Source organism: Lepisosteus oculatus, chromosome 26, assembly GCF_040954835.1.
Source record: "Lepisosteus oculatus isolate fLepOcu1 chromosome 26, fLepOcu1.hap2, whole genome shotgun sequence".
Classification (NCBI taxonomy): Eukaryota; Metazoa; Chordata; class Actinopteri; order Semionotiformes; family Lepisosteidae; genus Lepisosteus; species Lepisosteus oculatus.
This window is the reverse complement of record NC_090721.1, coordinates 933,743-2,083,023: the sequence shown is the minus strand read 5'-3', so window position 1 is coordinate 2,083,023 and position 1,149,281 is coordinate 933,743. Positions and strand designations below refer to the sequence as shown.

The window sequence follows — 1,149,281 nt, the reverse complement described above, 5'->3', positions numbered from 1 at the left end:
ACAACATACAGTAAATGGTTACCGCTAAAAACAGTTATTTAGGGGTCAGTGAGTTCCGGAGTCCTGCTTCCTAAAGACATAGAAAATCACAGAATTCTATTCATAAAAACTAAAACACTTCAACAGACAAAAGAGAGAGAACCTGCGCCCTAACAAACAGAATGGATTCTAACCCACATATCCCTCTCTAAATAAATGACAGCAAATTTCCCTATTCTAAAGCAAAGGCATCACTAAGATAGGAGATATGTTTTAGCCTGAGGATTCCACAGTAAAGAAAATCAGAATTTCCAAATAAATAAGAAGCCAAGCTCTCTTACGGTGTATAAGATTGAGGGTCCGGTACTCTTTCAGTGTACAGATTACCTTGACAGAATTGGGCTTTAATTTTTAAAGCCTTGGAGCAAAGTGTGCTCTCTTAGCAAAGCTTCTGAGGAAGGGCAGTAAAATGATTATGATGATGTCTATTTTTCTTGCTTCTTTTGTCTGCATATTTGTATTTTTGCTGTGATCCTTTCCTGTGGAGGCTGACTTAACGACCTCATGTGGAACTGCCCGGTTGCTGATGAATATTTGTTTTTAATTTGGCTGTCTTTAACATTTAACAATGCAGTTAGTTAACCTACTAGGACTGCTTTGAATCATCTGTAATTTTCACCCTGTTAACAGCTGAGTAAAAACACAAATATCCATTGTAGTAAAAGATATACAGTATGATCTTGAGCCTAATGATGCACTGGCAAAAAGTAATTTGACTCACACTTGATGGAAATAGAGCACCATGAGTTCTAGCTATTTTATGGCATAATGTGGATTCAAAATGTTATAGGGTACCATGTTCATTCCGGGTCAATGCTCTGGTTCTGTGTGGCTTGTGACAGGTACATTTTGTATCTCACAATGATGAGCAAGTATGAACTGATTGATGTACATGATTTTATTGCACAGTCCATTAACCTCAGTTAGGTTAAAAGACAATACAAACAATTATGCTGCATACTTTAAAAAAATAACCAGGAGACAGCCATGCAAAGAATAAAAATGGCGAACAAAAAGTCTAGCTAAAAATATCAAATTACTCAGAAAATGTTTATGCAGAAATCCAGTTCTAGTAATCAATTGTAACTGGAATAAAACCAGTACAGGGCAAGTGATGTCTGTCTTGATTGATTCTGTGAAAATATTCCATTTAAAAAACAATCTCTGTTAAGAATTAGAGATTGTTCTGGGAAGTGTAGAGCAGTTGCATTAAACAGGTGCTGAATCGAAGGTAAAGGTCTTCCGACAGTTAAAATGGGCATATATTATGTGTACAGACTGGCTGAACTGCATGGCTGAGGAAAGTTTAAAAGCATCAATCTCTGCAACCTATCACTGCTTGATAATCTAATTTATTTTATTTCTATCCCACTGACAGCGAGCAGTAGCAGGTAATAAATGAACTATAATGGGATATTACATTACTCGCATAAGAGACGCTACTTACTGTGGTATGATTCGCAAAATTGTTTACTGCACGTTTTTTTATGGAAAGCAACAGGCCTGGCCTGTCACTTAGATCAGGAACAACAACAAAACTTGGAATAAGGGTTCTGAGCTAAAATGGACGCACAGCACAATATTCACTGTTGACAAGGCCAATGAAACTAACATTGCTGTCTTATTTTTGGCCTTATAAAGTGATTGTTTGATTTTAGCTTCTTTTTGTTTAAGCATTTTTAATAAGCAAAGTCGTTTTCTTTAGCTTTGCATTGAATAAATAACCAAAGTTTTTCTTTTTGGTTTGAGGGAATGAGAAGTAGACGTTATTGACAAAGGTCAAAATGTAAAAAGCACCACTGACACACAATCACCAGCAGCATTACAACAGTACAGTACATTTATATTACTTGTATTCTTGTGCAATGTTTCTGCATTAAGGTTTGACTTGATGCCCTATATTTCTGATCAGCAATTAGGAAGATTATATAGCTTACCCCTGCTGTACAAATCACACTACCAAAAACAAAATCAGTTATAATATCATAGCCTCAAGAAGCCAGCTGTTTTGGTTTATAATATTAACATTCCTTAAAACAGGAACATTAGCGTTTTTTGGTACCCATAAACCATCATTTTGGCTTTGACAGATGGCAATAATGCAGAGATGAAAAACAATGTGCCCTCATTTAACAAAGAGAGGGAAAAGAGCTATCGTAGCACAATATCCACGTAGTGAGGAATAATGTCTTTTTACAAGTCATAAAGCATCATCGTATCCTTGATTGTAACAGTGGAGGAGTCTTATGTGTAAATCAGTGAGCCTATCAATTCATATTATAACACAGTGGGGTTTCTTAGGAACTAATTCATGTATTTTCATTTCAGAATCGTGGCAATGAAACCTGTACTAGAATTCACAGTGGCAGATGCAGATTAGCAATTTGCTCTAAAATATAAAAAACATTTTCTGACATATGCATTTCATTTATCATTTCAATAAAAATGTGATTTAAAACAGCTTTTCCTCAAAAAGAAAGAGAGATGTGATTATTATAAGAACAGATTTTTATATACTGTATATACTGTAGCACTATTGTCTCACACTTTCAGGTGCCCGGTTGGATTCTGTACTTCCCAAACTCATGTTAGTTTTCCCTTGGTAAATTGGTTTCCTATCACCTTCTAGAGGCGTGTAATACAGATATTGTTGGCTACTTTAAACCGCATCCTCGAGATTAATGATTCCTGGTCCCAGAGGGTCCCTGTTTATATAGTAAAAGGAGGCTTGGATGCCTCTCTACACTACTCTTTGAATTGCGTATTGGTTGCTTATGAACAGGGGTACAGTAAATCCTACCCAGTGTTGTTTTTTTATAAGGGCCAGAGTGTTTACCCAAGCAGAACAAGACTGTGTTAGACTATGTCCATTCCTGGGTCGTGTTTTGTCTTGTTTCACTCTCCAGTTCAGGCACTGTGGTTTGAATGAGTAGTTCTAGCTGCAGTGCCTCCCCCCTCAGAGGCTGTACTCCCATGTGTTGTCTTGTCTTGTCTGCAGTGATTGCTGCAAAGTGCTTTGTGATGCATAAAAGCAAGTAAAGCCACATTGTCTTCCCCTACAAGGGTTGCCATTGTTATTGAAGTAGATTGCTGCCCTCATATTGTGCTGTTTGCATCTTTAGATCAAAGAATCCAGGGCTATTTGGTATTCTCATGGAGCAGTACAAAACCCATTGAGGAAGAAACAAAGTTTCCACATTGCTGTCAGTGTGTGTGTGTCTGGAGCACTGGCTACCTGGAAGATATAAAACTGAAGACCTTTTGTGATCATTTTTACTTTGGTTTTATTTCCTTCAATAATTTAAATGTAAATGCTGGTTTATCTATAATGTCAGATTCATTTCATATTCATTTTTATCCTGCTATACAGTAAACTTTTAAACTCTGTACTGTACCATATTATTATTATTAAGCCCAGTACATACTGTTTCCTTATGTTTTTGTTTTTGTATAGCCAGGAACAAGGACACATGCTACCTAAACTTACTGTAACAGTAACCCTCTGCAAATTAATTGGTCATGTGACAATGCAAACGGGTGACTTCTATTTCTGTTTGAAGTGAAAAGCAAAGAGTACCACTGCCAAAATCTTAAAAATAATTCTCTATTCCATGTTGAAGCAAATGTGATGTTTTCTGACTGTCTTTGAAGAAATCTTCAGAAAAAATATATGAGTGCAGATTCCCTTGTGTGTGCTGAGCCTTACAGTAAACATCCAAACTCAGATGCGGATGACTCTTTGTAAGCTTTTTTGTCTTGAATACCTACAGTAGAATGAGAATGAATATCAAACAGCATCAAGAAAATAGGCAATGCAAAAAAATCTTAGGTAAAAGAAAGACAAGCAATGAATTTATTCTCCTTTTAAAGACAGCTTTGTGGGAATTTTAAAATGCAATTATAATGCTACAACTTTGTTTTTTATTATTATTATTTTGTTTCTGTTGTTGGTGTATTTTCCTTTGTGGGTGTAACCAGGTACAATAAAAAAAAAAATGTTACAATTGAGTATAAAAAATAAATGTCAGCTTGATTTTTGAAAACTTTGGTTGATAAAACATTCTGAGTGTGTTACAATGAACACCACTTTACAACAGGGTGAAGATTTAAATACAGTACCAAGTTTCCACTTTCTGCAAGGATCACAGTCATGGGGTTTGTAATTATTTGCCTAGCTTCTAATAAATATTAATGATTCTGAGCACTTAATTGGCACAGTTGGTGCTTCCCCTATTTATGAAGAGAACCCTTGGAACAATAGCTCTCTTAGCTACATTCTATTGTTTTACTGGCAACAGTGAATTCCAAATGAGCGTGACCTTGGGACAACATAGTGAGTTGGGGAACAAGTGCATTAGTCTTCTCTTGAAAATAACACTGATCTGCCCATTCTGTAATCAATGATTCCAGTTGCTTTTCACAGAAATCACAGGTCTTAGTGAATGTTGAATCTGTCACAAGTCCTGAGAGAAGTTCCCTTGTCTGTTGGGTTAACAATAGTTGATCAAGGCTGCTTTTCCGAGGCTGCAGCCAGCATGTTCGCTTTTATCTCTTGATATTAGTGGTTCATGTTTCAGCCAATGTTCTGTTTTGTGGTCACTTCAGAACTTTGGATTAGGGCTTACATGCTTTAAAATAGCTATCCGCACAACCTTAAATCAGAACAGAACTCCAAGCAAATTGTCTTATGTCCTTCCATTCATTTTCAGATTTCTTCTTTTTTTTTTTATCTTTTCCCCCAAAGTCCACAGCATATGACATGTCTTCCTGCTAACCCTCTTCTGTCAGGGCTGAAAAGAGCTGAAGGAGCATATTGGTCCATAGTTGGACTGAGCACTTTAATCTTACAGAAAATATTTCTCAGCTTCAGGTAGGAATGGGAAAATCTATACGTGCGGTACCATATGTACATAGCGGCATCTGGTTATATGTACTGTACCTGGCTGCATCACTGTAAGTTTCTTAATTCTGTCCTAGATAGCAATATATCAGATAGATGTCAAATATCTGATCCAGTGCCATGGATAAGTAAAGTTCTGAGCAGAAATGTCTCTGTAGAGCTACGAGGAAAATGAAATGGAAGGCAGTTATGAACATACTGATACTTAAACAAATACTGTTTGTTAAATAAAGTTAATTAATTCCACCCAGAGAATGGTAATTACAGATGTGGGAAATTTTCCTTCAGACTTTTCTGATAACGGTTTCAAAAAAGTGGTCAATTCTCATGTGAACTTTGGAAACATTTTATATCCATTGCCAAGAATAATACATTATATGAGGCTTGTTGAAAGCTAACAACGAAAGTAATGTTGTTTGAGTTTGAAAAAGGGTGGCATGGTGACACAGTGGTTAAGTATTGCAGGCTTACAGCACTGCAGCTCAGGGCTCAAGTGGGTTTCCTCTGGGTGCCCTGGCTTCTTCCCTCATTCCTACAGAATTACAGAAGAACACAAACAGACCCTTATTCTATAGCTGTAGCATAAAATACAATGCAGTTTGAATTTACATAATTATTTAACTGTACTGTATGCACTTAAATGCAGCCCTGCCTAGGATATTACTGTCACCACCAGGCACATTCAGATTTTATCTAATTGGAGAAAATAAGATTTGTAGGCATACTTGGCTCACTCTATCTGCATTAATTGGACCTCACTTCACAGAAAGAACTTTTAAGATTTATTCTTAACTGTGATTTCTCTATGAAACAGAGTTGTCCTGGATTAATTGGCTTCAGACTTTTTTAACTGGCATTTTGACATCTGTTTGGTAAAGGTTGAAGCCACACAAATGAGACCCGAAAATCCTTTGAACCACATAAATTATGCGCTTCAGGGGAGAGCAAATGCCAATAAAAAGAAACAGAAGTCCAACTGATTCAAGTGCGAAGAATACACACACATAATTATTAAACCGTCTGCAATTTGGGCATGGAGAGGTCCAGCTCCCCGATCACTTTCCAGGCTTATCTCGGACTTATAGTCTTCAAAGGAATTTATTGTCCTTGAGTCTGAATATTTCCTCAAGCTGGGCTTTCTCACCAAGATGCCACAAAACATGGTCAAGGCTCATTCGCACAAATAATGGAGGAAATCAGCACAGAGAGCCAATACGTACAGTACGTCTCAAGAATTTCACTTTTTTAAAAAACAACGACAAAATGCTAGTGTAGGACTGTTACTGCTGTTGTTGAAAGCAGCTAATGTTTTGGACAGTTTTGAAAAAGAAGAGGAAAGAGACAGACTTGTGAAATTCCCACGGCAAACACACCACTCAGTTCCTTGAGACCTGTGTTTTGTACACATGGGTAGTCACTTTAACATCACACAGAAACTTACCAAAAGCAGCTGTTTCCCATATAAAACAGCATTTCGATAAGAAAATTAAGCAATCGTTTGATCTTGCAGCGGTAGGTTATTTTTACTGTTTTAAGGAATTGGTGTCAACATTATCGACGTACTGTATGATGACTTTCTTTAAACCTTTGGTTTTGATTGTTCCCCCTGTGGTTTTAAAACTGCTTTGCAATAATCCATTGTGTTAACAAATATAATAATAATAATAATAATAATAATAATAATAATAATAATAATAATAATAATAATAATAAACTTTATTCTATATTGCGCCTTTAAAGGTGGCTTCTCAAAGCGCTTGAAATATATTGTTTAACACTAGACAGGTGATTATTTACCAGTGCAACAGAAAAAGTAGATTATCCTGGCTTTCAATAAGCTTTGTCTGAATGGATAATACAACAATCACATTTTATCTACCTCTAGACCTCGGTCATTTGGAATCTGGAGAAATTTGATAATGGCGAACACAAAAAAATGTGAAATGAAATGAATGTCTTTAAGGCTTGAATAGAACACACCATGAAGGGATCTGATGCGAGTATTTGAAATGCTGAAAAGTATTGATCATTTAAATTAATTTGAAGGAGAAACAGTGAAACAAGGACCTGAGAACACATGTCCAAGTAAGAGGGCCTCAATCTGACATTCAGCCACATTTCTGAAGTAGATTTTCCATGATCCTATAAGAAAGGACAGGCTCAGATCCTTGGATCAGTTAACTACTGTACCAGCCTTTAGAAGCCTTTCTTGCCTTCTTCTGAGGTGTGTACTGTAATTAAATGGAAAAGAAAAGCGAACATGGCTTTTTGGTACTGAGATTTCTTGCAGTTTTCGCTTTCTTGGAACTTCTATGATGCTCCTGTGAGTGGAAAAGCTCGATCAGAAGATTTCAGAAGTGTTCATGCAGGTACAAGTCAATGCAAATACAAAGCATATTTGACTCCTTTACTCAGTGTTTACAGTGCTACCTCTATTTATTTTCATGCAGTGAATATGAATTTGTCTGTAATGTATGTAAATCTTACTCAGAATTTCAGAATGCTACCCCAGGTGCTGTTTATGTCTGACTGGAGGCTCCACATTGTAATAGCCCCCTTCAGATTGTTGTATGGAAAATAATTCCTATTTGAATTTTTCATTTCCACATGCTGCCTCACAGAAAAGCTTATGAATATAGGAAAAAAGGCCGTAAATTTACCAGTCATATAAATTGCATATTATTTGTAGATGCTCACATTAAGTGTCATTCACTTCCATCTGAAAGTAAAATCTTGGGGATTGCTGATGCTAAAGAGGTGTACAGTACGTGATGGATATCATCCAAGACATCTCAGATATCCTGCCCCTTATTTTCAATGCGCATCTCCATATGTCATCCAAAATACCATCTAACCTGCAGTGATTGTCTGTTGGCACCTATAAGACTTTGTAGATAAGTTCGCTGGTGGGAAACAGATGAAATGTAAAATGTAAAGTAAAATCAATGTATCAGTTGAAGAAAAAGACTGTGTTCTTTAAAGTGCTCATTTAAATCAGGTCGACAGACTGCTTGTCTACAGAACAGAATCAGGTCCTATATTTGAAGCAAAATATTGATTAAATTATAGCCACCAATGATTTTGAAATACAAGTAACACATAAAGATGTTTTTCACAAATAAAATAATTTTAACTTGTAGAAAAGCCTAAGCCCAGCTATTTACTGATAAGAGGTCAATTCATGACTCATGTTGATCCCCTAGGAGTTATAGTATTTGTGCTACCACTGGGCATAATTAGTAACTTCTGTTGTCTTAATTGGTTCCCTGAAGTGTAGAACCCTTTCATTTCAATGGAATCCCCCTCGCATATTCACTTCTTCTGAAACATTGAGATACTGTAATTTGCAAAGTGGTTTGCCCTGTCAAACTAATCGGTAGCTTTCTTTTGAAATGCATTAAGGGGTTTATTTCATTTGTAAACAGCCAAGAATGGGACAAAAGACTTTGTGGGGTGGGAGAAGCGATTTGAGTTTATTTTTCTAGGAGCTTACAACTGAAAAATTGTGACTCCAAAGAGATCTGCAGAAAGAGACCTGCCTTTTCACCCACCTGCAACACAGTTGTACTGTTTGGACTCCTTAATAAAGCCACAGTGACTGTGTAAACTATGTCTTCCCCTTCTTAAATTTCTGTTAATGTTCCAATTTGAGGTCACTAAAATTGACCTCAAATAGAGACAATCAACCCTCAGATACCAATCGGCAAGTAATTTAATGGTTAATCAAGGTTAAGAAAATTTGTGGTTGTGGTATTTTGGGTGAAACATGGATTTGGATTTCACTGGATAACAGATAATCTCTAAATCTAATAGCAGTAATAAGTCAATCCTCCTTCTGTAGTGCCAAAAGCTTTCTGTTTTTCATTCTATCTGATCATTTAGATGCTAGTTTGTATTAATTGCTTAATTTGTTAAAATAATTAACTTTATTAAGCTATAATTAAGCCATTGTTTCAAAATTGTTTGCCTTTGACAACTGAAAACCACCTAAAAACCTGCAGGACAGTGACACTGTAGGAGAGGTACTGGTTATTACTGGTTTAGAGTGATTCCACACTGTTCCCCTGGACTGGAGGACAGAGGTGTTGGAAGCAGAATTTTAAGGTTCAAGCTCCACCATTGTTAAATAAGATCACGCTTTTATGGGTTGCTCATCTTAGATTTCCACATGGTTGTACAGATGGTGATGTATGAGTAGAGAACAATGAACAAACAGATCCCATCTGTCATGCACAAATTACCTTGATTGGCTCATTTAAGTATATAATGAAAGCAACCACGTCTCTTTCTAACAGTGAAGACCCTCATCATTTAGTCTGTGGAAGATATCCCCAAATTTCCCTGGAAATATACCTTGCATTTTTCATTTTCTCTCTAAAAGATCTGTCCTATGCTCTTATCAAAGATAGAATATGCTTAAGTATTGCAGAGACTGCTCTGAGACTGGTAACAGTCTCAGAGGTGGAGATATTATATGATCAGTACAGATCTGGAGCTGGTAGCCTTTTTAGAAATAAGATAAAGAAAACAAAAGAAGTCCTCCAAACTTGGAGGGGGGGGGGGTGGATATATAAAAAGAAAAAAGATACAATTTGGTCTGCCTTTTACACGTCTTTCTTCATATGCTCAGTAAATGGGTAAATAGTGCCACACTAAACCTGTCTGAATGTAGCTTATGGATGAATAACTGAGTAACTCACTCATTTCCCTCTATTGCTTTTATTTCTTTGGTTTAGCATAGAAAGGCGAAATTCACTATTTTGCATATCCTGCTACAGTACTGTACTGTATATACCTAAAAGTTGTGAGGTGTGGACAACACTGATTATAACTCTTGTCTGGGAAAACAAAGTAGTCCTGATCATCACAAGGACCTGCAGAAAAAAAGAATAAAAATGTTTAAACGGATTTCTTGAATATGCATCCTTCTAATGTGCTTCTGAGATTGTTGGGTTTTGCAGACTGCTCTGTTTCTGTGTGAGCTGCAAAGGAATGCCTAGAGCTTAATTCAGAGCTGATAAGAAAGGAAGAAAAACGCTTCTCCTGTTGAACCTTGTTCAGGTGAAGTCTTCTTCACCCAGTGAAAGCTCAACAGCCCAAAAGGTGTTTTTCCCTTCTTACTACTTTTTGGTGTGGAGTTAGCCTCTCCTTTTTTCAGAATGATTGAATAGTTACTACTATTCATAGGTATCACACTTGTCTGCTTTGTTAATACAGGAATCTGCAATATTCTGCAATTTACTGACTTCCTTTCCTTCCTAAAAACATTCTGATGTGATACAGTCAGCCTTGTCAGATCAAATTCCTGTTCTGAAACTGCATGGGAAAATGGCACAGGGGTATATGCAACCAGCTTTTCTCATTCCTTTTACTTGAGTGGTTTTCTCTGAAGGAATGGCAATCGTGTGTTGATTTCTATTGCAAGATTGAAAGGCTGCTTCAGTTCTTCTGCCCTTGCTGAGAGCATCCCTCCCTTGCTTTGTTGTAAACATTTAGAGAGGAATAGAGCCCTGTTTAAATACTCTTCACACAGCACATTACTTACTGCGTTCTGCAATCTCAGAGACGTACAAAAATTCTACAACTGGTAATCTATTAAATACAGTGGGTGTGATTTATAATATCCAAGTGTTCCTCATATATCTGCATTTAAGAAAGCTTTGTCAATTATATAGAAACTGAACAGAATGAAATATATTATGCAGAGACATAATGGGCAAATAGAGTTATGTGTTAGATATAGTTCTTTTTGATCAAACTGGAGCTTTGAATCTGAACTCCTTAGAAGACTTATGTTTCATGTGAGGCAAAGGCTCTGAAAAAATGTAGTAGAGTAGATCTGTTTTGAAATGGCCAGCATTTCTGAGATTTCTTTGTGCCTATTTAAATGTCCATTGTGATCATGTGAATGACATAAATTCACATAAGTTAGTTCTGATTAACAATAAAAGTATATGCGTTTAACTATGCTATCTTAAACATGTAGAAAACAGCATAACTACAACTACTGACTTATGCACTATGTGCTCTATTGCAAATTGAATGTGACACACTGGCGTGGCAGTAAGCAGAGCCACAGAGAGTCGGCAGGTTTCCCTGTACCCACAAGGCTTTGCTTATAATGCTCCATTTCTTTCCCACCTTTTAAAGATATGTGGGTTAAGTGATGTCTTTAAATTGCCCCCATCTGTTTGTATAGCCTGTTATGGACTGATGTCCCATTCAGGGTGAAGTCCAGTCATGCACCATGTCCTGTACTTCTAAGATAAGCAACTTTCTGAAAACGTCTGGAAGGTTGTTTATTATGCTTTTTTAATTATTGTGTAAATATTGCATTGTGGTTTCTTCCTGTAAATATAATAGAAAAATGTGCTATTTATTTTTTTTACATTGTTAAGTCAACTGGAAAAAAACTGCTTATGGTTCTCCTTCTACAGTGTAAATGGGAATTAGCTTCCACAATTCTGAACAAATTACTTCTGTAAAAGGTCAAATAATTTGTCGCTTGCAAAATTGATAATATTTTTTTTTCCACAGCACACTGTGATAATTGACTAGTGGTCAGGGATTTCTATTTATTATTCATCATGTGAAAAGAAAAGGAGACAGAAGCAAGTGTCTTCTTGACATTCTAAAGCTCTTTTACATTGCAGAAGAGGCTGATGTGTGTCATCACATGACTCAACGGCATTCTAGACTGGGAATATCCCGGTGGCTACATTATAATTATAATTAATTACAATTAATAACCAAGATGTCCATTTTGTACTTCAAGTTGTTCTTTTTTTGTGAGCCATGATCCCATCATATGTCTGCTAGGTGTCAGTGGACTTCTGGTTATTTAAAAAATATTTTAAATATTTATTTAAAATGTATATTTGAAAATTACTGCTTTCAGCTCACACCGTTTTTCACACCATAGATCCTATAGTTACCTACAGTATAGAGAGCTGTATAGTGTGAGGCAGAATTACGTTCCTCTAAACCTAGAGCTCTAGATCAGTTGTTTGAAACCCAGTCACAGTCAGCAAAAAAGGCACAGCCATGTCAGCAGTATGAGCTACAGTATAGTACTGAAATCTGAGTTTAGATCTGGACAAACAGAAAGTATGCTGAATTGTAGAGTGTGGTACAAAGTGGTAGGAAAATGCTTACAATAAAAGAATTCAAAGGTCCATACAGTATGTTATAGAGGAATCTATTACTTTTTTCATGAAACAGCACGTATCCTCTGCACTTAATTCAACTCCACTGGCTGTTGCTTTGAGAGAGAGGTTGTTTAAAAAGAAAAGATTGAATTTTGCAAAACAAAAAGAAATGGTCAATTTCCACAATTTGGAAAGCCATGAAGGAGAGATTTGTAAAATGGGGATCAGATGAAAGACATCTTAGCCTATGAGACTGGACTACTCAAAGACAGAAAGGGCCAGGTCACTCATAGCCAGCCACAGCAGAATTTCACAGTGGATGGAGTATTTGCCCTTTTTTTTCTCTGTGGGCAAACTACCCACTCCATACTCAGAGTATTAGATTTTGCCAACAGTCTTCCTACAGAAAGTATCAAACCCTTTATTTGGGTCGGGGATGAAAGAGCCAGCTTAAACTTTATAAGGTACAGATGACAGTACAGTACATCCTTTAAAAAACACTATTTAAAAAAACTGATACGCATATACAGGAGGTATGCATACAGTAAATGCTGTATATAGAGGTTAAAGATGAAAGTATCAGGAGACACTCTAACAATCCAACATACATTTTAAGACAGATGTTTAGAAAGGACACCAGCCTCTCCTGTGCTTTAAGGACTTAATTTAAAAAATGGGCAAAGGGTGGCAAGCTCAAAACAAGTAGACACTTTATCAAAATTATGTTTGTGTTCAGTCATAGTGGAATCAATCATTATCCTGAAGATATGCGGATGGGAAACTGTAATTGATGACTGAAAAGTCAGCTACTGGTATTTCAGATTCTTACCCTGCATTGTCCTCTATTTCCTTCATGTAGTGAATAGATGAAGCAGCTTGAGAAAGACAAATGCTGTTATTTACTGATTTGTGCACTTCAGGTATGGCATTAATAATTCACTGCATTTGCTCCAGTTTCATTATGCCCTCCATTATTTTTACCTCCCAGTCTGTCTATTAATCTGTCCACTGTGTTCAGATTTCTGTTTTTCACATGCCACTACTGGTACAGTTAATAATGCCACAATCTATCGTACGTGGTGGCCCCCCAGCCATGAAATCTTTCTCCTAAGCACCATGGCTATACCTGGTTGAACTCTCTAGTACTGGTTTAAATGTTTTTTAGCTCCTTCTTTGCTCCATCATGCTGTGTGGTGTCTTTTAAAAACAACATCTGAGTAATTTAAGTGGACATTGATGCCGAATTCAGTGTTTGCAAAGGATGTTCACCACAGGGAAAAACATGAGAATGTTTAATCACTTCCTATCAAACAGCTCCTAAATTATAGGGTTCTGCTTTACAATTGTTTAATCAGTGTTCCTTCTCTCTGCAAATCTGATATTTAAAAAGTGCAGGTTCCCACAGCTGGAAAAAGGCCTTTTTTTTGTCTGGTTTGAAAAAAGTAACAAATATTTACACAGGAACAGAATCTTACATGTGCGTGTACAAAAAATACCTTGAATTTCCTGTAAGTCGGGATTCTCCACCTCTGATCCCGGAGAGCCCCAATCTAGTTTCTCTGAGAGGCAATCATGAAATTAGTTTTTTTAATTAGTAATACATGGAATTTATTGAGGGGGAACTGTGGTGCCTCTGTGCTTAGCATTTCTGCCTTGCAGTGCTGGGGCTTAGGGTTCAATTCTAGACCTGGGGTGCTATCTGTGTGGAGTTTATATGTTCTCCTAGGGTTTGTGTGGATTTCTTCTTTGTGCTCCTCCCACAGTCAGAAAACATACTGGCAGGTTATGTGTTGTCTTGTGAGAAAAGGGGCCCTGGTGTGAGTAAGGGCTCACCTGGGTTTGTGTCTGTGTGTTCCCTGCGATGGACTGGCGTCCTGTCCTGGGGGTATCCTACCTGACACCCTTTGCTTGCCAGGATAGACCTCAGCTCCCCTGAGAGCCTTAATTGGAAGAAGCAGCTACAAAATGAATAAATGGATGGCTGAAAGTTATTGAACATTTCAATTGTTTTTGTACCAGATTATTAATTAAAATGTATTAATTTAATTCATTTAAAAGAACTATCTGTTTAGCTGTCCCTGATCTTAAGACATTGCTGATCTATTAGTTACCTATAAACCTGCTGGATATTGACAGGGGGCTGGACACCACTGCCTTACACATTCCCATCAGGTCCCGCACAACACAATATTTCGATAATTCCACATTTTGTTTCCTAACCAGCTGTTTTACTTTTTAACATTGACATTAAACATTTAACAAATGCATATTAACAATTCCTGGGGGACAACTGAGCAAATGAAGTCTTTAGCAGAAAACAAAATGTCCCTAACTGCCCCCCCCAGTCAATCTCCCTGCCCCAACCCTCTTTCTTTCCACTCTGTTTCAACGTCTCTTATGAAGTGATCTGGGGTTTAGCAGGAACACTGCACAAGCTCGTGGCTGAAATGCAAATTCTTCGATGGCTGAGGAAGCGAACCGTACGTCCGGATAAGTGAAAAAACCCCCAGGGCTCCAATTTAATTACTAGTCTGTGCCTTTGTTGCATTTGGCAGCTACCATGGGCAGACTAAGGAGAGGGGACTCCACAGCCTGGAACGTCAGAAACCAGCTCCATACAAAAGGGACTTCTCAGCCTTGAATAAGATTAATTCTGTCTATGAAACAACAAAGAAATCAATTAAGCCCACGATACCGTCACTTGTGCTCGGTATAGCACAAAGCAATTGTTTCAGATAATTTAATGCTAAGAAGATTATCATTGTTGAATCTCCTTTTTTCTAACCACACAAACAGGCAAACACAACACACTCTGTCTCCATTCCCTAGGTCGACAACAGTAGCCTCAATTCAACAGAAGCAAGGCATAAACAAAGGAAGGGCCTGGAGTTTTTTTTACAAGCTATGCCTTTCTTTTGAAAGGACAAAGATTTTGTGAGTCAAGATCAAACTTCTTGTTGTGATGAATGTCATCCTAGATTAGTGAAGAGGACAATCTTCCATGGATTGTCTGCCATTGGAGAATTATCTGACTCTTCATATTTTCTCATAAATCAGGTGAATCAAAAGCCCAAATGCAATGCCTTTCCATTTTCCCTCTAAGATTTATTTTTTCTAACTTGAAGTTCAACTCTGTTTTCAAAAGAGAGCATTAGTCTCCCATAACCTACTTTATTTTCAGCATTAATATCATTGTCATCGCAATGGTGGACAGGATTACTTTTAATCTATAATCTATTACAAACTACAGCCAGACTTTGTTTACTATGTAATCTATAATGCAATCTGTTACATTTCTCCAAATAAGAAAATGAAGACTTGGAGTTTGAAGAAAGCAGATTGTTTGCTCAAAGTGTTCCACAAACTTAGACCCCTTAATGTAATGCCATCTAATGGCCTAGAGGATTCATGCATACTGAATGACTGCAAATATCTTTGAATTCAGTGATGAGGGGTTATTTCAAGTTCTAGAGTAACAGGGCCATCTGTAACAGTTTTTAAGGTGATATTATTAATTTTGTAAACTGAATTGAAAATAATTTTAATCAGCTTTGTGAAGTGGAATTGCTCCAGCTGCCTTCTGAAATAGCCATTTTAGTTTTGCTGTTTCCCAATAATAAAACTAGCAAAAGCAATATCCCATTAATGGTCTTCTTGTTAAGAATTCTATGAAACTCTTCTTTAGGTGTGTAGAAGCCTAATACTATCTATTAGCAGAAAGATAAAATGCAACAAGCCAAAAAGTAGAAATCTCAATTAAAAGTGGAGTATCATTAGGCTCAATGTAAGACACAGACATATTTTTTATTTTTGACTAGTTTGAGCATGACTATGTGTCACAGAAACAGTACAGTTTGAGAAAGGACAGAATTTAAAACAGCCCTTAAATTTAAAGATGTTCATATGAAAATCCAGGATTACACCTTTGCTAAGATGAAAATTGGTGCTTAATGTCGGTGTGAAATAAAAGTGTAATAATGATCAGCTATTCATTGTGAAAACTAACCTGAAATGAATAATTGGTTAGTAGAGTCAGTTACTGATCAGTATTACAGGTTTACTGCGCACAGGTATTAAGCACTGATTAATGCTGAATCTACACATTAGAATCTACTTCTCTTTCAAATTGCTCCAATGAACAGGGTTATATTTATATTCTAAATAAAGGTGATGTTCAATCCTGTAGTGAAGTCAGCCTTGAAAAAAGTAGTCACGTATCAATAATGTGCATGTTTATCAGAGGGGGTAAAAAATTAGAAATTTATCTCTTCTAAAACTGTTAATTTATGTCTAAGAGCACTGTTTCCTCTTAGGCTGGTGTTCCAGAAATAAAATATTATAGGTTAATCAAAAACAGTCATTTAGAAGGTAAAAGCTGTTAAAATCTCATTCCAATCAGAAGCATAAATTGCTTAGAGTGAGTCTTCTTGATGTGAGCTGCATTACTCTTTTAAAAACAAAAGAAAAGCTTACGAACCAGAGGAGGCCATCCAGCCCACCTAGCGCGTTCAGTAATTAATCCCAAATTCGGGATTTTCTTTTTTCTGTGGATCCTACTTTGAAGAATGTGAGTCATAATATTGTCACAACCAGTTTTTTCTCATTAATGCAATTTCACACTGTTTTCTGTAGCACATTCTGTTCAATGAACCAACACCAATGCACAAGCCTCTCGTATTAGAAATCAGAAGATACTAAATAACATGCATTTCAGAAAACATATGAAAATATGCAGAACAATGCTTTGTTTTGAATACAGTGAAATAAAAACTGTTTGCCCTCCTGCATATTACGCCTAAATTTAAACAAAGATACGACAACATTTGAAAGCAACAATAATGCAATATATCACATACAGACCTTAATACAACTAAATTGCAAAACCTGATTTCATGCATCTGCGATGGACTGTCCCATCCAGGGTGTACCCTGCCTTGTGCCATGTGCTTGCTGGTATAGGCTCCGGCTCCCCCACAACTCCAAATTGAAAGAAGCATTTAGAAAATGGATCAATGGATGTCATGTATGTTTGTGACATTTAGTAGCAATTGTTATACAAAGACATGAACACGATTTGTCCAATAAAAAATTCTCCCTAAGGGTTCTCTCAAATAGAGCCATCTCACCGGATTCAAAGTGCTGAACTTTTGGGCAGTTTCTCCATTCTGTGTATCCCTATGCTGCATTTCATAATGCATCTCTTTAAGCCTTTTCCTCTTCTGAAATGCTGTTGTTCACTTGGCTCTATGCATCAGGTGATTATGACACTTGTGACATGCAATAGTTAAAAGACAGCTGTCTCCTCCATGTTTAAGATCTGAAAACAGTCAAAGTTATTTGAAAGTGAAGTCCAATGGATCTACAGTATGTGATGTTAGGTGAAGAGAGAGATAAGATGATCCAGGGAAGCTGCAGCCATGCAATGAGGGGTTGCGTAGTGCTGAGCATGCAGGAAGACGTGGTGCTGTGCCAGAGGATCAGGCAGAAACACAGTCCAGCAGTGCAGTCTAGCAAAGCAGGGTTTACATGGCATCAAATCAAGGTCATGAAATAGAGAAAGCTCTAGAGCACAAACTCTATAGCAGAGAGGATCTTAAATATCCTGAGTCCACCAGAGGTGGGTGTGGTTGCACATTCCCTGCAGGTGATTCAGGCTTCCTGTCACAACATGTTTCCACCACAGCTGGCACTGAGTGACAGCTGTGGTTGGCTGCCAAGGCAAAATCCAGCTCACTCCTCACTCCGCAGTGTTTCAGTGTGAGTGAGTCGGACATTAGATGTTTATTTTTTCATTTTGTCATCCCAAACCCTAAAGGCCTGCCTACCCCCCTGAGACAGGAGTCCTGCTAGGCTGCTTTATCCACGATGTCCCTCTTGGATCCATGGCAGTGATGCAGCAGCCAACTCAGATTGTACCCAGCCTGGGCACCATCTGGACATATGGGGAGGGGAATAGGATAGTTTGGTCAGAACAGATGTATTTACCTGGTGGGCCAACATATAGAAACACAATGGCATGTACTGTACAGCAGCACCAGCAGCCATGGTTGCAGCAGGCTATAATGTAATCCTTCATACAATAATTAATGGTCTAGATTAATTCCATTCCGACAAAAAGTGGCTCCTTTTCCGTTGGCTTTTACGTTAATAACTTTCTCATTAAAAGACTCGCTTTTATAACATATTGTACAAAATAAACTGCGTTTTTTTAGGGGTCATGGAAAACTATTCTAAAAACTAAACAGTATTTAAACGTGTAAAACACAATATTGGTTAGATTTTGCACGTTTTTTACAATTTACTCCAACTATGTAATATACTACAATATAAATAATGTTAATAAAAGGTTGATGATAAACGTTATCAATCTTAATAGTTCAAGTCTAATAAATACCGTACATCTTAAACCTTTAATGCATACTTTAAAAGGGTTCGCCAGGCTAACGGTAACCGTAAATTCAAGTCAAATTAATCTGAAATAGAATGATCTTGCAATAAGAGAAATCTAGAACTACTTTTTGTTTAGTTTATAAACCCGGATACTCTACATTCCGTTGCCCTCGCTCTCCCACGATCAAGTTAAAAGGTGTTCAGTCTTGTCGGACACTAGTTTGGTGCATACCGGTAAAGAAAGGAACTTCTTTACTCTTTCGTTGTTGCGCAAATTTGCTGTAATCTAGTGCTTAGACTTCCTTCTCCATAGGCAAGAACTAAAGAAGTGGTTATGCCCCCAAGCGACATTTTCTATATTGCATGACCGTGTTTTCTCATATTTTTATTTATTTAGGTTCACATTATGTCAGTCCAAACAATACAGAGACGTACAGTAACATAAAGCACATAACTACATATATTTACTACATAGTTTAAAAACAAATGGGTGTATATACAGTACCTGAAAAACACAAGGTTTACACAAGGTTTAAATTGATAAAACAACGAACGTTTCAATAAAGTAACGAAATAGCCTTACTTTATTCTAAAATTTAAACAATTCAATATATTATAGGACAAGAAGGAAACGTGGTTTCATAACAATATGGACCAGTGCCTGTCTTCTGCTGTTTAGAACGAAATGTAATATTTACCACAGCGTCGTAAATATTTTCAAAAACAACATGCTCGCTGTGCTTCAAGTATTTGAAACCTGCTTTAAATGTAACCACCGCACAGTCAACAAAAAAACGTTTGGTGTACTGTGGTTACATTACTTTCTAAATAGTTTAATAAAAACGACATTAGCCCGCAACACAATTCTTTTTTTTTATAACCTTAACCTTCCTTTTTCAGTCGCGTTTTACGTTATGGTTCAACCACCCGAAAAGCTCTTAAACGTATACAGTATACCGCACACGTAGAAATACGCAGTAATAAAGAAATCCTGAATGATTACATTCCTCCTAACACATAGTGCAAACTAACCACCCGTAAGTCAATAGATACCATAAAACATTAATCCGAAAAAAAGGACACATTGCACGGCCAGGTGTGCATCCCCGACGTGCTCCGCGACAAAGGTCTTCGTGAACTTCACACATAGTTGTAATTGTGGTCAATTATAGTGCCCTGAAGACAGATTTTTTTTGTCTGCAAATGTAAATCGAAAGATTTTTTTACTTGTTAAAGCAAATATTGTTTCTGAATCCTATTAAAACTCCTTCTAAGGCAAGGGGGTTTCGATGTGGGTATAGGCATGAATTACATGATAAAATGACAGCTTTTAAACAGCTAAGTGTACATTTCAATATGTAAGTTTACGATCATGTTTCAATCTTATTTTAGCTGTACAGTTGTATCTGCAAACGTTATCCATTTTCTAGTTTAATTCTGCGGAAAAAAAAAACTAAAATAGCATATTACACACAATTAGGGTGCAAGATAAATGAAATTATGCAACAAAACCGCTTTTTGTTCCACTAATTATCTCCTCTTTCAAGCTGCTTTTTTTCTCCTACAAAATTAAATTCAGCGGCTGATAATTATCTCTGGGCTCGCTCACGGCGGATGGGTACGCGCATCGTACGTGAATGCTGCTGGGAGCGAGCGGGCCACGGGGACGCGCGTCACGTGACCGCGATTTGGTTTCTGCTTCTTAACTATAGTCTGAGTGACTACAGAGAGAGAAAGAGATTTCAACAGCTGTTGGACCTACTCTGAAACTAAACCCGAGCGAGCGATTGTTCGAAATCGGATCTGCCTGGCCTGTTGTGGAACTTTGCCTGGTCGCCCTGGCAAGACCAGCCCGCGGATTCATTGCTTTGATTCAACTGGGATTCTAATTGGGCTCGACAATGAACTCTGATGGAGTGAGCCGGTTTGGATGGCAGAGCTGGGAATGAAGCAGCAGCTCAGTTTCCGTTTCTTTGTTTCCCTTTCTAGGGTGCAATGAAGATGCGTGGCGAGTTAAACTAGTTGGGCATCCCTGTTCCCTCCCTCTCTGCTCGTTCGGAAGCAGCGTGCTGCTAAATGCCAGAGTAGGCAACCAGAGCGGTTCTGCGGGGCCAAACAGTGACGGTGCGGTGGCGTGGAGTTGGGACTTTGCTGTACTAGTCGCATTTTAAGAGGAAAGAGACGGATGCAATCCCCGAAAGGTGAAAAGTGTTTTCATACACATTAAAGAGACTGAAGCGGCGTGTTTGGACAGAGAGAGAGAGAGAGCTGTGCTCCCGTCGTGGATTTTACGCGTCGCTGGCTGGATGTCTGTTTGGCGACTCGTGCTGTGGAACTTCAATAAAGGCTCAAGTCCACGGGAGGCACGCAGGCACGCGCTGTGGAGCCACCATCTCCCCGCAACTTGGAGATCAAAGTTGGCTCCGGCTTGCATCGTCGGTTTATGACCTAATTGTTGCTGCAGAGGGTCGCAGCACTGCCCCGTGAAAGTTGTAGACTGCCGGCCAGCGCGTTACCGTTGTTGTAGGACAGGGTACGGGACGCGTAGTTTCCCCTCACTGGCTTCTGCAAGTCGTCTCTCCCTTTCGCCGGGGCTGTAAACGAGCTGCCAAGAAGAACGACATGCTCTAGACGCTGAAACAGAGGACTGCACGATATTCAGTATTTGCAATTTTGAAGCCTGTTGTCCGAGGATTACAGTTGTACCTGGCTGGAATTAAATCACGGCTAACCTCGCCTGGCTCTTGTTGCTCGCTGCGATCCGGGGCTTGAGGGGGATGCTGAAATAACAAGGAGTAATCGTCAATCGTGGGCCCCTAGCAGGATATCTTAGAGGAACTTTTCCACGAGTGTAGTTTCCCAGTTGCGGCAATTTCGACCCCGCAAATTTGCGTGCCTTGGTTTGGTGGCAGTGAACCCTCGCCAGCCCTGACTGATATGGACATTAAATGGAGTTAGCTGCCATTACATTCCCTGGTGAAGTTCAAGAACGCCTCGTGTAAATACTCATTCATCTTGTCCAACTTCAGGCTCCAGAAGTGCGCATTCCACCGTTCAAGAGTATTTTTAAACAGAAAAGAGACCGGTTTAAAAGCATCACTGTGGATTTATTGGAATGTCTACGATGACAATTAGACGGATTGGCCGCGGAACTCTTGAGCTGTTTTTCGTGGCGCTGATTACAAGTGGTGAGTGCTTTCTTTGGTATTATCAACATGCTAAACAAAGAAAACATGTAACAGATGTGTAAGACAAACGCCAAATGAACGAGTGATGGCTTCGGGAGGAGAAAATGGGTTGGGGAGGCACGTTTTGCATGGTCATTTGTGGAATGCGATATTTTTGTAAGACTCTGGCTGCATAGCTCGCTTTCGTAAATCCTCATTGATCATTCCCTGCATGTTTTTCAATACAGGGGGGAGATAAAAGCGAAGAACCTCTCAATGCATTGCACATAATCTCTTGGCGTTTTTATGCGCATTACTTCAAGGTTGTAACACGCTTTTCTGTGCTTGGTCTTTTCTAGTATTTTTTTACATGGAATCGGTGTGTATTGTGCTATAATTCTCTGGGGTCACTGCAGTTTGGTGGTGGTTTATATTTTACTGCCACTACTTGAGAGAGCCAGTCGGTAGTTTTCATCTACCGCACGTAGGAGAACTTGCAGACAGTTTGTGATGGTTGGGAGATGCCCGGCCCTATTTGTCAACGTACGGGATAGGTGGTGGTTTGGGCGCGGATGATAGTTGGGCATCTTCAGCAGTGGGTAACGATACCCCCCCACACGAACTCCAGGATTTGACGGTACACGCAGGCTGCTCTCTCTCTCTCCACAAGGTGGGAGCACGGCTGTGCTCAGTTGCCTCTGCCGGTCCACGCTCGAGGATTGGAAGCAAGGGCCGTGAGAATGAACTCTGGCGTCTGACACGACCCCGAGCCGTGAAATTCCACACCCTCACCGTGTTGTGATAATATGAATATCGATATTAATAAAATATCGTGTAGAGTTGAACTGAATTTAAATACCCCGTGCTGGAATGGAATCACTGTCTCCTTCCAGGTCTGTCTGATTGTTTCAGGATTCTGGATAAACCGAAATGAAGACAAATACATTTATTAACATACAAAAAATATATTAAAATAGCCAGATGATAGAATCTACTAATTTTGGAAATAAGACTGCGTATAACCTACTTGACATTTAATGGATTTAGCAAATAAAAGCCCACCCAACGTAATTTTATGTCTGTGTTTTAGAGGCTTCATTTTTAGTAACGTGCGAGTGGATTCTCTGCTTTAATGCTAAATTTCAGAATTAACGGAATCACATTTAAAAATCGCTTGATTCCGGGGCTCGCTGTTTTTTTAAAAAAGTACCAGGAATGATTTACTAAAGTTGGCATACAATCTAGTAATTAGTTGAGCAAATTTGGGGCATCTTCCTCAAATGTAGGGATTTCAGATCTTTTCGGTTTCTTCTTCTTGTCGCGTCTTTTAGTAGTTACTGGCATGTGAGAGTTGTAATTCGGGTGTTTATATCTTGAATAGTAACTTTTTGTTACTCGTGAAACGGAAACAAGTCAACAGCACAAGATGCTGCTCCGCTTCCATGTAGCAAGTTCTCAGGATGCAGAAAGTCCGATTTGATGCGCTGTGTTTCACCAACGTTTATTTGATTTGAATTGTAAATTCACTGTATGTTAAACTGTAATCTTTGTTGCAGTTTTCCCCCCACTATAGAGTATAGGCGGTCATTGCTATCCGTGTACTGTAAAGGCCACAGTCGGTCATCCAGTCTTCCATCCACAGGTACGGCGCAGCAGTCATTGCAACTTTTATTAATTTGGTGCTTCCAGCCAAATTGTCTTTTGCTCAAGGCTGAACTTTGAAATATATTCGTGGACTTTATTGTGGTACGTCATCTCTAGGGCGAGTTGAGAATAGATCTCACGAATGTTTGGCTGCGCACAGCAACCGTATAGCAAGTTTTATGTCCTGTACAAATCTTTCGGCGGCAGAAGGTTTATGAAATCTCCAATAATTGTATCTGATCGAGCTCGGTTTTATGCACATCATGTTTGTACAAGCAGGAACTCGTTTTTTTAAATGGAATATTGACAGAAGGAGATGTCATATTAAGGACTGTTCAGAGGTACTGTATACCATTTTAAGAGAAGAATAATAACGCTTCTCAGTTGAGGGATTTGTTGGCACAGCGCTCTCTGGAATCCAATTCTGGAGAAGTTACGAGGTAGTTCGCAGATGCTGTGGCCGTGTACTGTAGAAGACAAAATGACAAACCTTTTGCAAACAAGTGGTTATTAAAGTCTTATCGTGTAAAATAACGGTGTAATTTGTGTTGTTTTAAATTTCAGCACATCTGTTAGTTTAATTCCCGTATACAATCGGTTTTCTTTATTCTGTTGCTTTTTGAAAGCTTGGACCAGTCTTCTTTCTAATGCAGTGTGTTCAGGTACTTCCCCAGCTCCTGTACTGAGCACTGTGCATTCTCCCTTTCGTAAGAGCTACTGAGGCAATCTATCATACAATACTGAATATTGTTAGCTCCAATGCTCTTAAGGTTTTTATGTCTCCTGACTCTTGCCTTCAGGTAAACAATTGATATTAAAAAATGCATCTGGAGCAAGCTGGTAGACTGAATTGATGAATAAAATTATTTAAATGGTAAATTCACAGCTGGTAAGGAGATGAAATAATTGAGCTGTTTGTATGATAACCAGTGTGTAAGATCGGCCTTATTCAATGATTGATTTATGCTTTAACCTCTCAGCCTTTAATATTAAATCCTCAGCCAGTCTCCTTATTCAGACAGACACTCTCTCAAGCTGCACTTTGGAAGTTCTGTCCAGTCACAGCTCTGCGTTATTTGCAAGTAACTCCACGTATTTCAGTTGCTCTGAGAGAAATAGGTCTGCAAGAGGCAGTGCTGGTTTAAAAAAATGGGCTGTGTAATAAACTGACAACTTTAATAATTTTATTTAAGATTTTACTCTTTTTTGGGTCATGCTTAGTGCATACAGTAGATTATATATAGTATGGTGAGTGAGGACTGTACAGGAAGTATATGAGTTTTGTGTATTCTGCCAAATGTACTGTAATGTAGTCCAGAGCCCAGCTGGGAATTTTCCCTAATAATTTGTTAGCCTTTTTTTATTATTAATCTCCAGTGCATTGTGCTGCTAACAGTGAGGTTTTGCGGATTTTGAAATGTCCAGATTTCTTGGGTATTGAATGGCACAATCACAGTGTGCAAAGAAAAACATTCTGCATAGAAATTTATATTGGAGGACCAAACACGATGTCGTGCTGTGTACCCATGCAGAGAATGCTACAAGTAAAACAGAAAATTAAATTAAAATGAAAAATTCAGTGGGAAGGATCAAGTCAAAGTTAATTCAACACGGTAAAATAGACAAAAACGCAGAAAAAAATACAGCCAACATATTGCTCCTTGATGCATGTAGAAAGGTAAAAGAAGGGTTACTTTGTTCTATTTCATGCATGCATGGTTTCGTGGTTCGTGCGTGAGGGCAGGGAGAGGCAGACTCAGCTTTGCACAACGCAGGAAGTGGGCGAATTGTGGGCGAATCTCTCCCAGAAAGTTCTGCATTCTGGTTGAACAGTGGCTCTGGGGCTCAGGATCTGCGCCTGTGGCCGGAAGGTTACCAGTTCAAATCCCACGGCCGGCAGAGGAATCCTACTCCGTTGGGCCCTTGAGCAAGGCCCTTAACCCCAACTGCTCCAGGGGCGCCGTATAAATGGCTGGCCCTGCGCTCTGACCCCCAGCTTCTCTCCCTGCCTGTGTGTCTCATGGAGAGCAAGCTGGGGTATGCGGAAAGACAAATTCCTAATACAAGAAAATGTATGTGGCCAATAAAGGGATCTTATTATCAGCTGAGGACCAACCTCCTGGCCACAGGATGAGGAGGGTGGGACCCCCTGCAAAGAGGAGTGACCAAAGGGCAGCTGCAGAGGGGGAGATGGGGAGAATGAGGGATGCAAGCGCTGAATGTGAGAGAGGGACGGTGCTTACATATATATGACATGTATTTTTTGCCATGAGGAAATGATGTCAGCAATGATTGCGAATTGAACTATTGAACTTGTGTGCGTCTGGTCTGGTTATAAACTCCAGTTTTTCCTTTGTATCAATGTACACTGATGTGGTTTCCCACTCATACCTCTAAAACCTCTAAAAACTGACTGTACCCTTTCTATATAAGAGATGATGGGATTGGTGGTTTCAGCATGAGCCTTTCTGCTTCAGAAATGAATCATTGGATCATTAGTGGGTGATGACTGGGGCAGCTTTAGTGATCCAGTGTTGGATGGTGGCAGAAAGACTTTGGTGGACATGTGACATTTTTAAAAGTATTGTTGTGATATTTTTACACCCTCCACTTAGATCAATAGTTGTACCCCCTATACACCCCCTAAATGGAGACCAGTCAGAATAATTTCAACCAATGTCATAATTATCGACAGCATGAGAATATCATTTTTTTAAGTCTATAGACTAGCCATTACTGAGGGTCTTCAGAGACCAAGTCTAGACCATAGAAGGCCTGGAAAAATCAATTCAATCAAATCTACAATGATCATTTGGTTTAATCAATACTGCTCTTATTCCCCAGAGGTTCATTGAGGGTTTGCTGCCCTAGCACAATTGTGTCCTGTACTTAATTATAATCCTGATATTGCTATATTGTTCTGATGTCAGTTTGCACTGCTGACTTGAAAAGGGATCACCCAGTCTATGATGAGAAACACAAAAGGATTGCCAATCAACCTGAAAGTAACTGAAGAACACATTCCCTTCTCTGGAGAAAATAGCTGTAGCTCCTTTGGCCTGAATGTGGCCTATTCAGGTGAATGGTAGTATTTGGAGATGCTAAGATTCCTGATGGACTGTGAGCCACAGTGCATGGTTTCATCAGGGCTTGGTGTAGTTAAATATCCTTTTCAGAACACATTTGGCTTAAATCTCTTTAAATTACAAATCTCTTTTTTGCCAGTGTCCTGTAAATGAAGAATGAACCAAGGTTTTGTTATGATAAGTTTCTGAAATCCTGAGAAGAATACTACTGGTACAAGAGGAGCATATGCCCTCTGTGGTGTGTATCACTCGAAGATGGAAAGTGTATTGAGCTTTTGAATAGCTCACATAAGCATTTGATTTTGTGACGTTTTAATGCTGTTATGCCTTCAATCATTAAAAAGAAAGGAAAAGCTTCCCAAAATTAGACAAAAAACTTTTCCTCTTAGACCCTAATGAATGGAGAAACTAATAGTCTTGGCGAGTTCAGGGTTTAATAAGCAGCAGCTGCTGTGCTTTTGTGCAGCAATTCAACTGAAAATAAAAGCATTTTAATCGAGTCAAAACATCGCTAGGTTCCTGCTTTCTAACAGTTTCAAGCACAATGGCCCATGCAGAAAACTTGCAGACAAATAAAATCCTTTTTTTTTTTTGCAGTATTTCTTTTTTTTTTTTTCCTCTCCAGACATATTTTGTGAGTCCACAACGGAGCCACTGAGCTCCCTAAAAAAGGAGAGATGTTCAAGTTTACCCATTTGAATCAAACATATTATCCGGTGGGCATGCTGGCACAGTGGTTAGCATGGCTGTCCTGCAGTTTGATTCCTGGGGTGCTGTCTGCGTAGAGTTTCTCCCCATGTTCACGTGAGTTTCCTCTGGGTGCTGTTTTCCTCCCGCGGTGTTCTTGTCAGTGTGCCCTGTGATTGACTGGCATCCCGTCTCCTGTGACCCTGGTTTGGATAAAGCAGTTACAGAAGCAGATGGATGGATGGATTTGATCAGTTTTACAGTTGCTTTCGGTGTGTCATGTAACCTCCACTGGGAGAACAGTAGGTTATGTATGGAGAGAAATGTCAGGATAAAAGACTGAATTAAAGTGTGTGGTATTAATGTTTATTGGTTTAGGCTCGTGAGTCGCAGGAGTGCAAAAGCAGGTGTTAAGTAATTTTTAAACATGATTTAAAAATATATATATTTTGTTATCTATCCATCTCTTGTAGATTTTTCTAGAGGGTGAGCCACTACCAGATTGCTGCTGCCACTGGTCCCAGCCCAGTTACATTCCTTGTGTTTTTAAAGCAGCATTAGAACCTTAATCTTGGCCCTATTCCTGTTCTGCTTACTAAGCTGTTTGTTGATGCAAAAAGTCTGTCATCTCACAATGCCTCCACTAGCTGGTTTTAAATCTTGGAAGGTTTGTGTTGTTTGCAGCTCATTTATCATCCTAGTGTTGTCCTTTTACTTAGCGAATTGATTTATTTTCCCAAGCTGGAGTTGTAATCAAACTAGGAAGCTGGCTTATGGTGTGTGTGTGTGTGCACAAGTGTGGTGGGGACATTTTTATAGCTGATTTTTCTTTCCTTCCAAGTATCCACCCTTGTGGAAGTTTTATTGATAGTGTTCAACCAAAAGCCTGTGAAACGTACCCTTGGAGGTGTGCAGGGTCACGACAAGCTCTAAATTAGTTGAAGAAAAATCAGTTTCTCTGTTGGAAGTGACAGCTGTGGTACATCAAGCTCTTGCTTTCATTGTTGCTCTTTAAAAATAATGCTGTATGGCTTCTACAGCTTCTGAAACGCCACACAACTGTTATTGTATTTTTCTTTTAATTTACGATCTTGAGAAAAAAAAACAACAACTGCAACAAATGATTTTGCTTTTAAACCCAATGAAATGTTTTGCATTACAGAAGTTCTCCCCTTTTTTAGTCCATTTGCAATTGTGATCCAGATTTCAATTAAATGTACTTCAAGTGAGCAATACATAGCATAAACTATTAAAATACTAGGCACAATCTACATACATGCTATTGTTTATTTGTAGTGTTTTGCATTTTTTGTTTTTATTGTAACATACCTCCCTTTGCTTGTTATTGTTGAAGTATGCAATGTTTTTCATCATTATTACCCATAATTAAAATTTAATCATTTTGTTTTTTGTGCATTTCTGTGCTTTTGAAAAAAAATATTCCAACAGCTGGTTAAAATCTGCAACTACATGCACTCACACCTCACTGTAATAATTCTTGGTTTACACTTCTGCTGCAATTAAACACATTTTCTCTCTGCAAAGCCATTTTTTTTCTTCTCTTCATAGCATCCTTACCGTTGTGATTTTTATTGCTGAACTCCCTTTTTTTTAATATCACGCTGATAAAATGTGTTGCAAATGCATCAGGTGTCATGCAAAGGACAATAAAAATACATTTTACAGCCAGGAAAAAAAAAGTTGTTAGTGATCAGAAGAAATTTGATCGTGAAATAAGATGCACTGGACCAATGTTGATCAGTTTACAGTTTTTACGCTAATCTCGTTGATTATTGTACTATGCTAGATTGAGTGATTATCTTTAACACTCAGTAGTGTTCTAATCTTGAAATTCAGTACATTTAAGATATCTGATAAATATTTTGGGATTTTTTTAGATGAAGAATTAATTATAATTGCCTTTATAAACCAGAGGCTGGGTGAATATACTGTATACTGTATATCAATAGATGAATGCAATTTAGAGGCTCTGAAATTATAGACCGACATCACTAATAAACACGTGCTTCTAGATTGATAAAACTAACAGACTAATGCAAACACTGAAAATGCTGAACATTTGATCAATAGATCTCAAGCTAGCAATAAATTCAGTTCTACATCTATTTCTATTGCTCTTTGGTAACAGTCACCTGTTATGCACTGCAAACATCAGCTTTCCATTGACATCTACAAAGAAATATAGATTTATCCACTTATTTCAGCATTGTTTCTTTGATAATATAAGTCTTAATATATACATATATTATATTATTATAAGTCTTTTTGAGATCATAAAAAAACTCCACTAGGTACAGTATAGTTTCAGTGAGTCCAATGGAATTACAGGCACAGACGTTGCTGTTCATTGCGGAGGTGTGTTTACGGGTCTTGTGGTTTCAGTTGTTTTTTCCCCACTATTTTCACGCAAAGACACATCCCTGTCAATCTAGACGTGTGACATCATCAGATTGGAGACCTGTGATTGGATAGTGGAAGAGAACAACAAGAAGTGCTTTGTTTGTGCATCTGTTAAGGTAACATCTCCCAGTTACTACCTGGCTAGAGTTTGAGCTGTGCAGGTTAGGTGAAGACATGAATTAAATTGGTGGGGCAGAATCAGTTCACAGGCCGTATGCTTGTCATCTCCAGCGTAGAATGTGTTTTCACACTTAATTTTTGTCATTTCTTTAAAACATGCTGCATCATTTCTTAGAATTCACTGACTATTCTATTGTATTTTGAATTATCTGTCAAGAATGGCTGTATCACAGACTAGGAGTGCAGGCTACCACTCCCTATTGTCTGTGTCATACTCTACTGAACACAAGAACCTAGAGTCCCTGTATTTTAAGAACCTTGTCAATTGCTGGCATTTTATGAATCTAAACCCAAATCTGGTGTTAAGATGATACCATTGTGAAAAGGCAGCCATTTCTGCTAGCCTTTGTTGCAATAATGCCTTGAGCTTCAGGGTCTTATGATGCCCTGTTTTCAGACACCAGTTCACAAAACCATTTCTCAAACTGCATTTTGTACATATGCTCCCCACTAATGCCAGCACTCTGTCTTCAAGTGCATTGGAGTAAATATTGACAAATGAAAGCTCTGTTGTATCGCAAGCGATGCTGTTAATGGCGCTCGAGTGGGTTTTCCACATTACTGACGACCCCCTCCTCCCAACCTTTTATATGAGTGTAAATGGCGTTGGGTAGTGACTTGGAAGATAAATAGCTTGGCTTCAGGCACGCATCTTGGCCATCCATCCATCTGTCCATCAATCTCAAATGATGCATCACAACCCATCAGCTTTTGTTATCCACCTGTTCCTCAGGTTGGCCGTTCCTGCCTCCAGCTGTTGCCTTGTTGTGTCTTTCCCCTTTAGTGAAGGTTCAGTGCAGTTGGCTCTTGTGGAATAGCCTTCACCGATATTTACCTGTAGAACTGTGATTGAAAATAGATTCTCAACTGTGTCCCTCAGCAGAGCTGGTTAAATACAGTTAAAAATGTGCGCAGTACTGTTGCGTGCTGTTAAAAAGATAGCAGCGGTGTGGATAGTGGTTAGTTGCGTTAGGGTTTAGGGTTTTTTTTAAATGTATAATTATGTGAACATAAACCTTTCTGTGTTGAACTTGTAATCAAGCAACAAAGGCCTCAGACTCAAAAGCTGTAAGCGTTTTTTTATTTTTTTCATCCTCCAGTTTCTGCTTAGCCATATTTTAGCCCTCTGGTAATCTGAGGCAGCTAACGAGATGCAGTGAACATCTTGGGATGTTTGCTTTTTATCTTTTTCATTTAAATTGGTATTTCTGAGCAAAAGGAGTGGATTAAAGAAATATCAAAACAACTCCAGTCTTATTTAGTCAGGATATTTGGTGTCTTGTAAGAGAAATAAGTAATTAAGAGATTATTGCGGTCTGCTGGGGTGGCTGAGAAACTAAATTAGTGTGAATTAAACACACCCTCAAGTGTAAAATCAGTGGAGTGCTAGAAGAAAGGCAGGGAGATTTGCAGTGCATTTCTCAATCATAAAATAAATGTTTAGTGCTTACATAGGACTCCCAGCCTCTGATTACAGCTCCAGGAACAGCCAATAGCAGATTGTTGTTAAATGGCAAATCTTGATTTTGAGAAGCAATCTAATTTCGAGATATCAAATTAGCATGGGTGAACCATTTGCATCTCAGTAGAGGATCTGTTGAAGATCAGCTCTGTGGAAGCCGGAGGGTTGAAGGCTGTGTGTAAATGGCTGAGGCGTAGCTTTAAAACCACTTGTGCTATCCTCGTTATCAATAAGCCAAAGTGGAAGGCAGCACTGCACACCATCCTCTTGAGATAAAAAAGCTGCTAGATGTCCTCCTCAGTCTCTGGCTTATGATTGATGTCTTTAATTATTTTCTGTGCGGCAGGTCTCACTATGGAGAGCTCGTGGTGCTGTGTAATTCTTCCCATTTACAATGAGGAGAGAGCCTGGCTTCACACTGCAGCTACTGTATGTTAATCCTCTGTCAACACTTTGGAAAAAGTGTGAAGCAACATTTTTGTTCCCTTGATTATTTTCCTTTGAACAGGACCTTCTGACATTAGAGGTTACGATGGATCTCATTCTGAGAGGTCTTTTCATGGCATGCATGTACACCTCATTCCAACCTTCTCGTTATCTGCAGAGATTGCTTGCTTTGTGGCTAATTTGGTGCTTGAAGGGGTCAGAATCCTCACACCTTTGGTAGGCAGCTCTGTACTAGATAATCAAGTGTTTTTGATGTTTTTTTCAATTTTAGGTTGTGAACTGAATGATCTCTGTGCAGGAATGGTGGATTGGGTGATTTACTGGGAGAGGGAGTGAATGAGATATTGAACTTTTGGGGGATACAGAGGTTAATTGGTTCAAGGTTATGGCAAAGATGGATTTATACAATAAATCAATTAATATTTAAGTTGAAGAATCTTTACAAATTCTATCATTTTGATATTGTAGATGTAGTTTAATTTCATTGTTGAGCATTGCCTAATCTAAACTAATGTGGGTGTTTAGATTAGACAGTTTAATGTTTTTTTTTCTTCTAGTTAATGTTATATCAAGTGAAGTTGCATCAGTGAGATTTGTAGATTCTGGATATCTTAAATTTGAAACCCCACACTTGAATTTTGTGGTCGCTTTCTCTATTGTCATTCTGATCAATTTCTCTGGTCATGGGATACTAAAGCTGTATCACAAAGAAGGCAGACTTATTTTGTAGAATTGTATCCAGTGAAGTGTAACCAAAGTGATTCAAGTATACACAATAGAGAATTTCAAGCTTTAAAAATGGAAAACCAGAATTGATGTGGAAATGTATTGAACAATCTGTTTTCCAGTTTCTGAAAGTATTTCTTCACTTAAATTTCACACCATGTGCCATTATATAAGTGCTAGGCTCAACACCTTTTTTTGTAATACCTTATTTTTTTGAGAATTGTGGAAGCTTTTTTTACCGTCTTAAACACTTCTCACATTTAAGAGTGAGTCAGTCTTCTGTTTTCTCCTATTTGAAAGATTTGTTACCTTTTTTTTCTTGTCCTAAAAAAAGTACAATACTTGTACAAAAAACTTGTACTTTTTTTTCGGTAGTAAGTCTAATAAAATAATAGAAGATGCTAGATTTAAGGTAGTGTCCTGTTGGTATTACAATTTAAAATCTAAAAAAGCCCTCTGAATTCAATATTTCATTTTTTGCCTTGCTTGATTGCTTTAGGTAACTGAACTTAATTGAGACTTGTGTAGCTCCAGAAAAAAAAAAAACATAATTGGATTCGATAAATCCAGATTTTGTGTAGATCATTCTGATGTTCTTAAGCAAGAGTAGAATAGAACAGTACATGACTTTTTGTGTAGAATTCACAAGGTATAATGGTAAATGTGTCGTGTCATTACCGAAACCCACTTGAAGCAATTACTGGCAACCTGACCGCTTCTGTAGGTGAAGTCCTACAGTAGGTCCTGACTTGCGGGCTGATTTTGTGAAGACGCTCTAGGAGAACAGCACGTTTTCATGCTCGTCGTGCAGCAGCGCCATTCTTGTGTGATCTGCATATGACTGTTATGCTGTGGATCCCTTACTTGTCAGATTTGAGACTCCAATAAATATCTGGGGATGAGCTGGGAAGATGTGTGTCATCTAGGGCTCAGAGTCCAGTGAAGGAGTATGTGCTTGTCCTGGATCTGTGACAGGAAGGGGACAAAGTCTCAAAAGACAGCAACCTCCTGTTGTCATGTCTGTTAAAAAAAAAAAAACACATCAGGGCACCTAATACAAAAGTAAATGGATTTTTTATGACTCTAGATTTTTTTTTTATGACGCTTTCTCTTTTATATTTTACTTTCCCATTCCCTCAAGCCAGAATGTTTACTAGCTGCAGGCCGTAAGTAGGATATCTGACAACCAGGGCCTCTCTTAAATCCTACATTGCAAATAAATCTAGAAGCACTCTTCTAAATAAAGTTTTCATGCAATCTGAAAATGTCCTCTCTCTTAATGATTTCTTATAGGAAGCTGTAGTGACACTTCTAAGAAATCTTTTTTTACTCCTACAGAGTTACCAGATTTCCACAAAACTCTTCCTTTTAACTAAGTGCAAGCTTTTCCTGGCACGGAAGAGAACAAGTTTAAAGAAAGCGGTAAACAAAATACTTGCAAATGTCAGTTGCAGGCATGATTAATAAACAAAAAAAAACTTAAAGCAACCTGCTGGTTTTAACCTTTTTGTAGAAAATAGAATAATAGTGGCTTTCTTTGAGAAATGCATTTCAGTTCTACTTTTCTGGATGTGTTCAAGACTAACAAGAACCGACCAGCTCTAGGGGGGTTGTCAAAGCCATTAATTATTCAATGAAGCCTCCAGGTTATTTAATTATTGAAACTTAAGACAGACTTCCCAGCTTTAGGAACTGTCCTGGAACATTTTAGACATGCTGGTTCCTTCATTTGTCCTGTTTCTACCACCTTCCTTCGCATCACCTGTCAATAAGAACCTGTTTATGTCCTTTGATAACAAGGGAGAGGAATCACTTCAGTCTATTAAGTTTCCCCATTGTATGGGAGAAAAGAATAGAGACAGTGTTTAAAATATCCTCTTATTTTTTTCACAGTCAGGGTACTCTTTTGCAGGTTAGTGATGTTACCTAGAGGATAACTGTCTGTAATTAAGCTATTAATAGGTAGGGAATGTGAGTCAACCACACCTAAAACTGAGATCAAAGTTTCTTTACCAGTGTGGGCAGGTTTTCATTTTCTCTGTGGCGACCACACCTTATTGCAGTGTCTTATTCCAAAGCTCAGGTTTTGTTTATTCTCCATTTTTTTTAGGAGATTTTGAAAATTCCCTGAGAACTAGTACCTGCCACAGATTTTAGTGTTGAATGTTTGCACAAGTCATTTGAAACGGATGAGTTTAGAACGAAAGGGACTGGCATGATTGTTGAGGCCATGATTAGGTTCTTCCTCAGGAATACTTGGAATACTCTGGAATGCTGCCACATTACAGCAGCTTAAACTATCAGCTGAATTAGATGGCTGAAGTCTCATTCATGCATTTGCATTTCATTGAATCCAAATCAAAATGGATTTCACCTTCTGGAGATATTGGTTTTGTTTAGGCATTGGCTTTCAAACAAAGTGTTTTATTTTATCAGAAGCTGTTGGCCTTTTAAAGTGTACTTTCAAAATGTGTTGGAAGACTTGATGTGAATGCTGGCTAAAAGGATTGGAAATTGATTTTTTTGTTGGTTTGTATGTCTGTGTCTGTGTGGATTGGGGGCAATTTACAGTGAAAGTTCCTGCTCTGACAATGTCATATTCAGAATTGGGGAATAGTAAAAACAGTGGTTCCCTGCATTAACAAGTTGGACCGCATGCTGCGCTGCTTTAGTTGCTTATCTTGAGGAGATGGAACTGCAGATTCCTTCACAAATCAAAATCATCACAACCATCAAGACTGCGAAATGAAAAAGTGGAAACATAATACCAGTAAGTAGCAATTGGATAAAACATTGCAAAGGAGGCGGTTTCCAGCTATCTAGTTTCCTTTTGAGCTCAGTGTTGGGCATTAAATTACCCTTTCCATCAATGCCAGATGCCAGCTTGAAGGCTTTCCTGAAAAGTTCAGCATTCCCTGAAGAGGCTTAAGAGTTATAAGTTAATATCTTTACTCCTCTTCAATCTTGTAGCTATGAGAAAGGTGGCATCTCTATTTTAATATATTGTGTTGACGGGATGTTTGACAATGTGTTTTGAAGATTAAATCGAAGCTCTTTCTAACTGTAGAACAGCTCAAATCTAGGGGTCCCAGATAAAATATATAAATGTAGAAATTGCCTTGAGAAACCTCTCGCCTCTTTATGTATATAACACTGTATCCTCAAACTGTGTTAGTGAAGCGGGAAAGCATGTATGTGTCCATCCATCCATCCATCCATCCATTCTCTGATGTGGGGTACATCCTGGATGGGATGCCAGTCCTTCGCAGGGCAGAAAGACACAAACCATTGACTGGCCAATTTTCACAGAAGCCAGTTAATCTTCTCGTATGTTTTAGGATTGTGGGAGGAAACCAGAGCACCTGGAGGAAATCCACATAACATAGGGAGGACATACAAACCCCACGCAGACAGACTGCAGGTTTCGAGCTGAACCCAGGACCCCAGAGCTGAGAGGCAGCAATGCCAGCCACTGTACACAGTGCCGCCCACATATGATGTCCTAACTTACCCTCTTAAAGCAACTGCTGTAGCAGTTTCACATTAACAGACCTGGTGTAGCTGCTTCAATGACCACAAGTCATTCAGGTGAGGAAGCTGCACGTCATTGCCGGATGAATGATTAACACTATAAGAATAGCACTTCAGGGATGTAAAGCACTACATAAAATGCAAACAATCACAAAACCAAGACAATTTATTTATGTTCCTAGAAAAACACTAGAGCATCTCCTGGTTTTGATTTTATTTTTAGCCCCAAGAAAATGATCCATTTGTATGATTTTTTTTAAATTGGCAACAGTTGTTCATCACCTTGCTGGTTGTTCTGAAACTCCACATGCTGCTCATTGTGAGATTCTGTAAATAAACCCTTGAGGTCAAACCTCTCCAGAGAGTGCTTTTTTAAAAATTGAAGCTTGCCTTCTGCTCTGCACTGTCATCTAGCGCCCTCCGGGACAGACTGGCATCTCAAATATTCCAGCGCAGTGAGATATATTGTCATTTCACCATGCAAGAATACAACAGCTAAAATCAGGATTTGGGAAATAAAACACTTTCAATTTATAATGTTAGGTGAGTATTGATTTTATGAACTAGCATGAAGCAGCTTTGATAGGACAGTATAATTAAGATGGTACTGTAGATCACAAGTAGATTTCTCATCTGCGTGTGTGGAAGTGAAACTATTGTATTGTTCTGACATGTACCAGGAAGGAAAGGCTTGGCCTGGATCATGCATACTGCAGAATGAGAGATAGATCTTGCAATTGGTATAATAAGTACTCGAGCCCCAGGGAAATCAAAATGTTAGGGACACAGACTGTAATATAACATCTCTACCTGTATAAGTCAAGACAGGAATGAACTGCCTACTCATGTTAGCATACATAGAAATCAGCACCAGCAGGCCCTTGTTTTGGAGTCCCATTAGAAAGTGTTTTTTTTTTTTGCTGATGGCAGTAATTACATATTTGGTTTTGATGGTGGTTTGGTGGATTTAGGTCTGAATAACAGGCAGAGAAATGAGCCTTGCTCCGTCTACAGTATGGAGAATTAAAACCTTCCAGAGGGCATTGCGTGGGAGAAAGATTTTATAACCAAACTGCATCTCGCTTAAGTTCCTATGAGTTAGAATCAAAATATCACTGCTAGAGAAAGAGATTGATTCAGTCTGTTTTTCACTGGTTGATTTATTTACTGTAGCTGTGGTAATGCGTGTTCATAGATGTGTTGTCTATACCCATTTTTCTATGGGGTTACACTGTTCAGCATGCCTGAGGTTCCTCTAATTATATTTTACTGCATGTGTGCTGTTCTTATAATGATGAAAACACTGGCAATAGTTGAGGGCAATAAATTAGAGTTGTAACTCCCATTATTGCTATTATTATGACAATGGCATAAGTAATTGGTAGCAGACATGAACCATGTATTTGCTTGATGGTAAAACAGTTTTAAGGATTTTAAACAGTATGTGCTGCCTTTTTCAAGTTGTTCAGATTCTTAATTGACTCTTGGTCTCTTTATCCATGGTTCTTTTATTGATTTGTTTTGTTTGTTTAATCAAGATCATTTGGTGAACTAAAAACTGAATTTAAAATGATCAAAGATTGAGCATCTGGGTGCTGCCTGTTTTCCAATACACAAGGCCTTGCACATACTGTAGTCCCCAGAGCAGCACACAAAACTTATCTTCTGAGGCTAAATATCTTGTTTTGCTGGTTAGATTACTTAGCAGAGAGAGTCTGCCAGCACAACAGAAAAAGAAGGGGTTTGTTTCTATCACTTTTGGCAGCATGTACCCCACCCAAGTTGTATCTGACCAAAAGTGGCTTTGAAATTCAAGGGGGAAAGATTTTCAGGTGAATTTGCTGTTGCTCATGCAGTAGTGTTTTACAGGCAAAGTTCTAATTAACAAGCAAAACAATAAACAAGCAAAAACTTGTTTATATTACAGCTACAATTTGAGGGACTTTTCCCTAGCACAGCACAAACAGGTTTTCTCACACATAAGAAAAAAATGAGAACAATCCAGTGACAGTTAATTCTGCTAAATGTGTTGTAGGTGGGGACAGATTATGATTTATGATTTGCTGTTCTCCATGAAACAAGTGGGGAAGGGTTGTACTTTATAAAAAAAATCAAATATGTTAAAGATGACAATTGTGTGCAGAATTCTTTCTGTGTGGAAAATTATAAATAACAGATTTTAAAATAAATAACAATTTAAAATAATAACCACCAAGTGAAGCGATTAATGTGTAATTCTTGGTAGAGATGCATTTTGTGAACATTGATATGTGAATACACCAATGAAATGCAACATGTATGACCTCACTGTGCATAATATTCCTGGCAGTAATGATTTATAGATCTGGTCAGCCTTTGGATAGACTGCTGTGGGATCTTCCACACTCATCCTGTGCAGCTGCTGTATAACCAGCTGAAAGAAGCATCTCCTGTTGATGGCTTTAGTAAAGGGGTCCCAGAAATGTTCTGTTGTGCTCGTGTCAGGAGAAAAAGCTAAAACTACAGAGAGACCATTTTTTTTGTTGTGGTTCTTTTGTAATCTTGTCATTGTATTGTATTATAATAATTGCTTACACTTATAGCGCTTTTCTGGACACTCCACTCAAAGCGCTTTACAGGTAATGGGGACTCCCCTCCACCACCACCAATGTGCAGCCCCACCTGGATGATGCGACGGCAGCCATAGTGCGCCAGAACGCTCACCACACACCAGGGATCAGTGGGGAGGAGAGCAGAGTAATGTAGCCAGTTCATAGAGGGGGATTTTTAGGAGGCCATGATTGGTAAGGGCCAATGGGAAATTTTGGCCAGGACCCCTGGGATTTTTATAAATGACCACAGGGAGTCAGGACCTCGGTTTTACGTCTCATCCGAAGGACGGCGCCTGTTTTACAGTATAGTGTCCCCGTCACTATACTGGGGCATTAGGACCCACATGGACCGCAGGGTGAGCACCCCCCTGCTGGCCCCACTAACACCTCTTCCAGCAGCAACCTTAATTTTTCCCAGGAGGTCTCCCATCCAGGTACTGACCAGGCTCACACCTGCTTAGCTTCAGTGGGTTGCCAGTTGTGAGTTGCAGGGTGATATGGCTGCTGGCCTTTTATATTGTTCTGTTGGAAAATTAACACATCAGAATTGGGTTGCAGGAATAGACAAGTTGCTGACTCAAGAACTTCATCAATGTCATGTTGAGAATGTAAAGTGGCCCTCGATATGCAGCAAGAGTCATTTGGACTGGATTGTTGATGCACAACATCCCGTTCTCTCTTCTCTTCACAGAAAGGCTGCCTTCAATCAGGCCAAATGTAACCATCCATCCGTTTTCTACCTACTTTATCCAATACAGGGTCGCGGGAAAGCTGGAACCTATCCCAGCAAGCAATGGGTGCAAGATGGGACAGGACACCAGTCCCCCGTAGGGCACACACGGACACATACATACTCAACAAGCATACGAACTCCATGCAGACAGCACTCTGGAAATTGAACCCAAGTCCCCAGCGCTGTGAGTTAGCAATGCTAACCATCAGGCCATTGACACCAAATGCAACCCAGCAATCTTAATTACACAGTTTGAGTATGGTTGTTTTTTTTTGCTGCTCTTGCATTAATTTCAATTGGCCCCTTTTGAATGGCTGTTTGAACAGGTTCTTAACTCTTCTTGGCATTTTTAGACACCAAAAGCTGAGAAACTGTTGAGTTTTTCTCAAGAAATCTCAAGAAATACTACTACTCAATCAATCAGCAAATGTACAGTATATACACACTTTAAAATGTAAATAACATTATGTATCTGTCCAATTGGTTATTGACATAAAACACACTGTTATATTTTTTTGCACATCAGTATATCTCCTCTTCTTTATAGGATCGTATAATAGATAATAACCATTAATATCTAACAGCTTCATTCATCCATTTTTAGTAACCACATGATTTTTAGGGGTTGCTATGAGCTGTGATGCTGGGACCATAGTGCATCATTGGGCACACACATTTTATGGTTCAATTTAGAGATGCCAATTAACCTGCATATGATGTCTTTAGACCCTCGGAGGAAAGTACTCGGGGGAAAAAAAACAAAAAAAATGGACACTTTCAAAATATGCATCATAAAATACAAATTATACACTGAAAAATGAGATTTAAACCCAGGTTCATAGAGTTGTGAAAGGAGAGCAGGATTACTGTCTCCTGAATGTATTTAAGGGAGGAACGTTCAGAGGGATTTGTTTTTCACTGACTGCGTTTTAATTGTTTGCATTACTGTGATTTTTGTAAGTCTGGAACATAAGTGTGGTTTGTCTGTATCATCTAACACCTCATTTCGTAGATAACTAGTACTCATAGTCATTGTGAAGATTGTGAGCCTACTCTGTAAGAAAAAGACAGACCGGTTGTTTGATGTTGCTATTAAATCAGTTAGAAATGAGTGGTGGTAATAATGAGAGACTGAAAACAATCTCTTTCTTAATCTTCACAGTTTAGAGAGCAATTATCTCTGGAACCAAAATGCCTTAGTCTGCATGTTTCCACTTATTGAACACCTGTGATTATGTCGTTTTTCTAATAGGTTCATGTTCTCTATCCGTTTTTGCATATCCTGACCACTTCAGTGCTGATGTGTAGTAGGAACTGGCTTCTTATTTTGTTTCTGCTTGCGTTAATATGGTGCTTGGAAGCAAGCATACATCTCTCGCATGAATAATGGAGCTGCACGTTTTCAAGAAAAAAAGAGATTTTCTGTAATGATGTTTTGCTATTATTTTAATCTGTGTCAATTAAGGAAAGAAAGCATTTGCCATTGCCTTTTATTAACAATTTTAGTCCTTATCGAAGGGTGACTTCAAGCACGATGTCTGCTCCAGCCTGGAGCCCGATTAGAAACTGCATGCAAAATTCCAGCAGCAGGAAAATATAGATATTTGAACATGTGAGGAGTGGAAATAGCATTGAGCATTTTAATTGCCTTCCGGACCCTTATTGTGCGAAACTTTAATCAAATTCACTGGTTGCCATTCCCCCATTGAAATGCTAATTCCAGCTTTCTTGTGGCAAAGGCCTGTGTTCATCAGCCTCTCTTTATCGCTGTTAGAATTGCTCCCCCTAGCCTGTAAGTGGGTGAGCTTCTCTTTGGGGTGCTTTTAATGACACAAAAGGGCTTCAGAGCTATAAATCAAGATCATTCTTTTTTTTATTTTCAGGCTGTGGTTGGTCTTTTGTTTTGTTTTAAGTAGTAAAAACGGGGTGCTGTTTCCACCCGAAATGCCATTTTCAAGACATGCATCTGCATTGTGTTTTGCTTTAATACGAGTTGAGGAGCTGTTTCTGAGAGCCCCTCTTTTTCTTTTTAATGCCTCGCTATTGCAAAGGGATGAAGGGAGGAGGGGCACTGATAAATGCCGTTCACCTATCAAGCAGCTCCAGGATAGTCTTTTTGTAGGAAGGAGCTGAAAGCCCCATCAGACCTGCCCTTCTGCCCTCGCCTGCCAACATGCTGCCTTTCCGCACGAGCAAATGTTAAGCTCAAGTCCCAGAGCGGCGCCTGTGATCTGAACTTGTGTTTGGGAGGAAATGTGAGCTTTTCCCCATGTGCCTTGCAGCCCGCCGTGAGTGTGTGGCCTAGATTTACTGTGCTATAGAATTTTTTTTGTTGTGCGAAGGCCACGTTGTGTAATCCCGCCAGCTATGTAAAGCAAGGTGTTGTCTGATGGCACAGCAGCTCCAAGCTAGTCCGTAACTTGGCACTGTCCTTGTTATCCTTAGTGACCTTGCTTCACGAGACACAATGGGCCAAAGGTCTTTTGTGTTTGCATGAAGACGTAGCCCCTAGCATGAATTAGGCATCACGTAAACACTGCAATAGGGGATAAAAGTAATGCAAAATCATCCCCTTTCATTTTCTTCTGGTCCCTTAGCGATGTAATAGCATTTTCTCATCTCGTTTGAGCTGTGGACAGAGAGAATTTGCTACTCTCCAGATGTAGTTGGGGAAGGCTGTCTCTGTTTTCTGCTTAAAGTTTATTGTAGTCAATATAAGATTTTTTTTTGCCGTCATGAATAACAGGCACACTTTTGATGTAACAGGCGATGTCGATATGTTCAAAGAGCACAATTAATACTGTTACTTTGTCTGTGCTTAAATTCTGGCATTGTGGCATGACTGACCCATTGAATTCCATTCACCATTAGACTGTAGGGGAAAGGGTTTGGCTTTTTTAAAAAAAAACTTAAAATTTTCCTCTGGGTTCTCCTTTTTCCTCCAGTTTCTAGTCAAACTGGCCCTGTGTGAGTGTGTGTGTTTCTGTCTGTGCCTCGTACTGGAAAAAAATTGGATGTTTTTCATAAAAGAATTTTAGCTTGCATTTCTTCCTCTCCAGAATTAGTCCTTGTACAGCTATGTGACATAGCATGTCATCAATAAAAGATCATACTGTAGTTATTCTTCAAAAATAACCAGTCACAAGTCACTCTGCCAGTTCATAATACAGGTGAGGTTAAATGTCTCCTGGATATGAACTAAAAAGAAGTCTTTCCGTATTCTGGTGCCATTGTGCTGCCTACCCTATTATTTCCAGGATCAATGAAGGAGCTAAAGATGTGTCTTGAATCCCAGACTGGAACAATGCTTGCTTGTAAACATTGGGGTGTTAAGCCACACCACCAGGAAAAGCTTCCTAGAATGGAAAAGGCTCCTGTTCACTGCTATAACCTAATATTCTGTTGTAGAAATCACAGAGAAAGCTGAATAATCAGTGTGGTGTTTGATTTTGTGAGTGATGCATTGCAAATTGTTTCTTAACCTACACTCAGACACTGCAGACCCGGGAGATGAAGGGAGGCGGAAGTGTGGGTAACTAGTCTCTAAAGCGTTCGATTTAATGGTTTGTTGGACGTCTGAGTAAATCACAGCCCTTGCTGTCACTTCTGAGTCTCTCTGCCAGTGTCTTCCAGATGTCTCCTGCAGCACTTTTGCTCTTAATGTGGGCTCTGAGACTCAGTAACGCAGAGCAGCACTTCTGCCAAAAACGCTGAGTCATTGTCAGAATAAACCTTGCTTGATTTAGGGTTACCTGTTGGGCTTGTGCCATATCCTTGAAGCAGCTTAAATATTGTCGGACATATTTACCAATAGCACTTAAGTTTGTTCCTTCAGGACGGTTACAGATGAGAGGAGGCCATACAACTAGCTAGAATTTTAGTTGCCAGTTGATCTTTCTGTCCATCCAGCCCTGTCGTGAAAGAAATGATGGTATTGGCTTTGATATCATGGCACGGTGGCTCGTTCCAGACTCTCAAAACGTGTAAAGAAGCACCTCTTCTCATTTTTAAACGTATTTCCTCTGGATGTCGCACTGGTGAAGGAGAGAATGTCAACTAATTGACATTTTAAACATCCAGAAGGTGGGGACGAGAGGGATGATTACTGTAAGTCTTGAAGCTGGGATTCCCCCAAACAAGTCATGTTGGCCTATGGAATTACTTCTGATACGGCAACTAAAGAAAACTATTTTTATTGCAGAAAATACTGATTTCTGAAAAATTGAATTTAATGATAACCATGGATCAATTAACTATTTGCAATTAAACCTTATCCTTATAAATTTGTCTATTAGCATAAGAGTGTGCTAATTATCTACTTTTAAGAATGTTACGAGTTATATAGCCATAGAAGAGAGGTTGTGAACCCACAAGCTCCTGAGCTTTCCTTGGTTTCAATGGGAATGAACATGCTTTGGAAAAGTCAGACTTCACGGACTGAGAAGTTATTCTCTTTCTTGAATGGCCAGAAAATGAGCCATGCACTATCCTCACTGCAGACTGCCCTGTGACTCCCCCCTCATCTTAGCTCCAGCTGTCTGGATATTCGCCAAAACTGAAATGCAGGAGCATACATCACCTGTTTCAGTTACCTTGCACTGGCTCCCTGCAGATTTCAAAAGAAGGATGCATAACACTGCTGCTCACCTTTTAAGGCCTTGAATAGTTTGGCTCCTAACTACATTGGTGAGCGGTTAACTCCCTGCAGACCTCCAAGGTATTTGAGTTCTTCAGACTCTGACTTTTCACCTTGCAGTTTGCATATCCAAACAATGGGAGATCCTGCCTGTTGCTCCAAGACTGTGGGACCAATCCATGTCAGAACAGTCCTTTTTTTTAAATTTCACTTATCCGATCTATCCTTGGACTGTGTGCAATTTACTTTTTCATGTCTATGCACCCGTAACTTTTGTTTGATTGTGTTATATGGTTCCTTACGGTGAAAGACACTATCTAAAATAATGTTCAATTCTTTTTACCTCTGCAAATAGTGGTTGTGCAGTCATTCCTATGCTTGTGTTCCAGTGTGGCACAAAAGCTGTTAAAGGGGTAGATGATATTGAACACTGTGTTCCGTTGTCTGCTATGTTTTTCACACTAAGAAAAGTGGTTGTTGTGCTTACCAACACCTTTTATGTAGACTAAATTCTCATCAGGTGTAAATGCTGAGCAAACTATTAAAAAAAAATAGCACTCTCAGAAGAAAGCAAATTTTAATTAGAATTCTTAAATTTCACTCTTGTGTTAACCATGGTTGCTCATGTGATTAATCTTCTTATGTAATATTTTGAGCCAGTGAATGCCTAAGTCCATTGAATTCTAGGGATAATTAAGAAAAGGGTTTATGGGTCAAACACTTGCCTCAAATAAAATGGCAAATTTGCAGTCCATAATGGTAGAAGTTCTGAAATTTCCTTTTTGAACTAAAATAGTGCCAGTAGGCAGTGGTTAGCATGGCTGCCTGGCAGTGATGTAGCCCAGGGTTCAGTTCCTGGGGTGCTCTCTGTGGGGAGCTTGTTGGTTCTTGCTGCATCTGTATGGGTCCTGGTGTGTCTGTGTGTCTGTGTGTCTGTGTGTCTGTGTGTCTGTGTGTCTGTGTGTCTGTGTGTCTGTGTGTCTGTGTGTCTGTGTGTCTGTGTGTCTGTGTGTCTGTGTGTCTGTGTGTCTGCCATCCCATTCAGGGTGTACCCGGCCTTGTGCCTGTTGCTTGCCAGCATAGGTTCCAGCTCCCCAGTGACCCTGTATTGGATAAAGAGGCTAGACGATGGATGGATCATGTTCATGAAACAAGAAGACAGGACGCTGACTATTTGTCTCAAACCGTATTGATGGCTTTGTAATTTTTTTTTTTTAAATTAAAGAAGGGACATTTTCCCAAATTATGTTTTGAGCTCCCTGTTGTATTTTCTACAGATGAATAACAAGCCACATATAATTGGCAAATTGATAGTATTGGCGTTCACATTAATCAGAGAGTAAGATCATTCCTTTTTATAACTAACAAGCAGTATAGGACCTGTCAAAGGACTGATTGTTGTAACACTTTCCACACACACACTGACAAATATAGCTTGCTTCAGTTGCTTGCTGGGATACGCACCTGCAGCCCTGAAACCCTGTATTGGATAAAGCAGTTAGAAAATAGATGGGTGGACAGTATGGATCCTTCTGGATACATACAGGGTGATGTGCACTTACCAGATGTGACTGAGCAGAATACAGAGGTTGTGTCTTAGCGTTGTTATTGAAGTAAGCTGACCCTAGACTGAACTGGGGTTGAGTATTGAGCTTCTATGCTATCTGGAAGATCTGGCACACAGTTAGGTGCTGTCTGTGAGTGTGAGCTCTGCTCATTCCTGAGAGGTGACAAAACTAATATTTTGTCAGTATTTTGTGGTAGAGACAGCTGAGGCCATCACTGGTCCAGAACTCCTTTCCATTCAGACCATCTTCATCATACACTGCCTCAGAACGGCAAATAATATATTCAAAGACTAAAACCAAAAAAGTACAGTTTCGTTTGTGTTAAAAGTCCTTTGTGCTCTTCCAGTTTTATGTACAAACATGCTCAGTTGCACTAAAAGTGCAGCTACTTTCAGGTTTCACAGGCCTTTCTGTTTTGTCTTGTTTTTACATTTCCAGCTGACACTATCTTTGCAAGCTTACCAGCTTAGCAACAATGCCAGAGGAGAGATGCAGTAGATTGTAAAGGATTGGAAAGGTGACATTTGTCTGCAGCAGGTCTGTTTTAATTTAAAACAGCCTTAGTTTAAAGATCTGTGATCCTAGACTACCTCAAATAACCAGCTGCCTACCCTGATACACACTGCACCATACATATAACCTACAGTACTTGCTATGTCATTAATGTCACAAACTGATTTAAATGAATGAAGGTATGGCACATGTCATTCAGCCTCAGCATACTCAAAATCCAAACAGACTCAGAAACTCAAAACTCATTACATAGCTTGTAAATACTGTAACTTTGAATGTGAACTTCCTTTAAGGTAGATTTAGCTAAACATACATGATGAGTCTGCTGGCAGTTTCAGGGCTGTTTTAGATGTCTGTGTTTTCTCTTTCTCTTTGTTGGCTGTGCGAAAGGACAGCAGCAGATATTTAACCTGACAATCCTGTCACGGTTTGATGTTTTTCATTTTCCTCAAACGGATGCACGCTGACATTGTTTGTCGCCTCCCTTTCGCTTCTGGCAGTCATCACATGCAAACACTTCTTCTCGGTTGCAAATTTCACGAGGGACGTGCCTTGGTGTTTCTGCAATGGGCTCCTGAAAAAAGACATTTTTCAAAAGGAAGTAACTGTAAATAACTGATGTGGTGCTGAATGTTTTCCATTTGCGTGCTGTGAGAAGAGAATCATGTGCAGAAAAATTAAGAAACAAAGAAAAACGAGAAGACAAGGACATGCAGAGAAAGAGAGGGCCTTGTTTTCTGCGTGTTATCTTCTGCAACTCTTTGTAATAAAGGGGGATTAAAATATAGCTTTTTTTCTCCTTTCTTTACTCGATCTGAAAATGGTCTTTGCAAGACAGATTAAAAACTGAAATTAGGATTTACAGCCCAGATGAATGGCATGGATTTTTAGACCCACAACTGTTGTGCTTGTTCATGGTTTAGCATTGGTAAAATGCAGATGCCCTCTTGAGCTTTGTAGTACAGGTTATATAAGATGACTAGTGGGTCATTCTTTTTTTAATGTAAATTTGTGAATTGTACCCTACAACCATGAGACCTTTAAATTTTGCCACATAGCCTCCTACTTTGCCTTTACCCATGGAACAGTTTTTTTGCTAATCCCCATATTTTGCAAAATCTAAAGTATTTGTTAACCACCCAGTTCTCAGAGGTGGTGTCCTACATTTTCAGGCACCTAGGATGCCTTTAAAAACTAGAAACTTGAAAAAAATTATATACTGAGGCATTAACAATGCAACAAATGCTATTAGTTCCTATACTCATTTGTTGTGTTTTTAATGCCTCTCAGTGTATTTGTCTTAGGAATACCATATGCTCTACTGTGGTTAATGTTTAATTGTACTTATCTAGGATCGCTTCAAAAGAAGTCTGATTAATTAATTTAATAAGTCAAATGGAAGCTTCCAGCTATGGAGGGAAATAAGTGTTTGATGTTTGACAGTTTCACACTTCCATTCATTTATTATTGTTATTACAGCTGCTGCTGAAACGATGACACAATATTATGCAATTATAGGGTTCCCTACAGAAATAAACTGCCAGCAGAGGAGTTGTGGCTTTCCATAACAGCTTTTAGCTGGGGTTTCGCTGTATTTAATCCTTTTTTTTAATCCTGGTTGTCCTGGGTGCTCCTCTGTCATCACACCATGAATGTGGGAACCCATGTGAGTCTCTTTTTGAAGCCTGATTCCTGGGTAGTGCTGTTCTGCAGCAGACCTGGCTCACTCTGCTCAGTCTAATCTTGTCCTAACAGCTGTTGGCAGATGTGCCATCCACTGAAAAACATATTTCAGAAAGACTGTTTGTGTCCCCCTGCCTTTGTCCTGCAGTAACAGGGTTTATGAAATGGCCGGTGCTCTCTACATAACAGACTGGACAATAACCGGAACTACAGAAAATTGTACTACCTACCTTTTGGAAGTAATGTCTTGTTTGGAACATGTTTGTTTTATAATGCGGGGTAGAAGGAGCTTAAATTTCAATCAGGAGATGGGAATGCTACTCTACAGTATGCACCTTGTTGCTACAGCAATTTTGTTTTACAATGTCAAGGTACACCTGGGTGAACGTCTGCCTACTTTCTGGTATAATGTTGCTGGAGGGTGGGTAGAAGGAAAAGAGACTGAAGCTCTCTTTACCTCTCAGGTTCAGTTTCTTTCTGCTTTAAAGCCAGCTTTTGAGAGCTGATAAAGCAGTCCCTTTTCCCGCTCTTTTCTCTGAAGATTATGCTTTATAATGGAAGCGGCGATATTTTATTGACATATTGCTGTTGTCATCGTTTCTGAATGATTCTCCCACAACAGTAGAAATGTGAGATGGTTTTGTTCTTTTGTAGCCGTGCAGGATCACCCTCTTCCACCCTCACAAAGACTAGTATATGTGTCAGTGCCTGAGAGCCGCTCAATATTGTGCTTGCAGATTTCGAGCAATATTCAAAAACTTTATACTCCAAGTATTGTATTTCAGCTGTAAGTGTAGAAATATGCTGCAGGCTTTCTGTAACAAACAGGTACAAACCTATCACTCCTGCAGGGCCCATTAAAATTGAGCTTCTTAGTTACAGTAAATAAACAATAGACAATGCCGGTGTTCACCCTGATATACCCTTATTCAAAACATATATTCAGCACTAGATGTGATTTCAGTTCATGGGAATGTTTTCTCTATACCAGGAATTAGAAATTACACCTTTGCAATACTAGAAGAAATGATGTATAAAATTGTGACTTTTTTTCTTGATGGGGGTTATTGGCTACAAGGCCAGTATTGTGGTGTTCTTGGGAGTGGGAGAGGTGGGGACAGTTGTGCAATGTTCTTGGCTGGTTGCAGGATGGCTAGCTAATTTTAATTTAACACCGTCTTGGGCATTTTGGTTTAGCCATTTACTGAAATGGGGCTTCTCAGTCATTACAATAAAGAACTAAAAATGTTCTTTCTTACAGCTTTTTAAAGCATTGTTTTCTCAGCCCCACTAGCCACCCAGTTGAACCCAGGTTTAGAAAGTAATAAGTAACATTTTGACCGATATGTAAGTTCTGGGATCAGAAAGCTTTTTTACTTTAATACATCCCTTTGACTTGTATTAAGTGACTCTATCTTCCACAGCTATTTTTAGATACGTTTTATTACTTTAGTTAATTAACTGAGAATGAATTCTCCTTAACAGTCATGACCTGGAGACCCATTTCTACATCCGTGCATTTACTGGAGTGATTTGAGTACTTTGAACCCACAACCATTTGGTCCAGAGTCCAAAGCTCTGATCAGTACTTTGGTGTTGCCTTTCTCAATTCCAAGTCCACACACCAATCCCACCTTGATCTGTGAATTCTCCTCCAATCGCTGTGTTGGAGTTGGCAAATTGTTTGCCAATAATTATTGTGGTGCTTGCTTCTTTTTTTCTGTAGCAGAAATTTGCTATATTTTTGGAATATACTCAAGAATTTGGTAGCTAAGTGATGTGATGTTCATCTTCATAAGTGATATTTACATTGAACAATACAGTTAGGCTCGGGGGAATGACAAAAGTATTAATAAAAATCAAGGAAAAAATAAACAGCTGAAGTGATTCAGTGATGCAGCATATTTGTCTTGGGACTCTGGGCTATAATGCACTCACATAAAATGAAGATACTCCTCCCTGGAGCCTAATGGGATGCAAACATAAACGCCCCGCTTTGATAGTGTCAGGATTGCTTTGTGTGTGGAACAATACAAAAAATGTCTAAGAACATTACAAAAAAATGGAAAGCTTTCTGATAGAGGCTTCTAGTTTTCTTCAGACCCCTGTGTCAAAGAGCCAATAGCTGAACGGTTCTTCTGTGAGCAATTTTCTCATTTTCATTTGTATTCTTTATGTTGAGGTTGAGGTTTGTACCAAGGCTTGCCTTTGTTATTTCTTCTCCAAGCTTTAATGTCTTAATAATAATAGCTTACACAATAATTTCTGGATACTCCACTCAAAGCGCTTTACAGGTAATGGGGACTCCCCTCCACCACCACCAATGTGCAGCATCCACCTGGGATATCATTGGCATCTCTTCACCATCGCCCAGCGCTTCTCTGGAGCGTTTGGCTGCCAGCAGAGAACATACACTCCTGTTGCGAGTTTCTGACAGCCTCTTTGATTCTGTAGTACCTCAGCTTGCGAGCTCGGCTGGTTGTTTTCTACTGTACATCATGCTGTTCTGCATCTGTGACTCCACCTAAAAACGTCAGAGGCAGGGAAACCGGCAGAGTTGAGGGCTGAAATAGAGACATTGCGTGTCCCTTTTCATTTGCAAATTACAGTCTGCTTTACTTTCATCTTCATAACTGGAGATGGCCAGCCTCTAGGTTCAAAGCCAAAGTATCAGAATTCAGGCTTCCATCACTGTCGAAGTTTCATTCATCTCAATAATGGCACACACTTCTACAATGTTAATGAGAATAGAACAACAAAAGGTTATGTCTTAAATATTTTAACTCCACTTTGGTCGGTACTTTATTGAGTGTATGTCACTGGTTTTTGCTTAAATACAGAAACAAGCAGCTTGTCTGTCCTAGGTGAATGTGAGTATCTTGCTGTATTTTCATCCATGAAATCACAGACATAGCAACTCCTTACCAGATGTCACTCTGCTCAGTCCTGAGAGGTGACAAAACAAGTATCATTATTTTGTGGTAGAGGCAGCTGAGGCCATCACTGGTCCAGAACTCCATTCCATCCAGACTGTCTTCACCACACACTGCCTCAGAACGGCAAATAATGTAATCAAAGACCAAAACCTTCATGGTAATGCACTTTTCTCTCTTCTTCCTTCAGGCAGAAGATATAGGAGTATAAAATCCCAGACCTCTAGGTTCAAAGAAAGCTTCTACCCCACGGCCATAAGGCTCCAAAATTCCACCTCTTAATCCTCCCCCATTTACAGTCCTCTGTTTTGCACTGAACTCAAAATACTGCCACTGCTGAATTTTGCACTCAGCTGCTGTATAAAAGCTGGTTAAAATTATAGCTGCTACCCGGTTCCTGTCTCCAAGAATTGTGATGTCATTTTCTACGTCAATGTTATGTCATCTTTTATGCCACGTCTTATGTCATTTGCAATGTGAGGAAAACACACAAGTAAGCGTTTCATTGAACTTGGGTACATATGACAATAAATTTGAACTTGTGGAAGGGTGCAGAAAGTGTTCATATTTTCGCCAAGTTTGTTTGGGACTGCTGCCAATTTAATTTCGTAGTACCATTAACTTATTAACAGTACGGTGCGTGCAAGAAAATAAAATATTTCAAAATACCACATCAAACTCCACTAGTTTCAATATATTTCATTTTTGTTCTTTCAGTATGCATTGCCTGTCCTCTCTTTCAATATGCATTGCCTGGTTTTGTGCCATTCACTGCTGTGTGGGTGTTCAAATTAGAGGTAGGCTTGTATAAATGAGGTTATGTAGAAGACTTCTCTACACAATCTTGCAGGAGAGGATAAAAAACAGTAAGGGCTCTCTCACATTTTTCACTGTAACTGACAAAGAAGCTCAGATATATGTGATTCAGAGCAAAGCAGCAACAAGAGTGAACAAGAATTCAAAAATGTTTCCTCAGATCTTCCACACCAAATTTGCTTTTAAGTTTTTCTTTTTGTTTATTCAGTGAATAAGGTGCTTAATTATGTAGCCTCCCAACCCCCTTAATAAATCTTTAAGACTTTTTAAATGTTTTTGTATTCTCTCATTGATTTCAATTTAATTTTGCCACGTCCTTCCTTTTAATCTCTCCAAGTCTTGCTGCTGCATGTCTGGTGGTTTCGGCTGCCTGTCTTAAGCTGACATGGAATCTCCCGCCTGTGATGTTTTATAGAAGCAAAGCAGCTTCATTGTGTGATTTTTACTATCTTGTCATGCAATGTGAAACAATATTAACTTTTCTATTGCCATTTTTCCCTCCCTCCTCCCGTTCATGGAGCCTGACTGACATGGAGCTCAGTGGATTAATGTGCTTTTGCTGTTGCATCTGGGGCTCTGGAAGCTGCCCAGACGTAGAAATAAAATTGAGTGTACTTTGTACAGGGAAATAAGGCATGATGGTGCAGTGGCTAGCATTGCCGCCTTGCAGCACTGTGTTCTCTCCGTTTCCCTCCAGGAGTTCTGGTTTCCTCCCACAGTCCAGAAACACACTGCGAAGTTAATTGCCTTAGCAGAAAATTGGCCCTGGTGTGTGTGTCTGTGTTTGTGTATCCTGCCTTGTGCCCTTTGCTTTCTGGGATAGACTCAAACTCCTCTATGACCCTGTATTAGCTAACGCGGTTAGAAAAAGGGTAGATGAATGCACAGGCAAATACTGGGATTGGACCTGGGGGTCATAAGACCTGCTTAGTTTTATGCTGTGTAACAGTTTGCAGAGCAGTGGCAAAGATGTTCTTACTGGATAAACCCTTGCTAGCACAGTACGTGCACAGGTTTTTCAGCTATTAGGCTTGAGTGGTCATGAGCTAATAATAATTGGTCAAGTGGTGTAGTGGTGCTCAGAACACTTTCCACATCGGTTTTCAGCCACATGCTGGGAGTTCTGACCTACAACCTCTAGAAAGCTTAATTTCCAATCCACCACATGGAAAATAAAGGTCACAACCAAGACGAAGTAAATATGTGGTTACAATTCACTGATTAAACAGTGGAATAAACACAAATGGGAGAGCTCTGGTTTGGAAAGCACTGCATTAAACATTGTGTCTGTCATAATAATTCTAAAAGTCTCTAGATATGTCTTGGTGACTTTATTGTAACAGTTTGCTTCTCCTTGTCTGCTCCCTGAGAGAAGTCTTTGTAGGGATTTGAATTGCTGTACGGCACTGGAATTTTTCAAATTCTTCTCAAGCAAATGATTTTTTTTTCGCAGCTCAGCTTTTAGAGCCATAGACAGGAGATGGCAAAGCATTACTAAAGAGTGCGAAAGTGTGAAGAGTTGTTACAAAATCATATTTCAATTAACAAAATATGGCATTGAGAAGAGAAGCAGGCAAAGTCGTGTCAACAGCAGTGTGAAAAAATGAAACATTCCACTCAGCCAGATGGCACAATTCCTTGTTTGTTAAAATGCAAGATTATTTTGACTGTGTGGATCATGTTCATGTGCAACACGATGGCGCAGTGATGGGCATTGCTGCCTCTTTACACCGGGGCCTTGGGTTCAGTTCCTGGGGTGCTGTCTGCGTGGAGTTTGGGTGTTCTCCCTACGTTAGTGTAGGTATCCTCTGTGGGCTCAGGTCTCCTTCTGCGTCTGTCCTGCGGTGGACTTTTATCCACCCTGGGTGAATCCTGCCTTGCGCCCTTTGCATTCCGGAGAAGGCTCTGGATCATGGATCATGTTCGTGAACTGTGAAGAAAGGATACTGCGTGTATTATAAAACCATCAGTATAGGTTTATAATTTTATCTTCTCAAAATTAACGAAGGGTTTCCAAACATTTCCAATGCATGTTCTGATCTCCCCATTGCATTTTCTAGAGATGAATAACGAACCAAATATAAGAGAGAGAGAGATCACTTTATTGGCCATATACAATTTCTTGCATTAGGAATTTGTCTTTCACATCCCCAACTTGCTCTCCGTGAGACACAGACAGGGAGAGAAGCTTGGGGTCAGAGCGCAGGGTCAGCCATTTATACGATGCCCCTAGAGCAGCTGGGGTTAAGAGCCTCGGGATTTCTCTGCCGGCCGCGGGATACGAACCAGCAACCTTCCAGCCACAGGCGCAGATCCTTAGCCATAGAGCCACTGCACCAACCCCCACGGAGCCACCGCGGTTAGCAACATTAACAAATATAATTATTTTAGCTGAAATCTTGGCTGCTTAATTAGTATCCACTGAGTTTTAGCTGGTTAATTATTCTATGATGAGTCAGGGTTCAAAACTAATGATTTATATAGTTTAGAACAGCTGGCTTGCTTCGAGAGTAGTGAACTCCTTTATAAGGAGTGTTCTTGGCTGAGAGGCTGTCCTGGAAAGTCCATCAGAAACACCTGAGAGAATCTCCCAAAGCAACACAGCTCTAGAGAATGCAGTAGAGGTGGTTAAGATTCTTAAAAATTCAAACTTTGAGGTCTTAGTAACTATGAAGCTTTAAGTGTAATTTAGTTCCTAATGGCTCATTTCTGTGTTTTATTTGTATTTACTAGTATTATTAGCAGTGACTCAGATTGTGATTCTGTGTTTAAATACAATGAGCTTTATATTTTATACAATGGGGGGTAAACGCTTTGTAGAACGATGAAAGAGCTTACAGCAGAACAAAGCTTGAGAGAAATCCAGGGCAAATGTTTTAGTGCTTGCAAAATACTTTCATATTAAAATTCTAATTTTCCCAAAATGGATTATTGTTTTCTCTCTGGTTATGGCTAAGAATTGTTTGGACAACTCCACAGTGATTAAGCTGAGATGACCTTTTGTAGATCTCTAGACTGGAATACATCTTTGTGGGTTTTTTATTCAGGGGAGAATGTTTATTTTAAATGGAAATGGGTACCATGACTGTAAAAGAGAGTATGCTTCTGTACTGTGTTGCTATCATTTTGCCATTTCTAAATACAGCATATATAAATATTGATCACGTCAAAAACCTCTTCCCTGAATTCCTTATTTCTTCGGTACAAAGGAAGAACTGTCTCTTTTATTGAATGTTACCATTAGAACAAATTTTTACAACAGGTGTTGCCTCCAATGGAGACATCAAAATGTGAGTGTCTAATTTTTGGTCTCACTCTTGGAATGAGTTTCTTGGCTCTTGTTTTGGTGTTTAATGCTTCTCACATGATATTAAAAGGGTGCATTCATAGTGTATTTGCCTTTGTGAGCTTCTTATTTCCTCCCTACTGGAATTTTTTTTTTGACAAACTGTGTCAAAACACTTGACTGCCTTTTCTCATTTTAAAATAGGGCTGCTGCTGCTGCGTTCTCAAAATGCTTGAGATTTCTATGTTGCTTTATTCCTCAGCTGATAAATCCTGACTCACAAAAAGCAGGGTTTTGCACCATTACACAGGTACAGGAGGTGTACCGTAAGTAGGGTTTGCGGTACTGGTTGAGAAGTGGAAGTACACACATTTCACAGAAGTAGTGTAAGCCTCAAGCACAGAATTGGCCTGCTGCAGGCCTTCTAATTGGGTCTGCTTTGTTTTCTTAGCTTGAAGCTAATTCCTTTTTAAATAGTTTGTACAACTAGGACAGTGGTAGAGGAAAGTTAGCTATGGCAACTGTCAGTTTATGACATCCGTTATTCCTTTTCTCCAAAAAGTCATACAGAGGTCCGGATCTTCTACCCTGGAGTCTCATGCATGTTGCATTCAATTCCGTTAAACCTGATTGTGTCACCTTATTTACATTTTATTAATATTGCACATTTTAAAGCTGATTTATTATGTTATACCCGAAAAAACATCTCATTTAATGAAAGCAGTAGATATGAGTAATACTGTATGTCTTTTATGAATCTACTTCAGGGTCACAGTATTTCAGATTATTGTTGTGCCTTAGTAAGGATGGTGTTATGTGGTGTGAAGGCTGGCAGTTCCTTTGTTCTTTTTTGGATTGAGATCTTCACTAATTTGCTAAAGGGTCCCGAGAACACAGAATTCATGTGCAAAGCAACCTGGGAAAGTAGTGATTGGGAAAGCAGTGAAACTACTGTAGGATACGTTTCATCTTTGTGGCTCTAAAAGGTCTCCCGTCACAACTCCTGAAATACGTCCTGTTTGGAGGTTCATACAGTATCTTGTGTTGATGTTTCCTAGGCAGTATCACACACACTCCCTGCTGTATTAATATAGATCCCAGTGCCTTTTTGGACAGCAAATTAAAGAAAGTATGAAGGCTTCCAGATTGCTCAGACAAATGCATCTTAATTTTTAATATACACACACTTGCAAAATACTCCACTAACTAGCTTTTTACTGCTGGTTCATCAAACGGTGGCAACCGTATGGGGACGTTTTGAAGAATTCTGTAAATTTGGAATATTCTGCCTTTTAACGTGAGGTCTAACACTGGCAGTGTTTCACAGTTCCTTTTTAATTTAGTGCATTGGCCACAGGTGCTGACGAAGTCGATTTTTTCATTTCTTTGGATTCTCCAGGATTTTGCAGCCTGCTGTGTTGCTGTTTTATTGGAGTGCAATGCCCTTTTTTAATGCAGAAGTCATCTCACAAGTCATACTTCTCTCTGCTTCTTCCAATCATGGTGGGGGCAAAATAGTATGCAAATAGTTTTTAGTATTTTGTTATTCTGGCAGGAGATTTATTTGAGGCCAAGAAAGCATTAATCACTTACTATGATTTGCTAAAAGACTTGTTTCTTTCTTTTCCATTGTGATTCTTAACCAGGAGAATTTGTAGCGATTGGAACCAGGCTTATCCTTATTGAACTAAATCTCCTCTTCCTGTGTTTGAAAGCAACATTTATGTAGCATTTAAAATTGAACTGTTTATCATGCACCTTATCGGAAAAGCATACTCCTAACTAAAGAAAACTGGATGGGTGAAATCTGTAAATTTGCTATATTGAAAAATAACTTTGACATTCCAACATACAGCTGGGTCTGGGTACCAAGCAGGCAGTGGAACAGAAACGAACATGATGATTTCAGGTGACGTAAGAGTGTGCTACCTGGAAAGCTAATTTTTAAGCAACAAATGTGAAACAGCTTTATGACAATTGCATAAAGTTTTTAGGGGTATTTTTAGTTATTTAGTTCATTAACCAACAGAAAATGGTCTTAGCCAGCACTCAGTTATGATTGAGCTCTGTTATCTTGCCAAGTGAATATGAATGTTTGTACTTTAACCCTCATTGACTGTACAAAGATGAAGACAGATGTCACACAGAAACAGGGCTCTTCATCTGCTTTATAGTGTAAATACTGGAATTGAGTCTACATTCCCTGCAGTCTTTGCACACGTTCCCTCTCATCACCCCAGCTCTGCCAATGCAATACACCTCTGGCTAATGGTAGGGCTCCAGCCATCTCCTTTATATGGCCAGGCTGGATTCCCTAAAGCAAAGCGAATCAATGTTTGGTCCTGCCCTTAAATCTACATATGTTTAATTCAAATGAAAATACCTTTTGAGTTTACTTGCAGCCCTGGATTTTGGATTTTTAAAATGCAGCTTTGAGAAAATTTCGTTTTCCAGATGTGTGGTATGGTTGACGGTACGGTTCAAAGAAAAACAGCAGAATGAATTATTGTTAAAAGTTTCAAGGGGCTCAATCCGCATCTTTATAAGTGGCTTTGCGTTCGCCCTTTGTTCATTTCTGGTTTTGTCTTCTCTGCAAACGTTTTCAATTTTTTATCCAGCTGAGCCGAAGACCTTAAAAGTGCATCTATTGATCCATTATCTGAATGGATATCCCGGAGACGGTCGTGAAAAGCCTAGAGCCTATCCTGTGAATATGAGGAGAAAGGTCAGACTGTGTGCTCCTGATTGAATGGGGTGTCCGTGCATTCCTGGGCCACGGAGAATAGGACAGTCACGCCTAGCCAGTGTGTCTGTTGTAACTGGAGGACCTGGTGCTCCACTCCGACTGTCACTGGAAACCAGAAATGAACCCAGGGCTCTAGAGCAGTGAGGCTGCAGACTCTCTGTGCAACCCACAGGAGCTTAAAAGCAGCTTTTTAAAAGCAGATGTGGTACAGACAGAAGCATCCACTTACAGTATTTTTATGCAGATATCAATTAAAAGTTAAGTTAGATTATAGGAGGCTAGTGAGTTTCTGATAATGCATTGAAGTACTTGTTTTTGTTCCTAATTATAGTGGGCTTTTAGTTCAGCCTTCTGTGTGATGTGCTTAAAGAGGTATTTACTTAGATATCTGTGGGAGGAAGAATAAAGAGGTTTCATTTGAAGAGCCTCTTCTCTGTGGAATTACACAGTCAAACTATTAATTATTTGTGAGTGTTGTTGCTTTAGAGTGAAAGATTAACATGCATGTGGTTTGTGCACTTGGCATTTGCCTTTTTTACTTTGGTTTAAAACAAGAATTATTGCTTAGACTAGCCAAGCTCAGTGGTGGTTGGTACAATATGAGTGTGGGCTTTTAGAAAAGCTTGTGCTTTTACCTGCCGGTGCCTGTAATGCCGACACAATCCCTACATTACATGGACAGCTCTCAATCAGTAGAGGCTCTCCAGCTTAGTTTTACTGGAGAACTATTTAAACAGCGAACTATTTCATAAGAGGCTTGCATGGTGAGGCTGAAGTTACTACAGTAAATGCGCTTCAAGCGTCATTGCAACGATGGCTATAGGCAGTGTGTCGGGAACACTTCGGTGAAGAGGGAAGGGCCAGGGACCCCTTTCTTGTTTGTGATGATTAGGTTTTATGTCACTGGGAAAAGCCAAAATTTGTATTGGCACTGTGTCTTAACTAAAAAAAACGTACATACTGTACAATAGATCATGCATATCCTGGAATTTTTACATTACTGCCAGCATTTTGAATTTCTTGAAAAGCGCTCATGCCCAGAATTGTATTCTTCTGCTTCTTTTGTCTTTTGCTTTTAACACTCACACGCTTGGCATGGAAAATGGCAATACCAGGAAATGTGCCCATTATAGCACTTCAGTCCAAAAACCAACAGGCGTGTTTGCTCAGTTGCCTAATTCCCAGCTCTCAAGGTGCATGTCTGAGAACCTTTCTTTCCTATTCTAAATATAGAATGATCCAGTGGCGTGAACAAGCTCAGTGCAACATGGGCTCCAGCTTTGGGTTTTTGCGATTATTTTCTTTTTTTACCCTATCCTCAGCTGCCTCGATCAGGAGCCGAAGCAGTCCTGATTGATGGGCGAGCAGTTTATACTGAATCGATTAAGCTCCAGTGGTGCTCTGTCTCATTTGGAAGTCTTGAATTGCGGTACAGTACCGCGGGGATATTCAATTTCCTACTAAGTTTTTACAAACTGGAAATGAGATACCTCCCTCTGAGTGAAATATTCCTTCGAAGATGGGTTCATTTTTTAAAGATGTTGCAACCCTATCTGGGAATCGATCGCAAGTCAGAAAAAGTGTATAAAATATTCATCCTTCAGCATAGAATAAGCTGTTAGCCTGCCACAGGAAGCCCGTATTTCGCCTTGATCAAAACAAAAGGCTTGTTGCGGGTTTTCAACTAGTAGCTTTTCACCTATGGGGTGTGCATCCTCCCTGCAGGGGGACAGCGAAAATAAGCTCTGAGAGAGGCGTTTCAGTTCCAGAATTCGTTGGCACAAAATTAAAAACTGTGGAGAAACTGTGGAAGAGACACAGCATGTGAAACATGAACCTATGTAGAAGGATGAAGACAATGGAATTGTTGTTGTCCATTACTGGATTGCATAGTGGGAGCTGGTTTTGTAAGTGCAAGCCCTCTTAGCTGTAAGCTGGTGTTTTATAGTGCCTTTTCACAGTGAGCACCATTACAAAAGCTTTCACAGCTTTTAGCAAGGACAAGTAATTTCTTCCATATGTATAGTAGTGTTATATCCCAAAGGGTCCTAATGTGTTTTACATATTGGTGTCAGACCTGCTTCATCCAGCACTGAAGAGCAGCTCCACCTGGCTAACATGGCAGCGTTGCTGTGTAGCAGCAGAGTCCCTCTGCAAAGCAGGTCGTGCAGAAGAGTGAAATTGCTGCACCATTTGAATTGAAGTGGACCTTGAGGTGGGTCTGATTGGTACATGCCCAGAGAGAAGTTTAACCGGGTCACTAGGGTTTTCACCCTAGTGGTTTAATACACTAGGGGTCTGTAGCAGAAGCAGACGGAGCTGCTTGTGAGGTTGCAGTATACTGTAGGCACATTGGATGAATCTCCTTGCAAAGACAGAGTTTTTCCATGGGCGACTGATCTTTTTAGAAAGACTTCTCTGTGTATATTTTTACAGTTCTATATCAATGAACATGAGAACACATTCTTCATTTTTGATGGATCTTTGTGATGTTCGTGTGTCCCACAAGTCATATTGGTCTGGGCTTGTTCCTTTGTTCTGTGTTGGTTGTATTAAAGACAGGACATCTATTGGGCCACTCAATTCATTATTCATTTCTGGTTTAGCTTGCTGTCAAAGGACAGCGTTGTGTGGCAGTTTGGGCAGGTAAAAATGTGCAGCACAGTATATTCGTTTTTCCATCTCACTGATGTTTCTGTCCTCTGTGCATACTGAAATGACTTCAGGCACTGCATAGAAAATAATGTGCCAAATAAAATAAAAAAGCAGGTCACAAACTGTAAAGGATTTTTCTTCTGTTGTTGAGCCACTGAGGTGAGATAGAATAGGATGTTTTCATGAACCTGTGTATTATAAATATGGAAGCTTTGAAGTATCTCATGGCATGGCAGCAGGTACCTGGGACTTTGATATAAATAGTCTTACTGTTTGTATGTTTTTCCTAAGAAATGCTTGCATGTTTAAAGGTTCTGGGAAAGCACATCAGTTACCAGACTTGGATTCCGATCTATATGCATTATTGGTTAGTTTTAAGTTTTAAGTCCTATTCCTACAGGACTCTGTAATGGATGTAATTTGTAGTGCAGTGAACCTCGGTTACCACTTAAATAATGCAATTCTGCTACGTTTGGTGAGGTTTCTGGAGGTCTTTGGAGAAAAATAACATTTCCTCGTACAGAGTAATGTCATATTTGTTTGAAACTGTTGTCTTTTCTGTTTGTAGATGTTTTGCAGGAAAAGAGAAGCTGGGTGATACAGCAGTAGGTACATTTAAATAAAGAGGAGGATCATCATGTCAAAGATGGGCCACTTGGGGAGAGTGAGAAAGACCTTTGTCTTGGTACATAAGAGCATATGTGCTGTGAATGCTGTGTGCTCAAGCAGCCCAAAAGTTTCAACCATGTTGTTAAATCAGGGGTTACTGCTTTCTTTTTTTTCCTCTGTAGGTCTTTGGGTGATTGCCATAAGATTGCGAGAGCATAATCCTAAATAAACATTTTGTCCTGGGCTCCCTAGTCAAGTCATCAGTGTGTTATGACCCAGTTACATTAATTTGTAATTTAACAGTAAAGTAAACATAATTCTAACTGTCGTTCGATCTCCGAAGTGTGTGTACAGGAGAGCCACTGCCAATAGGTTCAAAGGAGATGTTTTTATTTCAGAAATGGATAAATTTGCAAACTGGAAAACCAGCTCAACAAAAAATGCAACCAGTCCTTGCACCTACAGTAAGTTGACTTCTGATTTTGAAAACATGAACAATCTGTCGCTGCAAAGTTTCTCGCAAAATAGTGAAGTGAAGTTAAATTTTCTGCCATGAAAAACTAAATCATTTTTGTTTCACTGGACATGGTAAACTTCATTAGCAGAAACTCAACACAAAAAACACGTTCTCCTTCAAAAAATGACGTCTGTTCCCTTTCTGACTCTAGTTGATTGCGTTTTTCTCTACAGCAATGAAAGAACAGGCTTACCCTCTTTCAACATTTACATTTTACAAGTACAGAACATTAATAAAACACGGGCAATTTAAGCTGAAAGGTAAAATCGTGATCACTGTGGCTTAAGACTTCCTGAATATATTAATGAAATGCAAATGTTGTATTTAATAATTATATGCCTTTTGTATTAATGCAGCAGAGCAGGGCAAAATCGTAAAGACGTATATCTTGCAGTTAGACTGAAATAGGTGATATAAGAATGTTTATTTAAGGATTAAAACTGTTCTACTATAGAATAGCCAATTATTTAAAAGGTTTAACTGAAGATGTAACTTTATCTTAACACTCCAGTGAGGCAGCTGAAGGGATTGAGAGTCATCTTTTAAGAGAATAATTAACTTTTAAAGGTGAGTGTTATAGTTTGCTGATGCATGACCGTAATGAATGTTGCTAATGACAGGTGGCCATTTGGCCCCTCTAATTTGTTTAGGTTCCAGTAACTGATTGGAGGGTCTTTTCCAGACGCAAACTGTACTGGAGATACAGTAGGTGTCATAAACACTGTTCCAAACATAAGAACATTGATAGGCAGGTACAGGTAGAATGGACACCTTGCACACTCATATGGTGGAGAATTAATGCTCTTTTCTTTACTGTGTAAGGGAATAATACTCAAAACACTCAAAATAAAAGCCTAATCTCCCATCTCAGCTTCTAATGATTTTACAGTCCCCTTCTAGACAGGTAGGCAGCAAAGCTACTCGCTAGGTCAGTGAGTCTCATTTTTTCTCTCTCTTACTCAAGTGCAGCTTGCATATCAAAGGATCTGCCATCTTTCTTCTGAATGGAAATCCTCAGCTTCCTTGTTTTTACCAACTAGTTGTCTTATGCCAGGTGACTGACGATGGCAGATCATTCCCTAGAGCTTGCTGGTCAATATAGTTAAAACAGAAATCGTGACTGAACTTACCACCCTCTCATAATTGGCTTCAACAACATGGCTGGGCACCTAGAATAGGAAATGGAGTAATTTCAGAATGCATTTAAAATATGATTCACCTGATATGAAAAGCCCACAGAGAAAAAAATTCACCTGAATATTTGGATCATTAGCAGAGAAGAGCAGAAGAAGTTCCTTAAGGGATTCAAATCTATCATTCTTGGAGAGCAAATCAGCGGAGTCTCTTGGAGTGCAGTTGTGTGCTTCTGTTGGGGGAATCCTATTGGAGAGTCCTAATGGTGATGATACTGACCTGAACTCATACCTAGAGGATTGTCGCAGTTTTACTTTACATCACTCATTCAAGTGCCACGGGAGTCCTGTGTACTTTACTCTGAGAATGTCCCACGTTGTTGCCATGCTCCTCTTGTTCATGTTCTTTATTGTACTGTAGGTTCCTTTTGGCAGAAAGAGAAACAATTGTCACCCTGCACTTCATTTCTTTCAGTTTGTTTCACCTTTTCCGCTTTAAACGAAAGTGGAAGTATGAAAAAATATACCATCATGCCATCATGCAACAGGGCTCATATACTGAGCAGAGTTATAGAAGTAATGTCACCCCTCTGCTCTGAAATCTGGACTGTTAATGATCTGCGTTTTGAAGGGGTTTCCCAGTCTGTGCTTGCTCGGAGCTTGTTAGGGACCAGACTTAAGTCCTGGCAGGGGCAGGAAGAGCTGGCCTTGTCATACACACCCTATCTTTTGAATGAATGACGCAAAGTTGAATTCAGTCGATCCCGAAAATTCCTGACAGGATCCTTGCTTCAGATTACAAACGGCTGTAAGATTTTGACTGTGTTCTTGAGTCTTGGGGTGGGCCAAAGCTTCTCCCCAAGCTGGGATTTGGAAGCTCTGCACTCTGAGCTAGTTGCTGATGTTGAAAGCTGGCCCCTCCAGGCTAGCCAGGTATGGATGGAATCTCCATTTCTATTTCCTTACATCTCAAATTGCCCCTAGAACTGTAAGTATCTTGCCCTTCAGCATTGATGAAACATTCATTTCCAATTAATCTGCTGATTTGAAAAATAAGCCCTAAATATGACCTGTACACCTCTAAAATAATTTCATTTTCCAAGTAGACAGTTATTTTCCACAGTATTTAATTTCTTCTTCAGTAGTCCTATTTTGTATACATTGGAGATTATAGTTTTATTAAATAACAGTAAGCTTACAAGCCATTTTGCAGTTTTTGTGTGTGCATCAAAACTAAGATGTTACTTAGGTCATTTGTCCTGTGATCTTAAGGGACTGTCACAGTTACTGAAAAACAGGGATTTTGCAGGACAATAATAGGACATCTGGTCCTTTTGGATGTCTGATGTGCAGAACCTCATGGAAAAGTTAACTGCAGCAGTCTGACAAATTTGTGCTATTCAAAGGAATCCAAATTCAGGCATGAGTAAATTGCAAGTTGAGCAGGATTGTCTGGTAGGAATCCTTAGAACTTCTTTTCCCCTCCTTGCAGAATACCCCACGCACCACAGACCTGCATTCTCCTGTTTGTTTTTCATTGCCTCAGAAGAAAAACTAATGAAAATTGGATCATGTCATCTAGCACTTTGACATGTGCCTTTGTCAGCGTGCTGATGAGAACAGACGTCGCGGGCGTCAGCAGATTTGATTTACTCTCTGTCTGGCCGCCAAGAGTTTTTGATTGATCAATGATACTATACCGTTGAAATATAAATAAGTCTCCCCCCCTCCCCCACCCGTTTTCTTTTTCCTTCCAGCGAATTCTTTTCTCTCCTGAGAGAAAAGGTTTTTTTTTTGCTAGGATTAGGGTAGACTCCATTTGTAACAAAATGCCTTGTTTTGCGTGTCTGTGAAAGCTTGGATGTCATTAAGACATATGCTAAGCGGTACTTAGCTGACAGCTATGTTTTTGTTCGGTGCTTGAAAGGCCACTATGTTCTTATTTTATTCCCAACCAGTTTGGAATGGCCACTTTCTTTGTAGTTTTGGTCTGCAGCTATGCCTTGTATACTGGATAAGGAGAATGAAGATTGGCTGACAAGCTGCCCCAGCCTCAGCATGGAACTCTGGAAATAGAGCCAGGTTCACCCTGGTTTAACTCACTATGGGGTCTGTGACAGAAGCAGATGCATTAAGGCATTCATCTTTTTGCTTCACCGTGCCTTACAGGAGAGTTGGTACCAAATGGAAGAGAGGTACATCTCTCAGTGATACAATCTTGCAGTTGTTCAAGTCGGTAGCTGCGTCAGCTGGAAAGAGAAGAAACGTTCCTTTTCCTTTTTGTTTGCTCCTCTGCAACCTTGCAGTTGCCTGAGACATAGAAGTCACCATGCAATCTGAGTTAGCACCTTAATTGAATAAGCCCCAGTATTCCTCCTGACCTTGTCTTTTGAAATGCAGTAGTTGAATCTTTCATAAAGAAAGTGTACCCCAAAATGACCATTCTTTAACTGAAAGGATCTTTAACCAAGTATGTACAGTATATTTAATGGTCTCTATATTTAATATTTATATTTAAAGGTGCCCTTTCTTAATATCATTGTTAGATCCTTATATATACAGTATTCAGCAACTATAGTCTTTACTGCTCAGGCATTTCATAAGTACTGTATAAGAATTATAACCAACTGATTTTCCACTCCTAAAACAACCTTGCAGTTCTTTAGGCAAAAAAGCACCATTTTACCTGGAAATTCTGGTGTTAAGCTATTCAGCAGGATATTGATTTTAATGTGTCATTGTTCAAATGTCTAGACTGATCCCCAGTTAATCTTTGGAACTCTCTAAATTCTCAATTGTCACAAAGCAGTAGCCTTCTGACTTCAGCATTGTTAACGCAAGCATGACTTTGACCACTCTTTCCAGCTCTGACCCTTTGCCTGCGACATATTTTAGAAGCAACTTGAACTTTGAGTTTGCAAAAGGCTATTTTATAAGAAGTGCTTCAAGCATTTCAGAATGTCACTGCAAACACCATGTGAAGGGAACAGATAATACATGTGCAAAAAATTGGACATAGTAACTGTGAAATGGAAATCAATGTTTTGGGGTGTCTGCAGTATGAATGTAGAAGCTTCATATGTATATGGCTGGCTTATGAAGTCTTAGCAATACAAAGTTTAAGCTTCATTCTACTTCAGGGTTGTTGATCGCTAAAAAAATTTAGTTTCCAGGGCAGTGCATTTTAAATCGAGAACAGTGACACTTCTTTAAATTAAGGGGTTGTGGTGGTCAGGAAGATGCTACTTAGCCATATTAACAAAGCTGGTACTTTGGCTTCTATCACAAAATGTCTGGAAGAGATCCTTGGATCAACGAGCTTCTAGGAACCAAATAAGCGCGATGAGCTGCAAAGCCTGTTCTCTTGCGTGATCATTATCAGCGACAGTGTTGAAATTCTAAATATAGGTTGTTTGATTAAAGAAGACTGTTCCTTTTTCAATTGGTACTGTGCTGCTGCAGGCATTGAGGAGCATTGCTCAGTGTGGAATAATGAGTAAATTCTTCCAAGAAGGCACTGCCAGTGAGAGGGCTAATTAACAATCCTAATAGATAATATTGTACTGCAGTATTTTCTAGAGAAAAGCCATCTAACTAACTAGTGAGTAAAACTTTGTGGGGTGGGGGGCTCCATTCAAAGTCCAACATCATGCAAGGGTTAATCAGGTGTACGGGGATACAACCTATTCCTGGCAAGAGTCACCAACAGTGTGTTGGTGCCTTCAGAGCCAGCCCAGTGAAAGGAAAGAAAAGAGGGGTGAAGATGGATGTGTAACTTTAAGAGCAGCGATGAGATTGTGCCAGCTTGATTTCTGTATGACTAATGGTGTGATGCTGTTAAAGAGATGAGATTTCACCTTTATGTACAGATCTCATTTTTACCCTTTTATGGTGTCATTTAGCTATCTTTTATATTAGTCACATCTTAACACATATTAGTGCCATAGGTGCCAACTTTTCAAAATAATTGGGGGTTCTCGTCTTAATGCATTCACACCAATAAAGCATTTCACTGCCTCCTCACATCTTAACACAACAGATAAAGCATTTCTTCTTATTAATAAAGTCTTAGTTAACCATAGGAGTCTGCTAAGGAAAACATGTTGCTCTCCTCCTTGTGAAGTTTATTTATAGTATCCAGTGAAACAAAACCTCTGTCGTTATGAAGTACGAAAATGCATTTAGTTTTTTTTCTAGCATAACTTGTCAAACACACATTTCGCATGTCATCTTGCACAATATTGTGATAGAAACTTTGTGGTGAAGAATTAGTCATGCTTTCCAAATGCTGCCATCTGTCAAATCCATACTCTATAGAAGCAGGTTCTGCCTTTGTAGAGAACTTTATTAAGCCCATGCCTTTGCCTCTTCATTTTTGCAAAAGAGCCATTCTTTTTTTATCATTGAAGATCAGCCATACTAAAGATAATGTCCACTTTTGCTGCGATTTCTGACCTTTCTTTGGTTTTGCTCTGGTGCTGGTGCTGACTATATGGCCATCGTTGGAAGATCCCTTTCCCTTTCAGAAGACAAATTAAGATACTATTTGTGATGGCACATGAATATCCCAAATCTTTCATTTTTCTAAACAAGTAAATATTTTCTTTTCATGTTCACATTTTTTTGGGGAAAAAATAATTATTGCTATCTTTGGAAAATATGAGAATGAGTTTGAAACTTGCATATGACTTCCAGGGCGATAATCAAGTTAATGTGTTGGGTTTAAGTGGAAAGATGTGACTCATACTTCAGTCCTGGTTCCCTGATCTTGCATGTCTTGGTATTTTCTTGGGTTTTTGGAGGAATTGTAATTTGAAGTCTGGGCCTCATCTTTTGAGCAGCCTCCTTTTGAGATCTAGTATTAATCTCAATGGTTTCTGCATAGAATATCCTGGCACTATTCCCTGACTGGGTCTACTGGGTGAAAACAGGGGCATGTTTATAATGAGATCTCAAGAAATTCTTTGGTCTGCCTCTTGGGTTATGAAGTGTAGTTTTTATTGATTTTATTCTAAAAGTAGAACTTGAATATATACAATTAGGCCACAATACTAGTGCAGTAAAGAAATATAAATCTTTTTCAACAGTAGTATCCGTTGCTTTGTACTGAACGTAAACATTTTATAAGTTTTTTTTGCTAATTTTGTTGCCCCCCTAGACAAAGGATAGTTCAAGACAAAAACTCATTTTTTTTTTTGCAGAGGTGTTTCCATAATATTCCATATTTCCATAAATCCTTTTTTGTTTTTGTTCATAGCTAAGCAGAGAATGGTCTCAAGTGAAATAACGACAGGCAATTTTTTGGCTTCATGATTTGAAATGTTCAATGTATAGTATATGCAATTTGGGATTTTTAAATCTGAGCTATATTAAATGTTAGCTTTTGTAAAAAATAGTTTGGCAAATGGGCTTTGAGATGTCATCCACCAACAAAATAAGAGGAGGTAAAAATGATGAAATGTCTGAAAGCAAGTATATTATTTTAAATGTTGAGAGACATTTAACCCAAACATTTATGTAGGTCATCATTTAAAATGGGATATATATGTTGTCTATAGTATATTAATTTTCCTTTTAGATATTCATTAGTGTTTTGTTTATTTTTAATTAAAAAAATAGATTTCTTATGCATTTTTATAGCTGCAATATACACAAACCCATTTTCATTTTCCTCTTCTTAGGTTTTTATAACCTTATGGAAAATGTTTAATATTAGAGGTATTCATATATTTAGCACCATGTCTTTTTTTAATATACTGTATTAAGACCAGATATTGTAAATATTTGTAAATGTTATAGATCTTACTGAACATGTTCAGGAAAAAAAAAAAACTGCTGTTCAAGATTTGCAAATCTTCCAAAGATCTTTCAAAATCTTTGGTCACTAATAGTACAAAATGCAGCATTTTAAAAGCATGCTACTGTAGCACCTCGTATTTATTTAAAATGTTAGATTTCTCTAATCAGATAAATCAGATAATCAAAATATCATGTTTATTTAAGGTTTATTAATGGACTCTATACTTAGAATAAAAGAGAATAAAATATAATTACCCTTGGAATAATACCAACCAGACCAGATGCAGTGTAGAAATCGGGGATCATATGTTGATAAATGTGTTTGTGAAAAGGTTCAAGGGTTGGGACCTTCTCCAATACAGTACTGATGCCAAATAATGGGCAGACGACTTTCTGAACAGACTGCTGAAAAACATCATAGAGCATCACAGGCGTCATTCATGCTCCACTCATACAGTCTGTTTTCAGTTTACATGCTTTTAATTTGCATGTTTTTGATTTAACACGCCTCAGAAAAATATATCACTTCTTAATTTAAGACTCGACCGATTCTTACTTTAACATGATTGGGGGCACTCCCAATCATTGCCCACTCGGTGGGCAATACTTATCTCTGTGTTGTTCAAGACATTTGTCATGTCACGTTGTTTCATGTTTACTTCTTAAGCTTCCTAAAAATGCAATGTAACACTACTTAAAATTAGTGGCATTTAAGGACCAAGATAGTAGCACAATCTAGATTCAGCCATCTGAAGGCAATAGTCATTTTCACAAAATGCATTTTCCACTTTATTCAACACCCATCACAACTGGCTTCTGTTTACATTTCATGTGAAATTGAAAACATTAGCAAGCATTTAGTTTTAACATTTTTCGTACAACTGCGGAAGCATTTTGCATGAATGCATCTGTTTAGTTTCATATAGGAGTTCAATACATTGGACGGGAGTGGACACAAAATGCATCCCCTCCTATTTATTTATGCAGCATTTTTCAGGAACTGCTACAGCAAATTGAGAACTGCCTGTTCTTGCTAGTTGTTCAGAGAACAGTTAGCAAGCTTGGCAAATACGAGGTTGCGCTCAAAGCAAAAATTGAGAGAATTGTAAATGAAACCAGTCATATATGAAGCAGCAGGGAAAATGCAGACAAAAACATTCATTTGAAGTGAAAGTGAAATGGTACAACACTGGTCCTATATCAGCACTAGTCTTATTACTGCAGAGTAGGTACAAGGAGGAATAATGAATTTATGTCATCACTGTGGCCAAGTAAGGCCCTTCTTACAGTATATCTATCTTCCCGTACTCTTAAGAAATGCCGTACTTAGGAATGGAAGGCCAATCAGTGGTTGAGTGGGGTACTTACTGTTTATAGGAGGCCACCTGTATCTCTTTCAGACAGGTTTTGTGGGCTAGAATAATGGAATTACTTTATTTGGCTTGTCTGAGTGGATCCAAGGAGGATAGATGTGATTCACAGTCTCACTTACACTCAGAGCAGATTGACAACGGTATGTGCTTAGAGAACAATGTGTTGCTAAAGAAGTTAAACGACAGTATAAGAACCTCAAGTACAGTGGGGTTCCCCAGACAACTGCAAAAACCATGAAAACATATTCATACATCTGGAGGTTCATAATTGAAAGAGAAGGTCATGTGACTAAATGCGCTAAATAAGACCAATGTTGTATTTTTTTAGCTGTAGTATAAAAAACTACAATTATAGTGCACAGCCTTCTCAATCGTAACCTAATTTTGTAGTCCGATTCTGTTTTGCCACCATTCCTTCTCTTTTAGGCCGCACTCTTAGAAGCTGTTGTGTATGGCATGTGATTCACTGGTACATGATACTTGCTGTCCTCCATCAGAGAGGTGACTGATCTTAAGAACATTATTCTCAATTGAAACACTTTATTGATCAACAGCCCCATCAAATACATATTTAGACACTGAGTAATATGTATTCTGTTTATTACAGTAACATCAGGCTAGCTAATGCTGAGATAGGCCTAGACTCAGCGAAGTGTGTACTGTATACACTCGGCTGCCTCCACACCAGAAGTAATTAAAGGTTTCTGCTGGCTTACTGGAGTCCCTCCAGGACCTCATTTGTTCGGGTTGCTAACACCCCCTGCACCCTCCCCCCAGCAAACTCTCACAGTCATTTGCTTTGATTGTTTTCCCTTTCAGGAAAGGCAAAGACAAACACCACTTACTCTGAGTGATTGCACTCTTCAGACCAGGCAACAGATTTGACTTCGCCTGAGGGGATGTATACTGTAGCACTGTTTCTGGTAAAAGGAATTATTAAGGTGGCAGTGGGGAACAGTGCTTAGCACTCTGGACAGCAGACCGGAAGTTCTTGGGCTCAGTTCTCAGGCAGAATGCTGCTGCTGTACCCTTGAGGTGTACTTTACTTAGATTGTCTTAGCAAAAGCTGAGCTGCATACATGGATCTTCAGGTTGTTGGTCGTTGTGAGAATTTGTTTTCAGTTTATTTACCTGGTTAAATAAAGAATTCAATTAAAGAACAAACTCTTCAAGAATGAGCTCTTCTTCATCCATCCAGACCATTTGCTAGCTGTTCAAATGGAGCATTTATTTTCATAGGTGGGGAAAGTCTTCTTGAGCATTTTCTCCACAAGGGTTATTGAAATGTTTTTTATATATAGCCAAGTTAGTTGTATTCTAGAAAGGACTTTCACACGTGTAGTCCTTTTCTTGACATGGTGTATTCTACACTGGTGAAGGCCATAAGAAAAGGTTTGTCACGTCAGAGGAACTATCCTCACATTCACATTAGACCATCATCATTTAGTGATTCATTATTGAGTCCAATTAGACTCATCTGAGTCATTTCAACAGGCGTTTCAGATGGCCCTGGCCTTCTGTTACATATTCACTTGGACGCAGGATAAAATGTATAAGAAAATGTATTAATAGTTATTTTTGTTGTAAATCTCCAACCACTTCCATTTTAAAATATATACTATACAGCTTTTATGTAGTACCTTCCCAAAACATTTTTGAAGTTCATCCTCGCAGGTTTGTCTGTGAAATCCAAAATGTTTGGTTGCCAAGTTCAGCGTCTGAAATACCTTATGGCAGCTTGCTGTGCGTGTCCTACATGGCCTGGCTTATAAAAACTGCTGGGTTTGACCCAAAACTGCCTACTTTAGCTGTTAAATAAACAAATGCACTCCTGTTGTAAAGCTGTAGTGCTGTCTCTGGAAACTCTATTGGGATTGTCTGTTTTGTCTCAAGGTTAAGTTAAGGGCGGTGGGATGCTATTGGCTACAGGGCTTAATCAAAAGGAGCATTCATTTAAAAAAACAGTTCTGCTTATTTGTCTCAGAAATAGTGCAGATCAGCCTCTTGTGTCATGTTTGCTATTGGGGGTTTCATGTTTTCATATTCACAGATTACAAATGACACAGTATGGCAGACAGACCATTTGGACAGTGTCCAGAAAAACTGTGGAAGATCATTAGAATTTATTCCGGGAAGCAAAGCAACTTCGGTTTCTTTCCAGCTCCACTGAATCAATGCTCTGGTAGACAACCCGTTTGCAGTGCTCCCGTGTGCATACTAGAGTACATGAATGCAGCCGTGTCTCTCCCATGTAGCCCCTGTGTTTTCTCAAGGGGGGTTTCTAATGCCACGCGGTGAATGATGTCATGGTGCTGTATTCCAAGCAGTAAAAGCTTCGGTTCCATTTACTACACAGAAAAGACCTGAAAAATTCAAAGATGGTGTCATCTTCCTTCTCCACAGATTATCTGTCAGATTCCATCCAATATTTTGTTTTTTGGTCGAGGAAGGACACAGAAAATATTAGGGCTTAACATCTCTACTACATCTGGAGAGAAATACATTTTCTGTTTGTTATTTCTATTAAAGTTCCATGTATGACAGTGCAACATTGTTTGTATTGACAGTCTATACAGTGGTTAATATATTATAAAGCCTGTGAAACTTCTAATAACTTCTAAGCATTTTCAACATGTTGTACGACTTTGAAAGCAGTTTGGTAAATGACATGACATGTAAGACTATGCACCACATTTTCCATGGAGCAATGTTCTTAAATGCAATATCCGTTAAATTCATCCAGATATTCCAGACGTGCTTGTGTGTTCTGCTCTTGTTGGTGAATCTGGCCTCACTTTAAACATGTTAGTTGAGCTCAGGACTGTCCACTCTGTTGCCCAAAGGACAGCAGCCCTTCACCACCAAAAGGCTGATATAGCCTCTACTAAAGGCACTTATGAAACAATCATCCCATTGGTGTAGATTATCACCTCCATTAGTCATGTTATTACTGCATGACTGTGTGTCACAGCTATTCATAGTTTGTCACGCCTCTGATTTATTAAATAGTTTAATAGATAATATGGCAGCACAAATGATCAAGAACATGTCTATAATGTGTCATCAGAACAGTCTTGATTTGTTTGATGAACTGAAAAATACAGGTTAGAAAACTATTGCAGTAACATATTTAGGCTGCAGTAACCAATATAAAACCTGTGTAAAGCAAATAAAAATAAGAAAAGTCCATTTGTAAGTAGCATTTAAATGTTAGAGTTCAGTGTAGCAAATAAATGTCAAGTGTGTTGTATGTTTTGCAGTTACTTTTATTCATTGTCATTCAGTTTATCCAAGTGTCTTTTATGGATTGATGTTGCTGTATGAAATATTGCTTAAATGAAGAAACACTTTTCAGCACCTACAGAATTAACAGCTGACAAATTTATAATAAATAATTCCTCAGCTTCATTCCTAAATTCATCCAAATGCATTTCACTGTCATTGTCTGCTTTGCATAGTGTTTTGTATTTGCAATTAGTGCACTTCAGAACTAAATTTATCTTCAAAGTCTGGAACAGAATCTAACAGGATGGTGTCAACACCATAACACCCATAGATCTTAGTTGCTACGAGAAATTAGTTGATTGGTTTAATGAAATGTGTTTTTTAATTGTATGAAGACATTCTAATTGAATTCTAATCCTAGACATGTTTAGTTACTTACAACTACATACTTGCAAATAAGGCTAACATTGTGCATCTCTCCAGGCATCATCCACAGGTAGGACAATGTCAAATTGTATGCTGTAACTAAAACAGCATTGGAAGTGGATCATTTAAAAAATATACTGTATATGACTGTGAAGGGAATCTTCCATAGAATGATGACAAACGTGGTCAACTCCCTTTGTAAGTGGTTAGATTTATTGTATTGTTTGCATTCAATGCTAAAGTCTGACATTAAAAAATTGGGAAAACTGTGCACCACGATGCTATGTTTTTAAATAAAGTAAATCATTGGGAAAATGGTGTACTCATATAGCATAACAGGTTTTGCACTCTGACACACCAATAAAGGCAATGCAGTGAGAGGGCTTTGTTCTTCAGTCTTATTCAGAGCCAACTTGAAGAGAACAGCAAAATAGGTAGATAGCTTGTTTTCTCATCCAGAAGTGAAGTTATTTACTGTGTATGATGTGGCAAATCTGAAACTGCCGTATAGGGGATTAAAGGACAGGAAAAACAAATTAGCCATGTGGAACATTGCTAACCTTGACTGGGTGGAACGATAGAGAAAGGTGAAATGAAGATATCCAGTCATGCAGAAAGCCAGAGAACCTTTGCTTAGATACCAGCTGGGAATTTATTTTAAGTGTTTTTTTCTTTTGGTTCAGCAAATGCCTTAATGTGAAATCAGGATGCCATATAGGAAAATAGTCGGGAATATCAAATATCAGGCCCTTTACATTCACTATTCAGTAGTTCTCAAAATTCTCGTTGGGATTTTCTAAGTGGCATATTCAATAGAGCTGTCACCTGAAACTAATATTATGGGGCCCTAAGATTACTTACTGAAACATGTTAATAAACAGTTCCTTCTGTAGATACCACTACTTTTTTGTCCATTTTAATGGTTAATTATGTACAGTATTTACTAGCTAATTCAGTACAAAAGAGGTGTTTTCCCTCTTACTGTTTATCTAAAGAACATTTTGCTGACCAGTCCCTGTGGAGTTGGTCAAATGAAAGAGTGATTGCATGGTGCTAACATTTGAGCCTTAGATAAGATATTTCTAAAGTGTTCCATGGATTTCATTGACATCGCCTCCCAGGGGTTCCTCAGATCCTGGTCAAGATCTCTTTGAAATGTTGCTGCTCCTGAAATGATGTTATCTTTACACCTCACTTATGCTTACTTAGACCAAACCCATCTACTGGTTGTTAATAATAGTGCCCTTAAAAGTATCTTATCCAATCCATTTATAATTGTTTAAAATAAGTCATACTTAATATTTATTTTCAGGGCAGTTTTTCTGACATTTCTTTGCATATTGCCACCACCTTTTCCTCTGCAGTGGGAAATTGTATCTGATTAAACCTAGTATTTTGAAACATTCATCAAAATGATTGAGTCAATCCCATCACAGAAATGCTGAAATCTAGCAAGTGCTAACAGCCAACACACCCATCTGGTGACCATGGCTTAGAAAATATTTTCATTGTTTTATTTGGTCTCTACTGTATATAGAACTAGAAAACATATGTTAACAAACAGTTTCAGCTTTTTCTAATCTAGTAGAGTAGTCTTTGCTAACAGCTAGAAGGAACACACATTATCCCTCATAATTGTTATTGAGGCTTTGTTCTAGGAGAAAGTATATGGCAGTAGTATAGCAATGCTTAGCTTTGTAAAAAGAAAACAAAAATGGAAATCGCAGAGCTCTAACTGGGCTTATGCTATATAGATCTGGAGCTTAGGAAAGGATTACAGACTCTTTACAAATTGCTTGATTTGTGGTTTTTAACACTGATGGGAGTTTGGACCTGACTTTTAAGCTCAGCTATTTGAGTAAACCCAAGATTTCTTAGTTGAAGTTTTGGCATGTAGTCTTCCTATCAAAATCTATTTGAAAGATGTTGAAATGAAATGTTGGTCTACTTTATTGTGAATATTTCTGGTCAGAATTCCATAGTGTTGGTGTTCCACTGATAAATCTCTCCCTCAGGGGGGAAGGGGATCTTACAGTGCTCACAACGGTGAAGGAGGAGGAAGTGAAATTACATGAAACATGACCTCAGTGTTCACCAGTGATTTACACAGCAATGTCTAGTGGAAGAGCAAGTGTTAAAGAGCAGTGGAGGAAAAATGGAAAACCAGATTAAGATAATACCAAATAGGGCATTAAGCCAGAAGTGATTCTCTCCAAAGCTTAATTTTGCTCCTGATTCACATGCCATGATGCAAAGTCCTTGTATACTAGTCAAATCCAAAAGTTTATTAATAGTTCTTACAAGACCATGCAGCTACAAGCCATTGAATTACTTTGGCCTTGTGACCTCACTCTTTCATTATTTTTTGCATTCTGACATTTGATTGTAGGAGACATGTACTTCCTGGGTCCTGATTGTGAGGAAAGATCATCTGTTGGATTGAGTACATCATGAAATTAAAGTTGTAGGATCTTGGTCACTGCATAACTGGACAGATGCGTACTGAACGTTTGCAGGTGATGATTGCAGATTTGGTTCTGGTGTGCTTTGCAGTACGTATGACTAAAGGGGGATCTACATTTTCTGGTGACAGAGGAAACAGTAAATGGCTTCTGTAAGTGTTGCCATACCTGCTGCACTTTAAAGATTCACTATAAATTATAATTAAAAAGCAAAGAAAGAGAATGTGTTTTACATCTGAATGAAGCATAGGTGGTATACGTTGTCCTTCATACTGTAATTGTTTATGAAGCTGAAGTATAGAAGGAATTAATGTTCCAATAGATTGTTTAATAATAAACAAATTTAAAGGTAGATAAGAAAATATTTAGGAGCATCATCAAGCTTGTTCGGTGTTTGTGCAGACATATAAATACCCTGTGATTTCTAAGTGCACTTGATAAGAGTTCTTATTAATAATTACATTTTTTCTCTATCCATCCATTTATTTTCAATCTATTTTCCAGTGTCTATCCTCCATGCATTGCAAGTTCAATAGCCAGCCTTGAATAGCCAGCAATCTGGAGAAGCTAGCAAATAGATTTTAGTTTATACGGAGTATTGTACACAAACTCAAAAAAGAATACAAAACTTTGGTTAAAAAAAGCCTATTCAAGCATTGTACCATAAAACTAGCAAAGAATTTAAGCATTGTTCACACTTTCTGCAGGGAAATGTAGTAAGACAGTATCCTTACAGCTTTCATCTTTTTTTAACCTGCTAAAACTCTGCAGTACAGGACTTGTGTTATGACATGCTTTTAACAAATGTGCTAAGATTTGTGCCAAATGATGAATGGCTCTGCAGGTGGTCATGCTGGAGGAGCATCTTCAGATGCCTTGTTCTCTGAGTGCTACTGCAGTCATTGCTGGGAGAGATGAGTCTTCTCAATTAATGATTCCATATTGGGAGGGTGTATAATAAAGAACTGGCTGGAAATTATACATTTCAAAAACGTGTATAGTCCCAAGATGAGGGGTACAGTGTTCCTATGTATTTAAGGTGTGACTCCAGTTACCTTTTCCACTGTAAAAAACACTTTTCTTAATCTTGGCAGGAGAGCTTTAAGTGAATTGACAAGTAAGCAGAGAAGCACATATACTTCTCCTTGATGGAATGACTGATTTTTATTGACTAGTGCTGGACATCTCTTGATGTTCTGTCATTGTGAAAACAAAAAATAAGTGTTAAAACCAAAACTTCCTATGGTGTTCTGTTTTTTTTTTTTCCCCATAACAGTCTTATTTTCCCACTCTTGATCCTGAAGACGGTGGTCACATCTGCAAAAGAGAGTTTGTTTAATCTCTCAAGTGCCGTGCTCCAGTTTACTTAGGCATAGGGCAGCCGGGCATTTTTCATTTTAATTAACACTGACAACATCTGTTGAACTGTAGGTCGAGAGAATTGGGGATGCAGAGCTCTCCTTCAGCTTTTGGAAAGGCTCCAAATTCTTCAGTTGGTTGTCATTTGGTTGCAGTAAACAGGGAAATAACCAAGTGTGCATGACTTCTGGTGAACTATGGGACTGCGATTCTTGCCTTTTCACAGGTGGCTACCTGTAAATTATAGATCTTAGTGTCCATGCCACCCAGGGGTGCACCAAGTGGTCCAAACCTGAAGCTGCAGCCCTGAGTTCAAAGGTAGTTTTAGCTTTAATGATGGAAATGGTTAACGATCTGAGCAGCAGCAGGAGGCTTATTTCACGGTTCTAATTTAATCAATATGTGACCATAAAACAACTTCCATGCCATTGATATTTGACAAGTGTGAAATTTTATTACTGTTTTTTTTTTGTTTCACTCATGCTGGGGGCACATTAACACCTTTTAGTGCTGAACAGCAGTTTCACTTGGAAGACATTGTAAAAAATTAGCTGGTATTCCACTGAACTGAACTGTATCCCAGCCCAAATGTCTTCTGACATTATAGTACATTTTCTGAAATCAATACAAGATGCCCAGATTAAGCATCCTGGATCCTTCTTATTTTTTCCAAAAGCCACACGAATACAGGGAGAAACACACACATTCCATCGAGATAGCAGTCCAGATCTGGAATTGAATCTCAGGCCCCAGCACTGCATGGCAGCAGTGCTACCCACTGACCACTGAGCATGGAGACCCACTGACCACAGACCAAAGCACTAGGGTTGCGGGTCTCCATGCTATCCAAACCTTATCCCAGCTTTGCTTATTTTGCTTATTTTGCCAGAAAAAGCTTTCCGATGGGTATAAGTAGCGGGACACATGGAAAGAAGTCCTCACTCCAGTTACTATCAGTATTTCTGCAGAGAGAATCTTTACAGTGTAATAATGCATTGAATTTCAAAGGCAGATGTTAAAGCCTTTGTAAAAGATATCCTTCACTGTGAACATCCACTTGGGAAAAGTAAATATTTTTTGTTTCTCACTAAGCATCTCATTCCCTGAGGCTTTATGTGTCCCACTATTAGCCTGACACCGGGCTGCCCGTTTCCAGCTTGATGGATTTAACCAGACTCTTCCAGGTTTCCTTTAAGACCCACTTTCCTGAATGTCAGTGGTCTGTAGACATTTTCCTGTATAACATTAAACTCATTGCCAGAAATTAGCAGCAAAGGCATAGAAAAAGCTGTTAATGTAAGAACTTGTTCAATATGAAAACGCTTTCTTGTTTTGGCCATCTATGCAAAACCTGGCTTATCTGTCTTTTGAAAGTGCTAAGATTCTATTGACGTTCAATGGAAGAGTTTTCATTTCTCCGCAAAAGCAAGAGTGTGATTGCTTGTGTTGCTCTTCCTGTAGAACATGTTCTGTAGCTGAATTGCATAGTTTGTTTTCTCCTAAATTAACTAGGAGTGTCATTTTCAGACTAATGCTTATATCATACTTTTATTTCTATACTGTAAGCTGAAATTTGTACACAGTCTGAATGCTTGTGCAGAAATTGCAAAGTCAAATTGAAATTTGCAGTACAAAGGAAAGTTATTGCTGGCTTAATGTTTTCCTATTAAACCCATACCTATGTGTAAAGCTAGAGCATTAATATTTCTAGAACCTGATTTTAGAATTGTTTACAGACTGAAGAATTTGTATAACTATCAAACAACCAAATGTATAAACCATCCTTGTCTCTACAGGACATAAACAACTACATTAGTAATTCTAAATTCAAATCACATATGTCTGACTTCTCTATTGACATAATTTGCCATGTAGATATTTGTTCCTCTCTTTTCCTGTAGATCTCTCTCTCTCTCTTTTAATTCTTAAGGTTTTCAAGGTCTTAGTTAATTAAAAGATTATCATGGATGGAAAGAGGCTCTAGTACATTTAAGTTTTTTTCTTTCTGCTTTGCCCTGGAACAAAAAAAAAAGAAGAAACAGATTAAAAGAGGGAGAGGAAAGACATTGTGACTGTTTCTCTTTTCCCACACAGGTTTTGATTTATAGAATGAATTATTAATTTTACAAGTACATTTACTTTTCCAAATGATCAGAGCTTTTTTGAAAACCATTGCAAGCTGTAGGCGGGTGCACTATGGAAAGCCATTGCAAGATAATAAAAGTAATTGTATGCTGAAATAATAATAATGAAGAATATCATGCCTTGCCAAGTGCTTGTGCAAAACCACCAAACAATTACCAAGTCATTTGTAGCACCTTCTGTCTTAACACAAAGGTCTACATTCGATTGGCAGTTCCTAACCAGCTGTTGGCTTTAAATTGTCAAAGAGATTCTCTTTAACCCCAAAGTCATATTTTGGGGAAAAAAAAGAAAGAAAACAAATTCAAGTTTTAACCAGGAGAGTCAATTGAGAAATTCTCCATTACAATGACTGTAATGTTAGAGCAGGGCTTTTACTAGAACAGTCTCTGTATGAAACACTTTGCCCAAGGGCACAGCCGCATCCAACCTGGGGTTTAAACCCACAACCCTCTGGTCCAGAGTCCAGAGCTCTAGCCTCTACTCTAGACTGCTGCGGCCATCTTGGTGTTGTAAGAACAAAGAAGGGTTCAAGAAATGGTTCTTTGAAGGCATTTGGGTAACCTAATTTGAACAAAACGAATTTCTGGAGTGAATAATAAGTCATGGCGAATATATACTAAATCTGTCTGTATAAAGAAAAAAAAGGTCGTACTCCTAGATCACTACATATGGTAGTGCAAAGTAGCTATGTGATCCGCTCATTAAAAAGCAAGTGTTTTTAGTAACCAGTTTGTTAAAAAAACTATCATAATGACATCAGAGTAAGGCAGCCTTTTGTGCTGAGCACTAGCTAGTGGTTTGTTCTGATAAGTCTCAATGCTGCTTTTTAGAGTCTAAGGCTTTATCCATGAAATCCTTCCAATCACAGATTGGAAGTACTTCTTTAAACACTTGGGATTTGTTTACAGTAGTAGAGACGCCTTAGCTTTGCGTCCCAGTAACTGGAGGAAAGGTTGTAGGAATTGTTGAAGACTTAGCATTCTTCTTGACTAATACGGTGTCTTGACTACACGCTTTTGGGTCTGTCAGTTTAATGGTGTCCTTAACCACCAGGAATTTCGGGTTCTCAGGGGATTTGTTTGACACCTTATGTTTCCTAGACACAGCGTCAAATCCCACTGAGGTTTGGAAGTGAACTATGCCAAGGAATGAATTCCGTACAGTCGTGTCATTATTACTGTGTCGCATGAACTAAGTTGAGAAGTTTGGAAAGGTCAAAACCAATTTTGCAACAATCTTTCTCTTTCAATCAAAAACCAGAAGAGTGAAGAGATAGGTTAGTATGATGTTAACTGTAAGTGCTTTTAAATAAAGAGCAGAAATAGTGTATCATTAAATTTACTTACTTCGCTTGGGCAGGAAAGTTAGAACATTGTTCAGCATGATGATGAAGTTCAAATGCATTTTTCTTAACTAGTTTTGAGATTTAGTGTGTATTTTGGAAATTCACTTTCCCCGATGATATACATTTGAAATGTTTTTTAAGACTATGAAGAAAGGCAAATATTTCATGAAGATTTTAGTTGAATTCACTTATGAACTCACTGCATCACTTAAATGATATTCAATTGACTGCTCCAGCTCAGTGAAAGTTTTGTGCGCTAACTACTTCATTACTGCTGCATTAGAATTGCAAGATCTAGAAACAGCGGTACATTTTTGCAATGGTGCAGTTTTTTTAATATGTTTCAGACCAGGGCTTGGTTAGAGAGCCCCCCACATCATCGTTTAGCCTCAGAAAAGTCCAAGTACTTAATTAATGGAAATAGAGGATATAATTACCTGCGGTTTTTATATCACTATCTTGAATGTATGCTTTGTACCATGGGATTGTCTAATGGGAAAGTCCAGTAACCTCAAAGTGTGGTCAGTTATTACTAGGTTATTAACAGTTATTAACATGGGTATATTTTGGAAAAGCATGTTAGCATATTATGGAAATTACAATTAATTCCACAAGTGGCTATAAAGCACTTTGTCAGCTCATATTTGCCTAAACCTGATGAAGATCATCATCTGTTCCTGGTGTTGTTAGTCCAATACCTTACAAGATGCTGTACGTAGAACTAAATCATCCTTAACTGCCATATTGGAGTACACACTAACGCAGCAGCAGATACTAAGAAGCTAGAGCTTACTTGGTAGGCCACCAGTCGCAGGGAAAATGTTCAGTTGGAAAATAAGACTGCATTGCTTAACCAGTTTTCTTCACGGGAGGGTTTCTAAGAAGCTTAAAGTGGAGCTGCAGATTTCTCTGCTTGGGGTATCTCAAGTGTGACTAAGGAAGCTTGTGGGAAAACTTATCAAGTGCTATGCAAGGAATGTCTTTTTTGTCATCACTCCAGGCAGGCAGTCACAGCTGCTCAAGCAGTCCCAGAATGAATTATTGTGCAGTTTCACGTTGTCAGTGAAGCGCTACGAGAAGGACTTGAGCTCTTAATGGCAGACGCCGATTGTAAGCAAACCTTACATGGGGAAAAAAACATTTTTATAACTTGGAAAGGCATAGTTGGAAAACCTTAATGCCACAGCTTTATGTCTCTATAATGGCACTGTGTGTTGGCAGGTGTCCACATATTGTACAGTGCATGCCAGCACAAAGAAGACTGTGCCCACTTCTCTGCAGCAACTACAGAAAATATGGTAAACATGGCAAATGGTCATTGAACGGCAGCCTTTTCTGCTGATTTAGGAATTTTATTGTACATCACAAAAGTCTCCACAGATCTGAAAAAAATAAACACAGGGGTATATCATTTATTATCATATTTCTGACGAAATATGCAACCATAGAAAATGTCTTCCAGCTTATCTGTGAAACAGCAGGGACAAGATGAGAGTGAAGTAAGATTCTGTGGTTAGTGATCAGGTCACTAGTAAATTCTGCATGAGGGATTGAAGAAGCAAAACATTCAGTGGCCGTGATGTTCGATGAAAAGATGCTCACCTTGTTTCAGTGAATTATCATGATTAAAAATAAATCCTGAAAATCATGAGTCTTATGCAAAATATCAAATTGTGACACAGACTCATAAATACTTTACTGGTCCAAACACCAGATTCCGAAAGGAACTGATAAAAAAAGACTTGAATGTTCTGAAGCTTTTTCGTTAGTGGCTTTATATTTTGTGAATTAATTTGCCAACATGTCTTTTAATTGTATGTTACTTGTAGTATCCTCATTCAAAAAGCTTGCTTTGACAGGTTCTTCATTAAGAATGTCACTAAATAATAGTAACAAGTCCTGAAGGTTTTTTTTTTTTCAGGAAGCACCTATTTATGACTTATATATTGTATATCTTGAGAATACATTTTGTTTTTTGCACTTATGACACAGGTCAAAAGTGAAAAAATATTCCTGGCTTTCCTTCCTTCCAGTGTTTCTGGTCTTGCTTTGTCTTTGGTTTTCCTAACCCAGGAGTTGTAGAATGTGATTTCAGTGAAATACAAACAGTGCCACTAAAAATGGTTCTATATAAAACAGTCCAAAACTGTATGATCCAGCTGAGCTTTCTCTGTATCTTTCAAAGAGGAGCTCCTACCAGTCCAGCACCGAAACTTGGTGTGTTTTGGCTCCAAGCAATATTGCAGCAGGAGCTACTTTAAAAGTCAAAGAATAGATTAAATATTAATGGAAGGTCAGTTTGAAATATTCTGAGTGACACGCAGCTGTTGCATTATCTTTGCACCTGATATATCAGCACATAATCTGAACCTCTTTAATTAGGATCTTGCCATTTATATTTAATTTCTGCTTTTAAAACAGCAATTGTCTCTAAATTAAATCACAGGTGTGCTTACAAAGAGAGCAGCTGAAATGCGTTGGTGTGTGGGAAGCTGAGAGTGTAGCCCAGGTACTGTTTCTCAAGAAGGAAGTTCAGCCTGATGACATTCCTGATATATACTGTACAGTAGTATTGAGTGTTGGATACTGTCAGGTAGATAAAACTGTTTTGATTCCCATTTAGAATACTATACCACAGGACAGACTTCATGCAGGACAGACTTCAAAGTAAAACAGCATTCAACTTACGAATGGGTCTTTATACAGTATGTGTATTTGTACAGTATTTGGAAAAAAATTGCTTGCTTTGGAAATTGTGTGGCATATAGAGTCAAGTAGGTAGCTGCATACACACGTGTGTTCCTTTTCTGGGATGAACTGAAGATGTACTGTCCAGATTTATTCACATGTTGCACACTAGGCTTTGAATATGCTTTGTTATGAGGTGTGATACCAGTTTGCTTCTCCTTCCCATTTCCGTTCAATGGGAGTCAGCTTCAGCACTTTATTTCAGCCCAAAAAGTTTTTTCGTTTATTTGGAAAGCAACAGTTTAAGAAGAAAAAAGGCACTCAAGCATCACGTATATCAAACAGGCAGAAATTAAATTTTGTGGAAATTTGTGGATGATGTTCCTTATTGCCTTTGACAGTTCTGTGTAGAGGTCAGTCTGGGGTAAATGTCTACTCATTTTACCCAGGCGTCCAGACAAAATGTGCTCATCAATGTTTTGGACATGTGAGGATGTGAGAGGTAAGGCTAATCACACCGGCAGTGATGGGGCCCAGTGCCAATGTGAACATTAGTTTCCCCTCAGGGCTTTGTGTGCTAGCTTCTGTCCTGACCTGAAGCTTGCTCTGTCAGTCAACTGAAGCCAAACCACAGTGCCGCAACTCAACTAAGTTTTGCACTGCCTGATAAGCTCAGAACAGTGCATTAATTATTTTTGAACCTGGATTAAACCTGGAAATATGTTGAAAAAAAATACACATTTATCAGGAGTTTATAATGTTTTTTTTTGTTAAAAAGACATAATGCATTTGTCTTTTTGTATCTAAGAAATTCCAGCATATTTCTTCATTTACTATTATCATTATTGTAGCAGTGGTGTTGAAAATCAAGAATCAAGTATGCAGACTGTATCCAAGTACTGTATTAAGTAAGAATAGCATCCTGAAATGCTATTAAATAACAAGGCCATTCTGAGCCTTGTGGTCACAGTTTGAATTTGGCATTGCTATTCTTTGAGTCAGAGCAGTATTTGTCTGAAAACAGACCTCCCATTATAAGTCTTGATTTTGGTTATTGGTTATAATGCATCATATTTCCCCTCTGGTTTCTGATATTCTTACTGTAACTTTAGAATTCATTTTTTGTTAGAAGTTAGAAATACTTGGATTTTGAAGATTATTCATTCTGAAAGGCAGGTTTTCTTGCCCTATTGATATGGAAATTCATTTTCAAAGAAAAGGAATTAAAGGCTTATATGTGGAACTGGCAGATCAATTTTGTTATTGCCTTGTATTACCTTTGGAAAAAAAGGACTGAAAACTATATTATCTGTAGTTTATCCAGAGAGTTTGCCTGTCTGCTTTTCAGAAAACATTTTTCATCTGTTAAATCAATTGTGAAAATTACTGATGAAACAATAACACACAAAATGAGTTATTAGGCTCCATCACCTTGCACAATGATCAAGGCTCTGTTTATGTAATTATAGAATATTCAGGTTTTTGCCTGATGCAAAGTGCATGAGAAGAGGTGATCCCAACCTTTTTGAGGAAGGCTTTGTGATTAGCAGTGTTAATTGTGTAGAAAAACTGGCAATTAAAGATTGTGAACATTTAGTGTATAAATTTTTCAATTTTTATACATTCTTAAATGGATTAAAATGTCTAATTCATGAGACCCTACAGCATAAAAGTGACATCCAAAGGCAAAGTCATCAACAGGAGCTACAATCAATGAGGGCAAAAGGCCACAGAAATTCTAGCAATCCTATCAGTGTTGTTTCACTGCTGGTTGCAACAGACTTTCCAATCAACGTTTTCTTGTAGAACATAATTGAAACCTGTTCTTTTCTGAACCTTTTCAGGAGCCAGCAAACCAAGGGGCATCTGGGGCAATTTCATGACAGCCAAATGGACCATTGCCTACTGAAGCATATTTCCTCTGCATTCGGTGAAAACCTGAATTCTGTTGCAAAAGGATTTTAAAAGGCACAGATACGATCTCCCCTATATGGAGCATATAGTAATGGCAGTTACAGAGTGACCACAGAAATATTGATATCCTCAAAGTTATTAGAAAAGCCCCACTGAAAATTCAGGTTATCCATCAGAAAATGTTGGAGTGATTAATATCACCATGAGCTTTTAGACTGTAATTGATGCACTATAGACTTCAAATTGCCTTTTAATGTATGTGGTATTAGCAACACAATTTGCAATGCTCAAATTTCATATTCTTCTAATGGTAGGGTTTATACTCCTATGAAGTTATATACCTTATTTTCAAATAGTGCTGTTGCTAGAAAACATGGTTGCCAGTCATTCTTTAATTTGTAGTTCAGGTGGGTAGCTGCTTCAGCATGCGTAGGCTGCAAAGGAACAAGTAATAGGTTTATTCCATGGTGAAAAAAAGAAAAAAGAAAACACGTTTCGGCTGTGGAACCTTCTTCAGGTGTCACCTTAAGAAGGCACGCCTGAAGAAGGCTCCACGGCCGAAATGTTGTTTTCTTTTTTCTTTTTTTCAGCATGGAATAAACCTATTACATATTCTTTAATTAGAGCTGTGGTTGGTTAGTACAAGTCTGTCTTCAGAAATTTCTGCAATCTCCAATGGTAACTGAGAAACCTACAGGATTTAAATTACAGACATTTAGAGCACTGCTTCCTAACCCAGATAGTGGAGGAAAACTGCTTCACCTGGGTTTCATTTGAGCCAAGCTCTAAGTCTTCATAGCTAATTGATGACTTAATTAATGTTGTTGTTAAGCCTTTGATTTAACTTGTTTCTTTGATCATTTTCAGAGTTATCAAAAATACCCAACTTCAAAGATGGTTTCCACCACTGTTTCCTCCTGAACTCCATGTAGCCTCCTCAACATGCTTGTTGTTATTTCTGACTGAACATCTGTTCTTTGTTGATCATTTGATAGTGAACAGACACAGGTGGGAATGACGCTATAAGAAATGCCCACCATGTGCTTTTTTTTCCTTCTGCAGATGTCAGTAACATTTCAGGTAGCACACCTGAAGGAGAACAAGTCAAGTTTTCTCCGTGTTCTCAGCTTTGGAGCCTTCTTAGGGTGTGGTGTTGATACAGCTACCTACTTGAACTACACCTGAAAGAGGACCGTTCTAAAACTCAGAAACTGGGACAGGATTAATGCCAATTACAACCTCCATTTGACCTGTTTACAGATATAACCTGTTTACAAATAGAAAATTGAAATCCGTAAGCCTGCTGTTAAAAATTTAGCTGAAGACAGAAATTGTCTCCAGGACTGAGGCTTAGAGACAATGCTTTAGAGTCTTTGAGGCATAATTTTTAGTATTTTTACGTTTTTCTGAAAAGACACAAATACTATACAGGATTCTCTAAAAGTTAGTTTTTTGCAATCATTTTTTTTTTCCTGCACAGACACTGTCGCTTTTAACCTCAGCCTGGGACTGAAGGATTTTGGATCTGTCTGTTGAAAGTGAAATGATCTATTATGACATCTACCTTATTTCCTCTGCTAGCTTAAATGGGCAAGTGGTTGCTGGCCTTTACATTATATAAAATAGGACAAAATGTTTAAATTAATGATTAATACTGGAGGTCGGTTAAATTGCAGACAAGTCGGTGTTTGGCTGTTATCTTGTTGGGAGTATCTTATATCATTGTTTGTTTTTCATCTAGTTTTGATGTATCTGTCTCATTCAGATAGGAAGGCATTGTTTTCTCCTTGGCTTGGGCCTGTGGAAGTAGAGAATAGAAAGAGGGCTTTCACAGGGATGAAAGGAAGCCCCTGGCTCATTTTTATGGGAAGCATGTTTTGGACCGAAGGATTATTGAATTACAGCAAGGCATGCCTCGCAATCCCCTGGGTTGCTGGATGATTTAAGGCTTCAGTTGGGGGGGACAAGACTAATCTACTAAGTGGAAGGTCATGTTTATTTCATTTAATTTTTGCTCCATACAATTGTCTTCTCAGGCTTAGCAGTAGGAGTAGTTAGGCCAGTGTCTGTTTCAGCAGCAGTGCTTTTCTGTGCAATTGAATCACAAATATCCAGACTTGATTGATTTTGCTGTTCTGTAGGCTGGTGTAGAGATAGATAGCATCACGGATGTGTGTGTGTGTAGTGAGCACACAAATAACTTTGTGATTTATGCATTAAAATCAGCTTTCAAGGGGTGTTATAGAGGAGAGGAAGTGATACCCTCACTCTACCATGATGTCCGACTGTAGTTATGGAAAAATGTTAGGAACCATGAGAGCTCTGGGGCAAATGTATGTGGTGTTTACAGTTGATCAAGGGGACATTCTTTCTCATTTACTTTCACAAACATCTTTCCATTCTGGAGCAGGTATGAGGTGAAAGTGTTTATGAGTTTTCTTTACCTGTAAACCACCTCAGGTCTGGTAGAAACTCAATGACTCCACTCAGTCCATTTTTCAGATTCTTGGAAATCCTGAATGTACCGAGTCATCCTCTTCCTAGTGAGTCTAGCTAGTTGATGTAGGCAACTATGACTGTACTTGCTGCACACTTTCCTCCAGTGTAATATCAGGGAGAAAATGTCTAATATATTGTACAGTATAGATTGATCACCAGTTCATAGTATAAGTAATTAATATGGAGAAGGGAGAAACACACAGAATGATTAATATAAACTGACAAGCTGACATGTATTATGAAGTAGATAAAAAATCCTAAGGGATCAATGGCTATGCCTATAGATACAGGTTGTTTAAATATTAATTGCAGTTCTGTAGATAAATGTATGCAATGTGTAGCAAACACGCAGCAGGTGGAAAAGAGCATTGACACATATGACAAGGGGCACAGAAAAACCATCAACACTGGAAAATGCAAATGACCTCATGGAAATTTTGCTTAGGCACTAACTTTGGACTCAGTGGTGCATAGCATGCAGAGAAATAGACAGAATGCAGAATGTGTCATTGAGAATTGAAATTCTTATGAGGTATATGCAGAATGTTTTTGGTTTTTATTACATTGGCAAAGTCCTTTTAATCCTGTACAGATTTTATGTACTATAGTTTATGTACAATCCTTCCTTTTCAATAATGCAATCTCTGAAGTATGCATATGATTCTCATGGAATATAAACAGTAGCTCTTTCTTTAGGTTCATTTAGTGAGCAAGGGTTATACATAGGAGATATATTGATCAATCAAGATTAATATGGGTGCAAGATGTTTAAAGGATGACAGTTCGTTTTTAACAAGTGGGTTTGCTGTTCATTCATTAACTCCAAAAAGTATCCTAAAAGAAAGTTAATTTTTCCGTATCTTGGCTGGACAGAATGCTTATTAATAGAATAGTTGTGTTTAAGCTTGAGTGTATGAACAAATTAGTAATGTTAAGAGTTCTACTCAGTTTCTCTGAGAAAATATTTCAGTTATTGAATTGTCTAGTCTTTTGGAAGCCAGTTACCAGCCATAAAATGCTTCACGACTCCTCCTCCAATTTAATTTTAACAGGAGAAGAACTGACTCTCTCAAATGATTAGCTATTAAGATCTGTTTAGTCAGAAATATGGGAATCAATTCTTAATTTGAAAATTGATCTGAGACTACATACAGTAGATGTCTCTGTGCTGAAGTTGCTGGACATAATGCACTTTAACTTTGGTGTTTTTGTTAATCAAGGCAGTGCAAAAAAAAAGGTTAAACCAGCATACAGATCAGTTACAAGTATGATTAAGGGCCCATTTGTAACAAAAACCAACAGACCAGCTTTAAACTGCTTTAGATTTTATGTTAATATGTTCTGAGTAAATAAGGATTATTTTTTAAAATAAACCACTTAAAAAGCACGCTGTCTATGTGGAGTTGTCCTTGTGTCTGTGCAGGTTTTTTCCTTGCAGAGAAAAGCTGGCTGGGTTACATGGTGTCTCTAAATTGTCCCACTCTATGTGCTGCATGTCTATGAACTCTCCAGTGGTCTAGCATCCTCTACAGGGTGTTTTCCTGCTTTGTGGCCTATGCTTTCAAGGTAGGCTTCACATTCCCACAATCCTTACCAGGAATAAGCAGCTTTTTGAAAATAGATTACTGTAACCTTTCCTACAGTACAAATCTCTACAAAAAGGAAATTTTCATTGTGCTGCTCTTTTATCACCAGTATACTCCTAACAGCAATTCTAGGTCTACTGCTTTCTTACAATAATGTCATTGCTCAGTGAGTGTATCTCTAGGCTATAGCATCTTACAGATAAGCTTGTCTGTGGGCTTTAAGTTTTTTTTCCTAAATATGAGTGTTTCTCTCACTATCTGAGAGAGTGGGTGCTCCACATTTACTTGCAAGGATAATACTCACTAGACAGATGATTGCACAAGACGGCTTCATACTCATCATTAGCAGAAGGAGTTTAGAAGCTAATTAAACGTTTAAAAGCAAGATGCTTACACTTCTGTAGACTTCCCTTAACTATGAAAGTGGACATTAATTCAACATATCAGATGTTTTTTTTATCTTCCAAATTAAATCTATGAAAATGTTCTCTAAACAAGAAGTTATATTCTTTTGAAGGTCAAAACCTGTGGCATGATTCAGACTGTAGTATGTCTGAAAAATGCTTTAATGATTTTCGTAGGTTTTCATAGATGGACTGCAGGTACTTAATCAAGCAGTGTTTATACAGTATCTTGATTCTGTCTTATGCTCTTGCTTAATGGAGTCCAGAGTTGATTATGACAGTTTCTACAGCCATCTATGAGCTAGCAGTTTTCAGTGCTCTGCAAGTTTGTAAACTTAGCCATGTCAGTTAAGGAATAGGAATTTTTAAGCCTTCTGAGATTACAATGATCCTATTTAGACCTGTGAGTTTTTACAATTCTGTTCAGAATTGGAAATATAATTGGAAAACCAGGTAAACTCCAGGAGCCTGTCTCATATTGTGCTTTCTTTTTCTTGGGCACTGCAAGCTGTTGTTTCTCACTTCCAAGAGAAGCAGCTCACTATGCGTTTTAGACTTTGGGCAGCAGCCAAGATGAGCTTCTTGCAGTGTCGGTGTCTTCTGGAAATAGAAGACAGGAGCAGCTCTTAGTAATAACCCCCGACAGACTACTTCTGCAGATAATGTTCTGTCTCGCCACACGCTACCTGCGGAACTGGGGCTTTGAATTAATTCGGCATTTACGGACTTGGTTGCATTTTCTGAATCTGTTCCAGACTACAGTGCACTTAGCCTTTTTTCTTGTTAGACAACCGAGGCCTATTGCGATTTTAAAGTATTTTTTTCTTCCCAGTTTTGAAACTATTTATGCTCACAGATTTGGCATCCTGGCAGCTTTATAGTAGGTAGGTATGCTGAGACAGATCGACCAATATCTGTTGTGTAAATTGATCCTTTGTAAAGTAATGTAAGGTGGAAGTATGCATATTTGAAGAGCTTTTCAAAATCTTTTTTTTTATTGCTGCACTGATTTTAAACAGAAACTAGTTCAGCTCTGCACCTTTGTCTCTCATCTGAAACGTTATGTTAATTTTTATGCCTGCGAGCAGTACTAAAGTGTTTTGAGATGTATGGCCCCTCACACAAATTGTTTGTGCTTTAAAAGCATTTGGCCGATTTAGCTCCACTATTTCTAGGTATAATTCAAGTGCCATCAAGATAAATTGACCAGGAGGTTCTCTGGTTAAACCAGTATATTTGCCTGACTGTAATTATTTTGTTGTGGATATGCTAAACTCGCACTGCCCCTATTAAGACATTAATTTCAAATATGGTAAGCATCATTTTACTGAGAACACCGTTAACATCTTACACACTGTACTGTCATTCCTCCAGGCTGCCATACTGTTTTCTCAACTCCAGCTATCTCTGGTCTTGGGAACTGCTGTGCTGGAATTCTTACTTCGAAAATTTTATGAACCACCAAACCTGCTTCTCATTGGCACCTCACAAATTGCTGGTATCTCCCTGCTCCCACTAGGTCATTGGCTGTTTCTTCTCTTACACAGACTGCTCCACTTCAAGGTCTGTTTGCTTAATTAACTCCAAACTTGGTAGGTAACACTCTGGTGATATTACCACTGACCTGTGACAAAATGGAGTTTCTGCAATGGCTCCATTCCACAATGGTTATCCGAGCTCCATTTTTTTTCTGCACAATTTAAAATGTATTGGTAATGGCTTTGCCCATTGACTTGAAGTTTGGCAGTTTTCACTCGGACCTGCTTCACAACTGCACCTCCAGGAATGTTGCAATATTTTATATGTTTATAAGTTCATTCCATGCCTGCTTGGCAGAACTTGTCCCTTAACTTATTCTGCCTCATTTCAAAATCTGTAAGTCTATTAACCTCCAAACTAGGTAGGCATCATTCAAGTGACAATGTAACTAATACTGAAAAACAGGGGTTCCTGCTTAGCTTATTTATCGCCTCCTACCTTCACACTGCTGCTATTTTAGGAAACTCTATGCCAACTGAATTGTAACTTGGCAGATTTGATCACATTCAGATCTTTTTCAGATTTGCACCTCAAATATTACAGTGACACTTTTTCCCAGATACACCGGCTGCCTAAGCATTTTGTTTTCGTTTATGGATGTCCTTTCCCACACAAAGTGTGCAAAAACCACTGGCAAATTGACTCCAGACTTAGTAGCTTGTTTGTCAGTGTGATAGTACAATTTAATAAGGGGGGTTTAATTATATCATTTTCTTTTAATCTATTCGTTTCCCCATCCAGACAAATACTAATCTATCTATTTAATATGAACTTGTAAATACGGCTTACACCCAAAGAAGGCTCCACAGCCGAAACGTTTTTTCTTCTTCTCTTTTTAGCATGGAATAAACCTATTACTTGTTCCCTTCTAAATACTGTATTTTTATTTGTATTTATTGTGCTTAAGCCTCTTGTTAACTCCCTAGAATGGTTTATGAGTAATGCCTGTCAGTTTCCAATATGCATTAAGAAAGACTAAAGAAGCTCTTGCATTGTGTATTCAAGTATCATCTACTTACAGGAATAATAATACACAGCTCTTTTGTAAACTGTGCATTTCCAGTAATTCAGAATATGCCTCACGGAGGGAGAAGGCAGACGGAGACATCCAGCAGTTAATGGTCATGTTCTCATTGTGCTAAGGTGTTTCTCTTATTTTATTGTCACTGTAAACAGTCTCGTAGAACAGGGATTTTTATTGTTATGTTGCAGTGAAGGGATTGCTGCAGCAGCTGTTGTCTGTCTGTCGTCTCTAGCAGTTGTATCGTTTTTTTTTCAAATGTGCTGTTCGGCAGGGATGCAAATAAACTACCCCTACTGCCAGATTCCGTGATTTCTTTTATTTTTGCCGTCGGTGAATTATGGGGTAGTACATTGTAGAACTGTAAAAATGTAAACTCCAAATAGTCTTAGTCAACAGAATAAGGAAATTTATAAGTCACTTCCACTCTCCTAAGTTTTCCAGAGTTAAGAAGGGCTGTGCGATTCTTTGCAGATTTGTGTTAAAATAGTGTGTGACTTCATACAACAGTCGTTGTAGAACAGAAGACCGCATGCAATATAAAAAAACTCCATCAAGTTTATGCAACAGTTGTTACAGATCAGAAACATCTTATAGGGCAACATTACCAGCAATTTGACAGGCCAGGACTATCTCACTCATCATGGTACTGCTGTGAAAAAAGCAGCTTTTTTCAAGTGGTACTATAGTTAATTCACAGTTCACTCACACTGTTAAAGTAAAAGAGAATTTCATCTCCCTGTTGCCAGCATCTATCAAGGGCTGCTAATAGTTAGTTTTTCTTTTAGCTTTGTAGTTTAAAAGAGTGCTTTTACAGACTTGAACTACTGTGTAGTCACAGGCTATTGTATCTAAGTGTAAATTATGTAGTGCAAAGATTTTAGCTACCAGGGTATATAAAACCACTACCAAAATTCTCAAAACCTGTTTTTTTTTACTTTAAAAAAAGTAGAAAATAATATTATGTTTTATAATATGCCCTGTTTAATGTAGGTTATTTTGCAACATGCCCTGTTTAATGTATCTTATTGTAACATAACAAAAGAAATGTTTTCATCCAAAACAAGATACACAGTCAGTACTGCAGACTGCTACTGTTCAAGTCTTCAAATTGCTGTTATTTGTTTGTTTAAGGACTTTGCTTTCATTTGCATTTGAGGGATGGAGACACTTTCACATAGTTGCCTAATGTCTTTCAGCCTTTCCCTTTTAATTGTCTTATTTAATGCACATTTACAGACATTTGTACCAACGTTGGCCATTTATTTTGAGCAAAGATGGTAAAAAAATAAAGGTATTCCATGTGTCTTTTTGCATTTTTGGTCCATCTCTTAATAACAAAGAATTTTGCAGTAATCCAGGTATAACTGAAACACAAAAGAAAGGACACAAAAGCAAATGTTTGACTAATCAAGTTTTTTGTTCTTTCAGAAAACCCTCATTTTACAGTACTGTGAAGACTTGTGTTGCGTGGGTGGAAATGGCTGTTCTTTTGAACAGGAATTATTGCTTTATACTTTCTGTTCCAGGTTCTGATGTGGAGCCATAATCTGCTGAGTAGTGCTGTGGCAGCTCGTGTTATACAGTGCTGTGTTCTGTGGGTGGAAACAGGCTGCACATCTGGCTAGCTCTTCTCTTAACTGCTGCCAAACCGCTGATGGTAACAACCAAGATTCAGTCCTGATGGCGGTGAGATAAAATGACTAGGTGTTCTACTAGTTCTACTAGAGCTAGTGTTCTTAATGGTATAGATGGATTTTAAAATGTTATCTCGCCAAACTTTAATGCAGTGCCTTGCCCTGATAAAAGCTTTTTTTTATTATCAATGACAAAAAATCATTCCTATGAGGAATGACTTCCACTGTTTAATTTTCCTTTGCATGGAAAATATAAATGTTTTGCAAAAGGAAACTCAAGGCAGAGTTCAATTCAGAGTCTGCTACTGAAATCCTCAGTTCATTTTTTCAGTCCCTTCATACTAAGGTCCTTAATTTGGTTGCCAAACCTCCATTTTCTCTGATATACTCCAGGCATTGTCTTATTCTTCTCAAGCATTTCTTTCTGTACTTCAGATGGTATGAATGTACCAATAAACGTTCCAGTATTGTAGCCAATGACGTCAGTGAGAAGAGGGTTGGTATTTGTGCACTGACTTAATCGAACAGATGCTGAAGAGCATAGGATATTTGCCCAATGCCATTTTTGTAAAATTTTAAAATGGAAGAATATTTTCTGTTAAAGGCTGGAGCATAGATAATGCTATTATTTTTAATACTCCTTCCATCATTTAGGGTACTGTAGGCCCACAAGGAAAGGAACTGTTACTTCTGCAGGAAGTTGGGGTTTACAGTTTGCTGCTTTCTTAAAGACGACTTTGGGCATGCATACATTTGTTTTACCTTAAAGCATTAGAAGAACCATTTGTCTCTCCAAACTAAACCTAGCACTATCATATTCTGTAAGCATTGAATCGGACTGATCTGTTATTTTTGCAATTGAGTTTCTATTGTAGAAATAAAGAGCTTGCTGGATCAGGGAATAAACCTTTGTAGGAGTGCCTGTCATGTCTTTCCCATTTGGGTTCTTATGAGTGTTTGCTCACAGTAGCAGCCTAACTGATGTCCATCAGTGGGCCTAGCATGATTTCTGGGTTCAAACTGAATTTCCTTATTGATTTTTTTCTCGGACAACAAAATGGGTGAAAACCGTCAACGTATTAGGAGAGGGTATTTGTAAATTGCAGTTTCATATCCTGTGGTCTCCGTTTTGTCTCGGTTTTTGTCATCACTATTTCAAAGTTAATTGAGAGGCTAAACTGTTCCTGACGGGGCACAAGGTTTGGTCTTATATCAAATTGTGGGATCTTTTCCACTCACATTCATGTCATTCTTTCTTGCTCTCCGAAGTACTTATTTTCTTTCCAAAGTTTCATAACATAAGATCAGCGATGTGCAGGTTAGTGCTATATTCTAGCACTATATTGTAGGTCTTTGTTCTTGAGCTCGTTTCCAGATTTCTGTGTGGCGTCTTGCGTTTTCCCCCTGTGTTCATGTTTCCTTTTGCTGAATGTCCTTAACCTTGCCTAAAGAGAAACTGTTGTTAACCTAACCTGCAGCTTAGGTTATCTTGAATTCAAGCCCTCAGCCAGGCCTACAGTATACTGTCTGTAATTCCTAAAATAATGCAAGATGTTTAAGGGCACCTCCTTCCATGTGGTAATGGCCTCTGGAGGGCTTTAGATACGAAGAGTTCCTGAATTGTCCCTATGTTTACGCCCTACAATGGACTAAACTCGCGATGCTCCCAGGTCTGGCTCCTGGTTGCCATGACATTAACCAGGAAGAATTGTCCTTCTGAGAATCGATGGATAGTTTCATTGCATGAATGTCAGCCCAGCTGGAGAATTTTTATTATCTCTAAATGTGACTAAATTACTGAGCTCTGTTAATATATATATATAAGCACAGTGACATAGACATACAAGCAAAAATGAGCTAGTTAGATGAAACAAGAGACCAACCCTAAAGGGATTAATTCGTCATCACAGAAGTATTACTAAAACATAATTAATAAGAAATAATTATTAAGCAGTCAGACAGGCAAGTCTCAGTGCACTTGCTTGCACTGGCACTTACTTTGTATGATTCTAAACATGGACTTTGGTGTTTTAGATGGAGAAATTGTCCTTCTGGAGTGTAAATTCACATTTTCTGTCCCGTGTTTCTTCTCCTGTTTTAATATTCAGTGATGGCGCTCTTGCAGCTCCACTGTGGCCGAGTAATCAAGTCTTTGCACTTTTTAAGTGAAAAATCCCACTCTCCAAGATCTCTGCTCGTTTTGGCTACTGTGCTATTGACAGTAGGGCAGGAGACAGTATTTCATTTAAGGCATCTACAGCACCTGTGTAGCAAGGGTGATTGTGCCAGAGTGGGAAAACTCAAGCCCAGCTCATTTTTCTTCCCTGGCCCTCTGGAAAGCCAAGATCAATGGGTTATTCCCTATTTGACCTTACTCCTGACCAGTAGTTCATCATTCTCACAAAAGTAATGAGTCTTAGGTGAATGGAGACAGACATCCGGGAGATGATTTCAAGGTGATATTATATTTGCTTGAAGGGAGAATTATATTGTGGACAAGGTCTATAATTGTGCAAGATTTTTTTATAGTCCTCATTTTTATTATTTTATTAGAGCGCTACAGCACCAACCAAAGTGTGTTTCCATGTGATCAACATTTTATAAACTCGAACTCTCTGTTCTGAATATACAGTCTGAATTTTCTCAAGTTTCAACTACAGATATCCAGAGCTACAAATTCTTCTCTTCTAAATTTAATGCACCTTAAATAATGGAAGGCCATGTTGAATATTTAAAAGCAGTAGAATATCTGATACTGCAATCACCAGTGGTAATAAAACAAAGGTGATCTGAGACTGATCAACGATTTAAAAACTGGCTGTGCTAATTTAAAGAAAGTGGATGTAGACACCTGAAGTAATTCCTTTTATCTATTAATGAATTGCAAAAGGAGCAGAATGTCTCTTGCATTTATGAACAACACTTTTGTTTGTGGTGCAATTAAATGAGTAACCACATTCCTCCCTCTCCCTCAGTTCTCATTGTCTTTTTTGTGAATCTTCTTCTCTCCACCCATGTAGACCTTGGTGATTCTGCATGTCTCCCTGAGTAATTCTCAATACAGCAGTGCAGGATTTGAACAGGCGTTTGGCTCTTGCCTTTATGGGATAGGAGGTGTGGAGTAAAGGATACAAAAGCCACTTAGCCCCGCTTTTCCAAAAAGAGCACCTTCTGTGATGTTTGTTGGGAGCTGGCTAGAGCAAGCACTGGTAATGAGAGATGGCACACTTGGGTTGTTGCGACTATGAGCAGCAGAGTGCCAGGCAGGCAGCCTTGTCTTTTACAGGCTTTGATTTGTTGCACATATACACTAATGTTAGCAAAAATCTTGATACGTTTTCTGAAAACCTCTGTTGAATTAGGTAGATGGTAGTGGCACTATAATTATACTGTCTTCTGACAAACCTAAATGTCTGCTTAATGACCCAAAATAGAAAGGAATATATAATAGATTCGTATTTTAAACAAGATTGAAAAGCACAATATTCATATTTTTACACACATATTCAGTCAGTGGAATCTTAAGGAAATTGGCTGAATACAATTAGCAATGATATTGTAAGATACATGCTTTTTAGTTCTTTTGTTGTTAATACATATCTACTGTTCTTATAATGTACATTTTTTGATAGATTGTTAAATTACTAGGGCACAATGACACGGTGGTAAACCTCACTACCTCACAGTGCTGGAGGCCCGAGGTTCAAATCTGGATTTTGGGTGCTGTCTGTGCAGAGTTTGTATATTTTCCCTGTGTTTGCATTGGTTTCTGGGTGCTCTGTTTTCCTCCCATAGTCTAAGGACATACCAGTAGGTTAATTGGCTTCTGGGAAAATTGGCTCTCACGTGAGAGTGTGCATGTCTTACCTCTGTGTGTGCCCTGCGATGCACTGGTATCCAGTACAGGCTTCAGCTCCCCTGTTACCATACATTGGATAAAGTTGTTAAAATGGATAGATGTTACCAAAGTGTGCAGCAGCTGGACAATCTTTTGTATTCAAGATCTAGCACTTTGTTCTGCACTGGGCTGTATAGTGGCCCAGTAACTTTTAGGCCAGAACACTGCTATCTGCAGATTTCATTGTGTTTTTTCTGAATTATTCACAGCAGATGGGTCACTCATTCATTAATGCAGTTGTCGAACAACATACTATACAGGGAATAAACACCCATTGCACAGAACACAGATCCATAATGCAGGCTCTTGAACAAGATGTGCTGACAGAGCAAAAAAAGCACACACACAACAAAACTTTGATGGTTTTTAGTATTGTTTCCACATCAGTGTCAAAAACAGATTTACTCCAAGTAACCAGCTTGACATATCCTGTAGGTCAGGAATTCCTATCTCTCGACCTTGGGGTCTGGAAGCCAGCAGGTTTTTGAAGCTTTAAGCTGAGCAGAGCAGGGATATATTGATCTAGTTAAGCCTTAATTGGATCAGTTTAACTCTTCTCTCAGTTGAAGAGCTGTTTATAAATTTAATAAGACTTGTGGGCTTGGATCAGAAATGTTTCACTTTGCTTTTAACTACGGACAAACTTGTCTTATTAGGCTTCCAGTCATGAAATGGTTCTATGCATATACTGTATAAAGATGGCTGCCTGGCCTTCTGTTGACTGTTCATTTGTTTTGTTCAAATTCTGTAGGAATTTCCCTGGCAAAGTAGAATGTTTTTTCAAGAAATGTGTGTAACAGAAACCTAAACCTTCTGAGTAACAGAATGATAGCATAGAATCAGAACAAAGCACAGCAGGATGTTCTAGAGCTGTAGAATCCACATTTTCAAGGTGGTAATCAGAGCCACATTTTCATAAACTCTTTCAAACTCTTCTTTTTTAGATCTAGGAATTTGATTAATTTCAAACTTCACAGTTGCTGTCAAGATCTAAATCTGCTTCTGTGTCTCTCAGCCAAGACATAATGCTTAATTAATTTACACGACAACATCTATTGATTTAAGGGCAGTCCCACACAAATATATTATTTGCTGTTATCATCTTTTCCATACTGACCGACATCGGTTTATTGTTGTATTTCATGACACGGAAACTTATTTGTAAGCTGTCTAATTTAAGTTTTACTTCATTTTTCAAATGTATTTTACTAGCTATATTGAAGAAGCATAGCTGTTGCCAACAAGCTGAAATCCAGAACCAAACAGGACTGAGGTGTTGAAAATGCTGTTGACAGAAGAGCACTTGCTTGTTTTATGTGGAGAAACCAGTGTTAGTTCTCTGGGGAAATCTGCCTCTTCACTCACTGCAGAAGTAGAAGTTACTTTATGTGTTGCAGGAGGCATGTGATAGATCACGAAAACAGCAGCCTAATAACATCTTGATGGGACCTTTCAGCCCCGTTCCCTGGATGAGCTGTTAGAAAAAGATGGGGTGACACTTTGAAAACTCACTGTTAATCTAACAGAAGCACAAACCACCGTGCCTGAAATCAGAGATCAGCTCATTGCTCAGGATACAAAATGAAAACTGAAGGAAATATGTTCATAAGTCAATGGTTTACTATTGCTGCTTCATATGCTATCATTATTGTGATATCTTTATTGGGGCTGCTCAGTTCACTAGTAGCAAAACGTTCAGTAGATAGGAAATGTAGAAGGTAAATGGGTGACATCTTATCTCTGTGGCTAATTTGTTCATCTCTGTAGTCTGCTTTTTCATGTAAATGTTGGAAAAGGCTTCAGGGTTTCATGACCCTTGAGCATTTGGTCTTTTATAGTTTCTCAGTCCCGGATGATTTCCTGTTACTCCATACATTTCAAAATGGCAGCATGCTGTAATGTGGTTCTATAACTTGAACTTGAACTTGAATTTATTGCCATATGTAACTGGTACTGGTACAATGGAATTCTTACTTGCAGAAAGTCTCTCGATTGTAAAACAAGTGTAAAAAACAAAACAAAGTGCTAACAGTGCATCAAGACAATATACAAACAAACAATAGACAATGTGCAAGTAAACATAAACAGTTTGAATGTAAACAATACAGACGTGTAAACAATGACTGGAGATGTGCAATAGATAAGAAATCATAAAGAGGTAGATGGTGATGGTGTAGGTGTGGTCCGAGGGGGATGGCTAAAGATTGCTGCTAGCAATTCTTTGTCTCTATAGTTATTTATAAATTATTGCCAGCAGTCAGGCTGTTCTATCTGATTTATTGTTCTTTCTCATCTTTTGTATATCCGGCTAAGTTATTCATTTTTTAAAGAAGGAACAGCAGTCAGCTTGTGTGTTTTTGCTCTTGGGTGGCCATCAGTGTATCAACTGAACGGGAAAAGTTGGACTTCAGTAATCAAGTGCATTTAAAACATATTAACAGTAATGCATCTGTTACTTAGGCATGTTTTTACTGCTAGGATCCATGGCCGAATGTAAACCTTAGTCTGAAGTCATCAGCACCAAGGAGAGCTCCTTCTGGTTGAACTTGGCTTGTGTACTTTATATGTAAAATGCTGGCATATTGTGAAATAAGTTCTTCCAGGATAGGTTTAGGCATGTTGAGACATATGCCAGGCTTTTAGATATAGGGTGCAAGGCTGGGCATTTTTGTGATTGATTGGTTAAAACACTGTTATTTGTTTTAACCTGCTGTAGTTTGGCACAAAAAGTAGTTTTCTGCATAAAGTTATCTTGGATGTAATAGTGGATTAGATAGTACAAATCAATTTGCTGTAATGTGCTTCTTAAAGTGTAGGGCTTACACAGTAAAAACATTTCTATATTATTACAACAGGGATAAGGTTTATGCTCTTAAGCTTAAAGTAAAATGCTCTTAAGCCATGGGAAGAATTAAACTTTAAATACAGAACAGTAGTCATTATGGATTCGTTGCAAAGAGCTATATTTGGATTTGGGTTAAGAGCAATTGTAAATTTGCTTTGTAGATCTGGATGGAATTATTCAGATGTCCAGAAAATCTCAATTCAGCATCAAGTGAAGTGGCTACATTGTGAGACCTCTTCTGTGTTCCCTTGAATTTCTTGTCTTTGATCCTTCCTGATGATCCATTCACAGCAATCACTGCACTCAGGCAAGGCTGGTGATGTTGCTTTAAAGCTGAGTTGGTTTTGTACTTTTGGAGACAGGAACATTTGCATGTTAATAAATAATACATTCATGGAGAATGGAGCTTTAAGCTGTAGAAAAAATAAAACTACACAATAAACTTGGGATGTGGTGTTACCAGTGCAAAGAGACATTAATAAAGATACAGTATTTAAAGGTATTGTGGCTGTGTCAAGCTACAGTATAAACACAGTGTTTTGTAACACAGTGGTGACTGACTTTGAAACCTGCAAAAGTCCTTTTTTCCTGAGGCTCGCTGTGTGTAGTTATCCAGGTTTCTGAGAACTTCAGAAATGGTCAGATTTCTTAGTGTCATACTGTATGGTTTGCCTTGCCTGAGTGATGGTCAGAGCAGAACAGTGGGAAGCACATTCACCCGGTCTTGTGCAGGAACGGTCATGAACAATCAAGTGCTGGAATCCAAGAGACTCAGCTTCTCTGCGGGCTTCAGCCCCAGACCTGGTGTCAAAACAATGCAGTGTGAACCGAGCAGAGTGAGGTTTTAATTTGTGTCTTTCTCCTTCAAGGTGTGTTTCCTAAATTATAATTAGCCTGATAAAACTGTCTGGAAGCCTGATAGCCAAGTGCGACAGCAAAGGCTGCATATGTTAAAAGGATTTTCATAAACCGCACAAAGCAGCCCTGATGTACTGGTACACGATTCTCTCTGTCTGACCTCTGAGAGCTTTCTTTTCTCTGCATAGCTTTTGGAGTCACATTTGGCCACCAATCACAAAACAGACCATTTTCTAGCAAACACAGACATTGCTCCCGAATAACCCATGTAAGAGCAGTTTGAATGAAAGAAAGAGAGAGAGAGCAGGATATGTTAGTCTATTAAATGCAGGTGAATAATCCCTCTCCCGTCACCTGCTTTCAGTGTATCCCCTTCTAGCTCCTGTTGTTGTTTAATTAAAATCTGACACATGATACAAAAGCCACAGTACACTGACAGCTACCAAAACACCTTAATGTCAAAGTCCTTCACCCAAACCCCCAGCCACAGACAGTCTCTATTGATCGACAGCTGTTTTCCCCCTTTTATAATTCCCTAGTCCTCTTTTTTTCTTTATCCGTCTTTTTTTGATTTGCCTGCTTCTTACATTTAATGACTGAAATGCAGCATTTCTCCAGCACTGCTTATTTACCTTTTACGGAAAAACATATCCATGTTAATGGACCGACTGGTAATGAGCCTTTTATCACAGTCTCAGATTTAAATAATTCGTATTTCATTACAAATTTAACAAAGGATGGGTGCTTCAGTTTCCTCCCACAGTCCATAGACATACTGGTAGGTTAATTGGCTTCTGTTAAAATTGTCCTCTGCTGGGAAGTGCTCCCTTCTGAAGCTGGTTTCAGATTAATTTAAATGAAACCGCTTCTTCAGTCACAAGATCTTTATTATTTCTCATCCTAAGGTTGTAGTCTTGTCTTGGGTTTCTTAGTTTCTCTAGCGTCCCTCATTTGTGGAACTACTGTATACACGCAACCATTTCCAGGTTCTCTGATGGTAAAGGAAAAATATAAGGCAGCCAGCTATCCGTTTGAGTTGTGCAAATACAGCAGTTGAGAAACTGGTGGCTCGAAGACGACATGCTGTATTAGGTCATGCCTTGACTTCAGAATCTGAAAAGAAAAACCACAGAAGTAGAACATGGTGCCTTGGGTTTTGCATAGAATGACCAGAGGACATGGCTGGCAGTTTGACTAGAGTTTGAGCTCCTGTGCTCTGGGTCCCACTCTAGGAATCACACTCAGCCCGCAACCTGCTCTTTGAAAAATTTTAGCACTTTAGTGTTGGGCGTTAGCGTTGGATCTGGCTCCTCTCGGTCTGCTTAGTCTTTGTTGTCTGTGCACATGTGTTTGTCAATGTGGGAACTGCCTTGTTGTTTCCTAAGTAGGAACTTCTTGAACACTGCCTAAGATGAACTGGCATATATGTGGATGTCTTATGGATGCTTATTTTTTTGTTTCCCTGTTTGTGTCTTAGGGCATCCACGTTCCCAGCTGTTAATACACATCCTCGTGGGCCAAAGACACTGGGCTATCTCTTTCACCCAGAGAAATCCGCTCTTTCTCACAGGAAATCCAAACTGGATTCTGCTTCCAAGCATTAATAATGGCTTTGTTTGCAGTTTTTCTGCATTGCATTATGAAGCTTAAAGCAGAGGAAAGGGGGATTAACTTCCTTTTTTTATAGCTGCGGCGTATTCCTTCTTATGTTAAAAATGCATCAGAGAAAACAGGTGTTAGGAACTTGTTAAGCCTCATACTTAGCTCCCTATTGCCAGCCCCCTTGTGGAGAGCACAGTGATGGGGTGGGAAAGGCTCGTCTCATTCTGCTATAGCAAAATCCCAGTTTTTGCCAGGTGTCTCAGCAGGTGTTTTCCAAGATCAGTTTGTTGTGTGTGTAGTCTGAGGTTTCTGCTTAAAAACAGTGTACATGCTGTGGCCTTTACCTGTACACTTATAAGATAATTTAAGAAACAAAAGTCTTCAATATATGGGGATTGCTTCCTTTCCCTTAATTTTCTCAAATTATTTTTGCTTACCTTGTTTAAAGTTTATTTTTTGCTATTTTTTTTGTTAACAGAACTGTTTTCTTCTTTTGATTTAGAATTCAAATTTCAAATGAATAAAGCTTTTGAGCAACGGCAATCCATTCTATTGTTGCCGTTGCGCTTGATGGCTCTATAATGAAAGCTGCCTCACCGAGGAATTGACGGCTCTGAAGCCCATTTAATTCTTTGGCTTATGTTTGGGGTTTTGTCATTTCTGAGATGCACTTAAAAGTTAATTGAGTGCTAGTCTGCAGTAAAGCACCCTAATAGCCGTGTGCCTGCAGCAACACTGAAGATCGGACCTAATGAATTGAACCAGGTTACCATTATCTGTTGCTTTGTGTGGATGACGGTGATTTTGAGGCTTTTCTCAGTTTAGAACATTCAAATACATTTGCGGTGTTTTCTCATCAGTTGGCAAGAAGTTTAAAGTTCAGACTGTAAAACATAAATTTCAAAGGGTTTCAAAAGTCCTTCTTTGCCAGTGTACTTTTTGAGTCATGTTTTCAAAAACAAATGCAGTGATTAGTGTTCTCTTGCATCATGCCTTTTATTACAACCAAAGATCTCGAAGGGCTTCAGAGTCTGTCTTCAGCTGGGGAGGACAAAACACTTCTAACCTGGTTTTAACACCAGTTAAATGAGATCTTTGCATGATGCTTTGTCAGAACATTTGACTGTTGGTCTTCAGTGATGGTAGACACCTTTCAAATGAATCCCTGTTTTTTTCCTTGTCTCTTAAAGTGCTCTCATCCTCTGCGTTTGGTAGTTCTCAGGAGAGGCAGACTTGTTGGCGAAGCAAAATGTAGTCGGTTTCAGCAGCCGGCTTCTGCGCTGAAAGTAACGGAGAGTTTTATCCTAAATTAAACCCTTGAGAATAGGTCCAGCATTTGACTGGGTAAAGACCTCGCTAATGATCATGGTTTCCCCTTTGAAAAGGGCAACTTATAGTGCTTACTAGATTACAGGTCTTTCTGCCCTACACAGGCAGCCCCCACCCTTGAAATTAGTAGTTTGTGGTGGGATGTCATTTTAATTATTTAAGTGTAGGCACACAGTATAGAATGTATATTTGTATTTTTGTTTCTCCAGGGTGCTTGAACTAGGTCATCGGAAGTTCCCTGTGCCATGAGGACATTTTTTCCTGTTTGTTTCCCTGTCATGTTCATGGAAAGCTCAGCAGAGCGGTAATGTTGTAGGAACGCCAGTACAACTCAGCTCACAACGACTGTCACTTCTTATTGCTAAGTTGTCTTGAGTCTGGGGAGGAATTTGCAATGAAAAAAGAATACTATCTTGCTTACATTCATTTTGTTTCATTGTTTTTTTTTTCCATTTGCCAGCTCTAAAAATTGGTTTGACCTGAGTTTGGTTTCTTTAGATATTTAAAATCTCTTTTGCAATCAGCTCCAGTATTTTAACTGCTCATTTAATCTTCTGTAACACCCATTTCACCATCAGGGTGTAATAAAATTCACAATTTGGGTCTAAAAGAGTCTTGAAAGATTCACTTGAAAATCTACAACTGGCAGGTTCTGAGCCCCCACACCAAGCAGATGAATTCAAAGCTTGTAAGCTTCCTTAGGGACTTTGTTGCAGAGCAATTTGCAGAGTTTTGTAATATTTTGCCATGCTCTCCATATGTCTTGTCTCAGTTTAATTTCTGTTAGCTATAGATATTAAATTTTAATGTGCTGTGAAGTGTCAAAGTATCCCTTTGCTGCGCAAGCCCAGTGGTAATGTGATGCACTTTGCAGATGGTGTAGTTAGTCGTATGCTGTGTTTTTCACATTTAGTATTTATTTGTGCCTTATTTTACCTTAGGAGATGCTTGAGGTGCCACATTTGTAGCTTTGAACTTTAAGTTCTTGAAACTAGAGAGCACATGCTTGTCTGGTGATGGAGTATCTAATGCACAGCTCCTACAGTGTTTATTTTTAACCACAAAAAATAGGATAATCTTTGGTCCATTTAAAAAATGCAAAAAATAAGTTCAGGGATTTACAAATGTGTTAATAAATTTTATTTTTTGTAGATGTGTGAATGCTAGGTTGCTACATTTTATCATTTATTTGTTGGAAACAAGCAATAATCACCTTTATGCATTTGCTACTGTAGCTATTTATTACCTGTAGATCATTGACGATTTCTAAGAAAAGCTTTGGGTTCACCTCTGAAAAAAACTAATAATAGAGCAAATTTAATTTCTGGTATAAAGTCTAAAGGAATAAATGAATTTTACTATAGATGCTATTGTCTGTTCTAGCAAAAGTTAACATCTTGAAGGACTAAAGCAGATTTGTTGTAGGGACAAAAGATGTATCCTGTGTAACACAGATGTCCTACTCCTGTTTCCGTCTCTTTAGAAAACAATCTTTCCTGAACGTGTACTGTAATGATTAGAGTGGGGTAGTATCATGCTCAATATCCCTGAAAAGAGCAAAAGAAAATTGCAGTTTATCATATGAAATAAATGAGAGTACAGAAATACTTTTGGGGGATGAATGAAGTAAGTTCTACATATATTTTGATAGAGGAATTATTAGCTTACAGGATCTTATCAGCCCCACATGCTGCAAAGAAAAGACTTCAAGGTGGTTGGTGTTGCTGTATCAGTTGTCATCCCCAACTGGAGCTCATCCACTCAGACAGGCGTAATGGAACCATGCTTGCTGGGACTGATCCACAGCTGCCTCCTCCCTGTGGTCATCCTAATCTCCTGGCAGGCTCCACCATCTGGCCCAGACAGATTAGATCTGTTTCTAGATGTTTCTAGTCTCCTTAGTTGCTTTAAATGGCTAATGCCAGTTGACCAATCTCCCAGTGAAACAAGGTCTTCATGACACATAATCAGACATTTAAATCAAGCCAGAGAGTTTTGATTCCAAGAGAGGACTGGGACTCGTGAAAGGAGTTAGTTGATTAATACCAAACCTAATTTCGCTTCCAAGCAGGTATGATATTTGCTATGATCTAATGTATAATCCAGTTCACAGTCTACTATGGATTACACTAGTTCATATGAACATATGAACAACAGAACCCAGGCTTGTTCCTAGTTTTTCTTGTGGTAGTTCAGCTGGGGCTGTATTGCTAGCTGTCAACCAGATATACTGTAGCTCTCTTTGGCGGAAGTCTTTTTAAAGATCCCAAACTAGGAAATTAGAAACAAGAGGAATGTCAAAAACCTGGACTTCACAGGGGAATAAAACCATCAGAAATGTTGATATTAATGTTTTGGGGTTTTGGATACATTTTCTGAGGGTGGGGGTACTCAAGTCACAGCCAGGAAGAAATGGTGCCAGCATTATACACTTGAGAATTAATTCAGTCCACAGGGTGGATAATATTGACATGGGTGAGAAGAATTCAACGGCCTTTTGTATTTTGCTTATATTAAAGATTTGTGTGGAGTTTACATTTTTCCATTGTTTGCTTCAATGTATTTCCAAGAGGGACTTCTTAATTTATAAATAAAAATAATTCAGCAGATTCTCAGCCTTTACCCACCAGCTGCAGTTAAGGTGGCCTTGGTGCAGTTAATTGACTGTGTGATGTGGTTGTTTTAAGTGCCTGCTAAAATCTCTTTTCTTTTTTCTTTTCTTTGCCTTGCCTTCTGTGGACGACCTTGACCCCTTCCCATCCACTGACACAGGTAAGCCTTATTCCACTTCCAGACACATGAAGTGCACACTGTTAAACCTGCTTTTTAATGTTGCCTAATGCTAAAATACAACTACTCTACCAGTAGTCTCGGTAATTGAGATATGATATTGGGCTTTCTTCAAAGAAAAAAAAGCTTTCTTCATTATTAACCCTATTTGTCCAAATTTGAGTGACTCTCATAAACATTGATGGCTTCATCGCTTCTATTCCAAAACATTCCAAAACATAAGACAAAACTCAGTCACTCATTTACCTTGACTCTAAAACTTTGAACAGCAAGAATTTCCTTCAGCTCTAAAACCTTGAACCATGTCTTTATTGTGATGAAAGCTAATCCAGAAGCTTCTGTTTTGATTTCTGTAAATCAGGGTTTTAGCTTGTTGCCTTTAATAGTCTATCAGAGAGTGTGAAGCACGATTAGTCAGACTCCATATTTGGTTCATTGGATCTATAGTGAGGTCAGTGTAACAGGCTCATTCCATTTCATGGTTACATTATACAGTTTTCCAATCAGCAACCTGGATTAATATGGGTGTTCCTACAGTCTGATGTCAGACTGGCAGACTTGCTTCAAACTTCCATTAGCTTCGTTCCTCCTTGCCAGGAAAAAAAACATTGTTGTTTGAGTCGCATAACTTAAATTTGTACACTCATTCCACTTAGGTGCTATTATTCTAAGTTGGTAATTAGATTTCCCTGTTTAGCTTTGAGTGTAAAGCTGATTTAATTTCAGGTTAACCTCCACGAAGGGGCAGCTTTATGTTTATCAGGGGGAAATGGAGCGATTTAATCAGAAATTTCCCTATTGCCTTATTATTCAGTCAGCAACAATAACAACAACAAAACATTGCCTGCAATTATTTCCATGGGTCAGGTTGCTTATCCTTTTGTGAGTGGAGAAAATGAACTGAAGTGGACTTATACATATTCCTAGTAAAAGAAAGCAAAGTACTGTTCATCCCTGATCTCTGGATAACTTCCACGCAGTCTGGTACTGTGTAGAAGAGAAGCAAGTGAAATCGCCTCACGATTAATCCACCATAGATGATAGTATTGTTATGAGGATGAAGTAATTGGATACTGTTAATTGGATGATGATGGCATCCACTGAGTAGGGGAGGCTTAAAGTCTTTATTTCAGAAGCCGTCATTGGGGGAACTTGGGAAAATAAGACACAGGTGAAGCATGGGAAGGGATGGCAGCACTCTGGAGCTCAGGTTGCTTGAGCTTGAGTACCAAGCTTATGGATTCCAGGGCTGAGTGCATAGTAGGTGATCCAGTGTCCTGAGGAAGATAGACCAGTATTCTCCATTTTGTAGGAAACACCTGAACTTTCCTTTCAAATGTAATTTTCTCCCCCATCCCAGAGGGATGTACAATTGTGAATGGCTCACTAATTGAAAAATGACATGTTTCGAAAAGGCAAAAATTGTCCGATGTGAGCTCCGCTGGGGCTGAGCTCTTATCTTGACAGTGGCTTAGATGAACCTGACATTATTTTGTCCTCTAAACTCAAAGATAATTATGTGCTGCAAGCAGTCAAAAAGAAACTCTATGGAGCAGAATGTAACGATGGATAAGACAAGTGCTGGCTGGGATTTTAGGTACTTATTATAGGTCTACAAAAGGAAAAATGTGTTCCAGCATGACATTGCAGTTTGTTCTTTATGATAGTTTTTTATTGTTTTGTATTGTTTAGAAAACTGTTTTAGATCATATAGTAGTTTACATCTTTGTAATTTCAGTATTATTGTAGTATTTCTAATACTGTTAATGTTTTTAGTGATAATTGTAAATAAGTGTGAATTACTTTTGCTATGACAAAGAATCAATAATCTGTCTATTTTCCACACTGTACAGTATTATAATGTACTGATACACTATACAATATTGTTCGATTTAGGGGGTACAATCACATTACATCTTAAGTTGCAATATGGGCATTAGTACAGTGCAGACAGTATTAGAATATGACACACAGTGCATGTGATGGTTTCTGAGGACAGAAATGTGTTATTAAAATTGCCACTGAGCCTAAAATGTTGTTTCAACACAATTTGGATAAGATCACTCACTACAGTGACTCACATTTCTCACTCAGTGGTTTTAATATGAGCGTGGGTAATTGTGCTCTAGGGTGAGTAAGAGACTGTGGAAATCTGTAAGTGGAAAGGCATTACTGGTGAAAATATCAAACTACCTCAGCCATTTCAATTGTTGTGACTGTACAGTAGGTATTCTTAAAAGTTGAACTTAATATGCATCATACGGGATTACATGACTGCCACAAGTATAACAATTCGAATTTAAAGTTGGGCATACATATTAAGTCAAATACAATATGGCACAACATACTGTACTGTATGTTTCCCATATACATTTTTATCCATTAAGCTGAGAAGATCTGGAAAAGTGTCAAATATTCAGATTAATTTTTTCATTCTCTGTGAGGCCTGAAGGCAATTTAGAATGTTAAAGAAATCCAATGATTGTTGTTGCTTTATAAGAGGGTTTTGGATAAGAAATAAACATTCTTATCCATGCAACACAGCACAATAAAAGAATGGCACGTGGCCTTTATACAGTATGCTACCCATTTCACTTGTCTTGGGAAGCCAAGTCCAGAGTTCAGCAATGCATCTCCTGTTAGTCTCTGTATGTTTTCTGATGTGATGGTTGATTGCTATTACAGGTTATTTCTGTCTGCCAATCAGTGCTGTCTGAGTTGCCTGACTGCCTTACTAGTGCTCAAGCACATGGCCAAATCAATGACTAAAGTAAGCCTGGATGAAATGCAAGACAGCCACAAACACACGGGGTCTGATAGGTGTTCTGTTGGCATCAAAGCCATGCAAACCTGTGTGAACACTGCTTTATGGACTGTGGTGAGGCATTAACCCCACCTCCCACCCACAGTCTTTGCACAGTGATCTACTAACCTAGTTTTAGGGACACACCTAATCAATTGTCACCGATCTGCCTTATTATTACAATTATTGCAGAGATTATTGCAGCCGACACTGTGGCTAAGACCAGGCTTAAAAGACTTGTGGGAATAGCTATTTGAAATACTATTACACATTAGTGTAATTATAATATAATAATCCCTATATATGATATACCATAGATAGGATCTGCTGACAATGCACATTCTATAGAATTGTCCAGGGGCATCTGCACAGCGAATCCATAGTGCAACAAGACAGTGGTTTTTGGTTGTAACACTCTTGGTGGTTACATTGTGTCAAGACAAAGCTACTGTACTTTACAGTTACAGTATGTGGCTCCCTGGTCTACAATATATCCATAGCTGAAATTATTAACCTGGCAACCAAAACCAAACTCGTTACAAACAAATAAGGTCCCATAAACTTCATTGTATTAATCTAATTTTTCCCTGTCATTGTTTGACCTGAAGTTCGCTTATTTTTTCTTTTGCATTATACAACCAATTAGAGCACAGGCTATAACGTTCCATAAGATTCTGAATGGAATTGGGTATAGGGTACTTGGGGGCACACTGTGATGAGTGATCTATCGCTTGTTCCTTGTGGCTAGAGTTCAAATTCAGGTCGTGCCACAACATTAATGGAGTATATTGTAGTTACATACCCACACACAAAAATAGCATGGTATTTGTATTAGCGCTGGGGTGCCTTAAAGTGAATTGCTGGGCTTAATGTGTCTGTCCATACTTAAGCAAGACTGTGTTGCTCTTGGAAAACAGCAACCTGCAATATTAAACCTGCAATTAAATGTCGCTTAGACACTTCATTGTGATTAAGTTTAATGTGTGGTACTATGCTTCAAAAGAATAGAAAATAGGAATTAAATTCTAGATTTATTTTCCCAGCAGTTATAGTAGAGGCCTTGCTGTTTAATCAGCCCAGGAAAACAGTACTTCTAGCTGGAGGTTATGGAAAAACATTCTGCTGTTTTATATGTACTATAGTGTGTATCAATGAGTGTGAATTACAAATGTACGGAAAGGAAAGAAAGTAATGAGACCAGGCACCAGAAGATTGTCTGGTTTTGTGAATGTGTGAAAAGGCGGATTGTGTGGAGATTACAGTGTGAAGTGGGAAGAGAAAAGGAATGCTGTTTTCGTGAGATAAATTCCGATCTGAAGCATTCTTTCCGGAAAAGACATCGTCTGCCTTCAAAAAGGTGAGAGGGCACACAGACTCACAGAGAAGTTTCCTTTTTGAAGTGTGTTTAATGGGTGCAGGGTATAAAGACATGATCTGCAGGCTCATATACTGGAGAAGAGGTTTGTTAGTGTGTGTGTGGGCAGGAGTGGTGTTTGTCAAACAGGAGATGCATTGCTGAACTCTGGACTGGGCTTTCCAGAACAAGTGAAATGGGTAGCATATAAAGGCCACCTGTCTCAGCAGATGTGTCTTAGTAAATGCTGCATTCTTTTATTATGCTGTGTAGCAGAGCAATGGGATTTGTGTAACTTAAAGTTTTCACATTATATATTGAATAAATCATTAGTTGTAAACTTTGGAAGTTGCCTGGTTATAGATGTCAGCCAAGTGACACAAATAACAGGCCTTGTATAGTAGTAGTAATAATTTAGTAGTAATAATATAGTAATAATCTGAGATGGTAGAATAGATTTCTGACTCATCATGTGGTTAAACTGCTACTGTATGGTACATGAAAAGCTATAGTGAAACGCTTCAGTTTTAATGCAGATGGATTGTTACTTTGAAGCATTATGACATTCTTGGTTACCGTGACAAAGTGCTTCATGAATGTAAGATGTTATTGTTGCAGGACTATGGAACAAATTAGTATTGTTCTGTGTCAGGGTGAATTAACTTGTCCTTTGTTTGCAGTTGTGCATTGGGAAAGCTGTTCTGGGGGATGACTGAAGAAGCTCTGTCACTCTGCTCTGTTCAAGTTCTTCTTTTGGCAATCAAATAAAAATAAGGAAAAACAAATACAAACTATAGAAATTTTCCACAAAATAATGCTCTTTGAGAGGTTTTTTTTAATGACCAGGAGTTACACTTTAGGACATACAATATACAGTAGTACAGGTTAAGCACCAGAGTGAAGTAGTTTGGGAATCTCGTTAGTCTTTTTGCATCAAACAAAGAAGATGTGAATTTGGCATGCTGTGATAGAGATGGCTTCTGGTTACAGATCACTCATTGGGAGGTAAATAATGAGCTGTGTTAAATAGGCTGGAGCGAAGATTTTCTCTCTTTTTTTTTAAAGGAAAGAAAAATCAATTAGCAAGACATGAGAGCTGTTAAACATGGCTTAGTTAGCACAAATGGGGCAAAGATCATGAAGAAGTGCTTGCTTTTTTTTTTACTTTTTAGTTATACTGCAGTGGAACTGCAGCAAAGCTGTCGTGACACCAGCGCTGGGAAAATGCATTCCGACTGTCCTCATTAACAAGCACCTTTCCCTGCCTCTGTTCCCAGATCCCCAGAGAAGCCAATTAGTTGCAGATCTTGCTCATTTGCTTGCCAGGGTTCTTTGTGTCACAGTAGTGCAATGTTAATTGCCAAGGCAAAGGAGGGCATCCCATGTGTCCTGGAACACAGCGCCAGGATGGCCATGGCTCGGCTCAACTGGGATCACCTCTATCCTCGGCTTCCCCCGTTGCTCCTCTGAAAGATAAAGCCAGAGCCAGGTCTTGCTGCATTAAACTGAGCTCAGCATGTTTTTTACAGTTCGTGTTGAGAGCAACAGAATGGTCGCTATCTCTCCACCTAGTGCTACAAGGCTTACTGCCTAAAAGCTTACTGCCTAAACCCAAAGCTTCTTAAGTTGGTCTGGGCTATGCAAAAGAACATCCAGCACATATTTAAGGCCAAAGGAGTAAAAGATCTGGTTTCAGTGTATCATAGGAAAGAAGTGGAGTGTGGTTCTTATGCATGTTGTACCTTTATTTACAGGACTGAATACAGCAGTTGGATGTTCCTCAGAATGTTTGCACAGTTAAGAGGTGATGGGTAAGGAGATGCACAATTCCACATTGTTTGGAAACCTACACTGTTCTGTACAGCATTTGCTGGCTGTGTAGTGTTGGGTTCGTCAGGTGAAAGCCAGGAATCATTATTAGTTTGCATGTTTAACACTGGTTTCCTGAAAGAAGAGATGACTGCTGGGGGAAAATACCTCTGGTGGTCTTCACTGGTTGTCTTCAAACCAAATGCAAACCAGTCTGCTTCTCGTCTCCATTCTGTAGAGCTCTCTTCCACAGTGCTTCATGTGGTTTATGCGTAGTTGCAATAGGAATCCACCACTATCCAAAATAGTGGAATTGTGCAATTCTTATCAAGTGTACAGTACCTCTGCCTAAAAGCTTACTGCCTAATAGTATAAAATACAACCTTTGTGTACAGATATTTCATATACACAAGGGTCAGCTAAAGAGGCAGGGATATGTTTGTGTTTGCCCTGTTTTAAGCTTTGCCCCTGATGTATCATTTTCATACATACTGTATGGACTCTGTGCAATGAGTATGAATAGGATTTAACCACTGTTAGGCATATATTGTACATAAACCATTAAGTCATGTATCTCTGACAAAGCTGGATAGCAGTACTACAGTTATGATCCATAATATCATTAGGTTGCGGGCTTTGTTATGGATTAGATACAGATTCCTGGGTGTTTTGCAGCACAGATGCTGAATGAAAAGATTAGATAGGATCCAAATCACAGGACACGTGTTGATACTATTACTGTACTCTTTTTACTGTTTGTACTCTTATTACTTTCCTGTTGTTTATTGATGTGATTTTTGAGACTTCATGGAACAGAGCACTGTGAAATGAAAATAAGGGTCCTTAACTTAGAGTACACTGCAAGGAAATGGAGGGCTTCAAAAACCTTCCTGATATTGTAATTCATGTCCCTCCTTTCCTCACCCAGTGTAAACTTTGTAGGACTCTTCAGTTCTCACATGCAGACAGAAATCTATAACTTAGTGTTGAGCAGGCCTGTTGTAGCTGCTGGGAGCCAGGGCAGCTCCTTCTACACAAGCAGATGTGGCTGCAGGGAACTACACTCTTCCCCCACAAAATCCTTGATAATCTTTTGGCTCACTGTAGTAGAGTGAAGCAAGGCTGCAGACCTCAAAAGTCTTGACCTGAAGTGACCTTTTCTTGGGTAATACATGCTTTGGGCTCTCGAAGACTAGAGAGCTGAGGGCTTTGTAGGAGCTGCTTTGTATATCAGGAAGAAACAGACAAAAGTGCATTTTCATTTTCAAATCCCAGGTGGAGCGCTGAGGTTGCAATGTGGAGCTAGTAATTTCTCATGGGGTGCTTCAGTAAAACACCCTGCTGCAAACAGTAAATGTCAGTCTCGTTGGCTAAAATTGTGGGGCCAAGTAAAAAATAAATACGAACAAGTCTCAACATATGTAAGAGAACTGTGTGTGTCAGTTCTCCCTTACAGTCTGTCCGCAGCCTGAAATGTGGAGGCTGTTTTGCCCTGGTGAAAAGAGAGTACAGTACACCAATACCACAGTATCATTATTGCATCTTCCTCCTTTTTTCAATTTTCTGTTTTCAATTCTCTAGAACCAGCCCCCCACGGTACATCAGCTCTTTCTCACTTTTTCGCTCTTCCTCCTCTCCCGACTTTTGAGTTTAAGTTTTCAGCTGTATTCAAGCTAATTTTTGTTGGGTTGAAGCAAACACACTGGTGCTTTCCTGAGTGCTGAATGCTGTCTTTCAAGATGGATGCCTGAACAGAATGAGTGAGGCTGTTCCTCACTCCCAACCCCCCCACTACCACCACCACCACCCTGGACCCTGCTTTCTTCTCTATCTCTTTCATTCCGAGCAGGTTCTGATCTGCCGTCTGTGTCAGCTGTCAAACCAGAACTCAATAACAGTCCTCCCTGTCTCCCTGAGCATATCCTTCTGACAGGCAGCAGAGACAGAGTTCGGCATTTTAATGTGTGGAAAACCGCAGCTTCACCAGTCCACCAGGGGCTCTGAGACGCATTCCCTGAAGGAAATAAGGAGAGACCACTGGAAAAAAAAATATTGTCCATTTTTGGGGTCTGTTTTTCTATCTGCACCAAAACAAAAGTAATTTTAAAATGGAAAAACATATGCTCGTTTCAAGCACTTAAAAAATGTGTGAAGAATGTCATTTAAAAACTTCTTTCTCTGGGTGGATTTTCAGTACAGTCACAATGTCTTTATTTTTGACGACCAAAGTATGTGTAGTGTTTTATGTATAATTCATTCTGATCCTACAATACATTCTTCATTCCTTCACAATTGGCTTCTGCAACACAGCCTGGCTCCAGATTGAGATTATGGAAGCAGACCCCTGTTAGAAACAACCATGCTTTATTTATCCGTACCTGCTTTCCATTAAAGAGAAGCTTTAAGCCAGGATGGACACAGTGTGAGTCTAAAGGGATTATTCAAGGATTATTCCAAGCCCTGTTGAGACGTTACCCCAAACGCCAAGTTCATGTTTGGCCTCGTGCTGGAAAAGAACATTGAGGTTTCACAAAGAGAGTTGAGACAAGCCTCCAGACTAATCCTGAAACAATATGATATTGAATAACATCTTTCTTTACACAGATGCAACAATGTAGCAGAAGAGACTGACAGAGAAGGGAGAAGGTGACGCTCTTGTCTGCAAGCCCTTCTTTCCATTGTCCTTGAAAAGCATGAAATTGCTTCCTTTCTGAATATTAAAATATTTATATTTGTCTAAAGGTTTTTTTAGCACTGTCTGAACTAATTTTGCATAAAGCAATGTAACAGTATTTGATGCAGCCTTTTCTTTTTTAGCAAAGGGGTTGATAGCGTTTACCCGTAACTGATGGTTTTTTTCTGTATACCAAAACATTTATGTGATTTATTTTTTCCCTCCGACCGCTAATGTGCTGCAATTTATGATGGTGGCTGAAGTACATCTCTGGGACCTGGGTTTGGTTCCAGATTGGTGTGCCTTCCGTGTTTGTTCAATATTTCTGTGTTGGCATGATCTCCCTTATTTTTGCATACATGTTAGGTTAACCTCTGTCTCCGAGTTGTTCTTGTGTGCCTATGTGTGTATGCCCTATGATGGACTGGCATCTCATCAAGAAGTTAAGTCCCACTTTGTGCCTTGTGCTCCCAGAATAGTCTCTGTGCTGCTATGCACTGCAATAGGAATAAGCTGGTTTCTGATAATGTATGGAAGGATGCTTTAATCCTATAAACTCTGAGCTCATGGAAGCTTACAGAAGGAGCCATGCTCATTGTTGAGCTAATGTCTTTCAATGCATCATGCAAGCAGTATATACTACTTGCCAAAGATGAAATTACCACAGCACTGTAGCTCAGCATCATTGAAGGCATAATCTCATGAGGGCAAGTTTATTTAAAAAAAGAGCATGATGATGTGATATAAAAAAACATTTGTAAACATTAAAAGATTTTTTCAAAACGTAAAAGTTATTTATGGTAATCTGTTGGATGAAGTGTGTTAATACAATCGCCAATATTGACAGTCTACCTTATCCGAAAGATAATACACATAGAAGAAGTGAAGAACTGTATTCCACTGCAGGACCACTGCATTCTTATTTCATCCTCTTTCATTGTTGCCAATGAGTTGGTTTGAAAACATTCATGCTATATGTGGAAGAATGCTTGGAGCAGTAGACTGTTAGTGTAGAACTGCTTATTCTCTGGTTCTGCGGAAGAATTGTGAGTGTAGGTGCTTTAAATTATTATTTTTTTACTTTTAAATAGAGCTTCTAATCCTTAAGGTGTCCAGAGAGCTTTACATATGGGTGACACACAGTGGGCATTACGTGCCAGCAGCCTGGCTACACAGTCCAGTTGAGAAGTGAGAGATTACATCACTGTTTGGAGTGATGAACTTTAGGAAGTCCAGACTGTGCAAGCCCAGGGTATAATATAGCCAGAAAGTGACAATTGAACAATCAAATAATAGTACCTATTATAAGGTGCTCGAAGTTGGGTCCAGATGATAGAAGAAAACCTACTAAGACTTCTTGTAGCAGAAACTTCATTTTCCTTAGAGGTTACCTGCCCTATTAATGACCAGGCCCAGGGCTGCTTGGGTCCTGAGATCTGAAAAGATCAGAATGTAAGGTGATAACATCCATCCAAAGGCAAAGAAGATCCTGACAAAATTATCCCTAGCCAAACAGCATTCAACCAGTTATGCATCACCTTTTTGGGAGTCCTGGTTATAGTGATAGAATTTCTAGCCTGTTCTGCCAAGCAGCGAGTACAAGGCAGGATACACCCTGGGTGGGAGGCCAGTCCATCACAGGGCACACACAGACACAAGCAGGCACACAATCACACCAGGGCTAATTTCCCTAGTTTGGTGTGGAAGACTGTTTGTTTGGACTGTGTGAAACTTGTGCAGAAGGAACATACTGTATAAATTCCAGGTCCGGAATTGAACCCAGGGCCCAAGCACCGCGAGGCAGTAATGCAAACCAGTGTGACAGTGGTAACAATGCTGCCAAGTTATTTAATATAATACAAGTAGCTCTTACAAGATTACACTCAGACTTTAAAATGTAGTCAAATTAATGTAATATTCTCAGTTTAGATTTACCATTATATCTTATATGAGTTTTACTAAAGTCTAGCTATTTAGATTTTGAGTTACTACTCAATACTTCACTTAACATGTGATGTTAAACATTGAAATGAAATTGTGTTCTTCCCGTATAATCTTTTTTATTCATCAGTTCAGTAGTTCAGGCCTGATCTAAGTAATGTATTTTACATGTCTAACGTTGCATCGGGTAATGTAAGTGCAGTGATTTGACTGTGCATCATAGAAAGCTGATAACGTTAAAAAGAAAAATTAAATTGAAAGCTGCTCTAGTTTGACTGTAAATTTGGAAGCTGTCAGAAATGTCATGTCTGTGTGAGTCAGTGAGTCAGAAGAAAAGGGCAGGGCAGCACTTGGTTTCTGAATAGAAGATGAATAGATGAATGCACCTCATATACTTTGACTCAGATTGGGGGAAACAATACGAGGTATATTGCATATTCCCATTGGAAAGCCTGATGTCTCCTGAAATCAAAGATTACTCTTTTTTTTTCTCCATACCTATAGTAAGTCTGTTGGGGTTTAGACTCTGTAAATTCTTAAACTGGACATCAGTTGCAATTTCAAAGCTATAGTTGTATTCCTGTTCAAAGTTTTTTGACTCAAAGTAAAAATAGATACAGTAGGAAGATAAGCATTGTTTTAATGTTTATAGCTCCAGACAGTCCTAGTAATGCAGAAAATCTAAAATCTCCCTTTTATGCTTCATATTGGTATGGTCTCCCCTTGCTGAATTCATAAGCTGTTTGAAGGAAACTGGAAGTGCTTCTACTGAACATCTCAAGTGCTTTTGACCTCCAAATGTCCCAAAATACTTCACGCTCCTTCTGCGGTGTCAAAGGAACCGGTATCAGCATATTAAAAAGAAAACATTATCAGTTAGAGAGATGGAGGAATACAGAGCGTAATAAACTAGGGGGGAGAGGGATATAGTATTCTGTGCTGTAATTAGAAAGGCTAATATTCTTTGTTTTCGCATTTAAACATACAGTGTAAAAGAATGTGAAATATAATCCTAAATCTCTTCAATTGACATTACTGGACCTGTTTTTTCATCACAAATTACCACATTCAGAATCATTCGACCCTTGTATAATTTTTTCAGTATTTATGTACCTTTTTTAACAACGCTATCCCCCTTCCATACACACAAACCCTTAATAAAAGGTGTAGTCTGTCATTGCTTTATACCAATCTTTGCCAAGTGAGCTAAAAACAGGATATGCCAGATCTGTAATTGTAGTGTCTTGGATTCCTTTTGAAATGAACCTATCATTTTCTCTGTTGGCAAGTAACACTACTCCCCTTTTCCAAACCCTTTGGAAGGACTAATAACTGATGAAGCATTTGATCTGGTATATTATGAATTTCAACAACTGCCCATCACTTCAGAGAAAAGCTGTTCACACAATCTGTGCCCACTTTTAGACATGGGAAAGGCAATTTCTATTTACTGTATTTTCAATAATTACTATATACAGTATATATCACTTTTGCTACAGTACTGACTATTCAGTCAAGCATATCCAAATAACATGAACTGATTTGTTTTCTACAACTTTGTAATATGTTCATAATATTTATTTTATATATATATTTCACACTAGTCTCAGGGCCATGGCTACAGTGAGACAACAATGTAGCTGTTTACCAAACCCATCCTCATCCTAACCCCTTGAATGTGTTTCTCCAGAGGTGTCAGCTTCATTTAAAGCTGAGGAAGAATCGCTACTAGGCCCATACCCAACGCTCTGAAATGTTGATTAACAGTCAGCTCAGAAAATGCCAGTCAAGATTAATAAAGTGAAGAATGAAAGCTTCAAACCCTGCACAGTCCAAATCTACTTACATTACATGTGTGTGCATGTGTTTTGAAAGGTGTAATCTTGTTTCGCGGTCAGTAGCAATTTTCATGCCTTGCTGAAGTCTTTGAGATCATGTGTTTGAATGAGGGGTCAAATGTTGAGTAAAAGAGCCTTTTATCTCTTATTTACAGTGAGAGCAGGGAATATTCTGGTGAATTTAGCTCATGTGGCAGGATGTTCGTGAAAACTCCAAATCACAACCATGGCTCTAAACATAGAAAAACCCTCTCAAGTCTCTTTTTTATGAACCAACCCTCCCTCCTATGATCTCCCCTGTGTGGTTCTGTGTTTGGAAGTTTTCTCCTCTTTATCTGCTTTTTGTCTGTGGCATGGGCATAGAGAAATCAGCTGCTTGTTCTGCCCTGAGGTGACAAATGTAAAACACACAGCTCAAGGGAATCTGCGGGAACAATGTGACACTGGAATGGTTTTATACTGTAGCCGGGTGCAACTATACAAAAGCTTCCCTGTGGCATCATCTTCTACCTATGACAACATCTCTGCTATTGATCACCTGTCACTGGAGATAGAGGAACAGTGATGAAAGCCTTTAGTAGTTCAGATGTTAGCAGTTGTAAATGGCCACTTAACAAGTGGTTTGAAACCTCTCATCTCATTTTAATGAAGCATTAACAACTGCCACAGGTGTGATCAGCCTTCAGTGCGTTTATCTTTACTTCAGCTGATCATACCCTGTCTGTGCCTTTGCACATCATTAATAAACCCAGCTACTGTATATTGAAAGGCATCCTCTAACGGAAAAGCCAACTTAGGAGTATGGTGATTTGAGATGTTTAAAAACATGGGACGTCTCAATGAGTACCTTGACATTTTCAATTAAGTTCACCTTAGCTAAATAAGTCACCCTTTCCATTTAGAACATGTACAGTATAAAAAGGCAGCTAATAGTAAATGAGTTTGAAGAGGAGTGATATGAAGAAATGCCTGCAGACTTTCAGCTTATAAATGTGTGCTATATAAGAATGGTCAATTGAGCTACTGTATAAGCGAAGATGCATTATAGAATCAGCTTGGGTAAGACCTTTCCTGAAGAGAATAGGTATGCTGTGTTCAATTAGGCCTAGAAACAAATCATTCACAAGGTAAGAGAACCTGCACCTGAAATATTCTTTCTTTTTCAGTCAGAGAGCCTTTCAGATTGCAGCTGAAAAATTATTTTTCGGTTCTGTTCAAAAGATAAATACAATAACAAGCATAGAAATTATCTGATGCAAACAAAGGCTTTTCTGAGTGTTGTCTTTTAAAAGAATCTCAGGTGAGTTTAAAAATATTTTTTGCTGCAATATTTTGAATGACAATAGGCGATCTATGTTACGTGGAGAAGCTGTTGTATCTAGAACGTGAACAAATAAACAGGCTCGAGGTACAGTATATGACAGCATCCAGCTTGTATAAACCCGACAAAATGAAACGAAATGAAGCAGGCCCAGCATAGAAATCAGTGAGAGAGAAAAAACAAACAGTGGCAGCCAGCACAATACAGTATCGATTCTTATTTTTGTGCTGGAAGATAATGAAAGCAAAATGAACACTTTGACCAATAAAGTACTATCATCTTTTGTTATGCCATTAAACCTGAATGAATGTTTCCCCCCCATTGTTTGATGTTGTTGTTTTTTTACATTGAACAGTAAAGCCAAAGATGTAGCATGTACTTTTATATTTCCAGAGCAGCACTTTCTATCTGACTCATCACTTAGAAAGCTACTTGTTACATTTACAAGTGTGAAATTGATCTAAGAAAACTTAGAGAGCTTCTTTATTGAAAGTTACAAATAAATCTGGTTACAAGAGATGGATAAAGACATTGTTCCACGTATTGAAAAGGTACCTCCTGTAATTCATGTTCAGTTATCTTGAACCTACGTACTAAATTAGTACCTTGTTTTAGTCCTTAATTCTTGTTTCCCCGTTGAATGTGATGTATCTGCCCAGGGTCAAAATGTTAGATATTTTTTCCAGTTATTAAAAACAAATTTTGATTCTGCTCTTTTTAGAGTCTGTCTAATAAAGTATTATTCCAAAACCAAGATTATCAGAATTAGGCTTGGGGTCTCCTGTAGAGAGGCCTTTAATAAAGTTTATATAAGAAGTGTGTGAATTTAACCCCATAATCAGCTGTGCTTCAATCACTGACAGTTCATTTATTAGTTCTATTGTAGATCTGCAGTACAGTGTGATCCTCTGATAGTTTTACTCTATAGCCTGGCAAGTCTTCAGATATGTTGGCCAATCACATCATCGTCTACTTCTGAAAGTACAGTCTCTTTACTATCGATCACCTGCCACCAGTGACAGTGTTGTAAATCTGTAGCAGTTCCTACATCAGCAGCTACATGTTGCCACAGATTAGGCTTCAAAACATACTATCTGATTTAATGAAGGAGTAATGAACTCTTGCCTTTACTTGAACCTACTACTGCTGCTTTTGAAGTCAGTTTAGCACTGTGGCATAGTAGTTTGGACACGTCTCGTCTCTTGACTGTAAGTTTGTGGGTTTGAAATCCCAGGTTGGTACTATTGCCACTGTGCCCTTGTGCAAGGTACTGCACCCAAACTACCCAAACAGAAACCCAGCTGTGCAAGTGGGTCCTACAATATGGATATATGTGGGGAAAAAAGTACATCCTGCAATCTGTAGGAAGCAGAGCAGAGAACAGTCAGCTTTGGGACTTGCAGCCCCTCAATTATGGTAACAAAATGATTGAATGTCCTACCAGCCGCAGTCCAAATCGCAGACTCTTCAGCCATTTTCCAAAAGAAACTGAGAACGTTTCAGAATAAACTGTACATGTCTGCAGAGACCTGTAACTAAAGAAACTATCACTTACTGTTCGTTTCTACTGTATGTTCTTGTTGTCAATCAACACTGAAACTCCTTGACACTGTGCAATATCCTAGTATTTAGTTAACGCAGAGTTTACTGCTTTTTTTGTGGTTTTATTGTTACAGTATATGCAGTCTCAGCGTCTTGTCTGGATGCGATGGTAACTTGCTGTGGATGATGTAATGTATGTAAATTAAAGGTCTCAGCTAAAGAAAAGAACAATATTTCTTTAATTAAAACTATCCTTTAAAATTTACTTTGGGTAGTGGGGCATTAGTATGAAATGAAATTATGATGAAATGAAGTGCAGAAGCATGATTGTTTTTTTTTAGTGTGTGAGAGATGAATTGCGGTTTGTGGTGGTTGGGGGAAAAAGTACAGAACACCCCTGATCAAGCAAATAAACTCCTTAAGTGCAGGGTGTCACTGCGCAGTAACCACATCCTCTATAAACAAGTACGCTGGTTTTGTGTAGACTTCCTGTCTAGGAAGGATCTGTTGCAGGCGGATTGTGATAATGACAGGGCTGCCGTTTGTTAGAAAGCCCCCTCAGGCTGCCTGCGGTGAAGCAGCAGGATACAGATCCAGAGCGATGCACACATCGACAAGTCTGACTGGGAAAACCGGCTCTCAATTCCTGGCACTCACATTATTTTTTTAATTCTTTAATTTCTAGTTTGAAAATTCCCCGTTCTCTTTTAACTCTACTGTATTTAGAATTTGCTGTGGCTCTTTAACCTACAGTATGGGATGTTGTACCAGTAATAATTACTCACCTCACCATATCTAAGCTGCTGAGTGTGCTATGCACTGTCAGGCAAACCCTCCACAGTTAAAACTTATTTTGCTCAAAACATAGGCTGCCGTTTGATGAAAATCAGTTCTGTCTGTTTAAGCAGTGATGCCCTCTTTTCATCTTCTCAGCTTTCACCATCATCTTTTTTAAAAGTTTTTACCTCTTACTGGGTTTTGCACTGGCAAGATAAAGATCTCATAGCCTGACAACTGACTACACACCTCAGATCAGGCCAGCATAACAGTCTGCAGTCTCCCAGCTTTCAGGTCTGAGGTTTTAAAGGGTTTTAGTCTGTGAACCGTTGGAACATCTTTTCCTATTGTTTCATTTAAAATACTTTAAATACTTTTTTCTTTTACTCTATTTAAATCATTTTAACAGTAAAATGCATAAAAAATCAGCACACTGATCAAACGCAGCATCTTAAAACGTAATACAGAAAAGTCTGATTCTCCTTCGGTGATTGTAAAAGTGATATAATGATGATAAACCTTTAAAATTAACCTTTTTAAAAGTAGCTTCTCAAAAGTGCTTTACAGTAAGAACAAAGTTAAGAGAGAGATGAAGAAACAAAATTAGCACAATTATAGAAAGGGTGAAGATGCAAGGAGCAGACAGAAGTGATAAAAATCTGAAGAAATAATTAATAAATGGTTGTTCAGATCACAGTAAATGAAGATGTACTGTATAACATGGGACAGTTTATAGCAATGCTTCGGATAAATGTTTGAATATTGATGTAGAATATCCAGGACCTGCAAGGAAGAAGGGACCAGGTGGTTAGCATTACCATATGAAGGTTTTAGTCCTTCCCATTGAGCACTTTCCTTTCATTCAGCCCTGGACTCTTCACCAATGTCAACTGACAAGGGTGCCTCTGGGAGTTACATATCCTGGCAAGCTCTCTATGCTTGTTAATTTGACATGAGACTGTAATATGTTGATTTCTGTTTACCTAAAATAAAATAAAGAATGCTATAACCCAAACCTATTGAAAAGTAGCATTCATAACATTTAATGATCATTAATACAGAAAATAGTCAAATGTAAATATATAAATAAAATGGTACATGTGATGGGTACAAAATATTGAAACAAATTAAGAAAGCCTTAACAATTCTATGTTAATCATGGAAGTTTTGAAATTGTCTAGTGTGTTATTTTTCTTCCTGGATTTTCTAGCACTGCCCTCTGTAAAGTGGGACTACAGTCAAAGATGAAGACATATCTGTGAGGTGTGTTGAACCTTGTTTGTGTACTGCTGTAGTTCTTGCAGTAGGTCTGTTTTCTAAATTGCCCCCATTGTCATTGTGGGTTATTGTACTGCAGTGGAACTATCTTCTGAGCAAAAATATCATTCTGTCAATAGAGCTGAAGCTTGGGATTAGAGAGGATCTTCTTTGCATAAAAATAAGATGTCACATTTTTGCCTGGGCTGGATAGTCTAACTTCATTCAGTACTTAAAGCTTTCTGTGTGTTTCATTAGTTTATAGCATTATTATTCTTTTATATGGCTTTGAAAAGGCCTAATCTCTATCTGGAGAAGAATAAATTCTGTGGCTTCATGTTAACCCTGCTAGTCTGGAGACACAGTACCTCTCTAGATTTTTCTGTAGTACTGTCAGTTTAAGAGCCAAGCAAATAAAATGAGATTCATCTAAGCATCATTAAATCTGATGCTTGAAATAAAAAAAGGGAAATTGGTATGTTTGTTAAAAAATACTATTGATTTTTCCAAGAGATATCATTCTTTAAAATGTAGTTTCTTAGACATTTTCCTAATAAAATGTGCCTGTATGTCTGAGTTAGAATTTTGGACTATGAGAACTGAATGCTTTCTGTGTCAGCAAATTAAAATAACCTTTTTTCATAACAGTGCCTTTTATAGTGCATCATCTTTAGGCACTATACAATAAAAGAAGCAAAAATGTGCATTCATGGGGCATCTCAAACCAGATTAAAAGGTGGAGTAAAGAAAAAGACTGGATTTGAAGTTTCTGACTTGCATACAAGAACTGATATGGTCATGGTGATCATTCTACAATCTTACAACAACAGAGCAACTAGAAAGATCTCTCAGTGCTTGAAAATCTGTGGCATTTGGCCCCTCACACTAAGTGAGGACATGTTTGTGCTTCAGATCTCATTATAGGCTCTGTTAGTGTGACAGGTGTGCAGTGTTGTCTTTGAGTGCTTCTATGCTTAATTGGGACCATTGTCTGGGTGGCCTTGCTCTCTCAGCTTCTGCTTTCCTCCATAATTCAGTAATTCATCTTTCGACAACATGGTTTAATTCCGTACTTTATTTTGGTTTCCAAATATACCAGCTACAGTAGGAACAGACTATGCATTTGCTCATTGGTTTCTTTAAGGCAGCTGCACAAAACTCCAGCTCTCAGCCACGTTACTGATATACAAGAGAAATTACATTAAAATTAGGGGTGTGGCTTGAGGAGTGGATGGCTTGACTGAGACTTATAGCTTCAAAACCACACTGTGCTGAAATTGAACAATCCAAAAGAGGTAACTGAGTTTAGCAATCATACTTTTGTTTGCTGGCCACTGTAGTCACAAAATGCCTTTGACCAAAAAGATGTTTGTTTAAAAAAAGGAATACATTAACCTTCTGAGGTTATTCATGTTCACAAACAACAAGCTATCCTGGTTTCCCTTGCATTAAAAAAGCAATTTATGCAGCCAGCAGCTACATCACCCTGCAGCTCACAACTGGCAGCCCACTGAAGCTCAGCAGGTGTGAGCCTGGCCAGTAGCTGGCTGGGAGACCTCCTGGAAAAACCAAGGTTGCTGCTGGAAGAGGTGTTGGTGGGACCATTAGGGAGTGCCCTCCCTGTAGTTTGTGTGGGACCTACTGCCTCAGTATAGTGATGGGGACACTATTCTGTAATGTAAAATGTCCCATCATTTGGATGAAATGTAAAATCAAGGTCCTGACTAATTGTATTCCACTTCTCAGTTTTTCCATTACACAGGTGCACTTGGGTTTTTCGGAGTGCCTTCCCCGGAACATATTATGTTTTAAGGTGCTGAACATACTGTAGTGTGAGAAAGACAAATTCCTGGGGAGAGGTTTTGTACCTTTTGTTTCTTTTCCCTCCAAAAGTTTCTCCTTGATCCTGTGACTTATTTCCACATAAAAAATGGGGAATGAAAGAATGTGTTGGGATTCATGCTACAAATTTAAGGTGTGGGAGCTTATGGTGATCCAAACATGAAGTGTTGATCAAATACCTGATGAAGAATACTGTATATGGTCCTCTTCAGGTCTCAGGTCCTCTTCACCTGAGAGTGGGCAGGTGAGAACTCGCCCTGCAGGTTGACTGACACTGATGGCCAGAGGCTCCCACCCTCATTGGCTTGCAGTGAGACTTCCCTACCCCCAACCTGGAGCTCAAGACAGTGGGTTGCAAGTGTGCCTTCTCTCCGCTAGTGTGCAGGGGAGAGTGATTTGACACAAAAAGATGACTGGAAGCATCTGTGGCTTTGCTATTAGAGATGTCACCCCTTTTTCCCCTACCTTATCAAAAGCCCAGCTATAAAACTGGTCATAGGCTGTTAAAAAGTCACTTAGGTGGTTCCCTAATGCACATCTCCCATCTGCCCACAATTAAAATTTTAAAACTAATTCACCCCCTCCTGAATTATTCACGCCAGTCAAAACCACTAATGGAGTGGAACAGGTTGATGGAGCAAGCACAGTGTTTTTTGGTCATCTCTTACCATCTCAAAGCGCCAAAGCTTGACTGAAATGACAGTGCCTTGTTGTGTATCAATTTACTATTCAGCTTGTACTGAAGTTTTTTGTTCATTTTTTGGAGCAATCTTGTTGACTAGACCTGACTATCCTAATGTCATTAAGGAATAAATAAGATGTCACTTATTTATGGCCAAGGAATTTGTAATGATGTATATAATCATATTTTCTTAGCAAAAACCGCTAAAAATGCTGGATATAATGTGTTTGGCAGAATCCCCCCCTATTATTTTGGCATTAGGCTTAAAACTAGCTTTGATTCTCTACCAGTGCTTTATCATAATTCCTGTAGCTTCAGAACTTTCATGTGATGCACTGTGCTAATATTCATGGCACTAGTCCAGCACATGTTTGACGTAACAGTCAGGAAGCACAGACACTGCTTTCAGCTTCTTCAGCCTGATTTGCAAGAATGGATAAATTGAAAATAACAGCTGTTAGTAAGTTGCAAAAGGTACTACCTCTATATGTGACATATTGTTCTTTTAAGTGGACCCAAGGCACTGGGAGATTTGGCCCACTGCAGTAGATTATATTTAAACCAGTCAGACTCATTGTAGATGTAGTGCGTCTTCTGTCTGGCACAACTGCACGGTTTGAAGAAGCACAAGGATGCACTTGCCTCCAGCACTTCTTCAAAAGACACTGACATGTCTGAGGCAGGAGCTGCTGCTCATTCTGCGCTACTGTTCCATGGGGAGCAGTAGTCTCTCTTTTTTTAGCACTCCCACGGCAGGATTGATTTTTTTTTTTACCCTAATGCTTTTATCCAAAGCAGCTCACATTTGTACCCCTTTATATAGCTGTGCAGTTTATCAAAGTACCTTGCTGAAGAGTGCAGCACCAGTGCCCTATCTGGGGTTATGAACCAACAAACCTTTACAGCCCTAAACACTTACTCCACACTGCTCTTTGTTGGCATGACCATCAGCTCTTGTACAGCATCTGTTATTGCTGGCTAATTCTGCTTTTCCACACAGTCAAACCAGTGTGCACTGTGCTCGGGAGTTGCCTTGATGGACTGTTGGTTCTGATGTGTTGAGCAGTGCAGCTTGTAGTGTGTATTTGTGGACTGTCGGGTACGTTAGTCAAACTGCCTGACGTCAAATGACCCAACACTTTTTGTTCACTGTTTTAGATTTGGCTAGTTCAGCCAGTTTCTTATTGGGAGCTTGAAACCATGCAGAAGAGGAAAAGGAGCCATAATTATTTCTCACAGGATCTCCAATAAGATCCTCAATTAGGCCTAAAATGGATATGCTTTCTAGTGCACTTTCATAATCCATAATCCACTCTGATGTATCAGGTGCACCATTTACTATGTATGTTGCTAAAATGTACAGTGTGGATGGTGTCTTAAGGATACAGGCTACAAAGAGCAAGGATAGTAATAATTTTGTTAAAGTTTTTTCATTTTATTGTTGCCTAGCATATGACAATTGCATCCTGTTTTTTTTCCATATGTGAAGTGGGCTAAAAGCCTGTAGTGTCCTTGTAAAGGCAGATACTTAAGCTTCTGATACTTCATTTTAATTGCTGCTATGCTCGTGATAAGAATGGACTATGTGTGTCATACTTGTTAAGACACACCGTGTTGTGCTTTTGGGGAAAAAAGTAGCTGCGTGTTTTCCTTGATTGTTTTCGGATCAAAGGTCGGTGGCAATCACTTTCTTTCTAAACATGAGCAATACAATTTATCCCTCCTAGTTCTTGCCAGATCTGCAGAACTGTAGAAAGTGATATGAAATGGCTAATCTCCATAAGTACGTGTTAGGTCTGTGACTGAGAATTCACATTGAGCAGGTTTAACAAGGGCAGTGATGTTAGCAATCTGCTCCAGGATAGTGGTGTCAACAAAGGTCAAATCAAGTTCAAGATCTCTGCAGTAAACATGGAGACATTTATCGCCATTGACTGACTACCTTCTCACGTTTAGGCGCTTGTGTTCAGTTTGATGGTTGTCACTTTTTCACAGTATTTAGCTGTGCAATCCGATATGGAGAAAAGATGTATACTATATGTGTGTGTTATTCAGAGTTGTAGTGTATCTTTAAAAGTAAGCACTGCATGACATTTCTCTCCTCAACTGTTAAATCGCTCACAGGTTGATGATTTATTCCTTGCAAATCAGAAATACATACAATGACATGGTTCAAATGGGGGAGAAGAAAAGGAAAAAAATACTGTATTAAAAAAAAACTTCCACTCTAGTTACAGCATGAATCATAAAACGTAAGTTTCAGAATGCAAAATTGCCCCCAAGGACTTGCAGTGACCCTCTGCCCTCCCCTCCCTCCCCCATGCCACCCCTGAAGGTTACACATCCAAGGGTGAATCATTCATCCATGAACATCTGTGTGTGCATCGCTGCTTGAAGTTCTCCTGCAACCTACATTCCAGGCCTGCCTCAGTGAATGGCGTGCACGGCGCAGGTTGGTTTCGCTCATCTGGCAGACTGGGTCCTTTTGCTTGAGTGATGATCTCTTAATGCCGTGGTGTCTGTCTCTTTCCATGAATTTGTTTTGCCACTTCTCTAATGATGAGAAAAAATGGGAATAGCCAAGAGCCCAACACAAGGCTGACATCACCTGATTCTCGCAGATGGACTCCTGTCCAGGTACTCAGTAATCATGCCCAGTTCTGCTAAGGTTGTGAGTTCAGATGAGACAGGGGAAGTTCAGAATGGTATAGCTGAATTTATTATTAATTGTCTGGTTGATGCTTACATTTGTAGACATTTATACAGCTGTATATTTTACTGCAGCAAAATGAGTGGCGTACCTTGTTCAAGAGTACTTGACCATAGTCCAACCAGGGCTGTGACAGTGTTCCAGTTACTGTACGTGCCCAGAGCCCTGACCACTACAATTTGTATGCTTTGTACATTCAGGGAATTACAGGCCGCATTCAGCTGGGTCTTTTTCTTTTTCTTTGTTTATTCTTAATGGTGATATTTCATTAAATTATCTGGAGGCTAAAAGAATGAGAGTGGGGCAGGATATGCTGTCTTTCGCTTGGTATCTAAGGACCTAAATATCATCCCAGGGAGGTATTTTTGACTGTTAAAATCTGTTCCACTGCATTGTTTTATATGCTAGTTAAATCCTTTCTTGTCTTGTTTTAATTTTACATTACTGTATAACTTAGCATTACATGGTGCGAAGATATTCCTGTATTACTAGAACATCAGGTCCTTCAGTCCATCCATCCTGTATGGTGTCATGGTCGATATTGGCTTCAACAACATGACTGTGAATTTACTTTCCTAGTCCCTCTTGTTTCAACACTTTGCATAAACAAGTACCACCTTCTTTTGGTTTTAAATGCAGTGCCTGTGGTTTTCTTCTCTATACATGTAGTTTCTCTCAACTAGGTTGACTTTTTCTGTCTTCAACGCTTTAGTCTTCTGTTTACACTAGTTTTTCAAATTTAAAAGGTTGTGTAGGACATTCCTTTAAGCCCTAGAATGTATGTGATTGCTCTTCTCTGAAGTAATTCAAGGGCAGCAAAATCGTTTTTGTAACATGGTGACCAAGATTGCACACAATATAATAGAACTTTGTCTTTCTGCTGAATGAGGCATGTTGTTGACTTCTTCCTTAGTGAACGCCTGAGTGAAATACTCATTTAGCACATCAGGTATTTCTTTCATTTTCTAGAACTTTCCCCATTATTGTACTGGATATACAGTATTTTACTTCAACCTTGAAAGAACCTTTATTTATTTAATTCACAATATTCTCTTGGCTTTTCTAATATCATTTTCATTTTTTCTCTAACTGGCTGCTGGTGTTTTATTAATTATTTTATAACGTGTGTAACTTTTGCATTGTCTGCTGAGTCTGTACCTGTCTTATCCCAGTTTACTTCTCTTATGCTTTGTCTTGTTCCTTCAAGTCCGCTTTCCTCTAATTATAAACTTTTGATTTCATATTCATATTCAAAGCATTAAATATTACAACCACATTTTCCAAATGGTCTGTTTGCCTCTCTCTGGCTTGATTAATTGGAATAAGATCAATACAAGCATTGCCTCTTGCAGAGACTTGGACAAATTGAATAAGAAAGCCTTCATTAACCATGTCATAAATTTTTTATTTCATTATGCAGCGTTGAATTAACTACAAATAATATCTGCATTTGATAGTTTATTGCATATTCCTACCCTATACCTCTAGAATGTTTAATAATAAGTCTATATGTTCTTTGACCCTTTATTCCTCTCGTCTAAGTTCCTGTGCATGAATACTCTTTTTGATTAATTGTGTCGTGCTAAATAGTCTCCCCTATTTTTCTGGATCACTGTGTATCCTATAATGTTGCATTCATCTCTATAGCCTTTTGTCAGCCTTGTTTCTGTGATTCCAGTAACAGCATAATTGCCTGTGTAAGTGGTTCCCACCCTCCTAATTTATTAGAAGCACCTGTATTTAGGTATCAGCACTTAATTATTTGGCTCTTTTTCCCTCTGAGCATCTTTTTGACTTTACTCTCCGTGTATCTTTGTTTTGGATTTGACTATTTCCTGCTATGTAATGGCAGGGAAGTTAAAAAATAGCTTTGTATGCAAGTTTAATGCACATATCTCCAATATGCGAATGTATATAGGCACGGAATTATTTTTTCATCAGCTAGTGGACATCGCTCAAAGGTCTTTAGAGTTAAAATCGGTAATGATTTCTCTTTAAGAATATGAAGAAGGTCATATTGGCAGCTGAAGTCCAAGGTCATCATTCTGACATCATTTGCACCGTTTAACAATGCCGTCTCTAAATTAAGATGTTAATAAATGGGACTCTATTAACCTGGGATAAAACACAGGAGAAAGGGGTCAATTAAACTGGGTACTGCTCTCGCAGTGGGAACCTATTGGGCCTCTCTGTCAAGACCTCATCAGCCAACTGTCAAGTGCAATAAGGACAAGTTGATCTATGTCAAATAAATTAGGCGATTCTTAAAGCTTTTGACAGGGCGCTGATGAGAAAAAAGTCAGAAACCCCTGTACCTATAAAATATAGCAAGGTCTGACTTGCAACCCTCTGCTCGCAAGACAACCCGACTAGAGTGCATAGTGATATATTTTCTCTTTAATATGCCTTCACTGGGAAGGGTGGATATGCTTGTCCCATGCACTGTAATGTTGGGAGGTGGTATATTACCTTGGAGAAATAAAGGGCTGTGAAATGTAAAGAATTTGTTTGGAGGTTTGAGGTGTCTGCTCTGTTGATTGCACTGTTCTGAACAGCAGAGCTTGCTACGCACATCTTCTCTCAAAGCTAGGACGACAGCTGGCTGTACAGCAGAGCTATACAGCATGGTTCCCCTGTGGAGGATTGAGGTCCCCTTGGTGTCCTTAGGGTTTGTCCTTGGAAGTGCCTGTCTGATTTTCAGAAGTAAACTTACGGTACGCAAATAGTAAAATAGTTTCTTGTGGAAAATAATTCAACTTTGTAACTAGAAAACAAAATTCAGGCTTCTTCTGAAGGGGCCCTCACGGTTTCCAAAATAAAAGTCAGTGAAATCTACATGAGAAATGATTTATCAGGAACTACATGTATACTTATCAAATCCTCTAAGAGGATTTAACATAGTTAAGAATCAGTCAAACTCAGAAACCTGTAAGTTCAACAGCTATTTGAGTAAAAAGACTATACAGTGACTATCAAAAGTATTAATTCCCTTGGACTTTTCACATGTTATTGTTGGTATATGGAATCATAGTATTTAATGTATTTAATTTTATATTTTTTGCTTTTGATCAATACAAAGCATTCTATCATGTCAAACTGAAAATAATTTTACAAATCTGCCTTGAATATTTATGCAATCATATGTTTCATATTTATAATTAATTAAGTACTATCTGTACAATGTTTACTCATTGAGTTTTTTGTGTTGAGTAGTGGCAAGAAATGCCAATCAAATACAATATGATTCCTTATTGTAATACAATAAAATGTGAAAATAATAAGTCTCTGTCTGCATGGTAACAATGTGCATATACAGTACAGTTATTCATTATTGTGTGTGCACTTAATATTGTCTTTCTTACAGTATGACATTTCTTACAGTATACTGTAATGCTAAACATATCACCTTGTCTTAATTTAGACTTGTGAATTGCATGCTTGTACTGTTTTCCTTGAAGGTCCATTCAAAGGGCCATCAGTTCCAGCCATGCTTTGCCTCTGAGATCTGACGAACAGGAAGTAAGGAAGTGATCTAGCTGTCCAGGGCTGGTTACTTTTAAAACGTGTGTATATGACAGTGACTATGGCTGTGCATGGTCTTGAGCTTTTAGGCCAACATGAGTCTGAGAACAGTTGCTAAGAGTTGTAAAACAAGCACAGAAAGCAGCTTTACAGCAAACATGAATTGCATTGAGCTGCTGTAAAGCTTCATTTCTCAGATTTCATACTGGGTGCAGTCGACCATGAAGAACGTACAATTGAATTTCCCAACAATGTGCACTCTGCCTCCCTCTAGTATTTGCTACAACAGAGCCAGATGTAATTATTTAAGTTACAAGTACCCCAATGTGTCTAATAAATCCCTGAATAACATTAGAAAATATCTTTATTAATCGCTTGTGAAATGCAGCCTGGGGCAAATTGCTTTCAGATAAAGCAGAGGAATCGGAGAATAATGAAATGAATGGTTCAGCAACACTTCTTTTTTGTATTACGCTGAATAAATGCAAACTACCATTTTCTTTTTGTTGTTACTACTTCCCTTCCCAATTTGTAGGAGGATTTCTCCACTCAACATTCAATTCAGAAAATGGTGTTCAGAGCAGAGCTGGGGGGTTTTCGGAACAAGTTACTTGAAATGATGAAGAAGATTCATAGCAGTCTTCCTTGCTATATTGATTAGATCTACAATATTAAAGTAGCCAGATGAACATAGGCATAGGGAGTTAACATGTGAGGGAGTCATAGCCTATCCTGGCAAACAGTGGGTGCAAGGCAGGGTAAAATCTGGATGGGGATGTAAGTCCATCACAGGGCAGACAGACAATCACACAATCACACCAGGGCCAATTTTCCCAGATACCAGATGCCAGTTCACCTTCAGCGTGTCTTTGGACTGTAGGAGGAAACCAGAGCACCTGGGGGAAACCTACACAGGTTGAACATGCAAACTCCACTCAGATACTATAGATCCCTAAGTCCGGAACGGAGCCCAGGGCCCCAGTGCTGCGAGGCAGTAATGCTAACCACTGCGCCACTGTGCTGTCTTATTTCCGAATCTTTTAAATGAAAAATGTATGGGGAAGATTTTGCTGTGCGGTTTACAGTCGTCTCTTTTCATCTAATAATTTGTACCAGCATTTAAATGTGAAGTTAAACATGTTGCCTGAAGCCACACTTAATAAAGGTCCAGCTGTAGTTGTGAGAAATCATTGTGGAGTATGTAGTAGCTGTAAAGTTGTAAAAGAGGGCTTGTTTGTCTAATTTAAAAAAGCAATTACATGTGTTGTACATTTGGGCTATGAACCTTTAACCTTTAGCTTGTTCTGTACTCACAACCTCCGTGAGGTAAACGTACCTTCAGTTGGTGAGTAGCATAAAGGAGACTTAGCATTTAGCGTGTGTGAAAAAATAAATCAAAGCCATTTGAAAGATTTGTCAAGGCTGCCACTGATGTCTTTTCAAATACTGGGAACAATTCAGATCAGTGGGGCTCTAATAACTCCCCTCGCATGGAACGCGTTTTGCTAGGCCTGAGGGCATGTCGGCCTTTGTTAGGACCCCACTAGCACAATACAAAATATTGCATGCTCCATTTATGATCATGGAGTGAGTGGGCATTCTTCTCAATGTACTCCGGGATTGTGTTTTATCCTTTTTTTATTTCCTTGCTACTTTAATAAGGCCTCCAGTCTCTGCCTTTATATTAACAGCTAAGGCTAAGTATCTGCACACACGCATGCTTGTGCACGCTTGTTGAGGATTGATGGCCGGTAGCTGTGCAGTAATGTTTGAAATTGACAGCATTGTGAGAAGGAATGATGTATTACCTTTCAAAACTCCTGGCCTGCTTGCTGCTGCTTGCAAACCTTCACACTTGCCTTCGCAGGCTCGTTAAAATAATGATTAAAGAAGAGAGGGGAAACTCCAGACTTTTATTTGAATGCTCTTATTGTGACTTTGGCTCGACCTCCCTTTTTTTTTTCCTAAAAAAAGATAAATGAGATTCCAGCAAAGCCTGTCTTTTGGCCTTTGTCCTTGGGGAATAAGCCAGAGGTGTGATAGCCCTCAGATCACACCTCCTCTGTGTTAAGCTCTTTCAGCAATAAGCAAGTTTGCTGGTGTCAGTGTGTTCCATGAAAACCTTTGCTGTTGTGCATTGCTCATGTACAGTCAATACTGTCAACCATTTCTCCACACCTGAGAGACCACCAGATCAATCTGTGATCACGATGTACTGTGTGTTTTCACATCTTTGCAGACTTCATGTACTTGAACATTAGCTTTGTAAAATAAAGACCACACACACAATAAAAAAAAAATCCCAAAACATTTTTTAGGACTATGAGCAGTTGATCGGACCGGGAGGTCTATAAGTTTATACAGTTTAAGGACTTCCATTGGATTAGTTTTTATATCAGTGTTAATTAGTTAATGTGATCTAGGTCTGAGATGACTCGTAATCTAATTGTGTTTTTCTCTTTTTTTTTATTTGCCATTCTTTGTTGTGCCTGGGCTGGAAATATCTTAAAATCTCTGCAGTCGCCGTCACAGGTAAGTCATTTTCACATCCTGTTAGTCTCTTGTGAAGTAATTTTTTTTTGCAACAGTCTATCAGCTAAAGTATGAATTGGAAATCCTGTTTAATTTTTAAAGCTTCCCAGCTTGCATTCTTCTTAAAAATAATGCCAGGACTGGAAGAAAGAATGCTATTGTTCATATAGAATCTCACATCACAGCTCTAGCACAAAGCATTTCATCACACTATCCACGTCAAACCAGCAAACCTAGTTTGCTACAGTATTAATAAAAACCTGGACTGCTGTATGTACTGTACATTATTTTCTACCTGGATACCTGTATCTCTGTATACTCGATGTGCATAGCCCTATAGGGGAGTGGAGTGGGAATCTTAGCTTCCCTTTAATTGATAGGGAAGAGCAGCGGAATCCTAGAGGCCAGATTTTATTACAGCAATTGGATTTGGCCATGACACCTTGATTAACACCCCGCTTCAGAAGAATGTGTGCTAGGGGATTTTTTTTTTTCGTCCATGGTTCATGCAGACAGAATCTCAGTCTATTAAATGTGTCTTCCGGAAGACCAATCTTACTTGCAATTAAGTAGTTCAGGACCAGTTTGAATGAATACTGTTTGCAGGGCATTCAAATGCTTCCAATACCAGGTCATGTATTATTATTATTATTATTATTATTATTATTATTATTATTATTATTATTATTATTATTATATGCACCATCATTGATAGCAAGAAATGATATAGAGCTATACAATTTCCATTTTTGGATTATTTTTTATTATATCTCCCCACATTTTAGAATCTCCATTTGTTATGACTCTTATCTCTGTCTGCAACTTCTGTCCCTGTTCAGGACAGATTGACAGATGTGCTCCTCTGACATACATCATACATAATGGTCATGCTCCATTTGACATACAGTACCACAAACTCCACAGTGCCACACGTGTACAAGCACTGATGGGAGGAGCAGTATAGTTCTTAGTGATGCCACTGCAATCTTGCAGGTACCTGACAATTTGCAGAGGCCACATTTGTGCCAAGAGGATCCTGGCCAAATCATCCTAAACCTCACAGTGTTCAACCAGTTGTGAATCACCATTTCAGGAAACCTGATCATAGTGATAGGATTTATATCCATCCATTTCTTACCATTTCATCCAGTTCAGGGTCACAGGGCAGCTGGAGTCTATCTCTGCAAGCAACGGGCGCAAGGCAGGGTACGTTGTGAATGGGATGCCAGTCCATCACATAGAGACAAACAAAGACACATGTGCCTGGGGCAGTTTTCCCAGAAACAAGTTGACCCACCAGTATGTGTTTTGGATTGTGGGAGGAAACCAGAGCGCCCAAAGGAAGCCCATGTGACTGCGGGGAGAAGAAACTCTGTGCAGACAGCACCCCGGGTCCAGAACTCAAGTCAGGCCCCAGTGCTGCAAGGCAACGATATATTAAATTGTATGAAAAAAAAAGATTCAAGCAGTTTTCATTATATTAGAAGACTCTCTTATGGCTAAGTACTATCATAGTATCCCCTGTTGAGTGTAGCACCTACTTCTGGGCCAGAACAAGATTGCTGTAACCAATTGTGGCTGTTGTGGTTATCATCAGCTGTGAAAGCAATGTACCGTATGTCACCCAGTCCTTTGTCTTCCTTCAAGTATAGTTTTTGTCCTGACGTTCAAAAGATAGGGGGTAAAGATGGATCAGTGGAAGATAAACCTTGTAATTACAATGAGAGAACATCTACTGTACCAGGACTATAGGGAAAAGGACAGTAAGAATTCAGACACAAAATTGGAAGACTGGGGGACAGGGGGGTTATACAGTATCTCAGCTGGATCCCCTCCTTAATTCATATATTGTAAATAAGACCGAACCATTATTTATATACTTTGTGATCCTCAGTGTTATCTACTTTTCTGTTGTCTAAATACCTAAACAAATCTGCTTGTAAAGCACACGCTGGTAAGTTGAATCATAGTTATGTTACTGCTGTGACATAATGATACAGCATGAAGCATAACATGAAACGGGCAACCCTAACATATGCCCCCCAAATAATTTATCTTAATCTAATATCCTAAAATGAATCGACACAAAACACTGAAAACGCGACATCATGAGCAGCTGCTAACATAATTAACCAACTGAATTACAGTACTTTAGAAGTTTTTAATAACCTCTAATCAGTTTTATACTGGTATTGCTTTTTAAGAATGGCGAAACTTATTTAATATATATTTTGATCTTTCTGGATTTGGAATGGCAGTATCCAGATGGGTTTTTTTCTGTTTGAGGTTGAAAGGCTGAAAGATCTCATCATTTTTGCTTGGTTCACTGAAATTACCGTTATATTTCATTCAGCTAATGAGTTCTTTTAGAAAATGCATTCAGTGCGTAAGAGCCAACAAAACATGATCTTGAGTTCTAAACCAAAGCTTCATATGGGTTACAAAATATAGAGCACACTTTATTTATTTTTTGTTCACAGTGAGATAGAGCAATCATAACAGGGTGGATGGTATGGAAGAGATAATGCGTTAAGAGACAACATGGGACTGAAGTGTTTGTCAGACAAGCTTACTGAGGCAGATGTGCTATGTTTCCTTATACAATGTTTCCCAACTTCAGTCCTGTGGGGCTGGTGTCAAGTAGATTTTCCGTCTCTCTTAAAATTGGTAACAGCTGAAGGCTATGCAGAAGGTTGAATTGGACCAGTTAAACCTTAATTGGATCAATCTGACACTCCATCCAAAAGGACCAGCAGATTAGAATTTAGGAAGATAGAAAACCTATTGGATTCTGGAGTTTGGGAGACTATCTCTGGGTACTTGTGGCACAGCTTTGTTGTCCTTTCTTTCACATAGCTGTTTATTTATACTGCACTTAGATTTTATTCTTCATCTTGTGGATGCTGCCATTTGCCATCAGTGGCAGCTTTTCATTTCTAAAGCAAAACCCACTGGGTCAAGGCTGCAGTGGCTGAGAGTAGAGCAATCATGTGCTAGTTGTTCAGCTCTTGCTTTTTCTCCACACGTATTATCTTCCCCCAAAAAAGAAAAAAACTGTGAGGCTCATTAGGAACTCGGACTTGTGGCCTCAATTAACGGTTGTACCATATGCACAGTAATTACCAGCTGTTTGCAGCCTCCCTCCCTGCAGGTACCCAGGAAAAATGCACTGTTCATCTCTGTAGAATGCCTGTGAAATTCTAAGCGCTGTATCAGCACTGAATGTGGAATGTGCATCGTACGTGTGGTTTATTTTTGTCACATTGTAGACGACTAATGTAGGAGGAAGTGGGTAGGTAATTACCAGGTAAGCTGTTCTACCTTTCTTACTCTCCTTATCCTTTTTTTCCAAAAGGAAATATCAATCCTAAGAACAGACGACGGGCATATCCTGAACTCTCTGTAATTTAGCTTTGTTAGAACCTGAGGAAGTGCCCAGGGGGATGGACACTCAGCATTCTTGACATCTCATCAAAGACAGAAAATGGGATTCAAATTAGGAGCATGAAATTCCAAGATGAAGGTGCTGTGCTTATGGATTAAACTACGGGGCCTCCATTTGCCCAGATCATGAAGCATCTTTGGAATAGTCAGCAGTCTATTCTGTAGTTTGTTCAGTAGTAAGGACTACTTTGAGTCCATAGGACTTTTTTTTAATGTGAAACAGCAATGTTGTACTGCTGAAGAAAGTGGTAATTTTCTGTTTATGTTGTGCGGATCACACATCAGTCCTTTTAGAGCCAATCACTAACAAATTGTAAGGGAAATGTCAGACCTAGGGGAGCCCATGAAGACTTTCGTTGAAGGCTTTGTCTTTTCTTTCTTTCTGAAAGATCACGATGAAGAAATGAAAGACACGAGTTTGGCTAATTTAAACATCCCCATCGGTATGTCTTGTTAGCCTTCGCTTTGCTGAAAGAATAATTGATAGGCCACGCATGGGAAAGTCCTTGCAGTAAAATATTGATAGGGTCGCCTGGCAGAGCGGAAAATGAGCCCTGCAAGGTAAATATTGGGCATATTAATGGGTCTAAATATACATTCCCTGTGCATTATGTAGAATTGATTCGGGTTATCTCTTCTTCGGTAGGCAGGCACCACGAATGTGACCGTGTTTGCACTCAAACAAGAACAAAGAATAAAAGGGTATTAAGGTTTTTTTGGATTTTTGTGAACTATAAAGTGTTCAAGGACAGAAGAGTCATAGCCAGACTTAAATTATTCATCTCAAATTATCTGTGCAAAGTTAACTGACCCCTTTTTTAAGACTTTCATGTTCTTGTGTTATGTACAGTATAGATCTCAAATTGACTTAACTGAACTCATGTGATGAATTTGACATGCTGAGGATTTATGAGAATGAGATTTTTACAGTTTTTGGTTCAGTGTCCAGTGAGATTTGTCCCATTTTTCCTCTGGAAAGTCTAAGTCGCCCAACCCTTGGCAGTATTAACAATGGCATGTCTTTTTACGTTATGTCCCATTATGCTGTTAACATTTATTCATTATTTTCTTCCTTTTGCTGCTTTGTCTTCTGATCCATAGTGCTGCAAACCTCTTGGCCAGGTTGTAATAACGTGAATGTTTTACATAGGCTGAGAGAGGGTAATTATTACTGCATATTGTACTTTTAATTATAACACTAAATATTAAATATAACACTGAATGTCTGTGAGTAACTGAAATCTCTTTATATCTGTGTCTTCTTGTATGTTGACAGTGTTGATTTTTCTCATTGTTAATATTGTTTTTAATCAATTCTGATTTACATAATGGGCAGCACAGTGGTACAGCGTGCCACCTCACAGTTCTGGGGCACGTGGTTGAATTCCGGACCTGGGGTGCCATCTGCATGAAGTTTGTATGCAACCCCTATTTGCATGGGTGCTCTGGTTTCTTCCCACAGTCCAAAGACATGCTGGTGGGTTAATTGGCTTCTGGGAAAGCTGGCCCTGCTGTGAGTGGTGCGTGTCTGTGAGTGTTCTTTGATTGACTGGTGTCTCGTCCAAGGCTCCAGCTCCCCTGCAACCTTGAATTGGAAAAGGCGGTTAAAAAATGAATGAATGGATGGCTAATTTAATTAATAGTGTATGTATAATTACCATCAATCTCAGTTGCGGTCCTTTTATAGCGTAATGGTGTGTTGACCTCAGTAAATACACTCTCAAAGAATAATCAGATCGAGAAATGTCCAGACCCATTTAGGCCAATCTGCACAAAAAAATTCTCTTTGTAGTTTTTCTTTGATATTTACATCACCATACTCTAATATCATTAGGCAATTATATATCCCTTGGTGCATCCACCATGTTACAAGATCTCATGGGAAAGCACATTAAAAATGTACTATATGTGATCTTTAAAAAATTGAATTAACTTCATTACAGGGTCGAATATCCAAGCCTCGCTATCCAAGACAGATTTTTGTCCAGGTTTGGAAGAAATCAGCCTGAGCTTGGTGTCTCTTAAGAATCTGCCATTTCAGCTAAAGTTTCATAATACAGGCTGCATGGTGACAAGACTGTTTACTGCTGCCTCTTGTCCTGAAGGTATTTGACAAATTTACAGTTTCACTTAAGAGTAAATTATCCTAAACATTTTTTAAAGGCTGGCAAAGTGCCTTGTTTTTTTGTCAAGAGTTAAGTTTCAGTATGTAACTAGGCCCACAGAAAGGGAGGGTGTTTCTCTGATGCTCTCACCCCCTTTTAACATAAGAAAAGCCTTCAAGCATACAGGCAGGAATATGTGCTTGTGAACTTGTAATTTTATTTACAAAGTGCAAGAAAAAAAACTGAACTGTCACAGTAAATGCATCTGACTGCTGCTCAGCTGCTGCCCTATAAAATGTGACATCTTCACAGTGCATGGAACTACCCAGCTGACGTTCGGAACATAAATACAGTCTGTGCAAGCGAAGGGGAGGGAGCAGGTTGAAAAAGTGTTTACAAGAACATCGGGCTGGCAGAAAAATGTCAGTGCTCTCTGCTTTTCATTGTATTGTGCTCTTTTTTCCCCAAGAAGTGGGAGGGGGGCTTGAGGAAACGAGAAGAGACAGGCAGAAATCACTGAAAAGAACAACATCTGAACACATCTGAAGCCTGCTCTTTCAAGGAAACAAGCTAGCAATTATTACCTGCATGATTTAAAGGATCTCTGGAGTTATCTTTATTGGTATTATTATTTTTTCATTAGTTATTTCATTGCTGTGCAAATCAGCGTGATTATCTCTCAAGGCAATCTCATACAGTATTGTGAAGATCATTTGACTGCCTGGGAAAAGGTTGGTGATGTGTGATGTTTCAGCAGTATGCAATGGTTAGACTCCTGTTTTGAAGCAAGATCAATCCCTCTTGCCTATACTCCAGACTTCCTGTTTTCTAAAAAGTATGCTCAATAACTCAGAGCTCTTAACTTTAGAGACATACCAAATAAATCCATGCTTCTGGGTCCCTTTACAGTCCTAGTGGTTCCAAATCTTTTCTGTGCTATTACTGTCAGCTCTTCAGGGAGCAGATAGATACCGGTGGCTGTGAAGTTAATACTGCATCTACTGTTTAATTCAAAGACAAAATCTGGAACAGACAATACACAAAACTGATGAAGATTTCAGTCTATTGCTTCAGTTCATATCTCTGAATACTATGGATTGCCTTACCATTGTTTGTATTGCTTCTTTCTTGAACACTCCTAGAACACTCCAGGAGTAATTTACACTCCTGTAAATTACGACATGATACTGTTGTACCAGCTTTCTACTTCAGTGTCGACACTTCTGCATTCAAGAACCACCAGGTTCTTCTGTGCTTGTATTCTTTAACATTTGCACTTTCAAGATAAGGCATCTCTGTTTCATAGGGCAGGACTGATATGGGCTGATGTGATCGAAACAGTCATAGATTCAAGGTCAGGACACACAAGGTGTGGACTATGGTCAAAGCCAAGGCCAGAAACCTATTCTTTTGAGCTTTCAGAGACTGAATTGAGACTATTCTCTAAGCTGAAGGCAGGCAAACCTAGTCCTGAAGGACCTTGGCTCTTAATATCGTAATTGAAACAATTGTTTTCTAAATTGAATAAACAGCATTATTCCTAGGTTTTGAACTGGTTGTAATTAAAAGAGACATACAGAGCCAACAGGACAGAGTTGAGTCAAAGAAAAATGAAATGCACAACACTATTTTTAACACACAGTCAAACAAGCCATATTAATAATTTCCTGTATGTTTTATAATATGTACAGGAACCATTTTCCCAAAATTTATAGTTCATTTTTATGAACTGCCTCACTGCTCTTGGGTCCTAGGCTCAGTTCTGAACTACAGCACCTTATGTGTGGAGCTAGTTTGTTCTCACTTTTGCATGCTTTTTTGCAACTCAGCTCAAGTAAATGTATGTAAAATTAAGACCTTGCTAAAATTGAAATAATTGCAATAAAATACCACGTGATTATTACTTTTCCCCATGGAAATGTTTAGTTTCAAGCTGTTTGAAATTCTGGGGTTTCTTTTTTATAATTTTTTGAAGCAGGTTGCACAGATAAATTTAATCTTTGAAAGGAGTGTATAGTTCTTCTGTTTCTTTCGGTTGGCAGCTAGGAAATCGATTACTGCTCCTCCAACTCACTGGGTCCTAATAGTTTTTATTTTCTTTTGCAAAGACGGCTTATTTTTCGGTAATGTGCCTCTCCTAATTTAAAACAAGGGATAAGGGCTTGCTTTGTTTTCAGGGATCATTCCCTCTGTTCTTGTGCTCCAGCAAGCTGTAAGAGAAGGCCTTGCTCACTGCTGCTACTTAATGCTGTGCATTTATCATTCTCTGACACTGAAACTGATAGGAAACTGTAATAAAGCTCACAGCCCATTATGGTATAGCTCTGGAGCTCAGACAACTAAGACTGTGTGTGAATCAATCTGTTCTCTTTATATATAATATTTATTCCAGCCAACATTTCCTCCTTGAAAGCCACAACCTGCATGACAAAAGTTTTTTTTTTTTTAATAGTATAAGCATGGGGCATGTCTGTAAATGCAAAGCACTAAACCCTGCATACATATGAATGTGGAACACGTGCTACCACCCTCAGGCCCTCTTTTAAATCAAATAATATTAGTTGATTTTGCTTTATAAAGTTAATGTTGTATTTGTGTAAGAGTCATTCATGTTTTTCTTTCAATAGTGCTTGAATGAAAAACTCTGCTGCACTGATTTGTAAAATATAAAATATGTATTACAGTATAGATAGCATCCATTACATGCCAGGGGATCACAATAGTTTGTATATAAACTGTATATAGGACAGCATGGTGATGCAGTGATTAGCATTGCTGCCTTGCAGTGCTGGGGCCCTGGGTTCAATTCTGGACCTGGGGTGTTATCTGCGTGGAGTTTATAGTTTGTACTGTAATAATAATTAATAATAATAATTGCTTACACTTATATAGCGCTTTTCTGGACACTCCACTCAAAGCGCTTTACAGGTAATGGGGACTCCCCTCCACCACCACCAATGTGCAGCCCCACCTGGATGATGCGACGGTAGCCATAGTGCGCCAGAACGCTCACCACACATCAGCTATCAGTGGGGAGGAGAGTAGAGTAATGTAGCTAGTTCATAGAGGGGGATTATTAGGAGGCCATGATTGGTAAGGGCCAATGGGAAATTTGGCCAGGACACCGGGGTTACACCCCTACAGTACTCTTTTCGAGAAGCACCCTTGGATTTTTAATGACCACAGAGAGTCAGGACCTCAGTTTTACGTCTCATCCGAAGGACGGCACCTGTTTACAGTATAGTGTCCCCGTCACTATACTGGGGCATTAGGACCCACATGGACCGCAGGGTGAGCGCCCCCTGCTGGCCCCACTAACACCTTTTCCAGCAGCAACCTTAGTTTTTCCCAGGAGGTCTCCCATCCAGGTACTGGCCAGGCTCACACCTGCTGGGCTTCATTGGGTTGCCAGTTGTGAGTTGCAGGGTGATATGGCTGCTAAAGACTGTCCAAAGTCCAAAGACTGTGAATGTGTTTCTCTGTCTTCCCTGCGATTGACTGGCTTCCCATCCAGGGTGTATCCTGCCTTGCGCCTGTTGCTTGCCAGGTTAAGCTCCAGCTTCCCTGTGACCCTGAATTGGATGAAGTGGTTAAAAAATGAATGAATACAGTATGTACAGCATAATCATGTCAAGGTCCATAGCTGCACTGAACTACATTGTATCTGCGTACCATCTGAATATTGGTTACAACAACTCCTGATATTTTGGGTTGAAAACTTTCTCATAGGACAGGATCCTATGAAACTTTTAATCTTCTTGATCTGTTATATTGTCGGTGTGGTCAGGCAAACAAAGTTTTTAAAGCTCTATGAACTGGTTCTTGCACGCAAAGACGTGCCCCTCGCTAATTCCAGGTGTTCGTGCTGATTGTGTCAAATGTCTGTCTTGCTCGAGTCATGGGTTCCACACCCGCTCCTGAACCTATCAGATTGAGAGAGTGGAGAGCTGGGTGCATGCCAGGGAGGTGCAAGGTGTTAGTCCCCAAAACAAATGAAAGCTTTTTCAAAGCATGAAAAATATGAAGCATCAACAGTCAAGTTTTTGACTTTGAAAACGTAATCCCACAGAGTACTGCTGTATGACTGTTCCACTTCCTGCTAATGAAAGCACTGTAGGATCTGCTGAATAGTGTATCTTCTGAGACTGCATTTGTTCACGAAGAACTCTCAAGTATTAGTAGAAGGTTTTGCTAGACATTTAACCATTGTTTGTATAACATTCATTTTATACAATCTCCACTTGTTTTAACTCTACTCTCTGTCTGCAACTGCTGTCCCTGTTCAGGACAGAAATACAGATGTGCTGCTCTCAAATACCCACTTGCATGGCCTTGATCCATTTGACATGCCACAAACTAGCACTGATTGAGGAGCGGTATAGTTCTTAGTGATGCTACTGCAATCTTGCAGGTACCTGACAATTTGCAGAGGTCACATTTGAGCCAAGAGGATCCTGGCCAAATCATCCTAATATTAATGTGTTTAATATTTATGTATTTTTATAGCAGTAATAAAGTGAATATCTGCACCCTCACCTGGGCAACCTTTGGAGACAAAGAAACTTGTATGTTCTTGTATCTGGCTATACTGATATTGGTATAGCTGCTGTTGTGGGCTCAACAGTTTAAATTCTAGAGGACCAAAAGAAAGACAGTTTCATTCTGTCTGTGCCTGTTCTGTGCATGTTCTGTTAAATTTACCAGATCTCTCCGAGTACACGATTTCTAATTCTGAAGCAGACAACGAGTTATTTTTAATTTTCTAGGTTCTTCAAGATACTCCTGGTGCCAAGTGATTTCATCCCATTTTGTTGCTCCTACAGATGGCAGTTTATTTTTCAATGCACGATGATTCTGATTTTTAAAATTAAAAAGAAAAACACCTGATAGAGATCATCTGTAGATGGTGCATTCTTGGAGTTTAGTTTTCAGAAGCATGATGCTTTTTACCACTGTTATGTGCTGTCTTTTCTGAAGACTAAAAAGCTAGGAAAACTTAATCATGTTCCTTATTACTTTCATAGAAACACAAATTTAGTTTTAATAAGCTTGGATAAAGTAGCAAACTGTATGGCATTTTGAGGATCATGATTTTTTTTTTCGCTGTACCTACAGTGCCTTGCGAAAGTATTCGGCCCCCTTGAACTTTTCAACCTTTTGCCACATTTCAGGCTTCAAACATAAAGATATAAATTTTTTATTTTATGTGAAGAATCACCAACAAGTGGGACACAATTGTGAAGTGGAACGAAATCTATTGGATTTTTGAAACTTTTTTAACTAATAAAAAAATGAAAAGTGGGGCGTGCAAAATTATTCGGCCCCCTTGCGTTAATACTTTGTAGAGCCACCTTTTGCTGCGATTACAGCTGCAAGTCGCTTGGGGTATGTCTCTATCAGTTTTGCACATCGAGAGACTGAAATTCTTGCCCATTCTTCCTTGCAAAACAGCTCGAGCTCAGTGAGGTTGGATGGAGAGCGTTTGTGAACAGCAGTTTTCAGCTCTTTCCACAGATTCTCGATTGGATTCAGGTCTGGACTTTGACTTGGCCATTCAAACACCTGGATACATTTATTTGTGAACCATTCCTTTGTAGATTTTGCTGTATGTTTGGGATCATTGTCTTGTTGGAAGATAAATCTCCGTCCCAGTTTCAGGTCTTTTGCAGACTCCAACAGGTTTTCATCCAGAATGGTCCTGTATTTGGCTGCATCCATCTTCCCCTCAATTTTAACCATCTTCCCTGTCCCTGCTGAAGAAAAGCAGGCCCAAACCATGATGCTGCCACCACCATGTTTGACAGTGGGGATGGTGTGTTGAGGGTGATGAGCTGTGTTGCTTTTACGCCAAACATATCGTTTTGCATTGTGGCCAAAAAGTTCGATTTTGGTTTCATCTGACCAGAGCACCTTCTTCCACATGTTTGGGGTGTCTCCCAGGTGGCTTGTGGCAAACTTTAGACGAGACTTTTTATGGATATCTTTGAGAAATGGCTTTCTTCTTGCCACTCTTCCATAAAGGCCAGATTTGTGCAGTGTAAGACTGATTGTTGTCCTATGGACAGACTCTCCCACCTCAGCTGTAGTTCTCTGCAGTTCATCCAGAGTGATCATGGGCCTCTTGGCTGCATCTCTGATCAGTCTTCTCCTTGTCTGAGCTGAAAGTTTAGAGGGACGGCCAGGTCTTGGTAGATTTGCAGTGGTCTGATACTCCTTCCATTTCAAGATGATCGCTTGCACAGTGCTCCTTGGGATGTTTGAAGCTGGGGAAATCTTTTTGTATCCAAATCCGGCTTTAAACTTCTCCACAACAGTATTACGGACCTGCCTGGTGTGTTCCTTGGTCTTCATGATGCTCTCTGCGCTTTCAACAGAACCTTGAGACTATCACAGAGCAGGTGCATTTATACAGAGACTTGATTACACACAGGTGGATTCTATTTATCACCATCAGTCATTTAGGACAACATTGGATCATTCAGAGATCCTCGCTGAACTTCTGGAGTGAGTTTGCTGCACTGAAAGTAAAGGGGCCGAATAATTTTGCACGCCCCACTTTTCATTTTTTTATTAGTTAAAAAAGTTTCAAAAATCCAATAGATTTCGTTCCACTTCACAATTGTGTCCCACTTGTTGGTGATTCTTCACATAAAATAAAAAATTTATATCTTTATGTTTGAAGCCTGAAATGTGGCAAAAGGTTGAAAAGTTCAAGGGGGCCGAATACTTTCGCAAGGCACTGTAGTCTTGTTACAGCCTTTCAGATGTTAGTGACTGTAACGAGCTTTATTTAACACCTCTGGCTGTGCACAGCAAAAAACGCCTTGAATCACCCCTCTTTGAAGTCTCCTAGACTCTCTAGGACGAGAAGTTCCCCATGTAAATACAGGCCCTTGGAATGGAATAATACATCTTCATGAGAGCTCTGCCCTTTCTTTTTGGTCCTGTGTGTAATCACTTTCCTCCAGGTAGTTGTGGTTTTATTATTAACATGACAGGTTTATTATGATTATTTGTCGTTTTCACATTCTGGTGTTACTCCCTATGCGCCTGCAGAAGCCAAATGATGATGTTGGGCTTTGCAGTAAGAAGATGCCATTACCAGCAAAGTGTGTATAGGAAATTGCTTTTCTTTCATTTTTTTGTGTGATCACAATGAAAGAGGAAAGCTCTTTTGCATTGAAAGGAGGTTTGCGGTTGCAAAGCACGTGCAATTTCACAGGCTGTGAAAGAACAGGCTGCAATGAGCGATTACATTATCATTAAATGTCATGGAGTTTCTCCATGCTGCATTTTCAACTTACTGTTGATTAGCACTCCAATCAAGATGCAAAGTTCATAATGCTCAGTTTCTGAAATGCACCTTATAAGCAAAGCAGGTAATAAATGCTCAGTTTCAGTTACAGCACTATTAGAAATGCACTTTGTCTCACATTGTAAGTAATGCCAGGCAGTGGGCTGTTTGCATGCTGCCCATATAGAAAACTCTTTACATGTGAACCATATTATCCTTAGTTTTGGGAGAGACGGCTTACCTGTGTAAATTAGTGACCCAAAATGTCTGTATGAACTCTAGACTGTGGAAATTCAGTCAAGTAGAACCACAGGGAGAGGGCTCCTTAATCCAGTTAATAATGTGGACTGAAACCAGGCAGATCCTTTCCTGCATCAATCCAACAAAGTGATAGAATTGATTGGCACTACAGCCATCGCATGTGGAAACACAATCCAGTCAGCACAGTCAATAGGCCTCTCTATTTGTGTCTGTTGCTATGGTTTTGCATAGGGAAAAGGTGTAGCAAAATTCATTGTGATATTGAACCAACGGTTTGCAGTGCTGCTCAGTGCAGGTCTGTTGTGGGATGTGTTTTTCATTTTTTTGTGTGTGTTTAAACTGGTCCCCTTGTTGGCGATGCACTAGGTTTGAAAATGTTTTGTCTGCTGAAATTGGCGTCATTATCCCCCCTGGCCACAGTCTTGCCAGCCTAGAAGGTGGTGCGATTGTGAATATTTCCACATGGACGCTGTTGATGTGCCAGCTATTTGTGATGGTTCTGTGTGGCGAGCTGCAAAAATAATCTTTGAAATATTCTTTTCAAAAGACCACTTCAAAATGGGAGGGACATGTGATGGCCCAGTGGGGACAATTTGGTTAAACTGAGGAAGTGCTTTTCATCATTTAAATAAAAAGGAACATCGCTGAATTTCCCTTTAATATTTTAGCTTACAGAAGAGGGAAAACATGAAAACTGTGGGACCTGCATCAATCACATACGGTTGTGTGGTAAGGTAGCTCAGGGGTATAATTATTTTATGTATGCTTTTAGATATAAGTACAGTTTATACTGTATGGATGTGCAGCAAAATTAAGTTGATGTACTTCTGAAGAAAATCCTTTTTTTGGCATTGCATTTATGAAAAGAACATGAAGAGTCTGCATTTTGTGCCCCATAGTTTCCAGAGAAGCCTGTCCTCTTTGTCACCATCTAGGCTGGTGATGCCAGCTGAAGCAGCACTTTCTGGGAGCATGAGAAATGACTTCTTTACAGGGCAGTGCATCGAGAGGCTCTGTAGGGCGAAGCAGCTGCTGGCTCTGGGTTGTTAACGTCAAGATCTCATTCTCAATTTACCAAGCAGATGACATTAATATTGCGTTTCACACTGGCTCTGGCAGCATCCTGTGCGGTGCTGTTCCTGACCAAAGAAGTGGACTCCCTATCTCTCTCTCCGACTGCCTGCTGTGAGGCACGGCTGCATGTGTTCCTCATAAATCTGCTTATCCTGTCAGAAACGTGAAATGAAATGGAAGGAAAAATCACACAAACCAGGGGAGAGTTTGGGGTCATTCAGTTTTATTTCTTCCACCTAATTGACTCTGCAGCTTCGTTTTGCCACAGCTCCAAGGGTATGTTTCGGGAGGGTGTGTAGTGGGATGGGCTGATGTTGAAGCAAATGTTTTCAAAAGCTTTAAGTAGGTAGAGTGTCATATGATAATGTCCACTTGGTTTGGTTTGCAAACTTTGAGCATAATAATAATTCCTTACACTTACATAGTGCTTTCATGGATACTCCACCCAAAAGCTTTTTACAGGTAATGGGGACTCTCCTCCACCACCACCACTGTGCAGCCCCACCTGGATGATGTGACGGCAGCCATAGTGCGCCAGAGCGCTCCCCACACATCAGCTCTCAGTGGGGAGGAGAGCAGAGTGAAGAAGCCAGTTCATCCATGGGAATTATTAGGAGGCAATGATTGGTAAAAGTTGGCTGGGAGATTGGGTTTAAGACCTGTACTCTTTTTGGGAAATGCCCTGGGATTTTTAATGACCACTGGAGAGTCAGAAATTCATAACATCAATTCTGCCTTTTTTACAGGATAATGTCCCTATCACTATAATGGCCCATTAGGACCCATTAGGACCCATTAGGACCCATTAGGACCCACACAGACTAGGGGGTGAGCACCCCCTACTGGTTCCACTAACAGCTCTTCCATCAACAACTTTAGCTTTTGCAGGAGGTTTCCCATCCAGGTACTGACCAGGCTCACACCTGCTGAACTCCAGTGGGTTTGCAGTTGTGAGTTGCAGGGTGATAGAGCAGAGGCTCCTCTGTGCTTTTATACAGATACTGTACATAATGCAGCTCTTGGTATTTTTTTTAACTTGGTGAAATATAGGCTAGAATACTGATTGAATTACTTTTATGTATGCACATTGGACCTAAGGTTGAAAGGAGGTCATAAGGTCAGCTTCTTATTATAAAATTGGAATTGCCCATTACTTTCCGTATTGTTTCCTCAGTGCACTGTGGCACCCATGTGTACCCAGTCTGTAGCTGCACTGATAGTTTCAAAAGCCAGTTCATAGCAAGGGCTCCTGTACCCGCATGGGGAGAAAGGAGGGCTGGGCTTTTCATCTGTTTTCTCTCCTACCGACCGGTAAACGGTATCGAAGCATTCAGTCAAACTCCAACAGATTACGGAACAGCTTCTACAGCACCTCCAGGCAGTAAGACTGCTAAACAGCCAAGCTGCAGTTCCTTCAGCAAATCACCATAATGGCTACATAGACATACAGTTTTCATTGTATTCGGCATACTGCACTACTTGGACATAATGTATTGCATACACCCTGGACACATCGCAGCTCTATTTATATTGAGTTTTATCTGAGTTTCTTATTCAATTTCTATTGCACTATTATTATGTAACCTTATGTAACCTACCCCCCCCCCCCCCCCCCCAGTGAGCTCGTAGAAAAGACATCTTATTGTCAGCAATTACTGCTGCACGCTGTATTGTTGTGCATTTGATAAATAGACTTTGACTGATTGATTGATTGTCATGCCCTGAACCAACACCGTGAACAAGAGAACTGGCACCGACTTGAGGACCAGTGCTCGCTCGGTGATGATACTGCATTGTTTCATCAAGGGCACAGAGAAATGTGACTGATTAACCCTGATGTTACCCATGCAAGACTTCTGTTTTGCTGCCTCCCAACTGCCATGCCATTCACAACATCCTTTATGGGCTCATTAGACAGTGGGTGGGTATTGTGCAGACACATGAGCTTCAAGGTACACATTATACAAAACAGGATGTTTCAAGCTGAAATGACCTGTTGATTTATGGCTTGATTTACAACACAAATCCTTTGGTCTGTGAGCCCCATAGCAATAGGACATTACCCAGCGGTCCCAACGCCACTCATAATGCCCCAATCACGGTCACAGCCCAGTTTTCTTCTGTGAGAAGAGAACTGTTTCCTTTTATCCTGAAAGGTTATGCTTAACCTTTGACCTACATTCGTTTTTACAATACAGGAAGGAAAAAAATATCTCAGTGAAACTGGTGACTCCATTTGTACAAAAGGTGTGAGGGCAGATCATACCGTATATAATTCACATAGGCATGACAAATGAACCTTGAGTTGTTGAAGACAACGTCATCTTCATCCATTGCACTGTTCACGTTGGGCACAATATTCGAGATACCTTGGTGTATAAATTGATATTTAGCTTTTGAATATAGTGCTCATTTCTGGTCATCTTGGTTTTGATGCATCTGTCAACATTGTGTGAAAAAATATACAGTATAGTGTGTATCATATATAATAAGCTGATTAGCAGACATACAGTAGACACTATGACTTTCTCTGCTAGTGCACCTTTTGTAGCTCTTGTTGTTTTCAGCTTACGAGTGACATTTGACTGCTCTGTTACACTGTCTTTAGCAGTATGGACTTAGGAGGATCTAATGGAAAATGGAAGTTAAAGCTCATGTATTTAAAGAAAAAGCATGCTTTGAACTGGTCTCTCACTTCACACTGTCAGTAAATATTTAATGTCAGATCATGCTCATTACTGCTGAAAGTCAGTCAACAATCTCAGAAGCTGTAATTACCTCTGTTGCTGTTAAACACAATTTACAAAAACCCCTGTTCTCAATGAACTGAAATGTTTTTAGTCTGAGATCACAGTAACAAAATAGTGCTTCAGCTGTTGTCTAATTAAGAAAACATTACCTTTTGACTTTCTAAAAGTCTACAACAGTTTTACCATGAAAGAATTGGAGATTAATTCTGCCGAAAGCATGCTTAAACTTATACATACACAGCAAAGTAGTTATAGAAGGAGAAGATGGCTATAATTGGGAGAATGGCCAATCTTTGTTGAGGGAACTTTTTTTTCATGTGCACCCGAGAGATTTTCAAATTTTGTGGAGTTCAAACAGATCCTAATTAGAGAAGCACAGGCAAGTCCCATGGGTGTAAGTCACTGCCTTCTGGAATTAATTCATTTTTACCAATCAGCATTTTTTAGAGACTGTCATTAGTTTATTACCCCAGTCCTGCTGTGCTCTAATAACTTCTCGTTGTATCGTGTGTCAAAATGGGAAAATGCGATTGTGAGACACACTTACTATGAGACTAAATGAAACCTTCTAAATCAATGCCTTTTCACTTCCTAACATGGGCTGAGTCTAATTCTTTATCGCAAAGACACAAAGATGTGCACAAAGACTTTCCCCTGTTTCATCAGATAGTAGAGCTGTGTTCTTGTCACAGTGTGAGCTTGTGGTGGATTAAAACTCCAAACTCCTTAATTTAGGAATAAACATGTTAGAGGTGCACAACCAGCAAAATTAGACAAATCTGCAGTTAGTGTTTCTCGAGAGCTGCAGAACATTTTCTCTAGTTCTGTGCTTGGCCTTATGAAACAAAGAAAAACAACTAAATCCCAGATGTGACGTTTTCAAGGTCATAGTAACCTGAGCAATTAACATCAGTGCTATCTTCTCCAGGAATGATCCAGTTTCCTGCAACCCTTTATTAGAAATTCTCTTGGATTTTATTTCCATGCCCCTGAGCTTACAGTATTTCCTAATGTTTTGGCCAAATGTTTTTCCAGGTCTGCAGTTACTTGAGTCAGCTAATCTGAAATTGGACTCGCTTGAGGGACCGAGCAACGGAGCCTACCCAATCTTTAGCCAGGGTTGTTGAATTAAACATAAAAACTAATCAGCACGAAAGGACTTCATGGTTAAAACTACAGAATGCTGTTTGTCACAGAAGCAGCACCCTGTATTTGTACCCTTTCACCATATTAATATAATCTTTGGTTTTAAATCCATCCATCTAATCTTGCTGCAATAAGGGGAGGGACAAGTGCAAGGTGTTTTATATGGACAACTTTTAAGTTGAAAAGTTTTCCCAGTGGTTTTAGTGATGTCCATATCATCTCTATTGTTCTGTATACAGTGATGATGGGAAAAAAAATAGATTTACAGTGAAGATTATTTTGCAGATATCAGAATTCTTTTGAGCCCACAGTTCTGAAGACATCATACTATAAAATACTGCATATGCTGCAAAGGAACAAGCAAAATGTGTCACACAAAGAGGGCTCCACAGCCAAAATGTGTGTCTTTTCAGCATGGAATAAACATTTACTTGTTCCTTTGCAGCCTACGCATGCTGACACAGTTACCCACTTGAACTAAAAAATGTGTGTAAAGCTCTCAATCATTTTTTAAACTGTATAAGGAAAGACCTGAAGGGGCATTTTTGGATGTGTACTCTTCATTTTATCTTAATACTGTCAAGGTTTTAATCAGTCAAACAAAGAGGTTGTTTCTTGGAATGAAGCTTTAAGAAATTCTCTTCACCACACACTACATAAGTGGATCCTCAAGATAGTTAAGATGTTTCAAATGAGACTGGAAATTTAAGGAACCTAAATTGTTCAAAACTAAAGTGGAATTTAGCCAGGACTTAGATATTATTGCCAAGATTCTTTAATGAGCAGATAGTCAAGACCACAGTTTAATGTCTGTTCCAAATGACAGTATCCCCTGAAGCATAGTGCCCATGGCCACCATACTACATGATCCAGGTGGAAGACCACCGCCTACTGGTCCACCTACACAGACTAGCTGTCCAATGAAGAAGAACGATGCTGCTGTAGGTAGGGATATTTAATACTGATGAAATTCAAGTGCAAATGACAGAGCACTAGCAATGTTTGGGGAGCTTGAAAGGTTTAGAGGTTGACAACTATTGTGCATCGTGCATCTGTGCATTTATGCTGAAACCAAGCCCCAGCTGTGCATAGCAACACAACACCTGGAAGGGCTTAGAATTAATAATGTGATATGGGTTTGCTGATTTTGCAATTTTTCCATTATCCAACCACTAGCATAGCTTCATTACAGAAATAAAAATCAGAAGTACTAATAGGGATACCAGAAGTCTAAAACCAGCAAAAGGTTCTTCCAGCAAAAGGTTTCATTTGTTGGTCTTTGAGCAGGCGTGTTTGCAGTCTCTGCATTTTGTCAAGCCAAGCTTTGACAAGATTGTGTAAGACAGAAGAAGGTGAAGTACAGTGCACTGCAGTCAGTCTGAAAATGGGCTCCCACCTGCCCCCCCCAAAAAAAAACAAGAAAAAAGGCACAATCTATAAACAAAGTGTTGACCTTGGGAGCCTGTGTCACTCTGCAAGCTACAAGCCCTGACCTTGAACTCAACAGGAACAGTGTTTTGGCCCTGTGGAGCCAGCTGTCATGCCTCAGGGAGTCCATTTTCTTGCTGTTACATCCTTTTCACCCTTCTACTCCTTTTCCTCTTTCAAGAAAGTAGGTCAAATCAGCCCTCTTCCTCAAGCACAACCAAACCTCAACCACACAACTCCTTCCAACCCTCTGGCTTAGCCTTAGAGAATACGTTTGCTGCTTTTTGTAAGAATATTCCAAACACCGCATAAGATCTTGAAAATGGCTGTACCTCTTTATTTATAGAAGTTGTTACATATTCAGTGTTCAGTGGAAGCAGCTATTGGGGATGATTTTTAAAAAGTCTAGACATTTTTAATGAAAACATATAATGTTACCTGGCATTCCATGAGGTCTCTTAAATGTTAAGCTTTAATAGTGAGTCAATAGTAGAGTCAAATTTCTGTGCTAGGATATGTATTCCTAGTGAAACGGTCTGGGTGTCTGTGGCTCAGAATGCGTTCTTTGGTGCAACAGCCCGAGGTAGCCAGTGTTTGAGAGGATGACTGATTTGTGTACCACAAAGCATCCTCTAAATTTTCTTTTTATTCAGGCCAAATTCACAGTCACAACTACGTAAAACAGAGTGAGAACTGAGATTTCATTTTTCTGTTCGTATAAATGCTAATGCTATGATTTCAATGTTGTTTTTTATTATAAATTTGAGATATAGTGTATGCTTTGTTTGTCACTGATTATTCTTATTTAAACAACATTTTTCAAGAGTGTGATGCATTTCTCCAGATTTACATCTTTAAGACTCAATCCGCATGTAGCGTAAAAGCACATTTGAAAGGTATCAAGAAGTGGTACTGCTTTTGAGACTGCAAGGGATGCAGCCTTGAAAGGAACAGGCATGTTTGAAACAATAGAAAGTTGGGCTTGAGCTGTAGAACTGCCTGTAAGGTAGTATACTGTAGTGTAAAGAGTTTAGCAAGCAAGGCTGATACCAAGATAGGACTTTTTGAAATATCATGTACTCATAGGGTTATGTTTTTCCTGTTTATGTAGCCTGTGCTTTCTCTACAGCACTAAGAGAACTCCAGAGTGACATCGACTGCACACTTAATAGATTGTTGTCCATAGTTCTTCTTGACACTTGTGCGTGTAGGCGTGTATTGCCATCAGAAGTGGGAATACGATTTGTTAAAATGTCTCCACAACATTAGTCATTCCTGACAAACCGGTGGGGATGTTCCCACATTGTAAATGTAATTTTGTTTAGGGGAAAAAAAAAACATTTGAAGTGTAAAAGTGCAGGGGTGTGTTTGCACTTTATAGGAACTTTAATTTATGTGGAATCATTATTAAAAATAGAATGAGAATCAATTTAAAGACCCTTAGAATTAAGAAGATAAATGTGTGGGAAGGGGTGGGGAGAGGGCATGCATTATTATAAATATAAGGACAATTTTGAGAAAATGTTCCCACAAAGATAGTATCTCCTGACAAGCAAAACTACACATGCTGATGCAGCTACCCACCTGAACCACTTTGAAAGCAAATGGCATCTTCCTTGAAATTTGTTTTCACCCAATGTGGAGTTTCGTTTCAGTAAAATTTGGAATAGTAAATTAAATTAAATCAATAGTTAATGGGAAGACCCACAAAAGATAAGAACACAACCAAATGAATATTTGTGACAAGGAATTTATTTAGCTGTAGTCTTTGTTGAAGTCAGGCATATGGTCCTAAATTGGTTTATATTTTTGGGGCCCTTTGAAGGCCATCTGTTGAATTGTCTTCATGTTTTCATCTAACTTCAGGACTGCTTTCATTCATGTGTCCTTACGTATTGTTATAGGTCCTGAGATTTTTAGTAGGAGCCTTTAAGGTTTAAAAGAATGAACAGGCTGTAACACATTGTTGAACAAGTCTGATAGCACACACTGAGCTTCGGAGCATCTGTCAGTGTTTTTTACAGTAGTAAACCTAATGCAGTGTAACCAGGAAATTCTTATAAACTTCTCACCAGCAGATAGTTTTCTTTTTTAAATAAAGACAATAAAATTAAAAGACAGAAAGTGAAAAGGGGTGTGGAGCTGCCTGCTTTTCTCTGTATGGCCCACCAGCTACACATGGACTTATTATTTGAACTGACCCATCAGATAATCAGATAATCAGTGTACAAGGCAGGTGCTATATGGACCTCCACCATTTGGTGACTTGTCCTCTCTGCTAATCCATCTTTTGTGTTTGATTAGCATCATTCTGATAACATGGCTCAGGGGACATCAGGAATTGAGGCACAGACAGGACAATGCTGGGGTGCTAACCAGGCTGTCTAATTCCATTAGCGTCAGAAGCAAAGCCCCAATGGGACAGAAACAGAGGGCTGACATCTGTGGTTTGGATGTTAATGTGAAATGTTTAAAAAGGGTGATAAAGGGAAGAGAGTTTTTGTGCAACGTAAGATAACATGATTAGCTGTCTAATCTGATTTGGAAGTATCATGGTGTAATCATATTACTCTACACTTTCCGAGGTGATATTTACATCAGCCCTTGCATGTTCCCCTCTCACACCCCAAAATAGGGCTTAGCTAGGTTTTTTACATCGGCCTCCATTATTAATCTTGAAAAGAAAGCTTACTGAAACCTAATGCATCCTGGAGTGTTTGTGGTCATACTGTATATTTTGTAATTAAAAGCACCTGAATGTAGAAAATTAAACAACATCCACAGATGTGGGAGAAAGAGGAAAAATAATATTAAAGATGACAATTTTATTTTTCATTTTTGACGTTCTTTTAGTTAGTTTTATAGTTTTATTTACAGAACTTTTTTCCTTTTGTTTTTTTTATTTTATTCCAACAGTAGCTTGCAGTGCTATGAATTTATACTGACCTTTAAATTTAGATTACATTGAGATCAGTTAGATTTCAGTCAATATATTCACATGGTATAGACAATACAATAAAAAGACAATAAAGATGATTTCTACATGTATTTGTTAAGAGTGAGAATGCTGGAGATGAATAGGGGCTGGAAGAGCACAGGGACTAAAACAGAAATTAATAGTGCCTAATAACTCTCTTATGATCTGCTTTTTAACATGAACGTTAACAACAACATTTCTTGTTTTTTAAGTTTCTAATTTTTCATCTCAATGTAACATAACGTATAAGGGAAATGATATTATGAAACACCTGTCAAATGCCTATTTTGAGGAAAGTTTGTATAACCCACTGCACAAATTGCCTAATTTGCTAAATTGCTAAAGTAATATCAAAATTCATTTCACAGAAAATTGATCAAATTTAGAAAGGAGGGAGGCATTCCAGAGATACAGAATAATTTAGTCTAGAAGGGATTTATAGGCAGAAAATATATTATTTTTAAATTTGTCTGGCTTTCAAGTAATTGAAAATTACCCGTATATAGTGCCCTCTACATATCCATATCCCTGATGAAATAAGAAGCAAACGTCTTTGAAAGATGTACCAGTTGGATAATGTCAGACTGAAAAAAACTGCCATACTATAATCTTAATAGCATTGCATGGTGCAAAGTCAAATTTCCCATAAACAAAGTCCAGAAAATACAAGTGTCACGTTTATCCACGCCCTTATTGGTGTTTTGTATTTCGTACTGTATTTCAGAGGGGGATTTGTGAGCATTCCTCCATGCAGAGTTGCTGTAGGTCCTCCTCTTTTGATTGAATGCCTTCTTGAGTTGTAACCCCAAATGTTCAGTGGGGCTTAGGCTTGAAGACTGAGGTGGTCAATTTAGAAAATTTGCTTTTTGTGCAGTTAACCATTTCTTTGTCGATTCAGATGCGAATCTGACCATACGTCTTGGTTCTATTTGATAATAGGATGTAATCTGTCAAATTCAAGTAACCTCTTTTTGTGGTTCCCTTTCAGAAGAGGTTTGTATCTTTGCACCGTGAGCACCACTTTGATGCAGATAACTTCAGGGGGTTGTTTTCAACATTTGATGCTTGTGTCCTAAAAATGGTAATTTGTGTTGGAGATCTCCAGCTGTTCCCTTTGGATTTATAGTTGCCTCTTGAATTACTTATCTCAGAGACCGTGGTAGCAAGATACACAAGCATCCATTTCCTGGCATTACGTCATTAATCTTGTATTTTTTTATAATGGACACAACTGTGAAAAATGGCAGTTTCAGATATTTTGTGGATTCTTCTATAGCTGTCTCCCAACAGGCCTGCAGGCTTCATAAAGCTCTCCGATTTATCCCACATTATGCTGCTACTAAATGTCTTGAAGACACGTTCAGAGGCCTGGATGCAGTTCTATTCCTAATAGCACATATTCATTGCAGATTTGTTTTTGTTATATTTTAGAAGTATATATACTTATACTTAGAAGTGTGGATGAATGCAACAAGTCTCTTTTTCTGCAATTCTATTAGCTGTGACAAATGCGACTTTCCTCTGTGCAGCAAAACTATTTAGTATTACCATATAACAATTTTAGAGTTGTCTTTAATTCTAAAAAAACATTATCTTAACCATAATGCATTCTGGTTTTTTGTTGTTGTTTTTTTTTGTTGCCTTTTCTGTATTCTGAGTCTGGAGGGTCCTATAATTTTCAAAATCTAGAGAATTTTAAGACAACTCCCCCAATTTTAAATGTAATTTGTTTGATAATCCTGCTTTGATTGTACAGTGTTTCATATGAAGGGCAGGTTTGAAGGTCCCATAGGAAATTGTGGGGAACCTATGGGCATGTCTTCCACCTTCCAACAGCACATCCCCTTCCTTGTTCAGATGTACCAGTTTTTCATTGCACAATTTGTATAGAGTACTTCATACGGTGAAGGGAATGGCAGTGAAAGGGTTGCATTTTTCTTCTTTATCATATTCATTTTTGAGAGTGACAGGCTAACCTGCCAACACTCGCACCCAGTGTGGATCGTTTTGTCTCTCCATCCATCCCACTATCACTATCGCTATCACTGCCCCTGCATAAAGAGGAATGTCACTCATTTCTCTTACTGAGGGGACTGGGGAGATTTAAATTGTCCTGTTGTGTAGGCTATTGTTTTCTCGGCAAAACATGCTCAAGCCAAATTTACTGTACATTTCAGATGGCTCACAAATGTAACATTAAGAAGATTGACTTCTGTTCCTTACTACTGATGCTTTCCTGCCGTTAAAACATTCCCCGCCACTGCTAAATCTTTCCAAAAGCTGCCTTAAAACTTATATTTTAAGTTTTACTATAAAGTAATATTCCTTTATAGTAGACAGCACAAAGTTTGCAATAGTTTCAGTCACACCCACGTTCCTGCAGTGGTCCTTGAGGTTTCTCTTAGAAAACCAGTGTAGACAGATGGCTAAAATGCCCTCAGAGTCTCACTAACTCTCTTCATGTTGCCATATCGCTTATCGTCAGCAACGGACAGATTAGCACACCAAGTGAATGGCAGGCCACTAAGCAAAAAGTCAGACATATCTCCTTTTTTTTGTTCTTATTGTTTTAACAACCAACACCACAATTTTCTCCGTGTTTCAAGATCAAACCAATGTGTTGGCAGGAGAACATGAAGTGTTTCCTAAAAGCATCCTTCATGCCTGTTAGATTCCAGGGCCAATTTGAGCATGTGCATTTTTCATCCTTGAATATCCCATAAGCCTAAAATTGCTTTCAAAAGAAGGCAACTGCACATCCCAAGAATTCGTCAGTGGAGTAACAGCTGACACCCTTTCAGCTTGTGGCGTGAGTGTGTGTTGGATACAGTATGAACCTCATGCTTTCTGATAAAGAAGGCTGCAGGCTTTTGTAAATAACCTGGACCAGTCATAGAGAAAGGAAAGGAAGGACAGATGCCTCTTCATTGGAGATTAAAGTACCCACCCCATTGACAGATTCCTTTTATGTCATTGTAATGCACAGTAGTTTTCATTTCTAGTGCTGTCTGTCCAGTGCCTTTTACACCTTCTCTAAGAGACTGGAATATGAGCAGAAAAGATCAAAGGCTGTCAGAATTTTAAGGTTTTTAGAACTATTCCCTCAAAACATTAATATGTCCAACACATCACTCTCCTGTCATTTATGAACCCTCTACATACAAGATGTGAGGAACATTTTAGAAGCACAACAGCCTCTTGGAACTTTCGCCCCATCTTTCTCCCTATTTTTCTCATTAAAGGACTGTCCTTGGAAGTTTTGGTTATATTAGCCATGTATCAGTGAAGCACTCCAGTTTTATTACTGTATTGACAGTGAGGACCAAACTGCCGAGGCAGTGAACATGCCCTGCACTCGAATGAGCATATTTTGTCCTTGGTAGTTCAGATATTTTGTTCAGTAGCTGAGTTCAAGGGAGAGAAAAGAAAATTACAATGGCGAGTACCGTAGATCAAGTCTGTATTCTCTCTCCCATGGTACACGATAGGTGCCTGTCGGTAGCCAGGATTTCCTCTTCTGTATTATTCAGTGCTTCATCTATTGACCATACTTGTTGCCCACAACAATCATGTTTTAGTGCTAAGAGAAGCAAAAATATTTTGTCATTATGTGATTTGTTTTGATTTTCTCTCCTTAGCCATATGGATACAGATAATGTACACGGAACTCAAAACAAAATACAATATAGAGCTGACACAAACACAGAATCTGATAGCATGGGTTAGCACATCGTGCAAGACCTGATGCAGACCAGCAGAAAGGTGATATTGTATTGTTTTTTCTAGAAGCCTTGGAATGCATTAAATCTTAGAGATGTGATGCACTCATTTTATTTTCTAAAGATGCAAATAGCAGTGATCGCTTAGATTGCAATAGATATCAAATTCACATTTTTCTGGCATTTGGGTACGATTCCCTTCTTGAAGGCTACCAAATATTTTTTACATGTATGAGTGTACCCACTCCTACTGAATACCCACCTACAAAGACTTTAAAGTGCCCTAGATGCCACCTTTTAAGATACTTTATACCCAGATGGCATGAAGAGATGTAGGAAACCACCTCCTGAGGTAGTACTGAACTTGAAGGATGCAAAAGGGATTTTAAGTTAAACTTCTGTATGTCCAACAGAACATTAGGCCCACAAAGCTTCTAGATGATAACCAATTGGTCCATGTTGGTTACATTCTATTCTCAGCAGAGGTCTGAAGTTCAGCCTGATTCAGGCCATATGGTCAGATGACAGTATTGATATAGAGCATTGAAGTTTCAAACGGTTGCATCGCTACAGTGTCAGGAGACACTACGTAGTAGGCGGTTGGTTATCTTTATCCAGTACCCCCTAAACTGAGATCCTGACTACTTCTCAATATCAAAGCTCCCCTGATGCTGTTCATAAGAGTAGGAGTGTGAACCCCATTGTTCTGTCCTTTGGACAGATGAATATCTCAGAAACTGGTGCCAAGGAGAGGGAACAGACCAAACAGAGATACTGCTTAAGCCACAGCATGTCATTTGTTCTTAACCTTAAAATAACGTTCTTCAAGGTTTTTCCACTAAAATACATGGTACAGTAGGTTCATGACCCTTAGAACAGATGGAAGATAATGCTACTTGTACTGTAGATAAATGCTACTGCTCCGCTGTATTCTCGGCTGTATTTGTGTGTAATTTGCAGAAACCATAGTACAGTTGCTTAAATCGTGAAAGTCAGCGAGGTGCACCGACTGCTTCTCCTCCCTGGTGGAGCTGCGGCAGTGTGTCGGCCCAACTGACCTGACACGCAGACACATTGACAGGCTTGGGAAGAGGCCGTCAGAGCGAGTGACTGACGACAGGCTGGAAGTCTGTCAGCTGCCATCCATGGCTAATACAGACAGAAAGCCAGTGAGATGTAGCATAAGAGGTAACAATGAGGAGATGTGTGTCAGTGCTTCTAGGCCCCGAAGAAACTTGGAAAAATGCAATCCCAATCCAAGTGTCAATGGACACTTAACAGGTTTTGAGTCTGTCTCCCCTCCTGCATCTAAGAAAGTACGATTTTGCGTATTACGGTTCAGTTCTCTTTGATTTTTCCATTGTTTCTGCATGTATTGAAGTAGGGGCACCTCCTACAGAGTCATGTTGACCCACGCTGCTTGTTAGATCGCTGTATAAATTTAAACTTTTGTGCTATTACAGCGATTTAGAAAAAGAACATTAATGGTAGAAAATAGAGTACAAAGCCTGCTAGAAGTTTTTCTCACCAGAAGCACCTGTTTCTTTTGTTTATTTGATTGTGTATTTGAAATCAACCTTTTTGAGCATTACTGGCCTACAGTCAGTAAGGAAATGACTGACTGCAGTCCATATGCAGGACACTCTGCTGACATGTTGGCTGAATCAGTCTGATGACAAACATGTCATTGTCTGCTTTCACCAGAGACCTTTGCAACTTTTCAACCTGTTAGAAAATAACAGCTGTTTAATCCCTCTCCTTCTTCTTGGTGCTTTTCATCTTTGGCTTGCCCGTTAGATTCCTGGCACAGCTCTTTTTGTGCTCCAATTGCAGCTGGATTTCAGACTTGGTTCAGGTCACAAGTCAAATTGAGAGAGTGTTCACTTACTCTAGAATAAATATGAATCCGTACAGTGCATGTGGCTGCTTTCGTTTAGCAGAAGTGAATCACAGAATGAATCATATTTTGGGTCACTATTAAGGTGAGCTTGAAGTGCTAAAGGCATTTCCTAGCTCGCTCTAGCTCAAACAGTTTTTCTTTATCTATTGCAATAGTTTAACCGCATCTCAAAGTGGATCCTGAATTTGGCTTCCATATGGCAGGTTTATTAACTGTAGTTACATTCTTTTCATAGTCGCAATTACAGTATTTTTAATTACAGCCTATTGCAACAAATTTCTCCGAACCTTTTTTAATAAACAGCCCTTGCAAATCATTTCATTAATCTGAAACACAGCTCTTTTGCGCCACATCTTAAAACAACATAATGTTTGTGCGACATGCTCTATGTAGATATTTCTTCTGAAACAAATGACTTTGGTGTATATAATTGTCCCAGAGGCAAACACTGCTTAATAGAGGCTGTAAGAAAAATTAAGGGCAAAGCAATCTAAGGGAAGCAAAAGGACATAATTTTACAATTGGAAGTGTTTCTATCCCGTACCTGCAATTTATCCTTAAGTTTATCCATGAGCAGGAACAATATGGGACTTGGGACAGACAAGTCATTCCCACCTAATGCTGTGGTATTGCTTGAAGCTGCTCTGTCATGTTATATTGAGTTTGAACAGTTTTGAATTTGGATGGACCATCCAGTTCAACATGTATAACTTTTTTTTTGCTAGGAAGGCTGAGAACACATTTAGTGTTAACTATATGGGTTTGAACTAGTTTCCCCTTTAAATGGCGGCTACAACATCACAGATATCCAGTCTGTTTCAGCTGTTTGAAAAGAAAGTTTTAAAAAAGTGAGTCAGGGGCAGAGAGATTATGTAACAGATGTTTCTATAAAGGATCAATATCACACCCAGATGACTCTTTTAGAATCTGATTTTAAACACTCATGTAGCTCTTCTGCCTTTGTCACCTCCCCCAAAATAAAATTACATTCCCATTAATGTGATCATCTTTTATGACACCTTGGTAAAATAGATTTGACTGTGTAAGTTGTTAAAACACCTTCAGACGTGTGGCCTATATTGGTAAAAGCGATTATTAAATACATTTAGTAGTTTATCAACTGTTGTTTTGGAACAACTCCATTTTCAAAAGTACAGAAGTAGGTGGCTGAGAAGAAACAGGTTTGCCTTCCATATGTTTTACTTTTTGCCAAATGTATTTGGATTGTCGAAAGTTGGAATAAATTGATTTGGAAACGGACGTCAGATTGCCTTACAGCCTACTTCAACTTATTCCTTATTCACCTAAAACAAAGTCTTATTGAACAATTTAATGCATTTTTTTTCTTGAGATTCTGTGATAGCTGGTACTTAAGCTATCATAAATACTGTAATCCGCAGAAAGAATGAAGATGGACAGAAAACTCCTCCAGACTATCCACTACCCCTTTAGGCCTTTGATCTTTTGACAGCTGTGAGCTCCACGGCAACTTACAGGAGAGTTAGCACTGATTGGAGGAGCAGTGCCTTCCTTACTGATGTCACTACAGGCCAGCATGCTCTTCAGGAACCAAGAGAACCCCAACCCACAAATCCCAGCTCTGCCTGCTGCCTAGGGAATCACAATAGGCTGTTATGTGACCTGGGCTCTGATTTACTAAATCTGTGCCACTCTTAGAGCTCAACCTGCATCAGAAGTGAGCAAACCTGGTTGAGCCACTGTGGAAACCCCACTGTGATCATTTATGAAGCAGTTAGCAGCAAGTGGTAGGACAAAATAATCCTGACACATGCATTGCTCTGTTCACCAGGACATCCCCTGATCTGTTGTTGTGTAAGTCCTCAGCTCAGAGGGCAAGGAGTTTATACCCTGCCTATCTCCATTCCATCATCTCCTATGCATTCAAAGATAAATATGTGAAATGAATGTTAACTAATCATACCTACGTAGCTGGCTGTGTTTCCTAATGGATGGAGAACGTGAGAGGAGAATGATAGGGGTATATTCAATGCAGTGGTATGGACTTTGTAATCTGTATAACTCCTGCGCTTACTGTAGATCGCAGAGCATAAGCTTTTGAGAAAAGGTAAAAAAAAATAAAAGGAGAGGGTGAAAAAGATGTAGATTGGCAGGAAAAGCCTTTCTTTCCTCGGCGGGCACAGCAGCTTAATTAACCTAGATCTTTTATGCTGGAGCGTGATTGCAGAAAAAGCATAGGGGGGATTTGGACAGCTGTCAGTTGCTTTAATGAAGAAGGGCTGCTATGTGTTAGATCAGCACAGCGGCAGTGTTAACAAGCTTTTTAATTAGTGCGACTTAGAAATTAGTCCCACCGAGATGGGGGAAGAGGTGGGGGCAAAATTCCTTTTTTCTCCATTTTTGCATTTTTCCCCATTTAAGTTGTGGCCGGTAGCAATGAAGTTTTAAGCTCCTTTTATACTGAGACAGGAGATGAGCTTTAGACACTTTAAATTTCAACATCTTTTGCTGCCCCTTGTGAATTAAAGCATATTCTTATCCAAACAGCTACCACTGCTGTTTATACAATTAAAGTCCTGCTCTGTAAGAGCAAAGAATTTCACATATTTTAGTCAGCAAAATGGCTGGAAGTGGGGGAGTTGAAAATTAATGCCATCGCTCAGTTTGCACCTAGTATTGCTTTGTTTAAGAGAAGAGTCCTCCTATATTTTTCTTCTTTATCAAACTTGGAAAAATCAAATTTTAATATGCAGGTGTTACTATAAGAATAAATCTATTTGAATATTGGTGTCTTTATCCATTTCACATTAAATGCTAAATGTATAATAATTTAGGCACTTTTCAACTTCCTTATTTTTTTAAATACGGTGTTTGAAATTGATTTTCCTTGTTTGATCATGCTCCTATGTTTTTGTAAAATAAAAATATTATTAAAATATAATTTCAAAATGTCACGAAAACATATTTTGAAATGCAACAAGGTAAAATTCAGAGATCTGCCATTTGTTTCAAAATAACCATTGTGCTTAAGACCTATTTTTTATTCTACTTTTAGTTACTAGACATCTGCTGCATGTTTAAAGCTCTTTTCTAACAATAGCAATAATCACAATGTCTAAAGTCCCACTGTTTTCTAAGGTCCTGCTGTTGGCAGAGCCTAATCTTTCACTGTCCCTTACCTTTGGTATGATTCAGTAGTGGAAGATTAATGCCTACAGAAATCGCTCAAGACAGCCATTTTCTCAGTTTACTTCCTCCATTAGATGAAACCTTATTCAACAGACACTTCGCTCTCATTTTCTTCCATCTGTTAAACACCTCCCTCTTGCTCAGCTCGCAGCACCAGGGGTATTAGCATACGTAATTTCACTTTTTCCAATTATTTGTTTTAGAATAGACACCCTCTCTTTGAAGAAGCATTGTTGCCCCCTTTAATATATTGGAGTCACTGACTATTTTATTACACACCCTCGTAATATGGAGCTTTTGAGACTGTGCTTTCTATGGGCCACCAATATAGAGACTTACTGCAAGTGTAGGAGATACCCTGCCAGGGTCTGGTGTGTGTAAGTAGTCTAGCTGTGAAGCTTTGAGCAAGCTGCAACTTGTTGAAAAGAGAGTTAGGGAGCCCATAAAGAGTTGGAGAAATCAAGTCTTGATGTGATTAATGCATGAATCAACCACTCGGCATCAGATATTGATATAATTTGCCTAATGCAGGCAATATTTTTAATTTCTAATTATATTGAATTTAAACCAGTAGAGAAGCTAAGAAGGAAGTGTGGTATTTAACGTGCATATCGAATCAGTGCCATACAAGGTCTCCTCTTCTGCATGACGTGTTGCAGGGGTGTTCACTTTACAGTTTGTCCTGTGGTATTTTATAATCTTGGAATTGGAAGAATGCAAGAAATTAGCAGGCTGCAGGGGCATTGCCTATATAAAAACTGCCATCACATTCTGTACAACACGTATTGTTGATTGCTGTTGCGTATTTTAAAGGTCCATCCAGTTTTGAACAGGGCCTGCCCAGCACTGGCAGGAGGACAGTGGGGATTCACTGTCACGTTGCCAAATTCCCAACACAGCCGACAGAGTGACCACTAGGGAGTGTGACTCAGATGGTGTTAGACTGTACTGTAGAGGTGTTAAGTGGGGTTGCCTTGTATGCTATTTAAGTGTTATTTCTCATAATAAAAAGCCACCTGCTACAGTGGGAAATGGAATGGAACAAAACCTGACTTTTTTTTTTACTGTGTGAAATTATTGCCTGATAAAAAATGTGATAGACGCATCACATAACCTCCAGGCTTAAGGCAAGCACTCACTGTGTTAATGGGCCTTATCAAAGCCAAGCAGAAAGAGATGCCACCTGCTACACAGTACAAATTAACTGCTGTTAGTTGGCTTTATCTTTCATTGAACGACGTGGAAAACAAAACTCATAATGTCAGGACGGTGTCAAAGTTTGGATACGTCTGTCCTGACTGTGATTGAATGAGACTTGCCTCCCTAACATCTAAAACTGACATGGACATAGATGTAGTAATAGAATGGGAACTACTATAGATCAGTTGTGGATAGGAACACTGATGTGAGACCTGACAATTTATTGTCACTACCAAATATGTGGTATATACACAGAAATTTAACACCTTTGCTACAGTGCTAAACAAATATGCACTATAGCTGCAGGCACTGATTTAACTGGTATATAGATTCTCATGCATGTAGATTGTATGTGGAAGTATCAATAACTCATAGGTTATGAAAGACAGAAAATGGAAGGAAATACATACCTCCTGACATAAAAGTAATATACAGTTACGACTACTGCTTTTAAGCTAGAATATTTTAGCGATAGTGTAAAATGATTTTATAGTGCTATATTTGACATGTAGAAAGAATGAACTTCTCTGATAACGCCAGTTCTAGACACATGACATACACACTTAGTTCAAACAGGAGTTAAACAGGCACATCTAGATGGGTATATTTTTTCTTTATGGTGGACCAGGAAAGATTCCCATGCTTCAGTGTCAGATTTGAAGAAATTGACATCAAGCGAATGACTTTCTGTACTGATGGATTTCAATCCAGAGCGTGTAAGCAGAAATTTCACAATTTGTATTCATCAGACAGCTGAACGCGCAAGGGAAATGTCGGGGAGCAGACCAACATGCATCCTGCCAGCAAAAAAAGTGGCAGAACCGATATTGCTGCTGAACGAGGTGAAAACACATTGCTCAGCTTTGTTTCACAGCGAGATGGAAACAAGGCATCAGTCATCCACATGGATCATCTCGGTTGAACATAGGAGCATTTCTAGAGTAGTGAGTCCACACAGAGAATGAGAAGAATGCTGTGATCCTCATGGTGCGTCGGTCTGCTTGATAAAATTTGACCACTGCAATCTGGGTCTGTGCTGCTTGCTTGCTTGCTTGCTCGTAGCCGGAGGAACAATTCCTGGATTATTTTTCCTCTGATCAGTCTTGCAATTTTTTTAATCTTTTCTTCCCTTCCATCCATTCAGAAGGCACTCAAAGCTTCAAAGCACCCAGGGTGTTTGCCCTGGGTTGGGGAAAGACGCTGCTTTACCCAATGCATTGCTGCTAAACACAGCAAACTGCTCCTTCTTGTCCACACTAATCCCAGAGACGGATTTGGCAAATCCCATTGACATGGCCTGCAGTCTAGAGCCAGAAGGTCCTGTGAATTTGTGACTCTTCTGGGATTCACACTGGACATTCTTTAAAAGGTTTGCATTAGTCAAAGTTAGAATGCTGAGGGAGGTAAAGCCACCAGAACAAAGATGCTGTTAGTGAAAAATCAATGCAGTGTTGGAGGACAAAGCTTTTGTTTTAATTCTACTTTTTTTTTGTGTATGCCTGGTGACAGTTGACATATGCAGCAAGTACATCTGTAGTACCTCCTTTTCCAGGAAAATGCTTCAAGGAAATCCTGTAACTATAGATTTATAAAAGCGGTGCAGCCTCTTAGACAAGATATCAAGATTAATAATGATACAATTGAATTATAAGTGTTTCTCAGAAAACTCCAAGCTCCGTACAGTAGCACACATACTGTACAGGCCAGAAGAAAAATGAAAGTGGAGAAACTAAGTGGGAAACTAAGAGTGAAAGGTCATTTCAAGTGAGTTTTGAATCTGGTGGAAGCCACAGTGTCTCTAGTAGATTTGGAAATTACTGTAAGTGGGACAGAAACCCTGTCATCCTTTGTGTGGAGCCTGGCCTCAGATAAAATACGAAGGCCTGATAGGGCAGATCCCAGATTAAGCTGGAAAATGCTCTGAAAAACACCCTCATAGTAACTTATTTAGACCATTCAGTTCTTTGGACTGGAGCAGGGAATCCATAAATTACTCTCTAAATTTCACAAGTAGTCAGTTGGCATATGAACAGTAGAATTCTGACCTTCAATGTCAACGTATACAATGCCCTTTCAACCACGTTTGTATTTAGACCTGACATGGGATTGATTTGGAAGGAATTAATTTAGACCACAAACAAGAAATGTAGCAAATGCATCCCTGAGATGAGGTTTAAAATATAACAGGGTTTTTGGAGGGATTGTTACTCTGCTCAATGTAGTCACAGGTCAGTGCTTGGCCTGAAAGATGAGCCATGGGCTGATAGCATGCAGGGTATTCTGAGGTGGGTGTGTAGGGAATGGTTACATAAAAGCATCATGTTTGAAGATGAAAGGATTTTATTTTTCTTAAATATAGTTGCAAATTAGTTGGATCAAAGAAGTTTATACCTCCCAGCCTAATATAGTTTCATCCATTTATGTTGATTCCGAAAAACTATGCCAAATAAAAGACTGGGCAGATGGAACATTATTTATGTATAAACCTTGTCCAACATTTCCATCAAGGAGCCTAAACAATCGGCGTTTCAGCTAGTGTCAATGGTCTTTACATTAGCCCTTCTCCTTGTAGAGTGTACTGTATGTATCTAAATAGTTCTGATCTGTGTTGAATTTTAAGCATGATGTTGGCGGCAAGCTTCACAGGGGTACGGTAGGGTCAAAAAGAAGCAAAAAGAAGGGAGAAGGCTTAACATGCAAGCACCATCAGGGAATACAGGACCGCATGGTAGCTTTCACAGCTGCTGCATACCCGTCTTTACATCCAAGACATCATCTCCAATTATCAAGCAATTAGTCATGTGTTTTATATTCTCTAGTAGCATCCTTATTTACTCCTTAATTAGTCAATTAAGTCTTAAAAATACAAATGCGTAGGTTCTTAGCTTATGGTGGATTGTTCATGTCAACACAGTTAATTAACTACAAATGAAATCTTAATTATTGCTTTTAAAATAGGATCAATCTTACATTGCAACATTTGTGAACATGAATATCTGCATCCAGTCTGTTTTGACATGCGGATGCACTGAAAAGAGTTCCCACCTTCTGCTGACTGTAGCCAAAGCAAACTGAGGTGATTCCTGGGTGTCAGATTTTTAACAGTCCTGCAGGGTTCAGCTTTGCTTGCACTGTGCTCCCTTCAAAGAGAGGTTAGACAACTCCATCATCACCTTACAGATCTCCAGCGTGCTCTCTGACCAGAAGGACAAGGCCACTGCACAGCAGCCAGGATGCACAGAGGCTGAGAAAGAAGAAATTGCTTTGGGCCAAGAAAGGCAGATGCTGCATTTAAGAACTCCTCTTTCCTTAACAACATTTACTCCTAGTCATCTCTCTGCTTTCTCTGTGTATTTGTCTGTGCATCAAGTGACAGCTATAGTGCCATTTTGGATTTGTAGACTAAAAAGAAAGAAAAGAATAGCACTCCCTGCCCAAAGGCAAATGTGAATTGAATTTCACCCTTTGATGTTGCCATTTACTGTATATGTGATCTTGAGATTATATAAGTGGTACATGTGGCCTCTTTATTTAAATGTCCCCTCCAAAATTATTGTCACCCTTGATAAAGATGGATGACAAAGGGATTGTACATGCATGTTATCTCATTCTATATTTTCTCTAAACTATCATTAAAATTAGAATAGAAGAATACCGTGTGTCTAAGGTGAGAGGAGGTATGATACAGTATGGGAGATCTGCGACAATACCCCCTCGCCTTACAAATCGGCGCACAGAGAAGAAACAATACAGAAAGTAGATGCATTAGAGTAAAGTCTTCGCCCAAGGCCTAAGTCTTCCATTACTACAGGATTTCATTTGAGAACCCACCAGGACACATTGTATCTACCCATGTGTCCAATAACCTAAGAATCTAACCGCTTATTCCAATCCAGGGCCACAGGGGAGCCAGAGCCTATCCCAGCAAGCAACGGGCAGAAGGCAGGGTGCCCCCTGGACTGACCGGCTGTCCATCACAGGGCACACAGAGACACAGACACACTCTCACCAGGGCCAGTTCACCTACCACTATGTCTTTGGACTGTGGAGCACCCAGGAAAACCCCATGCGAACATGGGAAACACATTCAAACGCCAAACAGCGAGCACCCCCAGTCCTGAACTGATCCCAGAGCCCCCGTGCCGCGGGGCACTAATGTTAACCCCTGTGCCATCCTAAATGCAAGATGTGATCTGGAAAAATGAAGAATACAGATCAGACATCAGCTATAAAAGACGGTCAAGGGCTAATGGAGACAAAATTGATGGTCTTCTCTTCCATTGGGCTTGTCAATGGAATGGATCAAAAGGAAACACACCAAAAGTTTTTTTTTTCTAACCATGGCTCGTTACAGTATAAACTCAGACCTCTCCAGTTCATTGGTTTTGGACATTCTGCTCCCTTAAAAAAAGATTACGGGACATTTGTTTTTTTCAAATCAGGAGCTAGTTTGTAATGCCCCTCCGCCCTGACAGCCTGTTGTATAAGAACACTTATCTGTGAAAAAGTGTCTAACAGAAGGCTGGCAGGCACTCTCCATATTCCCTGTGGTCGGTGGTAAACAGTGTTTTAGTTTAGTGGGCGAGTAGCTCAGCTCTGTGTTTCTCACTGTTGTTTTCATGATCCCTCATAGAAAGCCTGTCTGTGTACAACAACGTCGAAGCATTTTTTCTTTTTTTTCCTGAATCAATAAAACATACACTGAGCTCGTAAGACTAGAGCCTTGTCAATATTTTATGTAACTATATCTTTTTGCTTTTGTTCTCTGCTTCCCAAAAATCCTCAGAAGGTAGTTTAAGAAAATCTTAACACTGTGAATGGCGAATCATTGGCCTTTTTCCACTCCATTTGAGGCATGAATGCAGAGTAACCTTTGACTGGAAATGAGTAGAGTGAGGCAGACTAGCATTGTATTCTTGCTTGCTGCTGCCTGTTCACCTCTGTTATTGTACCTGGTGTCGGTTCATCTTCAAGTGCTATCTTACACAGCAGTTAGGACCTGTTGGACATTTCCCTCTGATTATGCTCCTTTGCGGTACTGTATATATAATAGTGACACTGTAATTTTGAGAAATACAAATGATGAATTTTGCAGTGCTTTAAAATGAATACTGCGCAGCGACTGTATTTAAAAACAAATACTGAGTAGTTAATGTGAAACTGAGACTGATTTGCAGTCAGTATGCAGGGGGGTATACAGTATTCATGAAGTATGATGATCTCGGCAGTTGAACGTGGTGTTAGTTTGTCTTCAAGTGCTGTCTTACACAGCAGTTACATACCAATTAGAACTGTTTTTAATAAACAAATGAGCAGAGAAAACTTTTGTATGTATGGCGATTGCATGATTTTTGAGCAAAACATGTCAGGCTTGCAGCTAGCACATACTGCACTGTTTACTGTGCAAGCCCAGATATTTCCATTGTAATATGAATTGAATTCTATGTGGATTTTAAGTGTGCAGGGCTAATGGTCATTGACGTTTGCTCCCTATTTTTCCGTCGATTGCCACTCGATAGTGAGTGGCTTGCATGCAAATATGGATTGCACAGTCCTGCTGACTCCTGAAGATGTGACACTGAGAACCTCACAGAACTGGCAAAGACCAGATGAAGCATAGGGTTGTGGAGGGCTAGCCGGCATGCCTGAGCTCTGACTATCTATTTACACATAAAGTACTGGAAATCATTTTGGAAAGAGGAGGTTAATGCACGTAGAATAATATTTTCCTTGCAAACCTAATGCAGTGCTGGCATAGGACCATGTGATTGTTTGCCTCACAATCTTGTAGTACCAATCCATCTAAAGACCTTGATCTTATTCCAAAAAAAGAGTTGCCGCATCCCAGTCTATCTCAGAAGGTACATTTGGACTACTTTCTAGACTGGATGCTTATGTATTGCAGGGGGACAAAGGGATAATTTAGAGAGACACTTACCTTGCCTGCCTTTAAAGGTATTCTTATCTCACGCCTTGCAATAAATGTGCAAAGTCTGAGAGCTTTAGTTTAAATTGTTTTTGAGTCATTAGAGAATTTCAGTGTACCATCCCAATCATTAACCTGAGATGAAGGAGATAATAGGGCTGTATGTCTATTGGAGAATTATAATGGTGTATTTTGTGTTATGCAGTATTTTCCTCCACAGTATTTTCATCTGTGGGTATTAAATTCATCCAGGCCCAAGTGAAAATAAGGCAGGAGGACCCCCTGAGCAGACATTCTCAAATATGACGATAAGGATTGCATTTTGGTGACATCTTTCAAAGTCTCACAGTGCCTGTTCACACCCTATGATGCTATAACCATCACCACTCACCATGTTCGTTCACAGCCAAGCAGATGACGTTCGAGAGACAGGGAACAGCCATGCATAAGTGTTTTCTGGCCTCAGAGATCCTGTAAAAAAAGAACAGCTTTTGCCTCTCTAAACAGATCATGGCGAAGAGGTGCTGCCACAAGCTGCCTGTCAGGCTCTTTGGTGAGCAGGACATGTCTGACATCTTCAGTTAGCTATTTAATGGCAGAAACAAGGGTGTCGTGCTTGAATAGTGACAGGTGGCTGATTCCATTTACATAATGACAGGATTACAATAGCCCTGTGGTCAGGGGGTCAGACTCCCTTTAGAATATGTGTCCATCAGTGTTAGAAAGGGTTGGGAAGGCGGGGAGAGGAGCTGAGGGTGGCAGTTATAACGCAGGTTTTATTCCAATTAAAAGCACAACTGACAATCTAGACATGGCTCTTGAGTTTAAAACTTTTTATTATGATAAGACTTGCACATCATGCTGGTTACTTATTTGGAATTTGTGAAGGTTTCTTATGGTTTTTCCCAAATGAATGGCTCCTGTATAAGAGAATATTATTTTCCTCAACTGAACAGCACAATTGTAGTTTGATCCTCCGGAGCATAGTTTAAAAGGCTGTTGCTCAGCTGTTGGAAACTTCAGAGAACTCAACCATTTGCTAGAGCTCTAACTGCCTGACCATGCTTCATTTCCCATCCACATGCAAGGGCACAGTGCCTTGCAGCTCTTGAACTGTAACAAATGACCCTTACTTTCTCTCTGCTCTACTTAATAAACCACATTTCTCCATGGTTTCATGGCTGAAATTACTAGGTTGCGCTGCTTCCACATTCCGTGGAAAACAGTCCCTATTCTCTGAATGATATTCTTTCAGCACCTAATTAAAGCCCCTTGGCCATCACTGCTTTATAGTCAAACCTACAGTACCACCTAAACCCCACTTCCAGTATTGCCTGCCCCATAAATCTAAACACCTTGACCTTGCTTCTGGTAAGCTGCCCACCCTACATTCTGCTCTCAACTTGAGCCACAGAGGTGTATTAACTCCCCACCAGTAATGTGATAACACTGCCAAACAAGTGTTCGGGTGCACCCAGAAGCACACAGTGACGTTCACCTTCATGGCTGTGCTTGTCCTGAGAGCCCAGTTGTGCTGTTTTTCTAGCCCTTGTTGCTTTACAGACTGCTGCACAGCAGGGTCTGACAGCTGTGTCGCAAAAGCTCCTTAGGTTCCCCTAGGAATCCCTCTTGACTGTTTCAATATGAGATTGATTCTCACTCAATGGGCCAATTCTATTGGCAGACAACAGAGCTAACGAGCTCCGGTAATGGGGAAAACGTCTTCCCATTGTGCTCTGCTTTAAAAAATCTAATCAACCGGCTTCCTTTTTTTTTCTTTCTGTTCATGCATGTATGTCAGAGCTAATTTAATCATCAATAATCACACATATGTCCCCTCACACAACTCTGCCTCTCTGTGACACACTGTCCTAGTCTTTCATGTGCACCTCACACACCAATTCACCCGGACAGTTAATGACCACGGAATCACTCTTGTGAGACGGGTAGTCATTTCATCGGCTTATGGTTTCAATCTATGTGCTGGCAAAAAAAACATCTTTTTTTCTCTCTACAAAAGTGAGGAAAGCACCCACTTAGGTGATAAATATCTGAGATTTGCTAGCAATTTTGGTTCATTTAAAAAGTATTTCAGAAAAGGACTATCTCTGAGCGGTACGATGCAGCTGAAAGTAGCCCCAAGGTAAAATAACCAGCAAGATCTTACTCAATAACGAGCCCAAGGACAAAGGAAGATAATTCGGCGTTAATCAAATTACTACCATTATTATTATTTTTAATAAGTTGAGTGCAATAAAGAAAGTGTGTATGTGTGATTTGTAATTTAGTGAAACAGGCATTTTCTGAATATTGCAGAAAGGAATATTCTCTTTTCACGTAGCATGGCTTTGATTTAGTGCTGGCAGAAAAGGTATTTTAATGTGAAATTTCCATTTCCTTTTAATACTTATAGTTGATATTGTTCGATGGTGTTTGTATTTGGAGCGCTTCTTTGTTTTACACATTATATACAAATCAGTGCAGATTTTATGCTTTGCTCAGATGATGAGACATACTTAGTAAAGACCACTGTACGGATTTCATTTTCTTGCTGCCTCCTGGCATTTGAGGTTGATCAGATCCAAGTCCCTCATAACCCCTTCATTTTCTCTCATATTGTATTAATTCAAAAAGGAAATGGGTAACATTTTGTGAATTTTAAAGAAGAACACAATGAAATAATATTTATTTGTGGAACCCACAAATGTCTGTTGTTTTGAGTTTGGAGGTCTCAGGTTTGGGTTTCTTGTGTAGCATCCTAACAACTGATGCCTCTCTTCCTTTTTATCGGCTTGGTGTTTTCTACAGTAGAGTACATCTCCTGGCCAGTGGGATACAGAAAGTCCAGGAGGTGAGGAAAAACTTCACATTGACAGCTGGTGCTGAGTCTTATCTCCCTTGTAATTCTTGTAACATTCACAAAGCCAATTCCCTTCACCCCCAGCAGAGGAGCTTGCTCTTTATTTGCTAAAGGAGTGAAATGAAACCTGCATCTCACTAGATATTCTCTCATGTCCCCAGGATCTCCTTTTCAAATAGTGGTGCCAGGATTATTCTGACTCAATTGCCTGCCCATCTGCCCGCTGCAACACCTACATATTTATGACTCTGGCCATCAAAACAAAAAGGAGATCATTGCGTCCGCCATGACAGTTTAACGCAGACTGGGGGAAAATGTTCACCCAGAACAGTCTGGGAAGGGTTTGGGGTGGTTTCTACCCACTGTAATCAGTCATGTTGGGATAAATTGTATAAATGTTAGAATCACCATTGTGCCCTTTGGGCTGGCAGAGGTGGAAAGTTATGTGGGGGTGCCCCTTTTCTTGAGCGCTACTTGTTCATTGGCACAACCTCCCCTGGCACTGTAGCTGGTTGTCGTGGTGATTTTCTGCTTTCATGGTGTTTTTTTCTTGCACCTGTTGTCATAGAGACGGGAAACAAATAGCCATGCTGCAGAACCCAGGGTGCAAACAAAGATGGCCTTTCTTGTTTCCTGGTCATTAGTGGGTACATCTATGCGTGCTGAATGTACTTCTGCACGTAGTTATATTTGTGTAGACACATTAGTCTGAAGAGCATTGTTCTTTTAACTCTTATTTGGTAAAACTGAAAAAATGATGATGGCGCTATATAAGACGTTTTAAAGAATTGTCTTATTTTAATTGTAATTTAATTTTTGCATCTTACTTTTATTGCCATAACAGTTATTAGTCATCATTTGCAGTTAGTCAAGGAAAAAAGGGTCTTCTGTGCTTTTGTGTAGGATAATAGAAAATTTGTTTTTCTGTTGTAAAATAGAAATGTTTTATGTTCTATCCAAGGGAAATCAAAACAGCAGTTGAAGGCAAAACAGACGTTTGAAATTCCGATTCATTACACCGACAATTGCATCTTGACTTAATCTCAAGGGAAGCTTAAAAACAGTGTCAGATCTTTGTGAGGAAAAAATGGTGTCAACAATCAGTCTAATGTTGTTTGATAGTTTATGTGAACAGCGCAGTCCCGCGTTTATTTTGCGTGGCTTGTGTAAACTGCCACACGTTGCTTCTAAGCAGTCAACATATTGAAATAAGGAGGTGACAACTGTGGGGGAAATAACTGTCGTTCTAATGTGGCACATTGTCTGTAAGATGCAGCTATTAAGAATCTACACCCTTTCTCTCCTCTTAAATATGAACCCACCTATCCAAACAAGTGGGATAAATGGGTTGGAGAGCAAAAAGTCATGGAATTGAAGAGAATGGAGAGGAGCTTGTGCAAGTGGACCTATGCTTTTGACCAGTGATCATTAATCACACTAAGCAGGCTCCATTTCAGCCAATGGGCTCATTAAAGCTCCCTCTGGACTGTACCCATCTGTATTGCTTTCTTTTGCCAGCCTCATTAAGCACTCCCAAAGTGAAATCAATCTGTGCGTTACAGCACTTGTGTATGTGTGTATGTGTGCGCGCGCGAGAGAGACAGAGAGGAGAATGAGAATTTGTCAGTCGACTGCAGACAAGGTTCTTTTCGGTGGCAGTCTATTACTGCTGGAGGAACGGGAGTCTTTTTCTTAAGCCTGTTTGGAATTCAAATGTCAATTGTGAAGTGAAAAAGGGTCTTTCACTCGAGTGTGGGTTCGAGGGAGATGTTAGGATTCAGTTACTAGGCAACAAGTGGCAAGACCACACTAGGCACTTCACAAAGTTTGTTGCAAAATAATCATTTTCTCAAAGGAAGGGTAGGGCGCGTCTAGAATTTAAACAAATTCTTATTCTCTTTTACTCTTAATCAGGATGCGTACATTAACTCACTTTTGTGCTTGTATAGGTACAGTCATATGTGCTGTTAAATACGACAGCTGAGATGTTTATTTTTTCCACTACTCGTGGAAATACTACTTGTATTTAATATTTATATATTACCTTTTGTTGATTACTAGAGCTATTTTTGTTGTGAGAATGTATGTTTGCATGTGGGTTAATTACATGCTGTAGCATTTCCAATGGGTTAGCATCAGCCCAGGTTTGAACTGTAAAGTAAAGAAACATTGACCCTTTCAGTTGCTTAACACTGGCTGAAGAAAAAGAAAAAAATACCAGACATTTTGGCAGCCTTGTTTGCTTGAGGCTTAAGATTGAATGACAGGGTTTACGCTCCTGAAATTGAACCGAGACTACAGAGCTCTCCTGGAATCTGATGGATTCAGGCTTTAGCTGATACCATTAGCTCAAGAGTTCTGCAAGCACTGAAACCAACACCAAATATTTCAAATTGTATCTGCTTACACAATTCTCTATTACGGTGTTATCTTTAAGATGGCAGGGAAAGCATTCACTTCTTATTTAAAATGAAAAGATCACTTGACTTTAAGATCACCGTTGTTTTTATAATGTAATAAATACCTGATAATAAAAGGGAAATTATTCTTTTTGTGTTTTTATTATTTCTTGTCACAACTGTGCCTTTATCTGTTCACACACGGCTTTGTTAAATACAGATACAAATTCCACACAAGAGTGAGAAAGAGCTTAAATAGTCATCCCAATGTTACGCTTTATAATTAATATTTTGAAAGCACCAGGGGAATTGAAACAGTTCTGGTTATTTAAAAATTAATCTTCTTTCATCTTCACTTTATATTGGCTTTGTCCCACTCTCTTGCTCATTGCTTCAGCGTTCGGCCGAAAAAGAGTCTCATGACAGTATGTGCCAAGACTGAGAGAAGGATACTCCAAAACAGTATGCTACTGTATAGGTCAGGGACCAGCCTATTCGTCTAAGTGGCCGATAGGAGCTTGTAGGCATTTCATTGACTGCTGAACAAAAACGACAACGATAGCTCCCAGCCAAGACAGACATGAAAGGTTAAGTGTCATCTCCGTGATCATTAGAGCTCTGATTAAGACAGTCTTAGCACGGGTGCTCGTCGATCGCTGTTGAAATAAACAAATTAGGCTCTTTCACTGAGAGTTCAACCCTGGGTCATACCCATACTTAGACTACCTGATGGAACATGATTAAAAATATGATTGGCTGTCAGTCCGAGATAACAATGGAGAACTTCTCAGGTACCGTGTGTGCCACCGGGTGCTGTTTTCTTTGGAATGTGTCTCTCTGTGGTAGGAAAGCTCAGTGCAGCAGCCACAGCCAATAGATGAGGATACATACTGTTTTAAAATGCTTTTTGGAGGCAAAGAATAGAAGCACAGTCCAGCTCAGCTCTAAATCCACTAATTACTGTATTAGCTTATTATTAGTGGGTGAGGAAAGAGACCTTAGAGGGACTTAGAAACCTGTGGACACACCAGCCTTCCAGAACCTGGATTGGACAATCTTCCTCTTGATTTGAGATGAGAAATGTAGTCATTGAGGACTGCTTTTCAGTTAGCAACTGATTAAGACCCAGAAACAGCCAATTTGACATCTTATTGAGATATTTGGTTCAGTTAAGCAAATCAGATCAGATATGGTATTATGAACCCCAGAGGACTCAGACCTCTCGAGACTGGGAGCTGCACCATCGCCCCTCGTTAAGCAGGCAGTTAAAGAGTAGCTGATTATCTATCATTAGCGGGTAGGCTAAGTTTTTGACTACTGGTTTTTGACAGGATGACTTCTGAAATGTCTCACACAGTACTTACAGGAATATTCAAATAGTATGAGAAGACAATTGTTGGATGTTGTTACGTTCATTTCAAATTTCCTACTGGGAACTCTACTTGTAAGGACTTGTATTCAAAATCATTGTTGCACAAACTAATTCTCCTCAGCTGTATTGAGTATTCTTAGAGGCATTCTTCACTGCTTGTCTGGTTTTGTTATTTGATGTGTGTTATGTTTTTAGGAAGACAATGTTTAGTGTTTAGGAAAGAACTATGAACAAATCAATGAATCAAAAGGGGTTTAAATTAATTCAGTTCCAAGCTTAGTTTCAATTTAGATTTTAAAGCACTTGTTGGTTTGAAACATTCGTTTTTGAGAATGAAAAATCATCTTCGCTAAAGTCCCATTTCCCCTCTGATGCTTTCAGACCAGGTCTCAGAGCCATTCAGTAACTTTAAGAAATAGCTGCATCTACTGCAGTCAAAAAGCATTAAAAGCTTTTCAGGATCTTTGACTACTTTTATTGTCCTTTTTGTTCTGTGAAGAGGCTGGTACTGAGTGCAACATCATTAATCCAAACTTCTGCCTAGTTCTTCACTGAATGCTGTTTTAGTTTTATTTTTGACAATATCAGGTCATAAATTTTAAAAACTGCACTGATGTTTGATTGTGAAATGCTGAAATGAATGAGAGCAGAAATCTGCCTATATCTAAATATTTTTGTCTGAGCCACAAGGGTCTGGCGATCTGTCATGTTGATGGGTTGCCTGCACTCTCTTTGGTCTGAGAGTCTTCATTAAAAGCAATCAAAGACTTCTTCATCTTGACACCCAGGTAGTGAGAAATGAAAACAGCCCCAAGGTGGAGAGTAAACAGCAAGCAATGAACAGGTGAGAGAGCAGCCAGAAGCTGGAGAGGAACTGCTCCTTGGCTATTCATCACAGCTGGCAGTTTTTGATTTAAAACAAAGGCTGCAAATTTAGCTAAATCCACCAAATTGTGTCCTTGAAAAGAAAAAAGTAGGTTTTCATAAATCATGTTAAGTTAGTTTCATGCAAAATGGTAGATGTTAGCTGCTGGACTTGTTTTTTTTTTTTTTTAAGCTATAGTTGTGAAAGGATTCCCAGGCTTGATTGTCTGTTTGGTTTTAACCTTTCTCTTACTCTACATAGGGAGAAAGCATGTGGTCCCATTAGCTAAGATGAAATGCAAGCAGCTTTTTCCTCACTAATTCTAGTTGATTTGTGTTTGGCTTTCATTATGCAAGGTTTGAACCAGCCTTATCCATTAGGAGCCTGGTTATGACAACCCCTTAACTGATCATTGTGATGCGCTTGAAAATGTTCCCAGAGTTCCACCTCTTTAACCTCCTTTGATTACTTTGCTGCCACCTCCTCTGTTACAGTATCCTATACAATTCAGTACAAAGAGTTTGGATAGTCTGATGGAGTATCAGATCCTTCTCTCTGACCCTTGTCTTCTCCATCGCCATCTCCTCCCCATCATCCTTCACAGCTGCTTTGACTTCCCTCACACAGCGGCAGGTGGAGCATCCACCAAGACCATGATTGGTTTGGCATACTTGAACATAAGGGATTGTGGCTGCATGTAGAGATCGTTTAAAATAATAATAAAGCAATGGTGTATTCCTAGCTTGTATTGTACTAAAGTGTGTGGTAGTTTTTCAGAATGTAAATGAAGACTTTTGAAGAGACAACAGCCAAAAGCATGAGGAGGATGGTTTACGTTGATATCCTTCATCAAGTGTATTTACGTCCCTTAAACACGGATTACATGTGGAAAAGTAATGAGAAACATATAAAGGGACTTTTTATGTCCTTGGCTGTAAAGGACTGTTGAAAGATATCTAGGAACAGTCTCACTCCCTCTAATCCTGCTAACATTTCTCTTTGGCAAGAGAAATAGGCAGCGAAATACAGAGAATAATCACATCCACCAGTAGGTGTGATTTCTATATACAGTAGAAAAAAAAGTCATATTTGTGACTCACAACAGTCGTATTGACAGGAAAATCTCTATAGAAATGAATATAATGAAAATCAAGATTATCCTTTTAAAGCATACAATCTAACATCTACAGCATAACATTAAATGACGGTTCAATTTTTCTTCCTGTGACTCAGAACACATAGCTGTGCAGTCCATAACAAATCCATTTGACATGCTTAAAAACACTGTTTGTGGCACATGAGAACAATCAATATTGTGAAGAACTTGCCTGCAGTTTGCTCTGTGATTTCCTGCTAATCTTTTTCATTTATCTTGAATTCAGTCATAACGCTGGTTTCAGTAGATTCGTGCCTTGTTGTTGAGAGACAGGATGCAGAGCTTGATCTGAGAAACTGGGAGGTATTTACTTGAATGCTTAATGGGACAATTAGAGTACGTTGCCTTTTTAGAATTCCTACGAAAAACAGTGTACAGAGTAAGGGAGAGACCCATATGAAGTTTTTCTGTTTTTAAGAGATGATTGGCATCAGACATTTTGCCTTTTTGACTTGGTTACAAAGGGAGCTCCTTTTTAAATACTCAGAAGAGACTGGGAGATAGGAAGCCTCATGCACTTTAACACACACAAGCACTCGTGTGGATTGTGCCAAGTCTGAATGGCAAAAAGAGTTTTAGAGGCATATTAAGGAGTATTCATTAGCAGCGTTAAGAGGGTGCACTCCTGTGCATTAGCACTGCTGCGGCCTTGATGAAGACGGATTATGACGGCGTTTCCAACAATGCTGAGTATATTTTTGTCTTTTGAAGATGTTGTAGAGTATGAAGCTTCCTCCTTTGGAGGCCAGACATTGTGCAGGAGATGTGCCTCTTGAGTGGTTCCCATGCAATCTTCATGTTTCCCTGAAGGTCAGCTGAAGATTGATTAGAAAACCTCTGGGGGTTGAGAAAGGAACAATTAGTGTTTGGCTGTGCAGTAGGAATCGAGGGAAAGCCAGCTTTCATATCCCAGAGGCTCTACAGGAAGCTGGCTGGGGTACAGTGTCAGGTTATTTTGCCATCTGCCCTGTTCCCCATTCAACAATAAGTAAAGAGCATTTCCACTAAAGATATTCAGTAAATCATCGGGATAATGCCAGAAGGAAACCCGGAGGCAGTGTCGGAAATGTGATGGTGATCTATATGGGCAACTGGAAGTGCACATTACATGCTCCGAGACTGAAAAGATATTTGAGCCTCTAATGTGTCCTCTAATGGAGTGGCTTGCAGGAGCAATAAAAGTATTAAGTCATCCACAGCTGAGATTATGACGTTGTTTGAGCAGCTCCGTTTTGCACCTTTATTTTACCAAGTGTTCCCGCATCATCCTCAAACACCCCTTTACCCCCCAAACACCCTAAAATGATGTCAGAAAATCTGACTGATGAATTTAGATCTTTAACTCTCAAAAACCTATTCTTGCTTATAATTGTTGAGTAATAACCCAAGGTTTGCAATACTGTAATAGTTTGTACTGTACATCAATATAGATCAATTATGTGCTTAAAGGGAACAAATAACAACCATTGTGGTTTAATTTAGCACTTTTATTTATTTTAGAAGCACCAGATGGCTGAGGTCTGTCTTGAATCATGAAAAAAATAACTTTGAACCCCGCATGTGAAAGTGTATACAGTATATACAGTATACTGTACATATCTGAAGAAAACAAAGTTCAGTTTGGCTAACATCCTTTAGAGAAATGTAATTATGTTCATAGTCTTTAATTTTCTATACATAATATTGATGTAAAGAACAAGAGCAACAATGCGTTATTTATGTCTGGTTATAAAAAAAGTATTTTTTCTTCTCCTCATGAAATCTTAACACCAATTTCAGCTTCAGGTGCACAATAACATAAGCCTAATGGCATGTGAAATGTGCTGCAGATTGAAGGTGTGGAAATAAAGGTCCCTTTTACGCCTTATTCACGCAGATGATCTCAAGACTTTTGAGGTCTTTTTTGCTTTTGTGCACCCACACATTGGGTCTTTTCTTGTCAGCGTGGAATAGACCTATACCTGTTTTTTTTTTGTTTCTTTCATCATTCTTCTCGGGTAAGAAAGCTAAACCCCCTAAATGTGTTCAGAAACACGCACTAAAACCACCATGGTTGTCATGAGTTCCAAACAATGAAGGCCAAAAGTATCATCTAAATTCCTTGTACGCCTACAATGTTCTGGTCTGCCTGTGAGTTTTTCCTTTTTCCTGGTGCAGTCTCCTTTTATCTGACCGCACCTACAATTGGAAATTCGAGAAGCCCCCCACCCCCCCCAATCCACTCCACCCCTTCTTTCAGTGTTTCAGCCCCTACCCCTGTCTCCATCTCTCAAGGGGCTGTGAAGAGAAAGACAAGGGGAAGCTCATTCATCAAAGACCTTTACCTCATCTCTCCTGAGACCTGGAGTCCAGGAGCCCCTGAGCTCCGAGACCACAGAGTCTGCCTCAACACTTTTGAGTGGGAGGAAGATAAATAGCACAGGAGATAAACGCTTTTTTCCGCGGTGTTAATATCCTTTGAGGCCTCTCAGTGTGGCTGAAAAAGGCCAGTGATTGCAGTCTGCCACTGAGTACCGTAGGTGTGGTGAGACATGGGTGTTATTGGAGAAGAAAACACGATGGTGGGAGGGGAGTGGTGGTGAGTCTAGCATAGACAGAATCATAATTATTTATAAGGATTTAACTGAGCTTGGTTTTCCAACTGGCCACCCATATATAGCCTGTAATTTAGGATCTGAGGCACATGGGATCGGTAAAAGTTTTTGGCTCATGTTGTTTTTTGCAGTCTGCTTGACATGAAGGGTTGCACAAAAATCTTACAGTAGCTGCAGCTGTATGCCCAAGACACATGACCAGTGACATTCATTCCTTGTTTATGAAATAAGTTGGCAATGTGATATACCAGACAGCTTCTATTAGTAAAGGTCAGTATAAGCCAGTAATATGGGGGAGTTTGATACTTCCAGCTATAGCTGGACAAATGGCCACAATACTTCATTTTTTTTATACTTCATCTGGATTATGTCGTATGTTCAGGTAGCTTTATTGTGTTTTTAGAATTACAGTTTGTATTAAACAAGGCTCAAATGAGCTCTGTTACGTGTGGAAGCAAGGAAACAGTGGTAATGGAGCAGATACTGTAGCTCTTTGGAATCAAGATCAGATATTATGGTGATCAAGAGTAAAAAAACCTACTGTTTTCCTTGGATTTTATTTACTACATTCTCTGAAAACCGACTACAAATACTTCACTGTGCTTATACTGTGCATGTTTTTCTGTACGGTACGTCATGGGGTGTTAATTATTTCTCCCTTAATGTCTATAATCCAAACAAATCTGTTGTCAAAGATTTTGAAGGACTCTTAGCATAATGTAAAATTATAATAAAGAATTTGGACCTAGAGGTTCCTCCAATATCTGGTCTTTACAGTCTATTACAGTGGTGGACATTATTCCAGCCAGATGCTTTATTATATTACAGAGCCCTCTATAGAGCAGTTAAAATATTAAAGAACTGATTACATTAAAGGTGTCCTGGGAACTCGGGGGATAGAGATCATTCCTGTATTATATTTTTCAAATGGAGCAAATGGGCACAGCATAGATGGTAGGCTGGTTGTATAATTAGCAGTTTAGTCTTCAAGGTTAAATTGTAAGGGCATTACTACCAAACTAATTTTATTCTGCATCTTCACAGTCCTTTTTTGTGCTGTTAAGTTGATGAAATTTCTGGATGAATTTAAGTCACCCCGGTTGTCTAACCAGAGTGTTCTGCTTCTCTCATCCTTTTGCAGTGGCAAGCAAAGTGCTACCCACCAATTCTGATGCTCTTCTCGGTGCCTCCGCCACCTCTGCCACCACCAGCCCTCCTAACGTGTACCTTCCAGCCAGCTTCAAGCTCTCCAACACCCAGCTCGCCTTCTTTCTGCGGGAGACACGCCAAGCTCCACAGGGTAACCAGAGCGGCCACCCCCTGCAGCGGTCCGAAAGCTTTGTGGTTTTTCAGACCAAGGAGCTTCCAGCTGTCAATGTCACATTTGGGCCTTTTGCTCAGGACCAGATCCTTTCCAGAGATCTCTTGCAGCCCTCCAGCCCGCTGGAAGTCCCTGGCTGGTTAACAGTCAACTGGAAGGTCCGGGCCTTTATTGTCCAGCCTAGGGTCTTCTCCAGCAACCCCGTTGTCCAGGTGCTATTTTACATCGCCGGCCGAGACTGGGATGACTTCAAAGTGGTGGACAAGTTGCCCTGCGTGCGGCTTCATGCCTTCCGGGACGTACGGGAGATCAAGACCTCATGTCGGCTCCGGGGGGACTTGGCGCGTTGCCTGGCTCAGCTGGAGCTCCCGGGCACATGGTTCAACATTAACGTGGCCCCCCTGGCTCGCAGGAAGGTCATGGAAGGACTTGAATTGAGTGGTGAGACCCTCCAGGCTGAGCTGTACTACACGGTTCATGACCCTGATGGGAACGGGGAGTGTGGAGACAACTCCCCCCGTCGGGGGACAGGGGGTCTCCGAGGAGAGATGCCCACCCAGCACCCTCTTCTACGCATTGGGAGCATCAGTCTCTACCAGCCAAGCCAGGAGCAGATGATGATGGACAAGCAGCTGGACAAGAACATGTTCCTACGACTGCCGGAGAAACCGCTGAAGCCAGGAGAAATCCTCAGCATCAGCCTGTTCCTGGTGCCCAACTCTACTGTTGACCAGTTTATTCTCAAGTAAGTCTCGACACAAGCCTCTGTTTGAAATTCTGACAAATCTGCTAGGCTATGCTAGAATTAAGGGGCTGTGAAATGCTGTCCCATTCTCTTCGGGACAATGCTGGGATGCAAACATCTAGACGTTCACATACGGCAGCAGGACTGTATCCCTGAGCTGGAGTCCAGCATGCGGTGGAAGATAACCAAGGTTTAGTTCAGGAGGTCACATAGATGATTATGAAATGTTCCTATTACACCTTCCACTTTTAAGTTGGGAGAATAATCATATTTGCACAGAAACATGAGATACAAAAAAACAGAACTGTTCCATAAACATGGTAATAATCAGCTAAGAGACTTTTCACTTTCAGTTTTCAGCAAAGCATTTCTTAGGCTGAATAGGTTGTTTTGCTTAAGATGCGACTGTCCTTACAGGCACGTTTACTGAGAGTTTTCCACACGACGTTGGGTCAAACAATATCAAATCATCCCAGTTTCCATCACAATGGAACCATCTTGTATTTTTACTAAATTGAAAAGGCTAAAATGAATGTCACAGTTGAATAACAAAAACTTGCCAGTTAAGAGTGGCACTCATCTTACTTGAAGAGTATAACTTCAGGCTTTCAAGAAAAATGCTTTCTCCAGAGTATATTACTTGAAACTGCTTAACTTAAAATCCTTATGATCTGTCCTTTTAAATTTTGAATTAGTGCTGAAGTGGCTTTGAGACTACTGCGGCCACAGGGCTCTACCTGATGTTCCAATGTTGTCTTCTTTTTAGGCCTACTACAAAAGTTCAGAGTTCCAGTTTAAAACACCACTGCTGAATATGCATATCAATCTAGAGGAAAGTGGCGAGCTGTGAATTATCTCTAATATCATTCTGCATTCACCCATGACGAAGGGAAACGCTTCATAAACACGGTGTCTTTTTAATTGTAAAGGAAACTTCATCTGCGCTCAGACTTCAGTTTAGCAGTTAAGCGTGAATTAATTAGACTTCAATAACTCATTAAGAAGTACGGGAACAGGCTCCGTTACGCTTTTAACTGTGAATTGCTAATTAATTAGTGTCATTGCTGAGTGCAAGCTAATGAACCATGTATGCATATTTAACAGAGCTTTGGTGCCTGCACAGAAATAGACACCAGAGTTGGTATTTATTTGAACACAAACTGAAAATTTGTTAGCCCCATTATTGATAATGGCTTGGCTAATTCCACTGAATATGATGCTCTACAACATACCATGTTTATGTCAGAGCTTTTAATCAACATGGCCTTCAAGTTTTTGTAGCATTTAATCTTCTTGGCCTCTTGCAGAGTTGTGGTAGAGACAAATATTTGATTGTCAGAGTCATCCCAAGAATAAGAGCAAGGTTACAAATGAAAAGAAGCTATTCAGCTCCCTGTTGAGCATTTGGCTGCTTTGGAAGTTATTGATCCTAGGACCTCATCAAGATGCTTTCAGAATAATCCTGATGAACTGGTTTAAGAGTGCTTACATTATTAATGTTGCAGTGGGTTTACAGAGAAACATTTACTATAGTACTCCACTCCACAGAAAATCTGGAATAGTTTGTGCCACATTGTGATAGATAAGACTTTATTGATCCTGAGGGGAAATTGAGGTGTTACAGTAGCCCAGCCCAAGACAAGCAAAAACAGACATCAGATTAGATGAAAAATTAAAATAAGTACAGCAATACAAAGTAAAATCAATAGAGTTAGGTGTATGCAAAATATACAAAGAGTCACTGTAAGACAATAAAGTATGTGCAAAATGCGCAAAGGTACATACAGATTGAAAGTAGCACAGTATAAACAGTACAGTAGTGCAGTGTCCAAAAAAGTACATTAGTACAACATGCTGTCCATAGATGAGCAAATGAAGGGCAAACAGTCCTAGCCTAGGGCAGTGTTATACACCCTGACAGGCACCGGGAGGAAGGACCTGCGGAAACGTTCCCTTGAACACTGTAGCAGGAGCAGTCTGTTACTAAAAGTGCTTTGGTGTCGAATAACAGTCCCATGTAGTGGATGAGAGGCGTTGTTCCTGATGGCTGTTAGCTTGGTCAGCATTCTCCTCTCAGCCACCACCTCTCGGGGGTCAAGGCTCAGCCCCAACACAGAGCCAGCCTTCTTGATGAGTTTCTTGAGTCCGTTTACATCTCTTGCCATGATGCTGCTGCCCCAGCACACAACAGCGTAGAAGATGGCCACTGCCACCACTGATTCATAAAATATGTGTAGCAGTGTTCTACACACACCAAAGGACTTGAGCCTCCTAAAAAAATATTCAGCACCGACCTTTCTTGTACAGGGCGTCAGTGTTTACAGTCCACCCCAGCTTATCATCCAGGTGTACTCCTAAGTACTTGTAGGACTGCACCACCTCTATGTCCTCACCCTGGATGGAAACAGGGTTCAGCGCAGACTTATTGTTCTGAAAGTCCATGACCATTTCTTTAGTCTTTCTGGTGTATGGCTGGAGATGGTTAAGATGACACCACTCAACAGAGCTGGTAATCAAGCTCCTATATTCCTCCTCCCTCCCTTCACTAATACAGCTCACAATTGCAGACTCATCCAAAAACATCTGCAGATGATATGCCTCAGAGTTGTACTTGAAGTCATAGGTGTAAACAGTGAACAGGAATGGAGCAAGGATAGTCCCCTGTGGAGCCCCAGTACTGCTTTAGTCTGGGAATGTTGCATAAGGAGTTGACATTTCCTGGCGCATTGCTGGAGCTGTGCCTCTACCAAGTTGAATTCTGTACGTGCTCCGTCGTCTTTCTGAGCCCCCATGTTTCATTTTATCTCAAGAATCAGAGGAATTACTTTCCAATATGCAAGGACAAGCAATTGTCATTATAAACAATTGTCTGCAAGTAACTGTATTATAGCCGTCTACCCTGGATAGACTGCACTGTTGGTGGCCTAAGTTTAAGCACTAGAGAAAGGTCAGCACTGCCCATTCCCTCTGTGGCTCTCTGGCCTGCCTTGTTTACCCAATAGCTCAGTAAGTTAAGCTCTGGCATTTGCAGCAATAGAAACACACTTGGTATTCAGAGAGGAAGACACATGTCTTCCCTGAACTGAGCATGTCAATAGAGGGTTGAATTAGAGTGCTCGGAGCCCACTGTTGAAATGCTCTCTCAAAAGGAGTATTAAAAAATGGAATAATGGAAGACTTTAAATATGAATTAAACCTGACAGAAGTACGGTTTCCCCCCTTCCTCCTTCTTTTCATCAGAAACCCTGACCTTTATTCCTCTTTTATTAAGGCTATTGCATTTCAAAGAGAACTGAACCAAAGGATGTGTGACTAATGGAGATCCACCACAAGCTCTTATGTCCCTCTATGTTGAGATAGTCAATGCAAACCCTGGAAATCTGTCATAGGGCTTCTAGCCTTTTGGCTTGCTTCACTGTCTGGCGGTAGTATTGCCGGTTTTGGAAGTGCAAAGTGCATGCATCATTTTATTGAGTACTAGACATGATATAAAAATGTTTACCTCCAAGCATAAGGAATTATTACCTCCTAAAAAACAAACCTGTGGAGCCCTGTGCAACTGGCGTATTAATTCCACAGACCATTTCTAAGAAGTGAACGGTCTTAGAAAGCACTGTGATTTTGTATCTCAACTTTTTATTTAGGAGTGTGGTATGTGGCTTAAAAGCAAAACCCAAAAAGAAAAAACAATTGCTGACACATTGTTTATCTACTTGATATACCCAGGTTTTATTATTCATTTTACAGGAGTTCATTTGGATTTTTTTTTATTGCCTGGCCTTGTAATTTCCTATATTGGATCGTGTCCCAGGCATGCTAGATGTGGCTGTGACTTTTATAATGCAGTGTCAGTTAGGAGCTGCTTGGAAAGAATATACTTAATGTCTTGCCCAATGTGCAGCTCAGAGAGTTGGACTCTGGAAGTGTTACTTTATCGGTCATTTTTTAAAAGTCATGGAAGAATGGCTGACTCTAAAGCAGACCGCAGGGATGCTGCTTTCTCAACCAGTCATGCAGCAAGTGTTGCAGAGGGAATTGCCGCCCAAGAATTTTATCATCACTGATGCAACATCATTATGGTTCCGGGCCATATGGTTATTTTGGGAAAATGGGTTCTACATTTCAAAATAAAGTGAGGACCTGTAAATAGTAAATATGCTGTATCAAGGTCCCTGTGGGTCAGTCTCTCCTCATCATTGACGTGAGCTCCATGGCAACATTCCAGTGTCACCCAAAGTTTCACTGGGTCCTGATTTGGAGCTGATCAAAAGCAAGAATTCATTATTACATATTCTCATTGGCAACTCATGTTCTCGGTAATAACGTGGACTTGAAGCATGTGTTTATAACTGAACAATCTAGAATGCATTATCTTGCATGATAGAATTCAATTCAGAAGTAGTTTTTTGCACTCATCGTATTTTTGCCAACTAAACAATTTACTTTAACGGTTATTTGAAACTCTGTTAGCTTAAGATCAAGTTATGCATGATAATCCCAATGCTCAATTTGCTATGCAGTTGAGGTTTGATGATGCAATACACTTTGTAATCTTTTGAAAATACTCATCCTCTGTTATAGTCATGGTCACATCCTTTTTCTCTCTTCAGTGATAAGATTATGTAAATATAGTTAAAGATTATTTTCAGTTGACGAAATCTGTATAGATCCTGAATTGAAGAGTTTAGCAGTTCTTTATACCTTGCAGTATTATGAGGTGTAATGTTGGGCAAGAAGGGCTGTTTAAGGGACAGACTTCATTTGCTTGACAAGCAGTGTCCTATAATCAAATGCATTCTTCTATCCATTTTCTGTGGTTGGTAACCTGGAATAAGCCTGCTGTTGTATTCCCCACTTTGAGAAGCTTTGCCGACTGTCAAGTGAATTTATCTGCCTTTTGAATAACAATTACAAGGGGAGAGCAACTGGACTGTTCACAAACTACATGCTGTTTAATTAACTTTGAACTGCTGAAGCTTTTTTAAGACGTGGTGAGTAATGGGGAAAAAGAACAGCAGCATATACTTCATTGTATTGTTGTTCTCTATGAACGCTGGCAACCTTCAGCCATAATTGCTTGGTACTAAATTGTCTCTTACAGTGTTGACTGTGAAGCGGGGAAATTATGTTTAATTTAATTTTGTTTCACATTGCTTTGCCTTGAAGAGGTCATCTTTACTCAGTAATTTGGATTTGCACAGAGGTACATGACAAGAAAACCTTGAATGTTTGATTATATTCCCTTTTAGAGTGCTAAAACAATGGTTTAGAATTTCAGATAATAGTTAAAGCCGCCATACTATGTGATTAGGCTGTTCTAGTGTACTAGCCAACAGCACCTGGAAAAGAATTTAGAAAAGCTACACAAGATTCTGGATGCATAACACAAGAACAGAGATGAAAGGTGAATTTTAAGCCCCATCAAATAAATTCTGAACCAGTGTTCACCAGCCCATCGCAGAGCACACACACACACACACACACACACACACACACACACACACACACACACACACACACACACACACACACACCTGGAGCCCATTTTCCAAGAAGCATGAATTTTTAACTTCAATTCAAGTCACAGTATTTAACACATCGTTCTGTGTTTCAGAAGATCGTAGTACAGAATAACACTAGAAATGTTATTCTTGAAGAAAAAAAATAATAGCTGAAATCAGACACCTGAAAATCATGGCATGATTTGACAGTTGTTGAATTTAATTCAGAAAAGGTGTATTTTCATTTGTTTTAGGCATCACTCTTTACTTTTTGGGCTATAGAAGTCCTCTCTGATTTGAAAGTTAGTTGGATTCAAGGAATAAACAATAACTGGAACAGGGAAGTTTCACCTATCCTGAAACGGAGACAAAGTTCTGAAAAGCAGCCTCGGAGCTCCATCAGTGACAGTGGACTGTGATCACATTCTGTACACTGGAGACAGCGGTTGGGGTTGAGATGAGAGCACCAGGCTGGCTGACCCAGTTCTCCATGGCGATCTTGCCTTTGGGCTCCAATGCACTTTTGCCGTCTAGGAAGGCAACACCAAGCTGTGTGTGTTTCCATTCAGCTGTACAGTAGCCATGTATCCTGTGCCCTTGTTTGCCTAGATATTATGTGAATGTCAGTCAACACAATGTCATTTAAGCATGTGCTACTGAGGTGACTCAGGGGCGCAGTGCTGTATCAGTCTGCTTGTCGGGCAAATTTGATTAGCCTATGGTAGCGGCTAATGTGCTTTTCCTCCTTAGACGTATGGAGCAGGATTGTTTTACTCTGCCCATCCCCGTCTTCTCCGTTTTAGTCCAGTGATTTTTTTTTTCCTTACAGTAGCTCCACGTGTCCTATTTGCCAATCCCCTTGGTGTGCTTCCAGTGGGACTCTCTCTCATTTCTCTGGGGGTTATTTTTTCCCACATGGATTAAGTGTTTCCCCTTCAAAACTCTTATTCGTTTATTGTCCTACGACCAAGGCTTTGCACACATCTCTATGCAGTAGTGAGTGATCCTTATTGATTAAAAGCACTGCCACTGGAAAGCAAAAATATGATGATTTGACCAAAGTGGTCTTTATGAAAGCTTATAGACTACAGTAGATACATCAGTGTGAAATATGTAGCATATCCCCTGAGAGTACACCATAATAAGTGAACCATAAACAGGTACATTCATAATATGATTTTTTCCTTTTAGATACAATTAGAGAAAACTTAAACATCCTTACTGAGGTGGAAAGTGAAAGCATTAGTAGCAAAACAAAACAAACTAAACACATTTAAACAAACAACTAATAATAAGTTAAGATTGACCTGTGATGATGTAAGTAAATAAGAATATTTTGGATAGGTGTTGATAAATGCACTTCTAGCCTTTCTTTTGACATAGCGTCGCCTCTGCAGTGAAAAGAACAGCAGTCTTTATTGGTAAAATTAAAGTAAGATCTTTCCTCAGTTAATTAGTGTGCTCCAGTGACTGAAAAGATTTTATGATTTGGGACTCAGTGTCTTGCGATTTAGTGTCTGATTGCTTTTTAATGAAAGAGAAAAGGGAAAAGGGAAACTGATGCTAGTAGATCAAGTGACAAGGCAATTATCTTCTTAAGACTTTAGGATTATTGTTGTTTAGTGTTCTTTTGTTCTTCAAATGAGATTATCCATTTATAATGTGACAGCGGAGTACACCTCCCACTGCACTCCCTACTCTGTGGCACGTGGGAATGCGCAGCTACAGCACCTGAGGCTCATCAGGTTTGCTATTGAAGATCCCCACGAGCTCGCAGAGGTCGTTCAAGCTCAGAACCAGAACAACTGTGAAAAATCCTGTATCGTATATGACGAGTAAGAGTCGCCTCACAAGACGACTACACTCTGTTACATTATACAAAGATATGCTTTGATTTTGGCAAGCAGCTTTGCTGTATTCAAAGGCACTTTGAGAACTTGAAAGAACCACAAAAAATAAGAAATACATTTTTATAGTGTACCTGTTTGGGAGTTTCTTACATATATTGAGACAGACTCGCAGGAAGACCTCATTTCATAGCTCCACCTGTACTACTCTATATCAACCTCACCTGTGCTGCCTTTCCTGCCTCCTGTAGAGTTTTAAGCTGATCAACTGTACAGAAGAGATTAGGAAAACAGCCCAATCAGGCGTTGTATAAGCCATGCCGTCACCCCCACATCTGCTGTCCTGAGCGAGAGCGAGTGAAAGGGTATCATTGTCAAGCCCGTTAGGATCACATGCTTCTCTGTTAGTGTACACACTGGTGTGAAGTTGTTTAGCCAAGAGGCAAAGCTGGGCTTAGCAGTGCAAGCAAACACATGAATGCCAGGGCAACCTGTGCCAAGCAGAAAACGGAGAGTGGCTGGTCTTAGAAGTAATTATGCTGCTTGCAAAAAAATAAATACAATCCGTTTGTACTAGCTAGATGGTGACTGTAAGCATTTTGCAATAACATTCTCAATAAATAAGTAGCAGTTTCCCCTCTTTGAAAATGGAGTGTGGGGGGAGGTCGTTTTCTGAAGCAGTCACATTTTCTCCAGCTTTCACGTGCCTACACATTAATCCTGGTGATGCCATTGTTCTTCCACTGATGCCAGGTTCTTCCATAAGGAGGCACATGTCATTGCAGTTAGACAGCTTGTTATGAATGTGATCGCTTGCTATTAAGAATGCTCACAATCAGCTGATGCCCGGCCTGTTCCTGGGCTCTATTTCGGCTGGAGGTACCTGGTGGTGTAGAGTTTGCATGGGCTTTCAGCAGGTGCTCCACGTTCCTCCAACCTCCCAGAAACATACTGAAAATGCCAATTGCAAAGTGAGGTAAGCTGGACACACTTATTACTATCCAGATTGTCTCTCCTGCCTACAGTAGGTCTGTACAATACAACAGCCAACAGATTCAATATGACACTTTGACTTTTGCAGTATTCATATGATTATTATTCTCATCATTTTAATTGCCTTTGAAGGCATTTATTTGTTTGTCCTCTTGGTGTGTTTTATACGCTTGAGTTTGGCTGGAGAAAACATTTTTGTGGACAGTGTTATTCCTCCTGGAAGCAAGCTAATTAAGAACACCCTTTTATTTTTTTTAACCTCACCTCCATCAAGGTGGAAATGCTCTAGTTCAAAAAGCTCAAAATAGAACAAAAAGCAGGTTATACTGTACTCGTTTTTGTTTGGGTGATGTTTTTTTTCTGAGAAACAAACTTCTTCTGCTCTGGAGCGGGTTTGTTGTTTTTTTTATTTTTGTTTTCTAAATACTAATAAAGTGATCATGTTTAGAAATAAGGATCTGAATCTCTCACTTGGATCCCAGAGGTCACACATCTAGCTCCACCTTAGTAAAAGGTTAAGCATCCCTCCACTGCTGTAGTACTCTCAGGACTCAGGCTGTTCCCTGGGTATGTATGGAAATCGGCCTTGAACACGCAGAATGCAGTATGCCATGCTTCCACATATGGCTGTGTGCTTCGCTTTGATTTTTCTCACAGCTGTGTTACGCTTCCAGTCCATGTGTGTGATTTGGAAAATGTTCCTAAGAGGGCCTCTAAGTAATTTTGCGGGTAAGATATACCAATAAATGTCATGTGACTTTTGACTTCACGCCAGGCTGGCTGCACAAGGGAGCCTGCCACATTAAATCCACAGCATGCCACGCACGTGTTCCTCCGAGCCGTTACAGCTGCAGCTGGGCAGCGCAGTCATGGGCAGTATCACACACGTCGCTGTCAGCGCTGCTTTCTTCCACCTTATCACCTTCATGCAGCTCCTTAAAGGTCAGAAGCCCTCCGCTTTGCTCCCATGAGAAGCAGTGGCTAATGAAAGTCATCCTCAACTTCCAGATGCAGACTGAGGCAGTCTCTCACTTAGGAATTGGCAATTAAAAAGCCTGCAGTAATTCCAGACTTGGAGATTCAGATTGACATACTGTAGTCCAGCACAGCTCACTTCTCTCCACCACGTGCCAGAGGGTTACCCTCCTGAAGCCCGCAGATAAGACTCTTTGCATGAGTGCCAGTAGAAGCAAACATAAGCTGAATCACTTAGAACAGCTAGGCAGCTTCCATAAGCTGAAGAGACGCACATCTCCAGAAGCGCACACATCCCTCTCCTAGACCCTCTTAGAATTCTGAGAGGATACGGCGGAGCTGTGCAGCAACTCTGTCATGTGGGAGTTTGGTGTAAGTTCATCCGATCAGAGAGCAGTTCGATCTGTCCCTTGGGCAGCCATCACACTTACTTCAATCCAAAGCCATTTGAGAAGAACAGTCCTTAGCATTTGCTTTCACAACATGGTTCAGTTTATTTCCGTTTCCTTTCTTTTGTAGACAACCTCTGGCCTGCTCTGCCATTAGTACCGGTTTATACATTTTATAAGGGGTATATCCCTTTTGAAGTCTGAATTTCCTTTAAGATGATTAATTGTGAATGTCGCACACCAAACCCAGCCTTTGTATACACCAGTAAGTCTCATAGATATGTACAAATGCAGTCATGCACCTGTAACAGGGCTCATATTCAGCTCCCCACCAACCCTCAATTGGAAGACGTGGTTAGCGAATGGATGGATGTACAGCAGGCGTGGGAAAACTTTTTTTTCCCCAAGGGCCACATAACATTTTGAAACTGTATAGCTCCTTCCTTCAGGCTGCAGTTACAGCTATCCTATACCCTATAGAAGTTTAGAATCCTACATAGGCTTATTAGTTCAAGGTTAACGATAACCTGAGAGAAAAAATTTAAACATAAAAAAATAACAAAAAAGACAAAAAGAACCGGAAAGTAAAAAATGTGGCTACATCTGTGCAGTAGAAAAATATTTTATTTCACTGAGTACAATGCACAAGATTTCGTAAATACATTTCATTTTTTGAATGGTATTGTTCTTTGTGTTTTGTTTGCAATGGAATGTGTACTGGTGTCTTTTTTCATGGATAACTGGGCACTAACACAATTATTTAAAAAAAAACATGCATGACTATACACATAGTAAACTGACTTCATTTCATTTTTTTGACTGTGCAAAAGATCAGACCAGGAGAGATTGATGCAAGTAGGAAAGCTAGATAATGTGAAATCTTTGGGTTAATGAAGTAGTCGCTTGACCCTGTCTGTACTGTATATCTTGTAAGTTAGCTTGCTCCTGACATTTAGCAATCTTTAATTCACATTGAGCTGAATCTTCACAAACTGATCACAACAACGTTAATCAGAAGTTAAATTGTATAGTACATGGCCAGCCTATGTGAAGTGTTGTTGTAATTAAACTATCACATTTACCCATAAAATAAAATTGTCTCATGGTGTTCTACACCATTCACTTCATTAATTCAACCTAGGAGACTGCTGATTTTAGATCCTAATCTGTCCAATTCTTTCAGAGCTGTTACCATAAAAAAAATCTGTGGGAGAATTGTACTTCTATTGGAAGAATTAAAAATCACAGACTAATACTGTAAGTGGGGGACAATGCAGAATGTTTAAGTGTTTTGCAGAGCAGTGTACTTGAATCAAATCTTCTCCCAGTCTCCTTTGTTATTGACTCTAGGAATTGAGTTCCTTTAACCTGTCTGTGTATTGCACTTCCCTGACACCACTAACCATTCTTATTGCTCTTTCTTGAACATTTGAAAAGCTGTCCTTTCGTTTCAAAGCTTGAACTCAACTTTCTTTGAAATTCCACCCTTCATGCGAGGTCCCAGTCATTCTGCTTGATATTGGTAGTGCTTCCCTGCATTGTATCGAGAGGAATTTCCATGCATACCCAAATCTCTTTTATGTACAGTACACAGCCTAACCGCTCAGACTCAGTCATGCAATATGCATAATGCATGTTCCTGCTTCCTACATGGATTACTTTGTACTCATCAGTATTTAATATAATTTTCAAAGTGTCTGCCAATACAATCATTTTGTCTTTTTGTAATGTCCTTTCTACTACTACTTGTGTTTTTGTCACCCCCAACTATTTTTGTATAAGCTGCACATCTAACTGTTTTGCTGACTATACCAGCGTCTTAATCTTTAATATAAGAGCAATGGGCCAAAAACTGATTTTTGCAGTACACCACTAGTTTTCTACATGCATACAGTATATTACCTAAGCTTTATGATGTTATGTTCTTATTTTGATACTTAACACTATTATTAGGAACTGTATCTTTCTGGAAATCTACATCTCTGGCATGTCAAATGCTGTAATGGAATCACCTTTCCTTTATCTTCAAATTACTCCAACACGTTAAATATGACCTTCCTTTACTAAATACCCATTAACTGTTTAATGCTCTTTTATCCATTTTTTTTTCATTTTTATCTCACTATTGTCCTTGATGTACCAGGAGCTAAAGTAAGACTACTGTAAGTGGTTCAGTTTTGTCCTCTTTTTCATGAATGTGTGTAAGGGTTGTGATTCTTTCAATCTGTGTGTCTACTTCCCATCCTTAGTGACAGCTGAAATGTCCCAGAAAGTTCTGTGAGTAACATTCATCAGTTCCTTAAGTACCAAAGGGAAATATCATCAGCTTCTAGTGATATATTATTAGCTTTAAGCCATCTTAGGCCCTTTCATATCGCTGTGCCAGTTAAGCTGAAATTACTCATTAGTAGTGGTCTCCTTGTTTAACATGGGGCATGTATTGACATTTTCTTTTGCAAAAACCTCTATGAAATATTAATTTAGTACATTTACTATTTCTTTTTCTTCTTTCAATATTAATCCCATATTAGGTAGACAGGTGCTTCATCTTATAGTATTACAGTATTATTTCATTATTATTTCAGTTGTGCCTGTAACTCAGTGCACCCTTTGCCATTCTTTAAGTCTGAGGAGAGCTCCATTGCTTCTGATTTCTCCTTTAAATTATTAAGGCCATGTTTCCCTCTACATTGGATTTAATTGAATGTGAATCCTTTTTCAGTCCTTAGTATTATGTTACTGAAATATAGCCATCTTTCTACTGTTAGCTGTACCCTTCTGTTCCCAGCTCACTGTTTGCAGGCTTTATCTAATTTCTTTGTAGTTTTTATGCATTTATTGCACAATGTTCAGAGATATAGTGTATACTGTACATCAAAGGTTACCATATTATGATCAGACTTCACATGTACTTTAAGCTTTCAGGTGTAAGCATTTAAGAATTGATGCATTTTTGCCCCTTTTTTGTTTCTTAGTGTAGCTTTCCCGATTTCACCACAATTGGCCTGTTGTGACTTACACCTCCTCCTCAGTTTTCTAGCTTAAATATTCTTCCTGAACGTGTCAGTTCTTTGTGATTCAACTGCTGCTTTTACAGGTCCCACTTGTTTTAGAAATACCCCTTAAGGCCCATAAACCTTCAGTCCCTCTCCTCTACAGCAATCTTCAGCCAGGTGGTAAAATCTCCACAAACTAATTGAAATAAATTGCATTTTTTCTCCATAACAAGTAATTCATCTTTTCAAGGTTTTTTATTTTTATTTTGACATTTTTATTATGTTTTATGATGTCAATTTTCAGTTACTAAGACTTAGAAAACAATCTACCGTAGTTTTTTTTTTAGATTTACAGTACAAACATTGCAGTGTTATGAACAACCTCTGTCTCCAAGGTGGTCTCCAGGGGGGGCTTATCTGTATAGTTATCTAAAACTTTTTTTGACTCCCTTTGTGTCAAACAATGCTGTTCATTGAATTTTAAATGATATACCAGTCATGATTCCAGATCAATTTGAACGTGTACGGGGGAGTACCAATAATTGTGAATTTGGAAATCAAGAATCAATGTTTATGTAACGAACTTCAGAAAGATATTTTCAATCTTATTTTTTTTACATTATTTATTAAAGTAAATTAACCGGTTAATAAATCTGTTTCAGATAGATGTCCATTAAAATGGATATATATGTAAGGCTGGTGGAACATCTTTCAGAGTTACAGTATGATGTAACATGAAAACTCTTATTTAGTTATTCACTACACACTGTGTAGATACAGAATTAATATTCCCTCAAGTCTTTTGCCAAGAAAAACTGTAAAATAAATGAAAGGACTCATTTCCCTACAAATTGGTACACGTTATTAAATAATTCGCTCACACACTGCATCATTTGTTTCCAAGGCAACTGATCTATTTCGATGAACAAAAATTAGTTTTTAGGCACATTTCGCCTTTTCAATGGAAATTAATGGCTTTGTATTCATTTGGAATAATGGAGGCGGACTGATTGAGAAACTCAGTGTCTGTTGTCTCAACTTTCTACATTATCCTTGTTGTTGCTTCTTGCTAAAAAAAAACAGGCCTTAAATGAGACATTTCCCCATGTTTGTCAAAGGTTAAACTCTTTGATTTCCTCAATATGTCCATCCATATGTTTTCAAAAAGCCAGGCATTGCTGGTAAGGGCTGTGCAATCCAGGAGTCTTTCCCAAAACAGGGCCAAGGCAGCAGTACAACGTAGAAGAAACACAGAGCAATTAAAATGCAGAAATTCTGATTCATCTAACCAGCATATCTTTGGGAAGTAGGAGGAAACTATCATCCAGAGAAAACCTCAAAACATGTCCCCCAAAAACATGCACGTTCCACACAGAGGTTGGAAATGGTCAGACTCGAACCCAGGACCCAAGTGTTATGAGGCAGAAGCTGTAACTGCCACACCAGTGTGCTGCATTCCGCGATAACTACCATGCATTATTTTGGATTACGACATCTGTGAATTATGTAAAGAAAACCATTACATCACTTAGGATTCCATTATTAAATGCCCTCGTCCATGTTACCCTTTGATCTCTTCATGTTTTCCAGCTTTCTTATAGCATTTTTACTGCCATGATCCAGTCATGCTTTTTTTCCCCCACAGTTGAGCAATGTACCTTTTAATGCTTCTCCACAGCAGACAATCTTCACAACGGATCCATTCTCACCTGCTATCAAAAAGCTGTGGCCACTCGTCTGTGTGCTGAGACAGTCGGGCCTGTGTTTTCACTTTCCCAAAGGTTGTTCCCCACAGCCTTCCAGAGACATTCAAATGTCTGAAGGGAAGGGATTTAGAAAACCCTTACACGGCCTCTCGAGATAAGACTGAATAAAACTTTGGGCTGAAGCGTGTGAAAAGAAAATACTGTCACGTTAACCTTGTCGCACTTATAATCTGGTCTGAGCTGCAGACAGACCTCAGATGCCTGTTGCGGGTTTTAAATGTTCTTTCAGGTCAGGGACTTTATTTCACTGCATTCCATGCTTGTGTACTGCTATCTGTGTGGTGGTGTACCAGAACTATAGTACTTTACAGAAAAGGTAATCAAAGATTCTGTGCAGTTTCAAACTGCTGTTTGAAAAATGTGTCCCACATATATTATGAAAAATTATGGAGAACATCTGACCTGGTCATAGACTACAAGGACAGCCAACTTAACTGTTGTACCAATATGCATCCAGTATATACACGCATATACATTGGGAAACCTGGAAATGTATGATATGCTAATCTGTGAAGGTGTCCATCAGAGAAGGGTCTGCCCTGCTTGTGGAGAGCCTACAGTTGTTCTTACAGATCACCCTAAATCACCTGTTAATTGACGATTAGGAACACTTGCTCTAGCAGCTGATCAATTAAGCAAGAAGTATTTCAATGAAAGGAACACTGTTCCTTGTTCCTGATTTTTGTTCCAAAGGAGCTCTAAATTACTTAATTGAGCCTTTCCTATGTACAGTGATTGATCATTATTACATTGTCCCAGGCCTTTAGAAATTAAAGGTTTAAAGGCGATCAAACTTGCCAGATTGGGGCTCTCTAGAACCAGGGTTGGAGATTCCTGTGTTACAACCTCTCCTGTTCACAGATGATGGGTGCATTTCATAGCTTCCAATCATCATTGATTACAATCACAGTCACCCACACTGCCCAGTGGTTAATGTCATTCAGAACTGGAAGCCCTGCCTCTGGAGTGGTGATGAATTACAGTTGAAATAAATGAGTTGTCCAGGGTCAATTTATTTGTTACTGAATGATCGGTTGTGTTTTTCTTTTCTTTTTCCTGCATGTGAAACTTCAGTTCTTTTACTTGTTCTCCGACAGTAGTGCAAAGGAATATTTAGGGCTCTTGACCTGATCGTGAATTTAATCCCAAGTGAGAACACTCTACTGCTGTACACCCTTGAGCAAGGTACTTTATCCAAATGATTTGCTTCAACAACAGTGATTTAGTGAGTACCTATTTTATATTAAAGAATCAATAACTGTAATTTCTAAATAGGCAATTGTAATCCTTGCATAAAATAAATGTAGTAAATTGGTAACAGTTTTTACATTCTAGATTTTTTCAGAGAGGGTGAGTAGGAAAGAAGTGTTGTGAGCTTTGCTGATGACTGGTGACTGAATATGAATCAAATGAGTTTCTATGTGAATGCATTTGTGTCAGGAAAGCCAAACTCATTTGGAAAGGAGCATGCAAGCTGTAGATGGTTTTGTGCATCCATCGCAGTGTAGTGCAATTAAATCCAGCTAGCCTCAAAGGAAATGTTTGTATCTTAAGGGAAATTACAAATGCCTGCCCCTTCCAACCTTTCCTAATGTTGTGAAAGCAGGAATCCATCTAGGAGGTGCAGACTTGACTGGCTCTGTCTAAGTTTAATTAGACAACCACACCAAGCTTTCAGTAACTTTGCTAATGTGGAATACCAGGATGGCCTATGCAAATATTCCTCCTGGAAAAAGTAGATAAATGATGAAGAACAAATGAATAACAAGGTGATATGATAAATGAGTGAGAAGAACCATTCATTCTCAGTAGCGGACAAAGATAAGGAAGAGGAGGCAATTCAGAATGATACAAATAGCAGCCTGCTGGCATTGTGCATTAGGCTGGAGAACAGTTCACAGTTTCTCCCAAGTCCTTATACAGTCAGGGTCATTTTATGTAAAGCACGCTTCATTTATATTTTCATAATCCATTAAAGGATACCAGCTCTGAAAAATGGAAAATGACTTATTCTACTTTAAATACCACAGTGGTGTCACACATTGTTCTGTCTAGGTGAGCATGTTGAGCAACACTGGTGAAACAGAACAATCTCTATAGGAAGCTGTGAAGTTTGAGCAAGAGAGAAAATGGCCTTTGCGTTTTTCAAATAATAATAATAATAATTGCTTACACTTACGGTATATAGCGCTTTTCTGGACACTCCACTCAAAGCGCTTTACAGGTAATGGGGACTCCCCTCCACCACCACCAATGTGCAGCATCCACCTGGATGATGCGACAGCAGCCACAGTGCGCCAGAACGCTCACCACACATCAGCTATCAGTGGGGAGGAGAGCAGAGTAATGTAGTCAATTCATAGAGGGGGATTATTAGGAGGCCATGATTGGTAAGGGCCAATGGGAAATTTGGCCAGGACGCCGGGGTTACACCCCTATTCTTTTCGAGAAACACCCTGGGATTTTTAATGACCACAGAGAGTCAGGACCTCGGTTTTACGTCTCACCCGAAGGATGTCGCCTGTTTACAGTACAGTGTCCCCGTCACTATACTGGGGCATTAGGGCCAACATGGACCGCAGGGTGAGCGCCCCCTGCTGGCCCCACTTACACCTTTTCCAGCAGCAACCTTAGTTTTTCCCAGGAGTTCTCCCATCCAGATACTGACCAGCCTCACACCTGCTTAGCTTCAGTGGGTTGCCAGTTGTGAGTTGCAGGGTGATATGGCTGCTGAAATGCAAAAATGCTTTGAGCTGTCATTGAAACAATACTGTGGAAACTTCACAACAAAAAGGAAATGGCTGAGGTATTAAATTAGGATTTCACTCAGGAATTTGTCAAGGAAGGAATGAACAGTATGCCTCAGGCTGAGGAAAGACAAAGCTCTTTATTAAATAGTATTACTGTACCACAGTAGAGGCAAAAGTATTACAGGTATGAGAAGCACAAAAGATAAACACATCTTCAGGGACTGGTGGTATACTACCAGTTTTACTGAAACAGACAAGGACTGTTCCAACAGTCACTCAGGACAGAGGTAATAGATTTAGTGTCTATTCAAAACCAGGCCAAGATATTAAAGACTAAGTCTTACTCCTATTACATGTGAAGTTTTTTCCCCAATTTCCTTTGACCTTTTGCAGTTCAGGGTCACAGGGATCTTGAAGCTCAGGCAACAGGCACAAGGCAGGGCTCACACTGGATGGGATGCCAGCTCTCCCAGTAGGCAGTTAACCTACCAGTATGTGTTTGGACTGTGGGAGAAACCTAGATCAGCCAGAGGACACATTTCCTCAGCTAAATGTTAGAAAGTGCTCTGATTTAATCTTCAGGAAAGGGTGAGAAATGCTGCAACTCTTTACAGCAATAGGATTCTTGGGGATAGTCAACATAGATAAGACCTGTGTGAAAAAGAACCAGATCTTGCTTAGCTCGCTTGTTGGGTACTGTCACTGAAAACTCACAAAGATGCAACACACTCTTTGGCCATTCATGTACATTTTGAGAGGCCAGACTCCAGTAACTGCTGCTGTGTCGAAATACCTGGGGCTGTGGTCCCATATTACCAAGCTGAATGCATCTGTCTGTGTGGAACATGGCTTTGGAAAGGAAGTTTAAAAATAAACACATAAAATCAGAAGGAAAAGCTTGATGAGGACAGCAAATCCTCCAATGAAAGGTAATGGAAACTAAAAATACACACACCGTTATTAGGGAAAAGTGTCCATCCCAGAGACCAGTGGTTCCCAATCCTGGTCCTGGTCCACACAGCTGCTGGTGTTCACTCCAGCCCACCTTAGCTAGGTCATTGAAACCTCAATTGATCCAAGACGTTGCTTCGATTGAATATTTGCATTTTGTTTCTAGTCACAAGTTTAGGATTTTATTTCATTTACAAGCTACAACAGTTAAAGCTGTGTTTAAGAGCTGGGAGCAAACAGTCCAAACTAATGTTAGTATGATGAAGTCAGGGAAGGCTCTGATTGTGTAACTGAGGGCTCGGCTGTATCACAATCCAACAGGTGTGTGGGTCAGCAGGACCAGGATTGGGAACCACTGTCATAGATGGTAGTCTTAATTTGGCATTTTTCCTTTTGTTATACTCTTAAAACTAGACAAAATCAATTATGACACCAGATCCCAATGTCTTCCCTCACTAGTGTCATTTTGATCAAACACTTTGAGGACATTGTTCGGATAAAGAAAGAAAAAAGATTCAAGTGGCCTGTGAACACAGATGAGGACATGTACTGGGGCAGTAATTTTCTGGTTTATCACAACATCTCAGGAATTAATGCCTTACCCGTTATAGCCTCTGCTATCAAATTATAGATTGCTTTTTATTAGATGTCAAATATTTCTGAATAAATCACTAGTGGAACTGCATGATTAGGGTCTATTGCTACAAATTACTGCAACAAGATCAGTACCTCCACAACCTGAATACAATAATTTTAAACAATCCTGGATTGTACAACATTTTAACATGCTCTAATCCCTGGACCTTTCTTCTTTTTCTTTTCAGTTTTTAGCCAGTAAGATCTACACCTTTCTAATAGAAATCGACAGTTTAAAAGAAGAAGAGCCTGCCATAGATTTATCTAATGTATGAGAGCAAACGTCCAGATGTTTGATATATGTGGGCTGGGCAGATCATCATTTATCCAAGCAGTGTGACAGCTCTCCTATACTATTGTTCTGCATTCATCTGCTCATTCACATCCTGTACTACTGCCTCTCTAATGTGCCAGTTTAGAATGTGGGCATCCAGACTTCAATATTGGGCTACTTTGGTTACAGTTATCATTATTTTGCCTCATGATGAAATAAAAACATCTATAAAATTTTACAGGACAGTGGCTGTTGAGGTTAAAGAAATCTTGGCCAAGATTTCTCCTGCTGCTTTACCTAATAATATTTCTCACACTGCAGAATTTGTCCTGTAGGTTTACTGTGCTGCTTCCATTTGACTGCAGGGTCTTCAGTGGAGAAAGGGCATGAATGCGTTGCAGGGGGTTGATATGGTGCTGGCCAGTATAGACACAGATCACAATCAGTAGCTGAAAGGGAATGGACTGGGGTGTTAGAAGCTTTGTGTGTGTATGATTGTTTGTCTTCATTTCCTTTTTGATTTCAAAGAATTGAAGGTTGATCAGGTAGAATAGCTGCTGGCAGTGCCTAGTAAAAATGTAATTGAACAGCTGTGCATGTGATGTGATTTATTTTGAAGAAGAGGCATTTAAGACAGGAAGGAAAGCGAGGGGAAAGATTGGGGTGCTGGGGGCAGGCAAGAACAAGCAGAAGAAACTTGCTGGTTACACATGAAAATAAAAAGAATAACAATGATTATTCCCCAGGGAGCCCTGGTCCTATCACAATAACACAGACTAATTGCACAGTGTTAGGGTTTAGGATCAGACACGTCATAAATCCCTGTGGTGTAGTGTTATCAATATTGACTGTCTAATCAAAGGGAAAAGATGGAAGCACAGTGAGTACGATTAGCTTGAGCACTGAGTTTTTTTCCATAGACTTTTCCTCTGCTGTTTGCCACATGTTTTCCCCTTTCTCTATTTTTCTGAAAGTGAGACTCCTCTGTAAGTCTTGTAAGGGGCTGAAACCTGATGCCTCACTGACAACCCCAGAACCTTTTGTTGTGACTTTTATCTTTTCTTTGAAATACATACTGTATGAAGCCCCCGCAGTTCTGTTTCTAACACACAGGCCCTGTAGAATACCGGCATGCTTGAATGCTGATGCTTGTAGATTCTGTAATATCCTCTGTGACACTGTTAGTCTGAAGTACATAATGGGAAAATTCTCACCACTGCCCCTGAAAACTGCAAAGGATATCCTAAATTCTTGGTTTCATTTTCATTTTCCACCAAGGATCACACTAATATGAAATGCCACAGTATGTATGACATTTATGACATTGTTATGTGTATAAATGACCCATCAGAGTCTTAGATTTGGACAACCCATGGACACTTCCCCTGTCTGTATTAAAATTAAAAGCTTGTTAATTAATTTCAATATCACATAGAAGCCTAGGAGTGCTTTTAAGATCGTAATGCTTGTTGGGCTAATGTTAGGATAGGATCTTTCCTGCTTTCCTGCTTGGGCAGAATGGGTAAGCATCACAATCTTACTAAAACCATATAGAGTAGGTGCGTTGTAACTGTGTGCACTGCACATCTAGATCTCCTCACTGAGGTTAAAAGATAAAACACGGCTACCCAAATGAAAGGCATAAAAGGAGATCCTGTTGCGGCCGCAGTGAAGCTGGCACGTAACGTTACGAACCGAGACCACGCTGCAGTTTTCTTGTTCTCTGCCCTGGCTGGCAGCCCTCTTTTCCACTCGCATCATCCCATAAATTGGTGAGCGCCTTTCGGATTGCTTCGACAGGATCCACAAAAGGTTTTGGCTCACCCAAGGGCCTCTGCTCGTGGCTCAGTGATGTGAAAACTACTTATAATAATTGCAGTGTGGAGGACGCTTTCTTAGCGGCTCCTTTGCGTGCTTCGGGATCAAGCTTCTGCTTCAGTGCAGTCGGGGCTGGAGCAGGGATAATGGCCTGTATCGCCTGCCTCCTCACGACAAGGTACGGGCAGTTTTCCTGGGCTGCGTTTTCATCCCGCCATTCCTGAATGGCTGTTGAATTCATTTCAACAAGATAACTTCAAGGCATGGGCTGTTAGGGGGGAAAATACTATAATTGGGCTGCCCAGTCTCACGTGCTGTCTGCATTCGAAGTCCCCAGCAGCTTGACAGTCATTTCTTTCGTCTTTTCGCCTCTTCACTACAGCTGAGCCCGAGAGTGAGGAAAGACCGAGTCCTCTTATTATATTTCCAGTGCTGTTACCCCGCTTTGCAGCTTTATGATTGATCCTAGGGAGCGTGTGAAGCTCTATAGCCCTGGAAACCTAAGCAACCTCAGAGAATGAGGTTCCATCTTGCACCTTTCAACAATGCAATCAGGGCTAGAACTTCCCATGTGACCCTACTGTGTTTGAGAGTGCCTTCCCCTTTGTTTCATCCCATTTCTTGATTTTAAAAAGCATGGCAGAACGGTCAGAAAAAAAACAGCACCTTCTTGTGTGATTGTATTATCAGGTTTAAAAAATAAACATTCAAGCACTTCACAAAGAGGGTGACTTGAAAATGTCCACTTACCGAGGCAGAGCCCTTCTCCAGTCAACGCTCTCAGACTCTGACTGCGACTTGATTTTCCATTGTGTTTGAAATGGTTTGGTTCTGTGAGACCAGAAGAAATTATAGTCCCTACCTCACACGCCAATTTTCAATGAGTGCGACTCTCCAGGAGAACTGGCAGGCTTCAGAGAAGGGCCTCTGGGGTAAGGATCTTATTGTTTCCTGCCTGGGTTGATATTTTTAGCAATGCGGCAGTTTACAATTCCACCTTAATCCACAAAAACAAGTCACACCACAGTGGCCTTTCTAAATCTATTCGGGATTGGTATGGAAGATTGTTGGAAGTGGCTCCAAAAAGTGCTTGTGTGTGAGTCACTCTAATGAAAAAGGAGAAAAAACGTGAAAGCTTAGATAATGAGCAAGTGCTCTAGGACAAGGGTCATTTACCTTTTGTCTGTATATAACAATATACTACGTATTGTTATATTTATATCCTGCCTGGTATATTAATACTTATTCCAGTTTCCATGTGTGTCCAGGATATTCAACATTTCAAGCAAAAAAAGCTAATTTCTAAAGCTTTAACTATTTGTTCCTTTCCTGGCTTTGTACACAGCAAGAAATATGAAAGGGAGGTGGCATTTTAATCTGTGTAATACAGTATATAGCCCGCAGTATAAAGTGCTTGACTGCTTTGATTTATATCAAAACATCATTAGGTTAAAAAAAGAAGACCTTCTGTGAAGTTTTCTGGGCAAAAAGGAGCCCAGCTTTAATTGAAATTAAATTGGATCCTCTGTGCTTGTCATCTTAAATATTTTGTGAAAGGTAATGTAACTAAAATCATAAATCCCTTTTTCTTCCCCTGCGTGCGTAATCAACAGTGTGCTTGAGACACATTGTAGGACGTGCAATTTACAATTTCTGATAACTGCATAATTTAAAAAAAAAACGATCCACTCTGCAGCCTAACACCTTTTGCTGTTAATACTCTTAGATGGTGTTAAGTAAAATGGATTGTTAAAACACTCCATTAAGCATTGCGATGAAATATGGGTCAGACTGGTGGGAAAAATCTGCGTTCAGAAAAAGTTGTGAGAAAGCAGACGTTACTGCAGTTTGTTTATTCTTAACTATGTTTGATTTGTGGAAAGACAGGTTGCTCAGTGCTGTTCAAAACTGCTCGCAATGCTGGGTGTATTCCTCATTTTCACTGCGTCCATGGACTCTCATACTGTTTGAATATCTGTTTTCATAGCTTTATAATGTCCCAATTCAACAGAGATGTCTGACTGTTTAGAATCATTGACAAGCTAGACACCATCCTTTTAATTTTGGTCTCAAATGTCTGGTATAATGCCACCATCAGCCCTGTATATTTTCAGTGTATTTTCTCCACCGATCATCCACATATACTGTACATATACCTGTACAAAACCAATGTGCCTGATCCTTATTTGCCGACAAACTATCTAGCAATAGTACTCTAAATAGACTAAGGCAATGGATAAAAGTTCCTCTTAAACTGGAGCTATATTTATCCGCCTTCATCTATAACAAGCATCATTATTAACTGTCAAAAAGCAGTTCAGGAGTGAATGTTAGTCGAATGAATGGTGGGTTTTTTGTGGATGTGCTACTTTCAAGTATGGTTTTATGTTAAATGGGTGATAAAAAAACAGATATTTAAATTCAAATGTTGATTTCTTGAGCACTGGATAATTATTGTTAGGAGTGTGTGACCTATACCTCTGCCATAAACTGTAAAAATATCCAAAAAAGTTCTTTAAAATGCAGTAGTTTTTTCTCTCCGTATGGTACAGAATGTGACACACTGTGCTCAGTCAAGCAAGTGATTGAAATGCAGCATTTGCTGAAGAGAAAGAGAAACTAGTAAAAAGTGCTGCTCTGGACAAAATACAGGGCAGATTGCATTTTACTCAAGTTAAACTACTCTTCAAGTTTACATTAAGGCAGTCTATAAGTGGCCAAAAAGGCAGGAGCAAATATGAGTTACTCTTTAAATAATACATTAGGACAGATAGGAATTTGCTGGGAATGCAGAACTATACCAGATAAGTTGCCCATACTGTATGAGTCTGGAGTGATGGAACCAGTGTTTTTTTTATATAGCTGGAAAGGGTTTTACTTTCCAAATTGTGAAGAGAGGGACACTCATGGCACATAAAAAAAAACATGCAGAAGGTAATAATGCAGAGGCCCTCGAGAAATATCACCTTCCTTAATGTTCATTTTCTTTACACCAGAAATGGTGTCTTAAACCCCTGTGAGAAAAGGAAAAGTGGCACACCTGGGGCAGTGTATCATTAACAATGAGCTTTTTATAGGAGAGTCTCAAGAAATATGTACTGTACACAGCCAGAAGGCAAAAACAGTGCTCTTTTATTTGTATCTACTGCTAATAAACTTCAAACAAGACCCCAGCTCTCTCTGAGCTCAAACTCCAGTTCTTCTGTGCCCTTCCTATACATAACCAGGCAGCTACAGTAAGCTGCTTACTGGCATCACATAAGGAATACTTGTAAATTTTGCAGAACCAAAAAAAAGCTGGTCAGTCAATCTTTTATTTTGCTCATATCTCACTCTGGTACAGCGCATAACAGAGGCTAGTTAGCAGATGATGACAGCCAACCTGGAAATCTCCTCTTCCTAGTTCCTAGTATTTCTCATTCCATTGACTAAGGATGGTTGCTTATTCCCTGTTGCACTCCGGGGAATGGGACATTTCTTATAGGTCATTCTTGCCTATGTGTTTCAATGGATCCAAGCATTTTTTATGTTTTGTTTGAAAAATGTTTTTAATGTGTATGTGTACAGTATGTAGGCACATGATTGCTTTTTTTTTTAAGAAAGACTTAAAGGAGCTGAGATCTTTTAAAGATCTGAAGTGCTCTTGAAGGCCTTGTTTCTATTGGCCAACGATCTAAGGCATAGCATTTAACGTCTCAACCATATTGTAACCATTGTCATTCAGTTTATGAATCGTAGCCCTTGAGTTTTCTGCTACCTTTCTGTGATTAAAAGTAAATGTTTTTGCTGTGATGTATTTTTGTGCTCTTTATTGTGATGGGTCCACTATTTCTAAGCCCTACCTCCGCCACAACATTTTCCATTCAAGGCAACATAATTGAAAGTGTTCAAGGTATAAAAGCTGGGCAAAGATCAGAGGCCTTTAAAGGCCGTTACCCTAATCTGTGCCAGACAAACATGCAGGAAGCTGGGCTTTTGTGTTTATGAAAGGATGTGGACCACTGAACCACCACACGTAATAACATGGAAGCATTTTCCACGCGGTGGTATTATGATGGCTGTCGGGAAGATGGATGTAGCTTTCTTCCCACTGATGTTTAGTATGGAAAAATTCTCTATGATGTGTCATTTGTCAGTGTCTCTTTTGATATAAGAGCATGGGATGCGAGATAAGACCTTATCTGGGCTTTGTCTATAGGGAAGCTGCTGGCTGGCTTTGTTCGTCATGGGTTAGGCTTTAAAGTTGACCTGCAGTGATTCCAGCAGGTGGGAGAAGTCAGGAAAACAACTAAGAGCCAGAAAGGGAATATTTACAATCATCAGGGTAGAAAAAACACCTATTAAAAAGGACGTGTGAGTCAAATAAATGCAGTGCGCATTTTGTTGAGACGTTCAAAGTGCTGTGCTTTGGGCATTTGGGTTGTCTTGTTTCTTTTTGTGCTGGCAAAAGAAGAAATGTGTGGCTCTGAAAGGTTGGTTACTCTTTGATGTCCTATTTTGCCTGTTTTGAAGTGCATCCTTGGAAATATTTGTGCAGTAACTCAAGTACAGTACCATTAGACAGTTCTGTCGCATTATCTCAGTAGCTGTTGAATTGTTGAATTGAAAGCCAGAGAGACAATACCTACTGTACAACCTTCAACTGTGTTCCATGTGCAGCTACCTAGCGGAAGACAGTACTCTTCCGACATCATTACAGATGGTATGATGGAAAACCTTGGTCAACCAGCTGCAACAGCAGTATTCTAGTCGGATGGTAGTGTAGTGAGATTTGTGTCATCCTGCTTTTGGTCCTGGCAGAAATGAGATTTCCCCAGTCAGTGGACCAGTTTGAAAGTGTTGCATATTGGCCGATGGGGTGCACTCAACTGAAGAGTGCCTATAAAACTACCTATAAACAGCTACTTAGTGTCCCACCAATTTTTATATCAAATCATTTTCATGTGCAAGATAGAAGTGTATATGCTATTTGGCATATACTGTATGACAAAGGCACATTTTTGTGACATCTATAAAGATTACAGTTTGCTTGGTCTCCTATTTAAGTTTTCCATTCAGATAACATTGAAAGATTTTCCTTTGAGGCAGTGTCACTGTTCCTTATAACCTGATGTCACAGTAGCTCCTGGGAAACAATAAAAAGGAAGTGTGTCCTGAAGTTAAAGTTACTATATATAGATCACCCAATGACTGATAGCAGAGTATATGTCCAAGTGAAATTGTCACATCTCCTGTCTCTCAACCACAGAATCAGGAGACAATAACAGCAGTCAGTCTGGAGGCAAGCCTGTCTGTATCTCCTTTTTATTTATCATGCCTCCTTACAATTGAAAAACAAACCCACATTATTAGAACTTGTGTATATAGGACATGCAGATATTTTGCACAAGGGAAGAGGGGTTATTTAATCTTATGTACAATCTTATGCCTCAATAGCTCTACATTAACCTAGAAAATACACATTCTTCTGGAAGTTAATGGTTTTACTAGCAAGTTACTTAAGGTTTCATTTTTGTGTCTCAGTTCAGATGTGATTGGCCTTATTTTTGTGACTGTTTTTTTCATTTGATATACTTTTTAGGTATTTCCCTATAAAAATCCTGAGGGAAAACAGAACAAATATACATTTTAGAAGACATTTGCTGAGGTGGATAGAATGCTGCAGGAAAGGATTTATCAAAAAAAATTCTACTGGAAGACTCTGGCACTCATCCTGACTCTGTGTGTGAAAGTCCCATTCATGTAGCTATGACTAAGTGCTTCTTTTGTGGCATTGGTCATGGTTAATTGTATTGCAGGTTAACCACCATTGCACAGCTCACTGTCTCTTCCTAGAGGATTAACATAGACAAACTAATGACTCTTTTATGTAGGATTGTTCTGCTACTACCAGCACAGGCTGTTTCAAAATAGGTTGCTGGATCCAATTTTAAATGGCAGCCAGAGATTTTCTGGTCTCCAAAGGTGCACTGATCCTGTTTACAAAAGTGCGTTCTACCAGGAGACTGATATTTCAATCTCACTTCTCTTATTTTTCCCCGCCTGCTTCACAATCCAAGACTAATGTGTGCTTTGTGGGTGTCAGAGTTTTTCCCCTGCCCTTACAACATGGTGAGGACCTGGGATGATTTTGTCACGATTTATATGCTGGTTACGGAGCTCATGAAAGCTCCTTTTGAATGTTTCTGGAAGGAGCATTTCTGTCTTTAAGGAAAGAAAGGGCACACAATCTACGCATCTGTAATATGGACCTTATTTCCTTACTTAGTTTCCATATTTAATTTTAAAATAAGTGGACAATTAGTCCATGATGTGCCCAGAGGGGACCTGTATGTACTGTATAGGTATTTCTCAGAGGGAGTCTACTTATAGTAATATCAGTATGTAGAGTATATTACAGTTCATGTACTGTATTACTCCTTTCCTATCTTATTTGCTATCTTTGCTGTTCAGCTCAATCTTCATCCTTTCAGCCTGAAGCAGGAGGCAATCTCAATGCTGCACTCCTGGAGTCTGCAGCTGACTCCACTATTTGCATGCCATCATGTGTTTGTGACTGCCGTTTTCTCATTTTTAATTGACTTGCTGAAAACCAGTCAGAGTAACTTGCAAGTCAGGCATTTAGCCGTATTTATTTCTCCTCCATTCTTTATGGGGAAAAAGGGGACCTTAAGGTGAATGAGCTCAATAATGTGTCAGGAGACAGGGGGACTTGTCTTTGAGTCATCTACCAGTAAGAGCTGACCAGCGCCATCGGCTCACTGCCCATCTGCTTCTTTTCCAGGGTGAAGGCTAAGAAAGGGGTGAACCTGCTGCAGACCAAGGCCAAGAATGAGCAATGGTCCTTCAAATCGGAGGTTCTCACAGGTGCCAAGCACTCCATAGCCACCATTGAGGTTGTCAAAAGGAAGGGCGTTGCAGTGGGGTAAGTTATGTATTACATACAATATTGCTGGGCTGCTCACCATCTCTTGGTCATTTAAAAAAAAAAACAGTTGTGTTCCTGGGCAAACAGACTATGTTACTCACCCTTTTAACTCAGGAAAGGGAAAGATTGTGCCACCCCACCCAGGGTTCCCATTTTACGAGCACAAAACCTTACTAGTACACCTCAGACACAGTTGTTTTAACAAACGGACCAGCACCATACGCAATCTTTGCTGGCGATGTTAAACATCAAGGGTGAGCACTATTCATAGTTGTGTATCAGGGCAAAGAAGGTGTACGGTGTATACATTTCAGAAAGGAAGAGCAGCCTTCTTTTGAAAACCTTCTGCATATTGCCATGGAGACTAGTTGGCATGGCTGCTTGTTCTAAGGGATCTCTGGCGGCAGCAGAACCGTGCCTACGGTGGAGAATGAGAAATGACACTACAGGGAGGAAAGTCCTGTGTGAAGAAAGAACCCTCTGGTTTCATTGTGAGCAGCTGGAGCCCTTAGTCCATCCCAATTAAGGGATCCTTGTACAAAGAGACAGGTTTGAAACCTCAGAAAATACCTGCAGCCGCACAGAGCCATGTTACCTGCCTTAATGAAACACAGGAGCCAGTTCATTCCCCTTTTTCCGGTCTGCCCCATGTTCCAAAAGCAAATTGCAAAATTAACTTCTCATATGGTGACACTGCTTTTGAGCTGGGAGCCAGAGACTGCGAGGACCAGGGCCTGTTGACTTCTGAAGACTGAAATCCTCATTAATACTCAACAACTGGGGGGGAATCTTTTTCGTTTTTTAGGTTTTCTCAGTTTTCCTTTCACAGTGTGGGTTCGGCTGTCAGACTACACTAAAGCCTCCCCACTGTTAAATAAAGACTTGGAAAGATAAAAGAGACACAAGCCCTTCTGGAGATTGAGCAAGAACAGTGATGTTACCTGAATAAAACATGTCCATCTCGATCTCAGTCTCTTACTTTCTCTCTATGTATATTAGAACATAGCTGTGTCAAATCATCTGTACCAAACTTCATTTTATTTTTATCCTTGTATGTGAGCTGTAATCTAAAACTATTCACCTTTGTTTCTGAGGGTGTTTTCAGTTGAATGGCTAAGACTTATCAACTGTTATTCTACACTGCCATTGAATGGCAGAATTATTTGTTTTTAAGTTTTATCCAAGTATATTTTTATCTAGATAAGCCTGAGCATGGAAACTGTCACTTCAATTTGTGTTTCAGCAGTCCATATGCTGTTTTGGTATCCTACGCGTAAATCCTAAAACGCGTTGGCGTCTCAAGAAACTATTATTTTGGGTTCTGTAAGCACTTCTCCTTTCATCATATGAAGCTGTCTGGGTTTTCTTTAATAACGTACCACTTATGAAAGCTCTAGTTCTTAATATAAAATAGTTCTTATACTCAGCGCATGCTTTGTGACTGGATTGATTCCTCTTGTTTGACAGTGAAACAGCTGCTTTGAGCCAGGTATGAGAGGCATAAAAGCATAAAAGCTTTTTCTGAAAATTGTTGCCAACTTATTTTAATTACACTGGAAAATATTTATAATTTTTTGTGAAATGTTAGATCTTTAAAATTAAATGGTATTTGAATCAGCAAGATAATGCAAACTAGTTTATTTTTCCCCCAAAAAGATGCTGATTGTGAGAAACAGAATTCTCCTAAGATTCACAAAAACCTGGTTAAATAAGTGCATTGAAATTAAGGGCTTTCACACAGGTCTGGCTTATGCCTTCATTAAGTAGATAACACCCCAGCAATGTTAGGGTCACTTATAAAAATGGCAGACATGCCGGTCATCTGTATCTACGGCCAGCATGACTGCAAGAGAAGACTTTTAAAGAAGGACGATTCTTGGGGTGCATTCGGCAGGAGATTTAGTGCCAAAGAGCATGTATGGGATATTGGAGATTGACTAGTAGTTTTACTTTGGGGTTCCATTTATTTGTCCACAAGTTATACATGCAGTAAAGACCAAAACACGGATTCTATTGTGTTGAAAAAGAAACCCAAAGGACCCAATAGGACATAAAATGTCACATACTGTAGTACGTGTTTAAAACATGGCTCACTGGGGACACTGGTGTGTCTCCGTTGTGACCCTATTGATCTCAACATATGTATAAAGAATATCAGTGACAGACAGAGGTTACTCAATGGAAGCTGGAAATCAAATTAAGATTGCATCAGAGCTGGGGAAAAAAGTATACGTTTCGGCTATTAGGGCTAAAAGGAAAGAGGAAATTGCTACATTGATTCTCTTTCCTCTACTCATAGAACACAGCATGGCTGCCTGCCTCTAGACAGTCAATAAGCCTGCAGTGTATGAACTCCCTGCTAATCTAACTTTTGAAGCATTTGGTTAATGCAGTGTTACTCTTAGAGAACTTTCTCTGGATTCTGACCACATTCATACCATTTCTTTTTGAAAGCAAACATTTTAGCACATGATTCTTTTTTTTAGTATTGAAAAGCCTCTAGCATGTAAACAACATTTTATGAAATTAACTCAAGCTGTTTTCTTTCTCTCCTTTGCTAAGAGTCTTGTATTGTCTGGTTTTGATATACCATTAGAAAGCAATTCTCCCTCATTGAGTTTTCTGTTTCTATCTTGCCTAGAGCTTAAAACCCTTTCCCTTTGTGTATTACATCCTCTGTAATACCTGCATCATTGTCAGAAATTGACAGAAATCAAGCCAAATTGATTGAAATCAAGCCAAACTACAACCATCAAGGAAATAAGGCCCTCGTTTTAAGTACTATAGCGAGACAAAAACTTATTGTGATTACATTTTTTGTAACAGGAAAGAAGAAGAAAGTTTAACACATTCTCAACCAGTTAAAAAGGTTTATTTTAGATGGCAAAGCAATTTTACGTTTTAGGCATACAGAATAGCTGTATGAAGATGCTGATGTAAGCAGAGTGTTTGTTTCAAATATTAATTAGCTAGTTAAATAGACAGTTTGATCTGATTGATTTGTTGACTGATATAAACCACCAGTCAAATTTTCATTACTTCATTACAAAAACAGACCAGCTGAGGAAATCAAGGAGTCCTCTTTTCACTGAAGAACATTTATAATTAATTAGAAGGTTGAATGGAACAGACATGTACAGTAACTTCGCAGAGGTGGAAGCACTAATTGGCAGTGGACTGTCACCTGTTTCTACAATGCAGATCTTGAGAACTAAGCCAAACCGGAAAAGATATCAGCTAGAAGAAAGTTTTCTGGCCTCTTCTAGTTTAATCAGCAAAAGGAAGTGGCAATTCATGCTTCTTCCCTTTGCTGAGTAAACCTTTTTCGGTGGCTCAGTGTTGTAAGCTCTTCAATATAAATTCCACTGCAGGAATGAAACAACATAAACAAAAAATGTACCCTAACACAGAAAAATGGGGTTGACTTTCTTCGGATCCCCTGCAATTACACATTTTGTTTTTTACATTTTGCAGCTCTTCTCCTTCCATATGCTTTCTTTGACATGGTTTAAAAATGCATTAGACCTGAGACTGCCTTTGAGGCAATTAATTCTGTCAAATTCCAACATGAAGCAAGGCATAACAATAGTCGTGGGAATCCTTACTTATACCTGCTTAATATAATATTTCTTGCTACCAAGGTCAATTCTTTGAGCACACAATTGTAAAAAAAAATACAACATTGGCCCCTCATTCTTCAAATTCCATTTGTCAATGTTTGTTTTGATGTGTTATTGAAATACAAGTATTTTATAAGAGGTAGTACTTACACTGTACAATAAAACGGTATTCATAAAGCTTCGCTAGTGAATTCCATTTTTGTGAGAGCTACTGTATGCTGTGAACTTCCATTATATACAGGTCCCAACTAATGTTTTTCCATTAAGATCCACCAATTGTACATAGGAGTAGAGAGCTTTCTGATTCAGGTTCAAGCTTTCTTTCCAGAATCACGCTAAGTCATCCTGTGCTAAGCTAATATTTGTGCACAAATTCCAAAAGAAGGTGTGTGATAGTTTGGTTATTTGTAATGAGAGCTGACAAGAAAGTTCCTGGGTTATCCCTCTTCTTGTACAAACATATTTCTGCAAATGTGACAGGAGAGCTCCAGACCCACGGCCTATCTAGGCAGACACAAAATCCAATTTTGTGGGCTGAAGGCAGATTGACAGTATAGGAGGTAGCTAGGGATATTTTGTCATGTAAATACGACAGAGCCCTTGCAGGTTAATTTAAACAGCAGACCGTTTCCGTTCCTCTTTTAACGTGGCTCTCAGTGCTTCCCGGTAAAGTGCACGACTCCCTCTTTAGCTGATGTGTCCCCTCTCCCTTTTTAAATGCTAATTTCCAGCTGCTCCTTTACCCTTTGCTTTAACTCCATACCCCAGTGTCTGTCACTCCTACCTTCCTGTGCCTGCCTGACGTTACTTTGAATACCTGCTTATTCTTAAATTTGGTTTAGCAGTATTGTCACCAGAATTCTTTCCTTGTTTCAGTCTCTCCAAAGACTAACAAGAAACCCTGCTAAAAGAGTCTGTGCTCCATCAGCACGACTGAACCTTTTATGACAGGTTGCCCTCTTTCCTCTGGTATCAGTACTTTATTTTTTGTCTTGCGGTTAACTGGCACAATGGCTAGAATTGCTGCCTTGCGATGCTGGGGCCCCCAGTTCCAGCCCTCTGTTGCAACTTTCATGAACTTTGTATGTTCTCCCCGTGTTCGGGAGCATCGTGCATGTGGGTGCATCGGGTTCCTCCACTAGTCAAAAAAACATACAGTACAGATAGGTTCATTGGCTTCTGGGAAAGTTGGCCCTGGTGTGACTGTGTGTATGTTTGTGTCTGTGTGTGCCAGGACAGGTTCCAGCTCTCCTATGACCTGCTAGCTGTTAGAAAATGGATGGTTGAATATATGGTATTTATAGATAAATCTAAAATACATTTTGTAGAGTTACAATAGTTGTATCACTGAATGCATCTACTTTGAGAAGTCTGTGAACAGTGAGACTATTGGCAACATCTTTTAACAGTGTTTTTTCCAGTTTTTCAGCTCCATGCTTTAACTGTTTTTTATGCTTGCGTCTTTAATTGCAACTGCTTATTCCCCAGTATGCTGTGAATGCAGCACATTTTGAAGGCACTCCAATTAAGTGAACATTTATTAACTGATTGGACACAGCGGTCCAGCAAACCTCCCAGGTGCATTGTGCGTGGAATTGATTTTCGCCAGTCAACCACTAATTATAACAATATTAACTGTTTTAAAACACTTTCACATAGAAGACCGCCCAGAAATATATTGGACTTGATTAGAAACGATTTCTCAGTTAATAACTTTAGTGATTTTTCACTTGGAATAATTTTCTTCTTCTAGAAAAAAATCATTAGGACCCTGTAAGAAGCCCTTGTCGCCGAGTTCACCACAATGTTTTATAAGCGCACTTGAGATATATTATCCCTACTCACTGTTATCTACATACTGTGTCACTTAATGCAGGACTTGAGCTCACCTCATGCATTTAATTAATTAGATTAATTAGACGTTAGGTGCCTTTTCTTTTCCTGATGGTAATAAGAAACATGAGAGGGACATTTATGACTCTGTATCTTTGGCTGAGATTGCATAGTTTAGATGCTAGCAGGTTTTGAAACTTTTTTTTAATACATGTCAATTCAAATTTATTAATTTAATGTCTTACATGATCTATTCCAAGGAGCACAGCAAGACATTGAATATTTATTGAAATGTTAGATTTCCAAAGGACATTTAGTATTTTATTGGTTCGCTAGCACTTAGAGCTCTACCACACTGGACTGAAAAACCCCAATAACCAAACATTTTTGCATTGAGGAATGTGGCCTCCTGGAATTAGGTAACATGCTGTTTAATGTTTAATGTCCTGTCCTTACTGTGCAGAGGAAGTGCTTTCATAAGATGTGGGGTGTCGTGGTTAACTGCCCTCTTGTTGTGAGTGTTAAGATTACTTGTGCCATGTCATACCCCCTAGGATATTACCCCAGCAGTGCGGGTTGCTGTTTGTACAGCTGAGTGGACTTGAGAAAATGGGGTAGAGCACCTCACTCATGGCACATTTCTGCACATACAGTAGGTGACATTAATGTCAGTGGTTGGGTATTACCAGGTGGAAAAGTCAGGGCTTCCGGGATGTATTTGGTGCTGTTTGTTGGGTGGGAGGAGTGAAAAGCATTTAAGCAAATGGCAGTATCATGTGCAGAGGAGTCGTTTCATTGAGGGGAGGAAGTATGGTTCTGCAGGTTTTTTTTACATTCCAATGCTTTCTGGTTGCATCTGTCTGTTGTTGCACTTGCTTTTTACATCATGTCTCCCTGGATTATGTCCTGTGCTAACTAGCTATGCTTGTAGACAGGCTCAATTTAGGAATTATGTGGGGGAGAACCAGAATGGAGCATATAGTTCTTCACCAGCTGTCTTCAAGTTGTGGTGCACGAGAAATTGGATTCCCTGCAGGTTTCTTGGCATTCAAAGGAGTTTTTCAGCAACTGTTTTTCCTCTGATATATTATAAGTAAAAGTCAAATTGGAAAAACTCCCACTGCTTATCCCACTGAATATAAAGTACAGCAGCAATTAAAAAATGAACAAGAAGAATATGCATGCCCAATCAGATGGAAGGACTGTTGCAGTTGTACAAGTGATGTACTCGATTCCAGATATGGTTTATTTATTTAGAGGATTGTTGAGTTTGTCCAGATAATCAGTCTCTGTATTTGAGTGAACAATAAAAATACATTGCTGCTCTGGAACTGGTCCAGTAAAGAGCAGTAACTGACTTCCTGAGGCCTATATTCACAGGTTAAAAGAACTGATTTAAAAAAAAAACGGGAAATCTGAAGTATTCATAATCCTCAAAGGCATTGACAAAGAAAGCACAATCTAATTCTCCAAGATGAACGGTGTAGTATAATGTAGTGGTGGTGGGGATCCCCATTACCTGTAAAGCGCTTTGAGTGGAGTGTCCAGAAAAGCGCTATATAAGTGTAAGCAGTTATTATTATTATTATTATTATTATTATTATTATTATTATTATTATTATTAACAGTGAGGCATTAACCAGGGGGACTAGTGGAAACTAAGTGAAAGTTTAAACCTCATTGTAATTAATGTAAAATGCTTTTGTATATATTTATACAAAACAAGCTACCCAACCACAGTTGTAAAGCTGATACCCTGACTTATTTCAGGAGATGTCTAGAACAGATCAATCCGTCCAGCAGTTAAACTTGCTAGAGGAGCCGAACGGATTCTTCTTATGTTGTTATGTAAACAAAAAAGGCAGTAGATAGTGCAAACCGCCATGAGATCCCTTGGCACCCTGCAGTGTAAGCCAAAACAGAATAACTGTGGCACCCTGGGGGGGATAATTTTTTCAAAAATTTAAAATCAAAGGCTTGGCAGATCATAGCTTTAGCTGAGTGCTGGACTTTCATGAGCTGAAACATTCACTGGCAGTCTTTAATTCACCCTTGATTGCGGCAGACAGGCTCCCATTCACATCGGCTTTGTACTTTTAAATCAAAGTTCCCTTGAATAGAACAGGTCGGATCTCAAGAATGAATACCCAGTGAATTGATTATAAACCGGGGCCATGTTTATACACGGTGGAAAGAGGCAACTGTTATCTAGAAATCTGCCGACAAAACAAAATGGAAAATGGAAGGGGTGAGAAGGAAAAGTTATTCCGTAGTAATCACATGAAAAAAAGTTCTGTTCTAGAATGGGGGGGGATTCATTTATTCCTGTCAGAATTCAATCCATGATCTCAAACAGTGAGCCGTGAGGAAAGGCTTCAAGATAAATCCGATAACACAGGTTTTATCCTCGAGCTTTATTTACCTTGGATCACACTTCAGGCCTGACTGCTGGCAAAAGGTCTGTGTTCTTTACAAGACATATTAATCACACTGGAATGCTTGTGGGATTAATGATTGAGGTTAAGGTTGGATTTATTATTTTTATTACCTCAAGAATGAAGTATTTGTTTTTGTCGGGGGTAATATCGACACAAGTTGTTATACCGTTCATTGCTACATCCAAAAATTGAACTATATATTTTGTTTTTTTATTTTCATATTTTAGCTTGTTCTAATCAGTGATTTGATGTTAACAGATATAATCACACTCACAGTTTTCAATTAAGGAAAATGTCCACTGCACTTCCTGATTGTTTTTTGTTCTTCAGTTGGAGCACATTTAGAGTTCTTAGTCATTACGATGCCATCTGGTGATGCTATCCTGTCTTTTTGCAGGGACATAACCTCCAACATTGAGATCATGCAGCTGGACTTTGAGATGGAGAACTTCACCAGCCAATCGGTCACCCGGCGCATCAACTGGAACATCGACTACCAGGGCTCGAACCCACCCCCGGATTCAGAGAAGGTGGTCACAGAGCTGACGGTTGTCCAACGGGACATACAGGCCATCATCCCTCTGTCCATGGTAGGAAGCTTTGTGTCTCGCTTAACATGCATAGACAAAGGCTGAAACAGGAACCGCATGGTGGCACAATGGGTTGGGTTCCTGGGGTACTGTCTGTGTGGAGTTTGAACGTTCTTACCATGTTTTTTGGGTTTCTCCTGGTCCTCCAGTTCCCTCCCAGGGGTAGCTTAATTGGCTTCTAGGAAAATTGTTCCTCGTGTGAGTGTGTGCGTGTCTGTGGGTGCCCCGCAATGGACTGGTGTCCCGTCCGGGGTGTGTCTCACCTTGCGCCTGTCACTTGCGGGGATAGACTTTGCAGCCCTCTTCTGGAAATGAAAATGGATGGTGGTGGAAACAGAAAGAGTTTCAAAGCCAGTTCTCCCCTACACATGTTAGCATTTTCAGAAATGGATGTGTAATGTATATTTGTGTATAAAGTACTGTGTACTGCTTCATAATTAGAAGTATGTTTCTTAGCAGACACTCTTATCCAAGGTTATATACAGAGGTCTGTGAAAACATGTAATTAGAGAAATCATACAATCGCTTTTTACTGCATCTTAGAACTACAGTAATACCTCAGTTAATGAATTAGATTTGTTCATCACTTATGTACAGTATACACAACTACTCCCAGGTAACTCTGCTACCAGAAGAAGAAACAACTAAAGAGGCACTGAAACATATTCCAAGTCTTTTGAGGAGATGAATGCAGAAGGAAAATGTCATAAAATACTTAAACGTTAAATGTGTCAGTAAACTTGCTATATGAATTTTAAAATATGAAGGAACTTTAGATGAGATGTTTTTAAAATGATCCGGTATGCTCAGTACATTATCTCTTCTCTCTCCCACATTAGACTGTTGTGTGGATGATAAGGTAAAAAAAAAACATTAAACCCTAAAACATACAACACAATTTGATACAGGTTTGGACATGAAGAATCCACAAGCCCAGGGGCAGTATTTCCATATCTGGATACATCAGTCAAACTGCTCTCCTCTAGTGCTTTTAAACCCTTCTAAGTTCAGTGTCTCACCACCTCAGTAACTGGCTAATATTTATTTAATCACTCCTGTATGCCTCCCTCCAGTGAACAGGAATTAGGAGGCAGTAAACACAGCTTGAGGTAATTACAGACATTAGTCATGGAGTGAGCTCTGTGAGTACACATAGGGGGAGCACAGACGGTCCAGCAGGCTTTCCTTGATGCTCAAATGGCACTGAAGGGTCAGAGAAAAGTGAGTGGGAGCTTTAGATGGAAACGTTGAATCCTGTGGAACCTCGCGTGCGAACCTTTGGCGACTTCAGGCGATTATGATATAAGCCCCTTGCAATGGCGTGCATGCAGAACCCGGCACTTAAACATACTGGAACTGATTGCACAAGCATCTCCGTTCCATCCTTGAATGTCGGAGGTGTATTGAGATAAAAGACTGAATCATGCATGGCAAAGTTGAGAGTAGTATAACTGGAGGAATACAAATCCATTGTTAGCTTGCTAGCCCAAGTGCAGGAAGAGCAATAGAGCCCTACCGCAGCACTGAGAAACTTTCATGAACACATTCGCTGCCAGCTCTAAAATCCCATAGGCGTGACTCGGGGGCAATTGGGTTGCATGTGGATTTACAGTGAGCAGAAGCTTCCGAGGGACAAAGCTGAAACAGTCCAGGCCACCGCTTCAGACTGTCAGGCTCACCCAGTCCTCTGGCAGCAACAGTCTGATGGCAATTAACAGCTGGCATCCCTGGGGTCACAGGTCATCTCACGAGGCAGCTTATTAATGAATGCATGTCTGGGGAAGGCTGACTTAGCTGCTGCACTCCCAAAGCACTAACAAGTCATAAATAAAACATTGCTGTGCCCAGCATGCCCCACTAAAGGTTTATGGCATGCATTCAGTACACAGCCTCCCTGCATCTGGCAGGGCACTTAGTCCTGCAAAATTGATGTTATTGGAAAGGGGTTTCCAGGGGATGGAGAGCCAGTCATGCCAGTCCAGTCCTAAGACAAGCTAGACTGAGCTTATCTAGATCTACAGAAAGAAAATAGCTTTGAAATATTTTTTTCTTGTGACAGGTGTAAATATTTTTATCAAAGTGATGTGAAGTATGGAGCAGCATCGTGGTGCAGACATTAGACTTGGGGTGCCCTCTGCTTGGGTTGTGCATGTTCTACCTGGGTTTCCTCCAGGTGCTCTGATTTCCTCCTACAGTCCAAAGACACACTGGAAGGTTAATTCGCTTCTGAGAAAATTGGCCCTGGTGTGAGTTTGTGTATCTGTGTGCCCTGAGATGGACTAGTGTCCTGTCCAGTACCCTGCCTTGTGCCCCTTGCTAGCCAGGATAGGCTCCTCCTCGATGCTGAATTGAAAGAAGTGATTAGAAGATTGGTGGATGGATTTCCAGTGAGCTGAAGCTTAAAAGGCTGAAATTCTTTGATGCAAAACACATATTTAAGATCTAATCAATAGGTGTTGCCTTGATAAAAGATCACTGTGGTGAAACCTGCTGATATAACAATCTTGTTTTGTGACACGGAGTACAGGAGTGCAGATACACCTGCAGACCAGTCAGAACAAGGCAACTTAGTGTAAATGGTTCTGACAATCCACTCTACAGGAGCAGAATCACCTTGCAGATTTCTCCAGTAAAAGCTAAGTGGGGTGTGCACTTTGCAGGATTTGCTAAAGATGTGTTCAAAAGATTTTTTTTTTCAGGCAGCGGAAAGGTCAATTGACAGCCCCAAGAGCCTCGTTGTACCACAGGCGCACTGGGGGCACGTTCAGGCACGTGGCCTTTGATCGAGCCAACCTTGTTCCTTACGAGCAGGTTGACTGCAGCCTGCGAGGCTCACAGCTGCCGGCCCACAAGTCTGGGACGGCAGGTGGCAGTGGGAATAGAGAGTAATGCGAGCGTGAGTAATTCACCTTCCCAGGGGAGTCCCCAGCCATCGCTTTAAAAGTGAATAGATGGAGCTGAAAGGAAGAGAGAGAAAATCGCCACCACACATTTAGTTTGAGTGCCTCTTAAAGTGCACTGACAAGACGGGACTAGGAAAACCTGACGTTCTTTTTCACTGACGTAACTGCCATCAAAATGAAGCAACTTATTCTAAAACATCGCTTGTGTTTTATCCCCTGTGCTCCTCTCACTGGGGTTGTTGTTCAACGCGTGTTTGCAGGTGTCACAAGCAAAGCTCTGCTCTGCCTCTGCCAGGACTCAGTCGCTGTTGCTAGCAGGCTCTCGGCACAGCGCCGCCCCATAGACAGCGGCGATCTCCGTTCCACTAAACGCCCAGGTCTACCACTGCAGAGTCCTACACTGTCTACATTTAAGCGTGTTGACATCACTCCTCCAGTCGTGACCTGCTCAAGTGCCCTCAGCCCTGTTCGCAAGGTGGTTCTAATTTACTTTGTGGTATCTCAGGTGAAGCACTTTACTCCTCACTGGACAAAACACGACTAGCCCACAGGTTGATGACATCAGACCAGATCACACTGACTCTCTCTACAGCACATTTCACTGCTCCTGATCAGCACGGCCTGATCAATGATCTAAGAACTGTGATTAAAGCAGACCTGTGGCATTTTTACATGCTGGCTTTCTTTCATACTTCTGAGTAAATTCCCTTGACTTTCTCTTGAGATATGAGAAAAAGTGAATGAGGAAAATTAAAATGCCATGAACCAGCCCCCAGCAGTGGAATAAGGAGTAATTACTAATCATGTATTTCTAGTCTCCAGCATCTTTATATCTTGTTTATAGATGGTTTAATAGCAAGTGGTTATGCTCTTGCTTTAACATAAGTAGTCTTTGGCAATATAACATTTTCAGTCTGGTGAGAGAAAAAAAACACATAATTCCTTCATCGGCAGGGAAGTTCAATATATTTCTTTTCCAGCAGGCTGAAAAGGATACAGTGTTTATTTAATTTTTCTGTGCTCCAGGGCTACCACTGTTACCACTGATGTGCTAAATTGATATAATGCCACCTTACAAATGCGGAACTAGTGTCTGTCTTAATTGGGTGCATCAGTCACAGCTCTGTCATAATTAAGAGTGTAAATCTCCCACCTTCCTTGGAGGCCTGTTTTTCTCTCCACTGTAACCTGTATCTGTTAGCGGGAGACCACAAAATGGAAAGATGCTTCGGATTTTTTTAATCACCCTTGTAATTATTCTTAATTTATCCTCTTAATCGCCAAACTCAAGGCTCTTACTGTACTCAGACGCTTCCTTGTGCACCATTATGTTCTTCTCTGCATCCTTTTTCTGTTTGTGTTACTGATGTTTTTATACTTCCTTAAAACACTGGAAATTCTATCAGTTCCCCCACTGTTCACTGCCTTTCTGTCACTTGTAGGTAAAATGAATTTTGTTAACTGCCAACAGACCTGATGTTTTTTTTGGTTTATTTCAGAATTTCTTTCTTGTATGGTTGAATTACCAGACCTTGTAACCCATTAAGTGGTTCGTGCTTTATTTTAATACCACTTAATACCACCAGACCACTAACATTACAGAATGCAAAATGATGAAAACTGGCACTTACTGATACAGTATAAATAGACAGTTCCATTAACACAGAGCAATGTACCAAGTGTTTGTACAGTAAATGGTCATTTACCATGACTTAGGCCTAAGATCTTAATGATGATGTTGTAGTTCCCAAATGCCATTTAATGTTTTCAACAAGACTGTTTTTATGGAAGCTGACTGAATAGCATAGTCTGTCTCATTGACCTACAAATAAGTATGAAATGCTGTGTTTAATATTCCATTTAATGTAGACTAATAGATTTTTTTGCCATCAGGGTTGGATAGATACTTGTCGGATTTGATCAGGGTGTCTTTCTCTTGAATGATGGTTCTCTTTCTCTTGTGCCCCTGCCTGTTCCTCAGGACACCGAGATCATCAACACAGCCGTGCTGACCGGGCGGACAGTGGCCATTCCAGTGAAGGTCTTCTCTATAGAAATGAACGGGGTGGTCACAGATATATCCACACTCATCCAGTGCAAGTCCACAAACGAGGACATTGTCAAGGTACCTGGCCATATTGCCTTAAATGACAGATTCGCCCACATCTGCTGTAGCTTGTTATATATTCTGATATTGTAAACCCACCTATTTCACTGAAGACATCGCCCCAGCATTTTGAAGGATACCTGTACAGTATCTTTTCAAATTGTTCTGAAATTATTGTCAACCTTCTAAAACTTTCATAGTTAACTTCCTTCATGTTTATTCATCCTGTTTTTTATTCAGAATCAGGTTGCTTAAGCCTACCTAAAATCTTAATAGAGACAGCTAGGGAGTAGAAATTGTATTTACACAGGTTTGTTTATGAAGAATTGGCTAACTCAGACCCCTTGAGATATTTAGTCATTTTTTGGAGCCTGAAAATAGTTGTTTACCCAGGCATTCTGTTAAGATTAAAATTGCATATTACTTTATTTCAATCTACACAGAAGATGCTATAGGTCTGTATTAGATTGTATATGGGACAGTGGACAGCTACTCTGAACTCTGTGTTTCCATGGTCTTAACCACATTTCAGAGATAGAGGCCTAAAATAATTTGTTTTTAAGAATGAATAAATCCTTTAGGATCCGATGAATGCTATCCCTTTAGTACTTAAACTAAAGCTAGTACAGTATATGAAAGATACTGTAGAATCCTATAGGATATATTTTAAATATTTATTCTTGTTCTCCCTGAAGGAGCAGTGCATCACAATACAATATTTACTTCCAGCGGCAGAGACAGCTAACCCAGTTTGTAAGCCTATAAGGCATTAAATTTTTCATATTGCACTTGAAAACCCAATAAATACAAGGAAATGGATTCTCTAGGATGTTGCCTGTTGTCAAAGCATACTTTATGACATCACACAGACATCTGACAAGCCTGGTGCATTACTGTGATAGGGGATGAGGCTCACCTGAGGTGACGTGTTTGAGGTAATTGTTTCTCAGCTATTCGATAATGGGTTTGAACTGCAGTAACAACAACCAGAAAAATAAAAGATCAAAACCCCTCACAGCACGAGTACAGGCTAACTCTTTATTCAGCTTGCAAGGATGGACGCCCATAGTGACCTCAAGACTTTTATTCCCACTTTGGAAACTGTACATGCTTGGAGAGCCAGGCAGCCTAACAACTTTGCACTAGTTGTTCATTGGGACAAAAAAGGATTTAGATTTGTCACATAAACTGGGGACTGTGTCAGTCTAGGATGGCACCCTGATTTGTGAATTTCATCCTGTAATGAAATGCTGCACCAGTTCAATTGAAATTTGGCAGATATCATCTTCAAACAAAGCTTTTTCATTCTTGCAGCTGAAAAACACAGAAGGTCATCATGTTCACATCATTGTAATAACTCAGATGGGTCCTGTACAAAAAGCTTTGGTGTTAGCTGATTAGCCGGTATTATTCTAATGACAGTACAATGACAGCTTTTTACATGTGGCCTAATTGTCACCTGAGTGTCCTTTTAATTTTCTATTAATACGCAGTCAGTTACTGTTTCTAATTAAATGTTTTTACTGCCAGATATTTTTACTGTAGCATCATGTGACACGTGACAGGATGTACTGTACATTTAACCCCTTCACATTTCTTTTCTATCCTACGTACAAAAGATTACAGGAATATATTTTTTTAAAAGAGCAAAAGCATATTTCAATGATGGCAGTTACTTATTGTACAAAATGGACCGTTTTTTTCTTTGGCATTGTACACAGTCCTATTTAAAAAGGCCTCTTGCTTTCCATTGATATTGGCATTATGAACGTTTGCCCTATCTCATCAGATTTTAATACACCAAGCAAGGGTGTGCCTGGTCAGTACTGAGATGGGAGACCAGGCATATTAAATTGGAAATATTCTGTGCGTTGGTCTGCTTGGTCATTAAAAATCTCACTGTTGTTAAGAGCAGGGGTGTTAATCCTGGTGTCCTGGCCTAATTTCATCTGGATTAACTCACACTTTCTCCCATTATTCAATTAAATTCTAATTTCTCTTCCTGATCTGCTGTGTAGTGTTGCTGACACATCATCTGGTTTGGTACAGCGCTAATGGATCCCCTCCTTTATGTGAAACACTTTATGATGAAAAGTTATAATACAGTACATCCAGTATAATTAACTAAATCTTACTGTTTGATTGAGCAGCTTTGCACGAGTTCAGAATTCAGCCCTGAAATGGCCTGCTTACTGTAGTTAACCTATCAGGGAAATTGATGGGTCAGTGCTTGGAAACAAAACTAACAAGAAAACTCCTTCCTCTCCTGCAACATACAGTACAGAAAGCAGTGTCAGAGGAGCGATTTCAATTATCGCATAAGTTGTATTCTGCTCCCTAAAGTCTACATTATAAAAGTGACTTCTGCTTATCATATTTTCCTTGACGCAAAGCGACCTACTTTGATAACACTATGATTTACCATTACAAACTCTTTAAAAGTGTCCTTTTGGAGACCGTAGGAAGGGGAAGTGTTTCCCCGAGTTGAAGGATTAAAAGGATGTATCCAAAAGCCTAGAATTCACAGCAGTACAAAAGAGTGAAAATATTTGCTTCCACTCCAGCTGCGAATTAGTTCAGCACATAGGCTGTATTTAAACTAGCTCCTGCTGTAAGTGCAGAAGCATTAGTGAGGAACTATTGATTGAGTTTGTTCAGTGGCACCAGTTATTGAACCCTGAGAGCTGATGCTGAATGAGTCCATTGAGCACCGATGTACATGAGCACTGACGGCTCAATAAAATTCTCTTGAGAATAAAAAAGTGACATTTGGCTTATGATTTTAAAACATCAACCCAATATATAAACCATGATTGAGAGTTTCATAAGGGTTTTTTTTTCACTTGTTGCTTTCTATCTTTTTTGGGATTTATGTAGTATCCTAATTGAGACTGAAAGGTATGCTCTGTATTCTTTTTAGTTGATGTATCAATATCTTCCGTTATGTGCATGTACTGTAAGTACATCCATGCATACAGATCCATACATACATAGGAACATTCCCGCTGTAAGACAGTCATTTGTCCAGTTTAGCTTAGTGAATACTTTATGTAAACACTGGAGAGAGGGTGTATGTTTATGTTTAAGGATTCATTCACCACGTTGTCAGTTGTGCAGTTTAGGGATCCTAACTCTTGTAGTATTCACTAGGGGGAAATGGATTATACACAATAGATATAGGAAACCCTTAACATAGGACTCTGATCTCAGTAATGATATCGGAGTGAAGCTTATTAATCATCAGTCCCCTGTGCTTTTACTCAGGCTTTGGGAAACTGATGAACAAATACAGTATAAAATCAGACCTATATTTCTTTTTACATTTGTTTACTTCACAAAATGGTACTAAAACGAGACAGATAAAAATCTTGATTTACTTTAACTTGACCATCTTCAGGGTTTTCTTAATGGGATGTAAAATTGCTTGTGGAATTGGCAAAACACCCCGTTACCATATTTTGTGTCAGTGCTTTGTCTTAGTTATCTAAGGTTCTAAGAAAAAGGAAATATAAAAGCCTTTAAACATGAAAGGTCCACGATCAATCCTGGAGCACATTTGGAGGTAGTCTTCTGTAGCAAAACAGTGCAGTGCAGCGGTTATTGGACTGCACATCTGGGATTGTGGTCAGACAGGGACAGAGAGGGGAGAATATTTACTGGCCGTCCCTGCGGGAGTTTGCCAATGTGAAAATGGGAAGATGGCTATCCCACCTGAGTCTGTGATTCCTCTTCTGAAGAGCAGCCTGAGTCAATTCAACTTTCTGAGCACAGTGGTTTGAGAAGAGGCTACTGCCACGTTGAGATCTTCAAGATCAATTACTTTCATTTCCATTCCAAAATGGAATTTTCAGGATAATTCCTGATGTCACTGGTAAGGAGAAGCTGAAATTCTGAAGACGACCATCCACCCAGCTAATGCACCTCATCACCACAATTAAAAAGGAGTCGGCATCAGTAGGCCTCAGCAGATGTCTTTAAGTTAAGTGTTTTAGTAAGTCAGAGATGTAATTCGGACCAAAACTATATACCACTGTGGAAAGTCAGTGGGAAGACATAGCCCTGAAGGCAGAAAACTGATGAGAAGCAGACTTAGTCTTAAGTAATCAAAATAAAAACGTACAATATTCAGATATAGCCTTAGGTTGAATAGACCACACCTTCTCACTTAAACAGAGTATATTTAGGGGGGCCTAATTCCTGTAAGGAGGCCATCCTATTTCTATACTATATATGTCCCACCCAGGCAATCTACTGACACAGTGAAGATGCCAGTACGCATTAGAGGCTTGCCTACAGAGCTCCCACAGAAGGCATGCTAAGCTGCATCCATTACCTCCTCCTAGGCATTGAGTTCAGTCTTTAACAGCTTTTGACTCACAATTAGCCATCTGAATTTATTACCAGCTGTGAGAGCCAGGATAGGCTTAATATGGATACTACAGTCAAAAGCCCACAAGGCCTGTCAGAAAGAAGGAGGAAAGCTGGCCTAGCAGTAGTGCATGTTAAATGTCTACACAGTGAGTCTGTTAATTTGGGGTTTGGCAATGAAACAACTAGATTATCTTTTGCTGCTGGTGAGGTAACCCTGTGGGTTCTTTGCAGTAGGCCAGCAAGATTTGGCCAAAATATCCTATCCATTCATTGTCTGACTATCCAATGCAGGGTCATAGACGTCACTGGAATCACAAGGCAGATTACACCTCGGATGGAATGCCAGTCCATTGCAGGGCAGACAGACACAAAAACAGACATGCCGAAACCTACATGTACTGAACAAGGGGAGAACGTACAAAATCTAAGTGGATAGCACCCCAGGAATTAAATCCCAGCAATGGTGACCCAGGGAGAGGCAGCAATGCAAATCACTGCACCACAGTGCTGCCCTCTATCTCCTATTATTATGGTCATATACTGTAACATATCTACTGGGGACAAGACTGAATCAGCTTTGTGAACTACAGCACATGTATTCTGGGTTCCTCAGCAATTCCAGCCCTTAAGGAGAATCCTGCAGATCGAACCCCTCAGCCTACAGGAGAGGCAGCTTGTTTAGTAATATCAGCAGTTTTCAGATAAATCATCGATATTATCCCTCACCAAACCTGCTACCTATTACTCTAAATAATTTAGTGAAAAGAACAGAGTATGAGAATTTGTTTCCAGACTGACTTGTATATATGTGTCCTTGCTAAATTAAACAGGCTGGACTTACAACTTACCTCAAAGCTCCAGGTTATATATTTTAAATAAAAAATAAGAATATTACTATTCTGCAAAAATCTAATATGCATTCTAATCTTCAATGACTCATGTGAAGAGAATAATGGAGTAACAGGGTCCGGTCAGCTGTCGCCAGTAGTTGGCTTCATGCACAGGTGTTGTCAGATGTCCAAGATTCCTGTTTCAGGCTCTGAGAGCTGTTTGCCTGCAGCAGAAAAAGCAGAAGGACCATCTCGTAAATTCGGCTTCAGAGATGCAATCAGCTCACACCACCCCTCCCTGTTTTCTGTCCCCGACAGGTGTCCATGAACTGCGACTATGTGTTTGTGAATGGGAAGGAGACTCGAGGGTCCATGAACGCCAGAGTGGTCTTCAGCTATGAGCACCTGAGTGCTCCCCTGGAGCTCACCGTGTGGGTGCCCAAACTGCCCCTCCGGGTGGAGCTCTCTGACACCAGGCTGAGTCTCATCAAGGGCTGGAGAGTACCCATCCTTCCTGACCGCAGGTGAGCAGTTAGTTTTTTTGAGGTGAATAAGATGGTGAAAGGTTATGTCACAAAGTAAGTGCAGTTTATTGGTGGGTAGGTGGCTGGGTACAGAGTCATTTATTTATTCATTTCTCTTCATAGTAACCCTGTTTGTGAACACTGGTACAGTATGCCCTTTCGCTCAGGGTTGGTTAGCTTTTACATCATGAAATATTTATCCCTCTTTTTCTCATGGGATTTGTTTTTGTGCCACTAGGTCTGGTTGGGCTTAGCAGATGATGCACTTAAAGCCTACCGCTTCTTACAGTATGGTTTACTGTATAGTATTGTCTATTCATATTACTTTACCGCACTGTAATTTATAAAACTGTTATACAATATTGTGCTTTTCTGAAATACATTAAGTGGGATATACTTAGGCGTTTTCAGTGTAGAAATCATCCACCTCCTTCTTACTGCCATGAATAAATAATACATACTGTATTTCTAATTTAACGATACCTAATTCTAATTTTTACCGTGTTCCAACATATTCCTTTTCATGTAAACACAAAGTAAAGGTAATGGAAACTTCTTTTTTTACTCCAGTAACATGATTTCTTCCCAAGGGCTCTGAAATCACAATTTAATATTACCTCTGCACTGAGCCTGTGAAGTATTAGATTAATCTAATTTAGTCGAAGGAAAATTCTATATGAATCTTTATAGCAATCAGAAGTGTTAAGTGAGTTCCTCGTGAGATTATCACAGTCTTTTGCAAATTTTCAAATATATACATGTTTTTATTTCTAATGCCTTCAAATAGTTCAGCAGAAAGGTGTCTTTTTTAGCAATTTAAACATAAAGCCCTTGTAACTGCATAATTATTAGTAAGCTTTGGCACTACCTAGCAATACAGTTGTATAAAACGCATTCAGGTATAAACTTCATTGAATATTAACACTTGCATGTTACTGGTCCATGGTCTAACATCCATCCATTTTCTACACCACTTCATCAGGTACAGGGTGATGGGGGAGCCGGAGCCTGGGCACAATTCAGGATACACCCTTCAGTTCAGTTCAGTCCACAAGCACTTGTCGATCAAAAATAATTGCTGCACTTATTGACAAACTGGATACAAAAAGCCCACAATATGAAGACGTACAGACGAGGACAATCATGTAAACACTCACACCAGGGCCAGTTTTCCCAGCCTACTAGAGTACGTCTTGGAACTGGGAGATGAAACCATGGCACCTGGCGGAAACCCATACAAATACAGGGAGAACATACAAAGTCCCCTCAGATAGCATCCCAGGAATTTGACCCAGGTTCCATCACTGTGAGGCAGTGATCAGTACAGCAGATTTCTATAACAGTTTTGGGGTAGTATTACATTCATTTTGCTTTTCCGGTCCTTAAGTGAATTTTCTCTCCATGCTTTCACACAGCCTGACAGCACCAGAGAGTTGACGAATTCTTGGACAGCTGTGCATAAGCTAAAGTAGTGTGAAATCCATCCACTAGGGTCCAGAAAACCTCACACTCTTTTATGTTTTTGAGTAGATGGAGAAACACATTACCATTTGTACCCTCTGGTCTCCATTTCACTTATTCTAAAGATGTCCATTAGGTTGACTTTGTCAGCGTCTGAGGATTAGATCCCCTCATTTCTTTCAGTTCCAGATTCAAAAGCAGCTATATTAATTCTGTCACCACACTATTATATGTAAGTTCTTACTAGTACTAGATCTTAATATTCATCTGTAACATCGCCAAATTTAACCTACAGTATATATGTATATATTATTATACTGCATTTGCTTTTTGTCTTGGTTTTAAATAAAAAATATGATTTATGCTATTTCTCCTGCATGTTCTGCACTTAAAATATAAATGTTAGCGGGCAGAGGTTTGCCTAGTTCCTAATTCTGTCTAAATTGTTTTTATATATATAATTTTAAGATTATACAGTGTTTCTAATCCATCTATTTTGGTATCATCTGCAAACTTGAGTAATTTACTAACTGTAGCTGATCATTGATATAAATCAGGAAGGGGAGTGATCTGCATACAAATGCCTGTGTTACTCTGCTTATTACATCCACCGATTGTGAGCTCACAATCTTACCTGTAGTCCTTTTTCTAGTCATTAATCAGTTTTTAATTCAGATGCACTCATTTTGTTGACTGCACACCACCTGCAGTTTGAAAAATGAATCTTTTGTGCGGAACAGGATAAAGAAATTCTAAATATATTTTATCATGTGTTCCGTTTGTCATTTACTGTTGTTGTTCGAAGAACCCTATTGTGTTAGTTACAGTACCTAAGACCTCCTTTTCTAAATTATATTACCATACAGGATGCCCTCTAGTTTAGATGAGATCTGAGATATATAGTTAAAAAACTAAACTACTTAATGTGGGTGGATATTCATCATTATAATCACTTTTGTTCTAAGAGAGATTAAAATATAACAGATGAGTATTGAAAAAGTATTTGCTGCATTTTCAGTGCATTTCAGTGTATATATATTAGAAATATATTTCGTTTTTACTAACATAAAAAGGCTGAGCAAATACATAATTTCAAAATAATCTGTTTTTTGAATATTATCTTTAGGTGGATTAAAGGGTTACATTTCCAAAATAACTCTTTAATTTATTTCTTTATTATGATGATTTGAAATGCGAAGGTTATCTTTTCCGATCAATACCCATTGAATTCACTGTTCTTTACACAAAATCAATACGCACAATTATATTTTTAAAAAGTTCTCCTATTTTACCCTTAATTAAAAGCACAAGAACATTATAAAGATTAGGAAAAAGAGGAGGCTGTTCAGACCATTTGTCTTGGTAATCCTGGCAGAAGTATATTGATCCAACATGCTTGGAAAGATATTCCTTCGAAAATCCTCTTGAATTAGCAACATGGATGTGGAGTGGATATTCGTTCCACAAACATGCTCCTAGTCAAAATACACCTTCTGTCACCTTATTGGAAACATGTACTGAATAGAAATTAGTTAGCAGAATTTCCAGATGTGATCCTGAAATCTGTCTAGCTGATGGGTGTCTGCCTAAGGTCTATTAGGGACAGAGTGGATTCCAGTATGATGTACTATATAGTGTTGTTATGGTTTTAACTCTCAATTAATTTAATAGTTCTAATTATTGTCTGAAACTGAAATATTTAACATTTTAATACCGGGGTTCCAATCCTGAAATCCAATCCTCACAAAGTCTTATGTTTAACAAAGGTCAATTTTTTTTTTTACGTTAGTCTCTGATGCCAATATTTTGACCTACCAGTTTTCTTGCATATACTTTCAAGTGTTACTCTATTGTACATGCACATCTGATAGACATGTAAGCTGTGTTACTCTTAAGCTTTTATAAACTTAAGAGTCACATCCTTTGAACTGAAGCCAGTTCTCTGAATTAATGGGCGTGATACGCTTTGTCAAGTCACTGACTGACGGCCTTGGTGCTGCATTCACTGCTACCAAGGGAGAAAGCAGCAGATCTATTAATTATCCTTTGCAAGGTAAGGCTGGGATTGTGAAGAAAATTTCCAAGTTGACAATGTGCTCGTTTACATTTGGCAACTCATACATCACACGTCTTAACAAATCATCTCAGTTTGGAATGCTTAAAATGTATTCATCAAATCCTCAGCATGCTTAAGCTTTATATCGGCTTCCAGACAGGATGACGAACAAAAACAAACAAAAAACACACTACAGTAATATTAACTGTGCATAGATTTATTTTAGATAAATTTAGTAGGATGTTGTCATTGTACATTTAACTTAAGTCTCCTCTTCCCTTTCAAAATTACTTTCCACTTGTCCTCAGTTTCTTTTGTGATGCATGTCATGTTTTCTGTTTCTCGCCCAGTTCTTTATGTCCTCAGTTCTGCAGTACACATACTGTAGTTACCCAACTAGCTCTGCTCAAACAAGCAAATTCAAGCTAAAACTAACAATGCATCTGCAAATGTTAAGGATGGAATAATGAAAATAATGGAATAGGGTTGGTAGAAATTTCAATTAGATCGAGTTTTTTATGTTATCCATTTACCTTCTTTTTAAAACTACTAAACATTTGACAGTTTTTTATCAACCTGCTCTAATTAAACTTCCTTAACCAATCCTGGTGATTAGCACCTCTCTTACTCCTGGTGTGTAGCACTCATTTTCTCTGTAATCTGACTGAGGTGGTGAAACAGGGTGACTTATTCTCATTGACCGATTTATGTGCACTAAGTTTTCATTCATCATGTTACAGGGAATTTAACTCTTGTGACACTTCTGATAATGTAAGAATGTTATTGTTAATAATAATGGTGATGTTTCCAGTATCTTAGATATTTGCAGGATGTCCTTACCACAAGACATGTGGTTGGATTTGTTTCTACTGGGTCCTCAGATACTGGACTTTTCCATCCATTGTACAGTTATACTTTTAGTACCAAAGTTGAAATGGTCAATTAATCAAGCAGTTGAAAAGCCTGTAATGCTGAAATCTACCCTGTGGAAAATTATGAAACTTTAACCCGGCATGTCTCCCATGTTCTAAATCTCAGGACTGCCAGGGACAGTGAAGATGAGGATGAGGAAGAGCGCAAGTACAACCGTGGCTGTGCTCTCCAGTACCAGCATGCCCTGGTGCGAGTGCTCACTCAGTTCCACACCACCTCCACAGAGGGCACTGACCAAGTCATCACCATGTTGGGACCGGACTGGCAGGTGGATGTCACAGACCTGGTCCAGGACTCTCTGAAGGTGGCCGACCCACGAGTCGCTGACTTGGTGGACAGGAGCGTGCTGGTAGGCCTGGAGCCTGGAACTACCACCCTGAAGGTCAGTGGCATCAGCCTGACATTCCTCAATACTCTTTCACATATACATGTGATAGGAGCCAATGTTTTCTGCACTTCTTATGCAGAAGATTTGAAAACACTTGGGGTTAACTGGCCATCTGCTGCGTTCACCATGAAAATAGCACTTGGAAAAACAGGCCCCTTGTGTACAAGAAGTGATTGGATGTATTTATTGGTTAAATGCATCTGCACAATTGCAAAAGGAAAATCTTTGTCTATCCATTCTGTGTAAGGTGAAACTATTGCATCGCTTGCCAGACCACTTTTATTGATTACTTATGAGTAAATGCATTACAGCATCTATGAAATATTATCCCTTTAAACACTCCTGGCAAGAAAAACTCTGGACATAGATCTCTATTACCCTTATCTGGGCACTGTCCAAACTCTTGATGTGACGTTAGTATTTATTATTAATGCGTATATTTAACCAATTGATACAGTATATTTAAGATGTATATTTAATGTAGATGCTTAGAAGTAAAGTGACATTTACAGAAGAGATCTCCAAGGAGTGAGCGTGCTTGTGTGTTCATGTGTTTTACCATGTTTTCAGTAACTGTATTAAGAAAATTGCACAGTGGAGACAAAGCATAAGAAAAACTTAGGCCAATCTGGAATTCATTTGTTTGTCCTGTTTCAAAGACTTGTCTTGATTTGTAGTCAGATAGTGCACACTGACCAACAGCGTGAAGGATGTAAATTATCAGTGGAAGTAAATTGAATCTTCACGGCAGTGTGCAAGCGTATACATGCGGAAAAAAAAAGTTTTGTGCTAATTAAAGTGAGGACCAACTAAGATCGTTAATAATTAAAAGCCAGAGTGAGCCCTTATCTCCCTTTCACTGTCCTTTATCCGCACTGCATGCTGGAAAAGAAAATAATTATTAGCTTTGCCGACAAAAGAAATGAGAGCTAGCTGACAAAAGGGAATTTGAGAAGTCAAGATCTCCAAACGGTCAAAACATCATCAGGGTTTCATATTTTTCTTTTCAATTAATCTTTGCCTCAATTTTTACCACCCTAATTTGGCCTTCTGTTGCTCTCTTATTGGTTTTCCTGCATATACTGTAGAAAAACCAAAAAGCAAAAAGCAGTTAGCTGGTTACCTTTTTTAATTGCACTTAATGCTGGAGTAATTATAGTGTTATTATTTGAACAAACAATGGCTTCTTGTACTTTTTTTAAATAAAATATTTGTCCCAACTTCCAGTCGGCCACTGCTGTTATCGGAAACGTGCTTTGTTTGTAGCATAAAAGTAGAGGCTTAGGTATACAGTAGATTAACAAAGAAAAAAGGATTGTTTGTACACAGGGACAGCAATATTCCATAAATGTAAGAAAGGTAAAGTGCTAAAATGATATAAATTCTAATGCAGTCCAGGCATTTTTATTGAAACAGTAATGAAATATAAGAATCATCGTAAGGAATATGATTATATATAATTTTAAATTAGATAACTGGTGACACTGTGGCACAGTTGTTAGTATTGCTGCTTTGCAGTACTGGGGCCCCTGGTTCAATTCCTGGAGTTCTGTCTGCGTGGATTTTGTATTATTTCCCTGTATTCAGCTGGGTTTCCTCCAGGTGCCCCAGTTTCCTCCCATAGTCCAAAGACATACTGGCAGGTTAATTGGCTTTTGTAAAAAACGCACTCCAGTGTGATTGTGTGTGTCCGTGTGCCCTGCGGAGGACTGGTGTCCCATCCAGGGTATCCTGCCTTGTGCCTGTTGGTGGCCAGGTTAGGGTCATGACCCTGTAATGGATAAAGTGCTTTAGAAAATGGACGGATAATTACTGTATTAACAATGAATTCATAATAATGCATAAATACTCAAATTGTTTAATGTTACAAAGGATGCAGTTGCATGTACTATAAAGGGAATTAAAATAGCACAATGACTTGGATTTTTTCCCAGCTGGATTGTAGGATGCAAGTTTGTATCCTGTTTAGATAAGAAAACTACATCGATTTATTCAGATATCATGACCCCAATGCATAACATGAATCCAGGGATTTCATGAAATCCCTAAATGTTTGGGGAAATTCATGAAATCCTCAATGGATTATGTAGGGATTTCATGGATGTGTGTCAAAAACCTACAGACTGTCTGTTTATATCTTTACTTTCATTGAATGATCATTGTATACTTAGAAATTGCTTTTATTTGAAAAAGCAGAGCCATAAACTTGCACAAACCTTTCCCATTGAGGTTTTAAATCCCTTTTCATAAATGGAAACAAATTGTACTCCGTCTTTGTCTTTTTCCCTGCAAATACTCTAGTGGCACTAGTGGACCGTGTTGTTTTCACAGGGATGGTATATTGTGTAGGCCTGATGCCCCATTGAGCAAGAGTCAGTCTGAATCAATATATTTGAGACATACCAAAAGACATTTGTTTAAAGGCTGAGGAGGCCGTACTGATGACGTTTATGCCTGGACCAGTGAGTCTTTATGCTGGTATTTTGGAACTCAATTATTAGATGACTTAAACAGTTAAAACTGTAAGATATGTGTGCATTAATATCAGTATTGTCCCTATGTAATCTTTGAAGGGCTCTTTTATAGAAAGAACAGATATCTTGAGTAATGCCTCACTACACGTCACACTACAAACTAAAGGCTAACTGTTCTTTTTCTTAATACTGACTGTAGAATATGCTACTGCTGCATCTCCTGTGGAATGACTCCTTTCCTGAATAGTGTCACTTAGAATTTCTTCTTTCAGTCTAGCTGTATGCTTGGTGTGCCTGGGGAGAACAGAAAAGAAAACATTGTACTGGACATGTTCCTGTGCTTTAAAAACGCAGCTGATCTTCTCACTGCCCACCAGGCAGGAAGGTGTACAAGCACATCAAGATTTTGCTAGATGCTGCAGTTTTATTTTATTTAGGGGCAGTGCAGAGTAGAACATGGATTGCAGTTCAACCAAAATGAAATAGGCTACCTACTTTACTGTGCATTCATAAATCTCCCAAAATTTACAGAAACAAATAAGGTGTGTCTAAGGCTATAATCCTTGTCCTTTTGATCTCACAGATGGAGGAGAGATAAAAAGCAGTAGTGATATTTTTTTAAAACTCTCTTAAAAAGACACTTCCTGCCTTTATATCATTTTGAAGATAATTCATGACCATAGCACAGGGAAACTGAAAGGCTCCCTACCTGTGGTGCTGTGCTTTTCATGTCTGAAACCGCAATATTAAGCTACTTCAAAGATCTCAGCCTATAATTGGGAGGATTTCTAACTTGAGTTTTTGCCTGCGTTTGTGGTCCCTTTGTAGTGGAGTGAGAAATAATGATAACAGGTTGAACATTTTTGGATCTGAGCATTTTAAAAGGTTGTTTTTTTAAAAGAAATTGTGATTTAAAAATCACTGTTTTAATTATGGCATTTGTAGACCTCATAATCTCATTATAGCGTGAGCAGGGGTCAACATTTAGGCCAGCTTGCCACTTTAAAACTGATGGTGAGGCCTTTACTTCCTCTGTCACTGACTATAAAAGCCTCACAGATGTGAAAAGAGTCAGTAGGAAGAACTGCAACTGTACCCATAATGCACTATTATTTACGTGTGCTCCCATATGTGTTTTCTGTTCACCAAATGACAGCTCTTGCACAATGACAGTATCAATTAGAATCAATTATTCAACAAGCTGGTTGTTAATTACATGCAGACAAGTAATAATAGCTTTGATTATTATTTATCTCATGTAATGCAATTTCCATATTACTTATTGTCTTTCCAATCTTTTTTATCAGCTGAATTTCTAAAGGTGGCTCTTTAGCCAGATAAGAGATAAGAAATGCAAAACATAATACGTCATTATAGCACACCTATGTGGAGTTTCTTTTTTATTTTGAAATGTCTCTGTAGTAACTCATCTGTTAATTACACAGTTTATCGGAACCAAATGATAACCAGTGAACATGCTGTAATCAAAATGAACATTCCAAAAAATGAGGTATAGAAAAACAAGTGGGTTCCTTTCCTTTTAGTAGAATACACCCTTTGCTCCCTTGAATTACTTGAGGAAGTTTTAAAACTGTTGGAAATTATGGAATTAGCTGTTATTTTGAGTGCTATCTCAAAATGTCCACCCATGTAGTCTCGCACCCAGGACTGGTTGTTGTGAAGAGAGGTTTAAAGCAAGTAGGTCAGAAGAGGTACTCAAGAATAAACCAGTCAGATCTCTCCTGTCTGAGGATGCTGAGAGTCTCCTGCAAAATTAAATTCCCTTTCAATCTGTAACCCATTAAGCTGACAGTTCCTTTTTGGATTCATCTGTTGGACTAAATTCTCTTTCCCTGTTGGGAACTTTACCTTCTCCAGGCACTGAGTGAAATTCTCAGATTGCTGATAAACAAAGATTCAGTTGGCCCAGTCCAGCATCAGTGGCCAGCATGTGCAGTTCACTCAACACACTGCATTAGCCATCAAGCCATTACTACTAATAACCACATTATGTGATGCTTTTATCCAAAATGACTTTAATTTGCGCCCATTTATACAGCTGAATATTTTTGGGGTGCAGATTCAGGTGACATACCATACTTTCCTCAAGGATTTCAACCTGCAACTTTCCAGTTCCAAATCCAGAGCCCACAGCTCCACACTGCTGCCCATCATGTAACTTTATGATGTCGATCAGCTACCACCCTTAAGTATTTAATTGGTCCTACCGTGCACTGTCACTGCAGATAATGAAGCCTCCCTTGGAGTCTGCCCTTGCACTTGATCGGAATGAGAGTGTCGAAGTCTGCAAACCTCTGTTCTGGGTTGCCATTTCATTTCCTCTTCTCTTCCCGCGTTTTCAGGTGGAATCCCCGCTGGCTGTGGAAGCCGTTCTCGGGGAGGCCTCCTTCTCAGTGACGGAAGACAAGGAGTCCATCACAGGCCTGCAAATCCATGCCATTGCAGGCCTCTCCCTCACCCTGCAGCCCAGCCCCGGGAACAGCCACACCATGGTTGCCAAGGTGACCGGAGTACAGACTCTGACTGCTCCCAAACAGGTACTCACCACAAACTGTCACGTCTGGCCAGCGTGATTAGCCTTCCTCCCCATCTTGTCTTCTTATCAATGGGGGGGAGAGAATGCAGATTCAGAGAACAATGTTAACATTTTAGACGGGGTTTTATGTTTCCAGTTTTTCTTAGACTAATTAATTAAGGTCTTCTTGGGGAAAAAAAACAAAAGCAAAACAAAAATGTGCAAAAAATAATAATAGTTTAAAGCCAATACTGGCAATCACCATGGTAATGGCAATAGCTGACATAATGCACTTCTCTACCACCAGGTTACTTTTAAAAAGCTCCTGGAAAGATTAAATGTCAATTATGACACTTGTTCAGCCTCATAAATGGGACCTACCACAGGTGTAAGAGCTGGAGTCCATGATATAATTACATGATTTTCAGGAGGATAATGAACCCAGTAACACTTCTCATTTTATTTTGTATAAGGTACGCTTGCAATTAGTTGGAGGGGTAAAGTAAGGAAACATTGTGGTAAGCAGTCCTGGGTTTGATTCTGGGCTTGGACCCCACTCTGGGTGGAGTTTTCTTGCGTGGGTTTTTCTTCGGGTACTCTGGCTTGCGCTCACCTACGAAAAATGTGCAGAGCAGGCTACTATTTTAACTCATCCACGTCAAGGGTTAGACCCATGACAAGGCCACCTGGACACCCTGTCACCATGCACAGGGGTGTGCGAAATTCAATAAATGACAAACCGCGGACGTCTGATCAGTTTTCACACTGCCGTACAGTATTTACCAGTTTTGGGGCGGATTTCCCTGCTTTGCAGAATGAAGTGTGTGAAGGCATCGCAAAAGACAAGCCCGCAGTTTCCTCAGCCTATGCATTAAAATCCAATTTTGCTCGCCTTCAGCCACTCGGCCACCTTTAAATTTAATTACCGTAATGTATTGTTCTAAGTGCTCTCCGAGGCTGGGCTATAAAAGTAACCGTTTCCCACAGCGGGCTCTATCCTCTGAGGAGTACTCAAACAATTTAAAACAATTATTTCCTATTACTTTGCAAAAGGCTGCTCCAGAGCAGTTTGTTTTCCTCATTCCTTTTTTTCTCGCATGATGCTGGCAGTAATGGTCTATTTTTTCCCCTCAGTTTATTCAATCACTTATTTGATTCCTTTGGTATACAAATGAAAGCCGACAAGAATGATGTGTTAAATTTCAAGATCAGCCTCCTCTCAGTTGCAACCTTTCTAATGTTATTATGGTATCATGGTTTGTTAGCCAGTCTAACCTACTGTTTCTGTTTCACATATTTATCATTTAACCTCCATGCAACTTCATTGGAAAAGCAGCCCTCATAAAGTTACTGTAAGTTATATATTTATGTATGGTGCACGTGTGCATATAATTTGTTTGAAAAAAAGTAAGAGTCAATTCCTAGGTGTTTGTAGCTAGCCAGACCTCTGAAGACCAATCTCAAGATCTCAGCTGAGGACCAATCACTGAGCATGGAGCTGCAGCAATAGGATAATGGAATATAACAGGTCACGGCTGGAAAACCCATTTTAACAAAATAAATGTTACTTTTTATAAAATCCTCACGTGCCATCCTCTGCATACCATAATATGTTCTTTCTTGATGACAGTTATTAATTTTTGCAAAAACAAAAATTCCCTTTCTCTTTTAAAGGAAATGTGTCATACAGGGTGGTCTGATAAATGGGAGCCTTCTGTGTTTATTGTTCAAATTCTTTAGAATTTTGACGTTAACCATTTTTGGGATCTGGGTACAATATCTGTCAAAATCTCTTGAGTTACCCTACAAGAACAAGTGAAAGACCTCTCAGGTTACAGACACAGGACACAGTTATTGTACTCTGGATCACACTGATTAAACTATACTTTGTGTGTCTCTTGTATTTCCAGGAAGCAAGCCTGTCCATCTGGGTTTACTACAGTGATGGCACAGCAGTTCCACTGAGCCTATTTGACCCCAGAGACTACAATCTGAATGGCACCTCTCTGGATGACAAAGTAGTGACAGTATCCCAGGATCCACAGCTGCGCTGGCCTGTTGTGGTGGCCGAGGGAGAGGGCTCTGGCGAGATCATCCGGGTGGAGATGACCATCTGTGAAGCCTGCCAAAAAACCAAGCGCAAAAGTGTGATCTCATCCGCTTCGGTCTACGTCAAGGTCCGCTTGGGGGCTGAGGAGGACTCAGACGAAGATGGAGAAGATTACATAGGCACTCGGGTGGGTCAGGGGCCAGGTCGCATGGAGCCTGAGGAAACTCTTACTACCAGAAGACCAAGTGATGATTCAAATGTGGGCGGGAGCAGCTACGAGGTCACTAATGTGCAGCCAGCCAGTGTCCCTATCGATTACACCAACTTCCCCACCAGCAACCAGGAAGGGCCGACTGAGGGAGATGAGGATGAGGGGGGCTTTGTGCATGCCCCCCGCAGCCTGACAGACTTGGAAATTGGCATGTATGCCCTCCTGGGGGTCTTCTGCCTGGCCATCTTGGTCTTCCTCATCAACTGCATTGTATTTGTCCTAAAGTACCGCCACAAGCGCATCCCTCCCGAGGGCCAGGCCAACATGGACCACTCCCACCACTGGGTGTTCCTGGGGAACGGGCAGCCCCTGCGGGCCCAGAACGATCTGTCACCACAACAAGTTGAGAGCCCCAGTAACCCGCTCGAAGGGGTACAAACGTGCTGCCACGGGGACCACCATAGTAGTGGAAGCTCCCAGACCAGCGTGCAAAGCCAGGTCCATGGCAGGGGGGATGGAAGTTCAGGGGGTTCCACCAAGGAGCACAGTGAGGAGCCCCTCAATTCCCCCACCTCCAAGCGCAAGAGGGTCAAGTTCACCACCTTCACCACCCTGCCCACTGAGGACATGCCCTACAACTCCATTCCCATTGCAGATGAGGAGGACATCCAATGGGTATGCCAGGACATGGGCTTTCAAGATCCAGAAGAACTGCATGACTACATGCGCAGGATAAAGGAAATACCCTAGGGATCATTGGCTGTGCCGCATTCTTAGAACTTCTCTCTTTCTTTCTTCTCACTTTAGTGGAGATATCTTTTCACAGATGAACAGCAAAAACAGGTCGTGATTCTCTTTTTTAATTTCCTTTGCACAGTGCTCCCTCCTGTACACCAACACTCTTTTCGATGGCCGCGAAAACACAAAGCCAAAGAGAAAATGAAATAAACCCTAGTGAAACGGGCTTGTGGCGGCTTTCCTTCGTGACGGAGGGGAGAGATGTAAAAAAACACAACGGTGAGCACTGTTCTTGAGATGAATGGATCATAACAGGCTGTACCACATCTGTGCCAATCTGGGTGCAGTTGCTTCAGCTTGAATAAAGGCAGGACTGTTGTCATGGGGTAGGGGGGTTGCTCCTGTGTTTGATAGCTTATCATAAGTACAAGTACCTTCTGTAATAAAGAGGCCTTTGATGTGCAGGTCAGAAATCCAGAGAATGTTGGGAAGGATGGTTTATACTTAACTGGAGCTAGGTGAATTTCATTCTTTGTCAGAACTTTCAAAAGAATGTTTTGGGATCTATCCATACCAACGGATGCAAACTGAATTACTGATTGTTCAATATCCCTTTTCAGATTTCCACTCATCTTTACATTTTTACCCTATTTCTCAACCTTGCCTCTTTTTTCACTCTTAGCCAAGGTAATCTAAAACCTCAGAGCAGGCCTGATTAACATTCATCGTGGCACGACTCTCTTGGCAGAAGCTATAATATAAAATTGCCTTACAGAATTAACCCTGCTGGTTAATCCTGACACAATTCTGTCTTTCCATATGGGTTCGAGACACCAAAGGAGGCCATACCTACCAATGGAATGCCACTGTTGGCCATTTTCTATTGAGCTGGTGGAAGGAATCCATTGGTTTCTTGTAAAGAAAAGAAGTGAGACACCATCTGTGAATGGGACGCATCTTTTCTAAAATTCTGTGCATGGAAGGAGAGCTCTGAGGCATAATTCAGCAAGTTTCCAAGTTTGTAAATGTTTGTATTGTAATAATTATCTAATCATGCATAGACAATACATAAAGGAAGTATGTTATCATGCATTGCAAGCATGCAGCTTCAGACCTGCCTTCCAGCCACCTTATATGTGTATACTAAAAGACCCTCTTCCTCCACTCTGAAGAGAGATAGTGTAGTGCTATGTGGAGAAACCTGCCAAGGTTTCACATACCCATTGCTGTGACTGGAAGTTTTCCTCTGCAGAGTTTCGCTACTAATAAACTTTTTGCTTGGAAGCCATTTTCATCCTGCCATTAATGAACTCATGGCATTTCAGACCAAGAGTACTTCAGATACACAAAGATCCCTTGCAGTCCAAAATCAGCTGCAGACTCCCAAGTTATCCTTTAAATATGCAGTGTAAATGTCCCATGTTCAGAATGGACTTAACCATAACAATGCTAATTAGTGGATAAAAACATACACACAACAGTAATAATTTTTCAAAGTGCAATGAGGGCCATGGCAGTCTCCGTTTAAGAATAATAGAAAACAATTTCCATTCTGGGACAAGAAAAACATTGGATATGCCGTTACATTGCCAGGGCGTCTACCCAGTGAAAGTCAATGTTGCATTAGCTGGGGCCTCCAGCCGAGTTGATTTCTTGGACTGAAGCTGGTCTTGTATCTATGGGAATCAACCGAAGGCACAGAGGCTCTGCTCAGCTCCAGTGTCCGTCTGTGGTGCACGTTGGTGCCAAGAGAGTGGCAATACCAAGAAATTGTTGACAGGGGTCTGGATGGCAGGCTTGTGGCTGAACGTTGGCGTGTTCAATACTTAGACATTGTTAGTTACGTTCGGGGGTTATGCACACATGAGGAAAAACAACAAAGACGTGTTGTGGCCGTTGCAGATTGAATGGAAAGTTGGGGGTGTTAAATATTAGGGTGGGAGGGGGATTGCTTCTTCGTTGGCCCCAGGTTTTTATTTTTTAAAAGTAGACTAGGTTCTTCACAATAAAAGAAAAAAAACAGCTTTAGCGAAAACAAATCTTGGAAGAAAATCTAGGAATTGAGCAGTATGGAAATACTGTCTGTGGCTGGTGGCTTTTTTCCCCACATGTCATTGGACCCACCTAACTTAAAATGTACCTAAAATACAATGAAATGATGGTTTACAATAATAAAATGTGATTCTGTACTTTGTTTTTAGGACAGGGGTTTTGGATAGGAGTTAATAGGGGTCTGCTCAAGAGATTCCAGGGCCTAGAAAGTGTCAGTTAAGTTCCTAGAAGCAGCCAGCTTACCAAACATTAACAACCTGTGGTCAGTATATGCCAGAACTGCAAACCATTAGACAGAGCAATTACCATACGTATCCTAAGCCAGTTGGATATTTTATTAATGGTTATTTTTGTACATATATAATGCAACATTTCCAATTAAGACAAAAATAGTCTAGGAGAAAGGCTCTTTTCATTTAATGGTAAAAGATGTCTTTCATTAGTCTTTTATTTATTTTTTTTTACTTCTTTTAAGTTATTCCTGTCATTGTGTTATTTTATCAGTACTTTTTAAATATGTATAAGACTTGAGCTTTTCTGGCAGAGATTGCCCACAATGCACATTTCCGGAATGATGTGAGCTGCTGTAGGAAACTTTACTCGACACGTTTATCTTGCTGAGTCTCTGGTGAGACCAGCAGGGATTTTACATCGTCAACAACTTAGATATGTCATGTACAGAACACTGTCAATCTCCCTGTATTCTCCCGACAACTCCTTGTATTTTTCCCTGCTGTATGTAAGTACTAAAGAAAATACAAAGCATCACCTGTCTTCTGGTTTTCCTTTTCGCTTCTTCCAATCTCAGATCAGGTAGCTTCAAGGCTCTACCCACATGAGCCTAATGGCGTGTACTGAAACCCATTTCTGTCATGGGGCATATCTGATGCGTGCTCCTACCAGAAAGTGGAAATAAAGAAATTTGGGACGAAGGCTTTCAGTATCTGATATACATAACGGTGGAGATACAAGATCCCAATACTGATATCTGAAACTGCATCTGTTGTGGGTTGGGTAGATGGATGGGGTATAATCAGGATTCATTTGGTTTAAAAGTTCCTTTTACAATCCAATTAAGAGTGACAAGTTCAAACAAGGCTATCCTGTCGCATGGTTAGGCAGAGTTTTATCGAGTATCTTTAGATCATTGCATTACACTAAAGTGCTTACATCTGCCCTGCTTTTCTTACTTAGTTTTAGGTGTAAGACAGCAAGGCAGTGTGGAGTGATGGCTAGGGGTCTGGACTCATGCCTGGATGGTTATGGGTTCAACTCCCAGCTGAGGCACTGCAAGACAGGTAGGTATTGGTGCAAGATAGCTCACCATGGCCGCTTCAGTAAAACTACCTGCAGCGTGCTAGTGTGGGTGCAAATGCAAGCTTTAGGTAAAAGCTTTGGCTAGATGATAAAATTGCTCACAAGGTTGTTTAGAAGAGTGTGCCAGTGGGTGCCTTCTACAACAAAACAAGTTATTGCAAAATAAAATAGCACACTACCAATGCAAATGTTCTACACCGTACCAGGGAAAAGCTGTTTTAAGGAGATTTAGGGTTCATTTCAGTTTCAATGAGATTAAAATTAAAAATAAAATGAAATTAATCTAATCTATGTTTATCCTGTTCATTTACTTCAGAGTCGTGGTACATGGTGAGGTACATAACTGGAAAATGATTGCTGTTTTACGGTATCTTAAAACAGCTGGTTCCTTCTGAAAACTTTTTTTTTTTGCCGTATATTGTTTTCCTGTGTATCCCCTAATTTGGGATGATGAATATCTTCTTTTGCTTTTTCAAGTAAACAGACCTCTCAAAGTACTGTATATCTTGGGGCAGGAAAGCCAATTACTGCTTTGTGACCACCAGATCAATTTCACTTGTGTAATATCGGTGTCCTAAACTCCGATAAACTCCCAAAATATTCTGCCATGATAATAAGAGTTCCTGTCTTACATCTTTGTGCAGTTTTAGCAAAGCTTTTAATTTTAACTGGAATAGGTTTTGTAGATAGGTAAGTGAATAACAAACCAGAAACTGAACTAGACAGTCACATACACATTTAATCTTTATGAGTAGTTTATTCTTTCCAGGCTCTTTGAGATGCAAGTGATAGAATGTGCTCTACATGTAAATTACGGCTTTTGTTTACTGTATGGTCTCTCCAAGGGTGCACTGTCACAGACAGCAGAGCTGCTGTGCATCTCGGTACAGTGCTGTTACATTTCAGCTTTTGTCACAAACTGTTCTGACACTTGGCAGTGGCAGCATGCTTGGGATTTGTAACTACACCAAACTGAGCATTCAAGGTACAGGAAGGAATCCTGTCCCATCTTTGCCTTTCTAACTTTTCCCTGACAGTGGTGTCTCTCCGCAAGATCAAACTGCAAGTTTTGTTGTCTCCTCCACATTACAGATCTCTGTGAAAGATGTGATATTGTGGCAGAATATAGAAGCAATGGGAAACAGAAAATAGTGGGGAAAAAAACTACTTGGATAGATTATATAAAGTTGTTAATTTTTCAATCCAAGTAATGCTCTGGCATAATTTGAAACACTGCTGTTTTTATCAATTAAAAATATGTGACCTGAGCAAATGCTGAAATGGATTTATATGTGAGACTGCACTATTCTATGCGCAGCAATGCCAAATTATTATATCATGCATTGTGTAGACAAGATCGAGAGTCACAATGTGTCAGATAGGAGCACAACCCTGGCACAGAATCTAACCAAGACATAGATACAAGGTGCAGGGCTTGAGGATTAGAATGCAAAATAGGTTTTCTAGGTAGCTTTAAACCATCAACAGGAATTGAATCCAGGGCCTCAATGTTGTGAGACAGCTAACCACTGAATTCAATAGGTATTGGTTGAGGACAGTCTGCACAGACTCAATGGGATTTATGGTAAGTAATTAGGCAGGTGGTCACAAGCGACCTGTGGTGAATGCTGACAAGGCATTCAAGCAAGGTATGCAATAACCCACTAATTGATAAGATTTGTCTGTGCTTGCTTAATTTTCAGTCTATGTGGAGTTTTCAGTTCTGCTCTATTGCCTGGTGAATTATCATATTTTTAATAATTAGCAAGCTGATTTGCTGCATGTCTTTCTCAAATTGTATGTGCTAACTTTGTGTTAACTGTGCATATATGATATAAATATAATGCAGATTACTTTCATACAGTTGAGCCATGATGCCATCAGATGAGCACTATCGTAATCAGCTATCGTAAAATAAGTAGAGACAAGTATGTGCATTTCTAAATCCATTGCATCCAAATGTGGTATTGGATTTATGCTTACTTTAGTGTAAGCAATTAGCTTGATCTCCAACAGCAAAACAGCAATGTTCATCAGCATTTAACCCACTTAAAATTCACTGAGCAAATTTATATTTCAGATGCAATATTCAGATTGCATCTGACAACACCAGTGATTCAGTGATTAGTCTGTTACTAAAATCAGTCCATGCACAGAAGAAAGGGGAAAATGAAATGTACATATCTGTAAAAAGCGACACTAGCTAATAAAATGAGAGATATCTGAGAGGTAAGTAATGCTTTTGTGACTTTAGGTGGCAGTGAGGCTTACACAAATACTGTTTTTATACTAGGTGTGCATTCCTGTTGTTTTCCTTACACCTCCCATTTCTCTTCCTCCTGAGTTACAATGTGTGATAATGAGATTCTCAGATGTTGTTTCAGCTCAGATTGCTGTTTTCTCCACCCATGTTGAAAGTAGCAGGGCCAGAAGAATGGTGATCATTAAGAAAATTGTTGAGCTCTTAGAGGGAGGGTTTCCAGCAGTCAAACATATGTAGCCATGCCTTACCCTGTGGCTACTGCTTAGCTAATGAGCTAACTGATGAAGTGGCATCTTTCTAAAAATCTGGAGAGTTGAGGGGAGGAATATTAGCAGTGTGCAGCTACGGGCCTGCAAAGATTATACCACTCACTCCTCATTGGAATTCCATGCGGTTTTCAATCCATTCAGGAAACAACATGGTGTTCGAAGTCACCCCTCATTCCTTAGCTTTCCTTACAGCTTTTAAACACCCACAATTTACATGACCTGGAATCTCCTTTTTGTTGGAGAAACTGCACTTGATACATTCTAATTACTATGTAACCTGTGCTGAATGAACAAAGAAACAATCTACACCCCCCTAACTGCACATTCACATTAAAGTGATGCTGCATAATTAGAAGTGACAGTGAAAAGGAACCAAATGAACTAGTCACAGGCGTACAATAAGTGGGAACATATAGACTAAGGCATTCCAGCACAGCAGTAATTACTCTCTAATCTCTCGCAATTTAAGAAAGATTCTGGTCTTGCTTATTTCTACCACTTGTTTCTTACCGATTCCACAGCAGCTTCAAACACCAGGTCTGTCCATGCCAGGAGCTGCATTGAAAATAACGTGCAAAGTACTAACAGGCAACTCCCATATGTATCACTACATTGCAAACCTTAAGTGGATCAAGATTAGATGTTTTCTTCGATAACAGCGGGCATGCCTATAAGCATTCTGACCAGTATCGGTAACACCGTCACAGAAAATGAAATACCACATTGATAATAATGTGATAATAGCATTACAGTTGATAATGAAAGCGATTTAATGTGGATTTTATACCTCAATTCTATTACATATTTCAGTTTTTTTCATTATTTATTTTTTTCCACTTATTTCTGATTAATATGCGTGCTGCCCTTGAGCATTTCAGAATAATACAAGAATTCCCGACAGCTGTTTTTAGGCTCCAGAATGCAGAAGGCTTTCTACTTCTTCTGAAGCTCTTAACAGGTCCTTCACCTGGGAGATGTGACGAATATGTCCATAAGTGAACCACTAGCTTAGGATATTGATGATTCAAGGAGACAAAAGAAAAGAATCTCTATCAGATAAATTTGTCTCATGCATGATGTTGTGGATTTCCTATAAATGATGGTGGCACTTATTTATTTTTGTTCTGTTCAGGGATTTCTTTATGCACAAAGCCATTATATCAGATGACAATACTGTAAATGTTACAATACCAGACAAAAATGCATTTAATTACACAAATAAGTAAAAGAGGGATTATTTGATTATTCCTTCCATCATAATAAGTCATAAAAGTATGAATACCTCTTAATTAAACAGCATGGGATAGGAGTGATGGATTGGATCGGTGTGCCTTTCTTGAAACAAAACAGCAGTAGAAACAGAAATGAAGATCCTTTTAACAGCATGTATAATATGTTAACATGTATCTTGCACAGGTGTGGAGGGGTCACTGGAGTTCACAAGTTTAAATGTATTTTTATTTTAATCTGGAGGAGGGAAACATGGTGTTGTCCTTTTGTTCTGAGTTTGATTAATTCTGTGTTCTTGTGCATTCTAACATCCCACTCCCATCCATTATCAGGAAGCTGCTAAATCCTGGAGCCTCTTGCTGAATTTCTTGAGCAGTTTACACACGAACAAGCACACGCACACACATGCACACAACCTGTAGACACTCCGTCTCACCGCCGTTTGTTGCTGAAAGTGGGGAGGACAGCAGAGCACGTGGAGAAAACTCACAGACGCATACTAAATTCCCATCTGTCCATTTTCTAACCACATCCTCCACTGCAGGGTCACAGGGGAGCCAGAGCCTTACCTGGCTCGCATGAATGGATGGTGTACCATCACAGGAAATTCAGGCGAATATGGGAGAACATGCAGACTCCACGCAGACAGCACCCCAGGTCCGGAGCTGAACCCGGGGCCGCAGTGCTGCGAGGCAGCAATGCTGACCACTGCGCTGTGTAGCTTCCCATGCATACTGAATTTATTACATAGAAATATACTTTCAGTTGGGATTTGTATTCACCATGCTTATTTTCTTCTAAACTGATAGACAGGACACTTATACATTCTCCATCTTCCCTCTGATAAGCCCCCCTTTTATATGTTAATAAACCCATATATGTGAGATACTTCATTCACATATGAGAAGTCTTTTTCAAAAGTAATTTCTGCCGGACTATTTAGAATGTCAGATTGCACCATGACCAGAAAGGATATTGAGTGAAGTTTACAGTTATTCAGTTTTGAAAACATTTAAAATGGTTATGTGTGGACAACAAAATTCAAATCACCCACACTGACAAATTCTGATCAATTTGATTCCTTTCGCATAAATATATAAAAAAATGGTGAGTTTTTGAACTGACTGAAGAGAGGCTAGAAATAACTCACTTTAAAGGTCAATTGGAAAAAAGACCTTTCCTTGGCACTGCAGAGCATGACTTGAGAGGTTGGGACTTTGAAGTCTTGCTGGAAGCTGGGAGTAAACAAAGACTTTGTGTGAATACTTTAGAGAATTTAGAGAATAACATTTCCAGTCATGGCGTTACACTGCCTCAGGGAAAGGGGGGACCTCTGTGGGATCCCCCAGTGCGCTTTGGCTAATGTGCACTTGAAACAATGCAGGATACAGATCTGTGAGTTTGAGAGAGGACTGTATATTCGAGGCAGGCATGGTGACACAGTGGCTAACCTCAGAGCTGGATCCTAAGGTGCTGTCTGTATGAAGTGGGTAAGTGTTTGTGTGGGTTTCCTCCCACAGATCAAAAACATACTGGTAGGAATGTAATGCTGTTGTCCTGTTCTTATTTGGGGTGATAAGTTTCCATGCACTGCATGTTACAATTGTCCATAAATGTTAAACAGTCATTGTCTTCAAGAAGTTTTCTTTTGTTTTTAAAAGCTTATTGTAGAAGTCACCATTTAGTGTTTTTTTTAAATTGTGTTTTATACCTGCTGAAATCATAAAGTCATTTAACTCTGAGGTTTTAAGATGGCAAACCTTTTTTTGTATCAATAGCACTTTATCTTTATCTCTGTTAACCACGGTTTGAAATATGCTTTCTGAATATCTGAAACATTCAGTCTTTATTCCTAGTGGTTATCTCTTCAAATCATAGAAACCAAGTATCGTTTTAAAAGAAATGATGACTGGAATGATGACTGGCTCTGGGAAATGTGGCCCTGGTGTGAGTGTGTGAGTATCATTGTTGGTGTGCCCTGTTTTGCCCCGTTCCTTGGCAGTATAGGCCCCGGCTCTCCCATAACCCTGAATTGGAAGAAGCGGTATGAAAATAGACGTGTGGTTGTTACATATTCAGAATTTTGAAAAGGATTGTCTTCTGCAGAACGCTTTCACTAGCAGGAGGTGAAAAGGGCACTACTGCTCCTCATTCTCCCAGGAATAGCTGATCCAGGAAACTGGTCAAGGTGCACAGCAATAGAAGAGTGTTTGCACTACTGGTAAACCATACCTCAGACAGCACAGAGTCTCCTTTCCTAGTTTCCAGAAAGGCTGGCAGGAAGCTTATTCACAGTATGAATCCCCTCACCTCCCACAGTCAGGCGTAATGCCAATTTGAGATGCGAGGGATCACGTTACACATTTATAATTCCATTAATTTATGCAAGGTTTTTATCCTAAATAATCTCAAAGCACTGTATACGTCTAGGAGGAAAACTAAAAAAATACTTCACCAACTGAATTAAGGGGGAACGTCAGGGAGGCCAAATTTATAACGATCAATGACCTTAGTTTAACATTTTAACATCTCAAAGAAAAGTGCCACCTGCAACACAGTGTCCCTGGAACCACACTGGGTTCTGGAATGATGATTAATCTTCAAAATGCAATAGGAAATACAATACCTGTCAATATTTCTCAAGGTGACAGATGAAATAAAAAAAAAATGCTGCTGAGAGGATAATTATGGTACTTTTTAGTATGATAATGGGCAGAAAATGAATTGAGTAACCAAGCAAAAAATAAAAATTGAACATTTCAAGTGGTTAATGTTACCCTTTTTTAATTAATTAAATATAATAATAATTCTAAAGTGTCTGGGGATAATCATACTCCACTACAAAGGATTATATATTGCACAAGGAGCAAGATAATAATAATCCTCATTTGTTTGGTATCTAATTGGCGTGCTCTTCATTGAGGGTGTAAAATCTTACACACAATTATTTATTTCTATTAAACTGTTTTTTTTATGAAAATAAAGCCAGTGTTCTGATATCCTGATATATTCTTTCTTGACTAGTAATGTTGTTGGGGGCTGGGGTAGACTGGTTTGGGAGAACGCAAAAAAATGTTGGACTCTGGGAAACAGGCAACGTCAAGGCTGTCTTTGTTTGTGTCCAGAGCGACTGCCAATCTGCATCCTTCAACAGAGCATATCTGTTTGTTCACCTCCTCCGAAAGTCGCTGATGAAAAGACTGGTCTTGCAGGCTTGAGCACTGGAGCACTCCCCATCTCTCCTCAAATCGCAGTGCGGATTTCTTTCCTTCAACCATATATTCTGTCTGCATTTAGCTCTACATCTAACCCAGATTCTGAAAGTTCATGCTTTTTTATAGCTTTGTATTGTGTGGCAAGAATTCCTAACTAATTTTGGTTTATTGAACTATATGAAATAAAATCTGTTAAAATATAAAAACTTAATTGGTGACACAGAATGTTTGTTTGTTTTTCCCCAGAAGCAAAAATGTTTTGTTCTTTCAAAGAGGTATTGCTGATGATTTATGGGATAAAAACTTTAAAAAGCACTATCATCCATGAAAACCAACGTGATATGAGAAAAACAAACTGTAATAAAATCATCCATGAGAGGACAAGGTTTTTGTTTTTAATTGTGGTGGATATTTTTGTGTACCACAGAAGTATTTCAGAGTTACTGTGCAGAATGTGCATTTTGAAATCAAGCTTTCCTATCTGCTGGTGTTCAAAAGCTAGGAAGTGGGTTCTGACTGGTATGAGTTTAAGACAACACAGGGGTATCGAAAATCACAACCCAATTCAAGATCATTCAAACTGGCCAATGGAGCGCAAACATTTCAAGCGTAAACATCCATAACTGGCAGAGAGCACTCGAGAGCCATCCTCTCCCACCTCCCTTGCATGCATGTTTCTGGCTATCTTGTTGGACAAAGGCATCTCTGATTTTTGCGAAACCCGGGGAGCAGCCCACCGAGAGGGGGTCCGCCCTGTCCCTGAACACTATCGCTCTGATGCAGACATGAGTGCGTGTCAGGGAGGCTGGGGGATGGAGGAGCTGGGGAGTGATGACCTCTCTGAAAGTCTGACATTCGTTTTCAGTCCATTTCATCAGAGACTCCTTTCGCACAGTTACAGCAAGGTACTGTGGAGCTGTTTTTGCTGATTAATGTAGCATCCCTTTTGACGTTGGCATATTAAGGAAGGGGGCTTGATTAGAGCATTAATAAAGGACTACGGATGCACTCAAGCCACTTGTAATGTCCACTCCCCTTTAGCATGTGCCATTAGCCAAGTACTTATACAGAGGACAAAGCCTCTCCCACACGATCTTAACTTGTAGATGATTTTCCTCTGACTGCTGGCAAAATCAGGAAAATAAAACAGCTCATGAACCTTGTGTCACAGCCCCACCTAGCTGTGTCACGAGAGCTTCGGATATTTATACAACAAATTGACTGCTCCTATGCAGTCTAAGCCCTACACAGACTGCAATGCTTCCAGCTTGTTCTACTTTTTATCTTTGAAGCATCAGTAGTAACCTGGCCAGTTCTCCTGCTCCCCGCTCCATACCTCCCTCACTGCTGCTCGCTCTCACAATTACAGAGAACAGTAGCGCAGTGCTCAACACTGCTGCCTTGCACCTGTTCTTGGGTTTGTTCTCCTGTGCTTTATATTCTCACCATTTTGTCGCTATTACATACTAGAAGAGGGCTAAATTGCCTTAATGTTGCGTCTCCCCTTTCTCCTGTTTAAATTAACCTTTTCCTTTTCCTTTGTACCCATTAGTTACTATGCGCTCACTCTCTGTGTGGGGATCCTAACTTTCTCACCTGATGGCCCTCTGTCAGCTGGGTTAAAGCCATAGTTTCCACTCCAGAAACATTCCTGAATTTATTTTCTTCTTGTGTGGTGTTGATGAATGATGATGGAGCAGGGGTCCTTCAAATATCTTTCATTGGGTTTTAGTTTATTTTGAGGTTTTTCTTGTGTAATATTCACTATCCTGTTAAGATGAAGTTTTTCAGACTGTAAATAAAAATATTTCAGAACCATTAATTATTTAACACTTCAAATAGGAAAGTTCAGTTAATTGAGTTCAATGCCTTCTCTACATCATAAAAAACACACCATAAGCACGCAGATATTTTTTGAAGCATGAATCATGAAGTTTAACAAGTGTCTGGTGTATCAGAGGAGTGTCTTCTTTTGATTACACAAGACTGCTCAGGGTGTATTAGGCACTTAGTCATGGATTTTATTGAAGTGAAGAATTTGGAAATTATTTTAAGTTTACATTTAATAAGGAGAGAAACAGAAAATAGAGCAGTGACAAGTATGTCACATTTGTGTTATAAAAGATGAGACCAGTGTTGAAGTCTTGCGAAAAGTGATAGTAGTGCTTACAACTTTAACTATTGAAAAAAAATGAAGTGATATTAGTGACTTCACATGTTCATATGAGTCCACAGTAAATCCATTTTTGCTAGAAGGTTCTCTATTCAATGCATTTAGTGCTACTAGTGTACCTTTTTCCAAAAATTCAACCTGCTGGTTTGTTAAACCTGGAAAGTCTTATCTAAATACGATTCGTTGTGTTGCAAGGTATATATTGTGTTCTTGTTCTCTTAAAAATGTGCTGAAGTAATCTTCACTCCACGTGTCTGAAGTCAAATTGTTTGGTTACAATCTCAACTCCCACCTACATTTTGAGAACACATTCTGTCCTGTTTTTCTTCACATACTCAGAGGACAGTGGACTCTTTTCACAGGTGTCCGGATTTCAAAGCCCATTTTGTTTTATAGGTCTGTTTTTGCCACTTTGGTGAGAATGACGACTGTACTCAAATGTTTTCAGTGTCTACAGCTACACTAGGAAAATAATCCATTGCCTTTTGGTGGTGAAACTGAAGGATGCCTAATAGCATTTCCTTGAAGCTCTTGAGATAAATAGGTTTTCAGATCCCTTCTTTAAAATCCAGTCTTCTTTAGTCTTCTATCATTTAATATGTCCATATAACTAGTTATGATTTTGCTACAAATCAAAGAAAATGTACAATAAGCTTAATGGAATCAATATTTTGGTTTCTCATTAATAATGCAAGGTAAGGAATGGATGTCTTAACAAAAAAAAATTGTAGTAATGAACGAACAGTTTTACAGCTATTGTTCAGTTCTTAAAACATTATTCCTTGTGATCAATAAATGACATTTCAAAACTTGGTGAGCCAAACTCAACAAATGAGCTTGTGATGTCTGTGATCCTCCATACGTGTGAATGTTCTTGTGAAGACTATCACATTTCAGATATAGGCCTGAATGTTCACCAAAGTTATTTCTGTCACTTTCCAAAAATTAGCTGCGTCAAAAACTATAACTCTTTCTCGCTGTTCACTTGAGTCATCAGGTGCACAATTCTAATCCTATCTATTTATAAAACCACCATCGCAAATCTTAAAATCTTTGTTCCATTTGTTTGTTCCACTACAGTTGAAAAGAACATTTGGGTATTTGTCTGGAAATAATGAAGATAATATAATCCTTAAAGGACCTTTCTTATACAAACCCAAAGATTTTAAAATCCAGTTAACAATCAGCTTTATGCAGATAACTAAAAACCTCAAGGACTGAGTTTCAGCAGACTATTATTTACCAATTAATATATATTTTTTATCGTGCATTTAATTACATGCACTAAAACTGTATTTCTCTATATGTTAGAGTATGTGTGGTCTTGTGATACTCCTACAGTGACTATTACTATGCATGCAACAGAAATAACCAGAGAACTTTTACAACACAGGAATGTATGACAGGAACGCTGCAGAATTACCTGTGGAAAACTCCCAGACCAAGATATTATACTGTAGGAACTGTGCAATGCCTTCTGGAAATTAATACAGCTACTGACTATACACCCTAATATACAAAGTTGATATGAAGTACTGTAAATAGTTATTTACTTATTTATTTACTGCTTATTTACTGGAATAATCTCTTCATAGATTTTATACCTGCAGGGCACGTGTACCAGCACATTACAAAGAGGATTAGGTTGTTAACACATTGACTGTATGATAGGGTTGTGATATTACACAATAACCTTGGGAATGTTTCAACAGAAATAGCACCTCAGGACCGATGCATCAGGAATGGTCATGTGGAAATGTTGGAGCGGTTTAGCCAAGATAAATTCACAAACTTCCACAGGAGTATTCATAAAATGTACTAAAATACTATTTGTGTAGTGTTTTGCTTTCATGTGGACCTTAGAGGACGTTGATTGATTTTGAATTTTAAATTCAATTACTTTACAAATATTTTTAAAAAACTACATCCTACATTTAACTGCAGGTAATGGGGATCCCTCCTCCACCACCTGGATGATGCAATGGCGGCTATAGTGCAGGAGCACGCTCACCACCGCCATCAGTGGGGAAGAGAACCGTCTAACTAAGCCAATTCACTCAGATTAGACGTCTGTCCCAGCAACTGACGTGCTCAAGTTGCTCTACTGCTTTCTGGTGAATGTAGTTCAAACCAGAGCTTCCCTCTCATGTGAATTTGCCACCTGCTCACATCGCCTGTTCTCGGCTGGACAGGCTGTCTGCAAGGGGGAGAGGGGTGCCGAGTTTAACAGCACGAGTTCCCTTCTCTCCGCTGTAGCACAAGCAGACAAGTCTCACCCTTCATCGAGCTGACATCCTCAGCGATTCCTGTGGCGCCAAAACTCAAACCACAGTCAGTTTAGTCTTGGGATTCACTGCAGGGTAACACGATGTGACTTTCAGAAGTGTGAGTTTTCATATTCCTTGATACACTTATAATCCACATTAAAGCTAAATTCAGTTAAGCATCACTTAAGCATCTCATTCACAACTCTCCACTTTTTCTAATTCTAATTCTTCTCCCCAGACACAGCCATTCAGCACTGTGGCATGCACTTTTGAGGAACTGGTCTGGTATTGTTCCCTTCATTATAGTCTACCATCAGACACTTGGAATTCTCTCCTTTTTCCCCTCCCTGCATACACAATGCTCTAGAGAAGACTAACTTGTAATGTCACTTCCTGATTTAAAACCATATGGATATGCCGACTCATGGATGATATTGGCTGGAGTGGAAACAGAACTGGATGTTCAGAACATACTGTATACTAGACGTCATTCTATGATGGAACTACACTAGCTGTCAGTCACTTTCCTACTCCAGTATATCTCCCCTTTCTCATTACATCAAGATTAGAATAACAATGCAAACCACTGCAACAAATTTGCTGAAAAATGATGGCTGTCAATGCAAGCTATTACTCTGGTGAAGTTATTTTCCTGACACATGTGTGCTAGTAATACTGACATTTTGTGTGGTAATGACTGGACTGAATTAGGCGGCTGTGTAGAAACCCCTTAGACTGGAATGAGTTTTCTCAACATACTTTAGTACAGCACTGTGAAAATCTGGAGCGGTTGTATTTTGAAGGGCATTTAATGAGTGTGTTCTGTTGTTCTGGGATCTTACTGGAAAAGTGTATTGTGCAGTGCAGACCACAATGCTGAATACCTCCCATTTAATTCCATGTTTTGTTTACCCACAATAAAACACGACTTCCTTAGTATGTCATACTATCTGTAGTGCCACGCCAGATCGAACCAATTTAGCTACCACAAACTGAAACAGAATGACCTCCACAATAGACAATTTCTACCCTAGCTGTTTTCTAGGATTATGTTTAGTTTGCTACTTTGTGTTTTTTATCCCTTTGCTCTAAAATATCATCATCTTTGCATTAGACTAAATAATGTATTATCTGAAATCCCTTTTCCTTTCATCTTATTTGTTTTGCTTGACCTCTTTAATCTGAAAGATTTGCCTCCTGGATTTGTATTTTATTAGAAATTAGAAACTTTGGCAATTGAATGGCCCAGTTTCCAAGAAGGCACATGATTTTTCTGAGGATTTTAACAATCTGTGGTGAGGTGTGAGCTTCCCTTGTGACATCTGACATCAGATACCCAAAGTCATAATCATTTAGTCCGTACTAAAACTACAACTGATATGTATTTCTTGCACATTAGAAGACATTTAACAGTTTTTAAATATAGAAAATGTGATTTTTTTAATGAATAACTGAAAAAATGAAGTTATAAGTACTGTAATTAAATGTTACAGCATCATTTATTTGTAAAAAATAAGCTAGGTAACCCTTACAGGGTGCAAACGTTTCTTGTTGAATGCTGTTATTTTAAGTTGGATGTTCTCATGTACAGTACATTGAAGACTTGTGTAAGAAATATCTGCAGTCTCACATCCGTAGCTGCGAGAATGTATAGTAAGCACGATTTTAGTGCAATTTGTCTCTTTTAATGGTGGTTTCATACAAGCAAAGGTCAAGATGCCTCACAATTAAACATGGGGGAGAAACAGGGGAGTTTGTGAGTTTATTGTGATTAACGCTGACGGCCCAAATAATCTACTGTGTTTATGGCTGCAATTAAACTGTTTTCTTTTATATTTGTTATGCTCTGCTGTGCAGTTTGTTTTCTTGTAAATAAGCTTCTAATACCTGGTTCTTCTCCTGTCTCTTTCATCTTTCTTGCCCCGCACAAAGTACAGGTTCACTCACTCTTGAAACAACCAGCAGGACTGAAGGAGCTTCTTCCCCTGTGATTCCCTCTTTGTGAATGTGGGAACTGTAACAATGGCCAGTGCGAAACATTGTTTAGTTTAATTAGAGACCAGGGCCTTGGAGTCAATGACCTGGCACAATCATTCATATTGATAAGCTCTAAATAATGAACGTTGATTTATTAAAGAAACCCCCACAGATGGGCACTAGCTTACAGGAGAGAGATGTTTGGAAGTTTGACTCTATTAGTATAAAATTGATGCGATAAGGAATTGCCCCTAAACAGCCCCATTCTAAGGAAATCTTTATTAGAATGATCCAATAGCTGAACAGTTCACACCTGCAAGAAAAATGTCCTGTTATTCTTTCCCACAGAGCTTGCCTACCTATTTCTTCAAAATCCCTGCTTCATGTTTGTTTTTGTTGAACTGGAGCTGAAATGTCCCACACTGACTTTACATCACTTCCTAATGGCACCATGTGTGGAGCAGTGTGACTGAGGGCATGAGGCCATGTGAACAGTTGGCACAGCCTCTTTCACCCATGATGTGGGTGAGGACAGTCTACAGTGGCTTCTGACCTTGATAAATCACAGACTTGTGACAGATTCTCAGGCTGTGCAAACTGAGCTCCTTTAAGATAACTCTACTGTTATACCCTGCTATACCAAGGAGAAAAGAAAAGGATTTATACACAACTTACTGTGTTCAATGTTCCACTAATCCTACTTGCAACCTGTGCTATTTTATTAGTCTTTCTAATGTGGTTAGAGAATCCTATGTAATATTTATAACTGTCATGAAATCATGACCACAGTGATACATTTATAATGGTCTCACCCAGTATACTAGATAAAAAGGCAGTTTTGCTCAGTACTTTTTTGGTTTGCCTTTTGGTATTCTGTTTTTCTACATATGTAACAGTGTAAGAGGTTTACCATTTTAAGGAAATTTACACCAAATGTGTGAAGCATTCCAGAGGGCCTTATTGTCTGTTGCATTCTTCATATTTTTTCTAATTCTAGGTGGCCATATGTGGCCTTCATCTAGCCTTCACTTTGCTATACAAGCATACTTTCACATACAATGATTGTCCCAGAGTTCTATCTAAAGCACAATTCATACAGCAGAAGTTCGGTGTTGTCTGGTGATGATACATCCTGTATAGCATCATCGATTTTAAGGACAAAATGTCCCCAGAAAGACAGTAGCTCCTGCCACACAGACGCTGCTGGAAACCGAACATTACACTATTATTTTAATTAATAAAAAACAGAACTAGAGTCAGGGGGGAGTCCCCACTTACAACAGCAACACAAATGTCTTTTTAAGAAATAACTGTTACTAAGCAACTACTGCATGTGAAACAGGATAGGCAACTGAGGAGTGATGAACATTTCAAACTGGCAAAGAAAAATTTGTTTTGCAAGACACAAAAAAGCTCAAATAACGCTGAACTGCATACCTACCCTGTTGTTTGCCTCTGACGTTGTGACTTTTCTACTGGGCAAAGGAAATTAAGGAAACCGTGCAAAACCGGATGTGGAGACTTATTTGGAGATTAAAGAAAAAGAAAAAGTCTGGGCAAAAAGGGAAAGGGCACAAGTCGCAGCTCAGAGGCTGTGTTTGCGCATTGCCAGAGGGCCCATTCTAACCCTTGCCTTCCGCCTTGTTGACTCAGTGCCATCACACACAGGGAAGTAAGCCGCACAGCCTTTTGTTCCCTGACAGCTAATTAGAAGACACAGAAAATGGCCAAGCGTCCTGCACTGACGCATTGAAAAGCATTTTAACTCTTCCCCCTTTGCTCCTACAAACAAGCACCTCCGGCCATGCAAGCGCATCAATGGTAATGGGAAAATGCGAATACATTGTTTTCTTAATTTTAAAAGCAGTGTATTTGAAGACATGCAGTCGCAAAGGGACAAACGGCTCTAATTGGTGGGGGGAACAATGTGGCGACTAGCTAGCGCAGGGAGGTTAGAGACATTAGAGTTCTTGTGTAGACGAGCTGTTTTAGATTTCCTCAGGCAGTTATTTCAAATCCAAATTGCGGTGTGTCATTGAGTTTAACTCGGATAAAGCTTTCTCTTTCTTTCTTCCATCCTCCTTCACATTGAGAGCATCCATACAATCGTGCTGTTTTTTGTTTTGTAGTAGGGCGCTAAAAATCTCCTATCCCAGAAACAGAAGACATCCTTGCCTGAAGCCTGAGTTTTAAACCATTTACTCTCTTACTAATAGGGATCAAATGTAGCCATGTTTTTTAGAATTCAGGAAGGCTGTATAGAAATTCAAAAACATAACTAATTGCACTATAATCAGTTGGAAAAAAAGCTGATTGCAAGGCAAAAATTGGGTCAAATAAGGCCAAACCTGACCTGTGCAAATTAATGGATTTCATTTTTAGCTCGGTCTCCATCTATTGATATTTTATCTGTAAATTCATAAGAACAGCCCTTTCTGACAGTTTGTCAACTGAAGCACAGTGTCACTGCCAATGAACATTTTAACTGTAAACATATCAGGTTTGCACACTATAAAGGTTAACTTGCAAAAGCAAATCCTGGCAATTTACGTTCCCCCACTGTGAACTGTCTGCCCCCTAATTACATTAACACCATAATACTGCAGATAATGGAATGTGAATCACGCTGTATATGAGGTCGGGGTGCCAGCACTTAAATTTCCCTGCAGCTTCGACTAATACCAGATTCCATTGTGTGATAAGTCTCACCCCTGACATGTCATTTATAACAGCGCTTGCCTGCAGAGGTAAAGGGAAGGCTATTGCCTGGGGGGGTTGGCTCAGGAAATTAATGGAAGGGATCAGATTTGCAATCAGGACTTTGTTATCTCAAAACAGGGCCAGATTCGACTGTGCCTTTATCCTGTCCTGCTATCTTGGAGGAAAATAGGAATTCAAAGTTATCAGCAGGGTATAGACCATATGCCATGTCAAATATGACAGTAAATAGCAAAAAAAATATTATTTAGGTAAACAAATGTACAGTGCAAATTTAAAGATAATTAGGTATCACATGTGGCGAAGGTGATATAAAGCAAAGCACAAAGTATAACATGTTGCATGAAATTACAGGTTTTTCAATTCTCTCTGAAAAAGATTAGAAACAAATTACACATGACACTAGAGCTCAATGTCACAATCTAAAAAAACTGCAGCAGGAAAATGCACTTCCTTCTGTACAGTTTCTGTGCTCAATTCTGGCAAGTCGGTTGCTGTGAGAATTATTTGGAATATAGTTAACGCCAGTTTTAACTAATGATCTCCAAGCCCCATTTCTTAATGAGCATTATTTCCATCTGAATGCCCAATAATCAATAACAATCAGTGAACGTCAGTAGAAAACAATATAGATTCCTAATGTCATTCAGCAATTTGAAAAGGAATCCATACAGAGCTTTATAATCAGGCCTCTCCCTGTCTCAGACTTCTCAAGTGTTTTAAACCAATCTTTTAGTTAATTACCATCTTTGAGCTGTAGTTAAGTGTGCATTCTCAATGGGTATAAAAGCCAAGGAAATCAACAAGGCTATTATTACTACGGTTCCTCTTGGCAGGATGCTAATGGACTTAGTTAGTCAGTTCAGAAAAAAATAACAGACCCTGAAGTAGTCAGCAAAATCAGTTGGAAGCAGCAGAAGATGTTCTGTTTTGATGGAGTAACAGTAAATTAAAACCCAGTCTTGTAAGGAGAAAAGGCAACACTTAAAGTGTAATTGTCTGCTTTGAATACTTTTTTTTATGGAAGCAAGACAACTAGAGATATTCAAAATAAATGTTACAACAAAAACTTTATTTTTCCTTTTAATTTTTTTTTCTACTATAGAAATTGACAGTTTCCAGACAGACATCTACAGTAAGTACTTGCAGGAAACAAAGTTTGGAGAGCTTTTGTTTTCATGTCTAGCAAAAGAAAGCTGTGTCCATCAAACACAAAATTGTAGTTCACACAAAAAGTTCTTTGATGTAAAAGGTTCTGTTACATACTAAGGTTGGTATGTTAGACAAGAAAGAGTCTAGTAAGATTTCTTAATGAAAAGAGGACTTACTGTTTGATCTAAAAGAAAACTCCAATGAAGTACAAATCAGTCTCCTTACACAAAGACAATCTCTGGGTCTATAATCAGTCATATCTTAGCAAGCAAGTTGTACTGTAAATCAAACACATAAAGTATTTAGGAAAGATCGCAGCAATCTCCAGGAGAATCTAGCACTGCCAACCAATAACTGAAAGGTCTTCTAACACAATCTCGCTTCCTTTCAGTATCGTCACTGAAAGGACATTTATTTCACTAATAGTGAAATCTTAACACACTTTATTCACCATCATTTCACTGTTGATTCCACCAGAGAGATAGTTTTGATCTTTGTTTTTTCAGGTCCTGAACGGAGGCAGTTCAGCGACGAATGAAAGACACCAACACACACAGGACGGAGAGCCTTGCTGCAAGAATTGAAAAAGATGCAAGAATGTGCTCGAGTGAACTAGAGTTTGTAACCAAGTGTTTCTTCTTATACATTTGTGATAACAGAATAAAAGACCTCGAAGTAAGACCTTCACCATTCAAACCAATGAGAATTGAAACTTCATTTCAATTGACGCCGCGCTAAATCAGAGTAGAGTAGCGCCCACGTGTGGCGCTGTAGCCGTGCGCAGACGCAAGGCAGGCTGGGAACGGCGGCTGAGGGGCGGGACTACCGGGGCGGGGCTACACGCCCGTATATAGGGGGACAGCTGGACACGCCCTCTTCCCTCTTGTGCATGTGTAGATGTGGTGCAGTACCGCCCCTGTCCCTATGTGTGTAACCCGACCGTCTTCAATAAATGTCCTGCCAACCCGCGCCAGAGCCTCCAGCCTGTTTCTTTCCGTCGGCGAACCCCGGGAGCATTACAGTATTAAAGCACTTAAGACCCGCGTCTCCCTTCATCATGTTGCATCAACAAAAGCTTTACAGAAACCCTTGTATCAATCGAAAACTGTCCCAAAGCCGTTTTCCGAACCGAAAAACACCAAGGTAATTAATCGAAGAATGACTGCGCGCCGCATTACCACTTGCGACCACGGACTAAGTCAATATTTTCTTTTGAGACCTGCGTCGTATTTAATCGTTTTCCACCAACAAAACCACAAAACCTTTACAGAAACCCTGCTGCCAATCGAAAAGGGACAACCGGAGGTTTACCAAACTGCTATCAGAACCGATAAACACCAAAGCACTCATGCACAAGGACACTATCTGATATTAATGCACTTCAGCAAACTTCCAAAGTGTATCAATAAGCCAGCAAAAAATCACCGCAACAGCAAAAAAAATAAATCCCATGTTTTTACCTTATTCGGAAGTATGATATATATGCACAAAAGGCTATACTAACCCAGACCTGGAAGAAACTGAAAGTTCTTGGCTTTAGAATAGATATTTGAAACTGGACTGCCTGAAATAAGGTAATCTGGTTGGTAAAAAGCGCCGTCATTCATTGTATTATCAGCCATTCAGAGCCCTTAGTGGGCTGCAATCCACCTTCCTTCAAGCTGTCAGTCATTGACTCATAAGGTGTAATCAATCAGTTTCTTATCAGTGGTCCTTTTTTCACACCAGAAGGCAACTCTTGAGGGTTTTTGTAATGCCTAACAGCAGGAAAAGCCTCTCTAGCAATGTCTAAAGGTTTTATGGCAATTGCAATGGCTTTTGGTTTTATTGCTTTCAATAATTTTTATCATTTGTTTTGGGTTGCGAGAAATTTTATTCCAGGTCCAGTCTTCACAAAACATTATGTAGAATTTTTCAAATTGATCAATTTGTCCCAAATTTTTATCCAGGCTAGTTGACACCGAGGACAAGGCCTACACGCATTTTCAGCTACCTGCTGTTTTTGAGGTTTTGTTTTTCATGTTTGTCTGCCGAGTGGACATAAAAGAGAATAAAATAAATTTGACTGTTCACACTCAAAACCAACGGTGTAAGCTTCAATTTAAGACCTGAACCAGGCTCCTGCTATGTTCTGCTGCAGAAATAAAATGTTTAAGGGGAGGAAATCCCAGGTGGACATTGGCTAAAAGGGTCTGAGACAGCAAGACCCCTGTGGACAGGTGTGCTAATTTACTGAGAGAACAGACGGAAACCTAGGTCACCCGGAGCACTAACCTAACTCTTGTCACATTCCTTTTTGGACACAAAAATCAGACAGCACAACAAAAAAGTAAAACTTTTGCCTCTTCCCAGGTCATAGTCCATCTGGACATCCACAGTTTCAGATCTGGCTTGCTCTCATTTGACTCCTCTTCCCATTGGTTTTTAAATAAGAACCTCCATCTTGCCTCCTCCTACCATTCATATATACTATTACAGGATTGCAAGAAGCAGTGCAGTTCAGCAGAGGTGTTAAAGAGTTTTACTTTTTTATAAAGAAGGTAGTTTCCAAAGAACACACAACATACTTAGATATACTGTACCTGCAGCCAGATTTTTTACTTCAGACCACTTCTCTCAATTGCAATACATTTTGTGATTAGGGGTGAGATCTTTGCATATGCATAAATAATTAGATTTCCATACGTTGTTCAGTGGTTATTTTGTGAAGTCAACTTCAGTTCCATAGTGTAATGTCATTGTCCACTGAAAATCTTCTTCCTCTTTAAAGCCCACATTCGGAGTTCATCGTTTGTTTCTACTGGCAGGAATTTCCAGAAGGCCAGAAGGTCTACTGTGGAATAACTATATAGGATTTATTTACATTCTATAGAAACTCAACTTATAATAAATTATTTTTTATTAAATAATTATTTAATAGAATTTAAAAGGGAAGCAAAGGCCAATATATTACATTATAATTAATACAACTTAAAAAAGAAGCACCTTTTACCTATTCATTCTAACATCTGTGAGGAAATACAGACATGCCGAAGAAAAAAATGTCAGTCTGAAACTTTTTTTTGGGGGGGGTATTTGAATATTGTTCTTGTAAATTTTTTTATATCCCTTCTAATCACAGAAGCAGATCATGTCGTGGAAAATTCCATGAGAGGGCTAATGAACAAGCTGGAAGTATTTTGTGGATACCTGCCAGAAAAAGCTATTGGAATATATTGTGGTGCTACAAAGACTTGTGCTGTGGGATGGGCATTTACAATAAAAAACCATAACATTTTCAAGACAATTTGGGGATTGTGACTTTGCGTCTAGTAATTTTGTTTCAATGCATGTAATTAAACAGGGCTGTTAAGTATGTGGTAATTAATATGTAATTTTTGTTCTGCTTCTGTCATCAACACTAATCACTTCCTGTGAAAGCATTTGGCTGTCATATTCATCACCAGACACTTGTTTGCACACAACTGGCATCAGACAAATTATACACACTCTGCAACAACATTTGCAAAGGTTTTAATTGCTTTTAATTAATTTGCCTCTTTATAATTACATTCTTAAACCCCTGATTGTAATCTGCTGGAGTTTTTTAGCTTATGTACACCTGGCAACTGGGTGTCTGTCTGCATCGTGTTTGTTGTTCAAACAGCAAAATGTGCACTGAACAAACTGACAAAATTGAAGCTCAAGAATACCGAGTCAGCTTTTTAATTGATACAAGCCATCTGGGAATGTGAAGAAAGTAAAGTGGCCTTTTAAAATGCTGCCATTCCTTATCCCAGTTCCTTGCAGTTTGCTAGCACTATGTCTGGCCATGCTGTCAACAGGTAAGTTACATTTTCAGCATACCTGTCTTTATTTGTAATTACATTACATGAAATGATAGTGTTTGCTCATTTGGGGTGTGTTGCATGTTCCATTTTTGTCTATGATTCTGGTTTAATTGCTTAGATTAGTTCTAATAATAAGAACTTAATTCACTTCAGTTACATGTGTCTAGAACTGTTTAGGAAACTTTTAACTCTTTTAAAACCTGGCAATGAATGTTTTTCCCCTTCAACATCCATGAATGTCCACAGAATCAAATCCCACTCAGTATTCTATCACAAGCTCTGCACCTGCCCCCGAACAGAGGAGGAAACATACACATGTGCTCTGTTGTGTACATAATCTTGCCATCTGCCTCCTTTCATCCTGTAGAACTAGAGCAGAACCACACGGCTCTGAGGGTACAGCAAAACACAGACTCCCCGGCACCGGACCAGAAACATGCTGCTGTTGTGCAATGTGTAGAAAACCCATCATAGACAATAAAGTATTATTATTATTATTATTATTATTATTATTAATGGTGTTGATTTTGACCCTGGTACTTAAATTATCAATATAAATATTATCCTGTCCACCAGTAATGGCAGAAGAGGGAATGCGGAGGCTCACAAATGCATCTCTGACAACTTTTTAGCTGTGGACAGGCAGATGGATGCTGCATAGACAGCCACGACCTCCAGGGGACGTTAGAGGGACACATTGCAGAACAGAGACATTATTTTAGAAAGAAAGTCCAGAAACCAGAAACCTGCATTGCATTGAAAATAGTCAGCAGATGGGGTATGGATTGAAAAACACTATCTGCATATAACAATACATCAACTTCTCAATGCAATATAGAATGCTGGGAAGATTGATAAGCAGCCTGAGCTAAAGGTTTCAAGGACAAGGCAGAGAACAGCTGTGAAAGTGGGCATCCTGATGAACGCCCCTAGAAATGTCAAACATGATTACGTCTTAACACCATTGCTGAAGGATTAGTTGATGCAATTTTTACTCTATCAGTGAAACCTGATCCAGAATCCACACCAAGAGCCAACTATAGATATTCCCACTCAAGCACATAGAAAATGTATGTCTTGTGCATAATATAGAGAAGACAGTGAATGTTATTAGAGACCAGAGACCCATCTGATCATGGTGAACAAATTTGTTCACCTCTAGCTAGTAAGGTAGCACTTTAGAATTCAGCTTATCATCTGCACAAATCAATGTGATGTACCAATATTGAAGCTTGCAAAATATGTGTGATCTTTATCTTATTTTAATAAAAGAGATATAAGGATGGTACAATCTGTATTGACTATATGTGTCATGGGAAGCAAAAAAGGACAAAAAGTCATCATCCTGTAGACTGTAAATCAAATTTACATCAGGAGCTAACAGATGAAAATCCACATGAGGTTGGCGAAAGTCTATTGGAGGAGCTCCCAGGAAGACATTAAATTTTAAAGAGCGAAATGAGTTTTTCTGTGTAATGCCCTCAGCAGAGGCTGAACTCACACACAGACAGGGGGGATTGACTCATGAACTAACAATTTCTTCACGTCCTGGAAAGGATATTTGTTCCAGAACCATTTTCACAGAGGATCCCACACCTGGACTTCTGTTTGGATTAAATTCCTGAAGAGAGGGAGAGTGCAGGGAGTGAGATAGGCGATTCGGACTACCTAGGGAATGTAATAAAGACAGAACAAGCTGAGGGAAGATAAAAATTGAGACATGGTTAATAATTTATAAAATAATAAACAAATAAATATTTCAAACCAGAGGCTTCTACTGTAGCTCAGAAATGAAAAGAAGATACCAAAATCTCACAGAAAGCAAGTCAAAATTCATGAAACCTTGAGAAACCAATGTTTAATTCAATTTTCCACTCTGTTTTATCATGTTCATGCTCTTATTTTGAAATATATCTTTCTTATTTGATCCCTGCTTATGCAAGTCAAACCAACAACAAGGATTCATTTCTTATGAGCAGCTAAGATGAATATTATAAGAACACAACATTAGACCTCAAAGTTCTGAACATTAATTGAAAATTATAAATTGCCATAGTGATAACAGTGCCCAAAATGGTCTGCCATGCAGTAGGTCATTACTGCAAATGGGATGCTGTAGTCCAAGTACTTTTTGGGGTCAGAGCCCAGTAATTGGCTGTGCTTTTAAAGGACTTCAGTAAAGCCAAGAAACGGGATGTGGACAAATTATCTCCCCTATCTGTCCACCATCCAGCATTGGCTGGCATGCAGATAACTCAGCGGGAACTTATTAAGGAGCTGACACGTATAATAGCTGCAGTGAACCTAAAAAATTTCAACATCTTTGGGAACATCCTGCTTATTTGGAGTGCATCGTGACCCCAAGGCAAAAGCTGATTCAAAAGGACTCTCCTCTAATGACTACATTACGCATTCTGATATAAGACAGGGCTGTCAGGGTAGAGCTGGCATACTAAAATAACCCAGCTTAAAATTCTCCGCTCTCTGGCATTGCTAAGGCCGAATGCGTGATCACATTGCTGAATCTCAAAGTTGCTTTATGTTGGAGTAGATTGTCTGCAGAAGGCAGCATGGTGGTGCAGTTGTTAGCACTACTGCCTTGAAGTGCTAGGGCTCTGGGTTTAGTTCCTAGGGTGGTATCTGCCTGACATTTGTACTGTATGTTCTCCCCATGTTTGTGTAGGTTTCCTCCAGGAGCTCTGGTTTCCTCCTACAGTCCAAAGATATGTTATTAGGATAAATGGTTTCTGGGAATATTGACCCTGGTATGAGTGTGAGTTTGTCTTTGTCTGTCTGCCTGTGACAGACTGGAGTTCTGCTCAAGGTGTGACCTTCCTTGTATCACCTGTGTTTTGATTTGACATTATCCATGGAAATGTCACTGGGAAAGCAGTGAAAAGATATAGCATGGTAATCAACTTGTATATAAGCAACTGCTATATGAGTTTTTGTTAATATGGATAGGACGCCAGTCCATAATAGGGCACACAAAGACACAAACACGCCAGGTTTTCTCAGAAGCCAATTAGCTGGCCAGTTAGCATGTTTTTGATTAGAAACTCCATGGAGATAGCACCCCAGGTGTGGAATTGAACCCCCAGCGCCCAGCTCTGAGAGACAGCAATGCTAGCCACTGCACCACAGAGCCCTTCCATGAGATCTTTTGCTTATTTGCAGAGATCCTACACATTTACACACATTCTTAGAGCTATGAAGCTTTTACAGGTGGATTATTAGTCATTTTGCATTCATTATAAGAGCCCTGGCATATGCTCAGCTTGATGATATAACTGCTACAAGGGAGGACTTGCTCTGCATCCCATAGTCATTGCACTGTAAATTGCATCTATTATAATGATGCTAATCAAACCTCTAGTGAGGCTAAAGAGACTGTGAACAATGGCAGAAAAATGAAACCTAACAGTGTTTACTTAAAGAGCGTGGCAACGGAAAGCAATGTTCTCTACAATGACTTACTAATGTGCTGGTTGTTTGTAGTGCAATATTTTACTTATCCCCACGATACACTCCATTAAATGAAATAAACTATGAAAAAGGGAAATGTAATGAATACTCTGATGAACCACATCTGGACAATTTGGTTTTCCCCAGATTTATGGACTGTGTAGTTGCCCAATGACCCTGAGCTACAGCTTCCTTCCCCACTGTACCCTATAACACCCAATCTCTTTGCACCTCAAGCTACGGGGGGCTGTGCTCCCCCATTCTCCCTTCCTGCAGTCTCCCTCTGCCCTTAGCCCTCCTCGGTGAACAGCACACCTCTATAACTAGAAGGGCAATAAACCCTCTGCCTCTGTGAAGCTGCAAACCCGCATCCTGCCTGTTCTCTGTGAGCGTCTCCACTGAACCAGGCCTGGGTGGGTGCACATATTAAAACTGCAATTATACAAGAGATAAGTCTGCCACTGTAAATTATATTAAGATTTTTATTATGAATCCTTCAGTGACAGAACAATTTATTCACCCATTCATTTTCTTAACACTTCATCCACTTTCGGGTCATGAGCGAGTCGGTTACTATCCCAGCAAGCAACAGGTGCAAGGCAGGTTACATCCTGGATGGGACACCATACATATTTTCCATTTTTCTTTCATATTACTGTCATTTGTTTAGTTGCTTTGTGTTTTTTGTGGTTTGAATGCATGGAGTAGGTTGTGTATATAACAAATATTAATTGCTACTTCAGCATGTCATGACAGTAAGCTTTGAAGCAACAAAATATGAAAACTGTGCAAGGGTCTGAATATTTTTGCAAGGCACTGTAGTTCTTCTGTACAGTACAATTTCTACAATGGAAATGTTGTGACTGTTAGAACATTAATGCTAGTTAGTCTTTCGGACAGGGTTTAAAATACCTTGGCTTCAGTCACCAAATGCATATAACTCTTGTCATTCTTTTAAACAAGTACAGGAAATGTACTGGATTTATCCATATTTATTTTAAAAAAGAAGTTCAAATTAACTGCTTGTTGTATATTTTTTCATTCAACAAACTACATTTCCTAAGGTCAAAACAGACTAAATTTCATTGACTCCCGCCCCTGTAAGACTAATTATATACCCTTTTATACTCATTGTCTAAACAGATGTCTGAACACTAGGTCAAAGCCTTTAGAAAAATGGCTTTTAGAGTACAAACACGTCCTTACGCTTAGATATAAAATGATGCTGACAGGGGCTAATGCATTTCATTTTCAAAAACAGAGAATGTAGCTGTTTTTCTTTCCTTTTTATTTTTCAAAAAGAAAAAAATGAATTTACTTATCTTGCAGATGAAGTTGGGTTCAACCTTTCAGGATTTCGTAAGTGCTGAATTTCAGAGTGCAGATTTTTTTTAATCTATTTGCAATTTGAACAGGTCTAAAGAGGCATAACACATCTTATTTTGTTATGTGTTGATTATTGTGAAGGTCAACACAATACTTTAATGAGGGACAATGAATAATCTTGCCCTATTCCCATTGCAATATTGAGCTTGTTCTCTAAAAATACTATAAGAGCAACCTGATTGGGTCAACCAGAATGCAATGACTATATTCATGTGTGAGATAGAGAGAAAATGAGAAATTCGTGTCCCAGGCTTAGTCCTCTCACTTTCAAAATTCTCAGGAAGTGCCCAGAAGCCTCTTCTATGAGATGGTTTGCTACTATTAGCATTTTAAAGTGCAGGCTAAGCCACACTTTGAGAGACACCTATATTTTTCTTTAGGTTTTACAGTCAGTTCACACATCAATTAATGTTCTTGAAGACTGTGCCCCCTGCACCTCTACACTTTGCAGAATTAAATCTAAACTTTGCAGTTTATCCTTTTATCCATTTTCTAATCCGCTTTATCCAGTAAGGGGTCGCAATGGGTGCAAGGCGGTATACACTAACTACAGGGAGGTACATTTAACATGGAGCGTTTTTTACAGAACAGAAGGTGGGAGTCTGGAGAAGTAGGTGTTGAGACTGTATATTACAGTACTCTGGCTTCTTTCAAGAAACAACTGGATGAAGAACTTCCTGTATTTTAGCTTCTAGCAACTAAACAACCTAGATGGGCAGAATGATCTTCTCTCATTCGAATGCTTTCTCATTTAGCTTTGACCTTGACGTAGCTATCTTTAAGTGTAAATAATTCATTTAGATGATAAATGTACATTACTGAATGATTTCTTTACTTTCAATACCAATCCTCTGCAGTACCTTTCCTTTGTCTAGTTGTCACATGACTTCATAAAGCATGCTGAGATGGCACTTGTTATGAGTAGGGTGATCTGTAAAGTCATTAAAGAAATTGATGGGTTCGGTCAGTTGTAGATGAATCAGTTACTGCACAGTGCTTTCTGGAAATGCTAAAACTTACATTTCGACCTTGAGCCATCAGCTGGGATCTTCAGACTAGGAGATTCAAAACCCAGCTAATGGCATCATGAATATTTCTGTAAATATGGTTTCCTCTAGAGGCAAATAGAAGTCACTTGGGATGTCATCTGCGAGAAAATATCTGTGGCCGTGGCTTTGCAGTTATTGGTTTTGAGATGTGCTGAGTATCCCTTTGCAATCTAGTGGAAACTACAAGAGTGGGCATTGGTTTCCTTCAACAAAGGAGTGAAAACTGCACTTTAATTATTTAATTATATATTCCCTTTCTTAAAGTTTATCATCAGGCACTGCTGAGGTATTGTCCTAGTCTTCTCTCTCATACTACTGTAAAGTTTTTGATCTAGTCTCAAAGGTTGCTGTTGTAGGGATGCATGAAGTCATAGTAGTTCAGTGCAGTTTGAAACAAGTTTATTATGAAGGTCTCTAGAGAGCTGAGCAGAAAGAAACCAGCACGTCTTTATTCCTTATCTCTAATGAGGAAGAGTGCATTTTATAAACGAGACACGGCGCTGAACACAGCCCTCTTCTGTTACCATAAATATTGCATTAGAAAACAAGACACACAAGACACCCTTTGTTAAGAACCTATGTATTTAAACATCAACACATAAAAAGAAAGGGATCATACAATAATGATAATATAAATTTAAATCCTAAGACGGAGTGTGAATTCAAATGTGCAGTTCCATAGTCAGCTAAATACAGGTCCCATGTTTTTTAAAGATAAAGGAATTAAGTACAGTATAACTCAATTCTACTTTCTGTATACAGTGGTATTGTCCACCACGTGAACTTTTAGAATATAAATCCAGATGTGACCCAGTGAGGAATTTAATAGAGTGTTGTTGCTTTAGGCAAATGCTTTATTTAAGTCTTGTCAGGATGAATCACACTGTGATTATTTACTGTGAACTGTGATCCTGGCATACAATCAAATCATGCTTGACACCAAAAGTAAAAGAATCAGTCTTTGTGAGATAGTTTCCCTGGCTCAGATGAATTTCAGATGCTGTATCTATAAGAGCAAACTTCACTGCCATATTTCGTGTTTTATATGATAATTTTGAAAATTAAAAGTGCTACAGTATGTGGGAGGTGTGAAAAACAGTACATTTTTCTGACACTTATTAAAGGTAGGTCAGAAAGAATAACTTTATAATACAGAATGCAATTGGATTGTTTTTGAATGTGGTAATTTGCAGTGTTTTTATTTCTCCTGAAGGGATTGCTTGTCGTTTCAAGATTATTAAGTCTCTGAACGTGACATTTTTGAGTTATGGTTTTGACTATTTTCAAAAAACAAGCACAAAAAAAAAAACATTTTAAATATCTAAATGTATCCTTTTTCTTATTTTCATTTTAATTCATTTTCAGTTAAAGTCTCCATAATATATTTGAAAATGAAAATAGGGAGTTTATAACTGAAGTTTTAGGAGGTTAGATCCCAATCTTGCACACTTCTGCTCACTGATGTATGTAAATCTCGCACCCGGAACATCCTTACGTGCATCTCTTTCTCATTCCCACACCACCTCTGCATCTACACCCTCACAGCAGCTCCCTAGTTCATTCCTTGCAATGGAGGGGGGTTTGGGCAGCATTATCCTCATAACTAGGCTGCCATTCCCTAAGCTAGCAGAGTCTCACTAAATACTTTTATTGTGTTCATTAAGATACAACTAAACTACTGAAATTAACATTAGCTAAATATTTGTGTCAATGGGGTTAGATAAATATTTAGTCTTTTCTTGAAAGCTTAAGTTTTTTCAAGGCGTGCTTATACACAGTGTGTAGTCAGATTTTCTGTGTAGAATGTTTAACCATTATATTGAAGGAAGACTTCAATGAGATTCTCTGTGGGACATTGGGATCATTCCTTTTTTTTAGAGAACAGCCCAAGAAATACATTTCAGAAAGCATCAGCTTTTATTTTTATAACATGCATATCTTTGTTGCATTGTGTCAAAAAAGCTTTCTTATTTGTTTTCAAAATGACTGCAGAAGCAGGATTTGCAAATGCCTGGAACTATTTATAATATATGACACAAAGTTAGTGCCAACAAAACAGCTGAAATACTCAAGGGCAGAAGCTTGGTCACTGACAGTAGAGTCTGATCTAAAAAAAACACAGATACAATCATGTCTGTCAGATAAATATCATTCACCACCTGTGTTGGGAAAATGTTACAGATGGGCTTTATTTTAAACTTTTTATGTCAGTTTTACAATATGAAAAAAAAATAAAAAAGATTAACATGAATGTCAGATTTTCATTTCTTTTGCATACAAACATGATAAAAGTAGAAGTTAATTGTCAAGGGAGAGCAATTATCTAGGCCAGGCTAAGGTTACCCTATTTCAATTAATTTGAATGTAATGCAGCATTTACTTATCCAGTATGAAATGTCTTTAAAGTGCAGGGGAGTTATTGGCTAGCAATTGGTCTTCTCTGCAACCTGAACCACAATTATTTTTACTTCAAAAAAATCTGGAGGCGTATTCAGATTGTTTTTGTACCCTTTTTTATTTTCCCTATAACCTAATGTTACAATGAAATCAGGTTTCTAAATATTAGGGGGCACCGGCCCTGATGAAGGCACGTTCTCCCTGTATAAATTGATTGGTATCCATACAAACATTGGTGGTGCCTGATTGTGCATTTTGTCATCTGCAGAGTTTGTTAGAACATAAGAACAAAAGAAAGTTGCAAACAAGAGGCGATCATTAGACCTTGGCTTCTCCTTCACTGTGGTTCGGAGTCAGAGTTTATCTCAAATGTCTTGTTTCATCTCTGTGTCTGGAGTGATGTCCTTGGTTGACCATAACTATCCCCCTTAGAATTTTATATACCTGGACAAATTCATCTGTGAATCTCTCCAGCCTCCTCTAATAACAGGAATCAAACTTGTTGGCCTTCTTTGAACTCTTCATAAAGCTACTGTATAAAATCTAAAATAGTATTGACAATGTGTATGACAGAAATAGTTTAATAATAATAATAATAATAATAATAATAATGAAATAATAAATACATATTAAATGGAAGCCAGTCTGGACTACAGAAAATCTTCACTTGTTTTAATTAAATAAAATTCCACTCTGTAACTTATAGTCATTTTTCTTACATGCAATTTCCTCCTCTGATTGTTTTTTACTTTACAGAGTAAAAATAAACGTATTTACATCTTGCAGTACAGCCAAAATTAAGTGTACAGTCTTCATTTTTCACATGTGGCTTCACTCTAAACTCTGTGCAGTCATGCAATGGCGCGTTAAAGATTTGTCTGTACAAATGAATTGCTTGCAGTTCTTGTCTCTCCATACTTCTTTGCTGCTGCAAACAAAGTTAACACCTTCTGCTGGGTTCATCCCTGAGGATCGAACTTCAGACAGAGTAAAACATTTGGCTTTCTATTAGGAGTACGTCTTGCAGCATGAGAATCTCCTTTATTGTCCATATACAGTGAATACGTTCCTTTGGCTTTACTGAGAGAGCAAATGCAGAATACATAAAACATCTAATGGAAACCACACTGCTTATAAATGGGATAGTGTTTACTCTCAGATCATTGCCTATATCTTATGAATGCAACCTGGTCTTAATAAAGAGTCTGGGTAGTTAGAATTTAGCAAGGGCAGCAGTGATACAGAGCCCATAAAATTATATAGGAGTACTTGGTGTGTACAGTCTTGCTTTTAAAATATCTGTCTTCTGACTAGTGTGGAAAAAAAGTACCATTGCCCTTGTAATTTTCTGTGCTCTACGGGTTTGTTCTGAACAAATTATAAAACTGCAAGTGTATCAACATTTTTGAATAGTGAAACAACAATACAGGACAGAACAGAAGGGGCAAGCATATAGGTATTAGTGCTCCTTATACAGTATATAGTAGTGCTTGAGACAGTTGCATTGATCATTTGTAAGTCATTTAGTATTGCTCCAAAATGTGAAAACTTGAAAAAGCAACACGGGCAGGGATGCAAGAATTCACACTTGAATAAAAGTTTATTACGAAGGCCTTCAGAGGGCAAAATCCACTGTCAAGTGTTTTTCGAGATCAGCTGTAGTTAAACAACAATTTGTGTCACCATATAAAGAAGAGAATGCTGGTAAATAATATTCGCAGAATGATGAACTACACAAAATGGATATGTTGACACACTGCCCAAAATGAACACTAGGATGCATGCTTCACTGACTGTCCGTCTGTCAGAATGGGAGGTCTGGCCCCCAGAGTTACAGAACGCAACACATACGCTACACATAGAACAGTAGCAGAAAATGGATTTAAGTGGTTAAAAATTCAATAATAATATTTAAAAACCTTGCTGCTTAAACACTATTGATTACTTTTAGCCCATTTTCATTTTCTCCTGACTGGTTCCCGGCAGGTATTTGCCTTTAAGGTGTCAATTCACCATAGTGACTATCTGCAGTGAAGTCCTTCTGAACTTCGTAACTTAGCAACATGGTCTGATTCATTTCACATGGTAAGAAAATGTTTAATATAATTTTACTTCTTGTGCTCTAGATAAGCTCCCACAAATATTTATTTTAATTATTTTGCATGATTATTTTATTTTATTTTAGCAGGACCTAAATCTAAAATAAGTCTCTGTCTAATATTATGTGTTTATATTACAGTAGATTCAAATGATGATAGAAATAGCTCTAGAGAACTAAATAATAAGTAATTATATTTAGTTTCTGTGAGGTAAATTATCACGAATTCAGAGGTCAGGTGCAGTTTTAAATAAAAATAAAAAATGAGTTATTTTTGAGGGAACAAACATGAAGGAAATGTGAAATGGATGTTATTTTTAGATGTATTTATATGTTAATGTGCACTAACATTTGACCAGAGGTCACACAGCTAATGCTCAGAATATTTATTGGTCAGTGCATATGATTTCAGATCCAGGGTGATGATAATATAGCACTTTTAGGTATGTAATGAAACTAGGGTGTACCGCTCTAGTCCTGGAGAACAAGCAGGAAAGTAGGGGACTGACATATACAAATTCGTTGACAAAGATGTTCAAGTCTGAAAGTTCAGTAGGAAAAATCATGCCGATGATATTTGATCATCTTTTGGCTTCAATGGTTAAGAAGCTGTAACTATCTCTTACTGAACGTAAAGACTTATTTTCTGCAGTTAATATGAAAGCTTTGTACTGAGGTGGAACACATCTGTACTGGACATAATGTTAAAAAGCAGACACAATGTCAAGACTGTGAATAAGTCCTTTGTGTCCCTCTTTACCTATATTACTCCATGCATTTGCAGCTTCAGAAAACAAGCACATTTGACGAACCATTGAGAGAGTCATCAAAGTTTTCTTGATTGCAAAGTTATTCTTTTGGAACATAAACTATTTGATATGTTTCCTTTCATTGCAGGAGGTTGGTAATTAAACTTGTCCAGCAGCTGTCATAAATCTCTCCCAAAGTGCTTGTTTTTTTTTTAAATCTGATGGTAATGTGCTCAGTAAAGTATAAATCATTATTTTCCAATTACAGCTTCATTTTCTCTCCAGCTCTGGCTTGCAAGAGAGCCCTGCAAAAGGTTTTTTTGGGGGGTTCTGTATTTCTAATTAGACTAACAATGAAATTTTCTTCTTCAAATTCAACTATTCTGTCTGTAATATCGAGGTTTATACTGTATATAAAGAATTAACATTTAAAAAAAATAGATCATTAGGTACGGTGTGCTTAATTGGACCTTTTCCACAAAGATCTAAATGTAGGATTTTATTTTATTTCACATATTTTGCTTTTTCGTAATTGTACTTTTTCCCTTTCTGAAGTCAGTCTCCAGGGAATGCAGTCTGACTTCTTGATTAGCAGTACTGTAGGCAAGTTTGTGTCCACATGACACTTGCACACCCTTGGAATTGTTTCAGCACCAAAAAGAGTATGCTGTTATATGAGTCTGTATCATTCTGTTATTTACACAGAAAATGAAGTATGTTAGAATATTTAAGGACTATAGGACAGGTTCGTGGAAAGACTGATCCAGAGAGCACAAGAGTAGAAGTGCTTTTAAAACTAAAAAAGGAGGCACTTCTTTACACAAGGGTTGTGGGAGTGTGGAACAAGATACCCAGACATGTTGTTGAAATGGCACAGGAGAGTACTGTAGGTCTCTTGCCCATCCTGCTCATTTTCATGTAATCATTTCAACCCTGAATGAATCCTGAGACTGGGCAAAATTGACCTCAATGAGAATTGTGTTATAGACACTCTGCTCTCTTTCTGTGAAGAAGAGTTTCTTCTTCTCCGTCCTAAAAAATCTCCTTTTAGCTTCCAATGGTGATCTCACGTCTCAATTGTATTGGTTCTCTGTTTTTTTGAAGAGGTTTAACCCTTTTAACAAAGAAGGTAAAATAGCATCATGTAAAATTGTTGAAAAAGGCTTAAAAAATCTGCATTCATTAAATCATTCATTTACACTTATTAAATCTGTGATATAAATGAGTGTACATAGTCTAAAGATCTTAATTCTCCTCAATGGGCTTTTTAGCTTTCCTTGGTGCCTCTCGTTTGCAATCATCACTGAGAAGCATTTTCCAGAAGTCACTCTTCCATGAACAGGCAGTTAGTGCAGTAAATTATATTCTAAGAGGATAATATACCAGAGAACAAGAGGGTCAAGGAATTTAGCAGGACTGAAAAAGGGAAACATAGACAAGGGAAACCACTTCTTTCAGAGCTAAAATGGCTATGAAAGTCAGACAGCTTCTGTGGGCGATAGGCTAAGTCTCTGATTCACAGTGGTAAATGTTTAAAAGATAGCAGATGTCAGGAAGACAAAACAGGAAAAAAAGAAAAACAAAAAAAGCAAAAGCTTAGCAAATTGAAATTTAGTTTGGGGGATAAAATGCACAACATTTACAAATTTAACTCTTCATTTTTTTCCCATTACAGACACTGACTGGGAAAAAGTCCCACTGGCTCTCTGCAATGAGTGATTCTGTGAGGCTCTAGCCAGCAGATGGAAGTAGGTGGGGCTCTTGCAGTGTCCACATGTTGTCCACCTGTCTCTACTCTGATCCCACCGTGCATGACCTGCGTGACTGCTCTGACAACAGTTCTGTACTGTTTCATCGGGGAGCTATTAGTAGTCTCTGAGTGCCAGAAAGACAGCATGTTGAAATGTAGAAAGATGATCTTTGGTCCTTGAAGTCGTTCAAGAGAGAGAGATGAGAAGATGGGAAAGGAAGGAGCCTTCCTATTATTGATTTATGAATCATGTTAATAAAATATAAAAACTATCAGGATCTTACATCATGCAAGACAGCTGTAGTATCCACTACATGGTCTGTCAATCCATCACTGTTCTCTTCACCACATGGAGAGGCTTTTAGAAATGAATAATACTTTCTCGGCATCACTCCGTCATGATATAATAGCTGGGAACTCTACCAAATGTCATTTTATGCATTAAATTAAAATTGGTATTCCTCTTGGTGCACATGAGTTTGTGGCATAGTTAGATCATTCTTTGAAAAAAAAATGTTTTCTCCAACTTTGCTGATAGTGTTAATCCTTAAACATTAAAGATGGTGCATCTTTTATACCCAGTATTTTCAGCCTTTTGAACAAAAAGCTCATCGTAAACAGGAATCTAGAGCATGTATCACTAGAGGGAAAAGGAGAATTTTGAATAAGATTGCAAACCTGAACTTTGGCAAGTTACTTTTCAACTTGGAAATGGTTTGAAACTTGTTCATTTCAATGTTTTTTTTATTGCCAACCAACAATGTGAACCACTGCAACACCATGCCATCTCATAGTGTTATCAGCTAACCCAAAATGTATTATCACACACTTGAAGAAGGTTCCACATCTGAAATGTTGTATTTCTAAAACTTTATTTTTATTTCTCTTGGTGGAATTAATCTCCTTTGCACCTTGAACACGCAGTTCTGTAGTTTAATTGCTTGAGTATTAGTTGCTGAATCATGCTATTGATTCCCATTTAATTCTATACAGTAAGTTCTTGGCAAAGGTAGGATATTCTCAGTAATTTCAATAAATTCTCACTTTAACACAATCTTGGGATTGTAAAAAACATGACGTTGACTTGGTACTGACAGTACTGCACTGATCAGCCACAGTCATGCTGCTGTGCTTGATGTTCCTTGTGGAATCAATCTTGTTAAATATTGAATTACATCACAGTGTTTAGTTTCTGTTATGAGGTGTACTTCTAGTAAATAGACAGGCATTTACTCAAACTAGGTAAATATAACAATCACTAAATCTAGCAGAACAACTCTCATGTTAATTCAGGAAGAAGTAATTGGTTTTGTAAATGAATGTGAAGAATCTTATAAAGCTTCCTCTTAGCCAATTTCCTATAAAATTTGATATCTAATCACCACTACACCACACTACCACCGCTTCCTGCTCTGCTGTCTGCAAATTAGCTACAGGCAGTTTGCCGATGTTTAGTCACAGATACTGTAGCTCTGCTTCAAGGAGCTTAACATGGAGAAGCAATACAAAGGAAAAAAGAATCGCTGGGTAGCCATCAGTTAATTCACAGTAGTGCTGTGTCAAAATGGACTAGGGTAACAGAACTGCCTAAACCAACACCCTCCTCTCTCCCTACCCACTACAGATCACAGAAATACTTGCCTCAGGGATCTGTCATCGCATTCATGACAATGAGCTCACTTTTGAACCATGCTACACCTAAATAATCCACACAGACACCAGTCCATCGCAGATCACACACAGATACAGACACACACACTCACACCACAGCCAACTTCCTCAGAAGCTAAGTAACCTACCAGTATGCCTTTGGACTGGGGAAGAAAACCCAAGGTTTTCGTAAGGAGACGATCTCAGCAAGCAACAGGCTCAAGGTGGGATACGCCCTGGACGGGACACCTGTCCATCACAGGGCATTCACACACATGCACACACTTACACCAGGGCCAGTTAACTTAATAGTGAGTCTGTGGACTGTAGTAGAAAACTAAAGCATCTGGAGGAAACCCATGTGTAACGAACAGTTCTTTCCGGACCCTATGCGGACGACACAGTCCGACGGAGTGGGGGAACACTGGGGAAACGTCATGCAGGAATACGGGGCTGAAGACAGGGGGGCGTGTCCAAGGTGCGCTGGTGCACGGGGGAGGCGTGGCCGAGGAGAACAATCCGAGAGAGTAGTCCTTAGGGAATATCCAAAACGCAAGGGTAAGTCCAAAACCAGGAGATCCATCAGAACAAGAAATTAAAACCACGAAGGCCGGGTCGGAACCGGCGGAGAGGGAACAGGAACGGGAACGGGAACAGAGATTAAAACCTTAACGGGACCAGGCGCTTCCAGGTCCCGGACTCGCACGATATGGAAATCAGATGCAGAGCCCGGATGAGCGTCAGCGCCTGGCTTTTAAGGTGGGCTGGGAATGGGAAACAGGTGCAGAGAATAAAGTCTAAGTGAAAGGGCTGGAGCACCCTTAAGGAGGGGGAACTATAATCGTGACACCATGTGAACAAGTCCACATGGATAGCACCTCAGGTCCAGAATTAAACCCAGGGCCCCAGTGCTGACAGGCAGCTATGCTGACCACTGTGCCACTATGCCCTTCAGATTCCATGTGTCTGTTCATTTTTTTTATACCTGATCATGGTAGATAATAAATCATAAATACATAAATAATACAATAAATACAAATGAGCACTGCAATAAGGATGCACTTTCAAAAATGATTCTCCTTGGCAGCCAGGAGCAAAGTGAAGGGTTTTTGAAATGCCGTAAGGTGAGGAATTCTCAACCCATGACAGTGGTATTTGAAACAAGCAAATCTGCAGTTTTACAACTACTGTACTGTGCTTATCCATAATGCTCAAAATTGATTCCCCTTTGTAACTAGTACAGAGAAAGCCACTGTTTCAGTATTTCAGAGGTCATTCATAAGTATGAGCATTATTTTCCAAAAAGAAAGTACTTCTCTTCCCTGAAACTGTTTTGCCATTAGACATTTCCTGATGATTCTCTCTCAATTTGTCTGACGCAGTAAGCTAGCAATCTGCCTCAGAAAATGTCAACAGGGTTTTTTTGGAAATGTTTTCACACAAGTCATTATACAATATTTACTGGTTGACGGAACTACTTTTTTACTTATTTTCATACAGTATGTGTGTCAAGCCCTGGAGATGACCTTATTTGGGAAAATTCTGGTGCAGGAATTTTCCTCCTGCACTGTGATTTGGAGCATGTCATTTGCTACACCAAGGGTGTAAACATATTCAAAAATGTCCTGCTTGTTTTCACAACAGTTGTCTTTTTTAAACTTCTGCATTGTAGTTAGAATAATTCCTCTTGGGCTCATTCTAAGCACACATAGAACTGGTTCAATTAAAGTCTTGAATGAAAAGCCATTTTGTGTACATTTCGTAAAGCGGCTGTAACAGAGTGCAGTCTGCAACAGCTAAAAGCAGCATTTATGTTAGATAACAGGCCAGTTCTGCCTGGCTGCCACACATTGCCCAGTCTGCACATGGACAGAATTAATACCAATTGGAATGACACTGGATTGAAGCAATCATTGTAAGCTTGAGGTCCATTTATTTTTAAGTAGCAGCCTTTGGATTTAAGGAGCTTAATCTAATGTAAAAGTTTTTTTTTGGCAGGTATTCCAGTTTTTCATTTTTAATTATCTAAAGAGCTGAGGTGCTAGCCGTTTCCTCACTGCACTTTGTAGTGTGTGTTTTTTAAAAAAAAATAGTCCCAGAGGTTTCTCAAAAGGATAATATATAGAGAAGGTCTGGATATTGGTAGGGCTTATTCGTGGGATCCATTGAATAGGTTCCATTAAATTCTTGCATGAAAAGCCCTGTTTTTGTACATCCAGCACAGCGGGCATAGCAAATGGCTGTCTGCCAGAGCTAAAGGTGGCATTTTGACTATAACAGCTAGTGTTAAAATTCTTTCAGATGGCTGAGAAATTCATAGAGCCAGAGCTCATCCAGGTTCTAAAGCATTAATCAGACTGAGGCGCGGTACTGCACTTGGACAGGACACTAGTTCATCATAACCATTGTGACTATAATAGAATCTTTAAATATGCTGATTTAAAGATTTGAACAGACACATTTTGTAGACACAAAACTAGCCAAAATTAAATGAACGTCCACTTAGTTTCCACTAATGTCCTTTTATTCTTCTTTCACTGTTGATATTGAAGAGCTCTGACTTTTCAGAGTTCTGAGTACTTGAACCAAGAGTGGGTGAAAGAGTTATTTTGGGGTACCCAACATGAGCCCAGGTTCTTTTTGGAGGTCAAGTAAATTCAAAGTTGTGGGGGAACTGGAGCAGGCACACGGACAGATGCCAGCCCATCTCAGAGCACACACTCACACAGGGTCCAATCTTCACAGAAGCCAATTAACCTACAGTATCAGCAAGGCTATGAACCGTGGGAGGAAACCAGAGCGCCCAGAGAAAACCCATGCAACCCCATGTTTGTGTGGGAGACCACACAAACTCCACACAGATAGTACAGTACAGACAGAACCAGAATTGAACCCAGGGCCCCAGCGCTACGAGGCAGCAATGCTAACGACTGTGCCACCAAGTCACCCTTATTTTTCACAATAAGTTATTTTTCTTAGCGTCACATCATAGATTACTTTCTGCTGAAACTCATGTCACTTGTAGTCCAGGCTGGTGTTAATCAAAAGATGAAAAGAGTGAACACTGCTGGATTGAGCTTCTTTGCTGCTTGTTTAATTATTGATACCATGACTGCAGTTTGTAACTAAAGGGTGAGGAATCCACAGACATTACTCTTCACTGTTTTGCAGGAGGTGTAGTTACACCGTAGAATCGCTAATTAGACTGTGGTCATCCACCTTTAAGCTACAGTGCTGTGGGCTGCAGTGCTTGTTTAGAGCTAACCAAGAGGGAACTTGTGAAAGCAGGGATGGCACCAGCAGAATTTTCTTTTTTTCTAAAAAAAAGTTATCTTTGATGCTTAGTGTCGCTCTCAGGAAATTTCCCCAGGCTGACTCTGAGTTGCATAACTTCAATCATGAACTCTAAATAGCTTTAAAGTCAACATATTAATTTTTTATGAGCCACGCTTTCCAAAGTTAAATGTCCACCCCCACCCCACTCCCATCACCCCACTGAACGCTCTGTTCAGGTTTCAGGTCAGGGCTTTGAAGTCACGTTTAAGTGAGGAAGCTGGAAGGCAGATGAGGGCAATTTCTACCTGTTTTCCCTCGGTACCTGTTCCTGCAAGTGCTTGAGGCATGATAAGGAGAATTAAATGTAGCCGTGTTTTTTTTCCTCCCAAAGGATAACAAGTGCTTCTTTTTGCTCAGCAGACATTGCCAGTCAACAGTGAAACACAAACCACAGGATGAAAGAAGGAACATTGGGAAAGTGCTTTTATAACTAAATACTGTTAAACACAAAGCATTGTGGGAGCTTGGAACAAGCAGTGCGGCCATGTTGTGGAAGCCCATGTTCTGGATTCTTCAAGAGACAGCTGGATGAGATCATCAAGTCCATTAGCTACTAGCAGCTACACACACGACATGAACAGAATGGCCCGCTCCAATTTGTAACTTTTCGGAAGTTCTGCCCATGCTCTCAGAACAAGTGCTTACACAGGAAAACCAGGAAAGGTGCAATTGAATAAAAACACCTCTTGAATGAATTGCAAGCAGGCGATTTTACTCAAATGAAATTGGTGCGCCACACTATAGTTTGGGCCACAATGGACGAGAAACCACTGAGACCAGGCTAGTAACTGGTGTAATCATACCATGTCTCAATGCTGCTTACATTATGTATAGGCAGTTACCTACAAACATGAAATACCACAGATTACAGATAAAAATATTTCCCTGTCCTCCCTCTTTTCTTTTTCCAGGATAATCATTTAACCTCATATATATAATTAATATAACATCACTTGCTTAGAGAGAGATATACAGAAGAGCTTCCACCAAAGACAATCATGTTGTGCAAAAATAGCAAAGTTACTATAAAATTAAGTTCAGAATAGCAGGAGTAACAATCACTGGAAACCAGAAATAGAACGCCCCATTTTAGTTTGGCCACAACATCAGCACCAGACAAGAGGCCTCCCCCTGTACATCACAGGGTGGTCTAACCCCATTTCTCTGTCAATACTCTGTCAAAAAATTGGTCTTGGTGTATGCTGCCTTGTGCCTGTTGCTTGCTGGAAGGTCACTCAAAAGCCAGTATTGGATGAAAAGGTTAGAAAATGAATGAATGGATGGATGGATTATTGCATGCAGAATGCAAGATCACATCACTTGGGAAATCTCAATGCATTACAACTTACGTTATGAAGGTACCTTGTTTATGTATTTCTTATGGATTATTTTTACTATTTAGCTCTGCCGGCATATTATATGCCCAAAGGGGGAAACTAGCGGAAATGAGAAGCTGAACAAAATGGGTCTAAGAAAATGAACAAAAATACAAAATTCTAGTAGCTTACCTAGCAACAGGAATTTTCTGGCTGTAGGTTATTTCATCCAAAAATTGGCATTTTCCCTGCCTGCTAATGCTAATTAAAGATGTCGTCTCTACTAAAAGTTTCAGGTCTGCCAGCACCAACAAATTAAGCCCTCCAGCAGTGCAAGTTTGGGATTGATTAGTGGCTGAGAATGGAACAGCTGTTCACTGTGGAATGCACCTGTCACCCTGTCATTACTGATTCACATGCCGTATTCACGCCGTGTGAAGTGGGGGTGCTGGGCAGGGAGAGAGGGGGTCAGAAAGGTGAGTTAACTTGTGATGCTTTTAAACGCCAGCCATGGAATAGATTATTGCATTAATTAGGCTGTCTGTTAACGACTGACCCATAGTGTTCTGCCATCTGGGTTGCATGCAGTTGACAGGTTTGCACAGTACAGAAGTAGCCATTGGGGCCAAAAGATCACTCGCCCAAACATGCTTTTTTCATCGTGCTCACAGAGTACTCTTGCATGAGCAAATGACCTGTGCTGATTTAGACTAATGGGCTCATCTCGAGGAACAGCCTCTTCCAAGTAAGTGGAAGACAAGTGGATGCTCTATAGGGAATCATTGCAGCTCCAAAGCAAAATTAGGTTGGTAATTAAGTTTTGCTGGTTGCTAACTATGTCAGCTGTCATCTTCCATTTGATTTAATTTAATATTTTTGTTTTCAGCTGAGAAATGTTTATCATTGTGTTGTTCAGAACATGAAAGAGAACAACATGAGAAACAGCATGTACAAATAATGAATTGTCAAACAAACAAGAGATCTGTTTTATACCAATATTTAATTATGACTTTAGGCTAATTAAGGCAGCACGGTGGTATAGCTGTTAGCAGTGATGCCTTACAGGGCTGGAGCCCTGGGTTCGATTCCGGAGCTGGTGTGCTATCTGAGTGGCGTTTATATGTTCTCCCTGTGTTTGTGTGGGTTTCATCCAGGTGCTCCAGTTTCCTCCCACATTCCAAAAATATACTGCTAGGTTAACTCCCTCTGGGAAAATTGGCCCTGGTGTGAGTGTGTGCCCTGCGATGGACTGGCGTCCTGTGTAGGGTGTTTCCTGCGATGGACTGGCGTCCTGTGTAGTATGTTTCGTGCGATAGACTGGCGATGGACTTCTCTTCCTAATGTGACTGAGGTGTCTCAGCCTATTGCAAGTTTTCCTTTGTCGTTCCATTGTGCTCTGGGCATACTGCTTGCCTCCCTCTCCATGATGAGTGAGGGCGTTAGTGCCTGCAGAAACCTCCCAGGCTTTTCCTGCTGCCTTTATGCAAGTTCAACTCTGTGTGGAGTGTGGAACCAGCTGTTTGTCTCTATCTCTCTTTTTGCAAACGTTGCAAATTAGTTTCCAGTCTTTCAATAAGGTCTGGCCCACTGGTAAATTCTTTACACTCTATTTCACTTGTTCACCTTCTTTTAGCCTGGAGTTTTAAGGAGGCCAGCTTTTCTACGCCCACAGTGTAATTTTTCCAGGACACCAGGGTTAACACCCCAACTCTTCTGATCAGGGCCATGGGATCTTTATTGACTGCACTGCCTTGGTTTAGTGTTTCATCTGAGAACAGTGCCCCCTGCAGCACAGTCACTCTGAGGCATTTGTTTAAAGTGGGTCCAGAAGGCAGAGCAAGATCTACTGCTGCAACTACGCCACTAACACCTACTGTACAGCACTTACCTTCCGGGCCTGTTTAAGTCCAGCCTTGATAGGCTATCCTGATAAAATCAAGGTGGTAATACTGCTGCCGCAGTGGAGTTCACTGAAAGATTTCAAATCTTCCTTCTAATATTTAAGACTGATAAGCATATCTTTACATCTCTTTAGCACCTGTACTATGGAACTGCCCTTCAAAGATAAGAGACAGTGAGACTGTGAGCACCTTCCACTGTAAGCTGAACACCTGCTTTTGTATGGTGGTTTTTATTAACTGACCTGTTAATGTTTGTTGTTATCCTGTTTTTTATTGTTGCACAGTATGTGTCACTTTTGTTATACTGAGCTCAATTGCATTGTGTTTTATCTGGTATTTTCAGGTGTTGCACATGAAAGGTCCTATATAATATGAACACTATCATTATATAAACTACAAATCCAGCTCATTTAAAGACACAAGTGGAGGGGTTTATTGTTAATAAGTGTGCGTCTACAGAATAAGGTTATAATTATCTAATAGCATTGCCATAGTCTCACACTCTGTGCTTACATTTTTTTCACTCCCAGCATGACATGATTTACCTGATTAAGCATTTTAATGATTTTGAGACAATTCTCAGATGTAATTGGTTTTTCATGCAGGTCTGTAGTTTATTCTGTATTTTCCACACAATCCTGGACTGTTTGTCAGCATGAGCTCACAGTATATTAGGTGTTTTTTTTTCTCTTTATAGTTGGTGCTTCACTTTCAGGCACAAGCTAAGCCTGAAAGATTAACTCCCCCGGACAGCAAGGTATTTTATCTTCTGCCACATTGCTTCTGTGCTGGTAATTACCTCCATCTGTAAACACTGTTCCCAAGAGTATGTCCATCGCCCTGTTGTTGAACTCTTTCCTAAACAAATGGCTTCCAGAATACCAGGCAATATTGTGTAGCAGCACACTGGCTAACCACTTCATTAGAACTGCTTGACTAAGTGATTGGTCACTCTTCTCTTCTTCAACTGGTCTTGAAGATGATTTCTCCTCTCGGCAGGTTAAAGCCTGTGGAAGCAGGAGTGGTTACAGGAAGTGATGGAAGTGAGAGAACTGAGGATTTAAAAGGAATCTTGAAATAGGGAAGGTATATGGTAGACCTCCCTATTTGTTTTAAGCACAACTGTCAAGTACACTACTCACATGGAGCGATTTGAGACGCCATGTCCCTGCCCTCTCCTTTCTTCTTGCCTCTAGCTACAGTACATGACAAACCGTTGACTAATGGAGAACAGTTGAGGCTGATCATTCACTTGAGCATCCGAACCACAGCAGCAACTGGCCAGTGATGCAAAGCATGCTAGAGTTAAACAGATTGTTTCTCTGGATCAGGCCTTGTTCCTCTAGCTTGCACATGGAGATGTTTTCTGGCCAGAAACCATCAAGTGTTTCAATGTAGAATGGTAATTGAAATTCCTTGATAGATTTACTTAATAATATTTCCTTGCCTTTATATAGCTCCCTTCATCCCAAATGATATCAAACTATTTACACTTATTTTACAACACAAAAACTTAATTTAGCCAGGCTTTAACATCCCTACAGTATGTACACTATCAGTGATCAATTGAAACCTCAGGCTGAGAATTTTTACACTCTTAAAACACTGTCCCCCTTGATTACAAGAAGATTAGCTTTTGTATTGTGGTGGCCAGCTCCTAATTCCTAACCCTATTCCTGCTCAACCAGGCCTGTTAATGTGAACGAATTCAGACAACTTTATGGAATAATTGTACCAATAAACACAGATATAAAAGATTCAGAAATACATCTGTCCTTTAGCTATGCAAAATATACCATTTATATACCATTTATTATATTTACATGTGAGCAGGGAAAAATAATGAAAAATAAAGTAAACCTAAAAAATATGTTTGTTCTTTGTACTGTATATTCCAAAGCATGATGTAGATAAGGGCATTGTTATTTGGTTTAAATAGGGCCACATCAGTTTTAATTGGACCTTGAGGCAATAGGATAGACTTACTTTATTTGCTGAGGTCTCTCTCAAATGAATTATTTGAATTTCAATGTCATCCTAGCCACCAAGCCATACAAGAAAGCATAAAATGAATGATACAAAATTTGACAGCATGCCGCCATTTATAATGATATCCCAGAGTTCTTAATAGCATGTCTTGGGAAACATAATAACACTCCACAGTTATAGCGGTAATGTGGACTCCAAAGTGTTTAGAAATTGAACACATGAAGTATGAGTGATAATTGTAGCAGAGTGTCCTGGGTGTCTGTCATGAAATGTGCTGTCAGTGTAACTCTGGGGACCTAGACTGAATCATTCTCCATTCTGCAGGAAGTATATGGAAATCTCAAGCCAGTCAGTACTGAAAAAGACAGACTTGGCTACAGTTGCAATATATCTTAGCAAATTCAATCATTCCTCATCTTTCAGCAGTGCATAAAATACATAAAAGGGTTGCTTCTCGGTTTTCTCCTGCTTTAAAATGACCTTGTAAAAGTTCTTGTAAAATTGCTCTTCAGTCTCTCACCTTTTAAGAACATGGTCCCACTGAATATTGTATTCTATAATAATACAATTTTATTTATGAGAGCTCTTTTAAAGAATTTCAAGGTGCAGTACAATAGCACACATACGATGCACAACAGAAGCGGAACGAAAGTGGGAGGCTGTCAAGCAAATTGATTCACTGAAACATTTAAAGCTGTGGTGAAAAGACAGCTTTGACATTGCCAACAGATGCCAAGTCTATAATGTGTCTGGTCAGTGCGTTTAGAAGTACATGAAAGCTGAATATACAGTAAGAAGGCACTATCACTATCTGTGGGAAGCCTGGGCTTCAGCACAAGAAGGTATGAATCACAAGATTAAGAGTTGGATTATATTCCAATATATATTATATATATTAAACATATAGTGCTGTTATATAGAATTATTTATTGAATTCTGGACTTTCTTATTGGGCACTGTGGAAGAGATCCTGGTAAGTAAGGGATTACACTCTTTTCATCTTGACAAAAAAAGGCATGTATCAATATTTCTCCAGCAAATCCTTCATCAGGGGTACTTTGAATAATGTTATGCCCATGGAAGACAGGCACCCCTGTGGTGTTCCAATCTAGTACTTTAATCATAAAAAAGGGTAAAAAGTAACAACACTTTTTCTGCTTCCATCAGACATGTCGCTTCAGCACTGTCAACACCACTAAAGTCACAAACTTTGCAAGACTGATGCTGGGTGCCTATGACCAGTACTCCAGTCTTCTTACAGTGTGTCCAGATCTTTACAGTACCTGTTTTGGTCAACGAACTAATTTGGGTGTTATCAGAGTCGTGGGGCCTGTTTTTTATTTGTAGTATGCTTGGGCCCTCTGCAAAAATACCTCTGGCGTACAGTAAGGTACAGGTTTCAATTTTCCTTCCCTTGCTGGAAGGACAAGAAAGAGTTTACTACTTCTAAATGGTTTAGGAGTTGGCCTTTTATTTTGATAGCTACTCCCCCTTGTCAGCACTATGAAAGGGAAACTTTTGCATACATTTGCAGCCAACAATGAAATTGCAATTGACTAATCACTTTCCTCACCAAGAATGCATACAGTATATAATGTTTTTGTGTGTCTTATATTTTCTTGAAAGGTTCGATTAAGCAAATATTTTTATTTATGGATAAAGGTTTTACACCAGTGTATTTAACTAAATGGCAAGACCACCCCCCTCCAGGCCAGAAGAGGGCAGTATGAAAGCACTGTGGTTCCTGCTTCCCAGACTATATCTTTGGGCCAGACCTTGTGTGTGGTTTTGGCCTAAAGTCCAGGTGAGTGAAATGTTTGCTGCAGTCTTAGAAACCAGAATAAAAAGAAATATCTTAAGTTTTTTGTTTTATGATTTTGTGTTAAAACAGTTTATTTATTTCCTTTAACCTCCCCCGTTGAGGACTGCATCCTGTAAGTGCATGGATCTCCTGGTAACAGGTAAAAGCATTTTTTTAATCACTTGCTTCGGTTTATGTTTTGGCCTGTGGAGAAGACCATGTGAGGGTCCCCATTAGTATAATCGTACAATTGACCACGGTCCTGAGTGATGTCATCAGAAGACAAGATTTATACAGTACAAAGTAAAGTTCCTGCACAGAACCCTGTGGAACATTCTGAGAAAGTGGGTGGCATTACAATTAAAACACCCAGTAGTTACAGATTGACCCCTGGTAATCAGTTAGGAGCTAAACCAACAAAGGGATCCCTAGATCATTTTCCAGGGTATCCAGAGGGATGCAGTTATTCAGTATGAAAAGCTACACTTAGAACTTGAAGAAAACCGCTATTAAGGGACCCAGAATCAGACACTAACTAATCGTTAACTTAACAAGGGCTGTTTTCAGTGTGTTGTCTCTGTCTTGGAGCTCCTGGTTTTTAAAACACAGGTCTAATAATGGAAGATCAAGCCTTTATAAGCCTACAAGTACCATCCAATAACATACAGAGACAGACCAGTAAACTTTGGGTAGGGGCTGTAAAAGAGAGGTTCTTGCCTCAGTTGCATTCTCCAGACATCAGTGAGGAATTACCTGTTTACCTTTGTCATATGACTAGTCAGATAAAGACAAATGGCCAGGTGACAATTTGAAAACCACGGTGCAGAGGCTTTCAGTTCTATGCATCTGCCATTGGGAAACACTGAGACAAACTGCATTAGTGGATGAAAGAACAGATCAAGAAACCGCTGAACAAGCTGTACAAGGAACTGAGCAAATCTGTGTGCACTGGGCTGTGAACTTTAGGATTACAAACTGGACTGTTACAGCATTGGATTGGTTATAGCCTTAAGCAGCTTAGTTGTCTAGCACTAAGTAGAAGAAAGAGTTCAGTCTGCACACTTAAAACTTAAGTTTTTGACTTTCTGATCTGTATTCTCCAAAATCACTGTAAAATAAGCATTTTCCATGCTAGTTTTCTGGTTGTGTGATGCAACATCTAGGGTCCAGAACAAAAGGAGTAGGTCTCATTTTAGGTTCAGTTACACTGGCAGCTTTCATGGCATTGAAATGAGAGAAACTCACACCTGTAAAAGAAGGATAGATCATGTTTACCTGTCTGCAGGAGGTGAGGTCTGCAACTTGTTATGGATATATATATTACTAATATGGCTTTTCCTGTGATAAAATTGTATGAATTTAATATTCATTTGCAGAGCTAGGGTAAATAGACTTATCGGCTTTCTTCAATCATTTTAACGATGGGTGAACAAAGACTGAAACACCTGCACCTAAAATGGTGCTACAAATAGCGCCTGCTGCTGTAGGTACATTTTGCAAATCTCTCACCCTGTTTCCCTCTTCCTTTTCTGTGTGTGTATATATACTGTATATACAAAAAATACAATCCTAGAATCAATAAATGTCTTATTTGTTTCAGCCCCTTATGCTAAAGAGAATAAGGGAGAGAATTCTTTAGAAATGTGTATCATAGTACAGAGCATGAACAATATTGTATACTTGTGTAAAAAGCTTTTGTTTAATAATTGTTGATGCGCAAATATGCACTTTCATTTGGATAACGTTTGCAGTGACTGGAGCTCTGATCCAAAGAACAATGATTTCTTTGAATCACTTATTATTTGCTTAATATTGTATGCACAATGAGATAAATATTTGGATGCTGGTTTACAAATGCTTGCTAGATCCCTTATACATATGAATAAGATGATTTAAAAAGTCAGCTGGAATATGGAAATTATTTTAAGATTTCTAAGTATGCAGTGTGTATATGGTGCTATGACTATCTCAGATAAACATATAGACCAGAGCCAGGGTAATTTTCTTTGTTAACACATTTAGCATCCAAGCTATGACATGTGAATCATTACCCTCTCATTAAGCACAACTTTAGTTTGTTCAAAAACTAGGTCACTGTATAACTTAAATTTTTTAGCCTGTGATGTGGAGTATCAGAAGTGAACTGTCAAACCCCACTGAGGGAAACTCTATGATCTTTATCTTGAATACGTTCAGCAGGGAGAAAGAGGAAAAAATAAAAAGGCAAGAATAATTTCCACAAAAATCCAGCTCAGCACCCCATTGGGCTACTGGCTCAATGTGTTGTCTGTTTCAGTAAGCTGCAAATCATGCTGAAGGCTGGCGTTTTACATTCCAAAGACCCAGATCAATTGTTACTTAATTAAAATGCTCAATTAAGGTGGATTTAGAAAAGGATAAAGGGAAAGATCTTTCAAGTAGGAGGCCTTGGAGAATAAAAAAGGCTAAGCTTAGAGGCCTGCAAGTCTGGATTTTAAATGCACACTGCATCAGCTACTAAATGATGGATCTTCTTTAGCTAATGTTTAGAGATGGAGAGTCTGGCTTGTAGGTAGGAGTTGTACAGGCTTTTAAATTCCAAACCCATAATCTGAAGCACCTCAGGAAGGAAATAAGGAGATTATATCAGATGAGATGGAACTAAAAGACTTTGGTTTGCTAATTCCCTCTTTCATTTGACTCTCCTCTTTGGTATTTCACAAGAACTGGAATGTCATTCTGCATGACCTTTGCCATGTCTTCAGTGAAATTATATATTGTTAGCCTACAGCAAAGTTCAATATGCATCAGTGTTTTTCATACCTGATTTCTCTTCTCCTTCAGCATAAGCGTAACATGCATCTTAAGCTTCCTAAATGCATTTTTTCAATTGGTTACGTACTGGTTTTCAAAGAACATGCAAAATGTTTGACTTTCAGCAGAGTGTCATTAAAACAAGCCTTTAGCAGTCTCCTGCTGTGACCATGGTTTAACTAATCATCAGTGTCCTTGGGCATACACCTTTCCACTGAAAATCCATGACAACCAGAGAGTCAGAATAGCAGTCAGCCAATGCCTCTGTTCTTCCTGCCATTTTTCATGCAAAGAGAAGGATATGTTTCCACTTGTTCCTTCCTTAACATCCTTGAAAGGATCTCACTGAAGAACAGGATTAATATTCCCTTCCTTCGAAGAAGTAAACTGAAATGGCACTGCTTCCTAACCAGAAGACAAATTGCCTGATTCCTTGGACAGGACAGGAGAGGTGATAATTGAAGAGCAGCCAAGTTTCTTTCGGGACAATTAATCAATGGAGGCTGATGGGAGGAGAAGGCTGCATTGATTTTTGTAGTCTCACTTGGGAAACGCCACTAGCCAGAGAGGAAAGCAACAGCCATTCAGATCGTTGGCTCAAAGACATCACACAATAATAGAATCCTTCTATCATTCCTGCTGCAATGGAGAGAAAACTAAATAGAAACAAAATAATTTTGTTTAATGAACTGGACATTCACCTCTGAATCTCATGTCCAAGCTCAAACTATACTGTATATTGATGTACTTTCTGCCTTGATCTCACACCCATTACAGGACAAACACACACTCACACCAAGGTCAATTTGCCAGAAAGTGGCATCCCACTAAATCTTCTAGTTTTTGTTCCAGCGGTGTTCTTGTCTAGTGAGCCTTTAAAACGGGCATTGTGAAAACTGTTTCAGGAGAGCCCATATCCTGCAAGCTTTATTGGAGGCCATTAAATCATTACTTTCTAAAGATCTAAGACAATTTAACACTGATAAGTGCTGATTTTTTAAATAAAGCAATTAAGAGATCACTTAAGACCAAATTCTGAAGACCATTCAACTCTTAAGGCCCATAGTTTCCTTAACCAAACTATATTGCTGGGATTGTAGTTGCAAGATGGGGAAACAGATGGATGTCAATGTCCAATGTAGCACCATCCCTGGAATTTTCCATTCTGAGGTTCCTGTAGTCATTTTTAGGACTATTTTGCATCCAGAAATATTTGATTATTCCATTCCTGACCATAATCATAAATCCAATAAATGCCATTTTGAACACTTAAACAATAAATGAAAGGAAAATTTGTATAGACGTTCCTGTGAATAATAAGGTATAACTTGAACTTGAACTTGAACTTGAACTTTATTGCCATATGTAACCGGTACTGGTACAATGGAATTCTTACTTACAGAAAGTCTCTCGATTATAAAACAAGTGTAAAAAACAAAACAAAGTGCAAACAGTGCATCAAGACAATGTACAAACAAACAATAGACAATGTGCAAGTAAACATGCAGACAGTTTGAATGTAAACAATACAGACGTGTAAACAATGACTGGAGACGTACAATTAATAAATTACAATGAGGTAGATGGTGATGGTGTAGGTGTGGTCCGAGGGGGATGGCTAAATGTGTTCGCCAGTCTCACTGCTTGTGGAGAGAAGCTATTGAAGAATCTAGTGGTAAGTGTCCGTATGCTCTTATATCTCTTGCCTGAGGGCAGTGCGGTGAAGAGCTCATGCCCTGGGTGGTGACTGTCCTCTGTGATGGCCAGAATTCTGCCACGGCAGAGTATGTATAATGCACATACTCTAGGCTGATGGCTAGAGATTGATTGGCAGTGGGTTAATTGTCTTCAAGCGTAAAAATATGTGAATTGTGAAAATAGCATGATGAAATACAGATACTTAAGCAATGAAGAAAGCAGCAGCATATGTTGAGAAAGCTGGACTGACATAATCTCTGAGTCATCTTATTTTCTGATTCCAATAGTGATGCGTAAACATAACAGTCAAAGTTTTACATCAATAGCTCATTGGGTATGATACATAATGTGACATTTTAAATAGAGATTAAAAGAGGTTTGTTTATTGCCTGAGTAGTATTCTTCCTTGGGATAACAAATAACTAAGTTCATGACAGATGCAGAGTTCATTAAGTGTCAGATGTTTGCAAGTTGAGTTAAAATTGCCACAATTCCTCCCGCCCCTCCTCTCTCCCAGATTTTGTTCTCATCTTCCTCATACCTGAAGAAGGCTCCACGACCAAAACGTTGTGTTTCCTTTCTTCTCTTTTCAGCGTGGAATAAATCTATTACTTGTTCCTTTACAACATCATATGCTCATTTTTTGTCTTTCACTGCAGTTTCCTGTTCAAAACGTCCTGCTTCTTGTCTAAATTGGTTAGGGAAGGCCTACTGTACCTTTTCTTAAACCATGTTAATTTTCCTCTAAAATATAAACATGAAGCTGTAGTTCAGCTCTAATGATCACTTCTATAACCTTACTTGCACTATACTTACGGCTTATCAGTGTATAATTACTAGATTCACTTTTGTCATCCTTTTGGATGGATGGGTGTTAAATCTGCAGTTATACTGTCAATGGGTATTAACACTGTCTTGCCTGACTAATGGAAGAGTTTTTCTATCAGAAAATAAATAAAAATAATCTTGATTCTTGAGCCGATCATTGCATTTGTTTTGAGAGGGCTTTAATAAAGACAAAATTGCAATCACGTAGTGTTCTATAAATAGCTTAGTTTGAAGTGCACGGCTCTACAGCAAATAAATAATACGCAGATGCAGTCAAGCCAAATAATGTTTCAGCCTTTGCAGGGGTTGACTGCAGATTGTTCTATAATTCAGAGCAGCTCAAGCAAACCCCCTGGGGAGATTAACAAAAAAAGTAATTAAATATTCTTCATGGAAGGAGATTGTAAGGTCAAATGATAATTTCTCGTTTTGTCTTTTGTTAACTTTTAAATTTTGTTTTATTTCTTGTTGTTGTTTTAATATCTCCTTTAAATAGTGTTGAATCCTTTACTGAATTTATAGAACAATGTAAAAAAGTAGATACTTAATTAGCTTTTTCTGGAGAAAAGTATCTTTTTGATCTTAGTACCTCAACAAGCCTACTTCAGAGTCTGTTTATGAGAACATTTTTTCTTGTAAGGAATGTTCATTTTCAAGAGCCTCTACTTTTTCCATCCCAAATCTGCCACATTTCAGAAATGCAAACAGGCATTTGAGCCACTGTAACAGGAAACAGAACAAGACTGATCACTTTGAAATGCATTTTTTTCTTTAAGGAAACGGTAAATGAACAAATATTAGTGGAGTGCCCTCCTTGGGCTATGAAAGATTTGACATACCTAAATTCAGCTTCACCTACAAGAAAGTCCTCCCATCAATAAAATTCTTGAGCTAGGGAAAGTCTGGAGTTTGATACTGTCTGTAAAGAGTGCGTAGTGCAGTGCGTTCATGACTGCAGACATGAATAGTGTGGCGTAAGAGTAGCGCAGACCACCTGCACCCAGCTGGCCTCTTTATGCTCAGCTTTGTTCTCACTCATGTGTGGTATCCTTGGTGTATTGTCTCTTTCTCCAAAGTTTCATTTAGTATTTCCTGTTTATTTTATTCTTATTTCTGGTGATTTATGCTATATGTACAGTTTAACTATTTCTTATGACAGGGTTTTTAAACTCTTTGTATTAATCAACTGGTTTATTATAATGAATGGTAATTAATATAACGGGCAGCATGGTGGCAAACTGGTTTGCAGTGCAGCCTCCCAGCCGAGGAATTGGGTTCAGTTCCAGACCCGGGGTCCGGTCAGCGTGGAGTTTGTATGTTCTCCCTGTGTCTTTGTGGGTTTGCTCTTGGTGCTCGTTTCCTCCAGCCATCCAAAGACTTACTGGTGGGTTAATTGGCTTCTGGGTGAGTTGGCCCTGGTGTGAGTGTGTGCGTGTCTGTGTTTCTGTCTGTCTGCGCTGCAAGGGGCTGGTGTCCTGTCCACGGTAATCCTGATTGTAGCCATTGCTTGCTGGGGCAGTCTCTGGCTCCCCCATCGGCCTGTATTGGATACACCGGTTACAAAATGGATAGATGGTAGTTCATGTACAGTACATGTATGTGTTCACAGAACTTCTAAGAAAGATTGCTTCTGACTTGTGTATGTTAAACTCGAGTTGCATACAAATTGGAAAGCTGAACCTTTGCAGAATCAGGGAGTGGGTGTATCTTTATGTGTTACAGTGTGTACAATCTACAGTAGCTCCAATAAGTATTTACAGTATAGCTCTGTTGTTTGGGGTTTATTAGAGTAGGTGTATGCCATTAAAATAAGACTAGGTTTAGCTTTATGTGTGCCATCTTAAATGAATATTTCAAACGTATCTTCTGTACTGAAAAGGTTTAAATCTTTAATTAATACTGCTACTTTTATGGATTATTCTTTTATTTAGTATAAATGCAAGAGTCAGGATATTCATCATTATGCCTAAAATGTCACGTTTTAGTATGGATCATATAAGGACATCCAACCTTGAAGGAACAGCTGTTCCTTAAAATAACTTCTTCAAATTTAGATGATAAATGACTTGCTCAAGTTTTTGGTCCTTTTCTAGATAATCCCCAGAGTTACCAACCCATTAGATGGTCCTGAAAATCTCCATATCTTGACAATAAATCAATCATAGTCTCTCAACACCTTTCACTTGTTGCTCTGAAGATCTGGTTTTTATGTAGTGGTTTGTGGAATTTGCTACCTACAATAAGCTGGTGTTGCAATACAAGAAAATGTCCCAAGAAACTTGCCTGACATCTCATGCTGTGATAAAATAGATAGAATTCAGAATGAGTATCTCCATGTTATTGTTTGCATCATATCTCTGCAGAGAAAAAAATAAAACTAGAACTATGGTATTTCGAGAGTAATAACTAAACATTAAACAGAGTGTAATTAAAAGATAAACTCTGGAGGACTCTGAAGACTGCCTCTGCTATTCATACACTCAGGTCTTTAATAGATCATTATCATTGTTTTCATAAAAGACCACATTCCTTGTGAAAAACGTATTAATACTAAAATATTTAATCCCCACAGCAACACAATCTATCAATGACAGTTTTACACAACAGATTACCGGCGGGTGATGATAAAGAGTGATATAAAATGATGAATAAATTAACATTTTGAAAAAACAGAGATCTGGGAGATGGATTTTAGAGTGAGTGTACAATTCCTGGAAGCTGCCAGCTACAGTATATCTGTTTATCTAAGGAAATAACTGAAGGGCATCAGGGGGCTTTTGTTTACAGAGCAGGTGAATGGATATTCAAGTTGCCAGTCTATTCAAATGTTCAATTTGAAAGTATTTATTCCATCATGTGGCAGGCAGGGTGGCAAAATGGTTAGCATTGCGGTCTCCAAGCACTGGAGCCCTGGGAACAATTGCTGGGGTGCCAGGAGTCTCACCCCATGTTTGCATGGGTTTCGTCCAGATCCTCTGGTTTCCTCCTACAGTACAAACTCTGGTGTGTGTTTATTTGTGCCCGGAGATGGTTTGGCGTCCCATCTAGGGTGTACCCCGCCTGGCACCTCTTGCTTTCCGAAAGCTCATCTTCGACCACGAGTTGGATGAAGTGGTTAGAAAATGGATCGATGAAATCACTCCATTTACATTCCGTCATGCTCACCCCACTGGAGCTCTGTGAAGCAGGCTAGCTTCTCTTCTTACCTGACAGTCAGTACTGGTTGCTGTTCAAACAAGAAGCCTGTACCACCTGCCTGTGCACAATTTACTGCCTTCACTGATGGAACAGAGAACTTGGCAGTGCTCTGGGCTCTGTTGTAAAAAGTGTTTGCTCTGGGCCTCCTCCTGCCCCTTAGTTCTCTTTTTCCCTGCCTTCTGTTTTGCCTTGGATTCTCTACCTTTGCTTTGTCTCCTGGATTTTCCCTTGTACCTCTGAACTGTGATTGACTTGGCTACGTAGCAGGCTGGCTTGTCTCGACCCTGCTTTTGGATAACCTTTATTGCTTTCTAGTGTGATGCTCCTGGCTTGCAGACCTCCTGGCGATGACTACGAAGCTGGACTGTGTCTTGTTTGTTATTGCTTGTGCTGGCTCGTTTGCCTATTCTGCTCAGCACTGGGGTTCTTCTCATGACCCCTGGACTGCTGCTTTACTCCAGCTTATTCAGTGGCCATTATGGTACGACAGAGCACTGCCAAAGCATACTTACAGTAAGTGGCCCATTCCACCTGAGATGAGAGTGGAAGTAAGTCGAGTACAGGTGGAAAAGGCTTCCTGTCTAATCATGTAACCACCGCAACCAGCGCTGACAGACAGGCAAGAAGAGGTGTGAGCAGCAGCCATGGCGGCCATTGCTCTGCAGCACTCCAGCAGGGGTGAGCATGACATGTTCATTAGATCTTTAGAGAGTTACAATTTTGTGTAACAGGTCTGTAAAGTAAGATCTGATTAGTACAGTTACTCCAAAGGGTCCCGAAACTTTTCTCAGCCTAGAAACAAGCCTTCTGGCTTTATGGGTTTCCCTGCTGTTTGTTTGGACTTTGTGGATCAGGGTAATTACTTTACTTTACACTAAGGCTTTTAAAACTGTACACCTTTTGATTAATCACCCCATCAATCTGGATGAGCACAGCATATTTGTGGGATTGCTGAAATATAATAACAATTGCTATAATCTCTCCAAGTTTAAGTTTATTTTGTTATGTTAGGATGTCAGAGAAAATTAAGTTTAAATAATGTTTTCTGGTGCATGATTGGTACAAAAGCAAATTCTCTAGGGCTTGCCTGGCAGACTGTACTCTGCTCAGCTTGTGTTATTACAGAGCCAATACACAGTCACTGCACTCTGTTCAAAGACTTGTGCATGTTTGAAGTGCACAGCACGAGGGGGCAAAATTTTCTTCTCTCCCGGTGACTTACTTTGTTTATCAGTGTTAGCCTGTTTACTCCCTAACAGCAGAATCTTTTGTTTGATGTTGTCTGTTTCAGTTGCTGTGCACTGACGCGCTGCCACAATTCTGCCATTTCAAGTGTGCTCACAGTGCACAGCTGGCTTTTTTGTAGGCTCTTTAAAGACTTCATCTGTTTTTTTTTCACTCCCTTTTTACAACCTTCAACTGACTTTCACATCACGATGTGGCTCACACCATTGACTAATGGCTCATCTCATCTGAGCCTTTGTGTATGTTTTGCTCGAAGACATGGGAAGAAGAAAAACAAAAGGTAGTGACCACCTTTGCCAGTTGTTTGTTTGTTTGTTTGTTTGTTTGTTTGTTTGTTTGTTTGTTTGTTTGTTTGTTTGTTTGTTTGTTTGTTTGTTTGTTTTTACTGGATAAAGTTGCATTCTAATTTTAGTCTAAATTTAGACATTTTTTTACAGATGGTGTTTTTAAACAGATGTCCAAGAGAAGGTGAAATGATAATTTCTCACTTCTGGATCTCCTATAAAACACTCACTGGCTCCTCACAACACATCTTTTTTACCCCTCCCTCCTCCTTATCTGCACCTTTGGAGCAGCTCCCTGGTTCATTCCTCTAAATGAGGAGGGTTGTGACAGTCTTCACTTCAAAACAGGGGTCAAGAGAGGATGCTGATTGGGGTGGATGAAGGATGCAGGGTGAAGGGTGACTCTTAAACTGTGTTTGAAAAGAAAATTGAAAAGTTGTGGGCTGGTGCAGTACCCAAAAGTGAGACAGACGGCAAAGACCCTGAAGAGGACGTTTGCATCAATGGGCATAACCTTAAAAGCATTAGGATTATTGGTTTTTGCAGGCCAAGTGTTTTTATCTATCATTTTGAGCAGGTGCATAGCATGCTCTAAAAGCATATACTGTAGCATGAAGTAGAGAGAATCTGGAAGTAGGGATTAAGCTATTCGTGCAAGGAGAGAAAGAATTATGTGGGGCTAAGAGTTCAAAGATAAGATCCTCTTTCTCTGAATATTTTCAGATGGCTATACCAAAGGCTAATTCAGAACTGGGAAAAGGGAGGAAGGAGAATGAGAGAATGAACTGGTCAGGAAACCCTGTTTTAGCTTCTTTAAGGAGTCGAGAGTCCAGGGTAGAGAGATTGCAGTTTGCTGATTGCAGATTATTGCAGGTAACTGAAGAGGAGTAAAGTTTGATCAGATCCAGAGAAAATCTTAAAGAGCAGCTGTTTAAAAGAAAACAAATGGAAGGGGTGTAAGGGTGTGAGGACAGCTTGAAATCCAATATAAGAATATTTCTGGGTGTGTAGAGGAAATTCAGTACTCATTTTGGGGTAGAGCTAAAGAGGTATAAATGAAAGATGCTCATTGGGGCATATGGAGCAAGCATGAGCACTTCTGAAAAAGATGCAGATTGTGAAGGTACCTGCAGCTGGGACTTCTGCATCCTATGGAACTGAAATGAATGCAGATCTGTCTTGTTCCTGCAAAAATAGAGCAACCCCTGGAATTCTGCCGAAGATGCAAAAACCAGATTTGGGGAAGGGATGAGGAGCTCTGTAGGAGAGGCTGGAGGCTAGTGGAGTCGGAGATTCAGAGAGCGAACGCTGCAGAGATGAATGTAAATGGAAGCCAAAAGTAATGCAAGTTGCCAAATAAGCATGTTTATGAAGCACCCTCCAGTACTGTAGATACAGGGGTTCCACTGGTACAACCGCGTGGCTGCATGAGCAGTTACAGTAGGTCTAGGATGGTATGCATACAATCATCCGATTTGTGTCTTCGGTCAGGGAATGCAGACATAAGATATCCCTACTGTATATTTGGGAAAAAGAATTCAATATAGTAAGGCACAGATGAGAGTGCTAATCTTGTGAGGCTGGAAGCCATTGAGAAGCCATTCCTGATTGCAACACTCAAGTGAGGAGATAGAAGTCTGTCTCTTGCTCATCAAGACAGTCAGTTGATTGGACTGGGGAAATCCTAATACCTTGGTCAGTATGTGTTTTTATGTATATGCAAAAGGTACCTCTTTGTTGCTTGTTTTGTTGCATACAGTACTATTTGGAGTTGAAAGGTTTTCAGTTCGTTTGATCCCGATCCTATAATCTCTAAAATAATATATAGAATTTTCAAGGTTCAAAAATGCATACACTCCTTAAGATTGTACTTAAGGGTATTCTTTAATAGAAACACCTTTGATTTCACTGTAATGTCATATTTTTATCTAATCTTGCAGTAAAAGATCAGTTCAATCTAATACGTATGCTGAATCAGATATATTCATTTGAAAGATGAAGCCAATTAGAGGAAAATATTACTGGAACAAATGATAGGTTCCCTCCAGCCCTGATTGTATCCTAATCTTTCTTCAGTCGTCTTCCCAGATTCCCAGATGTTTTTTTCTGTCTTTACTGGTGAAGCACAACATGCTGTGGTTTCCTTTTTCAATCTTCCTTTTTATTTTTTTCTGTGGGTTTGGTTTTTCACACTCTGTTGCATCAGTGATTTACTGAAAATCCTCTCTTCTGGTTGTTTCATGTTGAAACAACAAATTACAAGGTCAAAAAATGAAGAGCACACAAAGAAAGTAAGCAATTGAACACAAGGTGTACTCGTCTTGAGCTCCTCGAAGACAGGTCATCTTCGCAAGTGGGAGACCATAGCTTTAAAGTGTATTCCAAAAGTTTTAATTTAGTCTTTAGTCAGCCTTTTAGTCTTTAGTCTTAGTCTTGCAGGTCTTGTGTTAAAAAAATGTGATTGAAATTTGGGCACCGTTTTGAGACAGAAGAGGAAGGAAGGCTTTTTTCTAAGAATACTGAGATTCAAATTTATTTGTGGAGGCTGTGTGGGGTGTCTAGAGAAAACAGTGCAGAGTCTGGTACACCCTGGGTTATTAGATTTGCCTTATACATATTTTATGAGTCTGACACTAAAGAGTGGAATGTTTTGCATTAAAACATAGAAGCTGAGCACATCAATTTTTAATGTTGAGTTGAACAAACCAGGCTTGTTTGTATTGTCTTTTGTCATTAACAACTTGCTGTAAGATGGTTGAGAACAGAGATGAATCTTTAAGTGCTTGTCAGGCCTTGTGTTAATCATGGTGCAAGGATGGGTCTGCTCTTAGTGGTGGCATTCCCAATTCCCCACCCCATGCCCAGGGATTCATTATAGCCCCCACCACCACCATCCTGGTAGATGAGAAAATAGTTAAAATTGCTTCATCCATCTGCTTTCTAACTGCACCTTCCAATGCAGACTAGCGGGGAAGTCCGAGCCTATCCTGGCAAGCAACAGGCACAATGCAGGGTACACACCCAGAGCACACAGCAGCAAGGCAGACAGGCATCCACACCCTGGCCAGTTCTGCCAGAAGCTAATTATCCTACCAGTATGTTATTGGACTGTGGGAGGAAACAGGAGAAACCAGAGAAAACCCGCATCAACTCAGGAGCAACATACAAACTTTGCACAGACAGCACCCCAGGAATTAAACCCTGCAAGGTAGTGGTGCTAGCCACCACACCACAAATAGTGTAAACTTACCCTCTCTCTTTGAGTTTGGAAGACCCTGCCCCCTTAAAAAGAAAGTGTGCTCACCTGGTCAGCCCTCTTAGCAAATCAACTGTATGGCGCTGTAGCTCTTACAGAACTGCAGCCTCACAGACTACTCAGCATGTGCGGCTCTGTTAATCACATAACACTCATCATTTCTCAAGATTTTGCACTATTTATATCAGCTGTTATTTAATTCTTTATTGTAAAATGGGGCGCTTTTAACAGACTCCAGACATTTCTGCCATTCTTTTTAAAAGCTAAGCTCTTTTTTATTTTGTCTGAAACACAAGATGTGTAAAACAAGTTGCTGTAAGGAAGACAGAGCAGCAGGTGTAACTGTTTGAAGAGGTATAATATGCCATTATCCCAAGGTTACAGAGACCTGAAGAAACTCATTCTCACTCATTTCACTCACTGGCATTTACTGTATGTTAGACACTGTTTTTACTGCATTGCACTGACCTTGCATTTTATAATGGTGCTAATATGTTTAATACATATTACAGGGTCATTTTATTCAACCTTTCCTATTCAAAAGGTTATTAGTATTATAGTATTAGTATTAGTATTTATTTGATGTTCTTCACATCAAATAAATAATGAAAGTATGCACTGGTGGGACGTGAATGGCCTCCTTTATGTGCAGAGAGTCCTGTCTGTGAAGCAGCTCTGTTCAGGACACGATGCATGTGTGAGAAGAGCTCAGTAGAATCAAGTGTGGCTCTTTTCTTGATGTTTATATTAAAGGTTTAAGGCAGACTCCATGGGTATTTCTGGGATGTTGAAATGCATCTGCAGTTCTTTGTCAAAGTTTAGGTTAATCAGGACCTGTCATGAATTACCCATTTTCTAAAAATGAGAAAGATTACCTTATAGATTTTTACCTAATCTCTGGAGTCGCAACCAGAGTTCCCTTCTGAATACAGATCAATTTTCCTATTTTATTACCGTGGATGTTTCTGTCTGGAGCTTGCTGGCTGCTGCTCAGAGGGACTCAATGAGTGCTCAGTTACCCAAGTATCAATTTGTCTCTTGCTGCAGTGAGTCAGGGCTTGGTGCATGATGACCCTTTTGAGGAAAGTTTTCAGGTTTTGAACGCACAATAGTTTAAAAAAATGTTTAAGCTTCCAAGAATATATCATTCTAAAGAGCAGACTGTGGAGTTCCTTGTCAGCAGTCCTGCTCAGTTCCCAGTTTTTTTTAATTAGTTTAATTTTTTTTCATTTTTAAAATAAAGTTTTGAAAAAATAGTGTCAAAATCGATTTTGGTTCTGGTTCTGTTCCAGATCTGTTAAAAGAGAGCTGGTATTTCCATACAGCTCACTCCCTTTGTTTCTTGTATCATAGCTTTCCAGACAATTTCCATGTGATACATTACAGTAACAGACTGCAGTAGCTGAGAGGGAAGATGGAGTGTGACTCTTGCTTTCTGCGTTTGGTTAATAATTTCTGAATTTTTAAATATAAAAGAAAGCATAAGACTTTTTTCAGGATTAATAACTGCTCTAAAATAATAAATTGGTAACTGGAAAATGTTACCAATCCATACTGACAGAACGTAGAACCTAAACCAAAAACAAGACCACACATTTTGAAAAAACATGATTAGAATGGTAAGTGCATCTTTCCTATTCTGGAGACTTTCAGTTAACTGGAATCAGGAGAAAAAAAAATAGCTTAAACTTTAACCCCATAATGTGCTCATGATATCCATTGTATATTGTACCCATTGTACCCATTGTACAAAATTCACACAATATTCCCAATGTTCCCAATGTAGTTTCACACCTGGTGCCACAAAGGCATCTCTCAGATGGGAGAAAGCCTTTTGTTATTAGAGGATATTTAAGTTCATTTGCCCCAGTTATTTTGCTACTTATTTTCACTAATTTTTCCAACCTATTACAGTAAATAGTTTTTCCGAGATCTACTTTGGCACGTAGAAATATGGTGGTGAAATTGCCCATGTTGAGCAAGCAAACCCAATAGGACATAACTCTTACAGGAAATAATCTAAAGTCATTTGGATTTGCAGTTCTTTTCTGTTTTGAAGGCCAAATATGATTATTTTCTAAGCAGCTGCTACACAACCCCAGAGGCTCGATCAGTCCCCTCAAAAAAACAGAACCTGTGTACGAATTACCAAAGTAGACCTTTAATCATCGAAAAAACCTGCACGACAATTAGCAAAAACAATCCTCTCAAGTCCATGGTGACAGATTTCCCGTTTGCTGAACGCTGAGGCCTGGAGCGTCAGAGATTGCATCCATGAAAAATTCATACAAATGAGTTGAGCGAGCGTTCTTTGTAAAAGCAAGGTGATTAAACTAATGCCAAGGGTGCCTTTATGATAGAAATGGTACATACACTTTTTTTGTTAACTGACAGCTCTAGACTGAGTTCAATTTTCTTTCTTTTTCCTGTTATTTGATGTCAAGAGTGTAAATCTCACTACGGCTTTGAAAATAGCCTGGGATGAGAATAAATGGGAGAAACAATTTGAAGGCTTGCTTGTGTAATTAGGGAAAAATATTCTAGTTCACTGTGTCTTTAAAAAATTAAACTAATCATCAATATGCTGACCTGACTCATCCCGTCATCTTGGGGACTTGACTCGGGCTCGAACCCGTGATTCCAGAGCTCGGCCTGGGCTCAGCTGAGCACGTTTATTGCATGAATCCTGAGACAACCCCTGACACTAACAGAAATGCCATTAATGTTGTGAGCAGGAACGAAGAGAGGAGCAGAGCCAGCAGAGGTTAATACCCTTCTGAACACAACTTTCTTTCTGCTTTTCAGCATGGAACTGGCAAGAATCGTTGCCAGGCAAGGAGGACATTGAGCTCATGTACAGCATTGTGTTCATTCGCAGCTAGCTTGCTGATCCAAGGACTTTTCTCTTGGTGTAAACACCTACTCCCTTATGTGTACTTCTAAATTTGCTAGCCCTTTATTTCTCTCCTTGTCCTCTGGGCCAGGCTTTAGTGTTGAGATTAAAGTACATCACTCTGTGCTGACTTTGCAAACCACTTTCAGAGTTTTTGAGCACTTCAGTCAAATCTCCGCACTCTCTGTATTGGTTCTGTACCAAAGGTTATCTCAGAGGGAGAAGCACTATTCACATTTTTCATAATCAGGCAAAAGTAATTTTAAAAAAGGGGAGTCTGGATCTCAGGCTTTGGAAATTCAAGGAATTCCAAAATGCAAAAAATACATTTGCTTAAAAAATTAATAAAATGAATGCTAAATCAGTTAATTAGGCACTGCACACGAATTAACACAGCCTCCAGTCCAGTTTTGCTTTTCTGGACATAAAATGGCACATTTAATTTGCTCATATTAAAATGTGTTGAATGCAGATGATTTATCTCTCTCAAACTCAGCCAACTAATGATAATGGGTTCCTAATCTTGCTAGAGATAAATATTCATAGGTGCCAAAAAAAGACAATGAATAACATTAGAAGGTAAAAGACTTGAAATGCATTTTTTTTTGTTCCAGCTGGAAAAGTACAGAGAAAAAAGTTAAAACTAAGTAAAGGGCAAAAGGGACAGAAGGATAAAGCATTAACAGAGATCGCTGAGAAGAAGCTGGGTCCTGTTTATCTTAGATGGTAATTAGGATAGCACAATGGTGCAAAGGTTAGCTTTGCTGCCTTTCAGAGTAGGGGTCTGGACCTGGGTGCAGTCTGTATGGAGTTTGCATGTTCTCCCCTTATTCACATGGGTTTCCGTTCGGGTCTCTGGTTTTCTCCCACCGTCCAAAGACATACTGGAAAGTTAAATATGCGTCTGGGAAAACTGGCCCTGTGTCTGTCCTCCCTGCGTCTCGTCCAGGGTGTACCCTGCTCTGAGCCCCTTGCTAGCTGAGATAGGCTCTGGCTCTCCCACAATGCTGAAATAGATTAAGCTGTTAGAAAATTGATGGATGCTTATTAATTATTCAAGGGAATTTAAGCAGTTCTGCATACAATTACAATTTGCAATAATACTGGCCAGATACGCACTATTGCATACAAAGTAGATCTATAGTATCTCATTGTTTGATCCGCTAATTGGTGGCGTTTTCTACTTCTGTGGTCTTAATTGCAGTAACTGAATATCAACAGTGCAAAATCAACACCTTCATTGTTGTACAGTTAATCACAAAGTAACGTTACTGAGCTCATCTGGAACTTGTACAAAGCAAAAAATCTCGTCCCGTTGTTCAGCACTTGGCCCTCCAAGCGAAGACTGGCCAGTCCATAGTCTGGAACAAAAGTTACAAAACATAACTAGTCATAGTCACCGCTACAATGTCAAGAAATCAATAATTTGCATTTAAAGGGAAAATTTTCCTTTCTGAACAAGGAATCGGAACTCCTAACTAGTCCAGTCAATGTGAAACCCCTCATCAAACCCTTAGAAACCAGCCTACAGCAGAAGGACTCGGAAGAATACGAGTGCTGTTTCATATCATCTTGATTATTAGGTTCTTAAGCGGATACCAGCAAAATAGTGTGGTGAACATTTGCTTTAAACTGGGCATAAGGTGTGTGGGTGTGCGTGTCAGGATGTGAAGGTGCGTGCATGCCTGTACATGTGTATGTTTGGATGTGTGCGTACACACAGTATCTGCATGTATGTGAGTACAAGTGCATACTCATACCCACTGTTTAAGTGTGTGTAAATATAGGGGTGGTGGGGGGCCCCCTTTCTTACAAATCACATTACCCTATCACTTTCACCTCTTGAGGTGGTAAACCAGTATGTGATTACACGTTCTGAAATACATTTTGAAACAGTTAAAATGCCTGCATACCACTTAGAGTACACAAGGCACTGAAAACCCTGAAAATCTTTCATCCCCACTGCAATATCTCCCTCACGCAATGTAAAGTAACTCTCTCAATTCCTGTAACACTATTTTACCATCTTCTCTGCTGGTAATGTGTGTCTTGATTGCTGCATTGTTGTACTGGGCTGTTTTGTAAAACACATTTCCCCCAGAGGATAATAAAGCCCTAATTGAAACGAATGAAATAGAAGGCAAAGTTAAACTTTCATGTGCAGCTCAATGCAGATTCGAATTCCTAACCCCACTTCAAGAGGCACAGCAGACCGAAGGGTTTATGGCTTTCTGAATCCCCGGTCAGTAGGAAGGCAGGAGAAGAAGGAGACATTCTCCAACGCCGAGGGGACAGTTGCAAATGAACTGAGAACAATGGGGAGTCAGCAGTTTCTTCCCCGCACAGCATCCAAACTGACACAAAGCTGGCAAGGAACAGCAATTAAGGAGCCCAGGCGTGCCGCGGATCTCATCACCTTGCCACGGTGTTGCCCACTCCTGCCAGGCTGCCACCTGCCCTGGGAGGAGATGGATGACTGGGTCTCGGGCTCCAGGCGTGAGGGGCTCCTGCCCTCCCCTCGCGGCCAGCTGGCTGGGTCACAGAGAGACCAGGGAGTCCGCTGTGAGCCCAGCTGTGGGAAGGCAGCTCGAGCATCGGAGAGGAGCGACTCACCGGCTGCCCCAAAGGGCTTTTCCCATTTGTTTTATACTGTGTTTGTGGTTCTCACCACAGCGTTTTCTTCTGGATCTTCAGATGTTGCCAGGAGCCCCGTGTGGATGCACTTTACTTAACCGGGCAAAACGTCAGAATCTAAATTAAAGGCATGTTATTTTTTTTTTGTATTTCTTAATGAAATACATTTTCTTTAAAAAAAAGTGATTAAACTTAAGTCTGACTTGAAAGATAGATGTAATTTATCAAAACCCCACAAAATAAGAGATTTTAAATTGGTAGGTATGGAGTAATAAATTGAGATCGGGTCCATAAAATTCCAAGAAGTACCAGACAATTTTTTTTTATCCTGCCAAGGATTTATAAGCTTTTTGCTCCCGGAATTAAATGGTGCAATGCAGGCGAAGAAACATCTGACTGGAAGTGCTGTACTGTATGTGTGGAAGCTGCTTGGCAAGGACTTGCTGGTTTGATACAGTTTTAATTGCTAAAACTGAAATATTTATTTCAAATAAAAGTTGAACTGGAGACAGTCCAACCCCAAGGATTAGAAATGTAATTAAATCATGCATGGTTACTAATTTGTAAAGAAGTTTGCTTAAAGAGGTCTTCTTATTATTCCATGCTTGGTCTAATGCCTTATTCTCACTGGGGTATTATGTCTTGCTCTTTCCCATGGGCTACAGTCTTGATTTTAAAAACAGGGATGGTGTGCAAAAATTAGTTTAAGCTCTGTCAGAGGGCTAGCAGGAAATAAACTGAAGCACACTTTTTTTTTTATTTTGAATCCTGGTATTAATCTGGCTGTGCTTGAGCAGACATTTCCAGTGCAATGGTGTGTGACTGTTCCAGAGTCTAGCCATGCCATCCTGTTTCAATATTCTATAGAGTTGAAACCTGTGTACAAGCTTAGCCTCCCTCCTTTGGATCTGATTTCACAAAAACAAAAGAATCTTGACTTCAAAGCAAACTCTCCCTTGCAAAACAGCAAACCATTAGTTATTCTTGACAGATTCAACTTGTCTCGAAAGCAGAAAATTTTATTTTCCTGTTTTTTTTTTCCAATCACAACCCCTCGCTTTTCGTCCAGACGAGCTTCTTCGAAAATCTAGGTTGTTTTGTGTTTCTGTTCTTCACTTAATGAAATATTCTGTGAGAGCCCAGCTTGGAGGGATTTTAATATAAGAATGTGTGTGTCTGGGGGAGACAGATAAATAAAATATATATAAAAATAACAGATGACTGTTATGACGGGATGATTTATCTTCTGAATTTATGAAGCCGAACGTAAAAAGGGAATAAAAATTTAACGGACAGGAACAGATTTGGAAGAGTTTGGAGAGAACTGGCAGAACCTGCTGAGACTAGCAGATCAGCTTTCAAGCATTGAGTAAACAATAGACTTCAAGCACAGCAATCAATGGAGTAAGGAGTCTGAAGGAGTCAATTGTACTGTATGTGCAGCACAGGCTAAACTGGGAGCTCACATAAAACATCAGGATTAACTCCTGTTTAACAGAGCCCTGTCCTGAGCTCCCTAATGTTTGGTAAGGTAACCCTAGATCTGTCATAGCATGTGGGCTCATTCAACAAACACTGAAGGTTTGAGCCTCAATGGGCTTATTCAGACTGGACAGGAAGACAGAAATCAGATGGCATACAGTAAATGGAAACACTGTGGAAGTGCATTAAAAACCAAGAACACAGAAACACGTCCTGGGCTCCCAGTAAACGTCCACATCTCCCAAAGATGTGATCAGCAACGCTACACTCCAGTGCGGAGCGAAGAATGGAGCTGCAAGCGTCTCCTCACAATCATTGGAATGTGCTCCATGCAGGAAAGTTAAAAAAAGAAAAATTCTTCTTGTTTCACATTCCCCTCCAGAATTATTCTCACGTTCGATGCTTTATTTTCCTATGTGTGGACTGAGCTTCGAACAACAAGCAAGCAGAAGAAAAGCAGAGAGAACAAAGAAAAATAAATGTCACTGTTCTCTGGCTTCTCACAAACCTGTTTAATTGAAATGCTCTTAAAGCTTTTTTTACTCTCTGTGACGTTCATAAATAAACTGTGGTTATTCAGCATGCTTCTGCATCTGCTGATGTAGTCGCTCAGCACACAGCAAGACAGAAGGACCCTTGAGCCACCATCGCTGCAAATCCCAGGACCATCTGTTCTACCTGCTCCCTGTGTTTTTTCTTCTTTCAGCATTCCTGCTCAGTCTCTATCCGTTCTTCTTCCTTCTGCTTCCCCTTGTTATCTTTATTACCCTGTCTAAACCCACTGCCCTGAATCTCAGGCCTCACGGTGCCCCTTTTCTCCTCCGCTCTCTCATGTCTCTATCCCTGACATCCGATTCTGCCCCGGAATCATTCTTCTTGTCCTCTGCTGCTCCTGGTGCCTCTCCTCGACGACGGTTCTGCTTTCGTTTGACCTGATTTCATGCATGGAGCTCCAAGTCAGTGCAGCACCTTCTCATTTACAGCTTTGCAGCTTGAGCCCAGAACCAGTGCCCATACTTGATAAAATGTCCAGCTACCTGGAGGCGGGCATCCATTGTGTCAGGACCCCGAGAGGTTTATCTCCTCCCAATGGGACTTCCTGTTTTCCTCCCCACAGTGCCCACATGGTCATAGTCCTACACTGTCAACTTCTCAATAATTCGTAATGTGTTCAGTCCAGGTTAGCCATCAGCCAAGTGGGTTTGACTAAACACTCCATAATCTTTTAAGTACACTTAATTCCTGGATGTTGTTTGTCTCAGATAAGTGTTTTTTTTATATTGGAACAGGTGTACTAAACTTTATACCACATTAAAATTTAGCCTTTTTTGTAATGGCCATTAAAACCTTACAATTTTCAATTGCATCATAAGTACAGCAATGCATCTGGTGCAAACCATGCTCAGACCTGCCAACAGCAAGCAGGTTTGTATTAATAAAACAAATGAATGTTTAACATTTTACAGTATATCACTCCACACAATGTGTTTTTTTTTTGCTTGGCCTTGTCCTCATCTTACCTGCATGAACTTAATCTAAGTCTGGAAAAATTTAATTAAATCCATTTCAATCAGCACATTTTCTGAAACATACAAGGAATGTTTGAATGTGTTTGCAGATTTCTTGAAGTATTCTGACCTTGGTAATTCTGTGAAGATGACACTGGATGTCAGACACCCTCATGAAAAATTTTGCTTTTACGTTTTTGCTATTTCAGTGTCTATAACATTAAGGTTGATGGATTGTATATTCCTGTTTCTGTTGTTGTTTAAAGAAATTGAGCGAAAAAACTCTTCTTTACGATGAGCTCATTCAGTCTAGAATTATGGCCACACACAGTGGCAGAGACATCAAATGTAGACAAGAAAGGATAAGACAATACTATCTGAAAATAGATTTAAATCTCATATACAGGTCAGAGGTAACTTTAAAGCAGCCTTAATTGAAATCATAGCTTAGATTGTTTCTCGCTTCTGAACCTTTTTTTGTGTAAGGTTTTTTTCTCATTTTCGATTCAATGTCATGTAACATAACTCTGAGACACAAAAACAACTCCTGTAAACACTTCTCAAAGCTAATTTGAAGGAATTTTTTAATCCAATTTACTTGCATTTCTTTGTGTTTTTGAACACAGTGTAGTCTCTGGAGGCTATGAGTGGGCTACACTGATTAGTTCAGGTGGGTAGCTGCGTCAGCATGTGTAGGTTGCAAAGGAACAAGAAATAAGTTTATTCTGTGCTGAAAAGAGAAGAAAGAAAGCACAACGTTTGGGCTGTGGAGCCTTCTTCGGGTGTAAGCAAAGATAATATAGCTTGGGAAAACAAAAGCCAGGAGAGAGGAGGAGGTGGGAGCAGGGGAGAGGCAGGGGAATCTGATGTGTTTTCTTGTGTATCTAAAATACAGATGCAGCTGTATTATAATTATTAGTTCAACTCCTCATAGAAACACTCTCTGATGGCAGCCTTTCCCATCCTGTCACTTCCGATCCAACCTTGTAAAGACAATTTTGCAGGCTGTTTTGTGAGGCAGTGGTGACTAAACAAGACAGATAATAGATAAAATATCTAACTCATGTTGCCCCCCTCTAAACTTCAAATCCAAAGAATTTTCTTTTTTATTCTAAGTCTCTCATCAGATCTGAGATAATTTAAATTACAACTGAAGCCACTCACTCTGCACCAAAACTTCATACAGACATGGCAATTATATTGCATTCAACGTGGGAATAAAATCTGTAAAAAAATAAATTCAAAGCAAATTTTGAATACCACTGATGATAACGGACTTTTTAAATATTTTTTTATTTAAAAACAATGGAAGGTATAGCAATCCGCTTAGCATAATAAAAAGCACTCTGCTCTCTTTGAGTCAAAATAATAAAACAATGTAGTTGGCATGCAAGAAAAATAACTTCAAGATAATTACTCATTTTGCCATAAAATACATAAACTTACAGAGGAGTGCTGGGGCCCTGGGTTCAATTCCGGATCTGGGGTGCTATCTGTGTGGAGTTTGTATGGTCTTTCTATGTTCACGTCTGTTTCCTCCAGGTACTCTGGCTAACTCCCACAGTTCCAAAGACATACTGGCAGGTTAATTGGCTAATGGGAAAAATGGCCCTGGTGTGAGTGTGTGTCTGTGTCCACCCTGTGATGGACTGGTGTTCCGTCCATGGTGTTTCCTGCCTCTTCCCGTTGCTTGCTGGGATAGGCTCTGGCTCAGTGCTGTATTGGATAAAATGGTTAGAGAATGGATGGATGGTTAAGATTAGAAAGAACGTAACCTAGACAAAGAAGAAGGAAATAGAGATACAGAGTGTTTGTTTGATCGGTGTCAATTGCTTTAAGAAGGAAAAGTCTTGCAGGAAGACAAGGAAAATCAGACAAGTAATCAAGATTAGAATGGACGTGTGTTGGATTCTACCTATTTTTAAATAAAAATATTGTTTTCAGTTTTACACAGATACCTGGCAAATATAAGTTCTGTGCAGTTTTCCATAGAGGCCTCTAAATTCTCATTTTGACATATTCTATCAGTTGAAAGCTAAAGGCGAGATGATTTTCAGTTTAAAAAGCAGTCACCATTGCTGCACGGTTCTATGGAAACTGTGGCCAATTTTCTTCTTTCACTGTTAAGAAGTCAATTTACAGAAGCAATTCTAACATAATAACTCCATTTGAAATTAACTGCTTTTCTGTGTGGGCAGTTATAATCAGTAATCGACCTAAAAGCTGTTCAGCAGTCTTCCATCGGCAAGTCTGGGGCGTGAATTTTTCTGTATTTTTAGCAGCACGTATCAAATGTGCACAAATCCCTAAGTGAAATTTTCACTTCAATTGAAATCTAAATTTTACTTTCAAACGAGGTGATTTTTTTCAACTGGAGATCTGTGAAGGCACTTAATCGAGACTGGCAGGAAGGCTGCATGACACTGCCTGACGCAATAGGCTCTTGTGAAATGAAAGAGGTGGAATGAGGATGGCTGAGATTTTTTATATGATTCTGACGCAGTTCTTAGATGCAAAGTGAAGGTTCATCCACGGCTTTAAAATAAACAAGCATATCATAATAATGGTGGTGTATTTAGAGTGCTAGTGATAGATGTTTCGTCCAGGGTTCGATAGTGGCCTGGGCCACCTCCATTGTGGCGTTTTCATCTCATCCCCTCAGCCTCATGGATGTTCTCTGGGTGCTTCTAGTCTTCTCCCACAGTCTGAGCCGGTGTCTGTTCATCCAGGAAGAAACTGCATTCCTCGAGCGCCATTACATTACATTGACCAGGGTGAGTTCAGGACTGGTATGGACTTGACCTTCAGCTGTGCTTAGTGCCTGCAAATTGCCCCTTCAGCAGTGAGGCTGAACTTCATATTTCACCTTCAATCAATGCAGCTGTCCTGAGCTTCTCTTTACCCAATGCTGGCAAGGGACACGTTCACTTGACCTCGTCCAAAACATGACATCTGAGTGCTTATCAATCTCCCGAGTGTTCCGGATTGCAAAAACGGAATGGTTTTTCAATAATAAAGACTGAACTAACAAAACTAGGAGAATCAGACAGACCTATTTTCCCCAGTCACTCTTTCTTATGTTCTCTGCTCTCTCACTTAAAATACCTGGGCCAGATGCCCAAAAGCCGAACTTAGTGTCCCTGTTTCATCCTGTCCATCCCACCATTCATCCACTGTTTGGGTAATCATCATTCATGATGGCAGAAACTGAACCAACAGGGGTGACTTCTGAATGAGACTGAAAGTATTTAATTAGACAATCACACCTACAAATAAAACCTTCAAAACTAATAATTTGGTAGTGTAAGCAAGCCAAATTACACTTTAACACACATCAAACCATTATACATAACATTTAAGGAGAGAAAATTAGAATAAAACTAAATTAAAACACAGAGTCATGACAGCAGCTCTGTGAATCAAATGGTACATAGATGAGAATTCCAAGAGAATAGTAGGATCAATTGCAGCAAAACCCTTCTGAAGGAGAAAGGCTGTATATCAGATGGAGCTACTGCAATATACATGAGAGAGAAAAGGTGACAGAAGGTGGTAGGATCCAGAGTCTTTTAACAATTAACAAGAAGAGGGGTGGGCGGAAGATGTTAATGGTGATCTCAGTCAGATTGATTCCACTGTCATGCCTTTTAATTGGTTTTTAATTGATCTTTTTCCTCTCCCTCTTCTTCTTCTATGGGTCGTTGTGGTTCTCTTATCTCACAGCCTTCGGCTACTGGTTTCTGGAAATGTTGAGTCTCACTCCTGGTCCTAGAGCGCTATCAGCCTGTAGGTTTTATGGGTAGTGTAATGTCCTCTGGTGCTCAACACTTGGAAATAGTCTAACATATAGATCAATAAAATTACTGATCAACTTAAATAAGTCATTAAGAGCTCAGGTGGATTAAAACCAGAAGTTCCTTTGTCTCCACAGGATGAGAAATGAGCAACACATCTTAGAAATACTAAAATTATTGTAGCTCAAGGGTATCATAGTAATGAACAACTTTTAGGCTTCTCAGAATAGGGCAATTCTCAGAAAAGTTCAGATCCCCGAACTCTATTCTATCTTATTTATTCAATAGACAAACCCTGTAGGTTTCTTTGAAAAAGTCAGCTAATACATTAACAACAATGATAAGAAACATTATTCTGTTGGCTGAAAATGTGCAATTCATGTTTGTTGATTCCTATTTCTTTTGTCAATAGATATTTCATGAGTACTAGAATATTTTCTACAATTAATGTTTTCTATGCCCTTTTCCCTTCCTGTTTTTGCCAGGAAATACAGTAAAGATACCATGTTCATTTGGAACAGAATAATAATGTTGCTGCAGGATTGTGGTGTGACTGTCAGACTTGAGCCTCTGTGTGGATTCTCTCAGCTGCCCTCTCAAGCTTAATTACTATTCCCAAGGAAAGAGACACCTCTTCCCCTGCTAAGTGAGGAATGCAGCTCTCCCACAGATAGGCTTTTTGCAGGATTGCAGCAATTAAATGTGTGTAATTGCTCATTAAATGGCCAACGCAGTCACCAGCACCAGTGAATTATGTATCCCCTGATAAGAATTGCGGCCATTCTAAGGAACGGACAAAATATTTCTCTGAGAGCACAGTTGCATGATTGGTTTTTGGGGTTTTGTTTAGCCTTCGGTTTGGTTCAAGTTATTTAATACTAATGAAATAGTTGCAAAACCTCTCCTGACAATAACCAACCTAATCCTTGAAACAGAAAAGAATGAGGCTCTTCCAAAATATATAATTACATAGTTACATTATAAATGTTGATATACAATGATGTAAAATTGTGTACTATAAAGCAGAATAAAACAAGCTTCATCATATTCTTACTTCCTGGCATTTTATCCCTATTGATCTTGTTCTGAACTGATCAGTCACTGATCAGTGTATTTTCTTTATTCTAGATGTAGTTTCTGCTTCCCCTCCCATTCTTTCTTTTTATTTGATAGTCAAGGTCTTGTCTAGATGTCTATACATTGTGTTCTCAATGATAATGTCATCCATCTAGTCATTTTCTAACTCCTTCCATCAATTCACGGTTGTGGGGGAGCCTGAGCCTTTCCCAGCAAGCAACAGGCACAAGGCAGGATACACCCTGGAAGGGACACCAGTCAATCACAGGGCAGACAAAGACACACACACACTCACACCACGGTCAGTTTTCACAGAAACAGATTAACCAACCGGCATGTTTTTGGACTCTGGGAGGAAGCTGAAGCACCCAGAGGAAACCCATGTGAAAATAAGGAGCACATGCAAACTCCATGCAGACAGCATCCTGGTTCTGGAATTGAAGGGACCCCAGTGCTGTGCAGCAGCAAGGCTATCCTCTGCGCCACTATGCAGCCCTGGATGATGTCAGTACACATGAAACACAATAAACAGATGGCTTTTTATTAGCTTTGAGTAATATTTATTGAATTTGTAACATATCACTGAAACGAGGAGGGTAAGGAACAAATCAAATATCTTGATATCTACATGTTTCTTTGCAAAACTGAGACGGGCAGAGCATAAATTTACTTCTGGGGACCTGGGAGAGAATTTTTATGGCCTGCTGCTACGTGAGGAATTTTATGCTTTACAAATTAACTACATAAACTTTTATTAAATATTTGTGACTCGTTTGCTGCTAATTATAACTGATTTGCAGTCATGTTGATATCTTCTCATTTCCAGATTATTTATTGCACTTCAAAGACTTTGTATTTTGTAAACATACAACAGAAGTCTTCTTAACATATATTTAAATAACACATATAATGAGCTGTTCCTGAACTGTTTGTATGACCTTCGACGTGTTAGCTTGAGCAGTTCCAAGGAGTTATTTTTTTGCTGTAAATAACCAAAGAGGCTTTGTATTATGTTAACAGACACACTTAAATCCACTCAATCAGTTTATCAGTATTACAGCTCATAGTCTTTATCATTATAGTTGTGGAATTTTATATTTTGTTGTATTATTATGTCATCATCCATCATAATTATCTTTATCATTGTTGTTGTCACTAGTCTGAAATGTAACCCGTAGAGTCCAAATATATGCATGTTGTCAATAACTGAAAGTAAAAAAATAAAGTTAAAATAACACACTATTCAATCACCGGCTTCAATTTTACCCACTGTCAGATTTCCTGCACACCCTAATCACAGAGGAAAGATTAAACTGAGCACAGAAACTATAAGTATAATGCAAAACACCACTGACTGAAAGTTCTGCAAAATACAACAAAGGTCACTAGTAAATAATGAGGTGGCTTGAGCTTCAGGATTTTCCCAAATCACTGCAGAGTTGGATGACAGAGTGTGGGCACACAGATACTTCAGGGGGCTCCTCTAGGACATGGTGGCCAATTTGAATTCCTGAAATCTGGTCTGAGTTGTTCTGAGTGGTCTGAGGAACCTTGGGGTTGCAGTTCTCAGAGCTGCTACCAGCCACACCAAAGCAAAACATCGTTTACAAAAATCATCAAAGACGAACAGGTAAATAAATTTTCGGAGTTACTGAACGCAAGTCACGTCCACAGCTGCCCTCGATGCACAATCAAACGATTTCAGCTCAGAGAAACCAATTTAATGCATGGATGCCTCCCAACTCATGGGTTTTTAGGGGAGAGCAGAAAATCGCTTTTCTCGAGGGGAGACCGGAGCCTAAATAATTTAAGTTAAGAGAGCACGCTCAAGCCCAACTTGTGTGTCCGTGCTGCTTGTTAATTGGTGCACATGATCGAGGTAGTGCAGCCCAGCCTGCCCCTTCACCTGGCTCCTTGTAGATGACAGGGGCACCTGGGAACAGTGCAGACTAGCAGGGAGATCGGAGTATCCTGCAGCTGTGGGTCACTGGCTTTTTAATCCATCGCCACACAAACGCACAAAGCAGAGAACCAGAAGAAAGGAGCTGCGTGAGTAGAAGCCATCAGGCCCACAAAAGTCCTCTTTTTCTCATTAATTTATTGATCCTTCAGCTCACTGCCTTGAAAAATTAGCACATAATGAATTTTATCTATCACAATTTCAATACAAGAAAACAAGAGTAGTTGTATTATTGGTGCAGTAACATGTCTGCACTCTTTTACATTTTGAGTAACATTTTCAGAGCATACAGTACACTAGGTTTCTTAAGTGAAGAAAGAAGCAGTTGGAGGAATGCAATCATGCAAAGGGTTTTTACTAACAATTTGAAACAGATCTGGATGTGGCTAAATGTTTTGTCCTCACCCCTCACATAGTGGGAAGATTCCTTATTGTTTGTTTGTTTAGGCCATAAAAGCAATAATAAATGGAGGGCTTTCATAAATTGATAGCCAGAGGCAGCTGCCCCTTCAGCTATCAGTTCCGAAGAACCCAATTACAGAACATGCCAGATAACTTGAAGTGGTGTGTTTTGAAGAGCCATTAGCTGACATGCAGAGAAAACAGAATGCAGAGGATAAAAGGGAAAAAAAGACCTTGGATCGATAAGCTACCACCAGCAGGATGAATATGATGGGTCAAATTGCATTCTGTCATTCATGACTCGTTTGTTATTACTGTTGTTATTTTCTGTCTTCTTCTCGTGCAAGTAGAGAAATGTGGCAGGAAGTTAAAAAAAAAAACACCCCTGAAGGAAAATAAAGGAGAAAACACAGACTGGAGTCAGTTCAGAGCACCTGCAACAGAAATGGAAGGAGTTATAACAGCTTCATCTCCTATCTCTGTCACTTTTTTCTCTAACATATCCATCCAAACACGCTGCTCCTTCCTCAGAAAATAAAAATGTGGTGTCCTTAACTTTTTAGGGAAGTAAAAAAAAAATCCAAATCCATTTCAGTGTTTATGAGCTCCTGTTGATGTCAACACAAGATGCTAGATATTTCAAACTCATACTCTTCCATCCATCCATTTTCTAAACCTCTTTATCCAAAACTGGAGGGAGTCAGAGCCTGAACTTGCTGAACGCACACTCGCACCAGGGCCAGTTTTCTAGTGGCGTAGGGATGCAGTGGTTAGCATTGCTTCCTCAAGGCACAGGGCTGGGGCCCCAGGTTCAGTTCCTTGGGTGCTAACTGTGTGGAGCTTGTTCGTTTGTGGGTTTCTCTCCAGGCGCTCTGGTTTCTTCCCACACTCCAAAGACATGCTATTTGGTTCATTGGCTTCTGGGAAATGTGGTGCCAGTATGAGTGGTGTCTGTGTCCGCCCTACAATGAACTGGCATCTCGTGCAGTGTGCGTCCTGCCTTGTGCCCATTTTGTGCTGGAATTGGCATTGAATCCCCCTGCACTCCTGTGTTGGTGAGAAAAGGGGTGGGTGATCCTACAGCAAGAACTCTGCAACTTGAGCCTGGTTTTCTTCCCTTGTGTTCCCTTGAAGACGCAGCCCCAACGGCCTGTGCTGTCCATTTCCTCCTGCCCTTTACCCATGCTAGCTCCTGCCCATGCTTCGTTAAGTATGAACGTGAGAGAACATTAATTGAAAGAAGAAGGCTTTTTGATTTCATCTCACACCCACGTTATTGCAGAGTTTCCATTGCAGCTCATCTGTGAAAAACTTCTTCAGAAGGTCAGTATCACTCAAATAAATCTACCTTTCATTAACGTTTCAGCGTTTTCACCTCTTTGTGAGTCTGATAGGTTCAATTGGCCTTAGATGAGCAAAACTGGTACAGTATAATATTATGATTATTGTTTAAACTGCAACTGGTTTATTTCCCCATTCTCTGATCTGGTCCTGAGCAGGCGTAATGTTAGCTAGGCTGTGTCTTTTTGTTCTGTTTTCTTCCAAATTGCAAACCCCAGCAGCCCACTTTTGGATCATGGGTATCTGGTGCCCTCGAGTGGCTGGTAAAAGAAGAACAGGAAATACAGAAGACGATCTGAGGTGAAAAGACACAAGCTTGCAAGGTGGCAATTCAGTTCCCATTCTTATCCACCCATTCATTTTGTAACACCTTTACCCAATACAGGTCACAGGGGAGCCGGAGTCTATCCAAGCAAGCAGTGAGTGCATGGCACAATACAACAATACAGCCCAGACAGGGTGCCAGTCCATCACAGGGCACAAACAGACACTCACACCAGGGCCAGTTTTCCCCAAGAGCCAATTAACCTGCCAGTATGTCTTTGGACTGTGGGAGGAAACTGGACTTGTCTTTGGCTTTTGCTTTCCCTCTCTCCACCTGTACATCCACACCTTCCACTATCTTCTCTTTTGGTCCTGATCAATCCCTTTTTTCTCTCCATCTTTTTCACCTTGATGTTTCCCTCTGTCTCTCATACTTTCTGCCCTGTTCCTGTCTCTACTGTGCTCCATCTTTCCTCAGCCACATTTTTCTGTTTGTCCTCTAACGGTCTTTCTTGTTATCTGACACAGTCTCTGCAAATTCGAGTCTATCTCCTGCTCTTTAGTCTTTCTCTCCCCTTGCTGTCGATGCTTTCTCACTGCGCTCATTTCACTTGCTGTTTCAGGCCATCTGTACTCCACCCTGCCTCTCTCCGACTCTCTTTCAGCTGCTCTCACAGTCTGACAGTTCCCAATGTATTCTGCTGTGCTCTGGCAGAGATGTGTCATTTCCTGTTAATTGAAGCTGATCGGATCTAAAACAGCAATGGAACGCTCCATTCTCCATCACTGCCTGCCAACCTAGACACCCTGGAGAGCACTCTTCTGGTAAAAGTTTGCTCTAATCAGCTAATTGAGTGACTCCCTTTAACAACAACAAAGTATTATTTTTCAGGCTAGGTCGAACAGAATAAAATGAATGTAGTTGCAGACATACAGTAAGAACTGTGTATATGAAAAAGGCTGCTCTCAAATGTATGAAGCATAATTAAGTGTATGCTTTGTCTAAGTAAAATAAAGCTACTGCTGTCAGTGGTATTGACTGACCGGTAGAAGGCATTCTTCTTTCTGGACCAGAGTTTCCAAACTAATATCCTGCTGTGGTGACAAGAGTCCCTTTACTGTAGATTTTCTGTCCTCTGGATGAGACACTAATCCAAGATCCTGACTACTTGGTCATTAAAGTTCTCATGGCTCTTTTCATAATAGTAGGGATGTTACCACAGTGCTCTGGCTAAATTATACACATTGCTTGTGCAATCTGACCTCCCTAAAGTTCTTTATTAAATTGTTTTCTGTGCTGTCTTGATTTGCTTCTTTGTTTTAGATTTTCACAAACTGTCCTGGACTGTATTGTCCCGTAGTCAGAGCAGTGATGTGTCTCTGCTAAAACATAGATAAGTGATTTGCTGAAGCACTCAGGCTTTGATGTCTGTTGCAAGGAATTACTGCAGTGCTTCTCTGTGCACTTCCTCTCGTTTTGCACTGAGAAGTGATTACCTACAGTAAGCATGTGTTTGCTACAATGGTAAAAAATAAGAGGCAAATAACAGTACACACAGATATAATATTGATATTCATTGAAAATAACCTGCCTTGGGTGAGAGATGAAATAACAGACAATGTCATGCACTCTGTTAATGTTCTTTTTCCGAAATGTTTAAGACTCTCAGTGGGGAGGAGAGAGGAGTGATGAAGCCAGCTCAGAGATAGGGATTATTAGGAGGCCATGACTGGTAAAGGCAGGGGGGAGATTTGGCCAGGACACTCTTTTCGAGAACCACCCTGGGATTTTTAATGACCACGGACAATCGGGATGGGGCTTTTTTTTACAGTAGAGTGTCCCCAACACAATACTGGGGGATTAGGACCTACAGACTGCAGGGTGAGTGCCCCCTATCCAGGTACTGACCAGCCTCACACCTGCTTTGCTTCAGTGGGCTGCCATTTGTGAGTCACAGAGTGATATAGCTGCTGGCTATATCTTTGTATACTTTAATGAAGTGGTAGGTTTTTATACTGGTTAAGGGAATCTCTTAATCTGTCTCTGGAGACATCTGCAGTGCCATTTGTTAGGGTGCTCAGGAGATCAGACGACACCCACTAATCTGCAGTCCCAACCAGGATGGAATACAGCCATGACAAGGCAGTACAAAGCTTGACAAGGCAGCCGGGTATTCAGAACCAGGGTGAGTGAGAGCATATATTGCTTCCAGTGTTGCTGGAAAAGAAGCAAATAAACTGTAATGACCTGTACTACCTGTGCAAAACTAATTAGAGCTGACATTTCTGAGCGCTCTCGGCAGATGTTGTGCTGTAATTTTAAAGTGTACTTTCTGCCCAATGCCAAATACAAGATGCGCCTTCCTCTGTTAATAACCTCTTAAAAAAACACATTAACAAGATCGAAAGAACGGGCCCAGATGAAACAAACTTGTTAGCCTTTCACTCTGCTGAACCAGGGAGTGTCAGCTTGCTTAGGCGTTGCAGCCTTCACCAATGTGTGCCTGCATACAAACCAGGGTAATATATTAAGATTCCCCATGACTTGTTAATAATGAGGCCTGCTGATATGGTACATGTCATCTGTGCATACTCACAGGACAACAGAGCTTGTTAACGCGGTATAGCCTTTCATCTAATGAGTATTTTCTTCAACCTCTCATGCTGACACTGTGGTCTTGCTGATGTCATCATGCCAGACTACCACATCCACTGGGGATCTCAGAGGAATCTTATCTGCTGCCTACAGCCTGCTTTTATTAAGTTGCCTATTCTATGCGTCATTCTTAATGATCTGTCTCTGCTCGAGCTTAGTTGCCATTAGAGGTATTCGAGATAGTCACCTCTGCTGTGTTTTTCGGACCTTGGGTTTCGATGGTACTTCCAGCTAATATATGGAGACTTTTACCTTCTTTCACCTAATAATCACAAAATTATATTTGAGTCATGATGCTTTGATTCTAGATGCATCTTTCAGGCTGAAATGTACTGCATGTGTGTAAGTAGTTCAAGTGGGGAGCTGTGTCAGCATGCATAGGCTGCGAAGGAACAAGTAGAGGTTTAATCCATGCTGAAAAGAGAAGAAAAGAAGCACAACGTTTTGGCTGTGGAGCCTTCCTGGGGTGTGAGAGAGGGGAGAATGGGCAGTTGGAACTGGGAGTGGAAGGGAGGTGGGAGCAGGACAGACGCAGAGTGGACACTCAGGTGGTGTGAAGTCAAAACCTGCAGAGGAATAGAGACGATTAGAAGGAAACGAGTCTGTCGTTGAGAGAATAGGGAAGGTGTGATCCTAGTTCCAGGATGATTTTGGTTTTGGATGTCTTATGCGGGTATGCAGGTACTGTATGCATGTACAGTATGTGTATATACTGTGCCTATAGAAAATCTACACAACCTTTCCAAAGTAACACATTTAGTGGCCTCAAGGCCTGCTTATTTTCTTGTTTCTACTCCATTAGCAAGAGCAGGGAGGATGCATACAATTTGAAGTTTTAATGCAGCTCTTCTAAAATCGGAGGGATGGTGAAAACTTAGTAACAAAATAAAGCTTTTCAAATATTTTATGTAAGACTGATTTTAGCAATTATTTTATTCATGACATGCTTGCCAAGTGCATAACAGTTCACAAGCTGTTTTCTTTGTTTCCTAGCTTTTCCAGCAAAACAGAAGTGCTTGGACAATGAGCACTCAGCTATGGAGTGTACAGCAATTACATTTTAATTAATGTACACATGCTTAGAAATAGATGCAAAAGTACAGGCAGGTAGTTATTCACAACAGTCAGAGCATCTGGTCTCTGAATATATCAGAGAGCAATTCTTATTTGCTTTCTATCTTCTGTTTCTGATGTCTCTAAAAGAAAAGTATGCTTTGATCGTTTGTGTGGGCTCAGGTGGTGAGGTCAGGTGGATGGAGAGATGCAGTTTGTACTCCCAGGGCCCTATAAAGAGCGAACATGTCAGTGTTTACAGAGCCAAGTGTTTACTGGCTGGTTAATGGAGTGCCCACACCAGCCCTTCAGTGACCTCTGCATTTTCCCTCAGCATAAGCCTCATTGATGTCAGCATTTCTTGCATGGCAGTAGATGAAAATTCACAGTCTCATAGGGTTTACATAATATCAGGCAGACCACTTTTCTCTATGTCATTTCCTTCTGCCTAGCTAGTTACCCCCAGTAAAGCTCCCTAATTGAATCACACACCTTCTCCACCTTCGTTAGGGTTTGACCAAACTACTGAAATGAGTTTTAAGCAGAAGTTCAGGAGTAGGTCAAACTCTGATCTCACCCACTTCCATCTACCTTCGAACTATATAAATATAATGTTTCTTTCCTCACACCACATCTTCCCTCTTTCAGTAGCTACCTGGCTTATTCCTCCTTAACAGATGGGAGGTCAGACAGCCCTTTCCTCACAGACCGGTTGCTGGTCTCCTCAGTCACCCCAAAAAAGCTCACTGTGCAGATCATGCTTCTTCTCCACCTTGATTAGGACTTGACTGATCTACTGAAATACAATTGTTGTGAATCATTTGGTGATCTGAGTATTTACTGGCATACTGAATATTATTTCATATGTGTTCCTGCCAGTATGTCTTTGGACTAGAACACCTGGAAGAAACCAATGTGAGCACAGGGAGAACATACTGTACAAACTCCACACCTATAGCACCCCAGGTTTGGAAATGAACACTGGGCTCCAGTACTGTGAGGCAGCAATGCTAACCACTGCATTACTGTGCTGCCCACAAGATGAAGCTTATCCTGATTAATTACTCCTATACAGGACATAATATAGAGTGTGGGAATTGAGCAGTATGCCTCGAGGAACTCCATGGGCTCACATCCGTAGATAAATGAATAAGGAAGAACTTGGAATGTCTGAAGCGCACACAGCTGTTTGCTTACTGAGATAACCACAGTGGTGTGTATTCCCTGCGGTGACCATTGTGCGGAAACAAGTGATTGCTGGTTAAATGAGAAACATTATGAAAACTGTGTAAAAACAAATCGGTTTGAGTTTGATATGTTGCTCTGCGAAATGCCGGAGCATAAATACATAAGGGAAAAGAGAACTGAAGCACAGGTGTACTGCCTCATACTAGCAATAAACTGGTACATCACGATTGCAGTTATAGGGTCAGACAGAGGGCTTCTGGAGAACCCAGTAATTGCTTTGTGTGACCTGTAGCAGGTGCATTTTCCAGCAGCTTATCACAACTATGTTAATTTAAATTATTGTTCTGATTTTTGCTACTAATAACCTAAAGCTATTGATGGGTTCAGGGAAGGATGAAAAGTTGCATTATGACCACCAGGACACGGCCTTCATCCCTCCTAGCTCCATGAAGGTTTTAAACGGTCCTTCGATTAAGAGAAACTGGGGCTTCTGAAATCCTCCCTGGTGGTGGTTCCAGTCGTTTCCGACAGTTCCTGTCGTTTTTGTGAATGGTCCCAGTCTCTTCATGCTGGCTTTGTTTTCATGTCCCGTGTTGCTTTTGTAAGAAGGCCGTGCTGTGCAGAACAGGCCTGAGCGATCGCCAAGGCCAGATGGCATCTTTGCATGAGCAAAAGTTTGAGGAAACCCAGCAGAACCAATGGCTGCCGAAATGTGATACCAACAGAAAAACCCTTCGGAATTCCGTGCAAATAAAAGAAATATTCCAGCTGCATATTCCAGCTAAGGGCATTTTGTTTTGAAATATCGTACTGTAGCTTGTTGTTAAATTGTACATCTTCTGAGTCTGAGGTTTGAAAGGAAACATCGAAATGTCAAAGTACTACTAGGGAAAGACAAGGAAGCACAGCAGTAAGTTACCAGTGACAGAGGATTTGTGAGAAATCTATACAGTATATACTGTACAGTATGTGTTTTATGCCTGTATATTATAATTAACAATGCTTAATGATGTGTAACACTGTTGTTGTTTCATTAAAGTACCGATTCATTTTATGCAACTCATTTCACATTTGATAATTTCCTTTCTGTACTTAAATTTAGTTTCAGTGCATGACTTGCAGAAAACAAAGTCATGCTTTGAAAAATCTTGACAGTTCTGTTTAGTTCTGCACAGATGTCGCCTCCTTTCCAGCTGTGATGAATTCATGCTGGTTACTGTATGTCCATTTGGAAATGTCACATCCTGCTTAATTTGACCCTGAAGGAGTGTTTGCTGAATGTGTACCACCAAAACCTGAAAGCCGATGGGCCAAAATGGATTTTGAAGCTTGTGTTACATTCCTGGGGTGGCATTATGACTTGTTGAACAGTTAAGGGACATTTCTCCTCTAAAGTAAACATAACTTAAAAGGGCATAGCAGAGGACTGTACATATTAACAAATAACAAAAAGTATTTATCAATCCTTAGGCCACAGACTATATAATATAGACATATAAAATTGATTAGTATCCTAAATGTTAAAGACATAAATTTACAAGACAGGTAACCTAACACATACAGAGTGGCACCCCACACAGAACCCCAATAAATCATGAGGTACATGGCAGGACAGCACCCCAATCATGGCGCCCGTACCCCGTGGGGCACGCCGAAGAACAATGCCCTAGGCAGGGTGCCATGGGGGATAGTGAACGTTGCAGTGAAAAAAAATTGTTGAAAACAAGAATAACCTTCCAAAAAGGAATGGGAAAAAGGTTCTCCATCACCTGATGGAGGGGAAAGTTTATAAGTATATAACAGCAATATTAATACTGTGATTTAATGCATTTTGTCTTGTTAGGTGACCATTTTCCTAGGTTTTACATTTGGCTGGCTTTGAAAACCTTTGCAGGCTGCACTTTCAAGACCTGCCTGCCTCAGCCCGGCCCCAGAGCAGCAGTAAATTCTGCAAGACAGCGAAGAAAGTGAGGAGATTGCTTGTTGCCACAGCGGCTCATCACAGAGTTAATCAGCAGGACGGAGTCTCGGGGGGGCTCTGTGGATGCCAGGTGTGCTAAATTGGAAATCAAACGATTTAAATACAACCTTGTGGCGCCAGAGCTTCATTCCAATTTTCAGACGCTGGTTTTTGGAAAGCCTCCACCAGATTCTTCACTGAGTCACTGCTGTTGATCAATGGCGGGAGAGAAAAAAAGAGACAGAGGCAGCACAAAAAATTTCAGATTAAATGCCTTGACATTTTGGTGGGCGGCAATTGAGGGCAATAACAATGATGCAATATTTATTTCTGTCAGCTGAAAACAGAGATATGTGCATCCGCCTTACGGCCAAATGAATTAGGAAAGCCAACATGTTCATTATTCAGAGACTTACCAGGTGAGTGTAATGTTCCAATGAGTATTATTTATTAATACACTCCAGGAGAGTGGCTCTCTAGGAAATTTAATTTTTCTTATCTTAAAAATTAGAAAAAAAATATATTTGCAGATAAAGAGAATTGTTGTTTGGGGCAACAGGATTGGCTCACTAAACAACATTGTTCACTGTAGCTTTCAAACATTTTGAATTAAAATGGACTTAAAGGGACTAAAGACCACTTTTCATAAGTCTGTTTTTTCTCTAGTAGTGAACTTGTGTGACAAAACCAGTCACTACAGCACTGTGAATTAATATATTAATATATTTTGCCTAAGTGTGTGTCTATTGAATAATCAAATGAAGTCTGTAAACCTGCACAACTCAAAGATTTGTATTTGAACAGCAACCCCCAAAACTATTTTTAAAGCAAGGGGATGTTCTGTAGGGCTGCTGCAGATCATAACTGACATATTTTCTTTTTATCATAAGTGTTTGCTTCTCCTCCTGCTTTCTGTTGCTCTATTTGTTGAAATGAAGGGCTCACACCAAGGTCTTTGAGTAGAATTCTTAATGGTACTGGAGAGACAGATTCTATTTTTACTCTAGGCCTTATCAGCAGAGCTGGTCATTAAATTAATTAGTCATTTACATAGCAACCCTGTCACTTGCTCAATTATTACATCTGTCTTCATCTGACTTGAGATGACATTTGGAGAATGGATCATTAAAATGAATTACTTACTGTACATAGCCACCCATTGTGTGTGGGGAGAACAGGGTTAGGATTAGAGCCATCAAAGATAGTTAGGACAATTGTCCAGGGCTGCAAGCTACAAAGAGCACAGAATATGAGAAAAAGAATACTGTACATGTACAAATGTAATAGAACTGGCGCACTACTGCAGCTGTTCATAACCTTTAAAAGTCATACTGAAAATTCTCTCTCTTCTTTCATCTACAGGGCCACACAGCATATCCTGTAGTATAAGGTGAAGCTCATTACTAAACCATCTATCCATGTTCGAACCACAGTACAATACAGGGCCATGAGGGAGACAGAACCAGACCTGACAAGCAACAGGCACAAGATGAGATACACCCTGGGTGGTCTGCCAGTCCATTGCAGGGGACACACACACACAGACACAAACACTCACACTCACACCAAGGCCAATTTCATAGAAGCCAATTAACTTCCAAATACACCATTGGACAGCAGGAGGAAACCCACACAAACACACGACTACTGCTTTTTCTTACGTCTCCTGGGAGCAGAAGCACCTAGAACATACAGTGTTTACTAACAGAGAAAGAAGCTGAAACAACTCTCCCAGCACTGCAAGTTTTCTGTACCTTTGAACAATTAGTTCAGCTTGTATTTTATGAGTGCAAAGAAGCACTGAAAGTGATCAGTGATGTAGATGAAGTGGTATTTTAACCTCTTTAATTAATGCTGCAAAATAAAACAAAGAACTTTACGAGCAAAGAAAAGAATATTGCTCTTGTGCCTGGGAAAGTGATCTGTGTCCTGGGCACTTTGACAGATTTCCAAATCAAATCTGGCTTCAATTTGCCGTGTGAGGGCTTTTGGAGTCACGTTTCTTCAAGTAATGGGGCTCAAACAACTGCAAGACTTCATTTTCTTGTGTTTAACTGTTAATCGTGGAGCAGCAACCATTGAATGCCAGGTTACTTAATTAAGTTTCCCCACCTCGTGGGACCACTACCTCATTGGCAGGCTCTCTAATTGAGTTTGGAAATGTATCACAGTCTTTTCACTTCCTTCAAAGAGAGGAGAGTGAAAGTGAGACATGGTCAAAATCAATTCGCCTTTTGTGTCTTCGGTAAACTTATTTCTGGAATTTTTCCTTGAAGGAGTTACTTGTAAACGTGAGAAAAATATGAATCTAGTCAAGTCAAGTTCAGGTACTTCAGGTAGGTGACTGAAAAAAAAGTGTTCCTCTGAGATGCATCCTGTTACAGTGGTTGTGATATCTGTTAGCCACTCACATCTTGAAAGTTCACATCTCAGAAAAACGTTTGCAGTTCTCTGCAAATGGATTAATTGCTCTTTCACCAGGACTGTGCCAGAGAATAAACAAAGCATGTGCCAAAACTCATGTGCCACAACTGCGTACTCCTTGTGTTAATGTATTTTATTTTAATTATTTTATTGCCCACTTTCTATTATCTATACCCCCTATCTGTAACAATAGCAAAATTATGACGTTTTTTTTTTCAGTTTCTGCACATAAATATATCATTTAAAAGGTTCCTTCCCACATCATAAGAAAGCCACTTATTCCTGGTAATGCCCAGAGTCTTTTCTGCAAGTATAGGGCACTTGCCCGGAGACACTCATTCATACACAGATAAATCAAAGACATAAATGAATCTCTAGGAGGTGGGAGGAAACCAGGGAGCTCAGAAAAAAACCTTTTTGAAAACGTCTCCCTCTAAACCAAAATTTAATTGCTTGTCTATGTGAAGCGAGACAGGCTATCAGTGACCTGATTGATCTTCTACTTTAATCTGACCTGACATAAAGATACAGTAGATAGGATGAAGAAAGGAGTTATCCCGATGGCAAGCTATTGCGTATCTCCAAAAAATAATAAATTCAATTAGACTAGCATTTGAATTGTTAAATCCCCATATATCAACTGATGCACATGCTATCATCTGTGAATTGAGCCCTTTGTCATTACATTTCCTGAGCGACTGTTGAAGAATTGTGGCAGGTGGCAGCAAAACTCCTTGCTGAACACCAGAGGGCGTGCAGTGCACTAGAAAAGGCCTTGTTGTTCCAAACTCAAATAAGACCTAATAACTTGCTTATGTTCAGTCCCCCCACAAGTAATTTCCAGAAAACAGACTGCAGCTTTAGGTGTTAATTGTTACCTGTAACCCTGGATTTTTTTCTCTCTGTGTAGCATATGAATACATACCATGGCCTGGTGTGTTACGTATAGTAACATTCTCTGCTTCTTGAGATGAGGAATGACAGGTAACGAACCTGGCTTAGCTTTTCTACAAGGACTTCGGTGATAAATCCTCACTTTCTGATATTTCCCTCATTGCAATGTAACAGAAGCAGATATACTGTTGCCAAATGAAAGCACTGACATTTAATACTGTTAGGAAACAATAAAAGTTTTTATATCTGATCTGTAACTTAAGAGTCCATGGTGCAGAAAAAAAGCCCCATAACAGAAGTCTTCCTGGGGCAAAATAAATCGAGGGCTTCTGTATAAAGGAGTGGGGAAGATAATGCCCTCAGTCAGGATTTCAGATGGATGGATATCGGAGGTATCGTCTGACTGGCTTCTTGAAGCTTGGTTTCTTTTTCTACGTTTAGGGCACATGCTTTCTTCAATGTGGGCTTAGCCAGTTCTTCAGTCTCTTGGGTCCAATCACATTGGAAAAGGCAATAGACAGTCACTGTTTGGTTGTGTGATGGTGGGGTGCATGTAGAAAAGAAATACAATGCCAGTTTCTTTTTTGGATCATGAAGAAGCGTGCTTTTGTGGAGTCTTATGACAAAACAGATCTCCAGTGAAAGAGCGATGCTTCCATCTAGAGGACAAGGCGAATATTGAAACCTCACCGCCGACCAAACCTGAAAAAAGGCTTTCATAAAAAAACAAGTCTCAGACCTTTACACAGATATCTGGGAGGATCTGGAGTAAACTGCTTAAACACATTGCGGCTAGCTTCTTTCAAAAAAAGCCTGAATGATCCTTTGATCAATGACCTACCCGTAATCACATGAGCTAGCCTAGATAAATAGCCCCATTTCGATTATAAACCTTCTTATGTTATATTCGCTGTATGCTGTAACTATGGCAGTCATAATTACAGCAGCTTTGCGACAGTGTAGTAATAATTAAAGAAACAAAACTTATAGTTCACTGTTTAATAGCTTTACAGTTATTTTTAAAGATATACCCCGGCACGGCTTACACCTGAATTTCTGTCGGCATAAAACTTTTAACTGTCGCACATGCGCACTGTGGGATATGACAGGAAACAAAAGGGGAACGTGGCTGGTGTTTAAAGGGGAAACCTCACATTGAAAATAACACACTACAGTGGAGAAAATGATAAGTACAAAAATAGCACAAACACATCTGTAACAAACGAATAACACCGGTAAGCATGGTCTTAAGCATTTTTATTGTAAAGTGCATTTTACATAAGGTTCCTGATTTTTTCCGTGGCGTTGGGAAATTAAAATGTCTGTTTTAGCTGTGGTCGAGCACGGCACAGTGGATTCTAAAAGCGAAAGACATTTTACTGGGAACTTGTGCGTTACAGCAAACAGCAAACTCGAAGTGGTGGGAAATTAAGGCCATCTATAATCTATCTGCTCTTTAGTTAAGCCATTTTTGTGTTTTCACACAATACTAAAATCGGTCAAGTTGAAGAAAGTGTGCTTTGCACTACGAATTTTATTTTTTAATTTAAAAGCCGAATAGAGTGGACAAAAATGTTGATGACATAACTATTTCAGCTTGAAACCACGTAAAGTGTTTATGATTATCAGCCATGAAGGGTGATAATCTTAGAATATCTTCATTTGCCTGGTACAGTATAATATCATAATTTAAGACTATCCTGCATGGTGCAACATTGTAGTCATACAGAGATTAAGGAAACAGGCTGCCTTCTGTTAGAATGTTGCTTAATGAGAAAAAAAAACATCTGTTCTCGCGGAACCGATTTCTTTTGGCACAAGATATTTTGTAGAATAGCAGCTGCATTTAAGGGGACTTTGCCGAGTTTTTTTTTAATCAACTGCACCCAATTCACAACTTCGGTCAAAAAGCCCAGGCTCACGCTGAAACTAAACTCATGAAGGAAAAGCGTTGTTTTCTGGGCACTTTTCTTGATAAAGACAGAAAAAAAACTAGTAATCGAATCCGCTATGGCGCGACCTGGAAAAAGCTCCAGGAGAAGTTCTCCATTGCTCACTTTTCTGTGAAAGGCGTTTATCGACTCATCTTCGTCTGTCTGCTGATTCTCCATGCTTTCTTCCCCCTCAGGTGTTAAAGTGATGAGCTAGGTATGCTTCATGCTTAAACTCTGCACCCACCAAACAAGCAGAGCACTTTTCAGCACACTGCTGCTCAAACTCTTCCAGAATCAGGCTTCTGCCAGCGAATCCGTTCAGTCCTTCAACTTCCACCGGAGTGCCACGTGTGCGGCCTATAGCTCCCGGTCCCAGGCCTTCCTCGGCAAGCCTTGGCACGCCTGTGCCCGGACCCCAGCGTCTCGAGCTTTCCACCTGTCCTGGTCCCCGTGTGGCGGCGGCGGCGAGCGCGAGGCCATGCCCGAGCAACGGTACTGCGTGGAGTACGCCAAGCGCGGCACAGCCGGCTGCAAGAAGTGCAAGGAGAAGATCGTCAAGGGGCTGGTGCGCATCGGCAAGATCGTGCCCAACCCCTTCAGCGAGTCCGCGGGCGACATGAAGGAGTGGTACCACGTCAAGTGCATGTTCGAGAAGCTGGAGCGCGCCCGGATCACCACCCGGAGGATCGAGGACATAACGGACCTGGAGGGCTGGGAGGAGGTGCAGGATGAGGATAAGGAGCTCATCAACAAGCACATTGCAGGTGGAGGGGGGGGGGGGGGTGCTTCTGTTTCAGTTAGTCAATGTGGGAATGGGAGTTCTGAATCCATGACACTGGCTCCCCAGTCCTGCTGGTCCTGATTCTGGACCGCGGGTTGCCCAAGTCTCTTCAGAGCCGTGATTCCCAATGCTGGCCCTGGAGAAACACTGTCTCGTCTGTTTTCCTTCTTGTAGTTGAGTTATTAAGCACCGGCTAATTGATTTCAGTTTTCTAATGGTTCGTGTTAGAAACATTTCCTCTCAGCTCTTAGAAGGACCAATGGGATTTACAATTGGTATTGGCCTGGAATGTAACCAATTGGACATCTGCAAAATCTTAATTTATGTGTGTCTGATACAGTGCCACTCCCACCTGTGGGTGTGTCTGATACAGTGCCACTCCTACCTAAGTCTGTTCATTGCCGGGTGATGAATTTGTAAGAGCTGTTTACTCTAAGATAAAGGAAAGGTTATGTGTGTAAGTTCTATATGATGATACAGTACCCTTGACACTCAGGACTGACCTAAACAAGTAAAAACAAGCAAGAATAAGTCAGCATTTAACATTTGAGAGCTCAGCTGGACTGACATATAGGATCATATAGTGTTCCTCCAGGACCAAGACTGGGAACCACAGCCTTAGAGCAGCAGCTGAAGAGCCAGGAGAAGATGCTAAACTGGTCTAATAAAGACAAGAATCTTCTGATTTAGGTTATTATGAGCTCAGCTGTAGTGAAAACCTATAGACACACCGACCCTTCAGGACCAAGATTGGGAACCAGTGTGCTTTTATATGACTGAAAAAGAAAAAAAGTTGGGAACCATTAATTCTTGAGATGGATAATGCTTAAGAAGACAGCAGGCAAAACACTTATTCATGAATCATTCTCACAGATTTTACCATGAGAATGTTTATTAAAATTAATCTGGAAACATATCTTTCTGTTATGTATTGTCCACTTATTCTTTAGGAATTTTGAAATTGGGATTTATTGTAACTCTTATGTTGCTATGCGTAATTAAAAATGTATTTCTTAAAGGGGCAGGGTACAAACTAACAGGACACTGTTTTTTGTGTGTGGTTGCTTGGCTAGATCTGGCTGCGAAGACTAACCACAGCCCTAAGAAGAAGGTTCAGACTGGCCTGGCTGACCTGTCCCCTGTGACGCCACGCAAGTTCTCTGGATTCACTGGTAAGAAGGTGCTGCCATTGTCACAGTTTGCTCTTTCCTGTCCTGTACTGTAGCCAACTGAAAGCCACGAGCAGCAGGAAGAAATAGTCAAAGTTTCTCCAATCTGCCTAAGTCAACCTTTTTTAGAGCACAGTTTTAATCAGTTGATGTGTAAACTGAAGTAAAGAGAACAGGCAAAATGATCCACTAAAAGATCACGTGACATCGCGGGAGTATTTCCAGTTAATAAAAATGGGGATGAGTGCGATGGACTGGCGTCCTGTCCAGGGTGTATCCTGCCTTGCGTCTATTGCCTTCTGGGATTGGCTCCAGCTACCCCATGGCCTTGGATGGTATTGGATAGGATGGTTAGAAACTGGATAACTGGTCATTTCTTCTGCGCCCATGGGTAACCCTGTCGATTGTGACTGACAGCCGCCAAGCCTGGCACCTCCAGCTCTCCCGGGGGCTCCAGCAGCCTGTCGGCCCAGCTGTCTGACCCCAGCCACAAGGACTGCCTGTTGCGGGAGTTCCGCAAGCTGTGCGCCATGGTGGCGGAGAAGGCCAGTTACAACGTCAAGACGCAGATAATCCAGGACTTCCTGAAGAAGGGCTCCAGTGGGGGTGAGTGCCCGCCCGTGAACAAAGGGTCAGTTAATACAGGCTAATGTTGCATTCGGCAGCTCACGTCAGCAAAGTCTCAGGCTGATCGTAGGTAAAAATTGTCGTGCCTTTGTCTTCCGCATGAAGGAGAACTCATTTAAAATAATTCAGGTGGGTAGCTGCGTTGGCATGTGTACGCTGTGAAGGAACAAGTTATAGGTTTATTCCATGCTGAAAAGAGAAGAAAACACATCGTTTCGGCCGTGGAGCCTTCTTCAGGTGGGTTCTTCAGGTATGACACCTGAAGAGGGCTCCACAGCCGAAACGTTGTTCATTTAAAATAATTCAGCTTGTGACCATTTGAAAATCATCGCCAGCCGTAAACGTTTTTACAGTTTTCTGTTGCTTGCAGGCTATATGCAAAACACGTAACACTCTGAAGCTCAAAGTGATAAAATCACACACAGTTTGATTTTAACCATTGTGCATTGACGCTTAGAAATCGAGGGTTTTACTTTATCTTATTAAAACAGCAATTCGCTGTTTCAGAACACCATTGATGCTTTGAGTCGAAAAGAAAGGCCTGTGGTTTTATTGAGTTGCTCAGTGTTTATGCAGTTTTTAAGTGTAGAATACAGAATTTTCATCCTTAATTTATGCAGAACAGTGAACAGACCCCTTCCGTTTTTGAATCCAGGTGACGGCAGGCCTGGGCACAGTTGTTCATACTCCGAGACCCCACCCCTGGAAAAGGCGGCTGCCCCAGTATTAACCCCCTTGTATCTGTGTTCCCGCCCCCCGGCTCGTTGCAGACGGTTTCCGCGGAGACCTGTACCTGACCGTGAAGCTGCTGCTCCCGGGGGTGATCAAGAGCGTGTACAACCTGAACGACAAGCAGATCGTCAAGCTGTTCAGCCGCATCTTCAACAGCAGCCAGGACGACATGGTGCGGGACCTCGAGCAGGTCAGGCCCTCCTCCTCCTCCTCGTGTCTCCGCCACTCCGCCTGCACGCTGATCTCGGCAGCAGGCCCTGGATTGGGAGGCACTGGCGAAAATATTTTATCAGGAAAAACGGGAAGATTTGTGCTCTGTGTCGAGCAGTTGTTTTCGAAACAAGATACGGGGCTTGCTGATCTTCCACAGAACTAGATCCTGGGTAAACGGAATAGAAGGGGGGAGGATTTATTCTGCTGTGGAAAAGATTTTCAGTGAGTTTTGCAAATGCTTCACCAAATTCAGCACAGACCTTTTGTATTGCGGTACAGTTTCTGATATGTATTAGCGTTATATACTATTTTTCGCTTCTAACATGAGATACAAACTGAGAAAAAAGTCATTTGTGCTGTACAGTATTTCTGCTCCAGCCTTTCTTAGTATGCGCTTGAAATGCAGTCTTAATTTGTTACATTTTGGTGTATTAATTTCTATGTCAGATGAAGCATTCATGTTATTTCAGTGTTAACACATTTTAAATAAAATATGTAGAGGAAAACTGAAGGATGATTAGTTTCTAAGAGCATTATGCTTTGAAGTATGTAGCCTGATGTAGCCAGCATTTTCAAACTTAATCTGTATTTTCCCAACATGCATTATAATACTTCTCAAACCTGTTAGTGGTAACTTATTTTGCTAGTTATTATACCTGTATACACTTGATGTATGAGTAAATAATGATGAAATTGCAGCTTGCTTGTCCTTTGCTTCAATTTAAACCCCCTGAGGTGTGGAAGGACATAATAAAAATAAAAATAATAAAAGCAGATTTCAAATCCAAACACCTGCGTGAGAGGTTGAACAGTGCTTCAAGGTCAAGTGATGTTTGTGGCTTGTCTGTAAGCCCTTCTTGCTCCCCTTTTATCCCAAACCAAACTGTAACATCCCTGACATCTCTGTTGCAATTTAAAAAAAATGTAATATTGTTTTTTTCTCTTCTTGGTGAACAGGGTGATGTCTCGGAGACAGTGCGGATATTTTTTGAGGCAAGCAAATCTTTCCCCCCAGCGGCCAAGAGTTTGCTGACAATCCAGGAGGTGGATGGCTTCCTGACCCGCATGTCATGGCTGACCAGAGAGGACGAGCAGCAGAAAGCGCTGGAGGAGATATCAAAAAAGTAAGATGCTGTCAAGAAGTTAGCTGGTCTCTGGCTTACTTCTTTTTGACAGAGTCACAGTTGTCTGCAGCATTGTTATCATGTATTCCAATCTCATAAAACCTCAGGATCTCTTATACGGTTGTATGTGGCAGCACTGGGACGGGAGAACTTTTAAAGGTTGCTGCTGTATGGTATTGGAGGCAAGGCGCTGTGCTTCAGAAGAGATGATAAACTCAGGCAGTGATTAGGTCATCAAGTGTATGCAGCAGTGTGGAGCAGTGATCAAGGTTGTGGGTTCACATCCCAGGTGAGACTGGTGTTGTGCTTCACCTGAATCGTTCCAGTAAAGTATTCTGCTATATACGAGGGTGCAATTATAATTCTCTTTGGATAAAAGTGCCAGCCAAAAAAATATAATAAATTATGTGAGGATCAGGTCAGTACTGGGATGGGTGGTTGAAAGAGAAGGAATTAGGAATTGGAAGGAATATTCAAAAACATGCTCTGACGTGGTGTTTTGCTGCCGTAAAATGACTGAATTCATTTTTATAGTGTCTCCTATCCAGATTGTGATAAAACCCAAGTGTGGTTTATAGGAGGGAGCTATGTGATAACGTTCTTGTTTTTGTTCTAGGTCTACAGCTAACGACCTGAAGTGTATCATTAGGCTCATCAAACACGACTTGAAAATGAATGCCGGTGCCAAACATGTGTAAGTGTTTTTGAAAAAAACACGTGAAGTGTCAAAACAAAATTGAAACTTGCATTTAACTTTAAAGTTCTTCACAAATAACTTTGTTGTTCCACAGTTTGCTCTGTTTGTTTATTTTTTTTCTTCCTAAGAAACAATAGAAGAGAATTAGTGGGAAAGAACTCACGTATTTCTTTATTTTCCATTAGGAGTGATTAAAGGAATCTTCAGTCGTTAGAATTAAGTCATTGTAGTATGTCAGTTTAGTGCATTAGACCGCTTGAAATATCCTTTATGGCTTCTAAAGATTTTAGTAAGAATATGCAAACATTCTCCAAGTTACTTACAAGGTCTTAATATAATATGATATTTGCAGCATAGCAGAGCTATTAACTTAGCAAATACAATAAAAGAAATTTAATGAAGCTGAACACATTTTAAAGATCTTTATATTTACACAAAGCTGCTGTAAATGCTGTTCAGTAAGTGCCATACAAAACCAGCTGTGAAGGAAGATTACAACCACAATTAGTTTTTCTCGTTTGCACATACCATTTTAATAAAAAGTACAAATGTCAGATAGAATGAGCTTTGTGACTTTAAAACCTGTAGCGGCAGTCAACTGGCAGAACCCAGTGTAAACTGAAAAGGCTAAATGACTAAGTAAATGCCCAACAGTTTTTAATTATTTTTTGGGGGGGTTTCTTAACATTTTTCAAAAACATGCAGGAGAGGTCAAGTCTTTCAGACTGAATACAAGGCATTCAGAGAAAGTTGTTTTCCTCCTTAAGTAAGTCTGCGTGTTTTTTTTTATATTTTGAAAGCTTTCAACCCAAGTATGGACATGAATATTGCAATATTACAATGTAGTTAGAGCCTTTGAAGGGTGTTTAGAACATCCATCCACCCATCCAGGCTTTTTTCAGAAGCCAGTTAACCTGCTTTTGGACTGTGAGAGGAAACCCACTCAAACGCAGAGAGAACATGCAAACTCCATGCAGAAAGCAACCTCTGGCCCAGATCTGAACAGCATTGCAAGGCAACAATGCTAACCACTGTGCCACCCTGCTTCCCCCTTCTGAGAATATGAACCGCACCTAACTGTAACCGCAAAGACATAATTCTTTGTGTTTTTATGCGTCTTGCGTATAAAGAGCGTGTTTCTTGTCCCTGTACAGCCTGGATGCTGTGGATCCCAATGCCTACGATGCCTTCAAGGCCTCGCGGAACCTCGCCGATGTCATCGAGAGGGTGCTCCGCAACCAGCAGGACTCGGCCAATGGCTCCGGCCCCAGGAAGACCCTGAGCGTAGAAGCCTCCCTCATGACCCCCGTGCAGCCCATGCTGGTGAGTACCCCACACCAGACAGCCTGCAGCGATAGAAGCGCTTTGACAATGTGCTGCATGTATTCCAAAACCAGGTTCCCCGAGCTGCCTACAGTATGAGCTCGGTGTTCGCAAGGATCCGGTATCTTGAAGTCTCCACTAACGGTGAATTTGCTAGCACGGGACTTAATACGCTGTGACTGTGAAACAAGCATTTACAAGATTAAAAATGCAGCTGGTGTAGATCGGCTTTAAGACTGACTGAACTGGGGCTCTCCGGGTTCAAGGCGGTAAGGAGCCAGTTCAGCGTTGCATCGAAGGGGAGGGGGATAGCTTGTTTTGAAGATGGTGTGCTGTGACCCTCGCAGGCAGAGGCATGCAAGTCCGTGGAGTACGCCATGAAGAAGTGCCCCAATGGGATGTACTCCGAGATCAAGTACGACGGGGAGAGGGTGCAGGTCCACAAGAACGGAGACCACTTCAGCTACTTCAGTCGCAGCCTCAAGCCTGTGCTGCCACACAAGGTGAGGGGCCGCACAGAGAGACCGGCCTTCCTGAGGAATCACAGCTGAGATCAGTGCTGAATGGCACCTCAGACCAACTTCTACCGTTCTTTAAGATTTCAGATTTCCATATTGTATCCACCTAAACCATGTTTACTATTCCATGAGTTTATTTAACTCAATCTAGTTCTTGTTTGGAAATATTTACTGTCCGAGGTTTTATTTTTGACCAGTCTTATTTATTCCAAATACTGGATCTAACTGTAAAGACACAATTCTTTGTTTTTTATCTGTCTTGTATATAAAGAGCTAGTTTTAAAGTTAATTTTCTTGCACGTTGCATTTTTAAAAAACGTCTAAATTATGTTTAGACATGGGCTAACCACTAACCACTCCATCTCTGATGCCTCTTTGTTTAGGTGGCCCATTTCAAAGAGTATATTCCCCAGGCTTTTCCTGGAGGCCACAGCATGATTCTGGATGCGGAGGTATTGCTGATTGATACCAAAACCAGCAAACCCTTGCCCTTCGGGACCCTGGGGGTACACAAGGTGGGGATCCCTATCTTACACCATGTACTAGTATGGTTTCAGCTTGCACCTGAGTGAAGCATTGCTGTCAGGTCTACTGAAGACAGACGTCACTCCTCCATTTAACTAAAAATCACCATCTGAAATCCCGTCACATCCAGGTCAAATGGTTTAATACCTTGTGTTTTTTTTATCTTGACTGAAGATTAAGTAAGTGGGAAGTAAAAGTGAAAACCTGATCATTTTCAGCAGCTCTCCTAATTGACCACAGCAACCTAGGAGAGACAATTAAGAGAGTCCAGATGTAGAACTGAAAATAGTCCAGTTGTCTTAGTGAAGAAATCACAGGCACCTCTATGAAATGAGAGAATAATGGATTGGGAAATAGGAAGAAGTAGTTTCCTAGATCAGCACGTTTTCTGAAATATACGAAGTTGATTCCTTTTAAACTTGTTAGATTTCAATATTCTACAATTCTGGTACAGTATGACCTGGAGAAAATGACCGGTTCTCTTTGATTTTAGCAGCACCTGCTGCTGAAATGCTGAAACAAGGAGGCTCAGCTCACCCGATCTCTTTCTGACCTCATTTGGTGTCTGCTCTGTGGGCTGTTTCTGTGGCGCTTTTACGGAAAGTGTTCAGCATAGACTCTAAATCTTCACACTCGTGTCACTTGTATGAATTACATGGTTTTTCTTCTAAGGGCTCCAATGTTTTCATTTCAGAAAGCGGCCTTCCAAGATGCCAAGGTCTGCTTGTTTGTGTTTGACTGTATTTACTTCAATGGAGTGAGTCTCATGGAGAGGTATGTTTATTTTTATCATCTCAAAAATGTTTTCCAGAAAGTAGAATCCAATCTACAAGTGAACTAGAAATTCAGAACATATATTTTTTAAATTAAGAATACAAATTAGAACAAAAGTTGCTCAAATTCCTCTTTAGTTAGAAACATTCAGATGTGTAAAGCAAGGCTGAGCTCTTCTGTACTGAGATGCCACTCTTCCTTCTGCACTGGACTTTCACACCAGTGCCCCAGTGTGGTAACCAGAACCTGCTGCAGAAGCACACTAAACCAAAGTCCTGACTACATGGTCATGAAATAGTTCATGGCCCACTGCAAGAGTAGTGGTGCTAACCCTGGTGTCCTGGCTAAATTCTCTTCTGGGTTTCTCCTGTCTGTCCTTTTCAAAGTTCCCCTTTAATTCAGTGAAGAATATTCTGTCTTCCACATGATCTTCTCTATTTTGCTGGTGCCGCAAAATAAAAAAAAGGGCCGCACTTAAAGAAGTGCTTTGCCATCCATTCAGATGAAAAGAGCATTATTATTATTAGTTTCTGTGATTTATCTTATGTGGTTTTTAGTTTATTGTGAGAAATTTAAAAATAAAATTAAAAAATGCTTTTTACTTCCAGCAGTATTCGTAAATCAGTGTACCTTAATTTCGGTTGTAAATGCATTTTTCTCCTGAATGATGGATGAATTTGAATTTGCGATCTTTGAATAATGTTTTTAGTTTTTTTTTCTCATGGTATTATAGATGTACAGTAGGAAGCAGGCTGCACTTTATTTTAATTTCATGCCTTTTCTGGCTGGATGTGTTTTCCAGGCCACTGTGTGAGCGAAAGAAATTCCTCCAAGATAATATGGTTGAGGTCCCCAACAGGATCCTCCTCTCCGAAATGAAGCACGTCACTGTAAGTGAATACGTCTTTAAAAAATTCAGAGGTATCCCCAGAGGTGGGGGATATTGAAGCAAATAGCTTCTTTGGAAAAGCCCACAACCAGAGTGTAGGAGTTGGACAACCTGCTGTTGTAAAGGGACCTGCTGTGTGCTTGCAGCAACGTTTTTAATTTCCTGGCTGGTACGAGCTTGAGCTTGCAGTGCAAAAAAATTAACAGCTCATTAAGAAGGCTGCTCAGCCTTGTGATGACATTAATGTTCCTCTGTCAGTGCGGGAGTGCAGTAAAGTGTGAGAGAAAAAGAGAAATTGGTGATCCTGAAACATTGGATAAGGGATCACACTAAGTAATTCCTTGTTGGTACACAGGGTACATTACATATTGTAGATGCACACTTTTTGGAGCACTAAATGAGAACAACCTCTGCAGTTAATACTGAAAATGCCTGCATACACTGGACAAAACTATATGTCTACCTTTAATGATACACTAACAAATCCTGTTTTTTTGGCTTGCTGTGGAGTTTAAGCTTAGTCATAGGTGTGTGCACACCCTTAGAAAATGCTCTGAACATTTACAGACATTGTCATAAACATCATTCTTGGACAAAGCAGAATGTGTCATATGTTGCTCCCTTTGGTAAAATGCAGTAAAAAATGTTGTTCTTTGCCTTTCTTTTTGTGTTTACTTGTGGTATTCTTTGTTTGCAGAAAGCAGCTGACCTGGCAGATATGATCACCCGCGTGATCAGAGAGGGGTTGGAGGGCCTGGTGCTGAAAGATTTGAAGGTCAGTCTTTTTTAAAAGGTGCTGAACTGCTGTAGAGTAAAAGTCTCTCCAAGCATCTTACATATGAATAATATACAGTGTTGCAAAGACAGAATGACTTCAGTAGCAAGACATTGCTGTCTCCAGAATCAAATTTTCCTTTTCTTTTGAAAACACATAAGACCTCATATTACATCTTGTCCTAGAGGAGGTTCGATTATAAATGGCTAAAAGCTGATGTGTGAAAGATAATGCTGAGCACCATGTGTGGTAGCCTGTGGTTACCTGTGATGGTTGTGTTCATTATGAAACAGAAGATTTTCTGCTTTCAGTTACACAGTGTAACTGTTTACATCCACATTTAAAACAACTTTAAAAATACACCCCAAAATGTATTATGTAGAAACAATTCCTTTTAATACTTAAACTTGTGCAATAATGTTTAATGCTGTGCAAAAGTGTAAGTATTTAATGTGGACATTTCAGGAAACATTATGCAGGTGCCTGCGTTGAAAGTGTTTGTTTCTCTGTGTCATTCAGAGCCACTATGAGCCAGGAAAGCGCCACTGGCTGAAGGTGAAGAAGGATTATCTGAACGAAGGGGCCATGGCCGACACTGCAGACCTGGTGGTTTTGGGGGCGTACTACGGGAAAGGGTCAAATGGTCAGGATGCATGAAATCACTATCTCCCTGAGGGGTTACATGGTGGTGTGGTGGTTTGCACTGTTTCGCCATTTTCCCTGGGTGCTCCAGTTCTCTCCCACACTGCAGCACATGCAGGCTGGATCTCCTAAGTGCTCCCGTGTGTTTGTCCATGAAGAGCTGTGGTTCTGTCCATGTTGGATTCCTCCATTATACTCTGGGCTTCCAGGATAGGCTCCAATTTGTCCCAGCCCTTATGACAGATGTACGGCAGGAAAAATCCCCTTGAAATAACCTTTTTTGCCATGAACTTATTATTTCTTAATCAAACAATAAAGTGCTTGTATTATTGTGATGTACTATTCAGTTCCAATAGAATATATTGATGTATTTCATGAAGTTGAATGACTAAGTTTAAGAATGACGTATCCCTGATGTTATTTACTAGTTTGAATTGCTTGTTCTAGCCTTCATCCTGAAACGGGGTCTTGGTCAGGATGCGTGTGAACTGTTACTGCACCTGGGCTTGTCTTTGCATTTGCAGGTGGGATGATGTCTAGTTTCCTCATGGGCTGCTATGACCCGGAGTCGAAGCAGTGGTGCACCGTGACTAAGTGTTCTGGCGGGTACGACGATGCCACACTGGCGAGGCTGCAGAATGAGCTGGATGTGGTCAAAATCAGCAAGGTACACGCACAAAGGTGCACAACACCTGAGCAGAACGGAGGCCTGGGGCCTGAGGCTTATTCTCATAGCATCTCATTCTGTCTGGTGCAGTTCCTGCCAAAACAGAATCAGGCAGCATGCATACAGAGAAGAGTCCGTGGGGGAAATCCAGATCCCTTTAATGCACCTGTCTTTATTTTCCAAAACACAATTGATTGCAGTTTCTGAAGTGGGCGTTGCAAGTTTCTGCTTTAAACCTTTGTTCAGGAGGAATTTGGTCTTCTCGATTGTTACTTGTTTGCAACTCCACTCCCTCAGGCGTGCTGTGGCCTTTCTTTGGAGTGAATCAGAGATTGTTATTTCAGCTGTTTTTGGAGTTGGCAAAACAATGAGTTTGTCTGAAAAATGTGTTTATTAGATGTGACTTTCCCTAAAAGAGCAGCATCCAATTACTGTGAGACATAACAAAGGCTGCACAACCAAGTAGGCTTTTTAAACTCAGTTCAAATCAGTTATATAATATGATTAGGTTCACAAAAGTCAGATGCGTAACATTGAAATAACATTGTTTATCTTCTTCTTCTTAGTCCCAGACTGTCCTGGGGTCAGCTGCTTTGGTTGCTCTTCTCCATTTGTCTCTGTCGAGCACATCTTCCTCACTCACTTCACATACCTCCATATCTTTTCTCACACAATCTATCCATCTCTTTCTAGGCCTGCCTCTTCCTCTGTTACCTTCCACCTCAAATTCCATTACCCTCTTTGTTACTTCCTCGTTGTTATTTTCATTTTTTCTCATTTTCTCATTTTCATTTTTTAAGTAAAGATGGTATCAGTAAAGATAATGGTATCAGTCATGGTATCAGTCATCCTCTTTACATGACTTATCATAAGTAAAGATAAACAATGTTATTTCATTCCAATGATATACATGACTGATACATGACTGATACCATGACAACCATAACATACAGGCAGCACATGAACAGAAAAAGACAATGCGCTTATTTTATACATTTTATTTAATGTGAAGAATTTCTTTTTTGCTTACAGGATCCAAGCAAAATCCCCAGCTGGCTGAAAATCAACAAGATCTACCACCCTGATTTTATTGCCCGAGATCCAGAAGTGAGTTTCTAGTGTCGTGTGAAAACTATTAAAAAAATAATAGAACATATTATTATAATAATAAAAATAATACAAACAGAAATCCAGGCCGAACGATCGGTTTTCCAGCTTAACCTGACAAATTTGGTTTTGTGAAAGTCCTAGGTTTGTGTAACGCAGTTTTTGGCAAGTTTATAATGACAAAAGTGTTGTCTGCTCTTGCATAGTTGTGGACAGTGATCATGTGAAATCTTTTTTCCAGAAGAGCAGTGTGTACTTGGTGAAATAAAGATTAATGCTTAAATATGATGACTGTGATCACTGTGGTGAAAACCGAGTGCTGGTGAGGCCCAGGCCTGGCAGCAAGGCTGATCCAGTCCGTGTGCGTGCGCGTGTCACTGACCTCGCTCTGTGTCCTGGCAGAAAGCGCCGGTGTGGGAGATCACCGGCGCGGAGTTCTCCAAGGCCGAGGCCCACACCGCGGATGGCATCTCCATCCGTTTCCCCCGCTGCACCCGTATCCGTGACGACAAGGACTGGCAGACGGCCACCAACCTGCCCCAGCTGAGGGTACGCTGCCCGTTTCACTCTGCTTCCCCCAGCTCGCGTCCTGGCTGCTGCATGTGCTCAGCGCCGCACGCCAATCAAGAGACTAAAGACCTGGAGCGCCTCAGTGCGTGAATCACCTTAATAGTTTTCCCACGCAGGTGGGAATGTTGTAACATTTCCTTTTTCGCTTTCCCTGTGCGGAAGGAGCTGTTTCGGATATCGAAGGAGCGGTGCGATTTTGAGTTGACTGCCGGGCTCTCCAAGTTCAGCAGCGATAAGGGCTCCTCGGGGGGAGACAGCGGGAGTAACTCCCCGTCCTCGACTCCGCGCAGGCCGTCCACCCCCAGCAAGCCCAGCACAGCCAGTGAGTGACGAGCTGTCGGCCTTCACCACAGTCGCCAGGCCGCCACGGCCATCAGCAGGGTCCAGGCTGATCTTATAACAAGTCTCTGGAACTTCTGTCTAATGATGTATAGTTATTACACCAAGCAATTCAAATTTAGTGTTCAGATCTTGTAACGTTGACCTGCAGGACGGTGGCTGTGGATGTGTCGTACTTGTGTTGCATTGTTTAAGAGAAAGTGCTGCTCAGCATTAGTTTGAATTATCTCTTCCTCACTGCAGCTTGGAACAAACTGAGCTCTGTTTGGCTTTAATTCATTGCAACATCAAGCTAGTCTGATTCCCTGGGTGTTTTAAAAGCACAATGGGAATTAAGGAAGCCAGCTGGGGGATTTCATACCTCCTTCATCCTCGGTCTGGTGGCAGGTGTTCTGCAAGCCCTGATTTTCCTTTGAAATGTTCATTTTGTGCAGAAGATTTACAATATGTATAAACGCCTGTGAAAAACGCCTATATAATTGTTGTGTATGTCCAGAAACAACAAAAAATGGTTGTTTAGCATATCCCCTGGTACTATCTACAGGCAGTAGCAGTGCATCCAAAGCCTCCTGCCTGCCCAAGACTGAGACGCCTTCTCCAGGAAAGGCTGTGAAGAGGAGACTGCCAGCAGATGAGCATGGTGGGAAAAAAGTAAGTCCCGCCCCCAGTCCTTTTCCACACACCATTACTTTTCATGTGCTGCTTGCAAGCATGACTCCTTGGGGACCTGCTTAGAAGAAGCAGGAGTCAGAACCATTCAGCAGAGGGCTATATTCCCTCACGGAGAAAGTATTGACAGCTGTTAGTGAAACTATTGGAACGTCCGTATCCCCAGTTAGAACAAAACTGATCTTTTCTAGAAGAACTCTAAATATTTCCTTAGAGGTTTCTCTGTGAAGAAGTATCTTTGAAATCTGTGATCCTTGCCAAAAACTCAGCATAGGTTTTTTCCTCTGCTTTAGAAGTCACTCCTTTCTGTTTAAAGCTTGTTCCATCATTTTGTCGTTTTGCCACATCAAAATGTTTCCTAGCAGAAAAAGGCCGAAGCTGTGCACAGTAACGGGGAGAGCAAACTGAAAACGGTTTCTTCTCAACCAGCAGAGCCCAAGCAAGACAAGGTTAGTATTTCTCTGACCTTTGTTTTGGGAAGCTTATATCATTCCTTATACTGTTACGGTTGCAGTGTGCTAAATTCACAGCCTCAATAGATAGCCTCAAAGCTCCACTTTGCCATGTTAAACACATAACGGCTTGTCTAGTCTTCTGATGCTTCCACATCTAGTTCATTCCGTCTCTATTAATAAGGCATGTGCATCCTGCGGTGAAAGGGGAAGCATCAGAAATTCCAAACCTGTGAAGGACAAAAGCTGTTTGTTTCTGGGGGTGTGTCATCATTCCACAAAGCATGGCTTTCACATGATGTTGGCAGGTCGAAATGAAATTTGAACAGTGACGTTTCTGCTCCGTTAGACGCTGCTGGACATATTCACTGGTGTGAAGCTGTACCTTCCTGAGACCGTCCAGGATTACGGCAAGCTCCGGCGCTACTTCATCGCTTACGACGGAGACCTCGTCCCGAAGTATGATGTCGCCACAGCAACGCACGCCATCGGAGATCTGGAAGAAGAGAGCCAGGCCAAGCGCGTGTCCGCGGAGTGGATCTGGAAGTGCATACGAAAACGGAGGGTTGTCCCTCCGTGCTGAAGTTCCAGGAGCTCAGAGCAGTGGCACACTCACAGCACAGCTGCAGACTTACAGGGGACCGGGGGTACCATGTGTGAACACTATTCCGCAGAGACGTTTGCATGATGAAGGCACAGTAAATCCATTCGTATAGGCATGAGAAATTGTAAAAATAGCATAGTTTAGGTTTGGACAGTTACATTTGCCAGACAAATAGATGAAATGTCTTGCATTCACAAGTAAAGATCATATGACCGCTTACAAATTTCCAGCAGTGTTTATATGAAAATGGTGAATACCGGATGATTTATGATTCTTAGGTGGGGAACATGCTGTGTGGTATGTTGTGATTTGCATACTTTTGACTTTTTTAACATTTTAACTACATTTACTCACTGTTTTGCATATCAAAATGCTTATGTCACAGCACTGTATTTAGTACAGTGCCCATTAACTTTGCATACGTGCATATTAACTTGTCTGTTACTGTTTTCAGTTGAAGCAGAGGTGGTAATAGGTAGCTGTACATATAGCTCACCATATTCCATGAAGTTTCTTGTGTGCCAAAATGAAAAATAAGATAATGACTCTTAAATCATACCAGAATCAGTTGTCTAGACACATTTTATTGAACAACTGTAACATTTTTAAATAATATTCTTTGCTCCTAGGATAAATCATTGAAACCAGCAAAGTTAGGCTATGAAATTTGGTAGGTCTTTCAAATCTCCTGTATATTTGTTTAACATTTCCTTGTTCTTTCTTTACAGAACCCTATAAGCTCTCATTTATACTTTGGTTACCACTACTACTTCACAGAATAAGCTTGGTAAAACTCCAGAATCACAAGACTAAGTTTTTTTAAATTGAAAAGTTACTGATTTACATAAAGAAAAGAGTTGTTGCTGTATAAACTTATCAGAAAAAATGTGTATGAACATAGAATGTCGGGGTTGAAGAACATAGTACAGATTAGCAACTATGCTTTATGTTTAGATTATTTGGAAAAATGTATTTTTGTTTCTTGTCAGGGTGGCGATTTGAAGTTTGGTCAGTGTCTCAAAGTAAAAAAAAAATTGGAAAAAAATCAGAATCCTGTTTTTTTAACCTGAGTAAAATGTTTTGCTGTGATATAAATCATTTCTTGCATTTCCTCAACTGGTTCACACTTGCTTGTGATTCCGAAGAAATCTTCAGGTTCTTGCTTGTAATGCTTGTAAGTGAAGGAAAAGCGAGCAATGGGACAAACCTATATACTTCATAAATGGCTGTAATTGAGCATCTGCCGCTGGGAGAAAAGTTTGCACACTTGGGTATCTAGGGTTAAGGGTTATGCCTGTGGGTTAAGTGCATGCCTTTGCACAGATGAGAAGCTCACTATCTTGCTGGAGCTGGAACTCTTCTCCAGAAGATAGTAGAAGGTTAAAAGCCATCCCTGCCCTAATGTTGCAAGGGAGTTAGCTGGGTTAAGTTTGTTTTAAGCAACACCCACAGAGCAGTCTGGTGGGCACTGAAAGTGAAGACCGGGAGCGGTGAATCCTGGCTCTGGAAGACCCCCGGTTTTGTTTCAACTGAGCTTAATCTCAAACTCGTTTATTACAATTTTCTGTTTGAGACCCTTTTTAAAAAAAAATGCTTTCAGGTCCTAGGAAGCTCTATTAGCCCTGTGCTAATTAGTGAGTTTCCATACTGCCCTCATGGGGCTGTGCTAGCTGAAATAGCTAACTGTACTTAATAATAAGTGAAAATAGAAGAAAACAAAATGACTCTTTCTCACCTGTCTGTGCATTATAACATGGTCTCCTACTAAGAGTGGTTTAGCTAGAAATAGGAAATAAAATTAATTAGCGAGTTGAGGAGAAACTGCATAAAGTTCTGTGTGCTAGTGTTCCTGGAAATAATGCATTTTAACAAGGGTCTTTTTCACAACCAAGGTCTGAGTGCAGAAAAAAGTCTCAACCAGCAAACAGATGGGTTATACGCCTCAATTAGTGCTGGTGATTAAGGGTCCATTTGGAACAAAAGAACTAGCTAGCAGGTATTCAGAACAAGGACTGAGAGCCACTGGCCTAAGATGCTCATTGAAAAAATCTAAGCTTATGTTGCACTTTTGTGGGTAAATCGTTCTTTTTAAATTTATTGTGGGGCTGCATGCCAGGAGCGGGGTTTCTGGCCGCTGCCTGAGACAAACACCACTTCGCTACTCATACTGCAGGTCTGCAACGTGCTCTCTGATGAAGGACATCAAGTGGGGAACGCTGGAGTAATAGCCCATAAAATTGCCTTCGCCGCATTTATCATTCCTGCCAAAACTGACAATGCCAACCTGGTAAAGAGAGAACAACCATGAAACAGGAGGAGGACACCGCTGTGTCCCGAGGAACAAAACCTCAGGACTGTCACCCTCGGTTAAATACATTCACCGCCCGCAGCGTTTAAAATCTGGAGTGATTGTTCTGGTTTCTTTGCCACTGTCATACAATCCGTTAAAGCACAGAGAAGAAACATGTTTCTCTAGGTTAAAAGATGATGTAGCTCTACACATACTTCTTTATCATAGTCTTATTACTCAACTGGAACTGTAAACAGAAAGCTTAACAGTCCTGTAGTGGAAAAATTGAGGCAGATGTAAAAGTGCACGCACTACAAAGTTTTCAGTCTTCCGTTCAGTCTCCTTACTAAATTCTGGAAATGTTCAAGCCTTTCACTGTATTTTTTTCTTCTGTTATTCAAGCAAAACATCATTAATGAGAACGGTAACAACACGCCGTGTTATACTGTAGAAATTGCAGAGATGAAACTGCAGTATCAGATAATGCTGAATTGCTTAGTTCTCTCCCTCTAATGCGACTGCATGTCTCCTGTTGCCTTTCAAAAATTTACCATCAAATTACCATCAAATTGCCCAATTTCTATTTAACAGTACTGGCAAACTTTGCATAGCTGGTTAATGATGGGGTTAAGGGAATAAATAGCCAAAGTCTGATAGACCATGTCGATATTTAAAACCGGACAATGCTGTGGAATAAATGAAAAGAGAATTTCAGTGAGATCGGTTAGTAGGATTATTAGAGCGTGAGAATGAGTGATGGAGGTGATTTTCACGGAAGAGAAAAATTAAACCTGTCAGGCATGCAGACAGCGAGGCTGAGGACTCGAACGTCTATATATAAGAAGGGTGGAGAAAGAGCTTCGGAGACCAAGTTAAATCAAATAATATAATGGAGGGAGGGGAAGCCATCGATATGGCTAGCTTAATGGGAAAAAAATACTAGCATCTCCGTTAGAAATGCAGCCTAATTTAAGTATTAGGTTCAGAAGGCCTGGGCCTTGTTTTGGTTAACAAAGAAATATAGCACTGGTTTCTCAGCAGGTAGCTGGGCGCTGTAGCCCTGGTACCTCGGCAGGTGGCAGAGTATTATCCTAAAGGGGCGATGCTATACTGCATTTAACCTGAGAAGAGGTTAGGGAAGCCAGGACCAAGACCAGCCAGGTAATGGACAAGGAGACGGCTTCGTTCTTTAAAGGGCTGCAAATTTAACATCTGGTCACTGAGCCTGGTGAAACTGCAAGCAAAGGAATTAGAGATTGAACAATGAGTTAACACTCAGGTGGAGTGAATTGGGTTGCTAAAGAATCTTCCCTGCTTGGTCAACTGTTGCCACACGATCCTAGTTTTATTGGCAGCTGAAATCTCTCCTTGGAGGGGAACTATACCGACACAACTCTCAGGGGAGAGTCACACGGTCATGTAGACAGGATACCATCTCCCAGAGCACCACACAGTACGTGCACAGGTTAGGGTGAAGCTGGGTGTCCAGTCCTGGAGAACGCAGACTCCAGGGAAGGCACAGTGACTTTAGGTATAGTTTCACCAGAGCTGCACAAACTACCCTGCCTTGCGCCCGTTGTTTGCTGGGATAGGCTCCGGCTTTGGTGTGACGCTGAATCAGTTAGTAAATGGATGGCCTGATAACGACGAGGACAGGATAAAAGTGATCAAGTCTATTTTACTTCAAATAAGCAATTAACCCACCTGTATCCACTGTTCCTTTCTGTTCATAACGAGTGGTCCCCCTGAGTCCCCTAACATGAACAGAAGAGCATCGTCAGTCATTTCAAAACCAGAAAGTCAACAAGGTATGGAAACTCGTTATTGAATTTAAAAACTTTTTAAAAAGGGCCTTGATTTCCAGTACCATTATTATTTATGGATTGGCATAAATTATTTTGAACTTCCCATATAGCATGAGGCAAAAATATAGCACAAATCTATTAATATGATAAAAACAAAGTAGTTCTTTAAACTTGATTAACAGTTGAATCATCATGGGGTTTTTTCATTAAGTGAACTATAAGAAATGAATGGGGTAATTTTTTTCAGCTCTCTTTGGAAGACAGCAGGAATATGGCAACATTAGTAAATAACAGAATCAGTCTGTTTGATGGGGATAATCATATCATCAGAATACATACACACAGTATTATGGATAACGGCTGATTGCAAAACAAATTGCACAGGAAGCATTTTCTAGATTTCTGCACCGCGTGTGGGTGCCCATCTGTCAGTAAGGTTTGGTGGCACACTCACCACGGCAAGAATCACTTTCTTCTCCCCTGGCACAGAACATGCGGTCAGTGAACACAATATTCGGCAACGAGATGCCCAGGCATTCCCTGCGGCGCTGAGGTAAAGAAGACAAGCTCATCGGGTGTCCTTTCACACTGCCTCCCAGTACATTTCCCATGCAGTGTGAGAGCCATTTTGTTATGAGGCACAACTGTGTGGAATACAGTCCCTTGGGACAGGCGAGGTAGAGAAGATTTATGTGGTGAATGGGATCTCAGCAGAACAGCCCAGTAGCTCTAGTGGCAGAGCTTCAGTCGGGCATGTACACTATGTGAGCTCATCTTCTAGTGATTGTAATGACGATGTCATTCTCCATTACACCCTGCTCACAGGATCACTGAGCACCACTCAGATTTCAGCTCCAAAATGCCCTTTAGTAAGAGAAGCTAACAAATTTGCCCACATGAGACATGTAAATGAGAATCAGATATATCATGTTTTAGGAGCCTAAAAAAGCAGAGGTCATTAAATGTCTTTCACAGAAGAATAAGTGTAGTTTAATTTAACCATCGCACCATTTCTAATCGCTTATTCCAATTTGGGGTCAAGGGAAGCCAGAGCCTATCCCAGCAAGGAACGGGCCCGGGTTCAAGATTGAACCACAGTCAATCTTGTAGCACTGCAAGGCAGAAATGCTAACCACTGTGGCGCCGTGTTGCCTGCTTATTGTAACCAAATGTTTTAATGTAAAATGTTTCAAAGCAAATCATTTGCAGTCTATACTTATTCACAGACACTGTATTAAAGCACAAGCAATTAGTTACTGGGCTTATAATTAGTAAAGGGGAGTGTTATGCATGTTAGTACAGAAGGTTCATGTTCTGCACTCTGTTTGGTAACTATGGTTACAATTGCTCTTTATAATTTTAGTTTACAGTTGCATATAATGCAATAATTGTTCGCTTTCAATCAACATTGAACAAAAATGTCATCCAGACATTTTATAAAGGCACATTACAATGACAATCGTATGCAATTTACAGCGGTTTGATTAGACAGCATCTTACACTGTCTTGCCAAAACTTTCCACCCCTGCATCAAAATGTTGCATCAAAATGAATGTGAGCTTCTCCCCCAGCCATAGAGAACAAGCATGCTAGGACATGGAGCAGGTAAACATTTATGCATCAGGGTAATGGAGATACCAAGTAGTCTTTTATGAAACCTAAGCATCATCTATCAGATATTTCCAATTTAACCGTAGCAATTTACCGCAATGCTGACGCGAGTATGTTGCAGTGAAACGCTTCCGATTCTTTTATTTTTATCATAGTATCCCCATCCTGCCACGTAGCCTGACAGAAGTCTCCCACTGTCATCGCCCCCTGCGTAGGTCAGCCTGGTCTCTGAAATGAACAAGAACAGCAGCTGCGTGACTGAGATTTCAGGAAAGACACAGCCCTTGTCCTGGGCTGCGGGTGTACAGCACAGTACCTTGGTAGCTGCAAGTCTGTGCCCAGTTCTCCATCGGCGAGGGGATCAGGTCTTGTACATCTTTGGTGCAAGGCAGGCACACCCGCCTGAGCCAAGACATTGGGAGGAGATCAGAAACTCAGTCTAATACTGCCATGCATTGTTTTGTGTTTAATTTAATGAAATATGAAGACAACACTGAGACCCTGGCTCAGCTCAAACAATGGAAGGCCGTGCTTTTGTTTTTCATTTAGTCAGCCTTTTCCTTTAAATGCACGTTATTTGCTGATGTTTGGGAGGGATACCAACGGCGTCTATCTCACCCAGCTGTACCTAATTGCCATCATAATAAAATAAGCTACAGTGTAAACACCAAACTCAAGCGCCTCCCAGCATTGCTCCTGCTCCCCATCACCTCACAGCTGCCCGTGGTCACTCTTTCTGTGGCCTGGAGGCTGCCTCTTAACCAAGAAGGACAGGCCATACCTGCCTCACCAAGTACTCCAAACACTCGCAACGCATTCAGCTCTTTGACGTTTTTGTCCACAGTGAAATATGTTTTGTATCTACTAAGGTCACAGCTTGCCTTTAACATGAGAAAACACAAAGTACACAAGCTAATGATGTCTCTCCCAGAAGGAATTTTAACTGACAAATTACTTCTTTATTTTTTGTTAGAAATGCAAAGGTTTTAATTTGTTTTTTTCAAATAACATGACTTAGTTTATAAAGACCCGTTCTGTTACCTCACTGTTTCTCGGTACTGGATGTCTTTCCTCAGCTTCAGCAAGGCAATGTCATAGTCGAAATACTTATTGTACTCTGGATGAACTATCACCTTCTCCACCATAACTTTCTCTCCTTCAATTCTTGTGTTGGATCCTAATGGGAAAACATTGAAAGTTTCTATAAAACACTGGAATGTTCCTGAGGGAATATCAAAAGGAAGTAAAAATATAAAAAGGGCTAGACGTGTTGATGTTGTTGGAAAGAATAAATTCACAGTGAATAATGTCTTAAGTCCAGACATGGAGTTAAAGTAAGCATGCAAACACAAATGCCTTGGTCAAAAAATACACAGTCCTACAGCAAATAAATCATTAAAATTGCACTGGGGTTTGAACATTAATACACAACTCCAATCCTCATGAGTGGTAGTCTGACATAACCCACAGTACTTAGAAGCAGGTTTTCTAGATTTGTTTCAATCAGAAGCATGTGAAATGTGACATTGTTCCAGTTAAGCTCAGAATGAGCTCCATTGCATCATTAACAGCTGAATGAAAATATCAACACACGGCAGCATTCTAGCAGTGGAGCTGTGTGCTACTGCTTTGAAGTTCTAAGCATTTTTATTAACATTTACGCTAGTTATCACTTTATTTTAAATTAAATAAGTTTAAGAACACATAGCAAAAATCATGGCAGAGACACACTGTACCAGTTTACTAGCAGTCGACTAGCTGAGATCAATCTATATTCTAAGCAAGTGAAAGTACATCCTTTAGAAATTGCTGTTGTCTCACTTAACGGCATGCATCGTACTTAAGATAAAAACATGTTTGCAAGGTTGGATTTGAGACTCAGGAACTGTGCTTGTCAAACTGTCCTTATTCCTCTGATTGTTAGGGAAAGAGAGTGGTGCTCACCTATTACTACATGGACTTCAGTGTCTTCTGTGGTATCACTGAAGCAGTGGGCTGCAGTTAAAATCCACCTTCGAGAAATGATGGAGCCGCCACAAGTCTCTTTATCTGTGTTTCTGGTCTGAGGTAGAAAGCAAAGGCAAAAGACATTGAAAGGGGCTGCAATCCAGAGTAACCCATGCAAGAGCATGAATGGACATTGCTGCTGTAGTTATGCCATATGTGTTGTATTTCAATCAAACCCTTGAGGATTGCTTGCACCTGTTAGGAGTGGTTGATCAATCACATCTGCCCTCCCTCTCTTACTGTTGGCATACTGTATGCATTACTTCTGTTCCTTAGGGGGAGCTTAGGTTTATGTCCCTGTGGCCACTTTGTAAAGCAAGCCTAAGTGGCAGACACACTCACCTTGCTGTTTCTGACGATGTTCACCTGCCAGGGCCAGTCTCCTTTGTTAGACTCCTTCCCTCTGAAGACGCGAAGTACCACACGCTGCGTCGGTCTGCTTTTCATCCGCACGCCGCATAGCGAGAACGCTTTGTCGTCTGCCCCAAAGAATAATATCTGTAATGGCCTTCCTCTGCAGCGCGCACCCTATACAGCTAACTGCATACCTCACAGCAGTGGTTCCCAGCAGTCCTGGTCCTGGTGACCTGCACACCTGCTGGGGTTTTTCTAGCTGAGCCCCCAGTTACATAAACAAACCTTCATTGACTTAATATCAATAATAAGATTAGTTTGAACTGTTCGTTCCCCACTCTTAAACATGTTGGAGCTTTAACTGTTGTATTTTATAAGTGAAATAAAATTGCAAACTTGTGACCAGAAACTAAATGCAAATATTACATTGAAGCAAAATCCTGGATCTAACAAAGGTGGGGTGGAGTGCAAACTAGCAGGTGTGTGGGTCACCAGGACCAGGATTGGGAACCACTGCTTCACTTTCAGGGTGATAAAAAGTTACAAAATTAAATTTCAAGAGACAAAACCCCCTTCCACTGCCGGATCTCCCTCCTCTGGCCTAAACGATCCCTTCTGTCATGGTCACTGGGTGTTGGTACCCTTACATCTCAGCCCCTGTCCTGATAGCAGCCCAGCGGAACGCTCCCCTCTCGATCAAGCAGGTTCAAGTCAAAGAATAATGGAATCATTCTCGCCCGTTCTCCCTCTACCCATTCTCTTAACACCAGTGTCTGCCTGTGTATGAGCGCAGACAGGTAAGGAAGATGTTCTTGAATTAAGAGGGCAACTTAATTAGCAGGTCGAGATAATGAAGCTGAAGAGATCTCCTCATGCCTCGAGTTAGGATACGACTGGAGCAGTGCAAATGTGTCAGTTCAATTAGGCGAAGCAAATCTAATTCATCCATCCATTTTCTAACCGCCTCTTCCAACGCAGTTGTGAGGGAGCTGGAGCCTGTCCCAGCAAGTAACGGGCACAAGGCAGGCTACTCCCTGGATGGGACGTCAGTCCTTCACAGGGCAGACAGACATAAACACACACACTCTCACATCTGAGCCAATTTTCCCAGAAGCCAAAACTAGTATATCTCTGGATGGCAGGAGGAAACCTAAGCAAACAAAGGGAGAACATACAAACTCCTAACAGATAGCACCCTAGGCCCAGAAGTGACCCCAGAGCCCCAGCACTGCAAGGCACTAATCTAATTAAGTGCCTTAATTAGGAGCTCACTTACCTTCCCAGTCAGGCACATCGTCAACCTCTTTCAGCGAGTCATAGCTTGGTAAGACGAATGTGTACTGGCGCCCACTTTCAGGCACATGTTTCTTGGGCACGATGCGTTCCAGTTGTTCTCTCTGCACAGCACCTAGGCCTACTGCAAAAACATCTGGAGACAAAGAGGAGCAAATCTATCTAAGAGCAAGTAACGCAAAATATGACCTAAATAAAAAAAACACTGTTAAGTCTGTTAAGACAGTAGAATCTCAGTGCAACTTCACTGCTTTAAAGCATCAATTGAACTCTCAATGTCTTTACTAGTACCTCAGATATAATAAAGTGATATTTTAAAAATAAGTATTCACCCACTTGTATGTACTCACAACATGCAGCTACAACAAAATAGGTCCCAGGAAAGATCCTGGATGAATTATCATAACAAAAAAAAAACAGTCTAGCTATGAAAATATATGATTGATTAGCAAACTAATCCATTACAAAGTATCTCATATAACTCAAGAGCTATCAACCAGTATTTACAGTAGTTAATATTCCAGAAGAATCGGATCACTCCACAGTGTTAGGAAAACAGAAAGAACAAATCGTAACTGGTCTGAATGAAACATGTCCACATTGCTGAGCCCTTTTCAGAAAAACCCATCACTATAGTGTGCCTGGGTAGCTTTCATAATATGTTGTTAAATTTATAAACACATCAACATAACAGGAAAGAAAAAAAAACTAAAACAAAACCAGAAATAAACAAAATGGAAAAGCAAAGCCTTTACTTTTTAAAAAAATAAACAAAACATATTCTTCAAATAAGTAGTTCAGGTGGGTAGCTGCGTCAGCATGCGTAGGCTGCAAAGGAACAAGTAATAGGTTTATTCCATGCTGAAAAGAGAAGAAAAAAAAAAGAAAAAAAATCTTCAAATAACCTACCAAAGTAAATGTCTGCATCATGGATGTGTTCTACTATCTCCTTTATTGAATTGGGTAGGGAGAAACCTCCAAATTTTCTCCCTGACAATACCAAGCATACAATAATACAAATAATTAGATGACTGTTTTTTTACCATTTTGAAAGATCTAGATCTAACATTTAAATAAAAAATAAAATAAATCCAAAATGTTTACTTATGAAAAGGTGCTCTAGATACAACAGGTCTGTCTGCATGAAAGTGTAACACTATAAATACAAATATAAGTTATGTTTTGTAGACTCCCTGTGTTTTTAAAATGCTCAAACTTTGCACTTTCATCATAATAAGATCAATTTCACCATAATGAACTTACGTTTTGCACGTTAAGAACAAGAATCACAAATTGCTTTACCATTCCTCTTCATGCCTTAATTACTAGGATTTCACTAGATTCTATTACCAGAATCAACTTTGACCTTGCCTTTCACAATGCTCTGTGTCAAAATGACATGCTCACCCATTACAAAGAGTGTCCACTTTGCTGCTTCCTTTTCAGCAAAAATCATCTTCTTTGCCTCTGCAAGACCTTCCTCCAGGTTCGCTTCTGTGTGCTGGGAAAAGTCTGCAGCACAAACCACAGACAACTGCAAGTCACTCCATGAGGCACTTGAGCCCCCCCAAGCTACCCCTCTGGCATGGCGATGGGATAGCACTGTCGTGTGGGCTCCGCCGGGCTCCGCTGGGCTCAGACTAATCGACTTAAACTCTCCTGAGGTCACTCCACGCTTGCATTGTGTGAAACCACAAATAGCTCTGATAAGTGCACAGTTCAGAAAGAGGGGTATGCTGTCCATCCCTTCATTTTCTAACTACCTTACCCGATTCAGGGTCGGGGGCTGCCGGGGCCAATACCGGCAGGCAATAAGCACAAGATGGGACACCAATCCATCCCGGGGCAGACACACACACTCACAAGAAGGCAACTGACCTACAAGTATGTTTTTGTACCATGGGAGGAAACCCATGGAAACACAGGGAGAACATGCAGACTCCACACAGACAGCACGCCATGTCTGGAATTGAACCCAGGGCCCCGGCACTGTGTGGCAGCAATGCTGAACACTGAGCCACCCTGATACCCCCCAGGTGTGCTCACCTCAGCCCCTGTATGCTCTTATCATAAGTTTGAACCGTTAGAAGAAAAAAATTAAATGGTGATGCCAAATTTAGGAAAAAGAAAAGTCAGACATTCCGCTGCTTCTAAAGCCAGGAGCTTTCGATGAGTCACTGCTTACCATCTGAGCTTGTAGAAAAATAGCTATCACCTTTACAATCTACAGTCTGGGCCAGAAGTCTGGGCTCGTCTTTATTGGGGTCCGCAGTGATGTTTATGGTCTTCACATGAGAGTAGTCAAAGAAAAGCACTTTGACTGACACTTTCGGGACCTTCCAAATCTAGGAGAGAGGAAGAACCCTTTATAACAAAAAAGGCTAAATTTGTCACACTGGCTAAATTTAAAAAAGAAAACAAACTAAAGGAAAACATCCAATAATCGCACGGCAGAGCCTCTCTAACCCGCTTGACGAAGCTGTCAATGAACTCCAGCCCCTTCTGGAAGTTGTAACAGCCAACACTCCCAGAGGAGTCCATCAGAAAGAAGATGTGCTGTCTTCTCTGGCTCTGAGGATTCAGGTCTGCTTCAGAGGCAGGGAGCACTGAGGTCGGGGAGACAAACTGAAATTAAGAAGCTGCAGAACAAAGGTCATATTTAATTGGATAGGTAAGTTTGGATATTGCTACCATACCAATGATAATGTGTTGGTCATTTTCACTCCTTCATTATAAGAACACAGGAAAAAAGGAGTGCCCTTTGAAAGGTTTGATGGGTTAATAAACCCAGAAATGTGCTGAGTAATTATTTGCAAAAGGTGTCACCCATGTATTTAATGAGTTCCACTCCAGAGGCCCTAAATCTGATCCTGTTGTACACAAGAACATGAGAATTTAAGAAAGGCTCCAAATGAAACACCCATTTCAGCTTCAATAACAGAGCTGGGCAGTTTGTTCTAGACCCCACAACTCTTTGTGTAAACAGAGTGCTTCCTGATGTAAGTCCACAGTGCATTCCCTCTTATTTCCTGCTGTTGCCTGTGGTACATAATCCACTGTTGGTAATGAAATAGCTCAGCGATTTGACCTATAGTAAGCATTAATGACACAGATATAAAAAAACTATTCTTACCAAATGCAGTGTATTTTCAGTTTTTTTATTTGTTCACAGTAGTACATGCACAGGATAATACAGTGTCTGACCTACTGCTTTCCTTCCTGTAGAAAGTATACAAGAGTATTGTACTTACTTGCCATTTCGATTTGAGATTTCACAATCATCATTTCACTGGCAAAGTCCTCTACATCATCAAAGGTGTATCTAGCTGTGGGCAAGTAAATGTATTAAAACCCAAAGCAGATAATAGAATCGACAGTTTCTGAGGTCAGATTCACAGTTCATGTTCAGGCCCATGTCTGTAGGCCATAATGATCACGTCTGATGTATTTACTGATTCCTAGTTGACAAATTATTGATTCACTAAACCCTTTCTAATATCAACCTCAATGTTAAACCAAAATAATAAATAGATTACAATTAATCTGAGGTTATAAAGTTTCAGCATATACCACTGTTAAGGAACAAGTAATAGGTTAATTCCATGCTGAAAAAAAGAAGAAAGAGAACACAACGTTTCGGCCGTGGAGCCTGAACCAACATACACCACTGTTGTCTATTATATGAATCTTTTTTAAATCTTGAAGACCTGAATCTTCCCATCAGACAACATTTGAAAGCTACTTCTTTTTTTATAGTGGAGAAAACTATCTTTCCTTCTTAAGAGTTTCTAATAAAGCTCTGTGTCCTTTTTCAACAAGTACAAAGCAGTACAGTGCAGTATTCTCTATAACCTGCAAACTAATGTACAGTATACAGCTCCTGGACTTTCTGTGTATAAATAAAAATTAAATCAATAAATGTCCTTTTTAATTTGATTTGCAACAGCTCCTATATTATAACATGAACCCCCTTTTATTCACAAAACCCCCACACTCCATATTAATCCTCAGCCTACCCTGAACTGCATTTGCATTAAACTTTCCAAGCACCTTTTGAGATGAACAAACACTCCCTTATAACACAGTCTGAAGATAAACAGACTCTTCACATTTATCAAACCGATGCAGACACAGGTACTGGCACCCTGTATGTTCAGCTACTTAATTTACCAAATAATCATAACTACCACTAACTAGGATGAATGAATGATCAATAAACTTAGAAGGAGTTTCACTGACAATCACTGTCTATACATATTAAAGGGTTTGTCCTTTATAAGAGGGTGTTCCACAGAAAAACAACAACTTTTTAATCTGCCCCTGAGCTCATAGCAGAGAAAGTCTAGGTGGAAATGCATACTTTCACACGTGGGCTCCTCTCCCGACCACACGCCCGTCTGCAGACACAGGCGCTCCGACGAGCCGCGCAGCACCAGGTTACTCTGGCAACTGTATTTCACCGTGAACCCATTGCCGAAGAAGTCGCCGTATCTTGCGCCCCCAAATGGGATGCCAGGGTTTGGGCAATAGTTTTCTGCAATAGAAATGTGTACCACTTACCAAGCGTGCCCTGACTAATTCACTCTCAGTCTGTCCTGTTCCTTCCCAACATTGTAAACGCAGGGGAGTTTACTGCAAGCAGGCTCATTGTGATTGGACATATCAGGCTCGGCAGAGGCCCTTGTGCATGGACAATTAACAGCATCAATCACACTAAACCCCTCATTACTGGAACATCCATCCCTCTGTCGTCTAGCCACTTTATCCATTCCTGGGTCTCGGGGGAGCTGGAGCCTATCCTGGCGAGCCACGGGCACAAGGCAGGATACACCCTGGATTGGACACCAGACATCACAGACACTCACACCAGGGCCAGTTTACCCAGACCCAGCATGTCTTTGGATTGTCACACAAAGAGGGAACAAGAAAACTCCACACCGACATCACCCCAGGTCCAGCGGCAAGCCTAACTGCTGCTCCACTGTCTCCCACTTAAATTACTGGAATACACACTGTAACTCAGAATTCCTATCGTATTCTTGCGCTTGTAGGAGAACCACTCATTGTAAAAACTACTTTACAATGAAACCATTTTACCTATCTGGAAACATAATAATATATAATACTATCGGCATGACTAATTATATCATAGCCTTCAGTGTCCGGAATGGTACCGCTCCCGAGTGTGATAAATGGGCGATGAGCGATGCGCATTTTAGGAAAACATGCCGTTAGTGTTGATTTAAAAGTTTTGTAGGCAAAGCGTGACCGCTGTGACAGCGGGTTTAAAAATCATCCCCGAAAAAACAGAGAGAGAATGAGAGGGCAAGAAGAAGCAGCGGGCGAGAGAGTACAGAGCAGGCCGCGGCGGTCGCTGGCGCCGAGCGAGGCAGAGCAGGAAGGGGAGGGGAGGAAGAGGACGGCCCGCACCTGCGCTGTCGCACACTGGCAGCCTGCCGCTCCACTGGCCGTTGGCCAGGCAGGTGCGCCGGGCGGACCCCAGCAGCAGGAAGCCCGAGTAGCAGGAGAAGCTGACGGTGTCGTTCCAGCCGTACTTCTGGAGTATGGGAATCATGGATCCGAAGGCGGGGGCCGAGGGGGGCACACATGTGACTGCTGCAGAGACACGGCGCAAGATCAGAGCCACAGGATTAGCTGATCTACCAAAGGGCCATCAAGATATTACATTTACTGCACCAAGCAGCACACTTCTAATCTTCATTTGGCCCCCTAATCTAGACAGCTCCATTGTTTATCCTCTGCAATCTTAGCATTTTCTTTGAAGCACAGTATCTCTGCTGGTTATCTAACGTCATTTAGCATTACTGATAACCATGAAATACCAAAGGATGATCGGCCTTTACAGTTCATCTGACATTTTAGAGTCCCTTTTACTTGAAGGACAGTTACCCGTTTGTTGACTTATTACAGTTTGGCTTAGGCGGTGTCCTAGAAACCTTAGAAGCACAGCAGGAACAGAAGAAATAATTTAGTGGGACCTCATTCATAGTTAATGTCTTGCACTCATGAATAACAGTCATGCATTTCGGTCTTGGTTTATGAAATCTGCGTGGTTATTGTACACAATTCTAAAAGTCTTATTTTAAAAAGTCAGTTTTCATTGGAATCTAGTTACCGTCACACCTAGTAGAAATGTAGTGGTTTTCGAGATCTGCGTCTACTTACGTCTGCAGGTAACCTTTTTGGCACTCTCTCCATAGGAGTTCCTCAGCAAGCTCCATCGCCCCCGAAAGCAAACCCTCCAGGCCACCGGATAGGCGTAGCTGCCCAGCGGACACTGATAGTGCATCACGCTCCCAGCAACACGCTGCTCCGGCCACCGGATGGTGCCCCCCTCAACCTCCTCCTTGTCGCTACAGACTGCGTCTGCCAGACGGTTGCGGACCCTCTGGTCAGCCTTCCCTTCTGCCGCTGCTGGACCACCTGAGTCAGCTGGAGAAACGGCACCCCTGGGAGTTTGCAAGGGTGAGCCTAACGAGACAAGAGCAGTCAGAATGAGCTTTGAGAAGCGGAACACCGACAGGACAGCTCCATGGGTCCCACTGGCTCGAGTTCTGCATTACACCATCATCTGGGTCACGAGACTTGACGTGACAGGGAAGATGGCGCAGGGTAGATAGGGAGAGGTTGAATTTGTGTCTGGCTTAGCAATCTCTAAAGATTGTGGGTATTGTCCAGTGGCATTCTGGACTTTGTTCTGATAGATTTAGTCCTAAATTGATATGGTGTATGCAGACAGTACGGTGGCACAGTGGTTAGCGGTACTATCAAATACAGGGCAGCCCATCCTTGCAAGCAAGAGTCCATCATAGGGCACACACAGACAAACACACTCACACCTGGGCCAATTTTCCTAGAAGCAAATTAACCTACCAGCCTGGGCTGTGGGAGGAAACCAGAATACCAAGAGGGAAACCCATGCAAACGGGAGGAGAACATGCAACCTCCACACAGATAGCAACCCAGGTCTGAAATTGCACCCTAGGCCCCAGAACTGTGAGGCAACAATGCTAACCACTGCACCACCCTGATAGCCAGAGCCTATCCTTGCAAGCAGCAGTCCATCATAGGACACACAAAGACACTCACACCTGGGCCAATCTACCAATTCAATCATTAATAATGATTACTGGATGAACTCATGATCTTACACAGTACTTGCTATACTTTAAAGCTAACATTGTTCAACACATAATCCCTTTTCCTGTATTTTGGATTTTACTAATCTTTATCCAGCAGCGCTGGTCGACACACAGTCCTCGTTGTGTTGTACTGTGCTGGCTGCTCAAGTAGCAGTAGTTGTATTTTGACATCTGACGTTTTTACAGCAAGCCGCTGTTATCACGGATATCTGATATCTGAAACAAGAGGCACTGCCCCTTACTAACCGTTGAGGCTCCTGTCTGTTGCTGTGATAAAACTAGTTAAAAAGTGACAAAGATAACAATCCTGAGGCAAAATACTGTATTACACAAAACATGCTTGACATACTGTAAACAGAATCATATTCCCCAAAGAATGCTTACCTTCCAGGAGTCTCAGGTGCACCAGGATCACAACTAAAAAAACAGCAAAATCCATCTGCTAACCTACAGAAGTTGCCTGTTATCCACCGATCACTTTCTGATCTGTTCAACACAGAGTGGAGGTTTCGCCAACACAAAGGTGTTCCAAAACGTGCTCTTGTCTCTCACGGGCCTAGACAAAAGTCAGAAAAACAAGAAGAATGAAATCCCAGCTTGTTCAAGGAAAAGAAAAATGAAATAGAACAAAAGGAAATTTAACAATACAGTACATAAAACACTGATCAATTGTGAAACAAGCTGGGTAAAGTCCAAAACAGTGGCGGTTTTCCCGGCACAGCCAGTCTGAGTTCATTGTAAACAACATGAGGTCAAAGACTCCCGACACAGAAGCAAGACTCTGCAGGCACATGTCCAATGACAGGGAACACTCTTCATCTCACTCTTTACAAGGTAAACAAACTGGCAGTTTAAGGGATTACAATATTTTTCAGCATTCCAAAGGTTAAAATGATTATTTTATTATTAAATATACAGTAATTAATGTATTTAATTCTTATTAATTAGGTAAAAAAGGCAGACAACATCATTGCAAAAACAAATGACTTGGCACGGGTGCAAGTATGTAGTGTACTGTGCACCGTGCCCAAACATACTCCGTCCTCCACACGATGTGCAGCCAAGCAGTGCTGAAAATGTACAGCAATACAAATACATTTTTATTCTGTGTCTCCTTGCTTTTACAAACCTTTTACAAAAACAAGTCTTTTGATACAAGCCTTCTTCAGGTGTGTTGTGTTTTCTTTCTTCTCTTTTCAGCATGAAATAGACCTATTGTTTCTTTGCAAACGGTATATGCTTTATATACTGTACAGTTATCTGATAGTTTAACCAGTGAAAAGCTTATTGTGAAAAGCCAAGTTCTCAGCATGTCTTATGCCTCCAGGACCTCCAGGCAGAGAACAGCTTGATCTTATGCTTGTTCTTTGTTCTTCCAATTGCATCGTAGGTTTCTTCTCACTTTCATTCTGATTTAGGGGAAGTCTCGTATTATCCAATATCAGCAAAGCCCTCCTTCCTCTCAGTGAATCACATTTGAACCATGCATGTACAGGGAGCCAGGGTAGGGTAGCTTGCTTACCCAAGTAAGGAAAAGATCAAGACCTACTTCAAGATAAGATCAAGGTTCTAAGCATGATTATTAGAATTAAAAAACATTTTTTCAAAAAAAATTACTTTAAATTCTTTGTCCCACAAACTACGTGTCAGGATTCATTCACAAGATTTTAGCTTTCATTTCTTCTGGTTATACATTAACGCTGCCCTCCATAAGTATTGGGACAGTGAAGTAAAAAAAGTTAAGATAAAAAAGAGACATACTTTAAAGTTATAGAATACCACTTTTTGTGTTCAATTCCACCATTTTAGGTGAGCTTACGTATTGGGGAAAAATTAACTTAAACGTAAATTAAAGTAGTATAAAACTCAATAACTGCATCAATCCCAAGACCCACTGACATCACCAAGCTCCTGGTTTGTTCTGGTGAAATGCTTTGCCAAGCCTTTTCTAGAGCTATTTTTAGTTCCTGGAGAGTTTCTGACTTCAGTCTCCTTTTTAACAAATGAAACACATTTTCAATTAGATTTAAATCAGAAGGTTGACTTCCCCCCCTTGATGAACTCCTTGGTTGTGCTGGCAGTCAGTTTTGCTGCTTGATGAAACCCCAGCCAATAAGTCTGGAGGCATTTTCTTGTAACACAGGCAGACAAGATGTTTCTGTGCACTTCTGAAGTCATTCTACTGACTCCAAACACAGACACCAAAGGGAAGAGCAAAAACTAAATCCAACACTACCCACTAATACTGTAGCTCTTTCACGTTAGTACTGTAGCAGGAAAACACCTGACCAACAAGAAACACCTGGCAGGGAATTGTCCCAATAGTTATCCTCACCTGAAATGTGGGGATTGAACACAAAAATGTTATTATTCTACACAGCACAAAATCTAAGTACAAAATTACTCCGAAACAGAAGTGATATTCTGTACTTTTGCTTCATATTCATCTTTTCATCTGAAACCACACACAAATATATAGGACTATGTAACACAGGGCTTTTAGCGTTCCTATTCGTACAGTACAGGACTTGTATTCGCATCACATCTACAACTCACATTATAATTCTCTTCCTAACTTATGTGAATGCTCTAGATTCTGGCACCAGTAGCAAATTAGTCAAGGAATGCCATTTTAAAATTGTACAATGCACTTGTAAGACCCCATTTAGAATATTATTAAAACTTTTAGTCACCGCATTATAAAAATATATTGCTTCTCTGAAATCAGTCCAAATAATCATATTCTTCCCACATTTAAAGAAATGTTAAGACAGACTACAAAAACCTGCAACATCTATAAAGAAAAGGTTGTGGAAGTCTTAAATAAGCGACCTAGCTATGTTTAGAAGTCGATATCCTGACTTACTTCACAAAAAAGCTGGATGAGATCAATTAGCTACTGGCAATCAAAAGAGGTAGATCAGCCAAAAGACTTTAATCCTTTTTATTTCCTTACAGTCAGCACAGTTAAATAAATGATTCACATCCAGCGTTCCTGAACAATTAACAGACAAAAGGAGAGACAAATGATCTCCTTCAGGAGTTGGACTGTCACAGAAAAGGAATTTCCAAAAGGAACATCTTGGTGAAAATCCTGTTTCTGTTCACAATCAAGGGTGGAGGAAAGTCACAGCATTATCAGTTGTTTTTTTTTTGTGTGAGGTTCTGTGCCACTCCTGAAGCTTAGACTCGAAGCCTGAAGCCCAGACCTCAGTCAGAACATTCTTCACAAGCTTGCACAGTGCTTGCAATACATCTCCCAGTGTACCCTCCTCAGGAGTCATGCTTAAAAACATCCTCCTGCTCCCTTCGCTGCAGATGATCAGGATGGGAATCTGCAGGCTGTCCCCCAGATCCCAAGTCAAACTGCTGTTTCTGATGGCAAGGCTGCAACACACAACGACAACAACACTGTTACATCCCAGCAAATGCAGCTGACTGACAGCCTTTACTAACACTTCTCCCTGTGTCTGCATGGGTTTCCTCTGAGTGCTCTGGTTTCCTCCCAGAGTCCAAGGACTGGCTTCTGGGAAAACTGGCCCTGCTACAGTATGTAGCCTATGTGTGCCCTGCCTTGGACTGGTGTCCCGTCCAGGGTGTATCCTGCCTTGCACCTACTGCTGGGTGGTATAGGCTCCAGCATCTCAGTGACCCAGTACTGGATGAAGAGGTTGGAAAGTGGATGGATATGCGCAATATATTTTTTACATTAAATAAAGTGGTTTTCAAAATCAACTGAAACAGTGAAAGTTTCAACCAGGCTAAGTGATTAGCCTGAATTTGTACTGCAGTCTGCTTTACTGTTTACAATTCAAGGTCATTCTGAAAATAAACCCCACTGGTCTTGTCCTGTGGCTGATGAAAGCTGGCACCACTCCAGAGGCACAGGTCACCCAAAACAGGTCATTTTGCTCGTTAACTCTGTGATTAACATTGCTAAAGTTCAGTTTCAGAAAAGGATAAAGCAGTGGGGCTCGTGGTCTTTGCATCGATCATTTCATACTGGAGTGTTTGGCTCCCAGGTGTGTACTGTAGAAGAAGACTGCAGAAGTAAATAAGATCACAATAAAGGTTACAGACAGTGAGAGACCATTCGGCACATCTAGCCCATTCTGCAGTTAATTAATCAAAGGGAGCTCATCCAGCTGTTTCTTGAAAAAGATCAGGGTATCGGCCTCAACAACATGGCTGGGCTAAAATGAAAACCTCACTTAAGCAACTTGAAGATTCATGTATACAGAAGAACATTTACAAGGAGAAGCTGAATGAAGTACAAGTCAAGGAAACGTCAGCATTCTGCCTGGGATTTAAACCCATTGCCCTCTGTCTGGAGTCCAGAGCCCTAACCGCTGTGCTACACTTACACTGTCTGTACTGCACGTTTGTGAACCCACCTTTAAAGCACAGATAAAGCACGTGGCACAAAATGAAACACCTGACAAATAATAAGTTACCCCTGTAACTGAGGTTTGTCATGCTCCCCAAAATCGAGTAATTAAGCGATTTTCTTCTTCAGCAGTTCCTCCAATCTCAATGCGCTGCTTGAAATTACAGGTCAGTCAGGTGCACAATATGGTAGTCATCTATCATGCCAGTGAATTATTTTTCTCACTTGCACAACTCTTCAGCCTTCCATAACCCTCTACTGTGTCCTTCGAAATTGCAACCTAGGACCCTGTATTTCATAAAAGGCAACAAGCTACACAATGACCACATGAAAAATATCATCCAGCAGGGCTGAGCCCAGGGGCTGAGAGGCCTCTAAGGACAACCAGAGATGCTGGTGGACCAGTAGGTGGTGCTCTTCTCCTGGGACCAGAATGTCCAAATCAGTGTCCTAATATGGTGACCAGGCACACTGTTCTGTAGGAGGTGCTGTCCATTGCATGAGAGTTAAACACAGGTCCATGACAGATCGCATGGCACTAATCAAAAGAGTAGTGGTGTTAACCCCTGTTTCCTGGCTAAATTCTCCTCCAGGAGAAAAGTTGCCTTTAATTCAACTAATGAAGCACCCAAGTGGGTCCCGTCCTATATGAAAAGAGCTTTGGGATCCTTCAGGATGTAAAGTGCTGTATCAAAGCAATAAATTGTAATAATTAATATTTCACTGCTTCCACCTGGTAGCTGGTTGCCCATTAAGGTATCCATGATAGAACAGAATTCACACAGAGAGGATCGAGAGGCAGATCTGATGTCGGCATTCAAAGGCAGCGCGAAAGCCGTACCTGTCGTGAGGACTTGAGCAGGGTCGCCCAGCGCAGTCCGCTGTGCCGCGCCTGGGGCCCGTCCACACGCTGCAGGAGCACCCGGGTGCGGGGCACATGGCTCCACGACTGCCCCAGCCCAGCTTTCAGCACCCCGTTTCCATCTCTCGTCACGTGATTGGTCACCTGGCAAAAGAACAGCATGAATCTGTACAGCACAGATCCTACTGCGCACAGCTTTCGGATGCAGCACACAGAAGGATCTCAGAGTACACGCTGTTGCAGCATGGGATGAAATTGTGTTTTCTACTCCTGGCAAGAAATCCTACAAAGTTGCCCAATCGAGGTGCAAACCTTAAAGATTGCTAAATTATCAGTGCATGCATATCCCATCCAGAGCACCATTTTGATTTATTGCCTACATCCTTTATTGCTTTATGCCTGGAATAGTCTAGATTGCCACACCCCTTAACAAGAAAACATGGCTTTCTGCTTAACAACCATAAGGGTAATGATAATAGCTAAGGCTTTTTCCACCTGTTCTTCCACATGAAGCCCACAGTTACAGCAATGTTCGTGGATGCATTTTAGCCCTACTCACCAGAACGGCAACATTGAGATCTTTGGCTATCAACCTGAGTGCCCCTGCCACCTGGATCATGAGAGACATACCTGCAGCAGCACAGAAGCACACTGAAATAAGTCAAGGCTGAATCAGCATTCACAGTGTCAGTGGTTTCCCAGAGAGACTTCATCTGCATTCATCTGAAGACTATTCTTCATCAACTACAATCCTTATAAGATCACTACCTAGCTTCTTTATTAAAGCACTTTAGCGCAACTGATGGGTTAAGCACAGCAGATTACTGTCTGTTCTCTATTAGTCAATTTTTTTTAGTTGCAGTATGAACATAACTCCAGCACACAGCACATGGACCAGATGGGGTACGAAAGCTAAGCTGTTTTTTGAAAATGAGGGTAAGTCTGGCTGCTCCCAGGCAGAACAGAACAGATATTAGGAAACTTCCTCTCAGATTGCTGATTAATTCAAAGAATTAACAAGCTCCCTACCCTCCGTCTGCCTGCCTCCCAGCATGTGAGAGAGGACTGCAGTCACCGAGTCCACTAGAACCGCTCTGATTGGGCCATTCCTCACAGAAGCCTTAGAGGAGACAAGAAACAAAGTACTATTGGCAGGTGTTACTTGCTTCCTCAAGGCAGCTGGGAAAGAAACAGCGTGGTTTCCTACAAGTACTATTTCTTCATCTTTTTCATGCTGGACCCTCTGTGAAATCCAAAGCATTATGTTATACAGTATAACAGCACTGAACTACTGACATGCATAGCATGGTGCAGCTGGCTATTGTAACCGGATACACAGCCTATAAAATTGGAATTTTATTCACTTCCTGCAAAACTGTAGGCATACTGTGTGAGTAATCTATGGGTAATTTGCCCAGATGGTAAATTGTGTTTTATTCGGATGTAAACATCGTTAAAAACATTTGTAAAAACTATTCAAAAAGACATGGTTTTCATTTCTCTGTTGAAATCATTTATCTGTTGCTTTAACGTGCCAACACTGGGAAACAATGAAGTATCTCTAACTGTTTAAAAGGATAGATTGGGAAGGTACACAGCACGTCTTTGAATGTCTCAGATAAACCCACTGATGTAAAAACTAGTGTCAGTGTGCTTTCAGCTGATTGTACAAAGTCTGAATATTTCAAAAAGTTGGAAGCACAAAAAATATTGGCATCTCTTGTTTTGGTCAAGGAGAATGTTCTTTAATACAACTAGCAATTTTAATACAGTCTGTCACAAAATGTGCAAAAGGGCTCCGTTAACACACAGTGGCATCTGTGGACGTCCTACCCTCCATGGAAAAGAAAACCTCACCTGCTCCAATCCACCACTTCTCAGACTGTGGAGAGTTTCCAGCAAGGAGAAGACATCAAACACCCGGCACACCAGGATCCTGTTCAGAGCTTCCACCTGGAACACGCACACATGCTCGAGTCAGCCTTCATCGTTATTATTCACTCAGCAGACACCTTTCTAAAGTAAATTATTACATAAAGTAAATACAAAATAATTCAAAGAAACAAATGTAAAAATGGCAAAAAGAGTGAGGCAGGCGCATGTTAGAAATGTCATTACGGTGCAGCACATGTCCATTGATCCATAATAACGTGCAGATAAGGAATCAATAATTACAGTTAAGAAGGACGGCTGCTGAGGAGAGTATGGGTAGCAGGTAAAAGTACACGATAATCTGAGAGAGATCACAGTTTCTTCCTTTCTGTCAGCTCAGAACACAAACAAGTACAGTATGCTTTGTGTTTAAAACGCATTAAATCAAACTAAAAATAGAAGCATCCCAAATAATAAGAGGGCTGTGATTTAAGGTAGAATAGATTTAAGCATTAAGAAAGGCAATATCTGATGTTGGAAACAGATTGATTTGCAGTTGAAGGACCGTAATTTAAAAATGTAACAGAGAGACCATGACTGAAGAGCCACAATGTAGAATACTGAATTGAAGAGACCTAGCATGGAGATGGATATGCACATATTCTATTTAGATGGATTACTCATAAAATAAATGGTTTACTCATATCAGAAACCCAGACAGGACTGTTCTACCTGCTCCTCCATATTGCTGGTCTTGGACTGCACCATCTGGAGCAGGCGAGAGGCAGACAGGCCCCCATTCGTGTCAATATATAGGACAGTCCGCTTCAGAACACAGGATATGTTCACTGCCACACCCAGGCAAACCTGATGGAGAAGGCAATGCAGTGAAAAACTAACAAAGGATTATGTGCACATGCCATGAAAAAGACAATTCACTTCCTATGCTTAATAGTGTAACTATTTACAGCTGACATATTTTACCCTGGGAATATACTCTTCCCAAATAAGCGGTAGGGCCATCAGATAGCAGGAACTGCTGGTTTGCTCTTAGCTATACTAAAAGGTCCTCCTCATCCATGCCCCAAACAAATGAGAAGTGAGGAAAGCGGGCCGTGTGCCTGTCAGAAGCTGTAGCCAGCTCACCTGTGTCTTCCCACTGCCCGGGCCCCCAGCCAGCTCTGTCACCTCCCCTGTGTACAGCCCAGCGTCCAGCAGCACGTCCAGACTGAAACAAGAGGACAGCGCAGCCACAGAAACTTGGTGAAAGATGGGCCGGAGCTGGGACTGTCCAGCGACTGTCTCATAGGGACATAAGAAAGGTAACAAACAACTGGAGACTGTTCAGACTGTGTGATTGTTAGCAGCTATTGTAATTGATTCAAGGATCTCTTCTTAAAAGAAGCCATCGGCTCCAATAGTCCAGTGCATAGCTCAGCTATTACTCAGCAATGTTATTTTTGCGAACTCATAAGCTTATATTCATTTCTTGCTAACTGAATATATATGAGGCAATACCTTATGAAAATTGGGAGTAACAGGCTGTGCTAGATGCCAGGTGACCCCCCCTGGCATTGTCGTCTGGCTGGTATGTAACCTGGGTGAATCCCCTCGCTGTTGAAATTCTCCACTGGGTAAAAGCCGCGGAGAAAGGGCCCAGAAAGAGAAAGGGCCCCTCACCTCTCATTTCCTGTGGACAGGATCGCCATGGAGCTCAGCAGCTCCTCGTAGAGATCAGCTCCCGAGACAGGAAAGCCAGTGTGCTGAGTAAGGAGGACACGGCGTATAGCTACCAGCGCCTAAAACACAAGGGGAAGAGCCATGTAAAATGAGGTTATAAAGCCACATTGATTTTACCACGGACACGTAACACACTTAAAAAAGCAGTGATTAACCATATGTGCAGAATGGCAGTGCAGTAGTTAACATTTGCTCCAGATGTTTTTGCAGTAGGCCTAGGTGCTGTGCAGAGAGAACAACTGGAATGCATCATGCCCAAGAAACATGTGCCTGAAAGTGGGCGCCACTACACATTCGTCCTAGCAAGCTACGACTCGCTGAAAGAGGTTGACGATGTGCCTGACTAGGAAGGCAAATTAGCTCCTAATTAAGGCACTTAATTAGATAAGCAGACGGCCCAGTTGCACAGTGGTTAGCATTGTTCGTGTTCAATTCCTGGGGTGCTATTTGCCTGAGTCTTGTATGTTCTCCCCATGTTTGCGTAGTTTGCGTAGTTTTTGCTGGGTGCTTCGCTTTCCTCCCACAGTTCAAAGACAAGCTGCCAGGTTCACTGGCCCCTGGGAAAACTGGCCCTGGTGTGAGCGTGTGCACAGCTCTGCACAATTAAGCAGCACTGGCGGGAAATAAACCTGTTGGTTATAGGTTTTGAGGAGAAACATGTTTTTTCCTACCTTGTAGGATATGGAGCACTTCTGAGCAAGTTCCTCAAGTTCTGATGAGACCAGGTCTTCCACTGAATGTAAATTGTGTCAACTTAGATTCGGTTGCTAATACATATTCAAAATAAATATACTCTGTTGACTGATCCCCAAGACTATTTTAAAAAGCTTTTATCGGTCTGGACATATACAATGCATGTTTTGGTTGTTTGTGGGAGTCACAAAGATCTACCTGCTCCACTAGTATAGCTAGCACAGATACCTTAATATCAAAATGTGCTTTTTACAAGTGTAGGATCTACTTTTTCATTGCAGTATAAAATGTTTTTAAGGTTTATTAAACACGAAACAATACAAAGGAGAAAAGGCGGCCAAAAAGATCAAACAAAAAAATACAATGATACAGATAATAACAAATCTGAACACAATAAGTTAATATTTTTACATACATCAGTTGTGTTTTTTTCCTGGTTATATTCCAGGTTTTTAATGGAATTTAAACTCAATGTTGCATTTTCACCTTATAATCATTAAAGGAAGGAATATAATTATATAATTATACATATATATATATATTTGTGTATGTGATATTTACCCATTATGAATAACAGATTAATTATAAATAAAAGTTCCTTTCCATGATACTGTACATCTTGCAAAGGACAGTATAACATAACATCAGTTAAAATGTTCCTGGCAATACTGTCTCAGTGCCCAGCCATGTGATCAATATCCTGACCTGTCCTGATCTCTTGGGTCCGCAGTGCCTGTATCACTTCTTCAGTCAAGCCGGGACACAGGCCCTCTCTGAGGAAGACCATGGCTCCTGGCAGCTGTGCATGAGTTAGAACCATTAAAAAGATTAATTTGTACAAATCATTAAATAGATGACACATTGCATCCACTGCAAGTTCAGAGCTGTTCCATAATATGGTTTATAAAGTGAAGCGTAAAAAAACACAGTACCATTAGGTTATCAAACTGTGGATATTTTTGTTAATGAAAAATCATGGTAATATTAGTACTCTTTTCAGCGAGGTTCTTGAAAAGAGAATCGACATCAGGCTAGATGCAGAACCAGATTCACAGCGCTGGTAGTTTCAAACTTCCCATGTGCCACAGGCGGAGAGGGGAATGCTTTCTGAAATGCAGGCTCGTACTACTGTACCGTGAATATAAACTCGTAACTTTAAATTGTCTAAAGCTGTTTGCAGAGTGGGTCAAGGGATGTTGTTTTGCGAAGCACAAAAGATTGAACGTGGTCTGTCTGCTATCCTTACCAACTGGGCAACGTCCGGCTTCGCGCTTCACCCTCTAGCAGAGAAAAGAGAGTTTCCCTCCCAGAAGAATTCAGGTTTTAATGGCAGTTTAGTGTGCTAATGCCTTTAGCGCTTTAATTCCCTGTGTCGATGTCAGTACCAGTTAAGTCGACATGCCCTCCTAAGCGTTTCTCCTGTTTGAAAGTGAGAGTTTGACGTCATCCCGGAAAGAAAAACTCCGTAAACAAGAGGGGCGTGTGTAATCGACTAAAGCGGCGCGGGTTTGGCGTAGCGGTGCGGGGGACGACGACAAGGGACGATTCCTACGTAGAGTCCGCAGGGGCGTTTCGCGAATAGGGCCGGAGATGGCGTACGCCTGCGCAGTGGCGACGAAGCCGTCAGCTCGGTAAATAGAGGCAAGGCTCGGCAGGCAGTAGGTGCGAGAAGAGTAAAAACAACATCCTTGAGTATTAAAGGAAAGTGAACTGGGAACCGAGGCTGGCAGGGACGGGCAGATAATGGGACAGGAGGCAAGCGGCCCTTCCAGTGCTATAAGCTCCGACTGTCCCGTGAGGCCGAAATTTACTCTCCGGATCTAATATCGACTCGCAAGCCGCGGCTCACAAGGAAAGAAAAATGGTGAGTAATTGTCTTCATGGCAAATCAGCAATCCGCCTCCGACAGGTATTTGAGGTTGCGAGCTGTTCGCTTTGAAACGCGCTGCTCGAATAAGCCCACCAATTGGGAGGGGGGGGGGGGGGGACTTTTTTTTCCCTCCCCTCCCCACGGTTGTTGAAACGCATTAAAGGAGTAAATAAGGCCGGGCTGCTGCGTGTTCGCCAGCAAGCTGGCTGGAAGTGCAGGATGTTGTAGATAATAAATATGACGTATTTCACTGATGCACAAATAAAAACAACTGACTGTGGCGCTTTACAAATACCCGTCATAATGCCCGTCGTCGTAAATTGATCGAGAAACTTCATGGATAAACTGATATCGTGTTGTTGTTGTTGTTGTTGTTTTTTGGTGGCGTCGCACTCCCTCGAAAACAACCCCTAAGCGTGACATTCACATACGTGCTCATTCCTCACAGAGGAAGAAAACCATACGTGTCTTCACTGGGGTCTCCGTCTGTGTATTGACGTGTTAATGGTGATGTGCGCAGTGGTTTGACTGTGCTCACTTTTGTCTTGAGCTTTAACGTTGTTGACAGCATTGGTTGCGTCAGGGTCGCACCTTGCCGGTGTACATGAGCAGAGGTTTTTTAGATCACCTAGGATTTAAATGCAGGCAGGTACGCCACAGTTAGTGAGCAGCCTGGCCATTTTGTAGTTGTGCCTTTGTAAACGGTAGTTATCGTCAGCTGTCGGGAGACCTTTTGACCAGGTGGCGCTCAGAGGAAGTTACTGCGAGATCTGCGTGGTTTGTTTTTAGTAAACGTGGGGGGGAAATGTATTATTTAGCTTTGAATTGTCATTAGGAAGAAAATATCGCAAGACAGACTAAAAGGCAAGTCCACGGGTGTTATGACAGTTGACTTTTAATTACAGGCTCTTGACAGGAGCCAACACATCGGTGTCAGTCTTTTTTATTTACTGTGAACGAAAGACACGCGTGGAAGTTTGCACTCAGTGCCTAGTGTGTGGAAATAATGACTGTGAACGAAGGATTTTGTATTTTTTTTTTAATACAAAGCTATTTCTGTTAAAATCTTTGGCCCTCCGGTGTTGCAGTGCAAGACGGAATGACCTGTAATCTAGGAAGTACGACTGCCTGCTATTGTGTTTTACAGGTGTTATTGGGCATTTGTTTTATTGTGATGGCAGTCTTTCTTCTGTAATGCCTATACCCATTTTTTCTATTTTTCAAGGGTTCTTTTATTTCTCTATATAAAGATGTGTGGACCCGTGTCTTCATGTTCTTGCTAGTTTTAGTTGTTCTCTATTTCCTTCGTCTAGCGTACCTTTCTGCTGTAGCTTTGCCACTGTACTGACCAGACAGCTCTGCAGGGCGGTTCAGTTGCTGTTGCAGGTGAAAGCTTTCTTTTTCAAAGAATGCATTCTGTGGCTGCTTAATTGTTTTGTTTTTTTTAGCATTGTTTCCTCAGCATTTGCTTACAAATGCTTAGGAACGTCTATTAGTCTAAAGCCATCCTCCATTTGCAGAGATATGTATTCTGTTAAGAGTTAAAATAGTCTCTTCAGTACCAGATTAAGAGTCAACTTCCACTGGACAGAAAATCTGACATTTAAAGCTTCTGTGGTTTCTTCAATGTCCACCACACACTTGTATGTTCAGTCATGTAGGTGCATTTCCTTTCCTTTGAAAAGTGTTTTTTTCTTCAGCAGAGCAGGCCCCTTAAGTAAATGTTTGTGCAGTGGAGCTCTGTAGGTCTTCAGTGAATTTTGTCACCATCCAGTATATCTTAACAGTAAATAGTTCATTTTAGTTGGTCCAGTCAGTTTACAATAGACAATAGTCAAAGAAGCTCTCATGTAATAACATGTAAATTAAGTGCAAATTCTGAATTTTGTGGAATCTGTCCTTGTAGGCAGTAAAGGAACAGGTTTCATTGCATGGCGAAAGGTAAAGAAATGAAGCACAAGGTTTCGACTGAGGAGCCTTCATCAGGTGTAACAGAGAGAGAGGGGAACTAGCAGATAAATAAGGCAGAGAAGAAAAGACAGAGTAGTTAAGTAGGGGCGGTTGTGAAGCAGGTGAGAACGAGTGTCCAAACTCAGTGAGAACAGGAGGAGAGGTGTGAAAAACCGAACTCTGCAAATGAATTGAGAAGGAGATGAGTCTGTTGTTAAGAAAAGGGGAAGAAGTGGTCCATGTTTCTGGATCATTTGGGTTTCAGATGTCGTTGTGCAATACGAGTTCCGAAACCCCTCTGTGAGGATGCAGATAGAGCGCGGCCATTAGTGATAAAATTGGGAGCTATCGGGTTGGAAAGATCTTTGATCCTCACAAGCAGCAGTTTATTTTGCTGCTTTGCTTTGGTGAGCACTGGTGTGAACTGACTGTCTTTGTGTTTGCAGGTGTATTTGACAGGAGCAATGCTCAGCATCAATCCCCTGGAGAATCTGAAGACCTACATCAGTAGCCGGCCTCCACTGGTCATTTTTATGGTCAGTGTAAGTGCTGTGGCCATTGCCTTCCTCACTATCGGCTACTTCTTCAAAATTAAGGAGATCAAATCCCCAGAGATGACTGAGGTGGGAGGATTCCCCGTTGCTTCTTCAGTAAAACATTCATTGGCATATTTAGCAATAAATGATTCACTGTCAGTTTTATTTTAATTGGTTGCATACTCTTGTCTAAGTTCACTTGTTACTGAGCTCCTCTTGCTAAAGGTAGATGCTAGACATCTTTTCAGATGAAATAAAAGGATGTAAAAGTGGTTTGCAGGGATTCTCACTGGTTCTTTTGGCATGGGCCTGTGCCTGGGAGGACAGAACAGGGCCCAGAGCTGGGAGATTGCCAGATCAGACCCAGGCAGCGCCACTTGTACTAGCACATTCTGGCTCAAGTAATGGATTTTTTTTTTTTCTCCTTTGGAATTCACAGAATTCTTGACGACAATCTTAAAGAGCTTTCAAGCTGAAAGTGTCAAAAAAAGGTTACAAAACCACGTTACCTCACTGATGTGATGCACACTCAAGAAACCGGCTGCAGAGTGATTTCTGTAACTAATCAGCCCCCAGATTGGCCCTTCTAGTTTTTGTTTTTCAGAACGTTAACATTTGAACCTTGGAAGTTATCAGTTATCATCCAACATTTGACAGATCCACTATACACGAATTATTCTGAGCTTTAAAAGATACATAACCTTTGAAAAAAAATGCAAAGCACTACCAGCTTTTTGTCGTTGGTGCACTTCCAGTTTGATATAGGCAAATTTGCTATGCTTATTAACGTTTGTCATTAACATAGCGGGAAGCTCGTGGAGCAGGGGTTAACATTGTTTCCTTACAGCGTTGGGGCCCTTAGTTCAATTCCTGGGGTGTTATTTCTGTGGAGTTTGTGTGAAAATAGGCCCTGGTATGAGTATGCGTGTTTGTGTCTGGGTGTGCCCTGTGATAGACTGGCGTCCCATCCAGGGTGTATCCTGCCTTGTCCCTGTTGCTTGCCAGGATAGGCTCCAGCTCCACCGCAAACATGAATTGGATGAAGTGGTTAGGACATGGATGCATGGATTAACACATGGTGTACTCTGAAATCCACAGGCTAGTAGTATGACCACAGTCAGAAGCAATACAAGCTTGTATGTCTGTCTTGCATGTTTTGCACTATGTTGCATATACTGTCTTGTGGGATTCTGCTTCATTCCTCTTACAGCCTTAAGAACATGCCTGTTGATTGCTCTTTGTACCCTTGATGCCACATATTGTCCCAGCTTGTCCACAGATGTTCAGTCGGACTGAAGTCTGGCAAGAAGATATCCACAGCATAACTGTCACATTCTCATCTTCCAATTCTGCTGTCGCTACAAGAGAAGCATGAGAGCGTGCCTTTGTGCTGCTGGCATGTTGTCCCATCAGGGTGAGCCCACAGGATGGGCTTCAAGTGAGGTTCCCAGTCTTGATCAGTGTAACGATGTCCTGTTAGGTCATCTTCAATCAGCTGTGGCTACCTGGCGTTCCCGATGCGGCGGAATGTGAAAAAGTGACTCAGAGCGTGGAAATGTCAATCTTGGCAGAGTGTTGCGACATCTCGTATAGTTTAACTGCTAGACCTTATTTGGCTGTAACATGTTGCAATGATAGAAATTGCTGGCTTGGAGTATGCCAGTGGTGCTCCTACTTATTCCAACCCCCAGCATTCCAATGGCATAAAGATATTGTTCTCTTGATAAGCCAGGCATGTGGATTGCTTTCTGTATTGATCCAGAATGCTTGAAGTTCAACAGGTTAATTCATTTCATTACATGGCCCCAATCAGCTTTCACTAATGAGGTTGTTAATTGCTTATTCAAAGTCACTCAAGTTAGTCGTGAGTGATCAGTTAATCCAAATGACACTTGATCCATTGATTCAGTATCCAAAATCTGTCTGCTCTATTTTTCGGAAAGCATGCATGCAGAAATTGAGTATTTATTTTGATGCTCCGTATACTTTTTGCTGAGCCGGATTGTTCATTTCCACGAATGTTTAAAACCTTTTATGTGTGTATAGAAAGTGAGACGTTTTAGGAGGAAAAGCATTGATTTAAATTTAAGTTTCAAATGAAAGTAAAAATCAAAACATCATGCCCTTTAAAACTGTGACTTTCATAAAACTGTGAGAGCGTTGTTGAACTGTGATCTGCGTGGATTGAAAAGCAGGCATGCACTAGCATTTATGCCTTTTAAATTTGCAAGGACTGGAACACCTTCCTGCTGCGCTTCAACGAGCTGGATTTCTGTATCTCGGAGAACGAGACCCTGAAGCATGGGCTGAATGAGTCGACTACGCCGGAGAGCACCGTGACCAGCGGCCAGGCCCGGCTCAACACTCAGGCCCCCCCCCTGCTGGAGGACTCGGGTCCCATCAACATCTCTGTCCCCATCACCCTCACGCTTGACCCCCTGCGCCCGTTCGGGGGTTACTCCCGCAACATCACCCATCTCTACGCCACAGTGCTGGGCCAGCAGGTCGGCCTTTCAGGTGAGCCCCAGAGTGTGCACCCGTGTTAAAATACAACAGTGTACTAGGAGGATCGCGGCTAGAACTGTGTGCAGTTTTGGTTTGCACCTTACAAAAAAAAATACACTCCTGTTCTAGAATCAGGCTGAGGAAAATTGAGCAAATACATTCCTGGGCTCAAAGAAACGCCCCACCTTGACAAGCTGAAAGAACTCTTTTGGTCTTGATTACAAGATTACGAGATCTGATCCGAGTATTCAGATTCCTCAAAGGCATTAACAAAGTCAGCCCTGCAGACGTCTCCAGAATCAACAGTGAATGCAGACCAGAGGACCCAGTTGGACACTATGAAGAAGTGCTTTTAAAACTGAGACCAAGAGGCCCTTTTTTGCACAAAGGGCTTCAGGGGTCTGGAGCTAGCAGTGCTGTTAAAAGCCCATCTTCAGCTTTTTTTTTTGAGAAACTGCTGGAGGAGTTAGGTAACAAACACACTGGATGAACTGAATTGCCTCTTCTTTGTAACCTTTCTTATATTTAAGCTTTTGGTGAGTACTAAAATAATTTGGGCAATTTCAGAAGCTGCTGCTTTTTTCTTGGCAGACATCTGGACTAATTGGTATTTGCAGCCTCTCGTAGTCATTTCGTGTTGTGAGTATTATTCAGTCAGACCCACAAGAAAGAAAGCATGAAGGGACAGCCATAACCCTGCACTAAAGATGGATATATTGGAGGTGTCTGCTTGGAGTGCTTTCTATCAGTGTGCTAGCCCTTGTGCCATGTGGGTCAAAAGACTGTGTGGTCAGCTGTTAAAGTGATGATCGTGGAAAGAGCTTTTAAGTCTCTGAATGGTGTTTCTGAAAGGTTCTTGGAGTGTGTGAGTTGGTGTAGTTCCCTGACAAGTTTCTCTCTTGTCTTGTCTGCTTAGGCAGGGAAGCCCATGAAGAGATGAACATCACCTTCACCCTTCCTGCGTCCTGGAATTCGGATGACTGCGTTCTGCATGGGCACTGTGAGCAGATGGTGTTCATCAGCTGCATGACCATCACAGCAGCCAGCAACGTCTTCCCAGTCACAGTGTGAGTCCTCACGGTGCTCTGCGGAGGCCGCCTGCACTCCCACGCAGACACAGCAGGCTAAGATTGTAACATATTTGGTTGGAGGCTGCATGCTTTTGCTCAAAGATCTTTTTTTTTTTTCCAAAGAAAGAAAGCTTTCCTTAAAACCCTTTTAATTACTGGCTTGTAGCCAGCTGGTACAATGTTTTATAAACCTTTCTTAGGGCACCGAACAATGCTTAGCATTCATGTGCTTTTATGCTGTTATTTATCAACCGTTTGCTAACCATGTTTGCACAGTAAATTGGCGTGGTGTGAGTGGGCGTGTCTGTCTGTGTGTGCCCTGCGATGGACTGGCGGCCCATCCAGGGTCTGCCCTGCCTTGCGCCCATTGCTTGCTGGGATAGGTCCTGGCTCTCCTGTGATCCTGCATTGGATAAAGCTGTTAGAAAATGGAAGGATGTTTAAACTCCTAATTTCCTAATCCATCAAATGCATATCTGTGTAATGGTCATCTACAAATCGGTTATCACGCTGTTTCTTTTCCTGTTTTTAAGTAATTGTTATCCTTGCTTTGCAGGCAGCCACCACACTGTGTTCCTGAGACCTACACCAATGCCACATCCTGGTACAAGATCTTCACCACAGCCAGAGACTCCAACACCAAATACTCGCAGGACTACAACCCCTTCTGGTGTTACAAAGGAGCTGTGGGCAAGGTGTATCATGCTTTAAACCCCAAGCTCACTGTCATTGTCCCAGACGTGAGTATATCAGTTTGCATTAAAGAAACACTATTTTATTCAGTGCTACACACCAGGGGGTAGACTATTAAGAGACACCAGAGCAGTATGAGCTGTTTTTGTACTGTGATTTCTAATGTTTCCCGAGGATCAAGTCCTCTCCTCGTGTTTTAACTAGTAGTTGAAGTGTTCTTGAACCACACTGAAAATATCAAAACATCCTGTAATCAGCTTTCCCTGTGCAGCAGAAAGGGCAGTGATTCAATTAGGAAAGGGGCAGCACCTGACAGTCTTACTGTTTTTTTTTTTACTGGTGCAGTCCAGTAAATAAATGAAATCTGCCCCCCTTTCAAGAAAGCTGCAGCAGTAATAACAGTGAAAACCTTCACTTTCAGTCAACTACGTTTTGGACTAGCAGAATATATTTTCCATCAGTGTCAACGTGATTAAAACCCATGCGTCTTTCTTTAAAAATTCAATTCCTTTTCAGTGTGAGGGGCCACACGTTTTATTACAGTGGTAAGCTTCTTTTATTTAATAAGATTTTGGCTGTGGCAGAAGCGCGTTATTGAATGGGAGTTTAAACAAATGGAATACTGTGTGATGAAAGTGAAGAGCTGACAACACAGTAGCTTTCTACGTGTTGTCTGATCATCAGAGTGTCAGTCAGTATTAGCTGAACATCTGGGTGAGAATGGTTAGATGACCTTGCAGTCAGTTGAATCTAGTTTATGGTTGTAGATTGATGTACATATGTAAAGCAGATAAAACTGTAGAGCATATTTTAAGTAATTAATAAGCAGCACATTGGCACAGTGGTTGGCATTGCTGCCTAACAGCACCGGGGCCCTGGGTTCAATTCCGGACCTGGGGTGCTGTCTGTTCGGAGTTTGCGTCTTCTGCCCAGTGTTCCTTTGGATTTTCTCTGGGTGCCCTGGTTTCCTTCCACAATACAAAGACGTAGTGGTAGGTTAATTGGCTCTGGTGTGAGAGTGCGTGTCTGTTTGTCCGGCAGGGGACTCTTGTCCTGTCCGGGGTCTGTGCTGCCTTGCTCCCTGAATTGCACATTAAGTGGATAGAAAATGGATGGATATTTTAATTATTGTATATCAATATATTTGTTGTTGAAGGCATGCTAAAGTGCTTTTTATTACTCACACCCACCATAAAATATCAAATCTATATACTCGACTATAATTCCTAATATATCAAACTAATTTGCCACAAGATGTTGCAATATTCAAGCAGTCATGTCATTACATGTTGTTACTTTTTTGTAAATAAACTTTAAGTACAGGTATGTGTAGTTTATTGAACGTACTGTAAATCTGTGTTAAAAAAACATTTTTTATGTAAAGTTTTACATAATTGCATATTGATCATTATTGTAGCAAGTTAAAAGATAGTCGGTTTCTATTGGATTAGGCCCTGTTTGTATTTGCTTTTCAATCCAAAGTTTGTTTGATGCCTGCTTGAAGATGACTAGTATTGCTTTTAAGTGTATATTGTTTTGAGACTAATATACCTGAAACAAAGGCTCAGGTTTGACCATTGTCAAAATGTAAGCTTATTTATTGTCCATGACTTCCACAGTCAGTTACAAAGTTGACAGTCTTTGTGTTTTGGAAATTTTAGAGGTGCTGAATAATGTTTTAATGATTCATTTTTGTGGCAGTGAACTTCTTAAATTTGTTGCTAGAGAGGAATCACTCACTGCTTCATTCTCTGCTGCTTGTGTCATGAACTTAAGCTGTTGTCGGCTGTTCCCATAGAGCTTCAGTTCTTTATGTTTGTCTCTTCTCAGGATGATCGCTCGCTGATAAACCTGCATCTCATGCACACCAGTTACTTCCTGTTCGTGATGGTGATCACGATGTTCTGCTATGCAGTCATCAAAGGCCGGCCAGGAAAATTACGTCCGAATAGTGCAGACTTCTGCCCTGAAAAGGTAATTGCGATTAAATGTCTTCCTTGAATATTCTGCCTCTTTTGGTTTGTGCTTCTTTACGCATCAAGGACAATAAACAGTGTGGGAAGGGTTGTGACTGTGAGCTTACATGTTAATGTGAAGTATGGACTTCTGCTTTTCACTGTAACAACAGTGCATCAAGTTCCCAAGCATACGTGTGCTTTAACTTAGACAGTCTTTAACTAAGATTGTTAGCTCTGTACAGCAATATCCTGGTGCCATGAGATAAAAAAATAAAACATTTAAAACTTATACGTAGGACTTTTTTTCTCCAAATTAGGATCTTTCATCTCCTAATTTTTAACAAATTTAAAAAAACAAAAAATAGCATTATGCGGTGGTGTTCACCATACCACAGATTTGTCCAAGCGTCATTGGACTAGCTGCCTATCAAGTTTTGAGTTGACTTTGAAATCCTCATGCTCACTTATAAGGAGGCTCTACATGGCTTGGCACTTCAGCACCTGTCTGACTTAACTTCCTACTCACCATCTCTGGTTTCCTGTTTGTCCCCCAAGCCCGTCTACATGCTGTTGGTGACAGGGCATTCTCTTATTATACCCCAAACCATATCAGAGAGTCGCCTTCGCTGAGCACTTTCAAACCCAGACGTTTTCAGAAAGGCTTTGAATAAATTGATGTCTGTGTCTGCCCCTTTGCATCTTCTACGGCATTGGAAAGCTTCGGTTTTATTTGTTCAAATTCTCCTCCTTTTTTCCTTACTGTAAAACGCTGTGAGAGTCGCTCTATGAAATAAAGATTCTTCTTCTTCTTATTATTATTATTTATTATAAATCTTATACAGCTCACACGTTTTAAATGGCTGCATCAGTCGTGCTGCTGAATGGCTTCCTCTTGTTTGTAACCCTTCTTATGTAACATCTCGGAGAAATCAACTTTATCTCTAAGGTTATATTCCGATCTATAGAGTCTTTTGCACAGGCGATGTTTACAATGCACTATGAGGGTATTGCTGAAGCCTTGAAAAAGCACATTCCTCAAATGCTTTCACTCCTGTTACATAATCTTGTTATGCCTGTTTGAGAATTTCTTTTATTTAGATCTGATTTCACACTGGGCTTTGAGCCACCCTCATGCAAAGACTTTCTGAAGTTTCAAATACAAAGAAGAAGATTACCCAGGAGCTAAAATGCCTGAGGAACTGGGTATTTCCAGTGTCAGTCCAGTCCTTTTAAAAATGGACTGAGTGTAGAGGCTGAGCTCTCTATTCTGATTGGTGAAAATGTTGCACATCTTTTGACGTGACTTTCAACAAACAAGGCTGTTCTTATTATGTAGCTTCATTTGGGTGTTCTTTAATATTTAAATATTTTAATATCGCTATATGTGAATTTATCTTGGCTTCAGTAATATCACCTTTTGCTCACTCACGTGCAGTGCTTTTCCAACGTGTGGCAAGCAAAGCTCAACCTGTGAGAAAAGGCCTTGCCTTGCTTGAAAGAGCCCAGCGTGTGGAAGCAGTGAACAGGCCTTTGTACCCACGCCTTCTTTCCCCTAATCAGTTTCCAGATGTCTTGCTATGAATGAATGATGTACAGATAACACAGTCTTTTAAAAGAGGATTAAATCTTACCCCCATGATACCAGTGATAGATATATAATATCTTATGTATTTTCAGACATGCATTATTTAGAAGATTTTGTTTGACTAATGATTACCACCTAGATGTTGTTGAAGCCCATACTGTTCAACATAATGTACTACAAAAGTGTGTTTCTTACATTTGATTTGGGGGGGGGACCTGTTTCTGATTTTAAAAGAACACTTTATATACACCCTTATCACTAAAAGTGCTGCATTTGTTTAAGAAGCTTCTACATTATTAAGGTTCATTTCCAAGTGATTCTGTTTGTCACTCATGTGAGCTTCTATAATGCTTTTAACTGTGTTAATGTTAACTGTGATATGATTGCTTTGAACTCACTAGGTCTTCTGTCTTGCTTATGAGAGTAAACTAAGTAGAAGTCAAATAAGTAGGACAAAGTGACTTCTCTTCAACGAGATGAATAACGTTGTTCCTTTTTGTTCATTCATTTTAGGTGGCTCTGTCTGAAGGATAAGAAGTATTGGAAATCTGAAATGAGAATGAACCTTAAAAAGAAAAATAATTAAAAAAAACTGATAACTGATTTTACTAGTTGCCTACTGAACCCAGACAAGGGTGAAAAGCTCTGTGAATGCATTTTTCTGCAACGTTGGGTTACTCCAACCAAAGACATTTTAAGTGCCTGTATCTACTGTGTAAATATTTGTAGGGTTCTTTAATTCAATGCAGAAGTTGTCAGCTGGTGCGCCGGTGCCATCTTTGATGAAGCCTGACTTGACGTTGGACAGCTGTGGATATTCCAGAGGTGGTGAATGGGAATTGCACTTCTACATACTTCTCTTCTTTTTTAATTGTTGTTGTCTAAAGAAACTGAGCCCTGGGAAACTGAAGAATGCATCCTGAAAAAAAATCTGGGACAGTTCTGCCCTTGCCTGATACTGAAGTTGTGCAATGTGAATATCAGGATTTGGGTTTCTCCACGACAACATTATCCAAGTTTATCCCACAGCAGCCTTTGGGTTAGAATTAATATTTACATTTTCTTTTTTTAAAGTCCTCAAACAGGAGTTTTCTGCTGTTTAATCATGTGAAGATCCTTGCTCCCTGATCCTATGAAGCTGCTCTGTGGATCAAACCGGAGCTGCAATGTTTGCTAACAGACTAGGCCTCACCCAGACAGTCTGAGTTAAGCATCCCCACCATGCAGCTAAATGCTACAAGCCTTCTGACAGACTTATAAATCAATTCAGCATGGATATCCAAACACTTCTGAACGTCTCTGAAAAAGACTGCCTGCTGAATTCTTCCCATTCGTGAGATGGGCTCAAGTCCTCCTTATAGCAAAGAAGACACAAACCTAATTTTGATCTATGTTGGTTTGATAAAAAAGTCCATATCTTTGAGAGCTTGACCTAGAAGACCATTTATTTTAATTTGAATCCCCCATACACATACAAACTGTGCTGTAAATTGTTCTTAACCTCCTGGTGCTTCCATAAAATAGTTGTGTACTGTGCAAAGATGCTTGTATGGTGCCACTTCCATAGGCAGGTTGAAAGTATAACATTGGTAACTTTTTTCGTAATAAGGTTTTGCATTAACTGTCTAGCCTGCAAGGGACTGTTGGCTTATCGCTTGGTTCCATTAAGGAAATCATTTTTTACAAATCCAAATATGACTTCAACACTGATCTAAATTTTAAACGGGTTGCTGCGTTTGATTCCAAGAAGGTGACATATTACAGCAAAAACAAGTTTGATTGAATGTACTATTCTGAGGTAGTAGCTGCAGATGATTGACACAAGCTCTTAAAGAGAAAATGTGAGAATCCAGTGTATGTGTGTCGGTTCCAGTTTAAAATATTCTAAATTTAATATTTTGAGTGAAACATTATACTTGTCCTCAATGTAGACCTTTGTGTTTTTTCATATTTGAGCTTTCTTAAACTCTTAAACTCTTAAGAATGCTGCCTGTCATTCTTTTGATGTCTCTTGCTTCTCCATAGTTTCCAGAATTAGTTAACTAAACGCCCTTTTTTTCCAAAACTTTCTTATCCTCATCAGACTATTTACTTACCTTTTATTTCTGTTAACAATATAATAATATGGAAGTAATTCTGTCATTTTGTCCAGCTGTGATACGACATTACTTTTAGAACTTACGTTAGGAACTTGAGACCTTGTTAGCTAATACAACAATCTTCTCTTGAGAAACTGGCACAGCTGCCCTGCTCTGCTCACTCCTGTGAGATGGTGTTACCCACCTGCTAGATATTTTTATATTTGCCCCCTCGCTTCTGTCATCTGTATTTTAATGAATGCTTTTGAGTGAAACTGTTAGTACATTGGAAACTGACATTTTTGTGTATGTCCCTAGGACAGGTGTCGAAGGGAGTAGTATAACACTACCTAACCAGCGTGCCTCAGTCTTCCTCCACCTGGAGACTGTATTTTTGACTCTTTGCCTTTTGTCTTGAAAGTAAGATGTTTTTTTTTATTACACAGTCAAATGTGTCAGAACAGTTAAATTGAGTTTCCTCATTAGAGGACTGTCTTGGTTTAAAATATGTGTATCATTTTTGTCTGTATTGTCTTCTATTTGATTTACATTTATTGCAGTCCTCACAGTCAGCAATTTTTAGCTGTAAAGGTGGTTTTATCAGAAACAGTATAGGCACTTCAGATGAATTATTTTTTTTCTGCACAATCCCTTAATGGACTGTGGTAGTTTTTACTCTTAAGACATGACTGAGTGTAATTTTTAAAGCAAACATCTCTTGTGTTGTGCTATATACCATATAATTGAAGATGGTGATTTCTTTTCAAAATTAAGTTTTGGGGCAGATTCTTCTTTCCATGTTAGGTTTGGCTTTTAGCTTGCTAGACCTTTACCTCCTGCAATTTAGAGCCTTACATCGGTTAAGAAATCCAGACTAATCTAATAGGTTGTGACAAGACATCCCAGACACATTAATTTACATTTCTAGAATCTGCAGTTCTCGGAGAGTTCTGCTTCTGTTGCTGGCAGAATTTCATTTGCTTGCGATTGCTGTACGTTTGAGTGAGGATCCAGGGCTGGTGCTTGAAGTTTTTGCACCAGATTTGGGTATGATTTTAAAGAGGGGTGTCAAACTGGAGGGCCTCAGCGTCTGATAACTTTGTTGTACTTAGTTGCTTAATTAATGTTAAGTTTTTAGGATGTGTATATATATTTATTTTAACAGTTGATTACAATGCATTTGATTTAATTTTCAGTATCAGTATCCTTAGAACCTGAAACAGCACTATTATACCTATTAAGTTTATTACATAATTGGCCTCAAACCCAGACTCTCAACCCCCATCCCCATGTTTTAAAACGTAAATAAAACTTTGTGCTGGAACGGCTGTTTAAGACCAACAAACAAGTTGGCTGTGATAGTTTGTCAAACAGGTCATGTAAGGAAATTACCATAAAACAAGGTGTTGGAAGTTTTAACTTCTCTTTCAAGAGACCGTTGATGAGATGTGGGCAGAAGTTGTATCATTTATTCATGAAGTTGTGAATTGAGTGTTGCAGTTCCTTCATTTTATTAAAACAAAAATGATGTATTCCTTTAAAGTTGCACCAAGCTTTTAAGTCTAATTGTTCAAAGAGTGCCATCAGGAACCTGGCATTTGTCATTGCTTTGTTTGGGAACCAGCTGGGGTGCTGGTTTGTGCACCCTACAGCTGAGAAGCTCCAATGCCTTGCACGCTAAACAGCAATGTTCTGGCCTTGTAAATAGCCCTTTAGTTTGAAAAGTGTTTGCAAGTCAGAGAAGCTGACCGAATATCTTCCTCAATAAAACATTAATTATCCAATGTGAGAGAAATGCCTCCTTTTGTTTACCTGCTTCAAGTGTATTTATAAAAAACATTTCTCTACTACATGAAATTGGATAAACCCGTGGTTCCAGAGTGCAATATGAAAGCTGAACTTTTTGTGGGTACTTTAGTAATTACAGTAGCTCCACAAATGGGCAAAATGTTTGAAGATGCAAAATTCTACATTGCGTAAAGCTGGGCTGCTTTTTGGATGGTGTACAAGATCACAATAACTGCAAAAATTAAAAAATAATAGCAGCTTTTTAAATTTGTATGTTTTTTTCCACTTAATCTCATGCTTTATATACAAAGGTGGACAAGGTTTCTTCGATAGAAACTGCAATTTAATATTTGTTTGCTTGGATTTGATGACATGGGTGCCTGATTCTCTTAAAGATTTTTATTACATCAGTTTTAGTTCAGAAGTTTCAACTTCAGCAAATGAACTTTTAATGGAATGTTTCTTACATAGATCTTCATTTTATATCCTTTCTCTTTTCCTCCTCGGAATACACATTGCAATCAATCCAGCTCCAGGCTGCAGGAGACAGGTCTGTAATTGATAGTAATAGGCAATAGCTAACACTTTCATTCTTTGTCACAGCTTCTAATTATACAATGTCAAGAATACCTTATAGAGACGCTGTTTGCCTTCATTATTCAGATGAGTGAATATGTTCTCATTATCCAGTAACATAAACTTATGCAGAATGACCATAAGATGGAGAAAACCTATTACAAAACATACCTAGTCACTGGTGTTCAATAAGTGGATAGGACATTTTGAAACCACAGTACATGCTGTCTTAACTGGGACAATTTAAGAAAAATGCTAGTCTCTTTCTATTATTACCACTCATTCCTGATTTAAAAGCACCTTTAAAATTTAAACTTTAATGCAAATTCAGTGCATTCAAATGCAATACATTTTTCCTCTAAATCTTTTGGTCACTTTTTTTTCTTCTGTTCTCAGTTTTCCCCCATCGTTCCCACTCCCCAAAATCCACATTTCTTTTCATTGTCGCCCAAGTATAGTACTGTGTGCTCTGTCCAGCTCTCCAGTACTGCCTGTTTTCCATATGTGAACAATCAAAACAATACTTAATCAGCCTGACATGATGATCACTCAGTTATCCCAGGATAAGATAAGAGCGGGGTTTTGTACAGGAGAGCATTGAGTGTTTCATTTAAAGGTGGTGTTGATAAAAAAACAAAACCTAATGAGTAGTGGAGACATTAAAATAGACGACCCGTATGGATGTGTTGACCTTCTCCTGTTTGCATCAGCTCTGTCTGCTCAAGCAGTAAACAGCTTGAAAGCGAGAGTTTGACATCTAGAGAGGTGCTGTAAACATTAGGAGCTAAACACGACTCATTTCTAAGTCTGCAAACCTAGTTTACCACTAGCAGCCCACAATGTGATTCTTGATTCCACAGGGCTGTCATTTCAGTTTTTCCACCCTACAAGATTTGTTGAATGTGAAGTATGATTTCTGACAGCAAGATCGTTCGGTGTTACATAAGTCAAAATGATTCTAAATAACGTAAATCTTGGCATGCAGCTCACATTCAGATCACATTGATCTTTTATTTTTCTATTTTAGTTTGATTTGAATATTTGGTGTAAATGCTGTTTCACCATTGAAGGGTGTGATGGGTCGGGTGTGTTTTGCTGTGTTTATTTAGGGGAGGCCTGACCTGTGTTCTTTAAATTAATCCAGACAGGCAGAGGAAGAAGGAGTGCGAGAGAGAGAGCTCTGTCATAGTTGCTGTTTCACTTGTCTTGTTGCATGATTGTAAATGTTAATAACAGCTGATCTGTTCCAATAATGACAATCTCTCGCCGATTGGGTTTCTGTGCAGTTTGTAAAATGTGCATATGCTTTGCTGAATAAAAAAATATAGATATTCAGTGGTTCTCCCTTTTATTACCCCTTTTTTTCTGTTTTCATTGTGTGCAATCATATCATTCAGTAAAGAACTCGCATTTCTGACTTGTGAATCCTTAACAGACCTACAGAATTTGTACTTTGTGCTTGGATGGGGAAAACACTTGTTAATTCTGTGGACACTTTACACTCAAAATATAGTTATAATCTGTTTCTGTGCGTTTTTATACTGTTTTGACATATCAGTCAAGAATTATACACTGTTGGTGAAATGTGAAAGCAGCAAAAAATGAAGACAGGGACACTTAATTCAATTGAACGATGATGAATTACACTCATTAATGTAATGCATTTCTTTGTTGTCCTTTAACCCATACCTATCTCTCCTTTCAGATTCTTATTTAGTGCATTGATGGAGAAATTAAAACTAAATGGCAACTCTATTCCTTTATTGTTCCATGAAGAATTCAGCTGGAAGGCATTAATATGTACTGAGACAGACTTCAAGTACAAATTAAATATATTTCTGTCAACAAGTGTTTCCTCCTTTAATTTAAGTATAAAATCCCTGGACATCATGGTTTTTCCAAGAGAAAGTGAAACATATTGATCTGCCATTTAGTTTGAGGCAACATTAGTGGTTTGAGTTTCTCACTAAACAGTATTCTTGTGATCTGAAAAATGAGAGGATAATTTTCCAAGTAAGCACATCCTCTGTGTATTGATGAAGTGCCTTATTCTGATGCCATGGAGATCATGTGAACCCCCATGCATTCACTCTGCTCTGCACAGGATTAGAGTTGACCTACTGAGACAAAAGAGACATAGGAAAGCCTTGTGGAAGCAGAAATTGCCAGACCATCTGAACAAGCCAATAGGAGAAGAGCCAACGTCTACCCACAGGTATCAAAATGCATCCTGAGCCACCCAGAGCCTATTATTTAGAATTTAATCATTTCCAATCACAGGTAAAAAGGGTGTGGTAAAAGACCAATAAGACAGAGGCTAAATCTAATAATAAAATGTTCTTTCAGTATTACAAATGTAAAGAAACAGGCAAGGATGAAGTTAAATCTGGGATAACAACAGAAACATGCTAGACACTGAAAAAGAAATGGCTGATATATTGTAGGACTATAACGCTCAGATGTTTACCAAGAAAGAACTCAACAGCATGTCTCAGGCAGCGGTGAATAACTTTGGCATAGAAGTGACAGACAGTTTCCGAATGTTAGAAGCACTTAAGAATTAAAAAAATAAACATGGCTGTTTACCAATTATACTTGGGGAAACGAGATGATATTCATAGGCTATCAAGACTATCACCACCATTGAAAAGATTGAAAACTGATCCAACAAATGACCAACAGTAAGTGTGACAATAACATAATATTATGGAAAGAATAAAACTAGAAGAATAAGATCCCTTGAAGACAGTCACACTTGCCTTACTTGTTAGAGTTTTTTTAACAAACTCCAAGAGTAATGGACATACTGTAGCATTTGTTCTTGCCCTCATTTAAAATGTATGTTTTTGAATGTACTGAAAATGATTGCTGGGCAGCAGAATCTCAGACAGAGAGAAGCAGTGGTTTAAAATCATCAGAGTTCGGAATAATGAAAAGAGCAGGGGGCTGTGAGCTCACAGGGAAAGTTTATGTTTTAGTCAGCTGAGCATGGCTAATTCTCTTTCCAGTCAATAAGGATTTCCAAGGCTGTCTGAACCGGTTTACCTGAGAAACAGGAGACCTGACATTCTCCCCCTCGTTTCCCGATTTTGTCAGCTGCAATGAATTATACAGCAGGCAGATCCACTCACAGGCCTGACAGCGCTGGCAATCAGAAGCACAGATTAGAAGCACCTGCATGAAGGTGTTTGCAACAACAAATACAAAGAGATTAGTAAGGTGCTATTGAAGGGCTTTATCTATTTAATTACTTCCTTGCAATACATACATTTTTTTCTCTTCATCATAAATCATTAATCTCACAGCTCGATGTGTTTTTATCTGTCCTTTGGTTCAAACACATAAGAGCAGCTGTACGCAGGTCCTTGTGAGGATTTCAGAGAAAATTGTTTGAAAAAGCAAATGTTTAAGGTCTTTATTACTATTACTCCCCTTCCTACAGCCTCAAATATTTTGTGTAATTTTGTATTTTGTATTTAAAACAACTTGAGAGATATCCCCAAATTGTATTTTTAGTTACATTGTAAGCTCATGAACGTCCTGCAGACACTTTGAATCCTCTGTTTTGTGAGCTTCCTGTAGGTCCCAAAACCTGTTGATCCTGTCTTGTTTGTTTTTTTTAAATTGTTTTCAAGTAAAGGCGACAGTTCTCATTACAGAAAGAAAGTTAAGAACAAAAAGGTACCGTAACTGGTACAAGATCAATACTCTATAAATCCATACTATAACCCCACATTTTTTGAGAGCACAGGCTGGTAAATCAGGAATGGAAATACCTATAAATGTTGAATTTCTTTCTCCAGCAGTGATGTGCTTCCAGTTTTTGCAGATGTATAAGATATAACATTCAGGAGCACTTTTTTTCTGGGTTTGAACATTCCTTGATAATGTCTTTTGTTGGCTGTGAACCAGGATATCCCATCCATGTGCAAGATTTTATTCCCGAGAGTTCCACCTAAAAGCTTAAAGATGATTCCCTTTGAACTTTGATTTCTTTTTCATTAAGGTGTTATCTATTCTTCTATGAAAACCCCCTCAGACCTCCTGCAACACCAGTGTACAAAAATATCAGGAGTGCCCAATGGCTTGCTCACAAGCCTCAAAGGCTTTAGCCCATACACATTTTTAAAAAGCACTTCACTCTAGAATTTAGTTTTGTTGTTGATATACAGTATGTGTTTTCATAGCATCCATGAAAAAAAAAATCTATCGACTAATAGAACGTGGTAAATAAGGAAAGAAAAGCATGGGTATGTCTGTATTGTTACATTGTACTGTAGCGGTGATATCAAACACAATCCCCTCATTCAAACTGTTTTTTCTTTGTGTGTCAAGTGGCACAGATGTAAAGCAGACTGGAAAACGACCTTCGCAGGATTCTAGTCCCTTTTGAAGAGCAGCGCTCCAGCGAACCGCAGGTTGCTAAGGAATGGGTGAAAAAAAGAAGCCGAAGGCCACCGCGTAATTATTGCGCACCAGGGCCGCCTGGCCTCTCCAGCTGCCTTGAATGAACTGACGCACTTCAAATTTCTTGTCGGTGACAAAGTAATATAACAAGACAAAAAGGGACGAAGGGCCGGGTCAAATAAACTCAAGTTGGGTTTTTATTTTTCCCCAATTCGTCTTCCATCAGCTACAAGAGACGAGAGAGTTAAAGGTTGAAAACATAATGTGAAAAGGGCTCTCTCTTCTTTTTTGTAGGCAAGGGAGACCTGGTCACTTGTGTTTCGCAATATGACAGGCAACCATAGCGAATTATCGATGTCAGGTCGAGGAGGACTGTTTCTACTGTCATTATAAATTGGACATTTTTAGATAAACGAAACAATTCCCTTCGGGAGGCTGCGGGTGCCTTTGTTTGACGTTTGATGTGATCCATTACTGTTTTTCAGCACCACACCCCTCACTAATATGTGACCCTGTGTAATCTAATATGTGACCCTGAGTGTTGACCTTTCGTTACCTCTCGACTCGCCCTGGACAGGTGATGCCAATAAGCGATGATGTTGTTGATGCTTCACGTACGACGAAATCGAGTCTTAAATAGTTTGGCTACTTGGGCTTTACTGAGAGCTCCATTCAAAAAGGATCCATATGCATTATTGTCAGAAATCGCTTGTTCCTGGTAAGAGTCGTAGCGCTCGAATTATATGTTTATACTTCCTAAAAATTAGACTTCATGTTCTAATATTGTACCGGTTAAGTTCCTTAATTATTCCCCATGTATACAGTACAGATGCATTTGCTTTATAGAAGTCTAACGTTTGCATGTACGCTGCAAATTTGAAGTTTTTTCAGCAGAATCGCGGAACCGTGAGTCTAGAGTTCCATTCAAACCAAAGACCTTATCGTCATGTAAACAGATTTTTAATTTCAGAGGAGAATGAAACTTTAAAAAATGCTGAACCGTACAGAGTATCGTTAATTTCGGGGAAACATGATTCATGAATTATTTAATAGGGGTATTACATATTCAAAGTAGCGTGCCGCTCTAATTTACAAATATACGAAACGCACTACCGATCAAACCGAGATTAAATATGATCTTTTTTTTTTTACTGAAGTACAGTTCCCAAATCTTAATGCCCAGTAGCCATGAAAACTCTGGTTGTTATGCTGTGGGAATAGCTATTGATTCCAGAGGTCCAGACCTCAAAGCAGCTGAGCATGACAGATGTTCTTGCGACGGATCCTCTGATGCACAGTGACAGCAATAGGCTGCTCTTTTAACTCTCAGCTCAGTGTTTAGAGACCTGCCGTTTGCGCCTTTTACTTGTGTGTGGGCGCTGTTATTTTATTGCTGTTTTATTAGTATTTAAAGGGGTAGGTGGGTAGGATCGTATACAGTATATCTAAATTTAAAAACGTGCTGCATTCAGAACTGAAGCCACCGAGCCTCGGAGCTATAGCTTTTGTGTGGTGTTGCTAAGAGACTTCTGAAAGCAGAACACGTTAACCTTTTTGTGTCGAGGTAGTTAAGAGCCTGGCATTTAATATGCCAGTAAGATAAACACAGGTAACTTGGCTGGGGTACTGTAAGCATCATGGTGCGTAAAGTTACCTGTATTACTTTTTTATTACTTTTAATACAGCTTTTTCATTTATTTTTTCTCACCCAATCTAAAATACTTTGAAGGTAACTAATTGGGTTTATGCTTATAAGTTTTAAGAAAATCAATAGGTTTGTATATGTATCATTGTTTCAGAATTTCTCCTTGCAGAAGGAAAACTGATGCTTTTCTAATATTACCTTGCATTCCTCATAGGGAAGCCCATCAATTAGGGGAACTAATTTCAATCACCCTTAGAACCGTCTGTTTTTTACTTTCCAAGCAATGTATTAAACCTGCATAAAAAATACTAAAATTAGCATTACTGTTGTTGCAAGAAGTTTGCATACATACAGTAGGTGAGCGTTCTCGTTTGTGTCTGTAGCAACGAGGGTTCTGGGAAAAAGAATCACCGGACCCGTGGAACACTGTCATGTGGACTGACTTGTTCTTCACGAAATGTTCGGTTAGTTTGTATCCTTGGTGATACTGGCTCCTATGCTTTACATGTTGGTCCGGCAATGTAGGCTTGCCAATTGGTGTAGTAGTTTCTTTTTAATAATTTGGGAAATGCCCCAGGATCTGGAACTTTAAAAAACGCATCCCTTCAGCTCAAGGGTGGTTTCCCTTTCTGGAAAGAAACCCAAAAGAGGTGCTGGTGAGTTGGGTCCTGTTTTAACTCAGCTCTGAACCAGTATTGGGTCAGTAATGGCTTAATTGGATCAATTTATCAACTTTGGAGCGCTCGCCCTGCAGTCTGTGTGGGTCCTAATGTCCCAGTATGGTTACAGGTACGCTATACTGTAAAAAGGTGCCATCCTTCAAACCGAGGTCCTAACTTTCTGTGGTCATTAAAAATCCCAGGTCGTTTCTCGAAAAGAGTAGGGGTGTTACCCCGGCATTCTGGCCAAATTTAGCCCTGGCCTTTACCAATCATAGCCTCCTAATAATCCCCATCTCTGAATTGGCTTCATCACTCTGTTCTCCTCCCCACTGAGTGCTGGTGTGTGGGGAGAGTACTGGCGCATCATCCAGGTGGGGCTGCACACTGGTGGTGGAGGAGGAGAGTCCAGAGTTTCCGGAGTGTCCAGAAAAGCACTATATAAGTGTAAGGAATCATAATTATTAAAATGTTGATTGATACTTCCTAGCAATAATGAACTTGTCCATTTAAACCACTAAACAAATATCTCCCACTACATTGCGTCATTCAGTCTTGCAGCTGATGCTGGGAAAACTAGAACAAAGACTATTTCGCTGCTTCTGGAGTTTGTTTGTTTTTTTTTCAGAAAAGAGGGTCTGTCACTGGCTGTTGCCTGGTATTGTGAAGCTGAATCTGGTCACTCTTCAGAGCCTCATCCCCGCAGAGCACTGCCAAGACAGCAGCAGTGTTCAGCTTGGAGAAGCCTTGTGTTGTGGAGGGACTGTCAGTGGACCGGGCTGTTTGTCTCTCAGAGAGCACGTGGGGAGCACAGCTTCTGAAAAGTCAACAATGAATGACCTCAGCCTTATGCTTATCCACAAAGCCAAGATAATAAGAGGGGGAGGGGAAAAGCATTAAACTACAGTGCGGCTGTTTGCTCTGGGAAATGAGAGCTCACTTTGTTCTGGCAAAGACGACTGAGAGGATCTTTCACTGCTTCTTTGCCACAGTGACACACGGGGCTGCAAACTACGCTGTGAGGGTTATTTTTCAAACTGAGGTGCACAATACGGAAGTCCTTGTAGAATGTTTTTCTTTTTTTTTCTGGGAGGGACTTATGCAGGTGCCCTTAATGATTACAGCTGCTAAAGAAGAGTGCTTGCAGATGTGAATACGAAGGTAGGCACCACTGACTTATTTAATATTATCTCGTCTGTGACGTTCCAAATAACGGGCAGTATTTGAACACCACTGAGAGACTGTGAAACTGCAAAATGCTGGTTTAATTTAACCATAGACTTGGCTCTATACAGTTGCCAGTAATATTTATTTAAAAAGAACAGTGTTGTGAAAAAAATGTAGCTTTTTGTTGTCTCAGATTCAAATAGTTTTGGAGAGGCAGTACATTTATTCACTGAGTTTTTCCTTTCCGATTACTTCCATCTTTCCGCATGGTGGAAAGAGTATGTTTTTCCTTTAGTTTTTAGTTTAGTTTTTTTTCCTTTAATCATTGGGTTTAGCTGTCTTTCAATATGTGCTGAAAATATGCAATGTGGAGCTGCAGAAGGTGTTCTTTATATATCCATCCAACATGCATTTCCTGGTAATAACGTTATAATGCACAATATTTCTTTGTGTCGAGGTTAACTCACTTTGTGCACTTTAGAACTGAATGTAGCTGAAACTTTTTTTTCCCAGTTCCATCCCTAAGCTGGGGCTTTGCTGACCCTAGCATCTGCTGGTTTTCTTCCCATTGAGGTCCTGATTGTTTAATTGACCCCTTAAGTGAACGAAATTCAATTAAGCAAACAGGGGTCTAGCTGGAAAGAAACCCAAAAGACAATGATGAGGTTCAGAATCTAGAGCCTTGTTTTAGATTATAGAACACAGAAAAATACTCTTGCTGTGTAATCTGTCTTAACACTTGCTCGACAACTTTCTGATCCTCTAAAATACTTTTTAAGGTGACAGAAGATCGCAAAAAGAATGTGTATTTGCATAAATCTTTTGCAACCTCACATCCCATACTAATGGTCACCTAATGACATGATTGATTGAAATGACCCATCTTGAGGTCATTTCATGAATGCATCCAGGTCCTGCAGGACTGCTAAACACTGGAGAGCAGTTTGCTCAGGTAGGAAGGTAAAACCATACAAATTGGAACATTACCAGCTTCATGTATCGTCTAAACCCAGGTCAGCAGGTCACTCTAGTGACTCACTGTCATGCCTTCTCCTGTTCAGAGCAGCAGGAGTAGGCATGCTGTGCTGACAAAGTGGATGATTCTTTCTCCCTGCAACAGCATACTTTGAAGATGCACACTACTAAAAATGTACAGTGATGCATGGACAAGCTGAGCATCCGTAGACACAAGACTCTTCTCCATAAAACAAGAAAAGCTAAGTGCCTAGAGTAATGCAAAAATCTACATACAATATTCTACGTTCTCATAAGTCATAAATTGATTAGTTTTCTAAGCAAAAGCCAAAGGTCATGTCAAGAAGAGAAGCCTACAATGAAAAGGTTATCTGCTGTACATCATGAAAAGGGATGGCTTTATCTCCAGGACTGGTAACAGCCATGGGATTTAAGGAAATATAAAGTGAGCAAAATAGAATAAAAAAGAACAGACTATAGAAGGTGGCGGGTGTCTGGAACAAACTACATAGCTGTGTGGTTGATGCTTTCATGAAACCATTGAATGAGTTGCTCAGATTAAATGTAATCAATCAAGCCAGGAAGCATGAATGTTCTCATTTCGAAGCATTCAATCAGTGTTTTATAAGCTTAATGTCTGAAGCTTCATCTGTGACTCAACTGGCATTAAGGGAGGCCACAGGAGTCATAGAAATAATCAGGAAGCAATAATAAAGTGCAAAACCAGTGTCCATTTGCTTAAGTGCTCTCAGTGCAAAACAAATATTTACAAAAGAAGAAAGCAACTCTGATTATGGAAAAACGGGCAAACTGTACTGTACCTTTCTGAGGAATTCCTCCCTAACAGGGTTTAAGTATAGATGGTTTATTATTAATAATAATAATAATATTTATTTATTTAGATCAGTCAAATACATATTCTTTCATTTGAATGTGTTCTGGCATGATGGAGGATTGTGAACTCGGTCAGTGACGATGATGAACGAGTGTGTGAATTGTGAACATGAAAGTCCTGGTACGAGGTCATCAGAGGAAGGCGTACAACAGAGGAGAGTATTGCCAAGACAGCCAGGTGATGTCCACAGGAGAGATCAAACTGCTGGGCTGCTCAGCCCTGTCACCTGTCCTTCAGTATTATGGTTGGGTGGGATATGTGCCAGTAAAATGCACTCGTGGTACAAGAGATAAGTATTCAAAAAAGGGAAAACATTTTCTAGGACAGATGCAAACTTCTACAGAGCCAGTGAAAGGTATAATACATCAGCCTGTTATAGAGGTAAAGGCAGAACACACTTACATTAAAATGATTAACCGTAAGGAGAGGGTTTTTGGACGTAAAAGGAAGAAACTTAGAAAAACTCAGAGAGCATAGAAACGGCATCAATCCAAGAATTTTGTTTATTGTGGCAAAAACATCACTGACTGTTATTCAAGTCATTATTAAAAATGGTAACTAAGTTTATTTTTGGTTTGTGCTTTGCATTAAATTCAATTTCAGCTAGGTAATTATTCGAATCTGAGTTCAGCATCTCAAGTGCTCCTGATGCATAACACTGCTGCCTTCTGTACCCATGAATGTGACTCATAAGAAATGTATCAGATAACATGAACAGAGCACTGCATGGAGTATTCGTAGCAGTGTGAGGACTCCATAATGTCCCAACATTCTCACTTTTCCTTTAAAAAATCCAGACAGCTTCCCCTTGAGGAACAGGATGTTTCAGAAAGAATTGTTTCTAGTCACGTGAGCAGCCTGCCTGCTAGCCAGCAGACAGAATCCACTAGCTTAGCCAGAGTTCTGTAGCTCACTTTATCAGGACTTATCTGACATTATCGCTTCTTACTTGTTGTTTTCAGGTTCAGCCCAAAGCAACAGCAGTGTTTATATTCCCTCCACACTTGGAGTTTCTGAAGGTAAGCACTGCCTTTATTTCTTCTGTTTGCCTCACACACACTGGCTTTTGTGTGGTTTCTTCCTCCTTGATGACTCTTGAACTGGAGCCAAAGTCTGTTTCACGGTTTAAAGAAGAGGAATGACTGGTCAGCACACCTTTTTTTTTGTCATGGTAACTACCATAACAGGTACAGGGTTTTTTTTTTTTTGGAATGGCAATGAAAATGAAAAGGTGGGACAGTGGAAGAATCTAATCCTGGGAAACAGAGCTGTAATGTCTGGCAGCTCGCAGGTCTCAGGTCATGTCTTTTCCAGTCTGTTAATGACATGCCACCTGACAGAAGGGCTTAAAATAAGAAAGTGAATCATGCCACAGTGAGCCTCTGCATCTTAATGTGTAAAGACCTTTTTGAACCATTTTAAATTAAATCTGTTGACAAAGCAAGTAAAGCCCCACTCCAAGAGGCATGATTCAAGAACAGAATGAAATGTATTCCTAGAAAAGGAAAAGTTGACTGTGATGACTTTTTTTGACATTGGGATACAAGAGTGTATGTGGAAAACAATTGTTAATGGAAGTGATTTTTATTTTTTTTAGTTTTTCCTTAGCTTGTTTAAACTGTGATTAAAATCTTCTACTGTACATAAAGATGACACAAACTTGGCAATAATTAGCATTATAGTCCGTTTGTCCTTGACACCAGTTTTTCACACCACTCCTGAGTTTGATTGTGGGATGTGTCATGAGAAATTGTAAATGACTAAAATTAGACGTTATCTTTTGATTTATTGTGGAATGTTGATGCTGTCATCTGTGACAATGCAAAAGCCATGTTGTTTTTTTGTTTATTTTATTACACTGTGCAGTCCAGATTAGCTACAGTACATCCTTCCTTAGTAGATTGTCAGCAGCCGACTTTGTCCCTTTATTTTGGATGAAATTTGTTTTAATAAAATATCACTGCTGCTTTTACAGTATTACCAGTACATATGGCTCTCATGGCCTGTTTCCATGAAAATATGATTACAGTTCTATGATTCATTAAAGCATGCATCTCAAAAAGGACAAAACGATGCATTTCTGGTATAACTATGAGATGCTTAAAACATTTAGAAGGTCCTAAAAATGCATCCACAATCTGAAATCTTTCTGTCCAGACATGTAATAAACTTGGTGTGATTTAGTTTTGCAGTGCGGTTACCTTGTCAAGTTCACATTTGTGCATATGATGTGATTTTCATGAAACACTTTCTTATGGCTGCAAGCGCATGGCTGGTGCCCTGGAAGCCATCGGCTCGACTGTGACGGGGGAGGACACTCGTGTCTTGTCTGTAATGCAGAGCATCTGGCTTCACATTGGTTCTGGAGCACTTGGGTGTGACGTCTGTCCCTGTGCAAGTCATAGCCATTAAAACACTTGGTGTCGGGGATCTCTGACAGCAGACACCTCATGTTGATGAACACCAGCTTTTACAAGACCCATCCTTCCCCTCGCTCCTATCAGAGAACTGCTGATGCTGTTAACACCAGTGACATGATCTTGTAAGAGCAATAAACCCCATTTTTTATGTGCTTTGTAATTTATAACCTCAGTTATACAAATGCACGCCTTACTCTGTAAGCTTTCTCTTTAGCATTGTACTGTGTTTGCTATTGCTAGATTCAAATATTATAGTACTTTAGTTGCTTCCTTAGAGATTGTCAGGCAACAGAGCATTTATATTAGCTTAAGCCTCTGAATATCGACAAAATATAATCTGTAAAAGAGGGGATTATTAATTACTTCTTTCAGAATGGCTGACAGACCGACATCTGCATTCTCTACTAATTACATCTACGTGTAGGAATTGCTTAAATAAACCTCACCAATTGCAAGAGTAAGTCTGGCTCTTGAATTCTGTGCAGTTAATGCTGTCACTTGTCGAAGGGGTGTTAGTTAATAAAGACAGCAGTGTGCAAAACTAGAGTTCAACAGGTCTAATTAAAACACCAAGTTAGTGCTATAAAGATATACAGGTATGTGGTATATATAAAAGTCAGTTGCATGGGTACAAATTGACACATTTGGGTGAGAAGAAACTGGTCCTATGCTATGCTCCTGCTTCTAACCATTAAATCCCACAGGGACTGTCTGGTTCTGAATAAAGGTCTGTACTTCATTCAGTTTTTTTTTTGCTTTAGTACAAAGTGATACTGTATTTAAAGCTGCTCTTTCCATTTCCTTTCAGTTTGAGGGGTTTTCTTTGATGCTGTTAACACCCAATTTCTCAATTTGACACTTATGAGAACACTTTTCTCATTTTGTCTTATCTTTCATGGGACTGCCTCATTGCATTTGACTGAATGATGGTTTTATATCCTGACTATACTGCAACAGATTCTGCTCCTCTGCTTCTGGTGTTCCCTGGGCTTGGTCAGATATTTTAATGGTGTTTCTGGACTGATAGCTTTGCCTATCATGTTTCATTCCCTTCACGTCATAAAATGAACATGCCTCGTTGTTTATTTCTGTGATTTGTACGTTAAGATGAGTGGTGAAACAGTGTGTAACCCATTGACCGTTTCATTTTTCTGTGGGTACATAATTAAAACACAATCCGCCTCTTCAGTGTTTGGAGTGGTGAAGCCTTAATGCTGTGTTATATTGTACCTGCATGTAAATGAGCCTTTATGTTTGGCTTTGTGTATTTGCTGTCCCTTCTCTATCGGTGCCGCCACGCTGTTGCCATGCCATCTTCCTGATTTTGCCCTTAATCCTGCTGATTAAATGTTTTTTTTTTTTAAGCAAGCAGGAAAAATTAACAATATACTTTTAATGTGCAGATAAAAAAATGTGAAGAGCACAAAGCCACTGTTGTAAATAGAAGAAGATGGGTAGGAGGAGGTGTGAGAGTGGGAACTAGTTTAGGGAAAGTGTGTGTTGAGGGCACATATGGGCGTTTAGTGTCACGGCCTTAGAGATCCCTAAACGTTCAGATCAGCATGTCTTGAACTTCACACACCAGTTCACCCTATTTATCAAGATTCAGGAAGATGTGACTCTTAAAGAGGAAATAGGCCTGCGTTAATTAGGAGTCACAGACCTCTCTCATATTACACTTTGTAATTTACAAGTAAATGCAAGGTTTTACACTGCTCAAAGCAGTTCCTGGAGGACCTAGTATATCCTGGTTCTTAATCCAACCTGAGCTCTCAGGTAGTAAGTCCAATTCATTAATTTAATTAATGGCATAATTTTAATACTTGTTACTTGGCTCTTAGATGTATAAGGAACTGTACCTTTAATGAAGTGAGTATTTTATGTACTTAGCTGTAAAAGGTTTTTAAAATCTTTTAAAAATATTTATCCCTGGAAAAAAGAAAATAATCGGGTTAATTGTTTTATTGAGAAGAGTCTTATTAAGTTTTATTAAGAAGAGTCTTATGGCTTTATTCAATTCAGGAAGTGACCTTTACACCTCTGCTTTAAACCCATTCTGTAAATCACTGTGTGTTTTTGGAACCAGGCTGATTTGGTATAATACTTTACTCCCTACAACCCTGCTGAGCTGTAAAGATGTTAAATAACCTCTGGTCTTTTGGCTCACTGGATGTGCTCACTAGCCTTTGCATCATATGGCTTTGAGGGTCTAGGAGATAATGGTTAAAAATCCCCCCAAAAAAACCCTATTGATACTTAACTTGTATTGAGATCAGAATTCTGTCTTGGGGAAAAGTCTTGAGCATTACTACCTAGTAGCTTTGGCGGTGTATTTCTAGGTCTGAGCTCCTGAAATGTGGTGTCTATTATCTTTTGGCAGTGTTTCTGAATGTTGTATTCGTGCACATACGCTGTACAGCCTTCAGATCAGTGCTCTGCAGGAGGAACAGCTATCCTCTGCATGTCAGGGGACAGGGAGCGAGGGATTCAGCATGGATTCCTGGAATGATTCACTGAGGAGTGCGGCTGTGGCAGCTGTTTTTTCGAAGCTAAGTGTATATTTACAGGCCAGGCACATTACTGCATCTAAACAAGAACGTCTGCTGCAGGGTGTAGGTGGCTTTTAGCTTCATTCTCCTTTTGATCACTGCTATTTGAGATAATGGGATTTTATTGATTCGAAGCAGAAATCCTGCTCCATAAAACTCAGTTTTCAGAGAACATGAGGATGTTCTGTTCTTTACCTACTCTCAATTAGCTTTTCCATCAGAAGATCTACACAGAGGACATCTTGTTGCTGTAGAGATTTTGTAATAGCTGCTTAAGCATGACTAATAAGACACCTTGTAGCTCTACCTACATGACATTTGGACACAGTTACATTTTCCAAATTATATTCTTCAACCTGTTAATTTATTAACGCATTACAGTTCTTCCCTATATAACTGTTATAACTTTGTACTTTATTTTGTAATGTTGTGAAATGCTCCAGCTTCTCTCTGGGTTCTGTTCTAGTGAAAAAGCTAGTGTTTCCAGTTAAGTTCAGGATATTACCATACAAAAAACTGTTATTTTCTCTGGTAGATGTCATTTTATGCTTCTATCTGATTTTCAGTAAAATGAGTCTCTGAGTAGTGTCAGCAGTTTTGAACAGTAGCATGCAGAAGGATAGAAAGAGAGTCTGTCACATCATAACTGTGACAAAAAATTAATAATTTGCAAAATTTTGCTCTTTTAATGTACTGAAAATTTGAATCCTGATACAATCTATTCACAGATATAATACAGCATTTCACCGGTCAGACATGGGGTCAGATGTATTAAAATGCAAATTATGCAATGTTTTTTTTAGAAAAGAATTTGCAAATGTGATGCATTCGCTACCAAAACTAAATATAAATGCTAATCGGTACCTATACAAAATGCATTTCAAATGCTCTTCCATGCCACAGACCTAAACTGGGCTACATAAACACAAGTATAGTTTGTTTTATTAATTTAGCAGATGCTTTTATGCAAGGTAAACACTGTCAATGTAATCATAGCTGATGGTAACTGCCAGGTACTGTATCTACCAAGAAAGGACTCAAGTTATAGAATGATACCGCATTGCTCTGCTGTATTGCTATACAAGTGAGCCTTCTAACATTGTTCAGAGCTGGTGATTTGCAATGAAGAGCAAAGGTAATTGAACATTTGCAATCGCATACTTTTGCTGAACTGTCTACCCTCATACGTTACATAGCAGGCTGAGACGTTTGTGCACAGGTGACTTTGAACTGAGTTTACATCAACCAAGAGAGGCTGGAAATTCTGATCTCATTTTAGCGCTTTCAGGTTTTAACTATTGAATGGGATCTCAACTGTGGGTTTTCTCTTGCCCTCCAAAGACTGGTGATGTGATCCCACTGTCATAGCCAGTTTTGTGATAACGTGAAAGCGATCAGCCGCAGCTGGTCTCTGCACAGAACATGAGGCCTTCATTTTTTCCCTCATGTTACTGTATTTCAGATATGCAGCACTTTAATCTTCTTCTGATGGTTTTAGAAATGTTTTAAGATGGACATCTTTACGAGGTGTTGAAACCAGGTGCATTGCCTTCATTTGGTATACCGTTCAGGCCTGAAATATAGTAGACCTTTATGAGGTAGTTTTGATTAGGATTAATTAATAAGATGTTTATATGCTGATTCCAGGCCATACAAAGCACGATGACCCTCCAGATAGCTGTATTGTTGTGTAGGAAGCATGTTCCTCAAAGGGTTGAGGTCACACTGTCCTGATTTTTGTTTGCCAAGGCCATGCAACTATTCAGAACCGATTCTGCTCTTTCACTCGAATGCTAAACATTACTGGTAAAATAGAATAAAAATAAACTACTACATGTTTAATCAGAGTTCTAACAGAGGTAGTAGTTCTTAAATAGTCCACATCCTACCCTTATTCCTGCTGTCCTCACCCATGCTCCTTTCTCTGTACTTATAATACAATATATAGCTAAAACATAGTTCCTCTAAAAACTGCTGCTCTTTTCAATAAAGATTCAAGCTTCTTCCTTTTTAGGAACTGATGCACAGTCTGCTATGATGTCAAGTCCACATTACATCTGAAACATTGCCAGTTCTAACAAGCATGTCCTTACTCCCTAGCCTCCATACGCAATAGCCCTTTCTGTTTCAGGGGGCATTGTATCAGATCAACAAGACTGTAACATCAGATCTGTCAGTTCAGTTCATTTGTGAAGTGAGCTTTATACAATAAAGCACAGGTATCTTAAAGGCTGGTTTAAACCATGCTTACATTGAGTCCCCCTCGAGTATAATTTAATTTTGCCTTGCCTGAGCTTTCAAGTATAACAAGGGTTCATCTTTGTCCAAAAGCTCAAAAAGCTTAACACTGGCAGGCTTCTTTATTTTTACCGACAAAAGTTGCTGCTGATTCTACCTGTAGTAAAGGTGGCAGCTGCTCACATTAGTCAGTTCCACAAGCTGTGTGTTGCCTCAGGCTTCAGGATGCATGCAGGCTGTCACCAGGAAACACGGGTATTTTTATTCTAGCTTTCACCAGAGAAGCATGCAGGTTTATTTTTTAATTAGCTCTTTTGTTTAGTCTGCTGAGCGCCTGTTCAAGCCTAAGGGAGGGGGAATGAGGGGAGCCGAGACTGAGCTTGATGGACAGAAAGCCATTCACATGCAGGGGAGAAACGAATGGTCTGATGCAAAGGAGAAAGCCTAGACAAAAATAGGGTATTTATTTATTTTTTGGTGGGGAAAATATATACAGTAAGCTAGTCGCTGGAATAGATTTCAATAATACTTCTTTAGAAACTAAAATAAGACATGTTCGTTCCTGTACAAATTTCTGGTAAAGGTTTTGGAACTTTGTTTTGCGGTTAACTTATTTAAATGTCACAGGATTTCAAATCCGTTAAAAAGAAATGTTCATATTCCTATTATATGTAGATAAAAAGGGAGATGTGTCCCAGTTTAGACACGAGTATTCTGGTCCAAATGTCAAAATTCCCTTTCAAGATAAAAGTTTAATTTAAAATGACAAAGCGTCACATGAACCCTGATTGTATATGTTTGGGGTTTCATTAATAAACACTGGATATCCCTCCTGAACTGAAAAGCTGTAAATGAAACTTCAAAGAAAGATTTTCTGATGGATTCCTATTGCTCTCATATCCTTAAGTTCTCATAGGCCATATAAATGCTAAATCAGAAGCAATACTTTTCAATTCTTTTCATTTTTTTTTACTCATCACTGATGGATCACATAGCTGTTATTATGTAGTAGGTAGTTTTGTGATTGCAGGCAATTCTATGGAGTTTCTGCTAGATACTGTAATACCTAATGTACAAAGCATATGCAGCTGCATTAATACTGTGGAGTTTATGAGGAGGTTTCAGTTCCAGGGTGTGGTTGAGAAACAGTGATGAAATATTTTGGTTGGCATGGGCAGTAAAAGAAACTGTGAGAAATAGTTTTTACAATTTTCTACATCCTAGGCCTCCCATCTTCATTTCTCTCTTTATAGGCCTCCCTGAAGCCCTGTTCTCATCCGAGATGACAGAAGCTATATTTAGCAATGGAACGGACCAGTGGGTCTGTCCCAATGACAGACAGCTTGCTCTCAGAGCCAAGTAAGTATCAGCGACTGAGGTTAACTGTCTTCTGTGAGGTTGGCATGCATGTTTTACCAGGACAGACACAACTGGTTCATGTTATCTTAATGAGCAGGCACCCTTCAGTTTCGCCTCGTTTAGCCTTCCAACACCTGCAGATTTTGTTTCAGACGGCCTAAGATGACAACATGGAGTACAACCCCATTTCAGATTACATGGTTATTACGAACTGTGAAAAGGCAGTTTTTCCATGAATGAGTCAACTTTGTCACGCTCCTTTACATGGAAGCTTTAATTTAAAAAAGATTAATCCATTCACCTAATTAAACCAATTAAAATCTCTTCAAGATCCAATTAACTTCTTTAAGTGAAAGTCAACTTTAAGCAATTCAACCCATCTGCACCAGACCAAATGCTGTTCCATTGCAGAAAAACATGCAAATATTGCTTTGGGTCTGCTTAGAACATTTGGACAATGTAATATAACTGGAAAAAATCACATTTATGGAACTTATTGCAGAATATATAAATATTTCAGTACATTATCATTGTATTAGTATTAAACACATAGGCTTTGAGTTTTTACAAAGCTGTATTCTGTTTAAATTCATTTATAATTTATATTTCTAGTTGATTTAAATCTTTTTTTGTCTGAATAATGGTTAGTTGATTGCATTTATTTCTGCATTCATGAATGCCCAATGTGGCTCAAGCAATGATTAAGTAAAAATGCACAGAATAAAGTAAAAGAGTAAATACCCTCTGTGGGCATTTTAAATGGGGTATTTTTTGTGTTATTTTCAGGTAGCAGAAAAATAGAAAAAAAAACAGTTGTGGATGTTCCTGCTGGTTTTGTTGATCTTGGTTTGTAAGTGAAGATGTCGGCAACTGTACCCACACAGTCTGTGATTGCGTTTCCAGGCTGCAGACGGGTTGGTCAGTTCACACGTTCCGCACAGACAAGCAGCGCAAGAGCCAGGCCCTGAGCGAAGGCGAGATGGAAGTCATCCTCGGCGTCATCCGCCGGGCTGAGCTGCTGGAGCAGGCGGAGCAGCGCAGGATCGGGTACGAGAGCCAAGGGTTACTGGGCGTCGACAGCGATGGCTGCCGTCATTCCTAGAATATGGAAAGTGGTTGCATCATGCTTTTGATCTGTAACGTGGCAATTTTCACAAAAGGTGTTGCAGATATAGTAAAATAAGATAACCGCAGTTATTAAATGTAGTTATTATTACATTCCCTGGTTTTACAGTATCTATCAACAGGTTAGATGATTGTCTGTTTGTCCTGTGCATTGGACATATTTATAGCATATGTAGAATATTTGTTAGTTTCCCATATCAAAAAAATTAATAAAACAACTGAGCAATGCCATGTAACAGTCTCATCACTTTTGTATACCTCAAGAGGATGCTCAGAGATGAAAGACTGGTAATTCTTGCTCAGAACTGAGAAATGTAGTACACAGCCATGCACCAATGGCAAAAGCAAAAGCAAGTGCCAAGATAGTCTGGTTGTTTTCCATTATTAGGTGTTTATTGTAAAGATTTTCAGATGCAACAATTTGTGCAATAACAGTAGAACATTTTTCAGAGCTGCAGATAACCTCTCTTCCCCAGGGAATTCATACTGTAACTCGCAGGCTCTCCTGTGTAAAAGCGTGTTTGCTGTGTCGCAGGAGGCTTGTGGAGCGCCTGGAGAACATGAGGAAGAGTGCGATGGGGAACGGCCTGTCCCAGTGCCTGCTGTGTGGGGAGCTGCTGGGGCTGCTGGGCACCTCCTCTGTCTTCTGCCAGGACTGCCGCAAGGTAGGTCCACACAGCAGGCTAGCGAGCTGGGCCAAGAGCCTCAGGGCCTCTTAGAGCACTTACGGCCCCTTCAGCCAGTGGTTCAGGCCGGTGGGGGAAGAATGACCACTCTCCCACCAGGGTGTGAGATAAACCTGCACTGAGGTGCCCTTTCTCGTTCAAACTCGCTAACAAGGCTGTTTGTAGTTGGCTGATTTGACTTCTTCTGGTTCTTTCCCTTAACTATTAGAGAACTGTGCTGCTGGTTAAAGTTAAAGATACTGTCATCTGTCTAGCAGAGCCCAGAGTGTCTTTCTCACACCCCTCCTGAAGGGAGCCCCAGTAGCTGTTGGCTGTCACGGCAGTAACTATCGATAGCTCTGTCCTCTCGGGCGATCCTGAGCTGACAGCCCGTCACATCCATCTTTATTCAATTTTTTATTACCCACCCAGTCTGGAATCTCCATTCATTTTAAGACTCGGCTCACTTCCAGTAGCACCAGCGCCCACCTGGGAGTGAATGAGACCTGGAGAGATACTCCTTTAACTTGAACAGGTACAGACACAGCATTTCTAATTTGACACATTGTAAGCTCCACGACACCTCGCAAAAGACATGGAGTAGCACTGGTTGGAGTAGCTGTGTGTCTCTAACTGATTTGTAGGCACCTGTCAAGTCACTGGAGTCACTGTGTGTTGATAAATCACTATTCCCACCCCTGCCCCTGGTAGCAATCAGTCAATTATGTGCCACCTCGTAGAGTATCCAGGCTAGGAATATGACCTGATTTCCATTTAGCAATATCTGCATAATAGACATTATCCAACACCTATACTGGTTAGGTATTACTCTTATTCTCGCCAAGTAGATATTTGCCATCACAGTGTGTGGGTTAGATTTAGCTGCAGGTGGGTGGGATGCAGCACTGTAAAATTCATAGTTTACAAATTTGGTATGAAGACTTTTTTACCAATTAAGAAGGTGCTGTTGTAATCCGCAATGAAACAGTCTTTTTTAGCCAATGAAGCGTTATAAAAAAACTCTCAACAAGAATTTATCCCACAGCCTTTAAAAAGTTTTTAATATACTGAGAGACCTTCCAAAACAAAATGAGTATCAAAACCAATATCGTCTGTTGCATTTTTAATGCCTTTCAATACAGTATAATGGCCATTTAATTCTAAACTAAATGTGCTTTGATTTGTTTAGAAGTTTATCTTCATGTGAAACTGTATATTAAAACCTAAAATTAGCTTAACTAATTTAGGTTTACTGGCTGCTGTGGCATTCATTTTGAACTGAAATGTAAGTTGTTTTACTAAAACAATATTTCACATTCTATCTGATAAAATCAATAACCACTAATAATGTACATGCAATACGGAATTAAAACTTCAAAAATAATACTGAAAAATATATAGATTGAATCGCGATTGATAAAATTCAAGTCTTTGTATCTTCTTTTTCAACCAGAGTGTAGCATTAATTAGCACTTTTACAGTAGCATGCTAAACTGACAATGAAATATTTAGGTGTCTTGGTGATTTAGAATTTGGATAAACAATCTGGACCTTCCTGTAGTCATTAGTCATTGTGTTTTGAACAAAGTCTGGAGACACGGGAAGACAGATTGCTTATAGCTTAGTCCATCGGATTTGTCACTTTTAGACCTGCCTCAGGATGGCTGTATAGGAACAGGATATAGGAACAGATTGCAATGAAAACTTAAAATCATTTGAAAGATTGGTTTAACTGATTTTTTTTAGGCTGAAAAACATCTGTGCAGAGCTTTAACATTTTTCTTATGCCTTGCAATTTCCATTAGTTTTCTTTGTGCTGCTAAGTGCATGTTGTAACCTTGTCCGAAGTTCATGACCATACCTCTTCTTTAATTTGTAGCAAAACAAACTGTTTTGAACTCAGATTATATTTAAAAGTGCAGCCTTTAAGAACTATAACTTTTTCAAATTCTATATATTTCCAGAGCTGCTTCTAAAGATCCTTTCAGTGTGTGTCAATGACATACTTCTAAAATTCTTCAGATAGGTTGGAGAATCGACATTTGCAGAGAAACAGGGTTGCAGTGCACAGGCTTTGCCAGGAGGTTGCAGCAAAGCCCTGTGACAACCGGATTAACGTTAGTCACAGAGGCTACGTGTGCAATAAAAGCAGAGTTGCTGCAGAACAAAGAAAGATTGACAGCCAGGGAATCTGCATTTTAAATATCAGACTCTTCTTTTTAAAGATATATTATTCTAAACGAGTCTGAAATGTTAGTATAATACATGTACTGTAATAGTCAATCGTGTGAAACAAGGAATTTACTGTAACCTGCAGAGAAGCACTTGAATCTTTCATTATCTAAACTCTAACTCTACCAGTGTTTATACTCTTGAGGGTTACAGGACCAGCTACCTTGCCATGTTGTGGCTACTTACACATTTCTGGGTGGTTTTGACATAAGTTTATTTCTGAAAGGCTTTCAAGAGAGCAAGTAGAGAGAGACATTGTGTTCTACAGCTGAGGAATGAGAACACGATCACTTCGACGTGTATTTTATAAACCAGGCACTGCCTCATCAGCCTCTTATGTTTTCATAAATTGTACATTTTTAAGAACAAGAACACAAAAGTTTTAATCATAGAATGCAAAAGGGCAGACACAGTGTTGAAATATTTTTAAATGCCAACACGGAATGTACAGTATGTTGAGAACATCACACGTTCATACATTGTCACTGCCAGAGTCACACAACAGGTGTGCTACCTGTTGTAACAGTTTAACTGAATTCTACAGAATATTCTCCTCTTGTTTGTACCTGTCCTTGAGTTGTGTGTCCTCTCTACCTTCATTCCCACAGCTCGCTGGCTAACAGCTCATTGCCAGTCTGAAACAAAAGTTATTAAGCTTCGCTTAAAAAAGGATGTTCAAAATCTATTTGACAAATCTGCTTCAAAAACACACCATTGTTTTACCCATGAGTGCAACTGTGGATTTTCAAAAATATTTGTTGAAAAATCTGTGCTGTCATCCTTACTTTAAAACCCCAAAGCTGTTTTTTTGTAAGTATCAAACATGCAGAATTTGCATTGTAGTGTCCAGTTATATTAAGTTATGTGGTAAAAAATGAGGTTATTAGCATTCTTGACAGTATTAATAATTAAGCACAGGAGCTATCCTAACTAGCGGAGTGGTTCCATTTATTCTCTGGCTGTCCTTATAGCTACCTCCAGAGGGCAGTGCACTCTCTTTGACAAAAGGACAGAGGGAAGTGAAATTCTACTGTTCATCTAAAGAAAAATGCACTTCTTTAATGCAATTAAAGATTTATGAAAGCTAAGAATCAATCTTAGGGTTTCCAACACATATCCATTAAAGACATCAAGTAGAGGAATTTTAACTGAAGAAATAACATTAAATGTTTATTGTGCAGGTGGAACAGGGACAGTGGCTGGACAGTTGATGGTATAGTGTTGTCCTGACTGACTTGTTAGATCAGCTGACAGGTGGTGAGGGAGAGGCTGTGACACAGCACAGACCAGTGACACTGCCCATGTGCTGAGTAAGGGATGGACAGTTTGAGAAAAAATGTTCTATACGAATATTACTGAGGATGTAAGCTTACATCCAGTTCCCACTGAGTTTACTGTAGTTCAGAGTGCTCTAAGTAAACACATTTCAGGGGGTACTCTGAAATATTTTCTTACTTTTTGTTAGGGGAAGTAACTAATGCTTATTGCACAAGCAGCTGCTGTATTTGTTTCATTGATCAGTTTTACTTTAAATGTAGAGTTTTTGCTCATGGTTTGGGCCTGGGCCATGTCACTAGCTGACCATGACTGGGATTGCTGGTTTACAGTATTTGGCTGACTGTCAAAGCGACTTACTTTTGCACCTATTTAAACAGGTACTGAAGCAAATTAGGGTTAAGTGCCTTGCTCAAGAGTCCAACAGCATTGACCTACAGTAACTGGGATTTAAATCAACAGCCGTTCCACACTGCTGTCCCAAATCCCCTGTAGGATTGCCCTAGCAGCTGAGCATGACTGGCGGGACACAGCCACATAAACGTGTGTCAACTCCCTATGGGCCTTGGTGAAGTGGTGAATCCTTGGACCTGCCAGGCACCTGCAAACCTGCAGTGACTGAGAGATGTACTGTACTACTTCTACTGCAAAGCATTGTGGGTTTGTACCTGACTGTCTTCAGTGGAGCATGTCTTTATAATTCTCATAACAGCACTACAGCAGATGTAGCCATGCAGTAAATCCAAATCTTAAATGAAGATTCCACATCTATTTGGGTGGGGGCATATTACAACATTTCTAGTGAGTTCAAATTTAAGGAAGTGCTTCTTCTCCCATTGTCTTACTCTGATAAGGAGGCCCTCGCTGAATATTATGTTAACGTCAGTCCAGGAGAGCTCCCTTTTCATCCTGCATCACTGTTCTAGCTGTTAAAATTATTCCTTGAATTGAATTGCAGCAAAGAGTTATTCCGCAAACCTATGTTCCATAAACTAGAGACAGAGTCGCACAGCAGTTGAAATTGTGGCAATTTACAACAGGATCCTGCTGTGGGGTGCTTAGAAGTAACAGGGAAATGACTGAATTGCTGTAGTGAAGTGTAGTGCTGTATTTCAGGCTAAATATAAAACTCACTCTGCAGTCAAAGAGGTAATTACAACTACTTTCTTCAGACTTTAATGATTTTTTATTTACAGCAGGGCAATTGACTGTCACTTCCTTTGCCTTTTTATAGTGTTATCCTGAACTCAAGTAAATTATGTAAATTGTTGCTTTTAAAGTTTTTTTTCTTTTTTTTTGGCTGCTTTTAAGTATAAATGTTCGTGCATGGGCAGCGTAGGCTTAAGATTATTGAAAGTGCTTTGAGCTTCCTATATTTTACTTTTTTTAAAAATTGCTCTCCATGACTGATGTTGACCTTTTTACATTTGTGAAGTTTTCATCTTTAAATTTGGGTATTGTGAGATGTTCTGAAAAGAAGGTGAACTTTGATAAGCCATCTCCGACACATCTGACAGCTCTGTAAGCTTGCATAAGGTGCAATAGAAATGCCACATCACCTCTGGCTCTTGTGGCAAAACTGGCAAACACTGAGGATGCATATGAGAATGAGTGTGCATGATCTAATGTAAGCGATGTGCATTTGTGTGTGTACAGTATATGTACTATATAACATCAGAGGTTTTGCTTGGCCCAGGAGATGCATAAACAAGTATAAAATGATGAAATGATGTGCCCCAGGGAAGAAGTTGGGAATCTTTGATGAAAGCAAGGAAATGTCGGAGGTATTATGGTAAATTTGAAAGTTTACCAAGGAAGGGAAAGGCAATGTGCCTCAGGTTGAGGAAAGACAATGTAAATAATAACAATATTAAATAACATTGGCAATAAACAAATCTCCAGGGGCCGATGGCATTTTAGCAGTGGAAACATGATGCTATTTATAGGCCAATCAAAAAGCTCTTCCAGTGGTCTCTTGATGGAAGGGTTCATCCACACAAGGGGTGACGAAACAGGACCCTGTAATAATAGTCCATAAACTCTTACTTCTATTACATGGCAGTCTATGAAAACCATAATTAATACTAACTTCGATACCCATCGCTGTGGTAGTAAGATTGATTTATAATGTTTAAAACCTTTAACAATACTGTAACATCAGGCCAGAGCGGCGTGCTTTAATTATGCACATTTCAGTATTTGCCAGATACTTAAATCCTTCTCCTGCAGATGGGTGAACAGCCACCACAATTAACTACAAAGGTCCCAGTGGCAGGGAAGCACATGTCCTGAGGCCGTTTGGCTGCATTTTACTCTTCTTTGTCTCTTTTCAGAAAGTGTGCACAAAGTGTGGGATAGAAACTCTGTGCAGTCAGAAGAGATCGCTGTGGCTGTGCAAGATCTGCAGTGAGCAGAGAGAGGTAGGCTGGCACTGGGTTTTGTACCACATTAATGGCGTGTGGGATACCTGTGTTTTACAGCGGAATGAAGTCTCACATCCTCATATCTCATTTCTTTAGGCTATCACTGCCCTATCTAACATCCAGTTTCTATCTGAGAATGTAGCACGCTAGATTTAGGTTCTTAGCATGATGGCTTTGTTTCTAAACTAACAGTCCTTTAAATTATTATAATCTGCCGACTATTTACAGAAATTGGTCAACTTAGTGTCTGACGTGCAATTTAAAGCCTAATAAAATGTGGGCTCTCCTAATTTGTAGAGTTTAGAAGAAATATTTGACGTCTGTGGAATTTGTTGTGCAAATGTTTCATATGATACAATGTCCTTGGTCACAAGCCAGTCCCATTTCCTGACGCTTCAATGAAGGAAGCTGTTGGTTGGCAGGGGTGTTGGCTGAACTGGCTGCCAAGGTGGGCAGTGGACATACAGTATGTGGTTTCAGGGTTCAATTGCTGTAATAAAACCTGATTTTTTAACAAATGTATATACTTTTTTAAAACCGTTCAGGTAGGTACAGTAGCTGTGTCTTCATGTGTAGGCTGGAAAGGAACAAATAAAGGTTTATTCCATGCTGAAGAGAAAAAGAGTTTCATGTGTGGTAAAGTGTGACACTTAAAGGAGGCTGCACAGCCAAAACCTTTACGTATTTCTTTTTAAAACATACTGTTGCTGCAAGACATCAAAATCAATTTCCTGTCAATTCCGTAATTTTCACTATGGATCTCGTCTTAATGAAATCGGGAGCTTGATTCTGATCCCCAAAGTTTGCATGTGTGCAAATTCCTGTTTGACTAAGGTGGAATGTTAGACCTGATTGCAGAGATGTGGGCTCCGTGTTAATTTAATAAACTCTCAACTAATCTCCCAGATACATTAAAACCATCTGGAATCTGCCAGCAATTCTGGGAATTAATATTCCCTTCACATACAGTAGCTACAAAAAGCTGCTTGTACTGTGTATCATAGACTAAAATGAGATATGTGCATCTCTGTTGTCCGAAGTGGAATTGAATATCTGTAAGGAATTAAGAGTTATTAAATTAAAAAAGAAGGGTAACTTCCATTAGGCTAGCCATGTATATAAAATCAAAAAGTCAGCCTTGTGTAATTGTGTGTCAGTGGTCTCTGGCTTCCAGTTCTTCTGGTTATTCAGAACTCCAGATGTTGCTTACACATAATTTTTTATTGTACATGCACACTTTGCTGTTTTTTGTATTTATTCATACTGAAAACATTTCAGTTGTTTGATGGATGACATGATGAAGTACTGTCCCAGCCCTTTCAACTATTCTGAGATATATTCTTATTCATTTTTTTTTAAATCAATCTGCTAGCAGAGATCTTTTTTAGCATTCTGCAGAATGGATAGTGCATCTGAAATTACTTGGGTTCAAGGCTGTTTGGTTGTTTATGAAAGTCTCAAATGAGAAAACAGGCTCTAGGGTTAAAGTCAGCTTGCTATTATTTCATGTTCTTGCTGTATTGCTGTTTCGATTAAAATACTGTTTTGGGAGACAGAGTAGTTTGCAATATTTGCATATGAACAGAGAGAGCAGGAAGGAGGTCCGATGAAGAAATAATTTAGGTAGGTTCTGTTGGTAAGCATAGGGCACCATGTACTGTAAATGATTTAGAAATATTTTAAAACGGCCTTCGCACAAAAAATATAATGTGGGCTTGTCTTGATCTTTGTGAAATAAGAGTTTTAAAATGGCTTACTGCAGGGAAAGGAATTATAAATGCTCCTTATCAAACATTTATGCTGATGAAAGTATTTCCGTCTAAAACAGTGTCTTGTCATGGCTTGGGGAAAAAAACAACTGGCAGACATTTGTGTCTGCTTTAGTGGAACTTTCTGGTGCTGTGTGAAATTTCTTCTGGACTTAAGGTGCCTTTATGAGCATTTTGGTATAGACTATGAAGACTGGGCATTAGTAAGAGAAATACTGTAGTACTATAAAAAGATAGCAAGGTAAAGTTAAACGTGCTCTTCGTGTTAGAAAATGTCTCTTTTGCCTAAATGTCTATAGACAACTGTCAGGTTATTCAGATCTTTTTTTTTTTTCATGACCTGAATAGCTTTGAAAGTGAATTAAAAATGTTTTACTTAATGTTATATCTTGTCTTGGTCACTCCTGCCGAATGAAAGATTCTCAGCTAGCCTGTTGATGTTAAAGGTTTATGTGTTATTGCCCTGTGTGGCTTTTGACAAGAAAACGGCATTGATTCAGATTCTGTCGTATGAAAGGTGCTGTGCCAGTAGAAATTGCTGTTGTCGGGAAGTGAATAGGCAGCCGGCTGGAAGATCAGAAGCTTGGAGAATCGACAGTCCTTTCATTGGAAATGCTTTGTGCAGCTGAATTGGCTTTTTCTAGCCTAGAGTCCACACTGAAATGTAGGCGTGCGGTATGGCCATAAGGCTTTCTTCAATTTGACCTCGATATGTGTGGGTACAACAAATCCCAGACGGATCTGGATTCATGCTTCAAATTACATTAAGCAAATGCATTTACTGAATAAAAGCTCCAGCCTATCAAATATTCTTATTTTCTTGATTTTTTTTGTCCATTTTTGAATCTGGGACTGCTGTTTTCTACATTATTTTTTCTCTTGAATGTTGTTGCTTATGTTCAGTGGGTAATGCATATCTCAATTACATAATAACATATATCTTGTGGCTATGAACAGCAACTAAGCAGTATTAATGTGTTTCAGGAATAAGGCTAAATAAACCCAAATAATTCTCTAGAGTGGGTCCAGGTTCTGAATGAGGATTTTGCTGTTGCTTACGTAGTGTCGAATTTACATGAAAGTGTTTTTTCTTCATTGATCGTAAACAGTCGAGTCCTGGAACAGCTCAGCATCAGTTCATCTACCACTCTGAGGCCAGTAGAAACAATGTTGTTTTTGAGTTTTGTTTCTTATTACACGTAGAATGTACTACTTTGATAAATTGTAGGGTGCTGAGCAAATATTTCACAACATTGCTTGCTGCCTGATTCCTCAGATGTACTGTATAAAACAGGAATGCAAGCTGCAGTTTCTAAACAATAGTGTATGATCATGCACAAACCCTCAAAATTAGGTCTTCTATTGATCTGTGTGGTGCAGTGTAGGCATGGTGCATGACCACAGATTTCTTGTAAATGAAAGTTTGAGCCAGTGACTTTCAAACAAGCTTATTTTTTTTTGCCTAGTCTAGATTGCTACCATTCCCAAAACAGCACAGAATAATTGCAGTGTGCAACATATGGGTCCTAAGATGGTATGAAATAATTTTTCCCACCCTTGGTTTATTTTTCTTTGAAGGACTTTCCTAGAAATAACATTACGGTAGTCCAAGATTACAGCTGATTGAGACCTGCTGGGATTAAAGCCGTTGTTTAATTCAGCTACTGTGTGATGATCAGAGAAATCTCTGCTGCACATCAGAGAAGTGATTCCATTTCAGTATGAGCCCCTGCAGCCATGAACTGGGAGAAATGTGCCTTGTAATTGGTTATCGTACTTCCAGACTGTTGTACTGTCCTTCTGCTCTGTTTCTGTCTTAGGTTGCAATGGTACTGAAGCTATCAAGTCACTTCTGACTCAGCGGTTTGAAAAGCCCTAACTAGATATTATTACCAAAGAGGAAGATTTTATTAAATATACAAAATAGCTTTAAAAGTGCAACTAATGAGTATTAGAATTAACTTACATTTTAATGTCTCTTAGTTTATCTTTAATAATCATCCTTGTGAAAATCTGTCCTCAGTATCACTGTTTGCAAAATTTAAAACAGTATGAAAATTGCTTATGAATGTATCCAAATCATCGGATTTTAAATATCAGTTCATGACGAGGTTTAGAGTTAAAATTAGGAACAGAAATCTTTTATGATGCGGCTAGCCGATGAGACAGCCGTGTCTTGCTGACAGGCTGGAGAAGCCAAGCGCTATACTGTAGCTCATTGAGGGCTTGGAGAAAGCCCACATGGATAGGCTGATGCACATTGCTGGGCAGACAATCTTTTGGTGATGTGGGTTAGTATTGCTCAGTGCCCTATCTAGGTCAGAAGGCAGCTCAATGACAGAGCATTGGATCAGTGGCGGTGCAGGGCTGATGAATGCAGCAACCATTAATTGGTGAAAGGAGGCTGGGACAATTGGCCTGCATGAGCCTGAATACCCATGGAAAACTGGGAGCTGCGAGCACTGGCCTGGCCAGGCATAACATGATTTTGGCACGAGTTTCTTACTTTCACTTTTTCATTTTAAAGGGCACAAGGAAGAGAAAGTTGTAAATTGCATTTAACAATGAAGGCAGCTCTTCAAAGTTTAATTGTTTTTTATGGAGTGTTGGGACTACAATAATTTGCTCTGCTTTATCCCTAAAACCTTTCAGGAGCTACACAGTGCTTTTCTTTACACGTGACACAATAGCTCCCCTGGTCCTTTTGAGTACATTAATCCATTACTGTGCTGAAGAATTCTTGTTCTCTTTAAACAACAGCGAAATAAGTCGTCATTCTGTTCCCAGAAGTTTCTACATGACATGACATAAAACTGTACAGTGAGTGACTTGATGCAAGTTTCCCTGGAATTGGCAAAAGAGAACTATACAGTACAATGTTTCTTAAAAGGTTACCTCAGAATTATTAAATATTTTATCTGTAGCTATGAGCAGGTGGCTGCAGGATAGGATATTAGTAGTGTTATACAGGAATGTCTCTGATATACTGTAAAATAGTCTTAACTCTACTCTTGTACGTTTTCAAGACCTGCATTAATTTCAATATTAAGACCACAACTCTATTGTTGCATGAAAAGCTGGTATAATGTAATGCTGGGAAAATATGGTTTGACCTCAGCCATTTGATTTCTCATACACCCTGATGTGCACCCCTGTATTCAAAGGCATTCAATTAAATGGGGGGGAAAACAGTCGTACTCATCTGTTAAGAGTAACAGTAGGTCATTAAGTGCCTCTGTGGACAGGAAAGCCGCTCGAAGCGGAGGTGTAAATGACTGTGATAGCTTCGGCTGCCTCTGCTTCTCCTCGTGTGGCTGTTTCCCATCCCACACCTTCCTTAGAAATGTTACAATTTCCATACATTACCATAATCACCCTCTGCGGGGCCCTGTCTCCGGTAGAGCCTGCACTGCGGAGGGAAAGTCATTTTTTTTAATTCCGTTTTTTTGGCGTTCTGATACTTGTGCCAGATGTGAAGGCGAGCAATGTTGGCGCCAGCAGGCACCGGCGCTCCCAGAGCTGCCATTGTCTTTACCTGCAATGCCCGCTGACACTGTGGGGGGCGCTGGCACATGGTCTCGGGTTACAGCACACATGGGCCTCACCAGTGGGCATCCGTGGATCCTCACGTGAGAAGACTGTTCTGAAATTGTTTGATAATAGGAAGGGTAGGGATTTCATTAAACGGCGATTATATTGGATGGATTAGGCAGTTCTAGAACTAAGAAAGCTATGAGGAAAACTGAGGAATGAACAATACCTGAAAATTACAGATGATATAAATGATTCTATTTAAATATTCCTTTTTTGTTTTATGCATAAAACAGCAGTTAAAACTTAGTTTTGACTGTGAGTTTTGACAGATGTTTGAGGACTGCGGGGATTCTTTTTAACCCCTTGCCATTACCTTTAACGCATATTCTTGGTGCTTCTGTTATTTATAATTGTAGTATTAAATGTGTGTATTACACTCATGTCTGGGGACTGGAAATTGGAAATTATGATTGGAAAGCTGATGTTTTAGCTATTTTATACAATATCCACAGACACCGTAGTTTACAAAATGGTATCTTGTTTAAAAAAAGGGATTCGGTTAAGTTTAACATCCTTTTCCCCACTGCCAAGATGGAAAGAGAAACATCTCGTGTGATTTTATACCTGGCTGTGCTTTTGTCACTAAAATCTGATTACTTGTATCAGTTACTTAGGTCACTGTAGTACTGAACAAAATGAAATTTTTCCTGTTGTAGGATTTAAACCTTTTCGTGAAATGGGGAAAGGCGGAATGCATGAAGTGACACTTCAGAAAAGGATTATGAACAGACGATGAATGGGTTAACTCTCCTGTGCTGCATTCTGGTTTCATCCCAACAGAGCCCTGGGCAGCCTGGAGAGGGTCTTCTTCTTTCCCCAGTAGTTTAACAGATGTAAGGTTCAGCTCAGAAGAAAAATTGGCAAAAAGCTGTGTTGCAGAACAACATGTGTGCAGAAGTCCTGTCCTGGCTGGAAGCTCTGGGCACGCCCCCTGTGTCTTATCTCTGCTCTCTAAGCCTACAGCATCAGCTGTGGGACCCAATTGTCTCCTGTTTCAGGAGGCTTGCAAACACATTCAGCTGGCGTTCGCTATCTAGTGTGATACAGTGTTCCCACTTGATAAAAGAAGAGTCCAGGGCTTATTTGTTTAGCATGACAAACCGCACTGTGTGTGCGTTTATCTCTGGTCCTCAGTGCTGATCTGCTGGGCTGGCAGTTTCGGTCCCTTGCCCATCTATCCCAGGGCATCTGGAGCTCCTAACTACGACCCGAGGTCAGCTTCTTCAAGGAGACCAGCATCTCTACAGGCTGGTCCCTTTTTTGTCAGTTTAAAAAGCAAACAAATTACGATAGGAACATTAGAACGGTTACAGACTAGTGGCGGATATTCAGTCGGTTTGGTGGTTAGCAGGCAATTGATCCAAGGAGCTCGTCCAGATGTTCCTGGAAAGAAATTGGGGTTTTGACTTCAAGACATGGCTGTGTTGCCTGTCCTATTATCCTGCATCCCCAAGAATTTCTAGGTTTTCCTTTTTTCCTTTGTCGCCTGCAACACCGTAACTGAGGCTTCAAGCAGCAAAGGCTCAAGCCGTCATCTACGATCGCGAGGACATACGCAGGTCATGGCACTGGCCGACTGTGACCACTATCCCCCCAGTGGTGACGCTCACGCGCGCTGGGGTGGGATGAGCCCTCCTGGGCTCCCCTGGCCCTTGCAGCCCCCCAGGCATGTGGCGCTGGCAGTGAAGGTCTTGCCTCTCCCCCAGTTGGCGCTGGCCCTACGGCACAGGGCTGTACTGTCTGGGATGTGGTAAAAGACAAGGAGCTTGAAGGTGGGCTGCTGGGAGGAGTTCTTCATTCCCCTCTGGTGTGGGGGGGGGCTGTGATGGGGTTCTGAGAGGTGCAGGCTGTGACTTGAAAAACGCACAATCAGGTACTGGATGTATAACACAAATTCTATGTCATAATACCATCTGATGGAGTGACACCTACTGTATGTCCACCATCTCACTTTTGAGTTGCTTATTTTTTTTTATGGTTAGTACCACGGTGGTGTTGGAACCTTCCCACTGTAAAGGAAGCAACGGGTGTTCATGCAATCCAAACCGTGCACTGTCTCTGCAGTCATACCTATTAAGAGGCAATATTAGGAAAACCCACTTTGCATAACTATGTAGCTGTGCAGGCTTTATCCTAACTGCAGCTCTGTGTAAATATCCTCTAATCATGCTAACAGGCCTGAAAATTGCAGGGGGAGTTTTAGTATTCCAGTTGAGATCTTCCTAATGAAGTTGCAGTTATATAATTCATTGCTACATTATTCCCAATAGCCTTTAGGACTTTAAATTGAGTCTTTTCGACAATCTAATTTGGATTTCTAAATAGTATGGATGCAAAAAAAGGCTTTTTAAAGGAACAGTAACACAGCACTGCAGTGCTTCTTATTTAAAAATAAGAAATGTTGCTCTATGTGTATATATATATATGGATCTTTGCATGTTTCTTAAAAGATAACATGTACAGTAGGAATTCAGCTCTGTATTTCCTATTCATTTAGAATTTTATTTAATTTCTATGATACAGTTAATACAAATATTTGTGTAACATCAGAATGAAGCATCCCACTAACAACAATACAGTTATTTTTAATGGAGTACGGTGAAAGAGGTTATTAGTTGTAGGCAGAGTTGTGCTTCATCAGTAGGACTCTAAACTTATTCTTTAAGGTATTCATTGTAAATGAGGTCACCGTAAATGGACTGGCAGCATTAATACAATAATTAGCCTTTCTGCTCTTCAGAAAGCATTTCTAACTGTGAAGTGTGTGACCTATCTCCAGGGCTCTAATTATGATTCATAAGAAAAATCAAATGCAGATACATATGCATGTCTGTTAGTCTCTCATGTATTATTTTCCATATATAGGTGTATTTCCTTTCATAATGTAAAACAAGAAACCAATCTTTTATTGAGACCATAATGATCCATACAGCAGTTGCCCAGAGAGACCGAGGGCAGTTTGTCAAAACTTGCTGCTGTTTTTTTCTTATTTCATATTTTATAAAATGTGTATATAGTCCCAGGTTCAAATCCTACCTACTGTAGGAGATGCTGCCTCTCACACGTCCATTTCTTCACATGGAAATGCTGTATTTAAAATTTTTCTTCAGTTGGATTCTTCAGGATGCTTGTGGATTACACTGTGTACTCTCTTCTTGCCTGTATTCTCTGACAAGGTGTCACATGAGATTCAAATGGATTTTAATTAACTTCCAAAGCCAGCCATCATTTTTGCTCTTCATTCTACTGCTTTTTAAATTATTATTATTATTATTATTATTATTAATTGCTTACACTTATATAGCGCTTTTCTGGACACTCCACTCAAAGCGCTTTACAGGTAATGGGGACTCCCCTCCACCACCACCGATGTGCAGCATCCACCTGGATGAATTAACCAATTAAAGGTGGTTTCACAAAACATTCCAACTTAAGAGTTAATGCCTTTAATCTTGTTTCTAATTCTAAGTGCCTTTGAAACTAACATATCAATGTACCGTTTTATTGTTGAAATCAGGCAATTATGCCCCTGTCCTCCCCAAGACACTCCAAGACTTGGCTTGTGACACATGGTTCTGTTTGGAAATGTACAGGTATTGAGTTAGGAACCAAGGACATCTCCATAGTGATTTCACGTCCCTTCCCAGAAAAGGGGATCTGTTCATTCATTACCAGATTGAACTACTGTAAGTACTGACCAGCTATGGGATCCAGAATGTGCAGTATTTCACCATGCTGCTGTTGAAGTGATCTCAGATGTGGCGTTGAATTAGTCTTCGTGGCATTTCAGTAGTTCTGTCTCTGTTGCAGCTGACACTTTACCCTCAGCTGGCTTCCTCTGAGCCGGCAGACCTGGTTCTGACCCGTTTCCCTCCCAGAATGACTTCTGTCTTTGATGACCCTGCAGTCTACTTTCTAGCGCTGATGGTGGCCCTAATTCTCCAGTCCCCTGTCGCCTGGATTTCAGACAAAACCCAGCCTCCAACGGTCTTGCCCGCAGCCCCGGAAAACCAATTTCACGAGACGCTGCCTCTCGCATGTAAATTAGCAATGCTATCATTGCGCTAATTAAAACGCCAAAGGAAATGTTACTGTAGAGATTTGCAATTCGGTTGATGCGTCCAGATCTGTCAAGGAGGCAGCTAGGGGTCCTACAATAGTGCAAGGGGTCTGAGGGTTAGTATTGGAGACCAGAATGCTGTGTAATCTGTAGAAGAGCTGGGTTAAATGGTCTTAGTTTACTTTGTTTTATTTAACTTGGCTTTTAAAATGGTGTTCGTTACCTGCATGGAATGGCTTAATGTGTTTTAAAGTACTCCAAAAACGGCTGGCTGAGTTTGCTGGAAAGGGAAAAAAGAAACATTTAGTAATACCATCTGTACTGCTTCCTTTGTCTTAAGTATTAATTGGGAGCATTTGGAAAAAGAACTCGGGAATGTAAGGAAATTTGTTAATGGGAGATACGTGGGCTTTGAAAATACACAGTGGAAACTTCAGATGTAAACATTTTTTACTATACTTGTGGTTCCCTGTCCAAAACAAAGAGAGGGAACCATTTTAATCTTAACTTAATGAAATATTTAAGCTGGGAAAGCTGTGGGCAGGTTGACTGTAGAACGGAGAAAGGGAACTTACTCGAAGAGATCATAGCCAGGTCAGATTCCATCAGCCTGTACTGGATTTGTCTGTGATACTAATAGAGAAGGTGAACTAAAATGATACTTTTTTAAAAAATACAGAGAGTTCTGGCAGCTGAGAAGGAGGTCATTAAGATAAACGCTGCAGGAGGTTCATATGGAAGTGGGATGATAACCTCAGAGTTTAGTATCGGCCACCAACGTTAACTTCCAGCCCTGCTTCTGAGACTTGGTCTATAAGCTGCAGTAGTCATTTGCTTCTTTCTCTGGAATTCCTCCTTTGTGGATGGGTTTTGCCCTCATTAATAGTGACTGACGTTCAGGGATCACTTCCCAAGTTAAAGAACTTCTGTGGAACGTCTTTGCATGGTGATCTGACAGTTCCAAGTGACAATCCTCTAAAGCAGTTTAGGATGAACTGTCTGTGTGTCTCCACAGGCTAAAGTGTCAAAATTGCCTCCATCAAGCTCCATGGCTTTATCTTTATTAGATTGAGTGAGGAAGAGGGTTGTTAAAGACATCCATCTTGGCCTTAACAAGCCGGTTAAAGGAACAACAGAAGTGGTCCTTAAAACAACAAAATGGTGGGAATTGGTACAGAGGAGAGTACCTTTGGGAAATACCGGGACTCATAGATCTATGTACCGTATTACAAGGTGTAAATCTCAATAGAAATGACGGAGTCTACACGACTATCTTTTTTGTGTTATTTCACTTCCTACAGTATGTTTTAATATCTTTCTGTATGGTCTTAAAGGTTCTCTATCATTTCTCTTCTATAACTGTCTGTATACAGTATAACTGTACCAATGTTAGTGACCTGAATGTAGTAAGATTTCTTAAAAACATTAATCCAAAGCAACAGCAGGATATCATGTACAAGTTTTGCTTATTGTGAAAATGCACAGGAAAAAAAAGAAGGAAACGGTGTCTCGGAAAAGCTTTTGCTCGCTCCTGGTCCTGGTCCAGTTGAAAACTCAGTGAGCCATGTTTAAAAAAAAAAAGCTTTTGCTGTATAACTTAAGGGGTTTCTAAAAGCAGTTGTTGCAGGTTTCTGGATAGCTGAGGCCTTTTGCCATTTCATGTTGGGATGAACACTGCCCAGTGTCCCATGCAGATCAGCTCCCTTGCCTGATAGAAAACCTTTCCTTTGGACCCAAGTTCAAATCCTACCGACGGCTAAGGAGCCAGTTCTTAACAAGTAGCATTTCTCTAGGTGGCCAACAGCCTTAGGGATATGACCTTCCATGAGCCCCCGGCTGAGTGTGAGAGTAACGATGAATCAGACCAAGATTCATAGCTGAGGAAAGCAACGTTTCTCTTTAGCATTGAGACATTCTACTCAATTTTCTATTACAAACAAGAATAAACCTTTTTGAGAACTTATCTGCCAGTAAGACCCTTTTTAGGATTCAGAAAGGCTTCCTAAATTAGATCTTTTGTATCTCAGGATGATACAGAATGGCTGAACCATGCACTTATTTTGTGCACACAAGATTATTGTATTGCTTTGTTTGCAGATATTCAGTCAAGTTTGTGAAGAAAAGATGTTTTAACGAGAAGGGGAAAAAAATTCTCGTCGCCAGTTTTAGCTTGATTCATCTGACCGAAAGTTTGCCTTGATGAAAACTTTATTACTTAATTTCTCTATGAAGTTCTCTTTTGTTTTGGATTGTTTACTTTGTCCTGGGTCTAAATGTTCCTAAGAAGCAGTTGCAAAGCAGTCTTTGTGAACAGAGACATTTAAAGCTGTCACCTGAGTCATATTGTAGAATCCTATGTAAGCTGTGATTAAACACTAACCTGAAAACCTTTCTGAGTTTGTCTAAGCAAAGTTTCAAAGCAAACTTTAAAAAAAATTATGAGTTACCTAATTTAACATTTTTCTAATTGTGTGAATTAAGTTGCTCAGAGCACTGAGCCCTCATCGATACAATTAAAACCTAAAGTATATCAAACATAGTAAAGTAATAAAACATGGAAATCCGGTTGAATGTCAGATGAGCTCAGTGACATTTTTATCAGGTCGCATGAGTATTAGTTTTTGTACACATTATATTATAAAGGGCTTTAGGAGCTTCTTCTCACTATACTTTATCAGAGAAGGGTTTTTTAATTGAGGTTTGTAGCTGCGGTTACTTATATTTTGTAAGAGGGTAGTACTGTAGGTAGAGACGGGATGGCAGATCTTGTTGAATCCACGTTCCCCAGATAACTGTGGGGAATGACCAGCCATCCTCTGTCAACTGACCGATTGGAGTGAAGACAACTGGGTGGGTGACCGTTAAAAAGCAGGAATTTCTTAATTAGGGCACATTTCAACTGTACTCTTTTTAGCCGATACTTGTCTCATGGGTGAAAACGTCTGTGTTGTACCATAACTGTTTAGATTCATTAATTGTTCATCACGGGTACCACTACTGCTCCTGAGCTGGTACGGAGTGAAGGGGAATCTTCCGACATGTTCACTGGGTTCGCCACTCACTCTTTGATAGGCTGAGTCTCATGGCCGATTGGTGGAACAAGGCGTCTCACTGACTACAAGCTCATGGGTACCTGGCAAGTCCCAGAGGTTGATGTTGCAAAGCAAGATGAGGTTGTAGGGTGCTCTTTAGGAACTCACAGTCACCATCATCATGAACCAGTGATACCTGATGTGATGGGCAGAGCCACTTATCATTTGCAGTCTTCCGACATGTTCACTGGGCTTTTTTTTTTAAATTCTGGTGTTGTCAAGGAATGTTCGCTTTGGACTTGCTTGATGATAAAATTCTAAAACTAAAACTCTACCAGCACTCTACTGGTACATCACATCATGATCACTAAAAATAACTCCTAGAAAGCCCCAGTCCAGCAGGTTTTGTAAATCATCATTAAATGTCTAAAGATATTGAACATACCGAGATCTGTTAAAGAAGTGATTTGTTCCATTGAGTAATTTAGAGATCATACAGGACCAGTGTTCTCTTAAATGCTTGATTCATAATTTGGATACAGTTTTTTTCCCAATCTTATTACCTATAACACTAACTGGACTGGAGCTCTCCAGGACCAGGGTTGGAGATACCTGATTTAGATTACTATAACTATTTTCTTGTTCTTTATAATATAGTATTTTTTATTATTTTATAGTATCTTTATTTGTGGTTATATTGTATACTGTAGGTGACAGTGATTCATGCAAATGACATGGCTGCAGAACTTGCAATTTGCCTGTTAACATTTTGAATTCCGTGAAGTGCACCACTGAAGTCAGCAGGAAAAATGAAAACCAGACAATTAACTTCCATTTCAGAGAGCAGAATGATCATTTCCTCAGATGCCTGTTTTAAGCAGATTGACAAGCCTCTTCTGCTCTTCATTACGCTGTAGGCCTACTTGTTCAAGCTCCATCTATTAAAAACAACAAGCAAACAAAAGAGGGAAGCGCATTTTTCCATGTTTACATAAGTAGCCGAGCAAAAGGCATCAAATTACATGGTGCAATGGACACAATACAAATTGAAGCTCTTGAATATAAATGAAGCTCGCAGGCAAAATGAGACAAAATCATGTTCTGCTCAGGCATTTTCTCTTTGGAGTTCTAGTGTGCTTCTTGTTTTTTGTGACTCACAGCACAGTGGCTGGATTGTTCTGACTCAGCATACCCACAGGTGTCAAAAGTGGAACTTTCTCATCCCCAGTTCTTTGTGGCGTCCAGGGTTTTGTTAAACTGTGGAAATTAGTCAGTGGCAAAAGCAGCCTCACAACTCTCTTGAAACAAGAAATATTGGGGGTTTTGTTTATACCCTTGAAATACAATGAAGAGACCTACAGTAACTGCACTCCTGTGTAGATCTGAGAAGGCAGAATGTTACCTTCCTCAGAGCAATTTAAAGAATTTTATTTGAGTGCTTTTCGGGCAGCTCCAAGGACTGTGTTACAAGACACACGATACACATAACAGAAGTGATCTGAAAGGGGGAAAAGCACAGCAATTCGTTTTGTAAAACCAAGTTGAAAATGAAATTATACCTCTGAAGATTCCATATTTATTCTAACGAAGAATGAGTCTGAGACAGAAGTTGAGTGACATTTCTGGGGCTTACGACCTCACTGAACCAGATGAGAGCCTGACTCTTCAAAGATAAAGCTTTGAAGGGGCAAGTGGAAGCTTACTTTTTCACTTAAGCTTTTCTTTTTTGTTTTTCAAATACTGTATAAATTTGTATACAAACAAACCAAATGCAAAAGTGCTTGTTCTGCAAAAATAAAGCATCGGGTTGTGTTGGCCATGAACCCTAAAACTGTAAGGCAGCAGGTTTGTGAGGGTCACTGAGAAACTATCTGTGTGCTCTTGTTTGTGTCCTTGAATATAATAAAGGTGCTGTCTTGGTGCTGTTCCAAGTGGCTTTTTTTTCCCCTTAGGCCTTCATTACACTTTAACAATCTCATCTCTCGCAAGCACAGTTTTCCCTGTTCTTTTTTTGCTTCTTCACAATTATTTTTCCCCCTTTTTGTACCAAATTGGTAATTGAGATTTACACCTGAGTTGTCACTGTTACTTCCCGCTGCCCTCCTGACAAATGAGCCCTTCAGAACACATTGCTGGCCAGGCAGATCTCCCTGCATCTGGAAAAGTATTTATGAACCTTTGGGTATTTAGCCTGTTTAGTCAGAAACTGCTAGTAAGCACCAGCTAGCTCTGCGGGTCCTGCTGGCCCTCCATGAGCCTCAGGAATAAGGATTTGAAATCCCTCTTGATCCTGGTGGTGCCCAGCCAATCCACCACTGGTGCTTGGCTGCCTGTGCAGCCTGTACTCCATCACTCCGATTCCAGGCTTCATCGTTCAGCACCAGAACCTCATGCACCACTAGAAATGGAGAATGAGAATGAAAATGAAGGCATGTCATTTCTTTTTTTAGTTTTTAGCCAGTGTTACAAAATTTCCACCATGGGAACAGATCATTCAATCTGAGTGAGAGTCAGATGGATTAAAAAAAAACATTTTTGTTTTTGGTGACCTTGCAGTGCTGTTAATGCTGTTCTGAGTGAGAGTCCATGTGATAGCATGGGGCTGAATACCACCAATATGGGCAGTCAAAAAAGCTTCAAATTCCTGCACTTATGTGCAGTATGATGCAGAAGCATAACGCATTTAATGAAGCTCTCAGCCTTGAATGCTGTGGTCTTCCTGACAACATACTTTCACAGTGCTATTTGAAACCAGTTTGAATGGGTCTAATACAAACCTAAGACCACAAATTACTGAAGGTCAGTATTTAGGATCCTGACCTATTTATTTTCTGTACATTTCCCCCCTCAACCCAAATTGATGTTTCTGACACATAGTATGTTCTGCCTTTGCTGCAAACCTTTCTGTTTCAGACATGGCAGGTATTTTCTGTCTTTCGAAGTGGATTTCCTGTGATTTTCTTTCACGGAACATTGAAAAAACACCCAGCTCCAGCCTTGTTATCTATCTCATCCTTGCTCCTCAGAAGACAGAGTGGGATGTATTTTTTAGCAGTAAACTACACAGGATCTCACCAGAGCTTCCTGGCAGATTTAGATAACATCCAGTTGTTAGGCTTTTATCCACTGTCATCCCCTTCATTATTAATTTCACTTGTATGGTATATTCAAGAGAGCTGCTTTCAAATCATTGCAGGAATGGCAGAGTTAGACTGTGCTTTTTTATCATTGTTCTTTAAAGAACACAGCTTTAAAGGGTGTTAAATGAGAAAATGGTTTTGGTTCTGTTAAATATTATTATTGACTTAATTACTAGTTCAGCTGAGCATTGTCAAATCTCTTTTTAATTGGAGGTATTGAACATCTCTAACCCCCATCTAACATTTACAAGCATACAGTAAATTGCTGCTCTGGAAGGTTAATTCACCAGAATTCAATCAAGCCTGCTTTGTCATCACAGACGTAGGTGCTGCACTGTCTTTAAGCGTTAAAAACCAAACTAGTGTATTTTGGATCATTCCTTATGCTCTTCTATTTATGTAGCCCATTATGCTCAGTTGGTTCCCAGTAGCGGATTGATCTGAGAATCTTGTCCAAACAGTTCTTAAAGGATCCCAGGATCTGTTTGGCAGGAGCAATAGCACAGTGGGACAGTTCTTTTCCCATCCCCCTTTTATTCTTTGGGTGAAGAAGCTCTTCCTGAATTAGCCCTAAGTACACACTCGCTGCAGTTCAGAAGGAAAAGATTTGTGATTTTAATGTAAAGTCCCTAATACTCACATATTCTGTTTCTTATGATTTGAAAAGCAGTGATGACTGTTTGGTTTGCATATTGAGGGTTTTCAATATCCATATTTATTTAGTATTCAGATGTGTTTCTTTTTCATTTGCATTTTATTCACCTGCAAATTGATAAAAAAAAATGTTTGCACAGCTATTGCTAGATATCTCATACTATTGACAAGTATTTGCATAATGAAAGTGCTTTTTTGCAAACGTGGAGACAAGCACGAGCTTTATGATAGACTGCCTGTCGCACTTGAGTACATTGTAATGACTTCTTGAAACTTGTCTTCTTAGTCTCGTTCTTTCCTGTGGCAGCGAAGAAGGAACAGAACTTGAACTGAGTTCCTTGTACAGCTAATTTCCTTTTGTGTTAAACCACCCAGGCGTGAAGTGTGTGCTATCAAGGAAATCGTCTGACAATTAATTTGCTCTCCTACAAAATCGTGGAGCACAGCAGAAGCTGTGTTTGGAAGAGAATTATTTTTTAGTGTGTGGGGCTTCGTGGTGCGCTCTGTGTTCATCTCACTGACACACACATCAGCAACTTTTCATCATTAGTCAATCCAAGCAGACTAATTTGAAATGACTTTCTCTATTTCCACACTTATCTTTTTAAAAATGGACAGAAATACATTCTTTTTTGCATTTCCACTTTGCTTGTTGGCCAAATGCAAATGAAACTCCTTCTCACTCATTTTAATAGAAGCTAATCCTTTCATTAATTCGTTTGAAAGCACAATCATTTGGTATTATTTTTGTGTGCCTTCTGTTGCATGACAGTATGTAAGACACTAATTCACCATGCCTTTTACCAGCTAGAACAGATGGCCAGCTATACTAAAATAGGACATTGCAATACTGAAGAAGACATGCTAGTGGATAAAATGTTATCACAGTAATTTTAAACAATACAATTATTCAAATTTATAATAGTTGCTAGAGGATATAACAGGTATCTCCAGTGCAAGACCTGGAGAACCCCAATCCTGTTAGTCTCATACTGTAGGTCACCTGCTTACAGTATATTTTCAATACCTGTAAGCCATTGATAAATCACTCTTCAGTTAAGGGAACATAAATGCAAAATAGTCCATCATTTTTAGTTCTAAATGATATCTTAATTACTTACCAAATCATCGGTTCGACTGATCACAATGGAATTATCCCAGATGTTTGATTTTGATGATTTACATGATAATGTAGAAAACCTGCTGCATGGGTGCTCCATCTGCTGTACAGGGGTTAAACAGATACTGCCAACTGAAATTAACTTCAGACAAATACCGGAGACTGATTTCTTCAGTTTCCCCAGGCTAACCAAAGCTGAGCCTGGTTACTACTGGGACTACAGTAACACAAAAATTGGGTTGTGCCGATATTTAATAAGTTCGGTGCCCTGCCATAATGAAAAAGAGCCCCCCCCCCACACACAAACAAATAGAGTGGGGTCATCCAGGTTTCCCAAAGCCCTCTATTGCCCAAGGTACAATATGAGGCTGCAGCAAAGCAAAGCTGCAAGGTACTCTTGTGTGCCTGCCTGCTGTTTTATTCTGTGCTTGGTTTCAGAAATCCTTATCCTCTGCCTGGCGCATCATCACAGTTTGATATGGCAGGCCTCTGTGTGATCCCTGCAAGCTTGCTGATGTCCGCGCCAATGCATCTTTTTCTTCATTTCAGGTGTGGAAGCGTTCGGGGGCCTGGTTCTACAAAGCCCTGCCCAAGTTTGTGCGTCCGGTGAAAGAAGCAAGCAGGGCACTGGAAACGAACCCGCCAGTGACCGAACGGGGTGTGCTGCAGCTGAGCAGGAGCGTGCCGGCGGGCCGCACCTACAGCTGGGCGCGTAGCAAAGGTCAGTCACTTGCCTGCCTCTGATGCGATGACCCTCGTCTTCACCTGTACCAACAATTGCTTCAAATGGACATGGTAGTAATTCGGGCGGCTCAGTGGTCAGCATTACTGTCTCGCAGTGCTGGGGCCCTGGGTTCAATTCCTGGAGTTTTGCCTACAGTACATGGAGTTTGTATGTTCTCCCGTGCTCATGTGGGTTTCTTCTAGGTGCTCTGGTTTCCTCCCACAATCCAGAGGCATACTGGTAGGTTAATTGGCTTCAGGGAACATTGGCCCTGGTGTGTGTGTGTGTGTGTGTGTGTGTGTGTGTGTTTGTTTTCAAACACTTGGAAAATGGATGGATATGCCTCACAGCTGACCAGGGGAAGAAACTACTTCACCAGTTTTAATTTGAGGTCAGATTGAGTAATCCTTACAAAGAATTTCACCACATCACCGAGGTTAACAATCTAACTTTTTATTAGTAAGAGTGCAAAGGGATCTTTAATCACAGTGTAGTCAGGACCTAAATTTAACATCAGATTTTTAAATGACAGCACTTACTGCAGCACTCTTTCCCCATGGTAAAGCATTGGTTTGAAATTTTGCTCCAAAGCGAAGTGTGACACCAACTGGTCCATCAGCAGCAAGCTGGTTCTTCTGACCAGGCCCAACCTTGCTAAGAACTGAGAGATTTCATGAGAACGTTTCATATCTATGAGAGTTTTCGGACTGCTTCACCTTATATTTCTGTGTGGTTTGAACACAGCGGTTAGAAAATGATGGATGGGTAGAATGAAATAAAAGAAATTGTTTGTTGCAGTTTTTAAAGAGCTCCACTGTTATTTTTTAGAGAATAGAACAGTAGGTACAGTAGGAAACAGTTCCTTCTTCATGTAATCTTGACAGAATGAACTTTTCAAATCTCTGGTGTATTTTTAAGGTTTAGTCACAAAGGAGGTTTTAATGCTGCGGGTCAGGTACTTTTGTAACATGCTCTAGCACTGAATGAAAATACTGTATAACAAGAGCACCCTGTTCTTAATCCAAACCACTTGAGTTGCCTGGTGTGAACTTTACTTTCTGCTTGAGTCCACTGTTTGATCACAAGTATGTAAATCATTCATTATTATTTAATCCTACAGTATCTTAAAAAATTCACATGAATTCCTTAAGCCCACATGCTGTAAAGATACTGTGTGTGAGTCTTTTTCCTCATCTGCCTTCTCTGTTGAATCCGTTATTATTCTGTTAATAATTATCCTTAAACAGGGTGTTTCTGCTGAACAGGTCAGTTTTGTAGTTTCGTGCCTCACCAGGTAGATCTGAGTTTCTTCCTTGTAAGTTTTTATGCGAAGACTCTTATCTAATTCCTTCAGTCAGTAGTGTTAAAAGTGCACAGTGTCAAAATAGTATAACATGTATAAACTCCCATTGCAGCCCATCCCTGATTCATTTCTTGTACAGGTTGTGTCTGTATAAACACTGCCGTAACATGGTCATCATTCACAGATAATCATATACAGTATATTCATAAATCATATACATTGTAAATTTAGTAGGGGTGTAAGTTCGGTCTCCAGATTTTTCCCCTGGATCAGAATATCAGAATTGCAGAAAGGCCATAGGTAGTTACAGGCAAGTAGTCTTCTGGTTCTCAGTCTTGGTCTTGGGGAGCACTGTGTACACTGGTGTTCATCCCAGAGCTCTTAAAGCATTGGTTTTAATAGATGCCTATGATTGAGCAAACTTCTGCATTTTTATAATAGGTGATCATTTTATGAAATTTCTCACCTATAAGATATCAATTCATTGTGATGAATCAGTCAGTTGATGGTGATCATATATTGATTACCATAAGAGATGGATGAAATCACCTCTTGTGGATGAAACTTTTCTATAAAGATGGTACTTTTTTCTTTTTTCCTGAAGTCCCATTGGTGACATTTGAGATAACGCACCTGAATCTGAAACTGGCTCAGGGCTGATACCAATTACAAATCCCAATCAGCTTTTTAGCTACCGAAAGCAATTTTATACACATGCCATTGAATGAATTACTTCGTGAAATTAATGAGCTTTTGATTAGGTTGCATTACAAGCACGATAATGTGAATAATCGGATGAATCCACCATGCTGTCATTTGTAGGTTGAAAGATACGAGTAAAAAGTATCTTTACTTTTACAGAATCTTTACAGAATACCTTCTTGTAGATTAGATTTCAGTCATGTGGGCATGACACATGAGACCAACATCCCTGAAGTCATTTCATTTGTAAGGGATCAATAAAGCAATCGAGATACAAGTGACTGCTTTTGCGCAACTTCGATGTTTTAGATGTTAATACAATAAAAGCCCATCTTGCAACCTAGATCTTATGACCCTTTTCCTTGGGGAAAGGAAAAAACCCAGAGCTATTTTCCATTTTTTAAGAAGCACCTTGCTCTTTGAACCCTCTCTCCCCTGCCTCCCATTCAGTGCTTTTTAGAAGATGAAAGGTCAATGTCCTTTATCTGAGTATCCCAGGTGAGTATCCAAAATGCTTCTCTCCCCTGCACTGCAAGAGTTCGGGACAGAGCATATTGTGTTCAGTTCTCTGAATCCTGGCGCTTTGTTTAGTCAGTGTTTCCTGATTTCTTTACAGCAGTGCCTTGTGATGATCTTATGCTGTGTAAACCAAGCACGCAAGTGGCTTATTAAAATGTCTGTTTGTGCGTTTCTCTCACTTATGCAATCCCTCCAGTTTATGTTTGTTCCACTAATCCAGAAGTGATGCCTTAGTCCTTAGCTATTCTGTGCCCTGTGTGAGGTTTATGCAATGAAGGCAATCATGTAAACATTTTTGAACCTTTACTGTGATAATCAAAAAAATCTAAGAATGTTATATTTTAAGATGGCAAAATAGATTAGCAGAGCTTTTGGACAAGAGAGCCTTTACTCTCACATGCTAGGGCTAACACAAGCAATTATAATACAAATCATTTCACTTCATTTTGTTTTATTCATTGTGGAAGTAAAAAGTGTTCTCCATTCACAGAGCAAAGCTATGGATTATAGGGCTTTGCATGATGGGTCCATCTTCGTATGATGAAACTGCTTTGAATTTTTCGTGTTTGTAGTTTTTCTTGTTCCTGTTTCAGTAGTAGGTAATCGTACTCTGCAGAATCTGCACGTGCTTCATCAGATTCATGTGGATGCTTTCACTGCAATACAAGATTTGAAACCGGACGCAACATAGAGCATGTTATTACTTAAACTTGTTTACAAGATAAAATCATCACTCGTGTTAGTGTGGTGTGACGCACCAAGTGAATTAAGAATCAAATTGAATTATTGGTCGAAAACCTTTTAATTGTAAAATGTCTAATTGCTTTCTTCTTTATATTGGTATCCATTTTCTTTGCAATACACTGCATCCTGAAACTGAATTGTTGCAATTCCACAAAACCAGGAAAAGTTCTTCAATTCACCTAGAACTACTTTGTTTTGTTACTAGTTACGTTTCTTTGCATCCCTCCAGAGTCTACCTAGGAAAGCAATATCAATGATTCAGTAACATCACCAGAAGCAAAAGAAATCACTTCTGTGATTTCTGGAAGTTGCTCACTTTTGTCAGTGTGATCTCGTTGCTTTTTGTCATCGGTTCTGGTTTGTTACACAAATTCCAATTTATAAGCTAGAGCAAGAGCACGTGGTTTAACAGAAGCAGTATCATGAAAGTTGTTTTAATGTCTGTGAGCTCTAAAAATAGTTTTCCCTTTTGGTCTTAATATCAGAGAAAATATTTGCTTGCATTTCTAAAACATCACAGGAGTCACTGAACTCTGAATAAGCAAGTCATTCATTGTTGAACTATTGAAAAGATATTCTTTTTTATTCATAAGATGTAAATAGCTTTACTATCAATGCAGGCTACATAACCCAAAATAGCAAGCATAATGGAACAAGAAAAACAAGTCAGTCTGAAGTGATTTATTACCATCTTTACAAATATGTAGAGCAGTGCTGATATAACAGTTTTGCTCAGGCAATAACTTTGCTTTGAATTTGCATACGTAAATCTGTTCATGACTTCATTTGTTTTTAATACTGATTTGACATGTGATGCTGAAAGATGAACCATCCTTCATTGTGTATTCAGAACCAACAGTCACATTAATCCATCTCACTCTAAGAACATTGCATTTTCTTTTCTATAAACGAAGCTGTTGAGTGTGTTGTGCTGGATTTTCTGCTGTTTTTTGTGTTTTATTTACTTGGCTTAATGACAGTTACAGGATGTATACTTTGCCACAAGGTCATAGATGTCCTGGTTCGTTAGATGACGTTAGATGCTGTGACACAGCAACTGATGTATGTGGGGCCTGTGTGTCACCCATGAAAGATATGGTTAAGGTTCTGGTACAGTCAGTGGCAACTCAGCGGAGGCTATTTGAGTGCAATAACTGGCACAGCAGAATAGATTACTGCCCACCACAAGTGTGCCTATATTCGCCAGAGGGCAATGAAGGTCCAGACCCAATATCCGCAAACCCAGATTAAGTTGGTGCTGGCTGTTTGACAGGATTTGTGGAATGCTTGGGCAGTGCTGGGCACTTTACTGTAGTTCCATGAAGAGTTTCAGTAGTGGTGTGCAGGGACCGACTGCACATAGCCTGTTGTACAGAAGATAGCACCTCAAGATTATGTGGAAACGTACTTAATAGCTTTTGAAAAAAAAAAACAGTGGAACACCTACAGGTACATTTTGATTGCTGCAACTTTTCATCATTGAGTAACTTCCCCAGCTCCTGGAAGCCTGGTGACAGGATCCCTCTGAAGTACTGTAATTGAGCAGACAGGTCCTGTCAGTTACACATGTCCCAACCAGGTTGGAAGAAGAAGGGGCAAATTTACTGTATGATGCAGATCTCTAACAAACAGCGAGATGAACGTATTCCTGCCGACGTGGGCTGTTGTTCCCTTTCTTGCAGTAGACGGTACAAGATTTGTTAAAGCAGTGGGAGAGAGAGAGAGAGCTTATCACTGCTGATTTTTCAGATTTACATGGGAGACATTGGGACACCCCCCCATCGGTGTTGTTATTCACGAACCACCATACGGAGTACCAGAGACAGACAAGGAGGCATTTGATATCGCTGCGGAAAGTATCAGCCCCTCTTCCTGCTACATTATACTTAATCCCAAAACCAGATGGGACTTGGAGCTTTTGTAAGACTTTTGTAAGACTTCACATGGTCTCTACATTTAATGCTTGTTCAAGCACCTTATGATGATCCTGTACTAACGGGGTCCAATTCTAATGAGTGCCTCTTTTTGAAGACTGATGCTTCAGAAAAAGGAATGGAAGCAGTTTTTTTCACAGAGAAAAAAAGCACAGATCATTCTCTTCCCTACCTCAGCAGGAAAGTGTTGCCAAGAGAATACAGCTATGCAGTGGTATATAAAGAATATCTTGAGAATTTACCTTGTTAACTGACCGCAGCCCTTTATCACACATGAAATCGAAGAGGGGGAAAAATGCCTGCATTATAAGATGGATGGTCTGGTCATTCTTTTCATTTTCCAATAGTGGTGGCACTAAGATAGCACTATGAAAAATAATACTTGAAACTTCTTTTCCTGAGTTCCAAACCTTGGAGCTGCCCTACTGAAAAAGTTCTGATCCTTCACCTACAGAGGGAAGCTATATTGAACACTTAGAGAGAAGGGGGCTCATCTTCATTATCACCATCATCATGTCTTTTTTGGTCACCCAATCCATGTGTCTCAACTGTTCCCTTAGTTCTCTCAGCTGTACCCCTCAGCTGATCTCTGTTTGCAAGTTCTTGGATCTACATGATCACAGCGAATGTGTTTGTCTGGGTAATTTCAGATGGGATGATTAATCATCAGGAATTGGCAGGCTGAGAAAGGAAAGCGATGTGGCCATAACCCTGGTCCCAAGCTTTATAATGGTACTGGCCGTGATTAAAACAACTGCTAGAAGTACGAGCTAGGGCTTGACAATATATAATAAACTGTTGGGCAAAGCATGATGGCAACATGCCCAGATTCTCTTTCATAATAAAAGCAAAATTAAAATCATCCTTTCCTATATGTTTCGCCCAATACAGAGCAGCTGGAAGCAGTTTGCTGAACCTCGCAAAAAGCATTTTTGAACAAAGGGAAGATTTGTGTAAAATAAATTCAGTGTGACAAGACTAAAGCTTAACCATCTGCTATTTATGATAAGTATTTAACTGGAGAGCAAAGAGCACTTCTGCTGTGCTGCATATATAGGCGTCTCCTGCTTGACAGCCATTCTGCTCAAGTGTGCTGCACATCTCCAAAAAGACACCTAACGAGCAGGAAACAGTTGTGGGACTTGAGCTTTCTGTTAATGATCATCTTTGTATTTGATGTGAATTGTCAATTATCGCTCTCTTTTACTGCCTTGTAAATGATTCTCTATTTAAGGTGATTCATAAGCTACTGCAAAATTGGCCGCGTCCTATGTGAAGTGCCATCCGTGTACGTTTTCTTGCTGTTTGTCATCATGCCGGTAATTTGTTTGAATCAGCAGGTTTATGCAACTGATCTGACCACGCTTTCAAAAGCTTTACCAAGAGCTTCTCTAATTCAGCAGCAGCCCCGACTCCCTATTTGTTTCCACTCCCTAGACTTGGATTCCTTGTAAGGAATCCAAATGGACAGAGTGTATCATTAGCAGCCCATTTGTTGGTTCATTATTCTGCCCATGATGTCCGTATTGTTACCGAACACATAAAGTTTGAAGGATGAATAAAGAAAGTGCTTGATATTGAGCAATTTCCACAGCAGTTATGGCTATATTCAATGTTCACATTTTATCCATTTCCTTTCAGATTCAGGGCTTCTCTGTTGATCGGTGCGCTGTCAGAAAGATTGGCACATTCAGAATTCTTTTTTTCTTCCATAACCACAGGAAATGCATTCATTGTTTGGACATCTGTATGTGTCAGAATATGAAGGAGAAATTAGTGTTTGAGAAATGGTGTTGTCACTGCCCAGCCTGTTTCCAGTGTGCCTGCGAAAGGAATGACTCATATAGCAAGCCACTCAGCCAAGGTTGTTCAGCACAGCTGTAACCTCCAGGTTCCATGTGCTTTTCTGGAGCTGACAAATCGATTGCCCAAGGGGCACATGTCATGCTTGGAGCCAGATGACTTTTCCAATCACCCCAATCTCGGCTCTTCTAAGTTTCAGAATACTAAAAGGTCCTGGAGGGTCAAGGCTTGGTCCTCGGATACATTGATGAGATCTCTGTGGCTATTAAAGCAGTCAAGATAAGACAAAGGCTTGGTAAAAGCATACATTTTCTTAATTGCTGTGGTATAAGAGTCCTGTAGCAGTCGTGCTTGCGGACACGGAGGCTGCTGGGCTGCAGGTTTTGTTCATTGTGGTGTGATGTTTCGCGTCCGGCTCCTCTAGAAGTTACCTCTCCTGTTGTGCATTGCCCCCTCCTCCTCCGAGGTCTGTAAAACAGGGATGCCCGTGTTTTTTCAGATGATGTCCATTGCTGTGGATCTCTGTTCAAGCCATCCTTTGTGCAGGTAGTCACAAACAGAGATTCTGTTCCTTTAACCTGTATTTGACATTACAGTACAGTTACAGTATGCTGGTTGCTTTTTGAGCTCTGTGTCATGCAGGTGGTGTCCTTTTAGAAGTGTGGTGACCTACTAAAGCGTACGTAGTATTCTAAGCAATTGGTGTCTTAATAGTTTTAAGATTAAATCATTTGATTTGTATTCTGGTCTTTTCATTATATGGTCTAGCATTTAGGTGGCAAATAACAGTTCTTCCACAAATGTCCACCTGTGGATGTTTGTTATTTGCACTACTAGACTATGCTCCGAAGAAAGTTTTTTGTGAAACAGAATTGAGATGGGAATGTATTTTAGGAGCATAGTCCACATTTTTCCCATGTATGAGGAATGTTTTAAGACTTTATAACCTAATATAACAATTCATGATTTACCATGCTGTTTATTAAAAACCGATTTAATATGTTGCATATTTTTCCCAGATTGCACTTACAGGCCTGCTTGTTTAGGAAGTAATTTTATTGTATCTGAGTACCAAAGCTAATTTCATCCAAGTGTTTGTTCTGCAGGTGAAACAGGTCCAGTACAAAGAGGCCACTCCACTTTTCATTGTCAGTTGTATCTGGTGAAAAGGAGTGTTGATCATAAATGAACTGGCACTGAAAATTGCAAGGTAAATATAGACTGCTTTTCCTGTGCTTCATAGGGTCTGGTTAAACTCTTAACAAGACAAATAGTGGAATTATTCTTGGCAATCAGCCATTTACTGGTTCTCACCTGTCCTGTTTTACTTTGTTTTATTCTCCTGTTTCCTACAAATATGCAGGTAGGACATTAATTTTAAAATATATATGTAATACTGATATAATTGGGAAGGAGTGAGCTTCTGTTGCCTCTGTCTCCTGTGATCTGTCTAATGGTTCAATCAATCAATCAAAGTCTATTTATCAAATGCACAAGAATACAGCGTGCAGCAGTAATTGCTGGCAATGCAATGTCTTTTCTGAGAGTAAAAATAAAAATCACAAAATTAAAAGTTACAGTATAACGTTGCATAATAATAGTGCCATAAAAAATAAATTAAAAAAACTTAAACTCAATATAAATAGAACTGCTTCATGTCCAGGGTGTATGCAATACATTATGGCTAAATAGTGCAATATGCAATGTGCCAAATACAATGAAAACTGTATGTCCATGTAACCTAACCATTTCACAAAGACCCTTGGGGTGGTTGCTGAAAGTGGCAGCAGCTTGGCTGTTTAGCAGTGTTATTGCCTGGAGGTAGAAATGTACTGTAGTCTGTTGGTCTTTGACTGAATGCTTCGATACGGTTTTACCGGACTGTAGGAGAGAAAACAGTTTATGACTGGTGATGACTGGGGTCCTTAAGAATAGACCTTGCCTTCTTAAGACATCTAGCTGAGTAGATATTTTGGATGTTTGGTAGCTCACAGACGGTGATGAGCTGCGCTGACGTCACCACCCTCTGCGGTACTTTGTGATCCCAGGCGGAGCAGCTCCCATACCAGGGAGTGATGCAGCCAGTCAGGAAACAGTCATTAGTGCACCTGTAGAAGCTGGCCTGGATATGTGATGGCATGCCAAACTTCTTTAGCCTGCGGAGAAAGAATAGGCGCTGCTGTGCTGTTTTAACCACGATGTTGGTGTGATGAGACCAGGTTAAGTCCTCTGTGATGTTAACTCCCAGGAACTTAAAACTGCTGACCCTCTCCACTGCAGTCCCATTGATGTACACTAGATAGGTGTGTGACCTCCTCCCTGATGTTTCCTATAATCCACAATCATCTCTTTAGTCTTTCTGATGTTTAGAGAGAGGTTTGTAAAGAGCAAAACACTTTCGTAATTCTTATTGCAGTCTGGCATTGTGCATTATTTTGAATGGGCACAAATTGAACATTTATAGCACAAAACAACATAACGCAAGCAGTTAGTAACCCTTATTACTGTACATGCCAGAGTTATGCATTAATAAATTCAGACACTATTTGACTGTTTGTCAGGAGCAGTAATGAATCCAATCAGTTTAGCCAATGGTAAAGCATATTGTTAATGATGGAAGATAGTTTCAGGAGTAATTATGTCATAAACTGCATTGATCATCCTAATAAGATTAAGATTAAGATCACTTTATTGGCCATATAGAATTTCTTGCATTTGGAATTTGTCTTTTCACATACCCCAACTTGCTCTCCATGAGACACACAGACAGGGAAAGAAGCCTGGGGTCAGAGCGCAGGGTCATCCATTTATATGCGCCCCTGGAGCAGTTGGGGTTAAGGGCCTTGCTCACGGGCCTAACGGAGTAGGATTCCTCTGCCGGCTGCGGGATATAAACCGGCAACCTTCCAGCCACAGGCGCAGATCCTTAGCCACAGGCATATTTGCAGTGACCATGCATCATAAGGCGAAAAAAGTGTTGAGTGCTTCTGCTCACTAATGCCTGCTAATCCACATCACAGTGGGAAAGGGATTTGGCAGCTGTTCTCTGTTGTACACACTTGTACAAATTCATAGAAACAAACACAAAACAAAAGCACATGTTTAACTGCACTGGGGAAATTAGCTTTTAGGAAGTCAAGCAAATAAATAAGTACAGTTTCAGCTTGCTTGGCTGGGAGCTTGTCTCAACACATTTTGTAAGCTTGTCAAGCTTGGAAAAAACATACTGTACAGAGACATTCTGCTAGTAATTAACACTGTTATAACATTAATGTTCTTGAGATGTTCAGTACATTGGCTCTTATGAATGTCTTTTAAAGTTTTTGTAAATATTAAACACGTTTGCTATTGGAATATCCTAAGACATGTACAGTATAGACGTTTAAGGCCTTCTGCTGTGACCTTGGTTCTCCTGTGGGTCCTTCTCCCCATAATCTTTTTATTCCAAAACTGACATAAAATACTGGCCTCTGGGAGCACCCGACTGACACAAGCAATTTAGAGGCTCACTCAGAGTGCAGGTGGAGTGCTATAGCCCTCACAGTGGTAGTTTAAAGCAGGTCATTTCACAAGCTGACTGTGACCAGTACAGAATATAAGTGGCAAACACACAGTGGCTGAGTGCCTCAGAAGTGGCATTGTGAGAGTCAGTCAAGGCTTACAGTGTTGTCAGTGAGGGAGGTGTCATTCATCCAGATGGCACTAACTCTCCTGTAAGAAACTGTGGAGCTTGCAGACGAGCATGACAGACTAAACTTGTGTGTCTAAAGGTCACCAAAGGAAGCAGCCCAGGAGCTACAGTTATAGAAGCCAAACTGCACTCCAAATCAATAGGCATATTAAAATAAAAAGAACTGGGAATGTCATTTGTTAAAATGGAGTGCAGGACCTTGTGGCCTCTATGCTGTCATCACTTTTGCAGTATATCAGCCACGACAGGAGCATTTCCTTGGAGTACAAACAAATCAGCCCATTCTGTGAGTGCAGCCCTCAGCACAGGCCTCAGTGGTCTTTGGAAATGCAGTGTTCTGAAGCCTATCAGTTAGCTTTTAAGCCCTGAGCCTCACAAAGATGATCCATAAAAATATCAGAAACTGCTTACTGTTTGCTGATCTGTCAGTGAGTACTGATTTAAAATGCAGTATAGTGTCTTATAGAAAGTGCTTACTTTTGAGGATTTTGGTCAGAATTCCCCATACACAGGGAAACTATGCAGTAGATTCTGTTTGCATTTACTACAGTATTTCTGTAAGTTCACTGAGCTCTGGGAGCGTGTTTTTGCAGTTTCAGCAGGTTTTGACATCTGATAAAGAGCATTTGACTCTATGGAGAAGTCCCTCAGAACCTTTATTTATTGCCTATTCTTCGGTTTGCTTAGCTTTTGAATTTATACTGGCATAATTGTAAAAGACGCTTCACAGCTTAATGTCTTTTTTCTCAAAATCAGGCATAAGCATCCAAAATTAAGTGTAAAATAAGCAAATCAACAAAATAAAACTGCATAGCCTCATACTTTTTATTCCTAGGTACTCAACAAAAAAATCAAGGTTTTATGCCTATGCACTTTAAAAGTTTGGTCTGAGAGCTTAACAGCTTAGCAGCACTTAAGGCTTGTATTTAAAATCTCAAACTGCAACATTGTTGTGTGTTCTGTGTCTGTTGTCTTCCAGGATGCTTTGTTGGGTATTTCCAGACAAGTGGACAAAGATTGAATGATTTGAGTTCATAACAAAAGTGCAGTAAGAGGACAAACCAAAGATCCTGCTATTCATTGGGTCTAGGGTATAAGAACAGGTCACTAGGCCGATATTTCCCAAAATGTCTCAAAAAGTTGCACCAGTCAGTTCTCCACTGTAAACGAGGGATTGTATTATTATTTCAGATACAATGATTGTTATTTTTAGAGGCATGGCAGCCATTGTGTGCCAACAGACCCACAGCACAGCAGATCACGAGAGAAAGTAAGAAATTGTCTCACCAAGTGAATGCAGGATGAAGTTAAGGGAGGCCACCACCATCCCCAACTCCTCTCTATTAATTGGTTAGGGGTGAGCTTTCTGATTTCATCATCTATAGAGTCCCCTGGACTGTGCAGTTTTGTCCAAATTTGAGTACTCATTTTGTAATCACCATTGTGGAGTTTGAATCTTCTGGACAGAATTTGAGAGAGTGTATTTTCTGTAGTCACAGGCATCTGTATGTGAAACAGCAGCGAGAAAGAAACAATGGGAAAAGTTGTAATGTTGTAATATTGATCAAATAAGAATAAAATCACAATTACATAAATAAATATAATAATAAATACTGTAAATGACCTCAAAAACAGATTGTTGAGTACATGTAAGAAACCATTTTTGTTTTAAAATATTAGCAAAAATCTCAAAGCACACAAAAATACAGAAGATAAAATGTTGATAAAAGTCAGTGTGATATGTCTTTCACAGTCTTGTTCTTAAATGCAATTAGATGTTCCTTAATAAGCAAGATTTGAGCTGCAGAACTGGTACTTGTGATTAAGACAATACACGAGGCAGATGTGCAGTGCCCTGAGTCAGCTGGATCCTCTCACAAAAGGTGATGGGAAATGAATTGGTGGTTTCTGACAGGATCTGCTTTAAACACATATCAATTTTGGGGGAAATTAATATTCCTGGGTTAATAAGGAGCGATTTATGTTAATTCTTGGAAAGAGATTATAAATAATATGGGAAATGCTGTATTCAACGGTTGTCGTGGATTATGTGCAGTAATCCCAGAGGCAGCTCTGAGAGAGACAATAAGGTCAATTGGAGATTATTCCCTGCTGGGGGCGGAGGGGGTGGGTGAGGGTGCCTATTCCCAGGACAATTGGCTATGTTTATCTTCCAGCTACAGCAGACTTCTGGCATGCAGTGGATAATATTCTGCTGCTGTTCAGGTCTTGTGTTGGACTGCCCTTCACTTATATCTTAGCAGGATATTAAGCAGGCCTTGTCTTTTTTTGATGAGGAGTCTCTTAATTGTTTAACCAAACCAAAAAATTTGCTATGAGTTGTGAGCAATGGGGGTCAGCAATATAACTTAATTTTAATTCTATGATTGTCTGAATTTAATTTATCAAATAAATGTGGTTACTGTGTAATAAACAATTCACATCTTAGCTTTTTCTTAACTTTTCTTTATTGCTCTTGGTTTAATTTGACAGAATGATATTTTAATAACTACAATAAACCCACCCATCAAAAACCCTTATTCCTGGTGAGTAGGTGACACGCCTACCCTGGATGATTAGGGTTAAGGTTGTACTGCAGTGCAGACAAGATGCCAGATCATTACAGGGCATGAACACAGACACACACACGAGCACGCAGACACACACACCAGCACGCAGAAGCATCAACATGCAGTGGATGAGAATTATTTAGCACACCTGAATTGAAGCAGAACAGTTTTTATTGACGCTCTACCCTAGAATGTAATTCTCTGTAATGCAATAATACCGATTTATATCCTCCTTGAGGGAGTAAAGAAAGGGTGGCCAATAGCGATAGAGGCTTTAATAGAGCAAGTTGACCCTCTCTGGGAAGTGACTGAAACGGTCGGCACATTTCTTTAATGTTCTAGAACAGCAGAGGATTCCCTTTCGTTGAGAACTAAATAGCTACAGTAGCTCTAGGTTATTGAATTCTGCAATAAGTGACTCAAAACATTCCCCAACTGTTAGATGACTTGTTTTTTTATGTGCTGACAAATCAAATCACTAGTGTTCACACACAAAAACATTCCTCGCGAGAATAATCATTGATTATTTTTTCTTTGAACATGTACTCAATTATGTGGACCTAAAAATTGTATTTTTGTTAGAAACAAATGAATACCCAGTTAACTTTTTCCCATTTGTAATCTCAGTTTGGCATTGGCTAGCATTTTTGGAAGTCCTGTCTCAGCTTTCTGGTCACAGCATTGATGTCCTCCTAATCATTAAATCAAAGTTTGCCACCCAGCCTTGTGGAACATTCTGTCAATGCATGGAAAGTACTGTACTTGTTTATTGCCTAAATGACCTCAGAATGGTCTTTTACACTACTGCGGTGGAAGAGTGCCATAATTTGGAAAAATTACAGGAAATTCACAAAAGTGCATTGTGTAATTAAAATATGTCAGTGTATATTTTGAGCCCTTCATATTGCCATGCAAAACTCATTGTAGCTGTGTGCAACATAAAAAATCACTACAATTACATTCTACACATTGTATAATGGTCTATGACACAAAATAATTAAGTACCCTTTACTCTCACTCAGTGTGCACTTTATTGTTTTTTGTCCAGTGTAGCAATCACTGATATTAAAACTCATTAGCATTGCTTCACTGTGGTTTAAGAGGTTGTCATAGATACTAAGTAGTTTATGTCCAAATTCCGGGAGTCTTGGTAGCAATTTGTGAATAATTAGAAATGCTTGAAAACATTAGGACAAAAAGCCCTGGGACTTCTAAAGCATTCTTGGCACTGAGAAAGGTTATTGTCAGTTCTTTGGGAAGAATATTACCTTATGTGGAACATAACCACTGTCAGTGTTGAGAAACAATTTTTCCAGGCTTTTTCCATGTAAATTAGAACATTAAATCAAAAAGTCTAAAAGATTATTTTGTAAAACCTTGATTGTTTTTTTCAATTCTCATGTTTTATTTCTCATTTCAGTTGTTGGATATGCTTGTTGGATGCCCAACACAGGCATAGCAGGCTTTTAATTCTCCTGTAATTTAGTCTGAATTCGTATACCATAATTTGAAAGAGTCACAGCCAAAGTATTTCATGCTCTTGGGTGGCTATAAAATGATACAAGCCTTCCCTCTGAGAGCAGAATGAGTTTTCATAGCCCTGAGATAGTCAGCTTAAATCCTAGCTAGGCCATTGGCTAAATGGGGTCATATATTCTCAGGGTGCAGCACACAACTGACCTAGTGAATATCAGTTTTTCAGTCTGTATTGTTATTGATATTTTGCATGAATCCTAACAGTCTTTACTATATTCAATCCCTGTTAAATGCAGAAGTTTCTAAAGTGGTTTCCTTACAGGTTTCACTGTCAACATCAAACAGTGCTTGAAACCTAAGAACAGGAAGTGGAGAGACAGCTTGACAGATCATTTGTACGTTCAAGAGCAAGAATTAAATGAATAAATGGTGCATTGCCACTGCAGATTTGAGGATTGGGAGTTTAGAGTTAATAGACAGAAGAAATAGCATGATATAATCTGCTCTGATAGTGAAAAATGGGAAGAAACTTGGAATCTTTCAAGAATGGCAATTATGTAAATTGCCCTTTCGAAAGCACAGTTCCCGTTTTAAAATGATTAATAAAACACAGAGAAGAGGTCCCCAATGATATTTGTCGTTAAACCCATAGCTGGCTGTCTACTAAATTTGTGTGGACAGAAACAGGTCTAGATTAAAAACTGTCCCCGATGAGGTTTAAGCGATTTAGTTCTCATTGGCACATGAAATAAAAATCTCAAGATGGCCTATAATTCATAAAGCTAGCACCACTGCAGTCCTTGTGGGAAAACGACCATTTGAAAATGTTTATTTGCCTCAGTGTCTTTTAATGTTGTTTTGATGGCTGAGTGTTTGAAATGGATAATGACTTCGTACCCACAGTCTGACCTGTTTTATTGCTCCGTAGAGTGCCTGAACAGACATTGATTCACAAATTAAGCATTATTGCTAAACTGTGCCAGAAAAGTAACTTTGGAAATGAAAGCACTTCCTGAGGGATCTGAGAAGCTGTGCTCCTCAGTCAACTCTGGTAAAGGGAGAAGGCCACAGGACTTGGCAGCAATCAACTTGAAGGCAAGGGCAATAAATCAGTATCTTATGGATACTTCTGAATAGCATTATACTGTTTTTGAAATAGTATTTATGGACCTGATAGTTAATACCGTGATTGACCAAATGTAGATGCACTCATGTTCTTTTTTAACATTTTTGTAACTTAACGTTAGAACCAAGTAATGAAATAAAACAAATATACCCAGGATGGCGGGCATCAGGCCTCTCACAGTGCAAGCTCTGATTGTTTGTTTTGCACTTTTGCCTTTTAACCTCATGCTTACAAAAATATGATCGTCTAAATATGGCTGTCCATATTTACAATTGTGTTTACTACATGTCCTTTAAGGTTAATATTTCTGTATGCACGTGATCATGATTGTGTCCTGTTTCTCTTTTCATTTCAATTTCAATTTGTTTTTAATGTTGTATGTTGTTGTATATCTGCTCCATCAGTGTTCTCTTGCCATACTGAAAGCACATCCCACCAACTATTGTTGTGTGCCAATAAAAAATAAAGAATAAAATGTTTTACACACTGTAACACTGAGGAGTGAGTCACCTGCGTTCTTCTAGGTACATGGATGGTCTTGGGGTACAAAACATGGGGGCCCAGCATTTTTTTACACAGCCAAACTCAACACAGTTGAAAAAGGAAAGACCTCTGGAGATCTAACTGAACTTCTTGTAGTTCTAACTACAGTCGTGCAGCAACAGTAAGTTGCTTAACCATTTTGAAAGGTTTTTTAAAAGTATTCAAAGTGTACCCATACTATTCAGAAGAAGTTCATCATCCACCCTTTTCTTCTTGACAGTCAGTTCTAGGTCTATAGCTCCTGCATGCTCTGTTAGCACGTCCCCCTAACCATTGCCTCTGCCATTGCTTGTGCTTGTCTAAAGCAGGCCCAGTGAATAAACTCTGGTGCACCTAATCACATTGAATACAGCCATTCCATGTTGCCAAGCATTGTTTGATCTTGATAGCTTTCCCCTGTGTTCTGACACTTAACTTACTGTATATTGTCCTTTGTTGATGAATAAGGCATGTAGGTTTCTTACTTCAATCTGTTTTAGTTTTTGCACTTCTCTAATAGATTTAAGAAAAGAAAGGAGAGACTGGTTGCATTGTTTTGGAGCTGCCAGGGCTGTTAAACATGATTGAGATGGTGAAATTAAGACTCAAATGAAGCACAAATTTCAACCCATCTGTATTCACAACAGTACTTGATATTGTGTGCTTGTTTGGATCCAGATTTTAGTTTCATTTCAGTCTAATGGTATTAGATTAATACTTCCTGTTGTTTGATTTTGGGGCAGAAGTCATCCTGGCTTTGGAATAAAAAGGATTGAAAGAGTTGTACAGTACAGTACAGTATGTCCACAATTTTCTTAGTACTGATATTTTGCTGCCCATTATTAGAATCCCTTACTCAAAAAAAGCATCGCTCTTCCTTGCATCGTCATGATCAGATCCCAAACCAGCTGTAGTTGCCATCTGGTTAAATAATTAAGGGAAAAAATGACACAAGCCAGGCTTTGCAGTTCATTACAAATCAACAATTTTAATTATTTGTAATCCGATCAATGCAGTGACTGTACGCACTTTTACTCTTTTATAAGCAGGACATTAACCTAATAAAAGTGTACTCATTGAATACGGTATTAACAAAATACAGTAGCTGCTCATCAATTTTTGTTTTTTAAAGAATGAGTGTACAAATTTCTCTGATTTAATTTTTCATTTCTTTTACTTTCCTGGTGAAAATAAATAGTAAAAAAAATGTTTTCTCTCTTCAATATAGGGTGTGGGTCATTGAAACTTGATGGAAACGAGTTTCAGAGGATAATTTTCTCTAGCAGTTTGAGGATACATCCTGACCAGGATGCAGGCAGACAGACAGACACAGACAGACGCGCTCACACTACGGCCAGTTTTCACAGTGGCCAGTTAACTGACCGCTATGTCTTTGGACTGAGGGACTGAGAAAGGAAACCGGAGCACCTGGCAAACAGCTATGCAAACATAGGGAGAACATGGCAACTCCACACAGATAGCACCCCAAGTCCAGAATTGAAGCCAGGACCTCAGTACTGTGAGGCAGCAGTTCTAGCTGTGCTGCCCAGTGCTTATCTAATAAAATGAAAAGTTATTGATCAATAGGGACGTTTGCTGGTGCATGCCTTGCTAATATTGCCTCTATTCAATCATCTCAAGCTGCTCCAATACCAGACCAAGCAAACCAACTCGAGAGGCAGAAACGAATGCCAGTGGCAACTGTCATTTTCTTGTGTGGGTTTTAATGTTACATTTGTAAAGTGGGTTTAAAGTTTAAAAAAGCACACATTTAAACAAAATGCCCACAGGCAGTCCTGAAAGATTGAAATGTCTGTCAAGGCCTGTAATTTATGATGAAAAGGATGTGTGGAAATTGGCCACATGGTAGACAAGAATAAGTTAAAGAACATGAAAATACAACTAAAAAAAAATCTTCTAACTGTGTTACATTACACAGTTAATGTAATGTATAGACAGGGGGGTCTTTTTAATTATCCTCAGTTTCCTCTCCCCTCAGTTCAGCTTCTGCAGTTTTGTATTTAATTAATTGTAAGAAAAAAAATCCCAAACAAACCTGCAAGAAAGATGGTGTAGATCAATGCAGAAGTTGACTAACTGAACTAGGATTTATTTTTAGCTTTGATTTTTTTGCAGAGTGGAGAATTAGCGAGTTTTCAGAGATAATGGAGCTCAATAGTATTGGACCTCCCCTTTCTCAGGATAAGAGGATGTGTTTGGGATCATTATTTTCTGTTCGTGTATCTTGTCTGAATCTGCAACTGTAGGAAATATAGTAAAAGTACCAATTCGTGTAACATGGCATGTATTCTAAGTCTTCCATTTCTACCTAAATCAACATTTTAGAAGTATTAAATTGAGACTGTTAGGATTAGTTCTGGATGATTTTTTAACATCTAAAAATGTTTTATATATGTTGTCATCCAGCTGTTATAAAAACAAGAATTGGATATTGTGCATAAAAGCTTTTAACTGTTCAGTTGTTTTTTTAACACCAATATACTCATATAATAAAAGAAAATACAAAGATATTGTAGAACGTTCAGATAATCTACTTGGACATCATAGCTGCGTAATGTGTTGTTCCAGACATTTTATTTTATATAAAGTAATGCCACAGATTTTCAGATCTAAATACTCCCTTTCGTACTTTAATTTGAGTCCACAGATCCTTATTTCACTGTTGGTTCTAAGCATTTCTCTGGGTTGACTTCACCTGTGTCTTTTAAGACTAGACATATTTGGTGTGGATGACAGAATTGGGGGGATCTGTGTGTGACTAGTACTGTGTTTCATTACAGAGCACTTGTCTTCATCTATAGTGCCATCACTACAGATCTTTCATAGGAAAGCTCAGTTCTATCAAAGCAAAGTTACCTGCGCACTAATAAATTATTAAGAAATTATTAATTATGTAATCTTTCCCCAAAATTGTGTTTATTGAATAATAATAATGCTCTATATTCTATTTTCTTCCACTTGCTAGATATAAATCAATCCTAAAAAAGTGATTTACTGTAGTTTACTTTTAGCTACCCATGTATTCAAAATGGTCAGATTCATTAATGTATGTATCCAGAAATGTTCATTTGTTTTAGAAATGCATCCAATAATGTTAATATCTACTGTATTAACAGTGCCTTTTTTCTGGGCAGCATACTACTAACTAGAAAATAAAACCACACGCCTGATTTAAAGGAGAACATGTTCACAAAATTGAAACATTGAAAAAACACACAGATGATACCCTCATGCTAGCAGGCCAGTTAAAACCCCTTTGTCCTGACAGGATGACTTGGAACAGTGATGTAGAGAAAGTGGGGAATGTGGTGTGTGATTAGGGTAAGGAATAGCACGGCGAATGTGAAATACCTGAGTAACAAGATAAAGAGGTTGAGGCTTCTGTGGTGTCAGCAATTTCTTTTTCAAGTAGTTTGGGTTTTTTTCCCTATTTTCTATTCAGTAGATTCTTGCGATTCCAGAGGCTGGATTGGACATGACAAGCACTTACTGTGCCCTTGACAGGCCGAGAAGATGCGGAATTGGTTTGCATTTCGCTGAGACGCTCCACTTGTTCTTGCGTCGCTTCCAATCGCCTGTAAATCCCACCAGCGATGAGCGGTGCAATCCATCTGCTCTCCCCCGGGATCGAGCTGGGGCTGGGCCTTTTTCAAGTCTAGCCCTGCTCTTACCTTGCTGAGGGCACAGGATCAACTCCGAATGGACTGCAGGGCGGAAGGAACGCACAGACTCATGCAAAGCAGCGGAAATGAGTATCGTTGATTCAGTTCCTTCTCGCTGTTAAAGATTCCGAATGGTAATTCTTAAGATGAAGCAAAGTGAATCCAGCCATCCCTTTTCCAACTGCATTATCCGCTACAGAGCTGAGGGAAGCCAGAGCCTATTCCAACATGCAGCAGGTGCAAGGCGGGATGTATCCTGGACAGGATGTGTTCCGTCCCAGAACACACACAAACACAAACACTCCCGTCAGGGCCAAATTCCCTAGATGCCAGTTAACCTACCAGTGTGTCTTTGTACTGTGGGATGAAACAGGAGCATCCAGAGGAAACCCATGAAAATCTGGGGAGAACATGCAAGCTCCACAGGGTAGATAGATCCCCAGGAACTGAACCCAGGGCTCCAGCACTGTGAGGCAGCAATGCTGGCCACTGCGCCACCTTTGTGCCCGTGCAAGGTCAATAAGAATATGACTTCAATCACCGTGAATTTCAGTGTAACAAAGACATCTGCCACTTTGGAGAGTAATTGTGAATTACTGTAGCTAAAAATTGCAAAGATTAACAGTAAAAGCCTTTACCCAGAGACTTGTGTGCAAGGTGATCATTGACTTACAATAATCCATCAGCGAAAGAACTAGAATTAATATATTGTATTGTTGTATCAGCAGAACCAGTTAATACAATACTGTAGTTCAACATAAAACAATAATGTGAAACAAACCATGCGTCGTACAGAGATATTGCAATTGAATTGGAAGCTCTGTAGGTACAGTTTACAGTAAATGAATTGAAAGTGATACGATATGAGAGCGGATTTAGCAGCAATACAGAGGTTGCAGCACTGCAGGATTTAAAGGTGCAGCCGGAACAGGTGGTTTTGGAGTAGGTGCGTGTTATCCAGATAGTGTTGGGCAACGGGAACTTGGTCAGACCCTGTGGGATAGTTCAGCGTAGCCAATCAGACCTGACCTGCATGTCATGGGGGGAAAACTGAGCATCTGGACAAACCCCATGTGGACCCAAGGGTTTAATTAGTATTAATTAGTTGGTAGCGGAGGAGAAACTCCACACAAAATGTTCGCCAGCGCTGTGAAGCAGCTGCTCTGCCACACCACCATGTCTCCCACAGACATTATGAAGCTTAGTTGTTCAACCAAAGAAATGAATGTAAAACTCTACGGCATGTAAAGCAAAAGACAATTTACAGAAATGTATTTATTTTCTCCTTCTGCTAAATGAAAAGGAACATTCATTATGACAGTAATGAAGTAGGAGTTTTTGTCAGAAAATCTTGCCGCTTTCACTTTCTGCTTGTTTAGGGGAAGGAGCTTGAAGGTTGGTCAAACTTCAGTCTGTTTATAAAATGTTAACTGCTTCCCCAAGGGTTTGCTGGAGAATTCGCAATATTGTATTGTATAAACATCTACCTCATGTACAATAATATGAGTATTTGGGCTCCTGATAAAAATCCACTCTTCAGACCTTTCACCTGTTTTGTATCGTGCAAACCCAAGAGTTTTCCTATCACCTGTTGAACAGTTTTTTTCTTTAAATCTTTCTCCAGAAGTTAAGGGAGAGAAAATGGAGAGAAGGATATGAAAAACTGATGAGCATTATGGATTTCTTTTAAGCTTTGGACCCATGTAACAGTGTGCAAACGTGCGGGCAGCATAGTGATCCTTTAAGATAAAAAGAATTGAAATAGTTTATCTGTCATTTCATGAGGCAGCAGAGAATGTGCAGTCTTAGTCTTGTCAGAGAATATCCTCAAGACTTTCAAGCCTTAGTGTGTGAAACCACACTTTAAAATTGTCAGAGGACACATCCCACATGCATTATTTATGTGGACAAAGAAAGTTAGCAAATTGTAGGTGTTTTGTCTGCCGCTGTTGATCAGCAGTAAACTCGTAAGACGTGATTCACATTTCAGAGAAGTTTAATCAAAGCTCAAAGTCAGCAAAAGCTCCACAGCCCTACACTTGACATGTGACAGTTCTCCACACCATTGATGCAATGTAGCTGAAAAATAATTTTAGCAAAACAAAAGACAACATTGAAAAATTATAAGACTGGAGTTTATAAAAATTAAATTATTAAAAACAATTGCAGATTTTTCTAAATATACGGTGATCACAATTTCTCACATCCCAGCAATCAGTATTTCATTAATCCTGCTTTGATTTTGATAACACAGAGAAGGCATTTCCTGTAGCCTAGTAGTAAGCAAACCCACCCTTCACAGAAGAGATTACATTATTTTTTCTTTTTAAATCATGCAGCTGATAAAACTGCCCAAAAACTCCATTTTGTTTCATCCATATTGGACGAGTTGACCTGGGAGTCGATTTGTTGCTGCTTGGAAGACTCGTGTCTATTCCTGTGATGTTGTCATGGAGCCGCAGACACCAGGTTCATGAGGTCAACCTTGGCCTGTAGCATTGGAGCCAGTGGGACCTGACTCTGCCAGAATTTGTGAAGATAAGCTGAGCAATAAGTTTGGATCAGCCTCCTAATTCTGACTGCACGTGATTGAAACATACAGTATGTCCTCTTCCTGGTCCAGTGGCAACTGTTCAAATAGCCTAGAGCTTCTGGGCAATGGCTGCAAAGCCATCACTAGAGTCATGGAGGTAGAGCTTTTACCATAGATCTGGAGATATTTCTCCAACTTGTTCCATTGTGACATATTTCTGAGTGTTTTACCTCTGTGCTCAGCCTCCTTTGATATCTAGTGGATATCACAGTTGCTTTCAGTTGTTTCTGTAAACATTACAATGTGACTAGAAAACATGAGTACTGTAGATAAACAGCCGTTATTTTCAACATATTATACATGCTATAAACGGATTTGATCATTGTGTATTCAGTACAATATTCCGTTATTTGGATGTTTATTTGCACTGCTGACTGTCTTAGTTTTTTTGTTGTTTTTGTATATGCAACAAATTCAGAATGTACACTTTCATACTTTTTCGGTTGTTTTGCACTTTAAGTTTCATTGTATCGGAAGGCTGAATGCATTTGAAATCGTTCAAACCCTCTGAGGTGCTGGATTTCTTTCTCCAGCTCAAGTCGAATTTTCATTTGATTTGATTTTCATCTGTGATGTGTTGACAGGTTTAAATTATTAAAGGACTGTGAATTAACGTTAAAGCATAATGTATGTTGTTCCTTAGGGAGCTGGCAACACAAGGAAAAAAACTAATGAAACATAATCAATGAGAAGCTAGAGAAACAAGAAACGTATGGTTCTAATACTAATATATAACAAGGAGCAGACAATGGAAAACAATGGAGCAGCCTGGGGAAATGAGTGACATCAAGCTTACTGAAACAAGTGCTTCCACACAGGTGTGGCTCATGTTAATGAGGTCTAAAAATGCTGGGCAGGCCTGGATGCCTACTGTATAATTACGATGAGCATGCCTGCTGGAGACTTCAGTGAGTGTGAAAGACAGCCCTGAGTGCTTGGTTCGGTCAGTGAAGGATTCTGGTGGGCCTGTAATATGGTGGAGTGCTTGGGTACACTCATTCCCTCTGAATTAATCACTTTTTTCAATTATAGTGGTGTTAAGAGAATTTCTGGAATTACACACCCTTATCAATTGGGCATTACAGATTGGATTCCCTAACCTACAGTAAGTGGTTGACTTGATTTTGAAATGTGGTGTTATACTGTACTTACTGTAAAATGGTGATCTGGCCACAGATCACTTCATCCCAGCTGGACAAAGCAGTTGTGCAATGTTAACATTTCCTTAGGTGCATGAGTCATGTAACAAGTGAACTGCGGAAGTGATCCTTTAAGCAAGACGAGCATCCAAATGCATCCCCGTGCTTAAGAGATGGCATTATTTTACACAATAAAAGATCTAAATTACTTTAATCTTAAATAGAGACTGTAAGGAGACCTGAATTAAGTATTCATAAACTCAAAGTCATTGTACTTCTTCAGAATCAGAAACAGCCAGAAATGAAAAATAAGTCCCAGCCATGAGGGTGAAGCTCATATCCTGGCTTCTGTCAAGAACCAGATGAAAGATATCCTCAGATCAATCAGGTGTTAGCAACTGAAGGAGCTACATAGATGAGTCAAGTGGACTGCTATTGCTTGTAACGATTTGATGCTCTGTGTCTCTCTGTCCAGTGGTTTCCAGCGACAGTGACAGCGACTCTGAGCGGAGCTCCTCCAGCCTGGAGGACAAGGCCTCCACCAGCTCCAAGAGCACCCAGAGTGGCAGGCAGCCTGACGACCCAGGTGAGCCGACCTGCAGCAGAGGCTGTTCTGCGACACAGTGGGCCTCAGGCAGTAACACAGTGCCTGTGTACAGTGGGCCCTTTCAAACAAGCTTTCATTTACAGCTAATTCATTTTAATTAAATAATTACAGTGAAAAGGATACCGCAAATCTTCTTGAGGTCAGGATATATACCCTCCGTTCGGCCCTTATTGTCTGTTCCTTTTCATAAGCTAGAGTATTTACCGATTTCCTTCTGTGTTCCTGTTTCCTGCATAAATGTGATATATTTAGTCACATATACTTATCAGTTTATCTGTTGGGCTCTCAGTGCAACTGAAACCATTTGTCATTTTTGGCATCGCACTCTCCAGCCCACACAGAGAACTCTGTATCATGTACATACTGTACTGTATATACAGTAGCAAATGTTTTTAAATTAAACCAGCGAGCTATATGGACTTAATTGTCTCCTCTTGTTTGTAGACTTTATTTTACTGCAATGTACTATTTACTACATAAATATTTGCAGGGTGAGAGCTAACAGGTTGTTTCATTGCAGTGTCCAGTGGAGGTGTGACCGCAACACCCACTAGCTTGACCGGCAAGTTGCTGGGCAGCCTCCTTTCCAGCCACACCCTCTCTGAGAGCCGCTCCAGCCTGGCGAGTGACCGCAGTGGGATCCTGGGAAGCACAGACACTGGCCAAAGAGACACCTGTCCTGAAGACTATGACACGGACTACAGCAGGCCCTCTCTGAGTGAGTGCAGCTTCCTGTCTTCATTCCAGCATGAGCTCTGAAGCCTGTTTAACGAACATGCTCAAGTTTTATTGATGGAAATTAGAGGAGTAAACTCAGAGGAGTAAGCCTCTTTGCCTTAAATCTGATCTTTCTGCCAGACGTATTTTGAGCAATGAATGTGCACGGGCACACCAGATTCAGGTAATCAATTCACCAGTGGGTTTGCAGTTTCAGTTTTCTTCAATGAAACAATAAAGCATTCCTAGGTTGTACCTTTGTTTACTTAAGTCTTCTAACGGTGTGATCATTTTTGCGAATGGTTGATTCTGAAGTTAAAGTTATGATACCACATTTAGGTGGTAATTTATTCTGTTGTGGATTTGGTGTTACAATTCTCAGTCCTTTTTTAATATAATGTGATAATTCACATCAATGGATCCTCATGTCACTACACAGTGTATACTATTCTCTCCCAGCCATCCACAATTATAGGAATAGCTGCAGAGCAAATACCTTTCCTCACATGCATTCATTTCCACATGACATAGCTTGTGTCATGTTACTTCCCTTAACATATCTGTTCCAATTGAACTGCTCTTCATCAGGTTCCTCCAGGAGTAAAAGCACTTTAAACCTGTGAAAGCCAAGTTGTACATGTTTTGGAGAGACACAGACATGTGTACTGATTCAATCTTTCCCACTTGCTCTTTAAGTACCTCATTGATTCTGACCTTCCTTAAGAGTTTGTATGTCCTTTCCAAACGTATTATGCAATGCTATAGCTTCCCAGTTTTCTTTGGCTTCCAAGATGCTCATAGTATTTGTCAGAGAGACCTGAGGACAATCAGTTTTAGGAAGGTCAAAGCTCTGTTCTATAGTGTCGTGACCTTGTATACCAAGCGTCCACGGTCAGTAAATACAGGCTGCTATATTCTCTGTCCTGTGGTCATTTTGTGTACATTAGTTAAGAGGTTCTCACCCTAATTAATGTCCTGTAAAGCCACTCAAAAGCTCATTTGTAATCTGTGAAGTCTTGTTATTCATTAATGGTCACTCCTGAAGCCCTACAGGTCTCCTACTCCCACTCCTGAAGGAGTGAAATCCTTGGCACTCACTCACAGACAATACAGACCACAGCAGAAGCCTTTTAAATCTACAGACCTCTCTCAGTAGTATTGCACCTGTCTGTGGTTCATGTAATCTGTGCTGCAGGTGCTTCAGAACCGAAAGAAAACTATTTTCAGCACAATTTTGTTTGGCCTGGATAGCACAAACCTGGCTGTGCTGGGTACCAGAGCTCTTAATTACAGCCTCCCTGTCAGTGTTGACAAGCCTTCTGATTACAGGCTATCACAGGGAGGTTGTATTTTTAAATATTGCGCTTCCTCAGCTGTGTTTTCCGCAGACCCTCTTTTCACAGCTTTCAGGAGAGAAGGCTCTGTCTGCCACCCAGACGGCCAATTAGTCCTCATTTGCACAGTCAGAGCTGGTGAACCAGGGTGCCTCTGCCCAATTTGTTCAGTTTGTCTTTTGATAGGTGCCTTGACATGCTTGTTTTAAGGAAATATTTCTAACCTGTGACCAGAATCTTTATTACTTTACTGGGAATGTCAGTTTGACTTTTTATTCTTTGTTTCTTTATTGTCTTCTCAGTCACAATAAAATGGGCCCTTGCACCAGCACATCCATCTTCTAAGCAAAGTTTTCCCTTATTTTTTATTAATATTATAATATATAAGTTAATCATCTGTTTTTTATGGTCGAGCCACTTGATTGATGGTATCAGACTGTCCTCTGAGCCCAGAGCAGTTCTTCTGAGAGATGCAGTGTTCTGTTTAATATTATAGTGTGGAGGTACTGTAAGTTAATGTACTTTACTTTTGGTACCTAATGATAAACATCAGTATTGAATTTTATTATCTTTTTACTTTATTTTCCATGGTTTCTGCCTAGAACATTATGCTCAGTGTGCTCTAACTGCTCAAAGAAAACCTGCTTCTCTGTGAAATGGTGAATTGATAACGAAATAAGAAAGGTTAACCCTTACCAGCCTGCGTACGAACCAATACAGATTGGTTTAGGGCAGTGCACACATCCAAAGAATGAAGTTTTGTTCTGTTCTTTCAAAATTAGCCAATGTGATCTGTGAAAATTACCTATGAAAAACTTAATATAAATGTCTTTTGTTACACTATAAGCATTACAGCCTCCTATTTAAACAAATGGTAACTGTGTGCCGTTTTTGAGTATAAAACCAAAGACCGGCCGTCAGTTGACTGTATAATTATACAGAACAAAGAGGGGAAACAGGTTTCTTGTAGTTCTAAATGATTTATTACACTTATAGCTATAGCCTGTTATTAATCAACAGATAATGAGGTTTGCCCTGCTCCTAGGTGATGTCTCACTGGTCAATAATTTATTTTCAATATGCTGTTTTTCCCCTAACCTTTGGAGATTAATCACGGCGCTCATTCATTTAGTTCTAATATTTTTCTTTTCCTTTTTCGACATGCGAACCACTTAAATTGACATGTTGCTTGTACATTTGGGATGTGTCTTGATGGTATTTAATTCCAGTCATGCAGTTTAGTTCATACACTTAGTATAAGCTACTTTAACAATACTAAATAAAACACCTGAGAATGGATCTTGATTTTCATAGAAAACAAATAATTATGCAGCTTCTTAACTAATCATTGATCACTGGTTAACGGCTCTGTCTTGGTTTTCGAGTGCTGCTCTCACAATTTAGGTGATTTAGCTTCTCATAAACTGTCAAAAACCAATTACTGTTTTGAAGAGGACTGGTACATTTAGCTGTCCATCAACATGGCAATGTAACTGAATTTTATACACTGTATATTATAATATGCATTTACATTTTACAGTCCCAACAGAGAAAATGATAGCAGAACAATGGAATACACAAGTGTTTCCATCCCTCAATCCTGCAATAATAAACTGGTAGAGGAACGTTTTTATTTGCTCCAGGTAGAGAACTCTAGTGTTGCTTTTGCACCGGGAAACACATTCTCCATTGAAAACATGTGAGTCATGCAAGGTTATCTGACATGATTAAAACTAAAATAAACAAGGTTGAAGGGCTGCTGAGCGAGCCATGAAACTTGAAATATTAACACCGACTTCTCTGTTTCCTTGTTAGTGTAAATAGCCTGCATCATTTGCTGCATTTTGAGATACACAATACAAATATAAAACCTGGAGTCTTAACATTAATGTTTTATGGTGCAGTGCTCAAATACCTCTTTAATATTGCCAGGATGACTGAATTTTTGTATGGGGGAAAATACTGTGCTAAAGCATTTGAGCTCCTTTACAACATTGTTTTCCACACTGCCTAAGCTTATCCTGATTTCTGTATCATCAAGTGGACTCATTAAAAGTCTTATTAACGCCGGTGTTCTGATTAGTACTAACTATACAGCTGGCATGACTGAAATAATCAGAGTACAGTATCACGTTCAAGGATACAGTGGTGGTGGCTGTAGAAGGTTTTTTCATGTTATACCCACTCAGTGTGGAATTGCCCATTGTTTCCTTAAACCCCAGCTCACAGCAATGACTGTGTCCCGCAGGGAGGATGAGAAGAAGCAGATCTCTGGCCCGCCTGTCCATCCAGCTATTCACATTTTGACACATTGCCAGCCTCACAGGGCCTGGCTGAGGAGATCACACTGATTGGAGGAGCTCTTTTTGGATAAAGCAGCCAAGCCTGTGTTGTGCACCTTCCTTAATTGGTATGCATTCGTTAATTGTTCCCAGAATGTACAGCTGGGTGTAGTTTACACCTTGTGTAACGTCTCTCCCTGGCTGTCATTTGTAAGGATATGCAGGGTAGGAATGGCTCTTCCTGTATTGCTCTCCGTTTGGTATCATACAGGCCAAGGTCATGTATACAGAGAGTTTGGCACTCCAAGACAATCTTCCAAATGAAAATCGCTGCCTACCATTGACGTAACTCAGAGCTCTGCTATAACACATCTTTGTATTTGTTCTGTTTCCAAAGCTTTTTTTTTTCTCTGCTCTTTCTCTCTGCGGCACTGCAGAGTTCCAGCTCAGTTGCAACTGTCATAATTGAGGGAAAGATTGAAAGGCACTTAGTGGCTTTCATTTTTCTATTGATTTCACTGAAAGACAGCAAGTTGCTGCGCTGTGTGGCTGCGATGAATCACCTTGATTTCCTCTAACGGACCCTGCAGAATGCACTCCTTGCCCATTCCAGCCTTTTCCCCCCTCTCCAGCTGTTTGTTTCTTTTAATCAAGGCTACCTTGACATTAGGAGATATGTTATTTGTACGTTTATGTAATCATGCTTATCTACAGTTCTTCTGATCCCTTACTTTGCCCCTATGAGTACAGTTTGGCAGAGGGGGCTGAGCAGAAGCAATGGGATGAGGATTCTGAGGGTACGGCTGTGTGGGAGCACAGTCGCTTGTTCGGACCTTCGACACAGTGCGAGGCCCTTGCTGGTGGTGCTTGACTTCCATCTCCTCACCATCGCAAACCACAGCCAATCAACCCTCCCTGATTGATGGCAGATTCCAGATTCACCTGCCCCTTGGCTAACCTCTGTTGGTGTGCTGGTCCTAACTTGCATATTTTGATCATTTTGTGAGAATATAAAGTTAAAGAACTACAGTAAAAGCCATTTAATACAAGTGAATTCAAATTGGCCATAGAAGCTTTTTATCATAGTGATGTTTTTTTGGAGCAAAAAGTACATTCTGAAACTATAATAGCTGAGTCTTCTAAATAGTACCTTATCTCACCCTAACACTTAACGCTGTATAAAATATTGAAATTGTTACCTCCTACTTACCATATGGCTCTCGTACATTTTTAGGTATTCGGTTTGGTAGGACATATTGTTGTATGACTAATTGTGTGTCCAGTCGTCAAGGAAAATAAAAAGAAAAGAGAAAACATTTTTATTGTTAAAGCAGCATTTGCATGTGTAATATATTATTTAAAGAGTGTTATATTTTAAGTAAAATATCCTGAATGTACATTTAGAGGTTAAAGTGAAATTCCTGAAGGACTAACTGAATTTGACTTTGTGGCTACAATGATATCCTGAGCTCTTGTTTCAAGCTTTCCAGTAGAAGTGTCATTAATTACATGCGGTCCTCAGGTACACATATACCTTTGTGGCCAGGCTGTGGCCAGGCTGTCAGTTTATCATGAACAAATCACAGATATGGGCATTAAAATTGCTATGCTAACTTTCTAATGTGGATCTGTTAATCTGCATCTGTGCATATTGGTGTAAGTAATATTAAGTAAGAAGTTGTAAGATGAAAAAGATAACTTATTGTGAACCAGGACATGTTCTTAAAGTGTGATTATTTCTGGGTATGAGTGCACTTATTGTTGTAGCACTTTACCTTTAAGAACAGACATTACGACAGACATTAACTTATGATATTCCCTTGTGCTTTTTCCCAGTTAATGTGCGGAGAACAAATATTCACCCATAATGACCACTTCTATTTTTACACTTTGTTCATTTTATTAGACTAAAATACAACAAATATGTGAATTAGACGATCTGTAGCAAACCCCTAACAGTATGCCTTCTTGTCCTGGCTGCTGCTGTTTCTGGATCACTCTGCGGGTCCCACCTCAGTAGCACATCATTACAGAACGTGGGAGAACCCACTTGCTGGATGAGAAGCAGTCAAGCAAGCAACACGCAGGGAACAGCACAGAGCTCTGCATATTGGAACTAGAGGAAGCAGGGAGCGCAGACAGTGGGGTCGAGTAGCAGGTTTCTTCCTGACAGTGAGCTGCTGCAGGTGTGGTACTGTGGGTAGCAAGCTCAGTCTGCAGGGAGGGAGAATCCAGTCGAGAACATTCTACGTCTAAAGCCAGGAAAACACTGGAATGTAACAAGCCATAGGGAATCTGAGAAACAAGTTGAAGACATGAGCAGGGGCCAGAGCTGAGGAACACACAGTAAGCAACAAAGTCGAGCGGTTTGCAGTAAGCAGCAAAGTCGAGAGGTTGTTAGCAAGCAAGCAGAGGTCAGTTTCCCAACGAGGTGTAGCTCTGGAACAAGTAGAGGGAAACACGGAGGCAACAGCTGCAGGGCTCAGTGTTGAAACTCAGTCAGGACCAAGTATCAGGAACACCAGGTACGGACATGGTTGTAATCTGACTCCAGGTGCTCCAAGTCTCCGCAGCAACTGGTGCAGGATGATGATTATGTGACGATCATGCAGAGCAGCAGCCGGGGGAACATGACTCCTTCTAGACGTTTTTTGTAAGTCTTGTTTTACCGGATTATGAGATCTTTGATGCATCTACTGTACATCAAGTTCTTGTGCTTTGAAGCTCTTTTTCAAGTATAGTGCCACATCCTAACACTTTCCATCTTTCCTATTTCTCTGGAGCACAAATGCTCCTAGTGCTGAGTTTTTCATCTTCACTATCTGTAAGTTTTCTGTAGTTTCCATACAGCATAGTCAAATGTTAATAGTGCATTAGCTGTTATTTTCTTGAATTTTATTCCTGACACTACTAGCATTTACAGTAGGTGGACATGGTTACTTGCTTGGTCCATTAACATATGAAGATTGGCAGTTTTTATTCTGTACTCCCTTCCATTCTGATTGAAATGTGTTTGAATGTCTCTGTATATCCTTGCCCCAGGCCAGCTGATATTCGTCTTGTTAGGCGTAGTCAAACACATGAAGCCTTCTTCAGCACACCATCACCTCAGCTGTGAATTGTTCACAGATTAATGTTAGCTGTTTTTCACCTTTGCGTTGTGCTGACGGAAGCCCTCAGAACACCACTAATTTGATTCTATTTATCAGCTTGTTTTCAAGGTTGTTAAATTTGTTTTGTTCTTTCCTCCATTATTTGTTGGATGATGTCAGCAACAGATGACTGTTTTTGACTCAAGTTCTCTGATGCTCATCTTCTTTGCACTGTTCTAGATAATTGAGTCTCCAATATCTCCACTTCTCTGTATAATGTGCTTTTGGCAAATATTGATCCTGACTGAAGCTGTTGTCTATGTGAAGTTGCAGCCTTGAGTTCCCAGGTCTTGACTGTCTTTTTCTAGGTTCTGGAGGGCAACAGAGGTGTTTGTGGTGCCAGGATAGATGTCTTTATACAGAATGGGACCAGCTTCTCTCTGTCATTGGCTGTGATGGTGCTCTGTGTATTTAGGGGTGCACACGTCAGTGAACCACCCAGCTCCTCCATCTCACAGTGCTCTCTCAATCCTATAAGCAGTAAATGATTTTGTTTCAAAGAGGATCTGGATTCTCTGCCAGTTTTAACAGATAAAATGTAGCTCTGGAATGTCTTCCAAGATGCTCCACATGTTCAATACATTGCAAACCACAGGCTTGAAAACCATTTTTGTATTTGTCATTTCATAGGGTTAGAGAGAAATAAAGTTTAGTTTGTTCTGACCACTCTTTAGTGGCCTTCTTGTCCCTTGGGTGTGCCCCCCTTCAGATGTGGGGTCCTTGTGGGTATTCCTGGCACTGTAAGAAACCATCTTTGGTATATAGCAAATTGAGAGCGTTCATCTGGCCAATCAACACTTCCCAGGCAGTTAAATTTCAGAATATTATATTTGTTCTCTGAATCCTTAAAGTAGTACACCTACTTTCAAGCTAAATTCTTCCTCCAATTTCCAGCTAACAGTCTGAACTAAATACAACTCAGTAACAGACCTAAACTCCTCAACTTCTAATGCCAGATCGCTAACAAGCAACAGCTATTATATCAACCGCACTCACAGTCATTTCACTCCAGGAAGGAATGCTAAAAGAAACCTACTTGCATCTGAGTCACTCCTTTTCCGATGGAAAAAATCCAATATTGAAGCCCTCCAGCCCCTCCGGTTCACTCCTGAATTATATATATTTCATATAGAAAAATGCTTAAAATAACCCCAGAAGGGGAAGTGAGCTATGTAATCACAATGGAATTCAAATACCACGTAGCATTCCCTGAAAACCTGTGTGTGTTTTTTCCTGGCTTTGTCAACCAGTCTCTCAGTGCCACTGATAAACTACCATTGCACTTTCTCAATGGTCCAGGAACATGGAACATGTAATTACAATTTTTCTGCTATTACCTGTTCCTGTTGGATTTTCAATCCATCATTCCAGTCAACATTTTTATGGTGTTTGCATTTTAGCATCCCGATTTAATTTATTTTAAAGCCTGGTCGGTTGAACATATTCTCCATGAAACTTGGGACTCAAATTAATTGTGATGAATTAAGCAGGTGATTCGTTAAATTAAGTAATTTAGAGATCATCTGGAACAGCACTGTGAAGGCCCTTAATTCATCATGGACTTCAGATCCCTTAATTGAACAATGTACTGGTTTCATTGATCAATAACTTATGAGCATTCCTAATCTTTCCAAACAGGTGATTTAAGATGACCTGCTAAGTATTTTTTGCTGGACAGGGCCGTTATTCTGTAGGACCTGGACTGTTTAACCCAGCCTCTTCCCGTCAGTCTTGTCTTATTTTCTCATGAACTGGACAAAGGAAATCACCTGACATCAGCTCTCAGTTCTCATTCCTGTACCCCAAAGACTACCACTGAACCTGACAGCAGCTGGCGTCTAGGCAGGTACAGGTACAGCAGGTGGTGACCGCCTGAGACAGACCCATTGGCTGTGGGGACAAACTGTAAATCATTCATGTTTCTCTCCAGGTTTATTTTATCCAGTTATTTTTCTATGCACAGTGGAAGATTCAATCCTCTCACTAAATCAAAATGAAGGATCCTGTGAGACTGAAATTCAAGGACGTGCCATTTTATTAGCCATCACCACTAATAAGACAAGAAATCAATCCTTTCTTTTATCCAGTGTGTCAGCGTAACCGAGTTTTCTCATCGGCCTCTGACAAGAACTCTCCTTTACCAAGAATAGTCCAGGTATATTAAGAGAGGGCTCAAAGTGAACTTTCTGTTTTAGTGCTGTAATGGCCATAACAACATCAGCATTATTGTGTTGACTCTTTTTGTGTTTTACCATATCCATATGTCTTTGATTCCACTTAATGGTGCAAACAGAGGATGGTCTGATGAAGGCTTACACACTGTGTTATATTTAACGTATAAACGAATGTTGAGAACATCAGGTCTCATGAGGTCAGGTTGGGGTATTGTCTTGTTTTCATTTAACTGTACTGTACCAGCCAGTAAATGGTAGGATAAACTCAGAGCCGGAACACTCAGTTCTACTGCATCTGTTATTAATCGAGCTTAATTGCACTACAGCCACTCTCAAACCTAACAATATAAATTCCATCACATTTATGAGAAGGCTACAGTGCTCTGAGGCTGCACTTGATATTACATGATCCTTTAAAGTCACACAAAACTTTCATAATGTGAACTGAACTATATTGATTCTGGATGCTCTATTGTTCCACTTGAGCTTCTAGTACAGTATGTGAGACAAACAAGGGCTTAAAGTCACCTGTGTTTCTTCTATTATTTTTTTCATAGTTGTGTGTGTCGCGGGTGACCTCCAGCACTTAGAACTACAGTATACAGCACCACCCATGAAAAACAAAAAGTCAAGGAAAAGTTAGAATTAGTATATTTCTAAATATATACAGTACAGTCTCTCTATCCACAATACGACACAAGAGCTTGTGTTCAGTTATTTGGCAAATGTCAGATAATATCTTTAATGGCATTAAGCCTTTTCATCTTGTTGGAAACATTCCATATTCTAGTGTTTATTTTAATGAATGGAAAGAAAAAGAGCATAAATCACCAAAGACGGGCTAACAAAGCAGCATGCGGCTGTAGGGATGTGTGACAGTCCGACTGCCCCCAGTTTGAATTTCTAATGCTGCATTTTAATCTGGGGAGCATGAATTGTGACAACGACGAGGTACAGATTTATAAAATATTGGATGCTCTGAAATGTCAGCTGCAGAGAGAGGCGTTTCTCACTCCCTTCTTCATGTCTATATTCACATCCCCCATCTATGACAGATGTCCTTTGCAATCACTGTATAGTGTTGTCCGGTCATAATTAATTTTGCAGGAGACTGTGCATTGTGCTAACGAACCTTTTCAATATTAGCCCACCGTTCTGCACACACACACGCAATGCCAAAAAAAGCATTTTTAACCCTTAGAGATCAAGAATGTGAATATGACCAGGACATATTAATATGACAAGTCTGTGAGTGAAAGGTCACATCAGGAAATAAGAAAAGTTACAGGTCAGAGGAGGCCTTTCGGACATCTTATTCATTGCTTTTTTATGCCTTAGTGATTCTCTCCTTGAATGCTCAGCTTTACGATGTTTCTGTGTCTGTGTAATGTTGATTTACAGTAACTTCCCCACTGCTCTGTTTCCTTTACAGTCAAAAGTAAATTAAGCTCAGTTTATTTACAAATTTGACTCAGTATAGATCGTTACAGCAGTGTTATGTATGCTTTTTATGGTTCAGTTGCATATAACAAGCTGTTGCTTAGCAGCAATCAAGATGATACACTTGCTAAATAATAATTCTGAAAAGAATGCAAAATCAAGGAGTCCTAATGATGAGGTTGGGAGATCAATTAATTCTGCTGTAAGTTGCACCTGTTCATGTTTTTGTTTCAGAACATTGCAATGATGCAATCACAATGAGCATGATCTGCTGACCCTGTGCAGTTCATCCCATTTAATAACAGAGAGCTCACTAGTCCTGAGATAGAAATCTCGTCAAATAGAAACAAAGTGCATGTGTTTTATTTAGGGTGTTGCAGCTCAGGGATGACCATCAATAGGATTCACCTGTTTCAGCTCTTGAAGTTAGCCCCTGCACTGCATTCATTCTGAGCCCTGATCGGTGTGAAAACCTGCACACTTTCTGCAACTTCTCTGCTTAGCTGTGTAACCTAAGATACAGAAACAATACAAAGAAGCCACAAGGAAGTTGTAAAAGGCACAACAGTCTGTTCTGGAGCTATGAACCCTTTGGAGTCCCTTTACACACATGTCCCTACTGTAGGTCCTTAGGTACCCATGCAATTTAATTTGATAATTAAAAAGGTTATAGAAATAATTTTTAAAGACCCTCCCCCTTGCCAAAACAGGTTGCTGATCATGTCTATGTACTGTATGTACAAGTTGCTATTCATAAGTGGTGAGCTTCCCACAGGACACACATGGGCAGTGGAAACTGGTCAGTGTGTGTGGCAGTACTGATGTTCACTCTCCAAGGTTTAGTGGATATTGTGGCTTTGCAAAAAAATTGTCAATCTTGTAAAAGGGCACCTGAAAATGAGTTTGCCTGTCCTCAACCACGTAAGAGTTTTAACAGAGCAACAATGCCAAAGGCATTCAGATCCGAAATGACAAAAAACGGGTTCCCGCTAACACTCTAAATAATTCCAACAGGCTGAGCTGTCTTATTTTACATCACAAAGGCTAAAGAAATGCCCCTTTAAGGCATAGTGTTCTGTTATTTTATCAGAGTGGACAATTATACACACTGACAGTGGGTGTCAAGTTCAAGTTACTCTTTAACATGCTTTGGGGGGGGGGGTTTGGATTGCTTTGTGCATGAACATCTTGCAAAAGAAACACTTACAATCTGATTTTTATTCAGTACATGTTTTTATCTCATCAGCACATAAAAGCATTAGAAATAAAAATAAATATGGTCAGGCAAACTCTAAAAGTATAATATTGTTGTGCGAGATGCAGTGTGGGCACTAAGCATTTTAATGAGCACTGAGCTAAGGGTGAAATGTGGCTAATATGTCCACATCGATGTGAAAGTTCTTTAAAATTTCATTAAAATAATTAACCATTTAGCAGCAAAGACCACATGGTGATATTCCATCTGAGATTTATTAATGATCCTCTTTATTATTCACACCAATGTGAATGCAGAACAAACTGCTGATCAGAATGTAAATGAAATTAAAAGCAAGAGTAACTGTGAGCACTCCATCAGACGAAAGAACCATTAGAGAAAAAAGCAGTCATTTTGTAAGTGCCATTAGAGAATTGTGGCCTGTTCTCTGATTATACTTAAGAAGAGCACAGTTCACAGAGCTATGGCAGAGTAGGGTGTGAAGCAGATTGAAAAATCATTTTTTGTGAGCCCGTTGTGTGCCTGTGAAGCAGTTACTTTGATTTTCAAAACAAAACTGTGGTTGTGTTACTCTAGAATGAAAGATTTAAAGCATCACCATGGGATTAAATGCATGAATTGATTAGATGAGCCACACCCACTTCCAGGTATTTGTATCTTGTTTTCTACTCCGTATCAAGGCATGCTTGAAGTAGAACTACAGAAGATTTTCCCTATTCTGCCAGTGCCAGATATTATGCACTGACAAGAGAGCCACCACTTCCCCAACATTCCATTTCCTCTTATTCCAAATCTGGGTGATATTACTGTTCAGGGCTACTACACAAGCCCAAGCCTCACTGTGTACCATTTACTGTATATGTACATGTTGTCTTTGGACAAAATGAGTAAAGAGATTGGTTTCTGACTGAGTAGGATGTTCTTCTGGATTATCTTGATTTTCCAGTACAAAAGTAGTCCATTTTAACGATGCAAGTAATATGCCTTTACCCTAATTTACACAAATCTTTATTTTTAATTCAGTTGATAATGGACTGAATTTGATATGGAGAGCTGAATGTTGCTGACAGAAACATGCATTTCTGTTTGACCAGACAAGTCAAAACTGAGACATACATAATAACCTCACCATATAATATGCATACTGTACTTTCAGGTATAGAATTACTTATTTATATATAGTGTGTGATAAAAGACAGGGTTCGTCCTTACTGATTAAAGTTAGTGCATCCATCAATAAAGATTTATTGTATCCCTAAAATAATATTTGGTATAAAACCTAAAGAACTGAAAAATAATTGGTGTCGTTACAGTTTTGATCAGTGTTGTGGAACAGGACATGATACGGCCCTGCAGATTAAAATGATATAGTTAATTCAAAATAACTTTAAAGCAGCTTTGCAATAAATCCGTGATCCCTCCAGTTGTTTTGAAAGCACATGTACCGTACGTTCGAGCTCTCTTGGAGCCAGACCGAGCAGAGTAATGGGGTTGTGCAGCTTCTCAATGGTTGAATGAGGGCGGTAAATACAGTAGGTTCACGAGCCTGTCATGACATAACGACTTTGTAATGATCTGCTGGAATGAAATGCAAATGAGAAATCAGACATTTAACCATTACCCTCTAGCCTCTTATACAAGTTGCCCTGTGGTGAACTCTGAGCTTTAGCTTGTGGCCTCTGTGGGTCCATAGAGATCTGGTGTCAGTCACCCTGCAACTGCAATGATATTTAAAGCTTCTGCCTTGACAATGTGGATTCAATTAATTTGATTTTCTGTCCTAACTATGGGTCTGCTCACTCATTTTAAAGCTCGGCATTTACTGCAGGGATAATGTTTGCAAGAACAGCTATTAGGCCTTTTGTCTGCTTGTTGTTTTATCAATTAGTACTCAAGTAGGAATAATTCCTTTTCTGTGTTTCATCCATTAAACACAAGCTACAATGGGATAGGAACCTTGAACCGCAACACCTAGAAGACCAAACCAAACGATCTTGTATTTCGAGTCATGACTTTTAAACCTATAAGAAGTCTTAACTGGTAGCTAGTGTATTTAAAATTTGCAAGGGCAGTATTTTGGTTTGAAACAGCTACAAGTACCTAAGGACCCAAGCTAAGAGAACTGACCTATTACATGCTTGTGAATGTGTGAGTGAAGATATTTTAAATATCAAATAGAAGAGTTCACACATTTTTTATCTGTCTGATTCACTATAATGCAGCAAAATTGAACTGAATGAGATCTGAAGAGCAATTTTTATGTGTTGATCTAACCCTGTAGATTTTCATGTTGTGTTTCTTTCAACTGCGGTGCGATGAAGACAAATCCCGTGTCTTCATTTCACGTCAAGACCTCTTCTGAAAATCCAACATGGACAATACACCCTTACACAAGTTTATACTCACAACGTTAAACACACACATGTTCCTACTCACCTGTTTCCCTTCTACTGCAGTTGTCATTTTGTGTGTCTTCTATATACTGTGCTACAGTATGTGATCGCATTGTTTTGTCCTCCTTTGTACATGTCTGTGATCTTGTGTGAGGCTACAGGCTCTGACTCTGCCTGGGTTGAAATGCAGTCTTGTCGTGCTGTGAGGGGAAGAGTTCATATCCCAGCACTCATGCTTCTGGGTGGCACTGTGGCACAGTGGTTAGCATTGCTGAGGCCCTGGGCTCAATTCTTGGGGTGCTATCTGTGTTGAATATGTATGTTCTCCTGTGCTCACTTAGGTCTTCAACCAAGTTTAATCTTTTTTGTTGCAACACAAACATGAACAACCACCAATACAGTTTGTAATTAGTTTAGCCTCAGGAATGAAAGATATTTTTAATAAGCAGAGCTGTTTGCAGGATAAAAAAATAAATCAGGTGATTGCAGTGAAAGCCTTCTAATTCAATGTAAACCCAGAGAGTGTACTTTTTGAGCCAAAGAGAGCACATAAATACCTAATCCCTAGAAGCAGACATTTATTAAAAACTGTGGAAAACAGAGACTCTAATTAGGTTACAGGATTTGGATACCTTTGATAAGTTATGTCAAAATCAGTTTCATTTTCCAGCCTTTATTGTGCCTATAGAATCTACAGTAGTCCAGTCTTTGGTGAGCCAGTTCAAATGGATGAATTAGAACGGATGTTGTGAAGGCACTTTTTAAATCATAAATGAGGGTAAAAAGATTCACCTTTATTTAACTTTTTCTGACCTTCAACCTTTTTTACCTTTAGTTTGTCTTGTAATGCAAAATTGCATAGTTTGCAAAATTCTTGCAAGTCGAAGTTTTTGATGCATTGCACAGCAAGAGCATTGCAACCCACAAGATGACAAGATCTGACTCCTTTATGATTTAGTTCAGAGTAGCATGCTGCATGTGTGGTGCAGGAGTGTGCTGAGAGCTCCTTCTCGAACGAAACACCGCTTTCGAACATCTTAGTATCTCACATTCTCTGGGCATTTATGTGAATCACTCTTTAGCTTGAAAGGCTACACTTTTCTCATGGATCCAGAGCCTGCAGTTTACTGTTTAGAGAAATGTATCAAAGTACAAAGCATAGCCTGCATTTTGCAGCCTTATTAAATAATGCAAATTTCTGAATCATCCTGTAATTCTGTCGTGTCCTCTTCTTTATTGCAGTGTTTAAATTGGGACATTGACCTTTCTAAGCTTTTCATGCAATGCAAATACAGTTCTTTCAAATCTTTGAAATTGCCTTGCAGTAGAAGACACATGGGAGTACGTGAGACCTAATAAAGACTGGTTCCCAGACCTGTGCTGCACACTCGACAGTATATATCTGAGACACAGCCACTCTGAGCCCATATAAGACATCAGCCCAGGGAAGATTCTGTTTGTTTTGAGGGCAGTTTAAAGTACTTATTCAGCAAACAATATGTCCATAGATCTGGGGTCCATTCACATATCTAGCTTATCCCTCAGGGCTCATTCAAATCTGCATGCTGTGTGATTGGGCCAGCTGCTCAGCAAAGCAAAATGTACAAATGGCACAATACCACTACTCAGGGTTACTGATGGAACAGAATCTTTGTGTTTTGTAATGGGACAAAATAAGGCAGCACTTTCAGCTGTCTAACATAGTAAAGTAACTCTTCAGAGTCACTTGATCACCATCAAACCTTACTTTGTTAAAGCTTACTTTGAAAACAAAATCAACGTATGATGAGTAGTTCACATTACAGGAACAAACAGAACCACATGAGGGACCCACCGGGACGCCGTTCTGTCCTGAAATATTCTAATGGTACTTCACATTTTGATTTATGTGTAATGAAGACAAAATTGAAACAGTAAATTTGCTTGTTTTCAATGTGAGAGGACGCAGCCTCGTAAACGTTTGTCTTCAGGGTGGAAATCTGCTGGAAAGATTGTTTACATAAATACTGACTGTTGCAATTTGGACACAAAATAAGAACTGTTTGTAAAACACATCTCAGCAGGATTTCCTTTTCCAATCATCATCTCTTTTGACTCCAGAAATGTGTGTAATTGAATTTGTGCTTATGGATATGCCGGTCCATGGCACAGGCAATGCAAGACCAGTAAAATGAATGAACCAGCATGAAAGATGTCATCTCTGTAATTGATTTCACTAGTTTTTCTATGGCCCTGAGGTGTGACATTCTCTCACGATGATATGAGCATTTAGCACAAACTGTGGAAGCCACTTATGAAAGATAACTGACAGCTGCAAACGTCAGAGACCATTGAAACACATCAGTCTTGAGCAGCGAATGCACTCAGGCAGTGAATGCAGGAATGCAGCTCAAGAGCCAGTTCAATCACCTGGAACTGGGAACTTAAAGGCTCTTGTTTGGGGCTGGGTGGGTGTCACGCCCTGTACTCCTAGAGGGCGCTCTACTTCTGTCCTGTTGCTACTTCCCAGTGATTATTCATGCCTTGTTCCTGGTGCTCTCTGATACACTAATGAGACATGAAGCCCTTCAGAGGACAACAAAAGAGTTTCCAGAGCCAACCCAAAGCACAGCAGCATGGGCTAAACTGAACTGAGCCAATCTGATCTATTTGCATCCTTTCTAATACTGGTTGTGTAGAAGCATATCAGTAGAAACCAAAAGGGGCTTAGAAAATAAATTTCCACATTACAGAATTTACAAGACTTTAAAAGCCAGAAGTCATTGGTTTGTATAGAGTGTTCCCCTAAATTTCTAGCTTCAGGTGGAGGTACAGTAAGTCAGTTGTACAGCATGCTCAGTTCCTGGAAGGGTTGGTTTTACACCTGGGGTTTCCTATCTAGTAAGAACGTGAGCTGATGGACCCAGTGCAGCATCTCAGTGCTCAGATTTGGTTTATTTTTCTTTAGTTTGTTGTTTATTGAACAGGGACAGCACACAGCTCTTGAGCTGCACCAGAGTTTGCTGAAAAGCTCATTTACATCTGTAGTCCTTGTGCAGGATGCAACATACAAGATACAAAGCATAGACATATAAAAAAAAAACATATCAAGACATCCTTTTAGAAAAATACAAGATGAATTGTAACATATGAGAATAGATATTACAAATGGTTAAGTGTACAAAAACAATGGTGTGTTAAATTAACAAATATATCAAAGGTTGCATGAGTTACGTTAGAAGACAATCACTTTAGATTGGTTTGCAGAAGAATTTCTAGAATGAAATTCCATTTCTTTCTGATGTCACCTTGCTGGAAGGCACTCATATTTGGGTTTCCCTTCACTTGTTGTGAACCAGTGGGTATTGTGGCGTGGGTGGTGATGGGCACATGCCAGTTGGCAATGATACTAGTCGTGTGTTGATGCCTTTGTAGTCCCCTTGGGAGCACTGTTGCCTCCTCTCCAGACAGCCTAGTTTGTTGGAAGAAAGATGAAAGTGCCAGACGGTTCTCTGAAGACACTCCTTCAAACATTTTCCCTGCTTCTTGGATTTTTAAAAGGAATTTGCAATTCATTTTCAGTCTGTGTACTTCTGTTCTCCATTCATCCTTCCGTGTTTTGAAAACAGCTTATCCTGGTGAGGGTTTTGGCCTCTCACTTTGGATGGGATGCCTGGCCATTAGAGAGTCACAGACAAAGAACAATTTAGAAAAGCCATTTAAAGGGAAACCTCAAAACACAGACCACAAATTGGGACTACACCCTGATTGGGACCCCAGTTGAACACAGAGGACATGCACACAAATGCACATCGATAATGTAGAGACTCTAATTAACCTAACCAGCATGTCTTTGCGATGTGGGAAGTCATCGGCGCACCTTTTAAAAACCCTCAAGGAGTAATGGTACATGCAAAGTCCACACAGACAAATGCCCCAAGGCCAGAGCTGCACACAGAAACAGCAGTGCCAGCCATCACTCCATCATGCTTGCCCTGCCGCTGTTTCATCAATTTTGAATTTCACAAAACCTTGGCAGCTCATATTTGAGGACTGCCATTGGATAATGGACTTACAGTCAAGTGCAATCTTAGCTGCAGCGGCCCAGATTACTGGGGAGGCAATACTGTGGATTTCACCTTCAGGCATGATATTTTGTCAAACTGTGATCTATAGAAAATAACAATCATGGTTTATTCACATCTCACATCAAGGTGAGATTGTTGGACAAGGTGCTTGCAGCAGCTCCAAGCACCTTTTGCCGGAGCTTTCAAACATGATCACAGAAAAAGTCTTTCAAAGCAGTTTCTAGGAGTTACACGAGGCATGTTAAATTTGACTTTCAACCTTTTGGAAAGATTAAAGCATTACAGAGTTAAGCGTAGTTCTTTCTCTGAGCAAACCACTGAAGTGTGCCTGTTGGATGCACCTACAGTATCTCTGCACTGCCCAGACTGATAAAATCCTCACTGTTTGGGCATCTGTATATACATTTGCTGAGACAACTTTGTCACAGCTTCTCTATCACTTCCTGGTGTTGTCTGTGCTGTGTGTCTGAGGAATCTTTCAGCATTGTGTTCATATATCCATCCATACAATTTTTAACTAGTTCATCCCAGTCAGGGTTGCTGGGGAGCCGGAACCAATCCTGGCAAGCGACAGGGGCAAGTTCTGATTCATACAGCATATTCTTTCCCTCTCAATCCAAGCTGTTACCCCAGTGGGGGGAAAAGACAGGTTTGTCTATCCCTGTTCAAGAAAGTAATGTAAGGCAGGTGGCAGGTGATAAATTGTTTGGTAGGTGCTGATAAAAAAACAGAATCCTTTTCGTAATACAGATTGCAGTTTTATTTTTTTGCTTCATTATTTGCTTCATTAAGATCACAGTCAACTTACAGTATATTATTAGTTTATTATTATGATTCTACAAATATTCACAGAAATTTACAGCTCCAAGGCCAGTCAAAAATCCAAAATTTTCCTATCAAAATTCCCAAGTCAGCTCCCTATACCTAGAGAAAATCTTCCAGCACACTCTAAAGAAAAAAAATCTCCTCCCCAACTTGCTGTCTAACACAAGGAATAGACCAGCAGAATATCTTACAAATAATTGAAAGTCATGACAGATTTTGTCTATTTCAAAATCGAAGAGAAGGTAGTGGAAAGTCTAAGGAACGGACCAGAGGAGTATGATGTCTTGAACAAAGAGTTAGTGTGTAGTCACCAGTGGTTTAAAATGTATTTCAAGATGTCAAAAACAGCTTAGAGATGCTAGTGGAACTGGTCAGAAAAAAACCTGACATTGGGCATCACACATTGCCACTAATGATCAAGACCTCAGCTGCCTGCCAAGTGACACTTCAGAACTTTGTTCTGTGCTGCTCCTGGACATGCAACAAGGAGATGCTCCAGTGTGTTAGGGCTCGTAGGATCCCGTCACATCAGAAAATGACACTAGGTGAGGTGAAGAAATGCTCTGTGCTAAATGTGTCTGATGTAAGTAGGCTATACAGTATTGGTCTGTGCTCTAGGGTGACAACACTGTGGACAGTGGAAGGAATCTGTCTTGTACAAACACAGTAACATGCCAAATACAGACACATACAGTGCCCTCCCAAAGCATAAAGCACAGGGACTAGAGCTGGGAGTTCACAACCTGTGATCCCAGACGCTGTCATAGCTGTTTGTCATTTTTATCTTTGTGATGCACTTGCACATAGGAACCCTTACAAAAAAGATAAGGTCTTTGGGTCTGTCAAGCTCTTTAAGTAATTATTAGCTAATTGATTATTCTGTCAGATCTTGAATGAAACCAGAAGGTATGAGCTTCACCAACGTGTTTAGGTACTGTAGCTTGTTCCATGGTCCCACAGCTCCTATGTGAAGAAGGCCCTCCTGTTTGCAGTTTTCTGTTAAAAACATATACTGTACTTACAAAGAAAACTTCTAAACTTTCCAGTAAAAGAAAATCACACTCTCAGTTGAAATCACACTTTCTGCTTGGTGAAACTGTCATGATCACTTCGCTGAGGCCAAACGAACCAAAAGAATGTCAGTTCGGAAGGTCAGTTTGGCGTGATTGCTCAGTACAAGTGTGCCTGGATCCACACTTGCTGTACTAGTACCTGGTGGAACAACTCATGAAAGAGTCTTACTTGTTATTGAAGGTGATTTGAGAGCATTAAACCAGTAGCCTTCCGGCTCCCAGGTTAGAGCCTGATATCATATTTATTTTTTCCATTTCCTTTCAGAAAAGTCTATTGAATTATCTTAATGTGTTACGTGAATTCTGTAGCTATTCCTAAGGTCTTATACTTGCTTCAGTAATTGTGTACGATGCGCAATCAAAGTCGGTTTTTAATGGAAGTGGAAGGCATTCAAATCTTTCACCACAAAGCTAATGCACCTCCTCATTCACATTTTAAATTAAACCTTGGGAAACAAAGGCATTGAATAGCACTAAAAAACAAATAATTTTATCTGAAAATGGGAAAGTTATGAAGTATAGCTTTCACTAAAATGCCCTCGACTTCTGTAGCTTTATTAATGCACAGATTTTTAGAGATGAACTGTGAATTAAATCGACCATCCCAGTTCAGCAGTCCATACATTTCCCACTATCTAGCCTTAATTAAAAGCTTTTCTTTAAAAAATGATAAGTATTTTTTAATCATATTATGAAATTGTAAGGGCGTTAAATTTGCACAAGCTTTCCACTTTCAATCCAAAACTATAAATTGCTGTACCACTTAATTATAACTCATCTCCTGGGAGAAACTTGATTTTGAATTGGAAATGGAAAATTAAAATTGTTCCACGAGTCAGGGATTAGTTTCTATTTATTTGAACAGTTTCTAGATATTTCTTTGTGCTTAAGGAAACTGTTCAAGTATTTTTTACAGGAAAAAATGGTTCTCGGAAAGCAAAGATTTATACAAGTGATGTTTCAGAAATAGTATTAACAATCAGGTTTGTAAAGGAAATACAGTCCATATAATCTAGTTAATACTATGAATTTGAAACAAAAATACAGCAGTCCTTCAATTTATTACATTCTCATTAATGTATACATTAAGTAAAGGATGTACAGTAATTCTTAATCAAAAATGGTAAAAAAACTGTATGAAGTTTTGTATGCTAAAGCTGCTGGAAATAATATACTTTAGCTATTTTTGAAACCAAAGACAGAGTGTAGAAAAATTCTATACCAGCAAGCAGATAATTTACAAGCACTAATTTGCACTGGTGGGTCCAGTTGGATCAAAACCTAGTAAACACTGGTACTCCAGAATTGAGACGAAGAACCACTGAGGTGAGGAGTTTCAGGTAGAATCACTGTCAGGAGGGAATAGCATCATACATCAGAAAAAAGTAAAAGCTCTCTCTCTTCCTTCACATTGTGTGTAACTGTGACTGGAAAATATATATTTTTTAAAAGATATGTATTCACAGTTGTGTTTTGTTAGAAGGCCGGGGGCTCGAGGAGTTGAGTTTACCTTGCATTTCATTTTTCTTTCCGTTTCAAGTTGCTTTGTTGTTGATAATGTTCTCTGTGGGTTTATTGAGTTTTTTGTCCTACCATTCTCTGGGGAAATAAATACTGCAATCTCTCTTGACGTTGAATGCATCTAGCCTCTAGTGACAAATGCTTGAGTCATTTATTTTAGGCAAGCTTTTACAGAATGCCTTGATAAGCTTAATAAATACTCCCATTTGTGAAACTTTGGCATGCTATTACTTTCTTGGACAAAAGTTTAATTAGTGGCAAACTCAATTTGAAGACCTAGTTTCATTGCACAGGTCTCCCAAAGATGATCATTAATTTTCCATTCCTGTTTTTTTTAACATAAAGATTTAATTACCCTTTACCCTGTTGAAAATCAGATTTCAAAAACAATAGTAAAAACTGCACATTTCTCCTTTGAAACTTAGGCCCTTTTGAATGAGATGTAAAATCTAGGCCCTTACGAATTAGACATGAGTTTGCTTTGCATATGTAAAAAACAGCATTATAATAGCAATAATCAATCACTTCTGGGTTACTTTGTTGGACAGAAACTGGGGAAGAAGCACTTTTAAAATGGTTAAATAATACTGAAATATATGTTTGTATTAACAAAATAGTGGACATACAGTATATTTTTTTATTGTTTTTATGTGAGTACTGTAGATGTTGTTTGGCTTTTGCTGTTGAACTGATGGAACAGTTTAAATTTACTGCGACAATCAGAAATTGTAACAGTAAATTACGAGAGTACTTGATGACTTTAGGAATCAAACATCATAATTTACAGTCTCACACACTGTAAGAAACAACAAACATAATAGAATATATCTATGAATCGCTCTGTTGTGATACAAAAAACTGGTCCTTCACACAGGGATTGCAAGAAGAAAAGTCAATAACTTTAGAGTTAAAATGCATATATTATAATGTGTTATGATGTTCTTCGTTGGTTTTATCAGTCTTATTTAATTACATCATATTTATATTCTCAAATACAAGTGAATAGGCATTTACTATCATGAGCTAAACACACTGAACATCAAACATGCTTTGAATAATAGTTCAACAATTGAGAAGTATAATGTGAATAAAGAAGTTTTATACTTAAAGATTAGTTGGCCAAATGTCCTTGATAAGTACAGACGTCCCATTGAGAAGACGGACCTTAGTTGGTTTGGTTGTGGCTCAACATAGCAGGTGCTCGTTCTGTGCGGGGAGTGTCTTAGTGCCAGAGAGAAAGAAAAAAGAGCTTTGTCTAGCTTTGAGCCTCGGAGGCTAGCTTTGTCCTTCAAGCAGCTCTGATAGAAGTTAGCGTGGCTGAACATCGCTCTTTAAAAACAAAAACAAAAACAAAAACAAAAACAGTCTTCACACAGTTGTCTTCTTGGGTTTGGCCAGAAGGAGAACACAGTTTGGTAAGGAATAGGCTCAGATATTCAGAATGTTGACATAAAAAATCCAGTTGTCTTATTTTGTTGATCAGGTGAAAATATCAGTGGACAGAGTTTGCTAACTCACCCTGGCATTTTGGAGACAAGTTTGCATCCTGACTGATTGCTTGCAGTCACGTGTTTGGAAAATCAGATTGCCAATTTATTTGGAGAGAGAAGAAGAGTCAGTAAGTTAACCAACGAAAATGAGCTGGGTGCTAGTCTTTAATATGGTGATTGGCTAAGATGCTATCAAGTATAGTTCTGACATCCACCCTACAGTCTCCCCATTGGTGGGTCTTTTTGGTGATGAATAGTGACCTTGGACCTGTGGCCTTGGTAAGAAACAGACTGCAGACTTGCTGAAGCCCATCTGCGCTGTACAATATATCACCACATTGTATGACACTGGTTACAGCCTTAAGATGCTTCTAACCAGAGGGGTCTCTTTAGCCACATTGCTCAGCATTTACAAAGAGGCACCCAGTTGCTTGGTCAAGGCAACACAAAGATTATTCGAAATGTTTAATAACACTAGATTCTAAATGAAATGATATGCCCTGCTGGTACAATATTTAGTTAAATTGTTTTGTGTTTAGAAATGCTACAATTCATTTGCAATTTTTGAAATTCAGGTTAGGAAAGCTGTACATCTTGAAAGTGAACTATGAATATTGTTGCAGTCATGTAATAAATACATACTTTCCCCCTATCAAATTATTCAGAGGTGGTCAGGAGATTGGTGCATTATGGCATATTGGGTTAGGAGTTCGGAGGTTTGCCTACAGTCGAGGTTTGAATATATGTCTCAAAACATCCTGTTTTGCTGATTTGCCTAGAAGAATACATTATTAGTAATCTGGATAATATTGGATACTCCAAATTCAATCACTATATCACTATATCATGATTCCTCAGTTTGCTGTTCAATGTCTGAAGGCAGCTGGAGAATCTGTAGTTTGTGGGGTCGGTCATGTATACATTAATCACATTTACTTTCTGCCTGCTCTCCAATTTCAAGCAGCTCAGTGCACTGATAGCTGTTTAATGTACATCACCGCTTTATCTGTGGCTGCAAGTAAATGTAGCCTGAGCTGACAGCTCCAGCTATACAAATTGTGAACAGTTACACTGCATAATTGCATTTTGTTGCTCTACTGCTTAAAAGCTAAATAAGTTGTGGGGAAACAAAACTTCCAGTTAATATATTGTAGCTGCTGAAGGCTTGTTTTTTGGTTGCTGTTTACAGGAGATATTTTTAAGCTGTAGATTCTGCGGATGGTTGACAAACATAGCACCTGGTGGGAAACCTGTTGGGTGATGAGTCAGTGCTGTGCACAGTGGCTGAGTGTCCCAGTGCTTCATGGAGGGATCTTGCACTGAATATAGACTAGAATTAAGCACTTCCACTATGCCAGAGGTGTGATATTGTAAGTTAAAGAAAATGACCAGCTTGTTATTTTCAAAGCAGGAGTAACCCCTTATCCCTTATTGTTCATTAATCCCTTGTTATTGTTTAAAGTGGAACTGGTAAACAATTTTGTAGAAAAGGTAATGCCACCTAGCTTCCAAAGTTAGAGTGTACCTCCCCTTTACACACAAATACCTTTTGATCAACTATTTTGAAATTCTCATTGTATGAGAGGAGATATATATTCTAACTCCGCATTAAGGTTATATGAATAAAAAAAATATTTTTTGTCAGTTGCATTTCACAAGGTCATGAGAAAAGAGTACTGTATTTTAGTATTTGTTCATTGGCATCTGGGTAATCTCAATCCAGAATGCACTTTAATTTAATTTCTGTAGACTAGTCTGAAGGCATGTCTTCACTCTTAGCTGATATATTCATTTAAAGCAACAGGTGCAAGACAGTGCACACCCTAGACAGGGCAATGGTCCATCACAGGGCAGGCAGACACTCCCACACTCACACCAGGGCCAAGTATCCCAGGAGCCAATTAACATACCTCAATGTCCTTGGACTGTGGGAGGACATCCATGCAAACGCTGGTAGAACATACAAACTCTTTGCACACAGCACCCCAGGTCCAGAATTGAGCCAATTCCCCTCAACCGTGAGACAGCAAAATCATAATCATCCAGTTTTTTGCTTGATGAAGTTCTATGCTTGATTAAGCTCTAAGCTTGATAAAGTTCTATAACAGTCAGTCCATCAGATGGCCTCCTCACGTTTGTATCCCTTGCTCTGTGTGTATAGTAAGGGTACAAGAGGGAGATTTGACAGAGGTTTTTTATTTAGCCACCTGAACCGCCAGCAATTGAACCATTTCCAGTTCAAAGAGTACACCAGTGAAGGTGAAAATGACAGCGCTCTCTGAATGGTCCAGATAATAGAGCTCGTGCACACCAGCCCTCATTCTCGGCGGTCTCTAAGCTCCAGTCATGTCTTAAATGGGGCTCCTCACCAAAACCCGTCAAGCCCTCTTCACCCTAATCAGCCTCTTGCACTTTGCACCTCAGTTTCTCTCGCACTCAGTCATTGCATTGTTCAGTTCTAAATGAGTTCTATGTTCTCAAGAGAGGACCAGATTTCTTCCATTGCTTTTACCCAGTAGCCCTTTGAACCAGCACCATAGGTGATCTTCATAGAAATATTTGATGTTACTTTTTTCCCAACATCCCCTTGTTTTTGTTAACATATTGGACCACTCCATCATGTCAAAAGATAACCACAATTGAGAATTTCTCAAATTTCTCCTATAAAATATATCTTCATAAATATATCTTTCATTATGTAAAATTAGGAAATGTTGAGTTGCCTGATTCATTTTTAAGGTGCCTGGGTGCTTGTTCCCTCCACTGTTTAAGTTATATTATTAGCATGTGCTCATTAGTTGAGTATATGGAGGGTTTAATTAAACACTATAACATCTGTATCTGTTTCATGTAATCCTCAGATTCACCTCTAGAGAACCAATATTTGTTACAGATGCCATTAATTTTTCTGTCATATTAAGGAGGTTTAATTTAGGTGAGGCAGAGCACATGCAAATTCTGTGTACCTTAATAAAGGATGTAAGATGAAAATTTATCAGGATATGAAAAAAGAGACCCTGAGATACACACTGGTGCTCAGATCTCCACTTGTTAGAGATCATGGCGAAAGATCAAATGGGCTTTTCAAAGTATGAAAAAAGGCACAGAAATGGAATATGAAAACCTGCATCAGTATTTATTAAAAATCCTGTCTTCAACAAGCCGAGAAAGAGATGGCTGGGGGATTGATTAAACATGCTGGAGACTATTTAGAATAATAATCAGTTGTTTTACAGTAAATACCAAATGTACCAAACACTAAACGTAACCACCAGGTGATGATAAATTGAACTTCACATAATGCAAATACAGAGTGAAGCTCTAAAGCCCCAGCAGAGCTGAAGATGCACATCGACACAGATGCCCTGTATTCAGGGTTGTGAAACTGCACAGACAATACAAGCACATCAGCTACTTAACATTTTTACAAACAGACCCGTTAACAGGCAGAACGTCCTGTATTAATATTTAAGCTTTGTGCAGTACAGTAAATGAATACATATAATTTAATGGATTTTTCAGATCTCTTGCATGTGTTTTTTGCTACATGTTACATCCATATTTAAGTACTAATAGGCCTTTTAACCATCGATGTATGTTTTGTCTTATCCTTAGCATGTTCATAATCATTTCATATACCGTATGCATGTTTTGGGTAGCATGTAAGGGTTTGATTTCAAGGCTGTAATGTTCAGATTTGGAAGTTACTGGTAATTTAAAATGTTATCAGAGAACATTATGTGAAACAGGAGGGTGTATCAAGCAAACAAGGTTCCTTACAGTTGTCAGTTCTGTTAGAGTTTCCCTGCTGTCTTTTCTTTCTTTTTGTGGAAAATGCTGTCTCCATTTTTTAGACATACAGTATCACAACTCAAATATTCAAGCCCCCAAATAGGATGGACTTACAGTGGTCCAAATCCCAAATAATTCAATCAGTTCCTTTAGTCCCAACACACAAGGACATACTGTACCGTTCACACAAAAAGAGAGTCTTCATGGATTCATGTTTCTGCAGCTTTGGCCTAAACGATTGTTCTTCATATGCCTTCCCTAAATCAGCTTTACTGTCTAATTTGTGTTTGAATGGCCCTGTGTGTATTTCTCTTTCTTCTAAGCACATCTGAAGAAATCCCAGTTCTAATGTCTTTTTGGGTGCCGTTAATGTCATTCTCTTATCAATTGACGTGAAACGAAAATAAACATAGACAATCTGCAGTCAAGGGATTGTTTGAGTGTTTTCTGCGGAGAAAACCTAATCCTCTTAGAAGCTCAGGCATCTAACAAATTATTTTCACACACAGGTCTAATGTGTGGCATCTTAAAGATTCAGATCAGCTTCCATTTGTCCTGACTGTAAAAGCAATCTGTGAAAAATTCATATCGGCCAGTCCGAGAGGGTGTCCATTTGACCAGCACCAGTTTCCAGGCTGTGATGGCTGGTGCAAAATCCAACTGAGTAGTCCATGTGTGATCTGCAACACACATTTAAAAGGACTCCCTGTGTTATAATCAAGCCTGATCCTGAAATTGAAAGCATAATTTCTATGAACACAAGCATCATAGCTTACATCAGGGAATAATATATTCTGTTTGTTTAGCTGTATGAAACACCAATATTATTTTTAGTTGAAAAGGGAATGTTGGATTATTTATTTGTTGTTTTTCTTGTTCTCTTTACATGACACTCCAGCAATCATTTGGGCTTGCTCTCTGACGTTCACCCTCTGACACCCTCTGAAGATGCTGATAGATCTTCAAAAGAACAGAATTTTTAGGAATAAAATATTTTTTGACAGAAGAGTCTGGATTCCACCAGGCTAGGTTCTGGCACCTTATTTTCACCTGAGTTGAACTGCCTGCTTACTTTCCTCTGTCTTCCACACTGTACATTTACAGTACAGTCATAGTAATGCTCAAAGACTGCTCAGCATCGAAGTCTCTCTTATACTTGAACATGTTGACAAGTGGTCTTGTTACATTAGTAATGCCAAAGTGATGGAATTCAAAATTCGACATTTCTGATTCAGTGCACCTTTACTTCCATGAATTCCCTGGGTGAAACAGCAGTGTTCGTTCTATACTAAAAGTTAAAAATGCTCATTTCCTTTCAAGCAGTGCAAAGTCATCTACCAGATTCAGATTGCACGAACAGGAGAACTGGAATCTCTTCCCCCAGAAACGAGACTTTGGTTGAAAGCAGTGCCCTTTCTGAATCTAAAGATGGGATAAAACACAGATTAAAGAAACTAATCATTTCTAATCAGTGGCGTAAAGGTATGATTTCTGCCTGCACCCATAAAACTGAAAAGACAATGCTGCAAGGTGACAAGTAACAAAAGCATGATTCCCTAATGCATTAATTATGCAGTTTTTAAAAACTTTATTCTACGGAGTAGTGGTGGGACATACAGTAGAATCTTGTAGTGTTTATTCCAGCTGAATTCATTATTACAGAAAAGAGACAATTATTTTGTGAAGTGAACCAGCTAAGCATTGTTTTAAGGGTTTCTTCAGATGGATTTGTTTTTTAAAAAAGTTGGAACGGCCAATTATTTTCCACCTGTCTGGTTTGCTATCACCCATTGTATAAGGCTTAGCTTTACAGCTGAACCTCCTAGTCCTCATGGGGAGAATGAGATCCCATGGACGTGCTGCTCTGACACACCCACATTTCATTTGACCCCCTGCAAGTGCCTTAAGGAGAAGTCGCTAGCACCTGGAGGAACAGCACATCTCTTACTAACTGCTCAGCAAGCTGGCAGGTGCCAGGTACAGTAGGTTCCAGCAGTTTTCTGTCTCACCACAAGCCAGGAGGAAGTCTGGCTGACTAAATCTCGTCCAGTCCTGGAGCAACCTAGCTGATCAAGCCACACTTAGCAGAGTGGGCTGCTCTGATCTGGCAATCATTTCAAGACAAGGGTATTCTGACCACATCAAGTCTTTGCAAACCTGATGTGAACTTGATTGCAAACTAGGCCGGTGGGATTTGAATCTCTTGATTTTCAACAGCAAATCAGGGATGTGGGACAAACCAGATATCTGCATGTTTGCTGTGATGTTAGTGAGTGGTATACCACTCCTTCAGTCACTGGTTGGTCTTCTATAAGGCACTGTAAAGCTTGCAGTGATGCAAGATGGGCAAAATGAAAGGCAAGGCTTAGGCTTGGACCTGTGATATCTGGACTGCTGGGCCTAGCCTACACTCTGAAAGATTACCTTCACTGGTTGAGCCATTTGGGAACCCAAATGAAAATGTAAAATCCAACCAAGAAGACATTTGTCCTGTTGCAGTAGTGCTCTATCAGAGACTTAGCTGCTGGCCAAGTTGTGTTATTCCAGTGGTACTGAATGACCACTAATACTATGTTTGAGCCTATGTCAGAACTTGGCTCTCATTGATCACCAGTCCTCTTCCTTTACTTTCTGGGATAGAGGAGACGCCGAAATTCCAAATATAAACAGTAAGAAAAGAGAGGTGTTTTGGAAATCTAAAAATTAACAACTTAATCTTAAATAAATGTGTTGCTTTTTAGTTTGCTTTAATTCTGTGCAGTAGCTGAACTATCTTTGTGCTTTTTTAGAAATGTATATCTCGAATGTTCCTGTACTGCATTATATTTCAAGCCTGCATCTTTTGAAAGTCAGCGTGACACACTGTTTGCATTTTGTTTTCCAACTGTTTCAATGCTCACTCTCCTCCAGATCATTCCATTAATCAAACATCTATCAAAGTGCAATTTGAAAAGCCTCAGGCTGTGTGGGATGAATTGCTTTATGTGCCCAGTACAAAAGGCAGCATTAAACAAAGGTATCTAAAGGCATGGTGTGCAAAAACAGTAGCCTGGCCTTGCACTCCTGTACAGAACAATAAAGCAGTTGGATTGTTAATGTCCCACGTTTCTGCATTTATTCTCTCAGAGGCTCAACGTGTTTCCTGGAAACTCGACAGCCCTCTACCACATCTATTGATCAAGGATTTCAAAACAATATACAAGCTTTGAAGGCGGAATGGACATTTTTTTTTGCTGCAAAGTAAAACTTCTAGAACTATTTTGCACTTGTTCTCAAGGATTTCAAGATCTTCAGAACCAGTAACAGATAAAACAGAAGAACTGGAACACAAGAAGCTAGGTCCAGTTACCCCAGCATATCATTTCCAACACTCTGCATGTTGTCTGATGCACTAGGTAGAGTTGATCAACATGTTTTACATTCTACTTGCTGTTTGGGTTCTTAACAGGGGAAGCATGGTGGTTAACAGCAGTAGGACAATGAATTGAGGGTGAATTGAGTCAATGCAGTAAGAGTCTTTTATTTGAATATTTGAATAAATATAATGTGTAATATTGTAATAGATATTATGGCTAAACACAGAGGCATCAAGAACTCTGTGACTCTTGGGTGGCTCCTTTATTTGTATTTTTTTTTGTTATATCACTATGAAAAAGCTATTTGATTTGTTTCATTTACCAATTTCTATTTTGCCTCTTCTCTCTTTTTCTTGTAGAGTTTGATACTATTGGTGAAACATTATGCAGCATGGGATCAACTCTCTATAAAAATGAAAAAGTAAAATCAGCCTTTTCTCTCTTGTACCTGTCCCTTTGAGATACGTGCTATACAATACAGTGTGGTTTTGCAGTTTATCTATTTTTTCAAGACAGTATCAGAGTTAAGTTAAGCAGAGAACTACAGACAGTATGGTGCTGTTTAGGTTGTCTAAGAGTCCTCCTATAATATAAAATGTGGGTTATAAGTATGCTGCTTTTTAGAAATATCCCCTGTTGACATTTTTGAGATGACTTATTAGTTTTGGTACCAAATGTAAAGGAACAGAAATATTGTACTACATTTGAAAATGTTTAAAGTGTCTTAATTTTCCAATGGTTTTGAAAGAAACAGGTCACTAGCAAGAGGTGATTATAAAGCCTGTAGGACCTAGTAGCCAGCCCTATAGATCTGAGGTACTAGGATTACCTGCTGTTATAGCATGCAGCCCATTTCTTTATTGAAAATGAAATGCCTAAGTACAGTATAATAGTATGAACAAAATGCTTGGAGATACATGGCTTCGCAGATGCACTGTAAGCCTGGAATGCATCCAGTACATCAAGAAGATGTTCACACATGTCTTCCAAATCCTGTTGCTGGCAGCAGAAGCACTGAAATGGAAACTTTCATCCTTCTAGGACAACTCTGTAAAGTCCATGGCAGAAAAAAACAGGCACCAAGATTGTCTAAAAGACAAGCTATCTGTAAGACATCACATGCCTGCTCACATCCACCTGAAAGCAGCAGTTTTGCACTGCAGAATGATAAATTCATCTGTTGAAGGGCTTGGTTGGTGTGTCTTGTCGTGCTTTTCAGCTGTGCCTCCCCTGTTTGAAGGTAAACCACTGGATTAGCAGGCCTGCGGGGTTTGGCTTCACCATTTGAAAGATGTTCTGAAGATATTATACGACGAAGGTGTGAAACGGGGGGCCTTCAAGAAACTGATGCTTAGATGAGCCTCTGGAATGAACTCCTGCCAAAGGGTTCTGGCTCTGAGTCACCGTTGATCGTCAGGCAAAGCAGATAAAACCAGAGCCATGTGCAGGGCTCACTGAGGGAAGGTATTTACATAAGCAGGCAGCTGAGATGAAACAGCTACCGAGTAAAATTGCACAGGAGTACGGAATGTGTGAGTCAAGCAATTGTTTTTTTTTACATGCGCCCTCTTACCCTTATTTTAATTTGCATTTCTAATGAGCAAATTGTTAGCCCTGTTATGCATTTTTCACAAATTAAATCACACTGTAAGTTCCACTTAAAATCAGGGATTGTTATTGTGTGGCTATCTGAACTAAAAACATCTAGAAGACTATTTTTCTGTAGCTTTTTCTCAGCTCAGACACTCAGTTCTAAGTGCTGTGACCAGCTTTGATAATTCCACGAGGGCAGTAAAGCTCTACTCCAGGATCACACGTAACTTTCAGGAAACTTGGGCCAATTTGAAAATATTGACAGCACTTTTGATAATGCAGAACTCCTCCGACCTTGCAAAGACAGGCTGGTTAAGGTAATTGGTTTGTCTGAATTGTCCATATCCATGTGCGCATCCAGTATATATGTGACCTTTGATGGACCACATTCTGCCTAGTGTTTCCAGGAGGGGCTCTATGTTGCCAAGACCTTCACTGCAAATAAGCAGCTTTCTTATAATGGATGGATCATGAGCTATTCACTGCTCCCGTACATTGACACTAACACTGACTATGACAGTGCAGCTGTCAGTATCCTTATGGAAGGCCTCTAATAAACATTTGTATTGAACAGGATATCCATCCTTTTCCTAACCGTTTCTTCCATTTCAGGGTCATTGTGACCATTGAGCCAGAACCTATCCCAGAAATCAGTGGGCACAAGGCAGAATACACCCTGGACAGGCCACCACAGGGCATACAGACACAAACAGACACACCAGGGCGCAAAGTCTAGCCGATTCTAACCACTGAGCTACTGAGCCCTTAAAAAGGATATTCCTTATCAAGAACAGAACAGAGCCTCTTCAAACATTTTTCTAAGAAGGTGTTGAATAGTTAACAGCTACTGTGTATGCTTTTATTGGTCCAGAAATTGATTTAAAAAGTAGCCTGTTTTTTTGCAAGAAAAGCAAATGTAACTTTGGAATTCGAGGGCACTGAGGCATAAAGATAAGAATTAAGTTTCAGTGGGTGATCAGCAGCATGATGTTCAGCTGCAGGTTGGGGATTAGAATGCCTTCACTTAGCTTTCAGAAAGGTAGCATTCAGATTCATGGAACTTTTCTAACTTGCTGAGATTCATCATGCATTACAGGCCGGATTTAGCTGTCTTGCTTCTGAGTACCGTGTGAAATTGAACAAGAAACAGTAGCTTTTACAGTTTCAGCCTGCGGACCTGCACGTTCCAAAGTTGCACATGTTATTGTAGTGGTCTGAGTATGAAAAAAATACATAAAAGACAGCTATGAATATGTATTGATTTCATAGAAAACCTCAAAGGAGACAAAAGTCATTACTTTTCAGTAGGTGACCTTTCTCCTGTTGGTGCTCAATATGCTCAGTGTGAAATGTTCCACTTTCGAGTGAATGAGATATTCTCTTTGCAGTTGGGCGGGGTAATTCAACGGTCTCTAGGGCCTTTAGATTCAGTGAAAAACCTCAAAAGACTTACATTCAATGTTTCCCTTAGAAGACATAATACGAAATGAGAAACCTCTCACCTTCCTCAGGCACTCCAACTGAATTACAAGGAAATGTAGCATATAGATTTTTAGCAGCGCCGTTTTATTAGAAATGCATGAAACCTGTTTGTGTGTCTATTGTAAAGGCTAAAAATATATGCAGTATATTAATCCCAGCTAGTACCTCACCTATTTGAGGACAGTATTAACCAAACGGCTATGGAGTATAAATGGTGTAATTGTAAGCAGCTACACTAGACAAACTTGAGTGACACAGCCGTGTGGTCAGATGGCAGACATTCCTGCCAGTAAGTAAAAAGCTCCTAAGGGTTTTCAGGAGATGTTTGCGGGCTTTGTTGTGTCCTGAGTGAAAATACCCGAAACAATCAATAGAAGTTATAAAAGTGTTCTTAAATTAGCAGCTACATTTCTGGTATGGATTAGCAGTCCCGAAAACCATTTGCAGATATTTTGTGTGTGTGACAGTGGTGAAAGAGCCCTAACAAGTTCTTCAGTTCAGCCAAACTGAACAAGGAACTTCTGAGCATTTTAAACGGAGCATAAGTATCTTGGGTATCTATTAGAATTTAGGTGAAGTATTTGGAATTATATGCAAAGAACTCAAAAGAAACCTTTTAATCAGTTTATGCTGGTGTATTTTTAGAAAAATAAATGACAATTTTAAGATATTGAATAGTTATTTTTGCATCACTCATGACTGAATGTTATTGTCCGACAGTACCTGTGCGTTGATCAAGTGCTGAGACCTCACTTGCTGCCCTTCCCTTGGGCTCATCCTGATGTGACAACACATGCCCTCATGCTGCTCCTGTAACAGTGACTGTGTTCCGTTCACATCTTTCACAACTTACACAGTGAACGACTCACTAGCCTCCAGCCCCATTGATCATATGCGGAATGAGCTAGGATGTTGTGTGGCATCAAGGTCTCAGGGATCAGTGAACAGGTATGAAGTATCCATTTGTAAAAATTCACTGAAATCTGAATTATTTTGCAGTGTTTTTATATCAATTTGATTATGCATAGGTCGAGTGTTACAGTACCTGGAGAGTGCCTGCATTAAGGGTTATGCACTGTACTGTACAGCACCTACTGTTTCACTGCTATTTTGGTATAGCAGCAGAATATGTGTGAACTTGGCTTGGCCTAGCACAGTCGTATTGTGTGGTGACCCTTGTGCGCTTGAGTTTTGTGATCAGTCTTTTGAGGCTAATGCCTTAGTAAACATTGATTTAGCTGTCCATACCACTGTACACATCAATCAATAGGTGCAAGTCAGTCCTGGTAAAGATGCCATGGGTCTTCACTTACTGTAAGAAGATCATTAAGAGGCTATTTATTGGGTGAAAAGATGCATGATTTACAGTATGCAAGTGCTGAGATCAGCAAGGCACTCTTTGATGTTCAGACCTAAGTCACTCATAGATTGCAGAAGTGGAATAATCAAGCCAGGCTTTCTTAACAACAAAGAGAACTTGAACAACTAAAATCTGTGGACGCACCCACAGTCCTTGGTGTGTTAGCTGAGCAGATGTAGTGTACAGTAACAGGAGTGGTTGAGTTGTTGGGATGAATACTTAAGTCCTCAGTCTATACTATGGTCTTTTAATAGTTACATTCTAGATCAGTTTAATATCACTATTTTGTGTGCGCTGTGCTGTTATTTAGAATTAAACCCTAGCTCTCCTTTACACAATTAGCAAAAGCTTGCATTGGAAAGCTGTGACACAGGCTGTTGTACACTTTGTCTCTGACTTGAAATCTCCCGATTTCCCATTTTGACATGTTGTTGCTACTGTAAATGGTTACACACAGTGGTCCACGTGTTACAGTTTTGGCCTTGAAATACTACGGTAACAAGACTTCCTTATCATTCCTCACTCAGATGTTTTGTGGAAAGATCTGAAAAAAGGCAAACAATTAAAATAACAAGCAAATCGGGTTTATGTTGACTGTTTCCAGAAGGCTTTATAAATGTTTACGTATCTAAAATGTCATTCGTGCTCACTTTTACATTTCTGAACCCCACGCAAGACATTTGAAATACAGAAAATATTCTGTTTTCCACCCAACCCTAATTCATCACAAAGCAGTTGTCATTAAACCTCTTAATCCCTTCACTCTGCCTTTACTGTATACAGCATTAACAAGGCATGGTTCCAGATTTTCACTGCAAACTTATTTTTGCTGTTTCACATTTTTCTGTTGCATATTTTCAACCCACATAATAGCGCCCAGAAAAAAAAACTGGTTTACCGTCTTCCTACCTTTTCTTAAGTTGACGTCATTCAGGGGTGACTTTGAAAAAGTTCTCTTTACACAAGGGAAAGTGCATTTTGAAGTGGTGCGGAGCACAGAGGAAATTACAGCACAGGACAAGAGTGGTGGATAGTGAGGCATGATGGGATATATCCCCAGTCACCTACTGTTAGTGTTCAGCTGCACACCCTTTGTTTCAGTATACAGAACAGTGGGATAGAACAGCCTTTCAATATATTGCGATGTTACCAGCCATCATTATTGTAAATGACTTTATCAGCACCACCCCTTTACTACAATATGTTAATGCCATTCAAAAATCATTTGCATATCACCTCAAAATAACAAGTTTACTGTGTTGTGAAATGTGTATCCTTTTTGCTGTGCACTGAACTGATGTATTTGTATTCCCTTGTTGTGTATAATCTTTTAGGAAATAGAAGTGAAATTAACATAATTTAACAAATGTGAAAGATTTCCATCATGCCTAAAGCTGATGTGTGGTGAGCGTTCTGGCGCACTATGGCTGCCGTCGCATCATCCAGGTGGGGCTGCACACTGGTGGAGGTGGAGGGGATCCCCATTACCTGTAACGCGCTTTGAGTGGAGTGTCCAGAAAAGCGCTATGTGTAAGCAATTAATTAATTAAACAAGTAAGTAATTGTGTTTCACATTTAAGTAATATCACATTTGAAACCCCTTCTGTTTTTATTGCAATGGGCAGTCCATGTCACAGTGAAAAAAGAAAAAGTAGAGTTCCTTTACTGTTATCAGCGGCAGCATTTTTCAACTATTTAACCCATCCAGTTTATGGTTGGAATTGTACTTGAAAAGCAGATGTGGGTATTTCGGTTTTCCCTTTACTTTGAGTTCCCTTTGATGTCTGGGGTGTGGATGGGGGTGATTAGATTAACTAACTGTGTTTGACGGAGTAGCTGATAAAAGTAATCCTTTAGTTTTGCAGCTCATTTTGCTGTAAAGCTCCTCTCTGGAAGCTGGCTGCCATCGCCATGGCAACAGCAGCGCTGCAGAGAGCTGGAGGGGCTACAGGAGAACTCTGCGATAAGGGTGCCGTTTATTTGGTTCCTCTTTCTGGAGATGTCTGACACATTATTCCTCGCACAGCTTTACTTCATGAAGCTGGAATTGAAATTTTGCATCATCTTTTGCTTTTTTAAGAGCAACACTTGTCCCATTAACTCTGTACCTTCATTGTGATACTGTAAACTGGACTGTTTGGCATCATTCTGAATGCCTTTACAGATACCAAAGCAATTCGCAGCTTAAAACTCAGACATAATATCAGCTAGCTCAATTTATCAGGCTCTTGTTTTATTGATTGGAGCAGCGGAGTCTCGCCTCAGTTTCCTGGTTTCCTGGTTTCCCAGTGCTGAGTGGCTTTATGTGCATGTAGGCTTTGGTACTTTTTATTTAGAAATAGAAATTGGATTGCTCCAGACCTGAATTTTTTCTTTTTATGAACGATTTGGAAAGCCCTGTTCAGACTTCGCACTGTGTGGTGTGCGAGCTGAAGACTCTTTTCACCTGAAATTGGTTTGCAAACAATTCCATAGCAAAGTGTTGGCCTGTGCCTCAGGGATGTTAATATTTTCGTCGTTTGGTTCACAGTCATGGATCAAACACTGCAGATACAGGCTCGTCTTGCTTGGAGCAAGAGTCTCCTCCACAGGATATAATGACATAGAGAGACACCAGACCTTTTTACCAAGGATCGCTTAAGGATAAGAACCAGCAATAACCCATCAGATCACATGTGTGATTTCTTTATTTTCTGGAACAGTTTAATAATTAAGTCATAAATAGGCAGTAAACTTAAACAGCAAAAAAAACACATTTACAGACACCCACAACATTTCATGGTTAGATATTTACAGTTCTGTGAGTACTAGAGCCTTGTCCTCAAGAGACATAGAAAATTCAGAATTCTAGTTAATTTAATTTAAAACAGCAAAGTGGAGGAACTGTGTTTTAAAAATCTTGCCCAGGACAAACTTTCTGTTAAACAAATCCTGTTTCCCCATTCAAAATAATGCATTCCTAAATAAGCAGAGACCTCAGTCTGTGGACAATTCCCCGTTTCCTGTGGGTTGAAACCGATGGTTGAGTTCACAAAGCTGTCCCATCTCTTTGATTCAGTACACATGGCCAAAGCCAAGAGTGGTATTCCTTAATTCAGCCTAAACTACATTTCTGTTAAATTATTATGTCAGTCATATTCGAACATAATATTTAACAGTGACAAGATCATTCCTAGTGAAGTCATTAAGCCAGTCTTCATGGGGAAGAGAGCTGTACTCTTAGGAGAGGGACATGTTGCCTAATTTGTGGGAGTTCTGTGAGAGTTGGCCTTTGTTGGCACGGACGTGCTGAGCTTCAGGCATTGATATACTGTAGCATATCTTGGCATCTGACACATCTGACATCTAACTGGAACTAAAAACTGACACCAGGTTGAGTTTGTGTTTTTTCTCAAAGTTTTTTTCTGACCTACAGGATCTAAAAAAGTGTTGACGACCTCCAAATTTTTGCATATATCCCTTTATTAGATATATGGAGAGGCCCATAGCTTTAAGGAAGAGAAGTGTAAAATTAAGAAACAGGTATAGTAATTAACAAAAGCCCTGGATTGTGGTTTGGAAAGTATTTTTCTCTTTTCCCTGCATCTGTCAAAGACTTCTGGCAAGGTGGTCTTCTGTCACAACTCCAGAATGAGATACATTTTCACTTGTACACCTACTGCCAAATGGGTTTAGAGGAAGATTGCTCATAATGGACAGGCTTACACACTTGACAGAAAGAGTTCAAATTAATATTAGGAAATTCAGAAAAAAGTTGTTGGTAGTTTTCTGCAGTACCTTGGTTATTACACTTGCCTATTGATATACAGTACCCAGTACCTAATCTTTGTGCAGCTTATTGAGCACTAGGCTGGCATGAACACAGTAGACAGCAAACACACTTGAAACAGAGCTCAATCACTTGACTATTATTGAAATTCCCTGAATTCATAAAGCAAATATTGCCTGAAGGATCTCAAAGCACTTTAGACATACTGTAGGAAAGGACCCACTTTAACGAACCCTGTGATGCAGCTCCCACAGGGATGACACAAAGCAACAGCCCTCTGTGCCAACAGTCAGTCTCTACTGCATATTAGGCGAACAAATGAGAAATTGTTTCCCTGATTAACAGGAAACTTTAGGGAACTCAGACTGTGCGATCCTGGAGTGGAATTTAGCCAGGACACCGGAAGTAACACCTTGTAGTGTAAACAATGTCAAGGGATTTTTAATGACAAAGTAAACAGGACCTTGGTTTTCCTGTAGCATAGGGTGTCCAGTCACCATCTGGGGCATTGGACTGGAAATTCCTGTCCTGAGGGAAGAGCACCTGGTTTCCCTCAGGGGTTTCCCACTACAGTGCTGTCTAGATCAAACCTTACTTAATGTCTGAGTCCTGAACAGTTCAGACAACAAGTTGGGAACTCTACTCTACCACAAAGTCCTTGTTTCTGTCTTCCAGTGGACTCCCCTTTTTCTATTTCCTTTCTATTTCCAAAGAGCTTTTGCTCTTTGGGTTAATAAGGATAATAGTTATTTATCCAACTCAGAGTGGTTTAAAGAGACCTTAGAGTGAGCTTTTGTTTACTTCTCACCTGAAGAGTGGAGTGAAGCAGGTTGCAGATGTTGCCCTGGGTGGTCTGACAGTTGCCTTTGAGGTGTGGAGCTCTATTCAGAGCCCTTACTCACTGCTATGCTAGAAATCGCAAGCTGATCGCTCTCCCAAAAAAACAAAAAACTCACCATGGCAAGAACTGGTTTCGTTGCTCAGAGGAAAAAAAGAAGAAATGCTGTGATTCATTTTTCAGGGATGTGTAGTGATGGCACACAGGAAGCACAGATGGGCTTGTGTCAGGCAGCGGAACTGAGCAGGGCTGAAGTGCTGGGTGACTTTGTTTTGCCTGCTGCTGACATATTTGATCCACAGTGTCTCTGTTAGACCAACACCTCTCTGGTTTGGCCTCTCTGTAGGTTACAGAACTCCAGCACAAACACTGTAAAAATGCCCCTGACTACAGTGTTGCACAGGTCATTTAGGAATTAGTCCTTGGTATTTACAGCTTATGAATGCAGTTGCACCTGATTGCACCTGTAACTTGGAGAAAGCTGAAAGTGAAGACACCTTTACCTTGATTATATAGTGAAATGAGTGAGGAAAGCTTTTGCATTTTTGTTTTTGAAAATTGTGTGACATTGTTCTGCTTCAGGCACACTGGAGATTTCCAAGTGAACTCTATGATCTAAAGCCTTAAACTGTTATAGCCTTCAGTAAATTAAATAGATTAATGAAAGACATTACTGTAATGATGCATCCATTACCTTGTTTGTCTCAGAAAGCATGTACAGAAGTTCGACTTTAAATAATTAATGAATGCAGTTTATAAATTAACCTTTATAAGGTCGGGCTGTACAATTGAAGTAGCAAGGCACCAGGAGATAGAGATGATGCTAAATCATCATGTTTACCCTGTTCTGAGGTGGTTCCTGCATTATGCTAATCTAATATTTTCAGTTCTTAAATGTTAAGCATTTGTCACTTCAAGAGAATTTACTAAAGAAAGTCACCTTGTAATTATGAAGTACTGTAGGTTGTACCCTCGGCACATTTGTGAATTTTTGTATTCTGTGTTATATACAACACTTTGGTTTTGGATTAATACAACTTTCAACAAGTTAAATGTCCCCCTAAAAATAGATTCTGAGTTTGCGTCTCCAAAATGAGTCCCACTTTCTGTTTTGCAGAAAATGTTAAAGTATTTTTAAAAATATAGCAATGTATCCCCATCTGGTGTGCCAGAATGGCAAATCATGTAGTTTTTTCATAGTGGGTGTGCAGTACGTGTTGCTTGGACACAGTATTTATATCTGTTGCATTAGAAGAGCTTTTGGCAGGAACTCCTCCACACGATCTGATAGTCATTCTGTAGTGGGAATGAACATGGAGGGGATTCCAGTATACAGAATTGAAGACAAATCAGAAAACGTCAACTAGTATTGAAAGAAGATTTAGGATTTTCTGTCAAAATCATAGCTTTCTTGTCTCTGTCGTGTACATCCATCTGGAAGTCTATCCAGCCCCTTGAAATGTTTTAATTATGGACCTTTTTTTTAGATATTCTTATCTTAAATGTTTTATTTCTTCCGTATCACTGACTAACAACACTTATTTTCTGTTTTGTTTTTCTGTTTGTTTGTCTGAGGTTGTTTTAAAGTATTAGAAACTAAGTTTCTGTTCCAGAAAAGTTGAAAAGTTTCCAATGATGTTAATATTATGTGATGACGATGCATTCTGCTTAAACAAATACGTTTTGATCAGGCGGAGAATGCCGTTTCATGGTGTTTTCTAGCTATCCAGATAATTAAAAATCAGAAGGTGGAATGACCCGTAACAATTACATCACAAGCCAAACAACAGTAATTGCATCTTGATTATTGAAAATTACAGCATTTTTTTCAGCCTTCTTTTATAGTTATGAGTGACTCATGCAGAAACCAGAGCACCTCCGTACTTGCTTTGTGAATTATTTAAATGACCTTGGCTCAGGTATTTAAGCAATCAAGCTGCTGTTAATTGTGCCTCAAGAGTCTTAAGAAAGTAACAAGTCTCTCCCAATTCATGGGTCATTAATTAGGTACCTATATTGGGTTGTCTTGGGAGCTACAGTGTATTTAACCTTGAGAGGAAGAGTGTGGTGATTGACTGGAAAAACAATGATATCTTGCTAATTTACAGACTAATGTTTATTAGCTGTGCTATCAGTTTGTTCTAATTGCACTCCTGTTTGACTCACGCAGAACAAGGCCAGAATACTGCAGAATGTAAATCTGGTCCTTTTTTAGCCTCAGATTAACATAACATTCAATTAGTTTCACCAGACGATTCCAGTTTTAAAAAAAGAATGAAACAAAAATTATGCATTACATTGCAAAGAGCACAAACAAGTGTTCTTAGTGTTCCTGTGTATGCATCTAAGAGCAGATGTCTGTCTTCAGGCTTTTTGTTTCTCTTTCAAAATCTATCAGGCTTTCAGATTGCTATGATGGCCCAGGCGCAATCATTAATACTACGTGTGTAGCTTGATTTTGGCTTTCGGTTTTTGCATCTGGTCCAATATCTGGTAATAGTATTGCATTCTAGCAGAATGCCAGTGTGGTTCTGGAACCTGCAGCTGGCCAGTGGGTGTGATTCGCACCACTGTTCATCATGAACAGATGGTGGTGGGAAAGCCTTTCCTTTTATCACCTCTTTGTGGCTCAGACGAAGCTGGAGTATGAGCCTGTCATTAAATCATCACAGGAAGGGATAAAAGCACCTTCTTCTACATTGCTACCAACACAAAAAATACATTTTGAGGTTCAAATGCTGCTTATGACATTCCCTTTACATTTGGAAATTGTGATTCCCTGTAGCATTTGCAACATCCGGATTTCTGCAAAGAATTTGCAAATTGTTCTTATTTGAGTACATACGGTACATTAAATACTCCAATTGTTGTTGTTTTTTAGTTTTTCTAAAACGAATAGCTTTTTCATGCTGCTAAAACTGTTTGAAACATACAGTATGTTCTGTATTTTTGCATGGAAACTTGCAGTTCAAAGCCTCTTTTGCACTTTGAGGGATTTGTTTTTGAATGGCAGATTTGGAGAAAGACAAGTTGTATGGACTATGTAAGAGTAGTGAATTTTAAATAGATGCATAGGAAAACACAGGAAGCATACACTGTCACTACACATAGAATAAGTTGGCTGATCGTATGCAGTAAATTCTACGTTGGTTACACAAACTAATATGGAGAATCAGAAAATGCAGACAATATCACTAATGCAAAACCTATCAAATTTAGCTTGGTACCATATTCATAGAACACCTGTAACCAGCTCCTAGCTGTGGATTAAGTTGCTTTTGTGCCATCTTTCTGAGTGACCCAGAGCTGTGGTTGCCTGTGGCTTTATTGCACATGACTTAGATTAATCTAAATCACCATTCAGATCCTCCCCCTTGCTGAGAGTTGAGAGCTGATGTCTCTGCCCCTTGTGTAGGAAACAAGATCTCACTACGGTGAGACACAATCTTACTGGCTGCCTCTCCCCTCACACGCTCTTGTATCTCAGCTGCAACTGGAACACAACCGTCAGCTAGCACACCTGATGAGCAAGAAGGTTAAATTCATTGCTAAAGGTGCCATAGTAAGGGCTAGGGTTCAATCTGTTATCTTAGTGAGAGTGTCCTCTGAGTCATAAACAGCTAATTTTCAAATACCCACAACCCCCAACAGTGTCGTTCCAGTGGTTTATAGAACACCTGTCCACATTTTTGCTGTTCCAAGAGTGGCAAGGGATAAAAGATGAGGACATCTGTGCATGTTTTTTAAGTGGTCCAGTAGAATTTCAAAGTCATCTGAGGTGCAGTTTATTGTTCATATTCTAAGCTTGCCTGGTTTGGTTTCCACAGCCTTCCTCTTTAACTTGAATATACTTGTAATCTCTTGTCATTTTGATTTTGATGATTTTTTATTCCAAACATGGTGACCTGCACCAGTTTAGCATCATATAAAAGACTGAACGTCTGACAGTAATTACTTGACACTAAAGAAAGCAGTGATTAACTGGGCGACATGGCCCAGTGATGTGTACAGCAGTACTGTGTACCCCTCACTTTTCTATGAGTGCAAAGTTTGCAATCTAAAGAAACTGAAATGAAGGATTGTAAGAGACCAGCAGAGCAATGGGAAGGGAGCTGTGAATGAGTCACTGTGACTCAGGCTCTCTCTCAGTGTGGATCGCTGCTCTCCTGCATGACTGGCACACTCCACTGCTGCTCCCCGCTCGCCGTGTAGCTGATGAGCCCCCTTCTGATGGGGGAGGGGCCGTGGGCCAGGCTGGTGATGCCTCCTTTGCGCATTTTACATGATCCACTTGCCAGCTGCTCTCATAAACCCCTATTACTCTCTTTGGTTAACAGCAGAACCACTTCTGAAGCATGCAGAACTATGCAAGTCTAGCAAAGTGTGACAGTGGTAGCAGGTCTTTTAATTTCATGGAACTTGAATGAGAGCTCCTCAGTAGCCCCTCCTACCACTACATTTCTGAAAGGTGATTTTTTTGACGTTGTATGACATTGTACAGATGTGAACCTATCCTAACCAGCTGGCATTAGGCTGGCATTTAAAAACAAATATTGAACAGAGAATTGTATGCTCAACCAGAAAAAGCCACTCCTTCCAAGCTCAGGATAAGATCTGTCATCCAAGTTGGAGGTTGGGTCATGTCAGTATCTAGCTCTTACTTAATTTTTTAACTGTGCTGTGCAGAGTTGTCCAGGCACCACTAGGGCAAGGTTGGGATTAGTCAGTCAGGCATCTCCCACCTGCAGGCCTGTAGTGACATCAGTGAAAGATGTGTCAGCTCTCCAATCAGCACTAACTCTCCTGTCAGGTACTGTGGAGCTCAAAGAACTTCAAATGACAAATGGCTCCATAAGTGGGTGTGTTGAAAGAGCATGTCCAGATAACTCTGTCACGATATTAGTTCCCCCTCCTTAAGGGTGCTCCAGCCCTATCACTCAAGACTTTATTCCATGCACCTGCTCCCTATTCCCTGCCCACATTAAAAGCCAGGCGCTGACGCTCTTCCGGGCTCTGCTCTGATTTCCATATCGTGCGAGTCCGGGACCAGGAAGCGCCTGGTCCCGTTAAGGTTTTAACCCCTGTTCCTTGTCCCTGTCCGCCGGTTCCGACCCGGTCTTCGTGGTTTTTAATTCTTTGTTCTGATGGATCTCCTGGTTTTGGACTTACTCATGTGTTTTTGGATACTCTAAGGATTACTCTTTGGGATTGTTCGCCTCGGCCACGCCTCCCCCGTGCACCAGCGCACCTTGGACACGCCCCCCTGTCTTCAGTCCCGTTTTCCTGCATGACGTTTCCCCAGTGTTCCCCCACTTCGTCGGATTGTGTCGTCCGCATAGGGTCCGGAAAGAACTGTTCGTTACAAACTCGTTGTCTCCTGAGCAATACATCTGTCATAACCAGAGTCTTATCAGCAAGTCAAGCCAAGTGAGAAAGAGATTATACTTTATTTTGAAAGACTTTGCCAAGGATACATACTGTACTTTTTAAATTGTTCCAGATTAATTTATATGGTAGATCTGATTGAGTTAAATTGCAATAATTGTATGAATTTTATATAATAGAATTGCCTTTAAGAATTCATACTCTTTATTTTTATTATAATATCAAGTAGCTACAAAATGTACTGCCAGAAATTAGAAATAATGATGACATATGGCACTGTTAACTTCAAGAACAAATCAAGCAATTGGATTAGCTATTTATGGTTTTGAAAAGCGAATTTGGTAGCCCGCTATTATTAAAGGTCTGTCAATTACATAACGCAACAGGGTACCACTTCTTAATATGATTTTTTAATAAAATTGTCGGTGCACCTTTTAGAGTAATGTTTTTGGCATCCTTGGAGCTTATAAAAGGCGTTTTGACATTCAGTTCAAAGGTTTTGATCAAAGGGAGTGGGTTGCTGTTCAGTTCTTACAAACATATTTTTCAAGTGCAGTTTTCATCTCCTTAGAAAGTGAATCAATACAGCTATAGCTTTGTCCAGGATGGGCAAGAGTCCTCTTGTGTGGTTAAAGATTACACCTTTATTATTAATCATCATGATAAGGGAGGAAACAGAAGAAGTTAATGAGGAGATCCTTTCCTGATAGGCATCACAAGAGGTCCAATGCCCAGTGTTTTGAAATGGGCATCGATCAAGCCTTCAACTAGATGAGAACAAGAAGTTTATCGATACTGCATGCTGGCTATAGGAAACTTTGTGTCTGACTGAATCAATTTTCAGATACTCATTTCGTCACAAAGGTTAGAAGGAAGAAAGAGCCATTCTGGCTCATCAGGACTCATTTAATGTCGAAAGAGGTGGTCTGTCCCAATAATGTCTATTGATCTGAAATTGATTAATTGGGAGTAACATCTTGCTCCTCAAGACTCACCCTTGAAGTGAGATGGGGTACAGGACCAGGATTGTTACATTTTATATTCACTACTGTTAATGACATTTTCAGACACTAAAACATGTATGAATCTTCATACATAGTATTGGTCAGTGTTACAGAAGGAAATTGCTGCCGCAAAATAAGTTTCTGAGATCCCCAGCTACAGTAATGAGGTCAATACTAATGTATCTAATGTATGTTTTTATTATTATTCCTTGCTGTTCTTAGATACTAAAACAAAAAAAAACTATGCAGGAGATGAATTTCATGATCGAACAATGTTTGTATAATGAGACTTTTATGACTGGTGTTCTGAGTATTAATTATAGATAAAGTTGTTAGATAAATAATTCAGTATTGGGGCTTTTTGAACCCACAGCAGTATCATTTGTATGTGCTGAACCATTTATTTTCTTCTTACTGCCATGAAGACATTCTGTTTGCTGTTGCCTAGATTCTCACTGTGTATCAGATAACACCTTTCCGAAGGTGCTGAACTTTGCTGACTAATTTACTAACAGCTTGTGTTTGTCTGATTAATTAGCTCATTTTATTCACTCAATCTTTTGTAGCAAACTGTTCAGTTTTGTAAACCTGCTTTCTGCCTGGGAAACAGGTATGACGTCAGAGAATAAAATCAATTTAACTGAAATTTGTTTAAGCATTACAACAGCAAAAGAACCCACAAGGATCAAGTAAAATGTATCCAGGACACAAATGTGAAACTTCATTAGTTTCATTAGACCGTGAAAATGGAATGGCTGAGGTACTAAACAAGTTTTTCACTTAGGTATTCACCTAGGAAGGAGTCAAACACATGCCACAGGCACCAGCAGAACAAAGTTATTTATTAAAAAATATTAGCATAGAAGCGGAACAGTTTTGGGTAGTAGAAGCTCTCAAAATTAATGAATCCCCAGGGCCCAGTGGTGTCTTACCAGTTGTACTCAAGGAAACCAGAGATTATTCAGAAAGCAATGATGCAAATCTTCTAACAGATGTTCAAAACAGAGGTAGTACCCAGGCACTGGAGAATTGCTAATGTGTTTCCCCATCACAAGAAAGGTGAGAAAAATGAAATATTGAATTATGGACCAGAAAGTCTGACTTACTTTTAAATGTTAAGTTTTGAAAACAATTATGAGCACAAAATATGAGGATCATGAGGAACATGGAAACTAAACCTTTTTAATCTTGAACAGAGATGATTATGAGAGGGCTTGATACAAGTATTCAAATCCTGAAAGGCATGGGCAAAATCAGTCCGGCAGACTTCTTCAGAACAAACACAGAAACCCAAAGTAGGAGTGCATCTGAAACAGAGAGCAGGTTGCAGGCCTATTTCGCATCCTATGCTTCTAGGAAAGGATGATAAAATCCTTAACAGAAATAAGAGGCTTTCTCACAATGGATAGAACATCAGTTGATTTCCTATCGGTTTCTTATTCATATACTTATTATTCGAATACATTATTCGTGTTCTGTGTTGAGTTTTCTTTTTTTAGTCGTGATTATATTAGTTGCTATGCAATTCAGGTTCTCCAAAAACTAAAGACACTGAAGTTATGCATATCCATTTGTTAAATTCAGCACAGGCTGTAGAGCAGTAAATCTCAACCCCGGTCCTCAGGGACCTCTGTGTCTCCTGGTTGTTGTTCTAAATGGGCCTTTAATCATTGGTGCTAAATGATACATGTAATTGATCTGCTTGCTCGTATATACTTTTTTTCTGCATTCAGTCCTTGGTTTCAAAAGAGCTCTAGTTCAAATATATTAATTCCAAACAACTTTAGCATACCGAACTTTATACATTCTTTTCTCAACTTGCTAATTAAGAATTTGCTCCTGTATTTCTGACTAAACCAAATGAGAGGAGTTCTGAAACACAAGGGCTGATACCAATTACAACCCCCACAAAGCTTTTTCAGACCTGAAAGAAAAATTCTAAACACACATACAATATTAAATTGAATAAATTTGCCTGCAATTAAGAATGTGGCTTGTGCAAAGACCAGAAGACACTGCTGTCCCCCAGGACCAGAGTTGAGAACCAGTGTTGGAGAGAACAAAATTAATTACAGATAGAGCGAGCAGTGTACAGTTGAGTGGACAGTGGGTACATGAAGCCCCAATTTGTGTATGTCAGTGGTTCCCAGTCCTGGTCCTGGGTGACCCACACAGCTGCTGGTTTTCACTCCAGCCCACCTTAACTAGATGACTAAAGTCTTGCTTGATCTAAGAAGTTCATTGGAATATTTGCATTTTGTTTGAAATTTTATTTCACTTACAAAATTTCTCTCACTTACAAAATGTATTTCTCTCTTACCAAAACTCAAACACACATTGAAATCTACCTCTACCTCGCATGTCAAGAAGCTCACTCCCCATCATTTTCTATCCTTTATTTCATTCTGTTGATGTATGATTTTGCACATCTGACGTTGTTTTGCACATTTCCTGTTACCTGTTGTTGTTTTGCACATTGCCTGTTGTTTCTGTCTTTCTTTTCTTATACAATTGTATTGTTGTTGTTGTTTTTTGTACTGCTTACCATCTGAGAGCTACAGTAGCTTAATAACATCCTGTATATGAATGTAACGACAATAAACTTGAACTTGAACTTGAAAATATCATAGTTAAAACACCGACATGTTTAAGGGCTGGGAACAAATTGTTCACATTAATCTTATTATGATGGGTTTGATTGTGTAACTGAGGGCTTGGCATTAGCATAATCCAACAGGTGTGTGGGTCAGCAAAGTCAGGTTTGGGAATCACTGCTGTATGTGTAGCCCTGACAGAAACTGACAACTAATTAATGTTTCTGGAATCATTATCCGAGCAGAAGGATTTGCCAACACTAAGAAGGCTATGGCTTCCAGGTCGTGCAGCCAGTCCGCAAACAGATTGATCTCCAAGGCCCAGTTGTCTCAAGGGTGCTCCAGGGCCGTGCCACTAAGGATTCCCTGGGAACAGACAAAAGGGTTGGCATGGGTCAGCCAGAGTTCTCTCAGCTCTTGGAAAAACTGCAGGTTCTTGGGCACCTACAGCCAGCGCTAAGCCTCCTGTGAGCTACTGTGGCCTTGCAGCATGTGAACAGATGGGCAGCTCTGAAGGGCGGGCAGGCCAGAGGATCTTGTCTGCCATTCCTCATCCTCCCTGTGCTGGACAGGAGCAGGCATTGCTGTTGTGAGCTGAAAGACAAAGAAACCATTGGTGATTCTGTTTGGTATAAAGTCAGTCAAATAGTTCAAAGATAAAGAACAGAATGCAATGACAGGAGAAAACACATTTTGCATTTACAGTAGTCATTTTTTGTTCATAATGCAAAGCTTTATTGGCTCTGTAAAAGTGTGTGTTGATACTTTATCAGACCCACATGAAACCTCATCTCTTCCTTCAGTTGTCTTCATATCTCTGTGACTACAAAGAGGCACCTCAGGGCCATACGGCTGAGTGTCTGACTCACTGAACGCACACTTGTAGGTAAAATCAGATTTTCCTGAACTACTGATTAGGTTTGACACTTACAAACCCACTGCATCATCTGTGAAGGCACTAATAAGTATAATTACAGCAGGCACAGAAGTGCTTATTGGAGTCGCTCTGTGCTTATGCTTGACTGCTCTCGCTATATCTCACCTTTCTCAAAGTGTATAATCCTCAAGCATTTGCTCAAGACAAAATGAAAAACAGTTAGTGCCTCTATACTGAATAAGACTAGAATTGTTCCTTCTCAGAACAGCAACACCATGTTATTCTGAGGAGAAGCTGTGCAGAGTTCATTCAGTTAAGATTTGAATTTGTCGATCGACTATACTGCTGGAAACTACAAGTAATTGTGGTCAATTCCAAAACTGGTTTTGGAATTGACCTGTGGTTTTGTGGTTTCACTGAGATTTTAGAAAAAGTCATGTTTGATTTCAAAAGCACACATTCCTGCTCAGCAACTAGTCAGTAGTTATCTGAAAACAAAATACATTTGTGAAAATATATGTTCATATTCACAAAGGCTTTATCTGGAAATTGAGCTTGTCAGGGGTTAAACATGTGGTTTACCAGGTATGGAAGAAAAATAAGCTAAAAAACAGCAACAAGATAAAGACTTACTTAATTCCCCAGTAGCAGAGCAGTTTTAATTTGAAGGCTGAATTGCCTTCTAATTCCTTAATCTCAAGGCAGTGTCTGAGCTAGCGTTGCGCTGGGAGACAGGTGAGCTTGTAGGAGGTTTAAATTTATATGTATTTGCCCTAGCTGCTGAAAAGCAGTAGACTGGCGTGGGGATGTGCTTGGCTCAGTTTGCTGCGTATCCTCGGCACATGCCAATGAGTCAGTGCCAGACCAGTGCTGCTGTCCCTTCCTTACTGCGCTCAAGGGGTCTGTCCGCACCGCGGCTCGCAGCAGAGCTGTCTGCCTCCTTCCACACATGAAAGCCATTCTTCCCTTCACAGAATGGGATTTCCCTGCCAGCCTCCTGATAGGAGTGATGTGCTAATGGCATGCAGGCGACTTCAGGGTTTAATGGAGCACACACAGACACAGAGGCTGCTTTATCGGTGTTTGTGTGTGTGTGTATGCATTCACCTTTTTGGTTATGTATTCATTTTGCCAAATTAACTTGCTGGTGTAGTAAAGCGTTGAATTATTTGGCATGTGTCAAGATCGTTAATTAGAAGTATTGTACCATAATTTGTTTTTTTATCTGCCGTGGTTAGTGTGGAGTTGTTTTCCACATGTTCGTGTGGGTTTCCTCTGAATTTTCTGGGAAAACGTGGCCCTGGTGTGAGTGTGTGTGTGCGCTGCGATGGACTGGCGTCCTGTCCAGGGTGAACCCTGCCTGCCTTGTGCCCGTCGCCTCCAGCTCTCCTGCCTTCATGTATTAGATAAAGCAGTGAGAAAATGGATTGAGATGCAGCTGTCTTCATGGTATCTCTATTTGCTCAAATATATACCATGAATGAGAAGCTTGTTGAGACTCTCACAATTCTTTGTGTGAAGAAGTGCCCCAAGCTCTGATAGTGTAGATCTACAGTACATTAGGATGCGTGTGTTGTATTCGTATATGTATATTAGTTAACCATGTACAGAAGAGCTTCCAGCCCTTAATTTATTCATTCTTTCTCTCAATCTCATGAAAGATTTTGTCTTTTGTCTGAGAATGAGGTCTTGTCACGGGAAATAAATACTGTAAAATAAGACATGAACTAAAATCCAATATTAGGTTTAATAACAATACGCTTCTATGGCCTCTGCCTCTTTCTTGCTTTAAGACCTGGTCTTAGTATTGGTTTTCTTTTTTTTGTCTTTAGTTGTTTATATTAACAAGGAAAAGGTTCCCCATATGTTTCATGGTTTTCACAGTCCACAAACCACAAAGTACCTTCTTCTCTTTCACACTTCATTACAGATGTGTGCAAGTGTACAGGACTTTGCAATAGAAAGACATAAAAGAACACATTATTATCTTTCTGAAGATATTCTCCCTCACTGATTTTCACTGATTTTCTAAGCCTTGACTACGGTACATAACATTTTAAAACAGCTCCGTCTATTACACAGTTTACACTTAACTTTATTATTTTAAAAATCCATTGCTCTAAATTAATTAGGCTTTAGAAGGAGCTCTGGTTATTTTGATAAAAAACTTAAGCTTTTCTTAAAATCATTAGAAAAACCGTGCTAACTTCATCATTTATATTGTTTTAGCTTCTTAGTAATTATAAATTAAGCATGATATATAAAATTAATGGTGCAGCACTCTTGCCTTTTTAGAATTACTATTAGATAGAACCTCTTTTGTATACCTGTGTTTAGAATTTAATTAGGAGACATTTTTGGTGTAAATGTAAATAATGATAGAGCAGGTATGAGGTTTCAAACTTTGCAGAATATATTTTATGTGTATTTGTAGCTTGATACCAGTTTTAGATCAAACAAATTGGTACATCAAATCAAAGCAATAATGGGCTATTCTGCACGGACCAGCTCACAGATGAGCAGTAAAATATCTACAGTGTCTGACATTTCATCAATGAGGGACTGAAGTTCTTGAAGTCAGACTGTATCGCTTTTTAATGGTATGTATTCCTTGACCCCAGGAGTGCAATGACTATGTTTTATTGATTTCAGCTTTCATTTATTTCACTGATATGATTACAAGGTATCCAATCAGATTCCCATTGAAAAAGATTTGGGGAATGTTAAGCCAGTTATTTTATCCAAGCACGTACTTTGCTTTTCAGCATAATCTGAGCAGCTTGTTCAAGAGGCTGCACTCTGTGAAAGCAAGTCTTGGTTTTCTAGTTCCATAGTAGTTTGCGTGTGGATGGAGGAATGTCCTGTTGAGTAGTCTTCTGCACATCCAGCCATTCCTGGGCCCATTTCTCACAACCCACGTAAGCACTTGTTTGGATGGGATGTATGAGAATATCACAGTGATGAATGCTGAGCAGGCGATCCACAGGAAATCGAAGGGAGCTACAATAACAAATGTCAGGTTGAAAAAGGGCAGTGGAGTGAGATTGATGTTTGCGGTGTCACCACCTTCTTCCTTATCAACAGGTGCGACACGAATGCAATGTGACAAGGAGAAAGAAATCCCATCTGGGAGAATTCTGCAGATTACGAAACGTCCTGGAATACAGAACAGCCACTCATCAGACATGTCATCTAAATATGACCAGCTCTTTCTTGTGTTCCAGCACACTGCTCCAGTCTCTTTTGCTATCTGGGTTCACAGTCTTACCCTTTGGTCCTGCGTATTTGCAGCAAATAAAGCAGGTTTTCCTCTTGGTTTGCCCAGGTGAGTGTCATGCTTTCAGAGGGGCATTTGTAGCTTATTTCCTTACTTTCAAAACATAGTATTAGACCTTGAATGTGCACTGGGCCTTTACTTTGATAAAACCTTCATGTGCTGTACTTCATCCAAATTAACAAAGGATCCATCCATATCTTTTTTATAATTACTGTACATTATGAATTAGAGGTGTGTGGAATTCAGGTCTCGTTTGAAATGGTATCAACAAAGGGAGGCACAGTGGCGCAGTGGTGAGCATTGCTGTCTCACAGCACTGGGGCCCTGGGTTCGATTCTGTTTGTCTGTTCCGCCCTCAGACTGTGGTCCCACAGTCTAAAGGAATACTGGGAGGGTAATTGCCTTCTGGAAAAAAGTCTGTGTGAGTGTGTGCGTGCGTGTCTGTGTTTGTGTCTGTCTGACCTGCACAGTTTATTTGAATTCTTACTATTTAAAAATATTACTGTTTAATAAATATTAAAAAATAAATATTTGGATTTTTGGTATTTTTTATTATTTTTTATTGTAGTTCCTGTTTTGGACTCTATACAAAAATCATCATTTTTTTTAATCATATGCCCTGAAACATTTTTTAAAACTTTTAAAACTCTGATTATCTGTTGAACCTGAATTTTAGAGACAACATCAGCTGTCCCAATATTGTAGTGTTTTAGGATTGTCTTGTGTTCTGACACTTTCAGTATGTGGTAAGAATGCAGAATATAACATAACAGAACAGAATGCAGTTATGTGAAGAATCACAATCATTGTGTCGATCAATACTAGTACTGTCCTCTTAGTTAGTAATAAATAACATAAATATATATGAAGTGTGCTGGTGGTTAAATCTCTATCCCCATCTCTTCCATAGCAAAGGCTTCTGATTATTGATCCTGCCTGTTGATTAATCCAGAGCCTTTGCCGTGAAGAAACCCTTATTGATTCCATGTGTTTTTCAGACACAGTGACCCACAGTAGCACAAGGTTTTTCCTTAATGGGTTACAGATTTATTCTCCTAGTAAAATACGTCTCAGTTCCTGTGATTAATTGTCTTTATGTTTTACAGTTTTATCCATTGTATATCATTGTGTTTACAGCTTTTTGCAATTTTTAATTATTGGTTTGTCTGAATCCTTTGCTTTAACATTCATGTAGTTAATTCCTCATGTTTAAAGAGGCAGGGAACAGGGTCTGATCATGCCATGTTGAGTCAGTGATTTAAATTGATTACTTCTTTTGGGATTTGGAATAAATCTGTTTCATGATCTGAAAATTAGCATATTTCAGAAAGGACTGTGAGCGAACCAGACAGCACAAGTACAATCAACATGGTAGAGCCTTGAAACAGGAAAACAGGAGACACTTCTTTACCCAAAGTGTGGTGGGAGTATGGAACAGGCTGCCAAGCTGCGTTGTTGAAGCCAGTACACTGGCTTTCTTCAAGAAACAGCTGGATTGCATCCTTGAATCAGTTGACCACTAACAACCAAATGGCCTCCTCTCATGTCTAACCTTCCTCATATTCTCCCGAACATTGTGCACTTTCAACTCATCAACAGAACATGTGCAGCTCCTTACTGGGGTTTTCTAATGTACAGTTCTAATTAGATGTCCTTTGTCATGGATGCTCCTTGGAGCGACACATGTCCCTGTGATTTGGGAAAGCAGAAGAACGCATGTGGAGATGTGCAGGTACTGTGAGCTCTGCTCTCTCTAGTCTCATTGGCATTGATGTTCTCTAGACCAGAGCTCTCCGGCTCCAGTCCGTGTAGTATTATAAGTAAGTCATTGAGCACTTTAGCAAGTAATTTATTCCATTCAGGTAATTGGTCCTAGAGGCCTGAGAGATATTCAGGTTTTGGTCCCACGTGCACTCCAAATTATTTAATTGTAAACACCACTTGCTTAATTGATCATGATAAGCTTGTTCCAAGTCTTTAGAAATTGATTACTCAATGGTTATAAAGCCTGGAGTCCTAGAGGACTGGGATACTGGAGTTAGAGGTCCCTGTTTTTGCACAGGCAGGAGAAGTTCATAAGTTACTAAGCAGTACTATAAGTCTTTTGTCTGCTGAAGCTTCTGCAGTGCTTGACTCCCTTATTAATTCTGCATTGCTTTTTGCTTATAGTAAGTCCACAGCCATCCACTCATTACATGTGAATTCATGTGAAGTTTTGTGTGAACTGATGTTCAAAATAATCTAGTAAAAAATTGCGGAAAAATATATATTGCATAGTGTGTAATCTTTCATGACAATTCGCAGAATGTATGGGCATTTTGTCCACAGAATGAGCAATTCAGCCCTTAATGGTAACTACAAATGACAACTTTACATGTAAACCCGAAAGTAATACATTTCAAGCCATTGAGGTTGTTTCTGCTGGAGGCCAGTATATCAATTTTGTTTTTTATTACTTCATCTCACAGCTTATTCCACCTTCTGCTCTGTGTCTTTCTCAGTCTTTTCATTTTTAGTCTTTGTTTTTATTTTGCTAAGCTGTGTTCATAAATGCGGGATTTATTAGCTACAGTCAGATGTGCTGTCAGTCAGGAATTTGACAGCTTCCTTTCAATGTGGGTTGCTGTACAGTACTCCTTAGCTCTCAAGTGAAACAGTGCAGTAGTTAGCACTGCAAGCACGATCCGGTTAGTTTTGTTTTTAATTTTCTGATGCCTCTTCCCTATTCTGTTGGATGTCCTCACTAAAAACTTTTTCCACATGCTTAAGCAAAAAGATGCTGGTGAGGAGATTAGCACTCGCTCTGTAATGTAAAAGTGATAAAAACATTGGTTTCTTATTCTTGCTGTGGTACCCAGAGTTTTAAACCATTATCGAAAAGAAATATAAAATCTTGTGTGCCATGAGCCATGATCCCACTACAGCTGCACAGGACAAACTAAAGGATTGTGTATTAAAAGCTGTCACAGTCTGAAACAGTTATCTTTATTGTTAATTGACTGTATTTAGCGGGTGACTTTATCCATAGTGGCTTAACATTGCTTACCCATTGTGTCATCTCATCTGCTTGGTGAGGGCCAGGTGATGGGTAAGAGGCTGAGCAGGGCAGACCAGACTTCCTCTCTCCAGCAAGTCTCCAGCTCCTCCTGGGGGACTCCCACGCACCCCCAGGCTAGTGGAGAGGTACAGTATAATCCCCCAGCATGCCCTGGGTCTACCCCGGGATCACCTCCTAGCAAAGGTGTCGATAAAACCGCCCACTGTTTTTTGCACATGTCGATATGCATTCTTACAGCTGGGTTTACTACAGCAGCATATTGCTCAAAGGTACAGCAGGAGTGTTCCTGTCCGAGTGCTCCCATTTGACCCTGCAGCTCTCTAGAGTCAGGAGTCCGGAGTTCAACCGTCTGGCAGATGCAGGTACACCTTTACAAGACAATTACTAAGGCACCAAGGATTAGAAATGTACTGTTCGATATACTTTCCCAGCATTTTTCCCAATCTTTTTGCTGAATGTCTGGGAACTATCAGTGTCCCCTAATCTGACAAAAGGAAAAAAAAAACATTGTAATAATTTCTGCATTTTCCTGGTTCATTAGGTAAAGTTATTTCTACTAGAAATGTAATAAAATCTGTGTTATAAAGCAATCAATTCACTAACACAGACATTTACACCCTTAGACACAGATCAAACCATTTCATTAACATATATATTAAACTCATACAAAGCAGCAAATCAGTCCTTAAATAGTTCTTGAAATACCCAAATTGTACCTTATTCATGTACACTAAATCATCATAAATCAGTGCATTTTCTTTTTTATTTCAAATTGTTAATAAGAAATGTGGTGCATCTAAAAGGCAAATTAGTGGAATGTAATTATTAATCATATATGTTAACTGGTGAGTGGGAATCAAAATGAGTTTGAGAATAATTCATCATAACAGATTAAGTCATTTGTAAAATATATTATCGTTTTTTATTGATTGAGTCTAGTTTTTTTTATCAATATTGTGTATAATTCATCCTGAAACAGACCTCTGTCAAATACAAATGACTTTTCCCTTCATTTTCAGTACATTTTCCAGGCTGGTTAAATTGGACTCTTCAAAATGGGAGAAATTAATTATTGTGAAAAACTTAACGAGGATGTGTGTCCCTTTAAATTTGAGTGTTCAGTATCTGCATAGCTTTGAGAATATGCCTATACTACCATTCAGAATAAACCTCCAAACGAAATCAGATTAGAAAATTAGATTAATAACGGTTTATGGTTTGCACTAAGTTCATTTTTTTCTCTGTTGATTTTTTTTCTACTGTCTACGCTTTTCTTTTATTGGTGATTGCAGCCTGTGGTCTTGGTGTATAAACATCGATAGATAGCATACAGATAGTTCTGGTAACACCATTGATTGATATAACACCCAAAACTTGTTGCAAGTGTTTGTTTGTTCTGTGGGGGCAGAGAACTGGTGTATCTGGTGTCTTTTCCTTTTGGTTATTTAGCTCTTGTTTTGATTGTATTTTTGTCATTTATTCCCCTGCTTGTAACTGTAGTTCTCTTTTCTGAAAAACAGACACATTTTGAACAGACTTCTGAGTGGGTGTTTGCCAGGAAATGAGTAGACAAAACAAATTTGTGTGAAAACGTGCTGAAAAGTCCAGGGAAGACTTGTAGTGAGAAACGCTGAATTTGACCATCTTCATTTCACAGAATCAAAATTGTTTTCGTTTTTTTCTGGATTCATTTAAATTAGCATTACCCAGAACTGCTCTGGGTGTCCTTGTCAGCTCACAGGAGAATCTTTTATGTCCCATGGTTGTACCTCAAAGCAATGACTTTGCCACTTCAAACCAACAGATGCTTTAAATTAAAAGAGAGACAGCAGAGGGGAGACAAGAGAGGGACCCATGCTTTCCAGGCACGCTGTCCAGATAGATGTGTCTGATATCGCAGGTCACCATCTGAGCTGCTTCTCATTATATCGGGGTTTCCATGGCAACCACTCAGGGGCACTGGGGAGAACATGTCCTCTCCTTCACTGTGTGCTCTGGCTGTAGAGGGGATGGACACCGTGTCCAGAACACAGCTGTGTGCCCTGGACTGTACCAGCAGGACTCCAACACAGCAGATTCCTACAGAATCCTAAGTTAAGCACGGACAGTTGTTCCGTCGAAATGGGAAAACATAGTTAGAGATCTCGATAGGAAAAAAAATACATCATAAAGCTGTGCTGCTCTTGACAATAGGAACAAGACACAACAACACAAAGTTACAAATGGGAATAAAGCATTCAGTGTAATGGGAGCCAGTCCAGGCCACCGTGAAGCATAGATCAGGACCCTGTGCAGACGGTATAATCTGGAAGTAAGAGGAGTAGGACAACGGGGGAGGAGACGGCGAGGATCAGGGCCAGTTGACACAGGGGGGTGTGACGACAGTGAACTGGTGCTCAGGGGGCGTGGCCAAGGCAGACAAGTCCAAGGAGTCCAGGGGGGAAATCCGGGGAGAAGTCTAAGGTCCAAGATTGGGTGATCCATTCAAGACTAAACAAGACAAGTTTAAAAACCAGAACAGGATCCGATAAAGAGGATGGGGAATAAAAACAGGATATACAGTAAATACTGTACTGTACTGTATGTTGTTGTGGTGTTGGGCTTCCGTGGACATGGATACTATAAAGGCTGAGACCAGGCTGTGAGGAAGCTGTTCTGCGTATCCCTTGCTCTTGACAATTACTGTTACTCTTTCTCTGTTCTAGTTAGTGTTATTTTGCATGCTTGTACTGTCTGAGACTCAATCACAAAGAAATTAATTGGCATGACTGATGAGTTACAGTGTTCCAGGAGCCATAACAGTTAGCAAAACATTTACAAACATTTAAAATAATAACATAATTTGTGAGAGGCTTACTCTCTGTTCCTCAGGCTGTAGGCTGAGATCACATCCGGTGCTACCAGCAATACTCAGTTTCCTCTCCTCCGGTAGGACTGATAGCTGTTCTGATTCTGAGGTGTGGGAGTTCTGGGATTTGATTGATTATTGCAGGAAAGAATGTGTGTTCAATCCCTAACTATTTCTTGCTGTGGAGCAGAAAACACATCTCTGTCTCCGATTCTGTCCTTTCTTGGTGGCCAGGTCTGCTTGTGTCTCTCAGTTACAATAGGCAGGTTGTGGTCAATGAGTCTTTACTTCTTCCAGTTGTCTCTATCTCCTGGTCAGATATTCGGCCAGTATGTATTAAAGGCCACCCTAAACAGGCTTATGGGGGAGGTTGAGTGGGGAGAGACCTGAAACACATTGTTCTGTGAGCATGAGAGCAAATATTCCACCTCCTCATTCCTCTGTACCTACACAAGCACTTTTAAGTGTTACACTATATGCAGTACATATAGATTTTTTCAAGTTTGTCTTGTTTTAGAAGATATGGCTTCAATAATGCCTCCATAGCCCGGTAACCATGTTAACTCTTTTGGAGTAGCTGAAGTAAGTGTTCAATTTTGAACCTGACAAACAAAGCCATGCAGAGTCAAAGAATCTGTTATAATTCTGGAGGATGAGTGCCAATTGATTTTCTCATAACTGTTTTTGATGGACAGGGTTATTATGCAGGTACTGGAGATATTTTGGCATTTTACCCAGACAGAAATGTTCTGTGTCCAGACAGAGACCATTATCAGAAAGCCACCAACACCTTGTAATGTCATGGCAACTGAGTGTCAACCCTACAAGCACAACTGTGTGATGGGTGAGTCCTGAGCCAAGTGCAGGACACACACACAAGGAAATATAGTACCTGGGGCAGAAAGTGGAAAGTTTAAAATCCTCACTAGGGCACAACAAGGTCAAATGTATTTATTGACTGTAGCACTAGACATGAGAATAAAGATGCAGTTACAGACTAAGGACACTAACACACATTGTTCTGTATGTCCTGACTAATTTTAGCTGATGGACTTTGTTCCGATACATTTGGATGTCCACGGGTGATAGACATAGATAGGGTTTGGTATCACAGCACCCAACCATCTCGTCCAGCAACTCATTGTGTAATAGCCAGATAAAGGGATGTGAGAAGAGTGCAGTTGTTATACACTATTCCTTTAATCCTTTCCCATTGGCTGAAACCATTAATCTCCAACTGCAGTGTTTAAGCTGCTGAGTACAAGTTCAATTCAATCTGTCGGCCTTGGATTTTTTCAAATCTCCCCTATTTGATTAATATAATACCAGGCGAATCTGTTTATAATTGCATTTCTGTGAAACCTTTTGAAAATACGGCCTTGCAGATGTCTAGCAAGAGTGAGCCGTGCCTGTTGTCTAGCTCACACAGATTCAGGCTCTGAGAAGAGCCCTGCACGCTGCCTCAGAAACTTTTTTCCAAAATACTGTGTGCAGCTGTCAGCGCATCCAGTGAACAAATCCAGACTTTTGCTACTTTAAAATCATGAAATGTTTAAGAACTCTAGATTATTTTTAGTGGAATATAGAGCTTGTAAACACCATTGTTGTGTTTTTTTCAGAGTGTTTCGCTTAATAAGCTTTGGGCACCTGTTATGACAGAAAAAAGGTGGGAGGTAGAGGTGATGAGGGGGTGGGAGAGAGAAGACAGCTACACATGGAAAATCCCTGTCAGGATCCAGTTTTCTACTTCCGTCACCGAGCAACAGGAAAGCACGGCCCTTTAATTTGTCAGCCACTTGTGTTTAGATACTGGGACAGGCTTCTTTTTGTTTGTACCCACAATACAGTATTGCAGCAGAACGATTCTATGGCTACCTCTATGGAAATCGAAGATGCCCAGAAAGGCCATTTAGACTTTGACTCCGCTGCTGCAATGGAAAGCAACGTCACAAACACAAACTTTAAACTTTGTTTTTCCCCACTCAGCTAATCCCGTGGCATTAACATTGGCGTCGATATATTCAGTGCACGGTGCTTCCCGGTGTGGGAGCGATTATCTTCGGCTGCGATCTCCATAATCCCGTCTGTCTTTCCCTGCATTGACAATACAAAATTAGAAACAGAGGCAATGGTAAATACATGTCTGCTGTTTTTCCTAATTTACAGGAAAACTTCCCCAAATATCACAGTTGCCTGAGCGTATATGAAATCGCGCTCTGTGATGATTCAGTGACCCTGAGTTTGAAGGTATTTGAAGGCAAGATAATGCTTCAGAAGATTCAAGCGGAGCAATATTTGCTGTTTAACAGAAAACCTGCTTTGACAGGGAGCTGCTCAAAAACAGAAGTGCAATAAAAAAGCTAAAGCAAAGAGCTCCTGAGTGAAATTAATTGTTTTTTGAAATGCAGGAGCAGTGCCTGTGCTGTTGGCACCACTTCATGAAGAATGGTGTCCAAGAAAAAGCGCCACTTCAAAAATAAGATGTTTAATCTTCATGAGGGTTTTCTGGTTAAAATAAATGCACAAGATGCATATGTCTGAATTTCAGCTTGGCTGTGGACTGTAGAAGGATACTGGAAATGCAGATATTGAATGGATAGTGTAAAGATTAAAATATATTTAAAAAGGGAATTGTCCTGCTCAATACTTGTTCATACTGTATAACATAATTACCAGAATTGTCCATTGTGACGATCACAATTCACGCATATAATGTTATAAAACATGATTTTGCATTTCACATTTTTTTCAGATTCACCTTATACATTTTTCAAATTAACACTTATGTGGGGAAGAAAAATCTTCAGGTGTTTTGTGGTGAGAAGGATTTTTTATTCTTGGTGATGTGACCACTCTGGACGTGCTATGGATCCCTGACAACATCTGCTGTTATATTTCTCTTCCTGGACTCTGGCCAGATCAGGCTGGCTTTTTGGCTGTTTCCTTCTTTCACCTCAGGCAGCGATCCAGGATATTTCAGGGTGCTTAGCTTGGATATAAATGGAAACTAAGGGCTGACTGCTGCTGGTATGGTGGTGGTATGACAAGGTGCAGTTCTGTGCTAACAGTCTCCTGGTCCTTAATCATTGAAATCTGTCCTGTAGACCAGCAGATCTTTAAACCTGTACTTGTTAAAGTGTCAGTTATACACTGACAAAGATCAGAATGTATTCAGTGCACTTTTACAAATGTTTCTGAGCATGTAGGTCCATTGAAAACTTGTGTCAGGGGCTGGAGTTGAGATAACAGTGATATATTTTTGTTGAATGTAGCCACTTGACATGGTGCCTACACAGATATATCAAAGAAAGCAAGAGGAATGTCAACCTGAATTTGGGAAAATCCCTGTTTAAGAGTTAATTTGTATAGTTGCAAACCACAAAGTGCTGGAAGGTGGGAAGTTTACACAGTCAGTGTTACATACAGTACATTGGGTTAGCTTAGAACATGATGGAAGTGAAGTTGAAAAAAGTCACAAAGCAAATTTATGGTTTTGAGTGGAAAAACCATGCAAGAGTTTTTAAAAATAACTGGGTCTGTTTCACACAACCCTGTTCTCCACTCAGAATAATTGTTACTGTGGCACTCAATCTTCTCAATTTGGACTGGGTACAGTGACGAAAAGGTTTGCCTAGCTTGTAGAGATGTAATTGGTTTGGAGTATGGAAACTTGGCTGAAAATGCAGCCAAGGTCAAGGCTATCAGCAATCCAAGAGGACAGACGCTGTGCTAGTATGGATAATGCCAATTATATCTGTCCCGTTTCTGCAAGCATCCCGAGTACAGCAGACAGAGAAGCTTCTGCCTTGGTCTGGCTAGAAACAAAAAATAGTGTTTTTGCTCTTATATGAGAAGAAGTAACATGCTATTAAGAAACACAGTTTGCTCTATTCATGGCACAGACATTTACAGGTTACATAGCACTGTTTTCTTTTTGTGTCAGAGGTGTTTTAAGGTGAGGATTACAGGTAGACAACCCCTGTGCACACCTTTACACTGAGATTGACAAATCACTGATGATGACGTTTTCCTCATCATTCCGTCGTTCCAAGTCAGTGGTTTGCCAGTGTTGATTTATTTAGACAGAAATCTACACTTGAGGAGCCTATGCCAGCAAGCAACAGATGCAAGGCAGGATACCCTCTGAGTGAGACATCAGTCCATTGCAGGGCACACACTCTCACACCTGGGGCAGGCCAATTTTCCCAGAAGACAAGTAACCAGTGTGTCATCTGAGATACTGAGTGACAGGAAACTGGAGGAAACCTGGAGGAAACCCACATGAGCATGGGGAGAACACCCTGATAGGACCCCAGGTCTGGAATTGAACCAGGTCCCCAGCACTGCAAGGAAGCAGTGCTTTCCATTGCTCCACCATGCCATCAAGTAATATTGCAATTCCCACTGTAATGCTGTGGGATTGCTTGTGGAGCCAGGGCCATATTCCTATTGTGGTTTATAATGTACTGTATGTGGTTCTGATGTCAATTGCTAATTCATTTTCCGGACATGCGGATTATAAATACTTTGTCTTCTCAGGAATATTATGCTGTACTAAATCTTGTCTGATCCGTCCACCATGCCAGCTCAGGGGCTCAGTGGCCATTTTCTCTGCCCTTCAGAGTCCTTTAGTTTAATCTGAGTCCAATTAACATGATCAAGGTCAGTCATTTCTGAGCTATTGCTTTTTAAGGGTGAAATGGTGTTATGACCTTTTCTTCCCCTATGGGAAGACTTTGCAGTCTTAACAGAATGTAATCATTACTGTAACTGTTTTCAGTCTTTTTTTTTCTTGGAAAGCCTTTTGTCGTTAGTAGTGCCCACAATGCATACTGTAGTAAGTGTGCTGACAGCTGTGCCTAATTGCAGAAGTGTCAAAGGCCTGGGCAGTTTGAGCACTGCTGCTGGTTCTGTCTTGCTGAACCTTAGGAGCCTAAAGAGCTCTTAGATGTAATTGCGTGTTTGACTTGACTTGTTGTTAATGAACTGACCCAAAAGGGTTGTGATACTGTATGCAGGGGTTACTCCTTGCAGGCATGAGCATTATGCTGCTGAGACGGTTTAGTCCGCTGCAGATTCTTGTATTTGGGTGCCCAAAGTCTCCCATTGGAATTCTCTTTAAAATGATAACATTACCCATCTGTTGTTAATTAGCATTATGTTACATTTGCTTATTTAATGGTTAATTGCTCACAGAATAATGAAGGTCTAAAGAAAACTGTTAATCAATTTCTTGAACCCAGAGCGAAACATGCAAGTATGATCTTAGAACTGATTAGCTACTGGCATTCAAAGCAAGATGGGCATTATGGGCTTCTCTTGTAACTTAACTTATATTTCTGTGTCTTATTCAATTCCTAGTCCAATAATGAAACGTTTCAGGTGATCCTGGCATTGCTTCAGATGAGGATGATGTTTGCTGTACAAAAGAAACTCCTTCTGAAGAGGCTGATTATAACCTCCTTGTTGCGTGTCCCATTGTGTCATTCTGAATGCTTCACTGTTGTTGTTTTGGTCATGCTACTGTTTGCCAAAAGGCTTAGATTGTTATTATATCCTTTTTCTCCACAGGTTTGAAAAGAAGGTTTGGTAGATGAGGGCGTGTGAGAGCACCGTGAGAGCATGATGATGCCTGGGTTTGGGAAAGAGTGTCTCTGATTGTCTCCTAGCAAGCCCTGCAGCTCTTTACAGTTCAGTAGTTATTCAGACTTGTTTCCTTTCATTGCAAACACACACATTCATGCACAATAAGATGGTACAGGAGTAACGGGTTTGTTCAAGGGCTTAGTTAAGCACTCCTGTCACCAGATGCATTCACCATGTTTAGTCTAATCCTCTATTTGGACTCATTCTCTTTTGTCCTCTTTGTACTGTTTTGTCAGAGCAAGTTAAGACTTTAAGTCAGCCATGTCAGTATAGCATGTGCTGCCGTGCCCATTCTGGCCCTGAAGAAAGTTTTCCACCTCAGCTTTACACAAAAGCTGTGTGGGGGGTGTGGTACCCAGTTATGTTGTAGAAGATGATACCCTGGCTTTTTTTCAAGAATTGGCTGGATAAGATCCTTGGATCAGTTAACCATTCCTCCTCTTGTTTGTAACCAAGCTTATGGTCTCAACTCCCAAGACACTGTCAGCAGGAACATCGCTGCGCCTTGACTAGCAAGGACACCACAAGCTCCGTCTGTGAGCTCTTGTGTACAGTAGTTCCCCATCCACTGAAAAAAAGAGATGAGAACGCTCAGGACCCAATCACTGCTGTTATAAGATATTCAAATTCACTATTTCATTTGATCAGTTTTAAGATTTGCATCACAATAATACAGTATGTGCACTGGATTGCTCTAAATCCTGTTGAATAAACCACGAGAAAAAGTACTATAAAATTGCTAAAGGACTAGTACACTTATATTAGTGTTGGTGCCAATGATAACAATCTATTGTTTCAAGCATGGTAGTTAACAGGAGCTTATCGTGTGTGACAAGCTACTTAATGATAGAGGATCCTACAGCAGGACCGGATTATAGTTTCTCTGCTTGATGAGCTTCAAGACAAAGCGAGTGTCAGATAGGAGTGATTCTGGATCCCTTAGCACAAAGGAATCTGAGAAGCATCAAATTAATACACGGAACCTGTGTTCCAACTCCACATTGACCAGGTCCGATGCTGAAGGTATAGGTATATGACCCCCCTTTTATTCCCCGCCCCTCCGCTGGATCCTGCTTCGGCCTTTTAACTCTCCCAATTTTGGACATTGGAAGATTCTCGGATTTGCCTCAGACTCCTTCAGACTGTTTGCCTTGGACAACCCCCCCCCCTGAACTACAGCCCACCTTGGACATGCCCCCTGTTTTCCTTCCAGCCCCTTTGCATGCTTTTTTCCCCGTGTTTTCCTCACTCCTCCCTCCTCCCCAGATTGTGCTGTCTGCATAGGGTCCTGAAAGATTAGTACTGTTTATAACTGGTTCCGTTCATATCTGACTGGCACGCACTGCATTGCTTTTAATAATTTATATGCTTCCTCTCAGTTAGATTATATGTAAACATGATCTACAGTTACATTGTTAAGCAGATACTCAGATAGATTTACCTTACAACATCTCCCTCCTGTGATCTCTGCTTCTGTCACTTATCTCTTCTCTGCGTAAAGCCAAGCTCTGGTTGACATCAAATTCCTTAAAGCTAAATAGTGACAAAACAGACATTTTACTGGTGGGCAGGTAATGTCAGCTGGAAAAGGCTTCCCCATTCACACGTCAGCCATAGGCAGGAATCTGGACTCACACTTGATCCACTCCTGTATTTTCAACACCATGTAAAAAATTTGACCTCTTTTTTCACTTTAGAAATATTGCCCACATTAGGCAATTTCTATTACTGTCTGATGCTGAATGCTTGATTCAGGCATTTATAACACATCAAGGTTTGATTTCTGCAACTCATTGCTCCATGGGCTCCCTAACACTCTTCTCAGCAAGTTGCAATATGTGCAAAACTTTGCAGCTAGACTTCTGACTCACACCAGACCCTGGCAGCATATTACTCCTACACTGAAACTTCTACATTGATTGCCTATAAAGTTACGCATCTCTGAACTCCTCCATGTCTACACTCCCTGCTGTAGGCTCCGGTCAGTTGAGGCTGGTCCTCTGCCACCGTACCTGCGACCATGTTTCGGACTTGTGGTGACTGAGCGCCTTCTGTCACGTCTCCACTGTTATGGAATGTCCTTCCCCAGACCGTACGAGAGACCTGTTCTGTGACTCTTCAAACCGAGACATAACACTTGTTTTTTTACTAGGGCCTACATCTGATGGCCCTACAGTTTAGTCTTTATGTTCTTTGACCCATAAATGTTATTCGTTTGAGTATACGGTACATTTTAAAAAGTGTGTATACTGTACATTTGTAATTCAATCAAATGGAAAAACATTGGATGGCAATGAATACATTTGCAAGGTGATGTATTTATTCATTTAATTTATGGTAAACTATATAATACATCAAATCAGAAAATATGTGCTTAGTGAAAAACCGCTAAGTAATGTCACTCGTTGTTTCTTTTATTTCAAGTAGGACTCGAGTAGGAAGGAAAGGCATATATCTGAAATTCACTCACACCTAACTTTTACTTAGAGATTATCACTCTAGTGGCAACAAGTTCTGCTTGTTACACATACCTGATATTCTGTCTCGCATCTAAGGAGGTATCATTTCCCCAGAGTGACAGAGTGAAACTGGTGCAAAGAAAGAATCAATACAGACACAGAGCAAATAAAGACAGCATCTCACAAATGTTCAGATACAGTACTTTGTTCTCTGATTCAGTCCAAATGCAAATTTAGAGATTGTAATCAAGCGTTAAGAGTAACAGGGTAGGGGTGCAAACACTTCACTTTAGTTCAGCTGTAGAGTCCAATTCAGTCAAATGCTTTCATTCAAAATGAACGTGATAGCCATTCATGTGATCTGGTATAATTGCACTGGAATTGCAGCCACTTGTTATAAATTGTTACCAGTAATGATGATGACGATAACCCTACCTAATCTGGTAAAAGCATTGCAAAAATGTTCCCACTTTTTGTAAGCTGTAAAGTGAAAACTGAGCCAATGTGGAAAAGTTAGCTCTCCCCAGCACTCAGGTTAACATGACCATCACCTCACTGCGTGTTTGCTCAGCTTTCCTGGAAAGGCAGTTTACCTTTCTGATTGCCTCTCCACTGGTATTTTGAAAGTGGTAACTATTTACTCGCTATGCAGCCTGACCCCTCTTCCTTCAGAAATATCCATGCAGTCAAAAGTTTACAACAATTTTCATCAAGGCTTAAGTCAACAAAGGATACCATTTACTACACTGTATTTAATCTGAGTCAAAGGGGTATGCTCTCCCATTTTCTTAGACTGGTTATTAAATCTTGGTAACAAAATACATTCTTGACAGTATAGAGAAATTTTAAAACTTTCTCATTTAGAATCATGATTGTGATCTTTGTGAAAGTACTGTATGGTTGCCGTTGGGAATTCCTGGTCTCACTGTGAGATTTGTGACATGAAGCGCCCCTTTTTGATCACTATTACAGTAACTGTAATGACTAATGTGATGCAATGTACATGTATGAGCGAATAAGTACAGGTACAGGTTTTGCAGCAGACATTTCACCACAGAAATGTTCCAACGTGATCTGCATGCAGAGTTATCAAGTAGTATTTGTCAGCACATCTCTAAGTTGAAAGCAATATTTCTATTTCTAAAGAGATGTATCCACAAGTCTTCTTGTTTACGATGCAATAGGGCTACAAGCTTTTTGTTGCCTCATTCTAAATCAAATTCTGAAGATGGTGCTACGTATACCTGGAAATTGTGTCTATTTTGCTATCTAAATTGGAGGTTTTACACATTAGTTTGTAAATTATACTTTTTGGGGGGGGTTTGAAATGCACTAATCAATGCTGATTCTTTCCAACCCCAAAATATGAAAAAGTGTTGCAGTTTCCCTTTAAATGTTTTCCACAGAATGCATTGTCATTATTCAGTATGTCCTACTAGAATATTCAGTCCGGTAGCACAGTTCAAATTCAGCAATACATGCAAGCTGGAGATACTGTATGTAACATTCTGAAATGCTTTGCCACCGCTTTGTGGATTTGCAAATGTAAGCCAGTAGTATTGTAATATTTAGATGACTCTGCCGAAAAGCCATATAGCCTCCACTGGATCGAATTCCTATAAATCCCAATGTGTTTCTGTCTGCAGCTTGAGATTTCCTGTTTCAATCCACCTGTTGATTTTCATTTACAAGGTGGCAGGAATTTATCCCCATGTGACTTTTTGAAGCACAGAATGTTCTAATATAAAATCAGATACGGTAGAATTTTGTATAATTGGAGTTACTGTGGAGATAATGGGATAAGCCTTTAAATACATGCTATCAGTGGGGTATGCAACTTATTTTTAGAAAAATTGGTACCTTAAAACACAACTATTGCTAAGTGAGCGAAGGTGTTTGTGAAATGGTACCTGAAACCTGATTTTGAGTTGGCTTTTGGCTTGTGGAGAATAGATGCAGAGAGTTATTGTGCAGAGAGTACAAAGATATTAACTTGTCTTTGAAGAATGAAGCGCTCAAGCCTGTGGCGAAGGAAGGCGTTTGATTAAATGTGAACTGCGCAGGAACGCGAAGCAATTTGCGAAGAATTTGTTCTGAGGAATTCAAAGACTTCACATTATTCTCCCATTAACCTCATGGCTTCCTTTCCAAAGGATCTTTCATTCACCTTTATTTGCTCTGGGGTGGGTTCTCATCTGAACACTTCCAGTGCCACAATCAAAGCGCCTGTCAATTTACAGGGTTGCTCCAAGCAGTAGATGCTTTGAATATCATCTGTTTCCTGACGGCTAAAAGGGATATGGGTTTTGAGCACCTTGAATGGGTTAACACATATATCTAAGCCTTTCTGTTTCTGTGAGTCAGTGAGTGTTCTCATACAGGGCTTGGACTGCATGAGAGTGGTCTGCATGAGATGGCTCTTTTGTGCAAAAATAGAGAGATACTACTTAGTATATATCCAATATGCATTAAATTGGTGTTTTGTGTCAATTTGTTACTGTGTTAAGTTAAAAGAAAGAGTTGTATAGACTTCATCTGTTTAGCACAATGTTTATAAGTGTTGTCTTGGCTTTTAAATTCAAATTTGCAGAGAAAATCCCTGCTGAAATAGCAGGAACCAGGGTGAAAAGAGCTGCTAGGACTATCTTTGTAACTGTTGCAGAAGAATTCAGTTCTCTTTGACTTTGTCTCCTTGTGTCAGGGGAAATGTCCTTTGTTACACTCTTCTTTAAAATGTCACCTTACACTGCTATTTTTATCAATGCACTTTTAACATATACATCTTTTAATGAAACATACAGTACATTTCATCCATCCTCCCTCATGAGTTAATAATATTACACTTACCGACTGCTCAGATCCCAAAACAACCTCCCTTTGTTCTGCAGTGGGTACAGGAGCACTTTGACCTGGCACTGGAGTAGGTCCACTCAGGAAATCCCCTTCTCTTTCTGTCCTTTCAGTGACCCCTGCCCCCTCCTCTGTCCTCTGTCCGAATGGCTGCGCTCATAATACGAAGCTTCCAGTCTAAATCCTGCCTTTCCTGTGGCTGACAGTTAGGCATGCCTGCCGTTAACATAAACCTGCCACCTGTGGTCAGACCCGCCGGGCTGGCTGACACATGGACTCGGTGAAGGAGAGACCTGTGGCCACCAGCAAGCCGCGGAGTGACCCCTGCAGCGCTGGGCCACTGGTCAGCTTGCTTCAGGATGTGTGCTGAAAGGATCAGCTAACTCCTAGAGGCTGCGGCCAGACTTGAACACATGCTATTACAATAAATGACCTTGCTCAATCGCTGCTTTTATGTGCTTATGCCTTACTGGCAGCTGAAAAAAAAAAACAATTTTCAGATCAATTTTCAGAATCAGTTTACAAAATCAATTGTGTTGCTTTTCTTTACCTTTCAGCAGGGAATGAGCCTTTACCTGTTCCTTTGCAGCCTACGCATGCTGAAACAGCTGCCCACAACAGAGGTCCTGTTTAATTCATTCTATTTCTGCAAACTTGTACATTTTAAGCAAAAACAAAACAATGAAGCAGAACCTAACTGTCTTTTTGGAATCCCATCTGTTCTTGAGTTCAGTCTTTGTGTCTGCTATAGTGTTGGCTGAACTCTGTCGCAGGAAGGGCAGGGACTGACCACACCATATAAAGCAGAGCCTCACACAGATTGTGGGTGATCTTTTTTCCCTAAAGCTCCTCTGCCTTTTTGGGTCTTTTCCAGAAAACATTGTTGAACAGCTTTACAGGGTTTATAGATTCTGTATGTGTATATACTGTATATGTCAGCTGGGTGTTAATTATCCTTGCCTGCACCTGAGTTAAATTATTGGGCTATCATTGGCTCAGTGATTAATCTTGGCCCACAGGAGAGCCTCCGGAGGCCTCTCAACTGTACCTCGGGTGAGATCACTGTCATTCACCCATATGGACCCCCTTACACTTTCCATGTGCATACAGTAATAATGTCATGTCATGTCACTTACCAAACCACTTTATACCATACTGTGTCGCAGGAAACCCGGGGCCTACCCAGCAAGCAACGAGCGCTAAAGACGGCGTCCACTACAGTATAGTGTCCCCGCCACTATACCAGGGCATTAGGACCCACATAGAGTGGGCGCCCCCCACTGATCCCACTAACACCTCTTCCAGCAGCAACCATAGCTTCCCAGGAGGTCTCCCATCCAGGTACTGACCAGGCTCAACCCTGCTGAGCTGCGGTGGGCTGACAGCTGAGAGCAGCAGGGGGATATGGCTGCTGGCTTATAGTAATAATATTATACATTAAGTTATGAGCTTACTGACATCAGGAGGAGGTGCTGTTTCTGGAAAGCTTAGAGGGTCCTGGCAGGCTAGTCCCGACCCCACCTGATCAGCAGTGTGCCAGTGTGCATCGCTGTTAAGGGATTCCCAGTCACTGATGAGATGACACTGTCTCGAACCTGCAACCTCTAGATCATACATTTCCCAGAAAGAGCCTGTATCTAGATAATGAATTTCAACCTTGCTCACAGAAAGAGGCCGTACCTTTACCAGGCAGCTCTGCCACCTGGGAGCCCCGCATAGCTGATCTTAAGTCAGAGGTTTCCTTGGTGACTGCGGAGCACAAGAACAAAGCAGGGAAGAGGCACTCTTGAGAATCAAGCACCATGCATGGAAATGGAGAAAAAATCAAACATGCTGACATTCCAGTGGGCTTCCAACACGCGTCTGTAAAACTGATATCGTTTACTACCGCACAAAAGTATGAATATGGAACATGATCAACTAAAAAAATGCAGCATTTAGACTTTAAAAATGAAATGTCATATGAAAGGGTTCAGAGCAAAGACCAATGGATCTTACTGAGGGAAATTGTCCATTGTGCTATTTTGCAAAGAGCAGTTTTTATTTGTGTTAATCAGCCTTTAACTAGTAAGTTAAAGTGAAACGTAAGTTCGGGTATGCTCAACACAGTCGCTCCAACAGCAGCACTGTAGTTTTATTCTAACATTGGGCTCAGAGTTTGATGAACTTTATTAAGCTTGTGCTTGAAAGGTACTGCCTATGGAGATACTGTAGGTGAGTGGACGTTGTCTAAATATTGCATTTGAAAAGTTAAACTTATGACTGCGTCCTTACAGCGGTCATCTGGGGCAAAAGCTGATTAACATGCAAATCCCTCTTTGAATAAGTACCCTGCTGTGAACACATTTGCTTCAGTAGGTTCTCAGTGGGCTTCATTGGTCACCGTTTTTAAGAGGCATTAGGAATCTTAATGCAGTAATTAGTTTCTTAGTCCACCCAATAAGGAAAAACATGCAGTAACTTGTAACAATACTGGCATGTTAATTGCAACATTAGAGGAATAAATTAATCGTGTAACACCTGGGACAGTTCAGTGGTTAATGGGATTTGCATCTTTGTGCTTTTGTGCACAATTTGATGAACTGCTTGATTTTTTAATTAAGGGAAAGGGCACTTCCCACTTGATACTTATAGCCTAGATGAGGAATATATTTCATTTGAAACTGTTTTTCACAACCTACAAATTGGTTTTATTTTTTATTTTTTAATTGAATTTGAATTTTGCTTAACATTTTCTATTTGTGAAATGTACTTGATAAGACTACACTGAGATAGAGGCCTGGAACACAAGTACTGCAATCTAAGGCCATTCATCAGTCAGAATGAAATCAGAAGATTTCAAAGCCTCCTCAGCAATCTTATATTACAGTCTTTATTCTCCTTGAAACATGTTTTGACCATTTCTCTGCTTTCTAACTTAAAAATCTGAAATAAAGATATGAATAAAAAGTTTTACTCAGTGCGTTTGAATATTATGATGTCCAGCACCTGGATGACATGGAGAGGGAAGGGATCTGACCAGTGTGTTTACACCACTAGGCTGTAGGAACTGGACCTGATCCGATCCTGGGTTCTGAGGCATGTCCTTAAGCACTGATGGGTTTCTGGAGCCAAAAACAGGGAATGTGGTGAATTGTGGTCTACTGTACCTCCTGGTAGATCAGTATCCTGTTTTCTAGTTTAGAAAGAAGATGATAATTGCAGCAAGACTCTTTACTTTAGTCCAAACCAGAGGGTTGTGGGATTCAGTTGTGAAATAAATTGACTGGTGTTTTTATTTAGAAAACCTTCAGAGAATTCAACAAATACTTTTGCTCTTGCAACAACAGGCTGCATGATGTTCTGGGATCAATTAGCTTCCAGAAAACCCGGCAAACTGAGGAAGGACTCCTCTCACGCATGACTTTTTTCTTGTGTTCCCACGTTCTGTGCACTTTCACTTGAATAACAGGGAGACGCATTGATCCCTTACTGCAGTCCACCCCTCCGGGTGCGTATTCTCCCTGCCTCCCCAACTATTCCTGAATCGTTTCTTCTCAGTTCAAAGTGAAACTGATGTGCACAGCGCCATGGCTCACATGATGCTGTGGATTTCTGTTGCGGTATTTATACTGATGACTAAAATACCCTGCAGCAACATAGAGAAGGAGCAGAATGATATTACCCCCAAAGAAATGTCTTGTATGCATTATGAAGTATCACTGATGAATTAAAGTTCATACTGAAATTGCTTTGGGTTTTTTTTTTTACGTGATCGTCGTCAAAATGACTTTAGTGCTGCATTGTGGATACTCCAATAGCACTATTGTAGAAGTCTTTTAAACCACAGTTCGATTCTTAGCCAGAGATATTATTGCCTTTTCAAAAGTGTACAATTTTATCATGATCCTGCTCTATGATTCTCTATGTATGATTCAGAATGTACTGCAGAGTTTTGTAAAATTGATATGCAAAAGGCTTTGCATATTTTGCATTGATTATAGTTTTGGCAACTAATACACAGAGTATATACAGTACAGCTACATGAAGGAAATGTTAGTCTTAGAAAAATCTTCACTGCTTTAATATGCTGGCTTGCTTTGCTGCCAGTAAGACCCACACCAAACAGATTGTTTTGGGTTTACATTTCTGAGAAAAATGTACTTAATTAGACAGTAATTTGCTGATCCTCCATTCCCTCGACCAGTCTGTCCCATATTACAGTTTAGTTGGCATTCAAATTTATAGTCCATGTTTTTTTTTCCTCTAGACACACTAACACAAAGTAGAGCTACAGTATGAGAAACTCATCAATTGTCTTATGTTGCAGAGCAAGGATAGGAGGGTGTTGTGTGGAGAATCTTACAAATAATATTATAGCTTTTAATCTAAGACTGTAGGTGAATTCTTTTTGTATTTATGTGTTTATTTCAGAGGAAATGTTTTGAAACTCTTGCACAAGTCTTCATCAGGAATGGTTAAGATATTTAGTAATGCCAAAATCTCAATTCAAAATGCATGACACCTTGCATATCTCTCTAATGGGCTTGTCAGTGGTGCTCCGCTGCGAATTGCTTTTCTATACTGTTGCTTTGTGCTATAAAATTGCCCCTACTATAGAACAAAAATAAAGCCTGAGAGGCACTAAGTCAAGTATGAAATTAGTGCAGATTAGATAATGGCGGAGATGAATACTGTACATCCCTATTAAAGAATCTAGTTTCAGCCTTTCAGCCTTAAGAGACAACAATTTGTTTTCTCAGGTATTGTTCTTAATTTAAAAGCTCTCAGGTTTGTCCAGATACCAAGACAGCTTCTTTTCCAAATGGTTTTTCCACAACAGCTCCTCTTTAACTCTAGAAACCGTTCTCCTATATTCCTGCTGGGGTTTTTTAAAGGAAAGAATTCTTTCCTCAGCCTTTAAGGAAACAAGGCTATGTTGGCTAAAACAGATCACCTCTGAAAAAACTGGGAATTCCGCCTGCCAATCAATCAGAATAGTTTCTCCTCAGCTGAGTGTTGTGTCACCGCTAAGTAGCTGTTAAAGTGTTTTCTGACGCCTTTAGTAGCCTTTTCCTATTTATCAGCCTTATTCCATGCTCCAAAATGCAATTTGCTTCAGAGTGGTATACAATAGTTTTGCATTTCGTCTGTGAGTATGTTTTATACATGTGCATGTAAGCATCTGTTCCAGCTGCTCATTTGTCATGTGCAGACTTGATGGGTTTTGAGTAAGTGATGTGAGTTTTTGTGTTTAGTGACTTCAGACGATGGTGAGGCTAATGGGTTTTTAATAAGATAGAGGTTTAACTGTACTTTGCTGTAGAAGCTGAATATTTGTGCTATACACTGTGACTAGCCAGACTGTCATAGTCAATTCATCATGTCCAGTATGTGTTCTATGGCTTCACTTTCTTTATTTCTTGATCATATGTTAAGGGACATTTATTTGTCCCTTTCCTGCACTGGTCTTTTTTGCCTTTCCTTGCTTTTCCATTGTTTTCCTAGTGTGCTAGCCACAACCCTTGTAACGATTCTGTTTTCCAAATGTCTCAGTACTTTTGCTCAGCCTGACACTATTCAGCTCCCTTGTGCTCTGTTCCCCATATTTCCCCATTTTCTCATGTGATTTATCATATTGGCATAGTCCCGTAGATAAGGTTTGACAGGGAGGGGGATCTCATATTTAGCCAGCCAGTCTATATGCACTGTACACGCAAATTTGTATTTAGTTGTTTATTACAAACTTGCTCAACTGGCCTACAGTTTTTGATACATTAATATTGAAAGTGACATATATGATTTGATTCGTTTTAAGGAAAAGTTTTGAAGTCATTTGGGTTTTTTGCGGCTTGAAACCCCTACAGTAAGTAATTTATTACTTTGCTAGATCTTTAATAGATTGCAATACTTCTGTACTAGTATACATAAGAGACATAAGCAACAGCGCAGCATGACCAAAATCATTGTGTAGCAACTTGATGGGTGCTGAAGTCAGAACAGAATGTGCTCTTCCGGCCCCTTTTTAACAAACAGTCCTTCGTTAATGATCATGAGATGTGCTTGACTTGCTCTTTCGCCACCCTCACCCTCTATGCTATGACTGAAGTGTACCATAGCTTCCTGCACATTTAACTTCAGCAAAGCTAAAGTTCAAGAGCTTATCGGTTATTTAAATTCATTTATCTTTGTAGCTTTTCAATGTTGTGGGCTCCCCTGTGGCTCACTGCCATCAGAGGTCGAGCTCGATGATCCAGCTGTCACACGGTTGAACGTGGGTTACAGTGTGTCCTGATAGAGCTATGAGCAGGTTTCTCTGAGTGGAGTGCAGAACTGACTCAGCTTCACTGGGCGTATAGGTTGGCAATAGTTAGCTATCTTGAATTCAGCAACACTTCCTGTTTACCTACGTTTCCAGTGACATCACTGCCCTCCGACTGACATGAAACCTGCTGTATGTCTCTATAGCACTTGTAGCATGTCAGACATTACATATATTAATGGAAGTGTGGGTCAGAAGTGGCTGTTTGCCCCTCTTCATTTTCCCCATGTGGGTACTGTCAATTCAAAATAATTAAAAAGTGGTGAAAATAAACCACTTCTCCATCTGTGTACTCTTCATGAAACACAGCGAGCAATCTAAGAACCATTTAAAATTTTGTGTCTTTAAAGAAACTGATGGTGGTGCTATTTCTATTGCTATTGGTGCTGAATTGTTGTTTTTCTCTTCCCCTCTTAAAGTGCCTCTGCACATCATGGTAGTGACTGAAGGGCTGTTGGTGTTTCATTCCTTCTGTTGACCTTTGTGAGCAATTTCTAAAAGCTCAGGGAGTTCTCTCAAGTTGTCGTACATACTGTATCCAGTCAGATCCAGGGTGTTCTTGGTACATTTTTACACAGTCTGCATGAACATGTATTTATTCCTTCAGCTATTTATTTTCGGCTTTATGCAGTATAGGGTCAAGAGAGAGCTGGAACCTATCCTTTCAAGTAATGGGCATAAGGCAGGATACACCCTGGAGGGGACGCCAGTCCATCACAGGAAACACATTACAGACACACACACTCATGATCACACCAGGGCCATTTTTCCCTGAAGCCTTTTAACCTACCAGTATGTTTTTGTACTGTGGGAGGAAAGCAGACTATCTGGAGGAAACCGATACAATATCCACACACCCAGTAAGCACCCTGGGGATTAAACCCAGGACCCAGTGCTGCGAGGCAATAATGCTGTCCATTGCAGCACTGTGCCACCCACACGTATTTATATCACAGGTGCAGAAAAAAGGACGATGCCACTAGTTTTTGGAGGGTTGGTGCTCTTTTTAAAATGTTATTATATGCATTTTAAAGTTACAGTCCTGTAAAGTCAAGACCATGTGTCCATCAAGAGAAGGGCTATTGGATGAGGAGACTGGGAATGATCATGACCTCAGCTCTTCTGCCCTCCCAGAGGTAGTTCTTGACTTTTCTGTATTCATATGTTTATTGACAACCATCGTCAGTTCTACTTCTACTGTTTATCAGTGGTTCCCAGTCTTGGTCTTCGTGACCTGCACACCTGATGATTTTCATTCCAGCCCACCTTAATTAGGTAACTGAAGCCTCACTTGATCTAAGAAGTTGCTTCATTGCATTTGGTCTCTAGTCACAAGTTTGGGAATGCATTTCACTTTCAAAATATAATGATTAAAGATCCGACGTGCTTAAGAGCTGGGAACAAACAGGTCAAATTAATCTCCTTATTATTAAATCGATGAAGGTTCTGATTGTGTAATTGAGGGCTGAGCTGGAAAAAAAACCAACAGGTGTGTGTGTCACCAGGACTGGGAACCGCTGTTCTAGATGAAGGTCATGTTCCACGATCCATTTGGTTTGTCCAAGCAGGTTAGTAAGGTGGCACCTGTGCTGATTTGACTCCTGATGTTTGCATTACTAGTGTTGTGCTGTGTTAAGTGCCTATGCGAGTTTCCTTGTTAAAAAGCAATAAATTCTAATTCCAAACGGCACGGCTCTTTCTTTATGGCAATTCAGCTGATCGGCAAAGTTCTGCCAAGTAATGCTGTCAAATAAAAAGGTCACAAATGAGAGATACTTTTACAATATATCATGTTTATCTGAATTCTAGTGGGCTGTGAGTCTGTGAGCCTGAGCAGGCCTGTTTTTCATGGTTTCTGATGAGTCACATTCCTCACTGTGACTTTGGCAGTCTGGGCATTGTGTAAAGATCAACATTGTTTCTGACTTCTGAATCTCCGCTGTCACTGGGGTCCTGTGTTTTCGGAGTCTGTGACCGAAACTTTCGTATAAAAAACAAGAGATAGAAAAATCTGCTCACTAGACACTTACCCACCTCGGCCTCTGTAGTATTCCCCTCTGCATTATTCAAAGTATACATCCAAATTCTACTGCAGCCACATCAAATAAACTTTTCAATTAAAAACTGCTGCTCAGTTCCAGAATCAATATACTGAATTAATAAAGAAATCTTGGCTGTGGTTTTAGTATACTGATTTTTTTTTCCCAAGTGGAACACCTGTTGCTGTTTTGCTTCAGTTTTAGACGAGACATTGTGGTAGACCGCTCAGAGTATCTTGTCATCTGAATTTTGTGTAATTTGTAGTCACGCTGCATAGAGAAATAGCATTTGCCTGGTTAAGATGTGCTGTGACTGACCGCCCTGGTTCATCATCCCTTCACCGGCTTGGACACTCCTGAAGAAGGCAGATCCTCTGGCAGACAGATGGGGGAGAGACTAATAGTATAATTAAGCACCCGTGCCTGCGGTTCCTGTTTACTGCTCGGTTGCTAAGCAGTGACATCACCTGGTCCCCTCCTCCTTCACCCTAATCCCCACCCTCCCTCTCTCTCTCCCTCACTCACACACTCAGGCACACTCCCGCTCACATACACACTCCCTGCCAGTGTCTGGAGTAGTGGGGAAGAGAGCTCTTGGAGCAGCCAGCACTGTGCGAGGCAGACAGCATGGTTCCAGTCATCAGGAGCAGAGCACAGTGTCTCTTGATGTAGCCCAATTCGGCTGGCTTGCGGGGGGGTGTCAGAGGAGCTGTAGAGGCAGACGGAGTGAATTCAGGACTGGCCTTTTTTTTTTTTGCAGGAAGGGTGTACGAGAGAAGAAAAAAAAGACTAAGTTTGGCCTGTCCATCATTTCAATTTTTTTTTATTTTTTTGAAACCCCTTTTTTTTTCGCGGTGGGTTTTGGGGTTGTGTGGCTGAAAGGGTCGCATGCATGACACTCCGCAAAGGTGAGAAGACCACCATTAGCATCCAGGAGCACATGGCCATCGACGTCTGTCCCGGCCCCATCCAGCCCATCAAACAGATCTCTGACTATTTTCCCCGCTTTCCGCGGGGTCTGCCGCCCACAGCGCCCCCCGCCCTGAGCCGCAGCGGCTCCCTGCGCTCCTCCGCAAGCCCGCCCGCCGGGGGCCTGCCCTCGGACCCGTCCCGGGACGACGACGACTTGGACCGGGCGTTCGGGGCCGCCGCGGCGCCGCCGCCTGCCCCCAGGAAGGACGAGGAGCCGGACGTGGAAGGCTATGACTCGGACGACTCCAGTAAGTAGCCCCCTCCCCGTCCTGTGGTGTCGGTGCTCCGGTCTGTGTCAGAGGGGCAGCTCTGTCGCGTCGCGCTTTCTGTGTGTGCAGCAGCCCGTCTCCCCACTGGTGCTGGCTCTCTGAAGTGGAGGGGTCATGCGCCCGCTCTCTGGGAGGGGGGCGAGGTCACCTCGTCCCTCACCTGCCCGTCGCTGCTCATTAGAAGGGTTTGAAACGTGGAATCGGAAGCACTCAGGCTGCGTTCTATCATCCCCGCCAGCATCTGCTCGAAATCTCACAGGTGCTACTGCTGCTGAAAAGAGCTTGGCTCTGTTTGACTCCTCGCAGGGAATTTTCTTCCTGTCTGCTGTTAACGGTGGGTAATCGCAAACAGCAAAGTCTAACTGGATGATCTAAATCCAGTCCCAAATATTTTATAACGAGAGGGGTTATGAAAGCTTTAAGACAAGGTGATTGATAAAGAAAGCTACTGAACAAATAGATGACTGCTGTCCTTTTTAAATCAACTTAATTTCTTCAGGCATTTCCATGGATTCCAGGACTGATGCTAAAGACAGCAGTGTCTTAGACGCACCTGCAAGAAGCAACAGTTCTTTTTCTCAGAGAAAAAGGAATCCACCTAAGTTTCTTCATTTTGAACATAAGAAACAGGCTGCAGGCAGTCAAGCTGTAGCCATTTCAATGATATACTGTATGTTTTCCAGCCTCTGGCTTGACTCATGCACAACAATGTGCATATCCTCATCAGCTCAGTTCATGTGCCTCCTTTCAGATCTCACTGCAAAAAATCAACTCGTGTCCAAACTATCTCAAGGTATTTTCGAGAATGTCCGTGATTAAAACTCCCTTGTTTTTCTCTGGAGAGGCGAACACAGACCGGTGATAAATGCGCTTGGAATACAGCCCATTTGTTTGGAGGCTCCCTGATTGTTAATTACAAAAGCCAGCAATCATTTTTGCCAGCCCAAGATCAGGGTTTGAGTTACGATGTGCATTAGTAGTCTGAGCAGGGCCCGTATTTCTAGGAGTCTGTGTTAATTCTTACCCCTATCCGCCTTAGGAATATAGAGCAAATTAAGTTTTAAATTTCAACAAGAACAAATCATATTCATGCTCAATATTTAGAGCCTTTATTAGGCAGAAACAGATAGGCAAGAGCCCATTACCTTTCCTGGTAACAGAATCAGCAATGTTCAGCCATCAATACTCAGGCCTTCTGCTTACAATTGAGCTCCACTGTCTCTATTTATACAAGGACTCCACATTATGCCATCTAATAAGGAGATAATCTGTTTTGTCAATCTGTGCTCCTGCAGAATGTTTTCTCACAATGTTGTGCCATTGCAGTGTAACAGCTCTGTAAAGCGACTGATGACACCTCAGATTGTAGCCATTTGTCCGCTATCCTTATGCTGAGTGTAAAAACTCAACAGAATAAGGTGTCAGAGGTTTCTACTGAAAACCACCAGGGAGACACCCTGCATTTTCTGCTCCCGAGAAAAGCATCAGCCCATGTCACTGTGTAGAATCAACTCTGACATTGGTATTTCTGATAGCCAGACCATTGATGAGGAAGAGCTCTCTTCCAGTTTTGCAAGCACCAGTGATTAGCACCTCTATTCACTATTTACATAATAAACAGGCAGGTTTGTGTCTGTATGTGTTATTATATGTCTTCTTTATTTTGTATGAACTTGTCAAGTGCCCAGTGTAACCATGCTGGTTATTCCTCTTGTCAGGGAGGGTACTGGGTGTTGGTGTTGTTCTGTGCTCTGATGCACTGTTCACAGGCACACATCCTATAGGACTTAGCCATCTCCCTGCTATTTCTCTTCCATCAGCACTGGGGGGTGTCTGCATGGGCAGATACTTCTTTAATACTGTAGCCAATAATTATGACACTTGTCATCACAAACCGGCAGTGGAGAACCACTAAAATCCATCATTAACAGTTGTAATAGTCGCTGTGTATCAGCTGAGAAATGAAGCAGTCAGACCAATTCTTAAAGATGTAAAGTACAGAGCTACAACCACAACAATGCAGCTAGGAAAAAAATGGAAGCAGGGAGGAATGTAAGGAAGCAGATTTTTGCAGATTAATATCGACCATTTAAACCCCTGACTAAACACTCATTAGTGTTGAATAAACAGATTCCACAGTTCTGTATGATAACCATGATACTGTATGATAGAATGTGGCTTGTGGGCTCTGGAGAAGACTTGACTCTGGAGAAGCTCTGGAGAAGACTTTCGGTGTACAGGTTTACTATGATGAACCATATCATTTTTCTCAAAGAGTAGTTGCTAAACTGAAGTGGTCTGCATTTTCTATTTCAGTCAATAGCAGCTTGAGGATTCCTAGATTCCTATTTACTGGTATAAGTTTGTAGGCAGTGGAGCCTCAGGTTGAAAGGTGTCTGGTGTTGAAAGTAGGTGTGAATGGTATTGGATAGAGTTAGTTTCATTATTATCTTATTTACAGTGCCTTGTGAAAGTATTCGGCCCCCTTGAACTTTTCAACCTTTTGCCACATTTCAGGCTTCAAACATAAAGATATAAATTTTTTATTTTATGTGAAGAATCACCAACAAGTGGGACACAATTGTGAAGTGGAACGAAATCTATTGGATTTTTGAAACTTTTTTAACTAATAAAAAAATGAAAAGTGGGGCGTGCAAAATTATTCGGCCCCTTTCGCAAGGCACTGTAAGTGAGTATTCTCCTTTTAACCCATGTTAAAACAATTGACAATCCCTGTTTCTCAACACATCATATACTGCTACATTTATGGGTCACCAAAGCAGGAACAAAACAATTGATGTTGATTGTAAAGCTTGCGTGTGGCTGTTGTGACATAATATCTCCAATTGCAGGAATCAAACATTAAAGACTGAGGTTCACTTGGTGTATCTCCTGCCTCTTCCTTCAATAGTTGATGACAATATATAAAATCGCATTTCTGGAGCACAAGGATCACAGCCAAGAAACTACTGTACTGTAACTCTCAGTGCTCAGCTTCTACGTATGGGTGGGATTGTCCACTGTCAGTGTCTTATAATATTTAAAATCCCTTGTCAGTATGTCCGGATATCGTCATCTGGGACCTTTTTCCAGTATAATTAAGCTCTTGATTATACTTGATTTGTTGAGCCTTCTGATCAGCACTACATAAATCCATTTGTGTTGAGAGATATGCATGTGTGCATATACACTGTATAGAGAGACAGACATACACTTCCAGCAAAACTTTAGTTGCCAGAATGGAAAGATCACTTCTATCTTTGCCTACAACTCCGATTGGAACGGTCACTGAGAGCGACACACTGTTTAATATTACCAACTGAAGCATGCCAAATGCAACATAATGGATGAGATTGTTTTTGGAAATGGTGCAAAGAGGGATTGTTCTACTGGGAACAGAACAAAACTACATACAGTAAGTCCAGGGCAATTACAAACGAGATTAGGTCAGTTAGCTGGTCAAAACACCACAATTTTAAGCAAATGTGATATAAGAGTAAGTTATGGACTACTTGGTAAGCAAGGGTCATAGAGGTCAAGGCTGAAAAGATTACAGTAGTCGGCTTGAAGGTGAATTATGAGCACTAATAAAAAAATGTTGTTACAAGCCAAAAAATAAATAATTGTGATATAAAAGAACAAATAATATAGACATTTCCTGCCAAAATGATTCTCATATCTGATTCTCACATGGTGGAACTTTCTTCTGGATTAATGGATTTTCTGAGACTGTTATACCTTTTTTTAAACCAAAATGACATTTCTTGATTGGAAAATAATCTTCTCCATTTGTAGGAATTCTCAAAGTACTTTTTTTTACTTCTAATCATTAAGGTCCTCTGCAATCCAGTTATGAGTTTGCAAAAAATGTTTTAATTGAAACAAATCAAGATGAAGCAGTAAGTATGATCAAATTCTTAGGAATGTGCAAAAGGCATACTAAAAGATGTATTTCTGACTTTTTTCTATCTTGTTACTAAAGTATAGATTTAGAAGCACCAATAACATTTAAAGGGTTAAACAATTACTCAGAAAGAGCAGAACGTGGTGTTTAATACTGATACATTAAAATGTTTTAAAATGTCAACCGTACTACTGGTACAACTATGAATATAATACACAATAAACACTAACACAGAGATTACCAAGATTATTTTAATAAGAGTGTGTGCTTAGATGTTTGAATTGTGGTGGCTTCTCGATGCTGTGCTGCTCAGTGGGTGAATGATTTCACTGGGTGACAGTTTGAAGGTTCTGTGAAGATGAGCTATAACTGGGCTGACTGCTCCTCAGGGACAGAAAGCTAATAGAAAATGTTGCCCAGTGAGCCTAGACCCTTCCCTGTGCTAGCCCATGTGAGTTTGTCATTAAAATGTTGCAAAATGTGCATCACAGCATAATTGGAACAACATTTTTCTGCTCTCTTTTTGCCAAGCCAATTTTTAATTGCAAAAGAAAATGGTATCACCTACTGAGCACCTCCACAGGGCTCACACAGCGCTTGGTGTTTGACAAAAGTGGACTAATGAACCACACGCACACACTTGTTTGTTTTCATCTCTGTGGAGACACCCATCCTGTGTTTTGTTTTGTCTGTAAACGAAATTAAATTTGACATGTGGCGAAAGGCAGCCCACACAAAAAGTTATGGGCATTTATACAGTACGTGTTCCCAAACTGTTTGTTTGTCAAGAACTACTCGTCTATCTTTGGATGGAAAATGTCTTCAATTTTGTCTTTGCATTGACACATAAACATCCCCTCACACAACTGCATTCCTGCACCCCTCCCTTTTGATAAGGTGATAATATGTATGTGACATAATACCAAACAGAAAATGGAGCATGCACAAACCCAGCAGGACCTGGCAGCACAGGCTCATCCCGCAGTCAGCACCTGGCACAGGCGCTCATACAGAAGTATGATATTGACACAGGTGAGAAAGTCAAGATGATTTCACCCTTTGGCATTTGGTCAGTTTAAAATTCCGGTTTTTATATATTATTTGCATATACAGTGTATATCTGTGTTAAGCCGTTGAGAGATATACTTTCATTCTATATGTGTAAAGAAGTACAATGAATAGCATAAGCAGTTCCTGTAGTTTATTTCACTCTTTAGAAATGTAGTAATAACACATGCATGTGAGGATGCATGTTATAATGCAGTGTAAGCCAGCAACCATTTTATTAAAATATACAATTTATTTACAGACTGCTTTTCATAAATGTAGTAAAAACCTTAGAAAAAAGTATCCTTTTTATCTGTTATACTGTATGTAACGTTTTCCATATTCCATTATACATAAGAAACAAAGGAAGCCTGTTCTTGGGGAGAAATGTTCATCTACATTCCTCTGTGGGATGGCATCATAATCATAGGAAAAAAGATAACATACTCTGCTTTCCCTTTCCTCCAGCTAGCAACAGCAGTCACATTCTGCTGTGGGACAGCTATACCGTATTTTTTTTCTAACACATGAAAGCATTTAATCTCTCATTTCAATTACCACCTTGGTACGGAAATTACAGAATACGGATGTTTGCTTACAACAGTTGCTTGCCTTAATGACCATTTGGTAGTGCTGATCAGCACTTAACACAATTTAAATGTGGGTTGTTTATTTTTAATTGGCAAAGAGTCACTAGCATGCTAAAAGCTGCAGTAAGAGCAGCATAGTTTTATTTTGTGTTGTTTCTGAAAGATCCTTTTCCAAAATGAAACCCTTTTTTCTAATTTAGTCTGCTTTGTAAGAATTAAACACCTACGGTAAAAATGTTAGTATTGCATTTCAAAAGAAAATACATTTTTTTAAAAACCTGCTGGAAAATCAGCAAACCACTTTTTTAAGTATGCGATGAAAGAATACTGTCTGCATTGATTTGTATTTATTCTTTTCTGCTTTTGCTTTTGAATATTCTGTGCAAAACTCTGCTCATTGTCTTTAAAATGACCAGCATGGTGTTTTCTTGTTCCATTCCTTTAACACGGCTGTCACCTGCTGAGTCTGTGGTAATAAACTTCATCTGCTGATGTTGTATGTACTAACATTATTTTGCACATCATGGTCATAGACTTGTTACTACAGCATTTTCTCTTTCATTTCCAAAGCTGGTGTTTATTGAAATATATCTATTTATTTAATAGATGTTAAATAAATTAGAGTGCTGTTATACGTTCAAAACAATGTAAAACTTTTACAGAGGCATGGTGCACTCTTCAAATGTCCAGGTTCTATTCTGACTCTTGCTGTCCTAATGTCCTTGTCCTTTTTTCACTTATTGGGGGTTTTATTGACCTGGTCATCCTTGATCCTATAGATCCACAATCTAGCAGGTTTTAAAGGACCTCTTATTAAAATCTCTGATTTAGATTAGATGGGCAACAATTTATTGCTTTAGCTAGTCATTTGGATGCTCATTGAATATGAAGATGCTTTGAAAAACACCTTCAAGCCTTCAAAAACTGACTAAGTTAGGTGCCAAGTTCATGAACAAAAACATATTTCAGGTCGATCATTATTGTTTATCTAGTATAGGTCCTCCCTTTTGATTTTAAACTCTAGAATATTTATTAATTCATTCACTGTACAGTATAGTGCAACTGTTATGGTAATCCAGGAATACAATCCATGATATTAGTTGTCTTGATCACCTTAAAATACAGTTTATTCAGTTTGTATTCAGAATAATGAAGGCCTGCTAGATGGAAAATGATTCCAGACTGCTGTTTTATTTGTAGGCTTTGCTTGGACAACTTTAGTTGCCTTCTGAGTTTAATTTCTTCCTCTGTGTTCTGATGCATGTCCAGACAGAGTGGTGCTCAGCATGTTGAGTCATTACCACTCTTGTATTGCTCTGTCACTCTTCTGCGGCCCTCTTCCTTGTCATCAGGTCACATGATCACTGACGCTCAAACACAAGAAAACATTTTCACTAACATCAAAGTTTTAGAGAAGGCGACTTTCATTTTACCTGTCTCCTGCATTGTAATTCTGCCCAAAGGATTCAGCAGTAAACAGTTCTGTCACTTTGTCTCCAAAGATGTCTTCATATTAGACTTTTGGAGCCTTGGATATCAGTTTTCATAAAGCCGTCTGAATAAAAAATCTCATCAAAGGCAAAAAAAGTGAGTTCAGCTTTGGGTACCCACATCTTCAGTGCTGAAAAGGTGAACATACAGAATTCTAAAGGATAGACAGCTTGATTCAGCTTTACAGATTAATGCAGTCTGTATAAGCTGAAGTCACGAGTGTTGCTTTTCAGAACCTTGGACAGCTCTAACACTATGTGTTTCATTAATAGTTCCTTATGGAGCAACTACCTAACTTTTTCATTTTTTTACCACTAAACTTGCTAAGTGAAGTTTGAAGCAGAATAAGGCCTTTTAATAAAAGAAATTTTATTGTGTTAAGATGTGACATTTTGATACGAAAGCTCATTTACTGTTACCTAATAGTCCCAAAGAACTGAAGCCCTTGGTAAGTTTTAAATTAGATCTGAAAAAAGTGCCATTTATTTTACAGCAGTGAATGCCTATAAAAAATCTACAGATCTGCAACTCAAAAAGAGGTAAAATAAATGTTCCTTTCAACAGATAAATTAATTAGATGCAAATAATAATATTTTGTTCCTGATTTCTCAGAAATGTGTTTTGCATCCAAGCAGCTATATTTTACATGCAGAGAGCTGTACAAAAACATGCAAACAGTACATGTGAACATTACATTAAGAGTTAACATAACATTACATAAAAGACCTAAAACCCATCCGTAGTCATTAAACCCGACTCCTGCAGGAATCGGCATACTGTAAATGATCAGAACCTGTACGTTTCCTTCCTCACAATCACCATGAGCCCCTATAATTGCACACAATACCCCTTCATTTTTGTACATGCCCATGTTTCATTGAATGAAAATATGAATATAGAAACCAAGATTGAAACAATACACAACCAAATTCTGATCTGAGATCATTTCAGATCAAATCTACTGCTATACAAGATCTTGTCATTTCGGGCACGCTTTTGATATGCAGCACTGTCTTGTTTCTTACATTGTCAGTCGATAAGTGACCCCTATGCACTGTACACTGCACAAAATAATTCATCCACTGTTTTGTTTTTTTTTTCCTTACGACACCAATTGTTTCAAAACAAATCACAACAACAAAGATGAAAGGACTGCTTGCGATTCTCTGAAGCTATTCAATTTATTGTCCCCCAGCTCTGGCTGCACAAGCATTAGGCATGATAGCATTTTCTTTGTTTGAATAAATGCTTAACTGCAACTCTAAATTGCTTTGCATGTGCTTATAAACCCTTACTGTGTGTTGTGGCCCCCAAAATAAAGTAGAACAATGTCTTCACTTAGTGGAAGTTTATTTCCTGATGTTAGCTAATGAATTCAGCCACAGAGACTGTTGTGGGTCCTTGCAGAGATTTATGCAACTGGGCAGTCTGGGCCCTTCACACACATTATCACATCATAAGACAGTAGGGAAAATGAGATTTGTTATAACAAGAATGTCTGGCGAATCTACACCGGTTCTCTCTCACTCACCCTGTCATATCAGTCTGCAATGACTATTTTCTCTCTGCTAGCCTGTGTTTTCTTTTTTCCTCTATTTTCAAATGTACAGTTCCTAGTTGTTTCCCCTCTTGTACTACAATTGCCAGTTGCCAGTCATCCCAGATCATTGTTGCAGTCTCACTAGGCCCTGGGAGAACAGTTGTCAGGCTGATTCTTCTCTCCACAGTGTCATTCTGAATGTAGTTAGGCACCAGGTGTCACACAGAGCATGTGTTCAGCTCCAGGTGATGTCTCCTAGGTGTGTGACCTGTGTGAACAAGCACACCACTACTCCGCTGCTTGCAGATCACACTCCACAATGCCTAGCTAGAGCTGCACTTCATTTGCAAATACTTGGTCTATTGAAGGACTGAAGGCTCCAGCCTAAAGTCTACAAGCAGCACAGAGGATTCAAATCCTAACCTTCAGGTAGTGGATTTTACCAAATAGACCACTTGATTCTTTCAGGGCCCTGATCTCACCCAGGCCCTGAAAGGGCTTTCTAGTGTTTCCACATTTCGTCTTTTTCATCTTCATGCTCAGGGCTTGATTTGAAAGAAGAGAATATACATACACATATTTTTCAAAGCAATTGGAATTACACCACACCTGTCAAATGAAGTCATGGGGTTGTGATTCAATTTTTCAGCACCAATCCATTAGAAAACGTGCTTCAGGCATGTTGACTTAATAATTGTATGCCATTTTAGTGAGAAAGACAAAGTGAAAAAATACTCATTTGTTTTTGGTTATTTTCCTTTAGAATTAGTACCGTTCCAAGTGTATTGAAAAAAGAAGCTGAAACAAGTTTTTCACAGAGCGATAACCTTGATGCAAAACAGCAATGCAAACCCCTGTGCAGCCGTGCCTCCCCTCCTCTGACATGTCTGTGAAAATATGAATGTTTTTGTTACTTTCGATCAATAAATTTAATTTTAAAATCAAACATACAATCAATAGAGATAAATATTATAACTCTAAGGCTATCGAAAAGACAGATACAAGATGAGAATACACAAAACAAGATGTGAAAAGCACAATAAAAGGTTTTTTAATATGGTTACATCTGCCATGAGGAGATAAGTGCTGAAATACTAATTTCCTTCCTAATAACTCAGTTTCTACACCTGGACAGAAGGAATTCAGACTCAAGAGGGCTGTGGATTACATGAAGTGGTACATTACATTGGCCAACTGCAGTGCATACAAACTCATTTTAAATGTGGCAATCTTTTAAATTACTGGCACCCAACCCGAGCTTTTTGAAGTGTACTGAAAAGCAGCTATTTTGAGAATCAAGTTATTCCACCTCCCCTCCCCAAAACTGGTGAGAACATTTCTTACCATTAAGATTTGTGTGGGCCATCTCTGCTCAGCTATTTCCATAGCTGGTGCGGTATTGCTGGGATCGCTGTGAATGTGAGGGAGGCAGTAGGATGTGCACGTTCCGTTGAAGAGCGACAAAGATAACACATGTTCAGTGTTGTGTAAAGGTGGGTTTGCCAATCAAAATATTATTACACATTTATGCTGCCAGTTTCATGCTTGTTTTTCTTCTTGAAATTCTTTTCTAACTGCTTGCACAGGAACTCGCCAAAATATTAGGAATTCCAACTTAGTCGATGCTGAATAACAAGCAGCAAGAATGGTTTGAACATTTTGAAACACTTACAGACTGATTTCATCACATTCTTCCAGCATAATCTCTTTCAGTTCTGCTAGTAATATGATATTTTGGTACTGAACTGAACATTTACAGTAACTGACTACCAGATTTTGGAAGGATTAAGAGCTTGGAACTTGATTTGGTTAAAGAATTGCTTTGGTCAGGGAAGATGATGGAAGTCTGGCTTAAACTTCTCATGTTACTCCCATTATTGTCTGCCTCTGAGAATAAACTGTTCACTGTCCACAGGGTGTCTATTATTTTGGACACAGACTGTAGCAAAAGCTGATGTTCTGTGTTTTCACATCTAATCAGATGCAATGTGTCCCCTGCTTTACCCTGCTCTTCTACCAGTGAGTCTCCACAGACCAACTACGCAAAGACAACCTGCTTAAAGAAGAGTAAAATTATGGGATTATTATATTAGGAACAAACTACTCAGCTATGCTTCTGAAGCTGGCATTCTGGGATCCTTCATGAACTGACTAGAACAGAATCCTATCAATTTGCCACTCACTGTCAAATCGCCAGGATGGGTCAAATTCCTTTCTCTTTTTTGCAACAGTTTTTATCAAAGAATAGTTAAGATGTTAGTCTTTTACCTCTTGTTTCCAAAGTGACATTACCTCCAGGGGTGTCCAGTTAGTTGCTGTCCAGCGTTGCTTGATTATTTCTAGGATTCAGTCCTGGATGCTCACAGGCTCAGAACACGCCACAAAACCAGGCTTCTCCATCAAAACCACTCCCCCACACCACTAACACTGATCCTCTGTCAAAACACAATTGTCATTTTGTAACACCTGAAGTGCACTGAGCCTGTTACAATCTAATCAATAGAGCTCTAAAGGTTTGAACACTGTGGTTGAAGTTAGTATGACTTTCTTGTTTGCAAGTATTTGATTTTTTTCTTAGAAGAACCTGCTATCTAGGCTACTGGGTTCTCAAACCAAATCCTCAGTGAACACAACGACAAAGATCATGAAGATCGACCCCACGCTCAGTCCTCTCATGATGTGGGCTCTACAGTGTTTAGAGTAAGGGCCAGCTGTGTCTCTGAGACCAGTATATCAGAGCACATGCTAGAGGTTTTTTTTTTATTCCGAGCTACTTTGGGTAGTCTTCAACAGTGAGTTACTGTTGAAATATTTTAAAATGTACTGTTCAAGTTACTTGCAAGTTAAAGCCACCTTTGGTGTAGTACTTCTTCTGCTATACAACCCTTAGGACTGAGTTCATTCACACAGTTCTATAATTGGAGTTGCACGGGAGGACTGTATATATATACTGAACATGTTTTCTGCAGCAGGAGCAACTACTGTACTGAGGAAATACCTGCATAGAAAACAGGTGGTGCCCTATTAAGAAATCAAGCATGGTGAAGGTCCTTACACCTGAGATATGTTCTTGTTAATCATCCATATTACTGGAGCTTTTGTTATCATGCTTGGTGTTGCCAGTCCTGTCCCATGATGTGAATGACAGGGTTGTCAAGCTTTCTCGTGAAAGAGCTGTAGACTCCTTGTGCTCCTGCTGGCTTTCAACAGGGGGAAATGAACAAGGATCCTTTCTTTTCAATCTGACAAAAGCTGCCTAAATAACGCTGTGGCAAATTTGCCAAGTAAAAGTGTCAATTTTTCCACAGAAACATTGTAGCAATGCAAATCTCTCATCTCCAAATGTTAGTGTTAAAGCTCTCTTTGCAGTGTTTGTTGTCGCTGTGTTCAGCTGTCAGCTTTAAATTTTGTAACATTGTGATGGGCTGATAATCTGTCTCAAAAGTCCTCAGGTAGTGTCTTCTATGAACACATTGAGCAGACGACATAAATATCTAGTCTACTGTCAAAAATCTTAAGTGTTTGTATTGTTTGTATAGTGTGACATAAACAAAGTCCAGCTTTTACATTCTGTTTAGTATCATACTCCATTGTTCCAGCAAGCCTTTGGAAGTGTTCTTTCCTGACTCTGTTTGTATTCGCTGAGAGACAGGTTGGTGTAATTAGGATTTTATTACGGAATTTTTTTTCTTCGCATCAGAATATCTTGAATATCTTGACAAAACGAATAGAAATATAATCTGTGGCTCATTTAAAGTCACTGAAACTTATAAATTAATACTGAGAATTAGCCCCAAAGAACATGAGTTGAATAAAATAGGTCCAAAACCAAATTATTCAAGATGTCAAATTTGGTCAATATACTGACAGAAACAGAAAACATATTGGTTCTGTTTGCATTTTTGCATCTCATTTGTGCAACTTGTGTTAGTGTGTGTTGGCATAAGAGACATTCAGAGCTCTCTCTGACAGCAGAACCCACATTTCCCTGCTGGCTTAGCGGCTGATTAAGGCTAATACTATTATGAGGAAGCTAGGATTTGGACCAGATGTGTAAATTAAACACGGGGAACGAAAAGTTCTGCCTCCCGTAAGAGCACTGTACTGGGCAGAGTGAGGGGACTCCCAGCCACTGACACAGGGGAGAGCTAATGAAAAATATATTTTTTTTTACGTAGATGCTTGTAAACAGACCTGTTAGTTCACTCAGACACAAACAGTTGAAGTCAGCAATTCTTAACAAGGTACCTGCGCCTCTGTGGCTGTCAATCTACTCGCAGTTACAGTCATCTTGGGAAAATGGTACCCTCATCCCTGCTCATATTAATCACTGTCGATTCCTGCATGCTGCTTATTCGTCAGGGCTTCAGCTGTCTCCTTTCCACAGATCCACTGCCTTACCTCAATATTAGGGGACATTATGTTTCCTTTAGAGTGACTCACACTGTGTAAACTGTGGGAATGGCCATGTAAATGGTTATTGGCCCTATGATTCCTGAGGGCTGGAAAGAAGTAATAATAATTCCTGGCTTTTCTAAAAGACTTTTCATGCCAAACGATCATTAAACACTTAACAGAGAGGAGGGGAAGAAATCTGCTGCTGACATTTCTCCACCCCACTGCATAGGACATCAGGTGGAGACGTGAGAAATTGCTTCACCACCTGAATTGAGAGGGAACTTTAGGAATCCAGACTGTACAAGTCCAGCATCTTAGTTAGCCATTAACAACCCTACTTTTTCATAGTGTCAGGGGATCCTCAATGAGCAAACAGTCATGACCTCAGTTTAACGTCTCTTCCTGCAGGCCAGGTCTTCCTGTCAGTGGACCGTGCCATTGAAAAGAAAGATAATCTCATGCCAAGGGACGTGACTCTGGTGCATCACTAAAGCCAAAAGCAGACCTGGCTAATTTGCTATTTCAGCCTGTCTCAAGAGCTGCAGCACTGAGCATGTTTGTGATGTTCTACAATACTGCCTCACATGCAGTTCACTGCTAACCCACATCTCGTGCAGTGCTCTGCCAGCTGCTCTCGTCTGACTTGTCCCATATCCCCACTGACATCTAGTGTAATTGGTGCTGCAAAGTGCCGCAAGTGCAGTTGCTACTGGAAGTGGACTAATTTGCTGTTAGAAGCGTTCTTCAATAATTTGTATGGAAGTTCATATTGCTGCATATTCCAGTAATGTATGCAAACGTAACTGGTCAGTTCTGGGACTGCAGAGTGCTTAGGACTGCACATCCTTGCAAACATTTGTCCAAATGCTTGATCCTTATTAGAAAACTGAATAATCGTGTAATGGAACCTATAAGGCTGAGCCTGTTAAATATTCATAAGCTTTTCTGATGCTATTGCTGTGGATGGTGAACTGTTTTATTTACTTTCAATCAGTATTTTCACAGTGGTTTCTGTGCTGTTCGCAAGCCTTGGTCTTTGAGTAGATTTGATAGGATCTTGGACAGTTAATAAGAACAGCTTTCTTCTTTCGTTCTGAAGTACCAGGTTTGTGTGCAAGGGAGGAAGTGAACTATTTGTGTTATTAAGAGCAGCTAAGCTTTGGGAAGAGGCAGTTACATTGTTTAGCGCCGTATTACTGTGACAGGGTTATGCTGTTTTTCCTTTCAAAGGCTTTTCCCTTGTAATAATTGCTTAAATTTACTCATACAACTCAGAGTGTTTTATATCTGAGATTTATTTTGTGTAAAAAGTTACGTTAAGTGTGTCCTGAACCATGTTCTAAAATTGCTGTAAAGCAATGGTAATTATTTACAGTAGGTGTTACAGTCTGGAGGATTTTTCAAACACTTTTTCAAACAGATATCAGTGAATTCTGATATGAACACACTCTGCCAAATCTCTAATAATGTGGAAAACATGAAGGTTTCTCTGTAATTGGAACTAGGCAGAAAAGTTCCAATTCCTTTGCAATTTGATGAAAAGAATGTACAGTAACACCAGACTTTTCTTCAGGTCATTAATGAGAGGGTGTCTTTCATCTGTGGGCTTAAGCAGACCTTGGACTGTCTTCTGGTCTAAAGCTCTAGGCTTATGCAGAGGCACGATTGAGTTTAGGAAAGAGTACAGAAATGTTGTGGACAATATTGATTTATATGATAATAAGAAACTACCAGTTTGTGACTAAATCACAGTGTGTGGGGGCGTAAGGTGAGGGGCAAATGTTTTCATGACAGCATGTTTCCAGTTGTTTTTACGATAATTAAGAATCATAACTCCAAAGGTAAAAACATTCTACTTTATGTCCCACAAGCACATAAGTATTATTTGCCCGCATAATTCACAGCATGGTTGTGCTGAGCTGTGAGCATTTTTTCTTGGCACTGTATTACAGTAAAAAGAATGAGTTTCAGATTCCATTACCAGATCAAATGAGAAAAAGCGAGTACATGGGAAAGGACAGGGGAGGCCCGGGGTACAGATTTCTTTCCCAGTCCTGGTATTGTCCTTCTAAATGAATCAAATAGTAAGACTCCCCTTCAAATCAGTTCCCTTATCTTCCCCTTCTGTTGCCTGTCTGTTGATCAAGAGCCTGTTCCTTCAGTGGTGTATCTTGGTCAGAAGCTGTCAGCTTAACCTCCCTGCCTGACAGCTCGTGCCGAAACCTTTCTCCCTGCAGAAGCCAGATAAACTGCGACTGTCAGGCTCTTAGAGGACAAGGCTTTACCGGATTCCCCAGACAGACACGTCCAGCTTTGCACTTATGTTATTAGGTCTGCTTTTCTTGGCCTGGCAGACTTCCTCGAGAGTGAGCGAGTGTCTGTTGATTGATTTTTGCAAGTAAAATAAGGATGATTGTCTAGTTTGGCTGCTCCGATGTGCCAAATTAGAAAAGAAATTAGAGGTGTTTGTTTCTTTCACTTTTTTATCCTTTTATCCATTTCATGTTAATCCTCACTGTAAGCCTTTGAGTCTCTCCCTCAGGGCTGACCTGTAGCCACTGGGAAACTAATCTTCCAGCACGTCTTTTTTGGTTCCTGCTTTGCATGGGCCAAACTTTGGATTCCTCTGCCAAACTCTGGCAGTCCCACTAAAACCACCGAGAGTTGTTTATTCTGTAGCTTCTATATCCAGATCAATAAAGGAAAAGTAATGAGTAAAGGGGTAAAAGATTAAACAACCGTTGTCTTCCTGAGAGATAAAAAAGTAAAGGCAATCAAAGTTCACACTGAGCTGTATGGCCCACGTTACAAGCAAGCGTGTGAGTCATGTCACTGGCCCACTGCAATGGGGATATTGAAGTGTTAGTCAAAACAAGTCGAGTGCCGCCAGAGTAGGGCGACCGGCGCTGCGGTGATGTCAGTCAGGTGCTGTGGAGCTCCTAACAAGTGGATCAGGTAACCCGCATGTCAGAGCGGCTTTTGCATGTGTCTGTTTCTTTCCCGAGCAGGTAATGGAGTGTTTGCTGGGGAATTCCAGAAGGGCATAGAATAACTTGATAGGTGGTTGTATATTTAAATAGAAATGAACAACAAAATCAGCAGTTCAGTGGATGCTTAGGAGACTTCTATCCGTGAATTGTACACCGTGTTGTAAATGGTGGTTCATATACTTACATGAGAGGTTTTATGTCCCCCTGCCACCTGACTGCACCAGAACAGTAGATTGTAGACTTCAAGTCACAGAGCCTGCTGTGCTCCACAGCTGCTCTTATTTTCACCCTGATGTCCTGGATACCTTGACATCCCTGTGGCAGCTCGCACCGTCTCAATGTGGGCAAGGGTTTGAGGTTCTGTTCCTACCCCCTTCCCTTCAAGCCACTTGTTCCTGATGACACACTTTTTTTTAAACCAAGGGAAAGAGAAAATATTAATCTCGTTGTGAAGTCTAAAAACTGAGAAATGAACAGGTAACATCTTTTACCTGTTAAATAAACGTATTGCAAATGTCTTAAAGAAGACTTGCAAAGCTGTAGGACATCAAACATGCCTGGATTTGGGATCATCAGTAATGGCTTACAAAAAATACCACAAAGACAAAGCTACTTAAAACTGGATTTCTTTTCAAATGTCTGAAGCAATTCAAAGTATCTTAAATTACACTTTTTAATCCACCTTTTTCTTGTATATTGTTTTGTCGTAAAAGAATAAGAAGTAATTCTCAGAGGCTGTAGTGAACATTTTTAGCTGCTTAAACAGAAGCGCCTCACTCTGTGGGTTGGTGTACACTCTAGTTTTGGGTGAACCAGTCCGACCCAGAGACAGAGCTGCGACTGCTGGGTCTGGACATCAAGTGACTTGTTCTGTGACAGAGACCTGCTGCTCAGCGCTGTCGTGCAGCAGCTCCATACCAAGCAAAGCAGCTAATCCTGTCAGTTCTCCAGCTGTCGTTTCTCTGTGATTTCTGATTTCCTTGGCACAAAATCCATGAGTGGATTATCTAGAGGCTGTAACACTAATAAGAACAGGGAATAAAAGCTCCCTGGATGTACTTTAATTAGGCTTCCTGCATACACTGACAGGGAAGGTCCAGACACTCCTTTCTATACAGCAGAGAAGCCCAGAATTAGCCCTCTCACCTTGTCAGACAGGCCTCATTTCCCATCCTCTGTTTCTGTGAGGATGTTTAAAAGGGTCAACGCTGAGCTTCAGTATCTTACAGACAGAAACAACCAGCATTCTCACAGGGACAGCAGCTCTTCCAGCTGTGGGACATGGAGGCTGCAAGATGAGCAGGTAGGGGTTGTGTGCTTACTGTCACTCATGTTGCCAAATGCAGTCAAAAACCTCACAGCCCAAAATTAAAACTGAGTGTGAAAATATATTCAGACCCCTCAAGAAATCATTGCTCTTTAATGGTTGTTACAAACAGCATAGAAATCCAGAAGACTCATTTATATTCCCCTGCGTTTGCAGACGTATGGTTTTGTTTAGCACATCGGGTGAAATTTATTATAGAAGCTTCTGTGTTTGAAACAAAATGAACTGTCCCTATTCCATAACTGGAATGCACGAGAGCCATTCATTTCCAGACAGTTGAAAAGTAAATTTTCAAAGCATCCAGGCCTTGGTTGTTCTGTGACATGTTCGCTGCTGGGGTGTGGCTCTGCTAGGTTGAGTCTGCCCTCCCTGCTGGCTCACTTTCACCGCGATCTTCCAGAAAGTGCTCGCTTTCAATCTGCGGGGTCCATTTTACCAATGGGGGACGCTCACTGCTCTTAGATTATTTATACTTTTAAAAGTATTATTTACACCTTTTCACAGAAGGTGATGAGCTTGAAGCATACAATGAAGGCCCCTGTCCACCCCACCCCCCCAAAAAAACTTGGCCAAAGAGCTAACAAACCAGGCTGGGTGAAAAGGGCGAGAAGCGCTGATGTTGAAAGCATGGAGATGAGACAGGTCTGTGGCAGAGACGCACAGAGAGGGGGAGGGGGGGGGCAGTTTGGAAAGGTCACACGAGAGTATTGGACCTTTGTGAATCAACCATCAATACTATCTAACTTATTATTTATTATGACTAAACAATTGATTTTGGCGAGTGCTTGTGAAAGAAATCTAGTGGCACGGATGTTTTGTTGTTGTTTTTTTTGCCAACAGATGGCTTAACAATTTGCCTAATTCCCTAATTGTCTTTTACATTTTGTGTGGTTGGCTCCATTTCAGAATATCTGAATAAGCGGGAAGATACCATCAGACCCTCTGAAAGTGCACCTGCTGTTGCTGTGAAGCACCTTCCAGCATTTTTCAGCTTCGCAACCTAATCCCTGTGTTTGTTAAATCCTGGTTTTTCCCACTTAGAAAGACCCCTCAAGTGCCTGACTGTTTGACTCCCAGAATCCTTCCCTCCTGAGAGGGGTTACAGTCCTAATGGGATATTGAAGACCTTAAATCTCAGCCCCTCTTGGCTTCCATTTCTCTGAATAATCAATCTGCTCCATGTAGATGCGCTAAATCCTGCGTTTGCTCTGTGATTTAAACACAGCTACTGTGTCCCATTTCACAAATTCCCAGACACAGGCTATACCCTGAAAAATAACAATAATCTCCATCGGAAATTACCCTTTTCATATTACAAAATTGTAAATTCATTCCAAACATTGGCAATAGGTCGTATTGCAGCACTGGCATTTACCAAAACATGTCATCTGTAGCACTATTTGTAGTTTAAGCAGTTTTTCTCTGAAAGTGCAAAATACATTAATGCAGAAAATGCCATATACATGTAACCTGTATTTATTGATTTTTTTCTTTAAAGATTTTTCCTTACCTTTTGTGACAGAGCATTCGAATTTTTCAGAACAATTTGACTTCATTCAATTTTTCCATTTCTCTACCTATTTCAGAAGATCCCATTTCTTGTGTTTATGACAGGTAGTGATAGCACGCTCTTTGAGGGTGAGACTGAGCACAGTTACAAGAGCTGTCATACTGACAATCGCATGGCACAGCCAGACTTGCGAGAATAATTAGGTCAAGTGAGTTAAATACCACATAAATGGCACACCTTGCTCGAAGCACCTGCATAAATACTCTGAGTGCAGCATCTTGTGCAGTCAGTCAGCTGTTAAGAGACCTGAACCATCCTGACATTCCTTTATTCAACACTCTGGGGCCCCAGCCCTTAACAATACCCTGTGGCAAGTCCCCAGGAGCCACGGGAACAGTGAGGCAATGGAAAGGTCATAGATCTGGACCCCCAATTAGCAGAACATCACGTTTGACACCTCACAGGACTTCCAGATTTGTCTTTTAAACCAAGCTCCTTCAGCACAATTAATATTTGAATAAAGATTAAATGCTTTCGTGCTGTTGGCCATCATACCACGCTTCAGTTCTATTTGAGGTGTCCGGCAAAACAATTCTGTGGACCCTCGTTCTGCTCAGACAGGTGATCAGAATGTCCAGAAGGAGTCACTCCTTCAGGAAGAGCCAGGGATCTGTTCTGGTACCTAGACCACCCTTTTTTTAAACTGGCCTCAAGGTGAATTTCTCAGTTCTCAGTAGAATCGTGGTGATTTGTGTAAGGGAAGTCCTGATGTGGTTAGCTGCAGCCCAGCACTGTAAACATGCTTGTGGACCACTCTCAACTCATCTTACTGGCCTGATCTGCAGGCTGGGTATACAGAGAAGGATCACCTTTTTGGTTGCCTTGCATTCCTCTGTCCTCTGACTTTCTGACTGCACAACAGGCTTGTGGATTCTTTCTGAGTGTCATATACAGTACCTGGACCTTATGGCCTGGCTGCCTTCCTAAAGCCAAGTACCTTTCAACCAGGAAAGCCTGTAGTAATTTTTTATCATGTAAATATCAAAACATTACTAACAATGCATAAAGTATTTGGCGTGTCCTAAACCATAATGGTCTATAAAGAGAAAATCCACTTTTTCTATATAGGGCCATTTTGACAAATATTTGTACAGATGGTACACAGATGTCCAATAGTTTAAGATATGATATGCACTTGATTGGACCATTATAGATACATGTCTTCTGTGTTTTTTGCATGCTTACATCTTACTTAAGAAATATATATATATATTTACGGTATATATTAGTGTTTACTTAGTATTATTCAGGCCTATGTTCCACTCAGTTGTGAAGTGATTAAGTACATGCTGGTGCCTTCAGATTTAATTTATCACTTTCCTCAGGTAAGAGGTTGCCTCGCCATTAACATTTGTATAAAAGGCTGTTCACCTTTCTGTCTGTTTTTTTCCATCATTGCCTTTTTCAGACACATTCTAACTTTGCTCCCCAGCTGGAAACCTGTGTTGTGCAACGCGAGTTTAAAATAGACAACTCTCAGAGTGGCATCCGATGTAGAAAATGACAGACCTGGTTCCCTGATTGTACATGGTGGTTGCATGTACCGGAATAATTGATGTTTCGTACGAAACGAGGCGCAAAGCCTTCGACTTCACAGGAATACCTGCAGGGCTACTGAGCCACTTGTCTGTGGTTTCAATCTGTGAAGGCATCAGGATGTAATATCTCTGGTTAGGAGTTGCACTCTACAGTGTTATCTTCTCTACGAATTGCTCCTTTCACAAACATGAAATAACCTCTGGCTGCAAGATGATTGACAGCATTCGATTTTTAAGTTGTGTGCAAATAAGCAAGCCTTAAGATCTATGATTTACTGAGCTTTGGTTTTTACAGTAGTTTACTGGATTTACATTTTCAAACACTACATGAAAGTAATTCAAAGCTGCATAACAGCAGCTGTGTCTAAAAAGTACCATTTGAACTGCTCTTTGGCGTAACCTCTGTGGTATAAATTACCCCTTGGTCTTTTTGACAAGATGTTTTTTTTTTTATTCTGAAACAACGTGCTACAGGTTTTCTCAAAGTTTTAATTATTCATCTTTAGCAAGTGTCTAAAAAGTCTAATGTATTTTACAGCTTCGTGCCAGTGTTTCCTTTTTCTGTTTTTATAATTGCTTCCGGTGCTCGTTAATGCAGCCTAAAGTAGTGGAGATTTGATAATGTTCACCAAAAAAATCAAATAATGAGATGGTAAAATAAAATGTGCACTGCTGCATGCTGTAGAATGCAATTCTAGGTTAAAATACAAATTCTATAAAACCAGCGAGCTCATTAGTAAAGTATTATATACATTATATTAAGCTCATACAAAGCTTTCCAGTCAAGGCAGTGCCTTCTTCTTGTATTGCTTTATATTTAATACATTGTTCCCTCTGTAAATCACAGATAATGACATCCACTGGAAGTAGATGAATGACTTGGAAGCTTTTTTGAAAGATAGCCTCATTAGAAAAATGCCAAAGATAAGGGGAAATAAAAGCTATCTGGTCAGAACCAGATCTTTACTATATACTGGTGCTCAAAAGAAACGCAACACATGGGTCTAATGAATTTCAACAATTAACAATAATTTTACACATAGGAATCAGACAAGACCACAAAAAATGAAAAGCTACAAATGAAAACATCATAATCGTTTTTTTCCAAATGGTAACATTGCAAAGTTAGTCTCAGATTGAGGCTCCCTGAGGACTAATATGTTCCAGGTGGTGTTGATGCACAGACCTGATCTGCCTCTGCACAGACTGCTGTGGGATGCCGGATGACAGTCACCATTGCCTCCTGTTCATGGCTTTGACAAGCTGGTCCCTCAGATTGTCTTTTGAACGCAAGTCAGGAGAAAAAGCTGGTCATGCCAAGACCTTAGTTTTGTTTTCTTGATGTTGTAATCTCATCACTATGTCCTAAATTACACTGGAACTCTCTGGCTCAGGGTCTAGTCAGTATTTCCAAAACCTGGACTCCAGCCTCATGCTATTCAGGTATAGAACCAATGCTGCATGCAGTTTCAGTGCAAGTAATGGTGCCACAATCTCTTTTGTGAGCACTATACGAATTTATTTTTATTGTAATTGTGGCAAATTTAAGTTCTGAAGAAAAAAGCACAACAATACAAGGATCTCAGTAAAATTATATCTTAGTGTATTAGTACCGCCCCTTATAGTATTAAGTGAGCATTAAGTGATTATCACGAGAATGGAAAGTCTTGCACAGAAGATCGTTTCTACATAGACGACCAGTCACTAATCCAGTGTTAGCGGGTCTGTTGTAACTGGACCTATTAAAAGTGACAGGCAACAGGAACCACATTCTGTTTCATCCAAGCTGAAAAAGGATCAACCAGATACTTTTTACTGGAGTATTTCAAATATCCAGCTACATCGTAGATTTATAAAAAAAAATGTGTATATATATTTTTGACAGATTTGTTTCTGTGAAAACTCGGTACTGGCAGCTGTACATTTTTTTAACATTTCAACAAGAAATACTCTCACGTCCTTCTTTTTTATTTAAAACCATCTTTCAGTTTTGGTTTATCAAAGGTATGAATACGTTTGGAGCTAACTGCATACCAGCAGAGCTCAGCTTTGTCACAATCAGGATTCCAGACTCCTAATCTGAGACAAAGATCTGAGAGTGCTGCTCAGTTTTCTCCTAACACACACCAACTCAGGCACAGACTTGGTTTAACATCTCATCTAAAAGATGACACTTCTGTAGCACTTATGTGGCTGTCACCATGCTTGGGCATTGCTTTCAGAAAGTCATGTCCACAGGGAAGAATACTGTTTCCTGGCCTAAGAATACTCTCTTTCCACAGCAAATCAATTTTTCTTCAATGCCTCCCAACTACGTACAGATTCAGCATTGCCAGTCAGCCCTGAACTACCTACATGAATACACCCTAATCTACAGTGTAGCCAGTATAGCACAGTGGAGTCTGGTGTGATTAAAGAATACTTGTTTCAGCCCACCTTCTTATCATGGTTACATCGCATGGAGATTCGTCTTAATTTCCTCGGCACAGAAACCCCTGGAGGGTTGACATATCATCTCGCAGTATTTTACTGATAAGCTCCAGGCATTCGGTTTAATTGAAAATAAAGCATTTTGAACACCTTCAGGCTGTGAAAGATGGACTACAAAAATGCAGTTTTCAAAAACTGTGGCTGTTTCAGGTTATTTGCACACTACCTCTCTGGGATGTATACTGTTTTCATGTGGTATTCACTTTAGATTACAAAATCTGTTAATGTCATTATTAGATCATGTTTATCTGATATTTTCATATACTGTTTTTTGCAATGGTAATTCTGTATGTCTTTCCAACTTCAATCTTGAAATAAAGTGCATGTGATATAAAGCATAGCCTGTCTCTCTCAACGTGTCAGTGCTCCTTAAATGGACACCACCACTGACACCAATCAAACTGGGACTTGCGATTTAATGAACATCTAGCTAAACAACTCTGTAAAAAAGGCTGTTAGTTATCCTCAATCACAGTGCTGAGCAATTTAAAGCTTGCAAATTTGAGTACAATACCAATAAAGTATTTGAAACCTTGAACTTACACTGTTTCACTGTGAAACACAAAGGCACCCTGTCAGGTCAGGATTCATTTAATGAGAGGCTGCAGCAAACTGTGAGCCGGCTGTCATTCTGTCCTCTCTTAATCAAATAAAATAAAAATCTTGGGCTAGCTGAGACCTCATTATGCAGATTGACTGCATGCCAAACAAATGTTAGTCCATTTTCGTTTTGTTCACTGCAGATAAAGGTGATTGATTTGAGTGAAAAAGCCACCCCACGCTGTTTCTCTGTGACTGGTGACAGTTCACTACCACTGTTAAGCTTCTAAGTCCGAGATTGGAAGGGCAGTGGCCAGTTAGCTGCCTTGTGATAATGCCATTAGCATAGAACAGCTGGATAGAATCCATCAAAGTCAGGATCCATGTAGTAAATGTCTGAACAACGATGGGATTTGAGCTCAAAACATAACCTTTTTTCTGGGTCTTTATAGTTTTGACATTTCCAGTTCTCTATATACCCAACAAGGCTGCTCTCCTGAGGCAAAAAATCCTGGGCTTTTGTGGATTAACAGGGGGATATTACCACCTACAATGGAAAAGGTCATTCCTGGTTTCAGGAAAAAGAGGGGAAGCACCAAGCAAAATTGTGTTATCAAGTTTCCCTCAAACCTCTTCAGTGAAAAAAAAACTATATACAGCCTATGTACCATACTGTCCTGTGTTCTTTTACTGGTTGTGCTATACTCCCTAATAATAGTTATCCTTGCATAGCATTTATTCAAATATTGTCAGTTTTCAGTTTTTGTCCTTTAGCTTTTTCAGTTTTGCATCTTTTATATTTTGATAAGTGACTTTTTTTTAGTTTTATTTAGAATTATTTAACAATGCTAACCAGATATCTCATAAAAAACAACTTCCACAACTCTTAAATTCCAGAACATTACGAGGGGAAATACATCTGCGTTGCACGCATCACGTGTTATGATACTGTTCAATGAAGCCTGTTGCTTTTAAGCCTTTGTGACACCCGCATGTCACCTCTCTCCATTCTCTGGTAAGGTTTCCAAATGCTGGTTTCGAATACCAGTATGCTCTGATCACTACTGTAGCAGTTAGCACACTGAAAAGTGGATGTGAGCTTTTTGTTTTGCACATGTTTTTGCATAAGTCTACATCTGTCTGATATAAACATTCTCACTGCGGAGCAGGTTGGCACATAAACCTATAATGAGTATCTGTGTGGATCTTGAGTGTCTCATCATTATGACCTTTGTTTAATTTCTGCTAGGTGTCTATTGTCTGTTTTCTGATTACTGCCTCCTGTCATGAATGAGTTTTCCCTGTGATTTGTAATTTCTATATTTAGAGCAATTTTGCATTGCTGAAGTTAATCTAAGCAGGGTGTAACAAAGTGTGCACTTCAAAGCAATCACCAATCAGGCTCATTGTTACTTTAGTCTTGCCCAAGTCTTTTTCCAGTGTGTATTTCTTTAGAAGATATAGTAGGACCTCAACAGTAACATAACCTTTGTTTCCTTGCAATTTTCTTCTTTAGCTATGCTTCCAAAACAAGTTACCATTATTTAGGTCCTTGTTACAGACGTGATGTAAAGTAGTCAGCTTGGTGAATATGACAAGATTTGACAGTCACACAGCACAAACACATTCTGGTTGACTGCTAGCTGGCTCTCTGAGTATCACTGCTCTCTGGTAGGGTTTTGCGTTTTTAGAGTAGAGTCATACTAAGAAGGTGCAGTGATGGAGATTGAATCAAATGAACAAAGATATACAACTTGAGTCAGCATCATTACCCCTGCGCACAGGGTCTTTATTGCTCTCCTGGCCATTCCACGGCATCCCCCTCCGACATCCGTGACGGAAAGCTGAGCCAATCTTTGACCTCGCCAGCGGCGCCTTGTGTTCTCCCGCACCGCTTTGGGCCTTTTTTTTCTGTTCTCCTATTCTAACCGCGGGATGCCACTCCCGACATCCGTGCCTGTGAGCGGGTCACTCAGCAGTATTCCTGGCTTTCCATGGGAAGTCACTCCCGGCATCCGTGACAGAACGCTGAACTTGTTTTTTGCCCTGTGTGCGGTGTTTCTCTGTTTTTTGTTCCCGGGTTTTTTTGTTGTTTCTTTTTCTTACTCTTGGTGTTTGGTTTACTCACTTCCTGGTTTCCAAGTTCCCTGGTCTCCCTGACCCCTGTTTCCCTGGACCCTTGGTTCCTATCTGTTGTTTCTCTTTCCTGTGTTTCTTGTCCTGGTCTCCCAGGTTTATTTTTGTTGTGTGTGCTTTTTCACGTGTGATTGTATTTAACTTCAAAGAATATGCTTTACTGGAATATGCAACTTCTTGGTTATGTCAAAGCAAACGTGGTATGTATTCCAATAAAAGTATTAACATGAACTCTGTGGAATCTGCATGTCATTGTAATAATGAATAGCTTTGTATGAATTTACTGAGTAATTACTTTGTAAATACTCTGTAATTGGAAGTACTTTGAAGTCAGATGTTACTAAACAGTCACAGCTCCTTCAATAACAGTAATTGAAACACAACCTTGTTTAATCCCAGAGGTGTCTGTTAATGCTGTTACAAGACGCTACAGCCTTTCTGTACCCAAAGCTGTTAAGGAGACGTGCTAGAGTATTTATTGAATTAATGCCATCTTCAGTTCAAAGCAGAAAACAAAATACAAAATAAATTATATTGAGTATATTGAGCTTGGAATCATGGCAGTGAAAGTGTGAAACAGACAGTTTGACAATTAAATCTATACATACAGTATATTGTGTTTTTCTTAAGGTTTGATATTCTGCAAATTGAACACTGTAGCAAAGCATTGTGAGCATGAAAGAAAAAGAAATCATCCTTAAACAAGACTGAGTTTTACTGTGGTTCATCCAGGCTTTCTTTAAAAAATCTCCAGTTTCCACAGTGGCTGAATGACAGCTCGAGAAGCCTTCCGTTCGCTCTTTTCTAATTGAGATAGATCCCTTATCTCCTCTCTTTGTCTTTTACAGCAACCCTGGGGACTTTGGACTTCAGTCTGCTGTATGACCAAGAAAACAATGCCCTTCACTGCAGCATCAACAAGGCCAAGGTACAGTAGGCATGAAATTGAAATTGTGTTGACCCAGAATGAGGCCAACACTGTGGATTTTGAGCATGGGCGTTACTGGGGGCCCATACAGTGTTCTTTGCTTTACCTTGCTACTGTATGTGACATGTATCCAAGTTGACATTAGGCTGCTGGCTCCATATGTTGCTGTCTGAGCTGCTCTTGGTCTAGTCTGGCCAGCTGTAGGTAGTTAGGGCTGTTATTGAACCACACAATATTACCCAGTCACAGGAGTAGTGTGTGAGTATTCCACTATTTTGGACCACTGCCCTTTTTAAGGAGAGAGATCTTCTAAGTCATATTACCTGATACAAACTATGTGCCGTTTACTATAGCTGTACCTTTGTATTATTTTACAAGTTTGAAGAGCTCTGTGCTAGATGGTCTGAAAACTGTAGACTATTCATAAAAATGTATGAGCATGTTGCCTAGTTAGAACACGAGCAATTTTCCTAAAGTCTGACCGAGATGCAGATAGAAAGGCTACAAACACAAACCGATGTGTTTGAATAAAATGCTGATATCTGCATTAGCCACTGTGTGATAATCAATAGAATAACTGTTCCCATTTGTCACTGTAGTCAAATGCAGCACTAGTAGTAGGGCAAGCTCTTTCTTCTCCACAGACTTACAAACACACCTTTAAAAAAACATGGTTCCCAGAATCTCTTTTCATCACCTTGTTGCTGCTTCAGAAAAATGTATAATGATGCAGTGCTTTTCAGTCCACTGAAAGGAAATCTTTTTTTTCAGTTCATTTTGTTTGCCATTTCTCAGCAGCAGACAATTTTCTCAGACAATGAAAAGACGCTTACAGGACACATTTGTGAGCTCCATTTAAACATCGTCCTGTTCTACTGTGATAAAATTGTGAAGATTTTTTAGACTCACCTAACTGCCTTCCTTGTGAATCATACAAACCACAATATAATTTATGAATAAAAAAAGTTAAATAGTTCACATTCTTTTTGAAATAATTTAGTTGTGTTGCTGACTATTTGGAAACCTCAGTGAGTTAGGCTTGAAGGAACAAATATGATCAATGTGTTTAATTGCTCACTTTAAATATAAACTCACAAATAATAAAATAAGATCATTTTTAGTGCTGACCTACTGTATATAATAAAAATGTAAATTTTGTTAGTTTTTTTATTTCAAATCTTTTCATTTCTGGTAAATTTTAGTATAATCTGTAAGATTAAAAAATCAAATCAAAATATCAAGAATAATTGACCCCAGAGAGCCGGGTTTGGAGAAAGCAGCTGAGCTGTGGGAGGGGAGTTTTCCACCCTGGTCCTCCTCACACAGCGCAATACTGCGGCTCCGTGCTGCTGCAGCCCTTGCACTCGAGACTAATGAAGTGTGCCAGTCAGTCTCCCGATGCGCAGTCATGTGGCAGATTCAGTTCAGCCAACAAAAAAACAGGTTTCTGCTGCAGGTAGACAGACCCCTGACATGGCTGTGTGGTTCTTGCATGTTTCTCGCAGACCTGCGTCATCATCACCACCTGTTCAGCTCAGCTCCTGTCGCCAGCCTTAGGACTGCGATGTGACTATAGTATCAGAGGCACTGACTGATTCTCCCCCTGTCCACCATTCTAACACTGAGGGGCTTTCAGTTCACAGATTGTAAGCCTCGCCCTCTGTTTATGTTTTTACACAATGAGAAGCAATTAGTGGACCCGTTTTAAAATAATATTACCTACATCTGTGTGTTTGTTTCTTTCTCCCAGGCACTGATGTTTTTCTAAAGCAGAAATACACTTCTTTTGAAGGAAAAGAAAAAAAAACAATTGCAACTCAATCCAGACATCAAAACCATCAAAAAACCAAATTGTCAAAATAATTGATTATTGAACATGCCCCAAGAAAACAGCTGCAGTTCCCACCTTGATTTTATTTAGCTATTGAAATAACAGTGGCATCGCCAGCTGAGGAGAACCCCTTGGAGTTTCTCTCTTGGGGAGTTGGTGATTGCTCGCTGTCACCTCTGCCTGACAGGGTTGGCTGTGCATTAACGAACAGGCTGGCTGGAGGGGGTGTCTGCAGGGAAGAACACATATAAATCACAGGGTGGAGAATCTGGCTCTGCTGATACTGGTCAGCCATTAGAAAACTGCCCATATTCTGAATTATCCTCCCCATCGGTGTTAACTGAAATCCAAGATTTGCAAACTGAGGTCATCTCTAAATTTCTAAACAGAAGAACCTTCTCCTGTGTGCCACTTTTCCCTGTCTGTGGTCATTCCCTCAGTGTCCACTCCTTGCTGGTTATGTCCTATTCAAACCACAGTGCAGGACTGTAAGTGTCTGTAGGCTAGGGGTCTGCAGCTACAATCCCAATGAGTAACAGTCCTGTACACCTTATAGAGATTCTCAGTGTCCAATTTGTTACAGAAAAGACAAAAAAAATGTGTACTAATTAAACCACAATCAAATGTGATGTTTAAAATAATATGCAGTCGTTGCATCAGTGCTTGGTTTTTATTTAATTTAATATATGAAAGTCATGTAGAATAAAAACATAGTCTTTCTGCACTATGTTTTGAAACAGAACACATAAGCTCTTGATCTCTATTTGAGTGGGACAGGCTCTTCAGTGAGGACTTTTAAGACTTACTGTGTTGAATCCAAACAAAACGCACTTTCAGAGTGCTGCCTGTTCAGAAGGAAATGAGTGACCTGTCCAAGCCAGCTCCTAAAGCAGTGGTATATTCCATAGGCAGAGGGCTGGGACTAGTCTGTCTTGGCGCTGGCAGTGATGTCATTGAGGGACTTGCTTCTCCTCCAATCAGTACTAACTCTCCAGCAAGGCACCGTTGAGCTTGGAAAGTGTCAAAAGACTAATGTTTTCATTGATTGGTGGGTGAGAGGAGCATGCCTACCAATCCTCTCCCTGTACAGTAAGTGAGAGCGTGTGTGAGCTGAGAGGTGAAAGAACACATTGGTGATTCCACATTGCGTGCATAATAAAATTAAAAATGCCTTAAAACTCAATAAGTTGCAGGATCCCCCACCATCTCCATGTTCTTTGTATTTTCTTGCTTCTCAGAAACTGCATGCACACACATCATATTCTCTGTCCTCTTTTGGGGGTGAAACGTATTCGCTAAACCAGGATAGCAATCACAACAGCTGTCAGTTCTGCTGAAGCAACTTATCTTCCACGATTCATCACAGCTGTTCAAAGCCCAGCATCGATCCCTCGCTCCAGACTTGATGGAGCTCCCCATCAATAGCAGCACTGTGAGAGGCGGCAAATGAAGATTACATGCAGTGGCTTGCAGATTATACTGAGGGCAAAGTGCGCCAGACAGATACAAGCCTTTCACCAGGACCACTTGTTTAGAAACACCTCTGTCAATAGTATGTTTACCTTGCACAGCAGATAGAGGGTGGCAGCCGTGATTTCGTTTTTGCAGATTCATTTTTGTGGCAGGCTTGACAAATGCTGGGATATGTATGGTACATTTTCTTTAAATACCATGTTGAAGGCATTATGTCTTTGGTTGCTGAGCAAAGCTGCCTTGTCCTCTACATGTGAAGGTTCTCATATGTCAGTAGAGACAAATTTATTTGCCCTCCAGCATAACATATGTAAATGAGGCCTTGGACAAAAAGGTGGGAATGGAAAATTGGGAGAAAAAAACATTTGTATAGCGCTGACTGTCAGCTTCTCAGTTGTGCTGTATTCATTTTGTTAGTACATTTTGTCATATGAGCAACCAAGTGTAAATTCAAGAAAAAAATATTTTTTATTTAAGAAAATGTCTTGTTTTAGGAAACTGACCGTTTCCTCTTTTCTTCCCAACATGTTACAAAGTTCAAATCCAATTTAAAATGCATTCGGGATCTGACGTAGGCCAATGATTCTGAAACCAGTCTCTCTCTACCTAGCTAGATCGTACAGTATGTTCGGCCATTTGATTCGAGTCCACCCACTGAAAAAGAAAACCCTAGGATGTGGCAGGAGATCCCAAAGGATATCTGTCTGGGCATCAATCCTCACAGGACTGGAAAAACAGGACTGAAGCCCAAACTGACGTCTCTTGTTTGCCTCTTGGTGCTCAGATTTAAATGCCTTGTGGGGGTTTTGTTAACATTTATATTTATAAGAAGATTGCAAAGAGATTGTATGCTTTTATAAGGAACACAAAAAACATATTTTCCCTCCCACTCTTTATTCCACCCAAAATCTACATTCGGTGCACATCCCAGATAACAGCAGTAACGACAGGGTGCGTGGTGTAAACTCTCTGATACAAGTCCTACCTGCAGATGATTTAAGCAGCTGCAGGGAACTCAGAGTGTACTCCAACACCAGTGTATATGGCCTTAGAGGATACCCGTCTGTAATTTAGTTCACTCGGTCTTCTGCCCGCCCTGCAATTACTACTAAACTAATCTGCTGATGGGACATCTACCTAATAAGTCTGTAAGTAATAACAGTAACCACCACTTGAGTGAATACGTTATTTTGTCTGTGCTGCCTGGATGAAGCTTTAGAAGACAGAAAAGAAAAGAAATCTGCCTGCGAGACGCGATTATCAGTGGTTGCTGACCCCTTTCCACAAAATAGTACATTTTTTGATAGAGCGCATGGGGCTTCCTATATAGCAGTTATTCCAACATAATAACCCTATGGCCACTCTGTAGGGATTTTTCATTTGACCTTTCGGGAAAAGATCAGAGGTCAAGGGTTGATTAAGTTTCAGACCTCTGCAATATTCAATTTTAGAGAAAACTTCCAAATTTTGCGACAAATCCAATACAGCACCCAAGCCAAGCACTGACGCAGCTGCCCGTAGACCTTGTAAATCCTGTTAGATTTCAGGAGTTTTCATTCCGGGGGGTTTGCATATTCTGTTTTTTTATAACGAAAACAATATTGTCCTAAGAAACATTAGCCCCCTAAATTTGCAGGGATCACAACACTGGGGGGGATGGGGGACTCCAATAGATTATGATAATACTCATAACAATCAGCTATCCTCCTTCGTACTGTGTCCCAGATTGTCTAATGGGTTTTATTACATACTCTGTCATAACTGAGACTCTTTGGACTGTAAGTTAGAAGGCACTGATAAGATTTAATTATTTTCCACATTTGTTGCACAGAAGTCCCGCTACATTTACTGTGCCATGGAGGCATTTAAACTAATTGTGACACACAGGAGGGACTGAGGAAGATATATTGTAGCCGGCATGCCAGACACAGACGGTAATCGTTTTCATCTTCGGCTAATGGGTGTACGAGGAGGAGGGGATGAGCAGCAGTCATCCTGATCAAAGGCACATGTCAGCATCTTTGTGTCTACACACTCTTCACCTCTTGATATTTTTTGATGCGTTTATTTATCACACCTCTTTCTCTCTCCTTTCTGACGGTGCAGGCTGTCCCCGGCACCGCACAGACAGCGCAGCTACATGTCACCTTTACTGCTGCAAGCAGAGATCTCCCGAATATAAATCAGAATTAGCACAGCCCCGAGGCTCTCTCCCGTTAATATTTCATTAAACTGTATGAGAATTTGCGCTTCTCTGCTGACAGCAGTTGGCAGGTTGGTGGGGGCTGCTGAATTATGAAGCTGTCATCCATGGCGATTATTTTAAATTAAAATATAAATAAGTGAATAAATGCTGTTTGTTCAGTGAGAACTTGGGTGCCCGTTTGTCTTGTACCTTTATCCAAAGTGCCTCAGCTTTTAGAGAATATAATCTGTGACTTCTGTATTGTCCAAGACAAATAGACTGGATACATGAAGAAAGTGGCAGTGATCCATTCCTGTGTGCTGTGATTACCATTTTACGGTGCCCGTAAGAGACTCACGTATACACAAGTCCGACTTTTCAGACACGCATGTTTCAGAGCACATTAAGGCATTTTATTACATTAGTTGTTAGTAACTGTCAAAACCAGTGCTGGTTGTTTGTGTCTTTGATGATTTTGAACGGTAGTATCAAATCCCTTCGTAGTCTTATCTGTTAAAGACTTAAAAGGTTTGGTTCCTTAAGCTGGTCAGTGTAGAACTTTACTTTAAGATCCATAGTGTTTCTAGTTGCTATTCTCTAGACTGATTCCAGAGCTGCTATATCTGTTCTTCAACTTAGTGACCATTTTATTGTATACCTAGTAAAAAATCCAAATATATATTCAAATCTTAATAATATCCAGTTTTGTTTTAATTGCTCCCCCACATTGTCTAGCATATGTAAATATGCTTTGCCAATGTAAGCACCTCAGTGTTTTGCATAAGTAGCTTTTTCACCTGTGATAATTGCAGCCAGTAATTGATCTGTACTTTGGCTTCCATTCATGCCTATTGATGGCATCAGGCGACACGATGCTGGCATACATGGGAAAAATATTCAGAATTGATTTATTTGACAGTATAAGTCTGTTTTTCCCCCCAGTGGCCATGCAAAGCACATCTTTTGAGCTCCATCTATGAGCTCTCTGTGTTCATAGATGTTTTTCGACATATGTTATTTTCCAAGTCATCTGAATGACAGGGACCTCAGCCTGATCTTCCAGGTAGTTCCCTGCTTTCCCATTGAGGTATTAGTGCTGCAAGTAGTAGTATGACAATATGCTGAGCTACAGTTTCTCTCTGTGAAGATTGTAGACACTCCAATGCTGTCACCTCCCTGGAGTATCAATTCACCTGGCGATTGACTGAGGTCTGAGTTACATCTGTAAGTGTTTCAAAATGAAGTAACCAGCAATTTAAAGTACAAAATTGGAAGCTGTGAAACATCTAATATGAGCCACTTTTGGCAATGTCTGCATGTGACATCAATTACAATCCGGCAGAAAAATGAGTTATCCCATATTTTCCACAAGACACTTAAAAACATCCACCCATTTTCTAAATGCTTCATCCAATTCAGTGTCATGGGGGAGCCAGTGCCTATATCTGTAAGCTATGGGAGCAGTGCAGGGTCAACCCTGGATGGGATGCCAGTCCATTCCAAAATCTTGGAGACTGGTCAAGGATTATATCACTGTATATGGATTTCACTGTCAAGAAAAGTTTTTTTTAAATCATCTCACAGATATAGTTATGCTAGACCTTTTTTTAAGATATACTATATATATATAAAATATTATATATTTTTTTTATTTCAGGAGGCAGATTGGGTTCAATTCCAGACCTGGGGTGCAGTCTGTGTGGAGTTTGCATGTTCTCTCTGTGTTTGTGTGAGTTTCCTCTGAATACTCCAGATTCCTCCCCAAAGACGTATGGTAGATGAATTGGCTTCTGGGGAAACTGGCCCTCGTGTGGGTGTGTGCCTTGTGATGGACTGATGTCCCACCTTGCACCTGTTGCTTGCCGGGATAGGCTCCGGCTTCCTTGCGATTCTGTATAGGATGAAACAGTTTGAGGACGGATGGATGTTTTCATTCAATCCTCTATTTAAGCAGATAAATTAAGAATGATTTCTCATTTACTATGACAACTGGAATTTATATCCCCACAGGATATTTTTGACAAATGTGATTAAAAAATCTTTATTTTATAAATCAGATAAATAATGATAGTAATGTGCTTATGAACAGTTAGACTGTAATAGTAGCTAAGCATTCTACAATGCTTTTTCCTTTATAAAATTACACTTTCTCAAGATGATTATAATGCAGAGCTCTTTCCTGGGGCTTGAGAGCTATAACAGGGGAGCACAGTGTGTGGTGTGAACTTTTAAAAGCATGGCTCTCTGCAGTGCTTGTTCCTCTCCCACAGACTCACACAGTGTTATACGATTACATGTTAGAAATGTTAAAAGCCGTAAAGAAAGAAATACCACCTGCATAAATGCGCAATTGTGCCGTTTGACCATGTACAGTATGTAGGGGATCAGTGATTGATGTGGGGCTTTTTATAGACACACATCCTCAAAATGTCACTTGGAGAAAAGTCAATTGTAGTAAAATATGTTTGCTCAAAATCAGAATCTGCAACCCTTACAAAATTATACCATAATGCAGGAGAATTATTCCTTTTTCTGATGTGCAAAAACACAACTTGGATGGTTAACAAAGCCACTACTAACATGAAACATGATGAATGCTTGCACTGAGATTACCCGACATGCAGTAAACCAGCCTATTAACAGATAATACGACTACATTTAGCTCAACGACCTTCTGAGAATCTCGCCCCAGTTATTTAATTAAGTGGCAGAAGAAAATAGCACAGATGACTAAAATTAGGCAATGGGACCTTTTGTATTCATTACCAATTGATTTCAGCTGTGTCCATGCTGGACCTATCTGAACCACTGAAAGGGCCTTTCCAGTGTAAAGACTGAAGAGCTCCTTCCATGTGGGGAATTATTCTAGTTGTGCTGAATTCAGCCAGTGAGAAGGTCTGCATTAATAAAGATTTCTTCAGTCATACGGCTGTTCAGTCCTGCTGCTGGAGGTCCTGTGTGTCCGTGGGTTTTCTAGATTTCTTTAAAGCAGTGGTCCCTGGAGATCTGGGAAAAGCTCTTAAATTGGTCCTATTATAAGCCAGTAACCAGCTAGTTTTATTGTGAAGAGCTGTATGGAAATGAACTCCTGAAACACTGGCTCTCCAGTAACAGGATTGGACAGCCAAGGCATTGGATATCCCAGTGTTACTGGCAAATATTAGTGTTGATGGCTATAACATGATGATTAAAGACTCAAAACCCTGAAGCATGGACAGATACAGATGATGAAGAGTAGTGCAAAGCTGCACACTGCATGTCAGGTATTAATTTACAGTTTATTTTGTGCCTAAGCTTTATAGACTCATAGCAAAACACACATATTATTTCAGCTTCTAAATATAAATCAAACATAAAACAGAAATCGACCAGGCCTACATATGTTCTGGTTAAGGTAGAAACTACTTTCCACTCCACCAATTAACAAACATATCACTCAAAGTATTTGCAAGAATACCTATGATTAATATTCTCAGGCACTCCTGGTTGCTTGGTTTTATTTTCATAACAAATATGATTTCATAAGTCCCACTTTTTAACTCAGCAGGATATTTAGATCTTTTACTATATGTTACCACTCAGACATTCTCAAATATTTAAGGCCTGCCTGTGGCATTAACCTTCCACCATAACCCACTGGGCTGTATCCCACATACAGTAAGTGTTTCTCAAATGGGCTTCAGCAAGGTCACACTTAAACACAGCTTTAGGATATGAATCACTCAAAAGAAAGCTCTTAACTTTGAAGGTGGAAATGATCAGATCAGCGTGCTTCCCAATGCATAGCCAATCGCAGAATCTATAAGGTAAATCTACGGCAAGGGCTCTCCACTCTCTGTGATTCCTTGTCTCCTAGATAGAGACCTAAGCAAGGGTTTACCTGGTGTATCTGATCACTTGTAAAGGCTCAAACAAAGTTTGAGGGAAGGTATTGTAGATCACAGAGGCACCATGCAAAAAGACAAGTTTCTACAAATTGCTGTATCACCAATAGTGGCGCAATGGGAGAGCAACTGCACAGTGCACTCAAATCCTTGTAACAATAACAGCTCTAGTGACATACATTCCCGTTTAAACCTCATCTAGCTCCCACACTCTTCAGGTGTTTAAATGAACCTTGTGTCTGAGACTGCAGCACCCGGAGGAAACCCACACAAACAAGGGGAGAACATACAGGCTCCACACAGACAGTACCCCAGATCTGGAATTGAACCCAGGGTCCCGGTGGTGCGAGGCAGTGCCTGCTGACCACTGCGCCACCATGTCGCCCGTCTGTATATCTATATAAATACTTGCAAGTTGCCATTTTCTTCTGAGTACATCAGGTATACTGTACTTTGAACATGAATCTCTTCATGCTGCATTAAGCTTCCTTTGAAATGCCCTCGACTTCTCTAACTTCACGGGTGTAGCAGACAGTGGAGTGACTGCTCTCTGCGTGTGTGCCCTTGCTCGCTTGTCCTGATCGGGCAGCATGCCAAACCAGCCCCCACCCCCCTTCCAGGGCAGGGCTGAGAGCCACACGCCACTCTCTCCGGTGTTCGCTAGCACTTGATTGTAACATCTCACACTGTTTTCTTTTTCCTCTGTTTATTCTCTCTCCATCTGCTCGCCCCCCTCTCTCTCTCTTTCTCGCACGCACTCTCCCTGCATGGCTGGGCCGAGAACAGCTCCCAAAACCCAGGTACAGGAAGGTAAGAGGCTCAGACACACAGCCTCCCGTAGTCAAACCCAGCCCCCCTCCTCCCAGTCCTCCTCCAGATTATCATCCTCAGTCAAACCTGCTGCCCCCATGAGACCCCAGCTGACTGCCAAAAGCTTTAAAGTGCATACATTTAACCCCAAAGAGCTTTTACAAAAGATGCACACCTGTTATTTCTATATACTGTATGTTTGCCTTGTGCATCTAAAGGAAAATCTTAGTAATCTCATTTCAAATTCCTTTAAAGATTGACAACCATGTGGGTGGAATTTACACTTTAAAGCCTGTAGCCCTTCAGAAACTTGACATCTCAAAGTGATTTAGTTTAACTCTATATAATAGGGGTGGCTAAACCTGGTAGCAGAAAGAGACAATCAGGCAGGTTTTATTTATTCCCCTTAATCATTAATTTATTAAGATTTGGAACAATTTTGTTTTAACTGCTTACACAGACTATGTGTTGAGGTTTAGAGATTATTTTAAATAAGACTGCCAACACCCTGTATCTCACAGGATCCACAGTTGGCCATTCCTGGCTTAATTGAACTAATTAACTTACTAAATTGATCAAGGAGTTTCAGGTCTTTACAGATTGATGACAGCATGAACTGTAAGACCCTATAATGACCAGGGTTGGCCCACCCCTTTATAGATTATTCCCACCACCAATTGGTTGTGTTATTCAATTGGGTTTCCCCACTTGTACACTGTCATCTGACCTAAACATTATATATTTTCTCTTCCCTTTTTTAGCAATGTGCTCATTTTAAAATCCAGTTTCTCCCATCCTTAGGTTGTGTGTATGTACAGTAAGTTCAAGCCTGATGTTTTCAAGTTAATGTCATCTTAGTTTCAGGCAAAAAAAAAACGATGGTATTTCTTTTCTAGACGTGTCATTAAGATCAACGCTTCTGTAAAAGACAGAATTTGGTTTTATTAAAGTAAGACAGAGGTAACACCAACTCATAGCTGTGCTATGTCCCAATGCATAAACGCAGAACTCACTTTGAAAGGCTTTAAGCAGCTAACAAGGTTTTAAGGTCTTTTGGGCTGTTTAGTTCACCGCATTTCCAATCATTTTTTATTTTGATGGAAGTTTAAACAAGAAAGGAAAACAACAAAACTTACCTCTGTGTTAATAAGTTAATAGGACTTGAGCTAACTCAGCTGGTACAGTAATTAAACCCCAGATCCAGAAACATATCAAAAACATAATTTTAGTAAACGATATATGGAAATACAAATTATGAACACTCAGCAGTTTCTGTGAGTGACATCACAACAGGCCAGGCCACAGGTGTCAGCCTATACATCTGCATGGGATTAATGTCCAAGACAAGGAAACCGTCCCGCAAGTAAGAGGTAATAATCTCAGAATTTATCTACAAAGTAATGAAGCAGAACAGCTTTAGTTTTATTAGTTCTTTCATATACTGTAATGTCACTAAATGCTCCTATTGAAAACAAACTGATCATCATAGATAAAATAAATCTCTTTGTTCCCACACATCAAACAATACATTATTTTGTATAACTAAAATGTACATAGATGTATTTGTCATAAAGGCCATTTTCTGATGACAGATTTTAGATATTGCTAAAAGCATAGTAATATGCAAGCCTAGATAAATATAGGCTCTGTACTATATAGCGAACTACAGCTTATGAGAGCTACACACTGTTCTCATAACTCTTCATCCCGTTAACAGTTTGCCGAAGGGGGTCAATTTTATACTGTATTATTGTTTCTGGGGATCAGCCCACGCTGTTCCCCTCGTCCTGCATTTGATGCCTTACCAAACTATTATTATAGATTTACACTTTGTCTATGTTCTTTCACTCCAGCCATAAAATATCTGCTTCTACTATTTATCCATATAGTGTACATGTTGGCCAGCATTATTGAGGCTGCTGATTCTGCTATGTGATTTATACAGAGAGTTCTTAGATAATATTGGCTGTGACTGTGCTGGTTCGACTGTCCCCTGCAGGATTTACTGAGCTGGTTTACCTGGACTGTTGAACAGGTTTGGCATCACACATGTATGCAGTTTCTGCTAGAGAGTTTCAATAAGCTGTCTTACCATAAATGTGCACTTTGTCACCTTATAAGCAACAAGTAAACTTGCAGGCATGTTTACAAAGAGTAATTCCACCCCACAGAAGGACTGTTGCAGTCACTGCACACCATGTTCAAGCAATGCATTCATTCAGGAGACATCTGCCACTCAATTTCAGTAATCCATCTCACCATCCCGTTTTTGCTAAAAATCTGATTCAAAATCTTTATTTAAAACAAACTATGGATTGAGGTGTTGCACGGATCATTAAATGCTAATTCAAGTGTAGTGTAACAAATGCTATTGGTTCCAGTACTTATTTGTTGTGTTTTTAATATCTCCCAGTATATTAACTAAGCCTTAACTAGATACATTTAACCATCTTTATTGGGCCTTTAATTACTCAGAATGTAAAGAGACCCAAAACATTTGCACCCTAAAAGACTAGTATTAGGGATTTCTAAGACATGATTTCTAAATGCATTAACAGTTAAATAATAAGAGCATCACATCATTTTCAATTTTTATTTCTCTCCTGATTCTGAGAACCTCCCCCCCCCCCCCCCATAAAAAGGCAAGTGATGAAATTAAAATTCAAGCAAAATGCCGAAGAGGTAAGATAATTATCTTGACAAGACTGATTGCGTTTCCGATTTTTTAATAGAATATTTATTTGCTTATTACAGTCATTGCTGAAGGTGCTGTTCACCAAAAACACTCACTTTCCCTCCTCCCTCCCTCGCGAACGCACCCTGAACATTTCCTCACGCTCGCTCATCCCTCTGCTCCCAGGACAGAGCTAAATGTCTCCATCAATCACCTGTCGCAAACGCTGCAGAATTAACTCCTTCCTGCCCAGCTCGGGGAGACCAAGCTTGTACAGTGTGGGCAGGTCTCTCCTGTCCAAGTGATTAGCCCATGAATATCCACACACAGCCTTGCCATGGATCATTGATTTCTCGAGCCATTGAGCAGGACAGCAAGGCACAAGACCCCGTGTCAAATTCTCAGAGGGCTGTTAAGTGTGGGGCGGGGGAATTCAAATTAAACACCATGGTTGCTGTGATACTCAGAGCTCAGCCACTATGGCAGTCGTCTCCTTCAGGCTAAGAAGACATCCATGTCATTATTGTCAATAATGCATTTTGTTTTGTTTGGATTTTATTTTAAGTGTCTAGCCTCCCCAGCTGGCGTGTCTATCCCCAGACAGAATTATGAGAAGAGTCATATTTATAATTGAATAAAAAAACTGAAAGATGAGCCGGGAGACCTACTGTCCATATGATAGTGCCTGTCTAATACAGGTTGCGCACAGGCTGGGAGAACTGAAGGCTTGTGGGTGTCCCTTTTAACTCCTGCCCTAGCCAGTCATCTATTTGTGCAGGCTTATATGTGATTTTTCAGCACAAGGGTGAAGAGTTTCCATTCAACCTCACAGCAGAATTGTGAGTGGTGACATTATCTGTTGTTTCACACTGACATCCTTCATTTTCTAACCACTTCTTCCAGTTCAGGGTCGTGGGGGTACTGGATCCTATCCCAGTGAGCACCTGGTACAAGGCAGGGTACGCCCTGGATGGGATGCCAGTCCATGACAGGGCACTCATTCAGACACCCAATCATATCAGGGTCATAGCGGGTGATGAGCAGATAGCTGGTGATGGAGAAGGCTATACCAGGGTTCGAGCCCCGATGCTGCCCATGTTTTTTGTCGTACTTTACAACCGGAAAAAGATCAAGGCAAACTAACCTTCTTTGGGGTCTTTGCCCAGTTTAAGTGGACGTGAGCCATTTGGGTCTGTGCGGCAGCACCATGTTTTCTTCAAGCCTAGGCAGCTGGTTGTCAGAGAAATGGACAATTTCAGAGATAAAAGGATTTAAATTTGATCAGCAGCTTTTGTCGGGGAGCTCAGGGGGAAATACACAGAGGAAACGCAGGCACCAGAAGAGCCAGCGCTGGGTAAATTGGTATGGATGACTAGGTATGTGAGGCGGGCATTGAGACATCCTGATGTAAGGCACCCATCTGCACTCACACATGCCGTTTCTTCTTCCTCCCTAATTATGATCAACTGCCTATTCAACAGCAAGATGGCAATCAGGAGAGCATTACAGCAGGCTGCTACTCTGGGCCTGTGCGCCCCTTGTGAAATTAGTGCTGTCTTCTCAGTGGATTTCCTACACACTTGCAGTTGCTGGGTTTGATTTTGAATGTCTGTCTAATAAACAGTTATCTGGTTTGACTTGAGGGGTATCGTGTTGGATTATTTTTAATCCAGATAGATTTCATTACGTAAACAATGGTCACTTGTCTGGCTTGTTTTTTCCAAGATGGGGCCAGGTGTTACCTGTCTAATGATTTCTTTCTATGTTACTGCATCTTCTTGGTCTTAACACCTCCAATCCACTTGTTTTTCGACACATTCAGGAAACACAGACCCCGTACCGGATGTTCAGTTTTAAAAGAGGTGCGTCTTCTACTGAAAGCAATGCCAGTGTGGTCCCTGAGAGCCCAGACAGTTCTGGCCAGTATAGTGCCACACTGTCCTATTTGAAACTTCAGCCATCAACACTGAAACTCACAACAGCCAGGAGAAGAATAGCGTTGCAGTTCCCCTTTAAGATGCTGTGTGGAAACTTCTCGCATGATGCAAAACAGTCATTTCCTCCATACAGCCTTCCACTATCTTTCACTTATGTCCCATTTTGTTTAATTACAAGTTATGTGCAATTCATTAAAGCTTGAATGAATGAAACTGAACACACTGAACAGTGGCATTAGTAGTTCAAGGGAAGTAAGTAAATAATTACAGTGAGTTATAGTCTTTTGCCAGAAACTATTGTTGAATTTAGTATTCATTAATAATTATTAATTGTTCATAATTATTCAAGAAGAACTGTTGCACAATTCAAGGTACAGAACAATTTTCATTTTTGGTAGATCTGAGAATGTTTTTTTAAGAAATTGTGACATTTTTGAGAGACAGCGCCTCAGGCAGTACAAATGGGTATTAAGATAAGGCAGGCTTGGGAGAGAACTGCCTTCGTGTCTGCCTTCAGACAGTAAGCTGCTGTTTGCTGTCTGTATTCATTGCTACTGATTGCCCCTGCAGTTTTCATCATTAGTCTACATAGCAAACAGAAAATTAAAAACAAAAGATAATTCTCAGTTACGTTCATAATTATGCATTTAAAAATTGACATGAAACCTGTGCCACTTCTTAATTACTAGGTTAGGCTATTTTTCTTTCCTCATCTGGAGAGGAAACTCTTAATTACTGCTTTTATCCTGACAAGTATTCCCATTGATAGCCCTTCCTGACTTTAACTTCACAGTAAAGAAGCACAATTGGTCTGCAACTCAAGCTAATGGAGTCTCAAAAGTTATAGTAGAAAAGGCTATTGCAAAAATACCCAAAGAACAGCAGGAGATCAGCTGAACTGAGATGCAGAGGAAAATAATAATAAAACAGCCCACTGTAGGCTTATACATCTCCCTGTGCATCTTGTGTTCTGTTGCCAAGACCAGCTCTGGCTGAGATACCCAATGCCTGCTAAAGTCTTAATGGGAGTAGGAGCTTATTTAAGTAGAGAAAATGAAGGTTTCCTCATTAAAAGATCATCCAATCACAGGGTTTGCAAGAAGCTCACGCAATACAGGTGCTTTCTCTAAGCGCAGATGGAGCTCTGTGTTTCATAGGCCACAGTTTTCACCCTGGTTCACGTCACTAGCTGATTGTGTGCGGGCTAACCTGGAGCTAGACTATCCCAGCATGCAACAAGGGCAAGGCAGGTTACACCCTGGGCAAGACACCAGTCCATCACAGGGCAGACACAGACACGCACACTTGCACCAGGTCCAGTTCTCCCAGAACCTACCTTAACCTGCCAGTTTGGCTTTGGACTGCAAAAGGAAACAAGAGCCCCTGGAGGAAACACACACTTGAACAAGGAGAACACTCCACACAGATAGCACCCCAGAAATTGAACCCAGGTCCCCAGCGCTGCGAGGTACCAATGCTGATGACTACAGCACCGTGCTGCTGTAACAGTTTGTATGAATTATATTTTGCTGGGAAACTAGCAAAGGTGTAATCATTGGAGGCACCAAGAGTGTGCTTAAGCACAACAAGGAAAGAGTCCACAGAAAATAAGTACGTTCCAAAGAACTGCCAGGAGGATGCAGATTCAATATCTCATTGTCTGGGGACATCATTTCTGAATTCCTTCCATCCTTTTCAACGTATTTCCCTGGGATTTCTATTGCTTTGGTGTTTTTTGTCTGTGTGTGTTTTAAGCGGAATGTAACAGTACTGAAGTGCCAAATAATTCCTCCTGGAAAACCCCCGTGTCTTCACATCCCCATTCCATGGTGAATGGGATTGTATGGTGGAATGTTTTGTGCAGTTATCCGAACATAAGAACATAAAGGTTACAAACGAGAGGAGACTGCTTGGTAGTTAGTAATTGATTGACCAGGGATCCTGTCCTTTCTTGAAAGAAACCAATGTAGCGACTTCAACAACATGACTGGTTAGCTTGTTCCGTCCTCCCACAACCTTTGGACGAAGAGTTCCCCTGTTCTCCGAGTTATATGAACTTTCGCTTAGTTTCCACTTGTGTCCTCTCGTTTGTGTTTGACAGGTTAGTAAAAGTTCCTGAGTCAGGCGCCCTTGTAGTCTTCTGTGTTCAAGACTGCAAAGGTTCATTTCCTTTAGCCTGTCAGCACGTTCCTTCAAGCCCCAGAATGGATCTGGAGTCTCCTCCCTGGACTGATTCAAGAACAGAGATATCTTTTAAGATCCTAACATTCTCGTTAGGTAGAAAATGTTTTTTAAAAGTTTCACTTTTCTTCTCTGTAATAATGGGTTGTTAACTCCTGTGCAAGCTGTTGTCAAACCTCGTTGAAGAGCCTAATGGAATTAGGAAATTCCTGAGGGACTGCAAAGTCACTTTGTTTAATTCCCATAGGGAAATGTTAGACTGTGTTGTGAGCTGTGTACATGCACTGCATGACAGAACAACCACAACTGACAGCTGGCTCCAATCTATTAGAACAATTTGAGATGGATTTTCAAATTTGCCCCCCCACCTGAAAATAATTAGTGCATTCAGTGAGTGAGGAAACTTCACTTCTCCTATAGTTTATCCTATTGTATATTTATCTAGAATTGACATTGCAATTCAGTTATCTTGTAAATCAGTTTAAATACAATTTGATGTTTGACTTAGTTACTTTATATAGCATAAGAAACATACATGTTGTTTTATGACTTCTCTTTATGTTTATATCAGACACCCATTTATGCTGTACGTTGGTGTCTATTTCCAGATATCAATATACATTGTCCTCAGTAAGACAAGTAAGGTTACTGGTTTGGTCTTATTGTAAGGAGCTTTAAAAGTTGACATCAACTCTGTGTTCTAATCAGTCTGCAAAAATACTTGTACTGTACCTTACAAGATTAAATTGTAGTTAAAATTCAGACTTAAGAACCATGAAGCATCACAAGGTAAGATAGAACTGCAGGATCTGATAGCACTCATAACAGCAAGGCTTGTTGTGTTAACACACAGGCATTGACTGTGCTGTGGTGCACCAGTGAAAAAAAGCGAAGATTAAATCAAGGTGTCTTATCAGTTTTAGGGAGCATGGGTTATTGATCCTATCCACACTGTTATTTTCTTCCATCAATCAGTTCTCTTAAGGAACCAGCTGAAACAGATTTTATTTCTGCCTACACACTTGGGTATGTTTGCATAGCAACTGTTTTTTTTTCTGTTGGCTCAAGTAGCTGAAAGCCACACTTTTATTGACCCGCAGCTCTTAATAAACACAGGAGGAAACTCCTTAATAGATTGAACAGTGTTAGTGTGGACAGCTGTTCGATTTCCCATCTGAAAGAGTTAATTTTTCCCTCAGGGAGATCGACTGTATTGAAAGCCTTGAGGAGAAATTCAAGAATGCAGCTGAAAAAGTTATACATATATAAATGTACGTAAAATCGGAGTCCCTGGTGTCTGTGTGCTTGGGCCATCCTGTGGCTCTGCCTGACAGACCTTACACATCACAAGCAGCACACTGTTCCTGTATGCAGCACCACACCTTGATGTTCTTTGACAAATGACCTTCAGATCTTGAGGTGGCGCATAGGGGAAGGGGGTTAATCTCGAACGAATCTAGGATTTACCAGAGAACTGGGAGATCCAGATACTGTACCAAAAACAAATCATTTCCTTGTCCAGACATTGGCCAGGAAAAGGCTGGGGGTCAGGACAGAGGAATTGACAACTTGATGCAGGCCTCATCCCCTTACCCACCTTAAGAAATGCAGCTTTGGCAAGAATACAGGGAAACATGGTGTATCCTTACTTACTTTCTGACTTTTATTGGAAATTAAGGAAATTTGCTTTGCAGGCAGGTAAAAGACTTAAAACAATATGCAATACATTTAACACAGTATGGACAAATCAGAAACATAGATGTACTGTATGATGAGAAAGAAAAAATATATGAAGAAAAATATAACAATCACTTGTCCACATTTGTTGTGCGAGGCGTGGTCATGACAGTCCTTGGTTTTATTGTCCTTCTGCACTATGTGCTGGGCATTGATGACTGACAGCCGTTGCTGTCGTCCACCAATAATTCTGCTGGCTACCTTCACAATCCTGCTCAGTCTGTTTTTATTGCGTGTAGTAAGATTAATAAACCAGGCTACCCCAGTGAATGTCAGGACAGATTCAATGAATGTTCTGTAGAATAAGCTCATTATTGTAAGACACACATTGGAAGAGCACGGTTTTCTTAGGAAGAACAGTCGCTGTTGGCTCTTCTTACATAAGTCATCCATGTTTTCCTCAAAGGTAAATCTGTAATCAACAACACTCCCAAGATATGTAGACAATTGACTGTTGACATTTTCAGTTTCTTGCTCCTCAGTGACTGTTGCTTTTGCAACTGGTGGTAGCTTTCTGTAAGTTATCATGTCTTGGCAGTTTTGGATTGTATTTGACACATTAAGTCAAAAGAAGGAGTTGTTAACATCATTCAGCACAATAATCACCTTATAGGCCCATGATGGAGGAGACTGACAATGACAGAGTCATCAGCAAACTTAACGATGTTTCTGTCTCCACAAGGGCTCCTAAAGCTGTCTGTGTTAAGGATACACAGTACAGGACAGGGGATAACACAGAGCCCTGAGGAGAGCCACTGGAAGAACAAGAGTGCTCTGATATAAGACCATTTACCCTCAGTCTTTGTGATCTGCTTGTCAAAAAGTCTAAGATCCAACCTACAATTTTAAAGTCTAGATTAAAATTTGACAGTAATCTTTCCACTAACAAGCGTGGTTGAATGGTGTTAAAGGTTGATGAGAAATCTATAAATAAAAGCCTGGCATGTGTCTTGGGAACTTCTAGATGTGAATATAAAAAATTCATACATGCATGTATGCCATGTATAAAAAATGATTGTACTGCAGCAGTTCCAACAAGCTATAAAACTGTCATGTTTGGAGGCAGTTTGCCAGATAGTGATCTCTCCAAGTGAAGATGGAGAGTTCCAGTAAGCCTGCTTCTTTAAGGCGACTGAATAAAATCTTCCTAATTTCTGTGTCTTGAGATTGATCGCCCTTTCTGCAGTATTCATCTCTGACATACACCAGTTCTAACAGATTTATTGGTTTATTTAAAACAGGAACATCAGCCATTTAAAATGACCCAGAGCCTTACATCTGTTTTCTCTGGTGTTGTTTTCTGAATTGAATATATGTATGAGGAGTCCAGACAAAGAAAAGGGCCTTTTTACCCTGAGATTCCCATTTCAAGTTCAGATACTTGCAGTAACTCATATCATTCAGTGTCTGGATACTTAAAGAAGGAGTGTGTATAATCTGCAGTACTAACTTGATCATCAAGGCCTTGAGACATAAAGGCTTTAAGGAGACTTAGTGATACATGCTTAGTGATATTAACACAATATCTCAATTACAACACCTAACACCAAGACTGCCTGTGGTCAGGAAATGCACAAACTATCTGACAGGAACACTATTCCCTCTGCCCATGTGATGTGTCCCATTGACGCAGGTGAGCCTCAATGGCGTATGTGTTCTCCGTGGAGATCAGCAATCCCACCAGCTCTTTTTTAAGCACTTATGTATTTTAGTTGATTTAAATTAACCCACACAAGCGCTCCCACGCGTTGTTTAGTTCCTCAGAATGAATGGTATTAATAATGCAGAAAAAATGCTTCCAGGAGCCATAGCAGAATGACTGACAGGAGAGCTGATCCTGCAGCCATGCAGTTCCTGAAGGCAAATCAACAGCAGCACAAACTGTCAGTGTTTAGTTTCCCTGTTTTCTTTCTGATTACCCCGAAAGAAGAGTGAAATGCTATCAGAATCATAAAAATAGTTTTCTAAATCCCCTGTATTTAGATCAGCCAACAAACTATTTCTTAGATTAGATGAATCTACAAATATTAAAATGTGTTAAATGTTTTGCATGGCTATACATGTACAGTAACAGCAGGGTTGTGTATCGAAATCCCAAGTTGTTGAAACCTTAGGCATCCAGTATCCCAGTTGCTTAAGTCAGTTCAGCTGTATAAAGGAGCACTGGCATTGATGACAGAAGCTAACCAACAATGGATTGAAATCCCATCCAGGGTGTGTCCTATACTCTCTGTTCCCCACCTCTCGAAAAGATATGATGTGGTCCTACACCCAAGATCTCGTTCTGCAGGAAAGCATTTTCATAAAAAAAGCTGACACCCTCCTCCGACCCTCTCTTCCTCTCTCTTCTAGGGGCTCAAGCCAATGGACCACAATGGGCTTTCTGACCCCTATGTCAAGCTGCACTTGCTGCCTGGAGCGAGTAAGGTAACAGAGTTCTCTTCTTTGCACTTTTCATGGGATTTCACTCTTTCTTTTGACTTTCCTCCTCCTTTCCCAACAAACTCACGCAGCTGTCAGTAATGAATAAATTACCTTGTTAATCCCCAGTTGTATACTAATGACATGACCTGCTGAATTTACTCTCCTTCAGATGTTTATTAAATAATTCATTAAAAGTGGACACAGGCATATGGGCTCAATTGCACCACTTGCAAGATCATAAGCACATAGGCTTTGATGACTGTGTGTTTCAGTGCTACAGATGTCTTTCTGGCTCAATCGGTGTATACACCCAGAAAGCAAACATTCCTGCAGACTTTATGTCAAAACACTTTTTGTGGCCCCTGAAATAATAAGTTATGAATAAGGTTATTGCATGCTGTTGTTCTACCTGTATTTTGAAACCTGGGTATTAAATGGGTTTTTCTTAATATTCTGATTAATACAATGTATGCTGCTTAATGTAATTTGAATCATATTCCTATTAATTTTATATTTGGAATTGACCATTTGTTTTAGCATGTACTGCAGAATATAGAATCGCAATTTCTTTAAGCACTGAGTTTTTAAGCAATGACTCCTCTACTGCACAGGAAAAATGAGGACTGACAGTCACGCTCCTCCAACACACTCACTTGTCAGAGGCATTTGTCATTTGACACACCTACAGTATAGCTCCACAGTGCCAGACAGGAGAGTTTCCATCAACTGGAAGAGCAGTGTTTCTCCCACCCATGTCACTGCAAGCCTGGCAGGAGCTGCAGCAGTCATGGTTTCAGGACCCAGATTCACTGCCGCCCAACTCCCCCTGCAGGAGCTGTGCCAATGTGGCGTCTGTAAAACTGGCCCTAGTGTGAGTGTGTGTGTCTTAGGCTCCATCTCCCCCACCCAGACTCCGTACTGGATAGGAGGATTAGAAATGGGATGGATGGGTGCAGCCTTACATGTGCACTATAGTTAATTAACTTATTATCAATAATTCAATTTAACAGCTCACGGCATGCTTCTGCATCAGTCCAAAACTGATGGAGATATTTTGAATACCTCTCTTGAGTTTGTCTTCAGTGCCGTCTGTGTCTGAATGTAAGGAAGGAGCTCTCCTGCTTGAGCAGTGTAATACAACCACACTTTATCGACAGGACATTAAGCTACGTTTCCACACAATTTCACTTCACAGTTATTTTATGCACACAGTGAAATGCACATTGAAGGTTCAGAATACCATTCAAAATCTTTCAGAAAGTACTCAGTCACTAGGACTTGTCAGGCCTCAATGAAAACAACTGTTAGATTAAAAAGAGAAGGCAACATGTTTATTGACATCTGTGTTTGTGTATATTCTTCTATGTCTTTGTCAAGACCGTGTAAAGAAGCAATTAAACAAAAACAAACAGTTTTGGGGTATGGATTAAGCTATGTGGAATGCGTGTCAAGAAATATTAAAGAAATATGCTCAAGCTTAAGAAGTATTAGTAAGACCTCCTTTAGAATATTGTATTCAGTTTGGATCCCGACAACACCAAAAAGGAAATAAGGAGTTCAACAAGTACAACAAGAAAGATTCTTGGTCTCAGGGAATTATTGTACAGGGGCAGGATAAACGAGCCAAATCACTTCAATTTAGAGCAAAAGCAATTAAGAGTAAGTCAGATCCATGTATGTCCTCTAAGGAGAAGGATTCTAATAGATAAGCGTTAACTCATGGGACTGCTACAAACTCTGTAGTGAAACAAGGACTTTGAATGTAGAATAGAAAACTCGTCTTTATATAGGGTTGTACACTAGGTACCTGGAATAGGGTTCTCGCGCAGTTGGCAGAGGCCCAAACCACAATTTTTGATTAACTAAACTACCTAGCTCAACTAAACTACCTAGCTTAATCCCATTTCTTCTATTCTTATTTTTTTAGCAATAGTAACTATCCATCCATCCATTTTCTAACCACTTTGTCCAATTCAGTGTCACGGGAAGGAGGGAGCCTATCCCAGCAAGCAACAAGGTCAAGGCAGGGTACGCCCTGGACAGGACGCTGGTCCATCACAGGGCAGACACACAGTCACAAACACACACACACCAGTTTCCCCAGAAGCAAAGTGACCTACAAGTGTGTAGAGTGGGAGGAAACCCACATGAACACAGTCCACGCTGATAGTACCCCAGGAATTGAACCCAAGGCCCTAGTGCTAATGAGTGAGCCACTGTGCCACCCAGCTAACAGCAGGTCTTATTTTTAAAAAAACATCACATGCATCATTGTGCTGGTCCAGTTCTTTAAAAACTTTTGAATAATCACAGCTGTACTCTGGTTTAGAAAGAGGGTTTGTTTGCTTGGCAAAAGTGATCAAAGCGTAAGCAAGATAGAATTTTCAGATCAGGCAAACAGAGAATTAAACATTTATAACGCAGCTGTCCTTTTTTGGATTGAAAAAACATACGGATATCTACCATCACATATGAGTTGAGTTAAAGGACAGTGTTGATCTGAGGCAGGTACTGTATTTAGAGACCAAGTGAGATATATGTGGTGCAATTTGGACAGGTGTAAAGCAATCATTCTAGCAAGCGAGCACCTTCGTAAAATCCAAATCCAGTAGTAGTCAAGTTCAGACCTTGATTGTTTTTATTTTTGCCTTCATTTTTTAATAAAGTTTGCTCCTCTTCTCTGACTTCACTGATGCTCAGTGCCTTGTTGACCCTAGGCAGCTGATGTGCCACTGCCCCCCTATGTTCCAGAATGGAATGGCATCTTCCATTGCAGTTCATTTTCAGAAGCTGTGATTACACAGTGTTATTTAGCCTGCATTTCAGAATGTGTAGACATAAAAATGAATTACCAGAGTGGCATTTTCTTTTTTAGTCAATAAAAGCCAGGAACGTATGAGAGACTTTACATAAGGAAATATGTATATTCTAAAGGTAAATGTAACATAGCAAAGCTAATATTTTTTTCTAATTATTTTATTTAAATGAATATTTTGGCTTTTGCTGTTTAAAAACACATTTTTTTAATAACTAAAACCTACTGTTATTTTCTTGGTATACAATTTTTGATTTACAGTAAAATCAAAACCAAAGTGAATCAGGTGGAGAAATTAGGAAGATAAATCCTGAGCAATGAATGGGCTAATGAATGAAGAGCAGTGACTGTATCATCACTATTGGAAATCTGCCTCAATCACAGTACTGAGCACATAATATCATGTCTGAATTGAACTTAGAACAACAAGACATGTGCCTTTAAAGGCAATCACTTGTTTCAGATTACACCAGTCCAAACCTGGCAGCAATCATCTGGGATTTTGATCTCATACATGACCAGTTACCCTGGCTGTGGGATCCACGGTGATCCACAGTGGCACTGGTGTCTGGGCTGAGCTGCCTTTTTAACCATCTCTCCTGTCCCTCTCTCTCAGGCCAACAAACTCCGGACGAAGACCCTACGCAACACCCTGAATCCCATCTGGAATGAGACCCTCACATACTACGGAATCACAGATGAGGACATGGTCCGCAAAACACTCAGGTACCCCCTCCCTGTCCCCTGCCCTCTAAAGACAACCAAACTGGCTCCCAATGCGTCAGTCCATGACTGGCCTGAGGATTTCGGGGGTCCTTATTAAATATAAATATTTGCCACTGTGCTAAACATACATTCTTCCTCAACAGGAAAACAAAGAGTGAAGCTGTTAGACGTCACCCATAGGGAGTTAATTGAAGGGCAGGCATGTCATGTGTTCCTCTAGATACTGTAACATTGTTCTTCCTGCTTCATAGCAAAAAGGGTGCAGTAAATTTAAGCATGAAAGAAAATGCGTTATGAATTTGGTTCAGAGAATCCACTTCTGACCATACACCATAACTTTCTCTGTGCTGACAGGGAGCTGGACAGAAGTTTAAGTTTTGTTTTTTTTATGACATTCTTTTAGTTTTCATGTTCAAAACTAGTGGTGAATTCTCTTGGGGGCCTATGTGACTCAGCTGCTAATTGCACTTGCTTAAAGCCCAGGTTGAGCGCTGTAATCCAGACGTTGCTAGTTTGAGCCTTGGTAATGTCCCTTGCTGAGCATGACCAGGCTTCCCCATGCAATGACACACAATGGGTTGAGCACCACTAGGGGGTAGTGTTAGGATTAGTTGATCAGGAGTCTCTGGACTTTCTGACAAACAGTGGCTCATGTTTGCTAGAAACCTGCAATCTTGCTGACTTGCTGGTGCCTGAGAAGTAACATGGGATCAGCTTTTTGGTGCAGAAAAGTGCTCTGTGCCTCAAAACTGGAGGTATGTCTGATACATTCAAGGGGCTATGCACACTCTGTAGGCTGGCAGTGATGTCAGTGAGAGACGCACTTCAGAAAGGGGCCTGTCAGAGGAGCGTGCCCTTGTGTCTCTGAAGAATATATGAACTGTCGAGAGGAGGTCAATCTGTGGTAGCTAATCAATCCCATGCAGCTGTTTTTGAAAGAAGTCAGGGTTTCGGCTACAGAAATGTGGCCAGGTAGCTTGTTCCATACTCCCACAGCCCTTTAGGTAAAGAAGTGCATCCTGTTTTCAATCCACTTCTGCATAGTGGCCATTTCTGTCCTCTGGTTCATGTCGCACTGATCGCTGTAGTAGTCACAGCCGAGCCTTAAAGCAATTGACAGTTGCAAATAGGATGCGTATACAATAAAAGAAACAAATGCCCCTTTCAGTTTACTCAATTCACAGTCAATCCGTATTGAAATGTACTTTTCATTTTCCATCGTCATTCATAACTCCATAAAAATTTATGTGAAAACTATTTCACCATTAGTTTTGTAAGTGATCATAAGGATGGGTGTGAGAACAGACTAGGGCTTGAGTTGTTTAATTTCTCTCCCTGCTTTCTCAGCTGAAGAGATCTGGTTATGCTGATTACACTTACACTAATTAAAGATGGATTTGCTGCAAAAGGTAATCGTCTCTGCAGTTAAATCATCTTACTGCCTTTCAAAAGAGCAGAGCTTTATAAATGAAGAGGATTTGAGTTAGGGTGGTTTTATTGACAGTCTGCTGCAAGTAAAAACAAAAAAAACATTAGCTCCTGCTTTATAAACATAACCACACAGAAGTACGGATGATTTGCAGTATTACTTTTAAGTAGCTACTATGATGTTCCAGTAAACAATTATGAACCTGATCAGTATCACACATTAGGTTTTTAAAAATTCATTTTGGATTTTTATGCCACTTACAGAAGTAAATGTGCAAGTTAATTGCAAAATTAGGCCATTTATTTCAGTCATGCAGAACAATATGGAAATGAGGAATAATATTGGTAGGGCTTAAATATCTTAACAAAATAAGTACTTTTTTTTTTCAATTAAAAAACAATGGTGGCTCAGTGGCACAGCAGTTATCTTTGCTGTCTTGTAGCTCGGGAGCCCTGGGCTCAAATCCTGAGGTGTTATCTATGTAGAGTTTGTATGTTCAATTGTGGAGTTTCCTTCCACAATTGAAAAAACATACTGGTAGGTTAATTGGCTTTTATCTTTTACATCGTTATCATGCTTTCATCCTGGGACAATTAGCCCAGGTGTGAGTGTGTGCGTTCATATGTGGGTCGGTGTCTGCCCTATGATGCCCTGTGATGAACTGGTGTCCCAGCCAGGATGTACCCTCCCTTGTGCCCAGTGCTTGCTGGGAGAGGCCCCAGCTATCTTGCGACCCTGTATTGAATAAAGCAGTTAGAAAATGTATGGATGATAAAAGACAGTGTCTGAGACAGGTAAATCAATTTTACAGTAACAATCACCTGCTCTACTAACTCCACCATAGTGTGTGTGGATTCGCCACTGACCTTCTCAGCCACCTTCGGATTCATGCCAGACCATCATGCTCCACCGCGAGGGACAACCAGTGACTCATCAATGTGGCACACAGACGCAGCTCAGGCGCTTAACGAGCAGTGGCTGATCACGGTCTGGAAAACATTTACTGTGCTTTAGAGTTCCTCTTTTCTGTAGTTTCAAGAAAAGCTGATGTTGCATTTAGCAGCTTCATCTCATACCCTAAGAAGAAACTCCTTTTTGTGTTGTGCAGCAGTGAGACCTAGGAAAGACCTCGGGTTGATTTTATTTGGGTGGCATGGTGGAGCAGTGGCCAGCATTGCTGCCTCACAGCGCTGGAGCCCTGGGTTCAACTCCTGGGGTGCTGTCTGTGTGGAGTCTGCATGTTCTCCCCATGTCCACGTGGGATTCCTCTGGATGGATTGTTTCTGTGTGACTAGCTTCATTTTTTAGGAATGAAGCAATCTAAAGTAAAGACCTAACAGAAACATTTTCTTTATTTTTCTTTCTGAAAAAATAGGCATGTGTCAGAATAAATATATGAAACCTAAGAAAAGCTTGCTCGATTGATAGCCATATAAACAGAAAAGAATGAACATGTCCAAGTCAGCGGTTACATGGATTTTAATCTTTTATTAAATCAAATTAACATATACAGTAATTTCCCAGTTTACTCCAGTTTATTCCCCAGTATATTGTCAAACAGGGGTTTGAAAACCTACAGCACGGTGGTAAAATTACCAGTTTTCACCCTGGAAGATTCTTTTGTTAAAAAGCAGAGAAAAGAAGAAGAGTCTTTCCTTTCGTTTGTCGATTTTCAAGTGCCCACCTGATGATTTGTGTGAAGAGTTTACACTTGGTCCCTTTCTTTAGACCACCCTTTTCCGTTTCCATGGAAACAAAGAATTCCCGTTTGCTAGCCTTGCCTTGAAAACAATTTTATCCGCTGCACTAAAGAAATTAGGAAACTAGACCACCTGAAGCATCCGTTTTCCTTACTCAACGAAGGTGCAAAGGCTTCGGAATCCCAGAGTTATCCTTGGCGAAACCGGACACAGAGGAAGTATATAAATGAGGCCTGCCTCTGGGGCTTCTGTAGATATTAAAAAGGTGATAAAAACAGATTATTATGTCTGGCTTCCTCCTTCAAACGAACAGCTCTGTTGGCTTCCTACTGATTTGATCTGTGCAGATTGCAAATTAAGAGAAAAAAGTTGAAGAATTGCCATGCTGAGGCCATTGGCAGAACTGAAGAGCAGTACAACACTAAGGGCAGACAGCACAGCGCTCCAGAGGGAGCACTTTTGTGTGTCTATTAAAGAAAATAAAATGTTTGGCCCTGGCCTTCACCTCTGTAATTCAGCCCTTTTTTTGAGGTCTGCTGTCTTGGATCAAAGGTTTGAGTGAAAAGCTGAGCTGGAGAGATCACTGAAACTGCTGTAGTCTTCGTGTCTGGATAATTACAATGGAACTTCACAAAGAAAAAAGGAATTCTAGTAGTTTATTGTCTTCATGTTTGTTTAATGATTACTTCTCATCAAAAATAAGCAACAGTGCGGGCCTATAGTTAGGGTTTTTAATTTTAATGAGTTAAAAAAGTAATCCGAGGGCTCACAATATGCAGAGAAATATACACTTGTGTTTCCACATTGCCCATATAAACATATGAAGAAATACCGTATCAAGATGCATCAGTCCAGGAATAACTGATAACATGATCACACTCCTTACGCTATTTGTGATACCATGTAACTTACATTGTCAGGGGTCTGTATCTCCTAAAAAATGAATGAAGCAAAAAAAAGCTGTTTTCATTTGGAACTGAACACCTGATAAAACCTGAAGTGGAAAAAATAACTGTGCAAATGGGAGCCCAGTTCCCCTTCATCAGGAGTTCAACTAAAACAAAAGAATTTATTTTTAAAAATGTTTTTCCACCGCTAGACTAAATAGAATGGATTTTCATCTGCAAGAAGCACGCAAGTTTCTTCAGGCAGTGAAGTTCAGTGCTTGAAGTAGCAGATAGTTGGTCATGGCCTGAATCCGAACGTGCTTTATCTTGCCCTGCACACCATCACTGGGAGGATTGCCTGCTGATACTCCGAGCAGCTTCGACTGCCAGAGAGGATCGAGCGCTCTGGGTAGCTCTCTGAGAGTGTGTGCTTTGCTGGCACAGTTGCTGAATCCTTGTCCATGAGCAAGCCAGGCTAATTGTTACAGACATATCGTTCTCTCCCAGCTCTACACAGACTCTTTGTGATTTCACAGATCTAAAGAGACTAAAGAGATCTTGATTTGTTTTCTTTGAAGCTCTGACTGAATGACTACAGTAACTAAAGAGTTAAAAGCGTGTTGTGTTGTTATATTGCTGTTAAAATTGAACTGGCTGGTTGAGCCTCTCCTGCTGTCAGTGGAACCAGGTTTTCAATTCAGCCTTGAATTTTTAAACCTTTTAAAATGCGTAACTGTGACACCTTAGACGTCCAGCCTGTGCAAGTGCCATGTTTTCTGACCTTTAATGGAAAACCCATCCAGACTTGAAATTAAGAAATTTTGGCTGAAGTTTTAGCCGGATCTGTTCACAGCCACCAGAGGTAGCGCATTGGAGAGCTACCAGCCCAAGCCTCCTGGGTAACTTATGATCTTACTGTCACAGATTTTTAATTTGTTTTGCTCTGCCGGTACAATAGCAGTGGAAATGTTACAGTCTTATTGTCTAACTTATTAACATGAGTCTTTTTGGGTCGCCTCTGTCTTTTTCTAGGAACAAACAAAACTGTTCCATCTTTTTTCTCCTTCCCCACCAGGGCACAGAGAGACTTCAAGTGCACATTGGAATGACAGTTTAATTGTGAGCTGTGCGTGACTCCGCAGAGATTTAAAAATGCTAATAACGTGAAGTGATTATTAAAAACACTGGCTTCTTTTTCACTCCACGAAACCAAATGCTTCGACGGCTGTAATAACTCCATTTTAAAGTGACATTGTCAAACGGGTGTCAGCCTAATTTCCTCTCTACAGCTGGTTCAAAGACTTCTAAATGATATCTTTTATATTAAAAATACATGAGACATTTAAAACGCTATTACTAATGTACTAGACCATCCACAAAGCCACCAACAAGACAAAAGGAATAAATTACGGAAAATGATGTCTTTTATTCTGGGGGTCTGGAGAAAACTTCAGACTATGTAGATTTACAAATGAAAATGGATCCTGAACTCTTCTTAAAAAAAGAAAATGCAAGTGAACAGATATACAAATGTCAAAATACAGATCAAATTCAGCTGTTACTTCATTGTTTTTAGCGTAATTGAAACTTGAAGATGAATTTTCTCATACAGTATATTTCCCAAGTGTTGATAATATCAGTGTAAACTAGAACATGCGTTAAAAGATATGAGACTGTGCTGTGACTATAGAATACATTACAAATAGGAAATGACACCTCAGAAAGAACAGATTACGAGAATGTTTTTTTGAGTGCAGTTGTGCAGTGGTCAACACTGTTACCACTTTAAATCCGTCTTGCTTATACAGAATAGTGAAAAAAGCCACCTTAACGTAAAGATGATGTAGGTTGCAATACCAAACCCAAATAGGAGCAGACACAAACAAAATAATATGTAAAACATTTTTACTTGTGTATCAAGCAGTGGGCCGAGGACAGATTCTATAGCAGAAATGTACATTTCCATCACCCTTTCTTTGTCACTCCAGTTCTTTTCAATGCTGGATTTCACGGCTATTCGTAGCTACAAAGCAGCAGCATTTTGGGTAGCACAAATGGTACAAATAAATGTTCTTACAGATAGAAATGTCACAGTAAAAAAAAAGTTACAGGGCAGGAAATGAAATGGTGCTCCATAGCAAAATGTCATCTTTAGCCACTGATTGAATACAATACAGAAAGTGCTTGTGCCCTGTGATGCTAACCCAGTTGTTCACTGCTATATTGCTGACAATCCTTGTGTAAACTTGCATTAGAATAAGGAATCCCAGTCCCAGACCTTAAATAAGGAAGAGATTAAACATTAGTCTGAGAGAAAAGTGACAGTGGTATTTTATTACAAGGTTGGTGAGAGAAGGGAGTAGCAGGAAAACCTGGGCTGTTTCAGAGAGCTCTAGAGACATATAGAAATAGTTTCTTTGCATTCGATTAAAAAGAGACTGACAGGTTCACATTGTATTAGAGAGCTTGGAAGTGAGTGGGGGAGCAGCCGTTTACTGTGTCAAGAGGGATGGAGAGAAATGCAGAGAGTGAGGGGGCTGTCGCCTGAAAGCCAGGAAGACTGGAGGTACAGATAAGAGGCCGGTGGATGTCCATACAACCTGTACATGCTACTTTCAGACCTGCTGTAAATGGGCAGAGCTCTCCCAGCTGTCCATTAAACACTCTGCAGCGCAGTGGTGACAGAGAGTGAGGCCTGGAAGTCATGGGAGCTGGGAAGGACAGGGATTCTTATCCCACCAGGGGGCTGAGCAAACACCCGCATGACAGCTGGATCAGTGAGTCACAGAGTCTGCTGTTCCACCGGTGGGGCTTGCAGGCCGCTGTGCTGGGCAGAGTGCTCCCTGCTGGACACAGGAACATAGTTCAGGAGGCAGGAGAGCGAAAACAACTAAGCAGAGAAAATTAAAGGCACCTCGAAAAAAATGATGAATAATTAAAACTACTTTCGGGGGGCTGCTGAGCGTACAGTCAGGTAGATGGACTGGAGCAACTGGGGCAAAGCTCCTCACTCAAAGGGACCTTCATCAAGATCAGATCTGTTGCAGAAGGAAGCCCAATTCCAGTGTGCCTTTGATCATATACCTTAAATAACCAGGTGAGCACAGGCTCCAGCCACACATCTTAATCAAATGACCAGAGGCTTCTCTTATCTCGCACAGAAATAGTTCTAGGGGCAATTTAGCAGAACTTCAAACAGCTGTTCATTTTCAGACCTAAATTCTAACCAAATACCTCTATTTTAAATCCTCCTGAACTTGTTTAGCTTTAAAAAGTTTTGAATTTAAAGAGCGACAGGAAAAGTTCCAAATATAGGGGAAAAACTGGCTGCTGCTATAGTGGCTACTTGAAACCCATACTGAGTATACCCACCAGCTCAATTACAATGCCCCCAGATTGCTTTCTATCATATCTAGATTTTACTTGATATCTTTCCCCAGCAATGAATGAGCTTTTGTGCTTTTGTTGAATTGGCAATGTTGGAGGTCACTGAACCGCAAGACATTTATGATTTATGCTGAGTGTTCTTCAGTGTCAGAAGGCAATTTGCAGCATTTCTTAAACTCTTAGTTAAAATAATTAAATTATTTTCACCCATTCCTTAGTTAAAGATTTAAAGAGGATCTTAACTTCTGGGGAATCATGGCTCATGATGAACCCATATGAAAAACCCTCCTGTAGGTACCGATAATCTTGAAATCATGAATTGAGTGTCTGTATTATAGCACTGTGGAAGGACTTGTGTTGGTCAGAACAGTAAAACAGATCATCTTCTGGGAATAACAGATTGAATCTCTGCAAGTGCAGAGGTGGGAAGCCTTAGGAAATTAGGAAACGACTTAAAGATTACAATGTGGAAGAGCTTTCAAACCTGAGAAGAGGAAAGTCTTCTTACGCAGAAGAGGGTAAATGAAAGTATGGAACAAGCTGCCCAGACTGTTTGCACTTTTTCTTATGTTCTTTATTTTGTATCACATGGCTTAAGTGTAAAAAATTAAAAGTAAATGTCTCTTCTAGCAAACTCCCTCTTGCTTTTGATGTCTTTCTTGATGTGTTTTGAATCATTCTCATCTTGTGACAAGATTTAATGGCTGTATTTTTTTCTCCCTCATGCATAAGTTCAATAACACAAACTTCTCTGTGGCAGCAGGATCTCTAGTACAGTACGTTAGCAGCTGCAGTTTGGTTTCAACCTTGCAGGAAGCCAAATGCAGGCTACGCTGTAGAACACAAACTGTTCACTACACAGAAAGGCTGTGAACAGTCCAAATCTGCCCTGTACATGGCTTAGTTCAGACTGGGGATATAAAACTATCAAACTCAACAGAGATCTGATAAAAAGAGATCATAGGATTACTGTCACAGTATTGCATCTGCTTCTAAAAACTCAACTGAATTCAATAGCACTGTAACACTGACCTTTTAGACACTAAAGAAGGCTTCAAATAATGGCTGAAGGAGCACAGTGCCTTTCTGTTAGGTGAAATCTGTGTCTGAGCTACTTCATCTTTTCATCAGAACGCTATGAAAGATTTACAGTATGTCTGTCATCATCCAGAAATCACCACAATTGTGAAATGGGGAATGAAGAGATGCAAACCGTGGTGCAAAGAGTAAAGATTACACCTACAAAATCAGTTAAGAGCTCAGACTGCTTAATCTTCACTCCCCCTCCCTCTCCCTCCCTGTCTGTTCAGGATCTCAGTGTGCGATGAGGACAAGTTTCGGCACAATGAGTTCATCGGAGAGACCCGGATCCCCCTGAAGAAGCTCAAGCCCAACCAGACCAAGAACTTCAACATCTGTCTGGAGAAACAGCTGCCGGTGAGTAAGTTGGGAAGTTGACCTGGAGTTCCAGGAGGAAGTCTGAAGTTTGGAGCAGAACTTTAGGATAAGACAGGGCATCTCAGTGAACACATTCAAAGGTCAACATCGAAATCTGAAAGTCATTTCTAAAACTCACAGGCAGCCAGTGCAGAGATGCCAGAACAGGTGTAATATGTTTCTGCCTTTGCACCCTCAACAAAATGCAAGCAGCACACGTCTGAATGCACTGAAGGTTTTTAATGTACTTCGCTGGAACTCCTTGAAACAGTGCATTACAATTGTCCAGCCTCGAGGAATCAAAAGATGGACAAGTCTCTCTACAGTGGATTGAGAGAGAAGACTGGATCTTGGCAATATTTTGGAGGTGATGAAAATATTTTTTACAGATATAGTACTATCAACCATGAACTCCTGTTCATCTCCTGCCATGTCTTTGCTGAAGGGCTTTTTTAAGGAAGGTTTGGGAGGGATGGCAGGACTCATGTTCTGCTTCACCTCTGCTGCTCTGACCCATAATCCCTTTAAGTCTTCAGTACCATAGTAAGACCCTCTCTTCCTTGTACGTTTGTGCCTCCCTCCTCTGCATCTACCCTTTGGGTAACTCCTCACTCTGCATGGGGGTCCCAACTACTACATCGTGTGGCCAACCAGGTTATTAAGCAAAAGCTTCTCAATAAACATTCCTAAACTAATTTCCTTACTGGATGTTATTATTCCTCATGAATGACAAAATATCATACAGTCTGCATTTTTTTTAAATTAAACTCATCTTAATGAATTTCTCTGACATTGAAGATACAGAGCAAGCAACCCTCTAGCAAATAATAGTAGGGCTCAGTTTCAAGGTTGTGTCCTGGTACTCAGTCATTAAATGACACAGCTCCCCGTCAGGCTGACATTGAGGAAGCAGCTCTGTGTGAAAGCCACATGCTTCAGCAAGAGCAGACGAGACACAGAGTCCCTGCTGCTTAGGAAATACCTGGACTGGGAGGGGGCACAGGCAGGCTGGTGGTGTCTGTAAAGAGCTGAGCAGCAAGAAGACAGTGCGTGGGATACCTCTCCCAGCAGGCACTGGCCCACAGTGGGCAGCTGCTACAGACACAGGGCTTATGCTTTTAATGAAAGCAAGGAGGACGAGGCAGGCGCTGTCCACCCACGACCATTCCTCAGGTGGTTTTCTGTCCAGAAGCCAGTTCCACCACTGTGGTCCTTGTTCTCTCTTTGTGCTCGGCGCCTACAGTCCGGCTCAAAGTGTTTCAGCAGAGCACAAGGGGAAAAATAAATGCAATACATTCAAAGCAAAAAACATTGGCCAGCAGAAATAATTATATATATTTGTAAAGACAAATAGAAAACCTGAAGATGTTTCTGAAAAGGTATTTTTTTAAAATGAAGATCTAAACAATTTCTGCATTCCTGTGTTTAGATCCCAAAGCATCAAACTAAAACCTCTGAGTGAATTAAGCTAACGTACCCAAAAAGGAAACCAGGGCTAAGGATCACTGAAACCCAGCTGAAATAGTTTCTGGGAGAGGCAGAAACAAGCAAGCGACTGGGAGATAGGGGAGGAAACTAGAAACTAGTATATCATTGAGAGACCAGCAACACAGCAACCCACTGTCATCAGCCCGACAGTGCTAAAAATACCAGCTCAGGCCCAGGATGAATCTGTGCCTTAACATGTCTTTAGAGGCTGTTGCAATAGAATTTCAGATTGATTGAAATTGGACTGAGCAACACCAGCATTTAAAGTTTACAGTTTTAATAAAAATTCTGTTAAATGATAAAACGTACCTGCGAATAAGGCTGTTAGATCCACTCTGATCCTGTAATACCAGGCGGAAAGAACACCAGCCTGGACTTGCTTCTGAGCCTGAGAGGATGAGAGATATACACAGATATTCTAGGATACATGGATAAAAAATGTTGTATTTACCATCATAAAATTAAATTATTTAATTTCTATTAAATAAAAATAATAGTTAAAGATAAAATACACTAAGTGCCATCAGTTTTTTCATGTTTAATTTCCACCAGGGGGTTCAGTTCCTGGGGTGCTATCTGCATAGAGTTTGTATGTTCATGTGGGTTTCCTCCCACAGTCCAAAGACCTGCTGGCAGGTTAACTGGCTTCTGGGAAAAATGGCCCTGGTGTGAGTATGTCTGTGTCTGTCTGCCCTGTGATGGACCAGCGTCCCATCCAGGGTGTATCCTGCCTTGAGCCCATTGCTTTCTGGGATCGTCTCCAGCTCCTCTACAACTCTGAACTGGATAAAGGGGTCAGAAATGGATGGATGGACTTCCATCATGTGATCATGATTCATGGATTCACTGTTGCCAATATTAAAATATTGTTTTCGTATTTCCACATGTTAAATATTTTAAATGGAGCTGTTCATATCATGGGGGGAATAGCCAATTTAACTATGAGCTTTGACTGCACCCATGTTTAATAACTCGCCTCACTTTCAGGAGCCAGTACCTATTTCCCAGCAAACAGCAAACAGCATCCTTGCAGGCTCCTACACAGCCACTCCATTGTGTCTCTGTGTCATCTCTGCCACAGCATTAAAATGTGACCCAAAAGTATCTGATATTCTGCTCATACTTAAAAATAATGAGAGCGGCAGGAGTGAGCTGGTCTTGAGGAAGGACTGATGTGCGAGCCGTGAAACTAGAAAAAGTAATTGAATTCGGAATTCTCTCAGCTGCCTCTGGGCTCCCTTCACTCATCCGGGGGAAAGTGGGTGCGGAGTAACATTCTGATACAGTTTATATCACATTTTGCTTCCTTTTAATATTATACCCTAACTGAGTGTTTGAAGTAATGGATACATGTGTAATGAACCAAACAATCTTCATTTCTAACCTGTTTCAAATCTTGCATAACCCACATATTTTTCCAGCACTTGTTAACAAATACAACGACCAAATTCCCTTTAACAAAAAAAAAACATATTCATCCTCAGAGCCCCAATCTGTAGGTCAGAGGGTGGTTGTCAAGTTAGGGGCTGGAAGACATTTAAATCATACAAATCCGTCTTTGATGTACAAGTGAAATAAAGGATAGACACTAAGAATCAATTCGGCTGCACTTGAAAAGCAAAAAAAGGATATTTTTTTACTTTCTTTTTCTCCTTTCCCCTCATCGAGCAGTGCTCTTTGTGCAGGTACAAAGTCAGCACTTTCCTGTAGCAGGCTGTGCCTGGCTGTGTGCCTCAGACGTGGTGTGAGGAGCCCGTCTGTAGGGGACAGTCAGAGCGTCCCTCTCCTTCACCCTGGCTCTTGCACTCTGCTTCCACTCCAATCAAAGCCCCTTGGCTACACACAGCTACTTAAAAACAAGCTAATTGAGTTTGTTCAGAGTCTGCGACCTGATGTTCCGTAATGCTGTGCCGTTGCAGGTAATTGCATGCTGCACTGATCTTCCTGGGTCTGAACTGCCACCCCAAACTAACGTCATGCTGTCAGTGGGAGTGTGAGCTGGGGGTGGGCGCCCTTCAGATTGAGGACTTTGGTGTCCTCCATTAAGGAGCTTGAAAATTATTTTCCTTCCGAGGAGCTCTGTAGTGTCACCTCAATGTTCCTGCTGTCTGATTTCTCCTTGTGCGCCTCTCTCTAGGTGTTGTGTTTGTTTTGGTGATACACAAGCTGTTTGGGGCATAAAAGTGTCTTTGAAAGCCTTTGAAAGAAGTCGCCTGCGAGGAAGTTTAAAGGGAAGATTAATTATCATTGCACAGTCCTCTGAAACCCATCAGTTCAGGATTGTATAATGAAGTTTGTGCAGCATTGATTTAAATCCTCACCTGTTTGATTCACTTTAAAACTGCGCTTTGAAGAAATGGAAAGTAATATAAGCAGTGACAGCTAGAGAAGGAAAAAACAGTCTCAAATGATTTTTGTCCGAAATACACTAACTAATTTATCCAGTACAAGGTAGCAGTGGAGCAGGTGCCTATCCCAGCAAGCAATGGGCACAAGACAAGAAACATCCTGGACATGACACTAGTCCATCACAGGGCACAGACAGTCACACACACCAGTTGTTACAAAAGCCAGTAACCTACCAGTATGTCTTTGGACTGTGGGAGGAAACTGGAGCACCCAGAGGAAACTCATCAGAACACAGCGAGAACATACAGACTCCACACAGGCAGCACCACAGGTCCAGAACCGATCCCAGCCCCATTGCTGTGAGACAGCAATGTTAACCATTGTGCCACCGTTCCTCCCTGCAACACTGAATTGAACAATGTCATTTTATAGTTTTATTCAATCAGAGTGAGCTCGGTCAGGTTCTGGACACTGCTATGACATTTTCGCCTGTACAGTGCCCTCAAAGATAAAAAAAAAACAAGTGGCCGTGCTGTGTCTCGGGAGAACTGCCTGGTGCTGAGCGCCGGCCGTCTTGTTCCGACAGATCGACAAGACGGACGACAAGTCCCTGGAGGAGCGAGGGAGGATCATGATCTCGCTCAAGTACAGCTCCCAGAAGAGCGGCCTGGTGGTGGGCATCATCCGCTGCGCCCACCTGGCTGCCATGGACGCCAATGGCTTCTCAGATCCCTACGTCAAGACGTGAGTCCGCCTGCCCAGCCGCGTCCGCGCCCCGCGGGTGCCACACTCATTAATACAGCGGGCTGTGGGCTCTGCCGTGTAAGGACACAGTCACCCTGCACTGCTCTGGGGCTCGTCTGCCGTGTTTTCAGTGTTACCCTTCTCTGAAATGTGCGAATGCGACTAGTAACAGCCCACTGTGTCATGTTCTAATGCAGGTGGACTGTGTGACACATGCTTGCGTCTTGTGTAAAGCTGGGTAGCTTCTCCTCCGCGCTTGTTGTAAGACGTCATCCTTTCCCGGTTCTGTCTTTGCTGCAGCTAACGTCTTAGGAATTGTTATTCGCAATGGGAAAACTAAGGATTTGAACTTGTACTTGGTGTTGGCAGGAGAAGAATGACTCGTTAGATCCATTTGGAAAACAGATCTCCTTCTGTACAGTGATCCAGCTGCTTAAACTGTGGCCTGGGTCCTGTTGAGAACAGCTGTTTTACGGCTCTGAAATTAATTTTCCTAATGGATTGTCGGAGTAACCAGGAGACGAAATAATGCATTTTCAGTTGATTCAAATTTGTACTAAATACATTTTGCCTGGACCTGAGATCTCTGAGCGTTTTTCAGATTGTTCTCTATTTATTGCCTCACCTTTAAGAAGACTCTGACAAGCATTCTTTTGTTAGGCAGCAGAGACAGTATCACAACAAGGAATAATTCCTTTGCTGTGGAGTGTCTCTGCACTTGTCTCCATTTTGCAAATTTTACGTGCACGCAGCTCTACAAAGCAGCCTGGGGTGCCTGTTCCAGTTAATGTGTCTCTGCAGTACGAGCTCCAGTGATTACAGCTGACAGGGGTATAAGATTTAGTCCACCCTTGGGTTGCAATTAGCTTCTCTGTGCTGTTAATCCTTGTCTGATTATGAGTGGTGGTGTTCCCTGTCTCCCTGTTCATCTCAGGGTAGATAAAAACCACAGCACAGTGGCCCCAGAGAAGCAACAACTGTTTCCATTAAGAAAGAAGAATATTATTTCAGACAAGGGTGAACAACTACTGAGAAACCAGTACCCAAACATCAGTTAGAGGGTTTCTACTACTACCTTGTTAACTGCATCCGCTATCTGCTGTATCCTTATTGAATCCTCAAGCTAAGAGTTCTTTGGGCTGCTTGTCCTATTTCTGGGAATCTCAGTGTAACCGTGTAATAGTGTGAGGGCTGCACACCAGACTGATCACAGGTTTACAGCTGGTTAACTCCTCCAGCAGGCCCCCAATTGTACAGCTGGGCTGACAGGACCAATCTCACTCAAGAATAGAAAAGTGAAGATGCTTCTCCTCTGCTCGTGTCATTGCGTTCTTATTAAGCCCAGCTGTGTTATTGATGTACAGGTGCCTTCTCCAACATAAAAGCCAGGTGTTTATGCTAGAAAAACTGGGGTTGAGTGTTCGTTAGGTGTGGATTTCCATAGAGAGACCACTTACTCCATTTACATAAAACACTGACTTGATGCGTCACTTGTGTGCAGACCTGATGAGAGACTTTATCTCTCTTAAGACTGCAACAAAGTTTTAATGATGTAGTCTGCTTAAACCCTTATATTTATGTCAACTGAATCTTTCCTCAGCCCTTTTTTTTTACTAAATATTTATCTCTTATGCTTAAATCCTTAATAGGAGTAATATTGAATCTGCTTTAACATTCGCTGTAGTAGGTTTGGTGGTAGCTTGTCTGAATACATGCAAGAAAAACACACTGAGCAGGACAGTGAAGGCAGCCAGCGAAGTTATCAGTGCACAACAGCTACAGCTGGCAGACATCTACATATACAAGTAGTGCAGAAGGCCAATATAATCACTGACTGTCATAACCACCCCTTGCTCAGTGAATCTGAGCTCCTTCCATCTGGGTGTCGATTCAGACTGCCTAGATTCAAGAGCAATAGAACTAAGTCATCTTTTGCTCCTACAGCTATCAACCTGCTCAATTTGTGATTGAGCTGATTGTATATTTTACTTCCTCAATCGTGTATCTTATGTTTCAAACTTACACACTGATGACCCAATTTCTTTTTTTTCTAATTGTGAAGACTATGTAAGCTGCTCTTATGCATGTATGTTTCTCATGTGTTACTGGGTTCATGTTGTGTTAAATGTTTTTTGTATTATGTTGTGTCTTTTACCTGCCTGCAAAGCAAATTGCCCATCTGGGACAATAAAGGAAGCAATTCATTGGGTGTGAGTTGAGCTCTGAAAATTTAGTATTTGCTGAAAGTTTTTAAAAGTCAAAAGTCTGAAGTGTTTGGCTGATCTGGATCTGTCTGATTTCAACAGAGCAAAAACACGGCAAAAAATTTGAAGGGAGAACCTTAAAATTAGGAAACAAAAATAATAATTTTGTGAGGTTTAAGAAATGTGTGGTTATCCTTTTGTCTGCAATGGATTCACAGCCCAAATCAAAACCTGACTGCCTCTATCTACTAGTGAGGTAAGAACTGCCCAGGGAAAATGTTTGCTGATGTGATATTCGCAGCTAGCTGTGTGTACACACGTATGCACGAGCTGCGTTTGAACCTGACCGCTTGTCAGAGCGGGCTAGAGACACTCCAGCAGACAGAGGGGCTGACTGGACTGATAAACAGGCCTGTTTCGTGTGACGCTGCTGAGGGGGAGTGGGCTTCTGGAGATCAGGCTTGTATTAGGAAGCCAGTCAGACAGCTGCTCAGTGCCCATCCCTCCCTGCATCTCCGCAGCCTGGAGGCCTGGGGGACCCGTCCTCTAATTGCAGCCTAATCCTCAGACCAAGTGCTGCTAGCATGCACTAAATGATTAATTACGCACAAGAGTCATTAGCTACGTGCAGATGCCTTTCTCCTGTTTCAGCCCAGTAAGTGCAATGGGTATTAGGAGAGTGCAATCCTGTCGCTGTGTTACACTTCATGTTCTGTCGGATTTACTGCTACTGTGTGCTCAGCGACACCAGGACTTTTATTTCACTGGTATTTGTTTTTTGCTTGTCAGTCTAGAAACACCGAAAAGGCATGATGATGAAAGAATTTGTAAGAAATTGTTGTCAGGAGCAGATGGTGAAGATGGTGGCATGAAAGCTCGTGTGTTGTTGTGGGCATTAGGGTGCCTTGTCTGAGTCAAGAGGGTAAAGGACACACCCCAGTGCTCTGATGAACCCCTAAACATCGGCAGTCACTAGAGACACAAGCCACACGTGACCCTGGACATTCACTCTTTGGCATCACCACATCTATTCTTTTTCTTCTTTCTGCCACTTCCTCTGTCCTCTGCTTAAATACCAAACTGTACAACGCCATATCAGTGCACAAGCACCGCACTAGGACGTAGCTAGGAAGCACACAAACAACACATTGTCTAAAGACTATCTGCAGTTAGTGCTCATTAATGGGTTCGCTTGATGGTGCAATGCTTGTGACCCCTCCGGTGCTGGTCAGGAGAACGATACTCCCCAACCCATTTTAGAAGGAAGTTATCGGTGCAAGATGAACAAGAGGAGTCTAGATTTCGTAAACCTGCTTTCTAAACGGGTAAGTGCAGTGCAAAACGATGCTGACAGAAATGCTTGTCGTGCATGCCATGTGTGTCGTTTTACAAATGGACATTGGGCCTGGGGTTGATTTTTCTGGAGCAAAGAGGCCCGCTCATACCTAGAAAGGCTGGAATTTCCTATGGGATTCCTCCAGGTGCTCCAGTTTCCCCCCACAGTTCAGACACACTGGCAGGTTGATTGGCTCCTGGTGAGTGTGTGTGAGCCCTGGAATGGCAGGGCAGCCCGTCCAGGGCGTTCTCTGCCTTGTGCCCATTGCTTGCCAGGATACGCTCCAGCTCCCCCACGACCCTGAATTGGAAGAAGAGGTTCATCAAACAAAACTAAAAATAAAGCAATAAAGAAGAAAGTGAAAAGTTAAAAGCGCTACGATACAGACATCAGATATATGACCTTGGGTGATGTCACCAGCTGACTGGGACTGGGACTGTGGGGACTCTCTTGGCTCTCTGCAAATACAGTGCCTCCTGTGGGCACCCTGCAGTATTGACAAGCATCTCCTCCAGTCAGTGCTGCCCCTCCTGCACAGCGCTGTGGTACAGGTGACATGGTCAAGAGAGGCTCGAAGGTGAGCTCAGTTTCACCTCCTTATTCCCCTCTGTTGTGGCTCTCTGCTCGTAGCCTTGAGCTGTGAAAAACACACAAGTGGTTGTACAGCTTTTAAAAAGGAAGAAGCTAATGTAGAAATATAGGTTTTCACAGAAAACAAAGAGATGCTATAGGCTGCTGACTCTGTCTTTAGTAACCATGATCCTTCCTGGTTCATTTAGACAATGGGATGCAACCACACACACCAGCACTTACAGACTTATTAAAAAGATTAATATATTACCTTCATTTTATTCATCTCTGACTCCTGCCTTTTCTTTGTCACCCTTTCTGTTAAAACTGAAAACCTCCTGATCTCTGGAATCACATCTCAGAAACATGACTGCCCCCCCCCCTCCAAAACAATACAAGGATTCAGCCCATTAAAACTATCTCGCTGATTGTTGGTTTTAATGAGCTAATTATGAACCAACCCAGACTGCCAGCACAATCCTCTGTAGTCTTACAGTGCCCCCTGCTGGATGGATGTGATGCACATCTGTTCCGGTGAATCAGCGCATCTTTAGGTTTTTAACCCAGCTCAGCTCCCTAAACTAAATTGGCTAAAACACTAAACTGGCTAGTTACTCTTTGCTCATAACAAATTAATGACTTATTAATTGGCCTCACTAGCCCCAGTTTCCCAAATTTTACTACTCTTCAGGTGCTGCTGCTTTCACTAGACCTAGAAAACTTGCAGACACACCAGACCTCCAGCAAACGTACAGCATGCCTTGCCCTAACCTGCTCTCTGCTGTCCTTCACAGGTACCTGAAGCCTGACGAGAACAAGAAATCAAAGCACAAGACTGCGGTCAAGAAGAAGACTCTCAACCCAGAGTTTAACGAGGTACCACCTTTCTCTGCCATCCTTTTTGTCTGTTTCCCTCTCTCTTACTCTCTTACTTTGTGGCTTAATAGGTTTCAATACACTCATTAATTGGGAGAGACAGATACAGATGAGTGGGGCTGTGCAGGAAACCCAGCTGTCCACAGTCTAAAGACAAAGTGTGTTTGTTGACAGAATCGAAATCCAAGAATAATCTATTAGCCCAGTTTCGTCCCTGTGTGGCCCGGCGGAGCTCTGAACTAGACAGGGCTCTCCAGTAGCCCAGTTCAGTCCCTGTGTGGCCCAGCGGTGCTCTGAACTAGACAGGGCTCTCCTGTGGCCCAGTTCGGTCCCTGTGTAGCCCAGCGGTGCTCTGAACTGGACAGGGCTCTCCAGTAGCCCAGTTCGGTCCCTGTGTGGCCTGGCGGAGCTCTATGATTGAGAGAGATTTGAGTTGCACTTATTACCTGTTTTCTGAGATGTTCCCTGATGTGGTGGCAGGCATTATCTTTGTAACTCACTTTTCTCGAAAATATAAATAACGTGCACATGCTAAAAGCTTATTTTTCTCCCCTTTTAAAACTCAATTTTCTTATTTAGAAAGAGGTTAAAAGGTTTCTGCAGCTGTCTCTCCAACATTTCATTTCTCCTCCAGCCCTGTGCCGCTCCCTGCATGAGGGAACTGTAGAAGTGTGACTAATGAAGTAGCAAACGACTTTTCAGCAGCCAGCGGTAGACATTATTATCGGCGAGACTGGACCTTAACAAAATCTCTCCTCCTGTGTTTTATCTATTCTTCTCTAAAGCCTTAAGTGAGACAAGGCAAAGTGTTTAGAGCTTTTATGCCACACTAGAAATACAGAATCCCTGGGGATCCCTATGGGTAGTGCTGGGAGCTGTTAGATATGTTTAAGAATAAAATAAAAATCATGTTAATAAAATATATATGAAGACACTGCAGCTTTAGTTAAAGTGAGAAGGAATACCATTTGTAAGGCAAGAGAGATAGACCATATCAGAATTACCCAGGATGCACGATTGAGATCCGGATCTGGATTCATGTCATTTATTATCATTATCTAACAGAGGGTTGATCTTGACTGACTAAACTAAATGATGCAAGTAGAGGACAGGTCAAGCCCTGTATACCAGACATCACTGGTTCAAATAAGACCAGAAGAAAAGCTTCTTAACAAGAGAAGCCCATCTTGTTCATTCCCTTGGAAATAGCTTGTTCCTCTAAGAATGTGTAAGGGTGGTGGGAGTGTAGGACAAGCTCCCCAGCTATGTTATTGAAGCCAATACTCTGATTCCTTCATGCAAAGGCTGGATGAGATTCTGGGATCGATCACCTACTCACTAGCATATAGTCTGAATGGGCCGAATGACCTCCTCTCAGTTGTAACCTTTCAAATGTTCTTATATTTATATATTTATATATCTCCATCATTGATTTATGTTTCCTTAGACTGTGGAAATCACAGAAAACGAAGGAAAAATAAATTCTGAGAAGCCTACAGGTTCTGTAAGGGAGTGTCTTAAATAGCTCATAGCTGTTCATTTTATGTTGAAGGAATTCTTCTATGATATCAAGCATGCTGACCTCACCAAGAAGACACTGGAGGTGACTGTATGGGATTATGACATTGGAAAGTCCAATGACTTCATAGGTGAGTTCTCCTGTCTTGTTAAACACCACACTGTGAAGTGACAGAACCTGTCTCTCCAAACCCCTGACTGACTGACTGATCTTTCATTTGGATGTCAAAGGTTTATGTCATCTGCAGTGCTGCCCATTCTGTTATTTCTACTAAGTATAACTCTTTATTGCAGTCTCTGATTTTACTGTAAAAAAATAGTCAGGACCGGTGGATGTTCCATTACTTTAGGCCATAATAATAATAATTGCTTACACTTATATAGCGCTTTTCTGGACACTCCACTCAAAGCGCTTTACAGGTAATGGGGACTCCCCTCCACCACCACCAATGTGCAGCATCCACCTGGATGATGCAACGGCAGCCATAGTGCGCCAGAACGCTCACCACACATCAGCTATTAGTGGGGAGGAGAGCAGAGAGTGATGAAGCCAATTCATAGATGGGGATTATTAGGAGGCCATGATTGGTTAAGGCCAATGGGAAATTTGGCCAGAACACCGGGGTTACACCCCTACTCTTTTCGAGAAACGCCCTGGGATTTTTAATGACCACAGAGAGTCAGGACCTCGGTTTTTTTTACGTCTCATCCGAAGGACGGCACCTGTTTACAGTATAGTGTCCCCATCACTATACTGGGGCATTAGGACCCACGTGGACCACAGGGTGAGCGCCCCCTGCTGGCCCCACTAACACCTCTTCCAGCAGCAACCTTAGTTTTTCCCAGGAGGTCTCCCATCCAGGTACTGACCAGGCTCACACCTGCTTAGCTTCTGTGGGTTGCCAGTTGTGAGTTGCAGGGTGATATGGCTGCTGGCTATCATTGGTCTGCTCACCCAGGTTGGCATGGCCAGTTGTATGTTTTTTCTTGTCTTGGCTCGGAGCCACGAACCACATGACCACAGACAGGGGAGGATGAAGCTGTGCGAACGGACTCCTCAGACCCGCCCACCTCTTAGTCAGAGGCAGCCCGCCCCGTGCAGCAGGGTCAGTGCTGATTGGACGAGAGGCGTGTCTGTCACTGACAGCACCACATGTCCGCAAGCCCACAACGGGGACAACTGGGCTCCATCACTTGAGGAATCATAGTCACAGGCGGCTCTTGACATGGTCCATGCTCAAACCCCAAGCCATACACTTGAATATGAGTGACGAGATGTACCCTGTCTAATACTGAGATTAGGCCTTACAGTAGATTTAATACCTCATTCAGCTCTAGTGGTTTCCTTTCTATACAGTGTCTGTCTGATTCCATAGACACCAGGTCTTTGATATGGTTTCTGTATACAACACCCTGCAATCTCTCTGGGAATCCTTAGGGAGCACTTTCAGATGTCAGGACTCTGGCCATTTCCAGGCTGCTGATAATCCAATCCCAGTCCGCAGCCTGTGGTAGCAGTGACCCCTGCAAACAGGTGGAAAGGACAATTCACTGTGTTTCCTTTGACAATGAAATCCATTACCAGCCCTTTCACTAACGACACCTGATGTTTGCCCTCTGCGAAGGTCTGCAGATGGTACACTGTCTCACCTGGTGCCAAGCTGTCAGGACAGAGTAAACTTGATTAAAAAACCTAAAACAGCTTATCAGAGGGATTTGATTCGGTAGAGCTACTACATTTTGAGCTTAGTGACTTTAACCCATTCCATCCTGAAAATGACAGAAAAAAATGGAGCAGTTTTATTTTCTAACTAGCGACTGTTTCTTTTTTTTCTGTTCAGTCTCCTTGGATTCAGAATTCATTACATGTGGCTCAGGCTTGAAGGAGGTCCAACTATCCTCGTTCCCATAACTAATGTGAACAGAATGAGCTACGTGCTGTTCCAAACCATCCTGTTTTCAAAAGGGATTGGAGTGTCTTTTCAGTGTTGTGCTTTAACCCTTTTGGTTTACTATAAACATCTCCAAAAATCCAAAACATTGCTGCAAAGTCCAAAAACATTTTCCCTTTCCTGAAACTGATCATCAGTTTGCAAATAACTGGTACATTGAGCACAATCATAGTGCACACTGAGCACAAACAAATAACCTGAAGACCATGAGCTCAGACTTCAGATAGATCCCACTTCTGCTAAGCCCTTGATCAAGATACTTTCTGGAAAATTGCTATTAACTGTATAATGTAGAACCTAATTTTAGAAGCAAAGATGGGTAATTATAATCTTTTAAAGCTGCTTTGAAAACATATGCCTGAAAAATAAAATCATAATTTCTTTTTTAAGCCATGGTAATAACCCGCCTTGTTCTGAATAACTATGCCTCAACCCTCATTGTTTCTGCAGGCGGAGTGTCTCTGGGAATCAATGCCAACGGCGAGAGACTGAAGCACTGGTTCGACTGCCTCAAAAACAAGGACAAGAAAATTGAGCGCTGGCACACACTGACCAATGAACTACCCGGCTCGATGTTCAGCGACTGAGGCCCCGCCCACAGCAGGAAGCCCCCCCACTCGCCAGGGGGCGTGGTCAGTTCTGGCTGCCTCCAGCGCCCCTGCAGTTTGCTGGCTGCTCCTTGCTTCAGCTGTGTTCTCCCTCCAGGCCCCCTGGTACCCAGCCATCCTCCTCCTTATTTCTAATACCATGAGATCATGTAGCCGGACCCTTCTGATTGCCAGTCACCCTATCAGTCCTGGCACCAGTGTCACACGTGGCCCGTTTTGTAAAGAAACCTTCGTCTCTTTCAGGGAAAAACCACAAGCTGCCACACATGGATGGAAAGAAGTAATCTGTTGTGCCTGTCGTTAGAATTAATTAGGAACCCAGGTTATAATACAGTGCAGGTATTTTCCAAAGAAAGTTCTTTTTTGATTAAATAAAGACAAAAAATTTAGGATCAATGCTTCTTGCCCAAATCCAAAGCCACTTTTTAATGTACTATATACGTCCACTCAAGAACCTAGCATTGTCACTCAGATAAAATAACAGGATTCCTAAATGTAGTCTAAATAAAGTGTTTTTTCATTGTTGCTAAAGTCCAGCACGATGCATGAGCATGAAGCAAGCTAAGCTCATAAAGCCCTCTGTTTTATTAGTTACCCAGTTACAGGCACAGAAAAACGCTTCATTTCGGGTCCTATAGGCACCAATGCAGTTGCCTGAAGTGATTCAGTCCTCTACAGAGGTTATGATACATGGTTTTGAGTGCAGAGTCATGATTAAGCCTTGGTTCACATGGGATTCACACCCCAGTTTTAGTTGTTTCATTCATGCACAAGCACTGTAAATCTCTCTTTGCAAGTATCTTCCTCTCATGTTCAGGGTCTGTGACACTGTACTCACTCTCAGCAAGGAGCTCAGTCTGTAACTATAGTTAATTCAGAAACCCGGCATAGAAAGGGCAGTGACTTCTGTGGATTAAAATATATTGTCTTAAAGCACCTTAAACATTAACTGCAGTGTCACTGACATTACATTTCCATTTACGATCCTTTGAATCATTTTCCTGTATAACCACAATTTACTGATTTTCCTAAATGTGGCAATCAACATACTAAACTTGACGCACTCAACCACAGGAATAATGTTAAATAACTAGTAAGGATTTTACTACTTAATCAATGTTTGAGTTGTTCTCAATGGTATGAAAATAATGGACTATTTACAAAGTATACATCAATAACAAAGATATCGATACAGTAGCTTTAATGGACTGTTTGCTCTTAAATAAGTAAAATGGATTAAGCATTTTAAAAACTATAGCAAATATACAGTACACTTAAACACTGCAAGCGATTGTAATGTATTGTCTAGGAGCAGAAATAACATAATAACCCAAAAATAGCTAAAGAGAAAAACAAATATATATGTAAGAACGTTCTGAAACACTTGGTGAATTCCACAGTGCTTTGTATTGTCAACAAGGTAAGGTCTGGAGTCTCAGGTGGTTGAGGGATTTATTACTAAAACATTTATTGCTTCACTTTTTTTATCATGATGAAGTGTTGAATGTGAAGCCAGGCATCTTGAGCTGATGGCCAGTTGGGCTCTGGCCTGTGATATTTGTCCATGGACAGAGGGTGTACCAGCATAGGGCTATAGTGGGGTTTGGCCAAGAAGCTTCTCAGTCAGCCTGACTGGGCAGTGTGAACTCCTTCTCTTTTGGAGTTGTAGTGGAAAGAGAAGAATCTGACCAGATAACGTGTACTGGAGGGCACGTGTGAGCACGCCTTCCTGTCTCTTCACAAGGTGCAGACACACAGAATGTCAGGAAGGCCACAAAAAAGACACTGGGTCACAAAGGGTCATCTGTCTCATCAGGGTTCTGTTGTTCTGTAGTTCTGTAATCCCACTGTGCTCTCCATTCCACAAACAGACACAGGACAGCTATTCAAACCCAACCAGCAAGTGTTTGAAAATCGCAGAGACAAATCTCTGTGGACCTGGGGAGGACATGCAAACTTGAATCAAACCTGGGATCCTAATAAAGGTAGTGCCCTAATGCCCTCAGTCTGTTGGTCTGAGTAGCAGTTCTAAACTGGGGTGTATTAAAGCAGCTGATTCTGAATGTTCTTTTTAATATTGAGCTACATATATGTGTTAAATTATAAAACACAGGTAAACTGCAGGCCTTAATTTCACCACTTTTAAAAGCTCACTGCCCTGCTGTGGGTCTTACAGTCTTACTGGAAAAGATCATAAAACAAGGTAGAGTTCAATGATTTCTTTAAAATGTTGCTGTTTTTGTTCTGTATCGTTGTTCTTCGTGTTTCACTCCCAGTGAGTTCATTTCCACCTCCACCTCATTTCCAAACATGAAGGGGTGCACCAAAATCCGCTTTTATTGTACATTGGTCAGATATAGCACGTGTGAACTCAGCATTTGACACATCCTTGACACAAACATCATCACAGCACAGTCAAACAAAGGCAAGCAAACTAAAAAAGAACAGAGTGTCTCAATCAAGTCAGAGAAAGCAGGAAGAGTCATGTCCCCACTATTCCTCATCATCCCAAGGCACTGAAAGTCAGTTTAGCCTTCTGAACTCATAGCTTTGCCTCAGTAAAGTTTTACTCAAAGACTGAAGCCTGTTTTTAGTTTGTTGCAGTGCTGCTGCTCTGCAAACTCTTTTTACAGTCAGGAGCCCCAGGAAGATCGCCTCTCTCTCTCAGGCGGAACGAGCTGCGCTGATCTGGGTTGGATGGGCTGGGTCTGGGAGTCTGGGCCGAGTGTGAGGTTAAAGTACAGTGAAGTGTGACAGACGTCCCTGTTTATTTGTCATGTCGTCGCCCTCTCCTGCCCGTGAAGGGAGCTGTGGACTTCTCTGATGATTGACACTCCCGCACCACGAGCGGAGAGACTGTCACAGTTACTGGATCATGAGGCGGTGTTTGCACTCCTTTGCCACGTTTTGAAAACCACTGTTTGTCAGCTCCAGTTCAGGGCAGTCTGGGGGGAGGGTTTGGTCCATCACAAAGCATGCTGTTCCCTCAGCACCTTTCTGCTCATAATTCTCACCCAAAATGAATAATTCTCAAATCTGGACATGGAGATCCTTGTCCCTTAGCTGAAATACTTTGTTATAGATTATTATTTTATTTACCAAATAAATTTAATTAAAAGAAGAAAATGCTTGAAATTTTCTGGGTCTCTTGGGCTCAAGGCCCAAAGCCAGCTGTGCCAATTGGTCCTGTGGCCTGTGCTATGAACCAGACAGGTGTTCAGTCCAACCAGCAGCTCACTGTTCACTCAGGAGCCCTGAAACATCTGTCACATGTTGGGGCTCCCGAGTGGCTGAACACGTAGAGAGCTGATTGAGTTCTTCAAGCTGGATGCCATGTGTTTGAGCCATGGCACTATGCCACTGTGACCTGGACTCTCCAGGTGACAGCACATTATTGGCAAAACAATTTCATGACCAGGCATTCTGAAAAACAGTCAATCCTGCGAGTTTCTGGGAGGCTGCAGGCTTGCATTGACATCGGTGTTGGACTGCTTCTCCTCCGGTCACCCCCAGATCTCCTTAGAGGGCTAGCTCCTAAAAACTGTCAACGTGTCCAATGACGAATGGCCCTGCAGGTGGGCGTGTCCAAGGAGCACATCCCAAGTGTCTCCTCCGGTCCTGTGTGGGTACAGATGTCTTAAAACACTTGGCAAACCTAGAGCGAACACCAAATCTGCACTGGTTCCCACTCCCTCTGCTTGCAGCAGTAAGGCAGGCTGTGGCTGAATCAAAGCAGGAGATGTTGGAGGAACTGCCCGGCCTGGAGCTGGAAAACCGTCCCCTTGCCCAGCCACGGAACTGCAGGAGGTGCTTCAGTCAGACCAGCTAGCCAAGCCAAGGTCATGCCCTCTGCCAATATTGTGAAATTCTTTTGGAATCTGTTTGCCTTTGTACTCGACTTCTATATTCCGAAAATGCATGCAGATGTATCGGTTTGTCATGCAATGAAACTTTGCTAAATGTTTGATACTGCTGTTTTTTTTCTGTGAAAAAACAAAAATCTTATTCTGGACGCAACGGGAATGTCAGTCTTTTCTTCACAGACGAACCTTTTGTACCTCTGAACGCTATCGCATTGCCTGTCAGGCTGTCGTATTGACTGGAGATGTGACTGCATGTGAAAACTAATGAAAACAAAAACACAAAACACTGTCTGTGTCTTCTTTATTTTACTGCGCAGGCCGTGATATATCAACACGGGGTTCTAAAAAGAAGAAAGGGACACGGATCCTTTCATGTAATGATATTAACGAGAAACCTCATTTTCTGTTAAAATCACACTGGTACAGTGGAAATAGACATCATGTTTTCTGTTCTCCAAGTAATACTCTGGTCACTGGCTAGGTTTGTCCGAAGGTAACACTGCCACTTACTGTTCAACAAGGGAACTTCAGTCATTGTCCTGGAGAGCCCTAACCTTGTATGTCAGGGGTCTCAAATTACTTTGTTGGAGGGCCTGATGTCTTCATATTTGAATCCTAGCACGAAATGTCAGTTAAATAATTAACCAAATATTTTTCTTAGATATCCATCCATCTGTTTTCAAACAGCTTCTTCCAATTCAGGGTCACCAGGAAGCTGAAACTTATCCCGGCGAGCAACGGGCGCAAAGCTGCAGACACCCTCACTAGCCAAATTGATCACACTTCCATTGTTTCAAAAAATGCTAATTAATCATTACTCTCGTAACAGCTGAACCAGCATGAGCTACTAAGAATTACAATAGTGGGTAAATTAATTAGAACACTCCCCATCGCTTCAGCAGTTGTGATTTGGTGGGGAAGTGAGATGAAACCACTTCAAGTGAATGTTCTGGAAGGCCGTCAGAATAGGCAGACAAATGGCTAGTTTGACCAAAAACCTTCACATGTCACTGTGAGGTGGTGAGATCTAGCGTTTGTTAATTAGAAAAACCTGCGGGATGAGGCACAGCTGGGCTGATTGAGGAATTAGCTCTGTCTGATCAAAAAGGAGCTGTCAGGAGGGGCTCTGAGTGAAACCAACCTCTCCTCTGGGCTCATTCAGAAGCCTAGAAGATCAGCTGAGGGGAGGAGGGAGAGCAGAGGCTCGGGCTCGGGCTCGGGCTCGGGCTCGGGCTCGGGCTCGGGCTCGGGCTCCTCGACAGCAGGCCTGAGAGACTCGGAGCTGGGGATACCTGAGAAAGCACACCGCCGGCTGCCCTGGAGGCTGTCGGGTGCTGGCCAGGTGGGCTGTGAGGCAGTTTGCCAATGGGGCTGGTGTGCTGCTAGGCAAGGCGATGGGGTCCCTGCTCGTCCACAGTGGAGAGAGGGGCTGAGCCTGTGTCCTACTCCCAGACACTTAACATCAGCGGACAGACTGGTGGTGGGATTGGAGAGGAAAGACCAAGCAGGCTGAGGTATTTAACTGTCCATTATTCTGTTCCATCTGGAAAAACCTGACGAGGTTCATGCTGTAAAAATTCTATATTCAATGGTTCTCATACAGTTTTGACAGTCTAATCAATTTGTTTTATTAGTTTAAAACAAATCTTATCAGCAATTTATTTTGCATACTACCATAACTTTTGAAAGTGTTTTGGTCAATATTGACCTATTCTTTGTGGAGCTGCAAAGATAAATTCCTCCTGATTAGATTACTCTTACTCTGCCTGCATACTGCAGTATTACTATGGGCCTGTTTTAATGGAGCTGTTTAAGAAGCTCAGCCTTTTTTGCCTTAACTAGGTTTTGCTGGGGCTTAGTGCAAGAGGTGGTCTGCTTTTAATCTCCCTGATTAATGCTCTTCAGAGCTGATTAGAACCACTGGCTCTGCCCTTTAGCCCAGAGCCTTTGAACTTGTCCCTTGACAGTTACTTAGCCTGATAAACCTCCAAATAGCAAGACAGATTTGCATCAATGCTAAAGTGATTGGGGTTTATTGCAACAGTGCATATTGTATGTCTATATATTAGCTCTGTATTAATTACAGCCATCAATACTTATTTCCCTGTTCACAGGGCATATTGCACACAAACACATTTGGCTTATTAGCCCCATTCAAAGTACTTTCAAATGTTAAATTCCCTTCATAATGTATGTTGAAGTGATTAATTTGGTGGCCAAATTTTTACAAAAATAGACCCCGTCTCAATAATACTAAATAATATATTTACAAAAAAATAAACCCAAATGGTAAGTAGATAGAAAGGTAGATGCATGCAGAAATGAAATAAATATAATATAATGTAATGTTTAAGAGCTACGAAAGCTTGTTAATAATGGAGTTCATTCACAGTTACAGTACAACAACCATGAATAGAGACCATAACTGATCACATTTTCCCTGAATCTACATTTGCACCTGCAACTGTTCACAACCTTGACCTCATCCCCATGTCTGTCCTGCACGCATCACTCAGCCATGCAATGCCAAAGCTTTTAGGGGGATTCTGTGCCCAACGTATGAAGGGAAATATAAGCGCTTTAGAATTAATGCCCTCTAAACTCCTGCTTATGCCAGATCATGCGAGATTGTACTCACACCTGGTTTAGCCTCAGACCCACCCTCCGAAAGGTTTCCACCCATGTGCGCAGGGAGTAGTGAGGTTCCAGGGCGCTAATTCCTCCTCCCTATATAAAGGGACCCCATGCCACGCTTGAGAAAGATTGATCGGCATCCCTCATTCTGCCTCTCCCTCCTGCACTCTCTCTGCATCTCACGATGCCCATCCTGGTGAACTCCAGCACGGCCGCTTTCCCTCTTGAGAAGAACAGCACGCCGGGGCCCTTCGATGGGCCCCAGTGGCCTCACCAGGCCCCCCGCAGCACCTACCTCATGGTGGCCGTGCTGATGGGCACGGTTGTGGTGCTGGCCTCCTTCGTCAACGGCCTCGTCATCCTGGTCTCCCTGCGCTACAAGAAGCTGCGCTCCCCTCTCAACTACATCCTGGTCAACTTGGCGGTGGCCGACCTCCTGGTGACCTTCTTTGGGAGCACGGTCAGCTTTTCTAACAACGTCAACGGCTATTTCATCCTGGGCAAGTCTGTGTGCGAGTTCGAAGGCTTCATGGTCTCTCTCACAGGTAGGACTGATTCCCTCCATGACCAGTCATTCCACCTCAACCCAGGGCTGCTGTGGGAGAGAATTGTGAACAAGATTACCTGATACAATATTCAGGACTGGGGCTCTGGGTTCAATTCTCTGGGGTGCTGTCTGTGTGGAGTTTGTATGTTCACATGGGTTTCCTCTGGGTGCTCTGGTTTCCTCTCGCAGTCTGAAGACATGCTGGAGGGTTAACTGGCTTCTAGGAGAACTGGCCTTGGTGTGAGTTTGAGTGATGGCCTGGCACACCATGCAGGGTGTAGCCTGCCTTGTGCCCACTGCTTACCAGGATGGGCTTCGACTCCCCTGTGACCGAGTATTGGATACAGCAGGTAGTAAATGCATGGATGGAGTAACCTCTTTAATTTGCCGAAATGTTCGTGGTCTAATACGGAAGAATGCATCAAAGACAATTGCTTCTGCCAGTACTTACAAGTCCATCTTGAGCAGACTCAAACAGCCAAGTCAGAGTATTATTTTTAGCTTTATTCCAAAAGCGTCAAGCACCGTGTTGTTACTGAATGCTTTTTGTTCTAGAGAACAGGCTTTACATGAGTCTGAAAATTGTCAATTTTTCAGTGCTTTCCAGCACCGAATTTTGAAACTTTGTTGTTTGAGTTTTAAGAAGATGCAGCAGCAATAGTCTCTAATTTCCTCTATGTTAGGAATTGTAAAGAAACTATAACACTAACAACAGATGACTCGGAGGTGTGAATTAAACAGAATGTACTCGCAAACACATCTTTGCTCACTTCCAACTATACAAGCGCGAGAAAACATCTGTCTCGAAAAGAGAGATGGTTACATTTATTTTTGGAAATATAGCATAAGGAAATTTTGCTATAATCCAAAGGCTTAAAATGTTGTGGTTCATTTGGCAACAGACTCTATTTGAAAATAGAGTCTGTCCAAATACTGTAACGGGAGCCGGTGCAGAGCCTTGTGTAGTGCGTATTTAGGACCCTATGCTGACAGTAAAATCCGGAAGAGACTGGAGAAGGGCAACTGGGAAACACGACGGGATGACTGACAGGGGGGTGTGGCACCGGCGAGCAAGTCCAAAACAATCTGGAAGGAGAAACCTGGAAGCAGTCCAAAAGTCCATAGCCGGGAGACCCATCCAAACCAAGTCAGGAACGGGAACGAGGAATCAGGAACTAGAAAGTTAAAATCATAACTGAGCCGGGCGCTCCAAGCCCCGGACTCAGATGGTCAGGATGCCGAGGAATAAGACCTGCCCTCGGGCTGCCCGCGAGCCTTGTGGCGTCCATCTTCCAGTGCTGAGCACAGAGGCACAGGGTTTAAATAATACACACAGAACAAGGGACAGGTGTACGTAATGAAACTAAAATACAAAAAAGGGGTCGAGTGCCCTCTAGAGGAGGGATGACGATCGTGACAAAAACATTCATCCATCTATACAGATGCATGGAAAATGACTCCAGACTCTTTTTATCATTTCAGGGATTGTAGGACTCTGGTCCCTGGCGATCCTAGCATTTGAACGCTACATTGTCATCTGTAAGCCAATGGGAGACTTCCGCTTCCAACAGAGGCACGCTGTAATTGGCTGTGGGTTCACATGGGTGTGGTCTCTGATTTGGACAGCACCTCCCCTTTTTGGATGGAGCAGCTATGTCCCAGAAGGTATGTACAGAAGTATGAGCATACAGTAAGTACTCACCATGGAGTGCAGCACTAGGTATTGGGGTGTTGATCACTAGAAAGCAATTTGCCTGTTGGAATACAGAGAGCGAGATCCCTTGCAGTGCTGGTTAGAATGCCACTAGTTTTTATTATGTCTGTAGCATGGCAAGAGGAAGAGGTCTCAGTGGTTCTAACCCTGTTACAGAAGGTGACATCACTCCCTTGAAACCTAAGCAGTGCAGGATTCTCCTGCAGAACCTGTGGTCTTTGGGCACACCATAGTTTGCTATTGTGCAAGGAGTGGCACTGTCTGTTCTGGGCCTGTCATTGACCATGAATCGCAAATCGCAGCAGGGGCAGAACCCCTCTCTCTGTTAGGGAATACCAAGTGTATAACCACAACAGAAAAAATCTGTCTGGTCTCTCTGCAGGGCTTCGGACGTCTTGCGGGCCAAACTGGTACACTGGCGGTTCCAACAACAACTCCTACATCATGATGCTGTTCATCACCTGTTTCATTATGCCTCTAAGCATGATCCTCTTCTCCTACGCCACCCTGCTGATCACCCTCCGAGCTGTGAGTACTGAGCCCTACACCATCGCTCGCTCACAATCGGAGCTGTGAGAACTGGGCCCTACACCAGGGCTCGCTCACAATTGGAGCTGTGAGTACTCACCCTTTCCTCCCACTGACCTCTACACCAGTGCTCAATTACACTCGGAGCCATGCAAGTCAGAAAGAGCTGCAGTAATACTCTAGTCGTGTAGAACTGAAAACATTAGTTACTTTTAAAATCTGCAGGCCTGCAGCTCTCCAGGCGCACGAGTAAAGCTACTGCAATCCCAGTCCTTCTCACTCCTGCCATCCTCTGTTCCGTGAACAGGTGGCAGCACAACAAAAGGAGTCGGAGACCACCCAGCGGGCCGAGCGGGAGGTGACCCGCATGGTGATCGCCATGGTGATGGCCTTCCTCGTCTGCTGGTTGCCATATGCCACCTTTGCCATGGTCGTGGCCATCGACAAGAACATCGTGATCCAGCCCACGCTGGCGTCCATGCCCTCCTACTTCTCCAAAACCGCCACCGTCTACAACCCCGTCATCTACGTCTTCATGAATAAGCAGGTATGGGGCTGTGCCAGGCCTGTCACTGTCACCAGTGAGGATGCATTTTGGAGGAAAGCTTGAAAAGTTCTCATTCCCCATTTACTAGTACAAAGGACACATAAGTTAAGATTGTTGATAGCTGGTAATTCCTAATTATGAGGGTATAAAACAAAGGGCAGTGGCGAATACACCTAAGGATGGACCCCACACACACATTCACATCAGGGCCAGTTTTCCAAGAAGCCAATTAACATGCCAGTATGTAAGCAATGCCAACAAAGGGAGCAAATGCAAACTCCATGCAGATAGCACCCCAGGTCCTCCGTGCTGAGAGACCGCAATGTTAACCGCTGTGCATGCGTGCTGCCCAGTACCATCTATATGCATTTATAATACTTAAACACCATGGTTTTTCCTACGTCTAACACTGCTCCTTGCCCTCCTTCATCAGTTTCGAAACTGCATGCTGACGATGATGTGCTGTGGACGCAACCCTTTCGCCACTGAAGAGGACAGCTCAGTCACAGGCACCAGTACGGCTGGCAAGACCGAGATCTCCTCTGTCTCTTCAGGAGGGAGCAGCAAGGTCACCCCTGCTTAACATCCAGAAACTAACCACAACCCCTTTCAAAGGACAGAAGTCGGAGTGTGCCGCAGAGCTTAGGCGATTCCCTCATTCATATTTTCTGTAAACTAGTTTCGTTTACAGCTGTCCTACAAGCTGCCTACTCCCGCAACATAACCAGTCCACCCACTTTACTCTTAAACCCTTCTGCAAGAGCGTGCCTCCACACGCAGACAAGCTCAAGACAAGAGCACTGGCCCTGCTGCTTGATCAAGAGAGTAGTGTCCTGGTTTAAGAACTGTCTGAAAAGCTCTAACAAACTCCATAGTTTGTTACTCATAGCAAAAAAAAAAAATACCAACTTAAAAACGGTTTGGGTTTTTACACAGGCGATGCACATAAGGTTTAACAAATATCTACTGTAGGTGCTTCCATTTCTGTGCATCACAATTTATTCACATAAATATAATTCCATGCAGTCCCAATCCTGCTGACCAAATATCTCTTCCAAATATTTATTAAAAGCAAAAATACACATTTAACCCAAAAGCCAGAAAAAGCAACCATCATTTTAATGTTATCGTTCTGTTTTCTTTCTTTTTTTCAAAACAACACATACTAATGACTACAGTAAAATGCTCTTGGGATATTTAAAGTACTATTTTTCCCTTCCTTAGCTTTTAGAATGCTATGAACAGCTTTGGCTTCTTTACATTTCAGATGCTGTCTCTCAATATTGAGTGACCTGTCACCCATTTCAGCTAAGGCATGGGTACACATGGGGAAAATGCCATTTCATTATCTTAACTGCGACAAGCAAACAGGTCAGCAAATCTCACATGTAATTCTGATGAACTGTGAGCTAGGAAACCTGCCAAAGGCAGAACAGAGAGACACTACGCCTTTTACACTGACTACAAGAGAGCATCTTTAGGGTTGTCCTAATCCTAGACATGGAAGAAGCATCATCCTTTCCCAAATGACTGACAGAGTCACCATTTACAGCCAATAAAGATGTCAAAGACAAATGAATAACTCATCATTACCATTGTGCTGTATGTTCCCCTGTGTATCCAAAGAAAAGAGGAGTGCAGAACATGCTATTCTAAAACCTTAAATGTTTGATTGCTTCATCTGGGATGACATTTTTATCAAAAATGTTATGTAACCTGTTAATTACATGACAGGAACATAGGCCTTTGCCACAGGATTTATTATTTAGCAGTCTGCATATAATTTATTCTGCCAGCTTGGTCGAGGAAAAAATTGAAGTATTTTAATTTTAACCTAGTAATTATGAAAATGTAGTACTGTTATGACCTGGGTTCATAATGACCTGGGCCTTTCTTTCCATTCTTCTTATGTCAAGTTGATCACACGGTGATTACTGTGAAAGCTGAATTATAGCAAGCTCTGACAGTACATGCTGAGACTGGTAGTCATTACCTGGCACAGGTGTTTGTAGAAATTTTTATTTCAGTAAATGCAACAAAAGGAAATTGCTGTTTTGAAAGGAGAGGCGCAAAAGCTTGCATTCATCCTGCCTCTTATAAAATTCTGCTTTGACATAACCGTGAAGTACTTCTTAAGTGAAAGTTTTAATGTATTCTACATTCACCACCGCATGGATGGGAATATACATCTGCAATCGAGTGTGAAAGTCCTGTGCTAAGAGGAGGAGCTGGAGGCCGTTTCTGCCTTGAGGCCATCTTCTTCCATCTTGAGCCTGGCCGCCTGTGCAGCGGCATCCGCCGCCTCCTTTTCCAGACGCTGCTTTTGTGCGCCGAGCAGCTCCACGATCCCCGGCAGCCCCAGCCGGCGGCCGTCGTCAATTGGCCTGTTGTTGAACCGGTCTTGGTGCTGCCGCGGAACCAGGAAAGGAAGGAATAACAGCGCTTGAAATTTAGCACACCAGCTCCTGGCTAATTATAAAGAACCTTCTAATATTGTACAAGAATTGATACATTCAACAAATAAAGCTTAAGAGATCATATGTACTATGGTAAAAATTAAAAAGCTCAGAACCGAATCGGTTCCAATTTCATAGAGGTGTTTATGTGTCTTAAATCTCAAAGTATTGCAATATAGCAACGGCAGTGCCCTTGCGAAGTCTTTGACACCATCTTGGCTCAAAACCCAGGCCCTACGGTGTGGCCTTAATAATAATTATAATAATTGCTTACACTTATATAGCGCTTTTCTGGACACTCCACTCAAAGCGCTTTACAGGTAATGGGGACTCCCCTCCACCACCACCAATGTGCAGCATCCACCTGGATGATGCGACGGCAGCCATAGTGCGCCAGAACGCTCACCACACATCAGCTATCAGTGGGGAGGAGAGCAGAGTAATGTAGCCAATTCATAGAGGGGGATTATTAGGAGGCCATGATTAGTAAGGGCCAATTGGAAATTTGGCCAGGACACCGGGGTACACCCCTACTCTTTTCGAGAAGCGCCCTGGGATTTTTAATGACCACAGAGAGTCAGGACCTCGGTTTTACGTCTCATCCGAAGGACGGCGCCTGTTTACAGTATAGTGTCCCCATCACTATACTGGGGCATTAGGACCCACATGGACCACAGGGTGAGCGCCCCCTGCTGGCCCCACTAACACCTCTTCCAGCAGCAACCTTAGTCTTTCCCAGGAGGTCTCCCATCCAGGTACTGACCAGGCTCACACCTGCTTAGCTTCAGTGGGTTGCCAGTTGTGAGTTGCAGGGTGATATGGCTGCTTAAGCCAAGATGGCCGCCTGATACTTGAGAAGAACAGCAGAATTAGACACACCTGGCCTGATTGAGTCTTTAGCAAGGAGTGCAATTCCATGTGAGGGTAGCAAGGTGTCAGGATATGCTCACACCTTTGAGTAAACCCAGCTAAGAAGGGGAAGGAGAGAGAGTGAGAGCTCCAGCTGGGTGCGCTGGAGGACTGTGGGATTCAGTGGGCTTAAGGTAGGGTGATGAGGACACAGTGAAAGCCATATGAGGTGCATCACAGGTTCTAGACAGGTGGTCTGTGTGGATAACCTATTTGGCAGGTTCAATGGTATAGAATAGCGCTCTAGACTGGAGCAGACTAAGGGTGTTGGTACCTGAAGGAGTGGAGCATTGTCACACATAGGAAAGCTGGAGTGTAAATGGCTCAGAAGAACACACTGTTAGGGTGTGTGCAGGGAGGTGGAGTGAGGAAAGAGAGAAGGGGAAAGGGCAGCAAAGCTAGCAGCTAGTGGTTGTGGAGAAACAGGTCGAGCCTGGAGAAGAAAGAGATGTAAAGTGGGGTGTCAGAGTGAATACTCCAAGGACCAACATATCTGTCTGGTGACATCTATCAGTGACTAGTCTGAGCAGTGTCTTGTCAGGTGAAGATGTGTAGCATAAAGCACGTCTGGAGTGTGTCTGGTAGATGAGTGGATTGTCTACTGATGTAATGAGGAAGGAGGTGGAGGTGGAAGAAATACTGTAGGAGTTGTGCTTCTTGGAATAATTGTTTAAGAAAACCTGGCAAGACCTATAGAGGAGAGAGGGATAGCGTACAAGATCCAGAATTAGCTTTTTATTTTTGTGTATTAATACAGTATTAACTTATTAAGTTTTTAAGTTTTAAAGCTGCTTTGAGTCACTTATTACCAGTGGAATAGGTGTTTCTTTGTAGCCTTAAAAAATCTGCTTTCCATAGCACATACTTACCATTTTCTTCTACATTTAAGAGTAGCAGATTAATGAATAGCAGCTGTGTAATGAATTTTAAATGTGAACAGCAGTTTAATTTGCTCACAATTCAAACAAATGCACAGATTAAAAGGCCAAGGTTTTATCATGGTATGTGCAGCAAAAATGTTAAACTTGAAAAAATGCCATTGTGCTGTTCACATTAAAAATGACTGATGGGTTCATCTAGTACTGAACAATTTACAAAGTATTTCAAAACTTTTTCTACCTCTAGGTTTGACCCATTCCTAGTGCAGAAAATAACCATCTCGGGCTGGTTGGTGCAGACAGCCTAAAAGAGGAAAAACAGGAGCTGTTTGTTAGGGTTGTTGGGGGAACATAACACATCTAGCAATATCAAGATAGCATATGCTGATTTTTAACAGAAATGTCCATTTTAAAATTGTTATTCTGAAAGTGTGCAAAAAATCTTGAAGAAAAATAGAGAAATGCAGTGAGGACATCACATACTGTAAAGCTCAATGAAAGGCAAGATAAATTATAGCAAGGAACACAATTAATCATAGAATCATATTGACCCTCCAGCATCAAATTGAACATGGTAGTGTAATTTATTACAGTGTACACTTTGTAAGCTCTGTGCAAGGGATCATATTTCTGTGACTGAAATGCAAGTCATCCAAACCTGCCAAAACAGAAATATGGAGAATTTAGTTATTAAATGTATACCTGTGTGAACTACATAAAACACATGGCTGCATTAATCCTTGTGACTTTTGAAAGTGAAAAACCTCAGGAGTCTCTTCAAGAAAACACCTCAAAGTCAAACTTACTGATCTGTTTCCAAGATTTTCTCAAGTTCATTTGTCCTTGTTGTGTCACTTTGCTGTTACTGCATTTACTCTTTTATATAACTGCTGACATACTCCTACACAAGCTATGTTCCTATAGGTAACCTGTAAGTTTAATCTTTGTAGTGAGAAGCACCATGGGAAAATATATGAAAAACTGGGGAAAGGACAGAATTACATTCCTAATGTTAACCAACCACATGAAGAGGAGTTCTCCCATCATAGTCTGCGTAGTTGAAGTGCACCCCTGCAGCCTTCCAAACCTCCATCTGCTTGGCATCACCCAGGTGTGCAAGGCTACAGAAGAAAACTCCATATAATCAGAAACCAGTTTTTAATAGACAGCCCCCTGAAGCATTTCTTGAAATTATTTGTTCAGTATATTGGGACTTAATGTGAGTTACTTGCTGACCATAAAAAAGATTAGAACTGTAAGAAAGGCTTCAGGTGATAAAAGTCTCTCTAAAATGCAACTCCTAATCTAATACTTATACACTATTCAACTCACCAGCACATTTCAGTCCCTAGCTCTGCAGGAGATGTATCTAAGTAGGCCCCCTCAGAAACCATATGTTCCACTACTTCTATACTCCTGCAAAAGGGGAAAAAAACAGCTGTTAAGCACAGGTTTCACACATGACAAAATGCTATAAAAGTATAATATAGAAAAATTAGCATTCCAGTACCCAGTCCTCCATAAATTACTTGATATGTTGAAAGTTCTTGTCTGGTTGGCAATGTACACTGCACTCTACCGGCCACAGTCCAGCAGGTCTTAGAACAGAACACCCTTAAACTGGCAATTTCTAAAGGCTCTGACCACTTGAGGTTTGATCAGTTTGGTATGATATCTGCTCTAAATAAATCAAGAATGGGCAGCTGTGCTACTGGACTTACAGGGTGCTGGTACCTTCATTTCAGATGATCTTAAAAACTACATAATTGAACAACTAACCTGCTTCATTGCTTAAACCAAACTATTCAGTTTTTCAGAAATTACTGCTTTAATAAGGATTGACTCATAAAACCAGTAGGTTTGTTGGCCACCCCTGCTCAAAACTTCACGTATAAACTGCACAGAAAGGTCTAGGTTTTCTACAGCAGCGCCTCAAGAACTAAGGAAGCATGAGACTTAGTTGAATTTTGAAATCAATCTTAACCAACTAAGGTTCTTTAATGAGCACTATCTGAGCCTGGGGAAGAATATTTAATCTAACTGGAACAAAGGGTCTTACAGTTTAAAGCGGGCTACCATCTCTTTTCTCAGATTATCAGACCTAAAGGCAGTGATGTTTGTACACATTGCTGGAAGGAGGATAAAAGCTCTGCAGTTTTCTCCTTTACAAAGCTGAAATTTGTTTTCATTTTATGAGTTTCTTCATTTTGTGTGAATCAAAAACATGTTCTCATTTTTTATAAAGGGTGGTGGAGTTCTGCCCAGTGTGGTGTGCTCACTTGCAGCGAATTGCGTCTCTGAGTGCCGAGTCCTTTGAGTTGTCGGTGCTGTTAATGTTGGCGCCACTCTTTAACAGGAAGCGGACAGTCTCGATATCTCCTTCGCTAGCGGCCAAGTGGAGTGGTGTCCGTCTGTGACTGTCAACGATGGAGACATCAGCACCCTGACAAAACAAAGAAATAAAACCCTTAAAATGCACACAGAAGGTCCTCCTCACATTATATATTCATTAAATGTTGCCATGACTGTTTTACTAAAATCTCCTTAAATGTTTCATTTTCTTATACATATCCCGACGCCCAGCTTGTGTTGAAATGTGCCACCGATGACAGAGGTTCCAGAGCACCCAAGATGCCCTTTCAAGGGGTGTGAGATGTGCCAGATTCTGTTTTTAGAAATTAAATCAGCAAAAATACAAATGACTTCAACAATTTGTGATCAGGGTGTGCAAGAACATAGTTTGGGGTGTGATTTTTATTACCTGCTGCAGGTGTGCTTCCAGAGCTACAATGTCCCCTTGCCTGGCAGAGGTGCACATCAACACAGGGAACAGTAACATCTGGATGACCTTCAGTTCCTGGGCAACCAATTAAAAATGGAAATGAAACACTTAGAAATGTACCCTGAAAGATGGTCACAGCTTAGTGCTGGCAGTTCTCATTTCTCCTCCCGTGGGATGTGTCCGAGGCAATCTCTTTGTTTTGTGTTAGGAGATTACTTTAATCAATAAAATGTTATCACACGCAAGGAGAACACCCTGGAAGGACTAGTTGTATTGTATTACTTAATATTTATTCATAATACCGGATTTCACGTCTCAAAGACTTTGGAATTTGAAGACTCATTAAAACATTGAGATTGACGAAATTAAATTCGGCTCATTACCTAGAGATTAATAATGAGTGGCCACCGGACAAAGCCAACGACACAAACCCTACCGCAATGCAGGACAGAATTGAACATTTTAAGTATTTTACAGGCCACACGGTGAGTGGAAAAAAAAAAAACAGAAATCCCGGGCGATTTCTGCACATCACACAAAACGTTCATTTGAAAACGTTCGTGGATAACCACGCTCCGCCGTGTTAAAATGATTATCCCCTTATACTCCTCATCGGTGTTTTAAAAAACGTCCTGGGTGAGCTCTTTTTTTCCCCGCAGAAGGGCGCCACCTTGGCTCTGTCGTTGATGCCGAGCCAGCCCGAGCGGATGGAGGACGCCACGGCGGCCCACAGCCGGGAGGTGGGCTCCGGGACCGCTCTCCTGGACTGCCGGGCGCCCATGGCGTCCTGATCCCAAGAAGGCAACGGGCGGGTTCCGAGCTTGGCCTCAGCTCTCGAATCGCGGGGCTGTGTCCTCAGGGCCGCCTGCGCTTTCAGCTCATACTGGTTTTGAAATGCCCCGCTCCCGGGAAGGGACCAGTTTGGGGGGGGTAACCGGGGCAACGGCCGCCACCGCGCGAGCCGTGGGTGCAGGGCTGCTTTACTGCTCGGAAGCCGCCGTGATGAACCGGAGCCTTTTCCTCTAATAATAATAATAATAATAATAAGAAGAAGAAGAATAAGGAACAAGTAATAGGTTTATTCCATGCTGAAAAAAAGAAGAAAGAGAACACAACGTTTCGGCCGTGGAGCTTTCTTCAGGTGTGGCTCCACGGCCGAAACGTTGTGTTCTTTCTTCTTTTTTTTCAGCATGGAATAAACCTATTACTTGTTCCTTTGCAGCCTACGCATGCTGACGCAGCTACCCACCTATAATAATAATAGTATATGTAACAGAGCAACCATGACAATATAAGTGCCAGTGCCTGGAAATTGCATATTAAATATTACTGATTCTATCCATTCAATTTCAGCAACGGGTGTAGCCTCAGCAACCCCCGATCCCGTGTGTCTGCAGGTTAACAGTCGAGCTGGGTTTGTCACGACCCGAATCAGCTCATTCTTGTTTGCACTGGACCCATGTCACAGTTTAACCCCGGTTCTTCGGGTGCTGGTGCTTTTAAAGAACCCCAGAAACCCTGTGTGCACATCGGCCGTCCAGAAGCCTGCTAATGCCACCGGATTCACTGCTTCGATTCTGAATCATATTGTGCTGTTTGTTCCACCCACCGGCTTGGTTGTGCTCCGGACAAGCATTTAACCGCCGACTACTGAAGTAATTACAGTCATTAGAGTTGTCTATCTGGGGCATTTTTAAACTAATTGGACCTCTGCAGGAGCAAACAAAAAACGGTTTATTGAGGGAATGTTTCCGAAAATACTGTAGCGCTCTCGGGGTCACGTTGGCGCTACAATACGTTTGTTATTTACAGGGATAGTACTACCGGGATAATAATGTTGCAAGCACGTTGAAGAGAGACTAAAGCTCGGAGTGCTTTCAGTGTTGCATTTTAGAAAAAAAGGACTGAGTGTAAAAAAAAAAACAAGCAAGCAGACAAAAAAAAACATCAATTAGCAGGATCAACTAATTGGAACTATTGAGAACCACTGGTTTCTAATCCCTCACCATCGTTTGTGTAAAATAAATGCCTCTTGTTTTGTTTTAGTAGTGATCTGATAACACTCTTCGACCGAGATGTCCGGATTTTGTTTTTTTATTTCAAAATAGAAATGTGAGTTTTGCATTTGTCAGGGTGCGGGAGTATTCATCTCATTTGATGGTACAGTACTCCGTTCCCCCATTGCTCCGCACGGGGTCGCTGTTGTACCATCCCGCTGTCAGCTCCCAGCATTCCCCCTCTCCTTAAAGGGCATGGTGATCGGTGATTGGACGGCCGTGTGCCGTAAAGTGGTCGTGACTCTTCTCGACCTTCAAATGCGCGTGTGTCGTAGCTCCCCGTCTCTTAGTCCTTCTGGGCAGGCTGTGGAGGAGATGTGGCGCTTTGAGCGATGCGTCCTCAAGGCGAATAAGGTAGGTTAATTGAAGGTTGGGTCTTTGCAGCATAATGCAAAGAAAAGAAAATGTTTCGCACTCCATTGTGTGAGTCTGTTGGCCTTTACCTTAATATTCGTGTTATTATTTTGCTTGGCTGCTATGTTAAAGCGGCGCTGAGGCCACGTGTGCGGGCAGCATTTACGTTTGGGCCTTCCGGGCTGAATTGGAGAAGATTGTATCGATTCGAGGCGTGTAGGAGAAATGCACAGCTACAGTACCACGCGTCGGATGAATATTTTAATTGCTTTTTAACTCTACCGTTTTCTGTGTTGCGGTACCGCCTTGTCGAAGTGCTATTTGGGAACTACCTGCCTCCAGTGGTAAATACCCAGTTTTCGACATGGCCAGACCAAACGGCGGGTTTAGCTTCCATCGCTTTACGCTGAGGTTATAGCGATGACAATGAGGCCTGCTACACTTGTATTACTCGTGTGTGGTCGGTTGGAGTGGATTGAAATGCAGTTTTCAACAGACGATGTGAAATAAGTCCGTCATGACGGGTGTTGTAGGACCCAGGGTCGTCTGGACTGGATCTCTGGTGAGGCTTGGTTTCAACAGGAACATCTAGATCCATTTCCTTGGCTGAGCGTCAAAGTAATGTGGATGATTCATATCCTTCAACCGCTTCTGAAACAGTTTTTTAAATTCTCGAAAGCACGGTGCATATCCCCCTTTTTCGAAAGCAGCGCATCAGAATCGCTACAGTAGGCCTAGAGCCTGACAAGTGAACACGTGTAAGCGTATTCCAGTTGTCTGAAGTTTTTGCACCAGTAGGTATATGCCCTCTTTTTAAATAAAAGGCATGTGCTGCCTTTAGAATAACTGTCTAGTCTGTACTGTGCCCTAAAGCTCATTTATGTGATTGTGTGACGTTATGTGCTCTTGCACCTTTTCAGTTTGCCTGCTGTCCAGCTGAAGAGCAGAATGCCTTCCTGCGAGGCCTGCTGGGAGTGTCTCCTGCAGCAGGCTGCCTGGGGGCTTTGTGTGGGAGCGAGCTGTTCAGTGACAGGTAATACACGCCGCTTCACCTGGCGTCTTGCTGGGCCCTGGCACCACACTAGTCCGTGTCTAGACACAGTGGGCATGGGCAGCTGTGGTGCAGAGATCAAACCTTCCTCCTGCAACCCACTGTTGCTCCCACCCAGCTCCAGTGTTACTGATGAGGACGGACATCTGACTTCCCCCTTGGGGTGTTATTTTTCTGTTAACTCTACGTTAAGTTCCACGGGTTACTGGCTGTCTGGGGGATTAAAATCATGCTTTTTCTCAGGCTGAGGTCATGCAACCAGCTCTGACTGCCACAGAAGGGGGCAGAGAGCTGCCAGGGGTCAGTCATTCAGGGTTCCTTGTGGCAGAAGGGGCATTCCTGTTGCCCTTGTTGGGCAGTCCTCTTGCAGTGCGAGGTGTGGGAGTCGTGCAGTTCCCCCTGTCGGAGCTGACCCCCCCTGTAAAACAGTGTGGCCTGTCAGAAGGGGATATCAGGGCACATGTCTCCGGGTCCCCCTGTTCTCTTGTAAGCCATGTCCACCACAGTACTGAATGACCTTCCAATGCTGTTTCTCTTCCAGGGCAAAGATGAGCGGAAGAGAGGAAGTCTTGGCACTCTGCAGCTCCAGGTTTGGCAACTTTCTTCAGATTATCCGCAAAGCTTCCGTTACAGTAGCGTATTAGTGTGTTTACCCTCATGGAGGGCGCAGGCACATGTTGTGTAATGATGAATGGCATTATGTTCAACTGCTCTGAGAACAGAGTGAGTGACACTGAAGCCTTTCTGAACAAATCAGACTAGAGGGCGTGACCAGGCATTTCCTGCAACAAGGGAAACTCGTGATGTTGATTTTCTGGAAATGCATATGTGGCTCGTGAATCATAACATAGGATGTGTATTCCACCTTTGTGCTAGTTCAGTCTGATGACAAGATTTTCTTTCACTTGTGCTGCCTTATGCAGTTTGGATGGTACTGTTCCCTGCAGCTTGTGCTTGACGTATGTGGCAGGGGAATTGGGGTGTTGCTGCAAGCAATTATTGCTGCGGTGGCTGATGATGTAAAGTGTAGCGAAAAAACTTGCATTTTGTGCCAAAAAAGCTTATTTCCCAAAATGCATAGATGGTCTTCCTCTTGATTGTTAGCTTTCCTGCATGTAGGAAGTTTATACCACTTGTTGCTTCTCTGCCTCCACTCTTCAGGATTCTCCACTTTGAGCACTGTACAGCCATGGCCTGATGGACTGTTCCCGAAGGTAAGGTCTTCATCCACACCCAGACCCTTACCACTTTGAATTTCTAAACCTCGTGAGCTGCTGTCCGGAGCCTCCTAGGTGTGATATAGTGTTGATAGCGCCATTTACTAACCAGAAATGTTATGTTCCCAGTCCCCCTAATCGCACACTCGCCTCTCCCACATTCATGTCGGCTCCTGGCTCTCTAGCATTTGCAAACAGCCACCGAGGCCTATCCCGACAGGCTCTTGGCCATAGGGCCTGGTCGTTGGAAATGCCTCGAAGATCATACCTGCGGTTATCGCTTTACCCATGGGTCTAGTTTGGTTAGACCTGTGGGATAAAACTGCAGAACACTTATCTTCACACCTGTTAAGTGAGGAATGTGGATCTTGTGTGAGGTAAGGATTTGTTAGCATCAAGTTTGGGAGTCTTCATTTCATTCTTCTTAATCTAGGTGCACCTCCCCACTGTGACCACTAGGTGGTGCTGAGGACTACGTTAGATTTGAGAGGTGAGTAGAGTTTTTATCATTACCCTTGGGTCCCGACATTTGAAATTGATACACCTTTTATTGCTATGATCTAACATGACATTGCAGACCTTTGGCTGGAAAACAGCTTTGCAGAGCTGTAGGTGGGTTTGTAAGGACTTTGTCACTTTGGTAAAGTATTTGATCATGCTGCACTGTATGGTATCTGCACTCGGCTGTTTCCCCTAGCCGGGCTGTTCATTACGCAGTGCGAGAGGAACTCTGCATCTGGCATCGTTGGCCTCTGTGCCGCTCCTGTGCCTGTGGCCTGGTATTTCTGCAGAGACAAGCATTTCACTGGGCCCAGCCAACAACTCAAGCTTTTTTTTTAGCCTGTGTACAAATGTGATAAAGCCAGCGTTTAAACTGATCGAGTGGAAATCGATTTACCATTTTGTGTCTTCAGAACATGCATGCCAGAGCTGGGAAGAATCTTCAGGGTTAAAAACGGGTGGACAGCACAGCATGACAGGTGGGTATCAAGGTTTGGGTGCACAGGAACCCTAACAGGGTATGGAACTGCAATTCTTGACTGGTGTTCTATAATTAGAGGGGATCCCCTTTATAAGTTTCCTGGATACATTTCCCGGTACTAGTGTCATTGAGATATTAAATCCCCCCACACTTGAGTTTTGATTTGGTGGCTTTGGTTCAGAAAACGCCATCCATCTCAAGTTTTGCATGGCTGGTGGTGAATGTAAGCATCGGCTTAGAGCCCGTTTTATCTTGGCGTCAGGGCAGGAATGGTTTTGAAGCGTAGTGTGGGTGCCGAGTACAAGAGGAAGTGCTGTGGCCTTATCAGTCGGGCACAACTCGCACCCTTCTCAAGGTAAGATTATATAAGCTTGTGTCTGGTTGAGATAAGTTTAAAATGTCTCTTGGGGTTAGTAAGTCGAGATAAGGGTCGGTGACAGATTTGAATAAAAATGGTGTAAAATGACAGGGGTACATGTATTTGTGCAGCTTTGGGTAATACCCACTAAGTCCAACTCATGGTCCCCTTCCCTACTCTTGTGGGGAAAGCCACTCCACGTTATAAGTCACGTGGGGCTCAATTTATGCTCTTTATAGTCCCCAACCCCCCATGTTTGCATTGTTTTTACAGGGAGAAACTCTCCTATATATGTTGTGACCTTGTAATCCCTAACCCAACCCCAATTTATGCAGGGACTCCTTAAACAGATTTTCTGTAGTCCTGTAATTCATCTATTAAAAGGTAATTGATTCAGTAGACATCTGAAAGTAACTTTTGGATGATTACAATGGGAATTTTGTGTTGCATTGAATTTTGCACTATACATTTGGTTTAATGTAAAAACAATAGATGGGAGGCAGTTAGGTACTGTGCCTTGTGCCCATTGCCTACTGGGGTAGGCTCCTGCGACCCTGCATTGGTGAAAAGTAAGGGAACGAAGAGTTTGACATGAGCATGTGATTTAGTCTACAACTGTACTGAAGCCGTAAACTCTTCAAGTATTAAAAGCTGTAAGTTTATAACTGGGTTATAAAGGCTCATGCAGTAGGACACCCTAAAGCTCTTTGTTTCACATGGCTTCTATGAAGTGTGACTTCAAGGACGTCCCTGGATGGTGTATTATTCCCAGAGGTCCCACTCTAGGCAGGCAACCATTCAGACACAAACTGGTAAATGATTAAAACGGTTTGAAGCAGGTCGTCAGCAACCAGATGTCTACACCCACACCGAGAGGTATGATTCGGGCAGCACAGTGTGGTCTGCAGTCGGCCGTTCCCCTGGCTGGGCTGTTAATTACACAGTGCGAGAGGAACTCTGCATCTGGCATCGTTGGCCTCCGTGCTGCCCCCGTGCCTGAGAGGCCTGGTATTTCTGCAGAGACAAGCTCTTAACACATGCACACACGAGCCCTGCAGGTGGGCTGGGCGATGACGGGCTTCCCGGGTATGTGAGGGCTCCAGTGGTGTGCCACATCGCTGAGGAATTCGGCAGCATTCCTTTGTGAGCTGGTCCCAGTACAGGCCTCAGTCCTGTTCGATGGGACGGGCACTGGCATGGGGTCAGATATTTGTCAGGATTGCTGCACCACCGTGTAACAGGAGCCTGTTGAAGAGGCGCAAGTTCCCAGCTGTGTGCAGATCGGCATGCTGTAGGCAGGGATTTCTCTTTCCTCTGGGATGCTCCTTGCATTTGAAGGGGTGACCCAGTGAAGTTATTTGAGATCGTTTTGTTTTCTTGCTCTTAAGGATTAATTGATCATGGTTTTTTTTGTCTTTTTAGTGTTGACCCTCCAGGAATGATCTATTATCTGGGCCACCTGGGCTTGAACCAAGGATACTTGTAAGTCGACTGTCTTGCACATACAGAAAGCAGATTTAAGTTTTATCACTTTTGTTTGTGGTTAGTATCCCTCCATCTTGAACTGTTGGCTTATCTGTGTGCTCTCGCTTGAGTGTTTACCTAAAGCCTCTGAGCCATGTGTGAGATGGTGCCATGTGTGAGATGGTGCTTGGTCATATACCAAGGCTGCTGGGATGTGTGGTTCCTGGTCTGCTGTGGACATGACCAGAAAGTAAATTGCCAGCTGGGTCATTCTGATGCAATATTGGTTTGATCCACTGGGAACACTCATACTGCCATTACAGTGCCCTTTAGTGACCTGGGATCTTCAGCCCTGAGCTGTTGATTTAATTGGCTAGAATTTCCACAGCATTTAAGCTGCTCAACATTGAGAGGTTGCAGTTCCCTATAAACCTGTTAGGCTACACCGAGACTAGTTGTGTGACTCTTTGCCTTGGTCTGAGAATGCCCGCTCCTGGTGCTAGCAAGCTACCATTTAGCAGATTTAATGGGTAACCTTTTAAACTATCCGTTTTCCAGCACGTGAAACAACTCTGTTTTGACTGAAGCAATTGAGTTGTTCAGTTGGATAAGGGATAACTTAAAAATAGAAATGTCAACACCCTGTTACTCTACAAGAGCCATTTGGCCATTCCTGGCTCATTTGAAACGCTTACAGTGAGAAAAGTTATCATGCATTGTAGGTGTTTAAAAACCAAAAACCGATAAAGTGGGATTCTTGTAAAAATGGACTTTGAGAGCCCTGCCTTAGATCTATACCCCTGCAACCAAAGGATACGGCTTATTATTATTTTCTGAAAATCGACTTGTGTTTTGCAGGGTTGTCGAGGGAAATGTGGAGGCGGTCCCTGCGGCTGAAGTGAGATCAAGACCAGGTGAGGAGTTAGTGTTCATTGAGGGTCATTTTCAAAGGGGGTCAGCGAGGCCTTCCGTGCAGCGACCCTTCACGCAGTGACCCCACAGCACTGTCCCTGGGAGACTGACGCGGGCTCCATCATGCACTGGGAGCTCTGCTCTAGCTCTAAGGCAACAATCTCCCCGATTTCACTTTGTCCAGATCCAGTGTGCTGTGCATCTTGTTTTTCACATTTCTATTGTGGGAAAAAGTTATAGTCAAGCTATGAATCAGAATCATTTCCATATCTTTTGCTTCCTAAGGTATGAAAATGTTGGCAGAATCAAATTAACTAGACGAGAACATCAGGATCTCTGTGCCTTTGCAATAGTTTTCAGTTTCTGAACTGCTAATAATGGGATTTAAAACTGCCGAAGTATTGTGCGTTTTGCTTAATACACGCTGTTTGTCTTTTAGCAGATTTTTGATGGCTGGCAAACATCTCTTTTGGTGTTCAGAGGAACATCCTGCTCCAGTCCAAGAGCATCAGGGTTTTTTCGGCATTGGGAAGGGACAGCGGTGTACAGAGTGACACGCTTGTTGCAGAATACCTTGCTTTCCTTTACAGTTACACCATTTCAGATCTTTGTGTATGTAACTGACCATGGCTGGATTTCTTTTAGATCCTTGTTTTCATTTGTCTAGTTATTGAAAGGAATGTCTAATAAAGTTGTTGTTCTTAATAGTGTTGTATTGATTAGTGTCAAATTCCCATGACGGCGCACAATCCAAACGGAGGTAATTGTAATTCTCTGGGCTTTTATCTATTGAACTATTGTACTCATGTACAAACATGTAAAAATGTTTGGACCCATGGCTAAGAAATTATTAACCCCATCTTAATTTGCAGATGGAACACTTTCATCAATTTAGAAGAATAATAATGTTGCTCACACTTAAATAGCACTTTTCTGGACACATCACTCAAAGTGCTCAACAGGTAATGGGGACTCCCCTCCACCACCACCAATGTGCAGCATAGCTCTTCCATTTACTGGGATGCCTTTTTCTCTCTTGTATCCCACCCGTCCGGTTCAGGAGCCTTTTTTTCTCTTCAGTGATCATATCTGTGCTGCCTAGAAAGAATGATCTACATTTGAAGCCATGTTTCTTCCATTTCTCCATTAACAATTGTTACGAAAACATCTGTAGGCTGGGAGTGACAGTTATGGCGCATTCACATTTTCCCTGAAGGAAGATTTGGTGGTGTAACTCTGGTATTGAGATGCACAGAAGGGAGTATTGATGTAAGAAGTAAAGAGCTTGTATTCTAAAGAACTGTCCCACATTTTCCTTGACCGAATTAGTAAATGCCCGGCTGTAAAAACGGGTATCCTTTCAGTTTTAACGTAAATGAGAATTCTGAATTGTTTTTGACTGCCTCCACATTAGGGGCAGAGTTTCTGTTCTGAACTAATAATGGGTACTGTCTGAATTTCTACTTCAGATATTCCTCACTTAATTGAGCTAACAGTTGGAAGTCGTTGCCAAATGACTGTTCTTGGTCTTCAGCAGCTGCTACCTGTAACGGCAGCAGGAGTTGAGCTCTCTGGCGGCTGTGGCTGCCTTTACCTGGCCTGATCGGTCTGATTGAAAAGCTTGTGGCCCGTTGGAGAGCTTCTGTCCCGGAGTGGTTGGAACTCAAGCAGTTGGGAGTTTGGTGATCGTTTTAAATTCTACTCCCCGGGCACACCCGCCACGTTTCTCCGACACAGCTGTTGAAATTACGCTGGCGCAGCTGAGGGGGGCAGCTGCTTTAAGCCTGCATGCCTGGGCTGTGCTGGGCTGCAGTGATGTGGGGACCTACAGCCTTCAGTGGAGACGGATGCCCAATTCAGGACTGATTAAACATGGGGTTGTCGCTGCTGAGTTTGCAGCAGCAGATAGGGGTGGTTAGTCCAGGACTGATTGCTCCCTCAAACTTCTACAGGCTGCAGCTGTTGAGTTGTTACTTCCCGCCTAGTTCCCCTTTCATACTGTCCAATAGCAACATAGGGTCTCATAGAGCAGGTTTAGTTTCTGTGTGTGTACTGTTTGTGTATAAGCTAGCGCATTCCTAGCTAGCTGAGGAATACTTGGACGATGGAGGTTTCAAGTGGACCGCATAGTGATGTGACATGATTGAGCGTTAAAATGGAGGAGAGAAATGGATCACAGCTGCCTTTCTGTCAACTGGTTCAAGAGGAGGAGGAGGGAGGGCTGTTCTGTGGAGGACGGTGTCGTCGTATGCAGGTCATGAGAACGGGATTATGAAGATCCACCCCCGTGCCCCCGTTCTGAGCGCAGAGCCAATGTGCTTCAGTCAGGTACTGTGAGACTGGCTGCCTGTCCCCAGTCATTACATCCAGCTGACTGGCCATCCCGTTGGGTCACGTCATTGCAGCCCCAGTCCTGCCGTCCCTAAACCCTCTCCAGGTTCTCATTTCAGCTCCGCTCTCAAGTCACTTGGCTAAAACAGTCATTTGCTTAATTAGACCACTGTTGTTGTCTAGCCCTGAAACAATTTCCGGTTTAAAATATCCCAAGGGAGTCAATTTCTCTTGAAATTCTGCAACTGTGGGTAGAATTGGTAATTTAATCCAACGGCTCGTACTAGAAAACTGATTAGCCCCAAGGGTGGAATGATGCATTTAAGAGCTCGGTCTGAATTGGAAGATTTCATTAGGATATGGGGTACATACAGGGAGGGGCATCCCAAGTCCTGAACCTCAAGGGTCCTTGTAACTCAGTAAGATCTAAAGGGTGGAGGGGGTGGGGATATCACTTTTTATTGTACCACAGTAGGTAGGGTTACCAACAGGAGGAGGCTAATAGGCCTGTCCTTCCAACTTGGTAGTTTGAATCTGGAGTTTAGGGCTTAGCCACCTGGCTGCAAGGCCACAGCTCTTGATGTAAAGAGCTTTGCATTTCCTAGACTTTTTTGTTTCAAGTTGTGGCTCCGTGTCCATGCCTGAAACAGCCTCCTGGGCTTTTAGTTCCCTTTGTTCTGGACTGAAGGGAACAAAAGGCCATTGAAGGGCCCTGCCAGTCCGTTGTGAAGTGTTTCGGAGGGCGAGTGCCACGGGAGAGCCCGTAACGTACCCCAGACCAGCCAAGGAGGTGTTAATCTGTGACGCCTGCTCTGCAACGGCATCGGCAGCAGTGCTAATCCCGAGAGGGCGGGAGGCTGGTTATCGCAAGATGCCACACCAGCAAAGCAGGGGGACTCTTTTGAAGCAGACTTGTTTCAAGAGCGGCTCTGTCATTTGGAAAACCCCGAAATCAGATGCCTGTTCCAAGTGCTGTAGCAAACGATTAGCAGAAGTCATGTAGTTGAGAGAGTTTCAAATCAATCTCCTTACTTGTGTCATCCCAGCCTAGCTTTTTAAAAAAACTTTATTTTGTATTTTTATTTAAACACAGAATCTGTTGTTGACAACAAAGAAAAAAGAGGCTTTGCACTCTTTTTAAGTCATTTGAAACTTCATGTATTGTCTACAGCCTTCAGCGCTGTCTTTGTTACATAATAGTTTCAAATAATCAGATTCATAAAAAAGAGTCAGATGTACAGATGAAATTGAAATGGCCTTTTGAATTTACTAGTGAAGTTGAATCACTGAAATTCAACTTCAACGGGAAAATGAACAGGCTGAATCTGGATGGAGAGAGTAAAAGAATAATTGAATAAGGACATAATCTGGTTACATGATTTTGATTTTGTCTGAGTAATTGACTACACTCTCCTAAAGTAGTTGAAAAGCAGGGTCAGACTTGTTTTTGTTTGTCTGGCATTAGCATTTGACCATTTCAGGTTTACCTGACATTTCTCTGAGGATAAACTCAAGATTACACTTCTAGGTGTTGACGTTACCTGCTCCCGTTGGCCACTGATCAAGAACAGCCAAGCGCCCCCTGCTGGGAAGTGCCAAGACTGCACCAAGAGGTGAAAGAGCGTAGCACTTCATACTCTCAAAACATGATAAAAGATCCTTGGAATTTGTTTTGTCTTGAACTGAGAAGGTCAAATGGAATTATAACAGAGCTATAACAGAAATTCGGGAGGAAGGGCGGATCCTAATCTTGCACACTTCTGCTCGTCTCGCACTCTGCCGCCCCACTCCCAGCACCCCTGCAGCAGCTTCCTGGCTCACTCTTCGCAATGCAGAGAGGAGGTCTGGTTCGGTTCCTAGTTCAATTCCCCCAGCCTGTCAAGCTTCGCCAAATACACTGCATATTTCATCTCTCTCTCGCCGGACTAACTGCACTGATGAAGTTGGGATTGGTGTCGACTCAAAATCCTGAAGGCACTGCGAATGTTAACTTCAAGGGCCACTACAGGCTCACCAATTAATCAGAAAATGGTTAAAAGTGGAAATTAAATAGTCTTTAAAGTCTTGATGAGCAATATTTTACCAGCAACCAAGCAAATGATGTGTGTCAAATTCTCTCTTCTCATTTACAGTTCTATCTGTTATCGTTCAGCCAGCCAGCACAGACAGTACCACAGACAGACCAGGTGCTCTCTTTTCTGCTTTCTTGCCTGTGCCATGTGACGTCGGAAGCCTAGTTCAAGAGATTAAAGACAAACCTAGAGGGTCAAATTGTGTCAGATCACTGTCAGACATTCCATCGTATACTGGGGAAATAATGAGTAGTTCTAGATTTATTTTTGAGAGAAACAAAGAAACAGACCAAATAAATTAACTTCTCGTGACAGCTTTAAACTTATACCCTGGCCTCCATTCTGAAATATTTTTCCATCAGAGGGGTGAACTAAGCTACTTGGCCTGCGCAGGCAGAGGGCCATAGGACCATCAAATCAGAAAGCTCTGAAGCTGAAACTTCTAGGAATCTCTTGTGTCCTCTTAGCAGACCCTGAGTTCCACGAATCACACTTCCCGGAATATATTTCTGGAATACGGGCCACATGACATGGATTAAATGGATTTTTAATGGGCCCTCTCCTCTCCCTCCCATCTCACAGACACCTCCGTCTTGCTTTTTTTCTTTACTACTTCTTTTAAGAAAAAAAAGATGTGTGTGTTAATTTCTGAAAATTAGAGTATTAGCCATAAACATATCTTTTTCTTTGTCTTTTATATATTGTAACTCCTGAAAGAGACAGAGGACATGAAGAAGAAGGTGCTTTATACAAAGGGCAAATGGGCCAGGTGGCACAACACACTTGTGCCCATTGAGGGCAACAAGCTCTGAGATTTTCTGTTTTTGTTAGAGACGTAATGATCACAAAGTATTCCACGTGGACAGAGAGGAAACTCAAGAAAATTGTGCAAGATGCATTTAATATTTATCAGAAGTAAGAAATACCATAACACAAGAAAATGTAATACAGCCTGGTCCTCCAAGCTGGAGCTTATTTGAGGCTCCGTGTCAAAAACATTCCACAGATGATTATACCTCCCAAATATCCGAGGTCTTGGACATGTAGAACCTTGAAGGCAAAGGTGATCAGATCTCTGAAACTGTGAGGGGCAGAATCTGCCACTGTGAGGATGATATTGGATATTGGAATGGATATGCTCGCATGAAGTCAGTGGCATCTGCTCGTGCAACACAAGGAAGAGCTAGGATCTTGTCTGGGAGACCCTTTATAGACTTTCCGGCACCCCTTAGTGTGAATGTGACCCAGTGCTGATGGGTTCATTTAACTGGTTACCTCCGTTGCAATACGGATTATGCTTTATAACATTCCTGTGTGTGTGGAGGTTGAGGAAGAGGGTAAACACAGGTGTTGGGAGTCTCTCTTCCATTAATTACAATGTGACCATGTGACTGGCAGTCCTTGGTGGGGCCCATGTCAATCAGCAGCTTCCCCACGTTACCCCAGTATGAAGTGCTATTGGGGTATCAGTTTGACGGATGTTCCTCATCCCTCTGAATCTGCCAATCCCATTCCATACTAATGCACAGGTAAGCAATAGGGAAGAGGTGCCCCTGACTCACCTGTGGATCTTAAGAACCCCATGATGTCAAGCAAACATTTGGTGCAATGACTGAATCCCAATCGATTCTGACCCTTTGTACTTGAAAATCATTATGGGAATTAAAGTGGAATATAAACATAAAATGTGTAGATGGATACAAATGCATGGGACTGTATTATTCTAATCCAAAGATTTGGATACCTAGAATTCTCACCACACACAGGCAGATGGCAGACCTCAGTTTTCAAAAGGCATCTACTGCACAGCCTCTGGCCCATCAGAGCCCCCTCTGGTGCAAGCTCCTTTTCTGATAACCCCACCACCACCAAGAAAGCTCCCTGTGCTCCTGCCAATTGCCTGCTGATGTTATCAACAAGGAGACAAAAGTCTACTTGTTATTTTATGGCTCTGCACAGTGAGAGCCCTGGTAACCCCCAGCGATTGCTTGTAAATAATTAAACCACCTTCTGCTCTGTTGCAAAACTGATGCGTGCCCAATGCACCTAGACTGAGAGAAGAGAATATGGAAATGCACAGCGACAGTGACGCATCCTGGCCAGAACATCACGTACTGTACTTAGAAAGTCCCTGAAATACAAGTAAAAGAAAAGTATTAATAAAGAAGACAGTGTTCGAATCCGTTTTCATAGTGCAGTGTGAGATTACCGTAGCCATGAATTGGAAATGGACAAGTTCAGTAAAGAGCCCTGCCACGTGAAAAGTGAATCTGTCCCCAGCTGACAAACAAGTAAATAATGGAGTATTCTGAGTTTCCCATGGTGCTTTGATGGCTGTGGTTTGAGCATAGTTTAGCCACCACCTGGTAGTGGAGAAGGTCTTATTCACAGGAGGCTCCCAGTGCAAAGTCCAGCTCTCCCACCAAACCAGATCCCTTAAAAAGCCAGTGCTGCCCTGTGCTGTGCCTGCAGGTGAGGTGTCAAGTCCTGTTGTCAGTGACCCTGCTTCAGTAGAAGGTAATGCCATGGCTAACTCACAACAGCAGCTGGCGGTTCAAACATTGCCAAACCAAGTCACTGTGATATTACAGGGCGCAAGCGTGTCTGTTAAACTACCTGAACAGAAACAAGCCACAGCAGGGATGGCATCACAAAATCTCACCCGGGAGTCTTGGCACACTTTCATATAACCTCGTGTTTCGTAAAGATTCGTGCTGTAGCCTTTTCACCGACCAAGGATCTGAAAGAGAAGGATACTGCAGTGCCTGATGGCTTTCATAGTACAGCCCTCAGTTTTCCACTTGAGGTCTAAAACTCCCACCCAGAAATTCTTGCAGAGATTTAGCCACGGCGGTCAAAGGTCAGGCACTAGGGGATTAGACGAATGTGCTCAACCTCCACTGCCCTGTGCTTGGCAGATGTTTTTCAAAGCCACAATTTGTCCATCTCCACCCTGTAACCTCACGCCCACCCCACCCCCCCTCCGCTCCGTGTTGCCTGGCTGCTGTATCGCGTTGTCAGCTCTTCGTTGATCGAACAGGTGTGAAGGACTTTGCTCCTGAATTAATAATACAGCACAGGCTGGCCTGTCAGGAAATCCAGAATCAAGGTGGACACTGCTGCTTTTGCCAGCATCTGGGCCATCGGTAGGATGGTTTCTGTTCTCTGATTCGCTGCTGAGCTCTGTAACCACAGAGAGATGATGAGAGCACCTGATGGCAGGTTTTCAAAGCGATTCGCTTGGCACCAGTACAGTTCCAACTAAAGTCGACCTTCAGCAAACGGGATTTGTTTAGGAAACAGAGCATCATGGAAGTTTGCTCATCCAAACTCAGATGGTGCATATCAGACTTCTTTGCTTTTCCCTTTGCTAACCCAAGTAATTCTCAGGAATGAATCCTTTTCTGTCAGAGCTGCATTGCTGTTGTTGTTTCCAGACATTTGTTGAGTGTTTTCCAGATGGATTAACCATTTATGTTGGTAACCTGCATTGCGTTTGCACAGAACAGATAACGTGGGGGGAGTTAACTTGCCATTCTCGAGTGTCCACACAATCTGTTTGCAGATGACATAGTTCCCCGGGGCAGTAGCAGTCCAGACCAGTCCAGTCCTGAAGGTCCTAGAGGAGTGCGTGGGGCTCTGGGCTCATGCGAGTCTCTGCTGCAGATGGTGCTCTAGGAACCTCGAGCCCGGTACTGTGCTCACGTTGCTCCATTGTGGCCGTACCAGTGTCACTGGGGTTAAGTCTGCAATGGATTAGCATGCATTCCTGGGGGGTGCTGTGGACACTCAGTCCAGTTAAAACTATAGGGAACAGAGACACTCTCTGGCCAGCCGAGCCTCTGGAACTCAAGTACAGACCTTTCTCTACTGTTATTGAGGAACAATTCCGTTACATCTGAGGAATGCGATTAGAATTCTGAAATACTAAGCGTAACCTGTTTAAGAAGAAAGTCTAAAACATTGTAAATCTGCTGAGGGTGTTGTGCAGCAGCACAGGCACATGGTTAAACAGGGCACAGTGACCCGTCTCAATTCGGTCTCCTCAGGTGCCTTGCAGAGTGAAACAATTTCATTACAAGAAAGAGTACTTATAATTTCAGAAAAATAATTCTACTCATCGTGGGAGCCAATAGGTACTTTGTATTTCCACTGTAACTTAGTGCACCAAAACATTAGTGGCCAATTTAGAGCATTTTACCTTCCCCTGCCCTCCTGGTGGTTGTGCCTGCCAGTTGTCTTCACTCCTCCATCGCTGAAGACCCCGGAAATAAAAACTGTACTAAGCCAATAATTCTGACGAGTTAAGCGAGGGGGAGCACAGAGCTGTTGGCTGGCAAGAGGGAAACTGACGAGGCAGGTCGTGACCCGGCTGACTGACAGGGGTGAACAGGCTGCCATTTCCGAGCCCCAATTTAAAAGGGGGCAGAAGGATTTCCGAGCTGATCGGATCTTTTACGGATGCACACGGCGGCCTGAGTTCTTTCTTTCATGGTCTCGGCGGTATCGGTATCGGTAAGTAAAGTGTTTTGCCACACCAGACCAGAAAAGCTCTGAATTTCAAAGAATGGAAGTTTGATGGCTCCATAAAGCTATGAAACGATGACGCTCAAGTGAACCAGTAATATGTTGGCTGAGATCCTTTCTGTTGTTGTTGTTATCTATTGGGGTCCAATATGTAAAACACTGTTTTGTGGACTAAGGTCTTTGCGCTTGAGCAATCATCCACACCTGTTTTAATCATCGCGAATGATAAAGAAAACAACACGGGTGGCGTCTTAACAACATGCGCACGGCCTCGGCCAAGCCCACGTTTGTGAACCTCTGACACTGCCCTGCAAGGCAGCCTGGCACTCCCGCCAAGACGCCAATTTAACAAGACATCTCAAAACGGAGCTAAGCCTTCCGACTGACAGTGCGCATATTTGCGTTATCAATCCGCTTTGCGTTTCCACACACACACACACAACAGTCACAACAACCATTTTTTTTCAATTCGGATGCAAGCTGCGCGTGTTTATGGTAGGGTCTGGGAGACAACGAGCGGGGCAGATCAAATCTGATGCACTTGATCGGATTGCAGTGGATGAAGACAGCGCTGCGGCAGCGTCCGTCCCGTTTTTCATGGAACGCCGCGAAAACTACAACTCCCGGCATGCCCCCGGGCATGAGGCCACGGCGGGGCCCCGCCCCCCCCGGTCTTGAGTGGCAAGTTGTTTGTTTCAGCAGCTGGGTTATTCCGAGCTCCGCCGGAGAGAGTGAAGACGGGCACCGTCAGTCCGTCTCTCTCGTTTTTCTCCCCTCTTTCCCCCGTTTGTATCTCATTCTGCTTTCTTTTATTTCTCTCCGCTCCATTCTCTCCCCCTTTTCTGGAAACGGACAACTTTTTTTTTCCCTCTTTCTTTTCATTTCCAGGCTGCACCGTCACAAGGTTGTTTTTTTGGGGAGGGGGGCGGGCGGTATTATTTTTTTTTTTTAGTGTTGCTTTTTTTTAATTTCTGTTCAAGAAAAGGGGCTCCTGGTTTTGCAGCGGCGTTTGCGAGTGGTGTTTTCCTGGGGGAGAGGGAAAGAAACGCTAAGAAGACCGTTCCTGATTTTTTTTTGCCTCCCAGATGATCCACAAATAAGACAGAAAAGATGGAGTTGCATATTTTGGAGCACAGTCTGAAAGTAGCGAGCATAGCAAAAGAAGGCATTCAGCTCTGCACGTACGGACTGATCAAACTCGCCTTTTTGCCTTCTAAAACTAGGTAAGTGTGTACAAAGCTGTCCGCAGTAATTAAATACATCACCGATGGGGTCATATCCCCGCTATGGCAAACTACAGAGCAATCGCCTCTCTTTTCGGAAATTAAAAAAAAAAAACAATGCTCAAGGCGTGCAGCCACTATTATAGACTGACCTATAGCTGCTTTTTTTTAATTCCCACAAAGTTCTTTATGTAATTCCGCCGATTCGTGCGGTCTGTAAAAACGCAGAGAATGGGAGCTCCCCAAAAGTGCAGCCCTTTCTCCTCTCCTCGTCGTTTCCCTGCCTTTATGGAGAGAAAATGTCATTTGAAATATTACCTTCCTGCGTTCGCATTGGGGCTTTTTTTTTAAAATGGGGGGTGGAGGGGGGTGGACGTGCTGTAGCTGACAGTCGTGATGTTGTTGTTGTTGTGGTGGTGGTGGTGGTGTTTTTTTGTGCTTTTCCTTGTGTGCGACCCTGGAAAGGCTTGGGCAGGAATGAGGGGCAGTTTGAACCTGCACTGCCGCTGCGCGTCTGCGGAGCCGCTCGCCGAGAAGTGACGCTCGAGTTGCACATCGGGGGTGCAGGGTTGGGGGGGGTCTGTGGGGTCTCCGTCCTGCGCAGCACCGAACCGGGTCGGGGGGTTCGGGTCGTGTCGCGAATGGGTCAGGCAGCCCCACGCCTCCCTCTCCTCCCTCCTCGCCTTCCACCCCCCCACCTCCTATTTTCTGACTTTGCAAAAACTTTTCATTATCTGGTTGTTTCACACACAGCTGGGGGGGGGGGGCTCTTTGCCCCGAGGAAGACCAGCTGATTCCGCGCTTGTTCTCCAAGAACAACCAGTAAAATTACAGAGAAAATGACATAAACGAAGCCTCTTTATGATGCCTGGACTTGTAAAAATCTCTGTAGCGTCTCGTTGGCTCCGGTGGCGGTGCTGACCAGAGAGAGCCGCCCGTGATTGATGCGGTTCAGTAGAACAGTTCACGTTTTACAGACTCCGCTTCATTTCCGACTCCTGCCTTGGAAGCCCACGACGTCTGTGCTCATTAAGTTTCTGTTTCCTTTTTATATAGAGTAGCCAGATCACCTCGACAGTGATGTTTGGTTTTTATGGAGGAGAGAGCGGGTGTAGGAAGCACTCGGATCCATTTCTGCTCACCTCTGCTTGAGGAGTGTGATGGGTGAAGAAGACAGCCCTGTGATGAGTAAACAAAATGCCCTGGAGGCAGAGTCTGCCCTGCCTTTTGCAGTGTTGCCCCACAGTCAGTGTGTAGCCCAGGCCCACCATCTTGGTGAAGGTGCTGATTGTTCTGGAACACTCATCCCTGTGACCTTTGACCCACGACGCTGAGCTCCAGTGTGGCGGCAGGGTGAGATAGTGATGTTCAGTTGGCTGATAAGCAGAGATGTTTTGAGGTTGGTTTGTGTAGAAGTGTTGATCGGGCCCAAGGCCTTGCGAGCTCTTTCACGCAGTTCACAGTTCAGCTTCCTGTTTGTAGCCCAAGGAAAACATCAAAGCCGTCAGCCCAGTGACGGAGCAGGAAAGGCCGAGAGCACTCGCAGGACTAGGTGATAACCGTGCCACCTCTCTCGCAAACCCGGGCGGGTTATTTGGGAGCTGTGGCTGAGGTTTACAGCCTGGGCTGACCGCTGCGCTTGTGGGTCTCACGCCTGCCGGCTGCCTCCTGGCTTTTTCCTCCAGGAGGAAATGGCAGACTCGGAGAACGGGCCCCAGAGCTGCCCAGTAACCCTCACGTGGGAACGCACCGCTCCGACATCGCAGGGGTGTTGTTGGGGCATAATACCAGGCACAGAGCGGAGCAGGCACAAACACTGGAAAACTGGACCTGGAGTGAGTGTGTGTCTGCTCTGAGATGGACTGGCGTTGCATCCAGGGCGTATCCTGCCTTGCCCCAGTGCTTGTCGAGATAGGCTCCAGCTCCCCCGCAGCCCTGAATTGGATAAAGCGGAGAGAAAACGATTGAACGGAAACTTCAGCGGAGATCCAGTCCCCTTGTCAGTTGGGTCTTGCTGACAGAGAACAAGACACATTGCTTTCTGTAGCTGGGCAGAGGTGTTAGACTGTATACAAGTTGTGGAACCAGCAATTCAAAGAAACATTTGCTGCTATTTGAGACTGATGATTTTCCAATTTTTGTGTAGTTTAACCAAACAGGTTTTTCATTTTGTTGGTTTTGTTGTTGCTGGTGTTTTCCATTCCAAGGCACTCTGTTTGAACAAAGGGGGGTCTTTTTCGAGTGCCAGTGCTAAATTAGGGGATTATTAACGCAGCACTTGGACTGTTTCAAGTCTCCTGGGATTGTAGCTCATTTTAGCACCCACCGTTGGGCACCTGAGGTAGAAACCAAGGAGTCTTGTCTCCCAGCTCCAGCAGGATGTAGAAACTGGCATTTTTGATCGGACCTTGTCTGTGGTTTAAATGCATGTGGTACTATACAAGTTGATGATAATACAATTTATGTACTGCTGAATATAACTTTTCCACATTTCTTTGAATTGTTTACAGTGCTAGATACAGGTTTTCTTCATTTTTTTCTTTGTTTTCTTAAACATTGGGGAAAAAACGCTAATATCCTCTCTTTTTACCAGTAGCGGGATGATTTCTTACAGGAAAGATCTGTCCCGGTCCCAAAGATCGAGTGGTTCTGGTGGTTTGGGTTCCAGCTCAGCTCTTAAAAACCTAAATTGGACTGTTATTAAAGTCACTGATAATTAGAAATTGCCCCGTGTCTCAGAGGTTCCATTGTAAGATAAGAAAACTTTACTGTCCCCTAGGGACACTTTTGTTTTGGACAAGCAGCCCTTCTATACATCTGAATACATCACAAAACATTACATATCACATCTGTTACACAGGCATAATTTGTTACAAAATAGTCATGACATATAGCACATACATAGTGTATTACAGCATATTTGGCTTGTACTGACACAATTGCGTTTACCATTGCTATTTATTTTAATTTCGTTAAGAGATACACAAATACTCATTTTCTTCTTTATGTTTGATCTATCGGGCACAGTTTGATTTTTGAGCACTCAGCAAATCACATCTAGAAGAGCAGGTGGTTTCTTTTAATATGGTGGCACACGTATGCGTCAGGCATCTCACCTGGGCATTAAAGTATTTTCCCCATCCCGACAGACCAATCTGTTCTTTCTTTTGTTGTTTTTCTCAAGGATTACCTTTATGACTTCAGCATTTCAGAAGGGTTGCATAACTGGTTTGTAGCGAGAGAGAAGGTTTATTGTTTTCAGCAAATACCGCCACATGCTGTTGGCGGAGCGCTGACCTGTACTGCCCCAGTAGCTGCCTGCGAAGTGTCTCGCGGTGGTGTAGAATGCACACAAGGGGAAAACTTCTGAGCACGGGGGGGTGGCCCTGGAAAGTCTATTAGAATATAATCGCACAGCGATCTGGTTTTTTCGCCTTGCACAGCCAGTGTAGAGGTGTCTGAGGAATACACTACAGGAGAAATGCAGCCATCTTCTGGAGGAGATAACTCCGGTACCTGTGGAGTTATGCTTTTGAGGTGTATCCGTAGCTCTAGCATTTAAGAGGAGTATAAGGGAGGGATAGATTTTCTTTATAAAGTCTGAAGCGTTTTGCAACCCTTTTGAGAGAAAGAGTGATGCTTAAGACCACCTTTTTCTGCAGGCCACTGATCGGCAGTTTAGATGACGCAGGACAAGGAGGGATGTAACACTGAGCTCTTGTTAGGGCTGTATTCCTTTCCTGTAGCACGTGGAGGCTCTTTTGCAGTTTGTGCTGATGAAAACGAATATTTATGATCAGGTAAAACTTTTTCCCCAAGTCTGATCTACTGAATGCAGAGTTAAGTAATCTTAAGTGTCACACGTCCACTATGGTGTTTGCTTGCATTAAGGAGTTGGTAGCTGGTAACACCAGAAGTGGTTCAAAGTGCTGGACGGTTTTTCAGTTCTTTAAGAAGAAGTGGAAAATGGGTTGATGGATCAATTTTTCTACCAGTAACGAGCTTGGCAAGAGAGAGCCCCAGGTGAGCTCCAGCAGTCTGACAGAGGGATACGTCAAGCTCGAGTACAGCCTGCCATTGGGCAAGACGGAGCGCTCCTCACTCTTTGGATGGTGCAGCATTGACACACAGGATGTCGACAACACTCTGTGACGAACGGCTGCATTGATTTATGCAATCCCTCTATTTCAAGCACTGCTCCATTTTCATGTTGGTTTCTCGGTTACCAAGTGCTGGTTCTGTGGACATGGTGGGCAGGGAGCATCATGACTGCTGGTTTTGTTTTTCTGCGCATTCCAGGCGCTATATTTACCTCCAGGGCAGATGGGACTTGTCTTTCACAAGTCGACGTGGGGGGGCGGGCAGTGTTGTGCAAGAAGCTGTTTTGCAATCGCCTCTTGATAAGAAAATAAAAGCGGTTCTTGTTTTTGAAGATAAATCGTGGCAGAAATTCAAGCCGGGCTGGATTAAGAAGTGCTTTCTAGGGGGAACGAACAGGTAGGCGAGGTTAGAGAGCTGCCCCATCGAAATGAGAAATACTGAAATAAGTTTCTGTCCTATTTCTCTCTGCGCTGTTTTTTTGGAAGCAATGTTAATCCATGGGTGTCATTTCATGAAGCAGTTCAGGGGGTAAAGACTGATTTTGGGGTCCCCCTAAGATAAACCATTACACTGCAACTGCCTTTTTAGCAGAAATGTGTGGAAGGCATTTCAGAATTTGGGAACACAGTTAAATGGCTGAGAAGCCCTGTCTTTTGTTTTGTTCCTCCCCAAAACAAAGCACCTGATCTTAATACTGATGTACTGTGAGCTGTCAGTCCAAAAGATCCTTCAAGGTCAGTTCTAAGACTCCCAGTGCAGAGCAGTTTGGTCCAGTTGGGGCTTCACAGACTCCAGGCTCTTGTGCCCACTTTCAAGTGGTGAAGCACAGAAACTCCACAACACATCCCCCTGTGCCAGTTTTCTCAAAATAAGGAGCTTAAAGTATCCCGAGCACCCATTAACTTACCAGTTTGCCTACAGCTCGTAAACCCTGAAAAGGGTGAAAGTGCTGTGTTGTGGAGGTTTTATCAGTTTCTCGACAGGCAGTAAAAAGCTGAGTGACACTGGTCTCGCCCTGCCTCGGATCCAGGGTCCTCGCAGTCCTCCTGGTTAGTGCTGTGGACACCCGCAGGGGCAGGGGCAGGGGCAGGGACACCTGCTGGGGCAGGGGCAGGGGCGACAGCGGTGACCGCTGTCAGTGTAAAGCGGACCAGAGCAAGGGCATGTGTCACAGTGATGAATTTTCTGAGCTGTAGTTCACCTTGTACCGAGAGAGAATTGTCTGTGGGTTTTAAAAAAGCTGTCAGTGGCTTTCACTCTGAAATTCATGCTGGATGTGCCGTGCGCTGCTGGCCTGTGGCTCTACTCCAGTGCGTATTCACAGAGTGTTTGTTTTGTTGCCGTGCAGCAGCGCAGGATTTCCTTTTCTTTCTTGTTCAGCTTTTTACATTTTGCCTACAAAAAGCATCGTACAGTTCTTCCCCAATGACACGGAATAAAGATTGAGCTTTATGTGTGTCAAAAGTGAAGGTGCAGCCTTTGTTCTGTGTTCAGAATCAGTTTGTGTTCTCTTGGGGTGTGTGTGTGTCTAGAGAGAATAGGCTCTTTATTTCTGTTTGTTGCTCGCAGACATGCTGGAGCCCATTCAAGCTTTTCCCTGTGGAGTCTAGCTGCATTCGGGTGACCAAGAGAAGCTAAATGGTCACCAGTGACATCGCTTGACGTGATGTGTGTTGTGATTTGAAAGACACCCCACAGAGTTCTCTGTAGTGCATCACCTGCTTTTAATTCAGCCCAGAATATTCACTTCAGTTCCTTTTAGAGACCCATGTCCGTTACAGAAACAACGTTTTGGAGAGGTTGCTGTGGTACAGTCAGAACAATCTTGAGGAATTTAATTTTATTGGGGCCATACAGTGATCTAGTACCTTACACAATACTCTGAAATCTCTTCATTCCCAGCATGGTTTAAGGAAAGTTTGTGTTGTCACTGTTCCAGTACTGACAGCACTTCCCTTCTCTCTATTGCAGATGTAAATTCTTCAGCTTGACGGAGACACCAGAAGACTACACCATTATTGTGGATGAGGAGGGATATAAAGGTAAGTGTTTATCTTCCACTTATCAAAAGGAACAAGATGTCTCCCATATTTATGTTCTTCAGTCACATTTAGGTTAAACTCATGCTGGAAATAGAATGTGTTTCCTTGGAAGTTGTTCCTTTTGTCATGTGACCTGGAGAGGTCATCTGTTGCTTTAAGAGGTTTGTGACCAGATTGATGTATTCCTGAATCTACTGTTCTGGTCTTGTTTGTCCAGCTGCTCATGGGGCTGGGCTGAGGCCTCCTCATTGCCTCACTCCTGGTTTCCTCAGCTCTAAATAGTAGACCCCATGCCTCCCCATCGGCGACCGTCACGTACAGCCTCCTGGGTGAGGAACTGGACTGCTCTGCCTCGGTCTCCCCTCCCTTAATCAGCACACGGCTCAGCCTCAAGCCTCAATCGTCTCAGATTTATTCACTAGTCCTTCAGCTCCAACTGCCAAAGTAAACTCGAACAAGGGACTTAATGCCTTAGGACGTTTCACCGTCTGGACAGTGTCTCTGCTTAAGTCACGCAGCCCAACACCCCCAGTACATTATCCAGTGTGTCAACAGAAGGCCACACTGCCCAGTACCCCTGCTGTCACTGCAGGGGCTCTGAGTTAAGAGCTTTAGCGCTGTGGGTGAGTGAATCACTGCCATTACAGGTCGGTTGCCAGGGGACCCTCATTGGTCACCATGACTACTAGGAAGCCCTGTGTTGCAAAACAGGTGCAGGTACATTGAGCAGCCAGGAAGCTTAATTTTTTTTTTTCCTGGGAATCATTTACGTAATCAGGAGAAACTCTTAGCTTATACTGAAACATACCAGGGCTGGTAAACGCAGTAACAAGCAGCCTGTCTCAGTTATAGTTATTAAATTGTGTGTGTAACATTTCCACACTCTTTTTTATGAGGGGTTAGTCTGTTAAAAGACAGGATGTTCTTCAACCGGTGCAGTTTTTTCATGAAAATAGTGGAGAAAGCTAAGGGATATCATCGAGTTCAGATGTTCAGAAACCATGGCTTAAAATCAGACATGTTAATGAAGCTCCCAGAGAAAGTCTAGACACCCTTGCCAAAGTAATGCATTTTGTGGCCTAAAAATGCACAGGTGGGACATTACACTGTGTAAATAAAGGTAAGATATATTCTGATTTAATGCGTCTTATTCAGTGAAAAACTGCACCACCAGGTTAATATGAATGTTGGTGCGAAGGTTCAGAATGCGTCAGGAGTCGGCAGGTGTCCTTCTGTGGGGAGCTTTTGTGTTCCAGCCTGGTAGCACCCCTGGCCATCAGTGCCCATGCAGAGGGCAGGACCCTGTGGTCTCTCCAGGTGCCAGGGTGGTGGACGCTAAAGAACCCTTCCTCTTTCCAGAGCTGCCCCAGTCCGAGTTCCTCAGCGTGGCCGAGGCCACATGGGTGGCGCTGAACGTGGTCTCTGGGGGAGGCAGCGCCTCGAGCTCCCAGCCGATCGGAGTCACCAAAATCGCTAAGTCGGTGATCGCACCCCTGGCCGACCACAACATCTCCGTGTTCATGCTGTCCACCTACCAGACGGACTTCATACTGGTGAGCACGCCACCACGCCTCTCAGTGCGCAGACTGGCCACCCTGTGCCAGCACGTGTGTCGTAAACAGCCGAGGTGAATGGATATGTAACACATTAACTCTGCATTACAAATCCAGAACTTTACTGCTCTTATTAATGTGCAGGAGGAGTGCACACTGTTGGGTAATCCATACTAGTTACTATATTCTGGGAATGTGAGTGCACACAGTGCCTTGTAAAAGTGTTTACCTCTTCCAGCGTTTACAGAGCTACATAATCTACTCCTGGCGGGACAGTGGCGCAGTAGTTAACATTGCTGCCTTGCAGCGTGGTGGCCCTGGGATCGATTCCTGGGGTGCTGTCGGCATGGCATTGGAATGCTCTCTCTGAGAGGAAACTGGTGCACCCAGAGGAAACCCAGGACACAGAGTTCAAAGAATAGTGGTGGGTTAATTGGCTTCTGGGTAAATTACTCCTGGTGTGTGTGTCTGTCAGTATGTGCCCTCTGATCGACTGGCGTTCTGTCCAGGGTGTATCCCACCCTGTGCCTTTTGCTTCCTGGGATTGGTTTTGGCTCACTTTGACTTTTGAATTTGAATTGGATAAAGCTGTCAGAAAATGGATGGATGTATAATCGACTCCAGACTCATAAAGATGAAAGAATGCTGATAGTATGCAAATGTCGTATTTTCAAAGACTTAAATATGATTCCTAATTGTATAAATATTCATTCCAATTATTTCAGCAACCCTGAATCAGTTCAGGTGCAAAAGATTAGCTTGAAAAAATTAGTGTAGGCTGTGTGTGGGTGATCAAGGAGGTGTAACATTCGCACAAATGCATCTGTTTCTGCAAGGCCACACAGATGGGTGTTTAATAAATCACAACTTACACAGTGTTACGACAAACCAACCATGAAGACCTAAGGAGCTTTGGAATAAACCTTCAGTGGTAAAGTGGTTGTGAGGCACAGATAAGAGAGAGGTTACAAGAAAACTCCAAGGTCTTGATGACTTGATTACAGCAAGGTCCATCAGAAAGACGTGGGATGTCCTAATGAGATGAGGCCAGCTTTTTTTAAACTGAGCAGCTGGACAAGCAGGAAACTGGTTAGAGATGCAGCTGTGAAACCAACATTGCCTTTGAAACACGTGTAAAACTGTGCATTGACACGGTCCTGGTCCCCACACAACACTGGCCTGTATGAGTAACAAGCAAGAAGCCATTATTGAACAAGAATCATCTCACATCTAGTGTGGAGTTTGTGACGGAACATGTAAGTGATACTGCCCACGTGTGAGATAAATTCACCTGGTTTTGTGGACTGATCAAAGTCTTCTCAAAGTGCTGACCGATACGTCTGGCATTGGTGCCTATGAGTCCAACACGGCACTTCTGCCAGTCGGTACCAACCCAGCTGGAGCGTCTCAGTCAGCAGGATCCGGGAAGCTCGTGAGGTGTGGGGCAAGACTGGATGGCAAAAAGCACAGGCGAATCCTAAAGGCGAATTTCTAAACCTTTAATTGTTATAATTTTGAGAAAATTGGGAATATTTGCATTTTTTAATTTTAATTTTAATTTAAAATAATCTTCATGTTTTTCAAAAGCATGTGATAGGGGTTGAAAGCTTTTGAAACCCCTATAGCCCCCTATCACTGATGCCACCTACCTATTAGTGGGTGTATGTGGTGAAAGCTTTATATATTGTTGAAGCCTGGCCTGACTGACAGTCTTCCTTCCCCACACAAACCCACCGGTCAGGCATGCGACTGTCCTGTTCAGATTGTCCCGCTTCAGCCACTGTCAGTCCGCAGAGGGAGGGGATGCAAACTGTAGAAAGAGCCTGGAATTGAAAACAAAATGTTCAGTTGATGTGCTTACATAAGGCGGATCAGCCCCGGATCAGTCGTTAATTCTTGCTGGAATTTGCTGTAACTTTCATGGCTGTGTTAATACTCCAGGCCAGCTGCTCCTGGCCACAGAACAAGTCCCGAGCAGGCTTTTTAGAAACAGATGAGGAAATAACCTGCAGAGGTTATTTAGAGAAATGACTTAGAGGACTCTCAGACTGGGGGGCTGTTGGGAGTTGCAAACTGTGGAGCTTATCCTAAACTCTGATTAAGATTTAGATCTTTAAATAAAATTAAAATTTTAGTGTTGCGTGTTCTGCGAGAAGGTATTTCAAATCAAGTTCCATTTACATCCATCTATTTTCTCACCACTTCTTCAAGTTCAGAGTCATGGGGGAGTCGGAGCCTGTCCCAGCGGGCAGTGAGCACAGGGCAGGGCACACCCTGGATGGTAAACCAGGCCATTGCAGGGCAGAAACGGACACACTCAAACCAGGGCTGATTTTTCAAGAAATCGGTTCAAATGCCAGTATGTCACTGGACTGTGAGAGGAAACTGGAGCACCCAAAGAAAATACATGCTAACACAGACTCCACACAGACAGCACTACAGTTCTGCAAGGTAGCAAAACTAACAAGTTTGTCACCATGCAGCCTGTTTCTTGTACAGAACAGTCTTTTACACAGACTGGTGGCACTGGTGGCGGTCTAGTTCAGCATTCAACTTCAACTCGAATCTGTTCGGAGCCTCCACTCGAAGCAGCGTCATTTCTTGCCAAAGAGATGATTGACAGGGGGCTGTTCATGGGCCCACAGGCCAGGAATTGAAAAACAGTAGCTTAGAAGTAAACAGGGCTGAGGCCAAAAGAAAGTGATGACCTCAAAGTGTCTGTCTGTCTTCCGCAGGTTCGAGAACGGGACCTGCCCCTGGTCATGCACACCCTGTCCTCCGAGTTCACTCTGCTCAGGGTGGTCAATGGGGAGACTGTGGCAGCCAACAGTCTGGGGGTCACCAATGGCTTTGTCAAGCCCAAAATGGGTAGGTTCTTGTCTGACCTGACAAGTTCATTAGAGTCTGTAGACACCTGTACATAACCATCCTTCATCAGCTGTGTGTCGTGTCGTAAGTACCCTTTGAATGTAGGAAAGGAAGCAAGTGAGAGGAGCTGATTTGGTTTCGGCTGCTGTTTTGTGTTGCAGCAGCAGGACTTTTAACTGGCAAGGTGTGGTCAGTTTTGAGTTTGAATGCATGTCCTCTAACAGTCTGCATTTGTGACCTTTTTTTAGTTTTTCCATTGTTGAGGTTGAACTACTCCCTGGGTTTGGGTATTAAAAATTTAAATCTGTTCTGATCAAGGCTAGAGCCACTTGCTGTGGCAGCTTTTTGAATCGATTCCTAACTCACTAGCCTCGGAAATCACTGCAAACATCTTAAAGGGAGAGCTCTTCTTGTCAAGCTTATTGCTCTTCATTGACTTCTAACATTGCTCATGGGTTTACAAAGCATTTCCTAGAGAGTTTGCATTTAATGTAAAATAGAAAAATTCCATAGAACACTGCTATTGCAGCTGATTCAAAGCACATACATTCATTTTAACCTGATTAAATTATTGGAAAAATTCCTTGGTTAATACACAAAGAAATTGGTGCACCAGCTTTCTTTCCAGTGAAATTTTAATTCCACATGGCACATGATTCAAATAATCAAGTGTCCATTTCACGCAGCTGTAGCCTTAGTAGCCTTAGCACCTGGGATGCCTGTGCTGTGAGATGTTTCCTTAAGTATTTGCAAACCAGCCTCTTGTATGGAATTGTCATCTGAGGTGTTAAATTTCCAGAGTGGAGGAGATGCTAGTTGTGTGCCTGGCATATTAATTTAGTGACTCTTATCAAGGTCTCCTCTTGTTACAAGGAAGCCTGGCCTTGAGACTTCAGTTTGTGATAAGGTGCCAATCCGGCAAAAATTGTTGCCATCTATCTTGAAGATCTTGGCACTCGTCCCTCAGTAAATTTATGACCATGTGTTCAGAAGTGAGACTTGCTGGGCAGATATTTCAGGAAGTACAGTTCAGACCTGTTCTTCAAGGTTGGCTCTGAATACTACGCCTAGTTTTTTATTGCATCATAAGGACCAAATCTGTAAAAGGAATGAAGATAATGCTGGTTGGAGCCCTAAGGAAAGGCATGTTCCCAGTCCAGTTCCCACTAACCACTTTCGGCCCTGACCTGAAGCCTCTGTCTCCTCTGCAGTCCAGAGGCCCATCATCCACCCCCTCTCCAGCCCCAGCAACATGTTCTGCGTCACCAGCCTGGACCCCGACACCCTGCCTTCAGTGGCCACTCTGCTAATGGATGTCATGTTCTATTCCAGTGGGTAAGTGTTTCTTCAAAGTGCCCAATCCTAAACAAGTCCCACTCTGGAGGAATGTCAGTGGTCGGTAGGACCTCCCCTTGGTGAATTCCCATTGCTGAGCTTTCAGGGGATCTGAGGTTTGTAGCGGCCTGTGTTGTCGAGAGAGCAGCTCAGACCATTGCACTGGCACCCCCTTGTCCACCGGGTTTCCTGTGTGACTGAGGATCTACAGCTGCAGCACATCAAAACGATGCGAAAACACCTCTTGTCAGGGCCTGATGCAGACTGTCACACAGAAGGCAGATGTTTGCACTTACGGAATGGCTGCGGGGAAAATCCAAACCATATAACTAATGCAAAGATGATTTCTGTATTGGTTTGAGAAGGGGCTGCTCAGTTTAATACAACAGGGCGTTCCGTGAGGCTGATCTTAACACTAATCCACAGATAGAGGCTCCTTCAAAAATGACAACATTGTATTGCAGCACGAAGGAGCCTGGTGCCACCGGCGAAGACTCCGGACACATCCGCTTCTTTTCCTTCTCTCTGATTGAGGGTTACGTCTCGCTGGTGATGGACGAGCAGACAACACAGAGGTAGGCAGCCGCAATTCATTAGCCTATAGAAGAGCCATCAGTCTCCGCGTCCTCCACAAACACTCAAGACAGCATCCTGCTGGCTTCATAGAATGTGGATTACTTGGGTATTGATAGAATAGATATTGATACAGAATGACCCAGGTCCAATGTCTGCAGGTTAGAAATGTCCACTCCTCAAGAATTGACCAAGTCTCAATATATGGACACACAGGGACTGGGTTGTTGACATGAGGTCGAATCTGCATGTACTGTATATTGAAATTGCTAAGAAGTGATATTCTTGCAGAATTAGTATTTTTGGAAACTGACATCGAAAGCTGGCAGAAGATTTTGGGAGACAGTAAACTAGAAGAACTACCAGCATTGTCTGAAGATCCCTGGTGTTAAAAACCCAGCACTCGTGACGGAAACGTCAGAGCAGAAATGACATTTAAACCAGCATCTAGCAGATGAATGACCACTAAACCATGACCTAGAGTTTTTCAACATGACTGTTTCAAATGGGAGTGACCCCATTCAGTTGGTCTCAAGTTTTCAGTTAGATCAAAGAAATCCACTTTCCGGTCAGTAATTAACGTGCAATGAATTAGCCTTGCTGATTGATTGGATATTAAAAAGAGCAAATCTAGTCTAAGATCAGCTTAGTCTAAGAGATGGCCCAAGTTTGTTTTGTGAAGGCATCACAGAGAACTATGGCCTAGAGTCCTCAGTTGAATACGGACACCAATGGGTTCAGATAGCACAAACATCACAGTGAGAATTATTAACCACAGTGGCACCAGGACCCATGTGGGAAATGATCATCTGTGCAAAACCTCCAGGCAGCTGCACCGCTTGTGCAACCTGCTCTGTTTAGGGAAATGGAAGCAAATTATTTAGATGAGAAGACAGATCACTTGGTTTTGTAGGTCTTGCATCAATCAGTAGCTCACTGAAAAGTGCCGGCGCTGCCGACATCTGATGTCAGCTCAGAACCAAACAGGGCCCAACACAAGCCCGAAGGCGGAGCTGTCCTGTGGTGTAATGCATCTCTCTCTTGCCTCTCCTGTCAAGGTTTCCCAATAACGTGCTCTTCACTAGTGCCTCCGGGGAGCTGTGGAAGATGGTCCGGATTGGAGGGCAGCCGCTGGGATTTGGTTAGTGCTGGAGGGTGGGGATAGCTAGAGGATGTATGAGTCCGAGGCCAGTACTACAGTACATCATAGATTCATTATGCAAACATGCTCCGATGTTGTAACAGGGCCTTTTACCATCAGCTTATAATACTTTTCTGGTCTATCAAAGGGACTGACATAGGCCACTGATCAGGACTTAAATGGACCTGAGTACCGGTAGACTCCCAACACATTGAGCTGCAAATGCAGGGAACCTTATGTTAGGGATACTGTTTAACTGTTACTATTCGTAGAGAATTATAATACCAGATAACTACCAGATGCAGAGCAAGCATGTGTGATGTTCCTCATTCGTGCATTTTCTCTCCTGCAGATGAGTGCGGTATTGTGGCTCAGATATCTGAACCGCTGGCCACAGCAGACATTCCAGCCTACTACATCAGCACCTTCAAGTTTGACCACGCTCTGGTGAGTACGTCGCTGTTGCACCGACTGAAACAATTCCAGTGGGACCTGTTCCATTGTGCTCCCTGTCTCTTCAAAGTAAACTGCCATTGACGAGACCAAATCTAGAAAAAAAATGCACAATCCATTTAATGGAACAAGTAAAGGCTCATTCCATGCTGAAAAGAGAGGAAAAGAAACAACATTTCGTCTGTGAGGCCTTTACACCCGAAGAAGACTCTAAGTTGTGTTTCTTTTCTTCTCTTTTTTTAGTATGGAATAAACTTTACTTGTTCCTTCCCAGCCTACGCATGCTGACGCAGCTACCTACTTGAACTAACCCATTTAATGACTGTACAAACAGAACTGAACAGAATTCTCTACTTTTCCCTTTGATGTAACTTCTACAAAGTTATCTCCATTCTAATCTTCTAATCTTTTGAAGTGACTTGCACTTCAAATCGACAACCACTTGTTTCATCAGACTTCAAACTGTGGTTCTTATCAAGCAAGAGTTGGGTTTCCCAGCAAGTGATGGATATTTGAGCACATGAGATAGTCCACCAAAAAGTCACGTGCTCTTTGCTGAAACATTGCTTTCTGTAGCTTTATAAAGACTCAGCACAGGCATGAATGTGGTTCTAGCAAAGCCGTGAAGTGTCTTGAGCCAACCACATGCAGACCAAATGATGCTTTATTTTCTTATTTCTCAATTCTCCATTGAGATGATGTTGAGCTGTAAAGGATTATTGCTCGTCACAGTCTCAAATGCTACTTTGGTCAAAGTTTTCCTATTCTATATTCTATACTGATAGTATGTAAAAGCCAGGTTTTTAGAGCCATAAATAAGAATCTTATTTACATAACGGTTCAATCCATTTGTTTCGGCAACCCTGAATCGGTTCAGGTGCAGAAGATTAGCTTGACAAAGTGGGCTTGATTAGGAAATGGTGAGAGATGGTACTCTAACATGTACACGGCTGTTATGCAAGGCAAGTGAAATAATGAAATAGGCGCTCCATGAATAGATGTAGGAGGTGCTGTCTGTCTGCTGATCACGCTGTCTCACCCTGGAACTCCCCCTCTGCCCCCCCCGTTTGCCACCCCAGGTCCCAGAGGAGAACATCCAGAGTGTGATTGGAGCCTTGCGGACCAATGAGAGCGCAGCGCAGTGAAGCGGGAGCAGTGCGTGATGGGAGGACGGGGCGGGGAGGTGGGGCTCGGCTCTTGGCTGGCGCCGACCCCCGTCCTTAATTCTCCGGAGAGCTCCGAACTCTTCACGTGCCAAGAGCCACAGCAAGAGGACTGCTGGGAGAGGGGAGAAGGGGGACCAGGGACTTTTTTTTTTTTTGGACTGGGGTGGAAAAATAACTGGGAGGCGGGGAGGGGAGGGGAGCCTCTCCCCAGCTTTGAGCCCCCAAACTCCCCTGCCCTGTTTCCTGATTTGTCAAAGACTGTGCCAACACACACCCCCCTTTCCCGCCACCACCACCACCGTACTGGCACCTCTGGAGGGATCCCCGGCTGGCGTGACGGCGGCCCGGTTTTCTCTTGCGCTGTCGCACTCCCTGCTCTCTTTGCACACCCTGTCACCACGGCAACGAGGCCTACTCAGGCCTGGGCCCTCATCTGCCGCCAGTCCCACCCTTCTCCGTGTGCTGCGCTTGAGGCCCTCGGCTGACAGCTGGCCTGAGCTTATGGGTGTGCTGGAACGATTTGCTAGGAGGGTTATTTTTATATATATACCGTATATATATTTACTTCTATTACTAGGCTCCTTTTCCCTAAGTGGGAACAGTTGGATGGCTTACACGTTGCCACACTCATTCTAAGAAGTATTTTATTCTTCGTTCAATCGCCATGGTTCCCGTTTTTTTTTTCCTCCTTTCTTGGTGCCACGATCCCCTCCTTTTCCAGGAAGGGCTCCAGGCCTAAACTGATGCCTTGATAAAATGTCAGTATGTTCAGTATTTATGTTGTGGGGGGAGTAGAACAGAGCTGCGTTCACGCAGGGGCGCGGTGTGGTGTGAATTTGAAGAGCTGGAGTACTGTCTGTAAATTAGGTTCTTATCAATGGCAGCTGGCCTCTAAGATCACACAACATGGTTCGCTACTGTCCTTTAATATTCATTTATACAGAGATGGGATTAGCCTCTTCTGTAAGGAATTAGTTATATTCTATTCTATGATCTAGGTTTGAAAGAGACTGATTGCCAAGACTGTTAGGACAACACTTTATGCTTCAAGAACCAACTTTAGTAACATTAAATGGCAAGCAAATTGCTAGAAAGTGGAGATTGACTAAATGGCATTTTCCTTGTTCTCGCGTTCTTGACAGCAGTGTGCATTCGGTCTCTTGAATATCCAGGGCTGCTTGACCTGGGTACGGTGCTTGTGCACCAGGCTTTTCAGGCCTCGTCCCAGGACGGACAGAAAACCTGTCTGCAGCAGAGTACCCGACAGTGAGCTGACTTCCTGTGAACATGGGTCTTGAATTCCACGCATGAGCTTCAGATCAGTCCCTTCGCCTTCCAGGAGACCGAGAAGCATTGACAATTGGACTGTCCGTCAGCTATACATCACTAGTGATTTGTTTGTTTTTACTGGACAGGTTTTTTAATTCTGGGGAGCCCCAACGTGGAGATCCGTGTGGTGATTTTCCACACGTGTCTTGTTCACATGTCGCCCTTTGTTTCTTTGTGGTAAAAGACACCTCGGGGGCCACACCGCCTTATCACTGAGAAAGGCGGCCCTCTGTCTTGAGGCTGGCCGATTTCAGTGGTCCAGGCTGGAGAAAAGACCATTACTGAGAAGTAAACGCCACACCACGCCCTCTGCATTGTGACAGTCTTCACCTGAAGTGGGTTTGAAGTTCAGAGCTGGCTCGAGGAGTTTGTAAGTAGGGTGGGTGGTGGTCAGGGAGAGAATTAATGCAGCAGTGAATGCTCATTTCAAATGGGGGTGGGGGGGTGGGGTGGACAAGCACTGGCTTCTGTTTAGGCCTCCAGGCCTTATGTCTGCACTTTATGACTGGTCTACCCCTGTACAGACCTGCACATGTGAAACGAGTTTTTTTTTTCTCACCTTGAAGGAAGCTCTGGTAACAGGAGTGTTAAAATGCAGTTAAAAACGTATTCATTTTCTTTGGAGTTTTCCACATGGTATTCATCAGTGTTAACAGAATTTGAGTATCATTTTGTCCGGGGCTTTATTTTTAACGTTTTGAGCTTGGAGTGTGTAGTTTTCAGAAACACTCTCACATCTCTCCATTCCCTGGAGCCCAACTTGGCCTCTACTTGTCATTTGGGCAGAGGCAGGAGGGAAAGTCCTCTTCAATGAAGAACGAGTGCATCTTCTCGGGGGTGTCAGTTCTAAGTTTTCAGAAGGCTGTATACAGCACTTAACCAGCCTTTTGATCCACAACATTTCCAGTGGCCTTGCTGTTTAACTTCAGTTGTGTGTGGGCTTTTTCCAAGCCCTGTAAAAAAGATAATTTTAACCCTAGATTAGTGCTTCGTTATTTAGTATAATTTCAAAGCAGGGTTTTCTCCTTTAATGTTCGATAGATAGGTGTCCAATAAGATGGAGAGGAAATATTAGAATCGGCGCTTCAGGATTTTTTACGTGTCACTACCAATGACAGAGCATCTTGTTTGGTGGAAGGGTTGGTGCTCAGAGGGTGACAGACCACCTTTCTGGTCAATGTGACTTTTTATTTCACTATAGCTATTGTATTATTTCAAGTGCAGCTCGAACTTAACTTCAGCCTGCTTGATGAGGGCAGTATCTTGTCTCTCGGAGTCTCCTTGTCTCATGGAGAGTGCATACAGGCTGTCGTCCAACACAGTCACTGGCACAACCGGAATTTGCCAAATGTACCCAAACCAGTGTAATTAGCATCTACAGATAGATTATGGATTATGGAGCAACATGGGTGCAAAGCTTTGGAAAGTTTATTCTAACAATAGGGTTTGGCTTCTGTTCTCAGTCGGTAGTTTGTGGTGATGGATCTTTAACTGCGTTGCAGGCTCTTTCTGCTCCCCTAGTAAAGCCAGCAGGAGCGGTCTTCATGATTCTCTTTCCCCATGGAGCTGGGTAACTTCAGGAACCTTCCCGCAGGGCTTTGACCTCAACCCTGCTCTCCCGAGTGGCGTTTTGGGAGCTCGGTGACACAGCAGATCCATTTCTCTGGTCGGTGTGCTTTGTGTTCTCCCTCGTCTCCGGTTCCGGGTCTCTCGATTGGCCTGGGTAAACGTTGCTCTGTAGCCCGCTGAAGCGAGCCGGCCTGCAGCTAGTGCGCAGGGGACAGCTGTGTCTTGTGGATGGAATTCCATCAGCGGAGTCGCTTTTGCACTGGCGCCGCAGCGCTGCACTGTTGCACTGTGCTCGCGAGTGGCCACACAGCAGCGCAGACCGCTGTTCTGGAGCTGTGGCTGCCATCCTTAGATTTTTCACCTTCACCGACATCATAAAAACTTGAGACCTTGAAAGGCTGCATCACATACTAGGGGGTTACTTGCTGGTGTGTATCCACGCCCTGGAGCAGATCTGTACAGGAGCTGGCACACGCAGACAGCGCTGTGGTCCAGTCTTTCTGCTACGCCCCTGTTACCAGGGAAACCTCCTGATGCCTTGCTGTGCATTTCTGCCCCCACACAGGCCTCTGTGAGGTGCTTGGATCAGACTGATGCCACATAGCTTTTTTTTTTAGGAGACAACTCTATTATCCTTGCTCCAGATGGAAAGGAGGTTAACATGATGGCTGAGATACTCTTCTGGCTCCTCCAGTGCAGTACTTTTATGCAACCAGATCTTTAATTGCTAAGTGGATCCTGCTAATTATCAAGTCATTGAGGAGTTGGTTGTAGGAAAAGTGTGCAGTGGATTGGAAGGGCCACGTCTTAAGCCTTTCTCTGCACACAGTCCTCATTTTGCCAGCGTTTCTTGTGTTTGTATTTATCAGCATTCAGTGTTTCACCATTCATGAAACAAATCAAACTGTGACCTGTTGGGATTTCTGTCTTTTTCGGTCCAATTGAACTGGAGTCAGCAACTCTAAAATCTTTAAAGTCCTTAATTAAGGGACGTGAGTGATTCAGAGCTTAGCTGGAATGAAGACTAGTAGGCTCTGCAGCGCCACAGATCCAGAGTTACTAATGCACAAATGCAAATGTGACCAGAACCAGATGCCAGTGAAAAGCAATAAGTCATTAACTAGTCCCTCCGTCGCAAATGGCAGTCTTGGATGTTAGACTGAAATGGAGAGTCTGTGTGGTTTAGCTTTTGGAGGAAGATGGGTGAAGCGTCACTGATGAAGAATACTGTCACGAGCTGAAGCTGATGAGGTCTCGGCTCATGAAAAACAAAGCATGTCCTTGGATTTATCTCCCACCTTTAGTTAATTATTAATATGAAAAATGAGATTTGATTGGCCATTATTTGGATACCAGCAACTTCATCACCAGTCTATATCTCACGCAGATAGAGCCAACATAGAGTTCTACACATTTTGGCAAATTGGCAATTATGCTGTCCACGCCCTCTGTTTAGGTGGCTATGCAGTGTTTTCTTTCCCTGTTTGGTATACTGTTGTGGCTATGACATGCTATAGATTAGGGGTCTCCAACCCTGGTCCTGTGGAACTTCAGTCCACATAGTCTTACATGACAACCAAAATCACCTTTTCAAACATTATGGACGCTTGTAAGTGATCGATCAATTAAGCAAAGTATGCTTAAATGAAGTAAATGTCAAGGTTTTAAATTGATGAGTGACCTGTAAAAGATCTAGGCCTGGAGACCCCATTCTGCTATGAACTGGACCCGGTATAAAATATGCAAAGCTCACTGTAATACACTGATCGGGGTGCAAAGCGGAGGCCAGCATGTACAGAGCTGCTGAAGGGTGAAAAAACAGATTTACTGGTGACGGTAAACAGCCCACATGGGCTGTTCTTGCAGAATAAAATATCCCCGATATGTCAGTGCAGCAGTGTAATCCAGGGTCAGAGTGTGTTCAGCTCTGGAACGATTTTGCTTTTTTACTGGAGATGTTATAGCTGTATGGCCAGTTTAAGTTAATCCAATTTGATACATTTCTGTATAGATGGTTATCATTGGGTCCTAATGGCCACTTTTGTTGTTTGCTTTCCCTGTATTCATCTGAATTTTGTTCTTAATGATCAGTGATCAGTCACGAAGGGCAGGTGGTATTTGAATGTAAAGTCCTCCCATAAATTGTACCAAATAGGTTCTGGGCAGGCTGCAGCATTTGGCTTCAACTAAGGCAAAACACCCTGTAGTTCTGTAGCTGAAGGCTTGATGCTAAATGCTGCCTAGCCCTGCTGTTCTTACAGGTGTGTAATGACAGCAGGTCTCTGAGCACTGATGCACACGTAGTGTTGCTGCTAGATACTGAATGTACATTGAGAACAGCTCTCCCCTGTCGAAAGGTTCCAGATTTTATCCTCAATGGTACCTGCCTTGTGATATCTGAGCGAGTGGGAGGTGGGGAGGGTTGTTGATGTTTTCTGATTTTTTTTTTTTAAACCTGTTATTTTTTTGGGGGGGCTGAGTGTGTGTGTGTAGGGGGGGGGATGGTTCCACCCGATTGTTAGACTCTGTAATTTTCCGATCCAGCAATAGCAGCATTGCAGAGATTATGAGTGTGGATCATTCCAGCGAATGAAAAACATTGTGGCAAAGAAAAATAAAAAAATAATGATTAAACCCGTTTGTGAGCCTTGTGCTTTTGTAACTTGTTCCACTTTATCAGCTGCCTTAGTTTGGGTTCGTGCAGAGCAAGGCCGCTGGATTCCCTGTCCTGTTTTTCCTACCTCAGCCAGCTGCCCATCCTCTCCCTTGACCTGGAAACAAGGAGGCTGAGGTGCTGGTGATCGAGGTAGAACACAAGAATCACAATGTACGTCACAAGATTGAGGTCAGAGCTTTTGAAGTCCTATTTGGCAGGAAAGAAAGTGTCCTGGCACACCTACAATGTTGAGTGTGCCAGTAATGAGTAGAGATCTGGTTAACAATTTGATTTCAGTCTTGGATTTCATTTGTAAAACATAATGACCTTATTCTATTTTATGGTAATTAGACTTCCAGAAGCAGTCCAGGTGCAACTGTACAAAAGAGGACCCTTGAATGTCAGTGGAGTTTGCAATAGTCAGTCTTATTTAAAAACTAACCATCATGACAAAGTATTTTGGTTTTAAGACCGATGGTGGCTCAGTATTACATGTCCTTACTTGGTTTAGCTGATGGCTTTCATAAATTTTACTGTGGGCATAGATGTAAAGATGTAACTATAAATCACAGAGCAACAGCACTAAGTCAGTTTGAACAGAGACCAGCAAGATAAAGACCGCCACCCTCTGCATTGCTATTGAACAGGTAAACAAGACTGCAGAATTTTACTGCTATCACAAGTCAAAGGCCAATGAGAAAGAGGGAATTCCTCAGAGCCCTGCCATAACACTTTCATAACCTCTTTCATGAAGGGCCATTAGTCTATTGAACATTATGAATTTGGTAGATTCTTTCTTTAATGCAAAGCCTCTTGCATTCATACACCTTTAAATAGCTTGACATGTTATCAAATAAGTTTGCCTTGTTCATGGGTCCAACAGCATTGCTCCACCTTCGAACCCTGCAACCCTCTGGCCTTGTTGCATTGCTTGCTTACCCAAATAAGGATCGCGGAGTCACATGTCACATTAGTATTTATTGAGGATTGAAAAAAACATCTTTGAAATTGAAAGGCAGGACAGCTTCTTCCTCCAGCCAGGTTGAGCGCGATTCAGTTCCCACTGTGACGTTTACGATGTCTCGCGATCAAGCTGAATGCCGCTTTGTAAGAGCTCCAGAAAAAAACCTGAGCTGAAATCTGCCTTTGTTTTTTTTCCCCATTAGATGGAGGGGCCAGCCCAGGCTAAAGCACTTCGACCCCTCCTCCTCGTTTAAATCCTAAACGTTGAGTGTCCTCTTCTGTCTCTGGGTTGCAGGAGGTGTAAGGGTGCCAGAAGCCACCCCCCCCCCGGTGGGTGAGACGATAATGGCAGGTCGAGGAAAAGGCAGGCAAGCAAATCACGACAGCGACTTCACCAAGGCTACCATGTGATCCACGCCGCAGGCCACATCAACCACATGGCCGGGTACTGTCACCTGCAACACCACAGTGCGATGCGGTCATCATCATCATCATCATCGTTTAAACCCGGGTAAGTCCAACCAGAGCTCCCTGCCTGGGCACCGATCCCAGCCGGTGCCCCCCTCCCCCCTGAACCACAGCAAGCTCGTGCCAGCCTGCTGTGGCTGCGCTGTGTCTTTCACAACCGCAGAATGGCCACAGGTCTCCCCCAGGTGATGATAAGGCCCTTCTGGGACAGAGTCCCCCAGGTGAAGCCCAAACCACAAACCCCAAAACCAAACCTTCACCGGACCTCCCCACCTGGTAGGTGCAAGTGGTCAGACGGCCACACTGCTCCCACGATTTCAATACAGTGGGCAGCGAGTGTTGAGTTTAAAAAAACGGGATTAGAAACAAGGGAAGATATGGCTGGTTTAACATAGCTTTTTACTTTCCGGGGCTCATGGGAGCAGGAGGTGTCCCTGTTTCTTACCCGCCATGGGAAGTACTGGTCATCTCTCTTCCCGATGCCCAGACACCCTCTCACATTCTTGCCCCAGACGAAGAGCTCTCCCCGATCTGCAACACAAGGACGTGCGGCTCTCTTATAGGCATCCAGTAATGACCATTCCGTTTCCTGCGTTGTTTGGATCATCTGATCTAAGCAGGATACGCTAATTTGACGTTGTGATTTTTTTCTATGTGGGCAGCACAGAGGCACAGTGGCCAGCATTGCTGCTGTGCAGCGCTGGGGTCCAGGGTTCAACTCCTGGGGTGCTGTCTGGGTGGAGTTTGTATGTTCTCCCTAAGTTTGCATAGGTTTCCTGCAGGTGCTCCAGATTTAATCCCACAATCAAAAGACTGCTGGTGGGTTAAATGGCTTCTGGAAAAATTGTCCCCAGTGTGAGTGTGTGTTTCTGTGTGTGTGCCCTGTGATGGACTGATGTCTGGAAGTCTTCAGTGGAAGCAACCATAATCAATTTTCATTCTTGTTTTGTTTTCAGGACCAACTCACTAGTGACGGAGCCATTTGGCCATTTTGTACTTATAACTCTTACCCCCCTCGAAACAACCTGAAGTATTTGCTTTGTTTTTTTTCTTGAGACCCTTACTTGTGATAGCGGCAAAGTGGTTGAGTCCACAGTGGATCTGTGCCACAGTCACCTCAGGGTTAAACTGCGTGCGTCCAAACAGCGTGGGCGGGATCATCTCTGGTGTCTTGGACTCTGATAGGTCAGGCCCCTTTCCCAGAATACCATATCCCCAAATGAACACCTCCCCCTTTTCTGAAAATTAAAGAGAAAGAAGAGTCCATAGCATCAGGCTGCCTACACACATAGGACATGTTTTTACCTTTTAGGTTCAGTAATCTCAGTAATGTACTGTTGACATAGAGCTTATGCTTAGTGACTGGACCTATGCACAGATTTCTTAGATAACTGCTCTGTCAATCCTGGCAAAATAAAAAAAAATCCAAACCAAAAAAGCAGATATATAATTAATATGAATAAATAATTATAATTTAAGAAAACGATTGTATAAGTATTCAAAACTATTGCTGTGGCAAACCTAAATTAATTTAGGTGTCACAACATTACCTTACCTAACACAATACAGAATTAGTTGAGTGACCTCTGTCTGTGTCTAATCCTAGTGCTGACAATGATTACAGAACAAATACATCTGTCTCTGTAAGGTCCCTCAGTCAGGCAGTGAATTTCAAGCAAAGATTAAATAAATAGGACCATGGAGCTTTCAAAACAACTTGTGGATAAAATTGTCTAAAGGCACAAATTAGGAGCAGGATATAAAAACATTTTAAAAAGACTCTTAATATCTCTCTGAACATGATATATTCAATAATTAAGAAGTGCAAGGTGCCCAGACAGGCTGCGCTTCTAGACTGAACAGTGGGGCACAGGGGAACCTAGTGAGGGACGCCACCGTGTGGCCAACAGCAACACTGAAAGAGCTGGAAAGTATCCCAGTGCTTGACAACTGGGACTCGTACAGAACCCATCTCAAACTCCACACGACAGGGCATCCCGACAAAGCATGTAAGTGATACTGCAAACTGGTAGCAAAGGGCTCCCAGCAAAGGCCATGCTTGCATGAGAGGGAGCAGCGCCTCGCCTCACCATTGAGTACTGCCACCTGGGTCCCTCCGCAGGCTGCCTGCTGTACCTGCCCCACCCCGGGCAGGGGGAGGCGCTGTGGAGCGTTGATCTGAGGAAAAGAAAGCGGCGAAGTTAAAACGGCAGTTTTCAATCGGCCCCCTGCGAACAAACAGGCACGTTCCTGGACTTGAAGACATGTCCGACACTGACAGGTGAAAAGATGGCATTTTTTTTAGTCCAGTCAACAGTGCTAATCACTAGGTGAGCTCGTGGAAGTATTCAAAAAGACTCAAACATCTCAAAGTCCAGCCAGCAGATCCGATCAACAGCAGAACACAAACCGGAGGACACAAGCAGAAGCTAAGAACTGCGTTTAAAACTGACAACAGGAGTCGCCCCTTTACACAACGGGCTGTGAGAGTCTGGAACAAGCTGCCCAGCCGTGACTTCAAATCTGATATCTTGGATTCCTTCAAGAGCCTCAGATCAATTAGCTACTTGGAACAAAAGTTAACTATTGCTGCACTAATCTGTTGCTTAACCAGATCCATCTCTTTCCTTCCATCAGGGAGCGCGCGCTGCATGGCTTTCTGGAGCCAACTGATGACGGGGTTAACACTTACAAGAGGCTGCTGTGAGTACTGACCTTCAAATACACTGTTTTAATTCCTTTAGAGTTCGGTAATAATTCGGAACACACAATGCCTTGAAGAAGGTTGTGAGAAAAATAAAAAAAATCAGAAGAACAAAGAAAGGGCTTGCTTTGCTCTCTGGTAGCAGACTGATCTGTTTACTCAGCAGCAGAGAGCAGCTGGCTGAGATTGCTCAGTTACTCAACCCCACTTTAAGTGTGAAGACTGATAAACCCAGAGTTCCAATATGGTCTGAAAGTTGAGCAATCAGTCTTCGCAGGGACAGAGACTGGTCACCTGCCCACAGACTGCAGCTCATGTGCAGTGCTCTCTGCCTCCTGTTTGGCAAGAAGGGCAAAGGTCACTGTTGAGAATTAAGAAAAAAACTTTTTAGTCGGGGTAACAGAAGAAATCAGCAGAATGGTATCTGTTAAATCATTGCTGTCACTTCAGTGCTAAGGTAGCAAAAAATATGGTTTTGGAGATTTCAGGTGTGTTACAATGAACTGCTCAGTGGCTGCGAAGCTAATTACTTCTGGGAGAGTATTTGCATGTCTCAGCTGTTTTTGCTTTTTCCAACACAGAACAACCAAGCTCTTGTCATCTTTCTTATCCGTCCCTGCTCTCCTCCCTGTGCAGGATCACTAGTTCTTTGTAAACTCAGCCAACCCGCTATGGTGGACTCAGAAGAGATGGTGTCAAACCCCGTGTCCTCTGGCAATCTGAGTCTCTCTCTGGTCTGAAATCGTGGCTGAAGATGTATTTTTATGACACGGCCCGTCTCAATGCTTGTATTTTTCCTCCACTGCCTACAGCGATTTGGCTTTCATATAGTTACGAAAACGTTTTCAGAATAAATCTGACCTTATGAGTATTAATACATCACACCATGGGACATCCAGCTCTTGATCCGGAAGATTCAAACGAGAAATTCTGTTACGTAACCAGAAACATTCATCTGGAGGCAGATCTACACCTGCGACTCCATCTCGGGACCCTTCATACTTGCCTGAGTGGCCTCGGTGACAGCCGAGAGCTGGAGGTACTCCGAGTTGCCCCAGCCGAAGAGCTCCCCGTCCTGGGACACAGCCAGGCTGCAGTCCCCATACGAGGTCACCTGCCTCACCCGCACCCCCTCCAGCTCCCCGCACACGCGCGCTGGCTGTGGGCTGACGGCGTGGTGCCCCAGTCCTGCCGGACATTTCAGGAAAGCTTTTGATGGATACAGATTGACCCTGCCGGGCATGAATATCTAGCAGACAGATCGCCAGGCCTTGCTGGTCCACACTTGCATCCATCCATTCAATTCAAGGTGCTTAATTGGCATGACCGTTGGGGACAATCAGTGTTGCCAAAGCAAGTAAGAATAAAATTAACATTAAACAAAAAAAATAAAATAAAATAAAATCTACAGACATTTACAACAAAGACAAATCATAAAATATTTACATATACTGTAAACATATGGAGCATTATTGGGAGACAGACTCACTGTTCCTCAGGCTTTGACAGGGGATCACATATTGGGCTGCCAGTTCAACTGAGATGGATTCAAATGAATCGACCGATTCGCTAACTGCTTTATCCACTACAGGGTCACTGGGGAGGCAGTCCATCACAGGGCTGTCCGCACACAGACACACCACGGCCAGTTTTTCCAGAAGCCAATTAACCCACCTGCATGTCTTTGGACTGTGGTGGGGAAACCGGAGCACCTGGGGGAAACTCACACAAACACGGGGAGAACATGCAGACTCCACACAGACAGCACCCCAGGTCCAGAATTGGGCCCCAGCGCCAGGAGGCAACAACGCCGACCACTGCGCCACCGTGACGCCCTCAGTCAACAACTGCAGCGCACACCTCGAAAAGGGCACGCGCGGTCACAGACACTGACCTGTCTGACCATCTGCGCCCCAGCCACAGGCATGAACCTGGCCGTCTTCAGTCAGAAACAGGCTGTGATCCTGACCACAGGCCACCTGCCAGACAGGGAGACAATCCACTCTCGTTAAGATTCACCACTGAACTCAAGACAGAACTCTCCAAACCAAAAACAGGTCATTCTAATGTCCTTGAGGGTTTCATCATGCAATAGAGTTAACGGAACGACTCTGACGCCTGTATAACCGATGACAGTAACTGGGGATTTAATCGAAACTTAATAGCACCCCAGACCAGGCCCCAGGTGCCAGGTTTTGTTGGCAGGGTCGGACAGCGGGACAAAGCAGGTGCCGAAGAAGTGGGGGGGGTGCCCTTTCTGTGCTCTCCGGCAAACACAGAAGGAGCGGACTTCCAGCTGACAGTGGGGAGAACAGCGCAATTCGGATGATTGGAGATCCCAAATTTCAAACGTGCCACATAAAGACCACTTTATCTGCCCAATGGTAGAAATGACTGCGGGTTCAAGCCTGAGTCTTGTCAACAGGCCATGCTGATTCCCCAAGCAGGGGACAGAGAGAGATGAGCCAGGGCTTTCAGGGTGGGGCACGACTTGCTCACACGTGCAGGTTGGAGGAGCCTGCCTGCACTTCCTCTTTCTCCCGTGTGCGACTGCAGGGTCCGTTTCTGCGAGCCAGCGATGACACCAGAAAATCAAGTGGGTATCGCTAAAGAAAAACGTAACTGGCGAGTGCATCAAGGTTTTGCACACGTCCCATGGTCTCACAACCCCACTCACCTGGATCACTCTGCTGTCGAAGCCCTGGATCCTGTGGACCACGTGACTGCCGCTGTGTCCCAGAGGAGGGCGACACAAGCACAGACGGGTGGTTAAAGACAATCAGTATTCGGCTAAATACAGTACCACTCCAGCAGAGGCAGATTTCATTTCATCTGCTTGAAAAAAACCTTCCATATCGTAGACTTAATCCGACAATTTAAAAAAAACAATAAAAAAAAATAGCAACTCATTATTACTCCTTTAACAGGCAGTTATCTGTCCTAAAGGTCCAACACATGGTCATGGTCACAGCCTTGACACTACAAGCTTTCCAGTGCCCTACCAGAGGGTTAGTGCCAACTGCAAGGGTGGCACGTGCCTCACAGACGTCAATACAAGCCGGCTGGTACCCAGCACGACTCCTGCCAAGAGGATGCTGGCCACCCTTCCCTGGCAGTGCACTCCCCATCCTGCACCACCACTTTATCCAACACAACGTGCACGTCTGTTCTTCCTCCCCAAGCGTCACGCTTGTTGCTGCCTCCGTCTCTGCCTTGCATGAAGCGAGAGATGCTATTGCAGTGCACCTTAGGGACATCTGTCCGCTAAGCCAAATTTGAACATCAAGTGCAGGTTTTCATACCTGTAAACTTCGTCCTGCACGACCTTCCTCCCACACTGCCCGTACGCGTTGTTCCCCAGGCTGAACACTGCGATGGGAGGGAGAACGGACCAAGGGACAACATGAGAGACCAGACTAGAGAAAAAACTTGCTGTGCAGGTCTGCCGAGTGACTCATTCAGTAAACACTACCTGGAAAAGGAAAAGGCTACATGGTGCAGTTCCTGATCCAAGCCTTATGGCAATTGCTCAGTGTATGATAGGAATGTAGCGTAGGCACTACAGCAAAAACCATACTAGCCATGGTAACAACAGAGTAAAGCATTATGATAACCATGAGAACTGAACACGGCAAAGTACATCGATAGTAACAGAAAGGCGATAACTTGCAAATTTACAGACGAACCTGAGGAGATGAAAAACACATTTGTAAAAAGAACTCTACCACACGATTTCCCACAGCCTGTAAAAAGCAAGCGTGCTGGGGTGTCTTTCTTTCAACTCTTTCTTTCCGCAAAGCGTCGAAGCACAGGGCCGCGCCTCCGCTCCCAGGGTGCGCGGCTGGGGACGGCGTCCGGCGCTTACCGCCCTCGTTGTCGGTGAGGACCAGCGAGTGGGCGCGGCCGCAGGCCACCTGCAGCACCCGGGTCTCCTGCGGCCTGCGCAGGGGCAGCGCGACGGGCGAGGGCTCCAGCACGTACTCGTAGCTGCTGTCTGGGGACGGAGAGAGAAGGCACAGTCGCTCAGCGGGGGCTGACGCATCTCACCAGCCTCAGATCGGCTCTGCCCGGGTCTCACCGAGCCAGAGCTCGCCTCTACAGGACTCCAGCTACTGTGGATGTTACAGACTCATCCATTCTGACGTTCAGCATGCATGACATAAAATAAAAGACTCCTGGAAACACTTCAGAAGCACCACCCACATCACACCACAGGTGTCCAGCCATAATCCAACAAAAGACTGGCTGGCGAAACAAAGCCTTCTCCTCCTTAATGCTTTACAATCCTGTCCTCCTGCCTCAAACGTGTCCCCAGTGATTGTAATGCCAGATGGTACCCCCACACACAAGGCAAGACGACCAGCTAGCGCTGCGCTTCAGCCTAGAAACCTGAAAACCGGGCAGTGTTTTAAGGACATCATCACTTTTAAATGGCTTCAAACCCAAGTGAAATAACAGAAAACACAACTGGCCAAGCCGGTAGCTGACATGTGCTAAAAGACCGGTCCTGTTTCTAAATGGGAGAACAGCCTGGAATGAATTCGGAGGGAATGTCCCACTGACTGCTGTTGTGCTGGGTGCGCTGGAAACCGAGCTGCGAGTCCTTGTTGAGGCCCATGCCCCAGACTTTGGTCAGGTCCCGGGTGCGAGAGGACAGGAGAGTGAACCCATAGCCACAGGCAGCAGACGAGATCTGGAAGAGAAGCCCAGTGAACATCAGAATGGCCACCGCTGAGAGGAGGCTCTTCAACCCAGTGGGTTCATCTGGCTCGACTTGTCTACAGTCCTGGAGACAGTACAGTAGTAGTCAAATCTTCTAAAGTACAAGATCCTCTTGAAACCACCCCCCAAAAAGGGACTGTTTTAGACTGTCCATTTAACCCAAATCTGCCCAGCTGCAGCTGGAAGGAAACTGGAGCACACACAAACACCGGGAGACCATGCAGACTCCACACAGACAGGTGTGAGCTGTCTAGGTCAGAGCAGGGGCGAATCCGAGTCTTGGTGCTGAGGCAGTAATGCAAACGAACCACCACTCTAACCCTACAAGCTCACTGCCCACATCCCACCACAGGAATAGCAATGTTTGGCTGGATGCTGCAGTTTTGCACTTTCTTTCAACCCATTTTACTGCTCTGCTGGGAGAAATCAACCCTCGGCCCCCATGTCCTGAGGGGCAGGGTGGATCAAAGCTCTGCTTTAAACTGGGCCTCAGCTGCTAGTACTGCAGCCAGGCCAGTGTGTCTGGGTCACAGGCTGTCTCTTTGCCAGCCCGGTTATGAAGGCAGTAGTCAAGGGCTGCGTGTACCTTCTCCTCCGTCTCCAGGCGGTAGGGGGTCAGCTGGTACTTCTTGGGTCTCTTCCTCCCACTGTCGGGCACCAGGAAACTGGGGATCCCCAGGGCGCCGGTGTAGCTGAACCCCCACACGAAGACCCTGTCCTTGGGACGGCTGTGCCGCCCCACATACTGGAACACCGGGCCGGCCCGGGCAGAGCTGTCCCTCAGCGCCCCCTCCCCCTCGGCCGGGCTGGAGGCGGTGTAGCAGCGGCAGCTCGGTGCCGCACCGCGCCGGGCGCACAGCCGCGCAGCCGCCAGGGCCACCGGCCAGACAGGCAGCATGCTGCACTGGACAAAGAGGACCGAGGAGCTTCAGCCAACGCTGGTGTTCAAACGGACGTGGGGTGGGGGTGGGGTCACGTGATTAGAGGTGATGTTCACCACCCAGCATCCTCAGAGCATCACCCAGGTGTTCACAGGCGGGGAATCTGTCAATTACCCAGCAAAGAACAACATCCGGGTTCATAATCTGCTGGCTGTGCTTAACAGCATCCAAGGCTTTTAAACAAAACCTCAGTATTCAGTAAGAGATACAAACCCGAAAACCGGGATTTCTTGTAAGTATATCATGACTGAAATAACTCCAAAGGCATGTGCAACATTAAAAAAAAAATCCTTCCATCTTAATCACTTTATTCACGTCATTGTGTAAATAGCGTCGGACTCTCAATCTAAAGGGTTCGGCCTTCATTTTCTTTATTCAAACGGAATAAAGTGAAATGACAGCTATAAGAACGGCTGCTAAGATTCTTTAGTAAAAGTGTTTTGCTTATTTTTTTTGGCATATTTAAAAATGTAACGTGAGAACAGAAGTACAGCACCACACCTACCCGGTCCGGTTAAATTCCTTCAGCAGTAAACTCCTCTTCATGCAACAGAAATATCACGTATACCAATTTATTCATATTCTCTTAACTAGAATTCTAACTGAGACGACACGCATTCATTTTCAATAACGGGAGAGCGAAGTCGTGTTTCTATAAGGAGGCGGCCATGTCAGTGACCCCTGGGTGCCCTCTAACCTTTTACCTCCAAGTAGCGGCGCTAATGCAACACCTCCAGAAACCTCTAGGGGGCTCTAGGTACATTTCTAAAACATTTGAAATGTACTCATTAATTATAAAAACGATTTTTAAATCTGGATTAACCACAATACGGCCCAAAAAATACATTGCAAGTTACAGATTAATTTGATACTAAAATATTTGTAATTCTGGGGCTGCACAATAGTGTAGCAGTTGGATTTAGTGCTCTGGTGGAGGTTCGATTCCAGCTGGGAGCACCTTGTGTGTGGAGTTTGCATGCTCTCTGAGTGGGTTTTCTCTAGGTGGTCTTGCTTGTCTCCAAAGATCAAAAACATGCTGTCTAGATTCATCAATGTTATACTTTAAATAATAAATTCAACGAACAAGCAAAACAATCGTTTTTTTCTAATCCCTCATGGTCCATTTGACTCTACACAGCTCTGCTGTGTATCCAATCTCACTTCCAGTGTCCGTCACCATAAATCACAGGTGAACTATCCCGGCTTTGGGAATTTCTTTCCTTCTCCGGACCGTTAGAGTGAGTATCAGAAATTTAAAACAACAAACAATGTTTGCAGAAGACGACCAGTGTATTTACAAAAAAACAGCATGAGGCAGAAATGAGACACATCTGTTTTTAATACAGTGTGAGGGATATCTGGGGAAGAGACGGTTCACAACCTGTTGCTTACACACTTCACACAAAGCCTTGCGTAACAAAAAGATGATACAGAAGCCTTTCAAAATGAATGCTACAATCGTCACTTCTCCCTTTTTCTGTAAAGCAGTTGTGCTGAATAAATAGCAGGTGTACTTTGCAGGATGCTGCACTGCTAAGGTTTGTGAAGCAGGTGCAGTAAGGGTACAAAATAGCTTATCCTAACAAAGGAGAAAATGCTAAAAACAATCAACAATGCTGGATAATATTCTGCCAATACCTTGCATCTAAAAACAGGCCACTACCTGCCTCCTGCTCTGACAGACAGACTGGCTTTTTCTGTCTGTCAGAACAAGCTCCCGCTTAAACAGGATACCCACAGTCTCGTTAAAAATAAACATTTATTTGTGCACAAATATGTCTGAGGATTGATGTTCAAAATCCTTATATCAGACACACACAGAGAATAAACACAAAATAATAACACAATTATGCTTCTCATACTTTACCAAGAAATTAAATTATCTGTAAACAGACATTCTGACATTGCAAAGCCTCAGTGGTGAAATGTCCTAGACATTGTGAACTTCTTAGCTCATTAAAATTTCATTTCATTAACTACAGACTGTTTTCTTGTACACTTAATTATGGAAGGAGCTGGACGGATCAGATTCTGAAAGGGGAGGAATTAGAATGCGTGAGGCCGGTGTGTCATTCCTCCCGCCTGCAGGGCGGCGCTGTTCGGACTTGCTCAGCTGGCGCTGCGGATGCTGACTTTCTTGCGGGTGTGCTCGGTGCAGCGCTCCAGGATGAGCTCTCTGCTGGGCCGGGGGGGCACAGTGGGCAGGCCTCCCTGGGGCTCCTGGGCTGGAGGAGGGGTGGGGTTGATGGTGCTGGGGCTGCCATTTCCTGCAACACGGGGCAAGGCAATGGAACGTCAGACCAGTCAGCGCTACATCATAGGAAGGACTACGGAAAGTGACAGCTCCACTGGGTCTCAGCAGATTCCCCTGCATGTGCTCCAGAACAGACATTCCCAACTCCTGCCACAATCGCAGCCCGATTGCTGAACCACAACCCTTTTGATGGCGTGCAGATCACTTGGCAACCCGTCCCATCATACAAGTGGCTAACTTCTACAATCATCCTCTGCGTAACCATTTGACTAATTCCCTGTCTGCACCTGCAAAAGCTGTGAGCAGGCTGCGTTCTCCTTGCAACCAGGTCTTGGCTCCCAGATTCCTTCCGGAACACCAACCAGAGGACACAAGTGGAGCCTATGTGGAAGAGCATTTCCCACCAAGAAACTGGAGGCACAGTCTGACAGCAAAGGTTGCTGGACTGTGGAACAAGCTGCCCAGCCTTGCTGTTGAAGCCAATAACCTGGCTTCTTTGCATAAACAGCTAGATGAGATCCTTGGATCAGTTAGCTGCTACCAACCAGACTAGCTGGATGGGCTGAGTGACCTCCTTTTGTTTATAACCTTTTATATCTTCCCATAGTCCCTATGGTTATGTTCATGGTCTTTTATTTCGGTCTTCACCACTGCATAGGTGTTACTACTGGCGTGTTCTAATTGTGTTTCTTTGTCACTGTGTACCTTGCAACAAAGCTGCTGCTTAAATTGTATAATGGTTGGTTCACCCTGGAGGCCCAGATCTGACACCTTGCAAGGGGATCTTAATGTCATGCTGGAGGGACAAACGTTTTAGGACTGAGATTGAACCCGTGTTGTTGCAAAGTGCCTTACTGCATTAACAGAGGTCAAAAATCAGCCTCCTGGAAGGCTGTAGTGTATTGTCACAGAGTGACACATTGCACTGTGCTCCATTCAAATCCAGCTGTTCAGTCAATAATGATCATCATTGATGACCAAATGCAGATTTTTTCAAACAAAGCTTTTACAAAGCAATATGTTAACTAGGATCCTGTCCTCATTAAAATAAGTGCCCTCAGACAACAATGAATCACCCAGATGACCTGCAGCGACCCCATGCTGATGGTGTTAAGGTCATTCTCTGTGTGACTGTCTGCGTCAGGCCCTGCATGACACACCTGGGCTATGGCTGTCTGTTAGGGGGGTGCGTGCCTGGCTGCTCGGTTTGCTGCTCGATTGTCTTGTCACAGCTGTCAAGGCAGCTCGTTTAAAAAAAAAGTCAGCACTGTGCTTCCTGCGGGGCTCCAGCGGAGAGCTTTACCGTTGTTCATCTGTTTCTCCTGCGGGACAGGCTGCGTCTTGGCTGGGCTCTGTGGCGGGGACACCTCTGGCTGGGAAGCTTGTGGCTGGGACACCTCTGGTTGGGAAGCTCGTGGCTGGGACACCTCTGGTTGGGAAGCTCGTGGCTGGGACACCTCTGGCTGGGAAGATTGTGGCTGGGAGGCCTGTTGCCTGGGTCCCCGCGGGTCGCGATGCTGCAGGTACCGCCGGCTGTTCCTGCGGTAGGTGTCCTGGGTGATGCGCTGGCGCCCTCTAGAGTGGATACTCTGGGCATTCCGGATTGTGGACCTGTGGAAGAGAGAAGGAGGCCATTTGCTCTAATTGTGTCCACCCATCCCATTTCTAACCGCCTCTTCCAATTCAGGTCGCTGGGGAGCTGGAGCCTGTCCCGGCAAGCAACGGGTGCAAGGCAGGCTACACCCTGGATGGGACACCAGGCCATCGCAGGGCAGACACACAGACACACAGACCAGGGCCAATGTTCCCAGAAGCCAATTAATGTATCGGAATGTTTCTGGATTGTGGGAGGCAACTGGAGAACCCGGAAGCATGGGACTGCAAGCACGGGAAGAACGTGCAAACTCCACACAGACAGCACCTCACGTCTAGAATTGAACCCAGGGCCCCAGTGCTGCAAAGTACCAATTCTAACCACTGCACTACCATCCCGCCCTAGTTGTGTGTTTTTATTTGATTGTTTTTTGGTGTGTAATTGGTACATTTGCCATGATTTTCCCAAAAGGGGCTTTAATTGGAAAATTGGTTCAATTTCTAGGTCTTGGAAAGGAACATTCGCAGTATCCAGACCGCTGGAAAGCTGTTCTTCCTGTTTTGCCTTACCTCCTGGGTGGAGGGGCTTTTCTCAGGTTCTCATTCCTCGTGGTGTCCAGCTTTTCTCCTTTCGCCCGCAGGAACATGGATGGGTAGTGTCCCGTCTCCTCACCCTTCCTGCCAGTGACGCAAATAGCAGTAGAAATCAGCAGCACTCATTTACAGAAATTCAAACTGAAAAACATGGGAATACGTGTGACTCTCCAAGCCAGCGGCACACAGCAGGGAGACATCATCAGCTTCCCTGACTTCAGGGCACAGGCATTTCTTCCAAAACTGGAGAATATTTATTCAAGAATAGTTGCTTATCGTAAGCAAAGGTTCTTAAAACTAAACCTGAATATGACAATCAGCTAATGCATTGAAGCCAAAAGAAATGTGTCTGCGCACATAAGACTTCTTTAGGACTGATGCATCCCAGTTCTGAACAATCTTGTTCTCAGTATTAGAAAAGACTTAGTAGTTGTTAAATCAAAAATAAGTTTTAACCTTTAGTAGTCACCATCAGCACACTCACAAACTCCAAAGTCTCTGTTTTTAACGGGGTCAATTTAAAACACTGTGAAGCACTCCTTTTCTTAAATTCATTCAATTTCCCGTGTTCCACTCATACTGTGCTGGTTTCCTTAAACATACAAACTAGAAAATATATTTTGATTCCTCATTAAAACAGATATGTTTTGACTGAATGGCCGCTATCTGTGAACAGAATACCTTGGCGATGTTAGCAGTCTGAACTTCCAAACTAAGGCCACAGTCTAAGTCAACACCTTCGACCCCACTATGCAGATTGATCTCAGTGCATGTGCTGATCTGACACAGAGAGACAGCTGTCCCTCATGTTATACTCCAGAACGGAGAACTCACCTGACCACCCACCAACCGTCCAGCAGCTTGTGAATAACCTCTATGGTCTCTCCTTCCCCCAGAGTCAGTTCGTCATCCTCCACAGCAGTGTAGCTATTAGTGGTGATGTACAGCTCCCCTGAAGACACACAGACACTCTCATTGTCTACAACAGTTCAAAATCTCAGAACTGCATTTCATACCTCTATAAATCCTGGTGTTGCAGTGGTATATACAGTAACATTTGATTGAAATAACTCAAGCAGCCTGAGCCTGTCCTTAACTCTGATATAAGCCCTGTCAAGTCAAGTTGGTACCAGTGCTAAAAAAACAATAAGACTTTGTGAGAAACTTAAAAGTTACAAAATGGCACAGGAGATTATGTAATTCAGCTTTTAGGGTCTAGTGTTAGTTCAGCAACAGTTACTGACACTATGGTTCACTCCCTTGTTTCTGCACATCAAGAGTTAAAAGCCTGAATAACAAATTTGTTCTTATAGATACTGCAGAGACAAGCCGAGCTCTGCCTCCAGCTCTCCGTAGATTCCAGATTATCCCAGGTCTCATTTCAGCAGAACTGGGGCTGAGGCTGACCTTCGTAGTTGGGCTCCGGCTCCTCTGTCTCATCGGGGCTCTCCAGAGGCTCCAGATAGGAGGCTGGCACCCAGCCGCGCCGAGACTCACACTGGCAGAACCACCAGCCTGCGGACATGTGGGCAGAGTTAGCCCGACAGGAGACAACTGGCTCTCCTGGTGATGATCCCAGCTCCCAGAGTTTTCTTGTTTCTGTAAACAAGCCCAGCTAGACCATCTGGTCTCCTAAGAACTTGATTTTGAATTGCTTGCAGATTTTCTAGATACCTCTAAATCTGCACTTGTTTTAAGACAGGCAGTTTGATCTGATGTTCTTTTATTTTATGCCATATTTAATGAAGTCAAAGCTCAGTTTATAACCATACATTATTCACAACCTCTTCGTCCCATGTAGAGACAATCCAGAGCCCATGGCAGACACAGGGCCTAACACCAGACAGCGCCCAGGACATGGTGCCGGTCATCTCAGAGCACACAGGCCATGCAAACTCCACACAGCAGGTATCACAGTCCAGAATCAAACCCAGGACCCAAAAGTCATGAGGTTGTAGTGCAACAACACTGTCTACAGCAATGCCTGCTGGTGCACATTAAGAAGAGCAGGCACCTTTCAGGTCAAACTGTGTGACAAGATCATTGCCTGTTTTCCTGAAGAATCTCTGAATCTGATTTCAGATGTAAGCATTAGAACTTATCTTGGGTCTTAACTTGGGTTTTTTTCCTGTTATTTCAATTGTTGCTTGCTTCCTATTCTATGACTTGCAGACCCTAAGGTTCTGCCACGCTGTTCCGGGTTCTAGTTGATCAGTACCAGTACACGTAGCCTCTCCTGCTCCCTCTGTTACTCCAGGAACTTGGTTACAAACAAGCCATTTGGCTCTGGCTGGTTCGATGTAAAGACTTTACATTTTGAACAAGAGAAGTTGCATAGTGCATAGGGCATAGTGGAGCAGTGGTTAGCATTTCAGCCTCATAGCACTGGGGCCCTGGGTTCAGTTCCAGACCTGGGGCGTGGAGTGTGTATGTTCTCCCCATGTTTGCAGAGGACTTCTTCAGGTTTCCTTCTACAGTCTAAAAACATACTGGTAGGTTAATTGGATTCTGGGGAATTTGCTTTAGTGTGGGAGTGTTTGTGTCTGTGTGTTCCTGTCCTGTCCAGGTTGAATCCTGCCATGTGCCCATTGTTTGCAGGGATAGGCTCCGGCTTCCCGGTGACCCTAAATTGGATAAAGGTTAGAAAACTGATGGATGGATCTTGCCATGTTCACCGAGGCTCCTAATAACGACCCTCATGCTCGAAGCTGGCTGCTGTCCTCACCATTGTCGTTCTTCTCCACAATCTCCACATGATCCCCGGCCTGCAGGTCCAGCTCATACTTGGTGCTCTTGCTGTAATCTGCAATGGCTCTGTAGGTCTCCAGGATAATCGGGCCAGTTATCTCTGCAGCCACATGGGGAGGGAGATGGTCAGTAATCGGGCTGCAGTGTTACAGTCCAGCATACTTAGTGGGGACAAGCAAGAGAGAGACAGGACTGCACTAAAAAGCCTGGGAAGTTTTGATGGAAAATGTGGGGATGGCACAGTTACAGGGAGTTTCAGAAAAAAATAAATGGTACAGAATTGTATCCCATACTACTTTCAGATAACCTAGCCTCTGAAAGCAAGAGTTTCCCCAACATAACACACTGTAGTCCTCACTCAGTCCTTATACAGATAGTTAACCGTTGTTAACCAAGGACACATAACACAGGGATTAAGGAAATATCTCACCAGATGTGTTCGTTCTTGATTTGTCCTTTTGCATCAGGTACGTCTCATTCCTCTTAAACCTACAGAAGAAATGAATCTCATTATCCTTGAAAAAGGGTACATTCTGTATTTTGCTGGTAGTTATTTAATGCAACAACATTTTCTTTGTGCGGTTGTGATACACTATGTTTGTGATAATCATGCATTGTACTGTATGTATTTGTGCTGTAATGTACTGCTTGTCACATCCATTCACCCATTTTCTAACCACTTCTTCCAGTTCAGGGTCACAGGTATGTCTCTGGACTGTGGGAGGAAACTGGAGCAAACATTAAGCCCAGGGCCCCAGCACTGCAAGGCAGTAATGCTAACGACTGCGCCACTGTGCCACATGGTGGAAATGTACATTATGCAATTATCATATACTACAAAAAATCATACAGTATGTGATAATCATGTATTATACACAATTGTCATATACTGCATGAAATTGGAATAAGCTGCATGTAACCGTTTTCAACCAAGGACACATTCAGTACATTTCAGAGACCAGGAGTCCACTACCAACGGTGACTGAAGTGTGTATCGACCTATGTGGACCCACTGGAGGCCAGGGGTGCAAACGTACAGGGTGTTGAGTGATTACCGACAGGCGCACGTGGACAAAACCCAAGTCGGGTTCCAAGTCGCATCACAGCTATCCTGGACTGGGACCCGGGGCAGGGTGGCGTGATTCCAGTGAGCGTGGGCTGCCCGCCCGTGGGGGTGGGGGGTCATACTCACGGGAGTGAGGACGGGGGGCTCTCGTCCTCCTGCCGCACGCGGAAGAAGCTGCGGACCAGCTCGCAGCGCGAGATCTTGGGGGGCAGGCTGATGAGGGAGTGGCAGTACTCCGCCAGGGTCCCCTGCCGCGTCTCCGTCGCCTTCTGATTGTCAAACCATTTGGGAGCTGGAGAGAGAGGGAGACGGACAGGGGGAGTGTGTGTGTGTGTGTTGCTGTTTGCCAGTCGGGGGAGTTTTTCTCTGAAATGGCCAGGATCCCCCCTGGAACACACACTGCTCCAAGACTGGCGAGTGTCTGGGATTCAGGGCGCACCCCTCTTGCAAGCTGTCTCCCCCACTTTTCTCATGTTCAGAAATGGCTGTTGCAAGGAATTCAATAAAGGTTACAGAGCAGAGGAGGCCATATTTCCCATTGACCCCATCTCACTCAGTTGCTTGCTAGCACTTCATTAATACTGTCCTGTCCAGGACACTCCTGTAGTGTCGTAGGGAAAAAGGTTCAAAACATAACTGGGCAACTTGCTCCAGTCCAGACCCCCTCCACTCTTTGTGTAAAGAAGTGCCTTTTCTACAGACGTTATTTTTTACAGACCAAGCTGTTTTGATTACCCATGAAAATCTGAAGCAGAGTCGTTATTTCCAGGTTTGCACCATCCGTCCGTTACAGAATGCATAGCTTGTGTTAAAGGGGAAGCTAGGTTAGGTTTTGCTTTATCTCCATAGTGCTTAAACACAGATGCTGCAATTGCACAGCCTTCTCCTTTCTCTTCTTCTCCAAACCATGATGAAATAGTGACCACATTTGCCTAAGAGTTTCTTCATTCAGTGAGCAACATCATCTTATGCATCTACCTGCAGTAAGAAAAGGTTACTTGCCAAGGCTGTGAAAACTGTGCACATCTGTGTTAGAGTCATGGGAAGCATGCCTCTCTAGGTGATGAGTGACCGTCTGCACTTGTGTCATTGGTATTTCAATACAGTGCTGGTAATATTTATGGAAAAAAGGAATATAGGGGATACTCACTATAGGTACATCTTTTAGGTAAAAATGAAATGTCACCTAATACGATATTGCACAGGCTATGTGATTGGTGCTTTATCAGAGGTTTCCTGACAATCAAACCAACTCAAGACATAAACAGTCTTGTAAAAGTATTCCCTGTTATAGATGATGGCTGAATTTCAGCAAAGCCTGTAAAGAAGATACGACGAGTGGGTTGTGCTGATCACTCCGCTCCCCTTAGCCCCCTTGGAGGAAAAGGCCTTTACAGAAATTACGGCTGTCATTATTTCTGGATGGGTTTTCTACCAGCTTTGCACTGTGGGATGGTCCTTTTTGCCCTTTTTGTATCCACGAGTACTAATCACAAAGTATCCTAGCTACACCATGTTGTCCAGAGGGTACTGATGTTTTTTATAGACCAAGCACGTTTCAAACTGCAATTTCATAAAACAAGAAAATGTTATTACCAGGTCTGCACAACCCATCTATTCCAGAGGGCGTAACTTCAGATAAAGCAGAATGTGGAGATTCTACATATGATGTTTAAAGATTTCAAGCTCAGATGGCAGCAAAGTGTGCAGAACTGCAGTGGAATGTGTATTTTTGCAAGGGACTGTACTAGTGCAGGCCACGGACACTATGGATCCTGCAAAGGAAATCCCACACGAGGAATCTACAGAACTGAAAAACCTTTCGGACAACTAAGGCTACTCCTGTCAGCTGATGGCAGTCCAGCTCCGTGGTCACCCAGTAGTATGTACTTCTCTGGGGTGTGGTTTGTGATAGTGGTAATCTGGAGAATAGAAATGGTGGAGGAAGAAAATCCAGATTTTGCAAAATGGATGTTAAATTCCTCAGAGTATTTTTTCACTGGATAGAGAAGCTGCGAAGCATCTGTCTGCACATTTACACAGCAACGATGCTCTGAAACCATTGAGGGCAGAGTGGAGGCAGCCTAGCAAAGGGCTGAAGGTTAAAATTGGTAGCAGAAATAAAACAAGGAGAAACACCAAGATCTACCTGAACAATAGTTATCAGAAAATTCTAAAACAACCAGGAAATGTCCATGCTCACTGGTCACGGCTCAAAGTCTCCTCACTCTCAGCACAGAAAATAGAGAAGTAAACATCACAGACACAGAAAATGCATTGAATTAAAAGAAGGAAGTGCGGTAAATCTATCCACTCTATTTATTTCACTTTGGTGCTACCAATCACTATCTGATCGTGCACCCCACAGGTGCAGCCACAGATAATTTCACAAACCTGGCAGAAGTGGTTCAAACAGCTAGATAAATGCCTCTGGGGCAAAACATGTCGGAAAGGCTGCAAAGATAAAAACAAATAGGCAGGAAGCCAAACTGCCTTGGGCAATGGCAAACAAGTGCAAAGTTCTGCAAGCCCCTTTCAGACTCAGATCTATAGGTGTGTTGTTGTTGATGTTTAAAAAAGTATGCTTCCTCTTTTTCAAGCCTGATTGGCTACAGATGTTTCCTCACTAAATGGACACATCTCTGGCTAAAATAGCTCTGTCTGCAGTCTTCAAACCACAGGCTTTCTATGCATGAGACTGGAAACCAAAAGAAGATTTAGTTTTGTTACTAAATGCTTACAACACAAAAAAAAGAAGCAGATCAGGACAAAGAAATACATAGGAAGACAAATGAATCTGACATAGAAATTTCTTCCAGTTGCGCTGAGTTGCAGATTCCTGACAGCCAGAAGGACTAGGCATTCAGCCTTTCTCACTTGTTGGGTTACTCATCAGCCAGGCCATCAGGTTTGACACTGTGGCTGAGTAGCCTGCTTCACACCCCCACAATCCTTTGCATACTGTGCCCCCTGCTCAAATGCACTGCCCCAACGGCACCCCTTGTGTCTGAAGAAATGTATTGGGTTGGCTTTGTCATTGCCTTGAGGATTCTGTCAAGATCGCTACTGCTCCTCTTAAGGGCGCTCCAGCCCTTCCTTGTTCTGCCCATTACCTGCACCTGTTTCTGATTTCCGTTCCCCCTTAAAAGCCAGACGCAGACGTCAGCCGAGGTTCATCCTTGAATCCCGTTTCGTGAGAATCCGGGGTCCTGCTGCGTCTGGCTCCATTATGGTTTTATCCCTTCGTTCCCGATTCCCCCCGCCGGTCCCGACCCGGCTCCTGGTTTTTAATTCCTTCAGATGGATCATCTGGCATTGGACTACTCTTCTTGGATTTCGTCTTTGATTGTTCGCCCTGGACTCACTTCCCCCGGACACCTGCTCACCTTGGACACGCCCCCCCTGTCTCCTTACCCTTCTCCTGCATAATTTTCTCCCTACTGTGTCCTCACCAACCAGATCATGTTGTCTGCATAGGGCCCGGGAAGAATTGTTCTTGACAGATTCTAAATTCTGGAATCTGGTTCCCTAGAACTCTTCTCTGTTCAAGACTAAAACAGTTCATTTCTTTTAGCCTGTCTCACCACTCAACATCAAATACCATTTGCTAGGAGCTTCCCCAGTCCTGAACTTTGTCAAGCTTTAGGCTGGTACCTCAGTTTTTAACATGGTGATTGTTGCTCGCCTTGTCTTATACTGTAATTGTACATCTTCCCAGAACCCCATTTGCAATATAGACTTTGGCCTCAATGGTTTGAGGTCTCCGGGGCCAAAAATACACAAGCTCCTTTGACAACCGAGACTAGAACATCTCGTTATCAACACATATCATGTGACACTGCCTGGCACTTCAATTACATAAATGAGAAGATCTGAACCTCGTTCATATGAGGTTTTTGATGATGATTTTCTGACGAAGAGTTCTATGTGAAACCCCCGAGGGTTCAATAGAAGCACCACATGCATAGAAATGTCTTTACCTGGTAGGGCGGGAATGATCCGGTCTTTAGCATCAATTTCACCGGCCTCAATAGGAAAAAGCTCCGTCAGGGATCTCTGCAGCGTGTGACAAAGAGCAGTCAAGGACGTTTCACTACAGTTACTGGATCCCTTCTGATCCCTTCAGGAATCCACTCTCCTGAAAGAACCGCATAGGACGTGAACCAGACAGGCAGCCTTCCCACTCTGCCACTCTGCCAGCGTGAGATGGCATCACTCAGGCTCACACTTTCCTGCTCCTGATTGAAGACCCTCCTGGAGGATCAGAGACTGGGAGTCAGCGATATAATCTTGCCTGTGCTGCAAGCCATTTTGAGAAACCCCTGCAAAGGCTTGCATACTGTCCTTTTCCAAAACCAGCTTGCACAACGAGCCCTGTTGCACAAGAACAAGTAATAAGTTACAATGTGCTGAAGTAAACAGTATGTTAGTGCGTGGTGACACCCCAGGTTATTATTATGTTCTAGATTGTTCCTTTTTAAAGCACATCCGTTTCAAAAGCAGTCAGAAACAAACAGAATGTTTTGTTCTCATATTTAGTCCTACTGGTGGTATTGTGATTTGCTGACCTCATGATTCTCCTTGTCTTGGCAGCAATCCCCACACAAACTGGCACAGTGTCAATGGGAACCTGAACCTGGAATGTACATGATCCTTTCCCAGCTGACATGAGTAAGGGTGTGAACAGTGGTTAGAGTCCCAGGCCCATCAGTGGGAGGTGGTGGGTTAAAAATCCAGGTAAGACATTGCAGTCTTCAGTCAAATACTGCAGCTGAATCACAAAAATCCCAAGCTGTGCAAATCTAATTTGCTTTGAAGTAATGTTTCACACAAATAAATCTGTTATTAGTTGTAATAGTTAATGATGGGTCCTTAACACAAAGGTGCCTATCACTCTCTACTTACTGACCTACAGTGCATACTGTAGGAGCGTTGGCACTGTGGCTAAGGATCTGTGCCTGTGGCCGGAAGGTTGCTGGTTCAAATCCTGTGGCTGGCAGAGGAATCCTACTCTGCTGGGCCCCTGACAAGGCCCTTAACCCCAGCTGCTCCAGGGGTGTTGTACAACGGCTGACCCTGTGCTCTGACCCCAAGCTTCTCTCCCTGCCTGCGTGTCTCATGGAGAGCAAGCTGGGGTATGTGAAAAGATGAATTCCTAATGCAAGAAATTGTATATGGCTAATAAAGTGATCCTATCTTATACTCTTTTCAAATAACCAAGGCATAGTAAAAGGATTGCATGCGATTGAACCACTGGAGAATTATGACATTAAATATGTTCACTTTGTAAGTAAATGTCAAAGCATTGCTTAGGAACAATTGAAGACAACAGTAATAATAATAAACTTTATTTTATATAGCGCCTTTAAAGGTGGCTTCTCAAAGCGCTTTACAGGATGACAATAACAATAAATAAGAATACTAAACAATAAATAAGAAAATTTCACAAGACAGGACACAATTATAATTACAACAATACAACAATAAAGATAGAGGAGACCGTGGAAGATGGTATTAAGAACAGCAGAGGGGTGAAGAATGGAACCAGTTAAGTAAAGGCTTTTCTGAAGAAGAAGGTTTTGAGTCTGGATTTGAAGGAGTTTAGAGAAGGTGACTCTCTAATATCCTTGGGCAAAGAGTTCCAGAGCTTGGGGGCATAGCAGGAGAAGGCCCTGTCGCCCATACAATGTAGACGGGCTTGGGGGACAGTAAGGAGAGCAGAATTTGAAGAGCGGAGGTTGCGAGGTGGGGAGTAGGGCGATAAAAGTTCAGACAGGTATTGAGGTGCCAAGCCATGTAAAGCCTTGTAGGTGAGCATGAGGATTTTAAAGTCTACGCGGAACTGGTAATAGTGGAGACAGTGAACAGGAGAGTGGTCGTACTGTAACGTATGTGGCTTATTGACTTAACAGCAAAATTCTGATAAAAGTCAAATGGAAGAGAGCTCTCTATAGATGACAACACATAATTATTACTAGAAAGTGGAAAAATAGTAAACTTGATCAAAGAATACCCCATGCAGGTTATACTAAAGGAGATGTCAATACCATCCCACAGGGTTTAGAAGGAGCTTCCTTGCAGCTGAATAATTGTAACATGAGTGACAGGGACTAAGATGACTTGAAAGTAATAAATCACTGGAACCTAGTGGTATTTTCCCAGCTGCACTGGAGGAATGTTGTGCCTAGAACTCTAACAGGAATATTGCAGCCAGTTAGCAGGATGGGAACTCATCAATTGAAAAACTGCAATCCTAATTCATTAAAAACAGAACCACTAAATACCAATAAATACCAATAAAACCATGGGTCTTGCTAAGGCCTGTCTGAGAGCAACACTGAAGAAAGTGTTGGCACTGAACATTCACTGTAAAGCGTTGCACAAGCTGCTGCAGGCAGCCAGCACCAGGGTTCACTTTAGGATGCTACTGGCATTTCTTGCTTCTTTAGACATTTCATTTCTGAGCATGCAGAAGGTTCTTTTTCTGTAGTTGTCTAAATCAGCAAACATTAACAGCATGTACATAAATAAACTGTGCTAGGAATATATGTGCAAAAGTAAATTGCTTTATATCCCACTTTGGGGTGAGTATCCCAAAAGACAGGTGCACTTTTAAAATAAAGGGGCTATTTGATGAGCTTCTGTTTTCCTATATTAAATTACCACAGTATTGTGCACGTATATGTGCTTTTCTGCCATGTCCAGTTATATATGTTGTTGTTAACAGTTTTGCTGGCATAAACTGCCCCTAAAAGACTCTCCTAACCGCTGGGTAGGAGAAAATATCCATGGTGTCTCTGTCTCACAGAAGTGCACAACAGGGCTCAGAACATTCCAAAAACCTGAATCAGCTGCACAGCCAACAGCAAACAAATTAACAAAATCGAGAAACACACAAAAAACAATCTCATACAATCCATCCAACAGTATCAAAAAACAGAATCCAGATTCATTGCCCAACCACTGCAACGAAACTGCTGCTAGATACAAACCCAATATTATAAGACGAATGCCCAGTTACTCACATGGAAAGTGTAGATCTCTGGATATTTTCTATAGATCAGTTTTTCTGACTGATCACTCCATTTCACCAGTAGCATGTAAACCTGTGAGAAGAGGAATGCTTTAAGGTGGGTATTTAGAAAAGATAACACCTGTACTGAAGGGTTAACAGAGCACATGTGCCCTAATTTAGAAGCTTCCTTTCAGGTGGAGATAATCACACCACCGTGTTCAGTGAGATTCTCACCACTGTCTCAGCGATATGGTGCCCCACAGTGCTATTCTCTTGTACAATGTTGGAGTAGCACTATAAGTGAAATAAACTGCTTCAGGTCTTTGGTTCCAAACAGATTATAGATTGTATCAAAAACATCACTTTCCTTCTCTTACATGTTGAACAAATTAATGGAACAGCTCTTTAAATTGAAGGTATAAACAACCAGCAATACTGTCTTACAGGTGAATCGTGTTCATTAATGAATGCTCTATATATTGGTTACAATTATCAGTTTATCCTTCTTAGCTTACTCCTCTTTTGCAAAATATGCAAATCAAATTGCATTTACACAGGACTTACATAGTGCTGACTGGGGATGAATCTCCTCTCGAAGCCCAACAGCTCCACATGACGGATGTAGATCTCCCCCATGTTGTAAACTTCAGGTCCACTGGGCAGTAATGAAGCAGCTCAGTGAAGCTGGGACTTCTTACACCAAGCAGTTTCCACCAGAGGGGTGTGGCTTCCCTGAAAGACCACTCCCCCATCAGCTCTCCATAGAGGATTGTTAAGAATTCTACAGAAAGCATGCAATTGAATATGGGTGTGTAATGTTCCATTACAATGCACTCACTGGCTGTGACATATGTGTGAATCATACGAATTTATATGGCTGACACTGCATATCCAAAGTAACTTACATTTGCACCCATTTATGCAGGTGTATATTTTGCTGGAGCGATTTGACAAAAAATAATTTGCTGGAAAGGAAGGAGGATCAAGTTAAACATCAAAACAAGGAAGCAGGTCATTTAAATCATCAGTCAGCACTGGAGATTTGCAGCTCAGCTGGAATGAAAACCAGCAGACACAGCTGACAACCTGTAACAGACAACACACAGTTAGAAATTGGCTTCTGCAGATATCACCTTCAAGTCCCTGGCGAGATATTCAAGAGATTTTAATCCTGTGCAGATCTTAGGGTGGGGAGCTGTGTCGGGGTTGGCTAAATCTCCATCGATTTAGACACTGATTTTCTAACAATCAGACAGAACTGTGTGCTTCTAACAGACAGAATATGGAATACTGTTTTCTGAAAAACTCCTCCTTCTCAGAATAGTTGGTGAGCTGTTTTTTGGGAGTTGGAAATGTCCTCAAATGGTTTCAGATAGTACCTACTGTATATCCCTATACTCACACTTGTATGCAGTATTTTGGTTCAGTCTCACCATCATTTGAAACACAAGGTGGAATTAGCTGTCTATGGACTGTTAAACACTCTTTTATTCAATCATTTTACTGAAGAGAAGCAACTGCCAAAGAACCTAACCCTAGCCCTTACCCTGCCACAGTTGAAAAACTGGGCTCACTCTGCTTGTTGCGAGAACTGTCTGTAGAAATCCAGAGTGCCACTCTTACACAAGGGACATGACATGTACATGCTTACCAGCACGTTTGCGACAGTCGAGTGAAACTCAGTTTCCCAATGAAACGGCGAACTTCCCTGACAGGCTGAGAGATACAGGGGACACACTGAACATAGTCTAACGAACAACTGCTAGTTCCTTTATTTAAATAAATAATAATGTACCGAGTACCCAGCGCCTACAGGAAGGTGAGACAAAGGTGAAAGAGGAGGTTAGGAGTGAAGAAGCACATACTGTAAACCAAGATTAACAGAGTATGAAGTCTTTGAAACTCACATTTCTACCCTGATATTTCCAGATACACTGCTAGGGTTTGCAAAGTTCTATAATGTCTATTGAATGCCTTGACTATAAAGTGTTCATATACACTTCTCAATGTGATATTAGTTATCTTTCTTTCTTATGAGAATCGCCAAATGATTCAATATGATCTGATTGTATTCCAGAGACCTTCATTTTTGTTTCTGTGGAAAGTATGCACTCATTTTCCATCATGCAGACTTGCCTTGTGGTTTTTTTATGGTCTCTCCCTCCGCCACCCCCCAAAAAAAACCCAAACCCCACCTCCTGTGATTTTTGGCAAGTGGTTTAAGACTGCAAAAACTCCTGTTGAATGTACAAAGAGGAACCAAAACTGAAAAAAAAACCAACACACATGAGGAAACAGGCCTCAGCTGGCCAGGCTGTCCAGGTGCCTTGTGGCCCATTGAGAAGCCCTGGCTCTATGGCTGACAGCACCTGACAAGCACAGCCAGACCTCTGGACACTGCAGACACCCACACTGGCACCATGTCTGTGTGAAGTCTACACATGCAGCATGTGCAACCTACAGTATTGCTACAAGACGTTCGAATAGGGAGCTGTGACAGCATGCATAGGCCACAAAGGAATAGGTGAAGGCCCAGTCAAGGGTCTGCCTTATTTGCAGTAGTTTCTCAAAATAGCTGCAAAAGTCATTGTAAGACACTGTGTGGGTAAATAAGGATACAAACGAGATGAGGCCGTTCAGGGTTTCAGACCATCTGGCTCATTTAATTGCTAGTAGGTGGAAGATCAAAGGAGCTCATCCTTCAGGAGGAAGCCAAGGCATCTGTTTCGACATGCAGCTTGGTAGCTTGCTCCACACCCCGAATACCCTTTGTGTAAAGAAGTGCCTCTTGATCTCAGCCTTAAATGTACTTCCTAGTCCTTTCCACTTATGTCTTCTGGTTTGTGTTTCACTCTTGACCCTGAAGAAGTCCACTGGTTTGACTTTGTCAGCAGCTTTAAGTGTGATAGGTGATAGGATAAGTGTTTTAACCAAAGTAATGTGTGTATGATCCCCAACCATTCAGTTATCTTTGACTGCATATATTTTGACGCGTCATTAAACTTTGAATTAAGTGAATTGGTGCTATGGGTAAAATCTGGGTGAGTGCCGCTGTCTCAGTGCTCTCCCCCAGCTGCCTTTAAAAACAATTCTTTATTCTTCAGTGTGAAGTTAACCAAGGGAAAATAAACTTTTTAAAGGGCATTCTATTCTAAAGAAGATACTTAATGCGGACAAAACATTTTAAGACATTTAGCGAGGATTTCGTCACTGGGACACAGTCCTGCAGTCAGCGTGCTACAAGATGCCAGGGAAGAGGCTGATGCTGTTTATGGATTGGATGAGCCACCCACATGCAGCTGATTAGCAAAGGGCCTGTGTCCAGGCATGCAGGTGATCACAGCAAGCGCCCAGACCCAGACAAGGTCTCTGCATTGCCTTCCTTTAAAGAGGAGAGCAGCACAGAGCAGTGGGGAGAGAAGACGAGGGGGAAGTGGTAGAAAAACAGCTGCCGCACTGAACGTCTGAGGGGGAGCGAGGGAGGGGGGCTAGAGCCAACCCTGTGACTCTCAGCCACTCACTCCCCCCCCTCACTCACCAGCAACACAACGCAACGCAACGCAACGCAACACAACACAACACAACACAACACAACACAACACAACGCAACACAACACAACACAACACAACAGCTGGCTCCGCCTTTTTCATTACTCCAAACACACATCCAGTAAATTTTCCCAAAGCTCTGGTGAAGTGAAAGACAGGTACCATATACATCAATTTCATTTCTCTTTTCTAAGCCAGTTTAAAGTTTTGTAGTATTTTTGAAAAAATGGAGAGTCCCAGCCAAGGGAAGTGTTTTATAGCCTGGTTGCTAAAAGTTCCATAAAAACTCCTAGAATCCTTCTCAGCTTCATCAAACGCGCACTGCTTTCACAGTGGCCCCCTGACCTCCTTCCCTCCTCCCACACAGAAGAACGTCTCCGTGAAGCTTCCTTTTTCCTTCGTTTACATCAGCCTCAGCACATGCTTTCCATCACGTACCTCACACCGAAAAAACAGAAGAGAATCCACATCTTGCCACTGGCTGCTAGTGAATGTAAAAGCAGAAAAAAACTCTAAAACAGAAAGAAGAGATATATCTCGTCAATACTCAGCAATTAGGACACTCCTAAACTGCTACCGAGTCTGTGACAGCCTAGACTAGGCTGTAGAAATCAAGACCTCTGGCTCGTTAAATCAAAAAGCCTCCAACCGTGCTTTGCTCTTTGCTACGGTGATTCTTGGCACCGATCTGAAGTTGCCCCAAACTCTCTGAAAGCATGTGAGACTCAAGAGTTTATAATGTATGCCTGTTGTACTTTCAGTCATAGTAGTGTTTAATCAATCAAATATATTATTTAGCACCTTCATTCTCAAGGCATCTTACATAAACTATACATAAAAAAGAAAAATGTACAGAAGCAACAATTTCTGCCGTTGTACAGTATATGTCACCATGACAGACCCATGGTCAAATATACAATGGTAGGAGGGTATTCCTATATCCAGGACACAACAGCTCATTGGGCCAGAGGCATACTGGTTTCCAAGGCATTAAACAAACAGAGCCCATGACTCCAGCCAGCTGGGTGGACTGGAGCTAATTGAGTGAGGCTGTGATCATTGAAGGGACACAGCAGGGTCTGTTGGGCCTTGAACCCACAATCCATCGGTTGTGAGTACAGAGACTCAAACACTACATGGCCCTAAGATATACAAGGCAGTATTCTAATATTATTAGTCTGTGTATATATACACACACTGTTTCTTATTATTGCCTCTGTCAAGCCAAAGGACAATGTCCACTTATTTCTTGTGGACAATAAAATAGATTCTGATTGAGATGGTGCTGTTAATCTTTTACTGAAAGTATTATAACACATTTTTCACTGTGTTTACTATGATACTGTTAATAAGGATCATTAGAGTTACATGCAAGCCTACAGTCACTTAAGAAGGACGGTTTGCCAAACTTCATAGTTACTCAACCGCCCAGTGTAGCAGTACAGTCATTTTTTCATCACAACGCAAAAAAAGGCATCTCTTTTTCGTAACTCTTCTAATTATATGCATTTCTCTCAAAAGAAAGGTTTTCATTTCGCATTCTTATTTATTATTGTTTATTTATGATCATACAACGCTGTGTTTAGTAGTCGTAGTAGTTTAGGGAGCTCGTCAGCAGACAGGTGTGTGCTGCCCCCTGGTGGCCGGACCCCAGGCCTGCCGCGGCCGCCATTGCTCTGTCCTAATTCCGCCGCGGCGCGTTTCTCCGGCTCCTTCTCAGGGACAACTTACTTCAAGATGAATGCGCCGCCGGCATTCGAGTCCTTTCTGTTGTTCGAGGGAGAGAAAAAGTGAGTAGTACACGTTTATTAATCGTCTGTTTTTAATTTTGTGATGAGGTGTGCTAAATTATTCCGAAGAGATGCTGCGATAGCGCCTCGCTCATCGGCAGGAAGCTGTTCCTGGGTTGAAAACATATTATCTCCAGGCTTTTGGCCCAGTATGAGTAGAAGTAGATTTTAAATTATAAAACGTAAAATGTACTGGTCGTGGCTGCGTTTTAAATACCTGTGAAAGACTGTTTTGCTTTCTTTTCTTTTCGACGGAAGCGTTTGAGGGGGAAAAGAGATCGATTGCTTCCGTCTGGAATTTGCTATCGATGTTTTCCGTTTTCTGCCAAACCGTTTATCATTATTCCCTCCAAAAAATCTCAACAAAACCCTATTTTGAGAACCCTTTGCCCCCCCTTTTTAGTGGTATGAACGGTTTTTAATAAGTCTTATCAGTGTATGTTGTTTTACGTCAGAAATACCTTGTATATATTGTGCGCAGAGAGCGGAAGGGTTCGGGTTTGTGTCCTTCGTAGTTTGTGAATGTTCAGATTTCTACCTAAATACATTATCGGAGTTGAATTGTATTAATCTAAATACTCATAATCACCCGAGGTGACACCCGTAGAAGGCTCCTCGGGCGAAACGTTGTGTTTCTTTTCTTCTCTTGTCTAAAAGATTTAAATGTCATAATTACAACCGTAATATAAAGGGTGTGGGATATAAAAGCTGTGTATTATGTGATTACGTTCTATGTTTCTTTCTGAGCACCCTTTTCTTGCGTTATATTTAAAGTCCTGAATTCTGCCTGTTTTTTCACCAGTTTTAGAGCTCAGCCCCATTGCCACACTGTAATTGAAATGTAAAAGAAAATGCCTGTGATGCTTACTTTGTTTAAGGCTGGGGTAGCTCAGGCTCCCTCTGTCTGGTGACTGTACCTACAGTTTGTCTTTGCTTCTGTTGTTTCTTTAGAATTACAATAACCAAGGACACGAAGGTCCCCAATGCCTGTCTGTTCACTCTGAACAAAGAGGACCATACCCTTGGCAATATCATCCGATCGTAAGTCAGCAATTCATAGACTTGAGAGAATTTTCTTTTAGGCAAGGTAGTTTACACTGCACCAATTTATAACTGAATCTCATTTATAACCAAGTGTAAATCTCTATGGAGGGCCAAAAATGTTTGCATCGTTTTCATTAGGACAGGATGATTACATCACCTATTATTTTCACATATCAGATGCATCAGTGCTTAGTTCCCATGACCCCTTCCGGGCCTGGAGCCCAGCAGAGATGATTTACAAGCTCCTTGTGCTCAATCCCCTTACCGCTGTGTCTGTGACCCACCTTCACATGTCCGCAGGCAGCTGCTGAAAGATCCTCAGGTGCTGTTTGCGGGATATAAGGTGCCCCACCCCCTGGAGCACAAGATTGTGATCCGTGTGCAGACCACCCCGGACTACAGCCCTCAGGAGGCCTTTACCAACGCCATCACTGACCTCATCAGCGAGCTGTCCCTGTTGGAGGAGAGGTTCAGGGTGAGTCTCGACCACCTGCCTGTCCGTAGGGAGATTACTGGGGCCAGAGGGTGGACAGTAGATGCCCGAGGCAAGGCGATGGTACACAATAAGAAATGATTTACATGCTGTACAGAATTATTTTACAGAGGAACATGCAACTCGCTTGGTGGTATAGCAGGAACAAAATAAAACCCTTTAGCTATTTTTTTCTATGGAAAATGAAATAGTCTAATCTTATTCATTGAACCTTCATGACACTGCTGTAAGCTGTGTGCCAGTTAAGAAGAGATGAAAGTATTTGCTGTTTATTATTACTGTTCTAGTGATTTAAGAGTGACTTCAAACACCGTGATCTTCCGGGGTGCAGCCAGATTGAAAACATGCTGAATTCCAGCAGGAGTACTGGTTAGAAATTCACCTAACTGAGCAGGGATTGGAAACGGGCCTGTATTCATTAGGAGAATTCAACATCTCATAGGTGATAGGGCTGTACTATCACTAAAACCCAGACAGAAATGCTTGTGATTTCCTCCTGGTCTGTTGGAGACGTGCTCTGAGTCTGCGGCAGGAAGCCCTTCCTGGCTGGTGTGAGTTTCGCTCTTGGGAGATGAGGGTTGTTGGGGGGACTACTGACACATCTGTCTTGCAGGTGGCCATCAAGGACAAACAAGAAGGGATTGAATGAACGGTGTCTCCTGCTCAAGTGCTTCTCCCTCGACTTTGGATGCTGAAAGAGCTTTCCCCCCATCAGAGCCCTGTTCATCATGCATTTATATTAAACCCGAGTGTTTCGTGAGCAGGGCCTGTCCAACTGCTCCCATGGCAGGGCACACCCGTGTGGCAGCTCTCCCCGAGCCCAGTGGTGTGCCTTGCTGTATGTCCTACTGTGTCACATAGTATCAGTGTATTAGTTCACTGACTGTCTTCCTTTTCATTTCCAAAGCTGTTCTGTCAGAGCATTCAAGCAATTATTGTAGGAGCTGTAATGATTATGGCAGGTAATGTTCTAGTAGGTTTTGATTTCGTTTTATGTAGGTTTATTCTATAAAGTTTGATTTAGTCATTATTTGAGATGTACAGGGTAGGCTTGTAAATTATGACGTCCCTGTCTGAATTTTCAATACTGTTTGCGCATTATATAAATGCTTTAGCCCCAACAAAAGCAACCTGTTCAAATAAAGTCAGGTTTTTCAGCATCTTAATTGTGAAACATAAGGCAGCCAGTGTGTTTTTGAAAACTATCTTGTATTTAAGTACAAGACTAATTTACAAGGTGCAAATATATTATTGTTTCATGAGAAGGTCTGTCTTAAGAGGTCTGAATCATTCTGTCATCTAGCTGGTCTCAATTAATTGAATTTACTAGTCAGCAAGGAACATGTGTGTTTCCCACCCTTTTTGTAATTGTTTTTAATAATGTGCGTACATCCAGAGTATGTTGCTTTGTAGTCGGTAAACCCTGATTTACTTGTAAATAACTAGAATGTTACGTTTTGTAAAATATTTGATTAAAAAATTGAAAAGTATACTGTTGTGTTTTGTTTTAACTGGATGTTGAGTGTGTAAATTGTAGAACTCCCAGTTTCAATTCATTTTCGTCAAAAGTCATTAAGCCGATGAGAAATTTATTTTAAAACTCTCCTGCCTGGATTTCTAAGGGTATCGATTTGTTTGATGTTCTTCACATGCTGTGGGTTAAAAAACAGTAAATGCTCATTTTTAGGATTTTATTTGCTTAAGCAAAGACTTTATCTGTTGGATAATGAAAAACGAATGGGAGCTTCCTGGACACTGAAGTAACAATCACTTATTGCAGAATATCTCAATTTTGTTTCTTAAACAATCACTGCTGCTGTTTTTTACGCATTAGATATTGTACTGTTAGGTATAGATACTGTTGCATGACGCCGGAGACCCAGGTTCGAGGGCACATGCCCGGAGAACCCGAATCCGTTACAATGTGGAACCATGTTTGGCGGAAAGAAGTTCCGGGGGGCACATTTGGATGTAACACTGGAGGGCTTTTGTGGTGGTGCTGTGTGATGATCGCTCCCTGTTGATGGTCGTGTTTACACCGTGGGATTGTCGACCTTTATGGCGGACGAAGAAGTGTTACAAGCCAACTGTGCCTGTAAAGGAATCCGCTCCTGTCTGATCTGTGAAAATCGCAATGGGAAACTGGACAACCGGATTAATGTACAGCAGGTACGATGTCACACTGTACGTGTACTGAGAAGTTTCATACACCAGATTTCGCTCTTTGGCATTATTTAAACTGTAAAATCAAGTTTCAGAATCTCTACTTTGTTTTGATCATTACATTCGCCGCTACAAGGATACCTTAAAAAATGAGCTGTGGGATTGTATACAACTAATCCATTTAAGAATGCTTTCAGTCCGAATGGTAAAAAAAGACTTTACCCCCTTTTTAATGTACTCGATACATTCATGACTAAATAATACACTCCATTATCAATCATCTGAAAATATAGACCACCATCTGGTAAATGCAGTTCACCCTACAGTTAAGAGAAGATCTGAAAAGTTATATTTGCACAATTTTTCATTAATAAATGGAAACAGCAAACTGATGTGCTGTATAATGCTTTGAGATGCAGCTTTTTTCCATGTGATTCTTTGTTTTCTATTCAGCATCATTATTGTTGGGATACTTGTATTTATTAAAGCAATTTTTGGATAGAATCCTGGGGAACTGGATTTGGACACAATCCCCAGCAGATGGGGCCATAAAATAGATCTTTATACTATAGTAGCTGGACAGTTCCTGACTGCAGAGTTGTAAAGCACTTTCTGAATTCTTTTTTTGCTGTTGTTTTCCCCTGATAAAAAATGCCTGAAGAGATTGGATTCCCCGACGGTCTCCAGCACTCTGTTGGTGCTGTTCTCAGATTACCCCTCTCCTCCTTTAGAAGACTCTTAAATATTCCTAAACATTCTTGTTTTACTCGTGAAGGTGTTAAGATGTATAGCACAGCATTAAAGGGGGATTTGTGTTTGTCTGGGTTTGTATGCGCACGTGTCACGTGTCGCTGCGTGGCGGTAAGGCCCTGCGGCAGGTCGTGAGCGAGCCGTGCAAGGTGTGAACATCATGGCGGTTTCTCTGGCCACACAGCCGCGCCGGGTCTTCGTGTACGAGCCGTCCTCGGGGCTGGCGGTGAGAGCGGAGGCTCCAGGAGTCCAGGAGTCCTTCCCGTTCCCCGGGGTCCTGCTGTGGGAGAACTTCGTGTCGGAGGCGGAGGAGCAGGAGCTGGTGAGCGCGATGGACCGGGACGCCTGGAGGGACTCGCAGTCCGGCCGCAGGAAACAGGTCCGGTAGCAGGAGAGGCGCTCGGTGACTCGTGTCTTTTCTCCGTGTGCTCTTTCCCCCAGCGACGAGTGCTTCTCTAAATGAACAGCACTCTCCAGGAAACGACATGCACAGCTGATTCATGGAAAAACCCTGCATCTGCTTTTTTACATCCTTTATTGTCATTATGCGGGGGCTAATGATATTATTTTTTCCCACATACATAAAAAAGAAGCAGACAGTGTTGAATTACTTTTTACATCATTTGTATAGTCTGTTGCATCTTTGTTCCTATCACATGACTGAGAGTCTCAACATAGCTTTCCAGTTTTGATGATCTTTTTACAAATTGATGGCTAATTCTGTGGGTATTTCTTTCCATGAGATAGATTTCGTTCCTAGAGATCTTCAACATCTGAACGCTAGGTCTGTCCAGCTTCGACTGGTTTCTGGTGATTTGGTTCAGGCCTGCGATTCAGACGTTACCCAAGGGGCACTTTTCTGCCTCTGCTGTTCGTCCAGAAGCAGATTTCTAGGGTCCAGTTTAAATCTCAGAAAATCGTTGATATTTCCGCAAGCATCTTTCCCCAGTCTCTGCGTCGTGTGGGGTTTTATAAGAGACGTGTCTTTCCGCACCGTCAGACCATCGTTCTGTGGTGCCCCAGTGACTGTGCTCCTCCCCCCCAGGACTTCGGGCCCAAGGTGAACTTCAAGAAGCGGCGGGTGAGACTGGGGGGCTTCAGCGGCCTGCCCCCGTGCAGCCGGGAGCTGGTGCGCAGGATGGGCCGGGCGCCGCTGCTGGGGGGCTTCCAGCCCGTGGAGCAGTGCAACCTGGACTACAGCCCCCAGCGCGGCTCCGCCATCGACCCCCACCTGGACGACGCCTGGCTGTGGGGCGAGCGCCTGGTCACCCTCAACCTGCTGTCCCCCACGGTGCTCACCATGAGCCGGGAGCGGGCGGGGGCGGGGGGCGTGTGGGTGCTGGTGCCCCTGCCCCGCCGGGCCCTGCTGGCGCTGTACGGGGAGGCGCGGCACCAGTGGGAGCACGCGGTCCGCAGGCAGGACATTCGGGACCGCCGGGTCTGCGTGACCTTCCGGGAGCTGTCTGCGGAGTTCCTGTCCGGGGGGGAGCAGGAGAACCTCGGCTCTCAGCTGCTGGACGTAGCCCTCAGCTTTCAGGGGATCCCAGTGTAGCAGGCCCTGGGAGTCCAGCTGGGGCGGAAACCTTCTGGCCTGGAGCCCAGGGGTGTGTGGCCCAGGTGTTCGGATCTCCCCGAGAAGATATTCCATGTGCTTAGCTGAGATCCCTCTCTTCTGTTGTCTCAGCTTGATTCTGAAAGAAATTGTGTTCAGCTGTTTGTACGTGCTTGACTGTATTTATTAAACTGTTGATTTGAGGTCTGAGATGAATCAGTGTTCTGTCTGAACGTCCCGTGGTGGATATGGAGCCTACGTGCACGCGGTGGTTTGAGGGAGTCTTCGCCTTCTGAGGAATGTGGTATTTTGTTTGGTAAAACTAAACGTTGTAGAGGAACAGGATGCTGAATGGTGAAACACAGAAATTTCAAGTGTGGCTATGACCACTTCACTGCTGCATGAGGAGGTCAGACCTGGAGTGATTACTGCACAACAGACAGATAGATCCCAGTTTTTTGTGCTGTGATGTTCATGTTCCTGCTTTTGGAGGTGGCCTGAGGCTTTGTTCTCCATTATGTTCGTTGAGAAAGGTGTATAGTTCATGTGTAAGGTTGTACGTAGTTTAAGTAATTATATTAGTGGGTGTTGTAATTATTTTTAAGACGCACTGGCTCACAGATGGAAACTGAAAGGAAGTAGTTTAAGAAAAATACTAAATGCTTCTTTGCGTACAGAGTTGTCTGTGTCTGGAACAGATCTCCCAGCAGAGTGGTTGAAGCCCAAACTCTGGCTTCTTCAGGATGCAGGACAAATTTACGGTTGGCGACCTCGTTTGCAGCTTTTCTTACGTTTAAACATTTTGTCGTTATTGAATATAATTAGAAAGAGCAGGAAAAGCAAATTAATTGCCGTCAATATCATGCAATCAAACAGAAAAATAAAGCACTGCAAATTAGTTGATAAAAAAGATACGATTCTTATTTCATTTTCCCCCTCGGGTTAAACCATGTGACCTCATGTACGTCTTTGCCACACACAAAATGGCGGAACTGCTGTGCTAGGTGTCGTCATCGGTCCGGGTCAAAGGTGAAAGTTTAATTTTCCCGGGAAACTTTTGCACGTCTACAGCTGGAAAGTAAGTTTATCACATTCCTGCAAAGCCTCTTGCCTTTTTTTAATTCGCTGCTTTAACCTTTGTAATCATCGAATCGTTCAACTGGTGTGTCTCTTATCCGGAATCTGACATTGTTAAACCAATCAATCATTTTTTGAAAGTATGAGTGACTGAAACGTGTTTGGTGATGGAATGGGCAGATGATACTCATTGTGTATTTTTTTTTTCTTGGAATTGAAATCGTCGCCGGTGCTTAGGGGTATTCATGAAGTGCTACTGGCGGAAGTTTTGAGATGCCTATTTTATGTATACACGCAAATTAATGTTTCACGCACAGCACATTTGCTTCAAAGAAATGGGTCTTTCAGTCTGTTCATAAAATCATGTGCATATCAATTAACTGTAAAGTGCATTAGATGTCTGACAGTTTAATGAAGATAACTTTAATATCGCGAAGTTTCTCGCAGATGCAGTAGTATTATATACAGTATGTGATCGGTCTCGCCATAGTCCTTTTGCGAGTTTCATCACAGCAGGGGCTAATTTTTGGGGTTGATTGCGAAAAGCCGTAGTCGAAACGAAACGACTAAGCGGTGCCTTTTGTAATTTAAAGTGAAGATAATGTCCCTGTATTCTTCTCATTGGGGGCGTGTTTCATTTCTTCTTCTTCTGCAGTCACATTTCCTACAGCTTGGGCACCCGGCTTTTGAGATGCAAAGTTGGTCGAGAGGTGTTCTTTTTTTAAGCACCCTGCGTTAGGGCTGACTTTAACGACTTTCGCGAAAAAGAAAAATATGGTTTCACGCCCCTTTTTTAAAGCCTTTAATTTAAACCTGAAAACACCTTTAGAGTTCCCTCTGGCTCTTTTGTTATGAGGTGATCTCTCGCTTTGTCCCCACGTCTCTGGGGCCCCGGCCTCTAGTGGGCGTCACGCACCCGGGTGCAGCTCCGCCCTAGCGCAGTGGTGCCCATAGGCGGAGGGGTGAGGACTCACACGGCCGTGCTGTCCGTGTCTGTGCAGGCGACTGCGAGCTGTGCTGGACCGGCCATGTCGAAGATCACGGAGAAGCTCCTGCTGGAGAGGGGCTCCCCCAAATGCGCCAAGCTGGAGCAGGTCAGGAGGCTGAAGTAAGTGTCTGCTCTGGCCAGGTGTCTGTTTCCCCCTCTCTCCAGCGCTCCCACTGCCAGGCAGTTTGGGCTGTTCCAGGGTTTTTTAAACCTGCGGGCCACAACGCTGTTTTGAGGGAAAACAAAAAAAGTATTTATGCATCTTACTACAAGTAGCACAGTGCTACTTGTTTAGAACAAAACTAAAATAGGGTAATTTACTATAAGGTCACAGCCTTGAAATTCCCAACCTGTGGTCTAAGTTTTTACGGGATGATAATGTTTGATTCCATAAGCAGTTTAATTGCTCCATGTGATTTGTTTTGCAACAGTGGGGAGATCAATGCAGTTCCAGCGTAGCCCCACTCCTACCAGTTTATTGGTCATTTTCTAAATTAGTAAACACTTGAAAATTGTTTACATACTTGTCTGATTGGGTCCAACAATTACTCCATTTGTTATTAAAAGATTTGTATAAGACGAATAAAAAAGAGTCCTGTGGCCCAGTGTTGCAGAAATGCTTTCAGACCCCACTGTGCGTATGGAGGTGTGGGTGTTCCTGGGCCTGACCCCCTGCTCGTCCCCACAGCCTTTCCGGGCTGGATCTGCGCAGTGCGGACCTGCCCCTGCCTCTGCTGTCTCGGCTGCGCAGCCTGGAGAAGCTGGACCTCTCCAGGAACCGTCTGCAGGAGCTGCCCGCCGGTCTGCAGCTGCCCCGCCTGTGCTCCCTCGACTGCTCCGACAATGAGATGGAGGACGTGCTGTCACTGCAGTCTCTCACTGCCCTGGAAGAGCTGAGGCTGGAGGGAAACCTGTACCTCACTGTAAGGCTCCAGCGCGGTCATGGTCACACACAGACACGTGCTCATACAAACCCGTTAAACAGCACTGCTTCTGCCGTACCCTGCAACTAATCTAAATCTCATTCAGTTAAATCTGAATCAGTAAAACATACTTTTTTATGTAGTATATTTCAGGAAAAGTAGGTAATGTAAATGTTGTGTGTTTTAAAACTATCTCCATTGCAAATGGGGGGGGAGCACAACAATAATAGATAAATGTCTGCAAAGTTAAAAGGCTTTTACACACCTCGGTGTATGGCCATGTCTGGATGAGAAAGCAGATTACCAGAGCCTGCTGTGTGTTTGTCTCAGGTCAGCGACAATTACAAACTGATGTTCCTGCTGCCCAAACTGCGCATGTTCAACGGCAAGGACGTCGCTTCCTCGGCCAGTCACCTGCGCCACGTCAACAGCGCGAATCTTCGGAAACGGGTAAGCGTCTCGAAGCACAACGGGGGAGTCTGAAATCAGCTCTCGGGAGGGAGGGTGTTGGGCAGTGTTAAGTCCTTACAGGTTCCTGCAAACCATACATGGATTCCTGGATGTTTCTGAAGGGCCGTTTGCAAGAATCGATCGGTTTGTGTGTCTGTCTGTGGAAAAGGTGTCTCAGGTCTTCTCCTCGCCTCAGGTGGAGGCACTGTGGGAGAGCAGCTTCCGGCCGCCGGAGCCTCCCACAGCCGAGAGGCTCCAGGCCCTGGAGAAGGAGTTTGTGAAGGCAGCCCGCTCGCAGATCAAATACGGCCCCAGCTCCCTCAGCGACTACACCACCTGGCGGGTGAGTGGCTTGCATTCGGCACAGCTTGGGTTTCCTGCCTTTTGTGAGCTCTAGCTTTGAAGGTGTAGAAGAGGTCTTGGAGATGCTGTGCAGTAAAACTACTGGGAATACTTTCGCTCTTACGAGATGACTGTGGTCTTGCCAGATGTGAGGAGCTCAGGAAGGCTGGGCTGAAACGGGAGACCTCTAAGGTAAAGCAGACTGATGTTCTAAGTGGTGCTGTTGGAGGACAAGTGGTTGACGCACTTCCTCCTGGAATAGTAATTTTCCAGTCCAGTGCCCCAGTATGGAGACTGCGAACACTGGTCTTCAGAACCACAAGATCCCATGGCAAACGTTAAAAACTTTAAAGATCCCATGGCACTGTTCAAAAGAGCAAGAAACTTACAGGTGTGTAATTTGTGTTTGTTTTGTCCCCTCGCTCGTATGGCCAAATTCTGTTTTTTAGAAGCTAACTAAAATCATTCAACTTGAAAAACGTGGAAAATCAGGTCTTCCCTAAAGATCTGCCTTAATTCGTGTGGCAGTTTCTCCCTCCTCCCCTGGACCTGGCTGCTGTGTGTCACCCCTGTGTGTTGCCTTCGAAGTGAAAGGAGCTTTGTGATCGAGAGTTGGGCAAATGCAGTTACTCACAGCCAGGGGGTCCTGGGGGTTCATTCGTATCCGGATTTCTCAGTCCTCGCTGTGCCTGTTGTGTCTTCCAGCTGGAGGGGATTGCTAAAGAGCTGCTGCAGACGCTGGCACAGGGGGACAAGGAGGAGGGAACCGAGAAAAAGCAGGCTGAGCCAGACGCCGTAAAAGACAACACAGGCGCTGTAAGAGTCTTGTTTTATGTCTTGTAAAAGTATTGTTTTATGCAGTACTTCTAACAGAGCAATTTACCCATCCATCCTTTTCTAAGCACTGATTCCCAATCAGCAGAGCCTATCCCAGCAAGCAAGGGGTGAAAGACAGGACACACGGACACACACACACCAGGGCCAATTCTCCCAGAATAGGCATGGCTGTAGACTGTGGGAGGAAACTGGAGCATCCAGAGAGAACCCACACAAACCTGGGAAGAACATGCAAACTCCACACAGATAGCACCTCAGGTCTGGAATTGAACCCAGAGCCCCAGCACTGCGCAGCAGCAATGCTGCCCACAGCAGCACTGTGCTTCCTTTTGTTCATCTGGGCGAATGTTCTTTAAGGCTGTAAACGCAAGAGAGAACTTCAGAGGGTTCCATTATTTTGGGATGACGCTTCTTTTAGGGTCTTGAAAATTGAACCCGTGTTTCATTGTGTGTTTGATCCAAGGGCCCCCGCACCCCTGCGAAGAGGAAGGGTGCTGCCTCCAGTCCCAGCGAGGGGGCCCTCAAAAAACAGCGACAGGCTGATGACGCCCCCCCCAAAGCCAGCCCCCAAAAACCATCCCGCTTGCAGACGGAGCCGGGCCGGCCCAAGAGGACGATGGAGAGTCCCGGGAAAGAGTCGGTTTCGGGAAGTCCACGGAAGAGCCTTCGTACCGCCAACTGCCAAAAACCCTCAGCGCTTTCCCGGCATCCTGGGACCCCTACCAAAGCTCCCACAAACCCCCAGCCAGCGGAGAGCGAGAAGAGGACACCCCGAAAAAGCACGAACCCCAAGGTTGTTCAGAGTGGCCATTACTCCGGTCCCCTTACCTCCCACTGCTAGACGGAGTGGGGATGATGTAAGACTCCCATTGCGTAGCTGTCCGCTCCATTTCAGGTTTTGCTAGCTCTTGTACAAACTGTAGCAGTCGGTTTCAGAAATAAGGAAACACAAATTCCTGTTTGTCTTAATTAAGGAAATTTTATGCCCTGTACTTGTGCTATTTATTTGTAAAGTTTCAAAAGTTGCACTTAGAAACCTGAATAATTGACTTTTCCTTCTCTCTGTCCTTGTGTCGCCCATCACTTGGTATCTTTCCCAGAAGCCCGTGTGTCTGGAGCCCCTGCATGTCCTCCAGTGTCACAGCAAGCAGGACAGCCCTGAGGACTTCAGCACCCAGCTGTGGGCCTGTGCCTTTGAGCCCAGTGTGGACAGTGGGGGTAAGTGTGTGGGGTGGAGGAACTGTCAGTTGCCACCCAGTGATGGGTGGGACACGGAAACAAGAAGTTTGCTAGTGTACATTGAAGATGTTTGCATCCAGTTGGGTTATCTTGAAACGGCTTAAATGGGGAGTGCAGGTCAGTTGCAGTTTGACTGAGGCGTTCTTGAAGCCTGGTTCCTGTCACTAACTGGCATGTCCTGTCTACTAACTAACAGTAGAGCTCATGGAGGTAAGGTCAGGATTGGTTGGCCAATGCTTCCTGATTCCTGACATGATTCCTGTAGCCTCCTGGGCACTTGTAGGCTTGCGGTGACATCGGAGAGAGTCCTGCCATTCCTCCAATCAGTGCTAACTCTCCTGTCGGCCGCTGTGGAGCTCAGGGCGTGTTAAAGTGTCTCAATGAGTGGGCAGGTGAGAGGCAGTTACCTTTGTTGATCACTCTTTGCGGTATTGGAGCCAGTTCCATCCACCTTGAAGTAGAACACAATTGTTACAGGCAAAAAAAGGCCAACAGAAATGGAAGGTTTGCTGAAAGTAATACATCTGCGGTAAGCTGAGAGCTTTTTTGAACCTTCCTTGAAGAAAGGAGCTTGTGAGAGCATGGTGGTTGCGCAGAGCTCCCAGTTTGTGCTGTGACATGCCAGTGCTTCATGTCAAGAAGTGTCCTCTCTGCTGCCTGCCTCTCGCAGAATCCGGCCAGCGGACGTCCCGCACCGTGGCCACCTGCGGGGGCGAGTCGGTGTGCCTGATCGACTGCGAGACGGGGCGGGTGCTCAAGAAGTACAAAGTCCCGGGAGAGGTGAGTCCTTCGCCGATGGCTGACCATGTCCCTCCTGCCACGCTCCCTGCTGAAGAGACTGCAGAGCTCTGCCCTGGAGACCCCTCCCCGTCCGAGCCCTGCCCCTGAGCACTAGGCAGGCATGGGGGGGGATCAAGCATGGGGACAGAGGCAGCAAGCTGGGTGCTGGACTGGCCAAGGTGCAGGACTACTGTTGCAGACTAGAGGCCAGTAGAGTCTGTTTTCAAAGAGAAGCTCTAAGTTCTACACAGAGAGGATCCAGTGAGCACTATCTGTACGACAGTGCAGTAGCTAGCATTGGGGTCCTGGGTTCGGTTCCGGACCTGGGGTGCTTTCTGTGGGGAGTCTGTATTTTCTCCTTGTGTTTGCGTGGGTTTCCTTCCATAGTCCAAAGTCAAAGACATACTCTTAGCTTAATTGGCTTCTGGAAAAACTTACCCTGGTGTGTCTGTATCTGTGTCTGTCACTCTGTGCCCTGTGGAGGACTGGCGACCCACCCAGGGTGTATCCTGCCTTACGCCTGTTGCTTGCTGGGATAGGCTCCAGCTCCCGATCAGGCCTGTATTGGAAGAAGCGGTCAGGAAATGGATGGCTGGAGACTGGTCATTATCCAGGCAGCTCTGTGAAAGCAAAGGCGTGAAATGAAAATATTTGTGCTCATTCTGTTCCCGCCTGCCGTCTCTCCTCTTCCACCCCCTCCCTCTCGTCCCGCCTCTGCTCTCCAGGAGTTCTTCTGCCTGGCGTGGTCCAGTGTGCCCATGTCCCGCGCCGGAGGGGGGGTGCGGCCGTGCGGCGTGTTGGCGGTGGGGGGCAGGAGGGGGGTAGTGAAGCTGATCCACGCCCGGGCCAACTGCGCCTACGGGGAGTTCCGGGCCAGCCGCCGGGCCCTGTCCGCCCTGCGGTTCTGCCCCCACCGGGGCAGCTTCCTGTTCAGTGAGTACCCGCCACGCGAGCCCCGGCCAGGCGCAGCGAGACACTGTGAGAACATCGAAGCATCTTCCATATTTCAGAGTGTTGGTCCCATTGCTCCTTATTTTGGATTGTGACATTGCGGAGAAAAAACTTTGCCTCCGGAGTCTGCTAGTTGCCAACAGAGCCTTACCACTGGCCCCAAGCCTTCACATTAAAAGAGTCTGAGACGGAGCAACTTCACACCGGCTCTGTTCTGTCAGAGATGTTAGACCTGAGGCCAGTGAAAAGAGCAGAGCTGAAACCCACACACCGGCACAGGAGTTATTATTCCCACTGCTGCTTGTTTCAGAATACTGTTCCCTTCCCTTCTTTGTCCATCTTTCAGTCAGCTCTGGCTGTTTTTGGTATCTGTTAATTCAGGAGAGCCCTCATTCTGTTGTAAAGCAAAGAACATGCGTGCAGATTCGGGACCGTGCATCTCCGACATTGACATAATTTCCAAACAGTTCCTCTGCGATAACTCTTTATGCGTATTTTTGAGTACTGAGAAAAAGGTTGTCTTCCAAAAGAAGAAAGGAAAATCCATTTGGTTTATGTGCTTATGAAAGAAAACTCTTATCCCTGTGGATTTGCGCTGTGACTGATGTTGATGAGTGAAGATGGCGAAATTATGTTGCACAGCTCTAAAAATGACAACTTTCCATCGATTGCTTGCTCGCAGCGGGAGCGTATGACAACAGGATCGTGCTGTGGGACATCGGTGGAGTGGACAGCGACTACAACTTCAAAGTCAGGTAAAGAAGAGGGTCAGAGGGCCTGGATTGTATAACGAGGTGTGGGCCTTCTGCCTAATTGCATCAGTGCTCAGTAATGCAGAATAAGGATGAATTCTCTGGCGTCGGTGATGAGGAGAGTACTGCCAGTCTGCTGCGTTTCATCATCAAGAATGTTTCTTACCATCTAAAACCAGACTCCAGAAAGCAACAAGGAAAACGTGGAGTGAGTAGTCACAATAACAGACAGAATAAGGAAAGGAACAGATAATTACAGGTCTCTGTAGATATTCGAAGACCTGAGGAAAGTGTGGCCATGTGGGAGAAGCAGAGGCAGTAGAGGCGTGGATCATTTCTATTGATGTATCCTCTCAGTGCAGATCCTCTCAGTTTGAGAATATGAGGGAAAAGAGGGCACGGTAGACTCTTCTGTTCACATTGTGCCCCTCATGACATCAGCAGTTGCGCCTCCCAGTGTGTAGTACAGTGTGTATTATTGCATTGTCCCTTCCTGCAAAAGAACAGCTTTGTCCTTTGGGAATACCAGGGTTGTTATCAAAGTGTTTTTACAGTCAGTACTCGCATTCACTGAATGGACTGTGGCTTCTGGAAGTATGCTTGGAGCTTTGATTTTTTTTTGCGCTGTGTTCATGCTTCCTTGACCTTGTAGACCTCATGAAAATGGGTCCATGTCTGAAAATGTACATACGTTGACTGTGCTGTTGTGGGACCTTTTTAAAAGAACGGCCAGAAGAACGCAAATAGTAATGATCTTGACAGGTGCTGGTCTCGCCGGTACCCCAGGAGAACCTTTACGGACATCTTGGACCAGACTGGACTCTGATGTTTCAGGATATCGTGTTGTGTCCACACTGCTGGCTAGCTTTAGAAGCTGTGTGTTCATCGCCTCGCTCCTTTGTTTCTCTGCAGCCAGTTACTGACACTGGACGCCAACACCATTCCCCTCCACCTGAATATGCCCCCCTCCTCACCAGAGCGCCACCTGCTGGCTGCCTGCGACAAGGGCCTGCACTGCTTTGACATCCAGCTCAGCAAGAGCCAGCTGAAGAGGTGAGCAAGCGCCGTCAGGATTGTCAAACCGACTCCAGACCAAGAGTTTTGAAATGCGTTGGGTCCGACCTGATCCGAAGAGATCGGCCTGAGTGTTTCATGAGTGTTGCAAATTCTACCTGTGTGAGCTGACTGCTGGGCTCCTGCTGGGATTGGGCAGCAAGGATGTACAGTGAAAAATCTCCCGCAGAGCACATTGGTTTGTGTGAGGGGTTGGAGAAGCCCGGTTGAGTACCTGATCTCAGAATGCAGTGCGCGTCCCTTTCACTCTCTGTCTCTCTGACAGGTCCAGTGAGTTTGAGATCCTGTTCCCTGTGTATGCAAAGGAAGACAAGGAAAATAATTACCGCACCATTGACGGGATGGCATTCCTCAGCGATGACGTCATAGGTATGTCCTGCTTCTTTTCTGCATTTCCATACAACCCTGAGGTGGAGAGAGAGAGAGAGCCCTGTCCCACTGTGTCAGTGGAAAAAAAACTTTGTTGTGCTCAGTGATAATGTTCTCTAAATAGTTCCCTTAATTGATTTTTTTCTTTTAGGATGCAAATAGCACTTTTTTAACTATAGTTCTGTATAGGATGACTTGTTTCCACAGAATCTTTCACGGGGCCCTTGTCGAGAGTCTTTTTCTAAGCACAGACCCACAGAGCCAGTACTGTTGTAATGTTGGTGTGCGGATTCGCCTTCCCCAGAGTTTGTTTGACGTTAAGGAGCTATGCAAAGTCTGGCTGCTCGTCTGGCAGGAGCAATTCACGAGAGAGTCAGTGTTGTGAGGAAAGGTAGCATTTGATTTCGTCCTACGAAGAAGCTGAGCTGTGCCTCCCGTGTCCCATCCTTTTGCGTCAGTCTCCAAGAGTCACATGCAGGGCTCCATCTACGTGTGGAGCTGGAGCAAGACCCTCGCCTCGCGGTCGGGCAGGAGCAGGAAGGAGGCGCGTGCTGTCCTCCTGGCCGAGCTGCAGTGGTCCGGCACTGACCTGCCGTACCTGTCTCTCAGCACCTGCCCAGGTGAGTGCGCACATACCGCCGGCTGCCCTGAGGAGTGCTGGGTTTTCACCAATGAGAAGGAGGCCGAAGAACGGGGCACCTTTGAAACGAGAAAGTGACTCCGATTCCTCAAGGAACCACCTAGTCCTCTTATGTTGTTGAATCGCTAAAAACCCAGGAAGTCTAATGGGTTGAAATTACTGTTGCCTTCTTTTACGATCTTAGTCGTGGTCCCCAATTCCTCCGCTTCAAGTTTTCTAGACCTTTTTAATTGAGCTATTGATTTATTTAAGACTCGGCCCTGGTTTTACAGAGATCCAGTCCAGCAGATATTGTAGGTAACCATTCAATCAAAGATTTGATGAATTAATAAGGTGGTGTGTTCATTTGGTGATCTGACAGCACAAATAAGAAGACCCTTCATCTCTCAAATTACTTGTTTTATTGATCAGTAACTTGCAAGTGTTCCTGCTGTTTAAAAAGCAGGTAATTTAGGGTGATCTACTTGGTTAGGGGCTGTCAAGCTGCAGAGTTAAAGAACTGGTCAGACTGGAGAGGCTGTAGCTGAGAGACAGCACAGTTCTGTATCCCTTACCTGGCACGTGATGCTTCTTAAATCCAAGAGCGTACATTAATTTGAATAAAAACACCCAAAGCAAATTATATATTTATAGGCTAGAAATACTGCCCAAGTGTGCTTGTGCTGAGACGCCCCATTGCACAACTGGGTGGAAAGCCCCTCAGTAAAATTACTGGCTAATTTAAACCTGAGAACAAGGGCCGACTTCATTTCAGCCATCTTCTCTAGCCTGCATGCTGCCACTTTGTGTCTACTTGACCATGTGGCCTTTAACTGACACATTCCTGTGACTCCTGCATCAGCTGGACTGTGCAGAGATTAGACTTGGGCCAGACCAGCCACCTCGGCTGGAGCTGAACATTATGCCCAGGGAGAACCTTCTCAACCAGAGCCCCGGGGGTTTGGGAACACCTGCTCTGACCGGATCACTTTCTAACAGCACAGCTCCCCTGAATATTGACAGGGCTGCACTTGTAGTTCCTGCCTTGTTTTCTTCCTGTTCTGTTCACCTTCCTGCTGGTCTGTTTTCAACTGTCCCGCTGTGGAGGGTCGTCTGGGACTACTGTGCGTCTGGGGAGTCTTCCTCCCTGCCTGAGCTGTGTGTGCCTGTCCGCAGGTGAGGGGTACGTGGTGTGTGGGGACGAGAAGGGGGGTTTGTGGACGTACCACCTCGAAGACCAACTAGAGAGCAGAGCTAAAGCTGGGAAACTCCTCTCCCCGACTCAGGTGAGAGTCATCGCAGACCGTCACAATTCCAGCCTGAACACACTCGCTCAGCCTTCCTTTGCTTTGTGCCTGTGTGTGTGCCATGCAATGGGCTGCTGTCCCACCAGGGCGTTCCCTGCCCTGTGCCTGCTGCCAGCTAGGTTAGACTCTGGCTCCCCTGCGGCCCTGATGTGGAAGAAGCTGTTAGGAAAGGGATGGGTGGAGGCAGACAAGTTACTTGGCGACAGCTGGGCAGGAGCCACCCTGTCATCGTACCCAGTTTCTCTCCTGGTCCGAATGTTCTGGCCCACACGCACACATCAGCTTCCACTAAATCAGCCTTTCACTAAAGCCACCCTGAGCCAGCCAAGGTAAATGCCTTTTCATCGCTTGTAAGTGGTCAATTGGATCAGCTAATGAGCAGGTCAGATGATGAGCTCAGATCTGGGATCAGATATACCAGGAGCCCCAGTGTGGGAGGTGATTTTGTTTGTGTGAATAAGCACTGACCACTGTGGAACTCAATTCTCATAATCAGGGCTCAGAGCCCATTATAGACCCCCAAGAATTAGAGATTTAACCATTAGGAGGTAAACTTTTTATGAGCACTATTTCCTCCTTATACCCCTTGTTTAATTTTAGAGAAAAATAATCCCAGTGTGGGACAGCACAGGGGCGCAGTGATTAGCATTGCGGTCTCGCAACGCTGGGGTCCTTGGTTCAGTTCTCAGGGTGCTGTCGGTCTGGAGTTTGTACGTTCTCCCCATGCTGCTGTGGGTTTCCTCAGACAGTCCACAGACATGCTAGTAGTGTGTCTGTGTCAGTGTGTGTCCTGTGATGGACTGGCGTCCTGTGCAGGGTGTACCCCACCTTGCGCCCATTGCTTGCCAGGACAGGCTTCGTCTCCCCCTTGATCCTGCATGGATTAAGCTGTTAGAAAAGGGAAGAATGGGATAATCCCGGTATGAGGTTTCTGTGAGTGAATATGCAGTCCCTTACAGCACCAGGAGCATCACCCCCCAGCGCTGGGAGGTCGAGCCTGTCCAGTGTCTCCCCAGGATGTCTGCGTGCCACCTCCTCATGCGGGGGACATCGGTCCTCTGACATTTCATTTGTTATTTTGTTTGTGTTCGTGGCGCTTGCCCAGTGAGGACAAAAACGCCAGCTGTCTCCTTGTCGTGCCAGGTGCTGGAGTGGCCGGCCCCTGTCCGGAAGGATCACGGCCCCGTACGGGGGCCCTCGGTTAACAGTGTGGCCCTGGACCCCAAGCTGCGGTACCTGGTGGCCCTGACGGACAAGAACATGGCGGTGATATGGAAGAGGGTCTGAGTGAGGGCGCCCTCCTTGCATCTGGCTTGCTGGGAGTCTTCTCGGTTCCTGGCTTCCTCGTTCCACTCCTCGTCTTCCTCTGCCTTTCCTAAGACCCCTCTCTTTTCCCCCCCCGGCTCCAAGTCTTTCCCTCTGTGTCTTGTGTCCATTTCCCGACGCCCCGGGATGTCCTGTGTCATCTGGAGGTGTGGGCCAACTTGCGGTGTAGAAAGAAAGGATTTCCAGATCGGCAGGACCCGTGAGCCTTCGCTGTCTCCAGGTGAATTAGATCCTTGTGAAAAAATCCCACAGAGCTTTTCCGGATTCATATTGTTCTGGGAAGGAGCCCAGAGTCCTGTTTCATGGGCTCCTCTCCCCAGCAGCAGTCCGGAAGAGCGGCTGTATCTGCTAACATCCCCATTGATCCAGTCATAACTTTCATTGGAGCAGTTTAACAGCTTTTCCCTGGTCTTAAGGTGCCTGGTGTCTGAAAGGTTTAAAAAGCCCAGTGGACACCTATGACTTTTCCAGGACTGGGATCAGGAGCCTCTGGTCTACAAGGTTAAGAAGCCGGCAGACTCCCCACCTTGGGCTGCTGTGGCCTCTGTGGGCTGGATACACATCTATACACTAAGGGTGGTGAGGGTCTGGAACAAGCTACCCAGGCATGCAGGCATAGGTTGGATAGCATGACAAACTACATGTTACAGCAGGATTTAATCCTGGAATCGGTTATCTGATGGCACCCAAAGGAGTAAAGCAGAAAGCAAAGTGACATCTCATTTGTAGCCTTTTTTTACATTCTTTAAAGGAGACCATGCCAGTAGTCCTCAATTAGTAAATCATTAGTGTACCAAATTTCTGTTTTTTTTTTTAACATGCTCCCCTGTATTTTAAATAGTTGTAAGAGATTAATGCTCAGGGAATGCAGGAAATTGTGATTATGTGAAAAATGCATCTGGCTGTTCTGCTCTTGACTGATACCAGAGCAGCAGTGTCCCAAACTGCAGACAACAGCATGAATGAGGTAGTGTACCTAGTAGTTTTGTACAACTTTAACATAATCCCCTCTGATTAATATTTTACACTGTAACATTGCCTTTTAATTTGTTTCACATTGTGTAGAACATGTAAATGGTTTGTGTCAACAAGTGTCTTGTGTGTTGCTCCTACAAGCTCAGTGTTTCAAATCATATCTTTGTAGCTTTGTTTTTGCTACCTGCCTGTAACACTCTGCATTTGTCTACATTAAAAGACTTCAGAATTTTAAATAATTTCGAGTTTCTTTTAAAGCTTCTACTCTATTACCTAATCCTCCAATTTCGATAATAATCAAATTTGTTTTACTAGTGCAGGATGTAGAGCACTGATAACAATCTTGAAGGAGCAGTGAGTCTGGTACAGGCTCATGTGTTTCTTCACTAGTGAGCTGTAATCCTGAAGGGCTACTGTAGCTGCAGATCAGCTACTCGCTTATATCCCTGTCCCAGTATCTCCACATACCGTGGAGCCCAGTCCTGCACCTGTTGCTTTCCGAGATGGGCTTCTGCTCCCCAGCCACCCCGAGTGCATGCAGCGGTTTGAAGATGGAAGAGATAGTGGAGGCTCAATGTGCGTTTATTACCAATCCCGGCCAAAGCGCCGGACGCCGTGGTGCTGTGGCAGGCAGTCAGTCTGTCTGGGGCGCAAGGGCCATCCAGTTCAGCTCGACCCAGTTGGCGTGGCCGCCCAACCGCGCCGGCCCGTGTGCTATTGCCAGCGAGAAGGCGCTGGGGAAGCGGGGTGTGGCGGCGCCAGTCTCGCCCCACCTCCCGGCCCAGGATTGGACAAGTGCCGTCGTCCTGTGACAGGCGAGGGTTCCGGCTCGCCGGAGTCTATATAGGGCGACGTGTGCGAGCTGTCGCACCAGGCGAGGCGCACTTCATGGGTCTTTGTAGCGAGTTGTGTAGCAGACAGAGGAGGGAGGCCCTGCCGTACGAGCAAGGCTGGGGGTGAACGAGGGAAGGACTGTAAATGCGAGAGGAAGAAAGCGCTTTCAGGGCAGCAAGCGGGGCTGGGGGGTCCCCGGGCCGGATTGTAAAGCCAGACGCAGGAGATAATAAACATGCGGCGCATCGTGAGAGCCGGCGCTCTGGAGCTGCTGGGCGCCTCGGGTATCGCCAGACCGGCGGTGGCTGGACCCTGGAGGTCCCTCATCTCCAGGACACCGCAGGTCGCCGCTGCTTCTGCAGACGGGGTTTCCCGGAGGTCCCGGTCCACTTCAATGCAAGGCTATTCGGAGCTGGCTCGGGAGCGGTCCAAAACCGTTACCTCCTTCTACAACCAGTCTGCTATTGATGTATCTGCAGAGAAGGTACACATGGGCTTTTATTCTCTCTCGTACAGTTTGTACCGAGGATGCATCTCTTTGTTGTGAGCAAATGCAAAGCGCACGCATGCTAGTAACTAGTGACCCCCTGGTCCTGGTAACACGCTCTTCGCCAGCCTCTGCTTTTGTTTATTTTTTGGACGTTTTTGGGAGACGCACCCCAAAATTGGCAATAAACTTCCCCAAGTGGAGCCAGGAATGTTGTGACCTCCGCAGACGCTGACGGCTGCTAAAATTAAAAACAAAAACTACCACAGAGGTCGTCGTATTGAAAGTCGTTCAGAAGTCAGCAGATGCATTTCAGTTCTGCACCGAAAGCGTCAGTTTGCTCCGGTTCCCTGACGTGTGGGGTCGATGCAGTGATCAGTCTCATGTTGTGTAGGAAAGTGGTTCTGAACTTGAACTCGGGGCGAGAAGTGCACGGTTTCGGAGAAACGCAGACACCCCCCTCCCCGCTGCGGCCCCCTCGGGTGGCCTTGAGCTGTAGACGAAATGAAAACCACGAAACGGGCTTGTTGATGTTCGGGTCCTGGGTCAAACCCGGACCGGTTTGTGTCCCGGAGAGAGCGGCGACATTTTCGCAGTCGGGTGGGAAGTAAACAGCCCCCTCCTGTCCGGAGAGGGGTATCGGGGTCCCGGCCTGTCGGCGCTGGACTGGCCGTGTTGGGGTGAAGTCAAGGTCGGGTCCGGGTTTTAGGGTTTATGGTCCTTGTCGTCATGCTATTCACGGGAGCTTCAAGGTTGACGTTTTCAGAAGAAAAATAAATACTTTCCTGGCACTTTCATCCATACAGTTGCAATTTACGGCAACAGTCTTGACGGTAAAATAGAAAAGTATTTATAAACGTAATATTTAAGAAAACACAGAATTGGTAGGAGTATCTGTTTTTGTTTTCTTTCGTGAAGAAATTGGCCGAAACGGTAAGTGTATCCTCGGTGACTTGAGAAGAGAGCTCCCAACCTGCTCAACGGTCCTAACCGGTAACATGACAGTTGTCTCAAGGTGACTTTTGTGTTTGGGTCGCTTTTTTTTTAACTCCAGTTGTTGTTTGCAGACTTTTACATCTGTGGGTGGTGTAATGTCGGCCTCCCCTTTCTTTTTACATGCAGCAATATCCGGGTTTGATAGGGAATGTTTAATTTGGGGAAAAACAAATTCTACACAAGTGACCTTGTTCTTTCTGCAAATTAAGTGTTTCCATTTTTAAAACCCGTGCACTGTATTAGTCTCGGAGATGAGGATGTTTACTTACTAATGGGCGTCGGTAAAACATATGGCCGTTATGCAGTTCAGCCTTAGTCACATATTTTTGACGTTCTTAGCAAAATACATTTTATGGATCACGCCATGTAGGAATGTTGGCTCTGTAGTCACCACGCTGCAGTTCATCCATTTTCTCACCACAACTTCCAGTTCCAGCTGGGGAGCTGGAGTTTATCCCAGTGAGCAATGGGTACAACCTCCCAGTATGTCTTTGAACTGTGGGAGGAAACCAGAGCACTTGGGGGAAACCCAGGTGATCACGGGGAGAACATGCAGACTCCACACAGACAGCACCCCAGGTCCGGAATTGATCCCTGGGCCCCAGCGCTGTGAGGCCGCACTGCTGATCACTGCGCTGTGTGAGTGAGGGTGAACTTGATCATTACAAGTAGGCAGCATGTGTAGGCTGCAAAGGAACAAGTAAAGGTTTATTCCACGCTGAAAAGAGGTGGGTGATGAAATGGAGGCCTGAAAGCCCGTGCCCACTCATGGTACCAGTGCCAGAGTTTCCACCTTGGCCTGGTTCAGTGGTGTCTTGGCGAACAGCCAGTGGAGTGCCGTGAATATTCCAGGCGCTTGGGGATCTTGGAGCCTGTGAGGGACAGGGGACAGAGTGAATGTCAGTGGCCTGTGGGTCCTTTCTCTCTCTCCCTGTGTCCCCTGATCACTTGCGTATTGTAACGGCTCTCTCTCTCTGCTCTGCAGGCCTCTGTCCGACTCACACCAGCTACCATGCTGTACTCCGGGAAGTCCCCAGATGGGAGCCACATTCTGGTAATTATTGCTCTTGGTCCTTGTTTTTTTATTTAGAAGTTCCATCCTTTTTGATTCTCCCCGGATTTGCACAGCCCATTGTTTTTTCAAGCAGGTATGTGTAGATAAGGTATGGACATATATGTACTGTAAGAGAGCTGTGGATGAGAGTACGCCACGTCTCCCGTCAGTGCCCAGCGTGCCTGGGGAAGCTAGTCATCCGATCGGCAGACTAAATCCTAAGAGAAGCAGAAGGAGAGGAACTTGAAGAATCCTTGTCTGTCCCAAAGTCAGGAAGATTGCTTGGCTCGGGGACACTCCCCTGACACAGGACAGAAACTTGAGGACGCTTGTTTTTAAACACAGTGCAGGCAGCACAGCCCTGTCCTGAGATTCAGGACACCCAGTGCTGGCTGGGGGGGGGTCACAGGGGTGGTTGATAGTTGAGAGTGCCCTGTGTTATTAACCCCCCCCACGCCAGCTCCCCATGTGGAGACCAGTGGCATGACTGAGTTTCGAACCCGTGATCGGAGCTCAGGCTCCGGCAAGCACCTTGACCACAGGTGTTCCTTGGGGTGGTTGGGGGCTGTCCCTGTTTCTGTGAAGTCTTCTCCCATCGGAATTCCAGATGGGATAGTCAGGGAGTGTAAGGGTTGAGCACACCCCTCTTAAAGCTCTTTATCTTCTTCAAAGGAGTCTTTATTGTACATCAAATATCTCTGTTTAGGATTAAAACTCTTCATCATACAACTTTTCTTTTAATGCACATATTTTCAGTAGTATTTGGCATCTACGTAGTGCCCTAACGCTTTCAATGAATGCTGTATCAAACTTCAGATGTGGATGTGGTGACAGTGCCCTGCCACATGCACATGAGATCTTCACCGTTACGCACACATCTTACCAAATTGAAACATACAGGATACTTAGAGGTTGTCCTGGTCGTCAGCATAAATCCTATGTAGTTGCAGATAGCGTGGACTTTGGAGAGGGTGTATGGGTCTTTTGGAGCTTTGCCACATGACTCCGTTTCTATATATATTGAATGTTTTATGGCCTGGCAGGACTTGAAAGTCTATGAACTCTGAATCGGGGCTTCAAAGAGGAGGAAGGGAAGATTTTCAGTGAGTTATGACATGAGACAAGATTCTGAAGTTTGTTTTTTACAGAGCCAGATGTGCATAGTAGCTAATAGTATTTGAACACTTTTTTGCTCAAAAACAAACTCAGGCCATCAAGGGTTAAGGTAAAAGCCTCACTGAATTAAGGCATTGCTCAGTTTCATAAGTGATCGACAGGGCTTGTCATGTTTTAAAATTGGTTGCTTCCTGTTCTGTTGTAATCTTTGACTTTCTGTACATGACGGCATGCTGCAAAGTCGAACCATTATTCTCAAAAGTGTTTTGATTTTGAAGTCCATCTGCATAGCAGGTGAACAGTTTATCAATCATGCAGCAATACACTGGTGATCCAGTAGTCTAACCCCACTTTAACGATGCTTGATGTGTCCTGATCGCTGTCCATCTCTGTTTTCAGAGCAGTGCCAAGTACCTGCACAAGGAGCTGCCTGTACGCATTGCCCATCGCATCAAAGGGTTTCGGAGTTTGCCCTTCATCATCGGCTGCAACCCCACCATCCTGCAGGTGGTGAGTGTCTGCTGGACCTGTTGATCCAGTTAGAGAATGCAGAACTGGGTTTTAGGTTCCCCTGGTGCTGAGCTCCAGTTGAGGAGTTTTTCTCCAGACCTCATGAGTGGCAATCAGAAAGACAATCTCAACAGCAGCTGCATCCACTGATCGCTCCTGTGCACTGAGACCCGGCCTCCAGAAAATCTCCAATCAGCAGGATTTCCAATGAAGCACATTTGTTGACCAGTCAAACTGGTCATGCCAACATAGATTGTAAATTCTGGGTTGTCCCTGGTCTAGATCAGTGGCTGCAAATGCTGAGATCAAGCTAGGAGATGCTGTCAGTGCGTAGTCCATCCATCTGTTCTTGGGAATCTGCTTGATGCTGGCGCAGATTCTTTCGCTGCTGGACTGGCAGGTTATCCTTCAGCCTTCTCAGGTCTTGCACAGTAGGTTGCGGCAGTACGTCTGCAATGGCTCTTCTGTAATGGGAAATGAGAATTGCAACCCTTCCCCCCTTCCATTGGGTTTCTTGGGAAGAAAAGGCTTAAGTGGAAACAGTGGGAGGTTTTTCCACATCTGTCGTCAAGGGGATGATGACCGTGCAGAGCCTGAAAATAGATCCACTAGGGGCAGTAGCAGCAGCTCATTGTCCCGGGAATCGTGTGCTCTGTGCAGCTGGGGAGTTTCCCAACACCCTGGGATCCTAATCCCAGCTCAGGGGTGCAGGGCTGTTGACTCACTGAGCTGGGAGCATTAGTGGATGATAGAGGTGGGGAGTGGGGGCAGCGCCTCTCACCTGAAAAGGCTCTGCTGAGGTTAAATAATAGTAATTAATAATAATAATTCTTTATACTTATACAGTATAGTAGTATAGGATAGTGGACACTCCACCCAAAGCTCCAGTATGCTCACCACACAGCAGCTCTCAGTGGGGAGGACAGCAGAGTGATGAAGCCAGTTCAGAGATGGGGATTATTAGGAGGCCATGATTGGTAAAGGCCAAGGGGGGATTTGGCCAGGATGCCAGGGTAACACCCCTACTCTTTTTAAGAAACACTCTGGGATTTTTAATGACCACGGAGAGTCAGGACCTCAGTCTTACTGTATGTCTCATCTGAAGGACGGTGCCTTTTTACAGTATAGTGTCCCCGTCACTATACTGGGGCATTAGGATGAAAACAGAGTAACGCCCCAGTAACACCACTTCCAGCTGCACCCTTAACTTTCCCAGGAGCTCTCCACTCCAGGTACTGGCCAGGCTCACGCCTTGAAGTGATATGGCTCTGCTTTCTCCTGTGCACAGCCGTTATAGAGCTGTAACCTTGGCCGGCACTTCTCATGACCACAGAAGAATATGAACATCAAAAAGGTGACCATTCAAGACCGTTCCTAGTAAATCAGGGGTAAAGGACCTAAAACAACTTACAGAATTTTATAGCATTTCCAGCACATTCATGCCAAAGATCTAAAGTGGTTCACAGGAAGGAGACTAAGACCTCTTCCCTTGTCTGCTGGCCTCAATTTTCTCCTTTCTTGACCACAGGACAGTGATGTGAGAGCATGGCTGAATTCGGTCAGGCAGAGAGAATGGTCAAACGCTCCGAGCGCCGCGGTGTTGCATGAGTGTTTTGAGACGCGTGTTTAATACAGACGGGGGTCTTGAGATGTTTTTCCTTTCGAGCCTCGGTTCTGTTATCGCTCTCTTCTGGGTATTGCTGCTCCCTTCTCAGAAGGCCTCTCCCCCCTCCCTGTTCTCTGGGCTTGTTTACTTCCTCTCAGCGACTGCGGCTGACCTTTTACCTACTAAATCTGCAGGCCCAGGCTCCTCGGCTGGTTGGAACAACGGGCGTCTCCTGGGCGTTGCTTTTCGTTGCTCACGACATGAGGGAAAGTTGGGAGGGTGGAGAGACGAGAAGAGGGGGCTGGTTTTCGGATGCAGCCCTCCCTGGTTTTTCTTCCTCATTTTGCACAGGCCAGACCCCAGGCCTTACAACATCACAACCTTCTCTCTGAAATCGGTCGAGTTTTACAGTATCCTTTTGGGGAGGGGGGCACCCATACAGCCCAAATTGTATCTGTACTGTGCAGAAACCTGCATTAAAATGCCCCAGGTTTTATTTTACCAAGCAGCTGTCTGGTAGGCAGTCCCTTTGCTAAGCAATAGGCTGTCTTTCAGGTAGTGGTGTTTTAGTTCATATTCAACGTTTTTCCCCCCCTCTTGTCTTGTTGGTTTTATAATGCAAGAATACCTGCATTTGCTGTTCAGTATAACTAAGGGATTTTTCCACAGCAAGACACCAGCAGAGTAGATTCTTGACCAAGTCCAGCCTCACTGTACAGTTGTTAATGCTCCAAACTATAAATTCAGTATACATGAGGGTCAAGTGAATTGGAAATGACCAATGAAAGCCTACTTTGTACCAAGTGAATATTTTTCGTTACTATTTTGTATTTTCAAAATTGGGTCCGTCCATCAGCTGGAATACCTAAAACAAGGGAATCCTTTGAAAAGCTGTGTTCACAGTAGACTTTTAAGCCCAGTTGTTAATTTAGTTATTTACAGGTCTTGTTTTCATGTTACACCTTTTGCTTTTCACTGCAGTACTGAATCGTTGTTGTAGTTTGGCTTCTTGCACTCAACAGCTCTTTGGGATTCTGTGCGCTGAGGGCCGACTGTCACCCACACACTGTCGTAAACAGCTGCCCTGTGATGTGGGACTGTGAGGGTGGTGGTTGGCATCTTTGGGGCGACAGTTGGGAGATGTCTGCTGGTGTCCCCTGGGGCTCCAGTTACCAGAAGTGGTTGGAGGGAGTTCTAGTAAGTAACTGGTGCTGTTTCTCTTTCAGCATGAGCTCTACATCCGTGCCTACCACATGCTGTCCGACTTCCCAGTGGTGAGTGAGCAGGAATCGGTGCTAAAAATGGAGCAGTCGGGGAGGAAGCCATGACTGAGTGCAGAGTCACAGGCACTGTGAAAGTTCAGCGCCTGCCATATCGAGCTGAGATGTGATCCCACCCAGCCCTTGTTTTGCTCTGTACTGTAAATGTGCTTCTGTTCTGTACTGGTGGAAATGGCCGTGTTTGTCGGCCATCCTGATAACGCAGATTAGCTCGTAGCTGATGAAGGGTTTGAAGCGTGCAGCAGTCTGCACGTGCTTTTGTTGTATCTTATTGTGCGTGATAGCCTTATCTGCGCAGATAAGACTGAGACACACTGGTCCATGCTGTAGGCACTTAGCAAGTTCTTTACTTTAGATTGTACAAATGGCAAGAGAAGCAAGGTGCTGGGTTCTTGCCCTAAACATAGTTCAGATGTCTGCAGTACAGAGAATGGCTGTCATGTGAAGTATGTATTGATGCTTGTAATCCTATCGGTGTCTTCAGGGATACTTGGTGAAGTTCAATAGAGGTGTTCTCCAGAGCTTGTAGTTAATTTGATCCACATCTGTTACCAGCAGTTTAAATTATTAATGGATGTCTCTGGGCAGATGCATATACTCGGTTTCTCGATTGCTCCTTTATGAATGATCTGACCTCTGCAGTGGATGCTGTCTCCACCGGGTTGACCAGGCAGTATTTTGCCATGAGTGTGCCTTTCGTGCTCACAGATCACTGACCACGAGATGGAGGCACGTTACAGCAAGCTGGTGCAGCAGCTGTTGGATGACCACAAGGACGTGGTGACCATGCTGGCCGAGGGCTTCCGCGAATGTCGCAAGCACATCCAGGTACATTAGCGCCTCCTTGTGGCCGGTGAGGGGAAATGACGCTTCACCCCATTTGTACACAGTGGAACAAGCCTGAACAAGACCTGTAATATCCACTGCACTCCCACTAGAAGCCAGGCTATAAAGTAGTAAGATAGCATGTGGGTTAGAATTTTCCCTATTTGATATTTTAATGTGTACTAGTGTGTAGAGATGCTTACATGTGGTTCTCCGATATTTTACCAAGATCCTCCATTTCAGGATGAGGCTCTGATCCGCAACTTCCTGGACACCACCCTGACCTCCCGCCTGGGCATCCGGATGTTGGCCACACACCATCTCACCTTGCACGAGGACAACGTAAGGGTCTTGGGTATAAAAGAGCTACTCGTACGGCTGTCCCTGGCTCTGCCCCAGGTTTTTCTGAAATGCCTTTACACAGTAAACATCTGCATGAGGTGGGATTGATTCTAGATACCAGGGACGATTTTCCCAGAAGCCAGTAAACGTACCGGTATGTCTTTGGACTGTGGAAGGAAACCCATGCAAACATGCAGAGAACATAGACTCCACACAGACAGCACCCTAAGTCTGGAATTGAACCCAGGACCCAAGTATCTTCCAATAAAATGGAGGGGGGTTGGGTTCTTGGACTGATCAACTGCCAGCAAGCAAGAGGAGGCAGATTAGCTGTGCGTCTTCATTGTGCTGTTTCAGTAGAACAGAGCAGAGCAGAAGCCAGATGAGCCTCAGGCTCACCTTTGTTGAAAGCCCCTGTCCTTAACAGTTTTTTCTAGCCACGTGATCACTAGTGGATTAACTTCATAAACCAGCATCTGTAAGGAGAGAAGTCACGGTACACTGACAAATGAAAAAACGTCCCAACTAAGCCAAGTGTAAAAGAAAAAGACAAACATCACCAGGTCAGGCATGTTTCTGGTAGATTTTCACTGATAAAAGGAAAAAGTGAAATACTGGAGTACATGATAGTTTCGGCCTTGCAGTCATAAGAAGGCAGTTTTACAGAGCTAATGAGGAGATCATCACAAGCTCCTTTGCAGATTTATGTTTTTTTATTGAAGTTTTGGGTCATCTCAATTGCTTGATGACTAATTGGGAGTTTCTTGAAGGATTTTGTGTAGTTGGTTACAACCGCATAGCTAGGAAGTTGGTTGTTTAAGTTTGTTACATTACGAATCATGAAGTCTGCAGCCTGGGAGTGGGTTCCCAGTTAACTAGCAGTTAACTATTTTTACACCTAGAGTCTGCGAGATAAGGGATTCAACTATCTGCATGTTAGACTCAATCCCACGATATTCTTGGACTGTTTTACTGCACAGTGGAGACAAAAATAGTCCCAGAAGACTACAAGTGTGTTGTTTCAGCAGTAGGGGAAAAAATTGTCCACAGTGTCTGAGAGACATGCAAAGCTGACATTTGTGTGAAACCCCCATTAACTCCTGTTACATGCTTGTTTAGTATTCATGATGGAAATAAGGCTCCTCTTGAATGTCAGTGTGATCCATTTTGGGTTTTCAAGGTAGACTTTGAAAAGCAGACTTCCATGCGCTCACGACAGGTTATACATGAACCAGTTTGTCAACCTAGCCTTTAAAGCAAGCAGATATACGGCCCCCATGATAAGATGGGTGGGGATCTTTTTTCAGTGTTCTCTGCTTGCATGCTTTTTAAAAAAATGCTACTTGGTCAATCAGTCAATCTTCAGGGAAAAAAGCCTGCAAACTAGAATGCCAGTTAATGAGTTCTGGGATTAATGACCAGTGTCTCTTGTAATCTGCTTGAACAACTGTTAAGGCAAAATGGTCAGGAGGCCTGATGTGTGAAAAGCAGCTCATCTTATTTAGGAATTAGCAGATTCATAGTGTTTTTAAGGTGCCTGTTGTGTGTTGTCTTGTCTCCCTGCACAGCCTGACTTTGTGGGGATCATCTGCAGGCGTCTGTCCCCGAAGAAGATCATCGAGAAGTGGGTGGATTTTGCCCGGTGAGTGTAAAATGCTGGTTTGTAAGCTTACTTTATCTTATGCCCGTCTCTGAACCTTGTTGTTGTTGACTTGACTGGAGCCTGTACTGCAGTGCTGATAGTAGGCGAACTGAATTCTTGTTGAAGTGCCTTTTCTTTCCTCAATGGCACTGGCAGCACGTACAGAATCTTCTCCCTTAAACAGTAGCCTCTTGTCATCGAGGTTATGAATGGCTCATGAGACGCGGTGCTGCTCCTACACAGGCGTCTGATACCGAATCGCATGATGCCATGTGAGAGGCGGTCAGCGGGAAGGCAGGAGCGCTGTGATCCCAGCAGGCCGAGCCTGGGTCGTTCTTGCTCCGCATAAGTACAGCAGTGCCTTTGCACACTCGCGGAGTGTTGCTGGTGGAGACCTTGTACTCCGATATCCTGTAACGTGCAGCTGCTGCGTCTCTCTCGGCTGTGAATCTCAGGAGACCGCTGAGCCAGAACAATAAGCTCGGTCTTCAAAGGCCAAGTGCAGCCAACCTTGTCAGGAGGCCGAGATCTAGTCCAGCACAACCCCTCATCTACAATCATGTTAATGTTTGCACTTCCTAAATACACAGACCTATTCAGATACAAGAGCAAACAAATTACCAGGACCTGAGCCACAGCTGTGTGCTTATGTGCTGTATTTTAGAAAAGCTTTTGGTTGGATAGTGCCGATGTGGGCTTTATCATGCTCAATTTAACTCGGAATAAACTAATGGAGAGCAGATGTTGGAGTTTTTCGATCTGTGTTCCCTGAATACAGCAGGAGAATTGCTTGCCATCAACTTCATTTATTGGTTTGTTTTTTTTATTTTGGGCATGCTAGTTCCCTCGCATTTGTTTGGGGGGGAAAAATGCGTTATTCCTGTTCGTTTGAAGGTCGCAGCACACACACAGTGTGACTTTATTATGATCTGCTTCATGAAGTGCGAGTAGCGTCATGCCCGCCCCCTGGCTGCAGGAGGTGCAGGAGGTGCAGGAGGTGCAGGAGGTGCAGGAGGTGCAGGAGGTGCAGGAGGTGCAGGCGCAGGGTAGCCCAGCCCCTCTCCGGTCAGAGGCCCGGGGTGTCGGGGTGCTCGGGAGGGTCTGGTGTTCTTGTTCTGATCGCTGCTGTTTCCCGCGCAGGCGTCTGTGCGAGCACCAGTATGGTGGCTCTCCGCGGGTCCGGATCAACGGCCACGTGGCGGCCCGGTTCCCCTTCATCCCCCTGCCGCTGGACTACATCCTGCCGGAGCTGCTGAAGAACGCCATGAGGTAGCAGAGCATGCACACTCCCCCCACACTGGTGTTCCTGACGGGAGGCTCTCAACACGGGCCGACTGCAGATCCCTGTAGAGGGTCTGAAGAGCTGTTTGTCAGTGAGGACTGGCTGTTTACACCCACTTCTGTCTTCAGGTGTTGCTGTGCTTATAGACTTTTTCTGTACAGGCCGCTGGTGCTGCTCGCCGGCCAGAGATTCCCTAAGTAACCAGGTGCCAAGTGCCTATTTTTTTCCTGCCTTCCTTCCCTTGAAGTCCTTAAAGACCAGTATTTGGGGGATGGGGAAGGGATTGTTGCCTTTAAATACCCAGTCCTCATGTCAGTCCTTCTGGTGGTGCGATGCAGTTCTGCAGCTTGGAGACACTTGGCAGATCATGACCTGCTTGTGTTAAATCTTCCTCAGCCCTGGCGGGTTGTGCCATTATGGTGCTAATTACTTAAGACCCTGCTGCGACCCTGTGGCTGTATGGTTTTAATGGGCCAGCGTTCCCAGTTTCAGCTAGATGCTGTTAGACTGCCTGCTTATTGCTCTCTGCTGCTGCAGCCAGATTGTGAAAGTGTGTAAACAGACAGGCACTTGGCTTCTCTCTGACAGAATACGCAGTGTTGAGATGTCGCTAATGCCTTGTTTCCACATAAGTGTACAGATTATAAGTAGCTGTTTCTTGGTAGATAATTTACCAGGTTGTTGATAGATAATTTACCGGACTTGTTGACAGAACGTGAGACGGGAGCTTCCTGATAGTCAGTGCTCTCCCTGCTGGGCCTCTCTGTCTCCGATGTGGTGAATTCGGTGTGCTCCTGCCCCTTGTCCCGTCTGTATCGGGAGCCTGCCTTCCGCGGCCCCGCCCTGCTCCGCTGTATCCAGGGAAGGTTCTCAGGCTCCCCCTTTGTTTTGCCAGTGGCTGATGAACACTGTGTTCTTGGCAGGATGTCTTGGCCGGCAGTCAAGTGTTTTTTTCCCTCTGTCACAGCTCTGGCTGTCTGAGCTTCTCTCCGGCCCTCCGTGCTGAAGACTCAGCAAGAGCTTAAAACTTGAAGACTTGTCTCTTGTTATTTTTGTAAAGGAATCTTTTTTTTTTTCCATAACAGTGGTAAATGAATCGACATCTTGTTTAAAATGGAGCCCTCAGCAGTTGCAATAAGCTCTGTGATAAATCTTAATTAATGTAATTTATTTTTCCTGTGCATTTTACTCACTAGTCTGGTTTGTTTTCCCTCTGTAACTGAGCTATTCTGTGAAAGTGGAAGACAAGTTGAGGCTGATAGATGTTAGATTTCCAGCTGGTGGCCGAGTTTAGAAAATGCCCGGCTCGTGGACTTGACATTTCAAGAACCTGTCTGAGCGGGGAGCTAATTTTAACGTGTAAACATGTTGGCACGCGTGTTCCCAGAGTCAAAACCGATACCATAGAAACAGATTGTTTTTCTTCCGAAACATTTTCTGACTTCCAAGTGTTTTGTGCCCGTTCTGGACTTCAGTCCACTGCTGCCCACTTCCCTCCGAGGAGAGAACACCCCCCCCCCGGTGTCTCAGCGTGCAGTTTTCCTAAATGCCATAAACAGGCATCACCGCCCAAGTGAGTGAGTTCATCTGAGGATCCTGGCACTGCAAGCCACTGCGTTCTTGCCCTGATTCTCCCTTCCTGCCCACAGTCCTGGCCACTCGATGACGTCTTGAGCTTTTCATGCTGGCTCTTGTGTGTTGAGTGCCTCACTGCATTCAGCGGAGCTCCCGCAGTTCTGCTAGGCAGGCAGTTAAGCCCTGACTAGGAGCACGGGCTGTACGTACACAGCACTTTGTTTCAGAAGACATTCGGTGAGATGGAAATGTTTGCGTTTGTCCTCGCACGGTGTTCTTCTACATGTGAAAGCGCTGTGCTGTGCCCCATTGTGCCCTTTGAGGTTTCTTGATTGCAAGGGAAGGCACTATGTAGTGAATTGATAAACATGGTGGATGCTTTCTTTAATTTCTTTAATGGTAATGCCAGTAGAAAAAGTATTACAGAGGTTAAATCCAGTGCCCCTCAGGCAGAGGGCTGGTCCAGCAGGTTCTAGCTGGATCGCCTCGCCCAGGGTTCTCGCTACCCCAGGACCTGCATATCTAAGCGGACATGAGGTAGCTCAAGATGGGTTGCTAATCCGGGTTGGTGAGTTCATTGTGATTGAACTGGATACAGGAGCTCACTGCTGAACTTGTGGTGTGGCCTCACCCTGAAAGGGTATAGAGCAGCTAACTATATTAAATATTATGTGGTCTGTTTCCAGGGCAACCATGGAGAGCCATCTGGACACCCCGTATAATGTGCCCGATCTGGTGGTGACCATTGCCAACAACGACACAGACTTCGTCATCAGGTGAGTGTGCCCAGGCGCCAGGAACTGAGGAGAGGGGTCCGTGGGAGCCCACCTCCGCACACAGGGAGAGGAGAGTTCAGTGTGGGGTTTCGATAAGGGTCCTCGACCCTCTGTCACAAGCACCTGAATATTTCTGCTGCAGGTGTTGTACTTACCGTCTTAGTGTAAAAAATGATCATTCTCCACTTCTGCAGTTTTACTTATCAGTGGTATTCTAGATGTTTAATTTTTTCATCTTTTATCTAACCAGAAAATTGAGGTGTTTGCATTAAAAGGCTCATTACTAAAGATATCTCTGGGAAATCTAAAAATTAGTTTCAAGTCAGTCTGTTTGTTTCAAGAGTGTATCAGAAGTAAAACTTATAAAAGCTCAGGTCCTGCAGTTTGTAGCAAGATGTACACTGTACTCAATAGCAGGGAGTGTAGTTTGTAGTGTCTCCATAGTTTTTCATTGTCCAGTCTGGGATTCCTCCGATTTTGCCATGGCAACGCCTGATCTGGATTACAGAAACAGGCTGCTCAGCACTTTGTCCTAATGGTCCATCTGAGAACATTAATTCATGTTTGCAGCTCACAGCAGGCTGCATTACAGAGATTGGAAATGTTTAAACAGAAGGAATGATTTAGCCTAACAACATGGAAATGTTTGGCTTGAGCAGCGAGGAGGAAAGCTCCTCATTTTTTCCTCCATAGATGAGCTCTTGTGTTGTAGCCATTAACATGCCATCCACTGCATGAGAGTTCTGGGGAAGAGTTCCAACTTAAAATGAAGTGGAAGACACCTTAATTGTTTACATTATACCAAAAACGGTGCTTATTTTAATCTTGTTTTCGTGTTGCCATGGCTGCGTTTAGGCCTGGTTAGGATTAGCTGGGAGGACTCCTGTGGAGTCCTGAGCAGACCTTAAACCACCCAGATGACCTCAGTTTTGGAGGTGTGGAAGCTAATGCACAAAAGCTTTAATTTTAATTTGCAAACGGATAAATGCCTTCTTGTGCAACATTGTCAGAATGGCTTTTGAGGTTTTGCTCTAATGAAAGTTTTCCCAATGCCAAAAATACTTCCCAGCTCATTACCTGTTCCGGTGGAAAGATACCGCTCTTCTGAATATAAACTAAGGTTTATATTGAATATAAATATATGAATATAAGGTTAGATTTGTATTACAGTCCTTTTGTGCTGTGTATCGGAAGGCTTCTAAAACACCTTGTACTTGTCAAGAAGACCTGATTATATAGAGATCAAAACAGTTCTTTTCTGTTTTGATGTTTATGATGTGATTCTATAGGGCTGCAGGTGTAGCCAGGTCTTCCCTGAAGAATTAGGTGTTGAAATCGAGCAAACTGAAAGCTGGGTGGCCCGGTGGCAGGGTGTCCGATTGCGGGAGGCAGTGGCCGTTCGTACAGTAGGTCTGCTCTGGGTGCTCTGGTTTTCTCCCTAATTATAAAGATGTACTGGCTGGTTAATTGGCTTCTGGGAAAGTGGGTCCTGGTGTGAGTGTGGGCGTGCTCTGCGATGGACTGGCGTCTTTGGGTTAAAGACCGCGCGTGCTCCTGCTTGCCGTTGCAGGATTTCGGACAGAGGTGGGGGGATCGCCCACAGCATCCTGGACAAGGTGCTGGACTATCACTTCAGCACGGCGGAGCAGAGCGCCCAGGACCCCCGCATGAGCAACTTCTTCGACACCATCACTAACAGCGGCCCCCAGTCCGGACCCATGCACGGGTATGAGCCGCCGCCGCCTCTGCCCGGACCTCCGCGCGCACAGGGAGAGGGGGAGCTGGGAACGGGGCGGCGCTGCAAGAGCTCGCCGGCTGCGTCAGTGCTGCCACCCTGTGGTGCAGCCGGAGACGTGATCCCAGCAGGGGGAAGCCACAGTGCTGTAGCTCACCCGCTGCACGAACACAGCACTGTGCCTTTAGGACAGATTCTGGGTTCGGCGCATCCCCTCACACACAAGACTGGAGTTCATTTGTACTTATTGTATGCAACAGTGTTTTGTATTTTGCGTCCCACGGCACTGTGCGTGTGTCTGTACGTTCTTTACTTCTTACAGTCTCGATCACCTCTTAAAATGCTCCGTTGTTCAATGCCCTTGCCCTAAATCCATCAGCCGGATGAAGAAAAGTACAAGCAGGAGCTGGCAGGACTGGGGCGTGCAGTATTGGTGCTGGCTCAGACTCTGGCTGCGTGTCTCCGGGACACGTCTGTATCTCTGTGGTTGGTGCCGGGCCTCGGGGTGTGTTCCGGTTCTGGATCAGGGTCCGTGGGTGAATGGGCGGTTAGCGTGGGCTGTCGCTGAACCCCTAACCCCCCCCCGTTGGTGTCTGCTCTTCCTTCCAGGTTCGGCTTCGGCCTCCCCACCTCTCGGGCGTACGCCGAGTACCTGGGAGGCTCCCTCGCGCTGCAGTCCATGCAGGGCATCGGGACGGACGTGTATCTGCGGCTGCGCCACCTGGACGGGAAGGGGGAGAGCTTCCGTATCTGACTTCCCTCGCCTGCCCACTTCCCGCCCCTCCGGCCGCCGCCCCACGCCTCTGCGCCGGCCACCGGCCACCTGAGGCTGGGAGGAGCGGCCAGCCTGGCAGACTCCGCCCCCCGTGACCTTTTTTGGGTGGAGGGGGCGGAGCAACTGGTAGGCGTGGCCACGGAGTCGTCGCAATGGAAACCAGAAATCGGTGGCCACAACATATCGACTGTCAAAGCCCAGTCCGCGAGAATTTCCCCCTGACTTGGAAATCCCTCTGGGTTGCAGAAGCTCCTTATTGATCGTGTCTCACTGGCCGAGGTCCGGTGAGTGTTGGGGTGTGTCCCGTGTTTTTGCTTGTCTGAGGGAAGAGTCTGCAAAATTGCCGCCCCACCCCTCAGAACAAGCTCAAACGGGTCAAACACGCCCTTCATGACTGGTGACTTTCTGAACGTTCGGTTTTTCTTCAAGGACTGCAAAGCCATACAGATGTCTGTGTGCAAAGCATCAGTGTCCATGGAGAAGTGGGCAATCTGGGCTTCGCTCACACAGCTTCCTGAAATCTGCAAATGCAGCAGCATTTAAGACTTTCTGGGAACTCAGTCTGGTGGCCTGTTCACAGAAAAGAACCTTTTGAGGTCTTTTTCAGACCCGAAGAGCAGCCCAGTTTTCTGGTCAGTGGACAGTTCATTATGAGAGGTTGTCGGGGAAAGTATGACCTGTTTAAAAAAACATTTTTTTTAAATTGCTTGAGGTTTTCCGAGACAACTCGAGACTTCCCGTCAGTCCTTCTGTAAATAATGTTTTGAAGTCCTTTGGCATTACCAGAGCTGACTACAATGTAGCTGAGATGCAGATGATAAATGAAGAGGAATTAAGAATGTTCTGAGACAGTTTCTGTAGGAAGAATTTGATTGCGGGAGGTATTATGTTTTTCATGTTCCAATAGACAATCAACACTTAAAAAAATAAACATTTTTTAATGATTCTCCAGAGCAACACATTTCCTTATTTCCCTGAAAGTCTGTGAAAGTTTAAAATTTATGACGGCATGACTCAGATTACATGTGTAAAGGGTGTTTTTGTTGCCTCATAATTCCAGAAGTGCTAAAAGCTCTAGAACAGGCCAGATAATCTAAGGATGACCTTTCCAGCGGAGATTTGTGGATAACATGACCACTGAAGCAGGTAATTTGAGCAAACGAATAGTTCAGCGATCATTTCAAATGGTAGAGCCATCAATTTATTGCTCTCAAGACCCACAGCAGGCCGTGACTGAATAAACATGACCCAGCGAACATTTTAAACTGATCAAACCTCATGTGTCCCAAGTTGTAACAAACCTGCCGGACTGTAGCTCCTTGGAACCAGAGTTGGTCTCACTGGTTTACAATGTTATCCCGATTGATTGCTACTTATTCCCAGTAAGCGACATCCTGCTTTCATGGTTGTTTTAACTGGGACAGGCTCTGGCTTCCACTACCTTGAATTGGAAGCAGTGGTTAGAAAATGGATGGAAGGCGCTCTTGTTTGAATTGAAATACATGGTCACTCTTTGTGAAGGTGTCTGTATTAGAGGCTTCCTGTTGAAATGGTTTAACATCTGGGAACAAGCTCCCTTGCTTGTTATCCAATAGCTCGCCGGGGATGAAAGTTTTCCCTGCGAGTTTTGCGTGGCGGCATTTATTGTTGTTGTTAAGGTTTTCAATTTGCTTGAGCTTTTAGCATCTGTAATTCCAAGGCCAGAGCTAAAATAGTGTGTCCTTTATTTATGTGATTTAATGGCACATACTGTGAAGAGTGCAGTTCTACAAAGGCTTTCAAGAAATTCTAGTGAAACATGACTAAAAGTTTTAGGGGATTGTACGCTTTGTCAAACAAAACTAATGATGTTTTCACCTCTTTGGTTCTATATCCTTTTCCATCAGTAATTTCATAGGACTCCTTGTGATCAAGACTCTCATGTAAACATGAGTATATCAGAAGTGGTCATAATTAATTCCGCCTTGTTGCTCATTTGTAACCGTAAGGCACCCAAATGGGGCTCTTCACTTCCGTAATTGCCTGCCTTCGGTATTTAATTCTTAATTCTGAGCTTTTCTATTTGTCTGAGCTGTGGCTGAAAGGAAGACTAGAGCTAGTATTCTTCATCATAACAGGAAGTTCATCACAAAATGTGCTGGCAAATGTAATGTCTCTGCAACCTACATTAGTAACGCAAAAACAATCTAACATAATGAGCAGTGTTGTGGTTAGGGGTAGGAGAGGTCATCCCACTACCCACAAGTTGGTCTTATTGCGCCCTCTGGTGGCCGGCTTGTGAGCAAGGTTGTTGTCTGTCATTCATTGGTTTTTCTTGGCTTATTAACATGGAAGATTAATGAAGACTAATTATTGAACCAGCCTGATTTGTGCAGGTGGGTTGTGGGAGATTCTGGGTCCTGTACTGCACAATCTGATCATGGTGAGCTCTATTCCTGAAATGTTCCTATTTCACAATCTACCTCGTAACTCCGCTTGTAAAAAGCTAACTTACAAGGCAGAATCTAAAACAGCTATGATGCAATTAGAAAAATTGGTCATTTTTAAAAGTGTGCTTCACAGAAAATTATATTTCTAGTGTAATACAATATTTTGCTCCAAACAGAAATCTACCCTTTTTATTGGATACACAATGTTATCTTGTTCATTAAATTCTTTGAAAATATAAGTTGTACTTTTTCAGTCTTTTTCTGTGGACCTTGAATATATTCATCTATACTGCCAGGTTCTAATATAATGTGACTCTACACAGTTTTGTTGGTTTTCTCACAGGGTCTAATCTGGAATTTAATACTGATTAATTTCATGATCTTTACAAAGGACTAAGGCCTCATCCATTTAAACATGATTGGCCTTTAAACAGTAATCAATGTACTCAATGGTTTAGTAACAGTACTCAAACTTGATGACATGTAACATGTTTTAATGGGCATGCTAATAAGAGGTAAGTCCCAGTGCCCTGCTGAAACTTGGATAGAGGTGTTGGCTGTAATTAATTTGGAAGGTTCACAAGATTAGTTCTGTAGCGCAGGAGTCTGAGTCCTGGTCCCAGCAGTCCACACAGCTCCTGAGTTTCATTCCAGCTGACCTTAATTGCCTAAATGAAGCCTTAATTGAACTTATAAATTGCTGGAGCTTGACTGCTTGTTGTTTTCTATAAAACCCTCTTTTCATCCAATAGAGGGTTGCAGGGAAGCTGGAGTACACCCTGGACAGCACAGACAAATGCAGACACACTCACACCAGCACCAGTTTTCCCAGAAGCCAATTAAATTACCAGTATGCCAGTATTGTGTAATTACCCTACCAGTATTGTGGGAGGAAACCCATGTGAATGTTATGGAACATAAAACTCCACACAGACGGCACTCTAGGAATTCAACCCAGGGTCTTGGCACTGTGAGGAAGACCAAACTAACCATGGCACCACTGTGCTATTCCAGTATTTTATTTATGAAATCCGAAATTGAAATACACCCACCCTGAAACCCATCCTTTCAAATCCTCAATTGGATTTTAGAGCAATCAATTGTGGAATTTAGAGCTTGGCAGAGCCCAGCCGGTGAGACCTGTAGTTTGCTTGTGAACACAAGTCTCTGGCTGACCCTGTTTCCTTCTCCAGCATCTTTTCCCAATGGCTAGCACGATGCAAGCTTTACAGTGCACCTCACCTTCCTGCTTCCCCTGTTCCACTTCTACGAGCTGCCCAGCGGGCCTCAGAGCTCATTCGCTCTCTTCACACTAACAGGCAACTCGAGAAAGATGACACACCAGGACTTTGTTGAGCTCCTGTCTCTCGAGAACGTATTCTCAGTGACTGTTAGGAGCAGTATTATGGGGTTTCTGACTGAATTAAACAAAAGCATTGCCCAGGGAGAGAGATGTCTGGTTGTGAAATGGGCAGCTGGTATGTTGTCGGGTGTCTGGGAAACCCACTGGGGCTATCCTCGAGTTATTGGTAAGGTTCTTGCCCGAGGTGGATATAACAGTTTGCTCACTATATAAATACATCACCACAGCCTAGTGCAGAGACTTCAAATACCACTCGATCTATATGCAGTACATACTATAGTGTTTAGATATTATGTGGAAGTGCATTTACAACCAAGAACAGGAGGCAGTACTTTACCCAAAGAGTGGTAAGAGTAGGAGTGTAGAACATGCTACCTGACCAGTTGTTGAAGCCACTATGGTACTGTAGCTTCTTTTGACAACCAGCTGGGTCCTGGGATCAATTAACTACTAACTTCCAACCTGCAAATAATGGCCCTAATGGCCTCGGCTCATTTGTAACCTTTGTTATGTCGTTAAATAGCCCGACGTCAACGCTTTTGGAGAACCTGTTACTAGTGCTTTCGGAAGGGACGAGTGACGGGGCCTGGGAAGCAGCTGAGAACATCTGGCGCTTCTGTCGATGCGGTGACGGGCAAACCGATCACGTGACGGGGATGCCGTTGCGGCATTGGCTAGTCTTCCGGCGCACCCTCGTCACGTGTTCGGGGCGCGTCAACGAAGAGCGATAACGGAACAGAGTACTGCTGCCGTGTTGATGAGGGAGAGAGCATCCCTTACGATCAAAACATTAAATAAATTAAGGCAGGGTTCCGCCCAGTTTGTGGATGAACCTGCACCAAAGGAATGATACGCACAGATCAGTAAGGTAAGAACCGGAAGGCAGCCGGCTCGGCTCTGGAAACGCTTGACATCACGTAGTAAACATTTAGCTACAGGATGCGATTACCGACACAAAGGAGAAGTTTGTGTCGCGTTTCCTGCAGCCTCTGCAGGCGAGCTGTGAAACGGTTCACGGTGACCGTGCTTCTGCAGGTTAGGATAGTGTCCGAGCTGTTATTCGGATGTATGAGGATGGTTTATTTGGGTGCACGACCGTGCTGTAGCTACTGACGTGGCACCGGGAAGTTGCAGAGAAACGCGAATTTATCCGTGTCTCCTGAAACATGCGAAGAGAAGACGCAGATCTCTATGATACTTAGCTGCGACGGCTCCTATTTGCGTTAGTCAAACCGAATTCCTTTTGGGTATTTTTTTTCTATTCATGCTGATATTTCAGCGTGAAGTAATGCATTGAGCGCAATATGTTCTGAAATTGCGTAGAGGAGCGTGTTAAAATGTTTACATCAAAAATGGGGGGGGAAAACCGCACCAGTAAATCCAGAATGTATCTTACGTAATCCGTGTTTCATTTAGTGCAGCAGGTGAATGTGTTGGAACATCGCACGAATTAGCCGTGCCTACAGCACATTTGCACAGACGTGACGCAGATGAGCGAGATGTTTCAGCTGCTCCGTGGAGACCGTGAAAGGCTCCACAATGGATCGAGACATTTGTTCTCATTATCTTGGAAAGTCTGTCTAGACAAGATCGTACCTCTAAGTTTAGTAAATGTTAACGCCTGGTGGGTAATGAGATTGCACACTACACAGGACACGCACTGGCAACGAAATATTAAAACAGTCCTTTTCCCTTCGCTTTTAAAGGGCGTGTTTGCTGTGGAGTTTTGCACCATGACTCCTAGGTCTGTGATCCTGGCGCTCCCTTCCTGCTGTGGAGACCCGCAGGACACGGCTGGAATCTGAGCTGGGCTTACCCCCTGGTGTGGCACCTGCGCGCTCATGTCTTCTTGAGGGCCAGTTTTCGGGGGTCTGGAGAAGGCGTCTGCTGCTGCTGTTCCCGGGGTGAGTTCTGCAGCCGGTGCACTGGAAGCTGGGAAGCAGGAAGAGTTAATGGGGGTGGTGGGGAGGGGAGCGATCTGGCTCACAGATACCCTTTTCGGACACGTACCAGCTGGCGCCCCGTTCGGTCCGGGCGCCGTGATGGCCTCCGAGCCCGCCAGGGTGCCCTCATCTTTCTCACCCGCGGCGGGTCTGTGCCTTTGGCACCACGGTGCACACGGCCAATGCTTCCTGCCACGCTTCCTGCCCTCCTGCGTCCCCCCCTCGTGTCCTCGCCTGCCTGCGCCAGCGAGGGGCGTGCAGGGGGGGGACCAGCGGGCTGTGGCAGGAGTTCCCTGAAACGCGCCCCCCCTCTCTCTCTCTCTCCAGTGTCTGCGGCGCTGCCATGAGCAGCGAGCTCAACGTGCCGATGGGCTCCCCGGCGCCCGGAGCCTCGGAGCGCCCGCAGGATGGGGGGATGGACTACCGGGACTGGGTGCGGCGCAGCTACCTGGAGCTGGTGACCTCCAACCACCATTCGGTGCAGGCCCTGTCCTGGAGGAAGCTGTACCTGAGCCGCGCCAAGCTCAAGGCCTCGTCACGCACCTCCGCCCTGCTGTCGGGCTTCGCCATGGTGAGCTGCCCGCGCTGGGAGTTCTGAACACCCCCCCCTCTTTGCCTGGAGACGTGCCTCCTGTCGTTCTGACAAAAATGAAGTTTTCAGCTCTGTTTCCCTGAGGTGACAGTGTCCACGTTGATCAGGCTGCGTTTCCTTGTGGCTGCGGTCGGTCCGATTGTCAGCTGTAGCTCAGCTGGATCTGTTGGTCTAGCAGCTGTGCAGCTGTGAGTGAGGACGGGCTTGAGGAAACATTCCCGCCCAGCATCTCGAAGGGGAGTGGGGCGGGTTTGTAAGGTGCACGCAGGGAAAAGAGAGACTCGATACAGAAGCTGCTTTGGGGATTTTGAGAGCCTGAGTCCTAATTCAGGCAGCACTGTGGCGCAGTGATTAACACTGCAGCCTAGCAGCGCCGGGGCCTGGTGTCAGTGCAGACCTGGGGAGCAAACTGTGTGGAGTTTGTATGGGGGTAATATTTCCTCCTTATATCCTGTGATTAAGAAATAAAAATATCCCAATATGGTTCAGCACGGTGGCGCAGGGGTTAGCAGTGCTGCCTCGCAGCGCCGGGGCAGTAGGTACTATCTGTGTGGGTTTTTTTGTTCTTCCTGTGTTCGTGTGGGTTTCCTCCAGGCGCTCTGGTTTCCTCCCACAGTCCAGGCTGTTTCCTATTCATGCTGGTAGGCTAATTTGCTTCTGGGAAAGGTGACCCTGATTTGAGTGTGCATGTCTGTGCTTGTCTGCCCTGCGATGGACTGGTGTCCCTTCCAGGGTGTACCCTGCCTTGTGCCCGTCGCTTGCTGGGATAGGTTCACTGGATTAAGTGGTTAGGAAATGGTTGGAATCTTGAACTGGTTGTTTTTTTAAGGTGGCAATGGTGGAGGTGCAGCTGGAGATGGAGTACAACTACCCGCGGTTCCTGCTCATCGCTTTCAGCGTGTGCACCACCGTGCTGGTGGCTGTGCACCTCTTCGCCCTCCTCATCAGCACCTGCATCCTGCCCAACGTGGAGGCCGTGAGCAACATCCACAACCTCAACTCGGTCAGCGAGTCGCCCCACGAGAGGATGCACCGCTACATCGAGCTGGCCTGGGGCTTCTCCACGGCCCTGGGCATCCTGCTGTTCCTGGCGGAGGTGGTGCTGTTGTGCTGGATCAAGTTCCTGCCCGTGGACTCGGGCACCTCGCCCGGCAGGAGCAACGCCACCGTGCCCGGACACAGCGGCTGGCAGGCGGCCCTGGCCTCCACCATCATCATGGTGCCGGTGGGGCTGATCTTCGTGGTCTTCACCATCCACTTCTACCGCTCGCTGGTGCGCCACAAGACGGAGCGCCACCACCAGGAGATCGAGGAGCTGCACAAGATCAAGGTGCAGCTGGACGGCCACGAGCGCGGCCTGCAGGCAGTGTGAGAGACCCAGCTGCAGGGCGGGCAGTCCGCCAGGGGCCCCCGCCCCCCACACATCCTCTGTGCAGCAGTGGCACAGCTGGGGAGGTGGGGAAGAGTCCCTTGATCTCTGTGTGCTGTCAGAATGTTTTACACTCTTCAGCGAAGTCAACCAGGCACGTGGCGAGGTGTGCGGGTAGTCTCGCCCTGCCTACTTTAAGGATTCTCTCAAAAACAAAATGTTTGTAAGCAGCTTTAAGGGCTATTTAAAAAAAAAGATTGAAGTTGGAGGTGCGCCTTTTAAAATTCATTTAGTTTCTGTATTTAAAGCTCTGTCCTTAACTGCCCTAGAGCAAAAAGGAACAATAGTTAAAGTACAGATTCTGGGAAAAACTGTCGAAAATGATGTTGCAAACTCAACCACTCACTCTTTGTTTTTGTTCATAACTTCCCTTTTTTGCTTGTAAAAGCAAAAGCACTTTTTAATAGGATTAGTTTTATTTAGCAATTGATCTGGGCCTCAGATGTCCAAGAACCAGGAAATGAAAGTGTAAAACAGTTCTTAACCACTCTGGAACACGTTATATCCGCCTCAAACTGTACTGCACACTGAGAGCATTTCCTGTTTGTGGGGTTAAGGCTCTTCTCTGTTGTTGTTTGTGCTTAATTGATTTGCCAAATCAGCCATTTCAGCAGAAACAACTGAAAAGAAAAGCTGCCAATCTTTTTTTCCTCCTGGAGTGAGTTTTGCCTTTTGCAGTGTGGGGGCATTTCACCATTTTCCAGCCACCCGAAATATGTAAAATGTGGAAAATGAGAATGCATAGGCTAGGATAAGAACAGGTATGACAGGAAAATGAAGATGAATGATGTGATGGGGGGGAAAGAGCCAATGAAACTGTGACTTTTAATTACAGTACATTTGTGTGATCTCTTCTGCTTCTGTATAGACAGAGATGGTGCATTTGCATAATTCAAATAAATCTGCAGTCTGCTGTTTCTTAAAACACTGCAACACACGGAGAGGATTTTCCTTAGGGCTCTCTTATTTTCCGCAAACAGACTTATCTGTTTACTTCCCTTTAAAATGCCCTTTAAGTCGGCTGTCATTTTGCAATTTGCATGCTTGGTGTCACTTGTGACTTGGCAATTCGACTCTTGATGTAAACATTAAACATGTCTGTGGTGACTCTAGTGTTTTCAGACAATCCCATTAAACGGAGGAAATGGATTTTAAAGAATAGAGGCTGTGGGAAAAAGCAAACAATCTTGTGCAAAGTGTGACATGTAAAAACACAGCTGCCTCACTAAGTGGTGAATCATTGTGTTAAGGGCTGTGCATTAAACCGAATTACAGCCTCCCCGTGCATTTCAATTCAGAAATCTGGGCTCCAAGTTTGTAAAGAGCCAATCGGTTAGCAGAGAAACTGGAATTGGAGTATTCTGTGTATACCGCAGCTGTACTTTTCTGACTGGGCCATTTCAGTGCTGTCCAAGCGTTCGCTTGTATACCTATATTTAAACTTGTTTACATTGTGTTTGGAGACTACTGAGCTGCAAAACATATCTGTTTCTTAAAAAAAGATACACAAGTTGGAAAAACGGCTGTCCTCGCAGTTTATATTCTTATTTGATGTTTTTGCAACAAAAGCATTTTCTTTTTCAAAAATTGGGAAAGGAGGACATGTTTGTGTGAGCCTAAGCCTTAGCAAGCTGGGATTTGCAGTGCCTGTTGTTAACAGCACTGAGGGAGACTCTGGAGGACTGTCTATTCCAACAGGCCTGGGGGAGCTGGAGATCTCCTGCCAACATCTGAAAGATATTTTTGTGCGTGCTTCTAACTCTCTTGTGTCGTTTATATTCCATATTGACAAAAAAAATCAAGAATTAAGACATTCCAGTAGACTTTTAACAAAATGCCGTTTCTTGGCGACGTGGACTTGTGGTTGAGTTAGATTGGTCCAGTTCAGAGACGGACTGCCTCGTGATGGTATTATCTCACTTTGTGCCAGAGAGATGTGGAGCAAACCAAGATATGTTTTCTTTGACCTAAGACGAGATTATTTATGCATCAACTGGTCTCCATGGTTTCCGTGTTCTTACCAGCCAGCTGCCTTGTGGAAAATCCATCTGCGAAACCGACTGATCCCATCGGAACCAACCTTTCTGTGTGGGGAAAGCGTGTTGTTTAAGCTGGCCTTTGTGGCCGACGACGATTGTGGAACCCTTGCTGGATTTCTCCACTCATTTTCCTAACCCCTGACATAGAAAAACCAGCTGTGTTTTCCTTGGTATGTGTTGGTCCGGCGATTTTAATCTGTAAAGCTGTTCAAATAAAAAAAATGGAATTTTAATTGTCTCCTTTTGATTATGCCAATACAGCATCTCATTATTTATATTGCTACATTTGAATAAAATATCTTATGAACGTCTTTAAAAAAAAAACCTTATTATTACTCCGTGTTCACAGTGATAATTTGAGGCAGGACGGAGTTTTCCCCTAATTCCAAATATTAATTTTGTCAAGGCTTGTTTACTGATCAACTTTTAATATAAAACCTTGATCTGAAATGACGCTTTCTTACACATCAGCGTCATAGTTCCGCCTGATCGCTGCAGGAAGAGTGAACAGCTGATCAGCATTACACTCTCACAGAGCCATGTGGGCCTTCAGCGCCGATTGTTATCTCGGCCGTGACGAGATGTTGAATTTATAACTTCTGTTCGTGCAATTTAGACGCTGTTTTAAAATCCCGCCCTGTCTCAAAGTGAATGTGCTCTCTGTGTGCATTATTGTTATAGAACTGAAACAGCTGCACGCAGTTAGGGCCGGTCACGTGTTTGGCGTGTAGCCTTTATAACTGCAGGGCGGTCAGCGGTACCTGCACCGAGGGACATGTTGGAGGTGGGTGTGTCTTCCCCATGTGGCTATACGATTTTAGTGCGTAGAAAAAGCTCTCTTTAGGTGTTTTACTTAGCGAATTGTTCTTGGGGAGAATGATCTTGATAACGAACTATGAGCCGTGAGTAAAGAAGCTTGTAAATATTGACACTTTCGGTTTAACTCATTTTTGCCGTTTTGATACCAGCACGGCCTCTGTTCCATTAAACTAGCTTGTGCCCGAGTCTGAGTAACTTCCAGATGCTCAGAAGTTCAGTTTCAGTATTGTCCGTCATTTGCAAAAATGATTCTACTCTTGAGCAGCATTATGGAGGGATATATACACACACCAGTAGTGATGATCTGTGATGTGCACTGCCAACATAAAAGCTGCGAGAGCGCTGTGTTCAATTAGTAAAGCGCTAGAACACGTATCGTACACCGAGAGGGGAACTTCGATGGCTAGTTTCCTTTCTTCAAGTGTCCAACAACCTTCATTAGTCGACAAAGCTTTAAATCGCACAGCGCTGCTAAATGTCGTATCTACAGCTGCAGTCAGCAAGCCGCATGAGCTGTTCTTGGGATGTGGCTTCAATAAGCGCCCCTGCTTCCTAGATCCACCCTCCGCGATACAGAACAGCCCTAATTTCTTCCACACCTGATGGTCGCCAGAGGCGTTTCTCGGGTGAGATGTCGATAAAGCAGAATTGCAGGTTTGGCGGTTCGGCTTTGAGTATCGCGGGGTAACAGTCCGAAAACCGTGTGATTGGTTATAGGCGGCAGTTGTCTTTAATGCGGATTTTTAAAATCGTTTTGACCAGCGAGCTTCCTGGGCTGTGGGATGTTCAGACGGAGTGGGTGGCTTTTGTCAGGTAAGCACTGTTTGCATAAGATGAGACCTTCATTTCCTGCTGCTTATAGAGAGAAACTTGAGGCCAGCAATCCCCGGTCTGTGATGGGCAGTTCTGGACCGGTTTTAATTCCAGCTCTTCTCTTGAGGCCCCGCATCGGGTCCTTGCTTGTCTACTGCAGCCACGCTCGCCGCTCCACTGACCTCTTGAAAGAGCCCTAGAAGTCGTGGAGAAGCCTGCAGTCTCGGCACTGCCCATGAAGGCGAGAGAAATCGGCCTCCTGAAGAGCAGAGTGTGCAGTGTGCTGCCGCAGACCGGTGTGTCCCATCAGGACGAGCTCCAGTTGCTGTGAGCAGCTCTTGGATGACTCCCCTGAGCCGAAGGGAGATGAAGCTGTAGGCACAGTACTCCGTGAGGGACGGCTGTGATGACAGGAGAGTTCTGACCTGGTACTGTGGCTCCGTGCTTGCAGTGACCGGAGTGTGATTGTGCCTAATCTTCTCTCTGAGCCGCTGGCTTGTGGGCTGCGGGGAGGGGACACAGCCAAATGAGACTGTATCCATCTCTCCAGAAACGGTCTTTAACCTCGGACACGCAGGAGTACTGCTGACTCAATCTCGATGATCCTGGGTGCTGTTGGGGCCACCTGGTAAAAAGACATCTACCAGTACAGGAACATGAGCATAGAAGAGGGATGAATAGCTCTTGAAACGGGGCCTACAATGCACAAGTGTCACCAAACTTGTAAAAAAACAGCAGATTTTAATTCTCCAAACACTTTTTGAGAGTAGTATGGTAATAAGACTTTGATATTACTGCTTAGGCTCTGGCTGTACTTAATGGCTGCCTTGTCATTTTTCAACAGGTGGTAAATGCCCACAAGAAAAGGATGTTATTCGGCTTGATTCTTACCAGTGCTGTAGATGTCGGCTCTGCACCTGGAGTGTACAACTTGACACATCCCTGTGGCTGCCGGCAGCAGGTACTCAAACTGGTAGCTGCTCGAGAGTGTGGTTATAGGTGAATCATGGAGGTGTTGCTCTGATCTCTAGTTTGGCTGAGGTTGCCCTTTGTTTTGGTAAAATGGTAAATTACTATTTAAAATGTCTATAGGCCCCAGATCTTCTAGTTTGACTGAAGAACATCCAGCCTCTTAAAGGAGGGTTGCTAATTGCATGCGATTTTGTGAATTTTGCAGTGATCTGTCAGGACTGAGGTTTTCCAGAGCTTCCTGGGAGTGTGATCTGAAGTGGCCATGTCTTCAGGAAAATCAAACAACTCTCGAACTCCGTCCCTCCTTTGTAATGAGGAACCTCGAGACTGCTTGAGCTGGAAAGGGGCTGGATCTTTGGACATTCATAACCTTGATGACCAATGAACTGCACAAACACTGCACATGAGTGCTGGTTAAAGGCTGGAACAGTGGTCAAATGCCAAGTTCAAACCTGTAACTTTGAAGTCTTACTAAGAACATGGACCAATGTCTTTGCATATGTCTGATCATTGTTAATAGCTAAGCTTTTTTTTTTTTTTTTTTTAAAGAGTCCTTTGCAGTTTATTAACCAGAATTGCTTCTCGGCCTTTGAGCTAAGATCAAGTGTTTAAACAATCATCAATAGCTACTGTACAGACCACATACTAAATGGATTTTTGGAATAACAAATAGATGGTTGTAGTGTGGAGGAATTTGCTCAGTCTTCTCCAAGTAGTAGTGCAGAACTTGAGATGAGGTTTCAACAGGAAGCATATAATTAGGTTTCAACTAAAGCAAGATGTCTGACAAACTGAATGAGCAACAGTGAGTGGATGGATGTTTCTCTGGCTAATGGAAAGCCAGTAATCTTGTGGCTATGGGTGGGTTTGTTGTACTTAATGAGGAGCTCTTTTTAAAAAAAACAAAACAAAAAGAGCCAAGTTTGGAAAAAATGATCAGCTGTATGTGATTCTTGGGGGGAGTTTAGTAACCTTATAGGTACTGTTCTTGTAATTTTCTAATTGATGGGGTGTTTATGTCCATGTTTTCTTGATCGCTGAGAACAGGTGTGATTCTGCCTGGTGGGGGGGGGAGGGAAACTTCCTCTATCTAAACAACATAATCAATGGGTGGCTTCTGTATGCTTCATGTCCTTTTCTAACCATTACCTTGTGTGTAAAATAAAAAAATTACACGGTTATAAAGATCTTAAATGTCAAGAATAACTATGAATGTATTTGTTGGCTCAACTCTGCCCTCCCCCAGGAATGGTTCAGATGTACAAGTTCTGCTTCACGGTGTAATGGGGAATAAAACTGTAACTACTACCTATTTTCCCCTTTTTCATTCATTCAAAGGAGTGGTGTCCTATAGAATATGGGGGTTTTTGTTTCCTCCCATCTCTTTGAACTCTAATCCCACCACTGGAAGCTGTGTGAGTTTAGACCTGTCCTTGTCCTGGGTGAAAGGGTAGGGGGGGTCTTGCCAGTGGGGCTGATTCTACAACAAAGCCTAGGGGGGAAAGGGGGTGGAAGTGCAAAACTAGGGAAGTAATCCTTATTTGCACAAAGTTTGCATAGGCTAGCTTAAATACTCCCTGCTCCTGTTCACCTAGTCCCTTCACAAGGGCACCTGTGTAGCTCTCTGGTAGGCCTCTAAGGGGAACCAACAAGTGAAATGCTTTCCTATTGACAATGAGCCCTTGCCTCCCTTAATTACAGAATACTCTCAAACTTTAATAGCATTATATTAACCATTTACTGCAGGTTGAAACTTTTTTTTTACCAGCAATTATTTGACAAAGACGTACACTGAAGTATCCACAGACTTGTACGGTGCTCTTCAGCTACAGTGTAGGAACCATGACATGATGGGAGATGAGAATGGATGTGTATAGCTTTCTTATTAGTCTGGCACAGGCCTGGGTACCCCGTGGCAATCTGCCGTCCTTTATGACCAGTTTAAATTTACCAAAGCTACTGGGAAAAGCGCTTTCTTGTTACATTAGAATTTGTGCCTCAGAAACGAAGCTGCCAGGCTCCATTTTCATCACACGTCGATTTGGCTGTCTGCCCTGTTGCTATGTCCCTGTGAAGTATTTGACTGACGCTTCTCCAGCGGTCTACCCTTCGGGGCAGTAGAGCTTGATCAGGTGCTGCAGTTCAGTAGGGTACCCGGTCAGCGGGCAGCGCTGGTGGGCCTTCACGTAGGCGAAAGCACAGCGGTAGCAGAAGACGTAGCCGGAGGTGGCCAGCGCGGTGTCGTTGGTGCGGGCTTTGCGGCACAGAGGACACTCGCTCTTGCCCACAGGAAGTTCTGGCTGATCCAGGTGCAGAGGAGGGGGAGGGGTGGGCAGGGAGGTCAGGGCCTTGATGGTGCCCTGGTTCTCCGAGGAATACCACCAGTCCAGGAACTGCAGGAAGAAGACCCCGACGGACAGCCCGGTGGAGATGGACACGGCCACCCCCCCCACCGCGGTGCTGAGGAAATGGCGCAGCTTCTCCCCAGCACTAGGAAAGGAAAACGAAATGAAGTTATTACTGCGGGGCCTCGTTTAAGCGCTGACCTGTTCCGCAGGGAATTCTTTTTTCCGGAGCGGGATTGGTTATATCCACCAACCCCTTCTTTTCTAACCGCTTCATCCAAGTCAGGTCGGCAGGAGAACCGGAGCCGAGCCCAGCAAGCAACAGCCACGAGGCAGGCCACACCCTGGAAGGGACGCCAGTCCATTGTGGGGCACGCACACACTCACACCAGGCCACTTTTCCCCTAGAGGCCAGTTAACCTACCAGTAAGTCTTTGGACCATGGGAGGAAACCCACATAGACTGCACCCCAGGTCTGGAATTGAACGCAGGGCCTCGGCACCGGTGTTAAACTCTGCACCACACTGCCAGTCTGGGCGTGCTAACATTTCCACAAACGCGTCCAAACTGAACTTCTGAAGTGCGCAGGGATCATGCAGCGAAGACTTGCCTCGACACTTCTGCTCACTCTTGAAATGTTTACTGGGTATAAATGAATAATTCCCTGCAGGCACATAGTGGGTATTTTAGACAGCTTTGATAACATTTTTTTTGTACCCTGGCACTAAGCTTTCCAGGACACGAATGCCCTATTAACTTTGGTGAAGCACTCATGGCACGATGCAGAAAAGATGCGCAGTTGTCCAGTTTTGTGCTGTCACGGATTCCTCTAGACTGGATCTGCACCAGTGCACAGCCGGCCCTCTCGGCACTGGGGCAAAGCCAGGAGAGGACAGCAGGGCCCCGGGAGGACCTCTGCGAGATGTAGGATCGGTGCGCACCTGAGAGGGGAGGCGGAGGTGGACGCCGCTGTGGGCTTGAGGTCCAGGGCTCGGATGTCTTGGGCCGTGAGCCGGGCCAGCCGGACCCCGGCCAGCCGCAGCAGGGGGGAGTGGTGCCGCGCGCGGCCGAAGACGTAGAGCAGCTGCTGGCAGAAGACCCAGCCCTCCCACGCCATGCTGCAGAAGGGCCAGGCGGCCAGGAAGGCCCTGCAGAGCCGGCCGCAGGCCGAGCGCGGCACGCGGATGGAGAAGTCGTCCTCCTCCCTCAGCCGGCCCAGGAGCCCCTCCAGCTTGGCCCGCAGGTACGGCAGCAGCGCCAGCAGCAGCAGGGAGCGCCAGCGCTGCCGCCGGGGCAGGCCCAGGCTGGCCAGCCGCCCGCCGGCCCCGGGGGGCACGCGCTTCAGGCTGTAGAAGTTCTCGGAGAACGAGGCGCTGGTCCGGGACAGGAAGTGGTGCTGCAGCAGCAGGTCCAGGGCGGTGTAGATCTCGTCGAACCAGCGCCACAGGCCGCCGTACCGGGCCGGGCTGGACTCCGCCAGCACCTGGAGGAGGAACGGGACTCGGATCACTCGGTGCAGGGAAGCTCAAGCAGGTGCGCCCACCCCCGCCCCTCGTCCCCAGTGGACATCCAGAACTTCCACACAGGCAAGAGGGACAGTACAGCAGAACTCCACACGTTTCCTCTCTGGGGCACTGTAAGAATAATGGGCGATTGTGGATTAATCCAGCCCATCATTTTCTCATCGCTTTATCCAAAGCGGGGTGGCAGGGGAGCCAGAGCCTATCCCAGCAAGCAACAGGTGCAAGGCAAGGTACACCCTGGACGGGACGCCAGTCCATGCCAGGGTAGACAGCCACTCACACTAGCGCCAGTTTTTCCCTACCCCTCTCTGTTTGGACTGTGGGGGAAAGCCAGAGCCTCTGGAAGACACCCACATAAACATGGGGAGAACATGCAAACTCCACACAGACAGCACCCCAGGTCCTGAATTGAACCCAGAGCACCAGCGCTGTGAGGCGGTAATGCTGAGCGCTGTGCCACCGTGCCTCCCCCTGGTTGATTAATTTCAAAGCCTATTAATCATGTTCAAGAATGCAGTTCTGTCTCTGTTCAGTTTATTTTTCCTGTCTTTATCGGAGAGGGATAGTAAAAACCTGTGTATGATCATGGCCTCAAGAGGCTAGAAATGCTGGAGGCAAGTCTGTTTTGCAAGGTAAATGTCACAGAACCCTCTTAGGAAAACAAAACGTGTTTCAGTTAAGTGGGTCCTTACATTTAGTCATTAACCTTTGCATTCACGCTTCTAATAAATTTCAGCTTTATGAGCATTTTATGAACAAATTGCAGAAGGCGCAGAAGCAACACCAGATGCTGTAGCAGGAAATGAATGAGCTGGTTCACCACCTTTACTGCGTGCTGCAAGGCTGGTCTGACCGAGGCCATGAGCGAGTCCTGGGCGAGCACCTCGAAGATAGAGGGCCTGTCGTCCCGCTCCAGCGAGGCCGAGCTGAGGTGGGCTCCGCGCTCGGCCATAGCGCCGAGGTGCCCTTGATCTCTGCAGGCGGAGTGCTGAAATCCCAGATGGGCACAACTAACATGAATTAAAAAAAAAAAAGGTCGATAACCTGTCCTTGTGGTTTGTTGTTGATGTTCTTGGTTAGGCGCAACAATGATCACTGCGCATCCCCAGTAGTTAAAACAGTTCCCCTCAAAACAAACTGGATTAATAAGAGGCTTTCAGACAAACTAACTCCTCTTTGCAGCTCGCAAATCTCCCCACCCTCGCTGAGCCTCCAGATGTTTTGCTGTCCGCCTCTTAAATCGTTCGGTCGGCTCCTTCCGGAATCCCTGCTGGCTCCTTCCGGCGTCTCTCCCCTCCTCCTCCGCCTCTCGTCTTGTTTTTCCGGGAGTGCGGTTTCTCTCCCTGTGTGTGTGTCTCTCTCTCTCGCCCTTGGTCCGTGATACCAGCATCTTGCTTCCTCTGTCACCTCTTCGCTCGGCTCTTCTGTTCGCCATCACCCAGAGCAGGTGAGCGTCGCGTCCCCGTCTCCTCGGTACCGGCGGGGAGGCCCAGTCCACCGCACCGTTTTTTCCCGGACAGGCAGATGCGGGAGCCGGGTCACACCCAAGCCGGGCTGCGCAGTCCAGGGCTCTCCGGCATTTGCTGGAAAAGCGGACATGCAATAAGAACTGAGAAAATTAAATAAACATTTCTGGCGTCCTTCCTTGAGCTTGATCCACATTTCCATACATGTAATTCACAGGCGTCGGTTGATAAGGTCAAGCCTAAATGCAGCGCTCGACAAGGGAGACCGATAGCGATTGCGTATTAATTTTAATTGACTATAAAATCTCGATTTTGACTTTGAACTGTAATACTTTCTGAATAGGCTGGGCGTTTTTTTTCCCCCGTAAAGGCCTTACTGAGAATGTGCATTATTGCCACACCGCCTATTTAAATCCAGTGTGTTGTAGTTGTTTTAGGCATCCCTAACCAGACCCGTTAACTGGTTTTCTCCGACTGGTACAGCTGTTCTAGTTGGTTTAAGACTACAGTCGGTTATTTGTATACTTCTAGACAGTAACCAGAACAGTTTGTACTCTCGTGAGTCTGAGGTCTTAATTGCGGGAGTATTGAAGTGGTTCCTCTCAGGAATATGTTGAAGGAATAAATATATTTTAACAGTTCAACATTTTCAGATTAATATACCATTGTTTATATTTAAAATAGCAATGTTTGTTACAGGTTTTTAGTTTAAATCCCTTAGATTAAGGATAATATTGTTTTTCTGGGCTGAAAGATTTCCTTCAAGGTGAAAAATTATATCCTTCAGTGAACTCGGTGAAGTGGTTCACTCCATAGGTCAGTTCGATGCCAACACAAATTCCAATGTCTGAGCTGTAAATGTACTGTATAGTGTTATGATTCAGGTATTTCCTTATATGGGACTGGAAATGAAAATTTTCCAGTATTTGTAACATTATCAGTGTATTTTTGCTTATGTCTGTCCCAGAGAAAACATACAGTAAGCTCTTCTAAATCCAGCATACACCGGTGTTTCTCTGCAAAGTAACGTACTCTGTGTTCCATTTTTCCTTTTCGCAGCTGTTCTGAAGAACTGCAGTCATGACGGATTCGAAGTACTTCACCACAAACAAGAAAGGTGAGTCTTCTCGGGGGAGTGTTTGAGTTTGATGGATGACACGAGATGGTCTATTTATTTTACTCCGTCTCAGATTGGAACTTTGCCTTTGCAGGTAAAAGATATGATACGTTTACAGCATATATTTAACACAACATGAACCCATTGACAAATAAGGTACATGTACGATGAGAAAGTATTATAAATAAAGTGAAATTCATAATCAGTTGTCCAAATGATAACTGTCCGGTTGATAGCTGTAGGAGCAAAAGATGACTTAGTTCTATTGCTCTTGAATCCAGACAGTCTAAATCGACACCCAGATGGAAGGAGTTCAGATTCACTGAGCAAGGGGTCATGACAGTCAGTGATTATATTGGCCTTCTGCACTACTTGTCTGATTAAGATGTCTGACAGCTGTAGCTGTTGTGTACTGACAACTTTGCTGGCTGCCTTCACTGTCCCGCTCAGTGTGTTTTTGTTGCATGTATTCAGGTTACTAAACCAGGCTACTGCAGTGAACGACAGGACAGATTCAATGAAAGTTCTATAGAATAAAGTCACTGTTCTACTACAGACATTAAAATAGTGGAATTGTTTTAGGATAACGGTTGCTGTTGGATTTTCTTACATAGGGCATCTGTGTTTTCCTCGGTATATTTGTAAATGTTCACAATATCGATCTTGGACTGTTGGGTTTGCAGCTGGTGGTTGCTTTCTGAAATTGACGATCATGTCTTTGCTTTAAATATATATAATACTGATTGTTTTGCTATGAAGTTGGGCTAATGTCAGGACTGGACTCTAGAAACAGACCAGAACATTTGAAAGAGAGTAGCTCACCAGGTGTACGGAAAGAGATCACACAACAGGCCTGGGCAGCCTTGGTCTCGGAGAGCTACAATCCCACAGTTTTTATGGGCCTGCCTCAAATCATCTAGCCTCCCTCAAACACTTTGAGCACTTTCATTTTGACCACTGACACAGCTGATTTGTAGTAGTTTAGTGATCATTTCTCTAATGAAGATACCAACTTCCCCTCCCCGTAGCTATAAGGGATCGTATTTTGCCATTTCTGGCATAAAGGGACCAAATCAGTTATAGCGATCAAAATGCCAGGTGCTTACAAACTGAACGTATAAGTATGACCTGTAAGACCTGTGAAACTGCAGCTCCAGGACAAGATTTGGCCTCCTCTGTGTTAAGAGCTCAGTGGTGATATGAGTGCATAGTGTGTTATTATTATAGTGTATGAATGTATTTATGTAGGTCTATGCACTTGTAGCTCCTCGGTCCCGGCAACATGTTAACATGTTAGAAGGTTCTGCAGTTCCAAATCACGAGGTTGTTGGTGTAGAAGTGAGGATTTTGATGTTTATGGGGTTATTTTGTTTGTGTTTTAAGAATGGATTTCTATAGGTTTCAACACTAAAACATCAGTGGGATCTGCTGTGAGTGATGGAGCAGTGAGCAAGACTCCGGTTAGCATTGCTGCCTCACTGGCTTCAGTTTCAGACCTGGGGTGCTGTCTGTGTGGAGTTTGTATGTCCCCCCTGTGTTTGAACCCGTTGCTTTGCCAGGAGAGATCCTGGCCCCCCTGCGACCCCGAGCTGGGAGAAGTGGTTAGACAATGGATGGATTAGTTACTGGAGCTGAGAGGGCAGTGCGCTGTGCTGACGCCGTGCTTTTCTCCCGTTTCAGGGGAGATCTTTGAGCTGAAGGCAGAGCTGAACAATGAGAAGAAGGAGAAGAGGAAAGAGGCAGTGAAGAAGGTCATCGCCGCCATGACTGTGGGCAAGGATGTCAGGTACAGTCATTTCCCTTGAGTCAGCTTCTCTTCAGGCTGGGAGATGAGGATGCTGCATTGTTCTGTGCATCTATCCGTTGTCGGATCGGTTAGGAAACATAGGACACAAGGCAGAACTACATCCGTCCTTCGGATGAGACGTAAAACCGAGGTCCTGACTCTCTGTGGTCATTAAAAATCCCAGGGCGCTTCTCGAAAAGAGTAGGGGTGTAACCCTGGTGCCCTGGCCAAATTTCCAATTGGCCCTTACCAATCATGGCCTCCTAATAATCCCCCTCTATGAATTGGCTACATCACTCTGCTCTCCTCCCCACTGATAGCTGGTGTGTGGTGAGTGTTCTGGCGCACTATGGCTGCCGTCGCATCATCCAGGTGGATGCTGCACATTGGTGGTGGTGGAGGGGAGTCCCCATTACCTGTAAAGTGCTTTGAGTGGAGTGTCCAGAAAAAGCGCTATATAAGTGTAAGCAATTATTATTATTATTATTATTATTATTATTATTATTATTATTATTACATCCCAGATGGAACGCCAGACCATCCTGGGGTGCGGACACAATTCTACCATTTCACTGTACCTGGTAGGCTGTGGTTAAAATAAGCTTATTGTACATGAAGGAGATGAAGAATCATCAAATCTGCTTTGTGAAGGTTGCTTTTTCCAATTCACTGCCACCCTGTGGATATTTGTTACCTACGTTCAGACTACATCCATGAATGACCTTGTTGACTTCCAGTTTGATTTGCATGGTGTCCCATTAGTTTTGTGTTTGTCATTTGGTTTGAAAGATTACCTCGTCAGTCGTTGGGTGCAACATCACCTGCGTTGCAGGAGCGCTTAGCTTCAAAAATACTTTTTATCATGTGGACTTCCCAGTGTTTTTTTCAGTTTTATTTTGTGTCATTGGCTTTCATGCAAAGTAATTCAAATAATGGAATATTTTTTCACTTATTTCATCCTAAATGAAGAGTCTGGAAAGTCAGCAGGTAGGCTGGTCTCTGCTTGGTCAGGGTACAGTGATGTTGTGTTCTATCTGCTGGTGGAAAATGTTTTATTTATCTCGAGAGAATAAAGGTCACCACCACCTCTAATCTGTGGTAAAACACACTATCATATGATTTTATGAACGTGTGTGTTTTGTGTCGTCTGATCATCTTGGGAAAAGAGTTGTAGTTTTGTCAGTCATTAATCATACTTGCATGTAATTTTCACTGTGTTCCAAGTCATGATAGTGTTGAATCATAAAATGCATTTACGCTTCATTTGAGTACAGTAGTTAGTCAGCGGCGTTACCACCTGGTGGCCTGATGTCGTCAGGTCTCAGCCGGGCTGGGCCTGGTCAGGACTGGACTGGGAGACCTCGGAGGAAAGCCAGGTTGCTGCTGTCAGTAGTGTTGGTGGACCAGTAGGTGGCGATCTTCCCTCTGGACAAGAATTACTACACCACGTCTGCAGTGTGGTGACTGGGAACACTGTGTTGTAGGAGGTGCAATACCCCAGATGAGGGGTCCTGAGTCATTGAGACTGAGATGGGATTTTAAATGACTTTCAGGGTGTTGGTGTTACAAAATATGGGTAAGACCCCCTCACCCCATCCTGGCTAATTCTGCCTTGGGCAATTTCACCCTGTTCTGGGGCTGATGGCTTGCATCGTAATGTCAGGTACAGTGAATGGTGGAAGAAGTGAGTCCCTCCTATACGTAAACTGAATTCTTTTGGGATGGAAAATGTTGTATAGGTGTGAGGAAATGACTACTGCTGCTCTGTGTTGGCACTGCGTATCTGATGTAGCATGGTCCAGTCAGTGTCCCCGTGTTCCCCCCAGCTCCCTCTTCCCGGATGTCGTGAACTGCATGCAGACGGACAACCTGGAACTGAAGAAGCTTGTGTACCTGTACCTCATGAACTACGCCAAGAGCCAGCCGGACATGGCCATCATGGCGGTCAACAGCTTCGTGAAGGTGGGCCGGCTGCTGCCAATGTCATGGTGTGGGTGGGGCTGCTTCTCCCTCCTGCTTCTTTGTGCTGGCGTCTGCAGCTCCTGGTGGAAAACAAAACCAAAAGGCCGCTTAAACCCGGACATGTAGAATAAGCTGCTGGTTTGAGATGGCTTCTGGTTATTCCTCACGTCTGGTAGCACAAGCAGAGGTCTTGATGCGTAAAGAAAGCCTGGCTGTCCCTGGAGACAGTGGGTCGCTCAAGTGGCGGTATGCATCTTCCAGGGTAGGGTGTGGCTCTCTGGCCAGAGAGTGCTCTGCTTGTAGGCACACGGTGACTTCTGCGATGTCAGTCAGAGATGTGCCCTTCCTGTGCCTGGCACCAGCTCTCCTGTTCGCTCCTCTTCTGAGGACTAGCTGTTCTCCAGGTGGGCGTGTCAGAGGAGCACGTCCGCATGTCCTGCTCTCTCCCGAGCAGGCGCAGGCGATTCCGCCACAAACCCGCGCCTCGGTGCACTGGTGATTCCAAATCGGGGAGAACGTCATGCGGGGTGCTGTTTAAGGGTCTTCAATCCACTTCTCCCCAGGACTGCGAGGACCCAAACCCCCTGATCCGGGCGCTGGCGGTGCGGACCATGGGCTGCATCCGTGTGGACAAGATCACGGAGTACCTGTGCGAGCCCCTGCGCAAGTGCCTGAAGGACGAGGACCCGTACGTGCGGAAGACGGCCGCCGTGTGTGTGGCCAAGCTGCACGACATCAACGCCCAGATGGTGGAGGACCAGGGCTTCCTGGACTCGCTGCGAGATCTCATCGCCGACTCCAACCCCATGGTACAGTACCCCCCTTCCCCTCTTGGCAGGAATGGGTGATGATGTCATCAGGGGAGGGTCTTTTAACAGCCCATCTTTCTCTCAAAGCAACGGCTCAGCCTGAGACTAATTGACATGCCGTTTTTTGAACAGAGCCAGGATATTGGTTTCAACAGTATGACTGGGTAGCTTGTTCCCTACTCTCACAACCCTTTGTATAACAAAGTGCCTTCTGTTCTCAGTTGGACTCATTAATGGAACCAAATTTTGAAGATTGAAGTTGATCACCACACCTTATTAATAAAATAAAGCAATATTTCTACTTAAATTGCAGTTATTTTGCAAAGCAATGACTAGAAAGACCCAGCGTCCATGGCTCTGCGTGCCTGACGGTGAGCAGCTCTCATGCCCGCTGTCTGTTTCAGGTGGTGGCCAACGCCGTGGCCGCTCTGTCGGAGATCAGCGAGTCGCACCCCAACAGCAACCTGCTGGACCTCAACCCCCAGAACATCAACAAGCTGCTGACGGCCCTCAACGAGTGCACGGAGTGGGGCCAGATCTTCATCCTGGACTGCCTCTCCAACTACAACCCCAAGGACGAGCGCGAGGCCCAGAGGTCAGTGCAGAGACGGCGCATCTCCTTCCTCCTCTCCACTCTCTACACCCTCGACTCCTGAGGCTTCCTTCTCCGTTTGTGTTCGTTCTCATCCCATCTTTTGGTCTCCAATATCCTTTTGTTCAGCTTTGCCTGTGTGCTTGTGTAGGTGGTCTTCTATTGTTGTGGCAATCCGTAAAAAAGCCTGCAGAGTCTCTCATTCTCCATTAGTAGTTAAATCACTCGCTGTTTACTGTACTCTTTGCTCTCTGAGGCTCTCACCTCCCAGGAGAGCTCGTGTGCTTTATGTCTTCTGTTCGTTCTCCCTGTCCCCCCCAGCATCTGCGAGCGAGTGACCCCGCGGCTCTCTCACGCCAACTCGGCGGTGGTGCTGTCCGCCGTCAAGGTGCTGATGAAGTTCCTGGAGCTGCTGCCCAAGGACTCAGAGTACTACAACACGCTGCTGAAGAAGCTGTCCCCTCCTCTGGTCACTCTGCTGTCCGGGGAGCCTGAGGTGCAGTACGTGGCCCTGAGGAACATCAATCTCATCGTGCAGAAGAGGTCAGCCGCCCCCCGCTGCCTGCCTCACGCCATTGTCTCAGGTTTAAAATCCCCAGCAGAAACCCCTGGATCTCCTTCTGCAAGAGCCCTGCCTGCTCGGGGAACTTTTCTCTAGCCTGAGCCCAAATTAAGGCCCAGCAAACTCTGAGAGAATGAGTCAATGTGTCTGAGGATTTTGAATACTTAGTTCAGGCCTACTGGTGAATGGAGTGTTAACTGAAAAATGGGTAATGGTTATATTTTCACAACTGGCAGCCGATGTTATATTCATTACTAAAGCTTGAAAAGATTTATAGTTTTGTCATGGAGGTGAAAAATGCCTCCCTGTTTAACCGAGCCTCAAAAAGAGCTTGTGAAACATTGTAAAACATCTTTCCATTTTAGTGTGTAAGCACCTATTCCTTGTATTTCTATCACCTCAGTGCAGCTGTGTACACACCCCCCTCCATAGACACTAGATGGCAGTGTTAGCTTTCTTCCATACCCAGCTGTTTTGAAGTGCTTCAGGATTCTACCACCTTGATTTTTTCTGGCTTCTATATCTTTCACTTATTGTCAATATGCACTGTGACAATATAAATCCTCGCTCTTCTGCCGAGTCTTAATTTTCTTTCTTACACTTGCCACTGCTTACAGACAGTGTCTCTCTCTCCATCTAATGTATGACTTCCTTGACTATAGTAGTGTTCCTTTTTTAATAACCTTGGTGTCTAAAGCAAGTTTGGCATCCAGGGAAAGCTCTGGTCACCTCTGAGACAATCCTGCACTCCAGGAGCTTGTGTGTGGAAGAAACTTGTTATAAATGACAACAAGAATGCTCTGTACTGAATGGCGCTTTATAAGAATAACATGGATTGACTGAACCCACAAAGGGCGTCCCCACAGGGCTAACTCTGCTGTCTTTCTTGTTTCCTCCCGGCAGACCAGAGATCCTCAAGCAGGAGATCAAGGTCTTCTTTGTTAAGTACAACGATCCCATCTACGTCAAGCTGGAGAAACTGGACATCATGATTCGTCTGGCCTCCCAGGCCAATATCGCCCAGGTGGGTCACTGCTCAGCGTGTGACAGGCCAGTGCAGCTGCCCCTAAGAGTGGACCAGCCTGCAGACGGTCCGCTGTCCGGCCGTGTCTAGACTGTGCCCATTACAGCTCGGCTGCAGGTTTAGTTTGGCTGCAGTGAACTTCACAATGGCTGGTTAGAGGTCCGTGAAAGAAGAGATGGTTACGGAACAGGTGTTGGGTGCTTGTTTACAGCTTATGGATTGAAGAGTGCCATTCATCTGTATTTCTGTATGAGCTAATCAGCTCATACAACGTGCTTGGGTAGGAGTTGCATACAGATGTTCAGTGTGGATTAGATATTTATATAAGTTACAGACAGAGAAAATAACCTAGTAATGTGGAAGATAAGAAGCTACTTTTTAAAGACTTGGCTCAGTGTAATATTAATACCTAAAAAGAAGATTAGTGTAGCGAGTTCAGCCTAGACTTCTCCAAAGTATCTATAATATAAATGTTTGAGTTAATTATGTGACTTACTTTTGAAAGCTAGCATTGATTGGCTAGCATGCACTGAGGGTTTTTGTTTTGCCTTTCAAGTTTCCAGGTTTAATGACAGATAAAGAAATGTGAGGTCAGATCCTGATCTGTGCTTTGCTCACAGAAAGAAAGGTGTATGTCATTTGCTGTGTGGAATTAAAAACAAATGTTACTGTGGTCTTTGAAGCTAGCATGTTGGGTCATGGTTTGTGTCGATGCAGTGGTATTCCTGTTACCAAGATTAAGGCGCTTTAAAACACAGTGAGGAATTCAGCTGAGATATTAATATAAACACACGTCCGTGGCAGAAGGAAGGGTGTCATTGTTGTTAGACTGCCAGGCATGTTCAGACAAGCCAGCTGTGTCACTCATGATAACGCATGGATTCACTGATAAATGCCCTCACTGCAGGCCAGTTTTCATCTTCAAATCGCAGCAATGTTTGTGCTGAAGTCAAATGCAAACACAGAAGGCAAATATTACAATCCCTAAATAAGCCACTGCCAGTGTGCAGCATACTTAAAAAAAATAATTTGCACATCGCTGTGTTGGTGGATTTGCACAGCCTGCTTTTCCTGGCTTTCAGCTTGCTGGGATTCTACCATAAGTTTCACACAGAGGATTTCTTACTTTATTTGAATTGAGTATTTTCAACAGCAGGTAGGAGGTAGTGGGGGTGTGTTTGCACAAATTGAGGTGCTGTATTGCAAGACAATCTCAATTGTTTTTTGGGTCTCCAGCCTGAGCTGCAGTGAGATCTCTCTCTTGCTCGTTGCTCCAGGTCTTGGCTGAGCTGAAGGAGTATGCCACCGAGGTGGACGTAGACTTCGTGCGGAAGGCTGTGAGGGCCATCGGGCGTTGCGCCATCAAAGTGGAGGTAAGTTCCTTCCTGCAGACAAGGCTGTCCGAAACGGCCCCTGTGAATTATCCATCCATTTTCTCTCCGCTTCACCCAGTACAGAGTCACAGGGGGCAGCCCGAGTCCACACAGCCTGGAGGGGATGCTGTTCCCTCACAGGGCAGACACACACAAACACACACCAGGGCTGATTTTCCCCAGAGCCAATTAATTAACAATTAACCAGTGTGTCTTTGGACTGTGGGAGGAAGCACCCAGAGGAAACCCACATGAACATGGAGACCAGGTCCAGAATTAAACACAGGGCCCCAGCACTGAGAGGTAGCAATGATAATCCCTGTGCCGCTCCACATGAATTATGCCACAACGAAAACTGGAACATGACGTGAGCAGGCTGAGGTCTTTAGTATGAGTGGATGAACAGAGTATACAAGCAGGATGATCAAGCTGAAATTAAACATTTAGAAGTATTACGGGATACAAACAGGAACAGCTGAGAGAGCTTCAGGTTGGATGCACAAACCCCTGTCAGATGAATTTTGTGTCCTCCGGTGGGAACGGGGTCTCCCTATCCTCTCTTGTGTGTCTGCAGCAATCGGCCGAGCGCTGTGTGAGCACCCTGCTGGACCTCATCCAGACCAAGGTCAACTACGTGGTGCAGGAGGCCATCGTGGTCATCAGAGATATCTTCCGAAAGTACCCCAACAAGTAAGGGCCTGTATCCCCCTGGGAGGTGAAAGACAAGAAGGGAGTTGCTTGCATTACTCAGAAGGAACATTTCCCTACTCTTCTCCTGTTTTATTTTATGACATGGGACTATTTTTTTACTGACAATGTGCTTTGACCGTGTTTCCAGCACACCCTTCAGACCCGCCCAGCATTTTTGAAAGTACAGAGTTTAGACCAGAAGGGGCAGCGGTCGCACGAGTCGTGATGGCCATGTGGGTGTTTTGCAGGTACGAGAGCATCATCGCCACGCTGTGCGAGAACCTGGACTCCCTCGACGAGCCGGACGCGCGGGCCGCCATGATCTGGATCGTGGGGGAGTACGCCGAGCGCATCGACAACGCCGACGAGCTGCTGGAGAGCTTCCTGGAGGGCTTCCACGATGAGAGCACGCAGGTGACCTCGCCGCGCCCCGCACACCTGCGCTCGGACTGAGAACGGCGTGGGGCATTAAGAGTGATCGCATGGGGGTGCGGGGAGATGGAATTGAATAATGTTGCAATCGCTTCCGAGATTATCCTGTGAATGTGTGAAATTAACAGGGTACGCTGGAGGAGACCATGGGCATGTGAAGACCAGTGGGTGGAATGTAGTGGTTCATGGAAGTGACTGCAAGGCTTTATTAAATCAATTGCGTGTGCCACAGGGCAGTGCCATCTGCTGATGTGCCCATGTACTGATGTAGGGGTCCCCCACCGGCGCTCTGCTGGCTGATCCTAAGTGACAGAAGCGTAAAGTATGGTGTGAGTCACCTGCACATGTCTGATATCTTTTAAGACCATCCATAGCAGACCGTTGCCTGTTGCTATTTCCTCCTAACTCTCCTGCCCCCTTTTCCTGCTTGTCTTATGGTGGCGATACAACGTTCCTGTCAGATTGTGCAGAGTTTTGAGCAGAGAGGGTGTCTATTTTGATTGAAACACCCAATTTTAGTGCTTCTTCTTCAGGACAGAACGGTCTCAATCGCCAAGAGGTACTGACCTGATCTCCACTCTGGGCGCTCGAGCCTTTGACAGCACTCTCCCCGTGTCTCTGCATCTGCTCTCCTAGGTCCAGCTCACCCTGCTGACGGCCATCGTCAAGCTGTTCCTGAAGAAGCCATCTGAGACCCAGGAGCTCGTCCAGCAGGTGCTCAGCCTGGCCACGCAGGTGAGAGACGGCCCAGGCCACATGGGGCTCTGGGAGGGCCAGACCTCCAGATAGCCCCCCATCACAGGCTGCCAGTTCACGGAGTCCATACTGCCATTGCCTGCACTCCATCCAGTGAGTGCGCAGGGCAGGTTGAGCTCAGAAAGACACAACCTGAGAGTTATTTAGTCTAATATCTCCTGCTTTTTTCCCCCGGAATTGTTTCAGGACTCAGACAACCCCGACCTGCGGGACAGAGGCTACATCTACTGGCGCCTGCTGTCCACTGATCCGGTCACGGCCAAGGAGGTCGTGCTGTCCGAGAAGCCCCTGATCTCGGAGGAGACGGACCTGATCGAGCCCACGCTGCTGGACGAGCTCATCTGCCACATCGGCTCCCTGGCCTCGGTTTACCACAAGCCCCCCAATGCCTTTGTGGAGGGAAGTCACGGTATCCATCGCAAGCACCTGCCCATCCAGCACGGCAGGTAGGAAGCACGTTGGCACTGCGGTGGCTGTTTCGTTATATTTCTTTGCCACATGGTTTAGAATTAAGCCTGTGTCTTCATCTTTGACATATATGGGTTTAACTATGCTGTTTATTACCTTAGCTTATTATGCATTTAATTGGACCATTTGTCTCCATTATCTCAAGCTCTTAACATGTTGGTAGGGGAGTCCTGCTGTGTGTGGGGCCGTAGTTGGCCTTTGCAGTTTGACAGACCTATCTTTGTGTGTCGCAGGATAGGAAATAAGATTTGATATGGCTGCTTATCAGGTCTGTCCGGAGGGGTTTGCATCTGATCAAGTGACTTCCCTTTCTGTCTCTCAGCATCGACACAGGGGAGAGTCCCGTGGGCACCAGCCCTGCCCCCCCACTGGATCAACCACAGGTCATTCCCTCACAGGGCGACCTCCTGGGAGACCTCCTCAACCTGGACCTGGGCCCCCCCGTCAACGTGCCGCAGGTCTCCTCCATGCAGATGGGGGCTGTGGACCTCCTGGGCGGGGGGCTGGACAGCCTGGTGAGTCCTGGGGCTCAGGGCGCACCTCGATCCTCGCAGCAGGGGTGGCTGGCGTGGGCCTGTCTTGTCTGATTCAGTCTGGGCCTTTTCTCTGGTACAAGCCCTGGCCACTGGGTAGTCTCCCCCACCCCCCTGGTGCTTCTGGACTGTCGCACTGAATAGTAGAAGTCAGCAGCTTAGCTGGGAGGAGGAGGCATCCATTTTTAATGCAGAGAATTATTAAGTCAGCCCCAGCACTTTAATTATGCCACCTAAGAGTCAATTATCGAGCTAGTGTCCAAGCCCTATAATGGAAAGCCTTGGAAGATCAGATAATTGGCTGCCCCTGCTTCAAAGTCCTTACCTTCAGTAGGCCTTAATATAATAACGCAGCTCATTTGACATTAAACACACATGTTGCACAGTGTCCCATATTGTCTGGAATACAGCCTTTTCACCTAGGCTAGTCCATGCTGCAGACTACACAGCGCAATTACCAGAATGATTTGCATCTCTCCTGTTTGGAGAGGCTTTCCTCAAGGATGCGCCCTGCATGTGTGCACTCAGGTCTCCGTCAAGGCAAGAGCTCCTGTTCAACGCCTCCTAATTCAGTTTCCAGTCAGCGGTTTGAGCAGGCGGTGATTGTCCTGCAGTAGGATGATTCTGAAGGACCGCAGTCAGAGTAGCACTGCCTTGTGTCACAGCTTTTGAAAAGTCAATCCTGCTCCGTTTTTTAGCAGTTTTGCCTTGGTTAAAATAAGAAACAAGATGTCCTTCTCATCCACTATTTCTTTATTCTGCTTTATTTTGCTTTTGTGTACTCATGGTGTCAGACCAAGCCCAGCCTGAGAAATAGTCTTCTGGGACATTGTTGGGGACTTCTCCAGGGCTTAATTCAAAATTCACATGCGCGTTTTCCAACACATCTTTCTGAAAATTAGTGCTCTCAATAGCTGAAAATATGTGCTTTGTTTGCTTTATTTCTTTTTATTATTGAAAACTCTGCATGTTCTGTCATGTTATCTGGCATATTTATGTAGACTTACACAGTGGAGTAGGAATTACCATGGTTCATGTTTGTTGTAGGAAAGATTTTCCCAGTGTTTGTGTTTTTGTTAGCCATGTTATGCAAAATACCTGTTAACGTGTGAATTTGTAACGGGTATTTTGTAATTCTACATTCTTGGCTATACGCACACCGTAAACACACAGTGCAGTATGTTTAGGCTGTTTTCCAGCAGTGCCCACCAGCACAGCAGAGCAGAGTCGATATCATACTGCAAGGAAGGACTGATGTGCCAGTAGTAGTGCTGTGTTCTGGGTTTTACAGTTGATTTAAGGGAGATTAAGCACTGCAGTAAGAGAGGCACAAACAGGAGTGTCAATGTGGCACAGAAGGGAAGATCAACAATAAATCTGTTTTGTTTGGCTTCTGTCGTAAAGGGTGTTAAAGGCGTCTCAGCACTGCAAACATTTTAGCTTTTACGTTGGCTAACCTTTGCTAGGTTTTTATATATTAAAATATATTGTCATTCCTGGATTCAAGTGCAGATATACTTTCTACACCAATTAATAGTATTTTCTCAAAAAGGATCGAGAGTGGATATAGGCTGAAGTCTCTATGAACACAAAGGTATCCATCCATCCATTTTCTAACCCCTTTATCCAGCTCCGGGTCTCGGATGAGCCAGGGCCTATCCTGGCAAGCAAGAGCTCAAGGCAGGGTCCACCCTGGACGGGACGCCAGTCCATCGCAGGGCACATACACACACAAACACTCACAACAGGGCCAATTGTCCCAAAAGCCAGTTAACCTGCCAGTATGTCTCTGGGCTCTGGGAGGAAATAGGAGCACCTGGAGGAAGCCCACGTGAACACACGGAGAGCATACAAACTCCAGGCAGACAGCGCTCCAGGTTCCCTGTTGGGATTACTCACGGTGCTGTCATTCCATCCCCTAAATTCCCTAAAGATAAATACAGGGAATGTTCCTAAATGATAAGGCATAGTAGTTTTGCACCTGATTTGTTAAATATTGTAATATAATGAGTTTGAAGTGAATTTCTCTTTCTTTCCTGTGAATGAAATACAAAGGTGGTTTCACAGTCCTTAACTGACCCAGTGTCAGTTTTCATGAGTAAGTCTAAGATTGTTGCTGATTGGAGCCTGCAAAAGTTTCCACAGGAGTTATCCGATTGAAACAGGGATATTGTAAGTGTTCCACGGTTGCTTCAGTGATAGAAAGTCTGTGCTGTGTGCGATACTGTTTTACCGTTTTTGTATTTCTGCCACCTGCTGTTAGTCGTTTCTTCCCCCAGCCCCTTCAGATGAACAGTGAGCTTGATTCGCAGGGTTCTAAAGGGCTGGGGAGCTTTGTTTGCCTGTCTCCTCTTGAGGTGCACCGGAAGGGCGGATGCTTATATAACCATTTCCCTCTTTCTCCTCTGCAATCTGCTTCTCCTCCTGAGATGGGAGAGGACACACAATGGGTAACTCCGTCCCGTCCGCTGTGTTTGCCTGTGTTTCCCATCTTCCCATCGTGTGCTTCCCTCCTGATCCTGCCCCTCTCCTCTCCTGCCGTGCTTGCTGTGCAGGGCTCTCTGTCCTGCACACACTCCTGCCAGTGAGATGCACTCAGGCTGCAGACCTCAGCAGTGATTCCTTGGAGCAGACCAGTTCATCTGGTTGGTGCTGCAACGGACCGCTTTTGTTTTTCTATCAAGATTGAAAGTTCGCCCTTCCTGTTTGCGCAGTCTTGATGTTAATCTCCCTCTGGCCGATGGGGCATCTGCAGCTGGCAGCACTGCAGGTGTCTTTCAATATAATTCATCTCTGTTGGCAAATCCCGCACTGGAGCAGCCTCTCCTGACCTGCCGTTAGCGGATTTCAATACAAGGCAATTCAGAATAGAATGTCAAGGAAAATAAAATGTGTTGTTTTCCCAGAGTTTAAAGATCAGGACTTTCAGCTGTGGTCACAGAAAATCAGGGGAAGTAAGATGGACATGTTTGCTTTGTAACTGCATATAGGGGAGTTCTCACAGTATTACAGTTCATCCCACACAAATTGCCTTTTAATATAGGTGTATGTTAATATAAAATTAATATATATTCAAAACATGCAGGGCAGAAATGCAGTACTGTACCACAGTCACCTGAAGCTCTGCCCCTGTTTTGTAGGATTGTGCACGGTGCTGAGTGTTTGATTTGTTTTTGCCATGGCACAAGTGCCAATCAAACAGATTTCCCTTTGTGACCAGATTGACAGTGTTGTCATCACATGAAACACATTTGGAACTGCTCTTTTTTTTGGAACAAACGCATCAACCATTTTTCTAAAAAGAAAAATCATCAACATGCTGGAAACTGTACTTCTATCCTCATTGGCAAATTTAAATCAGAGAAGGGAGGCTTTCACTGTCATTCCATCAGCTTTATTATCTGTTTCCCATGATGGAAACCCTCTCTATGCCCTATGGCTCTGTTGTGACAGGACAAAATCCCAGTGCTCTTCATCCAGAAATCAGTCTTGTTCTGATCTGTCTTTCCACAGTGAAATTCACCTCTTCTTCTTCCCCAGGCGGTTAGATGATGTGCAGTGCCCTTGCTTCAGTAGCACAGCAAAAGCACACTTGGTGTAATGAGCTCATGTGTTAAGTATGTTCCTTGCTGAGGAAAATGGTTGTGGAGAATTTAATAACAGGTCAGGAAAGGTCATGGCATTCTGCATTACTTGAAGTTCATGAATCCTGAACAACATAGTGAGGTTTCATGCTTAGGGATGCATTAAGGTGTAAGCATAAACTTAGCAAGTTCAGTCTTACAGTAGTAATACTATGGAAATCTTGATGAATTGGCATCAGTCCACAATGTGATGCCCTCACCTTTCTAGGTGCAATGCCCACTTAACAGAGTGAAGTACACAAGAGTACTGTGCCCACGCCTATTAAGTTCTATATAAGCCTGCTCAGAGAAGACATTTTTGACGTGTTTACCTCTTCTGTAAGGTGCATTTTAATCTTTTAGTTTGACAGTTTATGACAGGGTTTATGTGTTATATGAAACATGCTAAGTTTCCAGAATCTCAGCAGCATGGTGTTGGAGAATAATTCATATTCACTTGTGTGTCCATTTTTAACAGTATTGGAAATAAACACAATGTACGTGATAAGAAAATGCTAGACGTTGACACCACTGGGTTCCTGTTGTTTATAAAAAGTCCTTGAATGGGCCTCTTGATGTCTGTACCCTTACAGTGTAATTCTTTTCCAGAGATGCCCATAATGCTGAGAAATAAGTCTAATTTATTAGAGAAGGTCAGCTTCTGTTTTCGTTCTGAAATCCAATCTCTCTTGATCAGGGAGATCTGTGGTTGGGATGCTGTTGGTAAAACGCATTACTGAGCTGCGATTCCACGGGTCAGTCATGGAGGAAAGAAACGGGGGAAAAACTGCAGAGGGCCAGCTTATGAAACGTGAAGACAAAAAGGCAGCATTATCTTTCTGACATCTCGCTGCTGCTTCAGTTGTTGATCACAGAGGTTCCAGATCTTAGTTTTCCTGGAAAGGGTGTCCAGAAAGAATCCTGGAGATGTGAAAAAAATAAATCTGTAGTTTTCTCAAGTCCAAGTCCAGTCAGACATATTCCTGTCTTTGTTGACAGATCTGATGAGGATGTGTATATCCGATATAGCAACGATTTAAAAAACAATTTCAAGCAGTTTAGGTTTTGCCATCCTTTTACAACCCCATTAAAGAACAGTCAGTAACTAGGCTACGAGGTTGAGTCGCAAATTAAATTTAGTACATGAAAGAATAGAGCTTTTATTCAAGATCGGGATTCGATTCAATCATCAGCTTGCACCCAGATTGGAAATTCCAATTCTGTTGGCTGGCAATTGCGAATTCCACGTGGGATGGAGTGTGTCAGGTTTTGACATGCCTTTGTCAGATATTCCCAGTGGAAATCTGGAATGGGATCTGAAGCTTGAGATGTACAGTACCACTGACTGGTGGGTGACAATGTTTGCATTTTATATGTGCACTTAGTCATTCTACACATTTGTCATAAAACCACTGTATTAAACAGCGTTGAGACAGTGGAATGATAGATCACCTGTGTTTTGGTTTTATCTGAATTAATGGCACTATCTTGCAAAAAGGTGCATGTGCAATGGAGTGGGGAAATAAGTCACTTATTCACTCAATTAAGCCAAAAGAAATCTATCGCATAAAGAGGCCATTCAGAAGTTGCAGAGTAATTAGATTTAGAACCAAAGCAGACCTTTTCAGAAAGCTGCTCTGAAAATAATTATAGAGGTAATCAAAGAAGTTCTGCATTGTGTAGTTTGCATTCAGGCAAAATCTGCTCTCCTATTTTCTGCAAGAAACAATTAACCGATGAATGGCAAAAGCAGTTTGCATTGTGTTGTGTGCACACAAATATGTCTTGCAGAATGCCCAGTGAGAGGCGTGCAGTACTCTTCTGTATTCGTTAACTCAGTGTAGAGCAGTGGAGAAAGCATTAAACTCCCCTGCACTGTCTGCATCCATGAAAGACTCGAGCTGGTTTAGTTCAGGGGTAGTTTTTTTATATGGAGTCAAGCGGTTACAGCCTTTCGGAGTTGGATAAAGTGCTGTGAAAAATCGAGTAATTGAGGGGATCAGTGCTGGCAAGTCGCTTTGCAGATTCCAACCAGATAAGACCGATTCATAGGATAGATGGTTTTCACCCAGCCTCGCGTGTTCCTTAATTAAATCCAGACTGTCGTGTTGTCCATCAGAGTTTGAAAAAACCCACAGCTGGATGGCAGCCTTTATCCTTTCCAGAGGTTTCATCCTTCTAACCGGTGGAACTCGATATCAGGTACAGGGCTTGCGCTTGTGCAGTGAGCTAACGTTTTAATGCGATGCAGTTCTGTGCAGTAACTGTAAAACTCCTCGTCACGGCTGCTGGCTGTAAGTCCACCTGTCTGCTCTTATTTGCAGTCAGACCTGTGTTTGCTGTTCATCTGTATTTACCTGGGAAATGCTCCCGATAACGCAGCAGGCACTAGACTCAATTTAAAGCCCACCCAACAGGATGGCTGGAAGTGCCCCCTTGAGCATGACTGATCCAGTCTGAACCCCTCCTGCTGCCACATTTACACCGCCGGGCACTGCCGTGTGTGAAGGGAGCAGGCTGGTCTGCCAGCCAGCTTGATCGGCCATGGCAGGACACCAGATGATAACGGTCTCGGAGCCCGTTCGCCGTTTTGTTGAAAGTTTATTGTTCCACTCTTGCAGATAGGAGATGTTTTTGTGGTTTTTCTTTCCCCCCCCATTGCTAGAAAATTAGCTTTATATTTCAGGAAGAGTGCTTTCAGAGGAGCCTGTACTGTGACAGCACAGATGTCAAGGCAGACTCTTCTTTCCAGATTGTGTACTAATGCACAAAAGTTTGTGAAATTACAAGAAATCCTCATTTCAAAGTCTTTGTTCTGTGGCAGAATAGGCTCACATTTTCTGCTAGAAGAATGTAATCATGAATGGCAGAAGCAATTCTTTGCCATTAAACCTATTTCATGTAGTCAAGTGTATTCAGTCTGTGAAAATGGAACACATTTTATGCTGGTGTCAAAAAGCTCTTTGTAAGTCATGCTGGTAGCGGTCCCTATCTGAGTTTCTCCCAGTGCCCCTTGGTCTTCATACTGCTGTCCTCTCCTGCCATTGTGGTGTCTGCGATCATAGTCTGTGTGGTCGATGTCTCCTACAGGCTCGTTAGAATGGGAGTTAATATAAAGATGGGTCTTTTGTTTGGGGAAAACTTATGTACCCAGGCCCTGTTGCAATGTCTTTTGAAGGTCTGGTGACAAGGCTTCTCAGAGCAGACGAGGGGGAATGTCTTTGCAGTGTGACATATTAAACGGCTTCCCTGGCACACATCCTGGCAGTCTTGTTAGTGGTGTGCAGCATTAAATTGCTTCCTTGCCACTCTTTGGTAGTGCAGCCGACAGGATTGTGTGTAACTCTCAGAATAGAGCAAATGTAAATAGTCTGCAAAATGTACTAATCTAAAATTCAAATTATGCCTATGGCCTTTTTACATCTGAAGCTTGAAAAAAAGAATTAACTTTCTAAAAATACCAAGTCTAAAATGTCCCCTACCCCCTCCAACGTGCCCTGAGGGCTTTATTTAACCCATTTAACTGTTTTTACATAAAGGCAATGTGGCTCCTGCTGGCTTAATGGTAGTGAAATTTTCATTGGTTTAATTTTCTTTTACACTAAAGATAAGGTGACCTTCTGCTACTGAATTGATTCCTGCAAAAACCTGTTTGAGAGAATCAGGTTCCGTACTCTCAAAAGAGCCAAAGGAATTGTTCATGCCTCTCCTCATCACTGCATTGCTTGCTTCATAATTGTAGCCACGTGTTAAAACTACGCGAAACTGAATGGCATCACCTGGGCCGAGCCTGCGTGGACTGGTTTCTGTCCCGATGGCGCAGGTGACAGACATCAAATCCCACTGATGGTGTGGTTTGCACTGACATTCCCCCTCAGTAGTCTGCTGTTTCTGCTCGTCTAATTAAACTAGACTTTTCCTTTAACTATTTTGAATTCTGCCTAATGTCGTGCTAGCGAATGAGTGTGGCGAGCTGGGCGGGGATGGGCAGGTTTGAGGTTGCCAAGCGCTTGCCCCTCTGTCTGCCTCTGTTCTGCTGCTGTCTCTGTGCGGGTCTGGACTCGGGTCTTGTCTTCTCTCTTTTTTTTTGTAGCTCGGTGGCGACCTGGGAGGAGGTGTTGGGGGAAGTCCTGCTGTAAGTGCTTTTTTTCATCTGCTTATGTTGGGTTTTAAAGCTTAAATGTTCCCAAGTTTTTTTTGTTTCTCGCTGTCTCATTTTCTGAATGATTCCAAGTTCCAGAACCTGGTCTTTTTTTATACCTGTCTCAATTACCTTGACGTTATTTTATCGAGCGCAAGTTCAGCCCCCTTTAATGCTTAAAGTTAAGTATAACACTATTTCTATTAGTTTAATATCTACAGTACTAATATTTCCATCTCTGCCCCCTTGTTTTTTTTGTCTTGTCACATGGAATGCTCCCAAAGAGAAAAAAACACTTTTTTTTAGTTCCAAATATTTTTACTTCAATGCGAACACGTTTTCATGTACAGTGGCCTTCATGCCAGCTCATTCCAGAAAGCTGCTACAGGCTTGTAGGCTTGCCAGCAGGCCTCCAGCTTCTGAGTGCAGGTGGGCCAGGGCCCTGTTCTCCTGCTGGTTCAGCCCGGCTGTAATTGCTGCTCAAGCTTTGCCCTTTGAAGCCTGTCATGCCTGGCACTCTCGGGCTCTGCCAGTGTTCATTGCCGAGCGTCGCCTCCAGGAAAATGCCCCTGTGCAGATGTACAGGACCTGCACATGTGAGTTATCTGGAGCAGATCAGGAGATTGACAATTAACAGTCCTGCCTAAGCAAAACACAGCCCGTTTCTTTCATTTTTAAGCTGTGTCCCGTTGACCTTTTAATATAACGCAGTTTAAATGCTTTTTAGCCGTAGACGTGTCACAGACAAGAGGAGTGAGGCCACCCCGCTGAAGGTGGCCACTGTGCAAAGCTCATCTTTCTGTCTCTGGCATCGCAGGTGGGGCAGAACTTCATCCCGTCCTCGGTGCCCAACACCTTCGCGCCCTCGCCCACTCCGGCAGCGCTCAGCAGCGGCCTGAATGACCTCTTCGAGCTGTCTACGGGCATGGCCATCACCACCGGGGGCTACGTGTCTCCGAAAGCGGTAAGTGGCGGCAGGCGTGCGGTGGCCCGTCCGTAGCGATGCCCTCCTGTGGCAGAGACTCCCTGGCGTGGAGCAGTTTAAAAGTTCAGAAGTACCATAGTAAAAATACCGAGTCTGGTCCACGTGGAGAGTTATTGAGCGACTATGCAAGGTTCCTAAGTCATTGGACAGGCCAGGGCGTTTAACATCTTGTAGCATTATGACAGTTTATGAGAAGGCATTTTGTATGCGAGAGGATGGGAAAAATAGCAAAGCTGGGAGTGTCTTTCACATGGAATCAAAGTGTTCTTTGAAATGCAGTACAATCTGGCATCTTTCCACTGTTGCTGTTTTCAATTGTAATCATGCTTGCAGTCTGAATTGATCAAGACTGCGGCGCAGATCTGTGCATCTTGCCACCCGGGTACTCATTTTATAGGATCTGGGTTCCTATATTGAACATTCTGAAAAAGATGAGTTTTTTACGGGTCCCTGATTGTTTTACTCGTCCAAACATTCTGTGATTGTTTCTTATCATAGATGTCGACTCTTTTCTTATGTCAGTAAGAAAACTGTAAAAAGGCATAAACAAATATTTGTTAGTCTTGTTACGAGTTTCAAAATTTCTTAAAATACATAAACAGTTTGGTGTCTCCAAGGATCTTCTTAACCATGAGCTTGGCAGGACTTGAAGATTGTAACTGTTGTTGTACAGACTGCATATTTTCAACCTTGGCACAATGATGTTAAAACATATTTGGGAAAAAAAACAAAAAAACATGTTTGGACATGCATTCCTCACTATGCAGAGATGAGGAATTAATCTCTTTAATTTATAAATGAATTGAAATACAGTTGCATTACATTGCGAAATAGATTTTGAAGGCATTTCACCCTCTAGTATTACTCAAGTTAAATTGAAAACCACAGTGTATTGTATAACCAGAGCTTTTACATTGCACTTTAAATGTAAAAAATCCTAAATGAAAGGGGAAATTATATGTACCTCTTAATCTGTGGATCCAGAATCATATTCAATCCAGACTATTACCTCAGACCGATACATTATCACTATAGATACATTTCCTTTGCATTATTAAAAATGCAATTTCAATTAGAACCATCTCCCACCTCTGTTCTTTTAAAGCAAGAATATTGTCCCCACCATCACTCTGTCTTCCCATTTTTCACCAGGTATTTTTGTGCATGTCTGTTTTGATAGAAAGCATGCCCTTCAGAGTTCAAATGCACAGTGCCACCCTGACAGATTCTCAGGAGAATGGAATTTATGGAATTTTAAATTTAGCTTAGTCACTTTAGGTTTAAGTCCTAACTCATTTCAGGACCTGAAGAGATGAAGGAATGTGACTGGGTGCGTTTTAACAACGCGGCCCCCTGGCGCGTGTGCGGAACCGCAAGCAGTCTGGGCGCTCAGGGCTGAGCCGCTGGCGTTGATGAGGCTCGTTGTGTTGGCAGGTGTGGCTGCCCGCTGTGAAGGCAAAGGGTCTGGAGATCGCAGGGACCTTCTCTCGCAGGCAGGGCCACATGTACATGGACATGACCTTCACCAACAAGGCACTGCAGCACATGACGGACTTTGCCATCCAGTTCAATAAAAACAGGTAAGGAGGCAGCTGCCCCTGCCCATTCGTGTGAAACACACCAGTGAGAATTGTGCTTGGCCCTCCTCCAGCCTGGAACGGGCACAGTGTGTGCACTCTGGATCTGGTTGGGGAAGAAGTGCAGGACTCTGACAGCTGTGCTACTGCCTTCCTGTTTTTCTGTTAAGATGATCGTGATGTGTTGCCCTTGTGGTTTATGTGAGCATGCAGCCCAGCCACCTCTCTGACCTCTGCTGTGTTGTCTCTCGTTTGCTGGACAGTTTCGGGGTGATCCCCACCACACCCCTGCCCGTACACACCCCGCTGATGCCCAGCCAGAGCATCGACATCTCGCTGCCCCTCAACACCATTGGTCCTGTGATGAAGATGGACCCCCTGAACAACCTCCAGGTACCCGCCGCTGCACCCGCAGAGACCTTTCAGATTTCTGGAGCCCCATATCCTAAATTCTGGAACCACCACGTTTTAATGGTTTTCATATGCAGGGAGAGAAGACATCTGTTAAAAACTGGCGCAAAGGAGGCTCGGGTTTGTTTCTGACCCACAACCGAGGGTACATCAGCGGTGCTTTCTGCAGGATACACATGGTTGTGAACTCTTGACAGTTTCAATGAGACCCCAGCCAGCTGGAAAATTAACTGCAGGCCTGACTACTTCAGCACTGACTGCTTAGATGAAGCTTCGTATCACTCTACCAATACTAATAAAGGAGCTTTTGATGCTGTCAAGATTCTTCAGAATCGTTATGATGGGTTTAAAACTTCTTGGGGAATTCCAGTACCTGACTGATTCTTTGCTTTTCGAGATTTAACCTCCGTTTATTCCTGAATTCTGATTTAGTTTGCATGACCAAGACAAAGAGAATCACTTGACTGACTGAGTTAAGCATGGCAGTTAAGGTCTTTATTGTTTCGACATATCAGAATGACAGAAAATTATGATTATTAAAACACAAATCAGACATCAAAACGAAACCTTCCTCACTTCAATCCTTTGCTACTCATTTGACAAGGCGTCTCACTTTCTGGGAGAGCTAATCCAGTCCAAAACCTTTATGAACACAACATGGCCGTCTCTAGGCTTGGTGATGCACCCGATACCCTGACTTCTTTCGAGAAGCAGCTAAATGAGACCCTTGAATAAGTTAACTACTAGCCACCAAACAAGCCAGACGTTTGGTGCGTTTGGAGTTCTTTTCAGTTCACTTAACAGTTTCTGTTACCAGCTGGCTCGTTTGGTTTGCCCTTGACTTCTGTACAAGATGAAAGAAGTTGCTCTTTTCTCCTAGTATTGTGAAACAAGAATGCATAAACCTCCGTTAATCCCCAGCAGAAGGAGCAGAGCTTCAGCGTTCGTGAAGGTTAAATATTCAGCGTGGCTTTTTCCAGCGTGTTGTGAGGATAATTCCCTTCAAGACAGGACATGTTGACAGAGTTGCGTCCCTGCCTTCCCCAGCTGCAAGAGACTGATCTGATTCCAGGGCCCTGCTGAGCCTGTGATAAACAAGAATCCAGCAGGGTTTGTTGATACGTGTCCACAGATTGTGAATGAAGGCCTGCACTGTCACACAGCCACCTCTCCTAGAGCAAACAACACCTGGCAACAGGCTGGAGAAGCCCCACATGATGGAAAGTTTGACAGCCGGTGTTAAACCTATTGAGGAGGGCAGAGAAATGATTTTTGCCCATAAAATCTCAGCCTCTGAAAGAAAAAGTATTTTAAAAGATGACTGTATTATCTTTATTTCAGGGTGAATTGTTGCACAAAGGTGCTTTCAACTTTTCAGTTTCAGGAAAATTTCAGGATCATGTTTACGGTTTTGGCAGTCAGCTTAGTTTGTTTAAAGAGAGGTGGACACTGCTTAAAAGCTGACTGTTATCAGTTTTTTTTTCTGATTGCATTGGGGTCATGAGTACTGGCTCTTTGCAGACCTACTTAATTCAATGTTTGCAGACAACTGCAAACAGTGATTAAAGATAAAATGCTGATAGGCTTTTCATATAAGGAGGCACAGATGAGGTCAAGAAGAGATACTCTAATTTCGAGTGCACATTTTTCCATCTTTTAGGTGGTTGTTTTTGCAGTTTTGCATCATGGCAGATTTTAAAGCTTATTTATTCTCTTCTTCTTAAGCGAATTTGTTACTTTTATTTGTTGCTTTTAGCATATTTTGTCACTTTATTCCTTTGCCCGAGCGGTTTCCTTTAGGAAATCCAATGTTCAAGAAGAGTCTTTGACCCATGCTGGGGGTTCTTGTTCGTTATGGTTAGGGATGCTGATTTCTGGGCAGTTTTTTCCGTATTTAGTTTAATTATTTTGGGAAGTTGGAACACAAAATGCTATAATTCCAAAATGGTACAACATTCAACCTTAAATCCAAACTGCTTGAGTAAACCGCAAAAATAGCCACTTGGATTTCACAATCCCAGTACTATTGGAGGACACTGAATAATGAAATGTATTTTGACACATTTTGCTGCACTTCAGCCTCTCAGTATAACAGCATACTGAAGAAATACTGTGTTGCTGCACTTCCATCTGGGGAAATTGAATGTGCTTGCTTCATTGACACTATCTGAAAAGAGAAAAGCTTTAATAAAAATGCAAATTTATGTACACATTGAAGAGATCACCAGTTAGAGTTCATTTATGATTGAAACACAACACTCTCAATAAGGTGGAAAGTATTGTTGAGAAAAATATACAGTTCAAATGTACTGTCTTCGCTCCCTTCTGGGAGTGGCGGAGACTTGTAACGGAGACGCAGCTATCAATTGCAGAACTCGCAAGAAAATGAATCCCAACATCTTTGCCCCATGCTGATTCACAGAGAGAAAATACCGACGGGGGTATCTAAACGTTCTCATCTAAAACACATGCTCCGAAAACATCATCTCTGCTTTATTGCTCTACTTTGTAAAAAATCTTAATAAATCTCAGAAATACAGCCTGTTTTCGAATCCGCAAGGCAGGCAGTGTGCCATCACCAGCGTTTGCCTCCTGACAACTGTGCGTGCAGTTGTTTTCTTCAGCGTCAGCCTGTCTGATGACTGTTTTTTGGTCTTAACCCCAGATGCAGGGGAAATAAAACATTTGCCGGCAGAAATCAGATTGAATCGGGCAGAACTCATACCCCTAACCCTTCTTCGCACTGCTGCCGACGCCTGTCACAGCTCACAAGTCGCGGAGGCTTAAAAAGCCCAGTCCTGGCAGTTGTGAGTTTGGAACTGTGGAGTACATGCTCTGTATGGCATGCCCACTCCCAGTGCTTGCTCTCCTGGATCGCGAGAGGCCTGTTAATGGTGGATCTAGCTCGCGGTAGAGCGCGTGGGGGAGAACTTCTTTCTCTTGTTTCAGAGGAAAAAGCGAAGGTTCAGGAGTTTAAGGTTCCATACTGTATTTATGTGTGGTTCCCTTGAGATTACAGGTGAGCTACCCCAGTCCGTGCGACACACTGCCAATCAGCACTGTCTTGTCTTCTCCTGACAGGTGGCAGTGAAAAACAACATTGATGTCTTCTACTTCAGCTGTCTCATTCCTCTCAACATCTTCTTTGTGGAGGATGGCAAGATGGGTAGGTGTCAGGGGGCCGACAGGTCAAAATGCTCATGGCGTTCCACCTTGTTGTGATTGTCGATCTGTGCATTGTGCATCGGAGAGCCTCCTCTAGCTGGATTCACTGAATGCTTCCTGGGGCGCACAAAGCCTGGTGTCTTTAGAGAATGCTTTTGTAATACAATAACAGTGAAGCAGTTTGAGTCTGGAGATTGGATTCAGGTGCTGGTTCAGTAAACAAGCAGAGAGGCAGAATTGTTATCCCACTCTCAAAGACACACAGCAACAAAAGTTGAAACAGCACGCCAGGGTCGAAACCAGAAACAACAGTAAGGCACAGTTCAGTGGCAATCTGGGAGAACAAAGTGAAACTGAGCACAGTCGAGACACAGAAGGCGAGAGACTTGAGGATGCTAAGACAAGCACACAGAGTGGAACACTAAGCACCAGAGGAGGCAAAGATGGGTTTTAAATAATGGAGGAAGTTACAGTCTGACAGGTGGCACTGATTATCCCCCATACAATGTTGTCACAGTAGCCGATTGATTGGCAGGATTGGTGGTGTTAGCAGTGAGTATGGTGTGATTGCTCATTGTCCAGCGAGCATAGGACAATTTCGTTGTACGACAACTTTCTCATTAAAAAACCTCAAATGATTTTAAAGGAGGTCTTTAGGGGCTTCATAATATTCCAAGTGCTTCCATATATCTGGCTGCCTCTTTTTGAAACCCCCCCAAAAAACAGTGGGCTCACTGGCATCTTTGGAGTAACAGCTGAGCCTGATCCACAGATCAGTAAGTAACTTAATCAAATCTTCAAGCAGGGCTCCTCATGTCTGACCTTTCTTTGCTTCTTGTGACTCTTTTGACCCACAGAGCGCCAAGTCTTCCTGGCAACCTGGAAGGACATTCCTAATGAAAATGAACTTCAGTACCAGATCAAAGACTGCCACTTAAGTGCAGGTAAGGAGGGGAGGAGTCAATATTTTACGTTACGACTGATTTAGATCCACACCTCTAGAAGTTTTTGTCAGGAACTTGCAGACCACAGTGTCTTAGAAACAGCTGTGACTAAGGACATTTGAGCGACATATGAGTGATTCAGTGACCCGAATATCTCCCCAGGAGCCCCCTGGGAATCACCTTTTTTGTGTAATTCAGGCACTGCACTGAGCATGTGGTCTCACAGGATGCTGGGCTTGATTGCCACAGATCTGAAAGCCTGAAGGACCTGAAAAAGAAGTTGCGAAAGGCCTGTTTTTAAGCTAAAGTGCTAAATCGCCTCTAGTCATATGACCAGAAAGCTTAGCTACGATACATTTTTGATTATTCAATATTATTGTTAGGGATATAAACACATTCATTTCATCTCACACTCATTTACAGCATCTAAGTAGAAGGTTTGTTGGACCGCGTTTTTAAAACCTCAAGCAGGGACGGCTTCTGGATTAATTGTGCAAGAAGATATTGCTGTTCCATAACAGATGGAGCAGCATGAATTGGGGCGTTCTGACCTCAGGCCCGCCAAGCCCAGGAGCACGAGCTGAGCAGGTGCTGCTCTGCGGGCCCGGTTTAATTAGGCCAGCTGTTTGTTTGTTTGTTTTTCCTTACCTTAGATCTAAATTTAGTGCCCAGAGCCAGATCCCATGAAAACCTTTTTTTCAGACCCTTCTCACATTCATGATAGTACTTGTAAAATTTATATAAGCTCCCTTAATTCCATAGCGATGCACAGTCTGAATTGAATAGAATTTCAGCGTGAAATAAAATGAGTACGGAAGTTGAACTTGTACGCTAGGGAAACAAAGCCGTGGTATTTGGAGGTTTTGAGGTGTAAAACTGCCAGCAAATTCTAGGTCTCTGATTGCCTTAAGAAGAGGATTTGAAGGGTTCTTGAGAATGACAAAAACCTCATAGAGAGCTTCCTTGCCTAAGGAGTAAGGGGTCTGGGAAAAAAGCAATTCTTTTGAATTGTGAGGGTGTTTGAAGACGTCAAAGATAGTGTAACTCATTGTTCCTATGGCTTTCTTTGCTAAGGTCAGGTTCACAGAAACTTTATTTACATGGACTGTGACTGCACACCCGGGTGTTGTGAACTGGCAGTGCTCCCATGCAGGAGCAGTAGCTAAGACAGCAGCTTTAGCAGACTCTCGCTGCCGGTTTTGGACTCCTCCTGTTCCGTGCTTTGTGGTCTGCTCATGCGGTGTCACTGTGGGACAAAGCCTGTTTGCTTCATCAAACTGCTTTATTTCGTATTGCTTTGATAAGCGTTTGATCCACCATGGCATTGATCCTCCCCACACACACCGGTTAAGTTAATGCTCTGTAATTTGAAGTGAGGATGAAGTCGTGGTTTCAGCGGGCGTCAAACCGTGGAACTGTCTTGACTCTGATGTCAGCCATGAAATCTCGGAGAGAGCAGGGACTGATACTGATGTTTCTGTTGTTGGATTGTTGCGTTGAATGAGCCAGGGTAGGAGTTGTGTGTTGGGAAAAAGCAAAGAAAATGAAATGCATACTATTTTCTTAGTTTATTTTCAGTTGTTCAGTTGTTTTTGTGATGCAGCTTAAATGCAATCTGTTCTACTCTTATATGTGTGTGTTACACCTGCTTGATTAAACATAAATATGTTGCTTTTCACTGTTGTAAAACCAAATGCAAAATGGGCAAATCTGTTTTTTAAATAAAAATATATAAGTATAAAAAAGCCAGGCATTTGCACAAAATGTCATGTTTAAAAAAAGCAACAATTACCTTGTTAACATCTGAAGCCTTTCTGTTCTCTACATCATCACCACTGAAGAGGCTCTTTCGAGCTACAGAACAAAACAAAAAAGGGGGAAAGTGTTAATCTTGATACCAGTTAATGTTTCCCTGATATCCTCGCTACAGCAGCTCAGGCTGTGTGTGTAAAGAGACTGCTTTTACTTGAAGGGCTTATGCCACCCTTGAGGCCCTGCCCAGCTGTCCTTGTCGAATTCCTTGGTGAGTCTGCCTGGGCAATGCCAGCCTGAGATTTAAATGAGCTGCATTTGCCAGCATAACAGGATGGTCACCCAGCAAAGACCCTGAAAATGTAGACTGTCATTTTTGCTATGAAAGTACAAATCTGCTGTCCCCTCCATTTCGTTAAACCAATTACCACATTAAGGGAGTGAGATAATATCCTAATTCTTTTCAGGCTTCTGAAATCTGGAATTGCTTGCTTTTGCTCAGATGAAGCATCTTGTTTTGCTCTCACACGGCTCTCTTCATCAGCATACAAACTGGCCCAGCGATTCTCATTGCCTTAGCTGTCCTTTGCCGTAACTCGTTTGTATTCATCAGGCTAAAGCCAATTTATTTTAAAGTCAGAGCAGCATGCATGGAAAATGGGTGTTTTGGTCCTTTGTTTTAGTCTGGGACAGACTTCAGCAGTGAGTTTTTTTAGGCTTACAGTCTTTTTCCACTAACCCACATGTTTGATTGAAGGCTTGCTAGAAAACCAGTAGACCATTTTAACATGTTTTGACTGTCTGAAGCCTCACCAGTAGATTGCGTGCCTGCACACACCTGTACAGAAATGTCCCTGCTCCGTTTGTCTATAAAGTATTATCAGGATGGTTAAATTACTCTGCTTTTTTCTGCAAAAATTCAATCCAAAATGAGTCTCTTTGGGGAGAAGAGCCACAGTCCCAGGGCTCAGAAAGTCGGGGCTCAAGAAGGTATTATTCATCTATGCAACTTCAGCCCTGTTACCAGCAGTGATGCAGCAGAAGTCCGTGTGCTCTGGCCCAAAGGTATGTATTCAACTGTAACGATCTCTTCTTGCAGACGCCGTCTCTGGAAAGCTGCAGAATAACAATATTTACACCATTGCCAAGAGGAATGTGGAAGGGCAGGACATGCTCTACCAGTCTCTGAAGCTCACCAATGGGATCTGGATCCTGGCAGAGCTCCGCATCCAGCCTGGGAACCCCAATTACACAGTAAGTTCTGATGCCCCCCCGCCCTCCCTTCTTGTCCCGCACACATCTGCTGGGATCACTGTTTCCCCACAATAGCGCAGAATTCAAGGCCTTGAAACAGGTTTAGCCCAAAGCAAATGGATTGTTTCAGTCCTGCCACATGAAAGGCCATCCTCCCAGCTAGCCAAAGATCTTACAGCCTCCTGAGACGAAGTTAAATATTATTTATATCCCACTTTCCCATTTGCTATCTTAGACCCTACGTGCCATTGACAAATCTTGCTTTCAGAAGGGTAATTCTGACATAATGAGAGGCCAGTCTGTCTTTAGATGAGGTCTAAAAGTCACTTACTTACCCACTGGCTCAGAAGACCGGAAAATTGCATTTAATGCCTGACTGGTCGGCAGTGAAATGTAACTCAGTAAAATCACAGCCAACCTGAAACAGGTTATTTCTTTAAACTAGGGGCTTGTCTGCAGTTTTCTGTCAAAAGGTTCTGATGCAAAGAGTTAATGAAATGTACTTTATAAGGGAGAATGCCTGATATTGGACTTTAAGAAACCTATGCCATGTTTTGCTCTTATATGATGACAGGATATTAAGATCGCTATGGGATCAATAAGAAAAAAATTCGAGAAAAACGAATGGATTTTTTTTTTGTTGTTTTCAAGTGCCAAATCCTTTTCTTGCTTTTCGGCAGCAGGCAGGCAGTGCCATTAATCACGTTCGCGCCTCCACAGCAGCAGCTCCTCTTGTTGCTTTGCTAAATGGGCGGACTCCGAGAGTTCAGGTCGCGGTCTCCTGTGGGGAAGCAGGAAGGGCTGAGCGACAAGAGAAGCTTCAGAATGGGACACAGTCTACAAGCGAGGTGTTCCAAAAACTGCTGTGGAAGAGGTCCTAAAAATAGTTCGAACTGATTTGTGAGAGAAGAATCATCACCCTACATTACCTTCAGCATTAGGATACTTTTTTGGGGGGATAGGACTGTTTTAAGGCCTCCTCACAGCTGTATAATTCTTGGTTGACCTCAGCAGAAGGTAATGTGAAAATGGAATGCATGGCATTCTGGAGCAAAGTGAATTACCCAAGCCATCCTTTTATTCTGATCCAGTGGTTTTAAGTAATTGTCCCTAGAAACATGATTTTTTTTATTTTCAGCGCCTCCAGTACGCTTTATCCCAGCCAATTCTGGCCCCTCGGTTACATAATAATCACTTTCGACAGGCTGCTGTCCTGTCTGCTACCACAGCAGTAGGCAGCTGTACAAACGCATTTCATTTGCTTTTCTCAAAATGTCTCTTGACAGCTCTCCCTGCGTTTGTGCCTTGTGAAAGTTAAGGATTTTTCTACACTAAAATGGTTTGTAGTATTGTTAAACTGGCTTCATTGTTAAACATCCTGTGGAAGATGATCAGCCTCCCCCATTTTGGTACAGCGAGTGATGATTGCACAATGTGCTGAAAACATCTGTAGTGCCCTCCACTGAAAATGCCCTGGCGTATCGCATGTATTTCAGATCACTGAAATGAATGATCCATATCCCACTCGAAGATCAATTGCGAATTTTGTCTCTAGTACCTAAGCATGTTTTTACTCTCTAGGTTGACCTATCAATACTGCCAAGCACTACTGTATGTCCCCACATCCCAGAACTGAAAAATTTTAAATAAAATTCTGCTGTATTCCTTTCCTTGAATGCATCTCTTGAGTGCACAGCTCTGAAAGAGACATTCTAAGCTTAAGCAGTACAACAATGAGAAGCGTTTTACTGGAGTTTACTAATAAACCTCAACTTCTGAAGCTGTAATTGTCTGAATATGCAAATCTGCTGATTGAGACCTCCCCTTCCAAATTATTTAATGTGCATCTGCTCTTTAATTGCTTTGGTGCCTCATTACCTTGAGTCCCCCAGTGGTAATCATGCCTGTCCTGACTGGTGCTCCTGTCAGTTAAACCCTAATTGATTTTTAATAGGAAGCAGAATTCTGCACTTATTGTGCTGAGACCTTTAGAGCCTTAGAGGAGAACACGGGGGGAAACCTGAAGTTTAGTTTTCACTGAATAATTATTGCTCTTCTACCTACAGATTTTTATTCTGTGTCCCCATCAGCCCCGTAGCTTGTCCCTGTTTACCTGTGGAAATTACGGCAGCTGCTTTCATGCTCATACAGTTGTGGAACCAGTAACTCATGCTGTACCTTTTTTTGGTTTTTTTGCCGTGATTCCTGCTGTTCTCAGTCAAGGGTGACTGGAAAGCCCGCCGCCTGCAATAAGTTACAGAGCAAAAGAGATGAACTGACATGAGGCGGCTGCTAACCGCGGGGTTTTGCTCTGTGCCGTCTGACCTCTGACCTCTGACCTCTGACCTCCGAGCCTGAGAGTCTTGTGTTTGCAGTGTGTTTTGTGGCTGCGTGTGCGGCCCCCCCGCCGCAGGCCAGGCTGCTGTTTCGCAGTGCGCGTTTCCTCCGCGTTGACAGGTCGGTGCCGCTGGTGCTCACGCTCCTGTCTCTCTGTGTCCCAGCTGTCCCTGAAGTGCCGCGCTCCTGAGGTCTCCCAGTACGTCTACCAGGTGTACGACTCCGTCCTGAAGAACTAGAGCCTGCCAGAGCCCACCTGCCGAAGGAGGGGGGTGTGGAGACCGTGAACAAACTCGTTTCTCTCATCTTTTTTTTTATATGTTCTACTTCTGTTTCCTTCATCACAAGGCACTGAAAGTTAAGAACAGACGTGCACTGTGAACTGTGATTGGAAGAGCGTTGCCCATGCAGGAGTAGTTGATATCCTCCATTCAGCCGTCCATTTTTTCTTTTCTTCTGTCTTTCTGTTTTGCCAGGTTTCGCTCTGACACTTACAATAATTCAGGTAATCGGTAAATATTAGCCCCCCAGCGCACACCCAGAGACATTGAAAGGGAAGAGCTGCGCTGGTCTGGGCTCTGAGGTGCCAGTGGCTCTTATGTGTCAGGGTGGGGAATTAGCAGATGCAAATGAGTGCATTTTGTTGCGAGTCAGGAGTGAAACCGCAGAAAGACAGGGGTGATATGAACCACTCTCTTATTCTTACTAGTGTTCTTAACCACTGTGTATACCACTGTTTAAAGTAGCTGTTTTGTGATTATGCAGGTATGTGTCATCTTTTATTCTATGTGTCTTTTTGGGGGATTTTATTTTTTCCTTTTCTTAATAATTTCCACTGGCTTGTACATACAGATCCATTGCCCTGCTCCTGGCCTGCTGCCATTCGCTTGTCCTTCCCATCCTTCCTCATATTGCCTCTGCAGTAGCATTCAGGCGACTGTGCCAGCTTCCCTCCCAGCTCTGTCGTGTCAGGGGTAGATGTGGAGCATTCGGTGATTCTGGTGCTGAAGTTCTCGCCCCTTTGATCACAGTCCTGGCCCCTCAACGAGGCCGGTGAGGAAGTAGCACTATTAGCTCAGCTTGAACTTCATTGTGTATTGCTAGGCGTATACTCTACTGCCAGTGTAGCATTCCAGTACTGTAAATCTTTTGCAAATAATATCTGGTTGCCAGTTTTACAACAGGTTGCATAAAGCAAGCGCTCGTAAGAGAGCTGGTCACACATTTAATTAACAGAAAACGGCATTGAATACTAGAGTCCTCTGCCTACCTGCTGTGCGGTCATGTGCCTATTGCCCATACAGCTGAAAGCTGAGAGGACAGTCTCATCTCCGTTCTCATCTGCCTCCATTTCCTCTCCCGTTGTTTGTTTCAAGAATTAATTCCTGGAAAAGGTCCCGATTGGCGCTGTTTCTTTTGTGATCCTGGCTTCGTTTGGGGTGGTGGGGTGTGATTAGGTGAAAATCTCCAGATTCGTTCCGGCTCTGATCCGAGTGGGATCCAAATACAGCTTCTCCAGGGATGAGTGGATCTTGGCTCACTGTCTCGTGTTAATAGCAGGAAAGAGTTTATCTGGTTCTCTCTCCGTCTGCTGGGTTCCCCCTCTCAGTTTTCTCAGTTGCAATTGCAAATGTAAAACTTTGGCTCAGAGTCTTGCCATAGTTAAATCAAGTCTTTCATCATCACTAAGGACTTGTCCAAACAGAACGCCAGAGGCGTTGTCCTTCCTGGCCTTGCTGTCAAACGCACCAATGATGTTTTGAGTGGAAATATTCAGTATCCTGCCAACATATTACTGTTCGATTGTACTCTAGCGAGTTGCCAAGTGTCAAGTGCTGGTTTTATGCTTCCTTCTGCGTTCACCCTTTTTCTTCAGCAGTATCATACTTTGTCCATTCAATGGTAGATATCCAGAATGCAATTCAATGGCGTGTTGTTTTCTGTGCTTAAAGCATAAGGAAATGTTGTAGATCAAGGTCCAGGGTATTGAAACAGATGTGTTAAGCAACTTGGGTCTCTTTGCTGAGTCGGGAGCACTTCAGAGAAAGGTCCCCAAAGGGTCTGTGGGCAGGTTGTGTGCATATGTTCACCAGTAGTGTTTGTTATTCTAGATCTGGGCTTCAAAGTAGCATGAGATTTCAGTGGCCTTGTACCAAGTCCTCCAACGTGAACGTGATCTATATAATTTAAAAATACACTTATGAAAATAATGAAAAAAATTTGCTTGATGGACGTAGTGAAGTATACAGATGTCAGACTTAAGCGTAATAAAAAATGAACACATAAGGTACAGATTGTAACGTGTGACCTAACTCTTCCTGTCTTTCTGCCATTGTTATCTATGTGCCTGTAAGCCTGCATGTGAACATGCTCCTGTGAGCCTAGCTTAGATTTTTGTTAAAACTTTTATTTCCGTGCTATAAGTCCAGGGGTTCAACTAACGCAGCTGGCTGGGAAAGGATCAGGCTGACCCTCAACACAAGGTCGTTCCCCCGTGAACCCTTTTAAACAGTTCGGAGCTTTGCGTTTATAGAATTCCTAACTTCTGTATTCAAGTGTACAGCCCATCACAAAAGAGAGAGTTCTGGTTTTATCTTCCTTTCTTTCCCAGGTTGGAATCAAAAATGTTTTGACTCTGCTGGGCATGACAAAAACCCAGGATGTAATTTCATTACGTCCAGCAGATATTCAAAACAGTTTAGTGCACCGTGTTCGGGATCAGATTACCAACATAAGGAAACATGCCTTTTTATGATTTTAGATTTTTAGAATATTTTAAAGCTAATAAATCTGGTCAGTCTTGCTTTAGGTCAGTTCTTCTTAAACTCATTTAAGTATTCATCCTGGCTCACAGCTGCCCTGCCTGGGTGGTTGCAGAGTACTGAAGACACCGAGTATGGACACTGTTTCTGTCCAGATGGGGTTCTCCGGCCAGTGTTGTACTGTGGTGTGGAACCTGACAGAGGTCATGGGTGAGCTGTGAACAGATGCATTACCTTGAAGTCACACACAGACATGACAGAGGCTCTGATCTCTTCCCATCTGCTCTTGCGTGTTACTTGATCTCCTGGTTTGCCTCATTCTCATCTTGTCTTATACCTGCTGCCTATACCTTTTTTGACGTTGTTTTATAACCATGACCAATGTGTAACTATATCGACATTTTCAATAAACTGTCCTGTCTATAGGAAACTGCCTGTGCCTGTGTGTTTTTTCAGAGCGGCTGTGTTGAGAACTTTGACTTTAATGGCTGTACGTGAGATGAAGAGTCGTTTGACTTCCTGATTGAGTGATTACATATGAGAGATTGTATTGTTTATATTTATACCCAGTCACTTTGGTTTTCTAAGAATCAGTTCTGCAGCTATGACACCGTGCAAGGAGATGAGCACCAGCAGCAATGCTCCACTGACACGCCCACCTGTCACTCATCATGTGACAAAGCAGGGAGGCACTGATTGGACGAGCCTCTTGATGTCAGGCAGGTCAGGAGCTTCACAACTTTGTCGTTGTTGGAACAAATAAGTTCTGGACCCCAAGATGAGCTGATCAAGTGAGTTTTATTGCATGCAAGGAACAGTACATTCAGAATTGTTTGAAGTTTATAGGTGCAGAGCTCCAGTTTATATAACAAACTTCAGCCATTTCTGACGCAAATTGTTACCATGGTACTGGGGGGAGGTCGCCTGTGTTTGGACATTCTCAAGACCTTGAAGACTTTGAATGGCTGGTCTCATCTTCCCATAGTTAGGGAATCTCTTATCAGTTAACTCCCCATCCCTACCATAACTCAAAAGTGCTCAATCATGGAATGTTTTGTACCAAAAGAAGTCTTTGTGTAGAAAGAAATCGGTTAACCCTTTTTTTCACGTCTCATATCTTTCTTCAATGTGAAAGCATGTTCGACTAATCCCAACCTTGCCTGTTTAGGTAACAGCTGGCTAATGACACAACCCAGGCTCGAACCTCAGACACCTGGACCCCGGACTGAGTGAAGTCTTTTCCTGGTTCTCACATCTCAGATCCCTTGCAAGCACCAGTTGAACTACCAGGATGGGTTCTGTCCAGCCTACCTGTACCTGCTGGCCAGATGGCAGGTAAGGTCTGAAAGGAGTGCTATAGGAAGGGAGTATCTTCCTTGTGACACATTGCCTTCTCTAACACTTGAGAGTAGCAGTTATCGCTTTGGCCTACATAGCCAATAGGGTGAGATCTGGACTTTCCATCAGAGCTGTTCCAAGCAAAGGATTGCCTCTCACAGCATATGCAATCTCCCAGATGAAATCCTCACCTCTGTATTTTTTTGATCATGGACAAAATACTTTAGTAAAACACAGCCTTTTACTCCAAAGGAGTTCTGCTAACTTGTTCATTTTATCCTTTGCACCAATTCAGAACAAAAGTGTGCGCCAGTGTAACATGTTCTACATCTTTTTAAAGCTACCGTTGAGATTCAGGACTTGCAAATTTATATATTGCAGGAAATGCAAGTCGTCTCCTTTCCGCCTTGATTTTTCCACATGATGAGCAGATGCATCTTTCCCACTGTGGCCAAATTGATTAAAGAAGCTTTAATTTTACAGTTAAACTACATGCACACGATAAGATCTTATTCTTCAGTTCATCCTTTAAATGTTGTCTTGAAACAATTAACTTTAAAAATGAGTGTTCTGTTCTAGACTTTTGTCTGTGGTATGATACAAAGACCAGGAGGTACATCTCTACCCAGAAAGTTTTGGTTGAAGCCAATGACTTCTTTCAAGAAATGACGGGATGGTCAGTCGGTTATTACCAAGCTCGATGAGCTGGACACCCTGTTCTTTCCTTGCAAAAATTCTCTTTGTTTTAAAGATTGGAAAGTAGTAAGTCTCCTTTATAATCCCACAGTGGACAAACTGATCTGGACATCGGGAGGTGGAGAAATGTGGTGTTCTTGTGTGGTGTGATATTTTTGCACTCCAGTAGATCTGACCCACCATGGCCCCTGAAGGTGGCTGGTGTTCCCAGTCAGAGGGTGTCCACATAGCTCTGCTCACAGATGGGTGTTTATGTTCTAGGATAGGGCTACATTAACACAGCCTTTTCCCTGAGAAAAACATCCTCCTGTTGTGACATCATTACCAAATATTCCTTAATTATAGTGTGATTGGTGCTGCAGATTCCATTTATTACAGGCTCCTACTTAGTCATGTGGAACAGCAGGCGGTCTGGTCTGATTTGTGAATCCAAGAAATCTCATAAGATTGAGAAGTATCCTGTTTTGTTTTTTTGGCGTATTGCGTAAAACTTTGCTCGGGTGCTCCAGTTTCCTCCCACTGTCTAAAGACATGGTGTCCAGGGTAATTAGCGTAATAGCTTAGGTGCCTGAGTGTGCGTGTGTGTGTGTGTCCTGTGACATCCTAACGTCCAGTCCAGGGTGTAGTCCCTGCCCTGTGCCTACCAGGTTGGGCTCCCCTTAACCACCATCCCAAAAAGATAAAGCGCTTACCGAAAACGGGGGTGAAAATCTGTATTTTCTACCTCTGTAATAAGAGGAACAATTGTTGCTTTTATTTATAGTTGCTCCTCACAGCCAACCCTGAAATCAAAGCATGACTGTGGCACTGACGTGCAGACTCTGGCAGCAGGCGCAGTCCTTGTCCTCACTGGAAAGTCAACAGGCGTAGTGAGTAGACTACAGAGGGGAGAACAGAGAGGGAGAGGTGTTTGCATGGAGGATGATAATGTTCCCATCTGCTCGTCTGTCAAAGTGCAATTGGGCCATAGTGCTAACATTAACCTTTGCTTCTGCTTATAATTGCCACTACCATGCTCTTCAGCCCCCAGGTGACTCGTGACTATTTGCAGCTTACTCATTGTGATGTCAGGTGTAAGCTGGTCGCTTGTGAAGATACTAAACATGTATTGCTACAGGGCAGCACGGTGGAGCAGTGGTTAGCATTTCGCTTTTCCCTGGATTAAGGCGTGGCACTTGGTGCCTCCTCAGGCAGACATCACCTGAATGAAGCTCTGTCTTCTCTTACAAAGAAACGTCATCAGTATTTGCATACAGGTTTCACATGATGTCAAAGGGCTGCTTCTGTGGAGAGTCTCTGATGGGCAGGTTATGCACACTGTGGTGTTTGTGTTAGACCCAAGACATGCAACAATGGTGCTGGAGTGAACATTTGATTCTGGAAGTCTTCCACCTGCTCCTTCTCAGATGGTGTAGGATGGGCTTTTAAATTGTTGTGGAGGCTCATCTGATCCCTTTTTTTGGACCCTGTTTGTGCATGTTGATGGCAAAGTTAAAGGACCGTTAATGTGATGAGACTTTGGAGTTAAGTGTGGACAATAGCACGTGGTCGCTAGGCAACAAAGGAATACGGATGCAAGGTTGCTAAGTTACAGCTGCGGTCCTGCCCCTTGGCAGTGGTGTGTGCTGTGCTTCTATGGCTATTAAAGACAAGCGCTGTGTTGCATTCTGCAGGATTCATTTGCTCTCTCAAGATGGAAGATGCACTCTGGAGGAGACTGTTTTTCTTTCCCAAAATCTTATCTCATCCCCCGAAGGCAGCACAAAGATGGGCATTGCCTGCCTTTTGTCAGGGTGTGAAATATCTAGCTATTTGACTCTGAAGCTCGCTGTAACAGAATGGCCTGGCTCACATGTCAATTTCCAGTTTGCACAGCAGGAGCAATTCGGGTTTTGGAATAATTTTCAGTAAAGGGTTGAGGGCATGCGGTTTTCTGTTGCCTGTCTTAGTTGTATGACAAAGTCAAGGCAGTAATATCACACCTCTTTTTGCAAGAAGATTCTGTGAGAAACATTCCTTCTGAGGCAGATTGTTTTGTGCTGTAGACTTACTGGTGCACAGGTACAAGTACGTGTTGTTTATGCTTAAGTCCTGTGGGCTTTTCAGCACTGAGTCACTAGTTTTAATGTCAGTAAGAGGTACTAGTAGTAAGAGTGACCACGGCACCACTGTCACGAGCCACTGTTGCACAAGGAGCACGGGGACCTGTGCTGTCCCGCCGGCGGGACCAGACGTCCTGGGTGTGAATTAACGAGGCGGCTGTATGCAGGCATTGCAACAGCGATGTTATTACAGGAATGCGCATCTCCCGCCTTCACAGGCAGCGCGGCCCCTAGATTTCTGATCCCTTCAGTTGTCCCCTCTAGTGAAGAAACCCGATAAATAGACCCAAATCCTCCTCGTTATCTCCCACCGTGAGTGAACGGTCTTTCTTTTGTAGTGCGCTTGCATTGCACATTGCAACACGGCTCGCCAGTAAATTGATAACCCACGATTACAACAAGCAGTTCAGTTACTAATACCTTCAACGGGGAGCGGGGATTGCATCAGAATGTGACAAAGATAAAAGACGCTGTGGTAGCGGAATAGCCTGTTGTCTAAACCTCGGGCATCGGGAGAGTCTTCTCAAGTGCGTGCCTGGCATTTTTGGAAGACAATACTATTTCGCGCCGCCTTGAATAATTAGTAGGATCCTTCTAGACTGGGCGATGCGCGCATACTGATTTTGTTTAGCGCTGGTACCAGGCGGGCGTTTTGACCCAGTCGTGTGAGCGTTTCTGCTCAGCAGAAAGACGATGTCTTCACGCTCGCGTCCCTCGCCGCAGACACCTGCGAAAGCAGCACCGGCGTGAGGAACGCAGCTCGCCGGGAGACACCGCTGCCGAGCTGGAGAGCTGAAAACTTCAAAGGGTCTATCTCCCTGTCCGCCACCCTGCTGCACAGGTGCACCAGCAGACCTCCGTGGGCACTGCAGGACTGTGATCTCGGTCCGCCCTCGCCTGCACTATCAGGTAAGAAGGAGCAAAGAGAAGTGTTTCTAATATGTGACGAGCGTAAAATTGCTTAATTAATATCTCTCTCTCTCGAGGAAGCCGGAATACTGGCTTTGCGTTTCAAATGAACAGTAAGTAAGATGGGGTTATTAATTTAGCGGCGTTTGAGATCGGTGAATAACAGATGCCTGACGAAATCTCTAGTAACGTTATGAAATATAATATAATATAAATGAAAACAGCTTTCGAGGCAGGTACATGCGTTTCAACTACAAAGCCGAGTAAAGATCCTATCGCGTTAAGTTTGCCTGCGTACAAAAGCTAAGTGCGATGCACTGCATCGCATGTCAAGCAAAGTCTGTTTAAAGTGTTTTATTTCATTTAGCTGACTTTGAAACAAAAAACGGTTAGAAATACTTAAGAAAGCAGCGCTACAATTGGCTGGGAAATCCGAAGATATCTGGGCTCCTGGAGTTCTGGGCAGGACCTTGACCTGAAAGTGCTGGACCAGAAACGCCGCTGGATGCCGTTTCTCCCCGCATTTTCAGCGGAAAGGACGGCGATATTAGGTGCATTATTGTGATCGTTATTGTTATAAAAAGGGGAAAATTTAAGCGTGAACGCTTCTCCTTCACAAATGTTGTACCCGTTAAGACTTGCGCTGCGGCGGCTGTTCACGACTTCATCACCCAAACGGTTCGGGGTCCCCCCCAGTGAAACACGGGGCTCTGAGCCGCATCTTCATCATGCAGTCGACAGCATACCGATACCCCGGCTGCACGCTGCAAATTAACAAAAGTAAAGCTCCGAGAGCTGTATTATTAACACTCTGGACAGCTCCCCCGATCAGTATAGGCACTGCTTCCAATACAGCACATTGTGCACCTGCTACTGCTACTGTATTCATGTTACCTGATGCTACATTTCCCAGTGCTGCTCTCAACCTCCTGTGGCTACTAATTTATTAGTGAGACTGTTTTTTTTTTTACTGCTAGGCGAGACGGCGGCTATTAGGCCACTATTGCTACACGTCTACAGTGGGATCAAGAAGTATTGGCCCCCTTGATAAAGATGAATTTAAAAAAAAACATATAAAATAAACAGCACAAGGTGCTACAATTCATGCCCCACAAATGGAAAAGCTGCAGGCTTTTATTCTAATATAATTATTTCAAAACAGTGTTTAAAATGAATAATACCTTTTTTCATGAAAACATTCCCAATCTTTTTCTATTAATGATCTATATTATTATTACGAAAATGCCATGTCTGCTTTGTGCCGAGGTTTTCACACAAACGCTCCTGCTCTGTGATTTTGCAGATCTGTTTGCATGATGCACAGCAGTCGGAGCTGAAGTAGAAAATCTCTCGCGCTCTCCACAGCGGTGCTCATTCGCTGAGGAGCTTGCTCATTAACACACAGAGCGCTCCTAATCTATTCTAATATCTGCATATGAAAAGCCTGGCTAGCTAACAATGGCCAGGAGAAACACATTTAGCTGGTATCTGCTTCTCGCTGTCTCCCTGAGGGCTGTCTGGTCCCACTGCAGAGCAGCTTGATCCATTTCAGGTTTCACAAGCCCTGGCTCAAACAGTTCTGTCAAGGAACATATTGAAAATTGTAACGGCACATTTCTTGTTGATGTAGTGCAAATAAGTGGTTAAGCAAACTAATAGCCTGGCCATGACTTATCTGGGAATATGAGAATGTTGGAAAGTCTGCAGACAAGAGCAGACCATTCGGTCCATCTTGTTTGTTTAGTTACTGGATGTTAATCTTAGAATCTGGTCGTGCTGTCCAAAAATCCCAGTGAGTCATTTTAGCAAAAACATGGCTGGGTAGTTAGCTATACGACACCCAGTTCTTTTTTACAGAGAACCGCTTTCTGTATCTCAGTCCCTAATGCAGCAGTTCCTAATTTCTAACTGAAGCAGTCTGTGGCTGGAGGCGGCGCAGACCTCTCTGTCCTGTCCTGTCCTGTCCTGTCCTGTCCTGTCCTGTCCTGTCAGGAGAGCTCTGGGCCTGCTCCTGGGCCTGTGTCGGCGCGCTCTCTGACCGGCGCCCTTTCCTCTTCCCAGCGAGCCCAGGAGGGCGGGGCTGGGCGGCTGTGGCCTATGAATGGGAGTGAGCCGCGCCCCCTGCGCCCGCCGGGCCCGCTGTGACTATGTGCTGCCCGGCCCACCCAGCCCACCCGGATGCACTGGCCTGTGGCTTGGGAGACCGGGGGACGCGCGGGCGCCCGGGGGAGTGGCGGGGGCATGGCCGCCACCTTCAAGATCGCCGTGCTGGGGGCGCAGGGCGTGGGCAAGACGGCCATCGTCCGGCGCTTCCTCTACAACGACTACAGCGAGGCCCCGGCGCCCAGCAGGGGGCGCCGCGTCTACCTGCCCGCGGCCGTTCTCAACGGGCACGTGCATGACCTGCAGATCATGGACTACCCCGCCATTCCCAGCTTCCCCGTCAACACGCTGCAGGTAAGGCTGCACCTGCACCTGCGGTCACGCATCGCTCTCGGCCTTTGTGATCCAGGAGTTTGTGCGTTTTCCCTGTGTTCACATGGGTTTCCTCCGGGCCCTCCTGTTTCCTCCCACAGTCCAAAGACAAGCTGGGGGTTCACTGGTTTCTGAGAAAACTGGCCCTGTTGTGAGTGTGTCTGTGTGCCCTGTGATGGACTGGTGTCCAGTCCAGATGTATCCTGCCTTGCGCCCATTGCTTGCAGGGATGGGCTCCAACATCTTCATGAGCCTGTACTGAATAAACTGGTTAGAAAATGGATGGAAGAATTCCATAAGATGAACATAAGATGCTGGATGTTTCAAGTTTGTTGCCTTATCGAGGATCCGTGAGGATAGAGAGACGTGTGAAGCTCAATAATTATTCAGCACTTTGCTTTCAAGATCCTGAAAAGCCTGAAAAGGCTGTGGTTGCTGCTCAAACAGCATAATGAAAGCTGTGAAATTCACTTAATGCCTAATGAAATGCATGAAATATTTTGCACCAGTAGCACTGTATAAAAGCACATATGGAACATGTCGTTTAAGCATCTGTGTTACCCAAAGGTTTCATTGAATTTGTATGGCTTACAGATTGCTGTGCTGCAATCTCTCATGTTAATCAAATATTCAGTATAGTATATTCAAAAAAGCAAGTGTTAAGTCTCGGTTTGAAGAGTCACAGAACAGGTCTCTCGTACGGTCTGGGGAAGGACATTCCATAACAGTGGAGACGTGACAGAAGGCGCTCAGTCACCACAAGTCTGAAACATGGTCGCAGGTACGGTGGCAGAGGAGCAGCCTCAACTGACTGGAGCCTACAGCAGGGAGTGTAGACATGGAGGAGTTCAGAGATGGACTGTATGATGGAGCCAGTTTGTTAAGAGCAGTAACATGACCTTATACTGAATATGTAACTTCATAGGCAATCAATGTAGAGACTTGCGTACATTGTAAAGGAGTGATATGCTGTCAAGCTCTGCTGTGAGTCAGAAGTCCGAGGTTCAGAAATGTGGACATATTGCAATTTGCTGAGAAGGATGTTAGGGAGCCCATAGGATTAAAAAGAGATGCAGAAATCGAGCCTTTATTTTATAAATGCATGAATCAGTCACTCAGCATCAGACAGTTGTAGAAATTGCCTAATGTGGGCAATATTTCTAAAGTGAAAAAAGTCTTTATCAATTGTTTTACATGGTGTTTAAAATACAAGAGAGAATCAAGTGAGAGTCCAGATTCCTGATTTTGGCTGACGTGTGAAATAATTGCTAAAACAATTGCTGGCAATTATTCTAAACTATCTGGACATTTAATTGAGGCATTGATACATGGAAACCTGGAGCTCTTACTTAACTGCACCACTTAAACAAGATTTCAGACCATTTGTGGTTCTGCTCTGAATGTTGCGATGATCTATTGGCTGGCTAATGAGTTTCTGGTGGCACAGAGCCTAGTGTTAATTAATAAAATACACTGTCGCGTAGCAAAGTCCGGCACAGTTAGTCAATTATGCTAACAGCTTTGATTAATAGGCCATCAGTATGAGATGAGCAATGAACTGATTGCATGAAGTGGCCCCTTCTCCGTGTTAATCACCACCGATGAAAAGCCCGTGCACGGTTGTGGAGCTGACACAATTGAGATCAGTTGTACAGCAAAGAGCTTTTGAATTTAATTAAGGCTCTGCGTCGGCTTAAAATGCTAAAAGACAGGAAGATTGATCATAAATGAAAGGCCATGAACTAAGCAATAAGGACAAAGGAGCCCACCTACAGATCATGGTATTTAGACAGGGAATGAGTGAATAATGGACAGAGAAGGACTCAGATACAGCCTGGAACTGTGAGTGTGTGTTTGTGTCTCTGCCCTACATTGCATTCAAACATACCTTCAAACTCTGCTCTGAAGCCAGCAGCATGTTTTACAGATATTGCTGTTCATGTGAGGCGAGAGGCGGAGGGGACAGTTGCCCGGCCCGGGCAGGGGGCTGCTGTCTCCCTGCCTGACCCCGTTCGCCTCTCTCTCCTGCGCAGGAGTGGACTGACGCCTGCTGCCGAGGGATCCGCAGTGCCCACGTGTACATCCTGGTGTACGACATCTGCTGCTTCGACAGCTTCGAGTACATCAAGGCCATCCGGCAGCAGATCCTGGAGACAAGGTAACGGTGAGCTTGTAGAACCCCTTCATCAATCCCCCAGACTTTCAGAACGATGGATTCACTGCTCATTCGGTGTGAAGGGCCGACTCAACATCACAACAGGGAAAGACCACATTACTTTATCTTCACTGTGTTCCTAAGTCTGATCTCTTCAGTTTTTAAATAAATGCAACTTCTTTAAGATAACGTATTTTACAGGTTTCTAATATTTGCATTTCCATTTTGAATAAAAATGTGTTCTTTAAAACTTAATGGCACTTGTGAGTGAAATCAAGTGCTCGACCACCCATTACAGCCAGCCTGCTGACTGCCAGACAGAAAGTAAATATCTTAATTCACTCAAACAGAAATGCAAAGCAATTTAGTCTTTGTGAAAATGATTGTGGATTATTTTCATGAGCATTTCGTCTTGATTAACCAAAATGAAAGACGGGTCGTTGACAAACGTTTCCGTCAGAATTTTCACCGAAAAAATAAACGTCAACGCAGAGAAGCCTGACGAGGTCTTCTGACACGGTGGCAAATGCTAACGAGGGCTTCCAGCTGCTCATGTGAAAAGGGCAGTGACGTTTCGTCGGCTGTCTGCTTCTCCCAGGGATTGAAGAAAGAGACACTGTGTACCCAGTAGCAGATTGTCACTGGAGCTCCTGCCAAAAACTATGAGCTGAATAGCTGCATGAAAAGGGCTACAATACAGTAACTGAGTTTATTATGCTCTGCTGGAACTCCTGCTGTGAGGACTTAAGAAGGGATCTAAGAAGAGAAAGAGTGGGTTCTGGGCAGGTTTATTAAAGCCTGCTTTCCCTCCGCCCAAAGATTAAATTAGTGTTGCTATTTTTGTCTTTCACAGTCACAGAGGAATGGAAACAATATTATATCGGTGCCCAAGAGTATTGTTGGTTAGAATGGGGCATTAAATTTGTGAAGGGCTTTTGGGATCTTTCATACTGATAGAGACCTGCAGGTTAATGAAAGTGAAATATGAAAATCCGCAGAACAGAGAGATACCGTTTAAAAAACAATGACTGCAGCATTGATAGCTTGCAGTCAGCACAACAATAGACTAGAAAATGTAAGCATCGTACCACCACTCTTTTGTACTGTTTAAATAAAATCTAAAACTGCATTTGAAAACTAGTGTTCCTGCAGGACTGCACAGCGGCGCTGCGGCAGCCTGGGTCCAGTTGTGGATCTGGGTGCTGTTTGTGCGGAGCTGGTCTGTCCTCTCTCTCTGCTGGCATGGATTTCCTCCGGGGGGTCCAGATTCCTCTCACTGTCCAGCGGCATGCTGGTGGGTTAATTGGCTTCTGGGAGACCTGGTCCTGGTGTGGGTGTGCGTGTTTCTGCCCCGTGATGGCCTGACGTCCTGTCCAGGGTGTGGCCTGCCTGCCTTGCACCCGTGGCTCTGCCCTGCCAGCTCGCGAGTGGTGCTCACCAGGGCCGCGCGTGCTCTCTGTGCCCGCAGGGTGGTGGGGACGGCCGAGGCGCCCATCCTGATCGTGGGGAACAAGCGGGACCTGCAGCGCGGGCGCGTCATCCCCCGGCACAACGTCTCCACGCTGGTGCGCAAGAGCTGGAAGTGTGGCTACGTGGAGTGCTCGGCCAAGTACAACTGGCACGTCCTGCTGCTGTTCGGCGAGGCGCTGCGGCGTGTGGGCTGCGCCCGCTGCAAGCACGTGCACGCCGCCATCCGCTTCCAGGGAGCCCTGCGGCGCCAGCGCTGCTCGCTCATGTGAGCCCGCCGCGGCCGCCCGCGCCGGGGGCTGTCCTGAGGAGCGGGGCCCCCCGGACCCCCGGCCTGCTGAGGTCTCCACTGCGGCTTTCGGTTCCTGTTCCCTGGGCCGCTCCTCCGCGTGGACGTGCAGGAGGGGAGATGAGAAGGGCTCATTATTGTGGTGGAGTAGTAATCTGTCAAGCCCAAGAACAGATCTTGGATGGAGAGGAGAGGACACACCTGATTCGATTTCCCTGAGGACCGCAAAGTAAAAACTGCAAGGACAGCTCTCTTATTTTCTGATAACTGTTTGCGTGTCGCTGTCAGCTGTGAGCTGGTGAGGGCTGTCCTCCAGGCACGGCCAGTGTAGCGCAGCCTGCCACCAGAGGGCAGCTCTAGTCCCGTGGGTGTCCTGTATCTGGTCTTCATATGCCCTGTGTTTGTCCCGATTAAATTGATGTATTTTTCCTTAACCCTGAACTGAACCTGTTTGGTCAGTTGGGGGAAGTGAGTCTTCAGGGTGGCTCATGTTGTCCCCAGGAGTCTGAAGCACTGGGCCTGGATGCAACAGTCCTAATACAAGAGATGTTAATTACATCTTTCCTGTGGTTGCTTAATTAGGTTGGTGTGGAGCATGCTGTTCTGTCACGGTGTGATTAATTTCGTGAAACTATAGCCAGCTGCTTTTCATCTCAAAAAAGGAAATCTGCCTTGGAAAAAAAAAAAACATCCCTAACTCCATAACCAGCCCCGAGTTCAAAATTTGTTTGTAAAGAATGCAATATGCACTTTTGAGAGCACGGTACGATGGAGAGGGACTTCCAAGAATTACTTTAATAAATCCATTTTATTCGTGTTTTTATGGTATTTCCCTTTTTCTGGGAGTCTTTGATGCAGTAAGATGTCACCTTTGCTGCACTAGAAGTGGGTGAATGGGCCGCGTTCTCTGGAAGGGCAGTATACACAGGTACGCTGCCGATTTAACCTGGACGTGCTGTTACTCCTGTGACACTCGGTCAGAATGTGCTACAATTTTGTTTTGTTGCCATTGAGCTAAAACTGTTCCTGGAATCTTTTTTGTCCTTGCCAGGATCCCTGGATTTTCTAGATCCCTGGCTGAGCTGCAAAGCTGTGCAGTATTAAAAAATAATCATGTTCCCCCCCCCACCCCAAAACAACAGATATCGCTCAGTTTATCTATCGGTCATCTGCGTCACACTCTGTACAGGATTAAAGAGTCTAAGAGCAATTGTATCATTAATATTCATTTTATTTAAATATCATACAAAACAATAACGTCAAATAGAAAAAAAATCACAAGGTATCATACAAAGTTAAAGAATATAATAGGATAAAGTATGTTTTTCTTCATTTCATCTAAATATACAAAAGTCAATTTATAGTATCAAAAAAAAATCACAGGGTATTTGCTTACAAAAATATATATGATCACATTTTAAAATAATATTTCAAACTGAATAATATGACATAAAACCAAAGCTCTTCTGCTGCTTCATTGCTGACATATGGCATGCTTAATGTAAAGAGATCATCAAACACTTCTTCCTTATTGCAATTTCACCAAAGCGCACAGAACGTGACGATCAGGATCAGAACAAACACTTCGCTCATAATGTATTAATAGACAGCAGCTTCACTAGGGCTATAAATAGACCAAAGGAATGAGCCTTGGCCCTTTGTCACAAGATGTTTCTAAGCAGGCAGACTGCATCTGGTGTTACAATGCACACTGTGAATGAAGGTCTAGTATCAGCTCATTTGTAAGCAAAGGTTAAGTGATTAGCCTGTTCAGGCAGTCAGCCCTGAATTTACTTGCGCATGTGCTGGTTTATTTTTAAATTAATTGTGTTGGGAAGGATTCGTTTGAATGTTTCACAGCTATCTCGGTTTTCAGGGGTGGAGGAAAGGAGGAGAAACTGAAGGACGCAAAAGAGTCGAGAAGGGGCATGATACGTGTGGGCGAGGTCAGGGCATACCTCCTCCAGGACTTCTGTTTGAAACTACATAATAAAGGATTGTGCATATCTCAAAACACAACCATACATGTCACAGCCCCTTCTACGGACAGCATGGTGCGTTAGGCACATAATGCATGCGTATCGCCACACTGTCATCTTCACTTCCTCAAAAGAAGGACTGTGTGGACTGTTTTCAGACACTGCAGGCTGTTTTTTTTCTGCTGGGACTGAATTTTAAGGATGTCTAGAGCAAGTGTCCTAATCTGTTCTCATCAGAAGAATAATCTTCTGCCCATTAAAAACTGGACAATCACTGCCTGAGAGCTGTCGGAATCAATGTTTAACTGAGTTACAGACAAGCATTTAATGGCCTCAGTATTGCTTTTCCTGTGTCACTGTTACAAGACAGAATGGGAACTTTTGTTAATTTTATCAGACCAGAAACAAACAGAGAAGCTGCCAGATGTTTTTTTTAAATACAGTTGTCTCTCGATCTTTGTGAAGGTTTGGTGCAGAGGGCTGTCACAAATAGCCACATTCACATATAACCACGTCTTCCCCTACACCATCGCATAATGTACAACAGTATATAGTATATGTAATGGTTAAAAGAAGTAAGCCTTCCTTATATGAAAACAGAAAAAGTACAAATGCACTCTTTAAGTTAATTTAAATAGCATCGATCAATTAAAAGAAACTACAGTAATCACAATCTTGTAGTAATTGGTTAAAATAAACATGAGACCCTCCTCTGCATCCAGCCTGCATCTGCATCCTGCATCCGGAGAAGGCAATAAGAGCCCACTATTCAGAAGAAGGTGATCGGGTTGTGATGGGATTAGCTTCTGCCTTTGCTCTCGGCCCTTTTTAAACATCCATCCATTTTCTAACTGCTTTTCCCAGTTCAGGGTCGTAGGGGCGAAAAGCCTATCCCAGCAAGCCATGGGTGGGGATACCAGTCCTTCGCAGAGCAGAAACAGACACAAACGTACTCACTCACCCTTGGGCCAATAGATTAATCTAGAAGCCAGTTAACTATATTATAAATGTGCTCGCTTCTAAATGTGTCAACAATACAGAGATGATTGACATGCCCCCCCCCATGCCCATATTTTTCAAACAGGTTGGCCTAAATTGTCAAAAACATACGATGATTCACATGCCTGTAGCTGCACCAAATGGCGAACTAAACCTCTTCTAGCTCGGGTTTGATTTAAACTTTCCCAGACAGAAGGAAAGGGGACAGAATGTGCCGATTGTTTCAAACAGCAGTGAGAGGGACCTGAGGCTGCAGTTACACCCAGGACTCCTCTTCTCCGTTCCTTGCCGTCTCGGCAGTAGGCTCGCTGCTCTCTGGAAGCAAGGCGCTGGGAGGAGCAGGCCAGGTGTCCTCCTCATAGCCCAGGTTATCTTCAGTGCAATACAGCATGGGCATGGAGCAGTGGGAGCTGTGCTGGTTCCTGCTTGGCACTTTGTCTGAAGACTTGTGGGGCTTCTGGTTTACCTGCCTGGTCTGACCCTGTCTGTGGGAGACAGGGGTCGGGATCTTCGAGGGCCTCTTCTCTGGTCTGTTGTCTCTTCGAGGGCGTACCTTAGGACGCAGCTTCAGCTTGAAGATTGACGGCACCCTCTCCGGCTTTTTGAGAGACCTTTTCTGCTTGAAGGACGGGGTTCTGGATTTTGCAGGGATCTCTGCAGAACCCAAGGAGTACGCAGGGCTGGCCTTCAAAAACAGTTCTGGATCCTGTAGCTGCTGCTTCTCAGCCTCTGGCTGCTCTTTACACTCCAAGCTGGACCCCAGAGAGGACCAGGAGCTTGCCCTGTTGGCTTTTGACATGTTCAGATGGCCTGCATGCATCTCCATGGCCCTCTCCATGAACGTGGTGCGTGGGTCTCTGGCGGTGTTGCTTAGGGTATTGTTGGGGATTTTGGCCACCCAGTTCTCCACGTCCAACTTATTGAGTGTCCTTTGGCCCTTGGAAAGCTCCGCTATGACCACATCAAAGCTGACCTCATTTTGGTGAGATGTTCCGTCTGCAGGGGGCTTTCGGGCCAAGGAAGGAGTGGAGTGTCTTGAAGAGGTCTCCTGCAGGTCCTGCTTGCTCTGCGGACCACATGACATTTCCACATTCTCGTCGCTGTTGTTATCGGACTCGACCCCCAGGAGCCGCAGGTTGGACAAGATCTCATACTCCAGGCTTTTGTACAGTCTGGACTCTTGCTCAGGGCTGATCGGTGGGGGGGTGAAGAGGCATTCCCTTTCTCTGTTTTTGTTGTTCAGGAAAGCCTCTTCCAGATCACTAGCGTCTGTCACCCTGACGCGCATCGTGCTGCTGTCGAGAGAGCTGCTAGGGACTGGCGATGACCTTAATGCGTTCTGTCTGGGAACACTCACGCCTAGCTTGCTGGCCCGCCTGCTCTCTCCATTCAGGCTGGCGTCCGGGTTAGGGGTTTTCCTGCCTGTCCTATCTACTTGACTTCCTCTCTGGAAGCTGCCAATGGGAGTCATGGGTCTGGTGTGGACCTGGGCAGCCAAAGCTGAGAATCTACTGCTCAGCTGCTTGGTGGGACTGATAGATCTGCTAACAGTCGGAGTCTTCTGGAATGGTCTGACCTCAGCTTCAGGCTGCTGGGTGGTTTTAAGTTCTGGTTTAGGGCCAGGGTGGGTGCTTCTCACTGAAGTTGCTGGCCTGCCGGTTACCATCCCAGCCTGCCTCTGGGAGCAAGCCATGGCTGGGGCTCTGCTCTGGAGTTCAGCTGCTGTCTCTGTGCTGCTGGAGGGAGACGCAGCGTTTGTCTTCAGCGCAGACACCAGCCTTGATCTGGACCAGGTCTGAGCCAGTCTGATGTCTGCAGTTTGCTGTGGCTGCAAGGTGAGCTGGCTCTGGGCCCTCTGGAAGACCAGTGGCGTTTTTGGGCGCTGGAGGTCTGGGGTCAAGACTGGCGTCGGCTGGGCAGGACGAGGGAGGCTGCTGGCGAGGCGAGGGGAGGGGACTGTCCGTGTCTCTTCTCTTCCTGTCCTGGAGGACGCTGTCTGAGGTGAGCTCTCCCTTTCTTCTCCAGAGGCCTGTCTGTGGGTAGGGGTAGCAGATCTCCCCCTGAGTCTGAAACAAAGCCCAGGAATCACCTATGCAGTCACATAACACACACACACTAAAATTGCAACAGATGTCCTGATATGCCATCCCACACACAAGCCACAGACTTCAGGGACCTGAGGTTTGAACAAGCAGCACGATCAAAGTGGCTTTCAGTTCAAGCACAAATGAGCTGCTAATGTAGACAGTGCAAAAGCGCAGCATCCCTGTGGGTTTGCCATTTCCCTGCAGACTGAAAAGGAATTTCATTCACAAGAAGATGAATGCAATTAGCTGGTTGCTGCAACTTAATTAAACACTGAAACCTCAGCAGCCCTAATCTACAAAATGATCTCTCCTGTGTGAAGCAAGGTCAATGCCTCTTATTTTTTTGTGCATATTTGTTCTTCATGTGCCCCTGAGGTGCACAGGCCCACTGTGTGTGAAGCACAAGTGAGGGAGAGATGCAAAGATGTGTCCCCTCCCTGTCTGAGGAATGAGCTGTACTGGGGTGAAGGCAATCGGAGCTCTTCGCTGTCCCCAGTGACTCTTCTGTACACTGATCCATAGAATCAGCTATACTTAGAAGCACCTGACCTGTCAACCTACTTAATTCTGCAAGTGTTGGTACACTTCCTTGCCAACTCACCTATCTAAACACCTGTGCACCCTCATAATACCTAATGATAAACCCACCCATCTGCCTGCCAGCCCACCACCTGCCCACACACCTCCACACCTGTCAGTACACCTGCTGCCCCACTACCTGTCTACTGACCCCATATCTACCCATCTACCTGCTTACCTACCTATTCATCTTCTGCTCCTACTGACAGCCTGATGGAGGGTGGTGTACTGAGATAAAGTCAGTAATAACTTGTCTTGGGGTGTCCCTGGCTAGGCAGCACACACATCTGAGGGGGGCAATGGCGAGACTGCCACGCGGATCGCCCACCTGCTGGGGGTGGGAGGCCGCAGCTCTCTCGCGGTCCTGGCGCTGGGTTCTGGAGAGGAAGCGGCGCGGGCCCACGGGCTGTGGGGGCGGCCTGGCCTCAGGCCTCTGGCTGGGGCAGAGGGGGTCCACTCCACAGGGGCCAGCGGGGCCTGCGCCCGGCTCACCACCAGCGCGGCCTGAGGCTGGCCCTGGGCGTCCTGCTGGGGGCTGGGGCGTGCCCTGATCTCGTGGGTGGGGGCGACCGGCTTGTGGGGACTGACCAACCTTGCCTGCTTGTGAGCTAGAGCCAAGGACAAGAGAGGAGACACGGAGAGAACGCTGAGAAAAATATTCCCCCAGAGCAGTCGTTTCTCCTGTGGGTGCGCTGAGGCTCTTTATCGTGCTCTTTTATAGCCGGAAGATGCTGACAGAATTCCTTGCTAGGATGTCCATTCCTGAGCGTGTCTAAATGCGAGGAACTAGCACATATGTTGCAGTCTTTTGTTTGTCCCATATTTAAAGAAGTTTTTTCGTTCGTTGTCATGCCAAGTGTCGATTCCACAGCAGAAAATGGCTTCAAATGATTTTAGTAGGAAAAAATTAAATATACTGCTATTATGGAAGCTTAAGATTGTAGTTGAAAGGTCTGTATTGCGAGACACTCTCCAATATCAGGACTGGAGGCCCTCTAGTGTTAAACCTGAGGAACTACAAGTCAGTCCAGGTCTTCGCAGAACATGTCAGTTTCTATACATTTCACATCAGGTTGGGACCATGAAAAATATACAATCTATTTGACATTTTAACACCGAACTGACATGCTGGCTGTATTAAAGATACGTTCAGATAAATCACAGGTAAGAGCAGGGTCTCTTATAATAGGAGCTCAGTCAATATATGATAACAACCATCCTGGAAGGTGATATTAAGCACATGAATGTGGGTCAGTGCAGACTGGTGCCAGCAACACACAAAGAAAAACTGATTCCAATTTGGTAACAATATTAGACCTTATCACTTCCTGATGCTGATGAATGCCATCATTAGATTTTGAAAAGAAACAAGTCTCAGCAAGGACTGATGGAATATGGAACCATTGTCATTTTGGGAGCTGCGAGATTTCTCTGTCAGCACCAACAGGCTTTGAGGCTGCTGGTTAAACCAGGTACATGCTAACAGACAAACAGGAGCTGTACTTGACTATCAGCAGTACAAGTCAGCACTGACAGTGGACGAAGAGGTCTTTAAAACTTCCTCTAGATCAGTGAAATAAAAAAAAACCTGCTTGAAAATGAAGCTAGCCAATGCCATCTTTATCAGTGTCAGTCCAAGAGCAGCAACTCCTATTTCTCGCCATTGAAGGATTTTGAGCTCAGCAGCTTTCCAGATTAGTATGCAATTAATTCAATTACAAGTTTAAAGAACTAGTGTGACCCTAACACCTGCACTACATGAGATTAGAAGCTCTCCACCGAATTGCCTCCAACTTATCCTGCTCACTATATTTTTTATTAAAACATGCTCATGAGGATGCTGTTAGATGGGGTCAGTGGGGAGGATGCCCTGTCCGCTGCAGAGAGCAATGGGGTGCAGAGCAACTCACTCAGAGAGGTGCAGCGACAGGGGTCGTGTTTGTCCAGGTAGTGCTCCAGAGTGTCCCAGCCCCCTCCCACTCGCACCATCACATGATTCCTCAGGATCTGCAAGGGCAGAGACACAACAGCACCAACCGGGATGCAAACTCAATTTTAACAGTTCTACCCTAGAAACCAGGACAGGGAGTTACAACTCTCCTCTTCCTGAGCATTGATGGATGAATTAAAGAATCTTCTTTAGTCCTACTTTCTAGGAGCCAATGAACCTACCAGTATGTTTTTGGAATTTGGGAGGAAACCGGAGCACCAGGAAGAAAGCTATGCAAACACTGCAAGAACTTTCAAAGTCCTCACAGACAGCACCCCAGGAACTGGACCCAGGGCCCCAGCACTGTGAGGCAGGAATGTTGACCACTGTGCTGCCTTGGGAAATATAATGTTATCTGAAAAAAAGTATTTTAGCTCAAGGCTCAGCTGCGCTGAAATCTCGTGAGGCTTGTTCTTTAGAGGCACTGCACAGTGAATCAACTAGGTAAATAAATAAAGTAAATAAACTTCCTAACAATTGGTCTGACTTAAGAATAACAGAACAAAAGAATAATTTGGAATCATCATACATGTTTACTCATCCAAAGGTCACTTCCTCAGACAGAAACACGATATAATATCAACTTTTTAAAAAACAAGCTACCGGGTAGTCTTTTCCTTAGTCTTCCAAAACATTTAATGAAGGAGTTATGGGCACATCCAGGCATATAGTGACTCACAATATCACCATAAAATGAGTAGTCAGCCTTGATACACTGACACAATGCCAAGTACATAACTGAGCCAACTCAAACACATCTGTATCTGTGGGCGACAGCTTAGCTGTGTGCATCTTGCAGAGTGCGATACACTGGTCACGCATGAAAGAGGATATTCAGCATTTACCATGGGCCAAGGAAGTATCCTTTGAAAACCGGAGAACTGCAGCTTTGGAAAATGAATGACGGAGACAGAAGGGACCTACCCGCACAAAGATGAGCGTGCCTGAGTCTCCCACTTTGTACTTGCCCTCCGAGACCTTCAGCATGGAGAACTGGGAGGGACAGGTGCAACGGCTCACCAGGTACTGCACCTGCACAGACACAGGCCCCCAGGGTCAGTCTGCCTGTCACAGGGCCAGCAGGGCTCCTCTGTACGGCTGACCAGACGCAGAGCATAACCATTAACTCCACTCGCTAAGCAGCTCCCTCACAAATCATCATGGCAGCCGAGAGGCTCTGGATATGACCCTGCCTGTAGGACAATCTGGTAACATGGACACGTCATGCATCCTTTCCAACAATCAACAGAAACCTGGGAGATAACAGTGTTATCCAACAGGGTGTGCGCTATATCTGATCATAACCCAGCGCTTGTTCTCCCTGGATTTGGCGCTGTCTCCAATATCTAACACTTTTACACAACAATCAGAATACTCTCTGTGCCTTAAAGCGGAACAGTAGCTTCTATCTGCGCGTCCTTGTTTCACACTCCCTGCTGAATTATTCAACGTGTCGGCGCTGGAGCATCACACTTTCAGCCTCAGAGACCTGTCAGCTACTGTCATATCAACACAGAGCCTACAGCAGGATCCTGATGAGGTTTAAGAATTTTGCCCTTTCTTATCAAAAGAAATTTCACTGAGTCTTCTGTTTGTTTTAAACAGCTCTTAACCTCAAGCAAACTGCTTGCCCGGACAATGACTGCATTTGTCTGTCCAGTAGCTCTCCTGTATTTCACTCCCAGCTGAGCCCCAGGAGAAGCTGCTCCTCACCATCGCATCCAGGTTCTTGAAGTCGGACATGCGGCGCTGGGGTTTGGGCAGGGGCGTCTCCAGCGGGGGCAGGGCCAGGTCCTCACGGATCTCCTCCTCGATCTCCTGCTCCAGCTGGATCAGCACCGGGGCGGCCATTCCGAAGCGGGAGGCCCGCCGGGCCACCTCCAGGAGGCACAGGATGAAGTTCTTCTCGTTCTTCCTCAAGACCAGGTCTTCCGTCTCAAACATCAGCACATCTAGGGGCACAGACGCAGGGCTGCAGGGCAGTGCAGCACAGAGCGCCCTGCACTCGGGCTACTGGCGTCGTACAGTTATTCCTACATGTCAGGGTGGCTCAGTGCCTGCCTTACAGTGCTGGGGCCCTGGGTTCAATTCTGGACCTGGGGTGCTGTCTGTGTGGAGTCTGCATGTTCTCCCTGCGTTTGTGTGTGTTTCCTCCAGGTGCTCTGGTTTCCTCCTACAGTCTAAAGACATGCTGGTGGGTTAATTGGCTTCTGGGGGAACTGGCCCTGGTGTGAGTGTGTGTTTGTGTCTGTGTGTGTCCTGTGATAGACTGGCGTCCCGTCCAGGGTGTGTGTGTGTGTGTGTCTGTGTCTGTCCTGTGATGGACTGGCGTCCCGTCCAGGTGTGTGTGTGTGTGTGTGTGTGTGTGTGTGTGTGTGTGTGTGTGTGTCTGTCCTCTGATGTACTGGTGTCCTGTCCAGGGTGTACCCTGCCTTGTGCCTGACGCTTGCCGGGACAGACTCCAGCTCCACCCTGACCCACAACTGAAAGAAATGGTTAGAAAATGGGTGGATGGATGAAACCTGCACTAACAGTCACCCTTGGCTACACGGTAAGTAGTGAAATTCCCTTTAAAAACCTGCAAGACTGCAGCACTCTCTGGGATCAGAGGATGAAAACAAAGATTTTGCTTTTCAAAACCTAAACTGTACCATTCGAAGCAGAAATAAATTTTGTTTGCAAAGCTACAAGTCTTTGGTTCAGTCAAAACGGTTTTAAGACACAAGATTATTGGCCATTTTTGCAGGGGTAGGGCTAGACAGAAATTTACTTCAAAACCGCTCCGTCGAGCTCACAGCTCCTCCTTGTGGTTGAGGTTTTTATCGCCCACATTTTTTTTAATGTCTCCAAGACCCCTTGAGTCTTAACAAATTAAACCAAAACAGCTTTAGGATGTATAAAAACAATGTATCCTTTAATAAACAAACACGCAACAGCCTTAAAACAAATTAACAGTAACAGAAAAGCTTACGTTCGCCTAAGTATAATGGAGACGTTTCTTCCGAGTAAAATAAAGTCTAGACACTGGTGTCCCCGGGGTCCTGTGGAGACATGTCCCAGGTCACTTACCTGTGTCACCCGGGCGACAGGCCACCGTGTTTCCGGTTCACACTACTGAAATACGTTTTAGCAATCAACAAGACGAAGTAAAAACTCGGTGCCTAAAATCAACAGTAAAACAAATTAGACTGGAAAAAAAAACATTAAACTGTTTTGTTTTTTTGTTTTTAAATACATTGAACTTTAATGCTTTCGTGGCATTTAACGCAAACTGCCCGGAGAGGCAAGTGGGTTAATCTTTCCGACAAGACCAAACGTAGCTCAAAGCTCAACGTGATCGTTTAAGCCCCCCACTGGTTTCTCGCTTGCATACGGGACTGTGAACTCCTAGCCCCACTTTTTCCATCTCAGCAGCCCTCCCTACCTTTGATGTCCATCTCCTTCCGACACCAGCTGATAAAGTTGGACACGTTATCCCTCGCCAGGAAGGTCGCCGCCTGCGCGGAGCTGACGAAAGTCACCCCGGACGTGGGCAGCCGCATCTTCAGCGCCCCAGCGCCGTACTGGCGGAGAAACTCCCCGGCCACCCGGGTCACCTGGTTGGCGTGCTGGCACAGCAGCGAGCCCGTCTCCAGCACCTCCAGGAAGCCGTCCACGGCGATGCTGATGCCGTACAAGTCCGTCAGCCACTCCGCCAGGTCCTCCTTCATGGCGTACAGGTACTCCTCGCTGGACTTGAACGGCTTGATGCTGCGGTTGGTGGCGGTGTGGATCCCCGACATCCTCTGGCGTTTCAAGCAGCGCGGTTATTTACTCGGACACCAGCTCAGACTGAGGGATGGGAGCAGTGCGCTCACGTACTCCGTTTGCATTTCGTCGGAAAAGGAAGAAAAAAAAACAGAGGCACCTGTTGCTGTGGGCCAGTGATGTGATTTTTTTTTTTTTCAGGGGGCAACGCGAACAACGCGACAAGACAGAACAAACAAACAAACAAACAAACAAACAAACAAACAAAAACGCAAACTTGCACTTCTCTGCGCGCACCCACGGGAGAAAGTGTCCACGTCGCGGAGTCACATTGCGCCCCGTTCTGGTGGTAGGGTTGGGTGACACAGCCCTTCAAAAGATCAACGCCGAGCTACAGCTCGCAGCCAAACCACTGTCCGGCGGGATGACTTGCAACGCGTCGGGGCATTTAGCCAAACCGTTTCCCTTTCCTTCGTCGAAAGTCGCCGGGCTTTAAGGACGCCAAGCACGGTGGCCGGGTGTTTGTATCGCACCGCGTGTGTTCCGTGAAAGCGCGTCTCCCTCGGACGGGACCCCAGGACGCCCCTCCGCTGGCTCTCCGTGTTTGTTTCGCAGTGCTGCTCGGCTGGCGCTCCTAGGTTACCAGAGGGCTTGCTGCAAACATCCTCTTTAACCGTTTCACCGCCAGGCCTGCTCCTAGCACTGCCACCCTCCCAGAAACAGAAACTTACTTCTCACACAGAGGAGGACACGAATACTTCACCTGTCCTATTTTCGCCTTGGGAACCCATGTCAATGTCCAGAAGATTCATAATTTTTTTTTTAAAAGTGTCTGAAATGAAAAATTCACCTCCGCTTTTAACTTTGCTTTTTTTTGTGTGTGTGAAACACACACACACACAAAATGAATTCAAGCCACAAAGGTTGAGAGATCAAACTCATCAGCGCTGAATTCTGCGAGAGTTCACCCGTTGGAGTTGAATACATTGAAGACGTCGCTTGTCGGTTAGAGGTTTCCTCACTGAAATGGATTCAGGTTAATCAATCTTGGGAACCAGGACAAAATACAGTATATTTGGTGTTGGGACTTGAGGACTCCTTGAATACCCTTACTCTAGGTGCTACTGGCTGCACTTACCAAGCTACGGACATTATTCTACACTAAGGTTAAGTGCTATTCTGGTAACATTCTTCAAGCATGGCCTAACCACAGCCACAGGGTTTATTTCAAGAGTACCTACATCACCTGGATACAGTCTTGAAGAGCTTGTTTTCACTTTATAGGCAGCCTCCAGGCTAGGCCCAAAAATCTCCTATTTGCCTAAAAGGAACAGATATGCTGGGATATGGACTGGAAATTCCTGCAAAAACAAAACCACAGACATTTGTCCCAACAGCACACAAAGAGGCTGTCACCGGTGAAACTCAAGACTCAAAAGGCACCCCAACACCAGATCAGAAAACATAGGCTGTTTATTGATGATATAACTTATGTTCTTTTTTTTTTGGACAGTAACAAAGAGCTACACCATGGCAGACAAGGGGAGTAGAATTTCAGTTCTACAAGTGCGTGGCGTCCGTGAAAGTGACTTCATGACATAAATAACGACGAGCTCAGCAGCCTGCAGGCAGGCTCACTTCATGTTCTTGACAAACTCCTCTCCTTTCTTGATGGAGGCCTTCAGCTCTGCCATTGCCTCCGCCACCAGCTTCTCCTCGAAGGCAGACAGCTTGCCCAGCCCCAGATTCTTCTCAATGCCATTTTTCTGAAGGGAAAAAAGAAATACCACCACATTCTTCACAAACCTGAGCGGGAGAAATGCAGCCGTCTCAACCTTGAAAGGAATTCTCCGCCACTCTCTCCCAGCTCTCGCTGGCATTTCCCCAGATATGGATGTGGAGAAGATACCATTTTGTTGAGAATGGCCGGCCATAATTGCACTGTCCATCCATTTTCTCATCACTTGATCAAATTCAGGGCTGCGGGGGAGCTGGATATCCAAGCAAGCAACGGATGCAGGGCAGGATACACCCTGGATGGGACGCCAGTCCACCACTGATCAGACATGCTCATACCAGGGACAATTTTATAAGAAGCAAATTAACCTATTGGTATATTTTTGGACTGTCGGAGGCAACTGGAGCACCCAGGGGAAACCCACACAAACCCGAGAAGAACATGCAGACTCCACACAGACAGTACCCCCAGCCCTGCCATCTTCACTGCACTATTTCAGCCACAATATCATCTCGCCCTTTATGCACCAAGGAAACGGGACGTACCCCGAGCAGAAGAGGTGTGGAGAAGTAGGGGGACTCCGTCTCCTCCGACCTCACGAAAGAGCATTCCACGACGCCCTCCTTGCCGTTCATGGCGTCCAGCAGGGAGAAGACGAACCTGGCGCCGGCGTAGGCCATGGACAGCGTGGCAGACCCTGTGGCAGGAGGGCACAAAACGATTATGGGGGTGTCGAGCACGTCTTGCGCCCGTGAAAAACAATTAATATAGCATCCCACACACGACCGGAACAGACTCCGAAACTCCCGACTGTTATTCAGGACTACAGACTAGTTTCTCGATATCTATTTCCCCTACACAGCAGAAGCGGGCGAGAGATGGTTTAGTTTAAAGCAATGCCACCAGAAACGCCCATCGCTCTGCCCTACAGCACACAAGCAGCTGAACTCACCAGCTCCCGCCTTCGCCTTCACCACCTCCGTACCAGCCTCCTGAATCCTGAGTGTCAGGGCGGTCAGCTTGTCCTCAGGGAACTCCACCTTGGGCGTGCACTGAAACAAAGAGCGAACATTTAATCGGCAAGAAAATGACCGTGAGGGAGGAACCGTCTCTGAGGAACAGACAAAACTACATCTTCTCCAGCACCGAGATCAGTCCCAGCAAGGACACAAGCCTCAGGTCGGAAGGGAATTATTCCACACTTCAAAGCCGTGCTTGCAATCACTCAGCCTTCAAACAAAAGCTTCTTTATGGCCACCCCTGCAGGAGAGCACCCTGCACAGCAGAGCCGCGATCGCCTGGCCCTTCCCAGAAGCCTACCTGAGAGATGAGAGGGATGATGGTCTTTCCTGCATGACCTCCTACCACAGGCACGTTGACCCTTGCTGGGTCTAGGCCCTGCAAGAGAATCATTTACCTCCCGTCAGACTCGGACATCCCCAAATTAAAAATCAGGGGGCAGATGAAACAATATTCCAAACAGCTGTCCACCATATGACAAATGAAACACTGTAATTTTTAATGTTTCAGGCTCTTTCGTCAGATGCTGAAGGCAAGTATTGTGGCACTTGGGTAGGGAAAGGGGCGTGTGCTGAAGTGAGCACAGTGATTGGTCAGGACTGCTTGGATTCCAGGCCTCAGAAAAGGGTGTGTGTGATTGATTGGTGTGGTTGCCGTGGGTGACAGTATATAGAGTTGCTGATCCCATGTGTGGAACTCAGGTTGGGAGGATGCTGCGATTCCCTGATGGACCTGAAAGCGAGCATCATTCTGTAAGGAGGTCAAATAATAGGGGTGCTGTCACAGGCTCCCCCTTTCTGAGCAATCACCTGTGACCCAGAACCTAGTCGTGGTTAGGCTCAGCCAGTATACAACAGAAAGGGGGAAAATATCCTGCCAATTTCTTTACAAAGCAGTCAGCAGGAGCACAATAAGAACTATACACAGCAAATATTTTAGCTCAGGAGCTAGACCCCTTTTTCTCTTAATTCCTTGTGCTCCTGCTGGCTGCATCATGAATAAATCAGCATCTCTATTATCTGTTTTGTTGTGGACTGGCTGCGCCTGCCTTCTGTCAGGTACTGGGCCCAAGGTGATTGCTCAGAAAGAGGGGACTTGTGACAGGAGCCCTATTGAACTTTTGAGCCCATGAGCACGTCCCTCACTCCACCCACGCCATCATATACATCTATACAAGAAAGTCTTTACCGCTGTCCAACTTTAGCTACTGTATTGTTTTGGATACGAAGTTGTTTGATTTCATTCCGTATTTTATTTTGCTTAATTTGGGTTGCTTTATTGTAATGCACTCAGAGGATTTTATGAAAAGTGCAGGATGAAGCGTTAACATCCTCTTCATCATCAAGAGATGTGCTTTGTAGCTGTGAGCACCTGAAACGGGCTTGATTTCTCACGGTCAGAGGGAGCTTCTCACTGAGGCCGTTTTGTTGTGGACAAAACAGTAGAAAACAATAGACCTCTATATAAGTCTCAGGCAGTAGAATGTAATCCTTACTTTCAGCTCTGCCACAAAGGTGTTGGCTCTCACAATGTCCAGCGTCGTCACCCCAAAAACCCTGTTGGGGTTGTAGACTCCGTGCTTCTTGAACACCTCCGAGGTAATGGGAATAGTGGAGTTCACCTACAGAAAACCTCCATTAGTCTGGCATGGGAGCTGTGGTACAAGGTCCCTGTGCTTTGCACTAAAAATTCCATCTGCAAATAACACACCGTCGCATTTTTTATTTTTAATTATAAAGAAAATAATTTGTTTAATATTTAGTGCACTAGAAAACCTACCCCTGCAAGAAACAAGCAAATTCTCAGAGGTTCAGATTACCTTAGAGGACTGCAAGAGTGTTCAGGTGTTTGTGGCATGCTCAAACAAAGTTTAACTTGGTAAAACAAAGGAAATTTGGGTTTGCAATTATTTACTTAAGGATTTATTTAAGATTTAAAATCACCAAGCCACTTTTGGATTAAACCATTGGACCCTATCTTGCTTTTCCAATGTTAATGTCCAATGTTTCAGCTGTTTTTTTATTTTTTTTTTAAACAGCCCACTGTGTGGAAAAGGGCCCGACCACCTGGTCCTCACCCTAACCCTCGTCAGGAATCATGACTTGTTCGCAGTGCCACGGGTGGACTCACAGGATTGGCAATGACGCAGATCATGGCCTCGGGGCAGTGGCGGGCACAGGCATCGGCCAGGACCGCCACGATCGTGGCGTTGGTGTTGAAGAGATCATCGCGAGTCATGCCTGGAACACACAGCAAAGGATTTCAGGGGAACCCCTGGACCACCTGCTCGGCTATGTGCGAGGGATTGCATCTAAAAGTTTACTGCACATGACATTTCGCATCTCACATGGAAGACTCTACAGGAGCCTAGAGCCTGGGCGACGATCCCTCGGCACGCTGTCAAGGAGGAGGACGACAGGACTGCAAGCACCGTGCGTGAGAAAAGAGCGGACTGCGGCGTACACGTCCACACACCTGGTTTCCTGGGGACCCCTGCAGGAATCACCACAACCTCACTGCCTTTCAGGGCCTCTCCCAGCTGCTCCGGACCCATGTGCCCTGAGACACAAACAACCGACACTTGAGAAACACCGATCTTCTCTCCCAGCAGCAGTTCAGCCCATACAGACGTGGTGCTCTGGGTATACAGTTAAAATGTCTGTATCTTCTTCCTTTTTTAAAAATCAAAGAAATGATCACACCGAGCAGCAGCAATTTCAGCTGCACTGCAGATTAAGTTCACACAGGTATTTTCATTGCTTAAACAGCACGTTACAATCATGCAACCACAACCTCTTCTCAACTGCAACCTGAGGGTTTTCTCGTAGTTTGTTAGCAGGGGGTAAAAGGTTGCAACAAATCCAAGAACAACTTGTGCTTAGACGTCACTTTCAGGAACAAGACCCAGCCTTTGAACAGCTCGCACGATGATCTGACAGCACAGCCTCCAAAGACAGAGAGATGCGCTAAATCGGTCAGAGAGCAAGGTGTGATGGGATGCAGCTTTTGAAGTATCAGGAGAGAACACTGGCAGCTGAATGAGCTGGACTCGCAGCTCCACATGGTCACAGCAGAATACTTTGCAAGGATATTGATTTACACCTGCTGGCAGTAAGGGAGGCCGGCGAGGAAGGAAGAGCCTCACCAGTGACGTGTGCCCTGGTCTCGATGTGGCTGAGGTCTGCGGCCACTCCAGGGGTGTGGGCAATATCGTACAGGGACAGCTGGCTCACCAGGGGGCTGTTCTTCAGCAGCAGGGAGAGGGGCTGGCCGATGCCCCCCGAGGCCCCCAGCACCGACACCTTGGCATTGTTCTGTGAGCGAGAAGAAACCGCACGTGATTACCGATTTTTTTGGCATAGCTCTGGATTTTGGTTTGTGCTCGTAACTGTTAATCCTGAGCAAATTCAACCATGCGCTGCTTCATTTCAAATTAAAGACTCCAGAGTTTCCCCAAGCTGCCCAAATATACCAGGCACTACAAAGAGCCTGCACTACTCTGGCACACATTTTTGTGCCAAAAACTTGAAGTGAACTTCCTCCTTTTTCTTCTGCAATACCTTCCTTCTCTCTTGTACACTGACAGCAGCATCGTGGTGATAAAAATGATTCAACCCTGCACCTGGCCTCCTCCCTACTGAGGAGCTGTGGGGTTGGGCAACAAACATGAAAAAACACATAGGACTTGGACCACAGGAAGCTCACGAACGTGAGATCAGAATCAGGTGGAAAAAGGCGTTAAGTGTTAATGTATAGCTTCTGATAGAGTGCAATTTGTCCTGATTTAAGAGGCATATTAACAGAAAACCTGGCTGTATGTTGGTGCAGTGGTTAACCCTGCTGCCTCACAGTGCTGGGGCCCTAGGTTTAATTCTAGGGGTGCTGTCTGTGTGGAGTTTGTATGTTCTCTCCATGTTCACATGGGTTTCCTCCCACAGTCCGAACACATACTGGTAGGTTTATTGCCTTGTGCCCATGGCTTGATGTGATGGCTTCTCCTGTGGCCATTAACACAAATCACACACCACCCCTGCGAGTGAAGACTGTACATGCCAGAAGGAGAAAAGGTCACAGGTCTAATAGTGTCGGGGCGAGAGAGGCCATTAATCAGGGACAAAGACCAGCAGCGTCCACGCCAGCGAGAGAGTCTTAAACACTTCCTAATCCGTCTCGGAAACCTCTTCTGATCCGATCCCCCAGAAAGAACAACTCGGGGCCTCCAGCCTCAGCCACAGCCACCCCCGTCAGTGGCCACAGGTCTAGGGGTTTGGCAAAGGACTTGCAGCTGTACATTCAGACGAACCTGTGTAACCTGCAGCGGATAAAAACAGCGCTTTCCTACCAGCCAAAACGCCCCGATAAAATGGAAAGGAAGTAGAGCAGGGGGAACTATACTAACGTTACACCACTCAAAGATCCTATTGCTTACACCATAAACAGCTTTGTGCAACAATGTTTCCCGTGTACAGTACTTGATTTGTCATTTTTATCCATTGTTGTAGGAATAAATTAGCCAACACTGGGGCTGTAAAAAATGACTGTACATTCAACAGGATATGTTGCAATAAAGAAATGAAAAGAGAATGAAGATAAAAAAAACAAAACTACATCTTTTTAAGGGGGAAAAACTCATTCAAGCCTGGCAAGAAAAAGATGTCTGGAAATTGATTAGGCTGATTTTAGCAGAATGGTGTAGAGCCAGTAAAAACCGAGCTATATCTGGTGGGGAGTTCTGATAAAAGCATTCAAGAATGCACTAGCACTGACAACCTGGGTTATTCTCCATTCAGGGGTTATTGGAACAGTAATATTTCAAACATCATACAGAATAAATTTGAAAAAAAAAGTTCAGTTTCTTCCTTTTGCCAAAAAGAGAACAGTAGATTGTTTTACTATAGTTGACATCTCAGATACCTAGTTTTTGTTTTGTGCAGAAAAGTGCGCTAGTCTTTTTCGTATATATTTGACCATCATGAAAGAATTTGTACTAAAAAGTAACTTCATCCTGGCCTTAATAAAGAGACCGACTTTCTGAAAAGCTCACAGTAAAGCTACAGGCCGAATCTCTCTCCACCACCCTACGCTGCTGTTCAATGTCACCTCCAGACCCCAGCACACAGCTCTGCCGGTACAGTCCTCTTAGGGCTGTGCTTCTGTGTTAGAATGAAGTCCGGTTCTTGACATTAGCAATACCGTATCGATCAGCCAGAGGAACCTGCTTCTCGACAGGCGTGCGCGTGTGACGTCACAAGACGGAGTTAGTGCATCAACAGCAGGCGCAGCGAAACACGCGGAGCACCTGACAGGGCGGGAGACAGTCAGTCCAAAAACTGGAAAAAAACCCTCAGCATCCTATTCAGTCCCATGCAATTCTAAATCAGTAATAATTTTAAGTAAAATTAAAACTCAAGCAACCCCCCAAAAACATGCATAACCTACAGCTACAGCGGGGACCTTGCGAATGACACACCTAAACTACAAACTATCTCAGCCAGTGAAAACAAGACATATAGGGTTTCAAAGCCTCTGCGCCATGGCCTACAAATAAATACGAAACGGACTGGGTTACCGGCAGCTATCACAAGACACCTCCGTTAACGCTTCCCGACCTCGGATTAAGACACAGGAAATGGTGCTGCAGTCTCCAGCTGAACAAAGCCGGGGGGAAATGAGACTGCGTTGTGATGGCCGTGCAGAACAGGCCACAAAGCAGCCTAGCTCCTTAAGAAAGAACCTTCCAGGGCTGTATCTGTGTACCCGGCTCAAGTCCGTATTTTCCAAAGGGAATACAATGTTAGTGGCCAGAGAAAAACCGGCCAACTCGCCCGTCCCCAACTTTTAAAGCCATCAGTGATGCACTTTCAGGACCACCGCATTGACACAACCCCATTGACACGCAGCCTTGAACTAACAAGGGTTGCCAGAGGCATAATAATATAAAAAAACTTAAGAGCACAGAGCAAGCGCCTAAACTCCTCTCAGAGGGCACGCCAAGCGCTGCGCTCTCCTGCTCGCTGACCTCACCAGCCTTGGCATTCTTAAAACTTTTCGCAACAGTGCTGCTATTTTACCTGCGATGAAGTGGAGAGACCCCGGGCGATGTTTAGTGCTGGTCTTGCAACGCGGGAAAACATAGCTCAATAAGACTTGACGTTAATTCACAATCAGGAGAACGTTGAATTTGGGTGTCTCTCTGCTTCCAGTGACTCCAACGTCCTCTACCACGGCAGCCTGGCAAGACAGAGCTAACTCGCGGAACTACCAACCTTGCCTATCCCTGCCCTCCCCTTTCACTTAAGACTTTTCTCTGATTGGACAAATTACAAACATCTCAAACACTGATTGGACAGTATATCCGTTCATCACTTTTGACTTGTTGCGCTAGACCGGGTGCCTGCTGATTGGTTGGATTGGAGAACGCTAGCTTCTGATTGGCTCACAATCTTTTTTTTTACCCTCTGCACATGACATGAGTCAAAAAACCTCACTTTCGCAACAGCTATTTCCGCTTGGTAACTTAAAAGCGTCACAGCAACGACGTTTCTTAGCTCTTGTTAATAATACTGTTAAACTTGGTTTTCAGTCACGACACTGCGAGAAACAAGTCACCCAGGAAACAACAAAACGTAGCGCGTTGCAAATTTTTAAGATAAATATAGAACGGTTAGCGGGATTTGAAAAATATAAATATGTTTAAAGATATTTTCTTTCTAATATTCGATCAGTAAAATACAGGCATACTGTATGTAAAATGCCATTTCCGGAAAATAACTGTGTTCGGGAACATAAATAAATGATGATAATTTGCCATTTTAAAATAGCAGACAAATTAGTAAAACTCCTATCGTTTATTTGCTTGCGTGTTTCCAATTTCAACGTAAAAAAACGTGTCTTTCTGTGTTTTAGACCTTCGGTGATGGCAGGTCTGGTTCTCTGTGAACCTACGGATCTGTACAACATCCTGAATCAGTATACTACTCGAGTCTCCAAACTGTCCGAATCCAATTACCTCTGCCTCATTGGTAAGTATATATCACTTGACATGCAAAATCATCTAACTGCGACTAATGAAATATTTAGACATGATTGGAACAGTGTCCACAATCCAAATGAAAGTTACTCTGCTCTTGGACATAACGGGCTTCAGGGGTCATTCACTGTGACGCTGGACAGATTACAGCCTCTGTCCAGTCGGAACATGCTGCAGTGGTGTGACAGTCAAAGAGCACATCTGGTGTGACTGTTTTCTTGGGGTCTGTTTCCTAGACGCACGCACAAAAGCCGAGTACGACGAGAGTCACGTCTTCACCGCCAAACGAGCGAAACGGGTGAGTTTTCTTCCCCTGCTTCGAGCCGCACCAGAAATCATGATGCATGGTCACCGTGATTGTGAACTGCGGCGAAGGTCAGCTCTGGTCAGTCCTAGTTACTGACCAGTCCGCTAGAGTGTCCGAAAGCGCTTTTATAGAGCAGGGCGTGGCTCGGAGTAGCACTGCCTTCAGTGACATTATTGAGAAGGAATGACTGTCCGATTAAAATACAAAATATTCAGATTCAAGCCTAGATGCAAAGTAAGTGTGCGCTGTTTACTATTGGATTCTGTGTTTTAGTTCTGTATTTTATTTAGTCTCTAAGTTCAATTTCTACAAATGGATTTCCCGAGACTTCGAGAATTAGCGATATATCCGTTGTCTTTCGTGTTCTCATTTCAGAAGTGACCACCAATTGTAAATCAAAGCCTTATTCCACCAGCCTCATAAAAGGTACGGATAGCAACAGAATTATCTGTGCCACAATCCCCAATGCACCATACTGATATTTCGTTTATTTATTATTTTAGTAGGTCAGATAGTAAAATATGCGTACCTTTGCAGTTCATTGCAAACCTATTGTTTCTACATGAACAACTGACGCTTGAGGTATTTTGTTATCCTTATACTTTAGGAAAGATTATTTTTTACACTAGCCTGAGCAAAACCTTTTTGAACAACAGCACGTTTTACAAATATTTACTTTATAAGTACAGCACCAAATCCCGGAACGTAGTTTCTTGAAATCTTTAAAAAGATTACTTTAAAAAAACACAGCAGTTCAGCTGCTGCCCACTAGAGGGCAGGACGAGACTGTGTAAACTACAAGCAGCACCATCGATTTCTCCGCCGTTGAACACCAACATTAGTCGATGAGAGCTGCGGGGTGGCCCAGGTGTTTGAACACAGATTGACCGGATCTTTCAGTTTTATTCTGTACTTGCCCAGACTCATCTGCATTTAACTGTAACTTGGATGTAATGGCTCATCCCAGGCAGAATGTCTGAAGCCGGAATCTCAAAATTACAACTTGCAAATGAATAGGAAAGGGCTCTGTGGTAAGGGTGGTGGTGTATTGAAGTTCGTTTTTCCTTCTCCAGGACGAGAACGGGGAATTTGTGATTCCTGCCTGTGTAGAGGTGGAGTGCGTGAAGTACTGCATCGTGTATGATGGCAACACAAGTTCCGTACATGGTTGTGGTGAGCTGCCAACACAGCGGGATCCTTCCTCTCTACAGTAGCTTTCACCTGTTGTAGCCATATCTGCCTTTCCTAAGACCTTCGCCAGTCCCTTCCGCGGTTTACTAAAATCATCAGGTACTCTGTGGATGTGCTAAGAAATCATTTTCAAGTTTTATTTATATGTATTAAAGTCTTTCATTTTAGGAGCAATTTTAAAACTCCTGTCCTGTCACAAAGTGGATTGTTAGCTATTCACTGACTGATGGCAGGGAGTTTCTCTTCAGGCCCGGCCGTCGAGTGCGCTGAAGTCCTAGCGCTGTCCACTCGGTATCCAGTTCAGATCCTCAAAGGCGGCTACGAAGACTTTTCTGCCTCCTACCCTTTTCTTAGGACGCAGAAGATCCTGTACACTCCCCAGGTGACGCCCTGCAGCCACCACACTCAGGGGGAGAGGGCTTCACAGCCTTTTGCTGTTTACTTTCTGACAGAAAACCTTTTTTTTCTGTGCGTGATTCAGACTGAATGTTCGAAGGTTCAAATTCAGCAAGCAAGAATGGAAGAGAAAATAGATCTGTTTTAATTTGAGCGCAGTTTGGTTAAAATTTTGCCAGATGTTATTAAAGTCATAGTAAATGTTCATCTGGAGCACGAACCTTTCAGAGTTTCAACTGACGGTTAATTGGTTTTGACTTTACATGTTGATAAGAATTTGGCTTGTAAAGTAGAGTAGGTGTAGTTAACTGTTTTGTTTAAATTAATTCTGTCTCCTGTTACTTATGTGCTCAGTCTGATCAGAAGTTGCATCTCTATTTAAAGTGATAACTGTGGATTGATTAGAGTTTATATTTGTGTGTGGATTTATGAAGCTGCTTCCAATTTGTGTATTTAGTCACAGTGGAAGAGAGTCTTTTTGAAAAAGGGAAGTGGGTATTATGGGCATCACAGCTATGATATTAGTTTTAAGGGTGAAGAACATTTTTAGTCATTTTTAAACATTACCATGTTTTGGAATGTTAATCAGCTTGAAATAAGCATGTTAATATAACCTCTTTAGATGTCAATGTCTGTGTTCTGTTGTTTTTTTTTTGTGTGTGCTATGAAAAGATCAGAAAGTTCCAAATCTTATAATTAAACATAATCTGTTGTGATGTTTGCATCTGCATATTAGAGAGTCTGAGCAGGAAGGAGGGGGAAAGGCCTGGAGTGGTACTATCATTTCCAGTTATCATTCACAGAGTTTTCAAACACCTCTCAACAAATTCCAATTTGTTAACAATTTACAACTGAGGCTATGTTCTTTTTTCCCATTGCTGGGCTACCATGCAGGAATTAGAAAACCTGACGCTGTATCCCGTAGAGATCCTGCCTGGTCAGCTGTACATGGCGAACCTGAGGCAGGCCTCTGATCGTCAGATTCACAAAGACCTCAAATTAAAGGCCCTGGTGAATGCTTCACAAGACAGCAGCCATGTGTGAGTGAGTCTGCACAATTCTGCCTGATACACTTGATTGAATACAAGGTATACATGAATTTAAAGACTTCTGCATGGCATGCTGTAGATTACCATACAGACAAGGTAGGATACCCAGAAAAAGTAAGAAGTATCTTTGATCTTAAATTTTTTTTTTAGAACTTGAATACAATAAGTATAAGTAATATCTGCATGCTTAAAAACCCAAAATCTGGGCTGTGCCTTCTTGTGTTTGCCTGGGCCAAGAGCCAGGTGTGACTCAGCAAGAGTAAACTTTTCAGAGGACACGGTTGTGTAACGTTTCACTTCCTGTCTTGAGTTACTTCATCGCTGAGTGCTGTATGTTCCAGTCAGACCCCTGTTGGTACAATCCTGCTTTAAAGTGATGCATTCTTCTGCATTCTCTCTGCACCAGGTTTAAAGGAAGCGACTGTGAGGTCTTTGACATTCCTGTTGCAGATTCTGTGGAGGCAGACCTCTCTGGTTATTTCCAAAATGTGTGCATGTTTATAGGTTAGTATAAAACAATGTGTAAAATAACATATCACTGTCTAGGCACTCCCAACCCAGAGGCATGTGATGTTATAATGAATTAACTAATTTGAAGCTGGTCTCTGCCAACACTTAAATCTTAATGTCTGTAGGTGGTGCTAAAAATGTTTTCCTGCTTTGATCTGAAAACCTGATTCACAGTCAGGGCTGTGACCTGCTGGTGATGCCCTTTATTTTATTGCGACTTCAGCCTGCATTTCCTTTCTTTTTATTTTAGTTTATCAGAACCCATAGTGCAGTGAGCTAGGAAACATGCCTCATGATAGGTTTGTTTAAAATTATGGGATGTTTTGAGGTGCTTCCTGAACTCATGCTGGTAAGTGTAATGCCTACCCACTGATGGTTTTTCTGTTGTTTTCCGAGAATCCCATCTCAGGGCACAGGGCTCGGTTCTGGTCTTCTCAAGGCTTGGTATAAGCCGCTGCAGTGCTGTGGCAATGGCATTCCTTGTTCATCATCTGAAAGCCACACTGAAGGCAAGCAGTGCTTTTTGATCTCTAATTTCAAGGGCAGGTTATGTGTCTCCATTAGTCACAAAAGCAGAGTACTATGAAAAGCGGTTGAATGTCATGGCATTTTGCTTTGTGTTATTTTAAATGTAAATGTTCTTTCTTAGCATTTTATTAAACTTAGAAATCCACAAGAGAAGATTCTAGGCTTTTCTGCTCAAATATAGGTGTGTTCTCACGACTTTGCAAAGTCGTGTCACTCACAGTTTTGCAAAGCTTTTTGTCAAACCCTTCTGCAATAGCAGTGCAATACCTTGTGTTTCTCTCCTGTAGTTTAGAAAGCATTCAGAAAGACTCTCTGGTACACGCATGCAACCCATTCTGTGCTCTGATAACTGGTAAATGACTGCAGCAGTTTTAACAATCAGGATGCCATCAATGAAACTGAAAACTGCTATTTTAACAGTTGGAAAATCTCACATTGACATTGTTGTCATTATTCAGCAATCACACTACAGGTTTAAAGTTAAAATTGTTGTTAAAATTTCACTCTTTACCTGTGTGATTTCTATATTCTTATTTTTAGGAGTCGTGGGCACATGTGCTGAAATGCAAAACGAATGCAAGACCAAATCGCAGGTTTGTGCAGCAGCTTTCAGACTGGGAGCTGCGTGTCCTGGGTGAGAGGGCCACAGACATTGCAGAGCCACTCTACTGAATGGGTACACGGGCCGACCCATTCTGACTGGGCCATTGAGCCCTGGAATAGGCCATGACCCCTTTCTGCAGCCTTCACCGTAAAACTGAAAACAAAAAGATGAAATATACAGTTCTATCTTTAATTTCACTGTGCAATGGTTGACCATTTGATTATTGGAATTAGTTAAATGTATTAATCATGGTCTCCGCATTTATTTATTTCACACAAAATAAAATTATACCTGTACATACATTGTAATTTGTTTTGTGTTATTAAAAATAGGTATATGCTGATGTTGTGCATGGTGGTGGAGTAGGCACATGCCTGTTTTATTATGAAAACCTATATAACACACCCCTTCTAAAAAAATGTGTTTTGTGTTTTGTGAATGTACTGTATTGTTTTGAGCACTGGAACACATGAGTTGGATGGGGATGTGTAGCGTGATACATGTCTAATAATATTTTGGGGGATAAGGATGGAGTTCTGCAGTTGGTAAACTCTTACCACATTAAAAGGGTATGAAAAAACTTTACGGGAATTCCAGGTATTGTCTATAACAGATTTTTTTCTATAATTAAATGGTATATACATTTCTTCCTCTTTATTTATCAAAGTAAATATTGAGGGCTGGTGCATCCTTGGTCAACACTCTGCTAGAGTTGTAGTAAGGTTTAGTGCAATAGTAAGATCTAAAGAACTTAGCTATCCGTTACAGACACATGGAGAGCCAACAGGCAGCGGGCTTCCCAAATGAAAGTGAATCGCTGCTCTTCCCCGTGTTACGGTTTTCACCTTGTCCCTCTAAACGTGGGAGAGGTGCGCGCACGATCAGTGTGACGTCACACTCCGGGGGGGGCTTCCTATTGGGCGGAGCCGTCCAGTCTGAACCAATCAGCGCACGGGGCGGGGCCGCAGTCTGGCGTCTCCGGCTTCTCTTTGAAAGGAAACCCTTCTCAAAGCCCGGCAACACAGGGGCCCATTGTGACTCAGCGCTCAGCGCAGACACAGATAAACCCTCCCCCAGTGAGCAAGATTCTTCCCTGAGTAAAAGCAGTTAAAAGCAGGATCAGATCCCAGCGCTCGCTCGCTCGCTGGCTCGCGGGGACGCCGAGCCGCCATTGGTGCGCACGTGGAGCCCCAGCGCGCGGTCGCACCGCCCCCGCTTCCCGATTGGCCGGAGGGGCGGAGGGGGCGGGGCCCCGGGGTGACAGCGCTGTCAATGCGCTTTAAGACCAGACCAGATCAGCCTGGCTCATCTATTTCAAACATGGCACTCCGCCCCATTGCGTTCAGCGACTGTCTCCAAGAATGGGAGGATCTGGAGAAAGATTATCAGCAGGTCCAGGTGAAACATCTTCCTCTGTGTCTCTCTTTTTCCCGTGCTGTCGGTCGCCTGCGCCTTCCGTGCCGGTAAAAGACAGGAGGCTGATGGTTTGGACGTGTTGCACTTGAACGCCGAGATGCAGCAAGTTTCGTAAATAATATGACAGTACAGCTAAAGACGGCCTGGCAACCAGTTGCACGGTGTTCTGATGTGAGCCGCACGCGTGAACAGCTCAATAAGACACACCGTTGTTTCACTTTTCTTAGTTCGGGTTGTCCACAGACAGGCTCAGACCGAGCAAATGCGCTCTTGCGCCCGGAATCACGGGTGTCTACGACTGACTCCTGTTTTGTACTGTGGGCTGAGGATGGAGCCGCCTGCGATGGGTTTGTAGATCAATATCCTGGAGGAATCAGGGATGTTGAGCGGAAGCCATGCTGACGTCAATCAGAAACGAATACATTAGGAAATATTTGGCCCTTTTCAAAATTATTGTACATTGTTACGCAATGTAGGCCAAGCCTTTCTACGAGGATCTTTGCGAAATGTCACGGTTGGAACAAGCCCTATATGTGGAGAACAGTTTTAGTCTTGTGTGTGAAAATCTCTAGTTGTTAAGAGTACGCATTCATAACCCTTAAACAAATAGAGCAACACTGCGGGCAGTGAGTGCAGGCGGAGTATTGACCTAAAGGCTTGGTGCTTTGTAATCTGGCGTCTCGGCACAGAACACACCGGTAACAGCGCCTGAGACTGAGCTGCCACTCGGCTTTTACAGCACTGAACTTTAGCCCAGAATGCGCGGTGAATCACAGTACAATAGAAACCTTTGCCCTCCTAACAGAAAATTAACCGAAATTCGCCATGCAACTTTAAAATGATCGAGCTCTGCCGACATCGATCAAATCAGGGCAGATTGATCACAGGTGCCTGTCAGAGAAACATCCCTTCTGCCAACTTTCCCCAGACGGGATCCTGTGCAGTCTTCAGCGCAGTGGCGCTGTGATGCAAAATATAGTAAAGGCAACGTCTGACAGCCAAGTTAATTTGTGGAACTTTAGTTATTTCCGTTCTGTTCAAAAAGACGAGCGACTCTGAGAGGATGCTTGCAAGCGCGCGCCAGTGTAGGGACCTGCGCGCGGGGAGATCCCGCCCGGGGGGGCGGTGACGTCACAGGCCCGAGACCAGGTCCCTGTTGTGGGTCCGAGCTCCTTGTTCTGGAAAAGATCTTGATAGACGAAGGTGTTTAATCTTTAAAAAAAAAAAACGTTTCAGTTCAAATGTTAATGCACAAACGCCTAGGCTACAGTCTCGGTACAAGAAGCATGTTTTCCAGAAGGCAGTGTAAAGAGCTTTGAGTTACACTGCTGTGTACGTGGAATATCTTTTCCCGTGTGCCTGTCACGACCCTACTTTTAATAGGTTATAGGTTAATAGGTTAAAAATAACAGTTATCTGAATATTTAATTGAACTCATTTGCATTGGTATATTGGTATTGTATAATTTGTTTTACTGATATCAGAAACTGTCACCTCCGAAAACAGTGTGTTGTGTAAGAAGGAAAGGATATTGTTCATACTGTATGGCACAGTAGCACAGATGTTTCTGCAGGTTTTCATACTGCACATTGTGCTTCTTGTTAGGATTATTTATTGCTGTCTCAAGCACGCGCATCCTGCGGCTCACCCCTGCTGTAACTGAAGTTTAATTTGGATCCCTCTGGATTCTGGAGGGCTGGTGTCTTCTACCGTCTCTTCCACCTGAGCTGTGGGTTACTTACCTGGTCTCACTATTTCATGAACTGCGTTGTTGTTAATACTTCTAGCAGGGCTGAAGGCAACTGTGCTCTTACTGAAGTGCCTTTTTTCACCAATTAACGATAACAAAGTTAATGGTTTAATTGACTGTACAGTTTGACCACAAAATCAGAAAACCAGAAGCAATCCGGGAATTGAGTTTGATACCCCCACTCTAGATGTCCAGCAAAGTTGAGCTTTTTCTGTGTCCGCCCGGCCTGCAGGAGACGCACCGCCTGTACAAGCAGAAGCTGGACGAGCTGACCAAGTTGCAGACCAGCTGCTCTACCTCCATCGCCCGGCAGAGGAAGAGGCTGAGGGAGCTGTCCCAGGGGCTGAGCGAGTAGGTATTGACCGGAGCTCGTGCCCACGCTGGGCTGTCCTCCTGTCTCCACCACAGGGCGGCAGTGCTCCTTCAGTACCCTGGACATTGCTCATTCAAACCCCATGAATCCCTGAGCCAACGGCGTAGCTAAGCCATTCCCCCACCGCTGCAGAGTATATATACAAGATGATTTTGATGGGTAAGGTCATTATAACAGTTTAAGAATGATTCCTCACAGGGAACACACTGGAAGGCCTAACAAGTCGAGCTCGCGCTGTCCTCCTGCTAATCGTGGGCTCGCTCTCCCCTGTGCTCGGCTCTTCCTGTCTGTCTCAGATGCAGGGCCGGGGTGCTTCCCGAGGAGGCCAGTGTCATCGACGGGATCAAGGCGCTCATTAAGGAACGACCAGGCATCTTCTTTGAGATGGAGGCCTTCCTCCCGAAGAAGAACGGGTGAGACCTTGACGCCACAGGAGTTTCTGCTCCAGGTGACCCCTTGATCTGCTTCCCCTCTTGGCTCCTGTGCCTTTCTGCTGTCTAGCGCCACGTGTTTTTTATATGGTCATCCACCTGTCCATCTTCTCACCACTTTATAGAGTTCAGGGTTTGCCGGGGAGCCAGAGCCTAACCCAGCAAGCAAGGGACACACGGCAGGCTACACTCTGGATGGGACACACACACGGCAGGCTACACTCTGGATGGGACACACACACGCCGGGGCTAAATTTCCCAGCAGCCAATTAACCTACCGGCTGAGGTGGAGAAGCGCGTGATAGCTTCATCTGCTGGTTTAAGGGAGAGCTAGAGGTTCAAGCCCAGAGTGGATCTGAACCAGGACCCCAGGCCTAACACCCTTGTTCTTATAAATCCTGACACGGGATCTTTAATGACCAAAGAATCAGGACCTCAGTTTAGCATCTCGTCCGAATTATGGCACCTCCTACAGCAGAGTGTCACCAGTCACCACACTCCAGACGTGGTGTAGTAATTCTTGTCCAGAGAGAAGATCGCCACCTACTGGTCCACCAACACTACTGACAGCAGCAACCTGGCTTTCCTCCGAGGTCTCCCAGTCCAGTCCTGACCAGGCCCAGCCCGGCTGAGACCCGACGACATCAGGCCACCAGGTGGTAACGCTGCTGTTAGACTACCAGCTTTCATCCGAAAGATACAAACCAGTGTTTCTCTCTGTCTCTCCAGATTGTACCTCAGTCTCGTCCTCGGGAACGTGAATGTCACTCTGCTCAGCAAGCAGGCAAAGTAAGTGCTCGTCTATCTTCTTCATGTGCAGCGTGCTTAGTGGGTCTTTATTTAAACACGATCTGGTCGCGATTTCTCAAATCCAAGGGCATTGGCATGGCTTGAGATGCAACATAAAAGACCCGTTTAATTGATCAGCCTCAATTAGGGTACTGGGTAGAAGTTTGATCACCTCATTTAAAGAAATATCTTACTGTCTAAACATCCGTTTTCTATCCACTTCTCCCAATTCAGGCTCGCAGGGGAGCGTTTTATTATGATTTTAATGATAATAAACTTAATTTTAAAGCGCCTTTAAAAGTGGCTTCTTAAAGCACTTCACAGTAAGAAAAAACATTCACAATGAGAGCAGATGTTTCTAGAGAGGCGGGTTCCTTTTTTGACCAAAGTGATAATATTTACATAATTACATAATTGATTATATTTACACTATTAAAATAGAACTGTTCATTCTCTAGTCCTGTTCCTCTAAAGCCACGAGATGTAGTCTACATCTCTTCCTAGCTGAGCAGCCAGGTAGTGATTTAATTGCATCTGGTGACTCAATTGGTCCTTTTTACCAAAGTTCAGTGAAAATAGCAGTTCAGATATTGACCACTAGAGGGAAGTACAACCCCACTTTCAAAACCAGCTACCCGTGGAATTTCTCGGATAACGAGCATCAACATTCGTGTGCTTAATTATTACAAAGAGGAGCTCTTTCTGCCCATCTTGTTTGTTTGGTAGTTTAGTAGCAAAGGGGATCTAAAATGTTGATAGATATTTCTTGACAGACGGGGACACCTTATTGTAAACAGGCGCTGTCCTTTGGATGAGACATAAAACCGAGGTCTTGACTCTCCGTGGTCATTAAAAATCCCAGGGCATTTCTCAAGAACAGTAGGGGTGTAACCTCAGTGTCCTGGCCAAATTTCCCTTTGGCATTTACTAATCATGGCCTCCTAATAATCCCCCTCTCTGAACTGGCTTCATCACTCTGCTCTCCTCCCCACTGAGAGCTGGTGTGTGGGGAGAGTACAGGTGCATCATCCATCCAGGTGGGGGCTACACACTGGTGGTGTGAGGGAATCGCCATTATCTCTAAAGTGTTTTAAATGGATTATCCAGAAAAGTGCTATATAAGTGTAAGGAATTGTGACCCATACTGAGCACATTATACTCTTGGGAAAGCTTGAGCTCTCCAGTGTAAATGAATTCCGCCCTTTGCTGTATTCAAGTGTTCTGTTTTTTATTGCTTCCCCATGCCGTTGTGGTTAAATGTGATTTGCCGGCCTCTTTGTTCTCCCCTTGCTGCTATTTCTGTGTTTTGCCACTCCACTTTTTTGTTTTCCGTCTGCAAATTGAACTAGCCTGTGAACGATATCGGTTTTTAATCCGTGTTCATGACCTTTGATGCTGCAGTTCTTCTAGTTTGAGAATTTTCATTATATGGGATTCTATGATATTTCCAGAAAGCATTTGATAAAAGGCAGATGCTTAAAAAAGTCCTTGTTTGCTTGAAGAATTCTAGTTAAGTTAAACCTGGCACAGTGGTTGACAGTGCTGCTTCGCAGAGCTGGGGCCCTGGGTTCGATTTCTGGGCTGCTGTCTGCATGCAGTTTGTATGTTCTCTCTGTGTCCATGTGGGTTCCCAAAGACATGCCGGTAAATTAATTGGCTTCCGGAAACGTTGGCCCTGGTGCGAGTGTTTGTGTGTGCCCTGTGAGGGACTGGCTGCCTGTGCAGGGTGTACCCTGCCTCGAGCACATGGCTTGTTCTGGTGTAGACTCTGGCTCCGCCGCGACCCTCAATTGGATGAAGTGGTTAAAAAACACATAGGGGGAAAAAAGCTCCTCTGTACATCACCCAAAGACATACCCTAAACCAGCCCAACACCAACTACCGCCATGCCTGTTTCATACCAATTTAGTCTAAACCCCTCTGAAAATGTGGCTCTGAGCCCTTCACCAATTATCTCATGAGTCAATTAATGCGCCACATATGGGTCTGAGACATTTCTATATCACTTTACAGTTGACTATGATGCTATTCATGCTATAGTACGTTAAGGATATACTATTAAGTCACTGCTGTGCGCTAAGGCTGCACTGTCTGCTCTCCCACCAGGTTTGCCTATAAGGACGAGTACGAGAAGTTTAAGCTGTGCCTCACCATCCTCCTGCTGCTGTTCTCCTTTACCTGCCGGTTTCTGGTCAGCAACAGGTACAGGACTGACCGCTGGGGGGTTCTGGGCTCCGGTCTGCAGGGGGTGGGCAGGAGACGCCGCTGTAGGTGTACCGGCTCTGAGCATCGCCGTCTGCAGGGCCTGCGCAAACATGCAGCCTGCAGATACACTGGAGCTCAGTGCCGATGTACAGCCTCCCTGTAGCCATGAGCAGGTTTTCCCTTTGTCTGAGGTTTTCTTCTGTGTGCGTTTCCTTGCAGGGCGGTAGATTCTCTTTTCAACTTCCTGCTGGTGTGGTATTACTGCACGCTCACCATCCGAGAGAGCATCCTCATCAACAACGGGTCCCGGTTAGTGTCCCGCCTGCCGCTCGTTTGAGCTTCCGGTAAAACCCAGGGATTAAAAAAAAATTGGTTTGAAGTAAAATCGCTGAGCGGTTGTCATTCTGCCCCGCCTTGCCCCTCTCCACCGTCGGTGGGCTGGTGGATGCAGGGGCCTGGTGTCTCTCGCTGACGCCCGGCGAGGCCCAGCCGGCCCAAGTTCTGTGCTACAGCCGAGGGGAGCCCCAGTCCCAGCTCCAGAGGGTGGCCTCGGAGACGTGGCCCTCTGCACCCCGGGTGAGAGAAGTGAGGCCTGTGCTCTGGGCCAGCTCCCAGCGTGCAGAAGCCCTCCCTGTGTCTGCTCTCTGCTCACTGAGTCGTTGCTGAGTAGATGTGCAGCAGCTGTGTTCCAGGGCTCCAGATGTTCCCTGGAGTGGGGGGTGTTTGTTGTGTGGCAGCGAGACGTTTCCTGCTGGAAGTCTTGCCAGATGTGGTTCTCGTCCATCGTTCCTGTCCTCACAAACGTGTGGGTTTGAATTTAGCTCTTGTTTTGACATGACGGTGCACGTGAAATAAAGGACCTGGTTTAAGAAGCAGCCACCCTAATTCAGACGGGTTTTAGGCTTTCGTGCGTGCGGGCTGTGACTCTGGCCTCTGCGCCTGTTGTGCCTTTTGTCCTGGCAGGATCAAGGGCTGGTGGGTGTTCCATCACTACGTGTCCACCTTCCTCTCGGGAGTCATGCTGACCTGGTGAGTCCCTCCTCAGCGAGACGCACCAGCGGCCCGTCTGCAGCAGCCTGCTCCGGTGCACCCATCCGTAACAGCGGAGAGCAGAGCTTCACACGGGGGGCGGTGGGAGTGTGGAGCAAACTGCTCAGCCACGCTGTTGAAACTGATATCTTGGCTGCTTTCGGGAACTGGTTGGACAGATTCCTCCGTTCAGTCGCCTGAGCTCAGATGGGCCGGATGCCCTGCTCTCGTTCGCAGTCTTCCTTTCCCTACTTATCAGCCTCTCGTCTTGTGTGCTCTAGACATACAAGAGGCGCTTTGAAGGACAGTTTCTGAAAAATAATGAAATGTTCCGATGAATTGCATCAATAACTTAGTTATATACATATGTACACAACCGCAGTGTTTGCCATTCTTGTTAATTTCCATGTCGTAATCCACGCTGAAGCGGCCTCCAGCTGCCTGTCCGGTTCACTGACTTGTCTTTCCTGCCCACCAGGCCTGATGGGAAGCTGTACCAGATGTTCAGGAACCAGTTCCTCGCCTACTCCCTGTACCAGAGTAAGTCGAGAGCTCGCCTGTGTTGGACAGAGACGAACAGCACCCTGGGGTGGTTAAGCTGCCTGTCTTCGACTGATCTTTTTCTGAGTTTTTTTTTTTCAGGTGTAGCGACTTTACTCTGCTGTGTGAATTGTTCAGTGGTCCTCTGTGTCAGTGATCAGTGTCAAGTGACAACAGGATGATAACTTTGTCAGGAAAAACGACCTGAGTTGCTATGATACCTCAGAATGAATGCAGTACTGCTTGTTGTACTGCAAGGGGGGGCGCTGTCTTATATACACACACACATAGGGACAATTGAGACGCAGATTAACCCAGCCAGCGTGTCTCTGGAAGGAGGAAGAAAACCAGAGCGCTTGGAGAGAACCCACACTCATAACATGCAAGCTTCACACGGAAGGCTCTCCAGTTTAGAATCGAACCCGGGACACGAAAGCTGCGAAGCAAGAGAAGGGCTGCATCAAAAACGCACTCTTTCAGTTGGCAGTGTAGATCTGGGTGACACTCCCTGAACGAAGAGCACACTTATTTCTGAATAAGTTTGGTATTTCTGAAGTCTTCTGTGCAGGAGTGTGTTATTAGATGAGAAAGGGAAACGTCTGATCTAGCCTAATGGGGACACACCGGTGATCTAGAAGGGAGGTAATGCATAAGGTGATTCTCCTTGCCTCAGGGAACAGGCTTTGTGGGGAAGAGTAAGTCCATTCGCTGCCCATCACTTCTCCATGTTATCTTATCCAAACTAAAGGGAAATAATGTCCTGTTTGCTTGCCAGTGATTACACAGCAAAATTAACTGTCATAAAACCCTTAATGATTCCCCCTGGAACAGCAGACCCCAGAGCACATCTCCAAAATACAAGGACTCTCCTCAGCTGGAATCATGATTGGAGAGCATCTCTCCTCTCCTCTCTTTCCCCTCCTTCATTCTCGGAGACTCTTTTCCCGGCAGCATGGAAACGCAATCCGCAGCCCTCTAATTACGACAGACATGAAACCTGCATTGACAGTCATTGTTTTTCCCTGCATGCCCGGTATCCGGTTCTGTGTTTGCGCTGCAGGCCTCGTGCAGTTCCTGCAGTACTACTACCAGAGCGGCTGCCTGTACCGGCTCAGGGCGCTGGGAGAGAGGCACAACATGGACCTGACTGTGGGTAAGCGCGGGGTTCCGGGGAACACCCAAGTAAAACAGAAGCTCCAAGTGGAGGAGACCTTGTCTTGAGAAAGCGTGTCCCTGCTTGTCTCTTTCAGAGGGGTTTCAGTCTTGGATGTGGAGAGGGCTGACCTTCCTGCTCCCTTTCCTGTTCTTTGGTCATGTAAGTGCGAGGTGTGAAGCCGTGTGAGAATACGAGGCCTGTCACCTTCTGTGGGGGTGCCAAGAATTGCAGTGCAATTGTGGGTTAGTGGGTTCATTAATCATTAAGATCAAGTTTAAAAAAAAACTATTATTTTTCATACACTCACCCATTTCAAAATGATTTTGAGTCCTACGACTGCACAGAGGGTTTTATTTTCCGTCAAACGCCCGAGTTCTCTGCAAGTTCCACCAGCTGTTGTCTCCCATGTTGCAGTTCTGGCAGCTGTACAACGGACTCTGCCTGTTCTGGATGGCCCGGCTCCCAGAGTGCCGAGAGTGGCAGGTTGGTGTTTTATGTGCCTTGGGAATTTCGGTCAGGGTTCCGAAGTGGAGCAGAGCCCTGTAGTCCTGAGCTTATGGGTTTGAGTCCGATGCCCTTCGCAGACTGCGATGAGGATTGTCCAAGCTCTGGCGTGCAGTTGGCCCAGCAGGGTTTAGGGCAGGTAAGACAGGTGACAGAAAAGGGGAGACTCATCTTTAAGGCGCCAAGCCGTTTCCTGTCCCCAGGGCGGCGAGATGCCCGAGTCCGTGCTGTGGGTGCTCTTGTGGCCGGACTCTCCTCTTCCCAACCTGCTCCATTCATCCCCCCCCACGTCTGTGAGCTCCCGCTGTCGGAATGGGGTTCATTTCGGCATCTGTCCCTGCCTTCCTCTTGTTCTTTCCTGGAAAATTTCCTGGAATCCATAATTCTTCAGTTAAAAAGTTCGATTTTAGGAAAAGGAACCTTTTCTCTTCTGTGTTGGTGGGGTTCGGCGTGATCGCAGAAATAATTTGAGACCAACAGCAAGTCGGTGCCATAAGAGTTCATTACAAGCAGCACAGGGTCCAGTTAGCATCTTAGTGGCTCTACAGACCATCTTAGAGGGTGGATGTGGTCAGTGAACCCTACTACTGGACATACGCACAACTGGTAATAGACCAGTCTGCTTTTTTTAATGCTTTGCTTTCCTGACCCATCCTCAGTCTCTCTTTCCCTCTCTACTGTCTCCTTCCTCAGGTGCTTATGTGCAGCTTTACGTTCTTGGTCCTCTTCCTGGGGAACTTCTGCACCACACTGGGAGTCGTCTACCAGAAGCTCCAGAACAAGAGCCAGGGAAGAGCTAAGAGGCTATGAAAGCAGTAGAAGGAGATGAAATAAACACTCCAGCACACCTGTCCTGCTCCAGCTACTGTGTCTATCCGTGCCCCTCTGTTGCTCCACCCGATTCAGTGTGGTCTTCTGGTCTCAGTGCAGGTCCTGGGGCCAGTGGATACGTACTAACAACTCGAGATCGGTCTCCATCTGAAAGACAGCCTATCGGATCATCTCATAGTGAGGACTTGGACTTCATAGCGTATGCATTGCAATCCTGCTGTTGTGCAAGTTTCACCTCCAGAAGCTGTTTACGTGTGCCTCATTTTTAATTGTACGAAAATGCAGTTCTGTGCCTGACTGTAAGAACTGTAAGAAAAAGAGTGTCCCGGCCTACATGTGAAAGCTGGGGGCAAAAGGAAAGAACAACTAAACTATGAACCACAGTGATGCTTTTTAGATCAACCGATTCAAACAAAACGATCCCACTGGGCTTGTATCCTGGGCTGGGTTTGTGTGCACGTGGTTGCTAGGGTTCACCAAGAGCCATGTCCATACTATAGAAAGAAAAACTGCAGAACTGGGGTAAAGCTGGTGTTTTTAAATGATGCTGTACAAGCTTTACTGCAACCCTTTTCCTTCGCTCTCTGAGGATTAGGAGTGGAATGACAGTACAGGGTATCCTTAGAGCCAGTGGATACGGCTTTACTCTCGCTCAATAAAAAAACAGGCTCGTTGATGGACTCCAGCAATGATACACCTTTGGTCACTTGTTGAAATAATTAGATTGCTTGTGATATTTCAAAGTGGTTTTGGGGGTAAGTGGTACATGTCACTGTCTCAAAGCAAAGTCTGTATACTTGTTCTACGCTTGTGTTAATGCACAATTACATCTGGTAGGGTTGTTGTAATTGACTCCTCAGTCTTGTATAGATAGTAATTTTCTTACATTGATCGCAAACCAGGAGCAGCTGCATTGTAAAGATCAATGACACTCCTACTGTGCAGCTATTCCTTCAGTTTATTTCGCCAATAAAAGGGATAAAAAGTAACACGGGTCCCTGCTTCCATAGTATTGTCAAGGGCTGTTGGATCTCTAGACAGTAGATGCTCTATATTGGGATGTTCCCCTTCCTAGCAGAACTCAGTTAGGGCCCTTGTGCTGTTGCTGCTTGTGTGCATCAGCAAGCTGTAGCATGCAAGAGCCACTTAATAAAGGAGTGCACTGGATAAAGGGAGCATGCAAACTCCATGCAGAGTGCAGCTCAGGTTCTGAACTTAACCCAATGCTAACCACCACGTCACTGTGCCGCCAGAATCCCTCAAGCACCAAGACGTAGGTTCCCAGCCCATCTCTAACACCTCAGGGTTTGACTGAGATCTAGGCCTGAGCACCGTATTCATTGCACACAAATCACCGTTCCTTTCCACTTCCCAGCAGCTCAAGCCTTTCCGATTCAGAGCAGCCCTCTCAGACGTGCGCAGCCATGGCAACGAGCTGCTGGCGGAGAGCAGGCCAGCCCCGCGGACACGCAGAGCTCCGGGGAATCTCTCATCCTCAGTTAGAGGGGGGGGGAAAGTGCTGGCTGTTGAAAATGGGAGAGAGAGACACTTGCGATTCTTCACATGAGCTTGTTCTGCCCATAGACTTCACAGCCAACTTAGCAAAGGACTAGAAATCCTTCCCAGCTGTGTGAACCAGGTCAGTGACCAGACCACTGGCATGTGTCCACACCACCCATCTTGTGAAGATGTGCTTTGAAAAATGTTTTCAGTTTGAGGACTGAAAGGCACGAGCAGTGCAAGAGACGGGTTTTGTAAGACCGATTATGAATGAGGTTCTGATTTTGGGGTTCAGGCGCTCATCCAAAGGTGTAACAGGGTGGTGCAGACCCACTGTCGCCAGGTTAGACGCAGGGGAAGTTAAAGCAGCTCTAGAGAGCGACTGTGGGGAAACCTGCAGTGAGCCTGACAGGACCAGTGTGTTTTAATCTCCCTGCCCCTCCAGAATTAAAAACAAACCATGACAATTTTCATCTCTATTTTAATAACGTTTAAAAAAAAACGATTGCATATAAAATGTAATCAAGCCGCGACTAGACAAAAGGAACACAAGACATCATGTTACAACCATTGTTTAACTCCAAAAAATTAATTGTTGTTAATGGTCAGGTTAAGTGACTAACATTAGGGCTGCATCATTGAAAGCCATTGAGTCCAGAAGCACTGATGAGCAATATCAAAACACACAGGCCCTGGTACAGCAGCCACCTTCTTCCTATATAGTTACAGTCAGAAACCAGGACCTCAGACTGCAAGAGGGCTTTTCACTTGCAAAATGTCACTCTGAAAACGCTTAAATGTTTGTTAAGGAATCCAAGAAAAACAGAGAGGAATAAGTGGGGAGCCTTTCCATTGATACAAAGTTTATTAGAACCCACATCTGTGCCACCTGTTGAAAACATCTGGATAAAGAAAATATATTCCACGGTGTGAAAATGCTTTCATCAGAGTGTTTGGTTACAGGGTATTTCAAACTATACCAAATGTGTTAACATTTTCTTTAAGATTCAAATATAATGGAATCGATGGCAGTATTTGGTAAATGAACTTGCCTTCATTTCAGTTCCATCACCATTTCTATGCAAAATCTTGCCAAAAAAATGGAAATTCAAAGGTTACAGCTCAATACAGTACAAGGTATCACAGCATGTTGTCAAATTTACTTTAAAACATATGGCATAGGACCTTTGAATGGGGAAACTCCAGCCAACTCTTGGTAATAGCTAGCACTTCTGCTGAGATTGATGTGCGACACCGTCAAATTAAATGCCACCTTTATCAGATATTACAAATCATACAAGCAGGTAAAATCAGAACCTTATCTCAGTAAAGCAGCCAAGAATGATGCCCACATGAACCACAGGTGTATCTGTAGCAGACATAGGCAGCGTCATCCAGCTCTGCTTTTCTGAAGTGTATCTTTCCGTTCTCCCTTCACGGAAACACACCGCCAGCAAGCTTTTACTCTCCTCAAAATCCTGCTGACAAATTAGCGAGTTTCCTCCACAACTCCTCTCCAGTTGACTTTTCTCCTCATCATGGAGGGAGGAAAAAGAAACTGGGGATTTTGCATTAAAGCCAAGTTTGTGAGCAAAGGCAAAACGAACTCTATTCCCTTTGGAATCCGGTATACATGTCTGGAATCACCAGTTTTACGTCCGGATGCCTAGTGGTTTAAGGCCACGCAGCCTCCCCCCCGGTGAAGGAGCCACACGCCTCTCTCCGCGACCCTGCAGGAGACCGGCCACAACTCTGCCCAGACATCCGCCATAGACTCCCGCTCGAACCCGCAGAGGAAACCTCGAGAGCCCCCTCCTTCCCGACACGCATATCTACATTCCCCTACGAACGAATCTGTACACTCCGCACACAGTCGTGCTCCAACCAGGAATAGGGTCCCGGATTTGTTATGGAAATAGAAAACATTTTCCCAGTTTCCAACACAGCAGCAGCACACTCACCTAAAGCTTTACAGGCTGGAGTACACAAATATAAAAGCTGTAAAATATAACTGATTTTTAAAATGCCTTTTGATTAAATGTCTTGTCATCACTTTAAAGGAGAAATAATATTTCATCGAGGTGCACTGATTCCTGAACTGTACTGGCTGCTGGAGGCAGAGTTCAAGTTTGTAAGTGGCCTGCTACTTTCAACATTTTCTACAGGAAAAGTGACTATTCACTGCAAGAGTCAGGAAGTCTGCCTATGGCATAATGCTAGCTTTCCTGTCTTGGGTATCAAGTGTGGAACTTTCTTTGCAAACACAGCTAATGCCACTTAGTATAAATCCTATTACTGCACAGTACTTTTCGGTATACAGATTGCACACAGAGAGCTACCATGATGCAAAAGGCATCCCCTGGCCATTTCTTTTACAATTTAAAATGCAAAGACCGTCTCCTCAAAGAGAGATAAGGCTACAGAAACACTTGACGACAACTCATCTGTCCAACTTTCCTCATTGTCCTTCACTGCATCACATTTGAACATGTTGCAGCAGGCACTGAGGATCAGATCTGACTCATAATGCATACCTATAAGTGTATTCTATACGTGAACCAGTTACTTAAAAATCCCTTTAAGTTACAAGCTAATTTTGATTAATTTCAGGATTTTCTGAGACCAGCATGTTCCATGCAAACTGTCATTTCTTCCACTAGAAAATTCAGCTCCATCTTCAGCTGGATCGATCTTCATTCACAAAAACAGTCTTGAGTCTGCGGTAATTTACCTCTAATGTTAGTTCCAGTCAAACTAACTGCATACAATCATTACATATTTCCCTATTCTTGTTTCCAGTTTACAGACCATTGCTGCTTTGATTCTCTGCATATTAAAGATATTACAATAATATGGTTTTCATTGATATTTAAGATGCCTTTTCCTTCTCAAATCCGAGGTGAATTCTCAGTGGTTTCAGACTCATTGCCCGCCCACTGCTTTGCCTGTATCCACTCTTCAGACCCTTTGCTGTCACATGGTTAAAGGTCAGTTTAGACATAAAATTAAAAATAAAATCGTCTTCTGTTGCTTTTGTGCAGGGGGATAACCTTTTACAACCAAGAATCTTTTCACACGTCCCTGGAAAAAAAAACGGAGCTGGGAATCGCTGCAGGAACTGACTGCTCCTCCTCTTAGCTCCACACGTCCTGGGAGTAGCGGCCCTTGGTCATCAGCTTCTTGATGTAGTCCACGGCCTGAGTGTGAGTCATGCTCCCCAGCTCCGTCACGATCTCGTAGAACGTGTTCTGCACGTCTCTGGCCATGTTTCGGGCATCCCTGGGCACAAGAAACATGAGCCAAAACTCTCAAGAGCGCAAGCAGCCGGTGAATATGTAAGACGTCAGGGCCTCAAAGCAGGGCAAGCCATGCAGGTGAGCTTACTTTCTTCCTTAACTTGATTAGAAACACAGTGTGTTGGGGTCTAATAGACCTCTATGCTATCGATCTCAAATACATTACAACTGAAGACCAAAAGCCTGCTGCACAATATGTCCGCTCAGCTCTTCTCCTATGTTTAAGGGTACTGTCTCAGGCAAATGAACAGATTCAAGTCACCAGCAAGGCTGAGAGGAAAAGAATCCATGCTTAACAGTTTAGGTACTCAGAACCTTAGGTGTTATACGCCAAATTAAACTCCAGTCTCAAGGACAACAAGTCTGACTGTAGTGTTTCTGTAGCTCTCTTTTCTCCTGATAACAGGAGACTGAAATAGATTCCTCTAAAGGGCCTAGAGAGGAATCATGTGCGGGCGTTAGAGTACTGCTAGTGCTCTCCTCATTCAAGAACACAGCATTCATTAAATCGGCGTCCAGCCATAGGCAGTACATCTGACCCTCTCACTTCGGTCACACTGGACTCTTCTCCTACGCTGTATGGCGTCCGACACAACAAGCAAACAAGCAGTTTGACACAACACTGACACCTACCCACAGATGTAGATGTGCGCATTCTCATGGTGAATCAGTTTCCACAAATGTTCCTTGTTTGCCTTCAACAGATGCTGCACATACACCTAAGGGGTTAAAGACCAAAATCGAAACGATTAATGTATGCATGTGCCCAGATTGGGAACAAAGCACGCGACAAGTGAAGGATTGCTCAACCTAGAGCAGGTGATTATTACAATTATTACCTTCTGGTCTTGATCCCGTGAGAAGGCTACATTGAGCTGAGTAATCACTCCGGCCTTCTCAAACGCCTCCAGCTCCTCCTGGTACAAGAAGTCCTCATTCTTGTGGCGGCATCCATAATAAAGCACGGTCTCGCCCACCTCCTTACCTGCAGAGACGACAAGGCCATCAGACCTTACAATTACATCTTTAACACCATTTAGCAATTCCATTTCCAACATTACATCAAGTCATCACAGAAAAGGGTTTGTTAGGGTTTGAGGGAAAAAAAAAAGGCCTCCTGCACCTTCTGCGAGCCCTTTAATTTATGATCTATACATGAGTGCCAAGTCAATCTGGACTGGGAGCAGGCAATCCAGAGGCAGAAATCTACCAGTACAAAATCAGTTACTAGTAACTAAGTTACGACAACACGTGCCAGATGCAGCCAGCAACAATGCCATAAGCAATCAACTGCCCATGGACCACACTGTGGACTTCCTGGAGAGACCAACACCAGCCACTGTGCGAACTCAAATGCTCTCACCTGCTCTCTTGACCATATCATACTGTATACAGTTGAACCATGTTGCTTTTCGAACACCATAGGCAAGAAAAGAAAATGAGATGAATTACACACACACACACACAAGGACCAGTCAACATGCCCCACAGCACACGGCAGAGGCATGCTTGTGTTTCAGCCAGGAGTGCTCGTGTCTCCCAGTTATACCCAGCATGCCCACCGAAGTGCCCCCAGACTTACCCTGCTCCTTCAGCCAGCCCCTCTCCTGAATGAAGCCGATGAAGGGCGCGATGCCAGTGCCCGGGCCGATCATGATGACCGGGTTACTGGCTTTGAAAGGCAGCCGGAACTGGGACTTCCTGACGTACATGGGCACTGTGGACTTGTGGCCATTATCGGTCACCACTTTGTTTTTCAGCCAGTTGGTTGCCACTCCCTTGTTGATGCGACCCGTCTTGGTCTCGTACTCTACCACCACAGCGCAGATGTGAACCGAGTTGGAGTGCACCTGTTCACAGGACGGGCAGGAACAGTTAACGGTTATGTGCTTGGTGTGATGTTTCCGATCGTACCTCATAGTGCTAACTTCTTATTTAAAACCGAAACACTAAGATTCAAACCACTAGCACAGTGAGGAAGGTATAATTGATGTTCTTTCCGTTTGGGTTAATCCTGCAATATCCTTGAATATACTCTTGCCGTTCTTTAAAGGGAATGCTTTTCTTTTAAAACTTTTATACCCACTGCACTGTTAAAAGTAAAAAATAATAATAAGCAACATCAAAAGATGTCGCTTGAGGAATCTTCAGCTATGTCAGCCTGGGATGAAGAGCAGTGGGGGGGACAGCGGCAGGTGGATCAGAGCAGTGGGGGAGGACAGCGGCAGGTGGATCAGAGCAGTGGGGAGGACAGCGGCAGGTGGATCAGAGCAGTGGGGGAGGAGGGGGGACAGCGGCAGGTGGATCAGAGCAGTGGGGAGGACAGCGGCAGGTGGATCAGAGCAGTGGGGAGGACAGCGGCAGGTGGATCAGAGCAGTGGGGAGGACAGCGGCAGGTGGATCAGAGCAGTGGGGGAGGACAGCGGCAGGTGGATCAGAGCAGTGGGGGAGGACAGCGGCAGGTGGATCAGAGCAGTGGGGGAGGAGGGGGGACAGCGGCAGGTGGATCAGAGCAGTGGGGGAGGAGGGGGGACAGCGGCAGGTGGATCAGAGCAGTGGGGGAGGAGGGGGGACAGCGGCAGGTGGATCAGAGCAGTGGGGGAGGAGGGGGGACAGCGGCAGGTGGATCAGAGCAGTGGGGGAGGAGGGGGGACAGCGGCAGGTGGATCAGAGCAGTGGGGGAGGAGGGGGGACAGCGGCAGGTGGATCAGAGCAGTGGGGGAGGAGGGAGGACAGCGGCAGGTGGATCAGAGCAGTGGGGGAGGAGGGAGGACAGCAGCAGGTGGATCAGAGCAGTGGGGAGGACAGCGGCAGGTGGATCAGAGCAGTGGGGAGGACAGCGGCAGGTGGATCAGAGCAGTGGGGAGGACAGCGGCAGGTGGATCAGAGCAGTGGGGGAGGAGGGGGGACAGCGGCAGGTGGATCAGAGCAGTGGGGAGGACAGCGGCAGGTGGATCAGAGCAGTGGGGAGGACAGCGGCAGGTGGATCAGAGCAGTGGGGGAGGACAGCGGCAGGTGGATCAGAGCAGTGGGGAGGACAGCGGCAGGTGGATCAGAGCAGTGGGGGAGGAGGGGGGACAGCGGCAGGTGGATCAGAGCAGTGGGGGAGGACAGCGGCAGGTGGATCAGAGCAGTGGGGGAGGAGGGGGGACAGCGGCAGGTGGATCAGAGCAGTGGGGAGGAGGGAGGACAGCGGCAGGTGGATCAGAGCAGTGGGGGAGGAGGGGGGACAGCGGCAGGTGGATCAGAGCAGTGGGGGAGGAGGGGGGACAGCGGCAGGTGGATCAGAGCAGTGGGGAGGACAGCGGCAGGTGGATCAGAGCAGTGGGGGAGGAAGGGGGACAGCGGCAGGTGGATCAGAGCAGTGGGGGAGGAGGGGGGACAGCGGCAGGTGGATCAGAGCAGTGGGGGAGGAGGGGGGACAGCGGCAGGTGGATCAGAGCAGTGGGGGAGGAGGGGGGACAGCGGCAGGTGGATCAGAGCAGTGGGGGAGGAGGGGGGACAGCGGCAGGTGGATCAGAGCAGTGGGGGAGGAGGGGGGACAGCGGCAGGTGGATCAGAGCAGCGGCAGGGGGCTGCACTGCACTGTGCTGGGGGGAGAGTGAACCGCACCTTTGAGGAGGAGGCGATGGAGTAGTATCGCGCCTGCAGCCGGGGCATCAGCTCACACAGGTGATCAAGGGGCGGTCGCAGGGACGGCATGTCCTCCAGAATCGCCACGATGTTCCTCCGGGCGTCGGGCACCCACTGGTGGTACAGAGCCTGAGCGGGAAACACACCAGTCACACTCCCGATCAAGGCGAGGCCCACCGGTCTGACCGCTCGCGACAACAGACTTGGGGGGGCGGGGGGGGGGGGACGTAAATGAAACGGTTTCCGGACTGCGAGGCGTCAGTCCTCACTGTTCAAGCTGCTCCACGCCTCGGCCCGCCCGCCTCACCTTGCCCTCGGGGGACGAGGACGCCATCTTGCGCAGGGTCTCCTGGTCCTTGGGGTCGGTGGCGTACTGGGCCAGCTCGTACAGCACGTTGGTGCGCGGCGGGTTGCTGATGTCCAGGTAGTGTGTGAGGGCTGTGCGGTACGAGGTGGGACAAGGGAACGGGTGCTTCTTGTTGGACTCCTCTGGCGGAACAAAAGACACCAGCACAAGACCAGTCACATGGTACAACTTATGCAAGCTTCTGTTTGACATCTGACTACAGAGTTCCTGCAGAATTTCCTTTTCCTTTGTTGTGGTGCGTGTCCGACGTTTGCATTGCCGATCAAGAGAAATAAAAGGACCTGTGCAGCATTTGCTGTTCTAGTTCCTAAGCACAGCAGTTCCTTTAAGATGTGGATCTCATTTTTCACATAAAGCAAGCTTTTTTTAAAAAAAACAGAAGCTGACAGTTACAAGCAATCGATTTCACAACGCGTGTCGAATCCCGTATGAACACATACCATCAAGGTTGTTCAAAGAGATTACAGTGTCAAGGTCCACACCGAGAATTTCTCCAATCTTGTTAACGATCGCAGCATTGTTCACGGGGTACACGGCAACATGATCTCCAGATTCATATCTGCAAAGAGAGAGGAGCGGCGCTATACTTTTAAAGCTAATCCGGGTGTTTCAAATATGCTTTCCTTTGAATAGGTATTCTATGACATTAACCAACAAGTGTATTACAAATGCAGAAATGAGTGCGCACGAGTAGCCAATAAAGCATGAAGTAATCATTTGTTATGTAACAAGGCAAACTTCAACACTCTCTTTCGTCACAGTTTCAACCACTGAAAGACGAAGGACACTGGTGAGGAATGGACCCCATGCCTTCTGTCCCAGATGTCCCTGAGTGATACGGACATGATGTCATCCAGAGAAGGGAAATCAAAATGATCTTTGTCGTTTTAAAAGAGACGTTACGATTGCTCAAGAGGAGTGTCCACACAGACGACACAGCTATCACCAGTGTCATCTTGATGCAGAACAAGTCATCTGCACCTGGGGTCTCTGATGCTAATCTGGAGAGCTTCCAGTTATTCTTGTAGGTCACCCTAAATCAAGATCAGGAACATGAGCAACCGATCAACTGAGCAAAGGTTTTAACGAAGGGATCACTGGCCTTGGGGGGCTGAAGGATGATGATGATGATGATTCTGATTTATGTTCCAGATCTCCAAATTACTCCACTAAAACACCACCCGTTTACCTGATCAGTTAAACTGATCCAGGCATTGGAAACTCATGAGTTAAAGGCTGCTTTTAAAACCTGCTGCTCTCACGGATCAGTGTGGGGCACTCCGGATCTACATGTACTCTGCTGGCACAGAGGCAAACAAAACACACTGCCACTCTAATCACCCGAACAGTGATTAGAACAGTGATTAGACACTGTTCAACAATAAAAGCTGATAAACCGCAATTAGATCAAGGCCAGACACGCAAAGGCAAAGCAGCTCCCACCCAGCAGGATGGCTCTGCAGGTGCGGTGGTGGCACAGTACCTGATCTTGGAGCCCGTGATGTCCAGTTCAAGGTGCATCAGGTGACGGCTTCCGCCCCTATTCAGCTTCCGGTTGACCGTGACGGAGGCCAGGAAGGGGTTCTTGGCATCAAAAGGCCTTCAAAGTGCAACAAGAAACAGAATCAGAAAGTCCCTCTCTGCTACACTGGACAGTTCCGGACATTTCTCCCCCCATGTGCCCTCAAGCAGAGATCTCTTTCAGCTAGGCAGGAAAACACAATCTTTATAAGCAAATACAAAATAGATGCCCCACCTTACCTATAGAAAGTTCCTGCAATAAAAAGTTGGAAGCTGAATTTTCATCTCTGTCAAACTATTTCTGCGTTTGCTTAGTTCACAGTGTTAAAATAGATTAGTGCACGTATCAAATAGCCTCCTTTTTGTTTCACAAAAGCGTGGGCTCAAGCATACCAGGAGTGGAGCAATAACCAGTTCAATATCAATCAAACCAACAACACAATCAAGGCTGAACGCTCTTCTACAGCGAAGCTGTGCTCAGAACGCAGGCTGGTGCCAGAGCCATGGTTATTAGTGCTTTTAGTCCTGCAAGCAGCAATACGACTTTAGAAGTAAAAGACTCAGGACTCGGTTTTACGAGGCACAGAGGAGTGCAGTAACTTCAAAGCACACTGACCCCAGAATCACAATTAGCTTACTAGAAATTCCAGTAAAACCCCGCACAACAGTACTGCACATTCATTCAATATTTTTTCTTTCCCCATCATCAAACAGTACTGCACATCATAAGACGGGATCATTTTCACTCCTCAGGTTTCCATAGAAACAGCTCCCAGCACGACAGGCACCTGGATACCAGGCCCGGATGTGAGAAGCGTGATGCCGAATGAAGCCGGCACGTACGCCTGAGCTATACCTCTCTCGCCGTTAATAAAACACACGCACTTGCGTCTCCAAATGAGTCCTGCTGGCCTTAGAACAGGATATCACTCGCAGAACTGGACCCAGTTGGAATCCAGAGGAGCAAAACTGGCTTTAGTACTTACAAAGCTGTTGAAAGATTGACTCACAAGCTGCCCAAAAGCTAAACACCACAGTACAGCACCTGTTTTATACGTTTAATGTCTTCATTTATATATAAAAAGCAAATTTTACATTCAAGAGTAGGGGGGAACTAAACCTCATATCTACCTGGTCTGTCCCTATCCTGCCTTCAGAGAACCAGAAGAGAAATGTTAAGCACTGTCCTGTCCATTTATCACAGCTGTGAGAGGTATACAACAGTATTCACTCTGTGGTCTAAGAGCCAATGGTCCGGATTGGTAACAGAGCCTTTCAGAATAGTGCCAAAATCAAAATTAATTTAACCCATTAACGGAACTGTGAAACTGGCATCTCAGACAGCCTGCCAAGCCTGGCAGGCTCGCCCTATCCAGCAGGCCACCGGCACTGATGGGATTACAAAGTAGCCTGGAATCACATCACCTCTGCCCAGCCAATGACAAATGAGAAGGATGCAGACTAGAAATAAAGCACAAACACTTCCAAAGCCAAAAGCTTCAAGACTGAAATAAACAGAACAGGGGTAGCATGGGACTGCAATTTTCAGACAGAGCCAATATCCCTCTAAAAGTTCATTTTCCCTGGGTACCGCAAATCTGACATTTAAGTGGATGTTAGGGAGGAGTCCTTCAGTCTGGACCTTCTTCTCCACGCAAGTGACATTTGAACAGGGCTGCCATCTGGCCTCTCTAATGTTCAATTAGCAGCAACAGGCCAGATGGGAGCCCGGACGTGAGGTCAAGGCCATCGCAAGTCTGTACTCACGGCTTCTGCGTCTCGAAGCTCTTCAGGCGGCCCATCTCCCCCGTGTACACCTTGTTCATGTTGACATCGGTGTGGACCACCAGCTCATACTGACGGATGCTGAAAAACACGAAGCCTCACAGTTACACACAACACTTGCGTCAGCTTCTAGAGAGCTGTGGACAGTCTCGGCTGTGTGCTCACATGGCCGGAGATGCTGCAAGGCGCACAGCTTGGCAACATGGGGCTGCCCCCAAGAAGCTCACAGGCAAGCTTCCAGTGAAAGCTGCATCCAAGAGAGCAGGGTTATAAGGCTATAAGACGGGGGTCCCCTGTCCTGGTCCTGGTGAACCACACAGCTTTTGTTTTTTTGTTCCAGCCAAGCCCCCAGTTACACAGGCTAACCCTTCACTGACTTAATAATAAGATTAGTTTGAACTGCTTGTTCCCAGCTCTTAAGCACGTTGGATCCTTAACCGTTGTATTTAATAAGTGAAATAAAATGCCAAACACTTGTGACTAGATGGAACATGCAAATATTCAATTGAAGCAGCTTCTCAGATCAAGTGAGGCTTCAATGATCTAGTTAAGGTGGGGCATGCTGGAGTGAACACCAGCAGATGTGTGGGGCACCAGGACCAGGACTGGGAATCGCTGCTATAAGATACAAGTAGCAAACCTGGATTCCTCTCCAGTGGCCTCCACTCCAAAGTGCTCACACACAGCCGGCCAGAACTGCTCTCTCCAGGAGACAAAGTCCTCTTCAAGGCTGGCGGGAGAAAGACCAACATATCAAAACCTGCACTCAGTGTACAGAGGAGCAGCTGCAGAACAACTCCCTCCATCAGGTTTCACCCGTTCAGAAATACAGCTGACAAACACTTACACATCTGAATAAAACATTCATAAAATGCGCTATGTGGCATTGAAGGTACAACATGGCAACCACAACAGCCAAGCAAAGTCGTAGAAGAGCAAATACCTAAGTAGACTCTCATCAAATGCCTACAGGCACTGATAAGATTAATGTGATAAGTGAAAGTGCAAAGCACTATCAAGTTTCACTCCTAAGAATTAGTTAAATACACGCCTATGGACATATAATTCTTCAAAAATCCACAGGGGCTGCAACACTGGACTTTCACACACTCAAAAACAAAGAAAACGTCTGCAGCTAAATAAAATGTGTTGGACACTACAATAAATAAATATTCGTCTGAGCCAGAGACGGGCAGCTCCAGCCTTTGAGAGCCACACCCGTCACAGTTTTGCAGATATGTTTCAATGAGAAGCAGATTAAAAACTGAAAACACACGCTTTTTTGGCTTAACAGTCCAAATAATGAGTCGTTACTGAGTGTCTGAGATCAGAGGTGAAACGAAACTTAAAGGACTCTGCAGCGCTTGAGGACCGGAGGTGCCCTGGCCAGTTACGGTCCGTCACTCACTTGCCATCGTCGTCTCCCATGCCCAGGTCAAAGATCCTCTGGGCTCCGAGCTCCTCCAGCCTCTTGTCAACGTACTTCCCCATTGCGTTGTAGTGCTCGTACGTCTTGTTCCCCAGACCGAACACCTACACGGGCACAGACAGGGAAACGTGCAGATGACAAAATCTACTGCCACCGACGCTGAAGGTTTAAAGCAAGAGACAAGGCCGTAGCAAGAGTGGATAATGACACAGCTATTGCTATTTTATGTATAAAATCGGTTGAATTCTGTGATTTTTACAATAGGGATAGAGAGTGCTATTAGCATTGGGTCTTGTCATGCTTGGATCCAGAGTAAATCAGCTCAGTGGAGCCACATCGCAAACCACAGGCGGCTTGGGTTCGAGTCTGGGCCAGGTCGCTAGCCAACCGTAACCGGGTTTCCCCACTCCCCAATGAAGCAGAAGTGCACAGCCAGCAAGGTGGCATGGCTCTATTGGCGCTGCTGCAGCTCTCCTGTGAGGCGCCATGGCGCCTGGATCAGGTCATGTGACAGAAGGCTCGGCCACTCATCATGCTGGTGGAGCACGTCTGTGGGCCTCTGCTGTCCCCCCGCAGGTACAGAAATCACTTCTGAGTGGGCGTACTTTAAAGAGGAACTGGCGATAAATATAAATGATTTGCAGTGAATAGTATTCCCATGGGCACAGGTTAAACACTACTGAATCCAACCCACTTCTCTCCCATGGCTTGTACTTAGAACGTTTGCCATTCTATCACATTACCCTGCAAAAAGCAGATTAAGAAATACTTCTAAAAGCTAACAGACTAAAGTATAACTGTGCTGTAATGAAGAAAAACAAGGGCAGCATAGAGGCGCAGTGGTGAGCACTACAGCCTTGGGGCTCTGGGTTCGACTCTGGACCTGGAATCTGTGTGGAGTTTGTATGTTCTCCCCATGTTCTTGTGGGTTTCTTCCGAGTGCTCTATGGGCAAATATATATATACACACACACGTGAATGTGTACAAGTGAGATTTTCACTCATCACTCAGAAACAGTAATTCGGACAATATGTTCCTCTGAATGCCAACTGCCTGCAGTAGTAACTTGATGCAGCTGGAATGAGGCCCTCCCTCACAAATCAGGTCACGTGTCTCATCTTCCATTTCAAACAAAAGGTGTGGGCTTGGGACGCGAGTCACAGTTGTTCTGCTTTTGTTGCGCATGATAAAAGCAATCGGAAAGTGATCCAGTAAGAGGCCCACTGGTGGTGCTGGGAGTGCCTTTTAAGGCTGTTCCCACCTCGAACCACCTCTTCCTTTATAAAGAAAGAGAGCTTGAAGGCCGTGTGAGGGTGGGCATTCCTGCCATCTTCAGATTGCGCAGGCCAAGTTCGATTCAACGTCCCGTTCAATCCTGCCTGCATACTCCCGCTGTGCTTCATTAGTCGGTGCCGAAGTCCCAGAAATGCGATTCCCAGCCAACCGCATGTAAATTGTTACAACATTGCCTTCCACAGAACGCCACCGCTCGCCAGCACCAGCTGAGGGAACATGCCAGCTCTGGACTGCTCAGCATGCTCGAGCTGGACCAGATGTTTTCACTTGGCAGGCGCACTGGTAGCTTGGAGAACTGCTGTGACAAAATAGAAACTGGATGGCCGGCCAGGATTTTCACGTGGGAAAGTTTCAAGACGCCGACTGACTAAAGGCTAAAGGCTTCTCGCAGTGCCTCCAGCACGAAGCCCTGCAGTATCACTGCTGTGGGATTCTCACAGCGACCCCGAACCCGAACCGAGACCCACATGCTGACCACCTTCCTCAGCCAAGACGTGCACCTCACAAGGTCTCCCCTCGGAGCTTCAGATCCAATGGCATTACAGCTAAAGGGCCCCGCAACAAACAGGACACAGGGATGAAGCCTGCTCAGACCCTGGAGGGGAATATATCTGAACTAGTCCAAGAGGGTAGCTGGGTCAGCAAGAAAAGAAAACAACGTTTTGTGTTTTTGTCAGCAGCAAAAGAAAAGAGAAAACAACGTTTCAGCCAAACGTTGCGCCTTCTTCTCTTTTCAGCATGGAATAAACTTATTACTTGTTCCAATATATCTGAACACTGAATATCTCAAATTACCCCAGAGGTTCAGTCAGAGTGTTTTTAAACAGGACTGTACTTATTATGCAAAAAGATAATGGTAAGCACATTGTGGGCCAAAAACTGCTCCAGCGCTTCGCTGAATCCGCAGAGCGTGAGACCGAGACCCAGACGAAGCGGGAAGCCGCGCTCACCGTGTAACTGACGCCCGACAGATCGGTGTCCGTCTCCTGGAGCCAGTCGTAGAAGTCCTGGGCGTTGTCCGTGGGGTCCCCCTCCCCATAGGTGGCCATGCAGAAGATGGCGAAGGAGTTGTCGATCTCCGAGAGGCGAGAGAGCTCGGCCTGGGAGGCGCACAGGAGAGCAAGAGGGACGGGGATCAGCTTTGAGTTGAGCCACCACCTTGGATGAACCCTGCCTGCTCTCCCAGCAAGAACGGGGGAGAAACAAACCGCCACGCCAGTAAAGAGCCGGAGCGTCGCTGTATATCAGCACCCTCCATATGCCTGTCTGAAGGGCTTAGGAGAAGCGCCGCACCAGGACAGCACGGGCGGGCGGGCTCCTAGACAGGAAGACCTCACCATGTCGTACTCCTCCGGATCCGCCGCCATGCCTCTCATCCCGTACCGGTGGGCGTCTTTGGAAAGCCGGTTGGCAAACTCCTCGGCGGTTCCCGTCTGGGAGCCATAGAACACCACGATGTTCTTCCCCTGGAATCCAGAACAGGTGCAGGTTTACCAGTCTCGCCTCTCCCATCGCGCTGGGCAAGCCTGTGCGCCCCCTCGCGACCCTGCGTGCTAGGAACTACGGAGCTGGGACAGCGCAGATGACATTTTCTCCCCATGCCGGGGGGAAATGTTTCTGCAACGCCAGCACGAGAGGGAAAATGAAATTCCACTAGAGGAAGATCTACCAGGTTCCCCCACATATTAATACTGTGGAAGTGTGGGCTTAAATAAAGGTACTTACCGTTTTCTTCATCTTTTCAATAAAACTCGTTTCACGTGTGGAAGGTGCCCTGAAAGAGTCAAATACAAGCGAAACAGGAATGTAAAAATCCACCATATAAGGCAGATAAAGACCTATTTACATCATCATATGTACGTCTTTTGAAAGCAGTTAGACTGCATCAAAAGGCTATCGGATGGTTTAATTCAATGCTCCCTTTTAAGAAAAGGCTAAATCAATTTTCAAGAGAATTTCATTAACTGACATGCATTACATCAAGCCTTATGTAGCTTCATTTTGTGGTATTGCACACAGATGCTGAATAAACAAAATCTTATAAAATAAAATATAAATATATCCACGGAAGAGCATGGATGTAACATTTGTAAAACAAACTCCCCCAGGCTTCATTGTTAATAATCCAAAGCAGATCCAATATGGGAGCTTCCTCCGGAGGGCAGCTCTGTATACCAGCGCAATGCACGATTCTTCTGTCATCACATGTAACGCTGGCTCGTTAAGCCTCAATTCACACGCCCGTTTGCAAGAAGGCTTGCAGTAATCCTTTACATTAAGGGGAAAAACAATGGGCTCAACTCGGAAAAAGAACAATCCACAACGCTCTAGTGAGGAATCGAGAGGCTGGAGCTCCAGTCTTCCGGCCTGCTCATCTGTACACAACTGCACTGGATACACTCATGCAGATGCAAATGATGCTTGTAGTCCAAGAGCAGCGCCACCTCTCTCCATTGAGATCCAGCGGCTGCTAATGAGGCTGTACAACCCCCACAAGGTGTGCAAGATCCTGCTGCACACCTCCAGCCTCCCTGTGCATTAACTACCCTCGGTCCAGCTGAGGGGCGATGTGCCGGTCACAGACGCTGCCCCCAGACCGCCAGCCTCTGGGGAAGCTCTCACTTGTAAATCCTTCCAGTGATACGAGACGAGCAACTTTCCAGGAGAATGGCATAGGGGACTGCATGAGGCTATTTTCTTTCACAATACTAATTCCTAATGTCAAATTTTTCCATTAGAGAACTGATAAAACCACATTGTTTCTTGTCTGAACTAAGTTACTGCACCACGTTTTAACAGTTAAATAAGGACGAACTTGAAGGTATCAGATTTCCACTCACACACTGCAATTATGAGCAAGCATGAAGCTTTTCAGTAGTCCTGAACTCAGTGGATTTCCTGCTTTGCTACTTTAACAAGAAACCATGACATCTGCCAACCCCTTTAAAAACCAAACAGGCATAAATGTTCGTTAAAAACTTGCTGATGCCTTTTTGAACTAGAGGTTTGGTCAATGTTAAGATGAAAGATAACAGCATGTGCATAAAACAAAGAAAAATGCCATTCAGGGCGAGGTGAACACTGACTTTCAGAGGCTTCACAAACGGTATAAAAAATGCGGACATTCGAGTGGCACTTTAAGAGAGGAAAAAGTGCTGGAGGAGTGAAATGAAAGTCAGAACTGACCCCAGAAGAGACAGCAATCGTGCAGGATTTATGAAAACTTTTACAAGCAGCATGTCCCTCAAAGGCACAGATGTGCCCAGAATCTTCTCCACACTAACATCACAGATGCATTGCACGACTGCCTACTCAATTTCTTACAAAAGAGGTGGCTGACAAGCATTAACTTAAACCTGCTGATTTTTTCCTTATTAAAAACAGTCAGAAATCCTGTGAGTAACCGATCATCCACTTAAGCAGTTTAAAATTCCACTTTTCTCAGCACCCCGTTTCTTAAGGATCACACTCACACTCGGCCCCTGAAGAGCGTGATCCACATACAGCACATTCGTAGTTTTCACTGGCTACTGACTGATGTGTTACTGTAAGGAGGGCGATGAAGGACGGCGTCGCCCCACTGTGCTCCCAGCGAACCACGGACTGACCTGTCTGCAGCCGCCTTGCTCTCCTTGGGAAGAGAGTACACACACCCCATGGCTGGTGCTCGTCGCCGTCAGCAACCCTGCCCCCGAGTCAGGGCATCTGAAGCTGCCCCTTCTTGCACGCAATTGCAGGAACGAACGGGCCAAAACCAAAAGACAGCTCAATGAAACTTATCTGCAGGCTCTTGCGTACTCCATCTTGCACATCGGGACCGCGTTTCTGCAGCTCAGATCACGCCCCCCCTCCTCCCCCCCGTCCACAGCCCACCCCCCATCCAGCTCAGCCGCAGAATGGCTCCGCGCGGGCCGCCATCCCTGCTCCCCGCGCACTCGCGCGCTCGCTGGCCCCGCGCACCGCCCGCGCGGCTTCACGAGGGGCTACAACATCTGGCAGCGAGAGGCGGCAGTGGGAAAGTAACAAGACTGTCTAATGACATTTCCCATGAAGCCCTGCAGCAGGCTCTGCACGCACAGGCTGCCTCCCGCCTCCCCTCACTCCCATTTTCCTCTTCCAGTCCGCAGGGAATAAGGAACGAGGAAAAAAAAAAAACTCCCTCCCCCCCCAAATCGTTACCCTGGCAACAGTTTATATCATAACCACTTTCTCTCTCCTTCCTTTTTTTTTTTTTAAGGGAACCAGAGCAGAGCTGAATGCAGCTCATTTTAAGTCCCTTCCACAGAGCAAGGGTATTGCTATGGTAACCCAATCTATCATAAAAGGAGTCTTTCGTGACAAGGGCCCTGCTCTATTCAGCATCGCTCTGAGGCAAATTAGAGATGGCTTCAGTGGGAATGAAAGGGAAAGGTTCCCACGAGCAGGAGCAGTCCTTTCTCTCTCTCGTTCCACAAGCATCTGCTGCGGTTTGCTTCGACTTCCCCCCTTCCTCGGGGTTCGAACAGGCCGCTGCCACCCCCCTGCTCCTCTGCAGGAACATTGCTGTTTCACTTGAAAGAAAAGAAGCCCTCTCTGAGTGCCGGGGATGCGGGTCTGCTGTGTGAAATTAAAGAGCTGCCCTGCGCTCTCCACGCCGCCTCTTCCTGCAGTTTTCACAGCCTCATGGAAACCATTTCCTTTCTCTCTCCCCCCTCCGCCACTAATAAGACTTCCAAACACAACAGGCAGGAGCAGACGGGATCTGACAGAGATGACATCAGCATCTGTGGGAGCCAGGAAGCCGCACGCAATACAGAACGGCTGCTCCTCGTCCCCAGAACTGAAGCACACGCTGGCACAAGGATTGTTCCTGACTGGACTCCACCATGGTGGTGAACTGAAGTACAGTCCATCAGAAAAGGATCGTTAGTACTCGTAGTGAAACTGTGTGAAAGTCTGGACCTCGAAAAACTATTTTCGAGATCAGTAGGAAAAGGGCTAAACTACAATCTGCATTTGTATCCCTGCCCTCTCATTCCGTTTGTAAGTCAGTACAAAGTGCAACACACTTTAAACTTTCCATGTGGTACAAACAGTCAAAAACATCCATCTTAAAGTCTGTGGACTTGAAAGTCTAGCCCCCAGGGAGACAGCTTTGTACTGTACATATCCGACACGCAGATGTCATGGGACGTGCTACACAGCAATACAGGTCCGCAGCTGAACTCCAGTTCTTAAAGGACTATCATCCGTTTAACATTGTGTTCCTTTTGTACTGAATGTCCCATTTTAAGAGGTCCTGGATGGCACTGCCTTGGAGAACATCAGACTAAATGAACCAGTCCAGCCCTCTGAGGCAGCATAAACACACTGGGGTACTGCATCCCTTTCCCTGACCACTGATGTTGCCCAAAGGCAACAGCTCACTTATGGCTATACTTAGCTTAATTTTCTGATGATTTCTAAGATGTCCCCTTAACCTTTAACTAGGTTTAAAGGAGGCAATAAAGAAAATTTGTGAGCCCTGCTTAAAAAATTTGACATCCACAAAACAATTTGCCTGTGAAGCTTCATTCTTAATTCCATTGAACCAAATAATCCACTAAAAGATTTGAAAGCTCAAGAATGCCATCACCCTAACATAATCCTTATGTCCACTTAGCTGCTGGAAAACTGGAGTGCTTCCACAGTGTACACATGGGAGAGTGTTCCTTTGCTCTGAATCAGATGATACGAAGCACAGCACAATGTGAGCCGATGGGTAGAAACTGAAATGCTGTATGTTGAATGACATCCTTGAAATCAAAATAAAATCACTAAGTTGTTGAAAACAGTACAAGATGCCTGACAAACTGCCAGAAAGATTGGTCTTCAAGAGCTGAACCGGTGTCATTTCTGGGTTTATTTGGTTTTAGATTTCAAGGTGTTGATGCTGGTGACCATGTGGCAGAAAACACTGAAGCATGTCGGCACTTTATGTATTTAAATGCACTCTGGTAATGTGGCCCCTTTTCATCCTTTAACCAGTCACTGCAGAGCTTGCTGAGGGCTCCTTATGTCAAGTGTGCACTTCAGAAAGCTTAACCACAGTACAATAGAACAGGTCAGCAGAGACTTGGATGAAGGAGATAAGAGCCCTCACACCTTCTTGACTAAAGAGACCTTTGTGTGCAGTGACGTGTATTCAGGTCTTGTGTGCTTATGGGAATGGACCACACAGGCCGACCCATTCAAATCCCAAAATCTTTCCGATATCACGCATGTTTCAATACTCATCACATGGATCTTTTACCTCAAAAACACAAAACTTATTTTAATGAAGAGGCCAGCACAAAATGACTTACCTTTATTCATGACCAGTAGCATGGTCGTGGTAGTTAAAAACCCATTTTGAACCTGAGTTGTTCACAGGATTTCCTATTTTAAGCTATTCTGTGAGGATGATGGCAAAAATATTAGTCCACCATCACTGAAAGGTAAAGTTACAGACAAAAAAAAACTATAAAAAGGGTTCAACAAAGATAACTTACAACAAATCCAGAGCTAATAAAAGTTTTGAAAATAGGTTGTTACATCTAATAATGTTTACATTTGGCTACATACAGTATACAGATACTAAGCTTGTACTGAGTTAAATTCATATGAATAAACAACGTTTTGAGAAGAGGACAGTTCAAGTGACACCCAAGAGTTATATAAATTAAATTAAACTATGTACCGTGTTGCTTTGGACTAAGAATGGAAGCATATTTTTAAACGCGGCCAGAGGCAATTACTGATGGCCTCCCAGATGAGAGCCACTGTGCCGGTACTCAACACATTCCGGACAGCTAAACCATGACCCCTACTGGAGGAAGAGAGGCAGCACACTTACACTGTGGAGATCTTCTTGAATTCGGGGATCTCCTCCTTCTTCTTGCGGAAGAAGAACCAGTAGATGAGCACCCCAGAGATGATGGAGAAGAGAAAAAGATCAACGGAGCTGAGGAAGGACGTCTCCTCGGCCACGGGCTCTGGGGACTGGTTCTCCATCTCGGAATCCTCCACGGCACCAATCAGAGCTGTTAATCAGAGGGCACAGGATTCGGCTTAAGAATAAGACATAACATTTCCTGGGCACGACATCTCCTTGTTCTGAAAATTCAAAGATACTGATACATGTAAAAAAAATCCCTTTCTAATTGAAACTCAAAATTAACAGATCCAACACACCCTCCCAGCCTCCCCTAGTAACAAGCCTCTGAACAACAAGACATCTGCTGCAAGCACTGTCGTGCTGCTGATCGCAGACCAGAGAGCTGACCCGCTTAGCGGAAGTGAAACCTTATCTCCAAGGTGGGATTCCTAGAAGGAAGGATGTCTAAAACGGAGAGAAAACTGGATACATAGAGATATGACCCATCAAACTCACTGCATTATTAGTAAAAGTCTCACTCCTTTGGGTACCTTATACCTGAGCATTGAATGGAGCTGCCAGATTGAGAAAAGGACACGAGTCTGTTGCTGTCAGATCGAGAGAAAAAAAGGAATCTCCTCTGCAAAGTAAGTTTTGACTCCCAGCATCAACAGTTATTCCAGTATTGACCTGGTTAATGGTCTGTAAAGAATAGCTACATAACAGCCTCAGCCCCTCTAAAGCACAAGATATATGCTTGTGCTTAAATGTCCTGCTTCTTGCAAAAACATAATTCCTTATCAGCAGGATATTGCTCATTAAACCACACTTTATCACACACAATGTTCGTCTTCATTTTTTGACAGGGCCAGGGTTACAGCAGCACCAGTAGTGATAAGGTTTAACGGTCCTGAGGGCCTGTGACTAAAATATGCATTTGATCCCAGTCTGACCTAACCGCACAGATTAAGATATACTGTTCTCAGATTAGACCAAAGAATTACAATATTCTTGGTGTCCTCAGAACAAAGGGACTCCTCAGACCTGGGTTTACAGACAGCGCTAACAAGTGAGTAATAAGGCTCAACAGAGTTCGAGGGATCTGTATGGTAAGAGCCTCCTTTCCAGACTGAAAGACAAGAACAAACTCACGCACTCAAACCCACTGAATTGCAGAGACGCCGCATTCCAGTAACTTCTCATGTTCCCCTCCTAGAATCAAACCCTGTGAAAGGCCTTTGGATTGCAGATAAGGAGGCTAAGAAAACAATTCTATCGCTCTCCATATAGCACCTCCATAGAGATATTGATAGAGAACCTGCAGTACACTGGGCACTCTTACCAGGAGTTACAATCAGTGCAATAGGAATAAAGTATACTAAGTCCTTGCTCAATAATAGACACTCATATGTAATCAGCCCTTTATACACCTAATTATTTATTCAGATATAAATTTAACCAATGACTGAAGTTAGATACTTATGAGTCATTCTCAAGAGCAGAAGGGTAACCTTCTATACTTAATCCACAATCACGATAATTCTATGATGTATGTCGGTCCATGATTCAGTAAAACAGACCCGTGTCTCGGGCTGCGAAACCTCAGAAACGGTCATTTCTGGAATTACACAAGTCTCTGAATATTTGAGAAAAAAAACCATCAGACTACTTCTCTATAAAGAAAGCATGTTTCAGAGTGGTTCAACAGACACGCACTCTCAAAAACCTTACTGCACATGTGAGAGTTGAGAATCAGAGTTAAAAAAACAAGGATAGATATAGCCTGAATAGCCCTTCAAAATTTTCATTTTTCTTTTTTCACCTTTTAATTGCTTGTTGCAGTAATCGCAAATACCAGTATATATTCAAATAAACCAGTTAAGAATGGAGTATGTAGACCAAATTAATTCAAATGACATAATGAATCAGTTAATATGCTTGACCCTCCAATTTCCTGATTCTTGAGAGTCTTGGTGTTTCGGCCTATGCCCTATGAGTCCTGTAACACTCTAGAAAAACTATTTTTTGAAAAGCCAAAATAAAAGGTAGTGTTGCCCCACTGTGATGGACTAGTGCCCTGTCTGGGCTGTGGCTCATCACCACCCTCAGTCTCTCAAAGCCAGATGGTTTAATGAAGCACGAAGCATCTTGAGTGCCATCTAACCCACAGAACTAGCTTCAGAAGGGTTTCTTTTTCCAATATCCCATTTCAAGCACTAATGATATAAAGGGAAATAAGGTATGTGCAGTTACCTTCTCCAAGAGAAGGCGTGGTGCAGCCACCATGCCACTGACACGGCTCTTTCTTCTACGATAATTTACAGAGGCAAATGTTGTTTTTGCCGAAAGCTCAAAGGTGCGATTTGTCTTCCACGCCAAAGCATGAACTGGCTAGTCCACTGCCAGCTGGGTCACCTCGGCCTAAAGGCTGGATCAGGGTACAGAGCATAAGCATCACCTACTGACCATCTCATTTCCATCTCCAATCCATTAGAAAGTCAGGCTCGTTCAACACCACCTCACCCACTGGAGCACAGACACAGCGGAAGGCTAAGGGACCCTAACAGGACAATACACACTAGCACTGCATTGTGACAACTTCAAAGGGATTAGACATCCTTCCTAAAATAAAAGTAACCCCAGAATTCTCACACCTGCCAGAAACAGAAGATCTTCTAGTCCTACCAGGCTGGGATTAAGGTGTCTGCAGGTGCTGTCAGGGATGCATTTTCATGGCTGTATCAAATTTATATGGGTAGATGGGTGATCAAAATAATCTCAAATATTCTTTTTGGGATAGCCTACCATTGCTATAAATATTCATAAAGAGATGTCTGTTGCAGTTTTTAGCCTGCAAATAAAAACTTGTCTTTTCAACCTCTAGTTTTCGTAGGCCCTGGGCACTGTGCCGACTGTTCCTATTGCATAATACAGTCTTGAATCCCACAGGAAAGGGACACCCATTAGAGCTGCAGCCCAGTGTTTTATGTGATATCCTTAAACGTTCAAGAATCTTTTATTTACTGTAAATATCTGGAAATGTTTCTGCTTTGGCAACACTGTAATTCATCGGTCATGCCAGCAAAGCTCTTTGAATTTGGTGCTCTGGTCTCGACTCCCTCCTCTCGAGTGATGTAACAGCAGCGCAAGCTGCCCCACTTGGCCGCCGGCAGCCTTGTGCGATTGCATCACCCGCAGGACAGGCCGACAGCCTGCAGCTCGGGCCCTGACAGGGGCGTGCGGGGAGTAGTGCAAGGGGCACAGAGGGGAAACAGGGAACACGCAGCGCGAGGACTGGGCTCCATCCCGGGAGGTCCCAAATAAATCCATGAACTTGTGCAAAAACGTCACAGAGAAGAATTTACTACAACACCTAAGGTAACAAGTCATCATTGTAAATGCTGAAAAAGAAAAAGAAACAACATGATGAAACCACTGATTTACAAGTGAACACCACCCCTGGGGCAAGTCTGTGATGATCAGTTTATTCATTAAGGGTAATTCATTGAGAGGAACAATAACTGCAGTCTCAGTTTGACTCCAGCACAGCAGTTGTCAGCCCAGGTCCTGGATGAGATTTCATCCGTTTTGTTTCAGGCAAGTTCTTATTTGCACACAAAGTTTATTTGCGTTTTTTTCTGGGGGTGTACCTGCAAATTTGCTTCTGGCTCTTAACAATCCCACTTGTCCTATTAATTGTAACCAGCCCTGGACCTCTTTCAGAACCGCTGCCCGACATGTAACTGGAGCTCTGCAGAAGGAGAAGACACTCACTGTGAGCGTGTCTGGCCCAGTGTCGCTCCGACCCGCGTCTGCTCAGCATCAACTGATCAACTCACAAGAGCAACTAACAAACTGAGGAGGAGCTCCATCTATTTCTGTAGGCTGGAGTTGCTGCAAGCAGAACACTTCTACGGCATTTTTGACACTCGGGACTGACTGAACAAGCATACAGACCATTTAGCACCAGAGGTTTACAGCTCAGCTAGAATGAAAACCAGCAGAGACAGTGGTCCCCCAGGGTCAGGACTGGCAACCACAGCTCTGACGCATGACTAAGGAAGACGGGTGATCTAACACGCTATTCACCATTAAGAGAAACATGTTTTCAGAACTGAGCATCTGCTACAGAATGCTTTATGAATGATTCATTTACTACAAGTATCTTCCTTTCAGTTTGGAATAAACTTAAGTACAGCAGGATTTCTTTTGGTTCTTTAAACACTTACAATACTGTGACATACCGTATCAACGGGGAAAATGCTATGGAGAGTTTACTCATCTCTTCCACATACTCGTGTTCAAAACCAGAGAGGCATCATTTAAAAAAAACACAGTGACAAAGCAGGAAAAAAGACATCTGAAAAACACTGGATATCATTAAAGGTGACTCTGCCTAATTAAAACTAGCCTTCTTCCTAAATCTCCCATCAGCTCCAACCACAAGGGACAAGCAGACCAGGGGAAACAACATCCCTGCTCTGTGGATACAGCCCGGAACAGCCTTGGAGCTCGGCAGCGAGAATTCCTGAGCTATCGCTCCTGGTGCCACACTTCTCAGGGACACAGGAAATATCTCCACGGGCTGCAAACCAGGGGTGCCCTTTCCTTGGCCCGACTGAACCAGGTCTTGGCCAGGATTCATTATGCCCTGCCTGAAGGGTGGCAATGAGAGAGGATGTTTTTGTTTATGTGCCCTATCACCCCTACCACGCAACCGGCACCACGCGCCAAGTTAAATCACACGCCTCAAGGATAAAAACTCTACAGGACCCGATCTCTGCCCTTCGAGGCGATTGGTACAAACATCAGAATACAGGTAGCGACGCCTAGGTTTTTCGGTTACATCTTTGCATTTCAAATTCCCACTCTGATTGCCTTTGGTGCTCTTTATTTTAAGGGTTGATTAGAAGCCCGATCCTGAAGGGCCTGTGTCTCTGTAGGTGTTCTTGGCGTCTTTAAAGCAGGGTAGACCAACTCTGATCCTCATGGGCTGCTGTTCTAAATGTTTTATGGGCCTCCTTAAACCTCCAGCTGCTTCATAAGACGAGACTTCTACTGGTCCAATTAAGCAAATAATGACTTAAATAAAGCCCTTAAGGGATCAGGTGGAAAGAAACATATACACATTTTCTGGCCCTCTAGGACTGAAGCTGTACCTCCTTGCCTGAGAGAGTCCGTTAAATGGATACGATTAAGCCAATAAAGAGCTGATTTAGGTCTTTAAATCCAAGTTGGAATAAACACCTGTGGATTATACCAGCCCGCAAGGATAAGGATTAGGCAGCCCTGCTTTAAGATAAAGAAAGCAAAAGGCAATGACAATGTCTTCTTAAACTTTAAAAGGGAAGTTACAGGCACAGTACGAAATGTGCCGAGCCAATCGATTCCCAAAGACGGACACTGCAAACAAGCAGCACATGTGGATCAGATGAGCGAAAGCCGACGTTACTGAACACAAAAGACTCGTTAGAGAAGTAAAAACTCTTCAGAGCAGGAAAGCAGAAGCAGTCACGAGTATGCTGAGTCACTGAAAGAGTCAGCAATAAAGATGCTCTTGGACCTACTAAATGGCATTCATGTCATCACTTTGACAAACAAAATACAGATGGCTATTGCATGCAAATCTGCCGGGGGTGGAGCAGCAGCAGGGGCTGCGGCCTGGCTCACGGCGGCGGTGTCCTGGCTGAAATTTGGGTGCCTTCTAGCACCAGGGTTGCACCAGGGGCTGTAACTCCGTCGCCGCCTCCAGCGACACGCCGGTTAAGAGGCGGCGCTCAGGCTGTGAGAGATGGACAGCGGGAGTCCAAACACGGATAAACCCAACCCTCAAATCAGAAACACAGCTCAAGGGTCTCCGGAAGCAAGCTTACTTTATACACACAGTGTGCTGATATATCGATATATACCTTTAATTAAGATAAGGCAGCTCCAAAGCTTTACTTGGCTTATATGACACAGGCCATTTTACTGTTTCACTGAGTTAATTTGCTGTTTTAATTTCTGTTCTATGCTTCACACGTACTATTGTATCACACCGCGTTTCTCCTTATATACATAAATTGCACCAAATTATAAACGACAGCCTCGGATGTACGACTAACTTCCATGAATAAACACAGAAGTACATATTCAGCAGGTTAACGTCTTACGTGTTTCTTATCAGACGTAGTCAATGACTAAAGGTAGGCGAAACACTTGCTTCTGTATGTTTTTCAGGCAGCAGTATTAAACGTTAAATACGTCACCCAAGAGCGTCCCCCCAATGGGAAAAGAAATACCAAACAGTGCGATTTTGTAAAGGGGTGAAGGACAAGACGCCGTGACTTTGTTGTTGCTGATGTCGTGTTTGATCACAGTCTGCTTTCTGAGAACTGTCATCAAGGAAGAGTTCTCTGATGATTTCCCTGTTTTCTAAGTGCATCTTAAAACACATCCTGCGATAGAACATGCTGTACATATACTAAAGTGCATGCTAGCTGGATATCCGTGTACAATTCCTAGTGATCTCCTCAGGAACTGATAGACTACAAAGATAAGTCTCCGTTTACTTTGAACTCAACACTTCACCGGTTTTTACAGTGTCAGCACGCTCTGATATGACGTGCAAACCCAATCCAATAAAATTGATTTGGCTGCGAGAGCGAAGTCACTTAAAGCAAAACTTACCCGGAGAAAGCGGAACAAAACGGCAAACGATGGTCGATGTTCTAACTTTATCGAAATCTTGAATGCCTCTAACGGTATAACTTAGAGGCAGTAAACGAAATCGCACAAATACGAAGAAACTGTGAAGTGCACAAGCATTTAAACCCTTTAGTTAAACCCGTCAAACGTCATCTTTCCCTGTGAAGAAGCAGGCGCTCACCGCCCGGCAACACAGCTAACGACCAACTTCTAAATGTTAACTGGAAAACACATAGTTCAATTTCAGTCTAATCTGCAAAAGACGGCCATTTAGAAAACATCTGAAACCATGAACATTTATGTAAAACGACAAACTTTACGGCTGCCACGGGTACCTATGGAGCTTAAACAGCAGCAACTACAGAAACATGATAGTGCTGTGGAGTGCAGACGTGCTTTCTAATAAAGAGAAGCGGTTCGTTTGTCTGCAAGTCTCACAAACAACCTTACTGAAATGTATGTAAAGCATGCGCGAATACCATATGATAATCAAAATACACTCTCACATCGGCTGTCTTCACGCCGGACCACGGTGTCACTTTAATTGCACAACCACTGCCGGCTGCAGTACAGCCAGCACTGAGCCGGCGTGAATGTCACGGATAAAAACGGTATTCAGATGCGTCTTTTCCTACGAGTTTCGCGAAGGAACTCGATGCACCACCGTAATTAAACCGAACAGCAACAAAAACCACATCGGACTCCCCCACAAATAACCCAACTGAAGCCACTCACCTGCACCACAGACTTTCAGCCCAGTACGGAAACTCCAGCACTGACCATGCGCAATAACACCCGGAGAGCCACACCGACGGCTACAATCTTCGAGTGACCCGGGGGGGGCAGAGGGAAGGTGAAGACAGGGATGTTTAACTTATACATTATTTTAAAGATTTTTTCCATTTAAAATGATTTATTGACTATATTCTCACAGTATTTCTTTTAAATATTGTTCTTTTTAAATTAAAACTAAAAAATCTTATAACGTATTTGTCTTCTCTATCGCCCCCAAAGCTGTAAAGGTAGTACAACCCAAGGGGAGGCGTGGCCCAAGCGTCATGGTCACATGACCGGGGTCGCCCCTGGCCGAGGCCGCTGGCAGGCGAGGGTGGGTGAAGGGTTATAGAAACCGAGGTTGCGAAAGAGCTGTGCTATCTTTTCCTGTACTTTATGCGATGCTGTGCCTAGATAAGAATCGGCGTTTTTTCCTAACTAACTATTCGCCATCGGTGTAGTTTTAACGCCACGAACGATGACGCAACGATTACGTCAAATGAGTTGCCATACCTGGGCACGTGTGCAAAAAAGTTCTTTAAAACACGGCTGTAACACTATGACATTTTATATCGCTAAAAATTGGATGCTTTTTAAAATAGTGGTTACTAGGTGTCTCTATATTAGCCAGAAACCCCTTATTCGAGATTCGAGATTTCATGTCTGAATATATCCTACTCTTTAACTGGACGTTTTCGTAAATATAAGACGTATCAATTAAAGGATCGAATTTCATTTTGAAGAAAAAAATAATCGCTTATCCCAGAATAGTGGTTTCTTAGTGTTTTAGATTTGCACTTCTTAAAGCTTAATCCAATTCTTACAACCCTATGCCTGCAGGCACTCAGGAGTCAAGAGTCCTAGCCGTCTAAACACACCCTACCTGCAACAATGTACACCACCTAGATACACGTTATCCTTTATTCCCACGGCTATTAACTTGCTTAATTTTGGTAACTGCTTTTTATTTTTTTACCTGCATTTTCATCGTGCATGTAAGTTATGTGTCTGTCTCACACACTGATAACCCAGTTTCTTTGGGGTTTTTTTTCTAAATTGTAAAATTGCTTCTCCACTCATCTGTATGTCCCTTATTCGCTATCCCAGCAAGCAACAGGCACAAACCTGGATACACCCTGGCCAGGACGCTGGTCCGTGACAGGACACACACGGACACACTGACACTCACACCCCGGCCAGTTCTCACAGAAGCCAATTAACCCACCAGCATGTCTCTGGACAGAGAGGGAACCCACAAGGACACAGGGAGATCACACAGACTTCACACAAACACACCCCAGGAACTGAACCCTGGGCTCCAGTGATGCCAGGCAGCAATGCTACTTCAAATTGGACATCTGGTGGGAAGACATAGACACTAAATTTCCAACTATTAAGAAAACTAACATGAAAGGAGAAAATACATTGTCCCCACACACATACCTCTTATAATTAAAGTGTTTTGTATTCACCTGCTAGGACACAGTAAAGCTGTATCTTTATCCAGAGTGCTTTGTTCTGTGCATTCCTGTTGTGTTGAGTCAGAACACCTGCCTATGTGTGTCCTTGTGCTGATATCAGTATCAGTGCTTTATAAATAAAAAGGTCTTTCTATCTCAATGGGATTTGTTCTGCTCAGTGTTCAAATCTCAGTCCCGTTGTGATTTTAATGATGGTGAAATTGTACCCGGAAGCTGGCTTACTGAGGACTTAACAAATCATTTTGGGGTTTTGTATCACATCCGGCTAGACAACATACAGTATGAATGAGTTTGTTAAATGTATTTTTTTTTGTAATTGGGCTGGTCTTTGGACTTTACATAATGTTACTAGGAGTCAGAACTGACAGTCTAATCACTTCAGTTCAGTGTATCTTAAGGGGTGTTATAACTATACTGTAATTCTTGAATATTTAAACAGTATGTTTATGCAGAAACAATTATATAATGATCTTCTTCTAAAATGTTATGGAATAGTTTATTCTGATAGAACTTCATTCTGTAGTAAAAAATAACATTTTACGGGTCTGTGCTGAATGTTAATGACAAGTAACACACGACAACAAGTTATTCAGGTTTGAATGGCAAATGTAATGGATCAGCTCCAACAACAAATCCTAATCATTGCTCAGGTATAGTTTTCTCAGACGTGTTGTGTTCAGGCCTTTGAACATTCTGATCAAAGGTTTCTAAAGTACTTGATACAATATAAGTATTCAAAATCCTCAAATACTGTACGTTGATAAAGTCAAACCACAGAGTTCATCAGAATAAATAGTGGAACACGAAGCAGAACGCACAACTGGGAGCTGTGTGAAAGTGCAACTTAAAAACTGAGAACAAGGTGCGCTTCTTTTCCCAAAGGGTGGTGGGTGAGTGGAACAAGCTGCCCAGCTGTGCCGTTGAAGCCAATACCCTGGCTTCTTTACAGAAACAGCTGGATGACATCCTGGGATCAATTAACTACTCACCACCAAACAGGCTAGTGGCTCAATTTGTAACGTTTCTTGTGATCTTAAAGTGAATAAAAGGCTGCTAAATACAAGCTTGGTTTCTTCTAACCTAACTAAGTTGTATTGATTACAAAACAGTTATAGTAAAAGAAAGCAGTACTGGAGATTTTATTTAAAATGAGAATACCTATAACATACTGTATATTTTAACTTCTGATGTGTCTAAGATATTTTTGACCTTTGATAACCAGAGTATAAATAGAGTTTTCCTATACCTTGTTTTACTATGATTTGACTGTGATGTAATTTGGCTTTACCATCTTTATTACAGTAGGTCATAATAATGCCATGACCTACCTTAATGAACTGTTAAAAGCCAGGATTGGACAGGCCTGGCGAATATAAATGATTAAAAACTGTTGCTTTGTCACAGTCTAGTGTCACCATGGTTACCTCAAATATAACAAAGACCAGCAGTGGCAAACGTTCATAATGGTGTCTTTTGTTAAATACCTTGGTTTCACACAACGGATAATGGCTTCTTCTTTACAAATACGCATGTGAAAGCTTTCAGGAATCTTGTTTTGCAAGTGTTATAGCAGCATATTGAGTTGAACCAAGGCCTCTGCTGTACAGGCGACAGACTCAAATGTCTGTTTAACTCGTTTTTATTATGTCAAAACACAGCTTGGTGAGAGCGTTTTCTTTAACACGAACACTATAAAACAAAGAGGTGTTTCTGGTGACTCTTACCCGACTCATGCTTTCTGTAAAACCTCGCATTAATGTTCTACAAATGTTCCAAAGGGCTCTGTCAACAGACCTTTGGAGTAAGTCAGAGAGCCCTCTTCCCCATTAAAGGAGCTCCTCTCACATGGTATTTAACGACTAAGTGCTGCTCTATTACAAAGGCTGAGAACTGGCCGTGTGTTTGTGTCTGTGTGTGCCCGGTGAGAGACTGGGATTCCATGCCGGGGGTACCCTGTTTTGTGCCTGTTACTTGGCAGGAGAGGCTTGGTCTCCCCTGCGACCCTGAACAGGATGAAGGGGTTAGGAAATGGATGGATTTCATCCTCATGTTCCTTTTTTTGCTTTTTCTCAAAATCCATAGCTCTTCCCATGAGGCACGGCTGAGACAGAAGTGTTGCTCAGTAAGTGTTGCTGCCCCTGCAAGGCCTGAAAACCAGCATTCATCTTTTAGAAATACCACAGTACCACCTTACTTTGCATTTGCCCTTCTGGTCAGTATGTAAAACACCAATGGCCGATTAGCAACTTAGGCATTTATTTCTCCGAGTGGAAATCTCGTTCTGGGAACTTCAGGAACTGCACGGATTGGGTTTGAGGCACTGCAACACTTTATGCGTTGTTGGATATCGCTCACAGAACCGAGAACTCGCCCAGCTGCGTCTCAAAAATGCTTTGTGTCGAACAGAACAACGCATGGTGATAAAGATCTCTCTTCTGTGCACGGTTGCTTAGCTAAAGCAGAGCCTGGGGCAAAATTGGAACAGAAATACATGTGTTCAGGCATGTTCAGGCATGGGTAAGGTGCTTGGAGTGAAACACACAGTGGCGTTGTTAGCGTAGCAGTGTGTAGAGTGTGGTGGCGTGAAATCGCAGGCTCCTTATTACAGTAACCGAGACTGTTCTCACGTTCGATTCCGCACCTGTGGTCTAATTAATGAGCGTCTTCCTACCCCCCCCTGCGGGTGGCCGGAGCCATTACAAATGGAGGATAGTGTTAATGTCGATACGGTTTTTGCAAATGCAAATACGTACGTCCCTGCGTTTGGTTACATGATGTGCGTCAGGGGTGTATGAGGGTGTACAGCTGGTGTACTTCTTCCATTTTCAAACATAAAAGGAATATCTTTCAGATTTTTAATAGTTGGCTCCGGAAAAAAAAAGCACTTCATGCGTGGTGTATCAGTTTGATTTCGCCTTTTTATGTTTTGTCGAGGTTTTATTATCTCTTAGCGTCAAGGCTGCTCTTTTTAATAGAGGCTCCGTCTGGAAAAGCCTTGAAAGCTAAAACGGGGTGTGAAACAGTTTTTACCAGTATTTTTGTAAAAGAAACAAAGTAGTACGGCTAAGAAAATTATTTTCAATGGGCCCAGACACCACATCCATAACATAATGATGACTGTGCATCCCTGACGGTTTCATGTCCTGCCTCGGTCTGTCTCCTTTTACCTGAGGCCGTAGGAAGACTCCCCGTGACTCGAATATATTTTCATCTGCATTGCCCTGTTCCACTTTTCATTATAGAAAATGCTAAAAAAAAATAATTCCAATGAAAACGAAATCAGCATCAGTCTAGGTGAGAAGAAACTAATCTTTAATCCACACTGACAGGAACATTCAAAGCCTTCATCACAGCCACTCAAGGTGAACCATACATGAGCAGGACGACACCCTGGCTCAGGGCACACAGAAACATCAATTAACCTAACCAGCAGGCCTTTGGGAAGAGAGAAGAAACCCGTACAACCCTCTAAGAACATGCAAACTCCACACGGAAAGTGTCGAACCAAGTATCTACAAGCTCTGAGACAGCAGCCCTTGCCATCACGCCACTTCCCAAATAACATTCAGGGAACTGACATCTTTAGAGGTATTTAAATCTCAGAAAGTATGACAGGTCACCTCCCCCCCCCCCCCCCCAAACAACTGTTAATTCTAAAATCTCAGGGCCAACAGCTGTTTTAGTGTTTCACTAAATGGGGGGACACCCAGCCACACTCCAGACCCAAACGGATCTGTCAGTTGAATCAAATCCCCCTTAGAGAATGTGTCCTGTAGTCTCTCCATCTGCACAACAGGCTTCTGCAAAGCTGCTTTTCAAACGGGAAGCCGTCACAGGAGAACGGAGGCTCCATTGTGGAATTCAAAAGAGCCTGATAAAGGCCTTCTTCTTGTCTCAAAAATGAAAAAAAAAAAAACAATCAAGATTCACCTGCATCCAGAAAAGCCCCTTGTTTCACTTCCTAACGATCCCGCTTGGAACCGTTCATGGCTAATAAATGCAGTCCGATGCCGATGCCGATGCAGGTCACCCCCGTACTGAGCTCTCCATGCAGCGTCACTGGACACGAGCTGCACCAGAGGACACACCAGGCACGAGCCGATCTTCCCATCACAGGACAGGAGCTCTTTATCTGACCACAGGGCCGGCGGGACTCCACACTGCCGGCCCCTGCTGCGCCACAGCGGCACTGCCCACCGGCACGGTCACCTCGGGGACCCCGGCGTTACTCCCACCAGGCGGGCGGCCTCCCGGACTGATCGTGGAGAGGGGACAGCTGGCGGGATACCCAGGAAAGAGGGCTGGGGGGGCGGAATGAGTGTGCCCAGCAGGGACTCCCCAGGCACTCGGGCTGGGCATGTGGTGGGCAGCCGAATGCCCGTGACTGTGTCCGTGACCGTGACTACAGGGAGAGTTCCGCCAGCCCTCGAAACTCTGGGAATGCATCTCGGGAGTGTGGGGAGATGGCAGGCTGGACAGCGGAGCATAGGCTTGAACTGGATAGGAGCCCGGGATTGGTTTGATTCTGCAAAGGGAAGGAAAGGAATAAAAGCATTAACCATTCAGAAATGAAGAGTGCAGATATATCATTAGCCATTCCTCCAGGCAATTTCTTGCATTAGGAATTCGTCTTTTCACATACCCCAGCTTTTCTCCATGGAGACACAGACACACAGACAGGGAGAGAAGCTTGGGGTCAGAGCGCAGGGTCTGCCATTGTACGGCACCCCTGGAGCAGCTGGGGTTAAGGGCCTTGCTCAGGGACCCAACGGAGTAGGATTCCTCTGCCGGCTGCAGGATTTGAACCGGCAACCTTCCACTCACAGGCGCAGATCCTTAGCCACAGAGCAACCGCTCCGCCCTAATTAACCTACCCTGCATGTCTCTGGACTGTGGGAGAAAACTGGAGCACCCAGAGGAAACCCACATGAACACAGAGAGAACATACACACAGCAGCCCACGTCCAGAATTGAACCCAGGACCCCAGCGCTGTGAGGCAGCAAAGCTGAACCTTTAAGCCACAGTGCCGCTGATTAATTTATCTCAAACACCACATTTATAACTTAAAAAACTCCATATCTGGAGTAGCAACTGAAGGTCATGCCGTAAGAAAGATGAGATTGAAAATGGGGGAAAAGTGATTTTTATTTCTTAAAGTGAAATAAAATCTGAAATGCTGCTGTCTGAACTCTTTGCTATTGATCTTTATGTTGTACTGTGGTGTTGGACTCTGCCAAACAATATGTTTCTCTCCTAGAAGGTAATAAAACTCGACTGGACTTGAACTGAGCGCAGAGAGACCTTGAACCAGGACAGAGCGGGTCTCCCGCACACCGAGCTGTACGTACGGAGTCTGCAGGGCTGCCCTCCTCTCTTCTGCCGACGCCGGGACGTACAGCGATCCTCCCAGCCTCCTCCACAGCCTGAAGGGCAGCTTCCGGTCCAGGAGCATTGCTCTCGCCTCCGACAGCTGGCAGACGGAGCACCACCCTCTCGCGTCTGCGCTCACAGCTCCAGTCAAGGTCAGCCCAGCCTGAGCGAGCGAGATGCCCCACACTGCTCACCACTCCAGCGCCTTCCTCACTCGGAGACCACCTCCAGTTCTCATCCGATTCTGACTGAGACCTGCTGTGCCAATCCTGAGTCTGACAGTCGACAGTAGCTAAGCTGGCAATTGTGCACACATACACTCTGGTAACTTTCGTCTGACTGCTAAAATTATTACTATATGGCACTTGTGTCCCAAAGGTTCTCAAAAAGGTTTCACCCATAAGAGGGCACCCACGATTTACACCACTGAGGTGCAGCCCCACCTGGGTGACAAACAGCAGCCATTCGGCACAGCAGATCAGGCAGAGGAGTGAGAAATTTCACTGTTCACCTGATGAATGGTGGGGGGATTTTAGGGAGGCCAGATTACAGCAGTCCTCTGCTCTTGGGACTGGAGCCACGGGATCTTTAATGACCCAGCAGTCAGCAGCAGCCACCTGTCTGACGCTTGTCACCCCTCACAGCTCAGCCGCGGGTCTGAAAACCCTGAGCCACAGGGACGAGCATCGCCAACCCTCAACGCCAGCCAGCAGAGATAAAGTGGAGCATCTGCCCAATCTTTCTTTACACTAGAGCAGTGAGCATCAAAAATGATGGGGGATTCTGCATATTTAAAATGGGCTCTCTTCTTTGGGTGGAGAAGAAAAACTTACCTAGACGTAGAGGAAAACACTTGGGACCTGGTGCTGATAGGAGTTAAGAGAACCTGAGGGGGAGGGAAGAAAAGGATACAGATGTCTCCCACGGCGACGGCGATGAGGTTGCAGAGGAAGCTGTTGCCCGGGACAACCAGCGCCAGGGTCAGCAGCAGCCAGGGCAACAGTGCCATCGGGACGTTGACCCCGAACAGCAGGAACCTCCGGACCCGGGAATGCCTGGCCATCATGCCGACTGCGGAGAAGGTGACGGGCAGGAAGCCCCGGACCTGGCTCCCAGCGCCCGGCTCGTACAGGAGCAGCTCCAGCAGGGTGTGAAGCAGGCCGGTCCAGCAGGAGAAGAGGAGCAGCAGGTAGCAGAACCTCACCGTCCCCAGGCTCCGCTCCAGGCCTCCGGCGAAGAGCCAGAACACGCCGGTGCTGAGCAGCAGCAGGCCCAGGTCCTCATGGAAGAACGTGTAGGTCACCAGCTTGTGCACTGCACAGAGAGGACAGGAGAGGGGCTCACCAGCTTGTGCACTGCACACAGGGGACAGGAGAGGGGCTCGCCCCTGAGCAGGGAGAAGCACATTCATAGAGCTCCACAGTGCCTCACAGGAGAACTAGCTCCTGCCCTGCTGTAGTTTTCAGGTGTTCACCTGGTGCACTCGTGCACTGAAGATCAATAACTTAATTCACCTTCCATCTAACAGGTATTAACCCACTTCTCATAACAGTTTTTATTAGTCTATTTTATTTCTATTTAGTGTTTTTAAATTAACATTTGATCAGATTTCAGTTCCACTTAAGTGAATTATTTTGTTCTAAGTAGAATATAAATAATATTATTAATAATTATTAGAATGAATAACTGCTCTCAGTATACTTCACTCTCAGCTGAACGTGTTTTTCATTTACTCTGGCAGACTGTGCTCATAGGTACTGTAAATAAAAATATTACAGCTTCAACAGACCCCTTTTTTACTGTTTCAAGGACTGCTATTCTGAGATACTGTAACATCTAGTTGGTGTTCCCTAATTTTCTGTCATCGGGTGGTTTAGCAGACAACTCGAGGTTCACTTTCTGGTGAGAAAATACGATAGCTGAAGGCTCATCCACGCCACGGGACAATACCGGCAACACCGCCCGGAAACGAGCACAGAGCAAACATTCTTAAATGGTTTTAGAACATTTTAGTCTGTAGTTTTACATTTTTACTGTTTTTCTTGACATATTCATTGCATCTTACTTTCAGTTAAGTAGGAGAGACCGGTGCCGTCTTGCAAAGTCTTAATCTTTACTTCACTGCCCCCTTAACCGTTGGGTACCACACAGCCTGGCGCCCTCTAATATTCCTCTTTAATGTTGAAATAAACAATTTTAAAATACTGCAAACCCCACGGAGGGAGGAGTTACAAAATACTTCGTCCCAGTTTGAGCTAGACAGTAAGAACAAGCACAGGTGCCAGAGCCCAACACGGATTATGTCCTTACCGTGCCAGTGCGTGGCAACACTGGGCCCCAGGCTGAGAGCATCCAGCGAGGCGCCGAAGCAGGATGTGCCGAAGAACAGCGCGACCGACACCGCCACGGCCGCGGCTGCGCCGAGGGTCACTTCCAAATGCAGCCGGGGGAGAAATGCTTTCACCTTCCTCAAGCCGTGCATCCTCCGTGGCTGAGAGCAGCTGTCCCGACGCGTCTACGAAATTGTGGGGGGGACTGATTGTTCAGCTTCAGGTGATGTGGACTGACCGGCGCAAGAGCATTAAAGCGAATTTCTCTCAGAACTTTTCAGCTTCATGTTTTACAGCAATGCATTTCCTGCTTCCGCTTTTTTTGTAGATACTTGCAGGAACCTGGCTACCAGATTCCCTGCAGGGACGCTCATCCAACTCCAGCGTCTTAGCGCCTCCTGCTGGAAGAACTGGAAAACATCCCCGATTGACCTATGGACGCTGCTCGTACACCCACGCCGTGCGGCTTCTGTCGGGCGTGAACATCACGTCGCTCTCAGTAACCCCGTTCAGGTGCAAAGCAGGACCAGGCGCCGTGCGTGAGCAGCCGCTGTTCACGTTCATCACATTGACCCTGCGAAGACCCGTTGTGCACAGATTTAAAACGAATCTAGATGATAACTCTGTCTTTGGCGAAAGAGGTCGAGCGACCTTACCACCTTTTAATTATTTGATTATGTTACCCTGACGACGTTATACCTACTCTTGTGTGTATTGCACATATATTGTTGTTGCAACAAAAAAACAGAACAAATCGCAAAAAAAGACCATTCTATGTTCATCCTATTACTATAAATGTAAATATAACTGTAACTGCTTGTTCTGTTACAGTAATTCTTTGCAGGCAGCACGGTGAAGCAGTGGTTAGTGTGGCTTCTCACAGCGCTGCGGCCCTGGGCTCGCTTGTGGGCCCTGTGTACGTTCTCTCATGTTGTCCCTTCTTTCCTCATGCAGTGCAAAGACATGTTAATCGGCTGCTGGGAGTGCTGGCCCAGTGTGAGTGTGTGTGTTTTATCTGTCCGCCCTGCGATGGACAGGGTGTACCGATCCCTGTGCTGCTTGCTTGCAGTAACAGGCTCTGGCCAAGGGTGTGTGTGTGTGTGGGGGGGGCTTTAGAGGTCTTAACTAGGAGCTGATGTTCGCGCCTTTGAAGGCGGGTAATGGGAGCTGCCTTATGGGGTATCCAAACACGTGGAGTCCCCTGGCGCCTGGTCACTGCGCTTCATTAACCTGAGCCCCAGCCGCATTGGTCCCCCCCCCCAGAAAAACATCCAAATAACCAATACCATTCTGCCCTATTAAGCCACTGTGCTACAAGACGGTATTTCATCTCCACCGCCTCGGCCACAGCGCTCAGCCCCGACACCGGCCAGCTTCCGCCTTCCGAGTGTCACGTGACTCGCAAAGGGCAGGGGGGGAGCGGCGGGCGCGGAACGTACCACTGAGGGAAGCTGAAAGGGTGTGTGTGTAGGACTATAGGGTACACCGGAGGGGGGAAAAATCGATGTCGTTTTCACAATAAATTATAGGACGCATTACTCTAATCCGTACAGGGATAAATCCAAGAAAGCAACGCGGAAATTATCCATATTTTTTCGGTTGGCTATTTCCAAGGGCCCCGCCGCGCCCGGTTGGGCGGCGAGTGGTAGCTGCCGGCGCAGGCGAATAAGGGCCGCAGAGTCTCTCCTGCAGCGGCTGTGAGCAACGGTGTGCAAACCGGGAGAATCGGATATTGGGTCAAACTGCTGAAAAAATGGCATCGGGTAAGCTGATGCATTCCGCATCTGAGCACGCCACGGCGCGTCCCTGGCTTAGCTGTGGGCGGCGGGGTTTAAAAATCCGGGAAATTTGAAACCAGCGCTTGGCTGCTGCTCAGCGTAGTTTTCGGGCGCTTCGTTGTCGAGTTCTGGTTTAAATAGATTGTTTTTTTTTCCTTTTAAAAGCCCTCCAGGCAGAAGCTAGTGTTAACCGCTCCTTTGGTAGGAGGAAAACGGCTATTGAGAAGCAATGACTGCACCGATATGACGCATTTCCAAGTGGCGGCTGGAGGTAGTCCGCCATGTTTGCAGTGGGGGGTGGTGTGGTTTGGGCCTCCGCTCCGCAAATTATTCCTGTTTTGTATGAATCGCTGCTGCTTACCTTCTTCTCCTGACGTCAGGGCGGTTGTATCATCTCGGAAAATCGAAACTTGGCCCGGTAGATCTTCAGTGAAGTCCGATGCAGTTAAGGCCCGGGTTTGAGAACATGCCTGAGCTGCTTGTCTCTGCCTTGAAAGTGACAAATGTGTGATTAAAATGTGTTCTTTCTTTAAATTTGTAGATCCTGGTTACGGTCAGCCGGTTGCACAGCAACAAAGGTATTTTTTTAAAGGGAGGGGGGTGTGTTTGGCTGTATTTGAAGTTCAGGCTGCAGCTGCGGTCGACATCTACAAGAGATCTACTTTCTTACACACCAAATAACATTTGGAGTCGCATCATGCAGTACGAGTTACAGTACACAAGTCTGCCCCTTTTACATGGTAATTTTGGTACCTTGCAGAAAATTACACTTATTGATAATTACACAATGCTACTTCATTGTTGACTGTTTTCTGAAAGGGCCTGCAGCTTGCTTTGTCCTGAGATACCTTGTGTAGTCACATGTGTCTAAAGCTAGAAATTGTTGAAAGCAGTCCTTTTAATGCTGCTGTAAAATGATGTGTTTTTAACTCCTCTACCTGCCTGCTCTGATGCACAGGCTTCTTATTCTAAGATGGAGTTGTGCTATAATTTGCAATGTAGGTCTTTATTCATGTGCAGATTATTTTTTTGTCTTGTTTTATACTCTTTTCTTTGTTTTCAGCTATCCATCTTACGGAGCGCCACCATCCCAAGGCTACCAGACCACCCAGGTACTGTCCCTGCGTGGCTTTTTCATTCCTTCTGCCCCCTAATCTGTTCTGGGTTGCCTTTACTGAAAGGGGTGCTCATGGGGTTTCTTAAGCTTTGCCCTCCTCACAAAGCTGTCTTGGATGGGTTGAAGTGGCTGAACCGGTGTGCAGATATTGCATTTTCCTCTGCTTGTTTGAGACAAATCCGTGTTGTGCTCTTTTGGTTGGTGTCCAGGAAGGTAACGCACGCGTGTACACATCTGTTTTATGTGCAGGTTACATTTTTCTGATTTTCGTTGCAGAGTTATGGCCAGGGTAGCGATGGATCGGCTTCATATGGCCAAAGCTATGGGGGTTATGGATCAACCTACGGACAGTCGCAGCCTGGTAAGTCCGTTTCAGTCATTTACACTACCAGCATGCAATGGGCAAGGCAGGGTACGCCCTGGACAGGACACCAGTCCACTGTAGAGCAGACACTGACATTGGCTGATTTTTTTTCCAGAGACAATGATCCTACTAGTATGTTTATGGACAGTGGCAGTGAACCCACATGAACATGTCCAGTCAGTACAAACTCTGCACAGATAGCACCCTGGGATTTGAACCCAGTGCCCACTGCTCTAAGGCTGCCTGTGTTGCACTAGACAAAAAAAAAGATCTTGCTGAGTTGTAATGTTTCCTCCTAGTAGGAGCTGTAGAGGAAAGACAGGACTACATTCTGCATGCTCCCACCTTTTCCCAAAACCTGAATTGGCATATTTCTGCATTCCTTGTGGTGATATTTTTTTTTTCTTCTTGTTCACTTAGCTGGAAGTTATGGCCAGGCTACGCCGAGCTACTCTTCGGGTGCTTATGGACAGCAGCCAGCAGGTGACAGCTCAGAGACATCTGGAGGGTAAGGACATGAACGGATCTCTAACTTGCAACGTTTGCAGGTGTTCAGGCCATCTCTCAAAACTTGCATTGGAGGTGCTGTGATGTACATCTATAGAAACGTTCTTTTCAAAACCAAGTCTATGTGCAAATCAAAGGTCTAAATGGGTTACAAGCAAACTCCTCTGACTTTAAGCCTGACCTCCTCCTCTGGTGGCATGTTTCAGGTATGGAGGAAAGTCTTCGTATGGACATCAGCAGGGTGGCTATGGGCGGAGGAATCCTGAAGGTAAAATCGGCGGAGGAGTTTCCCAGTCATTGAAATCCACAGAGTGGTTCCCAACACTTGTTTTAGGGGGAGTCTGAGACTCCTGTTTTTTTTTTTTATTCCGGCTGGGCTTGTAGGCAGATTGCTTTCAGTTTTCTCCTTGTTTTAGCAGATCTTTTCATATTGCTTTTGAAGAGGTGTAATTGGGTTTTCAGTTGGGGGTCAATCCTGCTTCAGTTCCTGACTTTAAGCTCCCCTCGTTCAGAAACTCATCCCAGCAAGGAGGGGGGGAGCCCAATGTGAAGGTTTATCACAAGTTTGTTGTGTTAGGAACTGTTTAAAGAGCAACGAGGCAGCATGCGCTTTGTAAATAAGACAGTGCTGGCAGTTCTGTATGCCGCAGTATTAGTAAACTGGGCACCGATAACAGAAAAATTGTTTAACCGAGATCTAATCAAGTTGTAAGCAGAACAGTTGAATGGCTGAGAGCGAACACCAGTGGACGTGGGATGGGGTTTGGAGCCACTTGTGTAAGATGCAGCAACAGCTCCTGTACCTCTGTGTGGAGAATGAGGATTGGCACAAGCTTGCAGGCCACCTGGGGAGCCCCCAGCCCCCTCCTTTTTACAAGTGGTCTGCTTTTGGGAGTGAATTGTGCTGGGAGGTGTTGGATCAGAGCCTGGAACGTGTTACACCTGCGCATTTCAAAGGTGGCTGTTTTTCCCAGATGATGGGGGCCAGTCCGAAGGGTACAGAGGCAGAGGTGGATATGACAGGGAAGGAAGAGGACCCTTCTCTGGGATGGGGTAAGTTGCAAAGCACTTAGCCCTGCCAGGTGTTCAGCTCGCAGTGCATGAGCACAGTTGCCTGAACTAGATGCTCATTAAGACTCCATCTTATAGTGCAGTTCAGACCTGAAATTGTTTTAAATGAAATGTTTTAGACATGCCATACCAGTAGGTTTGGTGTAGATGACTAGTCAAAGTGTGACTAGTAACTGAAACTCCCTTTCACTTTGCCCTGGTTGGAGTACGCAGTTTTATAAACCCAGTTCTTGTTAATGCTCGTAAAATTGAAGGCTGTTTTACCCAGTGGGTGATCACAGTGCAGAGCAGCTGGAGTTGCATCATTGCCAGGTTTTAAATGCCACCAGTTCCCGCTTCCTTTACCAGTGAATGATCATTATGGAAACATCCAGGTGACGCATTCAAGCACGGATTGGAACATGTGCGCCGACCTCGGCTGGGCTGGTAACTGAATACTGGAGACGTGCGGATTGTAGTAATCCAGTTTTTGTAGGCACTTTTATTCAGGAAACTAATAGAAATGTTAAGTAGGACACTTGACAGAGTACACAATCGGAAGGCATAAAAGTACAGAACTGTCACTTGGTGAAGACAAGGAGTAAGATGAAATTTCCTATGAAGTTTTACTGAGAAGGCATCTCTAAGTGAGTTCTAAAAAGATGCTTTTAAGTCCCATCAGTGATTTCCCTCCTGTGGGGGGGAATAAGAAATCATCCAGGTGGCTCATTACAAATGCGTTCCACGTGGTGGTCATGTAGACTTTCACACAGTGTTAGATAGGTTGTGAAAGCTGGATACCAGCCTTCTGGCAGTGACAGACAATTATTAGTTCTTAAACAGCCTGGGAGCCTTTGTGAAATCTGGCTCTCGGAGTGCTGAATCTGAAGTTTCAGAGGTAATTTTTAAAATTTTGCCCCTTCTCCCAAGTTACTGGAGTAACGCTTTTTACTTGAATGAGACTAAAAAACAGTCCTACAAGAAGCACGATAACATATCTAGTCCTGTACAAGAATTGGAGTAAATGACATTATGGTCACTCATAGCCGTTTATATTGAGATATACTGCTAAGGACTTGAAAGCTGACAGACTTTCTGCAGACTCATCTCTGTGAGTTTGTGTGGTTTTTATGACTAGCGTTTTTTAGTGCCATTCAGCTAAGGCGTTACTGCTGTGGAAATTCAGAGCAGGCTCCCAAGATCCTCGCTTTGTGAGGAATCATGGCAGCTCAGGGTGTGATCCTGACAAATCGGTAGTGTCCAATTCCTTGCTCCCCCCCCTCTTTTCATCTCCCAGCACTGAATAAATTGTTCATTTTTAGTCCCTGGTTCTCAAAAGATGAGTATCCAGCAACACTACATGGATTTACACCAAAAATATCTCCGGGGATGAGCAATCATGCCACCATTGGTGTTTGCTCTGCTTATTGGTAATTGTCTGCTCCTGTCTTTCTCAAAGACATGACTGTGTGTTAACGTAGCGTGTGATTTAATGTTGGGGATTGGAGTGCACCCCTAACTTTTTTAACAAGATAAGTAACCCAGGTCTATCAGCCCTGGCCTTAAAAAGTGCATCCCGGGAATCTTGAGACTTTTCTCAGCTTCGTGGGATTTGGCTCTGATGATTGCCCATGGCGACTGCAAACTCAAGGTTTCAAAAATGCTTGGCTAGCACTGCTAAGTCACTGTAAGTTTTTATGAGGGTACGTATATCCGCACTCTGTAAAGCATATTGGATGTGTTTTTTTTTTTTAAAAAGTGACTTTGATTGATGTAAGGGTGTTACTAAATGGTTCCAAAACTCTGGCTGTTTCTCCTTTCTATTCATCTGAGATTCGTCAGTTCCCGAACTGTGTTGTGTGGCACTGGCACATAGTACCTACCCTTTTCCCACTGGAAGTCTTGGGGTTCAGTTTGCACAAGTCCACCTCCACATTTTTGAGGTTCCATAGAATGCCTCCCAAATTCAGGTTCTTAACATGGGGAATGCTGACGGAGAAATCCGGACAACGTGGCAAAATACAGATAGACAATTTGAGTGGCCCTTTAACCAGTTGCAACTGGTCTATATGAATTTATTGAATTGGCAAGTGAATGGAATTTTTAGAGGATTTTGGAATCGGTTCTCCTTTTTTGCAGCCAGTCCAGTGGGAAAGCAGGACTGGGGAGCACAGAGGGTTCTGACAGAGCTAATTGCACCATCATTTCTACTTACTGGGAGTTGCACTGCCCTTGACATTTAATGGCCACTTTGAGTGGTCCCCTGAGTTATAAACCTCTCTTGCCATTTGACTTGTTCCTTTCAAACACTGAAATGTCTAATTGTGCACTTCATATGAAGAATAAAAACAAGAAAATCATTGTACTTGTTTGCCCATATAGCTCATTTTTACCTTCATTTGGCCATGGTTGGACCAGAAAACAGGCCTTCTGCTCTATAAACATTGCATGTGCTGAAAATACACTCGGCGTACTCTGACATCCCACAGTGGTCCACTTTGAACATCTTGCTAGGAGCGGTGGCTATATGCTTTTGTGTAACCTTGAGTTGACTAAGCAGTTGGCCCCATCTGATATAATGGGTAATGGTTATTTGCCAACTGAGTTGCAGTAAAGTAAAAACGTCTTTTTTGCCTGCTGTATACTGTAAAACACAGTGTTATGAGAGTAACATTCGTAACAAAGTACACAGTCCTCATGGTAGCACAATAAGGATGATATGTTGGAATACACTTTGCAATCAGACCCAGGAATAAGCCCCTGGTCACATACACCACGACTAATGGTTCAAAGTAACACGGGTATCATTTTGTCTCCTACACATCTTTTGTAACTTCTTAAGGTTTTGTTTTTTTAATAGAACTAGTTAATTCCTTCATAGTGTCATGAGTGTTTTCATGGAGTTCAATGTTATGTGTGTTAACTTGGTCTACATTTTATGCTACAGGTTTCAGAGTGAATGAAATAAAACTTCGACCTCTGCTGTTGAAGCTCGTATATATATATACACATTCTAAAAGAGAAATCAAATGAAAGGTCTCAGCGACAGCTAAAAAACAATGCTGTGGCAGCAGTTACGCTTTTCTGAGGAATGTGCTCATCAGTCTATGTAGACGTTATTCTGAGCTATTTTAAGAGCAGGCTAGAGTTTATATTCTCTTAACGAGCAGCTATGGTGTCTTCAAGAGTTATTTCTGAAATTTAAGACCTTTGGAAATTTTTATAGAGGAAATTAGCTCCATGGAATAGAAGGGCATTGATGGAAGATCAGAAATGCCTGGCGGACCTTCGTCCTCGGGTCACTTCTCCGCGAGCTGGTCTGCTGGGCCACTCCGCTAAGGGACTCTGCCACAATCACAGTGGAAAGAGCTGCCTATTGATTAGCACGTAATGGAGCCCTAGAGCTCACAGTGTCGCACAGGAAGGCATCATATCTTCAATTTTTCCTCTGCAGAGGTGGTGACCGTGGTGGCTTCAAAAATTTCGGTGGTAAGTGATGAGCATCAGAACTTTCAGTGGAAATACTTTATCAAAAACCAGATCGGCTCTAAAAAGCCACCATTTTCTTGTTGCATTCCAGAGCAAGGCACTCCCACCTGTTCCTATCTCTTTTTTTGTTAATGCCCTTGGGGGAACTTAAACCCTTATTATGAAAGTGCTGAATCAGAAGGGTACTGTTGCATGATGAGAACAGAAGAACCTCGTTGATCTTTACCCCAGAGAAAGGGGGATGAAAGCTGTGCCTGTGGCGAAGAAGGAGCTTGTTGTAGCTGGAGGAAACGTGGTGGTTTTTAAGTAGACTTCCCAGATACTGGGCAGGCATTACAAGGTTTTGCAGCTATACGAAAACTGGTGCATCAATGCCTTAAGTTTGTCTTCTGTGTATGTATGTTTTTTTTTTAACTGAGGTAGGGTGAAATGTGTAGGGATTGTAGTGAGAGAATGGATTTGCTGTTTGTTTTTTAGGCGAGGCTGGTGCACTGGTTTATTACGGCTCTCTCTCTTCCTCTTTGATCTCTTTCAGGCCCCAAAGATTATGGCCAGAAAGAAGCAGGTGAGCTCCGCGTGTGGAAAGTGTTGCGGGGGCTGCTTGCATCTGGTTTGGTCGAGGCGTCCCTCATGTCTTTCCGTTCTGCTCCTTTTCTGTACTTGTCATGGTTTCTCTCTCTATGAAGCTGCACATTTTGCGTGCTCCAGAATGTGTTGTTGGCCTGTGGGTTTTTAAGTCGTAGTTTGTGTAGTAGCTCTTCAGAGGTTTGTGCATAGATGTGCTGTCCCAAAACAATCTTGTCGTCGGATGTTTTGCTGCCGATTTCTTACCAACACCTCCCCAGCAACTCTCAGCCCCTGATGGTATGGAAATGTCAGTCTGCTAATTGGCTGCTGAGAGCTGCTTTCAGTTTTAGAATTTAGCCTGTTTATCCCCTGTAAACTACACTATTAAGTTATGAATTAATATTAAATTTAAGGGCATTGTACACTTGGCATAATCTTGGGACAGAGACCAAGTGTTGTACAATGACATACCCTTATCGAAACCAACATGCATGAAGCTTATTATTTTTCAGTACCAGCCCAAGACTGTTGGGCAAATTAGAGGGATTTTAAATCTAATGCAGTCTTTTACTGCTTCGGCAAAACAAGACTCTTTCAGCAGGATAGTGGTTTAGTTGACCGCGGTATCACTCATGGCACTCGATAGTCTAGTCTTGGTCTACGCATCAGTTATCCATTAGCCACTGAGTCGGCTAGGTGAGTCGACTGGCCTTTTCTCACTGTTAATTTTCAATGTTTTCTAATAGGTGGTGAACAGGACAACTCGGACAACAACACCATCTTTGTCCAGGGGCTGGCTGAAGACACTTCCACGGACGAGGTGGCGAACTTCTTCAAACAGATTGGCATAATTAAGGTTGGTCACTGCTCTCTTCCAGGTGGTTACCCAGTGAAAGGCTTAACCCCCCCCATTCTGATCCTGCATTATACATTTTGTAGTTAATGCTACTCGTGCGAGTAGTGAAAATCATTGTGACAATAGTTGACAATTGCCTGAGGGATGCATTGCTGAATGGTACCTCTTTGTTTCTCTTCTGTGTAACAGGTGAACAAGAAGACTGGCCAGCCTATGATTAATTTATACACTGACAAAGCAACAGGAAAGTTGAAAGGAGAAGCCACAGTCTCCTTTGATGATCCCCCTTCTGCAAAAGCAGCCATTGACTGGTTTGATGGTGAGATGTTTTTTTTTTCTTTCCACAAATGTGGCATTGGCGCTTGTATTTGCCTCTGCGTCTGTGAGCTCTGTAGCCCCTGTGGAAACGGTGCTTGAGATGTTGCTTGGTGATACCTGCTTGTGGAGCTATGTCATTTGGCAACCTGCAAGTTCCGCAGTGCAGTTTGCAGGAGTTGGCACCGATTGCTGGAGTGGTGACGGATCTCGGTTTGCCAGGAAGCTAAGATAACCAGCCATAACTAGTTGTTAGATACTTCATTAATCTTGAGGGAAATTGCAGAAATTGTTAGTGACATGACCCCGGCTTGAACTTGGGATCCGAGAGCCATTGGGCTCACTGTGTACTCCTAGATCCTAATCCGAGAAGCAGCCAACAAAGCTTTGGGTAACGTGAGCCTTCTGCTCTGGCTGCAACTGTATCGTATCCCCAGTTCAAACACTGCAGGTGTTCTTTGTCTCACTGTTGGCCCCTCCGTGCAGGGAAGGACTTCAATGGCCGGACCATCAAGGTGTCCTTCGCCACGAGGCGGCCTGAGTTCCTGCAGCGGGGAAGCAGAGGACGAGGTACTCTTTCAGTTCCTTCATGCTACGGTGTTCGGTCCATCTTTTAAGCAGGGTTACATTTTCTTATCAAATTACTTTTTTAGGTTTTTAAGGCCAAGCGAGAGGTCCTGAGAAATGGGGTGGGTTGGCAGCCGAGGGACTGGGTGTCTGTCAGTGGGCTCGTTGCTGTTTTCTAATGTAGGAAGGGCAGTATTCATGCACAACTTCATTTTATTAGATGAGCTTCCCAGCTATTGGCTCTTGATTTCAGTAACAGTTCTTCTTTGTTTTGCTTTAGTCTATGAACACGGAATCTTCCTTTTTCACTCTGCCTTGTCACTGTAGTTCATTGGATGTGCTGACATGCTTTCTGCGGAGCCTCTCTGACCTTCCTCTCTCTCTCTCTGCCCGTCCTGCCAGGCTCCAGGGGCTATGGAGGCCGGGGGGGTTACGGCGGAGGTCCCGGTGCAGACATGAAGGGGGGAGACTGGCTGTGCCCCAACCCGTAAGTCTGGGCCCTCTCAAGCGCCAGAGGTCACGCCACTTCTTTTTACGAATTAGAGAAGCCTTGGGAATGGAGGTTGTTCGTACTTTTTATTATAGTATTTTCACATTCTTCGTGATTGAGGATGACCATAGTCCCTGTTGTATTTTTATCTGCTAAAGAACTTGCCTTAGTTCTTTGGGTTTGAAGGTTCAATTTGAGTTGAACTTAACCTAGCACGAGCACAGATCCATCTTGACCTTCTCAAATCGGACTTTTTCCCCACGATCTTTTACATGGGCTGACAGTTTTATCCCCAGCTTACGTTTGTTCCCGTTTATACAGCGGGGTGAACTGCCCTGTTCAAGGGTGCAGCGGCAGTGTCCGATGTGGAATTTGAATCCATAACCTGGAATCCTAAGCGCTGCTCGGCAGCACGGTTATTTTAATCAATGACTTGGTTCAGTTGCCATCAGACTGATCAATTGAAAACCTATCATTATGTTTTGAGATCAGAATAAAAAATATTTAGAAATTGGCACATTTTGCGTACCGTAGGTGGGGTGTAAGGAGGATAGAAGTACGTTTCTTTCTTTTTGATGCCTACAACTTAATTCCTGCTGTGTCAGCTGCATGGTCATTCTCAGTTGAAAGGCTGAACATTTGCACAGCAGCCTAATAATTATAGTTCATGTTGTAGCTATAAAAAGCAAAGCCTACAATCCAAGTTAGTTTTGCTGCTGTCCATGCCTGTAATTTCATGGCTCCTGTTGACTCAATTACACGCTGGTGGCTACAGTTCAGAGATCGTTAATAGTGTTAAACCAACGTGGCAGAAAATCGGTGCCAGAGGACTTTTACTTGCTTTGTTTCTCGAGTCTGCTTGAAGGCGTTGGCTTTTTACACATGTTGGGCTTCATCAGAGGCACAGGCAGGGATGGGCAATGATTTCTGCCCAGGTCCTCAGCTAACTAAAATCTGACGTTTGAGAGATCTACAGCTGTTCTTGCGCAGGAGTTTGGAGTTTGCCTTTGCAGGCCCCAGAGCATGGAAAAGCAGAGGCAAATACAACGTTTCCCTATATTATACATACATTGTACAGTTGTTAGTCCATGTACTACAGTCCTGTAGTAAGTCCATGGGGAGTAGGGGATGCTGGTTAATGATACTCCAGCATGTTCAGAAATATACCATAGATGTGAAAAGTACATTTTAACCTATAACAAAACCTTAGTTCTTTTTGTTCTTGTCCGTTATGTCTCCCCCCCTCCCCCCGCGATGACGAAATCGCAGAAGTGGCGGCTTTATTTTGCCCTGAGAGTGGCTACTGCTGTGAAACCCAGAATAGCTGAGGAATGGAGGCCTGGTTCTTTTTTTTGCAGCTCCTGTGGCAACATGAACTTCGCCAGGAGGATGGAGTGTAATCAGTGTGGCACGCCGAAGCCAGGGGATGCTTCTGGAGGTACATGATAACATTTCATTGGTTCTTCATAGCAGTTAGCATGCTAGCAGTTCAGTGGGCTTGCATCAGGAGAGTGTGGGAAAAAGACTATAATCTGTGACAAGTTCTCGTTACTTACCCAGTAACAGTTTTGATCATGTGGATGAGTTTTTCCATGATGGCTGATTTTATTTTTTTTCTAGTGTGCCGTCGCTGAAATACCTTTTAGAATGATCTCTGTAAAACAAAATCGACATGGTGTCCGGGTTTCAGTTGGCGTTTCGTCTCTTGCAGATCGTGGTGGCGGGAGAGGTGGGTTCAGAGGTCGCGGTGGATTCCGTGGGGGAGACCGTGGAGGAGATCGGGGGGGCTACGGGTGGAAAATGGGTGGAAGGTAAGACCTACACCACTCTCGTGCTCGTCTTGAGCGCTCGCAGACTTTCCTGCACGTGAGCGTGGGATGCTTTTAGGAAGCACTATGCATTGGTAAAACGTTAAAATGGCCTTGTTTCTTTTCTGCTGTCCTGCTAGCTTTCTCTTTCCATCGATCCCCATCTAACAGAATCGAGTGTTCTTGTTGATTTTAGCTTAATGGGGTTTTTTTTCCCCACCCAGTTCAGTATTCCTCCAGACTGTAACTTCTGCACTCTGTTTTAGTGTTTATTTTGAATTGAACTTGCTTTGGGCAAAAGGCAGTGGCTACATGTGGTTGCCTAGCTCTGAGATCGTCAGGAGTTCAGGCCGTGCCCTAGTGTATCATCATGCCATTGCTCTTGGGGTGAAAGCTGCAGTTTGCCCGAACAGTGACGCTTCTTCTCTGACCCCCCTCCCACAGAGGTGAGCAGAGAGGAGACAGACGAGAGCGACCCTACTGAAGGTGGCTGGGAATCGAAGCTGTGGTGCGGGGAAGGATTTGCATTCCCAGTGTGGATGTTCACAAATGGGCCATGTGTTGCTTGCATCTAAGCCGTCTCGTAGCACAGACTTTGTGCAACTACTGTGAAAGACATTTTGGGGGGGTCAGCAAACTATGTGATAATTCTCGCAGGTTAAGGGGTGCAGGGCGAGGCAGAGCTGTAAAATACTGTATTGCCAAACTACATATCGTTTTGTATTTCTGAATAAAGCGTTTTACTTCAGATTGTTTGCAGCTGATATTAAACTGAAAATCATTCTGCTCTTTCATACTGGTGTCTTTTTTCCCCCCTCTGAAGAAAGTTTGTTTTGCAACTTTTATGGTAGAGATTACAACTGCTTTCAGATGCTTGAGACTTCAAGCTTCCTTTTGAGCACTGGGATAGTTGGCTGAAAAAAAGTCTCCTACACCTTTTAAGTTCCACTCTGTAAATGTCTTTGGCTTGAGGAATAATGAGCTCTTGGAAAAGATAAAGTTTATGGGGGAGTTTTTTCAGGTAATCATTTGCTGCTGAAGGAGCCTTAAGTGTCTGTGGATGCATACAACTTCCTGCCTCCTCTCCTGTGGTGTTTTATAGCTTTAAAGGGGGCTAGACTGAAGAGGGTCTGTTTTCTAGGGGTATGGGTGATGAATTCAGAAAAATAAGCATTTTAAAATGCAGACTGACCCTTAATACTATACAGTTATCCATGCCAAAGCAGGCATTGTAACTGAGTAACGCGGGAGATTAAATAACATCTAGTAATTAAATGGGGGAACCGGATGTGCTCCAGTCTTGCTCGCCCGTTACTCTCCCTCTCCACACGCGTCTGTACCAGGCTGGAGGAGTCAGCTGAACGGGCTCATTTACAGTCTCCATTAATCCGCAATCTAGTTGAATGCCGTAAATGACACATTATTTCGATCATTGTTGTGGTCAGCTAAACGAAATGGCAAATTCAACATCCGAACGTGTCGGGTGTAGCACCCTGCCCCCGCCTTGCAAGGTCAGTGGGCTGAGCGCTGAATTTCATCCGACTGCGCTTTTAACTTCCACAACTCAACCGAAAGAGATGGGTTGTTGCACTGCGCCGGGGGCTGGGTGACGGAAATCCTAATTTTTCAAGGCTGAAGGAGGATCTACGGCTTTTTAAAAAAAAAAAAAGATCATTTCCATCAACCCTTCAGCCGCTGTGGGCGGTGCAAAGGCGGGCGAGGCGCGGAGCCTGCAGCGCGGTGCAGTTGTCTGTCCCAGCGCTGCGGTCCGGGATGGACAGTGGGAGACGGCGGCTTCGGGAAAAGACAATTGTCAGGGAAAAGGAGGAAACATGACATTCCCGTGACAGAGTCCCGTCGGGACCGCAAGCTTGCTCGCGGATGGTTTGACGTTGGGAAGCGTGACGTTCACCGCGACTCTGTGAGGTGTTTCGCCGCAAGATGCTAGTTGGCGTGGGGGTGCAGGGGCGAGTGACCCCCACGATCTTGTCCCTTCTGCTGTGTCCACTCCTGTTGGCTACGGGCACGGCCAGCCTGCCGGCGGCCGTCAGCGAGGGTGTGGTGACCGCGTCTGCCGAGGTAAAGGGCTCGCTTCGCTCCGAGGAGACCGCAATCGCAGGGCTACAGTGGAGGAGACCGAGTCGTTTCTTTACATGATGACAGAAAGTTTAGGCAGCTTCATTTCCATCTCTAGGGTTATCTGTTTTCGTCTGTAGATACTGGGATTTGGAGTCCAAACTTCGGACTGATTCCTTTGTGCGTAAGCGTTTGATGAATTCCTCCCCAGTCTCCATGAACTACGGTATTCAGTACAATTTGATGTGTGGTTGGAGGTAAATCGGTAGGAGTGAAATATTGTATTAATTGTGTTAAGGAGTCGTCTTTATTAATTTGCATAAACCGTGCCGATCGAAGTTAGTGTTCGGACAATGGCTAAACGAGCTGGTTTATTTATTAATTATGTAGCAAATTGTAATTGTAGTTCCAGAGCTCTGGAAAAGTCGGTTATTAAAGAATTTTCAAGTTTCATCAAGAACTCCTGTTCAATAAGGAATTCTTGGACTCAAAATGGGATAACACGTTGCTTTCTTAATTAACCTACAGTATATACCGGGAGTAAATCTGCCTTAATGTCTCACTTTTTTCACTGGGTCCCTGATTTAATTTAACTGATGTCAAGATTAATTTGTCACAACATCCAGCTGTGATTTGTCTGTGCCAAAGAAGCTGAAAGACCTTGCTTGAGGTTTTTCCCTTGCAATGAGGTTGTACACAGAGTACATTAACAGGCAGAGCTATTTCTGGGCGGACTTTTCAGCGGAATAATTACACACCTGACTTCAGCTCCGCACGCCAGACTCTTGCTGGAGAGCGTCGGTTATGATTCCGTGTGCCGGAGGGCCGGGACCGTGCCCGGGGAGGCCAGAGTGAATCTCTGCTGGGTCCAGTCCGTCCCTGACGGTGCTGAAAGGGCTCGGCTCGGCTCGGCGGACACTGAGGACGTGCTGGTGTCGGGGGGCGCCGTGCGGAAGGAGATGCGGTGTCTTGGCTTCAGGGCTTACGAAATGGTACTTCACGGTTTTGAAGCGCTTTCAGTTTGCTTGCTGCTTTGTGTGGAATAGGGGACTGTGGGTTCGAGTCTGTGCTGTAGCTGCTCAATTCCAAAGTACTTTAACCTGATTTCTGCGCCCCCCGCCGGCTGTATAAATGCGTTAGCAGCAGCACTGTGCTAGGGGTCGTCATGGAAAGGAGTTTCATCCTGGGGGAGCGTGCTCTCGGTCCTGTTTAACTGTTTAACGGGACAGAAACAGGGATAAGCCCCACCCCACTGAGCCATATGGGTTTCCTTATTGGCCAGGACCAGCAAGTGCATGCCATGTCAACCCAAAAGGCCTTTGCTCTGCTTCCAAACAAACAAAACAGAAAAGTGGAGAACCTTCTTTACACAAAGGGTGGTGGGAGTGTGGAACAAGTTACCCAGCTATGTTGAAGAAGCCAATATCTTGGCCAAATGGGTTAGGCAGGGAGATCGACCTCCTCTGTACGTTTGTAGCCCTTCTTATGAAGAGATGGAGTATGTAATGAAGTATTGGACCTCCAATCAATTTCACCATAGCACCTATAGCACAGCCAGGTCCTTAAATATGTGACTGAATTCAGTTTATGTTGAGGAAATAGTGGGTTTTAAAGATGAAATCAGAAAAATGTTTTTGCCAGAATTCTTCTCCAGGATAGCTTGCTGTTCGGCTCGTTGGCTGACTCCCACCGTACGCAGCAGGACACATTTCGAACCCTGCTCCCCAGACCTGCCCCTCTGCCTCCCAGCCTCACCCGGCCCATTGACCATCGGTTTGGCAGTGTTTAGTTCTGTCCATGTGCTGACCGCAACACCAAAGACGCCAGTTTTATAGCGGGGATATGAAATCGCGGGAACTGAATTGTGTGCCGATGGTTTTGCTTTTGAAAGGTGTTCCTGTATATGTGGACTGACATATACCAGCCCTGCTCCTGCTGCTGTTCCTGAATTAGCTTCTGACTAACCCCCCCTCCTTCCTGCATTTCCTAGGTAATCAGTACCAGACAGAGCACTGAACCATGAACCACTCTGTCATCCTTAACATGCCATCTCTCCACCCCTCTCTGCACGTGCCAGCATTGTAGTCCATCAGCATGCCTTCAGCACCAAGACATCTCTCACTAAACAATGCTGTAATCCGACCTTCTCCACTCTGGCACAGCTGGATTAGATTAGACCATCCACCAGTCTTGTAACAGCTAGAAGCAGCAGGCTCCCTTGATGGTTAAACACAGAAGTCCTGTAAAATGCTTGTAAATACACCAACTAAACTCGTTCTGGAGCTCTTTCTCTAGATTTCCTCCCTAGTAGGGTAAGGTATGTGACTTGGCAGGGATCACTGAAGAGTGCAGAGCTATTTCCAGTACAGGTTTGTTTGTATCCCAGTGAGCATGTGCTTCTTTGTTTCTGAGAACTGGTTGCTCACTCCACATCACCTCATCGGTGATCCCAACAAAGCGAACTGTATTAGCATTAAAGCTGGAATTCTCTGGAGACCGTTTGGAGGGAGATCCGGTGCTGTTTTTGGGACGCAATCGTAGCCCGTGCTCAGCTACGGCACGCCGATGAGCCATGATAAGTGTGGCTATGGCTGCTGATTCTGACTTCATGCGTGGAAAAAGCAGAATTGGAGTCTCTTTAAATAGACGGCAGAAATGGTTCTGCTTTCTAGCACTGTAAAATGAATAGAACTGATTAATATTCACATCCTTCCAATTCCTATGTATCTGCCTGTCCAAGCTGTTGATCCTTTGTAAATGTAACCAAGTGGCCAGCTGAGCGGGCGCAGCTGGGCTCGTCTCGTTTGCAGATATAAACCAACGACACAGCCATGCTGGGAGGCGAGGGACAAAGATTAGCTGTCAGTTAAATATTTCTCTTGCTTTTGAAGTAAGGAATAAAACTTGAGATAGAATTGAAATAAATCTGGGAAAAGCCCAGTCAGAGTCCTTGTGCCTCTCAGATTCCGAACAAAAAGGGAGGAGTAACAGAAGATGGTATTGCCTCCGCGTACCGACTCCTTTCAGCTTGGAAAACACGGAAGGGGAGTCAGTTCCTGGTAGTCTGCAGCTGAAGTACATTTTTACTAACAAGTATTGTCCTGTTCTGCCTTGAAGCAAGACCGACCTGGGCCTCCCCAGCTCGCTGTGGAAATAGCTTTTGTCTTAGTCACTCGGAGAAGAGTAATTCCCTGCTGCTCCATCGCCCTGAATTCTCAAGCTGATTTAACAGGGATTTCGTTGCGCATCAGATTTCTCTGTTTGTGAAGAAACGAAACGGAGGTTTACAAGCGTTTCGTGCGCTGTCTTCAATTCCTCTTCTTCTCTTCCTCGGCGCTGAAACAACAAGGGACAGATATATTACAGTGCTCCTGCTGGTTTTGGTGAGGGAATTATGAGAAAAATGTACAAAACTGTTTGTCTTTTCCTGCCGATCCCAAACAGAAAAGATGGAAAAGGGTGCAGGGGAGCAATCTTGCCTCTTTGCTTTTGGCTCTGTGTATATCCTCAGGGCCAGCGATGTGGTCAGTTTCCCATGCTTTTCTCGTCCACGAGAGGGGGAAACGTCTGGGGCTCCTGTTCAAGGGAGAGTTTTCTCTGCAATGCAAGGTGGCTCCAGTTTGCGCTTTTTGAAGTGGTGAATCTTCCCCACCACTGTGCGAAACACTCTGCTGATCCATCACAAGAGTAAAGGTTGCTGGAATGGAGTCCCAGTGGTCCTGCTCTCCCCAGCTGCTCCCAACAGGAGTCCTGTTTTACAAGCCACAGCTGTGGGAAGAATGTTTCTCTTGTAGCTATACTACTAGTGAGGTATGGCTATAGATATCAGCCCCCTGACTCAGGCTTATTCACTGATTTTAACTTATTAGTATTGTTCCTAATTAGGAACAAGTAAAGGTTTATTCCATGCTGAAAAGAGAAGAAAAGAGACACAATGTTTCAGCTGTGGAGCTTTTTCAGGTGTCACACCTTACCACACCTTGTTTCTCTTCTCTTTTCAAAAAGAATACACCTTCACTTGTTCCTTTGCAGCCTGTGCATGCTGACGCAGCTCCCTGCTTGAACAACTTCTTCCTAATTATGTGCTGAACTCTAATGATGATGCTTCTGCCACTTTGTTGAACAGTCCGTCGCCCTAGCAGGGTTTAATGAAGACTGTAGTTCATTCGATGTCTGATCATCAAGCAGATGTCTCTAGCCGTCTCCCATTTGAATGAAAAGCAGCACAACATTAGTAAAAGTGGAATATTGGAAACTCAAGCAGTCAACTTGCGGGGCACAGTGATGAAAACAACATCAGTAACTTCAAATTTTAAATGTAATCAGAGCACTGTGGGGTATTTGAAGCGATCTCTAAAACAGAAGGTATTGTATTACATATACACCCAGCTGCAGATGATTAGAAACGGTTATATTCCTAAATTTAACCTTATATCTTATATCTTGGGACAACCTGAGTCATTTATCCGGACCTCTCAGGACCTGGCCTCTTAAATTTCAGATTTTCCATAAAATCCCTTTTACTGTTGATGATTTTTGCCAAAAGACAACTTGCAAGAAAGGATGGTAAGTAGATGGAGAAGGTTTAGATGACAAGTAAGTGGACTAAACAATGGTGGTTAAGGTTAAATTCATGGTTTCTTCACATCTGCAGCTGGATGTGTACTGGATGTAATACGCTGCCCTGTATTTTAGGGATTGTTTTAAATACCCTGCGGCTCTCTGATTGTGTTTTAAGTTGGAAGTTACTGATGTTGTGCCAGACGCTTTAATCACTGTGCAGGGAGCACAGGATGTGTGCGATGACTGAGGCTCGTGTTGCTCAGTTGCGCCACCACTGCAGGCATCAGGGGTACGTGCACGAACTGGGGAAGCACAGGGCAAAACCTGATTCCAGAACCCCTCCAGCCTGTTTCCTAGGGCAGTTACACCCCCTTGTCCGCACCTGCTCTAGGGCGTGTCAGGGAGTAAGTTCTGCCCTTTTCTCTCTTTCAGGGGTTTCTGGAGAAATATGGCTACCTGGATCAGGAGGAGCACGCCCACAATGCAGCCGAGGTCAAGTCGGCTGTCAGGTCTGAGTCACACCGATGCTGTCTTTTACCACTGACCCGGGCCTAATTCTTATGGGTCTTTTCCCACTGACCCGGGCCCGGTTCTTATCGGTCTGTACCCACTGACCCGGGCCCAGTTCTTATGGGTCTGTACCCAGTGACCCAGGCCCGGGTCTTATGGGTCTTTACGCACTGATACTGGCCCGGTTCTCATGGGACTGGGGGAGGGTCCTAGTCTCGCTGGCTGTCACTGACCCCAGAGGCTGTCCTTCACCCCCACCCTGGAAATCGGACCATGAGCAAGGCAGACCCTCCTCCCCAGGGGGGTGGAAACTGGCCACGTGCGTGTCCTTTGTCCAGAGGATAGTCTGGCATTCTGATGCAGACCCCTGGGCTCCCTGGACCTTCTCCAGAGCCCGGGCTGCTTGTCCAGTTGTCAGACTAGCCAGTGGCTGATCTCTCAGTTCGGTTCATGAACTGGCTTCACTCTGTGCTCCGAGCCCAGTCCAGTCAGAGTGCAGGAGGACGGCGTGTGCACTTTAAAACACACGGTCAGAAATGCATTCCGCTGAAACAGCCAGGGCCTGGACCACAGCTCTCTCTGACTCGAGTTGCCTTTGCCGTTCGCCACATTGTTTCCACAGCAGATGCCAAATCTAAAAATACGAATCTGGGCGGATTTGGGATTTCTTATGTTTAAGAAGCAGGAAAAACAAGATATCAAACATAGGAAAATTTGGACATTTTTTGTAATGGCAAAAAAAAAAAATGAGGATAGCCAGCAGAGAAATACTTCCCTTGGCAAGCGATGTGGCTGAAGCTGATCGATGTGTCAGTCCAGGTCAGTGATGGGCGTCCGAGAGTCTGCAGGCCTCCACGCTTTCCAGCTTCTCTGGCACCTCCTGCTGCTCAGAGGAAAGAATGAAACTTGTTTTTGTTATTTATGTTGGATGAGGTTTGGTCATTTTATACCCACTACACTTAGTCTTTCTCCGTCTCTGATCTCAGCCCTACCTCCAGCAGTGCTGAGCCAGCTCTGCTCTGCCTCATGGGAAATCTCGCCAACAACAATGGCGCCTGGGTGGCAGAGCTCGACCTGCCCTCTGAGTGCAGAGATGATGTTCCTCATCAGGAAGCAGCTTGGTGCACAACCGCTAAAGCTGGCAGACATCGACGTCAGACAAGTAGTGCAGAAGGCCAATATAATCACTGACTGTCACGACCCCTTGCTCAGTGAATCTGAGCTCCTTCCATCTGGGTGTCGATTCAGACTGCCTAGATTCAAGAGCGATGGAACTAAGTCATCTTTTACTCCTACAGCTATCAACCTGCTCAATTTGGACTGTACTATTTTCTAGATATATTTTTTCTTTCTCACCATACATTTGTTAAATGTATTGTGTGTTAAATGTATGGTGTAATGTGTTATGTCTTTATCTGCCTGCAAAGCACATTTCCCATCTGGGACAATAAAGTGAGTAAGCTAGGAACCAAATGAGCAGGACAGCTCGAATGACCCCCTCTGATGTCCTGACAGCTTGAACTGCACCCCTCCGGGACTCCCTACCCATCCCCTGGTGTCATTCTTGAATGTCGTGTCCTGGCCAAATTTCCAATTGGCCCTTACCAGTCATGGCCTTCTAATAATCAACCATCTCTGAACTGGCTTCATCACTCTGCTCTCCTCCCCACTGAGAGCTGGTGTGTGGGGAGCGTACTGGTGCACTATGGCTGCTGTAGCATCATCCAGGTGGGGCTGCACATTGGTGGTGGTGGGGATCCCCATTACCTGTAAAGCGCTTTGAGTGGAGTGTCCAGAAAAGAGCCATATTAAGTGTAAGCAATGATTATTATTATTCTCGTTTCTCCAGGGAGTTCCAGTGGCTGTCTCACCTGCCTGTCACAGGAAAACTGGACAGCGCCACCCTGTGGCTGATGTCCCGGCCCCGGTGCGGAGTGGGAGATGGAGAGAGCCACTCCGCTTGGGCCCAGCGGGTCAGGGGCATCTTCTCGGGCATGGGAGGCCAGCGGGCGCGGCGCCATCGCAGTAAGCGCTACAGCCAGCAAGGTCAGAGGGCAATCCCAAACATTTTTTCTGAAAAAAGCTCTGGTCGTGCGAATGTTCGGGCGGGTCGTCCCCAGTCTGTCATAAAAGCTGTAAATAGCTCATTGACAAGAAGCCCGAGGAGGCAGGCAGGAGCAAGTTTGGAATAACATCCAGCTGAAATTCCAGAGCTGTGCTGCAGTGAAGGAGAGTCCAGGTTTCTCTTCTTACTTTTACTGACTAACCAGAGGCATATCTTGATACCTGTTGCTTTCACCCTGAAAACCCACGAGACAGTTTTGTACAGTAGCTGGGCATCCTGTTATTGCCTGGCTAACTACTACACTGCAGAAAGTCTGAGTACTGCGCATCTAGAAACACGGTCAATTCTGAGTACTATGTGTTTCTTGCAAGCTTTAATTTTTGTTCGTATCATTACATGTACAGTAAACATGAGACATCACTCAGAAGAACTTGGGACATTTTCACAATCCTGCTGCTTGTATCTATGGGAACTTATCTTTAAAATGCATGTGGGAGGGTCAGAGAGAGAGAGCACTGCATGGACTTTGCTCGGTGCTTTCTGCCAGCGTTCCCCAGTGGAGTCTTGATTTACATTCCTGTATGTTCCTGGAGGGATTTGTTAGCACAGTTGGAATGCAATTGCTGCCTCTCCCAGCTTTTCTCCTGCTTCAAGTCCCAGCCTGACAACTGCTGTGTTCATCTCGGAAAAGCGCACAGTTCTCAATGTGCAACTTTAGATGAATTCTTGTCTTTCTTATTTCACCAGAACTTAAACATAGATCATAGTTATGGATGCCAAAATTGATAAAAGTGGGTTATTTGCTTTGACATAAGGCCATGCAACCCAATGCAATACAAGACTATACAATGTAGGCTGTTGAAAGCTGTCCTCCAAGACCAAGGACTGCTGAGCTGGAGACTTGAGTGACTGCAAAATCAGGCAGATAACATGGCGCTAAGGAAGGCACATCAAACATAAGAACCTTAAAATCCATTAGGACAGAAATTTAGGGGTGCATTAAAGGATGTGAATGATCCATTCTCTCGCTCAAGAGCTGACATGAATTTTCAAGCCATAGTAATAGCACATAGATTTGGAGACTTTGGTCAAGTGGAGACAATGATAAGTTCACGTAGTAGCAAGAGATCTGATGGAGGGACATTTGGGCGCCTCTTCTGGGAGCTGTGCTGACGGCGTGTTTATGGGGGGCCTCTCAGCAGAACATGTAATGCCCTCTGAGTGTATTTGCACTAACACTGAACTAATATGGCTATGGTGCAGTAATTGTGATTAATGGCTTTTTTTCACCAGTTAGTGAAGTCATTAACTGGAGATATGGAGGCAACAGCTGCCTTGAGTTTTTCCCAGGGCTCATTTCTGAATGTGGGGGCGTCTTTTTTCCTGCCCATTGTATCAGAGTACAGTAAGCACAGCGACTTTCTTCCTTCTGAGCTTATTTGGTGGTGATTACAGAAGCAGATTAAGGGGCAAGAGGCTCAGAACCCAAGACATTCTGGGACTTTCCTTCTGGAAACAATTAGGACTGCAGCCTATCTCAGACTGCAGGAAATGCCCTAGATTGCTGATAGCAAGACTCCCGATGCCTCCAATGCATTCTTGTACCAGTAACACATGAGTGTGGGTATACTGTAGGTACACGGGCTGCTTTCAGATTTCAGTGAAACAGAAGCTTAAAGTTTGCGTTTAAAATGTTATTTATTGCTGCAAAGCTCCGTGGATCATTTTTAGAACGATCCTTAGGACTGCATCTGTTAGAAGTGACTCTCCTCTTTCTCAGGCTGTACCTTCTCAAGCATTGGGATGATATTTCAAACAGGAAGCATTTTAGATTCCAAAGCATTATGTGACAGTTATAGTAATTGCTCTGTCATCCATCTTCAACAAACTCAGGTTACAAGAGTTCTATCGCCCAGAACCCTGATCTCTCGGGGAGGCTAGGCCAGAGCAACACATGGAAGGGAGACATTGAAGGAAGGACTTGCCGCTGCAGCTGGCAGGAGCAGTGGCAGACCAGTAGGAGGCACTATTTCCTTCTGGTGAGAAATTCCAGTGCTACGGTGTGGTACCAGGGAGAGGTGTTGGGCTGTAGGAGGTGACTCTTGTTTTGGTGGGACTTTAAACCAGAGTCCTACTCACACTGTGGCATAAAGATCCCAGGGTATCCCCTCCCTTAACTGAGGTCTGTTTCTCCAGCCCACTCTCTGAACCTTAGAGAGTAATTCCCAGTGTTCCTTGTTACTGCACATGGGGTATATCATAGCTGCACACAGGTATTGAGATTTCCCCTGGGGGCAGCAGCTCAGGCTGCTGGGAGAATTGTTTATCCTCAGAATCCGCACCTCAGCCTGGGCCAATCAGACGCACCGTCCTCGGACGTCAAGTATATTGTTCACAGCGCAGCGTGGCCCACATTCCCTCCACACACACAGAGCCGCGTGGAGCTTTTCTCTTTCTCACCAGCACAGGCACGTGTGGTCTGTTAGTTTCACAGGCACCTGTTGGTTAAAAAAAGCATTTTGAGCAGATTATTACTGGGGATGATTACTGCATCTCTCTGGATTGCTTTGAGAACACCATTCTGTGACAGTATCGGAAATGAATGGAAAAGAATGTTGACTTGTTTCTTGTTTAGATCAGGTTCAAATTAGGATGCATTAAAAGTATTGGATGTTTTTTTTTTGAATAATCATGATTGCTGAGTTTGTGAGGGTGTGAGACAATCTCTGAAATCCACTGCTTTTTCTCCAGAGGACAAAAATCCCGCCATAGTCAACCCGAAAGGAGATTTATCTCGACACTTCGTTAGTTCCAGTTTTCGGAACAACGAAGACGCAACGGAAGCTTTTACTAAAGCACTTCTGTGGGTGAAGTGAGGCCGGTGATGCACTAGCAAAGTATCGGACCCGTCTTCCTGTGTCTGTTTATGGCGCCTGGAGATCATTTTGCATTCGTTTGGCTGATGTCTTTATCCAGGACAAAGAGGTCAATTGTTTGAAGATTCTAAGGTCCCCATCATTCCATGTAGGATATGTTGCGTGTTCTCAGACAAGTGCATTGCAGTCTTCAGTAATTACCTGCAGGAAGTGACAGAGCTCAAGAACAGTTTTCCGTAGGGAGGTTTGAGCAGGGAGCTTCATGAGTGTGGGCTAACTCCACTGGAGCAGCTAACAGCTAATTCCACACTGGAAAGCAGAAAAGGGGCCTTTGTTTTATATCCCTGATACCTTCCTTTCTCCCCCTCACAGCTGAAGAAGGCTCAACAGCAGAAAACATTGAGTTTGCTCTTTTCTACTTTCCGGCAATGGAGTTAAACTTTACTTCATCTGGGGAGTCCACGTTAGGCAGCCTTGAAGTGGACTTCTCTATCAATCAACCAGTCAATCTCGTCCTTCTGTAGGGCTTTTCATTCTCAAAGCATTTTCCATAAATCACTCACTAAGAAATCAGTACGGCATACAAATTAGACAACAAAACCAGATTAAATTGAGAAATTAAAGGAAAGAAACTGATTAAGAATTAAAAGCATAAGTTTAAATCTTGCCTTAAACAACAACAGAAGCTGCATTTTTAATATAGTCAGGAGGGGTGTTCCACTGAAAAAGCTGTGCTGTGTGTGCCTCTCTGTGCTGTGTGTGTGTGCTCTCTGTGCTGTGTGTGTTGTGTGTGTGTGTGTGCTCTCTGTGCTGTGTGTGTGTATCTCTCTGTGCTGTGTGTGTGTGCCTCTCTGTGCTGTGTGTGTGTGCTGTGTGTGTGTGTGCTCTCTGTGCTGTGTGTGTGTGCTGTGTGTGTGTGTGCTCTCTGTGCTGTGTGTGTGCTGTGTGTGCTCTCTGTGCTGTGTGTGCTCTCTGTGCTGTGTGTGTGTGTGTGTGTGTGTGTGTGTGTCTGTGTCTCTCTGTGCTGTGTGTGTGTGCCTCTCTGTGCTGTGGCAGGCCTGTGAGGTGTGGAGGTGCTGAGCTCTGCCAGGCGTCTCTCTGCCCACAGGGGAGAAGTGGTCTAAGCGGCAGCTGACCTACCGCCTCGTGAACTGGCCCCGGCACCTCTCTCCGGGGCAGGTCCGGCTGGCGGTCCGAGCCGCTTTCCAGCTGTGGAGCAACGCCTCCGCCCTGGCTTTCCGGGAGCTCACCCACGGGCCCGCCGACATCCGCCTGGCATTCTACGAAGGCGAGCACAACGATGGCACGGGGAACGCCTTCGATGGCCCAGGTACGGACTTCGGCCCCCTGGGAATCCTCTGCACTGATCCGGTTTAAATTGTTTCGTTGTTTGGCTCCTGTCATGTCATGTCTTTTCTCCCTAAGTTTGAAATTGCTACTTGTTTCTATACCCACACAATTTTCAGTATTCCGTTGCACAGACCCTTACAGGAGAACTGGCACAGACTGGAGCCCCAGTCACAGCTGGCTGGTGACGTGACCCCGACTCCAGCGTCCAGCTTCTGGATGATGGCAATCAAACTGTGCTCTGAGCAGGTGTTGCTGCTCGGGATCCATCTTTGAATTTCATAATTTATTCTATCCATGTATTTTTTCACCTGGGCACTTGGGAATACCGATGCATAAAGCAGGTGTAAAATAGATCTTACTGCAAAAGTCTATCCAATTCATTGGGAATGGACGACTAGCATGGCACTGGATTGTAGGTTGCGTAGTGACAGCTGACCGTGACTTGACGGGGATCACCTGACAGCTCTGCTCACCAAGCCTCTTGTCATTCCGCCTCTCTCCTGCAGGGGGAGCTCTGGCCCATGCCTTCTTCCCCTGCCGCGGCGAGGCTCACTTCGACATGGCCGAGCGCTGGACCCTGAACGGGCACAAGGGGCACAACCTGTTCGTGGTGACGGCGCACGAGATCGGGCACACGCTGGGGCTGGAGCACTCCCCCGTCAGGAACGCGCTCATGTCGCCCTACTACAAGAAGCTGGGCAGGGCCTTCGTCCTGAGCTGGGACGACATCGCTGCGGTGCAGCGGCTCTATGGTATGTCACCCCTGGGAACAGGATCACATGGGAACAGGTGGAAAAGGAAGGTGTTGGGACTTAGGACTTTCCCTGAATTGCTTGTGCAGCCCTGACTCATTCACTGGTGCTCATGCAGTAATGGTTGTATTTCAGAAGACCTTGAGCAGCCATAATGTACAGTACATCAAGCAAGCCTCTCTGCCAGACGCTTTCACCATGATTGTCCAGCAAAGAGCGTCATCTTTTTTTATCTCTCGATGTACTGAATAAAGACTAACAATATGAGCAAAGGATGAATTGAATTTTGCTGACTAGTGCTCTGTTAATTCAACAATTCCAGGGGATTTAACACGTTTAGGACATTGGGCTTCCAGTCCGCAAGGTATACAACTTTATTCTATAGATCTATAAACTGTATAGATGTCCTTTATCACAATTTGTTTCAGCACTTAATGCACTGGTAGGGACTTCTGGAGCCTTGCACCTGGTTTCATTCTTATTGCAGCTTTAAACTCTATAAAACTCTGTAAAAAAAGTTCTCACCCCTTCTTCAGACTCTGCTTTCAGCCTTTGTACCTGCAGTTGTGGTGTGCATTTCACTTTCACAACAAGAGAACTTTTATACACGAGAAGAGGCCATTCAGCTCATTTAATCTGTTTGGTATGAAGTAGCTGACTGATCTGATCTCACCCAGCCGTTCCCTGAAAGAAGCCAGGATATTGGCTTCAACAGCATGGCTGGGTGCCTTGTCCTATTTCCCCACAATCCTTTGGGTGAGAAGGGACCCCTGGGTTGTTTTAAACTCATTTCCACTTAGTCTCCACTTGTGTCCTCTGGTTTGCCTCTTTAACTGTTTATTCAGAAGCTGGGGTGACCTTGGCAGTGACTCTTAAGGATTGTTTTTTCAGGTCCCCTTGTAAACGAGACTAAAACGGTTCGGTTCTTGCAGCCTGCCGGTGTCGTGAGTCTCACAGTGCGGTGCCGTCCTTAGAGGAGCCCGTCACAGGGAGACTTGTTAACGAGATTCCTGACCCGCCTCCCACACGGACTGCTGTTTCACACAGATTTCACTTTTTACCGGGGGCAGCTGGCAATGTGCAATGTGCCCCCCCCACACCCCCCAGGGGCGAGCACGCCCCTCAGTTCCTCGATGAGTGACAGGGCTGAGCTTCACTGTGCTGTGTGGAAGCCAGCGTGTGGAACGCGATGCTGTGGTGTTTCACGAAGAACCTCGAGGAGCAGCTGGACTAGTCCGGTTTTCTCACGGTGCCCTTTCTCCTGTACTCCAGGAGAGACGATCAGTCTCTTGGGATGCCTGCCAGCGTAAAGTGGTCGAATAACTTATGGCTGAAACCCCGCTGTTGTTAATGTTCACACGGCGGCCCAGCCGGAGCTGGGGGCTGACACCCACTCACAGCAGGGACAGTTTCCCCAGAAGCCAATTAACCTCCATGGCTGTGGGAGGAAACTGGAGCACCCAGAGGCTCCCTAGTGCGCTACTGACCACTGCGCCACCCTGATGCCCCCTTCTCCAGACTTCTCTGTTCTGCTGTGAATTGGGTTGTGTTGCATAGCAGACAAGCCTTCATACACCCTTTGCAAATAAAAGGGAGAGTACAATCCACCACTTATCACAAATATTTTGCAACCTGTTCTGCTAAATGTTTAAATATTCTCTGTGTGAAATCACCCCATAGCAGAGCATACATACGTACTAACATAATCAGACAATATTGCCGAGGATAACTGGTAATTACAGGCCTTTACTGTGAAATATTCCCTGTTACTCACTCTGTTAATCGGTTCTCTCTCTGGTTTTATGCAAAAGTTAGTCTTTTTCTCACGTTCTCCATTGTCTGTCGGAGCGATTCGGATGGATTGGTATGGGGCTATATGCCAGACCACTCCACCGAGAGCAAGATAAATATTTGGGGGTTTTAGTAAAAACATCTGGAGAGTTCTCTGGTTTCTTTGTTATGTTGTGAGAATTGCAAAACCAAGTCAGAGTGGCTGATGTGTTTAACTGTTGCTCTTACCTTGTTTCCATGATGCTTTTCCAAAGGAAAGCGGTCCCCAGTGAACTGAGGCTCAGGTGTTTAATGAGCTGGAGTTTTATCTCAGGCCGAGATGTAGCAGCTGCTTCACCGTGGTGCTGCCTGGTGACTCGGACCTGCGTCTGGAGCTGCCAGTCTGGGCCCTGGTGCCCTGGTGTCTTTGATCCTGCTTAGCTTTTGCTTAGCTCAACCTTTAAATTAGATGAAGAACTTAATCCTTCAGAACATTTTCACTACCCACAACTGCTACATTTTAGATTTCATCTCGGGTGTAATTTAAGCATCCATTGGTAATCTCCAATAGTTTAGGAGCTCAACAGAGTTCGTGTTCTAATGAGTCCGATTTCCAGTTGAATTAAGCGCTTAATTAATTAATAGAGAGGAATCATGTAATTTATTCTCTGCATGAGGAATGCTGTATCTTTGCTTTATGAGGGTATTGGCGTCTCTTTCAAACCGAGGTGCGGTACTACCTGCTGTCCTTTCTCTCCTGTGTGCTCCAGGGAAGCCGCCCAGCGGGCTGGCCGTCCAGCTCCCTGGACAGGTATACAGCTCCTTCCTGCAGGACTGGGAGTCCACCGAGGGCACTCAGGGCCCTGGCCCTGCCCTGCCCCCATACTGCCAGACCTTCTTCGATGCCATTACCATGGGTAAGGAAAACCCTCCTTCAGTCCATTCTGTACTCCACACTCCCTGTCTGCTCCCGCTTGACGTTACTTGTGTCCTTATTTTTTGTACAGCCATCCATTTTGTAACTGATTTATTCAATTGAGGCTCATGGGGGAGCCAGAATCTATTCCAGCAAGCAGCGGGCACAAGGCAGGATTCACCCTGGATCAGACGCCAGGGCAGACACAGACACACATCACAGATAACTCCCCCCAAAGCCACTTAACCTTTAAAAGATCATGCATTAAGAACAAGTTGTGTAAAGTCCTTCATAAGAACACCAGTTGAATCGGTGTGGACAGGAACCTTTATTTATAAAGCAGGATGATGACATAATGTGTGACTCAGGTATTCAGGAAAATGACTTTTGTAACTGTACGTACTTTTAATTCAGATGGTTCCTAGGAAACACGCAAACCAATAAGTCACAAAACGATATTCATGCACGGGATGGAAAAACACATCCAGGATGGAAGAGGATGGTCTTCTGTAGCCAAGGCTGTTCTGAAGTGTGGCTTGTGTGCTGTGGGAGAATTCCTCCATGGCGATCTGTCGATCTTTCTAACAGAGCTCATCAGTCCTCCTCCAGGCATTTAAATGTGCTGATATAGTCACAAGGACTCACACCCGGGCTCTCAGCGTGAAGCCAGTCCAGCTTCAGCTGAAGAGATGAAAGTAATGAGCTTTTCTTTCCTCTGCGCCGGTGCTGCCAGACCAGAACCGCACGGTGTACGTGTTCCGGGGCGCGCGGTTCTGGACGGTGTCGGCGCAGGGCCGCGCCAGCGCCGCCCTGCCCCTCCAGCGCCGCTGGCCCCAGCTTCCTGCCAGCGTGGAGGCCGCCGCCGTGTCGCCGCCGGAGGGCAAGTTCTACTTCTTCAGAGGTAGGGACCCGGCCCGCGTCCCCCTGCAGCTTCACAGCACACGGCTCCCGCGCGGCTGAGCAGAGCCAGAAGCACATCGAGAATCACGGCAACAGCGTTTCTGCTCACCGTCTTGACATGGGATGGGGCTCTAGGGAGCTTTGAATTGGTCCTGCTTGTCCGTAGCCGTAGATTCAGCCCCTTGCCATCCTGGTGCTGCCTTCCTTGGAGACCTGGGAATAACGTGCAGCCGGAGATTGGACAGGGAAATTCGCTCGCCGGCCTGGTTTGCTCCCGGTACTCCTGCGTGAAACGCAAACCACAGGGCACACGTGGACACCCCTGGGGAGTGCGTGTGAAATCGAGCCCGGCAGGCACTTCTTTAGCCAAAGGGCGGTGGGGGAGTGGGACGAGGCGGCCAGCCGGGCTGGTGATGCCGATACCCTGGCTCCTTCCAGGTCCCGGCTGGATGAGCTTCTGGGATCAGCCGGGTGCGGTCAGGCGGTCACCGCTCCTCGCGGCTCTGCTCTCCGTGACGCGGCGCCCAGGTCAGCCGGCTGACCCGTTTCTCCCCCCCGCAGGCGGGCGCTTCTGGCGCTTCTCGGGCAGCAGGCTGGACCCCGGGTTCCCCAGGAGGAGCAGCGCCGCCGGCCTCCCGCGGCACCCCGACTACGCCTTCTACTACCCTCCACTGGGCAACATGGTGCTGGTCAAGGGCCCCCGCTACTTCGTGCTGAACCTCAGGAGCCTGACGCCGGAGCCCTACTACCCCCGCGGCCTGGCCGACTGGAAGGGGCTGCCCCAGGGCGCCAACGGGGCGGTGGGGCGGCCCGATGGGCTGTACTTCTTCAAGGACGAGCTGTTCTGGAGGTTCGACCCGGGCCGGGTGCGGGTGGTCAGCCGTGGCCGGTGGGCCCCGGAGCTGGAGTGGACCGGCTGCCAGCGGGCCCACGGCACGGACGCCAACTCTGTTCACTGAGCAGCAGGGGGCGCCAACGCCAGCGGGGGACATGTGCAACCTTCACAACCCCGTCTTACTCGTCTCCGGTGGGCCGCGCGCTGGTCAGCTTTGCTGCCCTGCAGCGCTGGGGCCCTGGGTCCAATTCCTGAGCTGCTGTCTGCGCGGAGTTTGTATGTTCTTCCTGTGTTCATATGGGTTTCCTCCCACAGTCTACAGACAGGCTGGTAGGGTAATGGGCCCTGGTGTGTGTGTCTGTGTGTGCCCTGCAATGGACTGGTGTCCTGTCCAGGATTCACCCTGGATGTGCTCATTGCTTGCTGGGATAGACTCCAGCTCCCCAGTGATCCAGCCTGGGAAGATGCAGTTAGAATATGGGTGGATTCTGACATTGTCACCCAGCCCACGGCGAGAGGCTTCAGGTCACTGACAGGAGCGGCTGGGACTGAGTCACGACAGGCTGCGTTTCCAGACCTGCTGCTGATACACAGGAGTGAAGACACGTCAGTGTTTTTTCACATAAACCATACACGAAAAATGATGTGTTACAAACTGGCTCAATGCTATTTGATCCGTGCATTAACATAACTCTGTCTTAAGTCAATCTTTAAACATTTGCATTTAAACAACTTAAAACAAGTGCATTTAAAAATGAACCTTTTTGAAAAGTACTGAGTCTTGAGGCAATAAGCAAATACAAGTAATGCAAACCAATGTTTAATTTCATATACTGTATATATATAACTTATAAAAGATTTGCCTTGAATAATATTACGTATGACTTTATAAAGTTTGATAAATGTTCAGGCACTGCAGGATAAGCGCACTGAGTTTTTTAATCCTGAGTTTTTCCAGAACCTCATCATCTCCATTCGATCGTGTTCTGATGACAGTGATGAATAAACCAACCAGAGATTATTTCAGCCCTTTTGTGAGACGGGACCCTTTTCTCTTTTCTGTACCTTTTTGATGATCCCCATATGTTCTTGGTTCTCAAGCCCGCATGAGAATTCCCCATCACAGACGGTCTGCTGCAGCAATGACACCCAGGTGCGTTTGCGCAGAGTCCCTGAGGCCGCCTGCTTGGCGATCTCTCCTGGAAGACCGGTGTAACTGCAGGCAGGCGCGGCGTCCATCAAACTGGGCTGAGGCATGCAGACGCTCAGTGGAAGTATTGTCGGACAAGTTCTATCAGTTCAGTACCGTGAGTCGGGATAACCAACTGAGTACATTACAAGGCCTGTGCCGATGTAATTCAGCGCTTTTGCCAGGATTTAGCACCGTGCAGCTGAGGAAACCTTTAGGGTGGTGATCAGTGTTAAAGTCCACACCAATTCCCTGATGTGATGGACCAGCAGGGGGCACCATTTCCCTTGGAGCTGTATTTCCGAAGCAATGCAAAGGTATGATGACCAGGAACTCGGTCCTGCCGCTCTTGGGGAGACTTCGCTCAAGGTCCAGACTCGGACATTGTTAAAGATGGTTAAACTCACTTGTACAGACCGGATTTCCTCAATGCCTTCCTTATTTCGGCTGGAGAGGCGGTTCCTCAACCCTACCCCAGAATGCGATGACATTCTGATTCACGGAAAATATAAATATAGAGATGTATAATAATGTTAAAGGGAAGAAGACTGGGCAGATTTGATCTCCAAAGGAAAATCTTTCACAGGTATAACAGCGCCGATCTCCTGCGAAGTGCTGCCCTCGTGTGGCTAAACTGTTATCTGCAGCCCGTTTGTTTTTTACCGACCTCGGAGAATTACGTTCAATGAGCACCAGGAACCACCATTATCTCCTAACTATACCTACTGTCATTTATCACACTTTCTGGAAAAAGACTGCTTTACCTGATGTTAGTATGCCATTGTAATTTGTAATGTATATTGTATCCAGAATATACATTACATAATCCAGAAACAAGGCTAAGAAATACCCTAATATTATAGTCTTAAATTGTTTCCTCTACCATTTTACAAAATGTATTTTCCTAATCCATCTTCATCTGTCTCCTGGACTATAGCCATGTGTTCTGGTTTTCATTTCTCTCTGGACTCTTAATGACTTTATTGAAATCAATTGTTAATTTAATTGTTCTGTATTCCAATTCCTTCCTCACAGAAGATTGAAAGCTACCTATGAAACGATGTGAAGTGGATATCGCTGAGGAAAAGGCACTGAATAAAGCACGCCTGCTCTCTGCTGGTGACATGGTGCCATTACACGACAGACGCTCTGGGACTCGGTCAAAGCACAGTATTCAGTAGTTTCTCAAGCATGAAGTCCTTGATTCTTCCCTCAGTAATGATTGAGGCCTGACTCTCTCTGGCCCTCTGGGTCTGCTGCTGGTGGGGGGTTCAATTCCTGGGGTGCTGTCTGTGTGGAGTTTGTATGTTCTCCCCATGTTTGTGTGGGTTTCCCCAGGATGCTTCAGTTTGCTCTCTGTCCAAAGACATACTGGTAGATTAATTGGGGAAAAATGGCCCTCGTGTGAGTCTGTGCACTGAAATGCACTAGTGTCCCCTTCAGAGTGGACCCTGCCTCGCACCAGGAGAGACTCCAGCTCCTCTTTCACCCTGTAGTGGGAGAAGTGGTTAGAAAATGAACCCTTTTATTCTACAGTGTCATACAGAATTGCCATATAGCTATTAAATTGCACTAATTTCAATCCATTAATTTATCCATCAGTAAATGGTTTTTTAAAATATGCATGGAGTACAGATTGTTTAAAAGTTCTTAAAAAGAAAATCTGTTAAATCATTGTGGACAGGAACTTTTATTTATAAAACAGCATAGTGATATAATTGGTGACTCCGATATTAAGGAAAATGACTTTTGTAACTACATGTACTTTTGCTTCTGATGGTTACTGGGGAAAAATGCACACCGATAAGTCACTAATTAATGATCAGATTTCCATTTAGCCAAGAGTGTGCGACGGAAAATATAAAAACAATATCCTGTCCTTTTTTAAATTCTTCGTTCATCTAGATGTTCACAGTTGTGACACAGTACAGAGATTTACAGACAAAATATTTCCCCCAAACTGCAGCACGGGCAGCCAAGACTAAGGACGAGGGAATTAGAATGCCGTTCCGCGATAACCTGAAATGTTTTGATTTCGAATAAATCCTTCAGCGATTTAATCTCGCTGCAAACTTCGAAGCTTTCCGGACCCTATATCCGCAACTGCGCCTGGTTGAGTTTCGTCGACGAGCACTTTAGATTTAAAATAATAACGTTAAACAGGCACGTAGAAGTGGATATGTGTTTTTTTTTAACTCGAAAGACTACAAATCAGTTAATTTCCGTCGTCTGCTGCTCCCCTCCGTCTCGAACTGGCCCTTGAAACAGCCGCTTACTGCAGCTTCTCCAAACTCCAGCGCGTTGTAGCGCACGCCGCCAGACACTTGAGACATTTAAATCCCTCCTAAAAGACTGGGGAACCAAGAGCCTCTCTGACACACAGGATTAGACAAAGAGGGAGAGGGAGAAAGCGAAACCGCAGGCTTATTTTTCCATTAGAAAAATGCCTAACCCGTGAGCCGGGCTGTCTCACAGCGCATTGATGCCTCGCAGTTAATCGACGGCAACATCTTTACGCTCGCTCATGTAATTACACGGGATCGTGTCCAGTCCCGTCCTCCGCAGCTGTGCGAATTGGCAACACGTTCCGCGCATCCCAGCGCCGCGACTGCCCCTCGACCAGGAGGACAGCGACCAGGGGGCACGGACAGGATGGCAGCGGTCCTGTATTCACTGCTGTTGGGCAGTCTGCTGGTTTGCGTCGCTAACAGCAGCGGGTTTGTGTACCAGTTTCCAGCGGTGTCCATCACGCACCTCGGCGCGGAGCAGGAGGCGGGACCGCCGGCGAGCGCCAGAGCACATCGCAGGTAAGCAGGGCTCCCAGTCCCGCTGTGAGTGTAACTGTGAGCCGAGAGAGCCGTTGCGAATTAAACCCCGAATTTGCAGTTTTCAAACGACTTGGTAGTATAACGCACTCTTCTGTGAGAATTGGGATTCAGGTGCCCAGCCTGCGACCACGGGGAAATGAGAGACAAACGGGAGCATGAAGTTAGAAGTAGTCAAATAAACTCTGAAAGTGAAGCGAAACAGCAGAAAGTGCGTTTTCTGAGGTACCAGTACAAAAAACGACGGTTTTCTCGGAAAAACGCAGCGAAACCTTCCCTTCTCTCTTCAGTAAGCGCCGGTACATTTCTGTCACGTTTCTCAATCAAACGTTGGGGAATTAAGTGCCTAATTCAAAACGGAAATAACTTCTTTTTTTTTTTCCTGACGAGACGCAGAGGTGTTCATACGAGCGGAGTAAACCGAATAAAGAAAGGCAAAAATGAGTTTTACCACGTTCAAGTCTAATGAGGTTTTATTTTTCCCAAACCCAGATTAGACTACATTTAAACTCCGTTTTCCTAAACGTTTAAAAAAGGGAGTTTGTGTATTTTTGTGTGGCGTTCACTCTTGCTCGTGTAACCAGGGTTTCTGTCAAACACCAACCCCGGCAGGGATTAACACGAAACGTGAGGCTGAGGCGCTGGGTCTGCTCCGAAAGTCCTCCATTCCCATCACCTGCTCAAAAAAACCCAACAAAAAAAACTCATCTGCCCGTCTTCATGAAGCAGAAGTGTGAACGACTGAACCGCTCCTCTCGTTTGCGGTCTCTTGCACACTCACAGACTGCGTCAGAAGATCGGAGCTGCCGGCAACCCCCCGCCAGTGTGGTCGAATTAAATGTGGGTTTTCTGCGTAATAACACGACGTGCTGTTGCAGTTGGCTTTTAGAAATGCTTCTATCCCCTGACAATGTCATGGATATGGTAGTGCTTTTCATGTCCCTTTGACGTTAACTACGAAGTTGGCCTCGTTGTAAAATGATTCAACGTGTCGTTTTTTGAGAAGTCTGTTTTTTATCCTCGGGCATTTTCTCAGTTTAATTGTGCTATAGTCTGTCAGGTTGTTTCTAGACCAACAATTCTAAAGTTTTCCGTGATATACTCTGGTAAGTCAGCCCTTTTCCCTTTGGAAAACCAAGGTGTTGAGGCTGAATCCCTGGAATTCTTTAAGAAACTACTTGATGAGATCCTTTGAGCGATATGTTACTGCAAATTAAATGAGTAAGATGGGCTTATTAGCTTTCTCTCATTTGTAACCGTTCTTGTGGTCTGTAGTTGTCACTTGAGCTCCTCTATGGATTTGAATGAAAAAGTGCTCTCAAAAAGAGCTCAGCCTTGTATCTGGACCCCACAAACACAGGCTCAAGCCTTGGGTGGCTGCTAAGACCTGGGTTCCCTCACCCCTCGCAGGTGAGCGCTCGGCACGCCAGCAGCTGTCCTGTGATGGCAACTGCAGCAGTGGGATCTCTGGGGTGCCAAGCGTCTGATGTTACTGAGACATCACAGCTGCAGGAGAAATGTTGGCAGCTGGCACCTCCAGCGCTAAATAGTTGGAGGAAGGAGTCTCTCCGACAGATCACAAGAGATGTCACCCCCAACAGCCACACAAAAGACTTTTAGGTCTCTTTTAGCTGGGTGCTATGGACATCTATCTTCTGTGTTTTAAAAATTATTGCAGTATAAGGAATGGCTGAGGAAAGCACTATGTCTACTGTACTGTATGTTACTTCCACACTTGAAGCACAATCCACTCTTAAAACTGGAAGTCGGTGTCCTGTTTTAGTGCGTTCGGTGGCAGATGGAATTGGTTTTGCATCTCTGGAGGCTTGGGTCGTTTGTGCAGGGAAAGCCGATCCAGCTTGAAGTGAAAATGGGATTAGGGCTCTCTGGGGAAAAAAAAGGCATCTACTTATGAAAGAGACCATGCCTGCACGCCCTGTCTGGAACTGAGCACAGGGCTCCTTCTCCCCACTGCTCACGCTGTGGGGGGTAACTGAACGCAGTTGTTGACGTAGTGCCTGTGAGCCCTGCGGTGAAGACGAACGAGAGCCGTGCACGTGCGCCGTCCTGCACACAGCTAAAGACAGAGGTTGGACACGATGCCCAGCAGCCTCACGCCAGCGACACAGGACACCACGTAGCCTCTCGAGGGTCCATGCACAATGTCCCACACTCGATCTCTTTTCCTTATAGTTATCATCTCATGAAACGTGGAATGTTTTGCACTGCAGCTCTTTAAACAGCCTCCTTTTTATTTCTCATCATGCCCATTAGTTTTCAAGACTCCTGACACTGCGCAGGTTTTTTATGGGTGCCTCTCGGTTCTCAGTTACTGTGCTGATTTTGTACGGTGACTTCACTGTGAATGCCTCTCGTAAGAAGTGAGGTTCCAGAAGGATGAGGTAAGTTTTGACAGGTCGTGACTCCTGTGTAAAAAATACGTTTACACAGATGCTTGAGACAGCTGACTGCTTCTTTACTTTACCTGAAGGCAAGTGTTTGTTCTAAAACACTGTTGTTATTTGTGGTCCTGGGGGTAACGGGAGCCCACAGGTGAGAGGCTGCTGAGGAAAGCCTGTGCTGCACTGGTCCAGCCTCCCCTGGAGTCCCTCACCCACGATTCCTCTGCTGGCGATGGTCATCAGCAGCAGCAAGCCCAGAGATCAGCGCTCTGTGGCAAACAAGACAAGCTAAATGGTGGAGAAGGACGCAGATGTTACAAATTACCCCTGGAAGGAATGTCCCGGCTGTGGGCTTGGGCCCCCTGAATAGCTGCTTGATCAGATTTATTCAACTAGATTAAAGTCTGAAAGATTCCTGATGCCAGTAGGAAAAAAAAAAGAAACTTAAAGCTTGCATAAGCGTGGTTCATTTCTTGCGGTAAAGATCGGCATGGTCTGGTGTCGGGACTCTGCCACTGTGAGGAGAGAGCAGATCTGAGAGAATGTGCCCTCTTGTGGTTTCTCCCTGCAGGAACTGGTGTCCGTACACGGTGTCCAAGACTGTGTCCTGCCAGGTGCACAACGGCACCGAGACGCTGGTGCAGAGGGTGTTCCAGAGCTGTCGCTGGCCCAGGCCCTGTCCCAACCTCGTGAGGTACAGCACCCTCCCCCATGCCCCACTTCACGGTCAGCCCAGGGCTCCTTGTCCCTTCCGAATCATGGCTGAGATGATCAGTGCTGAGATGCACAATGCCTGTGCATTCTACATCTGTTGTGCAGAATTGCTATTTTTCTTACGGTGCAGAAGGATATTAGTAAGCATTTTCTCTCACTGTCCCATTTTCTATTACTGTTTCATTCGAACAAAGTAAAAATGGAATGGAAGAGGCTGCACATGAAGTGTAGTTGTTCTGTCCTTGCATCAGAAGAGGACGCCTGCACTCCTTGTGCTTCTGCCTGAGGTCTGTGTGGGATCCCTTTATTTGACTTGGCATTAAAACCCCCCAAAAACAAACATGTTTTAAAACATTAAAACAAAAGCCAACACACGGATAAAAAACACACGGATACAGAGATGAGCGTTAATGAATATTAACAGTGCCCATTTTACTTTACTTTCGGCCTTCGGGATAGGTGTGGTGGTGTCGGCCAATTGAAAATCATGCCCGAAGCCCGCACCAAGCAGACTTCAAAGCACTCTGCAGATCAACTGGCTTTCACTCCACCACACTGATAACGGGATGTCTCTCGGGTTTGACAGCATAATTAAGCCCATATTAAGGCAAGCTAAAGCAGTGTTTAGACTAGTCTTCATTACTGCTTGGAGTCCCTGCCAAATGGAGTCACACTGCAGCGATAGTAAAGATAGTTATCATGGCTGTTCTGGGTGTTTTGTTGCTTTGTCTTTCCAGCTCATTGGGGACAAGTGCTTTAAAGGGATCTAGACGTTGAGCCCCTCCAAGACTTCCAGTACTGGACAGCCTTGTCTTAAAGTATCCCACTACACTACTTAATGTCTTCAGATTGCATTCACACGTGCTATGTCTTTGTAATGGAAGATACCACCTTTCAGTTATGTTGCGGAAATCCAGCTTGTGTTTGAATTCATTTTTAAATTGCACTTCTTTCATTTGCTTTTCTACATATTATTTGTTGTTTTTTCTACCTTAATGTCACACTGACCTGCTTGCAGATTTAGCAAGATGTGGTTTTTAGAAGGCTGAGCTGGGCAGTTCTGGAAACATTTTTGGGGAAAAATGAAAGTACAACACAGGCCTGAATTGTCCTTATGGCTAATGCACTTATCCTGCACACTTCCTGGGACTCCTGAGATTTGTGTATGTTTCAGAATCTGAGTAGATGACAGCTCCCTTTGAAATTAGCTTAACTGAATAAAAATGACTAAAAACAGGATACAGAATGGATAACAGGGAGTGCAATGATAAAACAATTATGGCAGAAATGATAGAAAACTAAGCAATGCTCTGCCTGGAAATAACGCTGCTGTAACTGGAGATGTAACACGGGCAGTGTGTTGAGAAGAGGGGGCAGGACGGGCGTGCCTCTTGACACTGGCTGTGCCCTGGAGCTGACGGTGCCCTTTGCGTCAGTTACAGGACCCTCGTCAGGCCCACCTACAGGGTGGCGTATCGGCTGGTGACGGCGCTGGAGTGGCGCTGCTGCCCGGGGTTCCTGGGAGATGACTGCAGCGAAGGTGAGTCCAACCCCCACCTGGAATACAGCCTTCCTTCCTCTGAGGTCTTGTGTAGGCAAAGCGGCTGCTGAGCGGAGAGACACTCTCACCTTGGAGCACAAGATGGCTCCAATCAAGAAAACAGAACAGAGTAGGGATCTGACGTTCTGTGAAATTCTATTGAGACTTGTTGTGCCCAGAGACAAAACAACCAGGGAAGAGGTCACGGCACCACATGTACTTTCACATCTGCACCTTGTGATATGTAGCTTCTTGGTTGTTCACTTTGGTCAGAAGAAGAAGGTAGAAAGTTGTGCTGAAGTCCCTGACCTTTGCCCCCAGTGAAATATATTGACCTCCTTGTCTCTGTGCCCCATGCCATGCTCAAAGAGGCGAGGCCCACTTTACTGCTCTGCTGGAAGCAGGAGGTCCGGGCTCAATCCGCAGGGACTGCCTTCCAGGGAAAGCTGTAGACAATGATGCACTGTCCTGCTTAGAAAGGGACCAAAAATATGTCAAGCGCAAGCTCTTCGGGCAGTCCTTCTGCAGGCTCTCTGATCTTTAAGAGTCTTGCACTTCTAGTGAGGTGCTGAAAATGCCACTGCAGACAGGGCAGTGGTCTGAGCCAGTCGGACAGACGGGAACTGTGGTCTCTAGCCTCTGACAAGGGGAAGTGGTGCAGATTCCACGTTTCAACCGCAGGCTCACATGACTGTTCCCCAGTAGGACTTATTGTCCAGTTTCACAGTGCTTTAGATGAACTAACGCACAATCTTGTCTCTTCTGTGTGGATTATTCAATAAGTCAATATTATATTGGTATTTCCAGATCGTACAAATCACAAGAAGAGAAGCCCTTTAATGTGCTTGGAAATGCAATGGCTCAGTAAGGGGACCATAAGATTCTGTGTTCATTGAGATTTTGTGTCAGGACAGGTTTTAAAACTGCACCTAAATTGAAAGATCTAAATATTTAAATTCAACTGTATGTCTTTTCCTAATGGACTCATCTACAGTAGGCCTTGTTCAAAAACACCACTAGGTTAGGTTATCCAGTGACCATTTGATCAGTATTACATAGTGAGCACAGGCGTTTAGTACTGATCAAAACTGTTTGCTTCAGTAAGTAGGTCTGTCTTTGGCTAGGACACAATTTCTAGGCTTTTATCTTAATAATCTATTTTGCTTGTCAGATTGGACTGTACAGAGTAACAACATGACAAACTGTAGATGACAGCTAATAGAACTTATTTCTCATCTGATTGCTTATTGAGACAAACTGGCAGCATTTCAGAGACTTTTTTTAATGGTGTCTGCAGTGTGGCTGTGTTGACTGTTAGGAGGTCTCTAATCCCGAGTCCTGAATGTCCCTTCATTTTATGTTGTTTGGTTGTAAAAAATAAACCCACAACCCAGAGCTGGCTCATGTTGAGGTTGTGGTAGCTGTGAATTCTTTGGCCCACTTTTGGCCACTGCAGCATCTGGGTTCATGATGCAGTTCCTCTAGAAAGCAGGATTATAATCCCCCCGAAATGCACACACTCCCTTCCCCACTGCACTGTGGGCTCTTACAGACAGAGTCTTGTGCGCTGGGCGCCTGGGGCCCAGTTCCTCCCAGCACTTGAATAAACAAGTCCAGTCCGAGTCAGGCCTCTCTGCTCTGACCCTCCTCCCCACAGCCCCTGTTGTTGTGCCCTGGGCTTGTTTTGGATTTCAGGGGAAACTGAGGTCATCAGTTCCAGCTGTTGTTAATACCTGACTCCCCCCCCCAGCTCAAGTTCCCTCTCTCCCTCATCTCAGCTGCTGGGGCCTGCGCAGTCCTCCAGCAACACTGCTCTTACCCAGCAGCTGGAAAAGAGAACAGGCAGATTCTGCACTTTAAACATTTGGGCGTTTCGGTCAGTTCGATCACCAGTTTCCATTTGTCATCAGGTCTGGACGCTGTAAAACCACTGCTATTTTCAGGTTGGCGAAGCCTGACTTTAGTTGTTTTAACATTGCTCAGTTTGTGCCAGAATCTCAAGTTTGTGCAGTAAAGTTTACCTCAATGTTTTCCAACTATGGTCTTCTGTGACTATTTTCTGATTTTTGCTCCAGCCAATTTCTTAAACTATTCAGAGATAGCCTCCGTGTTTGTGCATTTTGCAGCTCTTAAAATGTTATATGTGTTGTGTAACTGGGATCAATCAATAATCAGCTTCCGAACTTCAGAAATCCACTGATCCAAGCCAGATTTATGGCCTAACTGGACATCTGCAGAAATGCTGCTTATTTGGGAGATGTTTGATACAGTACATAGTCATTCCCACCACATCTGTTCATCATTAACTGATCACCTATTAATAGCTCTTTTGTATTATTTGAATTTATAGCATTAATTTGCTTAATTTATAGCATTAATCTGAGGAGAGAAAGGGTTAGAAAGTTGAAAAGAGACTATTCCAAGTTCTGTAAACTGAAGCTTGAAGTTGGGCGTTTTATGAAACCTGGGACTGAAACAAGTAAATTAAATGTCTCAACAAGCAAGCAGATCAATCCAGTCATCAACTAGCCCCGGTGATGTAGAGCTCAGAAGCACTGAAAATGGGCAGAGACAGGGGGTCAACCTACCGCTGGGGAGAAACATCATAGCTCAAGGAGCTCTAGTCCCAGAAAACCTGTGACCAGAATCTGAGACCTGCAGCTGAAAAACGGAAAAATAAAAAAGCAACATATATTTGAAAAGTATGATGTTACCATGCCTCACACCCAGTGGGTAAGAACATAAGAAAGGTTCCACACGAGAGGTGTACGTTGAGAGGATGAGAGTTTGTTGAGAGTATGTTAGCATGTCAGAAGATGTCCTGCTTCTCTCAGTCCTTTCCAAGCACTACTGTACCGGGAGTCGCTGCTACACAAACAGGTCCTACAGTAATTGGTGATTGCAAACTGGATGAGTATATGATAAGAAGTGAATACCCAGACTGCTTCCACACAACCCAGCCCCAGTGGGTATCTGCCAGTTGTGTACCATGACCTGCTGGCATTCCAGGCCCAGTCAGTCAATGATATGAACTGGAACTGAACCAGCATCATCAGTACTATAGGGCTCAACATCTGCTCTTAACTGCTGGAGCCTCCAGCAAGCCAGAGACCTTTTGCCCAGCCAGTGTAGTTTAGGATCCCTTTGCCAGCTAAAATTTAAATCCAACCCAGACAGATTCTTTGACTTGTTTTCATAAACAAGTCGAGAGACTTGAAGCAAGGTCCCGGGGGGAATTCTGGGATGGCAGGAACCATTACATTGATGTGGTCTGCCGTCTCAGGAAACGCTCCTTTTACACTGCAGTGTTTCTGAAGAAAGAAATCAGATCATCTTGGAATGAGAAGTTTGCCTTCCCCCATGTTTGAAACGACGCAGACGATGCATCATCGACTGTGATGTATTAACTGAGACCAGTAAATGGTTGCTAGTTAGTCTTTTATTCATGCTAGTTCCTTTGCTTTTCATCAAGCTTTTATTCCCAATTCAACATTTTAACCTCCTGGGTGATCAATAACAGATCAAACTCTGGGCCCCTCTGGGAGAAGATAGTCTGAGTTGAGCCATTCTGGTTTGGCTTTTGCAGCTCACAGACATGCTCTCTGAAGGAGGCAGCTGGCAGCTTACGAGACATTCCTCACCCACCCCCTGTCCGCACCTTGGCAATCAAAGAGGGGATAGAAATTGTGTTAAGACAGTTAAGACACTCTCATTTCAAATACGCCTTTAAATACATAAACAGTACACAATGACCTTGTGCTTTTGTAAACCACTAGCTTTCATGTCAGCATATTGTGAACACATGTTGTGCAAAAATCAGCATCTTTGCAGTTGGGGAAACCACAAGATGGAGTGAAATCCAAAGAGCTCAATTTAGCACATGGGGCAACCAGAGCTAAATGTCTCCTGGCTGGACTCTCGTCAGTCCTGCAGATGAACGTGGAGCAGTGGGGGTGTAAAGACTGGGCTTTTGCATCAATCCTTCTGATGCATCAGGTCAGGGAGTGTTTGCTGCCTGATGCTTTTCCAATGAGTTTACCAGCATCGCAGCTCTCTTCATGTTTCAGCGCACTTGGGATTGCGAAGGACACCGACTCTCCAAGGCGATTTCAGCTTCACATTTACAGTACTTTCAGGAACTGTGTGAGATTCATTTTAGAGTTCAGTTTTGTCCAGCTTCAGCCAGAGACACTTTTACATCTAGGGTTGGCTTCTAGCTGCTGCAGTTTTTATTTACTTTCGATATAAATTGTTTTTGTTTTGTTTTTTTTATTTTACACAGGCTGTGCAAGATAGTTCCAAGTCTCTGCAAGGCCATGAACCTCATTCACAATGACTGACCTTTCAAGCTGTGTCATTAAAAGGCATGAGAAAGGGGGTGGGGTTTTGGGAAATTAATCAATGTGTCTGTGGTAGCTATTATAAATTACTACCTTTCTCAAAATAAGTCAAAAAGACAAACTTGAAAGTGTGAAAATGGTAGTAAAATTGAGATTTTTTTGTTTGCTCATGCTTTTTTTCCAACCTGCTTTGTTGCCCCCTATTCTCTTTTGTATGCATGGTTTTATTATTTTCCCTAAATATAATAATTATATTACGCCCATTATTATACCCAAATTATCTTCAGGGAAGATCTACCTGTGTGTTTAACAATGTAAAAGTCACTGTGATCGCTTGTCCAGAGAAATTAGCCTCCTTGGCCTTGTCAATATGGTTTTGTGAGGCCAATTTGTTTCCATAAACATGGAGCTATTTCAGTCTCTTGTATGTTTTTTCTTTGCTATTGAATTTTCAATCTCTGCTGTATATACAGATGCTCAGTAATTTCCTCAGAAGAGTTAGTTCTCCCAGCTAGGGACTGAAGTGTATGTGAGCTTGGGGGAAGCTTGGTCTCTGTGAATGTAACAGGTTGTGAGGTGTCTTGATTGACAGCAGATGGGCAGGGTTAGTAGACTTCCTCAGGGACTAGCTGGAGTAACCCTGCAAGATCTCTGGCTGTCTGGAATGTGTTTTGTTAATAGGTGCAATAGAATAGAAACCAGGGCAACATCCCCAAGCATGGGAGTGGGAAGGCTTAACCCTTTAAGGGATCTTGCACAGCCCACACATGAGCACATCTGAGATCTTAGGTTCTGAAACAAATCCTGGCCGTGGGTCTAACAGTCAGCTGTCTGAGCGCTTCGCTCAAGAGCTTTCAGTGGAATCATCAAGGATCAGACTGGGAAAGTGGGCGGGATCTACGAGTGACACTGCCGGAGATCTGACCAGGCTTGTGGCAGGGATATACCAACGACAGTACCTGGGATCTGACCTGGATAGTTCCAGGGATCTGGCCAGGCTTGTGGCAGGGATATGGCTGGGACAGTGGCTTGGATCAGTCCAGGACATACTGTAGACGGGGACATGGCTGGAACTGTACACCGCAACAGAAAGGAGCTGGCGTCTGAGGGGGACCTATGTGTGTTTTTCATGATTGTGTCAGCTTGCTATCACTTAAATAGAGAAGCCCAGGTCCCAGCACACTGGATCATATCCCTTTTGTTAGTTTCCTCACACAGTTTCTCTTTTAGACATGCTCTGTCTGCTCCCTTTCCATACCATGTTCTTCTCTTAGTAAGGGTATCTGGTGTGTCGGTGTGAGTGAGTGGGTAAAGAGGGGAGACAGCACCCCAAGTCGTGTTTTCGGACAGTCTGCAGGGCTACAGACACTTATCTCTGCATTCGTGCCAATATGTAGACAGACTGAACCCCTCTGGGACATGGTGCTAGCTTTCTCAGAGGTAGCCCGTCACACAGATGGTGGTTTTGGATTTCGGGATAAATTTACAAGTATTGCAGGCGGAGATGTGTGTGTGGGGAGGGGGCTGCATTCTGAGAACAGGGCTGCTTGAATCTGTTTTGATTTGGTTTGTTTCACATCTTCCTCATGGGAATCGCCACAGCATTTTGACATTTCCCAGGGAGCTTGCCGTCATACATAGATGCATGTTTTTAAATACATAAGGCTGTATTGCCCTGGATTTCGGCATAAGAGGAGGCACGGCTAGCCACAGTGCTTTCTGCATGATGATAAATTATTAATAATTTCTTCTAGATCTAGTAGTTTGTTTCCCAAGGAAGAAAATAAGTTACACCTTGTAAAATGCACAAATTCTTGTAGAATAATCCCATGCAGCACTGATATGCTTCCCAGTGCTATTTAATCTTTTTCCATTTAAAAAAACCCAGAAAAGGCCATTTAGTGTGGCAGTTCCAGCAAAACCAGATAGATGGGGTCGTGGAGAATTGCATGTGACGGTGCAAGACGGCCTGGAAGGAGATGAGAGCATAGATCCGTTGAAGGGTTAACCTTGCGCAGGGCCCATAGTGGAAAAAAGAAATTACAGCAGAAAGAAATGTGCATATTTTTTATTGTTTGCTTAACCTTTGTAAATGCATTGGCAAATAATTCCAAAACAGTTAGAGTGTTTAGAAAATCACATCCATATGGCGGGGCGGAGGCGGCTCCGCAGGTCCCCGCGAGGGAAGCTTGAAGCCGCTCTCCCTTGCCTGGGGAAGGAGGGAGCTCCCAGGAGGTCAGAACGTCAGGACGGCCGTAGCTGAGAGGAGGCTGCTGGATCCATCAGGATCGGCCGGCTCGTTCTCTATGCCCCCCCCCAGCTTGGGACGAGCCCCCTGTGTGTCTTTCCCACACTTTCCCCATTGCTCTCCGTTGCCGATTGGGAGGTGACAGCTGGCTTTCCGCAGCATTCCCGAGCAGCACCGGGCCAGTAGGACAGCCGGCCCTTTGGCTGATGAGAAAGTGAAATCCACAGGGATCCGTGAAGGAAGAATCGCTGAAAGCTTTTAGGTGCTTCGCTATCATTTAACTCAATCTGTCCCGAAGAGGTTTTACTCTTCCAGTTATAGCATGATGCAGAATTCTGTCTTTGCGGTTAAAAAATGGAAAACCCCCACTACTTATGCTTTCAGTATAATTGTGAATGAACTTGCCTTGTTACATTTCAAGAAAGCAAAGGGGCTTACTTTCAGAAATGGGCCCAGAGTTTGATCAAGCAGCTCGAAAGATAAAGGATAGTGTCAGGCTCTCAGTGGAGGCTGTTGGTGGTGTTTGTAAAAGCTTAAAGGTTAAATGAAGTCAGTTCACAGCCAGCCAGTTCCTGCAAGACACAAAGGAATGATTGGCACCAATCCGCTGTCCAGAGACACCAGCAGGGTGAAAAATGATCTTCCCAGACTGTGACCACTCAGTGCTGAGCACATTGGACCTCATTCACGAAGATAGACTAACTGCCCGCAAACGACACATGTAAGCAGTGTCTTATTGGACACAGATAGTAACCATAAATACTTTGTATTCACAAAGGTGAGTGACTATCAGGTGGACCTAAGGAAAGCACTAGTACAGCTACACGTGTCTAAGTAACTCACTTAAGACCTAAGCACAGATCAGAAGAGATGATGTCCCATATTAGGACATGCGACGCTGTACATAGGCACCACTGATTATTAATATCCTGATGCTTCTTTCCATGATTTCTTGCTCACCCTTTCACTTCAGCTCTCATGCTTCAGATGTCAGGAAGATCTTCTGTTAATAAGGTCGGCGACTAAGGTTTTCTACAATGAGAATTATTGCAATTTATTTCATGTTTGCCTTTTCTGTTTTTTTGCTGTATGCTGGGACAGTGATCTGTAGAAAGATTTAAAGGGCTCCGGAGTCATATTTATTCCATTTGAAATGGACTTTTGCTGCCCTTGATCTTTTTCCAAAACCATGTTTGAGCCATTTAAGGCACGCGGATGGTTAAGCAAGTTTATCATTTGTAGCCCTTTGAGTCGGCGCTCAGACGTTGAGGAAATTCCCTCAGCAGTCGTGAGAGATGGTTTCCAGGGCTGTGTGTGAGAGCAGTACGACGATGTGCAGTCCTTACTGCGCAAGCGGTCAGCTCTCATTACCTCAGAGTGGACAGCCCAGGGGCCCGCGTTCCGCCGGAGGACGTGGAGGGGGATTGAGAGCTCCCCCGTCTCCCTAAATCCAGACGGATAAATGCTTCCAGATGAGAGGGGCTTGCTCTTTTTTCTACCTCACATCTCCAGGTCATGTCTTCTCTTATTTCTGCTTTATTGGAGGCAGCAGCCACCCGTCTGTCCATTCTGAGTTTAGTCACCTTTCATTAAGCAAATCCAGAGCTCATCGCTAAACTCTGGGCACTGATGAGTGCAAAGAGCCAGAGCTGTGCAAATGGACACCTGGTGGCAGAGCCAGGTGCAAGGGGCTTATTTGATGAAGCATGCTAATCTGGATTAACCCTTTGGAATTTTAAAGGCACTGCAAACCAGTTGAGCTCTCCCCTGTGAGCCTTGTGACTTCTGGGGGTGGGTGATTCCCAAGAGATTCACAACGGATTGAATCCCAGTCAGCAGTGAGCCTAGACTTTCAGGAGTGCTCCAGTGGGGCTGTGTTGAGTCACAGTGTCAAACAATCAGCAGCCCACACTGCCTACTAAAAGCCACCGTGTGGGCCAGGTCTGTAGCTAATTCACTCCCAACGAGTATGATTGTTCAGTATTTCATCTGAAGGCATCCCTGCAATCTGAAAGCAGGGCTGGATTCTGTGGTCCAGTCTCAGACTTCAATTATATCGGCTACCACTGGCAAAAGAAGCTGGTGTTAAACTGTCATGGAAGATTCTGTGAGTTCCAAAAATGGGAAAAAAAAGCTAGAATAATGTGCTGTCTGCACCACGAGGCTCTTCCTGATGGAGCACAAGTCCAGCACAAGGGCATTTTACAGAGACAGACGTGATCTGGTCTGTGTAGAGCCTAACACCTGAGACTGAGTTTAACAGCACGCTGCCATCCTGCCCTAGAAAATCGAACCACTTAGAGGTGGGTCTTAATGGAAAGAAGAGACTGATGGTTAATTATTACATTGCTAAATTATAATGAAATCATCTTTTTAATTTATAATTGGTATTTTAAATGTGGAACAGCTGTAATTATTTTTACTCCTGCCTGGCGTCTGTTGCTTGCCAGGACAGGCTCCAGCTCCCCCGCCAGATTCGATGAAGTGGTTAGAAAATGGATGGATGGCTTACTCCTTTAATTAGTTATTTTTTAAATTAGAAGTGCCAGTATTTTTATTATGCCCACCTCATCTGGAAAGCTCTCAGCCTTGAACCCTGCCACTGCACATGGGGGAACGTCAGCACATCTTTGTGAATGTACTGTTCTAGCCTCGTGTCTGTTGGTGCAGGAGGCTGGCTTGCACACAAAACTGGCAGCGTGTAAGAGAGGAAATGGCTCGACCCGATATGCAACAGGAGTCTTATCCAATTCCCTCTTCGTTTACTGAGACCAGGGACCTACTGTAATGTTGGAGAATTGCCAGGCTAGTTCAATCGCCTAGTGAGAGAATTTGATTATTAATAGTTAGCTTTCACATCCAAGAATTCATAGTGGTAATTGTTCTCATAAGTACCTTCCTGTGTTTTATTATTTTTGTATTTACCTCTGTTCTGTTTTTCCAGAACTTTTGCAGATATTGTAAGAGTCAGTAAACTCCTTCTTAACCGAATACAATTAAGACAACATTTGCATTTACAATACGAACTTTCATTGGGCATGTACATAAATCATTTAAAACATTATTGTGGGACAGGCCCACTGTCCATTCCTCAGGCTGTGACAAGAGATCGCAAACTGGGCCGCCAGCCCTGTTGAGTTTCCTCCTCCAGTAGGATCGGATGCTGCTGTGATTCTGGCAAGTGTGGGAATTCTGGGATTAGATTTGTTATTTGAGCATTTATCACAGTGCAGCAGAAAGTTTGTCTCTGTCTCTGCTTCTCCCTGCTGGCAGCGGGAGCACAGCCTGTCTCTGGGAAGGCAGGTCTGCCTGTGTCGTCCAGTGTCTATGGCCAGCCTGTGGTCAGTGTGTCCTAGTGGGTAAGGTAGTGTTGTTCGGCTTTAATTCCAGCTGTTTTACTTGAGCTGTCCCAAGGCTGGTTGGTGTCAGTGAGTTTTTTTTTTGCACAGGGAGAATGTTTTTACAGAGGTCTGTGTGTAGGACAATCTTGGTTGAAAAATGTCTAATACAGTAAGGTGGATTTTAAGCAACTTTTTATGAAATCTAGAGGTAAAAGAGTTAACAAAGCATTGCTCTGTGACCTTATGCTACCCATTCAGCCAGTGGCGGAATCGTGCAGTGTTTCTTACCGTAACATTCCCCGGTGGTGTGTGATTGTGATTGTGTTAATGACCTTCCGTCTGGACTGATGGCAAGCCTACAGTGGGGCCTGGGCTCCCACAGCTGTGGTGTGGCACAGTTTCACTTTCAAAGATGTTCATATTATTTCTGTTCATCCTCTTTCTTGCGAATATCACACGTGCATGGTTTTGCAAGACCATGCACATTGTCCCACACAGGGCTTAATTCTTTTCTTGATTTTGCAGACGAGCTAAAATTTAAATATGGCCTTCCCATTCAATAAGAAAAGTACAGAAATGCCAAGCCCAACATTTTTAACTGGGGAAAAATAATTATGGGGTGATGGGACGGAACAGTATGAATCTATATGTGTGTTTAATGCAGTAGCATGTAAACTTTGACCACAAAGTCGATAAAATCCTTTACAAACCACCATTTGTGCTTTAAATGAAATATTCTTTCTGGAAATTTGTATTGATGGGAGTGGTATTTGAAGCTTGTTTGGCTCCAGACAGAAATAGTGTTATCAATTTTTGAAAGCGGATTTAAAAAGCAGTGCAGATCTAGCAAAGGGCAACCGAGATATGGAGAAATTGTTTCTGGTGAAGCAAAATAAAAACCACAAAAGCGACTCTAGTGCCTCTTTAGTTCGGAACCAGTACTAGACAGTGATCCCACGTTTTGTTGGTATTGGTGTCAGGAATTGATTGATGTTAGAGTTGCGATATTAATGTCACATTTTACAGCATTGTGTGTGAGCAAAGCCAGACAGACATTGAGATCCTTGTGGAATGCAGTGAAACAAGTAGAATATAGACAACTGGTATAGAGACTGCAGAGTGAACAGCGTGTCTTTGTCCAGCATGTCTGCCACAGGGCATGTGAACTCAGACAGAGGGAGGATTACTACTGGCTGTGCAGTTTCCCCAGGGATCTCCTGACCACAGCGAACTGGTGGCACAGCCCAGATTCATATCAGCAATCATCTGGCTGTAAGGGCAGAAACCAGGCAGTGTTTCGTCTGGACTGTCTTTGTAAGGAGATGCTGGAATGCTATTTGGCGTCTTGAACATAATATTGATGTTGAGGAGTAGGAGTGAAGTCTGGATGGTCTTGGACCAAAGTGAGCATGGTGTCTGTACAGCTACAGGCTTCATTGAATTGGCAAAAGATATACTGATAATCAAACTGAGATGCAGAACTCTTCATAGGGAAAGCATTTGCTTTTAATCCAACACCTGAAGCTGTGGGGTCACTTTATTGGGTGAATGTAATTCAGAAGAACAGTGTGATGCTGTGACATCTAGACCATGCTGGCCCAACACAGGTCTCCTGTGTGCACGTTCACAAGCTAAAGGAATTTCGTACTTCTGTCTCTTAAAATGCCCTCTCTTAAACACTTGCTTATTCTAAAAATGTTATTGTTGGCGTGGGTTACAGCTGTAAGCTTTTTTACTGCCATTAGTGAAGTGTGGAATTTCTGCTGCAGCAAAAACTAAATACCTCACACCTGTTCTATGCCAGCTGATAGTAAAGTATGGGTTATTTCCATGCCTTGCTAAGGCAAATTTTAAACGTGTGTAGCCCCTTCTGTTTACGTTAAAAAGGGTGAGATGATACTGTCCTCCCAGACATTGGTACGGCTTCTTCCCCAGCACTGCTGAGCAGATGTCTGGAACGTGACGCCAAACATCGAGGCAGCTGCTGCTCGAGTAAGTAAACGTACCGGGCTACAGGTTGTATTGGAATAGAGGAGTGACATTATCGTCTGACGTGCTGTGAGTCCTTGAGGGTCTCCGCTGGCTCTCTTGGTCCCAGTCCTCGATTGTTGCACCTTTCACATGTGTTTCGTTGGCAGACCTGCCATTAAATTATTCGGACAGGCGGATCAAGGAGACGAACAAGCTCAGACCTGCCTCCTCGGGAGCCACACTGTGTTACAGTAGTGGGCCGTTACTTGATTTGATATGTGTGATTCTGGTCTGATGTCCTTAGCCGATGTGCATCGCTTACCTGAATAAAAATTGAATTCGACTCCTGTGGTAGGCTGTAGCCGTCAGATCTCAGGGCCAGGACACAGCTGGGATGGGAGACCTCGAGGGAACATGAGGGTGTGGTTGTAAGCGGTGCTGATAAAGCACACAGTGGCTCTCCTGTAGGAGGAGCCATCCTTCGGATGTGACTTGAAACCAAGGTCCTGACTACTAGGCCGTTAAAGGTCCCCTGGCATTGTCCGGAGGAGTGGGTGTGAACCCTGTCTCCTGGCTAGACTCCACTCTGGCCTTGAACTATCTGACTTCCCAGTTCCCTCTTAAATCAACTCGTGAAACGATTTCTCACCCCTGCCCCTGATCTGCTGGTGCAGAATGGCTGCTCCACTGGCCGATGACATGGGTTCCCTGATAGATGTACTGTAAGGTGCTTTGGTCTTCTAATGGAAGTGCTACAGTATACAGCTAAAATGAATTATTAACTAAGATTGGCTTTTTTTTTCCCCTCCTGATTACCATTTATCCAAAATCTGCATTGTATATGTGGCAGGACTGTGGCTGTGCCTGTGATCATGTTCACATAGGCTTGGAGTAGACATGCTTTCAAGACTGTGGCCAACTCACACAGGCCAAAAAGAACAGGTCTCCTGCTGGGGGACGAGGGGGTGATGTCACTCCTGCAGCACATCTGGTGCCACTGAGGCCTATGGTACTATAAGTGATTGGCACAAGGAAAAATGTCCTGTTATTTTTGCACTTTTGAACGAAGTGTGTTTCAGAGCCTGTGCACCACTAAGGCTGTTCCCCCTGAATGTCCTTGAGCTTCGAAACCCCTCCTCTACACTGCAGACATGACACTGAATAATGAAACCTGAGTTAAAACCTTCTCCTGCTTTTCGGCTTTGCAGAGATTGGGATTGAGTACAAAACACTTGAGGGATTTCAAAAAGTGGTAAAACAAGGATCTGCTTCTGTTCGTCTTGGAGGCAGGCTGAAGGAACAGAACCTTTTTTGTCTTGAACAGAGAAGATTATGGGGGGACCTGATATGAGGACTGTATTCAGAATCCTCAAGGTCAACCCAGGAGAATCCTGTCAGAGTCAAACACGAACCAGAGGACACAGCATTTAAAACCAGGTCCAGGAATCACATCTTTATCTACCAGCACTAGGGTCAGCTGATGGGATCCTTAGATCAATTTGCACCTAACCGCAGAAGGGGCTGGATGGGCCATAGGGCCTCCTCTCCTTTGTGACCATTTTCACTTTAACTGCTATTTCACTTGCTTCCTGTCGCTCTCAGGCCTTTGGAAGCTGGTGACCTGCAGGGTCTCCGCTGGCTCTCTTGGTCCCAGTGTGCGGCGGTGTCCGTGCGCTCCGGCAGAGGACTGGGAGCAGGGATGGCGGCGCTGTGTGGCAGGAGCCGAGGGGGCACTGCCGCTCCAGCCTGACCATGTGTTCCTGATCAAGCCCCACAGGCCCAGACAATTCATCTCCTCTGTCAGGGCTCTCCGCAGAGGGGGCACTGGAGGGCACGGGCCTGGCCTGACCCCACTAATTCCTCCCAGACTGGGAAGGGAGGTGTGCGTGTGGGTTTGACGCTGGGGGATGTTTTCTTACAGCAGAAAGGGGGAGTTGTGTGGAATGAACAGCAGACAGTTTTGCAGTGCCGTCAGATACATCACAAGGCTGTTGCTGAAACCTCCTTATAGTTTGAAAGGGTACTCTTAGACTTTCAGTCATGCACTCTGTTGAGGCTGTATTGGATTTGTGGAGCTAAATATCTCAATCTTTTCTTGAATACTACAGGAATATAGGAATCAAAGACGGAACTTACAGTTACCTAAATTCCTAACTATTTTGTGTGGAAGAAGGAGGGAGAAATGTAGACTGTGGGAGTGTTATGATCTATAATTCCTCCACCCTTTGCCCTTCAAAACTAAAGCTCTTAATACTTCATGGTAGATAACAGTTACTCCTGATAAATTAAAAAGAAGATGGAAAAGAGATCCTTCGGACAGATGATCTAGCCAGCCGTATCAAAATGACAAGATCACATTCTATTTATCACAGCACCCATATCTGCAGAGACATGCTTTGTTGAGAATGCTCCTGTGTGCCTGTTTCTGGGAATGGATATGCGATGTGTCTCCCTCTGTGAGAGGGTCCTGGGTTCTGTGTGTGTTTGTGAGAGAATACACTGTGATGCTGAGACTACAGACCTCTTTTCTGGGGCATCCCGATGTCGGCCATTGCATTCATCTCAACTGGATGTGTGTAAAAATATTAATAAAAAGCAACTGTCCTTCTAGTGTTACAGCCCCTCCCCACCTTGGGCTTTAGTGGGGTCCCCTTCCTACATCTGGAAAATATATCTAAGCCTTGTTGCCTTGCAGCTGGTCTGCAATCTCTGTTGCCTTCAGATTGTGCCTTTTTATTGCGGACTCCTGGGGGAGCGTCTGTTTTCTTCTTTTTCTTTTATACTTTCTAAGGATCTAAAGCTGCCTGCCATCCAGCAGTTTACTGTTGCAGATGCGCGAAGCAAGCTATAAATTGTGTTAAAACCACAACTCTGCGCCTGAGTCACTGGTGAGACATCGCTGAATCTCGATGCACTGTGCACTGATGAGGGCTGAAGAGCCTTGAGGATGTGAATCGCCATTGTGATGTTACTGTTAGCAAACCTGCTGTTAGTCACTGTCCAGCAATCCATTCATCCATTTTCTTTTTCTTTATGCAAGCAACAGGCTCAAGGCAGGGTACACCTGGGAGGGGATATCAGGCCATCACAGGGCACACACTCACACCAGGGCCAGTTTTACCAGAAGGCAGTTAACCTACCAGCATGTCTTTGGACTGCCAGAGAAAACTGGAGCACCTGGAGGAAACCCATGAGGACACAGAGAGAACATACAGACTCCACACAGACAGCACCTCAGCTCAGGAATTGAACCCGGGACCCCAGTGCTGTGAAGCAGAAATGCCAACCACACTGTTGCCCAATTTAATGTTATTATGAAAGCATATATAAGTTTTATAACATTTTTAGCAAGATGGTGAACATTTAGTTATTTTAATCAGTAAATTGAATTAGATTAATGTTTTTGGGGGGTGGTAAGTGAATTGGATTCATTCTTCACTTATCATTCACAAAAGCGTTACCAGAACTGCAACATCTGTGCTAAGAATTGTCTGAACAATGATGAGGCAGGTAAATGGCATGTGGAAAAGCACAATTAGGATGTAATCACTTAATTGTTGGTTAATCTAATAATTTAAATAAGTATTATTAAATCACTTTGAAACATCTGTGGTCCTCAGACTCATTCTGGAGAGATGTTTAGATAAAGGCATTGAGGACTAGTTGTCTTATCGATACCTGACTGTTTGAGGTAACAGAAAGTCCAGATATCAGCTGGAGGCCTCGGATTCCCTCGTGACCATTTCCCATGTCCTCTGAAGTCCGCATGTCAGGATGTGAGTGATGTTTATCTTTGGGGGGAGATGTTAAAGTTTCTTTATGAGGTTAGGAAGACTTTTTTTTCTGTCAGGGTCAACTACAATTTACTCATTCTTTATTGCGTTTGCAAAACCGTAGGTTTTTTTTTCGCCTTTCAAGGGTCACCTGCAATTTCCTTGTTCCCTGAGCCCTGCAGACAGAATTTCATTAGCAGCTGTCTGAGGGGTCTCTCCGGCTCCTGGTTGGGCTGTGGGGGCTCCCGCCTCTGTGCAGCGTGCTGGTTAAGACGGCCAGCTCTGTGCACATCCAAGCCTTTCTCCTGGTAAAGCTGAAGGAACCTCAGTCTGGGCAACAGGGTCCAGACCTGTTAGTTCATTTCTTAATTAGGTGCAGAACAGCAGCTATTGTCCTTGTAATTGAAAGCCTATAATTTGTTTGCCTGGAGGACCGGTGGCTGAGGTAGAAGCCGGATTGCAAGGTGATTCCCTGCCGAAGCCCCAGTCCCGTCACCTTGAGACCACCTTTTGCACTCCTCCCTCCTGGGTGGACATGACAGCCTCCCTGTTGTAAACGACACAGATGTAGAAAATCTGCTTTGCCAAGTGACAGACAGGAGGAAGTGTGACCTAGTGACCTAGTTTTAATAACACGGTGTGCACGGAGGTGTATTGAATCCCCCGCAAACACATACACATACACAATGACAATGGGCGAGTATGCTCATTTTAGCCGTCCAACAAAGGAGCTCTTGAATATTTGCCCTTTGTGAAACACAGTTAATTTTGAGGTCCACGTGCATTGTGGCTGTGCTGTTAATGTTAAATTGCTAGGTGAGGTAAAATAAGCACGCTCGCATTGCTTACAGATCTGAGCTCCAGATCGCAGGCGGTTTTGGCTGCTGTCGGGCAATCGCGGCTGCCATCGGGCTCGGGCACCCAGCGGTGATCTGAAGCCCAGCGGAGCAGACACAACACAGACAGCAGCGGTGAGGGCACGAGGCGCGTGTGGGTGGAACACCTCCCTCCAGCTCTGCTGGTTCCCAGCCCGGCGCTGCGCGGGGGCCTGTGGTGGGCACCGTGCTGCCGGAGTGTGTCTGCAGCGTCTGGGCATGCAGTGGGGAATGCCGGCAGACAGACAGAAAACAACTGCTGGAGGGAGGTGGGGGGTCCCGGGCTTCTTACAGGAGGTCCAGGGGAAGGAAAGGTGGGGGGGGCACTTAGCGGGGGACATTCTGCATTTTTCTCCCTATGAGTCACGCCAGCACAAGGAGAGGGTTCTGCAGCTCATGTACCTCCAGGGCTAGTGCTGGCAATGGGATCTCGGCATTCCCAACCAGGAGAGACAGCAGTCAGTCCCTTCTGCCCTGCTTGTCGGATGCGGCTCGGGGTCTGTGACCTTCTGAAATGTAAAACTTGCTTCTTGAAGCACTAGTGCTGTCATAGTCGTCATTCCTCCTCTAGAGGGCGCTCCTACCCTTTTCTGTGTTGTTCTTACTTCCGTAGTTTCACCTGTGTCTCCTCCCCTTTGTCTTATTTAAGCCCGGCGTCTCCACGGCTCCGGGCCCAGCCTTGGAAAACGCCCAAAAGTCCGAAAAGCCCACCTATGACCGGGCTCAGGAGCAGCCCGAGGGCACAGGCTTTATCACAGCGTCCTGACCTCTGAGTCCAGTCATGGTTTTAACCTTCCGTGTTCCTAGTTCCCCGTTTCCTGTTTCTCACTGTTTTCGACTCGGATGGACTTCCCGGCATTTTGGACATCGGACTGCGCTCTAACTACCCCTTTGGACTGTATTGAATTTGTCGCCTCGGCCTTTCCCCGTGCACCGGATCACCACCGTCACCACCCCTCGTCTGTCACCCGACCTAACCTTGCTGTGTCTTCCATGATGTCCTACTCCAGTCTATTCCAGATTATACCGTCTCGCATAGGTTCTTTAACAACGCACTTCATGGGAGTCTGACATCTCTGGTTCTTTGTGCATATGTTTACAAGGGTGCATACTGTAGCTCTGTCATATTAAAATAAGCTGCCTGGAGATAAATATGCACAGAGCACAACACCCTGACTGAAGCAGTTGTTGTGGGGAAAGGGGACAACCATGAAGATCCTGTAGCTGCTGTAAAATTAACAGGCTTCTGGCTGCTTATGGATTTTCTTCATGTTGGAAATTCTTCTTGGAATGTTTGTCTCTTCTTTCACCTTTGTGGGACATTCTTTTATTTCCCTTTGTGTGTTGTCACCATGAGTCTTGATGCCTCTTTCAGAATCATTGTTATTCCTAATAATGTCAAGAAAAACTAATAACTTTCAGCACTCAAGTGCCAAACGAAATAGTGCTCCATATGAAATAATCATGTAGTCAGTCTTACAAATTGCTCTAATCTTGAGCTCCTCTGTCCTCTCTTTTCTGGCACTACAGATCTTTAATCAGAAGTCAGATGATTTGAGAACAGATTTCCGATGCTTCTGCCAGCTTTTGGGCACATTTTGGTATTGCCAGCTCACTTTACACAGTAGACTTTCGGACCTGTTTTGTGAATGTTAGCCGCTTCACTTGTGGCTGAGACATTGAGGCAGCTGGGCTGCTGTTCGAAGTGTAACTTCTGTGTCTGTTCTCTTGAGCAGAGTGTATAAACTGCACTGCCTTCGCTGACATGAACAACAGGCTGGAGATCCTCGAGTCCAAGGTGAGTCTGGACTTCCCTTTAATCAGATTGTGCGTTAGGCAGCCTTCAACCATCCATGTTTTGTTTTAGTTTCTGTTCCCTGCTGTTCTGAGACAGAGAGAGCAGTTCTATTACATGTGGGAAATGACTCTCCGCACACAGTTTTAACCCAATGTGTTTGTTTCGTTTCAGATTTTAATGGTGGAAAGTAGTTGGAACTTTTCCTCACCTGGTGATACAGAGCGGCCCATCAGACCTGTGGGACCATCATGGCCTGTTGAGCCTCAGGGTTAGTGTTGAGATGCAGTAGCTCCTCTCCTCTGATCCCTTCTCATCTAGAATTAGCTGACTTTTAGGTAGCAGCTTTCATACGCAGAAGCCTTCTGGCTTCTTAGAATGGTGTAAAACCTGGACTGAGTAAAGACACCGCTTTCTCAGAGTGCAGGTTAGGCTCTGTAGTCAAGGCATTACTTGTTCCGGTCTGGGCTGTATGCAGTTTCCTAGGTAGACTTGGCACAGCTGGCCATGAGCACTGAACTATGGGACCTGCCAGATGTTTATGGGCTGGTAGTACTGCTAGTGAGAGTAGCACCACTCCTCTATTTGCCCGCTAAGAGCACACTGGGACCTGCTACATAAAGAATAGTCAATGGCTCTAACTAGTTTGTTTTCTAGCAGTGGTCTCTGTCTCAATATGTGGAGTATAGAACTAATGTCAAGATGATTGCCAATTGAGCTTGACATGATTGGCTATATCTTATTTTAATTAGGAATTGCAATATGGGGAGATGTACAAACCATTTACTTTTTCTTAATTGGCTAGTATGCCTTTAAGGCATAATTAGCTTGTTTTTTTGTGAAGTGAGTTCACATTCTTTCACAGTGCATAATAAGGATCAGCTAATGGTCAGTGATTTTATTAGACTGATAACTTAATAGTTTACAGATTTTTTTATCTGCTTATGTCAAGCCAAAGTAAAAACACTTGTTTTCAGGGCAGCAATCCATTGCAGCTTTCAGACTGATGTCAGCTGAAATAAAACAATTGCTTGCTCACTCAGGGGTGGAAATTCCAGTGATACTCGAACTGTGGTGGTTAATGCTCATTTTGGTGTGCATCTTAGTGCTGGGTTTACAGTGTGACTTCTCTAAAGTGGCCCATAATAAAGTATTGATTTATTTATAAATTGGTCACATTACAGGGTTTATGGGGAAAAAAGAATGCAAAGACTGTGGGAGTTTGCTGAGAGCATGTGGCGTTAATGAGAGCCATCTACACAGCACCACACATGGCTCTACAACAGGCAAGCAGCTGTTGCTACTTCTTGTGCCCACTTTAACACCTAGTGAATGTGAAGGCGTGGGCCTCTTACAGCTGAACTGGGGTGTTTTTAGCCCGTGGTCCTCCTCTGCTCTGTTCTGCTCATCTCGTAATTCAGTGGCTCACTGGTGGTGACCTCAGGACCCACAGGGTCACAGATGTTCTGGGTGTCTTCTCATCAGCTGAAACATATGTTGAATTGGTGCATTTAAGCATATTACTAACAGTGAAAAGTATAAGTATTGGAACAGTGAAGTGACATTTTTGCCATGTACTGTTGAAATTTAATATTTGAAACAGATAAATATGAGGCAAAAAATATTCTTGCCTTGACTGCAATATTCCATCCTCTCTCTTGGTCTTCCTAATGATCCTTTTTCAGCTTTACATGTAATTCTGTATATATGTAGTTCAGGTGGGGAGCTGCGTCAGCATGCATAGGCTGCAAAGGAACAAGTAATAGGTTTATTCCTGCTGAAAAAAAGAAGAAGAGAAGAAGAAGAGAAGAAGAAGAAGAAGAATCGCTCTGTTCATCGCTTTTCCCTGCCCGTTTCTCTTTGTGTCAATTTTCTCTGTGTCGTATGCAGGACCCCCAGGGGATGATGGACCTTTTGGACCTCCTGGGCCTAGGGGAGAAAGAGGCCCTCCTGGCCCATCAGGGCCTGTGGGACCCCCAGGTAAAAGCACCTCCCTGCCGCCGGTAATTGAGTCTTTAACAGCCAGCAGATTCAGCCCTTCCGACTCCAACACATCGTCGAGAGCGTGGAGACATCTTCTTTCTCTCCACTTGCCTACGAGAACCGAGAACTCAGCTTGAACGGGATACTGACTCGGGTATCTCGGGGGAACGGTGCGATAAAGCGATCTTAAAAGGTTTTGAGTATCTGTGTCCTTCTTTAAACCTTTACTCACCTGCAGTGGGCTTGCGCATGGAGCAAATGCTGACGGGCCTCTCTGCTTCCTGCTTCCTTGCATTTTGACACCCTGCTGCAGCTGTATTTGTGATCACTGATCTTTTTCTGAGCCTTTACACCCGAGATGAAGGCAGGAGTCACTCTGACAGTCAGTGATTGGTGACTGAATTTGCCAGGCGTTTGACTGTTGTGCTGTATGCCCTACACACACCTCTTCTCGAGATCACAGGGTTCATCCAGCTTCTTACAGTGATGAAGTTCACAGCTAGTGGGCCCCCCTCATAAATTTCATCCTGCCGTTTTCCTTGAACTCTGACTCTAGTGTCCCATTCTCCCTTAGCTGCCCACACCATTTCCTCTGCTTAATGCAGTACGTGCCTCTCCTAGCCCCAGCACTCACCCTGCTGCTGCTCCTCCTTTATGGCCAGGATAATCTCACAGGTCCTGTGTGATGTTGCTTCACTATTTATCAACTGTACACTGGCACATAAAGCTCCATTTGAGTAGGCAGAATCCATCCATTCGTTCTCTAACCACTTCATCCAGTTCTGGAGCCTATTCTGCCAAGCAAAGAGCACACGGCAGGATACACCCTGGACAGGACGCCAGTCCAGCACAGGACACACACAAACACGGACACGCTCACACTCACACCGGGGCCAGTTTTCCCAGGAGCCAATTAACCTACAAGTATGTCTTTCTGTGGGAGGAAACCGGAGCACCCTGAGGAAACCCACCCAAACGCGGAGAGAACATACAGACTCCACACAAGCGCGAACCACTGCATCTCTGTGCTGCCCATAAGCAGGACCCTGTTTTCAAAACATGAAGCTAAGGGATCTTTAAGCTAACGGAACTCTTCCTGTCCTCCACCGTCCACACTCACAGGGCCTGAGGGCAAACGCGGACTTCCAGGTGAGATGGGCATGCCAGGCCCCCCCGGACTCCCTGGGGCCCCAGGACCCCCCGGACCCGTCGCCCCCCCTGAAATCAGCTCAGAACCTAGAGGGGACGTCCTGAGGCGCATGGCAGTCGAGTGTGAGTGACCGGCACCACATCTGCTGCGTTGGCAGAGCAGCCAGACAGGCACCACAGCTTACAGGAGTGTGCGGCGTCAAAACCCTTGCTTTCTTGAAAACGTCTCACCTGCGTGTGGCTTTTCAGTGGGGGGGCTCCCCTGTACAGGTTGTGCCACAAACTCCTTCAGTCCAAGGCAGAAGGGTAACCTTGCCCGCGTCCACACATTACATCACAGCATAACACCTGCCGTTACTTCTACAAACCATTGCACCCTTTCACTTCCCGGGCAAACTCGCTTGCTCCTGCCTTATTGGAGTAGAGTGAATATGAAGATCTGTCCTTGATTGAATCGAGTGATAACTGCAGGGATGGTAGGCCAGTATCCTCTCAGTGCCATGGAAGAAGGAGAGTGCCCCGTTTCTCCATCTTTCACGTAGAGGACGCAGACGGAGCGAGCAGGTGTGGGCCTTGCTATTGACAGCGCTGTAGTCAAGGTCCAGGAATAATTTGACAGCATTTATGAGATTCCAAATTGCCAAAAGGCAGAGGTTAGGAACACAAGAACTGTCTTTGGCTTCTTCAACATCCAAAATCCTTACCTATTAATTTACACATACGGGCCTCATTTGGCTAATGATATTGAGTCGGACTGTATATCCATGTGTCAAGTCTGTCCTGGGCTTTCTTGCTGGAAAAGTAATACAGTTTTGGTGTAACAGGCCCCCTGCTGCCTGTTAAGACATAGTTAAGCAGCCCGGCTGCTATTCTTAGCTTTAATAGGACAGCAAGTCTCTTTTCCAAATACTCATCTGGGTCTGAACATGAAATGAGCTGATGGAGATACACAATGTTTTGACTACTTCTGCACGTCATGGAAATAAGAAAGAATGGAGATGGTGATATCACTCGATGCATCCCTTATTTTATGAGCATTGTCACAAGATAAAACTAACCAAAATAAGGAATGCAAACTGAAAACTGTGTTTTGGATCCGTTTCACTTTGACTTTAGGCTGCTTTCTCACGATTGTTTATTGTAGAGCCGTGCCAAAGATAACCGATTTATTTTTAACCGCGCTGGAAGGCTGAGGCCTGACTTCTTGTATTTTCTCAGGTCAAGGTTCCCAACTTTAATTACAGTTTTTGTAATCCACTTTAGTGCTCTTGCATTTTACTTCTTCCCCTTGTGGCTTTTATCTCTGGGCGGCGCCCTTCGTAAACTCTTAATCGCCAAAATGAAGGATTGCCTCGAAGAGACGAATGTCAGTTATGACATAAACCCAAGGAAACTGATTTTTAATTAAGAGCCAAGTTTGGTCCATGTCTCCCTGTCCACTTTGTACATATGTACCAAGGCTCAGCGCAGATGTTCCAGGAGTGATGTCACCCCTTGAATTCCCCTACAGCGGGAGACCCGGTCTTTTGACAGCTCCCAGCTGTCCAGGGAGTGGTGCTGCGTCCACTCGGATCCACCATGATCGAACCCCCGCAGAGCAGAGCTACACACCTTACACACGCTTGTAGTTTGTCAGCATTAACAGTTGTCAGGGCTCTAGGTGACCGAGACTAAGTTTCCCTGTGAGTGGGGTCTGGATTGTTACTTCCCAGCAGTCAGCAGCTCCTGTGACCTCTCTGGCCCCTGCAGGCTTTCAGCAAATGCAGTAGAGACTGACGTTCACGAGGGTTCATTGCAGAGGACTGTCATGACTAGCCAAATTAGTCTTATATCACCAAATCCACCCCAGTACCATTGCGTGATGTACCACAGTACTCATTCATTGGTTCTAAACTATTTAAAATAAAATTGATCAACTGAAAGAAACGACAGTAATCACAAGCTTGTAGTAATTGGCTGAAATAGACAACATGACCCCCGCTGACGCCCCGCTGTGATGAAATGGACAGTTAAACGGTCACTGAGCCAGGGAAGTTGTCTCCAGCCTGTCACTCGCACAGCACCAACACAGAACTGGGAACGTCTGTTACAATAGAGAAACAAGACCACGTCTCGCGTTCCTCGTCTGTCGCAGCGCAGATTTTAAAGTTGTGCTTGGCAAGCCTCTGCTCTTCTTTCATTCGAGACACCAGTCGACCAGACCAACTTACGAGTAAGTGAATTTCCAAGTGTTAAATTCTCAGATGTCCGAGATCCTTCTGTATCCAATAGCTCCAGCCCTGGGTTTAGAAAGTGAGTTCAAGTGCATAATTCAGAGAATAAGATTGTGTACAATGCAGTAAAATGTATGATCTTAGACAGGAAAATGGCCTGAAATACCTGAAAAACTAACTGAAAAGGATATCCTGTTTGTTCTGCTATTTATTGCTTCAACACCAAAATGAAAAACATAAAAAATCCTTTATTATCAGTTGTCACATACAGTTAACTTCGGAACCAGCGTACTACACACTCACAGTGAGCCTGTTGCATGTAGACTCTGAGCTGTTACTTGAAGTCAATTGCATTTGATGTTACTGTTTACAGTATGTACAGTAGATGCATCCAAAACTTCGTCCTCTAATTTAATGCTTCAAATCAAACTGTATAAATACATGAATACATTCATACTGTGTTTTAGATTTTTTTTTATCACAGCTCCATTTATTTTATTCACTGTTCCCTTTCCTTCTCAACAAAAGGGTTTGGTTTGTCATAAAATCCCCCCATAAAAAATTCCCCTTTACCAGCTGTATCCTAGTGTTTTGAGTCACTTCTCCAAGTCCAACACTAGAGGGCACCAGGCACCCAGCTTGGCCCTGTGCGCAGACAAGCTGTATTTAATTAGGAGGCTGGCTTTGTCTAAGCCTCAGCTCTGGCTGGAGTCAGCCTGCTGTAAATCAGTCCCAATTTGTAACCTGTCAGCACAGCAGTCTGCTTTTGGCAAACGTGGCAGCCCCCTGAGCCAAAAACCTGTTCTGTAAGAAAAGGAGGAGAAGCAAGGTTCTCAAACTGAGCCCTGCTGCTCCCAGAGAAGGGGTGCTTTCTGCAGTCTGCCGGAGTTGCAGAAATTAGCTCCAGAGGGATCGCTCCTGAACCTGTCTTCTCATTAGGCCGATTGGATGCTGGAATTACCCTGTGGCTGCATGCCGAACTTTCCTGCAGCACGTCTGCTGCTCCTGGTAAAGCCCTAGAGACAGGAGTACAAGGCCTCTGCCGGCTGCTTATTCCTTGCAGTGTTTAGGCTCAGCTCCAGAGAATTAAAAAAGGTCATGAAGTTAAGTTACCCTCTTTTTCTCTTCTCCTGCCTCATAGCCTAAAGTGCAAAGCAGCATCCAACTCATTCCTGTGTGTAAGAGCAGGGGTGTCGTGGGACAGCTCCAGTTTTACAAAGACCCCCAACGGTTTTTTGGAGCAGTGTTCATAAAACGTGCCGGACAAAAAAAAAACCGATTGGCGATTCCAAATTGGGTGTGCGTGAAATGAAGAATACAAAAGAGCTGAAAGAAATATTAGGTCTGCTATTTATTTTGCCATTTTGAATTTGATGTGCAATCACATATACATTTTTACTGCCTGCCTAGACAGTCCTATACTTCAGATCAGCTCATCTTGCTTGTCGGGGATGCAGGCACCTCTTAGGTAGGATGTCTGTGAGTCATCAGAGAGCAACAGCAGTTCTGGGAAAATTCAGGGGATGTTTCTGTGGAAAGACAGCTGCGCTCAATCCCTTAATCTCTCCAACACATCAACCACACACTTTGCCCGCGCTCAGCTTCGCACACTTGATGAACTCGATCTCTGGAAATAACGCAGCAGTGTCACCGCTGCGTGCTCGTCGGAGAGCTCAGAGCCAGCCGTTACAGGATAGATAGTATCTGGCCTTGTTTTTGCTAGCAGCTTCTTGATAATGCACAAGGCTGGTACTCAAGTGTGCAAGCCTGTGCCTGTGCAGTGCTGTGCTGTAATGCAGTGGCACGACTCAGAGAGTCCAAACGGACCGCATGTACTAATGGGGCTGTATCTTTATCACACAGATGAGGAGCACCCACAGTTCCACCACCCAGGACGCCCCTGCCACCTCTCACCCCCAGGACCTCCTTGCCCCCCCGGCATACCTGGCCCTCCTGGCCCCCCAGGTAAAAACTGGTTGTTGATAATGGTGTCACACAAAGCCCCCGCCAGCTCAGATTTCATTCGTCACATTGACTCCGCGCTGGGCACAGGTATTCATTTCACAGTGGCAGGTAACGCCGTGATGAGCAGCTGCACTCCTGCAGTACATCCTCACCTTAGCCACACAGTGACGGCAGAGTGTCAAAGTACCCATCAGTGTTCACTTCACCCACAAGAACAGTGCAGGGCTGGGCGCTTGAACACGTCAGCACAGTGCTACCTACAGTATTAGCTGATCATTTCTGAGAGTTGAAACCGGGTGACATTTATGAAAAGCCTTGTAATAAAATGACAAAAAAAAATCGTAAACCAGCACGGCAGACAGTGCTCTTCCTCCAGCCACTGGAGTCTGAAGCACGGTGGCCTCGGCAGTGCGTTTCTCAGGACCTTCCTCAGCACTTCAGGTCTCCCTGAGCCTGACATTCCCAAGATTCTCCTATGGGGATCGAGCTGAAAGCTGATTCCTTGCCACACACTTTATTTCGGGTTTATACTCATTACACAGGAAACACGAGCAGTTACAGCAGGACCCAATCAATGAAAGGGCATTTGAAAGAGGCTAGACTGAAGCCTAATTGAAATGGATCCCCTCCCCAGCTGCATTACTGTGTTCAAAACAAATGTTCTCTGTTTTGATGTGTGTTGTGTTTTGGATTACTCACTGTTAAACAGCTAAAGTGGGTTTCAGATTACCATGTAATTGTGCTGCATTCTTAAATTCAACACATGCTCTTATGTGAAGGACAGTCCAATCACCTGGGTGAGAAAAGATGTATCGCACGTGCCGTGTATTAAATAGAATAGAGTTCTATGCTTTTTCAAACCAATTTAAAAGTAGATCAATTTCCAATCTTTCTAATTGAACTGGCACTGGCTCAACTGGTAAAGGCACAGGCCCCAGTGCTGTCTATGGTCACAGGTTCGAGGATCACTGCCTGATTCCACAAGCCCAGGTTCTGCCCCAGGTGGGGTGGGATCAGTCAGCCAGGGCTCTCTGTGACACCTCACCGGCTCAGAGGCACTTCCTCTCCTTCCCCTGTGTGCAGCTGCAGGGCCTGTGGCACCAGGCCCAGATATAATTGGCTATCCCAAAATTCAGGAGGATATAACAAAATGGTTTATCTATTTTTTTTTAAAAGATTATAATTGAACTGAAAGTTATTAGGCTCTAAGTCCCTTGACTTAGTCTGGAATCTCATTGTAATCTTACTTTCCACTGCTTCCTTGTCTCTCAGGCCCCCCAGGCCCAGTGGGGCCCCCCGGATTACCAGGAATGCCTGGCCGAGATGTGAGTACCGTGACCTGCCCCCCTCCCAGAGCGCAGCCCAGGCATGGGGACAAGAGTCTTTCCAGCGCAGTGTGATATAACACACATGCAGCCACATCGAGTTGATTTGCTTTGATTTGCTCGGAGAATAGCGATCTCAAAATAATTCTTGGTCGAAAAGCTACATCAGATATAGTTCAAGCAGGGAGCTGCGTCAGCATGCACAGGCTGCAATGGGACAAGTGAAGGTTTATTCCATGCTGAAAAGAAAGGAGACACAAGGTTTCGGCTGTGGAGCCTTCTCCAGGTGTCACACCTTACCACACCTGAAGGCTTCACGGCCAAAACTTGTGTCTCTTCTCTTTTCAGCATGGAATAAACCTTTACTTGTTCCTCAACATCAGATATAGACTGGTTGAAAGGGCTTAATCCCTGCTCCTAAAATGTTCTGGCCAGTTCAGATGTGATACAAACGTCAAAATCATCAAAGGTACAGTATTGACAAAGTCAAATCAGCACATTTCTTCAGAATCGGCAGTGGAACATGAACCCTGAGGTCCTCCAATGATGACATCACACCAGTTTGATTTTTCACCCCTTATGTATGCATTCTGCTTAGTAATACTCGACTACTACTACACTGATACAATTAGTTTGTCTTAATCCAAGTGCATGCTTTACCTTGAATGCCAACTGCCTGCAGTTTCCACATGAAGACCTCTTATGAAGACCTTTACGAAAGCCTTCTGAAACTCTATCTATACCATATCATATGCAGTGTCCATTCCTATTTGTTTAAAACACTCTAGCAAGTTAAGTGAGAATTACCTTTCTAATTCCATGTTGGTTATCCCCTAGCCATGCAGACAATCCTCTAGTTTACTTCTGATTATCTTTTACATATTTGTGCATTAAACAGAAGTCTATTGATTTAGAAATTAATCATTTAGATAATTGAATTGAAATTAAAGTAAATAATTTTACTATAAGACCCCTTACACTTAAAAGTCTTCATTTTGAGCATTCAGGTTTTCAATGAAATATTCATTTTAAAAATGGGTATGTGTCATTTGGTAATCTCACAAAGTGGGACACCATAGGACGGGTCTGAAGATGTTTGCAAGGCGCTGTACTTCAGAGCAGCACACATGTGCTCACAGCTGCCTGCAGTGCAATGGGTCTCTCGGGCTCGATCTGTACGGCCGTGGAAAATCCCAGTTTGGGCAGGTATGGATGTTAAAAGAATTGGAAGCTCTGAATTTTCTAAAATACTGTATAGATGTGGTCTATCTCTAAGCGAAATCCACTTTCGACATGAACATCAGCCTGCCCCAGGTTCTCAGGGTGGTTTTGGACACGTGTCTGATGTGGCTCCTCTGTTTCTTCCAGGCTGAGGAGGGGCAGTCAGGCCAGGTAGGGGAGCCAGGCCCTAGAGGAGACCCAGGAGAAAGGGTGAGAACACAGCTGGGAACCTTCTTATTGCATCTCTCTAACAAGCTGTCTCCTGAGACCTGAAGGATAGAGACCTGAAGCCCAGCTCCAGGGCCTCCTGTGTGTGTCTGTGGCTTATACGGGACGCTTTCGAACAGTTTGCTTGGGAGACCATGTTTTCCCCAGTGAGAGCTCTTGTAAAAGCATTACCTCCCACCCCCCACCCCCCCACAAACAAACAGGCTACCGTGTGACCCCAGTCACGGACAGCTCTGAGGGAACCCCAGGAGAAGGAACTCTTTGATCACAGGTGTGTGAGAAGAACTGCTCAGGTCAGCCACTTCAAAAACCAGCTCAGTCGTAGCTCTGGAATACTTCATTTTTGAAGACCTGACAACAAGCCACATCCTGTTTGAGTATGGTTTTACTTCTGGCTGGGTACTGTGCCATTTAGAAGAAAGGAAAAATGCGTTAATTTCCGCTGATGGGGGTTTTCCACTTCTTACAGGGTCCTCCTGGATTCACGGGAGAACGGGGACAGCCAGTGAGTATCCCAGCCTTCTCCATCTGCAGAGTAAACCACAAGCTCAGATCTCAAGCCCCTCTCATAAACATGCAGACACAGAGTCATGCTGAAGATAAACCAGAGATATTGGATTACTTTTTTAATCCATTTTAAATGTGGAATTACCCATTTTTTATCTTATCCCAACCCAATCTGTATTCTCCAATTGTTCAGTAAATAATATTGGACTCTGCAAGTGCAGCACCTGTGCCTCCACTGTCACCCGCCTCGCCAGCACTTGACGAGCTGTGAGCTCCGCAGCGCCCAACAGGAGAGGCAGTGCTGGGTGAAGTGTGGCGTGTCCCCCTCTGGAGTCACTGCCAGCCCCCAGTTCCCTGGCAAATCACAGGAGATCCTGGGGTCGGCCAATCCCATTCCTACCCCGTTAGAGCCCAGCCAGTCGCTCAATTGGGAATCTCTATTATAGTCGCCTACTGGTTTGGCCCGGAGCTGTGGTAGCTTAGACGGCAAGGGTGCCCAGTTACCTGACCAGAAGGTCAATCCCAGGTAGGGACAAGTGATGGAGCTTGCTCTAGTTCCTTCCAGACGGCTCCCAGGTCCACTCAGCCTGCTTTCCAAACAAGTACCCGGGTGTTAATCCTTCCGGAGGTAATAGGCAGGCCGGAGCGTGATGCTGACCCCATCACCTCCACCTCCAGTGTCGGACGGTCAAGACAAATGGTGGCCCTTGCCCCCCATTCCCCATGGGCCTTCATGGCCTGAAAGTGGACCTGCCTAGCTACTGGTTTGGCCCACACATGACGTCAGGGGGTTAGAGCTCTGCCTGCAGAGGTGCTTGAGAACAGAGCTGCTGTCTCATCGGACGTGGTCCTCCCTCCAGTATGCATGGTACCCCTGGGGTGCCTGAGCTGACGAAGTGCTTGTGTTTGCAGGGTGACCCAGGTCCGAAGGGAGAGCCGGGGGAACCAGGGAAGCCAGGAGAGTCAGAGGTGAGGGAAGGAGGCTGAGACCTTGATCTAATAAGAGTTTCCAGGAGACCCAGATTAAATGAATAGTGAAAGGACTTGTGAAACAAGTGGCCAGGTTTGTGATTTGTAAGAGTTCACCATTCATTTCAAACACTTCACTGGCTGCTCTTTTGTGCAGCAGTTTCTAGCATGAATTCGCCAAACTCGTGTGCTGTTTGAACAACCCTGAAGTGTTCTCAGACCGTTTGCTTTGGCCTTAAAAGAATACGCCAGTGAAATCCTGCTCCTCTCTCGGAAGGTGGAGGGAGTGCAGCAGATCCGAGAGGCTTTGAAGATCCTAGCTGAGAGGGTTCTCATCCTGGAGCACATGAATGGAGTCTATGGTGAGGAAGGAAGAGAGAGATGCAATTCACACCCCTACCAGCAGGGGGTATATTGTTACTTTATCTTAAACAGGATTCGTGCTTAAATGAGAATTTGCACTACTGTGCTGCTGAACTGAGAAACCTCAAAAACAAAATTGCGTTCATACTGTGTCCCTGGTACACACTTGCACAGACATTAACACTACTGAGTAAAAAGTTTTACTTACATTCTTGTATAATGTTATTCATGAATCAGTTCTTGAATGATCAAGCTTTATTGATTCCGAAGGGAAATTAAGGCGTTAAAAAAAATGTAATGTAGATGTAAATGTAAAGATGTTTTCATTCTCTTGAAAACATTATTTTTCATTTAGGAACACAACCTGCGTGTTTTATTTTTTCTGCTATTTGTGCATATTCGGTCTCCTGCTAACCCAGCGTCTCCCTGCAGGGGTCACCGTTGAGCCCGGCTCTGGATGGGATGTCCTTACAGACTCCGCCCAGTCTCCTGCCGTTTCCACGAGAACCAAGAGGGGGGGGTGGAGCGATCTCCTTTCCACCCTTCTCCAGGGAAGCAGGAGTGCAGGTGCCCAGGACAGGCAGGGGCGGGGGCGGGGGCGGGACTAGTTCAGGTGGGAGGGGTGGGGCAGTGAGTGAATACTCAGGACACCTACCAGGCTGGGGATGAGAAGGGGGTGAGTAGGGACATAGTGCTTTACTGTTACTAGATTCCTATATTCTGTGATGAAGATTCCCACATCACAGGGGTGTCTGATAATTTGGGGGTGTCAACCAAAAAGAATAGTCTTCGATAAAGCCAGGAGGCTTTTCACAAGGATATCCTCATTTATAGATATACATAACGTACAACTGTTTAAGCAATGTCTTTAGTGCTTTTTCAAGTAGCTTTAGCTGTTGAAATATAGTTAGCATACCTTATGTCATGTACAGTGCAGTTAGCAGCCCAGAGTAACTCTCTTTGTTTTGCTTCAGTGGTTTTAACGCAGCATTAAAGTACGTCAGACTATCGTAGCCAGTATAAGAATACTGCTTTTTAAAAAATAGTTTCAGGTGGTCATTCATACCAAAAGAGTATGAAGATAATTCCAACCTCCTTCCAGGAAGAAGAAAAAGCCTTAGGAGCTATGGTTTAGGTTAGCCTACATGGATTGGCCATCAGTTAGAGAGCTTCAGTCTCATGTAAGACAAGGAATGATTACTCATGCTGATGTGTTGTTGTAAAAAACCTGTCACATGAGGAGGCGTTGTTTAGAAACTGATAGTGAGTGTCCTTACAGCAGACAGCCCTGGGTGTTAAGTCACTGACCTGCTTGGTCAACATCAATCCTGGAACCCAATGTAGCACTGATGGATAAGAAATGTGATTCTCATCTCACATTTGTTTACTGCTTACAGCCCTTCAGAATATAGTTATTTTTAAAATTTTTAAAATTGATGAAGTTAGAAGAATATTAGGAGATAGTTACAACAGTCAGGGGCTAAGTATTGAAAAGGCATACTTTGCAATATCATTCTCTACCTTATATCAATATCATTCTCGCTGAAATTCTTGACGGGCAGGAAAGGCAGATGAGGAATTTCATCATGTTGCTGCCTTGTACTGTATGTGCTGTCCTGGGTGCTGATTACAGTGGAATATGTGTAAATATGGGTTGTGTTTTTATCTGCACTTATTTCCGTGTAACTGAATGTGAATCGGTTCGTGACCTTTGTGTTTGAGAGCCCTGGCTGGAGCGACGCTCCGCAGGACGGTGCCTGTGTGCACCAGGTGGCTTCGCGCTCTCGGCCGGGGTGTTTTGTGTTCGGATGTGGGTCTGTATCGGGAGAGAGGCGGATGGACGTTTTTTCCCGAGCGCAGTGTGGCTCAGCGGGAACAGCGACACACCAATAAATCTGTGTGAAAGAGGGAGAGTGCTTGTGTCTGTATGACTTTTTTGCACGACTTGTTTCACCTCATGCCTGCAGGGGCTTCACTGACCCCTGCCTTGGGTCTCGAGGAAAGCAGCCATGAGCTGTGGCTCTCAGTGCCAAATACCTAGTCAGGGTCACACTGTGCAGGCAGAAGAACACCTCGATCAGACTGAAATGTAGCCAATGTACTGTAGGTTACCTGTGATACTATAATATTCTTGTATATATATATTCTTGTTCACAGCTTTTGTTCCAAAAGATATAACAGTTATGAAAGTATCTGTAATAATGCAGTATTTATCACAGCAGAGGCTTCAGTATGTGTTAGAGTTTAGGTTATCAAGTTATGATCAGAAAGAAAGATTTATTAATGTAGTCTCTTTGATACTATTATGCTGGTTAAATCAGACTATATTAAGATAAATAAGAATTCAAACTAAATATGATGGTTTGCATTGGTATTGCCCTTTCCATCCCAAAGGATCTGAAATGCTTAAATTCAGGAGAGGACCTACTTCATCCACCACTGGGTGACAGGTAGCAGACTTTCTGCACCAGCAGCCTCACAATGGGGCCGTTCAAGTGCCAGAGTAAGACACCACAGTGCTGAGCAGGTCCTGCCTTGCTGAGACGAGATCAGGCTACAAGGCAGAACCACAATACTGAATACAGTCTGCCTTGAAACTGACCTAGGCACATTTGTATGCTTAATTTATTTGAATTAGTCGAAATCTGTCATAAAGTTAAAGGTAGGCTTAGATCATAATCTGTTTTAGACTAATTTAAAGTCTAAAACTGACTTAATTATACAGCCTGTGTGACATCCACATAGCCTGTAAGTAAATGTGCAGAAGGTTTTATAAAATAATTTCAACCACTGTAAACATGTCTAAATGAAATAGATGGAAAACCACAAAAGCAAAAACACTGATCATGTGAAACACAGAAGGCATATGGAAATTGTATTTTGACGTCTAAATGAGATGTACAGAGTTCACACAGTGGTTTCACAACGAACTGCTACATCTGGAGCACAGACTTTTCAGAGCCAATCCACTGAGCACCAGGCATGTTGTAACACTCGGCAAAACCACAAACTGCTCGCCCATTGCAGCATAATGCACAATTTCTGAGAAAAGCAGTTTGATTTAAAGTTGCTTTGAATACAGTGGGTTCCTGCTCTGGTGTAAAACACTGTTAGCATAACCTCTGTCGTCAACAGTAATTTTAATAGTTCTGCATTTCACATGTAGCCCATCAAGACACCACCATGAATTGTACTGTACATAGTGTGTGCCTTCAAGGTTTTTTTTGACTCTGCAAAAGTAAATGTTTGTGCTAATAAAATCATAGTGGGGGGCTGTTTTCATGGTACATCAAACTGCATGATATTTGTTGTATAGCTTGGCTGTTATGCAACATATAGCTTTTAGCAACCAGTCATGAAATGGAAAGAATACTTCAAATACACAAAGTAAACTACCAGTGTGCCTAATATAGAAACATTGAAGGAGAAAAAAGCCTTATATGTCAACGTTATTTTTTCGTTCCACATTAACAGCTCAGTGATGCTACAAGCATGATTTGTTTTACATTATTCTGTTTGGAAAAATACTGGGAAACAGGATTGACTGGAACACTGCCCTGAGAGGTGATTGGCTGACAATTTAATCACTTACTGCAGATGTTGCTGCATCTGTGTCCAACAAGTTGCAAATAGTTGCTCACTAGTTTACATGGTGCGATTTATTGCAACCCTTGTTGAAGAGACCCAGCTGAAGTGTCAGCAACTAAGAACCAAAATAGAAAAAACACCTTACAAAGACAGGCAATAACTGAAATGCACATGTACATTGTCAGCTGTTGAGACATCTTGAAGTGGTGAAGAGGAAAGTCTTGCAGATTGTCTGAAAAAAAGTTTATTCGTGCAGTGAAAAGACCGGGGTTTGAAAGGAACATGCTTACATTTTTTAAAAAAAAGTTTGTTTACCCTGGCACTATTGCCAGATGGCACTATTTACATTTCAGAGGGTCACATGGGATGTGATGTCACACTTGCTGGGTTGACCTCACTTCCTGTTCACTCCTGGTCCTTCTCCTCCCCGTGGGTGATGACATAACACAGGTTCTTGTAGTCCAGGTTCCCTGAGACGTCAGGGGGGAATGCAGAGAACATCTGCTGCACCTGTAGAAGACACAGCGTCTGGTGATCTGCTGGAGAGTCCAGCATCTCTGACACCCAGCTCTAGTCTTGGGGCCGAAACAAGGCAACACTGTTGCTGAGAGAACAGCAGTTACTGCTTGTAAGGGGAGTATTTCTCCTGCTGTCTGGGGACAACATGGAGCACACAGGTTGTTTAGCTCACACAGCACTCTGGACAGAGGTCTGTACTGGAATGAGGTTTCTTGCTGATTGAGTACAGTACTTGAATTGGTTGGGAGTTCTTGGGAGCTCTGCTTTATTAGGGCCAGAAGGCCAGCATACAATAAAAAAGTGGCCCGTCCACACCCTATCCATTTGTCATTTGCTTCACACATGCCTGTGGAAAGGCAGCAGATTGTGTGTGATTTCTGTTGACAGCAAAATGGCTTGCTACAATCACATGACCCATCAGTGAAGTAGCTGGTCCTAAAGGAACCCGGTATTTCTGTAATGATGGTCAGCTGGCTGGGAAGCCAGACATTGCATTGCTGTTTTCTGAAAAGTCACTGTGGGTCTTTTCTGAGGGTTTATTTGTTACTTTTTTCAGCTTCTTTTTGTATTTTGAATCAAAGAGCGAAGGGAAAAGGAGTGTGATCACCCTTTGACAGAGCACTGTGGAGAAGTGGGAATTCAGTTCCTGCATAAGAGAAAAACTCAGTCTGTGACTGGCTATGTGTCTGATTTAAAGATCAAAAACTTTGTTTCTTATGTTATAACATTTGGTGTTTAAACTAGGAAGTGATTAACTATGTGATTTTATTTCACTCTTTCATATTTACTGCGGTTGTCATTACTGTAATATACTTATTACTCTGATAGAACACTGAACTGTAACATTTTAATATTGTACTGTATAATTTTTTAATTTGTCATAGATGCGTAATAGTTTAGCCTTTTCCAGCATGTACTCCTACAAGCTTGAGGATTGTGGTATTAAAACCAAGTACTTTACTTTAGCTTTATCTGGTGTAAGCTCTACTTGCAAGTTCATGTCTTGTTGGCCTGTGCTCCTTAACTAGTACAGCTTCTCTGAGTTATGCTGACAAAATATACAAGGTGTCAGTGTTTTCAATACTACTGCTCTCAAATCTGCCGTCTGATGCCTGCTGGCTCTCATCCAAACTTGCTGGAAGTTTTCGCCCATCTGGAGTGCAAAAGTTTTATCACTTCCAGCTGTACCCAAAACATCTGGATCACACAGCTTCAAGAACAACTGGAATTTCCTCTTTGTCCTGAGTTTGACAAACTTAACCAGCCCGTTTCTGGTCTCTCTGCACGGACGAATCACCCACTCCCTGTTGTTAAATGAGACCCAGAGCCCTGCAGACAGCCCAGCCCTCCAATTCCACTCCCTGTCTACATTCGTCTGCAACAACTAAGCTCTCCCTGGTGTCTGTTCCTGGAACTGCTCGATGGATGACTGCTTTTAGCAGTCTCTTCCAGGAGAGTCCAAATGGGTCAGAGACACTGGTTCAGTTTGCCTGGCCTGTGTCCTGACAGCACTCACGAATTCCTAGGACCTGGGGCCCCCTCTGTCTCTGTGCCCTATGTCAAAACCTCCCTCCCTGGGCACATTTGTCTTTCTGTAGCGGACTCACCTCCTCTGCACTGAACTTGTCCGCTTGAGTCATCAGCATGCGTTTGATGCTGGAAGGCAACAAGACGATCAGATGGTCAGTAAAAACAGTACTCTAGATCAGGTTAGTTTAACATTCTTCTACAGCGCTGGGGCCATCTGTGTCAAACGCTGTAACTCATCTCTTGGCTGTTCTACCTGGACCACTGGCCAGACTCGGGAGGAAGTGCCCTGCGCAGTGGGTTGAGCACAGTACCGCCCCCATGTGCTGAGGACACCTGTGCCATCATCACTACAGTTACTTGCTCTATAATGGGCCTCTGCTGCAGATGCTAATTGTATTCTTTTCAAGCAGTGTGAAGAGGCATATTTTAAGTCCAAATTTATTTCTGATGGGTTAGACTATTCCAGATGTTCTTTTCTTTTCCTCCCGCTGGCCATTTCCAACAACTCTTGCATCAGCATTATGGGAAATTACAGGGTAGTTTGTTTTTAGTGTCCTGTCTTTCTAGTATTTATTAATACAGCACCATAAACCTTGCTTAAAGGGCAATGAACAGCCATTGTGTCTTCTATAAACCAGAGTTTTGCAAAACCTATGCATTGCCCTCCTGGTATGAGATGGTGTATTTAATTATTAATAACCATAATTATTTTAAATGTTCAAGTATTTTTGTGATTTTATGTTTTAAAAAAGTGTGATTACTGTGCACTGCAGAAATCATGTTGTTGAAAATAGTTTTGTCCAAATCTACACAAGTAAAGAAAACAAATGTTTAATAGCAAACCATAGGACTGAATGCTCTGGGGCTGGGCTTGTGTTTTGCTCTCACTACTAGAGGGCAAACTTGAGTACTTACTACTCAGCGTTGATATGACCTTTGGCGTCTGGGTCGAAGATTTTAAAGGCATTCAGAATGGTTTCCTCTGGGTCACTACCTGTGAAGTGTAGATTACAGATTCTTACTCTTCTATTCTTACAGGTATTTCTTCCTCACTCTAGAATGCAGTTTTCTCCTCTAACACAAAGGTCTTAAAATGGATGTGTTGCAACACAAAGATCAGTCGTAAACTATGCCATGTTGCAGTTCAGAACAAGATTATTGAGACATTTCTGTGACACCATACTACCAGTCTCACCAGTCAGTACTTCCAGGTCAGGGACACTATTGGGTGGAAAAATAAACCTCATAATTTAATCTCCAGTCCTCTGTCCTTGACCTGCAGCACTGTATGGTCCAACGTACACATCCATCCATTTTCTAACTGCTTCGTCCAATTCAGTGTCGCGGGAAAGCTGTGGTCTATCCCAGCAAGCAACAGTGGGATTCACCCTAGACAGGACACCAGTCCATCATAGGACACGCACACACACCCTGACACCAGGGCCAATTCTCCCAGAAGAAACACAGGGAGATTCTCCAGACTCCACACAGACAGCACCCCAGGTCTGAAACTGAACCCAGTGCCCATCACAGCGAGGCAGCAATGTTAACTGTGCTGCCCGATGAGTCGATTCATTGTCTATGATTCACTATACAAGTAGTGAAAGGTTACATGTGTTAAATTTGACCTCAACACTGGCACTATACAGATGTTTCTAGACTGATCCTGACCTTTGAGCTTCTCTCCGAACATGGTGAGGAAGACGGTGAAGTTGATGGCTCCGGGGGCTTCCTTCAGCATGTCCTCCAGCTCCTCGTTGTTCACGTTGAGCCGCCCTGCAGAGCAAAACACACCCTGCTCATTCACTGCAGAGCACACACACACCCTGCTCATTCACTGCAGAGCACACACACACACCCTGCTCATTCACTGCAGAGCACACATACACACACCCTGCTCATTCACTGCAGAGCACACACACACACACTGCTCATTCACTGCAGAGCACACACACACACTGCTCATTCACTGCAGAGCACACACACACACACTGCTCATTCACTGCAGAGCACACACACACACACACTGCTCATTCACTGCAGAGCACACACACACACACACTGCTCATTCACTGCAGAGCACACACACACACACTGCTCATTCACTGCAGAGCACACACACACACACACTGCTCATTCACTGCAGAGCACACACACACACACTGCTCATTCACTGCAGAGCACACACACACACCCTGCTCATTCACTGCAGAGCACACACACACACACCCTGCTCATTCACTGCAGAGCACACACACACACACTGCTCATTCACTGCAGAGCACACACACACACTGCTCATTCACTGCAGAGCACACACACACACACACTGCTCATTCACTGCAGAGCACACACACACACACTGCTCATTCACTGCAGAGCACACACACACACACACTGCTCATTCACTGCAGAGCACACACACACACACTGCTCATTCACTGCAGAGCACACACACACACACACTGCTCATTCACTGCAGAGCACACACACACACACTGCTCATTCACTGCAGAGCACACACACACACATACACTGCTCATTCACTGCAGAGCAGCAGGGGAAGGAGGGGAATGAGCCACTGGAACAGTGTGTGAAGTGTGTGTCTGGGAGTGTGTGTGTAAGAGCGCTGTTACCCAGAGCAGCGAAGGTGTCCCTCAGGTCCTGCTTGTCGATAAAGCCGTCTCTGTTCTGGTCCATGATGGTGAAAGCCTGGAGGAGAAGAGTTGCATGAGGGAGGACTGGGGTGTTGTTGGCAATGACCGACAGACAGCTCGATCCACATTTTTAGCTGATCCACATGCTTCACTGTCTTGGTGTGTGTGACAGGGCTCAGCACCTAATAGAAGCTGTAGCTGGTGGTTATTCACTGGGACTTGGACGTGCAGTCAGACCCCTTACGCCAGGGGACCAGGCTCCAGACAGCAAGCTTGGTGCTTGCTGTGGCTGCGCAGGTCTGGCATGTGGGGCTGTGACAGCTCACAGTGGCCACTGACCTCCACACAGCCCGCAGTGCCGGCTGACATGCGATGACCTTTACAAATGCGTCAGAATGCAGCGCACTTCGAACTGGATGCGAGATCTTCCAGGGAGATTTCTCAAGCTGGTTGTCGTCGATGTCTAAAGAAGTTGACTTTTCTTTCTAACAGTAGTTGGTTCCTGACGCCTTGATGGCCCTTGCTCTGCTCACCTCTTTGAACTCCTGTATCTGGGACTGTTCAAACATGGCGAAGACGTTGGAGCTTGCACCCTCTGCCCTCTTCTTTGCTTTCTTGGGAGCCTGAAGGAGGAGGAGAGGAGAGTGGCTGTCACTTTGCTCATATACTGTGGGTATGAAGGAAGCTAGACAAGGCCTGAGCCTTAGAAGGAAAATTCCTTCATTGAACTTTTAACACTAGAGGAAACAGGCTAAAGTACGTGTCTTGAAAACCCTTTTGTTTCCTTCTTTTTTAGTGTAAATACATTAATGACTGCAGTGTAGTGCAGGATTATTTTATTTTCTGCATTACGGTCTAACACTAACTAATTAGGGGGCTGATTGATAAGGAACTTACTATCAAAGATAATTAAAAAGAAAAAAACTCAATGAGCATTCACTGGTATTAAAAAGAAAGGCACACCTATTTTAAACAAAAATTGTATAAATCTCAATTATGTTGGTTTGGAAAAATGCAAAAGTGTAGACGTGCTCAAATAATATTTTGACTTCTGTTTAAACATTTCTTCTGAGTGCTGTATTTATGCGCTTTGTTTTGTTCATGTGGAATGCACGGTTCTCTGAATTCCAACACCGCTCGTCGCTCTGTGACCAAAAGGGTGTGTGAGGAGCACCTCTGGCCGCCCTGTCTGTCCAGATTCTCCAGAGTCTTATCTGCAAACCCTCGGGCCCCTTGAAGTGCGAAGTTGTGACTATGTGACCTCTGGCCGGCCTGACATGACAGCTGATCAGTTAGAGGAGACGAGTGGTGGGGCAGCTGTGCTTGACACCTACTCCCTGGAACCACCAAAGTCTTTTTTTCACTTTCAGTTAACTGCTTTGGCAATAAATCACTTGACAGAAAACAGCTAGCGTTGATCAGAGAGAGAGGGGAGGTGCAAGGGTGCTTTCTGTGACTCTCAACCATGTTTTTATTGAACAAGGGTCAACTATAGTTCATTAGTGCATACTGTGCATTTTTTAATTTTCAAAATCCAGATTAGAAGCTGTTGTTATGTAAAGGTTTGACCGTATTTTGGCCAAAGAGAAATTCTGAATTTGCAAAGTGAGAGTATCTTTCTTCTACAATTTGTTCCTTTCTTTCTCCTGTTTGTGAAACAATTTGGACTGTTACGCGTTGGAATGTAACGGGGGAGTATAAACCACGACTCTCCAGCTCATCTGTTTGACCTCCTCACCTGTTTCTTCACTCAAGAAACCCTCCCAGTTTATCATCTTCATATTCATATTTACTTCTCTGGGAAAGTTGTTCTTTTTAAGGATTCATATTGAGGAACTGGATGGTAATTTAATCATGTACGTCTCGGAGTCTTTTAGGACCTGTGGTGAAACCAAATGGTCTAACATGGCTTATTGTAAACATCGTTCACTGGATTAAGGCATTGGTGGGCAGAGATCAAAATGGCGTGATGAGGAGCAGGATGCTGAATGACACAGGCGGCTCTGCTCGCTCCTCACTGTCTCCAGTCTGTCCTGACGAACGCCTGGGAAGGCACATCTGCAGATTCATCCGAAATCCTGCGGGCACTGACTGGGCCACCTTCACCTTCTGCCCTTCTGCCATGAGAAAGACTTCCCTCCAGGTCCTGTGTCTTAGCAACGTGCCATGCCAGCCCCCAGGCTGATCTGTTTGTCTCATATCATCATCACATCCCAATCAGTATCCGATTATCCAGTTCAGGGTCACACAGGAGCCAGAGCCTGTCCTGGGGAGCACTGGGCACAAGACAGGGTACACCCTGGACAGGACGCACAAGACAGGGTACACCCTGGACAGGACCCACAAGACAGTGTACACCCTGGACAGGACCCACAGGACAGGGTACACCCTGGTCCATTGCAGAGAAGACACTGGAGGAAAGCCACGCAAACATGGGGAGAACATGCAAACGCCACGCAGACAGCACCCCAGGTCCAGAATCGAGCCCGGGGCCCGGGGCCTGGGGCCTGGCGCTGGGAGACAGCAACGCTGACCGCTGACCACTGCGCCACCGCGCGGCCCGTTTTTCTGACACGCTCTTTTGTTCAGATCAAGGCGGGAAAGGAGGTGATTTCGCAGAAAACCCCCTGAAGACCAGTCGAAGAGCTTATCGCACAAACGGCACAGCGTGCGAAGCTTGAGATCCCGAGTTCGCTTCCTGGCAGCCGGATATCGGCTCTGCTGACATGTTGGAGCTGCAGAACTAGGAATAACCCATCCCGGACCACCCTAAGACCCACACGGAAGGGAGCGATGGAGCGGGGCACTTACCATAACGATGCTGTTCCTTCCTTCTGTGCCGTGCGCCCCTGAACACACAGCGAAAATGAGCCCGTTGGTTTTATACTCCGGCGCGGTTGGCTCCGATGCATACCTGGTCTAAGTTTAGACAATGGGAGCCCAGGATGGAAAAATGCAGTAACTAGAAGTAATCCCAGGCATGCATGCTGCCATGTGGCAGACACTCCCCCTGCCTGTCTGAAGAAGAGACATGTGGGGGGATGCTGATTTAGTACGGGATTGGAAAACAAGGCACTTTGTTTTTATGATGGCGGGCTCCTGTGATTTTCTCTAACGAAGGCATCGCACACATGTCCGGGGAGATACTTGTAGTGTTGTGTGAAGCACCGTCGGGTTTAACTTCCCTAATTATAGCACGCAGTACAAGCTGTGTGTGCCGAGGAATCCCCAGTGCTAAGCCTCGCCGGTTACCCCAGTGCTCAGTTCTCATGCCTGTGTCACCGCGCCTGTGCTTCAGACTGCCAGCGTGGTTTTGCTTCGGCTTCTCTTCAGAGCATCACCTGTCAAACAGCTTGTTCCAGGAAGGGCTGTCTGTTCTTCTGGGTCTCATAACAAGAAGGGAACAATTACAGAGAAGAGGAATATGATTAATACTCATTACGTATGCTTAATATGGCTCTTTTCTGGACACTCTTTACAGGTGATGGGGAGGTGGGGCAGTGGGGAGGAGAGCAGAGTGATGAAGCCAGTTCATAGATGGGGATTATTAGGAGGCCATGATTGGTAAAGGCCAATGGGGAATTTTTGCCAGGACATCGGTGTAACACCCCTATTCTTTTTGAGAAATGCACTGGGATTTTTAGGGACCAGTCTGGACAGTGGTTTAATGTCTCATCCAAAGGACGGCATCTCTTTTTTACAGTATGGTGTCCCCATAACTATACTGGGGCATTAGGACTCACACAGACCACAGGTGGCCTGCTGGCCCCACTAGCACCTCTTCCAACAGCAGCCTTAGCTTTCCCAGGAGTCTCCCCTCCAAGTACTGGCCCGGATCACACCTGCTGAGCTCCAGTGGGCTACCAGCTGGGAGCTGTGGAGTGATAGTTGCAGATGTTGGTCATTCTTCCATAAGCTCATTAACATAAAATGAAAACTTGAATGGATTTACTTTACCTGTTTTGCAGAATTTCCTGATGTGTTAAAAACTAGAAGACAGGGACTTCAGTTCTCTTCTGGTGCCATGTCTTCAGTACAAGCAGCAGCTAAATGTTATAATTAACCTAATTGATGAATCAGTTAATCAGTTAGCAAGCTAGTGGTGTCAGGATTCTAGAAGAGAGTCCATGGGAAAGGTCCATAATCTTTATTTTAATTCAATATTGCCAATTAGGTTTTTATATACCAACCTAACTTGGAATCACCAGAGAGATTTGACTCTCCAGCTCCAAGTTCCATACCCGCTCACAGACACGCTCTTCCTCCTCCCTCACCGTGTGTTTTCACCGAAGCTTTTTTTAGAATGTCTTTGCGACGGTCTTTCCACATCCAGGATGGGGAATATTTACAAAAAGTAAGGGTGCCCCTGACTCCAGTCTTTGTTCAGCCTTATTGTCTCCTGGTGGGCTCTGAGGATCCACGACAGACGTGGAGAAGTGCAGTCAGGGCTGGGGCTTCTTTACAGTGATGTGTCAAACAGGCTAGCGGTGCTGCTTGACTCTTCTGCATCACGAATGATACGGTTTTCGAAATCTATACAGGTCACAAGCATCCCGTTGCTACAGCCAATTAAAGGCGCTAACGGACCATAAATGTGAATTGTTGAAGGGTATTTGTTGTCTTATGTTCCTGAGAAGGAGGAAATTTATCATCTGCACACAGAACCCCCCTCAGAGGTAATCCACTCAAACCCACCCACCAAAGGACGCCATGGAGCAGCTTGTTCCAGACTCCCTCAGCACTGTAAAAAAGTGCCTTCTGTCCTCATGTTTCAGTAGCTGAGGAATGTGTCATTCTCTTCACTCATCACTCAGGGTTCACAAAGTGATATAAATAGCAGGTGATACACGGCTATGGCTTTGTAGCTTTCTTTTTAAACTTTAAAACAGCCTGACCCCAGCAGTATCAGCCAAGCCTGTCATTCCTGAAATGTGTGTCGGCTCTAACAGACTGCACCACGGGGCTGTAATTTATTTTTTTTACTGTCTGGTCTGACAGTCTGATCATGATGGAGGCAAGTGCTGTGTCTGTCTCAGAGGCGGGAGCTCTGGAGCAGGGCTTGTGTTTGGGCAGCGCGGGGGCCGTTCCTGAGACCTGGCTGTCTCGTGCTGGAGTCTGGCTGCGCAGCTGTGTGGGAGCAGGGACATGCCGGAACCAGGGCGGATGGGCAGCTGGTTCCCCAGGGCTCGTTCTGCCCATGTTAGGCGGCAGAGCATAGTGAGAGGTCAGGACTGAAGGTCTTGGGGGAGACCCAGACCTGTCACATGCCTCCAGTGGAAGCTGGATTTTGGCCAAGTGCTGCTTTATATCCCAAATCCAGCTTGTGTTTCAAAACTGCTCATCACTCAAACTCAGACGCCAGGGTCTCCGGCTTTGATCCCTCTCACGGAAGTTTGGGATCAAACATTCAAGGTCCTCTGTGAATCGGATCAGTTTGACTGTTCCTTTTATTTTGGATTTCTGTTTTTTTGTATTTTTCAATCCTGTTTGTTAGTTTTGTGGTCGAAGCATATTGGCCACGACTGTGGCCACAATAGCATTCCAGCAGCATTTCTGTTACAACAGCAAGTGTACTCTAGCACAAGCACACAGCAGGACTGGACAGCAGGACTGGAGCACTATACAGCAGGGAAAGATGATTGTTTCATGTTAACATAAGAAAAAGAATCTGGCCATGCTGTCACACTATTTGCACTCACAACGTTGAAATACAGTCATGTTTATTTCCATATTTCTTTCTACAAGTGTGGTGTAAGACTATCTCAATCTCTTCCCTGTTTCTCAAGAGAGAGTTCCGAGCTGCAGTCGGACCCACCAACGGATCCACAGAGTTAAAGTGATTTGGGAGTCATTATTGCAAGGGTAGCCATTGATTGGCAAAGGAGCTGTACAATTCAAGAAAGAACATGAGTGTCGTGGGATAATTACTGTGCAACTTATCAGGAAGGCTAAAGAGATTGTTTCTTTCAAATGATGAGTCACTCAGATGTGGTCAGTGTGAATTAATCTAAAAGCCAGAGGCTCCTACGTATTATTTATCTGTCCTTTTAAATTGCTGGGCCTTTGGTTAAACATGATGGAGTGTACCGGGTGTGTGTTTTACAGAGCTGTACAGGCCACATGCAGATGAATAAGGATTGCTCACATGTGTGGTCATGGTGTTGTTTTCTGCCAGTGTGGTTGCTGTCAGTCGTGTGAATGACACCAGGAACTATTAACTGTTCAAGGTCATGGAGCCGAGCTGAACCCACCTCCTGCATCACAGCCTCCTCCGGGGAGAAGGGGCTCGGTCAATCAGCTGTAGTGGCATCCTCCTCTGCCCACAGTGCGGCTCATTAAAGAAAAGAGTAGCCTCTAGTCAAAGGCCACTATCCTCCGCCTGGCAGGCTGGCAGTATGTAACATGGGAGAAAGCTGTGCACACCTGCCAGTGCATCTACTTTTCTTCTCAGTAGACTGCAGGGTGTTCTGAAATCAGGACCTCGGTCTGGACTAAACCAACTTTTGACCACTTCACTCCAGCACTGGCTCCCATACACTGGTTGCCAGTTAAATGTTTTTCCGAAGCCTGGATTACACAGCCTTGAGTGGTCTGGCTCCATACAGTCAACTTCTCTTTCTCTCACCTCGCGCTGGCTGCAGGCCCTGGATTGCTCCCGGTGACAAATCACTGGGTGACAGCACAGTCCCTGCAGTGCAGTGAGACCGGGGAACACTTGCAAAGGCTCCTACAGGCCGTGACCTGGTATTTTTAAATCACAGACTCAGTACTTATATGAATTATTTTTATCATTAGTTTAATATTTAATGTTTTTGTTTTTGTAGTATACAGCACTTCTGTGTCTACCCTTATTTAAGGCCCCATGTACATCAACCTAGAACTGGTGAACTCAGCAAGTTCAATTGGGGGTGGGGGCTCTATCTTTGTGTTTCCTTGAAAATTGTCCAGATTTCAGAACAGACGCAGAAGAATTAAACTGGGAGCAGTCTTACAATATCTTTTGCCAGCTAATGCCCCTTCTGCTTCTACTGCAGGTTTTATGAATGAGCATCAGTTCATCATCTACACAGTGAGTCCTGACTTTATGCCAAATGCAAAGTCGTTCTGTCTTTTCCCACTAGATGGCCCCCCTTTCATACAGAAATGTGTCTTCACCTTCTACACTGCAGTATCTCTCGTCCAGGGCTCGAGACATTAAAACCTGTAATGAGCACCGAATGGAGACTATTGAAGCAAACAGGATAGGAGCACAATTCAGAGAGCTAGGGTACCTGTACTGCTTGTTCATAGATTCACAGATGCCATTCCCAATTCTGATGGCTGATCCTGCAGAACGTGCAAACCAGATCAAAGGTTTCATTCAAATCTTTCTAGGTAATGGGGGGAGGCACAGTGGAGCAGTGGTCAGCAGTGCTGGGGCCCAGGGCTCATCTCCAGGCCCGGGGTGCGATCTGCATGGAGTCTATGTGTTCTCCCCCATGTTCTCATGGGAGTCCTCTGGGCGCCCTGGCTTCCTCCCACTGGCCCTGGTGTGAGTGAAAGGGACTGTCCTGTGCTGGACTGGTGTCCCATCCAGCGGCCAGCCTGTATCATGCCTTACTCCCGTTGCTTGCTAGGACAGGCTCGGCCCCCCCCCCGTGGACCTGAATCGCAAGCAGCAGTTAGACGATGGATGGATCAGGTGACAGGAGAGCGTTGGCTTTTCTGGAGCCCAACTCCCTGAGGGCTGGATTCTTGTACCCAGAGTCTGTTTTGTTGCCCCTGTATTTCGACACTGTGACTGTCACCCCCTGTGAGGTCCGAGCTCCTCACTGCACCCTGTTTTACAGCTCTCTTCATGACTGACGGCCCATCCACTGTGACAGTCCGTCCAAGTGTTCAAGCTTAACGATCTCAGGCTGCAGACAGCTGGCTGGTGTGGCTTTTCAACATCTCTTCCCATCCGCACACAAAGTGGCGCTGAGAGACGTCATCCGGGTGAACCTGCCTCTCGCAGAGCAGCGAAATCCCGAGCGCAGCACAGGCGTCGATAAAGAGCTCAGCGAAAGGCCGGTCGAGCCCCGAAGCCAAGCAGCTTGTACGGTTCTTCACTGTGCCCGCGATTGTTTTCATTTCCAGCTTCTCTAAACGATAACACTTCAGTAATTAAAATTTAATCCTGCCTGCCGTCGTTCTAAATAGGACTCGGCCCCAGAGAAAGCCTATTTGATTAAGAAAAAGAAAAACGGAGATATTGGAAGGGAAGAAAGCTGTAATGGAGTTCTCTGGGGGGGGGAGCTTTGTGGACTGCAGGGAAAATTGGGGAGCAGCGTGTTGGTTGGGGGGATCTCCAGTGGGTTGGAAAAACAAATTGCCAGTGGGAGCAGATCGGCTCCTTGGTCCCACAGTGCTCCTGCCACAGTGGGGGTTGAGAGCTGGCAGCAGTCCGGGCCCCAGCGAGAGATCCGGTAACAGACACAGCAGCTCTGGGGTTTCGCACAGCGGCAGGCTGGGACTGATGCAACCGCAACCGCAGGGGTCTGGATGGGGCTCCCGCTCCCCGCGCCTGCCAGCCCTGCTGGCGGAGAGACGAGCCCGCGGGTCTCCCCCCGCTGCTCTGCGCTCGTGGGTGGGCCAGTCCTCGTGACGCAGACATCAGCGTGAGGGGCAGGAGGCGGCGCTTCCTTGGCACTGCGAGTGGAAAAGACACGTGGGACGGGATTGGACGCCGTGGAGCCGGAGCCCCCGAAGGGCGGCCCTGCGGGGAGTCCGGAGAGCCGGGAACAGTCGGCAAGCGCAGGACGGGGAGGTTTTCCTCTTCTCGTCTCGGCGGAAGAGAACGGCCAGGGCAGCCTGTGGCTCTCGAGGAGCGCAGGCCCAGAGCTCTGCAGGGCTGCCCTCCTGGCTGCCAGTTTCCACCGGACCGTGCCGGGCCCTCCCGCCGAGCTGGGGTCCCGCCCACCTGCACCAGCCTACGCCCGTGCCATCCCACCGTGTAGGAATGTCAGGTTCAGCTCCCACCTCAGGAAGCAGAGCCATGTCTCCTTACGAGTGGAGTATCTTGCTGTGCCTGGGCTGGACTGGACCCTTCAGGAGCCCACTGCAGCCTGATGGTGAGGTCCGTGAGCGAGAAAGGGCACCATTCCCCTGGCCCAGGTCTGGAGTAAACCCAGTGTCTGCAAACGTGCTATCTCGCTAATCTGTGTCGGTATGTGTTGCAAACAGACACACGCTCATTTCCAGGGTGTTAGACGATGCCTCACGCTACCCACGTAGCCAGCAGTGAAGCCTCTGGGGGTCCTGTCTGGGCTCATCCGTTAAACACAACTGACGAACGCTGTTGGAAATGTTCAACAACGGGGGTGTCCAACGCAAGTAACACCTGCAGCGACAGGGGGACAAGCCTGAAAGATTCCTGCGTGAGTCCTCTATTGCCTTTGGGGTGACGTTTTTAACATTCTCTAGTTAAAAAAGTATGAGCGTGGTTCAAACAGTAAGTAACAGTAGTTAAAAGGGTAAGAGTGGGGTTATTTTAGTTTTTGTTTTACTGAGGTGTCAAACCCTGATGAAGACAGGTATAGTCAGTTGTCAAAGTTCAGTGGATGCGTGTCCCTGTCGCTGTGTGGACTGCTGGGAAAGCAGGCAGATCCTCACCTTCTGAAGTCGGGGTGTGTTCGTACAACACCCCGAGCCGGCGACCCGCAGAACCTCAGCTGCTCTTTTAACACGCACTGTGTGGCAGGACAATGAAATGGAATGATTTCTTTTTCAACTGGTGAAACCTGGCCGTCATTAGTCTCTCCAGTGGCCTCTCTTTTCCACATTCAGGCACCTGAACTAGAGCGACGGCACTTACTTCAGCGGCTCTCCCTCGCCGAGCTCTGACAGACAGCAAGGCCAGCACTAATCATGCTCCCAATTCACAAACTAATACCTGCTCTCACAAATACTTCAATTTTTCATTAAATACACGAACATCAGACAGCATACAAACAAGATCGCTCGGCCCACTTAGCTCATTTGATTTTTTTTAGTAACTAATTGAACCAAGGGTCTCACCCAGCAGTTCCTTGAAAGTAGCCAGTAGTAGCTATCGGCTTCAACAACATGGCCGGTTAGCTTGTTCCAGACTCCCACAACCCTTAGTGTAAAATGTTTCTTCTAGATATCAATGAAACCTTGTCATGATGAAGATATAAACATCTAATTTATAATGTTCTAGATTTTGTCTTGTTTGACAAGAGGGAATTAAAAGACAGATGTTTATTGCTGCTCTGATTTCCTCCCACAATCCATAGACATACAAGTAGGTTAATTGGCTTCTGGGAAAATTGATCCTGATGGGAGTGTTTGTTTCTGTGATTTTCTGGCATCCCATCCAGTGTGTTCCCTGTCCTGTGTCCATTGCTTGCTGGGATAGAGTCTGCTGGAAGAGGCCCTGTATTGGATGAAGAGGTTTGAAAATGGAATGGATGTTCGATATGCATTATAATGTCACAGGAGTCTCAAACTGAATTTCTGGAGGCCTTAAGGTCTCCTGGTCTCCACTGCAACAGTCAGCTGTCAGTTAAACAATTAACCCCATTATATTGATCAGCACATCTCCTTTTACGGGACCTCCATGCAGCTGTACTGGAATACTTACTCTGTATGTAGCCGTGCCAATATGTGCTGTATGTGTGAAGGTTTCCCAGCTGATGTGTTAGGTGGGTGAGCACAGTATGTGCTCGGCTTTCTTTTCTATTCTTAAATTGAGATGAAACAGCACCATTTATTTAGGTGAAAGTGCAACATATATCAGCTCCTCTTCTTTTGATGGTAAAAATGCCTCGACGACTTTGTAAACTGCTTCCCGGCAAAATAAATCTCTTCTCTTCTTTTACTCATCTCTTCCATTGATTTTTCCTTTCCCTGCCTGGGGGACTAAACATCTCAATTCTCACAGTGGAGAGAGAGGAAGAGGCGGACGCCGGCGGAGTTCTGATTGTTCAGCCAGCTGTTACCCACCACTGCTCAATCCCAAGGCTCCGTCACAGGACGCTCAGGGGTCGCAGAGCTGGACAAAGGGGTCTCCCTGAGTGCTGCGCCTCTTGACCGCTCTGCCCCAGCAGCACGCACCAGTTACACTCCCCGCCTGGGGCTCGAGCAGTCTCTGCTGGTTTTGCAACACAACCTCTCCCATCAATCCGCGCTGAACCAGGAGGAGCAGGATAGCAGCTCTCTTTCTCTGGCCTTGTGCCTTGTGCCTTCGTGCAGGACAGGATGCATGTCTCTTTGTTGCCCTTTCAGTCACCTGTTTCTCCGAATCTGCAGGATCAGGGGGCAATAGACACATGCTGCAGGACTCCTTCGGAAATTTCAGGGAAAAAGACCCAAAAAAGCATTTTCAGATAAAACAGGATTTCTTTCATTATCCAGAGATGGAACGGAGAGTCCTGATAGCTGAGGGAGAGTCATGAATGTCGTTTGAAAATCCACTGGTGACAGTCCTGGTGGAATTTGTGTTGATCGTATTTGGTGCTGCTAGCAGTTGCCTTTTCTAATGAATGAAAATCATCAAGATGCAAATCCGTCCATAACCCCAAAGCCAGTTATTCTTGGCAAGGTTTGAAAAAATCAAGAGCCCATCCCTGAGGCACCGGACACAAGGTGAGGCTCCACCCTAGATGGGACACCAGGTTGTTGTAGGGCATGCACATGCAAGCACACAGGGACAATACAGACATACCAGTAAACCCACTGCAGTAAAACACAGGGAGAACATTTAATCCCAACATACAAGGCTCTTCAAGTCAGAATCAAACCCAGGGCCTAAGAGCTGTGGAGGCAGCTGCACCAAAAACACGTAAAAAGTGCAAAAGACATCGTTTCAAACAGACATACAGTATAAGATTCCCATCAGCAACTGGATTTGCTGCACACCTCTCAATTTGAAGAAGGCTTTCTGTCTTTCGGTGCTTTCCTTTGTAATAGATCAGAAATTTGCTAAGTGCCTCAGCCTGCTGGTCCCATGTGTGGGATTTAATATTGAAGATCTTGCAAACATCTGTGGAATTTAAGTCATAAATCCAGAAAGGTGTTTCTCGTTAAGGGCAGGGTGCAGTGAGAAAGGGGATATAGGCCTGTCTTTCAGGTCTGATGGCTTATCACAGCACTCCACCCCTCCTGAGCATTAACAGACAGGAAGGCTCATTCTGTCGGGGAGCCACTCCTTATGGGAAAATTACAAAAAAACATATTGCATTTCACCGTGCTGTCACGCATTATGCCAGTGAACCCAGAGGTTTAATGATGGCAATATACCATAAAGCTGTGATCTTAATTAAAGTTGCTAGCACAGCTCTGGCATTCATTTGAGACCTTATCATGTCCAAGTGTTAACTGCCATTTCCAATGTAATACTATTTCTTTCCAATAAATGAACAGATGTCTGCCGCACACTCATTTTGCCAGCGAATTTAAATAACAGGAATCACAGTTACAGCCCAGTTACTCTGTTTTTATTTATTCAGAATTACCATCCATTAATCAAACAGTCTCCTGCGTGACTGTTAACTCTTGGTCCATTACAGGAAAGACAAAAACACCAAACTCGAAACGGAGCACGCACAAGCACATTAGTACATGTATTGTGCAATTAGTACAGACAGCATTACTGTCATACCCACCTACTTTTACTGCTACCAATTGTGCGTTCACTAGGAGTAACAACACCCAATAATCAAGTGTATTGAAAGGTTGAGTGTCTCAATCACAGTAAATTTGGCTGAACCCGCCTGGCTGAGGGCCAGCCCTGTGGCCCTGGGACCCCCTGCGCAGAGAGGAGTGACCAAGGGGCAGCTGCAGAGGGGGAGATGAGCTGGAGGAGGGAGGCAGGAGACGTGTGCAAGGGAGAGAAGGGGTTTACTTATGAGCCCCTTACCTATGTATATGTACTCGGCCCACTTAACGTAATTATAATTTTGACCTTAACGAATTTAGGGAAACAGAGGCTGATCGAACCTGTCTGCGGTCGTCCCTCCCGAACGTTCGCTGTCACCTCCGTCTTTCCGTGTCTCGGCCCGCGGGCGCAAACCTGACATTCGCACACGGGGGAGAAGGAGGAAGGGCCTCCTGCACCCTGCCCACTTTCAGCATGTCACAGGCAGCACAGCCCCGTCCGGACGGCAGCGGCGGCCAGGCCGCAGGGGTCACGGCGTTTGCAGAGACCCGGTCCGGGCCGGGCTAATCCTGCCCTATCACCGGCGAGCCTGAACCAGTCGGCAGCGGCGCTTGGCGAGTCCCCGTGAGCCGAGACAGAACCCAGGCTAAGTCCGTGAGGCAGCAGGAGCCTGTACTGGATGAACCGCTTGGGGAGCCCGAGTCTTCTCTTTCTTGCATGTCCTTTAGTAGGACTCAAGTAAAATATACCGAGATGCACAGTTGCCTGCCCATAAACTTTAAAGTTTAAAGGAGAAGAAAGGTTGGCCTTCCCTAAGCAAGGGCACTTGCTGACAGACCCGCGCTGGGGCAGGGCTGCGATTCACTAGCTTTCGGGCAAACAGCAATTCACAGGGGCCTGCAGATGTCCAGTGACGTCAGAGAGACCTCCGACCTCCCCAGGCCCTCTCCTCCAGTCGGGGACAGCTCTCCTCCCAGGCGCCGCAGAGCTCCCTCCGGGCCTTCATGCATGAGTGGGTCAGTGGAACTCCGCTGCCCTTCCTCTTCCTCAGGGGAGACCGAGCAGAGCAGACCAGCCTGGCAGCACTCCAGTCTGAACTCTGCCCAGGCAGGCTCTGGAGACACAAGGGCATTTTAAAAGGAGAAAAGTACATGTTGCATTACCAGTTTTATCCATGACGACTTATGCTTTCCCCCTTTTATAGAGCTGAGTATTTCACTGGAATAGTGCCGGTGAACTACACTGCTCAGGGCTGGGATCTGAGCCCACGACCCTCCAGTTACAAGTCTAAAACTCTGATGACTGCTCCACACTGCTGCCCCAGCAGTTTTATCACTAACCAGGAGGTTTAAATGTTTCTTTAAAGTGACAAGTTCTTTGTGTGACGTGTCCCTCCAGCTGAGCTCCTCAGGCTCTGGTGACTGTACCAAGGTTAATTCACTTTGCATCTTTCCTATACATTTTATAGTAAAGCATCATGCTTTTCCTCCGATCGCTTATGATTCCTGTGCCGTACGCTGCTCCAGTCTAACGATAATACCTCGATCTGCTGGAGTGGCGATTGCTCATAGGAATGGGGTGTATCAGTTAACGATGTTAATAACGAACCTGCAGTGCTGGAGGACAATGTTCTCTGCCAGCACACCGTGGATTTGACCGGTATTAGATTTCAGGGCTCTCATTCCACAGGTGATGTTTTCACTCGACCCAGCCTGATGCCCATCCCTAATCGTGCGTCAGTCTACTGGCTTGTCTTGAAAGCCTCACGCACGCCTGCCCTACATCAGGCACACCCCCACGTTGCCCCAGAGGGTGTGCGTTTTAAACACAGGGGCCCAGAGGTTAAGGGCTTGCAGCTTCGGGCAGCAGTAACCCTGTGAAAATGCCAGGCAAGAGGACTTTTTTAGGATTTAGAACCAAGAAGTTAAAACACAGCCACTTAATAAAGGAGTGGCAGGAAACCCCTGATTCTTCGCTGGCAGTTGATTGGCATCCAGACTTGTGTTCCCAAGGCAACCGACAATCACTCAAACACAATGAGCCTCATCGTTGTTTGCTGCTCTAATGGAGCTGAATCTCCTTTTAATTCTGCTTTTTTAATGTCATTACTTTTCATTACAGCTCCAGAGGAGCTGGCTGGTGTATTGCGAAAGCTGGCTGCTCAGGTGCGTTGGTTAGTCCGCTCTGAGAGTCCTGTGCCCGTGGCTCTGACACCAGGCCTGGAAACCCTCCTCACCCCAAGTCAGCTCCCAGACCGGGCAGCAGCCCCACTCCTGCTCATCTTCAGCTGGAACATACAGAAGGAGGGATCTGCAGCAGAAGCTTCCCTTTATCTCAGTCAGGGATATCAATCGCATTTTAGAAAACAGCTACAACTGCACAGAAACGACACACAGCCTGTGTTTCTGGAAGCACAAAGCATTCTGCCAGTCATGTCAGCCACGCTGAATATCTTCCCTGATGTTTAAAGATCTTTTTATTCGCTGTCTGAGATGAGAAAGATGGGTGTGTGAGTCATGACACTCCTGAACTGTTCAGTCCCACGAATAAGACAACTTCCCTTACTTGGGATTCTTTATAAACCCCAAATAAGTTAAAAGTCATGGAAAGAACTGCTAAAAATCCATCCATCAATTTTCTAACAGTTTCATCTAATTCTGGGTTGTGGGGGTGCCGGTAAGTGATGGGCGCACGTTTTCCAGAAGCTAATTAACCTTCCAGTCTGTCTTTGAACTGTGGGAGGAAACTGCAGCACCCAGAGGAAACCCACACAAACAAAGGGAGAACATGCAAACTCCACTCAGCACCCCAGGACCTGAACCCAGGGCCCCAGGGCTGCGAGAGAGCATTCCTAATCTCTGCACCTCTGGGGCACCCATGATATACATCAGTAATACTTAAAACCTGTTTTCTAGGTTAAATAATCGGCACTTTACAGTATTCAACATGAGGACGACTAATAGAATATGAATATAATTAACGCAGTATACAATCTGATGAAAAACGAATGGTCCACAGTCACAATAATGTCATTTGCTGACTGTGAAAAAGAAAACTGTTAAGATATTTAAAGATAGGAAAAAAAAGAGAGCAACCCAAAATAACACTGGTAAATCTGAAGTCCACTGTGCAAAACCTCAGTTTCAAAGCCGTCATTAAGGTCTAAAATCCTGCTTCATTACCCCAAATTATGTGGAACCAGGGGGCGTTCTCCAAATCAGTTCAATTGGAAAATGGAATTATCGCAGCAATCCACAAACATCTAAAAATAATCACAATGCGACCCCTTTAGTTTTAAAATAAGCACTCAGAAGTGCCGCCACCACTCTCCGGTAACAAGCCAAGCTGGCAAGTTTTTATTTATACGGCCATGAAAATCAAATTGAACACAATAACTCTACTGATGTTTCACATACAGTACTTCTTAATGGGCTAAATCAGAGCAGCGAAGACTCTTTTCATTCCTGAAAGCTGAAGGTTGGCAGCGCAGCAGAGCTCCAGCCAGCCCCAGCCCTGTTCTGCTCTCAGGGGGTTCAGAAAGACGTGGCTTCTGATCAGGGATCAGATCAGGGTTCTGTTGGTTACCAGCGCAGGCCGCGCGGTGGGCCTGCCCAGTGCCCTCAGTGCACAGCGCCGCAGCTGTGCTCCGTGTAGCCGAGAGAAAACACTGGTGGGCAGGTAGAGGAGAGAGCTGGTTCGGCATTTCAACTGGGGCACCAGATCAGAGCCCCAGTGTGGTCATGTAGGACGCGAGAGGACCCTTGTTCTTCAAGTTTTAACATAGTAATGGGTGACCTGTAGCCTGGGGGCAGAGATCATCCCCAGTGAGTCTGAACAATAAAATAAGCCGAGCCGTTCACTAATACCACAGATATGACTGCTATAATGTCTTCAGAAAATAGGCAGCTTAAGGCCAGCAGCTTCTGGTTTCGCAGTGTGTCAAGTGTGTTGCTGGGGGAGGCTCTCGAGCGGTCTGGGCTGCTCGCTGCTGCCCATTAACACCCGGCTGAGCGGGGTGTGCCCGTCTCCCAGCCTGGGGTCAGGGATCCGACAGGGACCGGTCAGCAGCACCCCTCCCTCTGCACTGGAAATGCTCAACCGCTTTCCTAGGAGGGGGGCTGAGCTGCAGGAGGTCCCGGAACGCCTTTCCTGGGATTTGCTTCAGATTGGGTCTGGAATGGGATGGCAGATCTGGAGACGGCGTAGCAGAGGATGACATCTGAGTCCTCTTCACTCTTCATAATTTGTCATAGAAAGAAACCCAACTGTCTCAGTCTAGGAAGCGGAACTCGTGTGGGGATTTTATTTACCGATTCACAGAATCTATCACTGTGCAGCGTGGCACTGGGCTGGAACCAGGAGATTCCTAGCTGGAAGAAAGACAGTGGTGTGTCATTTCCATGCCTGGCGCTGGGTAGTGCTTTCATAATTTATGCTTCACGCACACTGTCTTCCAAAGAAATTTTTAAAGAAGAGAGGCGTGTGTAATTGGAGACTGAAAAGCCGGCGGAGCGTAAAATCGCGCCGCTGTTGCTGAGCGTGTAGCAGCGCCACATGGCGAGCCCGGCGAGTCGCGCTGCGGCCGCTGGGGGCGCTGCGCCCCGTCAGTTCCGCTTCCTGAACAATGTGCGCCTTGAGCTTGACAGCTCGGACCACAGAGGCCATCGGTCCGAGCAACGACACTTCTGAGGATCCGAGCTGTCCACCCCTGGTGTCATGGACAAGATACAGACATATTCAATACCATGTTCATTCGTAACTCTAAACATCATTAAACCCGAACTAGGTGTAGTTATTTAAAAAAAATAAATTGCTTTGGAAATAACCCCCGGTTAGTTTCCATAACACAAAAAAACATTTACTACCTGTATTCTGATCTGTCTTTTAAGACCTGTTTTCCCGTGACCACAACCTTCAGCGTTTCATCAAACGTTTATAAATGCGGTTTTTATCGCGCGTGTGCTATTTTATTTGCTCTGTGCGATATGTAAACAAACTTCCGAGGAGGTTTCTTAATAATGCGTTATAGGTAATAGACACATAAAACAATTGACCAAATAAAACAGTGGCAGATACCATTATTATTTCTTTTTTTAATAATCGAATATTATTGATAATAATAATAATAATGCGATTTTATAAGGTTTATGTTTTATCTTGCTGCTAATAATAATAATAATAATAACAATAATAAAAAATAATAATAATAAAGGGTGTTTATTTTTATAATAAATAGTTTATTAATCATTGCATTATATCGAAAAAGGTAAATCTAATGAAAACCGATCCAGTTTTAAGAAAACTCCACTACACGTTTTGCTTCTAATTCAACTCTAACCTTTGGTCACTGTTCTGAAAACTTGGGAGTTTTTTTTTAAAATATTAGATGTCAAAAGGTACTTTTTGATCAAACACTTTGGTAAATAAAATAAGCTTAAAAAAAGAAAACGTACTCAAACCACTGTGCATAATGTATTACAATGTCGATATCCGTTTAAATATTTGCCCTCTTTTAATGGTTTCAATTTCGTATTTTTGTTTATAAAAGAAAACGGAGGACGTAAAAAATAAAAAAAAAAATCAGCTGAAACCCCCAACACAAACGACACCGCCGCCTCATGAGGGTGACTTACAGCAGAGGCGCAGAGTCTGTGCGCGGAGAGTCCAGTCCGCGTTTTACCAGTTGAGGGACTCGCCGGGCCCCGTTCAATAACCGTATTCCGTGGCCCTGTTCAATACCGCAGGTTCCTGTTCAATAACTCCGTTCCGCGCCCCTGTTCAATAAGCGAAGGCCGCGTTCGATCGCTCCGCTCCGGGTTTTGCGAGCGGCCCCCCTCCTTCCCCGCTGAACTCCAGCCCCTCGCTCTCTCTCTATCAGCCTCTCACTCCGTCTCAATATGTCTCAAGATGGCGGCCAATGCGGGATCGATGTTTCAATATTGGAAGCGCTTTGATTTACAGCAGCTGCAGGTCAGCCTTTTTTTCCCCCCCTTGCTTGCTTTGCGCGCTCGAAGGCCGGTGCGAGGGGCGCCGTCCTGGGGGGTGCCGGCGGGTCTCTGGAGCCTCTCCTCGCCGGTGTTTGGGGCCGCTTTCCGAGCCCCTTTTCTCCCATTGATTAAAGCGGCTTTCTCGCTGATCGGAAATTGATCCTCTTTGTTCAATTCCCATCGATCAGCCATCATGGCGCCCCGGCGCCGCCGCGGGGAAACGGCCTTCCCGGCGATTCGGGCCCCGGCCCCGGCCCGCAGAGCACTTTAACTCCTCTTGGGTAACTTTGCAAGCCCGGAGAGGAGGTTTTTGATGGGTTTCGGTTGAATAATTGTGTTAAAAATGAAGTGCGTTGGTTGTTTTTCGCTTTCACGGGTGGCGCTGTGGCGACCGGAGCAGTAGCACAGAGGCACACGGGGGGAGAGAGAGAGAGAGAAAAAGAGAGAGAGTTGGGACTTATTTTTCTATTCGAAGTATTTTGTTTTAAAGCTTTGGCCACGTTAAAGTTGGCGGTTTTTATCGCTGTTTTGTTGAATTCGCGGGTTGGGGGGGGACTTCGCCGGCTTGAGCCGCCCGGAGTCCCGGGAGGTTCATTTTTATACATGCATATATATATATAAAAATATATATTTTTTAAGGGGGGTATTTTTCCACGAAGTCCTGCGGAGTGTTTTTGAAGACGCGTGTTATTAGTAGAAGTTCTTGTCATCCTCTTTTCTGATCGAAAATAAAAGCGCTTTGCGTCTTAAGAAAAAACTCTTGCTTTTTTTTGGTGGGGGGGTCTTTATTTACTCTTCTCCGTGGGTTGAATTCACAGTCCACGGCGGGAGCGTGTGAACTGCTTAAAAGGTTTACTGGTGAGTTTTGAAGTGTGCTGGGAGGAGGGGGCTGAGCTGCTCCTGGGGCATTTAAGATTTTATTTACTCCGGGGCGGTTTTGCACTGGTGCCCGACCAGAAGCGGCATGTTTTATGGAGACCCTGGGCGGGCGGCGGGTCCGTCAAGTTCAGGGACGGAGCGGGTCGCGTCCCGGCCCGGGGTCTGGACAGCGGGCGGGTCCGGGGGCTGCCGGGCCGGTTCTGGGGGGTCGGTTGTGTGTTTGTGTGTTTGTTTGTGTGTGGAGGGGAGAAAAAGAGGCGAAAATAGCCCGACAGGACTTCAAGCCCGACAGGACTTCATCCTGCTGCCGTGCTTTGGCGAGGGGGGGAGGTCTGAAAGTCTCCGAAGTGGAAATGAAGTTGAACCTGGACAAAACCAAGTGCGCTCTCCCCCCCCTTCGTTTCGTTTTTATTTATTTTTTACAAAAAAAATAAATAAAGCGTCGCTTTTGCGATCGCGGACGGGCATTTTTCGAGACGAGGAGGTGGTGGTGGTGGTGGGGGGCGGTTTTCTGTCGGAAAAACGTCGAGGTGGAGACCTGAGCGTCTGTTAGTTTTGTTAAATTTGTTTTTGCACACCTGGAGGGGCGGTATGACCCGTCTGGTTCGGGAGCCGGTGACTCGGTTCGGCGGCGCTGCGCGGTTTTAACGCACCGTTTCCTTCGGCGGTGCTTCGGGAGAGTTGGGTGAACTTCGTCTGCCCCCACCCCGCTAGACGGCCTGGGCTCTTCCCCAGTCCCGGTACATATCGACATTTAAAAAGGGAGGAGGAGGGGGGGGGGTGATTTATTTTCATTCCAAGATGGAGTTTGGGTCGACGTGCAGGTAGCGGGACGTGTGTCGGTGGGGGTCCCGGGGGCTTTGGCGCTTAAAAAAACGGGGGTCTAACGAGTCGGTGGATCGGGCTCGGTGTGTTCCCCTTCCCTGCTCAAGGGGAGAGTGAAGAGGTGGTGGACAAGGTCTTTGTTGTGTGTGTGTGTGAGTGATGCTGTTAATAAGTTTGTCCACTGCCGGTCGGGTCCTTTCCCGCAGGCAGGAGCTGGCGACGGGGGCTTGTGAGATTTAGGTCTTTCCACCTCTACCTCCTCCTCTTCCTCCTCCTCCTCCTGCTCCTGCTCCTGCTCCTGGGTCACAAAGAGGCCGTTCAGCCTCCTGCTCCAGCGAGGTCCGGCACTCCGCAGCTTCTCAGCTCGGACAGGAGGCTGCTTACTCCGCTGAAGAGTAACTCTGGGTTGAGATTGGAGGGGGGGATTCTAGTGTGTGTGCCTCCTGGAGCTCTTTGTGAGGTCCCGGAGCTGCCGCCTAGCTGGGGGGGTTGATTAAGTATTTATTAGTCGAGACTTGGCTGTCTCACAAAAACTTCAAGCCCTTCGGAGGTCGGCCGATCTGTTTGTCGGTGTCTGCTGGTATTTGATGAAGGGGTGACCCCCATGAGCATGCCACAGATGTTCTTGGTATGTGCTAATGCACTTCACTATAAAAGGGCAAGGCAGGCGTTATTAGTACTGCTACTTTACAGAAACTGACAGATCTGTATGCAAGTCCAATTGCGCACGCACACACACACACGGAGGTGTGATGTTTTCCGTGCTGAAGAGGCTGCAGATCGGAGACAGCTAAGGCAGACATGACTGAGTTTTGATTTTGAAGTCTGAAGTTAACAGTTGACTTCTCTTTTCTTTGTTGTAACTGTTCAGCGTTCACTGTCTTCCTTCAGATTTGAGAGATTTCTTCTATTCGGTCTGATAAAATAGCTTCTGGAAATACCCTTTACTTTTAAATTCAAGGATACAAATAAATCAAACCTGTTTTTCAGGTCCTTTTTATGTTTGCTGCCGTTTTGAGTGCTGTGTTAGTGACACTGTTGATGCTTTTTGTTCTTCACTGCGTCATAACCACGGTACTCTCTCCCAGAACACATGAAAACACTCAACAGAAAGCAGATTAAAACATTTCTAACCCTTCTTGCATTGCATGAAGGACAGCCGTTGTTTTTTGTTAGAGTGATGGTGAGTTCACATTGCTTAAGGCCACCATACCATGTCCTTGTTCTTACGTTTTAAAATTAAAATATGTAGCCTATTTTGACTTGTGTGTGCAGAACTCTGCTTCATTGCCCACATTTGAATAATAGTCTGTTTACCTTGTGAGCATTGTCATCAGCTCATTTCTACCTTGGCTGTCATATAGCATGGTCCTAACTTAAAAATGATGCCTGCTCCTTGGCATTTTTTCCACTTAAATGCAGCCTGATTCTTTTCCTTTGCTTTTACAATGGAGTAGTATTAAAATGGGAGAAGTTCGTATTATGGAGATCTTTCATATGAAGCCGCGATCTTGGTCACAGAGCAGTCTTTTTAGGGATGGCTTGTGAATTTAATTTTTATCTCAAACACACTGGATAGATAAATCTATGGCAATATGTTCAACTCCCAAATATGATTTTAAAGATTGTCTCCCATGCACAGGTTCCGCCTAAAAATGCATCACATTAGGTTGTTATAGCCGCCCTGTCATAAATGCAAGACCTATCGGGTTGTGCTAGTTCAGATTCTGGTGTAGGGAGCTGCAGACCCCAGCTAGGCCTGTGTGCACTCTTAACGAGCCCGTCTCGGTTACTGGTGATGATTAGTTCATTGTGCGCAAAGAGAATGAGTTGTGGACTGCTGAAAAATGTGCAAGCCATTGGAAAAGTTTTTAAAATTAAACTTATTGTGCTGAGTTGATAGTCTTGGCCTTATTGTAGGAATTTTGTGACTCTTAACCTCTTTTGGGGCTGAAATGTTTTTTAAATGTTTGTGTTCTATATCGAATATATTTACTCATCTTTCATTTAAAATTTTTAATTAAAACAAATTCATGCCAGATGTGTATGCAAAAACCAATAAACCAGGGAACATTGTTTTCTTTAATAAGTGGTGTTTGTTACTTTACAATTGTGAACTTCAAACAATGTTTATTCCTTTTTTTAATTCAAAACTTCAAACACTAGGCCACAAACAGTAAAATAAAATGGTCCTTATAAATGATTGGATTTGTTTTAACTTTTATGGGACTATGTAAAGAAAAGAGTTGAAACATTTGTTTCAAGTTTTAATGTTGCTCCTGCTTAGTGCAAGAGAAATGTTTAGATGTAGAACACAGTGTGGTGTTTTAGTGAATGCCGAATTTGAGACATGAAATCCTTGATCAAACATTTGAGAAACTTGAATCTTCTGCTATTGTTTTTGCCAAACGTTCACATATATGAGCTGCACGACAGCTGCGTGATTTGACTGCCTTCCAATAATCCATGAGGGACGAAGTGTTCCACTGTGACCTTATGCTGTGATGTAGATAGAAGTGAGCTGCTGTCTCCTGGAAAGATCAGCTGTTCTGTGTCTTTTCACTTTTGACCTATAGCCAGTTTCTGTCCAGGTGAAAGACGTCCATTCATGTTTTATTAAGGTAAAGATCTGGCCAGTCAAACACAGGCTTAATGGAGGCTTTAGAGAAATAGCACACCATTTGAATTTGACGCTCAAGAGGTCAGGATCCTGAAAGCTCGTTTGTACAAGCCACCCGGACAGTCAGGCTCTCAGATGTGGTGACTTTAATTTCTTTTTGTCTTAGACATTGAGCCCACAGGAGCTTGCATCTCTGCGGTCATGGGCTTTTTGATGAAGCTATGAATAAAAGAGTTTCTTGTAGGGCCTTCAAGAGAGGCATTCTCTCTTTTTTACGTGCATTGGGCTTTTTAGCGTGGATCCTTGAGAGGGGCTGTGACAGGCATTTCTCTGTAGTTAAAACACACGTGCTCATCTTGGAGCTCATTCTGACAATAAAAAGTGTGATTTGGCTTTTAGTGTGACGTGCGTCTCGACGTCTGTAACTTGTCCATAACTTAGTTACACAAATACCCACGGGAGGCTGTCGTGGTGGCAGATTATAAAAATCTGATGTTAATTAGTCACTTTATTCAGTGTTTTTTACAGCTAATCTGTGAGCTTCAGGAATTGTTGACAGGTGGTGCTAATTTCTGTCATTTGCAGATTTTGCTCTAAATACTGCCTCATGTGAGACTGACACTTTTCTTTATGCTCGTATAATATATCTAACACTGTATATGTGTAGCGCCTTGAAAATGGAAGAGCTCTGTTTTTTCAGCTTGCTTTAAACCTTCCAGATGAGGGTCTGACAGTGTTGTGATAGGGAAGCAGAATGTTTAATCTTAAGCAGCTCTGAAGAGGCTGTTTTTCAGCAGAATGTGTGAATGTGTGCAGGTAGGGAGCAGGCAGAGGCAGCCTGGCAGCAGTGCCAAGTGTGGGGCTGGCTGCTCTGGAGCTGCTGTGTTCATTAACAGCGTGTGCTGAGCTCAGAGGGAGCAGCTTGGCAGATCAGCCCGGCCCAGAGAGCACCATGATCAGAGGATTATTTCACACTGAAGGTAGGGGGGGATTAAAAAGTGTTCAGTAGGTTAAAATTGTCCTACAGCAGCACAGGGTCCCCTGGCTAGGCTCTTCCTGCTGCAGTGCTGGTTGGAGTTACAGAAGGTCGGGATGTTTTCTTATTAGAGCCAAGATTACAGGCAGCTTTTCCAGACCGTTTATTGCGTAGCAATCTCTTACTAATGCCGACACCTTTCTACGAGAGCATGCAGTGCGGCTTTGTGTTCCAGTAAATGTCTGGTGATGTTTTGGTCTTGTCACCTTGGTCAGAGAGGCGCTTTAAGGGTGGTGCAGTGTGTGCGGATCCCGGCTGTTCTGGGAGCTGCGTGGTGTTTTAGTCTTCCCCGTGTGACTGCCAAGCGTCATCTTTCCAGACTCTGAAACGCCCTGCAGCAGGCCTCGCCATGCTTGTGGGCACATATCGCAGGGCTCAAGGATTTTAAACTGTTTTTTTTTTGCGTTCCTAATTCTTGATTTACCACATTACAAGAAAACTCCCCCCCCCCACGTTTGCATATTTGTGTTGTAAAAACTATACAGATGCTGGTCAGTTTGCCTGCTTCTGCTGTAGCGTGTCATTCCTGATCGAATCTGAGGGTTTCCGTTTTCAGAAATACTTTTAATGAGGCACAGGTGATGAAAAATGAGAAGCACAACTTTTCTGTATTGTAATCGTCTAAAAATTAATATCATATAAAGCACTGTCTGTCAAGTTGTCCGTTTGTGGATTTAAGGTAACTTGTAGAACATGTGTAGCTTCCAGTTCTGTGAGTAGCTTCTGCAGGATTAATACACAAGATTTACAGTTATAATATTCTTAATGTAACAAATATAAAATCTTGAACTCCATGCTGACTTTCAGTATCATTTGACTTTGTTGTCTATCATAGAAATTTAGCCCATCAGGGCTGTAAAATAAAAAAATTGAAATTCTTGCTACTTGAATTTTCTGTTTGTTTCTGCGGGCCTTTGATTGAGCTGAGGCAGGAGTGTCAAAATGTCTATACTGTTTGGTTCCCCAACATAAAGAAGTTTTATTGGTCGCTGCAGGATCAACATCCAAGCACCTGAGGATGAGTCATCACAGTTAAAAAACAGTACTAACTGACTGGTTTTGGCATTCACATGTCTGTGAAAATCCGGCAGGCGTGTTTCACTCATTTTCATAAAATCCTTAGCACAGGCATTCCAGAAGCACTGATCTGCAGCTGATCTGCCCCCCCATAGACACTGTGCTTGTATTCCCCAGTCAGACCTACACTACTTTCAACTAGAACAAGCAAGTAAAATATTTGCGTGCTTCCAGGCAGCTTCCAGAATATTTCAGTGCTCTCACCATACTCCTTCTCAAGGGATTCTGTGCTTCAGACTGAGAACTGGGAGGTATTTATAGGCTTCTTTCTGATGGCGTTTGTAACCTCTTGTTTTGCTTCATATTTCTTACCGTCTTCATGGGCTACAAGACGCTGCTCCAGTCAGTTTGTCAGAGCAGCAAGAAAAGTGCTGACTGATCACAGCTGGGTCCTTTTTGTTGTTGGGCACAGTCTAAATTTAAAAAAGAAAAAAACAAACAGCATTTTCCCCAAGTGGCATAATACTGTCAATGTTTTCTTCCTCCTTTCCCAGTGTAGCCTAGTGTTAGCTGTAAAACAAAAATGGCTGACCTATATCTGTAGGTGTAACTTAATGACAGCCTTCGAATTCTGTTTCTTCTCCGGTTGTTTTTAACACATCTACTCCAGAGGTTCCCGGGTGTTAAGGAAGGCAGTTGAGACAGACATTGTAAATCTTCAGTAGACTCTCCTGTGGGCCTCTCGTGGTCGTTGAATGACTCTCCTGTACATTAAAGGGTAATTTAAAGCAAAAGCAGTGCGCGGTAGAAAATGGTTCAGTTATTTGGAGAGGGCTGTCGAGAAAGAAAGACTCTTCACTGCAGATGACCATCGTCGCCACGCGGTTTTGCAAAAACGGAAGTGACTCATTTTACAGATGGCTATATCGTGTTTCAAGTACTTTCATGTGATCATGTAAGTGATAAAATGCTCATTTTCTGTTCTCTGTTTGATTAGGCTATTCTCTGGTGATGTACCTGGGATGAAAGGAAATAGAAAGTCCCCCCCCCCCAACTGCACATTCCATTACACTCCCTTCCCAGCCTCATTATCCCACTGGAGGCGGGCTCTGGGTGCCGGGATTTCACACGGGCCCTTCTCCCTCGCACAGTTTTATAGAAGCTCTGACGCCAAACGCATAATTAACTTGGAATGTGATGTCCATTGTAGAGACAGAGATACCGAGCGGAGGCCCTCCCTCGAGCAGACAAGCAGCCGGCTCTGCTGAGCATGCCGATGTACCCCAGCCAGCTCTGGAGTCCCTGGCCCAGTCTTGAGTGCCGTGTGGCTTGGTGTGGCTGGTTCTGGTTGAACTGAAACTATAAACCACTGACCTTTATTCCTGCTCCCAGAAGACTGCTGCATCTTGTGACTTTCATTCCACTCTGGGCTCATGATTACTTTTATTTAGTTTAGTTGTTCACTTGATTGTTCTACATTGCTACTGTTTGCAGGTTTTTACACATCAGGAGCTGTAAATGTCTCCTGTAAAACCTGCTGGACTGTGGTGTTCCAGGATTAGGAGTGAAATTCACAACATAGGCTGTAGTGATGGTCAGCATGGTGGCCCTGGACCTGGGGTGCTGTCTACATGCAGTTTGTATTGGTTTCCTCAATGTACTGAGGTTTTCTCCCTCAGTCCAAAGACATACAGGCAGATTAGGTGTCTCCTGGGAAGACAGGCCCTGGTGTGAGTCTGTGTGTCCCAGCTGCAGAAAGGTTTGCCATGGCTAAAAACATTTCCTGAATAAAATAAATGAAAAGATATTAAGACCTTTTTGTAAACAGTTGGTCATAGATGCAGGTAAATTGTGATCTCGATGTGGGCTCCCTTGAAAAGTGCAATCGGAATGGAAATGTTGCATTGGAGGTCACAGTTCCTTTAACTTTGGTCTCATCAAATCAATCCCCCGGAGCACTGTGCCTGTTCGTTTCAATATGAATGTGAAGGTGTAGCTTCTTATCAGTAGCTTCATCGCAGACTGATCGCTGATTTAAGGCAGACTGATTTCCTGCCACAACTGCACACAAACTTGGTGTGTCCGACAGAGGAGTCCTGTGCTCATGATTGCTGCCCTGCGTTCCCTGACAAAGGAAATCCTTATCCCTGCACTCATACTGTTGGCGACTCTTAGTTTTGAAATTGTCCCTTTGTGGTCAGTGCTTGCAGCACCTCAGACAGCATGGCTCTGCGTGGTTACAGAAGCACACAGACTCTGTCAGTGGGGCTAGCTGAGACTACAGGGGGAATTATCAAGGGCTGTAAATCGCTGTATCCACCTCTTAGGACATTTGGTAAGAATTTAAACTGACCTAGTGTCTGGATAAATGTATGTGTTGTTTGAGGTGTACCGTATATGAATGTTACATATAATATAATACAAAAACATATGATCAGGCAGTTCATATATGGAAAGCTTGGCCTGCATAAGGGACTTAATGGTATTTTGCCTTGATGGCATTTGAGAATGAAACATAGTAACCCTTGCTTCCCTATCTGTGTGGTGTGTATGGCTTTATTGTAAAGGTTTCTCATGAGCTTCATTGAAAATCTGGTAACTGTGCAGTTGAAAGAGTTTAGATCGCTGTGGTTGAATGCACAGCAATATTTGAAGTGAAACAGTCTCTAGGGGATTTATTTTAGACCTTGAAATAGGTTTTTCATTACTGCACTTGACCATTATAAAGCCACAGTGCTCTGAAAAGGAAATCGTATGAGTCATTTTGTAATCAAGTTATGAATATTCTTATTTTAGTTGTAAATTGAACTACTTTTTTGAACCAGCCTGAAGGCAAAGCTTAACAGCAGCAAAGAGATATAGCTAATGCTGTACAACACAGCTGCTGGTTTTGAAATGTAAAATCATAATGCAAGATCTTGTAAAAAGGAAGAGAAAAAAGTTTAAAATGACATTTAAAAATAGATCAATATAAAAATCCAGATGTGGAAATTGTGCTGTGTCGAAGGTGGAACAACAGACTGAATAGGGCTGTATCTGCTCTAGTGCTTCAACATGTGGTAGCAGTTAGCAGAAAATGAGAGAATCAAGTACTTGGGAATTAGGAGTCACAGGAAAAAACCGCCACCCTCCCCTTTTCCATTGTAGGATCTACAGTAGTAAGTGAAGTTAGAACATCACTAATCAAATACGGCTGTAGGCACAGATAGCCTCTACGTAAACAGATTAGGCTAAGAAAAAAACAAAACAGACTGCGTGTAACAGATAAGAGGGAGAATTGCATTGGCTCAAACTGGTCTAATATATGTTCTGCCAATGGGATTACTGGAATTCTTGACAAATGAGTTTTTTTTAACAGATCGGAGAATGGCGTTGGGGACCCAGGAGCTGGAGAAAGCTGCATCTGGGAATCTCTGTCTTGTTGAAACAAGGTTCAGTGTAGGAAGTTGTTCCCGTGTCTGGAGAAATCCTGGCTTGTCCAGGAATGCAGAGCTGAGGGGAGAAGTATGAACCCTCTCTTATGGGTTTAGTGCTACATACTTTAATTCATGCTAATGTTCGAGCACTGAAGGCCACCACAGCGGATGATAGTTCTTGTAATTCTCAATTACAATAAGACCTATTGTATGAACTTGCCGGTTCTGAAATTCCAGATGGAATTGTAATTTGCAGTAGTACAATCGTTTCAATCCCAAAGTGCTTCATTTGTAGAAGGCAACCCTCTTTCTTAATCCCACATGAGATCCTACAGTGGGCCATTCTACCCTTAACAGTGCTGTTGGATCTTTAATGACCCAAGTGGACCTTCAATATCTGGTATGAATGATGGTACCTCTTAGATTAGTGTCCTGTCAAATACTGGGGCGCTGGTGTGGAAGTTGTGGTTTAGAGTGAAGAGTTCCACCTACTGTTGCCTGGTTTTCCTTGGTCAGTACTGGGACAGGAGACAGCCAGGCCCAGCCTTTCTTGTATTGTGTGATCAGGAGCAGGCTATAGATGGTAAGATGGTAACAATAGTACATACAGTATACTTCAGCAGACTTTGTAAACAGTGTCGTAAAACAGTTTCCTTTCAATTCCTGTTAATTTAGAATGATAAAATCTGTATGTCTCCTTCCCCCATAGCTACAGAATGATTGGGGCCCAGTCGTTTCCAGGTGAAACTACAAGTATAGAAGGATTTTAATACAGAATGTGTTTTGTAAGTGGTAACAATAAATCATTTTGGTCTTAAGGGATACATTGTTAAAAAATGTGTTCAGTACTGTGGAGAGATTTATAGTTTTACACCCCTTTATTATTGGTTTGAATGGCAGCAGGTTAGTATGCAGCTTATTAACACTCAAAGTCTAACCAGCTTTGTTGCCAGCTAGTTTAAATGGTAAAACAGGGTATGCGTAGCCTTGTAGTAAAAGTTAATTTCTTATTTAAAAACAATCTCCAGTGTTAAAACTGACAACGTGGCCAGTTGTATAGTTGCATGGGAGGTGTAAAGAATGATAACTTGTATGTCCTGGATCTACCAGCATTACTTCTTTGTCTATTGAGTTTTCTAACTGATCTCCTAGGAAGAAACCTGTATAAGCTGCACTGTCATTGTGAGTGAGACAGTACTCATCGCTGTGAATGACCTGTCTACTATGCAGCGGATTTGTGTTTTGTGAGGTTGATTGCTGAAGTTATTCCATTTTGGTGGTTGTTTGTTTCAAACTGAGTACCTGAGGGGATTCCATGGTAGGGTTTGCTTCACCACTTTTTAGTTTTTGCGTTAATGATGAATCACGTTTGTATTGAATTACATGAAATGTCAACTGTAATGAGCACAGCCAGTCTCTTCCACTCTCTGGCAAATTTCCCTTTCATGCACAGCTAAATGCCAAAGTTAGAAACTGCTTCATCTTTTTTTTTTTTTACCGCAGTCAGCTTGTAAGAATAATCCTCCATAGAAGAATTTGTTCAAAGTTAGAGCTGCACAGAAGGCTTATTGGAGCCTGTTTTCTGGGCTGGGAGGAAGGGGTTAGAATGGCACTGATTGAGGTGAGTAATACTGAAAAATGAAGAACAGTAAGGCTGTATTGATTAATCAGTGCTCTGGGGAACGAAGTGAAAGAGACAAATTCATCTAGAGGCAAGAAAGGAAAGGAGCTTGCATTTTCAGGCTTTATTTGTTGAGCCTAATCAACCAAATCCTTTTTTTTAATTAAAACAGTAATTCGACTTGATTGCGTAACCTGAATTACCAGACAGCTGATTCACAGGGAGGGCGAGCTCAAACTGCACAAGCTCCCTCATTCCACCAGTTGGACGTCTCCTGCTAAACGCACTCCGAAAAAAGTCCCTTCGTGAAGCTCTGTTGGAGTCAGATCCTGCTTATTCACACAATTAGCAATCTTTTTCTTTACTCTGGGTTGCTTTTGAGAAGAATTAATGTATTGAAAAACATGTTTTACACGTATCAGGGCTGCTTCTCAGTCTGAAACCTGCGCCCAAGTGCCTGAGCTGCTGTAGTCAAGTTCCCATAGTCTCCATGCGTTTTTATCCCATATCTTACCTGGAAAAGAAGTGCACTAACTTCTTACCTGGACTCCATCTGAAGCACACATTTGTGTTGGCACAGTTCCAGTTGTGCTGCCAGTGCAGAGTTGCTCTTCACAAGGGTTTGGGATCTAATTGATCATGCTGACTCCTGCCAGCAGTTCCTCATAGCGTTTTCTTGCTATCTAGAATGAATTATTTTCTTGGGGGACAAGAGAAAGAATGTAACGGCAGACGTGTTACAAACACATCAGTGCAAACCCATTAAAATCCATTGAGCCAATTGAAACGCACAGACTGCTCCTCAGAAGAGTGACGATTCAGCCCAGAGCTTGAGGAGAATTTCATTGATGCACATCGGCATTGATGGATAGTTTTGAGATTTGACAATACTCTGGATATACTGTGGTTTATTACTGCTGTTCTGTGATGATTACGTGTTCGGTTATGTTTTTTTCTCGCAACTTTAGTAGAATTCACAGTGCTGGAGTTTTAAGAAGGTTGGACTTGAGGTTTCATAATGTAGTGCATCAAGTTTGGACGGAAGAGTGTGTGATCGTAAATGCCAGGGCAAGCAGTAGGAGTGTTACTTTCCTCTGCTTTCCTCTGCTGTGAGTGGATGGGGCTGCAGCTGAGCCACGCCTTCCCTGTGTCTCAGCTGGCTGCTTTGTGCCCTGCCCCCTGCCCCCTGCCCCCTGGCCTGCAGGAATGCTGACCCCTGCAGTAGTTATGCAGATCTATTAGTGATGCGCATGACTGGCCCTCAGTTGGACAGCCCTCTGGGTGTTCTGCTTCACCTTGTCTGTTCGGTTTTCCCCTCACCCAGCGCTCGCAGCCTGGGAGAGCTGTCTTGTGAGGAAGGTGCCATGTGATATTTGGGGGAGAAGAAAAAAAAAACCTTTCAGGCCAGATCACAAATCCCATCTTTCAAATTCGGCAAAGGTTTTTTGGTGCTTCTTCAGTGGAAATGCATATTGCACCCCCAGCCCACCATTCTGTTTTACCTTACTGGGTAAAGTGCATTAAAGATCTAATTCTTAGAATGGAGGCAGCTGTAGTTACAGCTGGAGAGTGCCAACGCTTTAAAATTTGTTGTTGTGGGTTCTGAGACATTAACCATGATAGACAAGGAAGGGTAAAACCGGTTTTCCGTCTGTTTTGTTACTATAAATTAAAGTTCAAATTTGTGTGCATTGATTCTTTCTTTCAGTCAAGCACTGAGAGAATGTAATGCTTTCCTTCTTCCAGATTGTTCTTGTGTGGTGCCATCCAAGAAGATGGTGCTTTTACTGCCTGATCATATTATGTTACAGTGATTAATCCTGTCCTCAATTTTGCGTTGCAGTTGATATCGTTCTGTGCCGTATTCCCCCTGAAGTCCCCATGCTGCTTAAACAAACATGAGAAACCCCTGCGCACTAGGAGCGAATCGGGCGCATGTCACTGCCCCAGTGCGTCCGGACAGAGCTCTCCGCTGCACGGCTCTGGACCTGAGATTCCTGCAGCTGGACACAGAGCAAGGGCCAGAAAACACAAACCCACTTTGCTGTTCCTCATTTGCCTGGAGACCAGGTCCTGAAAGTAGTCTCTTGAAAGAAACCGTGATGCTCCCAGCCAGTTTCTAGTTACAGTGTATGCATTGGAAATGTTGAACTGCAAAATAGGAGTAAATCAAGATGATTTTTTTATGCATTTCTTGCCTTGAGTGAATAGAAAATAATGGAGCTGTCATGATTCATTTAACACAAGGCATTCAACAGCTTTCATAACTAACTTCAGTCAGGCATAAAGGCTTGAGTGGGAAGGTGCAAGCCTATGTGCTTTCATTATCGAAAGATCTTGCTGTTTACTGGAAGCTGTAGTTTATTTTGGGGTTACAGAAATTTGATAAAATAGAAAATAGAATTTGTGCTATTAATAAATGGTGGTTTTGTTAAAAAAATAATGTGACTTATTCATACAGTGGTGAAAAGCTCAGGAAGAGAGCGATCCTATCTTGGCATTTAACTGCTGCTAATTGGAAGAAGTGTTTTTCAGGAGAGCAGTTGTTCTCCTTGCATGAGCAAGGTGGGTACTTAAAGTGGCATCACTAGACAGTGCTTGTCGGCAAAGAGAGATTTATGAACCATGTGTACTGTCCACTATTTACAACTTTTTTGTTAATAGGCTGGTGCAGTTGATCAGTATTGCACTGTATCCCAAAAAATGAAGGTGCGAATTAAGGAATCTGAAGGCATTAGGTCTGGAATTTACTGTTTAGGAGTTTGGATTTCAGTCAAAAAATAGCATGCCCGTAACAGACCAGAGATGTACAGAAGGTCCATCTGGATCTTTTTTGGATTATAGAAGCAGCTGGTGGCTGTGTAAATGTTACCAGTGAAGCAGAAAAATATGTATTTTTGTTTTATGTCCATGTGTTTGTTTATGCAAAGTTTCTCAGAATAAGTTAACAAGCGCAGGGCCTCCCACACCTGGTGCTGGCTAATACACAAGGTCCTCCTATAACTTAGAACAGCTCCGCAGCTGCTGTGCAGTGTGGGGAGGACTTATTCTGTTCCCTGTGGAGAACAGGAATATGTCTGAAGCCAGGAGCTGCCTGAAGGGTTATAAAGGCTCTGGAGCCTCTGTCTCGGCCTTTTCTGAGACGTATGATTCAGCTGTGGCAGTGTAAACACAGGCTGACGACACTCAGAGCTCCCATTCACCGAGCACAGACGCCTCAGTGTGCTGCTGATGGGGAGGCTGGCGCAGGTGACACAGTGCTGTCATCTCCCAATGCCCACGGAGGCAGGCATGTGACCAGCTGGCTGGAAATACCCCCGCCTTCCCCAACTTGACCCTGCTCCCCCAGAGAAGGATTCTGCCCTTCAGACAGTCCCACTCGCTCTGCCACCCCCGGGCCTTCTCACACACACCCTGGTGCTGCACGTGTTGCCAAGTTGCAGTCTTTTTATAGCCTTGCCAGCTTCAAGGCCGAGCCAACTCTACCTGCTATTTCAAGTAACGAACACAGGCTGCACTTGAACAGTGTGCCGGCATTTTCTGGGAGAGCAGCTTAGCAGCAGTTCGCGCATCTGTTCTGGATGTGTCTGGTGCTCGCGCCCGGTCCTGAAGAGCTGGGGGGTCTTCTGATTTTCGTTGAGCTTGAGCTCTTAATGACTTAATGGAATCAATTAAAGACTTGAGTTACCCCTGTTTCCAAGCTGTTGTGGAGTATTGAAATCCGGTATAAAGTCTGCAGGGTTGTGGCTGCCCTTGACCCTGTGTCAGTGTCCTTAGAGCTGCAGCCAGTGTGAGCAGCTGTAGGTGCTGAGAATTCTGCTTTTCTGTTCAAGTGATGGGGGTACTGTGTGCAGATGTAACATGGTGTACACACATATATATATAGTTTTATTTATTATGTGATTATGCGAGATGGTTTTTAAAATACGCTGTAAATTAGATTTTTATCTCATTTGACTTATTTGGTGAAAAAAAGGACATTTCCAGGTTGATTATGTTCCAAACTGGCTGAATGGCAGAACTGTTGATTGTTTCAAGGTGTGAATGTTCTCAAAGCTTTGGGATTTGGATGGGATTTCTTAATTGTGCTGCTATAGGTTTGTGCCCACTCTTGGGTGAGCGAACTGTGAGAAGCAGAGATTAAGGATACAAAGTTAAGACATTTGCTGTCAGAAAAACCTGGACTTTTAACTGTTATTCTTCCCTCGTATTAATGTCTAGAGTAGCTTTACTGAGAGCCTGAGGATTTTAACAGAGAAAATGGATTATCACCTTACTGCAAGGTATTTTATTTTAGGATTTCCAAATGGTTATCTTGTCTGCATGATAGCATCTCAGGAAGTTAATACTGCACATATAATTGGAAGTATAACAAGCAAACAGAAAAATCTAGTCCTGATCAGAAAGCTCTGTTATTTGATGCCAGTATAAAACGGACATCCAAAGTGCTTTTATTGATTTATGATTCACTGCACAAAACCTTTTAAAACTTTTTTTTGGCAAATTCAGCAGTAAAGGCTAAAAAGAACCACTTGATTCAACAGTTTCTAGTTGGTTTTCTTGATTTGTAACCAGAATGTAGTCATTTTCTAGGAAGACTGTGAAAATGCAGATGCTTCTTGGAAACCATAATGCAAGAGTGAGATTACAGTTACATATTAACATACTGTCCAGTTTGAAGGCTCGAAATCTTGGTCATGAAAGGTGAGTGGTCTAATGTGGAGGCATCCAGTCCTGGTTAAAAGAGGCCAGTGTGCCTGTAGATGTTCTAAGTCTATTTTCTAAGCTATTAAATTGGACCAGTTAAGCAAATAATTAGTAGTTTTGTGTTGTTAAAAGCCAAGTTTGGAAAATCTCCAGTTACAACAGCCCTCTAGGATCAGGATTGGACATCCTTGGTCTAATGTACTGATAAGAATGCTTAAGTTGTGATGGCACATTAAAAAAGCGATTTACAGAACATGCCAGTTTCATCTACGTCAGTGCCTTCCTATCCATAGAGCACAGATACCGAACTCAGTTCTTCTAGGGAGATTTCTAGTTTGTGTTCTACCTGAGCTCTGTGTTCCTTTTTAATAAATAAGGTTTCTAACCAGGCTCTGACGAGTCACATGTCACTGTCCCTCTAGCAGAAAACAATCCCATGGATGGGTCAGAGAATAATCAGGTTAGTTGTTCAATGGCCTGCGTGGGGTGGAACCGAAATCAGAAGCTGGGTTTCGGAGGTGGAGCTCTTCCCGGAGCCCGGAGCCTGGGATGTGGCGTTCCGATCTGGATGAGGCTCGTCCCTGTTTCCCTCTGGGCTTGCCTGTTCTCTCCAGCAGCCCTGCAGCCAGCCGCCGGAGCACTCCGTCAGCAGGCGAGCTGGAGAGCGGGGGGGGACGGCAGATCCGCCGTCAGCCGTATAACTCAAGTATCTGGCATGGAGGTAGACTTTGGCTGAACTTTAGTTTTCCCTGAAATAGTTATTATTAGTGACCTGAAAACCTCCAGGAGTCCTGGAAATGAAATCCAGATGTAGTTAGTGACTGGAAAACGATATTAGGTATTAGAATTAAAGTGTGTGGAGAGGAGGCCGTGTCGGGAGCACTGCACCCTGCCAGCTCTGGGGAGGGGGGCGTGATGGCTGGGGGGGCAGCGGATCTGTCTTTCTTTCCCTGAGGAGACCCCTCTTGCCCCTTTGTTTTCCGTTTGGTGGTTTTGCATGTGTTGAGATGAAGAGAAAGAGAAGGAATGAACAAGTGGACAGAGGGGCACGAACCTGTTTTTGCCTCGGTGACGAGGAGGACCTCCACAGGGAAGAGGTTGTTCTCAGAAATCTTTCGGGTTTCTCAGATACGAGTTTGCGGGGCAGCTGAAATGTTTAGTTGCGATTCAAAAACATTTCTTAAACAAGTTAAAATGTAGCCTGGTAGGAATTAGGTTGTGTTCCTTTTTGTTTCTAAGTCATCTCCTGTTGTACAGCGGGTTGTCCCCTGAGCTGCAGTCTTTTATACAAATTGAAGGTGAATACACAAAAATGCATTGTGTAATACTGGTTTAACGTCACCCGACAGGCTATGCAAATCTTCTCAAAATAGGGCACCAGTCATGAAATTTCCAACACCTGGTGTTCTGTTATCTTTAAGGGCATCACACGAGTGTTTCCAACAGGTCATCTTTCATCAGTTTTGTTGCATTTCACTCATTTCTAGAGTATTTTTGGGTTGATTTGAGATTTCAGTTGACAGGTTTATTTTCCTCTGTTCCTGTGTTTTCTTCGCTGTTTATGTACCATGGCTTCTAGATTTACTTTGTTGTGAACAAGGGCCTTTACCTGCATTGTATTTGATTACTGAGCTTGGTTAGTTGATGAGCTCCAAGTTACAGGCCGGTGTTGTTTCTTTGGGCCTTGTCCCTGGATCACATTATCTTCTGAGTCCCAACCCCGATCTTAGGTGCTTCCATCTGAAGGCCACACTGTTGCCAAGTCCTTCTGGCCTGATCTTAGGCCCTCAAAACTGCTAAGTTCTTCTGCCCCCCAGGGCTACATTGCCACCCTGTCCCTCTGATTGGTCTTGAGGCCATGCTGTTGCCTGACTACTTTTCTTTGTTGTCTTAAGAAATTGCAAGATATAGGACAAAACCACCTAGAGCTTCAAACCCATTTTGTTTCTGTTTTCCTTTGTTTTGATAAGCTGCTTGGTTGCAGGGTGGAGACTGCAGGTTGATTACCAGTGTTACCTTGAGGTACACTGGTGCAGAGAGAGAAGAGGACTAGAAATACAGGTCCATTGGACAGCAGTGGCTTGTCCCCATGACTGCTGTTCTCTTAAGGTAAAGCAATAAATAAGGTCCTCTGGATAACACAAGTCCTTTGTTTTGCTTTGAAGCTCGCCAAGCATCCTTGAGCATTAGTCTTCTAAAAGCTGACGGTTATTTTCTGAAGCTCAGGTCTTTGTACGTCCGTATTCCAGGGTGGCTGCTCAGTGTGCTGGGAGGTTGGGGTGTACCAGCCCATGTAATTCCCGTCCGCTGCAAAATATACCCTGGTGTCCTCATTAGCCTCCACTGCAGCCAAGCTGGAGTGCAGCTTCAGAAAACCCCACTGTGGACACCGCCTCACTCTGCCGGTTCCTAAGCAGCAGTTACAGATGGCTAATTGTCTGTGCCGTGAACGCTGAAGTAGGCCAGGGCTCAGCAAGTCGGGCGTGATAGTGGCAGGCCCCATCACGTTCAAGCACTGTGGAGATCTCTTAAGTGGAGGCTTGTGCTACTACCCTCCCTGGCTTCCTGCATTTAAAAGAAAAATCTATTTATTCCTAGACACAATAAAATTTAAATCCAACGGATGTGACCTTGAATTCAGTGGCCTTCGCATGACGGGTCTCCTAGATCCTGTATGGTTGCAAAAGCAGGTATCAAGAAAATATTATATCAATAGTCTTGAGTGTGGTCTTGGTGGAATTGCTGATCTGTTCTAAATAAGTACGGTTCTGTGAGTAAGGTGCACTTTTAGGTGTCCACGACATCACAATGTCTTAACAAATTTTAGCTAAGAATTGGTTTGAGCTTTTTAAGCATACTCTCTTTTGCTAAATCCTGCCTCGTGATAATATCTTATGAAAATAAAATGTAATTTTGTATCTACTTTTTAATCGTTGGAGTTTTTTTGGTAGTGTAGCCTGCAATGGGCTGAGCTTCTCTCCAGAGCCAGGAAGAAGAAAGCCGTTGTTACACATCAGCAGCACGTGAGCTGTAGACAAAAAGGGAAAAACAGTCCCCCCTTCCGCAGGCTGACGAACTCCTAACATCGGGCTGAGACGGGCATGACAGCACTGCTGGCGGACTGTGCGTGTTAGCCCACCCTCCTGTCTGATCGGGATGCAGAGGAGCAGCACGTGTCTAGACTGCCATTTTCAGAGCACTACAAAAGAAAACATGGCTGGGTCAATGTCAGCAAGCTTAGCAGTCGGCGCTCCTCCTGAAGTATTGTTCATGGTGCTCGCCTTTTATGAGCTCTGCATTATTTGGCAGGCCTGCATCTAGAGCAGATACTGATGTCTTAATTGGCAGTCTTGGCAGCGTGCTTGTCTCTCGTCAGGGCCTCCTCACCGCGTGGCTACTGCTGTTGTAGGTTTGGGGTGAGTGGAGTCTTTTTCCTCATCCTTTGAGCAGCGCAATATCTAAGACAGGAATTACAGCTGTAGAATTACTCTGCAAGTCTGGAGGAAATCGGATGAGACTGTTATGGTTTTCTCCCCGTCTTGATCAAAAAACCTTTAATTCAAGTGTATTCAGGTGGATTGGTTTATAGGGTCACAAAAACCTGGCTCGTACACACCGGTTAGATATCATTACAATTTTGTATCTTGAAAAACACTTTTTGAAATCTCTTAACAGACACTGCATACTGTGGCAAATGATCATTTCCTGACAACTCAGTATTTGGGAAAACCGTGGGGATAAAAGGCCATTTTGTAACTGGAATTAGCCATTTTCTTTCCTCCTTTCTCAGGGGTAAGTCCCTTGTCCTAAAGCTCTGTCCTTGTGGTAGTTCCCCTTGTATGAAACGCCATCATCATCATCACCTGTTCTTTTTTTATCCCAGCTGGTGATATGAAATGAAAAATCAGACACGTTAGGTGAAAGAAACCATTGTGGTACTCAAGTGAGCTGGTAGTAGCTCTGCCTGCATTTTTATTTAAGAAGCACGTCACACCCAGCTAGTCTGTAAAACCCTGCGAGTGCCCCTCTGATTTATGTCTCTGCTGTTCGGCTCTGTTCTCAAGCGCGGCTCTGTAACCCACAGATACATCTGTGTTCACTCACGTGTTGCGAAGGAAATAAAAAAAAGTGTGTGACCACTTGAGAACTTCACCTGTGGGCTCAGAGTTAAACGGACGGCTGGAGAACGCAGTAATTGCACTCTGTTTCCCTGACGCTAGAACATTTGATGTAAAATTGGTTACGAAGCATTCCCTTCGTACAGCTGTGCAGAAGACGGTTTCCCTCGGCGTAAGGCTGCTCCCCACAATCTCTAGTCGGGAAACTTTTAGATGCTTCGTATACGGCAGGTTTCTCCACCTAAGTGGAAGCTGTTTTTGTCTGTTTAATCCTTTAGCCTGATCATTTATGTATCTTCACTAAGTAAAAAAAAATATATAAGTCAAATCTTTTAACAAAAGCCTAATTTGGCCCCCAAATGTGGATTCAATTCAATTAAACGGCCATTAGCTTTCTCCGTGTTCTTTTTTAAAAACGAGGAAAATCAAATTCCGTTTACCACAGCTGTTTAATGAGTGTAGTTTTTGTTGACTTGCCCCATGATGGTTTCTGTCATAAGTCGGTGAAACGGTCAGTTCACATTAAGAGAGAGATGAGTGAGTCACACACTCCGGAGATGCAACTGCACAAAAGAATTGCTTTTAGTATTTTGGTATTTGAAGAAATCCCCCTCCCCCCCCCTCCCCTTTGCTGAACAGAAAGCTCAAAAATGCAAGCCCATAATTTGGTTAGGTTCCATTTTTTTGCTTCTTTATGGAACAAATAAAAGCAGTGTTGTTGTGCCTCCATGTGCTCTGCTCTGTAATTAAAGAGAGCGTAGTTGGGGGCATCAGCGGGGGGTGGAGATGGGGGTGTCTTGACAACGCGCGGAGCCTGGAGCGGGACGTGCAGGGGACAGCCCGTCAAGACGGAGCGAGCTCGGAAACCACAAGCCAGACGAGCTTATTCTGCTTTGGTCTGACACCATGTTTCCCATGTTCCAACCAGTTTTTACTGGAGTCCAGCCAGCAGCCAGGGAAAACCCCCCTCTTCCTCCATGCTGTTCACAGGGCTCTGGCAGCCCGGCGGCTGCTGAAATCACTCACCCACAGTTTTAGGAAGAGGAAAAAAAACACAAAAGAACCCCTGGAGCTACAGCTATCGCCAGCCACAGTGGAGGGTTCCCAGCTCTTGCTCTGCAGGCCCGGAATCCTGCCTGCTGCTCAGTGATCTCTGCTGAGCAGGCCTGGGTTCCTGGTTGGGAAAGAAGCCATCTCTGTTGTACAGGTCCAGAATCCTGAAATGCTTTCCCTTGGCGTAAGGCTGCCTCTTCAACAGATCTGCCATTTGTCCTAGCAGCACGAGAAAAATTAGTCTAGGTTTGTTGAGAGTACCGCCAGTGAACACATAAATTTGGAATGTGTTTACAATAGATGAAGATGTAATAGATGGTGTGAAATATTTATGTTGGCCATGATGAATGAGTGAGTCTGTGTAATTCTTAATACAAATGGACATGATGATTGTGCACATTTAACTTTTGTGACTTTGATTAGTGGCTTTTAATCCATAGTTTTGTTTTTTTCTGTGTTTTAGCTGTTTGACGTAGCTTAGCTTGCTGTTTATGCAGATGTTACATGGAATAACATTGCTCAATAATCTGATGAATTTGCAGATATTAGATATCTTATTGTGTGAGGCTGTGCTATGCATGTTGCCTTGTCTTGGGCAGGGAGGGCCATGTCTGCCCTATAACCTTGTCTCACAAGATTCCTGTAGGCTCAGCTGTTTGACATGCAAAGCCTCAGAGATATTGAGAGAGGGAGGCCGAGAGCGTGCACGTTTCTTTTGAAAATTCATGAGATTTGAATAAACAACTCAAATTAACAGGGGGGTTTAAAATGGCTTTACTGGTGTTCTGTTCATTATAAATACTTAAAGCCTGTGCTAGCTACATCCAGAGACTCTGGCACATTTCATGCATTATTAAGGTAATGAGAGCTGAGGTGTTTCTCTGCTCTGGCACTGCTGAAGGAGGTATCAAGAGAAAACACTTTGTCACGAGCTTTAAATTTCATGCCATACTGAATATGATTTTAAATTTGATTTTCTTTACGGCATTGATTGCTTTGCCACTTTTTTCTTTTGCAGACAAAAAACCCTATTTTTTTCATGACTGTAAAGGTTAAAAAATGCTTCAAAATAGTGTTCTAAGGCATTATTGTTTTAGGACTGTGTTTCGCAGTGATTCAAGGCGTCATCCACTGCTTGTCGGAGGATTCTGTACGATGGTTGTACTGTCATGTTTAACACTGACGGGCCTATGGGCCTCCACGGGGTATACCCAGGAATGGGTGGTCCAGCTGGTCCGGGTTCGAGCCTACGCCATGCCACTAGTGGACTGTGACTGGGGCTCCCCAGGCGGTAGAGCCCAGTGGGCAGGGCCAGCCGAGGATGGCGCTGGGGTTAGTTGTCCAGGGAGCTCCTAACCTTCTGGCAAGCGTCGGGTCCAGAGGGACTCCAGGCTCAGGGCCAGTGCCAGCAGTCCTTGCGAGTCCGAAAATGAATGGCTGGATCACGGGAGCCTTTCAGTTTCCAAAATGCTTCCTCAGATAGTTTCTGAAATGTCTTTCTTCATTTTCTTCTTTCTTTCTTTCCATTCTCCAAGGGCAGTGATGGGCAATTTACTTAAAAATATAGATTGCGGCATTTTAGGTTTTGGCGTGACAGGATTGTGGCATCGTAATATTGCCCTGTCTTAAGCAGGTTTTATATTTGTAACAACATTATTATAACTTGGTGTCATTACTTTTTGAACTCTTCTTAGTTAACGGAACATACATTAAAAACTCTTGCTGAAGAAATGTGGGTTAATATGACGTAATAAAGAATTACAGCTCTTTCTGTGTTCTGCCCAGTCTGGGGCATGCACTGGCACTGGCCAAAAGCTGGACTGATGTGGCAAAAAGAGTGGTATACAGAGGGACTATGATCCACGATCCACTGGGCCCCCCGTGTTCCAACAAGACATTCAGCCATGACAGCATTGTAAAGGCTGGGAGGTTCTACACTTTGATCTATTTTCAGCATCTTGTCTTCCAGCAGATTATTTGATAAAGACCGTTCTCTTGGCTAAGACAGGATGCGAGTGCCACACAGCAGTGATGCACAAAGAACAGGGCTATTATCAAAGAAAATAGTTTTTCTGGGTTAACAGATCACAGACAATGCAATTCCAAACGCAGTATTTTCAAACCTCAGTAATTACGCAAGGCTTTCGAGGAGCCTGAAACTTTCTGAGGTAGTGATACAAGCAATGATTTAACTGTCCACGGTAAATGGGAAAATCTCTTTTTGCCCGAGATGCCCAAGTCTGTTGAGCATGCGAGGGCGATGTCAAGAGATGTGGTCGATAGTGTATGGCCCAAACCCAAGTGAGTCCTTCGTTGTGAGCACGAGTGCAGTGGGAAGTGTGGGAGATGGAAGCTTTGCTTCAACAGTTTGACGCTGAAGTGTGGCGAGCTGGCTCACAGCACTGTGAGGGCCTGAACGCCTTCGTCTGAACCTGAACGTCTTCCTAAAAATAGAAACCCCCCAGCCCTGAATCAGCAAGTGGTTCAGCTCCTGAACTACTGAATGTTTTTGCTGAGGTAAAGGTTTCTTTTTTTGTTTTTCTGTGAATTCAGGCCGTCGTTCAGCTGGTTTTAAGTCGACTTCCCTCTGTGTTTTGATGAGCGGTCAGCTAATTGGTTGGGAGCGCGGCAGGCTTGCTGACGAGCAGGAGCCAGCGTCTGTGAAAGAGCCTCTTAAGCAAAGTGAATTAGAGGGCAGGAAAAGGCCCAGACTTGCAGGAAAAACATCCTTGTCGGGGGTAGCGGTGCAGGGGTGCAATTTCCCAAATGGCAGCTGCAGGAGCAGGCCAGTGACTTGCAGGTGGTGGTGCCCCCCCCCCGCAGGAGAAGACCCAGCTATGAGCTGGCCCTGTCTGAGTCAGGCCCATGGGTGTGATTAATCTCTTTTCCAATGCAGTTTCCATGCCTGACTTAGACCTATCCTCCTCAGCTCCTTGGATATTGGCAGTATTTTCTCTCGGACAGTTCTTCACCATTGTGCTTCTTTCTCTTGTCATAGTGTCTGGTCTCTTACTGCTTCACTGCCTCTCCAAATTGCTGTGGTGCACAGAGAGAGCAGTGTAAAGGGAGGAGGTTGTAAGTGTAGGAGATGTAGGAAGGGCCTGGGTGACAGTGTGTGTGGGGGGACCAGGAATCTGTCTCGCCACACTCTTGGAGCAGATCTTGAAAATCCGCCCAGCTTTGTCTTCCTTCACACGCCTTGTCCAGGCACAGGAAAATGAATGCCTTTCTTAAGAGCCCTAGATGAATTATAAAAAGCATACTGGCCCACTCAGCCCTTGGGGGACTAGAGAACAGCACAAGTGGCTGATTGATTAGCTGTTGTTTCAGCGTTCGTGCCAGCGTTGGGTCTGTTCTGCCACTAACAATTCACATCTACCTGCATCACCTGCCAGAATTACATTTACTTTCAAATCGGTATCAGCGGCGTGCAGCGCGAGCTGCTGTGACATGTAGCTATGTACTTGAGCACAAATTACGAGAAAGAAATTAATTGCGGAATGAGGGAATATTAAAATGAAGTTTGGCCTGAGAGCTGACTTGTGCCTGCTCCTCTGGAACAGGTGTAACCTCTGCCTGGCCTCAGGGTGCTGTTGCTCCTGTTCTGCCCGAGAGCGCTCGAGCCCATTCCTGTCGCAGCCAGGTTGGCTGAAGTGTCACCTGCTGTCCCAAAGCCAGGCTGCTTCAGGTTATTTCCCCATGTAGGTTCTTAATCTTGCAATGTGAAAAAGTACTTTATCTTACTAAATCCTGAGATATTTACAGTCCATTTGTTTAAAGAGCGGGCCAGGCAGGTGGATTATTACGCACGTGTAAGTGGAGAGGGTTCGATACCCATAGTCCAGACTGCACAGCAGTGAGTAATATAAGGCTCTTGTGGCTGAACTGATATGTTTGGGTTGATGTGCTCCTTGGCTTCGGGTCCTGCCGCTCAGCCCACGGGTGTGTGTAATGTATAGCAAAGACGCTGGTATCCGTTTCAGAAAGAAAGGCTGTCTCAGGTGGAGCAGTGAAGCTGCTGATTCCCCAGAATCGCACGCAGCCCCACCTCACTGGGCTTCGCCACAAAGCTGGAGGCCTGGGGCTGGATCTCCGGAGGGATCTCCCCTGAGGGTGGCTTTACACTTCCAGCTGCTTTTTGCCGTCTTCTTGTTGAGAAACAGGTGTATTGATCTACACTTGTCAAATCATCGGTTGCTGTATCTTATAGGATTTGGTCTAAACAGATTTTAGCCATTTGCCCTTCAGTGCAGCAACAGAAAACGTATTTATGTAATAAAGTGGCAGGGGGCTCTCTAATTCTCCTGGCTGTGTTGGAAGCAGTGCTGTTCGCTGTGTTACTCCCATGAGCAGCTGTTGCTAGCAGTAACTGGCGAAGGTGAGCCCAGCCTGGAGGCCTTGGTTCAGGCACAGCTCAGGTGGTAAGTGAGATGAATGTAGTGTTTTTACAATAGCCACCAGTACACTGTACATCTAACCACACAAAACCAGGACACTGCGCTGCTGTGAAAGAAGGAACAGTCGACAGGGTGTGTAAAATAGCTCACTCAATTATTTAAACACGCAGGCCACTCTACAATAAGCACCCTGAGCTGTGCCAGGGTCCAAAAGGCTGCTGTTTGTGAAGCGTGTTAAGTGAAGTAATCATTACTGATGGACTGTTCTCATTAATATGGAATAGACTTGGAGGGGGATTTGTTTATTCTTGGCCATTAATCACGTTTGGCCGTCGCTTAGAAATTGTCAGCCGTGGTCTGTTTTAATTGTGGGGTTTGTGTGTAGATGTGTATATAAGTTTCAGCTCTGATAAGGTGATCTGAGGCACAGGGTAAGACGTGGAATCTTTTACTCCATTTTTTTTCCTTGATCTAGCTCCTCGGCCTCTGAGTGCATGTTCGTTCAGAGTGCAATGATCATTCGGGCCGCAGGGCTATAAACCTCACTGGGTGTTTGTTGGATGTGCAGTAACAGGCACACAAAAGGTGACTGCGGTCTTGTGAGCATCAGAGAAAGCCTGACTCTTCCCATGAGCCTCTGGTTTTGCCTGTGGACTGGAAGAGTGGCGATCGGCGAGGGGAGAAGTGAGAGCCGGTCTAGGCCGATAAGCTGGGAGACTGTTCAGTGGGCGCCTGACAAAAGCGTATATGGGTCTTGCCTTGTAGCTACCGTGTACCTCCTGTGTGTGTTGGGGGGGCGGGAAATGTCTTTTATTTTCTGTTGGATTTTATCTGATGGCGCTCGTCACAGGGCTAATCCATCTCCTCCAGCAGAGCTCTCCTCTTCAGCGAGGAGGCGGCGCAGGGCTCCAGATAAGGGCTCGTCTCAGCCAGTCAGCTGGAATAACACTTTACCTCTGGTGGCTAGAGGAAAGGTTTTTTTCACTGCATTAATCTGAGCCCACACGGTCAGCGCAATAATTAGCTGAGCTTTAAGTGTGCAGCGGGATTTTGAAATGGCTATTGTGAGAAGCTCTTTGAACTGTTTCATAATGTGTTTTTCCTTTTATTACTGTTGTTATTATCATGGCTCCCAACAGTATGCATTAATTGGCTTAACCTTACAGATGGCCAGCAGTCAGTTGTGTGGCCTCACTCTTGTCTCTATTAGCCACTTCTGACCAAACGGTTCAAGTCTCCTGCAGTTGGGATCCCATGTTGTGTCTGTAATTAATCTCCGGAGAGCTTGTTCGTTGTGTTGTTTTCTCCTCTGTTTTGATGTGCATCAGAGATCCTGCCTTTGAATCCCTTTCAAGATACAGCCGAATTAATTCATTCTGTGATCAAGTGCTTCTTCGTTTTGTTGCTCTTTTGTAAGGAACAAGGCTGCTCATTGTGCCACAAGTTCTGCATTTGTCCTCCTTCGTTTTTAATCAGTCTCTCCGTTGAAGTGAGCTTGAGAAGGGCTGCTGGTTCACTGTTTGAGCTGTTTAAAGCACCTGCAAGCCATGTGTTGTCTGGACCTCCCTTTGTATACAGATCTTGTTTATATATACTGGTGTTTAAGGATAAACGCCTCCCGTTCACTGTTCTCTTAAAGTTGCATTAATCACATTAATTAATCAATGAAATTTGGCTTTAAAGTGTCACGTAACATTTCATAGCTCATCAGCACTCCTCTCCCCAGTTTCTACCTCCTGATGGTTGTTTCTGAACTCTGGTTATATGGTTTTATCACTTGGCTCTTAAAAATGGAAACAGGGCGGGATCGTGTCTCACTGACATTAAATCCCCTGTTTCTTCTGACCAGCTGAGCTGGGTTTCTCATCAGATCCCAGAGAATTAAAAAGCTGAACCATGAGGGAGGTTACTCAGTAATGAGGTTTACTTACTATAACCAAATCAACGAACTGAAGGTTTTCCAGTGGTTACCTTAGACTATCTGAGGTGTGTTGGCAAATAAAATAAATGTCCCTTGTCAAGAAAAAATATTTTCTGTTTGTACCAAAACTTGACATTTGTTTTGTGAAGGCGTGTTCCCTGAACCTATGGGCCAGGTGTCTCAGGTGGGGACTGCAAAAAACCCGCAGAGCCAAAATAAGGGCTTTTTATTAAGGCAGTCCAGGAGCTGCATTTTGATCAGAACAGAACTTAGTCTCCTTCTTTAACCTGTTTGGAAATAATTGCGAGAGAAGCTATTAGAAAATAACTTAAAATACTGATCAAAGGCAAACAATTTTTTTAAACCACCTGATAAGCTGTCTGAGTACAGTGAGATAACAGACAGGAACCTGTAAAAGATAAGCAAAAAGTCCCACGAGTACAAGATAATGCCTTCTTGAATTTCCATAGAGTGGAGAGCCTCTGGCTCACACTGTGAAGATTTCACCTCTAAATATAACCCAGCAAGTGGTGCTTGTGATGCGCGTGTTCGCTGCTTCAGTCAACTGCAGGGAACCTGACTTTATTTTTTTGCATTTTGTGTGTTTATTTTTTTGCGCATTTCCCGAGCTGGTGGCTCCTTGTCTGAATTGTTTTGTAACACAGAAACAAAAGCGCTTCGTAGGAAGAGTGCGGAGCGGTGGCAGAGGAAACCTGACGCTGACCGCAGACCGCAGCGCAGTCACTGCAGGCCGCCGGCTCTGCAGGAGGCTCTGCTCCAGCGCTGCGCTGCTCTGCGCGTGTGGAGTGCGGGGTGCTCTTCAATCACACCGTCTTGAACGTAGGCGTCCTCTTTTTTTTTTTGGTCGTGCTATCAACGTCGGATCTCCTGGATGCTAGTCAGGAGCGGTTTTCTCAGCCTACGCGTCTGCGCACTGTACCTCAGGCGTACAGTACAGGGGTGAGCAACGGGAGGAGGGGGCAGGCAGGCCGCCAGCCGCTGCTGGGGATCCGGCGCTGTGAGAGAGCACTCCACACACACGCACAAACGAGGTCACGCAGCCACTGCCTGACAATTAACTGCCTGTTGTCTCCAGAAAAGCCCTCTCTGTTCGCTCGCTGTAAGCCCGGTATGCTAATATGCTAATATTCAATTATAATTCTGAACCCTCAGTGTTCAGAATAAACATTCCCCTCATGTCAGGATGCAAATATGGGTAGGATTAGCGGTAGCCGTAAATCAGATAGTGTTGTAATGTGCGCGGTAATAATGGTTTGCTTGTTCGTGTGCAACACCTCGCTCTGAATCCGTGCTTTTGTGGGACCTAAGCTTGGCTCCGGGCAGGCGCACGCAGGGCTCTTACACAGAGTGCGTCTGTCTCCAGGGCTTTCTGATACTAGAGACCGTTGGGAATATTACCGGATTTGTCATAGTTTCCACGGGTGTTTATCTAGTCCCTGCCTCTGTAAGTCTCGTGAGTGTGAGTGTGGTTCTGCCACGCGTGCCAGGGGGCCTGGAGCGGAGCAGGGTGCCCCGACAGCGCCCCCTCCACCCTCCCGCTGGTGTGAGCTCCGGTCCGGCCCGGCCCGGCCTCCCGTAGGATTGGTCATGACAGTCACATGGCGCCACAGCCCGCTCTCTGGGTTCAGCCCAGACGTAGACGTGATGGATGGCAGGAATGATCGGGGGCATAGACTTTTACAAGTCAAATAATTTTAAGGGCGCTATTGTTAAAACTGTTTGGGTGAGACGGCAGGTGCTGTATGTATATCGCAGGAAAAGAGGTAACAGTTCCATTTTCCTGACAGTTTGATCAATTTCAAGCTTCAGAGACTGCAGTCTCTTACATAAGCCAACAGCAGCTGCTGAATATTTCAAGCTCGTTACTTTATTTTGAGTAAATTTGCATGGTCAGGTGATGCTAAATTAGTATTGAACATTATGTTTTGCTTCATCGTGACAAGTTATTACGATGGGAACCTGCAGCTTGAAAGAAATTGGAATAGCTTAAGCGAAGGACCCGTTCTGTCCCTCAGCATAAACAGTATGAGTCGCTACACAAAGCGGAAATCGAATAAAGGAAGGATTTTGATGGATGAATTTAATTTCATCATGATGGCGAGGGGTTGGCTTTTGACGGTGCCTTGACCTCGATCAGGATACTCAGGATTTATTTTGCTTTGCCCCCGGGGTGAGCACAGACTCGCCAGCCCATTAAGTAACAGTTCCTGTGTCGCTCCGGTCCGTTCCCGGTATTGGGAGCGACAGACACCAGCACAGCCATTGCCCCACTGGCACCGGGCCTGATTGGCGCTGTGCCATCGCCGTTAGCCACCTGCCAGGCCTGCTTCTTTACTCCCGATCTGCAGAACAATCCTGTAAACAGTTGGAAAATCCTAGGAAAAGGATGAGGTGGCAGTTAGAAGCTGGCCTGTTCTTTACCTTCTCCTCCTGCAAGTCTGAGCCACCCTGATGGCTTTTCTCAGCTGGATGACTGTTTGGGTGGCCCCTTGTTTATTGCCAGGGTATTTGATCAACAATAGTTTGCATTCTTTTCTTTACATAGATGGGAGTGTTCTAGTTGCTGTTGGTAAAGTCAAATACAATGGAACCGATGATTCCTTAATTACCCTCCTTGGCAGTAAAACAGAGAAATGCCGCCACACTTACTCTGTGCAAACAAAAAGGATTCCAGCTATTGTCAGTAAGCAGGCTTTAGCTTCAAGCTGAAGGGTTGGTGAGCTTTAGGCAGGGGAAATAAATTGCAGATTGAGCAGTGCAGTGTTTTGCAGTTCTTGTCTTTCGTCCTCTTCCAACTGTATGGAACTGGTGTGGGTGCTCTGAACTGTGGGAAAAGGACTGGGATACAGAGGGGTGGAGCCGCACAGCAGGAAAGTGAAAGGATACTCTAGATAAGTGGTGTTTGAGGAGGCTTGAGAGGAGCAGAACTTCCTGGTTACACAACAGGCCGCAAACAGGATGCAATCCTGTGACACAACAGACACGGTGATGAAGTCCTCAGCAGCCAATCAGATCCTTCCAAGCAAACCCTGCCTTCTAGGCCCCAGTGCTGCTCTGCACGCCAACGCCAGTCAGAGGCGGCATCGCTCGGTCTTGGGTTAAATAAAAATAGCGTTAATCCCGTTCCTCTGTTTCCTTCATTGCACATGTTGAAGTTAACCCTATCCTCTGATATAGCACTAAGACCAGGACCAATTTTAATCTACCTTTCTCCCAAATAATCATCTACAGTATCTGCCAACAGTCAGTCTACTGTAGGGTACCGTAATGATGAGGCTGTGGCAGCTGACTGTGATGAGTTGAGAAGTCTCTTCGCCCTAGTGCAGTAACTGTAACACTTGTTCACCCTTCATGAGGATCCTTAACAACAGCAGAAATTTGACTCTTTGTAAGTGTTGTTTTCTTACCCTTACTGCTAACAGAAGTAAGACTGCTTAAAGTGCTGTCCCCCCTTTTATGATTTGGTTATATTTGTGGTTTGTGCATACTGTTTACATTCTGAATGACAGGTAGGGGGTTTATGAATAACATCCCTTATTTTCATAAGTATGACTGGAAAAAATACTTCAGTCAGAAAGTACACAGCTACACTTTCCTTTAAATTTGATGGTACTCTGACACTTACATGGGGGCTCCTCTGACCTCTTTCAGTTCAGATAGGTCTGTGAGGTAAGGACATGAGTGATTTGCGAGATGTTCTCTGATTGGGCAGCAACAGGCTCTGTTTTATTCCATGAGTAACCCTGGCTCTCACCCGAGTCGGTACGAAGCAGCAGTGAGCACTGCGCTCCATCTGGGAAGTGTGGTGGTACCACACGCACAATGTTTTCTGAGCACGCACTTCAGTAAAAGTCAAAAGTCGGCTTTGACTCCGACTCCTGTCGGAGATGAATGTGTCGCAGGAGTGGCAGCAAGCAGCAGGCTAGGAGGCAGTTTTTCTGGATGTCTGTGCCTGGATTTGGTTTTGTGGCATTCAGGCACAGCAGAGACTTTACTGCAGTGACTATGCATCTAGCGGTTGTAAAGGCACAGTCACATCTGAGAACAATCCTGAACCTAATCTGTCCCATTCCTCCTTCTGAGCAGGCAGTTTGTTCTAGGAAGCTTTATTTTGAGGCCTTTTTGAGTCCTTTGAGATTCTGATGATCTCAAACGATCACGATTAGGATGACAAGCAATTACTTCGAAATTAAATGCATTCATTTTAGGAGACGTGGGGTGTCTGCTTCTTGTTTAAGGACTTTGGTAGAGCCAGATGCCTCTAACATGTTGGTAAAGCTTTTTAAAATGATGGCTTAAAGATGACTGCCTTTTTGCAGTTATGAGCAAAGGTGGACCCACAGAAGTTCACCAAGGATTTTACTGGATGATTTCCTGGGGGTCCCTAGGATCTGATTATTTCTGTTATATCACTGCATTTAAAAAAACAGTAAAATTCCTTTTTAAAATTAATGGCTAGAATGCAATGTGTAAATTAGATGTATCGCTGGCAGTGTGATAGAAATGGTCTTGTATCAGAAGCATAATTTGGAACAGCTGCTCATAAAATCCACACAAGCACTCTTCGTATTGCAAGCCAGCTCTTAATGCCTGCTTTTTCAGTGCTACTGCTCGTAGGGGCTGTGTTGGCTTCACATCGATTCACTGAATTCAGAGTCTAGTTCGTTATTTAGAACAACTCGCAAGTTACAGCCAGTCTCTTTTTAAAATGCTAGTTTTGCCTTTGCTGGGTTTTGAACTAGGAAGGCTTGCCCCACAACCCTCTTTTTGTCAAAGCCTCGATAGATTTGAGATTGGGCCCAGGCTCCGGTTAAAGTTCCCTCTTGTAGCAGACTGTATAATTTCTCTAATTAGTCGCCGCAAAGCCTGGAAAGTATTCGAGGAACGTGTGCATCAGAGAGGGTGGGGGGCAGGCGGCACAGGAGCTCACAACAAGCAGCCAGCAGTGTTCCAGCTCCGTGGCAGGGCCGGCGGCCGGCTTGTGTGAGCAGTGACGAATCTGTAACTAGAGACGAGCTGCAAAACCGCCGCTCGAGCGCGAGGCCTGGAACCGAAGGCCGGAGGGGAACGTTAACCAGCGATTGAAAAAAGTACAGGCACCCTCAGAGCCAAACCTGTCTTCATGGAGTTCCTTGGAGGGACGATTCTTGTCTGTTACCATCCACAGCTGGTCCAGTTGCGCTACTGTTTCTTCAGTGGTGTGGGTTTTGTTTTAATTTGGTCCCTGGACACGGCGTGTTTGCGAACCTAAGTCCTTGCCTTTGGCAAATCCCAGGGGTCTTGTTTGGTATAGTAGCTCGGTCTCTCAGAGGTAGCAGGAGAATCCTTTTGAGTCCGGGGTGGGCTGAGGAAATCTACAAAGGGGTGTATTGTCATGTCGGTTATGATGAGCTTGTCTGTGTTGCAGTTTGTATTTGCTTTGAAACTTTTGAAAATCAAGATCAGTTAATAGGCAGCCCTGACTGTATCATTTAAACCTCTCAAGAAAGCCAGCTATCTGGTGTGTAGAGTTGTGTGAAAGGCTTGGTATATACAGTATATGCTGTCATACAAGCTTGAAAAGAATTGAAGCAAATCACTGTTCTTGTTGCATAATAAATCAGAAATGGAGAGATTCCAAATCTTGTCAGGGAAGAAAAAGAATCAGTCCCTAGTCATTACGGATGAAATGCCTTTTGATATCGCGGTCCCTGTGGATGGATTTCTGCAGCTTTGGACTGGAGTAGGCTGTTTGAAAGGACTGTTTAATTCGCACTAATAAAGCTCTGTCCTAAAGAGACTTCACTGTTCCACTCCTAATCACCAAATCCTCAACAACTGAAGAGCACTCCATAAAGCTTGTGATTAAAGACTGATTACAGCGAATACATAACGCTTGCGTGTAAACAAGCAGCACACAACGCAGATATTATAAAGCAACAAATACTGCGCCAAAGCCTTAAAGCAAAAAACAGTCAATCACAGGCTTCTTGTGATTTTGGTAGACTTTCTATTTCTGATGTTAATGTACATCAGCAGTGTAAAGCATGTTTAACAGCTGTTCTTTATTCTCTTTGCCCCTTGTGTTCTAAATTCTGAACCCCAGTCAAACTGTGCTTGATCTAATTTATAATAAAATGTGTGATTTTCTGTAGCATTCACATAGTGGTCATCTCGTGATGACTCCGGGAAGGAGTAAGCACTAACCACTGCCCAGGCATGTCTGAATCTGAACCCAGCAACCTTTAGCCAAGAGAGGAAGGTAGGGGGCTGATGGACCTGAGCCACAGATATACGGGTAAATGATTTAATTCTTAGAACGTCTCTGAGGGCACAATTCTGAATTATAGTGTGTGAGATAAGACTCTTGCTGAGAGTGTGGGCTGTTCCAGGTTACAGGTTGGAACTCTGGACTTCCTGCTATATGGCCATTGGCTCATGTCCCTAGTATGGCTATTGCCCTTGTGTCGTTAAGTGAGGTGGTGCACCCCAGTTACTTTACTTTGTTTTAGCCCAACTCTATGCATGTGTACCAGTGTTTGAGGGTTACCTGTAATGGACTGTTATTGTCTCATCCTAGGGCTAGAGGCTAAGATATGCTCTGGCCTTGAGGACTTTAGGCTTTATATTCTGGGCCAGATCACCCTGATATGTCGCTGGTTTTACAGAGGCAGAGGTGTTTCTGCTGCTGGGGTACACATTCTTACTCCTAGTGGGGTACATCGAAAGACCAGTCCAACAAAGGAGGCGCTTGATCTTAATGCTGTTGGATTTTGTTTGTGGAAATGACCGGTTCTTGGATTCCTGCATGGTTTTGTCAGTGGAACGTGAATGTGATTGTTGTGTCTTCAGCAGTGTTGTCATTGTTTAACTGTGTGGTTCAGAAGGTCCTTTGTGTGCTGCGTGGCACTGCTTGAACTTGGCACTACTTTTAAGTGGCCTTGTTTTGATTGGGTGATATCACAGCTGTCAAAATTTAAATTGCTATATGTTAAATGTTTTTGTTTTTGATGTTTGGAAATGCATCAGTAAAGTAAATTAAATTGAAAAGTGTGTTTGACTAGTTTGAATTTTACTACTGTTTCATGTACATGGTAGTTTTACAGCACAATAGGAAATTGAATTCCTTATTAGGTGTTTAAGAACGATTACAACACTCTTGCTCTATTTGAAGCCTTAAAAGAAAAAAAAAACAAATAGAGAACTTAAAAGGTGATGTAGGTTATATCCAGCTTCATTACATTTTGCTTCTTGATGAGATTCAATCCTCATGTCCTAGTTCATGTGATACACATTGTGTCTGTTCCTAGAACTTCTTTGGATGTGAGGACTGAAGCCACATTCATAGTCCACACCTGAAGTCTTAAAAAAGAACCAGATCTGGCAGTTTCTCATGGTTTAGGGTGCAGTTTACCATGTCTGCAAATGTGCATACTGCACCCTGTTTTCTTTTCCATCACTGTGGATTTGGAATGCATTTGCATGTGTGCTCAGTTGCTGATCCGTTCATTTGATTCAAACCCAATGGAAACTTGAAACTGAAGTTCTCCTAACGGCGGGAGAGCGGATCAGGGCCAGGGCCATACCAACAAGCTGGCAGAGCCCAAGATACTGTAGACTCATCATTAGAGCTGGGAGGTTGGGGGGTTGCATAGCATGGCGGTAGGTGCAGAGATGTTGCTCCTTGAGCAATAAGATCTGACTGATGGCGTCAGACCATGGAACATTTCCATTACTTCAAGGTCTGGCATCGCAAACAAACGTGTCTTGATTGTTTTCTTCCCTATTCAAACAAGCTGACTGAGTCTTGAAGTTGGAAATGGACGCGCAAGGAGAGGTTAGCAGCCATGAGCGTTGCCCTGTGCTTCAGCGTGCTGGGTGGCAGGCTGGGTCAGCTCAGCCAGACCAGACACTCTTTTCCCGTTGGTCTCCAGTGTCTATTTGCGACTTATCCACCAGATTGCTAGATCAGTCACGAACGTGTAATTCGAGAAGAAGGAAGACAGTTTCTCAGCTACTGCTGCCGGGCAAGGCGGAAAGCCTTCGAGGTTGTGTGATTCCTGGATGTTTGTTTGGGTTATAGAATGGGAAAAAAAGAGCTTCATTTCTTGGAAGAAAAAGTTCTTTCAGAAATCCTCACTGCTTGCAAGTGATCCAGCCTGTGTGACCCAAGCGTTTGAGAACGTGAGTGAAAGTGAAGGTTGAATTTCCCTTCATATGTTGGAAAGAAAGGTTAAAATAATAGATTGGTTTCAGAAAGCACAGCATTGTGAGTTGTTATCAGAACTTGATTGTTCTGGGTATCAAATCTTGTGTAAATAGTGGCAGAACATTAGGGGAAAAAGCACAAGCGTGGATTTAAAAGGACAGGGGCCCCATTAAACAAAGCAGCTCTGCCTAGAATTGGCGCACGTTGAAAACCTAATAGGCATTGATAAAAGCTATTATGTCACTTTACTGGCTATTTTAGGCAAACAATTTAGTTGATTTGACATTGGCAGCAGCTGTTTAAATTTCAACTAGATTGGATAGTTGTTTTAATCTGTGTACTGTATCTCTCGTGACACACAGAGAAATCACAGAGCCCTCTGTTGTCTTTTAAAAATATTGATTTACTGGGCATACCACCACTTAGGTTCTAAACCAGCAAGTTTCTGTCCATTTCTCCATATCGCCTACTTCACAGATTGAACTCGGGAGTCTGTTTACTGCCAGAAAGCGGAACTGCAGGGTGATGTTCCTGAGGCAACGCTCCAGCCAAGGATGTGTTCAGTTTTTAGACAGTGTAGCAGCTGTATAAGACAGGAGGAGTGCTGATCTCTGGAGGAACAGTCATTTTACGTTATGATTTCAAGCGAATCTGGAGAATCCGGTTATGTCTCATACCCAGTATTGGTCCAGTTCACTGTTAAACTGGCCTGGGCCAGTGTAACCCTAATCCTAACTGACCCGAGACCAAAGTGTGACAGAACAGTTCAGCTCCAGATCGGTTCAGGCACTCACATGGTCCACAGGTGATAGCTGCTCCAAACACAGGAGCTGCGCTTCCTTACAGAAGAAACCTTAGCCAAAGCAGTCTCGGGTTCTTTAAATAAAACCAACATCCCATGAATGAAATTGGATTTGTTGAGAGACTTTTCCTTGAGAGGAAACTTAGTACTAATTTAAAGCTTTTTAAGGGGTAGTTCAGGTCATGCACTGTTCCTTTCTTTATCTCTATAAGAAATAAAGAATAGTACCCTTTCTCTTCGAGAGGGCTTTCCAGAAGAAAACAACGGGTGTGGTTCGTGTGGCTTGTTCCCTGCTGGGATTCGCTGCTTGGCTGTCTGGCACCTCTCTGTCAGGCCCAGTTCACACAGAACCCCTTCCCAACTGTAGTGACTTCCCGCTGTGCCAGCAGGCTGGCCCGGGCCTGGGAGAAGTCAGCGCTGTCCAGTTCCCTCGGAGAGTGTGTAACATGATGTTATAACTGGCCCAATGAGCCCCTCGATTCATGCTTGCCACACCCCGCGGTTGGCCACGGCAGACCCTATGGCTCGTAGAGCCTGAAGCAGATTGAAGGGAACTGCTTGTCCCCGTTTTCCTTCATTTAAAATAACCTCAGGTGGGAGCTAAGGTGAGGATGTGTGCACCTGTTGCACAGGTGGAGGTACTGAGCTCTCCTTTAAAAAATTCATTTCTGTGTTTATTTTGCGTTCTCACACGTTGGTTTATTAGCTTTCAGGTGGGGCTGCTTGCGCAATCGGCTAAAGATTTTAAATTTACAAACACGTAGATTTGATTGCTTGAGTGGAATCCTGAAGACACTGAGTGTGAGTGCAGAATCCTTTCTCGCCAGGTGAATCAGGTACGTTCGTTTCCACCTGCCAGGCTTGATTTGGAGCAGCAGGAGTTCTTCCATTTGCTCCTGAATTGTTCTTCCATAACCAGAGTCAGTGCAGCTGTAACCTACTCTCAATATTCAAGGGGCTGATTTTTCTTTTCGTAGTTTAGGTTTACAAGCAGCCTATCTGTGTTAGTTTCACACTGCCATCCCAGGCCGCTCTAGACTGTGAGAAAGTAGTTTTTCTTCATTGGTGTCGCAGCCAAGCTACCATACTGTTCCAACCCTCTCCTCCTCCTAATGAGTCTGAAATTTAATTTGGAAGGCGATCCAGTTTGTCTGGGGGGGAGTCTGAGCATCGGCAACCCGGCACTTCATTACCTCGCCTTTAATTCGAGTAAAACGCTGATGTACTCTGGTTTCGGTGGAAGCTGTGTAGAAATGGCCTTATAATATTTCCCGTTGCATATGCAGCTGATAGCATCTGGCACAGGCGAGCTCTCGAGGGAGCATGGTAATCTGTTCCATCAGCGTTTACTACTGAACAAATTAACTAAGACAAGCACCACTGCCTGAGCCAGCGAAATTCTTCCATTAGGAAAATTATAAAGCTATTATAGAGTACATTTTGGTCTTTTTATACAAACTGTGCTCCTTGTGAGGCTGCAGGGTTTCTTTTTTTGCTGGGAGGTGGGGAGACGAGACTTTAGCTGCGTGCCTGGATAATCCGGGCACAGAGCAATTGGGATCCTTCCTGTAGCCCCTGACTTTTTGGGCACCTTCGTGCCCTGTTCCCGGAGAGCTCCAGGGCTCTCTACTTTTCATTTCAGTTACCTTTCCCACCCAGTTCGTGACTTCGTTATTCACAAATAAAGTGATCTGTCGCCAGTGACTGAAGACTCCTGCGCAACCTAAGGGTCGGGGTTGTCTGAGGCCAGAGCAGGAGAAGCACAATGCTCTCAAGAATGGCCTGGCTCCACCTCCGAGCCACTGTTACTTAGTCTCATGTTTCAGTCCTCTGGGGATAAACTGCTGCAGAGGCAAGTCAGAATGCTTTCACACTGACTGCCACTGCAGTGAAAAGTGTGCAAGTCTTCAGCAGACTTTTCATCTCAGGAAGTGCATGTTTTTAAAATTGTGATGCATGTCTCTCTGTGATCCTTATCTTGTGTTTGCTGTGGCAGTGCTCCTCACAGCCTGAAACTGTAAGTGACACAGTGGCCATCTACCAAGGGTCATGCCTTGTATCTGGCTCTAGGGTGGTAGCAGTGAGCATTTGTGGGATTGTTGCAGAGTGTGAAGAGAGAAACTCTTGTCTTCATTCTTGTGAAGTTATTCAAACGAAACCACTGTGGCAGGGAGATGGAAGGTGTCTTTAATGTATGTGCACTGTGGGACCTGCCTTGTACTGTAGGGGCGCACAGTGCTGGGCGGGAGGAAAGCTCTACATTCCTGTTGATAAAAATCTAATTATCTCTGTATTCCCATGGACTGACTGTGAGGAGCCCGGAGCTGCGGTGAATAAGGGTTTAGAAGCCTCCTGCTAATCAATTTTAAGTGATTAGCCAATTTTGTTTGCATAATAGGCATAATAGTAGCATCTGTTAATCAGTCTCAAGAGTCTGACTTGACAGGAGCTTAGGGGAAGATTTTTTTTTCTTTTTGAGAGAGAGTAGGAGACTTGTTAATGGCAAGGCAGCATAATTTTGTTACCATCCATAAATCCGCCCATTTTCACTCCGCCAGTCTTTCATCACAAATTTTTCGGTTCTCCAAATGGGTCCCAGGGCCTTGGGCAGGCTGGCTGTGTGTTTGTGGCCTGTGTTAGCCCGTGGCTGTGCTCGTTCTGGGGTGCCCTGACGTGCTCATCAGCGCCCTGCCCTGTAGTCCCCCCGTTTGTCTGTCTGCTGCAGGCAGCGGGAATCACCTGAGTGCATTAATACCCTGCGTCTTGTGCAGATGTGCTTTCTCCTTCCTTGTCAAGGGACTGGAGGATAGGTCAGACGTTTGGGATACATCTGTGGCAGTGTAACTGACGGTGTCTGGAGCAGAGCAGAGCAGTGCTCACACAGTGGGGTGTATCGCGGTGGTGATCTTTAACACAGTGTTCACAACGGAGAGTCAGCTCTGTACGTCTCTTGGCACAGAGGTCAGTCAGAGAACATCCAGGGCTGAGTTTTGGCTGTGCGGCGTCCCGGCTGTCTGGCTCCCTCTGGGGCAGTGTCAGCGTCTGCTCTTTCTCAGTGTAGCACTGCTATACTGTGGGCCGGAGTGGAAGCAGGCGGTGTTGGATGCTCAGCGTGTTTACATTCCCCACAGACAGCTCAGACCTCTCCAGTCCCCAGCAAATACAAGTCTCCTCCTGTTGGTGCTGTAACAGGTGGCAAAATAATTCTTCTTATTTGTGCTCCTAAGATTGCTCCTTATGTGGAGCTGCTGGTCAGTGATAGCTTTGGGCTTGTCTTTTATTCACGTGTCTCCCCAAGGATGTCCATATGACCTCTTTCTCTATTTCCTTCTGGACTGTCAGCTAAGATTTCCTTGAAACCTTGCCATGAATCATCTTTCGCCATTTTGTTCAGTGACAAACATCTTTCTTCCAGATGTCGGTAGAGTTAACTTTAATTTCTTTGGAATTCATTAACATGAGTGTTTGCCAGGCTTCAATCGGACTGATGGTAAACCGAAGTGTGTATTTGAATCCGACATCTCTTTGTTTTCTGGTGATGCATATGTTTAGCTGTTAACTCTTTAATTGGGAGTATACACAGTGGATGCGAATGCCACAGTTAGTCGCTTCAGGCATCAGGTTTTTGATATATGTCAGTAGCTGACATGGCCCAATGAAAGAAGCTGTAATGGCATGACAGCAGTGAGAATGAAGGCGGTGGGAGCTGTGGGTTGTGTCAATGGGTGAGTTAGGCCCCTAGTTGTTGTGTACAGGGCTACAGTCTGCTGAGCAGTGTTGCAGCCTAATTAACTTGATTTGTTCCCTGCATCTGGCTCCCAGATGTCAGCAACTATGCAGAAGCCTGTGCTGCTGCTGCTGTGCTCTATGGGGTCGGGAGCGCAGGCCATTCACTTCTTTCGAGTTGTGGGTACTCTCTGCCTACCCGGGGCCATCTCCCCTTCTCCCACAGCACCGGTGTCTGTCTTGGCGTCTCGCGGGTTTGGGTTCTGAAGTGAGGGCTAACAAATCAAAACAAATGTAAAGCTCCTGTTGCACAGTAGTTGGATCCATTTTGGGGGGGCGGGGGGGGGTGTTATAAACTGCATGTTCTTACACAAGCCGAGTGTGGGTGGCGGATATTTTCAGAGTTGTTTTCGGTACGTTTGCTTAGACGTAAGCATGGAGATAGAATAACATTGATCATATTGCTTCATCAGGAAGTGGATTAGGCTGCCATGCAGTACTTTCCTGCGAAGGAGAAACCCCTTGCCTTTCGTGAAATGACTCATTTTTTCACATGTAAGTCAAAAAATAGACTTGTTTGTTTTTTTCCCTGCGAACAGCTGTTATGTCGTCTAACCCAGAGAATTCTCCACTTAATGTGGTTGAGGCAGGACTGGGAACATTTCCTCTATTTGGGGTTTGCACTTTAACCCTCGGTTTCGCAGACCAATGGGTAGGAAGGGGTGTTTGTTATTGCAGAATGCCTGTTTAATCACAAAATGGGTTTTCTGCCCCAAAACGTGCTATTATATGAAAAATTATATATTTGTAATTATTATATATGCTTTCTGGATCTTTTGACTTTTTAAATGGTAGCAGTCAGCAAAATGAAAATTGTTTCTGTGCCTTTTTAATCATAAATACTTGATTTCATGTGTCATAAACATACTGTATAAAATTCACTACAGCACCCGAAATGTGAACGCCCATTGTAAGCAATTGCCCCTCCCCCATAGGTCACCAATGATATATTCCTGAATTGTTCTTGTAGCATTTATTTTTACTTTTATTATTAGTGCATTTACCTGTTATTGCAGGGAAGAATCCGGTGTTTCTGATTTTGCCAGCTTACCCCTTGAGAGATTCTGTCCATTGGTGGGTTAAACCAGAGGTTTGCTGTGCTGGCAGCCGAGGACAGGCGCTGCCTGTGAGAAGGAGGTCAGGAAACGGGGCTGAACTGAGACGACTGTCAGATCCCTGCTCAGGGCTGAATGTGCAGGGCCCCCTCCCCCTCAGTCTCGCTCTTTCTCTGGCGCTGTGGCTCGGCGGCGGCGGCACTCAGCACCGAGCCGCGGAGCAGACAGGGCTTCACGCTCGTCTCGCGAGGCCAGGGAGGGGGCCCCCCGCCGAGCCACGTGCAATTACAGGCCTGCCTTGTGCTTCCTTCGCAGAGAGAGCTCGACGCCACCGCCACAGTACTGGCCAACCGACAGGATGAGAGCGAACAGTCCAGGAAAAAGCTCATTGACCAGAGCCGCGAGTTCAAGAAAAACACGCCAGAGGTGAGTCTGTCATTCCAGGCACATGGTGTGTGTGTGTGTGGAGGGGTGGGGCTTATGCAGAACATCAGTGCAAGCTTATCCTAACCATCCACTTCATTAGTTTTACGTCAAACAGATGTTTCAGAGTCCCTCAATGCAGACGTAACAAAATGAGGAATTCTTTTATCCCACATTCAATGAAACTGCTCAATAAAAGAGTTCACAGTAAAGGAGTACTGGTTTATGGGCAAGTGCGATTAGTGGTTATATGCAAAAACGGAGGGGTATTGTGCAATTATGGAGACTAGGGAAGTAAACCTACAGGTTCTGGTAATCTGTGTGGATTTGTGTAGGAGTGAAGCGTAATGACTATGAAGGGGTTCATGTTGTATTTTTGATGTAATGTTTATTTGTTCTATTGTAAGTCTCTGTGTAAAAAAATAGCTGCTTGAACACAACACTGATTTCTGAGAAATCAGACAATAAAGTACTATCGTATTGCAATTGGATCCACTTCTAACTGAGAGCTCGGGAGGTAGAAAACACAGAAGACATTAGTCTCTCCAGGACCTGAGTCTGACAGCCTAAACTCGGAGTACCTGGAGCTGAGACAACTATTGTCAGTTCTCTTGCTGATGTGTTACCCGCTTGTGGGGAATTGTGGGGTTATGGTAACCAGTCACACAGTGGAGGCGGTATTCTCATTGGTGTAGTATTCTAAGGTTTCCATGTCTGATAGTTCATCTGTTTCAACTGTAGGTTATGATTGATAAAACTGGTCATAGAGGTTTAGTGTTGGAGTAGCTAGACCCTCACTTGCACCATCGTGACCAAGCCCTCTGAGTCTGTATTAGTTATTTTTCCACCTTCAGGTTGCTTAGAAAAAGGCAATTGAACTTACAGGCATGCAGTGTGTGGGGAGTTTCCATGTTATTGTGTGGGAAAGAACATGTTTGAAGTCCTAAAATGTGCTATTTCACAATCTCACACCAGTGTGATTCATTTGTTGTTGATCGTCTAACCACAAGGAATGTGCTGTGGTCCAGCTTTGGGGAATCGTGTGGTCACTCTGTCCAGTGCCCTCAGACGACACTTTTTGTTGGCAGCTGTCGCCTGATTTTCTCAAGAAATTATAACCTGCTTTTAAATTCTATCAGTTATACCAGTGCCTTCCATAAGTATTGGGACAGTGAAGTCGAAATTCTTGCCAAATATCAAGCAATTTGGATTTGGGTTGAAAAGATGAATATGAGGCTAATGTACAGAATTTCACCTTTTATTTCTAAGAATTTCTGTGCTTATATGTTGTACCATTTTAGAGTAACATTTTTTGTGTTCAGTCCCCCATCTCAGGTCAATTTGTGGGACAATTTGGCTGCCAGGTGTTTATTACTGGTCAGGAGTTTCCTGTTGTATTGATTGTCACACAAAAAGGCAAAAGATGTGTGTGTAGTGTTGGATTTGGCCTTTTCTCTCCCCTTTGGTGTCTGCCTTGGGAGTCACCAGGCCTAAACCAACATGAGGAATAGAGACCTGTCTATGAAAGAAAAGCACGCAATTTGGATGCTGAAAGATTCAGTTGCAACTGTAGCACAGAAACTGGGCATAGCAAACCAATAATCTGGATTATTTTGAAAAGGAAAGAAACCACTGGTGTACTTAGCAGTCGGCAATGACAAGGTCTGCTGAGGAACGCAACTGCTGCTGATGGTAGGAAGATTATCAGAGCTGTGAAGACTTACTCTAAAACAACTGTCGCTGACATTTGTAGCAACCTCCACCGTGCAGGGGTGAAGGTATCGCAATGTTACAGATTACAGATTTGACAGAGATGAGTCAGATGAGTTCTGGAACAAAGTGTAATGGACAGATGAGACAGGTAGACCTGTACCAAAGTGATGGCGAAGTGAAAGTGTGGAGAAAGGAATAAAGTACAGACAATGCAGAGCACCACTTGATCTGTGAAACATGGCGGGGTAGGTTCATGGCTTGGGCATGCATGGCTATCCCTGGAACTGGCTCACTCATCTTTATGGATGATTTAACTCATGGCTGTGGCAGCAGAATGGCTTCAGAAGTGCACAGAAACATCTTGTCTGCCTGTGTTACAAGAAAATGCCTCCAGAGTCAGTGGCTGGGGCTTCATCATGCAGCAAGACTGACTGCCAGCGCAACCAAGGAGTTCATCAGGGGGGAAAAAAGTGGAAAGTCTTAGACTGGCCAAGTCGATCTTGTGATTTAAATCCTATTGAACATGCATTTCAGAGACTCCACAAACAGCAACTGAAAATAGCAGCAGCACAGGCTTGGCACAGTATCTCAAAATAACAATACAAGCTTAGTGATGACAGTGGATTGCAGGCTTGATGCAGTTATTGTGTGCAAAGGATTTGCAAACAAATACTGTTTTGTACAACTTTAATTTACTTTGTTAATTTGTCCCAATACTTAAGCTTACCTTAAATGGTGGGATGGAACACACAAAGCAGTATTATTCTAAATGTTAAAGTGTATATGCGCAATGATACACAGAAATAAAAGGTGACCTCCTGTACTTTTTCTTCATATTCATCTTTTCATCTCAAACCCTAATTGTTTGAGTATACTGCAAAAACATCCATTTTGCCTTCTCTGTCCCAGTACTTATGGAGGGCACTGCATTACTTTGCTGCAATACTCTTACAAGATCTGGTCAAAAGAAAATGAGTATTAAGAAGGACTCTGGCTGCACCTGATTTAGAAGAAACTGACATCATTTCCTGGTTGCTTTTCACACGTCAACAGAGGTTTAAAAGATATTTTTATGCTGTTCTGTAGCTCTCTGATTTTGTAGAGACTTCACTGCTGCTATGCATGGCTGCATTTAAGTTTGTTAAAACTGAGACCACAAAAAGAGGACCATTCTTCCTTCTGAGAAGAGAAACCAAAACCCTGTGTGTGAAGCAAAAAAAAAAAACTGAAAAAAAGTTCAGGGCAAAGGGAAAATATTAATTTAAAGTCACTTTTTAATATTTAAAAATCGTCAGCTTTAATGTTTTTAGAATTTAGAATGGTTAAATCGAGGTGCCTACACTTAACTCTCATCTACAAACCTAAATAGCAAAAACGGCGTCGTGTTAATTAAAGAAAAGGCATCTGAAAGCGAGAGTAAAAGAGCAGAGAAGTATATAAATATCTTACATTAGTGTCTGTAACTGCTTTTATTTGGGAGTTACACCCCCTGGCTGGAAGTTTGTGTGCAATTCCATTGTAACTTTCAGGAATGCCTTTCTACCTGCCAGAACTACCTGGAATTTGATCATGGTTTTACCCTACCTCTCTGTGACCTACTGTGTATTTCTCTATCTTTTACTGTGGTGAGCCACAGCAGACATTATCAAGGGAAACACTATGAAAATAGGTTTATAGAATAATTTGGAGATTGTCAAGTTAATTGAGATAGTTGTAAAAAGTATGTAAAATTGCATTAGTGTCTTGCAGTGTAATACAGTTGCAGGCACATTAGATTACAAAGGTATGATTTCTTAAGTTCTACATTCAGCCTTGACAGAAATACAATAGTAGCATGGATGAAGAAAGCTCTCTGGTGCCAGTGCCCCTCTAGTTGGGCAGTGCTGCTCTGATCTACTTTAGCAGGAGAGATATGATGATGGTGACCTAATAGCTTCAGAACTGTTCCTCTGTATTTACTGCGTGGGAAGATAAAGACATTAAAAGTGTGTTGACTCATCAAAGTCAGGTTGTTAAGTGCTGAGGCCAGCTGTTGACACTTGTGTTCAAGCTGGGCTCATTGTCATATCCCAGCTGGTCAGAAAAAAAAGAGATCAAGTCTTAGCTGTGCAGTTTGAACAGTCCAGGCTAGCAGCATCCTCTCAAATTGCAAGGTCAACATGCCTACTGCTAATTTTTGACTGATTGCCCAGGGCAACTCTCAACAGCAGAAAAGCTGTAGCAAGAGCAGAGTCACACAGAAGAGAAATGACTGGAGAGTGAGGCTGGAATGGGGGTGGGGGTTCAACTTCCTCTTGCTCGATCATGTGGCAGTGTAATGGCGAAGTTCTAATAATTCAAGAGCCGGGAAATATCAGGTACTTATCATGACAAATACAGTTTAATCAGGATTAGACAGGGCTCTAAAGTGTGCAGTTGTGTAATGGACTGGAATGATGGGTGTGAGATTAAGCAAATGGATGGAGTGGGAAGCGGGGGGGGTGGAAGGAGTTGTTTTTGGACCAGCAGCATTCCAGAATAGATTAAAGCAAGCCTTGCTTGCCCTCAGTTTGTTTTTAACTCCTCCTTTCTCGGCATTATTAGTTATAATCCTGTGGTGTGAAGGGGAAAAAAGTTAAAGTGAGTCACTTGTTTGTCTTTACATTAGGCTACAGTCAGTATCTGTGCAGCAGAGCTCCAGTTAAGGCTGTTTCAGGGTGGAGCACAGGGGTTAGGTGGTAGTGTGGTCTGGTGGAATGGACAGGGAGACAGTCTTCCTAGTTAGCGATCAGACAAGACTGTTTGCCTTGTAGGCTGATCTGTGTGGTTAGTGTTCTAATCCTTGAAGCTGGGCTCTTGCAAGGCATTGTGGCCTGTGTAGAAGCTAAAAGTGAAGCTATTTGAAACCATAAGAGCATAAAGCTTACAAATGAGAGCCCCTTCTACCCTAACCTGAAGAAGAGCCTTAGGGACACTTTGTTACTGTTGCGAATGGGATCTCAAACTCTCAATGAATGGCTGAATGTGTTCTTACTGTTCAAACTTCTGACTCGGGTTTGAAAGATTTGAGCTTGGGAACTGATGTCACATTTTGACCTGAAGCTGTCGCAGTGCCAAAGCCATTGTAAGACAGGATATATTTTATTTCTATGTCTAGTAATACGCTTCATAACTAAGTAAAATTATTAATCAATTTTGATCTGCTCACACTATTGAAGAATTAAAAAAAACAGTCCTATACATTGCACACAATCCTTTAAGCAAAGAGCACTGTTTAAACAGACTCTATTTGTGAATATGGCAGGATGTGATTTTAGATAGACTCCTTGACCAATGTGCTCTTTGCGTGCCTCTACAGTAAAAGCTGGATAAATTTCAGCAAAGCTGTGGTATAAGATAAAACACATATTCCTTCTTAAGTGGTTGGAACACATCAGGCATTGCATACAGAACAGAAGCTTCTAGTTTCGTTAGCATGACACTTGGTCAATTAAAAGTTATATTTAGCTGGTAAGTGAAGTCCACTGGCCGGGAGAGTGTGTTCAGTGAAGATCAAAGATCGTCTTTCCCCCGGAGGCACGCTAGAGAGCCAATTGAGTTTGGGGTCTGAGGGGATCGTGTTTTTGGGAGACTCTGACCTTGCAGTGCAGCCTGGAGAAGGGTGGCGCTCCAGTCCCTCCTGACTGGGAGGACTGGGCTCACAAAGAAAAGATCTCCCTCCCTAATGTCTCTCCTAATAGTAATGATCACCTGTAAAAATCCAATAGTGATCATTTCATTATGTCTTATTAATGAGTAGGCAGGTGGCCTGAAAGTAAGAACTAGAATCACTTTTAACATGCTTTGTGAAGCTTAGGAAGTTTGGAGTTGAACAGTAAAACTTCTGTCCTGTTTTTTGTCAGTATATTTAATGTCTTTGTTTTTATATGGACTGTTATATGGGTTCCTGGGCATTTTAAATAATTCTTTGTGGTTCTTTATAGGTCAATTTCACTTGTACTGACTACCCTAAGAACCAAGCAGGAGAGGCTCTTTAGATATTCCACTTTTCTCATTTCATGTTGACCTCTTTATTTTTTGATCATGGAGGCCACTACCAGTCTAGTTAGACTAAGCCTTGAAGAATATATTTTCTTTTTTCTTCTTGCAAATTCCTTGTGCCTTAGTGCTTCAGAGAGTGTTGATGAATAAATGGAAAATAAAAACCTGCTTTGTCTCCAGCTCTCCAATAAATCAGGCTTCTTTTCCTTTTAAAATGTCCAAGGTTGCAATTTATGTTTGAGCTTAATAACCCGTTACTAAATTAATCGTGCTGGGGTTTTGGCTGGGAGGCTGTGTTCTCAGGGATTCTGTGAACTCTGTAAAAAATGATCTTGCTGCTGCTGCCCAGAACTGAAGGTACAAAAACATCAAGGGGTTCCGGCCGAGGGGAGGAAATTTCATACTCTGTCGCTCCAAGCTGGAAAGCTACCTTAATTGCTGCAGAGTTCACTGTAGCCCTCTGTAACCTGCTTGGTGTAGTTTCCTTTCCCTCCTGTACAGTCACTGATTTTTTTGCTGAAGTGCAGAAGAGCTGTTCTGTGTAAACAGTGAATCAGCGTGTGTACAGCAGCTAGGTCACTTGCTTACTGAACCTGGGCTACCCTTGTCTTTGTTTTAATTTGGAATCACTCTTTTATGCGCTGCAGTTTTGGGTGTGGAGGACTGTTTGCAGGCATACTGTAGTCTTGTGCAGATTTCATGATGCAGCAAATGACCCAAAGCTCAAATCAGTTGTCCCCGTGCCTCTCCTGATGTATTCAGGTTCGGCGGTGGAGCTTCTTCAGCTCTGTGAAGGAGACCATCGTGGCTCTTATCCCTCAGAGGTCTCCATGTATTCGAACCAGACGCCCTAAAATTACCGCTGAGCTGATGTTTTGGTGTTTTAAGGGAGGGAGAGATCTGTACCCACACATCTTAGTTCATCTGTAAATACATGGACATTCACACCTTGTTCATCCTGGGCGGAGCGCAGAAGCAGAAGGAATAAGTTACGCTTAGGCTCTGTGGTGCCTGACCCTTCCCTGTGAGCTTTCATCACTTGTAGTTTGTTCTGCAGGAAGACGTGCTTAGTCAACCCTGTGCAAGATTCAAGGTTTTGATGCCACTCCCAACATTCCCATCCCTGTGACTGAAGGACATTTTAAATGATGGTGATGGTGGCTTCAGTTGTGAGGAGGGTTGGGATCAGTCCATAGAAGAGTGATCCATTGCCTTTGTTTGGTGGCTGCTCTCTTGCGGTGCCCCTCTTGCAATTACATGTGAGTTTCCAGACGGGGGTGGATCTTTTCAACCCTGCTAGCTTACAGTGCTGGGTTTTTCCTGGGTTAAAAGTGACATGTATGTTGTTTGTTGTTGTTGTTTTGCGTCTTCGGTCGAAAGGACAAGTGTGCAAAGGGTTGCAGTCCCATTTGGTAGCCACCTTTCTTGCGCTTAAGTGTCAGAGTTCTAGATTTCCAGAAAAGAGGTTTGTGGCTACAGAATAGTCTTTTCTTTTTTAAAACGGTGGACTGATTCATTTCTTTCATTCTTTCATTAATCTCGCCATGTAAAAGGGCCCGCAGTCAGGAAATGGGCCTCCTGTTAAGTTAGCATCACTTAGGAGAAGACTGCCTGGCCACTGTGCTTCCTGTGGCATTTAAAGTTGACTGTTTTTCAGTTGCACCTCCTCAAAGATCCCCACTTAAGCAGGAGCCTTCAGAGCTGGTAGGCTGTGCTAACTCTGCCTTTTCAATCCATTTCTCGTCACCTTAGACATCCATAATTTACAACAAGCGCTTTCTGGAAAAGTGCTGGTATGCAAGTCAGCTTTAGAACAGTGTTTTTTTTAAAGCAGCTGCCAGCTGTGCCCAAATTTAGTTACCAGCTATTGTGTTCTTTCTTTCTTGGGGGCAGTGGGGACATGGGCTTTTGCTCTTCCGAGAGATTTTCACCCTTGTTCCTTGTTTTAGTGCTCAGTTTCTCAAGCCTCTGCAAGAAGTCCCTCTTTATTTCCACGCAGGTTTTGAGTTGTTCCTCCCAGTGTCAGTGACTAGGCTGTGGTGTCGTTCCCAGAGTCTTGGCTCTGAAATTCAGGTCACTGTCTGTATTCCCTTCAAATTTAATCTGTATAATAATAGTCACTATCACCTCTGAACCATTCAGTGTTTTATTTACCTCTTTCCAGACATTTGCACGTTAAATGTATGTTGAAATAGTGGGAGCCTGAGCTATTGTATTAAACTTTGTAAAGAAGGCTCAGGTCTTTGGTGCTTTGCTTTGACACACCAGCAAATGCAGTTGATCGGAGAACTAAACCAATAAACAAGATATTACTCACCTAATACAGCCTTGCTTGTTAGTTCAGAACTCTTGAGTTTTGTGCAGAAACCTCATTTTTAAGACTCTCAAACGGACTGATCTTGCAGGAAAAGGGGAATTTTTATAACCGAGCGCAGTGTAAAACATGTAAGAAATAATGGTGTAGTTTGAATGGAAAATCTGTCATTTTTATTAACCTTAATTTTCACTTCTGAAGCGTGGTCTTCACACTGATTTTTATTAAATCGTTCTTTTCCTGTCCTAGATGTGCGCAGGTTGGTGCCACTTTATGTTAGAGACGTGATAGCTTGAGTCCCAGACGTAGCCCCTTCCGAGGATTTTAAGAACCGGAGGTGAGCTGGATCGTGTTGACTTGCCAAGAACCGTGGTCTAGTGTGCATTGATTTCCCAAGCCAGGCCGAGGCCCTGGGTCTCTGTGCCACCCCGGGGCAGCCCGGGTGGCGGTTTGACTGCCTGCCTGCCTCCAGCTAGTCCCCTGTGATTAAAAGACCAGCCGTCGGAGGATGTGATGTCTTGTGCTGAGGGATTTCAGGGGCTGCCAGGGCGAATCAGAAGGAGCTGCAAAGTGAGCGTTCCTGACAAAGTGAATATAGTAATTAGGGCTGATCCGCTGGCATCGTGCCCGCTCTGGCTGACTGGCGTCTTGCACAGTTAATTATAGCTCTTTCTAACACGACACAAGGATATTTACCAGCGAGACGGTGAGAAAACCCAGCGTGGAAGCCTCTCCAGTGAAACAAGCTATTGATTTAAGAGGCGTTCCCTGTAATCCGCTCTGACTCCGGGAGCACAGATGGAGGCAGGGGGGGAGCCGAGTTTGACTCCTGACGTCACGGACTGGGCTCAACGAGCAGGGCCATTGCAGGCAGGTAAAGCTGAAACCCGTCCGCCACCCCACTGTGCACCCGGGGTGTGTACAGGGCCCGTGGGCGCGCGTGGCGGCCACAGCTCCCCGCAGCCCAGACCTGTGCGGCCCAGGCAGGAGCCATTGCTGACCAGAAGGAGCTGAACGAGAGGCAGGTTCTTGGTAGCTCTTCCTTTTCTTAAAGTGGCTCCGGTCCGTTTCTACTGCATGCTTGTTGGGATCACAGTGGGTAGGAATTTTAAAGTAAAAATAAAATCAGAATAAAAACACGCAACTGCCAAACAAACAGTAATTTAAAGATCACCTTAAAATTAATTTTTAACTCCTAAGAAGGGTGTTTCCCGTCTTTATACAAGTGCTCCAAAAAATGTGTAGTTGTTGGAGTCACTGTGGGCTCATCTCTGTTAAGCTAATTAGACCTTAATAACATCATCAGGAAGTGTTCCAGCAGATCAGTAAATGACCCTCTTCTTGTGACTCCCTCACACCAGCCATAAATCTGACTTCACAACACTAGGGGTCCCTGTGAAGACTGAGAGTGAGTGGAGATTTTACAGATAACGCAGCTCTTATGGGAACATTCCCACGCCAGACTGTCGGGAATCTCAAATTTCCATCTCTTAAGCTATTTTTTTTAAATCTTATTGATGATGGTGCTGATCATTAAGAGGTGAGGCCTTCACTAATGGAAAAACAGCTCACTGCACTGACTCATCACTCGCCAGTCTTAGCTCGCTCATTCTGGATGGGTAGCTGATTGAATACGGTATAAATAAAGACGGATTTCACAGATGGTGCCTTTTCAGTGAAGTTCTACAATGCACAGTAAAACTCTTCAACCTCATTTTCTTTCCTGGTGTCCTGGTTTTCAAGAAGGACTTTTGTTATCCTTTGGTGACAGAATTTCAGCAGGGCTTTCCGGAGAACTTAAGTCCTGTTGCAACCAACATTCTGTGTTGTCCTGAAGGTTTCCTGATGTTTTGTGACTTTATTTGAAAAATACCTGGAAGAGTTATGGGTGCAATATCGTTACTAAGTTGCCTGGGGACCTATGTGGAAGGACAGAGTGGCATCGGTGCCAGAGAGGGGGAAGGCCAGAGTGCCAGCTGAAGGGAAGCACGGTCTGGGGTGGCCCCACCACTCGTTCTGCACCAGTAGCTCATCCGCAGGGGAATTACTGAGCTGGCTTACGGGTGGGAATCTCGACTGGCCAGACAGGAAGAGCTCAGATATTAAAATCCTTCCTTAGGGGTGGAATCTGTGAACGTGATCTGAACATCATGCAGGAATGTATGAGAGATGATCAAGGTTGAAACTTGCACTTGTGAGGTTCTGACTTGTGAGTCTTAGTGCATCAGTTCCATTGACCTCAACTGTCCAAACAAAATTGTTCTTGGTCCTTCCTTTGCACGTTGATGAAGTTGCCTTTTTCCTTGCTGTCAGCTCTTATCAGAGAGACTGCAGTAAAGCATTTCGTTAACTGTGATTGAAACTGTTTGTTCAGTGCTCGCTTTCTTAAAAGTGAAGTACTCTGAAACAGCATTTGGCTTGCTTTTATCTCTGCAACTGTTGCTAATACCATGCTGAACCTATGCCATTAACTATACAGTATTCAATAATACTAAACTGAACAACTGAGGCACATAGCCAGCGTGTTTCACTTGGGAATTAAAGTTCGGTCTAAGGTCATGACTCTTAAACGTTAAGACTTACTTAACGTTTTAGCTGGACCTTTATGTGTAATGTAATGTGGTACCATGGTGTGCTGCTGCTGCCTTAGGAGTGTTCAGGCGAGATTGTGCCCTATCTAATCAGGAGCATTCAAAGAAAATCCATCGCTTCTACATTCAGTCATGAAGCAATAATCAAAATGGGTTTGTAATACTTAACCCAGTAAGAATGAGAAGCTTAAAGTTTCATGGTCTCAGAGGTGTTGATGTTGAAGGCATAGCTAAAGTTTAACGCACTGTCTTTTTTTATTGTGGTACTCAGACGCCTGTCTGAAGTCTCTGTTTTCATGCTCATATGGCAGTTGTCTCACGTGATCCTTATCTAAATGTTTCAGTTAGTTGGAAGGCTCTCCAGCTAGAGCAGCAGATCTGCGGGATTCTCCCTCTTCATCCCTGAAGAGAAGAAACTAGCGTGTCCACTGGGCGGTGATGGCGTTGAAATGCCCTGACTGTTTTATTTTGAGGATTTTAAGCTCTGTTATTTGATGCACTGGTGCAGCGCATATCTGCCTAAAGCGTTGGGGTCCATCTGGTCTGCTAATACTGGCTTGACAGTAAAACAGAAGTGACAGCTCTTGAATACAAGCCATGTCCTCTTCCCCTGGGACACGTCATTGGCTGCCTTTCTAAAGCCCTCCTCAAGAAGCTATTTGCTCAAGGAGGGAGCTAACCTGCCCACCATGGGGCCGCTCTACCACTGCTCTCTGCGATTGACTTCCTGCCTTCCTGTCCCGCCCACATGCGGCTCTTCCTGGGGCTCGGCCAGTAGAGCTGGTCGTTGTGCTCCAGACACCACCGGCTCGAACCTGGGCCCTGCCGCTGCCCGGCTGTGACTGGGGCTACCCAAGACTCAGCGCACACCCGGCTGGGCTGAATCCCCTGCTCTGCGGGGGGTTTCTTTTTGCAAAAACATGAATGATTTAAGTATGAAACAGCCAAGCATGTCTTTTGATGAGACCTGTACCTACACAGTCACTTGAAAATGTATAACATATCATACTGCACATCACAACATGTCCCTCTAATGAAGATACATCTGGAATGTAAAATTGGCCCTTTTCTTGAATACCGTCTTCTGTCATTTTATATGAAATTCAGTCTGGAATGGATCTTACGTGATCAAGATAACATCTTTATATGTTCTTGATATTTTTAGTGTAGGGGTTAGCGTTGTTAACGGTGGTTATTCTTGAGAACTGCAGAGCCAGACTTTAAACAGCGTTAAAACTCCTGTGTCAGTGTGGAAAACTACTACAGTGCAGCGCAGCATGTGGCTTTCCTCTAGGTCATATTCTTTTAATAGTTTCCACCTTTTATTTGTGTTTTGCTAAGAGACGTTTTATGGCCAGCCTTACTGCAGTGGGGTAGTCTCGGAGCTTCAAGGAGTGAAGACAGTGTAGTGGGCCTGTGACGTTCAGCTCCTCGGCCTTCCCTGCTCGTCCATCTTTCATACTACACAAGCTCCTATTGTGCAGCGTGCTGTTAAAGATGTAGAGTGACTTTCCATTTTCATTTGAAACTAGGAAGAATGCGCGGAATTCGCCTTTCTTTGTTGGAAGGGAGTTTATTAGCTACTGGAAGTGGGAGGGCAGTAGAAAAGGGAGATTGTGTCCTTTGCGTCGCCTGAAAAGCTTTGCCTTTAAGATATTCAAAACTACAGAATATTGACTTCTCCTGCTTTGCTTATTGCCTTTTGTGCTGCAGGTCTCTTTGTAGCGCATGTACAGCTGAAACCCTTTGTTGCCCTTTACCAAGGTAGAGCAGTCCTGGGTCTAGCAGCTCCCTGCGCTTTGGACAGAAATGACCACTGCCAGTGAAGGCACTCTCTCAGAGTACAGGGTGAATTTCCTTTTGGGAGTGAGGAATCATGGGCCGCTAAACTGGCTCCCCAGCGGCAGCCCCCTCTGGGACTGTCTCGGGCGTCTCTGGTGAAAGGCCTGGGCCATCAGTCTTCCTGTGTCTGCCCTGATGACAGCCGATCCGTCACGGTCCTGTTGCCTTCACACTTGCTCGCAGTCATTCCAAGCAGATAAGAGCACTCTAGTCCCTGAAGCCGCCTGCACTACACGGTGTTTTCACGTGGCACTTGTACGACATCACACCTGGAGCACGGCAGGCTTGTCCTGCCTGGGCTTGTACAGAGAGGGATCTTGTCATGGTTAAACCCCCTCGTACACGATGAGCATCTTCTGCCGTACTGTTAAAAAGTTTGTCTCGTGTTAACAAGGTGTGTATCAGTATGACGGGGGTTTCTGCTGTTTCTGTTTTCACACCTTTTCTGCTCTTTTTCAACAATGTGCTAAAGAGATGAATGCACCTTGGTGAGAAATGTGTTAATGAAGCGAAAGTAGTGTGATGTGTCTTTTGTTCGAACTAAAAAATGAAGTTTTCTAAAGTTTGCTATACCTTGCTTTATTTTTGGACAAGCAAGAGAGTGTGATCATTTTAATACACAGTAGATCTAACTATGTTTTGTTGGTTGTCACATTATGATTGCTTTGTGCAGCTGTGTTCATGTGAGACACAATAAAGGTGTTGCACTCCTGCTTGCATGGACTTTCTTCAGTCTGCTTGAAAATACGAAAGTAAGGAGAACATTTAAGAGCACAAGAATGTTGCAAGCGAGAGGCTAGCCAGCCCTTGATGAAATTTCATCAATTTCCCTACGGGATTGATAAAGTATTATCTATCTATCTTCTGACCTGTGAGGTTGTTGGTAGCTTGTTGATCCAAGGAACCCAGCCAGGCAGAAAGACGCCAGGGTATTGCCTTCAACAACATGAGCAGATAGCTTGTTCCATACTTCTACAACCCTTTGGGTATCTCTTGTTCTCAGTTTTAAACACTTCCATGAAATTTCCACTGTTCATATTTCACTGCTTATTCTAGAGAAGTCCACTGGGATGACTTTGTCAGTGCCTTTGAGGCTTGTGTGTATACTTGTATCACTGTTCAAGACTGAAAAGATTCTGTTTTTCAGCCTGTCAGTGCAGGGCATTCCTTTAAACCCAGAATATTTCTGGCTGATCTTCTCTGTACTGATTGCAAGGCAACAATACATTTTCTATAACATGGTAACCCAAATTGCATGCAATTTTCTAAGGCTATGCTAGTGAATTATACTTTTGTAACTCAACATCTCTTGATTTAAAGAGATTTTTTTTTCTGCAGCAACAGCTTGTAAACCTTACCAAGTTCTCTATCTGTAATGGAGTTGGGCGGATGGTTTTAACACATTCTAGATACAAAGCAGAAAAGCAGGAGGGAGAGAGAAGACCAGTAGCTGGCTGTTATGTACAACCCCACATGCCTGCTTTCAGTGTTGCACTGTTGTGTAAGCTGATTTTGCTGAGCAGTCATTTGGCATGAGAAGTAAAAATGTAAGCAGTAACAACTATAGACAAAATAGGATGAGAACCAGAAGAACTACTGCATCTCATTTAGTAGTAAAAAGACCATTTTTTTCCTATTTTGATGTGAGGCACAAAGAGTAAACCACGTCTAGTGTGTGTGTCCTGGCTGGGCCTCGGTCTCCTGTGTACGTGGGGACAAGAGCTGGGAGCTGGGCTGCGATCGGGTGGCAGTTGTCGGCGGGTGGGGGCTGGGCGGCCTCAGTCTTTGAGGGGGGGGTTGTAGTCAGGGTCATCCCTCAGTCATCACTTCCCTGCTGCAGCAGGGCCTTGTTTACCCAGGGTCTGCTTACACACATCAACACTGAGGCCTGCCCACCCCAAGGCAAGCTGGAGAGGAATACTGCGTCCTGCAGCCAGGCGTTCATCCTCCATTCCTTTCACAGTGGACTCAGCACAAATTGAATTCCTTAAGAAATCTTCAAGTTTTGTTTTCTTTCCTGGATTGACAATATCTTATCTATTAGTCTTTTACTACAGCTTAGCTTTTGGTTGCTTCAGTTCTTAATTGAGCTAATATAACATGATCACTCAGATTAGGCCAGACCTAAAAAAAAGTTGTTTAGACATTTCACAGCAGACTCCAATTTCTAGAACTTTAAAACGGTGGAAAAGATCAGATTAAGGTAATTGGTAATTGTTTGTCCAGTTAAGCCTTTAATGAAGTGCTTGAGAGCTCAGCTAGAAAGACCAGGCCAGACGCCTGGACAGAGCGAGGAGCAGACTTTTCAAAGCGGATTCTCAGGGGTGTACACAACATCCTTCCCTAATATCGCTGAATGATTTTGGGGGTTAATTATTCATGCTATGTGGATCCTAGAGCAGCCTTGTGCTTTACGTCTAATAATCTTCAGACGGGGAAATTGATAGAAGCGAAGCAATCCTCATTCATAGTGACATACAGGCAGAGGGGAATTGGACGTTAGGAAAGCTGACAAAGAAATGGATAAATGCCAGAGCTCTTTACCTTGTGCTCGGGATCTATAAAATAATTACAAAACAGCATCTGTTATCCTCACGTGCAACTTGGTGAAATACAGTAGGTGAGGAGTTCTGAGATTAATCAGTGTAGCACAATAAGTAAAGGAGCTGGCATCATGTAAGCTATAAACCTTATTTGTTAAGTGTCCTCTTTCTAATGTTGCTGGTTTTGTTCAGTGTAGGTTACATGCTAACGCACTGTTTCCCTAGTACACTGCCCCTGCAGACAAGACATACGAAACCGTGATGTAACACTAATATGAGTCCAGTTATTCTTCTGCAGTGCAGAAACTGGGAGCATGTAGTGTCAATCGAAAGGGCAACAGAGGAACGTCCCTTCAGAAGGTGAGAAAGAAGCAGGGAAGGAAATGACGTGAAAACACTGTAACCGGGGCTCTAATTCTGTTTTTTCATCTTTAAACGATCTTTTAGAGCTGCGATCGACTGGCATGTCGATCATATCTTCTTCGTGAACTTTTCATCTCATTATGTAAAGAGCGAAAGGAGTAGGTGTACTTTTGTGATGCTATCATCTGTTTTCTAAAACCAAAAAAAACCTGTTTGGCAACTCCTGTGTGTTTAGACCAATTCAAGAACAAAACCGTCTGTTAAAGGTAGAAAGTGGAGGTTTGGCAGTCCGGAGCAGCACGTGAGCACGTGTTACGAATGGGCAGGGTGCCCCGCTGCAGCCTTTTGTGGGTGAACCCACACGGCAGGAGTGAAGGCGGATAGGGTCAGTGATTCTTTTCTTGTGTTATGATTAAGAAGCAACATCAAATCGTAATCCATTAAAATGCAGCAAGAGACACATGGGGTATCGACAGATAACGTTGGGGTCTGGAACAGTGCTCTTGCACGCTTGCCTGTAGATGTGCAGGGCTTCACACCTGCCTCGGCCTGTGAGTTAAGTACAGTTCACTGCCTCTGAGGAATTAAGTGAAATTCACCTCAGGGTGAAAAGCAGGGACTGCTAAGAACCTGACTTTCTTACTGGACTTTGTGCCGCCAGAAGTGCTGAGGTCTGGTGGCGGTTGACTGGAGATGACCTCTGACCTCTTCCACCATTGGCCAGTCCTCTAGTATCTGCTGATTTCTTCAGCGTCGTAGGTGGCGTGGCTGCAGGCAATTAGTTACGCACAGGTTGTTATTTTTCCCAGAAGCTCCATGACTCAGTGTGATTATAGTTTACTTATGGTTGTAATGGAATTTTTTACTTTGCTGAGCACAGTACCTCCACTATTTCAAAGTGATAATATTGTTTCTTTTTTGGTGGATAAAACCAAGGCAAAATTTTCCACACACGTCTGCAGTGGTTTTTCACCTGGAGCCACCTTTCGTGGCTGTGCGAGGGGATTATTGAGTGGAAGAACAGTGGTGGAGAGCAGACATGGTTTCTAACAAACAATCCAGATTTACTAGTTGTCATATTTTATGAGTCAAATCTGGTAAAGATCAGGTAAATTAAGCGCTGCCATCTGCACGGGCTGGCTTTGAACTAGTGAGACTATATTTACTTTTTGAAATGACGTGTTGTAGAAAAACGATGCTACTGTCGCTTGAAAGGGCTGTAATTTCTCTCATCTGCTTCTCAAAATAGTCATTGGGAGCAGTGAAGTAAGCGCATGCGATGCTTTTACACAAGATAACCTGCAATCTGCTTTACGCAGTACAAGAGCTGTGTTATGTAAGTGGAGGTGTGTTCATGCAGCAGAAGTGGTGATCTTTAATTCCCGAAACGGACTCTAGCCTCCTGCAGGCCCTGGGCAGCAGTGCAGCTGTCCCGTGTGTGAGGAGTGTGAGAGTGCGCGCGTGTGTGTGCGCCAAAGCAGTGTCTCATTCCCAGCTTCTTCAGTTTCTCATTACTGCAGCCTTGCTCTGATGAGTCACTGTCTGTGAATGCAGCCATCCGTGGACCCGAAGAGTGACGTTAATGTGTTTACTCTGTTTGTTCTCCAAATTATAGCCGGGCAGCCTGACCTCCTAATGGAGTCCAGGGCCCTCGTCCTGCCCCATTATCCCCTGCCTGTAGTTACTGAAGCTCGCACTGCTTATTAAGTTTCCCATGGTGTGGTGGTGACACTGGCGAGATCTTTCCCTGCTGATACTGTGGGATATGGTGCGTCTTTTAAGCGTTTCTCACAGTGCCTTGTGGGCTGCTTAGCAAGCAAAAAACACAGACAGCACAGTTAACTGTACGCACTGGCTCACGTGTTAGGCACACACAAGGTACAGCCGTCTCAGGTTACTGGTAAACTTGCATGTCTGTTTTGTTGTTTTTGTTTTCAGCCTGACTTGCTCTAAGGAACGATCCAAGGACAGGCTGTTTTTCAGGATCCCACTGGGATCCTTCCTGACCTTAAGCGCGTAAGAGAGCTCAAGAACTTTCATAATAATAATTGCTTACACTTATACAGCACTTTTCTGGACACTCCACTCAAAGCGCTTTACAGGTAATGGGGATCCCCTCCACCACCACCAGTGTGCAGCCCCACCTGGATGATGCGCCAGTCCGCTCACACACAGCAGCTCTCAGTGGGGAGGAGAGCAGAGTGATGAAGCCAGTTCAGAGAGGGGGGTTATTAGGAGGCCATGATTGGTAAGGGCCAATTTGAAATTTTGGCCAGGATGCCGGGGTTACACCCCTACCCCTTTACCCTCCAGTTTCTTAGATGTTGTGTAGAGTAAAACCTTAAGTCTCATGCTGCAGTAATCATTTTTCTTCTGTGAGGGTCACTTAAAATGAACCACTATTGAATGTTATGTACGTATTATTCAGTCTTTATTTTGATCTTTTTTGAGAAGTACACCAGAAAGCATTGTTGTTCAAGCCCGGTTCAGTTTTTGTCCTGTTCAATTTTGGGGAAGAAAAAAAGAATCCTGCCAGAGCTCAGTTTCTATCTAAAGGTGTTACTGAAAAACTCTGGCAGTCCTCTCTAACCCCGATTCCGAATGGCCTGTGCGTGGCTGTGGTTTGACTGCTTCACAGCTGCTGTTGTGGATTAAACATTAAACAGCTATACCGTATTTATTTACTGTTCCCGGCTCTATTCCCCTCCAAGCGAGAGTGGCAAACTTGACACATCAGTTGCTGCCTCCTGTCCCTGACATTAACGACCCCGTTTTCAATAGCGATTTGAAATTATGAATAGCTGATGGTTTAAATTGATGTTTTATGCTGAACGTTGGCTGTAATTTGCCCTCTGAGAATAGAGGTACTGAGAAACAGATGTTTTTTTTTGCAGTAACAAATTGGCGTGTATGTGCAGTCTTGGCACTGGGGCGCTTTCACCTTCCGTGTGGTAGCCGGGGAGCAGGCAGCGAGTGTGCTGGCCGGGATGGGGGTCTTCCCTGTGGATGGCTGTGTCTGTTCCAGCTGAACCAGAGCTGTACCATGGTACTGTAGCTATGCTATGCTGAGGGTTCCTGAGGAAATGAATTTGCGAAACATCACAGACACTATGGGGGTCTGCGCGAGGTGCTCGCTGCAGCCTGATGGGTTGGTGCTTCGACCCAGTCCGGCCCCACTCCTTCTCCCCTCCGTGCCCTGTCCTCTCTGCCTTCTCAGGCTTGGCTTCGTGCTGATCTGGCGCGCTGTTTCCTTTCTGTTTGCTCAGATACACAACAGCAGAGCTCCAGGATCTCCGTGGGAGAACCGGGCCTCTCTCGGGGATCGTGCTTTTAAAGCCGTTAATTTTTTATTTGTATACCTTGTTGATTATTTGGAAGGACCTATTGTAGTTACGGAGGCTGAAATATTTCTGACATATTCTAACGGGCTGTTTTTCCAGGATCCCACTGGGGTCTGAGTGGTTGAGGGTCTGTTGCTTTGGTTTCCTTGACGTCTCTCCTCTAGGACAGATTAGCAAACCTAAACTTGACCAGAAAAAAACCCATTTCCATCACACTGGTTTAAGTGTATTTCCTCTAATAGGAAATGCTTGGTCTTTCCCGGCTCTTGACCCCCTGAGTATTGTGCAGGAACCCCCCCGGCTCTATGCAGACCTTACCCTGCTGGTTATTCCCTTAGCCTGGGCTTCTGTTCAGCCCCCCCCCCCCCCCCCCCCGCCCCACTGCTACACTGAGGCATGGCTTTTGCAGCTCTGCACTATGGCTCCAGTTCAAAGACAACCAGGAGTTGTGGCCCCTTCCCTCTCTGGAGCCTCCACAGGAAACAGCTTTTCCATCCCTCCTCAGGCTTTGCTTCTTGAGCTCGCGATCGCCGCTGTCTCCGCTCGACGAAGGGCTGTGTGTGTGTGAGCCTGGGTGAGTGTGAGTGCACATCCTCTGCTGCTTCTGGATGTGCAGAGCTCTCCATAGTAAATATTTCAGCAGGAGCCGATGTTAGTAGCTGAGCGGATGCCTTCCGTGACGTGGTTGCCCCCAGCGCCTGCTGTAACGTTTGCGCAGTGAATTAGCTGTGCACTTCCTCTCCTTCTCTCTTATACTCCTTATCTTTCCCTTCCTCCTTTGAAGTTTTTGGTGCTTTTGTCTCCTCGGTTTCTTGTAAATGTTTTCTCAGTTCCAGGGAGCTGGTCCTATCAGTTGCGCAAGTCTTACATTCAGGTACTCAGCTGTAAAATGTGTAGGAGCTCAAGGAAACCAGTCAGTAACCAACTGTTTTGGCTTTTGTTCTAAGACTAAAGTTAGGAATTGCAGACCGCAGAACGGATGTGCAGAAATAGAGTAGACACCAAGGAAAGATGTTGGAGTTTAGCATTCCAAACAATCAGCGGATTCTGTGTTTGAGGTAGAACATCTTATTTTCGAGGAACGAAAGGGGCCAGTTCATGATTGCAGCTCTGCGAGCACGTCTCTCCCAGGTTCTGGCTGCGCTGAAGGTTTGGTGTTCTGCTCTGTTTCTTCACTGAGCTACACTGAGCACCTCTTTTCACTGTAGACCTTAACTGTGGCTGAGCTGTCTTCAGCTTAGAGCTCAGCTGTGCTCTCCCCAGGCAGACTTAAGTGCCTTGGCAGCACCTACTTGGGAAAATTCCAGTAATTAGCCTTTCATACCAAATAAGGGAGATTACTGAACTGTTACAGTAAAATTACTTTGCTGCTCTTTTGAAGAAGTCTATAAGCCAATTGTATTACTATTAAGGAAGATCAGTTATTGAATACTACAACAAAATGAAATCCTCCATTCCAGATGGTTTTACTGCTTTAAAAATGACCTCCACTTTTTCCTATGTGTGTTAATCCAGTCAAAGAGATGCTGGACGTTACAGAAGCCTCCACTGACTCATTTGGTAGGCAGGGGCACCGGAGGAGTTTTGTAGCATTTGAGCCATGCGGAGACCGGATTTGTTCAGGTGTCCCTGCATCTTTAATGTGAGTGCAGTGTTCTGCAGGCTGTATGTAGATGGCTGTGCATGTTGTGGGTTGGAGAATCAAAGATGTGTGCTTTATATTTTTCTCTACCTTCCCCGATTTGCATGGCTGCATCGCAGGTTTTGTCCTGAAGCAATCTCTATAAATAGTCCCTCAGTAGCTGGCTGCCAGGCAGACCTGCTCTTCAGAACTAATTGCAGGAGAACAGTTTTTCCTGTTTTTTTCCCTTTGTTCCTTTGCTTTGAACCCGACTGTCTGGAATCTCATTCCTGTACTTTCACAGTATCGACAAGGCTTTTAACCATTCACTTGGCAGGGAAGAACATAACTCTGAATGCGAAAAGGGGCCTTGAATTTTTTTGGTTTACATTTTTGATTAGTGTGCAAATTGTAATAAGCTCTGAAACTCTGCTGTCATTTCCAAAAGTGCCCCATTGAGCAGTCTTTGTACGTGTCTGTTATTCTTGACAGAATTTTGTAACAAGCTCTTTTTCGATTACAGTTTTAATTTGGTAACAGTAAATATTTCTGCAAATTAGTGGGTATCCTGGAAAATCGGTTTATTCTCATCCTTGTGTCCTGGGCTTCTCTGCCCCAGTGCCAGGCCTTCTGTTTTACTCTTTTCCATGTGAGACAGTCTGCTCTGATCGCTGAGCCGACTTGCCAGGTACAGTCCTTGTCAGTGTCTTCAGATGACAGCGTTTTGCCCTACATGTGTGCAGAAATGAGTCGACTCCCCCCCTTCCCTGACGAGATCTGTAAGGAAAGGGGCAGCGAAAGGGACAGCAATAAAGCTCAAGACCCTAACTAACTAATCGCTAGTTTTTAAAAGCTGTTAGAAAGCAAGGTTAACATTTAGCACAGCGACACTTGTGAGCCTAATGAAAGCAGTGTCGGCCGGGCTCCAGGGGGGCAGGTCCTCGGTTAGGTCATTAATCTCGATGTGGGGGTGAACGCGGACTCCGTGAGGCCGGAGGTCCACGGGCTGGTATCGGTGTGCGGCTGAGAACTCTTCAGGCACAGCGGCCCACACTGCTTCCCTTTGTGTGCGCCAGTGGGAGAGTCGTGACCTCGTTCCCAGCCGAGCGTCTGGGGCACCGTGGGTGGGGTGCACACGCTGGGGGGGTGTCCCAGCTCGGTCCTTCTGACCCCTCTCTGAGCTGGCCCTCTGCCCTTTCCTTTTGTTGTGCTTTATTTCCCACTGACGGCGCGTTACTGACTGACCGGCCTCGTCAGGAAATTTCCTTCCCTTTTTGTTTCTCTCTCTCCGCCCGCAGACGTCATCCTTATCCTCCAAACATCCGAGATGTCCCATGTAGGACTGCACAGATGAAGCCGATCGCTTTTTGTAGGGTGATACAGACACTATGCAGCTGCATGAGAGCTCGCAACTCCCTTCACAACCTATCTAGCGTTTCAGTGTCTGTCTTCAGTCTTACTGCAGGTGAATGAGTGAGAGGAAATGCTATTACAATTACAAGTCCTCAAATTTCTCTGTATATTGAACCTGCAGATGTAGCAGGTAGGAAACTCAGTAAACTGTATATAGCGGTGTGGGTGAATACCTCCATCACCTGAGAGCGTTAAAGATATAAATGGCAAGCCCTGGTGGGGTATCGGAGGGATATTCTGTGCAATATTGTAGGGTGCTCAGAATAAGGAAGAGGGATTTGAGAAGTGAGGAAGAGTGAGAAAGCCGCCATTTCTCTAATCGTGGGGCGCTCAGTGACTTCCAGAGCGAGAAGAGTATTAGTTTCGCGGGAGCAGCCTAGCGGGAGTGGGAAGACACAGTCCGCTCTCGTGATGATAAACTGATGGAGCTGGAGACTGAGGTCCCCCGAGACGAGGGGATGTGTACAAGCGTCTGTGCCCAGCGGTCAGCTGAGAAATTAGGCCGTAAATCTTCTTTCCGGGCTGCTTTAACAAGGTTAGCTGGGGTTCGGTGGCTTCCCAGCATTGCTTTCATGAACCGCTGATGCAGGCTGTTGTTTCTGGAATAATCGGTTAAAGCAGTTAACACCGGGAGCTGAAGAATATCGGGAGCTGTGGAAGGCTGACAGGGCCACTCCTTAATTGCTCCACTCGCGGGAAGCCCAGATTCCGTTTCCGGCACAATTGAGGGAAAGTGCTGTTTCTCTGATCGTTGGGCTCTCTCCTCATTCATCACGGCTGCCTGCTCTGCTTTGTGTCGCGGCGGTGCTCTGTCGTTCAGGCCCTGGAATAATAAGCAGGGCAGTATCTTTCGAGTCCGTCACATGGGCTGGTACGCCCTGTCGGAAGAATCTGACAAGCCAGGGTCAGCGCTTGGAACGCCTGCCAGGTGCCGAATTAAATTTAACCTTTTCGACTCTGGTGACTTTGGGCATAAGCGACACATGATGTGGGTGATCAGTTGTATAGCATGGAATTAAGACTGCTGCTGCTTAACTGTTTGATCCGTTGAAGTCTTAGAAGCATTTTGTGAGGATAGAAGACAAACACTTCATTTTGATGCCTCTATTCTATCCCTACGGATTCTCTGTAGATTTGGTCAGAATAGGGTATCAAGCATCTGATCCTGGGTTTAGTTGTAGGAATATGGATGGAAAATGAGAGAAAAAGACAAAAACCTTGCTGCTGTTAAAACCCAGAATGATTCAAACTGTCATGCAGTGGGAATTTGCTTTTTCAGTGCCTGGTGCACATCTGTGTGTTCTGGTCCTGTGTTTAGTGAAATAAGAATGGAAGAATGTTTACAGAAATCTTAGTAAAGTTCTGTCCATAAAGGATGCCCTGATTTATACATAAAACTATACATGTAAGGCAAAATATACATATGATACCTGTTTCCAAGGCATTCAATTAAATTAAAGTATTGTTGTAATAGTCTAGTGAATACCCATAAGAGGTGCTTGTACTGGAATAGAGAGCTTATTTGTATGAATCCACTGTGCCCTGCACAGATGTTGTGCTTTTCAAGTATAATTTACTCAACGGCATTTCTTCTTTTTCCCCCATTGTGCGCCTTAAAGTAATTCTCCCGAGTTGAAGTGTTCAGTTAAAGAAACAAAGCTCCATTATGTCAAATTACAGTACAGGAGAGAGCTTTGGACACTGCTACAAGAGAGGAAAGAAAAAAGAAAGGCTTGTCTCTTATAAATATTTAAATCAATCATTTCTTGTTGAACGGAGGCTTCCTGGTTGCAGTGGACATGAAAGATGCATTGGGATGAGCTGCTTGCTAATGTAATCCACAATTAAGTGTACCGCGGGGAGGCTGGGAATCATATCAGAAGAATGGCGAGGCTTGCTTCAGGAGTGGTCGGCGAGCAGTGCATTTTCAGTCTTTAGAGGAACAGCTAATTGAATTTGAATTAAGTACACTGACTGGCCTGATGTCTTCGGTGTGGACTTTTTTTTGCTGTTGAGGAATGCACAGCAGACGGCCAGCGAAACGGCTAGTCTGACACGCAGGCTTGCAGAGGAAGGAGCTGACATTCCACCTTCCTCTAAGACGAGGAAAATAAAGAGAGCACCCTCTCTCAGCAGCCTGCGTTCCCCAGGAGCTAGCACTGGGAGTGATCGTTATGTGGGCAGCTCTGGCCTGTCTGTCTGGCTGCGCCTCTGAGCTCCAGGGCCTGTGGCTGGTGTTTGCCGAGACGGTGTCCGTGAGCCGACGCCCCCCTGCTCCCGGTGCTAGTTCACTTTTGGTTCCGCACAGGAACTTTGAGGAGGCCGATGGCTTGTTTACTCTTCTTCCCACCTGAGCTTGTGACTCTGTCTTCCGCCGCCTGTTTTACTGAGATGTTTCAGCTGGAGGTCATTCTGCGTTGTTAAACTAAAATATTTGCAGATCTTGTGCCGGCTCCTGATGCAGTACATACGCAAAATTTCCCAGCAACTTTACAGCATGTTCAGGAATGTTTTTTTTTGTTTTAAGTAGAAAAAGTATTCCCTCTAGTCATAACAAGTGAACATGAAGCTTCATGACTTGATCCTCTGGAGCTGCAAACAGGTGCTTTATTAATTAAACCCAGTATGTCTGTAGACTAACCGAAGGCATAGAATTTAAAACTGAGGTCTTACCAGTTAATCTGGTGAGAAACTTTTCTGTATTCTTCTGGAGTATTGCAACATCTTACTTCCTGATTTAATTTTTGTTTTTTGCCTTTGGGTGTTTTTTGATAGTTTTTACACTATTAGCCTATTTGCTCTGCAAGTTAGCAAATGAAAAAAAAAAGAACAATTTACAAAGTGAATTTCCACTGCAAAATTAAGATCCTTTGCTGGTGTAACCGAAGAATACTTCCCCGCTTTGCTTCCTGTTAATAATATTCCTACGTGTGAAATGAAAAACTGAGTGCCGCGCAAATGGCATGAGTGTAAAAGACGGATTGGAGGAACGGGCAGCGGAGCTGTTTCTCGCATCTCCTGGAGAAGAGGGTCCTGTCAGGCTGGTGTTGTCAGGGAACCTGCGGAGGAGAAGCATTGCGTTCTGGGCTGGTTTCCAGGGCAGGGAGCTCCCCGGAGTGCTAATGGGAGCCTGGTGTTTGCTCCTCTCGGGGGCTGTTTACTTACCGCTCTGTCTGCCTGTGTATAGGCTGCCTGTCCCAGCCACACAGCAGCACCGCTCGCCTGTCTGGATCCCCGGCAGCGGCCTCTGAGCAGCCCCAGTTCTGTTAGAATCTCAGCAGTCCTTTGTCCCCAGTTTATGACACATCTGAGGCACTGCTGGATCCACAGCAGAGCCATCTTTTAGGTCACCTAAAAATAATTATTTTTGATCCTCCTTTTTTTGCACACTATTTGATCATCTTTGAATCTGTTTGGAGTGGCACGGGGGTTGGCAATGCATCATGGCAGCGCTAAGGTTCAGTTCGGAAACGGTGAGCTGTCAGTGTAGAATTAGTAAGTTCTCCCTGTGTTCACGTTGGTCTCCTCCCAGTCCAAACACATACTGGTAGATTATTGGCTTCTGGGAAAACTGTCCGTGGTATAAGTGTGTGTCTTCTTCTGTGGCTGTGCTTGCCCTGTAGTGGACTGTCATCCTGTCCAGTGTGTGTCCTGCCCCATGCTGGGAAAGGCTCCAACTCCTCAGTCACCCTGTAGTTGATAAAGCAGTGAGGAAATTGATGGATGTATCTTTTTGGTACCTATTTCTACACCTTAATTGCTTTAATAAAGAAGATCTTCGTTTGCTGCTGTGGTTTTTATATCTGCAAATCAGAGCTCAAATAACAGGAGAGCGGTTTTCTCAGAGTTTGCACAGCGTGGGAAGCGACAGCGTCTGGCCTCAGTGGCTTCTGCACTTGGGAGGACAGACGTTTGAGATGTCCATAAGCTTTGGTAGCTTTCACTGTGATTAAAACTCAGTGACCACATTGCCATTCGCAGGCAAAGTATTGGTCCGCCTTCAATGGAAAGAGTTTGTCATATAGCATTAGTCACTTTGCAGCTCTGGAGTTAATACTGTCCCTTAGGTACAGTCTATAAAAATAGTTATTTTAAGTTGTTTTGTTTTTTTATCGGAACATATCCATCAAATATGATTTTGCAATCCTTTAAGTCTCCAGTGTGAAAGGTAATTGCATTGACGTGACACTGAAAACATTGTTTAAGAATGATACACCAAGGATTCAGCTTAGCAAGTAGCATGATAGTTTGATAAAAAAAAAAACTTGGCATTACCAAGCTGGGTAAATTGATGATTATGGGATATTTGTAAGACTTGTTGTACTGGGGCTCTTTATGCTGGCTTTCCCTACACTGCCACAGAGCTTTTTGTAACTGTTTTTGAGGGGTTGGAAGGTAACAGCCAAGACTGCAATGGAAGATAATTGGAATATGGATGTAAAATAATGTCTTTAATCAGATGCTGTCTTTTGTAGAGATGTTCACAGATCATAAGAAGGTGATGCCCTGGCAAATGTTCTGTCTCAGACAAGTCTCTACACTGAGTTTTTAACGGATTAAAATCACTTGTTTTTTTAATGTTTTGAGCAAATATTCCACAGTCTATAGTCTCAGTTGAAGAAGGTGTTCTGCTCTAATGTGGAGGAATTAAATGATAAATCTGATTGAAATAAATAAAAGACTTAATACACTGCATGATTAAAGATTAATTACAAGGGATAATCCCAGTATGGACAGTGACTCTGTGTGTGCTTTTTATCTGCAGGATCTGCGCAAGCAGGTAGCTCCGTTACTGAAGAGCTTCCAAGCAGAGGTGAGTGTCGTCTTCTGTCTTCTGAGGAAAATGCATGCAAGTCTTCCCTCAGTTCTGGAAGGCTGACCTGGGATTAGTTTTGGGATTCCAGGGTTTCTCAAGGCCTGGTGCACACCTGGATAAGTGCTGCTGGGGCTTATCCAGTGTTTCCACAGCCTGCTGCCCAGGAGCAGACGCTGCCCCCAGCCACTCAGCCCTGGTGTCGTCTTTCATCTCTCCCGCGCTGGGACAAGGGTTGTAGATTTGAACTAAGATGAATAATATTGAATGGTTCCAGAATTTGTGGGTGTAAAAAAATAGTTTCATATATTTCTGATTCTTCTCTTTTGAGCTGTTGGCTGCTAATGTGCCCCCTTGCCCCCTCCTTCCTGGCAGTGTCTCGGCTGCCCTGGCCAGACTGGAGCAGTGCGACAGGGGGCTAGCTGCCCACTCTCCTGGAGAGTGCTCTCCCGATTCCTCTCCCACTGGAGCCGTCCCTGACGTCCCGGAGCTCTTTAAATTGCATCCGTTAAAAACATGCCAAACTGGAGCTGATGAGAACTTTAGTCCGAACACTGAAGACGGATCCATGTTTTTATTGAACCCCAGTGTCACATTGCACATGCCTGGGTTTGCTGCTCCCCTTCTTTATCGGTTATATCACTGTAGCACCTTGCAGCTCTGCCGCTCCTCACCGCAACGATCTGAGTGAAGCAGCCAGTTGAAGCTCAGACAGTCTGGGGGAGTGCATGGTGAAGGGAAATTGGGCCCAGAGCTCCTGAGGGCTTTTCTGTTGCCTGTTCTGGGGTAGATGTGTGACCCAGAACAATCGGAAGTGACAGCAGCCGCCAGCCGCCAGCCAGGAGGAGACTGTTATGGTCTAGTGTTGTACTGAGAGTAACGTTTGTTTTCAAGTTCTGTAATTTTGCCGGTGATTTTACAAGTTTGCCCTCACTCAAGACCAGAGATGGGGGGCTGTGGGTGTTTTGTATTTTTTTGCTTTTGAATGAATTTTCATTTTTAATATAGTACCTTCGGTTAAAACTGGATGTTAATATTAATTTTATTAGAGCAGTACTAAGAAATACCAAGGGATTGAATATTGATTTGCTTTCATTCAGACTCATTGCCTGAATACCAATTAAAAACACAGTCTCTCATCCTAACCAAGTTTATTGTGTTATGTCGAATTTTGGAAGGAGGCAGGACCACTTGCATATTTAAAAAAGAGGCTTGTTGTAGCACTTTACATTCCTAATATCTACATTTTAAAAGGGCTAAAATGTTAGCGTCGTCCCTTGGTTTTCTCTCATGCGCAGCTTGGGTTTGTTTATTATAAAGCAGAGAATGGTTGGCAGTCTATTGTCTTTTCCACTTTAGTTATTAAACCGTTTCTTCTGTCTGACCTTTCATGGTGGTGTACATGAAAATTACACACCATTGATACAATAATAATGTATTAGTGATAAATATAAGCCCTGCTTCCTGATTTCCTCAAGATCAGTGGAAGGATTTAGAAGTGCAGAAAACAGGGTTTGGTATAAAACTAGAATCTTGCTGCATTTATTATATGTATTCTACTGTGACCTTCTCCTTTAAACTTACAATGGGAACGACTGTATCAAAGTTTCTTCAGCTTTACAAGTCAACAACCGGTTCCTCTCTTGTTCCAAGAATTTTGTAAATCTGATAAGGTTTTGATTATGTCTCCATTGAAAAAACACACGTTCTTGCAACTTCTTATCTGAAACCCCTACAGGCTTTTTGTAGCTGGGTCAGTAGTGATGACCTTCACGAACTGTGCTAGGAGAAACTTTTGGCTGTGTGCACAGGCAGGTTTTGGACAGTTTGCGTGTGATAGGTGGGTGATTTGTTGGTTGAGGGGGACCTAACACATAGGTTTATGGGAGTAGGGAACAGGATACCCAGCCATGTCACTGAAGCCTGTTCCCTGGCTTCTCCCAGTCAGCAGCGGGATTCTGTTCTTGGATATATTAGCCACTAACTACCAAACAGATGTGCTGAATGGCCTCCTTTTGTTTGTAACTTTTCTTATGTTCTTGGGATACCAGGGTGATGTGAGGTGGCAGGTCTTGGCGTGTTGTTTCAGCTGCTCTCCTGGTGAGCGTGCTAGATATAACTGTTCCCCTGTGGAGGAAATGAACAAACAGGAGGGGAAGCCAAACTCTGTATTGCTCGCAGATCCAGAGGATTACAGCACAAGTCTCAGAGGAGGACGAGCTGTGTGCTTCAGTGTAATTGCATGCATCTAGTTTCTCTAATGTGCCAGTTGTGAACGGAGATGAGCACGGGTGTGTTGCATGTGTCTTTCTGCAGGAGTAAGGTGCGTCTGTGCTGCGGTGGGCTCTCTTGTGAATACCCAGGGAGTCACTTACCTGCACACCTTCCTCCCTTTCCTCCGTGCGCACGGCCCTTCACGTCTGCTCCCAAGTGTGACCCAGCAGCAGTTTGAGTAGTAGTGTCATAGTAATAACAAATTATTAATGTAGCAGGAGCTTTATCCAAGAGCGTGAAGAGCTATCGCCCAGTCTGCTCCAAGCAGCGCATGAAGAGTTCGGTTATTTTCCCAAGGTGACGCAGAGAGTTTGAATTTGCAGCCTCCTTGAAAGGCCGTTTGCCCAGAATCTTCTAGTCTCTTCCACCACATCTCTCGGTCACCTCCCTTGAGCTGAATTCAAGAACAACCCAGGCTTCGTCGTGTACATTTTCTTGGATTTTCTGATATTATTGTTTGGGTAAAAATGGCAGTTAAATTCCTTTAAGACACATGATGCCTGTAAGAGTCAGCCTTTTGCTCCTTTTGTAAAAAATCAGTGAACAACTGTCTAACTCTTATATGGTCTTCCCTGAGTGCATAACACTTTCCAACAGAATACACTGCCTTTCTGACCAACCCATAGAAATGGAGCCAGAAAGAGCATCACCTTTGTAGCTTCTGTTTCTCTACCAAGAAAGACGGGCCAGAGGATGTCCGTATTTATAGAGGATTATGAGGTATTTTTAAGGGGGTAAAGTTAGGCACTGCAAAAAAGTCGAGCAGAGAAAATATTGTTGGTGGCAAAGTACTGTACTCCTAATAAAATTCAAGTCTGTAGGGATGGGAGATGAGTGAGTCCAGCCCGTGTGCAGAGACTGCAGGCCGTTCACAGGTGTGGGGCTGACTGGAGCTCGTGTGGAGCACCAGGGCATTAGGGCCTGGATTAGTCTCTCAGCTCTCCTGTGCCCCTGTCACTTTGTGGGTGGCAGCGGGGACGTCTGTGAGAGCTGAGTGGTTCCTCTGTGCCGGAGGATGAGTGGGCAGGTCGTGGGGAGACTGTCTGCTCTTCCTCGTCCTCCCTGTGCAGGACCAGAGTTGCACTGCGTGCCGAGACGAAAGCAGATGAAGAGATGTTCCGGACTGGATGTGTAGGAAAAAAGATGCAAAGAAGAAGACATTGAATTTGAATGAAAATAAACTGAATTAGCGGAAATTAAGAAAAGACAAAAGTTAGAACATCATTAAACTAGCTTTGCATTAAAATGTAAGTCAAAATGTTTTTATTCTATACATCTGAAGAGCCTTTTTGAATATTCATCTGTCATTTTAGAGTTTGTTTTTTCTTTAGTGGAATGATTTGTACTCATTACTATTGAATCATAGATGGTTCTCACTCATTCAGATGGCTCTTCTGTCTGGCCTCTCTGTTAACAAAGTTCTTTTATCGGCAAAAAGCAAGTCCCCAACTATCTGTCCTGTGCAGTACTCAATTAGCATTTGTTTTTACCTCAGTAATTCTAGTGTCATTCTCGGAGTTATGTAACAGTGGACTCTAACCTTACAATACTTAAGGTGTCATAGATATTTCCAGGCTCTTTTCAAGAGCCCAGGTGTACCCATTCTAACGTGTTGGTCATTAATTGACCACTCCATGCTCCTGGATCAGGTGTAAAATCAATTCTCTGCTCCGACTTTAAATCCCCTGAGTTCTTATTTCTTCTGAACACTAATGAAATGCAGTGCTGAAACATTTTCTCACCTTTCAGTTAAAAGAAAACATTGCACGTCTGCAGTGCCTCAAAAAGTGAAGCTAAATTTTTTAAGCTTTTTAAAATGGTCTGATTATGTTCTTACTAAAAACACATCGTTCCTATGGATTTGAGATACCAACGCCTTCTTTTGCTTTTGCACTTATAATGCTCTGCAGTGAAGAACTGAAACACTCAATTACCAGGTAGTGAGCTCAAACCTCATTTTCAGATAAAGACCTGAAATGATCCATTCTTTGCTCTGTTGTGTGGTCTCCTAGGACCTTAATAACGAGAGCTATATAAAGCACAACGAGCTAGTGTGTGTCATGAGTCAATGATTGGTCAGTTGCTCTTATCAGCAAAAGCACTCTTGCTCTAAAATGCTATATATAGAACTCCAAGCAGGAAATCCCTCGTAAGAGACCAAGTACGGATGGGATTTAATAAAAGAAAAATAATGCCGGCTTTTGAGCTCTGAAGACCTCTAAAAATAACCTCTCTGTCCTATAAAACAGTTTCTTTCAGCTGTTGATGTGGCCAGGCTTTCATTGTAACAGGCTGCTCAAACATCTTAATGTATTCATTTAAATGCAGCGCTGCAAGGCTACGAGTATGCAAGTTTTATGAAGTTAAAGAAATGAGTGCTGACTCCCCAGACACCTTTCAAAGCAAAATTATGGTTTGTCTGCTCCATTACGGTTCTCTGCGGTCTGAATTCTATGTTCATGTGGTCTGCCCTGCTATCGACTGAGTAAAACATTCTATTTAAATGACTTGGATTTTAAATATGCCAGGCCTGATATAGTCTTAAATTTAGTCCAAAATTCCAGGATTTATGTTCTGGTTAAAGTCATGGTCATTGGCCTGAAATCATTCTCGACCTGCATGAAGTCTAAATTGTCTCATGCCAAGAAATTTATTTTTACTGCTAAAGTCATTACATTCTTAACTGATCATAGATATTAGGAATGTTTTCATTCCCAGAATGTCAGAGCTATTTTGAGGTCCCAGTTTTCCCTTTCTGTGCACCCAGTTAATAATTGTCAGTTTGATGCTCAACCCCCGACTCTTCTGCACCCTTAGCTGCTAAGGCTTCGAGGTTCTGTGGCCGTTAACATGATTCTTAAACCTGAAGCACTTCACCGAATCACTCTCTGTAACAATGGGTACATGAACCTTTGAAAGCCACCTACTCAGATATGGTCAGAAATCCCGATGCAGGTTTCTGGTTGACTGCTTTTTGGAAATCTTGCAATCAGCTCAGCCGCGTGATTCTGAAAAGGGATTGGTGGAGCCGTCGTGTTAGCTGGAGGATGAACCGAGTGCCTGCTGATGCCAGCATGTTACATGATGCCGGCAGAAGCCCACCAGGTCTCTTCCATGCACTTTCTCTGGTTTCTCAAGCTTTTGTTCGTGGTCGGGGAGCAAATATTGCTTCCCCTCAACCAGGGCAGCTGAAGAGCTGCGATCTGGACAGACGTCTGCACCAGAATTACTGAATGATTTTAGCAATTGTTTTGTTTTGCACTTCCTTCCTCATTGTACCACCCTATGATATCCCTATAAACGTGGTACATTGACGTTGTCTTACTGTAGCTCATTGTTAAACTTTCCCACCTTCGCTGTCGCTGACGTCCTGTATTACAGCAGTCAGAAGGTAAATACAGTGATGTGGGTGGTTTTATGCTCATCCTTTTTATATTTGTGTTATATTATCTTCTTTGCCTGTTGTTTTCTGTCTTGCTATTGTGCGGCGCTTTGAACAGTAGAATAGCAGCCGCGCTACAAAACGAAGAAAGTCCTCCAGGGTAGGAAAAAACAGCCAAGCGCTGCAGAGCTGTTTTTCGATTTGCCAAGTGCGCCAGCGCTTCTTTTCCTGTCAGGAAATGAGAGCGCAATGGGGAGCGCAGTGACGCGCGCCGGGAGCGGGTCTCTGTGGCGAGAGAGAGAGAGAAGCGGCACTTCCGCGCAGCGAGACCGACAGCGCCGCTCGGCCCGAGGCCTGGCCCCCCTCCCTGGACGTGTGCTCCTTCTCTCTTCGCCCACCTCGGTGAGCCTCTTCAGGGGCTCCCACACAGGATGAGGCTGCAGCCCCTCCCCACAAATATTTGCCATCCTTGGAAATGTGGGCAGCCGCCCTCTTCCTCCCTGGTGAGGAATTCAGCCATTGCCTTAGTGCTGCCCGGGCTGCAGTGGTCCCAGCTCGATTCGGCATGAGGGGTTCGGCCCTTTGCCTGGGACCTTTGTTGTTTTTATTAATAACGCAATAAAAAAAAGTGTGTTTACTTATGCACTGGAGAGTTAACAAAAATGAAAAAAGGGGGAAATTTCTAACTCGCGCTAATAAAATTGGTTGTGTGCTTAAAAAACATTTGCTTCTAAAATGTAGTTTTTACTGGGGCTTAACTAAATAATCCCACTGAAACAGATGTGGAAGGCGTTTAAGACTGCCTAACCGTTCTGACATCAGTTAAGCTGTTCTCTGCATCGGAGCGCTTCGACCTCATACTTGCAGGAGGCAGAAGTGTCGCGTCCTCCGAGTCGTGAGGCTTCAATCATGGCAGGTTTCTGACTTGTGCTGAAAGACACGTTTGATGGTCTGAACACAATTGCCAAGTAGCAGAAACATCTTGCTCAGAGACTGTTGAGTAAGAGGGGGGAAACTGGCTGGTGTCGTATCTTGAGTTACCCTCCTTTGGAATTTCAAGGTATTTCATATATACTGTATATGGAGTTAAAGGTGGCAGGGCTCATGTTTCAGTGTTATATGGTCAATTCTATTTTTATTCATTTACCGTGAGTTGGCAGTTACGTAAGTGGACTTCTTTCACTTAACTTACTGTGAAATTCTCCCTTGGTCTTCGCAAGGGCTGGAAAGGCAGGCGGGGTCCTAGGTTCAGCGTAGGCACTAATGATTGAAGCACAGGGGACTCGCAGCTGATTCACAGAAGATTCCCGTTTCAAAACCTTCGTTTCTACTAATACAAGAGATTGGCGCGAATAAACACTGGTTGTGCCGGTCCTGTACTGCAGTGAAGCAGCAGTCAGGAACAGGGGAGAAGGTACTGGTCGGGAGAAGGCCTGGGGAGATCCTGTCATCATTTTTGTGACTTTCATTTGTAAGGAGGCCTGTCTTGGCGAATGAGCAGACTGTTGAGTGGACCCACAACAGACAGAGGCTGGTGTCTGCGTCAGTCCTGCCAGTGGTGCCGGTCCTTGGCCAGCTGCCAGCTCTCCCTCACATGCCCGCCTGCGTTTGGTAGCTGGACACACGTTCACTGATGATCACAGAGAAAGGAGCCGTGCTTCTCTGTGGCTTAATTTGCTCACTTGAGCCTCTAAATTTGGAAATGGGAATGTCATAAATACTGCAGAGGTGTGAATGGGACCTTTTCCAGCAGAAGAGAGAGTCTTAAAATATGTGGTGTCTGGTCACCCAAGACCATGGCAGACTGTGTTATTACAATCCACCCCTCTGCCAAAAGGAGCAGTTTGTTCCTTCTTTAGGACACAGATAATAGGTAGGATCATGTAACTTGCCTTCAAATGAATTTGACCTTGGTTTTCTAGTGCAGCTGAGCACACCAAGATCAGTGGGTTAATAAGGATACCTTCCCCTTTAATTAATTCTTAGTTACTACTAAAGCTGTGTTAACACACTACTGTTCCTATAGAGTTCAGACCCTGGCCAAGTCCTGTCCGGGACACGTCTGATCCGCTGCTGTGCTGCGATTGCGGGATTTTTGTCTTCCATGCACCAGAGGGTGTAATTCCCTCCTTTAAAGAAGTCTGAAAAGCCTCTAATCCCTCCCCATTCCCAGATTGCTTATCCCTTGGCTGAAAACCTGGTTAGAAGCACTGAGATCAGCTCAGGTCAGCCCCGGCCGCATGCTGACCACTGGTAGCCCTGCGATGAAGTGGCAGCCAGTTAGTGCAGTCCTCAGTGTTACCAGTGCTGTGCGGTCTACAGAGGTGGAAAGAAAAACAAGATTCGCATTGCTTAGCAAATCTGTTCCATACTGTATATAGTCTGCAGTTTTGTCTTAATTGTGCTTATAATGCAGAAGCTCAACACACTCAGTTTTATTTTAGTGTCAGTATGTATTTATAACTTTTCTTCAAAAATGAGGAACCAGAGTCACTATATCACTATAGCACCTGTTGTTGATTTATTTAAGAGTCTGCAGCTGGGAAAATCTGACATGGCTCTACTCTACATATTTTATAGCCAGCAGCCATATCACCCTGCAACTCCCCACTGGCAGCCCACAGGAGCTCAGCAGGTGTGAGCCTGGTCAGTACCTGGATGGGAGACCTCCTGGGAAAAACCTGGGAAAGGTTGTGTTACCCATTGTATTTCTCGAGAAGAGTAGGGGTGTAACCCCGGCGTCCTGGCCCATTGGCCCTTACCAATCATAGCCTCCTAATAACCCCCCTCTCTGAACTGGCTTCATCACTGAGAGCTGCTGTGTGTGAGAGGACTGGAGCATCATCCAGGTGGGGCTGCACACTGGTGGTGGTGGAGGGGATCCCCATTACCTGTAAAGCGCTTTGAGTGGAGAGTCCAGAAAAGTGCTGTATAAGTGTAAGCAATGATTATTATTATTACATGCGTGAACTTGTGCTATGCTGACTTTGGTTGATGGCCTCTGCACTTTCATTTTTCGTTTCAGGCATGTTTTCCTGAAACCTTCTTTATTTATATGATCCCTTTGTGTGAGCGCTGAGTGCTGCACAGTTTTGGTGGGGTGTCAGGGTGTTGTGTAAGGCCAACACACGCCAGTGCTGTGGACAGTTGTTTCAGAACAATTTAAATGTGAAGCATGGCAAAATTATAGTGTAAGCAGACTATGAGATCAGTAGCTATTCAGTATAATTATTATTGGAGTGAGTTTTCCTTTCCCCTGCAGTCTTCTACAGGCCATACAGATTACAACCTGTTCTTCTAACCTAAAGAAAACCACTTAAAAACTCTTCTGCTGTTGAAGAGATTGTCGTGTTTTTGGCTGATCTCTGCCCAGTAAACCAGGGCTTTAATTGCTGCATATGTGAAGGAGGAACTTGGCCTTGCCTAGTTAGATCCAGATGTTTTCCGGCAAAAACATATGAAAAGATTTAATTTCTTTCCCACAGGAGTGAAAAGTGACTCTTACATATAGCGTATTTACAGTGGCAACTGCCCTAAACCATAAATCAGGTCTAACTGGGAGTTGGTTGACATTTTAAAGACTAGGAATTTTTATAAGTTTTTTTTTTCTTTTTGAGAAATGTGTAAAAGGATTAGAATTAAAAAAGGATGAAAAAATTGGATGTCATTCACATAAAGCTTTGCAGCTGTAACTGGAGAGATGTCCTGCTGCTGTATTGGGTCAGATCACTGTATCACTCTTGCCCTGTGGCAAGATTCCTATCTGTTCAGAGATTTTATGTGAAGATTATACTTGCATGAAAATTTTCAAAACAATTAATTGTAAGCCCGATACACATTCTTTATGACAGATGCTCAGGAGAGCACTACTGTACATTCTTTAAGGATTTAATAGCTTTTAATGAGGGACTAGAGAATATTCAACCCTAAATTCAATATTTCAAAATATAATTGATTGAAATCCATTAGCTTTTTAAATATTTTACTCACCCGATCATTGACATTGAGCAGACACTGCCACCCCATGGATGTGAACTGTAATTGAAACAAGTGTTTTTCAAGGGAGCACTATTCTGTACATTTTGAGTATGAAGTTACTTCTCTTAACTGATTTGATAAGAATATGAGCATTACTGATTCTGTACTAAACTAACCTTGATGAAGATGCACAGAAAGTTTTCTGAAATCAATCCAACTATCATGATGGCTCTTCTTCTGGTGTTATATGGGCATATTCAACCATTCGGCTAGTTTAGTATACAGTAAATGCACTGGTGTTCTTTAAGAAAAGATGAGAAGCTATATGTGAGCACTAGTGAGGGACTAGAGCGGTAGGCTGTTGACTTGTTCATCCTATAGAAACATATCGTCACTCTCAGATTTGCTTGTTTCTATAGATTTGTATATAGAAACAACAAATACATTAGTGTCTGTTTTATGTTTTGGACGTTGTGTGTGCATGATATAGTAATAGTAATTATATGTACGTATCTGAACTTAGCTGGGAATTTTACACAGGGAAGTGTCTGATGGAAGGAAGGGGAGGAACTGGTGTGTCTTTTTGTCTGAGAGAGGGGCTGAAGAGTCCAACTGCATCCTGTTGACATATCCAAGTGGAGCAGCGAATGTCCCTACTGTACGGCACTTTCAGCAGAAAGTCATGTGCAAACTGATGTCCTCCCAAAAGAGCTCCTTGACTTTGACTTGTATTGCAAGATGTATAACGAATTGTTATGTGTAAACTGCAGGAGCTTAACGCATGCACCTGTGCAGGAAAAGGATCTTTTTAGGTGCCTTCAGGCCAGACACCCACAGCTGTTTAACCCAACGCAGGTTGTTATTTTTGATAATAAATTACCAGGTACCAGGACACCTATCCATCCATCCATCCATCCGTCCTCTAGCTGTTTCATCCAGTACTGTCGCGGGTGAGCTGGAGCCTATCCTGGCAAGCAGTGGATGCAAGGCAGGAAGCAATGTGGACAGGACATTAGTCCATCACAGGGCACACACGGGCACAAACAGACACACTTTACCAGAATCCTGTTAACCTACCAATATGTCTTTGGACTGTGGGAGGAAACCAGAGCACCTGGAAGAAGCCCACACAAATGCAGGGAGAACATACAGACTCCGGGCAGACGGCATTCCAGGTCTGGTAGTAAACCCATAGCTCCAGTGGTATGAGGCCGCAATGTTGGGCATGGACCCTCATTGTATATGATATTTTAATTATCTTACACAATGAGTGACAAGCTTTAATGGTCTGTTCGGCTGCTGCCACTGGTGCAGCACTGTCATGGCTTGTGTTGATCGAATAACTCCTGGCTTCTGCTCATGGTTTCTTTATCGAAGTACCGGCGAAGCTACTGGAGAAAGCAGTTAAATAATTTGCCCATTAATTAATAATGAGTGTGGCGAAGTGATTTGAGTTGGCTATAATAAACTTTTGGCGAACTGTTGCAGTTGTATTAATGTGTAATCACCCCCACGGCATATGTAATCGTGGAGGGTAATTTCAGCTTGAAACGTGTGCTTTTGGTGTCACTCATGTCTGAGGCCTGGGCTCACAGTGTCTTACACTTCCCCCATTTTTGTGTTCATTTGTTTCTGAAGGACCAGCAGCAACTCTCCGTCAGCGTCTGTTTATCCATCTGCTGTGATCCATTCACAAATTTTCCTCCATCTGCTGTAATCATCACTGCACTTAAATGTTGAATCAGCTCGTTAGCAAACAATTAGCTGTATTTTGAAAAAGTGTTTAAAGAGACTTCTGAATGTTTCTCCTGAAGTTTTGGAGATGGGAGACAGAAGGCGACTGCACACTCTCTGCACACTCTTTCTAATTGGTAATCAGCCATCTCTTCTGTGTTGCCTGCATTAGCTCAGACTACTAATTTGAGCATTTTGAGACATTTGCAGACACAACTGCTCCTTGTATATTGTAGTTCAGGTCACCTTGATATGAAAAGGACATCGCTGCCTTGAATTAAACTAAATCTCTGTCATCCTGAGCAGGGGATATTAAGTGGACCCAACAGATTTCAGTTTTCAGTAGCAAAATGAGAATATAAGACACATCCAGAAGTTGTGAGCAAATATATTTAGAACAGGAGTCAGTTCTTTAAAAAAAAAGGAACAAGCTTGATGATGTTTTGTAATTGTCGTTGAAGATTTCCTAGGATCCTTCAGGAAGTGCCAGTATGAGGCTCTTGTATCTGTTAACTAATGAGAATCACACATGCATACATAGCTCAATGGCCTCTTCTTTTTTGTTAAAATCCTTATGTTCGTTCTTTTGTTTCTTCTTTTCAGATTGACGCCTTGAGCAAAAGAAGCAAAGAAGCAGAGGCTGCCTTCTTGAATGTATACAAGAGATTAATCGATGTCCCAGGTGAGACTCAGACACAGCGGTGTGTTGTCTTTCTCCTCGTTGTGTTGCCAAGTGTGGATGAATACAAGCAGAGAACTGCTTCCATGAGAGTGTTCTTCTGCAGTCGTGGTGCTCCCTGGGAGTTAAAGTTGAGCGTGTGAAGTTTTCCTCAATGCCAGCCATGATGCAGTTTTTGCAACACACACTCTCATGAGAAATATCAAAGCGGAAATCATTCAGTGTGCTTCATTCTAAAAAACAAGTCAACAAATGATTAATTTGCTCATGGGCTGATAGTCAAAAAAAGAGAAAAACTCCCATTTTCACAATCCTCCTGAGAGAAATGAGTGATTCTGAAGTGATTCAAATACTGACATTTCGGCTGTGGAGCCTTCTTCCGAAACGTTGTCTCTTTTCTTCACTTGTTCTTTTGCAGCCTACGCTTGCTGGTGCAACTACTTAATTGTTTTTTGACAATTTACCGATTAACAGATGTCACTTTCAACTACAAAGCTATATCAGAGTGAAATTGTGCACGGTGCCCCTTTGTGCTGCTGGCTGGTCTGAAGCAAGAGAACAGAAATGGCACAAGTGCTTTTGCTGGCCGTTGTGATCCAGGACATCCAGGTCGGGTTTTCACTGTGTCTTTGGGCTTCGGGGTGGCAGGCAGGCAGACAGCAGGGCGTGTTTGAACAGGTCTGCCTGGGGAAACACTCAGCGCATCTGTAAATTATGGCTGTTGTGGTTTGGAGTTCCCAGCCATCCTAAAAAGAGGGGGGGGGGAGTTGATCTACAGTAGACAGTTGCACAGAGCAGCCGAAGCCTGCCAAGACAGATGAGGAGCACCCCAGAGACTTTCTGCCATGCTCTGACGTCAACTTGTCTCTCCACTCGGATTAGCTGTGTGTGTGTGTCCTGTGTCTCTGTCTTCACTTGTAGGCCTTGCCTGCCTGCGTGTATCGTTGTTGTATCTGGCTGAACGTTTGGCACATCCTCTTGTGTCTGTTTGTGTATTTGTGCTGTGGAAGTGTGTGTGTCAGAGCCCTGGCAGCCTGCATCTTTCCTGCTTCCTTCTGAGAATTCCCAGAGTTCTGTGAGCAGAGCCACATCCTCCCACTTTCTCCCGATTTCCTGATTGCCTGATACACACAGCTGCTCCTCAGCTCAATAGCCAGGTCCAGAGGCTCCACTGCCTTATGGGACTCATGTCTAATCACAGCAACAGTGCCCCTGACCTTAGAATCTTTTAAACATCATAGATGTTGAGTTACTTCATCCTGTTAATAACAGCATAAACCATTGTTTCTTAATCTGGGGTGCACTTTGGGTGCCCCTGGAATAGCGAGATGCCCTTTCTGCGGGTGCGAGACATGCCAGATGTTTTTAGTAGGTAAAATCGCAAAACACAAAACAAGTACAGGTACGTAAGTACAGCTACAGTACTTTCACCAAATCTGTATATTTTAAGGTTAATGTAGTGTGTCATTATTTTTAATGTTGCTGTGAAACAAAATAGAATTATATATTGATTCTATTTTATTTAGGAATATGTTTCATTTTATAGTTAAGATATATCTCAGGTTTAAAGAAGTGATCTGCTTCAACACTTTTCGATAAAAGGTGCGAGCACCTATTTTGAGAGCCAAAGGGATGCAAGCTGCAGTCAAGGTTAATAGCTGCTGGTTGAAGCTACTGCAGTTATAACGACATACTGCATGAGAGTCCGGTTCAAATGAGAAAGTAAGGCACTGTGAGCACCTGCGACCACAGTGCCCGTCCCTGCTCCTGCCTCCCTGTCCTGCCCTCACATGGCAGCGGCCCTGGCCTTCCTGCGGCTGTCATTCCCACATGGCCTGGGCGCTGGGACATGGTTACACAGCCCGCCACTGGCCCTTCAGCTCCAGCACACCTCTCTATGGGAAACAGCAGCTGTATCGCAGGCTTGACTCTACTGCGCTAAACCAGCAGTTTATGTCTGCTATCCTGGTGCTTTATTTTTTTTTTTTAAGTGTCTGCTGTATGTTTTCTGTCATGCAGTCTGATTATAGTGATTGAAGAAGGGCGGGTGTCCATTCAGGGTATCCTTTAACACTTTTTGGGTGAACAGTGTAACTAAAACATAAAAACTAAATATTTTACCACTTCTGTTCTGTAAGATATTATGGGTAATTGTTGTTTGCAATTCAGGGATCTGAGTTATAATTATATCAACGATGCTCATATTGCATGAGCCGAGACTTTGTAATTGGAGTAAGATTTAAAATTTTACTGAGAATCAAGGTTGCTGGGATGTTAACAATGGAGAGAAGAGGTTTGGTGTGTTACGTCATGTGGAGAAGCTTATTTTTAAGAATCCTTCTAACATTCTCCTTACATTTTTTATGGGAGACTTCTCAGACAGTTCGCTGTGCTCGATTTGGTGGGCTAAACAGAGATTTCTACCTGAGACAGTTACTACAGTGTGAAATTTATAGGTGCCTGTCTTCTAATCTGGCTCTTTTAAATCATTAAAAGAGGTTTAACATTCTGTGACTCACTGAACTACTTTCCAAAGGCAAGCTGTAGGCATTCCACAGCAGGGAGACAAAAAAAAAACTGAACGTTAAAAAAAAGCTTTTTATTTTTTGTAAAGATGATTGGTGAAGAAGGCTGATCTAATCTGGTTCTTCTTCAAAAGCTCTTTCTGTCTTTAACTTTTTTGTTCTGCTTTTCATTCCATCTCTCTCTCTCGCTTTGGCTGCTGACTCCTGCTGTCCTCACTCCCCTTCTCTGTCCCCTCTCCTCTGTCCCTCTCTCTCCCCCTCTCTCCGTCTCGCTCTCTCTCTCTTCCCGGCGGGGCTCTTGGGGCTAATGTAATCATATGATTACATAATTAACCCAGCTGTCTCATTAAAGAAAATCAACTGGAATTGGGGCATAATTAGTCATACAGCAATTAGTATGCTGATGATGAGCGCTGATGAAAAGGCTTGCCTGGCTGGCAGGGCCTCTGAAGAGACCACCATGGGAACGCATGCTCGTCTCCTGCAGACCACCAGGGCTGGGTTTCACGTGGGGCCATCGCTGCCAGGATGAGATTTACCCGAGAGGAGAAGAGCAGCTTGAGAAGGCAGCAGAGCTCTGCAGGCACAGCGATTCCTGATCACTTGTTAAAGATGGAGTGCACACTGCATCCCTGCAAAAGTCTTTGGCACAGTTGGGAGTTGCTTTTTGTGTATATTATGAGCATTAACAGCTTCCTCAAACCCTCCACTTGTTTTCTGCTTTTATAACAACTTTGCTATTCATACAGCTTAGTTAGGGTGGAAAGTAACCAAGCTTGTTCTGTAGAAATATGAAATTTACATAGATCATAATCTGCAAAAACTAATCACAGCTATTTAATGTGAATTCTACATGCAGTATGAAGTGTTGTGTGATGGATTAACTGTAATTTACCATGCATGACTAGTTGATTAATTGTTGGAAGTTCCTTATCATTAACTTCATCTGTTCTTCTGTATACATTCATAAAGCTTAAAAGGGTACCTTTTGTACTTGTAATAACGCGTCTATCAGAGTTCCCTATTAGTTTAAAGCAAAATGGCTAAATGTTCAGGAGCAAATCACCCTAGAGCTGTCTCTGCATGAAGAAGAAAGAACAGTGCAATATGTCCAAGGCTTCTGTGCAGCTGTGTGGCTCATTCAGGAAAACAGTGATTACAGCAGAATCTGGACAGTACCCAGGCACAGATCTGCCCCCACATCCCTCCTCACAGTGCTGGCTGTTTTCAGAAGATTTTAACTATGACTAATGTACTATTTGCTGTTGTTTTATCTTCTTACGTATTATAATGCTTTGCAGTGTAGTTCAGCTGGGAGGGTGAGAGATTGAGCACGATCTTATTGTGTAGGGCAAGAACGTCTGGTATGCTCCCTGTTCAAATTAAGCCTTTACGCTTATACGGACATCTAATACTTTTCTGGAGCAGCATCCTTGTGACTGCCTGTTTCCCACTCTAGAGATTTAGAAGAACGTGTCTGTCTCTTCTCCTTGTCGCCAGCACTGTCCTGTTTGACAGCATCCTTCAGGCTCAGTGGACAGGATTGCCGAGGATGGCTCCCCGTGCCACTGGAGATGTGGAAGCAGGGCTTCTTCTTCTGCACACATTTCCTCTTGGCTTATTAAGTTCTGACACAGTTCTTCACTTAATGCTCCAGTCAGCTGTTAACACCAAGGAGTGGGGCACTGTGGCCAAGGTGGTCCGCATCGGTTAGTCAGCTTCGTCTCTCTCACAGAAGCCTTGTCTGCACTTCAGTGTAGGACACAGTACAGTCGGAGGATCAGGAGATGACTTTTGATTTTACATGCTGTTTTCTTCTTCTGCTGCTTTTGGCTGTTTTGCCTGATGCTCTTTGTTTTGTTTTTACTTTTTCTTCTTGGGTTACCATGTGTGTTTATCAAAAAGTTCCTGTAAAAATGGGTTCTGAAATGACATCTCCAAGTTGATTATGGGGAGGAGAACCAGTGAAGGAAACTGATTTTGTGTAGTATGTTGTTATCTCATTGGTGGCTTTTAGTGTGTGTGAGTGCAACACTTGTACTAAATCGCTCACTCTGCTCCCTTTCATTTGACAGTGACGAGCCTTTTGTAAGGCTTCATTGTAGTTAGCATTGCAGGATCTTTAAGTGGAAGCCATTTCCAGAAATCATGCAGAATAGAAGCAATCAGACATGATACCAACCGGAATAGAAATCGCACAATGACAATTTAACTTCTCTGAAATAGTGTACTAATGCTTTGTATTAAGTGTGCACCTGTAAAGACTCTGGCTGGGCTTTCCCCTTCTGTTTCTGTTCATTCTTTTCTCCTCCTGTCATTTTCAGTTCTCTTCTCCAGGACAAAATCGAGCAGTTTTTATTCATGATGTGGGCAAAAAAAAAAAGCATCTGGGCCACAGTGGCAGTAAAACATAAGTTCATCTTGTTGCCATGTGACAGAAATGCATTTCTAATGCACTGCTGTATCAGCACAACCACAAGATGCAAAGAAAAGTTGCTATAGATAGCACTGCTCCTGCCAACAAGCACTTCGCCAATTAGTCATTGAATTGCTAATGTTTGAAGAAGCCCAAATCGGGGGAAAAAGTGGACTAGGAAATGAGATGCTAGATGATCCTTAAGAAAAGAATAATTTGGCACAGATTATGATTTGGATAGATCATACCATCTCAAGTACATTTTCTTGATGCTCTTGATTTTGTTTTTGCTGAGCTCTTCCTTATTTTAATCAGCTGAGTTGAGATGTTGACACATGGCAACCTTGAGAATATAACCCACGATTAAATGCAGGTCTGTGCGAGAAACTGCACATTTCTAAAAAGTTGTGTCAATGCCTGAAGATTTATAATTGCCGAACTGTTAGATCAGTTTTGGTGGGATTAGGAAATGCTGTAGGGGTTTTATTAAAAAAACAGGAGGGAAGTCTGTCTGTTTTTCTCAATGGAGCCCAGTTAGGTCAGTCTCTCTCTCTTCCAGCATTGTCAGAGGCTGTTGAGGTTTTGGCAAGTGGAAGAGTATTGTTGAAGTTACTGTGGCCCAGACATGCTCTGATCGTTATCTGACTCGTTGGGTAATTAGTAACTTCTTAAACATGGTAATAAAGACTGAGCCTGGGAGGTGTCTCAGACATCTTCTGTCTCTCAGTGCTTCGAAACAATACCCTTTTTCTGTAGGGGGTGAACTCCTTTCCAGCTGCAATGGTCAGGTAAAGCTGAATGAATGAAGTGCGAGGCCTTGTAGCATCCTGATCAAGACCAACACAGGCCCGGCCATAATCTCTGCTCAATTCCAAACATCCTTCATCTTGAAAGTGAACAAGGGATTTTTGGAAAGAAAACCACTGTAGAGTTTTCACCTGTGTCAAAGCGGTGCAGATGGGTGTCTTTGGTGTGAGCAACATGTTTCGTAATTTGAAATTTCTAATGTGCTAAAAGGCATCTTTTTGTGCTACATAAAAGTGGATATAGCTTACATTGTTGGAAGCCTTGGTTTACCTTGATTTAGATGAATCAATTACTGTGGTCATGAGTTTTGAATAGTGACAGAGAGAATGAGATTGTGGGTACAAGCGGTGGAATGAGGTTTCTCCATGGGGCAGCTGGGCATTCTCTCTGTGACACAGAGATGAGCTCAGCAGTATGGGAGAACCTTGCAGTGCAGTCGCTGCTCGACCAGATCGAGAGGAGCCAGCTGAGGTTGCTCAGGCATCTAGTGAGGATGCCCCTCGGAGGCCTCCCACTGAAAGAAACCCCAGGGCAGACCCAGGACATGCTGGGGGATTATACATCTCTGCTGGCCTGGGGGTGCTTGGGAGACTTGCTGGAGATAGGAAGTCTGGTCTGCCCTGCTCAGCCTGTTATGACCCTCCCCAGGAGTAAGTGGTTAGAAGATGGATGGATTTTTAAAACTTCTTTGGTGAGATTATAGAAAAGCAGTGCGGATGCAGTGTGGGGCCTTCACTGCGGGTGTGTGTCTTTCAGACCCGGTGCCTGCTCTGGAACTCGGGCAGCAGTTGCAGCTGAAGGTCCAGAGGATGCACGACGTGGAGACGGAGAACCAGAAGCTGCGCGAGACGCTGGAGGAGTATAACAAGGAGTTTGCAGAGGTCAAGAACCAAGGTGAGAGAGGCCGTCGTGCAGCTCAACCCAGGAGAGCCTGTGCTGAGAGAGTAGTTTGGGACGTAACATTGGCTAAATGCGACCGAGGTCACATGGGTTTGACTTGGACTCGGGTTTTAATTGATCAGCAGTGCCCGACCTCTGGCGTCCTGCCCTGATGGAACTAAGATGATAGGATTGTCAGGAGGAGCTGTCTCAGTCCTCTACTCTGTACTCTTGCTCTGGTGATTGCTGACCTGCCAGTGCCCATTTCTTTGATGAAATAGCAGGGAAAAATACAGTTGGGGGAGCAAAACAGCAGTGAGTCAGAAGGAACGCATGGGAACAGGAAACAGAAAATGACCGGAAATGGTAGCTATAAAGTGAGGCTGACGATCTCCTCCACATCGCTGCAGAAAACGGCGTGTTTGCATCAGAAGCCCACAGGCTCCAGTGGTTGGCCATCTGTGCTGTAGAGCAGCGTGAGGCAGCCACGGCAGTGGTGCTTTTCCCTGGCAGCAGCCTGCCCTGGAAATTCATTGTTACATGTTCAGAGACAGGAGAGAATCACATCTGCCCCCGAGTCTGTTACAGGATCTCTTCAGGATGCAGTGGGGAGGGAGTGTGTCTGTAAATCCCCACCCGCGGAGAGCTAATTGAGCCAACTCGATAGCGGCAGTGTTATATTTTGTTATTGATTTTTGTTTTTGCCTTTTCCCCTCCCTCCTGTCTGGACTGTGGAAATCCCCCCCCCCCCCATCCCTTTACACTCTTCCCTGCTGAGGCCATTGATCCTCTGCAACCTAAACGTTTAAAGTTCAATTTAACAGTTAAGGAGTAAAAAGTCTCCGAAGGGACTCATTGCCATTGATTATGTGTCAGGGCTGAAATGCTGGAGTTTAAATCACTGGGAAGGGGAGGGGAGAAGAAAAAAGGCAGTGAGCGGATCTGAGAGCTTTCATTCACAAACAGGCAGCACAGCCCTCCCTGCCTCTCGCCCCCCTCTCCTGTGTTTCTCGTACTGAACCTGCGCCTGCGGATCACATACAGGCCTCCGCCGCCCCAGACAAGCGCTCCGCCTTGAAAGGAGGGTGACTGCCGCTGAACAATACCGACACTGAGCCGTTTGTGTCTCAGCCCGAGTCTCTCCAAGCAGAGATCCTGCAGTGTTTTGTCCTCTTTCTCAGGCTGGGTTAGCTCCTGCCAACCATTTCTCTGTGAGTTTGTTTCATTGTTCTTGCACTTTGCAACGAACCGATCGAATGCCCAAGGAAATCTCGGAAGTGTCAGTGTGCTCCTGTGGGTTCACGCTGGGCGATTGCTGTTAACACAGTTCTGCCGCTGCAGAGAGAAAGGGATTTTCATTTAGAGCACAGTATCTTGTTGATGTCAAAGAGACGAGTCATATTATTATGAGACTGTTTCATTAAAGTCATCATCTGCTTTTTTTGATTGAATCTTTGAGTAGTAATATCTGCAACTTAGTATTTTTCTCCACCTAAAAACCTTGAGCTGCCATGCAGTTGCTCACTGTAATTCCAGTAATAAATCAGCAGGTTCAGATTGTATAAAAATGTCTGGCAATTAATTGATTGCGGTTATTGATGGCAAGCACTGCAAGGAGTAATTGCTAAGTGTAAAACCACTATAGACTTGAAGATGGATGTCTTCAATAAATCCTGATCTCGTTAGGTCATGGTGGGGGGGTTGGTCTTGGCTGGGTCAGCCTTTGGAAGACCCTACCACAAGTCCTTCTGGACTGCAGAATCACCCGTGATTTCTGCCTGACATAGGTGTTATAATCATCTCCCCTCTCTCTTCTGGGGCAGAGGTTACAATCAAAGCACTTAAGGAGAAGATCCGGGAGTACGAACAGACTGTCAAGAACCAGGCGGAGAACCTGGCTCTGGAGAAGGAGCAGCAGCTTCACAATGACTATGCAGAGAAGGAGAGGTGAGTGAAGCCCCTGGCCTGCCCGCCCACGCTGTCATACATGCAGGTAGCCGAAATATGAGCTGGACAGAAAACATGGGAAACACTGAGCTAGAGCAGACTGCGGATGAAAAAGACTTTGGTGTTTTATGTTGACACATCATTTACATCATCTACACAATGCGGAGATGCAATAGAAAAAGGCAAACGTCCGTCCTAACAATGTTAGGGTGTACAGCTGAGAGCATAGAATTTCAGTCAAGGGGTGTTAAAATTGTCCGATGCTCTCGAAAGGTCTCATTTAGAATAGTGTGCTGAGAATAGGAAGCAGTGTTTCACCCTCGGTGCGGGAGAAAGGAACAAAGTGCTTCGTTGAAACCAGGCTGTACCACATTGTTGCAGCAGCAGTCCCGTAGTCCTCTACCTAGAGTTAAGGCCTTGTGGAATGGAGGTTGCTGGTTTGATTCCGAGTTGTGTTCTCATCTCCACAGTTATTCCTATAAAACAAAGAGCCATTTACTTGGGTCTGGAAGGGTGCGACTTGGAGACGTGATGGTCTAGAATTGCAGTGGGTGTGTCCCCAGGGAACACTCGGCGCTTGGATCATGGTTACACAACTCCTTACTTTGGTCAGCTTTGTAAAACCACTAATCTCCCTGTAAAGCATTTAATTCCGTAATGTTCTTTTTCTTTGGGTCATAAATCTCCCTCCATAACTTGAAGATATCCCTAATTCCGGCTCGGCCGTCCATGTGGCCTGCCTCGGCGATTGACTGGTAATGCTGGTCTTGTGAGGCACGCTGAGCCGCTCTCACCCAGTCTGCCCCTCGGCTCGGCTCCCAGCCCTCCCGCAGAAACGTGCTGTCCCCTGTGGTCAGCAGGCCAGGTCCCCTGTCAGTGTCTAGGACAGCTGTGTCCCAGAAATAAAGGAATCTGTATTGTAAAGAGGTTATTGAACGTCTGTATCCTTAGAGCTCAGCATTTCTATAGATTGCAAATGAGCAGTTGTGTGTCCAAGTATTCAGCTCTAAGCGTGTTCTTTTGTGTTTTATTTAAATGGTTAATGGTGAATGACTGTGCTGGGCTGTTATTCATTCAGTCATTTATGCTAATAGTCTGCAGTCTGTTCCCTGGGCTTCCTTTTTCCACTGTTCGCATGTTCATTTGGGAAACTCAAAGATACTAAAAATGATGTAAAAATGTGAACAACTCAACTCGTGCAGAATTGACGATTTCTCAAATTACTGCCCAAGATATGCACTGTCACTGGTGTTACCAACAGCAGGTTATTGCAGAATTCAGTCTCTGCTTCAGGAAACCAGTTTTATAGTTTGAAACCTCTTTTTTTTTGCTTCACCAGTTCACCATGATGAAATGTAGGGTCTTGATGCAGTCTTTATAGATTTTAAATCTTGTTGGAAGGTCCTGTTAATCATTGTTCTGTAACGGTTTCAAACAAATCTGCTTTAACTTGCTCTTGGAGCAGAGCCCATTCAGAGCAGACTGATTTATCAATAGAGAAAGCCGGTTCTTTATGGGTTAGTGGATTCTTGCATGTTGGGAAGCCTAGTTCATGTGACTGATTGTGACTGATGTTTTGACCAGGAACAGATAAACATTACAGTAAACAGAAACCCCATAGACGGCACCACCTGTTTTTTCTTCAACATGTAGTTTGCCACAGGGGCTCATTTCACCCTCACCCTCTCAGGCAGTGTCTGTCTGCTTGCCTGCGTAGGGTTCAAGATTAGAAAAGGGGGTCTCTGGAGTCTCTGTCAGGATTTCCTGGTTCCTGGTTTCGTTTGGCGCTCCCTACAAAGCCCCCTGTTTGTTTGGATTGTCTTCAGTGAGCTCGCCAGGCAGCTCACTGCCCACACTGCTCTTTCAGGAGGTTCTTGAGCGAGGACGTGGGTCTGTGACTCACCTGCTGCTCAGACGTGGCCCTCTGACTCTGTGAAGTCTAACTGGAGGGTGGGGATACTGCTTGCCATCTTCACAGAAGAGTGCCTGACTGGGGGGCTTGGTTTGCATGGAAAGAGAGCCAGCTGTGTGGTGGGTTTTCTCTCAGTGACCGGTGCCTCAGTATTGCTCAAGACCTTGACAGCAAGACAGAGCACCATTAAGAGAACCGAGTGGTCTGATGGGAAGACCACTGGGCAGCTCTTGCAGCACAGGGAACGACAATTCCCTGGTGTCCCAGTCGTCAACTCCGTTAAGAAGAGTTTCACAGTCCAAGCCGACCTGACATTTTCAGGTATTGAATGGATATATTTTATTCTTTCGCAGGCTTCATTCTTTTCTCACCTTTTGCTTTATGGATCTGAAAATTTAAGATTGTTTTTTGTCATTGTTTCTAAGATGTTTTTTTTCCAAAGTCACTTCACTTCGAGCAGAAGGCAGGAGAGGGAGTTATAACTGCTGAACATAACAGAAAGCTGCACTGTTTTTCTCACCCTTTGGCAAATACAGTGGTGCCCTGACACAAAGCAAATTAGTCTAAAAAACCAGGGCAGTGTTGCTTTAACAGCCCAAATAAAATAACATAGACCTTTTGTTCAATTTCTCCGTAAGTCAACAACTATATCAGCAAGACAGAAAAATAAGTTCATGTGTCCTGTGTTCTTAAAGTTCATGTGTCCTGAGTTCCAACTCCAAGTGTTGACCTTAACAATGCGAAAGAGTTTTCAATGGAACCATAACCTGACTTTTATTCTCGGTATTAAGTTAACTGTTTTGGACATACACACAGTCAGGATGCACTCACTACACTTTCCAAAATCTGACAGCGCCTCAGTTGGGGTAAAAAAATCTGGAATGTGCTCTGAATGTGAAATGTATTTTTGGGGAGAATAGACTACTGGTTAAGATGTAGTGGCAATTTCTTTTGATCCTCCCTGATCCCTGAGTTTTTACACCTCCCCGTTCTCTTCCGTTCATCACATTCCTGCATTCTCTTCCACACCTCGCTCTTCCCTTCCCTGTCGTGTGGATGTATTATTAAGGCCTTCTCCTGCAGACTCCTTATTTAGTAATGAAGCCTGTTTATGACACCTCTCAAGACGTCGGCTTTTCTTCTAATGAGGAGTTTGTGAAAACAGTGCTTGTCGAAGGGGCTGTCTTGATGAGTTATTAATATCCCACACCGACAGGCAATCCAAAAACTAAAGTATTTTCTAAGCTGCAGTCAAAAGAAACCAGTCTGGGGAAGAAAAAAAGGTTGTTTTTCTGTGTAGGAGCCATTGTGGACATAGGTTGTGTGTTGTGATGGCTGAACAGTCCTGCAGAATGCGTTTGCACCAGAAAACTGTCTGATCTTCCATTTTCAAATTGAATTGATTCTGTCTTTCTTTATCTTCGACGTCAGTCAAGACATCTGTAGAAATACAGAAGGATGATAAATATTCTGGTGACTGTCTTTATTCTTCTGAAGGTCTTTAAATCATGACGGTAGTCTTCTCAGCTTACCATTTGCTTCCTGACTCAGTTTTTGAGAAATATCAGGCAAATGTCAAACATGGAACCATATGATGTGACTGTGATTCTGTAAAGTTTAATGTTGGTATTTCAGGAGCTTTCATTTCTGGAGCTGTTTTCGAACTTGACTGCCAAAGAGCTTTTACGTGCCAAGATTTACGGATTGACTGATTTTAACAAAACATTGTAAATTACACTTTAGCAGGCCCCCTTTTTGCACCGGAAACAACTTTGCTTAAATAAACAATTCAAAAGCGTCGGCCTGTAAACACTTCTCTATACGTTTCGGGAAGTGATTGAGGTTTCTCTCAGGTGTTCTGACACATTAAAGCTGGAGGACGTGTGCCCTTGAAAAGGAAGAGTCTTCTTGTGGCTTGAAGAATTGTAAATCCCGTGATCATGAGAAGTACCGTATTTTGTGAAGCTTGCACAGAATTACAGTCTTCACTGGGGTTCTGTTTTCTCCTTTCAGAAAGCTACAGGAATCCCAGGAGTCACTGGCCTCCAAGCTGGAAGAGGCAGATCACAAGGCCCAGTCACTACAAACAGGTACAGAATACACTGAACGAGTTACTGGCACCTACCAGCCAGGAGAGCACAAAGCATTGTGACCATTACACCTAATCCTCTAGAGTGCACCAAACAGCAGCAGTACGAGTCCTGCTTCGCAGATGTAACCACAAGAGATTTATAAATATGATTACACTTGTAAATTTATGATTCGTACTGGCCTGGCCTTAGAAGTTTCTAAATCTCTTTGTATGACAAATAGCATGCATCAAAATATCCCTCGATATTTTTATTTTATCCAGAAAATGAATGATTTAAAAAAAAGCTGTCTGAATGTCAAGACCTTTACACAACTCTATATGACGGATCCTCTTATTTCTGATACTCTTGCCATTTGTTGACCAATCCACAGAAATGGGAACTTAACCCTTAGGCCCTCTAGTTTCCACAGAACTTTTACTTTTTTTAAACTTTAATCAAAACAAAGTTTTGGTGGTAAAAAAGCAGCTGGTCCTTAAACTGACATAACATTGATTTTTAAGTGTGTTAGTTAATACACTACAGCAAGGATATGCATGGCAGAATATCTTCTCTATAACTTCCTCTTGGTTGTTCATATCCTGCTGTGTACAACTGCTGATCGATTGATGTTCGTATAGTGACTCTAATCACAAGTCAACGTGGCTCGACTAGTAAGGGCATTCGATGGGATTGGAGTTTGAGCTCTGTGATCCAGAGCTCCGCAGCTCCAGTTTGGGTCGTGTCCTTAGACAACTGTGAATGGAATTTGCCACCAGGGCAGGGCAGAGAGCAGTGGACCAGGGCTCTCTCAGCTGCCACCTGTCGGGCATGAACAGTGAGAGGCGCTCTGTTCTTCCAACTGGAGGAAACTCTCCTGTCAGCTTGCCATGTGCGAGGGGACACAGGAAGAAGGGCTTATTGAAGGAGCAGGTCACCTGTCTCGTTCTCTCCTGAATGGGTGCAGGAGTCATTGCCAGAGCTGTCTTCAAAATAATACAATTGGCAATTATGAAATGTTATTCTGAACATTACAAAACAAAGAAATATATCTTTATTTGAGGTTTTTCAGAAGTTAGTAATGAAAACCAGTAATGGTTCTATAACTTGGTGCAAGAATGTAGATTCATACCAATAATCAGTTCTTGAGGCAATATGTTCTTCTTGTTGACGAGCATCTAAGCTGCTTTCTCAAAACCAGAATCTCTGGGGTTAATTCTCATTATGAAAGTTCAATGACAAACAGTAACTGTGCTTTAAAAGAGCCAAGAGCAACATTAGCTTTCCTGCTTATTGAGTCAGGATATTTGTCAGAGTGAAAAATTCACAATTGTGAAGGGGTCTGGTTTTGTCAATCCTTGAAATGCATATCAGAGGGCTGTTTGTCCTGTACTTTAAATGGTGCATTTTTTTTTCAGCACTTGAAACAACTCAGGCAGAGCTTTTTGATCTAAAGACCAAGTACGACGAAGAGTCCACGGCAAAGTAAGTTTACTCTCCTCCCTGCTGTCCTGCTGTGTAACTACCTTATGAACTGTTGATTTCAATTTACTCCATTTTATGTTGTTGTTGTTACATATTACACCTAGTCAGTATTTCCCATTCGTGGTACTTGCATACTCTTGGGTTTTCTGGATTTCCAAATGATCTATTAATAACTTAGGTTGATTGATACCTGTGATTGAGGTATTTTGCTTCGTTAGAAGTGTTATGATTGTGGAAGGCTCCTGAACCGCTAGTGTGAAGTCTATATTCAGTGCTAACTTTCAGTGTTTTATATTAAGTGAGCAGGTGTCTGGATTTGGAGCAGTTGGACCCATGCAAGGATAGGAATATTTATTATGGGAGTGTTTGATAAAAGCGCAACTCCCACCAGTTAGCACAACAGTAATTGATGACCTGTTAAAGAGATGTTTGACTGCTGTAAGGCGTTTGACCAAGCTGAGGACTGACTGAGAAGAGCTCTTCTTGACCACATTTCTTGGCAGCAGTATGCTTGCAGCAGGGCGTTTGTGAAACCAAGGGCTAAGTGCTGAAAACTAGCTGAAAGAAAAACGATCTTGTTTAAAAAAATGGTTCAGGCTGCAGGTTTAATAAGGCTAGGTGATGATGAACCCATCTGGAATGAAAGTGTGACAGCAGTCAGACAGGGGTCCGGGAATCATGAGCAGGACCCCGCGAGTGGAGGGGTGGGCAGGCAGGGCAGGTACGTGCAGCGTGGAGGGCCGGCCTGCGGAGCTGTGTGTGGGAGCCGCCTGTGCCTCTCGCTGCTCTCCCTGTGGTTGGGCGCGAGCTGTAATTTCCATGTCGAGCTGTCACGCAGGAATGCTGCCTAGTGCTGAGCCTGCGCCCTGGGGCTATTTTGGTGCTTACCACCCAGCGCTTGGAAGCGGCTTAATTACAGCTGCAGTAACCAAATGAATGGAGGCCCTTGCCAGCCCCACTTGTGCTGCTTTTGAAGTGAGCAAGCCCCATGTCAGCGCGGCACCGCGGCTGCCGGTCCCCACGTTACCGCGCCTCGCCGGGGGTCCCCCGCCGCTGTCAGCCCCCGAGAGCCGCCGGCTCGTCCCTGCGCCCCTTCCCGGTCCGGCCGGTGGGATTCCGTCCCCGAGGATCGTGCCATTGGCAGTCAAGAGCGAAATGTTTACAGATCGCAGGTTTGCACACGTCCATGCGTGGAAAACAGTGGCAACTCAAACAGTGTCAGGGACAGTCTTTGATTCTAAGGTTTCGGAATGAATGAAGTATGTCCCATATGTGCTAAGTGATTGGTGCAGATACCTTTAGATCACATCTATGCTGTGTATCGGGGGGATAAAAGGTAAACATTTGTGTTTCTTATACAGTGTGCTTCAGAAATGACAGACCTGACAAATGGGTTTGATTGACTCTGGCTGAGCTTGAAAGCCAGCTGTCTCTGACCAGCAGATGTAGGAATAAGTTCACTCATTTTCCTTTCAAACCACACCCTAGAATAGTGATGATCAAATACCAGCCCTCCTAATCCGCTGCAGTTCAGTTCTGTGGTATATTTAACTGTTTAATCCGATAATTGGACTAATTGCCGTTTAACCAAACAACAAACATGTTGGTTTCTTATGGTGGAATTCACAAGACGTTCCAGGATTGTACTGACCTACAGCAAAGATGTCCACCACAACCAGATGGTGGAAAAACAGAAAGCAGAAAGCACTGAGTTTGGATTGTCTATTTTATTTCCTCCTGTTATCAGAGGAGTTGCATGCAGCATTAGTAATCATTTAAAGAGGTTTGCTTTAATTAGGCATTTCACACTTCTTTTTTGCCATACATGTGTTTTCCAGCTTGCTTTGCACACAAAGAATCACTCAGTATTCACTTGATGGTTAAGCGTGAATCTCCTGTCACATGTCTTTTGTGTGTGAGGACCTAAATCGACATACCAGTGAGATTGAACATGAGGAAGGTGATGTACGAGGGTTTTATCATGTCCTCGGGACCTGCAGTCTTTCTCAGTCCCATCTCGTTCAGATTGCCCAAGATACAGCTGTCCATTGACATACAGAGCTGTGTTGAAGCATCACACTGCTAGAATAGCCCCTTGTAGTCGCTTTACCCTCACTGTAACAAAACACAGAATTGCTGCCAAACGGCTTGATATTTATAGACCTGCTTTATTTCCCTGAATGCACGTCACTGAAAAACAGCTAGACTAAACACATAGCTCCCTGGACAGTCCAGTAGGCTTCTCATTCTAGCCCTTACTATCTCTGTTTAGATGACCGCTGGCTTGGCTCAGGTGTTGAAGTGATCCAGGTGACCTGTCGGTACTCGGGCAATATTGAAATGAACAGAAGCTTTGTTAGAAACCTTCATGTTTTGCTTCGTAATGCGAACGGTGTGGTGATGAGACCCAGACTGGCTGTCAGAGTGTGCAGGAGGGTGGGTTTTTTAGCTGTCCATCAACAGGTGAAGGTGCCCACTGTGCACAACAGGGACCCCTCGTTCAGGCTTGGCAATGCAGGGCACACTGTCAGGTGTGGCCACTTTTACTTCTGCCCAGCGCTCTGGTGAACGCATTCACATCACTGTTGTAGTTGAATATCAGTTGCAAAATGTCCTGCCTGTAACCTTAATAAGGAGCTTTCCAGCTTTTCCTTATGCTGGTTTGGTCAATTTCCCCCTCTTTTCAGTGTTGCTGACAGGAGTGTTGATTGTAACAAAGGCATTGTTTACCCCAGTTCAGATCTGCAGTCTCTGTGCTTGTTTGGAAAACGGTGGTTCTAGTGCCATGAACCAAGTTTCAAAGTGGAAATTTCCCTCATCCTTCCCCAGCTGTTAAAATCCATTGTTTGTTCCTGGTTTCTGCCTTTGAAATACATATATGGGATAATTTGGATGAGCATTTGAACTGCACCCAGCTTCAGTTTCAGTTCTAGCTAGTCAGCATTGGCAATTTAAACACTTTTACACACGCACTTAGAGAATATGTGCTGCTTAATATCTATTTTGTGTGTTTCTTTAACTGTGTTTGACAGTTCCTTTATGTGACGTTTTGAGCAAGATTTAGAAATGCGGTCCTGTAAGAAACAACACTGTTCTGTGCAGTACAGATTATGTTTCTGTGTGAAGAATGGAGTTTCACTTAGATTTAAGAGTAATATCCACTTTCAGGAAACGGCAGTGGCTTATACTAAAAGCAAGACAGGATTCAGAATGTAGCTGTGTCTTATTCCTTAAATGATGCTCATAAAAAGGTTTTAGAAAAATGCATATTCTTTGTATGTCAGTTTTCAAGTATGCTTTGCAGAATACTGCATTCTAGGTCACAGTTTTGAATGATTTATAAATTTGTATAATTTAGCTGACTCTCTTCAGTATCAACATTGAGGACTTTTGTTCTGCAGACAGATACAGATTTGCATATTTATAAATCATTCAAAGCTGTAGGTCAGAACACAATATTTTGTGATGTGCAGATGAAAACAGTTAAGTAGGTGTTGAAGCTGTAATGTGTTTTTTAATGTGTCTCTGGATAGTGCTCCTCTCCAAAGTCTGGGACACAGAAAATGTCTAAAGCACGTTTGAATTGCTCAGCAGTTTGTCAAGAAGCGACACCTCTAGACCCCAGTGGGTTTCAGAGAGCCATTTGCATCTGGCCTTTCGGGGTTGGATCATTCTCTGTATGCTTTTCACAGCAGCTCTGGTACCTGCTGTGTTTCATGGTGATGTCATCGTGCAAACAGCTAACAGCTAGGAGGCACTTTGATTGATGGGCCCCCACCACCACCACCTCTGCCATTGGTGTTCAGTGCAGAGGAACTGACGGACTCTTTCCAGCGCTCAGCATGTTACAGGAGCAATTCGTAGCAGGATTTCCACTGCCATGGGCTGCAATCAGAAGAATTCCAGTGTATTTACTTTTGTTAAGTATAGAAACAACTCATTTTACTGTAGGAAATAATAGGCTGTATTTCTCTGTAGCCCTACCTGACGCAATAGTCTGTATCTGTAAGCTGCTGGACACATGTTACATTATCTTGGCCACATTAGGTTAGCAGCCTGACATTAAATGAAAGCAAAACTGCCTTTTGAAAATAATTTTTCGTAGCCTTCCTTTACATTTGCCGTAGAACTCAAGCTGCGGATTCTGTTTATAATGGAAATCCCGTGTGCTTGAAATAAATTTCAGTGCCCGACACCTATTTTGCACTGAATAGAAAATCGAGTTGCCTTTTCCTTTCCTTTCCTTGTTTGCGTGTTGCCCGTTGAAGGTGCTCGCGAGGCCAGGCTGTACTGGAATGTACCGGGGCCGGGGAGCTGTTTGTTGGGGCTGGCTGGCTGCTGGAGATCCCCTCATTAATAAACACTGCCGAGCCAGGCACCTCCCCCTCCCCGCCGCACAGACAGAACGCCTTGTACCTCATCAATGGATCCTTGTTCTGTCTCCAAGGGCTAATTACGTTTCAATTGAAACGAGTCATGGAAAACATTCCCCCACCGCGTGCTTCCCCAACAAGAGCCTTTCAGGAGCCTGGGCTCTGACTGTACGGAGGCTCTCCCCGGCTGTGGCAGAGCCATCGGGATTTCTGCATCTCTGCCTTTGCGCTGCGGAAGAACAGAGAATAGAAAAGAAGATTCCCTTGCGTGCAATTCTGAATACATATAAAGGATTTGAAGATTAAAACCCCCAAACCGCTGATCCTCATACTAGACACAAATTGGAGAAAGGGGGAGCCTGTCTGTCCTGGTTTCAGCGTAGTGGACAGAGAGGGGAATGTGCCTGAGTGCTGAGTGAGGAGGGAGCAGATTGATGTCCCACTTCTGCACAGAGCACTGCGTTGATGCAAACTGAGAGCGCTGTCCAGATTATTATTTGTGCTCTGCCTGTAAGTGAAAAAGAAATCAAACTTTTTTGTTATCCACCATGAGAATGCACTGAAAATTAAAAAATAAACATTAAAGAAAGCAGCCCAGAGCTAAATAGAAGGGAAACGGTGGACTTTGATGGCCGAGGAAGAAACGTTCCCCCTCCCGTGTATGTGATATAGGCATCCCCAGTGCTTTACCTTCCCCGAGCGTTAAGGCCTCACACTGTAATGGAGGACGAGAGGCTCATCTTGTTTGTTCCAGGTTATCGCTCAAGGACAGGATTTCAGCAGAGAAGGGTCTGGTATCTCAGGATGTCAGTCTGACTTGATTTTACTCTAGTTCCAGGCATCATCTGCTAAAATAGCTAAAACTTTTGATGTTCTACCAGCAGATAAAACAGATAAATTGGGATTCAGCGCCTCGCAAAATACTCGTTCCATTTCATCTGTCTGTAGGGTGTAAACAGCTCAGATTTGCTAGTCCTAACAGTCAGGCTCTTGAAAGCTTGTCCTTTATCATAGAAAAAGGGCTCTGGCACAATGGAGAAGGTTAAACCCAGATGTTACAAAGGTTCATTGTAAACAATAAAATAAAACTTAAAAGCCTAACTCTGTGTTTGTTGGTAATAACAAGACAATAGCAAGTCCTTGTCTCATCAAGCCCGGTGACAGTTCCTGACTGATAAAACCATCAGTGCAAAATAGCATTGGACCCAGTCTCTTTCCACCCTGGTCTCATGGTTTCTTTTCTCTCAGTTTTGTTCTGTCTTGCATTCTGTGTCTCTTTTTCTTCATGGCTCCTGATCGCAGACACAGGCCTCCCTCTGTCCCTTCAGCCTGATCATTTTTCTCCAGGCTCCCAGGTCTGGTTGTCCTGTCCTCCCCACTGCCCATGCACAGAGGACTACAGATTCCTTCCCGCTCCACAATCGGACGACTGCTGAGGAGTCTGGGAGCTGTAGTCCGCTGTGGCTCCTCTGAAAGCTGGATTTGCAGCACACTAACCCCCTTCCCCCCACACGCACTTTGCCAAACATTATTGTAAACAAAATGTATTTCAGTGTTTCATCTGAGATTATAGTTGCCTCAGCCTTGCAGGACTAGATGACAGGCCCAGCCTATCTCTGCTCTTACTATGTGCATTAAAATTCCTCACGCAATTCCCAGAGCATGACCACTGTCTCTTTTGTATACACCAAATGTGCAGCACGACATTTTATTTACTCCACAGAACCAACATACACACACAATTCACTTTATTCGTTTTTATTTTTTTTACATTCAACACATGCCTGAAGGCGCACTCTAGTGCCTCTGTGTGCCGGTTGAGAAGCCCTGTTCTGAGGTGTCTCCGTTTCTGGTGTTGCAAGGTTATGAGATACTTACAGGACGGAGGATTTATAGGCTTTTTTTCAAGGACAGGGAAATTGCAGAAAGCAGCAATTGGTGTTAATTTCATTTGGGTGTTTTTATATAAATTCTCTTAAGAGAGTTGGGCTTGCCTTTTCTGTAAAGCCTGGGTTCTGGAGCCAGACACGCCTGTGAGTGTCTGCAGGGCTCAGTTCGTGAAGATGGCATTTAGACAGACTGGGACATGTCAGGAGCCCCATGCAAACAGCTGCAGTAATTACACCCCGGCTGCAGCATCACTGAATCCCTGTAAATTAATCATCAGCTTTGGAAAAGCTATGTGCACGTTAGTTCAGTCCTGCCTTAGCCCTTGTGCAGAATAAACAAGGTCTTAATTATTGAAGTGTCACACTATGCATTTTTATTTATTGGGTAACTAAAGCAAGCAGCAGCTTTTAAGTTCAGTCTCGTTTGATGGGGGGGTGGTTATGTTTTATGCATGATGGATTTTTCAGCACTTACTACAACCGCAGACGTTGCAGGAAGTCTTGATGCACTGCTTCAGCTGTTACATCGTTTCTGCAGAACTTGAAAGACACGGAATCTGACTTCTGAAATGAAGTACACTGTTGGAGGAGCTCAGGAGAGAACACTGTTAGGTGTCGAGCTAGAAACACAGCTTGCCAAGGTGATGGCACGTTGAAGCATTAACAGGTAAAGCTTGTTCTGAGTGTTTCAGTCAATGCACTGGCATGGCAACCAGCTTGTTTTAATTATATATTGTGACCGTTTCAGCATTGAGGTCAGAAGCCTTGAGTGCGACACACTTTGCGGAGAACCACTGACTTATTCAGGAAAGGGTGGACCTTCAGATTTCACTGGAATTATTCATCTTTTTCTCTTTGCTGCCTTTTGCCCCCAAAGCAACTTTAAAGCTGCATTGAGTGTCTAGCCCAATACCTCTATTTCTATGAGAGCCTTCAGCTCTTCCTTTAGAAGCAGGTGTTTCCACAGTTTGGTGGTGAGGTAACTAGCAGAGCAGTGCGGGTTCTGTATTGGGCACACAGCTCTTCTCGATTTTTATCAGTGATGTAGATCGCATTATATTGTAGTTAATAAACCAGTCAACTTTATAGATGATGCCAAACTAGATTTCAGTAGGATTTAGAACACCTTACAAAAATAGTGTCAACATCCCGCCTTTTGCATAAGTAGTTTCTTCAAGCTCAGCATTTCCCATTTTAGATTTGTTTTGCTACCTACATGTTACATGAACAGAGAAAAAGATTAACTATCATCTAAAATGGGAATGCTGAGCTTGAAAAAAATACTAATGAAAAATACTCATGGGGAAAAATGAGTTGTTGACACTTTTGACTTAGATGTTGCAGGGAAGCGATGTAAACGACAGACTTGTCTCCTGGAAGCCGAGCGAGGGGCCTCTGCTTTGTTTGCAGGCCTCTGCGCTCGAGCCCGATCTTGCGTGACCTGGTGACGGGGGAGTGGGTCTGGGCCTGGTCCAGTCAGGACTGGAGAAGGAGGCTGTGGAGTCGCTTCTTCAGCCTCGAGTCCCAGGCCTTGGAAGGGTGTTTAGGGCCGTCCCTTAGGCACTCGGACTCTGCTTCTCTGGTTCAGGACTCTGGCGTTTTCCTGAACAGTAGTTTGCGACAGGCCATGTCTTTTGTCTTTCGTGTCTTCCTCGTTCTGCCCCTGTGAAACCTGACTACAGTCCGTTGTTCAGGAACGACCAGTCAGCGTCTGGCGGGACGGTGCAGTCGTAGCTGTTTGTGTGTCTTCTTCTCGCGGAGTCCTGTCATGAAACTCGGCCCTGCTTCCTTCCTCCCCTCTCCCGTGCCTGTCCCCACGCCTCACCGCTGGCCGATCTCGCCCCCCGCGCGCTCTGGCGTCGGGAGGAGGGGGGCGGCTCCGCTCATGCGGAATAATGGAACTCATCGATTTGTGTTCGCCGCCCCCTGCCCTCTCCGCGGGGCGTGTCTGCTGTGGAATGTCCCTGTTTGCCGAGAGGCCTGCGGGGTGCCCCGACCCCCAGCCCCCCAGCTCTCCAGCGAGGCACGCAGGAGCTCTGGCTGCGTGGCGCGCCGAGCCGCAATCTGAAATTTTAATGCACCGCTTTGCAGCGCGGCCCCTCTCAGCGTGGCTGCTTGCCTCCCCCGAGCCTTCCCCATTTACTGCTCGGCTGAGCAGAGCACCAGCCCGGCGAGGGCTGGCTTAACCCTCGGTGAGCCGGGCCGGTGCTCTCACACGCAGACACGCTCCGCCGGGCTTCTGCACCTGTCAGCCTGGGACTGTGTCTGTAAGAAAATGTTTGTGTGCATCTGTACTGAGCTTGGTTTGATAATTGGCCTGAGAGGGACAGCTGCAGATGTTTCTTCTAGAGATACGGCAGCCTAGAAATATCTGGCTGTGTCGAGAGCACAGCTGGGCAGTGTCTTTTCGAACTCGAACACCAGGACACGTACAGTGTGAGCCTCGGTTTTATATAAGAATGGTTTGCTCTGTTTCAACGTATTTGCACTTAAGTATAACCTTTAGTCCAAAAGGGGCTGATCTAATACTCCCTTTATTTTGACCACCATTAGTAGTGTTTTATCTTTTAAGTAGTCACACTACTTTTGGAAGAAATGTGTTTCTTTGCAGAGATTTACACATCCGAAGTGTAGCCAAAAGCCATTTGGTCCATTTCTTTTTTCTCCATTCAGTTATTTGGGATGTAAAGAAAGTTTTATGATCACTTTATTTAGATAAAGGTTCTAAATAGGTTATAGGATATAGGTTCCCACTTTCTAGCCACCTGGAGTGGACTGCTGCTGAATTTTACTGTGTGAAGCCTTTCATACATAGCCCAAAACAGCTGCCTGAGTAACAGAGCTGAGGACCCTGAACAGGGATACAATAACAAGTTCACCTCAGGTCTGAGAGCAGGATGGCAGGCTCTGCTGGGCAACCAGGAAACAAGGGGTCTGGTGTAAATACAGTCGGCCCAGATATGTGAGCCCTAGGGAGTCCTGCACTGCAAGAGTGGTCGAAAGGCCCCCCTTTTTAACCTTGCCTGTCTTACTTTGGCTTTTTGTGAAATAAAAAGGGGGTTAATTGAGCTACCCCAAATCTGACTGTCCTACTAGAAAGTTATCATGCCTTTCTGCCCTAATACTATGAAGCAGTCTTACATTGCAGCTGCGTACCAGTCAGTGAATTTCTTAATACTGTGAATTTGTACAGCTGTACCAGATATGCATTCATACGTACTAGTGTGATAAATCTTCATACCGTCTGCACAGCTCTTTAAACTAAAGGAACAGCTGCTTAAACCTGGTTAAGATAACGTTATGGGATAAGAAAGAGAACTTGGATCAACTTCAGGGGTGCTGAACAAGTAGGGGAGTGCTCTCATCTCCAAGCTTTACTCTGTTAGTGGTTTGAATGGACAAGTTCTACATTGACCTTAAATCCAAATGAAGAACCTCTCTATTCATTAACTGATATATTACAGTAGTGGGTCAGTTCTGGTCCTGGAGGAACGCTGTGTCTGCTGGTTTTCATTCCAGAGCATTCTAGTCTGCTCTAAATCTCTAGTCCTTAATTGATCATCTTGCTTGTCTAGACTTTTATGACTTTTGTTTATTTAGTCAGTCCTGAGTGTCAACAGTACTGGACATTAGGGGCACTGTTTCCAACAGCTTCAGCACACAGAACTTTACACAGCCTCTTCTCAACTTGCTATGTATTATTTCTAGCTAAACAGCTCTTGCTAGTAGATCTCTCATTATCTCAATTGTGGGAATAAAACTGTATCGGACATCCCATAGTGAGTGTATTTTCATTCTCTAATGCTTACTTTTCGTGCAGCTTATATATAGTTATACCAAAAATGATCTAACCAAATAAGGAGGGGGGGGGAACTTTCTTGCTATTGATCCTGGATAAGCAGGTCGGACCTCTGCTGCCTTATTTTCCCTGCAAAGCTGTAATGTATCTGTGCAGAGCTGCGTTTGCATGCTCCTACCTTGGAGTGCACACAGACCGCACATACTCACACGTGGGCTGATGTGTGTAGGCGGCCCTAGGCACCTGCTGTGGGGCAAACTCTGGCGCACTCAGCTCCCACAGAGAGAAAATGCTGGTTTGCTATGTGCTCCAAGAATGCCAAAGGGCTGTGACTGATGGAGGAGCAGGGGCATCGCATCACAATTTCATCTTAAATCTACAGACCTGGCTCTCATTGGTTCAATCCGGGATGTATTCACAAGAGACATTTCTTGGAAGTGATCAGAATCCTTGACCACTTCACAACCCTGTGAACGTCATGCATGGACCGAAGAGCTCCTGAAAACAGGAAGCACAGAGTGGTTTAGGTTTTGCTCGTGGCCAGGCTGGCCCCGTTTGTTTCAGTTCAGCATTGGAGGGGTTTAGCTGTTCTTCCATTTCAGTTTGTGTAAGTTTCTTACAGTGACTGATGATCGTAAAAACTCCATGTGGCTTTCTAATTTATGTGTTTGCAGTGATACACATAAATACTAAAACTAGGGTTCGCATGTCAGCTGTAATTTAAGTCACTTGTAATTTATGCAGTTACAAGCAACCCTTTATCTTAGACAAGTTAAATATCTTATCTACTCTTTCCTTGGATTAATTACTACGCAATAAATTTAGGCCAAATATGTAATGCAATTAATGGATTAGTACTAAGAAAATATGGCGGTATCGAAATCCTTTTTTGGGGATGTAATTTATATTACAAACAGCTTTAGCAGCATGTGTGTACAGTAGTACAGTAGTCTGTGGTGCCTGTTCTGTAGTAGTGCAGTGTTGTGTTCAGGTGAGCTAGATCCTGAATTCCTTGGTAGTGCAGGACTGGCTGCAGGTGGGCTTGAAGCTGCTGCCTGCCTGCTAGGGACGGGGGTGCCCATCCCCCAGGTTGTCAGCAGAGCCCATGGTCAGAGTCTCTTGACTTCCTCCAGTTGTAACACATGTAACAGAAGTGAAAAGCTGATGAAAGGAAAACTAAACTGGACTATCGGTTTATGGAAAATGGCCCTAATCAAATATTTAGCAATCCCAGCCTTGAGGTGATGGAAATATTGATGTACACACAAACCGAGTCAAAGTGATGGGCTTACACTGCTGTCGAGAGAAGAGAATTGGGACTGTAATTGTAAAGCATCTTTTTTCAGCTTCGCAAATCAAGCACTCAGTGACTAACAGGTTTTTTCTTTTAGCCCCCAGGGGACCATGTGCCCACCCTGTTTGCTCGAAAGGTACACATGCCATTAAAGAAGTGTCCCAGATTTGTGCTTTTATTGGAAAGGTTTAGATCGCTTTATTTGTTCTCTGGTTCTGAAAAGCATCTGGCGTGTGTATTGCTTTTTGTTTCTTTGAAAGATTAATGTTGTATCGATTGGGAGCTCTTTAAATAGCAAGCGCTGTCTGGGCTCCCGTGCGAGCGCCGGTCTCGGGCAGGCTCGCTCAAGCCTGCACAGGAGCAGACTGCTGGGAGTGAGCGGGAGCCGAGAGGAGCCCTGAGCCAGAGAGCCGGTGCAGACGCAGCCCGGCCTTGCCAGAGCTGTGCGCTTCAATAACGTCAGGCGATGGGGGCTGTGGAGAAGCTGGAAGAGTCTGGGCTCTCTGGGCCTGCTTTCATAAGAGCGGCTTGGGAGATGTGTGTGTATGCCGGGACAGTCACCCTGAACTGCGTGTGAGAAAAGGACTCTTGATACGTGCAAACTCTTCCCGTTGGGGTATTCTCCCAGTCTCACTGCTGCCTGTTCTGTCTCATGTTGCTCATCCTCCCCGGTCGTGCACAGCGTCTCAACAAGAGCTTCTCAAGCTGAAGGACCCATCTAAGGAAAAGCTCATGAAGAAAATAGACAATATAAGCATCCATTAAAAATTAAATCCATGTATATTAAATACAAATAAAGCTGCTATAAATTTAAAATTTCAACAGCATAACTGTCAGTATGTTGACTACTGTATAGGTGTGTGTTTATTTCATGTTCTACTAGAATTGGGATGAAAAGTTTAATTTTCATACCATTCATTCTGTGAATTTTCATCAAGCCGGAATAGGTTGCCTGCTCACTGGCTGCTTGCATCTTGGCTGGGTGGTGCAGCTTCAGGCTGTTTCCTCTTCCCTGACCGCTGAGACAGAGCAGAGTTCCCCTGCCAAGCTCTGCAATTCCGGACAGCCAGGTGTCCAGATCAGCCTTATCCCTGCTAGAATACATTTTTAGGATACCAGCCAATTGCTATATTAATACAGCTTCAGAGCTTCCTGAAGGACCTTTGGGTCATGCAGTATTTATATCATTCCAGGACATTATTAAGGGCAAAGCAGCACACCATGACAATATTATTTTGAGCTCCTGCAGTGGTCCTATGGGCATACTGTGCGGATACGGCAATATTAATACAGCACCAGAATGATCGAAAGGGTTCAACAGTGGAGCATGGCTTTGCTCGTACAGCTGCAAAGATGTCATACGGGCAGAGTGGGGGTGTGTTGTGCAGGATCCTTGGAGTTCTCTTTTAAGGGAACAGCAGACAGTCTGGGCAAGATCAGCGCAGATTTTCATCTCTCTTCCGGAAACTTGAACATGGCCGGGGCATTAGTGAAGCTCCACTCGAGCACACCAGCGAAAGCGTGAAGATGTGGTGGCAGCTCTGGGTGAGAGACGAAGTCGCCAGGCACTGCAGAGCAGTGTTTACAGTAGTGACATGAGAGGTATGGAAATCCAGAGCACAGCGAAGGGTTAATTCTGCCTTAGGAGCACAGCAGCAGAAGAATGTTGACGCTGCCGAGGAGTGTGGAATGAAGATGAAATAACGTGAAATAAACCCAAACATGAAAACTTGCGTGTCGGTATAAAGGGCTAGTGATTGGCCCTTTTAACAGCTCTGTGTGAAGGAAGTGTAGACTGGTCATATAAATACAGCTCTACAGAATACCTATACCGCTGAAGCTTGGCAATATTAACACTGCCCCCGCTCTCCTCCTGTTTCCGTCAGGGAAGCACGCACAGAATTTAAACCCTGGGGACCAGTTGGCCGCGCCAGACTTGGAAAGGTGAAGCAGCTGTGTGTGTGTGTCTGGGGGGGTTGGACTAAATCTGCGAAATGTCGTGCTTGCCCCGGGGGATTTGGGACGTGCACTGACACAGGATATGAGAGAGAGGGATTACTGCCAGTGCATTTGTCTGCCCGGCTCTTCCAGGCTGCAGCGCCTGACCGGCGAGTTCACCTCCTCGTTTCCGCCCGAGCGATGCAGAGGAAAGGTCAGGGCTGCGGAGAGGGCGGGCCTGTCTCGGCCGATCAGCTGCCACCCTCCACAGACTGGCTCCGACAAGGGGCAGCAGGCCTTGCCTTCACTGTGCCCCGTCTGAGATGGCAGCTTGTTATTAATACTTTATACTCCATTGATTAGCGGATACACAAAAATAGATACACAAATGTCGGTGCAATCAGTTTCAGATCGGGTCATCAACTTGCCCCACTCCGTTCATTTAGCCAGTTTTAATTTTTGCACCCTTGTCTAGACAGAGCTCAAGTTAGTATTGGGGTGGTTATGTGCAGGAAGGAGACGTGTACAGAGGCTGCAATAAAGCCCAGGGTACAGAAGCAGAAATGAAAATATGTATCCAGTGATTAAAAATGGTGGTAAGAACAGTAAGATCTCCTGTAGTGGGCTTTGTGACAAAACGCCTGTCAGCACAGATTGGAGGAATTATTGCACTGCCAAAACAGAATGCTAGATGAAAACACATTGGGTGAAATCCTGCCCGTCCGGAAAGCAGAGGGTAAGATAGCAAGCTGTCACTCAGGACCATGTTTCAGGTTACACTTAGGGACTTCCCACACTCCCAAGATTTTGTGATTTGAAGCATTTTCAAGAAAGTGAAAACCAAGGGACACAGGTCTACACGTCCGATATACTTGAATATCCATTCTCAAGGTTGTGGGTCTCATTCATCACATTTTTATCTTTCCTTTTTGAAGTATAGAATTCTAAAACGTCTGTGACAGGTGTGATTTATGTCTGTCTGTGGCTGTTTGCCCTGTGTGTGTGTCTTGCTATCTGTCTGTCTAAGCTGGGGGAAGGGGGCAGTCATTGGCCTTGATCAAAGTTTAAAAAAGTAACTCCCCAGGCCATGAGAACAGCTGTCTCATTTCTTAATTCGCTTCTAAGCTAAGGTAATGTCTGTCTCCCCCCAGTGGAGAGTGTGTGATACAGCACTGTGAAGGAGGGCTCAGCCAGGCATCAGACAGGAGCTGGGGGTAGAGCCCTGAGGCACAGTCAGAGTCTGAGGCAGACTTCATTTGCACTCCCCACTAAGAGCTCGCTGCTGCACATCTTTTATTATTTATGTGGCTTCTCCTGGTCAGGCTGTGTGCTGTGCATTTCCCAGCAGCCTCAAGCGACTCTCCCGGTCCTTCTGCTGCTAGCTTGACGTGTCCAGTGACGGCTGCCTGTCTCTCACCGTGTTGCCAAGCTGGGGCCCCTTCTCCAGCTTCATGGCTGATGTCCTTTCGGGACGCATTTCCATGGCCTGGAACACAAGCAAGGCTCCCATTGCAGAGCATGTTGATCCGTTTCGGGCTTTATAAGCTGACGTCTGATGTACTGTTCCAGCAGCATGAGCAGATCAGGGCAGTTTCAGCTCCCACAGCTGACTGTGCAGATTCTCTCGGAACAGAAGAGCAGGCTTGAAGAACCCCACTCCTTCCGCTGCTTCCCCAGTGGTGGAGCCTGACTCTGCTGCGCAGTGGGAGAGAGCAGCCACACTGTGGCTACAGTAAGAAATTGTTTGCCTGGTTTACAGACAGCCACTGGCCTCCCTGTATGTGTCTGTGCTTTTGAAGTGGCGTAGCTGGTAACTGAGTCTCAGGAGTGGCGGCCAGTGTTCTTCTGTAGCCCCGTGGGCTTTCTTCTGTCTGGGACACAGTACCTGAGCAAGCCCATATACCCCCTTGCCTTGGTATTGTGTACATGTTCCATAAATGTGTTAATTCATCGTAAGAGCTGAAGCAGTGATTTTCTGTCCCTAATGTGGACTTTCCCGCCATGGCATGATCATCAAACCACGTCCATAATCATCGCTACGGGATGGCGGGACACAAGGGGCTGCAGTCAGGTTGTTTTCCAGTCGCCTGATTAGCGCCACGGCTCTTTTCTCGGACACGAAACGTGGAGTGCCGGGTGACGCTGTGTGTGACGCAGTAGGAGCGTTTCTCGTTGCCTTTACTGAAAAGGGCTGGCAGGCAGCGCGGTGGTGGCGTCTCCGGAAGGGCCGCGCTCTCGCTTGTTCCAGAGGAGGGAGGAAGACGGACGCAGGCCGCAGGGGCCCTCGGCCCCGCGCGCTGGGGGCTCCCGCCTCAGCGTGTCGGCTCCCTTCGCAGTCCTCAGCCCTCTTTCAGCGTTTGGTTACCCCCTAACAAGGTTTTAATAGGTATTTTCTTCATTTGAAATGTTAATTCAATGTTAATTGTTTAGCATTGCACCCCCGTAATTCTCTGAAATTGAATGTTGATTATTTCAGTATATCAGTGCTGAACGGTGCTTTCTCCGATAATGTTTCTGAAAAGCACACAGCAGTTTTTTTTTCCAAAATCGCTCGATAAATGAGTCTCATTGAGACATTTATTTTAAGGAGTGCAGCTTGGCCAGACAGAGGAACTATTTTAACACCCTGACTTCTGTTTTTGGCAGTTTTCTGTTTTTGGCACTTTGTGCTGTGAGTTGGCTTGTAAGTCTTGTCAGAGGTCCTGTACTTTATGTTACTGATGACGTACATTTGTGTCCGCTTGGCTGTGCAAACTCTCTTAGGACAGACAATTTCAGGCTGCTCTCCGTGTCGGGCCTCGTAATTTGAAATCAGTTTTTTTTTAATGTATGGTATAAATCCAGGGTTAACAACACTCTCAAAAATACAGAAAAAAATACAGCTCTGATCTCTTCACCAGATACAAACCTTTCTAATTCCAAATCCATGCAAATCCTGCAGTATTTAAAAATGTTTGTGCAACTGTACCTTGATTAACTGATTTTTCAGCTTTACCTCCTTTGCACTGCATTAGCATCTAGAATGCTTACTGTTAATGCCTGCTTGTTGTCATCCGTTAATATAAAAACATTAGATGCCTGGCGTTGTTCAAGGCAGTTATGAACCTGGTCTGCTTTGCCCAAATACTCGGATGCTTGCTCTCTCTTTGCTAGCTGCGGTAATGTTCTGTTCTGTGTGTGGATTTTTACAGCTTGCCTGCTGTAATACCTTAGCTGTTTTTCTGGCATTCTGTGCAGACACATTTTGTACAGTTTTGGAAACACAGTAGTCATCTGCATAATAGATATCATAAATAACATGCAGAATGAATGCCTTGGAATCCTGCATGCTTTCATTAAAATGTGCCATCTTTCACAGACAGGCATAAATAACATGCTCTTAAATTCTAAATAAAAACCCAATTAAATTCATTAAACACTTAGCGCAAAATCACCTATAATTAGATGTTACCATTAAATTAATTAGCACATATTCGCTGTTCCCAGCATGCTTTCTGAAACTGCCGAGCCAAATATTTCAGTGGAGCCAGGCTGTGTTTCAGGCTCAGCGGGACGATATTCAGATATTCAGATAGAGCTGTGTTTCAGGAAATGGAGCGTCTTCTTGGAATCAGATCTTTCACACAAGAACCTACCTACTCAACTGTTAGGCAAGCAGAGAAATAATGGGCTCCCCTAAAGATCCCACTGCAGGTTTCTGAACTGGGTTTATAATGGGATCAGAGAGAAGGGGGATGGCGCCAGTTACCTCTTCCAAAGCCCAGTAATCTTACAAGCCACAGCGTATCGCACAGGGTTAACTGCTCAGTGATGTGTTTCAACCCTTCGACAGAGGAGGTGCCACCTTCTGTGTTAGTCTGATATGCCTTTAACTCCAGGCTGAACAGGGGAGCTGTGAGTGAACTGTAGCCAAGCCATTTGTGGGATCCAACACTGCACTAACAGAATCAAAAATATTATATCAGATTAGAGTGTATTAAGGGGAGCCTAAAGACTATATTAGTGTAATCCCTCTGTTTTACTGTAGGCTTGTCTGTCTGGCTGAAGCACGCACTCCCAGCCAGGCCTACAGTGCTCACAGCCCGCTGGATTAGACTGTAACTGAGAGGGCTTAGTGACCTGTGCTGGGGTTGGGGAGGGGGTTTGTCAGGCCGGGGCGGTAGGGCTCAGGCTCTCCAAGCCCAGTAGGTAGCTCTGTGGTAAGTGAGCCTCTCGTCTCGCGGCCCGAGCGACACGATGGAGAATACCCGCTGTGAATCTGGTTTGAGCCCCCGTTGTGAGTAGGTACCCAATTCAGCAATGCAGATGCAGGTTTAAGAGCTCCGGGACACACGTAAGGGTTACAAATGAAAGATTAAACTCATCCTGCTTGCCAGGCACCACTTGGCCAACTGTTTCCTGAATGATTTTAGTGAAACTATATTATAAGGTGTGGCTGGGCAGTTTGGTCCAGGTGCCCTGCATTCTTTATTTCAAGGAATGCCAGGATCTGTGACTGGGTTTGGTGGTGATCTTCAGACCATAGGTGCAGGTAATGGGGTGCCAGTGACATATTCAATGGATATGTTTCTCCACCGAAGCTTAAATCGACCATCCAAGCTTTAAGATAAAGATGGAAAGTTAGCGAGATGAGAAACCCTGCTTATGAGGAACACTTTGTTTTCTTGCGTAGAATTAATACAGGTCTGAAAGGCCTCTCAGCAGCTCATTTTTTAATAAACACCAGGCAACTGGTGTCTTACTTCTATTAAGAAAAATGAACTCTTCAGAACAGGAGCCGCAGGACTTCTTTCGCATCGTTATGCATTATAATTTTTATCAACCCCAGACTCCAACACCAGGGGCTGAATATATCAGTTACCTTATTTGCATGAATTTCCTCTGTGTGGCGTTAAAACATTACCGAATATATTTTCCTTGCATCTTCTGTAGAATTTGTAGAACCGTAAAACCTGCATAACTAGAGAGGGTTGCTTCCCTGCGTGGTCTGGAGCTCAGTGACGGGCCCGTGATCGTGCGGTTCTGTCCCCGGAGCCGGGCTGTGATCGTGCGGTTCTGTCCCCGGAGCCGGCCCGTGACCGTGTGGTTCTGTCCCCGGAGCCGGGCTGTGATCGTGCGGTTCTGTCCCCGGAGCCGGGCTGTGATCGTGCGGTTCTGTCCCCGGAGCCGGGCTGTGATCGTGTGGTTCTGTCCCCGGAGCCGGCCCGTGATCGTGCGGTTCTGCCCCCGGAGCCGGGCCGTGACCGTGCGGTTCTGTCCCCGGAGCCGGCCCGTGACCGTGCGGTTCTGCCCCCGGAGCCGGCCCGTGATCGTGCGGTTCTGTCCCCGGAGCCGGGCTGTGATCGTGCGGTTCTGTCCCCGGAGCCGGCCCGTGATCGTGCGGTTCTGTCCCCGGAGCCGGGCTGTGATCGTGCGGTTCTGTCCCCGGAGCCGGGCCGTGATCGTGCGGTTCTGTCCCCGGAGCCGGCCCGTGACCGTGCGGTTCTGCCCCCGGAGCCGGCCCGTGACCGTGCGGTTCTGCCCCCGGAGCCGGCCCGTGACCGTGTGGTTCTGTCCCCGGAGCCGGGCCGTGATCGTGCGGTTCTGTCCCCGGAGCCGGGCCGTGATCGTGCGGTTCTGTCCCCGGAGCCGGGCTGTGATCGTGCGGTTCTGTCCCTGGAGCCGGGCTGTGATCGTGTGGTTCTGTCCCTGGAGCCGGCCCGTGATCGTGCAGTTCTGTCCCTGGAGCCGGGCTGTGATCTTGCGGTTCTGTCCCCGGAGCCGGGCTGTGATCGTGCGGTTCTGTCCCCGGAGCCGGGCTGTGATCGTGCGGTTCTGTCCCCGGAGCCGGGCCGTGATCGTGCGGTTCTGTCCCCGGAGCTGGGCTGTGATCGTGCGGTTCTGTCCCCGGAGCCGGGCTGTGATCGTGCGGTTCTGTCCCCGGAGCCGGGCTGTGATCGTGCGGTTCTGTCCCCGGAGCTGGGCTGTGATCGTGCGGTTCTGTCCCTGGAGCCGGCCAGTGGCTGTGCTGAGTGGCTGCTCCTTTGCTGCTAATCAGCTTCGCACACATTCAGACTGGTTCCCAGGTTGACACAAAAGAAAATAAGAAATGATTACAGAGATTACAATTCTCCTATATTAGTCACAGCCTTTTTTAACTTCTTAAAGAGTAGGGTGTGTCACTCTCTGTAACCCAGAATAATTGGTTTCCTTGTTATTCTCTTGCATTTACTCAAAGGCTGATAAACCACTGATCCCAGTGAGTGGTCTAAACATGTCATCAGCGCCTCAACTAGAAATAAAGGCCCTCTTCTAAATATAATTACACAAATAATCTGGTTTGTTAATGCATCGAAGTGGCAGTTCGTTTTTCCTGCACTACGCCCTTTTGTCAGTGTTCTGGGCTCGTCGCCTCCTTCTAATGGCAGCTGTGTGCTGTAGACTCAGCCCATGGTTGCTTCCATGTTGCTCTAAAGCAGGCATTACTTTTCATGCATTGTCCTGCCTGTCAGATTTGTGTATCAAATCTAGTACCTTAATGTGAATTGAATAGTGCCTTATTGTCCCCATTTGGGTAAAATCGTTTCACAGCACACTCCCAACATAAGAACACAGCGACAGACAAAACTGACCGACCAGGAAGTCAGTGCAACAGTGTTACAGCAAGATAAGGGAACAGATGGTTACGATACATTGTTTGAAAGAGATATTGCAAGGCACCCCAGTGTAAAAGTGTAACAGTTACATTATGTCCTACATATCATTTTACACATGTGTTAACCTCCTTTGCCTTTTTTTAAAATAAAGTGCTTTACATTGTGATTTTGGATGAGCTACATGCAAGCAAACAAGAAGTCTCCTGGCAGTGCTGTGTAAACTTTACTTTTGCTTGTACAATTCTTCATACATTATGAGAGGTATTATCCAGCCTGACATAACGATCAATTGTAACTTTATTCTGCTTTATTTAGTTGAGAGTTTTGCGATTATTACTAAGGGTTTCGTTTTTATTGAATGGCATACATGTGATTCAGTTTACGGAAAGGCTGCTGGGTTTGCTTAAATAAATGTGGATCTGAATTCTCTGGAAACCAAATGGATAGTAATGCAATGTAGGTGAATTACACAATGGCGATTACGAGATGACGAGTCAAGTCTAGTTGAGTGTATGTTTACCACAGTGTCAATGGCATGGAGGTGGACAGGACCGTTTCCTGTTGTCTTTGCAGTATTGTTTATATGAGTGGAGAAAAGAGCAGGACCCAGAATGGAACCTTGTGGGATCCTTCTGTAGCTGGATGAGGTGGTGAAAAACATGTCAGATCGGACAGCCTGTATACCGTTCTGTCAATAATTCTGAACCCTTCTAAGAGTGTATAAGACTAATACTGCAAAGCATTTTCAAAACAATTGGTGATCCATAGTGGCACAATCCGTTGATAAGTCTCGAAGGGAAGCGGCAAAAGGACAAGCTTCCCAGCAACATTGCTCAAGCTGCGAGTAAGATCCTCAGATCGATCACCTAGTAAGAAGCAAGCAAGCTGGACGGGCCTGTTGGCTTCCTCTCGTCTGGGATCTTTGCTCTGATAACGCCCTCTTGAGCGTTCTGCCCAGCAGCGACACGCGTGCTTGTATAGTTATAAATTAAGACTGACTTAGAGTATTTTGAAGTAAGAGCAGCATGAAAAATAACCGGCACGGGGCTCACCGTTAAGTGAGTAAGCCCTTTCCTTCCAACCAAATTTTATTTACAGCTCCTCATATTTGTACTTTAAAGCATTTCATCCCCGAGTAATTTTAAGAAATCATGTTACTGTGCCGATGGAGTTAGCTGCTGGAGGTGAGGACTCTGTAATCCACTGCCGCCGCGCTGCTGTGGGTTTCGTCAGGCGCTGTATTCACTGTGCTCCTCTCTCCCCCAGGGCTGATGAGATTGAGATGGTGATGACCGACCTGGAGAGAGCTAATCAGGTGAGTCTGTGATCTAGTGCTGTAAGGTACTGCATGGTGGTCATGTCATGCAGCTTCTTCACGGCGTTGTCCCATGTTGACCGTGTTCTGTGACTAACACGTAGGTTGCCATTGACAACAACACTGCCTTAGTGGTCTTGATTTTTTTGCTTAAATGTGAGCGGTTGGAAAAGTGAAAAATTGTTCAACAGATATCCAAATGGTCATATACCTGCCCCTATTGTGAAATGATTGTGTATGACGCAATGCTGTGCCTTAATCTGGAGATTTCCTGAGTTTATATAAAGAAACCTTCTGAGCCACTCATGTGCGGTCTCCAGTTGTAGCAAACCCCACAGCTTTTCCATCTGCGAAGGCCTTCTGAACGATATTGGCCGTTTTTCCGGTACACTAGCATAGGCAGTGACAGAGGAGCCCAGTCTGAGCTGCTGTGCCCTCCGGACTGTGTCTGTGGGGGTACAGCTGAGGAGCTGCTTGTATAGCTGTGCTTTGTAAACACAATAAAGAATGTGTGTCAGAATCTCAGCAGTGCCATATCTTTTGACTTCAGGTGTGACTGTGGTGCTCTGGTTGCGCCCCCTAGTGAATTTGTTTTTCTGTCCTCAGACTTAATGCTGCTGGCATATTATCCTACTGCAAACAGGATGATAGCATAACTACCTGTCGGACAGTCACCCTTAAATAAATAATATTTTTGCCAAACGTCATCTAGGCCATTTATTCAAGTTACTCCTTGTCGTTTTTTCTCTGGTTTTCCAAGTTAATAACAACAAGCTTGGCTTGTTGTCGGAGGTGGTATTGCAGTGACACGGGAGTTTCAGAGGCCTGGCGCCTGGTGCAGTGCTGCGGTCTGCAATTCAGCGGGGTCTGTCTGGCCAGGCCTGGGAGGACAATACTCCAGTCTGCTTCTCAGGACTTTTCTCATGCTCTTCATGGACGTTTAAAGAGTGGAATTTGCACACTTTATTTTCAAGAAAACAACCCTTAAATTTTACAGCAGTGAAAGTAACCCTTTGAAGGCTGCGGTTAACAATCCCAGCAACTAAATGGAAGATTGCAGGTTCCTGTAAATTGCATGTACCTACAGCTTAATAACTTCAGTAAGGACTAGATTCTTCCTTGTGCTTTAGATTTTAAAACCTTGAGAAAAACTTCTAAGGAACTGGAGAAGATTTGCCAACCAGTTTAAAGGGGTTGTTCTTTCCCTCCAGGAGAGTCCATTAAGGAGAGTGAAATGTGACTGGCTAAGTTCATTTCTGTGTTGCCATAGTTGGGGAGCTCACAGACAGAGCTGAGAACCGTGTAGCCTGAAGGCTGTGCTGTGGTTCATCAAAGAAAAGCGCTTATTCGGTGTAAGAGCGAAGCTAATCGTAATCTGACTCCGGCTTGAAATATTAAAAGGTGATTTCTGAAAGGCAATCACAGTGGCCAGTGCAAGGTGTGACGGATTGTTGTGCTTGTCAGTGCAGCTGGTTCTTATTTGATAAGTGGGGTGCCACTGCTGTTTCACCAAACCCACTGTCAGAAAACACTGACATCTGAAGTGCAGAAGCTGTGCAGCCACTACTAATTGAAGGGGGCAGTATTGTAGATTACCCATTTTCTGATCTTATTGCATTTCCAGCCACGTTCAATCAATTTACTGCCATTTCAAACTCTTTTTCTGACAGCGCTTTGAGCACTGAACGTTTTCTTAAATGGCCTCTGTATTTACAGCTGTGAGAACGCAGTTTCCACCCAGTGAGTGCGTTGGGTTTATAGATAGATAGCATGATACTTCCGTGGTGCGACCAGAAGCCCTGAACACAAGGGTGTATAGCAGTGGTCCCACACTAAGTGCTGGCTGAGATTTGAGGTAGAGATTCAGCTGCTCCGACCTGACGACAGGGAAGTAAATGAGTGCGACACTCTGCTCTCAGGCCCGTGCAGCAGTGACAGTGTTCCCAGTCTCATTTCATCTGCATTGTCTTGACAAACTCTATCTGCTTTAGAAGAGTTATTCGACATTAAATATATATCTTATACCCTTTTATTCAAATATGCATCCGGGAATGTGGGACTTCCCACAGCAAAAAGAGGGTATGTCTGTGAAAACAAGCCCAGCATTTAATGCAATCCCTGCTGTTAAAGGAACTATATAATTTCTGAAAACAATAATTTACTGTGATTCTAAATAACACAATCATTAACCCTATTTTTGTAGTTAGGACCTTGCTAAAAAAAAACCTTAGCTCCAACACATCTACAGTACATTGAATATTAAGTTGCATTTACAAAGAAAGTAAATTATTTTAAAATGGACAGATATATATATATCATTTTGATAAAAGAACTAGAAAGATGTGTTTAGTTTATATTCTGGTTCACGTTCTTGCATTATTTAAATGAATTCCTTTGCCCACGGTGGAATGCATTTATTTTCACTTTTAATTTTGGATAATATGAAGGTTGAACTCGAGGGCTTTTCGGACTGTTCCACAGTCGGCCGCACTTCATTGTGCTGCATCAGGATCTTCCTGAGGGTCTCATCCAGGCATGGTCACATGCTAGAGAGCGGGATTCACTCTCCCTTCCTCGTCAGGAGCAAGTGTCTGGTTTACTTCCTGTGGTCTGGAGGCCCCATGTGGCTGGAGATTGCTAGGAAACCCTTTTTTCCACATGGAATGTACTGCCAGGGCACGTTCCTAGGGAGGCAGTGACACAGTGAACCTTTAAAATCAAGGCTGAAGTCTGTAATAAAACCGCTTGGTGTACTGCAAAGTGTCAAAAACTGATGGGCTGAATAGCTGGTTCTTGTCGTTAACTTTTAACAGTTTGGCTGCGCCTTTATGCACAGAAGCTTAAAGGGTTACATTAAGGCTAAATCGAGGAAAAATACTTACACAATAGACAGGATAACATTTTAGTGTCCCTGCTTGTACAGTAGTTTCCTTGGTTGTCCTTAGGTCCTTGTTTTATGCGGTAGTCTATTGTGTTGATTTGGTCAGTACTTTCCAGAAGTTTGAGTCGGCTTGTGTGACCACCTGTGTTCAGCATGTCTGCGCATGGTTGCTCAACTTTAACACTTTTCCGGACGTTGTCTTTTGTCTTTAGTGTACAGATGAAGAGGGTTGTAGTGTTAGACATCTTTGCACATAATGTCTTTAATTCTTTCGTGCTCAGGTAAAAGCCTGCCATGCTCCATTATTTCCTCCTCATTCCATATGAAACCGAAATCCATCATTTTCTGGACTTCTCTTTCGGCAGTGCTCTTGTCAGTTATGAGGCCGAGTGTTTAGGGATCCATTGTGAGCAGCAGGCCGTGGTGTGATGAATGTGCTGGAGTAATTGCCATCTGTAGGAGTGAATACATCTCCCCTCGTTTCTGCAGAGAGCAGAGGCAGCAGAGAGGGAGGCCGAGGCCTTAAGAGAGCAGCTGACGTCCGCCAACAAGTCCCTGCAGCTGGCCACCCAGATCCAGAAAGCCCCCGACGTGGTAAGCACACCCACCTTGCGCCCCGATCGCAATCACAGCTCCACGGCCGCCACGCGCATTGTTGCCACAGGATATTTCATGGCAATTTAAACGAGCACTGTAGTGTAACACTGATTTCTAATACACCTGATGGAAGAAGAAATAGGAGGGAAGAATCTCTGGTCTACGGCACCACAGTCCAGAGATCTTGGATCAGTTTGTCTGCTTTAGTAGGTTTTTTACAGCTGAGTACAAAACATTATTCCTTTTTGGGAAGTGAGTCTTCTCCGTATGTCTGATCTGTTATGAATGAGGTACCGACAGTGTGAGTCCAGGCGTGCGTGTGGGGAGGGGGGCTGTGTGCATGTGTGACCAGTGCGTGTGCAGCGGTGGGCGGCTCCCCTCACCAGCTCTCTCGTGTGGCAGGAGCAGGCTCTAGAGGTGCTGTCACGCTCCAGTCTGGAGGTGGAGTTGAGCGCAAAGGAGCGGGAGATCGTGCAGCTGGTGGAGGATGTGCAGAGACTGCAGGCCAGCCTGAGCAAACTGCGCGAGAACTCAGCCAGCCAGATCTCCCAGCTGGAGCAGCAGCTCAGCTCCAAGAACTCCACCCTCAAGGTCAGCCTTGCACTGGCCACTTCGCCTTGATGCTCTTCAAGCATCTCTCTTGCTTTGCTGCCTCTCTTTATTGTCCCAGATGGGACACTGCTTTGCATCATGTTGCATATGAATGAATATGAATATGCATCCATTAACAATTAAAAAATACATAATGCATAAGATTAAAAAACAAGTCGGAAGCTTTAAATAATCCAGAAGTAGACAGATAAAGAAGCTGGGTCATCAGTGAGTATAATAGACAAAATGGAAATTTCAGAATTTTGAAAAAAAACTATTTTACTTGAAGGGCATATTTATACAGTATTCAAGTATTACTTGGAAACATTCAGATCGTTCCAGAAAGAAATTCAGAATACTTTTCACAGGTCTTCCCTTTTTTTTAAAACCTTTTGTTTAATTTTATGAGTTAGTATATAGTGTGAAGGCAAATGCATATATTTCTAGATATCCATGCTGTACTTTCCCAAACAAGGCTGTACTGATGCTTCCTAATCTGTGCTTCTCAGCAACTGGAGGAAAAGCTGCAGGAGCAGGCAGATTATGAAGAAGTCAAGAAGGAGCTGAAGTAAGTAACAAAGCAGGCCGCACGTAGTCCAGTGCGTGTGGGTGAGGACAAGAGCCGCCGACCTCTAGACAGAACAGTTATTCATTAAGAATAATGTCTTGTCTGCAGTGGATGATCATATGAGCTTCAATGTCATTCTGACTATAACGGCTGTTGTTCACAGCAGGAGGCTAAAGATCAGAAAGTCATTGGATGATACCATTTTACCATTACAAAAACTAGCTTTGTCCTGTAAATTTGCTTGTATAAGTACAAGGGACACGGCAATACTGTTCACTTCACTTTTACTTATGCACGTAGGAGAAAACCTAGTAAGAAGGCTTTGCATGGCAGTGTGATCTGTCTCAGGTTTCATGAGCTGCAGGCTCTTGTACAAATTTCTCACATCTGTCCATGCAAATGAACTCGGCAAGAGGAAACAAACTTGAAATTATCCAGCTCCCACAGCTGTGCTAGATTGGAGCGCTACGCTGCGGTGGTTTCATGTTTCTCTGCAGTAGACTTCTGAGGCACCTCCTGACGGATCAGGAGTCTTTCTAATTCAGGATGACTGCTTCAGGAGCTGCTTTGGAAGTTGAAAAGGGGGTTTTAGCATCACGTCATTGTGTCAGCTTCTAGCTGATACTGGCTGCCTGCCTTCGATTGCTGCCACCATCACCATAACAGCTGAAGGGATGGGGAAACTTGGTTATTTGAGCATCTCTTTCCATTCGGCAAGGGGCCGAAGGGCTCAGAAGTGAGTTTCTTTTTCATTAAGGTCTTGGAGACAAGCAGCGCAGTTTGCTGACATTGTGCCAGCACTGAAATCCCATTAACCTTTAAATGCAGGCAGGGCACAAGCTGGTCACTAAATGGCATTGCCACCCTTCCTATTGGCTGTGCTTTTGTGTGGCTGCTTGATGTGCAGCAGCGAGTATTCATGCACACAGAACGACTTGTAAAGGTTCCTCACTTTGCAAGTGCTGAGAAGGATGAGTGGGTGTGATCCTTGGTTGTGAGGTAGCTGTGTTGTAGAAGCCAGTGTTTGGGTATGTATCCTGTTTAGCAGCAGCAAGCTGGCAAGTTCAAGCAATGCTGGATTGTCCAGAGGTCAGAGATCACCTGAGAGAGGCAGAACTCTAGTGGAACCATTTCAGATCTGATTTTGGACACCTGGTTTGGATATGCACAGCTTTAAAAAGCATTTCTTCAGCAGATATATCACCAGGAGTGAAGGTTTCTGTTTTATTTCTCTTATATATAAATGAGTTAAACTTGACGTTTGTGATGGTAAAGTCTGTTACTGATTTTATGTGGTTTTAGCTGTATCTGATCTTAGCACATGTAATTATTAATGGTGTCTATAAACTGTCTAAAATTGACATGAAGTTAGGCTGGGGGAACTGAGTGACTGCATTGCTCTTTCAAGCTATGTGGCATTTCTTTGATACTGATCTTTTTATTGATACTGTATCTTTCAATCATTTGTCATTTGATGTAGTATTTAATTATGGTCATGTATTTCATTTAAGATAGTAATTTAAAGTTTTCTCTTTAGATATTAAAAATGACATTGTTGTCATATATTGTAAAAGTGAGGCTTCCTGGAAAGAACTTATTTTTGTTAGAATGTGAGGTTTCACATCTAAAAACCAGCTGTGTTAAGATTGATAACCCCTTGTACTGTGAATCTGAAAATCTGGAACTGATCACCCTTTTTGACATTTAATCCCTTGTCTATGGCAGTAGTTTTTTAAATTTAATAGTTTTTTTTTCACTTTTTGTTTATGAAAGTTAGGTTAATTTATCAAAAAGCCCAAAAGATTTGACTAACGTTTTCGACACTAACATAATGCTCAGTCTCATTTAATGTAATGACTGGAGTTCTTTAATGTAAGGATTCACAGGCCCTGCAGAGAGTGTTTGCATTGCCTGGGGTCCATCAGCATGAGTTCAAGCAGCTCTCGCTTACCAGTCACTACGGCCTCTCTTCTAAAGCCCAGCGGCAGGCGTAACTGGTGTGTTGCCTCTGTTTTGTTCCACAGTATCCTGAAGTCCATGGAGTTTGGGCCATCCGAGGGTTCGACAGCACAGGTATGGGCACAGTGAGGCCACAGGATGTTCTATACAAATGTAAATAGAGGCAGAGCGTCTCTTTAAATGCTTAAGCTCCGTAAACACTGTACTGTTCTGAAGCCATTAAACAATTCAAGGGTAAAAGAACAAGAATGTGAATTGTATCCTGTAATACTTGCAACATTTGTGTCACTTCATAATACAAAGGGCAGTTCCTATGAGCAAAGTTAGAATTTATCACTATGACTGGAAAAGAAATAACTGGGCTACGATTCCAGACACAAGCCACCTAGCCCTGGGTGTTCCCAGGGTATTAAAAGCTTTTACCTCTGGTTTTAACCGTCAGCATTTCTTTCAATGTTTTTTTTTAAAGAAGAGAAATTTAATTTGTGGCACTGAAGATTTCCTTAACAGCGGAGAAATGAGAACCAGGCTTTCTCCTTTCCGAACAACATCCAATTAAAATTCCAGAGTAGTGACAGTTTACTTTTCCACTCCCCCTTCGTGCTGTCACCTCAGATCCGCCCCTTCACACTCTAGCAGTCATCTTTAAAACATGAGAGGCGCGTGTCCCCGGACTCCCCAAGAGTCTGGGGCACGGCCTGGCTGACTGTACCCCGCTCTCTCTCAGGACTCCTCCAAGCCCCTGGAGGTGCTGCTGCTGGAGAAGAACCGGGCCCTGCAGTCCGAGAGCGCCGGCCTGCGCATCGCCAACAGCGAGCTGAGTGGTGAGTGTCCTCTGCGGCGGGGGGGGCGGCCCTTCGTACTCTAGCCACTGCGCCAGCCGAGAACGGGCAGAGAGTTGACAAGATTGCAATATGAACACCGCAGTGTCCTCAGTTGGCCTTCCGTTACTCCACTGAGCACGGGGCTGAGGGAGTGAAAGGCCACTGTATGCATATTGTAGCGCATGCAGCTGTCCTCCACATTGGTCCTTTCAAGTGCTCGCTGACGACAGGGTCCAGCACCACCGCACCCTCTCAACACCACAGTGGCTCCCGGCCTGCCCGGCCTGCCCGATCAGCTGCTGACTACAGAGCTTTAACTCCTCAGCACTGAAGTGACACATGACAAGTGAAAAGGGGCAGCCTCACTGAGGGAAAGAGAATATCTGGAAGAGCAGGCTGCCCCACACTTTGCCCAGTGCATAAATAACACCTCAGACAATGAAGGCATGGAGTTCGGTGGCAGTGTCTTATCTGATATCCATTCATGGATTCAGACACCCCTGCACTTGTCTGGATGCTCTTTTCCTTGGGGGGCTCTGGGACCTCAACATTTTTTCAGAGTCTAAGGAAAAGGCATTTTCCTGTAACCTTTCTGAAGCAGGCAGGACATGCTAATTTTTCTTTGAAAGTAAGAAAGGCTGAGATGGCCTGAACGTGGGCAAACTAATTGTGAATTTCACAAACAGGTAATGACAAGTGCTGTTCGCAGGCTGTTGGCTCTTTAAGGTCAGCCTGTGCCCTTCCCCCGGTGCTGCTCAGACACATTGGAACGCGGCTCTGTGAGCTGGGGCCCTTCAGGGCTCGCGCGCGTGTGTGCGTCCGTGGTGGGGCCTGGCTATGAAAATGAGGCCCTTCTGCTCTCCAGTCTGCCCTTTCTGTGGCACTGTTTGCATGGGGTTTGAAATGTCATCGCAATGTGCTCGAGGACTGCTTAAATATAGAGAAAATTAAATACGCTGCTAATAAAAAAATATCTAAGGGCTTTTTGCTTTTTCTGGTGCAGATTTATCTGACCCGATTGCATAAAACCAGAGCACAGGGACTCAAGTTTAATTTAAATTCTGACTATTCCAAGTCCCCCATAACATCACACAAAAAAGTATTACTTGGTTAATCTTGTAGATGTACACAGACCTTGAAAACAGCAAAGGGTTTCTTTCATGAAGCAGTGAAAAGGGAGCTCTGAACTCCATGATGTGCTCTGATCCAGTTGTCCTAACAGCAGGGTTTAAATCAATTTTTGCCACAATATTTGATCATTGGTAAACTAAAAAGGTACATTCACCACCATTGCTGCTTTAATTAACTCATGTATCCATGTTTCACATTTTCTGTCCATGTTTTATTGTACTGTCTTAATCGTGAGACTTGTTTAGAATCTTCCTGATGTCCTTATTTAAGTGTTTCTGTGAGTACTGGATATATAGGTCAGTTTCTGGCTGGAGAGAATGGGAAAAAAAACTGTGAACCCTGCTCATTAAAGTTCCATCCCTTGATCAACCTGCTATCAGAAAAAAACAGCCCTGTTAACTTTATGGGAGAGTTGTCTGGGTAAGCGCAGTATACCACCAGAGATATACAGCATCACAGACTGAAGACATCAGAACCCGGTTTGATTTCATATTGTCTTCCTTCCTCTGATATCTCTGGTACCTGAGAGCACCCTATGAGCTGTTTGCAGCTGTTACGTATTTTTGTTCGCTGGGGAGAAAGTAACTTAAGCAGCTGTGGGGTGCTCCTGTAGCCTCTGGGTTGTACTGTAGAGGTTACCCTTCTGCTCATTGGGAGATCTTCCTTTGTGCTGCCCCGCTGTGTGCAGTATGTTCTGTGACTAGAATCTGCTTTTAATGGATCAGTACCAGTAGCTGGCAGAATTATCAAGGTCTGTCCACACAGCTGTGGTTTGGTTCGGATGTGTTGTTTTGCCAGAGGTGTTGTCTCAGACCTCACCTCTGAAATGTCTTGTGCTGCCTGTACTCATACAGCCTGGATTTAACTCTCCATCACTTGCTGTGAAACAGACCTGGTCACTTTGTCCCCTGTAACAGTTTTTTTTTCTCCAGCAGGTGGGATTTGGAAATGAAAGGTTTGACAGGGAAATACAGTGCAATTAAACTAAAAAGGCAGGATGTGTGTATACTTTGTTTTTTTCAAAACATACAGGGGTATCTTTTGCCTAAGGAGATTCATGCTAAATTTGTACAAAGACATGTGGACAAAGAGCTCTTGACTTGCAGAAACTGGGCACAATGAGTATGCCCAGTGATGGTGTAGGGACATGCAGTATACTGTTTCTAAGAATAATTTACAGGATCCTTCTGTAGATCATAATTTATGGAATGCTGTGGTGTTCAAGTTCAGGAACTCACTGCAGGCTGGAAAATGTGCACAGGGTGTTTTTCAATGCAATACATTTTAGTGAGTAGTTCTTTGGGTGATTAGTGGGAATAGTTTTTCAAATTAATTTTTTATGTTCATTACTAAAAGCAATGATGTTCATTTTTCTCATTCGATAACTGCAATGTGGCCCTGTTCTTTCACTGCTAATGAATTACAATAAGGCCACATCTGTCCTTGTGAGTTCCCAGTAAATCCCACGGCAGAATTTCTTCTTACTCTCAGGTAATCCACAACAAGCAATCAGGCAGTACTGTGCAATCTGTTTCTTCTACAAATTAAAGACATTTCAATCTTTCTAAATGTTAAACCATTTATCTGAGCTCTATGGAAATATTTTTTGAGAGACAGTTTTTCTACTTTTTTTGAAACTGTGACTTTTAATACCAGGAGATCTTTGACATTTGTATCCATTCAGACCTTTTGTGTTTATTCCTTATTCATTAGACACAAACTCTTAAGCTGTCTTTTGTACCTGGCCGTAAAATCCAGCTCGCTTCAAGCAGAGGAGTTGGGTTGATGGTAAATCAGAAAAAGACTGCAGCAGCCAAGAACACACACACAGCAAGCCCCACAAGCTGCAACCTGTCATTCGGAGCTGCCAGTGTGGAAATGCAGTGGCTGGGAAAGGCGAACGCGCAGGTAGCTGGGACACTGCTGCCTCTGCCGATATATCCATGGACATGCCTGCCAGACATTTCCCATCACAGCAGCTCAGCGTTCATCTCTGGCAAACCAGCCGAGACACTGTTAGCAAGCCGGCACTCTGTCCTTGATTCCACAGTGAGGGGAAGGCGTGCGAGCTCTGCTAACCCCCTCATACACACACTGGCATCCTCCTGAGCCCAGCACTGGACTGTGGCCCCCTCTCCTGCAAGGAGCTACAGTTGGAACCTGAGAGTGCTGGAGAGGACGGGGGCGGGGGGGGGGGAGTTAGGCATTAACACATCCTGAAAAACCCCCTTTTTCCCTAACCCACACTCCTCATAGATGTCTAAGGAAGATGTCAGCTTTGGAATGCAGGGAAGGCAATGCAGTGAATGTCTAGACTCTTTTTCGTTCCAGGCTGCCACTTACAAGAAAGGTACAAACCACAAATGCATGGGCGTCTTGTCTGTGGGGGGTTTAGCAAAAAAATTGTCTTGAAAGTGAAAAATAAGCCCTCTGTATTTAAAAAAAAAAATTGCTTACCATTTTTTTTTAAATCTGGGCTGATTTTTTTATAGTTGTTTTTTTTTTGTCTTTTTGGACCCTTTTTTGACTCCCCCATAATGCATTGTGTTTGACCTTTCTTGTAGGGGCGGCCGGGCGGAAAGGGAAAGAGGCCCAAGCGGAGAGCCAGCAGCGCGTTCCCGCCACCGCCAACACAGCCGCCACCCGGCAGGGCTCCCCCCCTCCTCCAGCCCCCTCCCAGCTCCTCCTGCGTGCCGGGACGAGCACCAACAGCTCAGGCGCTGCCGAGCCGGCCTCCAGCGCCAACGGCACGCACCAGTTCTCCCCTTCGGGGCTCGCCCAAGACTTCTTCAGCCCCTCCCTGGCTGGGCCAGGCAGCGCCTTTCCCCTGGCTGGCAAGGTGGCCCTCAACTCCCTGCTGCAGCGCCAGCTCATGCAGACATTCTATTCCAAAGCCCTCCAGGACTCCCCCAGCGGCACCATGCTCTTTGCCCCGGGGCCCTATGCTGCCACCTCGCTGTCCGCCAGCCCCCTCCAGCAATCTCAGCACCAGCCGGCGGGGAGCCCAGACGTCAACGGCATGGCGCCCTCCCCTAGCCAGTCGGAAGGGGCGGGCAGCACCTCGGAAGGGGAGGACATGGACACCGCCGAGATCGCCCGGCAGGTGAAGGAGCAGCTCATCAAGCACAACATCGGCCAGCGCATCTTCGGGCACTACGTGCTGGGCCTGTCGCAGGGCTCCGTCAGCGAGATCCTGGCCCGGCCCAAGCCCTGGAACAAGCTGACCATCCGCGGCAAGGAGCCCTTCCACAAGATGAAGCAGTTCCTGTCCGACGAGCAGAACATCCTCGCGCTGCGCAGCATCCAGGGCCGCCAGAGAGGTGAGTGTGACCCCGCGTCCAGAACCGCCCAGGGCTAGAGGCAGGAGCAGGCCAGAGAGCCGCCAGACACAGCGGACTGTATCATCAGCATTGTAGTCTCATGGTCTTAGTTTAGTCTCGCAAACAAAATACATGCTTAAAATAGGTATATTTAGAAAATGAATTGCATTATATTTGCAGTATAAAGGAAGTGTAATTAATTAGACATTTAAGAAATATTACACACAGCCTCTAGAACCGTTGCTGCTAGCAGCTTCTTGAATTGAGCACGTCTTTGAAAACCTTTTGCTTCCGGACTGAAATTCTGAGATTTGAAATCTGTGTCCTTTCTGCAGCGGTGAAATGTTTTGTTATTTGCGGAATTGTGTGGAAACTGTGGAACCGGCAGTCGTGGAGGAGACTTGTGTTGTCGCTCTCCTGTTCTCTGGCGTGCAGGCAGGTGTGCTGCAGGCTGGGGTGTAGCAACTTTGACCTCTAAGTCAGTGGGTTGGTGTTGATCACAGTGGCTGAGCACTTGTATGGCTGTGTGAGTTTTGGCTGATGCGTGAGTTCTTGCTGAATATGCATCTTCTTCAGTTTATTTCTTATTCAGTTCATGGCCTTGCACAATGTTTCAGCAGGTTGTCCATATAAATCCATACGGACTTTTCTAGACCTCGTGTGTCCAAATCCCAGGAAGGCTGCTTACTGGATGAGGGCAGACACACTGAGGGACTTTATTGCATTAATACAAACTTTATTATATGATTGCTCGTAAAGAAACATAAGGTTCTACAGCCAGAGCTCGACTGTCAGGTTTTCTGCTTACATGAGCAAGGTCTGCTAACAGCAGGCACACAGTAATGGGCCAGATCCACCACTTGGAGAGACTGTGAAGGTGAAGATTTACAGCAATATGTTAAACAGTTCAGGTTAGCAATTTGTTGGCGAAGCAACGAAAATATCTGGGTAAGTAGTGTGCTGACTGTCTGAAGGCTCCGTTCTCTTCCTGCGGCTTCGGGGAAAAAAGTGTTTTATTTCCATGGGTGAGGTGGTTCTCCTGAGCAATAGGCTCACAATAGGCCAGCTGGACTGGACGATCGGAAGTGGACAGTGGACAAGTTGTCTGTGCACCCAGTGAATTTAGAGACGGCAGTTTGCTTTTTCTCACGGGGGATGCAGTTACTGTGCTGGAGAACAGTCTCAAAACGCGGGTGTTTTGCTTTCTTTCCTTTCTCAAGCGTAACTTGGAAAGCAGCACTGGCTAAGTGTTGAGCAGTGTTTTCACACGGTGTTAGTGTTATGTGTGACAAGAACGAGGCTGACGTGCGGTTAGGAATAGTTCTCAAGTCTCGTCTCCCTTAATTATAAGCAGGGAACATGCCGTTGCTGAACTTGGCAGCCCAGAGGAAATAAATTAAATGTTGCTTTTGGCAAAATGTTTCATTGCGGTGCTACAATGGGTAGAACCAGAAGAATGCTGTTCTGTTTCCATATCCTTGTCTATTGTACTTGTTTGGAGTGGCTTCAAGGAAACTGTCTGGCTGTGTGCCCCAGCACTTCTTATTCCTAGATTCTTAAAACAGATCAGGGAGTCTCTCTCTCGTTTCTTCCGAAGAGGAGAAAATCATCAGTGTTACTATTCCCGTTTCACACTTGAGTCTGGGAATGGTGATGAGGAGGAACACCGTTTTCAGCGGAAGCGCCGTATGCTGGGCACGAGGATGAAGTATAAAGTCCCTGCCCCGGGTGGACAGCAGGACGCGGCATGGCTTTGGGGGCCAGCTCTTGGTCCTGTCACTTCTGCTGTAGCCTCCTGTGTGAGCTGCTGTGGGCTGGACAGTGGGCTCACTGCTATTCCACTGTGACCGGGGACACCACAGCACCGTCTGTGACCAGCAGCTTCTTACTGTATCGTGAGGGAGAAACAATGGGCTTCACCTCATCGTGCATAAGTTGTAGATCGGGAGGCCCAATCTATTTTTATTGTTTTTTCCCCATTTGCTCTACGCAGAGGGGTGAAATGGCATCCCTGCATAAGGTTGGGCAGTAACAGAAACCCCTAATAAAACCTAATGTCAGGGGATTCTCGAAGAGCCAATTAAAGGAAACTGCAAATATTTTTCGGTCTTTTAAGACTTCTTTCACCCCAGCCCTGCTACTTGATTCAAAAGGAATATCTTGCAGTGGCAAGGTTTGTTTTGTGTAGCGGCCTGGTAAAGCTGGGGTCCCCTCTGGCCCTGCACCCCTCGTCCCCAGCAGAGCAGGAGTCGAGCTGAGCTCCCGGCCCCTCGGCCCCATGCAGTAGTGCAGTCAGCGCCTGACTTATCTTCTGTCGCCGCTTGTTTTTCAACAGAGAACCCGGGCCAGAACCTGAACAGAGTGTTTCAGGAGGTTCCGAAGCGAAGAACCGGCTCCGAAGGCTCCTCGCGGCCAGGTCTGTTCTTTGCCCCATCGCTATCGTGGTTGCAGTGTGGTTGCAGTTGTGTCGTTGTTGTTGTGTAGCGTGTAGCGTGTAGCCACTGGTCCTTACTCTGTGCTTCTGGCCCGGAGTCCTGAAGAACGCAGGCGAGCGCGTGCGGCGCTGTAGGGAGTTAGGACACGGCGGCACAGCCCGGCCGCCCAGGCCCCTCGGGCCCGCGGTGCCGGCGGGCTGGAATTCACGGGCTCGGGGGCGGGGGGCGCTGACACGTCACGTCGGCGATAGTAACGAGCGGCGTTTCCTCAGACAGTGGTGGAAGAAAGTTCTTACGGTTAGCGTTAATTGCCATATGCAAGCGGATACAAAATCATCAACCTGTGAAAAAGCTCTTTATTTCTGTGATTAGACCTCAGACTATGCTGCTCGAACCGTTGCACCACACTGCTGACTGTGGAAATAGAGGGAGGACGAATTACTGTTAAAGTCTTTCTGTTTCTTGGAGTTTATCCATATGATGTCTAATGAGCATGCTTACCTCTACCTTAATGAGCACCAGAAATTATATATATATGAATATTAGTGTTTAACTGTACTCTGATTTTTTTCTAATAGTACAATTAGTAAGTAAATAGAATAGAATACATTGGAAACGTAAGAGAAGTAAGTAACTGAGTTCTTAGGGTCTGTTTGAGGACAGGAGACCAGCTCCTCTGCCCCTTTCCTCCTATCAAGTGGCCTGGCAACAGCTTGTATTCGGACTTCAGCCCCATAGTGCAGTATTAATAGTGCAGTCAAGCACAAAATCTTTGTGGATTGCTGTGAAATTAGGTATTCTCCCTTAAAGGGTGATCAGTAATTGATTGGATTGCTAGTTAAGTATTTAGAAGAGCGTCTTGCTTGCAGTTGCTATGTGGCAAAGATCCATAGGTGGGATAAGTCTGCATTTTTAGGCAACGAGTACTGTGTTTAACGTGTGAGAAGCTGCAATTAAAATGTCAGAAAGCAAGTTACAGTATTTTGTGCTTTGTTTGGAAACCACAAAGATGGCTTTCAGAAGATAGTGCCTTGCAAAATTATTCATGCCATGACTTAACTTGCATCATGACTCTTTAAAAAAGGGTTTTAAATCTAAAATCTACACAATCTATTCTGAACCACTGGAGGTGAAAAATGCTGATAGTATGTAATTAAGTTAGATTTTTGAAGAAAATGAGAAGATTTTCATTTGTGTTAAGGATTCAGCCTCTTTGCTATGCAGCTCTAAGTCAGTTCAGGTGCAAGGCAATAATTCACAAGGTCACATAGTTAGTGTAACAGTCTCTGTGTGTAATCTGAGTGGTTAATGTGGCTTTAAAGTAAACCTGTCTCTGTAAATTCCCTCATTTCGCTATTGAGTTTCAGGCCACAACTCACATAATGATATGACAAACCAACCTTGAAGATAAAGGAGTTTTTGAAACCATTTGGGGATAAAGTTGTAGAGAAGCACAGATCAGGAGAAGGTTACAAGAAGATTTCAAAGTCTCTGATTATCCCTTTGAGTACAATGTGTTACAGCACATTTACATGTGGTGGTGATCCTATCATTAACAAGTGGAATGTGTCACAGAGATGTTGGGGATGCTAACAGTGACTTGGAATAATTTATGGAGATCAAGGTCTGAGATGGGAGCAGCTGGGTAATTTGTCAGTTTTGAGTGGAAAGATCTCTACCAGGTTTACACAGTGAGATGAGGAACACTTGTCCAAAAACTCTCAGTAGGAGCTGCTGTCATAGGTGTTTCCACCAATTGCTGACTCTGGGAGCTAAACGCAGGCAGTCAGTAAATTCCACATTTTATGTTTTCTTTGCACATTTTGCTGACAATCAGCTTGCTTCACGTAAAATGCATTCAGCTTGACCTTTATGTAGTTGATCTAAATGCGCCATTGACGGGAGACACTGTGAAATCACATTTTGGCTGTTTGTGCAGGATTTGGTTCAACCGAAGCCCTGGCAGACAATAACTATGACAAGGTGACAATAAAGCAGATTGTTTGTATTTTAGTTGTACTTGGAAATGTATAGAGATCACTAGAAATTCCATGTGGGTTTTTTGAAAAATGTCTTCAGCATTTTGCTGTGATGTCATCCTTCTACACTGTAATGTTAGCCAGAAAGCTTTTGGATGATTCTTAAATATTCTCTCCCAGACAAAATTTACTCTAGACATGAATATTGTTTATTAATGCGGCCCATTTATCATTGAGCGAACCTCCTGTTCTGTGGTTACTCCAGGAGAAGCTTGGGGAGACAACTGACCCCTTATCTGATGTTCAGAATTACTTCCAGGTCACCCCTCTGACCTCGTGATGTGTCCATACACTTGAGTGAATATGACCTTGTACAGTTACACTAGTCAAACAAAATAGTTCCTGAATTGTTTCCCCGCTGTTTTGTATGGCTTTAGTCAAAATACTGATTTCTCTCCTAAACTTTTCCCTGGGATAATCAGACTTATTAATTCAGCTCATTTCAAACTTCATTAATTAACAATTTCTCTGAGGAACCTATCCAGACTTTTGTCTTATTAATGAGCCACGTCTCAGGCATAATCCTGACTGATTAACTCCTATGGGCCTGTGTGCTACAGTATATCACAGGAGTTAAAGTGATAGACAGTCAGTGCTGTTGTCTACCATGGTCAGTGCTCCTGCCTCGACTGTAAGTCTCACAGCCTGCCATGTGTGATTATTTAAGGAGCAGTTTGGTACTTAACCGTGGAATAGTATTAATAAGGTCTTGCTCATAGAAAAGCTTGCTTCTCTCATTTGACCCTCAGGACATGAGTAGACTCTGTTGGGCAAGTCTGACAGCCTTATTGAAGTAGCGACTTGGCATTTATGCGAGGTGAACTTTTTTTAATGTGGTTCTACACATGGAAATCATGAAGGAGCTTCAAAGTCATTGTGAAATTATTTTTCCTCTCAAATTCCCTTGGCCATTACTACTTTAGCTTGAACATGGTCTTGCACATGAATTTATAATGCTTGAGAATAATGCTAAATCCCACAGCGGCTGTTCCGCTAGATCTCCTTCTCTGACACCCGACGTAGTCTGTGCGCTTTTGGACCAGCGGAGAGGATCCCTCTCAGAGACAGCCACCCCTTCACCCCCACCTCCAGCTGGGCTCTAACTGGGCTCATCTCTCCTCAGGCAACATCACCACTAGGATCAGGACCCCGGAGAGCGGCTCCGACGAAGCCATCAAGTCCATCCTAGAGCAGGCCAAGAGGGAGCTGCAGGTGCAGAAAGCAGGTGAGGAGCCTGGCACCCGTGTCTTTTATCCCTCACGAGCGTCAAATCGGTTACGTTCATCCCATGCACTGATGCTTTGAACCCTGACGAATTATTGGGCAGCTCCTTAAACAGTATGATCACATTGCACTACAACACTCTGCTGCCTGTGTTCTAGATATCGGACTTCTCAGGCAGTACATATAGTGGGCAAATAAATGGAAACACCTGGGTAAATGAGGGACACCAAGTTTATAGAAAGCCGGGGAAGCTTGCTCTGTCCTTTCCACACAGGCATGGCTCACGCCTTAACTGAGAAGATGACATCCCAGCATGCTTAAGGTCACATACAAAAATGTTGGACAGGCCCGGTTTCCTATACTTAAGGCTAGCATTGTGAAAGGTGATAGACACACAGATCTGAACGCATTTGAGCCTTTATGCAATATGGTAGATTGACACCATAGACCACATTTTGTGATTTACCTCAACAAAAGTATTTAGTTTTCACTCCACTGTTCCTTAAAATGTTCTGATCTGATGACAGTTAACCACTATACAATATGTGAGGCAACTATCCCACTTCTATTGGACCATCTCAATTACAGCACTGCTGCAGGAGTCAGATTTAATACTATTGTGTGTAAATGGGCAGACTTTCAGTTCCTATTGAGTTACTTTTAGGGTCTAATTATTAAATACTTCACTGACGTCAATAAAGAATGTCAGAGCCTGAAGTAACTAAATTCTTATACGATGCTGGTGAAATCTGCAAGTCATCAGATTCAGGCAAGTGTTTTGTAAGAATGTTACTAGCCATGGTGTCTGGTCTTAATAAAGAGTAGTGAAACATTTTAAGAACATTTAGTTTAGCATAATAACAAAAAGAGTGTTCCTGCGATTACAATTTGTTCATGGAAAAGGTCAAGAAAGAAAGTCCAGTACTAGTAACATGCACATAGGGCTGAGCTACCTTAAACACTGCGCAGACTGAATCAGCTGCTGGGGTACTCGATGTCCTGATCACCTGTCACCTGCTGGCACATGGAAGTCTTTGACACTGAGAGTACAGTGTTTAGTTCATATTTAGAAGCATATCTGGATGTCCGTATTAGTGTGGAAGAAGAGTGTTTATCGCTCATTTTTGTGCATTCTGGGAAACCTTGCAGCAGTTAGAGGAATTAGCGTCTCACTCTACAGGGTGACTGATACCTGTGTCATCGCAGTTTGACCAGCACTCTGGTGAGCTCTTAGGCAGTAGGTGGCATGACTGACAGACCCCTCTCCTTCCTCTGCAGCAGAGCCCCCCCCCCCTCAAAACTCCAGCGGGGTGCCGGGGGGCAGCGGCAGCAGCTCGGATGAGGCTATCCGCTCCATCCTGGAACAGGCCCGCCGAGAGATGGAGGCCCAGCAGGTGGCCCTGGAGCCGGTCCTCAAGGCCAGCTCTCTCTCCCAGTCGGAGCTCTCCCTGCTGTCTCCCAAGCTGCTGGCCTCTCACTCCTTGACCGCCATCCAAGGCTTCTCTCCCCTGGCTCTGTCGCTGAAGAAGCCCCCCGTCTCCGCCTCCTCCGCGCTCCTCGACTTCCACTCCTCCGCCATGAAGAAGGAGAGCGGCGAGTCGCCCATCCCGGAGGTGCAGGGCGCGGCCGACGGGGGCTCCAAGCCGGGCCGCACCGCCGAGGGCGCTCGGGGCGGGGTTCCCTGGCGAGAGCAGTGGTGGAACACCGTGCACTCGGAGCGGCGCGGGGCGCCCACCCCGGGGGCCGAGGACAGCCGCAGCCAGGAGGACAGCAAGGAGGTAACAGCGCGCCGGGCGGCAAGCCCCCCGCCTCTGCTCTCAGACCCCAGGCGCCGTTAAAGGCTCTGGGCTCTGCAGCTGGTCGGCGTTGAACCACTCGTGCACCACACCACAGAAAACTGAGATCGCAAAAGGCCCCGCTGTGGCTGTTCAGTACTTCTAAGAGGGCTAAAGAACACAACAGCTGTTTAAGATGCATTTGTTTTGAAACAGGTTAGTTGTATAAAGGCATGAACTGGAGTATCTTAGTCAATGTGTTTGCTTAAATAGCTGAGGTAGTTTGTAGATGTGTATGGGGTCTTGTGTGTCAAAATTCTTTTTCCACAAATTCCCTTATTTTATCCCAGACTGGAGTTCAAGACCCCATATTGAAATTTGTAGCTTCTGACCTCAGTCTGGGAATTTAGGTTGTTAGTGTGCCGTCTTGCATTGTGCATTGTGCAGCGTGCTATAATTAAGGCAGTAGTCTTTTAAAATCCAAGCAGCGATGCCCAAGATACCACTCGCGGGTGAAAGTGAGTACTGCTTGTATGTCACCTTGACTGAGGGGTCTCCAGGAGGAACACCCTTCCACTTTCACTGTACTCGGGGTTTTCATCTGGTACAGCTCAGTTTCCCCCCCTGGGAGCCGGGGTCTGTACTTCTGAGACTTGGACTTCTTGACAGTAGGAACTTGGCTGGGTAGGGTGGTGAGTGACGTTCTTGTGCGGAAAGCGGCGGCTGCTGTGTTCATTCCAGCTTTCCCAGCCTTGTCTAAATTTCTCATCTCTCCGCGAAGTTGAATACACAAGAAGTCCATAGTGTTGTGAAGATCTCTGTCCTTGTAGACTCAGACATAGGATGATTTTGTTTTTCCTTCTTAAACCGTCAAAAACGATCGAACGCTTAAGGCAGAAATGGAAGAGGACACCCTGGCCAGCAGAGCAGGCTGAGCCAGCACATGACATCCAGGATAGCCTCATGGTGAAGACCTCCCACACCCCCTCCTGCTCGGCCACCCTGTCACAACCATGTCTTCCGCTCCGGCTGTGAAAGAAAATCAGAACCAGGAGTGATTCCGCTCCGAGAGGATCGGGTTTCAACACCCAGTACCTGTTTGTAAAGACAGTGCTGCAGTCTGTCTGCCTGCCTGATGTCTCACTCTGATATTCAGATGCTTTTACTATCTGTTCTTATCTAGAGTGCAACCCACCCAGGACCAGCGCTGTGATGAAACTCTGCACAGGCAGGCACAGCGATAATTTATACATCTGCGAAAGGGCTAAGGGGTGGTCCAGTGAGTAAGGGAAAGGGCTTGTTATCAGGAGGTGCAAGCTCCAGCTTTTCCACTGACTCGCCGTCTCCTTAGTAAGATGCTGAGTCTCCTTATGCGCTGTTCTTCAGGTGAAGTCACGTCAAGGTCCTGTTCTCCCAGTCACTCTGCGGCGGCAGATGTCAAAGCTCCTGTTCATCCCCCAGATCCCTAATTCCCGTCTGGATTTTGCAATTGGGATCACAGCATCTGCTTAACGATCAGTTATCATTCTCGTTGTTATTATTACAGCTGAGATGTGTAGATGGATCTGTCCAGCAGCCCCAGTTGTACAGCGTGTGATTGACTGTGCCTCTCTGTGTCTCTGTGTGCTAGAAGCCTCCCCGGTCGGCCGGCTCCTCAGCCGCCCCCACCTCCTCCTCGGACTACTGGAAGGACTGGCCGAGCGCCGAGTCTCCGTACTCGCAGGGCTCGGAGCTGAGCATGCAGGGCCCCAGCCGCAGTGAGACCCCCCAGAGCAGCCCCCTGCCCTCCTCGCCGCTGCTGCCCCAGGCCAAGCCCGCCAAGCCGGTGGTGCCCCCACTCACCCCCGAGCAGTACGAGTTCTACATGTACCAGGAGGTGGACACCATCGAGCTCACGCGCCAGGTCAAGGAGAAGCTGGCCAAGAACGGCATCTGTCAGCGCATCTTTGGAGAAAAGGTCGGCGGGCATCGCAATGTGTGTCACTCTCTAACCCCCCCACAGCTACCCCTCCCTTGCGAACATAAGCGTGTGAATTCATCCGTGCCCACTGCCAGTGAGCGGAGTGGAGGTCCGCACGTGTTTACTGGCGCCACCGTCAGGATCGGCTCCTCTTTACACTCCAGCCCTTAAGCTCGTGGTTTTCATGAGGTGTTCAGCCCAAGATGATCCAGGCCGAATCGCTCTGTGCGGTTCAGCGATGTGGAGAAACACCCGAACCCCTGGCCATCTCCTCCCTCTGCATCCCAAAGAAGTCTTTTCGCCCTTCAACCCTAGCCAAAATCAACAACTGGGATATTGTTTGCTGGAACTGTTCCACCTCACGGTGTCTAGGACTCTGCTTTGCAGCCCGGGACCCATTTTAATAAGATAAGAAAGGTCTTTCGTGAAATCAGACCGGCAACCAAGCTTTCCCAGGCTTCAAGGATTCATTTTGCCATCTTTATGTTGGCTTGGTTAGAATCCATCAAATCTATTAAGAAGCATTTTCTAAGACATCGAAGTGTTCGATGGTGTAAGAAAGTCAAATGCAGTCATGCCAATGAAGTGAACTCAACCTTGAAGTTCTACAGTTGTGGGGAAGGACAGCACAAGGATTTTCATAGCTTAGATAATTTACAGGCACAACTACAGGGTCAGCATAGTGGAAGAGATTTTTCAGTCTAGAATAGTTTTACTCACACCAGACTCGATGTCATCTCTGTTCTAAAGCCTGTGTCTGGGCAGCAGACCACTCTGTTCTTCATGTTGCTTCAGTCTTCCCATGTACAAAGTGACTGACAAGCTTGTTTCCCAGCTTGAGTAAATGAAGTTCAAATCAAAGTGGATTCACAAGGAGAACTGTGTGTTGTGTGCATGTCAGTCCTTGCATGTCAACATGTGCCCGTGGTTTTCAGATGTGACCACTGTGTACTGCATGGAATGCAATAAGGGCAGTTTTGAATTGGTTTAAGCAAGATAATTCAGTTCTGCAGCTAAGGTATGCACAAACCCCAGGTGCAATTCTCATTAATTTACACACTTTTGTAGTTCCTTTGCAGCTATAAAGTAATATAAATGGATAATTCACAAAATCATCAAGCTCTTCTAGCGAGTGTGTGTTGGACAGAGCTCTCTGTCAGTCTCTCAGTCTGTGTGGTTCCCCAAGTGGCTGTGTCCCCGGCGAGTGACGCCCCCGTCTGCTGTCCTGTTCCCCGCAGGTGCTGGGCCTCTCTCAGGGGAGTGTGAGCGACATGCTGTCCCGGCCCAAGCCCTGGAGCAAGCTGACCCAGAAGGGCCGCGAGCCCTTCATCCGCATGCAGCTGTGGCTGAACGGGGAGCTGGGCCAGAACGTGCTTCCTCTGCAGGGCCAGCCGCAAGGTAGGCCTGACCGGGCTGCACCGGCAAAACTGTCGTGTCTGCAGCTTCACTTTTCCAGATGCAGGCTGTTGGAACCAGTGAAATGGAGTCCCTAAACGTCGCACATGTTTGTCTTGAGTGCCATTGGGTAGGCCAGGTTGGGACCCACCCAGGCTATACTGACCTGTGAGTTGTACTGTATTATGCAAAAGACACCGTGCCGTTTGTAGCAGTGAACCATTTTGTCCATCTTGATTATCCGGTTGCTTAGTAACTAATCAATGCAAGGCTTTTACCTACAGTAGCCTTTTCCTGAAGGGCCACCGAGAGCCAGGTTCAAGCGCCTGGGGCATGACTCTTAGCATGCTGTCTTGATTCTCCCACATGTCATGCATTCATGCCAGGGCTTCTTGCTTCATGTGAGTTTTCATGCCACTGAGTAGAAACCTGGCAGTACACTGAAGGCCTCTGTGTATCCTCAGCAGTCCATATCTGCCAGCTGGATGCTTTTTGGCCTTAGTGCCCAGTTTCCACTCTTTCCACCAGTTTTCTGAAGGGGTGGTGCTCTGGCTGTCTGCAGTGTGCTGGGGATTCCCAGAGCTTGTGCGAGAGAGTGTTCCCAGTGTCCAGCTGTCCCCTGTGGGCGTCTGGCCAACAGAGGAGCAGGGGGCCATGTCCCAGCCTTCCACACTCCATACTTCCATACTTCGCCTTGTTGCTTCAGTGTGTTCAGATAATGAGCCAGAGAGAGAGATGCTCCCCTTGGCTGGGAAACACTCTCATTGTCTTCATTTTCCTGACCCTTCCAGTCGGCGCTTCTATTTTCCTACTAGTTCTACTGTGTTGAATCCGATTTCAGGTAGTTTTCAAGTCTGTATCTGAACATGCTCATACCTTTATGATCACTTTCTGCATTTCTGACCTTTTTTTAAGATGGTGAATAAATAATACTGCCATTAAAAGAGAGCCTCAAAAATGAAGTGAAAAGATCTGGCATATCTACATGTCTGTGTTATTAGCTTTTCAGGTTGTCTGTACAGAATGCAGCACTGGTTTTGCATTTCCACCGCTGTTTTCTAGTATCATCACACTAGAGTTCATACAGCAATTCCATGTCCTGTTAATGTTTTTGTGGGGAGCTGGTTCAGTGTAGTTCAGCGTTATAATGTGCAGGAAATTGCATCTCTAGAAGTCTGAAGCAGAAGAAAGCCCCGTCTGGGACAAGCAGGGTTTAGGCTTGTGTGTCAGGACTCTCGGGGATGAGATTCATTTTGGGTTGTTTTATCGATCCTTGCCAAGTGTTATAGATCACTGGTGTTCATTATTCCTGTTTAGAGTAACTCTAAGCAGTACATTGTCACTGTGCATTTGCTTGTTTTTATTGTACTGTAGCTAGAGGACATTTCACACTTATAATGGTACTGTATGTGTGTTTAAATGCAAGCCCTCATTGAAAAAATGGTCTTGTCTTGTTACTGTTATTTCTTTACGGAAGGCAGTGTTAATTTTATTGGCTGAATTACTGGGCTTCATTAGCTGAATTGAATGATCTAGAGAGGAGTGTACAACCTCAGGGATAGAGACACAGACACCTTGATTGACGGCAGACAGGTTTAAGAACAGTACAATGCAGTGTGAGCACGAAGATATCTGCAGCACATCACATTAAGACCATTGTAGTGTGTATTTTGTGTAAAACGGAGATCTCGCCACACATTGCTATGATTCCTTCAGAAAGTTACAGCTGCATGGAACCCTTTAGTGACATTGAGCAATGATGGGTAATTGTAATGATCCAATTAGGTCAGGGGCACGCTGAGACTGAGTGGATCTGGTCTTTGTTGTCTCGGATTCAGGCCTCAGACTGTGTTTGTGAATGTGAGAATGGAGCCCTGTGCTGTGTAATTTATTGAAGAGGGAAAGACGAGAGCAGGAGGGGAGGAGGTTCCTGGTTGACTCCTCGGTGACACATGGCCGAGGTGGGAATGGTGTGCATTCCTTAGAGAGTGTCTGGCTGGAGCTCCAGATCGCTGCCCTTATAGATCAGAATCAACTGTGTGTTAACCTCCATCTGTAACGTGTGCTTGCTTGCTCACTGCTGGCTCGCAGTCAGTCAGGTTGCCCAGCTGACTGTGGTGAACAAAGGGCTGGCATAGGAACTTTCGAAGACGTGGGGCTCTGTCCTGATCTTTATAGGACAAGGGGGGTGAGAGGGGTTTGTTGTGGAGCAGCTGGAAGATGGGGATCAGGGGGCTTTGCTGACGGGCAGTTTTAGGATAGGGGGAGTCAGGGGCCTTCTCTTTTTTCCCCCAGTGTTATCCTCAGTCAGACCTGTTGAATCCTGTTTTAATTAGCTTTGGAAAGTTTGGAAATTTTGAACTACTTGTCCAGTTTGTATTCTTGGTTATCAGGAAGCTGACATCAGAGAGCCATTAAGCCAAGTAGTGGCTCAGTTAGAAAGCTGAAAAAAGCTATAGTTTGGGTTGTTGAGGAGCAGGACTGCAGAGCCCTGGTTCAGTCGGACAGAGAAGAACAGTCTCGGCCTTGGAATGTGGACACGGGCACTTCTCACATGCGGAGCTCAGACCCAGTTCACGGGAGAGGGCTGGGAGCCTTATCTCCCAATCTCAGCTCCGCCTTGCTGAGGGACAGGGCACAGCTGGCACGACAGTCCAGGCTTCAGGCTTGCCCAGACATCGCCACGCACACACAAAACCACTCCTGCTCTGAGTGTGGGTATCACAAAGGATAAAAACAACCTGGCTGGACCCAGGCGACAGAGTTGGGGCCGTGTGCAGAGAGGTTAAGGCTGTTGTTCATTTGTCCTTTCACTTTTTATTTTGAATAGATGTTTAAAGAAAAAACAATAATTTTGTCCCTGCATCTAAGCACAGGTTTGTAATAAAGCTGAAAGCCAATGGCCCAGCAGGCCTTTGATGAATAAATATAAGAAGAATGAGGATTGCGGTGCAGGCTGCTTGCGAACGGTGCAAGGCCCTGGGGCCTTGTGCTGAGAGGGGAGCAGGGAGGAAGGAGGCTGGAGGGAGGAGGCGGCGCTGGGATCTCCCCTAGGGCCTTCCCAGAGCTGTTACAATCAATTACCGCATCATAACGCTGATGTATGATCGTTTCTGAGCTCCCTTCCCTGGACAGCGCCTGCATTCGGCCTCCCTGCTCACGCACCGCTGCCTGATTAATATGCAAATAATCGTCCGATCCCATGATGAATACGGAATAGGGAGCGCGCCTGCAACAGAAGCGCTGGGCCACGTGCGTGATGAATGGCTTTTACTCCCTGTCCTATATTAAGTACCCACTCTCAATAATTTTTATCGCAAATTAGGCGAAGCAATATATAGATTAAGAGGATGGCTTAACAGAAAAGGAGGATAGGAATTAATGGCTTTTAAAATGGGTCCACAGCTTAAGAAGAAGTGTAAATGTCGGCTTGTTTAATCCGGGGCTGGGGAGAGTTTAAAAGGACATCATGTTCTTGTGATGGTTTTAATGCGCTGCTCTCATTAGCTCTGCAGACCAGTTTACATCTGGTGTTCGAATGGCACAATAAAGCAGGGTATTTAAACATGAAATATGCTCAAAACACAAATTTAACTAGGAGAAGGCCAAATATTGTTTTAAGTAATAGCTGTCATTTGACCCATTTGCAAGATTATCTCTTGGGCTGTGGTAATGGAGCAGCTTTATAGTCCTGTAATACATTTCTGGCATTGCAAATGATTCAGATTCGCAGTCCAAGGCACACTCAGAGCAGTCAAAAAAAAATAATTGAGAAGGTATATAATGTTATATTCTTCATTTTCTGATGTCTGAGGGGCCTTTTTTGCATGCATTATGTTCTCTTCTTGTGTTTCTGTGAAACTTTGATGTCAGGAAACACATTGCAGCTCTTCTGCTAAGGGTAATTTCGTTCATCGCCTTTATGTTTTCAGATCAGGAGTATACGTTCTTGCGGGTATTTTACGGCCAGCTCTTGTAGAACTGGCCTGAAGGATAACCCCTGCTCCAGGGGGATGATCTCTGGAGGGCCAGGTGCTGGGAGAGCAGCTGTCCCGTTCTGAACAGTCCTGTCCCGTGCCTCCGTGCTCGCCAGTAATCCAGGAGTGCAGGAAGCGCGCCGCGGCTGGCCCCTGCTTCGCTGCTATCGCGCCAGAGACTGGAACAAGCCACCACAGGGACATCCGGGGAGGCAGAGGCCCCCCGGGGGGCGTGTTTAATGTGCAAAGAGATGGCGCTGCCCCTCACAATGTCTGATTGCATTGTGGATGCCGTTCCTCGTGAATGCCAAGCATACCCTGCTAGGTGTTAGGTGTTGTGCCTTGAGGTGACAGCTTTTAATAAAAAAAAACGTAAAGGGCAGCTTCATTTTTCCTAGATTTTTCAGAGAAATAGTCAAAGCTCTCTGAAAAGCATACTGGTGTGAGAAACGAGACAGAAGACAGAAACCAATCAGCGTTTCCAAGCCCAAGTCCAAAAGAGCACCTCCCAGCCTGTTTACACTTGGTGCATCTTGGTCAGGAGCTGGGCTCCACAGTCTGCTGGAGCAGCGCGTTTCTTTTATTTCTTCTCTGTCACTCAGTTGCAAGAGTTTAACATGTTTCCAAAACCACTCCTTTAATTTGAGCCAAGGGAGGTGAACATAGACAGTTATAGCTCATGTGGAATCCATCAGGAATTAAACAGTTTGATAAAGCCTTAACGAGATAATCATGCTCGTTTGAAACTGCTCATTTCATTAGTGACTTAATATGTTAAGTATGTTGGAAGATCATTGCAGGCTATCCACAACACTCTCTCCGCCAGCTGTCTGGTTGCATTAGCAGGCCTTTTCTGCGTGTGCTGTGCGCCCCCTGTTGTCAAACCAGGTGCCTAGCGGTGAAATAGTTAACAGAGCTGTAGCTCCATTGTCGAGCATGGACCACTACCAGCTCGTTTACTAATTGCATCATCCTGATATTGTGGATGTAGTTTTTTCTGTTCGGCTTGTTTTTATGGCTAGTGGTAAAGGGTCTTATCTTTATCTTCGTTAGATGAAAGTACCATATAAAACAGAAAACTGAGGCTCACAAAGAGAGAATACATGGTTATAAAACAACACATGATGTTAAATGTTAAACACGGTGTTTATACCAGAGCGTGTTTCTGTCTTGTGAACGTGCCGCCCTCCTTTGTCTCTGGAGTCATTCTTCCAGCACTGCCAGCCAGGTCACAAGTTGCTGCATTATTTTCGGCGCAGCCCGTGCTCTCTCCTCTGCCTTGCCGCTGTTGCCATGAGATTGCTCTCTCGCAGGCTCCTCCGCCCCCCTCTGCCTGGAGCGGCCTTGTGAATTGCGGAGCTCTGGGTCGCTGGCACTGTGTCACGGGGCAACCTGTCTCTTCTGCTGCTGTGCTCGCGCCTCCTGCCCCGCCGCCAGTAAGAATGTCACCAGCCGGCGCGTCGCCCCTTGCTGAAGATGCAAGCTGACTGCCTCCCTCCCAGCTGTTCCCCCCCGGACGCAGCAGGCAGATAATCACAAGTGACGGCTGCCTCTGACCGCTCACTCTGGGGCTGCGGCGGCAGGCTGGCAGGGACAGAGCGCCTTCGTTTAGGAAAAGATTGTCCCTTTTTCTTCATTTGCTGCTGGTGGTGGTGGTTTTTCTTCCATATCATTTGAGGGTTATGAGCACATGACTGGAACTGTGAGCTGAGCTTGCGTTGGAAGCAAAGGGCCTGACTGGTCCCAGAATTGCACTGCAGTCAGTGTTGGAGCTCACGGAGCTGGCTAGGCAGAAAGCAAAGTTAGACGCACCCCTGAGTCCTGAATCTGACTTGTACACACCACAGCTGCAAGCTTTATGAGAGAATCCAGTAAATCTGGCCATGCCCATTTGCTTTTATATTTATTTAAATGGCTCCTTAAATCACTTCAGTATTTCCATATTTTTACCTTGACAAAAACCCTGGGAGCCGTGATGTTCACGTACTGTGCACTGGGCTGAGGTGCGTTTTACTAGAAGGATTGATATGCAGAGTAAACCAGTCTTGACATTAAAGGACGCTCGGCCTGGCAAAGTTATTTCTCCATGTTTCTGCTGGAGTAGTTTTTCTTCAGGACACACTGAATTCACAGGGAAGAGACGGAAGTTCTGGATGATTGATGCTCATTGTGAGGCTCTTGTTTACGAAGGTTAAGTGGTGGAAGTAGTGGAGGAGCTTTTGTAAGTGGGGATGCTGTTCAGTTACAGGAGGAGAAGAAATTGCCAATTGAATCTTTACTGATTAACTAAACAGCAGCACGTCTCAGCACTTAACATCGCACCCGCTGTGCCTTCCCTTTCTGAGTAATTGCCCAGTTATTAAAAACAAAAGAAGGTAATTTTGTCCTTTTATAACTTGAGCTGTTTCACATAGAAACAGTGATTTGCATCTGGGTAAAAACGCTTTGATTTAGAGGTGTTAAGGAAATGGTAACGAACACCCAAGTTACATCTGTTTGAAAGCTGTGGTGTTAACGTTTCATTGGAGTCCGGAAGGTTGTCAAAATTAGCAGCCGCGTTCAAGAAGCTTGAGAAGTCATTATCACCATGCGAGGACAGTTTTACTGGGAGTGAAGGTTAACCTCTGCTCCAGACATGGCTGCTTCCCATGCTTTGCCCTGAGCTCTCAGTGACCAAGATTCTCCTAGATGCGGCACACAGCTGCCAGGGATGGGGGTAGTTTAAACCAGCTGGGGTATCGGCTGTGTTGTGCACCAGTGACCCCTGGTGATCAGCTGCTGGTCTTTCATCTGTAGGCCGAACCCTGCTGTAACATGGTCCATTAGACGTTTGCACTTCTGTGCTCTGTAACTTAGTGACCCTGAAAGTGGGAGGGAATATAAATCATGGATGTGATGAGACTAAGGACTGAACTATATTAGGGAGAGGAACATCCAGAATCAGTGAAGCAGCCCTGTAATGAGCCCTTCAATGATTGGAAGCAAGCAGCATACAGAACAGTAGGGAAATTCACTTCACTGCATTGTGTGTTGGAGTGCACTATAAACAGTAGCTATTAATTACCATGGCGTACATCTAAATCTGTCAGCTGGGTTTATGATACCATAAAGATCTTGAGACATCTTTATCACAAACTCCTGACAAAGGCTTTTGTGATAAAACCCCTGACTGCACTATAGTAAGGCTCTGTCTGCAGTTGTCTTTAGTGAAATTTAAGGTCTGAAAAGTTGTTTTCCAGAAGACTTATCAGTGGGATTTTTCAATAAAAAACATACTCGTTCTGAAGATTAGCCAGTGAGTAAAAACATGGCTGATAATGTGCTTTGGCTCTTTTGGCTTTTTTGCAGCTCAAATGTTGGGATGAAAAGCAGGAAGGGTGTGGAATTCCCTATTTTCTCTGGATTAGCTTTATTTATTAGGTGTTTAGCTGTTTTATCAAAAGGTGGGAAACAGCTCTACTTAGGATTAAAAGGAGTCTCGACCAGTAAATGTCTCTGCTGAACACAGGTTGGGCCTTGCGGCCCAGAGATTGCTGGTTTGAATCTGGGCTGTGTTATTAGACAGCTGGTACTGGGATTTTCTGAGCCTCATTGGGGGTTAAGTGGTGGGTTTCAAGTGAGCCAGGGTTCGCTCAGGGTCCATGCGGTAGTTTTAGTGGACACGTGTCCTCTGTGTATTTTCTTTGCCAGTTCCAAATTGGAAGCTATAAAAAGAAAGCAGCATATTTGGCAAGGCCGTTTTTTTTTAAATGAAAGGGAGATCAGCTGGTACTATTCCATGTGCAGCAAGTCAGGAAAGGACCACCAACAGCAGCCGGTTCTGCTGAGAGCAGCTGGTCTGGACTGTAATAACCTTTGGTGCTTCAGTGAGAAGGGGGGGAGATGGTCGATTCCCTGCTGGAGCCAGTCTGTAGATGCCGGAGAGCGCCTAACGCCGCCCCCTCCCCGCTCTCTCTCCTCCTCGAGCTGGTGGAGTGACCTTGGTGCAGGTTAAAGGATGCCGCCCAGGGCTCCATCACCCTGGCGTCCCTGACAGTTCTCCGTGAACAAGATGGATGATCTGCCAAGTGGCTCTGCCATTTGGGCTGGACGGGGGCACCTTCTCAGCATAATCTTTTCCCCCTTGCTTGTAATAAAAATAGCAAGAGAGCAGAGGGTTTGTCAGGGCAGCATGGAAAACCAGGGAGCCGACTTCTGCTTTGGTTGCGGCATTGAGACTCAGTACCTGTGTTTGCATGGAGAGGACTGTCTTCTGTGAGTAAAATGTCCCCAACCCAAGGTGCCTACTCTCTGTGTGAGAGCATGTGATAGAAATCAGCCACCAACATTAGTTGAGATCTGCTTTAGAAACATGAGTCAGAGTCCAGAAATCTGAAAATCCATAGAATCCTGCAAGTCAAGGTGGGGAATACTGTTTCAACACAGGGACAGGATTGGGGTATGGGAGAGGGATACAGTTGAGTTGGGAGTGACTTTCTGAAGCAGTGAAAGACTCAGGTCTGGAAGCCTAATGCTATTTTAATTTGTGTTGTACACTGAAGTCACTCAGTCTCTCAGGGTCTTCCGTTGTCTCGGAAGGATTCCTGTGTATCACTGCGCACCAAAAAGTTCAGGCCTTTTTGTAAAGTGTCCTCCTCCTCCTTTAATCAGTTTCCAGTTGATTTCCTCAGCTTCTGGCCTCTGCACGGGTTTTCTTTGTCTGCTCCTCTCTTCAGGGTTGTCGAGGGTTTGATGAATGCTTCAATAGCAACCTGTATCCTGTGCTTTTAGGTGGGATGCTTGTTTTTTTCATGGCATGTAGCTGAAGCAGACATCTGCTTAGTTTATCACTGTGAGTCATTGCTGTGGTTTTCCAATGCTGTGGTGTAGGAATATTTATTACTGAATGTTAGGTGGGAGTTTGCATCAATTGCAGCTGTAAATACTCAGTAGTTCTATGTAATGTCGACTGTCTTATTTCTCTATGATCTTTCTCCCACCCAGCTGTAGTGACTGGTACTAAATTTTCCAATTTATCTATTATTTTTTCTGCTGCTATGACTAAATGTATTTAAGGTGATGTACAGGCAATGTTTTCAAGAAGATGAGTTGTTCTTAACCCATTCCTCTCAGGTTTTTATATAGGACTTGCCTTTGAGGATGTGCAAATTTGTTTCAGTTTTTGAAAATATTTAGATAACGTTCTGATTTAGCAAATCCCACATTGTACTTCATAATCCTCTGTAGCGGCCAAGCCTGGTGTCTTAACACTTTGCTGTGTGTCTTCTCAGAGAGCACCCCCAAAACCTCGGCCAGCTGCAGCCCAGCCCCCGAGTCGCCGCTGAGCTCTGCCGAGGAGTCGGTGAAGAGCCTGGGGGACTCCGCCGCCCAGACTCCTGCTCCAGAGCCCAACGAGCCCTCCGAGTCGCAGCCCGGCACCCCCCTGCCCGCGCCAGGGCACTCCGGACTCAGCATCCAGGAGATGGTGGCCATGTCCCCAGAGCTGGACACATACGTCATCACCAAGAAGGTCAAGGAGGTCCTGACCGACAACAACCTCGGTGAGTGCCCTGTCCCGGCCCTCCCTGGTCAACACACTGCTGTTCCAGTTCACAGCCCTCTGAGGATTCGGACAGTAGAGGATTGCAGAGGTCATAAAGGAGAGGCGGCCGTCCTGCCCGTCTTGCTCATTTGGTTATTAGTAGCTTGTCTGTCCCACATTTTCATCGCTCCTCTCCTTGAAGGTACCAGGGAGCCAGCTTCAAGTGTTTGGCTTTTTAAAAACCTCTTAAAACACTTCATCATGTCTGATAGTGCTGGGTGTCGGGAGCAGGTGCTGAGTTTTAAAAGTAAAACCATCTTTGAGTGTGCTGTGTAAGTGTTCACGGGGAAATGTTATTCCTTGACTTCACCTAGTTTTCCTTCCAAACATTCACCCCAGCAACAAAGTTATTAGCAAGAATTACATCCCCACCCTATTGAGATCCTTATGAGAAAACGACTTTAACCTCGCATCTAAAAACATCCACCTCCTACCACACAGTGTCCCTCTGTTACCCTGCTGTGGTGCCAGATTGCAGCTTCTGGGCCAGAGAGATGATCTGATGGTCCAGATGCATCACTTCCAGGAGTAACCCAGTTCCCCCTGGCACTCTCAGCTCTTACTTGTCTGTGCCTTGCCGAGCTGAGATGTGACCAGAACAGTCCTCAAGCTGCTAGAGCCAATGATAGCAGTAAAGACGACTGTTGTCAGTTCTTTTCTTGCTAAGACTGATGAGAGGTCTGTTCAAGTCCGTGTCACCGGGTCACTATTAAAGTTACATTGCTTCTCTGCATTTCCATGAAAGCCTGCCCTCACTGCCCGGTCACTGGTGTTGCCATTATTAATGGGGAGCCCTGTACACCCGACTGTCACGATGGCTTGTGTATTTCACCCTAATGAACAGAGATCTCATTAGTCCTTGGTGTTATTGCAGTCCCACTTACAAGAGATCTTTGCTTTTGTCACTGACTGGCTATAATGAGACTTCTACTTACGCTCCCTTGTTCAGAAGCTGCACTAACGAGATCTTGCCTAATTCGCCTGTGTGTCTGCATTATAAATGATGAAAGTCCCCAAGTTCCACCTGCATCGTAAGTCTTCTGCCATTAAATTACAAATGAGCAGAGGTGTCTTTATTACCTGCCTCATCCCAGGGGTCTTTGATCAAAGACCTTATCTCTGCTGTCTCCTCTGATGTACTGGGAATGACGGATGTTGTCATTTAATGATGATCTGCCCGGTTGTCAGAGGAAGCCTTAAGGATATAACAGCCTTGTATACTGGCCTGGCTTACTGGTTGACAAAGACTTGCAGTCTTTTAAGAAGTGTGAGGTTTGGTAATCATTTAGTACTTCTGTTTTAGAAATGTGAGTCATAGAAGACGTTTTTTTTCTAACCGCTTTGCAGTCGTACATAGCAAAGTGCTTACACAGGGAGCTTTCCGTAAATATCATAATATCAGAAATTTTAAAGATACCTGCTGTTAAGAAAACAAACTTATTAAGCGTCTTAATTTTACTTTAAGAGCTGAAGTCATTTATTTGTCTTCATTGCTTATAGTACATCTGTCTGTTTACACAAATAAATCTGCAGGTCCTCTTCGTGGTTACTGTTTGTTTTATAAAAGCCTATACCACCCTGTCCTGGACAAAGCATTTTACCAGTACCCACTGTTGTCTCATTTTTATGTCCATAAAGCGTTTGGATAACCATGAAATTTGACCTGTGCACTCCTCTTTTTGTGTCAGCGTGCCTGTCTGAGAGATTTAGATAATTTACGGCTGGCTAACGCCTGTAATGTTGCAGAATTGAGGGAAAATGACAGGCATGTGTACAGTGTGATCAGATTCCAGTACAGCCAAGTTAGGGCAGCACGACAGTTCAGCACTGCTGCCAGGCTGTAAAGAACAGACTCCATATTGTTTGATTGAGCATGACCAGTTTTCAGAGCCAGTCAGTGTCCTGTCCTTTAGAGTGGTTAATTTCCAGAACGATTTTTGCAGTCTTCTTTATACTGTTGTTACATTTCTTAGTTTTTATATGCATGTTTCTCCATAAAGGGCAGCACGGTGGGGCACTGGTTAGCTTTAATGCCTCACAGTGGTGGGGTGCTGTCTGCGTGGTCTGTATGTTCTCCCTGTGTTCGTGTGGGTTTGTTCTGGGTGCTCCGACTTCCTCCAGCAGTCCAAAAACATACTGGTAGGTTAATAGGCTTCTGTGAAATTGACGCTGGGTGAATGTGTGCGTGTCTTTGTTGGAGTGTTCTGTGATGGACTGGCGTCCCACCCAGAGGGTGTTCTGCCTGTCGCTTGCCGGATTGGGCTCAGGCTTCTCCATGTCCTTGAGTTGGATCAAGCAGTTAGAAAATGAATGGATGCGATGTTTCTACTTAAATTATAGGCTTGTTTTTTTAATCCATCCCTCAGAATACAGCCTCTCTTAAGGCTTTTTCCTAGATTGCTGAATGCCCATCATCTGAGCTTTTTGCTCAGTAGCAAGGTGAGTCAGAGGGCATTGTGTGTGGTATTTCATTGGAAAGCCTTGTACACAATGCTCCTTAAAATGTCTTTAAGATTGACATTGATTGCATTAAATGAACATTGTACACAATGCCTCTTAAATGGAGGCACACAATATTTTTAGCATGGTAACAGTGAAGTAAAAGCTTATTTGTCTTGGTTGTTGCTGGAGCAAAACAATTGGTAATTCCAAATTGAATCTGTGAGATCCATATAATACAAAATAGTCTGTAATTCCAAATTAAAAAAAAGACAAAATCTTGTCCTGTAGGGCTGAGCTCATAATTAGTTAATTGACTTACTAACTCAGCTGATTACCTATGTAGGCAGAGGCTTAAAGAGGCTTATGACCATGTCCCTCAGGGAGTGGATTTGAACAGCACTCTGGTGGTTTGTCTGTGCTTTGCTGTTCAAATAAATTCTCTTCTAATCTTTAGCCTTGCCTTGGCTTGCTAATTTACTATCTGTGGACGGTAATAGTTGTTTCAGTGCAACGAAACAGAACATGTTCATATTCAGAGGTAATGTTCCAGCTGTGTCTGCTGTTCTACTGACTTGCAAGATAGTAGCTTTTGGTTTTTTTTCTGGGTCGTTTTTTTCTTTATTCTGTAAAGTAATAGAGACTCGAGGTCGCTTCTGAGGTCATAAAACAGCCTGCTTTGCAGGCTCTGACTTTGGGAGTGAAGCCAGCATCTCACATGTGATAGCAGAATGCTGGACAGCTAGCCATCATTTTGTGTTAAGTTTCAACTCTTTTTATCTGCACTTTTTAGCACAGTGTGATAGACTGCATCTATTGTTGTGACTCACTTAAAGTTAAGAAGTTGCATTTACTACATTCGGGTTTTCTGGGGGTAAAGTACCAGGAAACAAACCTCAATCCTTTCAGAACTGGAGATTGTTTGCTCTTGTACTGTATGCACCTAATGGACAGCCGAAAGCTCTTAGTGGAACAAAAAAAGTAGAAGCCGCTGCACTTCATTTATTTTCCAGCCTTTTGAAAGCCTCCTCAGCAAGTCGCCTCATCCCCACCCCTTACTGAGTCAGTAATCATCACACAGGGGCAGCTCTTTGTTCTTTGGCGGGGAGGGGGTGGCAGAGGAAACACCATTGTGCCCCCTTCCCTCCGTCTCCTCTCCCAGAACGCACCTGTCGACACAGTGCCACCCGAGAGTCTGGGCCCTTTGACACACTGGGCCGCTCCCGAAGCCAGGGGTGGCCAGAGAGTGTTGGGTTAACGCCCTGCCATCTCTTTGTGCTTGTGTTCTGCAGGGCAGCGGCTGTTTGGGGAGACCATCCTAGGCCTGACCCAGGGCTCTGTCTCAGACCTCCTGGCCCGGCCAAAACCCTGGCACAAACTCAGCCTGAAGGGGAGGGAGCCCTTTGTACGCATGCAGCTGTGGCTCAGCGACCCCCGAAACGTGGAGAAGCTTATGGACATGAAGCGAATGGAGAAGAAAGGTAATCAGCTACCCCCAGTCCCCACACACTCCCTCTCGCCCTCTTCCTCCCCCTGCCCGCCCGCTCGCTCGCTCCCTCCTCTTCTTCTCCGTCACTGGGGCCTGGCACAGCCCCGCCCAGGCTCCCTCTCTCTCTGCCGCCTCCCCACCTCGGAGAGGGCCCTGCGTTCACCCCCTTCTCGACAGCGTTTGGCTCGCACCCTCCCGCAGCCTGTCTGATTGGGTTATGTGGGTAACGGAGATCCCTTCCACAAGACATACGTCCCAGTAAATTCAGAAGAGCAACAGTGCAGTAGTTGTCACTGGACAGATGGTACGAGACCCCCGACGCTGGGCTGCGCCAAACGTGTTTCCTTATGTTTGGAGGCAGAACATTGTTAGTGTAGGTTTTCCTCGGTTTGCAGCGAGCGATACGAGAAGCCACACAGCATCTCTGCCAGAGGTACAGATTCCTGCAGCAGGTTTGGAGGTCTGGGAGGCTGTCCGCAGTTTAAACAAAGCGTTGCCGCACAGTGCAGATCTATGTCAGTTGTAATTATGGCATTCAGAACTTGTGTTCATACACTGTAAAAATGCACTTGAATTATTGTCTCCAGCACTAAGACACTCCACCAAAATCACTGATCGCTCAACAGCCTAGCCCTAATCTTTTAAGACTCTCATTGCTTACTTCTTGATGTTGGAACAGACCTCCTGGACTGGAGAATCCTTCCTGAAAATCTTCAGATAAGTGGAAAGTATTTCACTGGTGAAACTCTTTTTTACACCCTGGATTATCCTACACATTGCAATCTAACTCTTTTATGATTTAATATCATGTGTAGTTAATCTTTGTGGACTAGTGGGATGATTTATTACTGCAATTTTAATATGTATAGCATTTTAAATGTGAATTTTAGTTATTTTGGTTTTGTTTTTCTTTATTTTAATTTAGAATCGTCAATTCTCATTATAATGCAAATCTAGTAAAAGGGTAAAGACGTTCCTAAGAAAGACAAATCTGTACTCGAGACCAAACCGCTCTCTAAATTGGTGTTAGACCATAAAGACCCAGGTACCCTTAAAAGCATCACAGTGCAACAGAGACTTCTCTTGCCTGATGGATACCACAAAAAGGAAATATTTCCATGAAAAGAAGAACTGTGTCCAATTTCTAAATTTAGAAGTGGTCTCTTCAGATCTCAATTACCTGAGACGTTTCTGTCCTTCAAGGACAAGTGGATTGAATGTGGAATGATGGGTGATTTAAAGGTTTTCGGCCTATAAAATAGTTACCCTCAATAACACACCCAGTTTTGCATCGTCAGAGTCTTTGCTTTCCGGCTCACAGTGACATCACCTGTCCCCCCTTGGGGAGAGGGAGGAAGTGCTGTCCTGCTCCTCCTTTGAGCCATTAGTTTTCAAGTGCAAGCGGTTTAGTGCCAGCAGGAATGGAGGGCAGACATGTCTCCCTGAGATCACTGCAAGCTGCCAGGTGTTGGGGAAGAAGTTACAGGTGCCCCTCTGGGAGCTGGGGGAATTGCACACCCCCAGCTGTGAGAAGATTCTTCACTTCCGCTTGGAGAATCAAGTCACATTAGAACAGTAGCATAACTGGGACACTTTCTTAAAAGAATTGTGCTACATCCTTGAAACCTGATTAGAACTGCTTTTTCTTTCAGTGCAAAAGAGAGAGTTCAAGTCAGACTCGACCTGCAGAAACGCCCATCTCCAGCATATTTCTTGAGAGATTTTTTATAGCTTACCCAGAAATGTGCAGACTAGTTCTTACCAAAGCACGAGTCCTTGAGCTTGACCGTGTCCTAATTTGTCCCAATTTATTAGACCGTGGCGTTTTGAACCAGTAGATATGAACTGCAAAGTTAGAATCAAAGGGGCATGAGTACGGCTTTTCTGCTTGCTCTTTTATTTCATAAACACTCTGAGCCCTGAGCCAGTGTTGTCCCTGGGCTGCCGATAAACTGTGCATCTCCTGATTCACTTGCGGAGGAGACATTTCCTGTCCGCTGTCGAGATTGATCTGGGAGATAGATGTCGATGTTCTCATCAGATATGACATGCTGGCGCCTCTCCAGGGCCTTGTTATTTAAAGTTGAATGCATTCATGATTTTTTTTTTCAAAAAGCCAAGTGAACATTCTTGGAGTGATTAAGCTTGTTTAACACTTCTCCCAGGGTAAAAATGACATTACTGGTCCTTTTGCATGTAGTAGCCAGTATCAGTGGGGGTCGACTGAGTTTGAGGCAAACTGCTGGGACCTGTTCTGTAAAATAGCGATCAGATCCTTTTTTTATGGATGGCGATACTGTGTAATGTTTTGTGTTCAAACTGGATTTGCATGGAGACCAGTAGAAGTCTGAGCAAGTTTACCTTTTTATTGTGGCTTAACTTTGTTTTGGGGCTTTTCTGCCAAGGAAGTATCCCTTTTCCATCACTTTGTTCCACTTTCTGTTCAAAAGATTAGGGAAAAATGCTTTTGAAGTTTGGAAATAAAAATTGTGGTTCATACAGGGAAATAAAGACTCCCACAGGACAGAAGTTTGATGTATTTCAGGCTCTACCAGCTGTAGGATATTAATAAAAGCCAGCACCATGTGCTGGATATATTAATCTCATTACCTTATGTTGAATAAATGTGCATAGATGTGTTCAAATAATACCATTCATGGAGCAATAAAGTGATTTGTTTCTAATTGTGATTTTTTGGGAGAAAATAAGAAATAACAAATTTTGGAAATTACTTTTAGTGTTTTTGAGTGGAACAGTTGCACACTGGTCAGCATTGCTGTCTTGCAGCATTGGAGTCCTGGGTTCGATTCCTGGAGTGCTGTCTGCATGGACACTGATAGTATAATTGGCTTCTGGGAAAACTGTAGCTTGAGTGTATCCTGCCTTGCTCCCAAGGCTTGCTGGGATAGGCTCCTGCTCCCCCACAACCCTCTGTTGGATAAAGCAGTTAGAAAATGGATGCATGGATTAAATGTTTTTGGTATAATTAATTTGATCATTCATATCTTACCATGAAACACTTCACTAATATAACGCGTTGTGCACGTGGATTAAGGTAATTTAACCTGTTGAAGGAGCTATTTAGTGTTGTTGTGTTCCTCAGATTTGTGCATTTAAGCTGTGGTGTAACTGGATTGTATGCATCCGTTTTCCCCGTCTCTGGTTTTCCTTGATAAAGTGTCTCTTATGCACAGCTTTCAAAGATAATTAAATACGTAAGCAAAACATATTGCCAGGTTATGCAGTGATGAAGTAAATTCTTCTTACTGCCTGGTTTTAAAGTGGATTACATGAGACTAGGCTGCCACCTGGTGGCTGCACTGGATATCCTTTGGTTTTTGTCTCATAGTGCTGATATGAGAACAGCAGTCAAAAGGGATTTGCAAGGAACATGTTGAACTTGCCTTTTGGGAGGTAAATGCTGGACGTGATATTTGTCACAGCTGGCATGTCTTCACTGGCTTTTAATTGAGGTACTGAACAGAGTGTTTATGAGGATCCTGTTATTGCAGTCGCTGTGCTTTCTTTAAAGTCACGTCTGCTTCAGATCTATAGGATGGGGTCGTGGGGAATCCTTTTGTCAGAAAGTTGGGAGCATTGCACTTAGTGACCCTAACAAAGGTGACCATCCTCACCCTGTTCTTAACACAACCTGTTTTCCTAATACGACTCTTCCTGATCAGTATTATAAATACCAAAAGCATGTTCTTTCACATTCGGGTATTAATAGCACACGAGTTTAAAAGTGCTGTCCTGTTTAAAAATTTTCTTAAATGACTGACTTAACCTGGAAAGCCCTGAGTCTGACAACAGGTTACTTTTAAAGAAGTACTTATGGCAGTAAGAGTATTCTTACGCATGGTTTATCAGCGTTACTCCATATTGTCTTAGGAATCATTAGGAGTGTAAGGATGTTACTAACAAGAGAACGCTGTTCAACACGCTCTGTGTTTGCTTGGTTGCTTGCAGAGTATTGATTCATGGGTTTTATCCAGGTTTTGTTTTTGAAAAAGCCAGGATATGAGCTTTAACAGAGTGGCTTGGAAGCTTTTTCCAAAACACCCACCACCCTTATTGTGAAAACAAACACGCCTCCTGTTCTCAGTCCTGAATCCACCTCTCTGTGGTTGCACCCTGTGTTCTTTCTCCTGAGCAAAAAATTACTCACTGGGCTACAGTTAGCAATGTTTGCATTAAGACTCGTAAAACCTCTGTGGGTAATAAAGTTAGTTTTAACCCTGGAATAAAGATGCTAGTAGCGACCTGAGCAAGCTGGGCCTCATCTCGTTTTCCACTTGTTTTCTTTAAGTACCTGGTCAGTTCATTCCTGTTAACTTTCTTGAAGTAATAGAAGTATTCAAACACTCTTCCCTTGCTCCTGATTTATCCGAAGAGCTGAGACGAGACTCGAGCTGCTCTGCTCGGGGTCTTGTGGAGGGACCGTCTGTGAGCGCTGTGAGTGACGCGGAGGTCCTTTGTCTCCCCAGCCTACATGAAGCGGCGCCACAGCTCGGTCAGCGAGAGCCAGCCGGCGGACAGCGGCCTGGCCGGGGGGGAGTTCAGCCAGGGGAGCAGTCCCCAGCACCAGCAGCACCAGCTGAAGAAGCCTCGCGTGGTCCTGGCGCCCGAGGAGAAGGAGGCCCTCAAGCGCGCCTACCAGCAGAAGCCCTACCCCTCGCCCAAGACCATCGAGGAGCTGGCCAGCCAGCTCAACCTCAAGACCAGCACCGTCATCAACTGGTTCCACAATTACAGGTGAGAGCGCAGGCCCCGTCTGCCACCACAGCTTGACATGGGACCCCTGGTAGATCAGATGAACTTTACTGTCCACTAAAAGTAGAAGTTTGTTCGGTTTCCCCCCATTGCAGATTAATAATGACGCAATTTTTTTTTCCTCTGAATCCCATGTTCCAGGTCACGGATCCGCCGGGAGCTGTTCATTGAGGAGATCCAGGCTGGGAACCAGGGGGCGGCGAGCGAAGGGGGGTCCCCGTCGGCCCGGCTAGGCAAGGCGGGCGAGGGGGACAGCTGTGACGGGACGGAGTCCGACGGCACTGTGGAAGGCCGTCCGGGAGGGGCGCAGGGACCAGAGGAGTACGGGGGCCCAGCCTCGGAGGGAGAAGGGGCCGACCTCAAGGAGGAAGGCGGCCCCGAGACGCCCGCCCGCTCCCCTGCTCCGCAGGACGCCACTACCTCAGCCTCTAGCGCGCCCGGAACCAGCGGCCACAAGGGTGGCGCCATCGCCAGCCTGTTCAGCTTCCCAGAGACTGCTCCCGCTGCCTCCCGGAACCCCAGGGACAGCAGCCTGCGCAAGAAGAAAGCTGCCAACCTCAACAACATCATCCACCGCCTGGAGAAGGCCGCCAGCCGCGAGGAGCCCCCAGAGTGGGAGTTCTGAAGCCGGCCGGGCTCTGCTCTTGTTTTACTTCACCTGCAGCCGGGGCGAAGCTGAGGAAGGAAAAAAAAAAGCGCAGAAAAAACTCAGATCTTTTGGACTTTTCTTTTTCAGGGGTCAGGGTGGGAGAGTAGTTTGGAAGACTTTGTTGTCTGGTTTTTAATAAGTAAAAAAAAGCACTTAGCCCTGCTGGCCACAGGGCCCAAACACCATCGGCCAATGGTGCAAAAGAATACCAGAAACTGCGGACACCAAGGAGCATTAAACATCCCAGGAGATTGTGCAGTTTCAAGGATGAACACTCAAAGGAAGCAATTGATTTATTTTTTTCCCCCAAGAGATTCATCTGCCGCTTCAAAGTGTTTTTAAATACGTCTCCTCAGCGAGTTTTTTTCACACTGTCAAGCTGAATAACTGTTACAACTTTTGCCTTTTTCTCTGTGTGCGCGTATGAGTGTGTGTGTTTTTGGGGTTCTTAATTTTTTCCTCCCATTTTATGCTTCGGTCCCAGCAAGAAGATTAAAAGAAGGAAAGTCCGGAAGAAATGCTGGAGCATTTAAAAGCGCGAGTTTAGGAAGGGGCAGGGACTGACTGCAAACCCCCTCTCCTCTTTCTCACTCCTAAACTCTGTCCAACAAGCGGCCATTTAATGGCTGCAGATTTTTCCAATACACTATGAACTACTTCGAGGAGAAAAACAATTTTTTACATTTCTTTTTTTTTTTCCACGGAAAAGAAAAAAAATCGTTTTTATAAGTATTTGGTTGCCACTAAGAGATTGCACAGTCTGCCGACTCTAAACATGCTAGTTTGGATTCCTAGATATTTGTGGGAGGGTGAGGGCAGGGGGGGCATTGAAAAATAACACTTGCTGGTTTAAAACGTCAAAAGAAAAAAGAAAACATTAAGTCACTTATTTTTTAACTAAACAACGAAACAAAGGTCATGTTCAGGAAAAGAAAAAAAAAACAAATCTTGTAGTAGCTGATTTTAGTGTTTTCTCGTAAAGTGAACTAGAACTCTTTGATAAGTAGTGCACATTTATTTCATAGCTTTAACTGATTCCTGGGTCTTTCCTGAGGCCTCTGGGGGTGTCTTGTCTCACACACTCTGAGGCCAGAATCAGGAAAAGGGTAAAAAAAAAATATCAAGGCGTACATACGGAGAAGATTTGAGTCTAGGTATTTCTAAGAAAAGAAAAAAGAAAAAAAAGAACCTGCTTTTTAACCTCTAACCACAAAAAAAACACGCTGTTCAGACCTCATACCTGGGAAGGCAGTGTGGCCAGGGGTTCGAGCACTATGCAGGCTTGTACACAATGCGCTGTGTGCCACACGTCAACAAAGAAACCTGTACATTTCGAAAACAAACTGCTCACGTTTCAGTGGTAGATGCTAGACGATGCACAGCTCACTTTACTGTAGGATTGGAGCTTTATGTCCAAAATCGCCTCCAGCTGGGCTGTTGATGGACCAGCCAAGCCTGGAGTCGGAGTAGCTGGAGACTGCGCATGGTGTGTGTATATATGTGTGTTGTAAGATTCAGAGGGCCTTCCTGCCTGTGAACCAGAGGGGAGAAGTGTGCTACTCTCAATTTTCTATCTCATTATGCACTCTTACAGCAAACAATTTGCAGTACTTCATATTCCTCCAATCCCCTTCCGGTCTCGGAAATATATTTATAGAGGATAGCCTTGCTTTTTACACTAGAACCTTTTTCCAGGATTGCATTCACAGCACCAGCACCTCTTAGAGGTAGTTAACACAAAATTACACACAATCCATGGTCTAGGCTAGATTAAAATTGCTCTCCGCTCATTTTATCTTTTTAGTCTCGTTTTCAGTGCAGTCTGCATGTGAAATTCTGGTTTCTTGGAAGACATAGAAATAATCAGGATTACCTGGGGCTTTTACTGAGCAAAACAAAGATTGTTTAATACCAAAGTCTTGCTTTAAGAAGTGCAGCCTAATGTACCTTCCCAAACAGGGATGCACTCTTCCCATAGCATTCACTACCATTGTGTTGGCTTTTGATTTCTGAGTTCTGTGGTGTGATCATAAATGTCCACAGCCTGTGCACGAACATCTCATTTTACTGGGGGTGCATTACACAATATTTATTTTATGTTACCATGTTTGTGCAGGCTTGAAGTCGACCCTGCACCCCATTTTTTCGGCTAGCTAATATGGTTTCTCCAGTTTAATTCAGCTCAACACACGACTGAGCGATATTCAAGTACTGTAAATGCAGGACTTGGTTTTGTTTGATAAGAAAGAGTTAGGCGAGTGCTGTAGTGTGGTCTGCACCTGTTGTGAGGATGTAGAGCTGCAGTAGGCAAAACTACAGTGTACACGTTTTGTGCTACTTTACTGGGTGTGTCATTACATGCACTTCGTTGTTAGTGGTTACACAGACAAAATGTCATGCGTTTAAACAGCTGACTTGACCGGGATCTGTGCTCTGTGACAAAGGGCAGGGGAGCACTTGTCACAGTGCCTGCAGGCCCTGATCTTCGGCGTTTTGCATGCTTTGTAGCTGCTGGACGTTCTGGTACTCTTTCGGTAGAGACAGTGGCAGTCAGAAACGTTCGTCTTTTTCTTAAAACACGTATTTACTGCAACTCGTTTAAAACTCATGACCAAGGATCTTTTAAGAACTCCCATCTCTTATTTTACAAATGACTGTTAATAAGTCTGATTGCTGTTAAAAATGCTAATAGCTAAGTTACTGGCACAAATTGCTTCTAGAAACAGTCGAGTCACAAATCAAATTACTCACTGATTGACGGGGGGGGCATGGGTGACTTTTCTATTTGGCTACCCTGTGTAAATATATCCGATCTTGTCTCCTGAAAACACTCCTGTACTCGTGAGCAGTCCTGCTTTGTACAGTATATGCACAATGGAGCGCGTGCCCACACACACAGCGCACAGCCCCTCTGACACAAGCTCACAGTGTGTCCCTGCCTGCTGCCTCCCTCCTTGTCTGTGTGTGAGTCGAGTGTGCGCTGGGCGATGAGCAAACCAGAACACGAGTGAGTGTGGGGAGTGCGAATGAGATTTTATAAATCTGTACGTCTTTTTTTGTATATGTACCTGCGCACACATAAAAGTGCACAACTGCCACCCTTTCTTTCTTTATAAGCTGTTTTATCAATTTTGCGGCTTCTTGTGCCCTAGCTAAGTTTTAGATTTCTTTTATCGCCATATCTTAAAGACTTACTATAGAGGATTTCAATATATTAAGATTTTTTTTTTGTTGGCTTATTTATAGGTGCTGTATTTTTTATTTGATGTCTTTATTTTTGTTTTGTTTGTTTTTTATGGAAGGGATTATGAGGGGGCAAGTTACCTTTTTTTTAGACTGATAGACTGCCGGCAGTATTGAGTAATATTTACAAGATGTAGTTGTCATACATGTATATTAATGAACTCTGAAGATTATTTTGACAGTGTCATTTATATTGTTTTAAGAGAAAAACGGAAAAATTAAGCAGTTGATGATGACGATGATAGCATTATATGGTGCGTTTGCAGTTATGAGTTAATGTTACAGCTTTTTCTGTGCGTGTTTTGTTTCCCTTTGTTAGACGTCATTAGAAAAATATTCTTAAGAGGACAAAAGTACAGAAAACTTCAGCGCGCTCAGTCGAAATCAAGTCACATGTCAGTCCTTATTTTGGTTTCTTGATTTCGTGTTTTGATCCCGGTTTTTCTGCTCGGCTGCCCTGAGACGACGTTGTGGTCCCTGCACGCCAGGAGTCTTTTCTTTCAGTGAATTTGGTGCCGTTTTCCCCTCATGACTGTTGCACCAACAGACACACACTTATTTTCTCAGACGTCTTTTTAAGCTTGGAGCAGCTCAGAAACAGAACCGCCTGTGAGGTAGACAAAAGAGAGCAGCAACAAGGGGCTCCTAGGACCTGCAGTTTGACTCCAGGAGGCTGAACCGTAGACCCGGTAAAGTTTTATGTCGGATTGTTCTGTAAAAGTTTCACCATTTATCTGGGTCTTTTATGTTCCATTGGGTTACTTAGTGCTGAAATTCAGACTAAACACTGCATCTCAAAGCTCTCAGCTGGGAAAGGGGCTGTTTTAACCCAAAAGGACAGCTGTGTTGTATGACACTGCACAAGGCGTGTATAGTGAATAACAGTACAACAGGTAAAAATCTCATACCAGGTGATTTTAGTTGTTAGAAAATCCACTGTAATTATTTGGCTGTATAGAAAAGACATATCCTTATCTGATCATTTCAGTGATTTTTTTTCCTGTAGTAATTTGTACAGTATATGGCCTAAAATTGACTTCTCTAAAAATGTTTTTAAAAAATCAGTGGTTGTATATTAATCATGGGTCCAATACTGTCGCTTAGATCATTTTCACCCTTCCAAAACACTTATGAATTAAACTTGTGTGGATCAGATAAAAACAAATATCTTAAAGTATGTCCAGTTACTGTTGGTGAACGTGTTCATCACAATGTCTTCTTATATCCTGGACTAATACAGGTAAATAGAAGCTTAATTTTTTAAGCCTTTTTGCAAAATAGGTCATACAACTTGTTTAATTCTATGAATTGATTTGTTGCTTGTATATCTAGAAGTGTAATTGCAAAAAAAAGTAACTAAGATGCATATCAAAACTAGTATTAGCCTTAACACACAAGCTTAAGGTGTACAAAGCACAAGAACTAGAAGTGAGGACCACATTTAATTTTTACAAGATTAAACTATAAAAATAGATTTTGGTTTATGAACTGCATGAAATCTATTTACACGCCATATAATCAGTGCTAATTTTTTGAGTCGATAAACTGTATTTTCATCATAGATATTTTATTTGTCTGATCCACAAAGCCTAGTAATAATTCCCTATTCTTTGAATACCTGGTACTACCTAAGTATTCTGCAGCAAAGAGCGTGCAAATTGCTCACACAGAAGCACTTAAATAGCACTTATGTGTCTGAATAGCTGGTAGTCAGAAGGCGCTGGGGGGTCCCTGCAGAGAATTCTGGGAAGATGTGCCTTGACACGTGGTTGCAAACCAAGCAGGGTCAGAACTGACACTGCAGCCCACTCCTGGGGTGAGATGCCTTTTCAAACCAGTGGTTCCAAACCTTAGCACTCTTTCTCAGCCTAGTCTTTCATTTTGCAAAGCAAGAGTAATACAATTACTCTGGAAGCACAGGGCTGTTGTCAGAATATGTCCCCGGGACTGGCACAGTTAAGAGACGGCCTGTTACTTTTCTTATCGTGGTTACAAACCCAAATCCTTGCTCACTGGCGAGGCCAGAGGGCAACCCTTTGAATTTGTTGCCTTTGTATTAATTGGTTACAAACCAAAGCACTCCCAGATTCCTGAAGCGTCTTGACCCCCTCTGAGCCAATCCAGCCATCTCGCAAAACACCTTCTGCCACTGACCTTGAAAGTATGGCGCTGTTCTCGGACCGACATCAGCCCACAAGTTCTGTAGCAGGGGAAAAAAATCAGTGATGTGATCGATTGCAGGAGCTCCGTCTGACTTTGTTTTTGGAGAAGGGCTAGAAGGCTACACTTGGCTCCGTTAGTTGAGCAGTAGATGGGGGCACAAATGTGTTCCCCGTCTTAATCTGTTTCCATTCATTTTACTCAACTCTTTAGGTACATGTGTGTCCAAAAGCACAATAATCATCACTGCCTTCATCTTATGTGGGTGTCAGGGTTAGTGCACACTAGCTGCCCATCCTTGCCCTTCCCATCGAGCAGCTTCGTTCTGCAGAAGCGGCAGCACACATCAACAGCAACACCTTTTCGAATCGTTTTTGCACAGTCGTATTTAACGAGCCCATCATTCCAGCAAAGCACTTAAGCGGCCTGAGAGTGCCTTGGCAGCTGTCCGGGCTGCGAGTGTTGATGTAATTGATGTCAGTGGGTCGGCTGTCCTGCAGTAAAGAGGTTCAGCACTGGAGCCTTACATGTCACTTACGTGTCACTTAGTCTCTCTGCATGCCAGCCCCGCACACGGAGCAGCACGGTCGGCTGTGTCTTGGTGTGGTCACATGTCCATACAGCCTTGTGCAGTCCCTGCAACTCAAGAAAGACAAACCTTTGAGAAGTGTTTAGCTGTTTTGCACGTTGAACTCGCAATAGCAAAGACTTGCCTCAGCTTGTTCATATGTGTAGACATACATATTTCAATCTGTAATTTAATGCCACAATCACCATATTTTACATATCAGTTTTTTAGTTGCTGGTAGCCGTTCTTTGATTGAATCTAATACCCAGTGTCCATTTTGTCGATGTTTCAAATCCATATATTTTCAGATGTTGAGATCATACAATAAGCCTCCTGGAGCCAGTATTGTAAAAGTAAAGAGCTTCTCTCTCTTTTTTCCTTTTCAAAGAAACAGTCTATTGAAATGCATTAGGGGACTAGAGCCTTGTGCACAGGGACCGTGTGATTCTACTGCATTGTTTCAGCTTGGTTGTCTTGGAGTGTGCTGGCATGTGGTGTCGCTGGTGTCCAGTGATTTGCCACCCAAAGTAGGTCTTAAGGCCAGTGAGATTAGAAGGAAACTTTAGCCATTCAGGGAGCCTCACAGAGGGCTAGGTTGTAATATTGCTGAAATTAGATTTTCAGTGCCTGTATATCCACAGTACATAGATGACCAGCAGTGGGAAATTTGTATAATTTTGCAAGGGTCTTCCAGTCATGTGTTCTTTCCTGTCATAGTGGTAAATCTGATGTTTTTTTATGAAATGGAATGAAAATTCCTGGTGATTCGGGATGAGTTAGGTTTCAGATGTTCTCAAAACTCTGGGTTGGGTTTGAACTCTGCTGGTGACTACTGGCATCACTGCTATAGCCCCTGTAGTGATAGACTGCAAGCTGCCATGTGGCTGGAATCTGGGCTGGTGGGTCTGATCTCAAAGAGCAGTTGAACAGCTGTGTCCGTGTGTGAAGCTTAGGAATCCTGAGGTTGGGGTAGGTTTTAGGATTATCATGGATTTCCATGCCTGCCTTTAGGACAGGGTTGCCTAAACAGAAAAGAAGGCTGTACCTCAGAAGTTTTTTAGCAGACTCTTAAGGACTCTTGAGTGACATTCTTTGCCCTTACACAATGATCCCAAACATTGTGAACGTTTCATGATGCTAATTTAGACAGGGAATATAAAAGAAATAAAGGCTGTCAGTCTTGTATCCATCAGCACTGACCTTTCTGGTTATTGCTGTTATTAATTTAATCAGAAGTGATTAGTCTCCGTGTTGTGCAGTGCGTTGTAGAGAGTTGTTGGGTTCGCTTTCGATTGTACTGAAGGGTATATTTACAGTTCTGATCACTGATTCAGGGATATGTGATGACAAAGAACATAGCAGCCTTTTCCCTTCAGTCGAAAGATTATTGTTGAGCATGTGTTTAACTTAAAATCTTGCGTTCAAAAGTAAGGGCATTTCATTTAACCTTTAAAGTACTGTACTGTTTTAAGTTACTGCAAATCCATTCTCATTAATTGACAATGTGTCCTGGTCCACCAGTCTGTGGTACCGTGCTGTACCACTACCCAGTCCTTACAAATCCATTTACTTCAAATCATTCTTATGAACATCTTGTTGCATATTTAACCCGGGTAATGGTGGAGAAAATGAGTTGTGTGTTCTCTCTGTGTTGATAATCCATTTGAGATTTTGAGTAGATCAGAAGGGACGTTTTTCAGCCTTCTTTTCTAGTCCTGAGTGACTCTTGTTCCAGCTGGCACCTCTCTGTAGACAAACAGGACCCGTCTCGTCAAGCTCCCAAGAGCCGTACTGGAATGAGTAACGTGCTGTTCGGGATAGTTGTCTCGGCAACATTTACTCTCGCCCGTGGTCAGAAATCGCTACTGAAGTTTTTTCATACGCCATAAGCAACAGTGTGTGCTGAGGAGGCAACCTCGCGCACCAGGAATTATCCCTCCATCCCCAATTTTTCTCCCCTGTCCGTTTGGAAATGGCGATTGCTTTTCAATCCGCCTTACCTCTACCAGTTCGGGGAAACAAGACTACTATACATGCGCGCCTCTTTCAGTGAGTGCCAGAAAGTCTGCTTCTTTCTGCTTTGCATACCTGGGGTATAAGCAGCTGAGCTGCTGCTTCAGGGGGACTTGACACACACCCTGCTGTCAATGCGCTGGGCTCTCAGCCCTCCTGTCCGGAGACAGGGGTCACCACCGCGTTCCAACACCTGGAAGAAATCAGCAAGCTGCTCGAGGCAGAACTGCAGCTATCCTTTTATACACTTACGATATGCAAGGACCAAATCACCTTTGCTCATCTAGTAAAGCAAGAAGACTTGTTTTTACGCGCGCTGTAAGGTAGAACACACGCAAAGCATATCAACGTGCCCACCTCTTAATCAAGATGAGCGTTTTGTGCTGTTCGTGTTGTATGAGGTCTATAGTACCGCTGGGATTGGTACAGGTGACATCTTCTTCTGTCTTTGTATGAGATTATATATTTTTGTTGTTATGTTGGCAAGTTTTTCACTGTATTGGTCCCTGTTTTAGGTGTGCACTCGTGTGTAGGAGGTATTTATGCAGTGGGTCATAATTAAAGTCATTTGAAAATCGGGGAGCTACTGTAGAACGCAGAAGCGTGCGCCCAGAGTAACACTGGTTTATACAAAGGGCATTGTTTGTTTTAGACATTTTCAAAATGAAGCCGTCAGTTTATAAATATCACAGTTTTCTCTGCATTTATATATGGAGTGCATTCAGAAGTAAATGTTATCCTCTGGACAGATCTTATACTATTTACTATATATAATCTATAGGCGTCTTTTGGATAAAGTTCAGGATTTTGCCCTTTGCAAGTATTTTTCTACAGAAATGAGTCAAATTACTATAGAGATTCTATACAGTGTCACTTAAAATTGTACAGATAAATATATCCTTGATAAAGAGTTTGTTCTAATTCTTCGATGTTTCTACGGGTTTGTGTTTTCTCTTGAAGTCTTGAAGCATTTCTGTGGGATTGTTGGAGAGCATCTTCTGTTCTCCGCATCAAGACTGAAAAACATCAGCTAGCTGTTCTGGAGAAACAGTGAAGTCAGTTCTTACAGGATGCATTTTCATTTAAAGATATTAGAAGCTTGAAATTCAGTAAATTGGAAAATGAATTCCATGTCTTTCCTTCGACTGTTTTTAAACCCATATGTTTTCCCATGGTTTTCAGTGTCTTTATAACAGGCATTAATCTGTATCACAGCATTATTCTAGCTTTACATTCTTTTTGTATTCAATAGATACACGTCTCATGTTGACGTGTCCTGTATGTTTCTGTCTATTTGTTTGATATAATGACCCAGAAATTTAAAACCTTATCCTAGTATCAAACTAGGGTTCCCAGTTCGCTCCTGGGAATAGATTTTTTGCAGTTTTTGTGAGCTCTTGTTGTAGATTCATTTTAGAATCACAGAGGAGGGAGCGTGTTTATTTGGCAAAGTTGACTCTGGAGAAATGATTTGATTTGCAGGACGTTCATTGTTGACCTGTCTAGTCTGGTCAGTCCCCTCCACTGTCTCTACACAAAGCGAGCGTTTTCCCTGACCTGCGTGCTCTGATGAGAGATTACCGCTCTGCGGCTGCCTTCCTGGAGGCCGGGGTCTTCGTCTCGGAAGTTCTTGTATTCCGAGCTGTTCTGTTCCGATTAGAGCCGCAGGCAGTTCGGCAGGGCCCGGTGCTCTCGCTCTGCAGGTCCGGCTCTGCGCCGAGTTCAGGATCAATGCAGAGTCCGACTCGCTTATCTGTAAAGCTGTCTGTCCTTACGGATTCAAGGGGCCGATGGGAGCGTTGTGAGACGGAAGGTAGTTGCATATACAGTAGATCAGGGAAAAGTAAATGCCTGGTGGTCAGCCATCACAACGCAATAAACTCAAGTCTAGTTTTGTTTTAAAAGCTTTGTTTCCCCCCCCATGTGTGTGTGGAAAAGCCCTTTGCCTTTGTCCTCTTCTTCTTTTGACAGATCTGAATATTCCCTGTATATAGTACAGTATAGTCACTGCTGCAGGAAGTCCTGGGTTGTTGAGCTGTCCTGCGGAATCGGATCCACACAGTGTGCAGCTGCTCAGCAGTGCTGTGGGAATGAAGCAACAGCAGCAGTGGCATGTCCAGGTTCTGAACCCAGTCCCCACCTCCGTGATGCCAATGCCTGACAAATTCGAAATCCTGCCAGGGTTTTCCCTCATGACAGCGGGAGCCGTTCTCGCTCCCAGTGGAAGCCGCCGTGACCAGAGCGCTCATTCCTGCGGGTCCTCTGGATTTCACGGCCGGCGAGCGCCTGAGGACTCAGATTTACAATCAGACACGATGGAGTCTGCCACTCCAAAAGGGTGACGGCTGTCACGTGACTTTCAACATTTTATAGTCGGATTGAAAGCTGCAACTGTTTAAAAAACAGGATACATTTTGAGAATGGGTCTAATTTGTTTCATGGTGGGTTTGATTACCCACACATAGCTGCGCCCAGGTGCACAAAGAACCACTACTTGAGAACAAGACACACAACTTGTTCCAGGCCCCGCTCTTGTTCTGAACCAATAACATCTGAACTCCACTATAATCTGCAATTTTAACTTCTTAGCATTTTAAAGTCGAAAAAGTGCTTTTCTTCATATGTCAGTGGAGGCTGAGTTCATTACCTCTTTTACCACCTGCCTGTTGCTTCGCCCCCCAGAGTCCTCTAGGCATTCTGCAGCTCGGAGAATACACTTTGTGTATGGGTGTGCTTCATAAGACTACAGCTCCCAGAGTGCCTTGCTGCTGCTGCTACTTGTACCCGATGAAGTGCTGTTTTGTAGTCCGCAGGGATTCTGCTGGCCTCTTTCCAACACATGACACGTATTGTTTTTTGGTCTGTCTTCGTGTAGCCACGCAACTCGTTCCTTAAGTGATTTTATTCACTGAATAAATTTTTTTGATAAGCTCAGTGGCTCACGCCTTGCGCCCAGAGGGTCGCGCCAGCTTCAGGAGAGAGCTCGTGCGAGTCTGTGCGCCGGGGTTGGGCTGGTCTTCTCGGCTCGGGAGAGCTCGCACGTTACCGCCTTCGTCGGCACAAGCTGTTTATTTATTTGATACTTGGCTTTCTTGCAGTCCTGTTCTTACTGGAAAGTCTTAGGGCCTTTGTAGAAATTGTTACACAGATTTTACGTTGACTTCGATTTGTAACGAGCTAACTTCATTGCCGTCTGTGCGGCTCCTCACTTTACTAATACCAGATTTATAAGCCGTCTTTTTTCTACAAGAAAACTTTTTTCATCTGATGACTTAGAAACAGGGACACTACTTTTATCAGCGATGGGGAACAAAGGGGGCTACGCTCACAACTTTTCAAGTGCCAGAGGTCTCCAGCCTTTGTGTACAATTGGCATCTTGTATAAAAGTTCTGATGCACAAAATGCCAACTTTAACCGCTTACTCTCAAATTGAATCCACCATTATACCGGATCTTTCTTTTCTGAAGCGTCAATGACCATTGCTGTGTAGGGAAAAACAGTCTCTCGGTTTTAAGTGGATATTGTTTCTGCATAATTTACAGCACTAAAACTATTGTTTATTGCTTGTTAATTTGATGAATTATAGCAGATCAAGATTTTATACCAATAAACAAAATTTTTCCACCGTCCAAGAGCTAAGGAACGTTTGTAAGAACTGGTATTTTCCAACAGAAGTTGTTGACTTGTTCCTGCTAATTCTTACACAGGGCTTGGAGACCTCCGTTGTACAGCAGTGGCTACAGTAGGGTTTAGGTTTCGTGCAATTTTTTTCTTTTTGTTTTTCTTTTTTTTTTCTCTTAAGTGAAGCTCTTGAGTTTGGGTTCCAAACTTCACATTGAAGTTTTCTTCTACCCTGTTACAGAAATCCAGTCAACCAAAAAGAGTGTCTTTCGACAGCAAAAGCAGAAACGCTTCACCACGAAGGAGAAGATTGATGAGGTGGGGGGGGGGTTCAGATGAATAAAGATTCTGGGCCTTTGCGATTTCAGGCTTTTAAAAGTAATTCTTCTGAGTTTAAGCGGTGTGTTGGGTCAGCTGACGTCCTTGAGGGTCGTAGTCGTGAAGGGTTCTGCTGGTGTCTCCTTTGGCTTAGAAACAAACATGAAGTTCAGTCTGTCAGCGGACAAGCAGCTCGATTGTCGCTCACAGCTCAGGCGGACATTTACCCAGAAGGCCCTGCGACCCTCGTGGGTCCACTGTTGTCCGTTGCTCCCGGTCTCCTGCGAGCTTCCGGGTGCAGCTCCGTGGGCTGCCGATCGCCACTCGCGGCCGCCCGATCCGGTTCACCCGACCCCCAAGAATTCGGGAAGAGGCAGTGTGGTTGCTGGCGATGGAGAAGGTGTCCCCTCTGTCAACAGAATACCTTCTCTTTTTGTCCAGAACCTTTTTTTTTTGTTTGTTTGACTGTTTTGTGTTTTTTTTAAACGTGTTAAGTCATGTAGTGTGTTCTCAGCACTGTAAGACAGTCCCTATACAATATGGAGAAGCAATATCACTGTATGAAACTCACACAATGTATTATTATTATTGTTATTATTATTATTGTTATTATTATTATTCACTAGCACCCTAGGTGTGATAATTGAAGTAAATATCTTTTATACAAACACAAAGCTGGCGTGTGGTGTGTTTATTGAAATTTTCCAGAAGAGAAAACACATGGGGTTTTGCTTAAGATGTCCCAGTACTGGTTCGGGGTCTGTAGAAGGAATCAAACTGCTGTGCATCGGGGTTGTGTACCACATGATATGATCCTGTCTCATAAAGACGTTTTAGGCTGCGTTCCTGACGTGCTCTAGAGAAGAGAAAAACTGATTTGAAAGCAGGTTCTTAAGAATTTGTGACATATTGTATGTATGTATGCTTCAGTTGTTGTGTTTGTGTTAATATACCAGTTACCATCTTGC

The 1,149,281-nt window shown here is 43.0% G+C and overlaps 30 protein-coding genes, 3 long non-coding RNA genes and 3 other non-coding genes across 80 annotated transcripts; 24 read left to right on the top strand and 12 right to left on the bottom strand.

The window, feature by feature from the left end:
* The first annotated feature begins 20,130 nt into the window (after positions 1 to 20,130).
* On the top strand, positions 20,131 to 250,003 carry tmem132e (transmembrane protein 132E). 2 transcript variants are annotated; one of them, XM_015367846.2, is made up of 10 exons: positions 20,131 to 21,665; positions 135,584 to 135,595; positions 186,375 to 187,299; positions 214,980 to 215,120; positions 223,412 to 223,604; positions 228,489 to 228,632; positions 234,134 to 234,339; positions 238,895 to 239,171; positions 244,015 to 244,209; positions 246,098 to 250,003. In XM_015367846.2, exons 1-10 carry the CDS (start codon positions 21,593 to 21,595, stop codon positions 247,196 to 247,198), a joined length of 3,267 nt encoding a protein of 1,088 aa, XP_015223332.2. In that variant the 5' UTR covers positions 20,131 to 21,592; the 3' UTR covers positions 247,199 to 250,003. The 2 variants fall into 2 exon arrangements, with proteins under 2 accessions (XP_015223332.2, XP_069040383.1); XM_069184282.1 differs by lacking the exon at positions 135,584 to 135,595.
* Positions 250,004 to 296,582: 46,579 nt separating this feature from the next.
* Positions 296,583 to 336,567, top strand: LOC138225150 (uncharacterized). Its single transcript, XR_011183731.1, has 3 exons — positions 296,583 to 296,696; positions 333,934 to 334,469; positions 335,413 to 336,567. It is a non-coding gene; the product is annotated as an uncharacterized lncRNA (long non-coding RNA).
* Positions 336,568 to 338,485: 1,918 nt separating this feature from the next.
* Positions 338,486 to 354,966, top strand: lig3 (ligase III, DNA, ATP-dependent). 2 transcript variants are annotated; one of them, XM_015367769.2, is made up of 21 exons: positions 338,486 to 338,603; positions 339,497 to 340,066; positions 341,157 to 341,255; positions 341,670 to 341,858; positions 342,650 to 342,801; positions 343,782 to 343,948; positions 344,565 to 344,642; positions 345,800 to 345,968; positions 346,316 to 346,471; positions 346,870 to 347,001; positions 347,706 to 347,785; positions 348,588 to 348,675; positions 349,372 to 349,449; positions 349,969 to 350,092; positions 350,616 to 350,758; positions 351,791 to 351,865; positions 352,268 to 352,414; positions 352,598 to 352,757; positions 353,319 to 353,425; positions 353,809 to 353,892; positions 354,245 to 354,966. In XM_015367769.2, the coding sequence occupies exons 2-21, from the start codon at positions 339,526 to 339,528 to the stop codon at positions 354,476 to 354,478; spliced, it is 3,003 nt and encodes a 1,000-aa protein (XP_015223255.1). In that variant the 5' UTR covers positions 338,486 to 338,603; positions 339,497 to 339,525; the 3' UTR covers positions 354,479 to 354,966. The 2 variants fall into 2 exon arrangements, with proteins under 2 accessions (XP_015223255.1, XP_015223254.1); XM_015367768.2 differs by having other exon boundaries at positions 353,806 to 353,892.
* Positions 354,967 to 355,063: 97 nt separating this feature from the next.
* On the bottom strand, positions 355,064 to 372,581 carry LOC107079953 (complement C2-like). Of its 3 annotated transcripts, none has more exons than XM_015367772.2 (19): positions 372,152 to 372,581; positions 371,407 to 371,578; positions 370,046 to 370,351; positions 369,290 to 369,475; positions 368,220 to 368,393; positions 367,111 to 367,185; positions 366,326 to 366,465; positions 366,045 to 366,204; positions 365,267 to 365,371; positions 364,769 to 364,849; positions 363,843 to 363,995; positions 362,555 to 362,691; positions 362,150 to 362,267; positions 361,247 to 361,382; positions 360,522 to 360,607; positions 360,300 to 360,433; positions 359,049 to 359,142; positions 358,494 to 358,543; positions 355,064 to 356,783 (listed from the first exon to the last, which is right to left on the bottom strand). In XM_015367772.2, exons 2-19 carry the CDS (start codon positions 371,459 to 371,461, stop codon positions 356,658 to 356,660), a joined length of 2,316 nt encoding a protein of 771 aa, XP_015223258.2. In that variant the 5' UTR covers positions 371,462 to 371,578; positions 372,152 to 372,581; the 3' UTR covers positions 355,064 to 356,657. The 3 variants fall into 3 exon arrangements, with proteins under 3 accessions (XP_015223258.2, XP_015223257.2, XP_015223259.2); XM_015367771.2 differs by lacking the exon at positions 372,152 to 372,581 and adding an exon at positions 371,676 to 371,770; XM_015367773.2 differs by lacking the exon at positions 372,152 to 372,581 and having other exon boundaries at positions 366,075 to 366,204; positions 371,407 to 371,748.
* Positions 372,582 to 373,952: 1,371 nt separating this feature from the next.
* rad51d (RAD51 paralog D) lies at positions 373,953 to 382,795 on the bottom strand. Of its 4 annotated transcripts, none has more exons than XM_015367645.2 (11): positions 382,742 to 382,795; positions 381,282 to 381,375; positions 380,555 to 380,616; positions 379,824 to 379,942; positions 379,290 to 379,371; positions 378,876 to 379,010; positions 378,129 to 378,224; positions 377,301 to 377,391; positions 376,831 to 376,901; positions 376,251 to 376,415; positions 373,953 to 374,409 (listed from the first exon to the last, which is right to left on the bottom strand). In XM_015367645.2, the coding sequence occupies exons 2-11, from the start codon at positions 381,361 to 381,363 to the stop codon at positions 374,296 to 374,298; spliced, it is 1,017 nt and encodes a 338-aa protein (XP_015223131.2). In that variant the 5' UTR covers positions 381,364 to 381,375; positions 382,742 to 382,795; the 3' UTR covers positions 373,953 to 374,295. The 4 variants fall into 4 exon arrangements, with proteins under 4 accessions (XP_015223131.2, XP_006641024.2, XP_015223132.2 ...); XM_006640961.3 differs by lacking the exon at positions 382,742 to 382,795 and adding an exon at positions 381,823 to 382,047; XM_015367646.2 differs by lacking the exon at positions 382,742 to 382,795 and adding an exon at positions 381,962 to 382,019.
* tmem248 (transmembrane protein 248) lies at positions 382,183 to 398,520 on the top strand. 10 transcript variants are annotated; one of them, XM_069184298.1, is made up of 9 exons: positions 382,183 to 382,440; positions 383,760 to 383,832; positions 384,353 to 384,518; positions 384,843 to 385,019; positions 387,164 to 387,449; positions 388,354 to 388,504; positions 389,064 to 389,247; positions 391,031 to 391,174; positions 393,257 to 398,520. In XM_069184298.1, exons 4-9 carry the CDS (start codon positions 384,861 to 384,863, stop codon positions 393,275 to 393,277), a joined length of 945 nt encoding a protein of 314 aa, XP_069040399.1. In that variant the 5' UTR covers positions 382,183 to 382,440; positions 383,760 to 383,832; positions 384,353 to 384,518; positions 384,843 to 384,860; the 3' UTR covers positions 393,278 to 398,520. The 10 variants fall into 10 exon arrangements, with proteins under 10 accessions (XP_069040399.1, XP_015223141.1, XP_015223140.1 ...); XM_015367649.2 differs by lacking the exon at positions 382,183 to 382,440 and adding an exon at positions 382,828 to 383,310; XM_015367655.2 differs by lacking the exon at positions 384,353 to 384,518.
* Positions 398,521 to 404,546: 6,026 nt separating this feature from the next.
* On the top strand, positions 404,547 to 622,975 carry doc2b (double C2-like domains, beta). Of its 3 annotated transcripts, none has more exons than XM_015367828.2 (19): positions 404,547 to 405,057; positions 407,896 to 407,952; positions 415,394 to 415,499; positions 416,403 to 416,546; positions 417,160 to 417,289; positions 423,130 to 423,216; positions 441,138 to 441,309; positions 465,593 to 465,703; positions 466,245 to 466,442; positions 544,968 to 545,156; positions 571,587 to 571,666; positions 581,826 to 581,849; positions 592,731 to 592,805; positions 596,234 to 596,343; positions 605,057 to 605,183; positions 609,607 to 609,764; positions 614,669 to 614,750; positions 616,303 to 616,399; positions 618,671 to 622,975. In XM_015367828.2, exons 3-19 carry the CDS (start codon positions 415,423 to 415,425, stop codon positions 618,805 to 618,807), a joined length of 1,998 nt encoding a protein of 665 aa, XP_015223314.2. In that variant the 5' UTR covers positions 404,547 to 405,057; positions 407,896 to 407,952; positions 415,394 to 415,422; the 3' UTR covers positions 618,808 to 622,975. The 3 variants fall into 3 exon arrangements, with proteins under 3 accessions (XP_015223314.2, XP_069040332.1, XP_006640883.2); XM_069184231.1 differs by lacking the exon at positions 404,547 to 405,057 and adding an exon at positions 406,966 to 407,110; XM_006640820.3 differs by lacking the exons at positions 404,547 to 405,057; positions 581,826 to 581,849 and adding an exon at positions 406,968 to 407,110.
* A 1,123-nt stretch (positions 622,976 to 624,098) lies between these two features.
* Positions 624,099 to 630,703, top strand: LOC102682464 (pinopsin-like). Of its 2 annotated transcripts, XM_006640959.3 has the most exons (6): positions 624,099 to 624,205; positions 625,533 to 625,870; positions 627,355 to 627,537; positions 627,969 to 628,114; positions 628,422 to 628,661; positions 629,095 to 630,703. In XM_006640959.3, the coding sequence occupies exons 2-6, from the start codon at positions 625,624 to 625,626 to the stop codon at positions 629,242 to 629,244; spliced, it is 966 nt and encodes a 321-aa protein (XP_006641022.3). In that variant the 5' UTR covers positions 624,099 to 624,205; positions 625,533 to 625,623; the 3' UTR covers positions 629,245 to 630,703. The 2 variants fall into 2 exon arrangements, with proteins under 2 accessions (XP_006641022.3, XP_015223306.2); XM_015367820.2 differs by lacking the exon at positions 624,099 to 624,205 and having other exon boundaries at positions 625,326 to 625,870.
* Positions 630,665 to 636,637, bottom strand: LOC107079957 (L-asparaginase). Its single transcript, XM_015367822.2, has 7 exons — positions 636,357 to 636,637; positions 635,666 to 635,761; positions 635,184 to 635,347; positions 634,237 to 634,320; positions 633,926 to 634,025; positions 633,146 to 633,208; positions 630,665 to 631,068 (listed from the first exon to the last, which is right to left on the bottom strand). Exons 1-7 carry the CDS (start codon positions 636,465 to 636,467, stop codon positions 630,877 to 630,879), a joined length of 810 nt encoding a protein of 269 aa, XP_015223308.2. The 5' UTR covers positions 636,468 to 636,637; the 3' UTR covers positions 630,665 to 630,876.
* A 3,928-nt stretch (positions 636,638 to 640,565) lies between these two features.
* Positions 640,566 to 640,700, top strand: LOC138225196 (small nucleolar RNA SNORA18). The gene has a single exon (XR_011183780.1). It is a non-coding gene; the product is annotated as a small nucleolar RNA SNORA18 (small nucleolar RNA).
* A 324-nt stretch (positions 640,701 to 641,024) lies between these two features.
* On the top strand, positions 641,025 to 641,164 carry LOC138225191 (small nucleolar RNA SNORA8). Its single transcript, XR_011183775.1, has one exon. It is a non-coding gene; the product is annotated as a small nucleolar RNA SNORA8 (small nucleolar RNA).
* A 1,430-nt stretch (positions 641,165 to 642,594) lies between these two features.
* Positions 642,595 to 642,733, top strand: LOC138225192 (small nucleolar RNA SNORA8). Its single transcript, XR_011183776.1, has one exon. It is a non-coding gene; the product is annotated as a small nucleolar RNA SNORA8 (small nucleolar RNA).
* Positions 642,734 to 653,703: 10,970 nt separating this feature from the next.
* castor2 (cytosolic arginine sensor for mTORC1 subunit 2) lies at positions 653,704 to 674,998 on the top strand. Its single transcript, XM_006640819.3, has 9 exons — positions 653,704 to 654,234; positions 660,307 to 660,377; positions 661,737 to 661,930; positions 664,666 to 664,798; positions 666,010 to 666,133; positions 666,598 to 666,708; positions 667,765 to 667,847; positions 668,200 to 668,294; positions 669,380 to 674,998. The coding sequence occupies exons 1-9, from the start codon at positions 654,122 to 654,124 to the stop codon at positions 669,443 to 669,445; spliced, it is 990 nt and encodes a 329-aa protein (XP_006640882.1). The 5' UTR covers positions 653,704 to 654,121; the 3' UTR covers positions 669,446 to 674,998.
* Positions 674,999 to 675,985: 987 nt separating this feature from the next.
* On the bottom strand, positions 675,986 to 685,509 carry rcc1l (RCC1 like). Its single transcript, XM_069184337.1, has 12 exons — positions 685,324 to 685,509; positions 684,464 to 684,921; positions 683,719 to 683,848; positions 683,021 to 683,149; positions 682,458 to 682,524; positions 681,833 to 681,884; positions 681,050 to 681,134; positions 680,162 to 680,343; positions 678,542 to 678,629; positions 677,516 to 677,689; positions 676,897 to 676,982; positions 675,986 to 676,438 (listed from the first exon to the last, which is right to left on the bottom strand). Exons 2-12 carry the CDS (start codon positions 684,773 to 684,775, stop codon positions 676,361 to 676,363), a joined length of 1,383 nt encoding a protein of 460 aa, XP_069040438.1. The 5' UTR covers positions 684,776 to 684,921; positions 685,324 to 685,509; the 3' UTR covers positions 675,986 to 676,360.
* Positions 685,510 to 686,139: 630 nt separating this feature from the next.
* Positions 686,140 to 700,768, bottom strand: ncf1 (neutrophil cytosolic factor 1). Of its 3 annotated transcripts, none has more exons than XM_069184283.1 (12): positions 700,653 to 700,768; positions 700,099 to 700,179; positions 697,054 to 697,129; positions 693,200 to 693,365; positions 692,438 to 692,496; positions 691,985 to 692,107; positions 690,667 to 690,774; positions 690,094 to 690,211; positions 689,236 to 689,343; positions 688,470 to 688,683; positions 688,376 to 688,439; positions 686,140 to 687,085 (listed from the first exon to the last, which is right to left on the bottom strand). In XM_069184283.1, the coding sequence occupies exons 1-12, from the start codon at positions 700,722 to 700,724 to the stop codon at positions 686,928 to 686,930; spliced, it is 1,347 nt and encodes a 448-aa protein (XP_069040384.1). In that variant the 5' UTR covers positions 700,725 to 700,768; the 3' UTR covers positions 686,140 to 686,927. The 3 variants fall into 3 exon arrangements, with proteins under 3 accessions (XP_069040384.1, XP_069040386.1, XP_015223285.2); XM_069184285.1 differs by having other exon boundaries at positions 688,500 to 688,683; XM_015367799.2 differs by having other exon boundaries at positions 688,376 to 688,683.
* A 4,408-nt stretch (positions 700,769 to 705,176) lies between these two features.
* On the bottom strand, positions 705,177 to 705,721 carry LOC107079897 (uncharacterized). Its single transcript, XR_001480806.2, has 2 exons — positions 705,645 to 705,721; positions 705,177 to 705,404 (listed from the first exon to the last, which is right to left on the bottom strand). It is a non-coding gene; the product is annotated as an uncharacterized lncRNA (long non-coding RNA).
* Positions 705,344 to 708,454, top strand: polr2j (RNA polymerase II subunit J). Its single transcript, XM_006640816.3, has 4 exons — positions 705,344 to 705,427; positions 706,379 to 706,468; positions 706,772 to 706,946; positions 707,578 to 708,454. Exons 1-4 carry the CDS (start codon positions 705,375 to 705,377, stop codon positions 707,611 to 707,613), a joined length of 354 nt encoding a protein of 117 aa, XP_006640879.1. The 5' UTR covers positions 705,344 to 705,374; the 3' UTR covers positions 707,614 to 708,454.
* Positions 708,455 to 708,930: 476 nt separating this feature from the next.
* On the top strand, positions 708,931 to 711,636 carry alkbh4 (alkB homolog 4, lysine demthylase). Its single transcript, XM_006640957.3, has 3 exons — positions 708,931 to 709,133; positions 710,062 to 710,256; positions 710,923 to 711,636. The coding sequence occupies exons 1-3, from the start codon at positions 709,023 to 709,025 to the stop codon at positions 711,427 to 711,429; spliced, it is 813 nt and encodes a 270-aa protein (XP_006641020.2). The 5' UTR covers positions 708,931 to 709,022; the 3' UTR covers positions 711,430 to 711,636.
* Positions 711,637 to 713,528: 1,892 nt separating this feature from the next.
* lrwd1 (leucine-rich repeats and WD repeat domain containing 1) lies at positions 713,529 to 725,671 on the top strand. Its single transcript, XM_015367292.2, has 15 exons — positions 713,529 to 713,614; positions 714,183 to 714,417; positions 714,748 to 714,867; positions 715,064 to 715,210; positions 715,915 to 716,025; positions 716,510 to 716,839; positions 717,147 to 717,264; positions 717,956 to 718,065; positions 718,791 to 718,998; positions 719,699 to 719,771; positions 720,681 to 720,821; positions 721,108 to 721,211; positions 721,670 to 721,831; positions 723,007 to 723,116; positions 724,281 to 725,671. The coding sequence occupies exons 1-15, from the start codon at positions 713,535 to 713,537 to the stop codon at positions 724,422 to 724,424; spliced, it is 2,193 nt and encodes a 730-aa protein (XP_015222778.2). The 5' UTR covers positions 713,529 to 713,534; the 3' UTR covers positions 724,425 to 725,671.
* A 621-nt stretch (positions 725,672 to 726,292) lies between these two features.
* On the top strand, positions 726,293 to 743,219 carry bckdk (branched chain ketoacid dehydrogenase kinase). Its single transcript, XM_006640955.3, has 11 exons — positions 726,293 to 726,756; positions 728,741 to 728,809; positions 730,325 to 730,435; positions 733,268 to 733,315; positions 734,030 to 734,149; positions 734,390 to 734,488; positions 736,057 to 736,130; positions 737,271 to 737,399; positions 739,674 to 739,763; positions 741,334 to 741,489; positions 742,108 to 743,219. The coding sequence occupies exons 1-11, from the start codon at positions 726,508 to 726,510 to the stop codon at positions 742,250 to 742,252; spliced, it is 1,290 nt and encodes a 429-aa protein (XP_006641018.1). The 5' UTR covers positions 726,293 to 726,507; the 3' UTR covers positions 742,253 to 743,219.
* A 2,888-nt stretch (positions 743,220 to 746,107) lies between these two features.
* Positions 746,108 to 752,301, top strand: orai2 (ORAI calcium release-activated calcium modulator 2). The gene is made up of 4 exons (XM_006640815.3): positions 746,108 to 746,933; positions 747,772 to 747,969; positions 748,336 to 748,579; positions 749,430 to 752,301. Exons 3-4 carry the CDS (start codon positions 748,352 to 748,354, stop codon positions 749,970 to 749,972), a joined length of 771 nt encoding a protein of 256 aa, XP_006640878.1. The 5' UTR covers positions 746,108 to 746,933; positions 747,772 to 747,969; positions 748,336 to 748,351; the 3' UTR covers positions 749,973 to 752,301.
* A 454-nt stretch (positions 752,302 to 752,755) lies between these two features.
* On the top strand, positions 752,756 to 755,980 carry LOC107079895 (uncharacterized). 9 transcript variants are annotated; one of them, XR_011183752.1, is made up of 5 exons: positions 753,346 to 753,513; positions 753,605 to 753,700; positions 753,828 to 753,941; positions 754,545 to 754,661; positions 754,878 to 755,980. It is a non-coding gene; the product is annotated as an uncharacterized lncRNA (long non-coding RNA). The 9 variants fall into 9 exon arrangements; XR_011183753.1 differs by lacking the exons at positions 753,346 to 753,513; positions 753,605 to 753,700 and adding an exon at positions 752,838 to 752,852; XR_001480796.2 differs by lacking the exon at positions 753,828 to 753,941 and having other exon boundaries at positions 753,349 to 753,513.
* A 406-nt stretch (positions 755,981 to 756,386) lies between these two features.
* On the bottom strand, positions 756,387 to 759,769 carry pex12 (peroxisomal biogenesis factor 12). The gene is made up of 3 exons (XM_006640814.3): positions 759,364 to 759,769; positions 757,959 to 758,500; positions 756,387 to 757,162 (listed from the first exon to the last, which is right to left on the bottom strand). Exons 1-3 carry the CDS (start codon positions 759,490 to 759,492, stop codon positions 756,775 to 756,777), a joined length of 1,059 nt encoding a protein of 352 aa, XP_006640877.2. The 5' UTR covers positions 759,493 to 759,769; the 3' UTR covers positions 756,387 to 756,774.
* Positions 759,770 to 759,832: 63 nt separating this feature from the next.
* On the top strand, positions 759,833 to 795,491 carry ap2b1 (adaptor related protein complex 2 subunit beta 1). Of its 3 annotated transcripts, XM_069184479.1 has the most exons (23): positions 759,833 to 759,987; positions 761,066 to 761,123; positions 762,804 to 762,909; positions 764,736 to 764,871; positions 765,435 to 765,680; positions 766,085 to 766,275; positions 766,594 to 766,815; positions 767,738 to 767,858; positions 769,136 to 769,231; positions 769,806 to 769,921; positions 770,170 to 770,335; positions 770,990 to 771,088; positions 771,296 to 771,555; positions 771,900 to 772,092; positions 774,540 to 774,560; positions 779,827 to 779,868; positions 780,692 to 780,838; positions 782,294 to 782,439; positions 782,700 to 782,829; positions 785,929 to 786,013; positions 786,870 to 786,956; positions 789,808 to 789,962; positions 792,464 to 795,491. In XM_069184479.1, the coding sequence occupies exons 2-23, from the start codon at positions 761,087 to 761,089 to the stop codon at positions 792,536 to 792,538; spliced, it is 2,877 nt and encodes a 958-aa protein (XP_069040580.1). In that variant the 5' UTR covers positions 759,833 to 759,987; positions 761,066 to 761,086; the 3' UTR covers positions 792,539 to 795,491. The 3 variants fall into 3 exon arrangements, with proteins under 3 accessions (XP_069040580.1, XP_069040582.1, XP_069040581.1); XM_069184480.1 differs by lacking the exon at positions 774,540 to 774,560 and having other exon boundaries at positions 759,834 to 759,987; XM_069184481.1 differs by lacking the exons at positions 774,540 to 774,560; positions 779,827 to 779,868.
* Positions 795,492 to 798,704: 3,213 nt separating this feature from the next.
* On the top strand, positions 798,705 to 807,309 carry LOC102688742 (ras-like protein family member 10B). Of its 2 annotated transcripts, none has more exons than XM_006640812.3 (4): positions 798,705 to 800,106; positions 802,276 to 802,563; positions 804,615 to 804,739; positions 806,205 to 807,309. In XM_006640812.3, exons 2-4 carry the CDS (start codon positions 802,285 to 802,287, stop codon positions 806,473 to 806,475), a joined length of 675 nt encoding a protein of 224 aa, XP_006640875.2. In that variant the 5' UTR covers positions 798,705 to 800,106; positions 802,276 to 802,284; the 3' UTR covers positions 806,476 to 807,309. The 2 variants fall into 2 exon arrangements, with proteins under 2 accessions (XP_006640875.2, XP_015223337.1); XM_015367851.2 differs by having other exon boundaries at positions 798,706 to 800,106; positions 802,168 to 802,563.
* A 352-nt stretch (positions 807,310 to 807,661) lies between these two features.
* On the bottom strand, positions 807,662 to 818,639 carry LOC102698580 (GAS2-like protein 2A). Its single transcript, XM_069184295.1, has 6 exons — positions 817,551 to 818,639; positions 815,840 to 816,078; positions 815,051 to 815,158; positions 814,047 to 814,143; positions 812,465 to 812,744; positions 807,662 to 811,536 (listed from the first exon to the last, which is right to left on the bottom strand). The coding sequence occupies exons 1-6, from the start codon at positions 817,906 to 817,908 to the stop codon at positions 809,727 to 809,729; spliced, it is 2,892 nt and encodes a 963-aa protein (XP_069040396.1). The 5' UTR covers positions 817,909 to 818,639; the 3' UTR covers positions 807,662 to 809,726.
* A 689-nt stretch (positions 818,640 to 819,328) lies between these two features.
* Positions 819,329 to 826,888, bottom strand: mdh2 (malate dehydrogenase 2, NAD (mitochondrial)). Its single transcript, XM_006640810.3, has 9 exons — positions 826,703 to 826,888; positions 823,777 to 823,945; positions 823,107 to 823,190; positions 822,762 to 822,871; positions 822,127 to 822,252; positions 820,932 to 821,009; positions 820,564 to 820,663; positions 820,157 to 820,308; positions 819,329 to 819,639 (listed from the first exon to the last, which is right to left on the bottom strand). Exons 1-9 carry the CDS (start codon positions 826,763 to 826,765, stop codon positions 819,508 to 819,510), a joined length of 1,014 nt encoding a protein of 337 aa, XP_006640873.1. The 5' UTR covers positions 826,766 to 826,888; the 3' UTR covers positions 819,329 to 819,507.
* A 61-nt stretch (positions 826,889 to 826,949) lies between these two features.
* On the top strand, positions 826,950 to 832,542 carry styxl1 (serine/threonine/tyrosine interacting-like 1). Of its 3 annotated transcripts, none has more exons than XM_069184294.1 (9): positions 826,950 to 827,143; positions 827,538 to 827,653; positions 827,898 to 827,959; positions 829,042 to 829,141; positions 829,408 to 829,541; positions 830,450 to 830,595; positions 831,011 to 831,108; positions 831,511 to 831,623; positions 832,183 to 832,542. In XM_069184294.1, exons 2-9 carry the CDS (start codon positions 827,548 to 827,550, stop codon positions 832,312 to 832,314), a joined length of 891 nt encoding a protein of 296 aa, XP_069040395.1. In that variant the 5' UTR covers positions 826,950 to 827,143; positions 827,538 to 827,547; the 3' UTR covers positions 832,315 to 832,542. The 3 variants fall into 3 exon arrangements, with proteins under 3 accessions (XP_069040395.1, XP_069040393.1, XP_069040394.1); XM_069184292.1 differs by lacking the exon at positions 826,950 to 827,143 and adding an exon at positions 827,150 to 827,257; XM_069184293.1 differs by lacking the exon at positions 826,950 to 827,143 and adding an exon at positions 827,150 to 827,294.
* A 679-nt stretch (positions 832,543 to 833,221) lies between these two features.
* On the top strand, positions 833,222 to 844,259 carry tmem120aa (transmembrane protein 120Aa). Of its 2 annotated transcripts, none has more exons than XM_015367660.2 (12): positions 833,222 to 833,638; positions 835,645 to 835,763; positions 836,082 to 836,198; positions 836,946 to 837,005; positions 839,112 to 839,207; positions 839,430 to 839,519; positions 840,174 to 840,239; positions 840,718 to 840,779; positions 841,840 to 841,932; positions 842,030 to 842,094; positions 842,350 to 842,418; positions 843,133 to 844,259. In XM_015367660.2, the coding sequence occupies exons 1-12, from the start codon at positions 833,519 to 833,521 to the stop codon at positions 843,247 to 843,249; spliced, it is 1,074 nt and encodes a 357-aa protein (XP_015223146.2). In that variant the 5' UTR covers positions 833,222 to 833,518; the 3' UTR covers positions 843,250 to 844,259. The 2 variants fall into 2 exon arrangements, with proteins under 2 accessions (XP_015223146.2, XP_006641015.3); XM_006640952.3 differs by having other exon boundaries at positions 833,224 to 833,644.
* A 974-nt stretch (positions 844,260 to 845,233) lies between these two features.
* Positions 845,234 to 872,467, bottom strand: LOC102688203 (NADPH--cytochrome P450 reductase). Of its 2 annotated transcripts, XM_006640809.3 has the most exons (16): positions 872,395 to 872,467; positions 864,952 to 865,138; positions 859,824 to 859,872; positions 859,436 to 859,564; positions 859,049 to 859,198; positions 856,781 to 856,905; positions 856,013 to 856,102; positions 855,355 to 855,453; positions 853,550 to 853,666; positions 852,507 to 852,625; positions 852,007 to 852,188; positions 851,679 to 851,828; positions 849,649 to 849,916; positions 848,906 to 849,051; positions 848,700 to 848,785; positions 845,234 to 848,049 (listed from the first exon to the last, which is right to left on the bottom strand). In XM_006640809.3, exons 2-16 carry the CDS (start codon positions 865,107 to 865,109, stop codon positions 847,905 to 847,907), a joined length of 2,013 nt encoding a protein of 670 aa, XP_006640872.1. In that variant the 5' UTR covers positions 865,110 to 865,138; positions 872,395 to 872,467; the 3' UTR covers positions 845,234 to 847,904. The 2 variants fall into 2 exon arrangements, with proteins under 2 accessions (XP_006640872.1, XP_015223145.1); XM_015367659.2 differs by lacking the exons at positions 864,952 to 865,138; positions 872,395 to 872,467 and adding an exon at positions 861,707 to 862,175.
* Positions 872,468 to 877,544: 5,077 nt separating this feature from the next.
* On the bottom strand, positions 877,545 to 882,226 carry rhbdd2 (rhomboid domain containing 2). Its single transcript, XM_015367296.2, has 4 exons — positions 881,596 to 882,226; positions 880,198 to 880,599; positions 879,264 to 879,414; positions 877,545 to 878,439 (listed from the first exon to the last, which is right to left on the bottom strand). Exons 1-4 carry the CDS (start codon positions 881,765 to 881,767, stop codon positions 878,043 to 878,045), a joined length of 1,122 nt encoding a protein of 373 aa, XP_015222782.2. The 5' UTR covers positions 881,768 to 882,226; the 3' UTR covers positions 877,545 to 878,042.
* Positions 882,227 to 883,250: 1,024 nt separating this feature from the next.
* On the top strand, positions 883,251 to 895,317 carry taf15 (TAF15 RNA polymerase II, TATA box binding protein (TBP)-associated factor). 2 transcript variants are annotated; one of them, XM_015367810.2, is made up of 16 exons: positions 883,251 to 883,378; positions 883,935 to 883,971; positions 884,457 to 884,505; positions 884,787 to 884,871; positions 885,295 to 885,382; positions 885,588 to 885,649; positions 886,356 to 886,434; positions 889,886 to 889,920; positions 890,456 to 890,485; positions 891,234 to 891,343; positions 891,533 to 891,662; positions 892,145 to 892,228; positions 892,628 to 892,712; positions 894,074 to 894,153; positions 894,427 to 894,526; positions 894,968 to 895,317. In XM_015367810.2, the coding sequence occupies exons 1-16, from the start codon at positions 883,369 to 883,371 to the stop codon at positions 895,005 to 895,007; spliced, it is 1,104 nt and encodes a 367-aa protein (XP_015223296.1). In that variant the 5' UTR covers positions 883,251 to 883,368; the 3' UTR covers positions 895,008 to 895,317. The 2 variants fall into 2 exon arrangements, with proteins under 2 accessions (XP_015223296.1, XP_069040579.1); XM_069184478.1 differs by lacking the exon at positions 883,251 to 883,378 and adding an exon at positions 883,535 to 883,664.
* Positions 895,318 to 896,033: 716 nt separating this feature from the next.
* mmp28 (matrix metallopeptidase 28) lies at positions 896,034 to 914,162 on the top strand. 3 transcript variants are annotated; one of them, XM_069184334.1, is made up of 8 exons: positions 896,034 to 896,602; positions 901,595 to 901,671; positions 903,522 to 903,718; positions 907,722 to 907,943; positions 908,470 to 908,715; positions 911,256 to 911,402; positions 912,135 to 912,302; positions 912,863 to 914,162. In XM_069184334.1, exons 1-8 carry the CDS (start codon positions 896,465 to 896,467, stop codon positions 913,258 to 913,260), a joined length of 1,593 nt encoding a protein of 530 aa, XP_069040435.1. In that variant the 5' UTR covers positions 896,034 to 896,464; the 3' UTR covers positions 913,261 to 914,162. The 3 variants fall into 3 exon arrangements, with proteins under 3 accessions (XP_069040435.1, XP_015222756.2, XP_069040436.1); XM_069184335.1 differs by lacking the exon at positions 896,034 to 896,602 and adding an exon at positions 897,212 to 897,591; XM_015367270.2 differs by lacking the exon at positions 901,595 to 901,671 and having other exon boundaries at positions 896,513 to 896,602.
* Positions 914,163 to 916,332: 2,170 nt separating this feature from the next.
* LOC102697584 (collagen alpha-1(XXVI) chain) lies at positions 916,333 to 953,985 on the top strand. 2 transcript variants are annotated; one of them, XM_069184477.1, is made up of 14 exons: positions 916,333 to 917,132; positions 920,124 to 920,246; positions 921,703 to 921,806; positions 940,091 to 940,152; positions 940,324 to 940,420; positions 942,040 to 942,129; positions 943,255 to 943,404; positions 947,358 to 947,459; positions 948,732 to 948,784; positions 950,153 to 950,215; positions 950,703 to 950,738; positions 951,653 to 951,709; positions 951,987 to 952,071; positions 952,505 to 953,985. In XM_069184477.1, the coding sequence occupies exons 1-14, from the start codon at positions 916,978 to 916,980 to the stop codon at positions 952,678 to 952,680; spliced, it is 1,353 nt and encodes a 450-aa protein (XP_069040578.1). In that variant the 5' UTR covers positions 916,333 to 916,977; the 3' UTR covers positions 952,681 to 953,985. The 2 variants fall into 2 exon arrangements, with proteins under 2 accessions (XP_069040578.1, XP_015223312.2); XM_015367826.2 differs by having other exon boundaries at positions 916,338 to 917,132; positions 921,709 to 921,806.
* Positions 953,986 to 955,888: 1,903 nt separating this feature from the next.
* On the bottom strand, positions 955,889 to 963,288 carry LOC102688000 (myosin regulatory light chain 2B, cardiac muscle isoform). Its single transcript, XM_006640808.3, has 7 exons — positions 963,178 to 963,288; positions 960,900 to 960,989; positions 960,346 to 960,421; positions 959,381 to 959,485; positions 958,625 to 958,703; positions 957,787 to 957,835; positions 955,889 to 956,170 (listed from the first exon to the last, which is right to left on the bottom strand). Exons 1-7 carry the CDS (start codon positions 963,178 to 963,180, stop codon positions 956,066 to 956,068), a joined length of 507 nt encoding a protein of 168 aa, XP_006640871.2. The 5' UTR covers positions 963,181 to 963,288; the 3' UTR covers positions 955,889 to 956,065.
* A 15,377-nt stretch (positions 963,289 to 978,665) lies between these two features.
* Positions 978,666 to 1,148,987, top strand: cux1a (cut-like homeobox 1a). Of its 5 annotated transcripts, none has more exons than XM_069184473.1 (24): positions 978,666 to 978,976; positions 1,020,771 to 1,020,881; positions 1,047,405 to 1,047,452; positions 1,059,424 to 1,059,502; positions 1,066,004 to 1,066,141; positions 1,067,950 to 1,068,073; positions 1,071,999 to 1,072,075; positions 1,073,473 to 1,073,539; positions 1,094,734 to 1,094,782; positions 1,098,153 to 1,098,257; positions 1,098,663 to 1,098,851; positions 1,099,361 to 1,099,419; positions 1,101,444 to 1,101,492; positions 1,102,106 to 1,102,202; positions 1,105,898 to 1,106,653; positions 1,108,989 to 1,109,069; positions 1,112,251 to 1,112,352; positions 1,113,633 to 1,114,129; positions 1,115,757 to 1,116,083; positions 1,117,325 to 1,117,484; positions 1,126,729 to 1,126,998; positions 1,130,771 to 1,130,959; positions 1,135,455 to 1,135,722; positions 1,135,882 to 1,148,987. In XM_069184473.1, the coding sequence occupies exons 1-24, from the start codon at positions 978,914 to 978,916 to the stop codon at positions 1,136,363 to 1,136,365; spliced, it is 4,389 nt and encodes a 1,462-aa protein (XP_069040574.1). In that variant the 5' UTR covers positions 978,666 to 978,913; the 3' UTR covers positions 1,136,366 to 1,148,987. The 5 variants fall into 5 exon arrangements, with proteins under 5 accessions (XP_069040574.1, XP_069040573.1, XP_069040575.1 ...); XM_069184472.1 differs by having other exon boundaries at positions 1,113,630 to 1,114,129; XM_069184474.1 differs by lacking the exon at positions 1,108,989 to 1,109,069 and having other exon boundaries at positions 1,113,630 to 1,114,129.
* The last annotated feature ends 294 nt before the right edge of the window (positions 1,148,988 to 1,149,281 follow it).

What these genes read in the sequence shown, in the direction of transcription:
- tmem248 (XM_006640821.3), top strand. An exon ending in AATCCCCAGAGATGACTGAG is followed by an intron (nt 385,020 to 387,163) that starts GTGGGAGGATTC and finishes TAAATTTGCAAG; the next exon opens with GACTGGAACACCTTCCTGCT. An exon ending in CCAGCAGGTCGGCCTTTCAG is followed by an intron (nt 387,450 to 388,353) that starts GTGAGCCCCAGA and finishes TTGTCTGCTTAG; the next exon opens with GCAGGGAAGCCCATGAAGAG.
- ap2b1 (XM_069184479.1), top strand. Translation starts at nt 761,087, where the DNA reads ATGACGGATTCGAAGTACTTCACCACAAACAAGAAAG. An exon ending in TGCTCAGCCTGGCCACGCAG is followed by an intron (nt 771,089 to 771,295) that starts GTGAGAGACGGC and finishes GAATTGTTTCAG; the next exon opens with GACTCAGACAACCCCGACCT. An exon ending in ATCCAGTTCAATAAAAACAG is followed by an intron (nt 782,440 to 782,699) that starts GTAAGGAGGCAG and finishes TTTGCTGGACAG; the next exon opens with TTTCGGGGTGATCCCCACCA.
- LOC102688203 (XM_006640809.3), bottom strand. Translation starts at nt 865,109, where the DNA reads ATGGAGAACCAGTCCCCAGAGCCCGTGGCCGAGGAGACGTCCTTCCTC. An exon ending in CTCTTTGAACAACCTTGATG is followed by an intron (nt 852,189 to 852,506) that starts GTATGTGTTCAT and finishes TTGTTCCGCCAG; the next exon opens with AGGAGTCCAACAAGAAGCAC. An exon ending in GGGCTGGCTGAAGGAGCAGG is followed by an intron (nt 849,052 to 849,648) that starts GTAAGTCTGGGG and finishes TCGTCTCTGCAG; the next exon opens with GTAAGGAGGTGGGCGAGACC.
- polr2j (XM_006640816.3), top strand. Translation starts at nt 705,375, where the DNA reads ATGAATGCGCCGCCGGCATTCGAGTCCTTTCTGTTGTTCGAGGGAGAG. An exon ending in CTTGGCAATATCATCCGATC is followed by an intron (nt 706,469 to 706,771) that starts GTAAGTCAGCAA and finishes ACATGTCCGCAG; the next exon opens with GCAGCTGCTGAAAGATCCTC. An exon ending in TGTTGGAGGAGAGGTTCAGG is followed by an intron (nt 706,947 to 707,577) that starts GTGAGTCTCGAC and finishes TCTGTCTTGCAG; the next exon opens with GTGGCCATCAAGGACAAACA.
- LOC102682464 (XM_015367820.2), top strand. Translation starts at nt 625,510, where the DNA reads ATGCCCATCCTGGTGAACTCCAGCACGGCCGCTTTCCCTCTTGAGAAG. An exon ending in GAGCAGCTATGTCCCAGAAG is followed by an intron (nt 627,538 to 627,968) that starts GTATGTACAGAA and finishes GTCTCTCTGCAG; the next exon opens with GGCTTCGGACGTCTTGCGGG. An exon ending in ACGTCTTCATGAATAAGCAG is followed by an intron (nt 628,662 to 629,094) that starts GTATGGGGCTGT and finishes CTCCTTCATCAG; the next exon opens with TTTCGAAACTGCATGCTGAC.
- LOC102688742 (XM_006640812.3), top strand. Translation starts at nt 802,285, where the DNA reads ATGCACTGGCCTGTGGCTTGGGAGACCGGGGGACGCGCGGGCGCCCGG. An exon ending in TCCCCGTCAACACGCTGCAG is followed by an intron (nt 802,564 to 804,614) that starts GTAAGGCTGCAC and finishes TCTCCTGCGCAG; the next exon opens with GAGTGGACTGACGCCTGCTG. An exon ending in CAGCAGATCCTGGAGACAAG is followed by an intron (nt 804,740 to 806,204) that starts GTAACGGTGAGC and finishes CTGTGCCCGCAG; the next exon opens with GGTGGTGGGGACGGCCGAGG.
- taf15 (XM_069184478.1), top strand. Translation starts at nt 883,637, where the DNA reads ATGACGCATTTCCAAGTGGCGGCTGGAG. An exon ending in AGCTCAGAGACATCTGGAGG is followed by an intron (nt 885,383 to 885,587) that starts GTAAGGACATGA and finishes GGCATGTTTCAG; the next exon opens with GTATGGAGGAAAGTCTTCGT. An exon ending in GCGGGGAAGCAGAGGACGAG is followed by an intron (nt 892,229 to 892,627) that starts GTACTCTTTCAG and finishes CCGTCCTGCCAG; the next exon opens with GCTCCAGGGGCTATGGAGGC.
- cux1a (XM_069184472.1), top strand. Translation starts at nt 978,914, where the DNA reads ATGGCGGCCAATGCGGGATCGATGTTTCAATATTGGAAGCGCTTTGAT. An exon ending in CCAAGAACTCCACCCTCAAG is followed by an intron (nt 1,098,852 to 1,099,360) that starts GTCAGCCTTGCA and finishes TGTGCTTCTCAG; the next exon opens with CAACTGGAGGAAAAGCTGCA. An exon ending in AGCGCATCTTTGGAGAAAAG is followed by an intron (nt 1,116,084 to 1,117,324) that starts GTCGGCGGGCAT and finishes TGTTCCCCGCAG; the next exon opens with GTGCTGGGCCTCTCTCAGGG.
- styxl1 (XM_069184294.1), top strand. Translation starts at nt 827,548, where the DNA reads ATGGCAGGTCTGGTTCTCTGTGAACCTACGGATCTGTACAACATCCTG. An exon ending in AGATCCTGTACACTCCCCAG is followed by an intron (nt 829,542 to 830,449) that starts GTGACGCCCTGC and finishes GCTACCATGCAG; the next exon opens with GAATTAGAAAACCTGACGCT. An exon ending in ATCTGAAAGCCACACTGAAG is followed by an intron (nt 831,624 to 832,182) that starts GCAAGCAGTGCT and finishes TCTTATTTTTAG; the next exon opens with GAGTCGTGGGCACATGTGCT.
- LOC102688000 (XM_006640808.3), bottom strand. An exon ending in GTTCGGAGAGAAGCTCAAAG is followed by an intron (nt 958,704 to 959,380) that starts GTCAGGATCAGT and finishes TACACTTCACAG; the next exon opens with GTAGTGACCCAGAGGAAACC. An exon ending in GGTCATATCAACGCTGAGTA is followed by an intron (nt 957,836 to 958,624) that starts GTAAGTACTCAA and finishes GTTGCCTTCCAG; the next exon opens with CATCAAACGCATGCTGATGA.
- LOC107079953 (XM_015367772.2), bottom strand. Translation starts at nt 371,461, where the DNA reads ATGGATTTTGCTGTTTTTTTAGTTGTGATCCTGGTGCACCTGAGACTC. An exon ending in GCCAGTGTGCGACAGCGCAG is followed by an intron (nt 368,394 to 369,289) that starts GTGCGGGCCGTC and finishes TTTCTATTGCAG; the next exon opens with AAAACTATTGCCCAAACCCT. An exon ending in ATCTCAAATCGAAATGGCAA is followed by an intron (nt 366,466 to 367,110) that starts GTAAGTACAATA and finishes CCCCGACCTCAG; the next exon opens with TGCTCCCTGCCTCTGAAGCA.
- ncf1 (XM_015367799.2), bottom strand. Translation starts at nt 700,724, where the DNA reads ATGGGGGAGATCTACATCCGTCATGTGGAGCTGTTGGGCTTCGAGAGG. An exon ending in TCATCCCCAGTCAGCACTAT is followed by an intron (nt 700,180 to 700,652) that starts GTAAGTCCTGTG and finishes CTCTTCTCACAG; the next exon opens with GTTTACATGCTACTGGTGAA. An exon ending in CAGAGATCTACACTTTCCAT is followed by an intron (nt 697,130 to 700,098) that starts GTGAGTAACTGG and finishes CACACGCTGCAG; the next exon opens with AGATCCCTGACGGAGCTTTT.
- mmp28 (XM_069184334.1), top strand. Translation starts at nt 896,465, where the DNA reads ATGCTAGTTGGCGTGGGGGTGCAGGGGCGAGTGACCCCCACGATCTTG. An exon ending in TGGTGACCGCGTCTGCCGAG is followed by an intron (nt 896,603 to 901,594) that starts GTAAAGGGCTCG and finishes TCTCTCTTTCAG; the next exon opens with GGGTTTCTGGAGAAATATGG. An exon ending in GAACGCCTTCGATGGCCCAG is followed by an intron (nt 907,944 to 908,469) that starts GTACGGACTTCG and finishes TCTCTCCTGCAG; the next exon opens with GGGGAGCTCTGGCCCATGCC.
- mdh2 (XM_006640810.3), bottom strand. Translation starts at nt 826,765, where the DNA reads ATGTTTTCCCGCGTTGCAAGACCAGCACTAAACATCGCCCGGGGTCTC. An exon ending in AGGGGTCCCCAGGAAACCAG is followed by an intron (nt 822,872 to 823,106) that starts GTGTGTGGACGT and finishes TGTGTGTTCCAG; the next exon opens with GCATGACTCGCGATGATCTC. An exon ending in GAAGGCGAAGGCGGGAGCTG is followed by an intron (nt 820,309 to 820,563) that starts GTGAGTTCAGCT and finishes CTCCTGCCACAG; the next exon opens with GGTCTGCCACGCTGTCCATG.
- pex12 (XM_006640814.3), bottom strand. Translation starts at nt 759,492, where the DNA reads ATGGCCGAGCGCGGAGCCCACCTCAGCTCGGCCTCGCTGGAGCGGGAC. An exon ending in CCTTGCAGCACGCAGTAAAG is followed by an intron (nt 758,501 to 759,363) that starts GTGGTGAACCAG and finishes TTCCTCCTCCAG; the next exon opens with GTGCTGGCGGAGTCCAGCCC. An exon ending in ACCTCCGCCTCCCCTCTCAG is followed by an intron (nt 757,163 to 757,958) that starts GTGCGCACCGAT and finishes TTCCTTTCCTAG; the next exon opens with TGCTGGGGAGAAGCTGCGCC.
- rhbdd2 (XM_015367296.2), bottom strand. Translation starts at nt 881,767, where the DNA reads ATGCACGGCTTGAGGAAGGTGAAAGCATTTCTCCCCCGGCTGCATTTG. An exon ending in CGTCGCCGTGGGAGACATCT is followed by an intron (nt 879,415 to 880,197) that starts GTATCCTTTTCT and finishes CTGTGAGCGCAG; the next exon opens with ACGCGAGAGGGTGGTGCTCC. An exon ending in AGGGCAGCCCTGCAGACTCC is followed by an intron (nt 878,440 to 879,263) that starts GTACGTACAGCT and finishes TTCCCTTTGCAG; the next exon opens with AATCAAACCAATCCCGGGCT.
- doc2b (XM_069184231.1), top strand. Translation starts at nt 407,014, where the DNA reads ATGATGAACGAGTGTGTGAATTGTGAACATGAAAGTCCTGGTACGAGG. An exon ending in ATGGTCCGCAAAACACTCAG is followed by an intron (nt 596,344 to 605,056) that starts GTACCCCCTCCC and finishes CTGTCTGTTCAG; the next exon opens with GATCTCAGTGTGCGATGAGG. An exon ending in TCAGATCCCTACGTCAAGAC is followed by an intron (nt 609,765 to 614,668) that starts GTGAGTCCGCCT and finishes TGTCCTTCACAG; the next exon opens with GTACCTGAAGCCTGACGAGA.
- lrwd1 (XM_015367292.2), top strand. Translation starts at nt 713,535, where the DNA reads ATGTCGAAGATCACGGAGAAGCTCCTGCTGGAGAGGGGCTCCCCCAAA. An exon ending in AGCAAGAGCCAGCTGAAGAG is followed by an intron (nt 720,822 to 721,107) that starts GTGAGCAAGCGC and finishes TCTCTCTGACAG; the next exon opens with GTCCAGTGAGTTTGAGATCC. An exon ending in AACTCCTCTCCCCGACTCAG is followed by an intron (nt 723,117 to 724,280) that starts GTGAGAGTCATC and finishes TTGTCGTGCCAG; the next exon opens with GTGCTGGAGTGGCCGGCCCC.
- alkbh4 (XM_006640957.3), top strand. Translation starts at nt 709,023, where the DNA reads ATGGCGGACGAAGAAGTGTTACAAGCCAACTGTGCCTGTAAAGGAATC. An exon ending in ACCGGATTAATGTACAGCAG is followed by an intron (nt 709,134 to 710,061) that starts GTACGATGTCAC and finishes CTGGCCACACAG; the next exon opens with CCGCGCCGGGTCTTCGTGTA. An exon ending in AGTCCGGCCGCAGGAAACAG is followed by an intron (nt 710,257 to 710,922) that starts GTCCGGTAGCAG and finishes CCTCCCCCCCAG; the next exon opens with GACTTCGGGCCCAAGGTGAA.
- tmem132e (XM_015367846.2), top strand. Translation starts at nt 21,593, where the DNA reads ATGTCTACGATGACAATTAGACGGATTGGCCGCGGAACTCTTGAGCTG. An exon ending in CAAACGAGGACATTGTCAAG is followed by an intron (nt 228,633 to 234,133) that starts GTACCTGGCCAT and finishes TGTCCCCGACAG; the next exon opens with GTGTCCATGAACTGCGACTA. An exon ending in CCCATCCTTCCTGACCGCAG is followed by an intron (nt 234,340 to 238,894) that starts GTGAGCAGTTAG and finishes TCTAAATCTCAG; the next exon opens with GACTGCCAGGGACAGTGAAG.
- LOC102697584 (XM_069184477.1), top strand. Translation starts at nt 916,978, where the DNA reads ATGGCAGCGGTCCTGTATTCACTGCTGTTGGGCAGTCTGCTGGTTTGC. An exon ending in AGGGCCTGTGGGACCCCCAG is followed by an intron (nt 942,130 to 943,254) that starts GTAAAAGCACCT and finishes CCACACTCACAG; the next exon opens with GGCCTGAGGGCAAACGCGGA. An exon ending in CGGGAGAACGGGGACAGCCA is followed by an intron (nt 950,739 to 951,652) that starts GTGAGTATCCCA and finishes TTGTGTTTGCAG; the next exon opens with GGTGACCCAGGTCCGAAGGG.
- castor2 (XM_006640819.3), top strand. Translation starts at nt 654,122, where the DNA reads ATGGAGTTGCATATTTTGGAGCACAGTCTGAAAGTAGCGAGCATAGCA. An exon ending in GACGAGCAGACAACACAGAG is followed by an intron (nt 666,709 to 667,764) that starts GTAGGCAGCCGC and finishes TCTCCTGTCAAG; the next exon opens with GTTTCCCAATAACGTGCTCT. An exon ending in TCAAGTTTGACCACGCTCTG is followed by an intron (nt 668,295 to 669,379) that starts GTGAGTACGTCG and finishes TTGCCACCCCAG; the next exon opens with GTCCCAGAGGAGAACATCCA.
- rad51d (XM_015367645.2), bottom strand. Translation starts at nt 381,363, where the DNA reads ATGGTCTTCCTCAGAGAGGGCCTGTGTCCCGGCTTGACTGAAGAAGTG. An exon ending in ATCTCAATGTTGCCGTTCTG is followed by an intron (nt 376,416 to 376,830) that starts GTGAGTAGGGCT and finishes TTCTTTTGCCAG; the next exon opens with GTGACCAATCACGTGACGAG. An exon ending in TGCTCAAGTCCTCACGACAG is followed by an intron (nt 374,410 to 376,250) that starts GTACGGCTTTCG and finishes TGTGTGTTGCAG; the next exon opens with CCTTGCCATCAGAAACAGCA.
- tmem120aa (XM_006640952.3), top strand. Translation starts at nt 833,519, where the DNA reads ATGCGCTTTAAGACCAGACCAGATCAGCCTGGCTCATCTATTTCAAAC. An exon ending in TTCCTCCCGAAGAAGAACGG is followed by an intron (nt 836,199 to 836,945) that starts GTGAGACCTTGA and finishes CTGTCTCTCCAG; the next exon opens with ATTGTACCTCAGTCTCGTCC. An exon ending in CTTTCCTGTTCTTTGGTCAT is followed by an intron (nt 842,095 to 842,349) that starts GTAAGTGCGAGG and finishes CCCATGTTGCAG; the next exon opens with TTCTGGCAGCTGTACAACGG.
- lig3 (XM_015367768.2), top strand. Translation starts at nt 339,526, where the DNA reads ATGCTTAAACTCTGCACCCACCAAACAAGCAGAGCACTTTTCAGCACA. An exon ending in GAAGAAGGGCTCCAGTGGGG is followed by an intron (nt 341,859 to 342,649) that starts GTGAGTGCCCGC and finishes GGCTCGTTGCAG; the next exon opens with ACGGTTTCCGCGGAGACCTG. An exon ending in CAGCAAGCCCAGCACAGCCA is followed by an intron (nt 352,758 to 353,318) that starts GTGAGTGACGAG and finishes TACTATCTACAG; the next exon opens with GCAGTAGCAGTGCATCCAAA.
- rcc1l (XM_069184337.1), bottom strand. Translation starts at nt 684,775, where the DNA reads ATGCTGCCTGTCTGGCCGGTGGCCCTGGCGGCTGCGCGGCTGTGCGCC. An exon ending in TCGACAGCAGAGTGATCCAG is followed by an intron (nt 681,135 to 681,832) that starts GTGAGTGGGGTT and finishes CCTGTCTGGCAG; the next exon opens with GTGGCCTGTGGTCAGGATCA. An exon ending in GGGCGCAGATGGTCAGACAG is followed by an intron (nt 680,344 to 681,049) that starts GTCAGTGTCTGT and finishes AATGTCCGGCAG; the next exon opens with GACTGGGGCACCACGCCGTC.
- LOC107079957 (XM_015367822.2), bottom strand. Translation starts at nt 636,467, where the DNA reads ATGGGCGCCCGGCAGTCCAGGAGAGCGGTCCCGGAGCCCACCTCCCGG. An exon ending in GCATCAACGACAGAGCCAAG is followed by an intron (nt 635,762 to 636,356) that starts GTGGCGCCCTTC and finishes TTGGTTGCCCAG; the next exon opens with GAACTGAAGGTCATCCAGAT. An exon ending in CTAGGGACTGAAATGTGCTG is followed by an intron (nt 634,026 to 634,236) that starts GTGAGTTGAATA and finishes TTTCTTCTGTAG; the next exon opens with CCTTGCACACCTGGGTGATG.
- bckdk (XM_006640955.3), top strand. Translation starts at nt 726,508, where the DNA reads ATGCGGCGCATCGTGAGAGCCGGCGCTCTGGAGCTGCTGGGCGCCTCG. An exon ending in TCACCTTGCACGAGGACAAC is followed by an intron (nt 734,489 to 736,056) that starts GTAAGGGTCTTG and finishes CTCCCTGCACAG; the next exon opens with CCTGACTTTGTGGGGATCAT. An exon ending in GACACAGACTTCGTCATCAG is followed by an intron (nt 739,764 to 741,333) that starts GTGAGTGTGCCC and finishes TTGCCGTTGCAG; the next exon opens with GATTTCGGACAGAGGTGGGG.
- LOC102698580 (XM_069184295.1), bottom strand. Translation starts at nt 817,908, where the DNA reads ATGTCGGGGATCCACACCGCCACCAACCGCAGCATCAAGCCGTTCAAG. An exon ending in TCAAGAACCTGGATGCGATG is followed by an intron (nt 815,159 to 815,839) that starts GTGAGGAGCAGC and finishes GTGTCTGTGCAG; the next exon opens with GTGCAGTACCTGGTGAGCCG. An exon ending in GCACGCTCATCTTTGTGCGG is followed by an intron (nt 814,144 to 815,050) that starts GTAGGTCCCTTC and finishes CTGCCCTTGCAG; the next exon opens with ATCCTGAGGAATCATGTGAT.
- orai2 (XM_006640815.3), top strand. Translation starts at nt 748,352, where the DNA reads ATGAGCAGCGAGCTCAACGTGCCGATGGGCTCCCCGGCGCCCGGAGCC. An exon ending in TGCTGTCGGGCTTCGCCATG is followed by an intron (nt 748,580 to 749,429) that starts GTGAGCTGCCCG and finishes TGTTTTTTTAAG; the next exon opens with GTGGCAATGGTGGAGGTGCA.